The sequence below is a fragment of the Stenella coeruleoalba genome, assembly GCF_951394435.1.
Source record: "Stenella coeruleoalba genome assembly, chromosome: 13".
Taxonomy (NCBI): domain Eukaryota; kingdom Metazoa; phylum Chordata; class Mammalia; order Artiodactyla; family Delphinidae; genus Stenella; species Stenella coeruleoalba.
In genome coordinates, this window is record NC_137159.1 from 73,519,830 (window position 1) to 74,673,262 (window position 1,153,433).

Consider the following 1,153,433-nt stretch of genomic DNA (forward strand, 5'->3'; position numbering starts at 1 on the left):
AGAAAAGAAAAAGTACATTTTTGTTCCCTTGAAATGAATTAAATGTAACTGTAGTTATCAGAATCTGAATATGAAAAAGCTGAAATTAGCCAATACTAGAAACGCACAGTAACGATTTGAATTTATAAGACTTAAAGAGTAAAACATTTTTGTACTTTTAGAATAACATACTAATTTTGCTTTTTCAAATATAGAATGATAGAATGATGTTCATTATATATTTTTAGGGAAAAAGATTATGAAATAGAATATGTTTCTGTTTAAAATACATATATTTATTTATATGTAACATTTAACAATAGAAAAAATCTGAAAGAGCAGCATGAATAATTTTCTTCAGCTTTATTGAAGTAAAATTGGCAAATAAAATTGTAAATATTTAAAGTATACATTGTAATGATTTGATCTATTGCAAGTACATTGTGAAAACAGCACAGATATTTAATAGCAGTTATGTTGGAGTGGTTGGATGATGGGTTTTTGTTTTTCTCACATATTTATCTGTGTGTGTGTGTGTGTGTGTGTGTGTGTGTGTGTGTGTGGACATTTACACTCTTTTAGCAAATTTCAATTATACGATACAGTGTTATCAGCTATAGTCACCGTATTATACAGTAGATCTTCTGACCTTATTCATCATACAACTGAAAGTTTGCACCCTTTTACCAACCTCTCTCTATTTCATCCACCCCCAACCCAATCCCTGGCAACCGCTTTTCTACTCTATGTTTCTATGAGTTCAATTTTTTTTTAAGATTCCACATATAAGTGATACATACAGTATTTGTCTTTCTCCGTTTGATTTCATTTAGCATAACGTCCTCTAGTTTCATTCATGTAGTCACAAATGACAGTGTCCTTTGTCAAGGCTTAATAATACATATATATATATATATATAATATCACATTTTCTTGATCCATTCATTAAAATAATTTTTTAATCTCATATATTTCACCAGCCCAAATAGAAGGCTGCTTTTGCCTGATCATTTTATTTCTGAGGTGATAACGTATGTAGAGCTAGCAATATGATTTTAGGGCTAGAGTCCCAACAACTTCAATGTCATGCAGAATTATACCAGAAGAAAAGCATTTTGCACTTCATTGATCACTGGAAGCCCTTTTCTAGGTATTCTGCTATGCAGAGTTCCTTTTCCTTTGCAACAGATTGCTGAGAACTGATCCTGAAAAACAGAAGTGTCGATGGAACTTAGGAGGGAAAGGAGGAAAAACTTTGGAGCCAGAACTCTGAACACTTCCTCAGATTCAAAACTCAGCCTTCCCATTTTCTAGTTTTGTGACTTCAGGCAAGTATTTCAACACTTCTGTGCTTTAAGGTACAGAATTGTGGTACCTATCTCCTAGGGTTTGGTGAAGAGTCTATGAGATAATGCAGAGTGAGCATAAATAAATGTTCAAGTTCCTTATCAAGCTCAGGTCTGATGACTTGATTGCCAGCCCAAGCCCATGACAGTTCTGAGGAGGACAGAGAAAGACATTGCATTAATAATTAAAAAGATTAACTTAATGACAAGTAAAAGAATAGAAGCATAAACAATGTCAACATTTAATATCTCATTTTTAAGTGGTCTGGGGGTAGCATTTCCAGGGTTGGTTCAGAAGCTCATAAATGACACAAAGGACTCAGGAGCTTCCCACCTTTTTGCTCAGTTATCTACAAATATCATTTCTGTCCCATGAATGATCTATTTTGCAACTCTAAGCTAAAGGCAGATGTGGTAGCAAACTTATTTGTATGGAAAAATTTTCCTAGGAACAGACCCCACCCCTCACCCCAAAGATTTTACTTTATGTCTCATTGCCTAGAAATAGACTATGCAGCCACCCATAACTGTGAGAGAATCCCAAAAGCAAAAAAAAAAAAAAAAAAAAAAAAAAAAAATGGTGAAAAGAAAACTTGAGGGCTTCCCTGGTGGCGCAGTGGTTGAGAGTCTGCCTGCCGATGCAGGAGACACCGGTTCGTGCCCCGGTCCCGGAAGATCCCACACTCCGCGGAGCGGCTGGGCCCGTGAGCCATGGCCGCTGAGCCTGCGCGTCCGGAGCCTGTGCTCCGTAACGGGAGAGGCCACAACAGTGAGAGGCCCGCGTACCGCAAAAAAAAAAAAAAAAGAAAGAAAAGAAAACTTGATTGCATGATTCCTTCTCTGGAGCTGAGTACCTTGTTGTCTGAACAAAGTAAGTGTGTCTTGAGCATGGGCAGAAGAGGATGGGTCTGGAACCTTGGGTATGTAGTATCTGTCGCAGAAAGATTTAATTGAACATGGAATCTCAGCACCACCATGGCTGGTATTTTGGGTACCGTTGACTCTGGGAGCTTTTTATTCAATGGGGGGCATGGCTGGTGAATGTCACATGATTAACACTGCGGCATATTTTGCCCTGTTTTTTTTGGAAAAGATATTGCAAGTGTCACTCTTTACATTATAGCTCAGCTTGTGTAACTGGTCATAAATTCTGGCCAAGATTTACTTCTAAGTGGCATGGAGAAGTCCCTACAGTGAAATAAATGCTGTTAATAATAATGCCACAAATGCAATGATCAGCTCATCTTTGAAGGTTTTATAACGAACTTTTTTATTTGCTTAGTTAGGTTTTACAGTGAAGACTAAACTTTCTTAATTTATTTTATTACTTGTTTCACCAGAATCTCATTTTGCAATGCTTTGCACATTACCACATAGCTTCAGAGCCAGAAATCATCCCTGATTTAGATTTATGGGAAGAGTTTGCATATGTTATAAACATAGATTTTCTTCTAGTTCTAACAAAGTATATTTATTTCATATACAAACAAATTATATATCTATTTTAGAATGCTTTTATTTAAATTCTAATGATTTATGGGCACTGTAATTTGGCTGCCCATGTAGCATTTTATCCGGCCTTCTCTAAAACACTAAATCTTTAATTGAGTAAGGCAGAAGCTTATGGATCAGTACATTTTGTCTTTGGCATTATCTCTGTTGAGAAAAGGGGGGCAGGGTTCTATTTAGGTTTTATTTGCTTTTATTATTTCCTTCAACTCTCTGGCTGGTTATTGCATTCCTGTATCATTTTGAAATTTATAGTCTATTTAATAGCATTTTTATTTTTTATGATTATGTCAGTCTTACCCATAAGAGGGTCTTAGGGAATATGTTTTGAGTTTCTTTCAACAGCAACCACGTCCAGAAACTACCTAACATGAGTCTTTTTACCAGAGGGAGCTATGAAACCGAAATGATTTTAGATGTAGATTATAATAATAATTTGGAGGCATCTTTATGATCTGTGAGTTTCATATCACTCTCATGCCTAGCACTCCCTTTGATTATTACTGTTCTAACAGAGCACTGCAAAACTTCTGTACGTATCCCATAGCAATCTCTACGTCAGGGGAAGGTGCAAGGGGGTGAGGGTATGCTTAATACTGAATTGTTCACCAAAATGTCAAGAACAGTTTGTTCAAATTATCTCAAAGTGTGGCTTAAACTGGTGTTTCTCCCTCAAAGATTTTAGGATTAGCATCCAGCTTAGAGCTTCTCCTCTAATTGTGTGGCTCTCTTCAGTTTGCTGCCCATGTATCTTCTGCTGCCAAACTGTAGCTTCTGTCATAAGTGAGTAAAACTTAAGAACCCACAAATCTCCCTAAATTCTCTGCACAGGAAAGCTAAAGAGGCAATACTGTAATATTTTAACTGGTCTTTGGATTTGCAAAAGAAAGCAGCTTCCATTGGAAAAACTTCCAAGGAGAACCCGACAGTATGGAGAGCTGTTGAGTCATCTCTGGCTTCTTTGACAGCACCATGAAATATAATCAGCAATCAGTCACTTTCCCTGGGTGGAATGTTTATGAAATGTGCCACTCAATGTTCTAAAATCATATTTTATGATCAGCAGAATCTGTGAAGTTTTAAATCTGCATTAATAATAATATAGACCTAATTTCTGTTACTCTTTTCAGGTTTTATAGACTACTTTTATATAACCCTTTCTGTTGGCCCTTGCAAAAATGAATGAAGTATTTGTTACAATCCCTATTTTATAGATGGAAGAATTGGTTTCCAGAAAGATTAATGGCTTCTCACTTCATTTTAAAACCAAGGGCTCTCATGCCTTGTAGCATACGGCTTAGCTGCATCAAGTTTGGAATCAAAAGGACTGGTTTTCATCTGAGTTTGCTAGTTACCTCTTTTATAAATTGCAAATGTGTTTGGCTGCGAGTACCAGAAAGCCAATTTACAGAGATGTAACCGAGTTGGGGGTTATAGATCTCAAACTCACACACACACAGAAAATACAGACTTTGTCAACTGCCTGGATTGGTTTCCCTCTTTGATAATGCATTGATAACCAGTCTGTGATTCCCTTGGCTTTTTCCTGCCCTGGTCACCTCCTCTGGAGCTTCAGGCATGGTGCCTGTGTCTGGGGTACAAATAAGAAAGATGAAAGTTTCAGTCTCTCTGTCTCCTTTCATAGATAAAGCAAAGTCTTTGCTTCCTATAACCATCCATGGACTTTGCTGCTCTGTCACAGTGTGAACTGTTACATGGCTACATGCTGCAAGGGACTATGGGAAAGAGAATATTGAGCCTTGGGCTGGTAATGTTGCTGTCCAAATAAAATTAGATCACTCTTAGTTAAAAAAAAAAGGGGGGTTAGATTTTAGCAAAGCTAGCAAGTGTGTCTATCTCACATAGCTTTTAGGGATATTTTATTCAGGGCAAATTCTGTGTAATAGGTATGTAATAAATTGTATTATGGGTAATATTTTGGTATTAATATTGATAACATGACGATAGTATTGTTTTCCTTTTTCATAGACAAGAAGCACCTTTGAAAAAAATAGTAGTTAGTAATCATTATCAAAGTTAAAAATGCTACCTTATACTTTTTTTTTTAACATCTTTATTGGGGTGTAATTGCTTTACAATGGTGTGTTAGTTTCTGCTTTATAACAAAGTGAATCAGTTATACATATACATATGTTCCCATATCTCTTCCCTCTTGCGTCTCCCTCCCTCCCACCCCTCCAGGCGGTCACAAAGCACCGAACTGATCTCCCTGTGCTATGCAGCTGCTTCCCACTAGCTATCTACCTTACGTTTAGTGGTGTATATATGTCCAAGCCTCTCTCTTGCTTTGTCACAGCTCACCCTTCCCCCTCCCCATATCCTCAAGTCCGTTCTCCATTAGGTCTGTGTCTTTATTCCTGTCTTACCCCTAGGTTCTTCATGACATTTTTTTTTTCTTAAATTCCATATATATGTGTTAGCATATGGTATTTGTCTTTCTCTTTCTGACTTACTTCACTCTGTATGACAGACTCTAGCTCTATCCACCTCATTACAAATAGTTCAATTTCGTTTCTTTTTATGGCTGAGTAATATTCCATTGTATATATGTGCCACATCTTCTTTATCCATTCATCTGATGATGGGCACTTAGGTTGTTTCCATCTTTGGGCTATTGTAAATAGAGCTGCAATGAACATTTTGGTACATGACTCTTTTTGAATTATGGTTTTCTCAGGGTATATGCCCAGTAGTGGGATTGCTGGGTCATATGGTAGTTCTATTTGTAGTTTTTTAAGGAACCTCCATACTGTTCTCCATAGTGGCTGTACCAATTCACATTCCCACCAGCAGTGCAAGAGTGTTCCCTTTTCTCCACACCCTATCCAGCATTTATTGTTTCTAGATTTTTTGATGATGGCCATTCTGACTGGTGTGAGATGATATCTCATTGTAGTTTTGATTTGCATCTCTCTAATGATTAATGATGTTGAGCATTCTTTCATGTGCTTGTTGGCAGTCTGTATATCTTCTTTGGAGAAATGTCTATTTAGGTCTTCTGCCCATTTTTGGATTGGGTTGTTTGTTTTTTTGTTATTGAGCTGCATGAGCTGCTTGTAAATTTTGGAAATTAATCCTTTGTCAGTTGCTTCATTTGCAAATATTTTCTCCCATTCTGGGTGTTGTCTTTTGGTCTTGTTTATGGTTTCCTTTGCTGTGCAAAAGCTTTGAAGTTTCATTAGGTTCCATTTGTTTATTTTTGTTTTTATTTCCATTTCTCTAGGAGGTGGGTCAAAACGGATCTTGCTGTGATTTATGTCATAGAGTGTTCTGCCTATGTTTTCCTCTAAGAGTTTGATAGTTTCTGGCCTTACACTTAGGTCTTTAATCCATTTTGAGCTTATTTTTGTTTATGGTGTTAGGGAGTGATCTAATCTCATACTTTTACATGTACCTGTCCAGTTTTCCCAGCACCACCTATTGAAGTGGCTGTCCTTTCTCCACTGTACATTGCTGCCTCCTTTATCAAAGATAAGGTGACCATATGTGCGTGGGTTTATCTCTGGGCTTTCTATCCTGTTCCATTGATCTTTCTGTTTTTGTGCCAGTACCATACTCTCTTGATTACTGTAGCTTTGTAGTATAGTCTGAAGTCAGGGAGCCTGATTCCTCCAGCTCCGTTTTTCGTTCTCAAGATTGCTTTGGCTATTCAGGGTCTTTTGTGTTTCCATACAAACTGTGAAATTTTTTGTTGTAGTTCTGTGAAAAATGCTAGTGGTAGTTTGATAGGGATTGCATTGAATCTGTAGATTGCTTTGGGTAGTAGAGTCGTTTTCACAATGTTGATTCTTCCAATCCAAGAACATGGTATATCTCTCCATCTATTTGTATCATCTTTAATTTCTTTCATAAGTGTCTTATAATTTTCTGCATACAGGTCTTTTGTCTCCTTAGGTAGGTTTATTCCTAGATATTTTATTCTTTTTGTTGCAATGGTAAATGCGAGTGTTTTCTTGATTTCACTTTCAGATTTTTCATCCTTAGTGTATAGGAATGCAAGAGATTTCTGTGCATTAATTTTTTATCCTGCAACTTTACCAAATTCAGTGACTAGCTCTAGTAGTTTTCTGGTGGCATCTTTAGGATTCTCTATGTATAGTATCATGTCATCTGCAAACAGTGACAGCTTTACTTCTTCTTTTCCGATTTGGATTCCTTTTATTTCCTTTTCTTCTCTGATTGCTGTAGCTAAAACTTCCAAAACTATGTTGAATAAGAGTGGTGAGAGTGGGCAACCTTGCCTTGTTCCTGATCTTAGTGGAAATGCTTTCAGTTTTTCACCATTGAGGACGATGTTGGCTGTGGGTTTGTCATATATGGCCTTTATTATGTTGAGGAAAGTTCCCTCTATGCCTAGTTTCTGCAGGGTTTTTATCATAAATGGGTGTTGAATTTTGTCAAAAGCTTTCTCTGCATCTATTGAGATGATCATATGGTTTTTCCCCCTTCAATTTGTTAATATGGTTTATCACATTGATTGATTTGCGTATATTGAAAAATCCTTGCATTCCTGGGATAAACTCCACTTGATCATGGTGTATGATCCTTTTAATGTGCTGTTGGATTCTGTTTGCTAGTATTTTGTTGAGGATTTTTGCATCTATGTTCATCAGTGATATTGGCCTCTAGTTTTATTTCTTTGTGACATCCTTGTCTGGTTTTGGTATCAAGGATTAGCTGCATCCCATAGGTTTTGGGTAATCATGTCTCCATTGTCATTTGTTTCTAGGTATTTTTTTATTTCCTCTTTGATTTCTTCAGTGATCACTTCGTTATTAAGTAGTGTATTGTTTAGCCTCCATGTGTTTGTATTTTTTACAGATCTTTTCCTGTAATTGATATCTAGTCTCATGGCGTTGTGGTCGGAAAAGATACTTGATACAATTACAATTTTCTTAAATTTACCAAGGCTTGATTTGTGACCCAATATATGATCTATCCTGGAGAATGTTCCATGAGCACTTGAGAAAAATGTGTATTCTGTAGTTTTTGGATGGAGTGTCCTATAAATATCAATTAAGTCCATCTTGTTTAATGTATCATGTAAAGCTTGTGTTTCCTTATTTATTTTCATTTTGGATGATCTGTCCATTGGTGAAAGTGGGGTGTTAAAGTCCCCTATTATGAATGTGTTACTGTCGATTTCCCCTTTTATGGCTGTTAGTATTTGCCTTATGTATTGAGGTGCTCCTATGTTGGGTCCATAAATATTTACAATTGTTATATCTTCTTCTTGGATCGATCCCTTGATTATTATGTAGTGTCCTTCTTTGTCTCTTTTAATAGTCTTTGTTTTAAAGTCTATTTTGTCTGATACGAGAATTGCTACTCCAGCTTTCTTTTGATTTCCATTTGCATGGAATATCTTTTTCCATCCCCTTACTTTCAGTCTGTATGTGTCTCTAGGTCTGAAATGGGTCTCTTGTAGATAGCATATATATGGGTCTTGTTTTTGTATTCATTCAGCCAATCTGTGTCTTTTGGTGGGAGCATTTAGTCCATTTACATGTAAGGTAATTATTGATATGTATGTTTCTATTCCCATTTTCTAAATTGTTTTGGGTTCGTTATTATAGGTCTTTTCCTTCTCTTGTGTTTCTTGCCTAGAGAAGTTCCTTTAGCATTTGTTGTAAAGCTGGTTTGGTGGTGCTGAACTCTCTCAGCTTTTGCTTGTCTGTAAAGGTTTTAATTTCTCCATCAAATCTGAATGAGATCCTTGCTGGGTAGAGTAATCTTGGTTGCAGGTTTTTCTCCTTCATCACTTTCAGTATGTCCTGCCACTCCCTTCTGGCTTGCAGAGTTTCTGCTGAAAGATCAGTTGTTAACCTTATGGGGATTCCCTTGTGTGTTATTTGTGTTTTTCCCTTGCTGCTTTTAATATGCTTTCTTTGTATTTAATTTTTCACAGTTTGATTAATATGTTTCTTGGCATATTTCTCCTTGGATTTATCCTGTATGGGACTCTCTGTGCTTCCTGGACTTGCTTAACTATTTCCTTTCCCATATTAGGGAAGTTTTCAACTATAATATCTTCAAATATTTTCTCAGTCCCTTTCTTTTTCTCTTCTTCTGGAACCCCTATAATTCGAATGTTGGTGCATTTAATGTTGTCCCAGAGGTCTCTGAGACTGTCCTCAGTTCTTTTCATTCTTTTTTCTTTATTCTGCTCTGCAGTAGTTATTTCCACTAGTTTATCTTCCAGGTCACTTATCCGTTCTTCTGCCTCAGTTATTCTGCTATTGATCCCATCTAGAGTATTTTTCATTTCATTTATTGTGTTGTTCATCATTGTTTGTTTCATCTTTAGTTCTTCTAGGTCCTTATTAAATGTTTTTTGCATTTTGTCTATTCTATTTCCAAGATTTTGGATCATCTTTACTATCATTATTCTGAATTCTTTTTCACGTAGACTGCCTATTTCCTCTTCATTTGTTAGGTCTTGTGGGTTTTTATCTTGCTCCTTCATCTGCGGTGTGTTTTTCTGTCTTCTCATTTTGCTTACCTTACTGTGTTTGGGGTCTCCTTTTTGCAGGCTGCAGGTTCGTAGTTCCCATTGTTTTTGGTGTCTGTCCCCAGTGGCTAAGGTTGGTTCAGTGGGTTGTGTAGGCTTCCTGGTGGAGGGGACTAGTGCCTGTGTTCTGGTGGATGAGGCTGGATCTTGTCTTTCTGGTGGGCAGGTCCATGTCTGGTGTTGTGTTTTGGGGTGTCTGTGGACTTATTATGATGTTAGGCAGCCTCTCTGCTAATGGGTGGGGTCGTGTTCCTGTTTTGCTAGTTGTTTGCATAGGTTGTCCAGCACTGTAGCTTGGTGGTCGTTGAGTGAAGCTGGGTGCTGGTGTTGAGATGGAGATCTCTGAGAGATTTTCGCCGTTTGATATTATGTGGAGCTGGGAGGTCTCTTGTGGACCAGTGTCCTGAAGTTGGCTCTCCCACCTCAGAGGCACAGCACTGACTCCTGGCTGCAGCACCAAGAGCCTTTCATCCATACGGCTCAGAATAAAAGGGAGAAAAAGTAGAGAGAAAGAATTAGTAGAAGTAGGAAGAAAGAAAGAAAGAAAGAAAGGAGGGAAGGATGGAAGGAAGAAAGAAAGGAAAGAAAGAAAGGGAGGGAGGGACGGATGGTGGGAGGAAGGAAGGAAGGAAGGAGGGAAGGAAGGAAAAAAGAAAGAAGATAAAGTGAAATAAAGTTATTAAAATTAATTATTAAGAAAAAAAAAAACGGACGGATAGAACCCTAGGACAAATGGTGGAAGCAAAGCTATACAGACAAAATCTCACACAGAAGCATATACATACACACTCACAAAAAGAGGCAAAGGGGAAAAAAATCATAAATCTTGCTGTCAAAGTCCACCTCCTCAATTTGGGGTGATTCGTTGTCTATTCCGGTATTCCACAGGTGCAGGGTATATCAAGTTGATTGTGGAGCTTTAATCCGCTGCTTCTGAGGCTGCTGGGAGAGATTTCCCTTTCTCTTCTTTGTTCTCACGGCTCCCAGGGTCTCAGCTTTGGATTTGGCCCCGCCTCTGCGTGTAAGTCGCTGGAGGGCGTCTGTTCTTTGCTCAAACAGGACGGGGTTAAAGGAGCCGCTGATTCGCGGGCTCTGGCTCACTCAGGCCGGGGTGGGGGTGGGGGAGGGAGGGGCACGGCGTGAGGGGCGGGCCTGCTGCGTCAGAGGCCGGCGTGACGTTACACCAGCCTGAGGAGCGCCGTGCGTTCTCCCGGGGAAGTTGTCCCTGAATCCCGAGAACCTGGCAGTGGCGGGCTGCACAGGCTCCCCAGAAGTGGGGTGCTCGCACACAGGCTTCTTGGTGGTGGCAGCAGCAGCCTTAGTGTCTCATGCCCGTCTCTGGGGTCCGCGCTGTTAGCCGCGGCTCGCGCCCGTTTCTGGAGCTCCTTTGAGCAGCGCTCTTAATCCCGTCTCCTCGCACACCAGGAAACAAAGAGGTAAGAAAAAGTCTCTTGCCTCTTCGGCAGGTCCAGACTTTTCCTCGGACTCCCTCCCGGCCAGCCGTCGCGCACTAACCCCCTGCAGGCTGTGTTCACGCCGCCAACCCCGGGCCTCTCCCTGTGCTCCGACCGAAGCCCGAGCCTCAGCTCCCAGCCCCGCCGGCCGCGGCGGGTGAGCAGACAAGCCTCTCGGGCTGTTGAGTGCCGGTCGGCACCGATCCTCTGTGCGGGAATCTCTCCGCTTTGGCCGCCGCACCCCTGTTGCTGTGCTCTCCTCCGCGGCTGCGAAGCTCCCCCCCTCCACCACCCGCAGTCTCCGCCCGCGAAGGGGCTTCTAGTGTGTAGAAACCTTTCCTCCTTCACAGCTCCTTCCCACTGTTGCAGGTCCCGTCCCTATTCTTTTGTCTGTTTTTTTTTTTTTTTCTTTTTTCTTTTGCCCTACCCAGGTACATGGGGAGTTTCTTGCCTTTTGGGAGGTCTGAGGTCTTCTGCCAGCGTTCAATAGGTGTTCTGTAGGAGCTGTTCCACGTGTAGATGTATTTCTGGTGTATCTGTGGGGAGGAAGGTGATCTCCGCGTCTTCTCTTCCGCCATCTTCCCCTCATCCCCTACCTTATACTTTTATTGTGTTCAATTCTTAATACCTTTTAACTTGTTTTAGACTTACAATATACCTCTAAATAAGTACGGCAAGTATCATTATATTTTACAAACAGGAAAACAGATCTCCATAGAATTGAAGGGAATTACCTAAATTAATGTCAGAGCATGTATTTTTACTTCAAATCTTGCAGTATGATTTGAATATCATGTATTAGTACTCAAAAGCCACTCCTTCCTCCAGAAGGATAGAGGGAGAAGCAAAAATAATAAGCAGTGGTACTATTTGTTGATTACTCATTGGAAAATTAACAATAGATAATATTCTCTTGTAATAGCACCCTTCTCAATTTAAAAATATATTCATATTTGATATTCAAAAAATAGGAAATAGACATGGCAAGTGAGACCTCAATGTAAGTAGGAGGAAACTGAGTCTCTCTTTATATGATTTGCCCAAAGTCACTCAACTTATAAACAAAAGAGCTGGGGCAGAGCACTAGTTTTCCCAATTTTAGCCCAATGATCATTTCACTGACCCTTGTTACCATCTAGAAACAGGTTTTTCATTACCTCTCATGAGAACAGTGTTTTGTAAAATTTAGTAACTTTGAACTCTTTTAAGTCAAAGCTTGCAAAGTTGTAGATCTATAATGTAAAAGTTTTCTTTGACCTCCACACCATAGGCCCATGCAATGTTGAAAAATATAAATAATTGTCAATATTTAAACATCAGATGTTAAATAAAACCCAATATTTCCAGCTTTTCTTGCAAACAAACATAAATAATCTATCCATCTATACTTGGACCGCATTCCTGAATGGAATGAAGGGTCTGTACTAAAGACTAAGCAGGAATTCTTCAGTTTTCCACAATCCTCTGAATTCCCTGCAGGGCCCTTAACAGAGAAGCGAACATTGGCCCCTTTTCGCCTCAGTTGACTTGTGTGCCTTCTCTCTGTAGGCAGGTCAGTTTGTGCCCCCTCCCCGCCATTAACTTATAACAAAGTCATTTCCTGATACTAGACACTGGAGCAGATGCTCTATCACCTTTTTCTTTTCTTTTACTTTCTGCGATTCTTTGAGATCTTTGTACATTCAAAATAGCAAAGGGAAAATCTGTTTGGTTGTTTTCAAGTTAGATGGAAAAAAAATGTTGTTACCTTTAGCCTGCTTGGCAGGGATTGGTGTATGCTAACTACATTCAGTCACTCCTACGTGTAGATGTGATGTTGGCAGGCTAGTCTGGGGAAGAACAATGAAGTGGAAGGAGAGAGCGAAAAATAAGGGGAAGGCTGCAGGTTGTTGTTTGAAACTCAGGCTGATTCGACAGAGGATCATCTGCCACCAGGGCCTAGATTGAGGCCATTTGAGGACCATTGTTTGATGGAGAACTCCATACCCACCCTGTCATTAAGTTAATAGTAAAGTAGGCCTCCTTAGAGGAGTGGACTTATCACTTGTTTTCCCCACACAAATATAATTAAATATGAAAGGTGGTGACGGCAGTTGAACATCTGTCTTTAGCTTTCAGATTTTTCACAGTCTGTTGATTAGGTTATGTTTTATATTATTCCAGTGTCCACAGCTGTCAAGTGAAATGGGAGTGGGCCTGCCCAAGTCTGGGAGCCGAGGTCTGCTTCACGTTGCACGTGGTAATAGCCGGTGACAGCTTCTACTATGAACAAATTATTTTCCGTTGGTTGATGGGTCTCAGCTGTTCTAACTTGGGAAGTGATGAGTTTTGCTTTCATTGGGAAAGTAAGATCTGTTCAAATAGAGTTGCTGGCTTCTTTGGGTGTGAGTGTTTGATTTTTGTGTTTGTTTTTGTAGCTTTGTGTATATGCACATGCAGTGGTATTTGGGTCCTTTTTTGACAGCAGGCTCTAAACTTACTAGAGCATAATATCTGGAGTCTTCCAAGGTCTGTGCTGATATATGGGAGGGAGAGATCAACAGGAGGGCAGAGGAGCATTTCAGACAATCTCACTCATACCAAGCTCTCTGAGATTGATTTCTCATCTTGACTCAAGAGTGTTTGTTCTCAGGCTGATATCTTTTCCTCCTGAGTGAGGTTAGCTCACACCAATATCCTTGGGTAATGCCAAACAGTAGAGTGCTAATTAAATGGTAGGATCTAGAAATACTGAGGGTCTTCTTTCAGAGGTGTCAAATCTATAGACAATTTTATAAGCTACAGGTGTGCACATAGCACAGAAATTGAATATGTTTAAAATGGAAAAGTCCTGAAGATTTTTCCCCAGTGCCTTCATGTTCCCTTCCCCTATTCTCCATATCAAAACGTGGTTGTAGAAAATGTTCTAAGCATACTTTGACTCACAGGTATAAATAATGAATGATTGCTTGGTTACCTGAACTTTAGCAGGAAACAATTAAAGGTATCTGTTTCTGTCCAATACAACTTTCTGTGATGATGCAAATGTTCCAGATGAAATGTGGCTAGTATGATCAAGGAACTTAATTTTTATTTTGATCTCACTTATTTTATTTCATTGTCTTAATTTTAAACAGCCATGTGTGGCTAGTGCCTACCATATTGGAAGTGCAGAAATAGTTAATGATGACCTTTAAAGCTCTCAGGTATTTCAAATGAAGGGCGTATTTTTGAGGAGGACTAAATTATCCTGGCATTACTGAAATGGCACCATTGCCACCTGAAAAAGTAGAACTGACCATTTCTAGTGTCCATTACAGGAGCATTAAATCCTAGGCAATAATAAGACATTTAAAGAATGAATATATGATTGAACGCATAATAATGATAACAAATGATACAGTTAACAGTATCAGCTAACATTTGTTTGAATCAGGCACTGTCAGAATCAGGATGCTTACGTCATCTATGCAACAATTCTGTGAGGCACACACCATTGCCTTCCTTGTTTTGCAGTTAAGGAAACTGAAGTGTAGAAAAGACTGAAAAGTTAGTAAATAATGGGAGTCTTGATTTCAACTCAGTTCTGTCTCTGAAGCCCACTTTCACAATTGCAGATACTATTATGACTATGAGCTTTAAAGCACAGCTTACTTTAGGGGCAATTAATGAAGCCCATATCTGAATGTAGTGCCTTAGATCTCCAGGGTCCCTTTATTTTCCTCACTTGATGATGATACTTAAAATAATGTCTACATGCAACTAGCATAGAGTAAATACTCCATAAAAAGCAGCTGCATCTTTTCACTATTATCGTAATTATATGACATTTCCATAAACTTTCATTGCATATGTGATATCAATCACAAGGGCCACTGAGTCACAGATGAATCTCATAAGTGATTCTGCCCTTAATATCGCCAGTGACAAAAGTATCACAAAATTATAGTTCTGAGGATTTAAGGGGCCCAAAGAGACTAGCTAAAAACATTTTATTCTAGAGACAAGAGCTATTACTGGATGTGATTCTGTTCTCCCCTCAAAATCAGCAATGCTATTATGAATATCACAGAATTTTGGACTTTAAAAAAATCTTGTACCTCATTGTCTAAGTAACTATTGCATGATGAAGTTAGATGGGGAGAGTGTGTCTGTAAATTACATTGAATTATTAACTGAAGAATGGATTGAATCTACTGTCAATCTACCGTTATAACTATACTGAGTATAGTTATAACTTTCTTCCATTCATTCTCCTTGAAATGTATTTCCTGGTGTTCACACGCATGGGACCTGTCAGCCACTGTGCCAGGCATTGTGATTGGTGGAAACTGATCCACTGATTATATTAACAGGGAAAAATAAATCTGCCACAAGGCACTTAGCTGTCTGCCATATGATCCAAAGTAAATTCAGTGAAACGGATTGATTTTAATTCTTCAGTATGTGTAATTGCTTCCAAACTTATTGCCAGTTAGTGTGGTTTTTTTTTTTTTTTTTTTTTTTTTTTTTTTGCAGTACGCGGGCCTCTCACTGTTGTGGCCTCTCCCGTTGCGGAGCACAGGCTCCGGACGCGCAGGCTCAGCGGCCATGGCTCACGGGCCCAGCCGCTCCGCGGCATGTGGGATCTTCCCGGACCGGGGCACGAACCCGTGTCTCCTGCATCCGCAGGCGGACTCTCAACCACTGCGCCACCAGGGAAGCCCACCAGTTAGTATTTATAACATTAAATTCAGGTTAACCATGTGATTACTAGTCTTTGCATTACCCATAGACTCTGCAATTTTGGGACTCCTGAATTTGACTGTGACTTCTAAGTGGCCACATCAACAATTTTTTTCTGTTCCTTTTTGGCACATAGAATGATTAAGATGACACAGATGTCTTCAGTGGGCTTCTAGTTGATTAGCAATGCAACCAAATCTCTGAGAGGCTCAAGGTTGTGATTTCTGCAAAGATGACTTGCAGGTGTGGTCTGCTCTGCACTGAGATAACAATAGGAAGCTACAACTAGAGATCATCAGGTCTGTAAGGCTGGGGAAGCCAGGCTGTTGATTGCAGAATGGTCATCGGGCAGGAGTATTTGTGAACAAAGGACCAGTATTGGAGGCTTAGCCTTGAGAAATGTCAAATATCTGAATGGGGTGAGAAAAACATTCCAAGCCCACATATCTGTTTGGGATGAAAAATAAAGATGAGACAGTGGGAAGGGATATATTTATGTCTTCCTCCGACAGAGCATGGCTTTCTCTCTGTAAACCCAGGCACAGCATCTGAGACTGGTTAAGTAGGACACTGGATACAGTTTATTTAGCACATTTTTTCCCCTTCAGTAAAAATATAAATCTCTATTCACTCATTTCCTTCATTTACATTCACACTGATCTGTTAAGACAAGCAGTTGAAATGGGGATAATTTTCTAGCTGAGCATGTGTCAGCATCATGCTAAAAGATAGAGTTGGTACACTTCACTCACCCCCAAAGATGTTGGGTATATTTCCTTTTGAGTAAACAGAAGCCATAAGAGAGGAGATGCTAATAAGTAATAAGGAAGGAAAGGAAGGAATAATAAACATTTATAAACATTTAAAACAAACTAAAGCACATGCTGAGTCCACAGCATTTCATTGAGCAGGGTAATGGGCCTTCCTCCTTCTCCTGTTACAGGTTATAAGGGAAGGAAAATCACATTGACTTGGTTCTTAAATTCTTTAAAAGGAAACCTGTTCGTCTGAGGCCATACCTTTTTTTTTTTTAACATCTTTATTGGATTATAATTGCTTTACAATGGTGTGTTAGTTTCTGCTTTATAACAGTGAATCAGTTATACATATACATATACATATGTTTCCATATCTCTTCCCTCTTGCATCTCCCTCCCTCCCACCCTCCCTATCCCACCCCTCTAGGTGGTCACAAAGAACCAAGCTGATCTCCCTGTGCTATGCGGCTGCTTCCTACTAGCTAGCTATTTTACGTTTGGTAGTGTATATATGTCCATGCCACTCTCTCACTTTGTCCCAGCTTACCATTCCCCCTCCGCATATCCTCAAGTCCATTCTCTAGTAGGTCTGTGTCTTTTTTCCCGTCTTACCCCTAGGTTCTTCATGACATTTTTTTTTTCTTAGATTCCATATATATGTGTTAGCATACGGTATTTGTCTTTCTCTTTCTGACTTACTTCACTCTGTATGACAGACTCTAGGTCCATCCACCTCACTACTGAGGCCATACCTTTGCCTGTTGTGAGTTTTTACAAACGAATTGCAATCAGAAATTAAATGAGGGCAGATAGGGGATAGTTATTAAATAAATTGCAATCAGAAAATAATGAGTGGAGGCCAGAGGTCAAGTTTTGAATAATGTGACCTTGAGGAGCCTGAAGATGGCAGATATTACAATCACAGTGTATTTCTTTGAAGGGTCAGTGAAGTTGATAGAGAAATCAAGCTGCAAGGGCTGGTGCAGAAAACATTCTGTGATGAACACTCTCTGTTACAGGTCTTCATTGTGTTCAGGAAGCAGAATCTTATGCACGCACTCAGAGAAAGCATAAAAGATTCACACAAAGATCGTAACAGTCACACGAGTACTTTCTTTTATATACAGGTACATTTGTCTAAATGTGTGATTCCCCCCAAATAGTATCTTGCTCCTAGTACTCTTTTGTAGTATGCTTTTCTCATTTACCAGTATACTTTCCATGTAAAGATTGAAATTTAAATTCATATTCATTCCCGTTTAACAAGAAAAATGCTATTTGATTTGTAGATCATTAGTTAATTGCATTGATCTTATGACATCTGATAGATCATCATTGGAACTAAAGATACAGTGACCCAAAATCATGGTTTAACGGGCATCAATATTACAGCTTTTGCTCCATTCTAATCCCAATTCTGCCCATACTCCTTACTGTGACACTCAAAGTCTGTGATGAACAAATACAAACATTAACAATGTAGGTTGGAAGGAAGGGTCCAGGGTTTGTTGGGTCTGGAGCCTGAACTTTTTCTATGTCATTGCCTACTTGCAGGGTCTGTTTCAGATTTATAGGCTTTTATTTGAAATTTTTATTGAGATAATTATAGATTAACATTCAGGTGTAAAAAAAGAATACAGAGAGGGCTTCCCTGGTGGTGCAGTGGTTGAGAGTCCGTCTGCCGATGCAGGGGACATGGGTTTGTGCCCCAGTCCGGGAAGATCCCACATGCCACGGAGCGGCTGGGCCCGTGAGCCATGGCTGCTGAGCCTGCGCGTCCGGAGCCTGTGCTCCGCAACGGGAGAGGCCACAACAGTGAGAGGCCTGCGTACCGAAAAAAAAAAAAAAAAAAAAAGAATACAGAGAGATCCTTTGGACATTTTGCCTAGTTTCCCCCAAAAGTGACATTTTGCAAAACTAGTATATTATTATGACCAGGATATTGACATTAATACAATTCACTGATCTTACTCAGATCTCCTAAGTTTTACTTTTACTGGTGTGTTTTGTAAGTAGGCACAATCATATTTTTCACTAATGAATATTTAGTAAAATATTCTTACTGTTTGAACACATTTTCTAAGTTTCAATATTCAATGCGTTTTATGCTTTTTGGTGTCATATACGGTTTAGGGATTTTATTTAGCTCTTTTCTACGTGTTTAGACTTTTTTTTAAAATGCCCTTTTCCTTGGATTTGAAAGACTTACTTGATCATATACTATGATTTTATAGATAATCTTTCCTCTGAATTTTCCAACATATGGCACTAATGCATCTGCTTTTTCTTGGCCTGATACCACATATTTTAGTTATTACAGCTTTAAAATATATTTTACTCTCCGGTAGAGAAAATCTATTCTCATCACTCTTTACTTAAAATAAAAACTTATTTGCAATTCTTAGACATTTATTATTCTATATAAATCATTCATATAATTTGACTTATGTTTTCATTTCTTAAGGAAATTATGCCAGGATAAGATTGGTTTGCATTAGATCTGCAAATTAATACTTAGAAATCTTTTTACAAATTTTACAATATTAATTCTTGCCATTTAACTTAGGGCTATATCTTTATTTTATTCAAGTCTTTTTCACGGACCTCAGCAAATTTGCTCAGTTTTTCTGTACACATTTCCTGAGAGCCTTGGGGAAGTTACCCTAGATTTTCGTTTGAAATATCAAAAATGGGTCTTCTCCACAGTCTTTAGTATATTCTGCCTCTTGTGACTTCTTAGTGGCAGAGTGGAAACAACTGTTACAATGTTACCAGTGAGTGAAAAGAATGATGAATAGCATGACTGGTTCTCTCTGATGGAAACTAAGGGCCTTCTTTGGACTGAGACGCAAGGGTATTACTCAATGGGAATAGGATCAATTCCTGAGTAGACTAAATGATCTCAGAAAAGATTGCAAGTCCACAGCTTCCAAGATAGGTTATACATCTCCCTAGTTGTGTTCTCTCTGCAATCCCCTTTTCCCCAAATCCATCTGTGCCCTCAGGATACAGAAAAGATAGTAACTATACTATCTCATCCTCAAATGGCAGCCCAGAGAGGTAGGCAAATGACTCTCACATGAGGTGGGAAAGACTCAAAGACAATTCAAGTCATATCAAACCATATCAGTGCAAACAGAGGATTTGGGAAAAGCTTACTTGGAATAAAAATAGCATTTCCCCACTGCCTTTGCTGCTCTGTTGTGATCGTATAACTAAGTTTTGGCCAACAGGATGTAAGCAAGAAAAGTATGTTCGAATTTTAAGAAGTATTATCAAAGGAACACAGTTTGCTCATTTCCCAGCATTTCTCCTTATGGTGCCTGGAATAGTAACACAGTGGCTTCCTCCAGATATCTTGAATCTGAGTGGAGAATAAACTATTATCTTGTTAACTTACTGTTATTTGGGGGTTTGCTGATAATTGCAGCTGAACTTGATTTTAAGAAATACAGCATGTGCCTTTTACAGAAGAATTCATACAGAGCAGCTACCATCACAACATATCCTCATTAAGTTATTGAACTTCATGAATGAATAAAGACATTTTCAGTCATCTAGGCAGAAGAAAACAACTCTTTCAAAATGAAAAAAAAAAATCAGGCTCACTTTCTAATTCTCAACAGCCATAGAGAATTTTTACAAAAGGTCTACAAGTTTCAGGAGAGCCAAGACCAGGGCCAGGGCCAGGGCTCCTACAAATGTTTTCCTTGAGTGAATCAATTCAATTCAGGAATTGAAGAATGAACCTTGAGTCCAAACCATGTCCCCAATGTAATTTTACCAAAATAGCCACAGTATTCTGCTTCATCTGTATTCTTGAATTAAGTTCTCAATGTGGTTCAGAAACAAGAGGCAGCTTCTTATGATTAATCTCTGCTTCCTTAAATCACATCATTATCTGTAGTTTCTGCCTGTGTAGGTGAAGGACATTTTACCAACTCACTATAATTTAAAACGTTGATAGCCTTTCTGAGTGATTTAAGCATGTCTCTTTCTTTTTTAATTTTTTAAATCTTTTAATCTTAATTTTTTAATTTTTTTAATCTTTATTGGAGTATAATTGCTTTACAATGGTGTGTTAGTTTCTGCTTTATAACAAAGTGAATCAATCAGCTATACATATACCTATATCCTCATATCTCCTCCCTCTTGCATCTCCCTCCCACCCTCCCTATCCCACCCCTCTAGGTGGTCACAAAGCACCGAGCTGATCTCCCTGTGCTATGCGGCTGCTTCCCACTAGCTATCTATTTTACGTTTGGTAGTGTATATGTGTCCACGCCACTCTCTCACTTCGTCCCAGCTTACTCTTCCCCTTCTCCGTGTCCTCAAGTCCATTCTCTACGTCTGCATCTTTATTCCTGTCCTGCCCCTAGGTTCTTCAGAACCATTTTTTTTTTTTTTTAGATTCCATATATATGTGTTAGCATATGGTATTTGTTTTTCTCTTTCTGACTTACTTCACTCTGTATGACAGATTCTAGGTCCATCCACCTCACTACAAATAACTCAATTTCATTTCTTTTTATGGCTGAGTAATATTCCAATGTCTCATATAGAGTATATGAGGTTTTGATTTGTGGTCCAGCTGATACTGATTCTTTCAGTTGGTGGTTTTAGCCAATCTACACATGCATGTATATGACAGATAGGTTTGGCTTTAGATTTTTCATGATATTTTTCTGTGCTTTTTAGATCTTTATATGGTGACCTTCCTTGCTATGTTTTACATATGAGTTCTGATAATTTTGAAGGGTTGTGTATTTTCTTCTGGTGGTTTCATAAAGGTAACTTTAACTTTATGTAATTAACCATTAGGTTTTTTGAAAAGTAGTATCTATTTAGCAATGAAAAAATTTGTAATACTTAGTTTTTATGTTTCTTGTTCTCTTAACAACCTATTTTTCATTGACCTTAGGTTACAAGAGATGAAGAAATTATTCTATTTCCCAATATTTGTTTAGTTATAGCATTCCTACTCTCTCAGTATTTATAAATACTCTGTTCTTGAAACATAAGCCCAATATTTGTTCCACCTCAGTTGTTCAATTAAATGACTTCAATGCTAACTATCACTACAATAGCAATCATATTATAATATATAAATGTATCAAATCAACATCTTGCACACATTAAATTTAAACAACATATGTCAAATATAATATATTTGTATTTACATATTTATTTAAATATATATTGTTATATAAATATTATAATGCATAATTCTAATTTTTTTTTCAAGGCACATTTAATTTAATATCAAGAGCGCAATACAAAAGGCCCAAATACAATGAAGGAACACATTCCCCCATTAACACCAACGACAGTGCTCTTTGACCATGTGCCTGTTGAATGGAATAGGGATTTAATAAATTTCACTACTGAAAAAAATAACGCAGTGAGTCTCATCACAGCTAATATCCTTATACAATCTAGTTGTGAAATGAATGTTTATAATGCTTCAAACAGTTTAGACCTGAAGTTTGATACCACACCTTCATTATTTGTACAGTCCTCAATAAGATTATCTACAGTATTAGCAACCATTCAAAGAACAAACCATTGAGTAAATCCACATTGATTTAAGGCTCAATCAAGTAATATGGAGCCCCAAACTAAATGGTTAAATATATGAACTACTTGTACTGACATCTATTATTTGATTCTCTCATGACTATTAAGTTGGTTCTTAGCAAATAAACCCTTTAAAGGCAAAATTCACCTCATTTGAGTTTGACCCAGAAGTTCAACAACAATCACGAAGTCCACAGTCTTATTGGCAAAACTGATATACAGTGTCTCTAAGTCACTATGCTCAAGGTTAAGAGCGATGCATATTCCATCTTTACATTTACTGGAATTTTACATGTTCAGTCCATGATTTTAAATCTCTAGGTTTTCATTCCTCCAAACTGTCTGAAGACACAGTGTGCCACAGACTTAAGACTTCTGTTTCTCCCTCTATTTTCTTCAAACAGAAACACTTCTCAAGTGTCTACATGTCCCAGAAGGGGAATTTTTCGGAGGTGGCCACTTCTTCGGAATAGTCCGACGCCATCAGGCCTCTGAAGCAAGGGGAGGGGGAAGAGAAAAAAGCTGAAACACAAGGTTCATCTGGTAAGTTTTACATTAACCATTACAAGCTGGATAGTATAAGAATGTGGCTTTTTGGCTCAAAAAGTCTGAGTCTTGGTGTGGAAACGAGTACTTGGCTGTCCCACCACAGCTTTCTCGTAGTGGGACTGTCAGGGAAGTCTTGACTGGGGAGTATGATTTGTTTACCTATCAGGCGTAAACTTCCAGGCACTCAGTTCATTTTGGGCTTGTTCCAGTTTGTCTTTAGTCTGTTCCAGTTCACCTTTCATTTTTAGGAAAAACAAGTTGATCGCTGGGTCTACCATTGTTGATCTCAGTTGGGCAACGCTAGGCTGCTGGACTTGCTTGAGGTACTGGATTTGAGTAGTCCACTCCTGCATCTCTTGCTCCTTGGTTGCTAGTCGCATTACAAGAATGTTTTCCCTGCGTGTAGACTCTTGCTGTTGTTGCTTTAGTTTTTCTTCAGATTCCCTTAAGCCAGTTACATCATTAGAGTTAAGATCTGTGTACTTGCCCTCCAAAGCTTGTACATATGCTTCATATTGTTTCCACCTGAGAATTAATTCATCTCGTGCCATCACTTTGAAGTCTGTTTCACTCAGTCGAACCTTTTTAGGAAGAGGTTCCTTGTTGGTCATCTTGAATCCTCCCCTGACGGAGGCCGCGCCGGCGCCGCGCAGTCACATAGGCTGACCCCGCGCTACCCGCTCGCTGCCCAGGCCGCCCGACCCGGCTGCCGCTGGCCCCCGCGCTCCTCCTCCTTAATTTTTTAAAAAGGAGCAGGAAGAATTGTCTTTAAAGTTGTTTTAGGGTACTTGTGCTCAGTTCCCTAACAGGGAAAAGTATTAAAATAGCAATTTTAATAACCACCATAATAGAACTAATATATAATTTTAAAACTTCCCACATTACTGTTGTGTCCAGTTTGTGAATAAGTGAGAATATCAAGGAGGAGAGATGTTCATTACTAACATGCAGAATTCCAATAGAGAAACAACATAAAATGGTAGTTAAATTAATGGGTTTTGAGGTCAGACTGCCTGCTTTGAAGCCTAACTTTAGCACTTACTATGTGAGAAAAGTACTAATATTTCCTATAAAATGGAGATTAAAAATGAGACCACAAGTTAAGTGAGGATTATAAGAAAAAAATAAATAAAGCATATAGAAGAGTGTCATCACACGGTATGTACTCTGTAAAGGCTGCCATAAGGGTATTATCCATCTTCTTAATGTTTGCTAACCTGCTAGATGAAAAATGGTAGCTAGTTGTTTGAATTTGCACCTTCCAGATCAATAATTAAATGCAGATCTTTAAAAAATGTTTATTAGTCATTTTTATGCTTTCTAGGAGTTTCTTGTGATTATTCTTTGCCCATTTTTCTCTTTAGTTATTTGTCTTTTTTGAATGAATTGGCTGAAGGTCTTTTAACATTAGACACAGTAACCTTTTCTGTGTATTATATATATTTTTGTACTCTCAGCCTCACTTACACTTTTAAAATGTTTTTATTAAAGTGATATACATTCAGGAAAAGGTACAGTTTGATACACTTTCATAATCTGAACACATCTGCGTAGCTAGCACTTAAATTGTAAAAAAAAAAAAAAAAAAAGGAGAGAGAGGGAGAGAGAATAATCCAGCAGCACAGAAGCTCTCTTCCTGGTCCATCCTAGTCTCTACCACATCCAATAGTATAACCACTATCCTGATTGCTGACAAAATAAATCAGTGTGTTTTCATGTTTTTGTGCTTCGAGTAATGGAATTGTAGGGAATTGTACTCTTTTGTGTATGGCTTCCGTCATCTGCAATTTAATTTTAAGTATGACACCTTTCATTTTAGAATAGTTTTGTTTTTTGATGTTTTAAATAATTTAATCCCTCAACTCAGCTAAGTGAATAAAGAAACTACTTTTACATGTGGCTGTAGAAAAGGATGGACTGGTAAATATCTTAGCATAATATTAATACTTTTTAGTAATTTCATCTCCTAAACTGTTTTTCATAAAAGAGAATGAAGGCCTTTTAATCATTCAAATTCTAATTGTCTACAATATCTCATCTAATCTCCATCATATAGTTTTAAAAGTTTTCTATAATTTAGTTCATCTGACCTTTGCAACCATATTATGTCTTACTCTCTGAAGCAGTTTCTGAAGGCAGGTCTGTCATTATCTTCCAAACCTAAGTCTCTTTGCATCTTTCCTTCTCTGAGAATTGCCTTCTTGGTGCCCCTTTCCTATTCAAATCTGTATTATCCCTGATACCTAACTCTACAGCCACCATGTCTTCAGGCCCATGTGTATTATTGAGTAACTCCTGTGCTTCACATAATATCTAAGTTCTGAGGGTAAAAAAAAAAACGTTCCGGGAAGTCATTGTTATTAATGTGATCATAACCAAGTAGGAGAAACATTTTTTAAATGCATAATTACAATAAAGTAAGTTTGGAAATATGGTGGACAGGTTATAAAATTTGTATAAAGAAAAGAGTGATTCACTTTGCATATATCAAACTCATTGAAATTATGAAATGAGAGCTTGACAGTCAGAGTGATATATGATGATTGTTGGGAACCATGACTCTGAATCCCCAGGTGGGGGGTGGAGGGGAAGGAATTTAAGAAGAAGGAACAGATTGTGCAAAACCACAGAGAATTGAAATGTTCTAGCAGGTTTGGGTAGAAGTCACAATATTGTAATGTATAAGGCAGAAATCGGTCCCCATTCGAAAAAGAATCCACCAAGCACTGAGACGGATTTGACAAAGAGGCATTAAAGGTGTAAGGCTGAGGAGGCAGGTTGGGGCCATTTCCTGAAGGACACATCACACAGTGTCCATGGAAAATAGATTGGATTTTCTTCTGTTGTTGGCAAGGTGCCTAAAGAATTTGAAAGATGATTCTGCCCTCCAGGTGTGAAGTGACAGTGACCAGGGGACTAGTGGTGCCACCAGCTGACTGAGGTGACGCATCCGAACTCCTCTCTCACTAGAACTGTCAGTTACCTTGCTACCTGCCACCTCTCTAGGTGGACTAGGCCGGGGTGGATGCTGTGATCTCTCCAGTTGCATACCTGGGTGACTGGGGATTTTGAAGAGGACACCATCCTCATGCCTGTGGGTGACACAGTAAAAACATGTCCATCCACTGTTGTAAGAGTCTCAGCATCGCTCAGCAATCATTTGGGGTTTTCTTCCTAGGTAGGATTGCTCTGATTCTTCTCAATTACTATTTTAAAACTTTGATAGTCTCTTAAACCTGTTATCCAAGTACATACTTTTATTTATTTTTATTATTATTTTTTTTTGTGGTGCACGGGCCTCTCACTGTTGTGGCCTCTCCCGTGGCGGAGCACAGGCTCCGGATGCGCCGGCTCAGCGGCCATGGCTCACGGGCCCAGCCGCTCCACGGCATGTGGGATCCTCCCAGACCAGGGCACGAACCCGTGTCCCCTGCATCGGCAGGTGGACTCTCAACCACTGCGCCACCAGGGAAGCCCCCAAGTACATACTTTTATCCTCAGCAGACAAATTTGCCTTTTAGTTCTTGAAGAATATTGGAGAGGCCATGAATAATTTCTCTAAATTCTTCCTCTCTCCCACCAAGATAAAAAGTGTTATTTATTTATAACTGTCTTTACCTCCTGCCCCCAGGGGTCAGAGACAAGATGTCCTGTCTCCTTTAGGAGAAAATCCTATCCACTTTTACCTGTAACCCCAGATCCCCATACTTTCCCCTCACTCACTCATGTTCTCTCAGAATTTCAATTTCTTATCTCCATTTTACTCACTTTAGCTTATATTATTTGAGACCACATTCTAAAATCAAGCCTAGCGGCACCAGGGAGGGTTGCTTTGCTAGATTCACATTTTACCTTATGCAGGGAGGAAGCAGTGAGCTGTTTTCCTCAGTTGAAGAGACTTTTTTCCATTTTTCCTCTGCTCCCAGTACTGTTGGATACCAACGCAGAAAAAAGCATCACTCTTCAATTCACATGGCATGAACGTTAAAAATTCCCTGTGAGTGAGGACCACCACATGCCGCTACATTTATAAGCATCTGATTAATTTCCATAAGTTATCCATTCATTTCGCTGTCACTGCATCACAGCTAGATCTTGACTTCCAACCCTGCCACTTGGAGCCTGCGGGTACAGATGACATAACACTAAGTAACCCTATTCATTTACCTCAGTTGACCCTTTTCTTTCTTTCTTTTTTTTTGGCTGTGCTGCGTGGCTTGTGGGGATCTCAGTTCCCCCACCAGGGATTGAACCCATGCCCTCTCAGCAGTGACAGCACGGAGTCCTAACTGCTGGACCACCAGGCAGTTCCCTTAATTGACCGTTTTCTTTCTCAATCTGAAACCTTGCACTTTGTTTATTCCTGATTTCAAGGGCTAATGAATATTTCTCAGTTTTTGTATGTTTTTGGTGAATTAATCCAAATATGTTTCCCAGAAACCTACCTCATTCTGTGTACTATTCTAGATTCTGAAAATATAAATATGAATAAGAGAGACAGTGTTCCTACACCTGTGGGACTTTCATTTCAGAGAGTGGGGAAGGAGTGAATAGCATGGAAACAGGCAATACACAATTTAAAAAAAATAGTTTTTTTTTAACATCTTTATTGGAGTATAATTGCTTTACAATGGTGTGTTAGTTTCTGCTGTATCACACAGTGAATCAACTATACGTATACATATATCCCCATATCCCCTCCCTCTGGCGTCTCCCTCCCACCCTCCCTATCCCACCCCTCTAGGTGGTCACAAAGCACCGAGCTGATCTCCCTATGCTATGTGGCTGCTTCCCACTAGTTAATACACAGATTTTTTTTTTAAAGGCTCTAGGGCTAGGTAGGGGTAGCTAAAATCATTTTGTCTTCGCTGTTTCATTCTGCCTGAACAGTGTTTTCACACCTCTGTGCTTCCAGTCTTTTCATCTCCGTAGGTATGGTCTGTGGACCTCAGCACAGCTCGTCTGTACAGCCAAGCTTATGTAGAACAATGTGATCATCTTCGACTTTGAGAAACTCTTCCCTAAGATCACCCAGATTGGGTGCTACTTCAAGGGTTGTGTTTTGTTTTCACATCCATGTGTCAATCTAGGTTTCAAAGTATTGACATCCTATTTCATTTCATTAAGCTAAGTTGGGATAAAAGCCCTCTTACGTATGGGTACCTCCCCACCCATTCTTGGCATGAACCTTTGGTTGCCCAGCCATGCCAAGTGTTTGTAGGAGGGCCCATACCTGTGCCGCCCTAGCATCACATCTCAGTGTCAAACGAGGTCTAGTGATAGATGAAGCAAAGGAACATCTTTAAGAAAACACACCTTTTGAGGAGAAAGGACTTCACACTGGAAGAATGTAGTATCTGTATCACTCACAAGGTTAATTTGGCAAATTCAAAAATCAGTTGAATCTACTATGCAGCAAGATGAGGATCAAATCTCTGGCTTGTTCAACCACATTTTGCCTTCCTACCATCTGTGTTTCTGCCTCCTGTGTTTCTGTCAATGGGAAAGATTTGAATGGTTTCAGAAAGCTATTTTTTTCATCTCTTATTTCGCTAATAGTGAATAAAAGCACTTGGCAAAGAAATCGAGATGGTACCAGTATGCTCAGATGTAGATGTACAGCCTTCTTTTATCACCTCTGGCTCCGACATGAGCCAGGTCCACGTAGCGGAAGAAGAAAACCCTTCAGCAGGGTAACATGCGGACCCTGAGAGATGACAACCCCAAACCAGACATTAAAAAGCATTTTCTGGACATTTCTCTCTGGGCTTTAATGAGCCACTGCTGAGACAGGTTTTACATTTCCACCTGAGACTCACAATAGGCCTGTAGTGGTCGGCAAAAGATTAATAAGATACAAAATGAGACTATTGAGTGTTTAGCTAAAGTCCCATAGTCAGGCTTATGTGCAGGAATAGGTGGAAATAAAAAGTGTATTGTTGGCTTGTAGCAGAGACATATTTCACAAACATCAGTTCCTCCCTGGGCTTTTCTCGGAACACATGGTTGACCTAAGGCAAACACCTCTGGAGGTATTGACACAAAGCAGGCACTGAAGGAGTAGAATTTCTTCTCCCCCACTCAGAGTACTTACATCATCCGCTACTGTCTGATGTCCACACCTCTTTATACCTGTGAGAGTTCACTTTTTGTGTCAACCTGACTAGACCATGGGGTGTCCAGACATCTGGTTAAGCGTCGTCCTGGGTACGGCTGTGAGGGGGTTTCTAGATGAGATAAATATGTGAATCTGAAGAGTAGGTAGAGCAGATTGCCCTCTCTAATGTGGGTGGGTCTCATCACGTCAGTTGAAACAAGCCCCGAATAGAACAGAAAAGCTGACCCTCCCACGAGTAAGAGGAAACGCTTCTGACTACTGCCTTGAATGGGACATCAGTTCTTTCCTGCCTTTGGACTCAAACTGAAACATCGGCTCTTCCCAGGTTTCCAGCAAGCTGACTGCAGGTCTTAGAACTTATCAGCCTCCATAATCATGTAAGCCACTTTCTTCTACGAAATATTATCTACCTATCATCTATCTATTTATCCATCTACGTATCTATTAACTATCATCTATCTATCTACCTACCATCCATCTTCTCTCTCTCTCTCCTGTTGGTTCTGTTTCTCAGGAGCCCTGACTAACACAGCACCCAAGAAGCTCTGTCTGAGGACTGGTCTGCGTATTTTGAAGAAGAGGACAGTGGGCATGAGGGGACAGGCACGTTTCTCAGCTTTCAGAAGGCTCTCTCCTTCCTCTGCTTCTTCGTTGGTTCTGCTCTGCCCTGACAAAGGACCTTTGTTCATCTGCATAACGATCTCAGGGATATCTCCGTTAACTCATTATAAAGCTAGAATTTTTTACGTAGACATCAAGACTCTATAACCGGGTTCCTGCTATCTCCCCAAATACCTAACATCACACACAGAATAATGACAAGTGTATCCAGAAATAATCCCATAGCAGATTTCTGTACAGACCCAGAAGCCCTCATTCTTTTCATCCAAGAAGGAGAGTAAAACCCAAACATTTCAACAACCAACAGTAATATGATGTAGTATGACTCAGTAAATATTGGAAAGGGAAGGAAGGAAGGTGGGAAAGCTGGAAGGCAGAAAGGGAGGGAGAGAGGAAGAGTGCCTTGCTTTATACAAGCCAATATTTCAATGAAGTAATGTCACTAAGATAGTAAGAAATAGGACCTTACCTTCGGGAGTTAAGAAGCCAGTGAAGGATGGGAACTTGTAGACAATTAACTCCAGCAGAAAGTAACAGTCTTAAGGAACTCTCACAGCCAATGTGTTTGCCTGTGTATCTAGACCATTCCTAGTTTCCACCAAGTGAAACATTCCAAACTTTTCAGCAAAGTTCTTCCCTAATGCAAGTAGATGTTTGACTCTAACTCAAATTGCTTTTGTGCTGTGTATTGTTTCCGGTGATAAAGCCAACAATTCTGGAAAGCAGCACTGCATTCCAGGTTTGCTAAAAAGACGTGTAGGAAGAAGATAGAATATTAAAGAAACAGTGCTTAGATTGTGCTCCCCTTGGCTCTATATGTTTAGACATGATGATGAAAACCTAACACAAGTACTGGTATCTCAGGAGCTTAGAGAGAATTCAGAGTGTCTCCCAGCATATCCCAGTGAGGACCACCAGAATCCAATATCAATTATTCCCATAAACAAGGATCTATGTCATTAAAATAATTTACATTTTTTAATAAAACTCATTGTGGATAGACATTTTTTCCCAGCAGCGTTCCTCTTTCCTAGTATGTCTGAGTTTAATATCAAATTATAATGTCTCAAGCCCTAGAGTAAGTACTTCACCAATTATTTTTAAATTTTATTTATTTATTTTTGGCTGCATTGGGTCTTCGTTGCTGCGCGCAGGCTTTCTCTAGTTGCAGCAAGCGGGCGCTACTCTTCATTGCGGTGCGCGGGCTTCAGTAGTTGTGGCACGCGGGCTCAGTAGTTGTGGCTCACAGGCTCTAGAGTGCAGCCTTAGTAGCGGTGGTGCACGGGCTTAGTTGTTCTGTGGCATGTGGGATCTCCCCGGACCAGGGCTTGAACCTGTGTCCCCTGCATTGGCAGGCGGATTCTGAACCATTGCACCACCAGGGAAGCCCCACCAATTGTTTTTTATTCAGGTTCCACAATAAAATGGTAAGATGAATAATATCCTGTTTTACAGATGAGAAAAAAATGAGGCTTAGGGTTTTAAAATGAACTACCCAAGGTCACCCAGCTGGCAGTCAGAAGAACTAGAATTTTATGTCAGATCTGCTGGACTCTGGGATATGGTTCTTGATATCACACCATGGATCCTGAAGTCTTACTCATGCAGCAATGGTCATCTAAGGAAAGGGTGAGGTGGTAGACAGATCAAGATGAAATAAAGTTCAGCTCGCTTTTCATTCAATCATTAATTCTTTTATTCATGCATCATGTATATTTAGCTTCACTTTGTAATGAGCAGTTGGTCACAGACACATATATTAATCATAGTTCATGACTTCAAATAACTCAGAAATGCATCCTTTCAATCGCTGGCATTTTACTTTTACAGTTCTCTCTCCTTCCCTTCCTCAATTTCTTTATGGCTATTCCTGTTCTTTGCTCCCTGGACTGGACCACTTGCCTCCCTTCTCCGCTAATGATTAACCTCCAGCTGGAGTTCAAGCCTGATCTCCTCCAGAAACCCTGTGCTGAGCACACCTGTCCTCCTCAGATACTTAACATGTGATGCAGTCCAGTGATTAACTGTTCCCGAAATATTCTGTTTGTTTGATTTTTCCAAATGGTATGGACAACAAGATCTATGGATAAAACATTTTTCTCTGTTATTAAAAACAATACTGGACCCATAATAAGTGCTAAATAAATTCAGAGTAATTTTCAGCTAGATGTATTTCTTGAAATTTAGCAGTACCTTATTGGGGCATCACTTAAATTGACCCCTCACAAGACTAATCCTTTGTTCAAAAAATGGATATAATTGGGCTTCCCTGGTGGCGCAGTGGTTGAGAGTCCGCCTGCCGATGCAGGGGACACGGGTTCATGCCCCGGTCCGGGAAGATCCCACATGCCGCGGAGCGGCTGGGCCCGTGAGCCATGGCCGCTGAGCCTGCGCGTCTGGAGCCTGTGCTCCTCAACGGGAGAGGCCACAACAGTGAGAGGCCCGCGTACCGCAAAAAAAAAAAAAGATATAATTGGCATCCTCCCAGCTATATGGGTCCTCCCTTACCTCCTGGTAAACATCTGGTCTCCAATTTTGTCCAGGACCTCCTAATACCAGGTGGAAGGATTCCATTAATTTGCGATCACATTCATTCCCCATAATAATGAGAATGAACTCTGAAATTCCACTGGAAAACAGGTAGCTAATTGTCTAAATGGTTTTCATTCATGACCACATAATTTTTCACTTGGATTTTTTTAAATTATAAAACATGATACTTGACACACAAAACTGTCAATGTACATTTTTTGTTTGTTTGTTTAATTTTGCCAAATGGACTGGGCTCAGCTTTGGAAGAGAATTCCATTTTTTCCGTCAGCCAAGATGTTTGTTTCATTGCTAACACTCTGGTACCTTGTATCTTGTTGAGACTTGATGGTGACCTCACAGTACCTTATTAATGATAAACCATAAGGGCTCAGCAGAGCTTGGGTTTGGTGTGATAAATCGTACTGTAGGTGAGTGCCATGCTGTAGTTTTGGATTTTAGCGGCGTGTAATAACTGAGATTGAGGGGCTGGCAAGTGGCGAGAGTGACTGGGGGTGGGGACTGACCTTTCATGGGTCTGACGCATGCTTATGGTTATTAATTACTTTTACATTTTACATTGCTAATTGCCGTTATTCTTTCCAGTTACAATGTAATTGAATTTTTAAAAAATGAAGCCTCAAATGTCAGGTCCAGATATTATGCTGTGCCTCTGCCCAAGGAAGTATATACACAGTTTAGGTTGCTTGAAACGATGGATAATAAGGCAAACTTCAAGGTGACTAATGAGCCCCAAGGAAGCAAATATGCAGCATGGGAAATTCAGGAGGGTATAGAAAAGAAATAAGATCATGGAAAGTTAACATGTGGATTTTTGCTCATCAGTTAACCAGCATGAAAATCAGGTCTGTTTATCAGACAACTTCTTTAAGTCACTAAGGAAGATAACTCTAGCATATTTCCAAGTCTGTATGTTTTTAAAACACCATCTATTTTCCTTGCATTTTGTGCCTAGCACCTTGCTAGCAGATGAAGGTGATGGCATGGTTTAACACATTTTTAGTCACATAAACATCACTATCTGGCCCACTTAGCATAGTTCAGTGCTGCCTAATAACTTGGATGCAGACCTCTTGAAAAGTCTAAGGGAAATGTGGAATCCTTTCTCATCATATGCATATAAGCATATGTACCCTAGAACTTGTGAACAAATTGGAGAGGGGATGTAGGGGATCCTTGGGTCTCTGCTCTGATGGATCCTAGAATAGGAATGCCTGGTGCAGGGGCAAGCTGACTAGTGACGCAACTGCATCACCACCCACCACAGTTGTGGATGTTCATAATAATGATCCCTAGTCAGTAAGCAAGATTAAACCATGTCTTTCGTCCTTTCTTAAGACAGCAGGTAGATAGATGGGTGATTCGACGTTTAGTTAATTTTTTCAGCCAAGATAACTGTTCTTAATTAAGCTTTACAGAGCAAGCTTTAATAGTAAAAATGCTTTTTATTATAATGATAGTTCATTCCTTGGTAGTGAGTTGAATAAGGAACTTCTGTAAATGAAAAGACCACCTGCCCAGGGTTCCCTTCTGCACTTGGGAAGCTTAGAGCAGGGAGCTCTTCTGCCACCTCTACCAGCTCCCCTGGTCAAGTTAGTAAGCTCTGCATAGTCAGTGCTTTACGCACGTCTGAGAAAGACCCAATTGCTGCCCTCTACCATTAACACCTTGAAACAACATGCTTTTCTAACACCCACCTCCTTATCACACACACTGCCTGAGACTTCACAATTATCAAAGAGGAATTTAATTGGGAGCCCAACTGTCACCTAATCATACAGTTCTTTTTTTTAAAGTTTAGAAAACAGAGCCCCTGAGAAGTATAAGTATTCTTCCAAGTCTCAAGTCTCGAGTCAGCATTGGAATTGGAAATGAAAACTATTTGAGTGCTCTCAGAATCAGGCTCCGTGCAACCACTGGGAATACAGTTCCTTGGGATTTAGCAAAGCTGTTGTAACTGCTTTCAGGCAGAAAGCAGCCTGAAAACAACATTATTGACCTCTGTTAGAGAGAAGCCTGCTCGTAGTTCTAACAAAAGTTCATGTCTAATTGATGTGTTCTTCAGTGCCTCTCTGTAAGGCAAGATGCCTTTAACAGCGTCTTTGAAATTATACTACTTTGTTCTAGTTTCAAAGTAAATGCTCCGATGGCTGTGTGGGCTCTCTTGGGTTTCCTCTTTCTTTGCTGTGCTGTGAAAACACACGCTGCATATACATAGTTATTATCATTGTTGCTAAGAAGTAAGAGAGCATGAGTTTCTACCCCATCATCTGCACAGAGCAGAGGCAGTGAATCCTGCTGGAGCGTAATAACGATCTATAAGTAAACCAGTCATGGTAAAATCTATCAAAAATGTGGCAATTTAAGAAAACATGTCCCTCAAGCACACCAAAGTTGTCATCAAAGTGAGTTAGCTGCCAATTAACTTCTACATCTTGCACAAAGGGCACAGAATTCTAGTATAAAAATAAAACCAGTTAATGCATAACTACTGTCTATGAACAATAAATCAGAAACAAAAAATGAACACACCACTTGGTGCTTTGCCATGTTTATTACCATCTTATGGGAGGCTGCTATTCAGGCTTCTGATTTAGGAAGATTGCTTTCAAAGGAAACAATAATGAGGATATTTTTGTCTGCAGATCTGAAGTCCACATTTCAGCCAATGAGCATGTATTCTCATTGTATTCAGTGCCTATGTTCTAGGCCCTGAATACAATGAGAATACATGCTAGGCACTGGGTCACAAAAAGCAGGACAATTTGTTAAAAACTGTTAGTACTGCTATACATTCCTGTTACAGATTATAATCAGTGTATTTATACTTTAAATAAATCATTCACTTTTTACATTGAGTACTCAGTTAATTAACTTTAGGCAGACTCCTCTGTACCCTAAACAGAAGTGCATAGAGTATGCTACACGTGCCTCAGAAAGAGAGACAATGAAATGATCAAGAAAGGTGATATTTGTGCTGGCTCTTGAAGGATGCTTAAGTTTTTATCATTTCCAGCCATCCTATTAGTGTGTTTTTGTTCTGCTTCACTTACTTGGCTGAGTTCTCACAGAAACAAAGAAACAAACAAAAATAAAAACAATCGCCTTCGTAACCTGCGTCCCGACCTTGAGCTTACGCACTCTGGTGAATTCCTATAGCACTTGTCTCTGCAAAACAGAAGGGTGCATGTATTTCCAGTCTTCCCACCATCCTGGGATCTTGCAGAGTTTCTTGAAGCTTTATGACTGACGCTAAGACAAGAATTTCATGTCACACTCTAGAGCTGGCGAGAATTTCATGTCACACTCTAGAGCTGCAGTCATTGAGGGTCCAGAGTAACTTTCCTCTGCCCACGCTCATCCACCGAGCTCTCAGCCAACCACTTGCTCACTCACCTTGATGGTGATGCCATGTTTTGGTGGGCACTTTCTGGAAAGCCTTTATGCACACCAGCATGCCTACTGTCCAATTTACCGGCAACCGTACCCTGACCTGCATGCCTTTGAAAGTAGGGCACTCTCCTAACATCTCATCTTTCATCACTTCTACTTCTTATGCTTTGGCCATTTTCTTCACTCATATAACTCAGTAAATATTTATTGAGCCTACTGTATTTTAGGTATTACTGTGGAAGCTTTGAAACAGCACCAAATTCAAAAAACAAATACCTTTGCCTTCTTTAAGTGTACAATGTATTGTGGGGAATGAGACAATAGGGAAGCCTCAGATAGAGTGATATGTACTTTGGAGAAAACTAAATTGTAACAAAGAGAAGGAGGGCTTGAGTACTACGCAATATTAAAGAGGATGTTCAGGGAATGCTTCATGGAGAAGGAAATATTTGAGCAAAAATCTGAAGGAGGTGTAATTAGACAGCATTTATCAAGCAGCTGTTGTGCTACTCCCTGGGATTGTTAAATAAATAATAAACAAATAAATAAATAGAAATAGGTCTCTTTTCTCTTTGTGATTTCCATCCTATGAAATTAGTATTGTTAGATTTTAAACAGCTTAAGAGGGAAACCTACTTATTATTTTTATCTTTAGCACCCAATGCAGAGTCAGGCATATTCTCTTGCTGAGAAGAGAAGGGGAGAAGAGTTGAAGGCATGAGCAAGTGAATGCTCTTCTATATTTTCTACAGTCTCAGCTCCCGCCTAAAATAATGGTACGGAAGAGATCGTGATGTAAGCTGGGTATTTCATGAGTTCCTCCATCATTCTCAGCCCCCTTTACAGTTATCAGGGACAGATGACTAGCTTTATCCAATAAAACATGAGCAGAAGTGACATATATCACTTCCGAGCCAAGGCATTTAAGAGACAATGCGTGACCCTCCAGTGTTATCTTCCCCTACTGTGGCAACCTTGAAGACCACGTGCTGAAATGGAAATGTCAAAAATAGAGTACCCTGAATTGCTGCATGGAGAAGAGTCTCATGAACTAGTAGAAAATTTTATGAGAGAAAAATTAATTTTGTTAAGTTACTAAGATTTTAGAAATTGTTTGTCACCATAACATTGTCTAGTCTATTCTTTTCAAGCGAGAGTGTGAGCCTATAACTGCAGAGAGTGCGTAACCAGTCTTTTTAGGCATCAATTAAAGTGTAGCAGAACTAGGACTGAGTACACTGGGAGGTCTCAGTAATTACAATGAGACTCTGGTTCGTTGAAAAGTCATATCTGTGTCAGGTCAGTTCTGGGAAGTTAAAGGACTTTTCCAAAGATACCCAATGTGACTTCTAGAGACCCTAAGGTAGAGAGCCCCCAACTGAGTTTCTTTGAGATTTTAATGAGAGTTTACGCTCATGATTTTTTTTTTTTTTTTTTTTTTTTTTTTGCGGTACGCGGGCCTCTCACTGTCGTGGCCTCTCCCATTGCGGAGCACAGGCTCCGGACGCGCAGGCTCAGTGGCCATGTCTCACGGGCCCAGCCGCTCCGCGGCATGTAGGATCTTCCTGGACCGGGGCACGAACCTGTGTCCCCTGCATTGGCAGGCGGACTCCCAACCACTGCACCACCAGGGAAGCCCTACACTCATGATATTAAGTAGCCTGCCTCCTGCTCTGTGAACTCCTGGATGATGCGAACTTGAATCTGTTACTCCCCCACGTTCCTCACAGCCCTGAGCAAGAGAAGGAGCAACATGTTATTAAGTACATTTGGTTGATTAATTTATTGGTAAGTTACATAGGCAGTTGAAAAGCAGTGAAATAGACAAAGGAAAACAACCCAGACTGGTAAGAACACAGATTTCCTTTTGAGTTTCTTAGATCTCAGAGTCTGAATCTGGAGTTCTAGAATCCTAAATTAATCACTCCTTTAGCTTTCCCTGATCTACACACTGAAGACCAAACTATCGGTAGGCATATTCATTTGTAAGTGAAATCAACTAATGCTGGGTGATTTACTCAGAAAACACAGGTGAGTTAAGAGCCAGAGTCAGGGTTACAAAACCAAGAACATGTTCAAATCACCTGCAGGACCTGATAGGGTGAGGACACCACCACCAGCAGATACCACCCCTGGGCGCTAAGCACTGCAGTTTACACCACCCACACTGCCAGCCCTGGACACCGGAAGCCACCATCAGGATCTCTGTCACCCCTGCCCAGGAGGCTATTCTCTCTGTAACATTTTTCTCTCAAAGCCTGTTTTAATATCTCTGTGTTTTTTCTATTGCCAATCTTCTAGGAATAGTATATGCCATTTACTGAACTCATTTGTTTACCTCACCTTCACTTTGCCACCCAAAGCAGTTGGGTTCTTCTCTCCTCACTCCACTGATGCTGCCCTTTGGCTACAGTCTCAGTGACTTGCTAATCAGTAAATGCAATGAAGACTTTATCCAACTAAACTCTGATAGATTTAATGCTCTTGATTATTCCCTTTTTCATCGGCATCTATTTTCATGCCCATGCCTTAAATACTAGTATCCCAAGAGTTTAATCTGCAGTCCACAGGCCTATATGCTATACAATCTTCTGACTTTAATATCACCTACATGGTAATGACAGCTATATCAATATTTCTAGCCCTAACTTGTCTTCTGAGCTTCAGACTTTTGTGTAAATTGCTGATAATCATTTCTAATTGGATATATCACAGGAACTTTAAAATGAACATATTTTAAATTCTACTTTCCATGCATCCCCAAATGTGACTTTCTTTTCGTGTTCCTTGATTCAGTGAATAACACCATTATTCATCTGAGCTCCCAAGCAGAAGGCTGGCAGTCATTTTTAAACTTTTATCTTGCTCACACCCAAAACAAAATCAAACAGATCTCATGGATTGCAATTTTGTATGTTTTCTTGAGTTTAGTCAGTGATAACTAATAACCTCGTAGTTTGGGGTTTTATAGTAGTTTTCTATTACTGATGACATAGTCTCTAGTTTAGTAAACAGTCACCTTTGGCTGCATTCCTGAGCATATTTCCTTCCACTTCCCCTTGCTCCAATTTCTGACACATTTTCTTTACATAGTTGCCAAGATGGTATCATTCAAAATGAAATCACACAATGTTTCTTTCTCACGTGTATAACTCTTCAGTGATTCCTACGTCTTCAGGCACATATGTATGCCCCATCTTCTCCCATTGCACTCCAATAATATGGAACCAGTATAGATGCCTGCACACTCCATGTGGTCTCACACTATGGCTATGCTGCTCAGGTGCCTTTAATGTCCTTCCCTTTGCTGTATGCTCTTTCTAACCTAAGGAGCTGCTACTCTACTTTCAAGACATAGCTCAATTAGCACTTCCTCTGAGAAACTTTCCTGGAATTCTCCAGAGTGGATATTTATTTTTCTTTGTTAATTGTAGTATCCTCTGTGTATCTTCTGATTACACTGTATTTACTCACCAGTGGCCACCACCTGACTCTGAACTCACTAAGGACAAAGAAGTTGTCCAAAGATAGTATAACCCCACACCCTAGTTATCTTCTAATTTTTATCTTTTCAGAAAATCTGTTCTGGGCACTTCTTATATACTGTGGCCTATGAACATTGAAGCCAATGGCTAGGAGAAGGTCAAGGAGCCTGTTCCAGGTAGCCCTTGAGTTTTGGCCTGTTTGTATATTTTCCTAAATAGGTAACCTGATACAAATGATAACTGTGAGTTAGAATTCCCACGCCTACCATAAATACACTATAGTAAAAAATCAAACATACAAATTAAATTTGAAAACAGGATACAGGGTTTAGGGGAACCAGGGGCTAGTTAACGTGGGTATCCTAGGATGTTCTATAGTCGTCTTCATTTTCACGTCTACTTACTCTTTTTAGTCACGTCATTCTTTTCTCCTGCCGTCAGCTCTTTTTTCCTGCTTCTTAGTCCACATGAAGGAACTCACTGTCAAAGATCTTATCTTAGTCTATTTGGGCTGATAAACAAAATACCATAGACTGGCTGCCTTATTAACAACAGAAGTGTATTTTTCACAGTTCTTGAGGCTGGAAGGTGCCAGCAGATTCATTGTCTGCTGAGAGCCCACTTCTGGTTCATAGGCGACCATCTTCTCTCTGTGTCTTTAAATGGCAGAAGGGTGAGGAATATCTCTTTTATAAGGACACAAATTCCATTCATGAGGGCATCACCCTCATGACCTAATCAGCTCCCAAAGGCCCATATCCAAATACCATTACATTGGGTGTTACATTTTAAAATATTCATTGGGGTGGTGGGGGGGAGAGGACACAAACATTTAGTCTGTAGCAGATCCCAAATTTAAATAACCTGAGTTTCAGCTGCCAGAACAAAATACACTTCCCTTTAATTTTATTTACAAAATCCTGGGGAAGAATTTTGACTGGTAAGTTATGAGTCAAGTACCTCCCGTAGGCAAAAAAAAAAAAAAAAAAAAAAAAATTCAGGAGGCAGAGTTAAGTTGCACTATCATGGCAAGTCAGAGGTAACATCTGGGCATTGAATGGGGAGATTTATTTACCAGATTAAAGAGGGAGGGAGTGTGCTAGCAGAAGGAGAGTAGCTATCCACTACAATGATAATCCTGCATACATGTGCAGTATACTTCATAGCTTACAAAGCTATTTTTATAAAAGGAATTCACAGCTATTTTCTAATTTATTTCATGCACAATTCTTGTGATTTAAAGGATATTATTCTCATTTTACAGATGAGGAAACCAAGGCTCAGAGAGAATAAGAAACCTAATGTGATTCAAACAGCTAGTAGAGACTAGAGCCAAGGCATGAATAATTCCCTTCATTCTTTAATACAAATGCCTTCAAATGTTGATTAACTTTTTGGATATGTTAACAGTGTTGTGTACATTGATCTGAAAAATCAACGGTGACTCTCAACATGAGGGCTAAGCACTCTGCTAGGTGAGACATATATTGCTGAATATAGTGCCGCTTTCTCTTCTAAAAGTGAAATCTTGTTGAAGGAGGCAGTACTGTTTGCCTCTGTGAAACTGATTTCTCTGTCTGTAACTCGGGTTTAGTCTTGAAGTTAGGCACTCCATGCTTATTAATTTTCATAGAGACAAGTTATACCTCTGGAATCATTTATTTATTTTGTAAGTGTTTTTTGAGCATTCCCAATGGACAAGGCTTTATGCTTGACAGATGGGGAAACCATGAGACAGTCCCTGCCATCAAATTTATTATCCATTAGGCCAGGGATGGTTGCATGTAGCTACTAAAATGTGATAAAGGCCATAAAAGAGGTACAAACAAAACACTATGGGAATACTGAGAAAGAAAATGTTAACCTAAAACAATAAAGCAGCCAGTTACTTTACCAGAAAAATGGGTTTCCTCAACAGTGGCAAAGAATTACAATTTGGGACATGCACCTATGACAAACCACATTCAAGTTCAGTAAAGCTACGGGTAGGAAACTCTTTTATAGAGGAGAAAGGTAAGTTGAGAGGGGCTGATATAAACAAAAAGTCCATTGGAGGAAACTGTGAGTTCCAAGTATAATGGCTTTTCATTGGCTGGGTTGTAACAGTCTCTCATGGGCTGAACTCTCACCGGGCAAGGAGGAAATCTCCTCCTCCTGCTGGAGCTAGTAAAGTGTCACTTCTTGCTGGAGATGCAAGGTTTGTCTCTTCCTGCTGAGACCTGCATTGTACACGTGTGAGAACTCCCCTTTCTGGTCTCCTGACTCAGTTGTAGTGAGGCTTCCATTTATTTTCACTGAAACTCACTACCACTTTAGAATTGAGGGAAGCACTGCTGTAAAAGTGTCACTTTAGTGGCTCCTAGGAAGGTAGTACTGAGTGACTTTGGTGGGAAACAGGCAAGCTTGTATGGAGTGGGCTTAGCAAAGCTTGACTCAAACCTTGGTCCTGATGGGGTCTGTCAGCTTAGGTTCTTACAGTCCATCCCCACCAAAGCTGTGTGTTCACAGTCATGCTGACCGTTCCTCCCCCGCCCTCTGATCCATCTGCCCTCTCAGAAATGCCCACAAGTACTATTTGCTACCTGTACATGTCTATAATCCTATCTCATTCACTAAGAATAATCACACACATACACCAAGATTTGGCATTTGTTATTACAAATACTAGAATATTAGAACTTACTGCTGTCTGCCCCAGTAAACTTGTGTCTTCATAAATAAGGATTTTGTTTTCAGCCCAATAAGATATTATTATGGAGTTGTGTGGAAAAAGTTAAAAAAGAGAGATGCACGCTTTCCTGAAATAGTCTGGTTTTTAACAGTTTCTCCAGCTTCTCTAGGACAAATGTGGTCATGGGTGGAGGATATCTGAGCCTGGTTTTGGCCAGGCTGACGCTGGGATTAAAGTGTGTTGTTGCAGAAGTATCTTGTGAATATATATATAAATCACTAAATATGCAAAATTATTTCATTTAGTCAGTGAAAAATATATTTAGAGCAGCTACTATTTACTGACTTATGTGGATCAGCACAAAACAAACAGAAAAAAAAAGTCCTTGATTGAGCTTGCCTCGTAATTGAGAAACAGGCATTAAATGTACAATATGATTTGATACGATATAATTTCAAATAGTAATATCAGAAAAAAATAATGCAAGAGGAGAGGTTGTTTTTAAATAAAGGAAGTGAGGAAAGACCCAGAGGTAACATTTGAGAGGAGATATGAATAAAGAGAGTGAACGAAAAGAAATCTGAGGGCAAAGAATAGTAGGCAGAAGACCTGTAAAAACACCCTGAAACTGGAATAAGCTTGGTGTTGTTGAGAAACAGCAAGAAGGCCACTGGGATGGAAGCGGAATAAATGAAAAGTAAAGATGAGGTTTTAGAGATAAGAAAAGGCCAGATCACATGAGCCCTTGGAAGCCCAGGATCAGAAGTTTATAATTTATTCTGAGTACAATGAGAAGACAAGAGGATCTTTTGAAAGACAATAGTTACTGCTCTGTGGAGAAGTAACTGCTGGGTGTGGGTGGGAACAAAAGTGGAGCAGGGAGAGAAGCTTGGTGGCATTTGCCATGATCTAATCTTGAACTCAGTAGTTGTATAGGAGGGAAGATGTAGATAAGTTTAGGGTATATTTTGAATGTAGTCTTGCAAATGACATGGAAATGAGGAGTGAGAAAAAGAAAGAATTTAAGGATGACACTGATTTGTGACATGAGCAACTGGAGGAATGATGTTATCACTTACTGAAATGGGGAACAAGAAAGGATGAGCCAGCCAGATGTTGGCGGACCAGGGATGATAGATTAGATTCCTGTCGTGAGTGGGTGACACTTGAGACATCTTCATGGAGATGTCAGATTCACAGCTGGAACTCAGGAAAAGTTCAGGGAAAATTTGAGAGTCATCAGAATATAGATGGTATTTAAAGCCAAGAGATTGGATGACACATGTAGGAAGTGAGCAGAGAAAAAGAGATTTGAGGCTCGAGCTTCTAGACAGTCAATCACAGATGTATTAACATTGATGAAATCATCCCAGTTTAATCAAGCCTTTCAAAGACCTTTGGGGTATGTGTGCATATCAGTTTGCCATACTTCACTCTTTTTTGTCCTTCCCTGAACTCCAAGAGACTAGTGTCTAAGGAATGCTTCAACCAGAACCCCTGCCCTCTTGCTTCAGTTTGGATGGAACCATTAGGTGGAATCAGCAAGAGGTTGGAGAGTAAGAGGAAAGAGGTTGGGGTATTTATTTCCCCTGCTCCCTCAGTGCAGGCTTCTTGGCTGTGATAAATGTCTATTCAGAATTGGAGGTAACTTTATAATTCCCACACATTTGCTATGATATTAGCTAATCCTATTTAGTTCCAAAGTCACATGTGCAAATACTTTCAAAAATCAAAGCATTTGTCCCTGCTTAGAAGATGAAGGGGGAGAAATGACTCAAGGCTACAGTCTTGGCGTGGGTTTCCACCTGCTTTTGGACTCTTCAGTGTCTTAAGGGAAAAGAACACTAGGGTCTATGTTTGTTTTATTTTGAATGTGGTTGTCTAAGAACAAAAGCAATCTAAAATCATGGACTTGGATGTTCTCTGCTGCCTGTTCTGCTCACACAAGCCCCCTGGACCATGTGGGCCATGTTCCTGTGGCAGGTCGGAAGTGCTGGCTGAACTGACAAAACCAGTTAGAGCAAGGAACAGCCAGAGCGAAGAGATGGGCAGTCTCCCTCCTGTCTGGTCTCACGTACCTGCCTGTGACAGGGTGATGCAAACTTGACCATTTGGGAAAGGTTGATAGACATTTCCATGTGTGTTTTACACCAGATCTTGTGCTGACATAGACTTGCAGCTCTCTGATGTCCAGTGATAGTGTTCAAGACCTTCTCTAAAAGTGCTGGAGTGACTAGGGATCAAACCACTCGGCTGTGAGTTTGCCCTAACAGACTCAGGCTGATGGGGCCTGACTTCCAAGTCAGAAGCTCTTCAAAGCAACACTGACTCCATTCCATTTTCTGACAGCTCCAAGGAGTGCCAGCTGTGCCTGTGATTGATTTTACATAACATGTCTCTCCAGCCACATTCATTTCGGCCAGAAGCTGAAGTTCTTGTTCACCGTGGCTGTGTTAAATCCTCAGCACCATAGAAGGTGCTGTCTGAATGCAGAAAATAAGTTGAATTGTTGAATTAAACTTATTTCGCAAAAGGGATGCTTAGGAGGACTATCTCTGAAATCATAAAAACTAAATATCTTGTGAGTGATGAGTTTGCCCCAGGCCGTTTCTCTGAGATGTTACTATCTAGCCAACAAACAAACCAGTCCTGGGTAAATTGAGTGAGGTGGCATTGATCTATGTGTAAAATTTCCTTTTTCCCTCTTATAGAAGCTATGACAGCACCTGCACCAATCTGGCAGACTTTAGTTCATGCATAATATATATATATATCTGTGCTGAATATTCAATTTTGCCAAATAAGAAGTATTATTTATTTATTTTCTTAATGCTAAGCATGTAACAATATTTTTTCAGCTTTATTGAGGCATAATTAACATATAAAATTGTAAGATATTTAAGGTGTACATCGTGATGGCTTGATATACATTGTAAAAAGATTCCTCCCATCTAGTTAATTAACAAGTTTATCACCTTACATATTTACCTTTTTCTTTTTTTGGTGAGAACATTAAAGTTTGACGCTCTTAAAATTTCAATTATTCAATACAGTGTTATCGACTGTAGTCTCCATGTTATATATTATGTCCTCAGACCTTATTCATCTTACAGCTGAAAGTTTGTACCCTTTTACCAGCCTCTCTCAAATTCTCTCCCCTGCAAACCCTGGCAACCACTTTTCTACTGTTTCTATGAGTTTGAATTTTTATTTAAGATTCCAGGCATTATTTGTTTTTCTCTGACTGGCTTATTTTACTTAGCATAATATCCTCAAGGTCCATCCATGCATATTATTACAAATGGTAGGATGTCCTTCTTTCTTCATGGCTGAATTATTTATATATATACACACACACACATATAATGGATTATATACCATACATATATATATACCATGTCTTCTTTATCCATTCATCCATTATTGATGGGCACTTAGGATCTTTGCATATCATGGCTGCTGTGAAAAATGCTGCAGTGAACATCTGAGTGCAGATAGTTCTTTGATATCCTGTTTTAATTTCCTTTGGATATATATCCAGAAGTGAGATTGCTAGACCATATGGTAGTTATGTTTTTAATTTTTTGAGGAACCTCCATACTGTTCTCCATAGTGGCTGCTCCAAGAATATTATTTATTTTTAAGTTTCTATTTGATTATTTGAAGAAATTAATTAAAACACCTGATAGCACATTAAAGAATCAGGATGGAGGGACTGAGAGCTGAGTCTGAGTCCTGCCCCCTCTATTGACTGGCAATGAAAACTGCTTCAAATTATGCCCTGAGGAAACCATAATTCAAAAAGAGTCATGTACGTCAATGTTCATTGCAGCTCTATTTACAATAGCCAGGACATGGAAGCAACCTAAGTGTCCATCAACAGATGAATGTATAAAGAAGATGTGGCACATATATACAATGGAATATTACTCAGCCATAAAAAAACGAAATTGAGTTATTTGTAGTGAGGTGGATGGACCTAGAGTCTGTCATATGCAGTGAAGTAAGTCAGAAAGAGAAAAACAAATACCATATGCTAACACATATATATGGAATCTAAAAAAAACAAAAAAATGGTTCTGAAGAACCTAGGGGCAGGACAGGAGTAAAGACGCAGACGTAGAGAATGGACTTGAGGACACGGGGAGAGGGAAGGGGAAGGGGAAGCTGGGACGAAGTGAGAAAGTGACATGGACATATATACACTACCAAATGTAAAATAGATAACTAGTGGGAAGCAGCCGCACAGCACAGGGAAATCAGCTCGGTTCTTTGTGACCACCTAGAGGGGTGGGATAGGGAGAGTGGGAGGGAGATGCAAGAGGGAGGAGATATGGGAACATATGTATACGTATAGCTGATTCACTTTGTTGTAAAGCACAAACTAACACCATTGTAAAGCAATTATATTCCAATAAAGATGTTAAAAAATTATTCACTGTCTTCATCTATCAAAAGATTATAATAACAAAATGTATTATTTATATTAATTCATCCTGTAGTGTATTTGAAATGAGGTATTCATGGAAAAGCACTTTTAATACTTCTGGCAAATATTAAGCCTTTACTTATACTTAAAAAAAAACTATTATGACAGTAGCATTTTTAGATAAAACGTTAGGCTACAAAATAGCAGCGGGCATCCTTTGTTGAATATTCAGAACAGACTAATGTGTAAACAGAGGCGAGTTGAAGGGATTTACTGTTGACGGACTAGGAAAAATAATCATTTAAGCATTTTTTGGGTGATTGGATAAACGGAATTCAAATTATTCTAAGATTCTAAGGTTCGCTAAGACTTGAGGATGGGGGCGGGACTCTTAGCCCAGCCTCAGCATGTAGATTAAGAGCTTCGAGGTCAGCAAAGAGGGAATTCAAGGTTTCTAAATTTTTTAAGCTTGACTTTTAATCTCTGACGGAAATGTTACAAAACTGACAACTTTTGCATCGCCATTGCATTCCAACTGGATGGCAGTGGTCTTATGGGCAGGGGTCGTTTCATCTCTCCTGAAGCAGATAGAACAGTAGAGGGCACAAGGTAGATGTTTGATAACAGCCTGTTGATTGATTTGTTTGCTTCATTTCAGTTCCATCTCTAAATAGAAGACAAAATGCCATTTGATGCCTGAAATGGCAACATTAAATATTTTTGTGGATGTGGTACCATGCATCTTGTGAAATGAGGGCCAAGTAAATTGCTCTCAGGACACACGCCCACGCAGGGCAGTGGCTCTGACCTGCCTTTGTGTGCTCACATTAGCACAGACCCCATTCTCAGGCACCTACATTTATTATAGATGGAAGAAATAACTCTGAGTGCTTCCACCCAAACCTAAAATTGCTGCTGCACTACACAATAACTGTCTAGCTTTCCTTATCCCTTTTCTTCTATTAATAATACATTAAACCTCAGTTATAAAAAAACTGAGAGAAAAAAGAGAAAGAAAAGATGATAATGATTTCTTGACAGATCTTGAATGAAAGGCTTTAGCACAGCGTTAACTGAGCTTGACACACCATTTTTAATGTGCAAGTCCCTTCTATTTCCCAATCTCTTCAGACTTAATTGAGAAGTCCCACTTAGGGATGAAGCAAAGAGTTTAATGAACAGCCTTCCTAAAATCATTAATTCAAAATATCTGATGTTGATTATGCGTTTTTGGTGATAAGTGCTCTCCCTAGTGATGTCTGCATAGAAATGGGCTGAATAACCATGTTTTATGAATAGAAACCACACTGTTCAAATTGGAATGTTTTATTAATCACAGTTCTTAAAAGATATTGAACATTGGAGGGGGTAGATCAGGAAATAAATAATACATACTCTTGAAATGGCCCTGAGATGAGTAGCTGTTCTCTTTATAAATATTACAAACCTCACGTAATCCCTTAGGTAAAGACACAATATTCAACACACATCATGATGAACAACAACAAAACAGCATTTTAATTTGAACCAGAGTAGCCCTGGTTATGGTTTGCTCATCCTGTTAATACAATATTCCCTTAGGTCTTATAAACTAGGCTTAAATTGGTAGCCCCCAGTAATAGATGATTATACCAAGATGTAACAATCAACCCACATAGTAATACATTTGGTCACTATCAGTGACTAAATGATATGAACTGGAAGAGATAATTCATATTCAGGAAGAGTGAACGAGGGTATCTTTTTAGTATCATGGCTGGTATCACGGCATACAGGTGTTTATAGCTTCTTTAATCATTTACCTACAAAAATAGAACCTGCGTGTTGCTGGAATTTGGAAAATAGCTTCAATTGAATTTATTCTTTAGTAAGAATTATTGTGGCATACATTAGCACTGTAAAACTAATTGCTCTAATTAGCAAATGTTATCAGTGAAAAACTAACACAGAGCATTTTATTTTCCACAACTGTCATTAGTATTTTTTTTTTAACTAAGAAAGAAAAGGAAAAGGAGTTTTCAAATAGCCATGTGTATGTCCCTCAGGTTTTCTTGGACCAAAATGATGCCTCATATTTCTTTTTCCCTAACTTTTGGCTCCAGCTTCTGAGATCAGGGACTGTAACTGGGGTACCTCAAGTCCCCGGAACCCTGTCTTCCCAGCAGCTCTGACATGTCCGGCTGCTATTTTCACACTGATCTCCCACTGTCTTTATAGCTAATTATCTGTTGACATGGTTCAGGCTTGTCTTTTCTAGTGGAATGAGGCAGGACAGGAAACTATGTCTAATTCATCTGTGTATGACCAGTATCTGAGCCTGGGATAGTGTCTTTTTACAATGTCTTTATACAATAATAGGTTCACAAAAAAAGACAAGTTGACTGATTGGTATTTGAATGACAAATCAACTTAAGGACAAGCCAGCAAGTTTTCTTTCTTTGTTTTTTCTTTCTTTCTTTTTTTAGTTTTTCTCTGCAAATATAAAAGCACACCTGCTTACAGTATGTTTAAGTAGAAATGATGTATTATATATTTCCAGTTCCTGATTTTGTGCAGAATACACAGTAATAGCAGATAGCCCTATAAGGCTCTCCTATAGAAAAGCATACTTATGAGAACGATTTTGCTTCATTTTACTAAACATTTATTTTTGAGGACCTACTATGATCAAGTCATTGAGGATGCAAAAATATGTAGAATTAAGCACTGTCCTCAAGGTACATTTTTGGAGAAAACAGATATAGGTTTAAGCTAGAAGGAAAAATAGAAACAAGATAGAATGAAAAGAGTTTTAAATAAACTCACAATAGACTTGTTGTTACCTGAAATTTAGGATTGTTACACACCTTGTTGAATTTGTAAGCTCTTTGACTACAAGATCTACGTTTTTATTTCCTCTTGTGTCTCCATTCCCAGCAAGTCCTACGAAGAAAATCATATTATCAGACATTTATCCAAAAAGGATATTCTCTAGAAATTTCTCTTCTGATTTTCTTTGTTGTAGTTCTGCAAGCTAGTAAGTGCCTCATATAGCCAACCTGTATGGTGGGATCAACAGATTTATATCCATGTTTTTCTTCTCATTGTGTGACTGGTACCTCAGTGGGAGTAACACACAGAGGTCAGGAGGCAGCTGTTCTCTTAGAAATTGTTCAGCTTGTTCAAAAGGAACAAGGTGTTTGGCAAGGGAAGAAGTCAATTCAGCAATTTAATAATACTCTGAATATTTTATATCTTCAAATACTTCATTTTCAAATAAACTGAGAGCTCTACAGAAGTAAAATATAGTCATGTATTGAATGAATGATTGAAAGGATCAACACTCTATGTTATATATTAAAGCCTAGCACAGGGAGATCAGCGCGGTGCTTTATGACCACCTAGAGGGCTGGGATAGGGAGGGTGGGAGGGAGGGAGATGCAAGAGGGAGGAGATATGGGGATATATGTACGTGTATGGCTGATTCACTTTGTTATACAGCAGGAACTAACACACCATTGTAAAGCAATTATACCCCAATGAATATGTTAAAAAAAATAAATGAATAAAAAAATAAAAAGCCAAGAACAGCAATAGGCATGAAATAATTGCAAGAAATGAAGTGGACTTTGTTTACTTTCCTGCTATATTTGCATATCTGTCTTGCTCCTTTATTGGGGTGGGGAAAAGAGGCCCCTATTTTGGAAAGGTGGGGCTGTAAATGCAATTAGAGTAGAATTGCAAACATCACAAATCAAAGTGCTTTTTTTCTGAAACTGGTTTCAGTGTTTAGTAAGGTTTAGTAAGGTAAGGTAAAGTAAAGTAAGGTAAGTCCTGCATTATCATTTCCAAGCACTTCATGTTGAGTTCTTTATGAGTCAACTGAAATCCTTCTTCCATCACATTTGTGTGTATGTATGTGTAAGTGTGAGTGTGAGTATGTGTGACTGAGGGTGAGAAAACCGTTCCCAGGAACTAGGCCAGAAGAAGTGCACAAAGCAGCAGTGGTATCAGGCTTCTGGAAGGTACCGTGTTTTACAGTAAGTTGAAATTCACAGCAGTAACTGACCACCTAGCAAATCCCCCCATGATTTGCTCTTTTATAAAGTGAAGCTCACTGGGAATCAGAAAATGTACCCCCAGAGCTTTTGTTGAACTCTTCCTGGATTGTCCTGAAAGAGCACGATCTGGTGCGTATTCTTGGTTTTTCTTGTCACGGGTATTGTGTTGAGAACATAGGAGATCGGGGCATGGCACTCTCCTCCTGCCTCCTCACAAAACTCTTTCTCATCTCCATGTAAAGTTTTTGGCAGAGCCCACGCAGTGAAGAATTCAAGGAATAGAACCCCGAGTTTGTTTGGATTCATGAATCCAACTGTTCAGAGACCTTAAAATAAAGCATCTCTGCTGACCACGGCAGTGAAGCCAGCACAGTGATCTTGGGCAGTTTACAAAACCTCTCTGCAGCTCAGTTGACTGATCTGTAAAATGGGGCCAATGAGGTAGCAGTCTTAGGGGACTGTTGTGAAGATTAAGTGAGTAAGCATATGCTAAGGTCTTCAAACACTCCCTGACAACTGTGTAGCATCCGACATATCTAAGTCAGGCTGCTGACATTATTCACTGGGTCCCCAATATGGAGTTTGTTGGAGACCTACTGTACCATTAGAAGAATGGAGACAGAGAAACTCCTGAATCCTTGGAGACCAGGAGCTTGACGGTCATTTTCTTAATTCCTCTTCAGTAAGTCTCTTCTCCAGAGCCATTCACTTAATGGGGAACAATGAACCCATCTTCTCCCTGAAACTTTCCTGCCCACTCCAGGCTACACTGATCCCTAATGCAGGTCATCTGCACAGTACAGTTCACCATTTCATTTCTTAGTTGTGCATGTGTTTCTGCCCTGCTGTCCCACTGGCTGTGAGGCTCTACCAGTCCTTGGTGTTCTATATAACTTGAAATTCCTTATTGTCGTGGCTCACGCATGCAGGGTAGATTAAGGCTTGTTAAGGCAGTACCTGGTGGGAAGTATACGTGTGTGAGTGAGGCAGTGCTGCTTTGGGGGTATATTACTTCTCCTTACCAGTCGGGGCACCAGAATTCAACGATAATTGCAGGTTGTATCCTCCTTGCCCTAAAACTTACATTTAGCAATCCCTGAAGTGGTGCTTAGAACTGTATATAAAGGCAATAAAGATTAAGCAACAATGGCTAAACCCCGTTTATAGAAATATCGCTATGTAGTTTTCTAACTTAAGCATAATTATGTATTTAGCAAACTATAAGTTGAAGTTGGAAGTGTGCACAGAGATGTTTCTTCCATTGTTAAGGCACTGCAGAGGCTTTCAAATGACTTTTCTGTTCTGTTTTTAATATATTATTTATTTTTTACCTACGCGCCTCTTTCTTCTGATAAAATCTTATGCTGCGAACCAAGTACATAAACAAAAGTGAGAGAGAGAAAAGAGTGTATGCAGAAGAGGGAGTGATTGGTAGCTGGTCCATGAGGGAGCATTGAGGGAGGTCATAAGGTTAACTCAGTCCTTTCCTATCCACTCCCTTGGGTACTTTCCATGGATATTTAAGGACCAGTGAGACCTACTGACTAGAAGGAGAAGGAGCTCTGGGATGAGGCAGGTTGGAGTTCAAGTCTTAGTTCTGCCACTTACACACAAGAAACTGATGGGCCAATCTTGACATCTGTGAGCCATAAGATAAAGATCATAATAGTTAATATATTACCTTCAAGAGTTGTGAGAAATTAACAAATATGTGGTTTAAGATAGAACATGTCCTCCTACAAGGTAGATACTGTTATTCTTTTCTGTGTTTCAGATCACTGGGGGCCTTGTGCCAACCTGTGTTGAAATAGCTGCTTCCTTGGGTAACATGATAGTCACAGGCTGTAGTGGAGAAAACAGAAATAGACCCATCATCGTTTGTATTTGATACTCACTGTTCCCAGTGCTCTGCCTGCTTTAGTACAGGAAACGCAGAGTTAAGACTCATAAATTCTCCGAAGCGAAGGTGTGACCTCTCCTTGTTATTCATGGCTCTCACTTAAGCCCCCTGTCCTGAGGGTGCCCCCAAGGTAGTGGGGAAGGGCAGTACCTCTGCTCAGTTATCTTTTTATTTTTTTTAGCATTTTTATTGGAGTATAATTGCTTTACAATGGTGTGTTAGTTTCTGCTTTAAAACAAAGTGAATTAGATACACATACATCCCCATATCTCCTCACTCTTGCGTCTCCCTCCCACCCTCCCTATCCCACCCCTCTAGGGGGTCATAAAGCACCGAGCTGATCTCCCTGTGCTATGCAGCTGCTTCCCACGGGCTATTTTACATTTGGTAGTGTATATATATATATATATTTTTCACTCTCACATCTTCCAGAACATACTCCTAAGTTGATGATGAAAACACACTACAAATAGACCTTGATATAAGAGAAACCTTTCACTACCCAGGCAAAAGGAGGCAATGGTTTTCCATTATTACTGGTAGCTGGGGCTCCACAAAAAGAGTTGCCTAAATTGGAAGAATTACAATGGTTATTGACATGGTGCTGACACCTGATGATCCCAGGTAGCCCAGGGACTCCTGGCCATGCTGGGTGACACCCAGGTAGGTCAGAATTTTGCATCCATCATCATCACTGCCTCTAGACATCCACGTGCACTGCTGATTTCAGGAAGTGAGTAGAACAATGTGCCTTGGCTCTGCTCAAATGGGAATCAGAGCAAAGTTTTTTGCACTCCAAAGCACAGATCTTTCAAATCAAAACTACAGTGAGGTACCACCTCACACTGGTCAGAATGGCCATCATCAAAAAGTCCACAAATAATAAATTCTAGAGAGGGTGTGGAGAAAAAGGAACCCTCCTACTCTGCTGGTGAAAATGTAAATTGATTTAGCCACTAGGGAGAACAGTATGGAGGTTCCTTAAAAAGCTAAAAATAGAGATGCCATATGATCCAGTAATCCCACTCCTGGGCATATATCTGGAAAAGACAAAAACTCTAATTAGAGAAGGTACATGCACCCCAATGTTCAAAGCAGCACTGTCTACAATAGCCAAGACTCGGAAGCAACCTAAGTGTCCACTGACAAATGAATGGATAAAGAAGATGTGGTATATATATTGGGTTGGCCAAAAAGTTCATTCTGGCTTTTCCGTAACATCTTACAGAAAAACCAGAACAAACTTTTTGGCCAACCAAAAGTATATATAGATATATCTATATCTATATATCTATATATAGGTATATAGATATAAAATGGAATACTACTCAGCCTTCAAAAAGAATGAACTAATGCCATTAGCAGTAACATGGATGGATTTAGAGATTATCATACTAAGTGAAGTAAGCCAGACAAAGACAAATATCATATGATATCACTTAATGTGGAATCTAAAAAAAAAATGATACAAATGAATGTATTTACAAAACAGATGCAGACTCACAGACATAGAAAACAATCTTATGGTTACCAAAGGGGAAGGTGGGGAGGGATACATTAGGAGTTTGGGATTAATAGATACACACTACTATATATAAAATAGATAAACAAGGTCCGACTGTATAGTAATATCTTGTAATAACCTATAATAGAAAAGAATCTGAAAAAGAATATATACACACATGTATTTATATATATATATATATATATTTGTATAACAAAGTCACTTTGCAGTACACCCGAAACTAACATAACATTGTAAATCAACTATACTTCAAAAAAATATTTTAAAAAAGGACAAAGTTCTTTCAATGACCATACCCAGCTCCCTCCTTCTGCATACCTACAACCAGCTGGAGGAATCTGAATGAGTTCTAGCATGAGGTGATATACTGAAAAAGCAGTCACTGTTATGATATGGACTATGTCATTGTTCAGTAATTTTCATAGATGTGCACATGAGTAGTTTTTATGCTCACTGTTGTAGAGTACATGAGCCCTGAGCAGGGCACACATCAAAACACATTTAGGACTTATTCATGGATGAGCCACTTCATAGATGACCCTCATGTGTGCATTACCTGAAATTAGAAATTCTTCAAGTGAGGTCCCCTTCCCCCTTTCAAAGGTGGACAGCAGGAAAGGAATTTGGGGTGTCCTACAAACTGCACATGCCCTTTCTCCTATTTCCTTTTAAACTCTTAAATGGAAGGTTTCCCCCTTTGGACCTGTTTGCTACCCTGGGGCTCTGCCAGGGTGGAAGGAGAGGGAGATTAGCTCAGGGATGAAAGGATGGACAGAAAGCCATCCTGTGCCCAGTAGTCCACCCTATTTCCATCGGTCTCTTCTATTCTGACTGCAATTTTCACCTCACCCAGGTGTGAAAACCTTTCCTGGGGAGAGGAAGATGCAAGCCTCTCTATCAGCAGCAGGTTGAAGTCACTGTCCTTGTTACCGAGGAAGTGGGTCTGTGGCTTGGCCTCTGATTTTGCTCAGACACTTGAACTATTCATACTCTATTAGACACACATGAAAGAAGGAAATTGGACTTTCTCAGGTTGCAGATGTATCAGCAGGGATGTATGGCTGAAAATTAATTCCCTGACACAGACTGATGAAGCCAGCAGTTTCCTGTGATACTGAGATTTTTAAAAATATTTTTTATAACTCATGATCTCAATGTTACATATTTTCCCTAGCTCAAAATGCTATTGATATTTTAACAGTGTGACCTGGAACCCTCCGTTTTCACAACGTTCTTGTCAATTAGTCAAAATGTCAAGAAATTGGTCAGTGTGTCTAGTAATGAAATACTCTGAAGAAATCTACATATTTTTTAGCGATACAGAATATCATTTAATGGTAAAGTGTTCAATGAATTAACACACTATTAAATCTAGAGTTTATTTAGCACTAAAAAACTAAAGGCCCCTTTTCTTAGTGTTTTTATTTATCTCTGAAGTTCACATCTTTACACATATTCTTTCTTTTCCTTCCCTCCTTATGTAAGTAATAGCTTGGGCATTGCTGATTACTCAAGATTCATTCATGATGCATTGGTGGAGGTCATTCTTAAGCCAACCTTTCTTATTTTAAAATCTGATTTTTTTTTTAACTTTTTTACTTTAATTTACTAAGGTCTCATACAAAACCTCTGCCATTAAAATTTACACGTCACTTATTATCCATGGCTCCTAGAGTAAGTCCCTTTATTTTTCTGATCCCTTGTCCTCTTACTTGAAAGAGGGCAGTAGCTGATTTATCTCACGTGGTGGTTTTGTTGAATACATGGCTGATGGATAGAGAACTTCAAAACCTATGAAATATTACACAGATTTGTAAGACTGTTGCTATTACTGTGTCATTATACTAACCCATATTGTACTTGGGAGCAGAAGCAATAATCTAATCAAGATGATTAAAATCTATAACAAGAATAGCATCCAGAGGGTGCTCAATATATTGACTGAATGATAAGGTGGAAGGATTTAATGAGAGTTGGCAGGACTCTCTTGACTGTGCGTCGAAGCCAAATAATTGGGATCTTTCTAGGCTACAAACACTGACATCATAGAACACTTTTAGAAACAGAGAACCATGCTGAAGAAAAATGGCAGAAACAAAGACTCAACAAGACCCAAGGGTTACAGACTTCCCCAAAATGCATCCCAAACCAGCTTCTCCTCTGCCCCAGCAATGGCTCACGCCTGGGCTAAGTTCTGAGATGAAAAGCAGTAGTCGTTTTTGAATTTTAACATACTGAGTAATATTTGAGAGATGAGTCTTGTGGTCACTTATCAGTCAAATCTCTGCATCTTCCTGGGTTTTAAACAGATCACTTTATAAAGTGAGTCTTGAAAAGGATTTGAGTAGACCAGCCAATCTTACTGCAAGCTCATTGAAGGAGTTCATTGCACCCCAGTGAATGGCCTTTTAGTTTTGAGTTTGTGTGTGTGTGTGTGTGTGTGTGTGTGTGTGTGTGTGTGTGTGTGTGTGTGTGTGTGTGTGTGTGTGTGTGTTTCCTTTTGGAAAACCAGAGACAGTATAACCAGATGCTAGTGTTTCTGAAAGTGGTTCTCTCTGCAGCTCTATTCCATTAGTTTAAGATAAAATCTGGGATAGCAAGAAATTCAACCATCCTGTAGGTTTTGGAAAGATGGCAGGTGATTTACATTGGGCTTATTGATGGATGGGATCAGGAGAGAAAATGTGGGTAAAAGAAGCACCAGTGATAGAGAAGAGAGGACGCAACTGACATCATTCTGGTTGTTTCTGTTATTTCTAGGTTGAAAAAAAACACTGGGAGAACCATAAGGAAAGGGAAGTGAGTGGTTGCAGTGGAATCCTAAGAAAAATGTCATTTTTTTCAGGTAAGAAGGTACTTCTTTTCAGATAATAAGGTACGTACTTATCTGTTAGAATATGGAGACTTGCAGTGCAATGACCGTTAAAGGCTTTCAGAGTCCCTGTGACGCCTTCGAGCTTCAAAACACATTTACCTTGATCTTTGAATGTGCTGGTGGGAGGTGGGAGGGGTTCAATGTTCTTGACTGTTCTACAGGAAGGAGCGATTTGGAAGTTCTCAGAAACGTATAGGCAACTCCTTGATTGTTGTTCTCTTCTCTGTTCAGCTTAATATGAAAATAGATATAATTTATAATAGTTTAACACTATATTTAAACATTAAGCTTTCTTTCTTTTTTTTTTTTTTTTTTTTTTTTGCGGTACGCGGGCCTCTCACTGTTGTGGCCTCTCCCGTTGCGGAGCGCAGCCTCTGGACGCGTAGGCTCAGCGGCCATGGCTCACGGGCCCAGCCGCTCTGCGGCATGTGGGATCTTTCCGGACCGGGGCATGAACCCGTGTCCCCTGCATCAGCAGGTGGACTCTCAACCACTGCGCCACCAGGGAAGCCCCAAACATTAAGCTTTCTTGAATCTATCTCTGCTTTGTGCTAGGCATGTTGCACCATACTTGGAGGTGTATGCTACAATAACAGTATAAGAATAAATCCTGCGTCTCGAGCTTGAGGAATTAATGTTATGCTGAGGTGTACTGTAAAAATAAAAAAGGAAATGCTGCAGTATTTATTACAGATGTAGTGCACTGTAAATTACCTAAAGGTTAGCAGGCCTGATGGTGGAGACTTCAGTTCAGTGAATATTTATCAAAGACCTCTCCTGTCTCTTTCTGAACACTTAGGACACCAAGACAAATCCATCACAGCCCAGTTCTCTGCTTGCTTAAAAAACTTAAAAAAAAAAGATTGGACAAATAGAAAAATGAAAATAAAAGTATAGGTTAGAAGTCGGGCTGTTATTTTTATTATGGGGGAATTGGAAATGAGTTAAAGTTAGCTCTAGTGTGAAAACAGCCCACATGCAACATTTTAAACCTAATACCATTGCTTTCCTAAATGCAAGGTCCAAATTTCCCAGTATTTCTACATGATTCCATATGGAAAATTGGGAAAGAGATGGACTGAGTCAGCTTAATCTGATAAGTGACTTGGTTTTTTCTCCAAGCCTCTCAAGTCATTTTGAAATCTCATTCCTATAGGAAATGTTCCTTTTTCTGTCCTTTATTATTCAAAAGACCTTTTGTTCACGAAGGGTGAGAACTGGAATGAAAGAGTTTGGAAACCTCACTGCTCTACTTGACATGCCAACAAAATACTATTAAGTATTCTTTCTCAGAGAAGTGAGGAATTATGCTTGGTTTGTGTATCAGGAAAGACTTCAGAGAGTAGTTGGAGTTCAAAAAGAAATCTAAATACAGATTAAGAATCTTATGGGGGAGAGAGCTGAGGGAGGAAATTCCACTTGCAGAGACTGAGTGGAGACACGAAAATCAAACAGCATGAGACATGATAGGGACAGTGTGTAGTTACATTTTGTGAGATCTTAGCCTATATTGATGAAAAATTATGAAGTCAATCCTGGAATGTAGGTGTCAACCACATTTTGTAAAGCTTTAAATGCTAAGATGTGTAAAAAATCCAGTAGACAGTGGGAAACTCATAGAGGCTTTGTTGGAGATAGCAATACAGTTGAAGTTTATATTAGCAAAATTAGTATGGCTGTCAAATGTGAATTATCTAGAATAAGGCAAGTCAGTGTTAGAGAAACCAATTAATGAGCCATTAAATGAGTCAGGGCAAAATATAACAAAAGTCTGAATTAATTAGATGGCAATGGGCAGGGAGAAGAGTGGGTAAATGAGATCCATATCGTGAAGGTAGAATCTTGCATGACTTGGCATCCACGATTTAGAATACAGTGAGTGGTTCTGATGAATATAAGGGAAACTGGAAGGGTGAGTGAATGTGACTCTAAGAATATGTGTCTGGTTGATTAGGAACATGAGAGTGCCACACTGGAAACTAGATAATCAGGAGGAGAAGCTGGTTGCTCCAGGTGATGGATGCAGAGCCACTTGGAGGTCTAGATGTTTTAGAAAGAGGAATGTTTTACCTGCAAAGCCATATTTTAGAGTGATGGATTTGGTGGGAGTAAGAGGATGGACTGAAGGGAGTAAGTGCTTTGAATAGCAGTTTGTTGATTGTTATTAGAAGCTTCAAAAGGACCATCACAAAATGGCACGATACATAGTTAGGAACTAGTGGGGCATCACAGTAAACAGTGACAATTTGTGATTGCATAACTAAATGGACTTTGTGTCTAGCAAGTGGTCATGCACATTGATTTTTAAGAAGAGGAATTTTCAGGGGCATAGAGACTACGTAATTTAAATATGGAAGTCAGTTTTCGCCAAAAAGAGCAGTCCTTACTAATCCTTCTGGGAGGCGCACACACATCTACAGGAAAGGAAGGGAGAACTCCACATATTTTCATTGAGGGCCCCCCTTAGTCAAAGGATAAAGACAAGAAAGACACATATTGATAAAGAACTTTTAATAACTGGAAGGAAAGGATAACACTTTTCAGCTTACAGAACTTGAGTACAATTACCTGACATATATTTTTTAAGAAAGAGAAGGAAATTTAATTGAATGCACAGTTAGACATCTATCAAAATGAATTTTCTTTAAAAACCTCATATAACAATATCCCATTTCTTTCTCAGCATAATGATTTCTTACAAACAAAGCCTGTCAGTGTTTCCTAGAAGCAATATTGAAGTGACTTCTTGCTGAAAATTCAGCAAATGAACTTTTTTTGCTCCCAGAATCTGTCTCCTCATTAGGCTAGTTAGAAATTCGCCCGGGGCTCCCAGCCCTTCTTCTCTCTGACGGATGCTAAGTGTAGAGGAGCTAATGGACACTTTAACTGTTAAGGGGTTTTCGATTCTATCCCTTGCAGCCTGGCAGCTCATTCCAAGTCCTTTCAGAAGAGCTGCAATCATATGCACAAATATGATGATTAAATATGGGCTGGAAGGGAAATACGTTTTTTTTTTTTTTTTTTTCTTCATGACTAAAGGAAAATCTTGTTAAAAACAGGAAATAACTCCTGAAGGTTTCCAACAACCTGGTACCCTCACCCCTTTAAGAGGTCCACCCCCAGTGGACTTGTCCCTATAGCAATTTGCTCCTAACAAGGAGAAAGTGGGGAAGGAAGCCTTTTCTCTAGTTCCGGCTCTGCTGATACAGACTCCTACTATGGGCCATAATATCATATTATTTTTTCTTTAAAATACCATCTAATAGCAATTGCTAATAGAATAAAACAGTTTTAAAACAGTTTGGATTTCAAATAAAGAAAAATGTATAAGAACCCTGTGAATGTGAAACACGTTTCCATGTAAATGTGTATTATCCGAGAATAGGTACAATGAGCAGTTTTCCCAATTACTTTAAATTTCTTTGATTCTCCCCTCTCTTCTCTGTGCTTTTCTTGCCCTAATATCAGCACCAATATATTGGTCAGTGATTATTCTCTGATTGTCTGTATCCCCTTTGTTCTTCCATCTAGTTGGAAGGATTTTAAGTGATCATTTCTTTTCTTTCACTTCTCAGTTTTCTCCCAACAAGCCTGGCATTGAGGCTCTGCTTTTATAATTTTTGATTGCATTCTTAATCTATAGGTTAAATTTGGTTTGCGGAATATTGGTTCGATGTTTCAGATGGTTTAGATCCAATAATCCACAAATGTCTAGACATTCAAATGAGGTCAGGAAAAAAATCTATTCTTTGAAATTTATTTAGCAATTCCAGACATCGATTTGGCGAATGTGTCTTCCATAGGCAACGGAAAGAGAAATTTGTTCTGGTTCTAAATATGAATCAAAAAGGCAAGACCCAGACTGTCCTATCTTTCCAAATGTAAGCTTTTTTTGAAATCTGTAAAGATAACTCCTCTGAATTTGTGTGGTGCTGTAGCATTAAGACACAATTTATCCAAAATGACTGCCATTGCTAGGAGTCAAGAGCTGAATGTAAAGGGACACTGCTTTGCTAAGGTACTGGAGCTCAGACCTCAGTACCGATGATGGTGTTTTCTCCAGAATGTTACCTCATGACTTCTTCAAGACAATTGACTGTTTTCTTTTCTTGGAAAAAATATATTCTTCATGGTTGACTATAGGACTTGATGGTATAAAATCCAGCTCATGTACCTCCCAAGACTGTGTAAAAACCAAGGGCTTTTTTGAATCTGTGGGGGTCTATACGCAGCTGCTCTGCAATAGCACGTCTCATTGTTAACTCCTGTGGCATGACCTAACATAATGTGACACGTACTAGAAGAAGGAATGTGACAAAGTGGATTAAGCAGGCAGTGCTGCACTTGAAAAATATGACATCTCATCTGAAACCAATCCTGCTTTCAGCAAAGATACCACCTCAAAGCGCACGTTGCTTTTGTCCACATCCTTCAAACTTCTGGATAATATGAGGGCCATATAAAGGCCACATCTGTAAGCAGTAAGCAGTATCCAGGTAGTGATAAAAGGCAGTCCTGGAGAGCTGATGTGCTCCAGAACTCAGTCAGAGGAGGTGTAGTTAGGCAGTGAGCATGAAGATGAGCTACCTCCGCCACCACTAGGTCTCCAGGACTGGCATCTACAAGAAAGTGGTCAAGTTGTTCCTGAAGCAGATCAGGTTGAGTGGATGCTGTTGAGAAAGCATTAATCTGTACCATTGAGACTCCATTACAGAGAGTTTCACAACTTGGTCCAAGTTCATTTCCTCCTTTAATTAATAGAGTCCATGTATTTATTACATGTATCAGCCTGGAGGCAGTCAGAAATATAGAAACCACTCTAAGAATTTCAAACAGAAGAAAATTTAGTACAGAAACATAGTTTAAAATTGTTGGAAAGGATTACAGGGAACTATAGGGAATGTTGGTACTGCCCAGAGATCAGAAAGTAGAGGAGTCAACTACCCCCCTCCTCCCAGGGCTAGAGAAGGAAAAGTGAGGAAGTGGAATCAATTCCTCACCCCAACCCACAAATACTATTGGAGCCCAGTTCTTTTCATCCTTTATCTGCTATTTCTGTTGCTAGAACCCAAACCCAGGATCCATCAGACAATGAGTCCAACAAATGTAGTTTCCAGTCTTCCAACCCCTGAAATACAGAGCTGAGGACAGGTAAAGGGTATAGGGTGGAATAGGGATGGAGCTTAGTACAAGAAGACAATGTTTAACATATTATGCTTTAGTTATTTTGATGAAAGTGAAACAAAGCAAGTATATTACTTACAAACTGGAGGTAAATCTCGGGTAAAAATGTGTTTATTGTTAGCTACCTTCATCTATTGGAATTGGACAATAATATGTGATATGTATTATTACTAGTGGGATGCAGAGAATGCGACATTATCTAAAGATATGGCCTATTTAGCTACAGGGCATATCATATTATTTAACTTTAATCCTATTTGCCAAAGTTTTTGCAAATAATTTTAGCACTATATTTCTTAAAGTTTGGAACGGGTGTGCAATAGTGGGTTAGAACTGGTGTTTTGCTATTTACTGTCTCCTCAACTTATAAACAATAAATATGTGATATTTAAAGATTGACCCTAATAACCATGGAAGAGAGATACATGTTTAATACATTACTATAAATCTTATAGAACACCACATTTCTCTTTTTAGAGCAGCATAAATAGAAAAAAGACAAATTATGAAAAATAAAAGAATTTACATTTGAGTCTCAAAAAGAATTTTCTAGAGCAAGCTTTTTTTTCACATGGCACAGAACTGCCTTATTATATTGATCATCATTGGCAAAATGAGGTGCTCCATTTAGCTGGTTTTTTTCACATAAGCAGAGGCTGTCTTTTTAATTTATTTTTAATCATTGTAATGTTTTAAGGGTAACATTTATTGTTTTCCTGCATACAAAAAAAATAATATCTTATGGAGGAGTTGGATCACGATTGCAAACTGAAGTCGTTTTTCTACTTCCCTTCCCACTGAAAGTTAACTGAAATGACAGAAATGCTATTAAGAAAGAATAATTTTATATAAACACTAGAAAATAAGAAAGGATTCAAAGCATAAACTTTTAGGAGTTGGGATACATTTTCAGAGAAATCAGAACATAGAAAATTGCCTAATACAAATAATAAGAACTCCCCTTTAATACAAGTTTGAGAAAATCCAAGCTTTATGACCACAAATGCAAAACCAGTAGAGGCCCATAGGATAATAAAACTACTGTATTTGGATTAGCTGAGCAAGCTGGATGCGTCCAGCTCTCCTACTTATTCTGTTTCTTTTTTCCTATATACTGTGTGTATGCATGTTTTAATTTTATTGAGAAACCAACATTGACACTGAGATTTCTTCTGCTTCTTAATGTAAATATTTTTAAGCTGGATTATCCTTTATAATCTGAGTACAATTGTATGTTATCAAATATTTTCTTACATACTTATATTTTAATTTAGTTGTTCAATTGAAAGAGATCAATCTGGGTTAATATTTGGCAGTACATGGTTGAGTAGGGGCATGGATTTGACTGGGTCTTTTTAACTTGTCCGACTTCTAGGATGACTGGCTGGAGGGTGAGCGGATAAGAATAACGTTTACCAAATTTCCAGTGTCCTGTAACCTTGATGGAAACTGTTCTTGCTATATGGTTTTGTTTGTATGCTTCTTTTGGGGTTTTTGCCTGTTTGTTTGTTTTTTAATATACAGAAGGGAACCTAAGGAATGTGTATTTAGTTCCTTGCCAGAATTAACGTGTCTAGATCTAAAACTGCCAAAATGCATCACTCCTACAACTCATTAAAGAGCCACCCCCTTAATTTCAGCCATCAGCCATGATTTTTACTTGGAATTGTCCCAGAATAAATTTATAAGTTGATGTCTAAGTTAGAGGGTGGAAGGGGGGTGGTATTCAGGAGTGAAATGGCCCTGGATACTTCAGAAATTATTTTTCCCATGTAGTAGGGGTGGAAATATGGAGTTTGATTACTAGCCTACTGGCTTGCAAATTTATCAAATCACATTGAACGTGAGTGAAAATATGCAAATGTTTTCTGTCTGGACAAACTCTTCTTTCTCAGGACCACATTCATGCCTTGAATGGTTGAATCTCATCCTGGGTCCTGGAAAATTTTTAACCAATGATCTCCTAAATTTCAGGATGGTTGAAATCCGGCATCCCTTGTACATTTTCATACTTATTTTAATCAAATAATGTTATTTAGCCACATTCTTCATTTCAAAGTCCAAGGGAGGATTATCTGCATTCTGAAGAGACAGAATTTTCCCCCCTTAGAGCAGTGTAGCAATTTTAGGAAATTCGTCGATGATCAAACAGCATGTAAAGTGGTGGATTCAGGATTTAATTCAAGTCTGTATGTTACTGAAGGCCATCCTCTTTATTTCTTCTTTTTAAATTTATTTTCATCATAGAATAAATCAACAAGACAGTTGATTTAAACTGGGGCTTACAAAGTAGAAAGAGTTTTAACACCCAGAATGACAGAATTAGGCATACCAAAGGATGAGAAAAGTTGGAGAACAATTCAGAAGCAAGAAATTACATAACATTCAGGAAGACGTCTACTTTCCCTGGAGTATAGAACATATGTAGAACATTAGTGGCAAATAAGGCAATGATAGTGAAGGTATTGCATCTCAAACTATTATACCCCAAACTGAAGAAATTACACCTGCCTCTGTAAGAGTTCATCATCATTAAAGTTGACTTATTTTTGTAACCTAGCAAAGCATGCTGTATAGCTTGGAGTAGAAGAGGGTGTAAAAGTGATAAAGGCAAGTTCAAGCATTTTGTGATTGGAGGTGATCTGTATGTGGAATAAAATTAAGCTTGATTCAAGGGAATTTTGAAGAATTAGTTAAATACAACCTGGAGATTTATATATGAGTGGCTAAAATAATATTCACATTATTAATATGATCACATTAACCTAAGTAAGAAGTAGGTAGATTCTTATTTTCAGAGTAAAGTGATAAGTTTAATTTTAGATATGCTTAGAATGAGGAGATTATAGATTACCCAGGAGATGGTGTCCAATAGACAATGTAGGTTTAGATCCCTTAGACAGCTGAAGGTTGAATTTTAGAGTATTCTAAATAGAGGTGATAAATTGTATCTAGTACATAGTAATTGTTCAAATTAATTAAACTGAATTAACTTGCACTGAACTGAATTGAATTGAACAGGGTTATCAAGTACAACAGAGAAAAAGAAGTCAAACAATCAGAAGGAAACTAAGGTAGTGAAGCTGTAGTGTTACAGAAGTACAGGAGGAGCAGGAAGGTATCCCATAGGCTAGGCAGGGCAAGGGCTTGAAAGAAGATACTGGAAATGGAAACACAGAGTGGTCAGTATGGTAGCCAGAGTACAAGGAACTCTGGAATATGTGAGCAATTTTGCATTTCAAAAAAGTCATATTTATTGAATGTCTCTTATAGTAAGTACAGCAAATATAATAGTGAGAAGCCATTCCATGGATGTAGGTATTGCAGTTCACAAGGCAGGCAACTCTGCCAGGTGCTAAGGTAGTACTGAAGTGAACCTTAGATACTACCTGTCCTTGAGGGGCTTGCATTTTTCTGAGGGAGATCAAACAAGTGGAAGAGCAGAAGTGTCAAAGAAAACAACAATTTTACCTTTTCTGCAAAGTCATTCACATTTTAGTGACATTTGGTGCTTCCTCATTAATTTCTAAGGAATTAATGAGAGCATAAAATACACCCTTCCTTTGCTAGGCTGTAAGCTCCACAAGGTCAGAGACCATGTTGGCTTTGTTCATGATACTTCCTCAGCACCTAGAACAGAACTTGGCACAAGAGCTCCTCAAGAAAACACTGTTGTTTAATTAATTTATTTTATTATTTATTTTTGGCTGTGTTGGGTCTCATTGCTGCCCATGGGCTTTTCTCTAGTTGTGGTGAGCGAGGGCTACTCTTTGTTGCGGTGCGCAGGCTTCTCATTGCAGTGGCTTCTCTTGTTGTGGAGCACGGGCTCTAGGCGCGCGGGCTTCGGTGGTTGCAGCACGCAGGCTCAGTAGTTGTGGCTCATGGGCTCTAGAACACAGGCTCAGTAGTTGTGGTGCACGGGCTTAGTTGCTCTGCAGCATGTGGGATCTTCCCAGACCAGCGTTTGAAGCCGCATCCCCTGCATCGGCAGGCGGACTCCTAACCACTGCGCCAACAGGGAAGTCCCAAGAAAACATTTTTGAAAAAAAAAAAGAATTAACGGATGGATGGAAGGGTGAGTAGGTGAATGGCTGGATGAATAGATGAGTCATCCCTGACCAATCTTCATATGTAAATATACTGCTTTACGTCGCCACCTTTCTTTTCTCAGTTGTATTTACTCGTTTACGCGTTTTTCTACTATTATTTCAGCCCTTACTTGAACCACAACAAAACAGGTGATGAAGTACTCAGCAGCATTTCTGTTTGAAATCGGCCACATTGTATCTCTCAGCCTTATGTCCTTGATTTGTTCCTTCAACATCATAGCAGCGACGGAGGTGCCTTAAAAATACAATAAAAGATACTGTCAGATATTTTTGAAAGATAGAAAAATGCAATTTTCTTCACTTTCTCAAAATGATATAGCTTTTGAAAATATTAGACTTCTGACCAACTTCCAAATTCAGAACTAAAGAGTTGCCTTTCAAGTACTTCCTACGTGAACATAATGTGATTTGATATTGTCACCTGGTTCGAATAAATGGGAAGTTATTTGCCGTTAGTCTGAGAGGTTCTGAAGGACTCTTTTTGGAGAGTTGATCAGATTTTGCTACACTCTGAAGTCCCTGGAATCCCTGCAACCACCCAAGTACACCAACTTATTTGAGGGAGAGGTGAGAAAACTTGTTCTGATTAAACTGAGACTATTCTTGACTTTCTAAACCTTCAGAGGACTTAGGAACGAATGCACACTGCACACGTTTCTTTCTGAAATGTTCTCCACCTTAGTTTTGACATGAGCGTGAAAGCGCAGTTCTGAAATATATGAAGACATCTGTGGGTTCTGTAGACACAGGAAATGCGTGACATAAATCTCAGGAAGGCATCTTATCTCATAAATTTCCTGGTCAATTCCTGCTATTGTGCGAGGCTGGCCTCTTCATCTCTATTAAAATCAGTCTGGAAGCATTTGGAGATGACTTCATGAGAAACTAATACTCCTGCAGATTGGACCACAGAGGTCAACGGTATTGGTGTGCCTTAAAATTATATTGTAAATTGCATGGCTAGATTTGTATATAGAGTATTTGTTTGGGGCACTGATGGGCTTCAGGAGAGAAAGGACACTGAGCTCACACTTGGGGAGTTTTTAGCGAAGTCTAGGGAAGTATATGTGTTAAGGGCCAGAAAATTTGATATAGGATTGACATGTCAGAATTTTTTTTTCTGATAACTTCCATGGGCTGGAGAGGGGAGAGAAAGATTTATGCAGGATGCTGGTGAAAGGAAGCGAGAAGGCCTGGTATATTTTAGATGAATAGAGGAAGGGCCGTGGTACTCTAGTGGTAGAATACTCTGCATTGGAGCAAAGATCCGAGACGGATGAGAAGGCACTAGAGGAGCCACGTCTAATCTAGCAAGAGCACCCAGGAGAAGTGCCACAAAGGAGGCGGGGCCTCTGGATGTGTCCATACACAGGAATTTTCTGCTTACTTTTTACAATAAGGCAGGTTTTCTGCTAAGTGGAAATGCTTAGACTTGATCTCTACACATTTAAAAGCCATTCTGTGTCCTTGATATGGAAAAGCATTATGATAAAAGTAATGTTTTAAATTGAATCTGCAGTACTTATTGATAACAGCTAGCTTTTTTTTAGCACTTAGTTTATGCTAGGCACTGTTCCTTTATATTTATGAACTAATTTAAACCTCAGAATAATCTGATGAGATTGCTACTATCACCTCTGTTTTTCAGATGCATAAACTGAGAATTAGAAAAGTTAAATAACTTCCCCCAACAACACACACCTAATAGAAGGCAGAGTAGGGAAACCAAATCTGGACATTGGGACTCCAGAGTCTGCTGAATTGCTATGCTATGATTTCTGTTTTCTTAATAGCTTGTTTGTCATATATCTTTAAAATACAGTAAAGTTTTTACAACAAAATAACTTTTAATAGTTTCATATTATTGTTTGGTAGGAATATATCAAAAGACATATACTCAGTTCTCTTTTTGGTAAACAGTTTGTTTTCCATTTTTGAAAAATGCTATGATAAACAAAGCTGTGTGAATTTTTATCTTTGCGGACACACCCCCAGGAAAAATTAGTGCTTAGCAGTGAAATGACTGGATCAAAGGGTATGCATTTTTAAGGATTTTGACATATGCTATTGTAAATCACTCTCCAGAAAGAATTTTCCCAGTTTGCATTGCACCATCAGAGACTGAGACAATCAATATCCCTACACTCTCACCAGAAGTTATTATTATCTTTTCTTTATCTTTGACAGTTTCATAATCTCAATATAACTCAACATGGTTTTAATTTGAATTTTTGATTGCTAATCAAAAAAGTTGACTATTTTCATACATTTAACACTGATTTACATTTCTTTTGTGAATTAAATGATCCCATTGTTGCTTAATTTATATGCAATAATGTTTTGTAGAGTACAATTATCACTCCTTTTATTATATTATTGAAAATATTTTCCCTAGAGATCTAATTTTATACTTTTTAGATGTAAGTGAGCTTTAAAATTTACACAGTCAAATATATCAATAGTTTTTTTTTTTTTTAAATCAGCATTTAGTTTGATCCTTAGAAAAGCTTTCCCTACCTTCAATATTATATAATTTTTCCTCTTATTTTGTATTGGTCTTTATGGCTTTAATTAAAAAAAAAAATTAGCTGTGATTTTTTTCAATGAATGATCTGAAGTAGGTAGATTGTTTTTTGTTTTTCCTCAGATAATTAGCCACTTGTCTTAAGTTTATCAAGTTACTTTCAGCTAGTAGTGTCATTATAATCATAATTTTATTCATACAATTAACATGAATTATACTATTAACATATAATATTAATAGATTGAGTAATGTCATAGAACTTCATTAATTTATGTGCTAATATGAATCAGCTCTTTTCCTTGAGATCTTCATCTTACTTATGCTTTTTTTGTTTTATTAGAAAATAACCTGTTTTTAATTATACAAATGATACAGACTTATTGCAGAAACAAATCAAACACACAGTAGGAAAAAAACAGGTAATAATTGCTATTAGGTGTTTAGGTTAGATCCTTTCATCTGTGTTGGTGGTTGTTTTTGACATGCATTTTTCAAGATATTATACATCTTGATTTGTAATCTATTTTTAAATTCAATAACAGCAGAAAATTTTCTCTATTTAAATATACATCTATAACATCAAGTGTAATGACTACATAGTTTGGCACCAAAAAAAATATTGTGCTGAAGTTTATGCAATGAATCACGGATTGTCTTATATTCAGTTACTTTTCAGTGTTGCTGACAAACAATAATATAACAATCATATATCAAAATCTTTGTGGAAAGATATGTTTGATTGTAAGAAGCTAAAACATAGGTTTTCTGGGGAGTTCTAACATTCTTCCCCTTCATTCTGTATAACATACCGCAACCAAAATCCTCTTTCTGAAGCATTGTTTTAAATTAAGGAATAATTTAATATGCAGTGAGGTGCCTACCCCTTAAGTGTACTGCTTTTGAGATTCTACTTACATACCAACCCATGTAATCACCACACAGGAGGCTCCATCGTGCCTGTGCCACTCAGGCTCTATCTACTCTCAGGTTTGTCTCTCAGCTTCCCTGCCCATGCCCACCCCCCATTTTTCTTAGAGGCCTGGAGTTTGGGGGCTGCACCTGCAGCCCTTCTGCTCCACCCTCAGTCTGGAAACTTAGAAGGTTCATAACAGGCTTCTCTTAGCTGCCCGTCACTCCCATCACTCTAGGGAAGGAGGATCTTTCAGCACCACTCTTCTACCTTTGGCATACTCCTCAATTGCTCCATGAAGGCATGCAGAAATTTGCTGGCAATGTGACAGACACCTGCTCAGTGGTTTGCCTTTTTGGGATTCTACACTGTCAACCCTTGTCAGCTCTGAGATAGTTAGTTCAAAGCCTCATGGATGTTCTTCTGGTTTACCCCTTCTTAGCAGATTCCTCCTCCTTCCGTAATGGCAAGCATGAGAGAAATGGTCTCAACTTGCTTATACGAAGAAATTCACTTTCTGTTGTTTAGTCCATTTCAGTTTCTTTGAGTCCTTAGCCCTTGAGGGTTTTTCAAAAACTATGATATTATAGCTTCTTAAGCTTGTTTTGATGTTTGGAGTGAGCTCTATAGTTTCTTGCAATTTTCTACATTAGAAAGAAGTGCAGGACTCCTAGTGTTTTCAATCTTGGGCTATATGTTTCTGTAGCTAAGGTTATAGCTTCTTTCTCATTTATAGTGCCAGGAACAGTATATTCTCTCTCTCATTTCACGGATGATGCTTGCTAGAATTTGTTCTGTTGTATGGGTGTTTTAAAAATTTTAGTTATTGACTAAATCAATTCTACTATGACTTCTTTTTCTAATTGTATTAATCATGTTTCTATTTTTCTTAAACTCATTTCTTCTAGTGTTATAAGATTTACTGTGTTGCTCTTTTATAACCTTACTTAAGCTTATTTTATAAGCTTTAAAAATAAAAGTATGTAAATCTATAAGATTTCTCCTAGTTACACCTTTGTTTTTATCTCATACGTTTTTGTAGAAGTTTTTCACAGTGCTTATTGATAAACAGACTTTTATCAGGGTTTTTTTTTTTTTTTTTTCTTATGAAACCATTATTTAGCAGAGCTTTTTTTTCCCCCCCCTAGTGATCTGTTACTGGGCTATCTGATAGTAAATAATTACTATTAGTATTTCATTATGTGTAAGGTACTGTTTTAAGTTTATTTAAGTATTCTTTATTGAGTAGAATATGATCAGTGTTATTTATAAATATTTCAAAGGCAATTTTGTTTATAAGACATAGAGTTGAACATTTACCAATTAAATCAAGTCCAGTCATTGGTTCCAATTCTCTATATCTTTATTTTTACTTACCACATTTCTCAACAAAAGAAAATTATTATAAATATTAACCTGTTGACTAGGTGACTTAGAGAACAAAAAAAAATGGAGGAAGAGCTAACATTTAGACCTCTGTCTTAAAATAGGATAGATTAAAGTCCTATATAAGAGTGGTGGCAGTGAAACAGTGACTCAAGCAATCAATAAATCATCGAACTAAAAAGATAAAATATTAATTTTATACTGATATAATGTTTTACCTACCGAAGTTATTTTGTATGCATTTTATCCTGTATTTAGAACAACTAAACTTTTGGGTAATACAGTCCCTAATTCAAAGATGCAGAAGCCTATAGAAACTAAGCAGTTTCCCTAACATCACACAACTTTTAAGTAGCAGAGCTAAAGCTTGAACTACACTGTAATGAATATTATTATTATTATTATTATTATTATTATTATTATTATTATTATTATTTTGCGGTACGCGGGCCTCTCACCGCTGTGGCCTCTCCCATTGCGGAGCACAGGCTCCGGACGCGCAGGCTCAGCGGCCATGGCTCACGGGCCCAGCCACTCCGCGGCATGTGGGATCTTCCCGGACCGGGGCACGAACCCACGTCCCCTGCTTCGGCAGGCGGACTCCCAACCACTGCGCCACCAGGGAAGCCCTGTAATGAATATTAATTGTCTTCCCACAACATTGGAATTGTCTACATAATTAAAAGGTCTTGTTACTAAATTAATAGAAAAAAAAAAGTCAAAATTGTGCAAAAGGCCAGAGGTTTGTTTAATTCAGTAGCTCACTCAGGGCTCAGGTTATTTCCATTTTTCCCCTTCATCATTCTCAGAAAAGGTGACTTTTGTCCTCAGGCTTAACCCCTTATGTTCTCAAGAGAGCTGTCATGGCTATAAGTATCACATTCTCATACAATAATGTCTAAAGAGTCTCCTTCTCCACAAAAAGGAAACAGTTTCCCTTATTTGTGTCACTTTTTAAGAATGAAGAAAACTTTCCTAAGACACTCCTCAGCAAATATCCCCTCAGAGCTCACTTCCAGAATTGTATCACATGCCCAGTCATAACCAATTATAACAAGGAAAATGAAATTACTGAAATTAGTTTATACTTATCAAGATTGAGACCTGAGAAGGTGACCTCTGATGTTGAAAAAGAAAAAAAATCATTTCTATTGTCAAAAATAAGGCAAGGGGGTGGCTTTGGGTAGGTGACAGTGTCTGTGAGACTGATACAGATATTGGAGATAAGAGCGAGAGAGGATGAGTCAAAAACTATTACAAACCATACATTCTGTGAAATGGGGAAAATAGATTATTATTGAGAGAAACAGGAAAAGAACAAAGAGATGTCAGTCTTGATGGAAAGATGATAGCTCTAGTTTGGCTCAAGTTGGTCAAAGAGATGGGATTTTTCAAAAGGAATTTCAGGCACATAGTTACAAAGATTTGAAGCACGAAAGAGCAGCCAGAGTACAGACTGGGTCCTGAAAACTTTTTCATAAATGTGGTATCATTGTCATGCAAGTGAGTACAATGACTGGAAAAGAACAAAGACTGAGCATTAGGAATCATTTCTAATTAGTACAAAGAGATGCATAAATGGAGAAGGTACAAGTGGAAACAAAATAAATATTATTTTTTAAAAAGCCAATGTTACTCCATTGCAAATATAGACTCTTAAACTCCACACTGAATTATTAACATCCTTCATCCTTTTTCTTCTCTTTAAGTAAATAGCATTTAAAAAATTGTAAATGTTCCATCAGGTGGCTGAACCATTATTTACTTAATCATTCCTTTGTGGTAGATATTTACTTACTTACAGTTATTTTTTTTTTTAATCTGCTCCTCTAATCTAGTCTCAGCATTCCACTTCAGAATCTGAGCAAGAGGTATATATACTCCCAGAGCAAGAAAGTAAAGGTATTTTAGCATGATAATTGGCTTGTAAGCAGTGTTTAATGGAGAAGGAAAATGCTTGAAATTCCTTTGGTATGTTGTGAAATAAGCTTGACTTAAGAAATCATATATAACCCCTCACTTAGTTCAAGATGATATATTTACCCTCACCAATGCTTAACCACAAGGATGGATTCAGGAAGGAGAACATGACATAAAGAAAGTAAAAGAGAACCCTATCTGTCTTGTCCTCAATTATTGTGGAACAATAAAAAGGCCACAGAAGAAGTGCCTGATTAGATGGGTGTCCCAATATTTCTTTATCAAACTTAAACCTAAAGGGATCAAAATGTGTCATATTAATTTTTTAAAATGGGGGCTCAGAACACAACTGTTCTACATTTGGTCATGTATAAACATGAAGGGGGGCCTGCATAATTAATGGATGATGTTTTGTGTCCAAAAGTGAGGATTCTAGTTTGTTTTCCTAAGCTTCTCTTAATTCTTAAGTGGCCTGGACACTGTGTGACAGAGTTAAGGTGACCTTACAACATAAGCTGGAAATGAACTACTACGGTAGGTTGCCTGAGGGAGGAAATGACATAGAATCAGAAATAGTCAGAATCTGAATGAGAGCTGTGTGGCCATTGGGTTAGCCAAGAGAGATTCATCAGCCTTTCATTGAAATGAGAGCAATTGATTTGTGTATTATCAGCTAAATGTATCAGTAGAGGCCAGCAGAATGCAGTGGATAATGTGGTAGCTTGTGTTCAAAGTGGCCACAATGTATTCCTTTATCCTGTATGTGCATGACATTCCTCTATCAATAAGTAGGGTCTATGACTCTGCCCTTTGAATCTGAATTTCTTTTGGGACCTCCTTCACCAATAGAATGTGGTAAAAGTAATGTTTGGGATTTCTCAGGCTAAATCATTAAAAGCCTAAAGGCTTCCATGAAGTTCTCTGGGAACACCAGGCATGAGAAGCCCAAGGCACATGGAGAGGTCAAGTGTGGGCTCTCCACCTGATAACATAAAGTGAACTCTCATCCATGGATAGCATCAGCCATCAGCCATCTTGAATATCCAGCCCAGATCAGTCTTTAGATGATTCCAACACTATAGCTGCAACCCTGAGATCTGAAGATAGAACCACCCAGCTGAGCCCAATCCATCCACAGAACTGTGAAAGTTAACTTTCAATGTTTGTTCTAAGTCACTGTGTTTTGGGGTGGTGTGTAATGCAGCAAGCAGTCCAAACACACCCCAATAGATGCCTCTGAAGCCAACCTCACAGTGGATCTGGAAAAGGGCATTTTGGTCTGAGGATTCTTTCACCATGTAGGCAAGAGGCTATGTAAACCATTTTCCTAAATGCATTTTCAAGTAGAGCAGGAGTATGGAATAGGCAAAGAAAGATGAACCTTTTTTATTTTCCTCAAATGCTAAATATTACCTAAAATAATTTTTAAATTACTATATTAGGCTAAATATTAAAACATATTGAATATACTCAGTAGAGGCTTATTAGGGAGACTAGATCATGCACAGGCAAATAAAAAACATGTGTTTTACACAGATTACATTTGTAATTAAATAGAGCCATGAACGGTCCATCACAGGCTGTTTTTTAAAATAAAGTTTTATTGGAACACAGTCATGTGCATATATTTACATAATGTCTGTAACTGTTTTTGAGCTAAAACAGTTGCAGCAAAGACTATATGGCCGGGGGACCTTCAAGATGGCGGAACAGTAAAATGTGGAGATCACCCTCCTCCCCACAAATACATCAAAAATACATCTACATGTGGAACAACTCCTACAGAACACATACTGAACACTGGCAGAAGACCTCAGACTTCCCAAAAGGCAAGAAACTCCCAAGGTACCTGGGTGGGGCAAAAGAAAAAACAGAGACAAAAGAATAGGGACAGGACCTGTACCTCTAGGATGGAGCTGTGAAGGAGGAAAAGTTTCCACACACTAGGAAGCCCCTTCACTGCCGGAGACGGGATGGGTGGAGGGGAAGCTTCGGAGCCACGGAGGAGAAAGCAGCAACAGGGGTGCAGAGGGCAAAGCAGAGAGATTCCCACACAGAGGATTGGTGCCAACTGGCACTCACCAGCATGAGGGGCTTATCTGCTCACCCACCGGGGCAGGTGAGGGCTGGAAGCTGAGGCTCCGGCTTCGCTTCGGAGGTCAGATCCCAGGGAGAGGACTGCGGTTGGCTGCGTGAACACATCCTGAAGGGGGCTAGTGTGCCTCAGGTGGCTGGGAAGGAGTCTGGGAAAAAGTCTGGAACTGCCCAACAGGCAAGAGACCCTTCTTTTGGGGTGCGAGAGGAGAGGGGATTCAGAGCATCACCTAAACAAGCTCCAGAGATGGGCACAAGCTGTGGCTATCAGCGCAGATACGAGAGATGGGAACAAGGCAAAGTTGCCCCACTCTCACCACTATTATTCAACATAGTTTTGGAAATTTTAGCCATAACAATCAGAGAAGAAAAAGAAATAAAAGGAATCCAAATTGAAAAAGAAGAGGTAAAACTGTCACTGTTTGCAGATGACAAGATACTATACATAGAGAATCCTAAAGATGCTACCAGAAAACTATTAGAGCTAATCAATGAATTTGGTAAAGTAGCAGGATACAAAATTAATGCACAGAAATCTCTTGCATTCCTATACACTAATGATGAAAAATCAGAAGGAGGAATTAAGGAAACACTCCCATTTACCATTGCAACAAGAAGAATAAAATACTTAGGAATAAACCTACCTAGAGAGACAAAAGACTGTATGCAGAAAACTGTAAGACACTGATGAAAGAAATTAAAGACGATAGGGCTTCCCTGATGGCGCAGTGCTTAGGAGTCCACCTGCCAGTGCAGGGGACACATGTTTGAGCCCTGATTTGGGAAGATCCCACATGCCACAGAGCAGCTAAGCCCATGCGCCACAACTACTGAGCCTGAGCTCTGGAGCCCGCAAGCCACAACTACTGAGCCCATGTGGCACAACTACTGAAGCCTGTGCACCTAGAGCACATGCTCTGCAATGGGGGGTGGAGGCACGGTGGTGAGGGGCCCACGCACCATGGCGAAGGGTAGGCCCCGCTCGCCACAACTGGAGAGGGCCTGAACACCGCAATGAAGACCCAACACAGCCAAATAAAATAAAAGAAAATAAAAGAAAATAAATAAATAAAAATTAAAAAAATAAAAGAAATAAAGATGATACCAACAGATGGAGAGATGTACCATGTTCTTGGATTGGAAGAATCAACATTGTGAAAATGACTATAATACTCAAAGCAATCTACAGATTCAATGCAATCCCTCTCAAACTGTCAATGGCATTTTTCACAGAACTAGAACAAAAAATTTCACAATTTGTATGGAAGCACAAAAGACCCCGAATAGCCAAAGCAATCATGAGAATGAAAAACAGAGTTGAAAGAATCAGGCTCCCTGACTTTAGACTATACTACAAAGCTACAGTAATCAAGACAGTATGGTACTGGCACAAAAACAGAAATATAGATCAGTGGAACAGGATAGAAAACCCAGAGATAAACCTACATATGGTCTCCTTATCTTTCATAAAGGAGGCAAGAATATACAATGAGAAAAGACAGCCTCTGCAATAAGTGGTGCTGGGAAAACTGGACAGCTACATGTAAAAGCATGAAAGTAGAACACTCCCTAACACCATATATAAAAATAAACCCCAAATGGATAAAAGACCTAAATGTAAGGCCAGACCCTTTAAAACTCTTAGAGGAAAACATAAGAAGAACACTCTTTGACATAAATTACAGCAAGATCCTTTTTGACCCACCTCCTAGAGAAATGGAAGTAAAAACAAAAATAAACAAAAATGGACCTAATGAAACTTAAAATGTTTTGCACAGCAAAAGAAACCATAAACGACGAAAAGACAACCCTCAGAATGGGAGAAAATATTTCCAAATGAAGCAACGGACAAAGGATTAATCTCAAAAATATATAAGCAGCTCATGCAGCTCATTATCAAAAAAACAAAAAAAAACAATCAAAAAATGGGCAGAAGACCTAAATAGACATTTTTCCAAAGAAGATATACAGATAGCCAAGAAACACATGAAAGGATGCTCAACATCACTAATCATTAGAGAAATGCAAATCAAAACTACGATGAGGATTGTAGTCCCCACACTGGTCAGAATGGCCATCATCAAAAAATCTAGAAACAATAAATGCTGGAGAGGGTGTGGAGAAAAGGGAACCCTCTTGCACTGTTGGTGGGAATGTAAATTAATACAGCCACTATGGAGAACAGTATGGAGGTTCCTTAAAAAACTAAAAATAGAACTACCATATGACCCAGCAATCCCACTACTGGGCATATACCCTGAGAAAACCATAATTCAAAAAGAGTCATGTACCACAATGTTCATTACATCTCTATTTACAATAGCCAGGACATGGAAGCCACCTAAGCGTTCATCGACAGATGAATGGATAAAGAAGATGTGGCACATATATACAATGGAATATTACTCAGCCACTAAAAGAAACGAAACTGAGTTATTTGTAGTGAGGTGGATGGACCTAGAATCTGTCGTACTAGTGAAGTAAGTCAGAAAGAGATAAATACTGTATGCTAACACATATATATGGAATTAAAAAAAAATGGTTCTGAAGAATCTAGGGGCAGGACAGGAATAAAGACGCAGACATAGAGAATGGACTTGAGGACATGGGGAGGGGGAAGGGTAAGCTGGGTCGAAGTGAGAGAGTGGCATGGACATATATACACTATCAAACGTAAAATAGATAGCTAGTGGGAAGCAGACACAGCACAGGGAGATCAGCTTGGTGCTTTGTGTCCACCTAGAGGGGTGGGATAGGAAGGGTGGGAGGGAGACAAAGAGGGAGGAGATATGGGAACATATGTATACATATAGCTGATTCACTTTGTTATACAGCAGAAACTAACACACCATCATAAAGCAATTATACTCCAATAAAGATGTTAAAAAAAAAAAAAAGACTGTATGGCCTATAAAGCCTGAGGTCTTTAGTCCCTGGCATTTTAAAACAAAAGTGTACTGACCCCTATATAAAGTTAAAATTGGAATCACAATTCATACTTATTTAAAATAATTTTTTGCTATTATAATTTCGGGGTAAATTCCTAGAAGTGGAATTGCTAAGTCACAGAGTTTGTACAACATTAAAGACTTTCATATATTTTGGCCCCAATTTATTTCCAGAAAAACTGTTGGTTAATATACAATCATCTTAATACAAGATGACTAAATTCCCTATATCCTCACCAATCTCATAAAATTGAAATTTTGAGTCTTTTATTTAGGAAAAAAAATCTTTATACACAATACTTTATCTGTATTTATGATCATTATTTAATATATTTTCCTATGAGCAAAATTATAGGGTCAAAGTGTAGTGTATTAAATCCTTTGCTATATATTGCCAAGTTAATTTCCAGAAAAGTTGTATCAATTTACACTCCTCTTTATATGAAATTAACATGTTTATTTTACTTAACAAATTAATGTCAGATAAATTGACACTTATTTCATTTCATAGTATCAGTTACGTTGTTCACGTGTTGGGCAAAAATTGTATTCCATAATTTTTTTTATTGGAGTATAACTGCTTTACAATGTTGTGTTAGTGTATGCTGTACAATGAAGTGAATCAGCTATATGTATACACCCCACCCGTCTAGGTCATCACAGAGCACCAAGCTGAGCTCCCTGTGTTTAATTCACTCTTTATTCCTCGAGAAATGTAAGCATTTCCTATAAACGTATTAACCATTTTGATAAGCGTAAAAGCCCTCTTAAGATTTTTCCAGCTTTTCTTTGCTCTTCTGATTGTGTTTATATAACATATATTCAGGGATACATTTTTAAAAATATTCATATGAGTCTGTTGCTGGACTTCTTATTCCATTTCTGTGTTGATCTACTTCTATACTAGTACTATTCAAAAATAATTATTATGGATTATGATATGTTTTGGCATCTCGAAAGTCTTAGATATATTTATTGTTCTTCTTTAAGTTTTGATTATTCATATGCATTTTCTCTTTTAGATTATTTTAGAACACACTGTCAAAGCCCATAAAAATCCTTTTGAGATTTCTGTTGAAATTGACATGGTATGTTTGAAATTCTATCCAATTTTCTACTGAGATGTTTGTCACTAAAAATTATTTTGAATTTATAAGTTAAACATTTTTTAGTATTTATGAGAATTACAATTACCTTTTAATTTTTATAATTGTTTTTTGCACAAAGATTATTTTTGATTCTTTAGTTGTACTGATCTTTTAAATTGTTTTTTCTCCCCCTAGTTGACATATTTTAAATGGCATTCTCTATTGTGTACATGGTTAAATTGAAATCTTACCTCAAGAGAAGAAAAACATGATAAACTTTCTGTGTTGTAAATATAAACTATAAGTATAAACTATGATGTAAATATTAACTTAAATGTAAAGTATATTAGAAGCTGTTGAGATTTTAAAATAGGGAGGCTAGCTTGGATATAAATAGAGCCTTTATTATGAGGAATTCAAACAGTGGACATAAATAATTTTGACTGTCAGGATAGAACTGTTTTAGGTTCAGACTTCATGTCACTCAGGCCTCATTGGTAGTTGACCCTGGAGGGGTGAGGTCCATGAGTTCATGGTGTTTCTGACTAATTTACATATCAATCTAGTAGAATCCTTAGAATGGCAGCAGGCGTTCTTTCTTGGTCTTACTATTCCTTAGTCTGATTTTAGACCTATTTCACTTCAGTAGCCAGAAGGAATGGGCTAGGCTGTGGGACTCGCTCATGACTATGAGAGTAGGATGCTGTGAAACTCAGAGTAATAGCCAACCTGAGTACTGCTAGTGGAAAATAATAGCAATAATGGGGTCCTCAGTAGATACTATAGGGATTAAGCCACAAGCAGTGAGTGTTCATCTTAATTCATCTTAAAGTGGGGCAGCCAGTGAAGATGATATCAAGATCCCTAAAAACTTCTGTGAAGACAATCCAGAGTCAAGCACAAGTTAATATTAGCCTCTATACTAAGCAAAGCACAGTGAAACAATTCCCATGCTATACAGCTTGAGATGCAAGGGCTTATGCCCATTGACCCAGGGGTTGCCAATTTTGTTGCTTTTTCATACTGCCATCCCTGCCATGGATGAAAGACAGCCATCTTTGATGACAATCTTGACACTATATTATAGTCCCCAAATATGAAACACAACTTTGCCAGAATCATTCACTCTCTACCGTAACTCTTAGATTCCAATACGCTCAGTCCCAAGCACTGAAAAGGCTTATTGGAGAAAAGTGGAACATCACTACTTTTCCCAATTTTTGGTCTAAATTAGTGTCCTAGCCTGGCTCCAAGCTGGAAGTTTAATGCTCTGTATTTTGGAAATGTCAGAATCTGTTTAAAGAGTGTCCCCACAGGATCCTGACCTACACACAGGCGTTCAAGCTGCCATCTCCTTTGTTCCAAAGTCTCCCATGGTAGCTTTCTTCTCATCTTCTCTAACTTTCTAACTCACTTTTCAGTTTGCCCATGTCCTCATTCTCTTAACTTTCTCTCAGATTCTGATTCCAAGCTATTTTGGCTCTAGTTTTGCTGTCTTCCCAGGCATAACTAACCCACCATGAAGATCATGGTTTTTAACCAGCTCATAAACTCAATAGCGGAAGTGTGGACATGAAACAATCTTACTTTTCTCCAATAGCTGTTCCCAACTATGCTATGAAAATATTGCCTTCCTACTGGCAAATATATATCCTCATAATATTTGGGGCAGATTGCATAACTATCTTGCCACTTAGTTATTAAAAGAGTCAGTCTAATTGAGTTTAAAACTAGAATTTCATATCTGCATCAAAGCTGTCTCTTTTCCATTGCTAGCCACAGCTGTGACTCAGGAGATCTGAAGCAGGAAGAGGTTATGGTCTGACTCTGGTATACATCCATTCAACAATACTTATTGAGTAATTACTCTGTGCAAAGATTAGATCTAAGCAATCAGAATTCCTCAGTCACCCTCCCAGCAGGGTCTGCTATATAACTTGTAGGGCCCAGTGCAAAATGAAAATGCAAGACTCTGGTCAGGTCCTCTTGTCTCATGAACCCACTGTACCAACTCATCACAGACAGGTGGACCAAGGGCTTTAAACCTCTGCTTAGGAATGCACCAGTTCCTGGACTGGAGATGGATGAGAGGGCACTTTGTCTCCCAGTGAATACACCCTGCATCGCCAGCACAAGGCAGAAACCTGGGCTGCTTGAATTACTTTGACTTTGACACTCTGCGGGGTTTGCATCTGGACCCTCCTGGCACCAAGGCGCCCCCATCAGGCAGCAGGGCAATGTCAGAATGCAGGGCTTCTCCTTCATTGGAAAGGCCCCTCCCTCTTTTGGCTTTAAGCATATTTAATTCTTTAAGAGTGTGTGTCGGTGCAAAATAATTTAAAGTTGCATTTTTTCATGCTAGAGATGGAATGCTGCTTTTAAAAGTGCTGGTTACAAATTAATCAGCATTATGTGGGAATAATCTGTGGGAGGTGGTCAAAGTGAAGTAGAAATAATATTTCCTGAATGGATGCCCTTAGTATCATCACAGAAATGACATCTCATATAAGGTTATCACAAGTAGCACATTCACAGAATAAATTATAAATAAGATTAAATGAAATAGGAAACTAGGGAGGATTATGACACCAAGGAAAGAAAAATGTTGGTAGGGAAGTGAAACATTATAAATGGTTGCACATAAAAATTGCAGGTTAAGACAGGGAAACTATTGGAATATAGACAAGAAGATTAGAAGATGGATGGAGAAATAAATCCCAGGCAGGGACAGAGAGAGCTCTGCAATTGAACAGTGTCAGTCTTACTTCCTTCTGGAAGGAGTTGGTCTCCCCAAACCTGACAGGCACACTGCACCAAAGGGGACACAGCCAGAGTTGTGGGACACCTCAGTTTGTCTCCATCCTCCCAGCAGGATCTTCCAAGCTCTGTTAACTGCATGTCTAAAGGAGTATTTTCTCTTGCAACATACAAAGAAGGTTCAAACTCTGTAAGTGTTAACTTAAAAAAAATCTTGTTTGTACTATTTCAGTCTTTAGACTATAATCTAGATTAATTTAATGCCCAGTTACTAGAATATAGATGTGTGATCTGAATGGGGGAAGTATCAGCCTCAGTACCACTGCTTGCTGGATCAACACAGTGAGCTTTGAAAAATAGCTCCTTGACAGCTCCCTGAAAGGCAGAAGAAAGGAAGAAGGCCTTTCTACCTTATATGTGGCAGTCCCTCGCTCTAGCTAACCACAGAGTTTCCAAAAATTGGTGTCATGATCCCCTCCAAAGGAAGGAACAAGATGTTCTCCAAAACCTGAGAATATGTTGTCCGCATATTCCCTTTGTTTCTGAGCCTTGATTACCGGTCAGTCCTTTGTGGAGCTCTAGATACAGAAGAAGAGCATCAATTCCAGGAAATAGATGAAAAGACCTGTTTTGATCCGTGGCTGGAAAATTCTGCCTCTGAGTAGCTCCTTGATTTCACGTTAGCAGAGCATACAATGACCTGTGAACGCAAACAAAGAGTATCTACAAACTCACCGGCGCTCATCGCCTTAGTACGGTTTTCAGCCTTCACTATGCATCAGAATCATCTGCAAGGTTTGTTCAAACACTTTGCTGGATCCCTCCTCCAAAGTACCTTCATCAGTAGGTCTAGGGGGAGCCCTGAAAATGTGTATTTCTAACGAATTCCAGTTTGTTAGCTGCTGATGCTTCTGGTCCAGGACTACCCTTGAGAACAACTGTTCGATATTACACAGTGGTGAGTGGCAGTGCCAGGACTGAAGCTGGGGTATTCTTACAGCCAGCACAGAACTCTCCCCATGGAAATATGCCCCTTCCCCCTCCATGCTCCATGGCCAGCACACTCATCAGTCTATGTATTTACCTGGTCCAGCATTTCCTAGTAGGGATTAATTAAGCTATTATTAAACAAGACAGAGGAGGCTCTATGACGTCTTGCTAATTCTATTTGCCTGGTTTTCAGCATCTCAATCTTCAAATAAACCACATACACACACACTATTTAAACTGGTTAAACTCTGCAAGCAGATCACTCTTAAACTGTCTGACCTTTGGGGTCAGGGAGGTACAAAGATGCCGAGTGGCAAAGTGTAGTTTACCCCTTTGGGTCCTCTTGACCCACACACTGTAACCTGTAGCTAGGAACATACACAGTCATTTCCACAATCCATCCAAGGTGCAGTTCACCCCATCTGCCCTGTTACTCTGTGCCTTCGTATTCTATATTTTAGCTCCCTTTAACCTCGGTGCTTTTGCCCTCATATATGCTGAGTCTTTTTAAACAGGATTTTGGCATATACCTTCTGGAGCCACCCACTGCCATGTGAGTAACAAAACAGCAGGCAGGGTGCTGGCCACCCACCTGTCACACCTGTCTTCCTGAAGATGGATGCAGGTTAGAGAGGAGGATCAGAGAGAAACACGTTGTGCCTAAAAAACAAGACATTGAAACTAAAAGACAAGACTCCCTTGAGAATACAGCTTAAGCCTCATCACATTTACCGCTGTTACCATACTGCTCTGTATCTACCTTTTACAGGAAGCTCTAAGGTGCCGTAGCCCAGAACTCTCTCATCTGAACTAATAAAGATCGGCAGTAGCTGTCGGTGGTTGAGCCCTTGCCAAGCCCTTGGGGAAACACTTTACTTGTAGTATGCCATTTAATACACAGATGTACATTCAATACAAAGATGTTAATTACAACACCTTTAACAGAGGATACTGGTTTTCTACATTTCGCACGTGAGGAAATTAAGATTTAGAGAACATAAGTAACCTGCCCAAAGTTACACTTCTAATCTGGGTCACAACTAGTATTTCAACCCTGTCGGTTGGATGCCAGACGTCACACTTGTGCTGGTGTGATTTCTGCTTTTTTATGGAACAGACAGCCTCAGCCAATCACACAACACTTTCACAGTTTTTGTTTGACAGATTTGAGATGAATATCTTATGGGCAAATGTACCTCAATTCAACACAGACATGGGACACACCATTTGGGCTTCCAGCCAGCTGTGTGCAAGGATCCATCACAATTGGGTAGGCGGTGGGTGGGTAGGGGAAACCATTGAACTTGGTCCCTACCTAGGGAGAACTTCTATATGCAAGTAAGCTGTGGAGAATTGGTCAGGAGAACATATGGCTAAGAGGTCAAATGTGTGAAAAGCAAAGTATAAACTATGTATTTTAGCTAAAACTGAGCATTAAAAGAGGCTAATTAGGCTAAATAGTATAGAGGAATATCTTCCAAAATCAATGACAGCTGCCCTCAGCTCAAATGGTGACAGACCGGCTGCCTAACGTCCTAGGGACTTAGGCATGGATCCGTTGCACTGGGGGTATTTACGATGCCCTCTCATTTTAATATTTATTTAGAAGTTAATTACTGTCAGTGTCAGCTCTTTTATCTCAGCAACATTTCAGAGAAATGTATTCAGGCATTATGTGACTCGTAAGTAAGATTAACAAGAAAGTTCAGAGAAGTGTAATAATCAAGGGATTGGCTGTTAATAAAGAACTTAATGAAAAACAAATGAGTTAACACCACATAGAATTTGAACGTGGCTAAAGCAAATTCTAGAATTGCATACAGTAGACTTTCTTAAGTATTGTTCATCTACAGTCAAAATTAATGATCAATGATCACATTCATGTGCAAGTGAGCAATGAGAATAACCAATTTAGAGGGTTGTTTTAGACTCACAAGCCATGGCTTAGCCCTGTATTATTTAAATCTTTAAAAAAACACAGTGTGCTTTCCGGTGGGCTTCATTGGGTCTATTATCTGCATTATGCCCGAATGCACACAGACATGCATGCAGACATGCACACACATACACGCACACTCACTACTGATGCGTTGCTAGAGTGTATTACTCTTGCTTTACAGATGGCTAAAGGGATTAAGCAAATATCTTTGCTGTAGCATGTGGCTGAGCCTTTGTATTCATTTATAAAGTTAAGGAAGTCACTGAAGAGAAAGAGAAATCATGCAACTGGAATGGAGAAGAAAAGCTCCAATTATAGTCCCAGAATTGGCTGCCACCTTTAGTGTTAACAGAGTGTGTGCATTTCTCAGAAGTGACACCTGCATTGTCTACTGGGAAACATTTAGTTCCTGAAGCTGTATTAAGGAGGCTGGTAGCGTACAAGTGAACAGAAATGATGTCAGTTCCTTCTGTGATAGAAGAAGCCGCACTAATTTAAGTAGGAGCAGATCAGGGGTTCTGTGGACCTCTGCTAATTTGATTCTGGTTGCCATGTACAGTTCTGCCGCTGCTGAATACCTGGAAATTTCAAAAACATATGACGATTTGAATGTAGATATAGTCCTGATGTTCCCACTGTCCTTTGTATGTGCCTCTATCCATGATTTGATTAGCTTGTGTCTCTCCTGCTAAAAGGGAAAGCACTTTGATTTAACATAGTACAGAGAGTGACCAAAGTGTGCTGTATGCAGATGGCTGGATATGGGGATATGTGGGGAATGTTTATGGAATGAATGGCAGTGTATGTACAAAAACACCCTCTTTTCTCAAGGTCACCTAACCAGCAGCCTCATCTATATAGACCACAGCTGAGAGAGAAGAAAAAGTTCTTCTGAAGAGTCAGAGTGGAGGTAGCAATGAGGCCCCAAATTAAACTCTGTGCTTTATCTAAAGGAAATGCTCTTGAGCCTTCACATAACATCTAACTTTCTATCCTTATTTTTGTCCCTAATAATTGTCGTAGTGCTTGGGACGTAGTTGGTGCCCAATATATGAATGTTGTATTAAGAAAGCATTTTGTTCATATTGAGAGATTTTTCATATCTGAAAACGTTGAATGTGCTTAACTTTTGGGCACTGAAAAGCGTGTTCTGATAATCTGAGGGTGCTGCTCATAGTACTAGATGATTTTCTTGTGATTCCAGAAAAATGAAGTGGTTTTGTATTTTCGAGGCTGCATCACTGACTCGTCCAGATCAAGAGAGGATCTGGGTTGCTCAGCCTGCTACTGAGTTGAGTTTGCTATGAGTGTAAAGTCAGGACACATGCAGATGCTAACAGGACACTGACACCTTTTCAGATAACTGGCTTCATCTGTCTGCCTGTGTGTGGAGAGAGCTGATTATCAGCCATGTGCAAGTGCAAGGGGAACCGATCTGATCTCTGTGATGTTTTACACCATAGGCAGAGGCTTCTTGCTAGCCAACATTCACTCAGCGAGGCAGAGAATATAATTAAGCCCTCATGCATATTCCTGTAGCACCCTGAACAGTCATCCAATTATTAAAAGAAGAAAATGAGCTGGTGTCACCACTGCTTGTTTGTTTGAGGACACTACCTAAGAATTTAAGAACTCTGGGAAGCAGGCAAAGGGCTGTAAGCAACGTGAGGCATTGGTTAGATAGGGCGTTTCTTAAGGAAGTCACGGAGGGGCAGAAAGGCGATCGTGAGCAATGATTCTGCAATGCACACAAAGTCTGCAGTGCAGACAAAGTGTATTTAGTCAGATAAACAGAAGCCAGAGAGATTTTAATAGGAAAATTTAACCTCAACATTGAACTGTTTAAAAGAGTGCAAAGTACTTAGCAGTGGTCAGTATTGCCATAGTATGGTAACTGCTGTTTAGGCTCAACCTGGAGGGACAAGGGACTTTACTGAGAAAATCTGAGAGGCTGTGAATACAAAGATACATTGTTGAATTAACAATCATAGACCTGATCTGAATTCCTGTTCTGTTATTTATTGTGTGAATTTAACCAAGGTAAGTATTAGAGCATCAATTTCCTTATCCAACAAATGCATATGCTAATTCCTAATCATAATATTGTTGTGTGGATCAAATGTAGTTAAAGAAACACGTAGGCTGCCTAGACTTCAAAATAAGCTGTTCTTAGTTTTGTCGACACTTTGTAGTTGTTGTTCCCAGAATGGGCTCCATGAAACACTAGTTCTACCAAAGGTAAAACAAAGCAAACAGGGACATAAAGTTAGAAAGTGCTACATACTTGATAGATATAACACACGCTAGAACTGTCAAGGCTCTTAAAAGGCCTGAAGTTAAAACAATAACAACAACAACAAACACCTGTGCGGTTAGTCAGCATTTTATAAATGTTATTTGACAATGGGCCCTGCGTTTCTGATATTCAAGTTTTACCAGTATGTCTAAGTCACTAATTGTGACATATATTACAGATTATATTTTGGGAAGAATCAACTTTGTCCAAATTGTTCAGTTTCCAGGTCTCTACTGCCTCAGAATAAATCTCTACCCTATGTCAGGTTATGGCCCTTATCGTAGGACATTTCTTATCATGTTGCACTGGAATCTGACTCCACACTGCAATCAGCTGGAGTGTTTAAGAAATTACTGATGCTTGGATGCTTGGGTCCCATTCCTAGAGATTCTCAAATAATTGGTACAGGTTGTAGCCTTAAGCACATTGTTTGGAACACCCTAGGTAATTCCAAAATGCAGCCAAGTTTAAGAACTAAATAATCCCAGGGTTATCATTTCTCACACTGTTGACATATTTTTCATTCAGATTTGAGAGTTAACCTGCAATCTTTCTTACAAAGCTCAGGGTATGATAAACACTCCGTGATCATAAGCAGTATCCTTCATTCTTTAATTCATTTATTTAATAATCATATTCTGGTCACAAGGGTGGTATCAGTGTTAAACAGGTTCTGCTCAACATTCACTCCTGACCACTCCAGTTCTCAAAGCTCTTGTTTCTCTAAAGTACAACTCATCTGATGTTTTTTTTTTACCATGCAGAATAGCATATGCATATGCGTTCTGCCCAGGTAATTATCTTTTTGTGTGTCTAGCTCACTCCTTCCTCCACCTAAGCTGAAACCATGAACTCATAAATAACATAGATACCAGCTGTGGAAATGTAAAGGCAGAGACAGCATGGCACGGAAGAGGGAACAAGAGCTTCAGAGTAAGACAGACATGAGTGTAAACACTGATTCTACCTCGGAGCAATGGTGTGGTCTTGGACATTTTCTATTTCTTTTAGCTCAATTTTTATCTGTAACATAGAACTGATTAATACTGACCTAGAAGAGTTGTTATGAAGATCCAATGCGATAAGTTCCACAAAGTTTGTAGACCAAGTCATAGCACAGCAGAGATAATCAAACAAAGGAACCTTTTATTACCATCCATGCTGACCGTCCTGAGATTTGCCTTGACTGCACCCACCTGTGTACCGCGCAGGACCGCTGACTCGAGTGCAGTCTTGCAGAAGTCATATCTCCAGGCCCAGCGAAAAGACTCATAGAATTTTATGTAAAGTGAATTTTCCCTCAATTCATTATTTTTCTGCTATTAAGAAAAAAGATTTGCAGGGGGGAAATAATGTGGTGACGTTAATACATGAAAGGAGAGAGGAAATGTATTACCCTTCTACGTAAGTAATGTCTTTAAATAGAAATAAATCTGAGGACATTTTATTTCAGTTGGACTTGAAGGTATTTCCAGTAAATATCACTAGAGGCCAGAAGAGAGAGAACTGGCAACTTATTTTCCATGCTAATGAAAACTATAAAGAAACTGCCTTTAAAGATACAGGGAGACTCCAGAGCATGTGGGGAACCAAGTGTGGTTGACGTATGACCTCAGAGCTTTAGGGCTCTGGCTGTGCGTATGTGCCAGACCTAAGAATATCATCATTGGCATTCACGCTGCATCAAGCATTAGCTTCTCTTTTATTGGTGGCCCATCAGTATCAGCAAACACACTCCATTTCTGTTTTCTTTGGGCTTTACTGACTCACCGCTGGATTATCTGTATGGCCCTTGCTCCTCAGAATAAAACTGAAGTTGTGTGTAACGTGGTTGCCTTATAGTATTACCTGTCTTAGCTTCCCACACAGAAGAGACCTTTTCTCCTTGTGACCATGCAAAGTTCAGAGCAAAAATTATTAGGGAGAGAAGCAGAATGGGAATGAGAGACAGGCAGTGACTGAATAAACGTCAGGTCACAGCCATGTCCCAGCATCTGTTATTGCCTGATGAGTTAGTCCCTGCTTCTCTGAAGACTCTATCTGGGGGCTCTGGCCCCTTCCTAAAGCCATCCAGCCAGAGCACAAGATCAGAGACTCAGCACCACCAGCAGAGGGGGTTTGGAATCTTGAAAAGGGTATCCCTAGGTCCACAGAGCCCCAAGAGGACTCTCCACTCAGCTTCTGCTATATAACATATGCCCTAGTCTGTTCACCAGGGAATATGTCACATTTGCATTTCAGAAAAAAAAAAGTACAGTGTTAAATGCATGTTTAGCACAGTGCCTGGCAAATATTTAACACTCAATAATACTAGCTGTTATCATGAAACGAGGAGAAAGGTGTAATATCAAGTAATACAAAAAGGTCTAGTAAGACAAAGAAATTTAAAAGGTCATTGGCTTTGGCAATCTGAAGGTCATTGGTACCCAGATAAAAGCACTTCTGGCAAAGTGCACTGAGTTGTGAACGGAAGGTGAAGAAACTGAACAGAGAGTAGAAAACCTTTCAAGAAATTAGCATGGAAAGGGTTGGCAAGGGGCTAGGCTGCAGCTAGAGAGTGAACCCCAGGTCAGTAAAATCATTCTTGTTTCTTCTCACCCAGGATGGGGACACCATGTGGTGATGCCAGAGTCTGTATCCCAGCTCTCCTGAATCTCTCACTTTTGTGGTCTTGCCCCCTTGATGTCCCCTGTGGCATTCATGGCTTTGCTGGTATCTAGGCACCTTCCAAGAGCAAAACCTTCCAGGACTACTGGATATGCTTGTTTAAATTGCTGGTCCACAGGAAGGATGTAAGAAATCAATGGATAATGTTCTCCCCCCATATCCTTTACATACAGCTGTGACCTCAAACTGAAATATTAGCACCTTTTTCTTTCTTAAATTATGACTCATTTAATCATCCTTTCAGAGATCTAGAGGGAGTGGGTAGACTCATTCAGCCGGGGCTTGATGGCCAGAGTCTGAAGAAAGTCCCAGAGCTGCTTAAAGGGCATCTGTTCTAAGGGGTGACCAAACAGAGGGTGACTGACTCCAAGAGGAATCCAGTTCCTTTCCCTGGAAAATGACTCAAATGCAGTCTTCTACTTAGAATTGGCCATTCCACAGGCTACCTTGCCTTTGTGTGAGGTCTTCAATTTTCTTAAAAAAGATTTCCGAGAGCCTTTAAACTCCACTACAAAAGCATTACGTCTTCAAATCATTTCTACTCTGTTTGTGTCATAGCTTTGTTTTTGCCAGTTTTTAAAAGAGTATTACAAATTGACAGTTGGTCAGTAAACATCGGTCTGATCATCTCTTCTCCCTGAAGTCCCTTAAATACATTCATTTTCCAGATTTCCGTAGGGTTTATTTCTTCGTATTCTCTCCCTTATGTGTGTTAGTGATTCTTTTCTTCTTTCATTGGTCATATTTGCAATGTTTTCTTATTGACAAAATAACCATTGAAAGCAACTCAGCAATTGGGCTTATGATCATGTTTGTGAATCCTTGTATTCTATGATTATCCAAAACTGGCTGGTTGGGACACTTTGCAGTGTATCATCTATCTCTGTTTTGAGAAGATGACGTGACCTAGACTTCAGAAACTTCACAAAAGGTGACAAAAGAATAAATTCCATGGAAAGTTGTTTTTGTTGTTGTTTTAAATTAAGATGGTGTGTTTTTTTTTTAACTCTGCTAGCTCTCTATTGCCAGATAGACCCTCTGGCATAGCAAAAAGGTATCTTACAACCAAGTGCTAGCATACTTCCCTAGCATCACGTTTTGCGGTTTTCTAAATCTGTGCTCTAAGCTGTCGTCCTGCATATATTCCATGCATTTGCACATGCTGTCTCCTCTGCTTAGAGGTCCCTATTTCCATACCTACATCGAATTGGAAATCACTCCTGATAATTTTATATCCAATTCAAACATTAACTCTTCTATAAAATTTCTAGCAAATCCCTACATGGAAATCTCATGCATACATTCCTGTACCATGAATTGTATTACATTCATTTTAATTGGCTGGTTTCACTCACTGGGGGCATCCTACGTTAATATCTGATTCTAAATGTCTAGCTCAGTTCCTTGTAAGTAATAATTAATAAACAAATGGAATGTTTACATTGTTTATTGCCTACCTCAAGTAAATTGGTGACATTATTTCCAAATTTCTAAAGCTTGTTTAAAATCTGATAGTCATTAATTAACCCTTGATTAGCTGGTGATGCCCCCACATCCTCCTAAAGGAGCTTCATCTCCTTATTTTAATTCTGATTTATATTAGAGAATCTCCATTGCCTTAAGAGAAATCAGAATGTGAATGGTTAGAGTTCAGTTTCTTAGTAGTATAGATGCTCCCAAATGGAAATTTGGGAGGAAAAAAAATGTAGTGCTTATCTGTTTCATCTTATTTTTGCTAAGTATGGGGAGAATCAAAGAATGGGTAAGTGGCTGGTCCCAAGCCAAGCAGTGATCTGGAATCAAATCCAGGACAAGAATGTAGGTCCCCTGATCCACATTTCTAGAATTACTGAAGATAAAATTAGATTAAGATATCTGAGTCCCATTTTTGGCTTTGCCATCAATAAACTGGGTAATTTAAAGCACGATCCTTATACTCTGAGTTTTGGTTGCTTTATCTGCAAAATGAGTAAAATCATACCTATATTATAAAGGCGTTACGAGGATTAAGTGTGGGAAATGGAGAGGCAAGGAACACTGTGTAAGTCACTTCGCATTATGGTATGTTTATCATAACTTTTACTACAAAATTAATTCTAGTTAATAGTTTTGTGGCAGATGAAGAACGCTGTAGGTCACAGCTCTGGCTGAACTCTCCCTGGCTTTGCCACCTCCATAATGGGAGAACATTCTCATGGAGTGACTACTGGCAGCTTGTCAGGAATATGCCTTCATGTTCTTTGGGTTCTTTGCACCACTCAAAGGAGAGGTGTTTTATGATTGGATTTCAGGCATTTCAAGGGAGAAGAAGGAAAGGTCTTGGACGCAGTGGTGGAGTGTTTCTCAGGAAGCTCATTATTCACAATGGTCTCATTTCATCCCAGCAGGCCGTGTATGTCTAGTCCAGGCTGCACTGCTCGCACTCATCCAAGTCTCCTCTCTAACCGCCTCAATTGTTTAGCCACTCTGTGACTGATAAATACTTGTACAAAGATGTCAGCAAGAATAGGACAGATGCCCTCACAGCTTTCTGTGCTCCGTAATGAGGTTGGTGGGGCGGGATGCTTGGTAGGGGAGGATAAAAATGTGCCCATGCACAAAACCTAGTTTTCAAACCTACCTGTACAAGCCATATGTCTTCTACCTCTTCGTACCTAGAATAGTATAATACCGTATAGATATAGAACAGGTACATATATATGATCAGTATAGAGGTAAGATGGTCTCCTTCATGGGCAGCATTTCATGTGCCTTAGCACACACCAGACAGAGGTGCCAAGCCCTCCATACCCTGTAGACTGTATCATGAATCACTTCTTGTCTAGATTGCTAGTATCACTGAATGTGTATATGCTATGTGTGTGTATATGTATTACGTAAAGCTTCCAAAGTCATTGCCTGATGGAGAGACATTGCTTGGTGGATACCTTGATAACTTCTTATTAATAAGATGCCCAAAGCTCAGATTAACTCCCTCAGACTTTGGAGATTGCCTCAATGGACTCTTCCGAAATTCAGCATTATAACTACTGGTTACCCTTTAGCCACCCATTTTGAAATTTGGATATAAAGGTGATCCCACTTTCTTGCCCTGTTTCATTTCCCCTCGTGGCTCTCTTATCACCAAGGGACACCCAGACTTATCTGCCTTAATAGTGTACTTCATTGTTTTCCGTAGGACTAGATGGATTCATAAAGAAAAATGGAATTGGATTTTTCTCCTTCTTTTGATAACTTAGTAGGAATTCCAAAATTATTACTTGAGAAATTTTCCTCACTGTGACTAGATTATTGTCCATGCTATAATTTAATTTCTCTTGCCTATATCAACATTTATTTTAAAAAAGATACGACCATTTAAGACATACTGTATTCACTCTGGATCCGAAAAAAAAGAGGTGAACGAGCTTCTGTTAACTAAAAGGTGTGCTGGAGGGGGTGAGATACTTGGGGGTCATTCTTTTGCTTGTTAATTTTGTGGTAAGTAAGCTGTGTCTGATTCACTATCACTTCGGACATTTAAATGTTAGTTATCTCAGTTTTTAAAATTATTGTCTGTCACTTTTCCGTGCCCAGTGCCCTAGACATTAAAAGCCATTACTGAGCTTGTGTTCATAAGGATATTACAGCTCCAATTTCTTGCCTGATGGTAGGATGCATACTTCACAAAGAATTGTAAAGAGCTGACTGATAGTGTTTTCCAGTCTGCTGGGTTATTAGGGGAAGAAGCTACAGAACGAAGAGAGGAAGGGACCGGAAACTTATATGTGACAAGGCAGGGAAGTAGGGCCAGAGTGGGGGTGAGAAAGCACTAAAGGAGCCACAGGGAGGTTGGCGTGTTCGATTCTGGCTAAGACAGCTGGGCACATAAGGGCAGGGAACGGCTGGAAGCCTGGATGGCACAGCAAAGCACGTTCCCACAAGATCGCCTTCTTGATAACGAATCTTAACTGACTTCCCCCCACTTTGTGTGTGTGTGTGTGTGTGTGTGTGTGCGCGTGCGCGTGTGCTTCATGACATTAAATAGATTAGCTACATTGATTTTTACTTTGAGATCTCCGGGCAATCACACAATGCTTGAATTTTTCAATCCTATTGCTACATTATATGTTAATAAAAGCCAATAGCAAACATTTAAAAAGTTTTCCTAGATTAGGACCCTTCCAAGAAACAACGATCTCACTGACATGCTTCTAAAAGCCGTCAGTTCTATGAGGACCACTAATGGCTGCAGAAAGCGTGCATGTAAATACCACCAGTCTCTCTAAGTCATCAAGAATTCTTTTTTTTTTTTTTTAAACATCTTTATTGGAGTATAATTGCTTTACAATGGTATGTTAGTTTCAGCTTCACAACAAAATGAATCAGTTATATATACACATATGTTCCCATATCTCTTCCCACTTGCGTCTCCCTCCCTCCCACCCTCCCTATCCCACCCCTCCAGGCGGTCACAAAGCACCGAGCTGATCTCCCTGTGCTATGTGGCTGCTTCCCACTAGCTATCTACCTTACGTTTGGTAGTGTATATATGTCCATGCCTCTTTATCGCTTTGTCACCGTTTACCCTTCCCCCTCCCCATAGCCTCAAGTCCATTCTCTAGTAAGTCTGTGTCTTTATTCCTGTTTCACCCCTAGGTTTTTCATGACATTTTTTTTTTCTTAAATTCCATATATATGTGTTAGCATACGGTATTTGTCTCTCTCTTTCTGACTTACTTCACTCTGTATGACAGACTCTAGGTCTATCCACCTCATTACAAATAGCTCAATTTCATCTCTTTTTATGGCTGAGTAATATTCCATTGTATATATGTGCCACATCTTCTTTATCCATTCATCCGATGATGGACACTTAGGTTGTTTCCATCTCTGGGCTATTGTAAATAGAGCTGCAATGAACATTTTGGTACATGACTCTTTTTGAATTATGGTTTTCTCAGGGTATATGCCCAGTAGTGGGATTGCTGGGTCATATGGTAGTTCTATTTGTAGCTTTTTAAGGAACCTCCATACTGTTCTCCACAGTGGCTGTATCAATTTACATTCCCACCAACAGTGTAAGAGGGTTCCCTTTTCTCCACACCCTCTCCAGCATTTGTTGTTTCTAGATTTTTTGATGATGGCCATTCTGACTGGTGTGAGATGATATCTCATTGTCGTTTTGATTTGCATTTCTCTAATGATTAGTGATGTTGAGCATTCTTTCATGTGTTTGTTGGCACTCTGTATATCTTCTTTGGAGAAATGTCTATTTAGGTCTTCTGCCCATTTTTGGATTGGGTTGTTTGTTTTTTTGTTATTAAGCTGCATGAGCTGCTTGTAAATTTTGGAGATTAATCCTTTGTCAGTTGCTTCATTTGCAAATATTTTCTCCCATTCTGAGGGTTGTCTTTTTGTCTTCTTTATGGTTTCCTTTGCTGTGCAAAAGCTTTTAAGTTTCATTAGGTCCCATTTGTTTACTTTTGTTTTTACTTCCATTTCTCTAGGAGGTGGGTCAAAAAGGACCTTGCTGTGATTTATGTCATAGAGTGTTCTGCCTATGTTTTCCTCTAAGAGTTTGATAGTTTCTGGCCTTACATTTAGGTCTTTAATCCATTTTGAGCTTATTTTTGTGTATGGTGTTAGGGAGTGATCTAATCTCATACTTTTACATGTAGCTGTCCAGTTTTCCCAGCACCACTTATTGAATAGGCTGTCCTTTCTCCACTGTACATTTCTGCCTCCTTTGTCAAAGATAAGGTGACCATATGTGCGTGGGTTTATCTCTGGGCTTTCTATCCTGTTCCATTGATCTATATTTCTGTTTTTGTGCCAGTACCATACTGTCTTGATTACTGTAGCTTTGTAGTATAGTCTGAAGTCAGGAAGCCTGATTCCTCCAGCTCCATTTTTCATTCTCAAGATTGCTTTGGCTATTCGGGGTCTTTTGTGTTTCCATACAAATTGTGAAATTTTTTGTTCTAGTTCTGTGAAAAATGCCAGTGGTAGTTTCATAGGGATTGCATTGAATCTGTAGATTGCTTTGGGTAGTAGAGTCATTTTCACAATGTTGATTCTTCCAATCCAAGAACATGGTATATCTCTCCATCTATTTGTATCATCTTTAATTTCTTTCATCAGTGTCTTATAATTTTCTGCATACAGGTCTTTTGTCTCCTTAGGTAGGTTTATTCCTAGATATTTTATTCTTTTTGTTGCAATAGTAAATGGGAGTGTTTTCTTGATTTCACTTTCAGATTTTTCATCATTAGTATATAGGAATGCCAGAGATTTCTGTGCATTAATTTTGTATCCTGCCACTTTACCAAATTCATTGATTAGCTCTAGTAGTTTTCTGGTAGCATCTTTAGGGTTCTCTATGTATAGGATCATGTCATCTGCAAACAGTGACAGCTTTACTTCTTCTTTTCCGATTTGGATTCCTTTTATTTCCTTTTCTTCTCTGATTGCTGTGGCTAAAACTTCCAAAACTATGTTGAATAAGAGTGGTGAGAGTGGGCAACCTTGTCTTGTTCCTGATCGTAGTGGAAATGCTTTCAGTTTTTCACCATTGAGGATGATGTTTGCTGTGGGCTTGTCATATATGGCCTTTATTATGTTGAGGAAAGTTCCCTCTATGCCTACTTTCTGCAGGGTTTTTATCATAAATGGGTGTTGAATTTTGTCAAAAGCTTTCTCTGCATCTATTGAGATGATCATATGGTTTTTCTCCTTCAATTTGTTAATATGGTGTATCACGTTGATTGATTTGCGTATATTGAAGAATCCTTGCATTCCTGGAATAAACCCCACTTGATCATGGTGTATGATCCGTTTAATGTGCTGTTGGATTCTGTTTGCTAGTATTTTGTTGAGGATCTTTGCATCTATGTTCATCAGTGATATTGGCCTGTAGTTTTCTTTCTTTGTGACATCCTTGTCTGGTTTTGGTATCAGGGTGATGGTGGCCTCGTAGAATGAGTTGGGGAGTGTTCCTCCCTCTGCTATATTTTGGAAGAGTCTGAGAAGGATAGGTGATAGCTCTTCTCTAAATGTTTGATAGAATTCGCCTGTGAAGCCATCTGGTCCTGGGCTTTTGCTTGTTGGAAGATTTTTAATCACAGTTTCAATTTCAGTGCTTGTGATTGGTCTGTTCATATTTTCTATTTCTTCCTGATTCAGTCTTGGCAGGTTGTGCCTTTCTAAGAATTTGTCCATTTCTTCCAGGTTGTCCATTTTATTGGCATAGAGTTGCTTGTAGTAATCTCTCATGATCTTTTGTATTTCTGCAGTGTCAGTTGTTACTTCTCCTTTTTCATTTCTAATTCTATTGATTTGAGTCTTCTCCCTTTTTTTCTTGATGAGTCTAGCTAATGGTTTATCAATTTTGTTTATCCTTTCAAAGAACCAGCTTTTAGTTTTATTGATCTTTGCTATCGTTTCCTTCATTTCTTTTTCATTTATTTCTGATCTGATTTTTATGATTTCTTTCCTCCTGCTAACTTTGGGGTTTTTTTGTTCTTCTTTCTCTAATTGCTTGAGGTGCAAGGTTAGGTTGTTTATTCGAGATGTTTCCTGCTTCTTAAGGTGGGCTTGTATTGCTATAAACTTCCCCCTTAGAACTGCTTTTGCTGCATCCCACAGGTTTTGGGTCGTTGTGTCACCATTGTCATTTGTTTCTAGGTATTTTTTGATTTCCTCTTTGATTTCTTCAGTGATCACTTCATTATTAAGTAGTGTATTGTTTAGCCTCCATGTGTTTGTATTTTTTACAGATCTTTTCCTGTAATTGATATCTAGTCTCATGGCGTTGTGGTCAGAAAAGATACTTGATACAATTTCAATTTTCTTAAATTTACCAAGGCTTGATTTGTGACCTAAGATATGATCTATCCTGGAGAATGTTCCATGGGCACTTGAGAAAAATGTGTATTCTGTTGTTTTTGGATGGAGTGTCCTATAAATATCAATTAAGTCCATCTTGTTTAATGTATCATTTAAAGCTTGTGTTTCCTTATTTATTTTCATTTTGGATGATCTGTCCATGGGTGAAAGTGGGGTGTTTAAGTCCCCTACTATGAATGTGTTACTGTCGATTTCCCCTTTTATGGCTGTTAGTATTTGCCTTATGTATTGAGGTGCTCCTATGTTGGGTGCATAAATATTTACAATTGTTATATCTTCTTCTTGGATCGATCCCTTGATCATTATGTAGTGTCCTTCTTTGTCTCTTTTAATAGTCCTTATTTTAAAGTCTATTTTGTCTGATGAGAATTGCTACTCCAGCTTTCTTTTGGTTTCCATTTGCATGGAATATCTTTTTCCATCCCCTTACTTTCAGTCTGTATGTGTCTCTAGGTCTGAAGTGGGTCTCTTGTAGACAGCATATATAAGGGTCTTGTTTTTGTATCCATTCAGCTAATCTGTGTCTTTTGGTGGGAGCATTTAGTCCATTTACATTTAAGGTAATTATCGATATGTATGTTCCTATTCCCATTTTCTAAATTGTTTTGGGTTCGTTATTATAGGTCTTTTCCTTCTCTTGTGTTTCTTGCCTAGAGAAGATCCTTTAGCATTTGTTGTAAAGCTGGTTTGGTGGTGCTGAACTCTCTCAGCTTTTGCTTGTCTGTAAAGGTTTTAATTTCTCCATCAAATCTGAATGAGATCCTTGCTGGGTAGAGTAGTCTTGGCTGCAGGTTTTTTTCCTTCATCACTTTCAGTATGTCCTGCCACTCCCTTCTGGCTTGTAGGGTTTCTGCTGAGAGATCAGCTGTTAACCTTATGGGGATTCCCTTATGTGTTATTTGTTGTTTTTCCCTTGCTGCTTTTAATATGTTTTCTTTGTATTTAATTTTTGACAGTGTGATTAATATATGTCTTGGCGTATTTCTCCTTGGATTTATCCTGTATGGGACTCTCTGTGCTTCCTGGACTTGATTAACTATTTCCTTTCCCATATTAGGGAAGTTTTCAACTATAATCTCTTCAAATATTTTCTCAGTCCCTTTCTTTTTCTCTTCTTCTTCTGGAACCCCTATAATTCGAATGTTGGTGCGTTTAATGTTGTCCCAGAGGTCTCTGAGACTGTCTTCAGTTCTTTTCATTCTTTTTTCTTTATTCTGCTCTGCATTGGTTATTTCCACTATTTTATCTTCCAGGTCACTTATCCGTTCTTCTGCCTCAGTTATTCTGCTATTGATTCCATCTAGAGTACTTTTAATTTCATTTATTGTGTTGTTCATAATTGCTTGTTTCATCTTTAGTTCTTCTAGGTCCTTGTTAACTGATTCTTGCATTTTGTCCATTCTATTGTCCATTCTATCTCCAAGATTTCGGATCAACCTTACTATCATTATTCTGAATTCTTTTTCAGGTAGACTGCCTATTTCCTCTTCATTTGTTAGGTCTGGTGGGTTTTTACCTTGCTCCTTCATCTGCGGTGTGTTTTTCTGTCTTTTCATTTTGCTTATCTTACTGTGTTTGGGGTCTCCTTTTTTGCAGGCTGAAGGTTCGTAGTTCCTGTTGTTTTTTGTGTCTGTCCCCAGTGGCTAAGGTTGGTTCAGTGGGTTGTGTAGGCTTCCTGGTGGAGGGGACTAGGGCCTGTGTTCTGGTGGATGAGGCTGGATCTTGTCTTTCTGGTGGGCAGGTCCACGTCTGGTGATGTGTTTTGGGGTGTCTGTAGACTTATTATGATTTTGGGCAGCCTCTCTGCTAATGGGTGGGGTTGTGTTCCTGTCTTGCTAGTTGTTTGGCATAGGATGTCCAGCCCTGTGGCTTGCTGGTCGTTGAGTGAAGTTGGGTGCTGGCGTTGAGATGGAGATCTCTCGGAGATTTTTGCTGTTTGATATTATGTGCAGCTGGGAGGCCTCTTGTGGACCAGTGTCCTGACGTTGGTTCTCCCACCTCAGAGGCACAGCACTGACTCCTGGCTGCAGCCCCAAGAGTCTTTCATCCACAGGGCTTCTTAATTTGGGATGATTCGTTGTCTATTCAGGTATTCCACAGATGCAGGGTATATCAAGTTGATTGTGGAGCTTTAATCCGCTGCTCCTGAGGCTGCTGGGAGAGATTTCCCTTTCTCTTCTTTGTTCTCACAGTTCCCAGGGGCTCAGCTTTGGATTTGGCCCCGCCTGTGCGTGTAGGTCGCCGGAGGGCGTCTGTTCTTTGCTCAGACAGGATGGGGTTAAAGGAGCCGCTGATTCGGAGGCTCTGGCTCACTCAGGCCGGGGGGTAGGGAGGGTCACGGAGTGTGGGGCGGGCCTGCGGCGGCAGAGGCCGGCGTGACGTTGCAGCCTGAGGCGCGCCGTGCGTTCTCCCGGGGGAGTTGTCCCTGGATCCCGGGACCCCGGCAGTGGCGGGCTGCACAGGCTCCCCGGAAGGGCGTGTGGCTAGTGATCTGTGTTCGCACACAGGCCTCCTGGTGGCGGCAGCAGTGGCCCTAACGTCTCATGTCTGTCTCTGGGCTCCGCACTTCTAGCCGCGGCTAGCGCCCGTCCCTGGAGCTCTCTCAAGCAGCGTTCTTAATCCCCTCTCCTCGTGCACCAGGAAACAAAGAGGGACGTAAAAGTCTCTTGCCTCTTCAGCAGGTCCAGACTTTTCCCCGGACTCTCTCGCGGTGCACTAATGCCCTGCAGGCTGTGTTCACGCCGCCAACCCCAGTCCTCTCCCGGCGCTCCGACAAAAGCCGGAGCCTCAGCTCCCAGTCCCGCCCGCCCCGGCGGGCGAGCAGACAAGCCTCTCGGCTGGCGAGTTCCTCTGCGCTGGAGTCTGTCCGCTTTGCCCTCCGCACCCCTGCTGCTGTGCTCTCCTCCGCGGCTCCCAAGCTCCCCCACTCCGCCTCCCGAAGTCTCCACCCGCGAAGGGGCTTCCTAGTGTGTGGACACTTTTCCTCCTTCACAGCTCTCTCCCGCTGGTGCAGGACCCGTCCCTATCCTTTTGTCTCTGTTTAGTTTTTTCTTTTGCCCTAACCAGGTACGTGGGGGGTTCCTTGCCTTTTGGGAGGTCTGAGGTCTTCTGCCAGCGTTCAGTAGGTGCTCCGTAGGAGTTGTTCCACGCGTAGATGTATTTCTGGTGTATCTGTGGGGAGGAAGGTGATCTCCGCGTCTTACTCTTCCGCCATCTTCCCGGAAGTCTCCCCATCAAGAATTCTTGATGGCTATTGGAATTATGAAAAACATAACACGTGTCTCACACCTTAAGCATTTGAAAAGGATACATGTCAGGCTAGCTGGCGTCCTGTTGTCCAGGACAAGGCAACTATGGGTTAGGCCTTGTTGATCTGATAACCTATACCTGGAAAATACCTTCTGGGTTCTAAGATAGACAGTCATAAACATTACTCATTTGACAAACAGAACCACCCTGTGAAGTGGAGAGGAAGGTACACTCCTTATGTTGTGAATTCGTGGAGAGAAGGCCAACCTACCTTGGGGAGAGTTGGGAGTAAAACTCTTCTGAGTCCTGTGCTTTCCTCTTGCATGGTGATGGATGTCCACACTACTACAACTGTAAATGCAGTGATTACTTCTTATTTACCAATTCTCATTGAGCTATAGTTAGGGAGTTTCCAGGGAAACCTGAAAACTAGTAAAGGATCCAGATGGGTCAACTACTTAGAGTACCTCACGTACGTTTATATAAACACAAAAGAGTACTCATTGAAAGATAAGAACTATACTTTTTCACGCTCTTCAATTGTCTCAGTGGTTACTGGAGTCTCTCTACTCTCTCAGGTGGGTGGTATTCGGCATTTCTTCCCATACATTCCCATTTTAGAGGGAGATAATGACGAATAGAGCTGAACTTAGATACCGGCTCCTAGTTCTGCCTTTTATAGGAACGAACAATTCTTTTATCCTCTAACATTGTAATATCTTTTCTGTAGCTGATTCTTTGGTTGAATATTTTTTAAATACAAATTTTTATTAAAATAAAAAAATATGTTTACAAATGAAATGAAGGTTTGTCCTCAAAGAAACAGAATTAATAGGAGAAAAGAATGTTCCTGGGAGCTCCTCAATGCAGTAATGAATTCAACATTCTTCAATCAAATTTAAAATTTAATTATAGGTAATCTTTTTTTAATGATGTACTTTTGACATAATGCTCTGTTATTATATAATTAGAAAATTAACTCCATTAATCACTTTCTAACTTACTTTTCTTTATGATTTTTCTTTATGTTTTCTTTAAATATTTATATACTGCACCCATTTTTACAGCCACAAAGCTCACCGTAATCAGGAACGTGCATCAGGGTAGGCTGAGGAAGAGCTTAGTGAAGGATAGCCAATGTTATTTCCCCAAGGGTATGTCTCATGCTCCTTGATTTATCAGAAAATCAAATGTTTGCAAAGTAAACAAACATATTCTTGAACCTATGATAGGCACTCAACACTTAACCTACCATTTGCTGACCACCTAATACGTGCCATTCAAGCACATTGCTGGGCCTGGATTCAAAGGAAAGAGATGGAAAGAGATGACTAAGACATAACTTTTGACCTAGAGGAGCTGACAATTTTCTTATGGAGAATCCGTGAAGGATGCTCATGGCTCCTTCTCTTAAGAAGTTCATGGTGCAAAATAGGAAGTCCAGTACAATACCTGTCACAGATGTGAGAACTAGACTGAGAGCCCCAGTGATGGCAGGAGAGTTTTTCCGGCTGCATCCAGTCTTGTTCTGGTGACCCTGACCTGGTTATGTTTTACATGTTAACTCTACATTACACATGAGTCCTTACAGGCTGTGGTAGACAGTTCACGTCCTAGCTCACATCCTTGCTTCTCAGTAGATATACTAGCATGGAGTGATACTCATTCTCCACATTTGCATATGGCCAAAGAACTATATTTAAACTCCATTTATCTTTCTCAGAGGCAGTTATAAAAACCCAGCTCTGCAGTCTGTATAATCTTGGGCAGATTACTTAACTTTGCTGTGGCTCAGTTTCCTCACTTGTAAAATGGAATATTTATGGAGTAGCAAAAATTTTAGAAGTTAATAAATATAAATCACTCAGAATAGTTCCTAACACACAGTAAAAATGCAAAATGATAGGTATTATTTTTATTCTATTTTTATTTTCCTATTCTCATTAACTAGACATGTAATGAAAATGGACTTTGTCAATGCCTTCTTTCCTGTCTAAAACTCACATCTGAATATCCATGAGTAGTTTTCATGGGAGTGTTTGAAGGCTTGTGCGTTTTATAAACCTCCTTGTTTTTAGGAGAAAAAAAAAATTTAAAAGACGTTTGAATTGACTGTATCTTCTCCATTGTTTTGATGTCCCTAATGGCTGTTTCCTATGGTTATTGCACTAGTGAATATTCTATTGGCTAAAGTAGTGGTCTCACAAAAAAATAATAAATAAAAGAAAAAAAAAAAGAAAATGAAGAGGATGCAAGAAAAACAACCTTCCCTTACTGCTGACTTACTAGAACTTTATTGTTTAACTGCTTCAAATTTACTTATATGTGGTTCTGTACAACTGATTTGTTGTCATTGTGGAGAACCATCCACATTATGGAAATGCATCTAAACCCTAGGAATTGAGAGTCTCCTATAGAGGAACTGTCTACTTTGGGGAGGAAGTTCCTGAAGAAAGCCTTAGGAATGTCAATGTTAGTTGAGAAATTGAATGATTAAATATTGTAGAAACAAATATTTTCTCTTGGAACTGTCCCAGAATCATTTTTTTCTTTTCTATAATTAATAAAAAAGAAAAGAAAACAGCATATGCTAAAATAAACACTATAATGAACACCCAACAGAGTATACTGTGGGTTTCATGCTAGGTGTCCATGATGTGCTGAACTTTCCACAGAAGGGGTGTATGAGTCTGGTCAATGCATGTCTCACTGGGAAAAGTGACATCATCCACCAGTTGGCCCTTTCTTCACAGCAGTGGAAACTACGTTTGCACAAAAAGATACAGCCCATTGGAGATGAGAGGTGGAACTGAATATTTCACTGGGATACTGAGAAATATAGGGCAGAAATTGACCCATAAATTTTAATTTTTCTGTGTTGTTCTTTATCTTGTCACTAAACAAACATACTGAAACTTCTTTAAAGTTGAGGTTCATATATTCTTTTCTATTTTCTCTAAGCCCCTAGCTCACTGATGCTTGGTTCAGCAAAGGAGAATTTGTTTATTGATCGTGGGTGAGAACTAATGTGATAAGTGCTGATACTTAATGAATTATGAGTATGTGCCAAAAGCTTTGGAAGGTTCTATATATACATTATCTTATTTAATTCTCACAGCTATTCTCTAAGGTCAATAGTATCAGTCCCAATTTTCAGATGAGAAAACTGAGGCTCAGATAAGCTGAACAATTTTCCATAATCAAAACCATGTTTCTATCTCAGCTCCCTCTTTGCACATTTCCTGAAAGAAATCAGGTTGATGACACCTTTTGCCCACTTAATACTTCTCTCCCAGTTAACCACTAATATTAGAGACCTACATCTTTTTCATACAATTATTCACTAAGGTAGCAGAATGTTTTGAGGATTTATAAGAAAGGAAGAAGGACTACAATTTGAGGTAAGAGTAAAAAGGCTTAGAAAATACCCAAAGACAAAAAAGCATACAAATAATATTCTGGAAGTATGCTTCCAACAAATTGCTTAACCAAAAATCCTATGCCAAACAACTAGCAAGACAGGAACACAACCCCACCCATTAGCAGAGAGGCTGCCCAAAATCATAATAAGTCTACAGACACCCCAAAACACATCACCAGACGTGGACCTGCCCACCAGAAAGACAAGATCCAGCCTCATCCACCAGAACACAGGCACTAGTACCCTCCACCAGGAAGCCTACACAACCCACTGAGCCAACCTTAGCCACTGGGGACAGACACAAAAAACAACAGGAACTACGAACCTTCAGCCTGCAAAAAAGGAGACCCCAAACACAGTAAGATAAGCAAAATGAAAAGACAGAAAAACACACCGCAGATGAAGGAGCAAGATAAAAACCCACCAGACCTAACAAATGAAGAGGAAATAGGCAGTCTACCTGAAAAAGAATTCAGAATAATGATAGTAAGGTTGATCCGAAATCTTGGAGATAGAATGGACAATAGAATGGACAAATTGCAAGAATCAGTTAACAAGGACCTAGAAGAACTAAAGACGAAACAAGCAACGATGAACAACACAATAAATGAAATTCAAAGTACTCTAGATGGGATCAATAGCAGAATAACTGAGGCAGAAGAACGGATAAGTGACCTGGAAGATAAAATAGTGGAAATAACTACTGCAGAGCAGAATAAAGAAAAAAGAATGAAAAGAACTGAGGACAGTCTCAGAGACCTCTGGGACAACATTAAACGCACCAACATTCGAATTATAGGGGTTCCAGAAGAAGAAGAGAAAAAGAAAGGGACTGAGAAAATATTTGAAGAGATTATAGTTGAAAACTTTCCTAATATGGGAAAGGAAATAGTTAATCAAGTCCAGGAAGCACAGAGAGTCCCATACAGGATAAATCCAAGGAGAAATACGCCAAGACACATATTAATCAAACTGTCAAAAATTAAATACAAAGAAAACATATTAAAAGCAGCAAGGGAAAAACAACAAATAACACACAAAGGAATCCCCATAAGGTTAACAGCTGATCTTTCAGCAGAAACTCTGCAAGCCAGAAGGGAGTGGCAGGACATATTGAAAGTGTTGAAGGAGAAAAACCTGCAACCAAGATTACTCTACCCAGCAAGGATCTCATTCAGATTTGATGAAGAAATTAAAACCTTTACAGACAAGCAAAAACTGAGAGAGTTTAGCACCACCAAACCAGCTTTACAACAACTGCTAAAGGAACTTCTCTAGGCAAGAAACACAAAAGAAGGAAAGGACCTACAATAACGAACCCAAAACAATTAAGAAAATGGGAATAGGTACACACATATCGATAATTTCCTTAAATGTAAATGGACTAAATGCTCCCACCAAAAGACACAGATTGGCTGAATGGATACAAAAACAAGACCCATATATTTGCTGTCTACAAGAGACCCATTTCAGACCTAGAGACACATACAGACTGAAAGTAAGGGGATGGAAAAAGGTATTTCATGCAAATGGAAACCAAAAGAAAGCTGGAGTAGCAATTCTCATATCAGACAAAATAGACTTTAAACCAAAGACTATTAGAAGAGACAAAGAAGGACACTACATAATGATCAAGGGATCGATCCAAGAGGAAGATATAACAATTGTAAATATTTATGCACCCAACATAGGTGCACCTCAATACATAAGGCAAATACTGACAACCATAAAAGGGGAAATCGACAGTAACACATTCATAGTAGGGGACATTAACACCCCACTTTCAACAATGGACAGATCATCCAAAATGAAAATAAATAAGGAAACACAAGCTTTAAATGATACATTAAACGAGATGGAGTTAATTGATATTTATAGGACATTCCATCCAAAAACAACAGAATACACATTTTTCTCAAGTGCTCATGGAACATTCTCCAGGATAGATCATATCTTGGGTCACAAATCAAGCCTTGGTAAATTTAAGAAAATTGAAATTGTATCAAGTATCTTTTCTGACCACAACGCCATGAGACTAGATACCAATTACAGGAAAAGATCTGTAAAAAATACAAACACATGGAGGCTAAACAATACACTACTTAATAATGAAGTGATCACTGAAGAAATCAAAGAGGAAATCAAAAAATACCTAGAAACAAATGACAATGGAGACACAACGACCCAAAACCTGTGGGATGCAGCAAAAGCAGTTCTAAGGGGGAAGTTTATAGCAATACAAGCCCACCTTAAGAAGCAGGAAACATCTCGAATAAACAACCTAACCTTGCACCTCAAGCAATTAGAGAAAGAAGAACAAAAAAACCCCAAAGCTAGCAGAAGGAAAGAAATCATAAAAATCAGATCAGAAATAAATGAAAAAGAAATGAAGGAAACAATAGCAAAGATCAATAAAACTAAAAGCTGGTTCTTTGAGAAGATAAACAAAATAGATAAACCACTAGCCAGACTCATCAAGAAAAAAAGGTAGAAGACTCAAATCAATAGAATTAGAAATGAAAAAGGAGAGGTAACAACTGACACTGCAGAAATAAAAGAGATCATGAGAGATTACTACAAGCAACTCTATGCCAATAAAATGGACAATCTGGAAGAAATGGACAAATTCTTAGAAATGCACAACCTGCCAAGACTGAATCAGGAAGAAATAGAAAATATGAACAGACCAATCACAAGCACTGAAATTGAAACTGTGATTAAAAATCTTCCAACAAAGAAAAGCCCAGGACCAGATGGCTTCACAGGCGAATACTATCAAACATTTAGAGAAGAGCTAACACCTACCCTTCTCAAACTCTTCCAAAATATAGCAGAGGGAGGAACACTCCCAAACTCCTTCTACGAGGCCACCATCACCTTGATACCAAAACCAGACAAGGATGTCACAAAGAAAGAAAACTACAGGCCAATATCACTGATGAACATAGATGCAAAAATCCTCAACAAAATACTAGCAAACAGAATCCAACAGCACATTAAAAGGATCATACACCATGATCAAGTGGGGTTTATTCCAGGAATGCAAGGATTCTTCAATATACGCAAATCTATCAATGTGATAAACCATATTAACAAACTGAAGGAGAAAAACCATATGATCATCTCAATAGATGCAGAGAAAGCTTTTGACAAAATTCAACACCCATTTATGATAAAAACCCTGCAGAAAGTAGGCATAGAGGGAACTTTCCTCAACATAATAAAGGCCATATATGACAAACCCATAGCCAACATCATCCTCAATGGTCAAAGACTGAAAGCATTTCCACTAAGATCAGGAACAAGACAAGGTTGCGCACTCTCACCACTCTTATTCAACATAGTTTTGGAAGTTTTAGCCACAGCAATCAGAGAAGAAAAGGAAATAAAAGGAATCCAAATCGGAAAAGAAGAAGTAAAGCTGTCACTGTTTGCAGATGACATGATCCTATACATAGAGAACCCTAAAGATGCTACCAGAAAACTACTAGAGCTAATCAATGAATTTGGTAAAGTGGCAGGATACAAAATTAATGCACAGAAATCTCTGGCATTCCTATATACTAATGATGAAAAATCTGAAAGTGAAATCAAGAAAACACTCCCATTTACCATTGCAACAAAAAGAATAAAATATCTAGGAATAAACCTACCTAAGGAGACAAAAGATCTGTATGCAGAAAATTATAAGACACTGATGAAAGAAATTAAAGATGATACAAATAGATGGAGAGATATACCATGTTCTTGGATTGGAAGAATCAACATTGTGAAAATGACTCTACTACCCAAAGCAATCTATACATTCAATGCAATCCCTATCAAACTACCACTGGCATTTTTCACAGAACTGGAACAAAAAATTTGCAATTTGTATGGAAACACAAAAGACCCCGAATAGCCAAAGCAATCTTGAGAACGAAAGAAGGAACTGGAGGAATCAGGCTCCCTGACTTCAGACTATACTACAAAGCTACAGTTATCAAGACGGTATGGTACTGGCACAAAAACAGAAATATAGATCAATGGAACAGGATAGAAAGCCCAGAGATAAACCCACGCACATATGGTCACCTTATCTTTGACAAAGGAGGCAGAAATGTACAGTGGAGAAAGGACAGCCTATTCAATAAGTGGTGCTGGGAAAACTGGACAGCTACATGTAAAAGTATGAGATTAGATCACTCCCTAACACCATACACAAAAATAAGCTCAAAATGGATTAAAGACCTAAATGTAAGGCCAGAAACTATCAAACTCTTAGAGGAAAACATAGGCAGAACACTCTATGATATAAATCACAGCAAGGTCCTTTTTGACCCACCTCCTAGAGAAATGGAAATAAAAACAAAAGTAAACAAATGGGACCTAATGAAACTTAAAAGCTTTTGTGCAGCAAAGGAAACCATAAAGAAGACCAAAAGACAACCCTCAGAATGGGAGAAAATATTTGCAAATGAAGCAACTGACAAAGGATTAATCTCCAAAATTTATAAGCAGCTCATGCAGCTTAATAACAGAAAAACAAACAACCCAATCCAAAAATGGGCAGAAGACCTAAATAGACATTTCTCCAAAGAAGATATACAGAGTGCCAACAAACACATGAAAGAATGCTCAACATCACTAATCATTAGAGAAATGCAAATCAAAACTACAATGAGATATCATCTCACACCAGTCAGAATGGCCATCATCAAAAAATCTAGAAACAATAAATGCTGGAGAGGGTGTGGAGAAAAGGGAACCCTCTTACACTGTTGGTGGGAATGTAAATTGATACAGCCACTATGGAGAACAGTATGGAGGTTCCTTAAAAAGCTACAAATAGAACTACCATATGACCCAGCAATCCCACTACTGGGCATATACCCTGAGAAAACCATAATTCAAAAAGAGTCATGTACCAAAATGTTCATTGCAGCTCTATTTACAATAGCCCAGAGATGGAAACAACCTAAGTGTCCATCATCGGATGAATGGATAAAGAAGATGTGGCACATATATACAATGGAATATTACTCAGCCATAAAAAGAGATGAAATTGAGCTATTTGTAATGAGGTGGATAGACCTAGAGTCTGTCATACAGAGTGAAGTAAGTCAGAAAGAGAGAGACAAATACTGTATGCTAACACATATATATGGAATTAAAAAAAAATATATCATGAAAAACCTAGGGGTGTAACAGGAATAAAGACACAGACTTACTAGAGAATGGACTTGAGGCTATGGGGAGGGGGAAGGGTAAACGGTGACAAAGCGATAAAGAGGCATGGACATATATACACTACCAAACGTAAGGTAGATAGCTAGTGGGAAGCAGCCGCATAGCACAGGGAGATCAGCTCGGTGCTTTGTGACCGCCTGGAGGGGTGGGATAGGGAGGGTGGGAGGGAGGGAGACGCAAGTGGGAAGAGATATGGGAATATGTGCATATATATAACTGATTCATTTTGTTGTGAAGCTGAAACTAACATACCATTGTAAAGCAATTATACTCCGATAAAGATGTTAAAAAAAAAAAAAAAAGAAATGATACCACATTTAGCTCCACTGGTACCAACAGATGTCCAAGCTCTTAAGTTTGTTCTTTTAAATTGCATGACCCCAGGGACTTCTTGAAGTATGTGGAAAAATGAAAGTGGGTGTTGATTAAAAGCAATCATGTGTAACTCATCAGGTGACTGGATGCAGAGTTGTTGGGAGAAACTGAGACCACAAAAGATAGACACATTTCACAGTCATTTACAATCTAACCTAAAGTGAGATACCCTAGGGCTCAGAAGCAATACCAATCTCTCTGAACCACAGTTTTATAACCAGTAAAGTTGGAGAGCAAAGGCCTGCCCTCCCTCTTACAAAAGGAGAAAAGGTAGGTGGTAGTCACATGTAGGAACTCAACAGCAGGACACTTCTATGTTGGGCTTCCAACCTCCACTTGTGAAACTTCAGAGCACAGAGTCCTCTTCCTACCCCTCCTGGCCACATCCCTGTACCCTGGCTGAGGTGCTGTTTGAGAAGGTTGCACTGAGGAGCAGTGCATTCCTGCTTTGTTCTCCAAGAAAGAGCAAAACAAGGCTTTCAAATGCACAGCTCCTACCAATTTCGAAAAGCAGCTTTCAAAACTGGACAGAGCTCCCAGCACAGAGCAAGCCCAGTGGGCCAGAGTTGCTCAATAGCATCTCTCGGGGGGCTAGGAACTTGTGATGCTATACCTAGGGTTTGATAAGGAAGTCTAAATACTATCTGCCAGTCCTGTCCTGGCTATGTCAAGTGTACCCCAGACTGCCTCGCAGGGGACCCTCATATGGTACCAGGTAGTTGATGAGTAGGGGTAAGTTAGTGACGGCAAAGGCCATTTTCTCTGCGTGGAATGGATTCAAATGCACTGAAAGTACTGGGTCAAAAGTTCAAAGCGGTGCTTGTTCATTCTTCTAGCAGAAGTAGGATCACAAGGGAGAAGGAGTTACACTTTGCAAGAACTGAAAAGAGTGAAGATTTTGAAGACATATCAACCAGCTCCAGTGAAAGGGCAGCTATACTGCACTAGATTCCTAAGACTACAAAAATTTCAGGCTGACGCTGTAACTTCATTCTGAAGGGAAAAATAAGTGTTTCCTCTAGCTCTGGCAGCCCAGCAAGGAAAAAGAGGTATTAGCAGAAGTCTGAGCCTTCAGGGTTCTGGCCCACATCCCAGCCATATCCTGAGAAAATGGCAGGACTTCCAAAAATTCTTGCGGCTGGGATCTGCATTTCCTGTCCTAAATGGTTAGGCCATCTGGAATGTCTGTTATGGAAGCATTAAACGTATGGAACTGTCCTCACAGGCTCCCGAAAACACTTCAAGTATTCTGCAGAATAAGTGGAATGAAGCAAACCATGCAGATTACCAGCTCTTCCAGAGGGGCAGGCACAAGTGTACTGGAGTGACATGGAAATATCAAAATATAAAAAAACTAAGAATTGTAAAGTACATTTCACTGAGTGATATCAAAGAGTCAATTTAAGATGTAGAACTGAATTTAATGTCAGGCCATTTTGGCCACAATTTTCTCCTGCAGCTCCTACAGCTATTTCCCTTATGTAGACAAATGGTCTCCGTACAGGCAGGACCAAGGAAGACAGGCAGATCCATGCAACAGCCCACACCTCCCAAAAAGCAGCCATAGTGCTTTAATGATGGAGAGACAGGCATATTATATCTATACACAAGACAGCATTACTCTTCTTTAGATAGCACTGTCATTTTAGAATGTTCATGTAAAGGAACTGACAAGTTAAAATGCCTAACAGGAAATCTAGGCATAATGCAAACATGCACACGTAGTGTATTAGTTTTCTGTTACTGCATGACAAATTACCACAAACTCAGTGTCCTTAAACAATACCTACGTATTATCTCCCAATTATGTAGGTCAGAAGTCCGAGCAGGCTTGACTGAGTTCTCCGCTTTGGGTATCAGAAAGCTAACATCAAGGCATCTGCCACGCTGGGCTGTAACCTGGAGGCTCTGGGGAAGAACCCACTTCTAGGCTCATTCTGGCTGTTGGCATAATTCAGCTCTGTGGGCTGTAGGACTAAGGTCCCCGTTTCCTCACTGCCTACCAGCAAGGACCTGTCTCAGCTCCTTAAGGTTGCCTAGATTCCTTCTCATGTGGCCCCCTCTGTCTTCAAACCAGTAAAGCCCATTGACTCCCTCTCACCCTTGGAATCTCTGACTTTCCTTCTGCCTGCAGCTTGAGAAAACTCTGCTTTTCAAGTGCTCATATGAGTAATTTAGGGCCACATGGATAATCTCCCTTTTGATATATAATAAAGAACATAATCACAGGAGTGACCACAGGGGGCAGAGACCCTGAGATCATCTTGAAGTTCTTCCTACCACATATAGTTTGTGATGCCTCCTAAAGACAGAAACAATTGAGCTCCTTCTTAAGAGACAAGGACTTGAGAGGAGGCAGCCTGCATTTTTGTGTGTGAAATGCACAACCATAAAGAGTGGGATATGCGGTGGCAGTTGTGGTTGTCACATCCCACGTGATTGCCGCTTAGCATCCTTTAAAATGACCTCAGGCAAGGGCTTCCCTGGTGGCGCAGTGGTTAAGAATCCGCCTGCCAATGCAGGGGACACGGGTTCGAGCCCTGGTCTGGGAAGATACCACATGCCACAGAGCAGCTGATCCTGTGCACCACAACTACTGAGCTTGCACTCTAGAACCCGCGAGCCACAACTACTGAGCCTGTGAGCCACAACTACTGAAGTCTGCGTGCCTAGAGCCCATGAGCCACAACTACTGAGCCCATGCGCCACAACTACTGAGACTGTGCTCTAGAGCCGGCAAGCCACAACTACTGAGCCCGCGTGCCACAACTACTGAAGCCCGTTCGCCTGGAGCCCGTGCTCCTCAGCAAGAGAAGCCACTGCAGTGAGAAGCCCGCACACCGCAATGAAGAGTAGCCCCTGCTCGCCGCAACTAGAGAGAGCCCGCGCACAGCAACGAAGACCCAATGCAGCCTAAATTAATTAATTAATTATAAATAAATAAATAAATATAATGACCTCAGGCATATACTCTACCTCTGCCCGTACAGTTCTTCCCCCTTTTGACTTCCTGCCTTACCCCTGTACCCCATCATAGAAGTCTCAGCCCTGAGGCCTGAAGAAACCACAGCTTCCTCTGGCCATCCTGCTCTTCTGAATAGTTAGTGCTGTTAATTATGCTCTGTCCACATTGATCTCCCTATATACACCTTCTCTTTTCCAGTTCCCTCTGAGCTCCTCAAGGGCGGCTAGAGTGCCAGAGGGGATTCTACTCACCTGTAAAACCCCTGCTAAACTCTGCATGAAACCTGACCCAGAACAGGCACTTAGTGAATGACTGTAAGACTGAGATAGGTAGTGCCATTACCCTGCACTGTGTTATGTATAGGCAGTAAATTATATGCCCAACAGCTTTGCATGCTGTTATGTTAGCCAAACAGATTAAGGTTTTAAGTCCCACAATAGCCAATCAATATACATTGCAACACAGGATCCATACACTTCTAAATGAGTTTGTACAGTTCAGTTACCTCCTTTCTCCATTCAGGTAATATAATTCTCATATTTAATCTGTCGGCTCATACGTGTGCTCTCAGAAGCCAGGGGATTATCTTCTTTGCTCCTGCAAATGATACTAGAATTAGCTACAGTAAATATGTCAGTGCCACTTCTGCTCCAGGTAACCACATGATTTGGGGAAAAGGCAGCTATGGTCAATGAATTAGCTCTTCTCCACCCAGAGAATTCCAATCCCAGATCATCAACTCATACCAATGTCATTTCAACCCAAGGAACATACGAAGTTCATGCCACTGATCCAGATGTGATGTGGAGGTCTGATAGGTACTGCCAGGTCTATGAGGAAGTTCCAGATATGGAAGGTACCTACAAGAGCCACTGCCAGATAGCACTCAGGAGTGGAGACACTGCCACTCAGAAAACAGCATTTAACCGTTGCCCCTGGAGCATAAGGAGATAACTCTCAGCTATGCAGAGTCAGAGTGGGAAGATGAGTATGCATCACTGGGGCAGCTCTAAGGAAACCCCTGACTGCAGAAATTGAATGCCTCCAGTAACATGAATTTAAATGTTGTCCTGAGGCTAACACAGATCCAGGGACTTTTCCTGAATAAAATGTAATTGGAGAGCAGCCAAATAAAAGAGGAGGTGGGGGAAAAGTGTTGTGACTCTGAATCCTAAATGACATGTTCACAGAGGCAGGCTAGCCAGCCCCTAAAATGACCTGCCTCTTGGCACTTTCAGGAGATTAAACTCTGGACAGGTGTCCCATGGAATCAGGGACAGGGGCCAGATTTGGATACTTAAAAATATTAACTCTGTTCTCAATGGCCTTACTGGTGCCTCAGCAAGGTCACTGAGGGCAGAGTTAGTAATTCAACACTCTATAGGTCCTGTCCACATACTGGTTGAGTCTTAAGAATATGCAAGGCTAAAAAATGTAAAGAAAATAGATGAGCTATGTATAAACTGACTTTATAAGAAAAAAATCAGAAAATGAAGAGTATAAGATGATGTCTTTATTGCTTACCATATATTATAAAGTTACCATATATTCTAACAATAATCTTCTGGCTTTATGCTTAAAAAGTTGTAGAGGAAATAAGGCCTTCTTGGTAATCTAGCATAAGTTCCTTTACATAGGGTTCAAAAACTGTCCAGAATATACTGCAAGTATGTTTTGCAGTGAATAAGTACATAATTGAGGTGGTTCTAAATAGATCAAGCTTTATAATATTTTGATTGAGTTGCTTTTGTTTTTGTTTTTTTTCCAGGGAGCCCTCTTGTGGGTAACAGGCATATTACTGATACAGATTTTCATTGACTTGGTTGGAAATGAGTTGGGGAGAATACTTCATGTTTCATTCATGATAAGCCTGAATATGTATACACTTTTGGCCCCCCATATTGTTTCTTCATTTTTAACTTCCCAAATTCAATTACAGGATCCTAGACTTCTAAGCTTTCAGAGGACATTGAAGGTCATCTGGTCTGGTGTTTCCCAAACTGATTATCATTATTACCCAGAGAGCATTTTAAATGTACATATCCTTGGGTAATACTCCAAGATATCCTGTAAGTCTGGAATGGGGATAGCCATCTTTATTCTTATAACTATCCCCAAGTGACTGTGATTCTGAATCAGACTTAACCCTAAAATTGTCCAACTTCCCTTCTAGTTATATTTGTTGCAACCCAAGGGATATTCATTTTTAAGGTTATTCATTCTCTTTCCAACTCAGCTGTGAACTTGACAGGGACAGGGCCCTGCTTCGACTTCCTGTCCCCCCAGAACCCAGTGTGGTGATGAGAAAGAGTCGGTACCCAATAAATGTTTACTAGATTGAGTTAGGTAATTCCAGTCTACTAATCTGTATTGTCGAGTATGCAAATTACAGTCCAAATGGATTTGCACTTTGGAAAATTTTCAACAAAGAGATTTCAGTATAAAATCTCATAATAATCAATACAATGACCTTAGAGAATCTAAGAGCATCCAAACAAGTATTGTGTGTATTTACAATCCTTATGTTGAATAGTAGGAATAAAGCTGATATTTGTTTTCCCTCACTTGCATTTAAAAAGAATGTCCTGTTATATTTCAGTTAGAGTTAATAAAGTTTTCCAGCCCTTCTCACCATTCAGTGTAGCATACTCATATGAGAGCAGTAATGGAAAAAGACAGTCTGTGAGGAATTGCACAACACGGATAGTCTCATTTATATGCACAATTTTGAATTCCAAGAAAATAAGAAGCAAGTTACTATGCATTTACCTTTACAAATGCTGGGATGAGGCAAGATTGGATATAAGCAATCGGATCTGACGATAATATATTCCATTTGCAATTGTTAGAGATTTATGCAAGATAGCAGGTAACACCTTCCTTTTGAATTTCAAATGCCGAATAACCTTTTGAAGATAACAAGGGATATGCATCTGAAATAGTGGTAAGAAATTTATAACGGAGACCACATAATTAGTTGTTATTTTTTGCAAGTACCATATACTCTGATAGGAACACAGGTAGGAAATAAATCCCTCAGGAAAAAGTCAGCTCCTTTTATTTTTTTCTCTTCTTTTTTACAGTCAAACAGCTTGGCACATTGGGTACCTAATAATTTAGAAGAATATAAATAAAATGTAAGACAGCATCCTGAAATGCTTATGAGCTCTATTGGATTTTCAGGTCTATTTCTAAAGTGTAGCCTTATCAAAATAGCAAATTATGTGGGTCTGGGTTAAATTCTTCAGCATGATAGACATCTTTTAGTCCAGAACCTAGTCATTCAATATAAGAAGAAAGAAGCATGAATTTCATTACCTTAGGGTGATCATTCTTTACACGATGTTTTCCAAAATTCAACACCTCAACTTCAGGTTTACTCAACATCTCAACTTCAGTAGCTGTACGCCAACAAGAGTAACACAACAGGTGTTCCCCTAGAACCATGACCTGACAATTCTTTTCATCTAGGCTAATATTTTAAACTGATATTTCCAGATATGACCATTAACCCCTGTGTGGTTAAAATGGCTCATGTAGAATAAACTATTACAGTCAGCCCTTCCTATCCACAGGTTTTGCATGAGGGATTCAACCAACCACGACTGAAATTTGGTTGAATCCACGGATGCAAAACCCACAGATATGGAGGGCTGAATGTTTTAATTGTACTATACCATTTTATAGAGGGGACTTGAGCATCCACAGATTCTGGTATCTGCTAGGGCTCCTGGAACCAAGCCCCTATGGACACCAAGGGATGACTGTATATTAACTCTTCACAGGTTTATAGAAAGTTCTCCACTTTGCAGCAGCTACTATCAAGTGAGGCACAAGTGAGTGTTGTATTCATTTCTGCCGTTTCAATGCTGGTTAGTTGGGGTAGAAGGACTCTCCTTTTGCGCCCCAGAAGGATCCTTCAATTCCAACTACTGAACCAGTAGTTTTAAAGGCCCATCTTTTGCACCAGATTCTTGATGTGATTTCAGAAGAAAACTCCTTGACTCCTTGGCTATTCCTCTATTACCTTTCTCCCACATTTTTCTAAACATAGCGCCAGTTGAATAGACATTTACTTCTCTTTGTATTCATCCAGTGACTTCTTATCAAGGCCCTGCTTCAGGTAAATATTAAATGAAGGATGTCTTCCCCTTCACCAACACCGCCCCCCCAAAAATCACCCTTTTTCTTTGAGGATACCAAATATATATATATATATAACAGGTTAGTAGTAATATAAGTTCTTGTAAAGTAATAACAACAACAAAAAATATGGTAGACAACAAACTCTATGGGAATTCAGTACATGAAATGGATGCATGTTCCAGAATAACTGAGGAAAGCCTTGTGGAGAAAGTGAGATGCGAGTGGGAACTTGGAGGATAAGTAGATTTTGATAGAAAGAAGGAAGGAAAGATTTGAATATCTTGTGCCTGTGGAAAACACTGTCCGCTCAAACAAGAGGGTGCCCAATCCTGATGCCACTCTAAAGAGGACTGACCCCAGGCCACTCAGTATTTGCATATATACAGTAACTAAAGTTGTTGGTTGGGTATACTTGGTCTTATGCCTCTCCTTAAATTAGAACTTAAATGTCAACATTAAGATGGCAAAGCTTTAGTTGAAAGTGATTGAGCACACACTACTGAAAGTGAATTGTATACTGTTTGCCAAACACATAACTTGGGAATATACAGACACTTTCAAATTACAATCATATCCAGAAATAACTGCATTGTGATTCTTGTATTAACTCTAATACTAATGCTCTGTAATGAAATGGTTTCGAAATGGATTTTGCTCCTGTTTCCTAGTCCTGATTCTGTAATTCTCCAGTTGGAAGACCATTTATTTATGTGAGTCATTGTCTTTCCTCTTCTCCTCCTCTTCCTCCATTTTTTTTTTTTTTTTGTTACAGAGCATTGTATTACAGAACTCAGCATTTAAAGTACAGATACTTTGGTTTCCATACGAGAACTCATTGACACTATTTCTATTGTTCTGATCATTCCTGGTATTATTGAATGCTGTGTAAGATAGAGAACATTCAGTCAGGGCCTAACTCTTCCAGTGCAAACATTCTGCTAATGCTCTCCACAAATTGCTTGTATGTGGGTTTCTACAAAATGCTTTCTGCTGCAATAGCACAAACAATATTGAAAGGCTTCCTGGCTTTAGGTAGAACAAAATAGTATCTTTCTATTGAGTACCCAAGGGAAGATTTGTTTTTCTCTTTGTAATAATTGTACTGTTGAAGCTTGCAAGGGTGAAATACTCCCAAGCTACATAGTTAGGGAGCTCCTGCATGGATACGAAGGATTGGTTCATATCTCCTCCGTGTAGAAGTATAATATTATATCACCTCAGTTTAAAAAAAAACAAACATTTAGAGTACCAACAAAGAAATAGTATAGTGTTGAGTGACTTGTCATGAGTCATCTAACACTCACACCTTCAAAGAGAGAGTATCTTTATGGATCAGGCACTCTCTGATATGGCTCACCCCCTGAGCAGAGTTTTTCACCAGACATTTTTTTTTGCATTAATCCAACAACCTATTATGTACCCAACACTGTTCTAGGCATTAGGGTTCCATTGTTTTTTTGGAACAATACCCTGCCTTCTTTGACCTTACATTGTAGTAGTCTTTCATTTAAGAGAAATTTAGCTTTTAAATTTTTATTTTTTAATTAAAAAAAAATTTTTTTGTAGCTAGTCTAAACACGCTGACCTTGGCTCTGGCAATAATAACCAGAATTGCACAACAAGCTTCACTTGACCCAAGTGGCAGTAGCCACTACAATGTCATACAGACGAGGCCTCCCAGAGATTTTTTTTTTTTTTTTTGCGGTACGCAGGCCTCTCACTGTTGTGGCCTCTCCCGCTGTGGAGCACAGGCTCCAGACGCGGCAGCTCAGCGGCCATGGCTCACGGGCCCAGCCGCTCCGCGGCATGTGGGATCCTCCCGGACCGGGGCACGAACCCGTGTCCCCTGCATCGGCAGGCAGACTCTCAACCACTGCGCCACCAGGGAAGCCCCCAGAGATATTGTTTATTGGAGGGGATTTTAGCTTTATGAGCTACATGAGCATCACTCCAGGGGCCGTTATACTTTGGAAGTCTTTCCTCTGTGGTCTCTCCTGCCCTCAGTCTTAAATGACCCTCTGAGAGAAGTTGAAAGTAAGTCTATCCCTTTTCTGAAAAATAGTTGTGTTGTTTCTTATATGTTTTATTTCTACTTTTGTATTAGTCACAAGTATCAGGCAATCTAAAACTATATATCAGGGATATAAAATAAGCAATGATTTAATAACATAAAGCATAACTAATATGGTTTTACTGAAAAGAAAGAAATTATTCTGACACACAGACATACACTGTAGAAAACAAGCCTATATGCATTTAATTTCACCTTTATAACAGTTCTGTGAGATTGGTCCTGGAGGCATCACTGTTCCCATTTTACAGATGAATAAACAAGGTCACATATTTTTTAAGTGGGAGATAGAATTTAAACGTTACTTGTCTGGCTAGAATCCAGTTCTGTTTCCATGTTACATTCTGCCTCTCCTAAAACTGCTAATTTGATTCAGCAAATATTTATTAAATGCATGATTGAGTTTTATTTCTCCCATGCTTGCTACTTGATTGACTAGTGGTTGGAACTGATTGGTATAAGTGGCAAATTCTACCAGGCAGCTTCACAAAGGAACAAGACATTTTTGTGCATAATTTTAAGTGATGATGTTGAAGCAACAACAGCAAACCCAGAAATAAGTACCCCTATTATAAATTTATTAAAATTTATACCCTGAATTATCTGAAGAAATTATTTGATTGGTATAGATATAATTTCAAAGCACAGAACAATTGTAAGTGGCTTAGATGAAACTACCCAGGAGCCAGGAAATAATACTAGCATAGCATGCATCTGAAATCTCTAACTGCCACCTCCGCCCTTTCCACTAAGATTCCTGAATCTGTCGGTGGCCCCATTTGGCTCACTTAACTTTCTCATCGTCTATATAATATATTATGCGTCACTCATTTTGCCTTTTTATCACATTGCATTTTTCATGATTTTTGAAAGCATGATAGATCTTATGCACAGCATAATTTGGGGTAAAGAGTGTTTTTCTACTTCTTGAGGTACCTCCTTAGTTTTTAGCACAGTGCTGGTGTTCACTACATTTGGAGAATAAAATTAAAACATCACCAAGCAATAGAAATACCCATTATGGAAGTAACATAAAAATGCCAAAATCCTAGTTCTCAATTTACTTTTTTGCCACTGGAGTCTATTAATTTGGCTGATTAGATTCTAAACATGTGCACCCATGTTTCTAAGGAAAAAAAACATGGAAAGAATTTGTAGTCCTTTTAAAGAAAACATCCTACTTATTGATTCGCTAAAATACTCCTTTTCCCAGAACACTTTCCCATGTTTGTTCTAAGGGAGAAACGTGGTACAAAGTCTTCAGGCAGAAATTGAAGAGAGAAATATGCCTCCACTGGGATCCATTGACTATACATTTGAATAATTCTGAAATGGAAAGAGAAGTGTTCATTATTATCCTAATTCTCAAGTGTTATGTTTCTTCCCTTCAGGGTTATGATAGGAGCTGTTTCTTATGGGTCATGAAGCGGTAGCCTACGTCTCAGGAATAAGCTTCCATGGGCTCAGAGCTGAATATCCTTGAGATGGAATTAGACAAATTTTACACATGGCATCAAAAGGGTATCTGGAAGAGCCAGTGGAGATAGATGTTAAATGGGCAATATTTATTGAGCATTTTCTACACGTCGAGCACGGTTGCAATATCTGCATAGCCATTATTTTAAACAACCTAACAAAAAGCCCTTGCAAGTTAGTTATTTTGATCCTATTTTCACAACTGAAGAAAATATGTTTTGATGAGTCCAGTAATTGGGGCATGAATATGGTAGCTCATTATAAGCTGTGCTTCTACAAACTGTCCTAACACAGACTTCCCTGTCGGCCTGATTCAACTAAACAAGGTTTATACATCCCTTAGTTCACTGTCTTATTTGCATTCGGCAGTGCTTTAACTCTTTAGCTTAATTGGAGTTTTTCATGCCTTATTGTGATGGAATCTAGTCAGACACATAACGTGCCTAATTTTGGTCATTTTTAATTGTGATATAATTTCAGTCTTACAGAAAAGTTGCAAGAATAGTATAAGGAACTCATGTATAACCTTTACTCAGATTGCCCAAACATTTATATTCTGACCCATTTATTTTATCATTCTCCCTCTCTCCCATATATTATTTTACATGCATATATGCATGTTATTTTTTCTCATTCATTTAAGAGTAACTTCAAGACATCATGTCCCTTTTCCCCCAAATACTTCAGTGTGTATTTTCTAAGAACAAGTACACACTCAAAAATAATCATAATACTGGCATGAAAATTAAGAATTGAGGTAATACAATTATCGAACTCACAGTCCACATTTAAACAGCATTAATTTGAGATCACAGTGTGGGGTGTACGTAGTGTCTCTGCTCACGGCCTGCCACCATCTTGAGCTGAGTGTCCTGTGAGGAGCTTCAGTGCCTGTCCCGAGCTGAGGTGTCGGCTCAGCCGGTTTACGTGGAAATCTTGTCTGAAGGGCTGGGGGCAAGGCCTCTGCACGGGGCCTGCTATGAGCAAGTGAAACAGACTAAGCACAAAGGGGAAAAGGTGGATGGGCTAGGCCTGAAGTAAGACTGCCAGATTTATGTCCTTTCCAGATGAAATGTGGATCCTCTAGCAACAGGAGGCGTGAAGAGAGAGGACCTTCAAGATGGTGGAGGAGTGAGACGTGGAGACCATCTTCCTCCCCAAAAATACATCAAAAATACATCTACATGTGGAACAACTCCTACGGAACACCTGCTGAATGCTGGCAGAGACCTCAGTCTTCCCAGAAGCCATGTAGCTGACAGGGTCTTGGCACTCTGGCTGGCTGTCAGGCCTGAGCCTCTGAGATAGTAGAGCCAACTTCAGGACATTGGACCACCAGAGACCTCCCGGCCCCACATAATATCAATCAATGAGAGCTCTCCCAGAAATCTCCATCTCAACGCTAAGACCCAGCTCCACTCAATGACCAGCAAGCTCCAGTGCTGGACACCCCATGCCAATAACTACCAAGACAGGAACACAATCTCACCCATTAGCAGAGAGGCTGTCTGTGAAAATCATAAGTTCGCAGACACCCCAAAACACACCACCGGATGAGGTCCGGCCCACCAGAAAGACAAGATCCAGGCTCATCCACCAGAACACAGGCACCAGTCCCCTCCACCAGGAAGCCTACACCACCCACTGAACCAACCTTACCCACTGGGGGCAGACACCAAAAACAATGGGAACTATGAACCTGCAGCCTGCTGAAAGGAGACCCCAAACACCGGAAGTTAAGCAAAATGAGAAGACAGAGAAACACACAGCAGATGAAGGAGCAAGGCAAAAACCCACCAGAACAAACAAATGTAGAGGAAATAGGCAGTTTACCTGAAAAAGAATTCAGAGTAAGATGATCCAAAATCTTGGAAATAGAATGAAGAAAATACAAGAAACGTATAATAAGGACCTAGAAGAACTACAGAGCAAACAAACAATGATGAACAACACAATAAATGAAATTAAAAATTCTCTCGATGGAATCAATAGCAGAATAACTGAGGCAGAAGAATGGATAAGTGACCTAGAAGATAATTTAGTGGAAATAACTACCACAGAGCAGAATAAAGAATGAAAAGAATTGAGGACAGTCTCAGAGACCTCTGGGACAATATTAAATGCACCAACATTCAAATTATAGGGGTCCAGAAGAAGTAGAGAAAAAGAAAGGGACTGAGAAAATATTTGAAGAGATTATAGTTGAAAACTTCCCTAATATGGGAAAGGAAATAGTCAATCAAGTCTAGGAAATGCAGAGAGTCCCATACAGGATAAATCCAAGGAGAACTATGCCAAGACACATATTAATCAAACTATCAAAAATTAAATACAAAGGAAAAATATTAAAAGCAGCAAGGGAAAAGCAACAAATAACATACAAGGGAATCCCCATAAGGTTAACAGCTGATCTTTCAGCAGAAATTCTGCAAGCCAGAAGGGAGTGGCAGGATATATCTAAACTGATGAAAGGGAAAAACCTACAACCAAGATTACTCTACCCAGCAACGATCCCATTCAGATTTGAAGGAGAAATTAAAACCTTTACAGACAAGGAAAAGCTAAGAGAATTCAGCACCACCAAACCAGCTTTACAACAAATGCTAAAAGAACTTCTCTAGGCAGGAAACACAAGAGAAGGAAAAGACCTACAATAACAAACCAGAATGATTAAGAAAATGGTAATAGGAACACACATATCGATAATTACCTTAAATGTAAATGGATTAAATGCTCCAACCAAAAGACATAGACTGGCTGAATGGATACAAAAACAAGACCTGTATATATGCTATCTACAAGAGACCCACTTCAGACCTAGGGACACATAAAGGCTGAAAGTGAGGGGATGGAAAAAGGTATTCCATGCAAATTAAATCAAAAGAAAGCTGGAGTAGAAATTCTCATATCAGACAAAGTAGACTTTAAAATAAAGATGATTAAAAGAGACATAAAGAATGACGCTACATAATGATCAATGGATCAATCCAAAAAGAAGATATAATAATTGTAAATATTTATGTACCCAACATAGGAGCACCTCAATACATAAGGCAAATACTAACAGCCATAAAAGGGGAAATCGACAGTAACACAATAATAGCAGGGGACTTTAACACCTCACTTTCACCAATGGACAGATCAACCAATATGAAAATAAATAAGGAAACACAAGCTTTAAATGACCCATTAAACAAGATGGACTTAATTGATATTTATAGGACATTCCATCCAAAAACAACAGAATACACTTTCTTCTCAAGTGCTCATGGAAACATTCTCCAGGATAGATCATATCTTGGGTCACAAATCAAGCCTTGGTAAATTTAAGAAAATTGAAATCGTATCAAGTATCTTTTCCGACCACAATGCTATGAGACTAGATATCAATTACAGGAAAAAAACTGTAAAAATACAAATACATGGTGGCTAAACAATCCGCTATTAAATAACCAAGAGATCACTGAAGAAATCAAAGAGGAAATCAAAAAATACCTAGAAACAAATGACAAGGAAAACACGACGACCCAAAACCTATGGGATATAGCACAAGCAGTTCTAAGAGGGAAGTTTGTAGCAATACAATCCTACCTCAAGAAACAAGAAAAATCTCAAGTAAACAACGTAACCTAACACCTAAAGCAATTAGAGGAAGAAGAACAAAAACACCCCAAAGTTAGCGGAAGGAGAGAAATCATAAAGAGTCATGTACCACAGTGTTCACTGCAGTTCTATTTACAATAGCCAGGACATGGCAGCAACATAAGTGCCCATCAACTGATGAACGGATAAAGAGATGTGGCACATATGTACAATGGAATATTACGCAGCCATAAAAAGAAACGAAACTGAGTTATTTGTAGTGAGGTGGATGGACCTAGAGACTGTCATACAGAGTGAAGTAAGTCAGAAAGAGAAAAACGAATACTGTATTCTAACACATACATATGGAATCTAAAAACAAACAAAAAAATGGTTCTGAAGAACCTAGGGGCAGGACAGGAATAAAGATACAGACGTAGAGAATGGACTTGAGGACACAGGGAGGGGGAAGGGTAAGTTGGGATGAAGTGAGAGAGAGGCATGGACATATATACACTACCAAATGTAAAATAGATAGCTAGTGGGAAGCAGCCACATAGCACAGGGAGATCAGCTCGGTGCTTTGTGACCACCTAGAGGGGTGGGATAGGGAGGGTGGGTGGGAGATGCAATAGGGAGGGGACATGGGGATGTATGTATACGTATAGCTCCTTCACTTTGTTATACAGCAGACACTAACACAACAAGGTAAAGCAATTATACTCCAATAAAGATGTTAAAAATCATTAATTTTCCCATTAATTTCCTTTTAACTATTTTTTCCCAGTTCAGGGTCTAATTCAGAATCATGGGTAGCTTTTGATTGTCTTGCCTGTTTGTTCTCCTTTAACCTGGAACAGTTAGCCTTTTTATGTTTTGTCTTTCTTGACCTAGGAAATTCTGAAGAGCACATGCTGTTTTTTTTTGTAGCGTTGCCCTTGGTTTTGTCTGTCCAATATTTGATCCTCTTTATATTCAGGTTATACATTTTGGCAGAAGTATTACATATGCAATTTTATGTCTATCACAGTGTGTCATAGCAAAAGGCAGTCATTCATCCCAGTATTGGTATATTGCTGATAGTAGCTTTGAATCACTTGGTTAAATTGCTGTCCTTCACTATAAGATTATTTTCACCTTGTAAATAATGCAATTTATGAAGAGATACTAAGTAATTTGTGGTTGAGACAATATAACGACTCTATCTCTCATCAAACATTCACCTGCTAATTTTAGCATTCATTACTAGTTTTCTAACTCCATCACTTCTCAACTATTAGGTAGCATTCCACTGAAAGGAAGACTTTCCCCTTCTTCATTTATTTATATATTCATTTATTTATTTATATATTCATTTATTTATTTATATTACTCTATGGATTCATGAATTCTTGTTTTATTAATTAGATTGTAAACCACTGCTATCATTACTTATTTTGAGGCCCAAATTGTCCCAGATTTGTTCACTGTAAGTCCCTACAAGCTTGTTCCTCTGTCCTTTGACACACTCCACAATTCCTTGAGCATCCCTCATTCTGGTCCAGGATGTTCATGTGTGCTATCTTTTAAAGGACTGTGTCAGACTTCCTTTAGTTACCCTATGTGTACCTTCTCTTTATTGCTCTCTCGTCTCATCTTGCTACTTATGGACACTTTGGAAACACAGTCCACCCCCTGGAGTGGTCTCTCTCTCAGTGCTTGAGGTTAAGCATATGGAATGACTAGTTCCATAATCATGTGCTTTCTGTTCTGTATGCACCCTAAAAATATGAATGTCAGCATTTAGATAGTTCCTTAAATTTCTAATTTGCCTCCTTGCCTCTATAAACCGCTGGCCCCTGGCCCCCCATGGCAGATATAGTGCTATTTGGCTCAGAAATTAATCCTTACAAGTTAGTTAAAAGGCCTGTGGAGGAGACTGTGTACCTTCACGAGGAATAAACTGAGCAGGGTAAGCTTTAACTAGGGTAAAATCAGAGAGCCAGGAAAAGGGTCCCAAGGGTCCTACCCACCAGTGACTGATTTAATGGAAATGAGAAAAGTATATCCTGATACATAATACCGACCAATAACAGCTATGTGACTTTGGGCAAGTCATTAGCCATATCTGATTTTCAGTTTCTTCATCTGCAAGAAAGTGGAAAATGGGACACTTAATCCATCAAATTTGAAGAGGTTTTTAATACACTGTAACTCTAAAGATAAATAATGTCTCGCCAAAATACATCCTCAATTTACTGAGTGCATTTTGATATTCATTTTGTCAAGTTAAATGTACTACACAAACATTGGATAGGGTTGTCTCAAAAAATGTACAACAAAATGGTAAATCCATCAACTATCTTTATATTGCAAAACCTGCTTAGATTTCTTTATATGACACAGGGGATTGTTGCAATGATACATATCATACTCAATGTAGTGTAGATATTTAGTGTGAAACTATATCAGCAACTCTTCAAGTATTCAGACCTCAGTGCTCTCAAGGCTGAGGCCAGAACGGAAACTCAGTATCACTATTCCCCTGACAATTTTTCTGCTTCCTCTATGTTCATCTAGAAGTAATGTTTCCACCAAGAGAGGAGTTGATTGGAATTGGGTTTTCACAGGACAACCTAAAGGAAACTTATTGAATAGAATTCAATCCCAGATGCCTCAGAGGCTGACACCATCCACCTTGCCTAGAACACAAGTCACCTTTGCAGTACACTTTGGCTAGAATGGAAGGGGTAGTTTTACTGAGTCATTGTGGCAGGTCATGTAACCTAAGGAGAAACAAACGTCTTTGGTTCACTTTCCTCACAGGGAAATGGAGCACAAATGGAGCAATGTGGAGTGTAAAAAAACACTATGGTATTGCTCCATATTGGTTCATAAGCACAGAAAAGTGTTTCCCAGAAGACAAACAGACAGAATCCACTATCCTGCCAAGTTCCTTGGCTCTGGTTTGTGCCTTATTTTAATAATCTCCTCTCTCACAACTCCCTCCTTGAAATTGAAATAATTTTGCTTTTGGATATTGTGCCATCATGTTAATTGATAATGAAATGTTGATAACATAGCAATGGGAGGATCAATAACAAATGAATTGTACCATGCCTGATAAATATTTACTGCTGGTGAAACCAGCTAGTTCAATGTATGCCACATAGCAGATGCTCAAGAGATGCTGGATTCTTTTATCTCCTTGAACACATCTAGTTTTACATATGTGCCTTGCCTAAGATGATGTTTTCCAAATTCTGGAAAAGTCAAATCACAGGATCAATTTTATCATGACGTAGTATGATTAATCATGTTACGTGAGTTAATTCTGAACGTTATTTTCCACAAACTACTTAGTGCAAAGTGCTGTTGACAATCCCATTAAATCATACAAAGGTTCACTAACAGTGCATTCAAGGATTCATGCTATCTGACCTCAATTCTGAAACAGAAATAAAACTCAACTCTAATTTGTTTGCTACATATGCCAAGCTGATAAGAATAATGACCCAAAGAAAGTATCCAAGGCAAGCACTGTGCCGATAGCAAAGTTCCAGGGTAACATGCGTCCTTGTGTCTCGATCAGTATCCAGCCACAAAGAGCCCTGCACTAACTATGCAGGCTAATAAACTATTCACTCTTTACCTCAAATAACATTAATCTCAAACTTTGTATCTACTCCTTCTGAGGATAGCATTGTAAAATAGAGTGCCTTCAATAAGATGTCTCATTTAAGATACCAGAACACATTTTGATAAAACTTCAGTAATTAACTTACTTATACTAATTACAGTATGTGGGTGGTAAGAAGTAATAACATTCACATTTTTGAAAAAAAATTCCCAGAAATAAACCTGCTACTTAAGCACACAGTCCTCAACTTTATGATATTCTCTCACTAGTCAAAATAAATATACATATGAAAGTGCTAAAATCTTCATTTGTAGTGACATACGAGGGAATGTGACATAAAATATAATGAATGATTTGTCAACATTAGACTTAAATCTGTCTACTACCGCTGACGCAAAGAGCTAACTCTTTTTCATAATCTGTAGGTCAAAGCCCATAATAGTTAAAGTCAAAACAATGTATCGAAGTAAAATTAAAAGAATCTAAGTCCAGTCGGGTTTATTACCATTATATTCAAGACTTCATAGTACAAAAAATAACATCTTTGTGAAAGCGAATCAAATTATACTTTTGTTTTATTACCAGCCCTGTTTTAAGGTTTCTCATCTTATAGCTAATTCACTTCAACTGATTTTTATGCAAAAAAGTGTATCTTTAGATTTTCCCATCAAACTGCATTGAGACTTCATACTGGGAAAATGATTATCAAAATATTTTATATATATATATATATAATTTTTTGAAGTATAACCTAAGTTTGCTAATTTTGAAAGTTGTTAACGGTAACTAATGTGTTTCGTCTCTGTTTACCATTCTGCCATTTAAATGAAGAAAGCATATGCTTGCTTTCATTAGGAAAGTTGGCAGGAATATAATTTTTATGGTCTCACCCAAGGTTTATGAGACTGTGTGAGTCTCATAAATCTAGTCACTTAGCAGCGGTCATCCGAGTATCTCCCTAATGAGCAGCAGACTGGGGATGTTTAGGGAAGAGTCTAGATCTGAGAAAAAAGACTAGACAACAGGATTTGGAAACACAGGCTGGGGGTTGGGTAAAGTTTCTATTAAACAAACAAACAATGCAAATCCCAGTAAAGCTATTGAGCAGAGCCACCTAATAGACATTTCACAATGATGTTTCTGTGTTTGTCCTGCCCAAGACAATGGCCACATCCCTGTGGTAATTGACTACTTGAATTGTGGCTAAATTAATTGTAATTTTAATGTAAATAGCCATGTGTAGCTAGTGGCTACCATATTCACCAGGACAGCTCTAGAGACATCAGATCTAGGATTCAATTGGCAGGATGTAGTCTCAGGAAGTAGTGCCAGACCACAGATGAGGTTGGGTTAGTCCATCGCAGGACCACTAGGAGTGTGTTGTAATTTTCAGCAATACATATGTGTTTACTCATAATAGTCTTATTTCATACCTAGATTGTTCTGGAAACTTGGAATGAGCTAAGACTTTAGGGACACCACTGCATGAGTTTTGGGGAGGTCTGGGAAGTAGAGAGAAAGGCAGAATGCTAGCTTCAGTTACACTAGATTGTGAGCTCCCTGAAGTCACAAACTTTGGTTTTGTTGTTTTTCACTTTGTATCACCAGCAACTAGAAAGTAGGCATTTAATGGATATTTGTTTCAATAATGAATGAAAGGGCATGGTGTCTGATATTCCCTGCATCAATGAATCCATAGGATTTGGGGCATCTGTGGGGACTTTGTTGTCCCATAAAAAACTCAGGTGACCAAAGCAGGCATCAGTTTCCCCTTTGGGTAAATTTATTCCTGGTTATTATGGCATTTTACTATTATTATTACTGGAAGAAAGAACAATCACTGCTATTGCCATTTGCAGCGTGGGGGAGATTTGACAATCTTGACAAGATTAGGGAAGGAGGAACTTCAAACAGGGCTTGCTTTTGAAGGAATGATGTGCTCCCTTACCTACTTCACAGAGGTGTTGTGAGAATTTATAAATATTTGGCCATTAAATGCTCATAAAAATGCCCGTTAAATGACCCTAGAATGTGTCCCAGAACCTGCTTCTTTGAATGTTTAGTGGATGAAGTGCTGTCAGCAAAAAAGGAGACACTCACTAAGGAAAGGGCATCTGTACTTTATTTCTAATGCTTGTTTTTCTTTTACTGACTGTGAAAACAGTGGATGCTTACTAAGAATAAAAATATTTAAAAGCGGAAGAGTTTAATGAAGAAAATAACTTTAAATCATTTTATATATATATACATATATATATATATAAAATTATATATAGCTGTCCATAATATATGTTGCCTTATCTCCATGTCTACACATACTCAGGTACACACTCATGTGCACTTTGAATATTTTGAGCTATTTTATACAAGGATTTTTATGAGTGTTTAAATGTGTGTCTATTAAATAAAAGTGATTAACAGTTTTGTGTTCTACTTTTTCACCTATTATGATCATGGGGGATGGTCTTCTACATGATTTTCAATTGGTGCCTATCAGTCCCTCATGCAGATATTCTGCATTTTAAAGTTCTCTATTGTTGAAAACTTGGATTATTTTCATTTTTTTATGCTACGATAAATTTTGATGCAGTAATCATTTTGTATAAACACTTGCCTGCCCCTCTCCCTATCTCTCCCTCTCCCTCCCTCTCCCTCTCTTAAAAAATTGATAGATAACTAAAAGTGATACTGTTGGAGCAAAGGGTAAATTTCCATTAAGGATTTTGGTAAATTAAAAAAAAAAGAATTCATAGTAAGGTTACCCAAATTTACACTCCCATTAGGATTGTATAAAACTGCTCATAAAATTCATTCTCTCTAGTACTGAAATAAATTTTAAAAATCTATTTCAATGTGGTGAGTGAAAAATCAATATTACTTTCATTTGCATCTCTGATTTCTTGCAGAGCTGCTATTTTCAATGCATTTTCTGGCCTTTGTAAATTGTTCATATCGAATGGTCACTTCTATATCGAAGCATTTTAAAAAATGGTTTCTTAATGACATTTTACAAGGTGAAAATACATGCTGTAATAATGTCTCAGTTTGTCATTTGCTTCATAAATTTATTTTTGTTCTGCCTTTTAAATTGTGTACTATGCATACAATACAATTATTTTTGTTTATATGATGTTATCCATGGATTTATTTTAATTTTTATCTTTAAAACTAAATTAATTTTAATTATACAAACAAAAGTGATTTTCCTCATTGTAAGATACTGAAAAACAAAAATAAAGCAGAAACCCACCTCCCACTCTCATCCCCCAAATCTTTTTATCAGCTATCGTGTATCACTGCAGATGTGACCTATATATTAATTATATATGTATATATATAAAAAGGATATTTCCTGATTTTACATGAAAAGAAAACTGGAATCATGTATTTATGTTGCATTTTATGTTTTTACTAAACTACGTGTCTTAGATATCTTTTGGCTAATTTATACTCGGAAAAATCTATCTTCCAAACACATGCACACACAAACATGCACATATGAGTAGGTTTAGTATATTTTTGGAAGAATATCTTTATCTCTACCAGTTCTTTAAACATATTGAATACATACTGATGAACTGTATAAGGAAAAAAAAAAAAAAAACTACTTCATCATTCTCATATATTTATTCTCCCAACACCATATCTTGAATAATTAATTGATTTCCCATTGGTGTATGTTGCTTTCTTTATCATAATTAGATTCTAATAAATTCTGTAGTGTAGTTTAAGGCCAACTAGTCCATTCAATTAACATGTGTTTTGATCCTTACATCAATTCAACTATCTCTTGGTGGTTGTAATTTTATAGTTACATATCCTTTAAAAACTGGATAATTTCTTACCACTCACTGTGACTTTCTGTTTCAACATCATCTGTGCTTTCTTCCAATCAAACCTGCAAATGACCTTTACAAGCCTCCCGTTTCCTTGCCGGAAAGAACAAAGCAATCTAATTTAAATCTTGATTTTGATTATCTTAAAACTATATATTGATTTAGGGAGAGACAACACTATTACAATGTTTGATATTTCCATCTAGAAAAATGATATATATCATCATGCTTTATATGCATAGTAGTTTTGAGTTTTTTGTTTAATTTTTCTAGTTTTTCACATTTCTTATCAAGGTGTTCCATTTGGTCTATTTTGTTGCTATCATAAATGTCTTATTTTCCCATTCCATCTTTCAATTTGTTACTGCCAGTGCTTCGGGAAGGTTTGATTCACTTTATATTATCTTGAATCATATTTCAGTTAATTATCTTATGTTTCCACAGAAGCAACTCATAAATATTGATACTTTGTCCTCATTACCAATAACAGCAGATTTTATTTGTTTCATGTCTCCTTATCTTGGTCAGTGTTTTAAAGCAACGTGAAATAGCAGTAGGGACAGTAGGCAATTTTGTCATAATCTACATTTAATTAAAAATGCTTTTTCCAGTAACCATAACATTAGCTTTAATGACTGAGAATTCACATTATGTTAGTTTAGAAGTCATGTTGAAGAAATACGTTTATCCATGATTATTTTTTAATAAGTAATTTCCTAATATCAATAAGGAAACAAATCCTACTTTCGTAATTCTTCTACTAATATACTATTTTTCATTAATTTATTTAGAATCTTTGCACTGCATTAATAAATTTTATTGGTCTACAATTATGAGTTATACTAATTACGGTTTGCTTCTCAGGGCAATATTTGCACCATAAAATAATTTGATAAACTTTTTTTATTTTTCTAAGTGATGAAATATTTGACATGATATTGAAATTTTAAAATTAATGATCTAAAATAAATCTTTAATAATTCTATCAGACCCTAGTAAGCCTTGATTATTTTTCATTCTTTCCAATAGGTGTTAGACATTTTTTGTTTTCTAAGATTTCTTGAGTCACTTTTCATCAGTTAAAAATAACCTGTGAATATCTTTTTCATTAAGGTTTTCAAATTTGTTGAAATAAATTTTTACATAAAATTTTCTTACACTTTCTAATGACCACTCTGTTGAAATAGCCCTTTCATTCTAATAACATATATTTGTGGTTTTGTCCTTTTCTTTTCTTAATTAAAACAGCAATCTATTTGTCTATTTAATTCATTATGTTCTTAATACTCCACAGAGTAACTTCTTCAATTTATTTTTCAAATGTATCCAATCAACTAATTTTTATATTTTTTATTCTTCTGCTGCTCTTGGGCTTGTTGTGTTATTTTATAGAAGTTGAAAGCTTAGCTTAATATTTGTTAATGAATAATGAGAGCATTTAGGGCTGTACATTTGCCTCTGAGCATAATTTTGTATACATTCTACAAATTTTGATTAAAAGAATTTTATGGTTGCTGCATAAAAACTGAAGGGTTTTCCCCCTCATTTATTTATTTACAAGATTCTGATTTCTTTCCTAATTTGTTTTGTTCAAGAAACATATTTTTACTTTCAAGTAATGTGCTTCAGTGGCTTTGATGTTGGAGCATCTTGTATGTATATTTTCACATATTTGTAATATTTCAATCCTTAATCTGTGGTCCAAGATGTAATTTTTAAAGTAAATATTTCATCAGTTCTTAAAAGTATATACTCTGTGTTTGTAGGGTACATATTTCTGTACAAGTAATTTTAATTGTATATTATTAATGACTATGTTCTGTGTTTAAGGATGCAAAGTTGAAAATATTTTTCTAGTTTTTATAAATATATTTCTTTCAAAACTACTTATCCATGAAAAAGCTGAATGTTTCTATCAGTTTAGCTTTGCATTCATAATAGGTTTTATATATTTAAGAAAAAAATTATTTCATACGTATAGATTTGTCTTCATTATGGGATTATCCAGTGTAATCTGAAGGTTAAAAATACATTCATGAATTTGGTCTTATTTCTGTCATATTGTTTCTGAATTTAAGAAACATTATACTTGTGCTGTGTCCTTATTTCTCTTGCCACATATACTAAATTACTAATTTTAAAAATTTCTAGTGATTATGAAACATTTAAAAATAGAACTATAAAGATAATTTTATTTGTAAGAAGTCATTTCTAATATTAATTTCTAAAATTACAAAGGTCATGAATAGAATATTGCCTTTTGTATTTACCATTTCAGGTAAGTCACCTTAGCTTTTATTATTTCATTTTGAGGTGTTAGATGTAGATTACTGTTCATAAATGATGTGTATACCATTTAACTTTTAAGAATAAGTTTAATATTTGAATTTCACTTTGTTACCAAAATTTAAATAATTATAGTTGTTTTATCTGTTTCTAATACTGAGCCAGGCTTTTGATATCATCGCTATCCTAAGTTATTACTTTTCAATTTTGTTGTTATTGGTTGGGATATTAATATTTTTTAGTTGAAAACATGGAATTCTAGTACCTTTCTTTGCGTATGTAAGATGGCTATTTATTCAGTACACATTTATTTAACTGAAGCCTTTGTCTTTAAATTTCTATGGATATTGCTCCAGGGATTTTTGTTTGTCTGTGGAATGTTGGTTTGTTTGTCTGTTTTAGCATTTTACTTTGGACAGTAGAAATCTGGAGACCAGCTTGGATTTTAGTTAATGAAGCTATCCTTGTTTACACCTACATTTTTATTTAATAGATCTTTATTGGAGTTAAATTGCTTCACAATACTGTCTTAGTTTTTGTTGTACACCAGAGTGAATCAGCCATATGCATACATATGTCCCCATATCCCCTCCCTCTTGAGCCTCCCTCCCACCCTCCCTATCCCACCCCTCTAGGTCATCACAAAGCACCGAGCTGATCTCCCTGTGCTATGCTGCTGCTTCCCACCAGCTAACTATTTTACATTCTACACCTCGATTTTTTTAACAGGTTTTATTACAAATAGGAGGATGTCCTTTTTACCTAGACCAAACTGACCCTTCCATTTAGGTACATTTTAATCTACTGTTCACCTCTATATTTCTGTCTTCATTTTTTTCTCTGTACCTATTTTTCATAGGCTGGGCCTCACCTCTTCTATTCTATATGTAATATATTCTTTTCTAGCCATATTCTATTTTTCTTTTGAATTAGCAAAAAGCCTTTCAATTGCATCTTATGGATAACTCCATTTCCTGTAGGGTCACTTCTCATGATTAATACCCCTGATTTCTACTATCAACCTTCCTTTAGAGCAGAGTTTCTCAATCCCAGCACTATGTGCATTTGAGCCAGATGATTCTTGGTTTGACGGAGTGCCCTGTGTAGTGTATAGCAGCATATATAATATATTGTATAATATTTAGCAGCATCCTAACCTCTGCCCACTAAATGCCAGTAGTATCCCTCAAGTCATGACTATCGGAACTGTCCCCAGACATTGCCAAATATTTCCTAGGGGCTGAAGGGGTGCAAAACCACCCCTTCTAAAGAACTACTTCTTTAGAGTTTAAAGTATTTTTGTATCTTGCCTTCTGTTTGTATCAGTCATCACCTAAATCTTTGCTTTCTCTATTACTCCTCTTTCTTTTGGTTTTATTGATCCAGTAACTCTGTAACTACCTGTTCATGTTTTCTGCATAGCCAGTATTTCTGTGGTGGACTTTTCTTAGGCTCCAGTGTCTGTGTCTTTCCACAGTGTGGCAAGGAGACATGTTCAGTCTTAATTGACATGTTCAAAACTTAATTCTTAAGTTATGTACTATATTCAAGAGAGCAACTGTAGCACCAAGTACTTCAAGATTTTTCCCAGGAACGACTCCTCCTTTGTGCTGTTATTAAGGAGAAACAGGACAATGCATGTCAAGTAGCACATGTTCCACTTTTCAGACCACAGTCCTCCTGCAGTACCCTGTCTACAGCAAATTATATAATCCCTAACCCCTCCCTCTCCCTCTACCCTTCTTCTCTCTTTTCCTCTGTCTCATCTTTCCTCCTCCCTTGTGTGTGTACGTGATGGTGGCAGGAAGCACAACAATAGCTTGATAGATGCTAAGTAAGAACAGCTATTGAGTACTTAATGTATGTGGACTCTTAGGCTAATTGTGCTATGTACACCACCTCGAATAAGCATCACAACTCTTGGAAGTAGGTACTGTTATTATTCCCATTTTACAGATGAGAAAATTAATACTTAGACTTAGTAAAGTGCCTAAACTAGTAAGTCATGGAACTAGGGTTTAACTCAGGTTTTGCTGACCCCAGATACTGGTCACCACTTTATTCTACACAATGATTTCTTAAGGCCCAGGAAATAGTCACCATGATGTGGGGGTGAGGAGTAGCTGCTTAGTTTTCTACTTAAATAGTCTTCTCTGACCTTGAGCAAGGGATAGACAACATAATGAATCAAATGCTTTTCTTACCACTTTCCTGGATGGAAAATGTTTTAGTTCAGGGGGCAGACCATACATAAAACATGACCTGTTTCCCAAGTCAAATATATTAGTTTCATCATTAGTGATTCTTACTGACATGTTCTGGCCTGAGTTCACTTTTGTACTCAAACTTCAGGGGCTTATAAGTTTATCCTAAATTATATAATTTTGTTGATATTTTTATGGGATCTTGGAAGACACTATTAATCATTGATAGCATGCATGTTGAAATTTTTACTAGAAATCTAACATTTAAAAGTTTTTTAAGATTAATCTTTTTGAGCACTAATGGAAATATTAGTGGTCCATGAAATAAATGCATGTATTACATTTATGTATTGAATTGATAAAATTAATTTTTATTGAATTAAACCTGTTATATTTTAATAAATTTTTTTTTTTTTTTAAAGGGCCTAGAATAATGTGAGAATACTTCTCAAAGATCTGGTTGGGAAATTCTGGTTTTTAAGACTTTTACATTGTCATGGGGCAGCCCTTATATCCTACCTTGCCTCAAGAGTTATAAATACACATGGGAAGCTGAATGAAGATTTTCAGCCTCTCATCCTCTGACTGACAGTTTTATTTGAAAATGTCTCTTTTCTTATTTTTAACAAGATACTCAACTTGCAGAAATAATTCTTCAAGTTTGTATCCATGCAATAGACTTACATTCTTTCCAGAGAATAAAATATTTCACAGAACAGTCACAAAGGAAGCTCCTGAGCTGTAGTGGTATGAAGGATCGGTTGAATCTCAATCCTGGGAGGCCAGTTTTACATTCTATGGCACAGGGTTAAAGCCAGGGAATATCTCTGCACCTGAGCTACCTACCGGGATAGATATCACATCAGAAATTCAAATGGGGCCCCAGTCTCCTTATACCCAGAAATTGTGTTCAATTCCATTTAGTCTCCAGGATATCCAATGCCCATGTCCTCTTTTTCATGGTTTATGAAAACTTGATTTTGTTTGGGATAGCAATATGACCAGTCCAGGTTATAAATTAAAATGTCTAAGTTGGTCTTAAATGGACACACAGCACATTTCTGGCCAATGAGACCTCTGGAAAAGTCACTGGGAGTCATTTCTGGTAAAATGCTTCTTTTCTGATCTTGATAGGGAATAGACTCTGAATAAAGTTCTGTGCCCTTATTCCCTCCCCTCTCTTCCCATGAGGTCCAGTGCTTGTGCAGCTACCTTGTGTCTATGAGGCAAAAAATATGAGGACGAGAGCCATCACTGAGGATGATAGAGTGGGAGGATGGTAGCAGCCTTGGTTTCTACCCTGAGCAGCTAAGCAAACACCAGCCATCTCAACCCTCAAATCTGTTATGTGAAAATAACAAACCCCTGTGTTCAAGTCTTGTCACGCAGATTTGTGTTACTTGCAACAAAATAAATTCCTAATTTGTGGAGTTCCAAAGATTTCTTTTCTATCTGACTTTTGAAACTTAGGAGTGACCTCTACATACAAAAGTGGAGTATTAAGAAAGAAGGAAATTTGAAGAGAGTTGTAGTTATTTCACAGGATAAATCATCCATGGAAAGTTTATGAGAAAAGCTTCCCCTTCCTCACCATCACAATCAACAGTCTCTATAATGTACAGTTGGTTCTCATTATTCACAATAGCGATAAAGTTCCCTAGGAAGATGGAATTAGTGAATAGTGAGCTAGTGCCCCTAGAGGAAACAGATAGATAGTGGAGAGAGAGAGGGAGAGAGAGAGAAAGAGAGACATCCCATAGATTATAATCCTGTATCTTAAACTCATTCAAGTAGATTCTCATCTCTTTACTTTACAAAAAAGTAAATCAGGAAATCAGGTTCAGAAGTTTTAACTGACTTGCCTGAAGCTGCTCCAGTAGCAGGTGCCAGAATTGGATTCAAACCCCATACGACTGTCCCCAGAGCTGAAGCTTCTTGCACCACACTGCACTGCCCTGGTCTTCTCCATCGTGGTCATCTCTCTCTGAGAGCTGAAACAAGAAGGCAAAGTGTCCCGTTGGTGGGTCTCAGCTAGGACCATGGGGGAAGGGAGCCAAGCGTCTCAAATTTTTTGCTGTTCTACACATTTCTGAAAATCACTGCAAACCATGAGTATTGATGTTGGGGTCACAAATGAATTTTAGAGGAGCTGCGGACACAGAATGTCCGAATAAGGAGAGTCCACTGTAATTGTAGCTTCGTTCTTTTCTTTAAAAGAAGAAAAGAAAAGAACACTTTACCACTACTTTTTTTTTTTTTAATATATTTATTTATTTATTTAGGGCTGCGTTGGGTCTTAGTTGCTGCACGCGGGCTTTCTCTAGTTGCAGCGAGAGGGGCCTACTCTTCGTTGTGGTGTGCAGGCTCTAGGCGCATGGGCTTCAGTAGTTGTGGCTCGTGGGCTCTAGAGCTCTGGCTCAGTAGTTGCAATGCACAGGCTTAGCTGCTCTGCGGCATGTGGGATCTTCCCGGACCAGGGATCAAACCCGTGTCCCCTGCATTGTCAGGCGGATTCTTAACCACTGTGCCGCCAGGGAAGTCCCAGTTTTGTTCTTTTCTTAGTAAAATGCATCTTATTATACTAAATATCTCTGCTGACAACTTTGCTATCAAAGTGTAAGCTGACTTCCAATCTCTCTCTGCTTCTCTTCAGGAATGATTTCTTGCACTTTCGTTTAGCTTAAGTGCACGGACATAAGACTACAGATGCTCATACATGTACACACATAGAGCCACGTTATACCCATATGATATCGTGTTCTCCAATGAATGTAAGCACCATTCAGTTATTCGTTGGCCCAATACACAAAGCAGCAAGCATGTGGAACAGTCAGTATCTTCTATACTAAAGTGTAGTAAAAATGAAGCATCCTCGTAGTTGTCTAGGACTGAAGTTGGGGGGTAAATAGGGAATAATCGTAAATGGGCATGAGGTTTCTTTTTGGGGTGATGGAAATGTTCTAAAATTAGATTCTAGTGATGGTTGCACCGCTCTGTAAATATATTAAACCTTATTGAATTGTACATTTTCAATGGGAGGATTATATGCTATGTAAATTACACCTCAATAACTCTGCTAATAAAAACAAAGTGATACATCAGCTACACGGGCCTGCAGAACAATGGGGGACATATCGCCTCTGCTCAGGAATTTACACTCGCAGAGGATTTTCTATGTAGAGTTGCCACATTCTTGTGCAGCTTTATTATTCACCTGTCACAAGAAAGCTGCAAAACTCCATGTGCTGGCATGAGTTGGGAATGTCTATTAACCTGTCAGCAAGTGAAAAGGGTGAAGGGTTCTCATCTCTGCAGATGAATTGGAACAGGTGCAGAGTGTCTCCAAGATCGCTAATTAAAACTACTCAGGACTTGTATTTATTTCACATGGAAAAGAGTTTTACACGTGTTTGAAAACTGTACGGAAATATAGCTTTTTAAAAATTTGACTATAGAGTCAAGCTTTACTTCGGCTTTATGTCATTTCATGAATGGAAGCTTTGCTAGGGCATTTCTCACGTTTGGATTAATATACTGGTATGTTTTAGATTCCACATACCCATAGAGCAAATTGATGCTGTATTTATTAGCGAGAGGATTTGAGTTAGTTTGGGCATGAATATATGCTTTCAATTTATAGCAATTGTACTTGACTCCATGGAATGACACTAACATATTTTTATACATAATCTTTGGAGAGTCTGAGGTGTTTGTCCTTCCAAATTCTGCATATTTCTTTGTTTGTGGTTCAAGGAAAGGGAAATAACGTATACAGAGAAAGAAAGGAACAGCTAGATGGGTCTGTATTATACGTTCTTGAAAAAATGTCTGAATCTGAGTATAAGAAAAGCTGTATTTGAAGAACTTATGAAATTTTAAACAAGTCACTAAGCCTATCTGTTCCTTAGATACTTAATCTCTTAAGGCGTAGCTCAAATGTCACTTCTTTCACAAAGCTTGTGGAGATCTCTTTAGCTGGAATCAATATTTCCTTCTTCTACCCTCTCATGGAACTGTGCACCTTGGGCACATTATATAGCATGCAGGAGGGGGTGTGAAGGTTTGGATTCTGAAGTCAGAGTCAGAGTAACTGGGACAAAAGCCCAGTCTTACCACTTACTAGCTGTGTAACCTTGGAGCAGATTCTTTAACTTATTTGTCTACAAAATTAGAGTAATAATGGTACTTAGCTCACCTAGCTTTGTTGTGAGGGTTAAGTGGGAGAAGCCACGTAAAATGTTTGGTTTAGTGTCTGGGAGGAAGTAATAGCTCCATAAACAATGGTGTTGATACTGTTTACCAGGCAGGCAGTGCAAAATAGTAAAAAGAATGTTGAAAAGGAGAAATGGATGGAGTCTTGACTCTCCCAGTTGCTAGCCTTGTGATCTGGGAAAATCAGTTAACTATTTGAGTCTCAATTCCCTCATCTATCAATATCATGTTACACAACTCATATAGGGGTGGTAAGGATCCAGTGCAATGGAGTGTGTGAACATGTTTTACAAGTGATGAGGCACTATGTAGTGCCTTAGACATTATCTGGAGGAAACTGGATATTATAAAAATTGACAGTCAGTTAGACCTGGATTTAAATTCTGGCATCATCATTCACTAACTCTGTGGGTTAGTAAATTACTTGTCTGTGTGCATCGGTCTCCTCATATCAGTGAGGACAGAACTGTTGTGGTAAGCATTAAATTAAACTATTTTAGGTACTGGATCTACCTTCGAGTACATAGCAAAAATCGAACTGCACAGTTTCATTCCTTAACCCATTTGTTCTGTTATTTGTACAAATGTCCACGTGATCTTTTAGACTCAGAAACTACATGGTGCTCTGTTTTGTACATTCCCAAGCCTCTTGAATGAACCCACACAGTATAAGAACCGTTCAGCCAAGTTTCAAGTTGCTGGACAAATACTGTGCTTTGACTCACCTTCCAGGATTTAGACAGAAAAGCGATAGATTCTGGGCTAGGTTTCCCTTGTCAAACTAAAGGTTTTGTATAGGACTGAAGTGAATCAACAAATACAAAAGGACTTTGACAACTTCCAAGTCCTTTAATATAAAGATACTTTATTGTACAAAGGTTGTTACTATGTCAGAATCCTTCACTCCTGCCTGTTATCTGGTTGGCCCTGCACTTTTCTTTAGCCTGGCCAGCAGCTGGACTCATGTGTGGCATCCTGAATGGAATTCCCTGCATTGTGTGAGTGATGGCAAGTATGAGCTGTTAGCCTCCTTTATCTTGAAGAAAGAAGGCCATCTTGAAGAAGAATCCCGTATCCCAGCGGGCTTGCTTCAGCGTAAGCGCCAGCCCGCCAGCTTTTAGGGGATCTTGAGTTTAAGATTATCAGTGTCTCTCCTTTTTGCTCCTCAGCCCTAGTGGTTGAGAAATAATGGTTGAGAAATAATGAAAGGTATAATAGAAGGCTAAGCCCAGACTGAAATAGTTCCTCTCTGGCCAGAAAGACTCTGTCTGGTGCCTATATGCACTTAGCAGTCTTAGGAAACAGTGTGGAATGTAGAAAGGGAGACCAAGAGGCTTGGAACTTGGTTTTGGATAGAGAAATAAGGAAAAAAATGCAAGTCATTTGTCAATCAGAAAAATATATAGTTTTTCAACATAATTTCCACGACACCAGGCAGCAACTGAGAGGTCTTGACTGACGGTGGAATTTTCCTGGGCCCAACACAAAGTAACCACTGGTGGCTCCTATGCGTAGCTCTGTGAAACCGGAGCTCACTTCTGCCCGCCTTTCTGACAGCTGTCCCAGGGTTACTCATCCTTCTAAAGCCTTTATGATGCCAGATCTGCCACTTAGCCACATCCCCAGCCCCCAGCACTCGGCTAAACTTAAAACACAAGACTCACTAAACAGCAGCGGAAACAATTCAGGGACAGTGGCTGTTCGTGCCAATGCCTTGATCCCGGACAGTTTGACCACAGGCTGATGTTCATAGAACTAAACGGTCAAGTAAGGGTCAAAAAGTAAGAAAAGGAAAACAAAAAAGGAAAAGCACAAGAAAAAATGCTATACTTAGTAATACACAAGAGTCATGCAATCAATTCAAGCTCAACTGGTAAATCCACATCTTTCTGGAGGAAGAGTGCTGGACCATTTTCAAAGTTTTGTTTACACATGCCCACAGGAAGCTGTGTTATAAATGTTCCCTGATGTACCTTTTTGAGCAGCTGGTCAGTCCCAGGGAGTTTCAAATGTTAAGCATTAATTTCCCCACCTTCTGGCTCTTTCTACTCTGCGTCCTCTACTCTCACTCTCAAGGCAGAAAGAAACTGGGGTCTGAGTTGCACTATGAAAAGACAAAAGGGTTTCTGCAGCTTGCAGCGTATTCTGTCCAGGAAAGCAGCACAGACTTCAGGTGCTCAGGGAAGCCATCTGTAGTTCTTGAGGCAATGAAACTGGGCTGAGAACGCAGTGCTTTCTGGCCGCTCTGCTTCCAGCTGGAAAGACCATTGAGGAAGCCAATCTCACAGTACTTTCTGCAAAATTGCCTCTATCCATCCCATCTGGTGTTTTCTAGTGATGGAGGGTTGCCTGAAACATCCCTGAAACTGAGGAAAGAGCTGCTAGGCTTCCCCGCAGAGAGGCGTGGGGGACTTGTGTTTTCCAGGTGAATCATGAATGCTTGCCTTGTGCCTGCCCTGAGCAGGCGGGTGACCTGAGCTTGGAGCCGGAGCAGGGGCTCAGGCAACGGTCTGAGCAGCCGGGGTGGGGAGAGGGACAGGAGAAGCTGAAACACAGGGAGCTGCTTTTGAAACATGCAAACCATACACCAAACTCTCCTCCAGGAAACCACAGCAACTTTTAGCTAAAAACTTGGATGTCATTGGACTGAGATGAAATAGAAATCTCCAAAGTGTACAGAAAAGAAAGCCTAATAATGCCGTGGGGAATGTAGAGAAAGAAATGAAGAGGCGCTGAGGATTGAGAAAGGAAAGGCAGCACGGAAGTGAGGGAGAACCTCATCCTGGACGGTGCTGTCTGGGGAAAAGGGCCTTCATCTCCTTGCCGACCACTATTTATCAAGGCACGTGGGAGAGCAGAGCAGAGGCATGATGTGCTCTTTGTGTGTTTTTTCATCATTTTTTTCCAGCATGTTCCCATTGAACCAAAGCCTCCACATGGCACGCTGACAATGTCCTTTACCCTCCTTTTATCCGGCCCGTTCTCCAGACTTGTCATTATTTCTCAGGCCCCACGGGTTGGGTCCCTTTCATCTTTTCTCAGAAATGATTATCTTCAGACCTTTATGTGAAAAGCTATGTGAAAAGTTATGTGAAAAGCTATGACGTAGCGTATAATCCCCAGGTCCTTTCAAATGGACTGCCTTGAAAAATCCTTGTTAACACGAGACAGGGCCCTTCTGGATTAACATTTGTTGTGTATTATTATCACAAGATGAGAAGGAAGGCACCTCCAGGCACACTCACCTGTGAGACCCCGGGGAAAAGAGGAGAGGAGAGATCTTAATGTGAAACTCCCGTACAATCTAGTTTAAGCATTCTTGGAGAATAAATATCCGTTTTTCTTTTTAGTAAATTATTTACATAGAACCAACTTCTAATAAGGACTTGGGATGTCTTACAAAAAAGACCGTGTTTGACATTAGGCATCAGAATAACAAAAATGGGGGAGGACGCAAATTTACCAAAAATCTGAACTATGATAACTCCAAAGCATTGCACGTAGCTTCCTGGTGGCCAAAGCAAAAATATTAGAGGATGCTAGTTATTAATAGGAACAAAAGCATAACAGTTAATTAAGGGGGATGACTATTTTTTCTGGAAGTGAGTTCTAAAATATGTTTCAATATATTTAGATACCGTTGGATAGATAAACATGGGAAGTAAACAAAGTCATGGGAATTATTGTGTTTGTGTGTGTATGGCTTTGAGAACTAACATCACTTCAAACTTATTCCTTATATGTTTGTGCATCTACGTAAAGGCTCTTAAAACACAGCGGTGTCCAGCTGGAGCAAATTATATCTCAGGATTAGTACGAGAGATTTTTAAAAACACGCCTGTTCTTCCCATCTCCCAGAAAATTCTGATTCAGGTGTATAAGGGTAAAGGATCAGTTCTCAGGAATATGACTGAAATAAATCTTCCCCTTCTGTCCCTAGTAGAGGATTCTTTTGAACAGCAGAAAGAGTTGGAGAGATGATGGCAACCAGTGGGGACGGCTTTGCTCTTTCTTAAGCTGGGCAGGTGTGTTCTGTGGGACAGAGCTGATTTTAGCTTTCTTGGGATTCTTCCAAATATAACCTATATCCTGGGTTTGCTTTGCCTCATTAAGGTGTGAAATCTGGTTTGCACCTCACTGCCCTGACTGCTAAAAAATGTTTTGTTTTGTTTCCACTGATCTGTACATTGCTAGTTTGACTCAAAATGTTCATTTTTTAAAGAAAGAATCAAAGAGTAGAAGAGGTTTCTTCTTTCTTTAGAGGGTCCTTTGAGGTAAGTCTTCTTGGCTTAAGTAGGGGATTTGGTGATGCTCCTCCCCATTCCTGCAGGCTTTCAGGAAAGCTCTGCAAACCTAATCCTGGAACACAGAACCCACAAGCAAAGGATGTGGCAAGAGGCATCCAGGCTAAAATCTAACGATGACTGTCATGTTTTGCTGTTTACCGAAGGCCAAGAATACATACTTTCACCAACATACCCTGTGACACCAGTATTATTATCTTCCTTGTTTAACAGATGAGTCAACTAAATTAAGGAGAAGGGAAGTGATGTTCCCATATATCATGCACCAAATAAATAATAAAGTTACACTCTGGACAGAGCCACAGATCACCCCAGCAATGATTAGACTGAACTTGGGCTACCCCATGTACCTTTAAGAATGACGGTCCACTCTGTCCCCTTCAAGATTTCACACCAGATAGAAGCTATTTTGGAAAGCACTTTAAAGCAAGGTCAAGAGCTTTGTCAATTCTGAGCCCACAGTTTAATATCCACACTGGTCATCAAAGAAAGGCAGGGCCCTGTTCATGGATTTCATTTCTCAATTGGAGAGGATCTGTGGTAAAATTATAGGTTTGCTGCTAGAGAAGCACGGACCCCGGAGCCATGCTGTCCATGTTCAAACCCTGCCCTGTCACATATTAGCCGTGTGACTCTGCCCAAGTTATTTAATGATATCTCTATGCCTCGGTTTCCTTTTGGGTTTTATTTTTGTTTATTTATTTATTTTTGGCTGCATCAGGTCTTAGTTGCAGCACGAGGGATCTTTGTTGAGGCATGCAGGATCTTTCGTTGTGGTGCATGGGCTTAGTTGCCCCGAGGCGTGTGGGACCTTAGTTCCCTGACCAGGGATGGAACCTGCATCCCCTGCACTGGAAGGCAGATTCTTTACCACTGGACCACCAGGGAAGTCCCTCAGTTTCCTTTTCTATACAAAGACCCAACTATGGTGCCTACCTTAGAGGTTTCCTGTGGGGATTGAATATGTTCTTACAGGGATAGTGTTTAGAAAGCTCCCAACATAGAGTAAGCCCTCAATAGATTAAAGTTATCCCAATTTTTAGTATTTTTTCCATTGAAATCATCCATTTGTCACCTTTGGCCAACACGAGTCGTGTTCTTTTTCTCAAGAACATGCATTTTAGGGTGAACCAGTGAGTCCAGTGATACTTGAGGCAACATCAAAGAGAGCCTCCCTCTCAGGGGTCACAACATGAAAACCTGTACCAAGCTACAAAGGAAAACTCTATCTTTGTATTTCTCCTCCGAACATTGCTGTGCCTTCTGCCTCATAACTCAGAGCATCTGAATAAAGGACATTTTCTCTCTGGCTCAATCTCTCTCTCTCTCTCTCACTCTCTCAAACAAACACACAGAATTTCTTAAGACATTTTTAAACTTCCTTATCACAGCCTTTTTTATGTTTCCTAATTTTAAATTTAAAAGACTACCTATGCTGGGAATTGTTCTGTGATGTTGATTTATGAGACTAATGCAAAAAAGGACAGTCTTACCAATGCACATATCTATTTGGCAAGGCAGCAGTGATTTATAAAAAGACAGTCTGGTGACATGCATATAAAAGCAGCTTTCATGTGGCAAGTGTAAAGGCGAAAAGAAAACCCCATACCAGTGGAATGACAAACTCTTTTCGCTATTTTAAGAGGAGTGTAAAATGCCACCTTAGCTTCAGCTCAAAGTCCACACGTGGAGAGCATGCCATCTCAGATGGGGCGCCCAGGGTGAGCTTGGATTAATTGTTCTTGATCTCTGAACTCAGTTTCAGGTTAAGTTGGCCAGTTTTTATCTAATCACTGTTTATGGGTCTGTCATCCATAAAATTTTCTCAAATTCATTGAAGCTCTAACACATTTTGCAGATTTTTTTTTCATCTAGATGGTCCACTGGGGAAACAGTATATAATAACAAGCTTCTTTTATTAATCCTAGAAGAATGTACTTCTCGTCTGTAAGGTGTGTTCTATGAAAACTAGACTTGGGAAATTAGGCAATGCTCATTAGATTTTCTGGACTATTTCCCAACGCTCTAGCCTCGGTCATTAATGGTCTGGTTTTACACTGAAGCTCTTAATTCCTTCTCTCAAGTCAGCTATCGGCTCACTGTAGTCTCCTATTCTTGAGACTCATGTAGTCTACCTCAGACAGGAGTCCAGCCATGTCTCCAGGCCTTTCCCTGACAACGCCCAAGCTGTCAGACAGAATGGCTGCAGCAGCGAACTGATCAAATACTGTGATTCACTGTCTGTGGCGAGTTATTAAGCCCTTTCCATGACTTTAGAACATCACACACATCGAGTGGAAGTTCATTGCACAAATGCTTCCACCTGTCACATCAGTGAAAAGTTCATTCTTCCATTCTCCCCGCCAGTAGCTGTCAAGCTAGGCTTGGTGCTATAGAATGAATGTTTGGGTCCCCCAAAATTCATGTGTTGAGACACTTGGTTATAACCACCAACCCAGCAGCTTATGAACAGGTTATTTCTTGCTCAGGCTACATGTTTGCAGTGGGTCAGTTGAAGCTCTGTTTTCTGTTGTCTTTACTCCTAGGACTGTGTTAATAGAATAACCTCCAACTATAATGAAAACTCAAAGAAGCAAGAGTAAGGAGGTCACTGAATCCTCCTAAACCTGGTTTTGAGGGTAAGATGTGTCTGTGTAGTGGGCTGACTGGAAACCTATTGTGCCATGAACATAAACACTGGAAATGCCTAGAAATGTCTAGAAAGAAGGAGGTAAGCTGTAGTACCTCTCTACCACACATCATCATTAGGTCAACAGGTCAAGAATTTTTGCAGAGCAGGAAAGAAATAATGACTGGTTTAAACTGTTAGACCCTCGGAGGATCTTCCCAGAATAGCTTTTGTAGAGGGAAGTAGGCATTAATAAAATCAGAGCCTGTGTGCTGCTTGAAGTCCACTCTTCCCCAGCCTAAGGGTCTGCAAAGTACAGGATAACCTCCCTCTTGAGCAGGAAACCACCCTACATGGTAAGGGAGAGATATGACTGGTTGAAGGGCTGATTAAGGGAAAATGTTTTGCCGTGAAGAGAAGCAGTAGACATTTCCACATAGAATGGAAATGTAATTTCTTTCCTAAAAAAAGGAAAGCAGCAGCTAAGACTGAGGGAATGTGGATTGCAGAGAGAGAAGTGTAGCAAACACTAAGAAATGGCAAAGTAAAGGAAATTGAGAAGTTAAAATCGAGGAAAGAGAAGCGAATATCAGTCAGAGCAGCAGACAGAACAAAGCCTGGAGAAGAACTGGCATATGGTAAGAAACCAAGATGAAGGAGGATCTATTTTTTTACTCACAGAGCTTAGTAGTGCTAAAAGGGGCTTATGAGAAGTAGTAGGGAGATTAGCAGCCTTAATTTTTCAATTCAACAACAACAACACAAAGTTAAATCCTTTATGGCAGGCTCTGTGCCAGAGCCTGAGAATGGAGAGTTGAATAATGCACAGAGCCTGACCCACAGAAGCTCATATTTTAGTAGGGGTGATGGTTAATAAACAGGCAAAGTCAATACAGGTACTGTGTGACTAAGTACAAATAGAATTAAACTCAGGTGCTAACAGAACACAGGACTTTGGCACCAGAGACAAACAGAGGGACAAAAGTGGTGAAGGAAGGTCAAGAAAGAGTTTCTGGGAAGGTAATGCTTGACTTTCATATTGAAGGATAAATAAAACTTAACTATATGAGGGGAAGTTGGAAAAGTTGTACCCGGCAGGGCAATGAACACATGTAAGTGTGTAGTAATGACAAAGCAACAGAATGGAAGGTCACGTTCAGGGAACTCACCACGAGACGTTTCGTGTGGCTGAACCCGATGGGATGAGTGAGGACCACTTGAGCGTGATTCACAGACCAGGGCCTTTTTGTCAGCTCTGCCACCGATGAGGTTAACCCAAGACTTCCCTTCTCTGGGTCTCAGTTCTATTTCTAATGAAAATGATGGTGTTGAAAGAAGTGATGTCTAAGACCCCACTGACACCTGCCATTCTAAAAGGTCAAAAGCAAGAGTTTTCAGTGGAGAGCTAGACAACCAGAAGCACTTTATTAGCTGTTAGAGCAAAGTGAGTAAAGAAGAGGCGACTATATCCTGAAGAAGCAAGAGCCTCAAAGGTTGTCCAAGTCATTGCCCCCCCACCAGCTTCCCACACTCAGCATCCCTTCCAGACCCTTCCTGAAAGCACTGTTCAAGAGCTCACTACTACAGGAGACAGGCTTTTTCAATGACAGGTCACTTTAATGTCTGGAAGTGCTCCCTTCCCCTGTGCTCAAAGATTACAGATGAGGGATGAAAGCCACAGAAGCATCTTCAAGCTGCCCTACAGATGTGTGAGAGATAGGACTGAGTGAGGGACCAACTGCAGAAAACAGGAGCACTGGATATTCCCGCACGGGAAGAAGGAAGATGCAGGAACACCGAGGGAACATGAATTGTAGAGAGAAGAGAGGAGAGAATGTTAGAAAGTGGGAAAAGATAGGAAGTTGAGAATCTAAAGCTGAGGAAAAAAAGGAAGGGACTCCAATCAAGGTAAGCGTAGCAGAAATCATAAAGCCTAGCAAAGAACTGGTGGATGAGAAGGAACCAAGGTGAAGGAGAATGTATTTTTCACCCATAAAGTTCAGTAGTGCTTTTAGAATTGCAAATACGCATTTAAATTTAATAATACAATTATGGTATATTAAATGTCAAATGACTGTTACAGAAAAGCACTTAAAATTAATACATATGCATGAGATAAATCCTGTCTAGTTGTCAAGGTCTGAATTCAAAGTTACATAAGCCAGGATTTTGCACTGAATTTTCTTACGCTTAAGGTGGCAAAGATCTATGAATTTCATTGGTATTTAACAAAGAAGCATGAGCAAAGCTTAGTTAGAACTGAGAGTAAGAGCAGGGTGTCCAGGCAGTGAGCTGCAAAGCCCCAGTGCTATTCAAATCCAAAGTAAAACGAAAGGCAATAGTGGTCATCATCATTCTTGTCATCAACATCAACATCAATATCATCATCATCATCACTACTGACAAGTTGGCTACTGAAGTACCTAAGTGTAGCTCTGTATTATCAAAGAATTTCCCTTTTTTTCTCTACTTCCTTTCTTCTTTTCTTCCTTCTTTTCTTCCTTCCTACATTACTTCTATCTTTTACTGAAAAAAAAAAACCCAACGTTTAATTTATCTGTTTAATTATTTTAATCATATGCATGTAGTTTTAATCATAAATATATGCAATAAATATATATGCAGGAAAGAGTGGAATTTTCCTGTCACCGTCAATATCCCTTCACCAATTCTTCTTTTCAAAAGTACTTTGTGTCCTTCCAGACCCTCTGCTTCAAGAAAATCTTTCCCAACAAATGTGTGGACTACTTCTAGAAGACAAGTCATTTTGTTAAGAAGCAAACAATTGTCAGTGGGCAGACACAACAAACACCCTTAACACATGTGTTCTGTGCAGAATGGAGTTCTGAAGGAGGGCCACCATCTCCCCATGATTGGGGGCAGATCTCCTGAAAGTCTCTTTGCTCTCTAAATGTTGAAGTCAAACATGTGGTGAAACACAGTAGAGTGAACAAATCTACCTTAACTTTGTCCTGAGACGCCAACACAGTAACAGTAAACAGATTTTTTTAAAAGGCATAAACCCACAAAGACAGAGAGTGACAAAACCACAGCAACACAGTTTTAGAAACTGCAGGGCAAATAGACAGGAATAACTGACTAGCAGATGGCAAACACCTCCAACCTAAGCCAGTCAGAGGGAAAACTCAGAGCAGGCTGACTTAAACCAGAGAACCCAGAAAAGCTAAATGTTCAGGTACTAAATAGCTATAAAATTCAGGATGTTTGTGTTTTTAAATAACAGAACTGGTTGAAAGTGTTAGAGGGCTTACTGTTGTAGCAGACTGGACTAAAAAATAATATGAGAATTAGAAGTTCTCCCCAATTTGGCCTGATACCAGGTAGGTCTTGTAGCTCTGGTTTTGTTCCCACCATTTATATTTGGAGTTCACAGCAAATCATCTTGTTACTTAGTTTTCTTGTAAATGCTGTTGATGGGTTTTTGGTTTTACATTCTCAGTTCTTTGTTTTTAGGGGGGGATTTGAAGAGATTCAAAAATTATGCTATGGCCCCTATTTTCCCCAAATCTTCTTTTTGTAGAACTTTTGAATTTTTCAAGATTACACATGTGCAAAATTAGCAGGTTAACATAACACTCATGCATTAGCTCTGAGTTTTGTAAGTCAGAAATCTGACACAGCATGGCTGGGTTCTCTGCTTAGACCATCACAAGCTGAAATCAAGTTATCAGTTAGGCTGTGTTGTCACATGGGCACTCTCAGAGAAAATCCCCTTTTAAACTCATTCTTTTGTCGGCATAACTCAGTTGAGAGACTGTCCCTATTTCCTTGCTGGTTGTGAACCAGGGGTTTCTCTCAACCCCTGGATACCACCTCGATTCCTTGATACAAGGTCCCCTTATCTCCTAATCTAAGGTAAACTGTGCCATGTATACAAGGGGAGTGAGTGGGAAATCCTGGAGGTCATTTTAGAATTCTGCCCACCACAGACCCTCTTTTGCCTTTGAAACCAAGGGGAAAATAAAATATAGGAGATGACTATGAAAATGACAGCCTTATTTCTGATGAAGCTGATGAGAGAATTGGTCTTTGGACCATGATGAAATGGGCTCAGAAATATTCCCTCACCAAATCAGACCACTTTACTTTTCCCATCCCTGAAGCCATGTACAACTTCAGGTCTCCCCTGAAGTGGAAGATCCTGACTTGATAAACCTATCTCATGGCAGGAAAGTAAACCAGAAAGCAGCTTCTTTGGACCCAGGCATATCTGAGAGTTAGAGACCAAAATACAAAAAACCAAGAGCACTGAGGTTGAATTATTCAAACTCACTACTTTTTTTTTTTTTCTTCAAAATTCACTAACTGGAGAACATGCTTCTCCCCGCCCAGAAGGAATGTGTAAGAGGCAAAGAGAGATTATTTACTCCATGAAAAGTAGCCTCAAGTGGAAACAGAAGACTAAGAAAATGTAATCTCCCACCTATCTTCAACCACCCATCATTTTTGTCTAATTGGCACTCCTATAGTCTCAGCTGAAATCGCCTTCTGGGTGATAAATTCCTGAACAATTTAGGTGAATTTGAGGAGTACCACATTCTTTGTATAGTGTATATTCTGATAGATATAGCAGGCTACACGTAGTTAAGCAATGGTTTCTCCCTTAAAAAAGACAGTAACAAAAAAAACTTGATGATCTACTAATGGGAACGGGCAAGCCCATAAATAGCTATAATGAAAAGTAAAACCATATGTATGCGGTACAGAAGGGGCTAATAAAGAGCTACAGATTGAGAGGAGGGAGTGGGCACATTTGATTCAGGACAAGAATAGGGGTGGGAGTGCAAGAAATACGGGAAGTGAGGGTGGGTGGAGATGGGCATGAGAGTCACGAAGAAAGCCATCTATGGAGAAAGATCATAAACCATGCAGCTGGGGAGTAGAACTCCCCCACCTAGTCCTAGACAGCTAGAGGAGAAAGTTGAAACGCAGCCTGATAAGCTTCCTAACACAACATGCCTGTTCTGAACCCCTTCTCTGCTTATCTCCACCCCTCAAAGGGGCCATGAACCATAGCTCGACTCTAGAGTTTAGAATTTCTCTTTCATGCCAATGTATTTTAAAATTTGAGGAGGCTTTTCATATCGAAGTGGAGGAAATATATTACAAGTCATTATGATAATAGTTCTTCTCTTTGGTTTACAAAGAACCACACAGACTTCACAACATGAAGATCACAGAAACTACAGTACATTATTCTGTAGGGATCTCAAGCTCAGCAGGACCCAAATTGAGCTCATTATTCTTACTTTTCCACTCAAACCCACACATCCTCCTGTGTCCCTCTATGTTCATGCTATCAAATGCCACTAGTCCTACAAACTAGAAATCTGAGATCCATACTTCATTCTACGTCGCCAGTGAAGGAATTTACTCAAACCCTAGAAACTTTGTTGTTTCTAATTCCCTATTTTCATTTCCATGCTCTTTTAATTAAGACCCTTAACATATTTAACTGAGATTACTAAAAGTTATTTCCTAAGTAATATTCTTATTCCCAGTCTTGCCAACTTTCTTGTCAAGCCTTCCTTTAAATCTGATAATAGAAGAACGCTTCTGAAACAGATCATATAATATCATGCTTAATATGTTAATTAATTCAGCTTACAAACATTTACTGAAAGTTTTCTATGTGTCAAACATTGCACTATTAGTGTTATAAAAATGAGAGACTCTAATTTCGATAGTTTAGTGGGAAAGTTACATATGTGAAAAGTACTTATAGTATAGGGTCTGAAGGGCTTTAATAAAAGCACAACAAATCATGAGTAAATCTGTCATGCTAAGGTATTCAGGTTGTATTACTTAAGCAATAGTTTCCCAGAAAAGGACATTAGGCAAGGAATGCAATAAATTTGATTTAAATTAATTAGAGCTCTGTGGCAGGGATGGACTAGATGCCCACCAATCTATTTCATTTTTCTAAGCACAGAAGAAAACATTTCCCAGCCTCTCTTGCAGTTAGGTTGAGATGATGTCATTGTGTTCTGGACAATGGGAAATGGGCCAAAGGATTACATGCCAATACTGCTCTAAGTGTGGTCTGTGGAACACTGCCTGTCCATTGTTTCTTACTGGTCCACAATGATATAAACATAGAAATTGAAAGTAGGATTTTAGAAACTTTTATCGCAATTTGACAAAGTAATTTTAAATCTACTGATATGGAAATTTTAAAAATGTAATTATATTACATGTGTCTTTTACTTTCATCTTATTGTTTCTATTAAATCATTAAGAATCATAGGCGTGTGCCTCTTCAACATCTGATCTCTAAAATACTTCCTGTATTCCTCATGTACTCTCTCTCTTACCATAACTGAGCAGAGCCAGAGGGTGGAGTCAGAAGATGGAAAAAGCCTTGACTGCCAAGTGCACCAATTAGAGGAGAACCATCTGACCCACAGTTCCACAGGACCCCACTGGATTTTTCTGAATGAGAATCAAACTTTTATTGCATTAGGTCATTAATATTTGGGGTAGTTTATTATAGTAATTGAGTTCTCCGACAAATGGCCAAAAACATTCTTCTCTCTATAACTTTGTCATACTTTTCCAGTCATACAGACCATGTATTTTCACAGCTCTATTTCTTTACTAATGTTAGCTTAATCATCACTTGAAAAATATTCAGCCAGTGACACCTGGACTATTGCCTTTCCACATTGTCCTTTTTATCTCTTTCTGTATCTATCCGTCTGAATCAAATATAATACCATCCTGGATATTTAAATCTATGGTAATCAAAATACATGAAAAGATCCTAAAAAGCAGACATAAAAAAGAATAGGTATAAATCAAAATTTAGTATATGGTAATAATAAAGGCATTTCATATCAGTGAGTAAAAGTAATACAATTAATACATTATGTTGGGATAACTAGTTAGTCATTGGTGTGCGGAGAGAAATCTGGATCATTATCATAATTATGCCTAAGTATTTAAATATAAGATTTAAACATAAATGTAACAGGAGTAAAGATAGGTGTCTGGCATTTTTAATCTTAGCATATAGAAGACCTTTTAAAGCATAATCCCTACATAGACTGGAAAAATAATAATTCTCAAAGATTTCACATATCTCATGAATCACTAGAAAAGATGAAGAATCTTGTAGCGAAGTAAGCAAGATAGAAGAAGAGTAATTCACATATTAAATTAAAACAGCCAAAAGATATATGAAAATACTTTCTTCATCTCATCAAAACTTAAACCTCATGAAGGTGGAATTCTTTTCAAGTCTGCTCATCAAGATACCCTGCAACTTAGTTCAGTCTCTGGTATATATTCATTTGGTAAGTAGAAGACTGACTGACTGACTGAATTAATTAATTAATTAATTAATCAATCATTAAACAAATATCAGTCTGCTATCTTCTGTTTTTGCTCATTAGGTTAGCTTTACTAAAGATTAGTTCATATACAATGCCAACTTAGTTAATTAAGCTTTCTGTATAAAAATTTCCAGTACTCATTTACATGTGAGTCTTATTTTTTTAGTCAAAATTCCAATTAGAGGAATTAACTTAGAGAATAAATAATCTAACAATGTAAAGATATATATTTGTTTTACAAGCCTAGGTAAATATTAAAAACTATACTTTTAAAGGATCTGTTTATGTTTTATGGAAGCAATAAGAACTAGATGAACTACAATTCTAGAATGAGACTATCTTAAAATAAACTGATAATGATTGCCATTCATTTTATTTCTTGGGGCATTTGTCAGATCTAGACATGTGCTAGGTATTGAGTCGGGGAGAGGGACAACACCAAGGGAAAGAATAACTAGCAAAGCTTTTAGTGGTGACACAAGGATAGGAATCTAGATTGGATATTTAAGAGGATTCAGAGGCATGGCTTGTTTTCTCTACAAAGCATTTTCTGAGTGTTAGGGTTGTATGGAGGGTGGAAGTATAAGGTCAAAAGTTTTAAAGGCAGAATGAAATTATCCACATCTTATTTTACTTAAGAAAAAAAAATCTTCCAAAGGAAGGAGTTTACCTCAAATACTGCTACCCTGCTTCTTCAGACATTACCAAACTTTGAAGCTGTTTTGAGGTGGGAGGCTAAAAAGATAAGACATAAATCCCTGAAGGTGAAGAATAAATCTCTGCAGTTTTCAAGACAAAGGAGACAGATATCCACAAGGCTTTCAATAAAAAATTTAGGATAATAAATCCATAGGGACAGAAGTAAACCAGAACTAGACTGAATCTCTTTAAAACTAAAATCAAACCCAACACAGCTCAAATCTTGACTGAAATGAGGCAATCAGATCCTCTCTGTCTGCATAACAACAAAAAAAGGAAACAATCTCTGACAAAACATAATCATAAAAGGCCTTTGCAACTCCTTTATTCACAATGTCTGGCATATCATCAAAAATTATTAGATATATAACGAGGTAAGATTTTAACTGACCAAGACAAATGTAAGATAACAGAAATGAACCCAAAGATGAAGCAGATCAGAGATTGATAAATTACAGCCCATAGGCCAAATGTTACCAATATCCCTTTTTATAAATAAAGTTTTCTTGAAACACAGCCACATTCATTTATTTATGTATCATCTATGGCTGCCTTTATGTTACAATAGTAGGTTGAGTAATAAAGACAGAGATCATATAGCCAGCAAGCCTGAAGTTTTTACTGTCTGGTCCTTTACAGAACAAGTCTTCCAGTCTCTGAAGTAGATAATAGAGTTGACAAGTGGGGATTGTAAAATTAATGTTAATAATATTTTAAAGATATTAATGGAAACTAAGGACAAAATAGATAAAGAAGGGCTTCCCTGGTGGCGCAGTGGTTGAGAGTCCACCTGCTGGTGCAGGGGACACGGGTTCGTGCCCTGGTCTGGGAAGATCCCACATGCCATGGAGCAGCTGGGCCCGTGAGCCATGGCCACTGGGCCTGTGCATCTGGAGCCTGTGCTCTGCAACGGGAGAGGCCACAACAGTGAGAGGCCCGTGTACCGCAAAAAAAAAAAAAGATAAAGAAAATTTTACCAGAAAATTGAAATTTATTTTAAAGATGGATTAAATGTTTATTTTAGAACTTAGAAATATGATATCTGAAATTAAGGATAGATAAGTTTATGAGCAGATTGGTCACAGAAAAACACAGGATTAGTGAACTTGAAAACAGGTCATAGAAACATATAAATTGAAGTGCAAAAAGAATAAAACATGTAAATATCACAGATAGCACACGAGATGTGTGTCAAAAATATGTGTAATTAAAATTCCATAAGAAGAAGAAAGAGTGATAGGGCAAAAGCAGTATCTAAAGCCATACCATTTGAAAAATTTCCAAAACTACTGAAAGATATCAACCCACAGACTCGATAAGTTCTGAGAAACCTCAGCAGAATAAATGAAAAGAAAACCACATGTTGGCGCATCACAGAAAAGTTTCTGGAATCCAAAGAGAAAATAAGGAAACTTAAAGGCAGTCAGAGAAAAATAGACATTATCTGACAAAAATATCGGGCTTCTCAAAAGAATTAATGGAAGTCAGAAAACAATGAAAAAAACATCTTCAAAGTGATGAAAGAAAACAATTGTCAACTCAATATTGGTTACCTAGCAAAATGTAACCTTCAAAAATGAAGGCAGAGTAAATACAGTTTTCAAACAAACAAAAAAATTTAGTGACTGTCGTCAGAAGAGATGCACTAAAAGGAACATAAAAGGGAATTTTTCAGTAGAAAGAAAATATTCCCAGATGAAAACAGCGAAAATGTGAAAGAGAATGAAGAACACCGAAAAGTATAAAAGTATGACTAAAGATAAATGAATATTGATAGCACAAAACAATAAATGTAATGTTGCATGAAGTGTCTGATATATTTAGAATTAAAATGCACACAGATAATGCTAAACAGAAATAATATTAAAATTGGAAAAGGATAAACAGTGAAAATTTTCTAGGATTTTAGCTGAATCAAGGAGTGATAAAACTAATAATTTTTATTATGTTCTAATAAGTCAGAGATGTATGTTATTACCTCTAAGGTAACAACTAAAATACTTTAAAAATAATCTAAACTATCAAAGTAGTAAACTAAGTCAGTAATTCTATTAAATGCAAATGGTTTAAATACTCTGCCAAAATATGAAAATTGTCAGATTGTATTAAAAATTAAATATCTAACTATAAAGTACTTACGAAATACATCAATCCCACAAAAATACAGCACAGTTCTAAATCTATTTATCTCTAAACTACAGCTTCATTAAAATCAAAGCAAGAATCAACACAACTAAAAGGAGAATTAGACCAATTAGCAGTGTAATAAGAGTTTAACACACCTCTTGCAATAGCTGATAAAAGAAGAGATAGGCATTGGCAAGGATATAGAAAATCTAAACAAAACAGTTAATGAACTGGACCTAATTAACACACATATAACACTGCACCCAAAATTATAATTCTTTTTTTTTTTTGGAGTACATGTAGAACATTTACCAAAATCAACTATATGTTGGACAATAAAGAGCTCTACATTTCAAAATACTGAACTCATTCAGAGTAAATTTTGTGACTATTAATGGGATTAAGCTAGAAAATAATAGCAGATACCAAAAATGTAAACCAAAGCCACAAAGGTATGCCAGCACAATGGGTGGGGGGGGGGGGGGTAGAGAAGAAGAAAATATGAAGATATCGTGAGGATGGAAAGCAACTAGAGATTCTCCCATGAATTGGTGAACCTCTTTAACAGTTTCTACACAGGCTGAATATGCACAGAAGACATGAATTGGCAATCCCACTCGCAGACATATAGCCAATAAAATATATGTCAGCAAGACATGTACCCAAATGTTCAGATCAACATTAACTGAAACAGACAATCGAAAACTAACCAACTGAAGAGTAGAATAGATAAATATATTTTGGTATCTTCACATAATGGAATACTATAGAGCAGTAAGAGTGAACTACATGCGGTAATATTAATACAGCCTACAAACACAATGTTCAACAAAATCGCCAGCCACAAAAATATATGATTTCATTTATTAAAATTATAAAACTGTCAAAACTAATTCTACATGGATTATGGCTATTCTCAGGAACGTAGTGACTGGAAGGGTATCTGGGATGCTGGCAATGTTTGTGGTCTTGTACTGGTCAAACAGTTGTGTGTAACTCAGAAAACTCACCAGACTATACATGTATGGTATGTACACATTCCGTACATATATTATACTTCCATAAGTTGCTTAAAATACAATTGCAATTGTGGGACTTGAAAAAGGACAATTTTGACCATAGGAGTAGATAACTGGATTAGATTAGAGGTGAAGTTCATTGAAGTTGAGAACTTCAAGAATATAAGCAGCCAAAATGCTGGGTCCATTGTTTAAATGCACATTGGGTGTCCTCCACATAAAGGCAGAACTTGTGGAAGACTGAGTCAGCTGCTAAAATGAATAGGAGAGTGGAATATAGAGACTGGAAGATAACACTCCTGAAAAAGTTCACAGGATGTGAGCTTTTAACAGGGCAGTGAAAAAGTAATGATTTGGAATTTAAAATTATGAAAAAAAAAAAAAAAAAGACAGAGCCCATCTCCCCAAAACATGACAAAAGGATGGTGAGGAATTAGAATCCCTCACTTTGGAAGAATGCAAGTCAAACAAAAGACTCAGGATAGAGCTGTATTTTTGTTACTGTAGGGACCAGAGGAGACATTTAGCCATATATTTAGGAATATAAGAAGCGCTTTTTATTATAGAAACAAGGTTCCAGAGAGAATGCTAGAAAGATTTGAGAGGGGGAGGGGTAAAAGGAAGTAGGTTTAGAGGAGAAGGGATAGGATAGAGGAAGAGTGAATAAATAGAGGAGCCAAAATATTAGATGTAACCAAGGGTGACTAGTTTCTGAGGATATCTCAATCCATGTGAGTGGACTTCTAACCTTGGTCATCCAGGTCATGGGATACACCTTCCAGCATAATTGAAAACAGTGACACATGCTGATAGTGGGATGCCTGGGGAAAGAGAGAAATAGGGACAAGCTTGCCCTCCCTTCAAACTATACCCCCCAACCTTACAAGATCTCAGTTACTTTGATCTGGGAGATCACTTACTCCAAGCATGCATACAATGTAAGAACTCTTCTGCAGCATCCTTGAAAAGAAATCTACTCTCTTCTTTAATAACCCAAGACATGGAGAACTGATAGCCTCATGCAATTGCCCTCTTCAATTTTAAACAACTTTAATGATTAGAAAGTTCTTCCTAATCTGGAGTCCACATCTGCCTCCATGTAATTCCCATATATTAGTTCTACTTCTGCCTGCTGAAGCCAAACAGAGCAAGCCTGCTTCCTGTTCCACATGACAGCATATCAAATATTTATTGACAGTTCTCATGTCACCAGTGTTTTCTCCAGGCCAAACTCCCTTAGGTCCTAGCTGTCTCAGAATCATTGGGCTATGGAAACACAGATGATGTATCCTTCATTTCCAAACCACTAACACCTGTTTCAGATACTAAATGGTAGCAAAATAAATAAAACCCTGGTCAGCATTTACACCTGGGCCTCCACTGCCATATAATAAGACAAGTCTGCATGTGGAAAACCAAATGATTCACTTCCAAGGCAATACTATTGTACCGATAAATGCATGCTCTACGTCTACTATTCAAACTGCAAATATACTTTAGACTCCATGTGTATAGTGGTTTTAAAGAATCACACCTACAGTTTCATGGTTGGTAACTACTAGTTATAAAACACCGATTTTATGAGAATTGTAAGTCAAGTGAACTGAACCATGAAATAGCAAATGTGTCTAAAGATCATATTCTGTCACAAAGTCAAGGTATATTTGTACTCCAAAACTCTACCTTGGAAGACCTGGGAATAAAGAATTGCTTTAGGAGACTCAAATAATAACACATTTCTCCAGTTAATGTCTGCTTGTTTCAGAAGTGGCCTCTGGACATACTGGAAGCAGGAAAGGGCCAGGGAAACATATTTTCTCTGTAGTGAGAAGAAATATCTACATGAGTTGAACAGTATGACAGTTATTGACTGTCACTCTTTCTGCCTGCATTTCTAGCATGGTGAGTCACCACAAAATGCAACTCTTGCCCAGCCAGCTGGCAAACTCCAAGCACCTTCTTTGAGTGGAGCTGTGTTAGATGCTAAGGTGAGCTCACTAAGCATGTATGCCATTGCCTCTTCTCTAAAGAACTTCTGATTTGGTTCAGGAGATAAGACTAAAGCTTCAGTGTGATTAACGTAGAGTGACCAACCATAGCAGGTGGGAAGAATGAATATAAACATATACATACATACATACATACATACATACGTATAATAACAGAGTTGCATGTGAGTCCTGGCTTTACCATATATTAGCAGCATGACCCTTGACCAATTGCTAAACCTTTTTGAGCTGATATCAGGGGGACACTAGTGACTTTCGGATTAAATGGCCACTTCTCCAATCTTCTTACTTCAAAGTGGAATTGACTATCACTGATTTCTCCCGCCTCACTGAAATGGGTGCTCTAGGATTCCATAACACCGTACTCTTCTGGTTCTTCTACTCTATTAGCTGCCCTCTCACAGTCTATTTTGTTTTGTTTTCTGTCTCTTCCAGAATTCTCAAAGTTGGACTGCTCCAAGACTCAGTCCTATAACATCTTCCTCTTTCTAGTTATATTTCTTCTGCATGTAATCTTATCTAGTACCAAAGATTTAAATATCATCCGTCAGTGACTCCCAAAACTGAATCTCCAGATCTCATCTTCCCTCTAAGTTCCAAACTATAGATCTAATTACCTTCGTAACACATTTTTTATGAATTCTATGAATATGTCTAATAAGTAGCTCAAGCTAAACATGTCCAACTCTGAAAACGTGACTATCCCCTCTTTAAAATCTGTTCTTCCCTTACTCTTCCATTCTTAATAAATATAATCCTATTTACAAAGGTCCTAAAGCCAAAGATAAGGCATGACCCTTGAATAATGTTTTCCTCCTCTGTAGGAAATCTATCAGAAAGTTCAAACTATCAAAATCATTTTGACTAGACTTCCAAATACATTCCAGGCCAGTTAACTCGCTTCCACTTCTCCTGTTTCTATCCTAGCCCAAGTCCTGGTCCACCTTCTCTCACCTGGACTACGTCTTCTAACTAGTTTCCTTTCTTCCACTCTTGCCTCCTACATACATCAGACTGATTAATCCTTAAAAAATTTTAACTAGGGCCAGGCTAATCACCTGATGGCTTTGCATTTTATGCTAAATAACTCAAATGTTTCATCTGACCTATGAAGCCCTACGTTATCCAGTCTCTGACCGCTTCTCTGACATCACCTCGTACAACTCTCCCCTCCTTGCAGCGCTCCAGCCATACTGGCCTCCTTGAACATGGTGGGGGCTCACTGGGTCTTGGAACCTTTATAGTAGCTATTCCTTCTGCCTCCAGCTGTGCCCCACATCTCTCCATGGCTGGTGCCTTCCCGTCATCCCTGTATGTTCTTCTGAGAAAATTCCTTGAGTATAAAATATACAGAGCAGCCATGAGAATGCTCTTAGATGTCCAACTAACAAGCATGATTGACTCAGCCATTGCACTTTGGTCATCATTGCTGTCTTTGCATCAAAGCCAACCCTCCCCCAGTCAGTGACTGAATTTGACAGAGATACTAAGGCAGACCCGTTCCTAGGAGATGCAGGACTCCCTGCACAGCCATGTTTGTCTTGAAGACTTGTGGATGGCTTTGCCAAAACGTAGACTGCACGGCAATCTACGACACACCCACCCAAACTTCCTCCCTCTCTCTCTTCACTCAGGGTCACACTTGCATCAAGGTATGTCAGTTCTCCTCAGCTCCCTCCCTAACCTCCCTTGCATAGACATTTCCATGAGTAAAATGCTTGCATATTTAAACCCTTCTTTGTGCCTGCTTCTCAGAGGATTCCAATTAAAACTGCATAAATATTTGATCCTGTGACAGTAATGATTTTTAAAATCTGTGCATCATAATTTAAAAATTGTTTATATTGTTACATTATTCATCCCACATACAACATTGTTCCCATTTTACACATTAGGAGCTGAGACTTAGAAAGAACAAATGACTGATGCCAAGGATCATAATAAGCAAATATAAAAGCAGAATTCGCCTTCTACCTCCAAACTCTTGCCACCATAGCTATCAAATACCTTCCTCTACACCAAGGAGGGCTTCAGAGATTCCAAAAAAGGCTGAAAACCCCATCGCATCTGCATCCAAATGATGCTCGGAGAGTTCTGTACTGTGGCTGTGACTTCGCCAGGGTCATGTGTTTAGTTAGGAAGGACAGAATACTTCACGTTTTATTCTACATGACATTCTTCTTGGGCAGTAACACAGACACTCTTTACATTATGCAAATGCATTTTCTTCTGGCCCCTCATTATTTTAGTGAAGCAAGTCTACCAAAGGTCAATGTCTCTGTCAGCAATAGGGTGGATGCTGGCAGTGTGACGTGACAGAAGCTGCAGCCTGTTAGCAGTCACTGTCAGCAGTCGGCTGTGATCCTACCTCTCCTGCCCTAGCAGGGCCATTTCACTCTCCCTTCAGACCAGCCTAGAAGAAACAATTTCCTCTTCTTTTGATGTTTCAAAGCCAGATCCACCCACTTCTCCAAATGCCCAGCAGAATTGCTTCTGGCTGTTTGGAAGGGTCACTTTTTATTGAAAATTTACTGCAAAAATTTTCCACGTCTCCACTCAGCTATCATTCTTGCACCAACAGTACTGTTTCTTGTTTCTTAAGGAGACTTAAACCCCAGACCAGCCAGAGAGTGCAGCCACCAACTTGCAAATCCTGAAATAGTCAAAGTAACAGTTCTCAGTAATATCCCGCACTGTGTATGAGTCCTTCTCCGTTATATTTATCTATTTTTTTAACATCTTTATTGGAGTATAATTGCTTTACAATGGTATGTTAGTTTCTGCTGTATAATAAAGCGGATCGGCCATATGTATACATATATCCCTATATCCCCTCTCTCTTGCATCTCCCTCCCACCCTCCCTATCCCACCCCTCTAGGTGGTCACAAAGCAACGAGTTGGTCTCCCTGTGCTATGTAACTGCTTCCCACTAGCTATCTATTTTACATTTGGTAGTGTATATATGTCCATGCCACTCTCTCACTTCGTCCCAGCTTACCCTTCCCCCTCCCCATGTCCTCAAGTCCATTCTCTACATCTGCATCTTTATTCCTGTCCTGCCCCTAGGTTCTTCAGAACCTTTTTTTTTTTTTTTTTTTTTAGATTCCATACATTTGTGTTAGCATACAGAATTTTCTTCTCCTTCTGACTTACTTCATTCTGTACGACAGACTCTAGGTCCATCCACCTCACTACAAATAACTCAATTTTGTTTCTTTTTCTGGCTGAGTAATATTCCATTGTATATATGTGCCACATCTTCTTTATCCATTCATTTGTCAATGGACACTTAGGTTGCTTCCATGTCCTGGCTACTGTAAATAGTGCTGTAATGAACATTGTGGTACATGACTCTTTTTGAATTATGGTTTTCTCAGTAGTGGGATTGCTACTATATGCCCAGTAGTGGGATTGCTGGGGCATATGGTAGTTCTATTTTTAGTTTTTTAAGGAACCTCCATACTGTTCTCCATAGTGGCTGTACCAATTCACATTCCCACCAGCAGTGCAAGAGGGCTCCCATTTCTCCACACCCTCTCCATGATATTTAGATGGCATGCCATCATTTCCTTTGGAAAAGCCCCGGTCTACCAGCATAACACCCATACAATCTTTGTACCATTTCCTCCAATACAAGTTTTCTTCTAAATTTTATATTTAGGTGTATTTTCATTTGATATGCAGGCATAACAAGAAACTATTTGCTGAAAAAAAATTTAAGTAGAGAAAAAGTTGTCTGCTGTCAAAATAATAAAATAAGTGCCATATTTAAAGGATGAATACATGGTGTGATTCTATAATAAGATTTTCATAATGAGGTGAAATAATGAGATTTTCAAGTGTAGTTTACACATACCTCCTTACCAATCTTTTTTTTAAATTTTCATCAACTAATAGCTTTATTATGTTTATCAAAGTTAAGGACACACTGTGCTTTTTAATCAAAATCTGGCTATCAATATGAAATGCCACTAATCTGAAATTATAAAAAAAGGATTTTTCTAATAGCAACTTTATATGACAGTCAGTTCATTTATATAGCACCCTCTTTTTGCAGAAAAGTAAAACTGAAATGCCCAGAGGAGAATTAAGTTTTCCAAGGTCATACATCTGGTTAGTGCCTAAAAAGGGATTAGAATCCAGATTTGCTAGTACATAATTCATTTCCTGCTCTGTGATCATCTTGCAAATGTTTGAACCCCAAGATACACTCTAACTGGTTCTTAACAATGTAGTCCATATACGATATGCCATGGTAAGATGAGTATATCGTGGAAGTGCTGTGGCTTTATATTCCTAGAGGTGTCCAAAAAGTAGCTGGGGACCACGTGTCAGGAAGTTTAGGAAGATTTCTACACTGGTTTGGAGGAGGTAGGACTTGAATTGAGCTTTGAAGAATGGGTAAGATTCAGGCAATCAAGAGAAGAAAAGCAATCAAATGAATGGTCCCAGAAGAGAAAAGAGTGGGAGCATTTAGAGAGGAGTAAGTATATTACTATGTACAGAAGAGAGGCTGCAACAAAGGCTGGAGAAATCAGGAGAACCAAATGTGGGGCTCTTGGAAGCTTATTGGAGAGGAAACGCTGGTTAAGTGTAATGGACTCAAGAGAGAGCTGGCCTAGACAAACAGCCAAGGCACAAAAATGGTTGAAAATGAAAAAGACCTTGGAATTTTTCAAGAATCTAAATTTCTGTCCAGCCCTATATCTGACACATACTAGTTATCAGGATTTAGTCTCTTGTACTCAGAGGTGGATGCACATTCCCTGCAACTTCTAAACAAAGCTTGAAGGTGGTTATTCTAAGAGCCAGTATGCACTGAGCAGTAACACACAGTGCAGACCCAGGGACCATGGATTTGACCTCACAGGGCTGATCTGGAATATGGTCACGGGTGAAGGTAGAAGTAACGTAACATGAATCAATACAAGGAGACACTGAGGGCCATGAAAACAAGCAGGACAACTCTTAGCAAGGAAACGAAACAGTGATATGTTTATGGAGAGGGAACTTAAGGGATTCAACACCACCAATGAGTACAAAGAGAAGTTAAAAAAAAAAATCATCGCATCTTCCTTCTCCACCTGGCTCTACTTCCCACTTCCATATAAAAAGCATCAGCTAGTGCTCAGATACCATCATTAATTACAAATGTCTTTAAAACAGATGTGGACCCACCTGAACCTTGTGTCTCAGAAGCAAATGCAGCTTCACCAAGGTTCAGGAGCAATCAAATGACACAACAAATGGTCTGTTGCCAGAATAAAGCGTGTGGACAACTATCAAAACTCAGGGAAGAGACCTAAGTCTTCATATCCAGCCAAAAGTAGGCCATTAACTTAGGTATTTAAATTGGTGCATGAACCCCACAGGGCAGAAGGAAATCCAATGCACTCCAGAACCAAATTACAAGGGAGAAAAGTTCAATTCACATAAATACATGGATTAGCTGATCTGAGAATTGGGTTCAATTGTCACCTTTGGGAAAATCAAATCTGTCATATTAATAACAAGAGTATTAAGATGATCCTCCTATTCACATGCTAATCACAATACGGGCTTTTCTACATGTTATCGAGCAAAATAAAACATTTTTCAAATATTAAGATTCTTCAAACTTCATAATACCTCGAGAGCCTTATTAAAAGTGTTCACACATTTAAATAAAATTAAATTACAGCCTAATCACCTCAGGCGGATATTGCTGTACGTGAGGTGGCTTTCCCCCAGAGTCCCATCTGAACAGCCATGCACGGGGAATTTCACAGTCATTTATCTCTCACGGCGTTACAGGTATTGAGTTCAGATTATTCATGTTGCAAAACTAGTGGTTTAATGATCTAGAGGCCATGTCCACACTCCTAGCACCTAATCACTTTGGCAGTGTAACAGCGTTGAAGAGCGTTGATATTAAAGGAAAAACAAAACAAACTTCTTAGAATAAGACTTATTTCTGAACAAGTCTGCCAAGCCTTTTTCCCTAAGCAGAATTGTCAGTTTATGTTCAGAATACTAGAGCCCAGATTCATCAGGTAGTTTGGAAATAAATGACGACCTCATTAGGCAAAGAAGCTTACAGTCCCGCGCCCTCCGCACTCACAGCAACAAAGCCAGAGACTCAGTCCCAGACTCCAAGTCCCTTAAAGATTTTGTTCAACTCTCTAATTTAACGATGAGAATCATGAGGTACTCAGCAAAGTCCTGTGGATTTATTATCATCATTATTTAAAGTGTATTAGTCAGGATAGTAAATACCCAGCTACAGAAACTACCAACTTCTCAACCCCTGCAACGTAACACAACGCAGGCATATTCCCACTCATATCACAGTCCAATGGCTTTTCATCAGTCAGAATTCCAGCTCTTTCCATTTTGTGGCACCACCATATTTGAGGGCCTTTTCTCAGTCCTTCACTGAATTATTTACATCCCAACCAGTACAGAGAGTAAGTATGGACACTATTGTGGAACAAGAGAAAACAGATAAGATGAGTAAGTCTCTGCTACGTAGACTGACTGTGTTTAAGTTAAAAGGGGGGAATTTCATAGGAGAACATAGGAATAATGGTAGAATATGTGAAAAATTCCCAAAGGAAATTACAGTTTCAACAAGGACAATTCTAAAGTTTGTGCTGCCTCCATCCATTCTCCATCACCCACTGACTTACACATTGAACACGTACTCTGTATCACATCCTCAGAGCTGGAGTTGAGCCTCTACACCCTGCCTCCACTGTCCAAGAGCACCTAGGTTACTGGACAGGTGTGTGTGGAAAGAAGAATGCAGTATGGTAGGAACAAGAGCCGAGAAGCATTAAAAAGTGCTACTTCTTCTGGATTCTTCTTCTCTTCTGTTTTAGTCTCAGAATTCTTTGTGACAACAACACATTTGCCTTTGAATTGTCATCTCTTGGTCTCCCACAAAAGATGTGTATGGGATCTGCCCAAGAGCAAATGAAAGAGGAAAAAACGCTTAAAATACGCTGAAGGAAAAATTAAACCTAAGTGCCTAGTCTGTAGCAAAACACATAAAGGTGTTCATTCTCTCTAACCTAATAATTATTTTCACATGAGAATTTATCCTAAAGAAATCATTCAACAGAAGCAGAATGTTATTTAAATCAACGTGCTTATTGCAGAGTCAGCTACAATAGTTTAAAAAAATTAGAAATAGCCAAAATGCCTAATATTTATTAACCTTACATTTACTTGATGGGGTGTGATAGACTCATTAAAACTACACTAAGTTGGAAGATGGAAATATTTATGTCACTATTTTAATACAAGTAGACAATGAGATGTTTCTTTCACATAGACTATATACATAATACACATAACAAATGAAAGTAATTGCTTTATTGGGGTGGTGGAATGACAGGTAATGTTTTAAATTCAAACACTATCTTTAATATTGCTACATCAGCTTCTCAGTAATTAAAACATTTATACCATCTGTATGTGGGAGGTAAAACATACAATTTATTATTCATTCTGAAAAAATTGTCACTTCGCAAACTCACTAGCATTTGCTATCTAGAAAGTTTTATGTTGGTTGCATGCCCCTCCCCTCACAAATGAATTACTTTGCTTTTCACAAGGTCCTCCCCCAAATCCTATCTTTTTCTTGTTCTCTTCCAGCACATTCTCTCCAGAATCATAAGATTCCCTTTGGCTCTCAGAAAGCTGGCTTCCTGCGTTGTGGCAAAAGCCCACAGGCGTGTCCATTCCCAGCAGTCACAATTTGCAAACTCTTCCTTAAAATTCAGAAAATCCCTAAACTCTGGGGCACAAGGAATTATGTCTTGTTCTGAGTCATACTTGAGGCAGGAAGTAATATTTATTGTTGTCTTCAAACCACAAATATCCTCTAGGGCTGAAAATTAAATAAGGTAAAATACGTAAATTCTCAAATTAGGAGTACTAGCTCTGGAGTAACTTGCTTTAGGTCAGATTTTGACTCTGCTTCTTACTGTGACCTTGGACAATTTATTAAATACTTCTGTATAGGCAGTGCTGGAAAATTAATGGGTTGAAGCTGACATGGATTTACCTAAATGATTTTTTATTTATTTTTGATAAAAATGATTTATAAATTACATTGCTGAGGGACATCTCTGTTAAAAAAGAATATTTCTGTGCCTCAGTTATTTCGTCATGTGAAAAAGAAGAGGAGGGGAGGAGCTGCCACCACACAGAAGCAGGATAAGGATTAAATGAGATAATAAATGCACTTGCTTAGGACAGTACTTGGCATACTATGGATACTCAAATGTGTTAGCTATGTTTTCAGTAATGGTTATGAGAATGGAAAGAGACTGTGTTTTCATATAAGTATAGGTGAATTATGTAGAACTGATCACATATAAAATTCAACTTTCCGCCCTCTTTTTTATAAGTGTTAACTGCATCTATGATGACCAAAATCCTTTTTCTTATTCACGCCACCTGTGTTCTTGTCCCCATACTCTTAAACCTTGAAAATTAATCCATAATTTTTCTCTTCTCTTTTCTTTATCTTCAATTAGTCCCATTTTTATTGTCTTTCTACCCAAGCTTATAAATACATTCAAATCCCTAATATTCTTTGGAAAAAAATCTTCCCCAGATCATTTAAAACCTAGTCTTTCTTTCTCCTTCCATTTTCAACTAAATTTCTAGTTGTTGTATCCAACCGCTCTGTTCCACTCAGTTCTCAATCTACCCTAAATAGTTTCTGGCCGTATCATTCCATTGAAACTGCCCTAACTAAAGTCATCAATGAACTTCTTATCTCCAAAGAACTTTTTCATTACTTATTAGATTTCTCTGATAAATCTAATTTTATAATGATTTCTTTCTGTTGCTTATATTTATTTTTTTCGCTTGTTCTTTCTTATTAGCTATTTCTTCTTGAACTCTGTGATTCCGCTCTCATCTTTTTACCTGCATTCACCACCCTCCTACCTTCTCATTTTCAGATTCCTCCTCCATCAACCACTAAAACATCAGTATCCGCAAGATTCGGACATCTAAATGCTGCTCTTCTCTCATCGGTCAACCTCATGAGACACTTGGTTTTACCTATAATGTTTGAATTGATAAATTCCAAATCTGTTAGTATCCTTGACCAGTGCCCTGAGCATCGGACTCAGGATGAATAGCACAGAGTCTGGCACGTATTGACACAATAAATATTTGTGGAAAAATAAATAAATAACACCTGTTAGTTACAGCATTTCAATGTCCCAGACCTGCCTCAAAGGACAAAACTACCCTAAGGAAAAGCTCCAGAGGAGGAGCAAAACCTCTGTATTCCTAGTCTCATTCTGTGAATGGCCACAGCATACAGCCATTTACTCAAAACAGGAATTGGGAGTCATCTAATGCCTTCCCTTTATGCAGTTGCTATATCATTTTCCTTCAAGCTATGAGCAAATATTGTTTATTTTACCTCCTGATATTTCCCAAATCTATCTTCTTTCTTCTATTTTACCTCTGCTGCCCTAGTTTGTTTCATCATTTCCTGTCTGAAATATTGAGGTAAGAAGCTACCTAATTGATCTTGCCTGGGACTTTGTACTGTCTTAATTCCACTCTCCACTCTGTCATCTAGAAAATTTACCTAAAACACACAAAAATGGCTGTACCACTTATGTCTCTCTTTGTAGACCTTCAATGGCTTTATTTATTTACAGGATAATTTGCCAGACTTAACAGCATGTCACGCCCCTTCTTCCATGCTTGCTCTTTGACTCACCTTGCTATAAACTTCACCACTTTTTTTTTTTTTTCTTGCGGTACGCGGGCCTCTCACCGTTGTGGCCTCTCCCATTGCGGAGCACAGGCTCCGGACGCACAGGCTCAGCGGCCATGGCTCACGGGCCCAGCCGCTCCGCGGCATGTGGGATCTTCCCGGACCGGGGCACGAACCCGTGTCCCCTGCATCGGCAGGCGGACTCTCAACCACTGTGCCACCAGGGAAGCCCCTTACCAAATTTTTTTTAAAATATTCATATGTATCTACCCAATATTTAATTTGAAAAGTTAAGAAAAAGAAAGAAATCCACTGCCCACTTTCAGTTTTATTCCTAGTTGCCTAAACATAAGCTTCTGCCTGAAACACCACCCTCTCTTATTTTTGCCTGGCTAACACCTGTACTTATCTCTACTCTCAAAACCTTTTCATCAAACCCTTGGTGGGTCTAAGAACTGACTCTCTCTACTTCTCCCCCAAATACATATATACACACCTTCCTTTGTTCTCTCTGGGTGCAAACTCATCTTTATCATGTTTTCTCTATTATTCTGAAGACACCTTCCTGCCATCTCTCCCAACACACTGTGAGTTCCTATTAAGTGGGTATTTTCTCTTATTTTGTATGCCCAGTGCCTGGCTCATAGTAGATGGTCAATGAAATTTAAATGGACTATCACCTGAAAGTGGAGATATATCCCTCTACTCATCAAAGTGTCTCTGGAGGGGTTGGAAACTGAACAAGGCCTGACCAAGGAGAAAGAAGAGGAGAATGAGGAATTTAAAATCTGAAGTGACTATGAATTTCATCAGGTTTAGAGATGATTCTGGTGCTGCTTCTACAGTTATGGCTAGAAGTCCTGACTGCTCTCTTCATATGCACATGCATCTCTGCTTCCAAGTCTTTGCTTCAATCCTCCTTTCTTCTGGTATGCGGAAGGCCCTACCTTTACTTCTCTCCCTTTCACACCCAACTTATGTATGGAAGCACAACTTTCCTCACGCACTGTCAGTGCTTATGAATCATTTAATTAAATAAATCAATCATTGAATGAGTTCGTGATCAGCCAGTCAGTTTACGTTTTCATTACTTTTGCCACCCTCAGAAAGATAAATAGCCCTCTGAGATATTAGGTAAAACACTTTTTGGGGCCTGACTTAAGTAATTTTTTTCTCAAGGAAAATATCGCATAAAATAAAACAAAGCACATCAAGAATAACTACGGCTATGGATGAGTGATAAATAATGGCCCAAGATTCCTAGAACCTAGTTCTCATGAAAACTAAGATAACGCCCTCGTTTGTACTTCCAGATGAGTCAAAACCATCAATCGACATTTCCATGGGGTATCTTCCCTGAGGGCCAAACAAAGAATTTTTACTTGAGTATTTAACATGCACTCTCCTCTAAGGAACTAAGAATATAGAATCAACATAATGTTTTGTCTTAGGCCCCTACAATGTAAAAATTATTCAGGGAGAAAACACTAAAACATCCACATGGCAGTAAATAAATATAAAAAGATGATTCCTTTCAATTGCAAATATTACTGAAAATCAATGATGTATACAGCATTCTGCTTCGTACCGGACATAATCAAGACTGAATTACGTGGTGAAACCTATTCTTACAGAAAAAAAAAAAAAATTTAACTTTACCAGTCCTTTATTTAATAACAGGTATGTTTCTTTCAACCTGAAAAGTCTACAGTTATTGATATGTACTTATATTAATACATTTTATTTATACATAATTAACCTGGGAAGGTAAATTTTCATTTTGATTTATCAGATCCCCCCCACCTCAAGTTTCATAAACAAAAATGTAGTTTTTCTTAATTAATGAAAATGTGGAGAATGCCAAGTAAACCTGATTATTTTTACCTATTTTTAAAATAAAATTTTGTGGTACCTAGGGGTCTTTCCAGGAAATTCAATGATAGTTTAGTCAGCCAAAGACATCTTAATTGAAAAAATTTCCCAAGTTGGGACATTTGTAAGGACTCATGAGACCCCAGAGAGTCAAGTCAGGTAATGCTTTGATTTAGAGGTGAAGGAGAGAGCACAGCAAGAAGTGCAGGCGAGAATGACAGGTCGGAGAAGTGGCCTCTACCAGGCTCAAGCTTCCCAGGGGACGCGTTCACACACACAGCACGTCCAGTGTCCTGGCTGAACCCACCACGATCTACGAGGGGTATCTTAGCCTCGGCTGGAACTCAAAACCAAAGCTCCCAGCGTGTATGTTTATGACTCTGCCAGCTAACTTAACTGGATGGGCCAGTTGCACATCATCAGTAAAGAAACTGATCTTGGGGGCAGAGCCGATTTCTAATGGGGTTTCATTCTTTAACTCACCATAAAAGTGACCCCTTTTTGGCCAAGAGTCAAAAATGTCATCCAGGAGATCCAGAGATAGAGTTTTTCCATTCCATTTCTTACAGATAATTTGAATAGCTATTGAGGCTTCTCTATTTTCACTGCCTCTCACAGAATCTACAAGGGTGCATTGAACAGGTTCTGTGTTTAATCGAGGTCTGTTTAGAGGGTTATGGCAGCCGTGTATATGTAAGAGAAGTTGGTAAACAGTTTCTGATATTAGAATATCTCTGACATCAGAATGACTTTGGAATTACATAGGGCAAAGACATGGTTTTATGTATATTTTATGCATATTTATTTAGGCAGATTATGACTATTGCCTCTAACATATTCTTGTCAACTATCTACAGAACTCAGACTTCTTCCATTAGCCTGAACTCAAATGTTGCTGGACATGCTATTGGGCTGAGTTAGCATGAAGTAGACTACCAGACAGAATTGCCCTCTGAGGACCACCCACTGCCCGCCACCAACCATGCCCGGATCACTATCTGAAGAATTGCGTTAAGACTGAGGGACCAAATGTGGACAAATAGAAGGGCAGGGAGTAGGACATTTTCCTCTGGCTTCCTCAGAATGCACATGACTTAGAGGACAATGATAATGGAGTCATTCAGCTCTCAAGCATCTTTGCTACAGACAATCCAGGCCCCTGTTTCCCTTCCTTTCCTGAGGTCTTGTGTAGCTTATGCAGCCCCTCACAGTCAGCCATTTAAGTTTCTCCAACGCAGCAGTCAAGTTGCTGTTATAATAACTCTCTTTCCCTTCAATGATTTCATCTCATACTACTCCCATGAGATGAAAGCTGATTTACTACATCTTGAAAGATCTTGCTTCTCAGAGACTCAATATTTTTCATTCAAAGCCTCAGTCTTTCAGCTTCATGCTCTTTTCCATCAGTGATGGAAGAATAAACAAAAGGCCAGGTAGGCATCTTTGGATATCTACCATAAGGGCCAAGCAGGGGCTAGTAGTTTATAGATGTTATCTAGTATAATCCTCACAACACTGAATCAGCTGTTAGTATTCTCCTTAAGTGCAGATAAGGGATCTGAGTTTCAGAGAGATTAAGTTATTGCCCAAGCAATTCTGAATGAAACCAACTTCAAACTTTCAACCAAATTGTATCAAACCCAACCTTGCTTTGTTTACACTAAACCTACCCCAGACCCCTTGTTCCTCTTGGAAAGATAAAACTGCCAATCTTGGGTATGGCAGATTCAACTCTCTTAAAGAAAGCCCATACAATTTTATTATGAGGACTTCGCTAGGGAATCAGTAAATAGTTTATAGGAAAAAAAGGTTTGGGGTGTGCGTGCGTGCGTGCGTGCGTGCGTGTGTGTGTGTGTGTGTGTGTGTACAGGCATGTCCTAAATCTGAGGTCCCTATAAATTATTGTCCCTTTTATATTATAAATAATTTGAAAATATTTGTGTACTTTTTACAGATTTTAAGATTTTTATAGTTCTTATATCCTTAGGAATTAAGAAAAAGAAAATATTCTCTACAGTGTTCACTTCTTTAGTAATCCTCAGAAGAAACATAAAATGTGACCTATACTTCCTTAGCCAAAACTAAATATAAAATCTGCTACCCTGAGCTGGGTAGTCCTTATGCTAACTCTTGGAAAGGAATAGCCCATTTCCTCTCAATTCCATCTGGATCTTTCTATTCAGCTGAGATTAATGGATTCAGATAATGAGTCACCCTGTCAGTGTCTTGTTATTTAGCACTTGAGTTTAAAAAAAAAAAATCCTCCCACCTCTTCTTATAACAATTAAATTCCTTAGCTGGAGAATACATTGAAGAGGAAGATATAAAGTTATGAAAATTTGAAGATTTTTCTCCTCCAGTTTAACAGTAGGGATATTTTATGAGGTGTGATTCCAAAATGGCCACATATGGATGGGCTCAGATACAACAGGGTGTCTATAAATTGGATTTGGTGTTTAGTACAGCAGTTGAATAAGACATTATGACCTTTCCTTTACCTACTCGGCTGTTCAATGCATTACACGTGATTAACGTGTGTGAGTTGTGTACATAGGGATGTGTGTTTGCCAACTCTGCCTATTTCCTTTTTTGGAACACAATGGGTGATGACAGTAAAATGATTACTTAGGACTACAAGAAATTAGAGTCCCTAAAATACAGGAATCCCAAATTTATGCCCTGCTTTTTTTTTTTTTTTTTTTCTCTAATTGACTCTCTGAAGAATTAGACTCAAGATGAAAGAAAAGGAGGACTAGGCCATAGGACTAGGACTGTGATTCACAGGAACAGCTCTTTTATGTTGGCTGTAATAATGTCATTTCAGGTGATGGACCAGAGAGAAAAGAAGAAAAGGCAGGATCAGAAGGGTGACAAACAACATTTCAGGATAAGCATATTGGTGAGTCCAAGTGATGGTCTAGAAATAAGAGTATCTACAAGGAAAGCTCACAACGAAGCACTGAGACTAACTGGAGACAAATCTTCCACAGATAAGAGAAAGTTATATCATTTAAAGTACCAGTTACCCGGAAAAAAATATCCCAGTGTACAACCCACGAGAATGCATGGTATAAAAAGATGGAATGACCAGCAATGTCATTCTGGAGCAATTTCAAGAACATTCAAGGCTAAAAGTCCGAGCAATTTTAATAAATGTTACATGTGTTAGGCTAAGTTTTCAGAGTCAGAGTTTTGAAAGTTGAATGGTTAAAAAATAATAACTTATCTCTGGAGAAAGGAACATAGCAGATGAGCCTGGAGTGCTGACACCAGAAGAATAGTTGAACTCATAAATCTTTGGATGTGACACCGGAAAGACTATTTCCAACGAAAGAGGCATATTCCCTAAGAACTGAATCAGCTCCAAGAAGGCCAGACTGACACTGACATGGAAAGAGAGAGCCCATGACAATTGTTTCCCACAGCCTTGGAAATGAAGAAAAGCCTTGGGTATCTAACACTTCAGGGGTCTTCTCTGGTGGAAGGAAGTGCAGTGGATGACCTAAAAAATGATGTTGTTTATATAAGCCTCATATCAGGGAAAGGGTAATCTTATAGACATGGATTCAGGATAGTAAAAAACAATATGATGGTTGTCTATCCAACCAGAGTTGAATGGTCCAGTTGGTCATTATGTGTTGTTGTTCATTTTATATACTGTTGAACTCAGTATGCTGATATTTTGTTTATAATATCTGCATCTTTGTCATGAAGGATACTGGTCTACAGCTTTATTTTCTTGTAATACCTTTGTCTGGTCTTTTTATCTGGGTAATGCTGGCCTTAAAACATTAGCTGAGAGGTATTCTCTTCTTTTTGGAAGAGTTTTGTAGAATTGGCAGTATTCCTTTCTTAAATGTTAGTAGAATTCACCAGTGAATCCATCTGGGAGTAGAATTTTCTGTGTGGAAAGATTTTTTTTTTTTTTACTAGAAATCACATTACTGTGGTTGATATTAAGCTATTATATTTATTTTTAAATTAGGTTTTCTAGTTTGAGTCATTCAAGGAATGTGTCCATTTATTCTAAGTTGTAGAAATCACTGGTGTGAGGTTGTTCAAAATATTATCTTATTAACATTTTAGTATGTGTAGAATGTGTGCCAATGTCACCTCTCTCAATTTCAATATTGACAATTTTGTATCCTTTCTTTTACTTTTCTGATTAGTCTGGTTAAAGATTTGTCAATTTTAAAAAAACCTTTTCAAAGATCAGAAAAAAAATATTTGGTTTTAATGCCTTTCTCTATTTTTTTCTGTACTCTAGTATACTGATTTCTGCTCCAATACTTATTCAGTCCCCCCCCCTTTTTTTTTTTTTACTTACTCTGCATTTTATTTGCTCTTAATTTCCTAGTTTCTTAAGGTTGAAGCTAAGGTCATTGGCTTTATACATTTCTCTGTTTTTCAACATAGGCATTAATGCTATAAATTTCCCTCTAACTATTGTTTAAACTTTATATATATATAAATACATATATTTATTTATTTATATAAATTTCAATATGTTGTACTTTCATTTACATTCAGTTCAAAATGTTTTCTAATTTCTTTTTTGCTTCTTTTCTGATATGTATTACATAGAAGCATGGTATTCAGTTTCCAAATATTTGGAGTTTTCTAGAGATCTATTTCTGAATTCTGATTTAGTGTCCTTTTGGTCAGAGACCATATTTTGTATGACTTAAATCCTTTTAAATTAATGAGACCTATTTTAAAACCAGAATATGTTTTTTCCTAGTAAATGCCCCATGTGCACCTGAAAAGAAAGTGTATTCTGCTGTTGTTAGGTGGAGTGTTCTATAAAGTTCAGGTTGGTTGATTGTTATGATGGTTACTTTTATGCATCAACTTGACTGGGCTAAGGGATGTCCAGATAACTGGTAAAACATTATGCATTCCTGGGTGTATCTGTGAGGGTATTTTTGGAAAACTTTTACATCAGTAGACTGAGTAAAGAAGATGGCCTTCACCAATGCAAGTGAACACCATCCAATCCACTGAGGGCCTGAATAGAACAAAAACAGTGAAGAAAGGACAAATTCGCTCTTTGCTTGAGCCAGGACATCCACCTTCTAATCTTGAGCATCAGCACTTCTGGTTCTTGGGCCTTTGGACCCCGACTGGGACTTATACCATTAGCTCCCCTGGTTTTCAAGCCTTCAGGTTTGCACTGAAACTACACCACTGGCTTTCCAGCCTCCATAATTGTGTGAGCCAATCACTCACAATAAGTTTCTTTCTATATATCTATACATATCACGTTGGTTCTATTTCTGTGGAGAATCCTGATTAATGCAATTGCGTTATTGAAGTGTTTTATATACTTAAAGATTTTCTTTTTACTTTTTTGTCTACTATTGAAGTAGGAATATTGAAACATTTAAATATAATTATGGCTTGTCTGTTTCTTCTTTTTGTTCTATCAAGTTTGCACATGTATTTTTGAAGCCATATTTTTTGGAACATAAATGTTTGGGATTGTTATGGCCTCTCAATGAATTGATCCCTTTACCATTATGAAGTAACCTTCTTTTTCCCCAATAATGTTTGTTTGCTCTGTGGTCAACTTCGTGTGATATTAATATAGCCACTAGAGCTTTTTTTTGATTAATGTTATCATGCTATACCTTTTTCTATCCTTTTATTTTCAGCTTATTTATGTCATTATATTTAAAGTGCATTTCTTTTGGGTCTTGCTTCTTTATTCAAACTGATAATCTCCACCTTTTAATTGGGATTTTTAAACCATTTACATTCAATATGACTTTGTTATGATTTGGTTTAAGTCTAATGCCTTGAAAAAAATTGTTTCATACACTTTATCTGCCTTTCGAGTATTTGGAGGATAAATTCAGTTTCCTTTTACTCCATCTTGACCAGATGTGGAAGTTGTTTTGCTGGATTTTAATTACATGTTTACGTTTCTATCTCATGCTCAAAGTCATTAACGCATTAAGAGCAGAAAATGCCTTATTCATTTTTCTTGCACTTTTGATATTATTGGTACTCCATAACTAGAATCTAAAAAGTAGCTATAATTATGCAGCAAATAAAGGAATGAATATATTAATTCATTCACTTTTCACCTGGGAGTATCAGTTGCAAATGAATGCTTTATTCAAAGGTTAACTTCTCATTGCAAGACCATAAACATCATCTGGGTTTGAAAGTGTGCTTCTATTCTATGGTCTCAGACTCTATGTTTAACTGTAAGGACACGCTGGGGGTGAGGGGTGAGATGGGTAGGGGGGATACTTGGATTTGATTTGATGTCTTATGCGATGTTATATCGAATGTACCACAGGTATTCCAGTGGGAGTGTTAGTGCATCAAGTGTATATTTCAACAAGATGTAACAGAGAAAACTAGCATCAGTTACTTGTCTGATCACTTCCCTTACAGAATAAGATGCTTACTGCAAGCTGCATAAATGCTATTGATACTGTAGAGGGAAAAAAAAGGAATATCTGACACGCAGAGTTATTGCATTGGATTCTAAAATACTGGTCTTAGCCTTTCCAAATCCCAAAATGTGGCAAAGCCTAGAATCAGATAAGCAGCTTGCCCTGTCTCAATTACTCAGGATTTTTAAAACAGTAACATTAATTTTGAAAGTACCTTCAAAGAATTAAAAAAGCAATTGATTCAAATTAAGTTAAAATTATTATTAATTTCTGAATTCAAGTATTAAAATTAATTGAACTGGATCGATATTAATGCAGTTAACATGCTTTCAATTTTTTTAATTAAATTTTTGTGCTTATTGTAGTATAACAAAATATAAGATACTTGGGTTTATTCATTAAGCCTCAAATCAAACTTTGCTGTAAATTTGGACTGGTACTAACTAGAAATTTTAAGGGAGAGAAAAGCACGCATCTCATATTTTGAAGAAGCTGTGGAAAAGACATCCTTAAAGAATGCTTTTTCTAAAAGAAAAAAATATGATTTTCCCTCCTTAGAAAGTTTGAGAATTTGAGTGAAAGATGAAAAATGATTATTTCTCCATACACTGAAACCACAGGCAAGACAGAATAGTTTAGCCATCTTAGGAGCTGTAGAGTGAAAAAATGAGTTCCTAAAAGTAGATAATTCTATTTTGATTGTTCAAGTTAAAGCAACTTAAGGGAAACATAGATAGATAGATAGATAGACAGGGAGATAGAGATACAGAGACATGCACGCATGTATATACTTGAAGTATTATGAATTAGCTAACATATAGTTAAGCTTTTATAATTCAAAGTATGTGAAAGGCAAAATTATAATTGGACATCTTTTATCGCAAATGACTTAAGAGTAAGATTGAGTTCTGTAGAATATGAATCATATGCACACCTACATATTCTGTTACATCAACTTGGTGAGCTATTGCCACTGCTACTCTAGCATGTAATTTATTAATAGTAATATTAAGCAATATTCCCTTGATTTCCATAATTGTAGTTTCCCAGGACAGTGTGATGCAGTGAATAAGCTAGGGTAATGATAATTGTCATTTGTATTCATCACTTTGGAAGCTGCTCCCAAAATAGAACTACTGGAAATAGTTACCATGTCTGATTTTGTGTTCAGAAAGGTGTTATGATTTTAATAAATTCTTGCTCTCTTATGAACCACAGTCTGTTAGTCTCCTACCAACAACTTTGAAGTTTACCTAAACCAGGTTTTTAAGGGACTCTTCCCAAAGGCTGAAATTACCCAAAGGTACACTTACTAATTTCCCTGGAGTGAAGCTGCCCTGCAAAGCACATTCTCCCAGCCAGCCATACAGACTGGCAGTATAGTTCACACGCACAGGAACTCTCAGTCCCAGAGTTTCCTCCCCTGAGGGATGTGATTCAGGTTTTGCTTTAAGCACATCATACTGCTCCCTCCCATTTAAAGGCCCCAGCCTCCCACCATGGTATAATAGCATGTCACTGAGGAGAGAAGTGACATTCAGAGAGCAGCTCTTGAATGAGGAACACCTGGGGGACTATTCCAGGAAGGGTAGTTTACAAATGTCAAAGATGATTATTCCCCAGGACATAAAATTAAGGTAAATAGAGAGTATAAATCTTGTCTTTCTATGTGGAAGGTTTTATTGTGTTTCCCTCTAGTTATTGCAAATCAAATTTTCATTGGAATCCCATTGGGAGTGTGGCTCACCCTAATTTTTGAGCTTGAGAATTATCAGGGAACAAAGTCATTGTATTGCTTTTGGACTCAGATGCAAATACAGTATGAATATGGAAGAGGTATTTCAGTACAATGAGAAAGTATGCTTCTTTTCAACTTAAAAAACAATTTACAAGAAGACATATTTCTCTCCAAACTTGAAGAAACAACCGAGCTAAGTTGCAAAATACCTTCTCTTCATAGGTTGCCAGAACGTGAAAAATTGCAGAGCTTCCAGGCCCTGAGCCAACCTTTTTCAGGACTCAGGGGAAACAACAACAGCAAAAACAACAAAAACCATTCTGGGTAAATTCTCACTGTAAACTGCTATGGGAGCATGCTACCATGTTTAAGTCTAAAGAGAGGATGCCTCTGAGGGTGCCTCTGTACCTTCATCTCCCCTTACTCTTATTCTACCTTTGGCAAAATGCACCCAAGTTTAAAGTGCCACCTCCAGCCTTCCCTTCATTCAGTTTCCTCGGTTCATCTTTAAAGACTGCATCCACATACTGTGTATACACACATTTCCTAAACACTGTCAAGTGAAGCGGTCAGTTTTATTAAGTAAAAGAAGAAAAAATTAGATATCAGACATATTGTATGATTGAATTGACAAGGTCTGAATCAATAAACAATTTTACAACACTGGCTTTCTACCTGTGTTTTGTCTCAGATGCTTTTCATCGGTCAAAAAGCCAATGTGGTAAAATGAATAAACCAGAGGGCTCTGGCTGAAATGCTCACAGAGATCTTTAAGCCAGACCTCCCGCCACCCAGGTGCTTCCCTTCTGCTCAATATTGCTATGAACTTAAAAATTCTCTAAAAAGGAAAGTCTATTAAAAAATCAAACTGGTCCTGGGCTTCCCTGGTGGCCCAGTGGTTGAGAGTCCGCCTGCCGATGCAGGGGACGCGGGTTCGTGCCCCGGTCTGGGAAGATCCCACATGCCGCGGAGCGGCTGGGCCCCTGAGCCCTGGCTGCTGAGCCTGCGCGTCCGGAACCTGTGCTCCGCAACGGGAGAGGCCACAACAGTGAGAGGCCCGCGTACCGCAAAAAAAAAAAAAAAAAATCAAACTAGTCCTAAAATAACACAAACCTTTGGAATAAAATAAAGAAGAAAATAAATTTTAAAAATAACCATTTCTCTGTGAGGAGTATTCTTATTTTTTCCATTGTTTTAAACTGTGGTAAAATATACATAACAAAATTTACCACCTTAACTATTTTTAAGTGTACAGTTCTACGGCATTAAGTACATTCACACTGTTGTGCAACCATTACCATACCCGTCTCCAGAACTTCTTAATCTTCCCCAAATGAAACTCTGTACCCATTAAACATTAGCGCCCATTCAACCTCCCCCAACCTCTGGCAACCACCCTTCTGCTTTCTGTCTTTATGAATTTGACTACTTTCTAGGTACCTCATGTAAGTAGAATCATATAATATTGTCTTTTTGTGACTGTTTTCTTTTTCACCTAGCATGTTGTCAAGGTTCGTCCATGTTGTAGTATGTCAGAACTTCCTTCCTTTTTTATAAAATGCTGAACGACATTTCATTGTATGCATACACTACATTTGCATTTTGTTTATCCATTCATCCATCAATGAACACTTGAGGTGCTTCATTCTGATTTTTTTAACCATATATAACTTTGAAGTCATATACAATAAAGGTGAAAGAACATTATATCATCAGCATTTCTTTAAAAAAAAAACAGACCACATTCTGAGCCATAAGACACACCTAAATTAAAAGAGAGAGAAAGAGAAAAGAGGTAAAAAGAAAAAAAGAAATGACCGTATTTTGCCAGCATGAAAAGACTTAGCTATTCATTCAAAAATCAAAGTGGAGGAAATACGACTGAAAAATTCTAGGAAGTTATTATGTGACTATTGTAAATTTAATGGAGCTTTATACAATATCTATATTCTAATAATGGATGATATTATGCCCACATTTTTCACCTTTCTCCTCTCTAAATTCTCTTCTTGCTTTTATTTCTGTACCTCACTTTAGGATGCCTGCCTTCTCCCCCATGTATTTTTTAAATATCTCAGATCATATCTCTTGCAAAAAGTCTGGCACAAGTACAATTATCTGCCTACCCTGATCTTGCCTTCTTTATTCTGCAAACATGCGTTGATGACTACAGTTGACAAGCTGTTGTCTAAGTAAACAGGGTTAAGAGGTATGACTTGTTTGACTTTCTTGTGCATGTCACATACATTGAGAAACATGATTTATCATATACATATGTACTAATGGCTTCATGTGTCTTGGTCCCTTTTGGTATCCTCTGCAATGTCTCACATAAAACTGGGGCCCCGAGTTAGTGCTCAATACACACTTTTTAAAAATTAATTTTGTTATTTGAGTACAGTTGATTTACAATGTTGTGCTAGTGTCTGCTATACAGCAAGTGAGTCAGCTACACATATATGTATATCCACCTTTTTTTTTAGATTCTATTCCCATACCGGTCATCACAGAGGGTTTTTTTTTTTTTTTACGTATACATGTATCTATTCTTTTTCAAATTCTTTTACCAGTTAGGTTGTTACATAATATTGAGCAGAGTTCCTTGTGCTATACAAGAGGTCTTTGTTGGTTAACCACTTAAACATAGCAGTATATACATGTCAATCCCAAATTCCCCAACTATCCCTCCCTCCCACCTTTCCCCCCAACAAACACAACTTCATTCTCTAAGTCTGTGAGCCTGTTTCCATCCTGTAAATAAATTCATTTGTATCATTTTGTTTTAGATTCCGCACACAAGCAATATCATACAATATTTCTTTCTCTGTCTGACCCACTTCACGCAGCATGACAATCTCTAGGTCCATCCATGTTGCTGCAAATGGCATTATTCCATTCTTTTTAATGGCTGAGTAATATTCCATTGTATATATGTACCACATCTTCTGGTTAATAGTATGTTTGCTTGGCATATGCTCACATGTCACCTCTCTAATAAACAGACAACACACTCTACTGTCAACTGTGTGTAAAAGTTAGTGGGTTGGGACTTCCCTGGTGGTCCAGTGGTAAAGAATCCTCCTTACAATGAATGGGACATGGGTTCAATCCCTGGTCAGGGAACTAAGATCCCACATGCCAAGGGGCAGCTAAGGCCGTGTGCCACAGCTACTGAGCTCATGCACCTCAACTAGAGAGCCTGCATGCCGCAAACTACCGAGCTCACGTGCTCTGTAACCAGTGTGCCACAACTACAGAGCCCACATGCCCTGGAGCCTGTGCACCACAGCTAGAGAAGAGAAAACCCGCACGCCACAACTAGAGAGAAGCCCACACACCACAACAAAGGGCCCGTGCGCTACAATGGAAGATCCTGCATGCCTCAACAAAGATCCCGCATGCCGCAACTGAGACCCAATGCAGCCAAAAATAAATTAAATAAATAAATAAATAACAAATTTAAAAAAAAAAAAAAACCTGGGGGTTAACAGAATGGTTTAGTTCTGAGGAACCATATTCATTACCTGAATTAAGTATGAATGTAAGCATCCATTTCCCAAAACTCCTCCAAAGTATTAGACAGCACATTGTAAGGGTCACAGCAGGATCTACGTCTTTAGATGCTTTGGTCAGAGCTTGAACTACAGGAAAGGACTCGCAAGCCTGATGCCCTTTGTGATGGCCATCACGATCTTTATTGCCCAGCACCAACCCCAACCAGCTGAGGGCAAGTAACTCATCACAAGGAGTCCTCTTCATAGAAAAGACAGGGTGCACCAGGAACCCAAGCTCCGGGTATGATGGGGTGGGATAAAATCACGAATATCTAAAATGCCACTCACTTTTATTCACACATCTACCTCCTAAAGAAGCCCCAGGTTTCTTTCTATTTCTCTCGGGTCCCTCTGTAGAGACCGGAGCAGGGGGTGTGTGCTACTAGAAGCCACAACAACTGGGCTGACTTCACGTCTGCCACACTCAAGCTGTCGGAATTTAGTTCCTAGTCTCCTCCAGTCTGAGAACTGGTTTCCTCTTGAAATTAGGCTCAGTAAGCCTCTCTCACACTTTTTGAAGTCATGTAAAATGAAATGTGATAATGGATGTAAAACGACTTTAAAACCTGTGAAGGTCTGTATGCCCACAAAAGAAGTCGCTTCACATACTGTCTATGAGGCAAAGACTTGCAGCATGGAAATAATGGGTATAAGATATTACTGATTTTAAATATTGTTTCCATTCCACCAACATTTGATCTCGTATTCTTGTCTAAATAGTCCCTAGTGACCAAAAAATTCCAGGTCGCTAGGATGGTTAGAGGTGTAAATCATGGCAGGAAGCACATAGGAGTCCTAGAGATTTGAAGTGTGGGTGCATCTTGATAGCAATCTGTGCAAGGATTCTAGGGCTCTGTGGATGAGCGTAATAAGCATGCAATAATGGATGGCACTTACTGAACATGTACATGCTGGACACTGTAATGATATTGAGAGCAAATGTTTATTAGGCCCTAGTTTGTATCAGGTACTGTCCTAATCACTTTGTATACATTATTTCATCTAAATATCACAGCAGTTGTAGCAGTCAGTGAATATTAATATCCTATTTTACATACATGGATACTAAAGCCTAGAGATGTTGAGAAACTTATCCAAATTTCCTCAGCTAGAATGTGGCAGAGCCAGAATTCCAAACCAGGCACTTGGGTTTCAGAAATTATGCTAAGCATTTTTCTGTTCCCAAGATAACAACAAGGCAAAGCAGAAGCCTGGCTGGGTGAGGAATGGATAAAACGTCTCTGTAAAACGGCAGTTGTGAGTATTTCCGTCTTCTGCTCTAAACCCTAAGTGTAGACAGTTACAACCAAGAGAAAGAAATTCTTAGAAAAGTCCCAGGATTTTCCTGAAGAGAACAGAAGATTGGTAGTGACACAGCAAATGGGTATGTCAGGCTATCCAACATTAAATTCACCAGGAGGAGCAGAAGCCCTTATCCCCTCGTAAACAAGACTAGCTAAAATAAATGAGCTTAAAGAGAAAACTAAGGAGTCATCTGAGTACAATTTTTCAAATAGAATGGCAACATACAGAACAATGTATATGCTGTGATTGAGAACTGATGGAATACAGAGGTCAACATTTAAAGAATAAGAATAATAAATCTCTTAAAAGAGTGATGGGGCTTCCCTGGTGGCGCAGTGGTTGCAAGTCCGCCTGCCGATGCAGGGGACACGGGTTCGTGCCCCGGTCCGGGAAGATCCCACATGCCGTGGAGTGGCTGGGCCCGTGAGCCATGGCCGCTGAGCCTGTGTGTCCGGAGCCTGTGCTCCACAATGGGAGAGGCCACAACAGTGAGAGGCCCACGTACCGCGAAAAAAAAAAAAAAAAAAAAAAAGATTAAAAGAGTGATGATAGGATATGTTGATGGCATTAGGCAACAATAAGCAGTTATCAAGAAGAAGCAAGTAGATTTACTGGATATAATAATATAAATATATTTTTAAAATCACAAGAGATGGATAATTAACAGAATTAATAGAAACACAAATTAAATTAGTGAACAGAAAGATCAGATCCAGGAACTTATTTAGAAGGCATTAGAAAGTCATTAAATAATGGAAAATATTAAAGAGAATAAACGCAGATGATAAAAACACAGCATCATCAACGATTTATAACAGTACCAGAAAGAAAGAAAACAAATAAATGAAGAAGTGGAAATAGATAAAATAATAATGCACCAGAATTTCTAAGGATTTAAACATATGAACACCTAAGATAAAGGACCTTAGAACATACAAAACAGTATAGATAACGAAAGGCCCACACACGTGCATTATAGGGAAACTTTAAAAAAAAATTCTAAATGCTTTCAGAGAGCGAAGTTATGTTAGAGAAAAAAGTTTCAGATTGTTACCAAATTTTTCAGTATCTACAGAGGGCTAACATTTTCAAAGTGTTCAAAGAACTCCAACTCTATATCTACCAATTAAAAAAAAGTTAGAATGCAGATGATTCCTTCAGTAATAAAATCCTTCTTTGAAAACACCAAGAAATTAATCCTGCACTATGCTATGTGAAATTTGGGAAATAAGTGTAATCAAATATTTTAGTAAAGTTGAATACTGTCTAAAAATGAAGAACATGATGAAAACTTAGAGGAGGTGATGATGAAAACAGATGGGAGTTTACTAATCACGTGGGGACATCTACTCCATCTCTCCATCTTTCTCAAACTTTCCTAGCTAGTGAATAACAATCTAAAGCAATTGCCTCCTAGGGGACTTCCCTGGCAGTCCAGTGGTTAAGACTCTGCGCTTCCACTGCAGGGGGTGTGGGTTCGATCCCTGGTTGGGGAACTAGGATCCCACATGCCACAGGACACAGCCAAAAATAAAAAAAAAAATTAAAAAATCAATTGCCTCTCTCAATGCTTCTTTCCTGTAACCATTTAAAGGCAGAATCTGTCCCAAAGTGTTGCCAGGTGGTATGGGAGCCAAGAGGAGCACACAACAGAGGATGGTGGATACTACTACTTCTACTGCTGTTTAACCAACTGCCAAAAACTTAGAGGCTCAAAACAGCACACATTCATTATCTCCCAGTTTCCATAGGTCAGAAGGGTAGACACAGCTTAACTGGGCCCTCTGCTTTAGATTCTCATCAGGCCGGAATCCAGGGTTAACTGAGGTTGCAGTCTCATCAGAGGCTTCACTAGGGAAAGATATGCTTCCAATCTCCCTCAGGTTGCTGGAAGATCATCTAAAAGCTGTAAGACTGAGGTTCCCATTTTCTTGCTGGCTGTCAGTAAGGGCTGTTTTCCATTCCTAGAGGCTGCCTGTGATTCCTTTTCCAGAGGCAATTCACAACATGTCTGCTTGCTTCTTCAGACCAGCAGGAGAATCTCTCCCTCCAGCCAGCAAAGATGAAGTTGGGACACAGTCCATCACCTTTGCCATGGTCTATTGCTTAGAAGGAAGTCACAGGTTCTACTGGCATGGAAGAGGAGGAAATTATAAAAGAATATGACCTAAGGTGTGTCCATCACAGGCACCTAGGGTTTTTCAACTCCCTCGTTAGACTGCCAAGGTAGGTTCACATTTAAGCCTGTCCATTACCACAAGAGATAACTAACATTCAGGAAAATATGAACTGACATGCACCTACATGGTATAATCATTATACAAGAAAGACTACAAACCAAACAGCATACGCTACATGAAGCAGAATTATTGAAATAGATGATCTACAAATATAAAATAAGCACATAAATATTCTCAAGATAGAAGGGAGTATACTGTTAATATGAAGAAAGAGCAAAAAGTCATAGAAAAGTTAGAAATATTAAGTGTGCAGAATACAGTAGCTAACATTTTTTTAAATGGCTGAAATAGTACAACTGAAGAGTGAGTGAACAAGCTGAAAGATCAGATCAAAGAAATTCTCTCAGAAGACACCAAAAAAAGACATAGAAACAGAAGATGTAAGAGAAAAGATGGGGAATACAGAGGCTAGAAATACAAGAGTCAATATCTGTAATAGTTTCAAAAGAACCAAAGATGACAAACAGGAGAAATGAGATATTTGCAAAAAGAATGGAGACCAATTTCCTAGAGTTATAAATAAGATGAGAGACCTCAGCCTGAAAGGGTCCAAAGAGTGCCAGATAGGAAAGGTAAGAAAACATCTGCACCTAAACCTGTTAGAAACACCCAACAGGCAGTGACATTATCCAGAAAGAATGTAGGCTGCCTATGATGAAATTGACATCAGATCCTAAAATTCTTTGTTCAACAGAATTGCCATTAAAATATGAGGGTGAAAAAAATATCCTCAGGCATGTCAGCCTCAGAAGATTTGCCATACAAACATTCACTTAGAAAACACTTTGAGACAAAACATTCAAACAAGAAGAAACATATATCCAGGGGGCTGCAGCAACCCATGTGAGAAGTAAGGGTGATTACTCTGTTAGCACAGATTAAAGTTACCTCTTGAGACGAGGATAAAAAAGCAAAATAGTACTCTACATTTTGCAATGAACCCAGAACTAAAATTCAGTGAAGATAAAGTGGCAGAAAAGACCAAAACATCCTGAAAATGTTAAAAATTTCCTAATTTGTTAGAGGAAAGACAGAGATAATAATAAATTTAAGAAATCAACATGTATATAAACATGAGAAGGATTCTTTACTTAAAGATTACTAACATAAAAACAAAGGTAGAATGTGTAATTTTGAAACCAAGACAAGAAAACCTAACATGACTAATGTTTATCAAAGTAAACACAAAGGATATTAAAGGAAAAATATTAAATAAGATAACCAAAAAAACTAATATAATTACAATAATATAACTGGATTAAACTCACCAATGAAAGAGAATAACTCACACTGAAAATAAAATACTTCCAACTGTATAACATCTACAATATTTGAAAATAAAATAAGAATTGAGAATAAAGGGTGAAAAAAAGATATGTCATGTAAATATTAACCAAAAGAAATCTGGGAAAGTATTCTTGGTATCTAGAAAAACATAATTTAAGACAAAAAAACCCACAAGAGATAATAGGGGATCATTATATTTGTAAAAAGTACAATTGAACAAGAAAATAAAACCATTATAAACAGCTATCACTACTACAATAAAATCACAAAATATATAAAGTGAAAATGGGAAAGACTAAAGAGAGAAAAAGATAAATTATCGATTGTTGCTGCAGATTTTATCACGGTCCTCCTGGAAATGGACAGAGCCAGAAGACAAAATAGATAGAAATATGGAAAATCTAGTTAATGAAATATATAAATTCAGTTAATCTATGGGATAATTCAGAGTTCTGCATCCAACAAACAACAGGGTACATATTCCTTTGGGGTGTAGATACAACATTTAGAAAATTAACTATGTGTTTAAAAGAGAGAAAACTAGAATAAATTCTTAAAGTAAATAAGTAGATAAAGAAAGGAAAAAATGAAGGGAGGGAAGAATGAAGGAAGGGGAGAACAAAAGAAAAAGAGAAATAAAACAATATCATGCATAGATTTTATACCCACAATTCAAGAAAAAATTAGTAACAAAAATAACTTTAAAAATGCAATGTGTTTGGAAGTAAAATCTCATGCTAGCAGATAACCCTGTACTTATAAAGATATTATAAAAAAATAGAAATGGACAGTGAAAACTAAATGGAGTTTTTGGACCCAACTTAAGTGCCAAATTTAATTACAATGATCAGAAGAGACTTTTTAATTAAAAAAAATTTAATTTAATTTATTTTTTTTTATACAGCAGGTTCTTATTAGTCATCCATTTTATACACATCAGTGTATACATGTCAATCCCAATCTCCCAATTCATCACACCACCACCACCACCCACTGCCGCTTTCTCCCCTTGGTGTCCATACATTTGTTCTCTACATCTATGTCTCAATTTCTGCCCTGCAAACGGGTTCATCTGTACCATTTTTCTAGGTTCCACATATATACGTTAATATACGATATTTGTTTTTCTCTTCCTGACTTATCTCACTCTGTATGACAGTCTCTAGATCCATCCAAGTCTCTAAAAATGACCCAATTTAATTCCTTTTAATGGCTCAGTAATATTCCATTGTATATATGTACCACATCGTCTTTATCCACTCATCTGTCGATGTGCATTTAGGTTGCTTCCATGACCTGGCTATTGTAAATAGTGCTGCAATGAACATTGGAGTGCATCTGTCTTTATGGGATTATGGTTTACTCTGGGTATATGTCCAGTAGTGGGATTGCTGGGTCATATGGTAGTTCTATTTTTAGTTTTTTAAGGAACCTCCATACTGTTCTCCATGGTGGATGTATCAATTTACATTCCCACCAACAGTGCAAGAGGGTTCCCTTTTCTCCACACCCTCTCCAGCATTTGTGGTTTGTAGATTTTCTGATGATGCCCATTCTAACTGGTGTGAGGTGATACCCCATTGTAGTTTGATTTTCATTTCTCTAATAATTAGTGATGTTGAGCAGCTTTTCATGTGCTTCTTGGCCAGCTGTATATCTTCTTTGGAGAAATATCTATTTAGGTCTTCTGCCCATATTTGGATTGGGTAGTTTGTTTTTTTAATGTTGAGCTGCATGAGCTGTTTATAGATTTTGGAGATTAATCCTTTGTCCGTTGATTTGTTTGCAAATATTTTCTCCCATTTTGATGGTTGTCTTATCGTCTTGTTTATAGTTTCCTTGGCTGTGCAAAAGCTTTGAAGTTTCATTAGGTCCCATTTGTTTATTTTTGTTTTTATTTCCATTACTCTAGAACGTGGGTCAAGAAAGATCTTGCTGTGATTTATGTCAAAGAGTGTTTCCTAGGTTCTCCTCTAAGAGTTTTAGAGTGTCTAGTCTTACAGTTAAGGTCTGTAATCCATTTTGAGTTTACTTTTGTGTATCGTGTTAGGGAGTGTTCTAATTTCATTCTTTTACATGTAGCTGTCCAGTTTTCCCAGAACCACTTATTGAAGAGACTGTCTTTTCTCCATTTTATATCTTTGCCTCCTTTGTCATAGATTAGTTGACCATAGGTACGTGGGTTTATCTCTGGGTTTTCCATCTTGTTACATTGATCTATATTTCTGTTTTTGTGTCAGTACCATATTCTCTTGATTACTGTAGCTTTGTAGTATAGTCTGAAGTCAGGGAGTTTGATTCCTCTAGCTCGTTTTTTTTTTCCCTCAAGACTGCTTTGGCTATTCAGGGTCTTTTGTGTCTCCATACAAATTTTAAGATTTTTTGGTCTAGTTCTGTAAAAAATGCCATTGGTAATTTGATAGGGATTGCACTGAATCTGTAGATTGCTTTGGGTAGTATAGTCATTTTCATAATATTGATTCTTCCAATCCAAGAACATGGTATATCTCTCCATCTGTTGGTATCATCTTTAATTTCTTTCATCAGTGTCTTATACTTTACTGCATACAGGTCTTTTGTCTCCCTAGGAAGGTTTATTCCTAGGTATTTTATTCTTTTTGTTGCAATAGTAAATGGGAGTGTTTCCTTAATTTCTCTTTCAGATTTGTCAACATTAGTGTATAGGAATGCAAGAGATTTCTGTGCATTAATTTTGTATCCTGCAACATTACCAAATTCATTGATTAGCTTTAGCAGTTTCCTGGTGGCATCTTTAGGACTCTTTATAAATAGTATCATGTCATCTGCAAACAGTTTTACTTCTTCTTTTCCAATTTGTATTCATTTTATTTCTTTTTCTTCTCTGATTGCCATAGCTATGATTTCCAAAACTATGTTGAATAATAGTGGTGAGAGTGGACAACCTTGTCTTGTTCCTGATCTTAGAGGAAATGGTTTCAGTTTTTCACCATTGAGAATGATGTTGGCTATGGGTCTGTCATATATGGCCTTTATTATGTTGAGGTAGGTTCCCTCTATACCCACTTTCTAGAGAGTTTTTATCATAAATGGGTGTTGAATTTTGTCAAAATCTTTTTCTGCATCTATTGAGATAATCATATGGATTTTATTCTTCAATTTGTTAATAGGGTGTATCACATGGGTTGATTTGCATATACTGAAGAATCCTTGCGTCCCTGGGATAAATCCCACTTGATCATGGTGTATGATCCTTTGCATGTGTTGTTGGATTCTGTTTGCTACTATTTTGTTGAGGATTTTTGCATCTATATTCATCAGTGATATTGGTCTGTAATTTTCTTTTTTTGTAGTATCTTTGTCTGGTTTTGGTATCAGGGTGATGGTGGCCTCACAGAATGAGTTTGGGAGTGTTCCTTCCTCTGCAATTTTTTTGGAAGAGTTTGAGAAGAATGGGTGCTAGCTCTTCTCTAAATGTTTGATAGAATTCACCTGTGAAGCCATCTGGTCCTGGACTTTTGTTGGTTGACTGTTGGAGGATTTTTAATCACAGTTTCAATTTCATTACTTGTGATTGGTCTGTTCAGATTTTCTATTTCTTCCTGGTTCAGTCTTGGGAGGTTATACCTTTCTAAGAATTTATCCATTTCTTCCAGGTTGTCCATTTTATTAACACACAGTTGCCTGTAGTAGTCTCTTAGGATGCTTTGTAGTTCTCCGGTGTCTGTTGTAACTTCTCCTTTTTCATTTCTAGTTTTATTGATTTGAGTCCTCGCCCTCTTTTTCTTGATGGGTCTGGCTAATGGTTTATCAATTTTGTTTATCTTCTCAAAAAACCAGCTTTTAGTTTTATTGATCTTTGCTATTTTTTTTATTTGTTTCTAATTCATTTATTTCTCCTCTGATCTTTATGATTTCTTTCCTTCTGCTAACTTTGTTTGTTCTTCTTTCTCTAGTTTCTTTAGGTGTAAGGTTAGACTGTTTATTTGAGATTTTTCTTGTTTCTTGAGGTAGGCTTGTATAGCTATAAAGTTCCATCTTAGAACTGCTTTTGCTGCATCCCATAGGTTTTGGATTATCGTATTTTCATTGAAATTTGTCTCTAGGTTTTTTTGTTTTATTTCCTCTTTGATGTCTTCAGTGATCTCTTGGTTATTTAGTAACGTATCATTTAGCCTCCACGTGTTTGCTTTTTTTAAGTTTTTTTCCCTGTAATTGATTTCTCATCTCATAGCATTGTGGTCAGAAAAGATGCTTAACATTATTTCAATTTTCTTAAATTTACTGAGGCTTGATTTGTGACCCAACATGTGATCTATCATGGAGAATATTCCATGCACACTTGAGAAGAAAGTGTAATCTGCAGTTTTTGGATGGAATGTCCTATATATATCAATTAAATCTATCTCGTCTATTATGTCATTTAAAGCTTGTGTTTCCTTATTAATTTTCTGTTTGGATGATCTGTCCATTGGTGTAAGTGAGGTGTTAAAGTACCCCACTATTATTGTGTTACTGTTGATTTCCTCTTCTAGAGCTCTTAGCTGCCTTATGTATTGAGGTGCTCCTATGTTGGGTGCATATATATTTATAATTGTTATATCTTCTTCTTGGATTGATCCCTTGATCATTACGTAGTGTCCTTCCTTGTCTCTTGTAACATCCTTTATTTTAAAGTCTATTTTATCTGATATGAGAATTGCTACTCCAGCTTTCTTTTGATTTCCATTTGCATGGAATATGTTTTTCCATCCCCTCACTTTCAGTCTGTATGTGTCCCTAGGTCTGAAGTGGGTCTCTTGTAGACAGCATATAGATGTGTCTTGTTTTTGTATCCATTCAGCAAGCCTGTGTCTTTTGGTTGGAGCATTTAATCCATTCACGTTTAAGCTAATTATTGATAGGTATGTTCCTATGACCATTTTCTTAATTATTTTCGGTTTGTTCTTGTAGGTCCTTTTCTTCTCTTGTGTTTTCCACTTAGAGAAGTTCCTTTAGTATTTGTTGTAGAGCTGGTTTGGTGGTTCTGAATTCTCTTAGCTTTTGCTTGTCTGTAAAGCTTTTGATTTCTCTATCGAATCTGAATAAGATCATTGCTGGGTAGAGTAATCTTGGTTGTAGGTTCTTCTGTTTCATTACTTTAAGTATATTGTGCCACTCCCTTCTGGCTTGTAGAGATTTTGCTGAGAAATCAGCTGTTAACCTTATGGGAGTTCCCTTGTATGTTATTTTTCATTTTTCCCTTGCTGCTTTCAATAACTTTTCTCTGTCTTTAATCTTGGCCAATTTGATTACTATGTGTCTCGGTCTGTTTCTCCTTGTGTTTATCCTGTATGGGACTCTCTGCACTTCCTGGACTTGGGTGGCTATTTCCTTTTCCATGTTAGGGAAGTTTTCGACTATAATCTCTTCAAATATTTTCTTGGGTCCTTTCTCTCTCTCTTCTCCTTCTGGGACCCCTATAATGTGAATGTTGTTGCATTTAATGTTGTCCAGGAGGTCTCTTAGGCTGTCTTCATTCCTTTTCATTCTTTTTTTCTTTATTCTGTTCTGCAGCAGTGAATTCCACCATTCTGTCTTCCAGGTCACTTATCCTTTCTTCTGTCTCTTCTGCTATTGATTCCTTCTAGTGTATTTTTCATTTCAGTTATTTTATTGCTCATCTCTGTTTGTTTGTTCTTTAATTTTTCTAGAGATTTGTTAAGCATTTCTTGCATCTTCTCAATCTTTGCCTCCGTTCTTTTTCCGAGCTCCTGGATCATCTTCACTATCATTATTCTGAATTCTTTTTCTGGAAGGTTGCCTATCTCCACTTCATTTAGTTGTTTTTCTGGGGTTTTATCTTGTTCCTTCATCTGGTACATAGCCCTCTGCCTTTTCATCTTGTCTATATTTCTGTGAATGTGGGTTTTGCTCCACAGGCTGCAGGACTGTAATTCTTCTTGCTTCTGCTATCTGCCCTCTGGTGGATGAGGCTATCTAAGAGGATTGTGCAAGTCTCCTGATGGAAGGGACTGACGGTGGGTAGAGCTGGCTGTTGCTCTGGTGGGCAGAGCTCAGTAAAACTTTAATCTGCTTGTCTGCTGATGGGTGGGGCTGGGTGCCCTCCCTGTTGGTTGTTTGGCCTGAGGCAACCCAACACTGAAGCCTACCTGGGCAATTTGGTGGGGTAATGGCAGACTCTGGGAGGGCTCACACCAAGGATTACTTCCCAGAACTTCTGTTCACAGTGTCCTTGTCCTCACGGTACAGTGAGACACAGCCACCCCCTGCCTCTGCAGGAGACTCTCCAACACTAGCAGGTAGGTCTGGTTCAGTCTCTATGGGGTCACTGCTCCTTCCCCTGGGTCCCGATGCACACACTATTTTTTGTGTGCCCTCCAAGAGTGATGTCTCTGTTTCCCCAGTCCTGTTGAACTCTTGCAATCAAATCCCGCCAGCCTTCAAAGTCTGATTCTCTAGGAGTTCCTCCTCCCATTGCCAGACTCACAGGTTGGGAAGCCTGACATGGGGCTCAGAACCTTCATTCCAGTTGGTGGACTTCTGTGGTATAAGTGTCCTTCAGTTTGTGAGTCACCCACCCAGCAGTTATGGGATTTGATTTTATTGTGATTGCGCCCCTCCTACCATCTCATTGTAGCTTCTCCTTTGTCTTTGGATGTGGGGTAACTTTTTTGGTGAGTTCCAGTGTCTTCCTGTCGATGATTGTTCAGTTAGTTGTAATTCCGGTGTTCTCGCAAGAGGGAGTGAGAGCACATCCTTCTATGCCACCATCTTGAGCCAATCTCTGAGACATGTTTTAAAAATTAGCTAAAATTAAAACTCAAGAGGTTGGAACAAAGACAGATAAAGTCAAATAAATCAGAAGGAGGAAATGTAAGGACAGATTTCAATGAAACAGTGCATTTAGAAACACAGAAAATATTAACTAATATTCCATACTGATTTTTGGAAAACTGATTTTTGTACAACTCTAATATGATAACTCAAGAAAAAAGAGAGAATTTAAATTTAAAAAGTACATATATTGAAAAGAGTAAATCACTAAGGACACAAATAGATAACAATAGATATAAAAACATGACACCAGTCGTTAAAAAATAAACCCTAAATGAAATAAATTCCTTGAATAAAGGTCAGAATTAGGAAAAAATGAAAACCCTCAGCATAACATAAACACTTAAAAAAATGAAATAGTAGTTAAAGACCACCCTCCCTAAAAGTTCCAGTCCAACTACTTTTATAGGTGAATTCTACCAAACCTCTATGAAAATGTTAATTCCTATTTTAAACAAATTGTTCCACAAAACAGAAAATGTCTCCAAAGTAAACTACAAACACAAACGCAATTCTATTAAAATGTTTAGGTAGAACTTTTGAGGGACATGTCACACTTATTTAAAAAAAAATATTATGGAAGAATAAAATCCCATGAATTTCAATTTTATGAAATTAAAAGAAAAAGAGAAAACTAACTCTACCAGATCATAAGAAGACTTACTAAAAAAACAAAATAGTAAAAAAAACTGAGATTGGCCCAGAAAGAAACAAATAGACCAATGGATGAAAACTGGACCCTCAGAAATAGCATCCTTAATTGATAAATAGTAAAACTGAAAACATACTGTTTAGAGAAATGATGTAATGGAAACTCACAATAAGGAAAAACAAAATCTGTACCGTAACTCACATCACATGTAAAGGTAGAGTCAGATAAATTAAAAATCTAAATGTGAGATATTAAAAGTTCACACACAATAGTAATTATATGAGGTGATAGATTGGTTAACTAACCTTCTGTTCTAATCATTTTGCAGTATATACACATATCAAATCATAATATTGTACATCTTAAACTTACACAATGTTTTATGTCAATTATATCTCAAGGCAATTCTCTGGTGGTCCAGTGGTTAGGAGTCCTTGCTTTCACTGCCGAGGGCCCAGGTTCAGTCCCTGGTCAGGGAACTAAGATCCTGCAAGCCACGTGGTGCAGCCAAAAAAAAATATTATATCTCAATAAAAGCTAGAAAAACAAAGCTAATTTAATCTAATTTTAAAAAAAGATCTAAATGCTGAGTGGGTATCTAAGCAGGTGATAGAAAAACTATTGAAAAATAATTGTGATACCTAGGAATGGGGGAAAAAAACACACTTTAAAAGATATCATTAGGGAATTCCATGGCGGTCCAGGGGTTAGGACTCTGCGCTTCCACTGCAGGGAGCATGGGTTCGATCCCTGGTCAGGGAACTAAGATCCTGCATGCCAGGCAGTGCCGCCAAAACAAACAAATAAAGAAATAAATAAAATTTAAAAATGAAAAAAGATATCATTTCTCTAGGAGACAGATCCAAAAACATACTGCTGCAATTTATATCAAAGAGTGTTCTGCCTATGTCTTCCTCTAGGAGTTTTATAGTATCTGGTCTTACATATAGGTCTTTAATCAATTTTGAGTTTATTTTTGTATATAGTGTTAGAGAATGTTCTAATTTCATTCTTTTCCGTGTAGCTGTCCAGTTTTCCCAGCACTGCTTATTGAAGAACTATCTTTTCTCCATTATATCTTCTTGCCTCCTTTGTTGTAGATTGACCATAGGTGCATGGGTTTTTTCTGGGTTTCCTATCCTGTTCCACTGATTTATATGTCCCTTTTTGTGCCAGTACTATACTGTTTTGATTACTGTAGCTTTGTAGAACAACGGAATATCACTCAGCCATAAAAGAGAATGAAATAATGCCCTTTGCATCAATATGGATGGATGGACCTAGAGTTTATCGTACTAAGTGAAGTAAGCCAGACAGGCAAATATAACATTGCTTATATGTGGGATCTTAAAAAAAAAAATACAAATAAACTTATTTACAAAACAGAACTAGACCCATAGATATAGAAAAAAGCTTATGGTTACCAAAGGGGAAAGGCAGGGGAGGGATAAATTAGGAGGTTGGGATTAACATATACACACTACTATATATAAAACAGATAACCAACAGGGACCTACTGTACAGCACAGGGAGCTATACTTAATATTTTGTAATAACCTATAAGGCGAAAGAATCTAAAAAAGAATGTGTGTGTGTGTGTGTGTGTGTGTGTGTGTGTGTGTGTGTGTTTGTGTGTGTAACTGAATCACTGTGCTGTACTCTTGAAACTAATACAACTATACTTCAATTAAAGAAAGATCAGAAGCATACACAGTGTGGAGATATTAATGGATGTGGTTACACAGGAATTAAGAACTTTAGTTCATTGAAGGACACCAATGACAGCAGGGAGAGAATAGGTGTCATGTTTAAAACCTTTAGGACAATGTCTATAAAGTCAGGGAACCCAACAGAAATGCGAGCAAAGATATTAATAGGTAATAGAAGAAGAGGACAAGATGACTAATACGTGTCAGAAGAAGCTGTTAAACTCACTAGCAAGCAGAGAAATGCAAATGAAAATAATGAGATACTATTTTATATCCATAAGAAAGGCCAAAAAAAAAATTTTACTGGCTATAACTCATTAGAAAAGATGTATACACGTTGTACTGCAAGTGGTGAAGCAATGTCCCAAAGAAACCCAGGCTCCCTTGGCACTAGCACCAGTATCTAATGAGGGCACAATCTCAGCCAGGAGATATGCCAGCAGAAGTACAGTAAGTGCAAAGATCTGAAAAGCAGTTTGTCCTAGGCGATCTGGGCTGGCATTCAGACTGTGCTTTACTTCAAATCTAGAAAAAATAGCATGGACAATAAGAGAGGAAAAATACAAGTCCCACCCCCTCCCTCCAGGAGAGAGGTTAGGGCAGGCCTCCCATAGTTCACCTGTCCCAGAGGCTCAGAGTATCTTCAGGATCTCAGACTCTGTCCTCCCGGGAGTCCCCAGTCTCTAACGCTGCTCGGTGATGCCCTAGGGGTGAGTGGCTTGTTCTCCCCATGCTTTATTTCCTGAGAGGAGAGTAAACTCTGAATGTGGTGGGTCCTCTCTTCCTAAGCAGCAAACACCAGGCTCAAGATAACCCACATCCATCATGTAACTGGATATAACAAATCAACAACAGTAATCTCTTATGAGAAATTAACTGCCAATTAAACACAATGTGATAATTAAGATCTGTTAGCAGTTACCTATTTGATTGGCTAAGTGCTAACATATCATAATGATTAGTTAAAACTGATTCTTACATGAACCTCAGCAAGTGCCTCTCCACATGGTGCCTTTTCAACTCAGTCATAATCAGTCCGCGGTTTCCCCACGTACATTAGCCTTGCCTGGTGACCTTCACATAGACACACATCCTTTCTGCCACATATTCATGACACTTTGTGATTAGTGTTGCCAATAAAATACAAAACCTCCAGTTAAATTTGAATATCAGATAAGGAATTTTTTTAGTGTAAGTATGTCCCAAATATGGCATGAGATATATTTATACTAAATCTGGCAATTCTGCTTGTGTTTCTCTCAATACATTGGCCTGGCTTTAAACATCATGGCTGTTGAGATTTAGCATTCTCTTCTTTCTACTCACTTTTGCCTGAACCGACTCTCATGTTTCTGTTAATTATTTCACTGCCAACAGACCCAAATCTGTTGCCAAGACAAAAGAAGGAAACATGCAATTTTTCCTTAATTCCAATAAAATTATGATGTCGGTATTATTACCCCCAATTTACAGAGAAGAAAGACTGAGGTTCACATATGTTCAAAACTGCGCCTGGGATCACACAGCTAGCAAGTGGAATCTAAGAATTCAGGGTAGTCTGAGTCGCAAGTCATTCCCTTTCCACTTCACCATACTGCCCATTAGGAAGAATAAAGGAGAAATTCAAAGACTCGGTAGTACACTGGGATGGGTGAGTGGGGCAATATTTTTCCACCGATTAAGGAGTTTTGACCAAAGTGGGACATGTTCTCAAAGAACTCCAGATAATGATGTTGGGATCCCAGGCTGCCCCAGAGCAATGGTGCCTGTACCACTGTAAGTTGCATAGCTGAGCCCACTGTGCTGCTTCTTATAGGTCATCTCCTGGGATCCCAACACTGAAGACCTACCTTCAACCGGCAAGTGAAGGGAGAAGAAAAACTCAAAGCAGAAACTTGAAACCCCATTTACTTTTCCCTATACCCAGAGGCCCAGAATAAGCCATCCTACATCTTCTTGCATTAGTCACCATGTATAGAACAAAACAAAGCCCAAATTCTAAAGCAAAGGATCCATTTACAAAACCCAGTGCCCTTTCCTCCACCTGCTCTCCTTCACTGAGAAGACTCAAGCTTCCCACCTTTAAGAAAATCACCCAATTTATATGAGCTAGTTATCTGTGTTGTTTTTCTTTTTCTCCCCCTAAATTATGATCACCTTTAAGAGAATCTGATTGCTTTTATTTTTAGCATCTTTATTGGAGTATAATTGCTTTACAATGGTGTGTTAGTTTCTGCTGTATAACAAAGTAAATCAGATATACATATACATATATTCCCCGTATATCCTCCCTGTTGCATCTCCCTCCCACCCTCCATAACCCACCCCTCTGGGTGGTCACAAAGCACCGAGCTGATCTCCCTGTGCTATGCGGCTGCTTCCCGCTAGCTATTTTACATTTGGTAGTGTATATACGTCCTTGCCACTCTCTCACTTCATTCTAGTTTACCCTTCCCCCTCCCTGTGTCCTCAAGTCCATTCTCTACGTCTGCATCTTTATTCTTGTCCTGCCCCTAGGTTCTTTAGAACCTTTTTTTTTTTTTTTAGATTCCATATATATGGGTTAGCATACGGTATTTGTTTTTCTATTTCTGACTTACTTCATTCTGTACGACAGTCTCTACGTCCATCCACCTCACTACAAATAACTGAATTTCGTTTCTTTTTATGGCCGAGTAATATTCCATTGTATGTATGTGCCACATCTTCTTTATCCATTCATCTGTCGATGGACACTTAGGTTGCTTCCATGTCCTGGCTATTGTAAATAGTGCTGCAATGAACATTATGGTACATGACTCTTTTTGAATTATGGTTTTCTCAGGGTATATGCCCAGTAGTGGGATTGCTGGGTCGTATGGTAGTTCTATTTTTAGTTTTTGAAGGAACCTCCATACTGTTCTCCATAGTGGCTGTATCAATTTACATTCCCACCAACAGTGCAAGAGGGTCCCCTTTTCACCACACCCTCTCCAGCATTTATTGTTTCTAGATTTTTTGATGATGGCCATTTTGACCAGTGTGAGGTGATGTCTCATTGTGGTTTTGATTTGTATTTCTCTAATGATTAGTGATGTTGAGCATCCTTTCATGTGTTTGTTGGCAATCTGTATATCTTCTTTGGAGAAATGTCTATTTAGGTCTTCTGCCCATTTTTGGACTGGGTTGTTTGTGTTTTTGATATTGAGCTGCACGAGCTGCTTGTATATTTTGGAAATTAATCCTTTTTCAGTTGCTTTGTTTGCAAATATTTTCTCCCATTCTGAGAGTTGTCTTTTCGTCTTAAACAGAAGATTGAACCACCTATTAAAATGTAAAATAATGTGCTAATTGGAGTGCAAATCAAATAAGAGGACACAGTTCAAGTTTATACTTAAAATGAATTACTCTTACCTTTGCACCCTTAACTCCATGGGCTCCAAACAGCAGAATGACCCAAAGTCACCTTGAATTCATCCACCCTTACAACCTGACAGTGACTGCTTTTTCTGTTTGTTTTTAGTCTCTTTCAACCAGAAGTAACTGCTCTTAACTGTGAGATTATGCAGCTCTGTTTGGAAAGCTTTTGTGAGTCCCTGTAGTATAATGATTTTCCTTTAGAGAGCATGTAATTTTAGGCTCTTGCATAACAGCACACATTTTTATGGTATTACTAAACTTTGTAATTTTATTTCCCTCTGACAATTAAGTGCACATTGATGTTATGGAATTTTTTCTTCCTTCCATCGCAGTTGGATGAAATTGGAAAGGCAGCCTGTGCTGTGTTGGGAGTGCTCATGTCTAGAAGTGTAAACGTTTTGTGATTCCCTTGTTGAAGATCCGTTTCACACATAGGCAAATCCATCACACAGCTACTGTTTGCTTTCAGTTACAAACAAGCTGTAACCCAGAGCACACAATGTACCAACCAAAACCAATCAATGTGCCATTTATGCACTCCCTTTGTTTAGGAAATAGTTTAATAGTCTACAGTACATTAACTCAGATGTTTAAAACTAGCCTTTCTGCATCTTCCAAACCATCTTCCAAATAAATGCATTTTTTCTTTCTCCTAGAATTCATCATTTCTCATCACTAGCCACATCTCTTTCTTATCTATTGCACTCAGAACTGGGCAGTAACTCCAGTCTTCTGTAGAGACCCTCACTGCTTCCCACTGCTGTGTAAATGAGACACATCACTTGTTCTAATCCAGGCAGATGAACGCAGACAAATGTATCGCCTGTGAAGTGGGCAACCCCATTTGGACATATGTGATTCACTCTGTCCCTTGTAGTCAAGGTGAAGGTTCCCCTACCACAAAGACGAGTGTTCAGTACCCATTAGGCATATGACAATCAGCCCTTGAGTCCCTCGGAACTGAATTTTGTAATTTATCCAAGAATCTATAAGAATGATGGTGCTCTCTTTTCATCTTCATCTGTCGGCTTTAATCCATTCCCTGATGATTAGATTTTTCAGACTTGCTAGGACTGAATGGTGTTTCTCCTCGAAAGGTTTACATGATCAATAAGACATGATCCCAAGACAGAGTGGATAGAAACTCTGAAATCCAGCCTGGCGCAGCCTCTTCTCTGTGGCCAGGTGGAGGCACTTTCTACTGGAAATCACTTCCCGTAGTCAGCAGATCTCACGTCCTTATACTACAGCACTCAGATTTGTGAAACGGACACTAGATGAACGTTTATGATCCTCATTCGGTGAAATAACGCTACCTTAAAATCTTCCTGCAGCTCAACACTTGGATATACTCTATCATGAACTGTTTGTGTCCCACAGCCCCAATTCATGTGTTGAAGACGTAACCCAGAGTGTGGCTGTATTTGGAGACGGGATCTCTAAAGAAGTAATTAAGGTCACCATTGTGCGTGTGTGTGTGTGGTAAGAAAACTTGGACTCTACTCCCCTAACAAATTTCCAGTATATAACACAGTATTGTTAATGATAGTTATCATGCTGTACACCAAAATATCATGTTGTACTCCTTTTTTTGTTTTTTTTGGGGTTTTTTTTGTTTATTTTTTTGTACTCCTTAAATGTGGGCAACTGTTATTTAAATTTTTTTATAAAACTCTAAAAATTTTTAATTGAAAAAAAGAAGGTTAAATGGGGCATAAGGGTGGCCTGATCCTATAGGATTAGCATCCTTATAAGAAAATACACCAGAGAATGCTCTCTCCCAGCACACATGAACAGAAGAAAGACCATGTGAGGACACAGTGAGAAGGGGCCCTCTATAAGCCAGGAATAGAGCTCTCATCAGAAGCCGACCATGGTGGCATCCTGATCTCAAACTCTCTGCCTCCAGAACTGTGAGGAAATAAATTTATGTTATTTAAGCCATCCAGTCTGTGATATTTTGTTATGGTAGCCTGAAAAGACTAATGCATACTCATGTATGTCATTTTAAAAACCATCTTAATCAAAACAAACAAAAAACAAAAAAAAATCTTAATCTTAAGGTTCTCACCAAAGAAGCTGTAGATGAATCTGGACTTAGTTCCATACACAAAACACCATCTTCAAAACTACATAATCAAGAAATTAATACATGTAGATATGTAGTCCTAGATTAAGCAGCATCGGGCAAATACTCATGAGTACATTCACTCCAAACTTTGAATATTGCTTCTTTGACTATTCTGAATAAACACAAAATAGCCAAAAGGAAAGAAAAAAATCTTCTCCTAATCAGTGGTCTGTCCACTGTGTCCAGAGGCAATATCAGAGCTCTTAAGATTTTGCCAAGGTAAGGCTATGATGACAATCTGTTAATTCTTGACACCCTCTATATTCACTTTCAAAACTGATCAAACCCACCAATTCCCCATTTTTTGTTTTTTTTTCTAACAAAAGTTCTTCCCAATTCCTGGACCTTGGTTGTTAGGCTGATTAGATTGTAGAGTTTAGTGGCTGTGCTTTCCTAAGAAGAGTGAACGCAAAGAATAGAGCAGAGCCCCAGACACTGCTGGGTGAGGACGACCCTTCTGTGGCCACTCAGTCCACAGTCATTTAAGAAATTCTCCAGCAAAACTGACCCATATTGGCTTAATAAATAATTCCATTCAGTCCAGGAAAATTACTGGGAAATTTTGCCTAACATATTAATATAGATTCAAGATATATAGCTTCATTTTTTTTAGGGGTATGTGTCCGTGATTCTCTCTCTGGGTGTGTTCCATGTGGTCTAGGAGGCTTTTAATGGAATTATCGTTTTTAGGCATGCATGAAACATCCTGTATACTGAAAACTGAGGAGAGTCAAAGACCCAATACAGAGTTAAGAGAGCCTCCCACACTTCAGGAGCTCAATCAGCATTAGATTTCTTCCTTCTCATGGATTTCTTCCAATTGGTCCCCCCTACTCCTCTTTCCTTCCCAAATTCAGTGCTTTCAGTTAAAAATCTAACTCATCTGAACTATGAGTATTTTAATCAAGAATACCTAAGTACAAATAAATGTGGAGGAGGAGGGTGAACCTAGCTTCCTCTTGGCTGAGGCAGTAAGAACTCAGGGATCCCGGTTCTCAGACGAGAGAAGTTTTTCACCGTCTGATTTGCATTTCTTCCACTTAGCGACTACGGATTATGATTTTTTTTTTTTTTTTTTTTTTTTTTTTTTGCGGTACGCGGGCCTCTCACTGTTGTGGCCTCTCCCGTTGCGGAGCACAGGCTCCGGACGCGCAGGCTCAGCGGCCATGGCTCACGGGCCCAGCCGCTCCGCGGCATGTAGGATCTTCCCGGACCGGGGCACGAACCCGTGTCCCCTGCATCGGCAGGCGGACTCTCAACCACTGCGCCACCAGGGAAGCCCCCGGATTATGATTAATGCCTCTCTTCCCACTCATTTTGTCCAAAGCCCCTCTACATCCTCCCCTGGGCTCATGGGGAGACTAGGCATACACTTCTCTTCCCCAAGCTTCATCTTCCATTCCTGGGGTGATTCTGTAGCTTCCAATTGGACGGGGCTGAGAGGGCAGCCTGTGTGTAAGCTGCCCAAATTTAAAGCAGGATTTATGAATCTTGAGCTGGATTTTCATGCTGTCTATACAACCGTGAAATTATCTGCTGATTCCATTTAGTAAACAAGGCAGCAGGTTGAAGCCTGCCATTCCCAAGCCCAGCAGAGACTGTGGCCGCAAATGCTAATGTGCTAATTCGGGGACTAAAAGGACTTCTGTGGGGTTGGTGGGGCTTGTCCACCCCGGAATCACTCTCCTGGTGCCTAAATGGGAGCCAACTGGAGAAAAGCATGTTTGCTCACTGTGCCTCCCCTCATTACTTATGCACAGTATATATTATTCAAAATAAGCAATTATCCCAAAGTAAACAAAACTATTTGCATTTCCCAGGAGAGAATCTGCCCCTTCGTGGAAGCTAGTGTCAGGCAGAGAGCAAGAAACCACTGACTAGAACGGAAATAGTACCACATTCTCTCTGCAGGACAAATTCCAAAAGCTTCTGCCTGGCATGCCCATCCTTCCACATGTGGCCCTGCCCAGTCTGATTTCATTCACTTCACAAATGCCCAAGATGTTCTTTGCCCTTGAACTGGACTTAATTCTTATTCAAAATAGAGACCGATGCTGTAAGCACCAATGTTTAAAAAATTATGGGTGGAAGAGCATTAAAATGAAAAAATGCTGTCATTAATTCCATTAGTTTTTCTGTAAGTTATGAACAACCTCCATTATTTACTTGTTTTAGTGAAATATATATACAGTGAGGCATTATGGTACGGAGATGATTTCTCTGCATAAATTTTTTTCTTAGGCACTCTACACACAATGTTTTTTCCTGAAGTTTTAGAGCAGTTGTTTTCAAATTTTCACAAGTAATCAGAATTCCCTGGAAGTCTTGTAAAAACACAGGTTGCAGGTTCCCACCTCCAAAGTTTCTTATTCAGTGGCCTAGTCTAAGGACCAATAACGAGTATTTATACAATACTCCCAAGTGATTCTGATGCTGCCAGTCCAGGGACCGAGTTTGATAACCATTTGTTCTAAAGTTGTGCTGTTCAATAAAGTAGCCAGTAACCACATGTGGCTACTGAGTACATGAAACGTGGCTAGACTGAATTGAGATGTGCCGTAAGTGTAAAATACACATTGGATTTCTTAAGACTTTGTACAGAAATAAAATGTAAAACACCATACTAATTTGTATAGGATTATATGGTAAAATGATAATATTTTTAGATATTTTAAGTATAGCACATTATTAAAATTAATTTTACTTGCTTTTCATTTTTTTTTATATGGCTACTAGAAAGTTTAAAATTAAGTACATGGCTCACATTCTATTTCTGTCCTACAGTACTGTTCCAGAGGATCATATGCAGGCTAAGGACGGGATACTGCCAATACGAAAATCGAAGGGCAAAGATAGATGCAAAGTGTTAAACCGAACTTGATTACCTGAGTACTGATCGACTATTGCAAGATCTTAGGGAAGCATATATCAGCATATATCAGGTCCTGAACACGGTCTTTTGGTGGGATGACCACCAAGTCGAAGGTAGCTCTTGACCAGTATCTGATAGGCCTGAGCAGCAGTCTGGCCAGGAGAGCGAGCAGACAGAGATGAGGAAGGAGTGGAGGAGAGCGAGGCTGTGTTCAGGGGCCAGGGACCATGCTTCCAGCAGCTCCCTTTTAAATATCTTAAAAGGTGCTTGAAAAGGACTCTAGTAACAGGTATTATTTTTCAGAAAGCCTATACAGTTAGCTTTGGACAAAAAGGATGTGGATCCTTTCATCATAGCTGAGACTAAAGTAATTCTGAAGGCAAATATTTAAAGTAAAAATATGTTGTTTGCCTTAGTTCCAAATCACAAACAACCATCGTTCATTCCTTTAAGTTGATTGGGGATTCTCTTTGACAGCATTTTTACTCTGGCTGGACTTTATCCCCCTAATTCCAGTTTGCCCTATAGTTGATTGAGCAGGACTGAATTACTAATTTATTTTTCCTGAACACTATCTCAGGTTGCATTGCTTGGTTATGAGTAAGCATACCATGCAGCTATACTCCTTAGGGAACGACTATGTAAGTAAAAGGCATTGTTGGAATTTCTTTGTTTTATTATTCTGCATTGTTATTCCCCAAGACTAAACATAGAGTTTTCTCTGCTGATGCGGAACCAGAATGCAGTTCTTACAAAGTCATTTGGCAAAGATATGCTTCAGTGGGAGGGTCAAGAAACTATTCCTACAATATTCTTGTGTTGGAGAATCCAGCTCAAGCTAAATCACTTTTCCTTAATTTCATAAATATTCATTTCATCGGAAGGAATTTATCCAAGTCAAACTATGTTACACTCTTGTAAGTGACACAGGGCAAGGGATAAGCAGGGTTGGCTTCCTCAAATCCCAAGGTTCCTACCCTGTCAAGTGATGGAACGACATGTCACTGATGTAGTTTTTCCTTTCTGCTAGTCTGTATGGTGCGTAGCTAAAAGGAACCGATTCACTTAAATAAAATATTAGCATTCATCAGGACATTTTTTTTTTTACTCTGTGATTAAAGCACCGTGGAAACAAATGTAGTTCCTTAAATGGGGCGTGACTGTGCCAGTCCCAAGAAAAAACCCTAGGCATGGTGGTGAAGGGGGAGGAAAAAGCCAAGTAGACATGGAAAACCTCTCTCATTACTCTACTATAAGAATCTTAATTAGTCCCGAAGGTTTCTCTCACTCATTTTAAAGCAAACTCAGGTAGATCAGACAATGAAATACTTGTCAATCAAGATCTGCTAGAATTGGCCATCCTACTTACACGATTTGACCCTCGATACTCGGAATTGTGAGTTGGCTAGGATTTTGCTCCATTCAAAATAGCAGGTATGTAAGTGGAATTGTGCCAGTAACTGAGCTTTTCTAATTGAGTTCATCCTTGTAAATTAATAAAAATTCCTGCCAATCAAACATGTGCATGTTTGCAGGAATATTACCAGTAGGTAATGGAGATAATTAATACTTCATGACATCAAGGTCTGAAGTTAAAATCAAATCTGAGACTTAACTGCGATTATTAAATCTGAGGAAAATTATCTTTCAGATGACAAGTGTCACAACCTTCAACAGCTGAATTAGTAACAGGGAGCAAGCCTCCAAAAACACAGTGCACTTCTTTTTTCCTATGTTGCAATAATTACCACTTCATGACATCAAGGACCTATATCTGGCTCAAGATAATACTGCAGATCAGTGAAGTATTATTGCAGCAGAAAACACAAATTTCAGGCAACTTATCTAGTAACAAAATATAATTGAAAGAATACAGGACTGGAAGGTGGGAGACACCGAGACTTGAGTTCTAGCCCACAGTCTTACTGATGTTTTTCCCTTTTATTCTAGCTAAGCAACTCATTTTGCCTACCTGGGCCCTAGTTCTTTCATCATGTGAAGCTAATTTCTGCTCTGTTGAAAAGATTCATATGAAGATCACATAGAAAATTTTTAAAATTATTTATTATGTGTTTTCTTTTATTCATTCATTCATGTATGTATTGCATGCCAGCCATGACATGCAGTGTTCGGAAAACCAAGATTAGAAAAGACAGTCTCTGATCTCAAAGGACTTCACAACCTAGCACAGAAGTTGTCTATGTAAAGAGTATGGAGACAGGTTAAAGCTTGGCGTCCATTAAGAGGCATGTCTTGTGTGGCAGAGGTGGAGAGGAGCCCTGGTGGGCTGGCAGGGAAAACTCCTGGGACTGAATCTTGGAAGGCAAACATCTTTTAACAGATAGATGAACGTTCAAGGGAACAAGGTACATAAATTATTTTTTTTCCACCGTAACTAGCTTGGAGGGGTTGATTTCCAGGGAATAATTACTGATGTGTGAGTATCATAGGTACATGCTGAAAACAAAACACTGTTTCCCAAATCACAGCTGCATTCTGGAATTGAAGTGGTATGGTTTATAAAAAGAAGGAAAATAGTAACTTGCCTGAGGATAGCCGGCTAGAAAGGACTGGAGCTAGGATTTCAACCATGTGGCTTAATCAGTATATGTATGACCTCATTTTGTAATTGTTAAGATCTAAGAATTGCTGGGGTGAGGCCAGCAAGGGCCCTTTCTCATAGGGTCAGGACCCCTGTAGAGCGGCTGGATTGAGAACAGATTCCAGACTCAGAAAGAAAACGCAGCAACCTGCAGGGAGTGAAGTCATAAAGACCAGGTTGGTTTGCAGGGGGTGAGAGGAAGGATGGGGCTGACCAGGAGGCCACTGAACCCCACACTGAGGGCTGAAGAATATACTTATTTCATTTATACTTATTTCCTGACACTACTTTAGCATCTCTGAGCTGACTCTGGTCCTGGCTCCCTCCGCTAGGACTGACCTATGGAAGGCTATAACTTCTTGCAATTGAGAAAAGGGAGAGGCGGGTCCTAACAACACCCAGGGGTGACAGAGGTGTGGTGAAGGGTAATGCTGCGTTCATCTGAATCAGCCAAAGCTCTCCCTGCCAAGGGCCAAACAGAAGAGCGCCAGCTGTCCCTGCTGCTCTTTGGAGCCTCACCTTCTCAAATATAGACCCTGAGGCTTCCCTTCTGTACAAGCTGGACTGAAACTCAGGTGGTGTGCACCCACAGTGATGGTTAAAATAGGAGAAATCTTTCTTCCTGGTGTGTAAATAACCACTGTCCAAGCCCCGCCCCCCCCACTCCCCACTCCAGCTCCTCCTCAAGGATCTTACAGACCTCCCCATAGGGGACCTTCAGGGCCTCTTTCCAACACTAAGACCAGTGTCTGTCCTGTGGACTGGCCCTGTGCCATATACACTCTTAAATATTTTGAACATCACCATTAAGTGCAAGAACAGTGGTATCCCCTGTGCCCTAGGGGACAGTTTCCCCTGTCCCTGGTCCCACTTCCCACTTATAAGTGAAATCTCCTCTCAGCTCAGGTATGACTGGAAACTGTTGGGACACTGACTGTACTGCAAAAGGATGGAGACCAACTCTAAAATCTGGGTCTCACAAGAGCCTGCAGAATAGGGAATTTGGAAGGTATTTGTAAAGAGGCAAACATATGCTGCAGTTGAAAGGTAGCTGAATTTCCAGGCCATATCTAGTCTCTGGGGAATTTGGTGTGTATTAGCATAACTAGAGATATCACTTTTTGAGCAACCATCCAATAGGGTTTCAGTGGACTCCTTATTAGCTCAGGGAGCCCTGCTGAGCTGTGTGTCCTCCTTGTGTGCTCCAGAAGGAGGGATCTGGAGACGTCTACCCCACTTCTCTTGGAACAGTGTTTATCCCCTGCCTCATCCTTCAGAGAAGGCATATGTTTCTTGGATTTGTTGTTTGCAGCAAGATGCACCTTAGAGGGGAGTGTGGATGTGCTGGTGTTTGCCATGAAATTAAATAAGAGCAATGATACACAGCCAATGTGCACCCATAAATTTCAAGAAGGAAAATTCCAATGTGGCATGAGGATAGAAGCAGCTGCTATATTAGAAGGGAACGACACTGAATCTTGTGCAAAACGAGAGAAATATAATTTCCCTGCATTATCTTGTCACTTTCTTAATTGCCTACCAGGATGCATTCATCAACTAGCTTCCCTAGGCCTGAGCTTTCGACTCGCATGCATTTTTATATAAAACCAGCTTGTGTTTTAAGTATAAAACACACTGCTTGTGCTATCACACCAGACACGGCAAGTGGATAAAAATCTTCACTTGTCAGTTTCTAGCTATATCGCACTTTGCATTTCAAGATTAGGAAGTCGGCTGCAAACACCAATCGTTGACAATAAATACAGGGGTTAGGAGCATCAGCTGGGCTATATTTACTGCAGAGCAGGCTCACACAACTACACGGGACTTTGTGCAATCTTGGGGTTGATAGGGAGAAAGGATGGCCAGGCGATTCTGATCCCAGTGGCAGGCTCAGTGCCCCCATTCCAGACTTGGAATTAGTTGCTGAGAGGAGAGATACACTCAAGCTCCTTTCAACCCTAAAGGCCTACAAGAAAGGCAAATTTGGAGAATGTGGAAAAACTGGCAAGTCAAGACGTATGGAGGAGAGAACATGAAGATCATACAAAAGGGGCACATATAAAAACCGTAACAGCTCTTCCTGAGAGTAAGGCCCTCTGGTATATGCCCTGAAAATGACAGCATACAGAAGCTGACAGTGATCCCCAAACCAGAGTGCAAATAGGAAAATGCTAATTAACCATAAGCCCAGTGATTCCTGAGGTGGCAGAAGGCACACTTCCATCTGCTCCTGTTTTAAAAGGGCCCTATTCCACCTCCTGCCAGCCTGCCTCACCACATAAATAGGGTGCAATGAGAACTTGGCCCATAAAGCCGGAAACATATGGAAACGAACCGTGTGATTTTGGGCCCATTATATAATCTCCTTTAGCCTCAGTTTCTTAATTTGTAATTTGGGGCTAATAATAATATCAACCTCACAGAGTTATTGTGATTATGGAATTAGATATTTCATGTTAACAGCTGAGCGTAGTGCCTGCTTTATAGTAAGTAACAATAAACCTTAAGTATCATTATCAGCTTTTACTGAAGTTGCACAAAAGCAGTGCATAGGCATAGAATTGCAAGGGACTTTGTTTAACAGTTTCGGTTTTTGAGGTAAAGGAAGAGTCAGTGACTTAACCCAAAGCTACACAACTAGTCAAAACTTATATTCTTTGATTTCTTTCATCATTGTTGTGTGGTTTTCAGCACATAGACCTGGCACATGTTTTGTTAGATTTATTTCATTTATTTTGGTGTTATTGTAAATGGTGTAGTTTTTAAAAATTTTAAGTTCCAATTGCTCATTGTTAGAATATTTAAAAAGTTGATTTTATATGTTATTTGTATGTTGCAACCTTGGAAAACTCATGTATTCATTCTAGAAGGGTCTTTTATAGATTCTTTGAAACTTTCTATGAAGGTTTGTTATGTCTTCTATGAATAGTTTTATTTCTTCTTTTATTATGTGTATGTCTTTTATTTTTCTTTCTTTATTTCACTGGCTAGGTCTTCCAGTACAATGTCGAAAGGATTAGTGAAAAAGGAAATTCTTGCCTTGATCCCAATATTAGGGGAAAAGCATTCACTCTTTCATATTATATATTATGTTAGCTGTAGGTTTTTGGTAGATGCCTTTTTATAAGGTCAAGAAATCCCCCTTCTGGGCTTCCCTGGTGGCGCGGTGGTTGAGAGTCCACCTGCCGATGCAGTGGACACGGGTTCGTGCCCCGGTCCGGGAAGATCCCACATGCCGTGGAGCGGCTGGGCCTGTGAGCCATGGCCGCTGAGCCTGCGCGTCCGGATCCTGTGCTCCACAGCGGGAGAGGCCACAGCAGTGAGAGGACCGTGTACCGCAAAAAAAAAAAAAAAAAAAAAAAGAAATCCCCCTTCTATTTCTGTCATGCTCAAAATTTTTATCATGAATGGGGATGCTGAACTTTTTCAAATGCTTTTTTCTGCATCTATTGAGATTATTTTTCTCCTTTTTTGATAATATAATAATTTTGATAATTATATTCATTTTTTTCAGATTTTTAAAATAAAAATTGGAAGACTCATAATTCTAGTGAAATGATTTTTTTTCCAAGGACAGACATTCTGATTTAGAGAACTTCAGTAGGGAAATAGGAATGGCCATTTACATCAGTGGTAAATTTAATCAATGGATATCTCTTGTAAGTCCAGAAGGTAGGACAACTACTTCTGAGCTCAGAGAGTGCTTGTGGATTTGTCTCGGTGTCCCATGTGAAACTGGTCTATGCCATTACTTTAAAAAATAAACTCATTTTAACATGGAATTCTTTCCCTAAGCTTAAAATTAAGTGCTATATAATTCAGTGGAAACGGTCCATATAGAGACCAGCCAGGTCTGTCATAACTGAAGGAAGCAGCAGAGATGGCTGAGCTAGCATGAGCAGGGCACAAGAACTACCACAGCACCTGTTCTAAGGGTCCCAAGCCAAGCCAGAGAAGATAAAAGGTGGAAGAAATGAGTTAATACCCAGCCACTGCTCCCAGAGTTTTCCAGCCTTCAATGAAAATTTGATGTGTGGGAGCTTGGATGGGTGCATTAGTAAAATACTGATTAATTTGAGTCCTGATTTTTATAAACAAATGTACCTTTTGTCCTTTAAAACAGTCATTGTTACTGTCGAAATGACGACCATCCTAACTTATACTTTGCTTTCATCATTCAAGTTCGATCTGTCTTAGACTTTAATGAATCCTTTTGGTCATATTTTTCTTGGTTCCTTTGCCCACTGTCCTCTTTGTCTCATATTCCTCCAGCAATAACTATACTATGAAATGAGATTCCAAAAATTAAAAAAAAATCACAATACTTAAATCATTTTAACAAATAAAAATAATTGAAACTTCTTTCACTGTTTAATTTCCTCCCTTGTAGTCTGGTGTGGAGAGGAACCCTCACAGCCCAGGTATCTAGCAGATATTCTGGTTCACATGTTCCATATGAAGGAAGCCATGTATTAAATTGGGATGAGCCCTTGCATTTCATCACAGAAAGTGAGTGTTGGCTTGAAATGGAGGATCAGCTCATGTGGGTATGAGATGGTGGCTGGGATCATAAACTGCTGCTCCTGGGCAAAGGACCGAATGATTAAAACTGTTGTTTATAGCCCTTATCATTTACAAACAGGTGAACACAGAAAAAAGACTTTCAATTTCCCTAAATTAATTTTCATTTGAAGGTTTTCTTGTGTTAAAAAGATAAGAAACTTGTATAGAATTACAGTACAGGAAGTTTACAGTTGCCTAAAGGACCTGCAGATCTAAGGTTATCTAGCAAATATGGGTAAAATGACATTTGTCAGGATGACTCTTAATCTTTATGACACATTTGAGAAACTGAAATGGCTTTGAGACAAATAATGTCCTAATTTGTGATCCCATCACCTGCGAACAAGTACCTGGGTAAGTTCAGTAAAGTTGGCTCTGTGATATTAATTGTTGGCAAAAGAGGTAGTCAGGACACTGGGAAGCCTAAGTCTGGTGCTGTTATTGTAGTCTAATATCAAGGAATCCTTCTCCCAAGCCAGTGCTCCGTGCTAAGTGAAGGACTCCTCAGCTTTTCAATATCAAGAGGTATCAGCTCTTTTTTTCTCATCGACCAACTGGTACTACTACCATGATGCACTTAATTAACCCCCATCTACACATACTCATTTCCATAATATTCTGTTTATGTACTTCTCTCTTCAAATTTGTCTATATATTCCCCAACATACACATACTCACAAATCTTTGCAAATGTGTAATAGTAATGATAATTTATAGTAGTAATAACTTATATTTATTTGGTGTTTACAATGTCCAAGCAACTTGCCAAGCATTTCATATACCTTAACTCATATCTACCACACAAAACGCCTACTTGCTATAACTTCAATAACTATGCCCATTCTACTCATGAGAAAGTTGAATCTTTGAGGTTGGGTAAACTGCTCAAGTTCCCATCAGTAGCAGAGAAAAACTTCAAAGTGTAACCTCTCTGATTCCAAAGTCCATGCATTTAACCAGTCGATAGTTCTACCTGATACATTAACTCATTCAACAGCTATTTACTGAGTGTGTCAAGCACTATGCTATATGCCTCTTTAAATATTTGCACTTCCAACCATACACACAGTCCTCTTCCCACTTCAAATTTACTGTCACTCATGTACCCTCAGTAACACTGAAGTATGTTTCTTATAAAAATTCTCCCAGTTCTTGTCTTTTTTAATGTAAGGTAGCATTTATTTGTGTACTCTTCCATCTACTCATCTATTATGCCACGACAAATTACTGAGAAACTCAAATCTCGCTTCATTTTCATGTTTCTTCTCAGCATCTCAACCTACAGAAATCCCTCCCACATTTGAGATTTTGGTATTTCACTTAGCAATTGTCAATTTGAACCCTATGTCTTTTTGTTCATTCTGGGTTTTAATACTGTACAGACTTATTTTAAGGTCCTTCTTGAGCGCAGAACTGGGAGCCCAGTTTAAGCTTGGTGACTCCTGTTGAATAATCAGATGACTGAACAAGTAACCCAAAGATGCATGCTCCGAACAGCAATGACAACAACTACAAATAAAATGCAGTAACAATTTTTAAAAGAAGCTTTGATGCCTTTGGGGAAAATGGTGCCCTATATCGAAGCCAAAGGAATGATTCCTGTAAGAACACAGGGAATCAGAAAGGGTCCAGGGCAGAGTAAAGTCAATGATTCCACTTTTACATTAGGGAAAAAAATCTTCTAACCGGAGGTTGTAGCTTGAGCTGAGAACAAGGCCACTTAGTCCTTTACACAAAGTGAAGTGAAACAGCTATGCTCCATGTCAGCTACCTTCTCTGGGCTCATACAAGTCTACAGTGTGACCTAGAGATCACAATACATTCTTTAATTCTCAAAGACCAGATACCCGACAGCAGTGTGAAGACAGATCTGTCCGGATCAGATGTTCAGGATTCTTTTGAGCAGGACACAGGATTGACATTCATTAAATACTTTCCTTCAACCATTTTACTCTCATTATACACAACAAGGGCTTAGGTGAGCAGGGATTAAAGAAAGAAGTATTCTAAAGCAAGAAGCTTTAGCCTTAAGACATAAAAATAGAGAGAAACTGGCTCAAAGGAAGAAAAAAAAACAACAATGTAGGATTAGATTATGAACGTATTCAGTGAACAGTTACACAGCAATTTGCTAAGGTAATTATTACTGTTAATTTGAGAGCCAATAATTATCATAGCAGTTCTATCATTTCATCTCTCGCTTATTCTGAAACCCTAGAAGCAGGTTTTTTGGGTTTTTTCAGATACCTGGTTTGCTTGGCTGGTCTGGTGGGAATCACAAACTTCTCAGATAGCCTTCTTACGTTAGTGAAACAATGCGCTGAAATCCAAGAGGTAATTCATCTTGGTCACCCTTCCTTCTGCAGAGCACTCCAGCCTGAAGGTTAATAGAAAAGAAGTCAGTGGCTGCCATCTTGGATCTCATTCCATTTCAATTTTCTGGTCACAAACACTATGATTTTTCTAGCCAAGAGGGGTGAACAGGAGCATATAACTCTCCCCTTGATGCCTTTCCCTCAGGTCCTTCAGTCTTTGGAGTGCAGGACTTAGTGCTAGTTTAATTGAACTGCTGTGCTTGGCTTCTCCTCTGAAAGAGAGAGATATATAGTCCCTCTGGTGACTTGTTGCAACAGATTTCAAACTCAGCTGGCTTTAACTCTGGGAATTAAAAATACTGCCTGAGATCAAGAGCCCAGTGAAAAGAGCAACTCCAGACACTGGCATGTAAGCAAGCACTTTACAAAGGGTGTACAAAAGTTCTGGCTTTTCTTCCACTTGGCCACTGCCTTGGATTGCTCAATTCTCTTTTTTAGACCATAATAATTGCTGGTTTAGGGCATGGGTGATCATGTTGTATCTTATTGGAACACCTAATAAATCTGTGCTTGAGCAAATAAAATACCAGTATCTTTGACTTAGAGAAGATATTAGCTTCATAGTCTTGAAAGGAGACAATTATCAGCACTAACACATTTGCTCACATGGGTGAAAATGAGTTCATTTAAACCCAAATAACCTAATTAAGTGCACTGATGGCTTTAGAAGAAGAACTAGAATCAAAGGTTTACAGAATCTGGAACTATATAGTATCGTAAGAATAATCTAATGCAACTACTTGAAAATAAAAAATGAAAAAACTGAGGCCCAGGGAGTTAAATGACTTGTTCAATTGCTCAGCTGGTTGTGGGAAGGATAAAGCCAACATTCAAAAGCCTTTAGGTCTTCCATGTGCAAAGACTTTTCTCTCCTCTGCACGACACTGCCTCAAAGCACTTGGGGAAGCTCTGAAGTCAATTTCCTAATTATACCACATAAGAGAAGGATGAGGTAGATAGAGCTTTGTAAAGCCCCAGTAAGCAGGATGCTTAAGTGAACTAGAAATGACAAAAAGAAGCCAAATAAACACCCACATTTTCCTTTCTATATTTGGTCTCAGAATCCAGCTTTCCCCAGTTACCCTTGGGTTGGGTTAATGATGTTAACAGCTAGATAAGGTTGTGTGTCAGGAACCAAAGTTTCCATGGGGTATGCATGTGGGACTCATGACCAGAGAAAATCTCGCAACAGACAAAGAGGAGGCTATCCAGGAAACAGGGAAATCAAGTGTCAGGAAACAGATACTGATTTGGGTGGGGATTGTTACTAGTTAGGCCTTGATAGGCGGGTTGTGCCTTTAATCCATTATTGCCCCTCCAGACCCGGGACTGAAGGACTAGATTGGAGGATGTTGCAAGGTAGAGCCTTAATCTAATATGATTTTTTTCCTATCTAGTTCAAAGCAATGAAATACAGCCACTTACTAAAGATCTTAATGTCTGCCGTACCCTGTGCTCATGATAGACGTACAGAGATGAATGGGTAACACTCCTTGCCCACAAGAAAGAGACAGACATGTACAGTGAGAACTTCAGAACCATGTGGTGCCATGACAGAAGTAGCATGTGGTCCTGAGGAAGCAGCTGAGAGGGACTCAGTACAGGAGGACAAGACACAGACCTCATTCATGACCGCAATGAACCCTCCCAGTTGAGGGAACAGAGTTATCCCAGAGCTTTTGTGTAAGAAGAACCTCTGTCCAAGGATACGCCAGTACAGCTGAGGAGATGGAAGTGTTATTACAGGGGGTCAAGTGGTCTTTCCTTCAATGACACCAGGACAAGAGGAGGGAGTTCTCCAGCCATGATCACCTCCCAGTATCAGTATAGTTTGGGCTCCAGGAACTAGCTGCAGGGTAACATGGTTCTGCCACCACCCCCAAAAAAAACACCTTTGCTATTGAAAAAGCTGAGATGTGGTGTAGGATACTAAGGTCCTCTTCAACTGGGGAATAAAAACAGGACCCTAGGGTGCTGGGAGCAATACAGCTGTCAGCAACAAGTGGGCATCAAAACAGATTTGCGGCATTGTTTATGTTTTCAGTCCGTGCTTAAAAATAGGTATGATGCCTGCAAAGAAAGACAGCTCAATTTTTCAGACACCTGCTTCTGTTATGAGCTGCTACTCTGCTTTCACCTGGGCCCTCGGCCCGTCACCTCCATAAAGTCCCTCTATGCTCTGTATGGTGAACCACTGGGAGTCAAGACCCTTTAGGGTCAAAGCAGTTGAAAACATAAATGAGCTTGACTCTGATTTTTGAACCTGTGCAAAGACTCTTTCCTTGGGCCTTAGTTCCTACCTGAGATCCCCTAAGGCCATGGCAGATGGAGTAAGATCCCTTCCAAGGAAGCCGTAAAGAAATATTGATTCAAAGATAGCATCCAACTTTACGATTTTACAATGGAGGGAGGCAGCCCAACATCAGTGCCGCAGGGGGGTAGGAGGGAAGAGAAAAGAGGTAGTAAACATACAATGTGTCTTGAAGCTGTTGGATGTCCTCCGCACAGTTGAGCAGAGAAAACAAAGGAGAGGCTGAATGCTTCCTCATGTGCCTTGGGCTCCACAGCAAACAAAAGATCATCATCATTACCCTGCTCTACCTCAGTGAAGATGAGTCCCTGTAGCAGAAGGGATAACGCACGCTAGAAGCACATTCTCTTCCCTGTTCAGGGAGCTCTGGCCTCAGAATGCACCTCACTGAAGAACGTCTGCTGTCTGGAGATTCTGGACCCACACCATTACTGGCCTGGCGTTGCAGCTGGACCGTCTGCCTGGCTAGGTCCAAAATGGCTAAGGGACGCAGATAATTCAGTTATTTTTCTCCAGGGAAATCCCTCTGGCAATATCCACATCCTGAAGTTATAACACTAACACATGCTCAAAGATGCAGATGTGGACCTTGCACCTGAGTGCTGGCACCTCTCTTAGACACAAAATAGACTTAACCTAATGTGGGCCCAGAGATGCTGAATTCACTAACCGCCAAAGGCTGGTGTGGAGACCTTTGGAAAGTGTAATTCCCGGGGCTTCTGCCACGGGTCTCCTTGATGTGCTTCCCAAGAAACGTGATCTGTGACTTTTCCCGTGGTGACATCCATGCACACTCTTAACACTCCGGATGTTGAACACTGACTCGGCACCTTTCTCCTTGACCTTGACGTGCCTCTTCCTGCCATACATGTCACACCCATTTTCCCAACATAGGCCCTTCCCAGTTTCCTTGCGTTATTCGTCTCCGCTCCCTTTCGCCCACCTTCTGTTCCTGCCATTTCTGAAGATTCACCGCCCTCTGCTAGCTACATCATTTTGTTCACCTGCTCCTCTCATGGCTAATGCTTGCCTACTCTTAACCTGCCCAGAAAAACTGTTTCCTTTTTGAAACATTCCCTTTACTGACTTTTACTCTCTTTTATTCTCTCAAACTCTGGAACTCTGGAGCTCGATTAGTGTGCTAGAGATTGTGCATATCTCTTCCCAATTCTATGTTCAGGCAAGTCAAGGTTGGCAGCTCAGAATCAGCCCTGGTGGTGGGAGTACCGTACTTACACCATGGAAATTGGCAAGTGCTACAAATCGGAGCTTCTTGCTGCCCCCAACACCAGCATGTTTATGAAGAGCACGTAGCACAGGAGATGACATACAGGTGGTACTCGATAAATTTTTACTGAATGGATTTTCACAGACTAAAGACATTTCTTTTTTGGTCTCCAGTACAGAAGATATGTTTTTATGTTTGCTTGTTTTTTGAAGAGTAAAATATTTATCCATTGTGAGTAAAAGAACTTGGTAAAATAATAAGGAGCACGATTAGTAAGAATGTTGCTTTGTTCACAAACAGAACACGTGAATTTCAGTAGGACCAAAGCATTAGTGCCCTCTGCAAGGCCAGTGGGCTTCTTGCTCTCCTCCAGCAGATAGGTTCGTTCACCTGAGGATAAAGGTCTCTCCTGCCAACAAGAGGCTTCTAAAATTGTTGGAGCCACAAAATAACTGTGGTTCTTTATCTTCATTTTTTTTTTCCAGAGCAAGAACGGCCTTAAAAGAAGTTTTTCATCTGAGATACCCATTTTCTTGGACCGTAATCTTAACCCACATGCCATCTAGCTATGAACTTCTTTTTGATGAGAAAAGCTGAAAAGGGAGAGAAATGGTCTGGATCCAATCTGGCAGGCAGAGGGTATGTGGTTCAAAAATAGTCACGATTTTTCAGTCTTCAGGGAGTGAAAGAGGCAGCCATGTGACATTAAATTCCAGTTTTAAATACCCCCCAGCCTCTTATTTCTGAAGCCAGCCATATTAAAAAGTACATCCAAGCACACAAACAAAATCTGGCTCATTTATGTAACAAAGGATGTAAAGCAGCTCATAGATTCAACAAAAGTCTGGTGAACCAGACTCAGAAAACAGGCGGGAATCAAGAAAACAAGGTGGCAGGATACACCCTAGGTCATGCCCCTGGCAACTCATGTGTTAGAATCTCTACACGTCTATTACTTGTGAATAATTTCTCAATTGCATCTGGGTGTTTCAGTTTCTTCCTCCAGATCTGAAGTCCTGGGCAGGAGTCTTAGCTTAGCTGAGCCCAGATCACATGTTCCTTTGTTAGCTTCCTGGTTGACCTCTTTAGGCTTCTGTAACGGGAAATAGGCACTGCCTTCCATAAGAATTCCACTCTAGGGGATGACTTCAAATAAAGAGGGTGCCCAGATCCTGTAGAGCTAAAACACTGAATGAGAACTACATATACAAGTACAAAAAGAACGAAGACAGGAAAGAACAAAACAACTCCTGATCTGCTTCTGCATTTGTCTTTCCAGGTAAAAAGAAATCCTGAAAGTAACTCACAGCTTAAATTGCCATTAAGGTATATCTTGAATATATCTAAACAGTGAAATACTACTTAATTTTATAAATAATTTCTTCCATATCACCAATCGATCAGGTAAAGTGTTTGGTCCAGCATTTGTTTATAAAATGGGAAAAAAAAAATTTGGAACAAGAGACGCCTGATTTGCTCCTGAAAAACCTATACCAACCCTTGTTTGGCTTATGCACTAAAAACTATGAATTAACTCCACATCCATTTTCCCACTATATCATCAAAGAATAATGACTCCCATTTTAAAGTTGTAGAAAGTCATTTTGACATTCAGAAAGAATATAGAGGCATTACTAAAGTCATCACTATTGGTTGGTTGACCCATATGTTTGTATAGTTTGGGTTCTAACAGGAAACTCTTGGGACTTCCCTGGAGGTCCAGTGGTTAATACTCTGTACTTGCACTTCCACTGCAGGTGGCACGGGTTTGATCCCTGGTTGGGGAACTAACATCCTGCATGCCATATGGCCGAAAAAAAACCACAGAAAACTCTTTTGCTTCATGTAACCATCTTTATGTCACACAGCATGTGCCTCACGTGCACAACCAGACTGGCCTATACTTATTACTACCGCCCCCCTCCCTCTTGTCACAGATTGGCTTAGAGTGAGCGTATGAACTGACTCTGGTCAATGAGATTTGAAAGAAGGCCTGTGGAGTCCTTCTTGGAAAACATGGAAAGAGACATGTTCACCTCTTCACCTCCTGGATGTTACTAGGACAAAATATGATGCCTAAAATTGCTCTAGTCACCATGCTACCCAAGAATGAGGCTATCACTTGGGAAAATAACCAAGTGAAACAGATATTCAGAGCCAAATTCATGACCTACCTTGCACAGAACCTGCTCTGCCTCTGGACTTCTTATTATTTGAGACCATGGTTTTCCTTGCTGTGAAAGCCAATTTAAGTTGGGATTTCTTGTTATTTGCTACCAAATGAGTCCTGATGTAGCTAGTTAGAAAAATATGTTCTCTCTCTCTCTCTCTCTTTTTTTTTTTTTTTGAGAAATTGAAAGGCTACTCTGCTCACAGCTTCTATTAAGAGGCAAAGCAAAACAGGGGCAGAGAGACAAGTGAATTGTTTTGCTTTGGGGAAAGAGGTAACAGTATATCCTTACAAAGCAATCATCCTAATTCTTTAGAATTAACTCAACCTGAAGAGCCAACCTGCATGTTCTTCCTGCTTTCCCAAAGAAAGGATTCATATTAGAGTCTATTGATAACATACACTTGTAGGGGCAGAAAAATTCTCCCTTCTTCCCTTCTAGGTCCTTTGACTGGTCTAATAATTAAACTGACATAACACAGATTAACAGCAGAAAAACAAATTTAATTTCATATGCATGGGAGCTCCATAAAAATATGAGATGCAAAGACAGTCTGGTAGTTGAAGCTTACATGCCATTCTGAGCTAAGGAATGGGACAGGGGCCTGGAGCTTCAAAGGGGAGGAGGAAAATTCACAGGAAGATAAGAGCAGATGTTTGATAATCATATGTTTTCCCTGTCATGCAGGTAAGTCTTTTGGATTAAAAAAAAAAGTTATCTCTGGTAATAGCTCTCTTTCTGGGCCAGGCCCCCTATCTCAATTCTTTTAGGTAGTTAAGGGAGAAGTAAAAGGTTTGTTATAGTTGTTATTGCTGTTGTTTTCTGAGTGTGCAGGGTCTTGATTGCCTTCAGCTCAAAATAATCCACATGCCAAAGTAGCACATTTTGGGGTGACATATTCTGCTCCCCTCACACTAAATGTGACATTCACAGTAAAGTTGTTTTCCAGTATCATGAAGCTTACTGCATTTGTCATATATGCTGTAATACAAATGTGTACAATCCTAATTTCTTAGTAATGGGAGCTGGGAAAGCCTGTTCTATTAAGGGGGTATGCTTTAGAGAAAGAATAAATGAACTCAATTAGTTGGTTTGATAGGAAGCAGGTCTATTGAGAAAGGGTTAATGCAATGTACTTACCATCCATAGCCTGCTAACTATATGTCTTCTGTGATTCATAATGTATCAGAATCTCGTAATCTTTAAACAACCCCACAATTTAGGTTTTATTAAACTCATTTCTCTAGGAAAGAAACTATGTTTCAAAAAGCTTAAGTAAATTGTCCAAGATCACACACCTAGTAATTAAACGGCATCAGAAGATGAATCCAGCATGCCTGACTTAGGATACTTGTCCTTTTCTATATCTTATTTCCTGAGCTAATAAGCCCAGAGGCTTCTTTTGGTCTTTTCTTTTCTTTTACTTCCTTTTCTTTATTTTTCTTTTCTCCTCTCATTTTTTTTTCTTTCAATATTTCTTCATTCTTTATAACATATTTAGAGCAACTATGAAGGACACAAAGCTGACTGAGAACAGGTCCTACTCTTGCTATCTCCAACAGAAGCTAATCCACACACAGTTACCTAAAACTCAAAGTGGAAATGGATAAACATTGTAGGAGAGATGAATGAAGGACAATGGGAGTTTAGGAAGAAATGACTGATTTCATAACAATGAAAAATGTGTATGAGAGGAATGCAGGAGAGTAGTTCTCTATAAAGACAAGCAACAACATATATTGTACTTAGGCATCAATGAGATCTTGACTTTTAGTGATGACAAAATCTTGGGAAATAACACAAAGAGGTGGAAATGTCTAAGGTTCTGTAAATAGTTTATTGTCCCAATGGATATGAAAGTATCTTAAATGCATCTTTAATCACCCCAAGATGTACCAAGCTGGATTCATGTGGCTTGACTGAATAGAGGAGTGGCCTCTTCCTCCACTACCCTGGGGGTACCTTCTATCATCAAAGACTTATGATCCTCAGTTGAACACTCACACATTTTCCCTAGGCTATCTGTAGGCAGTGACCTGCCACTGAAGAGGCATAGTGTCTTTCAAGATTCCTTCTATCCCCATCCCTATAGGAGATCATATTTCACATGAACTTTCTTCCCCCTTGGTAAGAATATGCAGTGTGTAAGAATGAAATATTTGTTAAGCTCTTAGTGTTTTAGGGAACTAGAAGGAGTGAGTAATATTACTTCCATACTAATAATTCTCTTCATGGCAGGAAGATAATATATTATACTCCACAACTGAGATTGGGAGATAGGGGAAAAAAGACTTGAACACTTCAGTCAAGATAACCTTCCCTTACCCATGAAAGGTAAGTCACCATTTGTCTTCCTTCTACCCAGATAGCTGTGACTAAGTACTATTATGTGAATGAAGAGTGTAGTAGAGTTTAAATAGGAGGGCATAATATTATATTGAACATGGTTACATATCATCTGTGCTTTCATGAAGCTCTTGTAACAACTATTAGTTCATTCAAAATCATGTTTGAAAACACCCTCTTACTGGTTTCACTATTTCTTGTCACATGGCACCAACAGACATGGCTGATTCATGAGCTCTGTACATATAAGCGTTCCCTAAAGTGACCACTTCCATATTTTCCCAGCACTGTCATCAAGTTATAGACATAGACCCATAGGGATAATTTTATAATCTCTACTTAAAGCAGAGGAACAGGTTATAAAAATTATATCTAAAAATCTAATAAACAAATAATATAAGCAACAACAACATTCCAGATTGTCTAACGTGATTCAATTTAAAATACATTTAGCACAACTTAGTAGTAGGCATTCTAGGGAAGCAGAGGCAAAGAGGAATAGAACATAGTTTCTCACGGAAGTTACGGTCTGCTGTGGAGTATAAGGCCATAGCTGAATGACTGACTCCAGGTGGGGTGTGGGTATGACATAGATAAGTGCCATGTGATTGAGAAAAGATGGAGTTCTTATGTGATTGGAGAATCAGAAAAAGCTTCAAAAACAGTTGAAGTTTCAGCTGCTTCCCAGATAAATGGATAGAAAGAACTTCAACACAGGAAGGTGGGGAGAATGCATTTTAGAATGAATAAAAAGAAGGCTGTGGATAGGCTCATTCAGACAATATAGTGGTGAAAAAAGTCAAGAACTGGCATCAGACAAAAATGGATTCACACCCCGGCTCTTCAGCTATCTGGACTAAATAAAGATTACTTAATTTCTTTAGGCCTCATTGTTTTCCTATGTGAAATGAGAATTTTTACATAATAAAACCAACATTAACTGGTTTGTTCTGAATATTAAATGAAGTGATATACGCAAATACTTAGAGTCTGGCCAATGGTAAGTCCTATTATTTCCCCTTCTGCAGTTTCCTCCACTTACCTCTGCTTAACAAACTCCATTCTACCACCTCTAGAAAGACATACGGCCTACATTCATTTATTCATTCTTCAAATATTTATTGAGCACCTTCTGTATCATTCACTTTCTTCTCCTAATAGCTACTGCACTTAAATTTGGTGTAGCGATTACCTTGAGCACAGAGAAGTGTTAATGTTTTCTGTCTACCCTAGTTCTGAGAGTCTGTGCGGTCACGAGTTAGGACTCGTTGGTGACCTACGGAAGAGGCAGATGTGAGTGACAGCCATGTGTAAACAAGAGAATCCAGGCAGGAAGCCTGCTCTGGGAAGAGTGGTTACTCTCTGTCTCTCTTTAGCCCAGAAGGGCTGGAAGAATCCTGACTTAGCCAGCTCTGAGCTGATGCAGACAGCAAACCCTGGCTGTGGGATTTAATTTCCCATTTTTATTTGTCACTTGAAAATCCTGGTATAATCCAGCACTGGTTCCAGGAAGAACACACACTGGCACAGTGTGAGAGTGTCATCAGGTGTTCACAGCCGAGGAAGGCCATTTGGAACAGAAGGAAGATTATAAATAAAAGAAACCAAGCGCATTAGCAACTCATTTTTCTCCATATGTTTACATAATCGCAGCTTCCCTTTTTTCCCACACAGCCTTCAGACGCTCTAAATGCAACATCTCACTGTTGTTGTTTTTTCCCTTCAGTATGTGCTACAAGGAAAGGAGAAAGTAGGGCTATTTTCACTAGACAGAGAGAAGAAAGGAACACAGTGGTAAAGAATCAGTGAAGGTGTCTGACAAACAAAGCCACTGCTGAGGGGTCCCTGGAAGAATCCTTTCCCGTGTGCCAAAAGGGGAAGGTCCTGAGCCCATTTCACTGTGTCAGCTTCCTCGGAACCAAGCCTTGAAAATCATGCATGAAGATCATTATAAATACAGTTTTATTTTTGCCAATTTTTTTGGTTTATTTTTACGTTGTTATCTCTTTCTCCTCCACCCCTCCCCCCAATTCTATATTATACAGTTTCTCTGAGACAGGAAGGAGAAAAACCACCATGAGTCCCCACTTTTACAGAATTAGTGATGAGAAAGTCAATGAGTACCACGGGGCTAGAGCCCACTTCATGGAAAGACCAATAAGGACTTTATCACCTGTTCATTATGTTTGCCCACCAGCCTTTAGAGAGGTCCCACCAAAGCTAAGGAACCCACAGTCTAACACAAATAAACAACTGATAACTATTAAATGGGGATTGATACATCAAGCATCGCTACCTTCTCCCTATTGAGTCTCCCTCCCTACATGACCCCATTGAGTCACTTGGGTGATGTAGTTAAGAAAAAATAATCTCAAACTTATTTGTCTTGCCTTTAATATTTCCCAAATTCAACCACTGCAGATTCATAAGGTATTATAACTTACTTTCTTTAAAAGTCCAGGTATCATTGAAGAAGAAAGAACAGCCAAATGTGAATTTAAATCAGCAGATTGCTTTTCTCCTAACCCTTACAAAACCACCATGCAGACAGAGGTTATAAATGGCTGGAGGAAAGAATATTATGGTGTGGGGGTTATCTTGGAGATTTTTGAACTTAGATATGACACTGGGGTCTAGGACTTTAACCAAGGGAAAAAAAAGGGAGAGAGAAAGAGGGAGAGTTCTGCCTGTGATAACCAAGGGTCAGGCAGTGAAGAGAGAATGTTAAAGGAATGTGGGAAGTACCAAAAGGCAACTTCTTAGATGCTAGGTATTCAGTACAGTAAAAACACTTTCAGAGGGTGGCAACATTCTAATTACTATGTTTCTTTAGAATAATGTTGTTTATTATTAACAAAGGAAGTGTCTGGAAACACCTTCTAGCCAAGTAGATTCTTGGCTAGAATAACCTTCTCCAGGTTTATCACTGGATTGTTGTTGTCGTTCTGTTGCTGTTGTTGTTGCTTTTTAAATCATTATAATGTGCCCAGAAAGCATTTTGATTTTCCCATAGGAGATATATCCAAAGACCTCTGGATTAGATTCTCCCTCAAATTTTTGCTAATCAGCACTGGGCTCTGCTGTAGGAAATGCTGTCATCCACCCAGGAGTGACAGAGCTCTGAACTAGGAGGAGGCATTCTCAGCTTTCAGGTCATAAGGCTCAACTGTACACTTCAAACTCTCTGTCTTATTCCTTTCCTTGCCCTGTATGACTTTCAGTTCATGCCTCTTTTTGTTTCTAGCATGATACTGCTTAACATACCTTCAGTAAATAAATATTTGGCATGTTACAGGCTTTTTTCATGCCGCTACATGCAATGAGAACTTTCCGTTGGTTCTTTTTTCCAGTCAGAATATCTTAAAGACTGCAGGTTAATCCCCCCTTCTTGTTAGATGCTTTATTCAAGAGCATCTTGATTCTGGGAGATTCAGCTTTCATTGGTTATTTTTAGCACTCAATTGATTCAAGCATCTTCCAAATTCTGAGGAAAAAAAAATCACTTCAACGAAGAGATCCTATCAATCACAGCATGGTTTGCATGCTTATTTAGCTGGTTAGTAATTAAAGGCAGCTAAAAATACCAGGCATGCATGAATGGTGTGATTTTTATATCTTAGCTCTTTTCCAGAAAAGATACAAGTTCCATCAATCAAACAGTTGGTAGCTGAAGTCATTATCACTGAAATTAAGGCAATTATATACAAATGAATATTAATGAAGTATCTAGTCAAAATTAGGGTCAGTTCTTAACACTTAAAAAGAAACTGCAGAGAATCTAGGCTCAGTGTTAACCCATGTAAGATAACTTAAGGACACACCTTCCAAACTAAACTGCCACTCCAGTTAAGGAGGTTCCATCACATTTATGGTTCTTCTTGTTTCAGAGACAACTGGTTTTACATCCATCAGTATTTCAAAATTGCCTATAAACCTACACTTAATATAATCATGCAACATCGTAAAAAGAAAGAGGCACACTGATCCCAGACATCATGATTTTATAACTTAAAAAAAATTTACATGACATTCATTGCAATTTACAACACCACCTTTATTTATAAAATAGGGAGACTATACCATATGATCTCCAAGGCTTTTTAATCCTACAACATTCTATTGTTACAAGATTCTAATGTGGTATGAGAATGCATCATTTTAAGAACTTTGGGAAAGCTAATGTTAGTACATAGTTTATAATTTGATCCTTTACATAGCTATGACTAGGAAAGAAATAGTGAGAATGCAAGGGGTCTAAATTTTCTAGCTATGCTTGCAGACAATTAAAGGTCCCCAAGTGTAACATTCTTAATTAAAAGCTGGTAGAAGCCCCCAACAGCCAGATGTATGCTTCCAAGCATGGCAATCACATCCCACAACTCCAGAATACCATTCATATCAGGGTATGAGAATAGACATTTAAATAATTATACTACTGTGTTTTTCCTAGGTTTATGCTATCTATTTAGTATTCAGGAGGAAAGGAGAAAGAAAGAGAGAGACAGGGAGGGAGGGAAGGAGGGAGGTAGGAAGGAAGGAGAAAGAGAAAGGAAGGAAGGAAGGAAAGAAAGAAAAAGAAAGAAAGAAAGAAAGAAAAGAAAGAAAGAAAGAAAGAAAGGAAGGAAGGAAGAAAGAAAGAAAGAAAGAAAGAAAGAAAGAAAGAAAGAAAAGAAAGAAAGAAAGAAAGAAAGAAAGAAAGAAAGAAAGAAAGAAAGAAAGAAAGAAAGAAAGAAAGAAAGAAAGAAAGAAGGAAAGAAAGAAAGAAAGAGAGAAAGAGAGAGAAAAAGAGGGAAGGACAGGGGAAGAAGGAAGGAGAGAGACCCTGTTCCATGCCTGAACATTGAAAGTAGAACAGACTTGGACTCAAAGGGTCTTTGGGTCAGCCATGCTGCAGCCAGAAAAATCACTGGTCTCTAAAAGGAGCCAAAACCCAAGTAGTCACTCCTGTTTCAGAATATGCAGAAATTTGGGAGCTGGCAAAGAGGAATGAGAGTAAGAGGCAGGTAGGCTAACTATGCTAGAAGGATCCTAAAAGGATGGATCTGGAGGACTATAGGGGGAAGTAAAAATGATTATGCAATGCAGAGCAAAGACAGGAACAAAGGGGAGGGCATCTTAGTTCCCCACAGTTGTGTGGAAAGATACAGCTGTTCTGGCTGAATCCCACTGGCTCATTTTTTAGGTTCTTGCATTCTCCAAGAAATCTCAGCTGCATGAGAGAGGAGATCACTGTAGAACTACAAGGCCTAAAATAAAAGCCCTTGGTCTGGGGCATTTGAAAAATTGCCACACTTGGAAGAGGGAATATAGAGTAGATGTTCTCTAATTCCTTAGAACCCTGTGCAGCACTACAGAATGATTCACTGCACAATAAAGGGTAAAACATTATAGTTCAGTTGGTTGAAGTCACATATATAGCTTCCTCACTAAGATCCTTTTCAAAATCGTACTGGAAGTTCTTGCTAAATGCAATAAGGCGATAAGAGGCAATAAAAGGTATACAAGTTGGAAAGGAAGACATAAAGCTGCCTTTGTTTGCAGATGGCATTACTATCTATATAAAAAATCCTAATGAATCTATGAAAAAGCTCCGGGAACTAATAAGTGACTATAGCAAGGTTGCAGTATACAAGATCATTATAAAAGGTCAATTGCTTTCTTTGTTCCAGCAAAGAACAAGTGGAATTTGAAATTAAAAACATAATACCATTTACATTAGAACCTCAAAAATAAAATACTTTGGTATAAATCTAACAAATATGTACAAGATCTATATGAGGAAAACTACAAAACTCTGATTATATAAATCAAAGAAGAATTAAATAAATGGAGAGATTATCTATGTTCATGCGTAGAAAGACTCAATATTGTCAAGATGTCAGTTCTTTGCACTTTGATCTATAGATTCATGCAATCCCAACCAAAAGCTCAGAAAGTTATTTTATGGATATTGACAAATGGATTCTGAAGTTTATGTAGAGGGGCAAAAGACCCAGAATAGCCAACACAATTTTGAAGGAGAAAAACAAAGTTGGAGAATGAAACTACCCAAGTTCAAGGCTTACTTTAAAGCTACAATGATCAAGACAGTGTGGTACTGGCAAAAGCTGAGAAAAAAAAAAAATAGAACAATAGAAGAGAATAGAGAGCCAAGAAATGGACCTACATAAATACAGTCAAAGGAACAAAGACAATATAATGGGGCAAAGACAGTCTTTCCAACAAATGGTGCTGGAATAACTGGATATCTACAAGCAAAAAATTGAATCTATATACAGATCTTACTCCATTCACAAAAGTTAACTTAAGAAGGCTCACAGACCTACACATAAACTGCAAAACTATAAAACTACTAGAAGATAACATAACAGAAAACCTAGATGATCTAGGGTATGGTGATGCCTTTTTAGGATTTACCAAAGACAATCCATAAAAGAAATCATTGATAAGCTGGACTTCATTAAAATTAAAAATTTCTTCTTTGCAAAATATAATATCAAGAGAATTAGAAAACAGAACACAGACTTGGAGAAAATATCTGCAAAAGACATCTGATAAAGGACTGTAATCTAAAACATACAAAGAACTCTTAAAACTCAACAATAAGAAAGCAACCTGATTAAGAAATTGGCCGAAGACCTTGACAGACACATCACCAAAGAAGATATACAGATGGCAAACAAGCATATGAAGAGATGTTCCACATCATATGCTATCAGAGAAATGCAAATTAATGAGATACAACTATACACTTATTAAAATGGCCAAAACCCAGAACACTGATAATACCAAATACCGGTGAGAATGTGGAGCAACAGGAATTCTCATTCATTGATTTTAAGGATGCAAAATGTTACAGACACTTTGGAAGACAGTTTGGTGGTTTCTTATAAAACTAAATGTACTCTTACCATATGATCCAGAACTCACACTCCTTCTTATTTACCCACAAGAGCTGAAAACTTATCTCCACACAAAAACATGCACATGGATATTTGTAGCAACTTTATTCATAACTGCCCAAACTTGGAAGCAACAAAGATGTCCTTCAGTAGGTGAAAGGATATATAAACTGTGATAAATTCAGACAATGGAATATCATTCAGCACTAAAAATAAATAAGCTATCAAGTCATGAAAAGACAAAGAGGAAACTTTAAATGTATATTACTAAGTAAAAGAAACCAACCTGAAAAGGCTACTAACTGTATAATTCCAAGTATATGACATTCTGGAAAAGGCAAAACTATGGAGACCTTAAAAAGATCAGGGATTACAGGGGTAGAAGGGAGGAGGAGGAGAGACAAGCAGAACACAGAGGATTTTTAGGTCAGTGAAAAACTCCACATGATATTATAATGACAGATATATGTCATTATATATTTCTCCCAACCCACAGAATTTATAACACCAAGATTGAACCCTAAGGTAAACTATGGACTTTGAGTGATTATGATGTGTCAATGTAGGTTCATCCTTGATAAGAATATGTACCATTTTGGTGAGTGATACTGATAATGCAGAAGGCTATGCCTGTGTGGAGGCAGGGGCATATATGAGAATCTGTGTACCTTCCTCTCAATTTTGTTTTAAACTTAAAACTACTCTAAAAAAATTGTCTTTAAAAAAATCACATATATTGGTATAGTCAGCATAACTGAAATTAACTTTCAATGTACAGTCTATTTCAATGAAGATGGACAAATCCTGTCAGTTATTACTTATGTACAATTATCACTCATTAATTTTCTCTGTCTTGCCTGAACTTTAGAATACTCTAGGGAGGTGGACAACATATCTACACATATACATATGCTCTTCCCACAAGATTTTCAGTCGGCAGCTAGGATTAAGGATGATTGTGCTAACCTGTAAGTTGCTAGTGAATAAATGTTGGATCTCATATGTCCCTAGCCCACACATGGTGAATTCTAGATAAATGTTTATTTTAAATAAAAAGTTTGTTTAAAAAAACCCAGCGCATTGCACAATCAATGGAAGAATCAGATAAATAAGCCATACTCACAGTATTTGTGTGGTCAGTACTATAATAGAGCTATTTTCAGGGTGCTTTGAAGCTAGTGCTAAGCATTATGGTTGTCCTAACACAGGGACCGTGTACATGTCCTTTCGTTTCATTAAGAACCTGCTCAGGATAGGGAGATGCCAGGATCATTAACAAATATAAGACTGTGGCTATGGGTTTAGCACAAACCTTAGAACTTGCATTCTTCTCACTCCTCTTCCCAATAGACCCCTTAGGAAGAGTGTGGTTAAATCAACACTGCACCTCATCAGAATATCTTAAAATGTACTCTTTGGGAACTAAGCCACACATACATGCATGAGTGATATTAAAAAAGATTCACCCTCAGGTGTCTCTTAAAACCACATGTTAGGACTTCCCTGGTGGCGCAGTGGTTGAGAGTCCGCCTACCAATGCAGGGGACACGGGCTCATGCCCCGGTCCGGGAAGATCCCACATGCCGCGGAGCGCCTGGGCCCGTGAGCCAAGGCTGCTGAGCCTGCGCGGCCGGAGCCTGTGCTCCACAACGGAGAGGCCAAAGCGGTGAGAGGCCCACGTACCGCAAAAAAAACAAAAAACAATAAACCACATGTTAGGAAAGAATGCTGATCGCACTCAGAAAATTCTGTCTCCAAATTCTAAATTCCAGGAGTAATTTGCTGTTTTGCTGGTAGCATCTACAATGAGCTTTCCTAAGTCATTTATATAGAGACAATCCTTAGTACGTAGAATGATATGGCAAAGGAAATATCAATAGACAGTTGTAATTTTAATTATACTATTGTGAAGCAGCGGGCTAAATATATAATTTACATGACTCTGAGGATGCTAATTCCTCTCACTAATCTACCTTTTCATTCACTTACTGTATTCTTTTAATTTAAAATAATGAGTTATTTCATTTGTAGTGAGGTGGATAGACCTAGAGACTGTCATACAGAGTGAAGTAAGTCAGAAAGAGAAAAATAAATACCATATGCTAACACATATATATGGAACCTAAAAAAAAAAAAAAAAAGGTTCTGAAGAACCTAGGGGCAGGACAGGAGTAAAGATGCAGACATAGAGAATGGACTTGAGGACACGGGGAGGGGGAAGGGTAAACTGGGACTAAGTGAGAGAGTGGCATGGACCTATATACACTACCACATGTAAAACAGCTAGTGTAAGCAGCCGCATAGCACAGGGAGATCAGCTCAGTGCTTTGTGACCACCTAGAGGGGTGGGATAGGGAGGGTGAGAGGGAGACGTAAGAGGGAGGAGATATGGGGATATATGTATATGTATAGCTGATTCACTTTGTTATACAGCAGAAACTAACACACCATTGTAAAGCAATTATACTCCAATAAGGATGTTAAAATTCTTTTTAAAAAGGAGAGAAAAAAAATGAGTTATTTCAAGAATATAGAAAATCACAGGAAATTATATCATAGCCATTTGTACATTTAGCACCAAGATGAGAAAGACATTTATATTCTGCTAAGTGGCTTCAGCTCTCCTTTTTGTTTTAAGATAAAGATAACTGTATAAATTCAGCAAAATACCTCCTTCCCTATCTCTCCCCTCCCCTTCCTCCCTCTCTAGAGATACTTGGTCCCCTATGGCTGAGATGTTTGTCATCCATTGTTTTATACTTTTATACCAACATTTATGCCATCCCCAAATTAGGTTTCCAGTGGTTCATACAAATATAGGTCATGCATTTTAATGACAATATACTCTGACATATGAACAAATCAGTTTATTCAGCTATTTTATTGCGGATCAGTTAGGTTTTTCCAATTTTTCTACTCTCACCAACATTTCTACAGTGAATACTATTGCAACATATATTTTGTGGATGTGTGAGAGTTTCTCTAGAGAACACGATTATGGAGTATTTGGGACTGCTGGGTTATCAGGTATGTTTATCTTTACTAGATATTGTCAAATTACTCTCTAATGACTGTGTCTGTTTATTCTCACATTAACTACGCATAAAGCTGCTTATGTCCACATAATTTTCCCAAAATTCAGTTTTGTTAGATTTTTAAATTTCTATAAATTTGATGAATGTAATATTATATCACAGTAATTTTAATTGGCATTTCTTGTTCTTGTTCAAACTACTAGTTTATTGTCTTTACATTTCTACATGTAAAATTTACTTTATATATAAACACAAAAACATAAATACAATATATATATGTGTCTGTTTGTGTATGAAATCTATTCCATCTTATTTTGTGTTATTCATTTACCATGATTTCTCTTTGCTTCAGTTTTGTCTCAATTTTTTATTTCCATTGGATTATATTTTCTTTAGTTGTTTTGTTCCCATTCACTAATTTAAAAGTTCTACATTCTTTATATACATACATACACACACACATATGTGTGTATGTATATATATGAATATATCTATATCTATACACTGTAGCATGCATGCTTATCAAAAGCTAAAGTTAATCACATTATTACCCTCCTCCTGAATGATGCAGAGACCTTGGGATGCTTTAACTCTCATCAATCTCCCAGTTTCCTTGCAATCATTTTTGGATAACATAACTTCAGTTTGTTTTTATATCATAAAATAAGTTAAATATATTCTTGCTTTCAAAAAATTTAATGCATATATATTAATAGAATGCTTACTAATTTACTTGTTCCCATTTTTTTTTGGCATTCTGTTTCATCCATTTAGCTTACAAAGTAATTATTTCATTTTTTTTTTTTTTTTACATCTTTGTTGGAGTATAATTGCTTTACAATGGTGTGTTAGTTTCTGCTTTATAACAAAGTGAATCAGTTATACATATACATATACATATGTTCCCATATCTCTTCCCTCTTGCATCTCCCGCCCTCCCACCCTCCCTATCCCACCCCTCTAGGTGGTCACAAAGCACTGAGCTGATCTCCCTGTGCTATGCGGCTGCTTCCCACTAGCTATCTATTTTACGTTTGGTAGTGTATATATGTCCATGCCACTCTCTCACTTTTTCACAGCTTACCCTTCCCCCTCCCCATATCTTCAAGTCCATTCTCTAGTAGTTCTGTGTCTTTATTCCTGTCTTACCTCTAGGTTCTTCATGACACTTTTTTTTTCTTAGATTCCATATATATGTGTTAGCATACGGTATTTGTCTTTCTCTTTCTGACTTACTTCACTCTGTATGACAGACTCTAGGTCCATCCACCTCCCTACAAATAACTCAATATTCCATTGTATATATGTGACACATCTTCTTTATCCATTCAAAACATAGGCAGAACACTCTATGACATAAATCACAGCAAGATCCTTTTTGACCCACCTCCTAGAGAAATGGAAATAAAAACAAAAATAACCAAATGGGACCTAATGAAACTACAAAGCTTTTGCACAGCAAAGGAAACCATAAACAAGACCAAAAGACAACCCTCAGAATGGGAGAAAATATTTGCAAATGAAGCAACTGACAAAGGATTAATCTCCAAAATTTACAAGCAGCTCATGCAGCTCAATAACAAAAAAACAAACAACCCAATCCAAAAATGGGCAGAAGAACTAAATAGACATTTCTCCAAAGAAGATACACAGAGTGCCAACAAACACATGAAAGGATGCTCAACATCATTAATCATTAGAGAAGTGCAAATCAAAACTACAATGAGATATCACCTCACACCAGTCAGAATGGCCATCATCAAAAAATCTAGAAACAATAAATGCTGGAGAGGGTGTGGAGAAAAGGGAACGCTCTTGATACAGCCACTATGGAGAACAGTATGGAGGTTCCTTAAAGTAATTATTTCTGAAGTGCATCCATTTAGAAATCGTTTCCATAAGAATTTATGAATGGGAAACTCTCTCAGACTTTATTTTTCTGAAAATGTATATCATTCTCCTTCACTTTATCCTAACCTCTTGTTTCTTTTTTTGTTACAATTTACTGTAATTTCCAGGATGCAATATTCTCTCTTATCTCTTTGAAGACATTAATGATAGTTTCTTTTATTTTTCCTTTTTTTTTCCTTCCTCCATAGTCTCTGTTTTCTCCAAGTTGCTTTTTATTCCTTATTTTGGTAACGATGTTCCTTACTGAAGAATCTCTTCAATGTCTGGTGATCATTCATTCTTATAATTAAGAGGAGAAGAGTGAAAAACTACCACGTGGATAGAAGCACTGATGGGGGAGGGCAGGGTGTTGACTCCAGTTTCACGCAGGGTGATCTGGGTGACCGTGCTTGGTGTTGGAAATTGGCCGCTCACCCCACAGTGCCTTCAGGCCTTTCCTCTGGGATTAGCTAAGTGGTCTAGGGAAAAATCTCCCAACCTTCTGCCTGGGTAAGGATATAGCTTCCAGGATTCCAGAAGCCAGGTTGGGAGGGGGCTCTGGACTCAGGTTTGGCATTCATGTACGTGCTCCTTTACATCCCATGATTGTGCCTGGATTCGCCCATTTCAGACACCTTCCATTTTAACAACCCTAGAGAATAAACCTCCTGACTTTCTCTGGAGTGGGGATGAGTTAGTGCCCAGAGTTAAGGGATGTGAAAGGACATTATTACACAGATTTTACCAAATCTTCATTTTCTTAGCCCTTCCTCATTCATTTCCAGTTTCAGAGGTATGTGGTGTGTATTTGTCCCATTCTTGTACAGATTACTGAATTTTTTTTTCTTTTCCACTTTACACAGTGTAAGGCCTGTAAGGGTCACTGGATCTATGAAGGGGTCTCAGTATAAACTCCCTGTTTCTCACAAACCTGGGTCCCTTCAACCTTCCCATTAGAGACTTCAAAAGCCAAAATTGACACCACTTGCTCTCAGCCTCATAGCTGCCTCCTTCCATCCCTCCGCCTGGATGGCCAAAGCGTCAATTCAGATGCTCATCGCTCTTAATTTCAGTTCCCTCATCACTTCTAGATAAAATTCTCAGTCATTTAACTTTTAAGAGTTCATCTCTGTATTTCATATATTTTAACAGTGTTTTTGTTCAATTTTATCTAGCTTTGTAAAATGTTCTAGGTGAATTTCACAGTTAACTTTTAGTCTATCACCTTCCAAGAACCACGCCTCTCCATCCACCTAATACAACAGTGACCATTCATTGAGTACTAGTTGTGGGCCAGCCCCTCATCCTCACACTATTCCTACGAATTGGTAGACCTGGGATTTAAAACCAGGTTTGCCCATCTCCTAAGCCCATTTATGGTAAACCAAACAATCTCCCATGAGAAAGAATAAAGCCTATAGAGACGTGCCGGCTGCCCCCAGGGGAAGGGGATGCAAAGCCATGTGTGTGGGTGTGCACATGTGTGTGAGTATGCACACGTGCGTGCCCACTTATATGTACAGGTAGGGGTGTGGGTAGAGAGTGTCTAAGACATGGTGCTATCCTGATACTTGGTTCAGGCAATGCCACTTGCCAATGATTTGCTTTCTTTCTCTCCGCTCATTCAACAGCGTCTAATAAATACCTTATTTCCCTTCTCACTGACTTTCTATTTATTCCCTACTTTCTGCTGAAAATGCCTATTGTGTTCAGGCAGATGAATGTCACAGCAGGCACACTGCATTGTAACACTAGGGACCGTGAACAAGAATTTTACTTTGAAGTGAAACAGTAGTGGTAACAGGGAAGATAAGGAGGTTATGGAGAGACAACACAGAAAACAAATGTGTGTGAATCTATAATTTTCCAAGAAAAGCTACAATCTGTGTAATACTGTACTTTTGTTGAATAAATTGTTGTTAACAGTAAAGTGCATCTATACATCTTCCAAAGGCAGAAGCATCATCTTAAATATGCTCTTATTTCAAGAGCCTATGAGACTAGGTGCAGAGTAGTCAGCTAACAAACATGTGTTGAGCTGAAAGGGTTACCCATTGGGGAACCATAAATTCATGCTAATATTATATATTTAATCACATTTCCACTAGTAGTGTGGTCTTAGGAAAGCACCTTGTTTTATTCTTTAGCTATAATGAATCATAGATTTTACTTCTCCATAATATCCTGGTTCCCCTTTCCTCCTTGTATGGAATAATCAAGGTCATTTTTTGATATCAGGATCTGCCTTTTACACCGTTAATGCATTTATCAATGTGCCCAGTTCAGTGACTTGTACACAGTAGGTGCACAGTATGTACATCATTAATGATAAGGATTCTTGCCTCTTTGGAAAAAATAGATGCACACTTAGTTACAACCCCTTGGCTGTGAGCATCTGGCCTAGCAGATGGGGCAGCAGACAGAGTGCACAGCCAGGCACCAGGAGGTCCTAGAGGAAGCCGTATTATATGGTCCCTCCCCAGTCTCAGAAGGATGATTAGGAACACCTAAGACTAAGGTTCTTCAAAGACTGCTGATTTTTTTCATGGCTCAGCTAAATGTCACCTCTTTTAGAAGCTAGCCATGGAGACTTTAACTAAGATAGGGGCCCCTTCCTTCTTTCTCCTCCCAGTTACTACTCTCTTCACATCTCCTCAGAACTTATTAGAATTTATACTTATTTTTTTTACTTGTCTTTTTAGTTGTTCTCTGATGGTCTTTCTGTCTAGACTGTAGGCACCCTGAGGTCAAGGATCAGGTCTTCTTCACATATCCCGAACATGAGTAGAGACTCAATGTTTTTTAAATGAATATGTAATCCAGCAAGTCACTTTTCTCCTTCCTCTTCTGTAATCCAGAAATAAGAACTGTCATTAAGAACACCGAGCAGCCGCTGAACTTGACACCATTCATTTCCATGCTTCACACAAGCTTTCCAGGCTGCATATCCCAGGAATAGTGTTTCAGAGAGTTGCGGAGTCTCTCTGCAGTTGAAATGCTCTTTCCATGTAAAATCCTCCTGTGCTCTCTGTACTGCTCAGCAGCAGTTGAGAAGCAAGTCACTAGTGCAAACTCTGAGAGGCTATTGATAAAAGAAAAAGGATGACATTTGCTTCTGGCAGTTTTACTCAAAGGTATGTGCCTGGAAGTCAGAAAAAGATACGAGCCTTGGGAAGTATGAGAGATCTCTGAAGAGAATGTAGGAAAAGGCTATTCATGGGGTAGGAGTACTTTTCCACTATGTTTGGCAAGAAAAGGCAGCTCAAAGGCTGAAAGGAGAGTGAATGGTCAAGGCCAGGAGAGAGACTGCAGCAAAATGACTCTCATCTCTCGTGTGTCATGACCTCGAGCCTTACTGGAGCTTCTGTGTGAGTTACATACAGTCCAGTGGTAAATAGAACTAAGGCCAGGAATCGTTGCAAACACTTGCAATGATGGCTTAATGAAGGAGTCAAACAGGATGTGGATGGATAAATCTGATCAAGCACACATCTAGTTTGACAACAGATACATAAAAACAGAGAAATAAAATCCTTCTAGGAAGGATATTGGTTGGAGGAAAGGAAGAAAATTGCCCTGTATCTTGTGATATTTCAGCTGAGGGTTCACGGAAAATTTCACCCAAGAAATCAGCTGACCCCCAATTATAGCACTTCATGCTGCTTCATCACCCAGGTAATTACGCTTCATCAACCTAAAATTCTCCAGTACTTCCAGTTGGAAAAGCTAGTCTTCATTTCCCCCGTTAGAAGTCAGTTGCCAAATGTTACTGGCCTAGGTCTACTGCCCTCTTCCACTTGAGTGCAGGTGCACGTGTAAGAGTCCTTTACACTATTTACAGTTATTTTCATGAATACTTAAAAGCAGTACTTAGCCATATGGGTGGATAAATGATATAGAGAATAAACGGATGGATAGGAGGATGAATTATAATGGGTAAATAAGTGAATGTGTGTTGTGTAAGAATAACTTCATTTATCACGTTGATTCATTAATTCAACAAACATTGAAAGTAAAATATTGTTATTATTTTTTTAAGCTACAAACGGGCAATTTATGTCAGGGTTTAATTAGAGAACCAAAATCCCTTGCGGGATTATAGAGAGTTGATGATGAGATCGTAGGAGCTGGTTAATTAGTTTATGTATGACTGCTGCTTTTGCACATGGTGCTGGGGCCTAAAGTCCACAGGTCAGGACATCAGGAAGGAAAGATGGAAATGAAGCTCTAGAGAGAAAGGACAAACAGGAGCCGTGAGATGGCCTATAACCCTTGATGATGATGAACTGGACCCTCATCAATTTCTCACTGACTGTAAGTGTTCAGGTTTGATGATGTGGGTTACTTACAAAAGACGGTGCCCTTCTTCATGAATCGAAACACATACTTGACCCAGGAGATGGAGAAGCTGAAGAAGGTTGCTGGAGGCTGCATGCCTGGTGATTAACTCTTACCCACAAGGTGAGCCAGCACACCTATAACAATATGTGCTAATTTCAACAGCACCTGAACCTACACCCACCTTCTGAAATGCCTTTGATGGCTAGTTCCATCCAAGAACCATACACTGAGAATTCTAATAAATGAAAGGATGACACCTAGAGTAAAGCCTGGGTGAGAGAGGAATGGGGAAGGGCTTAAGAAATAACTCCAGTTGAGTGTTGAGTCTCTGACTCTTATTGGTCTGAGACAGGAATGTTCATCTTTCTTATGCTGTGTGAGCCAATAAATCTTTTTGTCTGCTTAAGCCAACTCAACTTGCATTTCTTCTATTTGTACCTCGAAGAGATCTGATCAGTGCACATACTGCGTGATAGGTTGGAGTATGTAGGTGTGGGATGTAACTGGGGGAAGGTAATTCAATTACGAAAATCAGTGTCTAATGTATTTACATGCTCAAAACAATGAATTAATGAGTAAATGAGAGGCTCAAAAATGAAAAACATGGTGTATATGTGTGGAGAGCACAAGATGATAAGTACTGACTTTTTCCCAGAAAATTCCGTTTGCATGAAAAGAACCTCCAAATGAGTTGGGCTTCATTACAGTTCCAAAATAGACTTTAGGGCACAGTTCTCCCATCACTAGTTATCATCACAGTGATTACCGAAATTTCCAACAGTACTAAGACCAAAGCATCTGGTGTCCAGTTTATATACCTGTTCTCCTTTGAATTCTCAGCAAAGTGCCTAGCATTATTGTGGACCAATAATTATGATAAATCAAGTTAAAATTAATCTAATTAAATAATTCAGAACTTAAAGTTGATTCCTCGTGTACTATCAGTTCTGAGATTCCAGGATTCTACAGGGCTAGGGGGTAAAATGAAGTCCCAGTGATTACTGAGTTCTTACATTTATTTATTTTCCTGAATTTCACTTCTCCCTTCTTACATGCTAGTATTTAGTCAGGATTCCTTATGTTCCCTAATGAAATTGTCTGGAGACACACTCTCTAGCAGTCCTGATCATTTGTGTTTCACTCCGGTAATCCACCAGAGAAAAGAAAGATCTCTCAATGTACTCTCCTGAAAGGGAAAAAATTCTCAGCTCCCTGTAGAAGGTGCTACCCACCCCCTGATCCTAGTTTTGCTGGCTAGGGAACACATTTAATTACCTTGCAATCTTGTCTCTAGTAAAGAGAAAGCAAGGGCTTTCTTCACTTATCTCTAGGGAGATAAGTGAAGAGATTTTAATAGAAGGTGCAGACCAACTGCCTGTAGTTGGAAAGACAGGTGTGCAGGAGCCCAAGGCCAACAGGGCTTTTCTCAGAGCTGCATAAAGGATGCCCTGCATGTAAAGGAGCCAGGGAAAAACTTAACCATTTTCAGCTACAGCACATATTTGGCTCTTCACTATGACTTTTCTTGTGTGGCTGTTTAAATTAATTTTCTTAATGTCTCAGTTAGATGCATACACTGATGGTGAATTAAGCAAGTCGAGGCTTATTTCCTTAAACAACAAGAAGTCTGTTTGAAAGCAGTTGTGGGTATTTGTTTAGAAGCACAACATTTTCAGGACTGGCACTCCTGTGATGTTCTTGACATTTTTCTCTCTGTTGGTACATTAAGACTGCAAGGTGCCTGCCGCAACTTCAAAACTCATGTTCATGTCAGAAAGGAAAGGGGATGGGGGAAACCACACCGAATGCATTCATTTACATGGATTATTAAAAGCAAGTATCTTCCCAGAATACCCCACAGATTTAATTATATCTCAGTGGAAAGGTTATGCCACATGGCTACCCATTCTAAACGGGAAGCTTCTTCTTCTGTCTGTAAGGAAGAAGGGGTAAATGGGTACTGGGTGGGCAACCAATGTCTTGGGCTACATTTGCCTAAATGGTTTTGAGTGCTTTGAAAGCAGGAACTAAGTTCTATATCTGGTTCACATTATATTTCTTTTTGTTTTTGAATTTTATTTTATTTTTTTATACAGCAGGTTCTTATTAGTCATCCATTTTATACACATCAGTGTATACATGTCAACCCCAATCACCCAATTCATCCCACCACCACCACCACCATCCCCGCCGCCGCTTTCCCCCCTTGGTGCCCATACGTTTGTTCTCTACATCTGTGTCTTACGTTTCATTTAAAAAAGTTTTTCATACCCTCATTTCCCTTCTCTGACCATAACTGTGAGAAAATTGGCCTGTGACAAATATGACTCATCTAAATTAAAAATGATTCAGCATTAGACATAAAGGCACTTACACATAAGATGACTTAATTTTTTTTTTTTTTTTCCTGCGGTACGCGGGCCTCTCACTGTTGTGGCCTCTCCCATTGCAGAGCACAGGCTCTGGACGCTCAGGCTCAGTGGCCATAGCTCATGGGCCTAGCTGCTCCGTGGCATGTGGGATCTTCCCGGACCAGGGCACGAACCCGTGTCCCCTGCATCGGCAGGCAGACTCTCAACCACTGCGCCACCAGGGAAGCCCTGACTTAATGTTTTAAATTGACAATCAGGTTAATACAGACATTGCCCAGTACAAGATTAGTCAAGTAAGCTGGGAAAAACTGAATGAAACAGACAAAACAGCAACAACAACAGAAGGCCTAGATCTATGCAAAACTAGAGAAAAAATATTTTATCAGCATCCAGGCAGAGAAAACAAATCTTACATTACAAAGGAAAAGAAATCTATTGGTTAAAAATGATTTTAAATACAATGGAAGAATACGAAGAAATTTTTGAGGAAGCAAGAAGACTAGAGTTCTATAGATGCTCTTTTTCTTGACATTGATAAATATAGAAATATAAGCTTAAGTATGTGTGTTTAAAACATAAAAGAGTCTACCACTGGAATTAAAATGTGCTATGCAATTTTCAAGTTAGGAGAAGAAATAAGGAAGAACAAAAATTTAAACAATAGTAAAGATAGTTAACTTCTAAAAAAAAAGCAAAGAAACAGAAAGCATAACATAGGTTGAACTTGGACTTTCAATTCCAGTTAGTTCTTTCTGTCAAGAACAGCTAGTAAACTGGGATAAAACAGGAAAAGAAAAAATCATCATATGCATGAGAGCTGTGAAGCCATCAGCACTTGAGGGTGGAAGAGAAGAGAAAAGTAGAGCACAGGAGGCAACATTCTGTAAACCACTTTCCTTCTTAGGCTCTTTTTTCATTCTTGAGGGCGAATGGATGGCAAATGAGTCACAGGGTCACAGCTAAGTGATTAATATTTACCCATCTTACAGAACAGGAGAGAGAATCATTGGAGGAGTTGGGGCCACAAAAGAAGACAGAATGTGAGAGGCCAAGATTCCGTAGGAAAGGGAAGTGCAGAGAGACTAGCCCAACACTGGTGGTTGTCCTTCGTGAGGCATTTTCTGAATTTCAAGCTGTGCAGGGTAGAAGTTAAGAGACTAAACAGAAAGCCACTGAAATGTAGAGCTGAGTTTTCAGCAGTCTCATTGTACTCAGGAGGCAAAATTAGAGTCTAGGGCCTGCCAAGAATAGAGGCTCTAGTAAACATCCTAATCTGTCAGGCAGAACCCTTGGAGAGCTACATCCTAGGAGCACGGATGAACAGAATGTAGACTGAGACTTACAAACCAGGCACAATCGGTGCCTGGGTAGAATAAGGTTATGTGTTTCCATTTATGCCTGGAGCAGAATACAGTAAACCCACTGTGGACAAATATGCAATGTAAAGAATTTGATAAAAATTTAACAAGAGCACTAAGGAAATATATATATATATATATATATATATATATATGCATATACTGTATATATAACTCTCTCTTTCTCTGACCCATCCATTCCATTTATGTCTTGTACATTGAAAGAGATGTACAATAATGTTTATACAAGTTTTATAATAAGTTTATAACCCAGACTGGAAAAAAAAAAAAAAAAAACTAAAAGGGCTGTAGAATGAATAAATACATTTTGTGATAGAAAATGAAACACTATACAGCAGTGAAATTACAGCCTTGTTTCTTGCAATACCAAGGAGGATTTTCACAAAAAGAATGAATTTAAAAAGCTGATCCAAGGATTCCTTTTATATAAACCTCAAAATCAGGGAACTATTTGCTATAGACAGTAAGGTTGTGCTTCCCTAAAATTCATCTGTTGAAAGCTAAGCCCCAACGTGATGGTATTTGGAAGTGAACCCTTTGGGAGGTGATTAGGACATGAGGGTGGAACCCTCAGAAATGGGGTTGTGCCCTTATAAAAGAGACCCCAGAGAGCTTGCTCAGGTACCCATGTCCACCATGTGAGGACACAGTGAAAAGATGGCTATGAACCTGGAAGCGGATCCTCACTAGACACGGAGTCGGCTGACACCTTGATGCTGGAATTCCCAGCCTTCAGAATTGTGAGAAATAAATTCTTCAGTTCATAGGCCACCCAGTCTATGGTATTCTATTATAGCTCAGACTAATCTGTGGTGATAGTAGTCTCAACGGTGACATTCAGGGAACTAATGACTGGGATGGGGCATGAGAAGGGGTTCTGTTAAGTTCTGTATCTTAACCTGGGTGGTAGTTACATGGGTATATTCACTTTGAAATATGTCATTGAGTTTTTCACTTATGATTTGTAAAATTTTTATAGTTTTTTCCATTAAAATTTATAAAGAGTTTACAAAAAAAACCCACAGCAACATATATAGTATCAAAATAAATGAAACCCCGTTGAATATGTGGAACCTAGAAAAATGGTACAGGTGAACTGGTTTGCAGGGCAGAAATTGAGACACAGATGCAGAGATCAAATGTATGGACACCAAGGGAGGGAAAGTGGCAGGGGGAGGTGGTGGTGGTGGTATGAATTGGGAGATTGGAATTGACATGTGTACACTGATGTGCATAAAATGGATAAATAAATAAATAAATAAGAAAACAGGTTGAATCCTTGTAATGAAGGTCAAAACTGAGATTGGTTTTGGTTTAAAAAAATTCAGTTTACAACTTCTGTAAGAATCAAAACCAAATCAAAATAACAAAGGATACTAATAAAGAGATGGGCAAATAGTGGGTAAACGCTTACGTATAGGCACTTTTTTATATACAACAGAGAAAGTATTCTAAATATTAAAAGTAAAATTATGCAAAAAGCATATATCTGTAAAATGAAATCATTTAATATGAGGGGCAAGTCACAATGAAGATGCAATTGTCATGGATCTGTATTCCAAATTTACGAACCTCAAGGTATATAAGAAAAAACTTTAGAATACAACCAGCAAGATGAAAACAAATATAAGTCAGTCTTGGACTGACATATACTGTCATATTTTTTACAGCACAAATAGGACAAAATAATAGATATAATATTAGAATAATGCAATTAATATATTAAATCAAATAAATGACATCAAAATGTGTCCCTTATATAGAACAAGCATTTTGTAACATTGTTCCAATACATTTACAAACCAAAGATCACAGTTATAATCATAAATTCTATATTCACAATGTAATAAAACCAGAAAGTTATTACAAAATGATAAAGAAACTAATCTAATCATTTGGAAATAAGAACAAAAACCTCTGCTACATAATCTTTGCATCAAAAGCTTAACCAAAGCTCCTATGACAAGTTATTAAAATTAACTACGATAAGATTTTATGTATCATAGTAATCTCATTGTAGCTGTTTAGTCACTTATAGGCGTGGTTGAAACTTTAAAAAGAGGAAAATTAATTTACTTAATTATATTTTTCATTACATAATAATGAAACTAAATGAAATAAATATTCAACTCCAGAAACCAGAAAAGTTGCAGCAAAATAAACCTAATAAATTATAAGGTATTAAATTAGAAAATAAAAAAGTTTTAAATGCATCTGAAAACTTTTAAAATTAAAACCAATAATATGGATGCAAATATATCAAGTCTACTAATGAGAGCCAAGAAAAAGAAAATATAAATATGCAACATGATGAAGATCAAAAGGCATAAAAATCATAGTGACCTAAGAGACTGCCTGATAATGCTGCATTTTCTCACAATGAAGAATTGTGAAGACTCTTAGCTTCCTTCAATCTGCTCAAACTGTGCTACATATAGTGAAATTTTTTCCATTACAAGGAGATCAATCCCTTCTAATTTACAGTGCTGCCATAGGTTTTTCCCTTTTGTTGTTTTAATTTATCAAAGTCAGTTTTTTTGTTTGTTGATATTGTTTTTACCATTGCAAGGCATTTTACCACTTCTCTGTTAGTTTCCAAAGGAAGGTAAAAATGCAAATAGCATGAAGTCAACATGCTACTTTATTATTAGGGTTACTCAATTATTAGTACAATATGTGCCTCATACAACACAGGACTTTCTAAGATGTGTCTGGAGGACTGGCTTGATCTCAAGGCCTGGTCAAATTCTTTGCCCATCTTACTACTGACCATGTCCTGGAAAGCAAGGATCCCAACACCTCATGAGTGAAGAATAATAGAAAACTACCAATGAGCAATTTATCCAAGTTTTGAGCTTTGAGCAAAACCACTTAAAGAGGATGCAGATCCTGTATATACGTATATATCTTCCCCCCCCCCCAGTTTTATTGAGATATAATTGACATACATCACTTACAGTGATCTGACTTACATACATTATGAAATGATTACCACAATAAGTTGAGTGAACATCTATCATCTCATACAGATACAACATTAAAGAAATAGAAAAAAAATGTTTTCCTCGTGATGAGAACTCTTAGGATTTACTCTCTTAACACCTTTCATAGGTAATGTACAGTCGTGTTAATTATCTTTATCATGTTGTACATTACATCCCTAGTATGTATTTATCTTATAACTGGAAGTGAGTACCTTTTGACAACCTCCATCTAATTCCTTCTACACCCACCCTCCACCCCCACCTCTGGTGGCCACAAATCTTATCTCTTTTTTCAATGAGTGAGTTTGTTTTTGAAGTATAATTGACCTGTAAGACTATATAGTGTTATGGTGTGTTCCTGGCACACAGTGTTAACGATTGGATATTTCTATACATCTCAAGATGATCACCATGATAAGTCTAGTTGGCATGTGTTACCATACAAAGATACTAGTTATTGACTATATTCCCCAAATGAATCATAGAGAAAACAAAGAGGTAGCTGCCAGAGGGGAGGAGGGTGGGAGGAGGAGAGAAACAGGTGAGGCAAATTCAGGGGTAGAAACTTTCAGTTACAATATAAATGAGCCACAGGTATATGTATATATCCCTTTAACACATATGGTCCTTACCTATCGGAAATCAGAGCTTTGCTAGCATCCTGGTGTCTGAACAATCTCATAAGCAACACCACTTGGGGAGGTAGGACAGTGAGAGAGGAAGAACACTGCTTCCAGCTACACAGTTGCTTTCCTCTAGATGAATGTGGCCTGAGGCAGAAAGGGATATACTTAGGCTTAGTAATAAATCCAGGTCTTGCCTAAGTGTCAAGAGACTCCAAGAACAAGAATGGAACACTGGTCTCGGCATGGTTAAAGGTGTGGCTGTGGCTTTTCATTTGCTCCTCCTGATAATTTATAGGATATGCATAATCAACTTGATTTGGCTAACATATGTAAATGGTTCCTAATGATGACTCTGCTATGAAACCACCTTATAAAAGCAAATTTCCTCAGAATAGAGTTCCTTGAGAACAATATTTTTCTGAGCCTTGATACAGGGTAGTGAGTTGAGCCCACTGTATTTTTATATAACTCTGGGAAAAACAATTAGTCCTTTTCAGTAAATGAAAAGGCATTTACGCAGGAAATTTTTTAGAAAATAGTTCATCAACCAAAGCCTAAGGGAATTGGAGGGAAAATAACTGTTGTAGAGGATTTAGCAACTTTTTTTTTTTCTGCCTCCAATTAGAAAAACAATATATTTAACCCCTGGTCTTTACCATTGGCTGAGATCACTGGTTTGTTTCTCAATTCTATTCCCCAAAGATTTTCTGGGACACCAAGTGCTGAAATTATGAAGATGAATGAAAACCCTGAAGTTTGTCAGAGACAGATCTATAAGCATGTGTAATTCATCTTGTGGCTTCGTCTACTGAGACTTTATTGCAGGATTTAAAAATATCAGTGAGAATTCAGGCATGTGGAGTCATCAACCAGAAATAACTTTGCATCAAATCCCCAAATGGTCTTTCTGATTGGCAGGCATGCACAGGCTGAGAAGCAGCATTTCCTTTTTCTCAGACTTGTTCTTCCCTTTATATAAAGGAAGCAGAAGTTCTAACTAAAATTCTTCAAAGTAATAGATCTTCATGTGGATTCAGTTCCATATCGGTGGCAGATCCCTGCCACTATAGATGACAGGTAAGTTATAAAGGACTTCCTGGCTGTCTACAGTAGCTAAACTTAAATTACAAAATTTTAGGACTAAATGAAATTTTAAGAACTATTGCATTCATTGCTGATTCTCTCATTTTGGGAAAAAAAAAAAAACATAAAACCTATGACTTGAAAAATTTAGCTGTTTTAACAAAGGCCACAATGCTAAATAAAACCTTTAGAATTCTTGACTCACAAAAGTTATCTGTCTGTTATATTAATATTTTTATCATGCTCAGGATGATTATCTTACTAATAAAAAATCATAATACTTTGATTACTGCTATTTTTTTTTTAACTGACAATCTCTGGAGCATGGGAAATATACCAGAAAACATAAGAAAGATATTGTCTGAATTTTCAGAAATGGGTAGAAGATGTACTGTGGAAATATCTGATGGTCAGTTCTTGCTAATTGCTTTAAAGATAGGAGGAGTAAGATGGCAGTGGCCATTGGTGAAAAATATGGGGAAAAAATATCAGGTCACACTAAATCTGTTTTCTTATTACCCAGATGAAGGCCATTGAAGTAGGTATATCTTGGTGTTATAAAAAATGTTCGTTTGTTTGTTTTCATTACATTTTCTTTGATAGTATTACAAAATGTTAGCCAGAGCACGTATATGTTTAAACAAGAAGCCCAAGGTGTGCTCACTCATTGACAGCTTCTTATCAGCCTGGATAACACTTCCAGTGGTCCCACTTAAGGTTGCTTCCTTGGATCTATATGGTTCAATACTCTCAGACCACCAACAGACAAAAAATTGTAGGATATAGGCTTATCAAATGGAATCCTTGGTAAAGTTTGAAGAAAGCACTTGGTATTGTCAATGGCAAAATTGGAGTTTAAAATTATCTTGAAAATCTGTAATGTTTTCAGCCAATAAAATAAAATCTGACACTTAATAAATGCATAAACATATTTAGGATCAGAAATCCATTTTCATCAGTAGAGAACTGAGAGCGACCATAGATGTCTCAGAGTTTTATTTTTAAAACAGGCTCTACATGAGCCTGTGATCTCACGTAGCAAATATATTCTAACACTGAATTTGCATGAATTCATAGATAAAGTTTACCGAGTCATAGAGAGTCTGAAGGTTAACACTGTATTGGGAGTTTTGCAGTTCAGGTATTATGTTTTTAGAGGACTGTTGGTCAACTAAAAAGCATTGAGCCGAGAGGGCAAGAGGCAGGCAGATATGGGGGACGAAAGATGTCAGAGTCTGGAGACATATGAACAAACTGTAGTTGAAAGAAACCCAGTCATTCACCAAAAACTTCCTTCACACATTAAGTACTGATAACTATATAAGATCATGGAAATATAGAGCCTTACTTCTTCTCTTGAAAAACTCTCAGTTGAATAAGGAAGAAAGAGATAAATATTTCTAATGTTATGCACTGGAATGGAATAGTCTACAGAGCACTGTGGTGGCACAGAGAGAGGAATGATTCCTTATGGGGAGAGCAGCAGACCAGGGTGTTAGGTTGGCTTAAAATTGGGAATACTTAGCTTGAAAGGAAGGCTAAGGAAAAGAAGTATTTGAATTTACCTAATAGTGCTTTAGCCATCCTACAAGTAGGCTACGATCATTTCACTTCTATATCTTGCTCATTCCGTTACCCCTCCTATAATGTCATCTCCCATAAACTCTACCAACCCTGCACGCCTTTGTGGAAACCAATCTCTTCCATCTGGCCAACCCACTGGGCAATGTCTGAGCTGCCACCGAGAGCAGGTATTTCCATCACACACACTCGGTGCATCATTTGTAACATCAGCAAATGCTTCTATCAGAACCGATTCACCTGATCTTGCATTATATGCCCTTTAGGGCAGGAATGAAACATCTTTTTTCAGTCTGTGATCATGCTTTGCACCGAAGCCAAGCACACCTAGACTCAGTAAATGCCTTGCAGAAAGTCAATTAGCCTGCTTTCTTTAGTAAAGAACAATTCTAGGCTGACTTCCCAAGACCCTTCCTTTAAGGCACATCATTTCTCCATCTAAGAAAGCAGAATTCCTCCCTCTGACATGAACTTCCAAGCCTATGGAGGTGGAGTGAGAAGGCATTGCACATCCCTGATGGGTCGGTCCTGGTGAGGCTGTCAGGTTAGACAAAGCTCCCTGTCCCCAAAGGTGGTCCTGGATCTAGAACAACCTCTGTCTGTTGTCCCAGGTGTAGTGATTTAGTCCATAAAATTTTGGGCCACAGGGAAAACTGATATCTTTGTGTCCTGTATCCTGAAACTTGCCAAGGTATCTTGCTTTTATCATTCTGATATATAATTTTTTCATCCTTTACAAAGCCGTTAAAAGCCCCAGGCATGGGCACTGGCTCTTTGGGCTCAGCCGTGCACATCCCAGTGACTTCTTTGCTTCTGAAAACCAATCTATTCTATCGAATATGCCTTCATCTTGTTACAAAATAGGGCTCGTGAATTCGGCCCTGCCCAGGGAACAATCAGCATGCTGGGGATTGCTTTGAAAGCAGTATTATACTAATACGGGATCTCATTAGAACCCCTTTCCTGGGAGCTGGGGGTTTCTTCCCAATCCAAATGGAGATTGTGGTGTTCATTATGTGTTCAGAAGTGCTGCTTCTCTGTACCATCAAATGGCCTGAGGAAAGAAAATCTTTTGACCTTTGTAATTGCTACAATACTACTAGGGTTCTTTCTCCAGTTGAACAGAGCAATAAATATTGCAGAGCTCTACTTTTTTCTTTCTCCTAAAATGCAATTAAAATAGAGGGAAAAAAAATTCTTCTGAGGGCATTTCAGTGATGCCATACCATCCAACCTTTGGGAGGGGCATTCATGGGGGATTATGCAGCAAAACTCCGGGTCCATTTGGGATAATTTCCAGCAACTGGCTCAGGGCCTCGGGTTGCAGAATTAGTTCATCTAGGGCTTCAGCTCCTGGTTTCAGACTCATTAAGACTGTCTTGTTAGTGTAGGTATGTGATCAGTTTTGGGACTGCAAACTAAGCCCAATAAATTGCTGAACTCTGCTTAAAAAGTTAATTACCAAATCTGGTGCATGTGGTGCAGAAAAAAGGACAGAAACTAAAACCTAATGTACAGACAAGCACATTTTTAAAAAATTAACTTCAAAAATATAAATATTCCACTGCTACTACTTGGGCCTGGGCACAGTCTCAATTCACCTCCGAGTTCCTGTTTCTTAACCACCTGCCATCCTGTTTCCTTTTTCTGTTCTCTTACAGGTACACGTGGGGATGCACTCTGACACTTGTCAAGGTATTTTGACAGATCACGCATAACGCACAGGCATGAATGGCTTTTCCAGGCACATTAAAAATGCCCGCATTCAAGGTAAATACGATGTGGGTTTTTAGTAGAAATATTTATATATTGAGTTCCAGTTCACAAGTTTTCCTGAAGGGCCACCATTTTTATGGAGGAAATTCCTTGGTGCATTCACCAAAAAAGATTTTTTCAAACTGGTAATATAAAAATAACTGCTGTAGTGTTCACAGTGGACCCAGCCATGTGTCTCTGCCTGGAACTTTGGAAGCTGTGACAGGAGGCAATGGGGCCATCAGCACAGCTATTCTGCACTGGGGGCAATTTAACAGGGCGGCTCCCTCCCACTCTTCTCTTTCGCCACACCTTGGGCTTGGTGAGTGCAGTGAGTGCAGTGAAGAAGTGGACCTTCATCTTCTTTTTGTTTCCATCCTCTTCATCCTCATGGGTTGAACATAAACATGGTTCCTTTCACCAGATATGCTTGAACAATCCTAGCTTTCCTGTGCCAGATTTAAATATACCTAAGAAAGCAGAGTTAAGCCAAAGGTATTGTCAAGTATAAACTCCGTAAAAGCAGAGACCCATCTTTCCATTCTTGATCCCTATGGTGCCTGGCACAGTGCCTGGCATCAAAACTTAAGACTCGCTCTTAGTCCTTGCTGGAATAAGCAGGAAAAGCAAAGAAGAGGAAATGTAGTCTGTTCATCTACAAGTTCACAATATTTTAAAGAGACGCAATGTTCAAAGACTAGCACGTAAATACGGTAATGCCTTCACAGAAGTACATTCAATGCACTTCAGGATCACTGCGGATGGAGTTCCTGCTGGACATAGCAGTGTTTCAATAAATGTCGAAGAAATCGTCTGAGGGGTTTCACACTCTGGATCTGTTGTCGCACGTAGATAATTTTCCAGAAAGCTCCCCTGTTCCTGATTTCTGCAACCAAAAACATGTCTCATTTCCAGAGTGCTTACTGGGAGGCAGGCCCCACGGCAGGCGCTCCAACTCATTCTGTGTAATCCTTCAAATCATTTCGTCACGTAAATATACTCTATGTAAATATAGTTTGACCAATTTTAAAGATGTTATAATCGAGGGTCAGGAAATGTAGGTCACCTCTCAAATGCACAGGAGTTTTAAGGAACAAATTAAGGCTTCAAATCTAATTATGTCTTAAACACTAAGCCTGTTATCCACACCATCATGATACAGAACTGGAGAACAGGAGAAATGAAATCCTGTCTTCTCTGCTAGGAAGAAAAAGTGTATACATTTAAACTCCTCCCTCCTAATTCTTCAAATGCTATGTTCATTTCTTAGGTGCTTTTCTTAACAATACCTTACAATGATTTTTTTTTTTTTTTTTTTGGCGGTACACGGGCCTCTCACTGCTGTGGCCTCTCCCGTTGTGGAGCACAGGCTCTGGACGCGCAGGCTCAGCGGCCATGGCTCACGGGCCCAGCCGCTCCGCGGCATGTGGGATCCTCCTGGACCGGGGCACGAACCTGCATCCCCTGCATCGGCAGGCGGACTCTCAACCACTGCGCCACCAGGGAAGCCCCTCACAATGATTTTTTTATTAAAAATTAGGGGAAAAAAAGAAAGTGTAGAAAATCCATAGAGCCATCCAACACTACCTCCTCCCAGTCCTCCAATTTATCCTGAAAAATCTTTGCAGTTGGCTAATGGTTACAACATCAACAAAATAGCTTCCTTCTCTTTCCTCATTTAATTAAAGAATAAACAAAATCAACTAATGCACTACATCCTTGTTGACTGGTGGCTCATTACAGAGGCTAATAAGAGAAAATACATTCTCATATACTGATCATTGGAGCTCAGAGAATTTGAAGAGAGCCACCTGCTGAGTAAGGATCCATTTTTGCTTCTGACTTTGTATGTATTCATCTGGTCAGTTTCCCCAAGCTGGCCTGATTAGGAAAGTTTTATTAAAACAAATGGAGGTGAGACTTAAAATTAGTAGAGAAAAGCAGCAGCTCTGTCTGAACCACTCATACAATCTTCATCCTCAGCCAGATGTGCTGACCACTTACGTGGCAGAGGTCTGTGGCAGAGATTGCAGTACATTCACCAAAACCTAAAGGTTTTCCTTCTTGCACACAACTAGCCTCATTTCCTAGCCTCCCCGGCAACCCAGTTGCCATCTTCCATCTTCCATCCAACTGAGGAAAATGAGGCATGCTACATTCAGATCCCAGCAATCAAACACCTTCACATGCACATGCGCAATTCCAGTCTCTCTCTCTGTCTTATCTGCTTCCTAAATTTTTTTGGCTCAGGTGACTTATAAACCACATATAAAATATAATAGACCTTTCTTTAGCCTGGATTCCTGAAGGACTGCATGGATATCGGTTTCACATTGCCAAACAGTCACTAATTGGACTTTAAATGAGCAAGAAGTACGTTTCTATGTATTAAGCGCCTCAAACTTCAAGGACGGACTGTTACTGTATGTTATGAACGAAATGTCTGCTGAAACCCTAACACCCCTTCCCCTGCCCCATATAAAATGTGATGGGATTAGGTGGTGGGGTCTTTGGGAGGTGATTAGATTTAAATGAGCCCTCATGAATGGATTAGCGGCCTTCCAAGAGTCACAAGAGAACAGTTTTCCCCTCTCTGCTGTCTGCCATGTGAAAATACAAGAAGTCCAAAGTCTAAGATCTGGAAAAGTACTCTCACCAGAACTTGACCACATGGCACACTTATCTCAGACTTACAGCCTCCAGAACTATGAGAAATAAAGTTTTGGTTGTTTATAAGCCACCCAGACTATATTTTTGCTACAGTAGCCCAACTAAGACCATAGATAGTGCTAATTTAACTAATTTATATCCCTTAACAGATTTAACTGTTTATGGGATATACAGATTTTTTTTTTATTTTAGAAAAAAAATCATATGTCACATTTTAACATACTTACATTGAAATTCAGAAATACATATATCATTGTATATATTTATTTAACTCTATAGATATAGATGTCAATATAGACATAGAATAGGCATAGGTATAGATATAGATGTAGATATAGATTTAGATATAGATAGCAATATAGATGTGTTCCCTTACAAGGATAAATTGTCATCTATAAACAAGTTTGGCAAAAAGCTCATCACATAATATGTTTTAATGAAGGTTTTGTGAACTTGAAACTTAAGGTAAAAACAACCAAATTGAATACAGTTGCCTGGAAATTTTACTTGCGAATTATTTAATATGACGTCAATGAGAACTTCAAGACAATTTAATTTATAAACAGAGGAACACAAAAAGAGACTAAGATAAACAGGGGAAGAGAAAGAAGGTCACTTTATAGTTATGTTTGTGAAATTCTCCATGAAAGGTTTATCTTGAAGATCTGAGTACAAATCTCTTAGGTTCAAGCAGGATAAATCAAGAAGAAAAATTCAGAATTTGATAAGAAGTATCACTGTAGATTTTAAGTCCCTTCTAGAAAATAAGCCCTTCAAGAACCAGAATATGTTCAATTTAACAAAGCAGTTTGAGGAATGACCATGAATAAGTCATTCTGCAAAATTAAAATATGAGTAACACCTAGAGTGTAACAGGAGAGCTTCCCAATCCAAGAGAAGGACAGGCTTAGGTAAGACAATTTAAACACTGTGTACTAAGTACATTAGAGGCATACATAGGATACAATGGAAATTTGGGGAGATCACAGAAAGATTACTAGGGGAGATGACAACACAGCTGAATCTTAAAAGACAGGAAGGTTTTGGATAAGCATAAGCTGGAAGCAGACAAGCGCAGGAAGACAGCAGACTCGGCATATTTCTCCACAGTCTCATTCTGCTCAAAAAAAAAAAAAAAAAAAAACCCTTACATGTCAGAAAAATTGTATGTACAAACTTTTTTATAATTGTTATTTAGAATAAATCTATTAAAAGGCTGAAAATATGAAGAGTGCCTCAATGAGATCAAGAATGAAGAATTCTTAGAAGATAAAAAAGCAGATAATATAACAACTACAGAGAAACAAAATAGAAAATTACAAAACATGCAGAAAAATAAGAGTTGCTGAAGTAGATGCAGTAAGTGGACTGTGCTTTGAGATACAAATAAGGGAAGAGGAAATTAAGAGCCACATAATCAATTCACCTACAAAATATTCAGGATATGCTCCAATCCAGGTTGGCTCCATGGATCCACTACGGCATCAATGACCCTCAGGCTCTTCTTGTAGTCTTTGTTTGCTAATATTTTCTGTTGTCAAGGTTAGATAAAGTTTTTTGTAACTCCAAACACTATTTCCTGACTTGAAATCTCCCAAGCAGGAAAAAGTAGAGTCAGGGAAGAAAGACTTTCTTCTTGTATATCACTTTCTTTTAAAATGGAAGGAGAAAAATCTTTCCCAGAGACCAGAGCACACATGAGAACCCCTTAGTTCTTGCATCCTTTGCAGCCAGATTTGGGCTACATGTTCTCCTCTTGACTAAGCACAGACGAAGACAACAGAGCCTGCTATGATTAGATAAACTAATGATCATTCAAACTCGGACTGGACACATCGTAGCTAACCCCAAAATGAAGGTCTTGGTAGTAAGAAATAAGGGGTACAATCTGATGGGTGGATAACTAAATGTGCCAGGCATAGGGGACTCAGATTAGGGTCACATGGCATAAGGAGCTGGAAGTAACCTGGCAATAAATGTCAGGACGATTGTTATTAGAACTATATTGAAATAACTAGGTCTGTGTATCCTTTCCATCTTTCCAGCTTATGTTTCACAGTGTTCTTTGCTTGCCTCGCAAGCAGATAAAGCAGTGGAAAGGAGAAACTGGGCTGGTAGGGGGCCCTAGGTGGCTTCCTAATCCAAAAGGGGCAGCGACCCTAAAGCCCAGATTACAAATTATCAGCAAATTCCATACATCAGTACATCCTTCCTCTACTACACATAATGAAAGCAAACTCCTATAGACAGAGCTTCCCTCCAGTAGGAGGCAACCCGAGCCTCTAACAAAATACGGTTAAAAAACCATCAAATCTTCTTTATCCATTCATCTGTTGATGGACACTTAGGTTGCTTCCATGTCCTGGTTATTGTACATAGAGCTGCAATGAACATTTTGGTACATGACTCTTTTTGAATTATGGTTTTCTCGGGGTATATGCCCAGTAGTGGGATTGCTGGGTCATATGGTAGTTCTATTTGTAGTATTTTAAGGAACTTCCATACTGTTCTCCATAGTGGCTGTATCAATTTACATTCCTACCAATAGTGCAAGAGTGTTCCCTTTTCTCCACACCCTCTCCAGCATTTATTGTTTCTAGATTTTTTGATGATGGCCATTCTGACCAGTGTGAGATGACATCTCATCATAGTTTTGATTTGCATTTCTCTAATGATTAATGATGTTGAGCATTCTTTCATGTGTTTGTTGGCAATCTGTGTGTGGCACATATATACAATGGAATATTACTCAGCCATAAAAAGAAACAAAGTTATTTGTAGTGAGGTGGATGGACCTAGAGTCTGTCATACAGAGTGAAGTAAGTCAGAAAGAAAAAAAACAAATACCATATGCTAACACATATATATGGAACCTAAAAAAAAAAAAAAAATGGTCACGAAGTACCTAGGGGTAAGACGGGAATAAAGACACAGACCTACTAGAGCAGGGACTTGAGGCTATGGGGAGGGGGAAGGGTAAGCTGTGACAAAGTGAGAGAGTGGCATGGACATATATACACTACCAAACGTAAAATAGCTAGTGGGAAGCAGCCGCATAGCATAGGGAGATCAGCTAGGTGGTTTGTGACCACCTAGAGGGGTGGGATAGGGAGGGTGGGAGGGAGGGAGACGCAAGAGGGAAGAGATATGGGAACATATGTATATGTATAACTGATTCACTTTGTTATAAAGCAGAAACTAACACACCATTGTAACGCAGTTATACTCCAATAAAGATGTTAAAAAAAAAAAAATAACATGAAAGACAGGCACCAAACTAAACCCAATGAACTGAAAAACAGATTGAAAAGTGTAAGCACAGGATAAGCACAAATTAAGCAAATTTGATATTTCCAGAGAACTTAAAACAATTATCATATTCATAAAATGGGAACAGGCTGCTAAAAAAAAAAAAGAACCAATTAGAGATCTGGAAAAATAAAAGTAAAGTCACAACTGTAAGGGCAAAGACAACTTTAAAATAAGAGGCTAAATTCTCTCTGTTGAAAATAAAGGCATAGACTTCCCTCCTCCCTTTTCTTAGAGCATTTACTTTGGAAAACTTGTAATTACAAGTTCTTTTTCAATCTCTTTGAAATGTATGAAAATCTTTTCAAAAGTTAAATAAGCCTCTTGCCCACTTTACAACCCAGGAATATCTTTATCAAGGACCTGGGAGCCATATCTTTAAAATGTAATTATCCAAAGAGAGAGCACACCCCTATCTCCCATTTCTGTGGGAGGATAGACACCTAACCTAGATTCCCCACCAAGTTGTAAAACTACCTTCTGTCATAAAAATATAAGAAGTTTCTTTTTTCCTTTGGATAAAGCCAATTAGCTAACATAGGTGGTCATCCCAACTACTGAGTGAATTTAGGATGACTTATGTGTGACAAGTGGTGCTGTAAGTCCTCTTACTTGAGGATTAGTTATTGTTTATCTTGAAAACATGTGTGTAATGGGCTGTGTGTGCTAGGCAACATGAAAGAGTGAGACTTCTTTCTGTGTTTGCAAATTCTTAGAAGATTACCTGTGATGCACATCACATTCTGGTTTAATGCGTATTTAAATAAAAAATGTTTTTCTTTCTATTCTACTCTTATGGAGAGGTTTTCTTGGGTGGTAGGAAAGTTTTTTTTTAAATCATATTTTCCTCAACACAAGTAAAGAATAAATTACAGAGTTGGAAGAATGAGCCAAAAAGTCCTTCTGGAGGGCAGTGTATTATAAACCAACTATTGAATATATGACAGAAAGTTAAGTGACATAGAGGATAGGTCCAGGGTTCTATTATATAGTTAATATGATTTCTAGAAAAGAACAAATATAATTGAGGTGATATATAATACAAAAAAAGGAAAATCAACTTTTCTACATTGTAGGGGAGACATCAGCTTTTAAACTGAAAACAAACAAACACAAAAAAATTGAGTTTCAAGGAAGATAAATAGAAAAGAAAAAGATGACACTTCAACATACTAAAGTGAAATTTTAGAACTTCAATAAATGGTAACGCCCAAAATGTGGTCAGAGGGGGAAAAAATGCACATTCAAATTAAAAAGATAAAACAAATCATTATTAGCAATATAGATACTGGAAGATAGTTGAATCATCTCTGTAAAGATGTGACAGAAAATTATCTCAAACCTAAAATTTTGTATCTACCCAAATAGTATCAATACTTGGGAAAGAAGAAAACTCAGAATTTTTAATGTGGGCATGGTCATAAAAAGTTTTAACCTACACACACTCTTGGTTATGTATGCCATCAAATTTTTTTAAATATCCAAGAATTAGAAAATATGGGATGTAAGAATAAAGACACTAGTAACACAGTAACGTTTGGTGATATATAACATAAAGCAATAAACCTTGAAATAAAATACCAAATGATCTCAACATAGGAAGTGAGCAAGGAAGAAAAAGACAAATAAGTATAAGAATTTTAAGCCTCTTCTCTTATCTAGGGGAAGATATAACTAAAAATTAACCTTAGATATTAATAAAAAATATAAGATTGAAAATGTATGTTAAATTTTTTATGATAATCATTAGAGGGATAATGAGCATGTACAACTGTTATGCTGTCAGTGCAAGAAAATTTAAAAAATTAAAACCCTGTTCAACTAAAAAAAAGACAAAAAAGAGGAAAGAAATTAACAACAAATCAAAGTAAACTCAAATAAAAATCAAGATAGTAAAAGTAAACTGCATTCACCATAAATTTATATAGATTAAATCCCCTATTAAACAGAGACCCTCCAATCAACTATCAAAGTAATATATTCTAATGACAACACTGATACCTAAAATGATTTAGCAGTGAGCAGGTGGAACTGAACAAATGGAAAAATATATACATTATATATATATTATATATATATATATATATATATTTATTTATATCAGGAAAAGACTAATAGTAAGAAAAAATGTTGCTATAAAAATTAAAGATATTGCTATAAAATTAGATATTGCTATAAAAATTAAAATTCAACATGAAAAGTAATGAGAAAAACAAAGTATATAAATTCATTCAAGAATGATAAAATTGAATAGACAAATATCTATTTAGAATACTGGAAAGGTGTCAATAATACGTCTCTAAAATGTCACTAAGCATATTTTTACTGCTGTGTTCTACCAAATTTTCAGGAAATAGTTTATTCATATATATTACAACTTTTTCCAGATTCTCATCCCAATCATCCAGTTAATTAATGAGTACTATATTGATGGAAAGCTTCCCAAAATAGTTTAAAAGATTAGCAAAACTATGTTGTAAAAACAAGACAAGGGCAGCACCAAAAGATAAAACTATAAGTTAATATCACTTACAAAGATAGATGAAAAAAATGTTAAATAAAATAGGAGTGAATAGAATTTAGGTGGAAAATAAAAGTATAAAATATAAAAACACAAAGAATAATACATAGAGACCAAGTGGATTCAACCTCGTAGTCTAAGTATTGGTCAATATTAGGATAAAAAACTAGAGCGTGGTTGATCGTCTGGGAAAGTAGTCAGTACAGAGGACAGGATGAAAACCAAGAGAAAGAGAGTAAAGAGAAGGTGCAAGCCTAGGATCATCACAGGAAAAAATGAAATCCAGAGCACACATGGAGATTCACCCTTGAGTAGCTCACCGTCTGAGATTTGCAAGGCAAGTAGTACTGTGGGGAGAGCGTGGGTAAAGTATGAAGCAGAAAAGCTGAAAGTGGAGAGTGATCATGCAAAATCTGCCCATTTCCCTCCAAAACGAAAAAGAAATTTTGTGTTGCAAATTCTGGGATTGTGGTTTGGGTGGGAGGGTCTCAAGTAAAACAATGAATGTTTAAAGTTGTTACACGGAATGGGAAAGAATGCTGACAGATGGGAAGTAAAAGGAAGGTCAGTATCACTGAGGTTACAGTTGAAATTGGATCATTTATTCACATGATTTCTATTATTATTAATCAGAGGCGATGCAAAAGTTGCTGTTTCAAGGCCAGCTGTAGTTCATATGACTGATGTTATCGTGAAGTAGAAGGGAAAGCCAAATTGTTCTTTAGCTTCATGCTCCTTTTGTTTAGGAAGGAGAACGCGCCTTTTGGATATGCAAAGGACTGGCCCTAACACTACCTAAAGCTGAGACAAAGAGGGGGAAAAATGTTCTAAACAATAAACTAGCTTCAAGGTGGGACACGGATTTGGGGGGTAGTCCAGGACAGAGAACCCTGGAATTTTGCAAGAGAGACCAAGAAGGAAGCTGTGATCTGAGGGAGGGCCATATTCAAGAACGTCCTTATTGTCACATGTCATAGAAGTTTCAGTAGAGATCCTGTGGGGGTGGGAGATGATGAAATTTAGGAGCTGTCATACCTAGTATCTATTTTTAAAAATTTCTTTTCTGCCTTCAGATTCATTTTATCTTCACATCTTAGAAATTAAACATACAACCTTTATCAGTGATGTCTTGGAAGTAAATTGTCAGACCTCTCTCCAAGTATTAGGTGACAAAGTGGACGACAGAAAGTTCAGAAACCACCAGAGGTGACAGGAGAGGAGGGGGAGCATAGGGTAGGAGCAAAAAGTGGCAGGAAGCACTCTGGATTTGTTATCGCCTCATCAAGGATGTACAGAAATCCTGAGGGAGGGACATATGATAATTATAATGATAGAATAGTTTTCTGGTCATGCAGAATGGGAAATTCAATATTTAAATAAACATTTAGAGAAAAAGGTGATGCCAGAAAGTTGGAAACTTTGAAGACTTTCAAGTTGTCTTTATTAGGAATGATACCAAAACAAGGCATGATTTCTTGAGTTCAAAGAACATATGTATTCTGTGGTCGAACATCCGTGGGATCATGCAGATGTGATATTAAGGAAAGGGGCAACAGTTAAGAAAGTCTCAACTTAAAGTACGTTTTGGGACACTAAGTTGTGTCACCTCATACCTAAGAGCAGAGAAGGAGGGGCTCCAACACCACCTGCACAAACCCCTCCTGAGATTCACAATGGATTTTGCCTTAACTGAGAAAAGAACAATTTATTTTCTCAAATGATGACTTCCTTGAAAACCATGTCTGTGAACCCAACATATCAATTATAATATGGACACATAGATACTCCTATTCATTTTCCTGAGAATAAGACCCAGATCTCTGGAAAGTCCCAGGGTCGCAATAAAAGAGAGTCAGTTCTCTGATCCACAAAAGCATCTATCTAAAGAGGAGACAGTACCAATGTTTTCTTAGGTCAGTCTCCCAAGGCAATAGAAATAAAAGCAAAAATATGCAAATGGGACCTAATCAAACTTATAAGTTTTTGCACAGCAAAGGAAACCATAAACAAAATGAAAAGACAACCTACCAACTGAGAGAAAATATTTGCAAATGACGGATTTGAAAAATGGGCAGAAGACCTAAATAGACGTTTCTCCAAAGAAGACATACAGATGGCCAATAGGTACATGAAAAGATGCTATCATCATTAATTATTAGAGAAATGCAAAAAACTACAATGAGGTACTACCTCATACCTGTCAGAATGGCCATCATTAAAAAGTCTACAAATAATGAATGCTGGACAGAGTGTGGAGAAAAGGGAACCCTCTTATACTGCTGGTGGGAATGTAAATTGGTGCAGCCACTATAGAAAACAGTATGGAGGTTCCTCAAAAAAATAAAAATAGAGTTACTATATGATCCAGCAATCCCACTCCTGGGCATATACCCAGACAAAACTATAATTCAAAAAGACACATGCACCCCTATGTTCACAGCAGCACTATTTACAATAGCTAACATGGAAACAACCTAGATGTCCATTGACAGATGAATGGATAAAGGAGATGTGAGATATATATAATGGAATATTACTCGACCATTAAAAAGAATGAAACAATACCATTTGTAACAACATGGATGGACGCAGATAATAATCATACTAAGCGAATAAGCGAAGTAAGTCAGGAAAAGACAAATACCATATGATATCACTTATATGTGGAATCTACAATATGACAAAAATCAACATATCTACAAAACTAAAACAGACTCACAGGGCTTCCCTGGTGGTGCAGTAGTTGAGGGTCCGCCTGCCAATGCAGGGGACACGGGTTCGTGCCCCAGTCCAGGAAGATCCCACGTGCCGTGGAGCGGCTGGGCCCGTGAGCCATGGCCGCTGAGCCTGTGCATCCGGAGCCTGTGCTCCTCAACGGGAGAGGCCACAATAGTGAGAGGCCCACACACCGCAAAAAAATAAATAATAAAAAAAAAAACAGACTCACAGAAATAGAGAACAGACTTCTTGTTGCCAAGGGGGAGGGGAGATGGAGGAGGGAAGGATTGGGAGTTTGGGATTAGCAGAGGTAAACTATTATATACAGGATGGATAAACAAGGTTCCCTGTGTATGGCACAGGGAACTATATTCAATATCCTGTGATAAACCATAATGGAAAAGAATATGAACAAGAATATATATATATATATATATATATATATGTATACTGAGTCATTTTGCTGTACAGCAGAAATTAACACAACACTGTAAATCAACTACACTTCAATAAAATTTTTTTAAAAATAAAGATGAAGAAAGAGTCCAGATTATTTTTTTCTAGAGGACCTTCATGCCTGCAGGTCAGCTGGGGTCTACTTAGGTAGACCAGTAGCCAGGCCCTTAGAGCATTATCTTTTCTTTGATCCCAGCAAGACATGCGGATTGATTTTAAGGTATGCCTATTCTTCAGAAGCCTTGATCTCTAGCTTAAGAATGTGAGTTAAGTAGGGATTTTATAGAAATTTTTTTTTGGCTTTAGGAAATAAAACCTAAGAGACCCCCTGCCTCTTACAGTCTTCTGTAAGTCTCCATCTCTAATTGTTTCTCCCCTTCAAAACAAATTCCCATACACTTCATACTGTATTAGTAAAGTATCCAACAGGCATGTATCCAATTACCCTTTACCATCCAGGAGCAGTTCAGAATGAAAAGATTAGCAGTATTTGTTGTCAGGTTGTCTCCGAGAGATGACAATTTATACCAAATCATTATGTGTCAAAAATCTGAGGGTGTGCCAGGGTAGAAATGCAATTCCACAGTTCCCAAAGGTGGATAAAATTCCCTGTTCCACATGTGACTTTAATATGTTTGCTGCTTAGAGAGAGGGATCTGGCCTTTTCAGACAGTCAGATTCTTACACTAGGACCCACCAGCTGATAGAGCAACATTGCATTTGCCCAAAATTATTTGCTCTGATTGTTCAGAGGCTTTTCACTTGTTCCCCACCGGCTCTCTCTCCTATTCAGTCTCTGCCAACTCAGAGCTCCTGGCTCCATTTCTCACTCTTGATACACCCCTAGCCTTCCAAGCTTTCAGCCTACTTAGCATCAGAGGAGCAACTTTCCCTAACAAACTCCAGCTTGAACTTGGCCCAGTCTGTTCCTCCTACCCCACCTTTACTGCTACATTCTCAGAAATCAAACCCTGGCGCCAGCAGTTTGTGTAGGGCCTTGGCCACATCCCCTAGGTCCCCTGTGATGAAATTCAGGATAATTCATAACACATGCAAAAACAAGGCAAGACAAAACAACCTGCCATAATATGAAGTGGGGAGTTATTCTCTTTCTACCGCTCAGTTGCACTTCCAACATATTTGTCAGTACATCACTGTGGCACACTCTCAGGTAACACAGGAGAATTATAGCCACCTCCTCTACTTAGAATGCCATTCTCTGTCGTCTGCTGGGTCAGTGCCGGTCATATAAAAATATAAATCACTCCATCTGACTGAATCTCCCCATCAACTTTGAAATTTTCCGTATCATTTGGTAACCCCTTGATCCTGCTTTTCAATACATACCACCAAAAAAGAAAGGACCATTCATAAAAACAGAATGGTCTACCAAGATAAGATGAAGAGAATGGGGGGGTGGTGGTGGGATGAATTGGGAGATTGGGGTTGACATATATATAGTAATATGTATAAAATAGATAACTAATAAGAACCTGCTGTATAAAAAATAAATTAAATTAAATTAAAAAAAACGATGAAGAGAACAGATGTCCTTTGCCTCTTGAACCATTTTGACCTTTTGGAAAATGGAGGAGGAGATATGAAACACATGATGTCTGCCAGCATTTGCTCCACCAATCTCTTCCTCACTCATTTTCAGAATTCACAAGTGTTCCTGTTTACTCCTAAATATCCTGAAGTTAGTAAATATCCTAAAGATAGTAAATATCTTAAAGATAGTAAATTTCAAGTAAGAAAATCATCACAAATGAGATCTACTGTGACTAAGCAGCTGCCCTCAACCCATCTGAGACAACATAGGGACTTCCAGATTATGTTTTAGAGGGTAACACCAGCAATTAGAATATTAGGTATGCAATATGACCATAGAATCTGTGTTTGAAATTCAGCAAATTGCAGGTGTCTTAGGCTATTTGGGCTTCAATAACAGAGTACCAAAAACTGGGTGGCCAATAAGCAACAGAAATTTATTTCTCACAGTTCTAGAGGCTGGAAGTCCAAGGTCAAGATCAAAGTGCTGGCGGATTGTCCAGTGAGGGATCACTTCCTGGTTCCCAGGAGGCTTTCATTTCCCTCACAAGAAGGAAGGGGCCAGGGAGCTCTCTGGAATCTCTTTTAGAAGGACGCTAATCCTACTCATGAGGGCACACTACCTTCATGACCTAATCACCTCCCAAAGTCCCCGCCTCCAAGCACTATCACAGTGGAGATTAGGTTTCAATATATGAATGTTAGGTGAGGGACACAAACTCATTCTATAGCAGCAGAGGAACTATCCTTGACATCAAAGTTAATTCCTTCTTAATGGAGAGGAGTGCTCCTCTGTTACATAAGTTTTATCCTCCACATCACCCACACCAAGACACACATACTATGGGTGCTTAATGGATACCTAACTGTTCCTTGCAGTGACTGAGCTGCATTTCTTGGCTGGTAATGCTTAGTATATTTATTCATTCTGGATTTTTTTTTCAGCACCTTTTCCTCCTTCTGCCTTACCACTGCACAAGTCAATTTTCCCAACAACCTATCCATGAGTCTCCAGAAAATTATACCATGATCCACCTCTGAAGTTAGCAGTTATGAGTTAACATTCCCTGCTTACCAACCACACCTAACTTCCCAGATAGCTCAACCTGGTTAGCATAGAGAAAGGCCTGAGGCAATGTTAAGGCCTCATCACTCAGGGGTTGTGACATTCCTGACACACGGTATCAGATGAGGACTCTTTCCTTCTGGCCTAAAATGATGGACAATACTGATGTCTAAGAACAAGTTGGCAAAAATATCATAAGGTATATTTTTTCTTCACGCTGCACTTGATTTTTCTAAATGCACTGGGTAGCCTAACTCTGTGGCATGTGTGTGCTCAGCACTCTGAATTCATTGCTGTGGAAAATGGAGCTGAAATAACGTAAGGCAAGACACAGTTTGAAACGTCAAGCTTTTGCCACGTGCCTTTGAGCCACTCTCAGTACCTACTGAACCATTTATAGAACGTCTTATTGTTTGCTTCCTAAATCCAGCCATATAAAAGTAATAGGGTATTGTCTTTTGCCCTTTGTGTTGTGAGGGTATCTAATTTCCATTCCCAGATGCACATCATGCCTGCTCTTTCTCTGTCTTTAAAATAAACCTGTTGCCCAAAGCTAAATATACAGTACTTTGAACATGACAATGAGGCTATTTTTAATTTGTCCTTTCAGTTTAATTAGCGTTGGTATTATTTTGTAGGTACAATTTGCAACATTCTTGCTGCCACCTACAGGCAACCCTGAGCGCCACCTGTGATTTCGGGGGTAGGTGTAGAATCAGCTGTTTATCTTGAATTAGAGATTTGCTGCGTTTCTAGCCCATTATTTATCAGAATGCATATGAATGTATTGAAAAATTTTTTTAAGCCATGCCCACATCTTTATTTCATGAAAATAAAAATATCTGCAAGATCCTCACAAAATCAGTAAATAGGACAATCTCTGCAAACATAAAAAAATCACTTGGGACAATACAGGAGAAATACTACACAAATGTGTTCTTAATCGTTTCTGTAAGTAACAAAATCAGCATGTTTATGAAAAACCTAAATACATAATTGATCAAAGCAATTTTCACTGTTAAAATTTATTAGCTATGGAAATAGCTGATGTGAAAAGGAAGGTTAAGAGAAAAAAAAACTAAGTATTTAAAAAAGTAATTCTAACTCATCTTGACAACTATTACTCACTGCACTGAGCTAACTCTGGGGGAAAAAAGCACTGAAAAGAAAAGCAGAAATGGAGAGGGAGCAGCTCTTACGAGGTCATTTATCACCCCCAAAATGGAGGAAAGAATTAAAAAAATATGGCAAAAGAGTTCTTGAACCCAATGATGAATCTTAGACCTCTCTGAGGCAAGGAGAGCCCAGCACTTGTGGGACCAAAACAATGTTCTCTCTTTGGGAAACTGGCCTCAAATGAGAGATGCGGGTTACTTGTGGAATGTGCCAGTGATCTTTAAAATAACTTCTTATGGATCACCCATTGATTTTCTTAAACCTTCTATTTCTTGTTGCAGTATACATAACTCTTAGAGTAAAAGTCACTATTCATTATGTGATAAGGATCTGTGTGCCACTTTTTCAGTCTTTAAGAATTGTATCCCCTGACCCTAAAACCCCAGAATTTTGAAACTCTTTCACATAGTACATAGCAACATTTGAGAGCAGGAGAACCTGTATATCTATGGCTAATCTAGTTAATCTCCCTGTGTCATTTTTAGTTTATTTATTGTAGACACTCATTAAGTGCCTACTGTGTCCCAGGCTGTGTGTTTTACACTAAGGATTAGTGGTAAATATGATATAGCATCTACTTTGAGGAGGATACTTTCTCAGAAGCAAGGAAGTGCAATACAATGTGACAAGGACTATGTTAGAGGTAGGTACTGGCAGCACAGCAGTGCAAAAGAGGATGGTTATCTCTTTGCTGGGAAAAGCCCTGGAAGGCAAAGTGGTAGGGAAAAAGGATAAATATACCAGGAAGAAGGGAAAACATTGTTTGGGCCATTCCCTTTGGTTCTTCCTGTCCTCTCCTTTTGTTTCTTGCCAAGAACTGAATTTTCAAAATAAAAATAAAAATAAAAATCTTAGCAACATAGTCTTGAAAATATAAACTGGGACCCACGGCTCAGTACTTTAATTGTCACACAGAAGACTGTCATTAATAATTCATTATCAGTGCTCTGTCCAGCCCCATCACTTAAAATGCAAATACACCAGAAATGTACAGCACACCAAACCTTCCCCATCACACTTTCCTGCACGAAAGCAAGACTAAAAGAGACTTGATCAGCACCATAGAACTGTTAAATGAACATTACCTGAATGGACATCACCACTGTGTGACTGCTCCCATTCTTGCCAAAATACTAGATCCAGTTTTTTTTTTTCTCCATTTTGTATTTTTTTCTCAGACTATATATTTTTAAAATTTAATCAATGTTTAAATTAAGTATAAACTACTATTTGTAACATTTCCATTTTGGAAAACTAAATTTCTTTCATATAATAAATAAAATAGAAATAACCAAAAACATTTTACTTCAACAATCATGTTCTCAGAAATTTCTGTATACTTAAAACTATATCAGATACTGTACTAGGTATAATCTTTGGATATATGTCTTTCCATAAGGAGTGTTCAAGTTTATAGAGAGAAAAGGAAAAAAAAATTATAGAATTATACATAAAAGTAGATAGGTTTGATTACGAAATTTTGAAATCGATGAAGCTCATTATTAATATCTTTAAATTTCCTTTTGGTACTATTTCCTAATTTCCTCAAATTATTTTCTCTCTCTTCACTATGCATGATAATCTTCAGACTACCAAATAACAATGCTGGTCAAAACTCTGAGTCTTTCTCATTGTGAGAGAGGAAATGAATTAATACAGTGGAAAGTTTAATATGCTACACTTTATAGCAGTATATATGAGGTTCAACAGAACCAACCAGAGAAAACACTGTTTATACCAACAGAATAATTGCTCCTGGTGGAACTTCACACACCATAGGCAACCACTTGCAAAGAAGGAGACCTTTTGAAATCCTAAAATCACTGGGGCATTGTCTTGCTGGCTACTCCTCGTATGTATGATGCCTGTCTGAAAGCACAGGATAAAATGGTAGAATTTACCATGTAAATTATGAAATAAAGCAGAGCAGGAAACAAACATAATTGTGAATTTTCAAATAGTCTAGAAAATCTTCCTGCAAAAAGAGAGATCTGAATAGGTCTTTAAGAACAGATATGCTTTGAACAATCAAAGAGAAAGAAGGACTTGGGAAGAGAAAGGGCATTCAGGTAGAGGAACAACAAGCACAAAGAATAAGCATGGCATGTATGGGGGACAATTTGCTTTTCAAGAATAATTTAAATTAAAACATATTAAGTTCACCAGTAGCTCTTGTTAGATCCACATGACTTTCAAAATACTCAAAGTAGAATGACTATTTTCTGAGAAAAATGCACAAAAATTTAACCAAATGTTTTCTCATGTTAAAAATCTACCTAATGTACAAAATGGACATAAAACTCTTATGATATTTGATCATTTTCATGATTGTCTACAAATACAGTATATGAAGTACTGTAATAAAGTTTAAGAACTGGACTTGTTTTTGAATTATTAAAGTCTAATCCCAAAGCAGGATTTTAATTAAGAATGAGAATTGGAGAGTGTTTGAAATGAATTCTGGTGAGTTCCTCCACAGACAAGAGAAACAGATATGCAATATTTTGACCTTTCCCTGAAATTCCCTAGGCCCATTGATTTCTGACTTAGATTAGTCTACTCTGGATTCTGAGAATTCCTACCAAGCATATTCCATTAAAAATAATATTTATATTTGCAAGAATATAAATTATTAAATATACAAAAGTTCTGTTCTTTTGCTAACATATCTAGTCAGAAGTTTAGTTTACTTTCATTACTTTTTTATTTGTATAAGTATTCAAGGCTATGAATTTTCCTCTGGGCTCTGATTTAACTCTGTCCCATTGTTTATTATATTGTTTTCTGGAAATTCTGAAGTCTAGGGGTTTTTGTTTTCATCTTTAATCCAAAAGCATTTGAGAAAGATTTTGTTTAACCATATGTATTTTTTATATCTTGTTATCATGTCTAGTTTTATTGCATTAGAATCACAAAGATGTATTATTTTCTACATTATTTCTCATTTTCAGATATATAGACACCATCTTTATAGTCTAGAAAGACAGTTTTAAATGTCACATGGGTATGTGCTGAATTTTTAAAGTAAAGAGTTCCGCATGTATTTTCTTGCTTATGTTGTTAAGGAATACCATAACCTTAAATGTGTTTTTGTCCATTCACCTGAGAGCAGTGAATAGAAGTCTCTGATTATTTTAAAGTGTATTTTGGTATCTCCCATAATTTCTGATCTATGAAAGTTACTGCTATGCTATTTAGTGCATAGGTGTTCATAACTGTTATATCTGTACTCTGAATTATACCATGGAACATTTTAAACTGTTTTCCCTTGGCTCAGATAGTGTGGATTGACCTGAATTCTACCTTAGCTGAAATTAAGATCAAGACTCTTGCTTTCTTTGTGTTTGCATTGATCTGGTATAGCTTTGCCCTACTTATCATTTTTTCCTCTTTTTTTGCTTCTTTTGAGTCACCTTGTTTTAAGTGTGTCTCATATGACTTTAGAGTTTAGTTTAGTTTCCTTTAAATAAGTGAATTAAGCTTATATATAATTATATTTATTAACATGACACAGATGTTTCCTTTTACTTTCATATTAACTTGCTGTTCTCCTATTTATTTGTGAAATGTGTTTTCTTTGTATTTTATATAGCTCTTCTGACATTTACAAGGGTTAGTATTTTAGATTAGAGTGATTACTTACCTTTAGCTTATACCTTTATGTAATACTTTTGCCCTTCTTTTTAGACAGAATCATAAGAGAGACATCATCTCAATTATAATTAAAATATTAAGATATTATATATTAATAAAATTTGACCCTGGGTCAAATTTATTTCTAGTTTTTAAATTTGAAGAAAAGTTTGGTTGCATTTAAATATCTTGGCTGACTTTTTCTGGAATATATTGTAGGTGTCGCTTCTTTGTTTCCTGGTATTGAATGTTACCATTAAGAAATCTGTTGAAAACCTTATTTTATTTCCCTTAAAACAATAGTGACCATTAATTTTTGTCCAAGCCACATTTTGGGAGTGAAAGAGGCCACTATTTACACTGATTGATGTTTATGAAACAATAAGCATAAACTGGAATTATCTGAGGGTAACTGAGCCATATATGGTCTTCCCACCTATACATGGCATGATCTTTTGGTTTAGATCCCTAAAATAGCCTTTTTCTCATCATCTTATCTATAATATTCTTTATCTTACCTACCTTACATTTATCATCCATCTAAATAAAGATATTTTTCTTTCATTCATTTTTCACCTAAATTATGTTTGTGTTGACAATTCCTAATTTTTGGTTAGTAACTTTTCAATATGTAGATTATTTTCTTTATATTTTAGAAAATTTTTCTTGATTTATAATTTAAAAATCTATGATATGTTTTGTTTCTTTTTCTATTCTCCTTTACTTGTATTCTATAGCCATCATTTTCCCCTCTAATTTCTCTTCTTCATTCATGTTCTTTCATTTTTTCATGTCTTTATTGTGCATGTGGTATATTGTTAAATAATGGTTCCCAATTAGTTATGCTTCCTGATACCCACACACTTTTATAGCCCCTTCTACGCCAATTCTTGACTTAGCTATGTGACTTGCTTTGACCAACAGGGCACGAGCAAATGTGACAAATGTCGAGGCTTGATAAATACTTGTACTTAGGAGCTTGCCTTTTTGAAATGCTACCATCACCATGTGAAGAAGCCTAGTTTAAACTTCTTGAGAATGAAAGACCACGTGTAGAGAGAGGCTCAGCCATCTCAGCTTAACATAGCTCCCAGCCAATTCAACAGCTAAATTCAGCCGTGGGAGTGAAACTAGTATAAGTGTGTTATTGGGCACATCCAACTCACAGCATCTTGAGCAACATTAAATCATTGTTTTAAGCCACAAAATTGCAGGGTTTTTGTTAGGCATTATTAGATAACAGATAGAGAAATTGTTGCCTAGAAGTGTGGTGTGGCTATAACAAAACTCAAAACATGTGGCATTGGCTTTGGAACTGGGCAGCAGATGGAGGCTTGAGAAGTGCAAGGAGGCTATTGGCAACGGCTGAAGGAATGGCAAAGAAATTGTTGGCAGAGGCTTGAAATGAGCTGAGGCAATCAATAGTGGCAGGAAAAATGGCAGCCCATATTTTATAATAGCAAAACATTTGGCAAACCTGTCAAGTGCTGGTACACAGAAGAAAGAATTGTACCTGATGAACTAGTGGATCTGGCTAAGGAGGTTTCCTGGCAGGATCTTTAAAGTGCCAACTGGCTTCTTTTAGGTGCATATGGTAAGGCATAAGAAGAGACAGATAAGCTAAGGATAGAACTGTTTAGTTTGCAAGAGGAATTTAGACACGAAGAAGAGGCAGAACTTTTTGGACTGGAAAATAAAACACTTCACATTTCCAGAGTTTCCGGTTGGTAAATATTCTCAGTATAACAAATGGTCTCAGGGTAAAGAAGCGATCAAGAATATTGATGTAAAACCCCTTTTTAGACCTCACAACAATTTAAAGTGATTCTTAGGACACTCTCAGCTAAACAGAAGAGCTTCTAGGACCTTTAAAAACATTATCCCACAGCATCCTGAAACACCCAAATTAGAGTGAGTTCTAACTTAAAAGAGTTATGGTTGTGAGTCTGAGGCATGAAGTGAATCCCAGCCATAGTCACAGGAAATCATTAGAATTTTAAGGTAGTTGTATCAGCTTGGACTAAAAAGAAGAGAGAGAGTTTAAAATGAAAAGAAGTCTCTGGGCATTTACCTTTCTACATACAGAAAACACACGGAGAAACTACTCACGTATTTCTTAGGAAAAAAAAAAAATCTCTAAGAGATCTGAGCCAAGGACAGCACCGGGAACCATGGGAAAACAATGGATTAGAAAACAACTCCAAGGGAGCAGAAGGAGGTCTTAATCAAGGAACATTCCTTGCCGCCAAGTAAGGATTCCTGACAACATATGCTCAGCTGGATTTCAGACCTGTTATAGACTAATGATTGCTGTAAACTTCCAATTATTTTCCTTTTTAAGTGAGAATGTCTATTGTGGTTATACTGTTCCTGGCTCACCATCCCACACTGAGTCTGTGGGGGAAATTAGGTAGATGACTTGCCTTTTCATCTTGAGTCTCTGGGTCAATAGGCGCTACATCCAAGGAGCTACACCTGAGTATTATTTTCTGTATCCAGATCTAATGCACAAAATCATAGCCTTTGAGCCTGAATGGACTTAACATGAATCATCAGGGCCAGATAGCAGATTGTGTTATATTGTTACATCAGTGGACCTCAGTGAATCACACCTCCCTCTATTACTCTGTGTAGGCATCTCTCACCTTTACTCTGAACATGGCCATGTCATTTTTGGTTTCAATTTGTTTTGATTTTCCATTGGGACACCAAAAACTTCGGCATAGGAGGGGGATTAATAAGTACTTGCATATCTGGGCTTTCCCTTTTTTTTTTTTTTTTTCAGTATGCGGGCCTCTCACTGTTGTGGCCTCTCCTGTTGTGGAGCACAGGCTCCGGACGCGCAGGCTCAGCGGCCATGGCGCACGAGCCTAGCTGCTCCGCGGCATGCGGGATCTTTCCAGACCAGGGCACGAACCCGCGTCCCCTGCATCGACAGGCGGACTCTCAACCACTGCACCACCAGGGAAGCCCCGGCTTTCCCTTTTTGAATGTTGTCATTACCATTTCAAGAAGCCTGGTCTAGAGTCACTGAGAGTGAAAAACCACAGAGAGTAGGTTAATTTTACCAGCCATCCTAGTTGTTCCCAGCCCCCAGACAACCCGCCAGCTGAATGCAGCTACATGAGGAGCCCAGGCAAGATCAACAGAAGAACTCTCAGCCAACCCACAAAGTTGCAGTAAAAAAATACACAATCATTATTGTAGATCCCTAAGATCTGAGATGGTTTATCATATAACAGATTACAGAATTCCTTACTGTATTTTGCATCTCCCTTTGGCTCCTTTAAATTTAATCTTCATTTCTTAAACAGTCTGTCTTTTTCTGGGTTTTTTTCCCTATATTCCTCCAATATTAATTTTACCTCCTTCTGTTATTTAGCCTTTATCTCAGGCCTTCCCTTCCCTGAGTTCTTTATTTCTGCTGAGTGACTTCCTTCACAGCAGCAATGGCTTGTTCTTATATTTTAAAATTCTTATTGGAATATCAAATAACAAATTTATTTTTGCTTTCTAGCTACATTTTACTCCTAACTTTTTGTTTTGTTTTTACGGGGAAGCTTCTATTGCTATTTTGCACATTTCTTTCTGTAGCATATTTGTATAGCTGTAAAACTGGTACCTTTAGTTTGAAATACCAACAAGGAGGATTTTCACTGAACCAGCTATTTTTAAGAGGTGAGGGATAATGCAGGGGAGGGAAGATTCACCCGTATTGGCTGCTATAATAACAAACCATTTTTTTTAAAGGTGCCTCTGTATAATTGCTTTCTTCCTTGCAATTTAAAATCTAACTTTCTTAGGATTTCTACCATCAGTCCTATGATTTACTTATTCTTGTTGGTTCTAACGCCAGTTGCAGTCACTAAAGGACACAGCCTCTGAATTTTAAGTGAGCCACTCACTTATAGTACTTATATATCGTTTTATTGGTGTTGCATGAGATACTCCACTTTCTGCAGCACTTAAACCTAGATTGCTTGATCTGCTGGTCCCAGTGCTTCTAAAAGTACTTAAAAATAACTTGGAGTTTACAAGTTTTACAAAAAAAAACTTGTAATTTCACCGAATATAAGAGTTTCATTTTTATTTTCATCTTCTATGCATTTGTAGAATTTTCAAGAGAATTGAGAAATGAAAAACTAAGCTGCCATCGTGCTCTTATTAGAAGCCCTCTGCTCAAGAAGTTGAAGGATCCTCAACTCTCGGGTATCCATAAGCCAGTAAAAAATAATTTTATTTGATTTAGTTCATCTAATTTTGAAATTTTTTATAAGAAAATACTTCTTTCTGCTTAAAATTATGCTATTGGTGAATATTTTACTCTAAACAAATGAAGGCATCTGATTATACTTCCATGGTTAGAGAACATAGAATCGTATCACTGCCTTATTTTGATGCATTGTATATCTTCCCATTTTTAGAAAGTAATGAAGACATACCCTGCTATTAAGACTATGGTCACTATCTTTGTTAACAACAAGCATGCCTTAAGTTAGGAAGATAGTGCATTTCGTATCTTTAGTCAGAATCTCAGTGTTTTGGGACATAAAAATGATGGTATTTTCACAAGGCAAAATTTTAGCAGGGGAAGCTTATGAACCTGAAACCTACTTCACTTTCTTTTATTCAAAAGAGAGAACCAGACAGTTCACAACTTTTCCATGAGCTCAAACCTGGATTTTAAGGGCTAGAGTTTTACTGAAACTCAAATTGGCACAACACAAAAGTTTTGTTTTGCAACATTCTGTAAGGTTTCTTATCACATGGCCAAGCTAAACACATGAATAATGCTGTATATTGAAACCACACGCCTTAGAAATTTGAAAACTGATTTGCACTTTGGTCAGAACGAAGAAAGATGAGTCATTTTTTTCATTACCATTCAGAATCAGGGACATCCCTCTAAGACTGGGTAGCAGGTAATGGAGGATTGACAGCCAAACTGCCTATTATCAATACTCAACTGGACAAAACTATGGATAGCTCCAAAGTTTTCTCTATCAAGACACCATTTTGAAAACTGCATACATAGGCTGTTGAGATGTTTGAATTATGAAAATATTTCTTGCCAATCAAACTTCTACTGGTAGAAACATTGCACTACTTTGGGCACATATGGAACAACTTTAATTAGCAGTGTAGTGCTAATGTGTTGGTGAAGAAAGGAGCTACGTATTCATCTTAGTTCCTTGCTTCAGGATCTGCAAAATCTCTGCCGTAATCCTGCAAGAATTAGGGCCTAAGGTCATGAAGGTTGATTAACTTTATCAGAGCCAGGGTCTTAAATTATTGCCTGTACAAAGGCTTTTGTTAAAAAAGAAAAAAGTCAAAAATCTAATATTAAGTTACTTGCCTACACAAAACTTTACTGGTTTTCTAAAAAAGAAAAGAGAGTACGTCACTGAATTTTAGAATTTTTTTGAGAGTGAAGTGAAAGCCCATTCTCAGAACACTTATAAGGGAAAGATTTATTCATAGAATCCTTGGAAGATATTTTTCACCATATGAATGAAGCAAATCTTCTGAATCAAGGCCTTGGATTAGCTATTTAAAATGGCACTAAAATTCTGTGAGCAATGTTAGATAAACTGCCATTTTAGAAGAGGAGGCTGGATGCAAACAACTTTGCAAACTTTCAAATATTGGAGGAAGAACTTCTGAAGACTGGAGTCTCCAGTAACTGAGGATGCCAACTCTTCTGTAGTCAAAAATCTGCATAAATATTTTGTAATTTTTAATGTCAACTCTGCTCTTTAGAAAGCTTTAAATTCCCCTTTTTATTATCAGGTATTGCAAAGTTTGACAGTGTTAATATTTTCACAATATTTAACTCCTTTGCATTTAACTCTTTAGACTTTTCGGATATTATTTTGTTATATTACATGAGGAGAGAATCTAGTTAATTTTCTTTCACATAGCAAATGTTCTATATTCCATTTGCTGAGTACATTCCTTTCTCTTTGTTTTCAGATGCTTCTTTTAAAAAATCACATGTCAAATTATTATATGGTAAGGGTGTGTTTATTAAATATTTTCATATGAAAGGAAGAAAGGGAAAAAGGAAGATGAACTTTGAGCATTGTGCTAAGTAATTTTACATAAACCATACGTAATTTATTCTTAAACTGACTAAATATCTTATATAGTTTTAGAACACATTTTACAAATTATGAAAATGAAGTTCAGAAAATTAACAGCCAATACTTTAGGCAGAGATATGTAGGGAGACTTGACCAATAAGGATTATGAAAAACTAAGCCAAAATGATGCGAAATTGGGTATAATCTAATTGCATATGTATTTCCTGACTTTTAAAATGCATGTTGAAATTTTATGGGAAACAAAGATTAAATATGAGCTTCTATTAACTCAAGTATGTAACACAGTGGCCAAGTCCATCATTAACATTATATTAAACTATTGCAACTTAGTACTTATTCATCCTGCTAGCAATGTGTTATTGGATTGTATCTCTTACAAAGACATCAGGTCTAGACATACCGGTTGGGAGCTATACTTCATTTACCCGAGATGTGTAACATTCTGGGGATTAGATTGAAGAATTGTCATTTTTTGATGCCATGATATCCCAATCTTTCAAATAAATATAGTCATGCTGATGACACATTTAAAGTAAAACATATAGAAATTGTATAATTTTATTTGAGATAAAGTAAATTTTGTTGTTGAAAAACCCTTTTGAATTAAATCCTTCCTATTTCTCCATTGGGTATTCACTGAATGTCAACTGTAATCTTTCCCCAAACTGCTGCTGTCCTCAAAGACCGATTCAAAGAGGCCTTGTGTGAAGTGTTTCCCAAATCTGTTCAGCAGAGTTTGGCAGTCCTCACAGTCCTGTGTTCATTCCATTATTATTGCACTTAGCACAGTGGAGAGTGCCTATGTATCAGCACATGGGCTTTCATCATTAGACCTTGGGTACCTTGAGCCAGTGGCTAGGGCTTTTATCTCTACACCTCTCAATCTAAGTGCAGTGTCTACTCCACTATAAGAGCTCAGTAAGTGTTCTTATTAGATTTGTTTTTATGATTAAAGTAATGTACATTTATTGGGAAAGAAAAAATAACTTTAGAAAGTAATGATAAACAAAAATAAAAAACATGATAAAAGTAAATATATAACTATTATTAATATATATATATTTTTTTGTGTGTGGTACGCAGGCCTCTCACTGTTGTGGCCTCTCCCGTTGCGGAGCACAGGCTCCAGACGCACAGGCTCAGCAGCCATGGCTCACGGGCCTAGCGGCTCCGCGGCATGTGCGATCCTCCCGGACCGGGGCACGAACCCGTGTCCCCTGCATCGGCAGGTGGACTCTCAACCACTGCGCCACCAGGGAAGCCCTAATATTTTCATGTGCTTTATTCTTCCTTATATATCAAAACTTCAGTTTATACTATATGTTCTGTTTAATACACTTTTTAAACAACAGTATTACTGAAAATGTGAACTGTGAAATTATTTCACTATGAAAATAATTCTGCAAACTGTGAAAATATTTCACCTAAATAATTATTCAACAACAGAATTATTTTTATTTGCACTATGGGCATTTCAAACATATACTGAAAATTGAGACTGTAGTATAATAAATCCCTATGTACCTACCACCTAATTCAATAATTATCAACATTTGGCAAATGTTTTAAGTTTCATTATATCCCCATCCATTTATTCACTCCCCACATTGGGTTATTTTAAAGGAGATTCCAGGCATCATACTGTTTCATTAGTAAATACTTCAGTATGTATGCATTTCTAAAAGATGAACATTTAGAAAAAAGGCCCAATGCCATATCACCCAAAATTATTGTAAATAATTCTTAATACAATCAGTGCAGCAATCTCCCTGATTGTCTCATCAATGGCTGTTTACAGGTACTTTGTTGAATCAGTGTCCAAAGTCTTCATTCTGAATTTGGCTGATTTGTTTCTTACATTTCTTATCTCATCTCGTTTTATTTTTCTCCCTGTCATTATTTTATAGCAGCATTTCAAAGCCTTCATCATATTCCATGCTATGGATAAAACACAATTTATTCAAACAGTTCTCTGTTATTGAGCATTTAGCTTATTCCCAATTTTTCTCCTATTAAACAACGTGCCAATGAATCTGCATACAGACAAATCTTTGAGCACACCTAGAATTATCCTATTAGGATTAATTCTTAGAAGTGGAATGCCTCATGGGTTTTTGGGTTTTTTTTTTTTTTTTAAGCTTTTGATACAGCTTGTCAAATTACTCTTCAAAATGATTGAGCTAATTTACACTCCTACCAGCCATAGGAGCTACCTGTGTCCCCACACCCTCATCAATGCTGCATAATATTTTCATTTTAAATATTTGCCAATTTCGTAGACAAGAAAGATATCTTGCTGTTTTAATTTGCATTTTTTGGATTAATAGTAAGAAAGACTGCCCTAAATCCTTGAATCCTTGTTCAGTGCTTACGGTGGCCACCAAACCACTTTCTGGTAAGTCCACAAAGGAGATGTATGTTTAAACGGCAAGGCCCTTTAAACACAGATTTTTATTACTAGACTTAAGTGGAAATTCTGGCCCTGGTGAGTCTATGACTGCCAGAATTAAGATTTTTTTCTTAGTCTTGAAGTAAGTTTAAGTGCTTTTAAAAAATATAGTATTTCCCTTACTTACTCTGTCTAGAATGGTGAAGCTTCTCAATCAGGATGCAGCCCCAGACTCACTGTACTGCACTCAGCTCCAAAAGTGCATGGTTCCTAAAGATCCTTTAAACTCTTTGTCACACACACAAAATGTAACCCCTTATACCATGGCCACATTGTCACCTTGGCATATTCCTGTGAAGCATCCATACTCCTTCCCTGGAGTAGAATTTCTGGGAAGGTGGGGTGAGGGTGCTGTACATGGGATAGGAAAGAACTGAGTTCCCCTAGAACATTGACGTGCAGCCAAAGTGAAGTTAATTTTTTTTTTTTCTATACTCGTTTTGGCCATTAGAGTATATATCTTTTGTGAATCACCTGTTCATTTTCCTTGCTAATCAATGAATGAGGAACACATGAAAGAATGAATGATCACATTTTGGGTATAACGACTCAACTAGTTACAAGTCAGCCAAATTGCACCGTCTTTTAGTCCATATTTCATTTTCTTGTCAACTTTTATTGGAGGAACTATCCAGTCTGGCAGCCATCTATTTTAAAGCAGGCTTTTATATCTAACTTCTTTCTCAGAATTTGTCAAAGTAACTTAAATGGTCAGGGTCTTATCTCTGTGCAGCCTTTAAATGAGGCCAGTCAAGATCCTACTGGGTCTAAAAAGCAATAGATCAAAGATCACAGAATTACTGATTGTGGGTTTGCTTCCTTCAATGTTGAGCAAGGAAGAGGGTCCCTCCTTTCTGAGAATAATCTAATCATGTGCCCTGCATTTTTATTCAATTCCTTTCTCTCATCCAGGCCCTTCTTCCACCAGTCGTCTCCTCTCTGTTAGGTCATCGATCTCACTCAGAGAACAACTGGTAACAAAACCCTTTATCCCATCTTTTCACAACTGACTTGAATATGAAATCATTTTCTGATCCTTACAGTGCTTAATTTATCCAAGGGAGTAGTGCTCTGTAGAAAATGTAGGCTTGAAAAATTACAATGAGACGGCAGTTAATGTCCTTACAAACTCATATTGAACACTGTCAACTTATTTAGGTGGATAAATAAATAGATTAGGTAGGTGATAGATAGATAGATAGGTACGTAGATAGATAAATAGGATTTTCTATGGTCTACAGAATAGTATTTCCTAACTGGTGCTCCATGGAACGCAGGTGATAGATAGGTAGATAGATAGATAAACAGGATTTTCTATGGTCTATAGAATAGTATTTCCTAACTGGTGCTCCATGGAACCTAGAACTCTTAGATTATTAATAAGTATGCTTAGAATTTTATTTTTTTGCAGTCAAATACATTTGAAAAATACTTCTTGCATTTGTTCCACTTAAGATTCATAATACGTATGAATATTAGCATATTAAACCCTTGGAGAAATTTTGCATTAAGAAACTTTATTTACTGGGACTTCCCTGGTGGTCCAGTGGTTAAGAATCCGTCTTGCAATGCAAGGGACGCCGGTTTGATCCCTGGTCAGGGAACTAAGATCCCACATGCCTCAAGGCAACTAAGCCCGCACGCTGCAACTGTAGAGACCAAGTACTCTGGAGCCCGCATGCCACAACTACAAACCCCACACGCTCTGGAGCCCTTGCAACACAACTAGAGAGCCTACACACTGCAACTAGAAAGAAGCCCAAGCACCGCAACGAAGAGCCACTACACCGCAACAAAAAAGATCCCGCATGCCACAACTAAGACCCGACACAGCCAAAAAAAAGAAACCTTACTCACCTTATTTAACTGAAGGTTATAAAATATATTTGACCACAGAATCAGGGGTTTTTGTTTTGTTTTGTTTTTTAATGGAGTGCCCATTACTATTTCTGCAGAATTATTTGGAAAGCACTGTGATAGAACACAGGTGAAGGCACTTGGAATGGCATTTCAGAAAATGCTCTAGACGCAACATAGGTTTTTGGTCATCTCCCTATTGCTCCCTATTGCTCTTTCCCAATCTCTCCACCTCCATCTCCAATCCAGGTACACTAACTTCATTCATATGAGGTCTTAGGCCTCTTTGAACACAAAGTGCTTTATAATACTCCCAAGTCTTTTCATGGGCTCTTTACTGTCTTTAAAACATTCTTCATCAATGTCACCTGCAAATCTCCACATATTCCTTCACCCACAGCTCATACAATAGCTAGTCAGCAAGACCTGCCAATCTTCCTTTCCTAGAAAGATTCCAAGCTTTCTATTCTTTACATCTTGGTTACCCCAGAATTTTATTTGCTCCTTTATAACATTCTATCTACACTATATTATCTATACATCTGTCTGTTTCCCTCTTTAGACTGTTTTCTCCTAGAGGTCAAGGACCATATCTTATCAATTGTTTTATACCTACCGACCCACACAGTGTCTAGCACATAGAAGGCATTCCATGTCTATTTTATAAGTTAATTCATTTGCTTATCCAAAAAATTACTTTAAGCTGTAAGGAGCGTAAATATCACGCATCCTGTTCTGACTGTGCATCTCCTTGAAATATTTTAAGACTGCATTGTGTTGTCTTAACAGAAAACAAACAAGAATCATTTGATTATTCCCTACAGATATGATAAAAAGTCTGTTTGCCCAAATATCTTGGTCATTCTATTAATTTGGCTGTTGCTCGAGCCATGGAACCATGAACTCTCAGAATTAGATGGGCCATTCAAGTTATCTAGTTTTACCAATTTTGTTTCTTATTTGTTGTGAAGTTTTTTGTGGTTTATTTTTTTGTCTTTTAAAGAAAATATATTAAAATGCAAGTTTTATTGTGCGTTTTTTGCATTTATTGAAGTAAATAAAAACAAACTGACAATGAGCCATAAATTCATGAGCCTCCAAGTCTCCTGAGGATGGTTGGTGCATTGTAAAGATTGTTCTCTACCTTCACGGAAGGCAGAAGTGAGCATCTTCATGGGCAGTAATTACAGGTTTGTGTGGGGGACACTATCAGAAATTGCTCTAGCATCTAGTATAAACAGTAGTTTATACTTCTTCGGTCCTTAAATTTTCTTAAAGTTTCCAGCAGTATCATTCACCTGACATCATGATGACACATAGAAGGCCCAAATGGATATAGCATGCCCATGTATAGGGAAGAAAAATATTCAATGTGCTCTCTTTTAGTCACCCTGTTATTAAGGACTAGTATATCTGACAAGTCACAGCAAATCAGAGGTCTTTGTTAAACCATTTGAAAAATGTACTCCTCAACTATCACTATCAATTCAGATCTCAACTATCATTATCAACTCAGATATTCAGACAGTCCCACCCAGAAGCTTGTTCCTGGGTGCTGTCGAGTGCTGTAGGCACTCTACTTGAGTAGAGTAGGCACTCATCTATTGTGTGAATAATTTGCACTATGTCTGCCTGGAATCTCCAACCAGAAGGGACAAGAATTTCATGAAGTTAGAGCAATTGACACTCTCTCTATAAGGTTATTTGGCATTATGAAAGATATATAATTTCAATTTAAGTGCTTAATTTGGAATAATACTAACAGCCAATCCCCACTGTTGATTTATACTCATTAATTAATTTACCTGTTGCTTCATTTAATCAATTATGTAATAAAATTAGATATTGAATGTTTATTATGGATATGATGATGTATAAGGCACATATTGCTTATCAACATAGTCCTTAACCTTCAGGAGCCTGAGGTCCCACAGAGGTCAAGGGCACACATACCTGCAATTTACTGTAAAGAAAGCAATTGCCTTAACAGACATTTTCAAAGACAGAAAAAACATCCAGCTTAGAGGAACTTAGTGGAATTGCTCTACTGAGTATATATGTAAAATACAAACACTGGGAAATAGTATATATATGCTTTCCAATATGGTAGCCACTAGCCATAGGTAGTTATTAAGCGCTTGAAGTGTGACCACTCTTAATTGACACATGCTGCGCAGGTACAATGTATACCTAAGTTTGAAGATTTAGTATGAAAAAATAACATAAAACATGTCATTTATAAATTTATCTTGATTACTTGTTAAAATATTAACGTTTGGGATATATTGGATGAAATAACACATTACTAAAATTAACCCCCCTTATTTCTCTTTACTATGTTCATGTGGCTATCAGAAAAAATTAAAATTACACATGTATCTTGCGTTTCATTTTTATTGGCCATCAGTGGTAGACGATTTGTGTGCAAACCAGATATTGCAGCTTGGCTCACACAGCATCTATTCCTACTACTTTCCTATATTGCAAAGGGCTAATACTGAAAATTACTTTCCCCCAAATATGGTTTCAGAGATGATTTAGTCTTATTAATTAGATGCATGAGCAGAAGACTTGAATTATGGGCTACGGAGAAATACAGATCATTTCGCTGGTCCAAATCATAAGAGAAGTGGCAGGGTTCTGAAGTAACAGTGGCATCAGTGGATCCCCAATTCAACAGGGAAATTTCCTAATGTGGCAGAATAATCAACTTCCTGGATGGTTCTTTCCTATTGTGTAACTTCAGGAGTCAATCCTAGAATGAATGTCCTTTTAGCTTTGTCAATAATTGTATAAGCCATTTAAGAATCTATAATAACTCTGTTTCCTCTTAAATTTGCTAAAGTTGATTCTGTTTCCCACACTTGAGCACTTCCCAACACAGGGTTTGTGGAATAGGCACTTAAATCCATAATTTAAAGCACACACATACATACTCATCACCTGTTAACATCTGTTTCTCTGTTGTCTCCCACAGGTACAGATGCACAGGAGGAGAGTATTTAATTACTGCCGATTGCATTTATATAAAACAGAGAAATATAATGAAACAAATGACTAGACGTCCCATATATTATAATTTTCAGTATGATCCCTTTATCATCTAACATTTAATTAATGTTATAATAAACTCCAAAGAATTACAAAAACCACACATTTTCTATAGTATATATGTCAGCACTTTTTTCTTAATAAATGGGCCATCAGCTGGGCTTTGAGTGTTATTCCTCATATTACAAATGTGTCCTTTTCTCTCTTTCCATCATAAGGACCGCATACATTCTCTCATATTTTGATATGAGAGAACTAATTCAAACCTTTTAGAAATTGCAGCAGAGTAACAGAGGAGGACATGCCCCTGAACTGTCCACCTAAGGGCTTGGGACCTTGGTTGCCATTAAGTTCATGGCTTAGCATCTTAGCAAGAAAATGAAGAAATCTTCTGTGAACACTCTAAAAAGTTCACAGCAAGGTCAGAGCAAGCTAGGTTTGGTCACGATGAGGCATCCGTAAGGTGGAACAGAGGTCAAATGCATTGAGGACTGAGCTGGCCCTGCTCTCTCCATCAGCCAAAATCCACAGGAGTCACAACTGCCTTGGGACCCCGAGTGATGCAGGTCAGAGAAAGCACCAGACCATGCCATAGAATTCTAAAAAAACAATTAAGGATTTTCCGGTTTAATTTTCCCAGATAATTAGCTCTAGAGGATGCCTTTGAATTTTCTAACCTTTTTCAGTATGCAAATTTTTAGTTTTCTAAATCAGTGGTGATCATACTAATAACCACTTTGTGCAAACAGAAGCGACATACTTCTATAACCATTTGCAGTCTCAGTCTGGCCACTATTTTGCATAACTCTTTTCCATTTTTAGCCATTATTCCAATTTTAGTGTCACTGCCCAACTTTCCATGAGCACACCACCGATTATTATTGAAGCAGAAAGGGTGAGCTGAAGAACTGCAAAAATATCAATGTGTAGATGTTTTTTGTTTGTTTTGTTTCTAAAAAATAAAACCTTATAAAGTGGAAGAGAAACAGAGAGAGTACCTGGAAGACGATACAGTGTTAAATGAGAGACTTTGGAGAAAGTGGGTGTGCACATGCATATTTGTGTTTTAAGATCAGAGATAAAAGAGCTAGTAAGATAGATAAGAATGATGAAAAAAAGAGAATAAAAGAGGCTTTGGGGAATAGCGTTTGACCACGTTGGTTCATATCCTCACCATAGGTAATGCTGTCATAAGACTCTGTTTTAATTCAAAGAAATAGAACTTGATGAAATGGACTTTTTAAAAAGCCATTTCTATCTTCAGATACCTAATTCAGCCCTTAGGCATGATTAATGCTCCAGTGGACCTGACCCAAAGTGAAATCATTACAGCCTATGCAGTTCATGCTTTCAAATGATTCATTCCTACAGGAAAGTGAGGACTAAAGAGAATTGTATAAATACAATGATCAATCCAAAAGAGAAATTGGAAAGTTTAAAACTCATCTTTGGCTCCCAGGTGGAGGCCATCCATAGATCCCAGCACTGAGGTCAATGAATCTAAGTCTTGTTAATGCAGAACGCTTCTCTCTAATCCCACGGATCGAGCCCCTAACTAGATTCAAAGATGCCCTGGGAAAGCACTTTGACATTGGTAACAAACTGCGAAGGCACAACAGCTATGCCAGTAAAATCTTCAAAGACCTCTCACCTTACTGTTGTACATCACTCTGAAGTGCTGGGCAGTGTGGGGCACATGTTTTTTCAGAATAGATTTTGACGACAGAAGATTCCTTTCTTTTTTTCTTGGTCCCTCAAATCATAATTTGTGTCCCTCTTTCATGTACCCTGGAATTGTCTTCTCCAAACTCCAAATAGTCAGTACACTAGGTAAACCTCCAGATCATGTTCAAATGCCTATCCAATTAGCATCATCCCATCCAACCCCTAACAACTGTATACTGTCTTCCTTTATAAACCCAACTCCCTTCATCACTGCAGTGGTTTAAGACTGATGTTGGGAGGAAAGAAATGTTCTGAAATCTCCTTAGAATATGGCTGATTTTTAAGGAAATTGGCTCCATCACTAGAAGTTCTCGGACACTTGAACATTTTTTATTATAAATGCCATAAAAGGGATTTCTACCCTTGTTAAGAGATTGGACTAGACCCCTAAGGCCCTTTCAACCTCTGAAATTGGAAGGTGTGAGTAACCTGTGGACAACCCAACTTTCCAAGTGTAATACGTGTTTTTGAAGAGAAGGTTGAGGTGATGAATACAAAGTTAGATGCCAGGGGCCCATTCCCAGCTCAGAAACTGTTAAAGGCAAGACAGATCATGCTTCTACTGCGATTTCCACACCTGACTTAACACAAGCCCCAGGAAGACAATCATATAGCACCTTTTTTCTCAGTCAGGGTCAGATAAAGTCTACAAAGTTCAACAAAAAGCCAGTGTGATCCTCATTTTTCTCTCCTCAATGTACTGCCCAAGTCTCTGGGATTCTGACTCAATTACAACGTAATTTAGGTCAGGAGAAGAGAACAGGACCGTTGTTGATTCTGAAATTGCAATAGAGTTGTTTTCTGAGACATTAGCAATTGGGGACAGTTAGGTCATTTTGGCCTTAACATCCCTACCTCCCGGCTTTTACTTGCTAGTTGCATTCGCTCTGTTGCGGTAGCAACAGCTGTGGCAGCTGTGAGCGAATTACAGCTGCCAACCATCCAACTGGAGGCATCAGGGACTGAGGCTGGGATAATAAAGTCAGGGCTTAACAGCTGTGGGCACAGCAGATGTTCTTAAGATGGACTAGAAGGAAGAAGGAGAGGTATGATAGAGAAGTTACTAAAAAAGGATTAAGCCTTTACATAATAGAGCTAATAAGATTTCCTCCTTCAGAAAACATGTAATTTGCTCTCCCTTTCCAGCCAAGCTACTTGACATGTCATATCCACTATTATCCAAGGCCGTTGCTTTAACAAATAAGATGGGAAATGACATATCTTACAGTCTGGTTCAAGATCAGTCAACCCAGCATTACAAACAATTTCTTATGTTTTCTGAGCATAATTATTTCCTGTGGAGATACAATAAGGAGCAGCTTTCAAAACAAGCTCGGCCCGAACTCAGGCCTGGAGAGAGTGTGCTCTGGGGTAGGTGTTACTGGTGTTCTCCAATGTGATTTGAAATAAAAATAATCTCACGTGGCCCGGATTTCTATACTTAGCATAAGAATGCACTTTGTTTCACATAGTTTAGAATTTGGAGACTTGGTCAAGGGACTAGAAGACCCAACAGATATCGACCCCCATGTTTTGTCCTTATCAGTAAAATTCTCCATAAAAAGAAACTAGTAAGGATACAGAACATTTAAGGTTGTCTAGGGTGCTCCCAGAAACTGAGCAGGGAAGCCAGAGATGGGGATGTAGTCAGACAATAGATACCACATCAGTAAACTGAATAGACGTGAAAATTTGTAAATTAGGATTTGTCTGAAGAGCACTGGTGGAAACCCGGCTTGAAAAAAGTCAAATGGTGTCAAATGCATGAATAATATCAGTGTTTATAAATATCCTCTATATGATTAGTAGATATTACTCTATTGGGTGAGCTTAGGGGAAACAAAGAAAACCTGTTTCTTTGGTGAATAGATCCCAATTTAAGTGTGCAGTAGGCTAGTGCATCTGGGATGTTGGCTTCTTCTTTGACAGACACCTCTAGGATGGCCTCCTTATGGTCTACATTGCTACCTTATTTCTTCTTTCTCCCATCTCGAATATGATTAGCCTGCTTTACACACATACCCATGTACCAAGGAACAGGGCAAGGGGAAGTGCAGAGGGGACCATCTCTGGAAGGTAGGACTGGCAAGAGACAGTGCACTTGCATATGGACAAAAAACTCAAGTTTTTAATGAAAAAAATATGCATACCTTGTAGAACTATTTCTTCCTAATATGGATTAAGAATCTTACAACATAGGGGAATTTTCGGAATCACAGATAGTAAATTAGGTTGCTTGCATTTTGGCTACGATTCTCAAACAGTATGGATATATTATGGTGGATTCACAGTGCAGTCAAGGGTTTATTTCACTCCTTCCAATGACCCACTAACTCTATACTCTATCCGTGTAGTGTATACCTTCCTAATATCCAAGATGCTGTCTCTAACGGCTTAACAATATCACAGCAAACCTTAGGAGAAAAAGAGATCACTTATTTACTTAAAATCAGATGAAGGATTTTTCTCTGCTGTCATCTTTCCTCCAAAGCAAAAGTTGGCATTAAGCCTTTTTTCTTCTCTTGGATTTAGAGACATTTAGAATTAAACTCAGAATTGCTTTCAGGAAACACAAACTTGAATTCAAAGATATTGCCCTGCCTCTAATTCTATTAAATGCAACCTTGTGAGCATCTGCAAACTTCTGCAAATGACTATACCTAAAATCTCCAAAATCCAGTGTGCTTTTTCAGAGATAAAGGACACTCCACATACTATAATCCTGGCAAAACACTTAAGAGTGAAAGGGCATCGCCCAAAGCTAGTCTGGTCATGGTTGGATTGTCACCCCAAATTAGTATTCATGAGGGTCCCTCTGACAAATGGAGTTGTTATCCACAGATGCTGTAAACATAAATCAGGAGGATATCATCAATAATGTTGTATTCTCTTTGTCCTCATCATGTTTACAGATCTCGCTTTGAAAAGCACATAAATACTTAGAGCATATTGTGGGAAACACGCCACTCATCTTATTAGCTTTCTCTGGCTCCAAGCTCTGACGCTGATCATCCCCTGACAGTGTTTGCCAACAACAAAAGACGGCTATTGATCACAATGCTTCTCCCTTTGGCAGCCTTTCTGCCCACGATTACCTTGCATCATTTGCCTTAAGTCAAATGTCACAGAACAACTTACAAAGGATGTATCTATCTAGTAGAGCAAAATGTATTACTATGAGTTCAATTGGAGGAAAATCCTTTGGTGTTATGAATTGTTTACAATTTAAAATTTTATTTCTTGGCATTAATGAACAGTCAAAATCAGAGCTTACTTTGTAAGCTCCAAATACATAAAATTGTACTCATTTGCAAGTTATTTTCTGAATAGTTTGCAGAGTCGCAAATATCTTGGAAGCTGACCCATCAATCATTCTCAGAGTCACGCTATGTATGAACAGTTTGCTCTGCTGGCATTTCTTTCTGTAACAGAGTATCTCTATTGAAATTTCCTGGTAATTTTTCATCTGTAACGTAGTCTTCATTTGTCTTTTTACCTTGATCCTAGAGAGATGCCAGGAAAGGATACATTCTTTTTTTATTTAAATTGAAAAGAGCACTTCACAGATTGAGAATTTAGGGATACAACTGGAATATACATCCTCCGTGTGAAAAACAGAAAGGTTTTTGTGGGGTTATTTTCCAGGGAGAAAAATAATAGCTGCATCAGGATGCCACAGAGAACAGGTGCTCACATGTAAAGACAGTCATTTCATAACTGGTCTTCTCAACACTTTATAGTCTACACCCTGTTACCTATAATTTGTAAGGTGTATATTAGACCCTCCAGAGGAAACAGCTGTCTAACTCGATCTAATCAGGAGCAATGTTACCTCACTGAAGCATATCCTGTGTTTTGGCTGTTAGTGTACACCTTCAAGACAGTGTCTATTGACATGTCTCATGAAGGATGTGGGTACTCAGCCCTCTTTACCCAATTACCTGATCCTAGTTTCTGCCCTTGGGTAAATATCGAATCATCAACTGCTCTGTCTTTTCTACTTGTGCTGGCTTGGCTCTACTACATAGGTTAATGTTCAGTGCAAGTTTCTACTATTTGAATTCCCTGCCTGACTTTTCTACCTTTCCTTCCAGTCCTTGACCTCTAAGATTCATCACCTCTTCTTCTTTTTAATTTTTTTACTTTTTAAAAATTTACTGAGGTAACATTGCTTTATAACATTATATGTTTCATGTGTACAACATTATATATCAACTTCTTTATACATTACAGTGTGCTCACCACCAAAGTTTAGTTTCCATCCATCACCATACAGTTGACCCTCTTTACCCTTTCACCACTGCCTCCCGACCCCACCCACCACTTCCCCTCTGGTAACCATTATGCTGTTCTCTGTATCTATGTTTGCTTTTGTTGGGTTTGGTTTATGAATTTATTTTGCTTACTGTTTGCTTTTTATAGTCCACGTTTGAATGAAATCATCTCCATGTGATTTATTTCACTTAGCATAATGCCCTCAACGTCCACCCATGTTGCAAATGGCAAAGTTTCATTTCTTATGGCTGAGTAGTATACCTTGTGTGTGCGTGTGTGTGTATGTGTGTGTGTATATATATATATACACACACACACACACACACACACATACATATACATACACACACATCACATCTTCTTTATCCATTCATCCACTATTGTAAATAATGCCATGATGAACATAGGGGGTACATATATCTTTTCAAATTAGTGTTTTCATGTTCTTTGGATAAACACCCAGAAGTGGAATAGCTGGATGGTAGTTCTAGTGTTAATTTTCTGAGGACTCTCCATACTGTTTTTGATAGTGGCTGCACCAATTTACACTCCCAGTGTATGAGGGTTCTCTTCTCTCTTATTCCTTGTCCTTTTGATAATAGCCATTCTAACAGGCATAAGGTGAAAGCTCATTGTGGTTTTGATTTGCATTTCCCTAACAATTAGTGGTTTCATCTCTTTTCATGTGCCTGTTGGCCATCTGTATGCCTTCTTTGGAAAAATGTCTATTCATCTCCTCTGCCCATTTTTTAATCAGGTTGTTTGGTTTTTGTTGTTGTTGAGTTGTATGAGTTATTTATATATTTTGGATATCAACCCCTTATCAGAGGTATGTTTTTCAAATATCTTCTCCCATGTGGTAGCTTGTCTTTTCATTTTGTCGATGGCTTCCTTTGCTGGGCAAGAAGCTTTTTCGTTTGATGTAGTTTTGTTTATTTTTGCTTTTGTTTCTCTTGCCTGAGGAGACAGATCCAGAAAGACATTGCTAAGACTGATGTCAAAGAGTGTACTGCCTATGTTTTCTTCTAGGAGTTTTATGGTTTCAGGTCTTATATTCAAGTCTTTAATTTCTATTGAGTTGATTTTTGTATATAGTATGAGATAGGCTCTAGTTTCATTCTTTTGCATGTGGCTGTCCAGTTTTCCCAACGCAACCTCTTGTTAATCTGATTGGTAGAACCTAGGATACCATATGCTTGGCCAAGTGATGGCATCCAGGGGACAGCTTTGACCCACAGCCACCCCCTCACACCCACGTAATGGTGTCTCTGGGAAAAAAATATGCTTAACAGTATCAAAGCAAGAGACTTTCAAGCATGGGCTTTGATTGAGAACAGGAATTGAAGACTGTATTCCTAGGTATCATGTTTAACTAAAAAGGCCAAGTCACCCCAAATGCACAAATATGACTGAAACGGAAAGCTTATGAAAGAAATTACTGCATAACCTGTTGAGTACAAACTGAAGGAAATACCTCATTAAACAAGGATCTCTTGAACTCTCCTGGAAAGCTACTGAGACTCCACACTTTAACCACAAAATAAGTGCAGTGGTGTCATTCAAGAAAAGACATATTTTCTAAGTCTCTGTACCATTCATTAAGTACCTATTATGTGCTTCACTATTTTCCTTCAACTTCTCATACTCACGGTCCATATATTTTCTTTGTGGCTTTGAACATGTAAAGCAACTTTCCATTAATTTCTCATGGAACTCTCCTCTTTGAAGCTTCTTCTCTTCCAAGAAGTCCTTTCTAAACTACCACAGGTTAGCCAGTTTGAATATCAGTAATTTTTCAACTGACTTAGACCTGACATGTCTGGTCTGGACTCCTGAACCGTCATGCTTATATCAGCTTTACCTGCCAAGGCTTTGGTCTATCTGACTAATTTGATTGAATCATTCATTAATTTATTTATTCATTCAGAAAATAACTGAGAGAGAAGCATGAGTCAGACTATATACCTGGAATCTTTGGATCAGCAACAAAAAATAATCAAGGCTAGCATAATCCCTGGTATTATCATGATTTTTTTTCCTTTGTCTTTTGTAAACAGTAATGAGTTAAGCAACCTTAGACCCTGAGGGTGGAATAGGATCAAGACTCTAGCTCCAACCACGAAAATAATGCATGTGCTACACTGGCCCCCCGCAAAACTCAGCTTCTTCATCTACCTCTTTTCTTTTCCTAAGGATATTTGGTGAATAACTGAAATAATTGCAGAGATACATATTGAAAAGCTCTTTGTAAATCCTGGATATTACTGTCACTATAATTAGGCTGTGCACGATATATGGAAATCTTGATTAGACTACTGCTTTTTCAAAAGGTAATTAGCTTGCACAACAATATGTTTCCTGGATGTGTTTTCAGAGGATTGTTTTATATTTTCTTTTCACTCCTGTCCCCAGAGCTAATGAATTGAAGTGTCCTCAAGAAAAGACTCAGGGCTTCCCTGGTGGCGCAGTGGTTAAGAATCTGCCTGCCAATGCAGGGGACACGGGTTCGAGCCCTGGTCCGGGAAGGTCCCACATGCCGTGGAGTAACTAAGCCCATGCGCCACAACTACTGAGCCTGCGCTCTAGAGCCCGCGAGCCACAACTGCTGAAGCCCTCATGTCACGACTACTGAAGCTCGTGCACCTAGAGCCCGTGCTCCGCAACAAGAGAAGCCACCGCAATGAGAAGCCTGTGCACCGCAACGAAGAGTAGCCCCCGCTCACCACAGCTACAGAGAGCCCGCACACAGCAATGAAGACCCAAAGTAGCCAAAAATAAATAAATAGATAGATAAATAAATAAATAAACAAATAAATTTATATATTAAAAAAAAGACTCAGAACCCTGAAGGGTGAAAGACACTGAGTGAAGACTGATAAGGGGACATTTCCCCTGAGGTGGCCTGGGATAAGTCTATAATCCCTGAGCTGGGGCAAACAGGTGACTGGGCTACAGGGAAGCTGTCAACTCTCCTGTGATTATGTCAGAGGCAGAGAACTGTCAAACCCTATGGTTTCACCTGTAGAGTGACATTGGGAATCTTCCCTGTCCGACAAGCCCTTCTCATTTTGCTCAAATGCTTTGAAGACTTATTGACCTTCTATGGACTCTGTGCCCACCCAGCATTTAGTTGACCTATATCTTTATGATTTGTTTAATATGTCTGTCTCTTCCAGTATACCAGGGTCTCATCTAATCTCTTTGCCTGGTTGAAAGAAAGGAATAGGAAAATATGTCACTTGTTAAGTCAATGGTCCTTAAACTTTCTGGATCTCAGACCCCACGAGTCTATTAACTCCCAAATGAAATGCATATATACATGAATTTTTCATAGAGTTTCAGGAAATTTATGGACTCCTTCTACTACTCAAAACACAAACACTTGCTCCAGAAAAATCCTTGCATCATTTCTGCCCTCTTCCCCCAAATCGTCCTGAGAGTCTGGCATGAGCTGACCAAAGGCAACCATGGTTCTGCATCTGAGTTCTGGTGAGGTACAGCGAAATCTAGTTGTTTTTCAATCCCCTGGGAAAGTGACTGGCACTGTCTTCAGGGTGTAGATATTCACTTCTGAAATTCATAGAAGAACACATGGGCTGCTCCAGCATATAGGGCCACCCTGTGAACCCCACAGAGTTATGCAGAGAAATGCTGGGAGGAAAAAGTCTAGACTCTTGGCCTCAGTTGAAATCATTTCTACAGGAAATTCTCACTGGTGGACTGAATCTGTGTTTTGCTTTTATCACCAGCAATGCACCTGTCATATAATTCTCCACTATACGTGTGGAATGGTTCTCAACTGATATTAAGGGTGGGGGATATATCAAAATTACTCAGGAGGCTCTTATCAAAGGGCACATACTCCATCTCCCTCTCCCATGAGTAGCGCACACGCAAAGAATAGGGGCTGCTGTGTTGAAAGAAGTGAGTTCCTGAGGCTAAGGAATCCTGGGCCACTTCTCCAGATGGATGAGCATTTCTAACTAAAATAATTTCATGAATTTATAAAGAAATTTACTGAGAACTTCATATATGCAGGGCCTGATGCTGAGCTCTTTGTTTGTATTATCATGTTTAATAGTCACAATAATCCTACAACAATAGATATCACTATTTCCATAGTTTGCAAATGAGGAAATGGAAACACAAAGTTCACACAGTAAGTGGCAAACTCAGACCTTCTGACTCCAGAGAGTATGTCTGGAATCCCCTTACTACTTGCTTCCCTGGGTAATTATAACATTTCCATCTCCTTCCTCAGTCAGGTGAAAGCTACTATGATAGGACTCTAGCTGGGAAGGCAGCAAAGCATCCATCCATCCCCAAGAAGCAGCCCTGTCTTCTGAATCCCTCAATTATCTTTCACCCTCCCTACCCGCTCTGCCACTTCTCCTAACTTTGCCCATGATTAGAAAACACACATCCTCATTAAAGTCCAACTCTCCATCCTATTGGCACAAATTAAAACTAGCAGTGGCCCGTGCAGTGAACTCAGTGGGATCCCAGCTAATCATTTTTGTAAATTGAAAAATAGACTTTTTCTCCATAAGAACCATCTGTACCTTCAGGACATTCTTATTAACACCTTCTCTCCTGGACTATGCATTTCCATTGAAAATAAAAAGAAGCAAAGATCTCAGAGTTTCCCATTTATCTGACCTCTGAGATTTTTCTAAAGGGCTTCAGGCAGCCAGCAGCTTCTCTGGCCATTATAGTGAAGTGGTAGAGTCTGTAAGAGACATGCTACTATTTCCATGTGATAGGTGAGTCTATAGAGGCTCAGAAACGTGAAACAGATATGCCCACTCACTGAGCAAAAGTTTTGGGTGCTCACTATGTAAGAGGCATTACTCTAAGTTCTTCGGATATAGTAATGAGCAAAACAGTGAAAACTCCCTGACCACATGGAGAATACATTCTAGTGAAAAATAGGCAAACAGTTATGTCACACAGTATTCGTCAGGCATCGTTCTAAGATTATGCACAATATGTGCCTGCGTGTTTGCTCAACAGCCTTATGAGGCAGTTACTGCCATCATCTCTGTTTGACAGTTGAGGAAACTGAGAAGCAGAAAAGTGAAACACCTTTTCCAGGTCACATGCCTTATAAGAAGCAGAGCTGGCCTTCAAGCCCAACAGCCTGGTGCTGGAGTTTATGCTCTTAACTACCATTTTATTTCAGGCATTGTCATCAGCTGGCTAGTGGAGAGACGTCCAGGACACATCCTGTGGCTTTTGGTCTAGGCTTTCGTCACAGGACTAACTTCCTGGGAGAATAGACATGTATACTTATTAAACTTTATTGACTGTCTCTAAAACAAGGATTTGTTTGTTTTCTATTTTTCCATATGTGTCATGGCCAAGTGTATTGGGCTTCTGCACACATTCACACCTGGCTCAAACTGAGGCTCCCCCATTTGGCAGCTGTATGGCCTGGGCAAGACCAAACCCTCCAAACCAACGCAAACGAAGCATCACCTCATACATTTGTTTTAACAATTATATATATATATATATGTATGTCTATATATGGTACTTACATAGTGTCTAGTACAGAATAAGCACTCAAAATATTAACATTATCGTCTACCACATTACAGTGATGGGTCTGTAGCCTTCTCCAATGTCTTCCTGTCTGCCTCTCCTTCTGTTTGAGAGATGCTGGAACTACAAGGAAACTGAGTCAGTCATAGACCCTTATGGGGATTCAGCCTCTAGACAGTAGGGCAAGGAATTCCAACAGTGGTTCTGAGGGACAAATATCACCTGGAGTTCTGAAATCCCTGCCCAGCACCTTTGCCACTGCTGAGAGTTTCACCTACTCTGTCACCAACTTTTACTATGTTTTCAAACCATGAGCAAAAATTGGTTAGAACTCGAGTAAATTCATTGATTCACCAAACTTTTTTCTGATACATTATGTGAAGGGCATAAATCAGACAAATGATGATAATGATGGTGATGATGATGACGATGACAGCTACGGTTTCTGGAGCATCTTCTGTGTACCAGACACACAACAGGTGCTTCACACTCACCATGTCATTGAATACCCATAATATTCCTGCAATATAATCATCTAAATTTTACAGATGAGGAAGTCCTATGTCCAAGATCATACAGTCAGAGAAGCACAACCTCAAGGCTGTCAGACTACAAGGCCTCTTTGGATTTTTCTGCTCCTTTGGGACGTGGTTCCCGATCCTCAGGAGCTCTTCACAGAGACAGGCACGTGGCTGTTCCCCGCCCCCTCAAGCCAGGGCTGGTGCCACCTGTGCCCAGAGTGCATTCAAAAAGCTGCCCACTCCAGGCACTGAGGGCTCTCTCTGCAGCCAGGATCTTGCAGCCTGGAGTGCTAAAGGATTCTCCTAGCCAGAATCGATGCTCAGTCAATGAAGGACGGGACTCAAAGGATATGCACCTAAGTACCCCTGCTCCTTGGCGAGACAACATCGAACTACATTCTATAGGATTCCTCAGAGGATCCCCTGGGAGACTGAGCCCTCAAGGGTAACCTGGTCATTAACACACTCATTATTGGCATTTCACCCTTCCCTGTGACCTTTGCTCCTTCCTCAGCTATGTTTCCTGAGATCACCTCCTAAGTAAAGTACTTGTGCCCATGTCTTGCTTCAGCATCTGCTTTTGACGGAACACTATCTAAGACAGAGTGGGAGAGATCTCTGGTTAAGGACACTGCCATTTCTTCTGGAAAAATTACTAAAGAAGTCCTTGCAAGTATTACTTTTTTTTTTTTTTTTTTAACTTATGTCCTTATTACATACTGACTCTGGCTGATTAAACAGCCAAATGTCAATCTAGCTGCTGATGGCACTGAGCTTAGTGCTGTCAGTAGGCAATGAAAGAAATGTCAGATCCAGGGCCTGTCCGGGGGAGGTTTAGAGTCTGCAGGGAGAAAAGGGTGACTCTCGTGCTGTAATTAGAGAATAAAATAAGACAGTGCATAATCAGGTGTGAGTTTGAGAGACAGCTGTTCTGCTGGCTTTAAGACTTTAGAGACAGCGGGGAAGGGTAGAGGCACTAAATAATGCAGGTCTCTCCAGATGTGCCACAGGTGAGTTTCCAGTGCTCTGTGGTTTACAGGATGTAAATTGCCTCTGCTCTTTGGTTTCCATCAACCCCGGCCACACCAAGTTAAGCTCAGCATATAGAAGCATGGGATTCCAGGAGAAGATTAATGAAGCACACCAAGGAAGAGTTTCAAATACGCTGGGGCTCAAACCTTCCTTCCGCATGAGGTGGCTGGAGCTCTGGCAGGAAGTATTTCCCTCAAGACAGCCTTAAGGTGCAGGTCACACACCATACACAGGGAACTGTGTGCAGATCTGAATCTAGGCAAATCCTAAACTTTGCTCACTCCAGAGCTCCCAGTCGAGTTACATGGTACGTGAATTTGGTCTTGGATAAATTCCTGCAAGTGGGATTTACATTGAAAGCACAGCAATGAAATAATAGGGAAATTCACATTTGACTTAAGTCACATAGGCCACAAAGTGTGATTCTGGCTCTGTGGGCAAAAGGACTGGGCAGTGCCAGCTGTCTAAGCCTGAGTCTGGTGTGTGAAATTTTTAGGTTAATTTTGATCCAGAGCTCATCAAGTAATCTCTAGTGAGATTCAGGTACAGAGTGAAGTGCTTCACATTATTCCCCTAATCCTGACAACAAACTCATCAAATAACACTGTACCCATTTCTCCAATGAGGAAACTGATGCTCAGAATGGTTACATAGCTTAGAAGAGCTAGTCAAGATTTCAGATAGGTCGGACTCCAGAGCCCTTCGTCCTAACCACATTTCTACTCATATTCAGCAAATATATAACACTGAACACTTTTGAACATATGGGTTTCTGTGGCTGTAGGTAGGTGTGTTTCACGTAAAATGCACGCTATATGTATGCATATTCATGTGTTTATCATAACTAATATATTTGGCTGAAAAAAAGTTAGCTTTCCAACTGGCAAACCAGCACACTAGTGCTTTTCAAATGCCTTGTCCAATGCAAGAGACTGGCCTGCTTCATTTGTGAGAAACGAATGAATGAAAGATTGAGAGTTATGCTAGCCTTTCATTTCCAAAGGCTTCCCATGTTCACTAACCTAAATACAATGCTCTTATTCAAAGCAATATTATGCATGAACAAATCTGTTTGAGCTTCTCCAGTTGCCTTTTTTTATGCAATCTCAACAGTGTAGCTCAGGCAACATTTCCACTTAGCTACTGAATAAGGAAAAGGGGACAAGTTTTCATAAAATTAATGAAGCATTATTTGTGAGTTCACTAAGTTTTCTTTTCTGCTACAGACATCCTTTCTTATAATAATGTTCATGTATTTTGGATTACCTTTTTCAAAGTAATTTCACATAGATTTTTCTATAGCAGTTATGTAAAGTCAGCAGGGCATTATAATGCCCATTTACAGCAGAAAAAAAAACTGAGTCAAAGGAGTCAAAATTCTTCTGAACACTATTCAGCCAATAACAGAGTCAGGACTTCACTCCAAAATGCAGGGGTGTATGTATGTGTTTGTGAGTGTGTGTGTGTTTCAGTGTCAGTCAGACACACATTGACTGAGCACTCACAGCGTACCAGACAATGTGTAGAGGTGCCTGAGTTATGGACTTTACACCCAGATTATGGAGAAAGGCATGTAAAACACAATTTTCCAGAGTCACAGGTATCATAATAGAGATGTAAATAAAATATAAGAACATGGACAAGGGAGACAGTAATTATGTCTAGGGGTGGGAAATCAGATGAATGTTCTCAGGGCTATTTTAGTTAGCCCTGGAGAAGAAGAGGATTTGGACAGGTAGAGAAACTGGGAAGACGGGATTCTATGCAAAGGATACCACACGAGGACAGTGAAGACGTTTGGGAGGCTGTGGGTATCGTATGATGGCTGGCCTCTAGGGTCCAAGAAGGAATGGTGAGGAAGTTAGGTGGAAGTGAAGAGGCAGCAAGGCTACTAGCATCCCTTAAAGGCACACCTGAGGGTGCAGACTTTATTTGACAGGAATTGAAGAGGGATCACAATTTCCAAGTGAAATGGAAATAATACTTTTGTGAGAGGAGTAGGGGAGGAATTGGAACATGTTGGTGGGGATGTCATGGGTGACTGAGAGAGCATCACCTCCTGCTTCATCCTTGACACCACCCTCCCCCAGGTGAGGGTAGTTGCTTTTCCTCTATATCAACAGAACATTCCCATGTGCCCATAACAGCACTTAGTATATTGTGTTTTACTTTGCCTGTATCTGTATCTGTCTCAGTTTGTCTTCTCTCTTTCTCTACCCCACAAAAATCAGTCTGTGAACAACTGGAGACAGTAACTGTCATTTTGATGTACTTAATCTTTATATCCAAGCACTCAGCATATTGATTGGCTCACAGTAAGTGCTCAACTAAAGGTCTATTGGGTTTCACTGAATGGAATCCACAGGAAAGGAGACAAGGACAGATGAAAATATTGATGTCTTTTTCATAGAGTGAAAGTAGTTCAGAAATTTCATGTCTGATGATGATTATTTTCTCAGTGTGATAGGAAAAAAGTCATCTATTGTGAGGGAGAGAAACATAAATTATGTTGATTTCTTAAGGAAATCAGTAAAGGTTTGGGCCTGAAAAATGCAAAAAAAAAAAAAAAAGTTTAAAGTAGAAATGAGGTGGGGTTAGGGAGGCATTTAAAATTCCAGTTCATGTCCAGATGAGAACAGAATGCATTATTGCAAAATGGAGCATTTAGGTTTGGTTATACGGCTCGTTTCCAGAGAAGAAAGATGGTTCAATGACCTCAAGGTGGGAATCTACCACACACTTCGGTTCATGGTCAAAAGAACTAAGGATGCTAGAGAAAGAGTGAAATATCATACAGGGACAGGGCAGAAAGGCAAGAGAATGTGGAGTGAGATACTCCACTGGGAAATTTTAAGGGACTGACTCTAAAAAATGAAGAGGATAAAAAACAAGTTCAGGAGATAAAGGAAAAAGGTAGGCTTTTAAGACCACTGACAAGGGAGATAGATGGGAACCAAACAGACCTCAGTTCTAATCACAGCTTCACTACCATATATTAGTTGTGACCTGACTTGAATTTACTAACTACTCAAAAACTTGATTTTCACACTAGAAAATAAGTATCATCCCATGGTTTGGAAACTGAGATGTTTGCTGTTCTTCCAGCCCACAGCTAAGAAGTATCCCACGGACTAGGTTAAGTGAACCACCGGAAGTTGGGATCAGCCACCTCCAGGCAAGAAGTGCCACTAATAGAACTAAAAGGCGCGAGCAACCCCACCACTCAGTGATGCTAGAAGGAAGGATACCCAAGTATTAGCGAGGTTATCATGACCACCCATAGACATCCTCTGCTTATATATCAGAACCTCTCTCTACCTTTCTCACCCTGTTCTAGACCCTGAAATGGTGGCTCCTGTGAATTCCAACACCAGGGCCCCTTGTCCTCTGGTTGCTAGTTGGTTTCAGCCATCGTGAGACACCAACCAAAACCAAAGGGCAGAGAAGAGAGAGGTCACACTATTTACCCCCTGGCTGGCTTCCTGTCACATCGTGAGTTGCCAGTGACAGTGTTTCTAAGAGCAGAGCTCCTACCGGGCAAAGCTTCTCATAGTTACAACTCTTTATTCACATCCCTACTGAATAAGGAAACTCTAAAAAACAATATTTAATCTTTCTTTTCCGATCAGTTGACTATCTTGCATATTTTTAAAGGCATCATTTTTGAGCATCATTCCTCACTGCTCAAGGCACAAAAAACATAGAACATTTCATAGAAATTTAACTGACATGCTCTATCACTTGTTTCAATATGTGTATGGGGTGTGTGTGTATATGTTGTTGTGTTGTATTGTATTGAACTAAATCATGATTTTTTTTGCTGAGACTTTCTCTTCATCTTAAGAAGAAAAGGTAGCTAAAAACAAAAGTCAAACCACTAAACTGAAACATGGTTCCTTAAATTCTGGTTAATTGAAGTTGACAGAAATACACCTGCTGAGAAAGCAAAATAAAACATTTCCCATGGAAGTTCTGCTTAAAAAAAATTATAGGATTTACAAACAGTGCCTAGAAAAAAAGCAACCTGCAGGACATGCAGAACATGAAGCAGTAAGTTTCCTAAAATGTGTCTCCGGGACACATTTTAGAGAAAAGGAAAAATCACTGTGCCTCTGAGCTACCGTTGATGCAGTTATATGCGCCTCACATAAAATCAGCACAGCAAATGGAGCCAGCTCTGCCCGACGCCGCCTTTGTTCAAAGTGCACCTGGGGAAGTGGGCCCAGGCAGCCCTTTGCAGCTCATCTCACAGTGGTTGTAATTTGTGGTGCTGGGAAGCACACAGAAACCCTAAAAATAAAATCTGTCACCTTCAAGTATTCTTGCCTATTCATATTCACTCAGGTTAGTTTCACACTGCTCTCTACTCACTCAGGATGACAATGCCAGAGCAGTCATTAATTAGTTATTAATAAAAAGCATTTTTAAATCTCATCACAAGTATCAAATACTCATCAGTTCTACACAGAAAGCCAGGTTCCTTCCTGAGAGCAGACAGTGGCTTAGTTAGATTTTGCTCAACTTTTTTTTGAAGAGTATATGTAGCAATTATGATTATTTTTATTATAAACATCTGATAAGGATATTTCTTCTAATTACAAGACATAGTTATGTGGAAGAGACTGGCTAGATGATCTCTGAGCATTTAAGTCTACCTCCACCCAGCCACACACAAATCACATGAAAAAGTGGTAAATGCATTTCTATAGCAAATGACTATACAAGTGCTATTAACAAACCAGAAGGTTTCAGTTCCTGAGATAGAGGTAAAAACCAGAATTGGATCTATGTAAAAGCAACCCTGGAGGAAGCAGATGAAGACTGCTGCAGAGCCAGTGGCAGTGCTGGGGAACTTCAAATGCAGACTTAGTAGAATCAGAAAGGGTGTTTCAGAAGAGCTGAGTCCTTAAACAGGTGATGATTCAGAGAACTCTACAGAACAGCTAAGCCAAGTGGTCATTTCTGTCTTAAGTGCAGAGAGGGGTGCAGAGGTATTTTTGTCTTCACTGAGGCAAGTAGAGAGGTGCTGCAGCAGGGCATTGCCCCTGATAGCTCCTAATCCCCAGGGAGATCCTGGCACACCCAGCAGTGGAGTAATTACTATCCTCTACCTCTGGCAAGTCCCTCCTTCCCATGGAATAACTGAAGGCAAACCAGATTGTACAAAGTCATCACCCACTCAATGGCAAAGTGAGAATCATAAAAGCAAAGGTGAGAAAACAACCAAGATTGCCACACACAGGACAAACAGTATCACGAAAATTCATTAGCAATTATAATGCCCAAAGTCAATACCAGAACAAAGAGAAGATGTATTTCCCACCTTATAAGAGTAATTTATTTTATTAAAAAAAAACTTTCAGGGAATTGTTCTTGTTTCAATTACTGAGCCTCTAAGTTGACATACCTTGATACTAAAAGAGCGTCAAATCCCATTCAAATGAAGATTTGCATCAATAGTTCGTATTAGTCATTGTTATGTAACATAACAATGGATTTTTTTGAACTTTTACTCTATGATGTAGCTGATTAGTTTTCTCCATAAGCTGTTTTGTAGATATTAGAAACTGTACACACAAGCAAAGCATTTGGCCCAAAGATCAGGGAAGTCAACATCTAATTTAAAGGTTGGATCAATTTTAAAAGGACAAAGTCAATCAATGGAAATAATGTAAATGGTATCACTCTTTCAAACAAATATTTTTATTACAATGGTCACTGTTATCACTGCTATAGATTGTGCAACTTTGAATATTTTTAGTCAAGTACATAATGCCACACAAAACAACTGAAAAGCTGGGAACGTTTTGTGGTACACTGCTGCTCATGAAGTGTAAGAAATCCAAATTCAAAGCACTATTCATTGGCTGAGTTTTGAGAATCCCTGACACTCAAATGGGTATATGTTGAGGCATGCCGTACCTCAGCATATACCCATTTGCGATTATGGACTGCCATAATCAGTCACAGCAGTCAGGCTGAGCAGAACATACATAGGTAGAAAGAGAATTCGTTCCTGGGAAGATAGAGCCAAGAAATTCTCCTGGATAAAAGGGAAAAGAGATGGAAAGTCTCACAGTGAAATTAAAAGACAATGGAGAAGAGACCCAGAAATTCCAGCTAGAGACAACAGGGAATAGAATAGGAAAACATCAACAAATAACTGAAAATAAAAATACAAATCTGATTCAAAGGCCAAGCATGATTATTTTTAAAAGGTATGTAGACAATTTGATGTGTGAAAATAATGGTTTAGAGAAAGACATGCCAAGCAAAGGATAAGGGGGAAAAAGATGATACAAGAGAGTCAAAATAAGATTAAATGGGTAAGAAAGGCTATAAACTAGACAAAGTGAAACATACAAATTGATCCACCCAAAAGGCTATACCATTTTAAAATATTTTTCACATGGCTACATCACTTTGAAATATTTCAAACAAATCTCATAAAAAATACAAGAAGAAGTTGAGAAATCCATAACTTGTTGGAGAATGTAATGCCATCTCCCTGTACTGGACAAAACAAATAGATAAATAAAAGTAAATAAGGGTGTCAAGGATTAAATAAAACAGTAGCCTTGCAAATAAAAAGTTCTACCATGCAAAATAAACCACTATACCCTGCAAATAGAAAAAAATAAAATAAATAAACATTCCTTCAAACACACATGAAACATATATCCATACATGATGGCTGTAAAAAAGGGCTCACTAAATTGCAGCCATATTCTCTAACTATAACACAACAAAATACAGAAATTAAACATAAATTAGACTACCTATAGAATCTATTAACTTGCAAAGTTTTACACTGTCTTTTAAACAACTATTGCGTTGAAAAGGCAATCTAAACAATCTGGTTAGAAAGGGAGAGCTTGAAAACTGTATTTACAAAGCACTTCATATAAGAAGTAGAAAAATCTCTTTCCATATTAAAGAAAAACATAAGGAGACACTGGTGGGGTTATGGAAAGTTAAATTCCTTCCCGACCCTACTCTCCCATCACAGCCCCTCCAAAAATGAAAAACTAAACAAAAACAAAAAACATAGTAATAAAGTAAGCTATAGTGACCAGCTTCGGAGAAAGAAACATTCTCATGTACCATTCATGGGACTTCGCATCAATCTTTTAAAAATCTTTTTTAAAGGGCTAAAAATGTTTTTTAAAGGGCTACCCTTTTATGAAGGGTAAATCTTTTTAAAGGGCTGCTTTTCAGCATCTATAATGATTTAAAATGTATATACTTTTTGATCTAACAGTACTACTTCTAGAAAACTAACCTAAAGCAATACTCATACAAGTACAAATACTATACAAAGTTCAGAATAATGAGAAACAACTGTAATTCAATAGGGAAGTAGTTATATAAGTGACTTGCCATCCATTTTATGGGCTATGAGTCAGATAGAGTTCTATTTTGTTTATTTATTTAATAGTGCAGTATAACTACATCTTCCAACATGGAAGTAAATCCAAGACATATTATTAAGTGGAAACATACCAGTTATATAATAATGCATACAATGTGAGCTCATTTACTTTGAAAAGATATGTATTTGTATTTTTAGATATATGTAGAGACAGATAGATAGATAGATAGATATGAAGAAAAACGTCAGATGATGTTATGATAGACACATTTAAAGGCACAGAAAAAACCCAGGACAGTGTATAGTAAAATGGTAAAATCTGTACTTCTTGATACATTTAGGGGAGTCTTGGGGCGGACTTTCATCTCTTGATTCTGAATATTTAAGTAGCACCTGGATCTTAAACAGTGAAAATATATTTACATATGATTTCTGAATACAAATGAAAACAATAATCACACTATTTGAAAATTTAGAAAATAAAAAATAATAAAAAGAAAAACAAAAATCACCCAAAATTCTACAGAATTCACCCACAGAAACCATAGTGTACATTATACAGGTTGTTCTATTTGAAATATCTGAGCTCATTTTTATGGTCTGTTCTTTTTGTGTAGAGTCACCCTCATCTTTCATGCCTTATGTCAGAGCCCTGAATAGTGACAACCGATATTCAGAATAATGGTGACAATAACCCACAGGAGCGTCATGCGTGAAAGAAATACCCAATTTCTTCATCAGACTCCACTTAAAAAAGCACACAAGTGGATTAAGACATTTAAAGTACTTTTTTCTATGAAAGTTGATATGTACAAATTATAATATCATTATCTTCCTACTCTCAAAAAAAAAATCCTCAAAAATATCATTTAATTCTTTCCACTTCTGCATCAAACTTCTTTCCTAACTCTTACACTTAATAAATAGTTAACCAATTAGGTATTGATTCTCTTTCATTCAATAATGAATCCTCTTTCCTTCACATTCCACATTCAATTCCAGTTCCCTGTCTCCCCTTTGAAAATCTGTCTTGAGTTGATCCTTTTCTCACCAGCTCCACCGCACTCCCAGTCCAAGCCATGGTTCTCTCCTTGAAGATGTCAGTCATAACCTCCCTACTCTCACTTTTCCCACCACAGTCTTTTCTTCACAAAGGACCCAGTGTTACTTTTTAAAATACAAAAAAAAATTAAATATAAATTATATAATTTACTTCCTGATCAAAAATACATGTGCTCAGAAAAATAAAAATCCATATGCCTTACCACGAGCTGCATGATTAAGCCCCTGCCTTACTCTCCTTTGCTTACTCAGTTCTGTCCAAACAGGTCATCTTGCCGTTCCTTCCCCCAGCAGGCTTACTCAAGGTCTTGGTTCTTACTGTTCTACCCAGGAAGTGCAGTTTCCTCATCTCAATAGGGCCATTGGGTCATTCTGTTCGAATGCCACTTCCTCAGAGACTTACCCTGACCGCCCCACCTACAGTGGCAGCCACTCTAGTTCCTGCCCTTAGTTTTCCTCTCAGCATATCGCTACCTGACATTAAGTTATATGGCATGTGCTGAATGTCAGTCTCCCTGACTAAAAGGTAAGCTCCATCACATCAGGGATTTTATCTTGATCACTTTTGCATCTCTTGTGTCAAAAAGTGACAGGTATATATTACATTATATGTAATCCTGCAGGGCATGTGAAAAATATGAATACTTGGAAGAGTAAGACATCTAGAGCAGATATGAGGGAATTGCTTATGAAGTTAAAGGGTGATAAACAACAAGGGCCGACTGTATGGCACAGGGAACTATATTTAATATCCTTTGATAAACCATAAATATATATATATATATAACTGAATCACTGTGCTGTACAGCAGAAATTAACACATTGTAGATCAACTACACTTCAATAAAATAAATTTAAAAAAAAAGAAGTTAATGGGTGAACTTGGACTATGGCAATGGTGATGGAGACAGAGAGAAGCAGTCAAACACAAGAGATATTTCGGAGGTAAAATCATCACATCTGGTGACAGACTGGAGAGGGTGTGTGAGGAAAGGCGTCAAGAACTGGTTATAAAAACTGGACAGGTGATTGTGTCATTGACTGAGATAGAGAACATTGCAACGTGCCCAGAATGATGATGTAGGTAGTGTGTGTCTGATAAGGCTGCCAGTAAGTTCAGTTTGGCACATAGTGCTTGGGAGGTGACTTTGGCAACCAATTTCTAGTCCAGAGAGAAGGGTGCACTCAGTTCAGGCTTATTTTTCTGGAATCATCTCATCAAAACATCCTTAGTATTAGAAATTGCATATGGGCCTGTCTTCATTAATCAGCTGTGTAGCTGTCACTTTTCATCTCAAGTTGGACACTTTGGAGTCTTTAACTGGAATAGGATGAAACGTAACTCAGGCACGACCTGGCTGCCACACTATTCAGGAAGTCTTATTTTGTCGACCCAATTTGAGAGCCTTTTTCTTTACTAGCAGTATTTAAAGTTTTATGTTGATTTAAAACTCTGCCTACGTTTATTTCTGTCATCCTGTTTTATGCTTTCCAGGTGGGTATATTCTGTTTTGTTTTTGCTACAATACTTTTCTCTTTCCTCTGCCTTTCACCACATGGGTTATTTTTACTTATTTTTTTTAAAGCTTCTAATGGAATTTGGGATGCCAAATTCTCCTAGTGACTACTAGATCTTAAAAAAACCTAGAAGAACCTATATTTATAGAATTATCAAAATCAAGAATAAAGCAATAACTGTATCTTTTCCTAGGGAGGATTAGGAACTTAGTTCCTGACATGATCCATCCTTATAATCCAATCACTTGAGCCGTAACTACTGACAGCATCATTGTGTCCTCCCTTCCCCTTTCTTCCCCATCAGCACTTTCAATGAAATACCAATTTCTACCTATTTTCCTTCCTACCTATCCCTTGAATCCAACTTGTTTTCTCTGGTAACTACTTCCCTCTCACTGTTCCACATCCTTGTTAGTTTTTGTTTGTTTCAGGTTCATTTTTTCTGGTTTCCTCTCTAGAAAACCCTATCATTTATCTGCTAGCTATCTGCTCTTTGTCTTCAAACATATTTTCTTTGCTCCCTCCATATTCATTCCTATCCTTTTACTTTACATTCTGATTTTTATTACACAACACTGATTTAATTTTGTGCAGTGGAAGTTTTATAATTTATTGTATCTTGTGAGGATTATAATTCTGCTTTTTGTTTTCTAGTGTACGTTAGCTTTTTTTTTCCTTTTAATTGTATTTCCATATAGCACACTGCTTAAGAACACTTGCTCTGGAGATAGTCTAGTTAGTTTGGTGGTAGAGAGATCAGGTGTGTGTAATGTCTTGCAAATAATTTACTCTTTTCTCATCTATAAAATGATAGATATAATAATATCTACCTCATAGTTATTGTGAGTGTTAAATGTAACAAAATATAGAAAGCACTTGGAGTTGGGCACATTATAACGTTTCAGGAAGGAACATGCATTCCCCACTGCTAATATTTCCTTCCAGGTTGAAGAGCATCTAATAGAGGAATGCTTCCATCCCTGTCTTTCCCATCCCTCTTCCTCCCTTAAAGGTACTTAAAGGATTGATATGGGAGAAATTCCCAGCCTCCTTTTCTCTCTTCCTCTTGGGATCTCCTGCCTCCTTGAAGAGAGAAGCATGGGTTCTTAATTGCTACTAGCTAACTTTAAGTTTTTAATAAATGTGTTATTTTAGTTTCCTTATTGTTTTTGTACTTTTTCTTTTAATTAATTGGTTCAAACTCAGGTGGAAAAGAAGAAAGTTATTTACTGGGCCATCTTAAATTCCCAATATCTGGTTCATTAGGCTGGGAATCTTCAGAAAAAAACAAACAAAAAACTTGGAATGAATTATGGGAGATCAAGCTAACACCTGGAGTTCGAAGCTGATGGCACAGCCGAAGGGTGTGGCTGTCAGTCTAGAAGATCCTATACTAGGCAATGGCTACATGGGATTTTTTTCATTTGTTATGATAACTATATATTTACTGCTTCTAAGAGAGAACTCTATGAATGCTTCTAAACTCTACAAGACTTTAATGTTTCTAAGAGTAAAATGAGAGTTCCAAGATTAGAAGAAACTATTTATTGTTTCATGTGAACATAATTCTACTTCCTATTCCATGTTCAAATATTTGTTGTCTTTATTGTGCTGTTGACAGTTCATGCTGACATTTGGATAACAATGACTAAGGATGATATCCCTTATAGCATCCTTTGCTTTCTTTGTTTTTTGGACCCACCTAACTTAGAGAATTTCTCTGAGCTTGAGCTAATCATGGATGCTTTATACCTTGCTAACTTGCTGGGGAATAGCTTAACCCATGAAGAATGCCAGACGTTTGAGGGCAAAGCCTCTGTAAACTTGGTTTTCATGTAGCTCGTCAGTTTAAAAGGTTTTTTAAAACGAGTATGATGTGATTTTAAGCCTTTCTTCTTTCTTTGTTGCAATTCACAACTCTAAAATTTATTTTTTCAAAGTGTATAATTCAATGTCGTTTACTATATTCACAAAGTGGTGCAATCATTACTGCCATCTAATTCCAGAACATCTCCATCACTGCCCAAAATAAACCCCATACCCATTAGCAATCCCCTCTGCCCCTAGCCCTGGCAACCACTAGTCAACTTTCATGTAGTTGCCTCTTCTGGAAATTTAATTTAATTTAATATAAATGGATTCATATAATATGTGGCCTTTTGTGTCTTGCTTCTTTAACTTAGCATAATTTTTTTTTTTTTTTTTTTTGCGGTACGCGGGCCTCTCACTGTTGTGGCCTCTCCCGTTGTGGAGCACAGGCTCCGGACGCGCAGGCTCCGGACACACAGGCTCAGCGGCCATGGCTCACAAGCCCAGCCGCTCCGCAGCATGTGGGATCTTCCGGACCGGGGCACGAACCCGTATCTCCTGCATCAGCAGGTGGACTCTCAACCACTGTGCCCCCAGGGAAGCCCTAGCATAATATTTTTTAAGGTTTATCCATGTTATAGCATAAATCAAGATTTCATTATTCTCTATGGTTGAATAATATTCAAGTGTGTGGCTATACCACACATTGTCCATCCATTCATCAACTAACAGATATTTAGTTTCAATTAAACAAGGGGATTTTAACCTTGTTGGTCTCTGTAGCTTTTTGTCCATAGGCGAATGCTTGTTTCTACAGAACTAGGCCCCAAGCAAGGCAATATTATCCTCAGAAAAACTGAACAGGATGCATAGGCTCAGAAAAGGCACAGGCACCAGGTAGGAAACGAGGGCCAGACAAGTGCTGACCAGGCTGGTGGCCTGTGAGGACACTGGCCGCATAGGCATAGCAATCAAACTTCAGCAGGTACAGGCAGCCTCATGCAGCCTCACACGCCTTGTGAAGCTTGATTTAATTTTAATTTCTTTGGATTTTTGTTCTTAGTATAAAAAGAAAAAAAATTGATTTCCATCTTTAATTCTTTTGAACTGTAAAATACAAGGGGATTTAATATGTGAAATTTAATTTCTTGCTCAGAATTTGATATTGAAAAGAATTATCTTCAAATTTGGAGTATCTCTACATAGGTAGGCATTTAATTTTATTATTTACTTATGAATGCACACTTCTCATGCATTTGAGTGCCTTATGAGGACAAAAGTTTGTATTTGCCACCAGCAAACCCAGGAGAGTACCCAAGAAGCAGTGCGTGATATTGGACGAGTGGTCCTGCAAAGGTATGAATATGACTTTCCCAAGAGCGGACCTCCTTTCACAAGAGAGATGGTTACAGCCTTTGCCTGTGGGTTTCATGGGTGTTAGTGGAGAAAAACACATATTACCAACACAGATTTCCTTCCATGGCTTATTTAGGATGATAGGTTTCCCAACCAATGGTTTCTATTTTCTCTGTCAACCTGGAATGCAGTTTGACTACTGAGATTAAGAAGAGTAACAGAACATGAAGATCAAGGTGGCTAGAGATCTGAAGACGACAGAGTAAGTTTGAAATCGCTGCGTGTGAAATGGAAGAGAGGGCTCAATGGGTGTACACAGCAAGATGGCTCTACAGTGTTAATGCAGGTAACCCTCCATTGCTAGTGACCCCAACTGACCACGGGTGCAATTCTTCAGGCTGTTATCAGCAGTTCAGGTAGAGATATAGAACCACACAGTTCTATAGTTAGTTGGATTCGACCACAACGAGATTTTGTCAGGTGTATGTGATAAAGATAATCACAAGTTCATTGTGCATATTGCCAAGAGAGTGACTAAAGTAAAAGAACAGAGACTCGGGCTTCCCTGGTGGCGCAGTGGTTGAGAGTCCGCCTGCCAATGCAGGGGACATGGGTTCATGCCCCGGTCCAGGAAGATCCCACATGCCGCGGAGCGGCTAGGCTCGTGAGCCATGGCCACTGAGCCTGCGCGTCTGGAGCCTGTGCTCTGCAACGGGAGAGGCCACAACAGTGAGAGGCCCGCGTACTGCAAAAAAAAAAAAAAGAACAGAGACTCTAATCTGGATAGAGTGCAAACTAAGAATATAGGGGAGTGACAGAAAGACAGTAGTAATACAGGAAAGTATAAACTAAAAAATGCTCACAATCCCTCAACCCAACAATAACGAGTATTGACACACTGGTGTATTTCTTCTGAACCCTTAAAAAAAAAAAAATATATATATATATATATATATATATATATAGAGAGAGAGAGAGAGAGAGAGATGTATGTTCATATATATTTATATTTGTATATATACATATACACATATTTACATACACATGCATTCCATACGCGTTCATTTCGTAAGCAAAAATAAAATGGTATTACACTGTGGTTAATGCTTTATGCCTCTTTTATAACTATCTTTCCAAGTCAATAAATACTCATCTCGCATTGATTTAACAGATAATATTCCCTTTTTGAAAAATAATATAATTTAACTTATTCTCTATTATATGACATTAATATTGTTAGCAATTTGTTTGCTATTATAAATACTGTTGTAATTATCAATTTTGAGATTAAGTCTTGATAAATCTCAGTTAATTTCTTAGAATAATTCCCTAGATTTAGACTGTATTAAAGGGTTAGTACTTTTTTTTTTTTTTTTTTTTGTGGTACGCGGGCCTCTCACTGTTGTGGCCTCTCCTGTTGCGGAGCACAGGCTCCGGGCGCGCAAGCTCAGCGGCCATGGCTCACGGGCCCAGCCGCTCCGCGGCATGTGGGATCTTCCCAGACCGGGGCACGAACCCGTGTCCCCTGCATCGGCAGGCGGACTCTCAACCACTGCGCCACCAGGGAAGCCCTGGGTTAGTACATTTTAACTACAGGTGATACTCTAGGAAGTTTTACTAATATATGCTCTCACCCAGTGTATGGTATGAAAAAGTCTATTTCTTTGAACCCATATCTATCTCTGTGTATCTATGTATGTATCTATCTATCTATCTTTACATATCTCTCTGTATTTTTTGTCTATATCTATAAATTTGGTAAATGGTCTTTGAAACTTCTTCTCTAGCACTCTCTAGGAGAGAATGTTTCATAACACCACCAAGTGTAAGAGGTTGAACCCAGAAGTGACTTTTTCTATAATTCTTCACTGACTGTAAGAGGCAGATATCACACGGATACAATGAGCCCTGAACTCACACTAAATTCAGTTCCATACATTTCAGTCTTGTTAAACATCCTGAGACTGAACACAGAAAAGAGCAATCAGCTCAAATTTCCTCTCTTTGTTCAATTCTTTATATCTGAGAATGATATAATATTCTTTCTGCTACCCAAGTCAATCACTTTACAGTTATTCTTCCTCTTGTTTATCAACATCCAGCCAATTTTCCTGAGCACACAAGCTACTCACCTAGTAAAAATCTATTGGGCTGACCATGCAAGTAGCACTTGCAAGGTTTGGGAAATAAAGAGATACTTTAATGTAGAGCGTTCTCTCTCTTCGATATTCCTGTAGCATTTATTATCTGTATACTCTTTGAACCTTAAAACACACAAGCTGTGGTAGGTAGATTAGGTTTCCCAGGAAACAGACTCTGAGACGGAGATTTGTGTGCAGGTGGCTTATCCAGGAGGGCTCTTAGGAACAACGACTGTAACCAAGTGAGGAAAGCAGGACTGGGTACAAGGAAATGCTGAACAGTGATGCATTGCAACACAGGCTATAGCTAGTCCCTTGGGGAGCTCTGCAGCTAGAATGGCCCTCAGTGATGTCTCCAATTTAGACAAGGGGTTGAGCCTTCGCACATCCCCATCTACCAGTCAGTGGATGTGTATTGCCCCTGGAGAAAATGAGTAGCCTTGGGTATGGCAACTACCTAGGGCAGTTCCTGGGGAACACTCATCTGTGAGTAATCGAAGGGCAGTACTCTTGAGGAATGAGTAATTTGGTTGTAAAGAGGCAGAATCTGGGAGGCAGGCTACAACATCCGCTACACAGCCCAAGCTAACTTGCATTATTGAGCTGGGTTCTAGTTTTTGTATTTATATCAACAACTTGCATATATATTAACTAGTATTTATATAATAACTATATATTATATTTCCAAATAGATTTTAAACTTCTGGAGATCAGGGAGGGTGTATGAAACTTCTGTTTACCCACAGATCTAGCATAATACTTTATTAGTATTAAGTGCTCAATAATACCTGCTGTTTAAGTTTACAAAATCCTACCTCTTACTTGTGTAAAACACTGAATATCCCTGTGTTTCCTTTTCACTTATAGCCACCATCTTAGTCTAAGCATTCATAATTTGTTGCCTGGATTGTTCTTTAAATTTTATAAGCAATTCTGACATTTTACCCCTTCAGTAAAATCAGGTTTAGCAGGAAGATGGTGGATGTTGTCCTGATGGTTAATCAGTATGGGTGTTGCACTTTGAACACGATATCTTAAAGTAGGGCCATGTATCTTTCTCTTTTTGCATAAACTGCGTATTTACTGGGCTTGGATTTATGCATCTGGTGACCAGAGCTGTGTCTGCCTAACCATTTTTGCTTAGCACCCAAGTCCAAACATGTGGATGGTAAGATGAATAGTTTATATGATGTTTCACATGAAGTCTCAAGGTAAAAGACATTTGGAGACTGGATGAAGCTATAGCAGCAGGCATTTGAGGCAAGCCATACAAGGATTCTGGTCTAACTCTGATCAAAAGGTATAGCCTTTAGGGACCAGCCCTACTGCTTTTCCTAAAATTTTTTCTCAGTGGAATTCCAGCTCTTTTTCAGCAATGGAATCCCAGATTCTGCTTCTCAGTTCATCTTTTCTCTCCAAAGATCAGAAGATGCAAGGCATCTGCTGATAGGAAAGATAAAACTGAGAAGTCTGGTGTGTGCACTGCTATCCAGGGAGGCACACAAGTCATGGTACATGTGGAATCCAATGATTTGAATTTATTTGTAGAATTCCAAAATTGTGTACATTTCTCCCTGCTCCAAGTACTTATATTTTTGGAGACACAGCATATGAATTTTCCATCCTTTGTTTCACCAAAGAAAATGGTTAAATTCATATTCTTTCTCTGTTTTTGTCTTTCTCTTGTTGGATCTCCCTCCCTTCATTCCCTCCATTCTGAATGGTTAGATATACCCTTTTGTGAGTGCCTGTTACGACCTAGACATCATACCAATTGCTTTGCATTCTGCATCTCAATGCATCTAATCCTCACAACACCTGTCCTTATTCGTCCCTACTGTACAGTAATTGAGACTTAGAGATTTTCCATTTCTTGCCAAAGGTCACATTGCTGGCAAGTAAAAGAACCAACAGTATGGCATAGTCCATACTTTTCCCAATGCTCCATGTTGTCTGTCCACAAACACCTGGAGGGGAAATTTCTTATGACTGGGGTCAAAAATAAATAAATAAAACCTATGCCCCATCTTCTTGGAGTTTTAGAGACCTGCTCTGGATCTACCACTCTAGCATCTGTCTGGTCCTCCAGTACAGAAACTAGTTAGGTTGGCAGGTAGGGAAGAGGAAGCCCAGTCAGGAACAAAGCAATATAATAACAGTGCAAGACTTGAATGACACCATACACACGTTCCATTACAGCTATCAGCCCCAGACAATGCTGACTTCTCCAAAGTATCACAAGTGTGTGGCCACGGGCACACAAAGCTCCATGAAATGGGATGACTAATCAATAAACATAAGCATGAAATGGAATGAAATATATGTTAAGAAATATACACTGTATTAATTTAGCACAGACAGTAACATACTCTGTAGACCTTCCTGCACAATGTAGTGACACCCCACTGAGTTATTAATGCTTTGGAAAAATTTATTTATTCTATGCCATTAGTGTATTTTAACAAACATTGCTTTGGGATAGCATGCCTGCCAATTTATGTTTATGAGACTGTCAACATAATTTACATGCAGACAAAAATATGATACAATATTGCCAATACAGAATTGGCTTGTCAAATGATATTGTCACCAAAAAATGAAACAGTACCCCAGCTGAGGAACTGAGCATATTCATCACTGTTGGCTGCACAGAATTTGAGGTGACACGCTGAAATACATTCAATGCCTTTTTTTCATGCATCAAATGAATAAAAAGTGAATGAATGAGGTACTTGTAACTGCCATATACCATGCAAAAGCAAATAGATTTCTTGTTTCCCAAGGGAAAAAAAAAGAATAAAGACAATCCATGGGTTTTCCAAAATAGTTGAAGAATTATATTTATTATTCATCTGGAAAACTGAGGATGCTACAAAAACCACAAATAGTCCTAAGTGTTCAGCTGCAGTGGTGCAGCAATTTAAAACTGCAGTGGAAGCAGATCATGTCCATTTAAAGCTCCTGATCCACCAGGATAAAAAGCTGGAGTAGCGTGGAACAGGAATTGTGAGAATTAAATGGAAACTGTTAAGCCACTGAACTGCCTGATATTCAGGCATATTTTTCTGTACAAAAAAAATATATCTTATGGTTCACCAACCACAATCCTAGACTTGTAATAAATGCTTATTGGATGCTGAACTAAATATAACACGTTGAAAGTTGAAGAAACTATGCAAAAAAAGGTAAAGTATGACTATTTTTACTACTACTACCGCTGCTATTCTTACTATTATCCTAACCATTATTCTCCATCAATAATATTTGCAGTGTAATCTGTGAAATATGACATTCTAAATATCTCAGTACCAGGTAAAGCATGTGATGAAACACACTATTGTAAGATAGTCTATCTCAAAACGGATTTAAATTTTTGTAGCACATATATAGTACTTTGGCTACTTATCTTTATGCTCCATGAAAACATCAATCCTAACAGAAAAGATTTTACCTGAAATTAACCTCTAACCCAAGACCCTGAAAACTCTTTTTAAGCTAGTGTCTCCCATTAGCATAGAAGTTGCCACTTTCCATTTTATACCCTCATTGGTAGCATTGTCAAAACAGCAGCTGGCTTCTGCAATTCAAACCAGAACATCAGTGAATTCATGGCTGGGCAGAAGAAATAATGACAAGAGGATATGGGTGGCCAACACACCAACAGGGATGAATGGACAAGTGTAGCTTCTGAGAGCTCCCAAGCCTGGCTGCAATGCAATTTGTTAGTAAAAGGGGAGAGGAAAAGGGTAGGAAATGAAGAAGAAAAGTAATGTAAGAAAAAGATACTGAGACAGGAAGTGGATAGAGGAAGGGACAATAACATAACAGAAAAACTGCTGTAGGAAAACAGGAGGAAGCATCATTAAGAACAGCCCACACCTGCTGGGTCTGAGAGAGGTAAAAATGTTTGTATTAGGCACCAATTAGAGTGAATTATAGGACACTTTTTATCTGGACAGAGAAATTTCTTCCTGACCCCAGCTGCTGATTATCAGATGGTACCCTGGACAATGAAAATAAATAGCTCTTGTCATTTCGATATCACATTGGAAATTATCATCGCCATCCTTATGAAAGGGTTAAATTCATTTCAAAGAAATTATAATGAAGAAATATACTTCAATACTAACTTGTAGCCAAATGAGGATGAACTAGTTTGGGGTAAAAAGGCAGAAAATAAAACAAACAAACAAACAAGAATCTCTTCCTTCCAAGTCTCTGCCAGCATGAAAGATTAAAGTATATTTCATCTTTGTTTAATTGCATGGGGTAATATACATATTGGTCAAAGACACTATTGAATTTGACAAACTACTGAATCTGGAATTTTTAGTCGAAAATGCAAGTGGAATCTGACGACGTACTACAAACATATTTGTACCTGAATCAGAATATTTATAGGTTCTGAAAAGACCACTGAAATGCGGAATCAGATATAAGTTCAGTTGGAATAATTTTTGTGTCAGATACTAATCAAAGAGCCAAATAAACTACCTAAAATAATCTGAGCTTTTTAAAGCCAAGCAAGACTTGACAAGACTGAAAATGCCTCTGAGTGGAAGAACTTTTACCCAGCCTTCACTACATCAGTTAGCATGCTCAGATTATGGCTTCCTACACCATCCAGAGATCTGTTCTTTGGCTCCAGGACAGAAGGTAATACCTCAGATGAGCAAACATTTGGTCATCAACCTACCCACCACTCTATTGATGACAGGAATAAACTGTTTCTGCAAGGTGGTATGGTACTATTGGTGAGTGGCTCACATGAGAGTTTTATTTGGTACACAGGCCAATATTGGTTTATCTATATAGATATCTTGTACATCAAATCTGTTCTATAAAATTCTTTTATGATAAATTTATATAAGTAAAAAAGTGAGTTGACAAGGACAAACGTTAAATTTATAACATGTGTGTGAATATGCAAAATGTGTCAGAATTGTGATGCTGGTCCTCAGATGATTAAAGTTTGCAAAACACTAACTTAAATGAAGGTATGGGCGGCTGTTGGCCAAATTTCCAGATGGCGCAAAGTTAAGAGGGATACAGCAATGTCTGTTGAGAGAACCTTGATGGGGGCGGGCAGCGATGCCGAACCGAAACTAAAAAGAACAATAACAGAAACATAAACTTTCATATATTAGGCGTGACACAACATCAGAACAAGCATAGGATATGTGGAACCTCATTTCACTGCAATTTATGTGAAAACAACTTGTTTTATTAATAATATAAAAGTCTTGTGCTTCTGTTTGCCCTCACAGTATACAGTTGGATTCACAAGTCTTTTCCCTTTCAGCTCTTGATGAGCACAGTTAAATGTAAGTCAAGAACTTCCTAAAAGTCTAGTTTAATTTAGGATGTAAATAGAAGAATATAGTGGAAGAGGAGGGCAGTGTTAATCACACTTCAGAAAGGGAGAGAGGAAAAGAAAATCAAATTCTATCATTTTAATCATGTTTTTTGATATTGTAGTTAAGATGAAATGTTTTCAGTTTCCTACCCTTTTACAACATTGAGTTCTGTTCTTTCCTATACTCCTGTTACCCTTTGTCAATTATCTGGGAACTTATAACCACTTTATTCTTAATGTCATTAATTGGACAATATGTTTTTTTTTTAAAATTTACATTCCGTTTTAAAACTAAAGTTATAAAATATTTATTCTTACTTTTTAAGTGGGTGCTCTTCTACCTTTTTATGTCACAGCATCTACATTCCTGACCTTTTGCTTCTTTTTTTCTTCTTCCTTTATCTCCCTATCAGAAAACTATATCTTCAAGAGCCTGTATGTGTGTGTGTATGTTGAGTGTACTTGGCTGGTAGAGAGTCTGAAATATTTTTATAGCTGAATATGTTTTCCTATTGCTTTTCTACATAAAAACGAGAAAAACAAGGAAACTGGGCAAAATATCCTCAAACCGCAAAAACGTTTCTTTAAAATTCTATAGATTTTTCATCTACTATCTTCTGACAGTTGGTGTTACAGAGAAAAAAAAATTGAGGCTACCCTTAAATTGGTTTCTCTTTAAAACTCCATTTCTAGTTTTGCTTTTTTCCTTTTACTGAATGCTTATGAGTCACAGTGTCTCTCTCTATTTATTGCAATGCAAAATTTTGTTATGATATGTCTAGGGATTTTCTTTAACTGATAATGTAATATTGTAAGATAGTTCAGTCTATGTCTTTACTCAGGGGAAAAAAAAAGTATGCGTGATTTTTTTCCTTGCTACATTTTTGGTTATTAATTAGTCTTATCTTGTGTTGTTATTCTCTGTCCACCATATTTATCATGTTTTTATTATTCTTATTTTTATTTATTTTATTATTCTACATTTTCAGAGATCTTCTCAAATATGTTATCTACATCACAGATTAATTATTGCAGCATCGTACCTACTTCTTATGACCTCACCACTCTCTTGCATTCTTAGTCCCCTTCTGATTCTTTCTCATCTCCTCTTTCTTTAGCTTTCCTTGCTTCTTCTCCAATGCATCATTTTACTCTTTCTCTCCTAAAAGCTTTAATAAGGTATAATCCTATTTTATAAAGTATAATCTTCTTTCACTCTAATAAGAATGCCAAACAGTGCCCTGGAACTTTCTCCTGGAATTTAGAGTACATTATTTTCAGAAACCTTCCTCTGGTCTCCCCTTAGTCTGTAGTATTTCTTCACTGGACAGATGAAGCATCTCCCCCACCCTCCACCATTCTTCCCCTTCTCATCCTTGAACCAGGAAAGATTAATTCATAAATTCACAGTCATTATTTGTCAACAGAGGGTGCCGCTTGTCTTCTTTCACTAAAGTTTATCCCTTCTTAGTTTCTATCAAGGAACTACCAACTTTGCAGTTGTAGTTAAAACAAAACAAACAAAAAAGAAGCAAACAAACAAACAAGAAACTTAGGGATCAAGTTTGATACTTCCTTCTCTCAGACTTGCTATATTCTGGTGCATTAGCAAGTCCTATGGGTTTAACGTGATAAATATATCATGAATATCTTTACTTCTCCACTTCTGTGCTGCCGTATTCCTAGCCCAAGTCTCACGATCTCTGGCTTGGACAGTTTAGACAGTCTCCTAACTGGTTTTCCTAAACCTACTTTTCTCCTGCCCAAAGTGACCTTTTCAAATGCAGATAAATTTGGGATTCCCAGATGAAAATTCTTCAATGGCTTCCCACTGCTCGTGCTTAGAATGAACAATCAATTAACTTCAGACTACCTACCAGATTCTGCATCTGCTGGCGCTTGCTCAAGTCACCAGACTCATCTGGCACCCTCTCTAGCTGAGATTTCCCTTAAGGTTCTTAAACAGAGTCTTTTCCCTTCTGTCACAGGATCTTTACATTTACTGTTTCTTCCAGAAAAGCTCCCAACCCCCACCCCATACAAAACATCTGGCTAATACTTACACAAATTTCAGTGTTTCAGCTCAAATTATGTCTTTTGGGGAAAAGTTCCTTGACATTTTAGATAAGAATTAGTGCCCCTGTTACATATTTCAAGATTATACTCTCATTTTCCTCTATAATACACTTCACAATGTATAAACTATATTTCTGCCATTTTTTGAGTACCAATTTTTTCCATCTAATGGTTCCATGATGTAGTAACTTTGTCTGTTTTGATCAACATTTGTTGCATTAATAATTGCATCTCTGTGTCCTCTTCTCAGACCTACAGTTTGAAAGCAGGCTGAAGTGTGTAACTCCTAATTCAATCCATTTCAAGCAGGATTTCAAGCTAATTCTCTCATGCCGTACCAAAGAAGCATCTTGTATATGAGAAAAACTACAGTTCCCAGCATGCATGAGAAATAGAGATTTGGGCCTTGCCCACAATAGCTTTATGTTAAGGACTCCATCTCCTCCAGGAATGCTGGCTCTATCAGTTTACTGCCCCCAGCCCCAGCCCCGCCGCCCAACCAATTTAGGATCCAGTTAGGTTCTGGTTATTTTGGACTTAAAAGTCACCTCCCTGATATCGATAAATTAGCCTCTTCAACTCACTATATCTTATCTCCCTGTTTTATTTTCTTCTTCATAATTAACACAATTTATTGATTCCTTATTATTTGTTTGACTCTCCACAAAGTTCCTGAACAAAGAGACCCCACCTGTCTTGTTTCCACTATATCCAATCACAGAGGACAGTTGGTTAGGATTGGACTAAAATGAGAGGTAAAATATAGAGCCATCTCCTCCTTATCAAGAAAGACGGGCTAGATTCAGAGCTGCTGAGCACCTTTTTGCTCCAGGGGCACTAATATCACCAAAGAGAAGTCCTTTTCCAATATAGTCATACCACCCTCCACAGGTCACAGCCCCAATTTGAACCATGTCCATGAGATTATGTCCTCAGCGTAAGTGAGGTGGCTGGAGGGAGAGCTGTTTTCATCTGTTCACATGTTCTTCCTTGCCAGGTCCCAGAGGAGCAGAAGAGCAGAAGGGGAGGCAACCGTAGGCCAGGGAGAGCCAGGAGGCGTCACGCCCTAGGAAGGACTGGAGGTCTCCAAATCTCTTCCCATAAACATCCTTGGGAAAGAAGTTATGAAGTGAAGGAAAGAAGGTGTTGTAGGTAGGAGTCTCTTTAGGAAAGAAATAGGATGATCCTGTGCTCAGAAACAGCACTTCAGTGGCCATTATCCCTTCTTCCGATGACCAGAACTGCCTCATGCCCTGTTTTGAGCCTTGGAGCCTTGGGTTCATGTCTCATGTGACTAAGGATCAGTGGCACCTGCATAGACACAGGCCCTGCCTTTCAGATTTGAACTGTTCTAGGGCCAGCTGCTTCCACAGAAAGCCTGAGCTGGAAATATAATCTCAAAGCAGGAATGACCTGGCTGAGATGGAACATAAATTCAGGCAGCAGGATGGGGGCCTGGTTAAACTCCCTTCTTCCTCGTGTGAATGAGGAATCTCAGTTATGGACAATGTTTTTCCTGCTTCCTTGATCCCAAGTCATGTGTTTGGTTTCAGAACCTAATCATGAGAAATTCCACACTGAGATCATTGCAGGACAGAGCTTCCCTCCGTTGTCTTCAGACAAAAGCTGGCACTTTTCCTTCTTTCTTCTCTTTTTTTCCCTTCTTACCGCCTATTGCTTTGGGCACTTTTTGGTAGAAAGATTGTTCTGTCCAAAGGCATGTGAAATATTCTAGATGTATTGCACTGAGGGTATGTGTAGCACAAATCAACTTGCCTTGAGCTTCTCTGATATATAGCCAGTATTTTAATGTTCCCATTTATACCAATCTGTAATACATCTTCACAGTGTTGGCTTAATCACAAATGACAAGGGTGGAAAATGTAATAAAGACAGGGGCACATTAATGCACTTTGTATGAAAATGTGGAAAGGTAATCCAATTTTGAACTGCTTGCTCTTAAAGAAATATAAAAGTTTGCAAGATTTCTGCATCTTATTTGGGGAGATGGCAGTCAATCCTGAAGAGCAATATTTCAGGATAATTGAGGCCTCGGTACCTCTAGTGTGTGCATAGCAGTAGTGGGCCCAGGCTGAGAAATGAAGCCAGAGGCTCTGGGAAGCGCATTGCCTGATGATCTACTAGAAGCCTCCTTGTCAGTAGATAAACATGCAGACGGCGTCCAGGCAAGTTCATTCTGTGTGGGCCTCAGAGAGATTCTAGAGCTAGGGATGCTATTGTGCTTCTCCCTGCTCAACCCCTATGCCTAGTTCACATGAAAGATAATTCTGACTCTGCTCCCTAAAGACAAGCCAGAGTTTGTTTTGTTAAAAACCCATGGAAGGGAGGTAGATGGAGCTCGAATGCCTGTTTCTAGCAGGGGAGTTAGGACGAGAGAGAGTGGTCATGGCGATGTCAGGTTTGTCTTAAACCATGCCTGATGTCATTCTGATAATTAGACGTGTCTGCACTTGGGGGATGGTGTTCATGGCAGGCGTGGACAGAGCTGCATATTTACTGCTCACCCCTGACAGAAGCACAGTGCGGGAAACATGAGCTCTGGACTTAAAAAGTATAGAGATTTAATCTCATCTTCAGTTTGCTCTGTGACATTGGGCAAGTGGTTTAACCCCTCTGAAACTCAGTTTCCTTATCAGTAAAACACAGTTTGTACTACTTACACACAGGATTGTTAAAAATACAGAACCCAGCAGTTTCACTTGTATGTATCTATTCAAGAGAAATGAAAACAAAACCTGTACAAAAACCTGTACATTAATATGCATGGAAGCATTATTCATAATAGTCAAAGATGGAAACAACCCAAATATCCATCAGTTGACGGATGGATAAACAAAATGTGGTACATCCATACAATGGAATATTATTGCTCCATAAAAAGGAATAAATCACTGGTAAGTGCTACAACATGCATGGACCTTAAACACACAATGCTAAGTCAAAGAGACTAGTCACAAAAGACAATATATTATAATAATATTATATATTATATATTATATATAATTATATATATTATATATAATAGAAACATATTTATAAATATAATGAATATTTATCATAATAAATATAAATATATTTGTATATAAATATAATAAATATATATATAATATTATATAATATATTATATATAATTCCTTTCATATGAAATGTCCAGAAAAGGGTAATATAAAGAGACAGAAAGTAAATTAATGGTTGCTTAGGGCTGGGGAGGTGGGGAATAGAGAGGTGATAGCTAAAGAGTACAGAACTCCTTTTTGAGGAGATGAAAAATTGAGTCTAAAGTTGACTGTAATAATGGTTGCACATACCTGTTAATATACCTAAAACCATTGAATTATACATGTTAAATAGGTAAAATATATGGTATGTGAATTATATCTCAATAAAGTTATTTTTAAAAAAAATATAGAGATAATGTATGAAAAGGCTCCTATTCTAAAGTAGGCATGTGATAAGAACCAAATAAATAATAACTAGTATTATTTTTTTTTCTTTTCTGTTTTTTTAAATTTTTTGGCTGTGTTGGGTCTTCATTGCTGCATGCGTGCTTTCTCTAGTTGCAGTGAGCAGGGGCTTCTCTTGTTGCAGAGCGTGGACCCTAGGCATGCAGGCTTCAGTAGCTGTGGTATGTGGGCTCAGTAGTTGTGGCTTGCGGGCTCTAGAGCGCAGGCTCAGTAGTTGTGGTGCACAGGCTTAGTTGCTCCGTGGCATGTGGGATCTTCCCGGACCAGGGCTCAAACCCATGTCCCTTGAACTGGCAGGTGGATTCTTAACCACTGTGCTACCAGGGAAGTCCCATAACTAGTATTATTACTCACCATCATCTCTACCCCAATATATATACAACTTACATAGTGGTAAATGCATAGAAAGTCTGGAGTATACTATGCTTAACTTGCATTTCACGTTTGCAGACCTGATCAAAAGGGGCCTATTCTGGAATTAATATAAAATTGGTATTGATTTGCATAGCCTTGAAATCACTAGTCAGCTTAGCCTTCCTTCCATGACCTCACCCTGGGGCAGCACTCCTCCTCCACAGCCCACAGCCCTCTCCTAGGGCAATGGGCTCAAGCGTCTATCCCAGTGCCTTCACCTGGGGTGTCTCAGCCCTCTGTGAAAGGGCCTGATTGACTAAATCAAATCAGCCCTGACCAGGAATCTGGACAGTTGGTAAAGAGCCTTCTTCACAGAAGGTAGCATCTTAGCACCTCTATGAAATCACTACATCTGGGCAGACACATGGCCCAAGAACCATAGCAGTGACTAGAACAGAGGACTTGACCTCAGTTGTCATAGTACACGCACAGCTCCAACTTCTAGTCAGCCTTTAGTGTCCCACTGTACTGGACTGGTATTGTGTCAATGTAGCTAAGTGAAAACTACCCTTCCCTGCAGAGTTCTGGGTTCATGTGGGCCACAAAAGACATTTTTCACAAGATTAAAGGACCAATGTGAAGCAGCAAGTCGTATTCTTTAAAATGATGGTGAGAACTCCCTGAAAGTCCAGTGGTTAGGACTCTGCACTTCCAATGCCAGAAGCCCGGGTTCAATCCCCGGTCAGGGAACTAAGATCCCTCAAGCCGAGTGGCATGGCCAAAAAAAACAAAAAAGAAAAATCAAAGAACACTTTAAAAAAATTAAAAGAAAATAAAATAATGACTTCTCTGAATTGGTTCTGGGTTTCTGGAATTGATCCTCTGACTTGAAGAGAAAGTTAAAAGGTGTTCCTGACCCTATCTACAATGGTAACGGATACTCTATTAGTTCATGCCATGCATTAACACAATTATTTAATCAATCACCTGTATATATCTTTTTTTTAATTTTATTTTTGGCTGCATTGGGTCTTTGTTGCTGTGCATGGCTTTCTCTAGTTGTGGTGAGCAGGGGCTACTCTTTGTTGCGGTGCACGGGCTCTCATTGTGGTGGCTTCTCTTGTTGCAGAACATAGCATCTAAGCGCTTGGGCTTCAGTAGTTGTGGCACATAGGCTCAGTAGTTGTGGTGCACGGGCTTAGTTGCTCCGCAGCATGTGGGATCTTCATGCACCACGGCTCAAACCCATGTCCCATGCATTGGCAGGCGGATTCTTAACCACTGCGCCACCAGGGAAGCCCTGTATACACCTTTAATTAAGGACCCATAGAATGTGATCAAGTATTTGCAGTCACAGAAAATTGTAGGAGAAATAAGTTGTATGATATAGTTGATAGGTTAGGTCTAAGTGCACCAGAGAAACTGGAAAAATAAAATGATGAATTTGGGGCTTTAAATTTCCAGTTCAAGGTCTGCGTGTGATCCCCAGTGAATTGGACCCTTGTATGATCTTCATCCTTTGAGTCCTAGTGGAACCTGTGACTTACTAGAACATGAAAATGTACAGATCCCATCATAATGCAATTACATGACGTTATAGAAAACTCCATCGTAGCAGACTGGAGAGAGATCCTTCTGCTGGCTTTAAAGAAACAAGCCATCATGATTTCTACAGCTGCAAAGAAATGGATTCTGCCAAGAAACATGTGAGTTTGGAGGAGGACCTGCACCTCATCTGAGGTGCCAGTTCCATCAGAAGTCCTGACTGTAGCTTTGTGCAGCCCTAAACCAGGGACTCGGCTAAGCTGTACCTGGAATACTGACACGTGGAATCTGTGAGATAGAATAAAATGCAGGTTGTTTCAAAGTGCTAAGTTTGTGGTAATTTGTTATGCAGCAAGAGAAAACTAATACAGCAAGGGCTTGGAGGTTTCATTGGCTGCCTTAAGGAAACCACTTACATCCTAGAGCTACAGGTTCACGGTTTTTGAAAAACCAAACCCAAAGTTTAATCCTACAGATGGCTGAATTATAATTAAAATTGAATTCTCAATTTTGTAAGCTCTCATATTAAATTTAAGGCATTGAATGGATATAAGAGGGGCTCTGGAAATTGGGATGAGGACATATGAGGTGATTTCAGCAAAGGTGGCGAACATTAATTCCTACAGTTTGTCAAGCAGCCTGAGGGGGTTAATTTTCCCTGCTTAATGCACTTCTAATGGCCTCTCCTGGAACAGAGCTGCCTGCTGATTGTCCTGAGGACATATCCTCACCACCTTTCATTACTTCTTTAGCTGTAACCAGATTCAGGTCCTAGCAGGTGATTCACACATTGTGAGGTACAAACTATGACCAGTGAAGAGGTATTATACACACCCAAATAAGTGCATGATTTTTACAATTTAAATCAACAAACTCGGAGATTGGCTCAAGATGGCAGAGTAGAAGGACGTGCCCTCACTCCCTCTTGCGAGAGCACTGAAATCACAACTAACTGCTGAACAATCATTGAAAGGAAGACACTGGAACTCACCAAAAAAGAGACCCCACATCCAAAGACAAAGGGGAAGCCACAATGATACGGTAGGACGGGCACAATCAAAATAAAATAAAATCCCATAACTGCTGGGTGGGTGATTCACAAACCGGAGAACACGTATACCACAGAAGTCCACCCACTGCAGTGAAGGTTCTGAGCCTCATGTCAGACTTCCCAAACTGGGGGCCTGGCAACAGAAGGAGGAATTCCTAAAGAATCAGACTTTGAAAGCTAGCAGGATTTGATTGCAGGACTTTGACAGGACTAGGGGAAACAGAGACTCCACTCGTGGAGGGCACACACAAAGTAATGTGCGCATCAGGACCCAGGGGAAGGAGCAGTGACCCATAGGAGACTGAAGCAGACCTACCTGCTAATGTTGGAGGGTCTCCTGCAGAGATGGGAGTGGCTGTGTCTCACTGTGAGCACAAGGACATTGGAAGCAGAAGTTCTGGGAAGTACTCCTTGGCATGAGCCCGCCCAGAGTCAGCCATTAGCCCCACCAAAGAACCCGGGTAGGCTCCAGTGTTGAGTCGCCTCAGGCCAAACAATCAACAGGGAGGGAACACAGCCCCACCCATCAGCAGACAAGTGGATTAAAGTTTTACTGAGCTCTGCCCACCAGAGCAACAGCCAGCTCTACCCACCACCAGTTCCTCCCATCAGACTTGCACAAGCCTCTTAGATAGCCTCATCCACCAGAGGGCAGACAGCAGAAGCAAGAAGAATTACAGTCCTGCAGCCTGTGGAGCAAAACCCACATTTACAGAAAGATAGACAAGATGAAAAGGCAGAGGGCTATGTACCAGATGAAGGAACAAGATAAAACCCCAGAAAAACAACTAAATGAAGTGGAGATAGGCAACCTTCCAGAAAAAGAACTCAGAATAATGATAGTGAAGATAATCCAGGACCTCGGAAAAAGAATGGAGGCAAAGAACTAGAAGATGGAAGAAATGTTTAACAAAGAACTAGAAGAATTAAAGAACAAACAAACAGAGATGAACAATACAATAACTGAAATGAAAAATACACTAGAAGGAATCAACAGCAGAATAATTGCGGCAGAAGAAAGGATAAGTGACCTGGAAGACAGAATGGTGGAACTCACTCCTGCAGAACAGAATAAAGAAAAAAGAATGAAAAGAAAGGAAGACAGCCTAAGAGACCACTGAGACAACATTAAACACAACATTCACATCATAGGGGTCCCAGAAGGAGAAGAGAGAGAGAAAGGACCAGAGAAAATATCTGAAGAGATTATAGTCAAAAACTCCCTGAATATGGGAAAGGAAACAGCCACCCAAGTCCAAAAATGCAGAGTCCCATACAGGATAAACCCAAGGAGAAAAACACTGAGACACATAGTATTCAAATTGGCCAAAATTAAAGACAAAGAAAAGTTATTGAAAGCAGCAAGGGAAAAACGACAAATAACATACAAGGGAACTCCCATAAGGTTAACAGCTGATTTCTAGGCAGAAACTCTACAAGCCAGAAGGGAGTGGCATGACATATTTAAAGTGATGAAAGGGAAGAACCTACAACCAAGATTACTCTACCCAGCAAGATCTCATTCAGATTCGATGGAGAAATCAAAAGCTTTACAGACAAGCAAAACCTAAGAGAATTCAGAACCACCAAACCAGCTTGACAACAAATGCTAAAGGAATTTCTATAAGTGGGAAACACAAGAGAAGAAAAGGACCTACAAAAACAAACTCCAAACATTTAAGAAAATGGTAATAGGTAAAGCAATTACACTATAATAAAGATGTTAGAAAAAAACCTGCAATCATACAACATCAAGGAAAAACTTAAAAAAAAAAAAAGGTATAGGAACATACATATTGATCATTACCTTAAACGTGAACGGATTAAATGCTCCAACCAAAAGATACAGGCCAGCTGAATGGATACAAAAACAAGACCCAAATATATGCTCTCTACAATAGAGATGCACTTCAGACCTAGGGACACATACAGACTGAAAGTGAGGGGATGGAAAAAGATATTCCATGCAAATGAAAATCAAAAGAAAGCTGGAGTAGCAATTCTCATATCAGATAAAATAGACATTAGAATGTTACAAGAGACACGGAAGGACACTACATAATGATCAAGGGACCAATCCAAGAAGATGATATAACAATTATAAATATATATGCACCCAACATAGGAGCACCTCAATACATAAGGCAACTGCTAACGGCTATAAAATAGGAAATCGACAGTAACACAATAATAGTGGGGGACTTTAATACCTCACTTACACCAATGGACAGATCATCCAAACAGAAAATTAATAAGGAAACACAAACTTTAAATGACACAATAGACAAGACAAATTTAATTGGTATTTATAGGACATTCTATCCAAAAACAGCAGATTACACTTTCTTCTCAAGTGCGTACGGAACATTCTCCAGGATAGATCATATCTTAGGTCACAAATCAAGCCTCAGTAAATTTAACAAAATTGAAATCATATCAAGCATGTTTTCTGACCACAACGCTATGAGATTAGAAATCAATTACAGGGAAAAAAACTTAAAAAACACAAACACATTGATGCTAAACGATATGTTACAAAATAACCAAGAGATCACTGAAGACATCAAAGAGGAAATCAAAAAATATCTAGAGACAAATGACAATGAAAACACGACAATCCAAAACCTATGGGATGCAGCAAAAGCAGTTCTAAGATGGAAGGTTATAGCAATACAATCCTACCTCAAGAAACAACAAACATCTCAAATAAACAATCTAACCTTACACCTAAAGGAACTACAGAAAGAAGAACAAACAAAACTCAGTGTTAGCAGAAGGAAAGAAATCATAAAGATCAGAGGAGAAATAAATGAAATAGAAACAAAGAAAACAATAGCAAAGTTCAATAAAACTAAAAGCTGGTTCTTTGAGAAGATAAACAAAATTGATAAACCATTAGCCAGACTCATCAAGAAAAAGAGGGAGAGGACTCAAATCAATAAAACTAGAAATGAAAAAGGAGAAGTTAAAACAGACACCGGAGAACTACAAAGCATCCTAAGAGACTACTACAAGCAACTCTGTGCTAATAAAATGGACAACCTGGAAGAAATGGACAAATTCTTAGAAAGGTATAACCTCCCAAGACTGAACCAGGAAGAAATAGAAAATCTGAACAGACCAATCACAAGTAATGAAATTGAAACTGTGATTAAAAATCTTCCAACAGTCAACCAACAAAAGTCCAGGACCAGATGGTTTCACAGGTGAATTCTATCAAACATTTAGAGAAGAGCTAGCACCCATCCTTCTCAAACTCTTCCAAAAAATTGCAGAGGAAGGAACACTCCCAAACTCATTCTGTGAGGCCACCATCACCCTGATACCAAAACCAGACAAAGATACTACAAAAAAAGAAAATTACAGACCAATATCACTGATGAATATAGATGCAAAAATCCTCAACAAAGTACTAGCAAACAGAATCCAACAACACATGCAAAGGATCATACACCATGATCAAGTGGGATTTATCCCAGGGATGCAAAAATTCTTCAGTATATGCAAATCAACCCATGTGATACACCATATTAACAAATTGAAGAATAAGAACCATATGATTATCTCAACAGATGCAGAAAAAGATTTTGACAAAATTCAACACCTATTTATGATAAAAACTCTCCAGAAAGTGGGCATAGAGGGAACCTACCTCAACATAATAAAGGTCATATATGACAAACCCACAGCCAACATCATTCTCAATGGTGAAAAACTGAAACCATTTCCTCTAAGATCAGGAACAAGACAAGGATGTCCACTCTCGGCACTATTATTCAGCATAGTATTGGAAGTCCTAGCCACAGCAATCACAGAAGAAAAAGAAACAAAAGGAATACAAGTTGGAAAAGAAGAAGTAAAACTATCACTGTTTGCAGATGACATGATACTATACATAGAGAATGCTAAAGAAGCCACCAGAAAACTACTAGAGCTAATCAATGAATTTGGTAAAGCTGCAGGATACAAAATTAATGCACAGAAATCTCTTGCATTCCTATACACTAGTGATGAAAAACCTGAAAGAGAAATTAAGGAAACACTCCCATTTACCATTGCAACAAAACAAATAAAATGCCTAGGAATAAACCTACCTAGGGAGACAAAAGACCTGTATGCAAAAAACTATAAGACACTGATGAAAGAAATTAAAGATGATACCAACAGATGGAGAGATACACCATGTTCTTGGATTGGAAGAATCAATATTGGGAAAATGACTATACTACTCAAAGCAATCTACAGATTCAATGCAATACCGATCAAATTACCAATGGCATTTTTTATAGAACTAGAACAAAAAACCTTAAAATGTGTATGGAGAAACAAAAGACCCTGAATAGTCAAAGCAGTCTTGAGGGAAAAAAACAGAGCTAGAGGAATCAGACTCCCTGACTTTGGACTATACTGCAGAGCTACAGTAATCAAGACAATATGGTACTGGCACAAAAACAGAAATATAGATCAATGGAGCAGGATAGAAAGCCCAGAGATAAACCCACACACCTATGGTCAACTAATCTATGATAAACGAGGCAAGGACATAAAATGGAGAAAAGACAGTCTCTTCAATAAGTGGTGCTGGGAAAACTGGACAGCTACATGTAAAAGAATGAAAGTAGAACACTCCCTAACACCAAACACAAAAATAAACTCAAAATGGATTAGAAACCTAAATGTAAGACCAGACAGTATAAAACTCTTAGAGGAAAACATGGGCAGAACACTCTATGACATAAATCACAGCAAGAAATTTTTTGATCCACCTCCTACAGTAATGGAAATAAAAACAAAAAATAAACAAATGGGACTTAATGAAACTTAAAAGCTTTTGCACAGCAAAGGAAACTACAAATAAGATGAAAAGACAACCCTCTGATTGGGAGAAAATATTTGTAATTGAATCAATGGACAAAGGATTAATTTCCGAAATATATAGACAGCTCATGCAGCTCAATATTAAAAACACAAACAACCCAATCCCAAAATGGGCAGAAGACCTAAATAGACATTTCTTCAAAGAAGACATACAGATGGCCAAGAAGCACATGAAAAGCTGCTCAACATCATTAATTATTAGAGAAATGCAAATCAAAACTACAATGAAGTATCACCTCACACCAGTAAGAATGGGCATCATCAGAAAATCTACAAACCACAAATGCTGGAGAGGGTGTGGAGAAAAGGGAACCCTCTTGCACTGTTGGTGGGAATGTAAATTGATACAACCACTATGGAGAACAGTATGCAGGTTCCTTAAAAAACTAAAAATAGAATTACCATATGACCCAGCAATCCCACTACTGGGCATATACCCAGAGAAAACCATAATTCAAAAAGACACATGCACCCCAATGTTCATTGCAGCACTATTTACAATAGCCAGGACATGGAAACAACCTAAACACCCATCGACAGACGAATGGATAAAGAAGATATGGTACTTATATACAATGTAATATTACTTGGCCATAAAAAGGAATGAAATTGGGTCATTTGTGGAGACGTGGATGGATCTAGAGACTGTCATACAGAGTGAAGTAAATCAGAGAGAGAAAAACAAATATAGTACATTAACGCATATATGTAGAACGTAGAAAAATGGTACAGATGAACCAGTGTGCAGGGCAGAAATTGAGACACAGATGTAGAGAACAAACATATGGACACCAAGGGGAAAATGGCAGGGGTGGGGGTGGTGGTGTGATGAAGTGGGAGATTGGGATTGACATATATACACTAATATGTATAAAATGGATAATAATGAGAACCTGCTGTATCAAAAAAAGTAAATAAAAAATAATAAATTAAAAAAATAAATCAACAAAAGCCATGTGTGTGAGAATGGGTCTTAAGACTGCTGGATTAAAAAAAAAAAAAAAAAAGAGACTGTTTGATAAGAACGGAAGGATACTAATATTGGATTGAGCCAAATTTATTGACATAGGTTTATTAAAGAGATTCTGGATTCAGTATGTTAACTCAGGTGTCTTGAGTGATTCTACTAGCCTGCTTGGTTGGTTGACTGAAATTTGAACTCAAAAGTGACCTATATTAAATGAAGTTGAAGCTCCAAAATTCCCTGGCATATTGTAGAGGATATACTCACTTGCTTGGGGAAACTGGAACTTTAGAGTGGCTTTTTCATGTAACACTCTACCCTGTTAATATGTCCCCCAGAGGACACACCCTTTACGAAGGCTATTAGACATATATTGATGAGGAGAGCCTCAGGGTCTTTGAAGAACACTCTGATATTTACTCTCTGTATATCAAGATTGACAGCAGGCACTGCTGCGATTGAACTGGGCTCCCTGAATTCATTGGAAGTAACGGGCTTCGAGAATTGCAAGAGCCAAGTGAGGGCACTTAGTCACTAAAATCAAAGTAGAAGAGGTTAGCATAACAAGGTGCAGAGCCAAAGCAGTGATCAGTTTTTAGTGTTGGTTGGTTGATAATGGTGTCTTCAGAATTGAAACAGATGGGCAGACTTTTAAAGTCTTACTCGATTTGTATTAGCAAGGATCTCTAGGTCTGAGGAACAGAAGTCTGACTTGAATCACCAAAAAAACAGTCATGGCCTGTCAACCAATTCCCAGTCTTGAGCCCATTCACATACACAGAGCCTCTTGACTGAAGGGGAGGCTGAGGCCCCTTGAGAAATAATGCTGCCATATTGCCAACATTCATACTGTAAATCTTCCTCTTGGCCTTTCCCAAAGGAACCTGTGGCTTAGCTATTTACCAGGTGATAATGCAATGGGGAAGAGAAACTAATCACACTTTTCAGGGATTACTGACACTCCTATGAATCGACTTTAATTCACAGAAATCCATAATACGACTTTGGTCTACTAGTGAGAAAAGGGGCTTATGAAGGTGGGATGATTAATGGGACTTTGTTGAGTTCTGACTCAACAGTGGACTCAAAGAGTCACTTTTCACACTCGGTGTTTATTTTCCCTGTTTCAACATACATAATTAACACAGATATGCTCAACTTCTAGTAGAATCTCCACATATAGCCTGACCTGTAGGATGCAGGTTTTTATTATAGGAAGAGTTAAGTGGAAAACTCTCTAACTGCTTCCCTCTATCAAAATAGTAAACCAAAAGCATGGATTGAAAGACAGGAGTTCTTCCATATCCCTACTCGATTTCCCTATGCAAAAGATCAACTGATCTTGGAGGATGACAATGGATTATTAAAAACTTAATCATGTGATGACTTCACCTGCATATATGGATTCACTGTTGCAGAAAATCAACACATGCCTTGGAAACTGGTATGCATCAGCTGATCTGATGAATGTTTTTTTCTCTATACTTGTTAGTAAAGACCATCAGAAAAAGTTGACTTTGAGGCAGCTAGGCCAGCAATATATCTTCACTGTTCCACCCAGGACTAACTTGCCAGACCTATGTCATAATCTAGACCAGAGGGTCCTTAAGAGCCTTTCCTCTCTACAGTACATCATGTGGATTGGAGCAGGTATATGGTGGGAATGAGTGGTGGTTGCTTCTGACCTCAGTCCAGGCAGCTCTTTTAACTTCTGACTTTAGAGTTAAATATGTTTTCACTTTATAAAGAATTAGTAGCTTCAAAACTTTGGGCCAAGTTAAACTTTGAGACATTTCCCTTATGCAGAAAAATGAAGATACTGACAGTCCTTCCCTCAGAGTAGTAGAGAGAATTAAATGAGATAGTGAATATAAATATAGTGTCTAATACACAGTTATCACTAAGTAAATCTTAATCATTGGAAAAGAATGACACAAAAGATGATCATAATACGTTAAATGAAAAACCGTTACAAAATATGACAAATTTACCCATATATATATATACACTTTTCTCTTAGTGATGGGTTTAGTGGTAATTTATGTTATCTTCCTTTTATTTGTCTGTAGCTTCTACCATGAACAAGGTTAATTTTTAAAGTTTTAACTGATGATATGACACTGATTGGACTTGGTGAACTGAAGTAGCAACCTGTGCAGATACTCTGGAAGGCACATATGCACCAGAGGAGAGGAAATAAATCTCACAGAAATTCAAGGGGCTTCCAACTCAATGAAACTTGGGGCCCAATGATCTAGGGTATATGAAGAAGGACAAGTTGCTGCATCTTGCCCCTCTTACCAATAAGAGGCACAATATGTAGCGGGTCTCTTTGGGTTTCAGAGGTAATATATACTTCAGTTAAGCATGCTCCTCTGTTTCATTTGCCAAGTAACCTAGAAAGCTTCCAGAACAAAATCCCGGAGCAAGAAAGGCTCAGCAACAAGCCAAGAGAGCCATGCTAGCTGCTCTGCCATTTAGGGCATGAGACCTCGCAGATCTTCTAGTGCTTGAAGTGTCTGTGGCAGGTAAGATATTGTAAAGGAGCTTTTGTCAGACCTCTACATGAGAATCTTACCACATACTCAGTGAAATCACGTGCTTCACTAGAACTTATACCAGAGATCTGGGTGTTGTCTCTTCCTTCTAAATAAATTTTTGGTAATCTCTTTATTGAAATATAGCCTTCATTTAAAAAAAAAACTATTCAAATCATAAATGTTCAGCTTGGTGAAATTTTAAATCCTGGTTCAAGGAAGAAAACACATCAGCAGGACCTCAAAGATATTACTGGAGCTCCACCTATACCTACTTTACAAGAGTTATCGTCCTTATTTAAATACTATATTCTATATTTTCACAAATAGAACTGTATGTTATGTACTCTTTCGTAGCTGGTTTCTTATGTTCAACATTATTTCTTGAGACTCATCCACATTGTTACATGTAGCAATGGTTCATTCATTCTCATTGCTGTTTATTATTCTATTGCATGAACTCCCTACCAATCCTTAAACCAACCTGCTGTGTTTTACAGATTAGTGCTGGCACAGGTTTAAATGCAAAGACCTCAGACTCTAATGACAGTTTATCTGAGGACATATGAGGAAATGTGGGGAAAGGAGATAATGTTAGAAATCCACTCTGGATCATCCTTGACACAAAACCATAATGATTTTTCACCGACATGGGGGAGGAATCATTACAACAGAGATTCCCACTGCCTAATGAATACAGAACATTTAACACACCAGACTGAAGATTAATTTCAGTACAAATTGGCCAAATTTATAATTACCTGGGAGCTGCTATTGGCCTTGACCAAGCAGCTGAGATACTGAGGTTTACTAGCAGGAACTGAAATGTGGAACCTCTGGATCAATAGAGTGATGGGTAAGAAAAGCTGGGACGAAAGATGTAGTTCCCAACATCTGGAATGGGGAGAGCTAAGAAGCTGTTCGTACAAATGGAGATGTCACTTATTACTTTATGCAATAAATTTCCACAGGTTTCTGTCAGAAACACCTTCCGTCCTCTCATTCTGCCTCCGGTGAGCTTTATGCCTATTATTTTACTTTCCAGTAATGAAGACCATGCAGCTCTCTAAGCTAATTTCCTCCTCTTTAAAATGCAGATAATACCTATGTACCTATGTTGAGGGGATTAAATAAGTCAATGTACACACAATGACTGGTGTCATAAGTCCCATTAAAGAAAAGCCATTTGAATCTTTAGACACCCCTTCCAGCAGTCACTGTCCATTTAATACACAAGTTTTATGTTGACAAGTATCAAGGACAGAATAAGCTGCTGATGTTTTATTTGACGATTAATTTGTGCACAGACTTGAGCACTGATATTCCTGTATCTGACAGAAACTAGGAGAAACACTGAGATGTCATCGCTGCCTCCTCTGTGTCCTGAGGGACCTGCCTGGAGTCCCTCTTATTCTAGGTTATTGAGTATTAGGTCTGGCAGATGCATGGTCCACTGAGCATGCCAAGTGTCACTACAGCCTTGGCTTTTTTATGAAATTTCAAACTCTGAAGACTGTAATGGACCTTACAGGACATGTGACCCAACATCCCCCCTGGGTTAGTGACTATGGCATCCTTGACAGAGGTCTTTTACCTTCTGTTTCAACACCATCAGTGACAGGAAGCACTGTGCCTTACAAGGCAGCCTGCTCTGTTGTTGGGCTGCCCTGATTGTCACCTGTTTCCTTCTTACATTAAATTGAGGGATTCCCTGGTGGCGCAGTGGTTGAGAGTCCTCCTGCCGATGCAGGGGACACGGGTTTGTGCCCCGGTCCGGGAGGATCCCACGTGCCGCGGAGTGGCTGGGCCCGTGAGCCATGGCCGCTGAGCCTGCGCGTCCGGAGCCTATGCTCCACAACGGGAGAGGCCACAACAGTGAGAGGCCCGTGTACCGCAAAAAAAAAAAAAAAAAAAAAAAAAAAAAAAAAATTGAAATAGTGTCTCCATGTAAGTTCCATCCAGTGGTCCTACTTCTGCCTTCTGGAGTCTGTCTGCACCCTCTTCCACACGGTAGCCCTACAGAAAGATGTCCCTTCCCTTTGGAGACACATCACTTACCAAAAAGATTGTTCACAAGTGATCTTCAATCCAGGGGAGTTACACAGTGTCTTCTGAACTTCTAGAGAAAAACCCCGTGTGTGTGTGTGTGTGTGTGTGTGTGTGTGTGTGTGTGTTGAATTTTATCTGTATATGAGGTAGGGTGTTCACCAATAAGGTCCACCAAAAACTTTGATATATATGAATATAGTCTGACAAAGAAATAGTCCAAAATTCAAATTCATCAACATGTTGAATCCATACTTCTAGAAGGTCCGGATTTGGTGATAATTTTGGGGAAAGGGAAGAGTGTTTAAGAATATGAGTCACGGAGTCAGACTGAGAGAAAATTTTGCATTTCACTACTCTGTAATACCTGTGTCACCCTGAGCAAATTTCTTATCTCTCTAAGCTTCAGTTTCTTTATCTATGAATTGTTTTTTGAGAGGATTAAATGAGAAAATTATCATGAAAATTTTAGTTCATAGCAGACAATCATTAAAAATAAATCATATGATAATAGTTACTTTGATTATTGCAATTCTGGAATGCTCATGACCTCATTTTATTTTTTTTTTATATAGGAAAATTATTTTAATTGTTCAGAGAGGTAAATAGGTTTCTCAATACAAAACACAAATTTGCATTTCTATACACCAAAACAAAAAGAGTGAGAAATTTACAATGCATCAAAGAAGTTACTTCTGAATGGGAGGCCTTGGAATTGTTCAGGGAGGGACAAACAGCATGCTTCTGGGGTTAGTAATACTCACAACCTCATTTTAGCACAATCACCTGATCCTTTTTTTCCCCAAAAGGCAGTGACTTATCCAAAGCCACATACATAGCAAGCATCAGGGTAGGAAATCAAGTCTAAAGCACCTGACTTTAACTTTCATGCTTTTGTTACCAGGGCCAAGCTGCCTCCATGTCACAGGACTAATTAAATAAACAAGCAAGGTCTTCAGCAAAAACTGAGACCCAGGGCTTCCCTGGTGGCGCAGTGGTTGAGAGTCTGCCTGCCGATGCAGGGGACACGGGTTCGTGCCCCGATCCGGGAAGATCCCACATGCCGCGGAGCGGCTGGGCCCGTGAGCCATGGCCACTGAGCCTGCGCGTCCGGAGCCTGTGCTCCGCGCGGGAGAGGCCACAACAGTGAGAGGCCCGTGTACCGCAAACAAAACAAAACAAAACAAAAACAACTGAGACCCATTCTTCCAAATAGTCCACACGGGAGATAATGCATATATTCCGAGGATGTTGTCTTTGCTCAGAATATGTCTGGACCCCTCTTTAGAATGGAATTTTTCTTAATTCGCAGTGGCAGCAAATTATGTCTTTCATTGCCAAAAAATAAAATTCACCCTCATTCAGAAGTTACTCAGTCAGCTCTGATGAGTGAGTTGGGTAATGAAGCTGGGAGTTATTTTTTCTGTCACATAGGCTATGTGCTAGTGAAGCTGAGCCCAATTTCCTTGATTTGTAACTGGGCTCTAAAAGCAGTCCCCAAAGAGGAGAGTCCATCAGGTTTGGGATTTTTCTCACTAGATTAAGCTTACACCTCCTAGAAAGTTCTGTCACGAAGAATAATGTTTATTTAAAGACATAAGTTCCCACTTATTTTTTTAAAGTACAAGTCCATCCCCTTAATTCACTTAAATACATTAATTTGGTGCAAGATGTGCTAAAGACATTATGCTAAATCCTAGGGCTACAAAGATAGAGCCATTTCCCACAAGGGATTCAACCTACAGACAGTGAAAGAGAAGGGAGAGCAAAAACGACATCATGGAGATGGGTTTCGGATTGTTTGATGCATAGGGTGTGTTGAAAACAGGACGGATTTTCCTAGTTAGATTCAGAGACAATGTTGGTAGCCTTGTTGGAGATGGTGACAACTTATCGACTTTGGATGGACCTCAAGGAGGTGAGCAGGCAGACAGTGAGGCGAAAGACAGGAATTCTAGACAGGTGGGATAGAATGAACAGAAGTCCAGAGACATGAAACGGAATGGAGCATTCAAGCACCTACAAGATTATAGCTACAGCTAAAGTGGGGAGCATTTATAGGGTTGTGTTGCAAACAGATTTACAGAACCAGGAAGGAACAGTATCACAAAAGCTTGTATTTGAAATATTAAGCATTTTAGCTTTTATACTCATAAAAGCCCAGTTTTAGGTTAAAAAAAAATTACTCTGGTAGTAGCATGGAGGGACTGGATTCAAAACCAGTAAGGCTGTAACAGAAATTCAGTTGAGATACCTGCCCATCTAGATGAAGGTGATGATGATGAAGGGGTATGGATTTTAGGTAGGACTGATGAAGGTATCAATTAACAGGACTTGTTAACCAACGGGAAGTGGCAAGTAAAGGAAAGGAGGGAGACAAAAGGCATTTTTATTATCATTTGGCTCACTTAGGGACCTTCTATTTTTGCAAAGTCTTAACATTATCAGAGAGGATATCTGGGCACCAAAATCTGGAAGAGTTAAACCCGCACACAACTCTGCATAATGAATACATTTCATTATTTTTAGTCAATTGCCAATTGCAGGGCCATCACATAGAACGTAAGTGATGCATGAGGCCAGAAATAATTTTAGACCTCTGTGTTTGGCATTTATTTAAGGTTATTATCAAGAGATAATAGACTATGTGCTCCTTATAATAGAGCTGTATTTTTCTTGAAATTAAAGTAGCAAGTAGTGAAATGCCTCGTGCATGGCAATGATATTTAGCTGCTTCTTTTAGTTTCTTTCTGAGATATGGGGTCCAAGGTGATTTTAAAAAGAGTCCTTGGAGACTGCTGTGAGTTTTCCATTGATTTCATATGCACAGAGCCTTCAGGTGTGCTTTCAGTGGTGCCTATTGTTAACCAGTTTTAAAGGGGAAAGCATTTACTGAAAAAATTTTTTTAAAAAGCCATAGAGATGAATTTCAGGCCAAGAGAAAAACAGAAACCACCAAAAACCTATGCCTTGCCTCTTCTACAACTACCTTTCTTCAGACAGAAGAAGTAGGTAGGTAGACAGAACCCCTGTCTAAAAACATCTCTCCTCTGGAATGCTCAAGCTGGCTCCCTCAAATCTCTTTGGCAAAAAAATAAAAAGGATTATGTCCTTTTCAGGGAGAGATTATTCATAGAGAGAAGAGCCCAAGGAGTACTGGGCAGTGATCTGGGAGCACATCTGGTTAAAGCAGGAGGTAAAGAACACAACGGCACCACCAGGGAGCAGAGAAGGAAGAAGGGACAGACAAGTTGCCTCCCTCCTAAGTTCAAGGTCTGGCCTCGCAGAAGGGCCCTGGGACTAAGAACCCAGAGACAGCACCCAAGCCAAGTAGCTCTCCTCTCGAAACACGTCAAACTGGCAATTGGCTTCAGCCATCCTTGCCCTGAATGAACTCATAATCTGTGGTGAGTCCTGTCCTAACTCTAGCCCCTTACAGTACAAGGTAAACAGGGCTCAGTGTCACAAAATCAGTGCAGGTAACATGCAGAAGGAGCAAGGAAGGGACAATCAGCACAGACTTCCTGGAAGAGACAACATTTGCACAGGACCTTGCAGGACACACGAGTTCCAAAACACAGACAGAGCAGACTGTTCCCCTCAGGTGAACACTGTGCTGAGATAAATGTACACGGGCACAAGCTTCTACCTTCAGTCAAGACACCATTCTCTACCTTCAGTAATCCAGTGGCTTCCCCATGTGCCATAAGTGAGTAGGCGACACCACGACCTGGTGCTTCCTAGTATATCTCTCCATCTGCTAAAACGACATCACTGAATTTAGCCTTAGAGAATTAAAGGGACACTTACGGATTCACACCAGTCTGAGATCAGAGAATGAGATTACCAAAGGGCATGAAAAGGCAGAAGTATTTTAGGAAACGAGAGCACTTATTTAGAGCAAACATGGATTAAGAAGCAAATCTGCCAAGTGACCAGTAGAGGTAATTTACAGCACTCTGGGTTAAATCTCAGTACTTCGTAATCCCTTTTTTAGCCCCTCTGTTTTCTCTTCTCCTCACTTCTTACTGCAACATGAAAGTACCAAGATTTAGTCTAAAACTTCCCCAAGATTTAATCTTCAGTCTCCCCTGAAAATCACAGAAGGGTAAAACTGTACCATAATTTGGAGATAGACTAAATAATGAGGCAAAAGAGCCAGGTTTGATCTTGAGTCAAAGCATTTTTTCTTTATTGTGGACACCCTTGAAATCCTAAAACAAAAACAAAATCCAGGCATGTAGGGTGTAGGGGTTTCATTACAGGAAATCTTTTGAGGGACAGAGATCATCCAAATCTACGTGTTTTAAAGAGCGGAGAAGACAGCCTTCTGTGTCTGTGTCTGTGCGCTGGGATGGCCACACTGAGGCTGCAATAGTGGGGAGTGTGGATCTCTGCTCCTCTGTGACGTGAGACAAGACTCAGATTGTTGGATCTCAGCCTCTGCAAGGAGGACCACACCGTGTTTGCCCTGCTGACCCTCAGCTCTGTTATGTAAGGGTCTGCTGTGTGGCTCCATCCTGATTCTCTGAAACCATAGGATAAATATGGCACAAATTTCTGAAGCATTAATTTAACTTGAATATCAGAAGAAAATAATCTAGATAATCTTTTAAAAATAGTAACTAATATTTATTGAGCCCTTAATAACTGCTTAGCACTGTCTTGAGTGCTTTTATAGATTAACTAATTTACTTGCTTATATCAATGAGATAAAAACAACTGCCATCTTTGTTCTCAAAATGAGAAAACTGATGTATAGAAAGGGTGATGGGCCCAAGGCTGTACAGTATTAAGTGCTGGAGTCAAATTCTGGACTCAGTACCTTGACACAAATAAATTGTGGTTTAGAATGCAAAATTTAAAAAAATGAACATTGCATATGCAAATTCAAGAAAATGACAAACTTTTTAAGCACATGCCTTAGAGTGAAGTCCTTACTCGTCTTTGCTCAAGGATATTTTTGTAGAAAAGTTTAAAATATACTAGTTTGTATATGCCAAGTCATGTGCATATTGATAAGTCTGAGAGAAATGGTAGATATAATCCCTGCCCTCAAAGAGCTTGAGGAAGAACATGCAGATGCAAACGAAACAGCAAATGACACACAGATTTTAAGACACAGCTAGGGCCATGCTTTGTTGACATTCAGGGCAGGATTCCATGAGCATTTAGAGGTAAAGTAGATCCTTGAGGAAATGGAGATTTAGGTGGGGAGGGGAAAAGGCCAAGGCAAGGTCAAGCTTAAAATAGGGATGGGGATTTACACTGGAAACAGTGGGGAGAAAAGTCATGACAGGCAGAGGGGACCCATATTTTTCAGTTAGAAAAAAATGTTAGGCAAAGTGAAAAGCTCTGAGAGAGGTCCTTGAATGTCATTTAGCTGCTCCTTTCGCAAGCATTTACTGAGTGCTTTCTATATCCAGGCACTGACAATTCAGTCTAAATTTGATCCAAAGAGAAGGGAAGAACATATATGTAGCTAGAAGGTATCATGGTGACAGGGGTCTTCAGCAAGGTTGAGTAGAACAGAAAAAAAAACTGGCGGGGGGGGGGGAATGTGAGAGATCAGAACTTGTCAATAGGTTGTTTTGCAATAATCCTATTGACATATAATGAAAGCCTAGATCAGGAAGAAAAAAATGGTGAGAGACAAGGAGGGAACATTTGAGAGACGTCATGAAGAAAAATATCAATGTGCCTTACTAATAGATTGAAGTGAGAGACAAACTGGCAACCTAACTGAACAGTTTGGGGACCTGGAAAATGGTGGTATCCATGGCTATAAAAGGTAGGCCTGAAGAAGCACTGGGCTAGAAGGAATATTTTGATGTTTTCCAGTTGAGTTTTAGCTAAAACGTGACCGAATATCTAGGTTAAGTTCTGCTGTAGGAAATGGACCGCTTAAAAGTAGACCTTGAATGAGCTAGTATATCTAGAAACTCTAATCTTCCTATCAACAACAATAACAAAACAGAGTTAGTTGAACTGTAAAAGTTGATGAAGACTTTCAGTTAAAGATAGAAGGCTGATCACACAAACTGAATTCAGCCATGACCAAGAAGAAATAAAGATAGAAAACCATGGAAAGTGATTGTAAAACAACATAAACATAATGGCAAAAAGAACAGAAGTGGATACAACAGTGACAGTATTTTAAAGCTGTAAAGTAGTCCGTGTTAACTGCCTTAGCTGGCTGGAAAATGCTAAATCCTAATCTGGGGAAAGCTAAGAAATATCCTCATTTACATCACAAAATCCCCAAGGCTCTGGAATCAGAAGAACTAAGTACCCAGGAAACGTGTATTTGTATCGGAGGGTGGGAATATAGGGTTAAAAACAGGATGGTTAATAGAAAATCATTTTATGAAGCAGTTAGACTCCCAGTTCCTCCTCCCATTCCATGCAACTTCTTGCTCACTGCAGAAGCCTAACTGGATTTTCTCCAGAGGGAATAAAACAGAACATCTCTGGACTGAAGGATACTGAACACCAATGAGGACAGAGATAATGAAGGTACTGTGAACAGGGGGATTGATGAAGCTCAAGACTGCCAACTCAATGTTTAGACCAAAATTCTGATGGAAAATAATATCCAATTAAAATTCAAAACCAGTCAAATGCTCAGTTAAATTTGAGAATAGGAAAATAATGCCTGAGTTTACAATATTTTGCCTCCCTTACATCCTTAATCAAGAAGTTCCTGAAGAATATATTCAGCTGAAATGAGGAAAAACAAAAAACAAAAAAACAGGGAGAGAATCCACACAATAAGAAGTGAAAGTAATGTTAAGGATGCAGTTACAGGGAGATTCCCATGATGCAGTTAGGCAGCATGCTCAGAAGTCAACAAATCCAGATTGAACAGGTCAGAAAATTCTGGGAGAGAGTTCTTCAAGGAGATGGAACTGACAGTACCTAATCTGATTAGAAGAACCAGGGCAGGGAGGGAATTTACACAACTGGGAGAGAGTATAGGAGTAACTGAGAGATAAATACAGAGGAAATTTAACAAACAAAAAAGTTTTGCCAGAAAAAAAAAAAGAAGTATAACATAATTCAGCTATGAAGTAGTAATATAAAAACTGTATTTAATTTTATTTTAATTTAACCATATAAGGAAGATGAAGAGACAAGAAACAGACATATTTTATAGGAGGCTGAGTAGAAAAAGTGGCTAAATTCTCATATTCTATAATTGGAAGCCAATACATAATTACAAAAACTGAAAAAATCAAGGGTTTCTATTTAGAGATACTAGGATAATTAACAAATAATGACCTAAAAGAGTTGACTGTGGGTACCTGTGATATAGTAGGCAGAATAATGCCCCTACCCCAAAAGATGTCCAAGCCCTAACTCCTGGAATCTGTGAATGCTACCTTAAATGGCAAAAGTAACTTCAGATATGAGAAAGTTTAAAGACCTTGAAATGGAGATTATTCTAGATTATCAGGGTGGGTGCAATCTGGTCATGAGTCCTTAAAAGTGGACAAGAAAAGCAGGAGATGAGGGAGAGAGAAGGCAGGATGAGAAGCATCCTAAGTCCTGTGGCTTATTCTGAGATGTAGGAGACTGGTGTGAGGACCAGGGTACCAGGCAGCTGTGGTCTTACAGCCAGCAACCATCCTACACCTGCATAGAACTGAATTCTGCCAACACCTGAATGAGCAAGAAACCAGATTCTCCCCTAGAGCCTCCAGAAAGGAATGCAACCCCACTGACATCTTCATCATATCCCAGTGAGAGCTGTGTCAGACTTCTGACTTCTAGAACTGGGAGATAATAAATGTATTGTTTTAAGCCACTAAGTTTGTGGTAACTTGTTATGACAATAGAACACTCATATACATGAGAAGTAGGAAATATTTGCAGAGAAGCAGAGACTGCAGTTTTTCATGTGCAACCTTAATAAAGTTTTTTTAAAGTTACAAAGTAAATATATTAGAAGCTATTAAACTCACCACCAGAAAATTATAACTCAAATTTTAAAAGTTTAGGATAGGTTGAAGAAGGAATGACAGCAAGCATGAAGAGAAAAGGTAGAATTATCTTTATTGGAAATAATTATTAATGGGTAGAAATTGTATTTGGTTATAATTACAGATTTGTGTTACAGTTTTGTTTAATTTGTGATAAATATTTATTTTACATATTATGTTTTAAAAATATGTGTGTTATTTTAGTTTGTGTGTGTTTTGTGTTTTTTTTTTTTTTTTGCAGTACACGGGCCTCTCACTGCTGTGGCCTCTCCGTTGTGAAGCACGGAACACAGGCTCCGGACGCGCAGGCTCAGCGGCCATGGCTCACGGGCCCAGCCGCTCCGCGGCATGTGGGATCTTCCCACACCGGGGCACAAACCCGTGTCCCCTGCATCGGCAGGCGGACTCCCAACCACTGCGCCACCAGGGAAGCCCTGTGTTTTGCTATTTTTAAATAAGCTTTGTGCGAAGCCCTGTTTCTAGGATATCACACTCAAAGAAGATGTACCTATGGGAAATTAAATAAGATCTTGAGTTCTGGCTTTACAAAAGCATCCATTGCTTTTTTACCTTTTGGTGATCTATCTGCTGCCTTGAAATGAACTGGTTCACTTTTCTAAAACAGACAAATAAACAGGATTAAAAGAAAAGAATAAGGAAAAGGAAAGTGATGTGAAAAAGGGGGAAAAACATAAAATGGGATGAGAGAAAGATTTAAGACAAAACCCTGGGAGACCCCCATGGTTTGGAGCCAGAGTATGTAAGAAAGAGCCAGAAAAATTGACAGAGAAGGGACAATTGGAGGCAGGCGTTGGCGTAATGGATTCAACAAGGAGGAAAGTGAGTGTATGAAGATCCATTCACTCAGCAAACCATTACTGACATTGGCAATGGGCTAAGAACTCTGCTAGGCACTGAAGATACAGAGGAAATAAACAGATGTCAAAACAAATGAGAGAAACCAGGAAGAGAGTGAACACTGGAGGACAAAATTTCAATTGTACCACTCACAACCAGTGAAGCACAGCTAATTAATGACATCGGAAAGAACATTAGCATCTGCCTTGGTTTGGTAACTGGGAAGAAAGAGGTTGTCAGGGACACTGAATCCTTCAGTCCAGCTGTTCATCCAACTGTGTGCTCAGCAGGTGTGTCTAGAGATGGGCTCCGTGGACATTTAGTATCAGAAATTGGGAGGGCGGAGCCAGAGAAGGAATGGCTGAAAGCATTCCCTCTGGCCCAGAGGGAAGCTAAGAGTCAACACAGGAGCTCAGTGAAACAGAGGCCATGACCCTTCTGCCTCTGCTGGAGGGTCTGAACATCTACAGAGTTGGTGCCACCACCTACGGAGTGGTCACCCTCAAAAATGAGGGCCCATGGCCTAGAGATCCCACAGGAGCACCGAGGGAAACTTGCTCTGATGAAACATACACGGCTTTGAATAACTTGCTTTGCAATTTGAATAAGTTGCTTTGCAATTTGAATAATTTTCATTTTTTAAAGTATTTTTTGGTAATATTTCATGTAAAGGCGGATTAGTAGTGAAAGGCACATGTTTCTCTTGGTTCTTTTATGTTGTCTTGTAAATGTTGGGTCTTCAGAAGTTGTATTATTTTTGTCTCCGCTTTGGAGGCCTGCTGTTTCCTTAATTGATGTGGTAACATTTGACTGGCTTTATTCCCATCGTCACATAATCATTATTTTCCATATCTCAGTTGTTGCTCCATTTCATTAACTTTTTCAGAAAACTGCTCCCTATTTATCTATTTATAGGTTCTGAATGCATGTAGTCTTTGTCCAAAACCAGTATGATTTCCTTTATCTTCTTGCTTTTGATCTTTAATTTTTCTTTGTTCAGAATCAATCACTTTTCCCCTGGATACTTCCTTTGATATTCCCTTTTTCTAGCTACTGCCACAGTAATTGGAATTTTCTTGAATTTGTACTTTATTTAAAATCTGTTGGTTAGGGCTTCCCTGGTGGCACAGTGGTTGAGAGTCTGTCTGCCGATGCAGGGGACACGGGTTCGTGCCCTGGTCCGGGAGGATCGCACATGCCGCGGAGCAGCTGGGCCCGTGAGCCATGGCTGCTGAGCCTGTGCGTCCGGAGCCTGTGTTCCGCAACGGGAGAGGCCACAACAATAAGAGGGCCGCGTACCGCAAAAAAAAAAAAAAAAAAAAAAAAAAAAAAAAAAAATCTGTTGGTTATAGGTGGTCCATGAGGGGGCCAGCAGTATTTCATAAGTCCAAAGCCCCCCATTGTGTGCCCCAGGCTCTCAGCCCCTCTAGTCTCATTTATATCCCCTTCCTTCACCAAAATCAATTTCCTAAAAGGCTCCCAGATCTCTTTCTTCCTGCCAAGTAGTTTTTCTTCCCTTTTGTTGAGTTTTTCTATTTTTGCTTGCCTATCATTTCCTTTTAACCATAGAATCACCACAATTTATAATCCTGATCCTTTCACTACATGTCAACTTATTCATTTTAAGTCATCTTTCACACTTTTATATTAATTTCTAGTACCATTATTTACTTATGGATCTAAGCTTTTCAGGTTTTCTATTTCTGTACTATCAACTAGTATGGAAAATTGGCCTTTTAGAGCTCTATGTACTCACTGGTTTAATGTAAACGTTATCTTGTAAGATCATTAAATCCATTTTAGCTGATTGATTCTTTTGTCGTCTGTTATCCTCAGACTTAAGCTGAGAGGAAACTGTGTAGTAGAGTTCAATATCTATCTGTGGAATGAATGAATGAATGAATGAATGGAAGCCCGTATGTATCGGCTCACGGGAGTAGCGCTCAGTATCTCAGCATCTCATTCTGTGTTGCTTTCAGTGATGTACATTTAGATCCAGTCAAGCAAGGTAAGGCTGTGAATCTCCGGTTTGTCTGATTTCAAGATTTCACTAACAGTTTATGAAACCTTTTATCTAGTTAACTCAGTTGCTTGCTATTAAGATGTGTTATCTTCTTGGCTCAGAAATAAAAGTCCCAGGGTAAAGAAATAAAGAAGCCTGGTGTTCTCTGTTACTGAAGCCCTGCTTGATTGTTCCTGGCTTAAGCTTCCTGGGGCTAAATTATCTATATCAGATCTTGTTTTCACATTGTGAAATGTAAATTCTGAGGTATCAGGGGGCGCTCGCCTGGGCCGGAGAAGGCTGTGGTTCTGGGGAAGGTAAATGGAAGAAACAGGGGAAGCATTCTCCCATCCTCTTTATCACTGAAGATAATTTCCCCCCCAGGCTCTAAGGGCCCTAATATTCCTTACTAGCATTTCCTGCATACCAGCAGCAGACAGGTCCCTCTAATTTGGAGTCACAGAACGCTGCTGGAGCTACACTGGCCAGTGGCCTACAGTCCTTCCCTATTTGAGGCAATGCAGACCCTCAGCTCTTCCTATTCCCTGTGTCACTGGTACTGTCCTAGACTTGGGTCTTGTCACCACATGCATAACATGTACCCTCTCTCAATTTTCTGTAATTGATATTTCTGGTGTTTTCCCATTAGCTGATGAAAATTATTTTAGCTACCATGATGCTACACCAATCCTTGTAAGTGTCGTCCCTGCCACTCCTCCCAGTCTCTTACGCCAAAACTGCTACAGGATGCCAAGCCCACCGTGCGTTAGTGTCCCTCATTCAGGGACACCACCAATGCTGCCTCCTATCTTCAAGGAGGGCACAACGGTGTCCAGAGCAAGGCCGTTAGTGCCCATCCTTCCCAGAGTCATTGACACACTACTGCTTCCATAGGCATGTGGCACTTCTGCTGCAGCAGGTGCTGGGCACGGCCGCTCTGACTGGAGTGTGCCCACCATGGGTGCCACCACTGCTGTAAGCACTCAAGCTCTCAGTGTGCCCAAACCAGGCTGTGTCTTCTGGAATTCTCACTGCATTCCAGCTCATTCCCTATCCCATGCTGAAGCAGGAAGAGGGTCTCCATTCCCCCTCAGAATTATGCCTTGTTACATGGGAACAGAATAGGGCTTCTTCACCACACACAATCTCACAGCGATTTCAGTGGAATCATTTTTCTTTGTTTTGTTTTTTTATTCCTTGTTTTTGTTATAACAAGGCCCTGCTTTGTTATAACAGGGCCTTGTTCTAACAAAAACAAGCAGGATGGCCCTGCCTGCCGGATTTAAAGGAAGTGTTTCAATTCAGTTCACCAAGCACGGATGCAAGCTGCCTCTTTTTCAGGCCTGGTACTAAGGTGCAGGAGGGATTGCAAAGATGATTACGATCTGGACCTTAATATCAAAGGGTTCACAGTCTGCCAGGGAAAATAAAACGCAGGCACAAGTAACTATGAGACAGGTTGAATGTGATAAGAAGCCGTGGTAATCTACGGGAGTAAGAAATATGAGCAACAAAAGCCTTCTTTAAAATGTAAATAGCGTTCCTTTGCTGAGGAACAGGAACAAGGATCAAATCCAGTTTATAAATCATGTACACAGGAGATGTAAGATGACCCCGAACACCCCGCCCCAGACACGTGGTCTTGTGTTGTCAGGGCAGTTGGTCCTCTCTTTACCATCAGCTTTCAGAAGAGAGTGCATTGTATTGTTCTCAGTCAGGGGCAGAGTTTAAAATCTTTGGTATTGACCGCTGAAAATCACGTCATCCGGCTGCATGGGTGATCTGACTCAGCCCAGTCCCTTCTGTCACACTTGACGTTTTCTAGCTTCATTAAGAGCCTTAAATGTCCACAGGGCAGATTCCCATTTCAACAAGGTACGTACAACCCACTAATGATGATCTCAAATGAGAAAGCCATGTGCATCCATACAAATTGAGACCACACCTCCATCGCTGGAATACAGGCGTGATTACATTAAAGACGCGTTACAAGTCTGTCACCTCCCATTTCATTTATTGTGTGTGTGAGCTGTGTTGGATCACTTTATCTCCTATGAAATTGCTACCATTTCCTCTGGACTCAGATACGTCTTCTCTAGAACAAAACAGCAGCACACCCAACAGTTCCAGTGAGGAAGTGAAAGGGAAAGCCACGTCCACTTAAGCAAATGTGTGTATAAGTGTGCGTCTAATAAGCACAAACATGCCTTCCTCAATTCCAAAATGTGGATTGTGGACATTATGCATAGGACCTGCCTTCAGTTTTCTTTTGCAAAGATTAAAGTTTGCTTGGTTTATACCCACTGCCTCTCACATTTACTTCCCTCTTTCCACTTCACATGCAGAGATATGGCAATGGTGACCAAGCGCACTCAGGGCTTTGGAGGGGAGACCTGGATTGGTGGTCAAACAAAGGCTGCAGGGAGCTACTCTGCATGACCATTTAAGGCTTTTTCTGGGAAAAATAACCCATTATATTTTTATATCTGTCTACTTTAAATATTGAGCATTTTCTTTTTTCGAAATGTTACCCCAGTTTTTCATATATATTTGTCATTATAACTCCTGAGTAGACAAGACTAATCTTATTGCTCTCACTTTACAGGAAAGAAATAAAGAAGCCGGCATGTTTTTAAAAGGAGAGAGGGGCCACGTAACACAGATACTTAGCAGTGAAATTATAGTCCAAGTTGCCACACATGTAGTTCTGTGGTCTCTCCCCTGGTTCTATGAGTCTTGTGGACACTGACACAGGGTGCTTGGTGACGGGGACACCTAGATAGTGAGACACGGGCTCTGCCCTGGAAACCGCAGTTTGTGTATGACATTGCCCTTCATATGGCAGAAAAAGCATCGGCCTGGGAATTGTGAATCCGAGTTCTACTCTGGGCTCTGCCCCTGACAACCATGATCACCTTGAGTAAGTGCTTTAATATCTCTGAGCAATAATAGCGCAGCCTTTGCCCATCCCTTGGTAACTGAGAGATTCAGAGGAAAAATCTTATAGAATGAGCTTGGAAAGCAGAAATCGCTCTAGGAGTGTACATCTGTAGTGGTAGTAGGGATATTTAGAGCTGTTAGAAATACAAATATGGGTGGAACAAAGAACATACAGGCTTAGAAAGGATTCCACTAATATATGCAACTTGAAGAGTGAATGAGTCCATCACAGGTGGAAGTTTCTAAAACCTCTGCATGAGCTGATGCCTGGGACGAGTAGGGGATAAAATATTTCATCATCCAAATGCAGACAGGCATAAACTGGAAAGTCCCAGCTAAACCGGGTATGAACTCATACTATCAATAGGGTTCCAGATTTATCAGATTCAGGCCAGGAAATTTTTTCTCTGTCAAGCTGTCCTGATGGTCAATGTGCTTTTTGCGTAAGGCACCACTTCTGTCACATCTGCTATAGACAACCTCCACCCCTCTCTGATTCCCTCTGTCCTCCCCTCCCTTCCTGCCAAAGTAGTCCACAGAGACTCAGAGCATCCTTAAGGTTTGGGTATTAAGCCCTCTTGTGAAGAGAAGTCATCATGGGGGGTTGATAAATGCTAAATCACTGGGTTACCACCACATCTTCCTTCATGATTGCAGCCAATTCCTATAAAAGAGTCATCTGTTCCATGGTTTAAATTTTAAGTTCTGGATTTCAAAATGCTTTATAAATCGCTAAACTTTTTTTTTTTTTTTTTTAAGTTTCATTCACTGTTGGCAAAGCCATAGATATCCTGTGATTTCTACTTTCTGCACAACCATAACCTGATTTTCTGAGCCGGACTACACCATCAGCAATACCAAATAGAACACTCACCAGTCTGTCTACCACACTGGTCCCAAGCTTGGAGCACCAGGCTGTCAGGTTCACTATAATCTCCTTCATGTCTGCGTGTGAGAGACCCACAAGAAGCCCTAGAGGAATGAAAAATATAAAACATTACATTTCACTCTTCTACTTGGCTCTTAAGAGCGTCATAAATTGCAATTGGTTAGTTACTGGGAAATAGAATCTAAAATATTTAAAGTAATTGATTTTTTCCCTTGTGTAAACAACTTCAGAGATAAGCTAAGGGTTAGCATATTATCTTTGCATTTCCCTTCACACACACTGGGGAGAGAAGGGAGGGATGTTTGGGAAGATGCAGTGATGCTCTTTCCCAGCCGAAATGCCTAATTACACTCAGGTATTGAATCCCTAAGTTAGCATAGTTTGCCTATTCATTGCTCAATAAATATTAACTGGTGGAGATGGGTTATAATTTAGCATGTGTATAATATATAATTTACCTGTAACCTATAATTATCTTAAATGTTCAAATAAGGGAATTGATTGGACTGAAAAGAAAATAACTTATTTAACTTTAAAAATGTTGTTATGATCTAACTCTTCACGAATCACCCACCTCAGACATCATCTCACTTGGTGTGATGGGCTAACTACTACATGCCACGTTCCAGTGCAAGGAAGACAAAATGGCAGCTGAGTCTGAGCTCAGCTCTATGTATGCTCTAAAGTTCTCGGGTGCATTAGAAACGTTCTGTGATACTTGCCTAGCTCAGAATGGCCAATTTCCATGAGAACTGCCACCTCCATACACAGGAACAAGCCCCCAGTAGCCCACATTTGTTTTATTTGACCTTTTCTTCTTGGCCATGCATGATTGGACCAGGGATAGACTGCTTTTTTTTTTTCTATGTAAAAATTGTGTTTGTTATTACTATTTACCAATGGGGAGATGTTCTTTATTTACACCAGCAGCCAGAGGGGTAAGGTGAATACACACATAGTTAGCTCTTGGGGGTGGATTCTTGACTTAAGCCAAATCCATCAGATTATCTCTCCTAGGAATATGGAATCGGAATTGAATTCAACCAGAGCATTCTTCATGTATGGCTGGAGTTGAGAGGATAGAACTGGGAGTTTCTGGGCAGCTTTCTTCTCTATATATATAGAGAGAGAGAGAGAAAGAGAGGAAGCCAGTCTCAGAGAAAGGAAGAAGGAAGAATGAGCAGAGAGGCAGAGACAAAGGACAAAGACGGACTGAGTCCCTACTACAATGGTTCCTTGATGGCTTTCCAATTCCTTCTTCCATGCCCTTGAAGGAACCAGCTTCCCTATGTCCCCAAGGTACACCGGCATCCTGACAACCAACCCACCTTCATCCCACCCACCTCTTTCTTAAATTAGTTCTAACTGGTTTCTGTTGCTTGCAATCAAAAGAATCCCTTCCTAGACCCCTAAGAACACTCATTCAAATAAAGGAATTCCTCTGCCCTTCACCATGTTTTCCCCAAGGAGACTCTGCAGCCTTTACCCACTGTCTACCCTCCAAGCTCAATTTTTCAATGAACAAGCATAAATCATTATATCTAACTATGTTAACTCCTATTGGTAGAGATGAGAATAAAACATGGTCTTCGTTCTCAGACAGCTAAACACTGCTCCAGACAAGAGAGAGTAACTGAGTGACAATTGCCTCAGGACTCATAGCCTTGATTCAGTGCCAGGAGGAGTGTTAAACAGTGCAATCAACAGGAAAGAGCATGTTCCCTCTCTAGCTCACTTGCACACGTATACCTACCCAGACATCTGTGTACACATGAGCGCATATATACACACATGAGCACAATAGAAAAGAGAAAGAAGCTCAGAAGCTGAACCAGTGCCCTCTGTGACATCCTCATCCTCCACATCTCCGGAGCCTTTCAGAAGCCGCAGGAAGCATTCTACCCAACCAGCGCCCCCACAGAGCATGTAATCAGAATTGCCATTCAGATCCATCTTTCAGGGCTCCTTGCTTTGCAGTTCTATTATTGTTTCATGAAACTTTAAAACTTTCCACCCTTCCTTCATTGTAGTCAACTTTAAGTAAATTCAGAGTGTCACTTGTTAAAATAAATGACATTTAAACAACCTCAGCATGGTAACTCATTCCTCATTATCATAGAGAGCTCTTCTGAAAGGTCCGTAGTACATTATCTCTACGAAATAGATTTTACCTTCAATATTAACCTCATTGCTCAGAGAGGACAGGTGCTAAGCACTCTGGTGAAGGGTGGCATAGAAATGCATAGGTAGATTGATAGAACTGAGCAAGTGATGATGAACTAAAACAAAAGCGGGGAAAAGGTTTAGGTTAAATATTAGGTGGCAAAGCCGAGCCGCGAGAGAGCCGTAATGATTGAGAAAGCTGCCATGGAAGACCGAAGAACATTTTTATTATTTCAGCTACTCAAAGCTCACAAGACCTGTGTTTCTGTCAGAAGAGAAGCCACCTGTGGGGTGTGGCTGATAACTACAGCACACCTCAGACAAGCCCTAGGTACTTGGTAGTCTAGTGCCCTCGTTTTATAATTTGAGCAACTGAGGCCCAAAGTAGGTATCTCCCTACTTCAGGGTGCATGGTGAGGAAGTGACATAACTCAGACTAAAGCTGAGGTTAGCGAACTCATTGCCCGAGTCTTCCCTGCGAACCATGCAGTTCTCATAGTTCTTTTGCTTCTTCACTCCCCGACTCCCCAGCCTTTTCTTTCTTCCTCCTTTGGAGTGTGGAGCCAACTGATCCGAATGCCAGTGCCCTGCCTGCCAACGTGTTTTCTGGGTATGCATATTCCCAGCTCTATTCACCTCCAGTAAAAAAGAAGTTTTATTCTTAACAACACAAGGAACCAAAAGGTCCTCTGCTCCCTCGGTGGCATCCAAAGCCATGACCCACGAATGAGGCCATGGCCACTACATAAGGACATTTCTTCCCACCAGAGGCTGCTGATCTTCTCCGAATGGGGAGTCTCACAAGCATGGCTGCCTCTCACCCACCACCTCTCTCTGAATGCAAGAAGTCAGCCCAGAAGAATCTCAGGAGGTGTAGAGTCTCCTGCACTCTGGTCACAGGCTGTGAGCTTGGTAAAGCTAAGCAAATCTTTACAGCACTTGTGCCATGTGCCCAGCCCTGAACATGTGCTGGTTAGGAGAAGACTAAAAGAGAACTTAGCCTTTATTTACAGCCTAGGAATAGATGGGTAAAGAGGCAAGTTTTACACGCATGACGGAAAGTAAGAACATATGACCGTACCCAAGGGCTATTTAATCTACTGCAAAAATGAAATAAAGAAGTCAGTGTGGGCATGGGTCAGAGGGCAGTGCGAAAGAGCACGGATATGAGTAGGTATTACTTCTATAACCTGAAAAACAAGTCTGTATTTTTTAAAGAAAGTAAGAACACAGAAATGAGAGTCCAAGCACGAGAGTTATGATCTTAGCCCATGACTTACCATGTAACCTGGGAGCTCTCCCTCTCTGGATTCCCTCACTTGCATGGTGATGACGCCCAGGTCCCCTTTTGGCTGGGACCCACTGCTATGTCTCTGCAGCCCCTCCCCTGCGGTGTCATGTTGAACAAGAAGTGAATTCCCTAAACATTGCCATCTGCTTCCTCAAAACTTCCCTGGGACCACAGTGACTCATGTGTCATAAATTTTCTCTCAGACTAAAAACGTTTTCATAAGGTCCAAAAACAGTCCAAAATTTATCTTTAGAACTCATACTAGTAAGTGTTTAAAATAACTATTTACTGGCATTAATGAAAATATTTGAGGTGCTCCTACAAAGTTCTAGTTGTGAAATACCAATAAAATAATTGCCTAATTCCAAACAGTGTACTGTTCTAATTAATTCTGCATGAGACATTTTTCCAGCTTCAAAGACTGCTTTACTTGTATTGCATAACAAAATAATGGTATAATTAGGAATAAATTTGTCACTTTTATAAGTAATTCCTTTTTATTATGTGTTTGGAAGCAAAGCGCCAGCATGATTAAAGCCCCCTTTAGAAGGTTTTATTAATTATTATGATTACTATGGATAATAAGCATCCACAAGCTGCAAAGTGTACCCCAGGCAGGACGCACAAAGCCACGAAACATGGCAGGAACAGGGAGGGATGCCGGATTCAAGCTTCTTTATCCTCTGTGGCTCAAGTCTCACTGTCCGTCTTGTCCCGTGCATGAGGCCAGGGAGTCCAGGAGGGAGAAGATTTCACTTTTAGTCTCCCAGCTCTGCTCAGGCGCCCTCCTCACTGAACAATCCAGTAAGCAGACCCCTTTGTCCTCAACACTCTCCTGCCTTTACTTACTTCCCGTCCAACACCCCCAATCTTCCCAAAGCTCAGTAAGTCCTCAAAATTCAGCTCTGAGAGTCTTCTGCCAGGGAGCCTCCTCTGGCTGCCTCTCTGGACTAGGGAACCCTAATGAGTTATGGATCCTGTTCTGTTCATTAGGTATTGAGCAAATTGAGGGTAAGGACAGCTTCTTGTTTTTGCTTTTGTTTTTCTTATGTCCTCAACACAAAGCCAGTTGTAGGAGTCATTCAAAGAACATTTAGATGGGTCAATTAAAAACAGAACAAATGAATAATAAAAGCCCATTAGTATGTATTGCCTGAATTTCCAGGGATTGGACTCTTTTGGTGAACATGTATGCCAAGGGCCTGGTATCCAACCAGCTATCCTGATAAGTAACTAGGGTCGCTACTACCCAGAGCTCTTTCCCTCCATAACATCTAATCTGCCAGCATTTGAGAATCCATACTTTAACCTAAAATATGCCTCACCAGCATTTTCTCATCAACTACTCAATGTGAAGCCACAGATTCACAGATCACTGTAGCCACAAGTGCCCTCAAAGGCCACTTTCTTCAAGTCTCTAATTTTACATATATGACTCAGATAACGGTGGGGCTCACTCAACTGCACACAAGTTAGGTGATAGGGACTCCGGGTTTCTGACTTCGAGACAGGAGCTCTTTACTATGAACTGCCAGCCTACCTCCTTCTTCTGGAGACCAAAGAGGCCGCTGTACCCAGCTCCCGAGGTCTCAGAGAGAGGCAGCAGGGGGATGAGGAAGGAAGCCCACCTCTACCACATGTTGCTTTTCTGGGCTGTTTTTTGTGTTTACAAACATTCACAGGCATTACTGGGGTCAAAAGACTGTCAGGGCGGTTGGTCCACTTCGTTCCCCAAGGTCCCTCCTCTGCATCCTCTTACTCCCAACTCTCGGTCGAACCTCCAGCTAAAAGGAAGCCGTTAGCTACTGAAGATGACATCAATCCACAGATGACAATCCCCATGGAAACCACATAAAAAGGAACATGAAGCAGAAGTCATGTGTCTTATTTTAGGTGTACAGCCTGGTTTTCTAAACTTGCTCTGACTTTCCTTAAGCCAGCCCTCATTTCTACAAGTGCCTGTCCAAGGGCACATCTGGAATACATACAGGCCAGCCCTGAGAAAGAGCTTTTAGGTTGAGCTATGAGAAGAGAAACTTATCTCTTCTGGACAAAAAGCAAGGCTGCATTGGAAAGTTCTTCCCCACAACTCCAAGAGCCGTGTCTAAAAGAAGTGCGGTTGTTCTGGCTGTCAGTCCACGAGCCACCCTCCTGCAGCAAATGGGAGAGTGGTACACAGGCAGAGGAGCAGAAAAGAACTGTCCTCCGCATCCTGCCTGGCCTCGCGAGACATCCTCAGGAGTCATGTGGAGGCCCCCATGAATAATAACAGTCAATAAATGTGCTCTCTTTTAATCAGTTCTTGGCAAGTCCTTCTCAAGTTCCCTTCTCTAAGGATTCCTGCAAATAACTTGCCCAAAGGACCCAGCACATTCTGAAAGAAAGACAATAGGGGTTCTCTCTGGGTAACACTAAGCCTGGATGAGTAATAGGGTTTTAGGTGTGACTCATGTGACCTAGAACTTACCAAGAACTCCCTGGGCCTGGGGAAGCAGAGCTGGGTCTAATCTCTGCATGAGGCAGAACAGAGAAGGGAACAGAGAAGCCTTCTTTGTTGGGCCAGACAGGGCAGGCGAGCTGTAGGATGTCGACCTAGACCTGGGATGGGCAGATGGGACACAGAGATCCTGGCTCTGAGTGGACATTCCAGAGAGGAGGATACCTGGAATGCTAGTTTGAACAGCACCCCACGAGGGAGGAGAATGTAGCTGTGAAGGAAGAAGCTACTGCTGGTCTCCATGAGAATTATGTACCACCTACCACCACCTACCACATTTTATATTTTTTATTCTTCTCTGCTACTACCTTCAAGGTTTCCACACGCATTTGGTTATGTCTTGGGAGGCATACTGAGCTACTCCCCAGCTCAGCGAAGTAGGAAAGGGAAAAGGACAGGAGGCCTGAGGAGGGGCCAGAGCCTGGTCATGTTCTGAGAACATTCACAGGGGCACAGAGGCCTTCCTCGTTTCATTTTGCACATGAGAGAGAGAGCTTTTCCGATTAGAACTCGCGCTTAGCTTCATTCCTTCACCGACCTCCTCTATCTGAAAAACTGTAAACCACTAAAGAGAAAATCACAGACTTTCCATTTCAGCGCCCAAGCCTAATGTGAGGCTCTGCGTTCTGCACACCAGGTAAAACTGAGTGCTCAGGGTGAATGGCTGGGTTGGGAGGGCTGGAGATCCCCATCTTCCCCTTGGAACACAGCATCATCACTCTCAATTTCCAAACACAACACAAGTCCCACCACTCTGAGCTCCTCACCTGGTTTCTCTAAGTCTGTCCTGATCACCCCTCTCGGCACCTATAATACATATGCCATGAACCTAGGTAGTAATTCATTGTCTGCTGTATTTATTCTCTTCTGACCTGCATCTGGACTGTGAGCTCTGCAAGGAGTAGAGGATGAGGCTTCCGTTTTTCTTGAATCCTTCACAGAGCCAAGGAGATGAACCTGTGCATTCTTTCATCGATTCCTTTCTTCCACAAGCATTTACCAAGCACCCACTCTAAGCTAAGACTTATTCTAGGCACTAGACTTACGGAGATGAATAAAATATGGTCCCTGCCCTTGGGAGTTCTCAGTCTAGTGAGAGAATCAGCCATGTGGGCATGGAATGATCATACAGTGCAGCCAATGTGCCAATGTGCTACAAAAGTGCAAGCAGAGTGAGCTCTCGGAGAGCACTGTGGGACTGTGTGCCAAAGCTGCTCAAAAAACATTTGTTGATTAATTAGGGGAGGGGTACACTTCTTTAGGGATTAGAGGGACAAAATGTTATTAGATGATGATGAGAGAAACGTTTTCCTTGCAGTCAGGAAGCTCTTGGGAGTTGGCAAGCAATAATCTGTGTATTAATGATAACAAAAGGAAAAAACACTGGCAGAAGCAGAAAGCTCATAGGCACGTGAAGCATCAGATAAGCCCGTTACATTTCTGGGCCGGCAGCCCCCTTTGCTGCCCACGTGACAATCTCCTGCCTGTCTTTCTCCCCCATCCAGGGAGATGCTCACACTCAGAGAGAACCACATTCTAATAATCCAGACCCAGAAACCTCCATGGGCTCAGATCTGCAGCAGACAGGCTGACAGATGTGCAGGTCTTTCTTCAAGACCCTGGCCTGGCAAGGGGTAGAGCCTCTCTGCATGGCCCGGGCTTTGCCTGCACAGTTTATTTTTTCTGCAGCATATGCCGGCTCAGCACATTAAGGCAGCTCCAACTTTCCGTGTTCAATTTAGTTCTCCCTTAACTCTCATAAGTTGCCTTTTGCAGTGATCTTGCCCTTATGGTTTATAAGGGAAGCAGCTGTGATTGTTCGTCCTTTGAACTCTTGAGCCAAATGGCTTAACGCTACCCCCTAGTTATCCTCTCCCCTAGACCGGATGACTGGCAATGTGGTGGTTAGTAACAAGCTCCTTCTGCAAGGCTGGTAATGTGTTTATTCTTGCACCCCACTCCACGCCATCATGGTGCTTGTATGTCCTTAATCTGTCCATAAATCACTGTCAAGCTGTAAGAAAACACTGACTAGTAAGCAAGTGAAGCTGCTTTGCTCAGGTAGGAGAAGAGATCTAATCACACAGTAATATGAAGAGTACTTGCATCCCCTTTCAGATATTTCCCATCACTTATAATGGGCTTTGGTTCTTGGTCAACTTCACAATTTTTATGACTACCCATGTTTTTCAGGGTTGACAGTTGTAACCCAGGTCTTGCAGCCATCCGTATTAAACAGTAAAAGACAGAAATAGGTCCTGTCAAGCTATCGGTCAGAAGAAAGGACTTACATTTTTAGCTTATTTATGCTAAAACAACAGCAATGGTAAAGGAAAATTTTACATTAAAACTCATGGTATTAAGGCAATTACTTTCTATATGGATCAATGGTCTATCTCTGTCCATGGTAAAAAAATTCTTAAATCATAATTTAAAGCTAAAAATTTAGTCGTATAGTGTCAACGATCCTTCAATCTTTGGGAGTTAAAGGTTCAAAAGCAATATATCCAGTTCTTCAAAGTTTGTACGTGGTTTGAACACTGGAACTCATTGTAATATTTCATTTGTCATTCTAAACTCTGCCCTCTGGAGGTCTAAGTACCACATGAAAATGTGTCTTTTAGGGTTTCAGCTCTTGTCTCAAAAATCCCACCTGGATGGGGAATTCAAAGGACAGGAAATGAATACAAAGAACTTAAAATACCAGGAAATGACAAGGCTGGAGCAGAGTACAGAACTAGCTGCGGAACTATTTATTTTACCTGTAGTCTCTGTTGGGTCTGACATTTAATCTTGAACAGCACGTCTGGTCATTGGCTAAGATGCTGAATTTAAGAAGAAAGCCAAGTAACAGACTGGAATGTTGAAAACATTGGGAAAAACAAACTTTACTGAAGGAGGGAACTAAAAACATGAATTAGAAGAAAAAGAATAATTCACAAAGTATAATCTCAGCCCTAAAAAATGAAGGCTGGTTAGTCTCTCTATTTTTGAGCCTGGTCTTCTAGTTTGGTCTAGACTAATGGGCATCCTGCAAGCTGGATGGCTTGAGACACGGTCACACTTGATCAGAGTCCGTGGAGTTGGCCCTGGCACTCTTGAGGAGAAGCAAATGGAACAACCTCCAAGTGCAACTGGCCAAGAATAACAATTGTAGAAGAGTTTGATATGAAGAGGAGAGGTGCTACAATTTGTGTTTAGTAGATGATTATGATTTTAGAACTTAGTTCTACTTTGCCTTTGGAAAGAGCACTTAGGGGGGCATGTGTATATTGTTAATCTGGGTAATGGAAGCAAGTGCTTCCATTAAGCTTGGTTTCAAATGGCCCCACTAAGTGGTAATCATTAGAATAATGATAAGAACTTTATTTAACCTCCCCCAATACTACCTAAAGCCAACAATGTTTGAAATGTGCTTCTCCTACTCCACACGTGATTGCCTCTGTGCTTAGCTGAGCTCTCCAGAGTCAGGATGGAGCAGAAGGTCACAAGATTCAGAAATGCAGGTCAAAATTGTGACATCACAAAACAGCACAACCCTGCTGCAAACAGGCCTGACCCTGGCAATATGGTCTACTGTTCTGGGAATATAGATAGGGCAATTTTGCTTGCCATTTGCCCAAAGGATGTAATAAACTTTGGGAGGGGGCTAGTTATACTTGGGGAAAAGATTTTCTTCATCTGAGAAGTTATTTAATATGTAACCAGCTTTTCCTTGACTCTGTTAGGCCAATGCATATGACTGCACATGATGAAGCTGCCCACCTCTCAACAGACTAAAGTCAACTAGACTCAGAAATACCAGAACTGAGCCTCACCATTAAAAAGATCAGAAGTTCTGGGCAGCAGGTATAAGGGTGTCTAGGAATTCCTATCTCCCCAGATTGTTATTGTTGTATAGAGTGATAATCTCACCTGAGGTGCTTTGATCACCACCCCCCGCAAGGCATATTTGACAATGTTCAGAGACATTTTGGGTTGTTACAATCGACAGGCTGCTACTTGCATCTACTGGGTAGAGGCCAGGAATGCTGCTAAACATTCTACAGGGCACAAGACAGGCCCCCGCTATCAAGAATTATCCAGCCCCAAATGTCAATAGTGTCAAAGTTGAGAAACCTTACCCTAGAATCAGTAGAGTATTGCATAGCTAAAACGATTTTCTAGCTGTACCTGGGATGCATGACACTCCTCTTAGCATGACCTATCCAAAGTGGCAGTTTTCTATACTCTTCTCAGCCCTCTCCCTCACTCGACACATCACCCTCATGACACTAGTCCTTATTCCATCCTGTAATACGTGCTTGGTCTACATATTCCTTCTATGCATGCTCCACTTCCCATAAAATTTTTGGTGGGGCAGAAGGTCCTGTTGTATGGGGGAACAGAGAACAGGGTTTGCCTTTAAAATAGTTAAGCTGCTGCTTTGAACTTGGCACATAATTCCACATTGGCCCTCCTCTCTGAAGCCTTCAGATAATTTATGCACAGAGTCTTCTGGCAATACCCTCTCTGGCCTCCTTCTGATTAGTCCACATGTCTTATCCTTAGAATTAAATGCGTTTCATCCATGAAACACTTTCTGTCGACTTGACACAAATCATTAGTTCTTTATGTTCTAAAAAGTTCCATATCTACAGCCCACCTTTGTGATATGTTTCATATCCCATCTTTGCAAGGAAGTTTTCCCTACCTGCCCTAGTTCACAGTTCTCTCCTTTTTCTGGGCAACAGAGCACTGAGTGTGGAATGCCTTCACACCCTCACCTTGTGTTAAGTGGTCATTGATAATAAAAATCTTATTTCAGCAATGAACGGTCATTAAGGACACTGGGTATATATATTTATAAAAAAGAGTAAGACATTGTGTATTATTATTATTATCAGTAGTATTATTATTACTAACGCCAGTGCTGATTATGGACCAGGAACTGCGCTAAACATGTTACATGCACCACCTCATCTTTGCAAAGAACATATCATTATTCCCATTTTTCACATGGGTAAACTGAGCTCAGAGAATTTAAATAAATTGCTCAGAATCACCAACTTTATAATTCCAGATGTTCAATCTGAACTTAGATCCATATGAATCTAATAACCTGTGCTCCTAACTAGTCCATTGCACAGCCTCCCTCAAGGTGTTCACAGTCTAATGGACACATAGACTATTCATGTGGAAGAGTAAAGCCTCCACCAACCAGGTCAGGCTAACGAGTTTGTTGGTGGCTAAGCATCACCAGGCTCCAGGCAGGCATCCCACTGATGACTTTAATGCACCTTTTCTGAAACCAGCCTTCAGAACCCTGCAAACACATGGCTCAGGGCTGCACAGTCTTATGAATAATAATGAAATCCAAACAGGAATGGAGGCCTTAGGTTTTAATTGAGCTATCCTTTAAAGGACTGCTTCTCTCCGTGTCAAGGTCATGTTCTCCTAGCTAAAGCAGTTATTTTATGTGTGTAGCAGAGATAATAGGCACTGGAGACACATCGAGGACAAGTGGCATACGGCATGAAAGAAAGGAGGAAATATACGAAAAGCAATCATTGAAGTATACACTATAGACCTTCCCATTGATAATTGGTTTAAATTATTAAAGCACACAAGAGGTTATTAACTAGATAGAGTATAAATTACTTTTTTTTTTTCTGAGCATGACTTTTCAAAGTCTCCTAAACTTCCACTTTAAGAAAAAAAAAAGCTTTAAATGTAAAGTCATTACAAAAAATATCTTTTAAAAATGATTTCCAGAGTGGATGGATGGAGAGAGAGCAGATGCTTCATGAATTTGAGACCATGTTAGCTGCCATGAGGATATCAAATGGGAAATGGTATTTAAATAACGCTAATATTGCTCAGGAGGGCGGCTGGCAATGGCTACATCCAGAGTCACAGCTGCAGGCCCCTGGGACTAGGGGTGGGGACAGCTAGCTGAAAACTTACCCTCAGAACTCCTGGGAGACTCTGGGATGAACAGCTCTCAGAGCACAGCTGCATCAGGATGGACGGCCGCATGCATAGCAGCCACCACGGGGAGGGATCAGAGACCTGATCTTGTCGCCCCCACCAGTGTGTGGGAGCAGTGGAGGGGGGGAGCTGAGCCCAGGAGACTTTAGGACGCGGCCCAGCAAAAGCAAAGTGAGTGACGTGCATCTTCCTCCTCGCACTGGAGATGCTGATTGATATCCTGGTTCTCCAAGCCCTTCCGGACTTTTCTGCAAATAGGTCTGATGAGCTTGCTCTTATCTAAGGCTGCTCCAATCTTCTGGGGCTCTGAATTAGCATTTTTAGGATGTATGGTTCTGGCAAGAGACCCTGTATCTAGTAAGGCCAATTATTTCCTCGGATTCTTAGTTCTATCGTTATTCATTAACTCCCATTTCCTCTCTCAGAAATGAGCTCCCTTGGGCTACTTGCCTTTTCGTTGAATGACTTTTCCTCCTTGTGGCCTAAATCCAGGATCCTTTTGCTTGAACTCCCTCTAGGCCTCCTCCTCTACCCCGTGGCTTCCTCACCTCCACCTTTTGCTTGGCAGTGGTGCCCTAGCTGAAAGAATGAAAATGAGCAATACTGCTCTCTCCTGCCACCCAGTCCTAGGCCGAGCTCTGCTTTGTCTGGGCTGTCAGGATGACAGATATGCTACAACTACAGAGCCATCTCTTTAAAGATGGTCACGACGTACCATTACGTGAGGTAAGAGCCTATGAAACAGACATACACACACACACACACACACACACACACACACACACACACACACACACACACACACACACACACACACACTGGAATGGACACTCCCACCAACTTTCCTAGGTACTTCTTTTCTTTTTGTAACTGTTCCTTCCCCAAGACTAACCTTATTCTTATAGATGCCAATTCCCTTGTTCAGGATCAGACTCCAGCCAATAGGACCAATAAGAACTTTTTCCAGAGTAAGAATTCTTTTCAAACCAGAAACAGGGGAGTCTGTTTCACTCCAGAGTCAGAATTTCCCCCACCTGTAAGAAGCTGTACTGCAGAAAGAGATAACGATCCTAGCAGCCAGAGAGAGGGGTGGTGAGGCAGGGAGATGGAGAACAGAAGTGCTAATGGAGTGTGAGATTTGGGTTCCAATTATTCTCCTGGCCTCTCTAGATTGGAGTATTAGCCTCTCCTTTGACTATGTGACCATACCAGATGTCCTTCCAGTAAACCCACTTCTTATCTAAGTCCAATTTAGCCCACTTACTGTTGCTTGTATCCAAAAGACTCCTGAACAACAAAGAAATATATTCTTGAGTGATATACACCAATGTATTCATAGTACTCATTTCTGGAATTTTTTTCTTTTACTTAATCTGCATTTACTCCTGCTTTATAATGAACCTGAGATAGGTATATAATATTCCGATCATGATGATTTGGTCAGATGATTTATCTGATTAAAAGGGAAATGCGGGCCTTCCCTGGTGGCTCAGTGGTTAAGAGTCCGCCTGCTGATGCAGGGAACACGGGTTCGTGCCCCGGTCCGGAAAGATCCCACATCCCGCGAAGCAGCTAGGCCCGTGAGCCATGGCCGCTGACCCTGTGTGTCCGGAGCCTGTGCTCCGTAACAGGAGAGGCCACAACAGTGAGAGGCCCGCGTACCGCAAAAAAAAAAATAAATAAATACTTGTCAAGAGAATTACAAACGTAATTGTGGAGGAAATCACTAGACAGGAGGTGAGTCCCACAGTGGGATCAGGATCACATGCTTGTACTGCAGACATGCACTCAGTGCCCAGTACTATGAGATGGTGAAGGTACAAGCGTGAGACCATCTGGACACTTCGATTGTGGAGCTTGTGAGCTGGTGAGGAACACAGATAGATCAGGAATTATCCAATCAAGGTAAAACTGCAACTAGGATGAGCACTATGGAGAGAAGCTATTTGGAAATACGGACCAGGTTAGAAAAGTCATGAAAACTTCCTATAGAAAAATGACACAGAAGCTGGGACCCGAAAGATAAGCAGGAATTAATTTAGATAGATGCCATTAGATGCATTATAGACTAGGGGATAAGCAGGAATTAATTTAGAATGAGAGAAGAAGAAAGAATGGGGACTGCATGTCAAAGGCTCCTTGTCAGGAGGGAGTAGGGGCATCTGAGAAAAGGAAGTGCCTGAAGTGGAAGGAACACTTCGTAGGGCAGTGTGTGCAAGAATCACAAGGAACAGTGAAGTACCACGGATCAGGTCATCACCCTTAGGACTGGTGGACTGAGGGGAGGAAACGGCCACTGGAACTCAGAAAGAGAGCGCCATGCAGAGAAAAGTCTCCGATGAGAGCCGAGGCATTACAACAAATGCTGAAGAAAGCCCGTGATGACCGTGAAGGGTGAGGAGGTAACTGGGGAAATGCAAACTCTCACCTCACTCTCCTTTCTTCCCCCAGATCTCTGACCTATGCTTCTCATTGGCTCAACTCAACCAAAGCCAGAAGGAATAAGGGCTCTCTGATGAAGCTCATACACATCAGTCTCCTGGGGCGCAAAGCAGAGAAGGACGGAGCATCTATCTATAGAGGAAAACACAAGAAGCGCCAGCTCGTGGACACTCAAAAATCATAAAACAAATCTAATAGACATTTACTCAACATACACTGTTTATGGACTGGCACCAGGAATCCTAGTGAACACTGAAGGAAGCATCAGCCTGTATTGGAACTACAGGAGCTCAGAATCAAATAGGTGGAAGACTATATGGGCGCTGGAAACATTAAGTAAAAATGTAAGCCACAGGACAAGAGAGCAACATAGGGTGTCACTTGGCAGTACTTGAGCAACGTACTCAAGTACATTGCTTGCATACAGTCAAAATGCACTGCTGGCCATCAGAAGTGAGGGACTCCACAGCCTGAAATGAACACACAAGACTTCCTAAAAGAAGGGCCATGATTTGAGCCTTGCTGGATGAAAAGATTCTGATAGATAAAAAGCAAAGGGACAGGTACAGCATTATAGACTAGGGGATGAGTGACTGCAAAATGGCAGAATAGAAGAAAAGCGTGTTTGAGAAATTTGACTATCTGGTTATTACAAAGACCATATAAACAAGCAGAGAGCAACTGTTCCAGAAATGTTATTTTAGTCACTGATTTTTTTTTTTTTTTTTTTTTTCAAATTGAGCATCTAGTGTGTATGTGGTAGGCACGGGTCTTGACACTGAGCATGCAGCAGGGAACATGATGGACAAGGACCCTGCAAATGCAGAGATTCTATTCTGGTGAGGCAAATGGAATATAAATACACATATCAGGTAGACATCAGATATCCTCAAGCCTTATGGAGAGAATTAGCATCAGCTTATGAACTAGAGAATGACTAAATCGTCACTGTAGGGGATGGTCAAGGAAAACCTCAGTGAGGACTTCTTTGAGCTCAGCTGAGACCTAAATAACTCAAATTATTCTTGCTCTATATCATGATCAAGTAAAAGAGCATTTCAGGCAGAGAGAAAAATGATGTCCAAGGCCTAAAGCACATACTTGAATAATCTATTTGAGGAAACGAAGAGCAGAGTGGCTATGATGTTGTGGTTCTGATGAAGGTTACACCAGGTCTGAGACTGGCATGTATCCGCTAGTGAGAGACAATTGTTACATTTTCAGGAATTTTGTGAGCCAGCTGATATGACTTGGTAGATTGTAATTGGTCACAGTAAGAGTAGTTACACCAGAGAAACTGGCAAACACTATAAATCAAGGGTCCCTCCAGTTCCCAGCCCCCACCCCCATTCAGAGAGCCTGTTCTTAAACATTTGCCAACACACCACAGCATGGATATGCGAGGAAGCTGAAGAAGTAACCAGGGACCTATCACCAAAGGTTTTATGATCCAGGAGTTTCAACTTAATTCTAAGTGTGATGGGAAGCCATTAGAGGGTCTTAAGTAGGACGTGGACATAATCTGATTTGCATTTTTTAAAAGATCGTCTGGCTCTGTTGCAGAAAACTCCAAGTGCATAAAAAAGAGGAAATAGGAAAATCAGTTGGGTGACTACTGCATTAGCCTGGGGGACAAGTGACAACCGTTTTGACTGGGGTGTAGTAGTGAGAATTAAAAAAAAAATTTAAATTTGAGACCTGGTATGGAGGTAGAATACATAGTTTTTAACTCATGGACTTGATCTAGGAATTGAGGAAAAGAGAGGAATCAAAGATAATTTCTGAGTTTTTGCTTAAGAAAATAGGTATATGGTGGTGCCATAAACTGAAAGGCAGAGAAGTTCTGTGACAGGAGCAGTAGGGTGGGAATCAAGACAATTATACTCACCCTGTTAAGTTGGAGATTTCTATATCCTTCATCTGTAAATGTCAAGTAGAGAGTAGGATATTCATACTTGGATTGTTGGGGAGAGATAAGAACTGGAGATATAGTCTGAGAGTCACTGGCATGTAAGAAGTATTTAAAACCAGAGTATGGGTTAGATCATCAAGGGAGGGGATGCAAAGAGAGAGAAAAGCAGGAGGTAAAAACAGGGGTAGAGCAGAACGGGAGAAGCCAGCCCAGAAGACTGAGGAATGCCACACCAGCTTGGAAGAAAACCAGGAGAGTCTGTGCCAGGATCCGAAGAGAAACAAACTCCACGCAATCGGAGCTTATTTTGCTGACTGCTACTGGAGATCAAGTAAGATAAAAAGAGAGATGTCTCTTGGACTGGTGACAAAGGGATCGCTAATGCTTCTTACAGTAGCAGTGTCAGTGAAGTAGGGAGGACTGTATAAAGGTTCCTTGGAATAAATTCATGAAAGGATGTTCAGTGACAAAGCAGAAATGGTTTTAAAGGGGGAGATGACAATAGCTGGAGGAGGATGTGAGGTCAACAGAGATTTTTTCCTCATTTCACTTTTTAGGTAGGAATAATCAGAATATGTTTATATAATAACAGGACTGTTGGTATAGAAAAGGAAATCTCAGTGAATGGGCAGAGGAGAGAAATACAGGAGCCAAGTCCTTGAAACAGCAAGCGAGAATAGGAGCTAGAGCACAAGAGGAGGGGTTTTCAATTCAACAGACATGTATTAACTGCCCTTGACGTTCCACGTTTCATCGTACAGATCTCTGATATCACACCTGGAATATTTTCCAACATTTATTTCCTGTATTAGATTCAAGCTGCTTAAGGACTGAGTCCCTATTTTGTTCTTGTTTCAAGCCCCAGCCCAGTTTCGGGCACCCAGTAAGACTTAATACATGTTTTGTTCAATATGTGTTGAATGACATTAAAAAGGTTTAACCTAGACTATCACCATTAGCAGTCATTTGAATATTTGATTTAATCATAGACAGCACCGAGGCAAAAGCTATAACTAGCAAAAAATAGACAACTTCAATTACAGAGTTTTTTTCTTACTTTAAATTTGACTTGGATTGACAGAGGAAAAGGTTGAGGCCAGATGAATGTGGAAGTTGGGGAAGAGATAGCTTCTTCTATAAGTCACCGAAGAGAAAGCTCTTTCACACAGAATTCAGTTTATTTTAATTCTTGACAAAAACATGTACAGTTGTACATGTAACACCAATGTTCCTACACGTAGTGCAGAGGGTCAGCTTTTCAGTGTATTGTCTTAGTGAATCTTCTCTATAATCTTAATCTCCTGGACCTCCCTGAAAGCATATTCCGACTCTCCTACTGCATGTGCCTCTGAGGCCAGGGAGACCATTGCCAATGGTTTTTCCTAATCCCAGCCCCACCCCATCACCAATATAACATATTCTGTCCTACAGTAATATTTTACTGTCCAAATTCTTCTCATCTTTCAACATTCAATTCAAGTCCCAACAACTCTAAGACTTCTTCTCCAAGGGGAAGACATCTATCTGTTTGCTTGAATTCTGTAGTATTTAGTGAATCAATTGTTTAGCAATTGTTAAATACCTGATTGATTTGATTTTGCATGACCTTGAGTGCCTGTGTGTGTGTGAGAGAGAGATTCCTGTCTGTCAAGGAGAATTGGACCTGTCGGCAGATGACAGGTGTCCATCAGACAAGAACTGGGCTCTAGCATCTCTTCTGCTCCTCTGCCCTCAGCAAGCCAGAGAGCAAGGTCGAGGACTGAGTGTGCTTGGGAAATTCAGCTGTAAGTGTGGACGGGACATTTATAATAGTCCACATCACATAGGTACTACAACAACCACATTCTGCTGGGCGTAGGTTACTGACTCTGTTCATTTTCATTTCAAAATAGTATATAAAAATGTACAAACTTCCAGTTATAAAAGAAATAAGTCAGAAGGACGTACTGTACAGCATGGTGACTACGGCTAATGACACTGTACTGCATATTTGAAAGTTGCCAAGAGAGTAGACCTTAAAAGTTCTCATCACGAAAACAACATATATTATAGCATATTTTCTATTTCTGAAAGCTTTAAAAACTATGTCTTAGAAAAGTTTCAAAGTTATTCAACCAGTGTGATCATGACACCACACCTAGAAAATGAGCCAAGCTCACCTGAAAAGAGGAAGCAGAACAATGGGGTTAAGCTCACAAAACGGCTGCAGAAGACCTGGAACATTCTTAAATCTGCCCATAGCTATGTGACCTTGGGAAAGTCACCTCCTTTCTCCAGGCCCTGAGATTCTAAAATGGAAGGGGTTTTTTTGTTTTGTTTTTTACTGAAAAAACTTTATTATAATACAAATTAAGTGTAACTATTGGAAAGAATAAGAACTATTATTATTATCAATAAAATGGAAGGTTTTGAGTAAATGATCCCTAAGGTTCTTCCAGCTGTGTCAGCCCAGGACTCTAGGCCTGTGAACAAGATCTGAGCTGTATCGCCATCCTTTGATCAGTGTTGCAGACCACACTCTTTCCTGACATGCTGTGCTTCCTGGAACATAATTGAAATAATGTGGGTGTCATATCTGTTTTGATTCCTCAGACATGAAAGCGAGTCATCTACTCTCCTCATTTAAACTTTCAACAAATAGGTCTGTTTGTTTCAGCCGGGGGGCAGTAGGAATAATTACAATAAAATGTCTTAATATTAAAGAGGAACAGATAATATTCAAGTTACTATATTAGAAAATATCCATGTGCCCATATGGCACCCAGAAATCATTCTCCCATTAGCAACTGGCTTTCAGTTAGTAAAAATGGAAATCAATTTAGCAAATGCCACGGCTGTGCTGGAAGCAGAGCTGCCCTAATATCCCCTTCAGTGTTGTCCTCCTTGTGGGGTTCCGTGCAGGCTAGCAGCTAGCGGCACCCCAAATTGCAGCTGAGATGCGCTTTGTTGTTAGCTGAGGCAGATGCCCTCTGGCAATCCTCCCTGGCACCCACCTCGGCATCAGAATTGGCTGCCTCTTCCTATTTGTCTCCATGCGCCTATCGGTGTAATGTGGGTATTTGTTTTACTAAAGGGTTTGCTTCACTCACTTGGTATTAGACTTAGGGATCAGAGGTGAAATAATTATTCAGCCTAGAGCAGCTTTTTTCTGGTGCTGCCATTTCTAAACGAGCAGCCAGTTCCTGCTGGGATCTGTGTTACAGGAGAAAAACCACTCACAGCCTGACTGGTGTTTTGTAGAGATGGAGAGAGACCTACTAAACCCTTTATCTGCTGTTACCTTGAAAATAAAAGGATATTCCAGCTTTTCCCTGAATCGTGGAATCCCCAGAATAAAGCACATGGCTCTGCCACTGGTATCCATGAAACTCAGTTTGCATCTTGCACCTCTATTGGTGGTGACCTGAGAACCCAAAACTCACAGACTCTGTCTTAGTCCTATCTATGTATTAAATAAGTCAGGACCTGCACTTCAGGAAGGCCCAGTCCACTACCTTTGGAAGACTTCAATGTCAGTCTCGGGTGTGCAATTTCAGGCTCCTATTCTCTAATTGCTGCTTCTAAGAATTGATCAGAAGGATGAGAATTCAAAATTCTTCCACACAGAATTAAATTCATTCTGTTTTGTTGTTACTGTTGTTGCTGAGAATGTCACATAGCCTATTTTCTACCTATTTCTGAAAAGTTTCTGTGTGCTTGCCAGTCCCGAGTCTCAGGATTGTACTTTAGTTCATCCAGTCCAAATGACTCATACAGACTATTTAGTATCTGAAGATGCGGATAACCACAGATAAGCACTTTCAATCATTCCTCAAATATTTAATGAGTAATCATGTGCTGAGTTCTGTGGATAAATGGTATTTGCCTTCCCAGATAGAAAGACAAAAAATTGAACTGACACAATTACTATAAAATACACCAGGTATTGCAAAAAGCTTGGTAGAGAGTAAAATAAAATCATATGGCAGGTCTCTCATTCCAACTGAGTTAAGTCATCCCCAGGATGACTTTTTGAGACATATTCCAAGCCATGCCTTATCCTCATGTTGATGTCTTCTTTTTTGGTGTTTCTATTAAGTCAGTATCATTATTGATATCATTGTGTGTGTGTGTGTGTGTGTGTGTGTGTGTGTATACACACACACACGCACACACATATATATATATACACCTACACACACACACACACACACACACAAGATGGTCCCTGTTCAAAGAACTTAACTGGTAAATGAGGCAAAAGACAAAATCTCTACTTCTAAGGAACTTATAATCTATGTATGAAAACATTATACAGAAAACACAAATGTGGTATGAAGTCTAAGTAAACAGAGTCAAAGGAGTAAAATGAATTCTAAAACCTAGCTTACCTAAAACTATACATCACATAAGTCAGGGAAGGCTTCACTGAGAAGGGACATAACCCCAATCAGCCTTCATCATATAAGTATCTCCTGTGCACCTTCCATGCTTCAGGCCTCAAGGATGTAAAGGACAAGACACATGGGACAAAATTAAAGCCCCAAGGAGACACAGAGAGAGGCATAATTGTTTATAGTGCTGCCTCCATAGTCAGACTTTCCAGATTCAAATCTTCGCTTTCCACTTACTAGCAATGTGACTTTGGGCAAGTTTCTCATCTGTAAAATGGAGACAAGTAATAGTATTTACCTCATAGGTTTTTTTTTTCATTTAAATGAGATAATATGATTAAAACTCTTAGTATAGTTATTGACTTACATTGAATGTCAAGAAATGTCACTAATTTTTTATTAAATGATACTATTATTAAATATTACTTTTTATTAAAATGAATCTAATTTAATTTAATAGGACCCCTCTCATCATCTTCTTCCAGGGCAGGATAACTATAGTCACCTGCAAGATGACAGAACCTAGCAGAACGGATAAATACTTCTAGCTGGTGAATATTGCTACTAAGAGATATTGAGCCTTGTAACTGAATCCCTATTATGACCAAGGAAGTAAATGTATCTTAGAAATAGATTTGATTGACTTAAATGCTTAATTTTCTCTCCTATGTCAATGTGCAGCACACAGCTTGGATTAAGACTGTTCTGAGCCTAAAGACAAGGAAATAAGGAAGGTGGGTAGTATGTTTGTGACCTAGCCATTTATCCCAATGCTTTCAGTCATCCTGACTCATTGCCAAGGCTGAGGTCCCTATTCCTTATTCCTACAAATGCATCATTTACTACTGCATTGTTCACACTCGGTAATTAAGGAGTTCTTAAGCTTTTGTCAAATTTCTGCCATAAGGTATATATCCTGTTATATTAAGCGGCAGGTTCAAACAGGGTTACATCAAATATGGAGATGGCAGAATTCACCTTGGCAAGGTTCTTCAACTAAAAGATTCATGTACAGGTAGACTCAATTCAACGCAACTCTATGGAGGTAGAGAAGCTGAAGCAGAGGCCAGATTAAAACTACTGAAGTGGGGAACGTGGTAGCAGCTCCAGAGATTAAAGCAGGAGCTAGAAATTTACTGGGGTCTGCATTTAGTCCAGGCTCCACCAGGTGGGGAGGCGGAGAAAAGTCCTAGGGGAATGTTTCCATGAGGGCACTTCCCTCCTCCCTTTTCCCAAAGGAAACTCCTTGGAAACCAACGGCTGAAAAGTTTACGTTCTATGAGAAGTATAAATCAGAGTCATATTTCTGTTTCCAGCGATAAGTGGAAATGAGATAAACTTGATGGACTCAAACAGGTAAAGTCTGCCCACAAAATGACTCTAGGACTTGTTGGAAAATCAATGCCCACAAGATCTGTTTCATTAGTGGGAAAGTATGGTGGATCACCTTTCCACATCAGCGCCCGGGCCTGACCTGTAGCAGCCGCACTCTCAGTGGATTAGCTGCAGCATCTGAAACAGGACAACTTCAGCAAGGAGGCTGCTGTCCCCAGGGTTGAGCACCATCTGTGTGCATATCAGACAGCCTGTAAACGTCCAATCCAGGAATAAAATCTCTAGTTGTCCAGGCTCATGCCCTGATTGCTTCTGTGTTCTCTGGCAATACAGGCAGTTCACACCACCACTAGCTGCATTTTGACTTTCTAAAGAGAAAAAGAAAATGCTACCGATAATGGGGGCAGAAACAGGCACAGGGACAGTATGGTGTGGTTAAAAGCAAAGAGTCTGGAGGCAGTCTCTGTGGGTTCAAATTCCAGTCTCAGCATTCACTAACTGTGTGACCTCAAGAAGTTATTTAATCTCTCTCAGACTCAGTTTCATCTGCAAAATGGAGGTAATAATAGCAGCAAGTCCACAGGGTTACTGTGGGGAATAAATATTAATATATGAAAAGCACTCAGAATACCATCTGACACTTAACAAAGGTTATCATTATTGCCAAGAATTGCTCATATTTTTCCCCAAGTTGGATCTTGGGAGAATGAGAACTAGGTCTCCTTTCGCAGGTCTTTGGATAATAATGCCCCCAACATGACTTCCTTGTGGAAAGGAAAAATAGCTTTGTAGGAGACAGCTCCTTTCTCAATGTTTGCTTGCTCATTCCAGGGTCCTGAATCCATATCTCATGGATATGAATGGAAATCAAGGAGATAAGCTATGTGTTATCACCTATAAAAACCCCATGTCCTTGGGACACCCCGCTACACACACACACACACACACACACAACTCCCCTGGAGCACTGCTGATGGAAGCTAAAGGAGAGTCAGTTCATTTGCTCATCAGCCATGTAGGAACCATCCTTCAGTCCTCCCATGGCCACAGCAGTACCTGTAGCACTTTTGACAAGTCTGTGCCTAGGACCTGACCCATGCGAAACTTAGCCTGGGTTCTCCCAAGAGGGAAGGATGTATTCCTCCCATCAAAGCCATGAGTTTTCTGATGAAAAATGTCCTATCTATAAAAACAATTGGTAAGCACCCTGAGGTCCTGCTCAGTTGACCCTCTCTCAGGAGTGCATAGAAGCAAGAGCATAGAGTTTCCTGCAAGAGATAAAGATTCCTGCCCCCAGATATGGAGAAAAAATGAGGCCACTGAGACCTCTGGTCTATGATGGGAACCTATGGCTTCCCAGCAAGTACCCAGGAGTCACCAGCACCTTCCCTTACTATTCAGAGACCCATCATTTCCTTCTGCTGCATCTGCTTCCTCTTCCCAAACCTCACTTTTAATAATGGCTCAAATACCTCCAATCCAATTAACTAGGATACCTGAAGGGGACTGTGGCACTGGCTCACCTTAAAAACCAACAGTGTGGGACTTCCCTGGTGGTGCAGTGCTTAAGAATCTGCCTGTCAATGCAGGGGACACAGGTTCGAGTCCTGGTCCGGGAAGGTCTCACATGCCGCGGAGCAATTCAGTCCGTGCGCCACAACTACTGAGCCTGTGCTGTAGAGCCTGCAAGCCACAAATACTGAGGCTGCATGCTGCAACTACTGAAGCCCACACACCTAGAGCCCATTTTCCACAACGAGAGAAGCCACAGCAATGAGAAGCCCATGCACAGCAACAAAGAGTAGCCCCCTCTCGCCACAACTAGAGAAAGTCCACGCGCAACAACGAAGACCCAACGCAGCCAATAAATAAATAAAATTTTTTTTAAAAAAAAACAATGGTGTGATTGTCTGAACATTTTTAATGTATGCCATGCAGTAGAAAATGCACTGGTTTGGAAGTCAGAAGACTGGAGTTAGGCACAGTTGCTTCTACCACTAACTTGCTGTGTGACTTCTGGCACCTTCCTTCAAATCTGGAATAAATGAGTCATCTCTTCAGTGAGATGAAGATAAATAACGCAGCTGCTTCCCGGCACCATGGTTCTCTGATCAAGTGAAGCTGTAATGACCTCCACTAAAGCAGAAAGCAATGAGACATATTAGCAGAGAATCTACAGTTTCCAAAACTGGGTCTAAGGTATTTCACAGTCAGAGTCATTGGTGGACAAGTTAACTCTATGACAAATCTGTGATATTTGACAATTGAAGACAATTACTGGTAAAATAAACTATACAGTTACCAAAAGAAAAGAAAAAGGAGAGCAGCAATATATCCATGTACTTTAAAAGTATTCACTTTTGTTATGAGAAATGTATCAAAATTATTTTTCCATTGGCCTCTGTCATAAGGTAATAACTCAATTATGGAAAAAAGATCTTAAGGAAGTTTTTATGACAAGCTGACCACTGGAAATATGAACTTCTGAAAATTTTAACTTTATGGGCATTTCTGAATTTTTCCTAATAAAAAACTGCTTCCACCTTTCCCTAGAAATTGTCACATATCTTGAGGCTTCTTTCATTGACTAGCACATACTGGTGGATTGTGATGTTATATTTACTAAAATTTTCCATTGGCAGACAAGTGTCAAACTCGAAACAGAATATCAAGCTGGATAAACAAAGGGGTCTCAGCTTTATTAACACAGTACATTTGACTTTGAATTACCAAGTGTCTATAGAAAAGGGAAGCCCACAAGTGAAAACTTCAAGTGCATCCAAGGAGGAATCATATATCACCAGTTCCTTTCTTGAATCATCACTCAATGGATTTTGTACATTACCATCAACTACATACCATGTATTATTTTAAAATAGGTCATTTGAATCTTTACAGTTATGTACCATCAGCATCTAAATTTAGATCTGGGCAATCTAGAGCCACATGACTGTGTGACAATGGGTGATTATGAAACAGATTCATATTTTAAATGTAATTCTTTGTGCTCAACACTTCATTGGGAAGAGGAAATCTTAGTTTTCAAGCAAGGAATATATACTAGCTGAATGATGGATGGAATGCTGCCATCTCTTGGTAATCTAACACAGAGGAAAACAGTTTCCAGAAAAGTGATTTGGCAATTTTATTGGCTAAGGGAATGCATTTAAGAAGCATAATTCTACTCTTCTGGTGTCAGAACAATCTATAATTGCTGTCATTATTTTTAGCATTTAATGTTTATGGTACATATTGAAGCTATTCCCTGACAATAATACCATATTAAAAAGAATTCATCACATGGTTTCACTGGCTCAGCTTTCACGAAGGGAGGTCTAAATTAGGTTGGCCCAGCATCTCCCCTCAAACCTCTACTTTTTTGGATCTGTGCTGTGTAATCCTCGCTCAGTAAAGGTCACAAGCCATGCATGATGCCTGAGTTCTGTCCATCACCTAAACATTCTCTCTTGCAACATATGTATTAGACAGAGCGCCAAGAAAATGGCTGGTCCCTCAGATTGGCTTTTGGTAGAATGAAAAAGCCAGGATTCAGAGAACAGTGGCTCTACCATATACTGGTCCTACAACTTTGGCCAAGCCAGTCACATCCCCTCAGTTTTCTCATCTGCAAAGTGGAGACAGCAATCTCTATTCTACCTACATCATCATGTTACTATAAGGCTCAAAGAATTGCCAGTATGGAAATGTTTTGCAAGGAGAAAAGCATTGTACTTAGGTCAAGGATGATGAGAGAGAAAATGACAATTGTTCTTGCTCTTCAGAGGGTATTTATCAATAAGTCTAAATAACTTGTATTTGGCTTTGTTCATAGTTGGCTACTATTTTTCTCAGAGTCGAGCATCTGATGACACCAATAAAGCAATATAAACAAGCCAGTAGACTTGCTGAGGTGGCATTATCATTCATAAGCTGTCAAGTCAGGCAAAGTTATCAAAGTGTTGTATCAATTCATGGCCCAACAGTATAATTTTAGCCACCCAAAGGCACAGCATATTCAGGGTAGCCTGGAAGGTGGGACAAATCATCCTGCCTTACCATCATTTTATTATATCTATAATATACCTTCCACAGCAGGTGTCATTCTATTAGAAAGTTACTTGTTCACATTTTGTCTTTTCCCAAAGACTGGGATCTTTATTGGTTTGCTAATATGTGCCTCAGGAGCGCTAAATACTGTACCTGGGGCTGTATTTGTTTCATAGATATGTATTTGACTGTTGAGCTGAAGTGAATTAAGTAGTATTAACCATTCACCATATTCTGGGTGCCAAAGAATGAAGAGAAATGAGTTAAAATAAATTCTCAGTGCAGAAAATAATGTACCCATTTTTGGAAGAAGTGTAAGTTTTGAAAAAAACCTAAATTTTAGAATGCCATAAGGCAGTATGCTGTTAATATTTTTCTAAAGTCTAAAACTATTTTTGATGAGAGATAGAAAAATCATGTTTATTAGGGAGCAACAGTTGAGTTGAGGGGACAGAAAAGCTTCTGTGCTTCATATAAGCCAATACAATGAGAAGCTGTTGCTAGAACAGCCCTTGGAGTCTTGGATTGCACCAGTAAAAGTATAATGTTCACAACAACAAGTTTAATAGGTTCACTCTAACCTGTATATGTATACATCTAAGGTAGTATATTAAGTTATGAGCTATTCACTTGGAAGATTATGGCAAAACTTCCAGAGAATGGCAACTAACATAAAGAAGATTCTGGGAAAAAATGACAAGTAAAAACAAAGAAGAAAATGAGTAGGAATACAGGAGAGAACACAGAACTTTCAAGAGATACGTCAACTATATTCAGATATTAGAAAACTTTCTAGTGAAAGATGTTAAGAGTTTATGTGTAAGTCCAGAAAGTAAGAATTAATGTTATTAGAAAGAAATTACAAGGAAGTATCATCTCAATCTAAAACAAAATAAAACAACAGCAACCAGAACTTTCTATTGGGACTCCCAAATGGTACAATGAGCTGTCCAAGATGAGATGAGTTTCTTGGCCCAGACATATTTTAGGACAAGACAGAGGAGGATGGGGGCCACCAGAAGTATTCTGACAGGAGATTCCTTCATGGGGTGAAGGTTCTCCCTAAGCAAAATAATAAATTCTCATCATTTAAAAATAAATATACACGGGCTTCCCTGGTGGCACAGTGGTTGAGAGTCGGCCTGCCGATGCAGGGGACACGGGTTCGTGCCCCGGTCCGGGAAGATCCCACATGCCACGGAGCGGCTGGGCCCGTGACCATGGCCGCTGAGCCTGCGCGTCCAGAGCCTGTGCTCCGCAACGGGAGAGGCCACGACAGTGAGAGGCCCGTGTACCGCAAAAATAAAATAAAAATAAATAAATAAATAAATAAATATACACTATGAATATAACAGTTTTCAATTATATACAATATGTACTTTTTTGAATACCATGTGGAAGATTGGCTATTAAAGACTGTGGCTTGAGAAGGAAATGGAGAAATCAGAATTCTCGGCAGTGAAAGAATAAAGCGAATTTGCAAATTTTGACAGAATCCCTAGATATAAGTCACAGATAACTGCTGCAGGGTCAGCACATGTACTAGCTGTATAGTGTAACATTTACCTAGGTTCCATCTGTAATCTATACGTAGGGAGGTCGCCTTACATATAATCACTAAATGCAGTCCTTCACCAAGGTGAGTTTGTCTTATATTTAGATAAAGTGATTATAAGTGTTTGCTTTTGAGATTGTAACATCCTCTGTACCAGCTCTCCTGCCTAGTACATAATTAACCTGTCAACCCACCCTGCAGTAATAAGTGTGATAGACAGGAAATATATTAGGAAGGAACTTTTGTGTGATGTGCTTTCAAGCCCTCTTTTATCCTTCAACTATTTTTCCTTTTAATTAGCACTTGGGTAACAGCATACCATAATGAATTACCGTATTACTGTTATCAATAAAAATTATTTTGGGTCTAAAGTAGTCATTAAGATGAAATGTGTAAGACCTGTTCTGGATAGTTTGTAGGGAGATAGCAGTTGGATATCAAGTCTCTATTTAGTATGTTAATTTGAAAAGATTCAGAAGATTCTCAGATTTGTAAATACATATTTACTAAACATAAAGACATGAATATATGGGAGATAAAAGAAAGGGAATAAATGTATGCGTCTGGGGAGAACACAGCACTGACATAAAAAGAAGACATTTTTGTTAAAGATGGCATATTGAACAAACACTTTTATCTTTGCCACCTCTCTAAGAACCTAACTAAAACAACAGCAAGAGGATGATTTGCACCCCGAATACAAAAGGAATGGGAGAAAAGATGAAAATTACCAAATGTTGCAGGCCAAAAAGCAGGAGAATGAGTGAATCTAACTTACCAGGTGTGGGCATACTGAACACTCAACTGGTAGCACAGAAAACAGAGGAGTAACCCAATTTACCCTCCGCAAAAAGACTCCTATAAGTTTAATGGCCAATATCCGCAATCTAGAGCGGTGGAGATGAAGGTGGGACAAAGAAGAAAGTGATTAGGTAGAAGATTGTTTAAGAAGCTAGATCAGAGATCCCCATCTCCTCTAGCATCATCTGGGCAACTTTCCCCCCACATCTTGCAGGTAGGTTAGAGGTGGAAGTGTCATCCCTGGAAGGGGAAAAACTAGACACAGTTGAGATCAGAGATGTGATATGATACTCTTCTCCCACAAGGCTCTAAGAATGTCTGTAACCAGAATTATACAGTCCAGGCAGGAAGTCTGTAGTCCAAGAGAAAAAACTTAAAGCTCCCAGTGAAAAGCCTAACCAGTTCCACCTATAATAAAACCCACCAACACACACACCTGATTAGCATGTCATCAGGCTTTCTGTGCTTTAAATGAGTATGTAGTAAAAAGTATCCCAAGAAATTCAAGGAGAATGCCATGCAAAAGTCAAAGAACAAAACAAACAATAAGAATATCTGGAGGAAACAAGGAATCATCTCAGAGAGGAAAACATAAAAAACAAATAAACAAGCAAACATACAAGCAAAAAACCCACACCTCTAATAATACATTTAGTAAAATATTATAAAAGAAAATATTGCATCCCCCAAACAGGAATAGAGTGCTACTATAAAGAAGATAACCAGAGGACAAGGACCCTCTGGAAGTAAACAGAAGGCAAACAGTATTAAAGCTGAATAAATGGATTGAACCATACAGCTGTGCATAGTTGTAATTATCTTCCCAAAAGTAGACGAAAATAAATAAAAGCATTTTGAGACATGTAATGTCTTAGAAGATTTGCCTTCCATGTACCCTTTCTCAAGAAAATGCTAGAAGAGGTATTACCCCAAACTAACGAGTAAACCAGGCAATTAAAAGACATAGGATCTAGGAATCAAGGCAGATAAAGGAAATCCCCAACTTGATAATGGAAGGAGATATTAGAATAAAAGCTGCATAGCAGTCCTAGAGACAAATCAGTTCAGAATGGAGCAGGCCAGAAGGAACAAAAAAAGGGTTCCTTCAAGATAAAAGTAATTGAATGCATGACGTTTTTAACATATGGGGGAGAGATTTATACAAAATAGATAAGAATTTAGGGATGAATTAGTGGTAAGACAATGGAACAGTACCCACACAAAAGGTAAGAACATTCTTAATTCCTGGGAAACTAAGAAGTTTTGCATAAAAGAAAAAGTAGTCATGGTACCGTACATGGCTTAATTGTGAATAACATTGACACAGTCAAAATGATGCAATGTCTTGATTCTGATCTAAAGAAAATTATGTCATAATTATGGTGGTAGAATGGGGGATGAAAAGCGAACATATGGAAAGTGAGCAGCAAAAACCCCAAAAATCTAGCATTTCTTCTTCCATAGTGAGAAGTCAGCAGATAATGTTTTAAATGGAAAAATCAAGAAGTGCCAACGTAAGTATAGTATTAAGAAACATGAAAGTAAGGGAATTCCCTGGTGGTCCAGTGGTTAGGACTCCATGCTTCCACTGCTGGGGGCCCAGGTTCGATCCCTGGCTGGGGAACTAAGATCCTGCAAGCTGCAAGGCAAGGCCCCCCCCCCCAAAAAAAAAAAAGAACCATGAAGGTAGATATTAAAGGAAAGCGAAATATTTGAAAGTTGCCATTTTCTAGAGCATCAGTTGAATGGGGGTGGTAAGACAATCATATTTTTTCATAATTAGTCTTGTAGAATGTGTATCTTTAAACTATGTGCTATGTGGAGGGAATAAAAAGCATTTCATGTCTATAAAGTTCAGACTCATAGTTACACATTCTCTTTTTAGAAGCCTGAAGCTAGCCTCAGGGACAGAAGGACCTTGTTAGAAGACGCCAATGAGGATAACATCTTCTGTTGAGCTATTTTGAGGACACAAAGCCTGTGGGGAAGACCAAAAGTAGTCAGAGGAAGCAGCAGAATTAAGAAGGAATGCTTAAATCCCACTCCTTATTTTTGCACAATGAAAAGTGTTCTCATTTTCTACTCCCCATGAGAGAAAGGCATGGAAACACTTTCTGCTTTCTTCTCTGACCTCTGATAAAATTAGGAAAAGGCATGGAGGACACGAGGCTCAGTTACTTCTGGGGAGGCTTCTTCTTTCTGCATGGATTGCCCTCAGGACCTAGGTGTCCTCTGCTTGTCCAGGGGCATGCATTCCAGGCAGTGTCTGTCCCTGACTCTGCAGAGGGAGGCCAGCAGTTTGGGGGATATGCTCAGTTCCAGAGAGGAGATATATGGAGTAATTACTGAATGATATAAATACATATTCTCCAATTTGCATTTATCAGTAATAAAACTGACATTTTAACTCTATGTCTATCAGTCCTATATCTTATTTCTCAACTGGCTTCAAACTCAGGAGAAAAATAAAGAATGTGCTTTTATTGAATCACTCTCAAAACCCAACAGACACTATTGCCTTCCTGGATATTGAGAGCTCCTTGACAAGTAATAACACTGAGCATGAGGAATTTCGTGGTTGCTGTGAGGTGCTGCCGGGTGCTCCTTTGAGAAATGAAGACTTAGTTCCCAGTTCCTGGGAGTGCTGCTAACAAACAGCCTTCTGCATGAACTGCCTCACTAAAGAGAGTTGCCTTGACCAAAGGCAAAAGCACAATGAGATATCACCTCACACCTGTCAGAATGGCTATTATCAAAAAGACAACAAATAACAAGTGTTAGTGAGGATGTGGAGAAAAGGGAACCCCTGTGGAATGTTGCTGGGAATGTAAATTGGTACAGAAACTATAGAAAACAGTATGGAGGCTCCTAAAAATAGAACTACCATACGATCCAGCAATTCCACTCCTAGGTATTTATCTGAAGAAAACAAAAACATTAATTTGAAAAGATATATGTACCCAATGTTCGTTGTAGCATTATTTACAATACCCAAGATATGGAAGCAACCTAAGTGTCCATCCATAGATGAGAGGACACAGAAGTTCTGATATACCTATACATCTAGATCTAGATGGATGGATGGATAGATAGATAGATAGAAGAGAATGGAATATTAGCCATAAAAGGAATGAAATCTTGCATTTGTGACAACATGGATGGACTTAGAGGGTATTATGCTGAATGAAATAAATCAAACGATAAATACAGTATGGATTCACTTATGAATTTGATAAACAATATAAATGAACAAACATAACAAAACTGAAACAGATTCATAGATACAGAGAACAAACTGGTGGTTGCCATATGGGAGGAGATGGGGAGATGGGTGAAATAAGTGAAGAGGATTAAGAGCTACAAACTTCCAGTTATAAAATAAGTCATGGGAATGTAAGTACAGCATAGAAAATTCAGCCAATAATATTGTAATAACTTGGTATGATGATAGATGGTAACTAGACTTATGGTGATCATTTTGTGATGTATAAAAATATGGAATCACTATGTTGTACACCTGAAACTAGTTATAATATTGTAAGTCAATTATACTTTAAAAAAAAAACTGGATGAGAGATGATGACTTCAGAAAAAGAAAAACAAGAAACTATATCACAACATATCTTATCCCTGTGGCAAATCTTACTTCCTTCTCAATACTGCCTAATTCTGCTTCTTTTGACAAGGGTTGATTCCAACAGCACTCCATAATAAACTTTCTGAAAACTTCTCTCCATTTCAGAATCAGATTCCCAGGAATTTCAACTTTCAAGAGTGAGTAATGTGTTATTACACAGGTAAATCCTCATAGGCCTTTGCAGATTATAACAGTTAACACTGAGTCTTTACTATGTGTCAGTTATTCTGTTCAGCATTTTACATGTATTAACTCTTTTGCGTGTGTGTGTGTGTGTGTGTGTGTGTGTGATAACAACACTATAGGTAAGCATTATTATCATGTCCAGGATGAGGACAATAAATTTCAGAGAGGTTAAGTAAGTCACAAATAGCTGAGCTGACATGTTAATCAAGTTAACCTGTCTGCAACAACTGTCCTCTTAACCTCCCTGCCAGAACTCTCTCTTAAAGAAAATGTCAATTTCTACAGATTGTGAGAAGTTAACCAAAGAGGAGTTCTCTTTAGGTAAAATATTCTCTGTCTTACATATCTTGCATTAGCAAGTAGGACCTTAGAAAGAGAATCCCAAGTTTACCACTGTCTGCTCTTTTTTTTTTTTGCGGTACACAGGGCTCTCACTGCTGTGGCCTCTCCCGTTGCGGAGCACAGGCTCCGGACGTGCAGGCTCAGCGGCCACGGCTCACAGGCCCAGCCGCTCAGCAGCATGTGGGACCTTCCCGAACCGGGGCACGAACCCGTGTCCCCTGCATCGGCAGGCGGACTCTCAACCACTGCGCCACCAGGGAAGCCCCACTGTCTGCTTTATGTGAACTAAGGATAGTTAATATTTTGAGATTTTTAAAAACTTTTTATTTTATATTGGAGTATAGCCAATTAACAATGTTGTGACAGTTTCAGCTGCACAGCAAGGCAACTCAGCCATAGATATACATGTATCCACTCTCCCCCAAACTCCCCTCCCATCCAGGCTGCCACATAACATTGAGCAGAGTTCCCTGTGCTGTACAGTAGGTCCCTGTTGGTTATCCTTTTTAAATATAGCAGTGTGTTGTTTCCTCAACCATTAGCCTGAGATAGCTGAATTGTTCTATGAATAAATTATAGAAGTATGACAGAAATCAGAGATAAATAGGAAAAGGTATTCCATCTCCTCCAAATTCTACAGTCTTGTGTGTGTGTGTGTGTGTGTGTGTGTGTGTGTGTGTCTTGAGCTCTCATTGGTGCTGTTCTTTAAAACTAGCTCTTTTTGAAGCAATCTATGCTTTCCATCCTTTCTCATGTTCCTCATGAGCTCTCCATGGTACTGACTGCAGTTCTGCCCAAAGAAAATCAAGCATAGAATACTGGAACTAAAAACAAATTTAGAGATGATCTGTTCACTGTCTGAAATGATTTTGGCCTTTCAGTGACTCATGAGATACAGAATATCTCAGATGCTTGATACAGAATATCTTTTATAAATCTGTTTAGTGCAGCATAACTTAGGTGTTGGTTGGGGTGGGGGTAGGACATTCTATCTGCATTTATAGATGATATTCAAAATCACTCTCTAATATTTCACGTTAATTTTACCAATGAAAATTTTGAAATATAATACAGCATTTTGACACAGATTCATCATACTCTCTTCCACTTCTTAATCCTCCCTCCCCAACAGACAGCTTGAGTGTACTTGGTCTCTGCTCTTTTATCTTGTTTCCAAAGATATATATATATATATATATATATATATATATATGTGTGTGTGTGTGGGTATATATATATATATACATATATATATACCCACACACACACATATATATATTTATCCATGTGTGTACATATATATGTGTGTGTGTATATATATATATATATATAGTTGTTTATGTGACCCACTATACTATTCCTTTCTCCCTCCTCTTCCTTCTCCCTTCCCAAATTCCAACTTTTTCCTATCTACTATTAATATTCCTTATGTTATAGTTGGGCAAACTGGTTCCTGAAAGGGATGTGACTAGACTCATTAGCTGGCTGGATAAGCATTATCTATTTTTTGAGTCTGTCACTGTGTAGAACAGCAATATCCTATACAAATAAAATGTGAGCCACATTTTTAGACTTTTTATAAGCCACACTAGAATATAAAATAAAACAGGTTGAAATTAACTTTAATAACGTATTTGATACCCCTAGATATCCAAAGTACTGCCATGTTAACATGCAAGCTATTAAGAATAGTAATATGATATTTATGTCTTTTTTATACTAAATCTTTGAAATCTGGCATTTATTTTACACTTTCATATATATACATGTGGACCAGTACATTTTAATTGCTTAGTGGCACATGTGGCTACTGTACTGGAAAGTGCAGGTACAGAGTCTAGACTAAGAACATGACCAAGCATTTTCTTAATAGAGATTTGCCAATTACAACAGGACCACTGACTGTGCTAAACACACCAATAATGCAAAATTTCCGGTAACTACACTAGCCCTGACCTGTCTCACCATCCAAGCTTAAGTTCATCTTTGTCCCAAGCCAACTTTGACTCTTTAACTTTATTATAGCTCTTCATTAACCCAGTCCTGTAGCCTGCAGCCTAAAGTAACCTAACTTCAAGAGACAGGAATTGTACACACTCTCCAAAGAGAAAATAATAAACCAGTCAGCCATACAGAAGACTGAAGCACACAGAACAGGGCTAAATATCCCATTTCAATCTTGGGTTTCGCCTCTTAGAAGTTATCCAACCCTCAGAAGTTGCCTGAATCCTGTTTACTACCTTAGAATAGCAATTTAGGTGGTGCTTCCTTCCCTAGAACCTGCTGTGACTACTTACCCTCCTACGCCACTTCTCAAATAACTGCCAAAATCTAAAAGGAGAACTCAGATGGCCTCCAGGCTTCAGAATTTCAGACAGGGAGAACAGTGAAAGCACCTCCCTTCAATCTTTATTCTGTTTGCTGAAAATAAACAAAACTCCGGAGTAAACAAAGTTTCCAGGCTCCTTCTTTTCACACTTCCTGAATGTTAGCAATTTCATGCGTGTCCATGTGTATTCGAGTATGTTTGTCTAAATATATGTTCGCATGTTATGCTATATTCTTCTCCATGGAGCTCAGAGATAAGCTGAATGTATTCATCTCGTATGCATGTCTTTGGAATTGCAGAAGTAGTATTTTTTTTTCTGCCAGGTTTAACATGAAATATAGAAATGGAGATACATAGACTGATGACTTATTTTTCCAGTGTTATTAGGAAACTATTCATTTCATATAAATGACTTTTCCATATAATTTAAGTGCAGTTTGATTTGTTCTGTTTCATGGCACTATGCCATGTGATGTAAAGACCTTACAGCAGTCCTATAAAGTATCTCCATTTTACAAATTAGGAAATGAAGACCAGCGAGGTGAAGCAAATTCAAACACGGAACTACTACTTGCGCATTGTGTTACCACAGACTTAACCATTATACAGCTCTGTCTATGTGCCAAAACCCTCAATGGTCCACTATTTCTAATGATCTTTCCTAAGAAGCTTAGCTTTACTAGCCGTGTTATCTTCTCTGTTCTGAAGGCAGTATCGTATCTCCCGAAAAGGTAAAAGAGTAGAGAATTTGTGAGAGTTCTTTTGCTTCTTAGAAATGTTTAACTAATTTCAACTGCTTTGTGTGGAGGGGGTGTCTGGAAGCATGACCCAGGACAAGTGAGGCATTTCTTTATGACTTATTCAGAGTAAGAAACAGGGCTAAAGCTCAGAGTGCTAATTCTTAAATCAGAGGTTAATCACCTTTCTTGTGATGTGACTCTACTGAAGGCAAATAAGTAGCTCAGTTCAAACAATTAAGCAAGTATTTCCTGGATTATCATTATTCTCAAGACACTATGTAAATATCTATCTATCATGGTGTATACATACATGAGTGTCTATTCCTTTGAATATGTATATATTCCTTTGAATACAAAGATGACAAGAATTCTCCTGTGGCATTTTGAGTCCTGCCAGAAAATTCCAGGGGCTTTGCTTAGCCAGACATTCATGTTCTTACCACATTCCCCTTATAACCAATAGCATAGCTCTGGGCCAGTGGCGAAGGCTACAGTTAGAGCTCATAATAACTATGGAAAATTAGATGTTGGATCCAAGGAAAACAACCTGAACTCGTATACAAACAAAACTGTGATTTTGATTTTATTCTTACCATGTATTCTATATGTACCTTGAATATATATTGTCATAAATAATCAGAGACATCAGAAAAACTAAAGAAGAAAACTGTTCTTTAGATTTAAAAGGATGCTTATATTTAATCAATCAAATAGTACTGATTAAGCTCTTGCAGTATACAAGGTCTTATACAATGACTGGTATTATGAGGAACTGGGAACATGGTCTTCCTGTATAATAAGGAGTTAAAAATAGAACTAAAGTTAGGGAAGTGAGAGTTGAGATACTTATTTCAAGTTTTCTGCAACACCTGTGCTAGGATCACTATCAATCACCCTCATGGTCAGGATCTCCTTGCCCTTGGTGATAGAAGCATGGCCCAGAGCCCTGGCATGGAAGCAAAGCTGAAGGAGGAGCCACAGCCCTGAAAGCCCCCAACGTGAGCCCAGAGGCATGAGGGACAGGATACTCTGACCTCTGAAAATGGGGCTCACATGACTTTGTATACATGGATCAGTGTCCTCTCACTGTCTTTAAAATTTCTCATGGAATATGTAAGAAGATGACAAAATACCAACAACCAGCCCCCCAAAACCATATATACACACACAGAAGTAAACTCTGGTCAGTGATCTGCTGATAAGACCACTCTTTTCTAAAGTTCATCCCAAGTACATTCATTCCTGCACAGTGTGGATTAAAGATAGTCATAATTTATTTCAGTTTAGTTGATATTTTTTGGTTTTTTTGCCTCAAATCACACACAAAAAAATGTGGCCTATTTTCCTTTGCCTTGAATCTTAGCTGGTCCTGGGATTCCCTTTGACTAATAAGAAGCAGCAGACGTGACACTGTGTAATTTCTGAGGCCAGGCCTTAAAGAGATCTCCAAATTCCACTTTCTCGTAGCTGGAATTCTACTCTTGGATCCCAGCCACCACACTAGGTAGAGCTTAATTCACATAGAGAGGCCAAGAGGAGGAGAACCATGGAGCTCTGGCCCACAGCCCAGCTGAGCTCTACCTGACAGCCAGCACCCACTGCCAGCCATACGATTGAGCCATCTTGGATGTTATAGTCTCATGCTTTCAGAAGACTGTAGTCCCACCCAATACCATACGGAGCAGAACTGCTCAGGTGAAACCAGTCAGACACAGAATCTGAGAGATGAGAAACTGTCATTGCTTTGGGCCATTAAATTTGGGAGTGGTTTGTTATAGTGCAATAACTAACTGAAGAACTCCCCATCTCTATTCAGCTTTCATCCTCCATCAGGAGGACCCTTACTGTTCTCAGTATTTTGGAAATACACTCCTAAGCATCTGGCTCTAAGAAAGGCTCAGTGAATACTAGCTGAGTATGTGTGTGTGTGTGTGTGTGTGTGTGTGTGTGTACACAGTCCACTTCGCTGTACACTCCAGGAAAGGTGCTTTAGAAAAATAACTGGCAACTGTCCAAGTGTCCTTAGTGTTTTTGCATCACTCGGGGGACATCACAATTCTTTCTTGGCCACCACAATACCAGCTTAGAAGAACTGTAAAAGGGCGACACTGCTGAGCACATTTTTATATGCGCCCACTGTTGACGGCTCTCACCGGTTCCCGGCAGCCCTCTCTAGGCCTCACACCAGCGTATGCAGCTGAGTTCCCTGTGCGTTTCCCATTGTCAGGACTAGGAAAGAACATTTACTTTCCTGAAACTAGGCTGTCTCTTTGACCTAAACTCCAGAATTCAAATAGAAAAGACTCTGATAATGAGGCTGCATTGTCAAAAGACTAGAAAACATTTCAAAGGCTCATTCAATGTACAGATCATTCGAACAGTAATCAGAGATTAAGATATTTCATTCATGTGATCTTTTTCTATTCTATTTTTATAGGCCTTAGGTCTTTCCTATACATGTTAAAACTGCAGGCGTCTTCTTTTTGATTTCACCGCCCCCCAAATATTGAAGATCCTAGCTAGGAGGTCTTTTAATGAACTGTTTAAACAATATGTCTCACATTTGGACAGTCCCTTATCATTTTGAAAGTACTTTTAAAATACTGCCTCCTTTGTTTCCATTTCTTTATGAATAAAATTCTTGCTTTGGGTCTTTTAAGGTTTGCCTTCTAAGGAAGGTAATGGTGTAGGGGCTACTGATCTAGCAGATGTGTGCGTGCTCCTCTCAGATGTTTCTCAGTCCATTGCCTTTTTCCCAGGCATTTGTACAGGCAGGAAATATGCAGATGTATTTCATTCCGGGATTTGTAGCAGCTAATCACTTTCCAACAATTATTTTGAAAAAGCAATGGCATCACTGATGCTTTACAATTATATAAACCCACAAGAGGGGAAGTACTGCTTTACTTTCTTCAGCTGCAAAAGCACAAGGAGCTGAGTGTCAAGTAGGTCCAGGTGAGCGGCCTGATTAGACAGTTTAGCAAACTCCACAGGCTCTTGTTTCATTAGAGATACTGGAAGCGAAAACTCCACCTTTGATGCTTCTCCCATGTTTGAGAAATATAGTTGGCCCTCTGTATCTGTGGGTTCCACATCCACAGCGGAGGTGGGACCTGTGAATATGGAGGGTGACTATATAAGAGACTTGACCATCGGCCAACTTCAGTATCTGTGGGGGCTCCTGGAGCCAATCCCCGTGGATACTGAGAGACGACTGTACCGCCATCATTACGGAGTTAAATCACTGGGAACCCAGGTGCCTCAGCTGCCTGTATATGGGATTTTACTCACTCTTCGCCCCCAACATCATTCTCCCATAAGCCCTTCCATGGATAATTTCTGGCCACTCATGTCTTGGTTTTTTGCTTTTTTTGTTTTTTGATGTGGACCATTTTTAAAGTCTTTATTGAATTTGTTACAATATTGCTTCTGTTTCATGTTTTGGTTACTTGGCTGCAAGGCATGTGGGATCTTAGCTCCCCGACCAGGGATCAAACCCGTACCCCCTGCACTGAAAGGCGAAGTCTTAACCACTGGACCACCAGGGAAGTCCCCACATGTCTTTTTTTAACCATAAAAGACCACTTTTCCACCTCCAACCTCAAGAGGATGACTTTGGTGAGTAGAAACAGAGAAAAAAATGAAAGAATAAATCACAGAGCAAAGCTCTGGAGAAAAACTTCATCACATCACAGTGTGTTCTTTCCGAATTAAAGCCCCTGACTTCGTATACCAACTCTGACACTTGGTACACTGGGTAAACCATCTAATCTATCAATTCTGCATTTATAAATTAGAATAGGAATGGTATTTAATGCATAGAGCTGTTTTGACATAACATGTAAAATGTTTTAGCACATCAGTGTTCAACCAATTGTTATTTTCCATCTTACATTCCACAGATACTGCTTAGCAACTGGCATGTGCTGACTCTGTGTCAGGCATTTGGCAACATTAGGACACAGTTTGGCCATGTGGAAAAGCATAACATATATACTGGAAACATGAAGCAGCATGAAAAGTAAACAAGAACACAAGGGAAGTGCACACCGAGTGGGAACATATGTGGTCAGAGAAGACTTCTTAGAGGTGGCAGACTTTGAAGAAAGTGCAGAGTTTTGGTAAGTGTTAGAGGGAAAGGGAAAATAACTTCATGAGCACAGAGTTGGGGGTGATCATGGCTGTAGATGAAAGGTCAGACTTTGAACAAAGATCTGGATGTGTGCAGTGTATTTGAAGGAAACCCTACTGACCAGGCTCCTACATTCTACCCACCTATAAAATAAATCTCTTGTGCTTCAATGGATCATTGTCCTCTCTTGCAACTTCAATACCCAAAGGAGGTATAAGTAAACCCTAGGGGTCAATGATACAAAGAAGCAAGTATTTTACAAGGGGTCAAATGTTACAAAGAAGCAAGTATTTTACAAGTAATGGGACACAAAAGAGCAGACTAGGAGAGCATGCAATGAGACAGTCCCAGTCAAACACAGAGCTACACAACAGAGGAGCCAGTTACCTGAGTGTGGGAGTTTCCATCCTTAGGTGAGGGGTCTTAGACATGAATGAGAAGAATTCTCTTGTAATGTGCAAGACAACTATAAGCATGAGAACTATACATTCTTACACTGGTGTTCAGACCCTATTCTTGTTAATTCCTGTTCCCCTCACTGTCTCTAATATACCTGATGACTGTTTTACATTGAATTCTGGATGGGAGAAATGAGAATGGATTAAATATTAGATAAAATCATAGGTTTCACAAACATGATACTAGAAAAGGTTGTTGTATTAGAAATAAGTTCTCATTGTGTTCAAAGGCCAAGCTAGTCTGGGAACAGAATGAGTGTTATCTGTCCATACCAAGAAGATTCCAATGGCCAACAGCCCTAATAGATGCATAGATGCATGCCAACTTAAACTAAAGCACAGCAAAGATTTAGCAGCCAAAAGCAAGGCAGTCTTAGCCAAAGCATTAAGCACATGATGTAACAATAGAAAATGAAACATTTTAAGGCTAGGGAGTAAAAACTTTTGATCACGGAAGAATCAAATTAAATTTATTTTTAAGTCATTTTGGCTGGATAGTATTTATCAAGAGACTATGGATGAAAGTGGATTGGGTGTCAAGGAAAAGCAAGGGCTCCGTGAAGCCAACAGACTCAAGACACATTTTCCTCAGTACTATTTTGGACTTTATTCCCCCCATAAGCTTTCAAATTTCAATCACTACCCCACTGAGTCTGGGGAGAAATTGATAAAGAAAATAATATAGCAGACAATCACAAGTGAATTGAATTTGAGCACAATTGAGATGAGCTGCAGTGTTTAAAAATAGAATCATTTCAAAAATGGGCTTAAGGGAGAGTGTTTTTCTCTTATGTGTTGCTTAAATGTTTGAGACAAGAAAGCAGGGAAGGAATTAGAAGGGTGGGCAGGTGGGAGGGGGGAAGGTTGTGCCCTGACTTGGCTAAATATTTATCTAATTCCTCTCAGCTTTTTTATTTTTGAACACTTCTTCAATCTACCTGAGCAGCACTGGAAAAGGAAATTGTTAAAATAAAATGATGTTGCCTGTAATCACAAGTGAACTGAATTTTTCCACATGGGCTGTAGTGCGTAAAAGCCTTTTCTTTTTAAGATTTTATATATATACGTAATCACTGAAGTTTTGAAGAGGGAAAAACAGAATCACAAACTCAGACTCTTAGAACTGATAGGAACCTTAGAAATTATCTTACTCAGTTCCCAAATTGGGCTGTACCATCAGGATCCTCAAAAGAACTTAAAAATATTATTTCCTTTTCCTACTCAAGAGCTACTGAATCAGACTCCCTGAGGCCGAAGCTCCAGAATGGGTCATTTAAAAGCTCTCCACAAAAACTTTAAAGAAGCCAGGCTGCTGTCTCCTGATTCAATGCATCTCTCATGATTTACTGTAGAGGAATCCAAATCTCAGAGCAGAAAATTCATACAGATATTAACTGACAAAGCAAAAAACTGAACCTAGCATTTCTGAATCCTGGTGCATTACACTTTCCACTACTCCAAAAAGAGAGGAATGAAGGGCTATAAACATCCCTAGAATAATATGGATGAAAAGAAATCTCTCTAGTAAAGTGTGGATGACCTCAGCTGACATGATGTAGGATTTCCAGATCAGACATCGACAGGGCCAGGTAAGAAGTGCTTGGCCCTTTTCAAGGCTGAAAGCTGAGGAAATCAGCACTGGCTATGGTTTTGTTGTTGTTGTTGTTTTTGGTTATTGTTGTTGTTTGTGTGTTTTGCCACACCACGCGGCATGTGGGATCTTAGTTCCCCAACCAGGGATCAAACCTGTGGTCCCTGCATTGGAAGCGCCGAGTCTTAACCACTGGACCACCAGGAAAGTCCCAGCACTGCTTTAGTGGGAAGCTGTAGTGCTGTGTCTCTGATTTTGGTCTCTTGGAGTGTAGGTTCACTGGGCAATAATCGTTTCTTTAATTAATGGACAATGTAATTAACAAACTATAGTCCTGAAATGAGCTCAAGCCAAATGATATGAAGATACAGGTGCAAGGCCTTACCCAGAAGGCTTACGGTCAGGAAAAACCCAGTTCTGTAAAATATCTACAAACCAAATCAACATTTCCTGTAAGCATCTCTTTCTAATTGAGGAAGCTGTTCATGTCAATAACAGAGTCTCAGAATTTGGAGGCAACCTTAAAATTCATTTAGTACAAACTTTCACCCAGTCAGGAATCTAGTCCACAACACCCATGCCAGCTGGGGGGCTGGACTCTGCTAGGACACATTCAGTGATGTGAAAATCGCTCTTTTTTAAAGGTAACCTATTTTGTTGTCTCATCTATTATTGCTAGAAAAAAGTTTCACCAATTAATAAAAAGTTTTCTTCTCTGCAATTTCCAAACTTTCATACTCCTTCAGGAAGGCTCTTTTTTTTTTTTAACAAATTTGTTTCTTGTACCAATAGCAGCTCCCAAAATATTTGCAGAAAGCTATCAAGTGATCCCCTTCTGTACTTCTCCTTCTGTGCACTTCTGCTGATTTCTACCATGTTCCATAGTGTGTTAGTCTGTCGTTTATATTACTAGTATATAATTCATCATACTACAGATGAGCGTATGGGACCTCTCCCACCCAGTAGACTGTGATCTCCCTCAGGATGGACAACATGATGTATTTATGCGCCCCTATATCTCTATTCTCTAACATAATGTGTGACATAGAACAACAGGTATTTAAACGTTTTTGGTAATTCAATCACACCTCATCCTACTTTCAAGTTACCTCTTCTTTGGGATAAATACCCTAAATTTCTTGAATTTCAAGGCTTCTTGAGATAAGCACTGTTTTGTTCATCATTATACCATAACATCTATCACAGAGCACTCAATTAATACTGTTGAATTAATTTGGCAATGTGTTCCAGGTCCTTCATAAGTCTTATCATTGTCTTCTTCTGGACACAGTGCATTTTAAAGCCTCTTTTAAAAAATTAGTACCAACCCAAACGGGGTCTTGACGCACAGGGGAGTATGGCTTCCCTTGAGCTAGATATTATGTAGCTCAGATTTACATTTGGCTTTTCAAACAGCCTTCTTATGCCTTTGGTTCAGGTTGACCTTAAAGTTATTGAAATCTGAAAGTCGTTTCTCATAAATATTAACAGTGATATTTGCCCAATCTTGAACAACAGTTGCTAATTTTACCTAAAATATAAAGTACAGTTTAAGGTATACAAAAGGTTATACAAGGCTATATTAAAATCTAAACATTTAATACAGCATAGTGGTTAACTACTTGGGTTCAAATTCTGGCTCTGTCACCTACTAGCTTTGTAACCTTGGATAAGTTACATCACTTTTCTGAACATCAGTTTCCTTGTCTATTAACTGGGCGTAATTATAATACCGACTTCATAGCTTTCTTTTTAACGTGCAAAATATGTATTTGACAAGGGCTTTGGAACAGAATATATTTTTTAAAAAATTCTTATAAGACAATAATAAAAGTCAACCCAATAAAATGAGCAAAATATTTTACAGATTCCTGATAGATGGACATAATACACTAGGTCAAAGGAAGTGATACCACAGGCCTTTAGTGCTGTGGTGGTAAAGTGCGGGGGAGGGGAAGCATCCTCCAGTACTGCCCTTAGGTTTACTAAGATGAGTCCTTTAGTGAGCCTATGCCTCTGGACTATGAACTTCACGAATATTTCTCAGTTATTTTTCCTCCCCCCCTTAGGTGGAACAGGATGGCTAGAGTGGGCTGGAGTTTCCCTCGTCCTAGGTCAGGTAGGCTCTGATAAAACTCTTGCTGGTTAGGCCCTGGTAAAATAGTTTTCCCTGAGGGCAGACCTTGCTAAGAACAGTACATTCTGGTGCTTTTCAAAATGGGAGATTTTTCTCTGATACTCACTGTGAGGGCCTGGTAGAGCTTCTGGAGGTAAAACTGACAAAAGTGTGGGAGCCCTGCTAATACTGAACCTCTCTGGGGATTTTTACTCTCAGGTTGTCCACACTGAGCCTCCAACAATTTGTCAATTACAGTTCCGATTTCCCTCTCCCAGCACTGGTTCTCATAGAGGCTTCAGCTCACAGGTTTCTGCTCTGGTAAGCTGTGATTCTTTGGGGTTTTGTTTTTTTGTTTGCTTTGTTTCTATTTATTTATTTATTTTTTAAATGAAGTATAGTTGATTTAAAATGTTTCAGGTATAGAGCAAAGTGATTCAGTTTTATGTATATACACATATATATTTTGTCAGATTCTTATCCATTATAGGTTACTACAGGATACTCAATATAGTTCCCTATGCTATACAGAAGGTCCTTATTGTTTATCTATTTTATATATAGTAGTGTGTATCTATTAATCCCAAATTCCCAACTTATCCCCCTCCCTTCCCCCTTTGGTAGCTATAAGTTTGTTTTCTATGCCTGTGAGTCTATTTCTATTTTGTAAATAACTTCATTTGTATCATTTTTTTTAGATTCCACATATAAGTGATATCATATGATACGTGATTCTTTGTCTTTGCCTGTTGGTCTCTCCAATTTGGGGAACAGTAGTTTGCCCTGTGACCTCACTTCTCTTAGGGCTCTAAGAAGAGCTGTTAAATTTTCAGTTTGTTCTGCTTTTTTTTTACTTGTTGTTAGGATGAAGTGGTGACCTCCAAGCTTCTTACATGCTGGATAGGAAACTGAAAGTTCCTTCATAGCATTTTTTGTGCTTAGTACATAGCACTTTTTGAGATAGCGCATGTACAATGCTTTCTTCTATGTCTAAGCAGATAGTAGATGTTAAATAAATGCTTATGATTTTACATGTTTGGGCCTATTATTCTAGTTTGGCAAGATTATTTGAACCCTGCCTATCAAAATGCTTATTAAATTGACCCTCCTAACTTTGGGGCAAATGAAAATGTAATTAGCCTGCCTCCTGAGTTTTCAGACATGGCATTGATTAAAAAGACATTGAGGGCTTCCTTGGTGGCGCAGTGGTTGAGAGCCCGCCTGCCGATGCAGGAGACACGGGTTCGTGGCCCGGTCCGGGAAGATCCCACATGCCACGGAGCGGCTGGGCCCGTGAGCCATGGCCACTGAGCCTGCGCGTCCGGAGCCTGTGCTCCGCAACGGGAGAGGCCACAACAGTGAGAGGCCTGCGTAACGCAAAAAAAAAAAAAAAAAAAAAAAAAAAGAAAAAAGAAAAAGACATTGAGATAGGAGCTCTGATCCAAGTTATCTTAGCCATACTGATTCACACTTTTTTGGATATATTTATTTAATCACTTGCATACATGAATCTACAGCATAAACCATAAAGCTTCATTGTCTTCTTCCCTACAAATTTAATCTCAGTGTATCAACTAATATGCCAGCGTGACTGACATTGTGAGAGGCACTGTCTTGTTCTACCACCAGACATATGGCCCATGTCTTGTGTTGATGCAGGAAGGCAAAACTAGCTCTCTTGTAATCAGTAGAGGGACCACCTGTAAATTCAGATAAAAAGAGCCATCTGATCACCACTGCTGCTCTGGGCAGGACACTGCAAACCATGGTAAACTCCACGTTGCAGGAATAGGCTTATATGCTAGAAGCAGTGCCACTATTTTTACCCTAATTCCAGAATGTCTTGTGTCAATCTCTATATAATTTGAGCATAAGTCTTGATTCTCTGAATGCTACAAGCAACGTAAGGGCAAGCTCTGTATATCCCATCAACATCACTCTCACTCTGCCCCCTTTAAGGGAAGGAAGCTGGTGATGAGACCATCCACAGGGTCTTTTGAGATCTAAGCAGAAGCTGGCCTTTTGGAGCCCACTGAGGTCTGCAAGCTCTTCTCCCCACATCACTTTTAGATCCATGGACCCAGAATGTGAGTGAGAAAATCCTTACACCAAGTGAAAATATGAGATATTGTTAAGCTTCCTGCCAGATGATACATTACTAAGACCACAATGCAATGAACACACACACACAATCACATGTCATTATTGGTCATTACTGGTATCCACATCTGAAAACAAACAATAGAACTACTCACGGCTTCTAGACCCTAGAATTCTCTTTTCAAAGCCGTCCACGTTCCTATGTCTCCTGCCCACATCTCTCCTGATATACACTCTGCAAAAGCCAGTTAGAAAATATGTACTGAATATTTATGTTGTGCCTACTCATGCATAAAGCTCTTGGCCAGCTTTAGAAAGTTAAAAAAAAAAGATTTTCTGCCTTCAGTGAGCTCACTGTCATCTGGAGGGAAGGGACACTACATGAAAGAGTGGTTCATCATTCTACACTGTATCCAAGAACTGAGGGCCAGACTGCGTATGACAAACCTTAAGTGCCATAGGGCTTCTGAGGAGAAACAGCACAGTGCCCAAGGCATGACTGGGGAAACTGAATGGTAAGGGTGCCTTTGCAATTCATTGCAAAAAGATGAACAGGACTGTGTATAGTTTCCAATTTTTTTCAATCATTTAACTGCACTGCAGCCTACATACATCCTGTTGCTTCCTTTTATTCAGAAAGAAAAATAAATAAATTCAAAGCCAAAAGTTAGTTGCTGACCCCAGGCATATGCCTAAGAGAGCTGCCTCCTCTTTCCCTGGAGTTTCCAGGGTAAGTAGCCTGGTGGAAGTCAGCAGGGAAACAGGGTGAACACCAATTTGTGTGCTGATTTTATAACAAGATTATTTCCTAAATCACAGGCAAGAGTCTACATACCAAGAAAGCATTTTTGGATACACAATTATGTTTTTAATTTATGTTGAAGTTGAATTATGATTTTGAAATCTATTTATACCACACACGCACATGCAAAATAGAATTATTTAAGCGAAGGGAAAAAGTTACTCCTCAGATGATAAAGCCTGAAATCGCTGCCCATAAAAGAAAGGAAGAAAGATTTAGATGTGCTTAGTAGAACTGGTTGATTTTAAACACTTAATGCATTTCCTAAAAATGTGCTCATTTAGAAATGTGTATCTTCTAAATACTTTATAGGATTAAAATGGTCTTAACGCAAAGAATTAACCAAGACTGCATCAGTGGCTATGAGCAGAAAATGGCCAGGAGATAGAAGCTGGGGTCAGAGTATCAGCAATTATTCAGTCAACTAACGTTTGTCAGAAGCTTGCCACACGTCAGGTACTGGGATGAACGTTAAGCTTTCTTAGAGACAAGGTACTGAAGCAAAGCAGAAATTATTAGGAACAAGTTAAGTTTAGATTTTGAGAGCTCTGTGTTCAGGGGTCAGTTCTAAGCAAGCAGAGAAGCTCATGATGAGAGAAGCTGAGTCAGAAACCACAGGAAATATTCACATGGTGAACATTCTTAATGCACCTCAATGACCAAAGCGGGAAGAAAGGAAACGACTGTGACTTCAAACCATTGCTTTACCGGAATTATTTTGATACTTCTAAGTTAGAGCATTTCCAACTACTTCCTATTTTAAGATATGCTACATGGCAGTGATAATTTTTCTCATCCTCTGTGACCCTTCGATGTTTTTTACCAAGAAATAATCAGTTTATTTAACAAAATAAATAGATACATATATACACACACACATACATGTATGTATATTACATATACATGAGTATGTGTGTGTGTATGTATTTGTTTATATATATATGTGTATTATACATTACATAAATGTATATATGTTTGTATACACACACACACACACACACATATATGCTGGGTTAACAAGTAAATATTTTGGTGTGTTTTTAAATGCATTAGTGTGGGTCACAAAACTTACTTAAATAGATGAAAACAAAGCCTAAAATTACTGAAAAATGAAATAAGTTTCATTTCTCTTTTTTCATTTATAATTATCTACAATTACCTAAGTATATAACATTACTTATTATCTGTAAGTATCTATAGCTTAAAAAATAAGGAGATATCTAACCATTTTCCCTTCAGACTGTCACGAACGGTTAAACAATTCCAGCAAAGCCAAGGAAAGCAAAGCAAAGGGGTACCATTCCATGCAGAAACATTGCTTCTGAGACACGGGAGTGTGGAGGGGGAGGGGGAGCTGGGACAGCTGCCGGCAGGTAACAGGCGCTGGACTTAGAATCCAAACAAGAATGTCCGCTTGCTGTGGCTCAGATCCTTCTTCACAGCTGGGTTTGGCCAAGAAGAATTACGACAGGCTGACTGAGCTCATCTCCAAGGAACTGAGCCTAGATGTCGGTTACTCCCCGACACAGGGTCCAGTTTATAGCAGTGCGCAGGCGTTGGTCTGAGGGCTCTCATTCCAGGTGTGGCATCTGGAGCCAACAACTGTGCCAGTGGCACAGTCTTTCTCAGCTGCCTTGAGTTGAGGGCTGTGTCCCCACTGCCTGCCTGGCAGTGGGGCACAGATGGCACTTGCCCGTAAGGCCTGCCTGAGGAGCCGGGAGCAGCTCCTGAGCTCCTGTGTTAGGGAGAGCATAGTGCATATCCTCAGGCTTCCATGCTGTCCAAGAGGAGAGAGGCTCAGGATTGCAATCTCACTAGCCTCCTTCTTCTTTAACATGTGCAAAGAAAGCCAAAAACAATGAAATTAAATTCTGTTGACTTCCCTCAGAATTGCACATGAGTAGCAATTGTTAATGAAAAAGGCAAAGAAATCTCATTCCATTATCTAATTTTCTAGTCGGAGACAATAATTTGCTCTTTTCCTGACATTGTTTGGATAACAAATACTCTAATGTAATATTACTTCCAAACTCCCCAAACAAGTGAACGGTAAAACAAAGAATACAAAATCAAAATGTAAACTGTGGAGAAATTCTGGGATGAAAAAAATTTTGGGGGAAGAAAACATCAGCTAGTATATTCATAATCTCTAATGAGGAGCGAGCATCCCTGATAGGAAGTCCTGGCTTGGTTTTTTTCAGTCCTGGTAATGGTGGTCTCCACACTGTACTGGCCTACAAGATGGACAGCTAGGTTAGGAGCATCTTCTCCCTATTAAAGAGGAGACCACGGATTTTTTGATAGATTCATGAAAATCTTGACTCTCATGAAACCATTCAATGCTACCAAAGTCAAATGTATATTTGGGGAGGTGTGGTATGGCATGATCCTGGTGAATCTTTTATTGGAACATTCCCACATCATCCCCAAATACACATAATTGAAACATGCACTGCTTATAAATATGCATCTTTATACTCCTTGAGCCACCCATTTGCCTTTTATTAATGTGCACAATTATCACTCACATCATTCAAGCAACCTTCAGTATGGACTGAAACCAAGAGGGCCACACAGCTTTCTTTCCAAAATCTGTGTTTTAGCTCTGATCAAAAGTCAGTTGACAGAGAGAAGGTCTTTTTATTGAACTTAACAGTGCAGAAAGGAAAGAACATATAGCAAAAGGCTATAAAGGTAGAAACAAAGCAATTTCAAATTTGCTTCCTTGATAAGTGACAGAGTGGACATCCCTAGACATTTAGACAACTGCACACATCCTCATACCCTGACATCTTACTGCACATCAATGTAATGACATGGCACCCATTGGCAAAATAGTGTCAATAGGATTAATCTGCAAGATTTTTGTTGTATTATATTATTATGACATATCCTTGCTATCTGAATAGGGATGCTGAGACTAATAGAATTTGGACCAAAGCCAAGAAAAATTTCAACAGAAAACCTATAGACCCACGAATTTTTAATTAATTTTTGGCTGGGGCAATGTTGCCATTTATAGGCTTCATCAGGAGATGAAGTCTCCTGTGTAGTCAGGAGAACAGAAAAGACAGTGTGAACTACTGCACCATGCTGAAACAGGATATACGATGTCTTTTCACCTGAAACAGGATGTGAGATGCTTTCTCTTCACCTACCCCAATCAGCTAGTTCTGCAATTGCAAGGTCAAATCCCCAAACACTTCTGCGTGTAGCTCTGAAATCATTCATGGCTTAAATACCAGAATGGGGATTACTTTTTATGAACATGACTGTTTTGTTTTTAAATTAAAAATTAACAATAGTAATGATAATATGGAAATATTAGAAACTTTAAGTACAGTATTGAAAAAAGACGTGACACATACCAGCGGTCTGTCCAAGAATAAAAAGAAGAAAGGTCTGGGAGACCTCAGGAACACTCTCCCTTAGGAAACTCAGATAAGGAGTTGAATTTGTAGAGTTTTTGATTCAACTTGAGTCAACAATGTGATGTGACTGCCAAAGAAACCTCTTTAGATGAATTAACAGAAGTATAATGTCCAGATCCATGAAGGTGCTAGGCCAGCTCTCTTACACACCAGAGTAATCTATCTAATTCTGGAAACTAGGATGGAAAAAAAATAATAACAGTCTGTTTTGAGGTGCTGGATTAAAATAGTTAAGGGTCTAGAATTGTACGATTTCGTGCACAACTAAAAGCAGAGAGGACATTTAGCTGGGGGCAGAAGGTTTGGAGAGTTAATGGAATTCATATTGAAATATGTGAAGGTTATCTGGGAGAGGAGGGGACGGGCATACTGTATGGCTCTAAGAGGCCAAACAAAGTCCAGCTGATAGACATTGTAGTACGTGAGTTCTTTACTCCATAAAAGGGATCACTTTGACTCTTTTGGGGAGGCCATCCATTGCCTCTCACAGCAGTGCTCAGGTAGAGACGAAGCATCCACTTAAGGAGGATACAGCGTCAGACAAAATGAACTTAAAGGTTCCTCCAGTGCAGCAATTACACTCATGCAATTCCCCCAGTTCTCCACTTCTCACTCAAGGTTGTCAAAGAGGGCAGGTCTTCTCATGTAGTTTTCATCCATGGTTCATTTTCTTTTCATTTTCCAAAACTGCTGCTCTCATCACAGGGTGCAATAGCACACCATCTTCTCACGCATTCTTGCTCCCTAAGGAATGTGTTCCAGTTTGGGTAATTACATTCTGCCAGCCTAAATTATCCCTGCAGTTTACACTGAGTAAGGCATTTTTCTTTTAATATCTATCCTAAATTGTTGCATAGTGTTTCTATGTACCAGTAAATATTACATATGTGCCAAGGTAATAGTCAGAACCTTGGAAACAGCTCACCCAATTTAGAGGAGAACAACAAAAGACTAAACCTAATTAAAATTTACTTCGATTAGTCATACTCCTGCATGTTTGGGCCTTTATGCTGGAAGTTAAGGGAAATAGGCTTCCTATAACCTGCACTTATTTTCCTAGGCTTTCTGAATTTTTTCAGCTCCCATTGTTTTCCAATTCCTATTTCACCCAAAGAGCACCCCAAAACAAGTTTGTGAGTGGTTGGAAAGAGTGGTGGGTCAATAGTATAAAGGTGCAGGGAAGAGGCTGAGGTTTGGCCTGGACCCCTTCATCATGGACGTAATTCTTAAATACAGCTCTGCAAAGTCTGTCACAGTCATGGCCGTTCCAGTCAGAGGCTATAATCCTTTTACATTTTTTTCCCCTTTTGCTTGTCTGCCTCCTTATTAAGAGTATTTATTCTAGTTACTTTCATTGCTGACCTTGGGAGTTTATTGCAAATATTATTTCTCTTGTTTGCTTGCTCTCACTCTCACTCTCATACACACACACACTCTCTCTCTCTGGTCTCTGACCTCATTTCTTTAATGGTCTCAGTATCTCTGGATAGCATTTTTTCCATCCACACATCATTTTTCCATCCATGTTTTGCATTAAGGCAAGAGGCACGTCTGGGCACACAGAAGCTTGTTTGGAGGTTGTGAGCATCAGTGAACAGTTGGCACACGCTGGTACTTACTAAGGTATGTGATAGTTAATTGATCATTGGCTCTGAGGTTCTGGAGAGCAGGGGCTGGGTCTGCTTACCCTAACACAAGGTCTAAAATAAATGGATGTCCAGGAAATGCTGTTTGAACTGATATGAACGGAATGGAAGAAGTGAACTGTATGAGTAAGACTCTAAACTTCAATATCCCAAAGCCCTCTTAGGCATCCTGCCCCATGTCTGTGAGCTCTTAATTTCCAAGCTCACCTTTCCTCCTTCAAGACAGACCTGGAGAACCAGGAGATCTCAGTTCTTGCTTAGACCCTGCTACAGACTCAGTGTTAGTCTTAGGAAAGTCCCTTCCTTTCTGGGCCTCAGATTCTCTAAAAGTGAGGAGGGCAGGATGACATCATGCCCACTGTGGTCCTTCAGGCTCTGATATTTCATGTTTCTCCGGGCAGATGCCTTAACTTACAGTGAACAGCAGGCAGGTATGACTGGGCTGCCATTCAGGCCTGAAGTCGCTAATCAGGCAAGGAACACTACATACGTTTTACTTCATCTGAACTTTAGATAACTTTTGCTTTACAGTTTACTCTTTTTTCCACACAATTTCCCTATCTATTCTAAACTGATTCACAAATGGTTGCAAGAATTTGGGGGCTTACGTTAACTGTTCTGCAATTCAGACAAGTGATTAGAATATTCCCAGCACATACACTTAATCAAAACAAGCCCAATTAAGCTCACTACTCCAGATTCCACCTCATTAGCTTTCTGTTCCTAAAATATAACAGATGTCATTGCTGCAGGCCCGGAGGTACAGACACATTTTTCAGCTAAGCACTTACAATGCAACATAAGTTAGAGGAAGATTTAATTATTACTTTCATTGTCGTGGCTTCCTATGGAAGCTCATTTTTCACTTAATAGCAATCTCTTTCTACCTATTTGCCCACTGCCACCAAAATACCCTGTCTTTCTCCTCAAATAGTGAGTTCATAAAAAGTGTTATTCCCCTCCTCTCCTTTTTTGCCTCTTTTGCCTCTCCTTTTTTGGTAAGTTGATTTTGGTTGCTCCTGAATTTATCTGACCCTAAACTTTTATTAAGTGAATGGAAGAGGAAGAAACAGAATGCAATGATTCCCTCTCCTTTCTTCGTAACATTTGGGCTTGTGTATTGGCTACTCTGGCACCCATACTCAAAGAATCGTTCACAGCTTGATTTTTTCCCACTGCTCTTTGCACGATGTTGTATTGTAGCACCTAGTTTGCATTGCAATTCCTTTTATCCATTTGTTTTCTCCTCAAGGCCATCAACTCTTCTAAGCCTGGGCCCTAACCTTTTTGTTTCGTATTCCCAGCTCCAAGCACACACTGGCACACACTGGGTACTTGCTTTGAAGAGTGAAAGGAAAATAAATAAAAGGAACTGAATCAAATTCTGCTCTGAGCAACAAAAGAAACAAAAATGCTTTATGTGACAGGGGGAGTTGATAGCTGATTCTTATAAGTGGAATAATTACTGATTATTTGTCCAACAAGCAGATAGCTGTAAATCTCAAGTCTTATACAGCAGTCACTGATCCAATCAATTTTCTAATCAATGCCATCACTAGGTCACTTGTTAAAAAATTACATATGTTCTTATTTATTGTGGAAATGCCGTATTTTGAGATTCTAACATTCAGAGAAGTAATGAGTGTTCTGGCACGTCCTACATACAAGCAGCCCCCCACTCCCCACTACGCTCACAGCCCACAAGAAGGATGTCACACTGAGCCTCCTTTTCAAGGTAAATTTCGCACTTCACATGTTTCATATTTGGGTTTTATCCACGGATATGTCGCTTTCTCTTCCTCCCCTCATTTTGTATTTTTAGGTAAATACTTGTTCTCTAAAGAGACCCTACATAGTTTTCTTCCTAGAAACAGTAAATAATAAGAAAGACTCTAATACAGCCATACCCTATAGATGTATTGCTCATTTTTCCTTTAGATTTGCAGGTGTCTGTGGGCTTAGAATTTATAACCTAGTTGGGAGTTAAATCAGACACATACCATACAAACACATATGCACATAGTGACAACATAAAAAACATTATTTGTGATTTTAAAAACTGACAAGAACTTGTACATCCAAAAGAGTCTCTTTCTCTTCAGCAGAGTCTTCTTGGTGAGTGGAAAATCATTCCCAAAATGCTGACCTCACTCAGAACTCTTCAAAGCCTCCTTTAGGAAATTTCTGAAAAGTTATGTGTGAGTCAGCTCAGTATACTGTATACTGCCATATACTGCCGTAACAGTATACCACAGACCAGGTGGCTTAAACAATAGAAATTTTTGTCATAGCTCTGGAGGCTGGAAGTCCAAGATCAAGGCACCATCCAATTCAGTTCCTGGTGAGGACCTGCTTCCTGTCACCTTTTCAACGTGCTCTCACGTGGCACCTTTGTGTGTGGGCAGAGAGGGAGCCACTGAGCTCTTGAGTGTCTCTTATTAGAAAGGCACTAATCCCCTTGGACAAGGGCCCCACCCTTGGACTTTATTTAACCCTAATTACCCTCCATGAAGGCCCCATCTCCAAATATAATCACACTGGGGACTAGGGCTTCAAACTAGGAAATTTTGAAAACAAAATCTTTGGTCCGTTACAAGCCAGTTTCAGGAAAATAGTACAAAATTTCAACTGGATTGCCTTGAAATTGGAAACTTTGTGTTTCAAGAGGAGAAGACATTGCTTTTCTCTTTAGTTACCCTTACTCATCTGGCTTATTCACCTGACTTGGCTTCAAATAATCTTTGGCAGTTTCTAATATTGAAGTTCATCAACATGTAAAAAATTATCACTATGGAAGAAACAAAGAATTATTACAGAGTCTGAAGACAATTTTCAAGGAGGAATTCAGTATTTATTTGGGATGATCGTCATATGGTTGGAATTAGTGTATAGAAGTCCGGGTTGACTATTACATTGTAAGGAGAAGCATTTAATCAGATTGAAGATGTGTGGTATGTTTATCAAGGCAACCAATGGCCTGTGTGTATAGTTATACCTTTTAGTCATAATACATCTACAACATACCTGTAATTAAATAGCATCATGTTACATAACAGGCAGCAGAGCACAGTGAAGGTAAATACTAATGATATTATTTTTAAATTCCTTGAAAGTAGGAGAGTATTTGTCTTGTTCATGACTTTATCTCCAGGGCCTAGAATAATGCTGAGCAAAGCACAGGCACTTAATAAATGCTTACTGAATTGAATTGATACATAATTCTCTAAAAGGCCAACTAATTGGGTTCTGTTAAACCTGAAGCCTCTTCAGTACAAAGCAAGGATTGTAAAACTAGATCCCTCAGGGCAAATCTGGCCTGCCACCTGTCTTTGTATGGCTTGTGAGCTAAGAATAATTTTTACATTTTTAAAAGGTTGGGGAAAAATTAGAAGAATAAAATTCTGTACCACTTGAAAATTATGTAAAATTCAAATTTTAGTGTGCTTTATTGGAACACCGTGTCAACATAATGATTTTATTAACAAATCTAGATTTAGTAAGGAGAGATTTTATTCAACAGGATTATTGCCAGGCAGGGGGGTGTGGAGAACGATTACAGTAGGGAAAGGGGGAATTTTGCAATAGAAGGAAGGCTCTGACCATAAATCAGCAAGCATCTTTAGGCAAAAGGGGATTTTCTTTTCTAGAAAGGAATGAACGAGGTTAGAAAGAACTGAGTGTGCGTAAGTGAGGTAAAAGGGTGGTGTAATCTGACTGTAGGTGGAAAGGAAGACTATTTCATGCTGAGACCAACCTGTTTTCTCGGAGCAGTCCTTTAGGAGGGGCTGTATGCTGGCTCAGGTGAGGGCAGGCTAAAGTTCAGAGGCCTAAGCAAAGGTGAGACTCTTAACCGAAGTTTTGTTAAAAAGCATTTTGTTCCCGTTCATCAGTAGGGACAAAACGGTTCAGCTAATTATTTATGAGGCAAAAAAGAGGAATCTGGAGGGTTTGTGCCTGGCTATGTCATAGGTAAACATGGGGGCATCCCTGAGTCTTATCTAAGTCACAGGCGAAGGTGCTTCTTTGCAGTAAGCCATTTCCTAGAAGACAGTAGTGGTGGGGGGGGGGGGTGTCCTTGCCCTTTCTGTTTTCCAGGATCACAGGGCTCAGGTGAAATTCACCATTGTCAGTAGCCATGCTCATCCATTCCTGTATTGCCTGTGGCTGCTTCCACGCTGCCATGCAGAGTGGAGTAGTTGCACAGAGACCTATGGTCCGCAAGGCTAACATATTTACTATTGCTGTGTTACAGAACAAGTTTATCGACTCTCATATAAAGAAATTGTGGGGAGGGGGGAAGGGAGGAGGAATTTTGGTTGAATCAGTAACCATTAGGAATGACATAATATACCAAAATAAATATAGCTTAGCAAACTCTTACTCAACCTCCCAGACTCCAGTGCCCTTCTGACTCCTGCTACAGGAAGGAGCCTCCTTGGTGCCCAGGACACCCTCCCATGCCCTGCTCCTGGCACTCACTGTATTGCAAATGCCCGTCTCCTCTCCAGGTACTTAATTCCTTGAAAGAAGAATAAGACTTCGCCTTCTTTGAATTCTTAACACCTAGAACAGAACCTGGAAATCTGGAGAATGCAGAAAACAACACGGGAACAAACAAACTTTGATATTCAAAGTCATTACTAACAATGTATTGCCAAAAACAAGTCTGGCTCCAGGGAGAAGGTAAGAACAATCTTTAATCACACCGTGCATATGCAAATAGCTACTGTTCCACTGCAGAGAAACACTTTGTTCTCTTTAGTAGGTTAAATACGCCTCTCCACAAATGTGTTAACATCCTTCCTTTGCTTAGCAAATCCTCTTTTCATGATCTCTTCAAAGGTAAACTTTATCCCCAGTTGGATTAGCATAACCTCCATATCTGTGTGCATGTATTAAGCTCATCTCACCCATCTTGAAAAGAAATTACTCTTCAGTGCCCACATTCACCTCAAATATCAACTAATTTTTCACTTTCAAACACCTTTAACAAGTCATTTACATTGTCTCTCTGAAAACTTACTTCTACCTTTCATGACTTTCCTGATACCAAGTCTCCTTTAGGGTCTCTTTCTTTGCTGACTCTTAAATGCTGATGTTTCTCCAAGTTTCCAGGTAGGTTCTCTGCTAATGCTATGAAGTCTTCATGAAAGTGCTCACTTCCATGGCTGAAAGGACTATCTAAAGGCTCATCACAGACAAATCAGCACTTCCAGGACTTAACAGCATCTGTGAGTTCAGGGACTATAATTACACATTGTCTACTAGATAAACACCTCTACTTGAATGGCCCAAAGACAATTAAAACTTAACATCTCTACAACTAAAAAAAGAGCAAAAGCCCTTTTCCCTCCGTCTCAGAGAATACCACCATTATCTACCCAGAATGTTCCTTATAGAATTAGTCACCAAACTTATTGGTTTTACTTCCTAAACAGTTCCCAAATATCTTCACATCTCACAATTCTACCTGCCTCTATAGTGCTTCTCATAACAATACCTTTACCTGGTTTTATCCCTATAACAGCTTCCTAACAGGTTTCCCAGCCCTCAGTATTATCCATTGTAGAACACCTTTCCTTCATTCTAAAGTACGAATGTGATCAAGGCAAACGTCTGCTTAAAAATACTTTAGGGTAAGTCCAAACTCCCTCCTATGATTTAAAAGAACCTTTGTGATCTGGGACCTCCAGACTCATGTCTCACTTTCCTCTCTCTCTGCATCCCTCTCCCTTGCGCCAGGTCACACACACTAGCCTCCAGCCACACAAAAGATTTTTTTTTTTTTTTCTGAATACGCCTTTCTCTAGCCTCCAATCCTTTCCACAGGATGCTTTATCTTTGCACAGTACCCTTTCCCCACCCAGCCTTACCTTTGTTCCCTGCCAATATCTATTCAGCATTCATATCACAGCTTAGACATCCATTTCTCTAAGAAATTTTCTGTATGGCTCCTGCCCTACCACCACTAAGTCTGTTAGGGGGCCTTCCTATCGCTCTCTTAGAACCTGTACTTCTCCTCCCCCAGCACATATCACATTGTACTTTAATTGCCTATATCCTCATCTAGATCACACATAATTGGCACGTTTGGTGAAATCAGAACACATGTTTACAGTGGCTTGTCATGGATCCCCGAAACCTGGTACACTACCTGGCACATGATTGGTATTCAATAAATAAGTATAAAATAAGCGAAAGCATGACGTCTACTTGTCTGCACTTCAAAGGAAATTGGTGAAAGAAATCCCTTCTTTTGTCTCATTCAAAATAATTGGTACCGATTATTAAATAAGTGATTAGTTTACAGGCCCAGATCTATGGAAATAACTTGAAAAAAACTGAAAAGCCAATGAGGCATGAAAGAATTTTCCATCCGGAAAGCCACTGTTGTTTGGTTATTGTCATTGTTTTTGTTGTTATGTAGATTAGTCTTGTTTCTTTGGTTGAATCTGGTAGTTGGGGGTGAGGTCCTGGAATGATAATGTTCATAATGAGATGTTCTTAAATGCTAAGTGAAGTGTACGTGTGCTTCAAAATTGTGGCCTTCTGTGAGTTCTTGTTCCATGCAGACAATTGCTTCCCTTTTCCTGTACGTATGCGCTATGTGTTTTTTGAAGCCCACCTTGAAATGTGTTAACCTTGCCTCTGCTTCACTCCCCTCGGAACCCACATGCATGTCATACGCATTTCATTCCCCCACCCCCAGCAAATCTCCAGAAAATTGGAATGGAACTTTTAAAAAGATACAAATCATTGTAGGTTTGGCGTCACCCACATCATCCATTTCAGTTGATTTGCTATTAGCATCTGTGACGAGGCTTGGAGGTGGCTGCCAAACCTTGAATGTCACTGAGATGAAATTTAGCTGGTGGGGCTGAAGCCAGGCTGATCACTGCTCAGACTGTGAAGCTTCATGATTGTCCTCTCTTGTTAGCATGCCTCTGTTTGAGCACAAAAAGCATAGATTGCTTTGCAAAATCTATCTTAATTAATCATAAATAGTGCCTGATGGGAAGATTGCTGCTTTCATCTTAGTTAAATAAAACACAATCAATAAATCCTTTTCTTGCTCCAGGTTTTCACAGTATTGTACAGGTTGCCTCCTTACATATTTGAGATGCTGGAGGTCTAATCGCATCAGTGTGTTACTGATAGCCTCATTAGGCTGTATCATCAAGAGCTGTTCCCAGACCCTTCTCCACTGGCAGAGCCAAGTCCCTATGAGTTAAATGGGGACATTGGAACAGCAAAACAATTCCACTCCTTCCCAGCAGCTAATTAAGAAGGAGCGTAAAGCATTGTGCTAAAGACTTTGGTGAGTTTGCCTTGTAGCTCTTCAAGGGTGACCTTGCAGCAAATGGTGAAAGTACCGAAGAGAGTCACTGTTGCGTGGTAAATGGTCATCAGGAAAGTTCACATGCTACCAAATGGGTGGCTAAAGGTGCTAGAATGAGCTTGCCTTCTTCTCTGCCCCTTTGAACTCACAAAATTTCCTTTCCGTACAAATATAGAAGGCAAATAATGAAGAACTTAACAATCTACTTAAATGTACAATATACAATCAGCCTCTTGCACCAGTAATATAAATGCTACGTATTGGGGCTTAAATACAGCAGTTTACCATGGAGCACCCATGTCATATAATGGGGCTGTGTATCTGCATAACGAATAGTGTAATTGCCTTTCTTTCTTGCCAGCTTCTATTTACAGAGCTTAAAAAAAAAGAAAAAAGCTAAAATTTCAATTTCCTATCTTCTCTTACGGCTTCAGGTGAGGCCCTCTGATATAGTTCTGATCAATGAAATATAAGGAGAAACCTGCTGATACCACCCCCTCTTCCATCTTCTTCCTGCCTGGTGAATGGGGAAATGAAGCAGTACTTGGAACCAGGAAGACAAAAGCTAGGCGCTGAGGATGGCAAGTTAGGAAGACAGAAGGAGCCTGATTTCTTGATGCATCTGGATTAGCCTTACAAAGCCTAAATTTCCTATGCCCAGACTTCTTAGTGCTTAACATAAACTCCTGTGTGTTTAAGTTACTATTCATCAGGTCATCTGTTTCAGATAGCAGAATCCTATCCTTTCTGATGGAGAACACAAATGACTGGTGATTACTTTCTGCCTTTTTTCTAAAAACTCCATAGCTCGTTTACTCCATGGGTTCAAACTCTGTAGCTGAGCATTGACAGAAGAGTGCCATGTACAAGGAGATCAGACCTAATTCATCTCGTCTTTTGAAAAATGCAATGGGTTCTTAACATACAGGAATTAATGCCCTGAAGACCTTATTCAATTCTCAAATTCACAAATACCACTTGTATTAGTCAGAATCTAGTCAGGAAAACAAAAACTACCCTATGTACTTATCAGAGGGAATTTAACATAGGGGATTTAATATGGGGAAAGAAGGGGCAACACTGAGGTTACCGGGAGATAACAACAGCAGGGAGCAGTTGCTACTCCTGAAGCTGGAGGGGCAAACGAGAGGAGGTAGATGTAAGGAGAACTTAAGAGCCCAGAGGAGGAGCCTCAAAGAGTTGGTGGTCAGATCTTGAAAAGGAGACACTTCCTCGGAAGTGAACACATTTAGGGTCGCAGAGGAGCCTAATGGAGTTCGGGCACAGACCTCTGAGGAGGTGGCATTGCCCGACCGCTCTGGTACGTTTAAGGGGAGGTGATGAGGCTTGTTCCAGGAGTGCTGAAAGACACTGTGCCTCCTGCTGCAGCCAGGGTAACCTGCACAGGCTAAAGAGCTGCTGCTGCTCGGGTGATGCCGACAGGGCCAAGAGCACCCAGGAAGAAGAAAGTGTCTCTCCCCTCCTTCTCCCTTCCACTCTCTTTCTTCTACTTCTTATTGGCCAAACCTAACAGGAAGCAGCTGCAAAGAGTCTGGTAAATGTAGTTCACGATGTTCCAGCCCCAGCATCACATCCCAGAACATGGCGTAATGGCGGTAGATTAGGAACTGTGACAATATACGCATAGAACTAGCGCAACCGAAAATGCAATAAAGAATAACTGAAGCATTAAAGTGATCCCACAGTGGTGGTACTAAAACAGAACAAAGGTTACTTCTGTAATTATCCGGCAATTCTTCCATAAAACCAAAATTCTACTTTTCAGGTTAAAAATGGTCATTAGGGCTTCCCTGGTGGCACAGGGGTTGAGAGTCCGCCTGCCGATGCAGGGGGCACGGGTTCATGCCCCGGTCCGGGAAGATCCCACGTGCCGCGGAGCAGCTGGGCCAGTGAACCGTGGCCGCTGAGCCTGCGGGTCCGGAGCCTATGCTCCGCAACGGGAGAGGCCGCGGCAGAGACAGGCCCGTGTACCGCGAAAAAAAAAGGTCAGTAATTTTAAAAATTACCAATGTTATTTTCCTCATTTTTTTTTCAAAATTAATATATAGTCATTGTAGGAAGATTAGAAATGGTTAAAAAAATTAGAAAATAGAAACTACCTTTAATTTTATCATTTGTATTTCTGATATAAATACTGTCAGAAGTTTCACAACTTTAATAAACATAGATAATATTTATTGCAACCCATTAATCACCCTTTTAAATGCTTTGCATGTAATGTATCTTTTAATCCTCAGAACAACCCTGTGAGTTAGGCCCCTCAGCCATCAGCCAGCAGACACATCACCAAAGAACCAAGACTTGAATTTGTGCTGTGGAACGATAAGAAATGCATATATTGGTCTCTGCCCCTGGTTCCTGACATAGAGTTCCTTTGGGAACTTACAAGGTTTTAACCCTTGCAAATAGTGTTGTTAGGAGAAGCTTTTGTTCTAACATATAATCTTTGACCCCAGTTCCTGACACAGAGTTCCTAAATCCTTGGAATTTCCTGGGTGATAGCAGTGTCTTTTCTTCTAATGAGGTAACTCATTCTGAGCTTCTGGATAAGGGTTGGGTCACCAGAAAGACCAAGCCATAATTAGAAGCTTGGAATTTTCAGGCCCATCTCCCATTCTCCAGAGAGGGGAAAAGGGCTAGAAATGGAGCTAATAATCAACCATGCCTACATGACGAAGCCTCCATAAAAATCCCACTAGTATGGGGTTTGGGGAGTTTCTGGATTGGTGATCACATGTGTGTGCCAGGAGGTTTGCACATCCCAACTCCACAGGGACAGAAGCTCCTGTTCTTGGGACCCTTCCAGACCTGACTCTATGCATCTATTCATCTGGCTATGATTTGTATCCTTTATCATACCCATTATTATATAAGAAACTGGTAAACATAAGTGTTTCCCTGAGTTCTGCAAGCTGTTCTAGCAAATAATTAAATCTAAGGGAGAGGTCATGGGGAGCTCCAATTTGTAGCCAAGTCAATTTGAAGTTGTAGGAACCTAGGGACCTACTACTTGGGATTAGCATCTGAAATGGGAGGCAGTCTTGTGGAACTGAACCCCTTAACCTGTGGGTCTATGTTAACTCTGGTTATTATAAATTAAATTGAATTATAGGACACCCAGCTAGTGTCACAGAGAATCGCTTGACGTGGAAAAAAATGCCACACATCTGATGTCAAAAGTGTTGTGAGTGTGATAGTACAGTGAGAGAGCACTGAAGCTGTGGTGGCTTGAAGTCCACAGAGATAAAGTGCCCTCCTTTAACTAGTCTTACTGCCCAGGTGACAACAAGGCAGGCCAGTGCCCGCACTAGAATGGCTCTCCACCTGAAAGATAAACCTTGAGCTAGCACCAGAATCGATCCCCAGTGTCTCCCCAAGGGCAATGGGAGCACTGAATTCTTTTCCTTTCTCAGTCCTTTCCCATAACCCACCCTCATCTCCTTTCTTGCTTCTCCAGGTTCATGGTTGATAGTAGAGCTCCTTCAGGAGCCTCTGCCATTTTACTTCTCAGGAAGACTTTTCCTTCTCATAAAACAAACTACCAGCTGGCCAGTCTTTCCTCGAACTGACTTTCTCTTCCGTTACACTTCGGAAACTCCTGACTTGCAGATGGCACGCGTTCTGGCCTCTTGGCCTGACGTAACTATTATCCCTTTATTTTAATGTTCTTTTAAAATGTTAGTAGAAATTCAGAAACAATTGTAGTTCAGTGCCTATGAACAAACTGCCACATTTACCAGAACCAAATTATCAGCTTCTATGACCTTATCAATCTCGTTATTCTCTAATTCAGAAGTTCATTTATAATTCCACAAAGAGTCTGAAGTGTTCTTTCAGAGTTAACATTTATATAAGGATTTATATTCCCACATCCTAGCAAAAAGAGTGTGATTCTGAAGCATTACAATATTACAGGTCACATCATTTGCAGATGGAAAAAGTTGTGAAAACTAGATGAACAATGTATTTCTAATCATTTTCTAAATGATGGTGGACCAGGTACCCCCTGTGAATTTAAAAATTTTATCAAAGGAAGTAAATAATTTAATTTTATCAAAGGGAGGAAATATCTATGATTATCTTAGGCTCAGATCGTGGGATAGAGTATCTGTCAATCCAATGCTAAGTGCAGTTTTGCAGGGCCCATAGGGTAGCACTGAGGCAAAGGGAATAAAAATGAAAATGCCGTACGAGGATGAGACTCAGATTAAAAGCAGTGCAATATCTATCAGAGAAACCAAACTTATATGTCAGTAAACAGTAGAGAATACTGTTTTCAAAACACGAGGAAAAGTTTACGTCATCATGGTGTCTTGTAACTGCGAAGTGAAGTCTGTATCTACCTTTCGTGTTCCTGAATATTCTTGCTCAAGGTAACAGACATGTGAAGCAGGTCTCCACTGGTAATTTTCCAAGACAAATTTGCTTGTCTAAACATGGAATTATCCATGTGTCCTAACAATTCCTACTTAGATCCTGTATGTCCTCCCCTTGCCACTAAAGAGTGACTTTATTAGTCATTACTAATAGCTGCAAAAAATCACCATGTGATTATTTAGAAAATATAATAAAACAAATTCCGTTAAATGAAGGTAATGGAAAAAAGAGGAAGGATCTTTGAGGATTTAGGTCAAGGAGTCATCATGATGACACTCTGCAAGTTAAATAAAAGAATTCTTTCTTATCTCACAAGCTAGTCCATCTTCTCAACAAAGAGAATACATATTTGTCACTAGAATTGTAATACAAATTAGATCATAATAATAAGTATAATAACTGCTGGAGAATTTGCTCAAAACTGAAGATGCAAAAGATGGAAGAGGACTGCGATAATGAATAAGAACATAAGGATGAAGGATAAACTTCAGCAAACAAAAAGCTGAAACTGGGAAAGTCACCTCATGCTGTCAATATTAAAAATGGGCCCATCAAGGAATCTGCCAATGTGCAAATACAGCTCTTCATCAACCTGCCAAGTCAAATAAGAGCTAAAATGATGGTCAGATGATGGGTACAAATCCATCCCCATCATCCACCTGGATGTCTATGAAAAATGACTTGAAAGAATGTCTAACTGACATTAAAGATTACTAACTAACTGGGTATAGGCATCAAAAATCAACAGGGCAGATGAAAATTATAATGCATTCTCAACTTGAAGACCAGGCAGGAAGTATTCTTTTTCCTATTCTTCAGTTTGGATCTCAGCACAACTTTTACACTCCCCTGAGGGCAGTGATCCAAGCCACTGCATTACCACTTTTATTAGACATACCCCCCATTCTCTGAATGGATTTGGCTCTGAATATGCCCCAGGTACTTAAAGCTAACACTCTAAGTAGTAGGAGATGAGGAAAGGAGAGACAAAGGGGCAAGGCAAGGTTTTGCTGGATTAATGAGGCTATTTAGGCTCGGAACAAAATCATATAAACTTAGGATGTGAACTCTATCCACCTGTCTTATGTCATTGAAATCCACCCAATATTATGCCATTTGGAAAGCATATCATATATTAAGTTGAATTTAGCATGTGTCGTGGCCTCTCAAATTGGAATCATATGGTCACCTCCTTTGAAAGTAATTAGTTGATTGGCTGGGTTTACACAGAGGAATCCAGGGTATGTAAGTCCACTTAACTTATATTCTAAGTCAAAATGTTGCTTTGGATCTAAATGTGACATTTCAATCAATCAGCAGCAATTATTACCCATTTACCTAAGATCTTGTGTTCAAAGAAATATAAGGAAGATCTTGGGGAGATCACAATCTAATTGATAAAATAAGAAAATAATTATTTTTTAGAAAAACAACCAAAGCAGGCCATTATAATTCAGCCCTTAACTGTTTAGTAGGGACTGCACATTCTTTGAGAGTTTAGGGAAGGTGACTGCAATGTTGAGCTAGAGCAACCAGAGAAACCTGAATTGCAGTGGTAAGATCTGAATGAAGCCTTGATCAATAGGATTTGATTAAGTAGAAAGGGGAGAATATTTTAGGCAAGGGAAACAGCACAAGCAGAGACAAGAAGAGAAGAGGGGGAAGAATTTTTTTCCTTTAACTACAGTGAATAAACACTTCTCTGACTTTTCTTCATTGTTTTAACAACTATCTGTGAACTAGTTAAATGATGAATAGCCCCAGAAAAAAAGGTGAAGCATACAAATGAGTGATAGTAGATATTTTAAAAAAGAGAAAATCATCAGGAGTTGTAACCATAAAAGAAAAATTAAATTGCTGGGACTATATAATGGATTCAAATTTTCAATCACAAACTGATACATGCAAAATTGTAATTTATTTTTCTATAGCCAAATATAATTTCTATCATTAAGCTCCCATTCCTGCTCAGAAGCAGAAAACTGACATCAAGTTGCCTTCAGGTAAATTTCTTCCCATTCAGGCACTTCTCAGTCAATTCAGGTGTATAATGCAGCCGTATTCAGATTTTTAAAACCACTCTCAGATTTTACTCTCTCTCTTCCTTTCCCCATATGGATTCAAATCTCTAGAAAACGTAACTGCGATGACAAAAGCAATAATGGAGAAAAAAGGAGAAGCTCTATTCCATAGTCTGTTTATGGTTACATCATAAGCTGACCTTCTGTGAGATGTGCTCTGTCTTATGTGGTCTTCAGACACATCCCCTTCATACTGATACCCACTGAGGTGAAAAGTCATCTGGTCAAAGATTTGGGTTGATGGTTTCTATTCCTGTTATTTTACAGAGGTGTCCTAAGTCTTGCCTCAGCCTTCGGTTTGTAGATCCAGTATGATTACTTGGGGCTGTAAGTGAAAAAATGTTGCCTGCCGTATCAGTAAACAAAGGATATTGCAGCCATCAAGCCACTACAGCCCCCAGATGGTGAGCCCTGAGGGAACTCAGGATGGAGACAAATGGGCTGCCCACTGCCAAGCCCTCAACCACTACAGTCACCCCAACTGTGTACCCCGAAGGGATTCAGGATAGAGAAAAGCAGGATACTGGCCTCAGATAGCTGAGGTGCTTATCAAAGGAATGATTTCAGTAAGCCCAGACTCTTGCAACTTCCCATACACAGAAAAGCATTAAATTCCTTAACTTGAGATGTTACTGTTTTCTTGAATTAACAGTAATCTTTTGAAGTTCTGACTACCAGCTCTGTGTTGCAAAAACTCCTATCTATCCTGGCTCTTCCTTTACCTCTTCGGAGCAGTCCCTCAGAGCTATCTGAGAGGCTGCATCCCGGGCTTAAGTCCTCAGTTTTCTCTGCCAAATAAAACATAATTCTCAACTTTTAGGTTGTCCATTTTTTTTCAGTTGACAGGGTCTTCCTTGTTCATACCCTAATGCTTTTGATGCTTTCAGTCCTCCTTTAGCCCTTCTACACCTTTCCCATGGCACTGGGAAGGTCAACCTATTCTGCTAGCCCATCCTGAAGCCCTAGAAGGCTTGGAGTTGCCAGCAGACACTCACTTTGCTCCTAACAAACCACTGAGCATCTCTGCTCTACAAATTCTGCTTTATGTCCAAGAGACAGATCACCTATCATTTGCCTATCATCAGAACTCTGGGCTGCACAGGCAAAGCTCTGCTAAACACCGATCCTGCTAATATTTGTCCACTCCATCCTCATGCCCAGTATCCCCAGGGGGGTGGTGCAAACAATATCACAAACCCAATCAATGCACTCTCTTCTTCTCTACCCCTTTCCCTAATTGGAGGATTTATGATTGACTTCATTCTGGAAGCTGGGTAGGAGAAGGAAATTGGACGTACCACACCTATTTTCATTTTTAATTTTTGCTACTTTATAGGAGCACCTTATGAAGTTAAACACAAGGAATATGGCATACCTATTATTCCTCCTCTGGATAGTTCACAGTTGAAAGGGTTATCAGCTACTAAATTAGGAGGGAGAGAAAAAGGATAACATACACCAAAATTATAAGTCACCAATCAGTCTACCATATGTAGGATGTTTAATGTCAAAAAGTAAAATAATAAACTGAAATGTAATGGTAACTTAAGACTCAAGCAAGCTTTGGGTATGATATCTATTACCCTGAGACAGGAATTCTATTCATTCATTCATTCATTTATTCGTTTAATTATATTCACCAAACACCTATAAGTGGCAAGGTGCCTGGATACACCAGGAGGGAAGTTTCCTGCTCTTGTTAAATGAACATTTATACTGGGAAGATATACAATACACAAGTAAACAAATAATTACTAACAGTTGTTAAGTGCCATGAGGAATTAGGATATTGGGAAAAAAACTCTGGAGGTGGGAAATTGGTTCAAGATGGCAGAGTAGAAGGATGTGTGCTCACTCTCTCTTGCGAGAACACCAGAATCACAACTACTTGCTGAACAATCATCAACCGGAAGACACTGGAACTCACCAAAAAACACACCCCACGTCCAAAGACAAAGGAGAAGCTAAAATGAGATGGTAGGAGGGGCACAATCACAATAAAATCAAATCCCACAACCACTGGGTGGGTGACTCACGAACTGGAGAACAATTATACCACAAAACTCCATCCACTGGAGTGAAGGTTCTGAGTCCCATGTCAGGCTTCCCAACCTGGGGGTCTGGCAACGGGAGGAGGAATTCCCAGAGAACCATACTTTGAAAGCTAGTGGGATTTGATTGCAGGACATTGACAGGACTGGGGGAAACAGAGTCTCCACTCTTGGAGGGCACACACAAAGTAGTGTGTACATCAGGACCCAGGGGAAGGAGCAGTGATGCCACAGGGATCATAGGAGACTGAACCAGACCTACCTGCTAGTGTTGGAGGCTCTCCTGCAGAGGCAGGGTGTGGCTGTGGCTCACCGTGGGGACAAGGACACTGGCCGAAGAAGTTTTCAGAAGCAATCCTTGGCATGAGCCCTCCCAGAGTCCACCATTAGCCCAACCAAAGAGCCAGGTAGGCTCCGGTGCTGGCTCGCCTCAGGTCAAACAACCAACAGGGAGGGAATGCAGCCCCACCCATCAGCAGACAAGAGAATTAAAGTTTTACTGAGCCCTGCCCACCATAGCAACAGTCAGCTCTACCCACCACCAGTTCCTCCCATCAGTAAGCTTGCACAAGCCTCTTAGATAGCCTCATCCACCAGAGGGCAGACAGCAGAAGCAAGAAGAACTACAATCCTGCAGCCTGTGGAACAAAAACCACATTCACAGAAAGACAGACAAGACGAAATGGCAGAGGGCTATGTACCAGATGAAGGAACAAGATAAAACCCCAGAAAAACAACTAAATGAAATGGAGATAGGCAATCTTCCAGAAAAAGAATTCAGAATAATGATAGTGAAGATGATCCAGGAGCTAGGAAAGAGAACGGAGGCAAAGATCGAGAAGATGCAAGAAATGCTTAACAAAGATCTAGAAGAATTAAAGAACAAACAAACAGAGATGAACAATAACATAACTGAAATGAAAAATAGATTAGAAGGAATGAGTAGCAGAATAACTTAGGCAGAAGAAAACAGAAGTGACCTGGAAGACAGAATAGTGGAAATAACTGCCGCAGAACAAAATAAAGAAAAAAGACTGAAAAGAAATTAAAACAGCCTAACAGACCTCTGGGACAACATTAAATGCAACAACATTTGCATTATAGGGGTCCCAGAAGGAGAAGAGAGAGAAAAAGGACCTGAGACAATATTTGAAGACATTATAATAGAAAACTTCCCTAACATGGGAAAGGAAATAGCCACCCAAGTCCAGGAAGCACAGACAGTCCCAGGCAGGACAAACCCAAGGAGAAACAAGTCGAGAAACATAGTAATCAAATTCACAAAAATAAAAGACAAAAAAAAATTGAAAAGCAACAAGGGAAAAGCAGGAAATGACATACAAGGGAACTCTCATAAGGTTATCAGTTGATTTCTCAGCAGAAACTCTACAAGCCAGAAGGGAGTGGCATGATATACTTAAAGTGATGAAACGGAAGAACCTACAACCAAGATTACTCTAACTGGCAAGATCTATTCAGATTCAATGGAGAAATCAAAGATTTACAGACAAGCACAAGCTAAGAGAACTCAGCACCAGCAAACCAGCTCTACAACAAATGCTAAAGGAATGTCTCTAAGTAAGAAACACAAGAGAAGCAAAGGACCTACAAAAACAAACCCAAAAGAATTAAGAATATGGTCACAGGAACATACATATCAAGAATTACCTTAAACGTGAATGGATTAAATGCTCCAACCAAAAGACACAGGCTTGCTGAATGGATATAAAAAGAAGACCCATATATATGCTGTCTACAAGAGACCCACTTCAGACCTAGGGACACATTCAGAATGAAAGTGAGGGGATGGAAAAAGATATTCCATACAAATGGAAATCAAAAGAGAGCTGGAGTGGCAATTCTCATATCAGATAAAATATACTTTAAAACAAAGAATGTCACAAGAGACAAGGAAGGACTACATAATGATCAGGGGATCAATCCAAGAAGAAGATATAACAATTATAAATATATATGCTCCCAACATAGGAGCACCTCAATACATATGACAACCGCTAACAGCTATAAAAGAGGAAATCAACAGTAACACAATAATAGTGGGGGACTTTAACACCTCATTTACACCAATGTACAGATCATCCAAAATGAAAATAAATAAGGAAACAGAAGCTCTAAATGACACAATAGACCAGATAGATTTAATTGATATTTATAGGGCATTCCATCCAAAAACAGCAGATTACACTTTCTTCTCAAGTGCACGTGGAAAATTCTCCAGGATAGATCACATCTTGGGTCACAAATCAAACTTCAGTAAATTTAAGAAAATTGAAATCATATCAAGCATCTTTTCTGACCACAACGCAATGAGATTAGAAATCAATTACAGGGAAGAAACCGTAAAAAACACAAACACATGGAGGCTAAACAATACGTTACTAAATAACCAAGAGATCACTGAAGAAATCAAAGAAGAAATCCAAAAATACCTACAGACAATGACAATGAAAACACAATGATCCAAAACCTATGGGATGCAGCAAAAGCAGTTCTAAGAGGGAAGTTTATAGCTCTACAAGCCTACCTCAAGAAACAAGAAAAATCTCAAATAAACAATCTAACCTTACACCTAAAGGAACTACAGAAAGAAGAACAAACAAACTCAGTGTTAGCAGAAGGAAAGAAATCATAAAGATCAGAGGAGAAATAAATGAAATAGAAACAAAGAAAACAATAGCAAAGATCAATAAAACTAAAAGCTGGTTCTTTGAGAACATAAATAAAATTGATAAACCATTAGCCAGACGCATCAAGAAAAAGAGGGAGAGGACTCAAATCAATAAAATTAGAAATGAAAAAGGAGAAGTTACAACAGACACCGCAGAAATACAAAGCATCCTAAGAGACTACTACAAGCAACTCTATGCCAATAAAATGGACAACCTGGAAGAAATGGACAAATTCTGGGAAAAGTATAACCTCCCAAGACTGAACCAGGAAGAAATAGAAAATCTGAACAGACCAATCACAAGTAATGAAATTGAAACTGTGATTAAAAATCTTCCAACAAACAAAAGTCCAGGACCAGATGGCTTCACAGATGAATTCTATCAAATAGTTAGAGAAGAGCTAACATCCATCCTTCTCAAACTCTTCCAAAAAACTGCAGAGGAAGGAACACTCCCAAGCTCATTCTATGAGGCCACCATCACCCTGATACCAAAACCAGACAAAGATACTACAAAAAAAGAAAATTACAGACCAATATCACTGATGAATATAGATGCAAAAATCCTCAACAAAATACTAGCAAACAGAATCCAACAACACATTAAAAAGATCATACACCACGATCAAGTGGGCTTTATCCGAGGGATGCGAGGATTCTTCAATATACAAAAATCAATCAATGTGATACACCATATTGACAAATTGAAGAATAAAAACCATATGATCATCTCAATAGATGCAGAAAAAGCTTTTGACAAAATTCAACACCCATTTATGATAAAAACTCTCCAGAAAGTGGGCACAGAGGGAAACTACCTCAACATAATAAAGGCCATATACAACAAATCCACAACAAACATCATTCTCAATGGTGAAAAACTGAAAGCATTTTCTGTAAGATCAGCGACAAGACAAGGATGTCCATTCTCACCACTATTGTTCAACATAGTTTTGGAAGTCCTAGCCACAGCAATCAGAGAAGAAAAAGAAATAAAAGGAATACAAATTGGAAAACAAGAAGTAAAATTGTCACTGTTTGCAGATGACATGCTACTCTTCATAGAGAATCCTAAAAATGCCACCAGAAAACTACTAGAGCTAATCAATGAATTTGGTAAAGTTGCAGGATACAAAATTAATGCACAGAAATCTCTTGCATTCCTATACACTAATGATGAAAAACCTGAAAGAGAAATTAAGGAAACACTCCCATTTACCATTGCAACAAAACGAATAAAATACCTAGGAATAAACCTACCTAGAGAGACAAAAGACCTGTATGCAGAAAACTATAAGACACTGATGAAAGAAATTAAGGGTGATACCAACAGATGGAGAGATACAACATGTTCTTGGATTGAAGAAACAATATTGTGAAAATGACTATACTACCCAAAGCAATCTACAGATTCAATGCAATCCCGATCAAATTACCAATGGCATTTTTCACAGAACTTAAAAAAATCTTAGAATGTGTATGGAGACACAAAAGACCCCAAATAGCCCAAGCAATCTTGAGGGGAAAAAAAACGTAGCTGGAGGAATCAGACTCCCTGACTTCAGACTATACAACAAAGCTACAGTAATCAAGACCCTATGGTACTGGCACAGAAACAGAAATATACATCAATGGAACAGGATAGAAAGCCCAGTGATAAACCCACACACCTATTGTCAACTAATCTATGACAAAGGAGGCAAGGATATACAGTGGAGAAAAGACAGTCTCTTCAATAAGTGGTGCTGGGAAAACTGGAAAGCTACATGTAAAAGAATGAAATTAGAACACTCCGTCACACCATACACAAAAATAAACTCAAAATGGATTAAAGATGTAAATATGAGACCGGACACTCTAAAACTCTTAGACGAAAACCTAGGAAGAACACTCTTTGACAAAAATCACAGCAAGAACTTCTTTGACCCACCTCCCAGAGAAATGGAAATAAAAACAAAAATAAACAAATGGGACTTAATTCAATTTAAAAGCTTTTGCAGAGCAGAGGAAACTATAAAAAAAGATGAAAAGACAACTCTCAGAATGGGAGAAAATACTTGCAAATGAATAAACGGACAAAAGATTAATCTCCAAAATATATAAACAGCTCATGCAGTTCAATATTAAAAAAAAAAAACACAACCCAATCAAAAAGTAGGCAGAAGACCTAAATAGACATTTCTCCAAAGAAAACCTACAGAAGGCCAAGAGGCACATGAAAAGCTGCTCAACATCACTAATCATTAGAGAAATGAAAATCAAAACTACAATGAGGTATCACCTCACACCGGTTATAATGGGCATCATCCGAAAATCAACAAATGCTGGAGAGGGTGTGGAGAAAAGGGAACCCTCCTGCACTGTTGGTGGGAATGTAAATTGATACAGCCACTGTGGAGAACAGTATGGAAGTTCCTTAAAAAAATAAAAATAGAACTACCATATGACCCAGCAATCCCACTACTGGGCATATACCCAGAGAAAACCATATTTCAAAAAGACACTTGCACCCCAATGTTCATTGCAGCACTATTTACAATAGCCAGGTCACGGAAGAAACCTAAATGCCCATTGACAGACTAATGGATAAAGAACATGTGGCACATATATACAGTGAATATTACTCAGCCATAAAAAGGAACGAAATTGGGTCAGTTGTAGAGATGTGGATGGACCTAGAGACTGTCGTACAGAGTGAAGTACGTCAGAAAGAGAAAAACAAATATTAACGCATCTATGTGGAATCTAGAAAAATGGTACATATGAACTGGTTTGCAAGGCAGAAATAGAGACACAAATGTAGAGAACAAACGTATGGACACCAAGGGGGGAAGGGGTGTGGTGGTGGTAGGATGAATTGGGAGATTGGGACTGACATATATACACTAATGTGTATAAAACAGATAACTAATAAGAACCTGTTGTATAAAAAAATAAAATAAAATAAAATAAAGAGCTCCAGAGGTGGGGGATATTTTAGGCTGGTGGTTAGAATAAGAATTTTTTTTTTTTCTCTTTAGTTTTTAATCCACTCTGGACTATCAAGCCAAACAGCTGATAAGGCTGTCTGCTTATTGCCTTATTGAGCTAGAAATACAACTAATGAGAGTAGGTTCCACAGGCCTTCCTCTTCCCGAAATGGAGCTCTAAAATGCTGGAAAACAAGGAGTACTCCAAACTCCTGTTGTGCTGCTTTTTCGAGAGGTGAATTGCTTTTGAATGCATATGAATGTCAATTCAAACCAGGCTAAATATGTCTTCTTGGAGACAGAGCATTTGGTCTTTCTTTCAACTTCTTTTGTTTGCTTGAATCAGCTTGGTAGTTTAACAGATGTTTTTAGAGGAAATGGAGACATAAGCTTTTATAATGCTGAAAATTAAATGAGAAACAATACTCTTCACTGTCCCTCAAAACATGCAACCCTGCAAAACTGGCAACCCACCTACACTTCACTTTTAGAGGGTTCACCTTACTAAAGTGAAAGATATTTTTTGTGTACCTGGAGTTCATTAAATAGTGTTCATTCTTTCGGGGGATACATAATTGAATGTGCAAATGATTATCCCTTTAGCCTTGGGGAAGGATAGTGTTTCTTAGATTCATAAAACTTTCCCCCTTTAATTAAAAATGAAGTAAAATTACCATAGGAATAGAAATGTCCAGATTTTCTGAGCCAACCCTTCTCCACCAGCCTTCTGCTCTACCACAAAGTCCTCTTTTACCATAAGCAAAGTCCTCCTCCCAACTCAAGGAACCCACACACACACTCTCTCCATGTTTCTGCCTCCTTTTCTTATATGATACTGTTCCCTTTAATTGTGATTCTTTCTCCTTACCCAGATCCAACAATTACAATTACTTGTGTGCTTCTATATTACTTGTGCCCTTGCTTCTACAACATGATTGTAAGGTCCTTATTGGAAAATGATAGAATACAAAAAGCATCAGCTTTGGAATCAAACAAACCTATCCTAATTTTAACTCTATAACTTTCTACATATGTGATCTTGGACCAGTCAGTTAACTTCCCCCAACCTTAGTACTCAATCCTGTAAAATTTCCATCCATCTCTCAGAAAGGCTCTGTCTGTAGGTTTCATTTTCAGAGAGCTCTCTTGTCATTTGTGTGACATTGCTGCAGCAGCCCTAGATTCTATATCTTCACCACCTCAAGTCTATCAGGAAGGGCAGAATGTCTTACCAAACAACAAAGATTCAAGATAACTTATTATGCTTATGTCACATGTCCATAGCTGAAAATATCACATAAGTCAGAGAAACATCATGTGTTGACTGTGTTACTTCACATTCTCCACAATTAGATCTGGGAGTTCTGTGAATTCTACCAGAAGCACATGTATAGGGGAAAGAGTAGGACAATTCTTCAAACAATTGGATAAAACAATGAGTGCATAAAGAAATCACTTTGGTGAGCGGCAACCCAGTATTCTTTTTGTTTTTATTTTTGGTAGCTGGAATAGAAGGGGAGAGTATGGAAGAGAAAAATGTGAAGAGAAGAGAAGAAAAACATCAGAGGATATCACAGGTAATAAAAGTAAATATGACTTTGTAAAACTTTTATTTCAGGCTAAACAGTGTTTACTAGGTTGCAGTGTTAAATACATTCTTATAGTAGGTTATATTCAAAGAATTTGAAAACAAGTGTCCTAGTAGAAAATTCAAATATTATCAAAGGATATACGGATGATAAAGCAAGCAAAAATCTATGGAAATTTTCTACATCAGGAAAGATTATAATAGGGGGTACTCAACTGATATTTATTGAATATTTTTAGGACATATATATGCACAGGCTCCGGACGCGCAGGCCCAGCGGCCATGGCTCACGGGCCCAGCCGCTCTGCGGCATGTGGGATCTTCCCGGACCGGGGCATGAACCCGCGTCCCCTGCATCAGCAGGCGGACTCTCAACCACTGCGCCACCAGGGAAGCCCCCAGGACTTATATTTTGATTGACTGCCTCTTGTCACTGAACAGAGTTTAATCACATAGTTTATTAGTTTATTCCTCCCTGGGTTAGAATTTTTGAAGAAATTGTCAAAATACTTGACTGAAGTTTTAAATGGTTCAGGTTCTTGAGTACCTGGGCTGAGGATGGCATAAGGAGTTATTCCAAAACCAAAACCAGGTGACTCTGGCAAATGTCGAGGCAGGTAGGAATGGGCAGGGGAGCTATTAAATAAGCACTGCTTGTGTTAACACCACGTCTCTCCCCAGCTTACACACTCTCTTTCCTCTAGTAATCCACTGTTCCCACTAACCTGAGCCAGGCACTGCCTTCCACGTTTTACATGCTCCATCTGTTTTCATAATAGATGTCTATAGAATAAAAACTGACTCAAAAGCAGAATTTACTCTGGTGGAAGGGACAAGAAAGATGAGGGAAGAGAGAAAAAAAGGAAGGGAGGGAGAGAGGGAGGAAGGAAGGAAGAAAGAAGGAAAGAATAGAGTACCTTGTAAGTTTTTCTGGATCATACATACCTAGAATAAGAAAATGTCCCTTGGAATAAATTAATTTGACAGCATTAAGGACACAGCTGGAATTGTCACACTACATGAAGACCCACACACACAGCTTAAATGAAAAATCATAAAAGCCAACATTGGCCACAACAGCCTTGTAAAATGTAGTAATAATATAGCCATAGTGAAAAATGACAGCATACATTTTGATTCTGGCGTCATTAGTAAGTATTGGGTATCTTTGAGTGTGTGTGTGCATGCGTGAAGGGTGCCAAAAATAGCCACACAAATCTTGAGTATGTTGTAGAAAATGAACAGCATCATATAACTAGGCAATGAAAGATCACTCCTTGCTCACACCCTCAGCAGAGAATAAAGTGATGTGAATCCTGATGCAGTGAATAACTTTGTGGATAAACTGAAGCAGAATGTCAACCCACCTGCCTTCTTTAGTCATCTTCACCTACATCATAATGCCTTGCATCCATATAGCATTCAGTTAATTTTATTTCATTCAATCATATAAAATCATAGACTGTCAGAGCTGGAAGGCATCCTGGAAAACGTCTTGTCAAGTCCATATATTTTATAAATAAGAAAACTAAGGCCCCGAGCAGTTAAGCAAAATTGGTCAATATGAAAACAATTAATGTTAGAGTCAGAACCAAAATTAAGTGTAATACAATGACTAATGTGTGTCCATTATGCGTTTTCTGTTGAAAAAGGCAGTGCAGGTGGCAATGTTGATGGAGTGATTTGATTTCTTTGAGGGGAGGACACCAAAATATGACTTGAGATTCGTCAAGTGTTCATCTGTGTTCCAGCAGCAGCAGCAGCAGCAATAACCAAAAGGAACAAACAGGCTACAAAGCAATTATCAAGAAGATAATTTTGAACAAGTGTTTTGATCAATGTATTGAATCTCATAACAACTGACCAGGCAATTATGAGTGTAGCTTTCATTAGGAATGAAACGCCTATCAGTGATTCAGGAGTTTGTCCTCCAGTGAGCAAAGAAATGAACCTGGTCACTCACCAGGCACCAAAATGACTTTCTTTATCTCTTAATTGCATTTGAGTTTTGAGGCTCAATAAATAAAATGATAATCCTCAAAAGCATTAAATTTTAACAAAGCCAAGAAAATTGCACACTTCATTCAATTTAGAGAAAATTGCATTCATATAATGTGTTTATCTTTCATCATGAAACACATACAAGAAAGCTACCTTGTCTGATGTATGATTTCAAGATTTATGATCTTAAAATCCTGAGTACCTGGTCTGACATCCTAAATAAGGCACATACAGTAGTCAGTAAAGGTACCAACTTCCAGTTATAAAATAAATAAGTCCTGGGGATACAATGTACAGCATGGTGACTATAGTTAACAATACTGTATTGTATATTTGAAAGTTGCTAAGAGAGTTCTCCTCACAAGAAAAAGGAAATTTGTAACTATGTGTGTTGTTGTATGGTATCTAAACTTATTGCAGTAATAATTTTGCAGTATATACACATATCAAATCATTATGTTATATACCTAAAACTATGTTATATGTCAATTATATTTCAATAAAAACAAAAAGAGGCATAACAGCATAATTGAAACTGGTCTTTGCCCTTCAAGGGATATGAGAGATATTCACAAGGTAGAGATAGAGAGAGAAACAGATATGTACTAACACCAACCATGTACCAAGCAAATTCCAGAAATTTTATAAAAGTGACCCCTCCCACCCATAAAAATGGCAAAGGCTAACCAGAAAGCTTACTATATAACAGCCAGATTAATTTGTTAGGAAACATTCACTGTTCTGCAGAAAAGGAAGCGGGCATCAAAAATTCAAAGAATTGTCACTGAAAGTATTCTTTTTCTTCCAATTTTTTCTTCTTTTCAAGTTGGAAACCCAATAGTATTAAATATTTAGGGATGACATTTCTTCTAGACATACAAAAGGCCACATTTCATGAACACAATGAAAAAGGATAATTCTTAGAAACATAAACAGATGGTCATTTTTGGGGGGGGTCTCTGTTGGTGGTGTTAAAATTATTCAAGACTCAATAACTTTTTGCTGAACATCTCTCTTCATACCTGGGAAGTCTTTCAAACACTAAACATACATCTAAACTCTCTCACAGAGCAGCATGGCAAGTTTCCTCTAAAAAATCCAGTCATCATTACCCCATCTTCTTGCTTCAGCAGAAACCTCAGAGAACTCACAATGAAATGACCCTTTTTCATTCGCTGTTGATGGTTTGAAAACTTTAGGCATAATACAAACCCAGAGAGGTATTTGCTTCTATTTTTGTTTGAGGACAGAGTCAAATATTCCAGTAGCCCCATCAGAAATCATGTGCTTTTTGTCCCCAAGTCTGCACGCTGTTTAAACTAATTTAAACTAAGTGACATGCATGGACTCTCCACAGGTATCCACTCATCCCTGAGAGTTCACCAAGTTTCCACTATGTTGCAGTTCCAGTCTACACATTTTTCAGGCAACATATACAAATAAGGCACAACCTTGACCCTCCTGTTGCTTAGGGTGCAGCTCAAAATGCAAGGTAAGTATACTTTTGATATGAAAGAGCTCATCATTCTAGTATCTACTAGGCACTACAAGTAGGTAATGTTATAAACTTTCAAAATAAGGAGACCCAGATACAAAAAGGAGGTGGTAAGGGCAGGAAGGAGAGGAGATTTAAGTTGTACCATTAAAGTTGGAAGTGCTGTCTCTCCCCTCCAGATTCTTTATGGGGCTTACCAAACTGTAGCCTACAATTGTAGCCTACAATACCTGCTTGTAGCCTACACACCAAGATCTATACCTTCCCTTAACACATATGCATATATACGTATATACACCCAGGCTTATATTAAAGGTTTATATTCAAAATCATATATATATATATATATGTAAATACTAAGTCAAATAAATTATGAAAGTACTAGAGTTCATCTGTATTTCATTGATATTTCAGACTTTATCAACCCCTGCACATCTGGAAAACCCAATTCAGATAGGATTATGTGATTTTCACATACTGTGCTCTGAACAAATATTGTTCACCACAATAAATATTTATTATTGAGCTTCTATATATGTGAGACACAACAATGTACAAAACATTTCCCTCTTCTCAGAGATCTTACTCAAAGAGAAAACAGATAACTTCCCTGTGATGTACTACGGTAGAATATGAAAGCAGTGTTAGGACAGCACAGAGGAGGGGCGCTAAGTCCAGTGCAGTGAGAGGAGTAAAGTTGGATGGATAAGATACCACTATCCTTCCCACAAGGATAGGGACTCTCAGGGGGAAAGAACAGCATTAGCAAAGCCACCATGCTTACTAAATGAATAAGTAAACTAATGAATGCATGATGCATAAATGAATGAACAGAATAGAACTCAGAAGTGGAAGGATAATCCATGAAGGGAACATAATATGCGAACAGGTATTACAGAGACAACTTTAACCAGATTAGAAATCTTAGCTAGAGGAGCTTTGGGAGGAAATGCAGAGAACTGAGGCAAATTGGGTAGAGTTCTGGCTCTCTGATTAGAAGCCTGTTTCTGAAATAGTGCTGATTCTTCCTTCTTAATCTTAACCTACAGAGCCACTATAACTTCAGGGCTGGGAGTCTGGAACTGACCAGGCTTGGCTCTGTCGAGGCCAGGTCCATTAATCTATAGGGTGTTTAGAACTGTGACTAAATAATGAGAAAATGTATAGCAGTCCTTGACCACAGAAATGCCATCAGCATAGGTAGGCACACAAATAAATGCACATACGTGGGTACCCATATTGCCCACATACACATACTCGTTTGTCTTAGGGCAGCTATAGACAAAGGGATTGTACTTCAGAGCAGAGGATACAAATGCTGGAAGTTCTAGAGAATTTGGCCTCTCTCCTAACATTTTATATGAGGCCAAGAGTGTGGAGACTTCAGATCTGTATTGCAGCCATCAGGGACAGCCAAATAGACTCTAAATCCCATCTGGCTAGGAAGTTGTAATGATTACACCTCCAGGGATAATGTGGACAGCAGCTTGTCATGGGAACCACAATACAGTTGATTAATCAGCACAGCATAGTGGCCAGAGCAGAGAATTGGGAGTCTGGCTACCAGGGTTTGGATCCTTAGTCAGCCTCTTATCAGCTATAATCTTGGAGCATGTTGTGTAACCAATCTGACCTATTCTTTACTCATCTGATGAAGGTCACCAAATTGCCTCTTGAATGATAAATTCAAGAGACTCTATAAGCCCTCTCTCACTGTGGTTGTTCTCTAAATACTTCCTTTCTGCCTCTCTGGCTTCTCTTAAGTCACCCTGCCTTGTTGCCCAGTTTTCTCTCAGGCCACTCTTTGTTTCTTTCTCTTGCTCTATTTTCTCTGCCCACTCTTTACGTGTTTGTGTAAAATCTGTGGCTGTGACCTTCTTATCTCTTCAGTCTCCCTGGGGAATTTCATTGTCTTTGATGGCTCTACTACTTACGAGAAAGGGTTTCCTACACCTTCATCGCCAAGCTTAGCCTCCTTTAACTCATATATCTGACTGCCTACAGGACATCACCATAATCATAACTGACATAAAGCATAGTAGAGTTTATACTTAGTCCCACTCTTCTTCCAGGTGTCACTGGAGCAAGTAAGTAAGTAGGAGGAAAAGCTAGCTGAGTGAAGCTGGGTTCACATGTCACATTTGGTAAATATAGTGGATTGAAAGGCAGAAAATGAATCATAAGACTCAAAAAAAAAAAAAAAAGAAATCTGGAAGAGGAGATAAGAAAGTCTGAGCATCAATGAAGATAGTAACAACAATGGAAGGAAGCACTTCACATATGTTTAGATTCATGAGTATCCATCATATTTATTTTTCAAAACTGCCTGGTCATCTTTGAAAGGTGCTCAGGAACCTAATGAAATAAATAAAGGTAAATAAGGGAAAGAATCAGGTATTGCACCTGTTTTTTCCCAAAAGGAATACATCTCAAAGGAAATAAGTTGTTAATGAAGTAAACTTTCTTTCTAGGAAATATTCTAGTTATTGAATAAAGAAAGAATGAAAGAATTAGAATATCACTATATCACATACAGTGTACCACAAATGAAACAATGGACTCAGATGTTGATTATCAATGGCTGGTAATATCACAAAAATAAAGACAAGGAGATACGATGAAACCTCTAATGAAAACAAACAGTTCTGCTTCTGAAGTATTCTTGCTTAAAGATCAAATTTTGAATCTGATCAACTCTCTAAGTCTAACTTCAACTTATGGAAAATGAAAGGAACACAGGAAATACCATAAACAATTTCTGTGGTAAATGTTACAGGAAAATATAATCTGGTTTCTTCAACAAATAAATAGTAAAGAAAGAAAAATAAATGGAAAGGAAACAAAAACAGATCAAAGGGATATAGCAACCAAAATCAATGTATATCCTATATTTGGAATCTGACTGCTTAAACTAAAAGCTATAGAAGACAGATAGATAAATGATGATGAGGAGGAGAAGGGTGGGGTGGTGGTGATGATGATGACAGATCAAGATCTGAGAAAAGCTTAATTTATACTAACTGGAAATTTGCTAATATTAAGAAATTACTGATTATTTTATATGCATGAAAATGGTATTGAGATTTTTAAAAAAGATATATTATCTTTTAGAGAGTCATACTAAAATATTTACAAATGAAATATGTCTGAAATTTATTTCAAAAGAATCAGAGGTGAGGGGAAACGAATGAGGTAGAGATGAATGGTTAACTGTTGAAACTAGCCATGGGTATACAGAGTTTTATTAAACTATTCTCGCCACTTTTATATATGTTTGCAATTTTCCATAATGACAATTTTTTAAAATATCTGGAACTGTTTGATTAAGTAAAGGGTCTGATGCATCTGGAAGCTTGTTATAAAATCACTATTAGGTTAGGAATCAAATGTAGGATGTGAACATTCCTGACATCAAAGATGGCTACAGGTAAGTTGGGAACATAGGTACAGAGTATAATGTGGCTCTCACAGGGCACCATCGGTCATTAGGGAAAAAGAGATATTGCCAAAGAGTAATTGAGAGGTCTTTCAGCCTCTCAAGTCAATCACACTTTATTAAGTCACGTACTGATTAAAAATACAAATTCTAGAATGCAATGAAGAACCAGTGGGGAAGGAGCTGCAAAGTTACAGGTTTAACTAGTGCTCCAAATGTTCATCATCACAATTTAGGAATCAAAGTGGTTAATTTCAAGGTACAATATGATATTCAATTGGTAATGACTTGTAAGTGGCTAGAAGTTGGAGATTGTTGGATTAGAATTCGATGAACAAAGAGTAATACAGGTTTGGGAGTCATTTTTATAGATTTTTCAAAAATAATTCAATAAAGTCATTCACCAAAGGCAGAGGGGGATGCAAAGTGACAGAACCTCCAGTAGTTAAAGGGCACTACTGGCAATTTTGGGTGTCAGTCGCTCACCACCCTTGCCCCTAATGTCCCAACTGATTGAGAACTGCACACACAGACAAGTAAGCCTAAACCATCAATCGTTTTGATGGCAATGAATGAAAGAATGCAATTTGGACCTGATGCCAAAATGGAGGTTCCTACTCTTTTCCTAGTAGGATTAAAGTTAATGCTCTTCAGGTAAAGGATATCTGATAAATGTGCCTGTTCATCTGAGCCTTCAAGAAGTTCCCTGGCCTAATCTTTCTACTGCTAAGGAGGTATGGATTAAGGCACTGGCCCTTCTAATTGATCAAGGAGTTAGGCATCTAGAGAGAGAAGCAGAGAGTGGGTCCTCTTTCTAGTTTATCTGGCATCATGAGTCTACTTGGTGACAGAATGGCCTGATGGATGTCAAGTTCTCCTCTGAGAAAGAGTGATTAAGTTATGGCAAGAGACCAGAAATGTGCCTTCCAATACATCCCTCTACCCATTAGCCATGGTAGGACTTAAAGATTAGCATTATTTGCTATTGGCACTATTTGCATAAGTCTCTCGATCCTTCCTTAATATTTATTCAGTTTCTAGAAAATGATGTAACAAGCTCTTAGCATAATGGAGAACAGAAATGAGTTTTCCAGGTTTATTTTGGTTACTTTCTAAAAGCTAGGAAAACTACATAAAGGTGATAATTTTATTGAAAAATATCATCAATTAAAATTTTTGTTTCAATTTCTTGTTAATTGAGATAATATAAGTTATGTGCTCAAAGATGGCCTGACACATAAATCCCTGATAAATGTCTGTTATTGTTGTTGAATCAAACTTGTTATGGGATATAGCGTTTGTGATTAACTGTTTTAGGGAAATTAGTTTACTTCATTAAACCTAAGAATTATAATATTTATTATAATTTTAAAATGCTAAATCTGCCCTGTAGACTCCTGAAAATATTCAGGCATAGGTATGGGCCCTACATGGTTTTAAACATACTTCGTTTTACTAGCAATCAGTAGTAAGTGTCATGGTTTAGAATTCAATACAGAGTTTAAATTTGAGCTCCCCCATTTACAACCTGTGTTACCTTAAGCTGGTTACTTGACCACTCTGAGATTCATGGTCTTCATCTAATAGGTATAATAGTTTCCTTGGCTATAAAAGAGGGATGATAATATTACATCCTCCAAAGTGTTGTTGGAAGAATAAATGAAGTCACATTAGTAAAGTGTTTCCCTTAAAATACAATGATCATATAGTGTTCTAGCATTTTAAAGTGCTCTTAAATATATTGTCTTTTCATTTTAACTGTTTTTAAATACTATGACTAAGGTAGGACAGACAATTTTATTTACATTTTACAACTATGAAGACCATTATTCAGTGAGTCACTTACTGTATTACTTTTCTATTGCTATATAATGATATTGCCACAAACATAGCAGCTTAAAACAACTCACATTTGTTTCCTGGCAGTTTTTGTGGGTCACGTATCTGAACACAGTTTATCTGTGTCCCCTGCTTGGTGTATCACCTGGCTGCAATAAAGATGTTATCCAAGCTTGCAGCCTCATGTGAGCTTCAACTGGGACAGAACCTACTTTCAAGTTCATTCAAGTGTTGGAGGAATTCAGTTCCTTGTGGTTGTGGGACTGAGGGTTTTAGTTTCTTACTGGTTATTTGTTAGAGGCCTCCCTCAGCTCCTAGAGGCCATTCACAGTCCTTGCCATGTGTAGTTCCCCAATATAGCACTTGCTTCCTCAGAGTCAGCAAGGGAAAGAAACCCTATCAGGATGAGCACTGTAACGTTACATAGTGTAATTCGGTAACCTCTTACATCTCATCACTTTGCTGAACTTTACTGATTAAAAGCAAGTCATGGGCCTGTCTACACCATAGAGAAAGGGATCACACAAGGGTGTGGACATTAGGAGGTAGAGATTATAGGGCCACCTTAAGAGTCTGTCTGTCTCATTTATCCAAAGGCATATTTTTAGGAGAAGAGCCAGAATTATAACCCAGTACTTCCAGTTCATATTTTATGCTCTTTCCATTTATACATTCAGTAAATTTTCAGGAATTGTTTAATGAGTATCTACTATTATCCAAGGCATTATTCCATGTAAATAAGGGCTGCAGTAATGAATATGACATGAAAACTTATCCTCAAAGAACAGGAAATATAGGGTGTGCCAAAATAATTATTCCACAATGATAAGAATGTTGAGAAAATAAAAAATGAGTTATGACTGACATACTTAGGAAGGCAAAAACTAGAAAAGTAGTCACACTGAATGAAGAAAAACATTGGGTTTGTAGAAATGGAGTGGGTGCTGAGAAAAACTATAACTTTCAATAAAAAAGTAAAATTTTCAACTTTATTTTATAAGCAATGCATAATAGATTTTTTTCTTTGCTCTTCAGTATTTGTTTTTGAAGAAAAGTAATATGTTCAATGTGGGGCTTTGGTTATTCTGAAACTAATGCTGCTGAAAATATACTGGAAGCAAGTCACAGTTAACTTGGCCACAATTGTCATTTCCTGTTCAAAGACATTTTCTAAATATGGAAACAGAATTTGGTAAATGTTGGTTGTTTTAGTACTCTGTGATGTGCTCCACAGAAAACTCCGTGATAAACACCGGCAATGATACAACAATGATTTCCCCTTACACATCTAAGAGCAAGAACATCTTAAGCTGTTATAATGTTAAGCCTTATCAGTGGAGGGATAGAACTGAAAGGCTTTAAGCTGGGGAAAGAAAAATGATTTAAGGGTTTGGATGAATTGCACAGGCTTGTAAAATAGTATTAAATCAGTTCTGAAAAGATTTGAAGGGTACACAACACCCTGAAAGTGTGTTACACTTTGGTATCAACCAATAATTGGGTAACAGAGAAGAGGGAAATGTGAGATGAAATATCAGAATCACACAAAACATTTAAAGTCTTAAGAGGCATGTGAACCGTGATAGTTGACAAGTAAGCTATTGTTCCTTATCATACCGATATTGATCACTGTAAGAAAGCTTGCTTTCAAAGCAGAACTCCCAAAGCCAGGGACTTATAGAGGAACTCAGAAACAACATTTTGTTTTTATGTCTTGGATCAACTCAAGAACGCTGTGGACATATATAATTAAGAACACGAGGGAAATCAGATTGGAAGTCTTAGGAAAGCTAGACTATCAGTAAGAGACAAAGCAAGGACAATATTCAACAAAATGAATTAAGCAATTATTATTTTAACCTCTATGTCCAATGCACTCGTGTGGCCTCTTGGTGGCCTAGGGTGCCCATCTATAGGTACTATTGGCATCCACTGTGGTTGCTTTCAACGTTTACATTTTTCAGTCAGGAAACAGAAGAAAACATTTCAGCCAAAGATAATGACTACCTTATTTTAAATTCTTCCTTTCTATACCTGCTAGAGATGACAATGGTGAAAATGGGCACAAAATATAAGGGCGAATTTTTCCTGATGATCTTGTACTCCTGACTGTTCTGTTCTGAATATTTTTCAAGTCCTATTACTCAACCTTACAAAAACCCTGTGAATCCATTTTCAGAGAGGAAACTGAGATCTAGAGAGATTAAAAAACTTCTACAAGCTCACAGAGCAAGTAGGGATGGTCCCAGAATTGAGACCCAGCCACAGGGCCCAAGGACCCACACTCCTCTCCACCACATTCCAAGGACAGCTGCCAGTGATGCCACTAAAAACTCCTTACTTGTTAGCAGCTGGAGAACAATGGGCCACATGCTAAGATCCCTGATAAATAAGAGGCCTGAATTATTTTTGAGTAATTAAATTTCAGCTCCAGAAACTCTAAATTTGACCTATTAAAATATTTGAGCCACCCAGTTCAGAGACTACAGCTGTCTGTGTTACCTCCGAGTACAAGCCTCTGCACTACTATTCTTGGCTGACTCTCAAAGCCAGATGCCTGGGTAACAGTAAGTGCAGAAGATGGGAAAAAAGATGCTATCACTCTTTCCTGATGACACTTGAGGTATTTCAGCTAAGAGCCGTGATATATTCTCATGTAAAAGGGTGGAATTGATATTATTAGTTTTATTTTCACAATGCCATAAGAGGGAAGTAAACCAATACATTAAGTCATGGAGGAGAATTATCAATGCTAATTAGTCCAAAAATGAATAAGAATGGGTGCCTAACATGATAGGCCCTCCCAGGATAACTCCTTATGTCCTGACCTTTTCCCTCTAATAGAGACTTACCTAGTCATCCATTAGTCAAGAGTTCATTTCCCATAGATTCCCATTCAGTACCTGGAGCTAATATGACACTTCAATTAACTACAGAGCACCTAAAATGTTACTCTTTTGAGTGTACATCTACTTTACAAGAGCTCATCCTTGCTTGTGGAACCAGATTCTCAGTCTGGGATGGCTAGATGACATGAAAGCAAGTCAAAGCCAGACTAAGTGTGAGTCAAAGCCGTTATCTGTAAGTCAGCACCGTTGAAGGCAGATAAGGGTGTGGTCAACGTAAGAGAATGCACAGAGACTTACTGAGATGAAGAGGATACTGGTTAGAAGAAACAACAGGTGCTGGGGGCACTCCAGTTCAGGAAAGCAAATCTCAAGCATCATGATGCTGTAGACTCACCCTTCTCAGAATTTAATGTGCATTAGAATCACCTGGAGATTTCGTTAAGATGCAGATTTGGTTCAGTAGGCTTGAATTCTTCATTTCTAATAATTTCCCAGGGACGTGCGTGCTCTTGGTCTGTAGATCATGCTTGAATAACAAAGCTGCAGAACAAACAGAAAGATAGGTCTTTGTAGCACTGGGTAGGAGAAACTGGGAGGCACACCAATTCCCTAGCAGTAATTAAAAGGGCAAATGCTCAGCTAACTTTTGAAGGGAACACACTCATAGGATTTTATCCTCAAAGCCAAAGTATATATTCAGCTGGCTGTAGGTAGTCACCCAATCTTGTGCAGCAGAGCGTAAACCCTCCGCCCTCTATATAGAAGGGATGTTGTGGAGAATAGTAAGAGCACGGGCTCTAGAGTTACATAACATGCATTCAAGTGCAGTTTCTATTCTATCTACTTGCCATTTTGCCTTGGTCAAAGTTTCCTTTCTATGAATCATTCTTTCTTTAGTTGTAAATCTGGGAAAATAATACCTCTTCGGCTATATTAATCAAGGAAGGCTAATCACTTTAAGAAACAACCCCCAAGATTAATGGCTTAACATGATAAAACTTTATTTCTTATTTCCATAACAGTTTGATAATGGTATTTGGTTTTCTGACACTGCAGTTTAGGAGTTCAGGATCCTTCCACCTTGTGGCTCCGTTCGAACTTCTCTATATCTTCAGAGTTCAGCCCAGTGGACAGGGAAAGCATATGGAAAAGCACACAGGAGGATTTTATGAGGCTGGTTGAGAAGTGGCACATGTCAATTCTACACATGCTCTATTGACTAGAACTTAGTCACTTAGTCCCACTTCATTTCTGGGGAGGCTGAAAAACATAGTCTATCTTTGCGGTCAGGACAAAGAGGAGATGAGTTTGGAGAATGTCTATCCTATGCTTTCTCAACCAGAGGATTAATGCCCTATGACACCCATGACACGTAATGAATTAACTTTTCTCCTATGCATGTAGAATGGAGGTTTCTATGTATTCTCCTTGGAAAACTTGAGAAAATCATCACTCAGATGATTTTCTGCAGTGCTTGGTCAATCTTTGCTATACCTGCATACCACTGAAGGTGGCTAGAAGATCAAATGAGAAAATATATGTTTATCTTCTTAAGCTACATGGCACTATATGAATGAAAGCTGCTACAGAAGAGAAAAATACATGGATCAGGCTGGGGTGGGGAGAATTAGAAGTAGCAGTGGTAGGAGAGGTACCAGGTGCTGTGCAAAATGATTTCCTTTTTCTGCATTTCTTTTGTAATATTTTAAACTTCCTGGTCTACCTGATGACCTCTCAATCCTTCTAGAAGTCTCCCCCTAGAATTTCTTTCTCCATAAAGCTTTATTGAACCTTTCCCTCAAGCCCAATATGTTATCAATTCCTCTATAAAACCCAAGCAACATAATGCATTCCTCAACTGGCATATTGCATGTGTGCAGTTATTTATTTATACACTCGCCTCCAACTAGGAACAGAAGTCACTTTATATTCCTCCTTATTTGCTTGGCACATATAGTATTAGGCATTTAATTCACATATTCTGAAAAGCTTTAGATTTTTTGTCAGAGCAGAGAGTGCTGTTTTCTGTTTGGACTAACTGGAGGCTACATAAGCATGCTCAGATCCCCTGAGTTTCCAGGGTAGTGTCTCCCGGAGCTATATCATATTTCTTATCCAGATACAGTTCATTTTTATTGGTGCAATCCTTAAACTAGTCCTTAAACATCCTTAAATTGAACCTGAAGAAAAAGCAATCCATGGAATTTGGGTTCCTGTAATTGTCAAGCATAGTGATGATGATTTCAGAAACTGGGCTAAGCTGGTGCAAATGATCCCTGGGGACTAAGAAAGTTTTCTCAATGCTCCCCAAATCATACTTCATACACATCTACCTACAGCAATAAATATGAGTACATTATGGCTTGGATATGATGGAGAAGAACATTCTTTCATCACTCTTCTTGTCTGAGGAAACAATTTTGTTTCCCAGAATGGTTTGGAACTACAGTTTGTGTCTCTAGAAAAGCTCTGTTGAAAAGATGAAGATAAAGGACTGCTTTCTCTATCGCTCACTGCTGAGCAAAAGAGATGAGAAATCTGTCTTGCAAACCACCTTTCCCAATTTAGTTACCCCAGAGAATCAAATAAATGTGTGTTTTATCTGCTTAATCTCATGAATTCTATGCAAGCCTAGCCCAGTGGCTGACTGTGACAAGCCATCAGAAATCTCTTTTTAATTTTATATTTTCCCATTTCACAATTGCTTGATAAAATGATTATATCTGACAGCGTTTAATCCATGTAAGAGTCATCACTGGCGATGAGGGCTTTGGAAGAATTGTATGTATATTGCCCTTCTCCTTGTGTATCCCTTTACCTGCTTTTTAATCAACAGATATGCCACACACTGACAGAGTCTTTCATTACGTGCTCTATTCAGGGCTTTGGTACTCTTTACGGCTGGTACATGATAAACAGTAAAGATGCGCCCCCTACTACAAAAACAGATTTATTAATAAATAGCTGACATTTTGTACTTCTGCAGAATATCAAAGCAATTAGTGACAATAGTAGAATGATTTTCAATGCCTAGAGAGCACAATATCATATTGATTCAAGCTCAAAGCATTCTCTAAATAACAGCTAAGGAATTGTCTACTGCATTTGATCAATTTTTTAAGTAACAGGTGGTAAAAAAGAAAACACATCAGTAAAACTGCTTTGAATTGTTCAACTAGATATATTAGCCAATTTGCAAATATAGAAAAACTGGTAGACTAATGGCATAAAAAATAATTTTGGTTTCTTTTTTATGTTTGTATATATGTGTATTATATTTATGTTTATACATATGCATTTTTAGTAACATGTTTATATAGGCATATGTATATGTATGTTACTAACATATATATATCATCAATAAAGTTCATCATCTTCGGATTTCATGTAAAATTGAGATATTCATTTGATTTAAAAGCAAAGGGTTTGGGATGACCTTCAAGATGGCGGAGGAGTAAGACGTGGAGATCGCCTTCCTCCCCACAAATACATCAAAAATACATCTATATGTAGAACAACTCCTACAAACACTTACTGAATGCTGGCAGAAGACCTCAGATTTCCCCAAAGGCAAGAAACTCCCCACGTACCTGGGTAGGGCAAAAGAAAATAGAAAAACCAGAGACAAAAGAATAGAGACAGGACCTGCACCTCTGGGAGGGAGCTGTGAAGGAGGAAAAGTCTCCACACACTAGGAAGCCCCTTCACTGGCGGAGATGGGGGGTGGAAGGGGGTAAGCTTCGGAGCCACGGAGAAGAGCACAGCAACAGGGATGCAGAGGGCAAAGCGGAGAGATTCCCGCACAGATGATGGGTGCCGACCAGCACTCACCAGCCCAAGAGGTTTGTCTGCTCACCCGCCGGGGCGGGCGGGGCTGGGAGCTGAGGTTCGAACTTCAGAGGTCAGATCCCAGGGAGAGGACTGGGGTTGGCTGCATGAACACAGCCTGAAGGGGGCTACTGCTCCATAGCTAGCTGGGAGGGAGTCTGGGAAAAAGTCTGGACCTGCCTACGAGGCAAGAGACCATTGTTTTGGGGTGCACGAGGAGAGGGGATTCTTTCCCTGTCTGCCCACAGAGGGCAGAGCACCGCCTAAATGAGCTCAAGTGATGGGCGCGAGCTGTGGCTATCAGCCAGGACCCCAGAGGCGAGCATGAAGCGCTAATGCTGCTGCTGCAGCCACCAAGAATCCTGTGCACAAAAAGAGGTCACTATCCACACGCCCCTGGGAGCCTGTGCAGCCCGCCACTGACAGGGACCCGTGATCCAGGGACAAGTTCCCTGGGAGAACGCACGGTACGTGTCAGGCTGTTGCAACATCACACCAGCCTTTGCTGCCACAGGCTGGCACTGCATTCCAATTATAACTACCATAGCCCTCCCTCCCCTCGCCCTGAATGAGCAAGAGCCCCCTAATCAGCCGCTGCTTTAACCTCATCCTGTCTGGGCAGGAACAGATGCCTGAGGGCAACCTACAGGCAGAGGTGGGGCCAAAACCAAAGCTGAACCCCAGGAGCTGTGCGAACAAAGCAGAGAAAGGGAAATCTCTCCCAGCAGCCTCAGGAGCAGCGGATTAAATCTCTACCATCAACTTGATGCACCCTGCATCTGTGGAATAGCTGAACAGACAACAAATCATCCCAAAATTGAGGTGGTGGACTTTGGGAGCAACTGAAGACTTGGGGTCAGCTGTCTGCGATTTGTTTCTGATATTTATGTTTATCTTAGTTTAGTTTTTAGCACTTGTTATCACTGGTGGATTTGTTTATTGGTTTGGTTGCTCTCTTTTCTTTTTTAAATTATTTTTTATGTTAATAATCTTTTTTCTTTATTATTTTTTAATTTTTATTTATTTTCTTTCTTCTTTTCTCCCTTTACTTCTGAGCCATGTGGCTGACAGGGTCTTGGTGCTCTGGTCTGGTGTCAGGCCTGAGCCTCTGAGGTGGGAGAGCTGAATTCAGGACACTGGACCAACAGAGACCGCCCAGCCCCACATAATATCAGTCGGCAAGAGCTCTCCCAGAGATCTCTGTCTCAACACTAAGACGCAGCTCCACCCAACGGCCAGCAAACTCCAGTGCTGGATTCCCCATGCTAAACAACTAGCAAGACAGGAACACAACACCACCGATTAGCAGAGAGGCTGCCCAAAATCATAATAAGGTCACAGACACCCCAAAACACACCACCAGACGTGACCTTGCCTAAAAAGACAAGATCCAGCCTCATCCACCAGAACACAGGCACCAGTCCCCTCCATCAGGAAGCCTACACAAGCCACTGAACCAACCATACCCACTGCGGGCAGACACCAAAATCATCAGGAACTACGAACCTGCAGCCTGCAAAAAGGAGACCCCAAACACAGTAAGGTAAGTAAAATGAGAAGACAGAGAAACACACAGCAGATGAAGGAGCAAGGCAGAAACCCACCAGACCTAACAAATGAAGAGGAAACAGGTAGTCTACCTGGAAAAGAATTCAGAGTAATGATAGTAAAGATGATCCAGAATCTTGGAAACAGAATGGAGAAAATACAAGAAACGTTTAACAAGGACGTAGAAGAACTAAAGAGCAAGCAAACAATGATGAAAAACATGATAAATGAAATCAAAAATTCTCTAGAAGGGATCAATAGCAGAATAACTGAGGCAGAAGAACGGATAAGTAACCTGGAAGATAAAATAGTTGAAATAACTACTGCAGAGAAGAATAAAGAAAAAAGAATGAAAAGGATTGAGGACAGTCTCAGAGACATCTGGGACAACATTAAATGCATCAACATTCGAATTATAGGGGTCCCAGAAGAAGAAGAGGAAAAAAAAGGGTCTGAGAAAATATTTGAAACAATGCAAAAATAGATGCAAAAATCTTCAACAAAATACTAGCAAACAGAATAAAACAGCACATTAAAAGGGTCATACACCATGATCAAGTGGGGTTTATCCCAGGAATGCAAGGGTTCTTCAATATATGCAAATAAATCAATGTGACAAATCATATTAACAAATTAAAGGATAAAAGCCATGATCAACTCAACAGATGCAGAAAAAGCTTTCAGCAAAACTCAACACCCATTTATGATAAAAACTCTCTGGAAAGTAGGCATAGAGGGAACTTACCTCAACATAATAAAGGCCATGTATGACAAACCCACAGCCAGCATCATTCTCAACGGTGAAAAACTGAAACCACTTCTTCTACAATCAGGAAGAAGACAAGGTTGCCCACTCTCACCACTATTATTCAACGTAGTTTTGGAAATTTTAGCCACAGCAATCAGAAGAAAAAGAAATAAAAGGAATACAAATCAGAAAAGAAGTAAAACTGTCACTGTTTGCAGATGACATGACACTCTACATAGAGAATCCTAAAGATGCTACCAGAAAACTACGAGAGCTAATCAATGAATCTGGTAAAGTAGCAGGATGCAAAATTAATGCACAGAAATCTCTCGCATTCCTATAGAATAACGATGAAAAATCTGAAAGAGAAATGAAGGAAACACTCCCATTTACCACTGCAACAAAAAGAACAAAATACCTAGGAATAAACCTACCTAAGGACACAAAAGACCTGTCTGTATGCACAAAACTATAACACACTGATGAAAGAAATCAAAGATGACAGAAACAGATGGAGAGATATACCATGTTCTTGGATTGGAAGAATCAACATTGTGAAAATGACTCTACTACCCAAAGCAATCTACAGATTCAATGCAATCCCTATGAAACTACCAATGGCATTTTTCACAGAACTAGACCAAAAAATTTCACAATTTGTATGGAAACACAGAAGACCCCGAATAGCCAAAACAATCTTGAGAAAGAAAAATGGAGCTGGAGGATCAGGCTCCCTGAATTCAGACTATACTACAAAGCTACAGTAATCAAGACAGTATGGTACTGGCAAAAAAACAAAAATATAGGTCAACAGAACTGGATAGAAAGCCCAGAGATAAACCCATGCACATATGGTCACCTTATCTTTTTTTTTTTTTTTTTTTAATGCTGTACGCGGGCCTCTCACCGTTGTGGCCTCTCCCGTTGCGGAGCACAGGCTCCGGACGTGCAGGCTCAGCGGCCATGGCTCACGGGCCCAGCCACTCCGCGGCATGTGGGATCTTCCCGGACCGGGGCACAAACCCACGTCCCCTGCATCGGCAGGCGGACTCTCAACCACTGCGCCACCAGGGAAGCCCTGGTCACCTTATCTTTGATAAAGGAGGCAAGAATATACAATGGAGAAAAGACAGCCTCTTCAATAGTGGTGCTGGGAAAACTGTACAGCTACATGTAAAAGAATGAAATTAGAACACTTCCTAACACCATACACAAAAATAAACTCAAAATGGATTAAAGACCTAAATGTAAGGCCAGAAACTATAAAACTCTTAGAGGAAAACATAGGCAGAACACTCTATGACATAAATCATAGCAAGATCCTTTTTGACCCACCTCCTAAAGAAATGGAAATAAAAACATAAACATACAAATAGGACCTAATGCAACTTAAAAGCTTTTGCACAGCAAAGGAAACCATAAACAAGATGAAAAGACGACCCTCAGAATGGGAGAAAATATTTTCAAATGGGGCAACTGACAAAGGATTAATCTCCAAAATATACAAGCAGCTCATGCAGCTCAATATCAAAAAAACAAACATATGAAAGGATGCTCTAACATCACTAATCATTAGAGAAATGCAAATCAAAACTACAATGAGGTATCATCTCACACCAGTCAGAATGGCCATCATCAAAAATCTACAAACAATAAATGCTGGAGTTGGTGTGGAGAAAAGGGAATCCTCTTGCACTGTTGGTGGGAATGTAAATTGATACAGCCACTATGGAGAACAGTATGAAGTTTCCTTAAAAATCTAAAAATAGAATGACCATATGACCCAGCAATCCCACTACTGGGCATATACCCTGAGAAAACCATAATTCAAAAAGAGTCATGTACCACAATATTCATTGCAGCACTATTTACAATAGCCAGGACATGGAAGCAACCTAAGTGTCCATCAACACATGAATGGATAAAGAAGATGCGGCACATATATACAATGGAATATTACTCAGCCATGAAAATAAATGAAATTGAGTTATTTGTAGTAAGGTGGATGGACTTAGAGTCTGTCATACAGAGTGAAGTACGTCAGAAAGAGAAAAACAAATACCATATGCTAACACATATATATGGAATCTAAAAAAAACAAAAAAATTTTTCTGACGAAACTAGGGGCAGGACAGGAATAAAGACGCAGACATAGAGAATGTACTTGAAGACACATGGAGGGGGAAGGGTGAGCTGTGACAAAGCGAGAGAGAGGCATGGACATATATACACTACTAAATGTAAAATAGATAGCTAGTGGGCAGCAGCTGCATAGCACAGGGAGATCAGCTCGGTGCTTTGTGACCACCTAGAGGGGTGGGATAGGGAGGGTGGGAGGGAGATGCAAAAGGGACGGGATATGGGGATATATGTATACATATAGCTGATTCACTTTGTTATACAGCAGAAACTAACACAACATTGTAAAGCAACAATACTCCAATAAAGATGTTAAAAAAACAAAAAACCTAAGGGCAAGAAATATACACAAATGTCAAAAAAAAAAAAAAGAGTAAAGAGATGGCTGTCTGGGACTTGGGGGTGAGGGAAATGTGGAGATATTGGTCAAAGAGTGCGAACTTCCAGTTATAAAGTGTAGAAGTTCTGTGGTTCTAATGTAGAGCATGGGGACTAGAGTTAACCATACTGTATTATATATTTGAAAATAGCTAGGAAACTATATTTTAAATGTTCTTACCACAAAAAGGTAATTATATGAAATGCTGGATATGTTAACTAATCCTAGTGTGGTAATAATTTTATAATATATATCTGTATCAAATCATCATGCTGTGTGCTTTAAAATCACACACTGTTATATGTCAATTATATATCAATAAAGCTGGAAAAAGTTTATTTGAAGTCTCAAAAAAAAAGTAAAGCGTTCGCTGTAGGAGAAAATGGAACATTTAGATCATGAAATCTTAGATTCACAAAGTCATAGGACTATGAACCAGAAGAAATTCAAAGAAATGGACTAGTCTATCGTCTTCCCTGGGGAAATATGATGTTATTCCTACTCCCAACCTGTCCTGACCCAGACAATATTACAGATGACACATTGAAGCCAGTGAAGAGAACCTGATTATCCAGCAAATAAGAATTTGTGATGGATGAAGAATTCTGCCCTCCCCAGTTCTCAGTGCTTTCCCCCAGGAAGTTTGCCTTCATTCATTCAGTGCCTACTAAGTCCTGGGCACTATTCTAAGCACTGGGAGGCAGCAGAGAACAAAGCGAGACAACATTCCTGCCTTCATGGCCCTTTTGTTCTACTCAAAAGAGACAGACCATAAATAAGGAAATGGTATTTTGGGAAATGATAAATGTTATGTAGAAAAGCAGGGCAAGCAGATTAGAGTATACAGAGGGATGGGGAAATGGACCGCTATGCTTTGAATATGATGGTGAAGGAAAACCTCACTGATAAAGTGATGAATGAGTAAGGACATGAAGGAGGGAAAGATGGGAGTCACGGGGTTCTCTGGAGAGTGAGCAGTCTGGACAGTGACCCCAAGGTGGAAGCACACTTACTATGCTCGCATGTGCAAGCTGTACACTTATTTTTCCTCAGATTTATTTTATCACATTCTGTCCCTTTCAACTTCTTCATAGAAACTGTCTTTTCTTGTTTCTGTCGGAGACCAAGATAGAGCCACACATCATCACCTGCTTCCACCATGGCTCCCAAATCTTGGAACTGTGCCATTTTCGAGTCACTGCCTCTACTTCTATTCCAGCCTCTCAGCATAATTTTCAACCTCCCTCTCCCCTACGCCTGGTTCATCCCAGGACACTTCATAGTTCCTTAGCTCAGGGGAGTCAAATATATTCGCTGCTGTCACATTCAACACCTGAGGCTTATTTGACCCAATTTCTTCTCTCAAATTTTAGTTCCACCTTATGCCTAATCATCCTTTAAGAGAACAATGAGGTGAAAGGACCATAGAGATGCAAGTTACAAAGTGGGTCTATACCTTAAATAGAATTGCAAATAAAACAGGCCTCTATATTTGCCAATTACCGGTACCCACTTTGTGCTAGGTTTCATGCTAGATGCTGGGAATCCTGAGATGCCCCTGTCCTCAAAGTGTTGGCAAGAGATTTTTTTTTGCCATAGACACCACGTGTCTAAAGGCAGCACTGCAGGGCTGCCCATCACCCAGCTCCAATCCAGTCCCTCCACATATGAGTGGGGGGTGTATCTTGTGTATGTGTGTGTGTTTTAATGTGGCCAGCACTGTGCTAGGTGCTATACAACACAATAAAAAGTAAAAGGCATGATTTCTCCTAAGGAGTTTGCTGCTTAGTTGGTATGACAAATTATAAATATATACCTGGAAAGTTATTTAGCAATGCACCATGAAAACCATAGTTCAAAATCACACTAAGAGTATTATAAAACAAAAATTACTGATTCTCGTCCTCCAGCCATTTCCTAACATTACACTAATCTACTTTCAGGTAAATCAGTAACATGCAAAAGGATCAGCAACAGTACTGCTCACATGGATTCATATATCCTATCAGTGATTCTTTTGTTGTTAAAAAATAAATGCTATTTTTGGAAATATCCTTCTTTATAAATCTAGACTCTAACTATATGTCCTTAAAGCGTAGGAATCCATTAGCCAATTTTCATTTCTACTAATAATCTTAGCATTTCACCTACATTTGTGTCTTTTCTTTTTTAATCCTACATGCTCACTATTTGGTAAAGGTTGTGGAAAATGTCTGCTGTTGAACTTCCTGCTATTTTTTAAAAAATTCTTCTCAAAATACTTAGCTTCTGACCAGCTTTCCTATCTGAGAATCTTGCTCTGCCTTTTACATTGCTCTTGTATAAGGAACACTGTCACTCTCCATCTTATTTCTGTTTCTTTCCTTCCACTGCTCTGCTCATTCCTGTTAGTATTCCGTACATGCGAACTTCTCCACCAAGCTTCAGTCCTGTTAAGTTTGAGGGAAATATGCAGAATAATAAATTCAGGTATTAGCTTTTCTGGTTGAAAAGCTCTAATGAAAAAGAATACCTGTGCCAAAGCAGGAACATTAAAGTCAGAAATGGAGAAGCAGCTCAGCCTATATGGTGGGCCCAATTTTGCTCAAAAAGATCGGATTCAAATAGGTGCAGTTTCCAAGAGTCATCATTTATTTGCAGGCTAACTAGCAAATGTATTATTTATTTATCCTCATGACAAATTATTCTCTCTGATGTGATTTTGAACATCCTAGGCAATATTAAGTTTGAATTCTTATCTGCTAAAACCCAGGATTCTGTGTGCATAGCCATTATTAGCTTGTCCCCAAAGCAGCAGATATGGTCTAGGATCTTCAGGGGACCAGATCTTTCTAATGCTCATTCCATGCAAATCCCAGTGATTGGCCCTGGATAAGTCAGATCCTGGAGCAGATGATAACAAGTTTCCTTTAGAATGTGGAAAAATCCTGATTCCCCTTGCTCACGATGCTACATGAACAGACACTGCAGCTCACAGGAGGAACAAGTAGGGGTTCTGGACCTCTACTTATGGGTAAAGATAATCCATTTAATGTTTTAGTGCCTAAAAATCACTCAGTGCTTATTAAGTGAGTAGTTTAGCACCCTTTTATTTATACCTTTATGTACCTTAAAAAAAAAAGTCAGCTTTCCCAGATTTTACTTCACTAGATACATTTCAAAGTTTTAGCGAAGTCCAACATAAATTTGGAGTTCATATGCTGGCCCTACGACCTCCGTGTGCCTGCGTTGCCCTAGTGTGGGTATGAGGCCCGTTTACGTGCTATGAAACACGCTATCTCTGTTTCAAGTGTTCCTGTCTACATCACCAAGACTATGTTTTCCTCAGGTCCTAAGAAGCAGAGAAGAACCCCTTGACTTTTGAGAAGTGTAGGACAGCTACCAGTCTTGCAGGTCATGCATTCTGCTGGGGCATTGTCTGTCCTCTCCACTTTCCACAGTTTTCTCTCTCAACACACTTTAATCTTGGGGGTTAAGGAGACCCATGGTTAACCAAATGGTGAATTTTGATGACTCAAAGGAGGAAGTAGAGGTGGAGATATTCTTTGCCTGCCTGTAAATATCTTCTATTAATTAGGTTGACAAATTTTAACTGAGAATGTACTCTTGGCCATGCCCTGTGCTAATAAGCTCCATGGGTATCTTCAAAAAGCTTTCGATCTGTTACAGAAATATGCATGTGAATTTGACAAACAAGCTCATCCACGTCCACTGTTATTCCAGGCGTTTAATCACTTTTCAGCCACTTCATCATAATTACCACTCCTTTTTATATCCTCTTGTATCTCCTAAACTGTGGTGTTTCCAATTTGATGTAGTATGCCTACAGATGGCTGACAAATGTAACTTAAGATCTGTTTGTTTAGATTCTACTATTCATCCAAGAAACATGTATTAAGTACCTAGTAGGTACTAGGCTTTTGCTCCAGGTGTTCATAACTAGTTGTGGGGACAAAAGAGATAAGTATGAAACATGGTGTAGACATGAACACAGTGTAATAATAGAGGTGAGTCTCATCTGAGGCCAGACGAGGTAGAACAGGTATGCGTGTTGCAGAGGCAGAGAAGGCTGCATGGCAGATCTGCAAACTGAAATGTTCCTTGAAGAAATCTGCAGAACAGAAGAGAGGCTGTAAACTTTACTGCCTCAAATAACATTAGGCCCTAGTGTGGTGGTATTTATTGTTGTTGTTTAGTGAGGTATACACTGATGGTATTCTCCTGTGATTTCTCACATCTACCTCAAAATGTGTTATATATAACAAGGTATCAACATTGGGGATATTTAAAATGACAGTTTTATCTTCTAAGTTGTAGCCCTTTCTCTTGGCATTTTTCAAGATATTATAGTTGGGCTAACAGATGAGACCACTAAGCATACTTGATTTGGGAATACTATGTGATCTCTAAGGAAGAAGCCTTCATCAATTTAACAAGTATTAGCTTAAACTCTGAGCTTTATCCAAGGCTGTGGTAGGTGCTGTTAGACATACAAGAGAGGAAGACATAGGCCCGGTGGTATCAGAAGAAACACCAAACTAGGGTCCTTGAGGTTGAGTTCAGCAGTGGGTCTTGCATGACTAGCGTTATCACTTTGTACAGATCATTTCAACCCCCTCAGCCTCAGTCTTTTCATCTATAAATTAGGGACTATTACACTGGCCTACCTTAAAAAACATAAGATCTATCACAGACATTAAAAGTGTTGTAATTACTGAAGTGTTCTCAAAATTTTTTTCTGATTTAAAAACCTACTTCCATGAGACTGGAAAAAACTTCATTATCCTTATGGATGAACTTTTCAGTAGGAATACACACACATATACACATACATATATTGTATATATGTGTATACATATATTTTGTTTTATATGTATTCATATATATTCTCAATTCTCTATAATATACATGCATATATTATATATACATATATATATGTATATATATGAATGAAATGACTGGGAATCAATTCTAGGTTTAAATTTAATTAATATGCCAAAGCAATGACAGATATAAAACAGATATAAAAGTACAAGAATGAAATGTGTGGGGAGAATGATGCCCAGAATCCTTCCTGGCAGAGATACAAATCCATTCAGGCCTCACAGGAAGGGAAAGGAGATGGCTCACCCCACCCAGCTGGGAATACATCCTACTTGAACCTTAGTCACTGGACTATGGTTATGTGTCCCCAAAATAGTGTCTTAATGCCCTTTCATAAGATCTATTTTTCAACCTCCATTTGGATAAAGAAGTCAGCAGCCTTCTAAGAGGCATCTGTTTCATGTGTTCAAGATGGCTATATTCTTAGATAAACAGGGAGGAAAAAGGCTTATGACAGAGTGATTTTATAAGGGCAGAGTCGCCTCAGTTACAGACTTAAGATTTAACTATCTGAAGTGAATTCATTATAACTCTATTCACCTAGAAACAAAATGCCATTTCCCATGACCCAATAAATGAAGTGTAATTACTGAAAGTACATAAATGATAGAACTGAAAATGTCCTCCTCCTGATCATGCTCATGACAAGAAGCAAAAACTGATAACTGGGAGAAACACCCTGAGACAGACCAAACACTATGGATAGAACGTCGACAATAAAGATCATGCTAAATAATCAGTCTTTTGAGAGATATTGGGCTTTTGGACAACTGCTAAAATCCTAATGTGAGTTTCACTGCCCTTAGGAAATATTTAACTCACTTTGAAATTTATTTGCAGAGACAGGAACCTGGGAATATGACTGAAAATGTCTAGGATGGCACCTTGCCTTCTAAGCTGAGCTTTGACCCTTTTAAACTTTACCAGTGGTTCCCTACTGTTCCTTCCTTTCAGGGATTCCAATCCTCTGTGGTGCAAAGATTATAAACAAACAATCCTCTGATTGCTTCTAATGAAAACATTTATAAAATTCTTCATATGATAGTCAAGTGGAGTCAAGTATGCCATTCTGGGGACTTCCCTGGTGGCACAGTGGTTAAGAATCCACCTGCCAATGCAGGGGACACGGGTTCGAGCCCTGGTCCAGGAATATCCCACATGCCGTGGAGCAACTAAGCTCGTGTGCCACAACTACTGAGCCTGCGCTCTAGAGCCACAACTACTGAGCCTGCGAGCCACAACTACTAAAGTCCGTGCGCCTAGAGCCTGTGCTCCACAACAAGAGAAACCACCGCAATGAGAAGACCGCGCACCGCAACGAAGAGCAGCCCCTGCTTGCCGCAACTAGAGAAAGCCCATGTGCAGCAACGAAGACCCAATGCAGCCACAAATTAATTAATTAATTAAAAAAAGAAAAGTATGCCATTCTGTGCTTATCCAGGAACCACCAAATCAGTCCTTTACCTCCTTCAGGTTTGGACTACTGGATGCTCAATTTTTAAGCATTATTAGAAAAAAGATTATTTCTGTGAAGCACTTCTCCCAGAGAAAATCTGCCTAAATGACTTCTAATTCTTAAAATGATGCCAATTCCTTTCCTAAACCTGTGTGCACCACTCAATGATATATAATTAGAAATTATGAGGCCAATTTTCCAAAGGTGTTTCTTCATTTGCATAAGCAAGAAAAAGAGTACTTATAATTGTCCATGCAAATCAAGGACTTTCATATGCAGATGCTTATATGTGAATGTAATTATGCTGCTCCAACATACAGATTAAGGTCTTAATCTATTATACAAGTAAGTGTGTAAATATGCATTTGTATATATTTTTAGTTAGAAAAAAAATAGTGTCCATATGTGTAACTATTGATAGGAACAGAAATGAAAGAGCCAGTAAGAGCAAGAGTCACCTGTTGTATTCCAGGTGACATTATTCTCACCAGCTAACACATTACAAACAGAATTGTTTCTTTCTTCTCACCCTCATGCTCTCCTGCAGAATCTTGATCATTGAGCCAAACTTCATCTTTTATTATGATCAATTCATTCTGTGGAACATATTTACCCTGGCTTTGCATTTTGGCCACCAGTGAGTCTACCCATCCTCCAGCCTTCTAGATGTACCTGAACTCCACTGTTGTTTGAGTTGGATTCCCAGTGGGTGCCTCAACCTCATAAAAATCAAACTATGCAACTGATGCTAGGGAATGGGTGTTACTTGCTCTACTAGCCCAGTTACAATCCAGCTGAAATGCATTATATAAATGTTTACCAAAAGCTGCCTCATCTGCCATATACTTTTGAGAAATTACAGTTACCCCAGGGGGAAGAGATTTTAAAGGGACAATCTTTTTTTCTAGAAATCGAAGCCATGTGGCCAACACAGAACTAAAGACTTGTGTACCACAATAAACTAACAACTCTCACTTTGGGGAACCTTTTTCTCCACACAATGGAGCAGTACAAAGAGACAGACCTATTTACTGGAGAGGACGCCAGTACTGACAAGGTGGCTCATTTCAGTTTGACCCAGACAGGATATTTCACTGGATGGGTAAATTATGCAGGGTTGTCAAACCAGGAACATTTTTCCTACTCCCTATTCTTCCAACAGACAGTGAAAATTAATGAATGGAATAGATTTGCCTCATTTGACTACAGATCATATCCTATTTTATAAAAAATCTGAAAAAGAGAAAGATTTACAAGTAACAACTAGTGATCCTCTTACTGGAAAACATGATGATATAAGCTGTGACAACATTTTCAATCTGAAAGTGTAGCTCATGGTCTGAATAATTATATTTATCTTGCTTTCAGGGGCAAGAAGAAGCTGGGATGATGTGACCTAGATGAAAGATACTAAAATTACTAGAACATTTAAATGGTTTAATGGGGACAGCAAGACAGAATATTGAAATAGCAGACATCATTAGAGCAAGCCATAGCATAAGAGGAGAAAAATGGCTAATTCTTTTGAAGTTGCTAAGAATACTAACTGGTCCATGGGTTACATAAAAGATTCTGGGGTTTCCCAGAAATGTTGGGGGAAAGGGAGAGGAAGGACTGGTGAATGTACAATTGCTTTCGTAAATTTATTGCAGCATTATCCTTACCTGCACACGGGTGTAGCCTGAAGTATGTGAATTACAGTAATAGCAATATTCCCAATTTCTACCCAATCAGTAAAATTAAACCTTTCAAGGCATTTTCACTGGTAAAGCAACATTATTAATTTTGCTGAAATCTGAAAATGGTCATTGGACATTCAGACCTGGTCCTACTTCAATCAAATTTAACCCTGGGCAACAGGACAAAGAGTCGTAATTGGTTGTTGCTGGAAGAGCCACAGGGTTTCACAAAACTCAGTAAATGTAAAGTGCATAAAAAATACTACGGAAAGACAGCAAAAATATCATTTAAAAATGTTACTGAACTCAAAACTTTCACTGTTGCTTCTGATCCCTGAGGCAGCAGCACTAGTCCATTATCTCATAAATCTGGGCTGGAAGCTACAGAGCCCTGTATGGACGGTGAAGAGAGGGTTAGAATAAAATAAAGATCAGATGGTAAAGGAAATGCATGTGTTTGTCCTTTCAGAGGGACATAGTGGATAAATACAAACACAGCGCTGAATCAGATATCATTCTGTGTAGGCATGTGCATTTTTCTTCACAGTGAGGAACATTTGTAATATGGTATCTTGCAGATGATATAAACAAAACAGAAGGAGAATTCTGACTTCCTTATAGTGTGATATGCTTGCTCTCCAAGGAACTAGGGAAAACCATTGGCTCGACTTCACTAATTTAAGATGGGGAAATAATATAATTGCAAAAGTACAGAGCAAAGCCTAATCCCCAGTGTCTGAATCTTCCCCTCTTTTCACGGACAGCTATGGAGATATAATTTATCATCCATTCTTGTCATTTAAGTAGATGCATTCAGATAATTTCCCAAGATTATTCTTAATGGAACTATATGAGTGTCAGTCAAAAATATCACAAAATCTAATGTTAATCCCTTGTCTGATACAAGTTAAAAGAGAGTTTGATCTTGCATGCTGCCAACTAGCCCCCAGCCCTGCATTGTGCTCTCCCCTCCGATTTCCATCATAGACAATTTTATGTCTCAGAAGAGCCTGAAGTATAATCACATTGTAATACAACAGGGGTTGTGTGCACTTGTAAGCAAATACTTCTCCTTGGGAAAAACCTCTCTTGGTCTTATACCCAACTGGGACTGGCAGGCCCACTAGCTCCTGCCACTCAGCACAAATACATCTCAGCATCAAGCAGTCAATAGATACTGACACATGAAGCACTTTGCCTTAATAGATCTGTATTTATATCTAGCTTGTTTCAAGTTCAATTTGCAAGGGAGCCTTATCTTAGTTGCTATCAAATATGCTACTTACCCTGCTGTTTCCACCTGACAGCACCTGATGGTACAGATTTCATTTCAGTGAAATCCACAGCTGCCTTTCCCACTTGCACAAGCCTTCTGGGTTATTATATTAGCATGTCTATACTTACACTGTTTTCTGTTCCCTTCCCCTCATCTCCCTGGCCAAACTTATTTATCTTCAATGCTCAACTCAAAGGTTACCTTCTCTGCCAACCCTTCCTTGACCTCATGACTGATTGTGTAATTGACCACATCCTCTCTTGGAGAACTACCTTGAACACACTTCAAACACAACACCTGTGACACATTTTGCCTTTATTTATTTATGACCTTGTCTCTCTCTAACTAGTATTTAAGATGTTTGAAGACAGGAAGTGGCTGCATCTATGTTTGTACTCCTAGCACAAAGGACTATGCCTGCACATAGTGCTCAATACATGCATTTCCATGGCTTCTTTGCAGAAATAAGTTATATTTTTGCTCTATTAGAATTTAGTTTTAAAAGAAACACCTAGACTAAAATCTGTTCACACTGACAACCATTTTCCTGTACCTTTTCTAGCTGCATTTTTTTTTTTTTTTTTTTTTGCGGTACGCAGGCCTCTCACTGTTGTGGCCTCTCCCACTGCAGAGCACAGGCTCTGGATGCACAGGCTCAACGAGCCTGCTCCGCGGCATGTGGGATCTTCCCGGCCGGGGTACAAACCCGTATCCCCTGCATCGGCAGGCGGACTCTCAACCACTGCGCCACCAGGGAAGCCCTATCTGCATTTTTTGTACTGTCTAAACTTTCATAATATCTGTTCATAAGGTTTTTCAAAATACTTAATTGGTTCCAAATAGCACAGTCAACTTAGCAGGGCAATATGGTAAACTCTGTAATCACAGATTTAGTCCCAATAACAAATACTACAAACCTTGTAGTAAAAGTCACTCATCACTTATCCAAAAAGTACAATTTATCAGTCCTGTCTCTCCACCAAGTGTATCACTGTGAACTGAGTATGAATGAGCACATGATCTCATTTCCCTTCCTCTCCCCTCTGCACATTAAGTCAGCAAACAATTGCGAGCCTACTGCGTTTCATACACAATTAAATTAGAGATCCAAAAACCACAGATTCAAAAACTAACAAAACAGAGTCCCTGTCCTAAAGGAGCTCATTTTTTAAAAAGTGAGTTTTATCACTAAATTATTGATATGTATAGTAAGAGTAGTCCCTATTCTAAAGGAGCTCATTGTCTAGAAAAGGAGTTCATTGACACAAAAACCCATTATGATATCTATGGTGAGAGTTACGATGAAGATAAACACAGAAACCAAAGGGCAAGGAGCAAGGGTACTTCAGGGCTGCCTTGCAATTACAATCCCCTGTAGAGTTCCTAGAATAATATCTGTGTGAACAACAGTAACTATTTTCTTTGGTTCTTAAATCCAATTCACACCAAAAGGTCTCTTATTTTCACTAAAATGCTAGTGGACCTATCCAAATGATAAAATAAACAGGAATTCTCTATTCTGTGGGGTATCAAGGTATTTTCTCCACCTTAATTAAATCTATGAGTTTTCTTAGCCCATGTTATTTTACTTAATCTAAATACTCTTATATTATTTGCATTGGTTGTCACATTGGATTGATAATGAATCCAGATACTCTACTCGATTTAATTTCATTGTCAGATTGGAAGAGTTCAGCTGAATTGTTTGATGATCAGCTACAACACGAATGACTGTTTGTCCAATATTTCTCTTAGGAAGCCTAGCAGTAGGGACACTATCACTATACTAGTGGCATCCAAAGTTATAAAGCTGATTACTGCCTCAGTCTACTCTGGTGCTGAGTCTTGGGCCAGCTCCACCAGTTGGCTACGCAGGTATAAGACTTGCATATGGAGGGATCTTACCCAAGTACACTTATACTCGGGGAAAAACAAATGCAGCAGTCAATGGAAATGTGTATGTGAGCACTTGTAGTGTGTATGGATGTGTGTGTACAGATGGGTTTAAGTACAGAAAGAGATATTTGGAGTCTAACTAACACCAGAGGTTTGAAGATTTTGGAAAGAGAGCAGAACATGCCATATGGTGGTATAAATGAACCACTGACAATGCTTGGATTTTATGTTCTCTCTAAAGCTTGAAATGTGGGAAGGATAACTATGGTTAAATGGCTATGCAGACAATTTTAGTGACAGCTTCTAAAACTGGTAACTCAGCGTCTGTTCCATGCTTTCTTGCAAATCTTAAGCATTTTTATTTCAGAAAAAAAAATCCATAAAACTTCAGCTGTCAGTGTGGGTAAGCTAAACCCAAGTGTAACCATTTTATTTCATGTATTTGACCTTTTATGAGGCCAGTTATTTATTTCAATATTCTTTCTTGTTCAGAGACATAAGCATATTAAACTGGTCTGGCTGTGTTTGAGTTCCTGGTATGAAATAAGAGATTTTGGTATTCAATAAACATTTTGAATTAGTAATCCTTCTTCAACCAACAACTAGTACTGGGAGCAGAAGTCAAAATGGAAACGCTGCCTAAAGCACTAACCACAATTCCCTTACTTTGAACAATAGCTGGAGTCTGTCTTAACGAACATGAGGTCTATAGATGTATCTAAGAACTGTCAGAAACTGGCATGTATATACAACTTGTTGCACTTTATCTCTAGGGACCGTAAGTCTTGTTAGTTAATCATTCTCAGTTGAAGACCAATTATCTCCAGATTACATCTCTTGTACACTATTACAAAAAACACACCAAAGCCATTAACTTATATTTGGGAATCCCTGAGCTGCATGAGGTAACACTCCTTTTCCTATTACCTTAGTTAATTTATTAACTCAATAAAATTTAAGAGTCCACTACAAGCCAGAAATTGTGTTAGGCATGAAGAAAACAAAAATGTATAAAAGTCTAGCATGATGGAGTGAGGAGGTCAACAGGTCTCCTCCCCAGTAAGCAACTCTGAAGGTATACAAAACCGTCAAAAGAACTTTAGCACTCTGGACATTGACCAAAAGCATAGAAAAAACCAGAAATATTTATTTATGAAAACTATCAAACTGCAATTAGGAAAATGAAATCTGTGACATTCTTCCCCAGGATTGATCTTATTCTTGGTTCCCTAGTGTGACAGTTCAACCAGAGAGGAGAAGGCCATGAAAACCAGCAGCATCATGGCCACTGTAAGGGGTGTGGGTGATCGCTTGCTTTGGAGTGCTGTTGCTATGGGCTCACAAACTAGCTGAGGGTGTTAACAGAGGTTTCTACAAGATTAGGTGGTTATGTTAAGCTTGATAATTTCTCCACATATCCTGGAAAGACCCAAGGCTCTGTGCACATGCACTACAGTTTAGAGTGGGTGCAAGCCACTAAAATATCGCTAGCTGATAGAACCTAAATGCATGAACAGAGGAAACATGAGAGAAACTATCATAAAATAAAAGCAGGAGAGAGTTGAAATCAGTCTAAATCTATGAATGTACTCCCCAATCCACACACAGATCCATTAGGGAAAAAAAAAAAAAAAAAAGGAAGACACTGGCTTGAGGTAGTTGAGCATAACCTCTTAAAATCTGTCTCTGAAGACACAGGGCAATGCCTTTCAATCTTAACTTAAAACTACGAAAAGGAAAAAGAAAACTGATCAGAGACATCAATGACTACACATTGCAGGGGAGTGAGATTTCACAGATTTAGTCCAAGCAAGTTATGTTTATTAACATAAAAGTAAACAGAAACAACAATCCTCAAGGAGAAAGATGGATCAGAACCCAGAGTTACTACAATGTAGCATCTAAATGTCTAGTATTAAACAAAATGTTATGATATGTGCAAAGAAAAAGAAAGCATGATCCATGCTTAAGAAATAAAAACAAAACAAAACATTCAATACATAATGTTTCTGAGTGTTCCCAGATGTTGGATGTAGCAAAGGGGGCTGAAGTAACTATGATCAGTTACTTCAAAGAACAACAGGAAATCATGTTTAAAGAATTAAAGAAAAGTATGTCAAAAAATTGACAAATGGAAAATCTCAACAAAAAAATGGAAATTATTTAAAAAATGAAAATTCTGGAATTGAAAAAATCAATAACTGAAATTTAAAATTTACTGAAGTAGCTTAAGAGTATATTTGATATGGCATAAGAAAGAATCACTGAGCCTAAATATAGAGAACTAGAAATTATCCAACCTGAAGAACTGAGTGCAGAAAGATGAAAAATGAATAGAGTTTCAGAGATAAATGGGATAATAGGAAGTAAACCAAGAGATGTATAACGGGAGTCACAGAAGAAGCAGAGAGAGAGAGATGGGGTGAAAAAAAAAGGGACACAATAATAACAAAAATATACTAAATTTGATGAAAACTATTAGTCTACAAATCGGAGAAGCTCAACAAAACTCAAGTAGGATAAATGCAAAAGAGTCATACCTACACATGCTATATTCAAATTATTGAAAGACAAGGACAAAGAGTGACCTTGAAAGCAGAAAGAGAAAAACAACTCATCACATACAGATGCACAATGAAAGGATGAACAGCTGATTTCTCCTCCAAAACTATGGAGTTCAGAAGACATTACAATGACATATTCAAAGTGCTAAAAGAGAAAAAATATAGACATACTTTGGCGATACTTCTGGTTTTGTTTGAGAATAAGACAATAGAGCAAATATCACGGTAAAGCAAGTCATACAGTTTTTTTAGTTTCCTAGTGCACATAAAGGTTATGTTACACTATACTAGTTTATTAAGTGTGCAATAGCATTATGTCAAAAAATGTACATACCATAAATAAAAAACACTTTACTGCTAAAAAAATGTTAACCATCATCTGAGCCTTCAGAGAGTTATCTTTTTTGCTAGGGGAGTGTCTTTCCTCCATATTGATGGCTGCTAACTGGTCAGGGTGGTAGTACCTGAAGGTCGAGATGGCTGTGGTAATTTCTTAAAATAAGACAAAAAATCAATTGACTCTTGCCAACTGATTGACTCTTCCAAATCAATTGACTCTTCCTTTCACAAATAATTTCTCTATAGCATACAATACTGTTTGATAGCATTTTACCCACAGTAGAGCTTCTTTCAAAATTGGATTCAGACATCTCAAACCCTGCCACTGTTTAATAAACTAAGTTTATATAATATTCTAAATCCTTTGTCATCATTTCAACAATTTTCATAGCATCTTCACTGCAATACATTCTTTCTCCAGAATACACTTTCTTGATCAGGAAACTTACACAAGCCTCTTAGATAGCCTCATCCATCAAGGGCATACAGCAAAAGCAAGAAGAATTACAATCCTGCAGCCTGTGGGGAAAAAAAACACATTCACAGAAAGACAGACAAGATGAAAAGGCATAGGGCTATGTACCAGATGAAGGAACAAGATAAAACCCCAGAAAAACAACTAAATGAAGTGGAGATAGGCAACCGTCCAAAAATGAATTCAGAATAATGATAGTGAAGATGATCCAGGACCTCGGGAAAAGAATGGAGGCAAAGATCGAGAAGATGGAAGAAATGTTTAACAAAGACCTAGAAGAATTAAAGAACAAACAAACAGAGATGAACAATACAATAACTGAAATGAAAACTACACTAGAAGGAATCAATAGCAGAATAACTGAGGCAGAAGAACGTATAAGTGACCTGGAAGACAGAATGGTGGAATTCACTGCTGAGGAACGGAATAAAGAAAAAAGGATGAAAAGAAGTGAAGACAGCTTAAGAGACCTCTGGGGAAACATTAAACGCAACAACATTCACATTATAGGGGTCCCAGAAGGAGAAGAGAGAGAGAAAGGACCTGAGAAAATATTTGAAGAGATTATAGTCAAAAACTTCCCTAACATGGGAAAGGAAATAGCCACCCAGGTCCAGGAAGCACAGCGAGTCTCATACAGGATAAACCCAACAGAAACACACCGAGACATATAGTAATCAAATTGGCAAAAATTAAAGACAAAGAACAATTATTGAAAACAGCAAGGGAAAAATGACAAAAAACATACAAGGGAACTCCCATAAGGTTATCAGCTGATTTCTCAGCAGAAACTCTACAAGCCAGAAAGGAGTGGCATGATATACTTAAAGTGATGAAAGGGAAGAACCTACAACCAAGATTACTCTACCCGGCAAGATCTCATTCAGATTCGATGGAGAAATCAAAAGATTTACAGACAAGCACAAGCTAAGAGAATTCAGCACCACCAAAGCAGCTCTACAACAAATGCTAAAGGAACTTCTCTAAGTGGGAAACACAAGAGAAGAAAAGGACCTACAAAAACAAACCCAAAACAATTAAGAAAATGGTCATAGGAACATACATATCGATAATTACCTTAAACGTGAATGGAATAAATCCTCCAACCTAAAGACATAGGCTTGCTGAATGGATACAAAAACAAGACCCATGTATATGCTGTCTACAGGAGACCTAGTTCAGACCTAGGGACACATTCAGACTGAAAGTGAGGGGAGGGAAAAAGATATTCCATACAAATGGAAATCAAAAGAAAGCTGGAGTAGCAATTCTCATATCAGATAAAATAGACTTTAAAATAAAGAATGTTACAAGAGACAAGGAAGGACACTATATAATGATCAAGGGATCAATCCAAGAAGAAGATATAACAATTATAAATATATATGCACCCAGCATAGGAGCACCTCAATACACATGGCAACTGCTAACAGCTATAAAAGAGGAAATCAACAGTAACACAATAATAGTGGGGGACTCAACCACCTCACACCAATGGCAGATCATCCAAAATGAAAATAAATAAGGAGACAGAAGCTCTAAATGACGCAACAGACCAGACAGATTTAATTGATATTTATAGGACATTCCATCCAAAAACAGCAGATTACACTTTCTTCTCAAGTGCGCATGGAAAATTCTCCAGGATAGATCACATCTTGGGTCACAAATTGAGCCTCAGTAAATTTAAGAAAATTGAAATCATATCAAGCTTCTTTTCTGACCACAATGCTATGAGATTAAATGAATTACAGGGAAGAAAACGTAAAAAACACAAACACATGGAGGGTAAACAATACGTTACTAAATAACCAAGAGATCACTGAAGACATCAAAGAGGAAATCAAAAAATACCTAAAGACAAATGACAATGAAAACACGATGATCCAAAACCTATGGGATGCAGCAAAAGCAGTTCAAAGAGGGAAGTTTATAGCTATACAAGCCTACCTCAAAAAACAAGAAAAATCTTAAATAAACAATCTAACCTTACACTTGAAGGAACCAGAGAAAGAAGAACAAACAAAATCCAAAGTTAGTAGAAGGAAAGAAATCATAAAGATCAGAGGAGAAATAAATGAAATAGAAACAAAGAAAACAATAGCAAAGATCAATAAAACTAAAAGCTGGTTCTCTGAGAAGATAAAATTGATAAACCCTTAGCCAGACTCATCAAGAAAAAGAGGGAGAGGATTCAAATCAATAAAATTAGAAGTGAAAAAGAAGTTACAACTGACACCGCAGAACTACAAAGCATCCTAAGAGACTACTACAAGCAACTCTATGCCAATAAATTGGACAACCTGGAAGAAATGGAAAATTCTTAGAAAGGTATAACCTTCCAAGACTGAACCAGGAAGAAATAGAAAATATGAACAGACCAATCACAAATAATGAAATTGAAACTGTGATTAAAAATCTTCCAACAAACAAAAGTCCAGGACCAGATGGCTTCACAGGTGAATTCTATCAAACAGTTAGAGAAGAGCTAGCACCCATCCTTCTCAAACTCTTCCAAAAAACTGCAGAGGAAGGAACACTCCCAAGCTCATTCTATGAGGCCACCATCACCCTGATACCAAAACCAGACAAAGATACTACAAAAAAAGAAAATTACAGACCAATATCACTGATGAATATAGATGCAAAAATCCTCAACAAAATACTAGCAAACAGAATCCAACAACACATTAAAAAGATCATATACCACGATCAAGTGGGCTTTATCCGAGGGATGCGGGCATTCTTCAATATACAAAAATCAATCAATGTGATACACCATATTAACAAATCGAAGAAAAAAACCATATGATCATCTCAATAGATGCAGAAAAAGCTTTTGACAAAATTCAACACCGATTTATGATAAAAACTCTCCAGAAAGTGGGCATAGAGGGAACCCACCGCAACATAATAAAGGCCATATACGACAAACCCACAGCAAACATTATTCTCAATGGTGAAAAACTGAAAGCATTTTCTCTAAGATCAGGAACAAGACAAGGATGTCCACTCTCACCACTATCATTCAACATAGTTTTGGGGGTTTCCCTGGTGGCGTAGTGGTTGAGAGTCCGCCTGCCGATGCAGGGGACACGGGTTCGTGCCCCAGTCCAGGAAGAGCCCACATGCCGCGGAGCGGCTGGGCCCGTGAGCCATGGCTGCTGAGCCTGCCCGTCCGGAGCCTGTGCTCTGCAACGGGAGAGGCCACAACGGTGAGAGGCCCGCATACCGCAAAAAAAAACCAAAAAAAAACCCCATAGTTTTGGAAGTTTTAACCACAGCAATCAGAGAAGAAAAGGAAAGAAAAGGAATACAAATTGGAAAACAAGAAGTAAAAGTGTCTCTGTTTGCACATGACATGATACTATACATAGCGAATCCTGAAAATGCCATCAGAAAACTACTAGAGCTAATCAGTGAATGTGGTAAAATTGCCGGATACAAAATTAATGCACAGAAATCTCTTGCATTCCTATACAGTAACAATGAACAATCAGAAAGAGAAATTAAGGAAACAATCTCATTCACCACTTTAACAAAAAGAATGAAATACTTCGGAATAAACCTACCTAAGGAGGTAAAAGTCCTGTACTCAGAAAGATGACACAAACAGATGGAGAGGGATACCATGTTCTTGGATTGGAAGAATCAATTTTGTGAAAATGACTATACTACCCAAAGCAACCTACAGATTCAATGCAATCCCTATCAAATTACCAATGGCATTTTTTACGGAACTAGAACAAAAATCTTAAAATTTGTATGGAGACAGAAAAGACCCCGAATAGCCAAAGCAGTCTTGAGCGAATAAAACGAAGATGGAGGAATCAGACTCCCTGACTTCAGAATATACTACAAAGCTACAATAATCAAGACAATATAGTACTGGCACAGAAACAGAAACATAGATCAATGGAACAAGATATAAAGGCCAGAGATAAACCCATGCACCTATGGTCAACTAATCTATGACAAAGCAGGCAAGGATATACAATGGAGAAAAGACAGTCTCTTCAATAAGTGATGCCGGGAAAACTGGACAGCTACACGTAAAAGAATGAAATTAGAACACTCCCTCACATCATACACAAAAATAAACTCAAAATGGGTTCGAGACCTAAATGTAAGACTGGACACTATAAAACTCTTAGAGGAAAACAGGAAGAACACTCTTTGACATAAATCACAGCAAGATCTTTTTTGATCCACCTCCTACAGTAATGGAAATAAAAACGAAAATAAACAAATGGGACCTAATGAAACTTCAAAGCTTTTGCACAGCAAAGGAAACCATAAACAAGATGAAAAGACAACCCTCAGAATGGGAGAAAATATTTGCAAATGAATCAACGGACAAAGGATTAATCTCCAAAATATATAGACAGCTCATGCAGCTCAATATTAAAAAAACAACAACAACCCAATCCAAAAATGGGCAGAAGACCTAAATAGTAGACATTCCTCCAAAGAAGACATACAGATGGCCAAGAAGCACATGAAAAGCTGCTCAATATCACTAATTATTAGAGAAATGCAAATCAAAACTACAATGAGGTATCACCTCACACCAGTTAGAATGGGCATTATCAGAAAATCTACAAACAACAAATGCTGGAGGGAACCCTCTTGCACTGTTGGTGGGAATGTAAATTGATACAGCCACTATGGAGAACAGTATGCAGGTTCCTTAAAAATCTAAAAATAGAATGACCATATGACCCAGCAATCCCACTACTGGCCATATACCCAGAGAAAACCATAATTCAAAAAGACACATCCACCCCAATGTTCATTGCAGCACTATTTACAATAGCCAGGTCATAGAAGCAACCTAAATGCCCATCAACAGACGAATGGATAAAGAAGATGTGTTACATATATACAATGGAATATTACTCAGCCATAAAAAGGAACGAAATTGAGTCATTTGTTGAGACGTGGATGGATCTAGAGACTGTTATACAGAGTGAAGTAAGTCAGAAAGAGAAAAACAAATATTGTATATTAACACATGTATATGGAACCTAGAAAAATGGTACAGATGAACCGGTTTACAGGGCAGAAGTTGAGACACAGATGTAGAGAACAAACATATGGACACCAAGGGGGGAAAGCCACGGGGGGGGGGGGGTGTGACGATGGTGGTGTGTTGAATTGGGCGATTGGGATTGACATGTATACACTGATGAGTATAAAATTGATGACTAATAAAAACCTGCTGTATAAAAAAATAAATTAAATTAAATTAAAAAAAAAAAAGGAATGGGGCAAAGCCGTTTCATTCCCCCCCACCTCAACTGCTACCATAAATGAAAGCAATCACCTAATTAGTCCTGAATTACAAACTGGCAGGGTAAAGATCTGCTGGAAATCAAGCTGAAGTGTGGAGTCTGGAGAAAGGGATGTGATTTCTGTGGGAGGAGGGGAGGGGTAGGGTGGGGTGGGAGGGGCGGGGAGGGGAGCTGAAGGCCTGAAGCCCATTATGGGGAAAAAAAGAAAACACTTTCTTTGCTCATCCATAAGAAGCAACTCCTCACCCATTCAAGTTTTATCATGAGATTGCAACAATCCAGTCACATTTTCAGGTTCCACTTTTAATTCTAGTTCTCTTGCTATTTCCACTATTTCTGCAGTTGCTTCCTCCACTGAGTCTTGAACCCCTCAAAGTCATTCATGAGGGTTGGAAACAACTACTTCCAAATTCCTGATAATGTTAACATTTTGACCTCTTCCCTTGAATCACAAATGTTCTTAATGGCATCTAAAGTGGTGAATCCTTTCCAGAAGGTTTTCAATTTACTTTGCCCAGATCCATCAGAGGAACCACACTCTATGGCAGCTATATCTTTATAAAATGTATTTCTTAAATAATAATACCAGAAAGTTGAAATGACTCTTGATCCATGGGCTGCAGAATGGATGTTGTGTTAGCAAGCATGAAAACAGCATGAATCTCTTACATCTCCATCAGAGCTCTTGGGTAACTAGGTGCATTGCCAATGAACAGTAATAGTTCAAAAGGAACCTTCTTTCTCTAAGCAGTAGGTCTCAACAGTGAGCTTAGAATATCAGTAAACCATGCTGTAAACAGGTGTGCTGTCACCTAAGTTTTGTTGTTCTATTTATAGAACACAGGCAGAGGAGAGTTAGCATAATTCTTAAGGGCACTAGTAATTTTAGAATGGTAAATGAGCACTGGCTTCAATTATAGTCACCAGCTGCATTAGCCCCTAACGAGACAGTCAGGGGCTATCCGGAAGCTTTGAAGTCAGGCACTGAATTCTCTCTAGTTATGAAAGTCCTAGATGGTATCCTCTTCCAGTATAAGGTTGTTTCATTTACACTGAACATCTGTTGTTTAGTGGAGCCACCTTCATTCATTACCTAAGCTAGGTCTTCTGGATAACTTGTTGCAGCTTCTACATCAGCACTTGCTGCTTCACCTTACGTTTTATGTTATCAGAACAGCTTCTTTCCTTAAACCTCATGAACTAACCTCTGCTGGCTTCTAAATTCTCTTCTGCAGGTTCCTCACCTCTATCAGCCTTCACAGAATTGCAGACAGTTAGGACCTTGCTCTGGATTAGGCTTTGGCTTAAGGGAATATTGTGGCTCGTTTGATCTTCTATCCAGACCACTAAAACTTTCTCTGTATCAGCAATAAGGTTGTTTCTTATCATTCGTCTGTTCACTGGAGTAGCATGTTTAATTTCCCTTAAGAACTTTTCCTGTGCATTCACAACCTGTCTAACTGTTTGGCACAAGAGGCCTACCTTTTGGCCTATCTCAGCTTTCTACCTTCCTTCCTCAATAAGCTTAATCATTTCTAGCATTTGATTTAAAGTGAGACACATACAACTCCTCCTTTCACTTGAACACTTAGAGGCCATTCACTGTAGGGTTATTAACTGGTCTAATTTCAATAATGTTGGGCCTCAGGTATTAGAGGCCTGAGGAGAGGGAGCAAGATGGGGATACAACTGGTCAGTGGAGCAGGCAGAACACAAACAATATTTACTGACTATGTTTGCCATCTTATGCTGGTATGGTTCATGGCTCCCCAAACAATTATAAAAGTAACATGAAAGATCACTGATCACAGATTACCATAACACATTTAACAATAACGAAAAAGTTTGAAATATTGCAAGAATTACCAAAATGTGACACAGAGACATGAAGTGAACAAATGCTGTTGGAAAAATAGTGCCAACAGACTTGCCCATAACAGGGTTGCCACAAACCTTCAATTTGTAAAAAGCAAAGAAAAAAATGTTATGAAGCAAAAACCAATAAAACGATGTATGCCTGTATATAAAGCAAATATTCTATATGAAGCAAAATTATCATTCAAATATGAAGCTGAAATAAATATATTCAGAGACATACAACATCTCAGAGAAAAATCCATTTCTAGCAGACTTAAATCACCAAAAATACAAAAGGAAATCTTTCAAGCTGAAAGGAAGTGACATCAGAGTGTAGCTCAAATCTGAAAGAAGAAGAGCACTGGAAATGGTAAATGTTTTGCTCTACAAATATATGTTTTAGCATTTTTTCTCTTAAAATTTTAAAAAAGATTGAATAAAAGAAAAAAATATAACAGTGTTTTTTGTGTTTATAATATATGACAACATATATTTTTGTGTGCTATATAACATAACATATATAGAAATATTAGCACAAAAGAGGGATGAAAGGAGATATATTGTAGCAGACATTCTATATTTTACTACAATTAAGTTACTATTATTGGAGAAGGACCTTCAAGATGGCAGAGGAGTAAGACATGAAGATCACCTTCCTCCCCACAAATACATCAAAAATACATCTACACGTGGAACAACCTCCACAGAACACCTACTGAATGCTGGCAGAAGACCTCAGACTTCCCAAAAGGCAAGAAACTCCCCACGTACCTGGGTAGTGAAAAAGGAAAAAAGAAACCACAGAGACAAAAGACTAGGGACGGGACCCGCACCTCTGGGAGGGAGCTGTGAAGGAGGAAAAGTCTCTACACACTAGGAAGCCCCTTCACTGGTGGAGAAGAGTGGGGGCGGGGGGGGAAGCTTTGGAGCCACGGAGGAGAGTGCAGCAACAGTGGAACAGTGGTGCCGAGGGCAAAGCAGAGAGATTCCCACACAGAGGGCCAGTGCTGACCAGCACTCACTAGCCCTAGAGGCTTGTCTGCTCACCCGCTGGGACAGGTGGGGGCTGGGAGCTGAGGCTCAGGCTTTGGAGTTCAGACCCCAGGGAGAAGACTGGGGTTGGCTGCATGAACACAGCCTGAAGGGGCTAGTGCATGACAGCTAGCCGGAGGGAGTCCGGGAAGAAGTCTGGAACTGCCTAAGAGGCAAGAGACCATTGTTTTGGGGTGCGCTAGGAGAGGAGGTTCACAGCACGGCCTAAACAAGCTCCAGAGACCTGAGAGAGCAGCGGCTATCAGTGTGGACACCAGAGATGGGCATGAATTGCTAACACTGCTGCTGCAGCCACCAAGAAGCCTGTGTGTAAGCACAGGTCACTAACCACACCTCCCCTCCCAGGAGCCTGTGAGGCCCGCCACAGCCAGGGTCCCGTGATCCAGGGACAACTTCTCCGGGGGAACGCATAGCATGCCTCAGGCTTTTGCAACATCATGCTGGCCTCTGCCATCGCAGGCTCACCCCGCGCTCCATATCCCTCCCTCCCTCCAGCCTTAGTGAGCCAGAGCACCCCAATCAGCCGCTGCTTTAACCCCCTCTTTCTGGGAAGGGAATAGACACCCTCAGGTGACCTACACACAGAAGCAGGGTCAAAACCAAAGCTGAACTCCAGAAGCTTTGTGAAAAAAGAAGAGAAACGGAAACTTCTCTGTGCAGCCTCAGGAGCAGTAGACTACATCTCCACAATCAACTTGATGTACCCTGCACCTGTGGAATACCTGAATAGACAAGGAATCAACCCAAAATTGAGGCAGTGGATTTTCGGTACAATGCAGATGTGGGGTTTGCTGTATGTGACTGATTAATTTCTGATTTTTAACTTTATCTTAGTTTAATTTTTAGCATTTGCTATCATTGGTGGATTTGTGTATTGGTTTGGTTGCTCCCTTTTTTATTACTTTTTTATCATTTTTATTTTAACAATTTTTTTATTTTAATAACTTTATTTATTTTTCTCCTTTTTTTTTTCTCCCTTTCCTTCTGAGCCATGTGGCTGACAGGGTCTTGGTGCTCCAGCTGGCTGTCAGGCCTGAGTCTCTGAGGTGGGAGAGCAGAGTTCAGGATATTAGACCACCAGATACCTCCCGGCCCCACGTAATATCAATCAGGGAGAGCTGTCTAAGAGATCTCCACTTCAATGCTAAGACCAAGCTCCACTCAATGACCAGCAAGCTCCAGTGCTGGACACCCCAAGCCAAACTACTAGCAAGAGAGGAACACAACCCCACCCGTTAGCAGAGAGGCTGCATAAAATCATAATAAGTTCACAGACACCCCCAAACACACCACCGGACGCAGTCCTGCACACCAGAAGGACAAGATCCAGCCTCATCCACTAGAACACAGGAACCACTGCCCTCCATTAGGAAGCCTACACAAGCCACTGAACCAACCTCACCCACTAGGGGCAGACACCAAAAATAGCAGGAACTATGAACCTTCAGCCTGCAAAAAGGAGATCCCAAACACAGTAAGTTAAACAAAATGAGAAGACAGAGAAATACGCAGCAGATGAAGGAGCAAAGTAAAAACCCACCAGACCAAAAAATAAAGAGGAAATACGCAGTCTACCTGAAAAAGAATTCAGAGTAATGATAATAAAGATGATCCAAAATCTTGGAAATAGAATGGGGAAATACAAGAAATGTTTAACAAGGACCTAGAAGAATTAAAGAGCAAACAAACAGTGAAAAACAACACAATAAATGAAATTAAATATTCTCTAGAAGGAATCAATAGCAGAATAACTGAGGCAGAAAAAAGGATAAGTGACCTGGAAGATAAAATAGTGGAAATAACTACCGCAGAGCAGAATAAAGAAAAAAGAATGAAAAGAATTGAGGACAGTCTCAGAGAGCTCTGGGACAATAATAAATGCACCAACATTCGAATTATAGGGGTCCCAGAAGAAGAAGCGAAAAGGAAACGGGCTGAGAAATCATCTGAAGAGATTATAGTTGAAAACTTCCCTAATATGGGGAAGAAAATAGTCAATCAAGTCCAGGAAGTGCAGAGAGTCCCATACAGGATAAATCCAAGGAGAAACACACCAAAACACATATTAATCAAACTATCAAAAATAAAATTCAAAGAAAAAAATTAAAAGCAGCAAGATTAAAGCAACAAATAACATACAGGAAAATCCCCAAAAGGTTAAGAGCTCAGGTTAACAGCTGATCTTTCAGCAGAAACTCTGCAAGCCAGAAGGGAGTGGCAGGATATATTTACAGTGATGAAAGGGAAAAAACGACAACCAAGATTACTCTACCCAGCAAGGATCTCATTCAGATTTGACAGAGAAACTAAAACTTTACAGACAAGCAAAAGTTAAGAGAATTCTCCACCACCAAACCAGCTTTACAACAAATGCTAAAGGAACTTCTCTAGGCAGGAAACACAAGAGAAGGAAAAGACCTACAAAAGCAAGCCCAAAACCATTAAGAAAATGGTAATAGGAACATACGTATCGATAATTACCTTAAACGTGAATGGATTCAATGCTGCAACCAAAAGACATAGACAGGCTGAATGGATACAAAAACAAGACCATATATATGCTGTCTACAAGAGACCCACTTCAGACATCGGGATACATACAGAATGAAAGTGAGAGGATGGAAAAAGATATTCCATGGAAATGGAAATCAAAAGAAAGCTGGAGTAGCAATTCTCATATCAGACAAAACAGACCTTAAAATAAAGACAATTACAAGAGTCACAGAAGGATACCACATAATGATCAAGGGATTAATCCAACAAGAAGATATAACAATTGTAAATCTTTGTGCACCCAGCATAGGAGGACCTCAATACATAAGGCAAATGCTAACACCCATAATAGGGGAAATAGACAGTAACACAATCCTAGTAGGGGACTTTAACACCCCACTTTCACCAATGGACAGATCATCCAAAATGGAAACAAATAAGGAGGCACAAGTTTTAAGTGACACATTAAACAAGATGGACTTAATTGATATTTATAGGACATTCCATCCAAAAACAACAGAATACCCTTTCTTCTTAAGTGCTCATGGAACATTTTCCAGGATAGATCACACCTTGGGCCACAAATCAAGCCTTGGTAAACTTAAGAAAATTGAATTCATATCAAGTATCTTTTCCAAGCACAACACTATGAGACTAGATATCAATTACAGAAAAAAAAAAAAAAAACTTTAAAAAATACAAACACATGGAGGCTAAACAGTACACTACTAAATAACCAAAATATCACTGAAGAAATCAAAGAGGCAATCAAAAAATACCTAGAAACAAATGACAATGAAAACATGACAACCCAAAACCTATGGGATGCAGCAAAAGCAGTCCAAATAGGGACGTTTATAGCAATACAATCCTACCTCAAGAAACAAGGAAAATCTCAAATAAACAACCTAACTTTACACCTAAAGTAATTAGAGAAAGAAGAACAAAAAATCACCAAAGTTAGCAAAAAGAAAGAAATCATAAAGATCAGATCAGAAATAAATGAAAAATAAATGAAGGAAACGATAGCAAAGATCAATAAAACTAAAAGCTGGTTCTTTGAGAAGATAAACAAAATCGATAAACCATTAGCAAGACTCATCAAGAAAAAAGGGAGAAGACTCAAATCAACAGACTTAGAAATGAAAAAGGGGACGTAACAACTGACAGTGCAGAAATACAAAGGATCATGAGAGATTACTAAAAGCAACTATATGCTAATAAAATGGACAACCTGGAAGAAATGGACAAATTGTTAGAAAAGCACAACCTTCCGAAACTGAACCAGGAGGAAAGAGAAAATATAAACAGACCAATCGCAAGCACTGAAATTGAGACTGTGATTAAAAATCTTCCAACAAACAAAAGCCCAGGACCAGATGGCTTCACAGGTGAATTCTATCAAACATTTAGAGAAGAGCTAACACCTATCATTCTCAAACTCTTCCAAAATATAGCAGAGGGAGGAACACTCCCAAACTCATTCTGTGAGGCCTCCATCATGCTGATACCAAAACCAGACAAAGATGTCACAAAAAAAGAAAACTACACGCCAATACCACTGATGAACATGGATGCAAAAATCCTCAACAAAATACTAGCAAACAGAATCCAACAGCACATTAAAAGGATCATAGACCATGATCAAGTGGGGTTTATCCCAGGAATGCAAGAATTCTTCAGTATATGCAAATACATCCATGTGATACACCATATTAACAAATTGAAGGATAAACACCATATGATCATCTCAACAGACGCAGAGAAAGCTTTTGACAAAATTCAACACCAATTTATAATAAAACTCTCCAGAAAGTAGGCATAGAGGGAACTTACCTCAACATAATAAAGACCATATATGACAAACCCACAGCCGACATCATTCTCAATAGTGAAAAACTGAAACCATTTCCACTCAGATCAGGAACAAGACAAGGCTGCCCACTCTCACCACCATCATTCAGCATAGTTTTCGAAGTTTTAACCACAGCAATCAGAGAAGAAAAAGAAATAAAAGGAATCCAAATCAGAAAAGAAGTAGTAAAACTGTCACTGTTTGCAGATGACATGATACTATGCATAGGGAATCTTAAAGATGCTACCAGAAAACTACTAGAGCTAATCAGGGAATCTGGTAAAGTAGCATGATACAAAATTAATGCACAGAAATCTCTTGCATTCCTATACACTGATGATGAAAAATCTGAAAGAGAAATTAAGGAAACACTCCCATTTACCACTGCAACAAAAAGAATAAAATACCTAGGAATAAACCTACCTAAGGAGACCAAAGACCTGTATGCACAAAAGTATAAGACACTGATGAAAGAAATTAAAGACGACACAAACAGATGGAGAGATATACCATGTTCTTGGATTGGGAGAATCAACATTGTGAAAATGACTGTACTACCCAAAGCAATCTACAGATTCAATTCAATCCCTATCAATCTACCAATGGCATTTTCCACAGAACTAGAACAAAAAGTTTCACAATTTGTATGGAAACACAAAAGATCCCAAATAGCAAAAGCAATCTTGAGAAAGAAAAATGGAGCTGGAGGAATCAGGCTCCCTGAGTTCAGACTATACTACAAATCTACAGTAATCAAGACAGTATAGTACTGGAACAAAAACAGAAATATCGATCAATGGAACAGGATAGAAAGCCCAGAGGTTAACCCATGCACATATGGTCACCTTATCTTTCGTAAAGAAGGCAAGAATATACAATGGAGAAAAGACAACCTCTTCAATAAGTGGTGCTGGAAAAACTGGACAGCTACATATAAAAGAATAAAATTATAACACTCCCTAACACCACACACAAAAATAAACTCAAAATGGATTATAGACCTAAATGTAACGCCAGACACTATAAAACTCTTAGAGGAAAACATAGGCAGAACACTTTATGACATAAATTACAGCAAGATCCTTTTTGATCCACGTCCTAGAGAAATGGAAATAAAAACAAAAATAAACAACTGGGACCTAATGAAACTTAAAAGCTTTTGCACAGCAAAGGAAACCATAAACAAGATGAAAAGACAACCCTCAGAATGGGAGAGAATATTTGCAAACAAAGCAACTGAGTAAGGATTAATCTCTAAAATATACAAGCAGCTTATGCAGCTCAATATAAAAAAAATAGACAACCCAATCTAGAAATGGGCAGAAGACCTAAATAGATATTTCTCCAAAGAAGATATACAGATTGCCAACAAACACATGAAAGGATGCTCTAACATCACTAATCATTAGAGAAATGCAAATCAAAACTACAGTGAGGTATCACCTCACACCAGTCAGAATGGCCATTATCACAATATCTACAAACAATAAATGCTGGAGAGGTGTGGAGAAAAGGGAATCCTCTTGCACTGCTGGTGGGAATGTAAATTGATACAGCCACGATGGAGAACAGTATTCAGGTTCCTTAAAAAACTACAAATAGAATTACCATATGACCCAGCAATCCCACTACTGGGCATATACCCTGAGAAAACAATAATTCAAAAAGAGTCATGTACCAAAATGTTCATTGCAGCTCTATTTACAATAGCCATGACATGGAAGCAACCTAGGTGTCCATCGACAGATGAATGGATAAAGAAGATATGGCATATATATACAATGGAGTATTACTCAAAAAAGAAAAGAAACTGAGTTATTTTTAGTGAGGTGGATGGACCTAGGTCATACAGTGTGAAGTAATTCAGAAAGAGAAAAACAAATATCCTATGCTAACACATACATATGGAATCTAAATAGAAAAAAAATAAAAAAGGTTCTGAAGAACCTAGGGGCAGGATAGGAATAAAGACGCAGATGTAGAGAATGAACTTGAGGACACAGGGAGGGGGAAGGGTAAGCTGGGATGAAGTGACAGAGTGGCATGGACTTATATATACTACCTAAATAGATAGCTAGTGGGAAGCAGCCACATAGCACAGGGAGATCAGCTCAGTGCTTTGTGACCACCTAGAGGGGTGGGATAGGGAGGGAGACACAAGAGGGAGGAGATATGGGGATATATGTGTACATATAGCTGATTCTCTTTGTTATACAGCAGAAACTAACACAAAAGATTGACAAATATACACTAATATGTATAAAATAGATAACTAATAAGCACCTGCTCTATATAAAAAATAAAGTAAAATTCAAAAACTCAAAATAAAGGAAACTAACACAATATTTTAATGCAATTATACTCCAATAAAAATGTTTTTAAAAAGTTAGTATTATTTTGAAGTAGACTGGGATATGTTCAAAATATATATTGTAATTCTGAGAGCAATTACTAACTGAATAATTTAAAATGTATAGTAAAACATCAACATAGGAATTAAAATGACAGTTGTAAAATATTCACTTTAGAAAAAGATAGTAAACAATCCTGAGGGAAAAGAAGAAAGCTGGAGGCATAACCCTCCCAAACTTCAGACAATACTACAAAGCTACAGTAATCAAAACAGCATGGGATTGGCACAAAAATAGACATATGGATCAATGGTACAGAATACAGAGCCCAGAAATAAAGCCACACACCTACTGTCAATTAATCTTTGACAGAGGAGTTAAGAATATACAACAGAGAAAAGGCAGCCTCTTCAGCAAGTGGTGTTGGGAATGCTGGACAGCCCACAAGTAAATCAGTGAAGTCAGAACACTCCCTCACACCATTACAAAAATAAACTCAAAATGGCTTAAGTACTTACATATAAGAAATGACACCATAAAACTCCTAGAAGAGAACATAGGCAAAACATTCTCTGAGATAAACCATACCAATGTTTCTGCAGGTCAGTCTCCAAAGGCAATAGAAATAAAAGCAAAAATAAACAAATGGGACCTAATTAAACTTAAAAGCTTTTGCACAGCAAAAGAAACCATAAACAAAACAAAAAGATAACATATGGACTGGGAGAAAATATTTGCAAACGATGCAACTGACAAGGGTTTAATCTCCAAAATATACAAACAGCTCAGGTAACTCAATATCAAAAATACAAATAACCCAATCAAAAAATCGGGGGAAGATCTAAATAGACATTTCTCCAAAGAAGACATACAGATGGCCAAAAAGTACATGAAAAGATGCTCAGCATCACTAATTATTAGAGAAATGAAAATCAAAACTACAATGAGGTATCATCTCACACTGGTCAGAATGGCCATCATCATAAAATCTACAAAGAATAAATGCTGGAGAGGGTGTGGAGAAAAAGGAACCCTCTTGCACTGTTGGTGGGAATGTAAATTGATACAGCCACTATGGAGAACAGTATGGAGGTTCCTTAGAAAACTAAAAATAAGGTTACCATAGGATCTAGAAATCCCATTCCTAGGCATATAACTGGAGAAAACTCTAATTTGAAAAGATACATGCACCCCAATGTTCATAGCAGTACTATTTATAATAGTCAAGACATGGAAGCAACCTAAATGTCCATCAACAGATGAATGGATAAAGAAGATGTGGTACACACACACACACACACACACACACACACACACACACACACACACACACTGGAGTATTACTCAGCCAACAAAAGAATGAAATAATGCCATTTGCAGCAACGTGGATGGACCTAGAGATTATCATGTTTAGTGAAGTAAGTCAGACAGAGAAAGACAAATATATGATATCACTTATATGTGGAATCTAAAATATGATACAAATAAACTTATTTACAAAACAAAAATAGACTCACAGACTTAGAAAACAAACTCATGGTTACCGCAGGGGAAAGGGGTTGGGGAAGGGATAACTTAGGAGTTTGAGATTTAGCAGACTATTGTACCCTTAGGTAGACTAAGAAGAAAATTAAACAAAAGTAAAGTATCAAAATTAGTAATGAAAAAAGAGCATCATTACCTTCCCTACAGAAATTAAGAGGTTTATAAGGAAATATTAGCTTAATTGAATGCCAACAAATTAGACAAATCAGAAAATAAGGACAAATTTCTTAAAAGATACACATTACCAAAATTCACTCAGAAAAAGAAGAAATAGAATATAAATAGACCTATAAAATGTAAGGAAATTGAAACAGTAATTTAAAATATTCTCAGAGAAAATTTTAGGCATGAGTGGTTTAACTGATGAATTATACCAAATGTTTAAAGAAGAAATAATACCATTCCTTCACAAGTTTTTCCATAAAATATAATGGAAAGTAATACTTCTAAAGTCATTACATAAGACCAGTATTACCATGACAACATAAACTTACAAAGACATCAAGAAAGGAATACTACAGACCAATAGCCATCATGAATAAACATGCATACACATCCTTAACAAAATATTAAACACTGAATTCAGCAGCATTTAGTAAAGATTATACATCATGACCAAGTATAATTTATACCAGGAATGAAAGGTTGGTTAAATATCTGAAACTCAATTACGGTAATATACCACATTAATGAAAGAAAGGACAAAATCCACATGAGAATCCCGTTAGATGCAAAGAGCTTGTGAAAAAATTTCAACACCCTTTCACAGTAATATTTCATTACAAACTAGGAATAGATGGTATCTTTCTTAAAATACAAAAGAAACCCAAAAAAGAACAAAAAAAACTTAACATCTAAAATTATACTTAATGGTGGAAGACTAAATGTTTTCCCCCAGATATGAGGAAAAAGACAAATGTGTTCTGCTCTGTTCTCTTCATCTCTTTTGAACATTGTACTGGTGACTTTAGCTAATACATTAAGGTGAGAAGAAAGAGGAGGGGGAGGGGGAGGGGAAGGGGGAGAGGAAAAGGGGAGAAGGAAATGGGGAGAGGAAAGGAAATCAAATCTGAGGAAATAAAACTATTTGCAGATGATATAATCCATATAGTAAAGGATCCTAAGGAATGCCCTTCCCCACCACACAAAACTTACTAGAATGAATAAATGAGTTTAGCAAGGTCATAAGATACAAGATTAATACCTAAAATTAACTGAATTCTATATACTAGCAATGAGCAATCAAAACATAAAATCAAGAAAACAATTCTACTCAGAATAGCATCAAAAAGAATAATATGCATTGAAAAAAAAATTAACACAAGATGTACAAGATTTTATGTTGAATACCACAAAACATTGCTGGAACAAATTTTAATGAGGACACATACCATGTTCATGGATTGAAATATTTTTCCCCAAATTGATGCAGTTCCCCCACCATTGATCTATAAATTTAACAAAACCTTGTCCAAATCCCTCCAAGATTTTTTATATAAAATATCAAGCTAAATTTAAAATGCAAAGACAGAATAGCCAAAACAATTTTTGAAAAGAACAACAAATTTGAAGGGCATAAACTACTATATTTCAATATTTACTATAAACCAACAGTAAAGCGGACAGTGTAGTTTTGTCATAAGAATAAGCAAATAGATCAATGAAACTGAAATGAGAGCCCAAAAGTAAATCTTTATGTTTATGGTCAATTTTTTTGACAGAGGCAATTCAATTCTCTTTTAAACAAATTATACTAGTATACTTAGTTAGCCACATGCAAAAGGATGAATTTAGATGCTTACCAAAAAGGTACTCAGAATCAGTCAGGGACTTAAATGTAAGTGTTAAAACCATTAAAACTCTTCAAAGAGAACATAAGAGTAAAATTTCAAGATTTTAGGTTAGGCAAAGAGTTATTAGATACAAAACCAAAGGCTAGAGACCTAAATATACATGCATGTAAAGTAAAAATAATTTATAATATATAATATTATATATCCATTATTTTATTATATAACTAATATAATTTATTATTTTATATATCATGTAATTCATTATTTTATTATATAAAATAAATACAATATAATAAATATTATATATAAGTTATAATATATAAATATGTGTAATAAATTATACTTCATTAAAATGAGAAACATTAACATTTCAAAAGACACCATTAAGAAAATGAAATGACAAGGCACAGACTGGGAGAAAATATTTGGGAAATACGTATCTGATAAAGGACTTCAATCCATAATAGGAATCATATAACATAGTGTAAAATACAGAATTTAATAATAGCATAATATTGTATAGCATAATGCTATATGACAACTCAAAAATAAAAAAAAGTTATCTAAAATTGATAAAAACTTGTACTTTATAAACCAGAGAACACATGCAAAAGGCTAATAAGTACATTAAAAGTTGCTACACATTCCTTAGGAACTAAGTTAAACCTACAGTCAAATACCACTACACACCTACAAGAGTGATTATAATCAAAAATGTCTGACCATACTAAGTTTTAAAAAAGTTGTAGAGAAACTTTCTACCTCACACATTGCTGGTAGGAATGTACAATGGCATAGCTAGTTTGGAAATCCGTTTGGCAATTTCTTAAAAAACGAAACACAAACTTACCATATGACCCAGCAATTCCACTCTTAGTAATCTACCATAGAAAAATGAAAACATACCTAAAATGATTTTATACACAAATGTTCATAGAAGTTTTTATAATGGCCCAAAACTGAACAATCCAAGTATCCATCAAATGTTAAATGGATAGTATAATAAAATGTGGTATATATCCATACAATAAATTATTTAGTAAAATAAAGGAATGAAATACTGATATATGTTGTGACATGTATAAACTTTAAAAGCATTACAGTAAGTGAAAGGAGCCAGGCACCAAAGACTACAAATTGTAGGGTTTCATTTACATGAAATGTCTAAAAAAGGTAACTTTACAGAGACAGAAAGCAGATCAATGTTTGCCTCTGACAGGGATACTCTTTGCAGGGGAGAATGACTGCAAATGAGCTCATGGAGAATTTTTAGAGTGATGCAATGTTATATAACTGGATCAAAGTGACAGTTGCACAACTCCATAAATTCAATAAATATCACTGACTTGTATACTTACAAAAAATGAATAAGCAACAGTGGTTTCTGCCCTCAAACCCCACCATTAACCTATTTTGATGAATGCAGAATGAGGTACCCAGATACAATCTTGCACAAAGACAAGGAGCTGTATTTTTTACAGAATACCACTAACACTGGAATTTAAATTCAATATTGAAAATGGCAAATTAGCATGTGCAAATCCAATCAACATTATTTGAAGCCATGCAAATAAGAGTCTTAGAGATGCCCCCAAATATTTAAGTGGCATGCTACTTCTCTCTGAAAGGATATAGTGTAATAGAAGGTAGCTACATTTTGAAGTTAGGTTAGCTCAGTTTAGCATCATTCAGGTTAGCATCATTCATTGAGAACCAAATGAATGACAAGGACTAAGGACATTCTAAGCATTTGAACATGACAAAGTTCAGCCTCCTTTACAAGTCCTGTTCTGCTAAATACTCCTTATGGACCTCGGGCAAAATACTTGACCCCTCTGAGTACCAGTTCCTTTCTCTGTAAAATAGGAATTCAATGAGAAAACATGTGAACTGTATAGTAAGCACTTAGGAAATGTTTCATGCTAACTATGTTTCCAAAGTAAGTGCTAAGTGGAGGACGTATATGCTTGTGATTTTAATAATTGTGGGGTTTTCAGGGAGTTGCAACTAAATGCTGGCTTCATTACAGGAATTTAGAAAAAGTAACAGATGTTCTTTGAACAGAAACCTGCTGAGATAAGCCATCCAAAGTGTCCAACCAGGTAAATGAAATGAATCATGATTGACATTATTTCTTACATATGGAGTTTCACTGGTGTTTTACAAATCTGATGCCTTGTTTCTGAAAAGAAGCACAACAGAATGTCAAGGAGCTAGTTCTCTCAAAGCCACAAAGCTGTCTGGGCTTCCTGGAAATTTCTGAGAGTCAAAGCTCCCAGGTTGGGAATCAGAACACTAAGGAGGAACTTCAGTGACATTAGAAGTGAGAGATCCTAGGAAAGGGAAAGAGACAGATGCCTGGCAATTCAGTCAAGGCACAATGCAAAATCCTGAGGAGACACTAGTGCTCAATTAAACCCAACTGAACAAATATTTCTGAAGCTTAAGTTGCACCTAAAACTGTTCTAGGATCTGAAGCTACAGAGTCAAAAATAAGACCTGGTCCCTCCCTTTACGAAGCTCACAGATATGTAGGAGAGGTAGATGTTAACAAATAATTATGTGTGCTATAAATGCAATAATTGGAATATGTACAAGGAACGAACAATCATTCTGTTTAGGCCACCCACCCAATTTTACAAAGTCCAGCAATCGAAAAGGATTTTTATGCATCAAGAAAAATTCTCAAAACCTTGCAATATGACAAAAACTGAGAGTTGATTTAACAATTCAGTTTCCAGAGAAAATTTCCTTTTTTGCTATTAGTCAGGACTTTGGGCCTGAGTGCTAGAAATACAAATACAAATTAGTTTCAACAAAACAGACAAGCTTTGAGAAAGGTAGGGGGTGTCTCTGGGCCTCAGAGATAAGCAGATGACTGAGTGGTCTCAAATACCACCCAGGATTTCTTTCCATCTCCCCTTCTCTCTGTATGTCAGTTTCTTTCTCTCCTGTGGGCTTCCTCCATGCAACCAAAACCATGCCTACTGATACCTCCAAAATGTATGCTTCAAATTCTCCACGGAGAGAAGGTCTGACACTTGCACTTTCTAAATTGAGTGAAGAATCTGGAGAAACATGATTCCAACGTGAGTGGGGTTACCACCCTTATGGCCCAAAATGTGAGGTCATTAAAAATGTAGTCTTCACACCGGAACTACATGATGGGCCAGGAAGAAGAAAATTTCTTAGAAGGAAGAAGGTACATTTTCCAGAAGAAAGGCCAGCTGTGTACAAGCAGAAAAAGTAACACTTTCCCACTACATTGTTTTGCTTTAAGTTCTGATCCATCCTTTTTTACATTTCTTGAATCTTGCTCTCAGCCCAGGCCCCATTCAATCCTACTGCAAATTTCCTCTCTCCAGCTCCACCCACACAACATGAGTCTGTTTTAAAAGTCAGGTTGTGGAGGGAGATGGCAACATGCCTTCTAGATTCTGTGCACCTTTGGGAGTGTTAATTAAGAAAGAGATCACGGGCTTCTCTGGTGGTGTGGTAGTTAAGAATCTGCCTGCCAATGCAGAGGACACGGGTTCAAGCCCTGGTCAGGGAAGATTCCACATGCCGCAGAGCAACTAAGCCCGCGAGCCACAACTACTGAAACCTGCGTGACTAGAGTCCGTGCTCTGCAACAAGAGAAGCCATCACAATGAGAAGCTGGCGCACTGCAACGAAGAGCAGCCCCCACTCACCACAACTAGAGAAAGCCCACGCACAGCAATGAAGACCCAACACAGCCAATATAAATAAAATAAATTAATTTATTAAAAAAAAAAGAAAGAGATCACAAAGGACTGAATTGCACCAGAGAGGGAGGTTAAGGAGCCAATACTTGAGAAGCTAGTCAAACATGGAGGAAATGGAGTACAAGGACACATCCAGTAATTAAAGAGGCATGTTAAGTGATCTAGAGAACACAAAACCCTCTTGACAGATATTTTGAGTAATCAACTTTCTTTACCAAGTATAACCTCTGAGTGCTTCTGATAAAATACATTACATTTAATCATTTTTCCCTTTCACACATAATGGCACATTAACCACAAATAAAGAATAGTAGTAATTATCTTCCCAATGAAATATGGAGTAAAAACAATTTCTGCAATCCCAATGTCTTGTTTATCTATAATAAGACAAGTGCATGTGGATGCATGTGTGTTGAGGAGGGGCGATAGGCAATGTCAATCAATTGTATTCATAAACACAGCTCAGAGGCAGACCCTGCATAATTTAGACTCTCGCCTGGCTTGCTGCTTCTGCAAGCAGGCATGCTTATGTTGCATTACCATTTTGATTGAATGAACAGGGTCAATAACGTCACTTTTTCTCTTCCAAGGAAAGAAAATTATTCTGAATCCAATCATCAATCAATGGATGTAATCAGTCTGTTTAAAACACCCTGGTTTCTCACACAACTGGCTATTCCTAGGAACACATTGTAAAAGACATAGTTTGGGCTGACTTATTAATACTACTACAGCTGACTAACATGTTAAAAGGCCACCTAGGATTCAACATGTGCTCTGCTATTAACAAGATTATGGCAAGGGATTCATTTGAGAAGTTACAGTCTGCACTCTGAGACCTCTAGTATCTGCATTCATTTGCATATAATTGCTTATCCATTACTTTGCCATACCATACAGCTACACTATTTTTCTATAATTTCTGGAGGTTAATGGCTTTTTTTCCCCCTCTAAATTTAAAGTCAACACAAACTGACACTAAAGTCAAGCAAATGTGCTTTTCAGACTGCTGTAACAACAGCTGGCAGTCTGTACATTGTGAAAAATGTAACTGATCAAGGAACTTTTGCTAGCAGCATGCCAACGGATCCACACTGATTTCCTTGAGAAATAAAGAAATTAATCCTCATCTTCCATTTAGGGATAGAAAACAGACTGAGACATCTCGCACCATACAAATCTCTGACTTAGGCTTCACTCAGTCTTTTGTGCAAGTAAATATAATTACTGAGTAAAAGAGAGGAACAAAAGAGCGGATTTTCAATCTCTCTCTGAAGGGCCAGAATAACCAGCATGCAGCTGGAGATGAGTGGGTGTCAACTGCAGCTGTCATGCTCGTGAATCCTGACTAGGCACAAGGGTTGGGGCATGATTCAATGATGCGGCTAGGCAAACTCACCCAACACTATTTGGATGTCTGCTCCTGGTATAAACAATAGATACTTCCTTCCCTTCCCTTCAACCATTGCTTGTGTGCTTTCTGATTCTTAAATATCTCCAGAGAAAGAGTATTTCTAAATATGTTTCAACTGAGTGCCTCAATATTGGATAAAACAGATATATATATATATACTAAAACTTATTTTTAAAACATACTGAGGCAGAGGTAAAGAGGGCAAAACTCAGAGGCCAGAAATGCTGAAAGCCATTTATGAACTAGCACTGGAGTCAGAGAATGCGCTGAGGACCTCTGCTAACATGTGAGGGCCTAAATTCAGCTTTTAATAAATTATTTAATTAAAAATATGCCATTTTAACCAGTTTTAAGTGTACAATCCAGTGGCATTAATTACATTCACACTGTTGTACAACCATAATCAGTATCTGTTTCCAAATCTTTTCCATCATACCAAACAGAAACTCTTTTAGCCATTAAGCAACCACTCCTCATTACTCCCTTCTCCAGCTCCTGGTAACCTATAATCTACTTCTTGTTTCTATGAATTCACCCATTCTAGATATTTCCTGTACATGGACTCAAACAATGTTTGTCCTTCTGTGACTGACTTACTACACTTAGCACATTGTTTTCAAGGATCATCCATGTTGCAGCATATGTCAGAACCTCATTCCTTTTTAAAGCTAAGTAATATTCCATGTATATGTATGTACCACATTTTGTTTATCCGTGTATGTGCTGATGGATACTTGGGTTGTTTCTATCTTTTAGCTGTTGTGAATAATGCTCCAGTGAATGCTGGTGTACAAATACCTGTTCCAATCTCTGTCTTCAAGTTTTCTGGATCTACTTCTACAATAGATTCAGAATATTAATGAGCCACATCAAATAAGAGAAAGGAGGCATAGCCTGGAGCCCCAGTACCTGGAAAGAGCTTATATTAGGGAGTCCCTAATAAATCTGAGACCACCAAAGGGCAATACCCTCAGTAAGTGAAATGGAAACAAAAAAATTCCTCCTGCAAAAAGCTTGCTTCATAGATCTTGGTTGTGAAAATATGGAACAGAGAGAAAAAGAAAAAGTAATTCAGAGAATTCCTAAACCAGAGACCTGGGTCACATGGGTATGTGGCTGCTATTCACACTCCCCATGTGGCCTGAAAAACCGTAAGGCAAATGATCTGGGGTTTTTTTGCTTTTTTTTTGCAGTACGCGGGCCTCTCACTGTTGCAGCCTCTCCCGTTGCGGAGCACAGGCTCCGGATGCACAGGCTCAGCGGCCATGGCTCACAGGCCCAGCCGCTCCGCGGCATGTGGGATCTTCCCGGACCGGGGCACAAACCCGTGTCTCCTGCATCGGCAGGCAGACTCTCAACCACTGCGCCCCAGGGAAGCCCCAAGCCAAATGATCTTGACTTGGTTGGGCCACTGAGTAACTAGCAAAAACAAACAGATTTTCTTTGTTAACCATAACTTTTCAAGAAATGTGAACTAACAATAAGAAATCATTGGGACTTCCCTGACGGTCCAGTGGTTAAGATTCTGCGCTTCCACTGCAGGGGGCACAGGTTCGATCCCTGGTCAGGGAACTAAGATCTCGCATGCTGTGCAGTACGGCAAAAAAAAAAAAAAAAAAAAAAAGAATCATTAAACAAGTGTACAAAAAATTCACATACAAATAAAGTCAGCAGAAAAACATGAACAAACTATAAAATCAACCCCAAATGGCTGCAGATATTAGAAGTATCACATATTTTCCAGATCACCTAAAAAGTAGAACTGAAAGAATTATCCAAAAACCAAGTTGAGAAAAATGAAGAAAGAAAAAATATAAAATTGAGGTGAAGATATAGAGTAATAAGGCCCAACATATCATATGAGAGAACAAGGAGAGAACACCAAAAAAAAAAAAAAAGTGAGTAGCAATACTTAAAGATATTGTAGTTACGAATTTTCTGGAGTAGACTAAAGACAATAATTCTTAAATTCTAGACAATCAACAAATCCCAAACAGAATAAAGAACAAGAAATCAATATCAAATTAAATCAGGATATATCTTAATGAAGCTGTAGAACCTCAAATAGATAAAGGATAAAAATGAAATATACATAGTTTACTTTTAGAAAAAGGACAATCAGATTGACAGCCAACTTTTAAACAGCAAAAAAATTAAAGCTAGAGTTGCTGTGAGAAAGTAACCTAAATCTAGACTTATGTAACCAGAAATAATGTCTAAAAATATAGAGTGAAGTACATACCTTCAAACAAAAACTGAGAGGTCACTAACAATAAACCTTCATTAACAGAACATGTAAAGGAGAAAACAAAGGGAGGAACAACATGATACCAGAAGAAAGATCTAAGACGCAAGAAGGGATTGTGAAGAATGAATGCCACATATTATAGGCACATCCAAATGATGATTTTCTTTAGAAAACAACAACAATGACTTCTAATTTGGGTGTAGAAAAATCAAGATAGAACTAACGTCTTGAATAATAATTGTATGTAAAGAGGGTATGGATAAAAGTTTACAAATTGTTAAGTACCTTGTCTTATTTGGGAGAAAGAGATTAATATTAAATTTAAGTCAAATATGCATACTGAAATTTCTAAGGTGATGGTGGTAGGCAGAATAATGGCCTTCCAAAGATGTCCATGTTCTAATCCCAGGAACCTGTAAATATGTTACATATGAAAGAGGAATTGATGCAGCAGATGGAATTAAGATTGCTAATCAGCTGAGCTTAATATAGGACATTATCCTGGATTACCCAGGTGGACACAATGTAAACACATGCATCCTCAAAGGTGGAAGAGGTGAATAGAAGAGCTGGTGTTAGAGTGATGTAATGTGGGAAAGACTACCAGCCATGTCTGTCTTTAAAGATGGAAGTGGGCCATAAGTCAAGGAATGCAGGCTATCTCTAGAAGCCAGAAAAGGCAAGGAAGCAGATTTGTCCCTAAAGCATACAAAAGGAAGCTCAGACCTGCTGACATGTTGATTTTAACCCAGTGAGACTCATTTCAGACTTCTGACCTCCAGAACTGTAAAATAATAAATTTATATTGTTTTAAGCCACTGTGTGTGGTAATTTGTTATAGCAGCAGTAGGACACTAATACAGAGACCACTTGAAAAATATAGTGTTTATTAATCTCAAATTTGTAAAATATAGAAAAAATATATGATACAATATATATAATACAAGATATACAGGAAAAAGAATAAAATTCAATGCCCTATGATATATACCATAAAGCATACACAGAAAAAATAATAAAATCAGAAGGAAAATAATTTAATGTAAAAAAAAAAAAAAAAGCCATGAAATAAGAGAGAGAGAGAAGAGAAACAGCAAAAGCAGGACAGAGAGATCCCAAAATAACATGGCAGATATAAATCCACACATATGAAATTAATGCTCAATGTTTATATGTAAGACACAAAATTCATCAAACTGGACTTGAAGAAGTCCCTCCATATGTTGTTTGCAAGAGACACATTTAAAATTAAAGTTCTTTGGATTAAAAAAATTGATAAACCTCTGTCAATACTGATCATAAAACAAAAGGAAAGAAGACCCAAATAACTAATATTAGAATTGAAATTACAGATGCAACAAGAGATTTTAAAAGGTAACAGTCTATTATGAAACCTGTGTGCCAAAGAAATTGAAAATATAGGTTCAGTGAAGTCATTCTAAGGAAAATACAAATTACAAAATCCTACTGAAAAGGAAATTTAAAATACTAAAGGTTCCTTAAACATTAACAAACTTCAATCAAGTAAATAAAAAATTTTCCCACAAAATAAAACCATCAGGCCTCCATGGGTTTAGAGAAAAGTTCTAATAAAATTTCAAAGAACAGATGAGAAAGAAAGATGCCTTTGTGACTCTGCACATTTTTAAAGAACAGAAAAATACTACTACCCAACTTTTTTTTTGAGGGTAGTAGAACCTTGACATCAAAACCAGACAAGGACAATGAAAGAAAGAAAATCTACAAGTTAATCTCATTCACATACCTAGATGCAAGTTTCTAAATATATACCAAATTCAGCAATAGATTAAAAAATATAACACATCATGATCAAATTGGGAGTATCCAGGAATATACTTTTTAAAAAACTATTAATGTAATTACCTCACAATCATATTAAAGGAAAAAAAACCATATATAATCATCTCAGTTGCAGAAAATATATTCAAAAAATTTAATACTCAGACTTCATAGTTAAACATAGTTAGCAAACTATGAATAAAAGAAAACTTCCATATCCTTACTATCTTAAAAACCACTGCATATACATAATTCTTAACAGTGAAATATTAAAGCATTTCTTTTAAAAAGTAGGAGAAAAACAAGAAGAAAATACCCACTACTGTCAACAGACAAGTTTTTTAACTTTGCAGTAAGACATATATAAACTGAAAGTATAAGAATTTGAGAAGGGAAAAAAATTATATTATTATCACAGATCATATGGCTACCTACATAGAAAACCCCAAAGAATCTATAGATAAACCATTAGTGTTAATACGAGAAAACATTAATTACTTATGTTTCTAGATGCACTTTTATAAACCAGCAACAAACAAAAATGTAAATTTTGAAAAGATCCCCTTTTAAAATTGCAACAAAACTATAAGGTACATAAGCATAAATCCAACAAAAGATTATGAATCCTTTATGTCAAAATTTATAAAAATTAATTTAAAAAATTATAAAAGACCTATGTAAGTAAGGAAGAATGACATATTCATGAATAGAAAGACTAAATAGTGCAAAGATTCTGTCCAAATTGATCTATAGCTCCACTGCAATTCTAATCAAATGCTCAGCAGAGACCCAGAAACAAAATAGACACACATATGAAAAGAGGACATATGAAAGAGCTGGCATTGCCCTTCAATAGATTTTTCAAGTAATTTTGTTGGGAAAATTGTATTCCATATTTAAAAAAAGAAAGTGAATCCACACTTTCAGTTGTACCTTGATGAATTAGAAACTTAAATGTAAATGACAAAACTTCAAAATATTTAGCAGAAAATCACTGAAAATGTCTTTGTGACTTTAGAATGTCTCAAACAATACACAGAAAAGCATTAGGCCAAAAGCAAAACATAATTAAAGAAAAAAAAAAAGATTTGGGCTTCCCTGTTGGCGCAGTGGTTGAGAGTCCGCCTGCCGATGCAGGGGACACGGGTTCGTGCCCCGGTCCGGGAAGATCCCACATGCCGCGGAGCGGCTGGGCCCGTGAGCCATGGCCCCCAAGCCTGCGCGTCCGGAGCCTGTGCTCCGCAACAGGAGAGGCCACAACAGTGAGAGGCCCGCGTACCACAGAAAAAAAAAAACAAAACAGATTTGATTACATTAAAATTAGTAACCTGGGGCATGTGAATTAAATCCACACAAGATGTCATTTCACATATTCCTTGGCACCTTCATATTCAACCTAGTCCACTTGCTCCTTCTTCTTGCTTGTTACCACAAGAGACGATTTCCTAGGTCCCAGGATATGCACACACTGGCACCTTCTATCCGTGCCTGGCCTCGAGTTTGGAGAGTATGGCAAGATCCTGACTACTGCTTGGATTTTCTAACTATTAAACAGTGAAAGGTGACTCATCACTAGCAACAGTCCTTAAGAGAAGGGAGTCAATTTTTTTCTTCCATTCTCCCTTTCCCCTACATGTTGTCCTCACACTCCTCTTCATCCCACTCCACCTCTTTTAGGTAACCAGTGCATGGATGTCCTCTTCTCTTGTCTTGAAAAATTTACTATCAGGAAGGAGTATGTTTTCAGACCTCTGTACCACAGGGTAGTTGTGAGCCTGAATGTTGTACTCTCTAGTTGGATGCAGACAGTTAGCTAGGAAGACAATGAACAAGATGTTAGACCTTTTCCAAAGAGCAACTTGCCCACAGCAGAGGGAAAGGTACCCGATTCTCTGCTTGGGGCACAATTTACTATTCTGAATCCAGGTACAAAGAGTGGGAAAGATTGAAGAGGCTTTATATCTACTACTTTAAGCAAAATCAGCATGTAGTTGAATCAGGGTTTCCATCTCACAGTCTGGTTTTACATACCACAGAGTGAAAACCTTCTCCTAGATTCCAACAACAGGTCAACTGTCACTATTTGTTGACTAAGTGTTTCCATGAGTAATTTATCTTTGTTGGTATCTTCCTATGTATTTTACTGTAAAATCAAAAGAGGCAGAGGTAGTGCATCAGAACCTACAGCCATACTCTGCATACTCACTTTTGAAAGTAAACTGTCAACTCACAGAGATGACTCCTGGGCCATACAGATTAATCCTAGTCCTGAAACCGGTCTTGGAGAAGAGCAAAGCCTCAGGGCCACCTGCCAGCCTCCTCCTCTCTCATTACTCTTGCTAACAACATGACATTAGTTACATGGCCTTGTCACCAGGCCACAGATGCCCCTGATTCGTGGTCTTCACACTCTAAAGAACTTTAAATGTTTGGTAGACATTGATAAACAGAGCACCCTGCTCTGTTTTCCTCATCAGATGAATACCAAAACCCTTGTCAAGGTGACAGAGCTATTAAGTGTCTATTCACACAGCAATCAGAAATTGGAGCATCAGTCAGTAATCATAAAGTCAGGGGCATTTTCTGACAAAGTCAGGAATTCAGAGGGCTTTCATAAGCTAATCAGCAGGCATCAAATAGACAATCAATCTAATTAGCTGCTCACATTCGGATGACAATCAAAGCAAGACAGTGTGCTTCATTAGTAATGATACCGAAAATTGTGATCTGTGCCGTATTCAGCTAGGAAATGAATATCCTTTTTTGTAAATAGGTAAGGAGGATATAGCTGTACTGTGTGTACCATGTGCCAATTCAAAGATGCAGGCACCTGAAACTCAACTGATGCCTACTTTTGCTTTTCTGTCGGCCTAAAAGTGAGGGAGGTGGGTAGGGTCATTTATCAATAAGTCTGACAATAGCAAATCAGTAAACTGGGTGACATGACCCACCTTAGAGGAAAAGCGAGGTTGATGGAGGTGATGAGGATGTCAATAAGCATGGAAATGTACTGTTTTTATGAAAATGCCATTGTTTAGCTCTAAGTTCAACCCCTCTTTACTTTCAAAACCTGCAACATTTCTACTCTGTATGCCTTCTTTGGATAAAATGGGCACCAAAGCACTCCATTGTAGGGATCTTGAGAATCATCTTTCTTAAAGTTAAGAGCACTCCTCTCCTTCCACAGTAAGCACCAGCCAAAGAGCTGTTGGCCACACTGCTGGTAAAGGCCTTCTAAGACAGAGGCTGTGTCCTCTTCCTAACCCAGAATGACAGCTATGTATCACATATTTTGCCAGGCATTTTGAAGGTAATTAAAGGGATAGACACGGTCACTGTTCTCCAGGAGCTCTTCTTATCTTTGGGTAACACTAATAAAAACAAACAAACAAACTTTAGAAAACAGTATGTCGTTAACAGCTAACTGCTATGTTACAAATCTGCATATTTTAGAATTTAAGAATTGAACAGAAGGAAGAACACTGATAATATTGAATGTCAGAAGAGCCTTCCGGAAAAAGCTAGAGGCCAGGAGCTGGTTGCTTTCAAACTGGTATATTTCTGGGATTCCCTGGTGGCGCAGTGGTTGAGAGTCTGCCTGCTGATGCAGGGGACACAGGTTCATGCCCCGGTCCGGGAAGATCCCACATGCCGCGGAGCGGCTGCGCCCATGAGCCGTGGCCGCTGGGCCTGTGCGTCCGGAGCCTGTGCTCCGCAACGGGAGAGGCCACAACAGTGAGAGGACTGCGTACCGCAAAAAAAAAAAAAAAAAAAAGGTATATTTCTAAATTGTCAGTGTCTGAAGAGAATTGATAGCCAATTGCAGTGAAGGTTAGAATATGCTTCAGAAAGCTGGTATAACATGGTCACATAATAGAACTTAAAAAAAATAAAAAATAAACCACACATTTTGCTCAGTTTAGCACACTGTCACTCTCAAAGCTCTGGTCAATACATGTTCATGAGTGAGCAATATTAACAATATTCAGACACCATGTCATAGTATGTGCCCAGGTGGGCCCTAAGTAAGTTCCTTAAAAGGAAAATCTCCTGTCCCACATGTCTTGAGGCATCTACATCAGAGTTAGGGGTGGAGGAGGGTCTGCATTTAAACACCCTTGTATTTCAAGTCTCTGCTCCACGGTCGCTTCCTCTAAAACGGCCCCCTGACCCTGTTCCACCTCTCCTGGTGGCTATCTAATACCTCATCCATACTTCCAATTTCTATCTTCTACCTTCTACCTTCTACCCCAGACCTACAATGCTTTCTTACACATATTTATTTACATTTTTGAGCCCCTTTATTAGATTGAAAACCCGTTTAGAGCAAACAATGCTTTTGATTCAACTTTATAACCCCATCCACTAATATGTGTCTGATGAATAAATTTATGATTTTTTTCCAATTAGTTTTGGTTTACGTGAAAACTTGGAAGTTCTATGGAAGGAAAGTCATTACAGGGATATAGCAAGAACACCTAGTGCCCAGAGGCTGTGTGAGATATAAAACCTCACGTCTCTGTCTCTGAGGAGTTTCTGTGCCTATGTACGACAGATCACTCATGGAGTCACACTGCAGGCAGTTTAATATGAGGGTTGGAGAGAACAAACGTTCAAAGGATGAAAAATCTGGTTGATGATCAAGAAAACTCGTAAGGGGTGTTCAAGGGACTTGTTATAAAGAAAGAGAAGTTTAAAAGGCAGGGAAATAAATGAGGACATGGTATCTTCAGGTAGAGAGCAGGAACAGGTCTTTCTTTTTACAAAGGAGAACACCAGAGTCTTAGAAAATGCATAGTAATTCCATTGAAGATATTTAAGCTTCTACATTCCAAGATAAAATTTTTCAGATGAAAAGTGCCATAAACGAACTAGGAAATAAAATCCCTGTGAGTAATCGGTGAGTTTCATTGGGTTTTTTTTTTTCCTTTTTGATGTCTTACTGCACAGAGCACTTGATTATATAAGCCTCTGCTGCACCTGACAGTGGTACTAAGCAGTAGGAATCTGGAGTCCAGAGCCCATGGGCACTGCAGCTGCAAACCCCAGTGGGTACCCCCCACTGGTGGGCACTGAAGGAGGTGCTGCAGGGTCTGCGTCTGGTTTGTGTTTAGATGCTTGTCATTACAATGTGCCCTGAGATGAGTGACACTTCACTGCTGCTCTGCACAGGAAAACCTGGATGCCCTACAGAGGCCTGTTGATTAGTAGTTGCCCTGGCAGATATGGAAGGGCTACGGCAAGAGGCTTTTTGTATGGGGTGCATATTAGTTTGCTAGGGCCGCCATGACCAAGTATCACAGACTGGGCAGCTCAAACAACAGAAGCTTGTTTTCTCACAGTTCCAGAAGCTAGAAATCCAAGATCAAGGTACTGAAAGGTTGGTTTCTTCCAAGGCCTTATCTTGTTGGCTTGCAGATGGCCGAATTCTTTGTCCTCATATGGCCTTTCCTCTGTGCATGCACACTCCTGGTGTCTCTCTGTGTCTGAATCCCATCTTATGAGGACACCAGTCCTATTAGACTAACGACCAACAATTTTAACTTAATTAAAGTTAAAGGTCCTCTTTAAAGGTCCCATCTTCAAATACAGTCACATTCTGAGGTAGTAGAGGTTAAGAATTCGACACTGAGTTTTGAGAGGACACAATTCAGTCTATAACAAGGAGTAGCAGCCACCCCTCAATCGTCACCTGCAAAATTTATTCAGAAAGTACCCTCTCTGTTCTTCTCAGAGATATATTCTTTCGTTGATCCAATACTAACAAAAAAAGTTGCTAATATTTTAAGAGGGTTACTACTGCCAGGAATAATTCTAAGCACTCTATATGGGTTACTTGTTTCATAACTGCAATAATCTTTTGAAAGAGGTATGGTTATTGGTCTCATTTTCCTTGGGGGTTCCAAAGTGGTTTGTTTTTCTTTTTTTAATGTTGCCCACTTTTTAAAAAAGCTTTTTGAGGTATAATTGATGTAAAATAAACTGCCCATAGAGTGTATAATTTGATAAGTTTTGCCATATGTTCACACTTGTGAATTCATCATGCAGTGAAAAGTTTCTTCCTGCCCCTTTGTAATCCTTACCCCCTGTTCCTTTCCACAATCTACCCACCTCATCTCCAGGCAACCATGGTTCACTTTCTATCACTATAGAGTTGCTTGCACTTCACAGCATTTTATATGGATGGAATGGACAGTATGTACTCTTTCCTATCTGCCTTCTTCCCCTCAACATAATTACTTATAGAGTCATCCATATTGTTGGGTGTATCAATAGTTTATTCCTTTTATTGCTGAATCATTACAACCAGTGCCACCATCTTCCTACTATAAGATTGCTGGGCTTCCCTGGTGGCGCAGTGGTTGAGAGTCCGCCAGCCAATGCAGGGGACACGGGTTCGTGCCCCCAGTCCGGGAAGATCCCACATGCTGCAGAGCGGCTGGGCCTGTGAGCCATGGCAGCTGAGCCTGCGTGTCCGGAGCCTGTGCTCCACAACAGGAGAGGCCACAACAGTGAGAGGCCCGTGTACCACAAAAAAAAGAAAAAAAAAAAAAAGGATTGGCAATGCTCTTGTCTTGGTATTAAGAAACGCCCTTTATCTTGTTTGGAATCTGTTCTATGTTATCTTCAAGTTTTATCTCATTGTCCCTTAGAAATTCTAAAGAGTTATTCCTATTCCCAATAATTACACCACAAATCAAAAACTGTTAGATCCACTCCTATTAGTAAACGTAATAAATAGGAGCCAAGAGCACTTACAATATTACTGGGAAAAAGTGTATTTTCAGTTTTCAAATACCATGCATGAGCTACGGAGCTGAAGGACTTGGTGTAGGGTTTTTATATCTGCACATCCTTATTAATGACATAAAATCCTCTTCCTCTTCCCCAACTCTGTTTAAAATCACTGTACTTTTTCTGTCTGCAGTGTAATTTAACCTCCTACTTGAATATAGAACATAATTCAATTGAGAGGTGTGTTTATCACATGAAACACAATAAAGCATGATGAAGTACTTCTTAAATTGCTTGCAAATGAATGGCTGCAATATTCCCACAGTGCTCTTTCCTGCAAACTCAAAGCAACTGTGGCTATTTATTAATATATGGATCCCAAATGCCTTTTTGAGACATTTAAAAGCTGGATGATATGAGAGTGACCTAATGGAAAATTCACAGAGAAAAATATTGAATGGAAGATGTGTCCTGAGACTGGGAGAGAATTTTCTGATGGAGAATAGCAGAGACACAAACTGTTATCTAATGCCATGATACAAACTAGATTAACAGCCAGATAAAGTGAGAAGAAATGACCCAGGAACCTCAGAGAGGGCCAATGCCATGACCAAAGTTAGAGGCAAAATAATACCCAGGTCTCCTAACTCCAAAATCTATGCCGCATGGCGGGTGGGACCAAGAGAGAAAGAGAAATCAACCGAAGCTGTGCATCTGCTCCCTTGGTTCAGCTACAACTAGGAGCCCACCACTCCTTAGTTCTTTGTTATGAGAAACTATTGTTCTGCCACATTAGTTATCTCAGTGCTTCAAGTATTGTATTTTTCCCTCAGTAGCTATTTTTTCTAAATCAAAATACATTATTTAATTTTTCAGTGCAAAGTTACTCATGTTTGTAATAATGGTAAAATACTGTTTCAAGACATCCATGTAAGTAATTCTTTAAAAATCACCTTAAACGCAGCAAAGGCCTGAAAAGATAGTAAGAAACTATTAGGCCAAAGTGTAGGAGAAACAGCAACCCTGAGTGGTAATCAAGAATTGCAACTCTGGCTTCCACCCGTCAACTGCAAAGACACCCCTCCTACATCATTAGCAAAGTAAGGGTAAAGATAATTTTATAACCTCATATGGCACAGGAAGAAGTATTTGACAAAATTCAGCATCCATTATAATAAAAATAAAGACTTTTTAGCAAGCTAGAAAAAGAAGTGAACTTGTAAATCTATTAAAAATAATGTCTGTACACAAAAAACTTGCAGCAAGATGAGAAACAAAACAAGGCTTTACTCTCCCACCTTCTATTCCATATTGTAATAGAGATTCTGACCACGACAAGAAGTTAAGAAACAGAAATGTAAGGCCGAAGGATAAGAAAGGAAGAAACAAATCCTTCCTGATTGGCAGATGATTTAATTTTGTTAAAAGTCCTAAGTGAGTTTAACAGGTTTTCTATATATGAAATCAATATACAAAAATCATTTTTACTTCAATAAATCAACAATTAAAAGGAATCAAAAACATTATATATAGTATTACTAAAAATGTAAAATAGCAAATAGTAATTATATGACCAATGTGCAAGATTTCTACAAATCAAATGATAAAACTTTACCGATACGCATTAATGAGAGTTAAACAGAGAAGATACACGTTGACAGGCAGGGAGATTCCATATCTAAAGCTGTCAGTTCTCAGGAATAAAGATGCAGACATAGAGAATGTACTTGAGGACAGGGGGAGGGGGAAGGGTAAGCTGGGAAGAAGTGAGAGAGTGGCATGGACATATATACACTACCAAATGTAAAATAGATAGCTAGTGGGAAGCAGCCGCATAGCACAGGGAGATCAGCTCAGTGCTTTGTGACCGCCTGGAGGGGTGGGATAGGGAGGGTGGGAGGGAGACTCAAGAGGGAGGAGATATGGGGATGTATGCATATGTATAGCTGATTCACTTTGTTATACAGCAGAAACTAACACACAATTGTAAAGCAATTATACTCCAATAAAGATGTCAAAAAAAAAAACCCAAAAACAAAAAACTGTCTGCTCTTCCCAAATCAGTCTATAGATTCAATGTATTACCAGGAAGTCAGTCCAAGTATGTAACTTGACAAGTTGCTTGTACAACTTCTGCAGAAATGAAAAGAAATAGCCAAGACTCACTTAAAGAAGAACAAAGTGGGAAGATTTGCTTCTCAGGGATCATGCCATATTATAAAGCTCTGATAATGAGAAAAGGCAAATAGACAAATGTCAAAGAGTAGAGAGCCTAGAAGGAGACCCATCTACATGTGAACATTTGATTTATACATGGCGAAATTGCAGAGCTGTAGGGCAGGGACAGATTTTCAATAAATGTTTCTGGGGTAACTGAATAATCTATAAGGAAAATAAAATAAAATTAGAACCTGCTGCATACCATATAGAAGATATTAACTTTAGGTAGATAACGAACCTAAATAAATGTTAAAGGAAAAGCAGTAAAACTTCCTCAAGTCAATAGAGAAGAACATATTTATAAATTTGGATATAAATTGATTTCTTAAATAAAACAAAAATGTAGTAACTATAAATAATGACAAATGCCAATGTATTAACATTAAAACGATCTGTTCCTTAAAATATATTTTAAAAAGAGAGAAAACAAAACAGAGACTAAATTTGTTACACATATAAACAAAGGACTGCTATTCAAAATACATAAAGATTTCCTACAAAGACAAGACAAATAGGCAAGAGTTCTGAAAAGAAACTATTAAAGAGGAAAGCTAAATGGCCAATAAAGATATGAAAGTGTGTTCAACCTTATTAATTATTAAGGAAATAAAAATTAAAACTAAAATGTGGTACCACTTTACATACAGCAGGTCAGCTAAAATGTAAACTGCTGATAATACCAAGTGTTGGTGATGATGGAGAAAATGGAACTCATACACAGCTCGGAATATCGATTATTTTAACCAATTTGGGAAACTGTTTAATGGTATTTTATGGCTAAGCCTGTGCATCCCCTGTGATCTTATAATTCTATTCTTAAGTATATAACCAACAAACTTATGTGTGTGTGTGTGTGTGTGTGTGTGTATATATATATATATATATATATATATATATTCACCAAAAAATAGGTAAAACAATTTTATAACAGCATTATTTGCCACAGTCAAAAACTAGAATACATAGGAACTGTAGTGTCTTCATTAAAAGAACACAAAATAGCAGTGAAAATGAAAGATCCATAGCTACACATAACCAGCATGGATAAATCTCATAAACATAATGTTAAATGAAGGAGTGAAGACAGAAAATAACATGCACAATATAACTGCATTTATATAAAACTCAAAAACAGACTACATTGTTTAGCAATGCAGACTATATTGTTTGGTGATATATGGTAAAGAAAAGGTCATTCTTATTCTAAATGGGGGAGGGGAAGGAATACTGACTGTGAAGGGGCATGAGGGCTTCAGGGGAGCTGACATTGTTATTTCTTGATCCACATAGTGTTTACAAGAGAGTATACTCTATGATGTGTTTGTATAATATTAAACAACATTTTTCAAAAGTTTTAAAAATCCTATTTAATCCCCATCAACAACCACTTTCAACACTTTATATATTGAATTTAACTGCCACACAACTTGTTTTGGTTATCTACTTTGAAAGATCTGGATCATCTGACCTTCTGCATGATGTATCTTCCAACTCATGTTGGCATGATATTTATTTCTATGAGTTCTTGGGTGAAACTGCTAATTAAGCTTCATGTTTCATTCATTCATGTAATTAAATTTCACCCAATGGGATGCAAACTTTTGTTCATATTACACAGAGCCTAGTGACTCTTTTGATCTGCCTTCTCGGGTGGTTTACCTTATTTTATTTTGTAGTTCAGGAAATAATTTCTTTCTCAATCTTTTGATTTGTTCCAAACGTCTTGAGTTCTGTAGAAATAATGATCATGTTAATCGTAGATCCTGGATCACTCCTTTCTCTTCCATCTTCTCTCACAATATTGTCATTTATTCATAAATTTCCATCTACTATAATGGAGTTTCTCAAATGTATGCTCCACATTATTATATGTTTCTACAGTATCAGTTCTTTTCTTTACTGCCTCCGTTGTGAACTTTGTTTCTGCCATTTTCCTTTTAATTTTCTCAAAATCATTCCTTGCTCTCCCACCTTTTAAAACAAATCTCATTTCTTGTCATTTTCTGTCCGTATGTTACCTCTTGGTTGTCTTCAAATACGGGAGCAAGAATGCCAGGTTTTGAGGCATTTGATTTAAACATTTTAAACTATTTTCCTTCTGTTTCTTCTCATAAATGATCTTTATAAGTTAAGTTCTTCTCAATCTTCAGGACGACCTTTCCTTCCTGGGCTATGTAGTACATTGTCATAGACTCCACGTGATATTCTTCTGTGTCCTCATCCTTGGGTGAGGAACTATCTTTCTAGGTTTAACATTCCCTAAAAAATCACGATATGTGAAGTTTCCCTCACTATATTGCTGGATGTCCAGTTGGATGGCAGTTTTATGTAAACATCTCAAGACTTTTCCTAACCCCACTGGTTTGGTATTTGTATATTATGCTATATATTTACTCAGTATAGAGCAAACTGAAATCCCCCAAATGTACTGCTATCAATGTTTTTCTTAATTCAATCCTGTATATACTGCTTTTCTTGAAGGTTCATGACTCTCAAAATTCAGCATGCTTTCCCTTCTCCACATACTTCATGCAGTTGTATTTTGATGATTTCATTTCTTTACTAGGTGCTGAAAGAGAAGCAATACACGTGTGGGTTGGAGATGAAGTTGGGATATGGAGGAAAGTGGGAAGCAAGAGAGAATAGCTTCTTACCTAACAAACACACACACACACGCACACACACACACAAACAAAAAGCTGTCATGCAGTAGAGAAAGAGACTTCCGGTTAGTAGAGAGCTTGTGTTTCTAATCAGGAGTACAGAGAATGTAAGAAGGGGGAGGCACGGATTTTCTAACTACGCTGGAATGGGCAGATTTCTCACGAGTGTAGAAAATGGACCATCAATTACACTTTTCAATCCAGTTCAATCAACCTAATAGTAGAAATTACTTCTAGATTTGGCAATAGACTTACTGTCAGTCTTAATTTATCCTGTTGTGAGTTAATATTAATTCAGATAGAAACTGGAAGTCTCGTGGCTTAAATACTGGTTTTTAATAAAACATTCATTTTTTTTAAATGTCAACTGACTTTATAGGATATGATGTTCCAAGAAGATGGTGGACTCAGCCAATAATGAAAGAGTTCTGCTTACACACAGAGTTTGGTTACATATATTTTATAACGTAACTTATACTTGAGCTCAAAGGAAAGAAAGGGAAATTCCTAAGTATCATAAAAGAGAGGAAACTTAAAGAAAGTATAGTAAATAAGAAATCAAAACTATAGTGGCCCAAGTAATACTGTATGGTACAATGGACTAGTGGATGTAGGAGTTACAGGGCTGGGTCTTAGAACCCACATAAAAAGAGGATAGGTGATATTTCGCACATGTGAAGTAGGATGCTAAAAATAAGAAACCTCAGTGATAGTGAGAACAGAAGGAGAACACCCACTAGCCTAGACACCGAAAAGAGAAAATGCACCTTAGGAACAGTGTGTGAAAATATAAAGGACTGAAAAAAAAAAAAAACATATAAACCAAAAAGTAATTTTACAAGATCTGTAATTAAAAGACTAACTTTTTGTTTGGTAACATAACTTGTGTCACGTCAAGTTGTAAAGCCTAAATTTTTTTCTACCAATATGAAATGAATATCTCCTGAGTAATAAATGAATCAAAAAATTGGTTCTAGACCTATAAAGCCCCTGGATAACCTGGAAGTTAAAACAAAAGAAAATAAACACACTTCATGGCAATATGTCTATAACCAAGGGTTTATGGAACCAGATACCCTGAGAATAAGACAACACATGTAAACATAAGCTTACAGTTTAAAAAAAAAGCACAGGAGGAAGTGATCATAAGGGAAATATTGACAAACAGGCATACTCAATCCCAAAGAACCTGAGAGAGTAGAAAAACTAGACTCCAAAAACAGTATGATCAAAGTGAACACAGAGGCAAAAGAAAAAAGAAGTATAAGGGAAAACTGTTTTACAGGACCTTATGGAAAAGAACTAGCAGCTCTGAAAGTAAAAGTTAAATGTAATGTCTAGGGATTAAACACAGAAACACATACACAGTGTTTGTTAGAGAAATTAAACATTCAGTGGAGAAGCAGAGCTGAAAATTGAATTAGGGAACTAGAAGTTCCCCACACTGATTAAAATATGGAAAATATTAAATAAAGCTTAAGAAATATGGATGATAGGAGACATCCAATTTATACTTAATGAATGCTCTACCGAGGTTAGAGAGAACATTGAAAGTCAGTATTTAATATAATAATGTCCTAGGAGTTTCCAGAATTGGTGAAAGGCGTAAATCTACTGTATCCCAACATAGTCAGCATACTTTTTAAAAATCCATACCTAGACACATTGCTATAAAATTGCAAAACCCCAAAGACAAGAAGAGAATCTTAGGAGCGACCAAAGAAGAAAGGCAGAATATTTACAAAAAATTAACAATAAGACCTTTCATTAGCAAAAACAGAGATCAAAAGAAACTGAATTCATATCATCAAAATACTACAGGAAAATAACTAATTTAGGGTAATTAATCATTCAAGAGAGAACAGTAGAGGCATTTCAGACAAACTTAACAATTCATAGAATCTTACGGAAAGAAACAATAAAGGATGTACTTCAGTAGGAATGAGACTGAATTCAGAAGGAAGAGTTTGATATATATATATATATATTCCTCCATATTTTCTTTCCCATTCACATACTAACATATATACTGGTATCAAGCAATATATGCAGAGTACTTAGGTGCATAATAAGCATTCAATTAATGTGAGTTTTTAGGAGGAATATTTTTAAATTGTGTTTTCTAGTCTTTAATTTTAGGAAGTATAAAAACACAGGGGATTTGCATATTGATCTTGGAGCTGGCCATACTGTTAAACTCTCTTATTATTTCTAGTAATTTACCTGCAGATCCTGATAAACTTTTCTGAGTTATGAATTGATATAACTTGAAAATTAAAGGGATATGGTTACTAAAAGGTAGAGATGTCTAGTATGATTTCAAGATTTCTGAATTGATTCAATAAATAGCAACTATGTCAAAAGTGGAAATAGGGTAATTCTGAAAGGAGCTGACATCACAGGACACTTTCAAAAAATATCTTTATTCTCTGTGCTTTAGTATCCTCTTCTGAAATAGGGATATGATAATTTTATCTACCACATGGATTTGCAATTCTCTCTAGCCCTTTCATTGTCATCAGAGTGCCTAAGATTTAAATGTATTGTGTCACATGGTACCAAGTACAGCACCAGCTCTTTATCAAACAGACCATTTGAGGAGAGCCATTAGAAGGATTCTGTATTTCAAGTGTCAACCACGAGGGCCATGATTTGAGTTCAGATTTAACCAGCTTTCCTTGCAAATAGGTTAAAGCTTTCCTCATTCGTTTACTATGTTCCTTTGTAGGATGTTCCTATGACCACAATTAGCAAGCAACCCTTAGCCCTACATCATAGATAGCAAAGCAAAATGTCTCCAATGTAAGACCATTAGGGTGGATCCTAAGGAGTCAATATTATTTCTACCAGACTAACATTTCACCCCTATACCTGTTTTATTTCAAACATGCAGCCTCTAAATAACAAATGGGCAGAGACAGCTGAATTCAATTATTCACATTCAGCCCATTTCTCTCTTTTTCTTCTAGATCAACTTTCGACTTCATATCCTGTAGGATGGGAGGCTGGGAGCTGGTATAAAGTTCCAAAAGCATCCTAAGTTTCCTTATGAGTTGAGATCTAAAGGCTTGCTAAGGTCAATTAACTGTCCCTCCCCACACCATCCATGGTGGCTCCAGGCCCCACATTTCCTTGGGTAAAATCCTCGGGCCTACACATGGTGATCCCTACCGGCTTCCACTCACACTGCTGGCTGTCTCCATGACAAGACCTTTTCAGAAAACTTAACCCTTAGGCCAGGTCTGAGTGCCATAGTGACTAAATTTTTCCCATCTATTTCCTGCGGGATGAGTGCCCCAGCACAACAGGAGCAGGTCCCTGTGCCATTTCTATTTTGCAGCAGGAAGCTATGGGAGGTCTCTGGCTTTGTGTTTTCCATTTTAATGGTTTTAGCCATGGCATCCGAAAAGAGAAGAGGCTTGAGGAAAGTAGGTGACGTAAGTGAAATTCTTTAATTTTCTATGCTAGAGACTCTTCCAAACTGTCAACTGGGACCCAGTTCCCAGAGGGAGCTGTGGGAGCGGAATCAACCAACTAATCAGTCTCTGTCGCGAAGGTGCTCCCTCCTGGTGCTCCTCCCCAACCCTCTCAGCAGGATTTTCAGACGCTTTTATCACTGTCTTTCATTGTCTGAAAATCCTATAGCCCCTGTAGCCTGGCACCTCACAGTTAACAATTATATTTTCTATAGATATAGGTAATCCTTTCCAGATATGATATCTTGTTCCCTTAATGCTATTCCAGGTAGGGTGTGGTCAGACCAACTCAGCTTCCCTTTCTCTATGTTGCCAAGTTAGTATAATAACAATTCTCATTTATCTAATGATTTGCTTCTCTGGAAATCCCTTTCACCTCTATGTTTTAATTCTCACAACAGGTGTGCAAAACAAGTCACATTCTAATTGTAAAGAAGAGGAAATTGGAACACATAAATTTTGGTGGCCCATCCACAGATCCTCATCAAGTTAAATACTAGGAGCACTAGACCCCAAAACCCCTTTTGTTCATTCAACAGTGTTTTCACTATAACATGCTGCCTCTCTGTCTACTGATTGATTTGGCTGACAAACCCCAGACCCTGGAAGAGTGATAAGGACCAAAAAGCAAATTACTGAGAGTCATGCATCTGGCCCTGACTAAGCCCAGCAGAGCAGATGCTGATTTGCTGGAGACAGAGTGTCATTAAGGAAACAAGATTTCACATCTGGAGCCACCAGAGAATCACATATAACCACAGACAATATAATTATTCATTGTGTGGTACCAGCTATAGGGGCTGTAGGATTTTCAGACAATGAAAGACAGTGGTAAAAGATGTCTAAAAATGTTTCAAATTGATCTTAACAGATGGAAACACACAGAAAGTCTGAGGTGACGTAGGAGGGCAAGGGGATGGCAAAATGCGCAAAGGAGAATCATCTTGTGGCTAGAGATTGGTCCTTCCTGCTACTTCTCCCAGAGTGTTACCCTCAGGGCCTCCTGGGGGCTGAAGGAAAGAGCAGGAGATGCCCATCACCCTCAAGGGATGCTCCCACCAGGCAGTCCACCTGCCATGCACCGTTCTACACTGGGCACTCAGCCAGGTGAAGCAGAGCCCAAGGATGTTGTGAGGAGTCACACCATGAAAACATCTGGCCTCAGGGACTGCTCGCCTGTGTTCTGCCCAGCACACCTAACAGTTTAAAGTGATCGTTATCTCCTTCAAATATGCCACATATATACTTCTACAGAAGTGAGTCTGCAGTGGAAAATCATCTTCTCATCCTGTAGCTTTGCATTAAAATTGTTACTTAGGGACTTTCCTGGTGACGCAGTGGTTAAGGATACACCTGCCAATGCAGGGGACACAGGTTCGATCCCTGATCCGGGAAGATCCCATATGCTGCGGAGCAGCTAAGCCAATGTGCCACAACTACTGAGCCTGCACTCTAGAGCCCGCGAGCCACAACTACTGAGTCCACATGCCACAACTACTGAAGCCCATGTGCCTGGAGCCTGTGCTCCCCAACAAGAGAAGCCACTGGAATGAGAAGCCCGCACACCACAACGGAAGAGTAGCCCCCACTTGCCGCAACTAGAGAAAGCCCGCGTGCAGCAGCAAAAAGACCCAACGCAGCCAAAAAAAAAATTGTTACTTAGAACAACCATGAACTGGGGTCTCAAAATATCAATCTAAGCATCTTTACCTCTCTTCAAGGATGTCTCTACATAGACATTTTGGAGAGGGAATTTATGGAGGCAAAGATACCTCTCACCTGTCGACAGCCTGTTTAAACCGCCCTGCTCTTTGTGCCGAATCGCTCAGAGACGGCTATGGCAGAGAATCAAATCAGAGCAACTGCACAGACTGAAACTGCCCATAGGATCGGCCCTATCTCAGAGGTTTTCTCCATCTCCTTTGAGGGGTTCTCATGCCCATGCTCTTCTCTGCCCTCTAGTGGTCATTCTTCTCTTGCCTGCTCCTCTTGCTCTTTCTCTTCGTTCTTGGATGACCCGAGGTGGGGCACCAGCCGGGATACAGACCCATGTTCTCCTACAGGCCCTACTGCTAAAACTCCTAGAAAGATACAGACTAGCCTCTTTCCAGACCCCAATTTGACACTGCACATTGCTTTGAAATTTCTCACCCTTCTAAATCATCTGTTAAACGGTAGGTTTTATAAGGCACCTTGAACAGTGTTTCATAAGGCACTTTGTAGGCACTGCCTTTAAAGTTAATTGTTTGAATTATCATTAAAAGGGATACCTCTGAAACAAAAGTCATTCTCATCATCTCTTCACTCCAGAGCAGCCTATCATCTACTGGCTTAGCATCTGCTTTAGAGCCAGGGCTCTCACTGTAGCCAACGCCTCCTTCCTGTAGCAAAGTGACTCTGTTTAGCACAGCGTCTGATGTGCATTCTTGGCCCATTGAGATTTTTACATACGTATGCTGTCCCAGATTTATATGAGAAGACTGAAACTAGATTTAGATGGGGACTTTTCTTCTAGACTCTCTTTTCTCTTGTTATTACTGACAGCAAGAGGCACTGTGATTTAGGGGGTTGGATGGCTTCCAAATCTTTTATACCAGCCAATTTCTGGGATTCTTTTGGAAGCCATTGTTTCATTTTGTGTCTCTTAATCACTCTAAGAAGTGAGTCTCTTTCAGAGGGAAGCCCTAGGAATCAGGATGAACTTGAGTTGAAAAGGTACAGGGTACGTTTCTATAGAAGGACGGGGAATGGTGTGACAGAGCAGGCTTAGGCGCTGGGGGGCGGGGGTGGGGGAGGGGATGGAAGGAGAGGAGAGAAGTGGCCAAGGGACACTAAGTGAGGAAGAAAACTTGGGTTAACCAAGACCAAATATTGACCTCAAGACTTTGCACTGGGCCAGTTCTGACTCCTAAGTCTTCGATTAGTAGTGTAAAATTTGTTTTCTTCTAGGCCCACCTTCTCAAAGAGATTCAGTCCCCAGGTTTACCTTTGGCACTCAGAAGTGACGCTGCTTCCAGAACACACATTCTGTTCTGGTTTAATGGCTACGGTGTGTGACCTCAGCCATGTCACTCAACCTTCCCAAATCAGTATTTCATTAAGTGTTGCTGAGAGACTACCTGCATCAGATCTTTGCTAAAATGCAGATTCCTGGACCCTGCCACAGTCAGAATCTTCAAAGGCAGTGCTCAGGGAATCTGCATTTGTTTTAAAACTCCCTAGGTAATTCTCAGAAACAATGAAATTGTCAAACCGCTCACCTAGCTTACAAGAACACTGCCACTTATGGCGTCCAAATGATTTCAAAGCACTGGTTTCAACTGAGACATCAGACAAAGCACCATCTTGCCATTTCACTAGAAGCCCTTCTTCCCAGGTGAACTTTGTCAGAACAACCTTGAAATGCTGACATGAAAAATGAAAATGCCATTAGGCCCCCATTTAGTAACTGTGGAGTTACTGGGTAGTTTTATAGGTTTTTTTCAAGCCATTGGGTACAAATTGTATTTTCTACCATGTCAGCATTTTTCTAATTCAAGTTTCCACTAGTAATCTGTTTTGCTGTGAATACTGGGTAAACTTCATGCCCAGCAGCTAAAATTTTTGGATGCAACAACTCATTTACTGAATTCTTATATACTCATCAAGGAATGAAAGCATGATTTTGTAGAATTGAATTTTAGAGCTCTCATGCAACTGAAAATTATATGGACCAATTTCCTCATTTTAAATTAGAAGCATTAACATCCCTTCCCCATCTCGGTCCCCAAATCATCATAGCTTGCCTTATTCTAAATATCCTTCAGCTCCAATGCCACATTCTTAGCCTTGCCAGTTCTGCTTTTTCTCTCTTCCGTGCTGCCTCAACACTTTGTCTCAATCTCTTTAAAGCATGTACCACATCAGTCTGATATTAGTTTCATTTATATATATATTTTTTATAGTGAATCATTGAAAACAGAAACTGCCTCTTATTCATCCCTATAACTTGAAGGCAGTGCAGGGTCCTCAGTAAGTATTTGATAAATTTTAATTGGAAAAACCTGGCACAGAGCATGCTGGGAGGTAGCAGAATAAATGATATTCCTATTATTACTATTAATTGCAGATATTTATTTAGTTCTTGCCATGCACAGTTCTAAGTGCTTTATGAAGGCATCAACAGACCAAATAACTTGCCCTCAATTATATGACTAGAAAGGGAGTTTGTCTCTGTTCCCATAATCTGCACAGGGAAGTCTGAATCCAGAGACTCTTCTCGTTACCATGCTACACTGACGCTCATACTGGCACATGAGGATTCTCCTTCCACAGCCATCGTTTCACACTACGCACATAATCACAGTCAACGATGGGAAACTTGAGGTCACAAAAGCCCAGTGCCCAAGGAATCGCATTCTGTTACAGATTAGAGTGACTGAATTTCACAACAAGGCCACAGAATCATGCAATGCCAAAAACAGGACATAATGGATGTATTTTTAACATCTTTAGAGATTTCTCATGACATGAGCATATGAAGCTTGAGACAGACAAAATCAGCCCATCAATAACTGTTAAAGGTATACAAAGTACATAAATACTCATTTTGGTATCACTCCAGCAACTAATTTGGAAGGAAAAGGCTATGAGAGAACCATATGGGAATGCCAAAGTCTTTCTGGGGATATGACAAAGCAAATGTGTATGGAGAGGACAGGATACCAATGCATAAGGTAGGTATGTGATCGCCATCTACATAAACCATCATAGTTCCATGATTTAACCCCAAAACTATTAACTACTCTCTAGTAAGGATTTCAGTTGTATTTACTAGGTTTTCAGCTACCAGTGGCCTTTTCTCTACCTCCATCTGAGTTGTTATCCAGTTTTATTGCTTCTTGTCCTGCAATCTATTAAATCCATCTCACCACCAAGTGGGTGGTTGGTAGATTAATCTAACTGATCGTTAAACCTGTTCTCACCTGCTTTCTCTGTGACCCTCTAAGATGCTAAAAAACATTTACATCTACCTGCTTGCTTCTGACATCTCACCCTCACCAGACGGATGCCCACGTTTCAGGTTTCCTGACTCTCTACCTTAGCACAACTCAACCCACCTGGTACAGTAAATGCCACACTGTTCTTGTCCAGTTCTTAGAGCAACATGTACGTCATCCCACAAGCCCTACAGGCATCATTATCTAAACTCTCCCTTTTTCATACTCTTTATTGTAGAACATCACAATATTGGTGATGTTAAAGACAGTATGTAATAACTGTCTGTATGTCTGTCTTTCCCACTACAGTGTGAGCTCCTAGAAATCAGGAGCAATAACTTGTTTTGTAAACTGGTCTTCCCCACAAACTGCCCAACAGTACCTTGCTTATAGAACTTGTTTAATAAACATATTTAATTGAACAGAAAATATAGAATAAAGATCCTTGATGTGAATACTCAGTTTACTTCTTCTAGCACCTGCATGACATCTGGTAGGTTTGCGGATTCAGGGTTTTACTGTAGATTTTTTTAAAAGCCCACTGTCCTTCATTGCTCCTTATGCCATTTGTGATGTATTATAATGTGATGCTGCAGCTCCTTTCATCAAGAAATGGAGTTTATTTCCCCTCCACTTGATTCTGGGCTAGCTTTGTAACTTGCTTTGACAACAGAATTTAGTGGAAATGATGGTGTGCCAGTCCTGAACTAGCCCTCCCAAGGCCTTGCATGCTCTGCTCGCTTTTTTGGAATCCTGGAACCACCATGAGGACAAGCCTGGCTTAGGCTGCTGGAGGACTGGAGACATCTGTCCTAATCATCCTGCTTTGCCAGCCAACAGCCAACCAACCTCAGAAGTATTGCTGCCTGGCTGACCTGCAGTTGACCTGAAGACACTTGAGAGGGCCAAAATGAAACAAAGCTGCCCAGCTGAACCCAGCCTAAGTTATAAATAAATAAATGCTTGCTATTTAAAACTGCTAAATGTGGAGTGATTTGTTACACATTAGTTAGATAACTGATACAAGTTCTAAGTTTTGACACCCAGTAATGTTAATCCCTATTTGCAGTAAACAAGAAAATACAGCTGAGTCCTCAGAGGCCCTAAACTGCAGGCTGGACCCTACCCTGGCTCTTTATCAGCTCTGGTGTTGGGTGTCAGACAGATTACCAATGCTCCTCACTGCTTTGGCTTCTGCTGCTACTCTCCGGGTTTGCTCAAAGTTGAGAGTTTTAATCTCATGTTAATAAATATGTATCTGTTCAGGCAATTTGTTTGGGTGTAATTATGCCAGTCTCCTAGGAAATTACTGCCACCTAGGTTATTACAGATTCACCTTGGAGACGCTGCATCTGGCTGGTTCTTGTTCAGTCAAGTGATCCCTTGCCAGAGACCAACACATAATGCTCTAAAGCTCTCTGTTTAAAATCCTCTGCCTTTTTGGCATGACTCTTGCCAGCAACACCCAGCATAAACACAGCTCTGGAGAATCAAAAGGAGCTGATATGTCCAGAGGCACATTGCAGCAAGAGGCTCACAAACCTAAAAAGACAATACTAGCTTGAACTCCAGTTTTAATTTTTCTTGTCTTCTTACTGTCTTGAGAAAATGAGGCTATTCTTGCTTCCGTGGAATGGCTTGCCTCATAGAAGAATTGACAGAATGTCCAGAAATTAGACATCTTGAATCCCCAGGGACTTTGTGGAAATTCCTTCACTGGAAAGTCTACTTCTATTGGGTCCTTTGAAGAATAGTGATCTGTGGCCATAATAAAGTGGATAACATAAAAAAAAGACCTTTGTGCCTTCAAGCAGTGTGGCATACCAAGGCCAGAGTATTGGTAGATGTCCACCCCAGATGCAAGTAATAAAAGGGAATATTGCTTGTAGAGAATTTTAAAACAATAATAAAATGGCCAAAAAGTCAGTGTGCTTTAGTTATTACTGTGGACCAGCACTTCTAAACAGTGTGAGTGATAAGATACTGTTTTCTGCTGGGAGTCCATCACTCTGACCTTACTGCACCCCATCTCCCAATGTGTGTTCTTCTCTTCAGAGAAGCCCTTAAAGGAGCCTGCAGACTTAACCTAATGATTTTGCAAAATGAAACCATTTCAGTAACCTCCCTACAGGAGCTGCCTTCAGTCATTCTTCTCAATTAACAGTCTCAATAGGAAGAAATATGTATTCTTTGAGGTTGGAAACAGTAACTCAGCATGTAGCCAGCAGGGATTGTGAGGGTTCTTGGCTCTCCCATGAGTGGAGAAGCAAAGATGCGGAACTTAGCCACCCAAAGTTCCATGTTCCAAATCTATAACTGCATACGTAATGATGCGAGGAATCTCAGCAGAGAGACAGAAAATTCAAAAGATAAAAGGAATTAAATAAGTAAACTGGAAATGAAAAGAGATACAATATTAAAAATTAATAATCCATCTGATGATATTTACAGTAAATTGACACAACAGAAAAGAACCAAAGAATATAATATTGGAACATATGAGTAATCCAAACTAAAATACAAAGAATAGTGGAAAAAATTCAACAGAGCCTCAGAGATCTGTAGGACAATATTGAATAGCCTAACATATGTGTAATTCGAGCCCTGGAAAGAGAGTGAACATAGGTCAGCAGAAATATTTGAAGAGCTACTGGCTGAGAATTTTCAAAAATTGTTGAAAAATTTCAAGCCATAGATTAAAGAAGCTCACTGAAACGTAAGCAGGATAAATGAAAAGAAAAACAGAACAATACATACCATAGTCACACTTCTATAAACCAAAGATAAGGAAAAATTATTAAAAGCAGCCAGTGGAAAAAAGATTATAGACAAGGGAAAACTGGTATTAAAACAAACAAATAACTAGCTTGTCACCAAAAACAATGGAGGCCAGAAGTAAAAGAAACAGCATCTGTAAGAGGTTGAAAGAAAAAAATCTCGTCAACCTAGAATTTTATCTTAAAAAAATGAAAGCAACATAATGACATTCTAGACAGAAAAAAAATTGAAATAATTTTTAAATTTTCAAATTGATTTCAAAAGGTCTGAGCTACAAGAACTAGTAGGAGAATTTTTTCAGGCTGAAGGGAAGTGATAATGGATGGAAACACAGATGAGCAAAAGGCATGATAAAACTTGAATAAGAGGGCTTCCCTGGTGGCACAGTGGTTGAAAGTCTGCCTGCCGATGCAGGAGACACGGGTTCGTGCCCCGGTCCAGGAAGATTCCACATGCCACGGAGCGGCTAGACCCGTGAGCCATGGCTGCTGAGCCTGCACGTCCGGAGCCTGTGTTCCGCAACGGGAGAGGCCACAACAGTGAGAGGCCCGCATACCGCAAAAAAAAAAAAAAAAACTTGAATAAGATTTGTATATTATGTATTTTAGACAGCAATATTGTATCAGTGTTTGTTTTTTTCAGTTTCATATTGTACTGTGGTTGTATAAGACTTTAACATTTGGGAAACTGAAGCATATTCTTTGTATTGGTTTTATAATTTTTTTGTAAGTCTGATAAAATTTTAAAGTTAAAAAACAGATTAAAAGAAGGAAAAAAGTTGGCACCTGATTTCAAAACTTACTACAAAAATACTTTCAAAACTTAAAGCTACAGTAATCAGACTCTGGTATCAATGTCTTATAGACAGATCATGTCTATAAATGATACAGATCAACAAAACAAAATAGAGAGTCCAGAAAGAGGCAGCCACATACGTTAGATTAATTTATGTTCAAGGTGTCAAGGTAATTCAACAGTGAAAGGATCATCTTTTCAATAAATGGTATCAGAACAACTGGATATCTGTATGAAAAAGAAATTAGCTAAAACCTTTACCTCACACCATACATAAAAGTCCATTTGAAATGGATCATAAATCTAAATTTAAAAACAAAATCTATGAAACTTCTAGAAGGAAACATAGGAGAATTTTGCAAATTCAGTGAAAGGAAAAATTATTATATAGGATACCAAAAGCATAAATCTTAAAAGAAAACAATTCATAAATTGGATTTTACCAAAATAAAAACTGTGAGGAAATGTAAAAGCAAGCCCCAGACTGACTGAAATATTATATATGAAAATATTAAATTTATCTGGCAAATAATTTACATCCAAAATGTAGAAAACACTGCTACAAATCAGTAATAAAAATAGAAACAATGCAATAAAAATTTGGGCAAAATACTTGAACAGACATTTCATAAATAGAAGATGCACAAATGGCCAATAAACACGTGAAGAGATACTGAACATCATCAGGGAAATGCAAATTTTAAACATTTAAAAAATCATTTCACAGTCAATAGAATGGCTAAAGTTTAAAAAAAAAAAAGACTGAAAATACCAAATATTGGTGAAGATTTGGAGCACCTGGAGTTCTCGCACTAGTGAGAACAGAAAATCATTCAACATTTTTGAAGAACTGTTTGGCAGCGCCTGCAAAAGTTAAACATACACGGACCCTGTGACCCAGTAATTATATCTCCAGGTTTTTTATCCAGGAGAAATGAAAATACATGTCTACAGAAGACCTATAATAGCCTTATTCATAACAGTCAAAAACTACAAACAGGCCAAAGGTTCCTCAACAAGAATATTGATAAATTCTGGTATACTCCTACAATGCAATACTACTCAGCAACAAAAAGGTACAAACCAGTACATCAACATGAATGAATTTCAAAAACATTATGTTAAGAGAGAGAAGTCAATAACAAAAGGTACATGCCATATATGTAGATGAAATCAAAGAATAAGCAACACTAAAATGATGGAAATCAGGACACTGGGAGCACTGGGAGCCTCTGGATTGGAAAGGAGAACAAAAGAGCTTTCCGAGGTGAAGACGATATTGTATATCTTATTTTGGGTACTGGTTACATGGGTATATGTGAATGTCAAAATTATTCAAATTGACCACTTTAGATCAATGCATTTTTTATAAATAATTAATAAATTTATTTATTTTTAACAACTTTATTAGAGTATAATTGCTTTACAATGGTGTGTTAGTTTCTGCTTTATGACAAAGTAAATCAGCTATACATATACATATATCTCCATATCTCCTCCCTCTTGTGTCTCCCTCCCACCCTCCCTATCTCACCCCTCTAGGTGGTCACAGAGCACCGAGCTGATCTCCCTGTGCTATGCGGCTGCTTCCCACTAGCTAGCTATTTTACATTTGGTAGGATATATAAGTTCATGCCACTCTCTCACTTCGTCCCAGTTTACCCTTCCCCCTCCCCGTGTCCTCAAGTCCATTCTCTACAACTGCATCTTTATTCCTGTCCTGCCCCTAGGTTCTTCAGAACCTTTTTTTTTTTTTTTTTAGATTCCATATACATGTGTTAGCACACGGTATGTGTTTTTCTCCTTCTAACTTACTTCACTCTGTATGACAGACTCTAGGTCCATCCACCTCACTACAAATAACTCAATTTCATTTCTTTTTATGGCTGAGTAATATTCCATTGTATATATGTGCCACACATATATACTTTATCCATTCATCTGTGGATGGACACTTAGGTTGCTTCCATGTCCTGGCTACTGTAAATAGAGCTGCAATGAACATTGTGGTACATGACTCTTTGAATTATGGCTTTCTCAGGGTATATGCCCAGTAGTGGGATTGCTGGGTCATACGGTAGTTCTCTTTGTAGTTTTTTAAGGAACCTCCATACTGTTCTCCACAGTGGCTGTATCAATTTACATTCTCACCAACAGTGCAAGAGGGTTACCTCTTCTCCACACCCTCTCCAGCATTTACTGTTTGTAGATTTTTTGATGATGGCCATTCTGACTGGTGTGAGGTGATACCTCACTATAGTTTTTTTTTTTTCTTTGCGGTACGTGGGTCTCTCACTGTTGTGGCCTCTCACATTGCGGAGCACAGGCTCCGGACGCGCAGGCCCAGTGGCCATGGCTCACAGGCCCAGCCGCTCCATGGCATGTGGGATCTTCCCGGACCGGGGCACAAACCCGTGTCACCTGCATCGGCAGGCGGACTGTCAACCACTGCGCCACCAGGGAAGCCCCTCACTATAGTTTTGATTTGCATTTCTCTAATGATTAGTGAGCATTCTTTCATGTGTTTGTTGGCTACCTGTATTAGATCAATGCATTTTATTATATGCAAATCTTATCTCCAAAAATGAAAGCAAGAGGGAGGAGGATGAGGAAGGGAAGAGGGAGAGATGGAAGAAAGGAGGTAGAGCTGGAGGGAGGGAGGAAGAAAGGATGGCAGCACAGTGAACACAGAGCATCTGAACACAAATGTGCCAAATTAATTAAAAACACACTTTTCAAAATTCATGTATTTTGAAAAGTATTGGATTTTTCAAAGAACAAACATTGTTACATATTTTTCAAGTTAACTCACCATTACATCTCCAAGAAAATCAACAATCCAACTTTCAAATGTGTTCTCTGGGGCTTCCTGGGTGGCCAGCGCAGGGGACACGGGTTCAAGTCCTGGTCCGGAAAGATCCCACATGCTGCGGAGCAACTAAGCCAGTGCCACAACTATTAAAGCCCACGTGCCTAGAGCCCATGCTCCACAGCAAGAGAAGCCACTGCAGTGAGAAGCCTGCACACCACAACCGTAGCCCCCATTCACCACAACCAGAGAAAGCCTGCGTGTAGCAATGAAGACCCAACACAGCCAAAAATAAATAAATAAATAAATGTGTTCTCTTCACGTGTGGACAGAGTATCCACATAGAAGCTGATTTTCTTTTTTTAATGTTGAGGTCTTAAAAATCAGATTGCTGGCTGAATTTCATGACAAAATGAGTGATTATTTCAAGGTTTGAGATTGCTCATAGCAGGGCCTCTGCCCTCTCTGTCGGGTACCCAATAGCTAACAAAGCTTCTTTCTAACCCCCAGCAGGATGTAGAAAGTTTCCTCAAGAACATGAATTCAAAAGTCCTATTAAGAAGTTTCTGGAAACATCCTAGTCTAAAAATTAAAATTTCAGCCTCAGCAGGCTCTTCTCTCTCATCCTTTCCCCTCTTAAGAAAAAAATTCAACAGTGAGGACCCTGTGCTCTTAGAGAGGTTCCATTTTTGAAAGTAAATACCAGGTTTAATTACTTGGAGGTCACCTATTTTAGCCTCATCTTTCACCCTTTAGCAGATAATATAGGGAAATTACAAGATTTGCTTGAAAAGAACATGTGTATTAGTAATGTTAAAGTGTTCTTCTTCATTCTAACAGAAGTAGCCACTTATTTCTCTAAGCTGTTTTTTCTTTTAATTTAAGTTTCCCAAAAATGACCATGATCAGTTTCTGATAATTAGATCTGGAGATTCAAGCACTTCTGTTATTTTTCCCTAAATTTGTTTATTCCTCTTTCAATCTCCCAGGAAGAAGGAGCAGGAAACTTTTTTTGGAAATGTTCAATTGAATATGACATTGCATTGATTTATTTATTTTTGGTCTTTTTGGAGAAACAGTGTCAATTGAGTCCTTTCCCTCCTCACTTCTTCCCTGGGGTGACAGCTAAATTCTAGGGGACTTTTTCAGGGCCCAGAAATCATCAGGGAGATGAACTCTCATCTAAGACTATCCCATCAACTTAACTGGTATCCCCTGAGATGCAAATTGTCCCATCGGTCTTTGGCTGTAGACGCATCTTGTTCTCAGGGATTGGCATGCCCTCAAAGACATTTTCTGAGCCAGACGCTTCCGGCCTCTACACTCACTGTCACTGCCAGTCTTTGGCTCCATCCCTCACCCAGCTGCTAAACTCCTAGACCACCAGATCTCTCCCTCAGCTAACTTCTACCCCTGCTCAGGGGTGAACATAACTGGTTTGGCTGCGTTGCTTTTCTTTTTCCTTTTTCTTTGAGGGAGAAGAAGGATCTTCGTAGCTGTGTAAGCCCTGTGCCTTGATAATGGGTAAACTAATGTAATGTAAAAATAGGATAGAGATTTAAAGTCCGGCTCTCAAGAGAAACAGTCATTGTGATTATAGGATTCAGCAAACGAAGGTTATTGACTGAGACCAGAAGTGCCAAATGTGTGACCTTTCAAATATTATTTATTCACGCAACACATTCTAACCGGATGTGTATTATGTGACAGGCACCATTCTAGAAGCTGGGGCCACACAGACCAGTGATAAGACAGACATAATCTTTGCCCTCTTAGAACTCACCAACCAGAAGGGAAGCCAAAGAGTGGACAAGTAATTCCAGGTTTTGCATTGATTCAGGGAAGAGCACATGAAATGGGCTTAATTAACTCTTGGGGGAAAGGGGAACATTCAACAGTGTTCTTTCCTCGCTTTTATTAATTGATTAATCACTAGATAGTTTTACACTCCATATAATGTGTCCAGAATTGCACTAGGCATTGAGAGCCTTAGATTTGAAACTCAGAAGGCCTACCTTAGAAAATAGAAATGGTGATCCTAATTACATTATAAATGTCAATAAGACTTTAATTCATAAATTTGCTAACGGTTATCCCTGCTGCTCAAAAACAAATATAAATGTGATTTTCTCTCTGCTCAATTGCCCTCTGTTCCGCCTTTCCACTGAGACTTCTCGGCAGCATCTACCTGTGACACTCACTCTATAAAGAGTCGACAGCAGTAAGAAGTTGGACTAAACTCCTAATCATTTCGTAGCTAGGCACACTCGCCCTCCTGCTTCAGAGTTAACCAGTGCCCAGACAAGAGTGAGCTGCAGATCAAAATGCAGCAATTCCACAGGTACAGTGACCCCCAGCCCTTTGAGATGGTAGTCTGCTTCCTCAACATAGGGTCAAGATCATTTTCCCATCGTAAGACCAAGGCAACTCCTTTTTGGTGCTCACACTATTCACAGCTGCCGTTGACATCCCGTGGTGCCTGCTCCAGAGGTCTGGCTGCAACTTTCGATTCACACCATTTGATTAAAAAAAATCAGAGATGTGTTGCCCTTGGAAATAGGCTGCAGTGAAAATAGATCAAAATATCCAGTGTCTCCAGGAAAGCTTGGGTTATTGTCTCTTTATCCAATTTCTTTAAATTTGTAAAGGCAGGAAGAGCTCTAGGTCTCTGAAGAAATTGTACAGCTAAGAGTAAATTTAATAATATAAATTTTTCTTCTGCACAAAAATCTGAACTCACTGAACATTTAGGGTTGTGACATCCTGGGGAAAAGCAAGAAGTTGGAACGCATATTTATCTCTCCATAATTAGACTCTGCTCTAGCTGTCACAAGGAACATCGCGGTGCTCTGCGATACCAGCAGCATTCAAATCTGGAGTGATGCTAAAAGTGAAGGCAGATTCCGCTTTCAAGCAAGCTCATCAGTTTGGAGAACTATCCGCAAAGAAGGCATGCCATTCAGAGTGCTCTTTAAACTCAGTGGTTTCTTTGGAGTTACTTCCACCTCTCAGGCAAACCCATCAACTTGAAAGAGACACAGGCTGCACATTAAATATCTCCAAAGACCTTTTTGGAAAGAGAGATTAATGTGAGTGGTCATTAAAAGCTGTGTCAGGGACTCGTAAACACAGGCATCATGCAGAGTTTACAGAGCAATCCATCAATCAGCAACTATCCTTGAGGGCCTGTTCCAAAGGCAGTGGGAGCCATGGAAGGACCTTGACCAGATGACTGGCATATGGAAAAGGCTGTCTGTCTTATGGAGATGATGAGCTGGCAATGAGGGCAGCTGGAGGGGAAAGCCAGTTAGAAGACAGAGTGAAGGGGAGGGGCGGTTTGAAGCTAAACTAGGCAGGTGACAGTGGATGAGGAATGGACGACTATTAGAGTCCTTGGAAACAGAAAGAACAATCCGATTAGTGTTAAGTACAGGGCCCAGAGCAGGTGGAGGTAGGTCTGGAATCCGGACCACCATGTCCAGGAAATGAGGGAGCCGACGCAAGCAGCAGATGTAGAAAAGTTAGGACTTAGAGCAGCCCTGGGGGGGAAGATGGTGCAGAGGTTTAGGTAATTTCAGAGCAATCTGAAAAGTAAGGAGTCTTCAGGAGTCTTGGGGAATGAGTAACAGCTGGGTGGCCCAGAGACCACATTTTGACGGTCCCACCCCACTCCCCCATTCCACACTTCCCACCCTCCCCTGAATTGCTTAGTAACCACAGGTCCCAGAGAAGCTTCTGCGAGCCTTATTCTAATTTTTGCCTGCTCCTGCGTTGAATCTAAGGCAGGGCAGAGGAAGTCGTCTGTGCACAGAGCCATCCCTATCTACGTATCCCAGGCACTCCCAAGGGAGGAAAAGCAAAAAGTGTTTCAGAAATGTAAACATGTTCATGGAACAGTCATCTATCAAGGCCACAAGAAGTACTGCGGATCCATGAAGGCACAATTAGCAGCTGCAGAGATTACTGCACCAGCAGTGTAGCACAAAGACAATTACAAAGACACAGGGACATGGGAAGAAAGTAAATCAGGGAGGCAAAGAGCAAACTTTAACCTTTCATAGTGAAGCTCTTTTCCTACAGAGTTGGGCAGAGCAGATCAAAAAGGTGCTTCAGTTAATTTTGTGTTGCTACTAGGATCCATCTTATCCTCTGCGCTAACACTTATTTTCATTATACTTATTCCGTCTGTGTCAAGTCATTGCTGTTGTTTAATCTAACAAATGTTTATTGAATGCTTTGTGTTACACAGTACGCTGCTAGGTGCTAAGTGGGGCCAGGTAAGGGCTGAGGTAAGGGAAGTTGGAGGACAGTATAAAGGAGGAGGCCTGGTGCTAAGGAGGGAAGCTTGGTTCAAGGTTCCAGGTTGAGTCCTTAATGTCAGGGTTTGAAAGAACTCAATTCTTAAAGTCCATCGCAGCAATCAAATGGATGATAGAGAAACAAGTGATAACTGAAGGTGGGAGAACAAGCTAGATGAAGTCCCACTGGAAAATACTGCAGAATCAAGTGATGGACATGTCCTGAGGATCCTCAGAGATGAGTGAAAGTTCTCAGATCAAGTAATGCAGATCACAGGTAACAAAGCCCTCTCACAGTGGAAAGGGCAATGAACTGGGCCAGACACTAACCCTGGTCCTCGCATCAGCTCATAAAGGACCTTATAGCAAAGCCTCCTGGGCTTTAGTATTCCCAAATGTCCAAGAAGGGAGGTGAGTTGCATATTTCCAGTCACTCCAGACTAGCTCTGCCTTTTATCACTCTGTTTTGCAACAAAACAGGGCTCTGCTCTTCCTGACAACATTCTTAGTGACATTCATTCTCTGCTCCCAAAGGACACTTTCCACTTCATCTTTGCCATAAAGCTTTTTTTTTTTTCTGATAAGTGAAAATAACATATGATTATCCAACTACTCCAAATCCTACCTGATCTCACCCATAAGCAAAATCATAAATTAAATCCACCCTAAAACTTGCCTCCATTGTCCTTCAAAAAGAGAGTCATTGCTAGAGTGAGTCATCTATAGGCATTCATCACTTCACAGTGCAAACTTTCTTGGTGGTCCCTGGGGAAAGAGGAAGCAGAGGAAACAAGGCAAAGGCTGATTCCTTAGGTGAAACCCAGAACATCTTAAATCAGATATGATCTACCTTTGCAATATGTCATTTCCGAATCTGTTTGCACAGATTTTCCTGATGTTATTTCATCATGGGCCTGATCATAGAAACCTTAGAAACAAAACAAATACAGTTCAGTGATTCAAAGGGCTCTCTGACTCTCTAAAGCCCATTTGGTGGGGCTCAATCTTTCTCTAGGCTACCTTAGAGGTACTTCTGATGTTAACCTTATCAGTCAAATGCAGTTACTTCTCTGTGAGACTATTCTAAGGACAGAGACCACATCCAAATTGCCTCTGTATTGCCTGTGCCTAGCACAGTATGTGGCACTGAGTAGGCACCCAATAAAACTTGTGTAGCAAGTGAACAAGCAAATGAGTAAACAAGCAAATGAGTAAACACAGCAAGTGGGTAATGTCCTAGTTTAATAAGTCACCAATGGCTACTTTAGAAATTCAACAACATGTGCTATTGGATTGTTCTCTGCCAAAGAACTCATCTGTGTGCTTCACAATTATTTCTAAATGGTGTATGTATGATAGTAAGAGCCATGATTTGAGCCTCACAGGATGCCAGATTGCAGGCCGTTAGCTCACTTAATTTGCACAACAGCCCTGTAGTCACTATCATTATCTTCATTTTATAGAGGAAGAGGAAGGAATATAACTGGCTGAAGGTTATTTCCTGAGCCTGATTTTGAAAATCCAGAGTCATCAAACTCCAAATCTTGTGCTCTAAACCTCTATGACATATGCCTCTCCAGAGGCAGCTTAACAGAATAGGTCAATGTTCCAGCATGTGTTACCTCACAGAGAATTTTATGTTGATGAATCAGAGTAGCCAGTCAAAAGGTCACCAACCCAGAGTGTTCTCCAAAGTTGCCTAATGACTTTCTAGGTGACCAGGATAAAATGCTTACTTTTTGGATTTCAGGCCCCTTGTTGGCAAATAATGGGTATTAAACTCTGAAATCTCTTCCCAGAATATATTATGACTCTAATAGGCCATGTGTTTTAACACAATTTTTTCCCTCTATCAGCTTTTTCTCACTGGCTGCATTTCCTGTCACCAGTCCTTGCAAATGCAGACATGTTTTTCAGTTTCAAAAAGGAAGACAACAGTAAAAACTTTGGGCTAAGTAGAGTATGAAAATGAACAGGAAACGACTGTTAACTGAGTTTGACGTTGGAGGTGACATTGCTAATTTCTACTGCCTCTTCTGCCTTTATGAAATGCACAGAATGACAGAATATCTGGCAAGGAGTGGCAGAATTCCCTGTCTTATCACAGATCTGTAAAAATTTAAAAGCCATGCAGAAGGTCAGTGAAAAAGAGGAAAAAGGAAGGGTAATGTATGCCAGGTAATAAATAGAGCCAAAGAAGAAGTTTTAGTGAGTTTCTATGACATAAAAGGAAGGAATCAGAAATATGAAATAAATATTCATCTAGAAAACAAAATGCAACCTCACCCTCTGGCTTATAGGAATTTAGAAAATAATAATAAATCAGTGAATAGCACTGGGATTTACTTATGCAATTCAGTTGATACGCTACTACCATCAGTCTTCTCCTTGCAAAATACTGTGCTGGGCTATTCTAGAAAGGATGTAGGGGAACTATCAGTTGCATCCTGTCTTTTGGAAGCTCACAATCTCACAGGTAAAACAGCATTAAGACATGAAATAAACAAAAAAAAATCATAAAGTACACGATGCAGTATTCCTGGACCCAGCACTTGACCTGACAAAAAGTAAATATTCAAACAAGTGTTGAATGAAATTGAATTGAAACGGAAACCAGTGTAGTACCAATCCCAAGTGGTGAAGGTCAGAGTATGACCTTGTCCAGAAGGGTTTCACAGAGAAGATAAAGTCACCCTGGGTTTTCAAGTATGTTTAAGATTACAGATCAGTTGATTTTTAACATAGTTAGACAAATATCTCCTAGGATTTATGGCTTTTTAAAACCATGGTCGATAAAACTTAGACATGTTCATCTCTCACTTGACATCCAAATTGTACCTGACTTGGGACAGTTCAAGTGCAAAATTCTGTGAGCATGATTGGTCTATGAGAGTTGGGTGGCAAGATGCAGAGGCAGATTTCCAAGTCATCTTTTTGTTGGAAAGCTTTTAATACAGATTATTTGTAGATGCTCACTAAATAGTGGCCCCTGAATGAAGGAATGAGTGAATGATTCCATTCAAAATAGTGTACTACAGAGAGACACATAGTAGCTGATAGACACGACGGGAGCTAGTATAGCTCCTTGGGATAACCCATCCCACCTGTGACCTTCCATTGCAGCACAGGTCCAGCCAGAACTACCTGTTCAGCAGTGACTCCCACCCCTTCTAAGTGATGGAGCCCCTTCTATGAAATATACAGATCGACCCTTCAATAGCAAGTCTGATTGCTTGCAGTTTTCAGTGGCAGGAGATCATTAAGCTGCTGATATTAACTGGGAAGTGGGCTCCAAAATATTCCCTTTATTCTATCTGCCTTAGTTACTATATTTGTGAAATGGGAATAACAGAGCTGTTGGAAGAAACAATTATTAAAAGTGATTACGAAGAACTTTGTAATATAAAGTGCTTGTTAAAATTGAGAAGTACTCGATGTACCCTTCATAATTCCCCCCAGACTATGAAAACCCCACTTGTAGAAATATCATAAGCTTGCCTAGACAGCAAGTATTTTGAAGCTTATGCTTCACCATTTAAATCTGTCATCTCGCAAAGCAGCTCATTATTTCAGAAATATGAGCATTTTAAAGATGCTGCTGCAGTTCTCAATCACAAGTTTTCACTGCTTTTATTTAAAATAAGCCACCTTGAAATCTGTCTCCAAATCTACATCGTTGCATATAGGCCTTAAACAGCAGTTACGTGTGTGCATGTGTGTGTATATTTTAAATGCGATGTCTAGGGGATGTCTCCTTTAATTATCCCTGTTACAATAGTTTTTCTCCTTTAGAATTCCCATTCGGTTGAACAATAAGTGGGAGAATTCATTTTCTCTTGTACACTTCATTGAAATGAGCTTTAGTAAGAAGTTAACTTGGCTAATTTGTTTGCTTTGCATAATTATTATAATCACCTACTAAGTACTACCAGTAAGTAAGCACTAATATCCTGCAAGAACATCACAGGCACTTTTTATAAATTCTTCCTTTTAGTCCAAAGAGTGTATTTTTGCTTCCTTCCCTATCACAGGGAAACAAAAGGACTGAGAGAAAGTGAAGTCTGGTTAAAACTCTGAGCATAAATAAACTCAGATTTCCCTGTGAGAGGGTGACAGCGAGCAGAAGGGTTAGAGATAGCAACATAAAGAAAACTATAATTCAAAAAGATACATGCACTGCAATATTCATAGCAGCTCTATTTGGAAGCAACCTAAATGCCCATTGACAGATAAATGGATAAAGAAGATGTGATATATATATATATATACACACACACACACACACACACACACACACACACACACACACACAATGGTATACTACTGAGCCATAAAAAAGAATGAAATAATGTCATTTGCAGCAAAATGAATAGACCTAGAGATTATCATACTAAGTGAAGTAAGCCATACAAAGACAAATATCATATGATATTGCTTATATGTGGAATCTAAAATTAAAAAAAAAAGCTACAAATGAACTTATTCACAAAACAGAAAGAGACTCATAGATGTAGAAAACAGATTTGTGGTTACCACAGGGGAAAGGTGGGGGGATAAATTAGGAGGTTGGGATTAACAGATACACACTACTATACAGAAAATAGATAAGCAACAAGAACCTACTGTATAGCACAGGGAACTATACTCAATATTTTGTAATAACCTATAAGGGAAAAGAATCTGAAAAAGAATGTGTGTGTGTGTGTGTGTGTGTGTGTGTGTGTATGACTTAATCACTGAACCACTGAATCCTGTGTTGCATACCTGAAACTAATGAGATACTGTAAATCAACTATACTTCAATTTAATAAATAAATAAAAAGAAAACAGACTGAATGCGGTAGAGAAGGAAGTGTTTTCTAACAGTTACGCATTAGGCAACCAGGCTCTGGAAGCAGATTGCCTGGATGTGCCACTTGGCTCTAAAACTCATCACGGAAGTTTACGAATGTTACTTAATTTCCCTGGTTCCCAGTTTCCTCATCTGTAATGGAGGACATAATAGTTCATACTTCAAATTTATGCTGTGAGGATCAAATGAGATAATAGGTATGGAGTACTTATAAAAGTTCTTGACATATTAGAAATGCTCACAAATGGTTAGCCAGTATACATGGCACATATTTGGAGGGACTCCTGGAAGCAGGCACGAGGACCCCTTCTCAGGAGGGCACTACCCACCTATGCCAAACTCTCCTCCACCATCCCCGTACCCCCATGGAAGGCAGTGGGGGAAGGCCTGGTAGTCAGAAAACCTAGCTTTAGCTTCCAGCTCTGCTACATGCATTATGTTCTTACTGTAGTCCAGACACCATGCTAGTTGCCTTACACTGAGATTTAATTCCGTCAACATAAAAAAGGGGAAATAGTAACTCTTACCACAGATTTGTTGTAGGAATCAATGGCAAGAAGGCACATGAAAGTCATGAAAGGCCTTGTGTGCCATGACAAAGAGGTTGGCTTTAATTTTCCAGACCAGTGCTCCTCAAATTTGAGTGTTTATTCAGCTCGGTTCACCATAACAAAATGCCACAGAGTGGGTGCTTAAATGACAGAAATTTATTTCTCATGGTTCTAGAGACTGGGGAGTCCAACAATAAGGTGTCAACTGATATGGTTCCCCAGTGAGGGCTCTCTTCCTGGCTTGCAGATGACCATCTTCTCACTGTGTCTTCACATGGTGGAGAGAGACAGCTCCGAGCAACTGTCCTCTTCTTATAAGGACACTAATCCCATTGTGGGGGCCCCATCTTCATGATCTCATCTACATCTAATTGCCTTCCAAAGGCCTTACTTCCAAATACCATCGCATTGGAGATTACCACTTCATTCAACATATGAATTTTGAGGCAACACAAACATTCAGTCTGTAACAAGTACATATACAAATCACCTGGGAATCTTGTTAAAGCACACATTCTGATCCAGTAGGTCTAGGATGAGGCCCAAGATTCTGCATATAAGCTCCTAGGTGATGCCAAAGCTGCCGGTCCAAGGATCATTCTTTGAGTAACTAAGTTCAGAACCACGGCAGGAAGGAGACAGTACAAGCAGATTCAGACCTCCTCTCTTTTTTTTAAACCTTCTCTCAGAAAAAAATTAAAAATACAGAAACTCAGAGAGGATAATATAATTTAAAAGCCCATAATTAAAAATTTTTGTCTTATTTATTTCCTTTGTATTTTTGCTATAATACTTAAATGTAAATTATAGCCATCATGATATTTTAGCATGACACATACTCAGTATGTATCTTCAAAAATAAGAACATTCCCTGTATTACCACAATATCATTGTCACTGCTAACAAAATTAATAATAGTTGCTAAATATCATCAAGTAGCATGGTTGGATTTATTTGTGTTTTAGGAAGGTAATTCTGGTGACTGTGTGAAAAGTGATATTTTCCCCCTATTTTTATGAAAAGGTATATAAGAGTGTAAATATATATGTGTAGGAAAATTTGTGTATATGCACCCATCTATACATACGTTCATGTGTACACAGATGCGTTACCTGTGCTGGTGTGTGTTTGTGTTTGTGCGTGTTTAAGTATACAGAGAAGAACACATAACACCAGCCACTTCCCCATCTCCCTGGCTCTCAGGAGGCAGTTGCTTGCTCCGTGGAGCCGGCTGCTCAGGATGAGCTGGCTGCTGCTTTTCGGCGTGGAGGGGGGCTAGGTCATGTCTGGAACCCCAAGCGGTCCTTTACCAGATGTCACAACTTCTGTGTGTCCAGTGCATTTTAACCTCAGCAGGAAAGGAAATGTGACAAGAGATATAAATGTGCCAAATACATGAGGGTCTGAAAATCAGGGAAACATCTGGAACCCAGCTAGTTCACGCTGAGCAGGCCATTTGCATGAGACTAGATTGTTGCAGGGAGGTTCTGCAGGTGAGTGATGTGGGTGAGACTGGCCTCCAGCTGCCCTCCTGCCTCAGGGTTCTATGAGATGCTCAGGGTCCACAGAGACAAGACCTCTAAGAGAGGGGCTCAACTTGCCTATTATCAAGAGAGACCCCTTGGAGAAGGGACTGGTGTATCTTCCTTCTCCCCATGCCTCCCCCAGGCTGCTTAATAGAGTCACACCTTACTGAAGTCACAGCCACTAGAACTGAGATGTTTGAGGCACTGCAGAGAAGAAATTTACTGGAAATGATGAGCAGTTGAAAGTCAGCTGATCTACCATAGCCAACAAGTATCAACTCGCCCCATGAGTGCCCAGAGAATAACTTCTTGTCTTCTCCAGAAATTGTTAGAAATGGCCACAGTCCCATAGAACCAATCCAGGAATGACTTATTGCTTTAATAATATTAGAATGAGGCTAATTCTGACCAGGTGGAAACTATGTCTAAAAGCCAATCAGCAGCATGTTTCAGGCAGTGTCCCGGCTTGGGGGGCCAGACCTCTCTCTTTCTCTTAACTGCTCACTAGAAGCAAAACCAATTCCACGCAGCACTTCATGTATTCCCACACATACTGACAACGCAGAACATGAAATTAAATACAGGCTTGCAAACCAAACAGATGCACGTTCAAGCCTCAGCTCTGCTGCTTCCAGATGAGGGGCTTCAGCAAACCACTTCACCCCTCCAAACCTCTTTGCCTCTTTGTATAAGTGGAATGTCAGTGTTGACGAGAAAATTAACTGAGTTAGTACTTACTCTTTGGGTTACAATAATTACTATTTCAAACTGAACTAAAATTCATGGAGGACACTGCCTGTAGTTAGTATTTTTCTGTATATCCATAAATCAACTCAATAAGAGTTTAATAAATGCTTGTTGATGTATTGATATGTTTACAAAATTTGCAACAATTTATTAGAAAGTCCATTTATTCATCGAACAAATGATGTTATGTGCTTACCATGTATAAGCACACTGGGGAGGGAACCCAAGGGAAAGCCTGACGGGGAACTCCCAATCTTTGGCTCTTTCAACCAGAGCATTTCTTCCTTTACCTGTCTTATTATATATTAGAGGTAGCGAGTATATTTTGTTTGAAAAATATTGTCCCTAAGACACGAGTTAGGGGATGAGGAGAGACGTGGTATCTGGATTACCTGACTATAGCAACTGCTTTATGTAGTTTTGGATCATCCCACAATCACACAAAGCTTAGGTCTCAGCTGCTGGGCAGGTCAACTAAGGTATCTCAATTTAGCACTATGTTTAATGGGTTGCCGTGAAATCCTGAGCACGTTTTAACCATAATATTCCCCGCCCCCTGACAAGACAGCTGCCCTAGATACACTGAACTGCCACAGGTCCCATACCCCTCCCTTACTTCCTGCTCGTGAGGGCTGTCCCACTGAGCTCTGGGCAGCTAGTGACTACGAGGCAAGGGTGCTAAGTGCCAGCACTCCCACAGGAGGGCCTGTGGATAATGGACCCCGGGAAAAGCAGAAAAGAGACTGGTGGGACCCCTGCACTTAGATATAACCACACAGCTCAGCTCTGTACAATCCAGAAGATGGAGGAGCCGCAAAAGCGCCTAGCTTGATCCTTCTCCATGAAGCACTTCACTGGCTCCTTGTGGTCTGTTTCTCCCCTGAGGGCCATGGTTGTTTTTATAAATCTCTACTCCCTACTCACCTCTCTTCAGTGTCTGCCCCCAGGAGCTGGGAGGAAGGAGATCACTTTAGTATGTCTTTTAGTTTTAATTTATTAATAAGAATCATGCAGGACACACTGGCATAGATGAGATTTTCTCCCAGAGCTACTATTGATCAGCTTATTTGGCACAAAATGTGGACATTATTAAAAGGACTACGCGAGAAATAATTGCATCCGGGGGGATTGCACATACTTTCAATTTAGCCATGACCTAATACAGAAATTGGCCTGTTTTACCATTATAATAGCCAACAGCCTTGGCTCCTTACTGAAACTGGATTTCAAATCTGCACATATGGTTATACCTTTTTTAAAGTTTTACTCTCACAAGTTGAAAAAAATCTCGAGATATTCTAAAAAAAAATGTGTACGTAACCCTTGAAATTATTCATGGGAGCAGCAACCTGCTGGGATGTTGGCAGGGAAGATGAAGCGGCAATGTACAGGGAAGGCTATTCTCTGCAGAAACTCCATGATGGATCCCCTTCCATTATCAGCACAATGCCCAAACGTGGGCCCTAAAATGTTTTAGTTCCCAGTCATGGAATAAAGAGTGCTAAGTTAGCTTTTACTCTTATATATAAAATTGCATTTGCTGCCATGTAACTGCTGAAGTCAGAGCAAGAACATTATGAGAAAGAGAGCAGATGTGACCCAAAGAACGCATGTATAAGCCATTTAGAATTTGGTGAGCATGTCATATTAGAATGGCTATTTTTTGGAAAACCCACTTGCCTCCAGATAAAGAGACTTCAAATTTATTTCCAAACCTCACTTGTAACCTGGGTTAAGACATTAACAGTAGAAATAGATAGACACTTGTTAAGACAGTGAGTATATACCTAAAATTGAAAACTAGAAATATGATTAACAGGAACCCTAAAAACCATCATTAATGTCAGAGACAGTACAAGAATGTCTACTAGTTCCATAATTATCTTTAAGCAGGGACAAGTCAAGGCAATTAGGAAAAAAAAAAAAGGAAGACAGCAATAAAGGTGTAAGATTGAAATCAAGAAATGTTTCCATTATTTTGTGGATGACTGACAGTTGTTACTTTTCAAAACTCAAGACAGTCCAGATAAAACCCATTAAAACCAAAAGGACACGGTCACAAATTTATATAATTAATATTAAGAGAAGTTTTCTTAGGACAGTAGATGGGCAGCATAGTTGCAACAAGATTCAACAGGAGTTAACAATTGCTGCATTATGAGGACATGGGAGTTCATCAGACTCTTCTCTCTTCTTTGGACTGTGCTTTTGAAGTTTTCTGTTATAAAATATTTATAATACAAAACAAACAAGAAAAAAAAGTTTTCTTATATACAAAAAAAAACCATCAGAAGATACAATGAAATAAAGGATACAATTCCTAATGCCACTCCCCAAAATGAAATAGTTTAAAATTAACTTCAGAAATTCATACAATCCATATGAAGCAAAATGTAAAACTACTCAGTAACGTGAAATAAGACTTAACTGCATGCCATGCTCTCACATAAGACTCAGTATTGAAAAAAATATGCAAATTTCCCCCAAACTTATATACAACTTGCACATGGTCCAAATTAAAATACTAATGGGATTTTTTTAGTAACGTGACAAATAACACTAAATAGCACTAATAAATAGCACTAAATAACACTGCGCCACCAGGGAAGCCCTCGAAGAACATTTTAACAACATACATATCAATTTCAGAAGATGTGATATCTTCTTTGTCTCAGAAATCTCACTTTTTGAAATTTACTATAAATATATTTTAAGATAAAAATATCTCTAGCTATCTAAATGCTTGTTAATTATGTACTGGTTAAATTATGTTACATGTATAATAGAAGGATATGCAGTAATAAAGAAGGAAAAATATCCATATAAGCTAAAATGGGAAAAGATCACCAAGATGTATTAAGTGCAAAGAATGAAGTGAAGAGCAGTGATTACATGACTCCTGAGTGTTTGAATTTTGTAGCGAGAGTGGATGTGTGTCTCTGTATGTAAAGATGTATGTGCAAAATTTTGTAAATCTACACAAGAAACTGTTACCCATAACTACCTTTCGGTAAGGGAGCTCAAGCTAGGGAAGGCAGTCGGGCCTTTACTTTTTATTTTTGTACCATTCTATGTCTGCATTGCGTTATTTCCTTTTAAACACAGTAAAGGAGGTGGTCCTAAAATTAGGGATCATTTTATCTTCTCTCCTCTTTTTTATGGAAATAGATTTGTTTTATTCCTTTTCTGAAATTAAAAGGTAATATTCAGGGCTTCCCTGGTGGCGCAGTGGTTGAGAGTCCGCCTGCCGATGCAGGGGACACGGGTTTGCGCCCCGGTCCGAGAAGAGCCCACATGCCGCAGAGCGGCTGGGCCCGTGAGCCATGGCCGCTGAGCCTGCGCATCCGGAGCCTGTGCTTCGCAACGGGAGAGGCCACAACAGTGAGAGGCCCGCGTACCACAAAAAAAATAAAAAGAAAAAAAGAAAAAAAAAGAAAATTAAAAGGTAATATTCAAGTATTTGTCAAAAAAATCATAGAAAAAATTAATATAAAAAAAGGTAGAGGGAATAAAGTTAAAATCCACCTATCATCCTCTCACCACTTAGGGCCCCTCTGCAAAGGTTAGAGCACATCTTTCCTTAATTTGCTAAGTGTACAGAGCTATATTATTTGTCAATGGGATCATATCTAACTTGCTGTTTAGTACAATTTTTATATTTGATTTATCACAAGCCTATATCTATTTCCAATATGGAGTCATTTTATCACTTTCAGTGCCTACACAGGACTACAATGTGATGGCTGTTCCATAATTTATTTAATGTATTTAATTATGGAATCCACTGTATTAGTCAGGGTTCTCCAGAGAAACAGAATCAACAGGTTAGCATACCCCCAAATATACATGATGCTCTGTCTATATATTCTGAAATTGGGAAATTCCATGAGGTTTTAACTATATTTGGTATCCTTTCCATGGTGTTTACTGGAAACACAACATTCTCTCACAGATCTTTTCCATGCCATTGTCTTCAATCATACTTTCCCCTTGTTTCTGTTCTCCCTGTTCACACTCTCTGGGATGAATTCAGTCTGTTTTCATCTCTGTCTTTTTCTCCTGATGTCCTGAATTTCTCACATTCACTCTTCTAATTCACCAGTTTGATCTGATACAGTGTCCAATTTGCTTTTCACCTGTTCCACTGTTACTCTGACTAGTCTGATTCTCATTTCCATACAATCCCCCATGATCCTCATGACTTTTTCCCTCAACATCATTATGCTTGCACCAAACCTTTGATCTTGTGGAGAACACATATTTTCTATTTCCTGCAGTAATATATTTCAGCTGGAGGCTGTTGTTCTTGTTTTCAAGGGTGACCTGTTTTTTGTTTTGTTTCAGTTTTAAACCTATAGTATTTGCTGACAGGCCTCATTTACCCCATTTTCTCTTTTTGAGAAAGAGAGAATCTAGTGTATCCATGACTATTTTTAGCCAAATAGGAAATAGGCTGCCTTCTGTCAGACATTTGTGTCACTGCTCTAGAAAAATTAGACAGGAAAATAATATATAAAATTATAATCTTCCAGTGCAGCTTGGGCAGCCTCTGCAGAGCAGTGGTGACAGAGCTGGGCCTGAAGGAGCTCTGACTCTCTGTGAAGGGCTGCATCTCCATATTGAGGGAGACTGCCCCAGCAAGGCATGGAGCCCAGCATTGCTAGGCCTCTGCGGGCTTTCAACGCTAGAGACAAAACCTGGAGTCATCCCTTTGCCACTGGTGACAAATGGCCTGGAAGTCACAGAAGTGAGAAGTGGTTGTGCAGCCTTGTCTTCCAGCTCTCACCCACGTCTGCAAGGTTGTGCAGCCTTGTCTTCCAGCTCTCACCCACGTCTGCTCCCATCACCGCTACTTTCTCCCATGATATGCTTTTGTTCCCAGAGAGGAGTCACGTGCTCATCCTCTAAACTTCTTTAGTAGGGTGCCATGTTTATTTTCGCTGGCAGAAATTCCTTGAAATCCCTGCTGTGTAGTTGATACCTCTTCTTGTCTCCACAGTCGGTGAAAGATTTTGCACCATTTGTATTTTCTATTGGTTATTTCAAAAGGAGAGGGGGCGATATGCCGTCATGCCTTGAACATGAATGATTCCTCTCCATTAATTCTCAATTTTCTCTTCTCTTTCATTGCCATCAGAAATAGAACAGTTATAATTATCTTCATTCCCTCCCTCTGCCCTTCATTTATTGGCATCACTTGAAAAATCTCTTCTCTCGGTGGAAGAACTGTCATTTTTTACCTTCAATGAAAACACCCTGGGGATTTTCCTCAAATAACTGATTAAACTGTACTTAAAATAAGTTACCATTTGATTTATTTCTCACTGTTTTGATGCACCTAAATTATCTCTTAGTTCAAATTTATCTTTAGTATTTTAGTATCTTTTAGTAATTGCATCTACATTTGATGAAATGTGGAAGAAGCTTATATTTATTAGGCTGTAAATTATTACACAGTGTGCAATTTTGATTAGCAAAGTGCACCATGGTGTTTTTATGGATTAATAAGGGGGAAGATGTGTGGTATTAGCCAAGAGAGATGAGATGAAAATTTTAGTTCACAAAAATAATGGAAACAAATGACCTATCATATATGTTAAACTACAAAAAGAATTATTGCTAACATCTCTACCACCTGGCTCTTGAAACTACTTGAATGATACTTTAGTATTTTTCTCCCAGAATATGCGATTTATAGCTGACTAAACCGCCTGTACCCTTTTTTCCATTAGCTTCATGGAATGCATATTTATTCAAATATATTTTATATATATTTGGCTATGAATACAAATATATACATAAAAGAATATAAAAATAATGTTCCTAAGCATGACTTAGTATGATCTGGGTTTGGTGAGTTGGAAATGGGGTTAGGCATATTGCTATGAGTTCAGCAGGACAGTAACCGAGTTATAAGATAATTATTTCTCTTCAATGGCTCTCACCATGACAACTCAGTTCTGAAATTCAACTATTATTCAGCTCAAATTACTGTCAAAGTTTAAAGCTTGACTTTTATTGACCTCCTTCTGATGCCTATGACATCTATAATCGTCTGGGTATATGAAGTCAGATTGTTAACAACAAGAGTAGCTCAAAAGATTCTTTACTGTACACACCTGGACAGTTCCTTCCTTAAGCTCAAGTGATGATTCAGTATCTCAGCTCTGTTATACATGCATAACTACCTTGGGGCAGAAATTGAACACGGCATTCCCATCTCCCTTACTATTAAGCTGCAAATCTTTCACAGCCCAAACATCCCAGTTTGTTTTATAGTCAAATATAGGTTGTCTTAAATTGCAAACCTCTGGTCAACTCTTAGGAAAGAAAAAAAAAAAAAAGAAGAAAGAAAAGAAAGAAAAATAATAAGAACAAGAAATATACAGAAGGAGTCACTGGATTTTAGTGCCAATGGCTCTGATAAATTCCCCTCTGGCTTAAGACTATGTGGGCAAGTATCCTCCCAGTTTAACCCATTGTCTGATTTTGACCCATCTCTAGAATTAAAAGGAAGAAAAGTATTGTTTTCAAATGCAACTCCAAAAGAAGTATTACTTCTCACCCCCAAATCTGGTCAGTAACAGTTAGTATATTAGTTTTCTAATGCTGTCATAACATTAGAAAACAGTCATAACAGTCATGATAGTATTAGAAATGCTGTCATAACATACCACAAACTGAGTGGCTTCAACAACAGAAATTTGTTTTCTCACAGTTCTGGAGGCTAGAAGTTCAAAATCACGGTGTTGGCAGGTTTGGTTTCTTCTCTCCTTGACTTGCAGAAAATTTCCTTCTTGCTGTGTGCTCACATGGTTGTCCCCTCAGTCTGTGTGTTGTCTCTGTCTTAATCTCTTTTTACAAAGACACCAGTCATACTGGATTAGGGCCCACCCATATGAGCTCATTTTATCTTAATTACCACTTTAAAGGGCTTATCTCCAAATACAGTCATATTCTGAGGTACTGGCATATGAATTTTGGCAGGACACAATCAGTCCATAACACCTAGTAAAGGAACCAGAAATAATTCTAGGCCATTTTTTTGTAACTACCATTACAAGTAAATACTACTGGTCATATAAAAAATACATAGACTGCATCTTCAATAAATTTACAGACTCCTTGGTGACATCAGACCTAAACATGAGAAGGATTAGTAATTAGAGAGTATTTAAATGAGTTATTTAGATTCTCCCAGGGTAAGATAATACCCTCTCTCTGTCCACAGAGAGCTTACTACCTAAAAAGGGGGAACAGATACATAGACAACTAATTATAACTAAGCCTGCCAGTTATTCTCAATGTCTGAGCAAAATGTTGTGGAAACTCAGAGGTGGGAGCTATTTCTTCCAAGTTGTTGAGGGAAGAAGGAAGGGTTAGAAAAGTTTTGCTGAAGAGGTGATGGGGTGAGTGACCATTAGCCAAAAGAAAGTCAAATCAGCTCCCATTTGGGGAGCAGTATGGAGACAATGATTGGGGGCATGTTCAGTGTGTGAGCATGAGTAAAGCTGCTAGTGTTTAGGCTGTTGGGAATGTAGGTCTAGAGATCAGAAGAATGATTCCTGGCATAAAAAAAAAATGTGATCATAGAAACACAGGCATAGAACTGGATATGGGTGCAGTGGAAGCTATGGGCAAGAATGAAGCAAGTGTCAAAAAGTATAGCACTGTTGGGAATTCCCTGGTGGCGCAGTGGTTAAGAATCCGCCTGCCAATGCAGGGGACATGTGTTTAGGCCCTGGTCCGGGAGGATCCCACATGCTGCAAAGCAACTAAGCCCGTGTGCCACAACTACTGAGCCTGTGCTCTAGAGCCCGTGAGCCACAACTACGGAGCCCGTACGCCACAACTACTGAAGCCCACGCACCTAGAGCCCGTGCTCCACAACAAGAGAAGCCACCGCAATAAGAAGTCTGCACACCACAACTTAGAGTAGCCCCGGCTCGACACAACTAGAGAAAGCCCGTGCACAGCAATGAAGACCCAATGCAGCCAAAAATAAAATAAGTAAGTAAATTTATAAAGAAAAAAAAGTATAGCACTGAGAATAGAACTTTGGCGAACATTTGTATTTAGGAGTCAAGCAGAGGAAGAGAAGCCAGTGAAAGGGACTCATCAAAGGGATGGAGCAGAGGCAGGTACACAGAGCAGCGCAGATGTAAGAGGAAGCTAAAAGCAAAGAGATGAATCACATGAGAAACAGGCGGATGGCAGGCTGTGAGCAACTGTGGTTGTTTGCTATTTAGGTGTCCAGTGCTACAGAAAGAGCAAACAGGTTCCAGACCAAGAAGAGACATCAGCTTTGAGAACTCGGAAGTTATAGGTGATCATGCAGGCTGGGTTTCAAGGAATAACTGGGGTGGAAGCCAGACCAGAGAAGGTTAAGGAGCAAGCGGTCCCAGAAGACATGGAGGTAGCGGGGCCAAGTCTTACAAAACAGCAGCACTAAAAGGAAAAGCATGAATGTCCAGCTGGGGCTGGAGGACAGCAAAGCAAGAGGAGAGGGATCGGAGCAGGATTTGGTGATCTCTTAGAGTTGTGTCCTGTGCAAGGGATTTTAAATATGTCACCTCTTTCAGTCTTCTCAGTGGTACCCTGTTTAACCATGAGGAAACCAAAGCTCCGAGTGATGTCCAAGTTTGGATAATTAGTAAATAGACAAACTGAGACTCAATTCTAAGCTGCAGTTGCCAGTGTTTTGTTTCTGTCTCTACTGATGGAATTTCTAGTACTGGGAAGAAATGGACAATTAAAACAATGGGGACCAGAACCTTCTCACCTCACAGAATAGTTATAAAGGGAGCTTAGGAATAGGAAATGCCCCAACATGTGAAAGGAATTACTCTATCAAATTTAGTGTGTGAGTTTGTGAAAGTCCCCAGGAATCTGAGGTTACAACCTCCTAAATGATGTGACAAGCAGTGACCGAGACAGGCCCATCATCAGTGCTAGAGATGGGCCTCTGGGCTCCAGTGGTTGTATTCTGCTGGTCCCAGCCATCTCTTGGTGTTGCACACCCACTCTAGTGGAGAGGACCTTTTCTGGTGACTTCAGATGAAATTGAGCATCAGGAAGCCCTAGAATTCTGGAGAAAAAGGTACCTTAAACCTCACCTTGGCCAACCTTATCATTTTACAGGGAAAGAATATGAAAAATTCAGATGATAGCAGACTTACATTAAGTCACCAAAATTTATTTTGATCTAATTCAAACATAGACATTGGTTTAAACATCATTTTATCACCTGCCCCAGGTTTGGCTTGGCAAGAAAGCATCACTAAGCCTCCCAAAGGGTTGTTCTAATGAACAGTCTTTAGACTCCGGCTCTCGTGCTTTTGGCCTGTGGAGGCAGCAGGGCAGGGACTGACTCTTGACAGCCAAGCCTAATATCTCATTCTGGTCCTCAGGCCATGAATGATTCAGAGTGATGGGCAGCCAGCTCAACAGGAGACCGCAGCTGGGAGCAGAGTAAAGCGAGGGACATGATGTTTGGCTGTAGAATTTAAGCACTGAAGAGCGAGTTCTAACTACATACAAAAAAAAAGAAACAAAAATTGTGGTTCCTAAACTTGATTTTGATTATGGTATTCATTTCAGGGTCAGCTGCTGCATGAGCTATTGGCATGGCTTAGCAATAGGAAATGGTAAGGCAACACACAGTTCTCAGCCTTCTGCCCTGGGAAGGAGCAAGCCTGTCTCTCGTTAGACATCTGACCCATAGAGAAGTGCAAGTTCAGCAGGACTGTAGAGAAGATAAGCAAGCCACTCACAAGAGTGTCTCTCCCAGTCACAGTGATGGGGAAACTGAGGCATACAGAGACCAGCCGTGTCACACCTTTCTTTATGAACCCCCACTGCCTCCTACTGACTGCAGGTTAACGTCAAAACAGACTGCTGGAGCCTTCTCAATTGGTTTTTCAGTTTTCCCTTCCCAAATTTCCTCCGTGTATCTTCCCCTCAGCTATCCTAAATGTATGACCATTCCTGAACCTCAACTCACCAGAACTTTCAACTTCCCTGGGCATTCACCCATGGTGACACACCATCCCAGAATGTCCTCCAAAGACCAGTTCCAAGCACAGGGTAGGTTCCTGATCCACGTTTACTGAACGGATAAAGGAGCAGTGGAAACTGACGTTCATTGACAACTGACTACAGTGACACACTGTGCTAAGTGCTGCGCCCACTTTCCCTCCTTCACCACACAGACACTATATCTGGGTCATTCTGAGTGCACAAGGCAGGCCTGAGCCAGCAAAGCCTCACTGCTTTTCTGTTGCTGCTTTGCCAGGAGCACTCAAGAATGAGGAATATGGTGTAGCATCATTGCCCGATTCTGAGAACTCACAAGATCTCCCTGAGCATCCAAGTGCACGTATTAGATTGCCATGACCTCCTCCAGACCCCTCATTTCCCTGAGGTTTGTCTTTTATCAGTGAAAATGCATCCGTACACCACCGGAGCGAGCTAACTGCAGCTCCTGTCTCTCTCCCCGCCCTCCACAGACGCCCTCGGTTGGTTCTGGCCTGGCGCACACCCCCGGCTGCAGCCTGACCCCTGCCGTTAGCGGCACCTGCATCAGCATTTCACACCCCCGATGGTTCTCCAGGCTTCCCCCATGGTCTTTCACCCCCAGTTGCCTGGTTCTCCCTGCCCTCCTTAAGGCTTGGCATTTGTCTATTTTCAATTTGTCTACTGATCCCCCTACCTACTTAGAAGTCCAAAGTTCATGATTTCATTTATTGGGAGAATAAATAACCCAAACAGAAGCACACTTAAACATTCTAAAATATCCAAATAAGATGCCCAGCTCACATACCACCGGAAAGACATTTCTAGAACATGTTTCCATCTTTCTGAAGGGTGAAGTAAAAGCAAAGCCTAGCCCGCGACTAGAGTGAGGTAGGAAAGTTCTCATCTTACCTTACTCATGACTCCAGGTACCACCTGGCTTACCAGTTACACTGTACTCTTATGCACCTTTGAGAAATTCAAAGAGCCTCAAAATCGCTGCTCTGAAATATCCGTCATCACTTTAAGCAGGAGATTGAGAGATTTCATGTTGCTAAAACACTATAATGGACAGAATCTTGAATGACACTTTTTAAATCAGCAGAAAACTGCCTTGATTTCCATGTCCAACAACCACAGGCTTGGGGAAGCATGCAGAGACAGGCAGCCAAGGTAGAGCTGACTGACACTTGTGGCTGTATCTAAGGACAGCCAGGCGCTGCAGGCAGACACAGGGTGCCCGAGCTCATTGATTTTTGTAACAGGTCACTCCCACCCAAGCTCATTGTTCTTTCTCCTATGAACATATAGGCCCAGGGGCAAAGGGAGGTCTGCATCATGTTTCAGTAAGCACTACCTGAATCCATATAAGCATATGATTCTATCTAAAACTCAATAATTCACTGAACTGGCATCCTTTTAGCATCTCTGCAGTCAATGCCTCTCAGAGAACAGCGCTACAATTGAACTAGAAAATTAGAGCTTTTAGCTGGACTCCCTGGAGGTGCATATGTAAAACAGAATGATAAATGATTGTCATTTCCATTCAGAACATAGAATTAATCAAGGCAAAAGACGGAGTCTGAAGTCCTGTGGGAAGGGCCACCACGGGTCACTGGTCATCATCACTTGCCGGCAAAGAGGTAAGCAACGGAAGAGCCTGTCTCCTTTGTTACCTGGACTGAATGGCGTATCTATGGTTGCAGGTAACCTTTACAGAACCTACCAACAGGAAAATGATTTCCCAGTGCAGTTTTTTTTTTTCCTGCTGAAAAATTCAAAAGCCCAGCCTCAGGCAGTGGAAACACAATCAGGCCACAAACATGATGAACATACTTGTTGCTCCTTCCAGGAAGGGAGGGGGCAAGAAAGGCATCCCAGAGCCCTCAGGGAGGCAAGGCAGAGGCTGTGAGAGCTTCCAGAAGCCTCTCTTTGACCAGATCAATTAGGTCACTGAAAGAGTATCAGTCCTGACTCTTTTAGACAGAGAAACCTAATAGCCAGCAGCAATAGGAATGGTGATGCATTTTGAGAGCTAGTTGGAGTATGTGTCTATGGGCCTGTCAGCTTAGGGGCTGACAGGATCCCACCCTCACTTCCCAGATCCCTCCCCCAGACCCTAGGGCTTCCCCAAGACCCAAGCTCCCACCAGCCCCACCTTCTCTGTCTGCTGATCTACTACCTACCTAGGCTCTGAAGCCTCCTTCATTTCTCAAAGCTTATCACAACCTCCACCTCCTCTCCCAAGGGACAGCACTCCTAAGTCTGGGAAGAGATATGGGGAAGGCCTATTTAAAACAAAAGAACATCTCCCAGAGGCTTCCCAAGTCTCCCCTCCCTCCCCCACCTCACCACCGCCCCCCCACCCCCCCTTAAGCTTGTAAATGCTACCGAAGTTGAATTGAAGGAAAGGCTAGGCATGCAAAGAAGGTGGAGGATCTAGAGCTGGCTCTGCATGCTCAGACCCCACGTGAAGAGGATCCTTGGGAAGAAGAGGGTGGCCCTGCCCAGGGAACAGACTTTCTCTGGGATCCACCCACAAATGGCTTCCAGGCCCTCTTCTTAAATATTTGTATTATTACATTCTCAGGCCTGGCAGGAAGAAGGGCTGTAGGGTTCTCATTATAGACCTGTATATAACCAGATACGTTCCTACTCTTCTAAAACCTTGCTGCTTTTGATAGCATTTGGGGTCAGATATATTGGGGTTTGAGTCCCAGCTTCACCCTCTATGAGTTTTCCGACTTCAAGCAAGTTGCTAAGCCTCACTTTGCCCTTAATTTCTCCTCTGTAAAATGGAGAATAATAACAGTGATCTTATAAGGTTACTTTTTGATGAACAAAATAACAACAGACATTCTCTGGCATATCAGAAAGTCAGTAATATTTTTATTCCATTAATTATATCCAAAGGATAACGTCTCCCAACATATTTCCTGTACACTGGAAGTCATCTGCTAACCTCAAATGGTTTTCAAATAACTAAAGGCTAAAATTTGAACTTGAAAGTTTATTGGTTGAATGGTAGGAATAAAGGCTGACATGACTTCAGACTTTGGAGACAGATTAAGATAATTTTTTACCAATACAAATTTTGATAAAAGTAGAACCGTCAGAAGAATAAACTGGTTGAGGAGGGAGAGGAGAGACAAGTAGAAGCTCTGTGACATTGTGCTTCGTAAAATGCCTCTAGTACAATAAGAACCAAAGGAAATCCAATATTAACATCATGAAATAGCAATAGCATCATTAATCTCCCTCTCTTGGTGTGTATTATCAAAGCTAGGCATCTTGCTTATAGGCAATAATTCATTAGAGCATTTGCTGATTTCAACTCCTTGGTACTAAGTGTAGTTCTTGGGTAATGCAAACATAATTTTTGAAATGCAAACATATGTTCATTTACCAGTAATCCTCAATTCGTTAAAATGGAATCTACCTGCTTTTATCGGCATCTTTGGGAATCAAATCCTACTCTTACCATTTTTAGATAAATCATCTCCCAGCTATAGTACTTAGCCTTCGGTCATGATCAATACATTGGCTAAAATATTTACAAATAAATGTATGTTTTGCTATGAATGACTGAGTCAGATCTAAAAATAAAGCATTATATTTGTGCATTCACAAAATGAATAAAATGTGACAGCTGAAAAGTGTATATAACTCAAAAACAACCCAAGGTTCAAATATCGTTCTTTACTGAGTTCAGTTCAATATCAAGAAATGCCATGCCAAGAGAGTGTAATTTTGGAGTTTTCACCTGAGGGGAAACAGGGTGGGTCTGAAAAGAGCTCAGATGCATTTTCCACTACAGTGTTCACTGTTGCCAACATGACAGCAACATATTAGAATTTAAGAAGAGGAATAACACAGAGAGAGAATATGAGAACAAATGCATCTAAGGGTTTCTTCAAACCAACACTATGTCACCAGCAGCTGTTCTCTCTAGGGACACAAGAGACAGACAGATGTTCTCAACCTGGTTACTTAAAGGAAAGGACTAACAGTGGAGTTTGCTGCCTTAAACTGCTGTGTTCACACCTGCCTATCTCTAGGGGCTGAGTGACTCCTGAGGGAGGGACCCCTTCTCTTGTTAAGAACCCTGTGGTTTATTTATGAAAATCAACATCTTCCAAAGGAGGTCTTATCTATACTGTATGATGCCTAGGGCTGGAATGCTCACTACTGGATGGGAGAAAAGATACTGAAGAGTACCTCTGGGAGATTTCTGGCAACCCATTTAGAATATGCCAACCACACATATTTATTAAACACCTAGTGTCTAAAATGCGGCTCTGAGCTGCGGGGGACAAAGAATCAGAGCACATCCACTGCCCACGAGGAATGTGCCAAGCAGGAGCCGATGGATTCTCTCTAAATTTGTATGATCAGAGAGAATTTCTAAGTATTTCTTCAAGTGGGCTGAGTAACTGTGTCTTTGTCCAAGTGTAATAGAGACCATTCCATTAAGCCACCTCAGCAAGAAAAGTATTGCTAATCGTCACCGTTAATTAAGCCTCTGCCATCTTAGTTCCTGGAAGATAGCGTTATGACATCATGTAAATGTAATTCTGGTACTTCTTCAGAGGTTTGTGGGCGTTTTGGCAGGTGAGGTGTATGCTGGCTGGATTTCGGGCAACATGAATGGGAAAACCTGAAAGAAGCTCTTTATTTCCACCAAGAAGAAGGCAAAAGGTCCAGACTGGCTTCCGCCAGCCCTGAGCAAAGCAGAGACTATGTCACCAAAGGCTCTCCACCAACAAGGTTTGGACACCCACTCTGAGCTCCTTGTCCACTGGCTGATCTGAAGGCTTCTGACCACTTCATCCACCCCACACGATTGTGTTCTAAAATCCATGTGCTGCTGTTGAAACAGGAGGGGCTTCAAAGATTATTCGTGGTCAGCATCCTTCCAGGGGCAGAGGACAGCTACTGATGAAGGCGCCAGTGGCTGCTATGCACAAAAGACTCTTTTCACTCAGAACCCCGCTGCCTCGTCTTCAGTTCTGAGCATGGGCTACCTTGGAGTAATAAGCACTGCTTGTTCTCTATTTGTATTGTCAGCATATGGATCACCTACAGGACACGTGCTCAGCACTGAAAGGAGACTCATTATGCACAGCCAGTTAAATGGAATCTCCTAGAGGCCTGATTGTGCTTCTCCACCTTGGATCCAATGATCCTTTCTTCCAATGCTCTGTCTCAAACTCTCCTAATCTTCCGCTGTGATGCATTTGACTTGAAAGCCTAGGAAATCAAGTTTTGCCTCTGTATTAAACTGCTCTAACAATCTCTGGTAGGATTTAGTAGACATGCAATACATTTAGGATGTCACATTTTATACCACTTGGATGGATTTGCATTTTAAGTTTGAAAGAAACTTTCAAATCAACTAGTGCAACCTCTCATTTTACTTATGGGAAACTGAGACCTAGAAACAGGAAGTGACATGCCATGGTTGTCAGATCACCTGAAACCCGGAATCCTAGTCTAGGGTCCTTTCCACTATCCAGTTACTAAGAAGCCAAATGATCCATAAGGATCTGGCATAAACAATAACATGAGCAGAGTATCATGAGGAAAACAGTACCTAGAAGCCACTCTGTTTCTAATATGAATGCTTTAATTTGGACATTAGAGACTCACAGAGAGACCAACGCAACTGCCCACTACTGTCCCTGTAGAAATTTGGCCTCTCCTTCTCTGCCACCTTCCAAATGTCACGTGAATGTCACTCCTGGGCAGACTCTTCCCCAAAACCCTAGGAGCAAGAGTAGCCTGTGCAGGGTGACTCAGCTTCTTTGGAGGAAGGAAGTGGTGAAATTGTGTTGATAATAGACAACCCAGCATTGATGGATTCATCAGTGTTAAAACTCTGTGACAGGACAGGAAAGCGGTGACTAGATAAGCAAAGGGGATGAGCTATTAACCAATTAACCAGAGAAGTGACTGATTAGAATGAGTCTTTTCTGAATCATTTCTCTCCCTCTCTCTCTCTCCCACTCTCTCTCTTTTCTACAATAGCTGCTTGTACCCAAATTACTTGGAAAATGTTTTCCCACCCAGTACAGACCATGTTCAAGGAAAATAAAAGTATCATTTCAGAAGTTTGAGGCTACAGTGGGTGCTTGTGCTCTGACAGGCACCCTCCTACAGGAAAAGGGCTGGGATATGGGGTGGGAATGATGAGTGGAAGGGAACACACTAGGAGAGCTAGGAGCAAACCAGGAGGAGGGGCCCATAGCTTGGATACAAACTGATCTCAAAGTTACTCAGACTAAATGGCTAACATCTGTGAATCAGTTCAGTGATGCAATATGTTGTGCCTTGTTCCTCATGAAAAACAAAACCAAATCAAAGGACAGATTTTGTTTTTTATCTCACAAATTTGCCAGATGTCAGGTTTTATATGTATCTTGTAATAACTCAGTCAATCTATATTTGTTGAGCACCTACTATATTCTAGGTCCTGCACCACTGAGTAGAAAATTCATTGATAAGTGACACAAAATCTCTGCCTTCAAGAAGCTAGTCTAGCTTGGACACAAACTTAACAGACAAACCAGTGCTATAAAGCACACTAAGTGCTATGACAGAGAAGCAAAGGACAATTGTAAACAGAAAGGAGTAAGTGTCCAACTCCCTGTCAGAGCGACAAGCTTTGCAGAGGACGAAGTGTCTGAACTGAGTCTTGCAAAATGAATAGGCCCTCAACAGGCAGAAGAGTGTGTGCTGTGTGTGAGAGCACGGGGGTTCTAGACAATGGGAAGATATGTGCAAAAGCAGACAGACACCACGTAACATTAAATTATATGAGTCAACTGGGCCAAGCTATGGTACATCACACACTAGTCTAGATGTGGCTGTGAAGGTAGTTTGCAGATGTGTTTAACATAAAAGAGAATACCCTCTATACTGTGGGTGGGCCTCATTCAATCAGCTGAAGGCCTTAAGAGCAAAATCTGCGGTATCTGGAGAAAAAGGAATTCAGCCTCAAGACTGTAACACAGAAATCCCGCCTGAGTCTCCAGCCTGCCTTACAGATCTCAGACTTGCCAGCCCCCTCAATCACATGAGCATATTCCTTAAAATAAATCTATGAACATATATTCCATTAGTCTTATTTCTCTGCAGAATCCTGATGGACATACAGCAGATGCATGATGTTCCCAGGCAAGAAGAGGAAAGTCACCGTGGCAGATGTTCAGACAGGGACGTTGTCACAGTTATGAAGAGCCTTGTACACCAAACTCAGTAATTGCGATTTTTATCCTGAAAGTGAATAGGGGCCATTGAAGGATTTTAGGCAAGGACTGCCAAGCCTATTAGAAAAACTCTCTGGGATCCTCCAAATAGAGGATGGATGGGTTGGGGCAGAACTGGCGGCTGTGGAAGAATGGCCTTGTGGCCACTCTGTCTTTGTCAGTCTGGGCCCTAGGATTTAGCACCCACTATCACTCCTTTGTATCTATTTAACCAGGTCTCTGTAGCTTCTTCACCTTGTTTTTGCAGTGTGTGCCAGGTGAGGTATACGAGCAAGACAGGCTGTGCTAGTCCCCAGAATTTCAGGTCATCCACCCCTATGAAGGGCCTCGGTGAAAGACCCATGAACACAGATACTTTGCCTGTTGCCTACCTCCCCAGATCCATCAGTACTGCAATCGTCATCATCCTGAGTGACACCCTTGGAAATTCATCACCAAGTCACATTTGGCAGCTGAATCAACAGGCACCTTTTATTTATTTATGAGCTGAGCACTGGGGAGCAGTGAAGCTCCATCTCCAGTTCTATAGGGCTGTTGATTTTGAAGGAACAGCATATTTATTCAAAACCATCCTCAGCTGCGTGAGACCTTTACACTTTTGTAAGTAAACAGACTGGGATTATTCATGCTTCCTCTGCAGACCCCCATTCATTGCCTTCCCTAAAGGCTGTGGGCAGCTCCACAAGTGAGAAGCTTCCAGCCAGACAGAAGGGTAGCATTCATCACCAGGTGATTTGTTTACCGCCTTTCCCCTAAAGGACTCCCAGCTGCATTGTAAAAGAATCTAACTGCTAATCTGCCAGAAAAAGGTGGCCACCTTCCTGCTCCTGCTCAGGAGACAACCCCCTAGCAGGTAGCACCAGGGGTTGAGCAGGGAGGGAATTCAATACCTGCCCCTGAAACAGCATCACAAAGGGCCACCCAGGCTCGACTTTACAGTCAACCCAGCTCTCAACCCAGAGAATGCACAAAATCTAAAGTGCTTCCTCTTGATTCCCAAAAGCGTAACAAGCTTCCAGGCTGTCTGTCTTCACTCTGAGGCTCTTAAAAGGGGTGCGGCCAAGCTAATCAGATTTGGGTGCATGAAATACCATGAATGGAGCCTAAAATCAGATTCTGAAGTCTGGGGATATTCAAAGTGCTTTTGGCCTGTGTTTTTCTTCACTTTATCTCTTTAGGGAGGGCTTTACAGTTCTCTTAAGGATTAGGTAATCTAGTTAAAACCTGAACCATTTTTTTCAGACAAATCAAAGCTGTAAGGAATGGCTGAAATGGGTTGTTTAAAAAGTCTCTTGACTGGTAGAGAAGGGGAAAATATGACAGGGTGACAGAGGTGTCCCCCAAAGATTTGGATGCCTTCAGTTTCACCCATAGATGCTTATGGGCCCACCTCCATGAGCTCCTTTAATCACTGGGAAGAGAGGTGGGGGATCTAGAGCACAGGATGGGCTTTAAATCAAACACATTTTTGCAGAGATCTAGTCTGTGGTTAACAACTTGAACCTTTGCTCTTGTCCAGCAAACGGCAAACCATGACTCAGGTCCTTTAATGGAGCACAGGGTGGAGGCCAAGTGCCCAGAACCCTGTGTGACCCTGAGAACACCGTAAAACAGAGTTAGGCCCAATATTTTTCAAAGAGAAGAGATCCGTGGGGCAGCATGAAGATCTGCAAACTCTGCCTCTTGCTCTTCAAAGCCCAAGATTTACAGCCAGTATTTCAGTCTAAGACTTCCTGGTGGGAGAGTTGTTGGCCGTTTGTGGTTGTTTTGTTTTAATGACCTTTTCTATACTGTTTGTTAGTGTGAACTAAAAGCAGCACATGAGTGATGCTGGGTGATGGCTGACAAGCATTATGCTGGCTTTCAGTACTTTGTCTTGGAGACATCATTCTCTCCTCCGCTGCAACCTCCACTGCTCCACTATTGATCTTTTCCCAGACACAGTCTCTGCTTTGACCACGAGCCCAGAGAATACAAAAGCATAATTGATACATACACCAGCTCTGCCTGGGAAGAAGAGGGACCACTTGTCCTTCCTCACCACTCAGCCCGCTACTCAATAAGCTACTTCTATGGCACTGATTTATAAGTGCCAGGGGTCAGAGGCTGTCACATAAATTTAAGTGTACAGACGCCACAATCTGCATATTCACAGAACCATTTTAAGGCCACACACAAATCTGCGAAAGCACAATATATTTTGAAGATGGGTCACCAATAATGCACATGTTAAGGCACTTTTTGGAAGCATAATTAACTCAAGGACCCTCTATAAAGTACATGTGAGACAGACATTTGAGGGTTGTTTTTTTCTTTTCTTTTTCTTTGGTAACAGAAAGAAATGGAAACTAATTATCATGAAGTTTCCACATTTTGACATTCCCAGAGAGCAGTTAATATTACTTAAAGTTGCTTATGACCCCTACCAAAGATAAGGCCAAATGAGTTAATTCAATAAGAAAATAGTGTCAGAAGGAGTAAGTTGCCATTCCATCTTAGAATTGTTACCGTACCTAAAAATAAGTAGGAGATGGTGTGATTTAGAGGACAAAGTACTCTGAGTTGAGGCACTTTCATCCTCACCAAACCCTGGATCCACCTGACCTCAGCCACTGGGCATAGTTTACTCATCTGATGTTGAAGGAGTTGTGCCAGAAGATTCTCTGAAGAGCAGAGCATTAGGAAAAGAAATTTTCAAGAGGGTAAACTTGAAGGAATGGGCAGCAGTGGCTGGAGGAGACACTTGAGTGTGACCCATTTCTTGGCAGTCGTTGCTGAAAACTAGGAGGCTCTGACTTGACTTTAGCTAATAGTACTGGGCATAGGGGGAGCAGTGCCCCAGAGCTTCTAACAAGGGTCAGAAGTCTGAGTATGGCTGGAGATGGCCAAGTCACCGAGAGGCTCTAGCTGGCAATAGCAGTTGGGTCTTGTCACCCGCTTGGTAATCACTGCAACTGCTACAAGTTGCTCCAGGAGGGTGGCTAAAATGTAAGCAAAAGGGAAAATTTAGTGGCTGTTTTATTGAATTTTTGCTAAGCATCTGTGGAATGTTCTACCTAAGGAGGACATTGAGATGAGTAAGTTACCACCCTACCCTTGAGTTGCTCCCAGTCTACAAAGGAAGGCAGACACACGTGAGTAATTACACAGAGACAATGAAGTATGGCAATGTCACCTGGATGGAACTTAGAGAGAGTGGTGGAAGATAAATATGGAAAGAGTTGAAGATAAATGACATTGGTATGTGTTGATGAGTCAGACTTTGATTTTGGGTAAAGCAGGGAAACACTGAATATTTTAAATGTAGAATTAGGGCTCTGCATTTATATACAATTGCTCTGGCAGTGTCTGCAATGGTTTGATACAAGGAATGAGTATTGGACAGAGGCAGGACTGATAAGAGGCTATGGCTAATACAGTAGACCAGGAAAAGGTGGTGAAAAGTGTGGCGAGAGTGAGAAAGGAGAAAAGAGGTAGGCTCCAGAATCTTTAAGAAGAAAGGTACTTCTGCACAAACTTGGTGAGTTCTGTAGGTGACCTTTAAGGAAAACTGCAATAACATTTGTTTCCAGCACATAAAAGTGACTTGGGATACTCAAGAAGAGGTATCCAGCAGGGAACTGGATCAAGGGAATGAAACTCAGGAAGATGGTCTGTTTTGAAGATCAGGATTTTGGAGCCCTCAGCCTACAGGCATTGTTTGAAACTTTGGAAGATCAAACAACACACCGTACACAACTTTGCCCATGGCAAGTCCTAATGGCCAAGGCTGGAATAGCAGCTCTAGGGGCTCAAGTCCCTGCTCTCCCCTTTCCTTGTAATTTAAAAACTAAAAGAATATAGGCCCCCAAGCGTAGGCAGAACCATGTTCCCCTCAAAAGATATCTACATCCTAATCCCCAGAACCTGTTTTAGGTTACATGGCAAAGGGTAACTAAAGTTGCAGGTGGAATTAAGGTTGTTCGAGCTTCTAGAGGCCACTTGCATTTCTTGGCTTCTGGCCCCGTCCTCTGTGTTCAAAGCTGTCGAGTTTGGGCTAAGTCCTTACACTACCTCTCTCTGGTTCTGACCAGATCTGTTTTTCTCTTCCACTTATAAGGATCCCTGGGATTATGTTAGGCTCACCCAAATAATTCAGGATAATCTCTCTATTTTAAGGTCAGCTGACTAGCAACCTTATATAGCCACACCAATGTAGGTTTGTTTGATATCTGATTGGTGCATACAAAAGAGAAGTGGTGGTGCTGGTGAATTTAACCCCAAAACAAGGGGAATGAGAGGGGTTGCAGTACACATATTTCTGGGGTGTGATAAAATTCTCCTGCTTCCAACACCTGGACTCTAGGTAAGCTGCCGCTGCTTCTGCCCTGGGAGAGAAATCTCTACCTGGTTTTGCTGCAGAATGAACACAGCACCGCTGAATGAGCAGCAAACCCTAAAACTCATCCGGCACCAGAAGCAGAGCAGTTAAGACGTAGGACTCCCGAGTTTGCCTTTCTCCACTTCTCAGCCACGGTCCTTCCAGCTAAATTGCCTCTCAATTATATGTGACATAAACTTGCAGGTCCTTGGTTCCCTGTTTAGTAGTCAAACAAATAATGGTCTTCATTGCTCGTAAAGAGCTAGAAGATTTTAAAAAGAAAAGCTAATGAAATAGGAAAAGAGTAAAGCTGCTCTGGCTTGCCCTACCAGCATAAAGAGCTGCACTGGCTTATAGCAGGTGACCCCTGATTTTTCCTTTATTTTTCTTACCTTTTCATTTTGTTGGTTATAGCTGCAGGGGTGCCAGAACAGAGAATACCACTTAGTGAGCTGTTATTGGCCTGAAACTATCTTATTGCTTTGTGGAAAGAAATTGCAGGAAGAATTTTTAGATATTGATATCTGTTTGTCAGAGAAAGTACAGTCATTCATAGAGGGTTTTTTGACAGGCCAATTTTGCAGAGAGATTCAACCACCTGGAATCTGTGTTTTCTTATTTTCAAATGTCTGGCTTCACCCAGATTTATAAGATGGGCCCTGGAATCTCTGACCATCTTCTCCCCCAGACCAGCCCTGCCTCATATTTGGGGAAAATATTTCCATTGGTTTTAGATCTGTGTAATCACTCATTCTCCAATTTATTTCATTTGTAAACGGGAACTTAGCTGATTTCATTATTCTGCATTATTAAACATCATGTTTCCAGATGGTCTGCGGAGCAGGTCTGAGCTGAGAGTGTGTGTCTTTGGGCCTTTGCTAATCTATCACTGGGGGCACATGTTCTGCAGGCATCACTTTCAATAAGTGGTCTGTGTTTTTACAAATGGATTTACATTTTTATGTTCAACTGATGACTTCTCTAGAGACACATACCATGAACGTCTGGCTCACCATTATTACATGTACAAGTCATAAAGCTATGTAATAAGACTCATAAAAACATGCAAATAGTCCTTTTCCAGGGAGTAAAGGAACATGATCAGCCCTAAAATCAGAAGCTTTGCAAAGCTGATTGCTCTGCCGGGAAACGACAGAAAGGAAGATGAAACTTCCTCTGGGATGTCCATTCCTAAACAGTAGATAGATAGACAGATAGATAAATAGGGCCCAGCAGCTCCAGAATTTTGTGTGGCTGGGAAGCCACCTCCAGTGGTCAGGAGAAGAGGGGCCCTGCACTGTCCTGCCCCAGGCTGGGATGTGCCCTTGCTCCACACCATGGAGCCCTACAGGAGCCCCATCGTTCATGCTCTCCACCTCTGTGAACTCAATCTGGAGGCCCCGACTCCATTTAAAATTCTTTCTTTCACTCCTCCAGTCCACAGTGGTCCCCCTCCACTGGAGCTTTCTGACTCATCACACTCGGCTCTTGATTTTATATTCAGCCTGTGCTTTTTCTTCTCTGGGAGGTTCCATGACTATTTCCTCAAAAAGATTTCCAGCTCTTCAAGAATATACACTTCTTGGGACTTCCCTGGTGGTCCAGTGGTAAAGAATCCACCTTACAATGCAGGGGACACGGGTTCGATCCCTGGTCAGGGAACTAAGATCTCACATGCCGTGGGGCAACCAAGCCCGCGCGCCACAATTACTGAGCTCGTGTGCCTCAACTACAGAGCCCGCATGCCCTGGAGCCTACGCACCACAACTAGAGAGAAGCCCGTGTGCCGCAACAAAGAGCCCACGTGCTGCAACTAAGACCCTATGCAGCCAAAAATAAATAATAAAATAAATAAATAAATAATAAATCTTTAAAAAAAAAGAATATACACGTCTTCCTCGTCACCCCCACCCCCCACCACACGCCCTGCATCCTCTAGAGGTAATCCAATAGTTGCTACAATCAGTAGACACTCAATGAGAGCTGCACGGTTTAGGTGTTCAAAGCACGTTCACAATGGATTCTCTGCAGCCCTTCAGGCTACCTTCAATCCATTCTTCATACTGCAGACACAGTGAATTTTTAAATGCAAATCTGATCACACCACCCTCCAGTTTAACAAACCACCTGACAAAGCCCTCCTAAGTCCCGCTGAGCCTAGCTCCCGTTCCTCCCCAGCTCACCTTGTATCTCTCTGTCACAGCTCTTTCTGCTCTAAACACACAGAGCTGTTTCACTTCCCCACAAGCCAGGATTCCTCCTACTTCACACAACTCAGTCAGGCTATTCCTTCTGTCTAAAGGGCTGTTCCCCCTTCCTTGAACAGTTAACATCTACTAAGTGATCTACTCATCATTCAGTTCTCAATTATTAAATATTCCTTCTCTCTGGAGTTGTTCCCTGATCCTCTAAATCACTTTAAACCCTTCTATCCTGCATTCACATAGCACCTGATACTTTTCTCCTCTGTAGTATTTTCCACAGTTACAATTAATCTGTATAATTATTGAACTAATTTCTACTGACCTCTGCAAACTGTCCCATAATGTCAGGGACTTTAGCTTTATTTACCACTGCAGCCTAGAGCTTAGCATAGATTCTGGAATACAATAGGCACTCTATAAACAGAAAGAAAAGAAAGAAAGGAAGGAAGGAAGGGAGGTAGGGAGGGAGGGAGGGAGGGAGGGAGGGAGGGAGGAAGGAAGGAAGGGAGGGAGGGAGGAAGGAAGGAAGGGAGGGAGGGAGGAAGGAAGGGAGGGAGGGAGGGAGGGAGGAAGGAAGGAAGGGAGGGAGGGAGGAAGGAAGGAAGGGAGGAAGGGAGGGAGGGAGGGAGAAAGGAAAAAAGAAACACAGTATGTGATACATTTTAATTTGTCCCTTAATCCCTGGTCTTCTTTTGGCCCAGGCATCTTGAATCTTTGGTAATATGTTGACCATAGCTACTTCAAAACAATGTCACACCTACACCAGCAAGCCCCACCATTGCCCCAGGGAGGTCCAGATCACTCTCAGTACCCCATCCTTATAACCTCCCTCAACCTCATAACTGAGCAACAACAAGGAAGCCAGAAGACCCTAAGAGAGAGCAGCAGTGCATGGGAGGCTCGCGACACCGCTGAGAGATCTGGCCTTCCTGAAATGTCCTCTGCCCTTGGCTGCCCTGCTCCCACACTCCCCTAGACTTCCCCCTCCCCGTCTGACCTCGCCAGCTTCCTTCACAGGCTCACTGACATAGGTCTGTCTTGTGTGTTGTAATGATCTATTCTTGGACCTATTCTTAGAGCTCTCTTCTCACTTTGAGCCTCAGATCTACATGCCCACCTACCTCCTGCACACTGGCTCTCCCACAGACATCTCAGTTCATGTAAAAATAAATGTTTCCTCTTCATTTTCCACTCTCAAACAAAACAAGACAGACCAAAGACACTTCTCCTCCCCCTGGGTTCCCCATCTCTGGGAATGAAACCACTTTGGGCTCTTTGTGATTCAAGCCAGCCAACTCAGAGTCATCCTTGACTACGTCTCAATCCCTGCAACCAATTCATCACCAAGTCCTACTGATATTGCCTCCTAAATATCTCTCAAATCTGCCCCATTTCCTGCCATGCCCACTGCCACTGTTCAGTTCAGCAGCAGCATCTTTCACCTGGACAACTGAAACAGCTTCCTATCTAGCTACCCTGCCACCTTGTAATTGTTTTAAGTACAAACCAATTTCCACATTGCAGCCAGAGTGATATTTCTAAAATAAAAATTGGATCATGCCACTTCCCTGTCCAACCCATCATTGACTCTCCATTGCTCTCCACATTAAATCCAGTAACACAGCATGGCATTCTCCTTCCCCTTCCTCCCATCAGATTCTGTGGCCCAGCCATGCTGAACCACTTGCTTCCTCAGCATGACTTTTGTCCTCTCTTAGTTTTACATACATTCCTCCCTCTACCTGTTCATTCCTATTTGATCTTCAAGTGTGAACATAGATAATTACATTTTCTGTAAAGATTTCCTGATTCTGCCTGGATTAGGGCAGTTATTCCTCCTCTGTGCTCTCACAGCAACCAGCCACCTGGTTACCCCAACTCCCCAGCTCTGGGAGTTCTCACCGTTTTAATTTCTGCTTGTGATCTGCTCTCAAACCCTTCCCTTTTTGCTGATAAATATTGAGTCCATGTTGCTTTGGGCTTACACCAAAGGCAAAAAACCCTTTGCTCACAAATCTACAACCTTAAACCCATCAAGATAAAGAGGTCAAGCGAAACTGATAATAGGTAAAAGGACAAATTAAAATGTCATCTGTGCATTAATGCTTATTTAGATTTAGAACATACGAGTATGGACCTTATTTCACATGGACAAAGGGGCAAATGATAAATCATAGGTAAGACTTTGAAATGGAGACAGATGTTAAACGCAACGCCCAAGGCATGTTATGTGATCCTCGTGCCACTAGGCTGGCCAGAGACTATGTCTGCTTGCTCACCACTGCAACCCAGTGAAATAGTTGTTGAAAGAATGGATTATAATTGTAAAAGCCACGTCTAATTGGCAAAAATCAAACTGCAGAATCCATCAAGTTTGAAATATCTTTCCTCAATACCTCATTGATTATGTATATCTTTCGAAACAAGCAATTTCTGCATGAAGGGTAAACAGACGTAACTAAGGCATCTCTTACGGGTCCACCGTGTGTCTGGGTTGAGCCCCGGCAGAGTTTAGAGATGAATAAGGAACGGCTGCAGCCCAGCAGACGAGCACTAAATTGGTCCTCCCTGTAGGACCTTCACAAGCCTCATTTCCTTTCTGCAACTTGGTTTCCTTTCCTGTAAACCTGGGATAGTCATATGTACCTTGTGAGGTTGACATGAAAATTGAAGGAAAAAACATTTCTGAAATCGCATTTCTCATAACAGATGTTCATAAATATTAGTTTTATTATTTATTTTATAAAATATGACTCCTTTCCTTAGCTAGTTCAGCAGCTGGCAGGCGAGATAAGCACATACCTACATAGGCCAAAACGTAATGTGGGTGGGATCCGAGCCTCCAGGAAACGGAGTAGATGCTTTCACAGAGGGGGCTGTCCTGAGACTAGGAAACCGTGTGCAGCACTGCAGTGGGTGCCAGCCACCTGCCAGGTTCTCCCTTGCTCCTGTCCATCCCAGACTGAGTTGATGAGCTGCTCTCTGCTGGTGTTTCCAATTTGTTAGGCCAGAAGTATAATATATTCCATGTGAAACTAATGGAAGCCTTTCTAATGTCTCCACTTTTATTATATTAGTGAGTCTTCCTTTGAAATATAATATTATCTATAGCAATAAGGCCAAACTAAGATGTGAAATCATAAATAAAATTTGGTTCCCTGACTCTTCAGGCGATTTCTTTTGAAAAGTTTATTTCCTTAGCAATCTATTTTTCCTCCTACACCCTTCCCCGGTGCACTCCCCCGTCAGCTTCCCCTCCCATGCCAGACGCCTGGCCTTTAGAAGAATGCGAAGCACTCCCTTCACTCCGGACAACATGCGCCTCGTCTTCCATGTGAGTAAGGCAGTAGGCGGAAGAAAGAGCTTGTGCAAAGCCGCAGCCCCACTGCAGCAGGACAAGCTGCATGCCCTTGCCTTCTCTGATCCTTTACACTGAAATGTGCTCCCCATATCCACACACCACCTCTTCCCGGCCTCCACCTACCCCAGTCCATACCCTCCCTTTGCCTAAAGGATTTCTATTCAACTTACAAGACAGAATTTGTCACCTATTCTGAGAAACCGTCCCAAATCCCTTCTGAGCCATGTTATTCACTTTGGCCAGTCTTCACCAGCCTGTGGGTACAAACTAGTGCTATTCACAGTAATGGCTAATATTTTGTTTCCTCTTACCACCATCTACGTGATGTAGAAACTTGGCCTCCTGCCAAACACTCCCACCAAGATTTTCTGGGGGTGGGATAGGGAGGGTGGGAGGGAGGGAGACGCAAGAGGGAAGAGATATGGGAACATATGTATAGCTGATTCACTTTGTTATAAAGCAGAAACTAACACACCATTGTAAAGCAATTATACTCCAAAAAAGATGTCAAAAAAAAAGAAAAAGATTTTCTGGATGTTCCCCACGCAGTGTCTCACAGTGCTTCACGTATGCTCTTTTATAAGTCTGCCCCCAATGGGAATTCCATCTCCACCTCTATCGTGGGCAGCATTTCCATCTAGCTCCACTGCTTTTCCCCTGAAAACTATGGTCTCCCCAGGCCATGTCTTGCTCCTGTGGACCCAGGGCCTCCATCCTGCTCTGGGGACACCGCGGTCTCCACCAGGACTTATTCGCTCCTCCCCTCCCCCACATATCACCATTGTTCTATTTGAGCGATGTTTCCAAAGCGTAGTCCCAGGATCAGAGTTCTGCAGAACACCAAATGTACTCTATAGATTTCTTTTTTAACACTCGATTCCATAATTAAATAAACTGAGGGATTCTAAATTGTTGTTTTTCAATGTGTGGTCCTCTTAGACCATCAGTATCAGCATTACTTGACAGCTTCTTAAAAATGCACAAACTCAGCCCCAACCCGGACCCAAATTTTAACAATATCCCAGGTGAATCATACACACATTAAAGTCTGAGAAGCACTGCTCTGAATTAAACAAAATTAAGCATGTTTCCTATGAAAAGTCTCCAGAGCCTTTAATATGTTTGTATGCATTATAAACTAAAATAGGTATATAAAGTATGCACGGGTAGTGTTCTGGAGTACACATTTTGAAAAATCATGTATTGGAACTTCACTAAACCCAAATGTATAATAGTCTGGGACTGCTTGGGAGACAAGATCTTCTCTTTCACCCTGCTGGTTAGGTTCCATTAGTGGTATGTTGGTAAATGTTTAATAAACATCTATCTGGAGACAAAATAGCCCTATTTGCTTGCCAATTTCCATGGTGTACATACTCCCACCATGGCCAATTTCAAGCTACCATTCAGCTTGAGATATGTACAGTCAGCTCTTATGGCCCAGTAAGGGTTGGTTTGAGAACTCTATTGTTTAGGAAAACACTGTAACTGTACTGCTTGCACCCCAGTGATCCATGCATGCTTAAGCTGAGTCCAGTTGTACTTCTGTCCTCCACTCACCCTTCAGTGATAGATACCAGACTATACTCAGAATTATCCTTCCTACCATGACTAAGGTTTTCTTAGTAGGACCAACCTCATCGTGCATTTCCTCATCATCCTTCTCTCAGAATGAGCTCTCCCATGAGGTTCCTTATTCTTCCAACAGACAGATTTCTGTAGTACCAACCTCATCAATTTGACAGATATGGTCTGAAAGTTTGACTCAGGCTGAGAAACACACACAGAGTTGGAGCGCCCCCTGCACTTCCTTGGGCTTCATGACAGCACAACTGTGGTATACAGTGTTACGAGTTCCTTCAGGGCAGAGACTGTATGAACCAGCTTTATATCCTTGGTGCCCAGAAACAGGCACATGGTAGGTGCTTAAGTAGTGCTAGTAAACGCAAGACTGCATGTTCATGCTATAACCTGAACTCTCACCCTCCCTAACTCTAAATCTCACCCTCACATATACAGTATTTCTGCTCTAGGTCACCATGACCCTTTAAAGAAAACAGAGGTGATGCTTCCTCACTCCTGGCTACTTGAAGAGTGACTCAGACTTTTTCCCAGCAGGTTGTGCTGGGATCAAGCACATCCATGGGACAGACATGGTAAAAACAGAAAAGTTTTTTTCCCTTTTCATCACTACCAGTTTGGAAAAGACTTCTGATTCTGGCCTGCTCGATTCTTTTTTTTCTGAAACATTTAGTATCTCCCTCTCTGGGGGCTTTTTAAGTTGCCTTCACTGAAAAGTTTGCAAATAAAGCATTGTTCCTGGACAGAGAACCAAGGAGACAAAGGATAAGTTAAACAGGGAAAAGCTTTGAAGGACTGGGATAGCTTCTGTGAGGCAAATGATCTGTTTCCCAGCAGGGCTTCTTAAACTCAGTAAAGCCAGAGTGTTCCAAGGATCTGAGATCAACCAGAGAGTCTGGGGAGTCCTGGCCTATCTAGGAGGGCCACAGAAAAGCCAGTCTGCTGCAGTGACAGTGTGAGATCTCAGCAGCTGCTTCAACACCAGGACTCCTGATTCGCCTTCTGCATCTCTGAGGGCTCGGGCTTCTAGATGGAGCATTGAGGTAGACATGAGTTTCTCTGCCGAAAATAAGAATCTACGCATAAAGAACTTCCACCAGAGCCAGAAAATGATTAGATGGAGAGGGACAGGGGATCCCTGGCTATAATATTGTGTCACTAAAGATGAAGGGAGATGGTTTACCCTGCGGGCTTTATCTTCCATCCTCTAAGCCACACCCTCTCAACTTTGTGGGCCATAAGGAGTCCACTCTTAACTCCTCTTATAGCTGTCATATTTGCTGAGCCCCTACTACGGGCCAGACCCTCTGAGCTACACTGAGATAAGTAAGAGTCAGTCTCATCTCATAGGGAGCTAGAGTGGGCATGGCCAGATTCACACACTAAGTCACAGGGTGGGTATAAAAATACAGACTTATGGACTCCCAGCCCAGGGTTCTTCCTTCACAAATCGCTCTTGGGAGCTGCCCTTTGTATAAGTGGTAATACTCCTCAGTTCTCTTTGCATGTACATCATTTTGGGTCTTCCATAGCCTCTCTTGTAGTCAAAATAGCTGTGAGTCAACTTACTAAATTTATTTGCTGCTTCCAGACTTTTATGAAACTAAAACTGGAATTATATTACCACCTTCTTTTTCACAAGAAGGGAACTTTCTCATTCATTCATTCAGCATATACATATTAAGTACCTACCATGTGCTCAGTACTATCCTAGGTACTTGGAAACAGTAGTACGAAAGAAAAAGGAATCTCTACCTCTTGATGTTTATACTGTAGCAAGTATAGATAGAAACAGACAATAAACTTAATTTAAAAGTAGGTTGTACATAATGTCAAAAGGGGATAAGCACTATGGTTTTAACTTTTGTCACCTGCCCATCCCATCCAATTATCCAGCAATCTGCTTTCAAAGAACTTTTGTAAAATGCAAATCTCACCATGCTACTCCTCTGATTAAAACCCTTCAATTGTTCCCACCATGCGTAGGATAAAGCCCATGACTCAGGTTCCTGTTTAACCCTCCAGCTGGGTCCTTACCACAGATCCCGTTTCCATTTAGCCTCCAAGTTTGCGATGCCCATAGACACATCATGCTGCTTTCATGTTTCAAAGGGTCTAGATGAAGAATCGGTCACCCATTCCTCTGGGTCTGCATTGTACTCTGTCCCTCATGGATCCTGTAAAGAACTGTAAAGAACTGTACCACCCAGACTCAACTCTCACTTCCCTATTAGCCCCTAAAAGGCATGGATGGTAGTTTATATACCTAGGATCTGTACATATAGCATGTTCAATGCACATTGGTTAATTGGGAGAACTAACAAATGGATAGGGTGCCTAACTGGCTAGTCCATGATTCCAGGCACACTTATGGAAGGTCTTTAATTCCTGGCCAAGGAGGACTAGTAGGCATCTCACTTCATAGGCTCTGGGTATTATTTAGTTCCAAATATGGCCTGTAGGCCAAATCTGACCTAACACCTGTTTTTGTAAATTAAGTTTTATTAGAACACAGATCCTTTTATTCACTCTACAATAGCAGAGTGGTGTAATTACAACAACAGAGGTCATATGGCCTGTGAACCATAAATATTTACTATACGAATCTTTACATACAAAGTTTGCTGACTTCAAATCCAGGCTATGCCAGACAGAGTAGGTTTGATCAAATTTCTAAAATGTACACAATTAGTATAACTTCTCCTCAGGTTAGTCCAGAAACAGGTACAAAGCAGGCCCATAATTACTGGTTGTTGGGCAAACGAATCACAGCACAGGCTGAAGGAGATCCATTAAAAGACCTGGTACTCTGTGCTGCTCTTTTCTAGGGAAGGCACTTTTTTTTCCCTTCTGTCAGGATATATGTGACTCTGTTTAATATCAGAGTTTGACACCTTAAAGAATATTCTTTAAGGGCATTGTAGTAATGGGCATAAAAGACACCCTGAACATTCTTCATTGTATCCAACATGTATTTATTGAGCATCTACTACACAGTAATTATCAGTATAAGATACTATTGCCTATGCCAAGCTCAAAACTTTAAAAAGTACTCTTGCAGGTCAGGTTAGCCGAGAAGCAGACCCTGAGATGGAGGTTAGCATACAGGAAATATACTAGGCAATGCTCTCAGGGCCAATATCTGTGGGGGAAGGAAAGAGAGCAGATTTGGGGAAAGGGAAAAGTTGGGTTGCAGTGCAATCACAACAAAAGCCTCAGCTGGCCCCACAGGGAAATCTGAAGCCTGGAGGTTCTTTCAGAATTGCCCCAGTCAGGATGAGAGGGCTGGCCTTTATGCCTCTGCAAAGACCAGTCCTTGGAGGCACACTGCTTATGGGAAGGGGGATCTCTACAGTAGAGGGAAGTTCCTGGGAAGAGCTGACAGCTGAAGGCTAGAAGCTGTGGGAAATAAATCCTCAGTCCCGAGGGGAGGGTCTGGGCAACGCAATCCTGTGTTTACTACAGATTCCCTTCAAATGAGTTCTGAGATCAGCTCCTCCAGGCTTCTTGGGGGCCTTTATTCCTGGAGTAAACTTATAAAAGTAATGACAGTGGGACAAATTAAAGCCTCTGTTGCTGCAGCTGGTCTCCAGGTGCTACTAATCATCTCCCTCCTTTACTACACATCCTAGATGCCCTTTAGCCTCAGCTAGCACCTCGGCTATCTACCTGGCATGACCCAGACCCCCTCTCTAAGGGGTCTGAGCTTCAGGTCACCATGCCTTTCTTAGAACATGGCTGCTATACAGGATTTGTATACAAACATACATTTACTATTAAAATTAGGCAAAGGGGTACCAAGTAGATCCAAATGCACAACATATTTTCCCTGTCCCTTCTGTGTAGCAGCAGCCCTACCTCCCTCCCCCTGATTCATCAAGTTCAAGTGCCCCTGACATGATGGTAGTTCCTCTCCTTGTCTGCTAATATTCTGGCACAGGGAGCAGAAAATGCCTGGGTAACAGCTGAAGTTCAATGTTCAACGGAACCCTTGTTAGGTCCCCCAGTGCAAGCTCATCTCCTCTGGGAATCAGGACCTCTAAACCTACAGGGCCCAGAGTTGTGAGAACGAGAGGTACTAATTCCCCCGAATAGTTTTCTGGAACTGACAGTGAGATGGGCCTTTCCTTCTCTTCTCTCTTGGTTCCCAGACCCATGTATTTTACCTACTGGAGGCAAAACATTCATTTGCCACTCTGACCTTACCCCATTACCAGAGTTTTACCCATGTCCCCTCTGAATGCTAAGCACCATGACCTGGCCTCTATGATTTGGGGATCTTTTCATCCTATTGCCATTAGTGAACCTAACTCTCTAAATTCTCCAACTGTCAGCCATTGTCTTTAGAGAGAGCTATCACTGAGTTCTGGGAGATGATGGTGCCCTTCTTTCTAGTATATCTCTTATTGCTTTGAGAAATGGAGCATACTCTGGGTCCTCCCACTAAATATAACCAGCTGGTGAGTTTCCTAGCCTTACCTGGTACTCTAGCATGCTCATTTTTCTGAGACTTTTTTTTTTTTTTTTTTTTTTGGTACGCGGGCCTCTCACTGTTGTGGCCTCTCCCGCTGCGGAGCACAGGCTCTGGACACGCAGGCTCAGCGGCCATGGCTCACGGGCCCAGCCGCTCCGTGGCATGTGGGATCTTCCCGGACCGGGGCACGAACCCGTGTCCCCTGCATCGGCAGGCGGACTCTCAACCACTGCGCCACCAGGGAAGCCCTGAGACTTTTGATCTACCATCTGCCAAAGAACTTCTGGCATTCTTACCTTACTTGATTTAAGCCATCATTTTCTCCATGCTTCTAAGAGCCATCCTAAGAGCCAATATGTTAGCACCATCTCTTGGGGGTCCTGCCAGTTTGTTAAATCCTGTATCACAGAAAAGTGCATCTATACCAATAAGTTCTCCCTCACCCAACTTTATGTTCCATCCCCCTTGAGTTAGCACCTTCAGAATCCACTTGCATATGTATGCTACTTTCCGGTTCCTATGGGTGTATATTCATCCTAGATTTGGTTATAATCTCCATAGTCCCTCTGAACTTCCCTGTCCAGTTAATCCAGACTTTGGATGAAAGCATTAGATGAAGTCTGCCTCTATGTGGGGGATTGGCAACCTTGGGAGAGAGGGCTCTTTTCAGCCCAGGGCAATGCTGGAAAGAGCTAACAGCTGGAGACTTTCAAAACAGGACTCCCAACCTTGGGAGGAATAAGTTCTTCTGTAGCAAAGGGGGCTAGTTCTGAGTGGCACAATCCAATATCCACTGCAAGCGCTTTCCCAACACTCTCCTGTATGCCTGGATGAAAGTAAGACCTGTCTCCAGGAGGTTAATTCCTGGCAGCGAAGAGATCTAACAGGTATAAAACTTATAAAACTTCTTTAAGGGGAAATTTTACATCAGACTATTACAAGAGAAAGAGCCTTCAGGCTCCATTCTTACATCATGATGAGGAAGCTAATGCTTGGAGGTCAGCTGACTTGCCCAAAACTCACAGATGGCGTGTGGCTGAGTCTAGACGTTGGACTGATCCTTGATCCTGCTCCAGAGACCTCCTCCCAGCAGTTCTTATCTTCGGTTTGCCCTTCTAGACCCTCCATGCAATTTCAGAGGTGATGTATAAACACTGAGACGAAGACTCCTGGGCTCCCAAATCTCCATCCAGTAAACTACTAATGCCAGGGGTGGGGAGTGATTAAGTCACCCATCAGCATGCTTCTCACCAATGGCAAAAGTACTGCATTCAAGTCTGACAGCTCAACCAGGTGTGTAAACGCTGGTCCCTGTTATGCAAAGTGTTGGCTGATTGTCCTACAGGGAGTAGCTTTCCAGTAAAAGTAGGAAGGAACTTGACCCTATCCAATCTCCTCACTTGACAGGGGCAAAGGACTTATCCTAAATCACACTGAGAGCTGAGGACAAAATCAGAACTGGAAAAGGTAAAGTTTTTTCCTCCTGTAATTAACCATAATAGCTGGAGGGAGCACATCTAACTTCTATCATAGGAGGTAGTAGGAACCAAAGAGTAAAGGTGACACACTAAAGCACAGCTGCAAATAGAACCCAAATGCTGTTTCCTGCCAGCTAAGAGCCCCTCTGCAGGGCAGACTAACAGTTGCTGGTGGTGTCCTACAAGATGGAAGGTGGAAAAGGAGAACAGATTACATTCAGTGCTCCCCACTGACCGTATCACAAGGGGTGTGTGCCTGTGTGTGACCACCAGCCGTCCAGAGCTGCTCTTTTCCCTGGGGCATTAGTCTCATTCTCTTGTATATAAGCCAGCTCCCGCCAGCCATCCACAGCAAAGTCCAGACTTCTTCACTTTATGTTTCCCAAGGATAGAAGCCTCCTTCAGGGTGACCCTGGGTACTTAGGTTTTGATTATTTTATTGGGTTGGCCCAAAAGTTCGTTCGCGTTTTCCAGGTGATGTTACGGTAAAACCCGAACGAACTTTTTGGCCAACTCAATACTTTAGAAACAGAAGTATGGCATGCTTGTAGGAAACCTCAGTACACAAATGGAGCTTACTGAATGGTGGGTCCCCAGAATGGGGGAAGATCTGAAACCAAAATCTTGATGAGAAACTTCGAGAAGGGAAGACCTGGGCCTGACGTGGGTCAAGGGTGCTGGTTTCGATTCTCTGAAGAGTAGTCATGGAGACCTGTCTCCAAAGAGCATGAGCTGGAGTTACAGGGAGGCAGCTCTCAGCTTCCTGATATCTAGAGCTATTTAGCAATGCCGCATGGCATAGTCTGTCCTTGGAAGTAAGTAGTGAGTTTGTCAGCCCTTCAAATGTTCAGCAAACCACATGTCAGTGACACTATCAGTGGGGTTTCTAAATTGTGAGGAAGTCCTCAAGCGGTGGAGAGTAAGGTGCCTGCCAGCGAGAGATTCCTCAATGCCGGCTGGCTTGGTGGAGAAGCAGAGCGCAGATAAGTGGCCCCCATAAATAATACAAGCTTGTCTAGACTCCAGCTATCATTAACAGAATATTCTCCTCAGTCTCTGATCTGTGACTGGCATCCTCCTGGGCAGCAATGAGCTGACAATCATCCGCGCCCCTACTAACACACCCCAGGAATTATGACTCCAACCCCCTTGCAATGTTGTGGCAGTGCCCTCACCGCCATACAACCCAGAAAGTGCCCCCCACACCCTGCCGAGTCACCAACATTTCTCCAATTTTGGATGTGTTTGTCAATTTAACATGAATTTAAATGACCACTGTGTTCTCTGTTCTCTTTCATGATATGCTGTGACTTGAGCAAAATAAAACAGAGAAATCAGAGGTTATATTTTAAGAAAATGGTATGTCCAGGCTTCTGCTGCCAGTGTTCATCTGAGGCGCTAGATGTTTATGAAGAAAAGGGCTGATCACTTGGGGATATTCCAGAGTCTGGCAGTTTTGGGGGAGAGCGGATTCAACCAGGAACCCAAGCCATGCTCACTCCCACTTGTCACTTGCTGGGAAATTACTTCAGGAAAAAGAAAATGTCAGTCACTTCTAACATTAAAGTAATTCAAACAAAAAACTCATTAATTAAAGCACTGGGGAAAGATATGTTGCTGGCAGTTTGAAAACTGGGTTTAGGAAGGAGGGATAAAGAGAGAGAGAGGTGACCTACATCAGAGTTTGGCAGATGACTAAATCCCTGGTGGTTACAGAGGTCTCACTCCCATAGCCAGAGCCTTAGTGTGGAGAGTTGAGCTAAGCTACTCCATGGAACTGCTGCCTCGGCATCCGTTTTGCTTGGCCAAGTGCGCTGCAGGAATCTTAAACTGACACTAGCCCCCTCATGCAAGCACATGCCCTAGATAGCAGCCGCAGGATCACAAACAAATGTTAAGTTCCCAGTAGGACTTCCCCAGCAACCCTTGTGACCTACGGTCCCCCTGCCTCCCAGTGCCTGGCCTTGTCTGCCTTATTGAACCCCCATGGGGCTCACCAAAAGCTCACCCTTTTGGTTTGAATTGACCAATCCAGCCATAGCCCAGAATCCCAAAGCACTCCACCCACAGACCCTAATAAAGGTACGTGGCCCAGGTCCTGCTTCTCTGCCTGTCTGCACTCTGCCTTGACCTCCCCATGTGGCCCCTCGAGGCATACCGGGTACTTCCTCCAGAACCTGTGAGTAATAACCTTCTCTATTTCATTTTCTCTTGTGGTCTGTTGCTGAACTGTGGCTCAGCATCCAGTACCTTGTGCTCTATTTAACGAATGTTAATTTAACAAAGTCATAACCCTTGGGCCAGGAGCTGGAAGTGAATGCTGTTAGGACCCAGAGTCACCTGCAGCTCAGGGTTCCTGGGCCCAGAAGACAAGAAGCATCTGCCACCCAGCCCAGCCCCCAGTCTGGCAGTTTTATAGAAATATGGCTGTTTCTTAGAGTCATAAAATACTATGTGTAGGACCCTAAGAAGCTGAGAGCAATTCCCTCATCTGACAAATAAGGAAACTGCTTGGGGTGGTGTGACATCTTGTCAGGATTCCTAAGGGAGTAATTGGCAGAACACGACTGGATCCCATTCTATCTGACCCGAAGTCCGTGTGTTGAATCCGTCATACCACAGCATCTGTCTAAGTGCCGCTCTGGGTAAAGCTGACAATTTAGACAGCGTTCTAAGGTAAGGCCAGAATTATAGGTATCTGTCACCATCGTGCCTCCCCTTCTGTGACCCTCTCCCACACACAGGACCGGAAGGGCCTGCTCTGCCTCCCGCAGCCTCCTTGCTCCCTGCAGCTCCACCCCGGCCAGCTCTTCCATGAAGGACTGGTCATTATCCCTCTCCAGTTTTCATCCAAGCACATTTCTTAAAGGGAACGAACCTGAGCCAGGTGATTCTAATAGTTCTCACTAAGGTGGGTGCCTTACTGAGCTTAAGCTTCCCCAAAACTTGTTAATGCAAATGCATCTCTGTGGCTAAAACACAGAGCTCCTTTTGAACAAGGGCACTTGCCCTGTGGCCCTTGTCAATTCCCACAATACTCCCAAGTGGCAGCGCTTCAGGGTGTGACCCTTCTAGATGGCCCTTCCACAGTGCAGAGCATCTCTGCCAAGACAAATGCCACCAAAAGGAAATGTGACAAAGAAAGGGGCCCTTGAAAGCCGGCTTCTGCCAACACCAGCACTGCCAGGGTGGAGCCAGGAGCCAATGAGCAGGAGTAATAGACTCTCCCTCCCATGAGGTAACTACACAGCCGTCACATCTAGGAAAAGGAAAATGTCATGACTGCCCTTGGGAGAGTGTAATGACCCAAATCATGGCCTGTCAGATGAGGCAGCACCCGCCCCAGGAGGGCCCCTGCGGCAAGCACGGCTCACAGAGCAGGTGGGAAAGAGAAATGTGCTCGGGGCAGCCTGGGTGAGTGGGGACGTGGGCTTCGGACTTCTGCTTTCACCCTCCGAGGCTGCTCCCCTGGGCCTCCCGCGTTCCCCAGCAGCGGGCATCAGAGCAGCCTGGGCTGGATGGGGGAGGGGCAGAAGCAGGCACATACACAAGGTACCCTTCAAACAAGGCCAGGTATCCAGTAGCCAATCTCTTGACCAGAATCCTTAAAGATTTCTTTTGTTTTGGTTTGGTTTTTTACAGATTTTTAATTTTGCTGATTTTTTATGAAGGGTGAAATCATATACAATCCCTGCTGCCTGAAGTGATGAGGGGTAGACATGGTGAAAATCACACACACACTAAGGTCAAATAGGGCTGAGTCTCAGACCCGATTTTATTACTGGGCCAACACAGGCAGGGCATTTTCCTCTCTGAGCCTCATTTTTCTCTTAATAGGACTTCGTACAATGGCTCTGAGGACTGGACATTCAATCAAATAGTATTTATCGAGCATCCATTCTGTGACGGATATACTCTAATGAGTAAATATTAGTAATGGTTGTAGTAGTAATAGCAGTAGCTGTTACTGCAGTTGTAGAAATTGTAGAAGAGTAGCAGGAGTAAGAATTCATTGAGTGTCAGACACAGTTGCGAGAACTTTACATTATTAACTCATTTCAGACCCCTAACTAGGGGAGGCCTTAATGGTAGACCACTTTTCATAGTTGAATAAATTCACAAGATAAGTAACTTATCCAACAGCCATAACCAATGTCTTCAAATAATTTATATTCTATGGGATTAAGAGATGATAAGCAGATCATTACAAACCTATACCAGATTAAAATTTAGAAAATAGCAGGAAAGAGGCCTATTTAGAGCAAGCGGTCACGAATGACACTGAAGCTAGGCCTGAGAGATGAGAAATCACCAACCATGAGAGAAGCATGGAATAAAGTCAGGAAGCACTTAACACACTGTCTAATGCATAGCAGTTGCTTAATAAATGCTTGTCTCCCCTCCATTATTAATTCCCTGTTAAAGAAACTTGACATGAATATCCACTAAAATGTTTAAAATCATAGTGAAGACAACCATATTCCTAAGATTGAAAAAAGTGACTAAAATCAGAGTAGACTTGACCTCTGAGCCAGGAAGCCTACATGAACATGTAAGACCAAAGGCTACTGCAATCCCAGGAAAACTAAAGAATATCCTGTCCCTCACCCAAAGGGAAGGACCCGCCAAAAAGCCTGATCTGGAACTATGACAGGAAAGCATGTAGAATGTGATGGCATCAACCATCCATGAGACACTTGAGAATTATAAACCAATGAACTTGGCTAATGACACTCCTTTAAGAAACTTAGACAGTTGTTCTACAACCAGTTAGGGCTCTTAACTCTTTATAACAATTTTGATGGATGGATGGATGGATGGGTAGATGCATGGCCTATCTCTATGACATCTCTCAGTGACTTATTCCAATCATCACCTTCCTATTATGGAACAACCAATTCATCCTTACAGTAGCTGGGCTTAGAGTTTAATCAATATATTTCCCAGCACTCAGACAGGGGACCTATTAGGCTTGTAATGGAAGCTGTACTTTCAGACAAGCTATTTGTGGCAAAATGAGTGCTCAATACGTTTTGAAGCTCCTTGATAATCCATCTAGTGCATCTTCTATATTCTGTGGAGGCCCTGGGAAATACTTCAGGAGACAAGGAAAAAGCTAAGATGGTTACAAGTTACATCAAGGGCGGACCCACTTTTATAGATTTTATATGTTGGGGTGCTGCCTAAGAATTTATTTGAACTAAGTTATGTGTTGCTAAATCAGGGATTGAATGTAAGTTAACATGGAGATTCTTCTTCTTAATGTAGACCTGTAGAAAGTGGGTGACAATAAATCTATATTAAGGGAACTCTGAAAAGCTTGGCTGTTTTAAGAATTTCACAATAAATTGATAAGAAATATCATCATAAGCATATGATTCCAGTAAGTAAAGAGTTTTAGAATATCTTAAAAACAAGCCAGTAATTTAAAATATTTCCCCTGCAATCTTGTTTACTCACTGGGGCTAAGTCACTTTGAATTCCATTAGCACTTCTTTTCTCTTTAATAAAATGAAAAGGTTTATGAAGAAAAGACCTAAGAGTTTTAGAGAACAAACAGTTCAATGTGAGCTGTCTGTCTGATGTATGGACTGGAAAATTGGATGGGTCATGGGCTGAATTAGTAGAGGTATATATTTCAAGTTAAAGGAGGTGAGGTCACTATACCAGTAGCTACATTTTAAGAATATTCATAACCTAGAACATTCCTAAAAAAGTAAGCAAAATATTAAAGAATATAAACACTGCAATATATAAGAATACGGTGATGGACCTAGAAATATGGGGACTATAAAGGAGAAGATTTAGAGAGAAATGTGATGATTGTCTTTATATATTAAAATTTGTTCTTTGCTTGAAGTGAGCAGCCCAAGGAATGAGGGGTGAAAATGAGAAGGAATAAAAATTCAGATATAAAATTCCTTTCCACTAAGGGAATCATGTGGCCTTCCTTTCCCAAAAGAGTTTGGGCAAAAGACAGTAAAGAAAATTTTAGGCACGAGGCAGAAAATCATGGCAATGGGTAAAGACTAAACTACCAAGCAGACCTCCAGCATGCCACTGTGAGTTCATTGTTGGGCTTGTTCATAAGAATACTTCAGAGAGCTTGTTTAAAAAACAGGGAACCTAAGTGGGGCAAGTAATGTGGGCCCTCATGCTAAGGCGAGCGTGCATGATCAGACAGGAAACAACTGAGGTTAAGTAGAGAGAAGAGGTATTGGCACAAGGGAGAATGATGAGGATGCAGGTGGAGACAGCCCAGTGTTGGAGTCTAAATGGGGCAAAGAGGATACCTGAGCAGGGGGAAACAGGGGCAGTGGCAGCCCCATGTGGAGTGTCAGGGCCCAAGCAGGGTGAGGAGCTGAGCAAGAGGTAATAATGGCAGTCTGGCCTCTGTTGTTAGAGTCCAAACAGGGGGAGGAAAGCTTCTGCACAGTCTGGCAAGGGGTATGGAAGCCTAGCTGGGTGGAAAAAGTGTTTGTCAAGGGCAGAGGGGCAGTGATGGCAGCTCAGAATGGAATGTAGGAGCACAGTAAGAAGGGTATCAATGCAGGAGAATGGCGACGGTAGCAGCCTGGGTGATGTGTTGAAACCCCAGAGAGGCAGGAGGAGCTTCTGCAGTGGGGGAAAGAATGGGAGGATGGTGCTAGTGACAGGATATTGGTTGCATCCTGGAAGAATTTTTCAAATAAGTAAGTATATGGAGGATCACAGGAAGAGTAAACTTCTCATAGTTGGGGAAAGAAATTACAAATATGGAAAAAAATATATACGTAACCTAGAAGTGTCCAATTTTAATTGTAGTTTGGAGTACGAATTCACGGTTTTCAGTATATAGATATATTGAATCAGATAGATAAATTAGTATACATGTGTATATATACATGCATATATTCCCTAGCTCTGCCCACTGAGAGCTGGCAGCAGCGACACCCAATAACAATGAACACACCTAGCACTGAGATTTTGGTATCTAAACACCATCCTCCACTAAAAGAAACCAGAACTCCTTGGAGAAATAGCTGAATCTAGGGCTGGGGCAGAGGAAGAACAAGATGAGACTGGAGCATCTTTTTGTGCCAGAAAATAATGAGATGCTCAGTGAATAATGGGAACATGTCAAAAGGGCACCAGAGCCAGCTCAAAGGGGCTCCTTCTGCCCAAACCTGAGACAATTTAAGTATCAAAATAAAGAATACCACATTATAACCTAATGAATAAAATAGGAATTCATGAGTCCATCCTGATATAGGTAAACTAATGAAGAGAAATTTTTTTTACAATGGAATGACAACTGATAAACATAGTAAAAATGATGGAATTCAAAACTCACCATATAGCAACCATTATAGCATTAATTAATTCAGCCAAGAAACATCAATGGACACTAAAACTAAAGTGCAAAAGTTTCATGAGGCTTTTGATAGCTTCAAAGTACCTCACCTCAAAATACTTATTGATTATAAAGGGAAGAAAAGTAATTTTCTGGTGGAAAAGCTTGGCAGCCATGACCTTAGTCAAAGGTGACAGTTAATATCACCAGTCGTAGGACAAATTGAAATCATGTGCCGTCTGATAAAATGGAATGAGAAGAACACAGCATCACTTACGTGATATTTCTGGAGGAAAAATTGGCAACCTGAATCTAATCATGGAGAAACTTCAGACAAATCCACACTAAGGGACATTCTACAAAGTAACTGGCCTGTGGTCTACAAAAGTGTCGAGGTCACGAAAATTAAGGAAAGCCTGAAGAGTTGTTCCAGATGGAAGGAGACTAAAAGAGACATGACAAACTAACACAGCATTGTAAATCAACTATACTCCAATGAAAATTTTTAAAAGAGAGAGAGAGACATGACAGCTAAATGCATGCTGTATTGGATGCTTTTCCCATAAAGGATGTTATAGTAAGAATTGGCAAAGCTCAAAAGGTGTCAAACAATTAGATATTAGTAATAAATCAGTGTTAACTTTTTTATTTTGATGGTTGCATTGTTGTTACAGAGAATGTCATCAACTGAAGGAAATATACACTACAGTTTTCTGGGAATGATGGGGCTGTATGTCAGCAATTTATTCTCAAATAATCCAGTGTGTACACCAGGGGAAGGGTGTTTTTTAATATTCTTGAAACTGTTTTGTAACTTTGAAATTATTTCAAAATTAATAAATAGAAATTCCTGGACTAATTATAGACCTACCAAAGAATTTGAATTTACGGAAGTGAGGCACAAGGAAACGTACGTTCAAAGGTATCCATGTCATTTATTGCCAGGTTTGGAAACTCCTGAACTATACCAGTGCTTATCAAACTTTAGTGTCTATACAAATCACCTGGGGACCTTGTAAAATTCAAATTCTAACTCAGTTGTTTTGGACTGGGATCAGAGACTCTGCATTTCTAACAATCTCCCAGGTGGTACTAATGCTGCCGGACCACAGATGAACTTTGAGTGAAGAAGCAGGTGATATTTGAAAGCATATTGCACCTGGAAATCTATGAGAATAGGATTCTTCTTCCAGCCTTCAAACTATTTGTGGCAGTAGAATTCATAAATGTGAATGTACTTTCATGAGCGGCCTGTGAGATAAATTGGCAATGGACTTCATATCTGTAGATGATCTTGCATGATCTAACAAAAGAATAATCTTGCCCCTAGAGAACATTCTGTCAGGCTCTGAACATGTTTCAGAACGTAACAAGAAGAAGCTTTATTTTTTTTTTTGCCAACATGACCAAAATCTAGGCAATGAATTCATCAGAAGTCTAGAGATGCACTGAAGAAATATGAAAAGTTCTTTGGATAATGTCCCACTATCTCTTATATCATCATTTACTTGCAGTTGAAACTGAATTTAAAATTTAAAAATTTTTCTTTTCCTCAGAGCAAAGGGGAAGAAAGGCTTAGGAGTCCATGCCAAAGATGATTGTCTTAGCTACTTGATGGATATTCAGTTCTTCCTTACATCTATATCAAATCCTAATAAACTGATCCCTTTACCATCTTTGTGTGGAATAATAATTATTTTTATTAATTGCCAGTATGTGCCTAGCCACGGACTAGGGCTATTACTTGGGTTTCATTTTTTTATATTTTTTATTAAAAAATAGGTAATTTATGTCATGACCTGCCTGTGTATCATGCCAGGTTCACAATTTTATGCTTTTTCTACATACAGATGTGTCCATAAAATAACATATAGTAGTGTTTAAGTATGTTTTAAAGATGTACTTAAATGCTATCATAGTGTACCTATCCTTTTGCAGCTGTTGTTCTCACTCTAAATTAAGGTTTTGAGCTCTCTAAAGACGGACAGGCAGATAGATAGATGGAGTATTTCATTCTATGAAAACTCTACATTTGATTTACGAACCATTAATTTGCCTTCGGTTTTTCACTACTCAAGCAATGCTGTAATAAGCATCTTTATGTATGCTTCCTACTTCACATGTGCAAGAGCTTCGCTGGGTACGTAACCAGAAGCCAAATTGTGAGTTCATAAGGTATGTGAATTGTCAAATGAACTAGAAAATGTCAACTGTCTCTCCAAAGTGTTTCTACCATTTACACTCCCCCTGGCAGTATAGGGGAGTCCTCATAGCCCTACATACATGCCAACACTTGGAATTCGCACCTTTTAAAAAATTACTGGCTGATCTATTGATTATAAAAAGGTACTCTGTTGTTTTAATTTATATTTATCTGATCTCTAGCACGATTATTTATCTTTCCCTATTTAGGTTTCCTCTTTTATGCACTGGCGGCTTTCATCCTTTGCCCATGTTTATTAGGTTTTTGTCTTTTGCTTAGTTACTTGTAGAATTGCTTTTAGTACATTCTAGACTGTCAGTTACATGTGTGGCATACATCTTCTCCTAACCTGTCATTTCACATTTAGGTTGTTCTTGGCATCTGGTCATGTAGGAGTTATCAATTTTGAGTCAAATATATCAACATTTCCTTGTGTAACTGTGTATGTGGGATTTTGCTTAAGAAATCATTTTCTTCCCCTAAGGTCACCGAGATGTTCATATAAATATCTTCTAAGAATTTTAAAGTCATCTTTTACACAAGTAGCCTTTAATCTACTTGAAATGTATTTTGTTTATGAGATAGAAATGCAATTTATTTTTATTTTCATATGGAAAGCCAATTGTTCCAACCCCAGACCATCCTTCCCCACTGATTTGTAAGGACTCCTGTGTCATCCACCGAACTCTTGTACAAGCTTCAGTCTGTTTCTGGACTCTCCATTCTGTTCCAGTCATCTATTTGCTCTTCCCTCTGCCAGTGCTACTGTTTTAATTATTACAGCTTTACAAAATGTTTAACATTTGGTAGTGTGAGTCCCATCAACAGCTTCTTTTATCAGTCTGCACATGATTTGGGGTTTTTTAAAATTTCTTTTGTTATCTATGCATGGTTAATTTTAATGCATGTTCTGTATATCTTGAAAAGAATGCATATTCTCTAGGTCTGTCTATGGTATCTATGAAATCAAGCTTGACATTCATATTATTTTAATCTTCTAAATCTGTTCTAAATTTTTATTTCCTTTATATGATTGAAAGGTATGTTGATAAGTACCTGTAACTGTCGTCTATTTACTTCTCAGTGATATTCCCTCCTAATAATGAAATGTCCCTCTTTATGACTCTTTATGATTTCTATCTGAAATCCTTTTTTCTCAAAACTAACTTTGTTTTTCTTTACTTTTTAAGTATTTTGTTCTTATTCTATCAAATCAATCAAGTTTTTGTTATCCCACTTTTTAAATCCTACTGACTTGGAAGTTATTTTTTGTACTTCTACTCAAGTTTCTACACTATTTTGAAAACTCATCAAAATATCCACTATCATCACTTTTTCTAGTTAACATGTATGTATTAACTCATCAACATGTACCCAACTGAATGTAAAGGTCTCAGTACCTCTCTCTCTCTCTCCTGCTCACCACCACCTCTCTCTCTACTGCTTTACCACAGAACAGATGCATTCTGTTCTATTTCTGCTCCCAGTTGGAGGTCTGCAGGTTAAGAACCCATGACCACAGGTATCTCACTCTCTTCCCCACTAAAGCAGCTTGACAGATGTGAGGCAGGAAATCCAGATAAAAGCATCTATTTGTTATGTCCAGCCTCTCCATGATGTGGGTAGATGCAAAGTCTAGACTTGGAGGGAAATACTAGAAGGTACAATTAGTAACTGTCTATCTAATCCACATTCTTACATTCTGATTTATGATTAATAAAGTTATCATTTTAATCTCAAGCTCTCTGATTCGTTCATCTATTTTCTTAATTGGTTCTAAACTCAGACAAAGAAAAAAAGTAAAATATTAAGCCTGACCTCTGACCTCTGGCCTGGGCAAAGTAACAAAGACAGCAAAATTCTGTCTGTTCATTGGGATCTCCATAACACAGGACACATTTCCTAACTAGGGCACTGGAACTCCAAGATCCACTTTGGGTGAGAACGAAAGCAAAAAGAGAAGTTAAAGGGAATAGAACAGAGGCAAGGATGACATCAAAAGACAGGTTCATTTTGTCCCTGGCACTGGATTTTTGATGCTGAGAAACTCAGCTCTACAGGAGCCCAAGGTTCTCAGCTAAGTAACTGCTTTATGTTTAGCTCAAATTAAGTTCTTTCTGTTTTGTGGGTGGGGAGGAGAACTGATGATTTCTTCCTGGAGATGTTCCTGACTCACCAGGAGAACACAACTGCAATGGTTCCTGCCCCACTGACTGGAGTGGAAAACACACTTTGGTTCCCACAGCAGGGACACCCCAGGAGCTCTGCTGCACTGTCACTAATACTGTGGTCTTTCCAGCCAAGACAGTGGAAGTAAAAGCAAGATAACCAGCCGTTCTGGAGTCAGGACCATGCCAACCAGCTTCTAGCCTCCAGACGGCTTGACTCTGGCCTCAGCTCTGCAGCAACTCTCCATAATTCCCCGCTCACCACACAGGCACTGAGGCAGGAGGGTACGCAGGCAAGCTTCACAGAAAGCTAACGTTTGAGAAGGGTACAGGGTAGCAAGGAAACTCGTCAGGCACAGGAAGGCAAAAAGGCTCAAAGGACGTTCAGTGACCACTGAAGTAACATCTCTGTCCAGAGTAGACATTTTGAATATGGAAGAATTGCACGATCAGCTTGACCATATATTTAGAAGCCCTCTGCTTCTGTGTGCTCAGAATAGCATACTATTATTTATTACTTCACAAATAGTCAAATTGCATAATCCTCCTAGCTCTCACCAGTCTGTGCTGTTTAAGTTTGAACAAATTGTGTCCACTACAAAAAGTCTTAGGTAAAGAGAAAGTTTGTTTTCGAGGAGTGTATTCAAATATTTTTAAAATGCAGAAAGCACGTGTACAGTTTCCTTCTGTAGCTGTGTGTTCATTCTTAGTATCTGTAAAGAACTTATTCATGATACACCTTCTAGAATTGACAATAGTAATAGAGCAGGTTTGTATTTGATTTCACTTGGTCACTGCAAAGAGTCTTGTATACCATTGTTAATGTGCTATAGCATTTTATGCAAAATAGCGCTGCAGAGAAGGCAGGGAGGGCTTTCTCATGTCCTCCAAGGGGAGCCTCGGCCTAGACCAGAGGAGCTCTAGGCACAGGGGGGAAAACTAAGCAAACGCCCATGTGTGAGATGAGTCGATTTTATGTGAAATGGCTGTGTGGAGAGTCCCATCAGCTCCCTTGCAAATGGACAAGTCATAAATCTGCCTAATGACTTGGAAACTCAAAATTGCCCCTTTCATTTTAAAGAATTTTTAATGCTGTCCTCTCCAGTGGGCACCATTGACAAAGAAACCCTCTAGTCCTCCACATGGTTTCCCTGGTAGGCAAGTGTGTTTTCAGTAAGACCAGAGCGGAAAAGAACTCTCGGTGGGGGAAAGATGTGTATGGAGAGAGGAGCACTTGCTAATTTCTCCAACCCACCCCATCCATTGAGGTGGAGAGATGGCAGGGTGTGCATACCACAGAGAAAGTAGAATTTATCTCAGCTGTGATTGCATCTTCCAACCATTTTAATCTCTCTCTTTTTTTTTTGACACTGTATAACAACACTTTCTTCAAGGAATGTTCTTTAATCTCATATTTTGAAAACAAATTCTATTCCAGCTGTCCTTCTGGTAGGCGACCTTTAATGGTTTTGCTATAGGTAAAACTCTGTCATTATGTTCTTCCTCCCCGCTCAGCTTTCTGGATATCTAATTGCTCAGATGCTGCAGTTTTCACCAGTGATAATATTGCCCTTTCAAAATTTTCCTGCAAGCAGCCTGAAAGGATTCGTTCAGAGCAGTGGTTTCATTAATTTATTTAAATGCATTTCTCAAACAAAGCAGGTTACTTGTTTTGAAATGTCAGGGTCCAGGAGCAGATTTGAAAATATTCTGCAAAATACAATTGTCCAGGCTTTCTGAGAAAAAGAAAGTAGGCACTTGTGAAGGAAGCAAACTGATGAGTGGCTGCGTGCTGTTCCCAAAGAGCCCAGCGGTCCAGCTCATGGAGATCACCAGCATTCATTCCAGCCTCCGTGCTGGGAATCATGCGTACAAAGTGGTTTTTGCCGTGGAAGATAATTAGCACTAATCTCTCAAGTATGAAGGGCCCCTCCCTTAAAAGAACAGTTTGGAGGCAGATTGTTTTAGGTTAGCAAAGTGACTGGGCCCACTGGATGGGCACCAGGATAAAGTGACTCCTATGTGCTCTGCTGGGTGAACCGGGGCCTAGGGAGCATCACGTTGGAGGAAACAGAGGGCTCTGGACCAGGCAGGGGAAAATGAAATAACATGTGTTGAAAACCTGCATGAAATGTTAACAGACGGTTCAAAAGTGTTGGTTGGTATATGTCATTTAAGGAAGAATAAACTATATCTTCTTCAAACATAGCTCTTATCACTGGATTTTAAGTCAGCCAGATGTTTTAGCTTTCTTCACTCCCTGGCTGACAAAGCAATGACTCCCCATTGTCTACTGAGTAATATCTAATCTTCTCAGAATGAAGCTCAAGACCTGCCACAGGCAGGCATCCACTTGTCTTTGTAGTTCTTTACCACCGCCTCCTCCACACCACACGCCCTTCACACACACCAGTGAAACTAGGCACCCTCCATTTCCTAATCATCTCCAGCATTTCACCCACCTTTATCCTTTTATGACAGCTGCAGACCCTCTCGCTTCTCAGGCATCATGTCAACCCCGACTGATTCTTTAAAGCCTGGCACAAATGACTAAAAACTCACCCCATGCTGTGAGGAGGGCCTCTGCCTTCTGGATCTTCACACACTTTGGAAATCTCTAATGCCCCTGCCAACGGACTGCTCTACATACACACTGCACATCTCCTCCCCCTCCCCCAGAGGTTGTCCTCACCCATCGCTCCACTCCAGTGGTCCTCAACCCCGCCTGACACCTCAGTCACCTAGGGAGCTTTGTAGAAGCTCCAGCTCTGGGTTCCTATCCCAGAGGCTCTGGCACAACGCTCTGAATCTGGAGCCTGGGCATGGTATTTTTTTTTTTACCATCTTCTTCAACGTTTTTAAGTGTACAGTTCAGTAGTGTCAAGTATATTTACACTGTGGTACAACCAATCACCAGAACATGTTTACCTTGTAAAATCTGAACTCTTTACCCACTAAATAGCAACTCCCCATTCTCCCCTTCCCCTAGCCCTGACAACCACCACTCTACTTTCTGTCTCTGTAAATATGACTAGTCTAAGAATCTCAAATAAATGGAATCATATATTGTCTTTCTGTGACTGGCTTGTTTCACTTAGCATAATGTCTTCAAAGTTCATCCATGTTGCAGCATGTGACAGGATTGCCTTCATTCTTAGAGCTGAATAATATCCCACTGTATGTATATACCAAATTTTCTTTGTCCATTTATCCACTGATGGACATTCAGTTTGCTTCCACCTCTCGGCTATTGTGCATAATGCTGCTGTGAACATGGGTGTTGAAATATCTCTTCAAGACCTTTTCGATTCTTTTTTTTTTCAGTTATACATATATATATTCTTTTTCATTATGGGTAATTACAAGATATTGAATACAGTTCCCTGTGCTATACAGTAGGACCTTGTTGTTTATCTATTTTATATATAGTAGTTTGTATCTGCGAGACCCTTTCAATTCTTTTATATATACCCAGAAGTGGGTTAGCTAGGTTATATGATAATTCTGTTTAATTGTTTAAGGAACCATCATACTGTTTCCCATAATGGCTTCACCATGTTACATGCTTCAGCAGTACACAGAGTTTCCAATTTCTCCACATCCTCACTAACACTTATTTTCTGTTTTTTTTTTGTTTTCATAGTAACCATCCTAATGGATGTGAGATGATATCTCAGTTTGGTTTTGATTTGCATTTCTCTAGTTAGTGAAGTTAAGCATCTTTTCATATGCTTGTTGTTCATCTGTATATCATCTTTAGAGAAATGTCTATTTAAGTCCTTCATCCATGTTTTTATTTTTAAATTTTTTTTTTTTATTTTTTTTATATAGCAGGTTCTCATTAGTTATCTATTTTATACATATTAGTGTCTACATGTCAATCCCAATCTCCCAATTCATCCCACCACCACCACCCCCTGCCCCCACTTTCCCCCTTTGGTGTCCATACGTTTGTTCTCTACATCTACTTCACCCATATTTTAATCAGGTTATTTGGGTTTTTTGTTGTTGAGTTGCTGGATTTCTTCATACATTCTGGATATTAGCCCCTTATCAGCTATATGATTTGTGAATATTTTCTCTAATTCCAAAGTTTGCCTTTTCACTTTATTGACTGTGTCCTTTGATGCACAGACATTTTTAAGTTTGATGTAACCCCATCGGTCTAAACGTGCTTTTGCTGCCTGTGCTTTTGGCATTATATCCAAGAAATTATTTTGAAACCCAATGTCATAAAGCTTTCCCCCTGTTTCTTCTAGGAGTTTTAAAGTTTTACGTCTTATGTTTAAGTCTTTTATCCATTTTGAGTTAATTTTTGTATATGATGTAAGGTAAGGGTCAAATTTCATTCTTTTGTATATGGATATCCAGTTTTTCCAACACCGTTTGTCGAAGAAGCTGTCCTTTTCCTTTTGATTGGGCTTAGTACCCTTGTTGAAGATTATTTCACCACACATACTAGGGTTTATTTCTGGGCTTTCTATTCCATTAGTTTATATGTCTATCTTTAGGCCAGTACCACACTGTTTTGATTACTATAACTTTATAATATGTTTTAAAATCAGGAACTATAAAACCTCCAATTTTGTTCTTTTTCAAGATTGGTTTGGCTATTCTGGGTCCCTTGAGATTCCATAAGAATTTTAGGGTAGATTTTTCTATTAAAGCAAACATAGGAGTTTTTTGTTTGTTTGTTTGTTTGTTTGCAGTATGCGGGCCTCTCACTGTTGTGGCCTCTCCCGTTGCAGAGCACAGGCTCCGGACGTGCAGGCTCAGCAGCCATGGCTCATGGGCCCAGCCGCTCCACGGCACATGGGATCTTCCCGGACCTGGGCATGAACCCGTGTCCCCTGCATCGGCAGGCGGACTCTCAACCACTGTGCCACCAGGGAAGCCCAAACATAGGAGTTTTGATAAGGATTGCACTGAATCTGTAGATTGCTTTGAGTTCCATGCCCTCTCAAAGCAATCTACAGATTCTATTTTATTATAAGCTCCTCAGGAGTTTCCAATGCATAATCTAGGTTAAAAACTACCACTCCCCCTCTACAGTGGTTAACAAAAGGCCTTGCAAATAGTTGTTAAATGAGAATTTGTTTTAAATTATTAATCAGTTATTTAGCACACATTTGGTAACTATTTTGTTCTCTGGAGCAATGTGACAGTAACTTTGATTTAAAAGAGAGTGAGAAAGAAAAAAAGGGCCAGGAAACGTGGCCATGATCAAAAGCAGCCAAACACTGTAAAACAGTGAACCATCAAAGCAAACCACGTCTGTAACTATGCCGCCTTCCCAGAAGAACATCCTTCACTCAAAGAAGAAAGCATGTGCCTCCAGTGAAATGAGGAAAGGGGAAGTTATAAGCGAGAGATGTGAGGCTAGGCCCCATGTCTAGAGCCACGCCTGCTTATGCTGAAGTCTCCCAGGGATTCTTGTGAACTAGATATCAGTGGAAGTGTCTTGTCCTTAGGAATTCAAATAAAATTGGTTTGGTTTAATACACTTATATATTGCAAAATGATTACCACCATAGTGTTAGCTAATACCTCTATTATGTCACATAATTACCATTTCTTTTTTGTGGTGAGAACATTTAAGATCTACTCTCTTAGCAACTTTCAAGTGTACGGTATAGTATTGTTACCTATAATCACCAGAAATTATTCATGTTATAACTGGAAGTTTGTACCCTTTGACCAATACCTTCCCATTCCCCACTACTACCAGCCCCAGCCCCTGGTAACCACCATTCTACTCTGCGTTTCTATGAGAAACAGAGCTTTTTATATTCCACAAGTGGTATCATACCATATTTGTTTTTCTCTGTCTGACCTATTTCACTTAGCATAATGCCTCAAAATCCATCCACGCTGTCACAAATGACAGGGTTTTCTTCTTTCTCATGGCTGATTAATATTCCTATTCTTTACATCATGGGGGCCCATAATTCTTCCCAATTTCCCCATAGATAGAATTTTACCAAAGACCTCTAGCCTCCTACTCTACCCACCAGAAGGAATATGCAGCTCCACAGTTCCGGTTTAAAAGTAAGTTCTTTCTCTCTCTCCCTTATTGCCCTTTCTCCTGGTTCTCCATGCTTTCCTGCAGCTTGCAGTGATGGGCATACTGGTGCAGGCCTTCTTTCAAGGAAGCCAGCATCGATAAAGCAAAAGGCAGGGAAATGGTTGGGGGAAAGGGTATTGCCTCTAACTTCCCAGAGGAAGAAAAGTGTCTGCAAATATGGTATCTATGAAAAGCACAGAAACCTCTTATCAATTATGAAACATTATTTTATACTTTAAAAATTATACATTTTTCATCAGGATGAAAAAATAAAAATCTAGTACTAATACACTCAAAGCCTTCTGCCTGTGTTATCTGTCGAGTCCTGGAGGCTCTGATGAAGCACACCAGAGTTTACATCCACCTAGGAACACAATTTCCTCTGAGCTACCTTGACTGAAGGGAGCTTACAGTTCACAGCAGTAAATGGATGAGCTCTCCAGGCAGGACCAGAACAATGACACTCAGCAATTTGGTTGTCTTAAAAGAAATCCTCTTGAAAAATGATAGCAGGCTCTCTTCTAGAAGGAATATTCAACCTTGGTTCAGAGATGAGAAAGAGACAAAGAATGTGTCCTTCGTTGGAAGTGCCCCAGTTGGGTCTTCAGCCATAAGTGTTCCTTCTGAAGAGAGTCCTGGCACTGAGGGAATTTCAGGAGCCCAGAGGAGATACTATTCCCTGGATAGGAGGCAATCAGGCACCCCAGCCTCCAGAGTCTCAGCTTTTAACTGTAGAATGATGGCCTTGACAGTCCAGCATGTCCTGGTTGGTGTTGTTCTGGCCCCAATCACCATGACCAGGGAGGAAAGAGGCTGGAGTGTATGCAGGAGAGTGTGGTTATAAAGGCCTAGAGAAGGAGAGTGAAAAGAGGAGGGGAGGGGACAGAGGGAAAGGAGAGTGAAAATGGAAAAGAAGAAGGAAGAAGTAGAGAAGGAGAAAGGGACCCACTACTGGGGGTGGTACTGCCTCTGGCCCTTCAGCCTAATCTTTGCAGGCTTTGGGATTGCTGTAGGGTTGGAGAATCCCACAGTGAGCAGGGCCAGAAAGTGGGAATGTTGACACATATTTCTTCTTTCTTAAGATATTGATAGTTTTCATATATTTCACTCTAGGCTAGATAATCAAAATCAATCAGTTAAATCCTGAAAAACACCTCTGCACTTTCACTCACATGGGTCAATCTGCTCCCCTTACCTATTTACTCATCCTGTCCATCCTTCTGAATGCAACTCACATTAGACCTTCAGGTTACAGCCTTTACTAACCACCCAGTGTTAAGCAGTGATACCATCCCCTTCCTTTTCTGAATTTCTAGAGTAGTTATGAACTGTAAAATTCATCTGGCAATGAGTCATGTACTACACGAGACATCTATGTCATTGTTCTTTCAAAGTGTTATTAAATATAGGACAAACATATGTCCAGGTTTAGCCCAGACAGTACTGGTTTATGCAGGTTTGTTCAGAATAATAATAACACCCCTGTTTACTCTCACAACCAACCCAGGTTGGGAAGATAAATACTACGGTAAGGCCATTTAAATGTTCAATTCTATGTCATTTCAGACCCTGATGAGCCTCTAAAAGCTCCTCAGGGCTCCCTGTCATGCTCCACAGCAGCCTGGCTCCTTACACACAGCGCCCAACGGTATTTTTATTGCGAGCATGCATTGCCCTTTTCATTTTAAAAGATGGAAAATGAACAAGCCCTACAAACTTGTGAACACGTTGAATATAAGGGGAGAGGTTTTAATTTAACTTAGACCCTCACTGTTTTCATTTTGTAAGACCTAAAACCCGTCACATTCCAGAACTGAAGATGAATGTTATTCTCAGATTTGCATCTGATTTTTAAAGATCACGGTGAAGGAAAGTGCCACTTCAAACACAGACATGCTGGTCTTCCCCTCCTGATGCCTGAAGACTGCTCACCCTCTACAGGCTCAGGCTGCCCAAGCCTGCAGGTCACCTTGGCTCACCCTGAAATGTATTTATTCAATTTCATTCTTACAGGAATATAAGTGATACTGTCAAATAAAGTGAGAATTTAAATGACAAACATTCTGAAAACAACAATCCAGAAAATGAAATCTCTTCTTTCTTATTGAAACATTATGTTCTCCAAGTGAAACTGAAAGTCTTCTCTTTTTCCTCCCTCTTCATTTCCCTCTAGTGGGGAGAAGCCAAGAGATGATTATGTTATCCTCCACCTATTCATCTACCCATCAATCAATATTTATGAAGGATGTGTTCTGCACTCAGTGCCGGACATGAATGATGACTGAAATGAACACAGTCCCTGACCTCAAGTAGTTTATAGTCTGACATGCAAAAGAGTCATCAAATGATTATGAGATAATCATATAATTAATATTTGGTGTTAAGTACAAAGGATTATTTCAGCAATCTTGTCAGAAATACTTAACCTACTCTAGACAATCAGAAAGGACCTCCTTAAACAAGAGATACTTAGGCTGAGACCCAAATGATGAATAGGAATTGGGTAAGCAAAGAAAACAGGAAGAATAATGCAGACAGAGATTGCAACTGGCACACAAGCCTAGAGATGGGATTGAATGTCATGACTTTGAGAGGAGAAAAGTGTACCAGCGCTCCTGAGCACGGGGGAGAGGCAGCAGAAAAGGAGAAGGCTCCTCTAGGCTTGGCGCACGTATCCAGGGTTTGGTTTCTTACTGGTCCCTTTGATTAGTCACCCTAAATCAGTTACTAAAGCCAACACCTAACCAGACAGCTGAGTGAACATCAAAGTCACCGCCAGGTCTTAAGGACTTTCAATCTGACTCATATCATAACAAAGGATGAGAATTAGGCTTGGTAGAACTCAGGGCCCACGTCACAGCGTTACTTGAAAAGACAAGTATATATGTCTAACCACCATCACTTCTAAACCACCTGGTCCACTTCTAAGCACTCCTTATTCCTCCCAGTTCTATGTTATGCTTCAGGAATAACCAATCCAGCTGCTATCAATCTTCTTGAATGCCAGCCTGGATGTGGCTGTAGGTTACTCTGTGAATGCTACCAAAATAAAAGGAAAAGACACAGTCTGACCTCATGAAACTTCATATGGGCAAGGGACATACTGAGAGTAGAGATGTGGCATGGTAATATGGACTTTGGAGTCACAGAGGCTTGGGTTAAAATGCTGACTCTATCACTTATGAATTTTGTGACCTTATACAGTTTTATTAACCTCCCTGAGACTCAATATATTAATTTGAAAAATGAAGGTAACATCCACCAACTTCCTAGAATTGCTGGGAAGATTGAATGAGATAGTATTTTCCATTACTCTGTGTGTGTGTGTGTGTGTGTGTGTGTCTGTGAGTGTGTGTGTCTGTGAATGTCTGTGTCTCTGTGTGTGTGTCTGTGAGTGTGTGTGTCTGTGAGTGTGTGTGTGTCTGTGTGTGGGGGTGGGTGGGTGTGAGTGTGTGAAGAGGGTAGGTGGTCTTAGGGAGAAGGGAGGCAGAGCAAAAAGATAAACAGCAATTGTTCATGCTCTTATATTTACAGACTGATAGGCATATAGACATATAAGTGAACACTATAATCACAATATAAAATGAAAATTTACAATCTAGAAAGAGATGATGAGTGTCTGAACTAAAGGAGAGGCAGAGATGATGTGGAGGAAGAGACAGGTTCAAGAGTTATCTCATGTAAATTCAAGTTACATAAATTAGAAAATGTGATATAAAACTATTGATAAAGTTTTGTTTTCTACAGACGATTTGAAATAATGTGAATTCCCTGAATGTAAAATGCACTGACATGTTGTTGTTGTTGTTTTAAAAACTATCAGGCCAAATATATTTAAGTTTTGTTTACACTCTAACCATAAGGCAGTGACACTTTAGCTGGTAAACAGAAATGCCTGCCTTTCTACATTTTTAGTCTTAACTTATGCAAGCCTTCAGCCATGCATGGTCTTAGAAACCAAATCCTTCCCAATATAGTGTAAATTACCTTGCATTTGGGGTGGGGTAGGAGAAATCACTAAGACTTAAATGAATAAAGGGTAAAGAAATGATATAAGGGAGACGAAAAGGTAGACTTTTAGATTCCTAGCTTATGTGACTTGGTACCTGACAAAGTCATTTAATAAGATCACGTTGGCTTGCTTCAGAAAGAAGTGAGCCCCCCATGAGAAGTATGCAAAGATATGTTGAACAATTATATTTCAGAGATAATAATTAGATTCACGTGTCTTGTCGGGTACTGGATGAGAAGAACACTAAGGATCCCTCCAATCAAGGGACTGTAAAATGAGGGTCTTCCCTATCCTTCTGCAGAGTTGCCATAATCCTCAATGTGAGTACCTTCCCTTTGGAACTGACTCTGCTAACTCTTCCCCTGTTTTACTGTTGAGCTTGTAATATGTTCAAGTGTTGCCTCCTGTGTGGACTGTGATCTCCTAGGGTTCATGGGCGTAACAGTTGTAGTAAGTGGCAACAATGGCAATAATGATAATATCCATATGGTGCTTATTACTCTGTGCCAAACACTATTCTAAATGTTTTTCATATATTAACCCATTGAATCCTCGCATAGACCTTTGAGGTAGATGATAGTTTTATCCTCATCTTACAGAAGAAGAAACTGAAGAACACAGAGGATAACTAACTTGCCCAGGGTCACACAACAGAGCCAGGATTCAAACCCAGGCAGCCTGTCTCTAGAATCCATGCTTTTATCCACCATGTTATCCTGGCTCTCCAAGGGATGAAGGTTCAGAGCTTTGTGGCTCTGCAAGTATAGTGATGCTAGGAGTAGGGGTTCTCTGGGGCACAAGACTCTGGTGAGTCTTTTTCCGGCACCCCCTTCCCTGTAATAAGTGGCCCTGGCAGCACTGAAGCACTGTAGTTCCAGCAAAACTTGAAGTGACAAAACCCAACTCTCAATAGCTTAAGTAACTGGAGAGATTAACATAGAGGATATGGCTGGACCTCAGGTATTCTGTCCATTTCTGCAGCCACAACACCATTCCAGCTTCTCTCCTAAGACCATACTGGCTCTGACTACCTCAGGGCTGGGGTACCTACCTTTATTCCTTCATTCCAATGAAACCAATGCAGAGAAAGAACACTAATATACATCTTAAAACTCATGGATACGCTCTCTGCTGTGAGTGTAATGATGATGACCAGAAAGCCCAGGTGGGTGTAATATCTGTAATATCTGCTAGATACATGTGCTGGGCACCCTCCGTGGTATAACATTTATGGAAGAAGGTATTACTTGGAAGTTTTGTGGTTACAAGTAACAAAACCCAACTCTCAATAGCTTAGGTAACAGTAGAGATTAATTATTCAAAAACTGTTGAATTATTTCAAGGAACTCAAGCCTAGCAATATGGCCGGATCTCAGGAATAAATGGAATAAGGCATCACTAAGAATTCCCTCTCCAGCTTATACCCCCAGTCCTCTCTGCACATTTACTACACATTTCTTCTCTTTTTTTTATTTTTTATTTTCTTCCTTTCTTTTTCTTTCCTTATTTTTCTCCAGACCAAATTCTGCTTCCCAGGTCCTCATGGAGAGAGGCATGGCCGCCCATGTCCCTTGAGCTATCAATCTTACTGCTACAGGACAGAGAGAGAACCTGACCCAACACTCCAGGCCCCAAGTCCAAACCCTAGACCACTGTCTAAGGAATAGAATCACCGTACCAGAACAGTGACTCTTACAGACACATTAAGGATGAGCAGGGGCAAAGCAATTTACTAGAAAAGGGGGACTGAAGGGACAGCCCCATGGGTGTCGTCTACAAGTAGCTAGCATGCCAATTAATGTACATGGCAGACACCCTCCACGAGATGAAGTTTGCCGAGGGGCTCTGTCTTAAGTAGCATGGAAGTTGTAGGCACCATGCCTTGGTTAACATGTACACAGCATGTATACAGCTGGTATTCTACAACAATAGTTAATATTTATTACATATTTAATATCTTCCAAGAGAATTTAGTAGCCACAACATCTCTATTAAGATCGTACTGTAATTGTCTCTGTTTTAGAGATGAGAAAATTCAGTTTTGGAGAAAGGAAGCATACCTGCTCAAGTTATACAGCTAGTAAATTTCAGTTTCAGCACTTGAATGTGGCTCTGTCTAAACTTAGACCCAGCACTCTTGCCACTAAGATGTTCTCTCGCTCTCTCTTGTAGAAAAGATGTAGTATGCACTAAGCCAGATGCCAAGTGGGAAAATTCCAAATGCACATTCCAGGTGGTTAAAAGAAAAAATGTAAATAGAACCAACAGCCTTGAAAATGCACTATTTTGACTTTGATGTCCCTCATCCACTAAAAAAGAAGAGCTGGCACTGCTCAACATTTTAACCTCAAATGACTCCACATTCCAGGACAGATGTGTAGCTACTCAGCAGCCTTAAGAAGAATCCAATGCCATGTATCTTTTGTTTTGGTTTGGCTTTCCGGGAAGGTCTTCCAAGTCCCTAAAGATGCAAGAGATAATTCTGTGACATGAACTGTCACAGACAAAGGCCCAATTGCTGCCTAGTCCCTATGTGATGCCACTCGTGGCTCAAGAAGCATGTGCTGGGTTTGGGTTTCTAAGCACGCTGCATGACTGAATTCAGGTTTTGTTGCTACTCTAGTTTACAGGTGAGAAAAATGAACACTGGGATATTTCATTTGGCCTCTCTAAACCCAGAATCACAGACACCTCTCAGCTAAATAACTATATAAGAGATATAAAAAAAAAAAAATCGGTGCTGAAAGATTTCAGAGGAAACACCCATCCCTGCCTGTCTGACTCCTCCTTGCATCACAGGACCCTGTCCTTGCTCCGACAGAGGTAGTCATCAGACTGCCCTAAGTTGCCTGTTTTATGTCTGTCTCTTCCACTAGACCGTCCCCTTCACCACAGTATTTCCAGCATCTAGCATACTGCCAAGCATATATTAACTCAAGAGGTGCTCACCCTGGAAGGGAAGAGGAATATAGAGAAGAGGGCAGGGAAAAAGGAAGGAAAGGAAGGAGGGAGGAAGGAAGGAATAAATGAGGGAAGAAGGAAGAGAGGAAGGGAGGGGAGTCCAGGGGATGGATACAGTTCATCTGTCCTAACAGAAGGCAAGTTTTTGGAGCAAGTCATCTATAAACCTAGATGAAGATCTATTAACACCTGGAGATCACTAGTTCCAACAAGAAGACACCCTGAGTGGTCAGTAGACTCCATCAATCCTCGGGGAGAGAAGAGCAAAGTCCTTCCTAAAGTCTCACGAGGCAGAGTACTGGACCACTTCCTTCTATGAGAGGGGACACCCTCAACCAACACTGTGCAAGCGGAAATGGCTGGCTGAAGAGAATGGCCGTTTATCTCTCATTCTCGGCCCGGCAAGGAGGTCCTCCTAATTATGCCAATTAAATTTCTATTTCTCAATACCTTCAACTACTGTCTTAAGAAAAACCTGAGCCTACAAAGCAGGCACTCCGACCCTCACCAAGGAAATAGTGTTAATTGTATATCTTCGGGCCATGGAGCTTCAGCAGTGTAAATTGGAAAAGTAAACCTAATTTGAGGGATATGTAAATGACAAACTGAAAAAAGAATTAATATTTAGCTTTGTAAAGAACACAGCTCTCCTCCTCATTATGAAGGCTGTTTTTACTGTAACCAGAGGAAAAACGAACTGTTAGAAGCTCCTCAAAATGTGCAGCTGAGAATGCCTTTATATTAATGAGGAAAGTGATGTTGATTAATGCACAGCCCAAAAGCAAGAAAGAAGCTTTCCTCCCTTCTGTCTTCCTGACAGCCAGGGAACAGGTAGCCCACTGAGGTCCCCAGGCACAGCAAGAGCATGGTCCCCTGTGCCTGCTGCTGGCTGGGCACCACATAGGCTGATCACGCTCCTTTCAATTATACTGCCAAACATGTCTAGGCTTGAACAAATTGGCCCCTGTGAATTAGGCTGTTATTATAGAAAGCCACATCTTTCAAGCCTCCCTGACCTTAATTGATCAGGATCCTTCCAGCCTAGTCTGGAAAAAGATTTTCTGAAAGTTTAGCTAAATGACTGTATTGATTTTTACCCTTAATATTTTCCTATATTCATCACATTTCTTACATTTGCTTAGTACCTTACATGTTTCCATGGCTTTATGGCCAGCATTATGTAATAAGTCCTTTAACACAGTCTAGCAAAGGACCACGATCCCTGTTTTACAGAACAGAGTCTGCAGGGATGTGGAAATACCTTAACCAAGGAGTGAGAAGTGAGGTCTTTTGGCTCGTAGATTAGCAGGGCTTCTCCTTAATGCTGGCTTTGAAGACAACATTTATTTGGAGCAAGGGTTTCTGACTTTGCCACCTTCTGGTTCACACAAGCCACAAGCCATCTAGGAGTGAGAAGCCCACCTTCTTTCCTAACAAATCACAAGGAGAACAGCCTCCTCTGGCTGGTATGCACACTGGCCATTCTTTACTCCTCTCTGTACAAAGACAGGGGTTTCTGTGAAGGATCAGAGGTCAGACTCCATATGCCGCCCAGCTAGAGGCATCGCCGCCTGTGCTCAATTTCAGGCAGCCTTTCAGAACTCAGTGTCCTCTGTACCTCCTGAGACATCAGACATCAGGCCACACAATGGAGGAGTGGCCTAAACAAGCAGGCAAGCTTTGGTGGCATGTGGAATCATACTTTTTTTTTTTAAAACTTTTTTTATTGCAGTATAATGGAATCATACCCTTTGGTCAAGAGTCCAACCTTGGGAGGAACAGGTTTAATGAGGTCTGAAGCTTATCCAGTTTTGAGGGTTGGCTTTAGAAAAGAATGTATAGTTACAAAAAAAAAAAATTTATATGAAGGTAAACATTAATTTACAAAGACAAAATATATCACAATATGCACACCATAGAAAACTGATAAGTATCATAAAATCAAGGAATATAACACATTTGCGCTAATTAACTCCTACCATACTTTTTCAGTATGCTTTCCTATATTTTTGGCTGTATATGCCAACAACTTCATAACATCATTTTCAAGGCAGAGAAGAGAATGAAAACTCAGTCTTTTCCTCTACAGGTTTCTCCTCCAATTCCCACTCTAGAGGCGGTGGGCAGTGCTGGGCACCAGAGGGCACATTCACACTGCAGCAGAGCCTCTAGCCTTGCACCCTCTGCCAACACCAGGCAGGTCATCTCAGCAGGTAGTAGGAGAATCCTGGAAGCCATTCCTACAACATGACAGCCAACTACAACTCACTTCTGCAAAGAAGGGACCGTCAACTACAAAACTCCAACTCACCGTAACCTCAAGGCAATTTCCCCGTAGCCGGATCCCAAAACTGTTTGCAGCTTCTCCACCAACAGCACAACAGTAGGACATGTCTGGAGAAGCTGGGGAGAAAGAAAGAGTGGTCTTAACTGATAATGTTTAAAATATCTCAATTTTGCAAATTAAAACAAAAGGACAATTTGAACATATTGCCAAGATCCCTCCCCAGACCTTGAAAGAGACTGTGCAAGAGTGGAACCCTAAGCTGAAGCTTCATTATCTTCACAAAGCCACCTGTGGGCCCATTCTCAGTCTTCCTGGCCAGCTGGAGTGGGGAGGGAGGAGGAACTCTGGAGGAAATCACCATCTCGAACACACCTGGGATTCAGATCACCTAAAGCACCCGGACTCTAATCACAGGAAAAGCTGAAGCTGACTCCAGCACGTCTGGTCTGAACAGACGTTAGTTACATTAGACTGCCATCCTTAACAGCAAAGCTGATGGATGTCCCTCACTTGAATTTCACATCACTTTCCCAGGAGCCAGAAGGCTCGCTCATACCTCTCACAACCACACTTTTTCTTGGAAAGAGGCAATTTGGGAGTGTATGTCCAATATCTAAATGATTTAGCCCCAAACTTGACTCTTTATTTGGTACCTGATGACTGTATGAATAATAGAGTTGCAGTTGCTTATAACAAGACATAACATGTCATTCCCAATATGAACAAATACATGAATGTGTCATAGAACAGCGAGGCATACTATTCAAGTGCAATGAAATCATCCCTTCTGGAAGCAGAAGCATCTCAGGATTCTCAACCTTCCCCACAGTCATCAGTACAAATTTGATAGTTTTGTTAAAGGTAGAGGATTTAAAAAGCTGGACATCTACTGATATGCTTCTCTTTCATTTCTGTCTTTAGTTAACTCAGTGATTTTCACCAGGTACACAAGGAATACCACATAGGATTATACATTTAAAACCTTGTATATTCTAATTGATGGGTAGTATAAAAGATTTTCATGTGTAGTTTTAACTAGCATACATGACTTTCACCTTACTCGTTGATTTTTGAACCTAAACCACATAGATGTGACTTCACAGAATTTTTGTTCATTAAACCAAGAAAGTAAATAATTTTCTTTTTAATGAATAATTGTATGACAGACACTTTTCATTCTATAACCTTGGGGTGAGGGGGAGCAGAGTGAAAACAGTAGTGTGCAGTATCCTGAGAAACGTCCCTAGACACAAAAGGAAATTGCATCTCTAATCTCAAAATCTGATTAAATACGAGAGAGAGAGGGGGTAGGGAGAAAGCTTCACATACTCTTCGGTAACTTTTGAAAGGAGCACTTCTGAGCTCTACATCATAGGACTTTTAATTTGTATTCCACATTTCTCCCACAAATATGAACCTGTACATTACATTTGGTTATAAACATTGAAAAGACTTGAGTTTTTATTTTTCAATATCTGTGTTAATCAGATGGGAATGAAAGTCAGAAATTTCAAGCTGGCAAATAACAGCTAGGAAGGACGAAGTGGAGATCAATGTGTTTACACGGCTGGCTGGTCAAATCTCAATAAGGCAACTCCAAGAGGTCACTCCCTGCCTCCTTTCTCCCTCCTATTCCTAGCAGGCTCTAAGTTCAGGTTTCCTTTCATTTTCATTACGAATTCTTCTTTTACTCATGGGTTGTTCAGATGTGTTTTTTAATTCTCATCTGGAGTTGTTCTACTTATCTTTTAATGATTGGCTTCCAACTTAATTTCCTTCATTCATCCCATCAAAAAAACCTACTATGGACCAGGTATTATTCTACGTATTAGACAGACAGTTGGGGGCAAACATCTCCATGACATCTTATTACCTTGAATCATATGAGACTGATACTTTTATAGGTCAAAAATGGTCATGTATCAACAGTCTCACGTGGTTAAGCCTACACTGGGGAGACAGAAAATAAAGATAACTGGTAAGAACTTTGACAGTACATTAGAACCTGTTCTGAGTTTACAGCCCTCAACAACTGGCCTCTTACTAGATTCCTATCCCAGCCTTGAAAACTGGAGCTCAAGGTCCCCAGGAGTCAGCAAAGGGCCTCAGGGAAAAAAAGCTACATTCAATGATTTCCCCACCCTCTAGCTCCTGCTTTCACTGGGTTTTTGGCCTATGATGAATCCTAACATTCTTACTGGCTCAATGATGGGTTATCATTCTTTATTCAAGAGTGTTAGTTATTTCTAATAACGAAGTTTGACAGAAGGCTGGTTTATTTTATACTATCTGAAATAAAGTTAGGTCACTGGTGAGTACTGTGAGGATTTTCGGTATCCTATTACCCTCAGTATAATCATAGCCCATAAGCTGGAACTTGCTCAGTTCTGATGCTTATGGCTTTAGTCGGGTTTTCCTTCCAACAGGATTGTGAAATAAAGTTCTGACATTTTAGGTGCTTCTACGGCCCACTGATGCGCGAACATCTACGAACCTTCTGAGATTTACCACACCCATATTCTCCCTGAGGGAAACTGTGCCTGGTTCCAAGAGGTCTCCTGAAAAAGGAGGAGAATATGGCTTCACAGAATTGACAGATACTAAGAGCCTCATGCAGGACTGAAACAGCGGGAAAAAGCCCTGAAGCTGGGGAGAAGTGACTCTGCCATTTATTAACTGTATAAGCTTTGATACATTATTATCTACCTAAGCCTCAGTTTCTCACAGATAAAATGAGGCTCTACCCTGCAGACTGTTAAATGAGAGAACATGAAAGTGCAGGTAAACGTGCTTTGTAAACTACAATATACAGAAGGGCAATTTTCAAAATGAGGAAACAAAAATTTTAAAAAGAACACCTGATTCATCCCAGGAATTAAAGGCAGAGTCCCCAGATGACTAGATAGAGAATTTTAGACAGCTGGGGATCAGTATACTTCAGCATGAATTCCTGAAGAACAGCGCAGAACCTATATTTATACACTGTTCGTGTTTTAGGGTTTACAATGCACCGTGGCAAAGTGGGAGCATGCTAAATGGAAAGAGCACTGGTTTGCTAACAAAACATCTGGAGTTCACATCCTGGCTCCACCACCTCCTAACACTGTGAGCCTGGGCAAGTTAAAGGACTTGTCAGAACCTTTGCTCCTCCTGTATTAACAGGTGATAAAAGTGCATGTGGATTAAATACACTCAAATTTATAAAGTGTCTGCAGTAGAGTAGTAAATTCCTTATGCCATTGTATACATCATCAGAGTTAACCCGCATATCAACCTCATGAGTTGTATTTTTGCTGTTTTCATATTAAAAATGAAGAAACTGACCTGTCCAAGAAAAGACATAGACATAAGCAGTAAAACTATGGTTTTCAATACTGACTCAGGCATTTATTTCCACTGCACTACTGTTGCCTCCACTGTAGTAGATAAGGGCTGTATAACCAGTAGGGGTGGGAGGTGGTAATTTTAAATACAGTAAACAGACATCACTCTCCTGGAGCAGCTGGAAACACATAGGTTGCATGGAAGTGCTATCAGGATACTTAGAAGATTGAGCCCCTGGCCACAAAGGTACAGACTAATGACCTGAAGTCATCCTAGAGGTGGGACTTACTTCTTACTCCTGGCACACAAAGTATCTTGGGTTATTGCTATTGATACACTCAACTCACCAGGTTCAAACAGTGTGATAGCAGCAATGTAATAAATCAGCATAATCTGCCTGAAAACTAGATTATGACATATGGCTGGAGAGTTGAGGTAGTACCATGAAGGTATATTGTTGGTCCCACCAGATGCCAAACAACTTCTGACGATCTTTAGTAACAAAAGTATAGAGAAAAGGGCATTTGCCCGATCCAGGTGCCAAGGAATGCATTGATTTGCTCTAGGAATGAAACCACATCTGGAACAGCAGCTGCAGTTGAAGTCACTACCCAATTGAGTTCATGATAATCCACTGTCATTCTCCAAGATCCATCTGTCTTGTGTACAAGCCAAAGAGACAAACTGAATGAAGATTTGGTAGGAACTACAACGCTTACATCTTTCAGGTCTTTAATAATAGCACTAATCTCTGACATCCCTCCAGAAATACATGGTGCTCTTTCTCTCTTAGCCAGAGCTTATACGTCCTGGAATAAAGAGTTTTGAAAACAAGAGCGGCTCCTCTCATTGATTCCCACAGTGATCCACAAGAGAAGGTTTTGCTTTCCTACCACCTTGACCTTTTCTGGTTTACAAGACCTAGTTCCCAAGGAAGCAAGCCTCCGGCTGGGGGCATAACAATGCTATACTGAAACTGGTAGTTGAGACATCCACCAACCACTCTGAGCTCCTTCGGGTGGTAATTCAACAGGTAAAGAAGGCAATTTACTGTCTGGGATACTGATGTTTCAAGAGGATACAGTAGCAATTGCTACTTCATATGGGAGGTAAGGAAGAGTTCATCTGGAATTTATGAGTCCCTGGGGCTTCTCTTAGTACTTCAGGTCTTACAATTAAAGTCAATGGAAATTTTCAACAACCCTATACAGGCAGGAATTTTAATGCCCTAAAACCTTCAGGCATAAAGGTTTGGGTCTCCCTACCTGGCAAGGGACCAACACCAGCAGAGGTATTTTGTAGAGGCAAAGGAAATATGAAATAGAGAACATGTGGTAGAAAGAGGTAGTTAAAAACGCCAGGTATAACCGCATGGCCAATTGCAGAAACAAGAACTATAATAATTTTTAGTACTTCTTCCTTATTTTAATACATGCTTCAGTACATATTAACTATTTTTTTTCTCTTCACGTCTCCCATTCCCCTATTATCTAACAGAAGGTATGGTAATGGTAATTAAGTTTATATCGGTACCTAGCTTACAAGATACCAAAGGAAGAATGTGATTCTGCAAGAAGAGGAATACACATTAGCCAGAGATGAATTAAAAGAATTTGTATCCACTTTTGAAGGAGATCGTGTATTTTCAGTTGTACAAGCAAGGGATTGCTGCATTATGTTAGGCTGCAACATGGTTTTTCAGTTGTATTCACTTGGAAGATGAGTGGAGTTAAAAGATGACTATATGGATAGCACACAGGGTGTGTCAGTTTAGCTAAGCTGAAGCTATGTTTCCCAGAATTCCCTTTCCTGCATAGTTTCAGGTTAGTATAGACTAAAGGAGAAATCTGCACAAGATCTGGAAGGCAGAATGAAGCAGTAGACAGAAGGTCAGTGCTGGGCAGCTGTTGCAGCCTACGTGCATTTTGCTGATCTGCTGGCTCATGAGGCTGGCACAGGGGCAGTGGCCAGGCTCCCAGCAACTCCGGATCCCACTATATCTCCTCCTTTAGTTTCTGACTCTTGGGCCAGGTGTATGCTTATCTCTGTGAAGAAGGAGCCAGCTTCTCCTGTAAGTCACCTGCATCACCAAAGATGAAGTCCTAGAGGTAACGAGGGACTGATGTGTGTTCTAGCCCATCCTGTGGACTCCAGCACACTCCCATGGGTTCTATTTTGTCCTTGCTCTCCTCTATTTCACACCCATCTTTCTTCCCAACTGACTATCCTGCTATTTCAGGCCCAATATACACAGAAGTAATACACACTGTTTAAGCAGCTCCCACAATTGCATAGTTCAAATCTCTACAACGAATCCCTTGTTGTATAATTTTATACTATATAAACCACTCCTAGTGGTTCTGCTTCTCTGATCTACCCTAACTGAAAGGTACAGAGATGGAAGCGGCAGAGCTAGAGCTCATACCTAACTCATTTTAATGCTGAGAGTGCCTTGTACGATATTGCTGCCTCCACTGTAACAACTCAGGACCATATACCTAGAGGGTGTTGGTGGTTTAAAAGGGTGTATTGGCCACTACTGCCCCTCTTGGGGAAATGGAGACATACAGGCTGCTTGAAGAGTTTTAAGATATTAAGATGATTGAATGCCTGGCCCAAAAGGTGCAGATTAATGAACTGACGTCAGCCTGCAGGGAAGGTCTCTGGGAGCAGGTTCCATCCCAGGTGCTTCCTTCAACTTTGGCCCATTCAGCACTTTTAGCTGCAAATTGCATAATAAAGACAGAATGTGTGTTGATCAAATTTTCAGATGACACAAGGCTCGGCCGGCTAGCAAATATGCTGAGTGATAGAATCAAGAATCCAAAAGGTTTGACAGGATGAATAATGAGTCACAGCTAACAAGATGAAATTCAACAGAATGGATATCAAGTTTTACCCTCCACAGCCCTGTCCTGGATAATGGTGGTACTGACACCCTTCCTACACTGGAGACTGGTGCTGGGGTATTGATTGAGCTCAGTGTGGGCAGAAACACATGATATTGATGAGAGGTCAGCTTCAAGGGAATGTCCCTGGGTTCAGAAATCATCTCTGCAAATAGAGACTTAGAGAAACCTGGCTTAATAGCAGCCTTTGTGAAAAAGCCATTGAGCTCACTACCAATCAACACCGTGACTACGTTAAAGAATTCATTAGTACTTGGGCATCATTATTCAAGGTGTGGTGTTCCAGTACAGGTTGAAGGTAACCTTAGAACGTCGCTCTGCTCAAAACCACACAGCTGAGGTTTAGGGTACAACCCTGAAGGCCATACTTTAGTTACAAACTAGCATTTGACTAATGTGGGGAGGATATATAATTAAGTCATATGAAGAACGTATCAAAGAGAGTGATCCTGAGAGTTGGTTCCAAATAAGTTTTCACATAAGCAAAAAATAGAATTTTATTCGTACTTCTAGAAGACAGATGGGCAGAAACTACAGAAAGGAACACTTTGATCACTAAAAAGAATATAGTGGTTAAGTTGGGCTCTGGAGCCAAACTACTTGGGTTAGAGCTCATGATTCACTGTCCAGCCATGTGACTTGAGCAAGTTACTCATTTTCTCTAGCCTCAGCTTTCTCATTTAGAAAATGGGAAATATAAGACCATCCCCCTCATACATGTGTTGTGGAGATTAAGGTGAACAAAAACAAATAGTATCTACCTCACCTGGCTGTTGTGACTCTGAAATGAGGCAACACACACTTGTAAGGCATTTAGAAGAGGTCACGTGGTCAGAGGTTAATAAATATCCCCGAGTCTTTCTATTATAAGGAAGCACATTCTGATGCTTAGCACTACTTCCAAATAGAATACCCTGCAGTAAGAAGCACCTTGTGTCTGAATGTGTTTATGTTGTCTTTTGATCAGGGATCTCTTAGAGTGGTGTTGCTCACACCTCAATGTACATGTGAATCACCTTTGCATCTTATTAAAACGTGTGTTCTAACTCAGCAGGTCTGGCATGGGGCCTGAGAGTCTGCATTTCTAACAAGCTCCCAGATAGTGCTGAGGCTGCTGGTCTAGTTACCACATTCTGAGAAGCAAGATTGGAGAAAAAATCCTCCACCGGGTGAGAAGAAAAGGAATAAGGTCCCTACTAGTCTAAAACATTCATATTTTATAATGTTTTAAATATGAGAATATTAAATATCTTGAAGCCACACTGTAACTGAGTAATCTAGAGCAAGTGACCTAACCTTGTATCTTGCTTTGATTTATTCTGCAAAGCACTTTTAAGAAATGAGTACTTTTTACAGCAAAAGCCGAAGTCCTCAGATGGAAGCTGATCTACTTCTGCAGAGGGTTTCATTTCCTAATTGGCTAAACATCTGTTCCAGTTCTAAGCACAGATTTATCTTTATCAAATACTGATTGGTCTCTGGCTCCTGCCGGCTGCTGTGCCCTGGTGTGATGGAGAACAAAGCAGGGCAGCTGTGGAATGTCAGGAAGCCTCAGGAGGAAGGCAAAGAAGGGCCAGGGAAGCATAAAAGAGAGAGACTCACAAGTTACTGGCAGGAAAAAGCAACAGCAAACTCTGCTGGCTTCAAGGCTGAATGGAACCAGATCTGGTGCTAGGAAGATCCTTAAAGATCATTTGATCCATTCTCTGCAGTTTTCAGATAGTGAAACAAAATTCCTGTGAGAAATTATGACTTTCCAGAAGTAACACATGGATGTAGCTCCAGAACTGGAAACCAGGCCATGCAGCACCTGGTCCAGTGCTCACCCCACTGGCCCATGACTGCCTCCCATCTCCTCCTGAGGACTCTTGCACCAGCAATGCTGCTTTGTCTCCCCATGCTTTCTCTTCATGCTTCAATTGCCCTCCAGGATAAGGAAGGTTGAGGAAGATTCTGGGGAGGCTGTTATAGAGAGCAGAGAACTACTGGTTTATTTAGGTTAATTTCTCAAGATGAAACTGCTCCAAAAGATCTGAAAAGTATTTCCATATCATTCACATTGCTCTCTGTCTCTGTTGTATGAATACATTAGATAGCAAAGAGGCTATGACTTTCAGGAAGTAACACATGCAGGTAGCATCAGAACTGGGAACCAGGCCAACCAGCTTGCCTTGACACTTTTTCAAGAGCCAAGAGGCCAGAGTTCAGCCCTGGTTCTCACTATTTCTCCCCTGTAGGCCCCTGGGTTCAATCCTACCTCCTCTTCCATTCATGAGCTGTCCTCATTGCAATAAAAGTAAAATTTTAAAGGGCACATATACCCACTTTCCTTTTTGTGAAGATCAGGTCAGGAAAGGGGCCATGAATGACTCAGAAGCTCTGGCCGGGGAAGCAGGGAACATGGAAAGCCACAGGGAATTACTTCAGACCTGGAAACCCTCTTTTCTCCCAATCCCATATCTTCATATTGTTGAGAGCTTTAGACATCCTTGGGAGAGGACTAAAAGTCATTAATTCATACTAACATGAACTGACTAGCATCAGGACTTCTCCTGAGAGGCTGGGTTATACAGCAGCTGCTAAGCCACCTCTCCTACATGGGGGAGGGTGTCTGTTTTGGTTTTCTACAATTCCCTGATAACCTAGGAGTATATTTAGTTTCTCCACTTTTTTTTTTAACATCTTTATTGGAGTATAATTGCTTTACAATGGTGTGTTAGTTTCTGCTTTATAACCAAGTGAATCAGCTATACATATAGTTTCTCCACTCTTGACCTACATCCTGCACAGCAGTTTACGAAAGAAGTGTCATCTCCACCCTCTACAATGAGCCTCCATTTCCCTCTTTTATCGATTTGCTGAAATTAAAAGTAACAGAATTGGGAAGTCCCTGGCAGTCCAGTGGTTAGGACTCGGCGCTCTCACTGCTGGGGCCCCAGGTTTGGTCCTTGGTCAGGGAACTAAGATCCCACGTGCCACGTGGTGCAGCCAAAAAGAAAAAAAGAAAAGTAACAGAATTAACCGCCCATCACTTAAACAAGAGAAGATTCATTCTTCTTTACATAAATATATTTGTAGCAACAGAAATATTATACACATTGGTGAAAGGAGGGCCCCAACAAGTGGTGTTCGAGAGAGACCCCCGGGATCGGGCATTTATATTCCAGTGCTACACAGCATTGATGGTCCAGCGTCTAGAGGACAGCCAAAATCAGGAATCCAGAGGCCGCTACTCAATGGTGAGGTGCCATACGGTTCTCTGTATTTACCTATTTGGGTAATTTTTCACTGTTTCTATAGAATTGAAGGGCTGCCACTCATTTATAAATCTACCCAGGTCTGTGATACACGTGGATGGGCAGTGAAGACAGCTATAGGCAGCAGGAACAGTCTGATGAGCATCCAACTGTCCCACTGATTATCACCTAGGAGGCAACTGAAAACCAGAAAGGGTCTAGGGGAACCGCACATTGCTCTTCTCTGCCTCTTGCCAAGATGTCTCTCCAACATTACTTTAGATTGAAAATCATTTCCATGTTTAGACCAATGCAGAGAAGAAGTGATAAGAGTAAACATTTTACCCTACACGTTTTTAATGGCAAATGTGTTAAGCACTGGAAACAGATCGTGTTGACTATACCAACGAAACCTAATAAATTCTGTTGCCAACCTGCAGTTCTGTGTTTGTCAGCCCATCTTTGGCTTCAGTGTTCACAATGGTAGGCAATAAATAACAGGGCCAGTGTCAGAACAAGCTCCTACAGAGAGAGCCACGTATTTTGAGTTTAAAAAGTGCAGGTTTCAAAACTCCAACTGCCCTCAGTATTTAGGATTCCCTTATGGGTATTTTTCATGGAAGCCTTGGTACCTTCCTTCTTTGCTCAGGCTACGCCAAGTCCTAGAGAGTGACAGCAGGAAGGAAGATTGTACAGAATGATCTATGTGAAATGGTCACTATCATTTTGCTGTTAGCTGCTAAGTTAGGACTAAGAGCCCTCTTATCCATATTTGCATGCAATTTTCTGAGTTTGCTTTAATAGATATGACATTTCATTAATTCTGATTCATTGTGTATTCAAGCCAAAACACATGCAGTTTAGTTCCATTTTCTGACAGAAAATAGAAGCTGAAAAATTCCAAGTCAGAGTAATAACTGAAGGTGTGTAATTACTCATTACCCAATCAGCTACCAGGTTCAGGGGGCAAGAATGGTTTGGAGATAAATTGCAACTTTTGTGAGTGAATCTGACAGGCTGGGTTAGTAGGTGTGTTTCTTTTGATTAATGACACAAGGAAGAAAGGTTTAGAAAAGGTGTTTCTACTAATTCTGCTACTTCTAGGCTGACCCTTAAAATGTTTCTACCAGTTACTAAGAAAAACATAAATTATAGTGAGCAAAGTGTGAATTTTGTAAAAACATACAAAAATGTTACATCCATAACTTCTCTGCTCCAATTAAAAAGAAACTCAGGATGATAAGTCCTAGGATATGTCAGAATGGGTCATTAGGCTACAGATCTCAACTTTCTCAGAAAATGTACCTATCAAGATAAAGAAAAAACAAACACAGTTGGAGCTATTCATCATGATCAGTTAACATAAGAGTTTGAACACAGCACAGTCACTACATGGGTTTTGATGTCCTTCAGTATTTTTCCAACAGATAAGATTTCTGGGAGTACAGCAGGCATTTGCCTGGTTACTCATGAAATGGGCCCAAGAGAACACTTTCCAGGTCCTTGCCCTCCAAGAGTTCCCTCCTTAGATGCCATGGTAAGATATAGACACACACACACACACACACACACCAGAAAAACAGCTAAAGAGCAGAATCTGATGGTATCCAGTGAATCGACACAAGGAAGGGCAGATATAGAGAAAAGTCTTCTGATCTTGGGATTGTTTGTTCGGGAAGATTTCCCAAAGAGCATGAGGCTTGCGTGGGGCTTTGTGGATGAGCTGACATGGGTTCCCGAGAGAGAACAGTTTGAGCGGTAGAGTGGCAGAAATTATCTTAATTTGGGGGAGAGGACTTAACAATAGTAAAGTGACAGTAAGGGATTCTTATTCATAAAGATCAGATAGGGTTCCCTTGGGGGTGGAGGGAGGAATGGAAGGAGATTCTGAATGTGAAGACCATTAGTTTGATACAAAGTCACACAAGTGTTGACTCCAGATACTGATGCCCTGCATGACTTCAGAAACACTGGCCCCAAGCACTCTCCATGTAGGATTGGAGTGGAGGGAGAATGTGTTTGTGATAGCTGAGAGATAATGAGAGCCTGAACTAGAGGGGTGGCAAAGGCAAAAGAGAAACGGAAGCAAGGAATGATAAAAAGGAAACTTGTCAGGATTTGAGGACTGGATAGGTATTTGAGGTGAAGAAGGGAGCTGGGACAGACGGCTCCGAGTTTTTCAGTCTCACTGGGAAGTCAGGAAAGAGAACCCGCTTTAAAGTAAGATGATAAATTCTTCACAGACAGATGTGACACAGAGGATGGAAAGTATGTGGCAGATGTGCAAGCAGAAATCTGAAGCAGGAAGCTGTGGATGTGAGACTGAAGCAAGTGAGCATCCAGGTCTAGGTCTGGGGTGTTAACACTGATTAGCTCAGTGAGGTTAAAGTTGAGTCCAGCACTAAGTATACTTCCCCCAATTCTACTACTGAAGTGAATCCTACGTGTATTCTGCATGGGTGGGAGCTCCTTCCCCAACCCTCCCTTACTGTACAATCCTCACCCTGACCAAACACAGGACTGGCAACCAGGAAGAATGTCAGCAGCTGTCCACAGAGGATGAGAAGGAGGGAAAGTGAAGGGAAAGTGTCTCAGTCCATTCATGTTGCTATAACAAAAATACTATAAACTGGGTGCCTTACAAACATTTATTTCTCACACTTCTGGAGGCTGGGAGGACTGAAATCATGGTGCCAGCATTTTCGGTGTCTGATGAGAGCCTGCTTCTTTACTGCTAGCTGTCATCTCACTGTAACCTCACAAGGCAAAAGGCAGAAGGGTCTCTGGGCCTCTCTTATGATGGCACTAATCCCATTCATGAGGGCTCAGATCCTCCAGACTTAATCACCTCCCAAAGGCCCCACCTCCTAACATCATCACCTTGGGGGGATAGGTTTCAACATATAAATTTGGGGGGAATACCAACATCCAGGTTATGGCACAGAAAGTCCTGTTAATATTCTATTGTGAAAGCCCAGCAGATGGCCTGCTAAGGCAGAGCTGGGCTTAGGAGTCACTACAGTTGATTGCGATAAACTTAATCATGGAACTTGAGAGCCAAGGACACTGGAAGAGCATTCAACAGGCGATTTTAAACCTTTTTAGCCATAGAAATCTTTTTAAAAATGAAAACTTATGTGAAAATATAAACAGCTAAGCTGCTCCCGTTGGGGGCCCATTAGACACCTTCAGGAAGTACTGTTTGCTAAGTGGGGACTGTGACATAGGGCTGCAGACTCCCAAACCAGAACTACTAAACTGCTCTAAGGAGAGAAGGAGGGGCCCCCAACCCTACTCTGCATTACATCATCCCAAAAGAATATTGTTGAAAGCCTCCTTAGAAAATCAAATAAAAGCACATTTCAGTATCTTTAATGACACCAACCTCAACAACCACCACCAAAAGAAAGGAAGAAAGGAAGGAAGGAATGGAGGGAGGGAGGGAGGGAGGGAGGAAGGGAGGAAGGAAGGAAGGAAGGAAGAGAGGGAGGGAGGGAGGGAGGGAGGGAGGGAGGGAGGGAGGGGGGAAAAAAAAAGAAAGAAAGAAAAAAAAAAGGCTCATTCTCAGAGATTAAGCAGAGGGTGGGAGGAGGGAAAGCCAGAGAGTGGGTAAGGGCAGGGGCTCTGGAGTTCAAGTCCACCTCCAGTGCCAGATCAGAGGGTGAGGCCAACAACCACAGAATCATCAAGCTGCCCGAGGGCAGGGGCCACGCCTCCTCTTCTTCCCTGAACTCCACCAGGTTGTTCTCCTCAGCATTCTGCCTCCAAGTAGCCTTTGCACATTTAGTAGCAGATCCTTCCCTGCAGAATCCCTGCTCCAAAGTTCATCTCCACAAAGCGTTCTGCAGAGCTAGTGCTCCACAGCTCTAGCTTCACGGAGAGGTTTCCTGGGGCCTTCTCCCACTTTGAGAAGAAAGCAAGAGACTAATTTGCTGTGAACTGTCATGAGCAATAAAATGTTCATTAAGTTTAACTGTCAACACTTTAAGTCCCAATCACAGTAATGAAAGGATAAATTGAAAAATCAAGAGTTAAGTACCCTTTTAAAATTTCATATCTTCTATCTTCACCTGGCCTCTTAAACCAGACAAAATCAGATCAAACACAGGACTGCCTGCCCCCGATTCCATTTGACAAAACCTTTCCTATTTTTCAAGGCTCAGCTCAGAGAGCATCTCTGATCCTGCTCAATTGCAAGGAATCTGCCCACTCATAGTACCGCAAAACACTTCTCTGGTATTACTGAGAATGGCACTTGTTTCTATAATATGCTTTATTTGCCCCAAATAAACTGAGTTACTTGCCAACTGGAATCACATCTTTAGCATCCCTATTATTTCAGCCGCAGAAATAGTGTCTCCTGCCCAGCAAATGCTCCAAAATGATTGTTGATGGATTGAATTAATGGTTTAAATCTTTTTGAAAACCTAATAAAAATTCATTATGAGAGACTCAAAGATGCATTAATTTGTATAGCCTATATCTGCAATTGGATTATATATCATTCTGAAGAATTCTAATAGCACACATACGTCATTTGGCTATGCAATCTCACATCAGACACTGCCCAATTATTTACATATTTCTAGCTGTGATATTTACACACTAAAGTAGAGTACCTGGGTTAAGAGACCCCATTTTAGACTTTAAATTCTTCTTTGTCTCTGCCTAGGATAATACTCTAGTGCTTATATAGTAGGCTCCAGGGAAAATCTGTGTCTTCTGAGGAAAGAAAAGGCTTGAAACAAATGTTTAAAATCTATGTTTCTAACCCAAAAGTATGCACACAATTCATCAGAAAAGAAATTCATTTCAATCATTTTTCTATGGGCGAAGTCAAGTGGGAATGGGCCCAGGAGCTGGGGTCTTAGCGTCTCAGCCAAATCAAATGGCACAAGTTATATTATTCCTGCTTTATTCTTACTGCGGTTAGAACAGTAATTGAAAGCTGTCTCTCCACAGGTTGCAAAGTCTTTATATGTGTAAATGATGGCTCTGGCTTTTTCTGTCCTGAAACTACCAAGATTAATTATCTACAGTGTCTAGACTGAATGATCCTCAACAAACCAGCTTATTTTTGTGCTGGCACATCTAGTTCTATAAAAATAGAGTTGTTGCATGTTATCAGTTATCAGTTCTGCTGCTTAGAAGAAAAGAAGGTGTGATGGTCTTCTGATGTCAACCTGGGTAGGCTAAACTACATTTCCCAGGATCCTTGGGAGATTTTCGAAGGAGGGTACAAGGGAGATAGCAGTCCTTCTGTAGTATACACTCATTGTTACTGATGTGTTGATCCACCTCAGTGATGTGAAGCAGCATCTAGATCAGGTACAGGCACACCTCATTTTATTGTGTTTCGCTTTATTGTGCTTCACAGAGAGTAGTGCGTTTTTTACAGATTGAAGGTTTGTGGCAACCCTGCATCAAGCAAGTATATCAGCACCGATTTTTCCAATAGCATTTGCTCACTTCATGTCTCTGTGTCACATTTTGATAATTTTCACAGTATTTCGAACTTTTTCATCATTTATATCTGTTACGATCTGTGACCAGTGATCTTTGATAGTACTATTGAAAAAAGATGATGACTCACTGAAGTCTCAAATAATGGTTAGTGTTTTTTAGCAATAAAGTATTTTTTCATTAAGGTATGTATATTTCTTTAGATGTAATGCCACTGCACACTTAATAGACTACAGTATAAACATAACTTTCATAATGCAGTAGAAAACCAAAAAATTTGTGTGACTTGCTTATTGTGATATTCACTTTTTTATGGTGGTCTGGAACCAAACTTGAAATATCCCCAAGGTATGCCTGTATGTATGTTTAGGTCCATGAAAAAGGGTTTGAGCTTCTGCAGGATACCCTCATCACAAAAGGCAGAGGCAACAAAAACAGACACAGGTTTCAGGCCATAATAGTGGGGATCTACATAGCTCACGCTTGTAGGATTTAAACTTATGCTTATGGGATTCTAGCCTGCTGGTGATCTTCTTCCCTTCCTGTCTGCCATGTGGACTTCAAAATCCAACATTACATATGGAGACAGCCTTACAGGGACTGGACTGTTTAACCAGTCCCCACAATTGTATAAGCCAATTCCCTGTAAATGAATCCACAGACTGATGATTAGGTAGATGGGTAGGTAGATAGATAGACAGATTTCTTGATGGTTCTACTGGTTTTGCTTCTTCTGTTGAACCTTGGCTGACACATTAGCTCTCTTCAGAATCCCACGCTCATGATGACCCCATGGAGCTATACTGTGTGCATACCTGGTGCATAATATATGGCTCTCCTTTTATATAATGTACAAATGAGACTCTATAATCAGAGAGAGAGAAAAAAAAGTATTTAAATTCTACCTTCTTGGTCGAGATCTAAATTTTACTTTCCTAATGGACTCTTCAGTTTTGGATTTAAGCACTGGTTCTATAATTATTTAAATCTGTGTAACCTTTGAATCCATGCCACTTAATTTCTAATGCTCAGTTTTCTCATCAGTAAAGTAGAAGTAATAATTTCCTGCCTTATAGAGCTAATATGAAGTTTAAGTGCCATACTGTATATAAAGTTCCAAGTGCACTGCCAAGCATAGAAGGAGCCCCCGACCTTCCTTTCCCATCTTTCAAGTCCCATCTTTCAAGTTCCATTTACAGCCTAAAGCCATCCCCAACAAACCCAGCCTCCCATGGCCTCCCTCCTCTTTCCTTCTATTCTACTGCACCACTGATGTTAACACCTTTATTTTATTATTTTTTTTTTAATTTTACTTATTTATTTATTTTTGGCTGTGTTGGGTCTTCACTGCTGCATGCAGGCTTTCTCCAGTTGCTGCGAGCCGGGGCTACTCTTCGTGGTGGTGTGCGGGTTTCTCATTGTGGTGGCTTCTCTTGTTGCGGAGCACAGGCTTCAGTAGTTGTGGCACGCAGGCTCAGTAGTTCTGGCTCGTGGGCTCTAGAGCACAGGCTCAGTAGTGGTGCACGGGCTTAGTTGCTCCGTGGCATGTGGGATCTTCCCGGACCAGGGCTCAAACCCGTGTCCCCTGCATTGGCAGATGGATTCTTAACCACTGCGCCACCACGGAAGTCCCATTAACACCTTTATGTTGTACATTCTATGCACCCTATCAACTAGGTTTTGTTTTCAGATCAAGAATCAAGTGTTAATGTTGCATGTTAATAAAAAAGAATTGCATTTGCTTAGCACTTTAGCTTTCACAATGCACTATGACATACATCCCCTCACTGGATCCCCACAGTGAGCACAGTTAACACCTGTAGATACAACACAATGGCCACAGTATATAACCAAGCTATACTTTCAAAAGTATTCATCTTATTCCATCGCTCATCGTCATGAGTAAGTTGAACAGTCATGAACAAAGTAATGTTACTAACAAACATTACTAACTAAATGGGCTGGTTATTAACTAATAAATGCAGGTGATACAGCCAATATCTAATTTGGCCCATGAAGTTAGCATTCATCCAGATTTTAGAAGGAAACAAACAATAAAAGGGTGTGGTAGAGAACACTTGGTGGAAGGATACTGCTAAATTGCCATGTGACCTGCACTTGTTAGAGGAAAAATTCTGGTGAGCTGCAGAGTGGAGCATTGTCTACTTTCTATGTTATCAAGTCCGCTCATTGACCCAGTATCTGTTACCAACTACTGAAATCAGCATAGACTTTTCAATAAAGGCAATATTGTCATTCCAAAGCAGAGATGCTGACTCTTCTGGGGAATAGGCCCCTTTACGATGTCGAAAATGTTCCTGAATTTTTATATTCGTTGATTTATGCATTCTGTTTTAAAAGATTCTATGAATTGCACAATTCTTTTAAAATAATTTGGATTTTAGTAATCACAAATTTATCAACATTCATTTCAAAAATCATAGTATAGTCGGCTCTCCATATCTGCGGGTTCTGCATCCACAGATTCAACCAACTGTGGATAGGAAGGGCTGACTGTACCATCATGTTTTATATAAGGGACTTGCACATCTGCAGGTTTTGATATCTGTGGGAGTCCTGGAACCAATGTCCTGCAGATACTGAGGGATGACTATATGTGGATATAAAAGAGAATTTTTTCCCATCTATAGAAAATGCCAGAAGGGCATATGGATTTACAGAGTCTTTGCTAAATTTTCCATGTCCTTCTGGGGCCCTCAGAACACTCATTGGAAACCAGTGCTCCAAAGCAAATTACCCTGACCTGAGGTTACTAAAAGGGAATGATTGGAAATACATTTTTAAAGCCACTTAGAAGTGTTTACATCAAAGGCTATTCAAAATGGATTAACCCCGGATTTGAAAGAATTGTTTGTCGGGGATCAAGGACTGGTTTTAAGACTGAAACAGAGTAGGGATAGATGGGCGATTCTCTCTGCAGGTAGGTATAAAGAGTTACATAGCTGAGACATCTGTACTAAGGACAAATCTTATTTAGCGTGTTATGAATGGTAATGAAAAAAGAAATTTAGTGAGACCCTCACAATTTCAATTGACTATAACTTTTTGGTATTAAAGCTAAATTGATAGAAAGTATTTGGAGGTTTCAGGAGTAGACAGTCTGTGGACAGATAAATTCAGTGTGAAAAGTATTATGTAATACAATAGGAGAAATTATCCTAATTTGTCTTAAAGAGTGATGAACTCTGAAACATCAGCTATGTTATGTCTCATAACAAGAACCAGAGAGTTTCCAAAGAGCATTTCCTAAAATCCATTAGCCTACAGACAGCTCTAGGAAAAACAGTTGATTAAATATTGGACATTGTCATAAAAGGGCCTGGATTCAAAACAGAATATAGATACCTACCAAATCTGATATGTCCAAGGCATTCACACCTAGATACTGTTGGGTGTTTGCTGTCACCGCATCCAAAAACTAAAAATTCTAGAACTACAGGTCAGAGAAAGGAGCCTAAAAGTTTCAGTTAGCCAAAAAAAATGGGTATATATGCTAGTCCCTTCCCTCACTGGTATAATATACATTCACATGGTTTCATTATCATATTAATATGTATGAAATAAAGATCCAAACAAGGATGCATTTATCAAATAGTGGCTAGGCTTTGAAGAAATGATTTGCATTCGGGCATTCCTATTTGTCATACAGGATTGATTTTTATCCCCCTGAGAAGACCAGACTTTTCACCAAACCTCAAAGAAGGTAGATCTCAATTCTCTCCCAGAGAAAGATCTGCATTAGGAAGCTTATTTATAATTCCCCTGAGTCTTAACTTTTTCTTTGACAAACACCCTTCATCACAGGCCATTGTTTGCATGGGAAGTACATTGTGTCTCATGGCAGACAGAGAAAAAGGCCTATTCAGATATGGAAAACAATGTGTATTCAAATTCCCACTGAATATAATCAAGAGGACTTGTTTCATATTACAGAGTGATGATTCTGAAACAACTCCAAGATCTCTGGAGCATCTTCCCAGGCCTTCTCAAGACATGTGTGGTCTTTGGAGAGCTCATTAGATTACCCAACTTGTCCTCTCAACTTTCTCAGTGAGTACAAAGTATAACCCAATATCACTTCACTTTAACAGCTGCTGTTCTCTGACTGGCCCAAGATACTCACTGGGACTTTGACATGTGTGCTAGTGACAAGTTTGGCTGTTCAAATCTCACACTGTGGCAAAAAATACATTAACAGACAAAGAGGTTGGGAGCTGACATCACTCAGCCCCAGTCTGTATATTTAGAACTATGTCAGGGATTAGAAAGTTGAGAAAGGAAGCGGGGTGCAAGAAGGTAAACACAAGATAGTAACACATAAACTCCATGTCTCTATGCTTGTGAGCACAAAGGTCCTCTAACTATAATGTCCTCTTCCCAGATTTCTGGAAATCCTGAGCATTATCCAGGACTCTAAAAGTCTTCTTACCTAGTTCTCTAAGCATTTTCATCATCATCAACTGTTAGTCACTTGAATGCAAAGTTCAGGTCCAGAGCCCATCAGTGGAGGGGCATGCCATCTAAGCCTTGCTCAAAGAGGGAGTGACTATAAGGACACCGCCCAGCAGAAGCAGAGCTCAGGGAGGCCTCGTGGTAGAAGTTCAAGAGGGTGGCTGCAACAGTTTGACGGGTCTTGCTGAGACCTGTGTTTTCTTTTGGACAGAAATTCCAAGGAGCAAATAAAAGGGTGGGTAACACATTCAACAAGCACACTTGCCCCATGAAGTGATTTCAGGATAATGAAGTCTTGAAGGGAAAAAGAGGTCAATAAAGCATGGCAAGAAATAGCAAAGGATGGGCAAAGTGTACAGTCTCCCCTGTCTTACATTGGTAGTAGTGAAAAACAGCAGGAATGTGTATTTTTCAGGTTCTCACCCAGCAATAATTGACACTCTCAAATTGAGTAATTAAAGGACAGATTAATAAAGGAACCATTGGGCTTCCCTGGTGGCACAGTGGTTGAGAGTCTGCCTGCCGATGCAGGGGACACGGGTTCATGCCCCGGTCCGGGAAGATCCCACATGCCGCGGAGCGGCTGGGCCCGTGAGCCATGGCCGCTGGGCCTGTGCGTCCGGAGCCTGTGCTCCACAACGGGAGAGACCACAACAGTGAGAGGCCCGCGTACCGCAAAAAAATAAAAAAAATAAAGGAACCATCAACGAGAGTGCAGGCAAGGTGTAGGGAAAACACACAGGATGGTGCAGTATACCAGGGCTAGTGAGAATGAGTCTTCCCAGTCCAGAATCTACAGTCCTAGTCTTAAAGCAGCAAGGGAAAGGAATAGGTTCTGTAACCTGCAGAAAGAGAGGCTATGTGGAAAGAATTGTCAGATACGAGCTGTGACCTTTCCTCCCAAGACCAAGGAATCTAAAATGATGCTACAGGGAAGAAGGGAAATAACACCCACACCACAGACTCTCCTTCCTCAGAAAACTCATTCCAAGCTGCCCACTAGTTGAACACAACCCAAAGCCAGAGAGCATGGGAGTCGGTGGAGGGAATCCATTCAAGCCAGCCTCCAGGAGCACAGAGCAGGAGTGAAGAGAGAATAGAATACACCTCGAGGGTTAAATGTAAGCTATTTGGCCTAGAGATCAGGGAAGGACCATTTGTAAAAATCCTCAGATAATGATAATCATCATATGGTGACGTCATATGGTAATGATAACTTGAGACTTATCCTAAAGTACTGTACATGTATTAGCTCATTGAATCAAAACGTTTTTTTTTGTTAAGCTCAGCTGGCTGAGTTGCCATCTTTTCTCTAGCTGACTGATTCCTTCCCTGAAGTAGCTTAGAGCGCTCAATGCATGGGGACCATGAATTTATCAGAGAGAGGAACTGCAGCTACAAATCAGATGTGAGCATCACACATCCAGGAATGCCTGCAGGAAATCAGTCCACAGCAACTATAGTCCAAAGCATCAGTTCTAATGCAGAGAGACAGCTCTATAAGGGAGCAGCAGTTTAAAACCTCCAAACAGCTGCTGCCGTGGTGAAGAATGTATTTGCTCACTTTGGCATAAGAAAGCTCTTCTAAATTGGTTCTTTGTCACACTCACTACTTTAAACAGTATATTCTGGGCTGCAAAGCCCCAGAGAGCAGTGACAGGTTGGTTGACTATGTTGTGTAGCTTGGGGCCTGTATAGGACACAACAGTAGTTGAGTAGTGTAGTGCACTGCACTGCTGGGAAGTTAATCTCAGGACCAGATTGTAGGTCCCTAGCAATGGAACCCTGACAGTTTATAGTGAGGGCTGGGATGAAGTTCCAGCCTCTTTTCGAATCCTTGCACAGTACCTAGGAAACCTCAAGTAAGGCAAGAATGACTACTTAGACTCACCTCTAGAGCACAATTCGAGACTCTTCTGAGCAAAGCAATAAATTTCACTTTTTATGTAATCTGAAAAGGATGACCTTGTAGTGATTTAAGTGAGATTGTAGAGGAAATCAAAGAAACGGGCCACATGAAATCAAGATGGCCTTTTTATCCCCTTATTTCATGAACACTTTTGGGGCTCCTACAATGGGCCAGGAATGATGCCTGTTTTCATGAACAGAGATACAAAAAATACATCCTATCCGTAGTATAACCTGTGAGATGCAGTTTTCATTTTCCCCAAAAACCCTGGGCCATATTTGCGTTTACGTTCACAATTGTAATGTACTGCATACTTGCTGAACTACAGAATATCATAAATTTCTTTTCAAATGACAAAGATTATAACTGTTCTCAAAAGCAAATATTCAATTCTGAAATTGCACTTGCTTGATAGTTTAGATGGATTTTTTTCATTGCCTTATGCTTTTGGTTTCCATGAAACACTTTCTTACTCAATCTCCAGAGATTCCAAGATTTCACCATATTGTCCCCCAAATTACTAACATTTTAATTTTATTTTAATTAACTCTTAGTCCAATGGGATAAAACTGACAGGATCCGAGTTTGCAAACCAGAAGCTGAAAATCTGGCATACTTGATTAGCAGCTCAAAACAACTGTGGAGACCAAGGTAAATCTCCAAGCAAATGTAACCACAGTGGGAGGAGATGTATAAAAACTGTCAGTTCTCCTCCCATCATCACCCTACAACACCTCCCCAAGCCATGTCCATCACCATTATATATTTGAAGTGAGCCAGGTCCCCAGAATCTGAAATCAAGAGACTTTCACCTGACAGGGAAGGACATTATGATGTCATCTATCATTCAGAAGCTGAAGATGCTAACACTGTTCTTCAAAAAATGTGAAGTATTAAAAGAACTGACCCTCCATCCTCCACCTAGCTTTCAGGACACAACATACTCTCTTTTCTCTTACTTCACTGGTTTATCCCTCTTCATCTCCTTTGCTGATTCCTCCAATTCTACCTGGAGTCTTAATTCTTTTTTTTTTTAATTTTTTTTAATTGAAGTATAGTTGATTCTTCTTAATGCTTGTGTGTCTTAGGGTGAATTCCTTGGTTTTCTCATCTTCTCTCCATATAAGGTAACTCCCTTGGATGACCTCATTAGTCTCGTGGCTTTAAACAGCATCTTTATATCAATGACTCCCAAATTTACATCTTCAGCATAGACATTTCTCCTGAACTTCAGACTCATGTTATCAAACTATCTACTCAATAACTACACTTGAACATCTAATAGACATCTCACATTCCACATGTTGAAAACCAAACTCTTGACCTCCCACCTCTTCCATCATGCTCCACCTATGTCTTTTCAGTTGACTCTTCTGGGTGCTCAGACCTAAGAACTTTGAAGTCATCATCATCATCTCATTTCCTCTCAATGTGAATTGTACATTTAACTTTGGCTGTAAAATATATCCAGAATCTGACTACTTCTTACTAACTTCACCGCTACCAAGTGGCCCAAGCCATTATAATTTTTTGCCTAGATTGAGTCACCTCCTAACTGGTCTCCCTCCTTCCTACCTTGCTCCTCTGCTACCTATTCTTCAACCATCAACCAAAGTGATTCTTTTGAAAAGTAACTTGGATCATGTCTTTCCTCTGCTTAAAATCCCGTCGTGGATCCCCATTTTACTCAGCCAAGGCTCTTACAGTGGCTTCCAATGCCATATTTAATTTGGCCCTTCATTCATCACCTTTCTGACCTCTTTTTCTCTGCTCTGTCACTCACTCCATTCCAGCTACACTCCTGCTTCAGGTTCTTTCCACTGACTGTTTCCTCTACCTGGAACACTTCCCCCACATACAGCTGCCTAGGTGGCTCCTTAATTTCCTTTAATTTTTTTTTTTTTTCAAATGCCACTTCTTTATTGAAACCTACCCTGACAACATAATTTAAAATTGAATTCTCTTGCACTCTCCCAGAGATCAGAAATAAGACAAAGATGTTCAATATCACCATTTCTATTCAAAATTGTCCAGCATATTCTACCAATACGACAAGAAAACAAAATAAAAGGCATCTATATTGGAGAAGAAAAAGCAAAATTATCTCTACTTCCAGTTGACATGATTTTGTATACAGAAAATCCTAAGTAGTTCACCAAACAATAAAAAATATTTTAGAGCTAAAAAAATGAGGTCAATTTTATTTCTATACTAACAATGATGATCCAAAAGTGAAATTAAGAAAATACTTCCAATTATAATAGCATGAGAATAAAATACTTAGCACTAAATTTGAGTTTAAAAGAAATACAAGACTTGTACACTGAAAACCACAAAATGTCATTGTGAAAATAAAGAAGACCGAAATAAATGGTAAAATGTCTCATGTTCCTAGATCGGAAAACTTAATATTGTTAAGGATGGCAATTCTCTCCAAATGAATGCACAGATTGAACTTCATCTCTATCAAAATCCAAGCTGCCTGTTTTGCAGATATTGACAAGCTGATCCTAAAACTCATATGTATATGCAAGGAAACCAGAATAGTCAAAATAATCTAGAAAATAAGAACACTTCCCAATGTCAAAATTTACTGCAAAATTATGTATCAGAACAGTGTAGTATGGTACAAGGACAGACATATAGTTCAATTCAATGGAACTAAAAGTCTAGAAATAAACCCACATACCTAATGCCATCAGATTTTCAACAAGAGTGGCAAGACAACTAAATGCGGAAGTAACAGTCCTTCAACAAGTGGTACTGGGACAACAGGATTCCAAAAGCACAAAAATTTACTCAAAATGAATCAAAGACCTAAATATAAGGACTAAAACTATAAAATGCTTTGAGGAAAACACAGGTGTAAATATTCATGATCTTGGATTAGAGAATGGTTTCCTAGACATGACACCAAACACATAAGCAAAGATTAAAGACTTAAATGTAAGGCCAGACACTATCAAACTCTTAGAGGAAAACGTAGGCAGAACACTCTATGACATAAATCACAGCAAGATCCTTTTTGACTCACCTCCTAGAGAAATGGAAATAAAAACAAAAATAAACAAATGGGACCTAATGAAACTTAAAAGCTTTTGCACAGAAAAGGAAACCATAAACAAGATGAAAAGACAACCCTCAGAATGGGAGAAAATATTTGCAAATCAAGCAACTGACAAAGGATTAATCTCCAAAATATACAAGCAGCTCATGCAGCTCAATATCAGAAAAAACAAACAACCCAATCCAAAAATGGGCAGAAGACCTAAACAGACATTTCTCCAAAGAAGATATATAGACTGCCAGCAAACACATGAAAGGATGCTCAACATCACTAATCATTAGAAAAATGCAAATGAAAACCACAATGAGGTATCACCTGACACTGGTCAGAATGGCCATCATCAAAAAATCTACAAACAATAAATGCTGGAGAGGGTGTGGAGAAAAGGGAACCCTCTTGCACTGTTAGAGGGAATGTAAATTGATACAGCCACTGTGGAGAACAGTATGGAGGTTCCTTAAAAAACTGAAAATAGAACTACCATATGACCCAGCAATCCCACTACTGGGCATATACCCTAAGAAAACCATAATTCAAAAAGAGTCCTGTACCACAATGTTCATTGCAGCACTATTTACAATAGCCAGGACATGGAAGCAACCTAAGTGTCCATCGACAGATGAATGGATAAAGAAGATGTGGCACATATATACAATAGAATATTACTCAGCCATAAGAAGAAACAAAATTGAGTTATTTGTAGTGAGGTGGATGCACCTAGAGTCTGTCATACAGAGTGAAGCAAGTCAGAAAGAACAAAACAAATACTGTATGCTAACAAATATATATGGAATCTAAAAAAAAAAAATGGTTCTAATGAACCTAGGGACAGGACAGGAATAAAGACACAGACATAGAGAATGGACTTGAGGACAGGGGGTGGGGGAAGGGTAAGCTGGGACAAAGTGAGAGTGGCATGGACATATGTACACTACCAAATGTAAAATAGATAGCTAGTGGGAAGCAGCAGCATAGCACAGGGAGATCAGCTCGGTACTTTGTGACCACCTAGAGGGGTGGGATAGGGAGGGTGGGAGGGAGGGACAAGAGGGAGGGGATATGGGGATATATGTATATATATAGCTGATTGACTTTGTTATACAGCAGAAAATAACACAACATTGTAAAGCAATTATATTCCAATAAAGATGTTAATAAAATAAAATAAAATGTAAAACAAAAGAAAAAATAGATAAATTGGACAATAGAATTAGAAAGTCTTGTGTTTCAAAAGACACTACCAAGATGAAAATACAATCCACAGAGTGGGAAAGAATATTTATGAGCTATATTATAATCTGACAAGAATATATATAGAACATATACATATAAAATACATAAAGAACTCCTACAAATCAACAGTAAAAACACAAACAGTAAAAGACAACCATATATTTTAATGGGCAAAGGAGTTGAAAAGACATTTCTCCAAAAAACATATACAAATGGTCAACATGAAAAGATGTTCACCATTATTGGTCCTAAGGGAAACACAAATCACAACCACAATAAGATACCACTAGGATGGCTATAATAAACAAAGATGGACAATAACAAGTGTGGATGAGAATGTGGAGAAACTGAAATACTCATTGCTGCTGGGAATGTAAAATGGTGCAGTCGCTTTGGGAAATAGTTTGAAAGTTCCACAAAAAAGTTAAACATAGAGTTACCATTGCACCCAGCAATTCCACTCTTAGGTACATACCCAAGAAAATTGAAAACATACGGCCGTATAAAAACTTGTACATGAATGTTCATACAGTCTTATCAACAGTGGTCAAAAGGTGAACTTTTGTTCAACTCAATCCATCAGTTGACGAATGGATTAACACACGTGGTACATACGATTGACTATTACACTGCCACAAAAAGCTACAACATGGAGGAACCTTGAAAGCATTATGATAAGTGAAAGAAGCCAGACAAAATTGGCAACATATTTTATGATTCCATTAATATGTAACATCCAGATTTGGCAAATCCATAGAAACACAGAAAATACAGGAGTGGTTTCAAGGAGCTAGAGGAAAGAGGTGGGGGGAGGTAGGTAGTGACCACTTATGGATACAGGTTTTTCTTGGGGAGATGATAAAAATGTTCTGTAATTAGACAGTGAGAATGAATTATACAGTTTAAAAGGGTAAATTTTATGGCAGGTAAATATCTCAATAAAAAATTATATGATAAAAATATAAAATGCATCAGTGAAAAACTTGATTCCCCCACCTTAGTACACCTACCTATTCCCTTAATCTGCTTATGGTTTTTTGGTATCACATCACCTTCTAACATGTTACATAAATTACTTATTAATTATATTAAAATGTAGCTTTCCCCACAGACACTAGAAAATAAACTGTATCAAGACAGAAATTTTTGTCTGTTTCTTTCACTGTTGTATATTCAGGTGCCTAGAACAGTGCCTGGAATATAAGAGAGCTTCAGAAATATTTACTGAATGAGTGAGTCAGTTGAACTTTGTTAAATTCTTAAAAAATATACTTGGGCTCACTCTAAAGAAAACTACAGTGATTATGTCCCTTCATAAAAACAAGTTGTTCTCAGCTACAGAAACATGTTAGTTGGGCTCTTAAAGAGTCATTTATTTGTCTGTGCTTTTTTTTTTTTTTTGGTCCTTGTTTGCTGGGAGTTCTGAGAAATCTAGGACACACTGTCCACTATCCCCTGGCTATGCAAGGCCCAACAAAAAGTTAATCTAATACTTAATCAGCTTTGTGGTCTGCCATATGCTAATTTTTAGGGATGTAGAGATAACTTCCAAACTGGAATTCCAGTGGACATTCCAACTTAAAGCACTAGTCCAAATTGTTTTCTCAGTTTTAAGTTGCTCTCTACTTCCCTCTCTGCCTATCCTATTATTCTATGCCTAGTCCCACTGCTACCTCTTCCAAGAAGCCTTCCCAGCTACTGAAGTCCACACTGATCTATCTCCCTCTTATCTGATGACCAGGTGGTGTTAATGTGACTTACAGTCTCTGACATCAGTATGTGTATTCGTGTGTGTGTGTGTGTGTGTGTGTGTAACACTATGGCTCTCTGTTATTTAAAAACACTCTGTAACCAGCAGTGAGCTGGCATGTAGTAGGTCCCTAAATGAGGTGGATGGGTGAAAAGGAAGTTGAAGATGGTGACTTGTAAATTTTGTGTTCAGATAATGTAGGAAATCAGTCTTTTGACAGCAAAAGAAAAGAAAAGGAAGAACTTCATGGTCTGCATAGAAGTGTGACTGTTACACGTGGCCCAATTCCAAGTTACTTTGTTCCTGACACCAGAGACCTGTTTTTCAATCAAAATTGCAGCAGCTGTGGAGCTGTAAGGCTGGGCTGGCATCTGGGTCAGAGGTTCCCCATTAGTGCTGGCAGATTTTTCATAATCAAGACACTTCTGAAATACTGAACCCTACTCAGTGCCAAAGGTTAACGATTCAGTGTGCAGGGACTGAAGCACAAAGCAGGGCAGCAGACAGCTCAGAGAGAGATGCCACCAGTGGACCCGCTCTGGCTGCTCTCGTTACATCCTTGAATCTATTGGACATTTGCCTTCTTGCCAAGGAGTCATTCAGCAGAGAACATTCATTAAGCAGACTACATTAATCCTGTTTTTCTAACCCTGGTTCATGTTTTTGCATTTGACAGTCAATGTTTTTGAGCAATCCCTCTGTCCACCATTGAGAATGGTTATGCACAAGCAAAGAGAATTGGAGATTGAAGGGGTCACCTGTTGAGTTCAGTGTAGACAGGCAATCTGGATAATTTTGCGTGACAATTACAACTTGCTGTCAGTTGCAAAACACTAGTAATATATGAGAGACTTCTTCATTCCACAGCACTCCCACTAGTGTGGGATGTTTCAGATCGTGAATACTGTGCAAAATAAACTAAAATTAATTTTGATTAAAATTAATTTGCTGACATTCCTAAAGAAAACTGATGATAACCTGTAGTGTCAGAGATGGAGATTATTGTTTTAAACAACCAACTTATTTAGAATTCATTAGACTTTTATATCATACTGATTTTCTTGTTAAAGAAACATTACTGAGGGTCTTTTATAGATCCACTCCCAGCTCCTTTTGGATATCTTGCTGTTGTTCCAACTCAACATACTTCAAAGAGGACTGGCCAATTCCCTCCTTCCTTTGCCCATATCATCCCTGGCCTTCTATATTTTCCCATTTTAATCAATAATTCTTTTAGCTTAAAAACCTCCATTTCCTTCATCCATCATACCAGCTTAGTCTTTTAAGTCTAATCAAAGTCTAGACATTTTTCCTGTTATGTGTATATTAGTCTTGTGTGTATATGCACCCACAGAGAGAGGGAGAATGAAAGAGAGAGAGAGAGAGAGAGAGAGAGAAAGGGAGAGGAAGAAGGGAGGGCCGGGGGTGGGGTGGGGGTGGATGCGGGGAGACTGATTGAAATCGATTGATTTATTATAAAGAATTAGCTCATGCAATTACAGAGGCTAAGTCCAAATATCTGCAGAGGTGACAACCCAGTTTGAGTCTAAAGGCTGGAAGTAGCTCTAGGACCAGGAAAAGCCAATGTTCTAGCTTGAAGTCAGAAGAATTCTCTCTTAGGAAGGGTCAGCCTTTTGTTCCATTCAGGCCTTCAGTGGATTGGATGAGGCCCACCCACACTATGGAGGGCAATCTGTTTTATTCAGTCTACCGATTTAAATGTTAATGTCATCCAAAAACACCATCACAGAGACACTCAGAATAATGTGTGGCCAAATATCTGGGCACCCTGTGGCCCAGTCAAGTTGATATATAAAATTAACCATCACAGCATGTCTCTAAAGACTGATCTTTCCATCTTGTCTTTTTGGCTGCCATCAGAATCTCTCCTACACTATTATAAGAACTCTGGCTACTCTCCCTGCCTCTAGCCTTCTTTCCTCTCTCTACTCCACATAGCACTTCCAGACTACACCCAGTCAATCCATCTAAGGAACCTTTGCAGGATCCCATGGCCCAACAGATATACCACACTGACCTCAGATGTCCTGCCTCCATCTGGCCTCTTTTCCTCAGTGCCCTCCCTGATTCCAGTCTCTCTGTGTTATTCTTCTTCCCTGAAGTTTTATAATTTCTTGGAACTTTGCTGGAAGCAAGGCCTCCCTTAAATTCCAGTATGACCAACCTGTGCTTTTATTTTTCTAAGATAAAAGCAATTTATACTTATTGCAATTACTATATGCATTTCTACAGGTAAATAATAGTTCTCCATTCATTGTATATACTCCTCTGTATACAGTCATACTCATATAGGAAGAGAGAGAGATAAATAGAAAGTATAGAAACAAACAGAGAACACCCAAGTGAAAACAAGCAAAGAGTATTCCAAGCTTGCTACAGCAAGAGAGTCAGCCACTATCACCTGAATTTCACAGAAACTCAAAGGCAGACAGGGGGGTGTAAAAGCTGTATACTGGAATAAAGGGAAGTCTCAGGCATGCTCTTCTTGGAGGTTGTTGGCATCGGGGAAACCAGAGGCAGGATAACCCAAAGCAGAGCATCCTATGTGATTGGTTAGGGGAGCATATTTGGCTCCCTCTGGTTGGTCATAAATTGGAAGCAGAGGCAAAAATTAGGGTAGCTTTCAGTTATTGGTTAAATCCTGACTGCTTTGAGCCAATTACTACAGAGGTTATAGTTTGTCTTCCCAGACTGACTGCTGCTGTGAGTCAGAGTTCTATTTTTTAGATACAATACTGGCAGTTTGTAAAATTAGTTTCTCAAGATAGAGACAGAGACATTCTCATGAGATTAAGATGGTATTAGATCAAGACCTAAAATCACCCAATACTGTACTAGACCAGTTCAATGTGAAAAGTCTCCAAGTGAATAAAACACATCCAGAGGACAAGATGTATGCCAGATAATGTTTTTAGCTGATGTGTGGTCTCAATCCCTAATCTATGACTCTGATAAGCTAGAGGAAGATTGTTTCTTCTTACTACTCTAGGGAGGCCTGAGTCGCAGACCTCTCTTGTTTCCCCTAAACCCAAAGGGGATCTTGCCTCATACCACTATAATACAAGGAGGGGGACCCAATACCCTCCACTCTAGCAGCATCAGAGGAAAGGACTAAGAGAAAAAGATAGTAGGAGAGAATATTTGCCCCAATGACTGTAGTCTCTGCCCCCTCTTCCATGCCCACTTACTCGGCTATCCCCCACCTCTAAGAAGAGACAAAGGAGGTCAGCCAAACATAAAAATTACTATTATAATTCTGGCATGACAAAAGGAAGAGAACAGTCACTCCCATCTGAACATGACCTTATAATTATACAAAGTTATTCTACCTGCTAAAATATTACTCAATAAAATATTCCCAGATTTAACTATTATATTCATCATTCTGCCAGAAGGTGTAGGGTAGATTTAAACTTCCTCCCCAGAAGCCAATATTCAGATTACTTTAGTGGTCTTAACAGCACATACTTTCTCCATCTCATTTTTCTTCAAAAAAGGTGGTTTATTAAGGTTTTACAGAACTACAGTATAGGGCTAAACCAAAATTTATTTTAGCAATCCCTTATTATGGGCATTTATATTGCTTCTAATTTTCACTATAAAAGATAATGCTGTGCTGAGCATCCTTATACAATAATCATTACACACATCTCTGATTATGTCCTAAAGAAAATTTCCTAGAAGTGAAATTACTTATTGAAAGGTTCTGGACATTTTAAAAATACATATCTTTAAGACTGTTAATACGTGTTTCCAAATTGCCCTGCAAAATGATTACATCAGTTGACATCCTCAACAGCAGAGCAGAAGAGAGGTCGATTTACCACGACCTCTCCATAATTTTTATCTTTGCAAAATAAATAAATGAAAAATACATTGTTCTTAATTTTTTGTTTGATATTTGGTAAAGTTGAACATTTTTCACATTCTTACTGTTCATTTACATTTCTTCTTTTACTAATGGTTCATAAATTTTCTACTAAGGTACTCACCTTTTCCTATTGATTTATAAGAGGACATTTAATTTAATTGAAATGGAATTCATTTGTTAAGGTACATGAGGTAAACAATTAACTTTAGTATTTTTCCAAAGTTTAATCAATTGTTCTGATTCTAATTGTTGAATAATTAATTTTCCCCAGGGATCTGAAATACTATCAATATCACACCATTAACTTAAATGTATTCTACGGAGGTTTTACTTTTGTTTTTGTTTTTTTCATTTGTTTTTCTTTTGTCATCCATGTCTCTTTTTCTTCTTGAAAGGTTCTCTCTGCACTTTTTTTTTTTTGGTTTTGTACATTTTCATAAATGGTAAGGCCAAGTCACACATGTCTTTTTTACAATTTTATTAAATAATCTTCCTTACCTGCTCTGCTAGGTAGACTTTAGAATAATCTTATCTATTTTTAAAAAATAAACTTTTGGTAAACTGTATTAGAACTATAAATTAATTTGCAGAAAATTGACATCATTACAGATCAGTCTTTCCTATCTATGAATAAGGCGACTCCATTTATACAAGATACCTTTTATGTTGTTCATTCATGTTTTGTGATTTTTCTTATAGATCTGATTTATTAAGATTTCTTTTAATTGCTAATGTGAACGACATCATCTTTTATTTTCCTAATGTTTGATGTTAAAATATGGGAAAGGTTGTGCTTTTTTGAATTTTTGCTTTATATCTAACCAAGTTGCTAAGCATTCTTATTATGTAGTTATATATTAGGTTCACTAGACAAAGACTGTATCATCAGAACATAACGATAAATTTGCTAGCTGGTTTCACTAGTTCTGCCTCTAATTTTTTGTCTTGCCTTATTTCATTAAAAATTCCAGAACACATTTTAATAATAGTAAACATGCCTGTCATATTCCTGTTGTAAAAGAAATGCATCTAGTGTTTAATCCTCAGGGATGATAGTAAAGATCGGTTTGCCACAGATTTGCAGCACTTCCCACTGTTCCATATTCATCTCGTCTGTTTAATAATCTCAGGATTGGAAATTTGTGTAACCAATAAGCATAGACTGTCCATATAGTTGCTGTAGGAATTTTCCTCTCATATTTTAAGCTTGTTGGTTTATTAACATACATAGCCTCTAGTTCAGTGGTTCTTAATCCTAGCAGTACATTGGATTCACTGGGGAGCTTTTAAACCTGCTGATCCCTGAGGCCTCTGCCTGACCAATTAATAAAAATAAAAATCTCTAGGAGGAGGGGATCCAAATAACCAAGATTTTTTAAAAGCTCTCCAGGTGGGTCTAATATGTAGTCAGCATTGCAATCCCCTGACATTCAATTTCAGACGTAAGTGAGCCTAAGAGGCAGCTGGTTAAAAATGCAGATTCCCAAGACCCAACTCCCACCCCCTTCCCAGAGATCCCGACTTGGTATATGTTGGGTGAGGGTCCATTATCTGTATATTTAACAAGTATTTTAAAAAACACTACTTCCCTGGACTGCAAAATGATTTGATTCTACTTCTAGCCTAAAGGAAAATGTATTCCTAGATAATCTGCAACAGGATTGCAACCCGAGCTCCATACTGTACTCACCTGCAGAGCTTTGAAACCATCCTGCTGCCTGAGCCGAGCCCACCCCCCCCCCCCCCCCGCTTCCAGATATCTGCATGTGCTGGCAGATCAAAAACTCCAGCTCCTGAAGTGCACGCTCTTTACCACAACCCCTTCCTTCAACTTGTACTGGTTACCAAGCTCCTCCCTTGGCCTGCTTCTGTGACTGAACCATATAGTAAAATAGGGATTTATATGGTCTGAGCATATGGAGAAAACGAGATACTATCAGGAGAAATGAACCATTCTTAGTCCTTTACAAGGCAGTTTTTGCTATGGGCTTTCCATTTGGTGCGGTCTTCTTCCTCATCACGTGCTTCTCCCAACCTTTCCTCGGGGCTATAGGTGTCCGGGCTGTCCTTCCAAGGGCAAAGGCATCAGCTCCAGGTGATGATCTGGATGTCCATTCAGATGTATACCTTCTCATAATTAATGCAAATCCATCTTTGATGCCAGCATAGCACTTTCAGGCTATTAGAACTTTTCAATGTTTTTTCTGAATGGACAGATATTTTACTGTGCACCCTGAGGCTGAATCACTGACTTTTGCCCAACACCATCTTAAGGAGAAATCACAATTTATTTCTGTAACCAACATTTATTTAGAGCTACTCTGTGCCAGATACTGTGTTGTTTCATTATAAATGTTATTTCTCACCAAAAAAGTCCTGTATTTTTACGGATGGGTAAATTAGAAACCCAGGACTCCGGCCAAGGTCCTCCTATTTCAGTACAATTGTCACAAGCCTCTGTGACTTAGGGCACGGGGTACAAATGGACCAGGGTCCCTCATCCTGTGGTTCAACTGCACATGTAAAATCTTACCTGCCTGCTGTGCTAAATGGAGCGGAGAGGAAACCTATCTGAGCAATTCAGACAAAGTGGAATTTGTTTTGCTGCAAATGATTCAAATCATTAAATTCAACAAATACCCATTAAGCCTCTATTATGTGTAAGGCTTCACAACCCTTTGCAAGTGCCAACTATAAATTAGATTTGGTTTATGTGAAATCTCCCGTTATTTCTAGGCTGCCGTGCCATATTTTCATGTGTGCTCCACTTATTCAATCTTTTAAAACAGAGATATACATTTCTAACCTGTGTCAAGACTGGACACCCCTGATGAACCAACTGCTACTTCAGGAAGAAAGAATAAGGGCAATGTGCTGGTTTTGTAAAGCAGCCAAAAGCTCCGCAGTGATGATTCTTCAGTGCCTCCCTCATCCTCCTCTAAACTCTCCCAAGCTGGCTGGATCGGGTCCCTCCAGAGCTCTTTGCTATCTGGAAATGCTGATTTCTCATTAGGCCACAGTGGAGTAGCCACAGCCCCATCTGTTCAACCTCAGTGCTCTCCATTCCCAGCTCAATTTAAAGATTTAGAAATTCAGAAAACGGCCTCTCCCACCTGTGAGGCCAGTACAGGACCTCCTGGGTCACTGTGTCCTGCCTACCAGACCAAGCCACATAAGCAGCTCCATGAAAAAGGCCCTACCATTGGTCCTGGTCAGTGCTCTCCTTCCAGTACGGTATAAGGAGATTAGGGTTTAATCAGATCTGATCCAAATTCCTCTCTTGATCTCCCTTTTGAATATGCCCCATTGAGACCTTGGTTTTGCCACTTAATATGCAGAAAGACAGTAAGGAGTTTAAGAGATACATATCTAAGGCCCCTGTGAACTTGAGAAATCAAAATTGCAACATGCCGGGGCTTCCCTGGGGGCACAGCGGTTGGGAGTCCGCCTGCCGATGCAGGGGACACGGGTTCGTGCCCCGGTCCGGGAAGATCCCGCATGCCACGGAGTGGCTGGGCCCGTGAGCCATGGCCGCTGAGCCTGCACGTCCGGAGCCTGTGCTCCGCAACGGGAGAGGCCACAACAGTGAGAGGCCCACGTACCGCAAAAAAAAAAAAAAAAAATTGCAACATGCCTCCCAACTAATCCTCAGGAGCCTGAGGCATGAGCGGAGCCAGACTGGGGAAGATGATTTGTTTCGTGTCCTCTCACACGCCCTGTGGAGGCTATCAATAATGAGAGCCTGCACTTTGGCCCCCTTCCATGTCCCTGAGATCAGGAAGCCAAACCAGAGAAGGTGCCCAGGACAGTAGATTGACACCTTGATCTCAGCTCATTTTATCCAGGCATCAAGAGCCTCATACGTGAAATTTCACTCAGAACAGTCAATTTTCAGGGAAGAAAACAGAAGTCTTTGACTCTGCCCATTTATTTACCTAATAGTTATTTCTTGAATGCCTACCTTCTGCCCCACCCTATGCTAAGTCAGACTGCCTTCCTGAATATAGACAGAAACATCAGGGACCAAATGCGCCCACCCAGCAGTTCCCATCATAGTGAGTGGTAACTGAATACAAGGCTATCTGTGTCAGAAGGCATATGAATAGAATCCCAAAATAGGGCTGAAGGAATGTGAGGTGAAAGAGACCTCAATATGCTGGCAGATCAGAAAACAGCTTGCTAGTAAAGAGGGTATGATCCGGTGGAGAAGGATGGATGGGAGAGCTGAATGCAGAGAAGAGGGCCTCTGGATGGTTAATTTGTCCAGCCATATGGCACCCAGATTGAACTACCTGCTGCAAACATCTAAAAGGTTGACTTTAACTCATTTAACTTCTTGATTAAGCAAGAATAGTCAAAGTAAATAATTCCAAACCAGAGAATAAGTGAATAAGAAACCTTTAGATTTAAAATAATCACTGAAGCCAACTTTAGCTTTAAAAGCATTTACCATACCTGGTAAGCATGAATATCAGGTATATCAATACAATGGAATATTATTTGCCCATAAAAAGAAATAAAGTACTGATATATGCTACGATATTGATGGATCTTGAAAACACTATGATAAATGAAAGAAGCTAGTCACAAAAAACAAAATATTGTATAGTCCATTTATATGAAATGTCCAGAATAGGCAAATCCATACAGACAGAAAATAAATGAGTAGCTGACAGGAGCTGGGGGGTCAGGGGGGGAATTGGGAGTGACTGCTGATGAGTATGGGTCTTTTGTTTAAGAGGGTGAGGGAAATATTCTAAAATTAGATATTGATGACGGTTGCACAACCCTGTGAATACACTAAAAATCACTGAATTGTACACTTTAAATGGGCAAATTGTAGGCTATGCAAATTATATCTCAAACCTGTTAAAAAAAAAAGAAAGTAAAACAGGAGAGGGACATAGGAGTGACTTACGGCATCACTGTTGAGGAAAAAGGTCAAAATATTGATTAACCCTAGACTTCAAGTTACATATGCATATTAAAAACCTCTGGTAATTACTAAAAGAAGAAAAATAGCCTGCATAATTTTTAAAATAAGACAGAAAATGTAACAACAAAATATAAAATCACTCAAATGTAAGGTAAAAAAGGAGAAAAGGAAATAGAAAATAAAATAGAAAAATAAGATGCTATAATTAGAAAACACAAAAGTAACAGATTGTATATATATGAATATATATGAATAAATACAAAGAAATATAGTGTGCATAAATATCAGCAATTATCATAAATATTGATGCATAAACAGTTATAGTTAAAAGATAAATATTGAAGATAAAAATAAATTCAGCTCTATATTGTTTATAAGAGATAAATCTAAGACATAGACCATAAAAAGATTGAAAGTAAAAGAATGAAAAGATATTCTAGGTAAATAGTAAAGAAGGGAAGCTACTATATCAACATCAGATTAAATTGACTTTAAGGAAAAACATAAGTAGTAAATAAAAAAATAACTAGACATGTTAAGCTTTTCCTAGTTATCTTTTATAAAGGGTCACTATATAATTTTAAAGTTTCAACTTATCAAAGTCATAATCATTCATAATATGAATGTATCTAATAACATATTGTGACAATATTTAAAGCAAAAAATTGTTATAACTATGGAGGAAAAGAGACAAACTACTATGTTAATGGAAAAGATTTTAACATAGCTATCTTAGTAACTGTTAGCCCAAGCAGGGGGAAAAAAAATTAAGAATACCTATTGAAATCACACTATTAACTGCATAACCTAATGGGCATTCATAGAACATTCCACTCAACAATAAGAGGCAACAAAATTATTTCAACCAAAATCGACAATATATTGGACCATAAAGAAAGTCTCGAGGGAGGAAGATGCCCAAGAGGGAAGAGATATGGGATCATATGTATGTGTATAACTGATTCACTTTGTTATAAAGCAGAAACTAACACCATTGTAAAGCAATTATACCCCAATAAAGATGCCAAAAAAAAAAAAAAGAAAGTCTCAACAAATTTCAAAGGATCTGGTGTCACGGTAAGTTCACTAAGCATAAAGCAGTTAGTCAAGAAATGGTAGCTAAAAGATAACTAGGAATAGCTTAATGTATTTGGAAATTTAAACATGTTAAGCTTTTCCTAAAGCTTACTCCTAAATAAATCACTCACACACATCAAAGAATACATCATATTATAAATTAGAAAACATCTAGAGTTAAACAATAATGCTACGTGAGAATTCCCTGCATTTTGAAATGCAAGTAACGCAGTACTGATAGTGAAAACTATAACCTCAAATGCTTATGTCTGAAAAAGAAAAAAGGCTGAAAATTATTAAACTAAGCATCTGTCTTAGTTTTAAAAAAAGAGAGAGAGAGAAAGAGAAAACAGCAAATTAAACTCCAAGAAAGTACAAGGGGGAAATAATAAAGATAAGAGAAGTTAATAAAATAGAAAACCAACATACAATAGAGAGGATAAAACAAAAGCCAACAGCTGATTCTTTGCGAAGAGTAATAAAATTAACCTCTAGCAAGGCTGATCAAGATAAAAGGTAGAGAAAATATGAATAAACAAGACTAGGAATGAAAAGGGGGACTTAATTACAGATGCCACAAACAGTAATAAGATGAGATTATGAAGAGTTTCATGCTGATGAATGGGAAATCTTAGATGAAAGTTAAATTTGACTCAACAAAATTAGCTAACATTTTAAAGTGAACAGAAGAGAGTATTCCAAGTAGAGAGCATTATGTGAGAGAAGAGCGAATGGTAGAGATCGCAATGACTCTGGGGGGCACACTCACTGATCTGCTCCACAAACATTTACTGGTAAGGAGTCTGTGTTGCACTCTGGGCTAGCTGCTGTGTAGGAGACCTCATGAATTGGCATGAATAGTACCCCTAAAGAGCTCACAGCATAGTGGGAGGTTTTAGGGATGTACATACATGTGTAATGGAAGGAAATTAAAGTTCTCTGGAGGTTCACTGAGGAAATTAGTGAAGATGGGACCTAGATTTTGTGTTGGACTGCATTAGGAGGAGGATGAAGAACTGGAGGAGGTTGGAAGGAACATGAATGTGAGACTGAGGAATTCAGACTTTATTCTGGACCAATAGAAAACACTAAAGTTCTTGAATAAGGGAAAATTATGAATGGGATTTAAGATTTATGAAGCTAATATAAATACACGTGTATGAAGAATGCGGTTTTGGAATGTTGAAAGATGAAGCATGGCGACAAGTTCAGAAGATATTGCAGTAGACAACATAAGCTGTGATACACTCCTAAATTAGGATGGTGGAGGTAGACACAGAGAGGAAGAACATTATGCAGAAGCACTGATAGGCTTAGTTATTGATTAGATGTTAGGCCTAAGGTAGAGGGGAGCCATGGGCATCCTAAGATGTCCAGCCTGAACATATAAAAATTAAATAAATTAGTGACCATTCAGTCATTTCTTTGTTTCAAAGACATGGTTGGGAATCAAATAAATAAAATCTTTAATGAGTTCTAATTTCTCAATTCAGGTAGTATGTGCCCCATGAGAGAACAGAAAGGCTAGTTCAGATGTGAAGACTTGGCAATAATGTCAACTGGTTCTTGGCTAAGAAATCTTTGAAACTGCAGCCAATCAGCCAACAAGCAGTATGAAGGGTACACTCAAGGTCAAAGGGAAATGACAATGGACATGGCTTCTTAATGCCTCCCTTTGATCTTCACCAAAGTCTACTGCACGAAGTGTGGGAACCACAGAGTCAGAGACACAGAACTCGGGGTCACTGCTTTTCATGCTGTTTTAAGCTGTGGATGTTGGGTACACAGGAGTTTCAGCAAGCAAGGGGTCTACCCTATGACCATATATAAAGCTTTGTGCTGTGTATTTACTGCTTCATTGGGCTTAACACAGATGCCAGTGAAACAGACAGAGCTATGGACTACAATAGCACGGCAAGAGGAAATGGCGAGGAAGAGCCTTGCTTGCAGAAAGTGTGATTTCAGCCTTCCTGTTTTTCAGATGGGGAAACTGAGATCCCAAAAGGGAGTATCTCACCCAAAGCCTGTAGCTTTGGAGGTATGAATGACAGCCAGGCCATCCCCTACCAGTTGAGCTCTCTCCACACCACATGCTGCCTCCCATCTGGTAAAGATTCTCCTTGGAGCATCATGAATTGATGCGGGACCTGGGAGACAATGGTCTTGATGTAACCTTTCTAACTAGGTTGTGGGCGGGGGGGGTGCGGGGTTGATTCTGATACCCCTTCCAATCCCTTCTCTGGGTTCCAGGGTGGACTTCATTTTTTACAGCTCTGAGAATCAGAATCACGGAGATTTGCCTTGTAGAACGGCCCCAGATGGCAGAGCAGTCAATCCTTTGAGTGAAGAACAAGGCAATGGTCACTAAAAGGCCCATGAGGGCTCCTGGAGGAACAATCAATACCCATCGTCTGTGCATGTAATTTTCACTTGCATAATGCACTAAAAACTGCAAGCACCTTGGGAACAGGTACTATGTCTTAATGTCTCTATGGGCCTGACACAGAAAAAGTAAGCAGCAGATGTTCAATTAACTTAATTCTTAATCGATATTCTCTAGGAATGCAGCATTCCACGTAAGTTTACCATCATAAAGTAAAATTGCACCTCCATTTTGTAACTACTTTAAATGGAAAAATTTTCACAACGTGTGACACCCTCACTTCCCTCTTTACTAAAATAATCCAACCTTTCTTTGATGATCTGTAATCACTAAATTGAGTTTGTTTGTTTTTTTGCCATACGCGGGCCTCTCACTGTTGTGGCCTCTCCCGTTGCGGAGCACAGGCTCCGGACGTGCAGGCTCAGCGGCCATGGCTCACGGGCCCAGCTGCTCCACGGCATGTGGGATCTTCCCGGACCGGGGCACAAACCCGTGTCCCCTGCATTTGCAGGCGGACTCTCAACCACTGTGCCACCAGGGAAGCCCTGAATTGAGTATTTTTTTAATGAGCCCCATTATAATGTAGGAGGAAGATTGAAAGGTTTCAGACTGTTTGTTTATGCGATAAATAGCCACAGACTGCTGCTCTTTTTGGGTTCTTTATGCCTTTATGTCTTATGCTCTTTATGTCTACATCTGATGACTCCTGTTTCTCTTTTGCAATGTGGCTTTCAGCTGTCACTTTTTGGTGCTCTCTTCTTCCTTACCCAAGCATCCCAGAGATGCCAACCCCCAGAAACTGGAAGGAACATCTCACCTGCATATTGTGAGAGACAGTGGAATTGTCCAAAAGATAGAATAACTAGGACAATCTGTACGGGTCAGAGTAGGGTTACATCCTATTACAGGTAGTTGTACCTCGGGGCCAGAGTGGCCCAATGCAGCAGGAGGCCAACAGAACACAATGGGGAAGTTGAACTTAGCATAGAGACATTCCCCCTGGAGAACACAGAACCATGGGTTTTTGTTTGGTTTTTGTGGGCTTTTTTGTGGAATTTTTTGTTGCTGTTGTTTCATTTTTTTTCAAGGTATAGAACCGCATTGTTTCCTTACACTTGAGAGACACAGGCCAGACGAGCATTGTTTTCTTCCAGTGAAGCCAGTATTCTGCTTTCATACACTGTCATATTAACCCTGCCATGTTGTAGCTTGATACTATGGCCGTAGATCAACAGTCTGTGTACCTCACTCATCCAGAACACAATTTTTTAAAAAGAAGCAGAAAGCTGTCTGTAGCCCGGATTTGTAAAGACCTAGTATTCGTTTCACTGTTTTCAGCCAGAAAACTATATATAATAAGTGAAGACATCCATTTGCCATAGATATTTATTAAGCTCCTACTATGCATCAGGTGCAGCATTGTGTACAAAGATGCTGCCATCGAAGAGGAACCAAAATCATGCAGAGTTGGCCAGCAAGTGTTGTGCTTCCTGGTGCCATAGGCTGAGGGAATTGGATGTGATTTTTTTTTTTAATCCATTTGGTTTGAATTATGCCAGCTCTTCCTTCTTTCCTATTCCACATTCTAGTGGCACAAAGAAGATGATTCTCCTCCCTGAGGTTAAAAAGAATAACTGAGCAGAGGGCTATAAGGAGACCTCACAGAAGGAAAATTCAGAAGAATAGACAACGGAGTAAGCATTCAGCGAGCGGCACTGGGACCAGGGCAGTAGGAAGATTCTCAGAAAGAGGCAGGCGTTTGAAGATAAGAGAAGCTTGGGCTGAGGAGCTCAGAGACAGGCAGCAAGAAGACAAAGTATACTTCTGGATAGTTTGAATCACTTCTATAGAGAATTAGCTGCCGGGACTTATTTTCAAACTTAATCATGTTCATCTTTGTTGTCTGACTTCACCTGGCATGCAAAAAGCTGGATAAGGAAACTGCACGGCATGCCACCATCACCCTGTAGAAATAATACATTCTCTGCAGGCAGGGACAATGTCATATTTATTTTTACATGCTCTAAACATCTGGCATAGGACCTTCTTTGCACTGAATAGATGCTTACTAGGTGTTTTCTGTTTTATTTTTTCAGTTATATCTATATGCATATAAATATATAAGCAATATTGCAAAATACGTGTAACATTTTACAACATTCAAAGAGCTGTCCCACCCATTAGCTGGTTTGACTCCTGCAACATCACAAGGGTAACTGGCTTTGTGACTTGGCAGCAAGCAAGCCAAAAGTAACTTTATTCTGTCTCAATGCCATACCTTTAAAACTAACACTGTAGAATCAATCTTCTCTGTCACTGGATAAAACCCCAGCGAGTTCCTGTAGCTTTTCCTGCTACTTCAAGATTTTTGAAAGCCCCAGTCCAGTCTAATATTAAAGTTTCAAATCCTCATTCAATGTCAAATTTCTCCCCTCCCCAAGCCTGGGTTTGTGCCAGGCTCAAAAACCTACGTCAGGGAGCTGAAGGCGCACGGACAACTCAGCTCTGCTTTTGCTCTGCCTCCTCCTGCACTGACCATTTCTGGCCACTCCAAAGTCATGTAAAGGGAAGGAAGAAAAGATAAGAAGGGCAAGGAAAGGCCTCTCTTGTTAGGCACAGGTGTAATCTGGTGTTACTGCCTCTCCCTGGGTGTGGCAGCTGTCCAAATGTGGACTTGATTCTTTCTTTCCTGTGACGCTTTTGTGGGCATGTGGAGATTCCCCTCCCTGTCCTCACGCCGTGACTGTGACTGCAGTTCTCTGGTTCCATCCCCAGATAATCCCCACCATGATCCTCCACAGCTTCTACAGCTAATGGTGCACTTTCTGCAGAGCTCATCTCACTCCACAACATGATGCCCTAGTGGCCCTCCCAAAGCTCAGTAGACATACAGCAAGCTTCCTGGATCATTCTCTGAAGCCCCTGCCCACCTGACTTTGAGGAGAGGAGAAGAAGAAATGCATAGCACACTAACAGTCTTTCTCCAAAGAACTCCTCACTTTCCATTCTCTCCTAATTCTTTCATACATATATGCATCTATCTATCTATCTATCTATATATATCACCTTTGAGGAAGTTGATGACCAAGAGTGACCCACTTATCATGGAGTTATTCTTTAGTGTGGTCTCTCTCCTCTCTCTAGGGCAGGGGTCCCCAACACAGTCCACAGCCTGTTAGTAATAGGGCTGCACAGCAGGAGGTGAGCGGCGGGCGAGGGAGCGATGCTTCATCTGCCTCTCCCCATCACTTGCATTACCGCCTGACCCATCCCCATCCCATCCCCCACCCCCACCCCAACCCCGGTCGGTGGAAGAATTTCTTCCACAAAACTGGTCCCTGGTGCCAAAAAGGTTGGGGACTGCTGTTTCAGGGTATGAGGTCCCCAAATGCAGTCAACAGCAAAAGCCCTATTTTAACAGTCTGTTTCAAAAGCTACGCCCAAAAAGGCGAACAGAGTAGATGTTAATTTTCTTACTTCCGTATCACAGGTGAGGGAACTAGGCTCCTGCCTCAGGTCACATGGTCATTCAGAGGCAGTACTGGGACTCAAACTGATGGTGGCCTCAAGCACCACACTCTTTCTACTGCCCTGTGCTCTCTCAGCCCCCAGCCTCACAATGGGGCCCCTGATCATGCTAACTCAGTCAAGCACAAGAGAGGAGAACTTGCCTCGTGATACCCTGCCTAGTCTTCAAACTGGGAATATTGGTTTTCACAGGGAAACTCTTACAAGCTGAATCTCCTGCTACGAGCAATACTACTATTAACAGTGCTAATAATAATAATACAAAACAGCTACATAGCACTTCCTAAGCACTAGTCTAAGCAATTATCATATATTAATTACCTATATTAGTTCATATGATCCCTGCAACTACGCCATGAGGTAGCTACTATATCGTTAGATGACATTTTACAGATGAGGAAATAGAGGTACTGAGAGGTTAGATTGTCCAAGGTCATGCTATTAAGTTAGGGAGGCAGGACTCCAGCCACAATTTCTGATGCAGTAATTCTCACACTTTAGTTTCCATAAGAATCACCTAGGGAACTTGTTAAAACACACATGCCAAGCCGCCTATTTAGATACTGACTGTGTATCTGGCTTGGACCCTGAATCTGCATTTTAGTGCATTCTCAAGTCATTCAGGTGAAAGCCCGTATACACTAGGCCTGGTGTATCATTTACAAAGGGATAAACATAGAACTGTGAGACAGTATGGTAACTCAGCCAAGGATGGACCCTTCTCCAGTTATGTGCCAAAGAGAGTCAGTGTGAAAGGGCAGCTGGAAACGTCCTCAATTTGCTCTCTTCCTCTACATTCATAGTACTGTGTGGTGAATAAGTGTAATGTTTGTTGAATAAATAAACCTGTTCCCAGGATCCTGAAGACTGTGAAAAGAAGTTTACTTTTAATACACTTCAAAAAACACATAATCTAAAAAATAGCTCACACTATTGAACAACTTCAGCAAATCCCCTGCACTACCTGCCAAGGTCATAGTTTCGATCTCACCTTCAATTATTGATAGATAGCCTGATAATTTGAGAAGAGAGAAACAGACTTTTTTCAAGCTTTGGAAAAGGAAAGTCCTTTTAATAAGAGATTCCATCCTGATTACATAGTTCTTATCAGGAAATCCCTTGAAAGCTGAATTCCAGAAGGCAACTATTAAAAATGCCATTGAAAAACTGGAAATCATCTGCTTACACAGCTTAGAACAGACCAGGAGGGATTATATATTTGGTGCAGAACAAGAACTAAAAATCATTCTTGTGGCCAGAATTGGACTGAATTTTTGAACTACCTTTGCCTCCACAAGTAAACCTCCTTTCAAATTTGACTAGAAAATGCTACAGCAAGCAGACAAGAAGGAAGGAACCCAGGCATTTTTGACTAAGGTAGTCAGTGTACCATTAATGACACCACCAGTCAAGATCTCCAATAAGAGTAGATCAAACTGTATTACAAAGGAAAAGGGGGCTCGAGCCCAGGAGCACTTCAATGGGCAGGTCTTGGCCAAAGGACAAGGAAGAGATGTAACAAAGCAGGGGCCCACAGACACTCGACAAGGAGTTAATCCCTTTAATAAAGACTCAGTCATGAAAGTCCCAAGGCTCTAGAAGGACCAAGTCCAGGCTAGTGCTCCAAAGCAGGACTCAAGAGTTTGAGCAGGAGAAGACACATGCTACATGTACAATTACTTATTCATGACATGGGGACCAAAGATACTGGTAGACTTCTGTCAACAAGATTTCAACTGTAGGTCAGCTCTGGACATAATACCCTTGAACATGGCCCAAAATTCACCTGATTTAGGACTAATTATTTTTAAAACTTCTTAAGCTCACTCTGATTTAAAATGTTTTATGGAACTCTTCTAAATGCAAGACCAACCATGGAAAATTAACAGAGATCTGCCTGTGCTCCTCCATCTTCCCACCTTCAGTCATCACTTTACCAAGTGTTGGACTTTACCTCCCTTCATAAGTACTTCTGACTACATGATGGGTGCACACACTTCCAGGTTTTCAAGCTGACCTTGGAGAAGTTACTGTCTCATTGGAGCATACAACAGACACTGATAGAACAAGTGTCCGCGAAGCAGAGAAAGAACCTTGTTACTTTCTCTTATCTACCTGCATTGTCACTCAACCACTGAAACAGGGGAAAGGGGCCCCGGCAGAACCTGTTAGAGATATAGTCATGCTGGTTCTACTCGGTGTTTTGGGATTTTTGGGTGATCGAAAATTGATGAATGATTTGTCTAATATCTTTACCAAGCATTGAGATTAAGCTACAAATCAGGCTTATTATAATCTCTTATTTCTCACTATGAAATACATAAACTTATTATAATATCTTGCTAAGAACCATTTCAGCTAAATATGAATACTGATTTTATCTAGGATTAATAAAGTGAATATTTTAAACTATACTGTCAGGAAAAATTTTGTCTCTGGGGCACTAAAACAAAGCAGTCAGGTTCTGGATCTTTTCCCCTGTTGGATCAACAGCTCAGTGAAAGGAAACTCTATATAAATATATATGCATTAATATTTTCTTTCTACTGAAATATATATTTATCATATATGTATTCATCAGCTTTCATGCATGCTGCCAGACATAGAAAATTATCTTTTTTTGTTTACTAACTCATTCATGGGAAAGAGGTCCCTCATGTGTTAAACAAAAGGGAGCTTTATTATTTATGAGACTGAAAACTAAAGGTTGCCATGGCTTTAAGATCTGGTGACTGGTCATCAGTTTTTATAAATGACCATGAATCACTGTCGTGCTGGCTGGGCTTTGTTTGAAATGTGAGATGGCTGTTCTGCCTTACAAGAATGCAATTATTAATGTACCCTCCTCCCTGGAGGGTTTCAATTTCACCCGTACAAGTAGCTGTATATCTACCAAGTGTATGTTCGGTGTGCCTATCTATGAAATTTAAAATTATATGCTTTGTGTAAAACAGAATATATAATAGACTCTGAAATTGAATAAAACTTATTGCACTCATTTTTTATCCTTTGTGACATTTTTCTAGTAAGAGAGTTCAGACAAAAGCCATTGCCACCAAGGAGCCAGGAATGCAAAGTCTTGTCCAATTTAAATAATCACTCCTTTCTGTCATGTTTTACAAAGAAATGTATTCAAACATGCTCTTTGAGCATTTCTATGTTCTTGTCTTAGCTTTTACAAATATGGGCAGGCAAAGACACCCCACCCCCATTTGTGTGTTTTTGTTACTTGAAAAAAATATATAATCTTGGCAAGTGTCTCATTATAATAATGAGAGGGCTTTCTTCTATGATAAATAGGACAGAGGCCTGGCTCACACTTTTAGTTCAGAACTTCACATTCCTCCTCTTCTCATCAAACAAGGTAAGAAGTAAAGTCCAAGATAATAAGAAGTTCATGGCAAATCTGATGATGTCACTTGCCTTGTTAAAACCCTTTGTTGGTTGCCCATATCCATACGGCCAAAACTTCTTAGTATGGATAACAAAGGCTTTTCATGACTTAACTCCTTGATGACCTCTCCAATTTCATCTCCCAACTCCCTTTTTCCAACTCCTTCTCTGGTTCTCCAGGCATTCATGTGAACTCCCTTCAGTTCTGGGAATGCAGAATTCTCAATATTTCTCTTCCTCTCTCTGCCTCCCCCCTCCTCCCCCTCTTCCCCTCTCCCTCTGTCTCTCTGTCTCTCTGTCTCTGATATAAGATTACATAAACCCATGAGTAGTGGGGCTGGCTGAAGCCCTGCAGGCAGAAAGGATATACCTAAAACAAGTTATATGTGCCTATTCCTGTGAAAGTGAACTAGCCTCTTAGAATGAAAGGGGCGCAATGTTGTCATACTGATCAAATGGCCACTTGATATTTTCAAGGAACAGTGCTCATTTGGATGCTCACTCAGCACTGGTCTCTGTTGCTGGCATGACGGACAGCTGGCAGCAGCAACAGACAGATCAGTCTTGGAAAATCTGAACTCATGCTGTTGAACCCGTGCGTATGCGCCATCACAGTGGCTATTTTGTTCATGTGTCTATCATGCCAATATTCAGGTGGCTGATGACAGAAGCTGGCCTACATCAACTGGATCAGTAATTTTGCCCACTTGGTTGTTTAGTGTCTCTTCTGTGGTGCATGCTCTCTGGTGGGCATTAACGTGCAGTATAAAAATCTCCACACATCATGACAACTCCCATTTGTCTATCTATATGCCATTAACCCAGACTTCTTTGTTCCTAACCTTTCCATCTGTTTCTATTCACCATTGCCCAGTTATAGTTTGTTATAAAATAGTATGAAAATCTAAAAAAACAGATATTTTATAAAAAGTGACAGATCCTCAATTAAACAATTATCATTAGAATAATAAACTTTCCCAACAGTATCAAAAATCAGTTGATTCAAAATTTGTAAAATTCAAGTGCTTTTCATTAGCTTTAGATAGGCCATGCAATATTAAGAGATACCACCCAATCGATACTTTAGTGTATTTTCTCTCAATTCTCCTTCCAAATTTATAAACACATATCAATTTGCAACCTAAAATATCAGACTCATGGCATAGATATCTCTAAATGTTTTACATCTCTCAAAGAATATTTTTATCTAGACATGAAAAATTAGTTTCTAAGACTATGAATGGTGCTCCAACTATGTTAAGTCAAAATTGGATTTACTAGAATTTTGAAACAAGACACTGATATTTCCCTGTAGATTTATCCCACTGTATGACATATATTGGAGATATTTGTGTTTAGTTTTCTGAAACAAACTCTAGGAAAAGTACCACTAACATAGTTGTTAAAAAATATATACAACAATAACTTTAATGATCTTATTCTCATTGGTTAAGTCATGGAAGAATTGTACAAAGATTTCCAGAACTATAACTTCCAATACTAATAAACTATAAACCCCTTGAGACAAAAGGGATGCTTGCCAAATATTCAATAATCAAAGGCAAACGTTAGCAGTGAAATTTACACTTTCTCATTGATACGGTACTGCATATGAATAAACTAACTTTGAAGCTCCGAGAAAAAGAAAAGTTTATTTGTGACCTAGCTGGACTTGCATGCAAATTTATGTTGAAACTGAAAATTTTTGTAATATAAATCAATAAAAATGATTTTACATATTTTTCCAACATTAACCAACATGGAAATTTTAACTGTAATTGACAGTGTATGTAAATTGTTTACAAAACTATAAAAAACTTTGAAGAACACTTTTTGATATTAATAAATGTAGCTGCTTTTCAATTTGTGTACTATACTTTTGAATTAAGTTTTAACAATAATGAGTTGACAAAATAATTTACTTAATTTTAAGAATCGTAGTTTTGAAACATACACATTTGCTTCACAGTCAACTCAATTCTTTAAAAATGATAAACCAGTTCTGTCGATGTGGATCAAGGTATTAAAGGAAAATTACTCTTTTTGATAGTTGATTCAGTTACTGGCCAACTTTTAAGGATGTTTAGAACAACTTATGCATGTGAATCTGCGTTTTCAACTATAAATTTTATGAGATAAGTATATCCCATGAAAATTTAACATCTGAATTGAGATATGCTGTGAGTACAGAACACATCTTACAAATAAATCTCACTAATAATTTTTATACTGATTACATGACGGAATGATAATAATTTGGAAATCTTGGGTTAAATAAAATATATTATTAAAATTAATTCACCTGTTTCCTTTTTTTAAAATTTATTTATTTAATTTATTTATTTTTGGCCGCGCTGGGTCCTCGTTGATGCACGCGGGCTCTCTCTAGTTGCAGCGAGCGGGGGGGCTACTCCCCGTTGTGGTGCGCGGGCCTCTCATTGTGGTGGCCTCTCCCATTGCGGAGCACAGGCTCCAGGCACACAGGCTTCAGTAGTTGTGACTCGCAGGCTCTAGAGCACAGGCTCAGTAGTTGTGGCGCACGGGCTTAGCTGCTCTGCGGCACGTGGTATCTCCCTGGACCAGGGCTCGAACCCATGTCCCCTGCATTGGCAGGCGGATTCTCAACCACTGTGTCACCAGGGAAGCCCCCACCTGTTTCCTTTTTACCTTTTTACTGTGGCTATTAGAAAATTTAAATTATATGTGTGACTCACATTTTATTTATATTGGATAGCACTGGTCTAGAGCTCCTCAGCTTATATTGTGATAAAGAGCAGGAAAAGTTGGCACAGCCCTGGAGCAAAATTATAAATGCATGCAGCTATCCCTTCCCTATCATGCGAATGTGAGCTGTTTCTAAACCTTCCTAGTAATAGTGATAGAAGAGAGCCAGTCACCAAATCAATAGCTGCATACCATAAACCTAAGTCTATACTAATCTGCTCTAGCAAAGATAACACATCTGGAAAGGCAGCTGTGATTGTGGCTACTGCTTTGTTGAGCTTGCAGTAATCCACCATCATTCTCCAAGCTCCATATAGTTTTTGCAGCTAGACTCATGAACTAAATGGAAATACAATGAGGACCACCACCTGCATCCCTTGGATGCTTTAAGTATGACAGTAATCTCAACCATCCCCTCTAGAATGCAATATTGGGTTTAATTCACTATCTTGGCTATAGGGGCACAGAGGGGTGAGGGGTAGGTCAGACGTTTTCTCTATGGTAGCTTTGACCCCACAGACTAATGACTCAACATGCTGGCTACACCAAACTGCCAACTATGTCAAAACAACTGTATATTCGAGGATGGGAAAATGAACATCAGACCTTGTATAGGACCCCACAGGCCCCTCTTCTAACAGGAGGACCATATAATTTGGGTCTCTGGGAATCAATATCAATTCAAATCCTGTGCCCAACAGTCCTTGGAATGTCTTGGTATTCCTCTTTCCCCAGAGCATAGTTACCCATGTAAATGACCTTAGATCTCTTTGGAGAAGGACTGGGGAAACAGTTACTGTATATGTATGCCATGGGGCTACATGGTTCTTCTTCCTAGAGACTTAACCACCTCTTCAGGCAATAATCGTGGTTCTGGGTGGACTTTAACATAACAGACCTGCCATGTTTGGGCATTTAACAGTCCTTGAAGTTCAGCCACTATCACTGTTAAGTCCTAATTCTGTTTCTTGGTTTTGAAAATAAGAGCTTCTTTGTATGCAATCAAAGATGCCCTCTGGCTTTCATACTTGGCTTTATATTGCCTTTACTCACCTTCAGCAGATCATTATCTTTCTGTGAAGCATCAGTGACATTTGACAATAGCCATCTAATCCTATCACCCTAATAGAGACTATTTATACATCTCATACATTGATCTCAAAAGCCTGTTATATCCTGCATGCTAGTACATTCCCTTCCACCAGTTCACCATCTCATTTCACCACTAGTGAAAATTTTAACAAGTGGAGTGATATCTTTGGCCAAGGGCTATCTGTGCACTTGTGACTGGGTCTTTATTGCAGCCTGGTAGCTAGTGATCTAAAACTTCATCTTATCATCTGCTTTCCTGGATCACTCCCAGTACCAACATTCATAGGTTGGATTCTTTGGAGCAGATGCCAAGATGGAGAGATGGGAGTTTTGGGTGGGAATTTTTGCTTCCTACAGGAGGTGGAAATGGAGATGGTCCTTATAATGTAGGACTGAGACAGTAGAGAGAGATACAGAGACTATTCCATGGATTTCTTTTAGTAGAGTAAGGACAAAATCAATGCTTTGAGAAGATTGGCATTTGAGATCAGGATAGATTTGTGGGTGAGGAAAAGGAATTAGGGACTGGTCACATGGCAATGGAATCAAAAGAGAAAGAGTGAAAGGAGCAAAACAACAAAGAAATGCAAAAAAAGAATTGGTGTGACCTAGAAACAGTTTGAATGACATAGAGAAAGATTTGGGACCTGGATGTCCAGGATGATAATAGCACCCCTGAAAGAGAATGAGAATTTGGGAAGACAGATAATGAGTTGAGATTCCAAATGAGTTTGATGAGAAGACAATAACTATACATTCCAGGAAAGGTGTTCTGTAGGTATGCCTCTGGTAGTAAGAGTCTGGATTCTGGGTCAGAGAAAGGAATGGGCTATAGAGGTTTGGAAATAAATAGTGAAAGCATGAAAGACAAACCTTTGAAAGAACTTACAAGCTTGAGAGTTGAGGTTTGGGGAACACTCACTCAGGGACCAGAGGAGGAAAACAGAAGGAGCTACCGAGACAGGGAGAACCTAAGCAGTGCCTGGAGGGTGCCATGTGAGGAGGATTTCATACAGACAGATCATCAGTGAGACAAACCTACTACAACTCCCATGAGCCAATCTGCACAAGTACTACACTGATACTTAATTTTTCCCAATTATTTTTTTTAATGTTTTTTCATTCATTATTTATGATAAATGTTGCCAGATCTTTGATTCTATCTTCCCTCAAGGTTAGAGCTTATTCCTTTAAATACATGAAAAGAGAAAATGTGTCTTTGCTGAGGAAGTCTCTGAAAAAGATCTGGAGATAGAAAGAAATCTTTTCAGGGTGAGTTTTCCTGGTGACTGCAACACCATATCTAGACCTATCATCATTATGCACCAATTAGAGGGGTCAGTAATACAGCCAACAGCTTGTGCCCAGGACACAGATCTCGAGGTGCTCTATGGGTTGCATCCTTGATCTTTGATAAGGCCAGCTGGCAGCACCAAAAAGCCATGGCTCCAGCTCTAAATATACAAAGTCCACTTAGGGAAACTGGTAGCCTCTTATTTTCACATTTAATAAAAGTATGCATAGCTAATCCTCTCCAAAAGTTTGAGCAATCCTCTCCTAGCAGTTTTAGAAACCTTACAGTCATCAAACCCCACATTCCTCATATCCCAGTTAACTTTAGTTACCCAGCCTGCAGCTCCCCCTTTCTTTCCTAAACCTGTGTTCTCCAGAACCCCAATCCAGGTCTTTTCAACAACAGCTCCTTTCACCTTCTGGCCTTATGTAAAATGTGGCTTTCTCCTGAGGAATCACTTCAATTTGAGACAAATCATTCTTGCACATGCTCTGCTAGCTGCTCAATTCTATTTCTGGACCATTTCTCCACTGTTTTCTCACAAAAGCCCTCTGCTCCTTCTAGATTTGTGTCATTCTGTTTACGGACCATTTTCTGCCCCTCATCATCACCTCTCCACTCCCATATCATGTCTTAGTCAACAGAGACTGTAGCAGCTGGCCCTCAAGTTCTCTTCTCTACCTAGAACTCTCCCAGGCCCAGGTGGATGGCCTTCCAACTGTGCACTCACTCAGCGCATGTCTCCTCCACTGGGCTCCTTCTCCTCCATTTCTCTTCCCCACATCATGGACAATTTATTATTGCCAAGAACCACTCCACTTTTAAAATAAAAATTAAATTAGATACGCCTTCTGAGCACCATACTCTTACAGTGATCCCTCCCACACCTCCCACAGCCAATCTTCAATCTTGGGGAGCTTTTCAGTCCTTTCCCACCAGCAAATCTCACTCTCTGTCGTCTCTCTCTCATCCTTTCTTCCTTATAGAATTTAAACTCCACTGGCCTCCTTTAGTTCCTGTCATGACAATGTCCTCAACTCTCTTGCCAATAAATATCATAGTTTGGGCTACCATCACCTCTTTTCTAGACTACTGAAACAGCTAACTAATTGATCCACAGGGTCTCCAATCAACTCTCTAGAGTGATCTTTCTTAATTTTAAGTCTGATCACATCACCTCCCTGCTTTCAATATTTCAGAGGTTCCCCTATCCTGAGATTGCTTACAAGGGCCTGTTTGATGTAGCCATCACTTTCATCTCAAAGGTCCTCTCCTCCAACTCTCCTTAACTAACTTCTGCTCCCATCCTACTGCCATACTCAAGGACTTCCAGCTCTGGGAATATATCTCCTCTCCTCCTGTCCCCCTCAGCCTTCCCATCTTCTCCTCTCCCCTCCCCTCTCCTCTCCTTCCCTCCCTTCCCTTCCCTTCTCTTCTAATTCCTTACTTTCCCTCTCCTCCCTTCCTCTTCCCTCTCTTTTCCCCTCTCTAACTCATCACTTTCTACAAGATGGTCCCTCTTCCTGGAATAGTTGATTTCCTCCTTGCTTCCTCTGACTCTATTTATGCTTCAGGTATAGACCCCTCCAGAAAGCCTTTCCTGGCCCCTAGTTAGGATAACTGGTCCTTGTCTTTCACAACTGCTACTTTATTTAGGTTATAAAAGGTCTTGTTAACTGAATTGGAATTGCAATTCCTTAGCATTGCCATCTCCACATAATGTTCTTTGCTCTTATCATCTGTGCACTTCACTCTTGACCCTGGCACCCAGGCTCCTTCATGGCTCAGGGCAAACCACCTTTCTCACCTCATCCTCTATCCCTCTTGTAACCTGCATTGTTCATATTTTCATGAGGTCATCCCTCCTCTTTAGCCACAACACAATCCTGGACATTCCTCAGTACACCAATCTCTTTGATACCTTCATGTCTACACATTTTTTGCTTTCTGCTTAAAGGCACCCTGTCCACTCCTCTCTACTTGGACACTTCCAACTCAGCTTTGAAGATTTAGCTTGGGTGTCAGCTCTTACATGAGTCTCGTTCTCTCCCCTGTGCTCCCTCAATATTCTGCCTAAAACTCTCTCAGAGCACAGGACACTGTAATTCCAGGTTTATATGTGTGATTCTCACTGAGACAATGGTCTTTAAGGTACGAAACCATCGATTCAGCTTTGCATCCATTTGGCCTTGCGCGTAAAGAAAAAGAGAAAAGGTTTCACTAATCATTACACAAGTGTGGTATGGTTCAAAATTTTTTTCTCAAGTTCCACAATTTTCTTTATTTCCCCAAATTCAGCTGCATTTTCAAGCAATCACAATTGTCAGTGCATCGTACATTAAAATGTATATGCCATATATTTTGCTTCTAACTAGTCAGTATTTATCGACAAAACAGTCTAAACTGAACTGTTTATGTTTTCATGAGGCCACAAGAATTTGCTAAAGGCAAAGTTGGTTGTTTTGACCATACACTTCATATTTCACAGAAGATGATAATACAATATCATTCTGCAATAAACCACAAGCCTAAATAAGAATTTATTAGGATAAAATTGTGGTTCTGTATGTAAATTATTTCTTCTCATCTTACCAAATCACATTTCTAACTTGTATTTGCTTTCTCTCACTGTCATTTGAAGCGAAATTAGTTCCCTGAATCACATATCATTCTGGGTAGTAGCCAAATACACATTCTCAGTGGATCTAATTTGATCCCAGCCCTCTGACTTACCCTGAGTCTAAAATATTGGGGGCATCAAAGAAGATATGAGTATGATTGGAAAATCCTGCTTTACTTTTGCTGGAACTGATCAGAAAGTCAAAGGCAATAAAGCATTTATTTATTTATGTATTTATTTTTATAAATTTATTTATTTTATTTATTTATTATTTTTGGCTGTGTTGGGTCTTTGTTGCTGCACGCGGGCTTTCTCTAGTTGCGGCAAGCAGGGGCTACTCTTCCTTGCGGTGCACGGGCTTCTCATTGTGGTGGCTTCTCTTGTTGTGGAGCACAGGCTCTAGAGTGCAGGCTCAGTAGTTGTGGCGCACGGGCTTAGTTGCTCCGTGGCCTGTGGGATCTTCCCAGACCAGGGCTCGAACCTGTGGCCTCTGCATTGGCAGGCGGATTCCCAAGGAATCCGCCACCAATGCGCCACCAGGGAAGCCCAGCACTTATTTTTTTAATCAGTGAGTATTTGTTGGGTGCTTATTAGGTACATAGAAATGTGTGTAAGCTTTAGGGATACAACAATATAGAAAGGAGACACCATCATTGCCCTCACAGAGCTTCCAATCTAGCAGGGGTGACAGGCAATTAAAGAAGAAGCTACAATGCAGTATGATAAGTGCTACTATAGGGGAACTACTGGGTGTCACAGGGTGACATATAGTAGGGTGTCAGGGAACCAAGTATTTCCTGGTTCTCAAACCACTAGATGTCAGTAGGTATGCTAAATGTACTTTAAGGAGTAAAAGGGAAGAATTAGGTGTTTGAAATCCATGGTATGTGCTCAAAAATATTTATTGAATATACAAGTGAATAAATGCAGAGGCTTTCAGTCAAGGCAAAGGTAGTGTCCTTGGGTCACAATGACAATGCCTGGAGTTGGGACCAGTACTATATAATGGATTGGCCCAGAATACAGCAGCGCAGTGAATGTGGAGCTCTTGGGTAAGGCTGGGACTTCCACTTCACCCCTGTAGGGTAAAAGATCTCACTAGTACAGCTACAAATGGAAAGTCAGTATCCCATATTTATCCTTCCCTAGAAGTGAGAGTCTACAGAGCTGACCCCTCAAGTTCTCCTATAGTTCAACAACTCGGGGAAACTGCCGGCTGCATTCACAATTGGATTACCCCAAACAGCCCAAATGTGTTTTTCCTACATTTTACTGAATTTACACTCACATTTGATTTCCCCAAAACAAAGATGACTTGGAATCCTAAAAAGGATCCATTTTCTGAGTAAATATCTGAAAAACCTGTCAGTAGTATGATACATTTTAGAATCTCCAAAGCAGCTAAGCCCTCAGTGTAACGCTGTTCTATATCAGATTTGTAGTTTCTAGACTTTACTTGGCAAAAGGATCTGTGTCTTTGCCAAATCATTTAGCAAGTGTTCACAGCACTTCAATCTGTCATGGGTTATGTTTAATAAGGCGTGTGCTTCCACAGCTACCCCTCTAGGCTGACTGGAGCTTGTCACCTGCTCGGTGGTTGCCATCACTCTTTTCCAATGAAAGAGAAATGTGTGTATAATGAAGGGGGAGATAGGAAGTGTTCTGCATCAGCAGTGAGCTCCTGCTTCTTTGGGGGGAATTCCAAAGAGGACAATCCAAAAACTTGGTTGAATGGTATAGAAAATGGACCATACCCCCAATGCTCTGAGAGTTCTTCCTTATTTTCAAGCCCAGTGAAAATTAAAGAGCCAAGAGCTCAGAGATGTTCAAGAGATTATTTGGTTCAGCCTGAAGCATCCAGACAAATAAAACTTTATTTCAGCTTTACAGGTGCAGTGCAGGTAAAGAGAGGATAGGTGTATTGCTCAGAGTCAGACAGCAAATCAACAACCAAGCCTAGAAACCAAGCCTCTCACCTGCAAATGGTCTTTGTCAGAGCTCTCAAACTTTTCCAACTAAATCTCTTTAAGTACAGAAGAAGGTATACATGCACCCCAAGGGAAGAGTATATATAACCCATGCAGGTGACTTCAAGCATGGAATTTCCTTGAACTTACATGTAGGAATTTTTTTTTAATTTTTGTGAATTTTGTATTCTGCTCAGTAAAGTAATTGTTTGAATTAATATAAAATCATTTTTGCTTCAAAAAGATGCCATGTTTGTTCTGTATTTTTGCATATCTTCAGGGAAATGGGCACCCAAGTTCAAGAAGCATGCCCTGATTCATGAAAATACAGTTGTTGGTTCTCTGGCTACCTTCACCCCATCCTAGCAGAGTCTTGTTATACAAATGCCATTTTCCCACCCAAGCCATCTAAACCCATCTCCCAAGATGCATTCATGGTGGGACAACAGAAAGAAAAGCCACTCTTTTCACATAGTTCTTGATTTTTAAGCTCAGTCCTCCAATCTGTAAGGTTCTCTAGGTCTAGGCCATGATACCTCTGGCTTGCAGATGAGGATACTGAAAGAGTCACTATTCCTTACAAAATCTATCCAAATAAATTGGCTCTTCACCTTCCAAATTTGTATATACTAAGTACAGTAGCATGGAAGGCTCATGGCAACTCTATGAGTTGTGAGAAACATAGAATCAAGGGGGTTATTAGGGATTCTGGTTCCATTTGCTAACTGAGTCTATTCTGCTGGAAAAAAGCAACATTCTATAGTAGGAATCAAATTCTTTCTTCCAATATCAATTCATCTGTTTTTTAAAATGTATTTTTAATACAAATTATACCCAGACATCTAGAAGAATTACTTAGGTGCAAAATATTGGATAGAAGAAAAATGCATACTGATAAGTTAAGCCATCAGTGCCACGTGCATACCTTATGTTCAGCCCCAAGAATTGTTTTTGAATGTTATGGTATTGTACAGACACCACATACCCACCCCTGTAAAATCAGGAGTTCTTCCTGCCCTGGAGCATTCAAAACCCTGTAAGCATTGAAAACCCTGTAATGGTTAATTTTATGTGTCAACTTGACTGAGTCAGAGAGTGCCCAGATATTTGATTAAACATTATTTCTAGGTGTGTCTATGAGGGTGTTTCTGGGTAAGATTAACATTTGAACCAGTAGACTGAGTAAAGCAGATTGCCCTTCCCAATGTGGTAGACTTCATCTAAACTGCCAAAGGCCTGAATGCAATAAAAAGACGGAGTAAGAAAGAATTCTCTCTCTCTGCTTGATTGTCTTAAAGCTGGGACATAAGTCTCCTCCTGCCTTCAAACGCGGACTCAGACTTGGACTGGAACTTACACCACTGGCTTTCCTAGGTCTCCAACCTGCCAACTGCAGATCTTGGGACTTCTCAGCCTCCATAACCATGTTAGCCAATTCAATATATATACTATATATATATATATATATATTTATTTATTATACATACACCTCTCTATATATTTATATATATACTATATATCCTACATCGTTTCTATGTATATACACACACATATGTATATACATATATACACATCTATGATGAGATATAGATGTAGATACAGATATATAGATATATAGATGTAGACACAGATCATTGGTTCTGTTTCTCTTGAAAACCCTGAGGAACAGAGCTCCCCATTGTTGCCATTAGATCTGGAGCTGCCCAGAAATGACTTGTGGCTACTGATTACATCACTGTCATTTCCCCAGTTGCAATTATATAGTAAATGTCTTTTTTCTCTCATTTTGAAATGTTTCCTTTAAAATGGCAGCATTTTCTTGGTCTGTGTTCTCTCTTAGGACTGTCGAGTAATTGAGTTTTATGGTATGTCTATTACTAATATACTTGGATCCCACAGAGGAATTTATGTGTGTTTCTTTAAGTTTAATATTATACATATGCATTTTTATGTTTTTGGCAAGATTTCCATCACATTGGCTTGGTGCAGTTTATACATTTTTTATTTTCTATTTTAATATATAGGCTTTACTCCTTGGGATTTCTATTAGTAATGCTGGAGGACTTGGAAAAGGCTTTTAGAAGTAAAAGTTGTTATTTAAACCCTTCCACAATGCATAAGTAAATGCACGGCAGTGAAGCATGATACAGTACGTTTAATAGATGAGGCCAATTACTGTGGCAACTTTAAGGAAAAGACCTGGCATTCTAACCCTGGCACTGGGGCCTTAGAAGGTCAGCTAGTTACCCATCATTCTACATTTATAGCAATGCCAAGGAGGCCACATGATCTAATAAAGGAGGCAATGACTACTGGGCTATGTCTCTAAAGGGACCCATTCCAACATTAAGAATAAAAGGATGCCCCCAAATAACTTGGGGAGTCAGCAAAACTCCTGCAGATTACAAAGGGGCCACCAATGTCACCAAGCATAACCTATGAGCAGCAGCTCTTTGATTGCTGAGGAGAGGGTCTTTGTCTAGGATTCCTGACACCAGTCTGCCTTCCCCTTACCCCATCTAGGAGACCTTCCTGCTTCCATAAGCCCAGTGCACACCTCTGCTGGCGCTACAACTGCCCCCCATGCCCCTGCAAAGCTAATGTAGCAGGCTAGGCCCACGTCCCAAAATAGCAGCTCCCTCTTTTTTTGCATTCCTTATCAAAACCCCAGAAGGAAACTATCACTTGAGAAAAATCCTTCACCCTCTGCCCCATGTCGTCTATGACTATGAAAACTTTGCTGTGGTTCTGCTGAGAGGGCTCTCCTGGATACCAAGCCCTAAGCCCACATCAGATTCCATACTTATTAAGTACCTACAGGACCAGGCCCTGTGCCATATGTCAGGGATACACAGGGTAATAAGACAGTCCCTGCCTTGGAAAGAAAATCGGACATAAGCACATCATTTCAATACAATGTCATGGGTGCTAGAAGGCATATGGTGCTGAGGGTCACTAATTCAGCCTAGAATTCAAAAATGACTTTTGGGTCAGCAGAAAACCTGAACTGTGTCTTGAAGGAAGTTGGAAATGTTAAGACAAGTGGGAGGCTTCCTTAACTCTCTCACATAGTACCATCTCCAACTTGTAATTTGCTTTTCCAAAAATAGCCCAATGATGTAAAATCCAGGTCCCAAAGCCACAGGGCACAGCATGCTAGTTCCTGGAATCCTCAGTGGTGACGACCACTCTAGGATACAAGCCATGAAATCACCTGCTTGATGAAGTTTACACCCCCACTGTCCTCCCCTGCTCTCCATCCACGTGTCCCCAAGACTCAGCCTCTGGCATCTCATAAGGGCACTGTGTTCCCTCAACCCCCCAAGTTATAAAACTTAAAAGTGGCTTCTCCTTCTGTGGATGAGGCAGGGATATTGGGCAAACATCTAGTCACCTCAGAGGTATTTCTAGAAAGACAAAATAAATAATGCTCAAGTATCCCGATTGTTAGGGGGTATTTTCCACTCTTTAGGGAATGGTTACAGCATCCAATTTAGATTTTCAATCCCACAGCCTTCCCTGCGTGGGAAGACAGAGAAAGAGCCTCAATTTCCAGGTTTATAAATGTCGAAAATGGGATATTCTCACTAAAATTGTGGTGCACATTTGTGTTCATTAAATGTGATTGCTGCAATAATGATATACACCTAAAACTCCTTTAACCATTTAAGAGAAAACAGGCTCCAAGAAAACCCCACAGCACTGCATTAAGACCCAAGGGTTTTTTCCTCCATTTTCCTTTTTAGCAAACCAATTACAGGGCTGGAGTGGGTGAAACACCCCAAGGAATAGTCTATAAGATCATATAATAATTGGGCCAATTTATAGTGGGTAACTGAGAAATGCTTGAAACTGTCATTTCTCCTGGTTAGGGCTGAATAGGAAAGAATATGATTAATAAATAGCTTAAGCAGCAAAGAGAAGGTCCTTACAATGTATGAATGCTCTGGGGAGATGAGGTATTGAGAAAATCATTACAATCAAGTACAGGCAGGCATTAAGCTTAAAGAGGCTGAAACAACTTTTCAAAACATCACATTAGGGGGATATTTGGGCTGGAATTTCTTATTAAGATTTCCTTTAAGTGGCCATTCAATTATAAGGTCAAACGTTAGGTATGTAAAGGTGAACTGAAATCAAGGAGGATTTTTCAGGGTGGATAAAAATCCAGGGTTCCAGAGCCAGGACCAGATGATAGCCTCTCTTCCCAGCTTCCGTCTAGAAGACAGTGTTGGACATCATCTCAGTAGCCTGTTGACATACTCCCTACTCTGTGGGAAGAATGGGAATCATCTGAGTGATGGTGGACACAGCCAAAATGTCCCATTATCTATCCTGGACAGAACCTCAGACTCCCAGGAGCCTGCTCTTATACAAGCTGTTCCAGGAAACACACCCTAGTGCTGTGTGGGTGCCATTCTTGAAGGAGCAGAGTAAAAGTTTTAAAGGGTCAGACCTCTGGCATTTAAAACTAGGCTCTTCCAATGACTTTGGCTAAATTGTGAAGTTTAAGAATAAGTTTATCTGGCATTCCCTTCAGTCACACTCTCCACCTCTGTTTCTTCCTCAATCTCTGTAGGGAACATCAATCGATTTTAATGACAAGGCATCCTTTCCCCCTTCTCCTGGAAACCGCTCCTCTTACTTTGGAGGACTTGCCTTTCCCCTACTTCAGACCACAGTGTTTCCCCCGCTCCCCACCTACAGGAAAGTCTGACAATACAGGTGTCACCCAATGTGCTACCCCATCCCTCTAGTCGCAATGATAGGCTCAGGGATGATGTCATAACCCAAGTCACATCCATCAAAAGCTTTCTTTCGGGTTTTATATTTGAGTGCCTCTTACCAAATGAGTTATCAATGCAAAGCTGGAATGAGGGCAGCCTGCAGTTGACTACGGTCTTGCTCCCTCCCCACACTGCTACATTGCAGAAGCCTGTCTGCAGTGTAAGAGAGAGACCTGAATGTTAACCCATCCTCCCTGTCTCCTTTTCTTATCCTGTGCTTCTTTCCCTCAGAGCTTTGCCCCTCAGATCACTGGCAGATGATGTCCACCAGGTTTATCGAATTATTTATAAGAATGCTAATTGCCCCATCTAGATGGGCCCACACTAAAAAGAAGTATATCAAAGAAAACTGAAAATAGTAGAGAGATTAGAAACCACATAGTTTGGGAAATAATCCCAGGTATGGAGGATGTCTACCCTCAGGAAGAGAAGACTCTGCAAAACATGAAGGTTGACAATGAATATGCTCAGTTCTGTTGTGTTCTAGTAGGTTCAGAAAATAGAATAAAATTCAATGTATGCAAAGTACAAAGATGTAGATTTTTAACAGTGTAAGTAGAGACAGATTATCCTAATGTAAGAAGTTCTTCCTTTAAATATAGTAAGTTCCCCGTTGATGGACATTTTCAAGCATATGCTGGACATTAGCAAGGATATTCTTGGAGAGATTTTCATATTTAGGTATAAGAAGAAATCACTGGTCACAGATTCTAAAATTTTAGGAAGAATCAAAGTAATAGCTCTAAACATGGGGTTACCTGACAAGCAAATTTTACAAATGTGCCCAACGCTTGCTGGTGGAAGCGGAGAACAACAATGGGCATCCATTTCTCATAAGGAGCATTTTGGACTCGATTCTAGCAGCTCCTTGGAGCCTCTCCATGTGCTGTAAGTGTACCTGGATATGTCAGATATGCTGGGTGAGCAGCTCAGGATGAAGCAGAGAGATACAGAGCACCTACAGATCAGGCCCTGAAAGTCACCCTGGATCAGAGCCATGAAAGGCCTTATGAACAAATAACCAGGACAACCAACAACACAGTATGATGTTAGGGACCCTAAAATGCCTGCATTCTCCTGAAACTACTGCTCCACTCATTACTGATTCGTGACATTTTAATATTGAGGTTGACCTTTTATCACAAAGCTTTGATCACTGCTTGGGTGGGGAGGGAGATAGCCTGCAATGGAATCACAGACACCTCAGCAGAAATGAAGAATTAGAGAGCACAAGAACCGAATGGGAGAATGGGAGTAGCATCTCTTCCTCTCCATCCCATTGCTCTAGCTCAGGCCTCAGTGTCTCTTTTTTTTTACCATAAAATAAGTTTTAATAGCATTCAGAAGGTTGAAATTTTATAGAGTATTTCTCTGATCACAAAGGAATTAAATTAGAAACCAATAAACAGTGAGCTATCTAGGGGAAAAAACAAATAATCAGAAATTAAATAATATACTTTTATATAACCCATGAGTCAAAGAAGAAAATCACAAGAGAAATAAGAAAATATTTTGAACTGACTGCTAATGGAAACACAACATATCAAAATTTGTACTATGCAGATAAAACAGTGTTTAGAGGGAAATGTACCACTTTAAATGCCTATATTATAAAATAATCAGTTATCTAGTTTTCCACATTAAGAAGCTAGAAAAAGTAAATAGAAGAAATTCAACCCTAAATAAACAGAAGATAAAATAATAATTAAGGGCAGAATTCAATGAAACTGAAAGAGATAAAGGAGAAAGTAAAGACAAAAGTCTGTTCTTTGGAAAGATTAATGAAGTTGATAAACCCCTAGCTAGACTTATCAAGAAGAAAGAGAAAGTACAAAATACCAGTATCAGGAATGAAATGGGTGATATCACTACAGATCCTACAGACTTTAAAAGAATAATGAGAAAATATTGTGAACGAATTTTTTAAATGAAATAATATCAATCTTAAACACTCTTTTGGAAAATAGAAGAGAAGGGAGCACTTCTGTATCATTCAGGGTCCAATCAGGAGGCAGAAACTACATGGTGATTCAAATGGTAATTTGAAGTTTAATATAAAGAAGTATTAACATGAGATTGGGGGAAAAAGGGGAAATTGTCTAGTAAGAGTGAAAGAGAACCCTAAAGAATACTGGAATAGCAAACATAATGAGTAGCCACTATTCCTAGGGGCTGAGCTAGGGCAATCATAAATATCCCCCTCCCTGGGCTGAGATCCAGACTTCACTGAAGAGGACATGGCATGGCACGTTGGATGGTGGAGAGGGCTAAGGTGCCTGAGGTACCATGTGACCTGATGGAAACCTGTCCTCTGAGATGCAGAGGGAAGTCATCCACAGGGGGCCTCAGAGTCTCTTAACGACCTTCCTGCATCAGCTTCCTAATTCCTCAGACTCTTGTTTTCAATTCCATCCTCCACATTGCAGCCAGAATGAGTGACCTTTCAAAAATGAAGACCTGACCATATTACACACCACCACTTAAATCCCTCCAACATTTCCTCATTAACTTCAGAGGAAAGTCTATGATCTTTAGCACCACCTAACAGGTCCCCAATAATTCAGTCATAACTCTGTATCCTCAATTCTATCCACTCCTGCCTCCCACTTATTTCAAGGAAATTCTCCATATATTCCTTATTATTTCTCATCTCCTTGCCTTGGGTTAAGTTGTTGCTTCTACCCAAATCATCTTTCTAATCTTATTTGTATAAAGAATTCTTACTGACTCTTCAAGTTCAGCTCAGACATCACATTTTTAGACACTTTTTGGTTCCCTGCTTCCAACCCTCCAACCAAAAGCCAGGTGGCATCACCAAGGGGATAAAAGTGGCATGGATCCAGAAGCAGAGTGGAAGAATGGTAGGAAAGGTATGGGAAATTATTAAGTGTGGTCTCATGCACATGCTTGGGCCTGTTTGTTTAACCCTTTCAGATCACATAGCCACAATCTAAGCCAGTTGCTACCAGGCCCTCTCAGAGCCCATGTCCCAATTTGAGAGCCCTTATAAATGTATTCATTTGGGAGACAGAATCTCATCTGAGATTCTAGAAGCTACCTTATTCTCCAGGGTGCCTAGCTTTTGCAGAAGACTAAGAGCCACCCCAACACAATGACAGAAACTCTGCTACCACAGACTGATGAGCAGCCACTGAGGGAGCTACTGCTCTAAGAATGAAGGCCAGAGCCCACAGAACACACAAGATTTGGCACAGCCCATCCGGCCCTGATGACTCCAGCAAAGTACAGCAATGCCCTGAGCAGGACAGACCCAGTGGAGAAATGCACCATAGGTTGGTCCTTATCTGCATCAGTCTTGAATTGACAGCATAACTAGTGGATTACAGAAGTCAAGAAATCAAAAAATAGAATAAATAAAAGTATTTTTTACTCATGCCATAAGAGTTATTGAGCATTCATTTTGTGTTTAGAGCTGGGGCTAAAGGCTGGGTTAAGGAGCTTACTGCAAGCTTACTGTACCCAACACTGTCCCAGCCCCTTAGGAGCCAACACCAGAAATGAAGGTGATGCTGTATTTGCAGTTTTCACTTGAGTCCACAAGGCCCGGGATCAGTGAGACTCAAAACAGTCATAAGAACAAGCCCATGTCCTTAACCAGGGCTCTTCTTGGGTTTACGGGTGCTGGCTTCACCTGCAAAGCAGAATGACTAAGGAGGGGCCCACTGTTGCCCAGCAACTTCTCCAGAGTTACCAGAATAGAAAAACGAGGCTCTGGCAAGAGATGCTGGGGCCACGGGAGCATAAAACAGAAGACAAAAAAAGCAAAATTACTAAAGTGAAATCTGAAAATTATTTTGTTTTATAGAGAAAAATGCATTGATATCAGATTTTTGAAAACCAGAATCCATTGCATGCCAGCATCAACAGACGCTGATGTTGACCCAGGTATTGAATATGGATTTATTATTGAGGCATTTTTATTATGCTTTAACTGTATATATTTTAGGACAAGTTTTCTTTTAAATTCAATAAATGTAATGCTTAAAAATGAAAGACCTTTCATAAATGAACTCAGGTTCTTAGAGTCATTACAATCACTGTCATAAGGATGAATTAAGAAGGTTGTTCTGGTCTCCAATTTAATAACACTTTGACTGCCTCGTAAATTGTGTGATATATGATCATTTGGCAACCAGTATTTGATTGGCTTTTGCTCCTCCAACCCTTCCTCATAAATTAATGTCATCATGAACACAGACATGTTCTTCCCTACTTTCTCTGGGTCCTTTTTAAATAGCTATTAACCCTTGCTTGCCACCAAGACAGCATTAATTTAACAAAAACCAACCAAAAACTATGGCAATTAAGATTCAAGAATATCTCTAATAATCTGTGTGACTGGTTGCAAGCATTTAAGATTGGAAATACCTGCTTTCTTTTCAAATAAGCAAAAGGACAATTTTTTAGTATGTCTTCCATGCACTGGGCTCCATGGAGGATCATAATAACATAAGGCCCAAACACCATGCAGGAAAGAATTCCATAGACATCTAGGTTTTAATGGATACATTCTAATCAGTACAGTGAGGGAGACAGGCCACTAAAGCAGAAATTCTAACACTTTGCTGTGATGGGGGAGCAGAGAGTGTTAAAGAGGACCTTGAAGAGGACCAAGTCCAGTCTTTGTGAGGTCAGAGAAAGTGTCTCAGAAGTTTTATCTAAACCGAGATACAGCAGAGGAGTGACCAGGCAAAAATGTATGCGCTGGGGAAGGGGCAGAAGCAGTGACCACAATATGTGGGAATGAGCATTGCTTATCTAAATAACTGAATGGGGTTTAGAATAGCCAAAGCATAAAGGGTAAGAGGGAGAAACTGTGAAAGATATGGCTAGAGAGGTATAAAAGACTCACCCAAAGAAAAGGCATGTAAACCACTTGTTTAGATTTTATCCTAAAGGCAATCTCTGAGCTTGAGAGTTTTCTGAGCAGGAGACTGACGTGTCAGATTTGCAATTTTTGCATTGCTCCCTCTGATTCTAGTATTGAGGATCAATTTAGATGAGGCAAACCTGGAAGTCTGGAGGTCAGTTAGAAGGAAGGCTGCCATGGTAATCTGGGTGGCAAATGATGGTCACCTGGACTTGGGACATTACAACAGAAATGGAGGCCAAGTATTAGATTTGAGAAGTATTCAAGCAATAGACACAACAGGATTAAATGAATGGATGTAACAACTGATGGAGCAAAAGGAGTCTGGGATTCCCAGGGGGAGATACTTAGTAGGCAGCAGGATATATGGATCCAAAGCACATGAAGATCTGGGCTTCTGGAACAACCTTCTTTTCAGAAGCACATAGTCTATAATAAGGTAGGTGCACTAAGGCAGTGTGCAATCAGGACCTTAAACATAGAACTGTCATGTCAAAAAAAGAGAAAGTTCACATTCAGTTGTGGGATCAGGAATGGCTTCACAGAGGTAATATTTGATTTGAGATCTTTAAAGGTGGGTGGGATTTTAAGAAAATGTGGACTATTTGAATCTGGGGGCACCTGACTGAAAGCACAGAGTGAGAAAAATTGATAACACTACAGGGAATTATTAATATTTACATTTGGCTAAGGTTTAAGGTCTGTTTGTGGGTAAATAGTAGGTAAGGTAGCTAGAAAGAGGAATTGACTGAAAGACAGGAAGACTATATTCTATAAGTGATATAGATTCTTCAGAGGTGTTTGAAGTACAAAATGACAGTCTTTATGAATTTCACAGACCACATCTCATCTTGCTAAGCCTTTATGAAGAAAGTAGGATTAGAGAGGTACCAGAACAAGAAGGAAAGGTTTTAAACTCAGACAGCTCTGGGTCTGGTACTCAGCTCCTAGCTTGGGTACTCAGAAGTGATGAGTCCTGTTGAGTTCGTTCCTCTCTCCTTGGGTATAGAGTGAGCAGTACGATACCCACTTCTCATGGTTGCTATGAACTTCAAGATCATAGATTTAAGGTACCCAGTACATAGGAGTCAATTACCATATGAAGAACTGCTGTTGGTGATGGTTTAGATAGTTGTAGCTGTGTTTGCAAGGCTGGCCCCTCAGAAGTAGGACATAATAATACCAGCTACCATTTCAGCTGGAGAAGGGGTATTCCCAGCTGGAGAAGACCCATACTCCTTCTCAAAACAAACATGAGTATTTCCTGCTGGAAAATAACTGGAAGGGAGAGAGGCAATTGCTCCTCAGCTCACCCCTGTGTGTGTCCACATGTACCTGTAAAACAACAGCAATGCCTACAAATCAGTGTCTGGTGCCCTGCCATCAAAGTAACTTCCAAAGACACAGCTTCCAGAGTAACCTGAATCTGAATTTGAGGACAGGGCCCAGAAGTACGTACTTAATAATATACCTGAACTTCTCCTCACCAATACATGATTTCAAAAAATTCGACATGTGAGACCCAGGCAGCGAGCATTAGCCACACATCAGATTCTTTCTACCGTGACAACAAGGGGTGAATAAATCAAGACTTATCAAGTATACCCATGACAGAGAAGACCTGGCACAATCAGGATTTATGCATGGCATTTTATTTCTTAGAGGCCAATAACAGACTATGCTTCTTGAGATCTTTAGAAAGAAGGCTTCTACTCAGACTTTGGCCTACACATGAGGATGGTATACAGTAGTAGGATATTCCAGCAAGAAGAACTATATCTTCAGAAGAGACAGGGGAAGGAAAAGGCAACCACAGCATTACACATTAACTGTCAGGGTGTGCAAAGGGTCTGAGATGTTACCCTATCTGCAAGCTAACAATTTAACTTGCCACAATTTCATGAATGCTTTCTTGAGTCAGAGACAAATGACTTTGTTACTCACAACAAAAGCAGTAGCCAGAGGGTTAGCATGGATCACAGAGCCTCAATTCCCTCAGGGGCAGAACAGGTGGACCTAGATGGATGCACAGGAAGTGGGTTGCATTACAAGAGAGGAATACTGAGCCAGAGGAACCCATCTCTTTATAGAAACGTGTAAGAAAACCTGCTCTCTATCTTGGAGGAGACATTACCTCGTCCCTCAAGGTTACATGCTGCGAACAAACCTTGAAAAATGGCCTAGATAAAGAATGTTCAAGGCCTCGCAATCTTGGCACACCCGGCAAGATGTATAGGAGCACAAGAGACCCATAAATGAGTGTCTCCCCACACTAAACCTTATGCCACTGGGGCCGGCCTCTAGCTGTATAACTCAGCATCCCAATGCATTCTCTCTCCTTTGAGACAGGAGTTTTGTTCTAAAGACTAAGTGTGTGTGTTGCGGCGCCGGGGGCGGCGGTGGGGGGGGGGGGGTGGGGGTGGTATAGGCGGTGCTTAAGGCTCCCTAGGACGATGCCCCTGTAAAGGTGGCTTTATTTAATCAGTCTCCTTAATGACTCCTTAGTAACTAGGACATGATAACCAAGGGTCAACACACACACACACACACACACACACACACACACACACACACACACACACACACACACACGGTGTAGGGGAAAGGGGAGAAAAAGAGAGAAAAATGATTTAGCTCCCTTTCAAAACTGTCCCTGGCTCTATAATTCTGAAATCAGAATATTCCAGCCCTGGGGAAGAAACTTCTGTTAATTCTCGAGTTCACAATCTGCCACATCAATCGAAGTAATAGGGTAAGCTGTGATAAGCACAGCAACACACGTGGAGTTCCATTAAGTCTTCTGTTCTCCCTAGGGAAAGGAAGAAAGGCTTCTTTCCATGATACAGCAATATCAAATTATTTTTTTTAATATTGGACATCTTAAAGTCATATCTGGGGTTGTTTTGTGAAAAGTGAACTGATGAATAATTTAGAATGGTATCTTAGCACCTCTCCTTGCATATAAAAAATGTAATCTGACTTAATTGTATGTTGCCATGATAACATTAAGAAAGTCCCCAAGGGGTAACTGGGACATGCCCAGCTTAATGAAAAGTCAAAGGACATTACTTACATTTATATGAACTCTGTTTTCATGCTTGCACTGCATGTTTTTCAGGATGTGGTGCTGGCCTCCTCCTGAGAGCTTGGAGTGCACAGCAGTGTCTGTGATGGCTCGCCTTTCCTTAAAGAGCTAATTAACTGCTTATCATGATTTTCTCATTTGGAAATCAAGAGGCTTATGGAAATCCTTTGGAACCACGAGCTGGAATTCATGCAACTTCATTACTCATTGAAGTTGGAACTCTTGACTGTGACAGTTTTTGTGTTGTGTTTTTTTCCTGGTGCATCCATAACTCTGAAAACCATCCCAGGCATTGAAACTGTGTGCCTGCATAACAACAAAGTAAGTGCCTGGAGAGAAAAACACGCAGTAGAAGCAAGAATTTCCAAGGCAAAATACGTCTCTATTTATATGAAGACACACTCCACTCAGGGCTGGCCACAGCATAGAAGAATCAGGTCACCACTTACATGGCAGAGAACTAGATGCTGTAGAACTAATCAGAGTCAACAACCTAGACAAGAACTGGGGACTAGGAAGGGTCATGATGGTTCACATCATCAGGGTTCAATGAATGAAGAAAAGACAGGGTGAGCATTCAGAATTCCAGGAGAAAGAGAGATGATCAGAAAGAACTCAAACAATAAAAAACCCACAGGCATGGACAGCTCTGGGTCCACTCACAGCTCTGAAAGCAGCCTTTGAATTTGTGTGGCTTCTACTTCCTGGCCACAAAAGGATACCTTCCATATCCCTCCTTCCTTTCTCAAAGGCTAACCCTGTGCTTTGCACAAATGTTGGCATTTATTGAACATTAAACCTGAGGCCTATTCAACCTCCCTTTGATGCTGCACCTCCAGTCTCCCCTCCCACCCCAGACATCTAGACTCCACATTCTTGTTTTGCCCCCGGTCCGACCATAGCCTTTTTCTCACACTGTTCCCTCCCCCTCTAATCCCTCTCCTCATCTCTGCCCATCTAGATATATCTGTTCTTCAAGGCACAGCTCAAATGCCAGTTCCTCTAAGACATTTTCCTCAATCTTTGCCTGCCTATTTCTTCGCCAGAATTCCTTATTCCTTCATCTGTGTTCTCATGGGTTTTGGTTATTATTTGTAGTATAATACTTGTTACACTTTTCACTATTTATGGGCATGTGTACATTACTCTCTAGGTCACTAATTTAAGTTATTTCTTGAGGACAGTATCCATGTCTTTTTTGGTTCTGTATATACGTGCCTAAGCACGGTGCTTTAAATTTAACACATGCTTCATAAATGTGGGCTAAATATTAAGGTGAATTTAAGCGAACACTGACCATCTTAGAATGGCGGGATCATTCTGAATTTCCCAGAAGACTATGGTATGAGAATCCACAAGAAAAGTTGTGCCCTGCAGGCTTGGAGCTCACTGGGGTTCCTGAAAGAGCTGAGGACACCTCCAAAGTAGACCCACTATCCTGTGGGCTACACTGTGAAGACTGTGTTACATGCAAGGCAGGAGGAAGGAATTACATATAACGTATGAGAAACTCAAGTACCAGGCTCCAAAGGCACAGGTCTGCAGACTCAAAGCCAGCTCTGTCACTGGCTGCAGCTCATCACCTGGGACTTCACAGTGGGCACAGAGCAGTCCATTATGGTGATATGCAGTGACAGATCCAACCCAAAGTAATCTTTTTGCTTCTTAAATGTCACAATGTTTATTTCACTTGAGCTGCCTCTTTGTGAGTTGGGGCACTTAAATCTCTCAACCTTTCCAGGTGGCAGTCACAGTAAATCCCTGCTTAGAGTCTCCTCAAGTGACAGAGGTGTCTTGGATTGGATAGATGAAAAGACACAACACTCAGACAGGTGGGATCATGACATCCAATTGCTCAAAAGATCCATAGCTCCCCCAAATCCAGGCTTCCCTTGAGATGCAGGTCTGCTTCGTTCATTGACCTTCTTTAGTCATCCTTATAACGATGGTACTCTTTGAGGAAGGAGATGGCACGGCAGACTCTGAAGAAGATAAGGGCATATGGAGTCTTGTATACTGATTTGAGAATCTTTGACACACAAATGGTGATGAAATTCAGGCAATGAAGATTCAGATAAATTCAAAGTGGATTCAATTCAATTTGAAGAGTAGAAGCTATTGGCGAGTCCAATTAAGACTGAGGGAAGTTCAGTTGGGTAAGGAAGTGGGGAAGAAGGGATGTATGTAGCTTGTGGCTGGAAAATCCTAATTCAGGTTCAAGGTTTTAGGTTTGTCTAGTGATAGTGAAAATTTAGATACTGTGATACCTATGGGTAGATTTTAGGGACTGGAAACAAAAGAAACCATTCTGACACTGGGATACCAAACAGCTGTCGAAACCAAAGAGGAGATAAAGAGCAAGGACAAAAAAACTGATTCAGGAGATGAATTAATAGTTGAAGAAGTGGCAATCAGTTTGGGGGGGGGGGGCAGTAGAGGACAGAGGTGTGGTTGTAGAAATGAAGGGGTAAACAGAAAGCATGAATAAGCAGGTACAGAAAAGAGTAAAGACGCATTGGTCTGTTAGGGACACTGCCACCCTGTTCAATTGCAAATATCCTTGAGAAAGATCATGCTTTTAAATGATGTCAGTCATTTACCTTCACGAGGAAGGCTTTCATATTGACTTTTGACAGCAAGATTGGGTAGAATGTTAATAAACAGGGGCTGGGGGTGGACTCTAAAAATCTGAGGTAAAAACGAGAGCTGGGGTGAGGAGGTAGGCTAGACAGAACCTGAATTCACACCTTTCACCAGGGTATGTAAAGAAGGGAGATGGGACTGAGCAGACAGGATATAGTTGAAGGTCATGACCCAGGATGGAATGAACAGGGAGACAGGTATCTTCCTTGGGTCTCTTTGTATTATGTAACACTTACAGAGGAATGGAGAATTGGTTTCCTGACCTCAGCATGTCACCTAGGAGTCAAGTGGCGCCTACAGATGCCTCATGACAGAGGCAGAGCCTGAAGCAAAAGGCACAGCATAAAATGTTAAGATGACTCACTTTGTTGCTGGAGCTCCACCAGTGTTAGGACATGACCAGAAGCCGGGAACCACTGCTATATCCTGACCAGTGACAGAGTGCTTCTCTATTACTGGGTTAGTCACCTCAAGGAGAGATCCAGAATGGTGGTCCAGCCATTGGGCACCACTGTCCCTCCAATAACACTTGAATCATGACAAACCTTTTGAAAAACCTGTGGGCCCTTTAGGAACAGCCCATCTTCCTCAGACGACTCCAGACAACAGGATGCCTCATAGCCCCCCGTCGGCTGCTGCCCCCCATGCCCAGGCTGTCTGACAGGCTACCCAGACCCAAACAAGGGCAAACCCTAACCTGGAGCCTCATTCTGACTTGCGGTCTACTGTCTCTCTCAGAGTTAACGCAGCTCAGGAATTCCCCACCTTGAACACTGACTTCTGACTTGTTTCCCTCAAATACTAGTACATTTCTTCCCGATGGTGATCCTTTTGCACAAGTGACTGGTCTGAGATGACATAACTCTCCAGCCATCTCCTCTGGTTTCACGTGGAACCAGCAACAGAGAGAACTGAGGCGCGGCGGGACCCTGTGGAAACTCCAAGCTGGGGACCTGGGCTTTTATTGGCTCTCACTGATCAGTTAAAGCCTTTTGTTCTTCTTTCATCCATTTCTATTCACCTCTGGCTCATTTCTCCAGAGGCACGTCTCTGAGGCTTTATAAAGCAGAATGGCTGCTCATGTTGCTTATGTTGCTCTCCTACATGTTGGGAGACATTCTCAGCGGTGCTGTCATCAATTCAAAGGTATTTGGCAGCACGTTTCTGAAAAAGCCATTTGCCTTTTCTCCCATTCTGCCAGAGTTCTCCCTCTGCTTCTGAACTTTCTTTCCTACTAATATGGGTCCTATTATTGAGTCAAAAGCCACAATGTGCCTCTTCTCTTAGATAAGAGGGGCAGAGAGAAGAGTGCAGCAAACTGAAATTGCTAAATGGTTTGAGTTCAGGGCATGACCTAATTTCTCCTTAAGGCCTCACTGTTTTCAAAGTAGACCCCTATTGGGACTTCCCTGGTGGTCCAATGGTTAAGACTTTGCCTTCCAGTGCAGGGGCTGCGGTTTCAATCCCTGGTCGGGGAGCTAAGATCCCACATGCCTTGCAGCCAAAAAAGCAAAACAGAAAACGGAAGCAATATTGTAACAAATTCAATAAAGACTTTAAAAATGGTCCACATCAAAAAAAAAAAAAAAAAACTTAAAAAACAACACAAAAATCAAACAAAGTAGACCCCGATTTAGTAACATAAAACATTGAATAATCAGGTATCTTTGGATAGGCAAATGGGGATCTTGTGGGTTCCTGGCAGTCAATGATGAAAAATAAATAGCCCTCTCTGGTGGGGAGTACAAAAGTTTCATTTCTACCAGCACCAGAAATGGGACATGAATGCAAGTGCTGAGTATTGAAGACAGCAAAGCTGAGTGATTTGGGTGACAAATAATAATGGTGATAAAATCTAATAATATTACTATGTGCTTTACTTATATAATTCCCATACAATAATTCCATAAATAGATACATTAATTTACCAGATGAGGAAACAGGCCCAGGGGATTAAGTATTTTTTGCAAATTTGCACAGCAGCCCAAGAGGCCATTCTATGTTGGAATCCACAGTTCTTGGTGTCCAGAGCCAGGCCCCTCCTCCCACGACACCATCCTGTTTCTTATTTGGTATCCCTTGACCAACAATCAAATCCTCCAGCCAAACAGCCCCCAGCAGTGTCTCTGTCTCTTGGCAGGCCAATGTAGGTTGCTCTTCGGAAGAGCAGAGTATTTTTGAAGCCAAGTGTATATGACCATTCATAGGTTTTTGTGTTTGAAAAATCCTGACAGCATCACTGGTTTGACTACAAATTCAACTTGTGTACTTAGTAAGGGCCAGAAACAGGGTCTTTTGCCCAGGAAATGTTTAACGATGGAGTCAAATCCCTGTTTCAATAACTTTTAGGATATCTCTGAATACAGAAGCAACCAAATGACCTCTTAGAGAAATGTCTGTCGTCAGTGCTTGCCAACCGAATGAAGTTGGAGTTCAGTGGAGGCTTATATGGAATGCAGCAGAGCACAGGTGAAAGAGCACCTGCTTTATGGTGAAGCAGACGCACACATGAATGAATCTTGGCTCCCTCACTGATGAGTTGCATGGAGTTAGTTATGTCACTTATACTCCTCTGCACCTCAGTTTCCTTATCTATAAAATGATGATAATAATACCTTCCTTTCAGGGTGACCCTAAGGATTAAGTAAGTTAACTTGTATAATGTACTGGCACATATAAGCCCTCAATAAATGTTAATACCCTTTACTACTGTCCCCTTTTCAAAATGAATTTAAAGAAAATGATTAGCTTTTTTTTACCACATTAATATAATACTTATAATGTTAAAGTTCACTTCAAATAACTTGTATCTGATTCAATCTAATAGGCTAAAGCAAAATGATGATCCAGCAAATTTTTTAAATGGACTGTGTTTTTACAGTATTTGTCAGATGTCATTCAAATACACAGGAGCTGCCACATGGAGCTGTCCTCTTCCAGGCCTGCAGGTAGAATGACAGCTCAGAGGCCCCAGGAGTCAAACCTTCCTCAATAACTAGAAGGTTAGAGCTTTGAGGATGGTCTGGATAGAGCCTCCAGGCAGCACTTTGTGTAGATTTGTTCCAGGCACAAGAATTGGGTTCAGCGTGTTGCCCATGATGGCATGATGTCATCTTTAACTTTAACCACACAGCTGGCTGACTCAGTGACAAAGATCTATGATTAAAGGATGGATAAATGAAGCTGTCAGAGCATTGATAGTATAACTCTGTTTGCAAACAGCTGAACTGTAGGTTTAGCCTTTGTTACCTTTTCAAGCACTTCTGCTCATTGTATTTTGGAGAACTCTGTCATGAATTCAAACAAATACATCTCTCTCCATGGATTCCCAGACAGAGCTGGGGAAGGGAGAAGATAAGGAGGAGGTTTTATTTTTGGAGTAAACGCTGGTCTTTTGGGATTATCTGTTTCACTTAATCAAATAATGGTCTACTACCTTTCTTTTATTTCCTGTACTTTTCCCATAAAGGAAATAGGTTAAATTGCATTTTACTTTCGGATACTCATCAATAATCACATTTTCTTTTAATAGTTGTTGTTTCTTTTCAGTTCCCGTTTGTTATCTTCTACCACTTCTCGCCTCAAAAATCTAGTGCTGAACCATGATATCTGTGATTTACCTTTAAATTTAGTTCCAGAAGTAATATGTATGCATACATTTTTCCCTAAAGGGTGTATTTATTTCTTGATCTCAATATAATTTGATTGGCTTTGGTTACAGTTGTAAGAAGAACATTTCTAAGAGAGACAATCAGATCAGACAGAGAATGTGTTAATATAATCAGGGCTTCTAAGAAAAAGCAATTTTGACACATTAGAAATTGTATCTTTGTGTGGATACTGCCCAAGTTGTCAAGCCCTCTTCCCATGGTGACAGCAGCTCCCTCAAACTTCTGGGACACCGTCTTCTCATCACATTATGGAAAGCCAGCCTGGAGCTATATTTGGACCTTTCTGTCAAAGACTAAGAAACAAGAAGTAAAGCTCCCTACTTGAAGTTTCCAGTAGCTGTTGCTGATGCCTCTAGATGGTACCACATAAGTTCCATGCGGAAGTTGAGGTATAAAGAGGAAAAGTAACGTAACCTACCCTTCTGAAGGAGGGGTCTCCGTTCTCCTGCATATGAAATCTGGCAATGTTTCCGTGACCAATTTTGTCTCAGCAACAAACAAAATTTTTACATTAGCTTGGAAGTTACCAGTGAGTAAATCTATCAGAGCAGACTGGGAGCCCAGCTCTTGCCTGAGGAAGATGTGGGAAGGCAGATACATTTAGCCTTTACCTCTCTCTCTGCACAGCCATTAGGGACCCTTGTGAGAAACTAGCCACCAGCCCAGGGAGAAAGGGCAGAGCAGTGCTGAGTGAACAAAGCAGATATTTAGTGCTTATTGATAATATCCAACTCTGGCATCTGCGGAGAGCACTGCCGGTGGGGGCATCTCCTAGGAAACCATCAGATAACACTGGAAGAGACAGGTTTTAACATAAAAAGAGCTGCAGGGGAAACAATGCATGTTAGCTAGAAATGAGCCGTATTTCATAATGCCGCAGTCACTTCTTGCACAACAACTAGGCCTGCACTGCTCATGTGGATATATCAAGGTTCAGAGCAAGGAATCCTGTGCTCCAGACTCTCTGGAGGTCAGCATCTCACCTACAAGGTAGGAGAAGCAGAGCTTAACCTGTTAGAGAGCTAACAACCCACCCCCAGGCACTGTGGGGGATCAGCAGTGATCATGTGAACTGCAGAGAAAGCAGGATGCTGGAGTGGAGGATGGCTAGGCTCCTGACCTGCAGAGTGACCTGCATGGAGGCATATGTGGTTGACAGGATGGTGACTGCAAACAGAACCCACAAGCCCTCAAACCTTTCTCTTTCTCCCCTTCCCATGACTTCACCTTTCCCCTCCCTCTCCTCCTTCTCTCTCACACACACACACACACACACACACACACACACACACACACTCCTTTCAAAAGCCTACTCCACTCTTTCCTTTTCAAAAACCACTTCCAAGATTCATTGGGAGGTTAGTTTAAAAAAAGTCAGATGCTTTTAGGACAATCCTTCCTTCACTCATCTGAGTATTTGGTCAGGAAGGCATGTGTGTAAGTGACTACTGTTTGCTAAGCAACTTTCTGGGATGAAGCAGAGGCCAGCTGAGTATCTACTGTCCAGTGCCAAGCCACACACTGATGCCAGTTGAGCCAGACAGAGGACCTGGAAATGTTGGTCCTCGCACTGATGACTGTTCAAACTCTTGGTTGCCAAGCAACAGGTGGTGCTAGAGCAACAATAAACATACTTCATAATAATCTGAATCTTGTCGTTTAGCCATTTAAAAAAATTCTTCCTTGGAGAATTGCAGAATAAAGAGGATGTATATTGTTTCCACACTGCAGTTGTTTCCTGGCTGAACGTGTTGTTCCTGCCTGGTTAGGGACATGTTTCTATCCAAATGCTTCTCTTGCCCAAAAGTTTCCCACTGAGATTCTCAGGATATATACTAAAATTATTTCAGGTAGTATGCACTGGTTACTGAAGACTTAAGCTTTCATAGAAGCAACCAACCCACACAGGTGCTTTGATTCAGAGTCGCAGCTCTGATCTGATGAAGAAATCTTCCTGAAACTTATCTGAACCCCTTTCAAGACAGACATGGTTTGCTAAATTAAGCAATAGTGTAAACAAAATCGCCAAGAATTAAAAGGACAAATCACTGTCATATACATTAAAAAGAAGGTAAAAAATGATACCTTTATGAAGAAAGGGGTTAGCGCCATAGACTAGCATTCTGGTGGGAGGGGTTTCATAGTATTCACATTCATTTATTACAGGAGTGGAAAAAGCATTTTATGATCAGACAAATCTAGCCCAATCCTAGACCAGTCACTTAAAGTCTGCAAGTTGAGCCTCACCTTAATCCATTAATACCCAACTGTTGTAAGACTAAATGAGTTAAGTAATGAATCATGCAAATTCCAGTCCTGGCTCATAATAAGTGCTTAATAAGTACTCCCTCCACTGACTTGCCTTATACTCAACAGAAATGTCATCGGCCCGTTTCAGTTACAGTAGCTCTGACTGCTTAAGCAGCCTGGTGCTGCACTAAAACAGACCTCTAATTCAGCCTCCTCACAAATGCAAACTGACCGCTCCCATTAGCACAGGTTAGTAGAGCTCCTGGTACTAACAGTGAGAGATGCACATACTACATTTTTACAAACTCCTTAAAAGCCTCTCATCTCTCTCAATCTGTACTGGCTACTCTGACTTGAAGGCCCTCCCCTCACTCACTCTTCTCTTTCTCACTGCCCCCTGCTTGTCCACTGTCTCTTTTATTCTGTGTCCACCTTCAGCCCTCACCCTGGACACCCTGACCTCCCCTTCCCCTCCTCCTGCTAAATTTAGAGGCTGAGCTGTCTCCCTGGTGTGAGAGGTTGGAGAGCCATGGCAGCGGGCTAGAGAGCAGGTCTTGAGTTGGCTGTCGGCGGTGAGGGAAGGACAAATGTCAGGGAGACCTACTCCCCGCAGCCCTCCCCCAGTCCCAGCATTCACTCCTCCGCAGCCTCTCTTGACAGGCAGGGTAAAAGGAGAAGGGCACCAAGGGCCTTTGAAGTCTGGCTGCCTGTCACCGGAGCTCAAAGAGACCAAGGGCTTGTCAGAGCACAAGTCACTGGGGCTCTCTCCCTTTCCCAAATTCATTCAGTTGGCTACGGAGGGAAAGGGACCGTGATATGCCCAGAACTGAGTCAAAAGCACAACTTAGTGGTACAGTGCTGCAGCACCTAAAATCTTTTCTGAGCACCTGATCCCAGGCATGGTAGGAGAACTTTGTTCACTCCTCCAAGAGTAGCAGCCCCTAGGCAATGGGTCCAGAGGTGGGAACCCAAAGATTCTTTCCCCCTGACCCTGCCCTTGGCCTCACATGCTGGTCAACGTCAAGAATCCTGTCACCAGAACTTTCTCTCTTTATTTGGGTTTTATTTCTTTCCACCTCCCCCCCCGCAACTCTACCTGAAAACCAGACCCAGTCATTTATAAGAATCGATGAATCTCTGGGTTTTGAGAGTATGTTTGGAAAAGGAAAAGCACAAATCCTCTGAAAGTGGGTGCCAGGAGCATTGGAGATGTAGCCAGGAGAGAGAGACAAGAGACCCCAAAAACAAATGCCTTAGCTCACCATATAGCCCATTGTTCACCTTATAGTGCTGTTTTGATTCTAAAGTTTTAATTGAACTAATGTTTATTTAGTCCCTGCTGTGTGCCCAGCCTTGCAAAGGTGCATTCGCCCATGTTCTGTCTTATAATCCCCTCTCCAAAGAGGAGCCAGACAGGACAACCCACACACTCACTCCCCAGGCCTTGATATGTCCAGGATCCTCTCAAAGGACACATGGAGGAGCAGAGAGCAGAGGAAGGGATCAGGAATAATCTCATTCACAGGGCTGGAATGGCACCCAGAAAGGCTGGAGAGTGTTGAGGGACAAAACTAGCATTTACTTCAGAAGTTTTGAAGATTTTGATTGAAAGGATTTGCTAAGGTCAAGCATCATTAGGGAAAACTTGATGTTCCTTTTCACAAAGATAGTTTTTGGGTTTGGATGGCAGCATGCTGGGCAGTACAGATGACACTGGATTAGAACTCAGAAGTCCAGATTCTGGTGCCAGCCCTGTCTCCAATCAGCTGGGTGATTCTGAATAGGTCACATGACCACTTTGAGCAGTAGTTTCTAGATCTGTATAGACAGAGGAGGATAACGGTCACCTGGTCCCCCTCACAGGTGTGGTGTGAGAAGCAAGGTCACTGTTGGACAGTGAAGTGCTTTGTAACGCAATGTAGGAGTTTTGGTCATGCAGCTGGTATCAACACTGAGAACAGAAGAAAGCACAGAAGATGTGGGAGGACGAGTAATCCCTTAAGTTATATGTTGAGACACAAAGTGAAGTTGAGGTGCTTTGATGGCTATAATACGTCTCTTCACATTTCACAGGAAATGGCTGGATGTGGGGTGACTTGACCACATCCCTGACTACCATTCTATGTCATTTTGTTACAATTAAACCCAGCAGTAGTGCCGGGGTGAGGAGAATTTGTCTGTCCAGTGTCCAGCTCTTATAAAGAAATAGAATATATACAGGAGAGTCCAAATGCGTGTGAAATGCTGGGATGGACAGGTGTTTTATCATCTTGTCTAAGACATTTCAACATCCTATGCCCCCAAATCTGAGCCTCTTTCTCATTCAGTCATTACCTTTACTCATTTGACCTCAGATGACCTGTGCAGGGATGTCACTCTAATAAGATTAAACAAGGAGATATAAAACGGTTGAGTGTTTATGGTGAGATGCTGAGGGTGCTGCCCCAGATCCAGACTCCCTGATCGCTCCAGAACTGACACCCTTCCCAGTAAAGGTGATTGGGTGCATACAGGAAATGATTCGACTTGATCAGCAATTCCATAATGTGTCCAAGTACCAAGAAACTTTAGGATTTGGGGGTACTCCCTAGGGGAAAAAAACCTGCATTCAGCTTATGTCACACTGTTATAAATTACAAGCAGTTTCAGTAGCAAAGCAATTCTCTTCAGACAAGAGTCACTGCCAGCTGAGGACCACATACTGAAGATGGCTTGGCTGGTGCTATGTGGAGACTGGGTGCCATGCCCCCTAATCGCAGCCCTCACCTCCAGCAAGCGAGCCAGGATCTGGACTGCAAGATGGGGAAGACATGAACGAGTAACTCTGTCATTTCACTTGACAGCGTGGCCTCATTACTTGGTCTTTCTGCAGCATATTTTATTTACAGCCCAGTGTTAACTCACTTGTGAAAGCCAGAGCCAGTGAAGAAGCAGCTCTTACATGGGAGAATCCTTCAGTAGTTCAGCGAATGGGTATTGACCACTCGTAAGTTTCAGGAGCTGTGGCAGGCCCTGGGTTAAAGGGAGAGGTGAGTACCACCTGCCCGGTGTGTTACCCACCGACACGTACGTGTAATGCAGTAACCAGGTCTGACACCAGAAAACAAGAGAGGAGAAAAGAGTGCACTGAGGTGACCATGGGCAGTGGACACCAGGAACACTGACTGCAGGCCAGCTCTTTTGGCCTGGCGCTGTCACCCTTGTCGTTCAGTCGGTCACAGGAGGAGGTGACTCTCCTCTCCCAAGGGAGCCGCTGTTAGGACTGCAGGGATCGGCACCCACCAGGACTCGTGGAAACACAATCTGACTTTATGTCCTCATGTAGAGCGATGGAAATGCATATTTAAAGGTATGGGATCATAAAACTGGGGGATATGAGAAAACATCCGCCGTGGAGGCCTGGTGGCAACATACTGCTCCATAACATGTACATGTTTATGGCTCCCCAATTGCTTTTGCCTCATCCACAGAAATGCCACACCTGAAAACTGGCATCGTGCCCTTCACCTTGGGAGTTTCAAAGTCACAGAGAGCAGTTCTTTTGACTGAAGAACCCAGTACAGCAAAGGCACATCTACCACCCACTGGACCCGAGTGAGCCCCAGAGCCAGCCCTGCTCATGCTGCCTGTGTTCGTGGCTCCGTCATATGAATGTCGGTGCCCAGGATGGTGAGACAGGACAGGCAGGAAGCAGACTTTGTGGCAAGTCAAAGTACTGGTCAAAGGGAAACTGATTTGATTTTACGATTTATTGTCCTGTTTAAATGATCTTCTCATTAAGGTTAGTTAAGAAAATATTTTCAACTATAGGTGCACAAGAAGTAGCTCAGTGTTTTCTTCTAGATTTGTATGTAGCTAATCTCCCAGCTACATTGTTTTGTATGTTTTAATACAGATCCATACATGCATGGGTGGGTCTTGTGTGCACAGACACACACATGCACACATACATGCACATTTCTTCCCAAAACACTGGCACATGCCACATTTATTTCCATAGATATGTTAAAATAAAGCTTTAGTTTCATCCTAACTTCTCCCGTGCTGCCTGGATCATTACATCTCTGACATTTCAATATGATAAAACTCTGAGAATAAAAACCCTCAGTCTACTTCAGCATTACCAGGGCTACGGTTTTATCAGGAATATCAGTGATACCCACTGTTCCAGCAGCAGTGGCCGCAGGACTCCCTCAGGGCACAGACCCCATGGAGCTGAGTCAAAAGGACACCAGCAGAGTCTGAATTTAGACAAAGTGACCAAGGTATAAAAATTCCAGAGGTACAGGCTGAAGCTGAGAACTTCATTTCCAGGAAACATCATTTCCTCTCTGGAGCAATCAGGCTGAGAATACTGCTCCTGGAGCAGGAAGACCATTCTCCTAAAGTGCAAAGGACCTATGTTGAAGCCCTTGCAGAACACAGGATTCCCAGAGGGGAAACGTGGGCCCTGTGTGCCTCCAGGTGAGAGAATCAAGGATGCCCAAAGGCACAGATAAGAGGGCACTGAGAGTGTTATGGACTACATGTTTGCGTCCCTCCAAAATCCATATGTTGAAGCCCTAATCTTCAAAGAGATGACAGTCCAAGATGGGGTCTTTGGGAGGTAATTAGGTCATGAGGGTAGAGATCACTCGATGGGATTAGTGTCCTTATAAGATACACAAGAGAGCCTGCTAACTCTCCGTCTTTCCACTACAGGAGGACACAGCAAGAAGACTGCAGTGTGCAAACTACGAAGAGTGCCCTCATCAGGAACTGAAACGGCTGACACCTTGATCTTAGACTTTCAAAACTATGAGAAAATAAACTTCTGTTGTTTAAATATGTATAAAATGGATAACTAATAAGAACCTGCTGTATACAAAAATAAATAAAATAAAATTCAACAAAAAGAATTTCTGTTGTTTAAGCCACCCTGTCATGGTATTTTGTTATGGCAACCAGGGAAGACAAAAAGGGAAGGCCAAAGCTGCCAGCTGTGAACACCAGTGGCTGCTAATTTCAAGCTGCCTGGTGGAGAGAGAGGAAATCCCTCTGAAGTAGGTTCTGTGTCTTTTAATTCAGACAAGGTGGGTTGGGACCTGCTGAGTACTCAGACTCATCCTCCGCTCTCTGAACTCCAGAACCCTGCATTCCAGCAGGCCAGACACCCTGACTACAAGATTAAAGAAGAACATAGAGAGATGTTAAAGTTCTCAAATGCATGGCCTGAGCGGAAAATTGAGACCGTCTTCAAAAATGCCAATTCTAGCCTACATGCACATTGCTCTTAACTCTAGTGATTTCTCAGAATAAAATTATTTCAGCAGAATAAAAGTGAGTGCAATTTCCCCCCACTCTTGAGTTCTCTGTCCTTTCCCATCAGGACGCCACAGCCCACAACTGACTCTGCAGAGAGGATCACAAGACCAGTGTCACCAGCAGCTGTGGCGAGTTCTAGGCAGAGTCAGCCTTCTCCTTAAAGGTTGCAAATTTCCTAAATCATACGAGACTCTGCTCTAATAGTAGTAGTAGTCATAGTAATAATAATAATAACAATAAAAATCATCACTAGCCCTGGCCAGAGAATGATTCTTGAGAACAGACACTGGGTCTTTTTCTTCACTGTATCCTTGACAGAGCCCAAAATACTGTTCAACAAGAATATAAATGCATAAAGTGCTAAATGAAGGAATATATACGTAAATGCAAGAATTCCTAATTTCCCATCTTTCAGGGTCACCAGAAAGACCATATCTCTTAGCTGGTCCCTTCTCTTAGTAGTGCCGTGAAGCCCAGGAAGAACGGGCAGCCGAGGACCCCCGGGGCTGCTCCTCACTGCTCGGTCCACAGATGCTCTGAGCTCCTTCCTGCTGACTTTTATCTTTGGGTCCCCTCCCTGGGCTTCCTGCTTTGCTTCTCCCACATGTGGGCACCCTCTCTCCTGTCACTCCCCATACCAAGGCTGACACTCTGCTCTAGAATTTCAGAACTCAGTGCATTCTGAGGATGTGCCAGTGCCGAAAAGGAAAGTCTCAAAGTTGAATATCAGAACCCACAGCTTCTAGTGCCTGTCAACAATGCAAGTCCGCGGCAGAAGGCAGATTCCTGTTTAGGCAACAAAGACGCTCGCAAACAAGTCACACATACACCCGCACACTCCACTGGATGCTGGGGACACTTCCAGATGGCAGTTCACTGAGGTTCTCTCCTTGCTCTCCAAATCAGGAGTCCCACATCCTGCTTTCCACTCTGCTGGTCCAAACAAGCTAGTTCCCCTGTAGCTCTTGCCCTGACTGCAGCCAGGGTACAGCCCTTACATCATCAAGCAGAGCAGCTATAAGGCCTCCTCTGTCACCCTCTTCCTCCCTGGTCGGGCCCTGGCCTTGCTTTTGCGTCACCAAAGAACTCACTAAAATGTTCCCCAGGCCATAGAACACGGTTCCTTCAAAGACAGATTCTGCAGCCATTCCTAGATTACAGATTAGTTGTGCCTATGTATACTTTTCAGCCACATAATTGTCAGGGATCTGCCCTGTGAGGCCCCGCTGGCCGGGGCCCCCCACTAAGCACTGTCGGGTGTGGCCTGAGTGCTCCTTGCCAGCCACCACCCCTTAGTGTCCCTTGTCCTTTCTCTGCCCTGCTCTGTGGAGAGGCCTGAGGAGGAGGACAGGGCCGGGCAGCAGGAAGGCAGCAGCAAACTCTTTCTACCGCTGACATCTTAATAATCACCAAGTTTTCAAAGAAACTTCCAACCACAGGGAAACTTCCAGACGAAACTGACTTCCAGTGAAATGCATTTACCTCTCAGGTCTTCTCCACATGTACTTTATGACAGCATCACGAGTCTCCTGCTTTGGGTTGAAATCTTGTCAGCTTGTAAGAGCAAAGCAGGATGGAAGTGAGTTAATGTTGAGAAAAAAATGTCAGTCAGACTCCTAATTGCCTCAGAAGCTGCTAAGGAGGTGTAGGGTCCCCAGCCTGCTCCTGTGCTGCCCACGGTGGGCCCACTGACCTCTCAGAATGGCTGAGGCAGTGGCCTCTGTGGCCAGAGGTGACAGGCTGCACAAGGGAAATGAGCAGGTGGATGGCAGCACTGAGCCCCTGCACTAGGCCCACCCCACTCTGCGGCTCGCCCAGGGCCAGACAATTCTCTGTAGGGGAGCCCCATCAGCTCCCTCTTTCAGGGAAAGGTCTGATGTCATTTATACCCTCACATCCTCTCCCCTAGGGGACCTGCTTTCTCAGCCTGAACTCTCACTGGCAGCAGCAAGAAGATGGGAAAGGGATTTAAGAGCGAGAGAGAGACAACTGCTCTTTCCCACCACTGAAACTCTTCTTCACTGCAGCCTCCCTCTCCCCAGTATCCTATCTCTGCCTTCCACACAAAATATTGACTGTTTATCAAAGCTCTTCTCACACTTTTCCTTACCCAGAAAATTATCCTTGATTTTTCCAGCCAACCAAAATTTCTCCCTTCCCTGAACTGAATCCTGTTACTCAGATTCAGCCTCAGATTCTGGGCCTGGGAAGGCCTCTGGCTTCACCTCACAGTGTAACTGAGCACAGGACTAACTGCTCATACACATCAGGCAGGGTGTGTAATCCAGACCCACAAAATACAGAAAGATTTGAAATATCATCCCTTTATCTTAGAAAGACCTCCCCACATGGATAAAGACGTCCTCCGACCAAGGTAAAAACCCAAAGCCTTGCTCCAGCTGCTGATGGAGGCTGGTGGCCTGTCAGCGCTGGTTGTGACAACCCTGCTTCCTGACCTGCTCTTGTTCTTAAAGTTCACAGCTTTTCTGGAAGCCACAGGGGACAGGACCATGGTATTTGTCAAGAAAATCACATCTGGACCAAGGGGCTGAAAGAAGGCTGAGCAAAATGTGCCACCATGCGGTACCAGAGGCTCCAGAATGACAACTCTCAAGGCTTCTCCGCCCATCCCTGAAGTGACCTGAACACTCCTAGGAGGGCCTGGGAGTCACTGTAGGGCCAGAGGTTGGGCTGTGGGTGGAAGAGCTGAGGAGACGGAGATTTTAGTTGAACCTGGGCCTCTAAGAGTAATGGAAAAATGGGGAGCTACACAGGAAAAGGCACTGGTCCTGAGAATCAAGAAACCTGGGTTCTAGTCACAACTTGGATATATACTGTAGGACCTCCAACAAGTCAATGAACATCCCAGAGCCTCTGTTTTCTCAGTTTTATTGTTAAACGAGGTAACAGCTGGACACTCCTGAGCTTTAACATAATGAGAAAAGAGAACACTGTCCAGACTTGGGGTTAGGAGTGGGGGGTGCTATGATGAATCTGAAGGCCACGAGCCAGAGCCAGAAAGCATCACGGAGGAGGAAAGGCCAGGCATGATCTTGCCTTAAGAGGTGAGAAATGAAGGAGGGGATCTGGCAGGACAACTGCAAAGGCAGAAGCAGAGGAAGCTTTCTTCTGGAGCAGCTATGTGGTGCTGGATCTGGGGAGGGACATGCAGGCAGGAATATACATTGGGGTTCTTCACATGAACATGAGAGTTACAGCTGGGAGAAGAGAGCAGTAACTGAGGTGGGGAGTAAGTGTAGAAAAGCAAAGAGGACCCTGAAGATCACCACGAGGTACTGAAGCTGGCTGGAGCAACTGTGTACATCTTCCCAACTCTGCTCAGTGACTTCGTGTTGAAAAGTAGTTTAAAATTGGGGGGCTGGCGGGGTGGGCACAGCATATATACCGCAGAAAAATGCAAACTGACTGGAGCTTGTTTTCCAAGAGCTGGTTGTTAGACATTTACCACTGACCAAAGGCATCTAATTTTAAGGAAGGAGATAAAAGGCCAGTAAAAGCACAAAACAGCTTCAGAGATGTAGGAGCAGAACCAGAAGGGAACAGTGCCCTGAGTCCAAGGCAGGAGAGAGGGCCCAGAGGAAAGGGTCTTCATAGGCATGGGGCCAGTCCAGCTGAGCCACCCACACTCTGGTTAGTGTGCCCTGAGACTTTGGTCACGTGCTGCTGGCCCCATGCTGCAGGGGAGGTGACCCTGGTGTGGGCTTCTGTGCCTGTACCACCTGGTCAGGCATCACCCATGGCCTCATCAGGCTAGTGACAGCTCAGACTTTTTCCTGACATTTCCTCTATACCCTTGGCACTTCAGGGAAATGAAGGCATGATCAGGAAGCTATTTTCACAACATATGAATCCTCCTCTGACAGACAATATTTAGCCAGAAATGGTAGAAAAACTTCATCCTTCCTAGAGCGTAGACATGAGAGCAACATGGAGAATTAACAGCCTCATTTCACAGCCAGATTGCACTCAGACCCCACCCATGCACCCACCACCCCAGACTCATGACTCTCCCAGTTCTGGGAGCTTCTTGACTGTTCCCTGACGGCGGGGCCCATTCTCTCCAGAATGCTGGCAGGCAGCAGTTACCTTATGTATCTGCTCAGTGCTCAGGCAAGAAACCATTATGTTCACGGATCATTATTGACATCCTGACATTTGTCACTTTCTTTCACAGCAGTTAAATCTTGCTTTATCTGTAAATGTCACCATGTCATTTATTCATGAAAAGGGTCACATTCCCGAAATAGCATACTTCAGTTTAAAAGGGGAGCTTGCCTTTCTTCCCAGTAGGTAATCCTCAAACAAACTTTACTGCTGATAAGTGCTTTTTTATTGGAGTTTCTTGGCCTTAAATGACATCCTCAAATGTAGAATGCAGTTCTGTGTTTGTGGAAATAAAATCTGAATGTTGAACAAGAGAGAAGATTGCTGAGATTAGGAAAAAAATGAAGGTTTTCTGTTGCTACCATATGTAGTAAGTTGGATGTAAACAGATTTGAATTTATTGAGAGTAAGCCATGATTTTAATAAGATTGTTATGCTTCTGGAAACACGCCTCTGCCTTTTTGAATCATTTATGCCTCAGATACCTCAATGAGATTAGGGACTTTTTAACCTTCTTAGGGTGATCCCTTAGCTGGGGACACTGGAGGGGAGAGCTCAGCACATGTGATGTGCTCATTCCTCCTGCTCCCAGATTCCAAGGACACTGGCTGGAGAGATGATTAACTCATCTCCAGAACTTATGCTGGCAGGAAGAAATGTCTCTTTCCTTTACAAAGCTTGTTCAAAATTCACTTTAAATTAGGGAAACTATATAATTTATCATCCAAACCCAGACACTTTTCTGAGAGGGAGAAGAGGCACTAAAAATAATTAACAGGTATTAATTGATCTACAACAGCCGTGAAATCAGACAAAACAGGACATATGACCAGCCAAACTTTAAGGCTTTATCAACTGTCTTGTTGACGAGGTTTACATCCACCACCTGCTAATTAACTATTATCCAGGAAAAGCTGTTCTCTCCGTGCATAGGGTCCTGCAGATATCTGCTTCTAACTCATTTTTCTAACCCAGTGGTTCTAAAAGTGTGGTCCACAAATGGAAATGGCCTGAAGTTGTTGTTCAAACTGCGGGTGCCTAGTCTCAACTTCAGAGCTACTAATTCAGAATCTCCGAGGATGCAGATCACACACGTGGATTTTAACACCACCTCTCAGGTACTGGAGGTGTAACACACACTGAACTTGGAGAGCCAACTGCTCTGATCCAAATCTTTTGTTCTCCCTACCTACCTCTGTGTTCTGGTCACACTGTGGTAATAGGAAGTGGGTGGGTAAATTCTGCTTTTTTTGCCTAGAAAAGTAACCTGCAGATGGGGTGGGAGCTGAAAATAGATTCTCCGTTGTGCACAAATACGGAGGCTGTGGCACTTCCCGCAGAATGTCATTAAACATGAATCTACTGTCCCGCGCAGAGTCATGTGTGTGACCATCTCACACCGACTAGGTACAGACAACATGTACAAATACTGTCGCAAAGCAGCTGGAAGATATGAAAGTGGTTAGAGACATCAAGGTCATCAAATAAGGTGATCGAATGTAATTAAGACTGTGCACCGCTAGAAGAGAAAAGGGCCAGGGAGGAAGATTTCCCCAGGCGCTAATGAGATCCTTTTCTAGTGTGATAGAGACTATAGCAACAAGTGTCACAGACCACAGCTGAACATGAGTTTCTGTCTGTAAGCCCAGGCCAGGGTCATGGTCAGATGGCTATCACTGCCTCAGATAACATCCTCATTAGTTCACTACAGTCATTACTGCTGTGGCAATGGTAGGATGCCTTCATCCTGCTGATGGCCCCTGAGAGAGACCAGGTGGGTGGCTGGCAAATCAAAGCAGCAGACAAAGGCAGACAAAGAATTAGAGCACAGACTATTCATGGGTGCTTTCATGTGCATTTTCTCATAGCAGGTGAGTCATCTGTGGGGCTGGGCCTAGAGCCCACATATGACCCACAGCCCCAGGTGCAGCCTCTACCTGTCCTCTCTGCCCCCTGGAGAAGCACCTGGCACTACAGAGAACACGTGTTAGGGCAACATCTTCCACGGTGTCTTGGACTCTCACAAAGCTGAAACCTTCCCACCACAAAGGGGCATGGGGATTAGCCATCCTGCTGGGCTCCAGCCTAGGCTAGCAGCCATCACTGACCAGTGGTGAGAGCCCAAGGAAGAAACTGTCATAGGTCCAGGAGATGTTGACTGAATGCCTACTTTGAGTCCATCTTAAGTTTGGTGAAATCTCAGAACCTTTCCATTTATAATTCTGTACCCCATCAACTGAGGTCCCCTGTCTGACCTTCAAATGTCTCTGTTCTCAATCTCCCATTCTCATTTAACTGCACAAATTCACCCTCAGGTTCTCTCCATCTACCCAGAGACTGGCTTTTCACTGAGTCTTAAGGTAAGGAGAGACAGTTCTAGTTAAAGTTCCAGACCAGTTTCAAAGCATAATAGGCCAGATCTACCCAGCACCCCAGAACTCTCCTTGTGGGTTCCTAGCAACTCACCTACTCTCAGCCACCTCAAGAGCCCTGCCCTGCCCTGGGCACTGAGTGGGAGGGGTGCCAGGACACAGTTCCTAGTCTGGTGGAGGTTCCAGCCTAGCTGAAAAGACAGAAGAGATGCCTGTGGGGTTAAGAAGGGAGCAGACCTACACGTCAGACCATCTGACACCAGCTCTTCTCAGCTCCGGGCCTCATAACCTCTTAAGGACTATGTGGTTTATTTGGAGAAATGCCCTTACCTCCCTGAGCCCTAGTTTTTTGTTTGTTTGTCTTTTTTTCTGCTGCGCTGTGAGGCATGTGGGATCTTATTTCCCTGACCAGGGATCGAACCTGCACCCCCTGCGTTGGAAGCGCGGAGTCGTAACCACTGTACCGCCAGGGAAGTCCCTTAGTTTCCTAATAGATGGAGAGAATTTTGATCCATCAGATTCACTGTAAAATTGAGTGAGAAGATGTATGTCAAGCCCTTCACATAAGGACACCCAGTAGGGATACTTTAATTCCCTTCCTTCTTGAATAAAAGTTAAATGTAAATGTGGTCATCGGCTCCCAACTGGGAGTAGGATTTTACTAACTGCAAACAGGCTCATCCTCTGACTTGTCCAGTGCCCGTGAGAGAGCAGATTAACCTGCAAATGCTTCAGGTTCCTCATCTGTGGACAGTAATTGCTGACCCTCCAGCTACCCAGCTCCAGTTATCATTGAAAGAAATGCACAAGGCATGGTTTAGAATGTCTGGGAGTTGGCTGGGAGACAGCTTTCAGAGAGGTGCAGGGTGGGGTTCTATTATGACCACTGGGATTGAAAAGACAGCTCTATTTTCTATTCTGTCTTTCTGTTAAATTGAACTTCAGCCCTGGAAATTAATATCCCCACTGCATTTTAGTGAGGTGGCTCTATTTTTACACGCGCCGCAGAATCAAGCCCTGATCTGTTATGCTGTGACCTTTTTCTGGGCTCTGCATCAGGGAATCATAATTCAGGGCCAGCCTCGGCTTTGGAAACATCCATAGGCCTTTTATGACCAGAGTGCTATTGAATATTCTATAAAATCTCCTTGGAAAACTGGCCCACATTTCTTTATAATCTCCCCAGACTGTTTCTGAAGTCCCTCTATAGATTTTTTACTCTAAAAATCCATAGTGTTTCTTAATCAGGATCTGGTTCTCTCATAAAGGGTTGTGGAGAGGATAAGGCTGGAATGGGTCCCCAGGGGAGGCCAAGGTGGAGCAACAGAAGCTACTCTGTTACTGTTAAGCCCCTGGATGAGGATTCTGAGCTTAAGAGGCTGTCAGCAGGATACAGCCATTTCCAGTAGATGGAGATGAAGGAAAGAATTGGGAAGTTGAGTCATATCCACCCCCTCACTCCACTGGATTCCATGTTCTCCTAAGCTTAAGGAGGAGAGGTCGTATACAGGGCTCAAAGCCCCTACACCTTCTCAGATACCCTCAACTGTCTCTTTCTTTCTCTTGGTTGAACCCCACCTGGGCCAAGTCGTCCCCTCACTTTCACATCTGTATGAAGTACTGTGTCATGGGGCATGGGATCTGGCTTTCTGAGCATCTTCTAGGGGCTAGATGACACAACCTAAAAGTGCAATTTGGTCAACTCCCTCTGGATGTAACCTTGACCAAAGAGAAATAAAAATGGAAGGAAACTGGGCACATAAATGCCCTCATTTCTCCTCAATGTTAATTGCTTCAAAGTGTGTATTTTTCCCTTGCAAACCTTCTCAAGAAGTCCAGGGTGCCAAGGAAACATACCTGTGAGGACCCAAAGCAGCTCTAACACGCTTATCATAAGCTTCCCGCCAGCACAGTAACACATGACATGGCACTGATTTGCATCTCTCCTTGCCTCACTTCCCCCTTTCTGCCTGCACTCTCATCACCTTCGGCTTGCACCTCCCAAACAAAGTGTTAGTACTTTATTTTTATTTATTTATTTTTGTTTGGTGGGGTTTTTTTAACATCTTTATTGGAGTATAATTACTTTACAATGGTGTGTTAGTTTCTGCTTTATAACAAAGTGAATCAGCTATACATATATCCCCATAACTCCACCTTCTTGCGTCTCTCTCCTACCCTCCCTATGCCACCCCTCTAGGTGGTCAAAAAGCACCGAGCTGATCTCCCTGTGCTATGTAGCTGCTTCCCACTAGCTATCTATTTTCCATTTGGTAGTATATATAAGTCCATGCCAGTCTCTCACAAAGTGTTAGTACTTTAAGTCTTCCACAAGGAGCTGGGCTGAAGTACATGTGGCCTTGCCAAATGTGAAGGTCAAGTAAGTTGTGATAGGCCCCATCAGAGCCAGAATGTAACCGTGGGGGACAGAACTTCTATATGACTTATCTCTGTACCACATTACACTGCCTTTGCTTAGCACAGGATTTGGCACATGGCAGGTATTCCACAAGGAGCTGAAATATATTGCACTGAATTAAGCATATTAGAACCAGAAATAAACCTGAACCCCCTCCCCCCCCAAAAAATGTTTTCTACTTAGAGGAATGAGTTATGAGATTCTAAGCTTCTGCCAGCACTGGCTGTTAGGGTAACTACACTTCTAAGAACCCCTGGAAAGGGTCAAGCATCATATACTCACCTGGATTAGTCAGGGTTTTCAAGAGAAACAGAACCAAGACAAACTCAGAGGGAGAGGGAGAGGGAGCGGGAGAGGGAGCGGGAGCGGGAGCGGGAGCGGGAGCGGGAGCGGGAGCGGGAGCGGGAGAGGGAGCGGGAGAGGGAGCGGGAGAGGGAGCGGGAGAGGGAGCGGGAGAGGGAGCGGGAGAGGGAGCGGGAGAGGGAGAGGGAGAGGGAGAGGGAGAGGGAGAGGGAGAGGGAGAGGGAGAGGGAGAGGGAGAGGGAGAGGGAGAGGGAGAGGGAGAGGGAGAGGGAGAGGGAGAGGGAGAGGGAGAGGGAGAGGGAGAGGGAGAGGGAGAGGGAGAGGGAGAGGGAGAGGGAGAGGGTGCAAGAGAGAAGGAGAGAGAGCAAGAGAGATTGATTTACTCTGAGGAACTGTGTCTCATGATTATGGAGGCTGAGAAGTCCTGCAGTCTGCTGTCTGCAAGCTGGAGACCCAGGAAAACCAGTAGTGTAATTCAGTCTGAGTCTGCATGTCTGAGAACCAGGGGAGCTGATGGCATAAATCCCAGTCTGAGGGTAGGAGAAGACCGATGTCCCGGTTCATGCAGTCAGAGAGGAAGGAGGATGAATCCTTCCATGCTCTACAGTCTTTTCCTGACTCAGTAACATTCTAAAAAATCCACTCCACTTGGAGCACAGATGTAAACCCAGAGACATTAAAAAGGCCTCTGGATCTAAAAACAGCCATCAAAAAGCCTGACTCTAAAGAAGAGGTAGTACCACCTTCACGTAATTCCCTGTGGACTAAAAAGTAGGTTTTAAAATAAAGACGCCTCAGTCAGTTTTCCTGATCCCAGGGTTAAAGAGGGCAGCGACAAGGGGTATCACTAAAAGGAACAGCATTTAGAAATTAGGGGCAACAGGGACAGTTTAGGATAGAAACTGACTGGTACAGCTTCGTACCAGAATGTGTCACAATATTACACCCCTAGTTGATAATTGAGAGATATGGAGGGACCAAGCACTTAACTACTTCATTTTACAGAGAGGAAAACTGAGGCTCAGGGAGGCTGGAAAACTAGGGATAGAGCCAAAGTATTCTCATTCAAAGCCCACCATGCCCACTTCTTCCCCAAGATAAGTCACCCAAGCTGAAATGGTGACTGCTGCCTTAAGGAGGAAGGGCAGGGAGCAATCTATCTCTTCCAAAGAGTTTCAGAAAGCATGTACATCTAACCAAGGAGACTTCTGAGGTCTGGAAAACACTTTTGTAGGGCAGCTCCTTCCCCAAGGACACAAGACAAGCAGGGGTGCTGGTGCCTGTAGGAGAGGGGGCAGAACTCCAGCTGTGCGAAAGGCAGGTAGCCCCCCCCCCCCCCCCCAGCACTGCAAGTCAGCTCAGCCAGAAGCAGCAGATCTGTCTGCCTAGGATCTGGACTCCTTCTCTGCAGACCTAAAGAACTAAAAGTCGCATATGGCCAGAGGCAGGGAAATCACCCAGCAAGCCTTGGGCACGCTACCGGATTTGGGAAGCTTCTCTGCTGAATTTTAATGAAGTAATTAAGAGCTAGATAATAGAGATGGGGCTCTGCAGAGCAACACTCCTGGACCTAACCTCTGTGATGCATTCTTGCATCAGGAAGCAACTCTATCACTAAACAGCTTCATTAATATTCCAGCCAGTTCTCTGGCTCTTAAAGTGATCTATGCCAAAGTTTGTTAGTCTTTTAAATTACCTGATGAAGTCCCTTGATAAAAAAAAAAAAAAAAAAGAATGAATGCATTCTGGGGAAAAAACAACATCACAGGGGGTGCTAGAAGAAGCAGATTCATTGGGCTTGTTCAAATTTCCTTTTCAAAAACTAGTCTGGGTTATAAAGAACAGGACCACTTCATTCAGACTGATGGGGAACATGGACTAGGGCATGGCAGCCAGAAGAGCAAGAAGCCTGTCTTCACCTGGGATGCCTCTTTAAGTGTCGGCTACTTGACACATACCTTGACTACTGGACAACAGAGCTGTTAACTCCTTGACCCAAAACAAAGATAAAGAAGCTGAATGCTTGGTCTCCATGTGGCCCAGAGAGTTCTCTGTCACCCAGGGTGAGGGAACAGAGAAAAGCTGGGTCTACTTTGGCTCGCCTCGTGTGTTCTCCCCTCTCCCCTTTGCCTTCCTGTTCCTCAAGGCCCATCTGAAACCTCACCTCCTCAAGAGTCCCTTGCTGTATAATCCTACAAGCTTAGAGTTGGGACCTCAGAGTTCAATTTACCCCAATCCCTTTCCTGTATAACCACATTAAAGAATCCCTGATAAGGAGGAGCCAGCTTCTATTTGAATGCTTCCAAAGACAAGCTTACTATTCCACAAGTTCAGTGTCAGGCATTTCTTGCTATAAAAAACATACTTCCACTGGGAAGAATTCTGTTTCCTGACTACTTCAATGAATTAGAAATACTTGTCTTGTCTGGCTAAAAGGAGGTAGCAAGAAGGGACTTATGATGACTATACGGTTCTGTATCTTGACTGTGGTGATGGTTACATGAAGCTATGCATGGACCTACACACACACACACACACACACACACACACACACACACACACACACACACACAACAGGTGCACGTAAAACTGGTGAAATCTGAACCAGCTCTTTAGATTGTACCAGTGTCAATTTCCTGATACTGAACCACAGTTATGCAGGATGCCAACTCTTGGGGAGGCTGGGTGAAGAGTACACACAAGACCTCCCTACATATTTCTTTCCAACTTCCGGCAAATCTATGGTTATTTCAAAATAATGAGTTTTTAAAAACTTCTTGAAATATTACTCTCTGCCATGCACTGCTTAAATACTTTTTTGTATTAACACTCAGGTATTTGTTTTAGGTATCAACTCACTTAAATCTGACAACTGCCATGGAGGAAAGGTAGGTGGTGACAGTGGGATTAGAACCCAGGCGGTCAGGTACCAGAGCATTCCTGCTTGATCACTACTTTGCCTCATGATGCTTCATGTGGCAAGGTGAAGTAAACTGCATCGGCCTTAATACACTATATTAATCTCTATAGTCGCTCTATTAACAGCTAACATTTATACAGAATTTTGTCCTTCAGAGGGCTTTCACATGCTATATATCTCATTTGATCTTCCCAGAAACCCTGTGAGACAAGCTATTCTTTCCTAAAATTCCCAGATGAGAACACTGAGCTTCCAGCCTTCAGATCCTGAATCTTAGGCTCCTACCCCCTTATGTTCCCACTCTTCTGCTGTTCTCCTGAACTATCAGAAGGTAACACAGTTGCCTTGAAATGCTAACCCTTCATTAATTCTAGTCAGCCTTTACCTGGAAACAATGACCATAATATCCAATTCCTCCGAGGGGCTGGCCAGAGGAACAGGATAGGGTGATAGCATCTAGGCATCAGGACTGGCTGCTTAACAAAGTAGAAGGATGCAGTCTCCAGGTCTCCCCTCCCGGAGGAGACCCAGGGCATCCTCTTACCTTCCAATAGCAGTGTCAGCACAACCAGACACTCTTAAAAACCTGTAAACCCTGAGATCCCCCTAGTAATTTTAAATAGAACCAGCCTGTGCAAGCCACTGTCTGCCTGTCTCATTCCAAACACAGAAGAAAAGAAACTGAAGTCATAGAAGCAGATGAACAAGTCTCATACTAATACAGGAGGATTTAGAGAATCTATATAGAGGGGCTAGGGTGGAGGGGTAGGGGGAGCACATAGAACTTTCCATCCAGAAAGACTGACAGGGGGACCTTCAAGATGGCAGAGTTGTAAGACATGGAGATCATCTTCCTCCTCACAAATACATCAGAAATACATCTACATGTGGAACAACTCCTACAGAACACCTACTGAACGCTGGCAGAAGAACTCAGACTTCCCAAAAGGCAAGAAACTCCCCACATACCTAGGTAGGGCAAAAGAAAAAAGGAAAAACAGAGACAAAAGGATAGGGAAGGGACCTGCACCAGTGGGAGGGAGCTGTGAAGGAAGAAAGGTTTCCACACACTAAGAAGCCCCTTCACTGTCAGAGATGGGGGATGGGCGGGGGGAAGCTACGGAGTCACAGAGGAGAGCGCAGCAAGAGGGGCGCAGAGGGCAAAGTGGAGAGATCCCCGCACAGAGGATCAGTGCTGACCAGCACTCACCAGCCCAAGAGGCTTGTCTGCTCACCCGCCGGGGCGAGCGGAGGCTGGGAGCTGAGGCTCGGGCTTAGGAGGTCAGACCCCAGGGAGAGGACTGCGGTTGGCTGCGTGAACACAGCCTGAAGGGGGCTACTGCACCACAGCCAGCCGGGAGGGAGTCTGGGAAAATGTCTGGAACTACCTAAGAGGCAACAGATCATTGTTTCGGAGTGCGTGAGGAGTAGGGGTTCAGAGCACTGCCTAAATGAGCTCCAGAGATGGGCACGAGGTGCACTGATAACCAGAGACAGGCATGAAACGCTAAGGCTGCTGCAGCCACCAAGAATCCTGTGTGCAAGCACAGGTCACTCTCCACACCTCCCCTCCCGGGAGCCTGTGCAGCCCGCCACTGCCAGGGACCCACGATCCAGGGACAACTTCCCCAAGAAAACACACGGCGCGCCTCAGGCTGGTGCAATGTCATGTCAGCCTCTGCGGCTGCAGGCTCGCCCCGCATCCATACCCCTCCCTCCCCCAGGCCTGAGTGAGCCAGAGCCCCCAGATCCGCTGCTCCTTTAACCCCTTCCTGTCTGAGTGAAGAACAGACACCCTCAGGAGACCTACAAGCAGAGGTGGGTCCGAATCCAAAGCTGATCCCCAGGAGCTGTGCGAACAAAGAAGAGAAAAGGGAAATCTCTCCCAGCAGCCTCAGGAGCAGCGGATTAAATCTCCACAATCAACATGCTGTACCCTTTATCTGTGGAATACCTGAATAGATAACGAATCATCCCAAATTGAGGAGGTGGACTTTGGGAGCAACTGTAGACTTGGGGTTTGCTTTCTGCATCTAATTTGTTTCTGGTTTTATGTTTATCTTAGTTTAGTATTTAGAGTTTATTACCATTGGTAGATTTGTTTATTGATTTGGTGGCTCTCTTCCTCTTTTTTAAACATATATATATTTTTTCCTTTTTCTCGTTCTGTGACTGGTATGTGTAGGCTTCTTTGTGTGATTCTGTCTGTATGGGTTGGCTTTTACCATTTGTCCTAGGGTTCTGTCTGTCCATTTTTGTTTTTTTTAAGTATAGCTTTTAGACCTTCTTATCATTGGTGGATTTGTTATTGGTTTGGTTGCTCTCCTCTTTATTACTTTTTAATACTTTTTATTTTAATAATGTATTTCTTTATTTTTTAATAACTTTATTTTATTTTTTATTTTTATTTTTAAATTTTTTTCTCCCTTTTCTTCTGAGCCTTGTGGCTGACAAGGTCTTGGTGCTCTGGCCGGGGGTCAGGCCTTAGCCTCTGAGGTGGGAGAGCCAACTTCAGGACACCGGTCTACCTGAACCCTCATGGCCCCACGTAATATCAGTCAGCAAGAGTGCTCCCAGAGATCTTCATCCCAATGTTAAGACCCAGCACCACCCAACGACCAGCAGGCTCCAGTTCTGGACACCCCAAACCAAACTACTAGCAAGAGACGAACACAACCGCACCCGTTAGCAGAGAAGCTGCATAAAATCACAGTAAGTTCACAGGCACCTCCAAGAACCCCACCACAGTGCTGCCCACCTGAAAGACAAGATCCTGTCTCAGCCACCAGAACACAGGCACCAGTTCCCTCTAACAGGAAGCCTGCACATCCCACTGAACCCACCTTACCCACTGGGAGCAGACACCAAAAACAATGGGAACTACGAACCTGAAGCCTGCAAAAAGGAGACACCAAACACAGTAAGTTAAACAAAATGAGAAGACAGAGAAATATGCAGCAGATGAAGAAGCAAGATAAAAACCCACCAGACCAAACAAAGGAAGAGGAAATAGGCAGTCTACCTGAAAAAGAACTCAGTAATGATAGTAAAGATGATCCAAAATCTTGGAAATAGAATGGAGAAAATACAAGAAATGTTTAACAAGGACCTAGAAGAAATACAGAGCAAACAAACAACGATGAACAACACAATAAATGAAATCAAAAATTCTCTAGAAGAAATCAATAGCAGAATAACTAAGGCAGAAGAATGGATAAGTGACCTGGAAGATAAAATAGTGGCAATAACTATCACAGAGCAGAAAAAAGAAAAAATGAAAAGAACTGAGGACCATCTCAGAGACCTCTGGGACAATATTAAATGCACCAACATTCAAATTACAGGGGTCCCAGAAGAAGCAGAGAAAAAGAAAGGGACTGAGAAAATATTTGAAGAGATTACAGTTGAAAACTCCCCTAACATGGGAAAGGAAAGAGTCAATCAAGTCCAAGAAGCACAGAGTCCCATACAAGATAAATCCATGGAGAAACAAGCCAAGACATAATCAAACTATCAAAACTAAATGCAGGGCTTCCCTGGTGGCGCAGTGGTTGAGAGTCCACCTGCTGATGCAGGGGACACGGGTTCGTGCCCTGGGCTGGGAAGATCCCACACGCCGCTGAGCGGCTAGGTCTGTGAGCCATGGCTTCTGAGCCTGCGCGTCCGGAGCCTGTGCTCCACAACTGAGCCTGCGTGTCCGGAGAGGCCACAACAGTGAGAGGCCTGCGTACCGCAAAAAAAAAAAAAAAAAAAAATTAAATGCAAAGAAAAAGTATTAAAAGCAGCAAGGGAAAAGCAACAAATAACATACAAGGGAATCCCCATAAGGTTAACAGCTGATCTTTCAGCAGAAACTCCGCAAGCCATAAGGGTGTGGCAGGACATATTTAAAGTGATGAAAGGGAAAAACCCACAACCAAGATTACTCTGCCCAGCAAGGATCTCATTCAGGTTCGAGGGAGAAATTAAAACCTTTACAGACAAGCAAAGGCTAAGAGAATTCAGCACCACAAAACCAGCTTTACAACAAATGCTAAAGGAACTTCTCTAGGCAGGAAATACAAGAGAAGGAAAAGACCTACAATAACAAACCCAAAACAATTAAGAAACTAGTAATAGAAACAGACATATCGATAATTACCTTAAATATAAATGGATTAAATGCTCCAACCAAAAGACACAGACTGGCAGAATGGATACAAAAACAAGACCCATATATATGCTGCCTGCAAGAGACCCACTTTAGACCTAGGGACACATACAGACTGAAAGTGAGGGAATCGAAAAAGATATTCCATGCAAATGGAAATCAAGAGAAAGCTGGAGTAGGAATTCTCATTTCAGACAAAATAGACTTTAAAACAAAGACTATCACAAGAGACAAAGAGGGACACTACATAATGATCAAGGGATCAATCCAAGAAGAAGATATAACAATTGTAAATATTTATGTACCGAACATAGGAGCACCTCAATACATAAGGCAAATGCTAACAGCCATAAAAGGGGAAATAAACAGCAACACAATAATAGTAGGGGACTTTAACACCCCACATTCACCAATGGAGAGATAATCCCAAATGAAAATAAATAAGGAAACAGAAGCTTTAAATGACCCATTAAACAAGATGGACTTAACTGATATTTATAGGACATTCCATCCAGAAACAACAGAATACACTTTATTCTCAAGTGCTCATGGAACATTCTCCAGGACAGATCATATCTTGCGTCACAAATGAAGGCATGGTAAATTTAAGAAGATTGAAATTGCATCAAGTACCTCTTCCGACCACAATGCTATGAGACTAGATATCAATTACAGGAAAAATCTGTAAAAATTACAAACACATGGAGGCGAAACCAAATGCTGCTAAATAACCAAGAGATCACTGAAGACATCAAAGAGGAAATCAAAAAATACCTAGAAACAAATGAGAATGAAAACACGACAACCCAAACCTATGGGATGCAGCAAAAGCAGTTCTAAGAGGGAAGTTTATAACAATACAATCCTACCTCAAGAAACAAGAAAAATCTCAAATAAACAACCTAACCTTATTCCTAAAGCAATTAAAGAGAGAGAAAAAAAAAAACCCAAAGTTAGCAGAAGAAATCATAAAGATCAGGTAAGAAATAAATTAAAAAGAAATGAAGAAAACAATAAAAAAGATCAATAAAACTAAAAGCTGGTTCCTTGAAAAGATTAACAAAATTGATAAACCATTAGCCAGACTAACGAAGAAAAAAAGGGAGAAGACTCAAATTAATAGAATTAGAAATGAAAAAGAAGTAACAACTGACACTGCAGAAATACACAGAATCACAAGAGATTTCTACAAGCAACTATATGTCAATAAAATGGACAACCTGGAAGAAATGGACAAATTGTTAGAAAAGCACAAACTTCTGAGACTGAACCAGGAGGAAATAGAAAATATAAACAGACCAATAGCAAGCACTGAAATTGAGACTGTGATAAAAAAATTGTCCAATAAACAAAAGCCCAGGATGAGATGGCTTCACAGGAGAATTCTATCAAACATTTAGAAAAGAGTTAACACCTATCCTTCTCAAAATCTTCCAAAATAAAGCAGAGGGAGGAACACTCCCAAACACATTTTACGAGACCACCATCACCCTGATACCAAAACCAGACAAAGATGTCACAGAAAAAGAAAACGACGTGCCAATATCAGTGATGAACATAGACGCAAAAATCCTCAACAAAATATTAGCAAACAGAATTCAACAGCACATTAAAAGGATCACACACCATGATCAAGCAGGGTTTATCCCAGGAATGCAAGCATTCTTCAATATATGCAAATAAATCAATGTGATACACCATATTAATAAATTAAAGGATAAAAACCATAGGATCATCTCAATAGGTGCAGAAAAAGCTTTCGACAAAATTCAACACCCATTTATGATAAAAACTCTCCAGAAAGTAGGCATAGAGGGAACTTACCTCAACATAATAAAGGCCATATATGACAAACCCACAGCCAACATTGTTCTCAATGCTGAAAAAATGGAACCATTTCCACTAAGATCAGGAACAAGACAAGGTTGCCCACTCTCACCACTACTATTCAACATAGTTTTGGAAGTTTTAGCCACAGCAATCAGAGAAGAAGAAGAAATAAAAGGAATCCAAAAAGAAGTAAAACTGTTATGGTGGGCTGCCCTGGTGGCGCAATGGTTGAGAGTCCGCCTGCCGATGCAGGGGACACGGGTTCATGCCCCAGTCCGGGAAGAGCCCACATGCCGCGGAGCGGCTAGGCCCGTGAGCCATGGCCGCGGAGCCTGCGCGTCCGGAGCCTGTGCTACACAACGGGAGAGGCCAGAACAGTGAGAGGCCCGTGTACCACAAAAAAAAAAAGTAAAATAAAATAAACTGTTATGGCTTTCAGATAACATGATACTATACATAGAGAATCCTAAAGATGCTACTAGAAAACTACTAGAGCTAATCAACGAATTTGATAAAGTAGCAGGATACAAAATTAATGCACAGAAATCTCTTACAGGACTTCCCTGGTGGCACAGTGGTTAAGAATCTGTCTGCCAATGCAGGGGACATGGGTTCGAGCCCTGGTTCGGGAAGATCCCATATGCCGTGGAGCAACTAAGCCCGTCTGCCACAACTACAGAGCCTGTGCTCTAGAATCCACGAGCCACAACTACTGAGCCCATGTGCCACAACTACTGAAGTCCGAGCCCCTAGACCCATGCTCCACAACAAGAGAAGCCACTGCAGTGAGAAGCCCGCACACCACAACGAAGAGTAGCCCCCACTCACCACAACTGGAGAAAGCCCACGCGTAGCAAAGAAGACCCAATGCAGAGAAAAATAAATTAATTAATTTTAGAAAAATAATAACTATCTTTAAAAAGAAATCTTTTGCATTCCTATACACTAATGATGAGAAATCTGAAGGAGAAATTAAGGAAACACTCCCATTTTACCCTTGCAATGAAAATAATAAAATACCTAGGAATAAACCTACCTAAGTAGACAAATGACCTGTATGCAGAAAACTATATGACACTGATGAAAAAAATTAAAGACGATACAAACAGATAGAGAGATATACCATGTTCTTGGATTGGAAGAATCAACATTGTGAAAACGACTCTACTACCCAAAGCAGTCTACAGATTCACTGCAATCCCTATCAAACTACCAATGGCATTTTTCACAGAACTAGAAAAAAAATTTCACAATTTGTATGGAAACACAAAAGACCCCGAATAGCCAAAGCAATCTTGAGGAAAAAAGCAGAGCTGGAGGAATCAGGCTCCCTGACTTCAGACTATATTACAAAGCTACAGTAATCAAGACAATATGGTACTGGCACAAAAACAGAAATATGGAACAGGATAGAAGGCCCAGAAATAAACCCACACACATATGGTCACCTTATCTTTGATAAAGGAGGCAAGAATATACAATGAAGAAAAGACAGCCTCTTCAATAAGTGGTGCTGGGAAAACTGGACAGCTACATGTAAAAGAAGGAAATTAGAACACTCCCTAACACTATACACAAAAATAAACTCAAAATGGATTGAAGACCTAAATGTAAGCCCAGACATTATAAAACTCTTAGAGGAAAACATAGGCAGAACACTCTATGACATAAATCACAGCAAGATCCTTTTTGACTCACCTCCTAGAGAAATGGAAATAAAAACAAAAATAAACAAATGGGACCTAATGAAACTTAAAAGCTTTTGCACAGAAAAGGAAACCATAAACAAGATGAAAAGACAACTTTCAGAATGGGAGAAAATATTTGCAAACGAAGCAACTGACAAAGGATTAATCTCCAAAATATACAAGCAGCTCACGCAGCTCAATACCCAAAAAACAAACAAACCAATCCAAAAATGGGCAGAAGACCTAAACAGACATTTCTCCAAAGAAGATATACAGATTGCCAAGAAACACATGAAAGGATGCTTAACATCACTAATCATTAGAGAAATGCAAATCAAAACTACAATGAGGTACCACCTCACACCAGTCAGAATGGCCATCATCAAAAAATCTAGAAACAATAAATGCTGGAGAGGGTGTGGAGAAAAGGGAACCCTCTTGCACTGTTGGTGGGAACGTAAATTGATACAGCTACTATGGAGAACAGTAAGGAACCTCCATTCCTTAAAAAACTAAAAATTGAACTACCATATGACCTAGCAATCCCACTACTGGGCATATACCCTGAGAAAACCATAATTCAAAGAGTCATGTACCACAATGTTCATTGCAGCTCTATTTACAATAGCCAGGACATGGAAGCAACCTAAGTGTCCATCAACAGATGAATGGATAAAGAAGATGTGGCACATATATACAACAGAATATTACTCAGCCATAAAAAGAAACAAAATTGAGTTATTTGTAGTGAGGTGGATGGACCTAGAGTCTGTCATACAGAGTGAAGTAAGTCAGAAAGAGAAAAACAAATATCGTATGCTGACACACATATATGGAATCTAAAAAAAAAAAAAAAAACTGGTTCTGAAGAACCTAGGGGCAGGACAGAAATAAAGAATCAGATTCAGAGAATGGACTTGAGGACACAGGGAGGAGGAAGGGTAAGCTGCGGCAAAGTGAAAGAGTGGCATGGACATATATACACTAACAAATGTAAAATAGATAGCTAGTGGGAAGCAGCCACATAGCACAGGGAGATCAGCTCCGTGCTTTGTTTCCACCTAGAGTGGTAGAAGAGGGAGTGTGGGAGGGAGACGCAAGAGGGAGGGGATATGAGGATATATGTATATGTATAGCTGATTGACTTTGTTATAAAGCAGAAACTAACACAACATTGTAAAGCAATTATACTCTAATAAAGATGTTTAAAAAAAAAAGACTGACAGCTTAATGCAGCTTTTGGTATTTTATCACTGGTGATTCATTTCTTTGCCTAGAGAAGTCATTTGCAACTTCTAGAATTCCCTTTAAAAATACAAATATCTCTGCGAAGGATTATTTCTCATGTCTATATGAGATTTCTCATGTCTATATGAGATTATTTCTCATGTCTATATAACCTCCCCCAGGTTAGTGGGAACCAGCTGACAGCCAGCCTTTGCTGGGACAAAACATCATAGTAGTGCCTGATTGACTGATTCATATGGTGAGGGGAGATAGGGAGACAGCTCAGAAAAAGGAGGGAGCAGGGAATTTAATTACACAGTCAAGAGTTGTTTCTAGAAGGGGAAATATTATAGATTCAATGTTTGTGTCCCCCCAGAATTCAATGTTGAAAAAACCCTCATCTCCAATATTATAGTATCTGCAGGTGGGGTCTTTGGTATGTATGTAATTAGGTCATGAGGATGGAACCCCTGATGGAATTAGTGCCCTTATTAGAAGACACAGGCAAGAGCTCTCTCTCTCCCCCCCCCCCCGCCCTCCCTCTCTCTCTCCCTCTCTCCCTCTGCTCTTAGCCATGTGAGGACATCAAGAAGACATTCATCTGCAAATCTGGAAGAGAGTTATCACCAAAATCTGACCATGTTGGCGCCCTGATCTCAGATTTTCCAGGCTCCAGAACTGTGAGAAAATAATTCCTGTTGTTTAAGCTACCCTATTTATGATATTCTACTATAGCAGTTGGGACTGACTGAGACAGAACACAATGCATTTCTAAGTGTATTCTCTAGCAACCTTCAGAGAACAAAAGTTACCAACATTTTTCAAAGCCTCAGGGCATTTCTAAAATTTCTGTTGGAGTTGGCCTTGCCCTGGATGGCCTAGGTCTGTACTTCTCATGGCCTTTTCTCTGATTTGCATCTTGGATGCTCCTCCAGAAAGCCTTGTTTTCAGAAATAAGCCCTCCTAGCCTAGCCTGGCTATGCTTCAATTAATTCCAATAAGATCTAACATGTATTTATCAACTCTCTACTCTGAAGAGGGCACCAAGTAAAGGATTGGGAGCAGAAAGGGGACAAACCATGCTCAACCTGTGCTCTCTACAGTCTCTCCCAGGAGAAAAGATAATTGAGCATTCTAGTTCAGAAAAGTCTGAGTCTTTCTCCAAGGGACTTAAAACAACCATTCTGTGGCGATCAGATTCTCCTGCTGATCATTTCTTTACTAAAGAATCCATGTGTCAGTGCATTAATCAGCTATTGTTTCAAAACAATGCTGCATGACAATCTTCAAATCTCATTGGCGTATAACAACAAACATTAATTTTTCTCCTTCACTGGTTTGCGGGTAGGGTGGGATTCAACTGATCTCACCTGGGCTCTGCTAGGCTTGGATGTGGACTAAGGATAGAGTTCAGGTATGTTCCATGTAGTTCATCATTCTCTGTGAACCAGAGCTATCCAGAACATGTTATTCCATGGCAGATACCAGAAATACAAGAGGCCAAGCCAAACAACCCAAGCACATCCGTAGCCTCTGCTATATATATCATATATACTAGTTCCACTGATTAAAGCCATGCTTAACGTCAATGGGGCACATATTCCTACTCTAATGGGAGGTACACAGAAGTCATTATAGGGGAGGAGAAAAGAGTTAAGATCAATACTCCATCTGCAAGTCAGTAATAACTAATTTACTGTTTGTGACAACTTCCCGAAACCTCAGACACCCCTGACACAGCAGGGCCTCCAGGGTCCAAGACATGAGACAGAATCAACTGGCCAATCAGTTACACTTCCCTTCCATTGTGGCCTAGCACAACGATTGCCCATTGTAACCAGGAAGCAGCTGCAGACACAAAGGGAAACATCCTTCATTGTGTCTCCCTGACTTTGTTCCAGGTCCCAGTAGAATGCAAACCAGAATCCCAGGCAGCCTTGGCACTGGACAAAGGTGAATCATCTCTGTAGCAAGTCTAGAAACCAGAGAGAACAGAGTAATAGGGTCAAATATCATGGGGCCATACCTCCTTGTCAACCACCATCACTATCCTCAGAGGTTGTGGTGTCCTGGCCCTCAGGAGCAGCTGTGGTCACCCAGTCTTCACGATCAAAGCCTTATATTAATAACTGCCATTTTCGGAGGAGCTTACTACATGCCAGGCACTATGTTTTATTTTGATATACTCTTCTGAAGACCCTGCGGGATGGGTATTAATAACCCCTCTTTACAGATGAGGTTCAAAAACGTAAGACAATTCTCTCAAGGCTACACAACATAAGGCCTGACATGGCAGAAGCATAAAGATAAATGAGACAGAGGCCATGTGGCTGGACCCTAGCTCTTCTGTTAAACAACATCCAAGGGATTATTTCTAATTCTAGGGTCTCAGTTCTACCACTGTAAGTTACCACCATGAAACTGAAAGAGGGCTAACAGTGAATTGGGTAAGAGCTTTGTGCAGAACTCTGTGTCCCTAGGAGAACACACAGGAGTCTTTTCGCCTATGACTTCAAATCCTACCTTATCTCTGATGGTCTATCTTCAGAACAGCATCTCTGAGCTACAGCAAAGCTCAGTGGCAAGAAGTCTAGAGAGGAAAGCCTAGAGCAGAGGGGAGAAATGCTCTCTTGGGTCTGACTCTAAGTTTCCTATCCTTAGTGGCTCAGTGTGGCTTCCCCAGACTCCTTCCCACCAGGCTGTTCTATGGCAGTCTGTTCTAGGAGGAAGAAGACTGCCCACCCTCTGCTGACTGATTTGTAAGAGTGCCTCTGGCCCACGTGAGTAATGCAGCAGGAGTTGCCTCAGTCACACTGCCACTGAGGGAGAAATACACTGCCACTTTTCTCAGTTATACCAGACAGAGCTCCCCAGCCAAGTTGTCCCTGCCCCTCAGAGCTCAGGGAGCCAACTCCTGTAAGAATAGGGGACTTAGAAGAGACAGGGGTTTGAATGGCTAGACCAGATAGAGCCCTGATCCTCTCCAAGGGCCTCCTTTCCAGTCCTGTTGGATTACTCAGAGGGAGGCCCCACATCCATTACATTCGGAATCCCTGTGTTCCTTTGGTAGACAACCTCCAAGGGTACCTGGAGCAATAAAGCTATCATGAAACCACTATCTCTGCCCTCCGATGTTAATCCTGCTGATACCATGTTTTTAGCCAATGCTGGAGAATGGAGCTGGTTGTTGATGAAAGTGAGAGGACAAGTCTTCCTGAGAAGGACCCAGAAGGTCCTCAGTAGACAAGGAGAACAAAAAGGTGAGCCAGATCCCAGGCCAGGTCAGACCTGTATCCAAAGAATGGCTCCCTCCTCTGAGCTCATTCCGTATTCTGTGTACCATGTAGAAGGACCAACACGTGTAAGAGGAAGGAAGGGAGCTATGGGCGCAGCTAGGAGACCTTCTCTTTGGTAAAGGGCTTCAACCACAACTGCCAGCATCCATGTAATTGAAGAAGATATTGGGGGCAGCCTAGGCTCCTGTGCAACTCCTCCTTCAGTGTATTTTCTGTGATAAAATGGGATTTAGGCCAGAGAGAGCCCCAGAAGTTTCCTTCTTCACCAAGTCCTCATAATAGGTTATTTGACTTTGGAAAACAAAATAAAAGAGATGAAAACACTTGACCCAAACTTTCTGGAACAGTGAACAGCTCTTTCTGTCGGCACTCTGGCTGATATTCTTAATAAGTTTGAAAAAAAAGGCATTTTGGCGGTCTTTTTCATGCCTTCTGTTTCTTCAGCTCCAGGAAGCCTCGGCTGGTGAAGTGTCCTGCCTGGGGTGCATGCAGCTCCCACACTCTCCACAGCACAGCTCATGTCACACCATATTGTTACTCCCCCTGGTTTCCTCCCCCTCAAGGAAAGAATGTTTTCAGTTTTGTATATTCTGGCTGATGAGAGTTCACTAGGTTTACTGAATAATAAATACATAAAGTTCCACTTTCTCTGATGCTCCTACATGTCTCCCTACTCTACTAACATGCCTCAGAGATCTCCTCCTCTTCTTTGCATTTTGGGGCTCAGAAGATATGTAGCCTGGCACTGGGCTCAGATTTAGTCCTCCCAGGTGAAGGGTTCAGCAACTCAAAGGCAGGGGCCATATTGGACAAGTCTCTGTACCCCAAACCCCAGCACCTCCAACAAAACAGGACTCAAAGCGTCAGACAGCCTTGCCTCACTGATGTGCAGCTGGTGGTGACATCATGGCTGCATGCACACCAGTTCTCCAGCTCACCTGAGAATACTGAGCACCAAGGTCAGGATCACAAATACTGTCTCCTGCTCTGAATCAAAGCAACACAAGTTCCCTACAAATGCTCTAATCCTATCCTTTCCATCTCTTTGCAGGTGACTCCAGGGGAAGGCCAGAGTGTCCCTCATGCAGGGAGAGCAGGGAGAGCAGGGAGGAGGAATGGTGAGTGTTCGTGGTAGAGTCAATCCCTGCTCTCCAGGGAAGGAAGCTGCAGTGCCTAGGAAACCAGTGAGCTCAGCATGGACCATGAAGCTCAGCATTTGGACTACGAGGCACAGCTGCCCCCACTCTACCTCACCCCCACCTGCCAGATCACGCAGTACCTTGAGCTGCTGGGCTCACTGACATCTCCCCGGAACGCACTAAGGCCCAGAGGGAACTGGAGGGAAAGAGGAGAAAAGAAGTTCCTCATGCTATTATCTAACTAACATTCTAAGGGTCCTCGTGTCAGGAATCCATAAAAGTACCTACCCTTGCACAGACAAGGCTTCCTCTTTATGGAATCAATTCATCAGCAGGCGTTCTCTGTCAACTAAATGAAGCAGATGGAGCCCTCTGAGCCAAAGTCCCAGCCTTCACAAAGTGCCCTATTTGGATGGGGAGGCAAGACTCAGAAGCAGCTGAGGACCATACTGTGGACGAATAGAGCCAAAGTCCCTTTGAGCCAAAGTCCTTTGAGCCAAAGTCCCAGCCTTCACAAAGTGCCCTATTTGGATGGCGAGGCAAGACTCAGAAGCAGCTGAGGACCGTACTGTGGACGAATAGACTGTACACGTAACACAGGCCTTCAGAGCAGCAGGAATTCACATGAAGGAGAGAGTTCACCTGCGACGATAAGTTCCTAAAGGTGACAAAGCCTGAGCTGGCTCCCAAATGAGAGAGACATCAATTTAAGCAGAGAGAAGGCTCAGAGAATTTTAAGTTGAAACACCACATAAGCATGGATTTCATGGTAAGATATGCAAACTGTAAATTTTCAGCAATGGCAGAATGGGCCATTCAATCCCATTGTATAAAATGATGCTGTCTCCTTAGGCTTGATATTAGTTTAAAATAAAATAAAACCATTTCCCGCTTGATTACAGTTAGAATCAGAGAAGGATTTTCGGTCTGACCCTCAGTAGTGTTTAAAATAGTGGAAAAGAGCAGATAAGGCATTGAATAAAATAAATGTTTCCAATCTCAATCCAGTTACTGCTGAATGCAGCAGCGGATTGGAAAGGTAGGTCGCCTCCGGCATTCTCAGCCATAAGAAATGTAACGATGGATGAAAATGGATAAAATCAAGATGCTCTGATAGAATAGGGAGGCTTCAGTATCTCAGAAAATTAGGATCCTTGTAACCAATTTTACAATGGCTGGATTATAGCTAAATAGGATTTTAAGTCTACTGTAAATGAAAGAAAATCTAATTTAACTGGGCCACATCATTTTTACTGAAATGCGATAAATGCTAATTTCCTTGCCGGGCACCAGTGACTTGGTTTGTGATAGCTGTTTGCAAGGTGCTCAAGTCTGACCAATCTCAAATTGGCCTTTTCCAGTCTTAAGGTTGAGCCAGGAATCCACACGTTCAAGATGAGGTGGGCAATTAAGGGAAGCAATCAAAGTTTTACCTACTTTGCTCCAGAGCCTCATCTCTATGTGCCCAAGGTCATCTGGCCACTTTTATGAACCACCTCTCTTTACCAACATTAGCCTGACCAGAGCTGCAAGATAGTATGCCAAACACCTGATTTTAACAATTCCCCCATTTGCTTTTTTAATTATCCCTGTCTATGTTCTAAGCAAAGTAAAAAATATCCCCCAAAATATCCAAAGGCATTGTTTTCATATACACAAGAGACAGAAAAGGACAGGCCAGCACGGCAGACAGTGAGCGTGGCTGGCGCACAAGATACCAGATGAAAAGCAATAGCATGTGTGTATATTACTGAAGCATCCCCAACATTCCAATTCCAGAGTCATTCTTTCCTTTAATATTCAAATAAAATCATTAGAGTCCCTGTTTTGTTTCCCTACCATACAGTTCCCTGGGAACATAAACACATGGTTGCTGCTTGTCCCCAAGGCAACTGCAAACCATGACTGACAATAGATTGTAGTACTTAACGAACTTTCCTGAATGCTTGAAGATGTCACAATAAATTACAACACTGAAAAAGAAAACTTAAAACTTAACTTACTTAAAACTTAAGTACTCCTAAAACCTACTAGCTATAACACATTCCAAACCTTTACTGACTCTTTCCCTCCTTAGCCCTGGCCCTGTTAGTGCGGTCTACCCTTGCTCATAGCAGTTCCTTCCACTGACTTGTCTGTGCCAATTTCCTGGGCCCCCAGTGCCTGTCCCCCAAACCATCTAATAATGATAATCATATTCATAACTATAGCTAATTTTTACTAAGCACTTCCATATGACACTGTTTTAGGCCCTTTATCTGCATTAATTCATTCAATTCTCCTAATAGCCTTATGAGACGGGTTATATTATATACATATTTTATAGCTAAGGAAGATAAAGCACACGTAGATTAATTATCCAAAGTCTAGAGAACTGGTACATGGTGGAGGTTATAATTCCAACCCAGAAGTCTGACTCTAGAGAGAATGATCTGAACTTTCATATACTGCATATCCAAAGAATAACCTCTGTACCCAAGGAAGACCTGGTTCATCTGAATATACAAGGCAGTTCAGTGAGCACCCCGTGATGCTTAGCCTTATGTGTCAACTTAGCTAGGCTATGGTGCCCAGTTGTTTGGGTAAACAGCAGTCTAGATGTCTCTGTAAAGACATTTTTTTAGATATACACTGTAAGAAAATCATTAAATCAATGAATGAGTAAATAATAAGTAAATAACTAAATAACAAGTAAATAATTAAATTGGTAAAATCAATAAATAACTCAGTAGACTTTGAGTAAATGAAGCACCAAACTACCCTTTATAACATGGGGGCTTCATCTAAGCACAGAAGGCCTTAAGAACAAAGTGAGGTTCCCTGAAACAGAAGAAATTCTACCCAAAACTGCAACATAGATTGCATCACATACTTAAAATTTACTGAGAAAGTAGATCCTAAGTATTCTCACCACAGAGAAAGAAAAAAAAAAGGTGTGTCCACTGAGGTGATGGATGTGTTAAGTTGATCGTGATATTTCACAATGTATACATATGTCAAATCATCACACTGTACATTTTAAATGTCACAATTTGTCAATTATACCTCAGTAAAGCTGGAAGAAATTAATATAGGTGTGTGTGTATGTGTGTGTGTGTGTGAGAGAGAGAAAATTTTTTTAAAAAGAGGACTGCAGCATAGAAACCCTGCCTGAGTTTCCAGCCTGCTATCCTGTGGAATTAGGACTCAAGACTTGCAACATCAACTCTTAGCTGAATTTCCAGCCCACCAACCTGCCCCACAAATTTCAGACTTGCCAGCCTCTACAATTGAATGAGTCAATTCCTAGAAGGCTAGGTGTAGATCTACAGCTTCTAATTGGCTTAGGTCTTTCAAGACTAAAATCTTGCTTCTATGGGATGCCAATCCAAGCCCAATTTTCACATTTGATTGTACTGAAAGAAACCCTCCCCAGACAGGATAGAGGCAGGAATAAAAGGGGTGAGGGAGAAATGAAGCCCAACCTTCCATACCCTTCCCCAGTGGAACTTTCACTAAGGGGAAGATGACCCATACTCCTTCCATCCAGAGAGAATCCTGGGCAACACTCTGATTCACAAGTGAGGCAACCTCTGTTACATCCAGAGGGGTTTTCTCAAGGCACATCCAGCTCACATAGTGCCCACTGTGAGGACCTGTCACTTGCTTCTCTATTTTGAACACTGCTATGATCTACCTGAATGTTTGTGTCCCCCCCCAAATTCATGTTGAAACCCTAACCCCCTAAGGTGATGGTAATAGTAGGTGAGACCTTTGGGAGGTGATTAGGTCCTAAGAGTGGAGCCCTTATGAATGAGATTAGCACTCTTATTAGAGATCCCACAGAGCTCCCTAGCCCCTTCCCCCATGTGAGGATATAATGAGAAGCCTGTGACCCCAAAAAAGGCTTTCACAAAACTCTGCTAGCACCCTGTTCTCGGATTTCTACTTCCATAATCGTGAGAGATTTCTGTTGTTTATAAGCCACCCAGTCTGTGGTATTTTGTCATAACGGTCCAAAGACAGTCACCAAGATCTCCTTATGCTTGGTGGCAATCACCACATCCTGCCCAATGCCATTAGCCACATCATTCAGCTTAGAGGCTGAGGCATGGGAACTGACATCTGCTGAGTAGAGTCCAGTGGCCTACCCATAAGGGGTTAAATATGCCACTCACATTTGGGAAAACCTTATGTCTCCACTCCCAGATTTTGTTAGTCCCTCACCTTTTTCCAGCTCACTCTCCAATTCCCACTCTCAGCCATCAAGGACAAAGACATACACCCCTCCCCCACTCTCTGAATACACTCCCACTCACTCATTCCGCTCCAGCCCACTGGCCTTGCTGGTGTTCTTCAAAGAGCCAAGAAAGCTGCTTTCTGCCTGAGGACCTTTGTGGTCACTTGTTTCCTCCACCCAGAATGATTTTCTCAGGGTGTTTCATGCCACACTTCTTCCTTTTGCTAAAACTTCAGCCCAATTGTCACCTTCTCAGATAGGCCTTCCCTATCTAAAAGAACATCTCCCCCTATTCTCTTAGCCTGCTTTTGTTTTCTTTATAGCACTTTGACTAGGGAAAACTGAAATAGAATACGTGTTTGTATATAAATATATATGTATATGTGTATGTTTTATTGTCCACAGAACCCCACTAGGATGAAAGCTTCAGGAGACCAGCAGCTCACTGTCTCTTCTGCTCTCTTTTTCCTCCAAATCTAAAAAAGCGCTTGCCATATAGTAGTATATTCAGTTAAATACCTTAAATGATACATTTTATATGATTCAATTAAAGGGTTCAGCTTTTTTCCCTTCCAAATAAGGGAACCAGTATTCCTATTGTTTGCTACAAAATGAACCATCACTTACCTATTGGTTTTGTACTGCTGACTTTGTCATATGCCAAGTTCCCATATTTAAGGTACTAGATTTTGAAAAGGTAGGTTGAAATTATCATTGGAAATATAAATAATCTGAATAAAAATCTTTAAATCTAGTACCTTAACAATTAAGGTACTTTCTGTGGTGTATTTTTTAAAACTTCCCTATGTGATTCCCATGTGTCCTCTTACCTCTACCCCACATGAAGAACTATTGCTCTAGCTATTTAGCACCTCATGTGGGCTCAGCACTGGAAGATAAAGAAATGGTGTAAGGCATAGATTTTGCCCTTGAATCACTTACTGTCTCAGTGGGGAGACAAAACATGTACTGGAGACCATCAGAATATTAAGTACTAAATTTTCCAGGAAATTATACACATGGAAGAGTATTAAGATAAACGCGGTAGGAGACAATCAGAAACAAAGAACAGCTTGGTCGTGTGTGAAGGATTCATTGTGACTATTAGACCTGATTTTTATAATAGACAATAAATAAATGGAATTCTGCCCTGTCCCTCTGGGAAGAAGGTTTAAACTGGCAGTTTCCTCCACTCACCACACAGTTGTTTTTTTGTTTTGTTTTTTTTCTAGTTAGGTATCTGCAAGTGAAAAATGAACCACATTGATGGGACAAGCAAAAATTATGTAAGAGCTTCTAATTACTCATTTACTTAAAATTAAATGGTTATGACACAACTGCCTGAAGTGAAGCACGTGGTGGATCTGGTACTCAATCCATCCCACGTGTGTGTGCCTATGTGTATGTGCACGAGCCTATATGTGTTTTATCTTCTTAGAATACATTACAATGGAGCACCAGACTCCCCCTCCCCAGGCTGGCCATGGAAACTCTGTCCCAAACATAAACTCTTGAGTAGTGTAGTGGTTCTTTCCCAGGTGCTTTAGGTGATTTCTGTTTTAAAATCATGCAGCATTTCTGGCAGCATAGACTTTAAAAAAACTTAGCACTATATTTGTACCCACCCCCACCCCTCAGCAACTGTATGAGATCCTTGAATTTGCATTTTTGCATTAGACTCATTTCTGGTTCCATGTCTTTCTTATTTTTTTCTCCTTTAAAAATATATTACCGGGCTTCCCTGGCGGCGCAGTGGTTGAGAGTCCGCCTGCCGATGCAGGGGACACGGGTTCGTGCCCCGGCCCGGGAGGATCCCACATGCCACGGAGACGCTGGGCCCGTGAGCCATGGCCGCTGAGCCTGTGCATCTGGAGCCTATGCTCCGCAACGGGAGAGGCCACAACAGTGAGAGGCCCGCGTACCGCAAAAAAAAAAAAAAAAAAAAAAATTTACCTACTTTAAGTCCATACTGCAACAAGGCAGGAGCAAATAAATATATATTAATTTCTAGTATCTCCCAAGTGGTTCTCAGTGTGTGGGCTTGGGAACAGCAGCAGCGGCATCACCTGAGGACTTGTTAAAACTGCAAAAACTCAAGCTCCACCTCAGACATACTGAATTAGCAACTTTGAAAACAGGGTTCAATAATTTATATTATAATTAGGCTTTCCATTGATTCTGATGCAGGCTAAATGTGAGAGCCACTGTCCTAAAAGATGATCAACTTACCAGTGCTGCTGGAGTCATGAGAGAGGATCTGAAAATGAGAGTACCCAGGGCTTAAAGGGTGGGTTGACCTTGGATCAGAAGATTTGGTCATCTGAACACTTCTGAAAATTTCACCCTACCATGTGACTTCCAATGATTATATTGCAAACCATTCCCCAGATATCCCTCAAGCTCTGTTGAAATGTCAGCTTTTAACTGAGGCCATTGGTGTAAGTTATTTTCACTGAGAACTGAGACAACATTTCTAGAACTGCAGCAAAGCGTCCAAGTTTTCCGTGGTTAATAGACAGAAAACCTGACAATTCAGATGAGCAGTTTTCAATCTTATCAGACCTAATGCCCCTTTTACTATCCTGAAATGAAATTCAAAGACAATATACCTTTCCTGTGCACAATTTTAAAATAATAAAGTGTCTTATTGGTAATATAAAAGAGAAATAAAAAGAAAGCAATTTATAATAAAATAACATATATTTTAATAAATGAATGCTTGGGCATGCTTACCGCAAAATGCATAAAACATTCAGATGGTTGCCCCATGAATGAAACCTCTACGAATACAAATCTGTGCAGGAGTACTATACTGGCAATTCAATTATTATAAGCAGCATAGCTGTCAGTGATGGGCTTTTCCAAAATGGTGAACCAACACTCGGTAAAATTCCAAACAAAAAAGAATACAATTTTTTCTCAATTTACACAGTGGTTACATCCCTGGAGAATTCAGTACAGAGAAAAATGGTATAAAAATAAACTTTGTTTTTATACAAAGAGTGGAGTTTGCGTCTAGGCTCAAATGATTATGAACATGTCTTCCATTTACCTGAATATCTGGTGGATCACTCAAAACTCACATGAGACAGAGGATTATTCATTGTGAAGGACTGTACTACATATTGCAGGACATCTAGTATAACTGGTTCATGTCTAGAAAGCGTCAGTGATTCTGCCAGTCATTACGATAACCAAAAGTGACCCCCATAAATTTCCGAAACACCCCTTAGCAGGTAGTAATGCAACCAATGATCTAGACAAAAATCTGTCTGAATATTCATTCACCTATCACTTACTCAACAAATTACATACTTAATGTGTTTCCAGCATGGTGCTTGCTAAGTGATAGGACTACATAGCTTACATTCTATTAGGAGACATGTAGTATATACAATCATCAAGAGACCACAAGGCAGTGCATAATCAATGTTATACTTAAAAGAGGTATAAGAAGCTGCAGGAGCTAATGGAATGAGCACATCACTTCTGTGGGGAATCAAGGAAGACATCACAAAAAAAAATACACTTTGACTGGACATTGAAGAATGAGCAGATATAATAAGCAAATAGAGGCAGTGAAGGGCATTCTAGGAAGAGGTGATGGTTTGAGAAAAAATATTTGAAGCATGTGTGGGAAAGATTCAATCAGAATCTCAGATTTCTCAAGCAAGGACTCTGTTGTTTCTGACTTCCTGTTGAAGGTTCCTTAAAGTCCTATGGCCTTCTCTTTTCTTATTATTGACAAAGAGGCATCATAAACCTACCTATCTTTCAGACCCCAGTAATGTGTATTGCTCGGGTTCCATATACCCCCTTTCTTGTTCGTCTGCCCAAAGAAGGCTTAACAGAACAATCATGTTTTCAGGTACCTTCTAGTGACACATAGATTTCAATTACCCCAAGGATGCAGACTTTGCATCGCAGAGGCCATCTAGCCCCTACAGGAAGGGAACATCTAGGGCATCATTTCTTCACATTTTCCCTATCACTTCAATTTGTTGAAATCTTACATATCCTGTAGGATACCTTTTCCTTTAAGCATCCTATGCCTCTAAGGGAATGTAACTCTCCTTACTCTAATCTTCCAGAGCCCCCTGCTTGCTCTTCACATTCTGTACCACACACTTGGTTATCTGTGTGAATGGCTTACTCCCTACTCTCTCCTTATAGGGAGATCCAAAAGAACAGAGCCCGTGTGTAATCATGTCTAAGTTGACACATTTGTGAGTTTTAACAAGTGGTGTCAGGGCTCTATCCTAGACCACAGCAAACTGGCATGAAAGACTCTACTTCTCACAGGAAGCCAGATGAACTTTACAGTATCCAATAAAGGAAGAAGCCAGGAGAGTTTCTGAACCCAAGGGAATCACAAGTGGGGTTGGTAGCATGGGTTCGAGAACCAGAATTCTGTCAATCTACTCAGGAGCAAAAAGCTAGCCCATCCCTGTAAGAAACTGCTGCTCAGATAAATTTTCCACTTTCCTATGGGCCAAAAGAATAAGTCTGTCACTTTCCAGGGTTTTTAAAGCAAATTTTAATTTTTTTTTAAAGGACAGGGGAGCCAAAAAATGAGGTGATACCAGAAGTGGGAATTTAAGGGCTCATCTGAACATACATACCCAAAAGGGCCACTAGGCAATCAGTGTGTTCAGGGAAATGCCACCTGACTCTGGTCTACTCTGTGAAAGGACGGCATGTGTCTCAACCAGAGTGACCAAAGATAGGCAGTAGGCTGAACTCACGAGCCACTGTTGGGTAAGACATCATGTCCTAGTCATCTTTGTGACTCTCCATATCTGGCCTTAAAGAAATGCTCACCAAAATGATTGCTGAGAACCGACAAAGCAAATTTCTCAATGCAACAACAAGCTGCACTAAGATTCTATAAATCTTCATGGCAAATATATGCAGAAGAGGGATGTGACCTTAAAATAATTTTTATGGATTATTTTTATGGTTTTATGATTTAATTTTTTCAAATGAGAATATACCCCCCTTTTTTTAACTAAAGCAATGGATATTTTTTTATTTTAATAAATCCAAAAGATACTGATACATAGAGAGAAGGAAATACAAATCCCCAGAAATCCCATACCTCAAATATAATGATCATTAACACTTTTATGCTACTTCTATGCATTACTATGTACCTATATATGTTTTAATACCTATACATATATACTTTACAAATGGAGTTATTCTCTACATTTTATAAAACTGACTTTCTTAATATAACAATATATTACAGGCATGTTTCCATGTAGTTACATAAATAATTAACTTATTTTGGGACAGTTTCACAGAATTTCATTGTATGGATATAACACAATTCATTTAACCAATTCCTGTGGATAGATGTTTAGGTAATTTTCACTTTTAGTTAGTATAAGTATTGCTGCAAATGAAATTTTTTGCATAAATCTCTGCACACTTGTGCAGTTATTTCTTTAGGATTCATTTGTAGAAATAGATTGCTGGGTAAAAAGTTATGGACATTTTAAATATTATTGCACAGTGCCAAATTGCCCTCCAAAAACTGTATAATTTATATTTTCACAAGAAAAGCTGAGATGTCTACTTGCTTATAACCTTACCAATAGTGGATATTATCAAGCCTTTAAATCTTTATTAATATGAAAGAAAAAAGCTATATCTCGTTGTTTTAAAGTACATCTTTGATTATGGAGCTTTTTATTTTTTCATTTGTTTATTGGCTTTTTGTACTATAGTAAATTATGTTTACATGTACTTTGCCCATTTTTTCTCAAATTGTTCATCTTCTTTCTATTGATTTGTAAGAATTCTTTACACATTTAAAATACTAACTCATTGCATGCCATATTAACTCTATGGTGTTCCCCCTCGTTCCTTGCATGTAGCAAATATTGGTTGATTGAATGAATGAATGTTACAATGTGTCAGACAGAAAGTCTAAACCTCATGAAGTCAAATTTGTGTTATTTTCCTTTGTAGTTTCTGGCCCTGGCGCCTTTTCCACTGACTAGAAGGAAATTTTCTCTTAATAATATATTATATTAAAAATATATATTTAATCTTTAATTCAGCTGGGCTTTCTTATGTGTAAAATGTAAGATAGAGATCCAACTTAAATTTCTTGCTAATACAGGCCAATTGCTCCAGGATCTTTGACTGAATAATCAAGATTTTCTCCGATTAGAAGTGCTGACTTCATCATACGTAAAATTCTAACATAAACTAGACTCTGCTTATGAATTTTCTCTTCTCTTCCATTTATCTACTTATTTCTTTGCCAGTACCACATTATTCCCATTACATTTACCTCATAGCATCCTTTGATATCTATTAATAGTAGGGCATATCCCCCCAGTCTTTTCCCCCCAATTTCCTGACCATCATTATTTACTTTTTTTCTTCCAGATGAAAGCATGAATCAATTGGTCAATATTTTTAAATTTGTAATTTGGATTGAATCAGCATTAAATTTATGGGCTATTTTGGACAAAACTGACATTTTACAGTAGTCTTCTACTGTAGAGCATACATAAATCAAAAAGCAACTCCCAAAATTACTTTATACAGCTCTGAGTGTATTCTTCATTTTAAAGCTAATTACAATAGAGTCTAATTACTATTATCACTAAATTATTATATTCATTTGATATCAAAGATTGAATATTATAAATAAATTAATTCTGCATTGACATTTGTTTCAAGTTATTGGATGACAGCTTTGCTAAAATATGACATCTAGTTGAAGACAAATCCTCTGATAATTAAAATATTTGTGATCCCCATAGTAGATAGACTTCTTCCCCATCAAAGTGAGGTCATGATGGGATCTACACTTTCAAGTACAGATGATCGTAGTAATGGTGATGATAGTTAATATTATAGAGTTCTTGCAGATTTACAGGAGGCAAAAGTTAGAGTGTGATCTGATTAGCTTGCTCAGTCTTTCTAGAAAAAAATGAGGCTTATAGGAAATGTTGCCAATATCTAGGGGAACAATGTTGGGGTTTTTGGCATTTCTATATGGTCCAAAGTGAGACCCACCCTACAATCCTTTTATTCCTCTCCTGTCTAATAAGCATCCAGATATTGAGAAAAATGAAAGTCTCTAAAATATAAATTGAAACCTACCACATAAAAATCTGTACCCTATTGTAGTTAAAAATCCTACTGGAGAGACAAGTCTTGGGCACTAGAATTGAGAGACTTGTCACATTTCTCACTTTAAGATTCTGCTGAAGTATCCAATAATCTCTCCATTGCCAGTTTTTTATCTGCAACAAACAGGGGAAAAGTGTATGACCAAGTGACAAGTTTTATGGCACAGCCTTCAAGCTCTGCATAGCTCTAGGAAAGGATAAGTAGGGACACAGACATGCAAAGTTCTAGCAGCAAAAATAAATAAGGCAAATATGTGAGAAGTAGCTTCTGGTTGGGGAGTAATAGAAGGTAAAAATTAATATACAGGATGATGTCAGATCATAGATGAAACTGAATCTCAGTCAATAAAATAAGGGAGGAAATAGTCTCTCAAGCAAAGAAATAATAGGACTCCATATAAGAGCTCCCTGACATGAGACAAGAGTCAAATGGAATTAAAGTATAAATGTTGAGAAACACTACTAAATATAGATACAACCATTCATTCATTTACTCAAGAAATAGTTATTGCAAGAGAATTCAGCGATGATCAAACTTGGCACAGAACTTTCATGAGGTAGGAGGAGAGTCAGGGTAATAGGTACTATACAGGCAAATACACAATATAGTATTATATTGTGTTAAGTACTATGAGGAACAAGCAGGATAAAGAGATAGAAAATGGAAAGAAGGTGCTATTTTGGACAAGGTAGTCCTGGATGGGCCCTCAGATAAGATGGCATTTGAACAAATTTAATGAAATGAGAGAGTGAGCCACATGAATATTTGAAGGAAGAACATTCCAGGTAGAGCGAACAGAAAGGACAAAGGCCCCAAGAGAGGAGCATGTACAGCATCTGCTGTGGTTGCTGGCAGTGTAAAGTGAATAGAATGGCAGGAAATGAGGCTAGAGATCTGTTATGGACCAGAGTACATAAGTCTGTGTAAGTCTTGGTAAGGATTTGAAAGTGATGAGAATACCCTGGAGGCTTCTGAGCAACAGAACGACATGATCTGATTATGTTTCTTAAAAAAACTACTCTGGCTGCTGTGTGGAAGGAGGGAAGTAGAGTGGAGAAAGGGAGGCCAGTTAGAAGTCTAGCCAAGGAGAAAAATCAGCTAAGAGTAAGATGGTAGCCATGGAAGTAAGAAGAAGTGAGATTTGGTATCTATGTTAAAGTTACAACCAACAGTATTTGCTGATGATAAGGATGTTTCAAAGGCTTGGCCTGAGCAGCTGAGTAAATGGCCAAAATCTCCATGTCATTCCTTACCGCTCTGTGGCTCTTCAAATCCTCTAATCTGACTGCATTTTCTACTCCTCCTCAACTCCCTTACACCGGGCCCTCTGTAACTCGTGGCCTATCATGAAATTTCTGGTATCTTCAACCCTTTCAGTGAACGTTCCCTATGTCTTCTTTTTTAACTTTTTAAACCACTCTATTGAGGTATGATTATCATGCAAAAAGCTGCATATATTTAATGTATACAACTTGATGAGTCTGGAGATCAGCATAGATTGTACTGATGGTTTCATGGGTGTACATTTATGACCAAACCCTATGCCTCCTTGTTCTGTCTTACCCTAACCCTATGCCTCCTTGTTCTGTCTTACCCTGGAAGGGAACATTGTTCCCCTGCAGCCTGCTTACATGACGATTTACTTTCTCATAACTTTCACACTTCTGACCCTGGAAGTAATAGGTATCCTACATATTCCTCATTGCTATTTCTCACTGATTAAAAATATGAGAAATTCAGTAACAGTGCCGCTAGAGAACCAACAAAAGTCCACTTCTTGCTTGTAAAATTCTTGTTGAGGTTAGGTATCATCTTTACATCAGGATTGACAGGCAAGATTGAAACTGATCCAAGAATTTAGGAACACAACATCTGGTTTGAGTTTTCACTTTCTCTTGTGAAGAAGGTTTCATGCACCAGCACAGATCTCAGAGCACACACTGCATCCCTAAAACGCAGGGATGCAGACTCCAAAGCCTAGGCGTTCACCCGTGGGGAATGGCTGTCAGGGGAAGATACAGATGTTGAGATCCTAATCATGAGATTTTTCTCAGTAGAGTTTCCTCATTGTGGCAGATCATCCCTGCTATGTAAAATATTTGTGTGTATGTAGGCATGTCTTTTTTGCATGTCCACACATAAGCAATGGGTATTTCTCCAAAGGGAATAAATCCCTTGGGACCTTTCACTGTTAGACTCTACACAGTCAAGAAGATTCTGCACTTGAGAAGTGAGGAAGTTGAGGGCTCCCCTGACACATGGCTAATCCTTCAGAAAGCTGTGTGGCATATACAAGGCTGACCCTATGAGGAGTCAGGGGGAAAGCTGAGGCTTCCCACCATCTTCTCAGCTCCTTACTCTCCTGAATATCTCCTACCACTAATAGCACACTTCACGTGGTTATTAAAGGACAACCCATGCCTCTTAAGTATATTCCCACAGTAACCTTTACTTAGCCGTGTCATGGCACTCAATTTCATGCTCCTGTTTTTGTGACTGTCTCACAAACCATGAATTTCAAGCACCAGGGCCTCTCACAGAGGTGGCAAGGATGCATGAAAAGAAAGCATGATTAGTTATATGGAAATACTTAGTAAAACGCAGACTGCCAAGAGGCTGTATTTTCAGTCATTCTAGCCACAGCTTTCTATACTGAAAAACTGTCCTTCCTGGGAAGTTTCCATAACGTTTTCTTACTTTTCTTCTTTATAAAAGCTTAATATTTCTCCTTCTCTCAGATTTATGCCACATTTAACAGTAAGTCAATGGAAAAATTTACTATGAGATGTAAATAACTTGAAAATGAGAATTTTTTTACCCTTTTTTTCAGTTACGGTTCTGAAGTCTGATATCTGTAGGACTGTGAGGGTAGAAATTCAGACAGGATTTCCATGTTACAGTCTTGAGGCAGAATTTCTTCTTTGAGAAATTTTAGTTTTTGCTTTTAAGGACTTCGATTAATTGAATAAGGCTCACCCACATCATTGAGGGCAATCTCGTTTACTTCAAGTCCATTGATTGTAGGTGTTGGCCACATCTACCTAATACCTTCAGAGCAACATCTAAACTTATTAACTGAACAACTGGGCACCACAGCCTATCAAAATTGACACATAAAATTTAACCATCACGCCTTCATTCTGGGAATGGCACAGACCTTTCGCTCTCACCATAATCAAATAGAAAACAAATTATATGAGAAACCTGGTTTCAGATTTTGGGTGGGAACAGAAATTGACAAGCTGATTCTTAAATTTACATCAAAATACAAAGAACATAGAATAACCAGAACAATTTTTCAAAAGAACGAAGTTGGAAGACGACACAACCTTGTATCAAGACATCACAGGGGGCTTCCCTGGTGGCGCAGTGGTTTAGAGTCCGCCTGCCGATGCAGGGGACGCGGGTTCCTGCCCTGGTCCGGGAGGATCCCACGTGCCACGGAGCGGCTGAGCCCGTGAGCCATGGCTGTTGAGCCTGCGCGTCCGGAGCCTGTGCTCCGCAACAGGAGAGGCCACAGCAGTGAGAGGCCCGCGTACCGCAAAAAAAAAAAAAGACATCACAAAATTACAAGAATTGAGATACTGTCATAGTGGCATAAGGATGGACATACAGATCTTAGAATAGAATACAGAGTCCAGACATACAGTCACACATATATGCTCAATTGCTTTTTGCCAAAGGTACCGAGGTAATTCAATCTGAAAGGACAATCATTTCCTCAAATGGTGCTGAAAAAATTGCATATTCATTTGGAACAAATAGGAGCCTTGACTCTTCCCTCACCACATACACAACAAATAACTTGAAATGGAAAACTTACTGAAGAAAATATAGTAAAAATAAAATATTCATAATGCCAGGGTAGGAAACAATTCCTTAGATACAGCGATACTACTCTATATCTAAGAGTAGTAGATACAGAGCATCTACATGTACAATGTAGAATGATGGGGACACGTCATTATACATTTCTCCTAACCCACAGTATGTACAATACCAAGGGTGAACCATAATGTAAACTATGGACTTTGGGTAATTCTGATGTGTCATAGCAGGTCCATCAATTGCAAAAAATGTACCACTCTGGTAGGAGATGTTGATAATGGAGGAATTCATGCATGAGTCGGGGCAAGGGGTATAGGAGAAGTCTCTGTACCTTCCTCTCAATTTCATCGTGAACTTATATCTGCTCTTAAAGAAATAAAGTCTAGGGAACAACTCCTACAGAACACCTACTGAACGCTGGCAGAAGACCTCAGACCTCCCAAAAGGCAAGAAACTCCCCACGTACCTGGGTTGGGCAAAAGAAAAAACAGAGACAAAAGAATAGGGACGGGACCTGCACCAGTTGGAGGGAGCTGTGAAGGAGGAAAGGCTTCCACACACTAGGAAGGCCCTTCTCGGGTGGAGACTGCCGGTGGCGGAGGGGGGAAGCTTCGGAGCCACGGAGGAGAGCACAGCAACAGGGGTGCGGCGGGCAAAGCAGAGAGATTCCCGCACAGAGGATCGGTGCCGACCGGCACTCACCAGCCCGAGAGGCTTGTCTGCTCACCTGCCAGACGGGCAGGGGCTGGGAGCTGAAGCTCGGGCTTCCGTCGGATCGCAAGGAGAGGGCTGGGGTTGGCTGCATGAACACAGCCTGAAGGGACTAGTGCGCCACGGCTAGCCGGGAGGGAGTCCAGGAAAAAGTCTGGATCTGCAGAAGAGGTAAAAGACTTTTTCTTGCCTCTGTTTCCTGGTGCATGAGGCGAGGGGATTAAGGGCGCCACTTAAAGGAGCTTCAGAAACGGCGCAAGCCGCAGCAATCAGCACGGATCCCAGAGATGGGCATTATGGGACTCTAAGGCTGCTGCTGCCGCCACCAAGAAGCCTGCGTGCGAGCACAGGTCACTATCCACGCCTCCCCTCCCGGGAGCCTGTGCAGCCCGCCACTGCCAGGGTCCCGTGATCCAGGGACAACTTCCCCGGGGGGAACGCATAGCGCGCCTCAGGCTGGTGCAATGTCACGCCGGCCTCTGCCGCCGAAGGCTCGCCCCGCATCCGTACCCCTCCTTTCCCCGCATCCGTACCCCTCCTTTCCCCGGCCTGAGTGAGCCAGAGACCCTAGGCCGCTGCTCCTTTAACCCTGTCCTGTCTGAGCGAAGAACAGACGCCCTCCAGCAACCAACATGCAGAGGCGGGTCCAAATCCAAAACTGAACCCCGGGAGCTCCGTGAAAAAAGAAGAGAAAGGGAAATCTCTCCCAGCAGACCCAGGAGCAGTGGATTAAATCTCCACAATCAACTTGTACCCTGCATCTGTGGACTACCTGAAGAGACAACGAATCATCCCAAATTGACGTGGACTTTGGGAACAACGAGATATATATATATATATATATATATTTTTTTTTTCCCTTTTGTCTGTACAGCTTTGCTTTTACCGTTTGTCCTAGGGTTCAGGTTGTCCGGCTTTTTTTTTTTCTTAAATTTTTTTTTTCTTAATAATTATTTTTTATTTTAATAACTTTATTTTATTTTACTTTATTTTATGGTATCTTCTTTCTTTCTTTCTTTCTTTTTCTTCTCCTTTTATTCTGAGCCATGTGGAGGACAGGCTCTTGGTGCTCCAGCCAGGCGTCAGGGCTGTGCCACTGAGGTGGGAGAGCCAAGTTCAGGACACTGGTCCACAAGAGACATCCCAGCTCAACGTAATATCAAATGGCGAAAATCTCCCAGAGATCTCCATCTCAACACCAAAACCCAGCTCCACTCAACGACCAGCAAGCTACAGGGCAGGAAACCCTATGCCAAACAACTAGCAAGACAGGAACACAACCCCACCGATTAGCACAGAGGCTGCCTAAAATCATAAGGCCACAGACACCCCAAAACACACCACCAGACGTAGACCTGCCCACCAGAAAGACAAGCTCCAGCCTCATCCACCAGAACACAGGCACCAGTCCGCTCCACCAGGAAGCGTACACAACCCACTGAACCAACCTTAGCCACTGGGGACAGATACCAAAAACAATGGGAACTACGAACCTGCGGCCTGCAGAAAGGAGACCCCAAACACAGTAAGTTAAGCAAAATGAGAAGACAGAGAAACACACAGCAGATGAAGGAGCAAGATAAAAACCCACCAGACCTAAAAAATGAAGAGGAAATAGGCAGTCTACCTGAAAAAGAATTCAGAATAATGATAGTAAAGATGATCCAAAATCTTGGAAATAGAATGGAGAAAATACAAGAAACGTTTAACAAGGACCTAGAAGAACTAAAGAGCAAACAAACAATTATGAACAACACAATAAATGAAATCAAAAATTCTCTAGAAGGGATCAACAGCAGAATAACTGAGGCAGAAGAACGGATAAGTGAACTGGAAGATAAAATAGTGTAAATAACTACTGCAGAGCAGAAAAAAGAAAAAAGAATGAAAAGAATTGAGGATGGTCTCAGAGACCTCTGGGACAACATTAAACAAACCAACATTTGAATTACAGAGGATGCAGAATGGGATTAGGTTGTGTGCGCAGTAATCTTCAACTTTATGCTAAATGTTTTGTTACTTTAAAATCAAAGGCAAAGATAGCAAATTTTTAATACTGGCCAATGTGTATTTATTGTCCTCAAGCATACAATTTTGTATGCTTGAAATATATCTTAATAAAGTCCCGTGTTCCTGTACCAGGGCTAGACAGAATGAACCTTATAGCTAATTGAATTCAGAAATCATTTTCTACCATGAGCCAAAACTCATTCTGCAGTTGTAGAAACTTGTGTCTAGAAGGAAGACTAGACTTCCTTAAAGCCACACAGTGAGTTATTAATATAAATGGACTAAGGACAGTCTCGTGATAAGCCCTTTTCCTCTACACCTTACTCTTCAGGAAGATTTTAAAGTGTACTCTTGGCTGCATCTGCCTGACCCAGAGAGGAGTGATAGGTGTGACAATTCCTTCCAAGGCAAATCAGACAGATGAGAAAAGGGTAACTAGATGGGCTTTCAGGAGGGTGGATTATAGGCAGGAGGGTGGATTATAAACCCAGGTATAACACTGCCTAAGACCCCACTATTAAAGAATCATTCTTTCAACTTCAGTATTGCCTTCTCCATTGAACTCTGTTAGAAGAGAAAAATACCTACAGGAGATATGAGGCCTTCAATCCTCTGAGTGAGTTTGGATTGGTCCAGAATTGGCAACTTCCAGAGGAAAAGTGTGCGGGATGTGGAACCTCCATAGAGTTATCTGGCATTGTGCTAGAGCCCACTCTTTTTACCTAAGCTCAAACTACCTAGAGACCTCCCTCTAAACCTAGAGAAAATGGTCAACCATCACAGTCCAGGACTTTGATCAGAAAGTAGACAGGAACTAGCTTATATTTCCTCAAAAATATTTAAAATTTTGAAGTCTTGTAAAATAATTTAAGTAGCCTAATACTCATTAACTTTAACGTATTCTCCACAACTGCTTCTACGAAATGTTTCCTTCTAATTTTTTTTTAGCTTAATGAAGCTTTTAGTCTTACCGTGAGCAACAGCATTTATAATGAAAAATGGACTCCTTGGGTAAAACAACAAAATCTTTCTCATAATATTAGAAGAAAGAGGCAAACAAATTGTTTAGATCATCTCCCAGTTTTCTGATCAAAGCTGTCTAAAACCCTGGCTTGGATCCTGGGTGTCTGAAGGACAGTACCATCCCTACAAACATCTATTATATAACGGCCACATATTCTACAAGGATGTTGCTTCACAAAACGGGAAGGTAGGCTGAAATCCCCACTCTGACACAAATCACTAAGTGACCTTTCATAAGTAGGGGTAGCCTCCCTGAGCCCTTCTCTTCATTTGTCAAACTGGCATTATAATACTGACATACACTCCACAAGGCTTTCAAAGTTTACATATGGGAAAGGGTTTTGAAATACAACTGTCTCTGATTGCAAGTGCCTGAGAGATAGCAAGGATTCTACATTAGCGTGGGTATACTCCACATGTAACCGGGTCAGTCAAGAAGGAAAGGGAGGAAGGGAGAGAAAGCAGAACTTGGAGGCTCTTCAGATCTTTCCTCAGTGACCAAGGTACCTTCCTCATACTCCATCTCATTTCCTACTCTATCCTCCATTCATCAGCTTACTCTACCCCATCCTTTATATCTGCATCAAGAGAGGGTACTGGTTACTATACAAGCAAGGGTATCCATTGTCACTGGCCCAATTCCCCCACCCCCTTTATTTATTTCTCATGCTACTTCATTCTTCTAAAAGCTCTAGGATTTAACTGTTGCATCACATAACACCTTTCCCCCTCTTTTTATTCTCAATGTACATCACAGTAACCAAAAGGCAGGTTCTTCATTTTTTGGTGGAAACTGAACTCAGATACATTTATATTTATTATAAAAGCATTATAAGAATGCTTCAACATATCTTACAACTACTTCCCAATCCAGCTATGTTCAAAACTGGATTATATTTTCCTGAGTTTTCTTAATCTGCATTCCAGATTAATTAATATTCTGTGCCTTCGTCCCAACTGTTGTTTCACTGATGCCTGCAATAAACCTTAGATAGACTTTTTTTTAAATGAGGCACCATTCACTTATGAGGTGTTCCCTGGGGACAAAGAACATTATCAACCTTTGCACTACATTCTCCCACTGTCCAGAAAGAGATCCTGACTTTACCTATATGTGGACAGTAGCTTCCATCTCCTACCCCACAACAGTGTGCATTTTTCTATTTAAAAAAGTGATCTGGGGGCTTCCCTGGTGGCCCAATGGTTAAGAATCCGCCTGCCAATGCAGGGGACACAGGTTACAGCCCTGGTCTGGGAAGATCCTACATGCCGCGGAGCAACTAAGCTCATGCACCACAACTTCTGAGCCTGTGCTCTAGAGCCCATGAGCCACAACTACTGAGCCTGTGCACCACAACTACTGAGGCCCATGCACCTAGAGCCCGTGCTCTGCAACAAGAGAAGCCACCGCAATGAGAAGCCCACGCACCGTAACAGAGTAGCCCCCACTCGCTGCTGCTAGAGAAAGCCCACGTGCAGCAACAAAGACCGAATGCAGTCAAAAATAAATTAATCGGGCTTCCCTGGCGGCGCAGTGGTTGAGAGTCCGCCTGCTGATGCAGGAGACACGGGTTCGTGCCCCGGTCCAGGAAGATCCCACATGCCACGGAGCAGCTGCGCCCGTGAGCCATGGCCGCTGGGCCTGTGCGTCCGGAGCCTGTGCTCCACAACGGGAGAGGCCACAGCGGTGAGAGGCCCGCGTACCACAAAAAAAAAAAAGAAAAAAAAAAATTAATAAAATAAAATTTTTAAAAAATTATTTAAAAAAATTTTTTAAGTGATCTGAATTTCTGGTCAGATTCTCATGAACAATCTGCAAACTCTTCCTGTGATATTTGACCATTATATTGGGAAGTCAGGCTCTGGGCATATTTTAATCAGTTAAGGTAAACTGGCAGGTAATCTGATGCTTAACCACTTGTTAAATTTATAACATCGTTTCTTTGAAATCAGTCTTCAGTTTAAATAAGTCACTTGTTCTTGATCTTTTGAATTCTCTTTAATACAAAATTCAGACTGATCTGCAAGAAATCTCAAGACTGAAGTACAGCAACAGTGAGATAGATGTTGCACTTTATGTGATATAATAATTATTTTTATCATACCACCTATATTTCACTAAGGGAATATAAGAAATAGGAGACAATTACTGTTAAGTAGGGAGTTTTTCTTATTTTCTACAAGGCTGAATCGTCTTTCCCTTACAGCTTCCAAATAGAAGCAAATGACCATATGCCTGATTTTACAAGGTGTTGGGCTCAGGGCTACCTGAAAGAGCTTCAGTAAATGTCTGTTGACCACGCACAGTGTGCCAGTCACTGTGCTCAGTGGCACTAAGGTGGGGAAGAAGGTACAGTCTCTGGACTTGAGCATTCTACAGTCTGATGGGGGAATGCAGTCATGTGACCAATTATAATTCTGTGTAGTAAATGCTATTAAAAAGGAAAACAGGACATAGAGAAGGGACCATAACCCATACTGGTCATGAGGTCAGAAAATACTAGTACCTGGTCTGCAGAAAGAGGGAAAAGATAAAGGTAACAGGGTGAGTGAGGAGGCCAGACACTGAGGGCCTTATAGGTTATATTAAGAAGCTGGGCCTTTACCTTGAAAGCAATGTAAAGTTATTACAGAATTTTTAATACACAGGGAGTAGGCATAATCAGATTTTTGAAAGTATGTTCTGTTTTGCAGCATGGAGATGGATTGAAAGAAGAAACAGTTTGGAGACATGAAAAATTAGTCCAAGAGGTTGTAGCAGCCTTACCTGGGGACTGACAGGAGTAAGAGAGAGAGTGTGGGGCGGCGGGGGGGGCTGAATTTGAAAAATATTTGGGAGTAGAATCAACAGGACGTAGTAGTTTACTGCATGTAGGAGGGAGGGAAAAGGAGGATTTAAAAATGATGCAGGCATAGAAGTAGAGAAGGATATGTTTTATTTGAAATGCCTATGGAACATCCCAATGAAGATCCACAATAAGTTGTTAAATATACATAACTGAAGCCATGGAGAGAAACTGGGTCTGGAGGTATAGTTTTGAACACTGTCACTTATAGGTGGTAACTGAAATGAATGAGATTGCCAGTAGATGGTTGGGGGGGGGGGGGATATGTAGAGTGAGAAGATAATAAGGTCCAGACAAAACAATGAGAAGCATCTGTGTTGAAGGCATCCAATGAGGAAAAAATGTTTGCAAATAAACTAAAAGGGACTGGTTAGACAGGAAGAAGGAAAATAGTGAGCTTGGGTCCACTTAGAACCCCTTAACCATGGTAATATAAAACATATTCACAGAGGTAGGAAAACTGTTTAGATATGAATGGACAGCCAGCTAGGTAGCCGGAAAAAAACCTGAGAAGAGTGTCCTCTGCCAATGGTTGTGCATCACAAGTAATCAAGTTTCAGAAAAGCAGAATTCCCAAATATCAAAATTAATGTACCTACAATTAATAAGTATTCCTGCTCACATCTAACAATCCACCCACCAGCTCTGTGAAAGGAGATATACTTGGGACCAGGAAGATCTGAGTTAAAATCCTGTGCCTGTCAGTGACAAGGGATGTAATCTTGGGACACTGAACTGAACTCAGACTTTGCTCATCTGCAAAATAAATATAATACCCTCCACCTCACAGGATTGTTGCAAGGATTACAAATATAAAGAGCTTAGCACTGTGTTTAGTACACAGTAATGCTTATTAGCAAATGCCTATTGAATCCGAATGAATTATTTTACAGGAGCCCCTACCCTCCAGGGACTTACAATTCTTACACAGGGAGAGATCACTAAACTACCTAATGGCAGGCTTGACTTCTCTCCAATTTAACCTCTGATTCCATTCAAAAATGGTCATCAACTATAAAAACAGGAAAAACAGGAGGCTAAGAGTAAGGAAACAAGTCTTTCTAAAATATGTTCCAGCATTAGATCACCTACTGTCCTGGTTCTAAGTATGTAAGCCCAAAGGCAATCCATAGCAATGCTCACTTGTGTGCAGAGCCTACTGCCAGACCTGATAGGGAAGAAAGGCAAAGGAAGAAGAGAAAAACTGACACAGCACTAGTAACTTTGTGTCTGGTTGAAGAAAAAGTGATAACTACCAAGAAAAGTGCCTTCACATCATCACGTATCACATACAAATTACTAAAAATAGAGCAGTTGAGTTTCCTGGAAAGGAAGCAATAAAAGGATGTGTACATTTATCTAATCCTATTTCACTCATTCTCTTCTCCCCAGATTTATTAGAATCAGGTAGCCTAGAGTTCCAATCTAGTTCAGCCACTCTCCAGCCATGATTTTGAGCATATTACTTCATATTTCTAAGGCTGGGTTTCCTCAACTATAAAAAGAAGATAAAAATGAATTATATAGCACACATAAAATAATATACACTAAATACTAAGCACAATACTTGGACATATTTAGCACTAAAATTATTTATTAGTAGTTCATTAACATTGATTATGGCAGCTATATGAGTATAGCAATTTTGCCCCTTTGACCATATTCATCTTCCCCTCTGCACCATCAACAACCATTTCCCCTACATGCTCTACTTCAAATAGTTCTCAGGAAAACTCACACGGCTGCTATGAGCCCAACTGGCTATGTCCTGCACTACAGGCAGAGTCCTTTTCTGCTCAGAGAGAGAGTCACAAAAGACCAAAGGCTACTACGGCTTATTAGAAGCAGCACCAGCCTGTGTGACAGTCCCAATTCTGTCACTTAGGAATTCAGTAACCTCACACAAGTCACTTAACTCCTGTGAGTTTGTTTCCACATGTGTACAGCAGGAACTATACACCTACCTCCACAGGACTGTTAAGAGAATTACATGACAATATTTATGTAAAGGTGCTTTGGAAGCTGTAAAGCCTTCTATGAATGAGGAAATTACTATTAGTATTATCCAGGTACAGAGTGGTTGCTCTTTTTTGTTTTCATCACACTATCTCAGATCACACTATTAGAAAACCCAACAGATCACACTGGCACTTAAAGCATAAAAGTTGTCTTCTTTGAGCACTTAGTATGGATAAGGGTTACCGATTGTTCATACGGAACACTTCTGGATTAGAGTGCTTTTTATCTTTTGCTTTACTTTATTTTTTTATATTGAAATAATTATAGACTCACAAGAAGTTGCAAAATTCATACAGAGAGGAGGTCTCTCTACCCACCATCCCTCTCCCCCTAGTGGTGACACCTTACATAATGATAGTGCATTATCAAAACCAGGAAAATGGAGATTCAAGCTTTAAAAAAAGAAAAAAAAAAAAGCTGATATTGTAAAACAGTAAGAAGAAAACATCTTGGAGTGGATAAAACCAATATCCTAGCAATCATAAACGAAAAAGATCAAAAAATTTAACTACATAGAAATATTTAAAAATTCAACATTTTTTTTTAAGGAACCTCCATACTGTTCTCCATAGTGGCTGTATCAAATTACATTCCCACCAACAGTGCAAGAGGGTTCCCTCTTCTCCACACCCTCTCCAGCATTTATTGTTTGTAGATTTTTTGATGATGGCCATTCTGACTGGTGTGAGGTGATACCTCATTGTAGTTTTCATTTGCATTTCTCTAATGATTAGTGATGTTGAGCATCCTTTCATGTGTTTGTGGGCAATCTGTATATCTTCTTTGGAGAAAGGTCTATTTAGGTCTTCTACCCATTTTTGGATTGGGTTGTTTGTTTTTTTGATATTGAGCTGCATGAGTTGCTTGTAAATTTTGGAGGTTAATCCTCTATCAGTTGCTTCACTTGCAAACATTTTCTCCCATTCTGAGGGTTGTCTTTTTGTCTTGTTTATGGTTTCCTTTGCTGTGCAAACCTTTTAAGTTTCATTAGGTCCAATTTGTTTATTTTTGTTTTTATTTCCATTTCTCTAGGAGGTGGGTCAAAAAGGATCTTGCTGTGATTTACATCATAGACTGTTCTGCCTATGTTTTCCTCTAAGAGTTTTATAGTGTCCAACCTTACATTTAAGTCTTTAATCCATTTTGAGTTTACTTTTGTGTATGGTGTTAGGGAGTGTTCTAATTTCATTCTTTTACATGTAGCTGTCCAGTTTTCCCAGCACTACTTACTGAAGAGACTGTCTTTTCCCCATTGTATTCTCTTGCCTCCTTTGTCATAAATTAGGTGACCACAGGTGCATGTGTTTATCTCTAGACTTTCTATCTTGTTCCACCGATCTATATTTCTGGTTTTGTGCCAGTATCATACTGTTTTGATTACTGTAGCTTTGTAGTATAATCTGAAATCAGGGAGCCTGATTCCTCCAGCTCCGTTTTTCTTTCTCAAGATTGCTTTTGCTATTTGGGGTCTTTTAAAAGAGTGGATATATGTATATGTATAACTGATTCACTTTGCTGTACACCTGAAACTAACACAACATTGTAAATCAACTATACTCCAATAAAAAGTAAAAAAATTTTTCAACATGGAAAAATATAAACAAAATAAGAAAATAGCAAACTGAAAACAAATATTTGCAACATATATAGCAAAATCATAATTTCCATAAAATAGAAAATAAATATTTCCTCCAAAATCTACTTATAAAAAGACCAAATCTTCAATAAAAAATAGGCAAGTCCATAAACAGATTTCATAGAAAAAAATGGATAATGGATGCTTAAGAAGACATTCAACTTCAACTATATTTAAATAAGTGATAGTTAAAATAAGAATTTTTCAATAAATAATTTTCGAAAAGATCAAAAAGCTTTACGGGAAATGAATTTTGCAAGTTTAAGGGAAACATGCTCTCATACACTGCTGGTAGGGGAGAAAATTGGTACAACCTCTTTGGAGGGCAATCTGCACCTGAGTGCAAAGGTTTTCTCTCCATCTATGTGTTCAATACTTCCATAGTTCCCAGAAAAATTCTGACTTGAGATTTAATAAATTTACATTGAGAGATTTAATAAATATACACATACATACATACATGGTAGTTAAGTAGCTGAAACCATCTCCCCATCCACCACCCCAAAATACAGCCAGACAGTGGTAAAATGTTTTCCATTAGTGACAATAATTAACATCTATATAGTAATTTACCATTTATGAAACACTTTCTTATGTTACTTTAACATTAACCCTCACAATATGCTATGAAATTGGTATCTTCATCCCCATTTTCCAGATTGATAAACTAAGATTAAGTAATTTTCTCAGGCTTATGCAGCTAGTAAGTGGTGGACTTGGGCATCAACTAGGTATGTCTTACTTCAAATCCCATGTTCTTTCTTTGACACCTGCATTTGTATATCTCCCCGTTCTGCTTTAACTTTTTACAATATGCATCTATTAATTTTTTAATTTTGAAAAAGAAACTAATAAAACAAAACTGTTTCAAAGAAAACAAGTAGGTAGTAAGAACAAGGAGAAATCATTCAGTCTGGGTATTAGCAAATGCTATGCCTAGAAAAATAATTTCTTCTTAATCAAGAATGAGTGTACAAAACAAAATACAACCACATAATGTATACAAAAAGAAACTGCAAAGTAAAAGAAGAACTCTATATTCAAGAAGAAGAGAAATAGTACAGTTTTAAAAAGTATTACTGGAGGGGAAAAAAGAAAATGAGTAAGTATAAGGAGGCCAAAGACAGAGACCTAAGTGGAGTGGTAGTCCCAGATCAGGCAATCTCCGCAGATGGGCAGCAGCCTGGGCCAAGTGAGAGAAGCTTGGCAGGGCTTAACTACAACATGTACCATGTGAAGTCATGCAGAAAACAGCAATAATGGATTACTGATCACCTTATGACAGCCCTCAGGAACCCTGCCGATACCATGGGGACATGGGACTGAGGTCCAACAGTTCACAGGTAGAACACTGTGAGCCAGGCACTAGACCGGGTAGTGGGAACATCTTCAGAAAGTACCACCCTACACTAACCCTAGGAAGTCAAGAGTGCCTCTGGGTTCTCTGGGTCCTACCAACTTTGTGAGGTTTTGCTAATTCAACAATAACATTTCATAACTAACAAATGAGAACATTTTCCCATGTACTTTCCACTTGGAGTTGTTGAATCATACAGCTGGTGGAGGCAGAGAAATAACTATAAATTGGAAGGAGTTATTTAAATATTTGGGATGTTTAGGGGGTTTCCTGCCAAATTATTATGATAGCAATTTTTTCCAAACCATTGTTTCTTATGTAAACCTATTAGTTTTCACTATAGAGCAATGAAATTTTTTGTTTTATTATTTTAAGTTTGGACAAAATAAACCCAGCACCAGTCTTAGTCCAACTGTGCTGGAGATACTTGAAAAATATATATATATACATACACACACCTGCTCAATTTCACTAACATGTCTTGTTTCATCTAAAGTTACAAAAATGATTACCTTTTATAAGTAGCAACTTCTAATGTGTGTGTAGAAAGAACATTTCCTGCTTTTGGGCAGATTCATTCTAAATTAAGAAGTTTGAAATCATCTTTCTTTTCCTATATACAAATAACAAAAAGAATGTGAAGACTATTAGACATGTTTTAATTTTCTGTTCAAATCACATGTATTGTCTAAGTAATTTAGTCTAATAGTACATGTATCTGTTTTGTTAAGGTAGTTAACACGTTTTGTGTAGAATAAAATGTAATAACCATAGAGTCTTCTTTAGTTAAATATGACAATATAAATATATTTGTTGTCATTATGGCATTCATTATCCTGAACACAGGATAGCAAAAATATTCTTTGGTTAAACCTAAATAATAATGAACTGGAGGTGGCTCATACCCAATAACTTCACAGGTATATGAATTAGACCTTTAATGCATTTATTAAATAAATAAATAGCTATTGAACACCTAAACCTGTAATTTCTTAGAGCAATGTCTCTAAGCTGTTCAGCCTTCTTCTTTAAACCAATACTATACAGCAAACCATGTAAGAAGCAATAGAAAATTAACTTGAGATTATCAGCCTAATGATACAGCCTTCACAGTGTGGAATGCTTTGTGAAAAGAATATCACTGCTGGAGAATAAGATGCTAACACATTTTCTAGGATTTCACCAGGTATCTACATCTGTAGATCTGTATGCATGTGCCAAGTTTTTGTTTGGTGTTTGCCTGAGCTGCTTAAGGCTTCTGTCCAGTGAAGGGACAATCCTGCCTAATTACTATACTCCATTTGTCCTACAGCTAAGAATACATAGTTTCCTTCTTTATTAGCCTCTCCCAGCAAAACAGAACCATGACACAGAATCTGAACTCAACCCAATTAGGAACTTTCAAGTCAGGATAAAAGGCAGAAGCTCCACGCATACAGCATACAACCTGCATTCCAGAAATAGATTTGAAACATCCTGGTGGGGCAGAGCCAGCAAGTTCACTTTCCTGTCACCAAGTCACCACTAATAGGAGAAAGGATGCTTCTGCATCACCTAGGAATATCTCCTATCTGCCAAAAGGAAACTGCATTTCCCTCGAGGAAGCCAACCCTTCCAATCTCAGAGGTTTAACGGGTATTCACTACTAATCTTCTACTGGCACAGCACATATAAGGAAGCAAGTGAGCAACCCACTCAGTTCTACTGAATGGATTATTCGTCTTTGTGTTTCCTTTCTAGTCTCCTTACACTACTCTCAATACGGAAGCCAGAGTAAACCCTTCACAAAATGTCAAATCATATCAGTCCTCTCTCAAAGCCCTGCCTTGGCTTCCCATTCCACTGCAAGCAACAATGGCTTACAAGGCCTTTGTGATCTGGCCCCCCATGATCTCTGACATCTCCTCCTCTCACTTCACTAACTGTTACAAGAGTGCTGGCCTCCTTGCCTTTCTTCAAATAGAAGAGGCCACTCAAAAGCCCATGCAGGGAGACCTTCAAGATGGTGGAGGAAGAAGAAGTAGAGATCACCTCCCTCCCCACAAACACATCAGAAATACATCTACATGTGGAACAGCTCCTACAGAACACCTACTGAATGCTGGCAGAAGAACTGAGACTTCCCAAAAGGCAAGAAACTCCCCACGTACCTGGGTAGGGCAAAAGAAAAAAGAAAAAACACAGAAAAAAGAATAGAGACGGGACCTGCACCTCTGGGAGGGAGCTGTGAAAGAGGAAAAGTTTCCACACACTAGGAAGCCCCTTCACTGCCGGAGACAGAGGGTGGCGGGGGTGGGGGGGAAGACTGGAGCCACGGAGGAGAGCGCAGCAACAGGGGTGCGGAGGGCAAAGTGGAGAGATTGCCGCACAGAGGATCGGTGCCGACCAGCACTCACCAGCCCAAGAGGCTTGTCTGCTCACCCGCTGGGAGGGGCTGGGGCTGGGAGCTGAGGCTCAGGCTTCAGAGGTCAGATCCCAGGGAGAGGACTGGGGTTGGCTGCGAGAACACAGACTGAAGGTGGGCAGTGTGCCACAGCTAGCGGGAAGGAGTCCGGGAAGAAGTCTGGACCTGCCTAAGAGGCAGAGACCATTTTTTCGGGGTAGAGAGGAGAAGGGATTCAGAGCATGGCCTGAAAGAGCTCCAGAGACAGGCACAAGCCACAGCTATCAGCATGGACACCAGAGACGGGCATGAAATGCTAAGGCTGCTGCTGCCGCCACCAAGAAGCCTGTGTGCAAGCACAGGTCACTATCCACACCTCCCCTCCTGGGAGGCTTTGCAGCCCACCACTGCCAGGGTCCCATGATCCAGGGACAACTTCCCAGGGAGAACACACAGCACGCCTCAGGCTAGCCCTGCATTCAGTACCCCTCCCTCCCTCGGCCTGAGTGAGCCAGAGCTCCCTAATCAGCAGCTCGTTCAACCCCATCCAGTCTGGGGAGGGGAAAAGATGCCCTCAGGCGACCTACAGGCAGAGGCGGGTCCAAATCCAAAGCTGAACCCCGGGAGCTGGGGTTCTGAGAGAGAAAAGGGAAATCTCTCCTAGCAGCCTCAGGAGCAGCGGATTAAATCTCCACAATCAACTTGATGTACCCTGCATCTGTGGAACACCTGAACAGACAATGAATCATCCCAAAATTGAGGCGGTGGACTTTGGGAGCAACTGCGGACTTGGGGCTTGCTTTCTGCACCTAATTTGTTTCTGGTTTTATGTTTATCTTAGTTTAGTACTTAGAGCTTATTATCATTGGTAGATTTGTTTATTGATTTGGTTGCTCTCTTCCTTTTATATATATATATATTTATATATATATATATATATGTTTTTGTCCTTTTTCTTTTTTTCTGAGTGTGTATGTGTATGCTTCTATGTGTGGTTTTGTCTATATAGGTTGCTTTTACCATTTGTCCTAGAGTTCTGTTTTTTTTGTTTTTTATTACTTTTTAATTTTTTAAAAAATTTCTTTTATTTTAATTATTTTATTTTTTCTTTCTTTCTTTTTTTCTCCCTTTTCTTCTGAGCCATGTGGCTGACAGGGTCTTGGTGCTCCGGCTGGGTGTCAGGCCTGTGCCTCTGAGGTGGGAGAGCCAAGTTCAGGACATTGGTCCACCAGAGACCTCCTGGCCCCACGTAATATCAAACAGCGAAAGCTCTCCCAGAGATCTCCATCTCAATGCTAAGACACAGCTCCACTCAACAACCAGCAAGCTCCAGTGATGGACACCCTAATCCAAACAACTAGCAAGACAGGAACACACCCCACCCATTAGCAGAGAGGCGGCATAAAATCATAAGTTCACAGACACCCCAAAACACACCTCTGGATGCAGTCCTGCCCACAAGAAAGACAAGATCCAGCCTCATGCACCAGAACACAGGCACCAGTCCCCTCCACCAGGAAGTCTACACAACCCACTGAACCCACCTTAGCCACTGGGGACAGACACCAAAAACAAAAGAAAGTACAAACCTGCAGCCTGCGAAAAGGAGACCCCAAACACAGTAAGTTAAGCAAAATGAGAAGACACAGAAACACAGAGCAGATAAAGGAGCAAGGTAAAAACCTATCAGACCAAACAAATGAATAGGAAATAGGCAGTCTACCTAGGCAGTCTACCTGAAAAAGAATGCAGAATAATGTCAGTAAAGATGATCCAAAACCTTGGAAATAGAACGGAGAAAATACAAGAAACGTTAAACAAGGACCTAGAAGAACTAAAGAGCAAACAAACAATTATGAACAACACAATAAATGAAATTAAATATTCTCTAGAAGGAATCAACAGCAGAATAACTGAGGCGGAAGATCGGATAAGTGATGTGGGAGATAAAATAGTGGAAATAACTACCAGAGCAGAATAAAGAAAAAAGAATGAAAAGAATTGAGGACAGTCTCAGAGACTCCTGGGATAATATTAATCACACCAACATTTGAATGATAGGTGTCCCAGAAGAAAAAGAGAAAAGGAAAGGGACTGAGAAAATATTTGAACAGATTATAGTTGAAAACTTCCCTAATATAGGAAAGGAAAGAGTCAATCAACTCCAGGAAGTGCAGCGAGTCCCATACAGGACAAATCCAAGGAAAAACCCGCCAAGACACATATTAATCAAACTATCAAAAACTAAATACAGGGCTTCCCTGGTGGCGCAGTGGTTGAGAGTCCGCCTGCTGATGCAGGTGACACGGGTTCGTGCCCCGGTCCAGGAAAATCCATGTGCCGTGGAGTGGCTGGGCCCGTAAGCCACGGCCGTTGGGCCTGCACGTCCAGACCCTGTGCTCCGCAACGGGAGACACCACAACAGTGAAAGGCCCGCGTACCGCAAAAAAAAAAAAAAAAAAAACTAAATACAAAGAAAAAATATTAAAAGCAGCAAAGGAAAAACAACAAATAATATATAAGGGAATCCCCATAAGCTTAACAGTTGATCTTTCAGCAGAAACTCTACAAGCCAGAAGGCAGTGGCAGGACATACTTAAAGTAATGAAAGGGAAAAAGCTGCAACCAAGATTACTCCATCCAGTAAGGATCTCATTCAGATTCGACAGAGAAATTAAAACCTTTACAGACAAGCAAAAGCTAAGAGAATTCAGTACCACCAAACTAGCTTTATAACAAATGCTAAAGGAACTTCTCTAGGCAGGAAACACAAGAGAAGGAAAAGACCTACAATAACAAACCCAAAACCATTAAGAAAATGGTAATAGGAACAGACATATCGATAATTACCTTAAATGTAAACGTACTGAATGCTCCAGACAAAAGACACAGACTGTCTGAATGGATACAAAAACAAGACCCGTATATGCTGTCTATAAGAAACCAACTTCAGACCTAGGGACACATACAGACTGAAGTGAGGGCTTGGAAAAAAATATTCCATGAAAATGGAAATCAAAAGAAAACTGGAGTAGCAATTCTCTTATCAGACAAGATAGACTTTAAAGACTATTGCAAGAGACAAAGAAGAACACTACATAATGATCAAGGGATAAATCCAAGAAGAAGATATATCAATTGTAAATATTTATGCACCCAACATAGGAGCACCTCAATACATAAGGCAAAAGCTAACAGCTATAAAAGGGGAAATTGACAGTAACACAATCAGAGTGGGGGACTTTAACAGCCCACTTTGACCACTGGACAGATCATCCAAAATGAAAAAAACTAAGGAAACTCAAGCTTTAAATGATACATTAACCAAGATGGACTTAATTAATATTTATAGGACATTCCAATCAGAAACAACAGAATACACTTTCTTCTCAAGTGCTCATGAAACATTCTCCAGTATAGATCATATCTTGGGTCACAAATCCAGCCTTGGTAAATTTAAGAAATTTCAAATCATATCAAGTATCTTTTCCGACCACAACTCTGTCAGACTAAATATCAATTACACGAAAAAACATCCGTAAAAAATACAAACACATGGAGGCAAAACAATACACTACCTAATAACCAAACAATCACCAAAGAACTCAAAGAGAAAATCAAAAAATACGTAGAAACAAAAGACAATGAAAACACAATGACCCCAAACCTACAGGATGCAACAAAAGCAGTTCTATGAGAGAAGTTTATAGCAATACATCACTATGTCAAGCAACAAGAAACATCTCAAATAAACAACCTACCCTTATACCTAAAGCAATTAGAGAAAGAAGAATGATAAAACCCCAAAGTTAGCAGAAGGAAAGAAATTATAAAGATCAGATCAGAAACAAATGAAAATGAAATGAAGGAAACAATAGCAAAAATCAGTAACACTAAAAGCTGGTTCTTTGAGAAGATAAACAAAACTGATAAACAATTAGGCAGACTCATCAAGAAAAAAAGGGAGAAGACTCAAATCAATAGAATTAGAAATGAAAAAGGAGAGGTAACAACTGACAGGGCAAAAATACAAAGGATCATGACAAATAACTGCAAGCAACTATATGCCAATAAAATGGACAACCTGGAAGAAATGGACACATTCTTAGAAAAGCACAACCTTCCGAGACTGAACCAGGAAGAAACAGAAAATATAAACAGACCAATCATAAGCACTGAAATTGAAACTGTGATTAAAAATCTTCCAACAAATAAGAGCCCAGGACCAGATAGCTTCACAGGTGAATTCTATCAAACATTTAGAGAAGAGCTAACACCTATCCTTCTGAAACTATTCCAAAATATAGCAGAGGGAGGAACACTCCCAAACTCATTGTACGAGGCCACCATCACCTTGATACCAAAACCAGACAAAGATGTCACAAAAAAAGAAAACTACAGGCCAATATCACTGATCAACATAGGTGCAAAAATCCTCAAAAAAATACTAGCAAACAGAATCCAACAGCACATTAAAAAGATCATACACCATGACCAAGTGGGATTTATCCCAGGAATGCAAGTATTCTTCAATGTATGCAAATCAATCAATGTGATAAACCATTTTAACAGATTGAAGGAGAAAAACCATATGATCACCTCAACAGATTCAGAAAAAGCTTTCGACAAAATTCAACACCCATTTATGATAAAAACCCTCCAGAAAGTAGGCATAGAGAGAACTTTCCTCAACATAATAAAGGCCATATATGACAAACCCACAGCCAACATCATTCTCAATGGTGAAAAACTGAAACCATTTCCTCTAAGATCAGGAACAAGTCAAGGTTGTCCACTCTCACCCCTATTATTCAACAGACTTTTGGAAGTTTTAGCACAGTAATCAGAGAAGAAAAAGAAATAAAAGGAATCCAAATCGGAAAAGAAGAAGTAAAGCTGTCACTGTTTGCAGATGACATGATACCACATATAGAGAATCCTAAAGATGCTACCAGAAAACTACTAGAGCTAATCAATGATTTGGTAAAGTATCAGGATGCAAAATTAATGCACAGATATCTCTTGCATTCCTACAAACTAATGATTAAAAATCTGAAACAGAAATTAAGGAAACACTCCCATTTACCACCACAAAGAAAAGAATAAAATACCTAGCAATAAACCTACCTAAGGAGACAAAAGACCTGTATACAGAAAACTATAAAAAAAACTGATGAAATAAATTAAAGATGATACAAACAGATGGAGAGATATACCACGTTCTTGGACTGGAAGAATCGACACTGTGAAAATGACTTTACTACCCAAAGCAATCTATGGATTCAATGCAATCCCTGTCAAGCTTCCAATGGCATTTTTCACAGAAGTAGAACAAAAATTTCACAATTTGTATGGAAACACAAAAGACCCTGAATAGCAAAAGTAATCTTGAGAAAGAAAAACGGAGCTGGAGGAATGAGGCTCTCTGACTTCAGACTATACTACAAAGCTAAAGTAATCAAGACAGTATGGTTCTGGCACAAAAACAGAAACACAGATCAGTGCAACAAGATAGAAAGCCCAGAGATAAACCCAAGCACATATGGTCAACTTATTTTTGATAAAGGAGGCAGGAATATACAATAGAGAAAAGACAGACTCTACAATAAGTGGTGCTGGGAAAACTGGACAGCTACATGTAAAAGAAGGAAATTAGAACACTCCCTAACACCATATACAAAAGGTAACTCAAAATGGAGTAAAGACCTAAATGTAAGGCCAGACATTATAAAACTCTTAGAGGAAAACATAGGCAGAACACTCTATGACATAAATCACAGCAAGATCCTTTTTGACCCACCTCCTAGAGAAATGGAAATAAAAACAAAAATAAACAAATTGGACTTAATGAAACTTAAAAGCTTTTGCACAGAAAAGGAAACCATAAACAAAACGAAAACACAACCCTCAGAATGGGAGAAAATATTTATAAATGAAGCAACTGACAAAGGATTAATCTCCAAAATTTACAAGCAGCTCATGCAGCTCAATACCAAAAAACAAACAACACAATCCAAAAATGGCCAGGAGACCTGAATAGACATTTCTCCTAAGAAGATATACAGATTGCCCACAAACACATGAAAGGATGCTCAACATCACTAATCATTAGAGAAATGCAAATGAAAACTACAATGAGGTATCACCTCACATCAGTTAGAATGGCCATCATCAAAAAATCTACAAAGAATAAACGCTGGAGAGGATGTGGAGAAAAGTGAACCCTCTTGCATTGTTGGTGGGAATATAAGTTGATACAGCTACTATGGAGAACAGTATAGAGGTTCCTTAAAAAACTAAAAATAGAACTACCATACGACCCAGCCCACTACTGGGCATATACCCTGAGAAAACCAGAATTCAAAAAGAGTCATGTACCACAATGTTCATTACAGCTCTATTTACAATAGCCAGGACATGGAAGCAACCTAAGTGTCCATCAACAGATGAATGGATAGAGAAGATGTGGCACATATATACAATGGAATATTACTCAGCCATAAAAAGAAACGAAATTGAGCTATTTGTAGTGAGGTGGATGGACTTAGAGTCTGTCATACAGAGTGAAGTACGTCAGAAAGAAAAACAAATACCATAAGCTAACACATATATATGGAATCTAAAAGAAAAAAACTGGTTATGAAGAACCTAGGGGCAGGACAGGAATAAAGACACAGACATAGAGAATGGACTTGAGGACACGGGGAGGGGGAAAGGTAAGCTGGGGCAAAGTGAGAAAGTGGCATGGACATATATACACTACCAAATGTAAAATAGATAGCTAGTGGGAAGCAGCCGCATAGCACAGGGAGATCAGCTCGGTGCTTTGTGACCACCTAGAGGGGTGGGATAGGGAGGATGGGAGGGAGACGCAAGAGGGAGGAGATATGGGGATATATGTATAGCTGATTGACTTTGTTATAAAGCAGAAACTAACACACCATTGTAAAGCAATTATACTCCAATAAAGCTGTTAAAAAAAAATTTAAAAAGTCCATGCAGGTGTTTATATTTGCTGATCCCTCTATATATACTCCTCTGCTCTAGACACTCACCTTGACTAACCCACAGACCTCTTTCAGGTGTTTGTTCAAATATGACCTTCTCGGGCTTCCCTGGTGGCACAGTGGTTGAGAATCTGCCTGCCAATGCAGGGGACACGGGTTCGAGCTCTGGTCTGGGAAGATCCCACATGCCGTGGAGAACTGGGCCCGTGAGCCACAATTACCGAGCCTGCGCGTCTGCAGCCTGTGCCCCGCAACGAGAGGCCGCGATAGTGCCCGCGCACCGTGATGAAGAGTGGCCCCCGCTTGCCACAACTAGAGAAAGCCCTCACACGGAAACGAAGACCCAACACAGCCATAAATAAATAAATAAAGCAAACTGTCAACAAGTAAAAAATAAATAAACACTATAAAAAAAAATATATGACCTTCTCAATGAGCATGTCCCTCCCAACAAACCAACCCTACCCCTCTTTCCTGCTTTATTTTCCCCCATGTAATTTATTATCTTCCAACACAGCAAATATATTATTCTTAATTTGTTTATTGTCTGTCTTCCATTACTATAAGTTCCAGCAGAGCAGGGATTTTTGTCTGTCTATATACTGTTACATCTTCAGCCCCTAACTTATGCATCAATGAATACTCATTAAAAGTGAAAATTAAATGCCTATTAGGCACAAAAAATTAGTGTGCACAGTAGTGTTACCACTTGTATAGACTATGTGATTTTAGTACTAAAGCAACAATTGACAGTCTCTTGGAGCAACAAAGTACCATAGGATTAGGGGCCTCCTCTGAAAAACAGAGATTCCTCATTTATTACCTTCACAAGAATTAAAACCAATATTCTTTTGATTCATTCTACTTGCACACTCTACTCCAGACTACAGCCACTGTCACCTAGCTTTTGTTGTTGGGTTTTGTTGTTATTTCGTTAAAAAAAAAAAAAAAAAGAATATTTGAAACTGGTTCTCCTATATCTTGATTTCAGATTATCTCCAGCATCCCCCTATTAATTCCTGAACACAAATTACCTAATCTGGGTCCACCGACTTTCCATATGTTAAAGAAAAATGCAGCCATTGGACCCAAAAGGAAAATCAAGCCCATTTCTCATTCTGATACTATGAGAAAACCCCAGTTCCCTAGTCTAAAACAAGTTGTTCTCAGTTTCCATCCTATGTTTTTACAAAGCTATATTAGGAATTTTGTCTCTAGATTTTTCTTAGGATTTCTTTATCACTGAAACGATTAATAGACAATTTAAAAATCAATCATAATATAAGGCTGCCTCGTTTTCCCCTCAAAAATCTTACAACAAAGGCCGTACTAATTTTTTTTCCAGTCCCTACCTACAGAGTATTGTTTTCTTGAGTAAAAATACCATCTTAGACACAAGAGAAAGCATAGCCCAGATACATTCCATTTCAACCCCTAACAATAATATAATCAGGCACTATATACATATATATGTTACTATTTATTATAATAATAATTATTATTGTTATAATCCTACAGTATAAGTTGGAACATTTTACACAAGGAAAGCTGAGCTTTCAGACAGGCACCATTCCTCATGGTTCCTACTAAGATCCAAATCTAGACCTGCAGACATGCCTATGTTCTTCCCATCTTACTGTGCTGCCTCTGCACCAGGGCCGAGTCCAGTCCTGAAAGAACCTTCTTAACTGAAACTTTTGGCCTCATACTCCCTCAGGTTATGAAGGAAGTGAATCATTAGTACTTGGCAACGTTTACCAACTCCTAGTGGACAGATTACATAACACTCTGCATGTAATCACTTACTAAGCAGCTAAATTACTATTTTAATCTAATGTAAAAACAGCTCTGAAGTTGTTAGTGTTAATGAGAAATCGTCATATCCATATTAGTGACTCCCACTTATAAATAATTGATACTCCATTCATCTTGTAGTTCATAGGATAATGTTTACTGGAACTTAGCTTTATTTTATTACATAACTTGGAAGACATAGATACTTAAGGGATTTAAATCATGTATTTAAGTTAGAAAAGAGCAAATCATATTTTATATGTCAGAATCCAATGGATAGCAGATCTACTCCAACTTTCTCTACTCTAGCCTAAGTTTAGCTCCACATGAGATGAGTTATTAAGATTCAAAGTAACAACTGAATAGTTCTAAGTTTAAAAGAAACAACATCAGAGCACAGGAAAAAGTATAAAAATATACTTCTAGATTAAGACCAAAAAGTTAAAACGTAAGTCAGATAGCAGCACTTAATTCATCTACTTTTCATCAACTTACCAAAAGGCACAAGAAATATCAGAATGAGAAAGGAAGTTTCAAAAGCATTGGAAATTGGTAATATTGAGTAAAAAAATTATTTTTTAATTCCAGAAGGTCAGAAATAAAGGATAAGACCAAGTAATGGTAGATTTCCACCCAAGCCATTGCTTACCTCAACCTCAGTGTCAGAGGTGGGAGGGACAGAAAAAAATATATGAAGAAATAGTAGACAGAGACTTCCCAAATAATGAAAACTATTTATTACAAAACTAAGTACTCCAATTAACTCCAAGCACATAAAAAAGAAGAAAACTACACCATTAATACATTATAATCAAATTGCTCTAAATCAATGATAAAGAGTAAATCTTAAATATAGCCAGGAATGTAGGGGAAGATACACTAAGTAGAAACAATTATCATGGTGATGGCAGATTTCTCACTGGAAACACTGCAAATGTGAAACAGTGGAGCAACATGTTTAAGTACTAAAAGAAAGAACAACTGTCAACGTAGAATTCAATATCCAGCAAAAGTATCTTTCAAATACAAAGGTGAAATGAATAATTTTTCAATAATACAAAAGCTGAAAGAATTCATCACCAGCATATTCACACAACAAGAAATGTTAAAGGAAGAAGGCAGAAGAAGAAGGCATTTTTCTCAAGCAGGAGAAAAATGATAATAGACAAAAATATGGATTTACCCTGGAAATGGTAACTACATGAATAAATATATAAGATTTCTCTTGTGATTTGCATCTTCTTAAAATATAATTATTTAAACAAAAATAATAGTGCAAATGTGGTGTTTATAACATATATAAGTAAAATGTTGAAAACAATGTTAAAGAAGTGGAAGTATACAATTGCAAGATTCTTATACCTTATGTGAAGTTACCACATCTCACTTGAAAGTAACCTGGTAAGTTTAAATATATAATTATAGACCTTAAATCACTGAATTAATAAAACTAAGAGTTACACCTAATAAGTCAACAAAGGAAATAAAATGGAATCAATCCTAAAAGAAGGCAGAGAGAAAGAAAAAAGGGAGCAAAGAATAGATGGGATAAATAGAGGACAACTAACTTAAACCTAACCACAACAACCACATAAAATGTAAATGGTCTGATAATCTCAATTAAAAAACAGAAATGGTCAGATTATGTAACAAAGCAACACAACTACATGCTGCCTACAACAATGCATTTTAAACATAAAGACACAAATAAGTTAACATTAAAAGGCTGGAAAAGCATATACCAAGATAACACTAATCAAAAGAAAGAAAAAGTATATTGCAGAGAAAAAAAAACTTTAATTATCCAGTCTTTTTTAGATTCTTTTCCCATATAGGTCATTACAGAGTATTGAGTAGAGTTCCCTGTGCTATATAGTAAGTTCTTATTAGTTATCTATTTTATATATAGTGGTGTGTATATGTCAATCCCAAGAGAAAATATTAACAAGGATAAAAAAATTTCATAATTATAAAGGGGTCAATTAATCAAAAGGACATAACAGTACTACACAGTTCTGTACCTAATACAGAGCTTCAAAATGAATGAAGAAAAAACTGATAGAATTGCAAGGAGAAAAAGACCAATCTACAATTATAACTAGAGATTTTCGTATGTTCTCTCAAAAGCTGAAAGAATAGAAAAACATAAAGGATATAAAAGACTTGAACACCACAACCAACTTGACCTAATTAACATTTTATAGAACATTCCACCCAACATCAGCAGAACACAGTCTTTTCAAGTGCACCCAGAATATTTACCCATATTCTGGGCCACAAATTCAGTCCCAATAACTATAAAACAGTTCAAGTCATAATTACACACTTCCATCAAGGATCTTCAAGGTTTTCTGATTAGTTCATTCTATAATACTGGTGGGGACAATTCATTAAAACGCTACCCACAACAACATACAGATCATACTCATTTTCGTTTCCACAATTATTTTCATACTGAGCATTTCCTTCCCTTACCTCAACACCATCTAAATCTATCCACCCAGCTCAAACCCATGTTCATCCTAAGCTTTTCACTGAGCATCTATTAATTTTAAATTACCCTTATATACAGAATTATACTGTTAACCTTTCAATTTTGATCTGATTCTTCTGTGAGTATCATTCTTTAAGTCATGAAGCGAGATTTTAAGTTCACTGAGAGTAGAGATTATGCTTGATCATTTTACAATGATCTATAAAGTACCTTACATGCAGTGTACATTACCAATCAGAAGGATCTCGTTTTCCCCCTTCAGACCACATAAGGAAAGGAAGCCAAAGTCATAGTAGAAACCTGTCAAAAAAGAATCTAACAAAGGAGATTCTAGCAACAGGATAACTTGCCTTATAAAATGGCATTACAATAAGAAAAAAACTACATGCAAATAAACATTGATGAGTAGCAGGGTTACACTTGGTTTAGTTAACTCCACCTTAGTGGAAAGTTTGGGTATGACTGAAAGTGAAAAAAAAATAAGACCAAAGAGTACAAGGTTTTGAGTTATACATAAAAGGACTGCCTTGGGCTTGAGCACTTGAGAGGATTTCAAGTATTAATGACCTCTTGCTTCTCAAGTCGTCGGGTTAATGAAGGTAAATAAACAATGAAATTTTATATCCCTGTTGTCTCACTTGCTATAAACACGTATATGTCACTGCAGGAAATAAACCCTGAGTTAGGGAAAAGAGAACACTCACTCTGGCGATGCCTGTAGGAGTAGGCCTGCTCTCAAGCTGTTAAGATTGTTTACCCATACAATAACACGTAACAGGTTTGCAGCTTCTTAGAGAGGGAAGTAGAATAGGAAGTCAACACCTGAATTGATTGGGGGCTGACTACACTCTTTGGGTTGAATCACTTATTAATTTCCTGTTAGTCTCAAGTCTCCTCTGTTTACTCATGCTTCCTCATTCTGCCTCTTTCTTCCTCGCTCCCTCCTCTTAAGCCCCTGTCTTTTTGCTCCACTCATCACTGGATTAAAGTACTAGAAGAAACAAAAACACTAGAAAATCTACCAAAAGTACAGATTCTCATAGAGGAAAAAGCGAAAGAAATATCTTCCACATCTTTAGAATGATTCTGGGCCAAAGCTGTTTTTCATAGGTAATTTAACAGGTAGTCACTGTATTTCATGCAGCATTCTAGCATACAGTAAAATGAAGGCTAGTATTGATATCTTCAATGAACATTGACTCTTGTATTCATTTTTTGATGGCTAACAATTCTGTTGGTGCCATTTTCCTTCCAGAAAAGAAAAATAAGGGAAAACAGTATTTCAAGAATAAACGTTTTTATATACACTATCAAATGTAAAATGGATGACTACTGGGAAGCTGCTACATAGCACAGTAGATCAGCTCGATCCTTTGTGATGACCTAGAGGGGTCGTGGGGTAGGGAAGGTGGGAGGGAGGCTCAAGAGGGAGGGGATATGGGGATATATGTATACATATAGCTGATACGCTTTGTTGTACAGCAAAAACTGACACAACATTGTAAAGCAATTATACTCCAATAAAGATATTAAAAAAATAAATGTTTTATGCTTTCCTTCCCAGAAACTGTGACATATAGTATATGCATATCAGAACAACTACATGATCACAGTGGTGTCCACAAAGCATGTACAAGTGGTTCCTGGAGAACCTTTTTTTTTTTTCCCAGCAGTTGAAAAGTATGTCACAAGCAGTATGTAAGTGATTTTCTATTACATTTGAGAAATCTTGAAGATAAAGCTATGTGTTCCATGATTTTTTTGAACACATACTTGTTTTTCATCTACTACATAGAAGAGAATATGCTAATCACTGCAAGGGACAATTTTAAAAAAAACTTAGAATGATACAGGTGATCAACTCCTCCCAATTTAGTTTACCCAAGTCTTTCCCATTTTAGCACTGAAAGTTTCACATATTGGAAATCCCCACAGGCCTGAGAAAACTGGATGGTTAGTCACAGGGGCACTTTATTGGTTGGAGTTGTGACAATGATAATTGTAACTATGGGCCAAACTGAAAACTTACCTTTTAGACTTTAGTGTCAGGTCTACAGTCAGAATACATTTGCATGACCTGGAATAGCACATTAATGTAAACTAAGTGTAGAATCTGACATTGAACTATACCTAAGCCTCAATATAAGGAGTTAACATTCTACATTGTCTCAGACAAATGTCTCAGAATTCCAAATTCTCTACATGCAATGCCAAGGAAGTCTGACTGTTTTTGTTTTAAAGAAAAAGTTGAAGCTTTATTTTTCTTGATACTTAATACTTTAAACCCATTTAAAATATAAAAACTTAAGACTGATGAATTGTTATATTATGACTACAAATAAGTATGTATTGTATTCTTTCCTCAGAGAATCTCTTGGCACTATTTAAAGGAAAGTTATCTACTGCAAAAGGTTAATCAACTCAAACTCAACAAAAGGTCTGACTTTAACTGAAAGTCCAAATGTCAAAATCTGATACAGGCTTTAAACAGAGCAAAACAAATTCAACATGTGTGATGCTACAACATCTCTTGTGTAACTTGGCATCCCTCAAATCCTTACCAGGATGACAGAACATATTTTGGGAGAATGACAGCAGACACTTGCTATAATGACAGTACACATTTTGATGATAATTTCTAACATGTACATGAGGAATACTTGTCTATAGTTTTATTATCTTGTAGTGTCTTTGTCTGGTTTTAACATCAGGGTAATGTTAGCCTCTAAAAACTAAGTCGAGAAACTTTTCTATTTTCTGTGAAGAAATTTAGTAGAATTGGTATGTTTCCGCCTTAAGTGTCAGTAGAATTTACCAGTGAAATTGTCTGTATGTGCAGTTTTCATTATTCAAATGTTTTTAACTATGAATTCACTTTCTTTGATGGATAAACTGCTCAGATTATCTATTTCTTCCTGAGGATATTTCTGTAGTTTGTGTCTTTCAGGGAATTTGTCATTTTTTTCCTAAACTGTTAAATTTATAGGCATAAAGTTGTTCATAATATTCCCTTATTTTCTTTTCAATATTTGAAAGATCTGTACTGGTATTCTTTTAAAATTATGATAGAAGTAAAAGTACCTTCTCTATTTTCTTTTTTAATCACTCTTTTTTACTGATCTTTCCAAAGACAAAGGTTTATTTTTATTGATTTTCTCCATTGTCTTTCTAATTCCAATTTCATTTATTTTTGATCTTATATTATTTTCATACTTCTACTTGCTTTGGGTTGTATCTACTCCTTTTTTTTCTTAAGATATATCTTAAGTCATCAGTTTGAGACCTTTACTCTTTTCTAATATAAATATTTAATGGTATAGACTTTTGTCTAAGAACTGATTTAGTTGTATCCTACAAATATGTGGTACTTTTGTTTTCATTTTAGTGAAAATAATTTTAAATATTCCATGTAATTTCCTTTTTGACCTCTGGATTGCATTGTTTAATTTTGTAAATTTGAGGGATTTTTATAGATGTCTTTCTATTATTAATTTCTAGTTCAATTTCATTGTAGTCAGAGAACAAACTTAGTATGATTTTAATTCTTCTAAATAAGAGGTTTGTTCTATGGCCCAGTATCTAGTCTGTCTTGGTGAATATCTCATGTGCACTCAAGAAGAATATATATTCTGCTGTTGCTGGATGAAGTATTCTGTAAATCTTAACTAGGTCAAGTTGGTTGATTTTATTCTCAAGCCTTCTATAACCTTACTAATATTTAGGGTGCTGAAATACCGTATTATAATTGTGGATTTATTTTCTTTTGTAGTTCTGTGGAATTTTTTTTTTTGCTTAATTTATTATGAAGCTCTTTTATTAAGGACATAAACATTTAGAGATGTAGAGAGAAGATCAGTAGCATTTGGAAGACTTGAACAACAGGGCCAACCAACTTGATCTAGTTGACATTTATAGAATGAAGCCACCCACCATTTACACTTCTAGTCAACAGAGTAATAATAAGTAAAAGCAGACATACAAAAATATTTATTGCAGCACTGATTATTACAGCAAAAATAAGTAAAAGCTGTCTAGAAGTACAGATTCAGATATATACACTTTTACTCATATGATGAATACTATGAAGTAACTGAAATGAATAAATCATATCTTCATGTATCAAGTTGGTTAAATTTCAGAAATAAAATGTTGAACATAAGAAGCAAGTTGTAAAATGATACATACTATGTGACGGAGTTCAGCTTTACAAAATCTATCAAATTAATTTACTTTCTTAACAAAAGGGAAGCACACAATGTAATCATATCAATATATACCAAAAATATATCTGATAAAAACCAAATAGTTCTTCCTAATAAAAATACTGTGTGAAAGAGGACTATGAGGGTTTGCCTGGTGGCGCAGTGGTTAAGAATCTGCCTGCCAATGCAGGGGACACGGGTTCGAGCCCTGGAAGATCCCACATGCCGCAGAGCAACTAAGCCCATGTGCCACAATTACTGAGCCTGTGCTCTAGAGCCTGCAAGCCACAACTACTGAGCCCACGTGCCACAGCTACTGAAGCCCACGTGCCTAGAGCCCATGCTCTGCAACAAGAGAAGCCACGACAATGAGAAGCCCACGCAGCACAACAAAGAGTTGCCCCCGCTCACTGCAACTAGAGAAAGCCCACGCACAACAATGAAGACCCAACACAGCCAAAAATAAAAATAAATAAATTTATTTTTTTAAAAAAGAAATGTCTGGTTAATAAAGCCAGTAGCCTTCACATCTATTACAACTTTTATTTATATATAATTTATGTCAGGGAAACTATTTACAGAGTTTGTGTCCTGTTGTTTCCCTTTACCAGCATCACGATCATTTATGGAGATAAGCTCCAACCTTTATCAGGAGATCCAGGAAATCACTATCAGGTTATGCCTGGAGGGACTGCAAAGATGATCAGCAGGACAGAGTAACTACTAATGTCTCACTCATTGGTCAGGATAACTCTACTGAAAGTCCAGACGGAAAAGCAGCACATGCTGCAGGAATCACCAGTATTGATAAAGTCATGAAGCATTGTTTATAAGAAACAATCTCAAAAATGACTTTACAACTAGTCCCTCAAAGACTACGTAACATCAAAGGCAAGAATGTATAACAGAAACTAAAAAGGGTAAAACTTTTTATGATGCTACTGTAAAACAAATCAAGCATATTCATACTAATTTCAAAAACTATCATTTCTTTCGTGGTGAAAACAAATCCATACAGCACTGTGGGTCTGCTGGACCACCAAAAGGATGACATGAGCGCATGTGTGAATTTATTTAAAGGGTATTTTAGAAGGGGATGTTAGTCAATTTAACCATTTAATTTGCCACTTATCATAACCAGCTGCTGCTTTATTTCATCACCAAGACATTAGGACTTTGACAAACCAGACTTATGTTTTCTAGAGCTCTCATTTATTCACTCCTTGATTTATTTGGTGTAGAGTCATTGTTTTAAAAGAATGTAGGCTGCCTTAAATTAAGCATATTTGAAATAAGATAAACTCATTTATAAACTAGCGAAAGTGCTGTAGCCCAGCACCTGAACATGACTGGGAGCCCCCAGCAACAAGGCAGAACTGCAAATAAAGACGAAGTTACCACAGAATCTTCAGAAAGGTTATGCTTCTCTTTTACTGCATATTAAGTTGACTAGTCAGTTCTGTGCCCCCATATGAAACAAAAGGATTCATAATGGCAATGTTGATAGCATTTTGAAATTTTAAAGGATTATAGGAGCACCTAAATACCAACTCTGGCATACATAACCTAAAATACTCAAGAAAAATCACTATTCAAATTGTGACCCCTGCATAGCTCTGTCTTCCTCAGCAGTGTTCTGCTTGCAGAAATGAAGTTTCCATATCCCCAATCATAAAGACTCCACAGAATATGATTCTCTGGTTAAAGTCTGCATAGTAATCACTGTGAAAGCAGCTAGACCTCTCCCCTTCCCCATGAAAAAGTAAGGCATAGGGAGAACAACTCTTCACATACCTTTGTAACTGCCAAATATTAAGAAATGGATGTGATATTATTTCCAATGTGCTTTGAAAGATCATGTGTATCGTTTCTCATTGTGCATACTCAAACACCACAATGGAAAAAATAAACTAAACTGAATCATGACCATGCCATGAAAAAAAGGAAGTGTGCTCTGCAGACACGTGCACAAATTTCTACAGATTCTAGGCATACATGGCACACAGCTGTTGACTGAATCTGGCCCTTGGGGGGCAGGATAAAAGAAAACACAATTAGAGGTGAAGTAAGCAGGTGTTTTCCTTTGTTTGTTTGCTTTCATTACTTGAGTGGGAAGAGCAAGGTAACTTTCTATATGGTAAAGCACACAGAAATATTTCAAACTCTTCATCTCATTGCTTTGTTTCTTAATGGCAAAGAGACAGTGTTCCCTCTGGAAATGAATTCACCTCCATGCCCATGAAGTATCAGAATGAAAAAAAAAATTTCTTTGTTGGTGTGAGCTACAATTAAAATACATTTATGACACTAAATCCTACTCTGCCCTAACTCCTTAAACATTAAATGGACATTAATGCAGAACTTACTCTAGCTCACCTTTCATTACAGATACTCTAATTTTCTCATCTCCCCTAACAGAAATAAACTTCTTGAGGTCAGCAATGATATTATTCATTTGCGTTCCAAACACAGACCTTGCATAAATATGTATGGGATGGTCTGCATCCGGTAGACACAACAAAATATCTGCAGAATGAATCAATTCTGAGTCCCTGAGGGAAATGCTATGAGAACAGATCTTTTTTGGCATCGTGATATTTGAGACAAGTGTAGTCTATTTATCCAGGTAACAAATTTCACTTGCTGGCAGTAATTTAATGCAAGGAAACAAGGTAGACACTTCAAGTAAAATCCTCATGTTTCCAAAGCAGAGAGGTAACAGAATGAGGATTTTTCTTTTCCTCTCCCTCCAACCCATTCCTATTATATTGCTATTATATCAGTTATATAGGTTTAAAACACTGGAAATCCTTAAAAAATAAACACATAAAATGAAGCTGTACTACTCCATATGTGCATATAGATACACATATATACACATATATACATTTTTTTTGTGTGTGTGTGTGTGTGTGTACTGATTTTGGCTTAAAGAGTATCAGTATGATGTCAGGTATAACGTCTGAGAAATTTTTAGGCAGGAGTTATATGAAAAAAAAATTCTATGCCTGAGTTCTAATGAGGCAGTCAGTATTGGATTAAGTGCATGCAAGGGCATCAAAAATGTTTTTAAACGAATAAACATATGTATTTGTGTGTGAATGGAGCACACTGGAGTAGTCATCATTAGAAGAACAAAAATAATTAGACGCCTTTACTATTCTCACTCTTCAGTATTTTTTAAAACGACATAAAGCCATCCATGTACTACTACCCCTTTTTAGCATTTATGGTCTCTAAAGTCTTAATGTGGCCCTAGGGACAGACCATTTTTAACCAGCATGGTAAAAGTGTCCAAGTGAGAGAATCCCAAGGGAAAAAAATATTTTAGGGACAAAATTAGGGACAATAAATCTAATCCCCACCACACCATACCCAAGATCTTTCAAGTTTTTTGTTTTTAATTCTGAGTCTTGTTTTATTAAGAATGGTGTCCCGACCTTTAAAAACCTTTATTAGGTAAAAATCATGAAAGAACATTTGTGTTTTATATATTTTTAAGAGAAATTTGTAAAAAAAAAAAAAAAAAAAAACACATGAAGTATTTTATAGGACTTTACATATTTACATAGAAAAAAATGATAATTTTATAAGCCATGTTCTAACACAGAATATATTTGTGTTCACAAATTCACAAAAATCTTCAAACCTAAATTAGTTCTTAATATTAAAACTTCATATATTTATATCTTATCCAAAATTTGCTTTAAAAAATCCATTTCTCCCCACATTTCTCAAGTTGACTGCCATTCTACACCTCTGATCCTAAAAATCCTGTCACAATAGTCTTTGAACCACAAAGTTCAAAATCAAAGAACACCTAACATTTGTACTACCAGCACCTTAACTTCAGAGTGTGATTTTCAACAGCCCTGTATTGTCCTTGAGTACAGGGAAATTATTCTTAGTCACTCTGTCTACCAGAGAGTGGATGGAATTCACCTAAGAGCCAACCACGTATATTTAACTAAAGAGCATCTCTCTTCTAACGCATCTTTGAGTAAGAAAAGAGGGGAAAGGACATCTAAATGCTCTTAGATTTGAGTCACAGCCATGATTATACTAGAAAGGGTAATTTATTAATTTTCAAATTAAACGGTAACTGCCATAAAGTTTTGTCTTGGGCAAAGTTCAGAATTATTTTATTAAGGAGCTTCACTAGGTTGGTGGCTTGGATAAATTACAGTGATGAAGATCTCCCTTTTGTTGCACTTAATCTGCGGTATCTTCCCCCATTGGGTAATTGTAGGTTTGCTATTAGAGGTGCAAATCTCTTAATCTTCCTCAGTACGATAACTACAGTCACACTGTCCTAAGGACAACTGTGGAAATACTCAAGGCAAAAAGCAGAAGCACATGATGAATGAACATTGGGTGCTGGTAGCGCTGTGACATGAGGCATTGTTCTGATTTACTTCAGCAAATTTTTAGAGCTTTAAGTGATTTCAACGGAGACTTTAATCTCTTGCTGCAATTAGTGCTCTCCACAGACTTGACATATTATCTAACGATTACATCTCTGGCCTTAACAAATCTCACTGCTCTTTTACTAATTTGATAAAAGGCCTCCTTGTTTCCAGAGTTGGTGATTTCCACCCCCAATATATATTCTGGCAACATTAAAACACATATAAAACGGCCACTTAAAGCTTACAATATGTATGATATAAATCCTTTGTTCTCAGAATTCTTTATACTCAGCAGTTCTTGAATATACTCAATGTTAAGAGAAGTGCACACAAACAAGTAAGGGTAGAAAGTCAAAAAGTGATTTTCTCCTTCATTATGTTCTGGGTTTTACACTAGCTAAGAACACCATAATTATTTCTTGAAAAACTATTCGTTCCTTTCCACACAAGATCTTGCAGACACTTCCAAGTTGGTTCCTACCTTTCTATGGCTGTTGTCTTTTCGCAAAACACTTCCTTAGAAGACTAATGAATTTAAACTCAATAGAAGAAAACAAAAGACATATCAAACCAGCTGCCTGTTTTATTTTTCACAGCTGACATCAGAAAGGAGAGAAGCGAAAATATATAGACATATAAACATATAAACATAACTAGATTTTCTTATCAGCAGCTATAGGGGTCTAAAAAGGGATATGGTTCAAATATTTGCTAGAATACAGTCTAGACTTATCAGTGAATTACTATAAGCACAGATAAACAGGTCAGCATTGAACTCCATTTTTTTTTCTCCTTTATGCCTTTATTTATGCTGTTCTTTCTACTATGAATGCTCATTCTTCCTTACTCTAAAAATTCTCCTAAGCCTTCAAGGTCATTTCAAATGCCACTCATCAGTGAAACTATACCCACAAATACCAAGGCCAAGTAAATTACTCCCTCGTTAGTACTCCAAAAGAACTTTTTATACAGTTCATTATAATTTATCATCCAAACCCTCCACTTACACACCTCCCCATCACCATCACCGGTGTTATAAAACACAGCGTTACATACAGTACATGCACATTTATAGCAAACTAAATTGTCAGTAAGCCTATAAGATCTCTTATACAGAAACAATCAGAAGTCAAATGGTTGAGCAAAACTTATTATATCCTTTTAATGGAGTATTATGCAGCCATTAAAAAACATGTTCACCAAAAGTTGGGGAAATATTCTGATATAATGTCAGGTAAAAAAATAAAGCAGAAAATTGTACAGAATTTTGATTCCAGCTATGTATAAAATATATATTTGGAAACAAATTCTGGAAGGAAATACACTAAAGTATTAACCATAGCCTTCAAAATCACAAAATGATCAAATATATTTAACTTCTCTTTGAAATTGAAATGACTAAACGTAAACAGAGATTCCCCCATTTTAGTCCTGAATGACGGAGGGGAATACATCCACATGTCAGAAATTTCTGTAAAACATACCACAAGAGAGAGCAAATTAAGGAAAAGGCAAATTCTAAATTATTATAAGTAAAGAAAATTCCTAACTTGGAAGTAAGTGGATGGCACTAATATCTCAAGCAAAACCTCCTCTAACAAAACGTGGGGTTCGGCAACCGTAGGTGAGAATGGAATGTGAAGTAACATGTAGGGAGCAAATTCTGCCAGCGGCTCCAAGGATAGGCACCTACAGGGTATTTGCATGCACTTGGAAGTGGCCCTTGATACACCGAGCCTATCCTTATAAGAGCCAAGAGTGAAACAAGAGAAGCTCCAAGGGAACAAAATTTAAAGAGGCACCCATTCTCAGGGTCCTAGAGCCCTGCTAGGCTACGCACTTGCCTCACACCAATCTGCAAGGGTCTACCTAGTTGGGTTGCATAAATAAATAAAATAAAAACAAACACTCTGAAAAGATGCCCATCAACATAATGGGTAAGATTATTGCCAAGAGGCCACACCTCTAATCTAAATAAAATAATAAAATAAAAACAGACCTCTAATCTAAATAAAAATAATATAAATCTAATCTTTTCATTCTCACTTATAAGGAATTATGTGACTTCCAATATTAGAAAAATATATACTTCTCCCACCCCAAGTGCAACAATTAGTAAGAGGATGAAGAAATAGTAATTTTCAAAAAATGGACTCATATGAGATAATTTTGTAGTTTGAAAGAAAATGACCAATTTAAAGGTATTAAAACAAATACAATTTTATCTATCAGATTGACAGCATAAATTAAGACATTAAATCGTAACAGTATTCTCATGCAAGTTTGAAGATATTGCATCTATGAAGAAAATAATAGAGATAGATATTAAAACATACTATAAATTTGCAACAATTAAGAAGTATGATACTGGCACCAAAATAAACAGATAATGGAAATAAACATAATAAAAAATCCTAGAAATAACACCAAATATATTAAGAAATGATTGATTTCACTAAACTGATATTAAGAATTTCTATACAACTTTAAAACTTCACTGTAAACAAAGTTAAAATGCAGTCAAATGTAAACAAAGCTAAATAGCAAGAGAGAAACTAAGAAAACAAATTTTCTACATGAGAAAGTAAATATCCTTACAACATAGAGAGCTCCTAAAAAACAGAAAGCAAGCATTCCAGTAGGAAAAATATGTAACTCAACAAACATATATTGAACACTGTATTAGTTTGCTAGGGGTGCTAACAAGGTAACACAGAGTGGGTGGCTTTAAGAACAGAAATTTATTTTCTCACAATTCTAGAGGTTAAGAAGTCCAAAATCAAGGTTTCAGCAGAGTTGGTTTCTTCTGAGGTCTCCCTCCTTGACTTGTAGATAAATGGCTGTCTTTTCCCTGCATCTTCACACAGACTTCCATCTGTTTATGTCTATGTCCAAATTCCCTCTTCTTATAAGGACACTTGTCATCTTGGATTAGGACCCACCTTAATGACCTCATTACCTCCTTAAAGACCCTCTTTCCAAACACAGTCACATTCTAATGTACTGGGGACTTCAGCATATGACTCAGGGGGGAGGGAGAGGGAGTGGGAGGGAAAGGAGGGAAGTTTGTAACAAGTACAGGTATCCCCCAGCTTTTGAAAGTTTGCTCTATGCCACTTCGCTTTCACAAAAGACCTGCATTAGTACCCGTTTTTGCTAACCAAAAGAAATTCCAAGAGGATTTTCGATTTCATTAAAAAAAGATGAAAAGTGAAAGTAGCCTTCAGCATCCGTTTTGCAAAGAACTTTTATAGAGGCAGTGCACATCTTGAGTAACAAGAGTAGCACCACCAAGCTCCTTCCATGGAAGTATACTCACCATCTCTGCATCAAGCCACCACAGCTTTGAACTGTGTCTGTGAGCATCTGTGCTTTATCTCAATTCATTTTGTGCCTCCATTAGCAAGATATGTCCTAAGGTAACTTCTTCTTCACTTGATACCATTTTGGCTTACAAAATATTTCATAGGAATGCTCTACTCTTGGAGAGCAGGGAACACCTGCATCTACTATTTGCCAGGCATTATTCTAGATACATCAGTGTACAAAACAGACAACTATCCTTGCCTTATAGACTTGACATTCCATAGAGATGTCCATGAGAGGTGGACAGTAAACAGTAAACATGATAAATAAAATTATATCAGAAGGTGATGAGCATTATGGAAAAAACTAAAAACAGTAGTTTAAGGAGAATCAAAAATACATGGTGGGGGGGGGTCTGCAGTTTTAAAATAGGATAGTCAAGGTATGCCTCACTGAGTATATGGCATTTTAACAATAATGGGCAAAAGAAATGAATGGTACATCACACATACTTCAAAGAATTCGAAATGCTCAATAAACAAAGAAAAAATGTTCAACTGCAACAAAGCATCATTTGTCATCTAATGAACTGACAGAAAAAGGTGTTAAAAATACCACCAAATGTTGGCGTGGTGCAGGTAACGTTTAATGGGAGTATAAATTGGCAGAACCACAAAAGAGTAGAGAAATTAAAGGAGAAAACATATAGAGAAAAAGCCCCCTGCATTATATCATAATCAAAGCTGAACTTCAGATGGATCAAAGATCTAAATATGAAGGGCAAAAATAAAAATGTAAAACATAAAAACTATAATAGAAGAAAATGTTAATATCTATGTGAACTAATGATAAAGATTCCTTAAGATTCAAAAAGCACAAATCATACATTTAAGGAAAAAAACTAAAAATAGAACTACCATATGACCTACCAATCCCACTACTGGGCATATACCCTGAGAAAACCATAATTCAAAAAGTCACATGTACCCCAATGTTCATTGCAGCACTATTTACAATAGCCAGGACTTGGAAACAACCTAAATATCCATCAACAGATGAATGGACAAAGAAGATGTGATACATATATATAATGGAATATCACTCAGCCATAAAAAGGAAAGAAATTTGGTCATTTGTAGAGATGTGGATGGACCCAGAGTCTGTCATACAGAGTGGAGTAAATCAGAGAGAGAAAAACAAGTATCATATATTAATGCATATATGTGGAACCTAGAAAAATGGTACAGATGAACCTATTTGCAGGGCAGGAATAGAGGCGCAGACGTAGAGAATGGACATGCAGACACAGGTGGGGCAGGGGAAGGCAGGATGAATTGGGAGATTAGGTTTGACATAAATACACTACCAGGTGTAAAACAGATAGCTAGTGGGAAGGTGCTGTATAGCACAGGGAGCTCAGCTCAGGGCTCTGTGACAACCTAGATGGGGGGGATGGGGATGGGGAGGGAGGTCCAAGAGGGAGGGGATATATGTATACATATAGCTGATTCACTTCATTGTACAGCAGAAACTAACACAAAATTGTAAAGCAATTATACTCCAATAAAAAAAAATCAAAAAAGAAAAATGATGGATTAGACTCTACTCAACAAAGAACATCATGGACAACATTAACTGAGTGGGAGGAAATAACTAACTTCTAAAACCAATAATGAATTAATATCTAGGAATATATATACATCAAGAAGGAAGGAAAAGGAAAACTTAAAGAATTCCCTGAAAACAAAGCCAGAACAGCTAATAAATGAAGAGATACTTAAACTAGTAACCACAGAAGTGCAGATTCCAACAACAAAATACCAATTTATACAATCAGATTTACAAAAATTTCAAAGAAGGCAAATACCAAGTATTGGCAAAGATATTAGACGAAATAGAGGCCTCATGCACCACTGATAGGTGTTACCCAAAAATAGTCTGGCAGTATCTATTTGCCCTATGACCTAACAATTGCATGTCTGACTACATATCACAGATGAATTCTTGCTCACAGAGTTCCATGAAGGGACATATATATACATGATTCTTCACTGCAGTGTACTTCAGAGAGCAGAAAAATGGAGGCTGAGTGTCTACTAGCAGAGAAATGAAGGAGTGAAATGTGGTGATGTATAAAATAAAATACTATCCCGTAGTTAGAATTAGATGTTCTACAAGTAGCTATGCCAAACTAGATGTATATCTAGCAACATGCATCCATCACAAAGGCACTGTCATGAGTAAAAAAAGGTAAGTGTCTAGAGTACACTATTATTTATGTAAATTAAACACACATACACCTATGATGCCACCAGAAATATACAAGGAAATACAGGTATTTGAGGACATATTTCAAATATATAAGGATAGATACCTATCAGGAGAAAGTAACAATAAGGAAAGCAGAAGGAGAAAAAAACAGAAAATCAAACAAGGTAAGACATGGATTGATAATAATATACTATGAACTGAGAAGTAATATAAATTCAATTCTTTCTACCTGATAGCCACAAAAGAGAGGAAAAGTGAAAATTATCCTCATATGAAATTTCTGAAATTAATTTAATCTCAGTAAGAATTCCAATTTTTTGAAGTTGAATCAAATTTTAAATTTAATCTGGAAACAAATAGTACGAATAAGCATTAAAATCTTCCAATAAAAGATAATATTTATACTACCAGTCATTAAAACAAAATAAACAAATCTACACTAATTAACATAAAAGGTAGTATGGGTTGCAAGATAGAAATATAGTCAAGGAAACGAAGTTCAGAAGTGAGCCAAAGATTATATCAGATTTCAAGGTATGTAGGAGTCAGCCATGCTTCTGCCAAAGACCAGGTCCTTTATCTATTCTCTTCCATTTCATCCAATGACTTGGAAAGAAGTCCATGATACAATAAGTAAAAAAAAAAAAAAAAAAAAATTAAGCTGCAGATCAACTGAAATGAATAGTTTGATTTATTTTTATAATAATTTTTAATATTAAAAATAACTTAGGGCTTCCCTGGTGGCACAGTGGTTGAGAGTCCGCCTGCCGATGCAGGGGACACGGGTTCGTGCCCCAGTCCGGGAAGATCCCACATGCTGCGGAGCGGCTGGGCCCGTGGGCCATGGCCACTGGGCCTGCACGTCCGGAGCCTGTGCTCCGCAGCGGGAGAGGCCACAGCAGTGAGAGGCCCGCAGTGAGAGGCCCGCGTACCGCAAAAAAATAAAAATAACTTAAATGAACCTCAGATTTCATCCAATGGCTGTCACTGAAATGGCTGTCATTAAAATCATTCCATGTGGCTTACTTAAATATTTATTCCTTTAAAATTTCACAGTCTAAAGAAAGAGTGACAGCCAGAGGCTGAGACTATCAATTTTAGCTGTTGAATACTTGTCCAGTGTGGAATCCTCCAGACCCTCCCCACCCATTTTCCCAGTACTCTGTGTACCTTCTATTTATATGTGACTTTCATCTAACTGTACTAGCTGAGCCCCTTCTAACCCTCAAAAACCAAAACAAACAAGCAAACAAAACTGTTCACAATGTGACTATCTTAAATGAAGTTGAAATGTCAGAAAATTTTTGGTATAATATAACAAGGAAGGAATCCAAAAACTTGGGGAGACAGGAATACTGTAGTTCATGATAAATGATCTACTCTCCCCCATCCTTCTATGCCCCTCAGAAAACCTACAAGATATTCACTTAATCTAAGAATTTAGAAATATAAATGTTGAGGGGAATGCTAGCATCTCTGAAAAGTGTTATGGTGTCTGTTCTTTGTAGGGCAAAGATACTGGTGATGATGCTCACAAGTGACATAGGTACCATGACTGCTATGGAATGATCAGTTCTCCAGATGGTATAAGCCTAGGAGCCGCACTTAACCACCCCAAAGAAAAGAGAACATAGCTATAGTCAGGATGTTCTGAGTGGTAGTGACCTTTGATACTAGAAAACTGATGAGAGGACTGAGATGAATGGGCACCTTCTAAGACTCAACATGATTTGTATAACTCAAAAACCTCTGAGTCTGGTGAACATACATGACATGAGCCACCAAAACAGAGTAATAGCCCTTCACATAACACTTAATTCTGAGTTAGTTCAGAGACCCTGAGCCCCTTAAGTGAAGGGATGGTTAGCTATCTCAAGTACGTTCCATAAATCCTCCTAATTTCCCCCAAGGGGACGGAATATGAGGCACTGTGGGTATAGAAATACCTAGATCTTTGGAGGATTACTGCACATTAGCTTTGAGTTAATGTTAAACCTTATGAATCTAGAAAGACACTGTTGTCATCTAGTCAAAGACGAATGGAGTTCAGCCTTAAATCAGTCTTTCAGACAGCTCAGTGTGACAATGGACTCATCCTATGGTCGTCTCCCCAGATCCTTAGTATACAGTTGAAACAGATACACTAGAAAATAGAAGAATCCTCACATTAACTCAAGTTTACTTCTTTTATGGTTCGAAGGACCAAGTGGAAGGCTCTGGAGTGCCATCTCTCTACCTAAATAATACATTTATAGGAACACCTGATATCTCTGGACAATCACAGAGATTAGTGCTACCACCAAATTTTTTTAAGCTGCTGAGGTAAGGCTTCCTAACACATCCCTGTTTAACTCCAAGATATGTCTTAAAGAAGGACAGCCTAATCAAGTAATTATGCCAATTGAAGCTGCTAGTCCAGATGTGCCCACTTCACTAAAGTAAATCAATCCAACTCCTAGCACCTGGCATGCAGCCACTGCTGTGGTGAATTCTTTTTCTACCATCCAGTACACAAAGAATACTCAAAGCAGCTTGCTCTCACTTAGCAATGACAGAAGTAACTTTCACTATTTTGCCTCAAAGTAGGCCAACTCTCAGGCTCTATAAAACAAATTGATCTATATAGATTTTGATTGTTTCCCTATTCCACAGAGCATGATGCTGGTGCAGTATACTAAGAGAATCACATTGATGGAATATAGAGAGTAGAAAGCATCAGGTAAACTAGATACCTTGATAAGACACTTGTGTGGCAAGAAACCTGAGATAAATTCCATGAAAATACAGAGACCTGAATCTCACTGAAGATTCTGAACTCCAGTGATCTGAGGCATGTTAGGATATTCCTTCGAAGGGCTAATTTCCATACCTTTTGTCTCCATGCCAAGAAATAAATGTACATTGCTTGGAGGGCTTCCTTGGATTCTGGAGACAACGCACATTGTATGCCATATTGCCACCTCCTTCTCAACCAGCATCTATGGCTTCATGAAGAGTTCCCAGTGACCAGCTGACTGAGGAAGCTCAGAGTGCTGCAGCATTACTACGCAATTCAAAAAGCCTTGCAGAGTACAAGAGGGTTGTAAAATCCCACCAATTGAGAAATTTAAAATGCCCACATCGATGATCAGAATCTTTGAAATAAGATGACTAGAGGATTAGACATCAAGAGTATTGAAAAAAAGGCACACAGACCTCTCAGAATGAGGAAAGAATGTGAAAATATGTGTCCCAAGCGATGATCATCGGGGAGGGGATGGGGGGGGCACCTCTTCATAATAATACAGAAAAGATAAGGCAACCTGTGAATGTAAATTTCCTTTCTCAGACAGTCCAGTGCTTGCTTAATAAACTTATGAACAAAATGGCCACAATGGCAAAAACAGAGATTTGCAATGTTTCAATTTCACCTCACCTAGGATGATCTCACTGCTGAGAAATTTGCAAGCAACAGAAAACTGACACCAAATTTCCAAGAAGGGACCGTATCCCAGGGGACCAATCCGCCACATGGTGGCAAGCTAATTACACTGAAATATCCCATTATGGAAGATCAGTAATTTTTCCTTACCAAAAAAACATGCCCTCTGGATTTGGATTTTCACTGTTTGCCGCTCTTCTGCCATCAACTCTATCATCTGTGAATTTACCAAATATGCCATTTATTGTCGCAATATCCCACACACCTTGTTTCTAACAACTCATTTTAAAAGTGAAAGAAGTAAGAATAGTTGCTGTTGTTCATGGGATTTGTTGGTCTTAAAAGGTACCTCATCACTTAAATGCAACTGCTCATAAAAATAGTAAATTCATTTATTAAAGACCCACTTTTCATTCCAGCCAAAGGCAATACCTTGAGATGCAGTCTGAGTGGATGCAGCATAGGCTCTGGAAGGATTATGATATAATTAGAAGTAGCTGAAAGAGAAGACCATTCAGTTGGAGCTGTGGCCTTTGGTAGAGACACACAGCCAGCTCGTGGCAAGATGGTAGTGAAGGAAGAGGGTCAATAAATATGCCAATCTCACTCTTCTCACCTTTTAATCTCCTACCAATGCAGCCCACTAACCAAACCTAAACAAAAGCCGGAGGGTAAGACAGCCTACTGACACAGTCCATAAAGGTCATCCTCTGGGAAACACAGCAGGTTGAAGAATAGTGGAGAATAAATTTAGAGGGAAAAACAGAAAATATCTACCACACTCTAACAGTGATATCCTCTTTTATTACTCACTCAGTTCATTTCCAGGTTTGAATGGCAACAGTTATTAGGGTTAAGATGTCAAAATTTATAATATTATTTGATAATGCCACAAAGATATACCATTGCCTATGTAAGAGCCACAAAATGGTTTTGAAGAGTGAACAAGAGCATTTAGGGCTGAGGAATACTTTGGATCTTCCACTCCTATTCACTCTATGTCTCTAGGAATGTCCTCCCAGTTAACAACCCCTACATCCTCATAGTTTCGAGCATAAAAATGCAAGAATTTCAAAATCAGATTACTTTTCTAAAGTCTGTAGGCACTCAAGCAGAAGAAAAAACAAACTTTAAATCATCCTTGATTCTTCTTTACCTCTCACATCCAATCCATCATCAAGTCTTGGTGGCTCAACTTCCAAAATACATCCCACATACATATACTTTTTTCTGGTATTCAGCACTACCCTGTAATCTAAGCTATCATCATTGCTCATATAATCTTTTTTTTTTTTTTTTTTTTTTTTTTTTTTTGCGCTGTACTTGGGCCTCTCACTGTTGTGGCCTCTCCCGTTGCGGAGCACAAGCACCGGACGCGCAGGCTCAGCGGCCATGGCTCACGGGTCCAGCCACTCCGCGGCATGTGGGATCTTCCCGGACCGGGGCACGAACCCATGTCCCCTGCATCGGCAGGCGGACTCTCAACCACTGCACCACCAGGGAAGCCCCTATAATCTTTTAAATGAGGGAAAAAAGTAAAAATGTTCTTTGACCTTCTATTTGATAAATTATTGCTCTGATTTTCCTAATAGCAATCACCATTATCCAGAATCATGTTTGCTCTTTCACTGTTTACTTCTTACTGTTTATCTTCCTCATAAGTCAGTAAGTTCCATGAGTGTTAAGAGTTGACCTTTTTACTTATACTTTCCAGGACCCAGGATGGTACCTGACAAAGAGTAGGTGTTAAAAAATTTTTCATTAATGAATAAATGAATTCTAAAGCACTCTTCAATATTAGATTTACTAATAGAGTATCACTATACTTCTGTTACTGTTGTATACATTGTTTTGCATGTGTTTGGTATAGGTATTTTTGACAGGAGGGTGCAAGGAAGAACTAATTCTTCATTTTGGTAAATCCTACAAGGTTATGAATTGACTTTATTGGTATGATTTGCATATAATTTTCAAGAGAAATAAGTTCTATTAAATATTATCCATAATGTAATATAAAGGTGACAAGCTATCTACATTTTAAAAGGTTAAAATGATAATACCGTCTTTGGTTTGTCATTTTGCCCAACAGGCTATTTTGGTTTTGAGCATGAATTTTAAAAATCAAACTAAAGTTAACTAAAATCTTTAGTATGGCATGGCAGGAAATAAATGATTCTACATGTTTCTACAAAAACAAAACTGAAGAGCTGAACAAAAAATTTACTAATTGCTCTTATTTTGGCACTGAAAACCCTAGGAAATAAGAGAGGATTCCAGAACTCAAGGAATTCAAAAATCTATGCAAGGTGAAAAATCAATAAAGTTAAATACAACGTAAGTGATAAGGTATATACTAGTAGTACAAAACAAAAGCATGAACGCAAAGGAGTGGGCTACCTGATTTTTGTTCAGAAAAATTAAGAAAGGCTCCAAAAGTTACACCTGAGCTGAGCCATCAGTCTAAAATACAGGCAGGGGCAAGTAGACCCCATCATGCTAAACAGTTTGGATTTTACCCTGCACTGAATGCAGTCTTTGATAGATATGGGCAGACATGGTCATCTCTGTTTTTGTTTTAGGTACATTAGCCTGGCAGGATTACAGAAGGCCAATGGGACAGAGGGGAGAGCAGAGGCAGAGAGTTCAGTTAAAAGGTGACTGCCATTTGCAGGGAGTAAAAGGAAACTAGAACAAAGTTCACCAACCTCTCCGTGAGGTGACAGTGAAACAAAAAGCAAACTTTTCCTCTAATGTTCAGGTCAAATAGCATACAGGCCATGAAATATTTTTCTTCTCCTAGCATTGTCATAAAAAGACTTTCATAGATGAAACCTAGTGAACAAATATGGAAAAGTTATTTTACATTTCCCTTCTGGGATCTTTTGTCTTTTAGTCATGAGGAAAATCATATTCTCTAAGAAGTTCATGGAAAACATATTTACTGCTTTAGTTATCTCGTATGTGGCACAGGCAGTCTCCAAATTGCATGGCACTATGGAAAGATGATACCAAAAATAAAGGGATAAAGTGATAAAACTAACTTCTAACTAGCTAGCTTCTCCATTCATTTAGGAAAGAACAAGCAGAATCCAATTTGCCTGGCCAGTTAGAAAATTCCTCAGACCATCCTGCTGCTGGCAAATCTCTGGAAGCCTCCTACTTTGTGACCTTCACTGCTGCTCTACCCTGCTGTATCAAGAAAGCACACTTCAGTTACACCTATTTCTATTTTATCATGAATCATTTTCCCTTTTATACTCTTCCCTGACTGCCCTTTTTCCTACTGATACAAATCCCTTCACTTCTAAAATCCAATCAACTCAGCATAACTCACACATTTTAACTGTTTTCAACAGCCGGTGCTCCTCCAACCTTACTTAACAGAATTAACCAAATACCCTGAGCTTTGTTTGGATCTTTAATCTTTGAATGAATCATATTCTAATGCTTCCTGTTTACTACAACTTGCTAACCACACCAAACCATCCTGAATATAGGTAAGACGATATCTAAAGAGTAAAATTTGTTAGAAATATACAAAACAGGAGAGAGAAAGGCATCTTTTATTTTTATGATTACTTCTTGGATAGTCAGCCTATCATAAAAAGTCAGTACTGGGTCTCCATCTGGTGGCCAAAATTTCTACCTGTAAATTGTAAAGGACCTCATTACTTTTTGGTCCATCACCCTGAGAGTGAATCACAGAAGATACAAAACATGATGCATTATCCTAAAAAGAATGCATACTCATTTAATTAACTCAGAAAATGTTAAGTTTGATAATGCATAAAGTCATACTTACAGAAATTCCAATGTTTAGAGCCAAACCTCATGCAAGAAAAACAAAAAAGCAAATATGTTCTGAATTGAGCACAAAGGTAAATTCTGTAACAGTCAGAAATTGAATTTATGTAATCATTATTTAGCAAATATTTATTGAGCACATATTATATGTGAACAAATGCCCTCAGTGCAGGGGCTATAGTGAACAAGATAAGCAAATTTCTTCCCTTCAAAGAGCTTACATTCTAGTGAAGAGAAATAAAAATATATACAAACCATAGTATCAGTTGTAACCAATGTAAGGAAGTAAAATAAAGTAGAATAATAGGATAGGGAGTTATAGAGGTGAAAATATACTTACTTTATGAAGAATGGTCAGGATTGGCCTCTATAATAAGACAATATTTAAATAAGAGACTTGAATAAAGTGAGAAATTTATGCATTCCTAAGGAAAAACATTTTAGGCTAGTACATATAAAGGACCTTTAAACATGTTTAAAGATCAGTAAGTGGAACAATGTGGCTGGAGAATAGTAAGTGACAGAAAAAGTGAAAGATGAGGTAAGAGAGGTAGCAATGGGTCAAATAATGCAGGGCCTTACAGCCACTCAAGGACTTTGAATTTTAATCTAAATGTGGAAGAAAACCACTGGAGGTTTTGTACAGAATCAGATTTGCGTTTTAATAGGCTCACTCAGCTATGTGAAGAACAGACTGGGTATATATTCGTAGGGGCAGCAGGGAGACCACTGAGAAGTCTGCTGCAGGGAAGAAATGGTGGTGGCTTACACCCTGATGATAGCAATGCAAGGGGTAAAAAGTCATAGAGATTATGTTTTAAAGGTGGTGCCAATAGGAATGTTTGTGGGGTATGAGAGAAAAAGAGCAATCGAGGATAACATCGAGGGTTTTGTCATGACAACCAGGTGAAGAGGAAACCAATTCCTAAGATGAAGAATACTGGGGAAAGAGAAAATTTGGGTAGGAAAAATAAGAATTTAATTTTAGACAAGCTAAATCTGAACTGGCTACTATTAGGCATCCAGCTGAAAACTTCAAGGATATACAGGTCTGCAATTCCAGTGAAATGTAAGAAATGAAGATATAAACTCCAAACAAGTGTTTTGTACCTTGTACTGTTGATCAACAAGAAAATGTGGATGGTTCACTCAATACAATCTACCAAAATGAGTTAAACACATGTTAAATTGATGGCAGAATAATTCAGAACCTGAAGGCAAATTTCACAATCTATTAGTTTCAAAGCTCCAAGGTGCTGACCGTAACATCCCAGGCAATACGATGTACAAAGAAAATAAAAATTTGTCACTTCAGAGATGCTTTCACTTCTGGTAGAGTGACAAGACAAAGAATTTAACAAGAAACAAGCAATATGCGAGAATGAACAGGGTAGCAGGGGAAAACCGGAAGAGGGGAAGAGAATCAGTGAAAATAACCAGAAAGTACGTAAAGTGACAAAGGCCAGAAGGACAATGGTGATGACATGACCAGAAAGCTAAAGTATAAAACAAAACTTGCGATTTTCCCCAAAACTATATTTAATAATTTCATTTGTAGGAAAATTATTCCAAATATTATATCATATTAACACATCACTGACTGGAGATGTATTAATACGTCTTTTGTTGCTTGAACGTTACTGACTGGAGACATATCAATACGTTTTTAGAGAGTGATATAATTAACATCACCATCAGAAGTTGTTAGACCTTAAAATTGATCAAGGGTTCATTATACAACTTATGATTGTTGTTATCATTCACATTTTACTCCGTTAGGTTTTTGTTCCAATCTTGTGTATGTTATAAAGGTAAAATTTTCAAAAACGACGCAATGCGAAATGTTGAATGAAGGAGAATTTTTTTGGTGAATTTTATGCAGATACTTTCTCAGATTGTCGGAGCGACATATATACCAATGTCTCAGAAGATGATACTTCTTCATAATATAGTTTTGATTCAGACGATGTGAATACTAGACCAACAAAAAGACAAAAAAACCTGTGATTGATTCTGATATGGAAAGTGAAAATGAAACTCACGGTGCTAGAGAATGCTCCTTCGCTTCTACAGAAGAGTGGACTGAAGACAACATTTCATGAAAATCAGAAGACTTTACAGGTGTGGCATGTATAACTATTAAATGTAATAATCCACAAAATGTTAGTGAAATAACAGAATTAATTTTTGGCCAGCCAAAATAAAATCGCTAGCCACAGGCGTTTGTTTCTGCAAAACTCCCCTGGTCAATGAGTTAATATCTCAATTATGTAAAGTAGTCAAGAAAAACATCTTCCAGGTAAGTGAATTTTTAAATGACTTGAGACTGGTATTTCTGAACTTGGTCACATTTGTTGTCCTAGTTGGCTGCTATCACACCCATGACAAACTTATGGATGGATGATTAAAGCTATACTCTATACTGAAAATTTAAGTACAATGTGTGATGATTTCTTCTTTGGAGTTGAGGTAGGTCTGTTTGCCAACAAAGAAAGATACAGATATTGTGGCTAATTCCTGGTACAGAGTATATGTTTAAGTCAACACATACTGGTTGAATGTTTACTATACACTTAATGCTGTATTAAGTATTAAAAATTCAGGTGACAGTTTTTTTTCTGGGTGCCAGAGCTCTTTATTTTTTTATTGGAGTATAATTGCTTTACAATGTTGTGTTAGTTTCTGCTGTACAACGAAGTGAATCAGCTATATGTATACATATATCCTCTCTTGGACCTCCCTCCCACCACCCCTCATCCCACCCATCTAGGTCATCACAGAGCACCGAGCTGAGCTCCCTGTGCTATACAGCAGGTTCCCACTAGCTATCTATTTTACACATGGTAGTGTATATATGTCAATCCTAATCTCCCAGTGCATCCCACCTTCCTCTTCCACCCCATGCCGTGTCTACCCATCCGTTCTCTACATCTGCATCTCTATTCCTGCCTTGCAAATAGGTTCATCTGTATCATTTTTCTAGCTTCCACAGATATGTGTTAATCAAAACTACAGTGAAGTATCACCACACACCCGTCAGAATGACCATCATCAAAAACTCTACAAACAACAAATGCTGGAGAGGTTGTGGAGAAAAGGGAACCCTCTTGAACTGTTGGTGGGAATGTAAATAGATACAATCACGATGGAGAACAGTATGGAGGTTGCTTAAAAAACTAAAAATAGAACTACTGCATGACCCAGCAATCCCACTACTGGGCATATACCCTGAGAAAACCATAATTCAAAAAGACACATGTACCCCAATGTTCACTGCAGCTCTATTTACAATAGCCAGGACTTGGAAACAACCTAAATGTCCGTCAACAGATGAATGGACAAAGAAGATGTGATACATATATATAATGGACTATCACTAGGCCATAAAAAGGAAAGAAATTTGGTTATTTGTAGAGATGTGGATGGACCTAGAATCTGTCATACAGAGTGAAGTAAGTCAGAAAGAAGTGATAGTTTTTAATTTTTTAATTAATTAATTGATTTTTGGCAGCGTGGTGTCTTCGTTGCTGCACGCAGCCTTCCTCTAGTTGTGTTGAGCAGGGGCTACTCTTCATTGGGGTGGATGGGCTCCTCCTGTTGTGGAGTACAGGCTCTACTTGTGAGGGCTTCAGTAGTTGTACTCGTGGGATCTAGAGCGCAGGCTCAGTAGTTCTGGCACAAGGGCTTAGCTGCTCCACAGCATGTGGGCTCTTCCCAGACCAGGGATCGAACGCATTTCCCCTGCATTGGCAGGCGGATTCTTAACCACTGTGCCACCAGGGAAGCCATGATAGTTTTTAAGTATTAAGGGTTGAGATGATAGTATCTATCCTCAAGAAATAAACACATAATCAGATATATCAACAAATAAACTGCAGTCTAAGATCTGGGGTGGGGTGGATATAGGACTTCAATTAACAAATGTTTTTTGAATAAACAGTTAATTTTTTAAAAGATTATTAGTCCTGGGCTTCCCTGGTGGTGCAGTGGTTGAAAGTCCGCCTGCCGATGCAGGGGATGCGGGTTCATGCCCCGGGTCCAGGAGGATCCCACATGCCGCGGAGCGGCTGGGCCCGTGAGCCATGGCCGCTGAGCCTGCACATCCAGAGCCTGTGCTCCGCAACGGGAGAGGCCACAACAGTAAGAGGCCCGCGTACCACAAGAAAAAAAAAAGATTATTAGTCCTTAATAAGGAATAAAGCCTCTTCCTTCAGTTTACAGTGATATTCACAAGTGTAGAGGAGGAAGGTTTTTAAATAAGTGTGCAGATAATTTCCAGCATGGGATTAAGGAACCTTATCATGATGGGTTTAGTCTTCAGGACAAAGATACAGAAATCAGGCAGTCTGATACTGTTTTTCTTTGCCTTCCTGATTCAAACAGTTCAGAAATATTTGCATGAAGGCTTACTGATCCAAAGTCTCCAAAATAAAACTTTTATTTCTTTTGTGCCTTCCCAAAAGGTACAAGTTACCTCAGTTCCCAACAAAAATCTAAAATGGGATATAAGGAATAAAATGCAAACAAAATGACTTTGAGGTATCCCTGCAAATATCCATCACTATGCTCTCTCTATAAAAAAGTGATGCTTTTTTTTTTAATGTTTAAAAGCAAAAATTAGGAAGTCAAATAATGTCAGGGGCTATCAAGGATATGGAGGAAAGGAAACTTGACAGTATAAACTGGCGCAGCCATCTGGAGAGCAATCTGGCACTGCTTTCTGAAATTAACCATGCCCATACTTCATGATCCTGCAATTCCATTTATGTGTATATCCACTAGACAATCTTAAGTAAAAAAACTAAAGGAGACAGATATGATAAAATTCTTCAGCATAAACCATAAAACAAAATATACTTGTTAAATAAAATTTAATAAATTTTGTACAATGTAGGACACCATCCAAAAAGAAGATATTTGCAAGTGCCCCAAAATGACAAAGAATATCTAGAGCTGTACTACCCAATGCATGAGCCACTATCCACATGTGACTAGTTAATTAATTAAAATTAAAAAGTCAATTCTTCAATCACAGTAGTCAATAGCTGCATGTGACTAGTGGTCCCTGTAGTACTGGACATCACAAAGTAACATTTCCATCATCATAGAAAGTTCTACTGGATATTTCTTATCCAGAATATACAAGGAACTCATGCAAACCAATAAGGGGCAGCAGGAAGCGCAACAGTAAAATAGAACAAGGATATATATAACAAGCATAAAATGTATGCTCAAAAAGTAGTAATAAGAGAAATAAAAGTGAAAACATTACATCACTATTATACCATTAATACTAACCAAATGAAAGTTAGGCAATGTCAAGTACTGGTGGGAATGTTAAGGCACAATAATGATAATTTACTGCTGGTGGGTGTGTGGACTGCTGTAGCCATTCTGGAAAGCAATCTAACACTTCTCGGTGAGATTAAACACAAGTATTCTCTTTTTCAGAAATTTCATTCATTGACATATATTAAAAATTATCACAAAGACAACCCCTGGAACATATAAGAGAACATTCACTGAAGCACTGTGGAAAACAGAGGGGAAAAAAAAGGGGCAGATGAGGAAAAGGAGATGGAGGAATAGAGACAGGAAAAGAGATGAAGACAGGTAAAGAAACGGAAATGGTAAAAGATGAAGACAGGTGTGACAGAGCAAAAGGAATAAACGAGAATATCAAAAATAATAAATAGCAAGCAGGTTTTAAAGAGAAGAGATATAATGGGTAAAAGAAATATTTAAAGATATAGTGACTGGGGCTTCCCTGGTGGCGCAGTGGTTGAGAGTCCGCCTGCCGAAGCAGGGTACACGGATTCGTGTCCCGGTTCGGGATGATCCCACATGCTGTGGAGCGGCTGGGCCCATGAGCCATGGCCACTGAGCCTGCGCGTCCAGAGCCTGTGCTCCACAACGGGAGAGGCCACAACAGTGAGAGGCCCGCGTACCGCAAAAAATAAATAAATAAACAAACAAACAAATAAATAAAGTTGCTGAAAACAGAATTAAAATATATCCATATTTTTAAAAATTATGAGTACATTTTAAAAAATAAAAGTAGTTGGTTACTTATCTTAGATTTCTATGAGAAATGCTAAGTGAGAAAAGCAAAATGCAGAAAATTGTATGATCATTTTTTATAAAACATAACAAAAATGTGTACATTGTATTTATATGCTAACATCATTAAATTCACTCATGCACTGAATTATATGCACATGGAGAAAATTTGGCTGTTATGACCTACCTTAGGGCAGGGATGGAAGAATTATATAAACAGAAATTATATGAATTATTAGAACAGAGAAAAGAGGAAGGGAGGGGAATCCAAGCAAATGAAGGAAAAGAAAAAGTGCAGGAAACAACTATACTTAAAAATGAATGACATGATTATATTTATTCATGTATGTTAAATTATATATAAGGTACATGTATAACATCACACATGCTCAAAAAATCCTACCCTTACTTTAGGCACCTGAAATATCTTTTACCTTAAAAAAGAAAAAAAAGGCTTAAAAATTAAGAGAAGACAATCACGGAAAAATGAATAGAAATAAAGGAAACTAAAAGGAATTTAAACCATATAGGACTGAATGCCACTAGATGTCAGCAAAACGCTCCAAAAAATTATAGAAACATTTTTCTGAACTGCTAAACATTTTTCTTTACCTCAAAAAAAATATTCAAATTAGATGTAGAGATTACAAGGAATGAAGTTCCTTAATAGACTATAACCCATATAATAAATGGGTTGATTGATATATAATTCCCTATTTCCTAAGTCATCTGAAACATTTTCAGTTTTAAAAATTCATGAATTATGCCCTCTGATAAGATGACAAAATTTAATATTTAATCAATATGCATTTATCTCATATCTATTATGTGTAAAATATGGAGGCAAATTGAAAGAATCATATTTATTCAATTTTTAGTCAAGTAGAACTACAAATTAAATAGAATGCTTACAAATAAACCAGTACAGACTAATGTACAATGGCACAAGAGCTATCTAGAATTCAGATATAGTCACGTGACTTATCATCCCAAAACCAAATAAATGAATAAGTAAGCCATTAGGCAGCTAAAATGTGTGTCATAAACATTTTCACTGAAACTCATACTTTATACATTACTGAGCATCTTTACCACATCTACACACACCAAAAAAAGGTCTAATGATTCTTATAATGTGTTTATGTTATCCAGTTGTTCTAGTTACCACCTCAGAGCTTAATGTATAAAACAACTATTTTACCAAGTTCGTGCATCCTGCAGCTTAGAAATTTGGACATGATGGAGTTGGGTTGTCTCTGCACAACGCCCATGGCAAGGACAACTCAAATGGCTGGGTTCTAGAACTGTTGACAGGAATCCTTATACACGGTTTCTCCATGTGGCTTGGGTTTCCTCCCCAGCCTGCATGCTGAAAGTTGGATTTCTTTCATGATAGTCCAGGCAACCACATTCAACTGTTTCAGAAAATAAGGTGAAATCTGCATCACTGTTTATGACCCAGCCTTGCAAGGCCACATTGCATCACTTCTACCCTATGCTTTGATCAAAGCATTCACAAGCCTGTCCAGATCCAAGTGGTGAAGAATGGCAAGGTCACACTGGATAAAAGCATGTGAGATGGGAAATATTACTGTGACAATCTCAGGATAAAACAATGTAACACAGTCTTCACTCTGGCCACAACAATTCACAGCATTCCCATATGCAAAATACACTATGCCCTTCCCTAAGACCTCCAAAATCTCAATCTATTATGGCATCAGGACAGTCTTGAACCTCCAGGTCCAAGGGTAGATTAGGCTGCCAAGAGGAAGTTCCTCAAGTACAGCTCCTTTTGATCTGAAGACCTATGAAACAAAGTGGCCTGTTACCCCACACATACTTAACATACAATTGTGGGACAAGCAACGAATAACTTCTGTAGGCACTCTCATTCAAAAGAAGGAGACCAGCAGGAATTCAGTGATTGCTTGGAAATCTCTTTAGCCTAGCTGGATTCCTCAAGCTCGTTAGGTACACTTTCAGTTTTCCATATGGTGGCAGTAACAATTTTGCTAAATTTTCTTTAACTGACAAATATTTCCAGTCTCCTTTCCTCCAGCTTCCAACATTTTCCTCAACTTCCTCAAAGCCCTCACTTGATAGCGTCCTTGAGGCTTGGTCAGGTTTCCTCTCTTCAAGGCCCTTTGGTTTCTACCCACTGCTCAGTCCAAAAGTTATGGCAGCCTCTCACTTCTGGTACCAAAACCTGTTCCAGTTATTATTTCAACTTACTCCATAGCTTAGTGGTAAAAATAATGGTATGATTATGCTCACAGATTCTGTGAGGCAGAAATTCAGACAGGATAGAGCACTGCTTCACAATGTCTGGGCCTTATATAAAGGTGATATTAAAATGGTCATTAATCTGAAACTACCAAAAAAGTGCCTAAACATTTCTTCTCCATGTGGCTTGGGTTTCCTCACAGCGTGGCAACGTCAGCGTAACTAGCCTTCTTACGTGGCACCTCAGCATTAAGCACAAGTATTCCAGTGCACAAGTTAGAGGCACACAGCCTTCAGGACCAAGCCTCGGAAGTTACACAGCATCACTTCTCTACACTCTATGAAGAGAATAAGGACAGGAGACAGCACTGTGGTCATTTTTGGAAAATAAAATCCTCTAATTTATCAAGAAATAAATAGTGAAGAAGACCAACGTACTATTGTCAACTATGCATAATGATGGAAGAACTAATGGCGGCAACACATATCTTTGCTGCCTCTCAAAACCCTATTAAAATAACAGGGAAAAAATAAAAAGATAAATCCCAAGGGCAGAAAAATATCAGCAATGGAAAAAGAAAACTAGTTGATACCTATTCCAATGGTCTGATCTGGGCAGATTTTGCTAGGAGATGACTATGGAGATAAAGACATACTGTCTCATCCCTAGTTACAGTTTGTCTGCCATCTCCACCCAACTTTCCCTTCCTCTCTTTCCGCTTCTAGGAAGATAATAACTTTAGCCCAACTGCTCTGAAAACAGAATCATGGTAGAGGATGAGAGCCAATCATTTAATATCTGAAATAGCATCTCCAAGTGCATACCTTACAGTGAGGTTTTATTTTTATGAAGGAGGTGAGTGGATAAGTAATAACTAAACAAATACATACATACATACATAAAAAAGAACAGAAAAAGGATTTACTGAGATTCTGTATAGAAGAAATTAGACCAATGACCCCAAGCCCAACCCCAAATGCCTAGGTGATTACCTCTCCACTACTCAACAGAAGGTACGTTTATTCTCTAAAGCAGCAGTTCTCAAACTGTGGTCTGGGTACTACTAATGGGTCCCTGAAACCCTTTCTTACCTTACCAGTCACTAAGGTAAGAACTATTTTCATAATAATACTAAGATGTGATTTGCCTTTTCCATTCTCATTCTCTCATGAGTACAGAATGGAATTTTCCAAGAACTACATAACGTCTGATATAGAAACAGACTGAAAGCAGAAGCAAACAGGGAAACCCAGCTATCCTCCACAAAGGCAGGCATTAAATTTACAAAAATTTAAAACAATGCCAATTCTTCTATTTGGTTTCAGAAGTATTTTCATAGAATTATGTTAGTCTTAAAATTACAATATAAAATTAAAATATAATTAGATTATTTTATAATGAATATTTTAAATCTTCAATTTTTTTTGACACAGTATATTTTGATAGATATAATCCACATAAACAAAAGCTCTTTGGGATCTGCAATAGTTTTTAAGATTATAAAGGGAACTTGAGAACAAAAGTTTCCAATCCACTGCTCTAGAGAAATTATACCAGAAAAAAGAGTCTCCTAATTTGGTAATGCCAAGCGCAACAGAAGGCATGGGTAACATACTGTGCTCAAAATTTGGAGACAAAATGAAATTCTGTACATGGAATCCATCGACCTGTTTCCTAATTTAGCTCCCAGATTGACAGCCTGGCATATATCCACCAAGCATATGAGGATTGTTAGCAGGGAAAACAGACCAAAGAGAAACCAACATAACAGAATGCTTTGCTCCTGTCAGATCATCCCTCAGCCCTTGAATGGAGAAGTTCCACTCTTGTTTTAAGTCCCTTCATTAATCAACATGAGTGGACCAAAAAAAAAAAAAAAAAAAAAGATATTTGCGGAAAATCTCAGAACAAAACCAACAGTGTAAAGGGCAAAATAAAACTTAACATTTTTGCATCACTGAAACAAAACATAGATCTATAAAAAATAACCACAGGGAGATGAAAGATCCTTTCTCAGATGAGTAGGTGGCTCTAAGTCAAAGGGATCTTGTGAACCATCATGTATTCCGATGTATACACAATCTAAGTATGAAGCGCGTCCTGGTTGACAGAGAAAAGAAAAAAGCCTTTCATATGTGTGCCTTTACTTTCTTTTTCCTACCATACTGTATTTTTAACCTTTATTGAAGTATTTTATGAGTATACAAGAGTCTTTTGAACACATTCAATTATCTCAGCCTGCGTAATTGCTGCAATGTATTAGGTCAAGTAGCTGAGAGTGCTTCTAACAGCTTGCTCAATAGGTTGAGTAAAATGTGGACTCAATGGTGTCCTACATTGAAAATGAGACGTCCAAAATTCTGTTTGTATAATATAGAACAATGATTCTCAAATAGTGGCCCCCAGACCAGCAGCAGGAAGATCCAACACAACCTAAAAAATAAAATAAAATAATCTAAGTCTCCATCTCATGAAGCTAGAAAAGCAAATCAAACACAGACTGGACAGCTACATGTAAAAGAAGGAAATTAGAACACTCCCTAACACCATACACAAAAATAAACTCAAAATGGATTAAAGATCTAAATGTAAGGCCAGACACTATCAAACTCTTAGAGGAAACATAGGCAGAACACTCTATGACATAAATCACAGCAAGATCCTTTTTGACCCACCTCCTAGAGAAATGGAAATAAAAACAAAAATAAACAAATGGGACCTAATGAAACTTAAAAGCTTTTGCACAGCAAAGGAAACCATAAACAAGATGAAAAGACAACCCTCAGAATGGGAGAAAATATTTGCAAATGAAGTAACTGACAAAGGATTAATCTCCAAAATTTACAAGCAGCTCATGCAGCTCAATATCCAAAAAACAAACAACCCAATCCAAAAATGGGCAGAAGACCTAAATAGACATTTCTCCAAAGAAGATATACAGATTGCCAACAAACACATGAAAGGATGCTCAACATCATTAATCATTAGAGAAGTGCAAATCAAAACTACAATGAGGTATCACCTCACACCAGTCAGAACGGCCATCATCAAAAAATCTACAAACAATAAATGCTGGAGAGGGTGTGGAGAAAAGGGAACCCTCTTGCACTGTTGGTGGGAATGTAAATTGATACAGCTACTATGAAGAACAGTATGGAGGTTCCTTGAAAAGCTAAAAATAGAACTACCATACGACCCAGCAATCCCACTACTGGGCATATACCCTGGGAAAACCATAATTCAAAAAAAATCATGTACCAAAATGTTCACTGCAGCTCTATTTACAATAGCCAGGACATGGAAGCAACCTAAGTGTCCATCAACAGATGAATGGATAAAGAAGATGTGGCACATATATACAATGGAATATTACTCAGCCATAAAAATAAATGAAATTGAGTTATTTGTAGTGAGGTGGATGGACCTAGAGTCTGTCGTACAGAGTGAAGTCAGAAAGAGAAAAACAAATACCATACGCTAACACATATAAACGGAATCAAAAAAAAAAAAAGGTTCTGGTGAACCTAGGGGCAGGACAGGAATAAAGACGCAGACGTAGAGAATGGACTTGAGGACAGGGGAAGGGGAAGCTGGGACGAAGTGAGAGAGTGGCATGGACATATATACACTATCAAATGTAAAATAGATAGCTAGTGGGAAGCAGCCGCATAGCACAGGGAGATCAGCTCAGTGCTTTGTGACCACCTAGAGGGGTGGGATAGGGAGGATGGGAGGGAGACGCAAGAGGAAGGAGATATGGGGATATATGTATATGTATAGCTGATTCACTTTGGTATAAAGCAGAAACACACCACTGTAAAAGCAATTATACTCCAATAAAGATGTTAAAAAAATTACCTTGAATGTTTAAATACTGATATGTTTGTTACAGTAGGCTGAATCTATGAGAAATTTAAGCCAATTTTCTAAATATAAGAGGCAGCAACTTCTATAACTAAAATAATGCTGCTAGGCCATTTCTAACACAACGTCTTTTACTCTGAATTAAGTTTAGCAGAGGATTACTGTGACTCATTATGTATAGTCTGGATTCCAAATACAGAAGGGGACAGTTTCTAAAAGTTTTCACACATAAAATCCAGAATTACTATTTTCACTCACGAAATAATTCAGGAAGTTATCCATAATACTTTCTAGAATAGTGGTTCTCAACCTTGGCTCTACACTAGAATCACCTGGGGAACTTTAAAATCCTAATGGCAAGGCCATAGCCTGACCAATTAAAACAATCTCTAAAAGTGAGACCCAGGCATCAGAGTTTTAAAAAACATCCTTTCTTAATGCCAATGCAAAGCCTAGGTTGAAAACCACTGCTGTTAGAGCCCCTCTGGTAACATTTTTAATAGGCGAGAGAGTTTCTCAAGCACAATATTTATTGATTATCTTCAAACAAGAACTACTAGAACCATTTTCCTCTAGACTCAGAGAGCCCGCAGGCAATAACAGCAGCAAACAGCAGTGGTTACTACTGCCCTTGGACAAGTAATACAGGTGGAAGGAGCTCGGATGGTACTCAAGAAAAATAAATCAGTGTATGTTGTTTTCTTTTGTTTTGTTTTAAAACTATAATTATAGCAAACTTATCAGTCTATTCTTAGTCCGTAAAACCATATTTCTTTTATTTGTCTCACTGAAGTTATGATTTTTCCTTAAACGGGACCTCAAATTTTTTAAGAAGTATAATTTGTTTGATTCCCTGACTCCTTTTATAACTGCTACTTTCACACTTTAATTCACTTTTTGATTCACCGTGTGCTAAGGAATGCAGGAAGTGAGATAGAAATGGGGACCAAAAGTGGAATCTTAAAGAATCTGATAGGAAAAACAAAGAAGGCAGAAATATACACAGGTAAAGGAACAATAAAAGATATGTAAATGCCAAAATATATGGACTGATCATCAAGAGTTTTATAGAAAAACTCTTCCTCAAATAAACTATTTTTTAAGTATAAATAATGAATAAAAGTAGACTTTGGAATTGGAGAAATCTGAGTTTAAATTTTCAGTTCCTTACTTACCAGCTTTATATGCACGGGAAATTTACTTAATTTCCCTGAGCCTTATCCATAAAATAGTGATAATAACTTTGGGGGAGAGGAGTACTGCTTCCCATTCCCGATCTTCCTTCCATGTCAAAGTATTCATGACTGAGGCACACTCCTAGCATAACAATTCTCTGGTCTCTTTCCTCCCTTATACACAAGGAGTAGAGGCAATCTGACTGGTCCATTTACAATGAGAAAGATCTATGTTGGATTAGCCTCTTCCTCCTCCCTCTCTCCCTTTATAGAGATAACTACCTCAAGCTGTAAGGTTTACATGGGTAAGCCCCCATATGGAGAAACACTCCTCTGTGGCTATGTGGTAAGTCTAGTTTACTGATTCAATATTGGTAAACCCATTTGCCCATGGATATAAGCCACATTCATCATTTTTTTTCTTTAATAAATGTGGTATGTTGCTCATCAATTGTCTTTCTCCTTGTCTCTCTGTAAAGTGGTTTTGAATTCAGGCAAAGAAGCAGGATACTAGTTATTAGAGTCCATTTTAAACCTTAATATCAACCTACTTTATAGAATTGTGGTAAGCTTTAAATGAGCTAATACACATAAATCACCACACAGTACCTGGAACACAGTAAATAAGCACTCTACTATGATAAAAGAGTGATAAAAGAGTGATTCAAAAATAAGAAAAAAGGGCCAATTTTAAGGCATTGATCAATTCACTATAAAACATCTAATATGAATTCAAATGAAATCCTCTTTCTAAAATACATCAACAAAAACAAGACACCTCCATTCATTCACAGAATGTAACCGGCTATGATACTAGTTATAATATGGAATAATATACCAATTTACAGGCAGAACAAACATTCATTAAGCAGAGAACATTCTTTATAGCCTACAAAATCCTCACTAATCCATACAGAAAACGAAATACAATATGCATAAGCCAAATTGACAATACTCTAGCATATAAAAATATTAAAATTTTAACAGTATTTTAGAATCAATTTGATGTCTAAAAATTTTCAGATGAAATGTGCTGGAGTCAGCTTATTCTGTAAGTTCAACTGCATTATCATTATGCTGAGAATCACACTCAAAAAACCTGAAGATATATTTAATCTAATAAGAAACATAATAGAAAACTGATTCTTCAAAATGAGCCCAGGAAGCTCTCTAACAGTAGCAAGATCAACCTGAGATCTATGGACCTTCAGGAGTTTTGTGAAATCCCTGAAATGTGTAAAATGTCATGCATGTCTGCACGCATATGTGGTTCAAACCCTCTACTTTCATTACATTATCAAGGGTCACCATTCAAAAAAGGTAAAAATAGCGAAGCATCATTTTATAATTCAAGTGATCACTTCTAGTTATCCATTTATTCAAATTTTTTAGTAAAATCTTGCAGGATATTTTCAACTTGAATAATTTTAGTAAATAACAAACTTCTAAAGAATCAAAAATCTACAAAAGTTACAGAAAATCTTTTTTTTTAAATGGCTACTTACCTTTCAAATGTTCTGATATATTTTTTTTTATTAACGTGCAATGCTTTTTCTGGTGTTCTCAAGTCCATTGTATTATTTTCCTGTACTCCACTTGGTAGTTTTTCAGAAATGTTTTCAATGCAATTGGTGTTATCATTCAAACCATTAGGTAGTTCCCAAAATGAAGCTGCTGCACATGTATCAAATGCAGTGGTACTTCAGGGATTATGTTTTCCACTACCAACCTTCTTCCTCAGTGTTAAATTTCTAGAATGTAATCTTTTACTAATATGGCTTCTCTTTAAGAGGTTCTTACAGACATCTTTCCTCTTTATAGTTTTCTGCCTTTTCAGCTTTTGCTTCTCAGTGCACATACAATTCATACTTTCTCTTTTGTAATAACTTTGATCTAACAATTGGCAAACAGGCTTACTCTTTGATTTATATTGGATTTTAGTAGATCCAGTAGCAGTAACTGCATTGAGATGATCTGAATCTTTAGAATAAATTGCAAGACCAGAGTCAACTAACATATCTGCCAAAGTATTTTTCTCATGAATGATATCTACCTTCAGTTTTGTTTCAAAACTGTATTCCCTAAACTAAAAAACTAAGCCTGGTTTACTCAGGAAATCTTGAAAAAAACTTTTGGCTTCTTCATTCCAATGCTTCCCTTTAGCAGGTAAGATACCATATAAGATGCAAGGATAACTTAGCCTCAGCAAATTCAGAAGTTCCTCAGGAACAACTTTAAGATTTTTTATATCTGAATAAAGTATGTAAACAGAAAATCCATAGTCAATCAATACAAGAAGACTGATCAGAGACTTAAGAAATTTCTACCCTATTCCACTGATCTTCCAATTCATATTTGAACAAACAACTTAGAACCTGGAATTACGTGCTCTTGAGGCACTGTTTCTAAGTCTTCTGGTAGATCAGAAAGCAACATAAAGAGAGATTTCATTATGTCAAAGAAATCTTCTAACTGAACAAAGAAGTCTGATGGATCAGAAACAGCAGTGGCAATACCAGAATATTGCCCACCATTTTGGAGTTCTGACCAAGTAAATGATCTTATTGTACATGTGATACAGGAGTCTTAGATTCGACGTTGAAAATAACTTCTGAAGATCTAAATTTGTTTTCTTCAACATGAACTGTATTTAAATTTAAATATTCCAAAAGTAACAGGCCATCTATCAAAATTTCTACTTCCCAGGCAGAGTCTAAGTATTTCAGAAAAAGGATGTTTATTTCCAAATGAGCAACTAAGCACACAATGGACTCAAATGGCAATGTTCCTAAAATGTTCAAACCAAATTCATTTACAAGGCACAGCTTGTCTTGGAATATTTCTGCTTTCATTAATAAACACCTTGGTATTACATAAGGGCACTATTTCATACCTACCATGATCTACTAAAAAACAAGCACTTTCTTATCAACACACTTTTTTCCTACTTTTGATTGATATCACTTCAAAGTTTTTTTAGATTTTACCAAGCATTCTAAGCCTTTTTCAATATTTTCCATTGATAAAAAAGAGGGTTTTTTTGCTCCTTTAGTAATTAATACTGTTAAATCTGATAAAATCTTTTTATTTTTAGATAACTTCACATAAAATATCCCACATTTTGCAACATAAAGTATTTCAGCCTTTTCAAGCTGTCCAGGTTTTAACTCTTCAAAAGGAATATTAACCAGTTGTTGGTAGGATGGTTGAAGGATCATAGAACCTTCATACTCATTTGATGGTCCTTCCTTCCTTTCTTTATCAATAGGGCTCACCTTTTGAGAGACAACCTTAGGGATTTGCAATACTGTTTTCTGTAGTTTTGAACATGCTGTCCATTTCAGGAGTTCATTAATGACACATTTTCATCACAAATTATATTTACTTCCCATTTCTGTTCATGCTTTTTCAAAAACTCACAAGAAACTGTTTTATTACTCTTGAATCAAAATAATCCACAGTTTTGCTGTACCATATTTCATCAGGCTCATTCTACTTTACTCCACTAAGGAAAGAATGAACTCCTAGCTGAGGAATAGTTAAGAATTCCTTCTTAATTTCATAAATTTTTGATGTGTTTACTACTCCAATGTTACCATAGTCAATAAATTCCACTTCAAAAGAATTTCCTAGTAAAATTTTCTTAAAATGGCATTGTCACCCGAGTATTCTGCAACTACAAGATCTCCCACCACAGGTTTGACTGATTTTCTCTCTTTCACTGTATTGGCTCTTCTTGCATTTAGAGCATCCGCTAGGCTCATGATTACATTTTCAGTCTTGGCAAGCTGAATATGGAAACTTGCTGGATTACTTATATTAGAAACATATTCTTTAACTTTGGCATTCAAGTAAATTTTGGGTTGAGGAAGGTCTTTAATCTGTGGTCTAGCATGATTGTATGTGTTTTGTGAGGCTGCCTGATTTAATTCTCTGATAAAAGACTGTGATACAACCCTTACTGATTTCTGGTCCACATCACTTTCATCAAGAATATGTGCAGACCCAGGGGCAATTTTTACACCTTTATTTTTAAATCCATCATTCAAAGACTTCTTCACCTTGTTTTTTGACACAAGTTCAACTTTATAACAAACTGATGGTTTCAAACGCCTGCCATATATACTTTTGGGATTCATTAACTGATCTATTTTGCTTTCAGAATATGTTATTAGACTAGTTTTACTTATTGTACTATGGTGATAATTGTTTTCTACTTTGCCTTTCAAGGAAACAGCAAGTTTCTCATTTGTTTTAGGACGCTTTTCCACACATTGTGCTTGGTCACAATGTTTTTCTCCATAAGCATGAATCAACATTTTAATTTTCTGATTTATATGTTGATATCCATCATATAAGTCTACACCAAGCTGGCCATCTGGCTCCTTGGACAATATTATTGCCCTTAATGGTTTTCCCAAAAAATTATCTTCAAACCAGCTATTGATTTCTGCTGGAATATCTACATCTCTAAGATCTGACAAAAAACATTTAATATCTTGCATAGGTGTAAACAGCAACTCTGATAACTCATCTGAAACATCCCTCAACATACTTTCTTCTACTAATTGCTTATTTCCAAAGTCCACAAAATATACCAGGAAGTCAGATAATGAACCTGTCGGCATCGCTAAAGCTCTATAAGGGAGACCATCCTCTACATACTTAGATATACACAATCTCATTTTACTAAAATCAGATTTGTGGCACTGACTGAGGTTACTAATCTCTGTGATTTTTGTTTCTGTCATCTCTAGGTCTTTATTATTTCTACGAAGTTGGCAATAAAACTTTTTGGGACTATATATGTGAGATATATATATTTCTTCCTCACTTCCAATTTTTATATTGAAGGAAGAATAACTGTAAAGACTAACTGAAGATGGAAATGGCTTTGATACTGTACTATACTGTGCAGAGCCATGATTAAGAAATTCTCTTGCACTAGCAAATGGAGATTGTAAATCCACCAAATTACATAAACAGTTTGGATATATAAGAACTAAGGCATAGATGACACAAGTCAATAACCCTCTAAATGAAGAAATAAAATTCCCAAGGTCTCTGCATGCTTCTCTCGTCCAATTGAATACAACTAATGGATTCAACTAAATGGTTAAGACTGCATCTGAAGGCCTGACCTTCTAAAACAAGGAAACATGGTTTAAAAGCAGAAAAATCTTTAATTAAAACTCTTTCCTGGTAACCATAATCAACAAGTACCACATCAAATTCTTTTTTTTTTTTTTTTGCGGTATGCGGGCCTCTCACTGTTGTGGCCTCTCCCGTTGCGGAGCACAGGCTCCGGATGCGCAGGCTCAGCGGCCATGGCTCACGGGCCCAGCAACTCCGCGGCACGTGGGATCTTCCCAGACCGGGGCACGAACCCGTGTCCCCTGCATCGGCAGGCAGACTCCCAACCACTGCGCCACCCGGGAAGCCCCCAACATCAAATTCCTTTCTTGATACTTGAGTCAAAATAGCAGCTCTATACCACTTCCCATCTTTAGAATACTTAGCAACACAAGCAATCTGCCCAATCTGATAAAGATCAGAATGAACACTATAATAATCCTGAAGTTGTTCCAATAATTCAGTAATTTTAAGTCTTCTAACTTATATTGCAGCTGGCATGAGAAGTCACCTGGGCCATAATAGTAAGAACACTTAACTTCAAGGACTGTTCCTGGTTTAAATACATATTCTTTATAAGGCCATGGTGACTCACGTCTCACAGACAAGGTGAAAGGGTTTTTTAAATCTAGGAAGTTAACAGCTGGGGACTTTAACAAAGAAAAGTTACTTCCTTTTATCTTATCTGAACGGTACTTTTCAGGTTTAGGTCCTTCAAGAAGGGCAGATATAACTTTCTTAATATTTACTTTGTTTTTAGATTTTAAATTTAACACTGAATATTCACTTACAGATTTTGTACAACATTCTGGTTCTACTTCCCAATATTCTGCATATCCAGCTTGTAACGTAAGAGAGACAACATCAATATTTTCTGAGGCTTCAATATTCTGAATATTTACAGTATACTTCTTTGAAGCAAAATTGCTTTGTTCAAGACAATTTTTTAAAAATAATCAACTGCTACCTTCATCCATAAATCTTCAACGGGAAATATATATGCAAGTGAACAACACATGGCTAAGGCAGGCAACTCACAAAACTCTGGAAGCAAAATTTTTACATCAAAAAATGGTATGGAATCAGTATTTCCGTAATCCAAGAAATAAACATTAATTTTATAACCATTAATTTCAGTAATGACAGCTCTATAAAAACGTCTGTCCTTGCTGTATCTAGCACAACAAAATAATCCAGGTTCTGGAATTCTTAGAATCAGTTCATCATTTTCACACAAATCATAAAATTTGTTTATATTTTTCATTATATCTTGAAATTCATTTTGATGTTCATTAGTACATATCCAGAAATTTGATGGGTTTAATACATATGCTACAAAAGCTATGTAGATAGCTTCTATCTCCATTTCTACAGTTTTAATAGGAAAATCTACTTTCAAAGTGTCTTTTTTATTTAGAGAATCTATTGATCATTCAGTATTTGCAATAAAACTCTCAACTGCAAAGCCGTTTACATCTGAGGCACTAGTCTCCCTCAACATATTTGAGATTTTTGAATCAGACACTGGACAAAGTACTTGGATGCCTACGGTCTTTAGCAGACACTTAGAAGTAATTGTAGACTCTTGAGTTTGTAATGTTACATAATACAAATGCTCATCCTTACTGAACCAATCAAGGTGTGCATATACTATTTGTCCTAACAAGGCTTGTTTAAATACACTTAGCTGAAATTTTCTTGCATCTCTGGACTGTGTAAATATGTCAGAGAACACGGAAATGAAAATAATGGTACTAAAATAAAATCCTGTTTAAGTTTCTTTACGTGAATTGAGGGTATAGCCTCACTACTGCCATAATCCATAAACCAAATTTTCACTTGATTATTGGGCAAGAAGAATTGCTGAAGAATTCCTCTATGCCACTGTCCATTTCTCCTTTTGGCAACACAAAGTACTCCAAAATTATTACATGTGGGACTACCTTCTTGACTGATAATATCATAATGCAAAGTCAAACACACTGTCAAGTTTTCTAACTCGGGAATCCATTTAATTAGTTGGCAATAAAATTTACTTGGGCTCACGGCAGATGATACTTTTACACTTTCAATGCTGCCTACTGACAAAGATGGTTGCAAATTATCCAGAACACGTTGAATATCAAGTAAATATGAGTATTATTACTTAATGATAATTCAGGTGTTTTATGTTGTAATGAATCTGGCATTTGTTTGGGGAATTCTTTTACCATTTCCACAATAAGACAAAATGAATCTCCATAAGTAAGTCTCCCTAATTGTAATTCAAGAACCTGGGATATAATTTTTGGCACTTCAAGAAGAATCATCTGAAGAGGCAAAATAGCTCTTACACAACCTTTCACTTGTAGTCCTACCAATGACTCGAAGTAATTCAAAGCCTTAGGAGACCATTTTCCCCCAGTTGGTAATATGTTGGCAAAAATGCCAAACATTACCCATGGTGGTAGATCAAATAAGTTGCCACAGGCTGAAGCAACCTGCGTACTGTCAACTCTCAGTTCTTCTCCGGGATCTATGAGGAGCACAGTATACAGATCATTTTTCTTTTCCACAACTCTTCCTCTCTGCCATTCTCCTGATATTCTTTCTTCTAACAAACAAAATTCATCAATGTCCACATTATGTTTTACTTTTGGAATATCCTGTATTTCCCTCTGTAATATGTGGTAGTCAAACTCACATTCACTATTATTTCTGCCTTGAAATTTCACCAGAACGTCCTTGGGAAAACATTCTATATGTGATATTGTCAGATCCACATCTAAAAATGTTGGTAACAGAGATGTAGAATCCATTTTCTAAAAAGTAAATAATAAGTACCTATTAGCTTCTGGACAGACAGCTGTCAAAATTAAATGAAATCAGCCTTATATGTATATAAACACAAATCTTAAAAATAATTCTTTGCCTGCATTTACCAAACTGAACATGTTGGTAAAAGTTATATACACTGGACAAGATGAAGAGAAACAAAATGCATTTAACTGTTCACTGCCTTCCACACTTTCAAAAAATTCCATTGAAACAACCAAAAGAACATAAAAAATAGGGAGAATATATATAATCACTGGAAAACAGAAAAAAGCAATATTTTTCAGAGACTAACAAATTTCTACTAGATAATGGACTGATATGGTATAATAAAAGGAAGCCAAATAAAAACTACTGGAAAAACTCCTCCCCTCCTGTAAGAAAACTACTTTCCCTCATTCAGACCTCTTCCAACAACCCCTAATTCAAGGGGGTAAGTGCTAGAAGCAAGGTTGGATGGTGAACCAACAGGGGACACACTGTTCACACTCCCACTCTGTGTCAATTAGCAATATTTGGGACCCTATCAGCATCATTAGACAACTCCAGGATTCTTCTCTGAGGGCAACTGGCTGAGTCCCCGACACCAGTAAGGAAAGACAGGCATGGAAAGACCCTGAGGCAGGTTAAGTACATCCAGGCCTTGTCACTGACATGGGTACCCACAAAAAGTATGGAGGGAGGGGGAGAGGAAAAGAAATCTTTAGCACAGAGGCAAAGCTCGCTACTATAACTATGGCTCCAGCTAATTTTCTCTAGATTGCTGGGATCCTAAAAACTGTAATGCAAATATTCAAGAAGTATAAAATAGTCCCCAAATTCAGGTAAAAACCAACACAGTCCAACTCCCTCTAGACTCTGAGTTAATAGTTGACAATTTCTTTCTATGAGGATGAGAGAGAGAAAGTACTAGAGCTAAACAAATGAGGGAACCACTTAAAAGAAACCAAGGAAATGCTCCCCTCAGGAATAAATGTATTGAGGGAAACAGCAAAAAAAATTGTTTTTCAAAAGTCTGATTCCTGTTTTTAAAAAGCCCAAAAAAGAATAATGCATTTTTATATGACTAAGTAGTCATTAAGATGCAACAACCGAAATTAGGAAAAACTACACACACGTAAGATTCAAAACTGCAAAGGGGAAAGCCAACACAAAATAAAAATAAATAGACTACAAGAATATTTTGAGAGAATACCCAAAAACTCAGAAGAAAAGGATAAGAAGATGGAAGAGAAGCATGAAGGACAGGAATATAAAACCTTATCAAAGTATAAATGTTGTTATCTCAGAGATAAAATAACAGAAGCCATTTCTAAGACTTAAGACCCAAGTCCACAAAGTGAAACAGGCCACTGGAAAGCTAGAGAAAAAGGTACGACTTAGGGTTTTCTGGGTACTGAGTATCGTTTTTATTTCCTCCTAGATAATTAATTTGGTGTGATAATCAGCATGGTTTGATCTATACGGATTCCAGACAATACTCACTTGACCCTGGAGTCCTTAAGAATAAAAATCAATGAGCGATATACAGTAAAGATTCAGATCAGAATAAGCCGCCATTATTTAAAGTCACAGGTCTCTACTCAATTCCCAGACTTTAGTCAGTTTATAGACCTATAATACCTTACATGAAGGGAAGACCAAGTACTGTTAAGAAAGGATCCTGTGCTTGAATGTACTTGAATATACCAAGAACATTCTTCCTGGCATTTACCCAAAGGGTCTTGTGACTATTCACCTGAGTAAACAGGAAAAGGAAAAAAATACATAAGTCTTTCAGGAACAATACACTCTTTAGGTATAAAAAGCAAATGTTGCCAAAAGGACTCCTTTATTAAATGAATAGGGTATTTACCAAATAAGCCAAAGAAAGCCCAAAGGAATACGCGTGGTCAGGTTACTCAAACTACCAGAAGCCTGCTCCTCCACACTGCTATCCCTCCCTCAAACAATATAAATGGCCTCATGGGGAGTTTCACAGAGGAAGGCGGTAAAAAAAATCTGAGCCTGATTTGCACATGCTCTGGAAATCTGGAAGTTAGTGGCATTAACTTCCAGAAACAGACTGCTGAAGCACTGCATTCCAGGAAATATTCACAGTTGACAGGACTACCAATACATCTATTTTGCCTGAAAAAGAAACTGCTTCAGTTAAGAACTTATGCATATTAGTAGGCAATAATTAATAATTTCTGCAGGATGATTAGTAATTCTGAAGGAGCAAGACTGGAGGATTTGTTAACAAAACAGTCTAAAGAAGAGGCATGTGGATTAGCCTCTCAGAATTGGCACATGAAGAAAATCTGTAGGTCTCATGTGATGCACACCAAAGGGCTCACTATGGAAAAGATTCTTAATCAAGTAGACAGAATAACCTATTCTGTGAATGTCAATCAGCTTTCTTCACCTGCCTCTCCAACGCTTGCTCAATAGAATTATGAAGAAGGTTCCCTGGGTCATGGATAAAGCTCCTCCCCTTGTGTATCTGAAGATCAAACTATAACAACTCAGAGAAAATTAGGGGAAAAAAATAAACAGGAAATTTAAAACCAAACCAATTATTTTATACAAGGGACAATTATTTAAAGATATAACTTAAATAAAGACGTTCTAGAGCCAAACTCTATTCAATATTATACTCCTTAAAATATTAACATATTCACAGAAAGTACTTACTCTGTGTACACAAGAGTAGGACATCAGAAAACTTGAGTTTTACTTAAGACTCAATAGTATGAAATGTGGGGAACTGTTTTTGCTTAGAATCAGATTCTAAATCTGTAAAATGAGAGGGTTGAATTAATTTAGGGTTTTTCTAACCTTTTTATTTTTTTTTGCAATAGGAAAAATCCTTCTTAACCTAACCTAAGGTGCAAAAAGTTAACAGAAAACATAAAACATCTATAAATTAGATTCACAAGTGGTGTTCTAATAATTTCATAAATTTATACAATTTAATTACAAAGCCAGTAAGTAGAATAATGAAACCATTCTGATGAACACAGTCCTATAGCAGCTCCATCATATAATCTCCCTTAATATTGTGTTAGATAACAGTATTGGGGAAAAAATCAGGCTCAGACATATATAATAGTTCTACAATTATACATGATCAGATACAGATAAGTTCAAATATAGTAGAGCCACAACTTAACAAATTAATCTGATGGCACTAACTAGTGCTCATCGCTGCTTTTAAGTTTAGTATATATTTAAATGTTTTATTTCTTCTTAAAAAAGCATACTATTTTTAAAAGTTAAATTCAAAATTCACAAACTCATGAATTAAATTTACGTCAAAAATCCACAGCATCACAGTTCCCCTAAGGTTTGCAAAAATACAATCTATAAACACTATTAAAATTGATATGGAAAGCCCTTCCTATACTAAAATTCCCTGATTCTATAGAATACATATTATAGATGATGTCACTCTTACTGTTTTGGGATTTGTTTTCTATGAATTCACATCTAATAAGTCTAGACCAGTGGGGGGGGGGTGTCCAAGAGAAATATAGTTGAGCCATATAAATAATTTAAAATTTTAAATTTGTAAATTTTCTAAAAGGAATTTGGATATCTTTCCTTATATTAAGAGCTCCTTATAATGCTTTACATTTTTTAAAAAGTTTCCAGTACATTAGTTTAACTGATCTTTTCAATAAGATTTTCATTTTTCAGATCAAAAAAGTGAAGATAAAGGAAATTTAGGAGTCTGAACTTATGTTTTCTGATTCAGTCCAGTTCTCCATGTACATTACTCCCACTGTTTCACACTGCTCTTTCAACTAACCCATGTAACCATGGACAAGAAATAAAAGGTGAAGGATTGAAATCCAAAACCAAAAATACAAACAAAAACAGGTAAAGCACCCTTATGGGAAAGAATGAGCTTATTCTTCCTTTTTCAAAATTTAAGATAATTCTGGTCAAACTCTGACTAGTATTGTGGCAAGGTTACCATGTTCCAAAAGAGTGGCTCAAGTTAAGCATCTGTGCCGTGGTTTTCCTCCTCCTATCTCCTCCATACATTCTAAATGGTTTCTAGATTCAGGTCTTTGATATTCTATCCTGAATATCAATATTCAGGATATTGATGCAGGAGAAATAAAACAGCATAGAGGACTTTTCAAATTATGTATTTCAAAATCAGGGCTTCAATTTTTTTAAAAAAACATTCTTTATTGAAGTAGTTCCTTAACCAGGGACAATATTGTCCCACAGGGAATATTTGACGATGTCTGGAGATATATTCCCTTGTCATAACTGGGCCTGGGTCAGGGCAGGCGTTCCCACAGGCATATAGTAGGTATATGCCAGAGATGTTGCTAAATATCCTACAATGCACAGAAGAACCTCCCACAAAAAAACAATTATCCACACCAAAGTGACAATATTGCAGAGGTTGAGAAAATGTTTAACCAAAAGCAAAAACAAATCCCAAACAGATAAAGAACTAATTTTTTAAAACCATCTAAGAGAATTAGTAGAAAATAATCTAATCTTACATTAAAGCTTTCTTCAAGAGATAAAACCTAGAGGCTACAAAAAAAATTAAAATTTTAGAAAATCACAGACAAAAAAATGAAGGTATAACAAAGTTGACATCAATTAAAAGTCAATATAATCTACCACATAAAAAAGATTTGCTCAGGCCAAATATCTTCAATCACCCTTGACTCCACTTCTTTGCATCCCACACACAATCCATCAGGAAATCCTATTAGGTTCATCTTCACAGCACAGAAAAATTCTGACACTTTCTTCCATCTCTGCTGCTACAACCCTGGCCCAAACTACCTTCCTGTCATCTGTAATACTGCATTCCTAACTTGTCTTCCTGCTTCTATCCTTAACTCTACCCTACCCCCATTCATGACTATTCTCAACATTGTAACCAGAATGATTTTTAAAATATAAGACCACAACATGCACTACTGGGCTCAAGAAATTCGGTAGCTCCTAAAAACTAAAACCATCACAATGGCTTATGAAGTCCTCTCCTTATGAGATCTAACGGCTATCACCACCACCAGGACCTCCCACGTTTTCTCTTACCTTATTGCTATTACACTCATCACACTGCAGCTACAGTATCTTGCCAATCCTTGAACTTCTTGCCTCTGGGTTCTGAGCCTCTTGTTCCCAAAGCACAGCTTGCTCCCTCACCTCCTTCAAGTTTTTGGTCAGAAACGTTTCCTTCCAGGTGAAGCATTCCCTGACCACTATTTAAAACAGCAAGCTTCCTCTAATTTAGTTGTCTCTAGCCACCCCCCAACTCCTCTTTCTCTAGCACCAAAAAAAGTTCCATTAAACCAGTGGTTCTCAAATATTTGGCCTCAGGACCCTTTTATACACCTAAAAGTTAACGAGGACCCTGTTATGGACTGAGGTTGTGTGTCCTCTCTCCCCAAATTCATATGTTGAAACTCTATCTCCCAATGTGAGGGGATAAGATGATGTTATGAGGATTGAGCCTTCCTGAATGTAATCAGTGTCCTTCACTAATTAGTGATTAGTGATAAGAATCACAAGAGCTTGCTTCTCTCTGCTCTCTGCTGTGTGAGCATACAATGAAAACACAGGCATCTATAAACTAGGAAGCAGGCTCTCACCAGACATCAGATCTGCTAGCTCCTTGATGTTGGACTTCCCAGCCTGCAGAACTGTGAGAAATAGGTTTCTCTTGTTCATAGGCCATTCAGTTTAAGGTATTTTGTTACAGCAACCCCAGCTAGGACATAACCCAAAGAGCATTTATCTGGCTTCTGTCAACATTCACCACATTAGAAATAACAGAAAATTTTAAAATATTTAGGAACTTGGGCTTCCCTGGTGGCGCAGTGTTTGAGCATCTGCCTGCTAGTGCAGGGGACACGGGTTTGAGCCCTGGTCTGGGAGGATCCCACCTGCCGCGGAGCAACTGGGCCCGTGAGCCACAACTACTGAGCCTGCGCGTTTGGAGCCTGTGCTCCACAACAAGAGCGGTCACGGCAGTGGGAGGCCCGCGCACCGCGATGAAGAGTGGCCCCCGCTTACCACAACTAGAGAAAGCCCTTGCACAGAAACGAAGATCCAACACAGCCAAAAATAAAAATAAATAAATTAAAAGAAGGCTCAACATTTTAAAAATAAATAAATAAAATATTTAGGAACTCACTTTCAAATAACAATAAACCCATTAAATGTTAATATTTTCATGAAATATTTTTTTCAGAACCAAAAAAATTTAACGAGTAATATGGCTTTACAATTTTTGAAAATCTCAATGTCTGCTTAATAGAAAGTAGCTGTATTCTCACAGCTGCTTCTGCATTCAGTATGTTGCAATAGGTTGCTCTGGGTAAAGTATGTGAATAAAAGCTGGCCACACACAGATAATGTATTGGGTTGGCCAAAAAGTTTGTTCAGGTTTTCATCTTACAGGAAAACCCAAACAAACTTTTTGGCCAACTCAAAGAAGGGAGGAACGCTTTAACAGCTTTTTTATATAACTGAGGATAGTCTTTTTTTGATTTTCACAAAAACTCTATAAGTGGTCATTTCTTAAAAATTATTTACAACATGAAATATTAAACCATATAAATAAACTTTTTGTACTGTTACCTTAAACTCCCTTAGTCTATCATGCATTTTGAATGGAATTTTTAAACATGAATGATTTTAAAAGATATTACATTGATTCATTTGAAAATACTGGTTCAGTTATACAGAACTTCCATATACTGACATAGCACATTACCCAACATCTTAAATTAATATCACCACCAACCTCATTAATAAAACTCAAATACTGGGAAGTCGTCAAAGCTTGCGGTGACAGGCACAAGTTTTCCACCTTTCCAATTCGGGCTTTAAAGCCTGAATTTTATCATTGACAAACACCATCAGCTGTTTCCTTAAAGTGTCAAGCTCACTCTACTCATTTTCAAGAAAATGTCTGCAAAATATCCAAATCTGAATGACCAGTTTGTTCCTGAAGTAAAAATGGAACCATACGACTGTACGCCACACAATGGAAACTAATCAGCAATAAAAAGGAACAAAGTATTGATACACAACACAACACAGATGGATCTCAAAAGTAATTATTCTGAGTGAAAGAAAGCTAAGGGAATATACACTGTATTCCATTTATGTAAAATTTCTAGAAAATGCAAACTAATCTATAGTGAGGGGGGCAGAAGAAACTCTTGGGGGTGATGGATATATCTATTATCTCAATTATAATAGTTTCAGGGGCATATACATTTGTCATATGTCAAATTGTACACTTCACGTGCAGTTTGTTGTACCTCGCTTATACTTCAGTAAAGCTGAACACAACCTAAAGTTTATTAATGATGGAAGAGTAAAATAAATTTTACTCACACACACAACCTAAAGTTTATTAATGGTGGAAGAGTAAAGTAAATTACGGAGCATCTCATTCTTTGGGTTACTACTGAAAAGCGCTAAATTACACCTATTTTTATTGGCTCTGATGAACAGGTCTTAGGAATCCTGTTAAGTTGCGGGGGGTGGGGCCTGAGTAAGGTTCAGAAAATAAAAATTATATCCTACATATGTACAGGAATATGTGTCTCTCTGCAAACAGATGAAGGGATGAAGGATAAATCACGAGTTGGAATTGGCGAAACGGGAGGGGGGGGATGAACTTCACCTTCTGTTTAGCTGCTATACTGCAAAGGGCTGGCACGTTTTTCCCTAAATTCTAAAAGGTAGAAAGTTATTCTTGAATTGTATTAAAGTATTACATCAATCAAGTGACTCAGCAAAACTCAGTTTCTTCTGAAGAGCACCTCCACACTCTGACTTGATGCCTTTTGACCTCCACAGTAAAAGCCCCCGGGGAACACTATCAGCCATCACTGAGCCGACCCTGGGGGATACACCCTCTCTGAAAACGGCATTTTTCATGTCAACGATACCCGGCACCCACAGGGAGCCGACTAACAAACGCCGATATGAGGCAGGGAGGTCGCGGAGCTGACAGGATCCTACAACAGACCGAGGGCTGAGGGCCGGCCCCGCTCCTGAGGCCAAAGCCACGACGGCTCAAGGAACAAAGGGGTAGAGGGGCTGCAGACCGGACACCATCGAAAACAATACTGCCTACAGCAGGCTGACCATTAAAAAGTAAAGCACGGACTTACAGAGAGCGGCCAGCGCAGGTCACGCAGCTCTGTGCGCAGGTCACGCAGTTCTGTCCGCAGCACCCGGGAGACAGCCACAGCCCAAGATGGCGGCACATTTAAAGCGTGTTCTCGGCCCTCGTTCGCCGCGGGGCGCATGCGCAGGGCGTGAAGGCCGCGGGCACAGCGGGAGGCTCGCAGCTGCGCCTAGTTCCTCCAGCCCGAAGACAATAGCTGCCCGGGTCCCGGGCAGGGCGGTTCCCAATCTGAGCTTCTAGCTCCAGGTGAGCATCGTCACAGCCTTGTCTCTCAGGGCCCGGCTAAGTCCTGGGTTAGAGCCTTGTGGAAGGTCTCTGGGCTGGGGGGGTGGGGGTGGGGGGGTGGGGGGGGTGGGGGGGGTGGGTAAAGGGTGTAGATTGTCGCGTGGATGTGGCACGGGGCGGGGCGGTCACCCCACTTCTCTGGTTGTGCGAAGACTGCAGAGCACGCAGATCTCCGCGGTGGCTGCGCAAGAAAGAAGCCCAGGAGCCCCCAGTGAATTTACGGACTGGAGAAAGTAACGGCCATTTATTGAGCACCTGTGAATCAGGTATTTATGTATGTTATTGCGTTTAGTTCTATTTCTCTATTTTGTAGAAACTGGAATTGGATCTATGAAATAGATAGTAGTCATTTATGATGTTAACTTCCTGATCTCAAAGGGTGTTTGGGGATTATGTAAGAAAAAGCCCTTGCTTGTAGAAAATAGATACTGAAGTACTGGGAGTGATTGGGTATGATGTCAGCAGTTTACTTTCAAATTTGGGGGGTTTGCGGGGGAGGGGTATGTTCTTTCTACTCTTGTATCTTTCCTGTATGTTTGAAGTTATTTCAAAAGAAAAAGAAAAATTAATTTAAAAAAATTACACTAACCTAAAAAGAGCTGTGTGCCACTGTCACTGTTTTTCTGTATTAGGTAGAAATTTATATTACAAATTAATTCACAGTTCCTTGAAAAAAAGAACAGCCACGAAGTCATCTAGGTGTGGGTGTTTTGGGGAAGACAGAAATCTGTGACTCCCATATAAATTCTTTCATGCCCACAGGTCTAGTGACGTTTTCTATTCCTCGAATGAATTTTGTCATCTTTTTTTCTCTCTAAGTGTATCCATTTCCCCTAGATTTTCAACTTTATTAATGTATGGTTTTAATAATACAAGCATATTATTTTAAAGTCTGTGCCTGACCATTTCCTCCTTTATTCTGTACTTTGTTCATTTATGTCTTCTCAGTTTTTTCTTGACAAATCTTATTAATTTTTTCGATTGGTTTTTCTTGTTCTAATTGTTGTTCTCTTTTGTATTTCTTTCCTTATTTGTATTCTTTCCTTTTTAAAAACATATTTTAGTTTATCCTACTAATTTTCAACTTCTTCTGTTGAGTGTTGACTGTCTTTATTTTTAACCTCTTCTTTCCTAAAAAGTGCAAGCTATTAATCTTCCTGTACTGCTTTAGATGTATCCTTTAGGTTTTTGTGGCATACTTTCGTTATCATTCAGCTTTAAATTTTTCTAATTCCTATTGAGAGTTCTTTTGTAGTCTATGGGTCAAAGACAATTTTTCTTAATTTCCAGATATGTGGAAGCTTTTTGATATTCATCTATAACTTACTTGCATTAATTAACCACATTATGGTCAGAGAACTTGGTCTGTATAATATCAATCACTTAAAATGTCTTCAGATTTCCTTCATACCCTAGTATCTGATCATGTTGTAAACATTAGATCAAGTAGTTAATTGTGTTCAAGTGTTCTATATCCTTACTGATGTTTTTGTCAGCTGTATCAGGTAAAGAAAGTGATTTCTGTCAGCTTCTGTTAAGGCTGCCAATTTTCCCTTTCTATATTTAGAATCCATGTTTATAAAGCATGTAAAGGTTTAAAATTTCTTCCTGGTGATTTTCTCATTTTAACAATTTGTAATCACCTTTTTCAAGTCCAGAAAATTTTTGTCTTGAAGTCTGTTTTTCCTGATATTGATTTAGCCATGCCAACTTTCATTTAGTTGGTATTTGCCTTGGCTTATCTTTCTCTATGTTTCACCTAGGAACCTCTGTGTCCTTATGTTTTAAGTGTGTTTCTTGTAAACAACTTGTAGCTCAGGGTTTGCTTGCTTGCTTTTTGTGTGTTTATTTGATGTTTATGCAGCATTAGAAGCATTTTTTTTTGGTTCATTGACATTGATTGTGCTTTCTGGTATTCTGTGCTTCATTTCTACTACTTTAAGCTTTTGTTGCGTTTTCTAGGTTTCTCCATTGATGCTTTCTTTGAAGTTGAATTTTTACTGAACGTGTCCTTCCCTGCCTCACCCCCACTCCCACGTGCCATTTTCTTCTCTACTACGTGGGAAGTTACTCACTCTGGTACTATCTTTTGGTGGTCACCCTACAATTTATAACACATTTAATTGAACAAATTCTGAAGTTAATAAATATCTTTACCCTCCTCATGAACAATATAAGGACCTTGGGACATTTTAACTTCAATTATCACCTTACCCTTTCTAACTTATATGATTTTTCCGGAGATCTGCTGGGAGGAGTTTCTGTGAACATCTGATACACCATCTGCTCCCTGTACTTAATTTACTCCTACTCACCCTTCATTTCTCAGCTTAAATGACACCTCCTCTGAGAAGACTTTCCTAGGCTCTGGGTGAGCAGTCATCAAACTGGATTACCATATACTTAGAAATGCCCAAAGATTTCCCAAGGGGGCACAGGCATAATAGCTATAAAGGAGTTAATTTCCAGAGCCTCACCTTTTATGTGCACCCTTTCCTAATATTGAGAACCAAGCCACCCACAAGCCGAAGTAGGTGATTGATTCTCCTTTTCTCCTTCCCTTTCACTATTGCCCTGTTCTCACTTTGTAAAATAAAAGTATGTCTCTAGTACCTGTATTTATTATTATGCTTTCCCCTGGAGTGTAAATTCCTCTCGAAGACCAAACAAATAGGCAGCAGTTCAAAATATTAGTTTAGCATCAGTGAAACTTCCCTGTGTGTCTTTCCCTATATTATTCATATTTCTCTGACAGGCAAAGCATTAAAAATTTTGGTGCATGTTGGTTTGTTAATAGACATAATGTGAGTCAAACCGGTAGGGTTGCCACATTTAGCAAGTAAAAATACAGAAACCCAGTTAAATTTGAATTTCAGATAACAAAAAAATGTTTGAATACAGGATGCCTCAGATATACTAAAACACTGAAAAATTATTAGTTTCTGAAATTCAAATGTAGCTGGGCATTCAGTGTTTTATCTGGCAACCCTAGCAAAGTTAAGAACAGATTTCTTTTTTTTTTCCCCCCATTTTTGACATTTTTAAAAAATACAGTGTTCCGAAGAGAAAGTTCTATTAGATCAAACCCCAAAATGTAGGTGAGGCATTTTAAAGCAGAAGTACTTCATTTCATCCAGGCTACAAACTCACAGCAAGGGTCCTTTCCTTATTTACCAATCTATCTTCGAATTAGAATTCAGAAATAAGATGATCATCATAGAGATGCTTAACTAAAACGTTGATTTGAAATGAAAGTCAGAATTGATCTGAGAGAAAACAAGGTAGATTTGGCTAAATGATTTGAAAATAGAACTCACTTTGGCAATTAGGTTACATGCAGAAACTTTTTAGAAATTGAATTCACCAAATCTTCAACTCCAGGATTTATTGCTACCAGTGTCTTTATGTTAAAAGTTGACTGATCTGTACGCTTAAGACAAGTATACTTTATGTTATACCTCAATGTAAAAAGAGAAAAACAAGCTTTGAAAAAAAATTGTGGAAATTAACTATTTTTTCTGAGTATATCTGCTAAGTCAGTCACATCTAAGTGAAAGAATAACACATGTAATTTGATCATTTTTGATAAGGCCTTTTAATGAAACTTCCCAGAGGCTAAGAAAGATGATTCAAGCCAAGTAGTCTCTAATTTTAGCACTTAAAAAAAAAAAAATGAAGATTGAAGAATCTAGTCAAGTCCTCAATCAATCATTCAGTCATTAGAGACATGGGCGCATTAATGGTATGACAGCAAAAAAGTTGAAGAACCACTGAACTACTAAATTATATTTTCTCACAGCAACCTGGACTTTTTCCCTTACTAACTATAATCTGTAAATACATATTTATTTGTATGACTACTGATGTCTGTTTCTCCTACAACATCAAGTCTCATAGAAATAATACTGAATGTATTGTTTTTCCTCAGTGAATCTTTAAGTGAAAGGTTGAATGAACAAATACATTACTGTGCAGGTGGTATTTGCAGTCCTGGGAGTAGATGAGATTACCTGGAACACGTAAGCAGAGCAGAAAATGGAACTCTAGAAAACAGCAGTGGATTAACAGCTCCTATTAGGGCCACAACTGTGTCATTTGTTGTTGCACCTCTTTCCCTTTTCCTTTCCTCTTTTGTCCTTAATAGGGAGCACAGTGTTTTGGACATAGGAAGCATACAAAAGTAAAAATAACCCAGCTTCACTAAACCAGTCTAAGATCCAGAGTACATAGCTACTATTAAGAGTGTTCTTTTCAGTGAAACAATTACTCTAGAAGACTGTGAACTGGGCAAGTCTCTTAAATTTTTGTGCCTCATTGCCTTCACCATCTTGTAGGAAAAGCAGATATAAAATCTATAAAATATAGTCGTTTCCATCACCCCCTTCATGGAAGCTTCACGTGATCCCTCCTCAGAACACGCCATTTGAACATTAATTTTCTTTTGTTATCATTAAGTTTAGTAAATCATCTCTGAGTATATCATGCATGTCATGCCATGTGCTATACTGTGGGTAAGAATATTTTTCCCATATCCTCCTGTATCCTAAAGTCAGGTCCATTTTTTCTGTGTTTCTGCTACCCACTTTCTAGAACTTCAGCGTTAAATAAATTAACTCTTGACAACTTGTTCAGATAGTCTCCTTTCAGGTTAACTGGGTTTTCTGTCATGCTGGTTTGTTAGGTGCCACCAGGAGGCAGCACAAACTTGTTTGTGATCTCACTCTCGGTGCCGGTACAGCTGCAGTCATTCTGTCGCTTCCTAAGGTAAGATATCTTTTCTACTTAAGATGCAATTAAACCTGACCTCTTTTTTTTTCAAATACACAGTGTTAGTGAGCAGGTACTGTCATATACTTGTGGTAGAAGTGTTAACTGGAGCAATTCAAAAACTACATATCCAAAGCTTTAAAAGTGTTTATATCCTTTGCCCTGGCATTCCCCTTTCCCAGAACCACTCTCCCACCCCTAGTCATGTCTCTTAAAAAAATTATTGTGGCTATGAGCAAAAATCTAGCTGCAGGGACATTCCATACGGCTTTGCTTATAATAATGTGAACTGGAAACAACGTAAAGGTTCAACAATAAGGAATTCAGATCATACAGCTGATTACTTTGTGGCTGTTAAACACGATATTGTTGAAATGTTTTCCCAAAATGGTATATGTATCACAAGCTACGTTACACTAGACAATTTTAAGTACTAAATAGAAGAGCACCATTTGCTCCCATTTCCTTATATCTGCTCTCAGGTCCCAGAAACACGATCCTGGTTCAGCGTGGCATCCTCCTGGGCAACTAGAAGGCTAAGACTTCCCACATAAGCCCACATTCTTCTTCTCCCCAACCTCCTTCGGAGCTCCCTGTCCTGTTCCTTCTCCAAAACCCAGGCTTCATCCTGCCATCACAGCCCTAGCTTCCTTTCCTTTCCACCCGGCCCTTTGCCATTTGCCAGCACAGCTCTCCTTCATTCTGGCATCCAGCTCCATCCTCATAGCCTTCAAGTCCCTTTTCATCATATTTCCTGAAAACTCCAATTCTTTTTCTCCTCCTAAACTCCAGGAGGTGACACTGAATTAAGACTTTAAGGATGAGGAGGAGTTGGCCAGGCGGAGACAGAGGACATGGTGGCATGTCAGGATAATATAGACCAAGGCAAAGAAGAGAAAAATAACATGAAATGCACAGAGAACTCAAATCAGTGATATGTGGTGGTAAATTGAGAAGCGTGTTCAGAGACACAGCCTAAGGGCAGCAGGGACCTGATTACAGAGGACAGAGCATGATGTTTTGTTTGTTTGTTTTAACATCTTTATTGGGGTAAAAAATTGCTTTACAATGGTGTGTTAGTTTCTGCTTTATAACAAAGTGAATCAGTTATACATATACATATGTTCCCATATCTCTTCCCTCTTGCGTCTCCCTCCCTCCCTCCCACCCTCCCTATCCCACCCCTCCAGGCGGTCACAAAGCGCAGAGCTGATCTCCCTGTGCTATGCGGCTGCTTCCCACTAGCTATCTACCTTACGTTTGGTAGTGTATATATGTCCATGCCTCTCTCTCTCTTTGTCACAGCTCACCCTTCCCCCTCCCCATATCCTCAAGTCCGTTCTCTAGTAGGTCTGTGTCTTTATTCCTGTCTTACCCCTACGTTCTTCATGACATTTTTTTTTTCTTAAATTCCATATATATGTGTTAGCATACGGTATTTGTCTTTCTCTTTCTGACTTACTTCACTCTGTAGGACAGACTCTAGGTCTATCCACCTCATTACAAATAGCTCAATTTCGTTTCTTTTTATGGCTGAGTAATAGTCCATTGTATATATGTGCCACATCTTGAGCTAAGATGACATTACTGTATATGTAGCAAACTCACTTCTAAGACACCATCAATTTTAAGACACACTATTGATTTCATTGATTTTCTGAGGGTGGGTAGGTACCAAAAGGGTTAAAATGCAAAACGACTCTGCAGATCTTACAACTGAATGGAGGAGTTTATTTCCCTTCCCTTTAAATTTGGGCTGGCCTTATGGTTTGATTTGCTTTAGCCAACAGAATTTGTGATCAGAAGAATGAGAAGGAAACGAATCTCTTCTAATTAAGCAATTAGCATAAATTTAAATAATTGCTGATGCTATATCTGTGAAGTAATTGAAGATTCCTCAAAATAAAAGTGGAAACTAAACAAATTTAATGATTATGTAGATTAGAACTGTTGGTAGTGTAAACATAAAAGAAGAGGGGCATAGGTAAGAATGAAATTAAAATCTATTAAAAGAATTATCTTTTTTAATTTTAATTTTTTTTACTTTTTTATACATTTTTAAAGATTACTTTCCATTTACAGTTATTACATAATATTGGCTCAGTTCCCCATGTTGTACAGTACGTGGTTGAGCCTGTCTTACACCCAATAGTTAGTACCTCCCACTCTCACCCCTATATTATCCCTCCCCCCACCCCCCCACACAGGTAACCACTAGTTTGTTCTCTATATCTGTGAGTCTACTTCTGTAATATTCACTAGTTTGTTGTATTTTTTTAGAATCCACATGTGGTATCATTCAGTATTTGTCTTTCTCTCTGACTTATTTCGCTTAGCATAATGCCCTCCAAAGTCCATCCATGTGGCTACAAATAGCAAAATTTCATTCTTTTTTATGTCTGAGTAGTATTCCATTATATACATTACATCTTCTTTATCGGTTACTCTGTTGATGGACACTTCAGTTGCTTCCATACCTTGGTAATTGTAAACAGTGCTGCTGTGAACATTGGGGTGCATGTATCTTTTCGAATTACTAGTGTTTTTGTTTTTTTCAGATATACACCTAAGAATGGAATTGCTGGGTCATATGATAGTTCTAATTTTACTTTTTGGAAAAATCTCCCTATTGTTTTTTACAGTGGCTGCACTAATTTACATCCCTACCAATAGTGTAAGAGGGTTTCCTTTCCTCCATTGTCTCACCAACATTTGTTATTGGTGTTCTTTTTGATGATAGCCATTCTGACAGGTCTGAGGAGATAAAGATGCTCAACTAGTGATGCTGAGCATCTTTTCATGTGCTTGTTGGCCATCTCCACTTCCTCTTTGGAAAAATGTCTGTTCAGTTCTTCTACCCATTTTTTGGTTGGGTGGCTTGGTTTGTTTCTTGGTGTTTTTTTTTTTGATTTTGAGTTGTATGAGCTATTTATATATGTTGGATATTAACCCCTTATTAGTCACATCATTTGCAAATATCTTCTCCCATTCAGTAGGTTGTCTTTTTGTTTTGTTGATGGTTTCCTTAGCTGTGCAAAAACTTTTAAGTTTAATTAGGTCCCATTTGTTTATTTTTGCTTTTATTCCTTTGCTTTAGGAGACAGATCCAAAAAAGTATTGCTGTGATTTTTATCAGAGTGTTCTATGTTTCCCTCTGGGAGTTTTATAGTATCCAGTCTTACATTTAGGTCTTTAATCCATTTTGAGTGTATTTTTGTATATGATGTTAGAGAATGTTCTAATTTCACTCTTTTACAAGTAGCTGTCCAGTTTTCGCAGCACCACATATTCAAAAGACCGTCTTTTCTCCATTGTATATTCTTGCCTCCTTTGTTGTAGATTAATTGACCATAAGTGTGTGGGTTTATTTCTGGGATTTCTGTTCTGTTCCATTGACCTATGTTTCTGTGCCAGTACCACACTGTTTTGTAGCTTTGTAGTATTGTCTGAAGTCTGTAGATTACCTGGGGTAGTATGATCATTTTAATAATATTAATTCTTCCAGTCCAAGAGCACAGTGCATCTTTGCATCTGTTTGTGTCATCTTCAGTTTCATCAGTGTCTTACAGTTTTCCAAGTATAGGTCTTTTACCTCCTCAAGTAGGTTTAGTCCTAGGTATTTTATTCTTTTTGATGCGATGGTAAATGGGATTATGTCCTTAATTTCTCATTCATTTTTAGTGTATAGAAATGCAACAGATTTCTGTATATTAATTTTATATCCTGCAACTTCACCAAATTCATTGATAGCTGTAGTAGTTTTCTGGTAGCATCTTTAGGATTTTCTATGTATAGTATCATGTCATCTGCAAATAAAATAAAAGATAAATTCCTGTTTTTGAAAAAATGAATATTATGAGCCAACCTCTTGCAGGACTGATCAAGAAAAAAAAAGGAAAGGCAAATATAAAATATTATGGGGAAAAGAGACCTGAACTACAAATAAGGTTGAATGAATGTACTTCTGTCCAGTAGTGAAAATGAATGAACTGAATCTACATATACCTAAAAATCTTGAAAACATAACTTTGAATTAGAATAAGTTTCAAAAGGATATGTACAAAATTGTACATTTGTGTAAATGTTAAACTATCTGTATTCTTTTTGCATGCATACATAGAAAAGAATCTGTAATTTAAATTTTATTTTTTAATTAAAATTTTTATTTTTAATCCTTATTTAGAATTAGAATTCTCATAAGAATTAGAATGCTAATTTATCAACTTTAAGACACTAGTTTTTCCTGGGAGAAAAGAAGCCTAAAGGAATTGGGTGGGGGGTGGGGGATGGGTGCAAAGGGGATTTTAGCTATATCTTTAGTGTTTTATTTCATTTGTGTCCCAGAGAAAATGACAGAGATGGAACTGAAGGCAAAAAAAGAAAAATATTATTATCTTTTAGGTGTTATGGGGAGTACCTGTAGGTGCCTGTTATATTATTTTCTATACTTTTGATATGTTTGAAATGTTTTATAATTTAAAATTATTTTGAGGTTGGATTAAGTCAGTCATGCTCTAAACATCACCCAACAAAGTGTGCTGTATTGTGATCATATTCCTGAATAATCTCACACATGACCTAGCTACCAGATTTACAGACAACAGTCAATACCTATTAGTTCTATCACACAACTTCCTCAAAGGTATTAGACCGAGGATCATGTCAGTGGTTTCTTAGTTACAGTTGTTAACTGATTCCTTGGAGGATGCCAGAGTTAACACTAGTGATCCACTAGATGATTGCAACGTTTTACTAAATAGCTGCTCCTGAATTCAATGTCATGGTTAAATTATTGCCAAGGGTGAGTGCGTGCCCTATGATACTGGCCTTGCAAATGAAGTCAGAGAAATGTCAGTGCTTAGAAAGGAGGATTCAATGTGATAGGAATCCAGCCAGTAATTAATTACACCATGTCCTTCCCCTATGTTAACACTGATCACTTTGAATCATCATTGCTGGTCTGTATGCTTGGCTGGCCATGGGCACGCAATAAATTGTTGACTGACTGATTAGTCTCCAGGAAATGAAATTCTGTGAATAAAGGGATTGCACCTACTTAGCCCCAGTTCCTAATATGGTGGACCTAGCATGAGGTAGCGCCAGCTAATATTTATTGAATGAGTGAACATGCTGCTACTTCCATGAAAATTTCCCAGATCTCTCAGGATCTCTTCCTCTCAAATTTGTACCCTCTCAAAATAATTTAACATCTTTTTTTTTTTTTTACAGATACTTGTGTTTATGTCGCATTTTCCACTACTACCTTTTACGTTTCTTAAGATCAGGGACTGTTCCCTTTTTGTAATTTATTACAGAGTGATGACAAATGGAGAGGAAAAAAATGCCTTAAAGCTAAAATTAATACATTTTTACACTTTTCTAAGTTCAGAAGAATTATATTGACCTTAAAGTATGCAACTTTAAAGCACTTAAAATGAATTTTACTTCCAGGTATTTAGTTGGTAGCAAAGGAATGGATAATAATATGCTGTGCCTTACTACCTACAGGGCTGGCATGCTTGTTTGCTCAGCTGTTTCTCATCAAACACCAGTGACCATAGAGAGCTGCCAAATATTTTCTAGGTCATTTGTTCTGTTTGTAAATAGAAAGTGTACAGTAATTAACAAGAGGTAATCATTTGCAAACTGGATTTATGCAGAATGAAAGAATTTTTTTTTAAAGAGGAGGGACATTAATGCAGGTCTTGAGTGCTTAATGACCCCATTAATTGAGAAATAGGTAATTGGAGAAATTAAACAGAAGAGGTAACAGCCTTGGAGCCATTACTCTATTCTGGACGTACTGCTAATGTTTACCAGGTGATTTTCCTCTGAATTAAAAGCCCAGAGTCAGTCTGCTTTCACACAATAGTTCTTAATCTTGCCAACCATAAGAATCTCTTCGAAAGCTATTGAACAACGCAGGTTCCTCGATTCTCTTCAGCCTTCCTTAACCAGAATCTTAGGGATGGGACTCAGGCGTAGAATTTTTACAAAGCTGACCAGGTGATTCTTTTGATTTTTTGATAAAAAGCTAGCCAGGTTTGGACATCATTGCTTTAGAACAGGGTTTCTCAACCTTGGAACTTTTGATGTTCTGGGGTAGCTAATCACTGTGGAGACTGCCCTGCACATCACAGAATGTTCAGCAGCATCCCTGCCTCTACCCACTAGATACAGTAGCACCTTCCCTTCCCCAAGTTGAAAAAAACAAAATGTCTCCAGACATTGCCAGATTTCTTGAGGGGAGTGGAGGGAGGCGGCGGGGGCGGGGGGGTTGGGAGGGTGGAGGGTGGTATTAAATCACCACCATTTGAGAACCTGTGCTTTACAGCAATCCTGTTGATAGAACTTTATGCAGTGAGGGAAATGCCCAATACAGTAGCCACGAGTCCCATGCGGCTCTCGAACCCTTGCAGTGTGGCTAGTACAACTGAGGACCTAAATTTTAAATGTTATGTTATTTTAATTAACTTAATTGCAAAATCCAGTTTAACTAATAACATGTAACTAATGGCCATCATACTTGACAGCACAACTTTATAAGATCCAGATCTGACTCTAGACAGTGAAATCTACACAATTCCTCCTGAAGTACTTCTGAGACATGTCATGTGGAAATAATTTACAAGAATAGAAAATCTACCTACCTTCCTGTCTGAATCAGAAAAAATCTTGGGATGGTAGAACTACTGGAAAGTTTACTTGCAGTTTTGCTTTCTGTGTTGCCTAGGAAATATTTTTTGTTACTACCTTTGATACCCAGATTATCAGACTTAGAGCAGTCTGGCTGAAGATAGCCCCTTTCAGTTCCAACCTTGATCTCCTTTTATTGCCAGTCCTTAACATTTTCTTAGGAAAAATTCCCATTTTTGTCTGGTTTTCTCAATTCCTAACAGGTTAAACATAGAGTTACCATATGACCCAGCAATTCTACTCCTAGATATATACCCAAGAGAGGTGAAAACATACGTCCATGCAAACACTTGAACGTGAATGTTCATAGCTGCATTTTTTCCAGTTTTATTGAGATATAATTAACATACTGCATTATATAAGTTTAAGGTACACAGCATAATGGTTTGACTTATATTGTGAAATGATTACCACAATAATTTAGGTAACATCCATCATCTCATATAGATACCAAAAAAAAAAAGATAAAGAGAAAAAAATTTGTTTTCCTTGTGATGAGAACTCTTAGGATTTACTCTCTTAACTTTTATACATACCATGTAGCAGTGTTAACTATAGTCATGTTGTACATTACATCCCTAGTACTTACTTATCTTATAACTGAAAGTTTGTACCTTTTGACTCCCTTTATCCAATCCACACACCCCCCACCTCTGGTAACCACAAATCTGATCTCTTTTTCTATGAGTTTGCTTGTTTGTTTGTTTTAGATTCTACATATAAGTTAGATTGTATGGTATTTGTCTGCCTTATTTCACTTAGCATGATGCCCTCAAGGTCCATCCATGTTGTCACATTGGTAGGATTTCCTCCTTTTTTATGGCTAAATGATATTCCACTGTATGTATAAATGCCACATCTTCTTCATCTAGTCATCTGTTGATAGACACTTAGATTGTTTCCATGTCTTAGCTATTGTAAATAATGAGGCATAATCTCATTATTCATAATAGCCAAAAAGTAGAAATAATCCAAATGTCAACGACTGATGAATCAATAAAACAAAGAGTGGTGTATTCATACGATGGAATATTTTTTGGCAATAACAAACAATGAAGCCCTGTTAGATGCCACAACAGGAGGAACCTTGAAAACATTATGATAAATGAAAGAAGCCAGTCATGAAATACCATATATTATATGATTCTATTTATATGAAATGTCTATAATAGGCAAATCTATAGAGACAGACAGTAGATTAGTGGTTGCTTAGGCCTGGGAGGGAAATGGGGACATTGGATGATGATGGCTAATGGATAACAGGATTTCTTTTTGGTGTGATGAAAATATTCTAAAATTAGATTGTGGTGATGGGTGTACAATTATGTGACTGTTCTAAAAACTGTTGAATTGTATGCTTTAATTGGGTGAATTGTATGGTATGCGAGTTATGTCTCAACAGAGCTGTTAAAAACTCTGTCCATTTAACTACATTAGCAGATCTAATGAGAAAAATCTGCATGTTCTATCAATTGGTGCATATTTATATTAGAACTGGAAGTGGCTTTGGATAACGTTACCGTCTTATTCCAAAATAGTCTCTCCACTGGCTACCACCACTCTCATTTCCAAGGTAATTAACGTGACCCTGCATTGTGTCCAAACTCAGGGTAAAATCCTTAAGTATGGCCCTTACTGAACAACAAGTCATTCCACTCTTAGAGACCCACCATAAGACAGAGAGTGCATCCGGAGGACACCCGTGGTGTAACCCCAGCCTGCAACTGAAAGGGCCCAGCCTTTGTCATTCCTGAGCTGGTTTGGCCTCTCTAGTCCAGAGGAATAATGGACACATGAATATTGCCAGTGAGAAAAGAGAAAAGGATACGAAGTTTCCAATATGCGTCTAATTTTGTCACGATTCAGGCTGGTCAGACCCTGTCCTGGATGTAAAGCCAGGAATGATAAACAGCTTTGTCAGACAGCTAGAAGACAACGTTCACTTTTAGGGCCTTGAGCTCTCCAGGCAGCCCAGATAGAGCCCATTCTCCAATTTTCAGCTCACCTGACTCAGATGACTTTACAGGAAATAGAAACGTTTCTAGGTATTTAGTTATATAGAGAGACCTGATACTGAAAATAACTCCTGGGCTTATGCTGCTTGGGCACGGACTATTCAGGAGACCTCCTGGAAGTATGCAGAAGACGGGGAAGGGAAAATAGCAAATATCAAGTGAGATGAAGTCTTGCATAATGTAAACTAAAAAAAATTTTGTCTAAGGCAATTATGCTTTTATTTTCCAGAATAAATTAGGTCACATGAAGTTAAATAGTTTGTCTAAGTGGTTAGGTAGAGATTTGTTAAAAATCATGTAAAGAGAAATAGGCACTCAGATTGGAAGACATGAAAGAACAGGATTTTTTTTTTTTTTTGGGGGGGGGGTACACGGGCCTCTCACTGCTGTGGCCTCTCCCGTTGCAGAGCACAGGCTCTGGACGTGCAGGCTCAGCGGCCATGGCTCATGGGCCCAGCCGCTCCGCGGCATGTGGGATCCTCCTGGACCGGGGCACGAACCCGTGTCCCCTGCATCGGCAGGCAGACTCTCAACCACTGCGCCACCAGGGAAGCCCCAGAACAAGATTTTTAAAGAAAAGCACGTAGGGAGGAATATTAATTCAGTAACTCAGTTGACAAGGCTGTGGACCATAGGTTAAAAAGCAGTAGCACTGGCCTATGTCTAAACATTGACACATTTCTGACCTTTCTTGCGTTCACCAAGGATGCAGATGAATAAATACATACAGCTTTTATGAGAAGAGCTAAGTCCTCTGGCACGGTTCTGGGGAGAGTCTGATTTACTTGGAGGACAAGTGTCATCTTCAAGACAAGACGTATCAAATGTACTCTGAATTTCTTATAACTAGACAGAGTGACAGCCTTCCCTGGCCCTTACCATCTGTCTGGATGAGGTGTCCTTCTTCTGTGTTCTGACAGCACCCTGGACCTACCCTTACTATTACACTTGAATTATTTTCTAAGCTTTTTATTTTTTTTATCTGCTTTCCCCACTAGCCAAGGAACTTCTCAGAAACTAAAACATTGTTGGCCATTGTGTGGTTTTCAGTTTTCGAGAGCCTCTTATCAGAGTTACTAAGGCAGGCATACTTTCCCATCTCTGGTAGCGTTTCAATTTCAGGAGTTCTGTAAGGCAGCTGGCTCCTTCCCAGATTTGGTGATTCAAAGGTTAACACCATACCAGGACTCTGCCGTAAGACCTTGGGGTAAGTCAGGTTGTTGTACAATACTGAGTTTCACTAATGGCTGGGCTCCGAGATGGATGCCTTTCACAGAATTGCTCACTAGAGTGGGTTTAGTGTCATTGCATTGGCTTCAAGTCACATGTTTTTCAGATGGCATTGTCACATGGCCTTTGGACATTAGAAATGCGCTCCCCCCAGTTGGGCACCCACATGAGCTTTATCTGTTATTTCAGCCATGTTTATATGAGACGCTTAAGAAACAAATTACTCAGTGACAACCATAGGACCTGAAAGAATTCAAGCACCTCCCTATTGCCTCTCTTCATGGGAGGGGTGGGTGGGGGCAGGGTAACATAGCCATTGAAAATTCTGATTTTTCTCCCAGATATGGGATCAGAAATTTTATTTTCTTCCTTGTATGTTTCAGACCATCAAACCTAATCCCAGATCTTGTCTTCTTTTGTTTTTTTGAACTCATTCTCTTTCTCTGAATGGAAATCTCACCAAATCTTTTCATTTACACCACTTAAGTAAAAGTTACAATAGACACAGTTTCTCTTTTCTGGGCTGCCTCTGTCAGTGCAGACACTATGTACGTTTGAATAAAGAACAGTAAATAAAGTCCGTGAGCGCCCCTCAGCAGCATCAGCCTGTGTGAGCCAGTCTTTTATCTCCAGAGTTATAGGAGCTCCTTCTGCCTCTGCTGCTGAGGCTCCTAGGGTAAGAGACCAGCAGACAGACATGCAGCATTCTGTATTTCAGGAAATACACATAGATGGACTTTGGAGTGAAGAAATGGTATTTGTGGAAACCTTTGCCCAGAGTTGTACATCTGTGTGCCACGTGGCAGGGATTTCTCTGACTCTGGAACAGAGAACAAAGAGCATTTTAGTTAGTCACGCTGACGAAAACACCAAAGAAGCAGAACTCACAGGTGTGTGAGTAACAATAATGTACTGCCAGTCCCCACCCCTCCTGCAGGACCACCTGTCGTGTCTTCAGCTCCTCAAGTAGAGATTTCTTGAAGCATTCCAGCTCCAAATCTGTTTTTTTTTTTTTCTTTATATCTATTTTTGGATGAGTTGGGTCTTCGTTGCTGCACCCGGGCTTTCCCTAGTTGCAGCGAGTGGGGGTCTACTCTTCGTTGCGGCGCGCAGGCTTCTCATCGCACTGGCTTCTCTCGTTGCGGAGCACGGGCTCTAGACACGCGGGCTTCAGTAGTTGTGGCACACGGGTTCAGTAGTTGTGGCTCACGGGCTGTAGAGCACAGGCTCAGAAGTTGTGGTGCACTGGCTCAGTTGCTCCGCAGCATGTGGGATCTTCCCGGACCAGGGCTTGAACCCGTGTCCCCTGCATTGGCAGGCGGATTCTTACCCACTGCGCCACCAGGGAAGTCCCAAATCTGGGGTTTTAAAACAGTAAAACTATTATAATATCAAAACCATCACCCAGGCCCTAGTGATCCATTTTTAATGATGACGAGCTTAGCGCTTTCATGGAATCATAAAACCTCAAGGAAGCCAAAAACCTGGAAGTCAGTGTTTCCCACCTCGGTGGGGCTGAGGGGGTGCCTAAGATCCAGTGTCACAAAGCCTCTCGGAGGCCCAACAAGCCCCACGACACCTGGAGGGCGTCTTTAAAACACATGACTTATAAATATAATAAATTTTCTTGGTAGAAAGATTTTAAATTATATAAAATCATTAAGACATTTTCATAATCCCACAACAGCACATTTTGTTCACCCTGCTCTTTTGTGATTAAAGATATAATTGACACGTTAAATCTTACAGAATAAAACAGAGAAATGTGGATTTCTACTTTTGATGTTTAAAGCCTGGATTTTGCCACTTATTTCATAAAACATCAAAGCATGCTTGGACAGGGACCTTCTTCAAGATAGGCCGTATATTACAATAGGCTGTAAAAAATTGCAAAATCAAGCCAGCTCCATGAGAGTGTGCACAGCATGACATTCTCTGAAGATCCTGGCGAGGCCGAGAAAATCCTGCACTCCTAATTGCCTAAATCCTACTTTCGTCACTTGCTGGGCACAGTCCGTAATCAGTGGAAGGATTCTGGAGGTGTGTGATATTACCCCTGAGTTCTTATCACAGACGCTAAAATTCAGACAATTAAATTTGAGAGAAAGCAATCTCGAGGAGTTGAAAACAGAGTGATTGAGGTTTGTGGATTAGTGCTGATCTTGGACTGATTAGAGCTGCCAACAGAAGCCTCCAGCTGCCCTGAAGAGGTAAAGAGGCAGATCTTTGGAGGGCAGTTTCTAATCTTATGTGAAGTGATCTGGGCTTAGAAGGGAGTTCTGCCGAGAATGAGGATCAGCTAAGCGCTAAGCTAAGTTCTCTTGGCCTTAACTCCATGTATTTATTGAGACGCCTGCTTTGGAGGGATCTTTAGTTGTTCTGTAAACTCCGCAGACCCAGTGGACCATCTGAAGGCAGGTCTACTTGCAAATAAGCACCCCCTGGGTATGAGATAAATGGGTATATACCCTTTCCTTTTTTTTACCTTGCTTTTCATTGCAGTCTTCAATTTCCAGCTCTGAAATGTAACAGAGAAAAAAAAAATCAGCACCTGTCCTGGCTTCAGTTTTGTTATCTGAACAATTACAGGGTTGGTTGGATGGGCTCATCACTGAGTACCCTCCCCGGTTCTGCATTCTCTGGTCTGTGGTTCTAAAAACTAAATGTCCTAGGCAGGAGCAGTGTGATCTCTACTCGGGTCAACAGTGCTGGCCTTTTGAAAAAGCTGGGCTGTTTACTAAAGCAGTGCTTCAGTGACTGCCCCTCTAAACCCAGTTCTTCGCTTCTCAAATAAAGTGTAGGAAGTGGGGCTTCCCTGGTGGCACAGTGGTTGAGAATCTGCCTGCCGATGCAGGGGACACGGGTTCGAGCCCTGGTCTGGGAAGATGCCACATGCTGCGGAGCAGCTAGGCCCGTGAGCCACAACTACTGAGCCTGCACGTCTGGAGCCTGTGCTCCACAACAAGGGAGGCCACGATAGTGAGAGGCCCGTGCACCGCGATGAAGAGTGGCCCCCGCTTGCCGCAACTAGAGAAAGCCCTCGCACAGAAACGAAGACCCAACACAGCAAAAATAAATAAATAAATAAATAAAATAAATAAAGTGTAGGAAGTAAGGGCCACCAGCAAGGGGGCTTCAAAGAATAGGAAAGGAAAGAAAGAGGATGTGGGTGAGAGGCAGTACTTTTGCTTTTCAAAAAAATAATAATTTCTTATTTTTATCTTTTTGAGTTTCAAATACACATTACTTATTAACTGATTACCACTTTTGTTTGCATATGGTGCATTACCTTAATTTTTTAGGAAGCATTTTGTTAAATGACTTCTACAATAGTTTTTCCTTAATTTCAACATTCTCCTGAAAGGGTCTTTAAAGTACTTGGAATGCATGCTACCTTTCAGAAAGCTTCATTACTTCGCTCTCTAACAACGGTGAGGTGGGAAGTTTTGATTCTTTCTTTTGAATAAAGAGGAAACTAAAACGCATAGATATTAAGCACATCAGGGAAGCAGAATTAGTCTTGCTTATAGGGTCATTAAAAGGTGTACAATTTACAATTCTGTCGGAGAGGGAAGGGAGTTTCAACCATGAGTACAATCACATGGATGTCTAAATACCCTACAGACTGCTGCTCTAAGGCAGATCGATGACTGCGGCAGCATCTAGACAAATACCCAGATAATTTTATTTTCCCCACTAGGTATCTTTCTTCTAGGCTAACTGTCTTCAGCCAGCTACCTTGTCCCTTCTTTATGCTTCAGCACTGACGACCCATAAAGGTTGAAAATTGAAGCTGTCCCCTTGCATCTCAGGCCAAAATTGCAACTCCTTCAGATCTCCCCGGAGAGAGCAAAGTGAAATCAAATCAACAGTGTTATAGAAAGCTAACTGCCCAGGATGTAGCTCAGGACCCCAGGTGAGTTAGGTCATCTCTGCCCTCTCCCCCGAGGCCTTGGTTAACTCTGAGGGTATGAAATGGAACTGAGTGAGGCCTTCTCCAGAGATCAGAGATGAGGGGGTCAAGAAAAAAAGACCCATTCCCAAAAACCGGAGAACAACTTTCTTGAGTAGTACAAATCCATTCAGTAGAATCTTTGTTAGTAGAATCAGAGAATGGAAGAAACTCTGTGAAGTCATCCAGTTTGTCCCCTGCTTTCAAATAATTAACAAGCATTCATCGAATTACTCCCTGCACCCTCAGGCATCTACCGGGATGGAATCCAACCCATAGCACTTTTCAAGACGGGAATTATCTCAAAGTATCCTTTGGTAATCTTTGCCAATGTCTCACCAGCGTCAGACACCCAGTTAATATCTAACCTAAATCACTCCTGCTACTTATTTAAGCCTTTTTTTTTTTTTTTGGATACCTTAGGAGATGTGAGAAAACAGCAAGTATCCTTTCCTGGAAACTTCTCAATGCTGTGATTCAGAGTGAACAGAGCATGCAAGGGAGAATCTCAAAGAACGTAGACTGTTTAATTTTCCCAATAAGAAAAGAGTCAGGAGTAAAGTTATGTATTTGACTTCCCCATTTATTAGCTCTGTGGTCTTGGACAAGTAATGTAACACCCTTAAGCTTCAATTTCTTCTTTCGTAATAAAAATATAACACTTAAACCGAAGATTATTATAATGGTTTAAAGGAGTAATATACGCAAAAAAAAATTTGTCAACTGTGAAGTGTAATACAGATACAGTAAAATTTTTCATTTGTTATGAGGATTAAGTCAGAAGAATAATGGTAAAATAAGTGTTGGGAGGATGTAGAAAAATTGGAACCCTCGTTCATTGCTCATTGGAATGTAAAACAGTGCAGTACTGTGGAAAGTAGTAGAGTGGTTCCTCAAATCACACACACACACACACACACACACACACACACACACAGAAATACTATATGATCCTACTACTACTACTACTGGGTATATACCCCAAAAATTTGAGAAGGATTCAAACAGATATTTTTGTACAAGCATTCATAGCAGCACTATTCACAATAGCCAAAATGAAGAAACAACCCAAATGTCCATCCATGGATGAATGAAGAGGCAAAATGTAGTATATACATACAATGGAATATCATTCAGTCTAAAAAAGAAATGAAGTTCTGACACACACTACAACATGGAAGAACCTTGACAACGTGATGCTAAGTGAAATAAGCCAGACACAAAAGAACAAAGATTGTATGATCAATTCCAGTTATATAAGGATAGTCAGACTCATAGAAACAGAAAGTCAAATGGTTATTGCCAGGGGTTAGGGAGGAGGGGAGAAGAGGAAGTTATGGTTTAATGGGTACAGAGTTTCAGTTTGGGATGATGAACAATTTCTGGAGATGGATGGTGGTGATAGTTGCACAGTAGTGTGAGTGTGCTTAATGCCACAGAGCTGTACACTTAAAAATGGTTAAAATGGTGAAGTTTATGTCATGTATATTTTATCACAATGTAAAAAAGAAGATAATGGTCACTACATGGTCCCCACTTGGCAAAGGATATGGGGGATATGAATACAAAAGAAAACATATGGAAGTTACCATTTTGTTAGAAAAACTGGACAATACATAAAACAGTCCAGACTAATAGGCACCACTCTGTGATTCGAAGCTTCTCAAGAGGTGCAAGGAGGCAGTAGTGAGCACACTGGATCGGAGTGACTAGAGAAGGCTGGCTCCGTGGATATGTGGACCTCGACTGGACATAGGCCTTTGAATGAGTACAGTCAAAACTTTATTTCCAGGCTTAGGAAGCATCTTCCCAGCAACTAGCCCTCTTGTCTGCACCTCAGGAAGCAGCCATTTTCCTCCCATTCCAATTTGAACGCCAGGAATCCGGTGCAATAACTGATTCGTTGGCATTTTTTTTTTTTTTTTCCGGTACGTGGGCCTCTCACTGTTGTGGCCTCTCCCGTTGCAGAGCACAGGCTCCGGACGCGCAGGCTCAGCGGCCATGGCTCACGGGCCCAGCCGCTCCGCATCATGTGGGATCGTCCCAGACCGGGGCACGAACCCGTGTCACCTGCATCAGCAGGTGGACTCTAAACTACTGCGCCACCAGGGAAGCCCTCGCTGGCATTTTATATTGTGTAGCACCTTCATTCCAAGAGACTGCCCAGAGAACTAGAGACAGGCATTCAGCATTATTTTTTTTAATTGAATGATAGTTGATTTACAATATTGTGTTAGTTTCAGGTGTACAGCAAAGTGATTCAAAGTTATGTTTTTTTTCAGGTTATTTTCCATTATAGGTTATTATAAGATATTGAATATAGTTCCCTGTGCTATATAGCAAATCCTTATTGCTTATCTGTTTTATGTATAGCAGTTTCTATCTGTTAATTCCCTACTCCTAAGTTGTCCATCACTCATCCCTTTCCCCTTTGATAACCATAAGTTTTCTATGTCTGTAAGTCTGTTTATTTTGTATGTAGATTCACTTTTGTATTAATTTTTAGAGTCCACATATAAGCAATATATATGTATATGTCTTTCTGTGACTCACTTATTATGATAATCTCTAAGCCCATCCATGTTGCTGCAAATGGCAATATTTCATTCCTTTTATGGCTGAGTAATATTCCATTGTATATGTATATATCATATCTTCTTAAAACAATCATCTGTTGATGGGCACTTATGTTGTTTCCATGTCTTGGCTATTGTAAATAGTACTGCTATGAACGTTGGGGTACATGTATCTTTTCGAAGTAGAGTTTTCATCTTTTCCAGATATATGCCCAGGAGTGGGATTGCTGGATCACGCGGTAGCTCTATTTTTAGTTTTTTAAGGAAGCTCCATACTGTTCTCCGTAGTAGCTGTACCATCTTATAGTTCCTCCAACAGTGTAGGAGGGTTTCCTTTTCTCCACACCTTCTCCAGAATTTATTATTTGTAGACTTTTTGATGATGGCCGTTCTGACCAGTGTAAGGTGATACCTCATTGTGGTTTTGATTTGCATTTCTCTAATAATTAGTGATGTTGGGCATCTTTTCATGTGGCTGTTGGCCATCTGTATGTCTTCTTTGGAGAAATGTCTATTTAGGACTTATATGCCCACTTTTTGATTGGGTTGTTTGTTTTTTGATATTGAGTTATATGAGCTGTTTGTATGTTTTGTATATTAACCCCTCATTGGTTGCATTGTTTGCAAGCATTTTCTCCCATTCCGTAGAATGTATTTTCATTTTGTCGGTAGTTTCCTTTGCTGTGAGAAAGCTCGTAAGTTTGCTTAGGTCCCACTTGTTTGTTTTTGCTTTTGTTTCTTTTGCCTTGAGAGACTGATCTAAGAAAATATTGGTATGATTTATGTCCGAGAATGTTTTGCCTATATGTTTTCTTCTAGGAGTTTTATGATGTAATGTCTTATATTTAGGTCTTTAAACCAATTTGAGTTTATTTTTGTGTATGGTGTGAGGGAGTGTTCTAATTTCATTGATTTACATGTAGCTTTCCAGCTTTCTCAGCACCACTTGTTGAAGAGACTGTCTTTTCTCTATTGTATATTCTTGCTGCCTTTGTTGAAGATTAACTGACCTTAGGTGTGTGGGTTTATTTCTGGGCTCTCTGTTCTGTTGCATTGATCTATATGTCTGTTTTTGTGCCAGTACCATGCTGTTTTGATTACTATAGCTTTTAGTGTTGTCTGAAGTGCAGATAGGCATTCTTAAATGCCTATTTGAAACTGGAAACTGAGAGGCATGTCATAGAGTAACCAAAAGGCTGAGTATTGATTGATACATTATCTGGGTTAAGCTAAGGGAATCAGGAGTTAATCATTAATGTCATCAGATACCTACAGTTTAATGCCAGTACAGAGGTACTACGTTGTTGCTCTAAGTACAGTCTTTGCAGTCTGCCAGAAAAAAAAATTTTGCTCTGGTTTGGTGATAGCAGAAAGAGGTGATTGTAGTGGATTTTACAGAGAATGGGGGCATCAGGCTGAGTAATGTAATGGAAAGAGCAAGACTTTGGTGTCAGACAGACCTGGATTCAGATCCCAGTTCTGCCACTTAGCACCTTGTGAATTTGAAAAGTTATTTCACTTTTCTTAGTTTCTCATATGGAGCATAATAATACCTACATCACTAGGTTTAAGATAAGATTATGGCAATTTTTATAATGTCCCTTAAACATAAAGGGCACTCTAATAATGAGAAGAAAATCAGAAAAGTTTTCAGTAGAGATACCTGTGATTGCTTCTAGATTATAATAAAAATAGCTAACTTTCACGGTACTAATATTTTCCCCAGGAATATTCTAATAACTTTACATTTTGAACTCTTAACCCTCAGGAAAATCCTATCAGGTAGGTAGCATAGTTATCCTCACTTTACATTTGAGGAAGCTGGAGCACAGAGAGGTTAAGATACTTGCCAAATGTCACAAAGCCAATAAAAGTTGGCACCGAAGTCCATGTTCTGAACTGTGATGATATAGACCAGAGGTGATATTAGATAGCCTCCTAATGAATGAATTCACTGTGCATAAAAATATGTAACTTTGGTTTTAATAATAAGATGATTAGGAAAAAAGAAAATAACATGCATCTTTAAATCTCTGTAGCAAATCATATAATGGTTATTTTATGGTCATATTAAGTTTCTTTTCAGCAGCTAATTCCAAAGATACAGATAATCAAGAAACATAAATCACCATGTCATATTAATAAGATATGTCTTTCTCACATATAGACACTAAAACATTTAAAGACAGAAGTGTGCCAGTTTTTATTGCTTAAGTTCTCATATTTGTGATAATTTTAGAATTCAAAAGTTTTAATATAGATAAGTTCAATGTGTACATTTTTCCAATTAGTATTAAAAAAAAGAAATAGATTATCTCTAAGGATTCAGGTTCCTTTTTATTCACAGTAAGACTAAAATTCTAAAAGATTTACATGGGTAAAATTGTACATCAAGAATACCAAACATATTGTAGAGGAATGTGGGCTTGCCTTGGTTGCTTACTCACTTACTTGATATAAGTTAGAAAAATTATGGCCCAGAAAACTCCAGAAAAATGGAAAGATGTTTCCCAGAAAAATGGAAAGATGTTTCACTTTTAAGTAATTGAGTAGGCCAGTAACCGTAGAGGAAGTTAGAACTATAGTAAAAAACGTATTTCTCAAAAGGACACTAGGCCCCAATGACTCATGATACATAAGTTGTTCAAGACCAAAGAAAAAGCTGAAAAGCTTGTCAATTTGTATCTGGTATAAACTCAGTGCCAAAAGTGGACAAAGATAGGGCTTCCCTGGTTGCGCAGTGGTTGAGAGTCCGCCTGCCAATGCAGGGGACACGGGTTCGTACCCCGGTCCGGGGGGCGGCTAGGCCCATGAGCCATGGCCACTGAGCCTGCACGTCCGGAGCCTGTGCTCCGCAACGGGAGAGGCCACAACAGTGAGAGGACTGCATACCACAAAAAAAAAAAGTGGGAAAAGATAGGAGAAAAAAAGAAAACTATAAGCCAATCAAGAATTTGGAGAGTTTTAATGTATCAATTGTAATTTATTACATTTTAAGATTTAAGGATAAGATTTCTATGATACCCTTGATAGATGTCAAAAATGTTTTAGTAAAATTTAACACCCATTCCTGATTAAAACAAGAAAGTCTCTTGGTAAAATAGGAATGGAAGGAAACTTCCCTAACTGGACACGGCATATCTAGTAGAAACCTAACTCTCCTTAGTTTGGGCAAATACCAAAGAGGCTTATTTCTCACTTATGTAATAGTCCAAGGTGAGTGTTTCTGGTTAGCAAGCCCTACACACAGTCTTTCAGGTACTCAGGATCTTTGCATCTCGTGGCCCCATCTCCTAGAACCTCATCCTCTATATCCAGCCTTGAAAAGGAGGATGGAGGAGTACACGTGTGAGTTTCTCATGGGCCTGGCATATGTACTGTTCACATTACCCTGGGGAGAACTTAGTCCCATGGCTGTACCCAAGTGTGAGGGAGGCAGAGAAATGGATTCTAGCTGTGCGCTCAAAGGGAAAACTAGAGTGTGGTTTCTGTGGACAGTTAGTGCTCTCTGCCCCAGTCAGCTTCTCTGGCTACCTGTATCTACATACCCTTTTTCACACTCATCTCCTCCCCAAGAGAGATGACCCCAAATCTTATGCAGTTACTGCATTCATCTCAAAGTTTAAGAACTCTGACTGCTGCGCAGTCCAGTCCATCAAATACTTCAAATCAATTATGTAGTTCTTTATGGTTTGGTGACCTATGAACTAAAAAATGTTAACTGCTCCTGCACACCCACACACCAGCACAAGTTAGTGGAGCAGAAAAGGACAACAGCAATAAAAAGTTCCACTTGGAAAGGGGAGAAAAGGATACAAACCAAATCTCAGACCAAACACAAAATTAAAATCCTGTTGGATCTGTATCTAAACATGAAATATCTAATCACAAAAGACTGAACTATGAAATATTAAAAGGTGCTGTGTAGTAAAAATAGGTTTTAATTATGGATTAGGAAGACCTCTTGAGCATAACACAACATCCAGAAATCTTAAAGTAAAAAATGGACAGATTTGACCTCATAAAAATGTAAAATTTCTGTATCTCAGAAGGTACCTTAAACAAAATTAAAAGGTTTATGTAACAAATATTTATAACATAGCTAAAAGTTGCTTAATTTCTCTAATAATCAATAAGAAAAAGGCAAACAACCCAAAGTAAAAATGGAGGCTTTTGCCTTCCAGATGGGAAACTAATTGCACACAGCAATGTTCTCTCCTTCCCCAATCCCATCTATCCTTCTACTCTAAGCCTTGGATTTCTTTTTTGAGTATGGGAATATATACCTTGTTCTGTAAATTCAAAGAGAAAATTTTGGCTAATGAAAATTATGAGAAATTCCTGAGAGTAAAAGAACAAAGGATAAGTTTGAAGAGGGTAATCGCAGCCTGGAATTTGTGCTGGATCCCTTTGGAAAGTACTACCACAGAACATGGGAGAATCACCAGGAATTCCTCCTGCCTACAGGTGGAAGAAGCCAGGAGTAGAAAAGAGTGCTTCAATGCAAATGACAGGAAAATGAGTTGGGGTACCCACAGTGTGTCGTGTGCATCCCACCCTCCTCTCCATCCGTTCGGATCTGTCTTTGGACAGGAGCCATGCTGAAGGAGAGGCAGGGCTTGACAATGCCCAGAGATAATGACTGAGCCCAGAATACCAGCCTCTAAGATATTCCATCCAGAATACATCCCACCTTTTCCCCATTCTCACTGAAAACAGTGGGGAGCACAAACCTCAGTAGCTATTTCTCCACCTCCCCCAAGGCTGGCTGAAAGACTACAAGTATAAAGGATCCAGCAGGGGATCCAAACTACAAAGATGAGCCCACAGTCAAAAATCACCAACATCTGGCATGCAGCCGCCGTGAAAAATAGGTAACAACCCAACAGAATTACAACTATGCAAAAGTTAATAGAGCGATAAGAAAAGGACTTTAAAACAAGTGTGATTAGTGTCTTCAGATATAGGATGATGTCGCAATAATGAATCAGGAACTGTCTGTTATAAAACAAACCAAAGACAAACCTTGGAAGTAAAAAATATAATTATTGAAAGTAAAAATGCAGTAGATAGAAGAATAGGCATAGCTAAAAAAGAAATTAGATATCTGGAAGACAGCCTCGGGATGAAGTACAAGGCAAGAAAAAGATAAAAACTTAAGACGTGGAAGAAAGTTCTGCAAGTCGTAGGATCTCCCCAATAGAGAATAATGAGAATAGAAGAGAGGTAAAATCTGAAGAAATAATAGGATGGAATTTCTTACAGTTGAAGAAACGTATAAATCCTCAGATTGCAATGGTCCACCAACTACAGAGTAGGATAAACACACAACAAAAATAAAAGGCAATGTACAAAAGTAATCAAAGTTCAGAACTTTCATTAGTCAATATAGTCAATATGCTAAAAGCTGTAAGGATAAAGACAAACTGCTGCAGCCTCCAGAGAGGTTGAGAAGAAGACGGTTCAAAGTAATTCTAATCAGATTTGGCATTAGATGTGTCATCAACAATATTGGATGAAAAAAGACATTGGATGATATTTTTAGTTTGGTAAAGGAAAAGAAGTTCAAATCTAAATTTCTGTGTTCAGCCATGATATCATTGAACTGTGAGAATGAAATAAGATTCTTTCAAATAGCCAAGAATTCAAATTTTAACAACCCAGCAGATTCTCTCTGAAAGCTGAAAGAACTACTAGAGAATACACCCCCCAAAAGAGTCAATCCGGAACTTAACAATGAACTGCAATAGTTAGCAAAAAAAGTAATAAAGCCATTCTATAGATATGATTATAAAATTATTTTTAAAAAACAATACTGTGCCAAGATTTCAGATTATGTCAACATGGGATGTGGGAATATGGAGGCAAGGGTGCTGATGAAGAATTTAGGAAAATAAAAGCATTCTAAGATTCATCAAAAGGAACCAGTGGGTAGTGACTAACTTCAGACACTATTAGAATAATATAAATCTAACCACTTATGATAAAAGTTTAAGTGTAACTACTAGAAAGATAAAAATAGAATATGTATGATTTTCAAACTAGTAAATGAAAATAGGAACAAAGAAAATTCCACTAATCCATGAAAAGGCTGGGAAGAAGAAACGCAAGCATGAGAAAAAGGATGGTAAATTGAAAACACAAAATAAGGCGGCAGGAATAGGTCTAAGTGTATCAAATGTAACAGTAAATATGAATTGCATATGTTTGTTTCATAAAAGGTAAAATAGTTTGGATTTTTAAGAATCCAGCTATGTGCAGGTTACTAGAGAAAGCCAAAACTGTGATAACTCAAAGTTTGAAAACATATCCCTAGCAAGTACTAACAGAAAGGTGGCAAAGCACCATCAATGCCAGACAAGATAGAATTGAAAGTCAAAAACATTAAAAGTTTCATAAAGGACATTTCACATGGTTAAATAATTCACCAAGAAGCAATAATAATCATAAACTTAAATGCCCCTAACATCATTTAGAAATACAAGAAAAACTGATAAAATCACAGATGGAAATTAGAAAATCCACATCATAGAGGTATGTTAAAGTATCCCACTCTGATGGACTATGAATAAAAATATAGAATATTTAAATAATGTAATTAATAAGTTCATGCTAATATATATGAATAGAATTCACATCCAATAGAGAATATGCAACTTGTTCATTTACTCAGTTAACATTTGCAAAAATTGGTCCTATAGAATGTCACAAAGAAATTACAGTTAGGGGAAAAAATGAAATATAGAGATATATAGACCACTTAACCAACCCCAGTATATTAAAATTTTTTTAATTTTTTAAAAAGTTAATCCAGGCATCTAGATATTTTGTCACTTCTAAATAATTTATTGGTTAAAGAGAATGTCAAAATTGTAGTTTAAAATTATTTATAAATTCATGAAAATGAAAGCACTCCATATCAGAACTTACATGTTTTTTCATGGCTTCAAAAGTATTACACACTAACCTAAGAAGCTAGGAAATAAACAACCCAAACAAGCCCATAGGAAGAAGAAATAAAAATAATTAAAGCAGAAACGGATGAAATAGCAAATAGTTAAGTCCACTTCCTCTTCCTCCTACCTCATTTCTCCTGTCTCCTGTAGCAGAATTCTTCAAAATACTTGCATATTCTCACTGTCTCCAGTCGTTCTCCATTTAAAAAAAAAAAAAAAAAAAGAAGAAAAAAAGAAACCTAATCAGGCTACTATCTTCAGCACTTCACCAAAACATATCTTGTAAAGACCACCATGTGTATATTTCAACTTTAATTTTATTTGAACCATCAGTGGATTGATCATGTAACTTATTTTACAGTCTTGGACACTTAGTAAAAGAGAGTAAGAGAGTGTTGTTAATTATTACAGCTGAAAATAGGCATAAATTGGGTCATGTGGTCACCCCACCAATCAGCAACATTTAGCCATAGATCAGTGCCTGGCATAGAGTGCATAATACATATATATTGAATGGATGGAGTTTATCAGCCCCACAGAATTTCCCAATTTTTTATTTTTGTTGTTAACTGAATAAAATAAAACCTTTGGCAAGATTGACCAAGGAACAAAAAGAGATCACAAAACAACATGAGGAATGAATGAAAGGTCATAGACACAAATATGTGAAAGATAAAAGAAAATTATGAGAATACTATAACAACTTTGTAGTAATCCACCTGAAAACATAGATGAAATGGATACATTTCCTACAATACAAATGATTAAAGTTGACCTAAGATGGAGTAGAAAATCTGAATAAATGAATCAATGTTAAAAAGAAAATTGGGGCTTCCCTGGTTGTGCAGTGGTTAAGAATCTGCCTGCCAATGCAGGGAACACCGGTTCGAGCCCTGGTCCGGGAAGATCCCACATGCTGCAGAGCAACTAAGCCTGTGCGCCACAACTACTGAGCCTGTACTCTAGAGCCCGCAAGCCACAACTACTGAGCCCACATGCCACAGCTACTGAAGCCTGCGTGCCTAGAACCTGTGCTCCACAACAAGAGAAACCACCGCAATGAGAAGCCCGCGCACCGCAGTGAAGAGTAGCCCCTGCTTGCCGCAAATAGAGAAAGCCCACGCGCAGCAACGAAGACCCAATGCAGCCAAAAATATAAATAATTTTTTTTTTTTAAGTTGGAAAAAGCATTTCTCAGCTGTGCTGTGGAGAAATAAGAAAGTAGTCTGGATACCTGCTTGGGCTTTTATAACAGGGCAGGAAGAAACCACTTAGGGGAAAGTGGATTTCAGGGCTGAAAGTCAGAGTTCTGTGCTCCAGCAACCCCATCTGTGTCCAGATGTGCAAACTCATTTTTTGAAGGAAACTGATAGATTTCATTGTAGATGCATTACTTTTCACCATAGTTCCATTCCTACTCAGAACTACTGAGTCTTCTCCTACTTTGTGGGAAGATTGGACAAAATTATGAAAGAAACCAAGGAGTTAAGCTACAAGTTAGAAAAAAATATATCCTCCCTCCAGCTAGCTACATATTGCAGGGTCCAGGCAAGCACGTAGCCTTATGGCCTAGATTTTTTTTTTTGCCCATCATATGAGGATACCATTAGCCCGTTTATCTTGTAGATTTGTTTTTGAGGGTGAAAAGAGAATGAACATCTGGTAATGAATAAAGAGGGACGTAAGTGGGAGATTTAGCATTATTTTGAAGGGTATGTGTGGAACAAAAATGAAAAAACATGAAGACACTTCAGTTATGATGCGTTTACAACACTTTTCCATCTCCAGGCCAGCAACTCACTTGTGTCCCGCCATCCTAAATATGCCCTGAGCATGTCTTCTTGTACTTAGGTCCTACACAGAGTGAGTGTAGTAGCATCTCCAGCAATTTGTTCAACGTATGCTCAATAAAGTATTCTGAAATCAAAGGAAAAGGTTAAGGATAACCTTTAATCATAAAGAAAATACTGAGCTCTGTTCATTATTCTCTGAGGAAGATGTCCTCATTTTAGAAAGATTTTCTTTAAAACGACAAAGTGAATAAAAATGTTGGTGTTGAAAAGAATGACTATAGAGAAAGCAGCTCTCTAGGGTAACACCATTGAGAAGAGTCTAGGAGAGTTTAGAATTTGATATATATTTTCATAAAACTTGGCAATGACTGATTTTATTCCAGTATTTCAAATGGTTTTGGAAAAAGAAATAATAAAGTAATTAAGATTGTAAAAAAGTTAATTTTAGTGATAAATCCCCAACATAAAAGCAATGTGCTGTACAAAAAGTCTTTGAAATAAAAGAAGGTGGAGAGAAGGTAATTCTAATGAAATTTTATCTCTAGGGGCATATATCATCAAACCCCTCCAGCATAAATGCTATTTTATTATATTCTTATGTCTTACTCATTTGTGTGTATTAAGAGTATTTTATTCTAAGATTACATATTTGGCTGAATAAATTTCTTGGTGTCTGTAGATGTTATGTTTTAGTGGAATATTTGTATATAAATGTTTTCAACAAATTACCACATCAGTGACAATTTCTGGAACATGAAGAGCTGAATTAGTAAATTCATTTGAAGAGAAGAAAAATATTTCATTGCTCTTGAGCTCCTAAGTGTTGAATTTTACTTTTTCTGAGGTGATATAAAAATGTATTTCTAATAGTGAAAATATATGAACATATGAAAGAATAAAGACTAGTTTATACTGAGTTAGAGAAGATGAGGCTTGGAAGGTAATTTGAAGCCATATGGTTTAGGGTATTGAAAAGTTTGGCTTGGGTGGGACCTCAGAGATCATCTGGTGTTTAATTAACCTGTTAATCTTATTTTCAGAGAAATTAGGTCCCAAGAATCCCTCCAATTTCTTTTTTTTTTCTTATTTATTTTATTTTTGACTGCGTTGGGCCTTCATTGCTGTGCATGGGCTTTTCTCTAGTTGCGGAGAGCGGGAACTACTCTTCATTGTGTTGCGTGGGCTTCTCGTTACAGTGGCTTCTCTTGTTGCGGAGCACGGGCTCTAGGCGCACAGGCTTCAGTAGTTGTGGCGTGTGGGCTTCAGTAGTTGTGGCATGTGGGTTCAGTAGTTGTGGCTCATGGAATCTAGAGCGCAGGCTCCATAGTTGTGGTACACAGGCTCAGTTGCTTCGCGGCATGTGGGATCTTCCTGGACCAGGGCTCAAACCCGTGTCCCCTGCATTGGCAGGCGGATTCTTAACCACTGCACCACCAGGGAAGCCCTCAAATTTCTTTTTTTAATTAAAGTAATTAATCTTCAATGTTTTTTTAGATTCAGGTATATAGCAAAGTGATTCAGTTGTGTTTGTGTGTATTCTTTTTCAAGTTATTTTCCATTATAGGTTACTATTGATACATGATACTGAATATAGTTCCCTGTTCTATGCAGTAGGTCCTTGTTGTTTATCTATTTTGTATACAGTAGTGTGTATCTGTTAATCCCAAACTCCTAATTTATTCCTCCTCCCCCCTTTCCCCTTTGGTAACCAGGAGTTTGTTTTCTATGTCTGTGAGTCTATTTCTGTTTTATAAATAAGTTCATTTGTATAATTTTTAGATTCCATATAAAAGTGATATCATATGATGTTTATCTTTGTCTGTCTGTCTTATTTCACTTGGTATGATAATCTCTAGGTCCATCCATGTTGTTGCAGATGGCATTATTTCATTCTTTTTATGGTTGAGTAATATTCCATTGTGTGTGTGTGTGTGTGTGTGTGTGTAGCACATCTTTATCCATTCATCTGTTGACGGACATTTAGGTTGTTTCCATGTCTTGGCTATTGTACATAGTGCTGCTATGATGATGGCCATTATGACCAATGTGAGGTGCTACCTCATTGTAGTTTTGATCTGCATTTCTCTGATAATTAGTGGTGTTGAGCATCTTTTCATGTGCCTGTTCGCCATCTGTATGTACTCTTTGGAGACATGTCTATTTAGGGCTTCTGTCCATTTTTTGATTGGGTTGTTTGCTTTTTTTTGATATTGAGTTGTATAAGCTGTTTGTGTATTTTGGAAATTAAGCCCTTGTTGGTGGCATCATTTGCAAATATTTTCTCCCATTCCATAGGTTGTTTTTTCATTTTGTTAATGATTTCCTTTGCTGTGCAAAAAGCTTTAAAGTTTAAATAGGTCCTATTTGTTTATTTTTGCTTTTGTTTCCGTTACTCTAAGAGGCAGATACAAGAAAATATTGCTGCGATTTATGTCAAAGATGTTCTGCGTACATTTTCCTCTAGGAGTTTTATAGTATTCGGTCTTACATTTAGGTATTTAATCCATTTTGAGTTTATTTTTGTACGTGGTATTAGAAATTTTTCTAATTTCTTTCTTTTACAGGTAACTGTCCAGTTTTCCCAGCATCACTTATTGGACAGACTGTCTTTTCTCCATTGTATATTCTAGCCTCCTTTGTCATAAATTAATTGACCATAAGTGTGTGGGTTTATTTCTGGGCTTTCTATCTTTTTTTTTTTTTTTTTTTTTTGCGGTACGCGGGCCTCTCACTGTTGTGGCGTCTCCCGTGGCGGAGCACAGGCTCTGGATGCGCAGGCTCAGCGGCCATGGCTCACGGGCCCAGCCGCTCCGCGGTATGTGGGATCTTCCCGGACTGGGGCATGAACCCGTGTCCCCTGCATCAGCAGGCAGACTCTCAACCACTGTGCCACCAGGGAAGCCCCATGGGCTTTCTATCTTGATCATGGATCTGTGTGAACTGGTTTTGTGCTGGTACCATACTGGTTTGATTACAGTAGCTTTATAGTATAGTCTGAAGCCAGAGGGCATGATTCCTCCAGCTCCATTCTTCTTTCTCAAGATTGTTTTGGTTATTTGAGGTCTTTTGTGTTTCCATACAAATTTTAGAATTTTTTTTCTAGTTCTGTGAGAAATGTCATTGGTAAATTGATAGGGATTGCACTGAATCTGTAGATTGCCTTGGGCCGTATGGGGGTTCTTCAAAAATTAAAAATAGAACTACCATGTGATCCAGCAATCCTACTTCTGGGAATATATCCAAAGAAAATGGAAATAGGATATCAAAGAGATATCTGCACCCCCATGTTCTTTGCAGCATTATTCACAGTAGCAAATATATGGAAACAGCCTAAGTGTTCATCAGCAGATGAATGGATAAAGAAGGTGTGGGATATATATATGAACTGGAATATTATCCCGCCATGAAAAAGGGAAATCCTGCCTTTTGTAGCAACATGAATGGAACTTGAGGGCATAATACTAAGTGAAATAAGTTAGAGAAAGACAAATACTGCATGGCATCACAAATGGAATCTTAAAAAAAACTCAAATTCATAGAAAAAGAAAGTAGAAAAGGGGTTACCAGGGGCTGGGGTTGGGGTGGGGGGATAAGCAGACATTGGTACAAGGGTACAAACTTTCAGCTATAAAATGAATAAGGATCTAATTAATGTACAACATGGTGACTGTAGTTGACAACACTATACTGTATAATTAAAATTTGCCAGGAGAGAATTTAAATGTTCTCACCAGATATAGATAGATAGATAGATAGATAGATAGATAGACAGACAGACATATAGATAGATAGATTTTAACATATAAAAATATGTGAGGTGATGGATGTGTTAATTAACTATGGTGAAATCCTTTTACAATGTATACCTGTATCAAATCATCATGTTGTACACTTTAAATATCTTACAATTTTATTTGTCAGTTATGACTCAAGAAAATTGCGGGAAAAAAAAGAAGACCAGGTTCAGATACTGGCTTGGCCACTTCCCAGTTGTGTAAACTTGATATTTTATCTATCTTAGTGGAAGCTACCCATCCAAGACAGCCTTCAGCATTATGATGATACTCACTGCCTCAGGCTGATACTACTACTTTCCTTACTGGGAAAGCAAGAGGGAAAGGATGATTTGCGGCAGGGGGGTCCTAGCTTCAGCTTTCCTTCAGCTGTATTTTTGTTTTTTGTGTGTGTTTTGAGGCCCCTATTTTGTGGGGCTCTAAGTACGCTAAGTTTCTCACCCAGTATGCAGACTTCAGTCAAAATTTACAGTGTATTAGGGACACATAACTAAATTCCAAAGCAATTTTCAGCTCCCCTGATCTCACCTATGAGCTCAGAACCCCATTAGAATAAGGTAGACAATAAAACAGGGTAAAACTAGAGTCTTCCTCTCTGCAGCTGTCTCCTAAGTGTTGTTTTTCATATCTTTGCTTTCCAAGGCACTGTTACCCGTCTGTACCAGTACCCAGCAACCTTCTGTTTCCCCAAGAATCTTCATGTAGAGTGTATATGTTGATAAGGAAGCATCAAAGCCAATATTTTAGCAGTTTTAGAAGCTATCCCCATTTTCAACCATTAGCTCAAAAAAGGAAGTAATGAGATCAAGACCTAGTAAGACAGAGCTATCAAGGATTTTAAAGGCTTGGTGGTTGTTTATCAAGGTTGGTAGGTATATGGGGATTGTTAATGAGAGAATAAATTGATGCAGCATCCTTGGAGTAGGGGGCAATTTCATAATATCTACCATCACTTAGTAGCTGTGTGATGCTGAGTTTTCTTTTCCTCCCTGGAAAAGTGGAGATACTAATGCATACCTCCTAGTTTTGTTTCAAAGAGTAAATGTGACACAATGCCTAGCATATAGTTAGTACTTAATAAATATTACCTCCTGTTTTAATCATCTTGGGCTGCCATAAAAAAATACCATAGACTGGGTGGTTTAAACAAATTTATTTCTCACAGTTCTGGAGCCTGGAAAGCCCCAGATAAAGGTGCCAGCAAGGTAGCTTCATTATAAAGCCTCTTATCCTGGCTTGTAGGCAGCCAGCATCTCACTGTGTGCTCACATGACCTCTTCTTTGTGTGTCCAGGGGAAGGAGGTGCTCTTTGGTATCTCTTCTTATAAGGTCACTAATCCCATCATGGGGGCCCCACCCTCCTGACCTCATCTAAGGCTAATTACCTTCAAAAAGCCTCACCTCCAAATACCGTTGAATTGGGGTGTTAGGGCTCCAACTTATGAATTTGGAGAGACACAAACATTCAGTCCACAGACCCTCCACATACCTAGGCACAATTTTGAGGAAGGAAAATATACTTAACTCAGACTGTGGTTTCTGTTGAAACAGATATTAAGAAATCTATTCCAGGATTTCATGCTTAAGCTGAAATTTCATATTTAACTTGGAGAACATATTTCAGGGTTTTCTTTTTAAGCCCTGAGGCAGGAGCAGGATCATCCTACCAAGTACAGAGCAGGTTTTCTATCCCTCTTCAAGGTGTGGAAAGGAACCCTTTCCTCACTGATTTATTTCAGAGACAGTAAAGAGTTCAGGAAGGGGAAGGGGTGATGGGGACACAAAGCCAAGTGAGCTTTGGCCACAGAATAGTTCCTGCAGTGCATAACTAAATATGTCTTGGCTTTCTTGGCAAACTATCCAGGAGGTGGAAATACACCACGATTCTTTTACACATCTGCCTTCATTCTGGTCTGAATTCAGTCACCTTTGGTAATCACGAGAATTTTCTATTAGAATGACTTGCTCTAATACCCAAATTCTAACTTTAAACCTTTTTATGATGAGCAAAAGAAGCCAGACACAAAAGAATACCAACTGTGTTTCCATTAAAATGAAGTTCTAAAATAGACAAACTCATCTATGATGATAGAAATCAGCACTGTGTTGCATCAGGTAGGGCAGGAATTGAGTGGGAAGGGTCACCAGGGAACTTTCTAGAGTAATGGAAATATTCTATAGCCTGATAAAGGTGAGGGCTTATGCATTTGTCAAAACTCACCAAACTGTGCATTTAAGGTCTGTTCATTTCACTGTAAATAACACCTGTTATAAAAATGACTGTATGCATTTATACTATTTCATATCAAAAGAAACAAAATTATGAAAAATATGTGTGTTTTTCCTTGGAAAGATCTGTCAGAAATCTAGATTCATGTCTATATATAGTCATAAGTAGCAAGCACAGGAGTATGAATAGGATAGAAGCCATATGCTCCTCAGGAATTCTTCCTAGATTTCTGTAGCCATCCTTAAAGCAGCAGTTCTCACTGGGAAGAGAAGAACAGTGGGAAATAACACCTCCTGATGGTTGTATTGGAACAACCAGGCTGAGTTTTCTAATACAGATATGGGCTGCCTCCCTGCTTCATCCCACATATTCCCTCAGGATGCTTCCCCACCTTAAGAACCATCCCAGAATGAGCCACTATGATTTCGGAGAGCGTTGGAACTCTCGGGTATGTTCAGCGCAAGCTCTTGATTCCCTAAGGTTAGATGGGTTTACCAACCTCTGCCTCACTTTATTACTGTCATCTACCAACTTCCCAGATACTCCCCTTCGTTAACTGGCAAATACAGGACCTGGATCTTTCTTTCTACCCAGTTACTGTCATAATTCTGGGTGACACCAAGGTCATGTAGATGAGCCATCCAGAAATGTACACTCGGACTTGCTTAATTCCAGTGGCTTTCACATCCACTCGACTTTAGCCAAGTCACATCTAGAATCTTATCATCACCTGGAACTGCACCACATCCAAAATTCTGCTCTGCACTATCCCTCTATGAGTCTTAACGTCTTATCCTTTTACTTCTCCTGTGCCTTCACTCCCACTGTACCTACTTTCAACTTCAGAGAGACCTCCAGTTCTTTGACCCCATAATTTTTTCCCAGTCTGTGAGGACTCTCTAAGGCTTCCTTGCCAACGTAAACTGTTATAACATGATTGGTTGTCTTAGTTATTTTTTTTTACCAGTATCTTTGACGTGTTTTTGTTAGCATACCTTCACCACAACAGCACCTGGACAGTAAATCTCCAGCCCAAGATCAGTACAACATTACTGCTTACTATTATCTTTATTCCTGTACACACATGACTAGAGAAATCCTACAAATCAACCTGACAGCCATTTTTGTAATTTAGCCTCAGTTGGTCCCTTAACACCTATTAACTCTTTCATCTGCCCTTGGTCACACTGCTCTCCAAGCTCCTGAACAGTTGTCCCAGACCTTTGCCATTCTCCCTCAGATCATTCCCCCAGGAGATCACCTGAGCACCTATGTCATGGGGAAATTGAAATCATCAAGCACACTCTCTATCAGTGTCTTGCTTTTATTCAGCAGTTTTAATGTAAATTCTAGCCGATATTCTCATTCATATCATAACTCAAAGTCTAAGAAAACAAGGGCAACCTTAAGTCCACCCCCTTCTGACTTCTTTGACACTCTCTGTGTCAGTCATCTCCTTCTTTTTCCAAATAAACTCTTCCCACTTGCTCCTTCTCTTCAGCCTGTAAACATGCTCAATCAGGCCCATAATAAATACAAGCCCTCTGGACTGCATGACTCATTCTAACTACTGTTTATCATCACCATCTTATTAAGAGTGTGCTTTCTTAGTATAACAGTGGTTCTAATTGATAAGTCTTATGGGCATGTTTAATCCCAGTTTCACTGGACTATAGAGAAATTATAATTGATCATCCTAAAAGAAATACTCCAACATCATAAGAACTAATGAACAAGGTCAGCAAGGTTTGCAGGATATGAAGTCAACATGCAAAAGTCAATTATCTTAATACCGTAGCAATGAACAATCCAAAAATGAAACTTAGAAAAAACAATTCCAATTATAATAGCATTAAAAGAATAAAATATTCAGGAATAAATGTAACAAAAGTGTAATATTTGTACACCTAAAATCATTGAGAGAAGGAAGACCTACATAAATGGAAAGACATCCCATATTTAAGAACCAGAAGACAATACTGTTAAGATAGCAAAACTTTCCAAATTGATCTAAAGATTCAGTGCAATTTATTTCAAAATCCCAGGGGGGTTCTTTGCACAAAATGACAAGCTAATTCTAAAATTCATATGGAAATGCAAGAGAGTTGGAATAACCAAAACAATCTTGAAAAAGAATAATGGATTTGGAGGACTCACACGTCCCAATTTGAAAACTTACTACAAAGCTACTGTAATCAAGACAGTGTCATATGGGCATAAAAGTAGACATATGCATCGATTGAAAACAGAATTGAAAGTCCAGAAATAAACTCCCACATTTATGGTCAAAGGATTTGTGACGAGGATGCCAAAAGATTCAATGAGGAAAGAATAGTCTTTTCAACAAATGGTGCTGGTGTAACAGCATATCCAAATGTAAAAAATGAAGTTGGATCTTCAGGTTTCAGCCCTACATGTAAAACACTCACAATCTTACCCAAAAAAAGTGGGGGAAAGAACCCTAACAATCAGTGACTTTTCTTGGACTCATGAAGCTGAGGTAGCAGGGCAAACAACCACCCCAAAATCTGGACAGACAGTAGAGTCAGAGAGTCACTGAGGTCTGCTTATCTGGAGCGGAAATCACTGGAGCCCTACATTGATAGGAACAGTTTTGCGATAATTTTGACAAATTGCTGGAGCTGAGTGTGGACTAGTATGAGAGTGAGAGAGTCCTGGAGTCTGTGACCTTAGGGGTCACTCACGCTTTCATGGGCTTTACCTCCAGGAAACCCACCAGGTCCTCACAGTGAAGAACCAAGAAAGATAACCTCAGGGCTCTGACAGGTGGTGGAGAAGTTTTCTTCTTTTGAAATAAATCTAGAGTGTTTTCCATAACAAAGCCCTACTCTCCAGGGGAAAGATTTTTCCAGAGCCTTATTTAGCTTGGGAGAAGTACACCGCCCTGCCTCCAGCCCCTAACAGGGTGGGGGGTCTATGAAACACTTGTGAAGGTCGCATACCAGGGACCCAAGCACACTAAAACACTGAGATTTAACTATAAAACTATAGAATGCTTTCCGCCCAGACACCTCACCACCACACAAACAGGGCTCTAATATAGCAGTGGATTACAGCTGAAACGGCTGCAAAATACAGACTCTACCTAAGGAGGACTCATTAGGGTATCCCCTGGACAGGAGGGGAGACAGAAACAAAGGCACTAGAGAGATTTGAAGCCTCTGGCACCTACAGCTACAGCAAACATTAAACACAGCCCACCTCATAGTAGGCCTGCTTGGCTTCATTTATTTTAGTCATTCATAAATGTACTAACTTACATAAACTCTTTTACTGGACTTCTGATTGGTTATATAACCAAAAATGACTAACCTCTCTAATACTTTTCATATTATATAAATGTTAGTATTATTGTATCATTTTATTTCTGCCTATTTTATTGCTCCAATTTCAATTGAAGTCTTTTAAGGACAAAGACCGTGTTTTACTTTTCTGTACCTTCCATGAATAGCTTACCTCAGCGATGCGTAAGTGAGTGAGTGAATGAAAGAATGAATGAACCAGCTTAAGACTGTCATTATATTGACAAGGGAGCCCTTGAAGGAGGTACGGCATTTCTGACTGTTATTGTTCTGATAGAACTTTCTTGGTCCTGGACATCCTCCTCCAGAGAAAGAGTGTGTACAGTGGAGAATGGTTTAGAATCAGGAAGTCTGGTTTCTAGTCCTGAATATACCGCTAGGTAGCTGTGTGGCCTTGAAGAGCTCAGTGCTCTGGGCTTTTTACATTTCTGTAAAATAAACATTCCTTTCAGATCTATCATTCCAAGATTCTTAAAACCACTGGCCCTTATTAAAATGAGGAAAAAACCTACCAAAATAAATTGAGAATTTAGCAAATGAATATTTCTTTTTTTATATCCTATTAATACCTAGGACTTAATGAATGCCTGCTATATTCAGGTGCTGTTTTAAGTGCATCACCTGTATTAACTTATTTATTCCTATGAAATAAAACTACTTCACTTCACTTTCACATATGAGGTATAGAAAGGTTGTGTAACTTACATAGCTTGTGGCAGAACCAATTTCAGATCGAAGCAGTCTGGCTCCCATAGCTGTGCTCTTGATCTTAATGTTTCTCCCAGGCACCAGGTTAGTACCAGCCTTCCCTTCTGCCCTCAGAACCACTGGCTTCTTCTGTGGTCATATACTTCATTTGAAAGATTAAACTCTAAACTCAATGCAAAGTGATAATTCAGAAACATGTTGTGAGAGAACAGAATTCCCAGGAGAGCAAAGAGATATTTGCTAATGACTTCATTTGGGACAAGGGATTTTGTTTTATTTGATATTACGGATCCTGTATTGAGAAATCAATGTGTGGATAAGCTTTTGACCTGACTTTTGAACAGAATATCGTTCTTTCCCCCGAACGTTATCAATCATGAGGTTGAAAGGTGAGTCTTGTCATTGCAACATCACCTATTTTTCTCCTACTGAGAGGGTTCCACTTGATTTAATATTAGGAAAGGTTTCTTTCGCATGAACTGGATTTAGGAAGCCACCCTGACGCTGCTTTCTCCCGCTCCTTAGCTCACGAGTATATCAGCTATAAGAAACATATTGAGATGGTTAGACAGCCTTTTAAAGCTGGATCAGGAAGAATAAGTAAACAAGGGAACTTTCCATCATATGAAATGTGTACTTTGAGTCCAACAAAGTATACAGAGTAGCAAGTAAGATAAAGATGATTCTAGAACTAACAAAGATGTGATCAACATTCAGTGCTGCTGGGCCTTCTTCCTGCAATTCCAGCCACGTTTTCCTCACATTCTTTTTTCCCATTCCTACCTTCCCTTTTCTCCTCTCAACTCTTTTCTCCCCCATCCTTTCCTTTCCAGATACCCCCAGGACTGTTATTCTCACATTTCCTGCTCCTGGGACATTGAGGAAGCGAGTTGTATATGACAACATGTAAAACATCCTGAATATCCACCTGTGTATAGCAGATGTTCACACTTTGATTTTTTCATCCATATTCATTCATTCATTCAACAGACGATTATTTAGTGAATGTTCAGTCTTAACAGTTCTTATGCCTCCCCCTACACATATGTATATAACTTAGGACAGATGTTATGTTTGTGTTTCCCTGAGGACATTGGATTTTAGCTGGAAAGCCCCAAAGTAGCAGAAAATTGGGGCATATTCTTGATAGTTTACCATTTATCATGGGTTCGGGGTCTGGTAGAAGCTAGGCCTACAAATTAGAGCCTGAGGAAAACCAGCTGTTTGAGAAAACCAGCAGAAACAAAGACTTTCCTATCTGGTGCTTTTATTGGCCTTTCTGGAATTTTCTCTTTGAACTCTGGGGAAAGCTCAAGCACAGGTAGGAAACAAAGTGTCCCTCTCTCATCCCCTCCTACCTGTTCACTGAGAAAAAGCCCAACAAGCTTGGGAAACTTTTCCGGTGCAACCCATTGGCACATAGAGTATCATAGATATGATACTACCCATGAAGTATAATCATACCTTTTACAAGGTATGATTATAAAGCATTATAAAAGGTTTTGGCACAAAAATGCCCAGAATACAGTGTCAAAACCAGAACATGACTTTTGACCAACCTGTTTACCATTGAGCACCTCTGGGGCAGCCAGCATGGCGTTAGGTACATTCCTGGTCCTTTGGGCACTTCCAAGTTGGGGAGGCTAGACAGGCACAAATCAGATCGTGAATACAGCATGATAAAGCGGAAATAGCCCTCGATTTGGAATCTTAAGACTGGCTGTGGCTCTAAATTCCACCGCTTGTTAGCTGTGAAACACAGTGAAACCAATTTAAGAAATGTTTGTAAATTATGTATGAATAGAAAATATTTTTATGGTTTTTAGTGAAGAGTGCAAAGCAGAACAGGGTTCTTTGTCAGGTTTAATATAATCCCATGAGGTAGCCAGTGGTTTGCAAACAACAAGTTGGCACCCATTGGTGGATCATAAAATCTGTTTAATGGGTGGTGACCAGTTTTCTTCTTTTTTTCTTTTTTTTTTTTAATGAAATAGAACAGAATAGAAAAAATCAGAGTATATCACATGTAGTAAGGGTAAGTTTCAGGTAACTTTTGTCTCATGTGTGTGTGTGCATGTACTGTGTTAGAATGGGAAGGTAATTTCTTACTATAGGTCACTTTCAGAAAGTTTGAAAAATGCTGAGGAGACTGCATGCCCTCTCCACTCGAATGTTTATAAAATTATTTGGACTCAGCCTTGTTTCTTCTTTAATAATTCAATAGTTAGATTCTTAACTCACTCAAGCCAGTATTTCTTTTTTTTTCCCCTAAAGCTTCTCTGTTTTTTATTTTAAATGTTAATATTCCATTGTATTTTATTTTATTTTTTTTAACATCTTTATTGGAGTATAATTATACTCCAATAAAGCCAGTATTTCTTGATTTCTACACCTGCTCAGCCCCATGGGGCAGTGCCTACAGACATCTTACTCTCCAGGACCTAATCAGGAAAGGAGAATGACCAAAAGTAACTAGAGAATATTGAGAATATTCAAATGTCACACCAGGTAATAATTACTCTTCAGTAACGGAATGTCACAGGATGGGGGTGGAACTGAGATTTTCGGTAAGATTTCTGGTAAGTCCACTTAGAGCAAACCCTAGAGACAAGGACTTACAGGGGGGGCACCATGCAAATAGGGTCGACATCTTGTCCAGTCTCCTGTGCCCATGAGCTCCTGCCTGCCTGGCGGACGCCAGGTACCAGCTCTCAACAAGCAAAGCCTGGCTTTCTCTCCCCTTGCATCATCTTCCCTCTGCCCTAACCCTGGCCAGTCACTATGCACAGCAACTATAGGCCAGGAAAGGCAAGAGACAGGCAGCAGAACAACCTGTAATCTGAGACTTGCCACATTTGTATTCTTGAGCTACTGCGCTTGAAGTGAACCTTTGCCACCAGGGCGTTCTCACAGAAACTTGATCTCTGCACTGATGAGCTATCAGTGATACATCCTGCCCTGCACGACTTGGTGTGGTTCCACTATTAAGGCACCGTCAAGGCACAGCAGGCCACTGGGACAATGCCAAAGCCTCAGGATCAGGAGTTAAAGTCATGTCGCAAGTCACATGTACTTTAGGAAGGTTATAGCCTCGAAATACCCCTGGAAGCACAGATTGAGCCCACAGCTTTGGGACTTCCTTCTCTGTCCCCTGTCTGTCTGTCTGTCTGTCTCTCTCTCTCTCTCTGTCTCTGTCTCTTTCTCTCTCTCTCTGTCTCTCTCTCTCTCTCTCACACACACACACACACACACACACACACACACACACACACACACACACACACACACACACACACACACGGCAACACCCTGAGGAAATCCCGATTCTAAGGCTGGAGCATGGACTACATTTGAAGCCATTTGCTGCATTCTTTCCATAGCACACATTTTCCCTGTCAAGACAATTGGTTCTGGACCTGTGACTCAGTGCACTCATTGTGTGGCTCCCTCCAGGATTTCTTGATGACACAGGAGCAGTTAACTGTACTATTTATTGAAGGATAGTGTTATTCTAGCATCTAATATCATGGGCCAAAGAACCAAAAACCCAGGTCATCCTAACAGCAGTGACCACACACTCATGACTTGCCCAGTGTGTTCAGGTTGGGGTTGCTACTGCCGGCATGTGGGTGTCCCCGACACCCAGCACTCACCGTGCTGCCCAGCCTTCTTGAAATCCTCTCTCCTGAACGCCCAGTGGCTGCAGTGGGCCGGGAGTGGGGAGGCAGGGTGGGACTAGACCTCTGGAGATGCTGGCACTAGTGCACTGAGTTTCTCGGAGGTTTCCTACCGGTGCTCTGGAGCTCCCTGGGGCTGAGAACGCCAACTCCAACCCCTGGTAAATTGTTCATTCCCAAAGACTCTGAAATCCTACTCCAGGCTGGTCACTGTGCTGGGAAGTTTAAAGATATAGAGACGGATGAAGTATGAACATGGTTAGTTGTCGCATTAAGCAGCTTAACTAAGGAGTTGTTGGGGGCCATGGATGGATTCCAGGGGCTTCACAATGTCTTGAAGTTCTGTGCAAAACTTGCTGGTCATTTGTAGATATTTATAGGAAGAGGATGCTCGCTCTTGTTAGATCATCAAAGGGCAGGGTTCTGTGGCCCCCAAATTTTTAAGAACGATCAGTTTTCTCAAGGATAATTTTTAGATATTCTTATATTAAGAAGAGTAGTTCCATAACCCTGGATGAAAAGGAGAGAAAAGGCCTTTTGAGTAACAGAAGCTGACTTCTATCTGATTTACTGCCCCAGCATTTACTTAGTAAGTGGTCAGGGTCTTACTGCCTCAGTGGGAATGTGGACCCTTAGAAGATCAGTCAGAAGCGCTTTGACCAAATCTAAAGGCTGACCCTCAACTCCTTAAAATGTAGTGTCGTATGTCACTAATCCCTATACCATTTGTGCAAGCATTTGTTTCTGTCCTACTGTAGCAGCATGTTCAAAAGCAAGTAAATTGAAGAGAGTCGATTTGTTATGCAACACAGCCAATCCCACTGCTTCCGTCATCAGTGTGAAGGGTATAGATTGCCCCATGGTGGATTCTGTCCCTCTGATTGCTGCTGGTGAAAATATGGAGAGAATAGACTGTGTTGACTCTGTTGTATCCAGCTAGGCCATGAAGTTTCTTATTGAGTTGGCTTCTTGCAATTCAGAGTCCCATCTGCTAATTGTTATTGACCACATTGTGTATATACAGTCTAATTTTTAAAATTTTGAATCTAAGCAAATCTAAAATTTATTCTTTGAAATGGGGATTTCTCTTCTCTTCTCTTGTGGGAGAGGCATTCCTGTCTTTATTGCTGAATATCTGAGAAAAAAGTTTACCTGATGTCCTGTAAATGACTAAATAACTTTTACACAATTGTGTAATCTAAATCAAGGTGTTTTTATCAGAAGATTAACTGTGGCCTAATTTCACAGCCTGTAGCTTTCCTGAGTTCAAAGAAGGTTAATCCCATACCTAAACTGGAATTGCTTCTTTCTCTTTGTATGAAGATACCTAATTATTTAAGTATTACATTTCTTACAGATAATTAATATCAGTAAAATTAATTCATTCACTTTTAAAAGCAGTGGTCTGAGAACAAGTGAAAAATTCAGGCTGTAGAATATGTAAGTTATCCTCTATTCATTCTTTAGTCTGTTGATAAATCAATAACTGTTTCTATCATAACTGAGTCATTACTGATGGAATAATGAAAAGTAGGAAAGTTAACAGTTAACTATACCATGTGACTTTAGTTATGTAATGTTGATTTTAGAGAGTTGCATAAAATAAGCTCTAGTTGGCTGCTGAAATAATAGAAAATAATATCAAGCAGCTTTATGACCAGTGGAAATCTAACATGACAATTTTAAAATATCCATTTAGTTTATGATGCTGTATTTCAAATATACATTTAAATGGTAATGGGAAAGATGATTAAAGTTGGCCCAGTGACATTTTTCAGATAGCTGAGAAATGAGAAATATATTCTTCCCTTCACAGCTTTATGTTTCATTGGTATGAATTGATAGGTCCTTTTGCTGAAGAAGTGAGCCAGTGGTCCATGTACCAGAGCATTTATATTTTCAATTCTAAAGCACTTCATTTTTCTAAACCCCAAAGAATTTTACTAGAGTGGAAGTTATATCTCGTTACATACAAATCATACAAAAAGAATTAAAAAGTAGGCTCTGTTCTTTTGCTCAGAGTAGAACAGTGTTTTATAAAGTGTAGAGCTAGAAGGAATTTCACATGACACAAAGGAGGAATATTTTCTCACTCTGACCAGATAGTAGAAATTGCTAAAAACCATCTATTGCACTAAGACAATGTGAGTTGAGTTTTTTTCCTTGTTTATTCACTAAATGTTTTGAGGTTTGTGAACTTTTGCAAATGATTGTGCAATAGAAATTATCTTTCTTAATCTTTTAAAATGCATGCCAGGTAAAAAGGAAACTTCTTGAAATACCAATGTCCTGTTCAAATCCAACTGTGCATCTAGGAAGCATTCCTATTAACAGTGTGCTTTAATTCAAACAATGATCTTTCCATGAACAATGGAAACTTCATTGGAGGTTTAAAAGTCTTATTTGTCACACTGTGTAGGAAACTGAGGCTTGAGAAGGGAACAAGTTGTTCATGATAGATAAGAACTAATAGGTTATGAATCTCCATTAATCAAGACATATGATTAAATATGTGCCACCAAAGGTGATGAAAATGCCCACACTTAAGATACAGAAGGTGAAAAATATGTGTTCAACTAATTCATTCATTCAACAAACATGTCGTGTATGAAAGGTTTGTGGGATATCCAAGTGGAGATGTTTTGACGTGCTGGGCATTGAGATGACAAAAATGAAAACACAGGACCTCTGCCCTTAAAATGCTCAGAGTAATGAAGAGATGGGCGGACAAATGTTCAATTACAGTACAATCAGATATTACTATAATGGGAATATATACAAAGCACACAGATAGCATTAAGAGCAGCAACTAAATTTGTTGGGGACATCAGGGAAGGCTACAGAGAGGACTTTAAGTTTGTTTGTCAAACTAATGGGAGGAGAACATTCCAAGCAGAGAGAATGGCATCTTCAAGGACTCAGAGAAATGAAAGACCATGAAATATTCAGGGAACTACATGTTGAATTGTGTGGCTGTAACTAGGGTGCAAGAAGGCTATTGCAGTAGTACAGGCAAGACATGTCCAGATCAGTGGCAGCAGAGAATGGCAGGAGAAACAAGTGATGGAGGTATTTAGAAAGTAGACTTGACTAGGTTTTGTGAAGAGGGAGGAGGCTCTAATGACTCCTAGGGTTCTGCTTTGCACACACGGAGGACACCGTTTACTAAAATAGGGAATGTACATGGTGAAGAGACTTAGATTCAAGGATGGGTGAGGTAGTGTATTCATTTTTGAATATGTTGTATTTGAGATGCCTGCAGGACATCCAATTGGATGGCAATTGTATATGTAGGTGAGGATCCCAAATAAGAAAACTGCGCTGAAAATACAAATGAGAGGCCATCAGCATATAGATAGAGGTTGAAGCCACAGGATAGGTGAGATAGAGAGTAATAAGAACAGAGCCCGAGAGAAGACAGACACTTAAAGAACAGATAAAGCAATAGTTGGGTAAAGTAGGTTGCAAAGATTATACGCAGGATAGGAGGAGAACTAGCAGATTGTAATGACGTGAAACTCATCAGGAGAGTAGGACTTCAAGAAAGAGGCAACACGTATCGGTATGGAAAGCTGAAGTTAAGTCAAGCAGAATAATGATTGAGATGCTGACACTGGATGTGTTAAATAAGTTTTGGCACCCTTAATAAAGCAGTTTTCATGGGTTTCAGTGGTGGAGAGGGTCTCCACCAGATTGCGTTGAGCTGAGACGTGAATTGGAAGTGAGAAAATGGAGGCAATGTGTATGTGAACTGCATTTTGGAAAAGCTGTGGGAAAATCAAGGAGGAATAGGGGGTGGTAGTTAGTGATTCAGTATCAAAAACATTTTTTAAGATAGTCAGGTGTTGACAAGTTTTATATATGCAAACAACAGAACATGTTTTATATGCAGTTTTAATCATTATAGATATGCATTCTTGGTTAATTCTCAGAATAATTCTGAGATGTTAACAATAATATTTAACATTTATTGAGTGCTTCCTATGTTCCAGTGTAGGATATGGACACTTTACATGTATTACCTCATTTAATCCTCAAAACGACTCTTATGAGGTAACTGGTATTATCACCCCCATTTTGCAGATGAGAAAATTGAAGGACAGAGAAGTAATGTATAGCTCCAGGCATACAGTTACAAAACAGCAAAGTCAAAATTGAACCAAAAGTCTAATCCCAGAGTCTGTGAAGTAATAAGATAGTTCTTATCACCCTTTTAAAGATGAGAATACTGAGTCTAAGAGGTTAAACAGTTTGCCTACTGTTAGGTCAATCGATGAGTTTCAAAGCAGGATGGGCACAGGATGCCTGATTCCAAAGCTGGGAACAACCATGTTGCTGATGGAGCAGAGTCTGGAGATAAGAGAGAGAGGGCACAACACGTGGAATAATTCTGACCCAGCACAGCCAAATAAATATTTAAAAGAAAAAAAAAAGGAAAAAAAGAAAAAAGAACCTCTAAAAGCAGAAGAAGATAACAACACAGGTGAAGCAATTAGTCTGTTACCTGCAACATGTGAACAAATCCAGGAATGTACAAATCACAGGATTGGAAGGAAACTCTTTGAGGCCAACCCTGCTGCTCTCTTAATACACCACAAGCAAAGCCAGACAGGCAAATATATTGCTTGCCCAGGGAAGAAGGTCAAACACTTCTCTGCAGGCTCTCAAGGCACCAGTATAATATTTACTCCAGCATCCTCTTGGACATTTGTCTCAGGGAAATGAAAACTTATGTTCCCGCAAAAACCCATACACAGTACTTACAGCAGTTTTTTTCTTAATAACCCAAAACCTGGAAACAACCCAGATGTCCTGTGAAGGGTGAGTGGTTAAACATACTCTGATAAATCTTCACCATGGAATACTACGCAGCCATAAAAGGGAAAATTATTGATACACACAATTTCTATAGATCTGTAGCTAATTATGAGGGGTGAAAAAAGAAACAATCTCAAAAGTGTGTATACTGTCTAATTCCATTTATATAACATTCTTGAAATGACAAAATTATAGAAATGGAGAACAGATTAGTGGTTGCCAAGGGTTAAGGAGGGGGGGACTGAGCTGGAAGTAGTTGCAGTGATTAAAGGGTGCAAAGGAGTCTGTGAGGGAACAGATTTTTGTCTTGCCTGCGGGGAGCGCTCACACAAATCTACATATGTAATAAAATTGCACAGAACTATCTGCGCACACACCACACACAAATGTGTGCAAAACTGGTGACAGCTGTACATCAGCAGGTTGTACCAGTGTCATTTTCCTGGTTGTGATATTGTGCTGTAGTTTTAAAAAACGTTCCTATTGGGGGAATCCAGGTGAAGGCTATACAAGACCTCTCTGTATTATTTCTTACAACTGCATGTGAATATGCAATTATCTCAAAACTTGTTTAAAGCTACATAAGTAAAAGCCTTAGAGATTGCTACGTAGGCTGTGTCTTTTTTTACTTGGATCACCCCAGAATAGATCCCGGGGAAAAACTGTGTGGTACACTAAAATAGGAATATAAAGTTATTTGGACTTTCTTAAAACTGAGACAAATACATGTTGATCCATGTTTGTTGAATAAATGCAGGATGAATGAATAAAGACAGGACAAGTTTCTTTTTTCATTTCCTGCCAACTTTTTAATAATGTTGATTTCTAAATCAGTGACTCACCCATACTCTAGACTCAAAGTTCTGTAATCGCCTCAGCTCCAGTGACTTTCACCTATATTCCAGCAACCCACATCCATGGTCACACTCCAAACGGTCTCTCCCTCCAGAACCCCAGAATGATTCTCCTTCTGAAATCTTTTTTTTTTTTTTTTTTCCTGTACGCGGGCCTCTCACTGCTGTGGCCTCTCCCGTTGCGGAGCACAGGCTCCGGACGGGCAGGCCCAGTGGCCATGGCTCACGGGCCCAGCCGCTCCGCGGCATGTGGGATCCTCCCGGACCGGGGGACAAACCCGCGTCCCCTGCATCGGCAGGCGGATTCTCAACCACTGCACCACCAGAGAAGCCCCTTCTGAAATCTTAAAACTCAGAAAGCCAACATCTGACCCTAACTTCCAGTAAGCTCTCTTTTTACCCCCATCAAGATCTTCAGTCCCTTCACCCCTTTCTAATCTGTCCGTGCTCCACTATCTTTATGCCCTCTCATCTCTAGATTCCAGCTCACAGTGAATCCCTCCAAAGACTACCCTACCCCCCTTGGTTACCTGATTTTTTTGTTCTTCTTCACATCCCTCAGTCAATCCCAAATCCTGGCTTACTCTGGCTGTCCAGTATCTGTGTTTCAAGGCTGTGTATCTCTGCTGGAGAAAATTCCCACTGAGTTCTCAGGGTCATTTCAAACATTATTTCCAACTTCCATTAGACACGCAACTCTCCTTGAGAGAGAGTTTATCATCCTATTCTCAGTTTCTTTTCCCCACTGAGATACCCATTTTCAACCTTTACCACATCCCCTTCCCCCTCATTTCCCAACTCCTTTGGGAAAATACTCTGCAGTTATTCTTTTTATACCATCGACTTTCTCCTTCGTAACCTCAAAGCATATCTATGTTTCCATCTTGCCAAAATAAATTCTTCTCTGTGCTCTTCTCTTCAGATCACCCTTTTTTCCCTATAACCAAACTTTTCAAAAGAGTCTCCTCCTTTTTCTCTCCCATTTACTTCCCAACTTGCTGTGATCTTCCTTTAGGCCTCACACTTCTTCCAAAAAACAAGATTTCAAATAATTTCCTAATTTCCACAACCAATGGGCATCTTCCATCCTTTGGTCCCATTGGACCTCTCTTTGAAGCCTTGGACCCTTCTTAACATCCTCACTTCTCTTAACTTCTGTGAGGCCACTTGTCATAACATGGAAGATGAGGAGCTTTCTAGGGCCTCAGTCCCGGGATAATGGGGGTTGGGGGGGGCATTGAGGAGCCAGGAGTAGGCAGTGCCGGGACTTGAGGGGCTGACAGGGATCTAGAGCCAGTCTCCAGAAAGGTCAGGATCGTAATTCACAATGTTAAGTGGTGGTTGTCTGACAAACAGATTTTATGCCAAGAATGCTGCTTATTTTAGGTCAAACCACATGAAATTTTCAGTGTTCAGTTATTTGTGACCTACAAAAATGGCGTGTCATACATGGTTCAAGCTAATAGTTAGATGCTAGTGTTTTAATGGGTGCTAGTATTTTATTTCCAGAGAAATTCCATCCTGGTTGAAGCAACAGAGAGGGCAACAGGAGAGGGACTGGCAAGGGCTAGGCAGGACATCCGCTGTGTAGTTTCCAGTAAGTGGAAGTCCAGTGCAAACCGTGGTTCTGGCACACATAACTGTAACAATATATAAAGCTAATATTTGTATCATACTGCTGCCTACTTTTGTCAGATGCTGTTTACCTATATTAATACATTTAATCCTTATAACAACAGCAACCTTATAAGGTAGGGCTGTGGTTATCACCATTTTCATAGTAAGGAAACCAAAGCATAAGAAACTCAAGTGACTTGTTTAAGGTCGTACAACTGATAAAATGCCAGAGTATGGCTCAGACTGGGCAAACTAGCCTTGAATGCCACATGCTTAACCACTGTGCCGCACTGCTGCTCTGACACAGAGGTGTAGCTTAGGGCATGGGCTCCAGGGGCACAGTGGAACCGGGACAGCAAGACCCACTTCTAACTTGATCCACTAGTGGGGATGAGGTGCCTCCTGGGCAGGTCACCTGAGCGCTGGGCCAGATGCAGCAGAGCCTGCACCTGAGCCTGCAGTGCCCACATTTACCTGCGTAGGGTGTGAGCAGGCAGGGGCAGGCACCACTGCTCTCTTCTGTGTCTCTTCTTACTCCCCTGAGCTCTTTTTTCTCTGTTTCTTTTTCCCTGTTCATTCTTTAAATGTTCTTGTTTCTGCTGGATCCATATCTATATGTAAAATCCCTCACTGAATCTTCTCTGTTTTATAGGGAGTCTAGAACCTTTAGCCTATCTTACAAAAGCCTTGGCAGTCAACAAATACATGTCAAAAAGCATATATGTAGGTTGAAATGAGTCCCTGTAATGGACATTTTTAAAATGATGTAGTAGTGTGGGTTTGAAAAGGTAGTGACTTTCAAAAAATAATTAACATAAAATTACAGAGGATGAGAGCAGAGGGAATAAATAACCATAGAATAAGATTATTTAGTTAAACTCCTGTGATTTGGGGATGAGGTAAGAAGAAGATCCTTAGAGACTCAGAGACTTGGGCAAGGTCTGAAAGTCCGTTTCTCTTTTCTTTTTTTCTTCATGGAGGTATCCTGGAGAGTCACAGCCTTAAGCAGCTTGGGAACAACCCATTAGTGGACAGTTAGAGGCATTTTATCCTCTAGTGTTAACCTTTCATGAAACTAAAATTTAGGAGAATATCTCTCTACGTAACAAATCACAAAATTATGAATCCCAATTCTGAATTCTTCAACATAAGAATATCCCTTATCAGACTTCAGTGAGAGGGTTTACTTTCCACCCCTGATTGGAGACCAGAGACCTGGGCAGCCCATCCACTCCCACCCTGTTCAGAAGATTCTAAGGCAACTCAACTTTCAGCCTAACCATGGATATTTTAATTGTGTTACAAACTTTATAATGATACTTACGATGATATTTTTACAAATTGTGTGGGAAAAGAATTACTTGTTTTTCATAAACGTTAAAGCTAGATGAAGGAACTGCCTACCCAACAATAATTTGAGAGTTTCTAGATTTCTGAGAATCTCCACTAAAAGTGTAAAGATACCAAATAAGAAGCTGAAACTCATTTTACAAAATGAGAAGTTAAGTGTTGCTACTTCAAATGCAAAGATAAATCCCACCTAATAAAGAAAATACCATGGACATATTTAGTAAAACATAAATATCACAAAAAAGTCAGTTGGCCATTCAGCTGGCATCCTAAGGAACTTATTGCAAAATTCCTCAAAGGTTTGGATCGTTCATCATAGCACTTTATCTCCCGTAACCATCTCGTGTAACCGCAGCTGCTGCACCTCGTCTAGGACAATAATATTTGGTCTTATAGTCTGGCTGTTCTCGTAGGTCTTACTTCCTCTATAAGAGTGTAAACTAGCAGAAAAACTTTTTATTCATCTTGGGAAAATATCTGAAGTAGACGTTACGTGTGCACATCAGTAGATCACAGACATTTGGGAGAAGAAAGGGAACTGAATGTGAAAGGATATATTGACAGACCGATGACATTAACTGATATTTATGGACTATTTACCATGCACAAGAACTGTGCCCAGTACCTTATCGGTATTAACTCATTTAATAATCGTAAAACCTTATCAGGTAGGAACAGTCTATTATGTATTATGATCCCCTTTTTACAGATAAGGAAACAGAGGCACAAGAGATTAAATAACATGCCCCCAATCACATAACCCATAAGTGACAGAGCTGTAGTGTAAGCCCAGACCTCTGGCTTCAGAATGTGTGCTCTTAACCATTCTGCTAATGCACTTCCTAAAAAGAAGAGATACATGAGCAAAGGAAGCATCGGGTCCCCAGCTCTGAAAAAAATGGTAGGTTTCTGGGTCTGCTGGAATCAGCTTGTTCTACAAGAAGAAGTTGCTCAGTAGATCATCCAGCCTGGAAGCCCAGCTTCCTTGTTGTTGGTTACCTAGAACAGAGTCTGGCTAACAGGATGAATGAATTGAACACATAAAGATCTTTATAAAGGGAAGTTACAAATATTTCAGCATGTCATCATGAGCCCATACAAACTGATTTCATACATGACGTAAATACCCAGTTTTCTTAACTAGATCCATATCTTCTTTCTTTCACCACCCAGTATAGGATTGAGAGTGCTGAAAAATAATCAATAAATGCTCTTTTGCTGATTAGTTGATTTACTGACTGACTGATAGGAGGAAGCCTTATTCTTTTTGTTTTTAGTCCCAGCTTCATTTATAGTCAGGTGCTTCAACACCCCACTCTCAGCAGCTCATAGAACCAATAAACAAAATCAGCAAGAATATAGAAGAACTCATCAACCAACAGGATCTAATTAACATTTATAGAAAACTACAGCCAACCCAGTAGAATACACATTTTTTCAAATGATCATTGAAACATTTACCGATATAGACCATATTCTGGGATATAAACAAGCCTCAACAAATTTAAAATAATTGAAATCATACAGAGTACATTCTCCGACCGTAAGGAAATCAAATTTCCTTTGGGTTCAGTCAAGCTACTCAACTAAATAATATAATGTCATTTTTGCCTTATTTTTGTCATGTTAACCAAATACGCTATTACTGTGCCTTTCTTCACAGGCTGGTTGATGTTAATGGTGTCACTTTAAAAATCTCATAAATATTTCTTCCAGCATTTTTTTTGAGAAGCCTGGTATTTCATGTAAATGAGTCTTCTCTGATTTGTAGATTTTTGCACCTATTTTTTCCTTGCAGGAGAGGCTTTTATTTCTCCGTTCTCCACCCAAAGCATTCACAGTATTAAAGCATTAATCTGCCCTACATAATCAGACCAAGGTCGCTGGCTGCACTGCTCCTGAGCTAAGGGGATTGCTGGCCCACAGGTACAAGGGACTCCATAGTTCTCTGGGAGTCTGTCTTTAATCCCCTAGAGATGAGTTTATTCTGCTAGGAGAAAAATAGCCCCTAAAGAACGGAAGTCAATAAGCTCTGTTACTCTCCTCCTGAGTTATTTTGCTGCTGTTGATAGGCTGTCTATACTTCCCAGACCAATTGCTTTCTGGATTTGTCCTACCCTTGGAATTACCACAGGATTTCCTGGCTGCCCAAAGGTATGTTCTAGAGGCATTGTTATCCAGCGATATCCTTCTACTGCCGTAATCACATGGCCAAAAGCCATCTCAGGACTCTGAGGAAGCCACTAACTCAGTGAGGCAGTTCCAAGACCATGTGGACCATAGTCCCTAGTCGGCTACTCAGCTAACAGGGTCTTCTTGAAGCTTTCCAGAGTCCTTCTCAGGAGTCACAAGGGGAGTCCATATCACTGTCAATTGTAAGGAAATCATGTACTTCTGTTTACAGAACCCATTCAGACTATTATGGACTCAAGTGTATCCCCCCAAAATTCATATGTTGCTATGAACAAAATTGTGTTCACCCCAAATTCGTATGTTGAAGCCTTAATCCCCATTGTGATAGTATTTGGAAATAGGGCTTTTGGAGGTAATTAGGTTTAGACAAGGTCATGAAGGTAGTAGGGCCTTCATGATGGGATTAGTTCCCTTATAAGAAGAGACACCAAAGAGCTACCCCGTTCTCTCTTTTGCTCTCGCTCTCGCTCTCGTTGTTTTTCTCTTTCTGTCTCCCCCACTATCTCCTACTCCCACTTCCCTGCCATGTGAGGACACAGGGAGTAGGTACCCGTCTGCAATCCAGGAAGAAAGCTCTCACCAGAACCTGACTGCGTGGGCACTCTGATCTCAGACTTCCAGCTTCCAGACTGTGAGAAAATTAATTTCTATTGTTTAAGCCCCTCAGTCTATGGTATTTTGCTACAGCAATCTGAGCAGACTAAAGCATACTTTGAAGTCCTAACTTCCAGTATCTCAGAACATGACTGTATTTGGAGATAGGGCTCTTCAAGGGGTTATTAAGTAAAATGAGACCATTAGGGTGAACCCTAATCCACTAGGACTAGTGTCCTTATAAATAAGAAGAGGAAATTAGGACACAGACAGGCACAGAGGGAAAACCATGTGAAGACACGGGGAAGAGGAGGTGGCTGTCCACAAGCCAAGGAGAGAAGCCTCAAAAGAAACCAACCTTGCCAGCACCTTGGTCTTGGACTTCTAGTCTCCAGAGTTGTGAGAAAATTAATTTCTGTTGTTTTAAGTCACCCAGTCTGTGGTACTTTGTTATGGTAGCTCGGGCAAACTAATACACAGGCTATATTGGGAGTCATTACAGCATATTCACTTATATGCCAGCATCTCAGTCCATAAAGTAACTCAAAATATAAATCAATTCAGAGATAATGAGGTACTAAAATGGTGGCAATGATAAAGCACACATGAAAGAGGAGGAAGAATAGGACAGACAACCTTAATAGAGAAAATGGAGATTAGGGCTGAGGTTTGGTGACCAGGGCAGGAGAGAGAGTTCACTGAGGGAGTGAGAGCAGGAGTGAGAAGGAGCAAAGTAAGGGAGAGAGTGGGAGGGGAAGGAGGTCCCGTAAGGCAGTGCTTCCTCTGCCTCCGTGGGAGGATTTTAGGGAGGGGGGTATTAGGGGGTGAAAGCAGGGCAGCTGCTGCTCTGCCCTAAAGGTGGTGGTGTGGTCATCCACGGGATGGCCTTGGAAGCTGCTTGCGTTATCTGACTCTTCCACCCATGTACCTCCCTCCTTTGAGGAAGGTTCTAGCTTCTGTGAGCAGTAAGGGTGCACGTAGCTCCTCTGCCCTCTAGCAAGGAGACACAGTTCTGTTATTAATGAAGTGAGAATGAAGTAATTATCTGGATAATTCAGACATCCATCACCGTATTCAACTAAGAAGTCCAGGTAAAGAAGGTGTAAGAGTCTAGAGGAATATATTGATTTGAATTAATTGCCTCAATTTACCATTTTATATTGGACTTGTCCAAATTAAGTTACATAGATGGCCTTTAGCTTTGCCTGTGGGTCAGCCAGTGTTCTGCCAGGGGCTCCAGTCCCAAGAGCTGGTCCGGAATAAGAAGACAGACATATCATTTCATACTGACTCATTCTCAGAGATATTTTCTGGATGTGATAACAGTGTCTCACATTCCAGATTGTTAATCCATAGGAATAATCGTGCAAGGCCATTATGTGCAAGATAAGTATGGAAAAAGAACTGAGGTGTCTCAGCCAGCTTCTTGTTTACCTACTTAATAAAAATGCATGAAGGCATTTAGAAGGGGAAAATTGCAGTAAACAGTATTTACATTAACACATCCAAGGAGCGGCGACCACAGGTGTTTCACCACATCTTTGCTTCTTCCCTAAGTACATTTCATCAGACATCATGATGTTATCAAAGGCAGCCCCTCGGAAATGCCGCCAAGCCCCATCTCCTTCTCTGGCAGTGGTTTGCTGCGGTATTTCTATGTTGCCTCTCTGAGTATCCTCTCTGGGGGCCAGCTACGGCTCAGAACCCCCATGCCTTATCTCTCTACCAAATTCCATAAAAAGTCCTGGGTTCCCTAATCCTCTCATTAAGATTCAGGATAGTGGAGTATGAACTCCTTGGGATATGAAATCAGAACACCTGATTTTGAGTTCTAGCTCAGCTAGTTACATGCCAGGTGATCTCAGAAAGTCATTTAACTCCAGGGAGCCTCAGGTTCCTCACCTGTGATATCTAATATAAAACAGGGTTATTAGAAAGATGAAAAGAAATAATGGATACCAAAGCCTTTAACAAACCTTAAAGCAACATGCAATTGCAGCTCTTGTTAATAAGACACTAGCTTATTTCCCCAGATAAAGGGCAACTTAAGTATATGTGCCCAGGGTCACTGAGATGAACCTTATGTTGCTCATTTGATCCTCTTATACATTCATAGTTACCTCTTCTAGGGATCACAAGGAAGACATTGCATAACTTATGTAGACTTTAGCCCTTGCTTCCTTATTTGTAGGAACGAGGGTTAAAAATACCTATTTTGCAGGTTTTAGCTTTTGAATATTAAATCAGATAATTTATGAAAGTGAACTGTAACAATGATTAGTACATTTTGAGTTCTTGATAAATGTTAATGTTTTTTAACATTTATAATGAAAGGACTGTTGTTCTGTTACCACTCAGGAGGAGACATGACTATCCCCCCTCCTCAGCATCTGGTACACTGGTACAGGTCTGCAAGGGCCCTCCGTCTCAGTTTGTTGGTTTATTTGTTTATTTTCCATCCTAACTCCCCATCCCCGCCCTCCAACTCCTGATCTTCTCCCCTTCCTCCCCAAAGCAACCATTCCAATGTGTTTGATGTCACTTTATTCTATTTATTTATTTGTTTGTTTGTTTCTAGTTCTGTATATTTCCTTGTACAACATGTGAGCTGTTTTGGGTGCAGAAAAGCCTCATTTCTTTAACCACTGGATACTTTCTGAAGGAAAAAGGAAGCATGGTTATCAGAGGATCATGGACTTGAAAAGGAGCTTGGGATTTTAGCTTCAGAGACCAAAAACATCATTTTTCTTTCTGAGAAAACAAGGGCTCAGGGCCTGTGCCCTCGCTGACTGTGGCTCTCAGTCACTGGTGACTGGTCACTGCCTGGAAAGCACCAGGGAGGAGCAGCACCCAATAAGGGACGGATCAGTTCACTGAGCAAAGGGGACTGACATCATTGTCAGGAACAGGTCACGCCCTATTAGCAGAGAGGTGGGAGAGGTTACTCAGAGTCAGGTACAGGCTCACAGAACCTAGAAATGTCCAAAAGCAAGGCTTAGAAGGTAACTTCTATGTACAAAATTTAACTCTAAATAGATCAGAGACATAAATATAGCACCTAATACTATACACCTCCTTGAAGAAAATATAGAAGTAAATTTTCTTGACCTTGTTTTAGGCAGTGTCTCTTAGATATGACACCAAAAGAACACGTAACAAAAATAAATAAACAAAGCGGACTTTATCAAAGGAGATGTGGGGATATATGTATATGTATAGCTGATTCACTTTTTAATAAAGCAGAAACTAACACACCATTGTAAAGCAATTATACTCCAATAAAGATGTTAAAAAAATAAATAATGAGGAAAAAAATTAAAAATGTACTTCAAAGGACATCATCAAAAAAGTGAAAAGCCAACCCACAGAATGAGAGAAAATATTTGCAAATCCTATATCTAATAAAAGGCTTGTATCTAGAATATGTGAAGAACTCTTACAACTTAATAATAAAAAGTCCAAATAACTCAATTAAAAACCCAAGGATTTGAATAGACATTTCTCCAAAGGAGATATACAAATTTCCAGTAAGAGCACAAAAATATGCTCGATATCCTAGCCGTCATGGAAGTGCGGATCAAAACCACAGTGAGATACTGCTTCACACCCACTAGGATGGCTGTAATCAAAAAAACACACAATAACAAGTGTTGGCCAGGATACAGGGAGAGTGCACTACTGATGGGAACATAAGATGGTGCAGGCACTTTGGAAAAGTCTAGCTGTTCCCCAAATGATTAAACATAGAATTACCATATGACCCAGCAATTTCACTCTGAGGGCATATACTTAGGAGAAATGAAAACATATGTCCTCACAAGAACTTGTACTCAAATGTTCATAGCAGCGTTATGTAGAATAGCCACTAAGTGGAAGCAACACAAATGTCCGTCAGTTGATGAACAGATAAAATAAGCTGGTAAATCCAAACAATGGAATATTATTTGGCAATAAAAAAGAATGAAATGCTACAGCCTGGGTGACCCTTGAAAATGTTATGCTAGGTAAAAAAACCTGTCACAAAAGACCACACATTGTATGATCCCGTTCTATGAAATGTCTAGAACAGGCAATTTGTGGCTGCCTAGGGATGAGGGAATGGGGAATTTAGGGGGTGCTGGCTAATCGGCACAGAATTTCTTTTTGAGGTGTTAAAATTTTTCTAAAAATCAGTTGTGGTAATGGTTGTACAAGTCTCTGAATACACGAAAAAACATTGAATTATATACTTGAAATGGGTGTATTTTATGGTATGAATTTTATCTCAGTAAAGCTGATAAAAAAGAAGTCCTTTTCCAAGGTAGGTCTCAAAACAGCTGAACGTGGCCATTATTTTTTAAAATAACTATTAAAAGCTAAGTGCCACTATTAAAAAGAAGACAGAGATACTAAACAGCACGTTTCTACCCACTTTCTGCTTCGAATACCAAGACACCAAACCAGATTGGGTTCTGGGGATGGCCTGACTCCTCCCCCCATGCTAATAGGAAAGAAAGGATGTACAGATGAAAATAACATCAGCCAATCGGGCAGTTATTTGCTCTTGACTTCAAAATACAGATAAAGACAGAATCAGAAACTTCCGTCCCCAAACTGGCACCTTTCTTAGCTTTCACTGTGATGGATGGTCTGACCTGGACAGAGGACAGAAATAGAATAAACCTGAGATACGACCACAAGGCATTGCTGTCCATACACAGGATCCATCTGGTCCTCTGCAGATAAACAGCCTGGAGGAATGTCCCTTTTAGGGACTTTTAATTGCTGTGCTGACTAGAGCATCATGTAATTTCACAAAATTCCACCATTTAGGCAGTTTGCTAATGGATGCCCAGCTATTCTCAGTCTGATGAGATCCCCGTATTAGGAGATGAGTTGGATGCAGTGACTTTAATGGCCCTTTGAAACCCTGAATCTCTGTGATTCTATGTAATTAGTAACATAACAATGTTTATTCTGAATACAAACCCACAAAAAAATCAATTAAGTTTTTCACTTTTAATGAGCAGTAGATTATAAGGAAATACACTGATATCAAAAATTCATTTTCAGTAAAGCAATCTCCAAGCAATTTTATGTAGTCAACATAGATTTAGTGCAATTGGAGTATAATGAATATTCTAAATTATAAACTAGGGGACCCAAGTTCTTGCCCTGCATTTGCCCTTGTTTGGGAAAAACAACAAGAACAAGAAAGAACCTCAGGCTGTCGAGACCTCAGTTTCTCTGTCTATAAAGTAAGAATATTGTCTAGAGTCTGCCTCTAAGACCTTCAATATGGGACTTCCCTGGTAGCACAGTGGTTGAGAATCCACCTGCCAATGCATGGGATATGGGTTCGATCCCTGGTCCGGGAAGATTCCACATGCCGCGGAACAACTAAGCCCGTGAGCCACAACTACTGAGGCTGCACTCTAGAGCTTGTGCTCTGCAACAAGAAAGGCTACCGAGAAAGCCTGCGCGCAGCAACAAAGACCCAATGCAGCCAATTAATTAATTTGTGTGTGTGTGTGTGTGTGTGTGTGTGTGTGTGGTACACAGGCCTCTCACTGTTGTGGCCTCTCCCGTTGCGGAGCACAGGCTCCGGACGCGCAGGCTCAGCGGCCATGGCTCACGGGCCCAGCCGCTCCGCGGCATGTGGGATCTTCCCAGACCGGGGCACGAACCCGTGTCCCCTGCATTGGCAGGCGGACTCTCAGCCACTGCGCCACCAGGGAAGCCCTAATTAATTATTTTTTAAAAGACCTTCTGTTTGTCTGACACTCTGGGAATCCCTGTTCCTCCATTTCCCTTCACAGCTCTGGACAAGGAGAATCCAGCCCAATAATCGTAGCCTTCTCTACTAGCTAGAGTTTCAGTGCCATATGTTCCATATTTAATGCCAAATGTCTAATGTGCAGTTTACACAGTAGCTCACAGCTAAATCAAAGACTGAATTAACCAGCACGCTCTCTGTCCTGAGCACAGCAAGGTGTGCTCCCTGCCGATCCCCATCCTGCTTTTCCCCAGCCTCTTCCACGGACTCAGCTGGCTGGCTGGGTTACAGACTGTCAGGCGTGTCAGACAGTGTCAGCTCCCTGCCGTTGCCCTTTCAGTGGTGCCACCCAGTCCAGTTACCCAAATCCTGCCCATCACCCACCCAAGATCCACTCAAGTCCCACCTCCTCCAGGACCTCTGAGACCCACATCAGATCACTGAAGTCTGGCTGTGCAGACCCCACTCTGGACGCTTGATCTTTTCATTTTTTTATTAGCTGTGATGTGTATTCAGGCCCTTCTCCTCCCCTGTAAGCTCTCAGGAGACAAAGTGCTCAGAGGCTTCCTAAATACCTGAAGAGAATCAGTAGTCACGTGGGGATGGCGAGGCTCATCTAGCCAGCCAGCCGTCTGTGTATCATCAGCGCCAGTCAGCCCTTCGAGGCTAGCGCATTCTGAGCCTCAGTCCATGAGAAGACAAAGGAAACTTAGAAAAACAAAAATCAGCGAAGAGCAGCCGACCAAAACCAGCAAAAAGTCTTTGAAAGGAAAAGCTAAGGTATACCTAAGGAAGGTAAGGCAAGGATGACGCCTGAAGTTAGACATGAGGAAGAACTTCCCGAGAGTCCCCAGTATCCCCAGGAGGGCATGGCCTCTCTTTATTTGGAAATCTGTTTAAAATGGGTGAAGGGTTATATTCCTTGCACAGTACTATGAGTGCAGGTCTATGAGCTAGGTGGCCTTCTAGAAATCCATCCCGCTCAGTGATTCCAAATCCTTAGCCACAGCTCCTCATCACAGTGAGGTCCCAGCACAGGATAATTTTTTTTTTTAAATTAATTTTATTTATTTATTTTTGCTGTGTTGGGTCTTCGTTTCTGTGCGAGGGCTTTCTCCAGTTGTGGCAAGCGGGGGTCACTCTTCATTGCGGTGCGCGGGCCTCTCACTATCGTGGCCTCTCTTGTTGCGGAGCACAGGCTCCAGATGCGCAGGCTCAGTAGTTGTGGCTCACGGGCCTAGTTGCTCCGCGGCATGTGGGATCCTCCCAGACCAGGGCTCGAACCCATGTCCCCTGCATTAGCAGGCAGATTCTCAACCACTGCGCCACCAGGGAAGCCCAGCACAGGATAATTTATGTACTGTTTTATTTAAGCTCCAAAGTCTTCACAGAATCAAAGTAGTCAGAGCTGCAGTGGGTTTAAAAGGTCACGTAGGGCTTCCCTGGTGGCGCAGTGGTTGGGAGTCCGCCTGCCGATGCAGGGGACACGGGTTCATGCCCCGGTCCGGGAAGATCCCACGTGCCGCGGAGTGGCTGGGCCCGTGAGCCATGGCCGCTGAGCCTGCGCGTCCGGAGCCTGTGCTCCGCAACGGGAGAGGCCACAACAGTGAGAGGCCCGCGTACCGCAAAAAAAAAAAAAAAAGGTCACCTAGTCCTGTCCACTCATCACACAGGTGAGGGACCATACTCAGAGTCTGAGACTGTCCCGTGATCCCGGCTCCGAGATCCTGCCTCTCTCGTGCTGATTCAGATTCACCATGCAGTCTAAATTAAGATATAAGCATACACAGCGGCACCTGAGAGTAAAACTGAGTTGCAGGTATGAAAAACACCTGTCTCACAAGGACCATCTCACATTATAATCACAGCGTTTACTCCTTTGCTACCATCTGCCTTGCCTAGTGCGAGGTGCTGGTGAGGGAGAGGGAAGGCGAATACAAAGGTGAAAACGACGCTCAGTTCTCATCCTCCAAGCTTATCTCTCTGGTTGGCAAGTTAACATGTAAACACATGAAAAGTTAGATAATATCACCCGAGACAAATGTAAGTTCAGGGCAACAGCAGGTCTGTATGAAGGCCCTTCACTTGCCCTGTGAAGAAACTGCCTGATAAGAGACCAGGGTCAGACGCCATGAGGTCTTACTGGACTGGAGCCAGAGGAAGGCTCCTGGAAGGAGGTGGGGCTGGAGCAGGCCCCGGCAGGGTGGAGGGATGAGACCTTCATGGTCAAGGAAGCGATAGCTGCACACACATAGAACCTGACTGCACGCTAGACGGTGCTGACTTCGGACTTTTCTCCCCAGTAAGAACCGCTGCTCAACATTCTGAGCTTATCTCTTGGACAGCAGAATAACAAAGTAAGAAAGTTTCTTTCTGCTTCCTCACCGGAGGTTAATCATCCATCAGTAATGTCTTCATCTGGTCGACACTGGGCCCATCCCACCATCTTTCACTTGTACCACTCACCTCAATGCACTTTTTTTCCCTGATGTTTATCATTTGTGTCTGTGTTTGTATATGTGTGTGTGTGCACTTGTTATTAGCATGCCCAGACCACGCTGGGCATGGCTCCATCTACGATTCTTGAAGTTTACTTTCCAGCTTCTGGGCATCATGTGCAATTATAATGCTGTCAGAGGCAGAAAAGAGATAGGCTAATTAGTCATTGTCAGCACTGGTCCCTATTTGCCAGATGAGTTATTTGAACAGTACAGCTGGGAATAATTTGCATCAGATTGTATCTCCTTGTTTTATGTCACTGTAAAGATTTATTTAGCGTCATGGTCACTGTACATAAATATCCTGGAAGCCGTGGGGTGTAACTGAATGGCGTAGATTCGTTTGTATTCGGCAAATATATACTGAACACCTATTTCAGTATATGAACTACACTAACTCAGGATATTGGGCTGCTGAGGGGCTTTTAATAGTCTCCATAGGTCCCTGAACTTGACCAGGGCCCTTCTGGTCACCTGCACATAAACAATGCGTAGTTTCGCTTCTAGAGGCTGTTAACTGGAATCCTTGGCATTATCTAATTCCTTGAAGTTCCATTAATCAGGTGACTTTCTGATGGGTACGCAGAGCTTTGTGATTACTCAGACTGATGGTTCACTTTATGGGACTTTGCATTCACAGACTGTCAGGTCATAGCCACTAGCTGAGATTAATCTTTGTGATATCAGAACGTGTCTCTGCTAGAGTCACTAGTCTGCTTGCTGTAGGAAGGCCTCCATTCACCCCCAGAAAGGACAGTGATTTCACATCCCCAGAAAAGTTAGGAATCATCAGAGACGAATGGATGTTCTGTCTCCCCTACGCGCAGCCCTCAAGGATGCCCTGTCTTGTTTCTGCTCTCTTTCCCTAATGCGATTTCCTGTTTTTGTTCTGTCAATCTCTGTCTCTATATCCATTGTGGTTAGCTAGCTCAATAGCTACCCTCTAAATATACTTCCACGCCAACACACACACATAATAAATGATAATTTATCATTCATTGTCTTTTTTGCCAGGCATCGTGCTCTCAATGCAATTATTTACATAATTGTTTCACTTAATTCTCACAAAAATTCCTATGAGGAAGGTTGCTATTTTTAATCCGGTTTTAGGGATGGCTAAACAGAGGTTTAGGAAAGTGAAGTCACCCAAGGTTACAAGCCACACAAGAAACCCAGCTAGGACACAATCCCAGGTCTTCTTGAGTCTAACACTCATACTGCTTTCCTTTACATCAGCTGACCTCGCTCGACCTGGGTTTTCTCTGTTCAATGAATACCTTATACTAGTAGATTTCCTGACTCCTGACACCATTTGATGTCTCTGTGAAGACAGGTCACTGTCCTTTGAAACTTTGAATGTGTTTAGTAGAGGGAACTGAGAAATGTTCTTCTTAAAGGCAAAGAGATGAAGGGTGATATCTGTGTTCACAAATAATGCTATATTTTAAAATAGCTTTTGACCAAAGATCTAAGTGGATTTAGTTATGTAAGAATAGTCTACGCACTAATCCTTACAGTATTTCTGTAAGTGTACCCAAGTCAACTCAACGATCCAACACTTCCTCTGTGGTGCTTCTGTACCTGACCTTGTCAGAGGATGAGTGCTGCTGGCTGCTACCCAGCACTAGGGTGACCTTTCAGAGGAAATCAGGGGAAGAAAGAGAAGCTGAGCCCAATGCTTCCACGTCTCCATTTAGAGATGGTGACAGTCACCTCAGGGGCATCTAAGCAACCCACAAGTTTTCCCTGCATCCAAGTTAGCAGATTCATCTTCTGATTCCCAAATCATAAAAATGATGTCCTCTACTTTTTTACATCATCATAATTCAGTATTTGTGTATGTTGTGAAATGATCACAATGCCAACATCTGACACTATACATGCCCCCGCACAATTTTTTCTTTTCTTGTGATAAAGACTTCTACGATCTACTCTCTTAGCAACTTGCAAATACACAAAATAGTGCTATGAACTATGTTCATCATGCTGTACATTACATCCCCAAGTCTTATGTAATGTTCTCTGCTGACAGACTATAGGACAGTGGCTTCATTTGTCATCCAACAGAGAAATCCTGGCCTTGTGCTTATAAATTGAAGTTAACCATCTCATTTCAGTTTCTTTATACCTAAATATTTTTACCCACGTGCATGGGAGCATGACCGTTTCCTGATCTACTAACAGCAGCTCCTCCTGTGGAAAGACAATCCACGGAAAATAGTTCAAATAAAGTGTTCAGAGAAATGGGGTTCGGGGGCAGTTACTTCTTCCAGAACTTTCTGAATTCAGTGGTGTGGGTGTGAGCAGCCTTGGGTTGAAACCTCTGTAATATCCACTTTTAACAATATTAATATACCCTGGATGCAAAGCAGCTCATCACTGAAGGGAGTTTAGCTGCCCACAGGGAGCTCCTGGCTAAGGAAAATACATGAATTGAGGAGAATTGTGGCAACCCAAGTGCCAGTAACAAGACAAACATCCTCCTGCAAGTCTCGGCTAAGGTAATGGGGGGTTTATACACTGTTACTATCTCAGAACTGACCCTTCTGACCATCATGTTTGGCACCAGAAGATTTAAATGACTTCACAGTTAGTTTGTTACATCTGGATACATCTCATAAATAACAAATCGTAACAACAAATACTGACTTCTGCCTCCGGTGCTTCATGTCCCCGTCAGTCCACAGCCCCTCTTCATTGCTCCAGGACCCCCGTCTCCCACGCCTCCCTTTGCTCTCCTCCAGCAGTTATACCCCACACAGTTCAGCATTGCTTTCAGCCTGCCTTCACTGCTCACCAGCAGTTTCCCGTCTACACACTTTGTCTCCCCAACCGGATTGGAGGTGCCTTGTGGACATGGCCAGTCCCAGACATTTGTCCATCCCATCACAGCACCATCCCATCATTCACCCTTTATCATCGCTTCTGGGTCAGTAAGTCAGTGTTGCTGAAATATCTATACTGTGCCTTGGCACAAGTTTCCTGTGGGAAATGGACAGTACCTAGAAAAGGAGGGAAGGATTCATGGAGACGTTTCCGGGATGTTTAGGAGGAACATTATGCATCCACCCGCTACTCTACTTCTCCTCGCTGGCCTCCCCCATCTGTGAGGAAACCCAGAAGCAGTTCATGTAGGGAAAAGCCTCCTCTCCTCAATTTCTGAAGAAGAAATTGGGCTGCTGGGGGGAAGACGGGGGAGGCTGGTCTTTTCCAAAGGCCCCACCTTACTGGGGTTTCTAGAAGATTTAGGCTGCTGGATTTCTGCTTTGACTGAGACGTGGTCCCTCAGGTCGAGTGGGGGTCAGTCCCTCACCAGACCTCCCTCCTTCCCCTTGCTGTTTGCTCCCTCCAGATGGGCTGAATCCAGGGCATGTGACCCAGAGCCACGGGTACTGACCTGGGTTACAGGCCCCCATGCAAACTCAGAGTCCACTAAAGGGGGAGGAAGGGGTAGGAAAATGTCTCCACCAAGACGCTGTGAAGGACTGGCTCCCCAGTGGTTACAAAGCTCAGGGAGCAGGGGCGAGATTGGCTCCTGTGCTTGCATCTCCCGGAGGCACCCCTAGCTCAGGGCAGGCGCTTCGGGTGCTGAGCCCACTGGCCCGGGGCCCTGAGACCCCGGGGACAGGAGAGGCGAGAGGCAAGGCCCCAGTGGCCCTGGCTGAGTCCAGACTGAGCCCCCTCCTCGGGTCTCAGAGCAGGGCCTGGGGCGGAAAAGCAAACAGGCCCGGGACGCTGACCTTTGGACCTTTTGCAATTTGCCCAGCGCTCTTTCAGCTGCAGCCCTGCGCGGGCGGCCTCGTATAAATCGGGCCCGGGCGTCGGCCCCGCATTCCCAAGGCGGGTGCGGGTGCGGAGCTGCTGCCTGTGGGCGCCGGTCCCTAAGGAGCCAGCGAGCAGCGCGGAGGCCAGGCCCAGCCAGCGGACGGGAGGGAGCCGCCGGTCAGGTCGGCCATGGGCCCCCCGAGGCCTGCGCTGCTGCCGCTGCTGCTGCTGCTGCTGCTGCTTGCCGCCAGCGCCCCGGCCCGTGAGTGAGGCCCCCCGGCCGCTGGGGCGCCAGGCCGGGGGTGGGGGGCGGAAGCCAGGGCACGGGCGGGGGCTGGGGCAGCTTGGGCCTGGGTCAGAGGGAGGACGGCCACAGGTCGGGGGGCAGGGGCACAGGACCATCTGGATGGCTCCTCCAGACTCAGGTAATGGGTGGGGCTGGGGACTGGGTTCCTCAAAACCTGCTTCCCTCCAAGACACTGAAAGTCCTCTGCAGTTGTCGTCCCCGTCAGACGCTAGGACCCATCTGGAAGGACGGGAACACCCACAGTTGTCGTTCTCCCTTTCTTACAGGAGACACCGTGCTGGAAAATGTCAGCCCGAGCTGCCCAAGTAAGGCATTTCCCGCAGGGGCAAGGAAGGGCCCCCCCCACCCCTCCCCCACCCATCCCCCTGCACCTCAGGCCACTCAAGTGCTGTGATGCTGTGATTGGCGTACCCTGCTCTGAGCCCAAGAAGCCAGTTCCTTGAGCCTCTGGCCCCCTCCAAGGGGTCTCCGCGCTCTTCTACCCACCCTCCCCATCGGTCCTAAAAGTTCAGCCTGGGAGTAGGGTGGGGAAGGGACCGCCAACTGTTGGTCCATAGACAATTTAAAGAGACATCTGTCCTGTTTGTCAGGGGCTAATCATTAATTTGAAGCGCAGGAAGGTGAGGAAGTGCTGACTTTAACCTTTGTGCAGAAATCCAGATGCCCACCCCTTTGTATTTACCTGACCCCTAGGGGTCAAAGGAGCTGGCCTTGCAGTGGTAACCTGTGTTCTCCCAAGAGCCGGAGGCTGCCCTCTGATGGAGCAGCACTGCCATCTCGTGGACGTCTGGCATCACTGCATCTGGGCTCAGAACCCAAATGTTCTTTTTCTCAAATTGTTCAGAAAATGCCTCTCACGCCCTGTGGAAACCTCCGGAAATTCCTTCTTCGGGGTTTCTTAAATCAGCCGGATACCCTTAACGCTTAGTGAACTTAGCCTCAGATGTTTGGTAGAATCAAAAAAGAGCCACAGAATTACGGTATTTTCAAGCTGAAAAGGCAATGAGAGAGATTTGCTTTTATGCTATCAACTCTTAATTTTCCAGGGAGTCTTTCCTATGGACTTTCTGAGCCTCATTACTTGACACTCCCTGCCTTGTGTCTCAGATTATATATTCAAGGATTACCCGCTAATTTAAATATTAGCCTCAGCAAAATCATAATGCAGAAGCTAAATCTATAAAGGAAAATTAATAAAAAATAATTTGAGTTTAGTTACCATTTTTTATTATCTTTGCCACTATTCCTCTTTGCCCAGGATTGACTGTCCTCGGGCGAGTTATTTCTGCTATGTAGCTGACTGACTTCTCCTCATTGCAGAAGATGCAACGCGATTCAAGCACCTCAGGAAATATGTGTACAACTATGAGGCTGAGAGTTCCAGTGGAGTCCCCGGGACTGCTGATTCAAGGAGTTCCACCAAGATCAACTGCAAGGTATGAGGGGAGATGCAGGGCCACTGGAGGGCCCTGGAGCCCGGGGCTGAGCAAACCAGCTTGTGCCAGGACTGTCGTAATCTCCAAGTGCTGCACTGGCCCTCAGTTTGAAAGTCAGCCACTTTGCTGAGAAGTTGTCTGCCACAGAAAAAATAATTTTACCCACCAGGTTTATTTTCCCATTAGCTTCCAAGATGTAATTAGAATATGTGATCTAGAATATCAGGATTGCAGACCAGAAGATTTAATATGTTGAGAGATGTCCAGCGGGTGAGCCAAGGGAGGTGAGCATCCCAGGAAGGCATTCTGGAGAGCGGTTTTTATCATCTAAATCAAATAGTATCTGCTACTACTTATTGTTGAGAATGACTGTACTCCTATCCATGTTCCTGTGGAACAGATCTAAGGGCCACTATTGGGGTTCGTGTGGGAAAGAGAAGTCAGGCTGGGCCACCCTCTTCTTTCTAGGGTCCCAGCGTCTGTGCTGTTAGATAAGGTAGCCATTAGCCACGTGTGGCTATTTAAATTGAATGAAAGTAAAAATTCAGATTCTTAGTCACACTAGCCACATTTCAAATACCCAATAGGCACCTATACCTAGCAGCCCCCATGTTGGATAGTGAGAATATAGAACATTTCCAGCACTGCAGAAAGTTCTTTAAACAGTGCTGGATAACAACTAGGGATCTGTTTAAACTACAGCTGCATGCAAAGCTCTGAATAGGCCCTGATAGGTACAGTGGTCTTGGATTTTTGGTTTTTCTATTTATGTTAAGGAAACATTTGCTGTTGAAAGCAATGATAGCCCTCCTCCTGCCTCCTGGTTTTCTTCCAAACCCTCACTCCTAGGCTGCCTTTCTTCTAGCCAGTTGTACATCTTTAAAGGGCGTACATTTAGAACCAATAAAAAGATATCATCCTTTGCATGCATAGGGGAAAACTTCAGAAGCATGGTACCCTAGGACATGGAAAAGGCCAGAAAGCCCTGGGCTGAGGGGGGATCTGGTGTTCTTGGTGGAGAGTCTTAATGTGCTATTCCCCTCTGTTGTCAGGTTGAGCTGGAGGTCCCCCAACTCTGCAACTTCATCCTGAAGACGAGCCTCTGCACCCTGAAAGAGGTGTATGGCTTCAACCCTGAGGGCAAGGCCTTGCTGAAGAAGGCCAAGAACTCTGAGGAGTTTACTGCCGCCATGTCCAAGTAAGACGTGGGCCTGTGCATTTATACTTCTGAGCTGAGTGCCGCTGCGCGTGTCGCACATGAGCGTGTGGGTGTGTGTCCACTGAGGCATGAATGTGTGTGCTTATGTTGGGCACGTATGTGAGTGTAAGTATTGGTATTCTCTGTTCACCATGGATCAGGGAATTGCTGAGCTTTCACAACAATTCAAAAGAGGGAAGCAGTATTTACCCTCCCCTACTGAAGTTCCCCTAATTATCATTTAAATGTGGTTCTAAAAGATCTCACGTTTTAAAACTCCTTGAGACAGTAAAGCTGAGATGGTTTGTTTAAACAAGTGAACTCACGGTTAAAGAATGAAACAAGACTACGCCTCGTAGTCTTCAGACAGGGTCCCGGCAGGACTTGCTGTGGCCAAACATGGCAGTGCAGGGCCTGCTCAGCAGAGGACACCAGCTTCAAGGGGTCCAGGGAGAGCTGAGGCCTGAGCTGATCGCCCTCCAGAGCTGGCATTTTGCCAGTGCACACTGAGCAGGCCGTTCCTCTTGTTTATGACTGGCATCACTTCTGACTGATCCGTGTTCACGTTGTACTGGTTGTTAGATTTTTTTTTGTGTGTGTGGTACGCGGGCCTCTCACTGTTGTAGCCTCTCCCGTTGCGGAGCACAGGCTCCAGACGCGCAGGCTCAGCAGCCATGGCTCTCGGGCCCAGCCGCTCCGCGGCATGTGGGATCTTCCCGGACCAGGGCACGAACCCGTGTCCCCTGCATCGGCAGGCGGACTCTCAACCACTGCGCCACCGGGGAAGCCCTGTTAGATTTTTTGATCATCCCTGCCGCATCTCCAGATCACAGTTTGTAGTGTCCTGAGTGTGTGCAAATACAGACAGTCATGGATTTGTTGATTTGGTAACATCGGAAACTCCCCCCCCGCCCCCCCCCCGCGCTCCGTGCCCTTCTTTCAGTTTGTTAAACATCACACTCGGAAGCCAGAGTGGGCCTTGATACTTCTGTCTCTTACCAATACATCTTATTTTATCCAAAACTAAGATGTATCTGAGGGAGTGGGGTGCAGTGACAGAAGGGAGTCACAGTTCCTTTTTGGTCCTTACCCTCCTGCAAAAAAGGACTCCTGCTTTTGGCCACCTCAGGGCTTTCCTGTGAGCCTGCATCAGTGTCTGCAATTTTCTGAGAGGATGGACAGCTGTGGGAAACATGCCTGGTCTTCTTTTCTTTACTCTGACTTAACTAGAGCAGGTGCTGCCAGGCCATGTGAAACCCCCTAAGGAAGTCCCCAAAGAAAGGTCCCTTAGATCAGAGTTGACCCAGGCTTTAGACATAGCCTGAGATCATATAAAAGAGTGAATGAATGTCCAACAAATGTATGGAAAGAAGCTCCAGTTGCCCAGTGGTCGGGAAATGCAATTAATGTAACAATGAGATATTTATCACCTTATACCCATTAAGACTACAGAAATTGAAAACAGCTATAGCACTTGTTGCTAACAAGCCTATGAGGAAAAGTGTACCCTCGTGCACTGATGGTGAGAATGAGTGCCATTAGTCAATATCTACTATAATTAAAAATACTTGTAGCATTTGACACAGCAATTTCAAATGCTGGGACTCTAGCCCATGAAAAGAAAAGTAGTAATGTGTGACAATAGATGCATAAAAATGTTTATTTCAGTGTCGTTCATGTGGGAAAAAACTAAAAAATCTAGGAAGAGAAAGTGAATGCCCTCAAACAGGGGACTGTGAATAAAGTATATATAACCACAGAATGGAATGTTATACAGCTTTTTAAAAAGAATCTGTTAGAGCGCTACCAAATGACTCAGAAGGCTTTTCATGGAGTATAATTAAATGAGAAAAGCAAGATAAAGACAAGCATGCATAATACCATCCCATTTGGATAAAACAAGGAACGACAAACTCTTTCTATGCAGGTGTTTTCACTCCCACGCTTCTATACGGGATTGTCTGAGTGTGGAGATACAAATGGGGGATGCCCAGTAGGTTGTTCTGTGGGGGAGTGTGACCACAGAGACCCGATGTGGGTAGAAAAGAGAGAGAGGATGAGTGAGCCAATCAAAGAAGGAAAAGAAATGAAAGAATACCAAAAGCATACACATATTTGTATGCTCTTGAAAAAAAATATATGTGTTGATATGTATGAAGAAAAAATGTAAAAAGAAAATAAGTAAAAAGGAGGCTACAAAGCCACCCAGCTTATGCCCATCAGGTTCATGATGGAGAAAGGACACTGAGTGACCACACTCTCTCTGGGACAGGTACGATCTCAGGCTGGCTGTTCCTGAAGGGAAGCAAGTTTTACTTTACCCAGAGAAAGAAGAGCCTAAACACATCCTGAACATCAAGAGGGGCATCATCTCTGCCCTCCTGCTTCCCCCGGATACAGAAGAGGCTAAACAAGTGTTGTTTCTGGTGAGAATTTAGAAAGCTGATAACAGTGGTCCTTTGAACGCATCTTCACATATTGGAGCCGGGTCCCGCTTATACATCAGGTGGATCATTGACTCAGCTGCATGGCTAGTTACATGGGAGGCCCGATATTGGTGTGAAGCACAGTGCCCAGGGCTTGCCCCAGCCTCTGGGCTCACTGAGGGCTCAGCCCACGCAGCCTGAGCAGGTTGGGTCTAATTTTATAGCAGTTTCTGGGGAGTCCCAACCACCCTACTCCTTTGTTTGATTTTGTTCTGTTTCCACAAGGTATAGCCTCTGTGTGTTTTAAACACACAGAGAAAATAATTGAATCTACTTGCCAGCCTCTTTTAAGAATTTCATGTTTTGATCGGAGAGAGAATTCAATTTACTTCAGTCCCACTAACACTTTTGAGCCCTTACTATGTTCTGAGTTCCATCCTGTGCTACTCGCAGAGAACTCACTGCTGCATCCTGCAGAGGCCTCTCCTCAGGGAGTTCTCAGGACCTGGGATGAGAACCAAGACACATATAACACAAGGCAGATTGGAATACGAGCCATAAATGAACAGCAGAGAAAATGCTCTGCGAGCACAGAATATAAAACCAGCACTGGCTAGGTCCTAGGAGGGCAGGCAGGTATGCCTCAGAACCAGGATCACCTGTAAGTGGTTTTCTCACTCCAGCTCTGGCCGCCCTTGGAACCAGCAATGCCCACGCTCTGTCAAAGAGGATGAAGCTTTCTCCCAAAGCCACGTTGCATCCGCCTTTTCTCCCTGGCTCCTTTCCCAGCACCACCCCAAGAACCTAAAGATGTTTCCCCGTGTTGAATACACCAATTGTATCTTTTGCTCCCATAGGACACCGTGTATGGAAACTGCTCCAGTGACGTTACTGTTAAAACAAGGAAGGGAAATGTGGCAACAGAAATATCCATTGAAAGGAACCTGGAGAATTGTGATCACTTCCAGCCCATTAGCACGGCAGTTAGCCCCCTTGCTTTGATCAAAGGCTTGGTGAGTTTCACACCAGCATTGCTATTCACACTGGCAGCAGCCTCTTTATTATTAAAGTGATGGAATGTTAGTGCTATAAGGGATCTCAAAGAAAAACTTCTAGGCAAAGAAAACATAAGGAGCAGTAGCAGCTGTGAAGTGTTTGTGTTTGGTGGGATGGACAGGCGTGTGTAGGATACCAGGTCATATGTACTTCGTGCAGGATCATAGGTCCACTGGGGTAGAATAAGAAGAGTCTGTAGCTCGACTCAGCCTTGGATCTGCCAAGTTGTTGCATCCCCTTGTCAAAATGTCAAGTACCAAGCTCTCTTCTCTAACTGAATTTATCTAGTGGTACAGAACCCCCATTCCCCCACTTTCTTCCCTGAAGGTAAATACCTATGGCAGGAGACTCAGGTTCAAGCCCCAGGGACTGATGAAGATGCTTCTCCCCTGATCTCATTCACAGACCCGCCCCTTGTCAACGCTGATTGGCAGCAGCCAGTCCTGCCACTACACCCTGGACCCTAAGAGGAAGCACGTGTCAGAAGCCATCTGCAAGGAGCAACACCTGTTCCTGCCTTTCTCCTATAAGTAGGTCACCCTCTGCAGCCTTGATTCATTACTTACGGAGCCAGTAGGAGCTGAATGCTTCTCAGGTGCCCTCTTGCAAGCTAGGCTGTGCCTGGGAGGGGGTTGTGAAGAGGTACAAAGCAGAGCCCATCCCTGTCCTCCTGTCTCAAGCTAACAGGCAATTTGGTAGGAAAGTCTTAGGCATGCAGAATAATTTGGAACCAACAAAAGATAGCTGAGACCCAGACTTTAAGGGCTATAGGTCAGGAAAAACTGGGGATCATTACAGCCTGCCCTGGTTATAAAGGCTTTGCAGAAGATTTGGTAATTGGCATAGAGACTTGTGTATCCAAATCCATTCTGAAAACTGATCAGTCAACTAATGTATATTGAGTAACTGCTATAGTCTTGGCACTGTGCTGTGGGAGGTGCAAAGGAATTTCAAAGCACAATGTTAGTCCATTCCCTCTGGGCGCTCCAGAATGGTGGAGGGTGTAAGGTACATATGTCCTTCTGGTGGAAGGACAGCCAACATGACCAGAAGGAGGTGGTACTGTTCACCAGGGGGATCAAGGACAGTTGGCTTTTTTTTTTTTAACTGGAGTATAGTTGCTTTACAATGTTGTGTTAGTTTCTGCCGTACAGCAAAGTGAATCAGCTATGCATATACATATATCCCCTCTTTTTTGGATTGCCTTTCCATTTAGGTCACCACAGGGCACTGAGTAGAGTTCCCTGTGCTATACAGTAGGTTCTCATTAGTTATCTATTTTATACATAGTAGTGTATATATGTCAATCCCAATGCCCCAGTTCATCCCACCCCCCCTCCCCCCTTGGTATCTAGCTGTTTGTTCTCTACACCTGTGAAGGACAGTTGGCTATAACTATGGGTTGAAAGGTGAGCAGAATTTGGGTAGAAGCAGAGGTGGGGGAAACATTCAACGTGAAAAGAACAGAATGGTCTGGGGAGCCGGCCATTGACGACATGACGTGCCTCCTTTGTTACCAGGAATAAATATGGGATGACGGCACAGGTTACACAGACTTTGAAGCTTGAAGACACACCTAAGATCAACAGCCGCTTCTTTGATGAAGGTAAGACTTTATGTGCACCTGATTGCCAGGGCTGGGAAATCTGCCCACGATGTACCAGCCATGGCTTAGTTCCTTGCTGGGCCCAATGAAATGTCTGCTGGTGATGAGGTCATGGGCTCCAGTGTTCTGGCTGTGGGCCGTTCTGCTGAGAAAGCATATTCGCCTCAGAATGTCAGGTGGCAATGGGATAAAGGAAAGGGAGTTCCCCAAAGCTACCTGGGTTTTTGTAAGTAGGAAACTGGTTTCCTAAGTCAACCTTTGGTAGATCTGACAACCTCATACACCCCATGATAAGGCCTGGGGCCTGGACAGGGTGGGGCAAGTGAGAGAGACCCTCAGGGTCAGGGATCAGTCTTTAGAGCTGACAGGAACTATAGAGACCTGTAGTCCAACCCCAGCCCTGCATGTCTTGTACGTGAAGCTGTCGTATGTCTTACCTCGTTGTTCTCAGCAACCTGTGATGTCAGGTGGTAGCAACGTGTGCTTTTATACCCATCAGAGGGGAGAGGGACCCAGAGAGAGGCTTAGTGATGTGTTCACAGTCACAGACTATTAGAGGTGGTGAAAAATAGGCCTCCAGGTCTACTCTAACCTAAGTGGACTCCTTCCACTGCACCGTGCTGATTTACCGTGCCTCCCTGGCACAGGTGAGAGCAGGGTGATGGAGGGGACACAAAAGCGTCTTCCCCTCCCCCACAAACTGCCATTAGATCCCCCTGGAAGAAAGGGTGGGCGAGCAGCAGTGAGTCAGCTTCAGCTGTTGCCACATCAGCAGCAGCGCCTCCTCACCAGGTCTTTTAGGCAGAAGGGTTATCCAATACCAGAGTCACAAAAGCCTGGATTCAGTTCCAGCTCTGCCTCTCACACCCAGAAAGGTCTTGGGCAAGGTGAGTGGCTCGCTTCTGGGTCTTAGTTCCCTTATCTTTATTTTTTTTATTTTTTATAAGTTTATTTATTCTATTTATTTATTTTTGGATGCATTGGGTCTTCGTTGCGGTGCACGGGCTTCTCACCGAGGTGGCTGCTTCTCTTGTTGTGGAGCTCGGGCTGTAGGCGCACGGGCTTCAGTGGTTGCAGCACGCAGGCTCAGTAGTTGTGGCTCGCGGGCTCTAGGTGCGCGGGCTTCAGTAGTTGTGGCGCACGGGCTTAGTTGCTCTGCGGCACGTGGGATCTTCCCGGACCAGGGCTCGAACCCCTGCCCCCTGCACTGGCGGGTGGATTCTTAACCACTGCGCCACCAGGGAAGTCCCCCCTTACCTTTAAATTGAGGAATACTAATACCCTCAGGGAGAGTGTGATGAGTCAATGAAAACACTGAAGTCAGACCCCTAGCACAGAGCCAGATAGATACGTAATGGGCATCAAGTACAGTACTGGATAGTTTTCTTTTCTTTTCCCCTCTGCTGACCCCTCCTTGATCTCCAGTTTCCAGTACAAAGATGAGGGTGAGAAGCAGAGGTACGCAAGAATTCCTCTGACACATTCCTCCTTCCAGGTGCCGAGGCGGTGGGTCTTGCCTTTGAGAGCACCAAGTCCACATCACCTCCAAAGCAGGCCGAGGCCATCGTGAAGACCCTCCAGGAGCTGCAGAAACTGGATGTCTCCGAGCAGAACGCCCAGAGAGCTAACCTCTTCCATAAACTGGTGACTGAGCTGCGAGCCCTCAGCAACGAGGCAGTCACATCCCTCTTGCCAAAGCTGATCGAGGTGTCCAGGTATTTCTTGAATGGTCGCAGCTCAATCTTTCATAGATTATACACCTGTGGTAGCTGGCTGAGACCTCGGCCAAACAGAGAATCTCAGGGACCACTGAAATTTCAACCCAGTTAATCAATTAGTCAGTCAGTTAACGTTTACTGGATAGAGAAGTATCGGCTAAGGTGTCTAGAGTTCCATGGGCAAAACACACATACACACATTGCATCCAAGGTAGATACATATTTGTGTATTAAGACAGGAGGAAAATATTTCCCACATTTTGATGTGTATCTTCTAATTCCTAGTTCTATAATGGGTACCCTGGAGTGTTTGAGAGAAAAAGAAGTCTGTGCTCTCTGGAAGCCTATAGGCTAGAGGAGAGGGAACTCAGGCAAACAAAATAATACCGTGCCTTCTCTTTACTCCAATGCACTCACTGTTAGTGCCATGAAGACCAGAGAAGGGACTGAAGGCTGGATGAGTGTTTGCCTGGCATGTTCTGTGTTCTGACCAAAGGATGACAGACCTTTCTGGATGTTGAATCCAGGGGGTCCTTCTTCAGGCTTTGCTCCGTGGTGCTTCTCCGGTGGATAATGCTTATAGGGAAGCCTTTCTGGTTCTAGGGATCTGAGTTAGATTTTGGAAGATGGTTGGATTTGGATTGTGAATAAGGGGAATAAGGGCATTCCTGACAGAGGGAACACCACGGGCCAAGGATATTTTAGCTGCCTAGAAGGTGATGTTTATAACTCTCTCTGCCCTTTTCTTCTCAGCCCCATCACTTTACAAGCCTTGATTCAATGCGGACAGCCCCAGTGTTACACTCACATCCTCCAGTGGCTGAAAAGTGAGAAAGCCAACCCCCTTCTGATAGATGTTGTGACCTACCTGGTGGCCTTGATCCCAAAGCCCTCTGCCGAGAGGCTGCAAACAATCTTTAACATGGCAAAGGAGCAGCAGAGCCGGGCCACATTTTATGCTCTGAGTCACGTGATCAACAAGTGAGTTCTACACTGGTTCTCCTCGTAGGAGCTAAGGAAGACCCTGCTTCTCTGTATTAAGTTTGTACCCTCCCTCCACTTTCAAATTATGCTGCTTACTCTTTTGTTTTTCTACTGCTCATTTTGAGAGTAATGATTTGAAATAAGAAATCAGCAAATATAAGTGTATATTTTAAGATAAATCTGGCTGTGCTCGCTGAATCCTACCTCTTATTCTGTAGCTATCATAAGACAAACCCTACGGGGACACAGGACCTGCTGGAAATTGCTGATTACCTGTCGGAACAGATTCGCAATGACTGCACTGGGAACGAAGATCACATCTACTTGATTCTGAGGGTATTTTCAGTTTTTTGTATGAAATGCAGTTTTCCTGTACACCCCTCACTTCTTCTGTGCCCTGATTCCCTCTTGTTTCTTTTCAATGCAGGTCATTGGAAATATTGGTAGAACCATGGAGCAACTAACCCCAAAACTCCAATCTTCAGTCCTGAAATGCATCAAAAGTAGACAGCCATCACTGCTGATTCAGAAGGCTGCCATCCAGGCCCTGCGGAAAATGGAGCTTAGAGACGAGGTAAAGTCCACAGAAGAGGACTGAAAGTGAAAAGTTTATTCAGACTGACAAGGATTTGGAATGAGATTCTAAATCTCATCATTCTAGTGACTTTATTCTACTGCTTTTTAATTGCAACTTTCAACACACCTGGTGACTGCCTAGCAGTAAGGTGGACGTGAGAGAAATGTTTGAGCTTGTTGCTACTCCAGCAGGCGGAGTGTGAGCTATTCACTATATGCTGTCCTCCCACCAGATTGACCATCGTTCCCATCTTGGGAAAACATGTCTGATTTTTCCCCAGTTTCCCTAGACTAGGATAGTCAAACTGGCCCCAGAAAGTGGCAGTGGCTCCAGAGCTTTGCAGACAACCTGACTGACTTATTAGTACCAAATTCTCACTGTCCCTTCCCGCCTTTATCCTCATATTAATTTATGTTAAAACAACTTTATCTTCAGTTAGTGGCAGATCTCCAACAAGTTGTAACTTGGCCATAACTTGTGTATTTTAATGCCGTTGAATTCAACATGCATCTGATAGGTGTCTTCTGAGAACACTTCCTTCAGCTGGTTGCTCTGGGGGGAACACAGGCAAGAAGGTTCAGTACCAGCGTTTGAAGGATTCTTAGAGAGAAATTCAACTTGCGCATAATAAGACCAGGCACGTCTGCCAGGCATGTTCTGTGTTCTGACAGTGATAACAGTCTCCTCTTTTGGCTACAGGTCCGGGAAGTCCTACTTCAGACTTTCCTCGATGACACCTCTCCGGGGGATAAGCGACTGGCTGCCTATCTCATGCTGATGGGCGGCCCTTCCCAGTCAGATATTAACAAAATCACCCAACTCCTCACACGGGAAAAGAATGAGCAAGTGAAGAACTTTGTGGCTTCCCACATCGCCAACATCTTAAACTCAGAAGAGCTGTATGTCCAGGAGTGAGTGAAGTTGTCCCCATCTGCCACAGGGGCCTGAAGTTCCAAACCTCAATTCTGATTTAGCCGCTGCCCGCCCTTCATACATTGTTCTTTCTTCTGGAACAAACATCTGGGTGAAAGGGTGGCAGATCTGAGCCAAGCTCTTGGGGCAAATGAAACCCAAATAGCTTGGTAGCGATTGGAAATCCATATTTACTTGGGGGTGGAAGAGTAACGTGATGTGTGTCGCCTCACAATATCCTCCTCTTCATCTAGGTTGAAAAAGTTAGTGGAAGAAGCTCTGAAAACATCTCAACTTCCGACTGTCATGGACTTCAAAAAGTTTTCCCGGAACTATCACCTTTCCAAATCGATTTCTCTTCCATCACTTGACCCAGTCTCAGGCAGAATCGAAGGGAATCTTATATTTGATCCAAGTAATTACCTTCCTAAAGAAAGCATGCTGAAAATGACCCTCTCAGTCTTTGGATTTGCTCCAGCTGACCTCTTTGAGGTATGTGTGAGATTGAAGCAGAGTCTTATGTTTTCTAGGCCATTCTGTTCTACATAATAAACATAAAGTCAAATCAAGGGAGCCGTGAGCCAGCTACAGAGGAACAGGAATCATCAGGCAGTGGTACCATCACTTCTTTCCCTCCTCCCTTGCCTTCCTGCCTCCCCACTAGGGGCCATGTGAAGCATGACTCCTTATATGAATGGAAATGCAGATGTCTCAGAGAAGCCCTTAGACCCCAAATCCAAGGAAGTGCATGGGCTGCACAGTCAGACGGCTCTGGTTCAAACCCCAAGTCCACTCCCAACTCTGAATCTTTGGTTTAACTATTTATGCTCTCTGAACCTTAGCTGCCTCTTCCAGAAAACAGGCAAGTGATAAGTTCTGCCTGTCAAGATTCTGCTGAGATTTAAATAAGACAACTCACGTGGAGTGCTAAGCTCAGCTCCTGCCCTGTAGTTGTCACCGAATACTTGTTTAATGAATTGGGCATAAAGAGGGGAATGGAAGGCTGACAGACAACAGAGAAACATGATGGCATTTTCTTGCCTGATTTTCTTTCTCAGATTGGTCTGCAAGGAAAAGGCTTTGAGCCAACACTGGAAGCTCTTTTTGGGAAGCAAGGATTTTTCCCAGACAGTGTCAACAAGGCTTTGTACTGGGTTGATGGTCAAGTTCCTGATCATGTCTCCAAGGTCTTGGTGGATCACTTTGGCTACAACAAAGAGGATAAACGTGAGCAGGTATGTTTCTGTTAAGTATCCTCTCAATGAAAGCTTTGGGTTTCAATGCGAAAACATTCTTGTCTAAGCCTGGAAGTCACCAAGGTACTATCTAACTGAAGTGACAACTATGGCTATTATTAACCAGTCAAGTGAGGATAAGAGCCAGTATCCTCTGTAGGTGTGGCCTCCTGGAGATTCAGTCTACCCACATCCAGACTCATTAGAGGCCTAACATAATTAGAGGCTCTCTAACATTAGAGGCTCTCTAACATAGAGTTCATAATAGTATGAACTCTGGGGCATGGCTTTGAAATCTAACCTCACTCTCTTCAAGCTCTGCATACCTGGACAAGTTGCTTGATGTTATGTCTGTTTCCACATCCCCAGATTGCTAATAATAATCCGTACCCTTCATGAGGATATTTAAAGACTAAATGAACTGAAGTATGTAAAAAGCGAAGCCAAGTGCCTGACTCTTAACTAGGTTACTCAAGAAGCAGACAGTATCATACTCGTTACTTTCATATTTTCATTATTACTAACTACTTTCTTTGGCTCTCACCCACACCAGTGCACTAGCTTATGGGAGCACGATCCTCTTTGAAGGTAGCATGAGCCTCCACTTAAGGAGTAGAAAATAGATTGTATGATCTGGAGCTTCTCATGCTTTAGCTTTTTGCTACCCGAAGTGTGGTCATCCTTGGCATCACATCAGAGCTTGTTAGAAATGCAGGTTCTCAGGCCCTACTGGGCTCTGCTGAATCGGAACCTGCACTCTAACGAGACCCCCAAGGAACTGGTGTGCACATTTCAGTTTGAGAAGCAGGGCCATAAGTTACTCCTCCATGCTCGCAAATGGTCCCACCTCTGTCTTCTAATTTACTTACCTCCGCTTGAGGCTGAGGGTCTTTGATCTGTTTGGAGCCTTTCAGTCAATCACTCTTTTCTTCCTCAATGCCCAAGCATCAGTCTATGGAATCCTTATCTCTAAGAACTTACCTAGATAAGAACTTACCTAGACCAGGTGTTTTTCAAGCTTTTGGCCAATGTATGTAGCAGCTATGCTTTCCCAAGAAACCCCTAGTGTTTTTGCCTCGTCAAAGGAGAGAGGGAGTAAGCAGGGGAGGGGTTGGCAGACAGAGGGCCTTCTAATCTTGGGGAGCCGTTGGGATCCTGGCATCCTGGAAAGCATCCCTTACCATGGCTACATCATTCAAGTTAAGAACAGAGTGGAAGCACCGTTGTCCCTGAGCGTCTTCGTCTCAGTCTGGAGGAGCTAGTATCTACCTTCTGATAAAAGGTGGGAGCCTGATTTCAGTGTCTGCCCTGTGCCCCCGCCTTGAGCATTTGTGTTTAGGCCCATCCCGGCTGCAGCAGGTAGGTCCCACATCTAAATCTACGGGTGTTTGTTTGACAACACTCACACCTCACTAGACGTTTTGTTGTTAAAATCCCAGGACATGGTCAACGGAATTATGCTCAACGCTGAGAAGCTGATCAAAGATTTGAAATCCAAAGACTTCCCAGAAGCCAGAGCCTACCTCCACATCTTGGGCGAAGAGCTTGGCTTTGTCAAGCTCCAGGACCTCCAGCTCCTGGGAAGGCTGCTGCTGAGCGGTGCCCGTACCCTGCAGGGGGTCCCTCAGATGGTAAGTGGGTGATGGGATTAGCCTGGGCTCCTTTTAGGTCTCCCAGGCTCCCTTAAGACCCCAGCCACACAAACCAGAGAAAGTGCTTGTACTTCCTTCAGAGAGGCAGGTTTGTCTTGAATTTCAGTGAAGAAGATTCTTGGATCCTAAGGAATTGATAACATTTAGAAATTAAGCTATTCATCATGTTAGATGTATCTTTCAACAGCGTTCATTTGTTCATCTGGAAAACAATGTTAAGTGTGTCTCCCTCTACCTATGCTACAGGTTCCTTTTAATATTGAAATGATGCAGTGATTATGAAACAACATATGTGGAAAACTGTAATCCACTATCTAAATATGAACTATAGGTTTTTGTTTTTTTTTAAGGTTTTTTTTTTTTTTTGGCTACGTCAGGTCTTAGTTGTGGCACGCGGGCTCTTCGTTGCTGTGCGGGCTTCTCTCTTCATTGTGGCACATGGGCTTCTCTCTAGTTGTGGCGTGTAGGCTCCAGAGCACGTGGGCTCTGTAGTTGTGGCGTGTGGGTCCCAGAGCGCATGGGCTCTGTAGTTTGCGGCACGCAGGCTCTCTAGTTGAGGTGCGTGAGCTCAGTAGTTGTGGTGCGCGAGCTCAGTAGTTGTGGTGCGTGGGTTTAGTTGCCCCGCAGCATATGGGATCTTAGTTCCCTGACCAGGGATTGAACCCACATCCCCTGCATTGTAAGGTAGATTCTCTACCACTGGACCACCAGGGAAGTCCCTATAGTGTTTTATAATTATTAATTTATTAAAAAGGGAGAAAATATCCAAGTATACTCCCTAGGATATAATGAATAATAATGTGGCTTTAATAAAAGAGATCTCAAGTTATTTTGCAGGTGTGTTATAAAGAACAAATAACAATACATACTTATATGTACATCATCTAAATAGCTCATCAGTTTTGTTTTTTTTTATTATTTTTTAAAATATTTATTTATTTATTTGGCTGTGCTGGGTCTTAGTTGCGGCCTGTGGGATCTGCATTGTGGTGTGCAGGATCTTTTAGTTGCAGCATGTGGATCTAGTTCCCTGACCAGGGATCGAACCCAGGCCCCCTGCATTGGGAGCACGGAGTCTTAGCCACTGGACCACCAGGGAAGTCCCAGCTCATCAGTTTTTAAAAATCGGTTTTACCATAATATATTGTGCTGCAAGTTAAACCCTCATTTACATTTAGACTCCAGAAAATCAGAATTAAGCCATGCTATGCAGTGATATTTAAAGTTCATAAATCTCAGAGGCCCAGAAATATTCTGAAATGCCTTCTAAATCACCAGCTGAAAACAACGTGATATTTACACAGGGCAATTTTTTGTATCCCAATTTGTTGAAATCAATCATCATTCATCTTTGCTTATTAAACTATTCAGTTAATTAAAATATGCTGGTCCCTTCCTTTCTGGATAAAGAAGAATAACCATTGTCTAATGGGGGGGGAGGTCGCATTTCACAAAGCCCACTTTGATGAGGCGTACTTTTCGTCTCCCCTGTCGGATCTACAGATTAAAGAGCTCGTAAGGAAAGGCTCAAAGGGTGACTTGTTTCTTCACTACATCTTCATGGACAATGCCTTTGAACTCCCCACTGGACTTGGATTACAACTGCAGGTGTCCTCCTCTGGAGTCATCACTCCTGGGATCAAGGCTGGAGTGAAACTGGAAGTATCCAGTGTAAGACTCTGTCCACTTTTTCCTTCCGTAGGTTGTTCTTTTCCTCCAGGGTGGGTGTCTTGTGCAAGTTAAAAAATGTGTTTCCAGTTCAAGACGAAGTGCGTCACCATTGGAATCACCTCGTTAACTGTTACGACAAACGTCAGGCTTCCACTAGGATGCCCCACCTTGCTAGTCCTGCTGGGGCACGGCAGTAGCATGAGAACTCAGCTGTTTCTGTCGTCCTTGTGTCTTGTTATGCTTCAAGTTAACTTGGGCACTTGCTATTCCTGGGTATCAGTCTGGCCCTGGACGACTGAGAACTTGGCTTTTCCTCCTACAAACGAATCTCAGTAACATTTCCTCTGGTGTGAGCCATCCAGAGATATTTGCCCAGGGGTGGGAAGGATGGTTCATCTGACTGCAGGGGACTGAGGTAATTTAACAAAGCTGAATAGGTTGTTTTGTGACTTACAGATACAGGCAGAACTGGTGACAAAGCCGTCTGTGTCTGTGGAGTTTGTGACAAGTATGGGCATCATCATGCCGGACTTTGCTAGGAGTGGGGTCCAGATGAACACCAACTTCTTCCATGAGACAGGCCTGGAGGCGAGAGTAGCCCTGAAAGCTGGGCAGCTGGAGTTCATCGTTCCTTCTCCTAAGAGGCCAGTCAGGCTGTTCAGTGGCAGGTAATTCTTTCAGTTAGATCTGATGAGCCAGTCTGAAAGAAGGAATTATGACTACAGGGTTTGGCCAGGCTAGACAGCTGATTGAGATAATTCAGGCCCCAGTGGATCTGGGGGCGGTGGTGGCTGGAGAGAGAGAAGGTACTGGATTACCTATTTTTAACCTGGCCTAGACTCAGTATGTAATTACAGTTTCCTCGACTTTTCACATTTTACTAAGATGAGACTTAAGACCTACTGATTAATTAGTTGCTGTTAGGTTGTGTTTTCTTGTTTCTTGTTTTGAGAATGAAGAAGCACTAGCTATAGAGAAGTCATCTTTGGGAAATGGGTATTTTTCCCAGGAAAACCACCAAAGGACATACTGATTTGCAGTGGCTAGTTCAGTGCATAAAGCATGGAAGTCCTACTCTCCTGATTATGGGATGCTGCCTCCTATCGAGAGCTCCATTTTCAATGAAATCTTCAAACATTGATTTACCTTAGTTTCCATATTTTGGACACGTTAATTTGTCCATTCAAATATAGTGAGGCAGCAGTGACTATCAAGTGAGGGCTCGGTTAGAGGAAGCAGGAGAGGACCATGAAATGACATATCACGGAGCCTGTGGCAGTTAGGGAAAACCTTCTGAAGAAAGCCGCACTTGAGCTGATCCCTGGAAGCTGTGTCGGAGTTATGCAGACAGAAGAGAAAGGAATGACTGTTCCCAGGCAAAGAGAAAAGCACATGAAATGGCCTGAAGGAAAAATGATACGGTTTGGGAACTACAAGAAATTCCATGAGGTCACGTACACGGGGAGCATGGTGAGAGAGGAAGTGAGAGGCTGGCAAGGGCCAGCCTGTGAGCCGTCTTAGGGAGATTGGGCTCTTCTGAAGGCAAAAGGGTTTCAAGTGGGAGCATAAGTAAAATAAGGTCGGTGCTTTAGAAAACTCTGACTCCAGAGCGGGAAATGGGTGGAAAGGAGGCGTGACTGGCAACAGGGAGACCAGTCAGGAGCCTGTTCCAATCACATACAGGAGGGAGACGATAGTGGCCACACCCGACAAGGGCCAGGTTGACAGATGAGTGAGCCAACCCCAGAAATCCTTAGGAGGTAGAAACACAAGTACTTGGTGATTGACTGACTGAATATGGGGGCCGTGGGGGGGGCGGAGAAAGAGGCAAGAGGAGTCAGGGGTGCCCTTCTTTGAAATAGGGACTAAAGAGGAAGAGCAGCTGGTGGGGGGGACAATGACGAAGTCTATTTTCAACACGCTGCGCTGGAAGTCCTGTGAGCCAGCCGACGAGAACACCCAGGTGTCAGCGGACCAGTGGGTCTGAGCTCAGTGAAAAGGTCTGAGCTCTGAATACAGATCTGGGCATCACTGGCACATAGCGGCGGTTGAAGTCCAACAGTGATTAGTATAGAGTAAGGCATGAGGGACTAGGGCAGAAACAGGCAGAACAGACACACGAGAAGGGGAGAGGAATAAGCAGCAACGAGTGAGAAGGGGTGACCAAAGCCGTAAAGGGGCCCAGAAGCCCAGGAGTGGCCACGGGGTGGATCACCCCATACACAGGCCAACGCTGGCACGTAGGGTCCCAGCCCACCAGCAAACGTTGGTCTTAGGGCACCCCCTAAGATGAGGAAACAATACTGAGAAAAGAACACGATATATCAAAGATCCTTTCATCCTTGGATGAAATCAGGACATTGTTGAACTTTCTGGCACTTACTAATTTTTTAAATACGTACTTGGGAGGAGGATACTATAATCTTTTCAGGGGGTTCGGACTCAAAAGTCTTAATCTGGCCATAAGTGAGCAACTCTACTGAATGCTTCCAAGAGATCAAGGAAGACAAAGCCTCAAAATGTCCTTTGGAGCTGATTGGAGCTGCTGATGAAAGCAATTCCAGAGGCACCATGGGGGTGAAAGTCAGATCCCTGTTCAGTGAGATGGGTGTTGAAAGAAAGTGGAGACTGCAAAGGCAGACAAATTTCTTGACTGTGAGGGAGACAAGAGGGGGCTAGAAGGCAAGGAAAGGGGTGTGTGTGTGTGTGTACACACACAGTGGGAGAAGAAACTTGAGCATGTTTAATGCTGGTGGAAAGAAGCTAGTAGAGAGAGATTTCAGAGGAAAGAGAAGCAGGACACCTCTTATCCACACTTCAGAGAGGAAGGGGCAGCCCTGAGGTCAGATCCCAGCGATGATTACTGACCCCTCTGAGCCTCTTTCCTCTGTAAAAGGAGACTCTTAATGCCCACTGTTGTGGAAATTACAGATAACAAATGTGATGAACTTAGTGCAATATCTTAGTGCAAGTTGTTTCAGGAAACATAAGAGTCACCGTGATTGTTAGCCTTGTTAATGTTCTTACTTTTCTTTGTTTCTGAGTAAATCAAAGAATCTGAGGTGGGTGTGGACAGAGGGAAGACAGAGGGCAGGATAAGGGGGCGTTTGTGCTGCGAGAATCAGTGATGTTCATTTTGGTCCGTGACTTGAAGATAACTCAGATTTTTTCTTCCTTCACCAGTAACACATTGCATCTGGTGTCTACCACCAAAACGGAAGTGATCCCACCTCTCGTTGAGAACAGGCAGTCCTGGTCAACTTGCAAGCCTTTCTTTATTGGCCTGAACTACTGCACCACGGTTGCTTATTCCAACGCCAGCTCCACAGACTCTTCTTCCTACTACCCGCTGACTGGGGACAGCAGGTCAGAGATGTCTCAGTGTCCCCACCTAGCACATGCTTACCTCCTACCTTATGGCAACCGAGCAGGGCCAAGAAAAAACGCTGTGTGTTGTAGATGTCATGTCACCAGCCTCAGGAATTTGCACCGTCCTTTGATTATTTAGAACAGTTGTCCTTTGCCCAACACACCTGAAGGGTACCTACCTAACCTTTGAGTCTAGGGTGGGCGTCTTCATAGGTGGGTAGGAGTGGAGCGGTGCTGGAAGGTGAGGCGTCATGACCCCTAAGGGAGGTCTTTGCTCAAAAAATAAACAACAAGGGCCTTCCCTGGTGGTCCAGTGGTTAAGACTCCACGCTTCCACTGCAGGGGTCACAGGTTCGATCCCTGTGTTCGATCCCTAAGTTCCTCGACTTAGTTCCTTAGTCGAGGAACTAAGATCCCACATGCAGCACAGTGCAGCCAAAATATAAAATAAAATAAAATAAGAGTTACAGGACAAGTCTTATCCTTGTTCTCAGCTTTGCTGACACAACCAACCAACTCCTGCTTGTCCAAAACCCCAGGCACCCTGGGATCTGCCCTTGCCTTGGGCTTTCAGAGGGACTGAAAGGGATCGTAAAGATCGTCATTAGTTAAGGACAAGAGACAATGTTAAATAAGGACCAGATTTTTGTTGCAGTTGAGGCTGACTTGTTTTGGGGACGTTGTCACCATCATGAAAGCTCTAACATTATGCATCACACGCATTGTAACATCTATAGATTTGAACTGGAACTGAAGCCAACAGGAGAAGTAGAGCAGTATTCTGCCAGGGCGTTCTACGAACTCCAGAGAGACGGTGAAGCTTTGGTGGACATGCTGAAGTTTGTAACTCAGGCAAAAGGCAAGTGCCCAGAAAAGGGTCCCTCTATCTCTCTGCCCTCGGTCTCAGGTCCAGGACTCACAAGCAGAATATATTTAATTTAATGTATTTAACAAATATTTACTGAGTGCCAGATAAGCGTCAGGCCTGTTCTGAGAGCTGAGGCTAGAATAGTAAACAATGGAGATAAAGTCCCCATCCTTGTGGAGTTATAGTAAACAACCAAACAAGTAAATATTTAGAAAGTCAGATTAGTGCTGGGGAGAAGAATAGAGCACAGAGGGGTCTAGGGAATGTCAGGAGTGGCAGCAAGGAGGAAGGATGGGGGAAGCCAGTGCCATTTGGAATGATAAGGGAAACCCTCACTGGTAAAGGGAGCATAAAAAAAAGACGTGAAGGAGGGAAGGGGATAAGCCATGTGGAAAGAGCGTTACAGGCTGAGGGGCGAGCTGGTGCAGAGGCCCTGAGGCAGGTGCATGGCTACTGTGTTTGAGGAAAAGGAAGGAAGCCAGTGTGGCTGAAGCAGGGAGATCAGGGAGGAAAATGGTAGATGAAGTCAGAGAGGTAGGGGGTTGTGAGGGAAGGATAGTCTTCTAGGCTATGTACGGATGTTAGTTTTTACGATGAGTGAAGTAAGAAGCTACTATTTTTTTTTAATTGAAGTATGCTTGATTTAAAATGGTGTGTTACTTTCAGGTGTACAGCAAAGTGATTCAGTTGTACATATATTCTTTTTCAGATTCTTTTCCATTATAGATTATTACAAGATACTGACTATAGTTTCCTGTGCTATACAGTAGATCCTTGTTTATCTCTTTTATATATAGTACTGTGTATCTGTCCATCTCAAACTTCTAGTATACCCATCCACCCCCTTTCCCCTTTAGTAACCATAAGTTTGTTTTCTATGTCTGTGAGTCTGTCTTGTAAATAAGTTCATTTGTATCATTTTTTTTTTAGATTCCACATGTAAGTGATAGCATATGATATTTGTCTTTCTCTGACTTACTTCACTTAGTACAATAATCTCTAGGTCCATCCATGTTGCTACAAATAGCAGTGTTTCATTCTTTTTTTATGGCTGAGTAGTATTTCGTTGTATGTATATACCAGGTCTTCTTTACCCATTCATCTGTTGATGGACACTTAACGTTTCTTCCATGTCTTGACTATTACAGATAGTGTTGCTGTGAACATTAGGGTTCATGTATCTTTTCAAATTAGAGTTTTTGTCTAATTTGGATATGTGCCCAGGAGTGGGATTGCTACATCGTATGGTAATTCTCTTTTTAGTTTTTTAGGAAACCTCCATACTGTTCTCCATAGTGGCTGCACCAATTTACATTCCCACCAACAGTGCAGGAGGGTTCCCTTTTCTCCGCACCCTCTCCAGCATTTGTTACTTTTAGACTTTTTGATCACAGCCATTCTGACTGGTGTGAGGTGACACCTCATTGTAGTTTTGATTCGTGTTTCTCTAATAATTAGCGATGCTGAGCATCTTTTCACGTGCTTGTTTGCCATCTGTATGTCTGTTTAGTTTTTCTGCCCATTTTTTGATTGGGTTGTTTTTTTTGATATTGAGCCGTATAAAGCTGTTTGTATGTTTGGAAATTAATTAAGCCATCGTTGGCCGCATCGTTTGCAAATATTTTCTCCCAGTCTGTAGGTTTTCTTTCCATTTTGTTCATGGTTTCCTTTGCTGTGGTTATAAGTTTGATTATGTCCCATTTGTTTATTTTTGAAGAAGCTACTGTTTGATTTATGTTTATGTTGAAGAAAGACTTGAGGGGGACAAGAGCAGAGAAACTAGTATGTAGGCCGTCAGAGTAATCCAGGCCAGAGACAGTGGTGCTTTGGGTTGGAGTGGTGATGGCAAAGGCGGTTGGACTCGGCCATGTTTTAAAGACGGGGCAGACAACAATCTGCTGATACAGTAGGTGTTCAGGGTGAGAGAAAAAAGGCAATCAGGACGACTCGAAGTTTTTGGCCTGAACAGCTGAAGAACAGGGCTGCCACATCCTGAGATGGGGGCACAGGTTTTAAATGTTCACTTTGGAAGATTTTTTATGTAGGAATAATATGTCACAAAATTCAACAAGGAAAACAAAACCCGCAGGAAAGGGGTGGGGCACACAGGGGGCACGTACTGAAAAAAAGTGTCAAGTAACGATTTTACAAGAGATGTAAAATGGGTATTGACCTGTGAATTCAAGGAAGCCTGGAAATCTTGTGGCAAAGAAAGGAGGAGCCGGGGAGAGGGGAAGGCAGGGCAGGGTGGCAGCGAACCAGGAAGGGTGTCGTAGGCAGACGATCATACAGAGATGTCACGTGTGCCTGACACAGAAGGACCCCGAGCCCTTACTGGTCCCTGAACACGCTGAGTTTTTCTCAAGTCCGAACGTTTGCCTTTCTGATTCCCTCTGCCTGGAAGGCTCTCCCTGCAGAATGCAGCACAGCCCAGCCTCTCTCTTCATTCAGGTCTCTGCCCACATATCCTCTTGTCAGAACTTCTCTGACCACCACACGTGAAATAGCACCTGTTCTATCCCTCTCTCTCCTGTATCACCTTATCCGGTTTTACTTTTCTTCTGAACAAACACGTATTGCCACCTGACATAAATAATGCACTTGCTTATTGTCTGTACCCCTCCCATTAGAATGTCAGTTCCATGAGGGCAGGGGCTTCCAGTGCCAAGAGCAGTGCCTAGCACGTGATAAGCAATCAGTAAATACTTACAGATTGAACAAATGTGCAAGTACCGCTGAGTTAAAAATTTAAGGTAAAATCCTGAACTGTGTCCTCATTTGAGCACATTAAGTACTTGAGGTTTCTCTGCCTTTTTCTCTCTTTCCTTCCTAAACATATCTTCTGAATAGACATCTTGATTCTCTTGTACACTCTTCCAGGTGTGAAGCAGACCGAGGCTACTATGACGTTCACATATAACCGGCAGAGTAAGACTTTGTCCAGTGAAATCCAGATTCCAGATTTTGATGTTGACCTTGGGACAGTCCTCAGAGTTCGTGATGAATCTGCTGAGGAAGAAAAGTCTTACAAGCTCACCCTTGACATTCAGAATAAGAAAATCACTGAGGTCACCCTCACCGGCCATATGAGGTAAGGAAGGCTCCAGGCGGGGTCTGACCTGAGCTGTGGGCCTTCGTGGCTCTTTCCTTTCTTCCTTTTCAGCTTGAAAGCTGACCAAGGGGTCTGAACTTTAAGGGGCAGACAGAGCCCTCAACACTGTGACCCTCTGCACGTGTCCAGTTTGATCTGCCTACCGTTCATTGGGTACTATTCATCAGGCACTATACTGGGTACTTTAAAGAAATTATCTCAGCCCTCATAATAAACTGCAGATAGGTATGAGTTTCCCTGTTTTATAGATAAGGAAATGGTAGCTCGGAGGGGTTAAATAATTCGGCCAAGGCAGTAGAGCTAGTAAATGGTAGAGCAGGATTCAAACAGTTTTCGAAAACCTTCTCTCTCCCATACCTCCCTGGAGTGTCCTGAATTTGTAGTGAGTTAGCTTTAGAAGTTAAGGAGTTCAATCTCTGGTCATTTCTCTGAGCCATTCATGTATCTTGTTTTCATCGCCACAAGTGGAACTTGCATTGAACCCTGCCTATCTCTTTGGAATGAATGGAGTCACTGATGTCAACTTTTTCTTTTTCAATAGTTATGACAGGAAGGAAGAAGGCAAAATCAAAGGTGTTATCTCCATACCCCGTTTGCAAGCAGAAGCCAGAAGTGAGATCCTCACCCAGTGGTCTCCCTCAAAACTGCTCCTGCAGATGGACTCATCTGCTACAGCTTACGGCTCAACAGTTTCCAAGAAGGTGGCATGGCGTTATGGTAAGCACGTCTTCCCCACGTGAGCACTTCCAAGAGCACGGTGTACTCGACGGCAGTGCGTGTTGACAGCCACAGGTGGGAGCTGACCTGGCACTACTGACAACTATTTCACGTGTGTGTTTTCAGATGAAGAGAAGATTGAATTTGAATGGAACACAGGCACCAACGTGGATACCAAAAAAGCAGCTTCCAGTTTCCCTGTGGATCTCTCTGATTATCCTAAAAGTTTGCAAATGTATGCCAGTAGTCTCCTGGATCACAGAGTTCCTCAAACAAACATGACTTTCCGGCACATGGGTTCCAAATTAGCAGTTGTAAGTACACATCAGCCAGTCAATAAATACACGGTTATAAGTGCTAATTACATAGTCAGCTCTGAGTTAGGTGAAAGAGTATCCAGAGATGGATAAGGCATGCTTCCTACCCCCAGGGAATTCCTGGGGAGAAAAAGAAGCACTCACGTATGCATAGTTACCCAGTTACACAAGGCTATGTTTTTAAATACCAGATGAATACTACTAAGCAGAAGAGTTACCTAAGATATCACAGGGAGCTTCAGGACACTGACTAGGGGTTTGACTATGCTACGTATTCCTTTTAAAAATACAGGAAGAGATTAATTACTGACAACCAAAATTCATAATTTTTATGATTTATTTTTTAACTTTGAGTATACCGTCCTGCTTAGTGATCGAGCTGCCAAATACGGATTCTCACCTGATGTTAACTGTGTTTGATGCCCACCCATGCCCATTGCTTTCAAAACTTCTATTATTTTGTAGGCAACAAGTACATGGCTTCAGGAGGCATCGAGGAATCTTCCTTATGCCCAGAATTTACAAGATCATCTCAGTGGCCTACAAGAGTTGTACCTCCAGAAAATGGAATTGCCAGACTTCCACATCCCAGAAAACCTCTTCTTAAAAAGGTAAAAAGAGGAACCAGAAAAATTTCTTGAACCATGAAAAGTAAATGGAAGATTTTACTTAGCATGATCTAGACTTCTTTTAAATTTACATTTTTAAGGGAAACAAGGTAAGCATTTTAAGGAGATTAGTAACTGTCACATAAACATTGTGGCATTTTCGCATTTTTAAATATGAGGTCAGAATGTGAATGCCAACCCAGTCGGAAAAAAAAGAAAAAAAACCTAAGAAAGTAATTAGGAGATGCTGGTACTTCCACCCTAAGATGTTTTATTCACTTAGTTTTAAAACTGAATTTGAAAGCCATTCACTTTTCCTCTACTGTAAGTGAACTCGCCTTATGCTCAGGATCAGGATATACTCATAATCGTGAAGAATTCAGGAGTGGCTGGCAGACTTGTTGGCTACAGGCTTGCTGTTGAGCTCACAGGGTCAGAACAGCCATTGGGCATGGAATGAAGGCACATTCTGAGAGCATATGTCACTTTAGCAAAATAGCATCATCCTTATGGGGAATCAGATTGGAAAATGCTCGGTCCCCTTCTGTACTTACAGAAATACATGTGATGCTTTGATTTCTGTCATGAAAATTTAAAACTCAGAGCATGAGCTGAAAAGACTACAGTCTGTTCTGGATTGGCTGTTCTCTGTGTTATCCTCAGGGTTTAGAAAACAAGTGGCCTGTGTCACATGGGCCTTTCCATAGTCTGTGTCTGGGCAGCAAAGTGTAATAGGCCAGATAAGTGTGTGAAAGGGCTGAAATCCACCAAAACAGTCATATGGACAAAATATGAAGATAAGAGAAAAAAAGTGGCAGCTTCAGAGGACCCGGGAACCTCTTCCTTCACTCCTAGTGTTTCCAACCAACAGTCTTGTCTGTGCTGTGCTGAAAAGGCAGGACCACAGGACCTTAGAAGTGGATGGGGCCTTATCAAGCATGGGATCTCATCATGAATGTTGGGATCTGGATAGGCAGCATCCAGTCCTTGACGGAGTAATGCAATGAATAGTTGTTTGTTTACTACACTTACACTCTGCCATCCTACTTTCCTCTTGTGAGTTGTCAAAATAGTCCATTGTATGTGCATAGTACGGAAAAGATTGGTATTTTAGGTATTTTTTTCTCATTTCATATCCAAGACCAGCTCTGTGAGATCAGCAGAAACGGTACTGTCATCCTCACCACACAGATAACATCACTGAGACTCAGAAAGGCGAATTCACTAGCACAGCTCCCACTGATTGCTGATACTAACGTTATAACTCAAGATTACTGATGCCCATGCCTGTGCTCTTTCCACATGTCAAGATGCCTCAATTCAGTTGAGCAGATACGTATCAAGTATCCCGTGTGCAGTACTAGATTAGACTAGGTGCAGTGAGAAAATAAAAACTGGATAAGGTGTAATCCTTCCCCCCCACAGGAAGACACTGTGTAGACACTGACAACTGAACAAATAAGTGCTAGTTATATAAGCAGATTATGAAAAGATCTTTGAGATAGGTGGAAGCGACCGTGTCACTATAAGAACAAGAGAAATTGACTGTGACTTAGATGGGATGGTAGAAATAAGGACACAGCTCTTGGGAGGGATTTGAACGGATGTGAGTGTTTGTAGGTAGAGGTTAAAGCCAAGGGACGCCAGGCCCGGGGAGCAGCAGGAGGAACAGTGCAGTGCAGGATTGGAAATGAGACACATGCACTATCGCTCAGAAGCTCAGGTGGCAGAGAACTTCGAGGGCTTGCTGTCTTACTGTGGGGACATTGTCTTTGCTCTTCATTTCAGTGACGGTCGGATCAAATACACCCTGAACAAGAACAGTGTGAACATTGAGATCCCTTTGCCTTTTGGTGGCAAATCCTCCAAAGATCTAAAGATGTTAGAGACTATTCGGACACCAGCCCTCAACTTCCAGCCTGTGGGATTCCACCTGCCATCTCAAGAGTTCCAAGTCCCCACTTTTACAATCCCCAAGTTGTATCAACTGCGGGTGCCTCTCTTGGGTGTTCTAGACCTCTCCACAAATACCTACAGTAACTTGTATAACTGGTCCGCCTCCTATACTGGCGGCAACACCAGCACAGACTCCTTGAGCCTCCAGGCTCAGTGCCATGTGAAGGCAGACGCCGTGGTCGACCTGCTCTCCTACCATGTGCAAGGTGAGCCCTGCCCAAGGGGAGGTTCACAGAGCGAATTTGCTGCAGGTTCCAATGGGCTAGCCTCCTCTGGGAAGGGAAAAACTTGGGCTTTCTTGCAGACATTGTTCTTGCTACTTGGAACCCTATTCTTTTTCCTTCCTCCCTTCCTTCCTCCCTCCCTTCCTTCCTTCGGAAATATGTATTAAACACCTATGTATCAAGCATTCTACTAGGCAGTAACAGAGAAAACAGATAAACTGGCAATTAGAATTCAGTGTGAGAGGTGCTGTGATAGGGTATAGTGTGTAAGGTACAGTGGAGGACAAGGGAACCCAGCAAGGTCTGTGGTGGTCAGGGAAGGCCTCCAGGAGGAATGCCTTTTGCTATCAGATTTTGTGCTCATGTTATAAATGGAGGAGACTGTTGCACAACTGACCAAGACCAATGGGACTTCCTTATTGAAAGACTTTCAACATAGAAATTGTTGTGGAAGTGCATGACTTCATTTAACCAATGTGTTTTGATTTTTATGCTAGGATCTGCAAAAACAACGTATGACCACAGGAATACACTCACGTTTTCGGGTGATGGGTCTCTACACCACAAATTCCTGGATTCACACGTCAAATTCAGTCACGTGGAGAAAACTGGAAACAATCCAGCCTCAAAAGGTTTTCTGACATTTGATGCATCGAGTGCCTGGGGACCACAGATATCTGCTTCAGTCCATTTAGACTCAAAAAAGAAACAGCATTTGTATGTCAAAGAGGTCACGATTGATGGGCAGCTCAGAGCCTCTTCGTTCTACGCTAAAGGTGTATATGGCCTGTCTTATCAGAGGGATCCTACCACTGGCCAGCTAAGTGGAGAATCCAACATGAGGTTTAACTCCTCCTACCTCCAGGGCACCAACCAGATAACAGGAAGATATGAAGATGGAACAGTCTCTGTTACCTCCACCTTGGATCTGCAAGGTGGCCTCATGAAAAATACCGCTTCCCTGAAGTACGAGAACTACGAGCTGACTCTGAAATCTGACACCAATGGGAAGTATGAGGACTTTGCCACTTCGAACAAGATGGATCTGACCTTCTCTAAGCAAAGTGCATTGCTACGTTCTGAGTATCAGGCTGATTACAAGTCACTGAAGTTCTTCACCCTGCTTTCCGGATCACTAAACTCCCGTGGTCTTGAGTTAAATGCTGACATCTTGGGCACTGACAGAATTAATAGTGGTGCTCACAAGGCAACACTAAGGATTGCCCAAGATGGAATGTCTACCAGTGCAACGACCAACTTGAAGTATAGTCCCCTAATGCTGGAGAATGAACTCAATGCCGCGCTTGGCCTCTCTGGGGCATCCCTGAAATTAACAACAAATGGCCGCTTCCGGGAACACCATGCAAAATTCAGTCTAGATGGAAGAGCTACCCTCACAGAGGTGTCACTGGGAAGTGCTTATCAGGCCATGATTCTGGGGGTCGACAGCAAAAACATTTTCAACTTCAGAATCAACCAGGAAGGACTCAAGCTTTCAAATGACATGATGGGCTCATACGCTGAAATGAAACTTGACTACACAAACAATCTGAACATTGCAGGGTTATCACTGGACTTCTCTTCCAAACTTGACAACATTTATAGCTCTGACAAGTTTTATAAGCAAAATTTTAATCTACAGTTACAGCCCTATTCCCTGGTAACTACTTTAAACAACGACTTGAAATTCAGTGCTCTGGATATGACCAACAATGGAAAATTACGGCTTGAACCTCTGAAGCTGAATGTGGGTGGGACCATAAAAGGAGCCTACCAAAATAATGAACTAAAACACATCTACACTCTTTCTTATGCTGACTTATCAGCAAGTTATAAAGCAGACACTGTAGCTAAGGTGCAGGGGGCAGAGTTTAGCCATCGGCTCAACACTAACATCGCTGGGCTCGCTTCAACCGTTGACATCAGTACAAACTACAATTCAGACTCCCTGCATTTCAACAATGTTTTCCACTCTGCAGTGGCCCCATTTACAATGACCATCGACACGCATACAAATGGCAATGGGAAACTGGTTCTCTGGGGACAACACACTGGGCAGCTGTATAGCAAATTCCTGTTGAAAGCAGAACCTCTGGCCTTTACTTTTTCTCATGATTACAGAGGATCCACAAGTCACCATCTCGTGTCCAGGAGGAGCATCAGGACTGCTCTTGATCACAAAATCAGTGCCCTGCTCACTCTGGCCGAGCAGACAGGCACCTGGAAACTCAAGACCCAATTGAACCAAAATGAATACAGCCAGGACTTCAGTGCTTACAACACTAAAGAAAAAGTTGGTGTTGAGCTCAGTGGACGAGCCCTGGCTGACCTCACTGTGCTGGACTCCCCTATTACAGTGCCACTTTTACTCAGTGAGCCCATCAGTGTAATTGACGCTTTAGAGCTGAGGGATGCTGTTGACCAGCCCCAAGAATTCACTCTTGTTGCTTCTGTAAAATATGATAAGAACCAAGAGGTTCACACCATCAACCTCCCATTCTTTAAAATCCTGCCAGAATATTTTGAGAAGACTCGAGAGGTAGTTATAGGTGCACTGGAAGCTATACAGAAAGAATTGAAACACATCAATATTGATGAACGCATGAGGAAATACACAGCAGCCTTGGACAAACTCCCACAGCAAGTTAATGATTATCTGAATGCATTCAACTGGGAGAAACAAGTTTTGAGTGCCAAGGAGAAACTAACTGCTTTCACAGAAAATTATAGAATTACAGAAAATGATCTGCAGATCGTATTAGACAATGCCAAAATCAACCTTAATGGAAAACTATCTCAGCTACAAACATATGTGATACAATTTGATCAGTATATTAAAGATAATTATGATTTACATGATTTTAAGGCAGCTATTGCTAAGATTATTGATCGAATCATTGAAAAATTGAAAACTCTTGATGAACGTTATCATATCCGTGTAACTGTACTAAAAGAAATCCGTGATCTGTGTTTTTTGATTGAAAATATTGATTTTAACAAAATTGGAAGTAGTACTGCATCTTGGATTCAAAATATGGATACTAAGTATCAAATCAGAATCCAGATACAAGAAAAATTGCAGCAGCTCCATGCGCAGATTCAGAATGTAGACATCCAGCACCTTGCGGACAAGGTCAGACAACAGGTTGAAGCTGTTGATGTCAGAGTGTTCTTAGATCAGTTGAGAACTACAATCTCATTTCAAAGAATAAAGGAAATTATTGAGCATGTCAAATACTGTGTTACACATCTTTTTGAAGATTTTGAAGTAATTGAGGAAATCAATGCTTTCAGAGTCATGGTCCATGAGTTCATTGAGACATATAAAATAGACCACCACATCCAGGTTTTAATGGATAAGTCAGTGCAGTTGGCCCACCAATACAAGCTGCAGGAGACTGTTCAGAAGCTAAGCAGTGTCCTACAGCAAGTCAAGATGGCAGATCTTGTTGAGGAATTGATTGGGTTTACCGACCATGCTCTCAGGCAGCTTGAAGCATTGTCTTTTAAACAATTCATTGAGGAAATAAACAGATTCCTTGACATGCTGGTAAAGAAGTTAAGGTCATTTGATTACCACCAGTTTGTAGGTGAAACCAATAATAAAATTCGTGAGGTGACTCAGAGAATCAATGGTGAAATTCGGGCTCTGGGACTTCCACAGAAAGCTAAAGCACTACAGCTGTTCACAGAGGACGTCAAGGCCACAGTCTCAGTCCATCTGGAAAACCTAAAGGCCACCAAAGTAACCTGGTTCCTTGATTGGTTACGGGTTTCTGTAGTTCACATGAAAGCCAAATTCCAAGACACCCTAGAAGATATACGAGACCGAGTGTATCAAATGGATATGCAGCAGGAAGTCCAGCGATACCTGTTCCTAGTTGGCCAGGTTTACAGCACACTTGTCACCTACATTTCCGATTGGTGGAATCTTGCTGCTAAGAACCTTACTGACTTTGCAGAACAGTATTCTCTCCAAGACTGGGCCAAAAACCTGAAAACATTAGTAGAACAAGGGTTCACTGTTCCCAAAATCCAGACCACCTTTGGGACCATACCTGCCTTTGAAGTCAGTCTCCGTGCCCTTCAGGAGGCTACATATCAGACTCCTGACTTCATTGTCCCCCTGACAGATCTGAAGATTCCATCCGTTCAGATCAACTTCAAAAAGTTGAAAGATATAAAAATCCCATCCAGGTTTTCCACGCCAGAATTTACTGTCCTCAATACCTTCCACATCCCTTCCTTTACAGTTGACTTGGTAGAAATAAAAACAAAGATCATCAGAACCATTGACCAAATGTTGAACAGTGAGCTGCAGTGGCCAGTCCCAGAAGTGTACCTGAGGGATCTGAGCGGGGTGGACACGGTTCTTGCTAGAATCCCTGTGCCAGACTTCCATTTACCAGAAATCACAATTCCAGAATTTGTCATACCACATCTCAATGTTACAGATTTTCAAGTTTCTGACCTTCACATACCAGAATTCCAGCTTCCCCACATCTCACACACAACTGAAGTACCTACTTTTGGCAAGCTGTATGGCATTTTGAAAATCCAATCTCCCCTTCTCATATTAGATGCAAATGCTGACATTCAGAATGTAACTGCTTCTGCAAACCAGGCAGAGATTGAGGCTTCTGTCACTGCCAAAGGAGAATCCAAATTAGAAGTTCTCAATTTTGATTTTCAAGCAAACGCACAACTCTCAGACCCTAAGATTAATCCACTGGTTCTGAAGGAATCTATGAGGTTCTCCAGCAAGTACCTGAAAATGGAGCATGAGAGTGAAGTGCTATTTGTTGGAAATGCTATTGAGGGAAAATCAAACACAGTGGCAGGTTTACACACAGAAAAAAATACACTGGAGCTTAGCAACGGTGTGCTTGTCAAGATAAATCATCAGCTTACCCTGGACAGCAACACAAAGTACTTCCACAAATTGAACATCCCCAAACTGGACTTCTCCAGCCAGGCTGACCTGCGCAGTGAAATCAAGACCCTGTTGGAAGCTGGACACCTAGCGTGGACTTCTTCTGGAACAGGGTCCTGGAAATTGGCCTGCCACAAATTCTCAGATGAGGGAACACAGGAATCCCAAAGTAACTTTACTGTGGAAGGACCCATCACGTCCTTTGGATTATCTAATAAGATCAATAGCAAACACCTAAGAGTAAACCAAAATATAGTTTATGAATCTCGCTTCCTCAACTTTTCTAAATTTGAAATCCAGTCACAAGCTGAATGCCAGTACTTGGGCCGCAGTGTTCTAACTGCTAAAGGTATGGCGCTGCTTAGAGAAGGGAAGGCAGAGATAACTGGCAACCATCATGCGCATTTAAATGGAAAGGTTATTGGAACTCTGAAAAATTCTTTTTTCTTTTCAGCACAGCCACATGCGCTTACCGCATCCACAAACAATGAAGGGAACTTGAGAGTTAGTTTTCCATTAAAATTGACAGGGAAGATAGACTTTTTGAATAATTATGCACTGTTTCTGAGTCCTGGTGCCCAGCAAGCAAGTTGGCAATCAAGTGCCAGGTTCAATCAGTATAAGTACAATCAGAATTTCTCTGCTGGAAACAATGAGAAAAGCATCGAGGCCCACATAGGGATAAATGGAGAAGCCAACCTGGATTTTTTAAACATTCCTTTAACAATCCCTGAAATGACTCTACCTTATACAAACCTCACAACACCCCAGGTGAAAGATATCTCCTTATGGGAAAAGACAGGCTTGAAGGAATTCTTGAAAACAACAAAGCAATCATTCGATTTAAGTGTAAAGGCTCAGTATAAGAAAAACAAAGACAAGCATTCCATCCCAGTTCCTCTGGCTGGATTTTATGCATTTATCAATCGTAACATCAATTCCTTCAACAGGCATTTCGAGACAGTCAGAAACAAGGCATTAGATTTTTTTATCAAATCCTACAATGAAGCAAAAATTACATTTGATAAGTACAAGGTTGAAAAATCCCTCAACCAGCAACCCAGGTTCTATAAAATTCCTGGATACACTATTCCAGTTACCAACATTGAAGTGTCTCCATTCACAGTGAAGATGTTGACATTCGGGTATGTGATCCCCAAAGAGATCAGTACCCCCAGCATCACCATCCCGGGTTCTGGCGCCTACGTGCCCTCATACACATTAGTCCTGCCATTCCTAGAGCTGCCAACCCTTCATGTCCCTAGGAATCTTCTTGAGCTTTCTCTTCCAGAGTTCAAGGTATTGAGTACCACAAACAAAATTTTAATTCCAGCCATGGGCAATATTACCTATGATTTTTCCTTTAAATCAAGTGTCATCACACTGAATACCAATGTTGGTCTTTATAACCAATCAGATATTGTGGCTCATTTTCTTACTTCCTCTTCTTCTGTCATTGATGCACTGCAGTACAAATTAGAGGGCACCTCAAGTTTGACAAGGAAAAGAGGGTTGAAGCTAGCCACAGCTTTGTCTCTGAGTAACAAACTCGTGGAGGGCAATCATGACAATACTATTAGCTTCACCAAGAAAAACATGGATGCATCCATGACAACAACTGCAAGAGTCCAAATTCCACTTTTGAGAATGAATTTCAAGCAAGAACTTAATGGAAATACCAAGTCAAAACCTACTGTCTCTTCCTCCATTGAATTGAAGTATGATTTCAGTTGGCCCCATGTGTACACTACTGCTACAGGGGCGTTTGACCACAAGCTCAGCTTAGAATGTCTCACCTCTTACTTTTCCATTGAGTCATCTACCAAAGGAGGTGTCAAGGCTTTTATCCTTTCAAGGGAATATTCAGGAACTCTTGCCAGTGAGGCCAGCACTTACTTGAATTCCAAGGGTACTCGATCTTCTGTGAAGCTGCTAGGAGCTTCCAAAGTAGATGGTATCTGGAACCTTGAAGTAAAAGAAAATTTTGCTGGAGAAACCACTCTCCAACGCATATATGCCATCTGGGAACAAAATACGAAAAACCATTTACAGCTAGGGGGCCTCTTTTTAACATCTGGAGAGCATACAAGCAAAGCCACCCTGGAACTTTCCCTGTGGGAAATATCAGCCCTTGTTCAGGTCCGTGCACGTCAGCCCAATTCCCTCCTTAATATCAATTACCTTGGCCAAGAAGTGTCCCTGAATGCTAACACTGAGAACCAGAAAATGAGCTGGAAAAGTCAGGTCCAGGTTCATTCTGGGTCTCTCCAGAACAACATACAGCTTTCCAATGGCCAAGAAGAGGCACGCCTTGACATGGCAGGCTCCTTAGAAGGGTACCTATGGTTCCTCAAAGATGCTGTCTTACCAGTTTATGACAAGAGCATGTGGGACCTCCTAAAGCTGGATGTAACCACCACCAACGATAGGAAACAGTATCTCCGTGCTTCAACTGCCCTTGTATATACCAAAAACCCCAATGGCTATCCTGTTTCTATCCCCGTGCAAGAATTGGCTGATAAATTCATTATTCCTGGACTGAAACTATATAACCTAAATTCCGTTCATGTCACACCTACATTCCACGTCCCCTTTACAGATCTTCAGGTTCCATCCTACATACTTGACTTCAGTGAAATAAAAATCTACAAGAAGCTAAGTACTTTGCCATTTGCCCTCAACATACCAACACTACCCAAAGTGAAATTCCCCAAAGTTGATGTGTTAGCACAATATTCTGAACCAGAAGTCTCCTCAGTTCCCTTTTTTGAGATAACTGTGCCTGCATCCCAGTTGACTGTGTCCCACTTCACCCTTCCAAAAAGTATTTCAGTTGGCAGTGCTGTTTCGGATCTAAATGTGGTGGCCAGCAACACTGCAGACTCCGAGTTGCCAACAGTCACCATGCCTGAGCAGACTATTGAGATTCCTTCCATGAAGTTCTCTGTACCTGCTGGAATTTTCATTCCTTCCTTTGGAACACTGACTGCACGTTTCGAGGTGGCCTCTCCCTTGTATAATGCCACTTGGAGTGCTGGTTTGAAAAATAAAGGGGATCACGTTGAAACATTCCTGGATTCCACATGCAGCTCCACCATTCAGTTCCTGGAATATGACCTAAACGGTAAGGAAATTTCCTGCCTCCCCTACACGCTTTATTTCTTCAGTGCGAGTTGTGAATAAATAATTATGTATTTAGATATGACTCCAAGCAAAATTGCTCTCTATAGCAAAATTGAAAAGAGGCGGGAAGGAGACACATGTATACCCCACATGTGAAAACCATCCTGTTGAAAACCTACTGACACTGCTGAAGGATAGGTTCAGAGAAAATAGATTTTTCTGTAATCATTTTAGGACTAAAAAGGTCTCCTGTTTTTTTAAGTGAGGACCGCATGTTTCAAACATATAAGACAGTTAAGATAGAATTCTCTGCTTTCACAATGAAAATGCTTATATCCTGCAGTTACTAATCTAATGAAATATAAAATCTTTCCCATACAGTCGTGGGAACACACAAAATTGAAGGTGGCATGTTAGTTTGTAAAACTAACGGATCATTTGCACACCGTGACTTCAGTGCAGAGTATGAAGAAGTTGGCAGATATCAAGGACTTGGGTATGGAACTTCTATTTTCATCTCTTTTCCAGTCATTGTGATGTTTGCCATCTCCACATCCCTTTCGTGACAGCCCATGTGCTTTCTTTTGCTTTCAGGTACTGGAATGGAAAGGTCGACCTTAACATCACCAGCCCGACATTAACTGATGTCCGTCTGCGCTACCAGGAAAGCGAGAACCACTCCTTCTCAGTAGCCTCCCCAGCCATAGGCACTGTGGTCATCGACGTGAAGAACAGTAACGATACCTTATTGAGATGGAACCTCTACTACCGCCCTCAGGTGAGTCCCATCTAGTGGGTTACACACCCCAAGAGCAAACAGAGAATATGGGCAGGTAATACAAAGTATTACCTAGGGGCTTTCCCAAAGTAGGTGCAACACAAGCAATGAGCAGGTTGAACGTCTCTTCTGAGCTATTCTCCAGAACGTATTAGGAGTCTTTTATTGATTGTATTACATGCACACGTGACCTCGTATGACCACTATTATTTTATTACATTTGGGCAGTTCTAGAAAGATGAGAGTTTTGCCTCATCACCTAAATCATGGAAAAACCCTGCCATATGCTGAGTACATTTTTCAGACTGGGGCTTCTTGGAGTATTTGAGGCTTCAAAATTCTTCCCCACAGTAGGATTGTTAGATGTGCCAGGTTTCTCTCATGTACTTTACAAGCTCTGCCAGGGCCCAGTCAAAGATGCCATCAGTAGAGGAGAGAAAATAATCGGGTTCTGTCACTAAAGTTTATCACAGGCTTAGAGGATGGATGGCCCCTGATATTGGGCTTCTAGGTCTCTGCTCGGTGGGCCCTGGACTTTTTTCTTTTTTGTTACTTCTCCTTTCTCTGAATTAGTCTCTCCCTGTGTTTTTCTCCCCGTTCTTTTCCTCCTCGTCCTCTTCTGATCTTCAGGCCTAGAAAGGCCTGAATGTTAAATGTTACTGTGTAAATGCCTTACATAATTTTGTCCTTTCTGGGGCATGTGTTAAAGAGGAATTAACAAGAGTGTATTTGTTTAACCGTAAGACAAACACATGAACTGACATATGAAAGATAAATCCCCATCAGAATATGAAAGATCCTCTGATCTTTACTTTTAACTGCTAATGAAGTTTTAGTGTAGTATATTATGTGAAATCAAGATAATTGAAAACATGTTCTTTTCATCCTTTTTTGCTGGTTTTAGTCCTCTCCAGATAAAACACTCAACATAGTCAAAATTGAGATGAGGGCCCCGGAATCGGATGATGAAGTTCAGATTAAAGCTAACTGGGAAGAAGAAGCAGTGTCTGAATTGCTAAGCTCTCTCAAAGACAATATGCCCAAGGCCATGGGGGCCTCTTATGACTATGTCAACAAGTACCACCAGGAGTACACGGGACTCGATCTGAGAGATGCTTCTTTAAAACTGAGAAGAGGTTTGCAGAACAGCGCTGAGCAGGTGTATCAAGGGGCCGTGAGGCAGATTGATGAGGTGGACGTGGGGCTCCGAAGGATAGCCAGAGGCACCACTAATACCTACCAGCAGTGGAAGGACACGGCCAAGAGTCTGTACCAGGAACTGTTGGCTCAGGAGGACCACAGTGGTTTCCAGAGACTCCAGAAGAAGGTGTTTGACAGCTTAATAGGAGTTACTCAGGAATACAATGTGACAGTCAACCGTGTGATTGACTCGTTCATTGATTTCCTAAAGTCCACCAGATTCCAGCTCCCAGGAAGAGCCGGGAACTACACTGAAGACGAACTCTACACTATGGTCCTGAAGAAAGTAGGTAAGCTACTGTCCCAGGTACATTCAAAGATCCATAGTGGGTTAGAAATACTGTTTTCCTATTTCCAAGACCTGATGGAGAAATCTGAATTAATCAAGGACCTAAAGAATAAATTTCCCTTTGATTCAGTGTACTATCAACTAATAGGTATAGGCTCAGAGTATGGAAAACTGTTGAAATCTTTATCACAAGAGATCCAAAAGGCACTTAGTGACCTCCAGTCTGTCAAGACTACAGAGATGCTAAGTAATCTTAAGAGGTTTCTACAAAGCATTTTCCAGGAGATAGAAGAAGACCTTAAACGCTTGAAGGAGAAGAAATTTACTGATCTCATTAATGATGTCCAACACGACATCAGCATAACCTTCGACACATTCATTTCATTTGTTTTTAGACTCCTGAAAGAAAACCTAGGTCCTAAATTTGGTGAGTTTAATGAACTTGTTCAAAACAAACTTCAGGAAGCCTCTCAAGAGTTACAGCAGCTCCATCAGTATGTGCAGGCTCTTCGCAAAGAATATTTTGATCCAAGTATGGTTGGCTGGACAGTGAAATATTATGAACTTGAAGAAAAGTTCATCAACCTGATCAAGAAGCTAGTAGATGTCCTTAAGGACTTCCATTCCAAATACACTGTCAGTGCTGCTGGCTTTGCTTCCCAACTCTCAAGTCAGGTTGAGCAACTGGTGCAGAAAGATTTCCAGGAATATCTGAGCATCCTTGCTGATGCAGATGGAAAAGGGAAAGAGAAGATTGCAGAGCTTTCTACCAGTGCTCAGGAAATAATTAAAAGCTGGGCTGTTGCAGTGAAGGAAATCATCTCTGATTACCGCCAGCAGTTCACATATAAACTACAGGATTTTGCAGACCAACTCTCTGATTACTATGAAAAATTCATTGCTGAGTCCAAAAGATTGATTAACCTGTCCATTCAAAACTACCACATGTTTCTGAGATACATCATGGAGTTACTGAAAGAGCTACAATTGGCCACAGTCAATGGCATGAGCCCCTACATAAAGGTTGCTCCAGGAGAGTTTACTATCACCTTCTAATTTTTTATAGCAATTCTCATTTATTCTTCTGCTCCAATTAAACTTCCACATAGTAGGGAAAAAATTCAAACTGTATGTATTAATATAATCATCCACCAGCCAGCCCTGTAGCAGGGAGCTGACTACAAGCAGAAACACATATGAACTGGACCTGCATCGAAGCTGGCATCAGATCTCTGAGGGTCTCTGAACTCTGGGAAATGACGTTTTTTGCAAGTTAAAGAAAACCACGATCTGAGTTATTTTGCTAAACTTTGGGAGAGCGAGAACAAATAAATAAATTCTTTACTGTGTCTCATACCACTCAATGTGACTCATTCATATTGAAAGATAGAGAAATGAGGTAATTTATTCAAATGTCTGGCATTTCAAAACCTCTAGAACACACACTGTTTTGAGTGATAGGGGAAAAGGAGAATTTAGGGAGGGAAACACTTTGCCACCTTGAAGAAAGTAACTGATCTCAGAGACTGTATTTGCCAAGTGAGAATGAACAACTATTTGCAAAGGCTTTCACATAATTTGACCCACAGGAGCATCTCAGTATGTGCCACACAACCTTCCTCACCAACCAGTCTGCTTTTGCCAGGTAAGGCTCTCTGCTAGGCTCTGAGATGAACCATCAGGCCCTTTATTTGACTCACCTGCCAGCAGTGGACAAGGAGTGGCTAAGAAAGAAGTCCTAACGGCAAGGGCTTCATGGCAGTAGGGATCCCAGAAGGCTCCCTGCGGCTCGGCCAGGATCCATTCGTGGCAGAGGAAGTAAGGGTGGGAGAGGAGACTTGGGACATGGGTTCCTAACATTTCTGGGGCCAAGCATACATTAATGCTCTTGAATTTCTTTATTTCTCCAAGCTTAATATCCAGTAATCCTAAGTGTAATCAAAACCCAAGCGTTTCCCCTACTACATCCACTCACCTCAAACTCTGATTTTAAACACTGGCAACATCCAGTCAGAGCATCCAGGATGAGCTCTGGTGAGGGAAGGCTGCAGAGAAGCCGTGCAGCCCAGCTGTCCCTAATGTCATCGGGAAGGTCAGCGGTAACTTGCATTTCAGCGGCACTGGAGGACAAAGGAAGGGTGTGACCTTTGGGGAATAGGAAATTGGAGACCACCCCAAGTCCTACATGAGACCTGTTTGGAAAAGGCCCTTTTTATCCCCAGATACCTTCAAGCTGCAGTATTCTTTCATAAAGCCTTCAAATTCCCTTGGTAAAGGCCACTCTTACAACGCACAAGCGTTACCTGGAAAAGAAAACACATTAGCCTCTTGGTACCTTAGCAGGATTCTTCTGTCTAGAACCGAGGAGCCAGAAAGAGTCATAGGGAGGTGGGATATGTATGGATCTGGTGCTCAAAGAAAGTCTTTTGGCTAATGAATCAATAGATGGATGGATGGATGGATGAGTGGATGGGTAGATGGATGGACAGATAGTTGAGTGAATGAATGAGAGGGTAGATAAGGGGTCAGTTCCAAGCGCGAGATAAGGGGAGAAATTAGGCCCAGGTCCCACAGCAGCACGTGAGCGGTTCCAGACATAACCCTGAGACTTTCCCTGACGAGCTGTGAGCAGCAAGGATCTACTGAGTGTTCAAACTGAAAGGAGGCCTGGGATTATGGCTTAATTTGGAGGGAAAGGAGGAGTCCAAGCTTTCTGGTGCTCACGTGGCCATATCTGTGTCTGGGGCATGAGAGGAGGAAAAAATAGACACAAATTCAAAATGATCATAGAATCACACAGTGCCACCTGTTCAGTTCCCTGACTGGCATCCCTTATACGAGGTGCCCCTGGCTGGCTTAGAGTATCTTTATCATGCTCAGTAAAGTTGGAAGAAGGGATCTTTGGCAGGGCTTGGACTTTGCTTGTCCTCTACCTTGGTCTTCCACTACATATCAGGATACTTCTCTGGGTTCAGTTAGTGGCTACATTCCTTACTTGTTTGGAGCTTTGAGCATCTTATTTCCCCTCTGTGAGCTTCAGTTTTCTTATCTACAAAATGAGGATAATATCTATCCTACCTGCCTTGAAAGGCTGTCCCATGAAAATCAGTTGAAATAATAATGTGAAAGCGTTTTGTAACCTTTAATGTTGTGTAGAAACGAAGTGTTATTATTATTAGATGATTATTTAAACAAGTTTATGGCAAGGAGAGAGAATGGAGACAAGGAGAACTGGCCAGTTTAGTGAACATTTATTAAATGCTTCTATGTCCTAAGCACAAAAGCTCTACAGAGGAGACAAAAATCAGCAAGACACAGTTCCTGGATGTCTGTCTGTCCATCTGTTTATCAAAGGTGGAATGTGTTGTCGCGTGATGGGTATAAACAAAGTACTATGAAGGCTTTATAACAGGAAAGGATAAGAATCAAGAAGTTTTCATGGAGACCATTGAAATGGATCTTGAAGTTACATAGACTTTAATAAGAGATAAGGGAGAAATGACATTCTAGAAGAAGAAAATAGCAAATAAAGGTAGATGGGTGTGTTTGAAGGTGGCCAAAGCACAGAAAAGTCAAGGGGAGACAGGACTGGAAAGGCAGCAGAGGTCTTGAAAGCTGGAGTGAAAGGTGGTACTCTCTTGGCTGGAGAGGACATCCAATGAAAGTATTTGAACAGGAGGGTGTTATGGGTTGTGACTTAAGAAAACTGATAATGGCAGCTCTTGCAGGATGAATTGTAATGAGATGAATCTGGGTATAAGGCTGTTCCAAGGTCCAAGTAAAAGATGCTGAGCATCTGAGCCAAGTCATAGGTGCTGCAGATGGTGAGGACCGGTTGGATACAAGAAGCATCATGAGGACATAAGACAGAGCCAGGGGGCTGACTGTTTAGGACAGAAGGGATGGGTACAAAAGCTATTAGAACTGAGCTGCCTTGAAAACTCACTGGAACCAAAAATTGGAGGGGTTGCTGGAGTGACCTGAAAACAAGGAAGAACGACTAAAGCAGACTTCAGAGTTACGAAATTTTGAACCTGCGTAACTTGAAGACCTATGGGGCATCACTAGAAATAGGAGAAACGTGTTGAGGGTAGACTATTAATGTAAGGCATGGACTCACAGATGATCAGTGACAGCTGGAAAGGGAGTGTGGGATCGCATGGTGAGTTTCAAGTTGCAGTGGTATGTCCAAGCAGAAGTATCTCCAATATTAAATTGGAAATGGGGGCTAGAGGAACAACATCCAAAGGAATGGGGACTAAGGGGAATTTTAACCAATTGTATTGATTTTATGTCTTTATACGTACCTTTAGAAACATAACAAGAAAACAAAGTTTGTCCTCTTGTACAATTAATTGGCCTATTGACCTGAGAGTGAGCCAACATGTGCGTGTCCTGAGAACATACTGTGAGATGACTCGGAAAGCACTACTATAAACACAGCTATTCCTCCCGTAAAACAAATATCCAAAGTTTAAAACCAAAGGAGAAATAAGATAATGGCGCCCAGCCCAGGTCCCTGGAACTCTGGAAGCGTGATCAAGCTGTGTGCTTTGGTTTGACTCCCAGGTCCTGCCTTCGACAGTGGTGCTGTCCCCAGAAGAAACCTTGTGATCGTTGGGTCCACTGAGAGTGGGCACCACCAGGTGCATTTGGAGCCCCCTCAGTTCTCTTTGCTTTTCACCTGGCGGCTGGTCAGTTGGGGAACCCAATTGCACTTTATTGGTGAGATGAGCAAAACCCCCTCTGACTTCTCATTCTAGGTCCCTCTTCTGGCTCTAATTTATGACTTAGTCCCCATTCAGTCAGAGAAGGGGCCAAGCTGGCCCTCAAATGGGGCCTGTAACATGGGAGCCAGAGTGGACAAACAGATGTTCCCTCTAAAAGTGTCTAATAACCAGAGATAAATGTGCAGAAACAGACCCTACCTCTTAGCTCATCTCCTTGTCTTGCTGTTTCACATTAAGAGGTCAGCTGCACTCCCTTCAAGCACTCCATTTTTTGGTGCGATGGGTGGTCACTAACAAATAACATTCCAGGGCCTCGTAAAAGCTGGTGGAGTAGGAGGTACACACGTTTTAGGAGGAGAGGGCCCTGCCCTTCTCCTGTACAGACTGGCTCACGCCTCCTCCGAGTCTGAGCAGTGCTTTGGGTCAGTGATACCCAGGCACTAGGCACTGAGCTCTGACCTTTGTGTCAACTTTACCCCTCCACTGGCACCACCGAGGCCCAGTTTTAAGTGAGAGACACAACGCAGGCCTTGGAGGTAGCCTGGTCCGTGAGCTGTAGACCTGTGTCCCCACCCTTGCTTCTAAGCTGTGTCTGGGCCATAGCTGTGCAGCATGAGTACCACACAGAGAGCAGAGGCATCCACAGTTCAGACTGTAAGCTACAGAGTAGCCTGAGGAAAGGGCAGTTCAGTCAGCAGCCCAGCTCCCCAGTTCTCCCTGGCCCCTCAGGTGGACTCTCCACTCCTTCTCTTCCCTTCCATCAAGCAGGTCCCACTCAGACCGGCACCTAGGCCCCTATAGAGCAGTGAGGTCCAGGACAGCTCCAGGAGCCTTGTACCTGGGCTGGGCTAGAGGGATCGGAGCTGAGGTCATTAGAACACTCCTGGAATTACATGATGCCTGGGAAGTTCACGGAGAGAACAGTAGAAAGATGGCAGAGTCCTGCCTGTAATTTTGCTGAGCTGGGGCAGCCACTACTTCCCTCTTCTCAAAAGAAGGCTAAGCTCTGGAGCCAAATTCAGGCTTCACCATTCATGAGTTATATAACCTCAGGAAAGTTACTTGATTTTTCTAGTTTCACCTTTCAAATGGGAATAATGAAAGAACAGGTTGAAGCACTCTGAGCAGGAATAGAGGGTGGTTCCCTCTTACATTATAGGCTTGTAATGAAGGTGAAATGAAATAATGTATCTGAAGTACCTGGCACACAGAAAGTGGATTAATTGAATGTATTGTATTGACAGAAGTTAAAGCGAATGAAGTATAATTACAATTACACACAACCATGTAGAGGAATTTTACCAACATAAATGGAGCAAGAAGGTAAGTCCCAGAAGACTAAACACAGCATGATACCCTTTTAATAAAGTTAAAATCAACTAAAACCAAACAATTTATTTTCTGGAATTATAGTTTTAAAGGAAAGGAATGGTAGACTCAAGATTCAAAATAGGTTACATATGGTGGAGAGAGACAGGGGAAAGGATGGGTGTATTAGTCAGACTTCTCCAGAGAAACAGAATTAATTGTGTGTGTGTGTGTGTGTGTATATATACACATATATATGTATATATATATATGTGTGTGTGTGTATACACACACACACACACACACACACACAAACAGATTTAACAGGAAATTTATTATAGGAATTGTCTAGAAAATGGAGGCCAAGAAGTCCCATGATCTACCATCTGCAACCTGGAGAACCAGGCAAGCCAGCAGTGTCTGGGTTTGAAGGCCTGAGAATCTGGGGGCCAATTGTGTGAGCCCTGGTCAGAGTCCAAAGGCCCAAGAACCAGGAGCAGTAATGTCCGAGAGCAGGAGGAGATGGACGTCCCAGCTCAGGAAAGAGCAAATTCACCCTTCCTCTGCCTTTTGTTCTATCCAGGCCTCAACAGATTGGTTGGTGCTCACCAGTATTGTGACTGCTATCTGTTTTACTCAGTCTACCAATTCAAGGGCTAATCTCTTCTGGAAGCGACCTTACAGACACACCCAGAAATAATGTTTACCAGCTACTGGGCATCCCTTGGCTCAGTCAAGGTGACACATAAAATTAACTGTCACAATGGGTGAGGACACAAAGGTAGGTGTGAGTTATGTCATGCTTTCACTCTCATGCTGGATGAGTTTGGGGGCATTTATTATGTTATTAATTAATTTAAATATATTATTATTTTTTACTTTATTCAAAAATGTAAAGAGAGAAAAGAAAACCTGCAAGGGCCTGACAAATATTAAGTACTTAATTTAATTTGTGGTTCCCTTTCTTTATGGCATCAACCTGGGATTTTTGGATGGACAAACTCCTCTTTGAAAAGAAAATTATTTCATATCTTCAGCAGCTGTTCATTAAGCCCCTTCCCTAGGCCAGGCACTGTCCTAAGCATTCAGGACACAGAAATGCACAAGGCTCTGCAGTGGGAGGCTGGGGGAGGCCCAGATGGGAAGGACTCACAGGAACCCTAGGGTCCCAGGGGACAGTGGGGGCAGGGAGGGAGAGAGGGAAACTAGTTGTGGGGTCCTGGGAGAGTCACTCTGCCTCTCAGTCCTCAGTTTCTACATCTGCGAAATGGGAACACAAAAGTCATGCACTCCAGATAAAGTGAATTAGTCTTGGTCCTCTTCACTATCTAAACTTTATTTCTTATCTCCATGACTGATCCTTTTTAATTCTCCCTAGGAAAATCCTTCAAGCCTCAGCAAAAAATGGCTCTTACATAAAGGTGGCCAGTAGGCACATGAAAAGATGCTCAACATCGCTAATTATTAGAGAAAAGCAAAGCAAAACCACAACGAGCTACACCTCGCACCGGTCAGAATGGCCATCATTAAAAAGTCTACAAATAACAAATGCTGGAGAGGGTGTGGAGAAAAGGGAACCCTCCTACACTGTTGGTTTGCCATGTAAATTGGTGCAGCCACTATGGAGAACAGTATGGAGGTTCCTCAAAAAACTAAAAACAGAGTTACCATATGATCCAGCAATCCCACTCCTGGGCATATATCCAGAATATAATTCAAAAAGATACATGCACTTCTGTGTTCACAGCAGCACTATATACAATAGCTAAGACATTGAAACAACTTAAAAGTCCATTGACAGATGAACAGATAAAGAAAATGTGGTATATATATATATATATATATATATATATATATATATATACACACAATGTACAATGTATATATATATTGTATATATACTATATATATATGTATATATATATACAATGGAATATTACTCAGCCATAAAAAGGAATGAAATAATGCCATTTGCAGCAACATGGATGGACCTAGAGATTATCACACTAAGCAAAGTAAGTCAGAGAAAGACAAATACCATATGATATCACCTTTATGTGGAGTCTAAAATATGACACAAATGAACTTGTCCATGAAGCAGAAACAGACTCACAGATGTAAAGAACAGACCTGTGGTTGTCAAGGGGGAAGGGGGACAGGGGAAGGATGGATTAGGAGGTTGGGACTAGCAGATGCAAACTATTATATATAGAATGGATAAACAACAAAGTCCTATTATATAGAACAGGGAACTATATTCCATATCCTGTAATAAACCACAATGGAAAAGAATATGAAAAAGGATATATATGTGTGTGTATGTGTATATATATATATATCTGAATCACTTTGCTGTATACCAGAAACTAATACAACAATACAACATTGTAAATTAACTATACTTGATTTAAAATATATATATATATATATATATATGTGAAAATAATAGGTCTTAGTCCTTGAAACCTCTGGTCACCTATGATGCACACCCAGGCCACATGCTGGCATTGACCCATGTTCTTTGCTGCCCCAGACCAAATTCTGAAATCAACCAGGCTATTGCAATGGGCTTCCACTAAGACTTTGTCAGTTTTCTTCTACGTTCCACCTTGTGGCTGGGTGCTTGAAGGTCCCAGCCTCTTTTGAGGATCCCCTGAGTTTGGTGAAACAACGATTCCCTTCTGTGAACTCCTCTGAGACAACCCACTCAGCCCTGCTGTGGGCTGTTTGTTGACTGCCTGAGTGACCATTGCACTGAAGTCGTACTTGTAGACTTTTTCTCTCACGAAAGGGTTTGAATGGAAGAAGGAGGGGGCTGAAAACCCACAAGGCTGATGTTGGCTCTTTGGGGAGAGACCATCCATGTCTTCCAAGGAGGCTGAGCTGCCAGGGGCTGCTCAGGGTGGTGGGAAGCTGAAGTGTCTCTTCTTTCCTCCACACCCGCCCTGGAACTGCCCCTCCACACACCCACTCCCCCCAGTAAAAACTGGCCTCCTCCTAACTCCAACCCCCTTCCAACCTACCTGCTGCCTTCCCAGCCTCCACACAGCCACCACTGCTTCCTCTGCTCCAAGATGACTGGGTGTGCATTTTAATTAATCAGGCCAGTTCATTTGGTCCATTTTTAGTGGCATTTCCCATTGTACGTCGTTTCTCTGATGTCTTAGATCACTTCGTCTGCCTGCTTTATTACCTTGACCTCTGGTCAGGGCTCTTAATGCCCCGGGTGATGGATAACAGAAGGCCACCTTCACTGACTGCAGCCTGATACTCTGGACTGCCTTCTTCCCTTCCCTCTGGGTGCTTGCTCCCAGGCCAGATTCTGTGTTTTTACCTCAGCTTTATCCTCCCCAGCCCTGGCACCCCACCTCCCCATTCACAGGTCTCCTAGGCCATGCAGGACTGAGTCTTATTCTGTATCAGGTACAGATGCAAACTCTCCTCAGGTCTGTGTATAGGGCAAAGCCATGGGGCTAGGACAGAAGGCACGTAAAGCCTCAACTCCCCAGTGACACCGGAGGCGGGGATAATCCAAACATGGGACACACCAACCCCAACTCCTCACTCCTCCTCTGACGGCCGCTTAGCTTCTCCATGCTCCCCACAGGGCCACCGTGTCCTGGGAAACCCCAGTGGAAATCTGGCCTCCCGGGAGTCCTCCATCTGGCCAGTGGGGCAGTCTCCATCTGCAAGCAGAGCCTCTACTTGGAGGAGTCCCTCCACGGCAGTCAGGAGGCCTGGCTCCATCTCTGCTGCAGACCTGGCTGGCTCTGTGACGCTGCACAGGTCACCCTGCCTCCTATGGTCCTCCCAGGACTGACAGCCTGTGGGTCCAGTATGACCACGGCGTGCCCCACTTTGAGCAAATCCATATACACAGAGCACAAACCTAAAACTCATTATGCAACCAAGTGCTGGCTGCCTGGATGTGCCCACATTATGCAGCCTCCAAGGTCTCCCTCCTCCTTAACATCGGAATCAACCCACTGAGCTCCAGCCCACATACGACCCCTCCCCGAGGTCCCCTAACCCATGGCTGTCCTGTGAGCCAACTGCTCCCATCTCTCTAGGGCTCTCTTCTCCTCCCCCTTCAACTCTCCCCAGGTCCCCAAACCCTGCCTGCCCACCCAACAGAGGAAGACTCCAGTCACTGTGGACGGCAGGAGGATTTGACTCTTCCTGGGGAGGCAGTGGGGCCTCCCGTTTTCCAACAAACGCCCATCGACCTATTTTCCTTTAAGACAAAACAAGCAGCCTTCTTACCAGGAAACATTTTGCCTTCCTCTTAGGCCAACAGGCTCCAACTGCAGCTGGCTTTAAAATACTTTTTTCCTACCTTTCACAAATAAAATGGGGCAGTGATTCATCCTACCATGTTTTTAAAAGAATCTGTTTATCGAAAATTCTTCACGCAGTTTTCCTGGGACAAGGTAGATAGGTAACGAGAGGCCCCCACGTGTTTGTGCCTTCTCCCGAGAGGGTGAGATGAAAACCTTGCACGGGGAAACTTAGTCAAGGCGTTGGTTTTGTTGTGAGGGGTAGGTCCTGTGGATGCAGGTTCCTGATAGAATATTCTCTGCGGGGGCTTCCCAGGTTGTGCAGTGGGTAACAATCCGCCTGCCAATGCAGGGGACACAGGTTCGAGCCCGGGTCCGGGAAGATCCCACATGCCGCGGAGCCGCTAAGCCTGTGCGCCACAACTACTGAGCCTGCACTCTACAGTCCGTGAGCCACAACTACTGAGCCTGCGTGCCACAAATACTGAGCCTGCATGCCGCAACTACTGAAGCCCACGCACCTGGAGCCCGTGCTCCGCAACAAGAGAGGTCACTGCAGTGAGAGGCCCACGCACTGCAATGAAGAGTAGCCCCCACTCACCACAACTAGAGAATGCCCGCGTGCAGAAATGAAGACCCAGCGCAGCCAAAATTAATAAATAAAAAATAAATAATTTTTTAAAAATTCTAAAAAAAAAAAAAAGAATATTCTCTGCATTCCCTTTTGGTGTCTAAGGGAAGGAAACAGGTAGGAGAGAGCGGAGGATAGAATTTGCAGGCGATTTTTCTGCTGCAAAATAGTCACTTACATTGGAAGGTGATTTCTAAGCCAATCACACCCCTGACTCACTTTACACATTTACTAGGTCCAAGAAAATGTGAGCGTTCACTTTGATAAATCAAAGAATCTCTGAGGGACTTCCCTGGCGATCCAGTGGTTAAGACTCTGCATTTCCACTTCAGGAGGCACAGGTTCGATCCCACACGCCGCATGGCGCGGCCACATAAATAAATAAATTAAATAATGAAGGGAAAATAAAGGGAAATAAGTGTCTTTAAAATAACATTTCAGTAGCTGATGTTGCCAAAGAATGTTTGAAATGTACAATATAAGAGAATCTGATGGGAAGATTCTCGTAAAGCAGTTTCCTCTTATCCTATGAAACATTCTCCCTAAAATGAATGTTCTTCGCAGTTTTCAGAGTTTTATGGAGTTTTCTTCAATCAGGGTGGTACCCAGCCACGTCCTACTGAGGCCACTGGAAGGCACTGGAAGACAGTGTGCAGTAAATATACCAGGTTACATCAGGGAGGATTTGTTTCTACTGTTACAGAAATACTTCTATTCTAGGAAAAATCCAATTGAGAAATCAGGCCGGTCACTTGGTTTGTACATGTGGTGCATTTTCCTCACAGAGGTCCCAGTCTGACACGGAGGCAGGAGGTGTTTCCTGCCACGTCATCATCACCGGCACATACATGAGGGCAAGGTTACCCTGGGGAGTCCGTCAACGGATCCAGCCTCCTCTCTCACCTAGAGCGCGGGCTCCGCCGGCCCCCTCTCCTGAGTTCCCTAAGTCTTGACTACCTGTCTGCCCACAATGCAGCCCCACTGTCTCCATCGTACGATGCGTCCTCTGGGCCTGACACAGGCTGGTCTCGCTGTGACACCTCGGCAGTACCGGCCTGGGGCCCTCTTCTCAGAGTACGGACGAGGTTCCCTACTCCCCTCAGCTCAGAGGGCACAGAGCTTGGTTGTACTCCCCCAAGAGAAGGAATGACGACACACCCCAGCCCTGGAAGCGGCCCTGCTTCCGGCCAGCCAGCAATTTCTTTGTGGTGGAAAGGGCAGGTCAGGTGGAAAGCAGACTGGACTTGGGAGTCAAGTGGTCTGGGTTCTGGTCCCAGCTCATCCTCACTCGCACCTCTGACCTAAGTCTGGGAGGTCACGTAACTTCCCTGAGCCTCCATTTCTGCATCTTATAAAAATCCCTCTCACAGGAGCACGGAAACACCGGTGCCCGCTGAAGGCATGGCACACTCAGCCTGCCCACGGCCTGGCACACAAGGAGATGCTGAGTAACGTGTGTTGATGGGGTGAAGGATGGTGCAGGCTCTCCCGGAGGGCTGAGCCCTCCCCTGCCGGCTCTGACCCAGGAACGGGTCTGGCTCACCGGCCCGCCCAGCAAGGCTGCTTCTCTGCACCATCTTGATTCCCGCAGAAACTTTCTCTTGTCGGACAGAACACACGCTTCCCGTCATCTTTTATTTCTGTGAGGGCTTGCTTACGAGCAGGGCATTCTGTTCTTGGAATTTCTTGTTAAAATATTTCATTTAATTAAGTTTTTACAACCAGCTCTGCTTTGTGTCTGTCAGAAGGTAGGGGCCATGGCCGCCCTCTCCCCAGCTCCCTGGGAGGCCAGGTCACAGAGCCTCTGGGGAGGGACAAGCCCAGGCCTAGGGGCTGTGGCCTAGGTCTCCAGGCATGCAGCCATCAAAGCTGAAATTGTCAACAGGTGGACGCCCTCGACGGGCCCCACTGGAGAACTCAGTGCCACCAGAAAGGTTGCCGAGGACTCCACATGGGTATCTCTCTCTGCCCAGGAACTGCCCTGTCTCTGAGCCGGAAACACAGTCCAGGGCAAGCACACCGTAGATGATCACAGCCACCTCTCAGAACCTCCGAAACTCCAACCAAGACCAACACCTTGTGGCCTTCCTTCCCAGGCCCCCACCTCGCCCACTCCTCTGCCTGTACAAGCCTTGCTCAATTCCTTCTCTGCGGGCCCCGTGGTCAGATCTGCCTCCCCACTCCAGCCACATCATGAAATGCAGACCGTACCCACTGCCCGACTGGTTGTTCATCCATCCTCTCCTCCGGACCGACAGACCGTTGCCTCCACCACACCAGGCCACGGCGGGGTCACCACGTCCACGTGGGCCCCAGTTCATGGCCTTGCTAGGGAACCTCAGGAGATGCTGAACTCACCATGCCCTTTCTCCCCCAGGGCCCGGCTGCCACTGGGCAGGAATCTGTGGTCAGAGAGGAGGCAGGAGGTGCTGTGCCCCCCACACTCGGGTTTTGGAAGGATACAGACCAGGGACACCTAACAGGTAGAACATGAGGTCACTTAGATGGGGGCGGGAGACGCAGGTGAGCAGATGGGTTTGTGCAGGGACGTGGCTGCGCCCAGCACCCAGCACGGAGCCTTAGGAAACTCTCTTACACAGCAAACCAACCGGCGCTCCCCTGCTAGTCTCCCGTGGTCCCTGGCAGAGCTCCCCCAGTGCTTCTGGAAAGCAGGACCCAGGGTGAGGGAGCTTAGGAGGGGTCCGTCCTGTGCCCCAGGCTAAGGCCGCACCCTGGTCTGTCTCAGGAGCACTGGAGGCCAAGGTTCCCCCTTCCTTTCTCTGGACCCGGCCTGTACCTGCCCTAAGGGAAGCACCGTGGCCCCTGGATAATTCCAGGCTCCTGGTGGCGTTGCTAAGAGCCCGGCTGCCACCTGTCAGGAATTTGCAGTCAGGGATGTGGCAGAATGCACTGTTTTCCCACACTCATATTTTAAAAGGTTACAGACCATGTGTGCGTAACAGGCAGAACATTAGGTCACTTGTCTCACTTAGAACAATAATCCGTTTTGCTAGGGGTCAGGTTGACACAAAGAATCTGTCCAGACCAGGTCTCTGGATGGGACTTAGCCCTCCCCTCAAACTAATGAAATTTTCAACTCGTGGGTACTTGAGTTAATAAAGTGTGCCACACATCTGCTCGGGCCGCTGGCAGAAGAAAGCCCTGGGGTTCAGTTTTGAGATCACTGACATAATGTTTGAGTGGCCTCCCGCTGCTGCCCGGCGGGACACCAAATTAAGGAAAGCCGCACAATGAATGTGTGAGAAAAAACATTAGTGTCTAAACACAGAGGCCAAGGCTCCCCGAGGAGAGGGTGAGCGAGGGGAGGCCAAGGAATTACAGAGAGAGGGTCAGTGGGTGCTACCGCTGGGATTTCACACCAGTGGCCTACAGGTAATGAATTATTTTAAAGGAAATTGGCACCAACATGATCTTAGGTCAAAAAGATGAAAAAAGTAAAAAGAGCGTATTTTCTGTGGCTGTTGAATTAAGTGCTAAAGTATAATGGGAACAGTTCTGAACGAAACATAAAGCTGGAGGTGAGAATATAAAACGGCCCCGGGAGAGGTTACGTTTCAAGGCCCACCGACCCCTGAGAACCAAGCCACTGCTCCCCATGCCACCAGCCTGGCAGGGGCGGGGTCATTGGGCTTGACTGAGACCTACTCAGGGCGGGGAGGAAGGAGCCTGTCGCCCGTGGGCACACTCTCCACAGGCTTTCCCAGCTGCCCACAGACAGAAAATCAAACTTAAAGGTCTTCAGGGTATGTAATTCCTGATGACCCCTCTGCTAGAGATGTGGAGAGGATGGCAAGAGGCCGGCCCTGAATTTTCCGTGGTGTTCCCTTGGCAATGAGGGAGAAGCCTTCTTACTTCCGTGGCCTGGCTCCCAAGAAACGCCACTGCGTTTGCTTTGAGGTCAGTCTAAACCAAGGTAGGGCCAAGGGTGTTCCCCGCCCCCCAAAACCAATGAGTAAGGGGAACTGATCAGGGCTGAGGCCCCCTGCTGACACTGCCCGGCATCTCCCCCACTCCTGCCTGGTGACAGGGTGTAAGGGGGAAGGGCGCTGACGGCTCCCCAGGGCCCCCGGCCAGGTGCCTGGGCTGAGGGTGGTACCCTGGAGGAGAACGCAGCACCCTCAGGGGCAGCTGCCCCATACACGAATCCTGGGCTCAGGCGGGCCGGAGAGGCACACAGCTAAGGTGAAGGAAGACCATGCTTATGTCCTCCAGGCTTGGCCCGGGCTTCTGCTGCAGGCAGGCTCTGCTGGGGAATCACCCGGTTACTTGTCCTTAGTTCCTTTGTTCCTCTAAGTGCTGCCCATGTGCTCTGGGCCCTGCCCCGTGGGGCGCACAGAGGGGTGAGGCCAGTACACAGGGGTGAATACCGGAGCCTGCATGATGGGGCCCTGTGGCCCAGCACCACGAGGGGTCTCAGCCCTCCTGACCCGGGAGGAAAAGGGCTCAACAAACGTGGCCCCAAGGGCTTTGCCAGCAGCCCCTGTCACTCCCACCCTTTTCCCAGTAGCAGGCCACACCTGTCTGCTCACCCCTTTGCCACAAAGCTCCCAGATTCCCCCTCCTCTGGGAAGCCTTCTCTGACCCAGTGCCCCAACCCTCAGGGCCCCTGGTGCTCCCGTGAGCCTGCCCTCTTGGCTCCTGGCCGTGTGGCCTGTGCGTGCCCTGGGCCAGGCCTGGGTTTCATACATCTCATCCCATCCATAGCCCACGACTGGGCCTCGTGGACCCAAGCCCCTGGCAGGGACACAGAAAAACCTTAAAGATCAACTTTAGGGCAGAGTTGGTTCCAACTACACACCCGTGGGAGGCCAGGAGCCCACCCTTCAAGGGAAGGCCACTCTCCCTTTCTCAGTGAGAATTCGGCAAGTGAGCGAGGAGGGGCAGGGCGGGTGGGGCCAGTCCCCACGAGGGGCCACGCCGTGATTAATGATGCTCCCCAGAGGCTCTCCAGGCAACCGCGCGTGGCCGCCGTGGAATGCAGAGTAAGCCGCTTCTCAAGCCGCCCAGCCCCGCGCGGAGCTCCAGGGCTTCCTGTGCCGAAGAAATGCCCATGCTTTCAGTTTCCCAACATGCGGCCCAGATCTCACTCTGGGGAAGGAAGGGGCCTTGTCCTTCGAGCCGATCCTCCAACAGAGGACGCAGAGCAGACTCCAGGGCCTGGTCACCTGGATCTAATTCCAGTTGCCTCGTGTGCCCGGGCTGTGGGCTTCTGAGATCCCTGGGCTATTCTGTATCTGCGTTTCCTCAAATGTAAAATGGGGATTATAATAGTACCTACCTCAGAGGTTCTTGGGAAAATTATAGGCATTAACACATGTCAGTTGCTTAGAGTGGTGACTGACACAATGTGAAGGCCATAGAAGTACCTGCTATCTTTAGTATCTCATGATCTGACTTCTGAAACCCACTATTCTCTGAGAACCACCTGAACACCTTGTGGGCCATCAGCCTCCACCTCCTTCACCAGCCCCAAAAGGAGCAATAAGTTCCTGTAACCTTGGTACCTGGGGAACTAGGAGGCCTTGTCTTGACTCAGTTTCTGCCTCTAACTTTAAGGCAGCGTCTACACAGACCTCACAACATGGAGAGGATGTTTCTCAGGTGACGGGGCCAGGGCAGCCCTGACCTGGGTAAGCCAGCCAGGCTACTGCTGTGTCCAGCAGAGAAGAGGCTCCACGATGCCCTCCCCGCTCCTCTCCTTGCTCCAAAGTTACTAGGAGCCCAGGTTTCAGGGAGGCTGCTGACAGAACAGACATACGAAGAATGGGAGTTGTCAGCGATGAGCAACAATTGACAAGCTGATCAGAAGTCATGAAAGGCGTGTGTGGCACCAACGTCTTGCAAAGTCCCAAGGTCAGCTGCGGTCACACAGGTCACAAGGTCACTAAGTCCCAGGACTCAGCAAAGTGAAGAAAGCCATCCCAGCTGAAGGCCCATTGGCCTTCTCATGCCTCAGTGGGCCCCTCAGGAGGTCAGTCCCATGTCACATTTCTCCAGACCACAGCAGAACCAGGTAATGTCTAAAGGCCTTCAGGTTCTGATAGACTGTGTCTCTTCTGTTACCATCATCATCATCAGAAATAATATTAATGGACTCATCTATAGATTACTTCCTATGTGTGAGACAGTGTTCACAGTATTACAACAAACCCATTGCAGCACACTGTGGTCTTTATTTTACAGACAGGGAAACTGAGGCTCACAGAGGTTGAGTAGCTTCAATTTTACAACTTATACACAGAAAACTGGCCTTAAAATTCAGATCTGTATGATCTCCAAAACCATACCTGGAAGCACATACTGTGCCATTTGCATAATACAAATGATAACACCAATAATTTTAACAACTTTCCCGCCCATGCACACTGCATGGGTTTATCTCATTTCATCTTTACCTCATCCTTACGTAAAGGTGGGTACGGTCATCCCAGTTTTACAGGAGGATTGACAGAGCGCCCTTTCTAACATGTAAATCCGATCCTATGGGCTCCCTTTGTTGAAAACCTAACAGAGCTGAAATATATTTTCCTAGTTACTCACCCAAGTTTATTTTTTGTGACAGCAGAACTGATGCACTAGGAAGGCCATGCCAGCTATTAAAATACTGAAATATATCTGAACCAGTCAGTACCTCTGCACATGCCTGCCTCCTGCCCCGCCCCCGTCACCCTAGCCCCTCCTACGGGATCCGCTGGGCCACCCTACCCCTACTCCAGCCGCTGCCCTGTTACTGACAGCGTCATTCTGATTGGTCAGTGCCTGTGCTAGTCTGAGTGTGGGCCCTTGGTGACAGTAACCTAAGCACACACACAGGCATGTGAGCACACACGTTACATCGACCAGGGCCGTATGCATTTGTGCACGTGGGACACAGGATCGCAGAAACAGAAATACCTGTTAAAAATTAAACATACTGAGGTGGTTCTAATGCCTCAGCAGCCTATGTAAGCAAACCAAAATGGAAACCTAAGAACCACCAGTCACAAGCAGCCAACTAGGCGCTCCCAAATAAGGCAACCCCTTCAGCTGTAGCCAATCAAATAATAGGCGCTCCCAAATAAAGCAACCCCTTCAGCTGTAGCCAATCAAATAATAGGTGCTCCCAAATAGGCAACCCCTTCAGCTGTAGCCAATCGAGTAATGTCCTCGCTTTGCTTCTGCCCCTTCTCCACAAAAGTCTTGCCCCATCTCCTCTTGCACTGCCCAGTTCAAATCGACTTTGCTCCCATAAACTCTTAAGGTGTTTAGTATGCCTCAATTTATCTTTTAACACCTGTATATAGACACCAGGCACGCACACACGTGGCTACACACATCTGCATGACCGTACACACGTACCCGTACACACGTACCCACGTACCCGTACACACGTACCCATACACACACAAATGAACAGATGCACCCCGCACTTACATACCCCCCAGTGCATCCTCCCTCTTGGTGCCTCCCTGTAGCTGCTAGAGACGTACCATCCCAGGTCCGCTGCCCACCTCTGCTTCTGAAATTCTCCCTTTCCTGTTCCACGGTACGTTCAGCTGCTCCCTTGAAAGCCAGGGTTATGCCATCTGGTACCTGGAAGCAGAGAGGGGCTCCACAGCCATGGTCAGATGGCTGGTCCTTGAGAAAGGGGGCTGAGAGCAAGGTCTCCATCAACCCAGCCTGGCGTCCCCGGCACACACCAGTGCTCTGCTTGTTAGACACCAGCTCAACTAGGAGAGAAACAGCCCAATCACAGGCAGGCAGGTTTGATTGCCTGATTGCCCACAGCCGCCGAGCTCCCGGTAAGTCCACAGCCAGCTCTGGGTGAGCCCCAGCTGGGCACCGGCCACGAGGCAGGGGCAGGAGAGTTCCTCGCTTGGACTGTTACTCCCCATGGGGTACAGCTCCTGGAGCTGTTGTAGAAATCCCCAGAGTACGTCGCAGCACTTTGCTCTCAAATGAGCTCCTGTGCAGGTCAGCCCACACCCCCTGCCTGAGCACAAGTCTGGGACCCCTCACCTCCCTGCCTCCTACTCCAGCCAGCATCGAAGGGTGGGGAGAAGGGCGCAGAAGTGGAGATGGGCTGTGCTCTTTCATTCAACAGTTACTGAGCACCTGCCCTGTGCCTGCCGCTTTCCTAGGAGAGAGCAAACAAACGCAAATCTCTCCACTCTGCCTGGGTAGCTCTGCCTGCAAAGCCGTCCCCTATCCTGCAGTAACATGTCACTTGTTGGCCTCTGACTCTTTCTCTTGGGGCCACAAACTCCCTTTCTGTTCTGAGTTGTTTGGGTCTCAGAACCTCCCAGCTCGGACTTTTATCAGGGTAGCTCCCAGAGACGTCTAATCTCTCATGGCCAGGAGAGCAGCTGAGCTTCCAAGGAAAGGCCTGGAGTGTCTGAGCAGGCAAGCATCTCTGCTGCAGAAAGCGCTCCCTCCCAGCACCGGCCCCAGGCTTGCGTTTCTCCGGGGAGTGTCTCTCATTTGAGTAAGATGTCCCAGAAATAAGCCCCCTCCTGCCTCAAGAACTGCATCCAAGAGCTGCCTGGGGCCCTGACTGCTGCGGAAACGCACTTCCAGCTGCACACGTGCGGTCTCTGTTTCACTCCATGTAGAGGGGCCCCTGGGAATTTCAGAGGTGACACTGATGAATAGAACGCACACAGCCTGACTGCCAAGACCAACAGGACTGTTTGGAGGGACTTTCCGCCAAATTTCTGTGCTTGAGGAGTCGCTCACCAGAGCTGCTGCCACTGGACCAAGCCACTCTCCATTGGGACCACCCCCCAGCCTATAGCCTGGAAGAGCCCTGCACCCCTCCCTGCATGCAAGGAGCACACCCATAGCATCTTTACCACCAGCACAAGACCAGACACAGAGCAGTGACCCCCTAAACACACTGCTTGTGTTTGCCTTCCGCAGAATCAGCTCAACGAAGGCAAGGTCTCTGTTTCAAACCCCTTCCTGGATGCCCATGTGTCCTCCCCCACCACCATCACCTCTTGTGCCATCTGGCTCCAGGTCAACACCAGCTGAAGGGGTCAGGGGAGGGAGCCAGTTTTCTGCACAGCTCCTGCCTCCAAGGAGTTGGCTTGAATCATCCCCACTGCTCGCCTCCATCCTCCCCGTGTACCTGTGCCCCTCCGGACAGAGGAGGTCACATCAGCACACCCAAGGAGACTGATATTTCACACACAGCCTCGAGGTTCAGGGTAAGTCCCACTGTTGGCTCCAAGCCAACTTTCAAAATTAACTTAAAGCTCAAAATGTGCCGTAAATGCTCAGCCCAGGACCGGGATTTACAGAGAGCTGCCCGGGCCGTGGGTGTTAAGCTGACTGTGCATGTTCCTCACTGGATGCAGGACGAGAGTGGACCAGACCTGGAACTACTCTCAGACCCCCCAAATCCTCCCCGAGTGGGGGTCTTCTACCCTGGCCTCGCCACCCAACCTTGCCCGAGAGCGCCTCAGGCACGACCAGCAGGAGGAAGCCTCACTGCAAGCTTCCGGAGCAGAACAAGGATAGAAAAGACAAGAACAAAATGTTGCTTTGACTCACCTTGGTAATAATATTTCCCATTCCCTAGATGACCTTCCAACCCCAGAAAACCCATATAAAAACCTTCAGCCCGCTCAATAACATCAAGAGTTTGCAAAACATGTGCGCCCATTGAAATGACAGCTAGATCGAGGCCTGAACTTCGTACTGTGATCTCAATGCCCAGAACAAGGTGGTCACTGGCTCCTTATTCTCTAATGAGTGACAAGAGCCACGTTGTTACGGTTTGGCTTGGTTTGGTTTTTGTCTGTCTCTTAAGCCTCTCAGCATGTTATGTTCGTGCCACACAAAGAAAGCCTTAGCCATGAAGACAGGCATCATGGGGCCAGTAAGAACGTGGACCCGTAGGAAATCTGCAGGACGAAAGGCAAACCTGGGCTGAGGGCCTCGGGCTCCACAATTTCCTAAGAGCCGTGAGCATCGCTTCCTTTCTCTTCTGAGGCTGTAGGCTCTGGCTCTTTCTGTGGCCTTGGCTGTCTGTATATCAGGTTCTGCCAGCTTCTAGCTTTTTATTCAATTATGCCTTTCAGTGTCTGGGCAATAACTTTTGGGAGGATGAAAAAGTCACGGCACCACCAAATTCATCAGATGTCTGGGGAGCTTAAGAAAAATGCCTGTCTGGCAAATAGAAGGGTATCAGAAAATAATGGAACTGGGAAATGGGCAGGAGTTCTATTTCCAGTCCTATTTCTGCCCCCAACTTCCCATGAAATCTTGGGAAACTCCTTCTAGTCTTCAGTTTCCTTAGTTTCTTCAGAGGGAGGCCAAGAGGCAGAAAATTCCTGAGGGGCCTGGAGAACTGCCTCCCTGGAAGAAGATGCTGAGGCAGCTGGAGCCCAATTAGGGGCTAATTGCCGAGGCTACTGTGCTGGCTGACAGGTGAGGCCAGAACCCTTCTCCTCGGCCCTGGGAACCAAGCAAGCAGTCAGGATCTCAGACTCACACAGAAGATAACAGGGAGATGTGAGGTTGGAGGGTCCCCTCAGGGCCCTCCCTCCCAACTGCGGGGCGCACGGCAGGCTTCCTGAGTCACTGCATGCAGCAGAGTCCCCAGGGCAGCAACCCAAGCTGCACGCGGGCATTGTGCTCCTTAGGAAGGGGCACTGGTTGACGTGGTCCAGCGCACTCAATGCAGGCTTCTACCAGGCAGAGGGCCGGCCAACCAGCCCTGAGGCAGCTCATTCTAATGCGTGAGAGAGTCAAATGGGATTTTAGGCTCAAAAAGACTTTTGACCACCACTGCCTCTTTGAGAGTGAAAATGGATGGTAATCCCCATGTCCCAGAATTCTCATGGTCTGTCTGTGAGATGCCAACACTGTGACAACCCCACACTCTTCCTGGCCTTCCCTCCACCCCGGGATACAAGGCTGGTGATGCAATGGGAACTTGGGCTCCAGAAGGGTGAAGGGCGAGCAGGGCAGCAGGGGAATGCTCACCCACCCTGGACTGGCAAACCAACTAAACCAGCACCTCCCTAACCCTCCCTTTGGTCCCTTTGCCTTGAGTGAAATCCAGGCCATGAGGATTCAAGAATGTGCCTCACAGTGATCCCAGACCCCAGCTCCTTATTAGACGTTTCCATACTCATTTGAGCACAATCAGAATTTTTTAATCATCTTCCTGAACATCCATTTATGGGGACAGATCATTTCCAGATGTGATTCAATATACAAAAAAAAAAAAGCGCATTCATTGATTAACAAATGATTTCTAGATGGAGAAATGCAATTAGCAATTAGCAATCCCCAGCTGAAACTTGCATCAAATTCTGTTTCAGTGATACAGAAGCCAGGTATCCCCTAGTGTGGTCTATCTCTTTTCAGCTGAGGTCTCTTCCCTAGGCTGACTCCAGATGTATCTGTTTCTGACCAGAACAAACAGGAGCTGGAGAGAGTGCTTTGGCCTTGACCAGATTCTCTCTCCCACTTCTGTTGGTGATTTCTCACAGCCCCCAAGCTCTGAGCCACAGGCAAAAGCAAATGGTCCACAGAAGAGTTCAGAGCTGCCCATCAGAAGACAGCTTTCTAGTCCACACTCGACAACGAATTGCCTGGGAGCTTTAGGAAGACACCTGCTCTGTCTGTTCTATTCATTCCTCATTTGGCTACTCGCTGTACCAACATTTCTAAATCACGTACTGGGCACTAGTCCCTGATCAGCCTATGCTGTGTGTGCCCTTGTCCACAGCAGACATTGCTAATCGATGATTGTACACTTTCCCAAGATCCTTCCCTTGGTGCACTAGGCACCCACTAAAAACCTACTCCTGCTGCAGAGATTCAAATCTGGGCATGACTCGGTGTCTTCAGCCTGAGCTGGCAAGTCAGCAGAAGAGGCAGATCCAGACACACTTGCCACAGAAAGCGGCAGGAAAGCAAAGCCACAAGTGAGGGGAAACTGGAGATTCCAGAAAGGGCAGAACCGGGGCTTGATGTTTGGGCTCTGATGTAGGAACTTACCAGTTCAAAGAGAGATGTGCCCATCCTAGAAAGAAAATAAGGATAGTGAGAATTTGGGAGATTGCCCCAGTGCCAGTCAAAACCACTAGACTGGCTTTAGTTCTGCCCAGACTTAGCACCAGCAGCTGACTCCTGTCCACCTGGGGCCTGCTTTGCTGCTTTTCTTCTTTGGCCTTTCAGAGCCCCTGCGGTTCCCCTAGATGCCCCACATTCCATCAGTTAATTGGTTTGTTCCTTCTATTCTGTGCATAGCAGATACCACGTGACATTTGCATTATTCCCAGCCCTCTTTCAAATGATATCAATTCCTCCAATGACCGTAAGTGATTCTCAGTTCCTGAATGTTTCGCGGGGCCTCTGGAAGGGCAGATGCGCCTATCAAAAAGGAAAATGTCTGCATCTTGGGCTGCAACCAAGCCACAACTTAATTTCCTCTTCTGGCTGTACTTCTTGAGAAGTAAATATGAAAAATGGGGCTGGGGTGACTTTGTCTCAGATAAATATGCGACACCCTGTAGCTGGACAAACAAGGTGCTTGGCTGGAAATACGATGTTCTTTGGCTGGCATCTCCAAAACGTGACAGATTCTTCCCAGATGCTACTTAAAGCATGCAGTGAGCTTTTCCTGCCTTGATACACTGCCTACACCAGACTTTAAAACTCAGGCAGAACGCAAACATAGCACCAATAAAGCTGATGCTTTTCAAATAAATACTAGGTCGTAGTCACTAACAGAAGCGTTTTGCCTGTGTTTTCTCCTTTAATCCTCACTGCAACCCTCTGAAGTTGTTTATTACTATTACTATTAATATTTTCCCATTTTACCAATGAGGGAACTGAGGCTCGGTGGGGTTAAACCAATTGCCTGAAGACACACAGCTAGTAAGTGATGCGGCACGGATTTGAACCAAAACCTAACTCCAAAAACTGTCATCTTAATTGCTACCGTGCGCTAGCTTAATTGCTTTAAGTGTCAGCTTAAAGGCTAGAGGCCACGCCTATGGACTCTGTCTACCTCATGCCCACAGGGTCCCAGCTGACGCTTGTCACCATGACAACAAGCATTTATTTGGGCCACAGAGATTCTAAGATCCTCAACAAATCAGAACTCCCTTTTGTTCTCCTTCCAGGAAGTTTGGGGGCCTCATTCTGCCGGTGGGGCCTCTGGCTGGCCCGGAAAGCAGAGGGGCTTGAGCGCTAGGGCTCACCCTCAACAGAATGGTCACAGCTCTGGTCGAGAGACAGGAGCATTTCTGAGGAGCCTGGGGCAGGCGGAGAGAAGGTATGTGCCTGGTTACTGCCTCACAGCAGGGAAGGAAATGCAGTGTGAAGGCCAAAATACAGACAATTGACAATGTGCCACTTTCACAGCCAAAAGCTAGTTTTCCAGGCAAAGCAGAAATTCTATATTGAGCATACCCCTCTGTCACAGCCCAGGACGACGACTTTTAAATACAAATATAAAATAATAACATGCAGAAATTTGTCATGGATCTCGGTTAATGACTCACTTTCACCCTCCAGATATATCCATTACCACCAGCAGGAACTACCAGCCGCCCTTTCTTTACGGCTTCCTCCGCATCGCATCGGCAGGGCCCCGGTGAGCCAGGGAGGGGCTGGGGCTGGGGCTTGCGCAGGCGCTTCTGAGCAGGCCGCCCCCTGTCCCGCCCTCCTCGTTCCTGTCACCTGAATCAGATGGCAAAAAGGTGGGTCAGGCCGCTTCTTCATGTGCCATTGTGGAAGTCTCTGAGGGAGAAAGATGGTCTTTTCTCTTTCAGGCTATCAGTTCAGCCCTGGACATGTTTTCTGAGTTAAACTGGATCCTTTTAGTACAGGACAGAGCTCCTCCTGGACGGTCCCTGCAAGGGTATAGGTTCGATTTTCCCCCTGAGTTACCTTGCCCCTGGGGACTACCCAGGCCTTTGAGCACACTCTTGGTGACCTCTGACCCTGTCTTTCCATCCTGGAAAGTCACTGGGGTTTAAGCCCCTAAGACTCTCTCCCTCCTCTCCTGGGGCCCAGGGGCTCTCACACTCTCCTTTATGGTTCTAGAATTTGCCTTGCTCTTTCCTCCAATATGCTCCTTGGACTTCGTCCTCGTGGTTATTCTCTCACCTCCAAACTGGCCTTGAAACCAGGGCTTTCCCAACTAGTAGCTCAGCTTCCAGCCGAAGTGCAGATGACTTCAGTGAGTGGAGCTCTTGTGGGGGCCCCAAAGCAAACCAACTCTGTTCAAAAGTCTCTCCTCGGAAGGAGCTTGGGACAAGTTTCCTGGGGCAGGATTGGAGAAAACTGTGGGACCTTATTCCCTCCCTCCCCGCAGTGAGTGACCATCGTCTCTGAAGGGTCTTCATCTCTGCAGCCCAGGAGACTGTCCCAGATGTGGGTCCTAGAGAACCCGGCCTTGCATGTCAGCTCCCCCCAGAGAGGAGCGTTGTGTGCATCTTCCGCACCTCCAGAAGCTCGACTGACCTGCCTACGACAAGAGTGTCAAGCTCAGGGGATCTGAACTCAACTTTCCCATCACCCCCCACCACTCAGCACCAAACCTACTTAACGCCCAACTCTCTTCTCTCTTTTTTTTTGGCCACACTGCACAGCCTGTGGGCTATTAGTTTCCCAACCAGGGATTGAACCCGGGCCCTCAGCAGTGAAAGCACAGAGTCTTAAGCGCTGGATGGGTTTGTCACCTCGGAGCCCTTCCCACATGTCACCAGTCAGCCACAACTCCAGAGACTCCCTCTCATTCGTTCCACGTACATTTGTGGCATGCCTTGCGTCTGTCTCTGCTGAAATGTCCCCACTGCACACGCCCCTTTCCTCTGAGTTTTGTTACAGCCCTACTGTGAGCCTAGTGACTGGGGTGGAGGAGAGAGAAGCAGCCAGGCTGAACCTTTCTCTCTCTCCGTTTTCTTTCTCTCTAGAATTTGAACTAAGAGAGACAGAAACTGCAGTAAAAACGTTTGAGGCTCTCAAGGTCATGCATAGTTTGGACCAGAGTAGGTGTCAGGGCAACCCAAAGCCGTGGGCAAGCTGAGATTCTGAAGGAACAGAAATGAAGGGCCTTGTAGAGGAAGCTCCAGGGAAGGAACCTGGAGCCGAAAGAAGCAGAGAGACAATGTCGTCTCAGAGAGCGAGACACAGATAGTCTGACAAGCACCCCCTGGAGACTCTCCAGACTCCGTGAAGCCTGGCAGTGCTCTCAGCCCCTCCCTCTGCTTACTGTTTATCCTCCTGTTTTGCTTAAGCTCATTTGAGTAGTTTTTGTTTTTGTTTCTTATGATCAAATAACCCTCAACTGAGCCGAAAGCTTAGAATGAAGCTTTACTTTTCACATGTTCATGATGAGACTCCTCCCCAAAATGGGCAACCCCCGAAGGCAGGTCCCACACCCTGCGCATCCGAGTCTCTTTGGACAAGGGGCAGACCTGGGCATCCGTGGAGGCACCTGTCAGCAGCATCATAATTCTCCAAGAACACTTTCATTTCTTCAAATCTATTCACTGCCCAATCAGTCATGGAATACTGACCATGGCCCAGCATGGCCCTATGGCCCCCTCCCAGATTCTCCTTTTGTTCTCTTTTCAACCTTTCCTGTCCCCAGAGACATCCCTCAGGGGGCAGATATCAGGGAGAGGGGCCAAACATCATTCACCTTGCAGGCGGCCAACAAATGCCCTGAAAAATTGCTAATTGTTCATCTTTCATTACATATCCACCCACCCATCCATCCATCCATCCATCCATGCAGTCTATATAGAGCACCACTCCGGGACTCACTGGGATTGGAGACACAGAGATAAACAGCATCACGTCTCTGCCCTGAACTCAAGGAGCTCATACTCTTGAGTCCACGTAACATCAGGAACCAGCGTGCTCAATCTCACCCCAAAAGCATAGCCAGAAATAGATGGGGGAGAAGTTACTGCAATCTTGCCCAGAAATCTTCCCGCTAACATCTACTATCCCTAGAATAGGGGAGGAGCTGTCAGGCAGCAGAGGAGGGCAGGACCCTCTGTACCTGCTGACATCACGTGAGAGGTTGACTGTCATCCTTGCCCAGGTATGAGGCCAGCCTAGGAATACTCACTTGCCCTTTGTAATGGCAGAGGAAGAGTTTATGTTAATGCTTCAGTGAGCAGATGTACCCATCATCACCACCACCACCATCGCCATCATCACTACAACCTCCATCACCACCACCAGCATCATCGTAACCATGATCATCGTCACCATCATTACCCCCACAAAACTTACACAGCGATCACTACATGCCAGGCAGAGTTAAATACATATTATCTCATTTAAGCTTGTGGCAACTCTACAGGACAGACATTATCAGTATCCCCATTTCACAGATAAGGATGTGGAGACATGAAAAGATTAACTAGCTCAGGGTCACCAGTTTGTAAGTTGTGAAGCTGGAATTCTACTCTAAGCATCTGGCACTTGTGTCTGTACTCTTCACCCCCCTGTGAAACTGCTTCCGATGAAAAGAGATGGACTTCCTGCCCTGGTGATGAATGGACAGTTGAGACCAGCACATAAAGAACAAGGTGAGAACAAGGCAGCAGGCGCCTGAAGGGGGGCTTTAAGTGAAAGGGGGGTTGCAGAGAGTGAGCACTGCAGTGGGGAGAAAGGTAGCCAACGGCTGGAGAAAGCCTCTCTCTACCTTCCGGTCACAACATGGTAAAGCGTGCTTCCACTGGGCCAGACACTGTGTAGGTCCTGGGGCCATCGCGATTTCTCTTTAAAAGTCGGCCACACCTGCCTTATGCCTTGTTGACCCCGAGCGTGTGGGATTGGGAAGAACTAAATCACGGTCCCAGAGCCACAGAGCAAGCTTGGGCCTTATTAGAGTTCAGTACTGGGGAGGAGTGAGGTGAGTGGGCAGAGGGAAGGGGCTTTGGCTGGCATTCTTGGGACCCCTCATCAGGCTATAGCGGCCCTATGACTGGGAACCCAACCAACCCGTCAACTCCCCATTACAATTGTCACTCCCTTGCTGCCCAAAGATACTTCCGAAGGATCTATCCTTTGTGATACCCAGTTATCACTAAGGTATCCTTCAAGCTGAGCCCCATTTCTCTGGATGTTAAAGTGACCTTCAGAAGTTAGTCTTAGATTCATAAGCAGCTCTGAGCCTGGGGTAGGAGTTGTCAAGGGAAAATCCACAACAGGTAACACAGTGGCAAATGGTCTTAAGGGCTACGTAAAAGAGACTGCGAACTCTTGAGAGTCAAGTTTGTTAGTCTTTGAGAGATAAGACTGTGATTAGCATGTTAATTAGAGCTACATTTTATTTAGTGCTTAATATTTACCAGACTCTGTGCTGAAGACTTACACACAAAAATCACATTTAATCCTCACAACAACAGTGCAAATTGGTTCTAACTTGAACAAAGTCTGGTTTTCTGGTTCTGCTTTTGAAAGAATTGTCTCAGCATGATGCCACACTCAAAGGAAACTCTGTGGAGACATCAAAGGGATAGAAGAACCGACTCAATCAGCACTGTAGTCCCTCAAGGAAAAACCAAAGTGGCATCACCATCCTAACAGAGAGAATCTTCTCAAAGATCATCTTTCCCTAGTTCCTTCTCTTACCACCTGTTTCACATGCTTGACAGATGTCCCCAATCTTCTCTCTTCCCTCATCCCTAATGGGTAAGAAAACGATGGCTCCCAACTAAGCGAGCACAGGCTCCAACTCCTGCCCCACTTCCCCTTTCTGGCTGGGCCCCTGTCCTTCAGCAGCACCCTGCCCTTTGCAGTGGACATCCTATAAGCCCCCATGTCTTCCCCTCACCCACATCCCCCAATCTGGGTAATAAAGACGCCATAACTTTCAGGCAAGAACAGCAGATGTGTTTGTTAGCCAGCAAGGGGAGGGCAGGAGAGAGATGTCTTATTATGGTGGAGACTGAGCTTTGGTACTTTCTGGACCATCATAAATGAATTATCAGCTACAATTTACAGATCAAAAAACTGAGGATCTGAAGCATTAAGTAACTTTTCCAAATCAAACTACTAAATGGATTTGAACCCAGGTCATTTGCAAATAAATGATGAAAAACTGTAAATAGCTGTCATCTAGCCAAATGCTACTAACTCCTGTGGCTAACGCTAGATTAATGACATGAATACACTCTTCCCACTACTCTTCCGTGGGCCGAGACACAAAATATCCTTTCCCATTTTTGATCTTGTGACCTCTGGGATGTCACAAGCACAGATATACACCTGATGCACGCATGCAGATCTGTGCACACGATACGCACTCATGCACAAAAGGCACACTCCCACGACCTCACCTCCTGGGTCTGTTAAATCTCGGCAGCTTCTACACTGGCAAAAGGGAGTCTAGTATTTGAAACGGCTCCTGAGAATCCAGCACTTCTGCATTTTAGCCTCCTCTCCTACTGTGCAAGGGAACGCATTCTCTTCACCAAAGTAGAAATAGCCTTAGGAAATGCTGGGTAAAGCTTTAGGTAAAGCCTTAGGTTTGTGCTGTAGGGAAGGGAGCAACTGAAAGACGTTCAGTTACCAAGACCAGAGCAAAAAGGCAACCAGCTGGGGCCCATCCTGTTACCCACTGGGAGGAAAGAGGGGGATGGGGTTTGCCTCCTAGAAGAAGTGGAGGATTTTTTAATAATAGATTGAACACTTTGTTTATATTTGTAAGAGTAATACTTTTTCTCTTTTGTATTCCCCTGAGCATGACCTAGTCCTTAACCAGCTAAGGTATATATTAGTTGGGTGGAGTGGTATGGGGTGGCTAGTAATGGTATAGCAGGAATGCATAGAAAAAGAGTTAATATTCAGCTCATATTATTGAAATACGATTTCACAGTAAGACAATAGGCCTGAAAGCTAGGCACTGACTAGAGAGAAAAGATGTTCTAAATCTCTTTAGGTTCTATTCAACATACTGACAATCAGTCAGGCATGCAGTCATCAATATCTACTGAGCCCTTCTCTGTCCATTCTAGAAAAATAGCCTCATCCTCAAGAAACTTAGGGGGGACAGACCACAAATAAACTAACGTAATACAATATCAGATATTGATCAATACTAAGAAGATAACATTGGGTAATGTGATGTGTCTGTCTGTTTTGCAGGGGTGGGTAGAGGGCCTGTGGTCCTCAGGGAAGTCAGGAAAGACTGATTGAGGAGGGGACATTTAACCTGAGACCTGAGTGATGACATAGCAACCAAGCAAAATCTAGAGAACACAGAAGTAACAGCAAGTGCAAAGGCCCTGAGACAGGAATGTGTTCAGGAAATTGGAGAGAAAGACGAAGGATCATTGCTGCTGGAGGATTGTAAATGAGCAGAATGGAGAAATAGGAAACAGGGGAGGTCTAAAGAGGGTAGGTCCTATGGGGCCTTCGAAACTAGAATAAATAATTTAAATTTTGTTCTTATTACACTAGCAAGCCACACTGTTTTAAGCACGGGCGTGACACAATTTAATTTATACTTAAGAAAGACCACCCTGACTACTATGTTGGGAGACTGGCAGGGTTTTTCAACCTTGCCACTGTTGAAATATTGGGCCAGGTAATTCTTTTTTTTTTTCCTAATAAATTTGTTTTATTTATTTATTTTTGGCTGTGTTGGGTCTTTGTTGCTGCGTGCGGGCTTTCTCTACTTGCAGCAAGCGGGGGCTACTCTTCATTGCGGTGCACGGGCTCTCACTGCAGTGGTTTCTCTTGTTGCGGAGCATGGATTCTAGGTGTGTGGCTTCAGTAGTTGTGGCTCGCAGGCTCAGTAGTTGTAGCTCGCGGGCTGTAGTGCGCAGGCTCAGTAGTTGTGGCACACAGGCTTAGTTGCGTGGCACATAGGATCTTCCCAGACCAGGGCTCAAACCAGCGTCCCCTGCATTGGCAGGTGGATTCTTAACCACTGTGCCACCAGGGAAGCCTCCAGGTAATTCTTGGTTGTGGGGAGCTGTCCTGTATCTTACAGAACTGCTAGCAGCATCCTGGCTTCTCTCCACTAGATGCCAGTAGCACCCTCCCACCTTCCAGTAGAGACAGCCAAAAGTATTTCTAAACATGGCAAAATGTACCCCCAGGGGGACAAAATCACCCCCAGATAAGAAACTCTGCTCTATGGGGACACAAGTAGAAGAAGGAATCTCAGTTAGGAGACTGTAGCCATGGCCCAAGTGGGAGAAATGGTAGCGTAGATGCTGATGGTAACCATGGAGATGATGAGAAATGTTTTGGGTCCAAGATATATTTTGAAGTTAGAGCCAATGGGATTTTCTGATGGATTAGACGTGGGAATGTGAGAGAAAGAAGAGTCAAAAATGACTCTAAAATTTGTGGTCTGGGCAACTGAGTAGATGGCAGTTCTAGTCACCAAAATGAAAAATGCTTGGAATAGGGGACAGATACGGGGACAGGGCAGCCAAACAGTTACAGTGTTGATTATGCTAAGGTTGAGCTTCTTATTAGATATCCAAGTGTAAAGACTGAGAAAACAATTCAGGCAGACAGACAGATCAATAGATAGAGATTCAGGCAGAAGATAAGTGTAAATTTGAGAGTGACTCACGTAGCAATTGAAGAAATTCAGACTATGGAATTTTTTTCTACAGTGTATACAGGCCATGAGACTTGCTGTCAAATTCAGGAAGAGGATAATATACAGAGGAAGGAAAAGCTAGGAGTTCACCCCTCCCAGTCCTGAGGGATTAGGAGGAGAAGGGGGAACAAGCAGAAGAGACAGGGAGTGAGATAAGAGGCTCCAATATGTTGAATAATCGGAGGGAAAGCCAGAAGCGTCTCCTGTCCTGGTTCCCAGTTGGGACTCTGGGTTAATTTCACTTCTAAGTCTATTCCTGTACCAACATGGCAGCAACCACACCAAAGTAAAGTAAATTGTGAAGCGTACTAGAGCCAAGGGAAGACCAAGCTTGAGTTACCTTTTCTGAGCCATTTTCAGTTTCCTTTTGGCGTGTCTGGGACCCAGACATTCCCACAGGCCCTCCAAGGGGGGTTTGTATGGCCACTGCATTGGGAGCCAGAGTGTCTGCATGGATCGCCATGGCAGGCGGAATAATGACCCACTGCAGAGACCTCTCAGGTCAGAGTCAGACGTAGGATGCAGCAGACCCTGAGTCAGCCAAGCAGGGCAACTGAGGATAGAGAAGTAAAGTCACATGTCTGACCAGCTGCTGACCTCAGCCATCAAAGACAGCAAGGCAAGCAGTGACCAGACCAAAGGACACTGCTTCAGAAATTGGAGGGTCATCAACGCCTGAGGGATCTGAGAACATAGTATTCCCTCTTCCCACACCCAAATGCCATATGGAGTAAGAGAAAGGAGAAGACAAGAGAGCTGGAATCAGTTTGAAATTATTCAATTGGACCAAAATTTAGTTTTATTTCTTCTCTCACCACCCTGTGTGTGGGAGCTCATGTGGAATATCAGATCAGTTTTAGGAAAATAAAGAAAGAACAATTTCTTTCATCAGTGTGGTTAGCATGGATAAACTTATTACTGCAGGACATATTGGTCAAATAGCCAATCCAGGGCTGTTTAGCAAACCATCTTTGAGATCCAGCTGTGCTCTGACTCTTGTACTAGGAACTGAGTATTTGTAGGCTCCCATTCATCGTGCAAGAGCTACATACACCAACGTAGTTCAGAAGCACACAACAGTCTTTGCTAGTGTCAGCAGGACAGTCCCAAGAGGAGTGGCAGGCTGTGAGCATGCCTTTGGCTGAAGGTCCCCATTCCAGGCTCTGTGGGAGCGGTGACACACATGATGAACTTCACACCTCAAAGAGTATGTGGTTCAAGTGGGAAAAACTGTCCACCATTAGCCCGTATCACTGTTTAAATAAGAAAAACATATAAACAAAAATGATAGAGTCACAGATCCAAAGAGTAGTGGAGCTGGAAGAGACTTCAGCACTTGGTGGTCTGATCCCTCATTTAACTGAGAGGACACTGGAGCATGGCCAAGGATCAGACCCCTTCTTGATCACACAGCAGATTCCAGGTGGAGATGGAACCTGTCATATCCTACAGCTCCTCAGTGATAAGAGCCACATAAGTGATTTTAAGGAGTTACTGAAAAACTAAGCCTATAGCTATCAAGGAGATGAACTTTAAAGAGAATCATCTACTTCCTGGGCTAGGGCTAGGTTGGAGACAGATGGTGTCCTAGCTCAGGCTGCTATAACAAAATACCATAAACTGGGTGGCTTAAACAACAGAAATTTATTTCTTACAGTTCTGGACACGGGAAGTCTGAGATCAGGGTGCCAGCCTTGTCAGGTTCTGGTGAAGGTCCTGGTTTGCAAGCAGCTGCTTTCTTCCTATATCCTCATGTGGAGGAGAGAAGGGGTGGCATGGAGGGAGGAGGGAGACAGGCATCGGGTCTCTTCAACTTCTTATAAGGGCACTAATCCCATTGTGGGGGCCCTACTCTCATGACCTCATCTGAACCTAATTACCTCCCAAAGGCCCCACCTCCAAATACTATTACACTGAGGATTCAAAATATGAATTTGGAGGAGACAAAACATTTAATCCATAGCAGATGGTCTAGGAAGATGCCGTTAGAGAGGCTGGGCACCCCAGCACCATCAAGGGTCTTGGTGCCATCCCCATAGGCATGATGCTACCTCATATAACAAGCACCTTCAGTGCCTATGGCGGTTGAGCTGTCACCAAGCCAGCAGGCAGAGCAAGGCCACAGGGAATTGCCCTCCGTGGCTCTTTCTCCAGCAGCACTGACCAGCTGCAGTAGTTGGCTGTGGTGTTGCGGGCGGGTGGGGGGTGGGGTGGATAAACAGAGCTAATACTTTGAGTACTAGCTCTCTGAAGCTGCACCCTACAAAACATGGGCTGCTTAATTTTTTTGATTTATGACAATTGTATTCTCATTTTACTGAGACACATTCTCCATACATAAAATGGAACCAACTTGCCATTCCATGCCTACAATTCAATCTTGCCATGAATCAGAAACCCAAGGACCTAGTTCTTCCCTTGGCTCTGACACTTGCTCTAGAACCTGGGTGGTGTTCTTTCCCTCTCTGGATCTTCCTTTCTGGGCAATGAAGGGATTAAACCTCCTGTCCGTCTTCTAGCTCTGCCAACCTGGGCTTTGAAGAATGAACTTGGTGCAAGAAGAGGTTCCCCACCTGCCCTCCTTAACCGTAGATGGTGGGAGTGACTACACAACCAATCACCCTACTCCTGGTCCTTAACTCTTTGACCTTCAGGAAACCTGGGGTCTCCTTCTGTCCTGGATGGCATTCTTAGCCCGGCAGAGTTGGCCTCAGGGGCCGGGAGTGGTAAGACTTGAGAATATTCCCCCTGGTGGCCAGAAAGCCCATCAGAAAGAAAAGGCCCCGTTTTCTTTCTTGGATTCCCTAGCACTTCCTTGAAGCTGAAGGAATGACATCACAACAAAACAAAGTTGCCAAGACATACTCTAGAAAAATGTCCTCACATGGTTACGTTTTCTGCAAATTACAGCGTTTGGAGTATAAATCAGAGTAATTGTTTAAATCAGAGTGACTGTTGAAACAGATTTCCAGTGATCAAATCAAAAACGCAATCATTCTTGCGGTTCCTCCAGTGCTTAGAGCCCCACACGCTCTGAAACTGTCGGTTGTCAGTTACACGGAGTGTTTACATTAACATGCTGCCCTAACAGAGAAAATATATATTTTAAGAAGAAAATGTGAATCCAGGGTTACAAGAATGTTTCTGAAACAGCTAAGTCATCTTGTTTCAAGTAAAACCAGATGTTTGCATCAAGAGAAAGCCAATCATTTCTTTTAATTATGCTCAATGGTCAGGCCACCAAGAATACCCACATGTGTACACATGAGCCGATGGAAATCAAAGGCTTTGTGACAGAGAAAGCAATCAGCAACTCCCAGACCACCAAATGGCATCCCCAGCACCAGCTCTGGGCACTTTTTGAGTTCCTTCTCTGAGAAAACCAGGGTCCCGAGCAGGGCCAGGCTCAGGAGTGGATTCTCCAGTCACGACTGAGGTTCCACAGAAAAGACGCCTCGACAGTTAAGTTGTCCTCTTAAGCACCCTGCCCAGGACACCCCCCTATCAGCAAAGACTCAGAAAAGTGATTAAAGACAAGAGCCCGTTTCCCTTGTTGTCTTTATCCTGAAGGAGATGCAGTGGACTCACATGCCAGCCTGCATGCCCAGGTGGTGAGTAGAAGGTACACCTGTTAGTTTGGGCTCCACTCTGATGCACTGTGAGGTGTGATAGCCCTGGTGGAAGGTTCTCCAAGGGCCAGGCAATGACATCCCCGGCAGGTGGGCAGACGGGAAGGCTTTTGGAGCTATCAGCTTCCCTCTGAGATCCAGGCTCAGTCTGAGAGAAGGTCTGCTCTCCTGAGCAGACGTCACTGCCTGCTGGGGGTCTTCACTGATGGACTCACAGCGATTCGTTCTAGAAAGATCCTGGAGCCAAGTGTTCCCCACAACCAAAAAGACTGGCTGTGCCCTTAAGGCTTCCTTCCAAGCACATCCACAGTCCCTGAGCCTTCCCCCAAGTCCTGAATATTTGTTCCAAACAAGACTCCAGCATCTGCGTACTGCTTCTAGTAACACTACAAAAATTTAATGCTTGCTTTCAATCTGTTCAGCAAACTTCATTGTTTAGGCACCAGCCTCACAATTTTCACTATTATTAGTTTTCTTTAAATTAACACGCTTTCCTTTCTTTTTTGGTTTTCACTTAAATAGCTTCTTTAGTCTTTTCCTAAAATAGTCAAGAACTCACAGGTGTGCTAGTTATATATCTTTTAAATATGTGTTAAAATAAATATATGCCGGGCTTCCCTGGTGGCGCAGTGGTTGAGAATCTGCCTGCCAATGCAGGGGACACAGGTTCGAGCCCTGGTCTGGGAAGATCCCACATGCCGCGGAGCAACTAGGCCCGTGAGCCACAATTACTGAGCCTGCGCATCTGGAGCTTGTGCTCCACAACAAGAGAGGCCGCGACAGTGAGAGGCACGCGCACCGCGATGAAGAGTGGCCCCTGCTCGCCACAACTAGAGAAAGCCCTCGCACAGAAACGAAGACCCAACCCAGCCATAAATAAATAAATAAATTTTAAAAATAAATAAATGCCATTGAAATGAAAATATTCACCCATATCTGGGCTAAAATATTCTCACATGCTACCATCAGTACTTGTCCACAGCTTTGGACAATTATTCTGTAGAATCCTAGCATTTCTTCCGAACTTTTAATCAGATTCCTTTAAATGACCCGGCAATCAGTGAACGCAAGCCTGTATCCTTTGTGAGCTCTGGAACCACCTTTCAGCACATTGGTGATGGGAGGAGTTCAAGACCTGCTTTGTTCTTCCCATTAGAAATAACCACCATTTCCCACCAAGAGAATTAAGGGAGGGTTATTTTCTCCATGATTCATTATGAGAGGATGTGAACAAGAATGCAAATATGCACTAAATGTTTTCTCCAAGTCTTCACTGTGCCCCCAAAGTTCCATGGACATTGCAGTGTTTTCTTCAAAATAGATCCAGCATGGGGAGTTGTAAAGGAAAGCTAATCCTGTATTATTATTAAACTAAGAACTCTGCTTTGAACTCAGCCCAGAAGTCAGACCACGTCTGGGGAGCAGGCACTCGCTAATCACTTCCTGGCTGCGGCTGACCGGTAATGTCCTCAAAACCAAGCCATCCTGGGCAGGCCCTTCAGACCCCCCATAAGAATAAGACAGTGGTCTAATACTCTAAACGATTGTTTTGAAAAGTGTTTAACTCCATTTTGTCGAATGTTTGCTTGGGTCTTTCAACCTCGTGGATAAAGCACCCTGACTTGGCCCCAGGTCACCGTCCTGTTGTGTAACAGTGGGGTTTGCACTGTGGCTTCAGAGCTCAGAAGCTTCATCTGAAGGGCCATTGCTGCGATTCCACCCATTCTTTCCTCCAACCTTTTCACAGACAAGTATTAGGCACCTGTTGAATGCAATGATCCAAGATATTTGCTTTGGGGGATTTGAAGATGCCTTACTCACGCCAGCAATTGACCTTTTTAAATCCAGAGACAATGCCAGGAACATTCAGTCCTCTTTTAGTTCTCTAGACATAAATCTCAGAACAATGCAGCATGCTGTTTAAGTAAGAAATTTTTTGGAAAATCACTTCTCTTGCAAGAGGTTGGGTCAAAGACTGAAGGGAATTTAATTAGAGCCTTGGAGATGCAAACAGGTGCTGATACCATCAAAAAAAGAAGAGGCTGAAGAAAGTGGCAAGACAAACTCCATGTTGTAAATGTTTGATCCCACTCTCAGCAGCTTCAAAAAATACGATCAGGCCTAGCAGGCGCATCTGGATGCCTGGCATACAGCTAAGCAGAGATCCAAAGAGATCCAAAGCAGGTGGGTCCCTTCACACCTTTGGCTACCTGGTATTTCCCCTGGGAGGACGCCTCGGCTCTTGGCCCTGGAAGTTGACGTTTGGTAAAGATGCCTGCAGGGAAGGAGGCCAGCTGTGGGCAAAGGTCAAGAAGATACATCACCATCTTAGGACTCAGGGTCCTCACGCTGCCACCCCAGAAATGTTGACCTTCAACCCCACAATGAATTCCCACACTGTGAAAAGCCAGCAGCTGACCAGGCTGGTGAAGGCTGCTATCTTAATCTCACGGCCTGAAGTCTCCCATAGCTGAACTTCACACAATTTGGAAGGTTATTCAATATTCATGGACAAATGGATCTTTGAGTGAAAGATCTGTACTGTACACTATCGCATGGGAGTATTTCAACTGGCAGAGTATTTGAGCAGCTGGGGCCTTTGCGGAGAACTCAACACATGTGTGGGGTTCTATACACTCCACCTCGCGGTGAGGCTCACCTAGAATATGAACAGCTCCACGCCAATCAGCAATCTTACAGTTCACCACCAGAGGGCAGCAGTTCACAGACACAATGGAACCTCCCCATTTGAGAGGGGAGAAAACTGAGGTTAGAAGAGGGGTTAGCAACGCACCCATGGCTCACAGGGAGGACTCGACAGATCCAGGTTCAGAACCCCAGCCTCCCTACTCCCAGCCAATGCTCCTCCACTGACCCCACCCCCACCCCACCCAAGGTCTCCGGGAAGGAACATTTTGGATGGTTTATGCATCTTTATTTACAGTTCATGAAGTTGCCTGGTCAGACCTGCAGCTTCTCCCGCCAGGAGTCGCTGGATCCCCCAGCGATTCCTGAGATGCTCTATTTTTACTTGACCCGCATTAAGAAATACATTGCACCTTGCAACCCACATTTAGTATACTATATACCATACACAAAACTGAAACACGTTTTCACAGAGTAATACGGTTATTCCTGAGATACACTAGGATATTTTCAACTGTGCTTGATTCTATGTGGGTTTTTTTCTTAATGCTAGGTGGGTCTCCATCCACTCTGTTGATTTCACCATCCACTAATTGGTTGCCAGGCCTGGTTTGAAGCGTGGCCTGGAGGATGGCCCTCGAAAGAATGCAGGATGAAGTCTAATGCGTTGCCACCCCTGTACGTTCCAGGTCCTGGCAAGAGCTTAGGCGGGGCTAAGGATGCTGAGCTTCTGCCGTCTAGGAGGGAGATGATGGCCCAGGGGAAGTAGCAAGGCAACCTTGATTCTCCATTCAGCCTCCCTTGGTCTGTGTGAGTCCCCCTGAGAGTTCAGCCCTGTCCTTAGCCTGCTCTGCCAGGATTTCTTGCTTCAGACATCCCTGTGATCAGCCTTCCCCTGCAGCCTATGGGTCCTAGAACTGTGTGGGGTCCCCATTCTGAAGCTCTGAGTGAAGAAGAAGAAGGTAAGAATGAAGGAGAACAATCTGAGGCCAGAGGGCAGAAGATGCTCAGAGCCTAGGGGCCTTACCGGGCAGGCACTGCAAGGGGAACTTTTTGACTGGAGACCAGAATCTCCCAGGCGTCCCCCGACTCTGGCAGCAGCCCCTCCCTCTGGGGCACAGCAAACAGATCTGCCCAGAAAGTCCTTCTTGACACTCTGCCAAGTATTTCACTTGCTCAGTTTCATCCCCCTCGCTCCTCGCATGTGACTTTATGAAGAAATTCAAAGGACGAGCCATCCCTCACTGATCAAACCCCGCCCCCCCCCCCCCACCAGTGATCCTAAAGTCCTGCTTGAAACCAAGGGCAGGGTCTCAAATCCGGTTCCCTGATGTCTGGGGAGATCCCTGGTGAGGCCCCACAACTGGATGTGGAGCTTCCAGCTTCAATCACCTCCAATGGGAGGAAAATGTACAATAATGAAGAAAATCCTTCAAACCCTCGGCCAGGGCTCTGCCCCAGGATGCTGGCTCAGTCCCTGATTTCCCGTCACATCACAGCTCCAAAACTGTGGCCCCAAAGAGAAAAATGACTCTGAAAGAGTTGAACCAGTTCACTGCAGGTGGAATTTATTGGGTGTCTACCAGGCACAAAGCAGTGAACCCAGCTTCAAAAGAAGGAAGAGGATGAGTTAGGTTCAGTCCTGCCTTCGAGTTTTTCCACAGCTTAGTAGAGGAGTGAAGCCAAGCGCTGGCTTGGGTACCATCCCCTGGGGAGCCTCCCTGCCTTGCACGCTCCCACCCTGCTCCCTGCCCAACCCACTCCTCACTTACCATATAGGACTGCACTTCTTGGCTTACCCGTCTGCTTCCAATAGGATGTCGCTTCCTTGTGAGCAGGTCAGAGAGAGGCGATGCCGGGGCCATGAGGCTAAGAAGGAGGACTGCCTCTAGAGGGTGGAAAACACAGGGGAATTCATTCACCTCTAGAGCCTCAGGAATGGAACACAGCCCTCCAACTCCTTAATCCTAGCCCAGTGTCCTTCTACAGACCCCGTAAGATAACCAACTCGGGCTGTTTTAAGTCACCACGCTGTGGTGATTTGTTACAGCAGCAAAAGGAAGCTAATACAGAGTTTGGTCATTTCGTTTGGAGCCAATACGCTGTGGACATCTCTCTGTGTTTCAGAGCAAGAGGAGACATGGTCAGGTGAGATAAGCTCACCTCTTGAAAGCCACGTCCACAAGGGCGTTTATGTAGTTTTGTCTTAGTGGGAAAGGGATTGGAAGCTGGGAAGAGGGAAGTGGCCATCTCTAGGGAATTAAATTCTGAGGCTGGAGGATGGAAGGGATCCTGCCTCACTGTACACAGAGCCCAGGAGCAGTGGGACCTGCTGAGGGGCACCCACAGAGACGTAGACAAGGAACACTAGAGCCTGAGCCAACCCTTAAGTTCGCACAGCAGAGCAGGTGCACAGCCAACGGAGGCCACCTTCGAATGAACCGCCTGGCCCTGGACAGGTTGGGCGCTGGATCCCCACTCTCACGGGTTTTCCTTCTAGGAGGGGCCAGACAGCAGACGTATAAACAAAGAAACCAAGACACGTCCATGCTTTGCAGAGAACAGGGCACTCAGTGGACCAGAGCTGGGTGACTGCATTAGACTCGGGGATGGGGTATCAGAGACGGCCCCTCTGACCCTCTGACCTATGACCTGAATGACAAGAAGGAGGCCAGTAGATCAGGGTTCACCTTTGACGTGCCAAGCACTTTCCATGTGCTGTTTTATTTAATTCTCCCAGCCGACCTACAGAATCTACATTATTGTCTTCTCCGTTTTACAGATAAGGAAACTGAGGTTCACAGACATTAAGTTCCTTGTCTAAAATAACACAGCCAACCGCAAAAGAATGAGGACCAGGCAGACGTGCGCTCTGTTGTCTGGCTCTGAAGCCACAATCCTTTCTATTCTGCTCATAGGGGCTCCAGTTGCATCCTTCTTGGAATTGTCCCAAATGTTCCAGACAGAAATTTCTTTCCCGCTAGGTGCTGACATTTTGATCTTTCCTCCTTGGTCCCCTGGCAAGGGCAACGCACGAGGAGGTTTCCACCCTCCCAGCCATCCCTCACGGGAGAGGATGAAGCTGGTCAACCGCTCCCACCCCCTCCACCTTCCTGACCTCGCTCCTGTGCTGTCCTGCCCTCCCTCCTGCCAGTGGTCCCCTGGGGCCCTGGTCCAGAGACCCAGCACCCGCTCTCTGTGCGGCCTTGCCCTGTGGGCCAGTGGGTGGGAGAGAGAGCAAGGCCAGATGGGCCGAGCGGAGCCCGGAGTGACGGGCTGGTGGTATTCGAGCCTATTTTTATTCACAAAAATCTGTTCTGTATTTTATTCAGCTTTGGGGCAAAGAGAGGTCAACTCTCTTCACCTCTGCTGTAAGATGAGAATAGTGCAGGAAATGAAATGACAGGGAAGCCAGCCGGGGAGAGGGAGAAAGGGCAAATTACAGGGAAATTAAAAACCTGTGCTCAGATCAGAGTGGAGGGTGTCAAAGCTCTCCTTCCACAGGGCCTTTCTCCCCAAGACCGCGGGGCCTGGAGATGTGAGCCCTGCTGCCATGCTCGGCAACCCCCGTGTGAGGCCCGGTGACTGGGCATGGTGGTCCGGCACATGTGCTTCCCCAGCCAGGCTTCCTGAGGAAGGGCCTGGCTCTGACTACTGCACCATCTCCTGGGCCTTCCAGGTCCAGTGGGGTCACTGGAAGGAACCTCCCCAGGGAGCAGAGCCCGAGAGCCTGACGTGCTGGCATATGGCCCGTCTTCACCTTCTTCATGGTTACAGAGTCCCTTCTGTGTGCCAGGCACCGGGGTCCTGTGCGTATGAGTCAAAAGGCATGAAATTATTTGGAAACAGATAAAGTAGCATCTGCTCCTTCGCTCCACAGAGGCATGACTTCAGCTCCTACGTGCCCTTCAAGGCCTACCTGCGATGCTGCAGCCTCCCCTCCCTCCCGGGATGGAGCAGAGACTGTGGCTGTGGTCCCAGCATCCAAGAGCAGGAATATGGTAGGCAGACAGCAGGTGCTCACTTTCCTCTTGACCTGGCGGATGCGGAGACATGGTCTCAGTTCCATCCAGAAAATAATCTTGGAACACCTGTTAAGTGCTGGGTATGGGGACAGGGGACAAGTTTCTACTCCCAGAGATCCAACAATAGGGGGGGAGGAATAGACACGCTTGACTCACTTCAGCAGAAAGCGGAGTGAGAGAAAGGCTGAACGGAAGTTTCCACCAGCTCTGGGAGCACAGAAGAGAAGGGCTCATTGCCGTGAATGGGCCAGGGTGAGCTTACTGGGCAGGGAGGCATTTGGGTGAGGCCCTTAAAGACGAGCAGAATTTTATTTTATTTTGGTTTTGTTTGTTTGCTACTAAAAGAAATGCAGTGGCAGAGCCCTGAAAGAGATGGGGGAATGGCATCCAGGAGGAAGAGTGGAGAAGCCAAATGGTGGCTGGGAACACTGACCTATTGTGGTACATTTGGGAAGCAGTGGGGAGCACCGTGAATTAGTCTGCTTGGGGACCCATCACACAAACCCCAGACTGGGGGCTTCCATGACAGAAACTTCTCTCTCACGGCTCTAGAGGCTGGAGGTCTGGGATCAAGGTGTTGGCAGGGTTGGTCTCTTCTGAGGCCTCTCTCCTTGGCTTGTAGACGGCTGCCTCCTTGCTGTGTCCTCCTGTGAGTCATCTCACTGTGTCTGCTGTCTCTCTGTATGTCCTAATCTCCTCTTCCTATAAGGACACCAGTCAGACTGGATTTAGAGCCCACTCAAGCAGCCTCATTTCAATTTAACTACCTCTTTAAAGGTAATTTAAATACTCCAAATACAGTCAGATTCTGAGGTCCTGAGGGTTAGGACTTCAACACATGAATTTTAGGGAGACATAATTCAGCCCATGACAGGCAGCATGCCTGTCTGAAGGGGAGGCATGGGCTGAGGAGAGAGGAGCACCATGGTGGTGAGATGGGGAGAACCTTAGGTCGAGGCCAGATGCCATAATCTTCTGAGTGTAAGCCTAATTCATTTGGCTTTTATGTTATTGGTTAATGTTATCAAAACATGCCCTGTACCCTGCTGTGTGCTAATAGATGGTAAGCAAACAAAAGACAGACCTTGGTGTCCCATGGTTGAGCTTGGGAAACCAATTTCTGCCCCGCAGGTCCTCTCAGGGCCCTTAAGTATGCTAATGTGTGTTGTGAATTCTCAAGAGGGAAGCATGATCACTGAAACCAATTTTTAATAGCTAGGAGACACCACTGAAAATACCGGGGAGCCAGCAAAGATTTTTGAACAGAAAAGCAACATGACCAAATCTTAAGTTTCTCATGCACAGGAGTTGAAAACCTTGAGGTTGATGGGCCATCAGAGATGGTTAAACACCAGCCTCTGGGTGAGGTTATGTACCAGAAGGCCTGGCCTCCATGGGTAGGGTAGCCTGTGTCTGGGCACAGCTCTCTGGAATCCAGGGGCACCCCTCTGCTGCCTCACCATCCCTTCTTCCATTCAACAAGTATAAATTAGGCCCCTACTGTGTACAGGCACTCTGGTCTGCCAGCCTGCTTGTCCCTCAACCTGGAGAGCCCTGCTTATTGTCTGTGTCTCTGGGCAGGTTTTCTGTTCCATGTGGATAAGGGAACTCCAAGGAGTCTGAAAGCACCAGCCATCTGGGGCCTGCTGCCCTGGTCCCCTCTCTCCTCTTCAAGTATACGCCACACCCGATGCAAAGACCTAGGACACATATTAGGGTGACTAGGACACTCCTGGTACCTCAAGGCTGAGCCGAGGCCCTGTTGCTCTAGGCAACAAAGCAATCACAGGAATGCAAGTGCAATCCTTCTGGAACAAAGGCCTCCATTTTCCAGCTCACAGGAGGCCCAGGAGGTGTAGACACATCCCTGGAGGCAGGCATTCTCAAGAATTCACAAGGTTCAGTTAAATGTGCTAAACTGGGGGAAATGGGACCCAAGTCTCAGACTCGGGCAGAGGAGCCGTGGGCCTGACAGCAGCAGGGACGGGCCTGCCCACACCCAGTGGCCTCAGGGACACAGGTGGGCCTGCCTGTTCAAAGGCTTTCTCCTCTCTGCCTGGCCTAAGTCAGGGCTTTGCCTGCATCCCCACTAAGAAGCCAGGGGTAGGATGCAGCCCTGCAGGAGCAGAGCTCTGGGGGAGCGGAGTGCACAGGGTTACAGGGAGGGGCCGGAGGAGGGTGACTGAGAGCTCTGGGGTGCTGGGCACCCAGACTGGTGGTAAAAGGCCAAGTCGGGCTGTCGGGCCGCAGCCTCTCAGCCAGACACCTCCGAGGCTGCTGGGAATTTCGATGCAGCAATCTGTGATTGGCGATTTGGGGATGCGGTCTCCTCCATATAGAAAAATTCTGATTTTTTTTACTTGTGTTTTTGCCAGTAACATACGTGACTAAAACCCCTGTCTATTTCTCAGCCACAAGTTTCATTATCCCTGAGCCTGGATGCAGAGGGACACTTTTACCCACATTACTTAGTAACTACAATAAAAAAGAAAAATGAACAGAAAAAAAACAGAGCATTTCACACTGTATTTTTTTCTGCCACTACAACATGTCCCTGTGTCAAATGACCCATCAGAATGTCAGGTGCCCTCCAGGGCCAAGGGAAGTCCTCTTGCCCTGCACTCCCTTCACCCTCCCAACACCCGTGTGTTCTGATGCTCTCGGGGTGAGTCTGGCCTTGAGGCAGAAGAGAACCCCTTCCCACTTCCCTCACGGGACTTTCTCGGTCATTCCCAAGCATCACGGATCCGAGGAACAGCCTGCCCCCACTCAGTACACTTTCCTGGCCTGGCCAGCCTGTCATTGGCATTTGCTGGTGTTCATCTCCAAGGGCTCAGATGGCATAAATTTATGGAGCCTTTCCTTCCCATTTTCCCTCTGGTTCTTTGGAGGAAAAAAGTTAAGTACCCAGCTTACTACCATGAGCTTTCCCTGCCACGATGGAACCAACGTCTTTGGGTGTCCCAAGTGGCACAGAAATCTAAAAAGACTGCAATCCCTCGGGCTCACGTCACCTCATCCCAGTCTGTGACCAAACGCCTGCAGCATACACATGGAAGTTGACATGACTAAGCCCAGCTATGGCCCCAGGGAATTTCAATGTCCCCACGCTCCTGAGAAGCAGCAAGAGTCCTGGGGACTCCCAATCCTGACCTTGCATCCTGGCTCCAGAAAAACAGCCTCCCACTCTGGACCACAGTCTCTTCTTCTGTAAAATAAACTCTAAGATTCCTTCCAATTCCCCAAGTCTATAATCCCATATGCCTACAGTTGAGTACCTGTAATGTTTATTTTTGGGGAAAGGGGATTTTTTTATTTTAGGACTTGAAAGTTTTAACTTCAGACTGATAGTCATTTTGGATGATTAATTCAAGGTTAAGTGAATAGCTAGACTATTGCTGTAGCCCGTTTTTTATGGGGAAAACAGAATGACTGGGGAAATTTCCTGTCCCCAAAAACATGTGTTTTGAGCAGCCTTTCTTTCTCTGCTTTGCATGTACAATGGGATTTTGCCCGTTTCTTCCACACTAGGGGGACAGGTCAGGGGGCCCCCGCTCCTGGCTCCCTTCAGAATGCAGATGCCTACAATTCTCAGCAACAGGGTGGAAGCAAGCAGGTGGTGAAACAGGAAGTGAGTGGCTCTGCTGACAAAGAGACCTGACTTCATACCAGCACCTGGTGCTCTGCCTGACGCTATGCTTCTGTCTAGGGCAACCTCACCCCGGGGCCGGGGGAGCGTCAGGCCCTGAGGACTCCTGACCTGCAAGCTTCACACAGCTGCTTGGGGCCAAATGGTGACAGCTTGGGGCCAAATGGTCGAGTAACCCTTTGGGCATCACCACACTCCCATTCAGCTTTAAGACCTGCTAGATGCCAGGGGGCGGCCTGAGCCATGGGTGCCAGAACCATCTGGTGGTACAGGAAATGTGAGCTAACCTTCGGTCCTTTTTCGAGAAAACAGTTGCTATGAAATAGAGCCTTGGATTAATGTGGTTTGTAAACGTAATAAGTTGCTACTGAGGACCTCCGATCTCCCCAGATGTGTCAAAGTTCAATGTTGAGAGAAGGCTCTGAGAGAAGAAGGGCCCAGGCACTGGAGTGGACTTCAGGCCCTTGGATAGGGCCGTGACATTGCCCAAGACCTTTGGAGTTTCACACCGAACCCTAATTCCAGGCTGTACGTCAGGTTGGCTGGGACGAGGCAGGGCAGAAAGCACAGGTGTTTCAGAACATCCAAGGAGTGCAACGTTGGCTGCTATGCAGAGCCCCGTCCGTGACTCTTGGAAGCCAATGAGGCCACATTTTCTGATGTGAGGCCAGGAAATCATGTAGGGTCCTCTTTGTTTCTCTCTGCAACTGGCCAACACGTGAAGTCCCGGGAACAAACTTAAACTCAAATTGTGAATTTCTAGGTCACACGAGGACACAGATTAATCAGAATATTTACCAAACGCTGTCAACACAAGCTGGAGGGAGCAGGCCTGTCGATGCCAGTGACATTTTGTGGATTTCTTGTAGCATGTTTTGTCCATCCTTTCCTTATTAAACATTCAAATCCTCTTCATGTTCTCTAAAACTAGATGCTGTCGTCTGCTCACCCGCTGAGCACCAGTAATCCAAGACACATGCCTGGAGCCACACTGGGCTGGAGGTCCCCAGGGCCCAGTTTCACCACATCATACACAACAGACACAGATGCACACACCAGGCATGTATCACGCAGATGCTACAAAGCATGCAAAGCCAGAAACCTCCCGTGAGACCCAGTCCCTTAGCCAAAACCCCGGAAGTTTTAGGCTGTCCTTGCAGAGCTGAACTATCCTGGCCCACAACACAAAACACCTGGTTCTCACAAGCGCCTCCCGACATTAACATGGCAAGCGCCACCCCATGTTTTCTATGGAGAAACTAAGGCCCAGCTGGCCCAGTCACAGAAGTAGTTTAGTAGTCAGGTTTCTTTTTCATTTTTCATGAAGTTTTATTAATATCTCACAGACACATTTTCAGAGATCCTGAGCTACCCTTGGCCATCTCCAGTAGGAAAGAGTAGAAACGAAAAGGCAGAGCCAGTGCAGCACTAGGAGAATCTCCTGACTCCCAAGGTAACCGAGAGAGCCTGCCTCATCGTGACGGCTCCACTCTGCAGATGACAGGGGTCTCGAGCGGTCAGCAGCTGATCTCAAGGCCCTGGAATTTAGTGGCTTGGCCACTGCACTTACGCTGTTTATCATGGCTCCTCAGCACAGGGCCCGACTTCAATCCCAGGCATTCTGGAATCTGTCTTTATGATAGGGAGTCTGATGCCAGGGAAAGCTTTATTCCAGCAGTGAGTGGACTCTACCCCAGTGATCTCATCCCTCCAACTGCCCGCGTCCCATCTGTGTGCCGGGCTCCAGGTGAGCTGACTCCCTCCTCGCCTGCCTGGTCCGCCTCTCATCCTCTGACCCGATTCCACTAGCGGACCAAACTGAACCAGGCTTCCACCTTCTCCAGGCAAGGACCCTGGGTTATTCACGTTATTTGAGTCCACAAGGTAGGACCAGAAAAATTTGTGAATGACAGTGATGCTGGAGATGATCTGTGATATAATTTCCAGCAAATAACCCTCAAGGACCCAGCGGCCATCTTTTTGACTGAGGATACCAACCCATCATATACTTTCATGTGAGATGAAATGAGATAATGTGAGATACTATATGTACAAATGCTTCATAAATTGTAAGACCTCATACAAACAATAATGAATACAGTCTCCCTTGCCCTGATCAGTGATTGGTCCATTTCTAATGACCCTTAGCTTTTGATTGTTATTTCCAATACCTGAGCCAGACCCATCTGCCCTGTCCGTCTTATCAGGAGTTCAAATTTTGATAGCCTATCCACCAGTTCCTCTGTTTTAGATAGCTGCAACTGGTCAGCCTAACGCTTTTCTGATGCCCAGACAACATTTATGTGGCACATTGGAGATGGTTCTTGAAGTAGTGGAGAGCCAGCTTGAACTAGACCTAAGCTTTGGTGTTGGTTCAGTATATGTTGTAGCTCTTCTCCAGGGCTGCCAGCTCTGGGTCCACCACTGGAGAACACGGCTGGTGACCTACAATCACATTTGAGCGGGATGCCACGAGCAGGCTCCCGAGCCCATCAGTAAGGAACTCTGAGTGAGCCACTCGCTGCAGGCGGGGGTTGAAGCCAACTCTTTGGAGCCGTCCTGTGTGGGCCAGGAAGAAGCTGACAGCACCGCTGGTCACCACGCATCTGGGGAAGCCGTCCAGGGGCCGGAGAGATCCTGACCGCCAGTGGAGACAGTCCCCATTCTCACTGTGCTCCACGAACAGCTTAAACTGGAACACGTTTCCAAGCACACTGAACGCCTACCACGTCCAGTTCCGTCTTCTCTAGGACATCCACCAGCACCTCAATCTTGGTCTTGTCGTTGAAGAGAAAGTCATCGTTCACCCAGAGGACGTATTTGGTGATGACCTGAGATATGGCCAGGTTCCTACCGGCAAACCAATCCTTTCCGTAAGGCATGGTGTAATATTCCACGTGGCTGTTATTAATTTTCAAGGGGCTCCTTGCTGTCATCAGCCACGATCACGGCCAAGTCTGGGTAATACTCACGTATGCTCCGGAGCACGGTCATGAGCTTGTGGAGATGGAGGAAAGTTTTGGTGGCAATGCTCACCAGGTCTCTGAGCTTCCTCTCTGGTCCAGGGTCATATAACTTGGGCATAACAGGAAGGCGGATGGTCACTGGAAACTTGGCCACTGAGGACTTGGACTCCAGACTCATCACACCCACCCTGCAGCGCCGGTACTCTGTGCTTGTGTATGTCACATGCTGGAGTATGAAATTCAAAAGCTTCCGGTTACTGGTCGAAGTGGTCAGCTGCTTCTGGCCTCTGCCCTGCAGCACACTGTCTGGGATGTCAGCAAGGGTGTCCAGTGTGCCCAGAGAAGCTGTCGGGGTGACCTCGCAGAAGGGAGCATCTGGTCCTTCAAACTGGAGACCCGCACGAAGTCATCCCGAAAGCCGCCGCCTCACACATTCCAGGCTGGTGGAGCTGGGCAGCCACCCTGCCAACTGTCCAGCCCTTGGCACCCTAGTAGTCACTTTAGTAGTCAGTCAAGGTTTAGGTTAAAAGCAAAGAAAGGTTTCTTCCCCTACCCGTAGAGGAAAGGGGCTCTTCCTGGCCTGAGGGAGTGCCAGCAGCCCAGGCCTTGCCTCTGCTCTCTGTCCCAGTTTGGGGACTGACCACTGCTCACCACTGCCCGTCTTACATACCACCTACTCAGAGTCTGGCAAACCCTAAACTTTGGCCATAAAGGTCACATTCTGATGGCCGTGCTATGCTGAAGCTGGCTCGTCCCGCCCCCTGACAGCCTGTTGTTAAATATTCAGGAACCTTGCTAGTCAGGTGTTTAAAGGTTGGTATTATGAAACTGACCGTGGTGGGAACACTTATACCATGGAAATCAGCAAATGCCAAATGCCACACATCAGGGACTTTTTTTTTTTCCTAGAAAGATAGTTCATCAGCACATCACTGCTCGCCAGAGAGAATCACCCTGACTTCAATAAGACCTCAGCACTGGGACTTTCCTGGTGGCACAGTGGTTAAGAATCTGCCTGCCAATTCAGGGGATACGGGTTCGAGCCCTGGTCCGGGAAGATCCCACATGCCGCAAAGCAACTAAGCCGGTGAGCCACAACTACTGAGCCCACGTGCCACAACTACTGAAGGCCACGCACCTAGAGCCCGTGCTCCACAAGAGAAGCCACCGCAATAAGCCCGCGCACTGCAACAAAGAGTAGACCACACTCACCACAACTAGCGAAAGCCCGCACGCAGCAACAAAGACCCAACGCGGCCAAAAATAATAAATAAATTAATTAATTAATTTATAAAAAAGACCTCAGGACTTCGTGAGCAGAGGGGATTTCTCTCAGGATTCACGGTGCATACAACAGAACCCGACTCTGGTAAGGAGACAGGGGATTTTGGGGATGGATGTCAGAGAGCTTACAGAATCCATAGGATATCTGGAGAATCAGAATCAGGAAAACAGGCTGGAACTGAGCACGGCCAGTCAGGGTGTGCCAGACTGGGCCACCGTGCGGCTGGATGCTCGCGTCGCAGTTCTGCTGCCACAGGGCCCTGAACCTCAACCCCGAGCACCTCCCCCTCAGCCAGAGAGAAGTCTAAGCGCACCTGCTCCTTGACAGCCCTTGCTCTGGCTCTGAATGGGTGCATGTGATTGGCTGACTTTAGGTCGTATCTGCAACTCCCAGAAGTCAGGGTCATGAAGAACAATTCTCAGGCCTTTTCTGCTGCTGTAGCAGGAGGTAGGAAGGTGACAACACGAGCGGATTTGCCAAAGAGAAGAAATACTGAGAATGCCCTCTGCAGAAAGGCTCTCCCGAGCCTGTAGGCTGCTGAGTTGATTGGTCCTAGAGCAACAGAAGGGAGTGAGAGCCTTAAAGTGTCCTACCCTCAAATCTGCTCCCACCCTGACATAAGTTCTTCCCTCCTCTGCCCACCTAGTTGTGATTTTTACAACCAAAATCTTGCTTTTAGTGAATAAGATCCCTTGCTGAAATGAAATAGCCTTCCCAGATACATCCAGGGCTTGGGTGGCATATTAGTCACTCACACCTTAGCGTGGATCAGTTTAATCTGACATTTTCCCCTTATCCTCTTCATTCAGCTCAACTAAAAGAGTGGGAGTAATTCTTGATCACATACATTAGTGGAAGAGTTAAGCATGGATAATCCAGAACAGGTAATCCAAGAAATATTTCCATGTGGCTCTGCGATAGAGCATATGAGTCATTCATTATATAAAGGCATTAGAACTGCCTGTGTAAATTATGAGCACAATGGATGGAGAAAGGGCTGTCATAGTCCATAAGTCCAGTGGTGCCTTTCAGCTTACAGACTGTAAAATCAACGACACCCCTTGGAGTTGTGCAGTGCACAACCTATACAACTGTATATGGTAGCCCTAGTGGAGACTGTTCAGGGTTCTCTGAGCAGGAAGGGAAGAAAGCTAAGAAGAAACAACACCAAAGACCCCATAGAATTGATCTTATCACTGGGAGAAGATATATTACAAGATTTAATACATAAAACGTAAACATACGCACAGCACATGAACACTTATAATAAGGCATCTTCACACTCATCCAGACTCACCCTAATTCATCTAAAAAGAATCCGAGAAGAACCAAAGAACTTCTCAGTGTTTAACTATGCTTATGAAAAACAAAACATTAGAGATCTTTTCATCATTCAAGGATGTGCTGGTGGGAGGAGGGAGGGGCTGCTGGTAGACAGGTGGGATGACACTGAGCTGCTCAGAAGCCTGGTCCTCAGGTTGTCGAGTGACAAGGGGCTGAGAGGAGAGAAGCACACAGCCCACCCTGCTCCCCCGAAGGCATGTTCCTTTATAACATGTGAAAGGAACTTACAGAGTAACAAGTACCCGATGCAGGAAGACTTTGGTCTCTAAGTGATCCCATGTTTGCAGCCTGTTGTTGATTTTACCCAAAGGAAAGGAAACAAATCACCACTTTTCTCTTGGAGGCCATGGTTGCAGCCCTGCCTTGGTTTTCTTGCCATCCCAGCAGACCTGGCGTCCAGAGCAGGAGTCAGAGCTCAGCCAGGTGCAGACCGTACAGCAGACCTCAGGAGACATGTGGGCCCATCAGCCTCGGACCCGGGCACTCTGTCTCGTGAGCTCTCTGGTTCAACTGAAATCAAGCTGGACTTGGGCCGCCAAGTCCAGAAAACAAGGTCTTAGCCTGTAGTTAGGAGGCCTGGGAGCTAATCCTGCTGCCACCCAACTCACGGGGTGAGCTAAGAAAGCCCCTTCCCTTTCTGGGCCCCAGTTGGAGGCTACTGGGGCTCTTGCTCGTTCCCGCCATGGCTGCTGAAGTGCTCAGGCTGCTCTAGAGACCTCTGTCTGATCCATAACTGCACACACCACACAGTGCTGACCTCAAGCACATACATGGAGCTGGATGTTCCCTTGGGCCTCCTCCTCTTGCCACCTCCCAAAGACCCATTCTCTCAGAGTCAGTCCAGGCTCCCAGTAGCCTGCCACCCCAGGAAGGCCCTCACAAGGATTAAACGTGAAAAACAAAAGCAGGTGAAGGAAACTCAGGAAAATATATTTTATAATCCCTCAGGGGAAATGCCTTTTCAGGCATGTCACAAAACCTCGATATCCATAAAATAGGAGATCGACAACTTTGACTAGATTTCCATATTAAGAAGAAGAACACCAAACAGCAAAAGCAAAGATAAATGAAAACCTAGAAGAAAATATTTGGAACTTATATCACAGGTAAAAGATTAATTTCCTTGAGACTTAAAAAGCTCCTTTGGAGTTTGAGAGATCTAATAACTAGTATCCCTTTTCCTACCAAAATTCCAAACTAACCTGTAATAGGCACAGGAATAGGTAAATGAGGACCCCAAAACCAGCTTTATTACTTACAGAGCTTTTGAAGGACATACTTTAGGGATGCAAACAATGGGCCTCCTAATGCCAGACCCTGGGATGAAGCATGTCTGCCCCCAGATCACAGGCAGCTGTGGAAACTTGCACGCCTCACCTGGCAAGGGCAGGGCCTCTGTTGCTAAGTGGACTGCAGAGCCAGGGGCCACCAGGAGCACCTGTGTTCTGCAGGCAGGCAGATCCCAAAGGGCAGGAAGAGGGAGGCAAGGCCTGTCCACTTCCTCCTCCCAAACTTACCAATCAGATAATTTACTTCTCTTCCCCACAGTTGAAGTGAGTGAAGGGGGAGAGGGTCAGAAAGAGAACAAGATTTACATTTACCGATGTCCTTTCACTCGGAAATATAAAGCATGGAGAAGGGAAATCCTCCCCCCGCTTCCAATAAATTCGAATAAGTCAGTAGAAGGAGAGAAATCGTACAATAGAAAAATGGGAGAAGATGTGAACAGACCATGCATGGAAAAGAAATTCAGATACGCGTACAAACATATGTGAACGATGCAAGACCTCACTCACATTATAAAAATCCAAATTACAGCTACCATGAAATATCACTCTGCACTTATCAAACTGGCAAAAGTCAAAACATTTGTCACCACGTTGTGTTGGTGCAAATGTGGGGAATCAACACCCTCAGACATTGCTGGGGAGATGGCATAGCTTTTATGCAGGACAGTTAGGCAATAGGAATCAAAATTCAAAAGGCAATTACCTTTGAGCCAGCAAATGCACTTCTAGTTATTTATCCTACAGATCTGAGATATGTGATATTCATGGCAGTATTGTTTTTGTAAATGCAAAAGATTGAAACCAACCCACATGTACATCAATAGAGGACTAATAAATCAAAGTACATCAATGCAATATAATAATATAGAGCTATAAATATATTTAGGTAGTTCTGTATGTACTAATATGAAATGATCTCCAAGGAAAGTCATATGAAATAAAGATACAAAATATTTTGTACAGAATGGTACCAGGTCCTTAAAGAAAATAATATATGTGCTTAGATATGCATAGACTCCTCCTAGAAGTTCACATAAGGAACTGGTTCCTTTAGACAAACTGGGAGATGGGGGATAAAGTGAGTAGGAGACCCACTTTTCACTGCATCATTGTATGATGACAAGGGCCCATAGGATGAGTAAGGTAGGCTATCTGTCTCTTCCTACTTAATGTGAATTTTCCTTAATAGATGACTTTCACCTAGTGGAGAGCTGCTGTCATGATGTGGTAGGTTTGGAAAGAGGCTGCTTTTGGAGCTGAGGCTCTTGGGGGAGGCAACAGGCCTTGTGGGCCATCAAGATAGTGGGTTTCGAGTAGCCAGAGGCCAAAACAAACACACACAGAAGAGCTAAGTGTAAAAGAGGGATCAGAGATGAGGACACACCTCATGAACTAAAAGGCTGGGTCTGCTAAACTCTTACGGTAGAGGCAGACATGTCTGAGGACAGGAAAATGCATGCCCTGCTGTTCAGAGCACCTGCTTCAGAGCTGCGAATGAAGACAAAGGACCTTTGAGCCACAGCCTCCTGACTCTTTGCTCCCCAGCCACTGTGGCAGCTGTTGAAATAGCCCTTCCATCCCACTAGAATCTGGAGAAAAACATCCTGTGAGGAAACCACAGCAAAGAGAAATTGTTCACTGTGGGCCATTCATCAGTGGGAAGCCTCTGTCACAGAGCTCCACTCCTGGAGCTAAAGACTGCCCCCAAAGGGCAGGCATCACAATGCACGGCCCCCGTCAGGAGCAGGAACATCCAACACTGCCAAGGGATCAGTGCTGCTGCTGAAGAAGCCACACAGCATGCACTGCCCACAAGGCCAGACCGTACAGCTGCAAACCAGGGTGCATCCATGAGGGTATGTGTGACAGTTGACTATGTGTCAACTTGACTGGGCCACAGTGTACCTGATATGTGGCCAGACGTCATTCTGGGTGTCTGTGAGGGTGTCTCTGGATGATATTAACATCTGAGTCAGTAAACTGAGTAAAGCAGACTGCCCTCCCTAACACAGGTGGGCCTCATCCAATCAGTTGAAGGCCTGAATAAAACAGAAAGGCTGACCTTTTCTTAGGGAAGAGGGCACTCCTCCTGCCCCTCTGTTTGAACTGGGACATTGGTCTTTTCCAGCCTTCAGACTAGGACTTGGCGCACACAAGTGTTCTGGGCAGTCACTGCTTCAAAGTCTTCTGGCTTCTGTCATTTCCACCACACGCGTGGGTGCAGCAGCAGGAGAAGAGGGAATGTGGTTGACCGCTACTGTGGTGCACTCCGAAAATGCCTTCACTGACTTCAAACCTCAGCTCCCTTACCAGAGACCCTTACACCCATGAATGCTCTGTCCTAATCTGTCCAATTAACCTCCCTAATAGACCATAGGTTATAAACCCTAGGGTCCACAGGGACCCGGCTGGTAACAAAAATGTCTGAAATGTGAGTGGTGGAGACTGTGACAAGGTGGAGAGCGGGTACCCAATCAAGCACATGCAAATTCAAATTTTTATTAAACAACATGCTGTCAACACAAAACACACCATTGTGTAACCTTGTGGGCTATAAGCTCCCCATGGCTAGTTACAATGAAAATTAAGTTTCAGATCAAAATAATGACAAACAATAGCATTGCAATTAACAACCAGGAACTTCTCTAAGATAGAGTGCGAAATAAAAATCCTTACAACAATCCCATGAGGGAGGCGCTACTATTATTTATTTTACAGGTGAGAAAACTGAGGCACAGAGAGGTTAAGTAGCTTATCTAAGATCACACAGCTCGTAGTATTAGAGTCAGAACTTGAACTTAAGTATTCTGTCTGCAAAGCCATTGAAATTGGGCTTGTTGTGAATTCAAAAGCTACAAGAGAACTGGACTCTGTTACACAGGGGCATGATTATTTACGTCTCTGGCTATATTCCTACAAAGTGCCCTGGAATCCTGAGCGTACATCCAGGGATTTCCAATCCCTATAGAGAACCAATCCCTGTCAAGAAATTCCCTCTTTTATCAATGGGGTTTGCTTGGTGGATTAGCTGGATAATTGACTCTGTTCTCTCCTTTCTTCAGTGTAGATGGACACAGTGACCAGTAAAAGCCAATGTCTTTCCGACTTGAAAGCCAAGGCTTTGCTGTGGTAGGATGCTCACGATGTGGAGGGCTTTCTCCACACAGCTTTGTGACCTTGAGCAAGTCCCCAGGTCATGAGAGCTTTCACCTGTGAGCAGATCAGGCTGGAGGAGATGTTCTCTTAGGTTCACCTGGGCCCATGAGACAAAGTTAAAAGGAGGGTTTTAGGGCTTGGCTTAGTCAGCGCAGGCTGCTATAATAAAATACTATAAACTGGGTGGCTTAAACAACAAACATTTCTCACAGTTCTGGAGGCTGGGAAGTTCAAGATCAAAGTGCCAACAGCTTCAGTGTCTGGGGAGGGCCCTCTTTCTGATTTGCAGACAGCCACCTTCTTGCTGTGTCCTCCCATGGCAGAGAGGGCTCTGGTCTCTTCTTCTTCTTGTAAGGGCACTAATCCATCATGGGGGCTCCACCCACATGACCTCATCTAAACCTAACTATCCCCCAACTACAAATACTATCACATTGGTGATTAGGGCTTCACATCATGAATTTGGAGGGGTGGGGCCACACACATTCAGTCCATAGCAGAGCTGACAGCTGAGTATAGTTGCTGAAAACACACCTTGAAAGAGTGTACCATGCTTATCACACAACTTCATGGCAGCCTTCCCTGGCCTTCCTTTCTGTCTGACCACCTGCTTGCTAGCTAACGGCATGTATTATAATTCTGGGGAACCTCAGTCCTATCGTCCAAGTCTCCATTCCCAGACCACTGCATAATCTGAGTCTTCACACCCAGTGAGGGCTTTGAACACAAGCCAGAGGGTAACTAGAAACCCCTTTACTCTTGTGGTTCCTAGATTTACCCCCTGAGGACCTGCATGTTCGAATTTTGTTGTTGTATTCATTTGCAAAAAGCCAAATAAAGAACTTGCACCTGAAAAATATTGAACCTTATATGGTACTTGGAGTTCCAGGATGTAAAACTAGAGGTTAATCATATACTCCTGCACAGGGGAGAGAGCTGAGGAACTAGAGAAGTAGCTTTCCAAAGCACACAGCTGGCCCTGGATATCTTCCCAGCTCTGCTGGAGAAGGAAGGGTAGGTTGCTCCCCAGGGGCCAGGCAGCCAACGCCTCCCCAGGCAAGGTGGCCAGCCAGAAGAATTCCATAGTCCAAGGTCTCTGGCAATCCTGAGGTCCGGCATGCAGGTTGGGCAGGAGGCTGCTGCTACAGCCTGGAGCCACTGCCCACCACCAGCTGGTGGTGGCACTTGAGGCCTCTCCAAAGGGCATGGCTTGTGGCTCTCATGACCATACAAATAGCCAAAAGAGCTATTTAAGTGATCAGTGATCTAAATATCTATTAATGCTCAACAAGTCACCTCAACCCAATGGCATTAAACAACAATCCCTTATTATTGTTATTTCTCATGGGTCGAGGAATTGAATGGGCTCCGCTAGATGGTTCTCATCCAGGTCCCTCATGCCGTTGTGGGCAGGCAGTGGCTGGCGCAGGAGAAGTCTCTGAGGCTTCCTCCCTTAAGGGAGGAAACTGGGACCTCAGCTGAACACTCCCAGCACGGCCTTTCCATGTGGCCTGGGCTCCCTTACTTTAGTCTTCATTAAGGTTCTGCTCTGCAATGGGAGATACAGGGAACAAGCAGGTTTTAGACCATGGTATCCATCCTCCATAAATTCAGTCTCACTCGGGAGATGGCAACAACAACAACAAAAAAAATCAAGGAAACTAAAGAGCCACAGGAGGTAGCAATGAAGCAGGCAGTGTGGGCAAGGAGGGTGAGATGAGTCGATTCCAGCCTAGAGGAGGAGTGACCCGCCAAGGGAATATGCTGGGAGTGGGTCATAAACTTACACCGTCGGCACTATCTTCGGTGCTGCCATTCTTCCCATTGCTGTTAGCAAGTCTGTTTATTTTGCTTGTGTTTCTTTTGCTCTGTGTTGCTGTCAAACTGGAGTGAGTAGAGCAGGTGATGAAAGTAGTGTTTGGCCCACCATGTAGGAATGGAGGGGAAAGATACAGGATGCACTAACTCCTGCCCAACTTTAGGCATTTATTCTTCTCATGGGGGGTTGAGGTCACCCACCTGAGGGAAGCAGAGCAGTGCAGAACTGGTATGTGGGATGCAGGGATTAGAGCTAACATAGGAGGCCCTGTCTAAGGCAGCTGAAACAGCCCAAGGGGTGTCCGAGTCAAATCCTAGGACAATATGCAGTGTCACCCTTCTTGGTAAACAAAGCTCATATGATGAGCCCAAAGTGTACGGGCTGGCCCGAGAGTGGGAGGCAGCCAAAGGCCAGAGATGGTTGAAACTGTAATCAAACAAGGGCTCCATCACGAGCAAGGGGAGCAGGGTACGGAGTGCCTGGTTTTGCCTTTACTGAACTTAAGCCATGTGGTGTGTGGGTGAGTCAGACTGTGTGCCAAACGACCTAACCTCTGCTTCAACAATAGCAATGACGGTCAGGACTGACTGCCTACCACGTGGCAGGCACTCTGCTAAGCACTTCCTGTGCAAATTTCCTTTAATCCTCTTAACAACCCTGTGAGGGGTTATTATCCCCATTTTACAGATGAGAAAACTGAGGCTCAGAGAGGGGAAAGTATTTGTTCATGATCAACAGTTAACTCTGACCCTTGGCAGTCAGACTCTGCCCCAAAAGGAGCTTTCACTGGGGCCACCACGCAATGCACCTGTGACGGTGGTGGGTTTTTTCCTTTTATTCCCAATGAGAAAAATGGAAAATAAGAGACTTGCCTGAGCTCCAACAAAGCGGGTAAGTGGCAGAATAGGGATCTGAGCCCATTCTAATTCCCCAATCCAAGCTCTTTCCACCACTCCAAAGGCTCTTATTTGTGGGGTGTCCTCTCCTGCAGACTCGAATGGCCTGGTACAAAGTTAAGGAGGAAAAGAATGCAAAACAGAGCTCCTCATAGCCCCAGCCGGGGGAAGAAAGCAGATCGTTAACGGAGGTGAAGGGCAGGGCAGGGAGCAATGCTAACCATATGCCATCTCCCATTTTTCACTTAAAAAAAGAAAATCACCTTGTCATTTTTTAAAATTACCTGTCCTGAAGGGGGAAAGGAGCAGGTACTCCAAAGGGCTAGGCACCTGCTTTCCTCACCGTCTGCTTCCAATCTGTTATCTGGCCTGGTGCATGTCTCCTGTTCCCAGGATGTTTTAAGGGGCCTTCCTAGCTGGGTCCAAAGAAAACATTCATTTTGATTACAGAAAAGAGGCGCATCTGCTAGCCTGGATTTGTGGGAGAGCCCATAATCCCTGCATTTTACCTCCTATTAGCCTTCTTCTCCAGGAAAGAAATGTCCTACTCTTTAAAGTCGAGGCCATAAAATTGTGACAGCTCGCTTGCAAACAGAGCTGATTCTGGAACATGAAACAGCCCTTCAGATAAAATATACAACTCAGGTGTGGGAGTGAGAGGGCTGAGGTTTTAAAACTGAATCAGCTGTTAGTTACATTTTGTTTTATGGCTCTATCTGGGCAGTTCCCTACTGTAGAGCATCACCAGTTCCAACATTTTGGACATATTTCCCATTAGCCCTTTATTTGAAATTTTATGCTTCCCCTCATAAAAACCTTCAGCAGATTAATGTGCTTGGGATGTTTATTTATAAGTACAGCTGGTCTCCCTTCAAGTTGCTTTTATTGTCGAGTTGCCTGAGTGTGCCCTTTGTGTAGCAGCAGAAGGGTGGGACAGCAACCCAGCAAATAGCATTATCGCAGAGATGAGGAGACACATGGCGAGGGTGGGGTCGGGGGTGATGGAGGACACCAGGCAGGCCTTTGAGGTTTGCCATGCAGCGAGGCACTTGGGAGCCTTCTTTGGCCTGGCTGCCATTATATGCATTGGGAACGGGCTATGTGTGGATGGAGGTACAGATGGAAACTGAGACAGCCATCCTCTTCTCCCAGAGGGACCTATCCTGTGGACCCTTCCCTTCAAGACATCAGGAGTGGCTTGACTTTGTTCAAGTAGGAGCTATTCACCCTTGAGCTGAAGAAGAAGATAAAGTACTGACCAAGATTGCCAGTATTACTCTAATCTTGGATGAAGAATCATCACTTCTTTTACAAGATACACGATAATCAAATGTCTCGTAAATTTCTAAATTTGTACCATTCTTTCCTCCTTCCTCCTGCTTCATTATTTTTGCACTAAACGTGAGCAATATCGTTATGTTTTAAAAGGTCAGGTCTTTAATCAGGTTTTTTTGGTGTGTGTGTAATTTTATTAAGGACCACCAGATCGTACGGTCTTTTGCACTTTTGGCTTCTTAGGTCTTACGCATCATAGGAACACTCTTAGCAACATCAGGGATGAGTATTCCTCCAGCTTCTGCTGTCTTTCCCCAGAACTGGAGGCAACGATTAGAAAGTTCTGCCTTCTGTTGGTGTCAGATCTACCTCTCTACACAACTCCCATCTTGCAAGTCCTACGCCTGTCCTCCAGGCCACACAGCCTATTTCCTCTCCTTCTTCCCTTTGAGAGATTTAAGGACCATGCTTAGTCCCCCCAAATCATACTTTTCCCACGCAATATGTCCTGTGCTCTCCCATGCTCTGAGTGAGAATCCAAACGAGGGTTGGCCAAGTTAAGTCTTTTCCATCTTCCTTCGACTAATGGTTTCTTCTGCCAGCAAGACCACTAAGCCCTTGCCACACACGCCAGCCACCATGCGGTCATGTACTCTTGGCAAAGACTGTCTCTGAACTCCTGCTTCTGGGCTACAGAGAGAAATATATATATATATTTTTTGCGGTACACGGGCCTCTCACTGCTGTGGCCTCTCCCGTTGCGGAGCACAGGCCCCGGACACGCAGGCCCAGCAGCCATGGCTCACGGGCCCAGCCTCTCCGTGGCACGAATCCGTGTCCCCTGCATCGGCAGGCGGACTCTCAACCGCTGCGCCACCAGGGAAGCCCAGAGAGAAATATTTTTTGTCAGTCAGATGCCTTTTGATTACCCAGGAATTATAAGAGGCAGCAGGCAAAGAAAAAAGGAAAAAACTTTATACCAAACGGCAAGAGACTGATATTTGTCTTGCCCTCGCTCCCAGAAATGTTTGGTGATGCCCAATAGTGCAAGAAAATGCAGCCCAAGTATCAGATAATAAAAGTCATTCATGTGGTCTTTGGAGAGACAAATGCCCCATCCCCTGCCAAACTCTCTATGAACCCCTCACCTCCTTGCTGTGTAACTGGTTCTCAAAGGCCCTCTGAGTGTCAGGAAACCCTTGCCCGCCCTCCACATCTCAGAGGCCAAAGGAAGCCGGGGTAAAAGCGACTGTGGTCAAGGCCTCAGGTCATTTAAGGGAAAAGATGAACAGCTGTTGGCATAAATAATCTCTTTGAAATACTAATGATTTTAACAAAGATGTAGCCCTGGGACCTAAAACTTTCCATTACATCCATGGCAAGACAGAAGGCCCCGGGACGCTGGGAAGAGCAGACACCCATCCACCAAGCATTTGGGGCCTGGATCACACCATACTTTGGGCACTCGCTGGGAAAAGTCAGTGTGACCCTCCTGATAAGGTGTCCCGATCACACATGACCTCACTTCCATCAACCCCATCTACCTGGTTAAGCTCCTGGGTCTAAGTCCTTTTTTCCCCCAAACTGGCCAAGCTTACAGATGACAGTTCCTTAGGAGAGAGAAGACCTTCTATAGGAAAAGTCTGGAAGCAAAGCTGGGCTATCTCCCATGCTGGCCTTCACCCTGTCAGGCACTCCTGGCAAAGACCAAGGATACTCTGGACTACCGGGGGGTGAGGGCTCTGACTTGGGATGACCAGGGAAGACGCCCTAAAGAAGAGGCCTGGGGAGGGAGGGAGGTGGAAGAGGCAGCGCTTGAGGAATGGGAATGGGGCGGGGGGACCCTACTTGTCAGTCAGCAGTGTACTTGAGCAGGGATAAATGGGCACACTCACTGTACAAAACTGTCTGACTCAGAAAAAGACTTGGTACGTGTGAGCATCTGTGCTTTCCACGGCTGGGCTAATCACAGCGCAGAACTCCAGTGCTTAAGAAACAAGAGGGAAGAGAGATGGGAACATATGTATATGTATAACTGATTCACTTTGTTATAAAGCAGAAACTAACACACCATTGTAAAGCAATTATACTCCAATAAAGATGTTAAAAAAACAAAACAAAACACTTCTGGCCCCTCAGAAGGGCTGGAGTCTGTTTTGATCTCTCCCGCCACACACCAGGGGCTCACCCCTGCCCCCCCAGCACTGCCCAGGACCCTTAGAATGCTGGGCTCTGACTTCAGGGAAGCGAATCCTAGGAGGCGCCTTCTTCCAGCTGAGACAACCCAAGGACTGGGCTCTTTCCTTATGAGAAGCAATGGAGGGAATTCCCTGGCAGTCCAGTGCTTAGGACTCCTTGCGCTTTCCCGAGGGCCTGGGTTCAATCCCTCGTCAGGGAACTAAGATCCCACAAACCGTACAGTGCAGCCGAAGAAGAAGAAGAAGAAGAAGGGGAAAAAGCAGCAGCAACAGAACTACAATCCCGGCTCTTGGACTCCGAAAACTGCAGCTCTGGTGCTCTGCAGCCCTAGGTGGCCTCCACCAAAGTCAAATGATTCAGCCAACTCCCAGGGAGAGGGAGAGGGCGAGGCATACAGGGAAGGACTGCTCAGAGGACTCATCAACCACCGGCCTTGCAAGGACAAAGCTTCCTTCCAGAATTGCTTCCAACCGGAGCTGAGTGTGCATTTCACAGACAACCTGAATGTAAGGGACTTTGGTTGTTCTCTACTGCCGAGCAGGACAGACCTTTACAGGCCATCAGGTTCATCTGCTGCCACTGAATAGGGCGAGAGCCCAGTCAAACCTCCCAAATAAATAAGAGCCTTTCCCAAAGCTGGGACTCATAGAACAAGAGGTGGTTTCCACAAAACGTCCCAGTGTTCCTATGCTCTCCCAGGCCTCAAAGCCTACCTCATTCAGTCAAAATATCTCATACACACACACGCACACACACACGCGCACACACACACGCACACGCACATATGAAAGCGTACCCAGCCCAGTGTGTCTTAAGAGTATAACTACTCCCCAACCTACTTTGCAGGGTTTCATTCACTTGCCAAGTACGGCTACTTGACGCATCCTATTTATGAAGAAACTGTTCATTGAAACACAGCCAGCCGCCCTCCCACAAAAGACTCTGTAGCCAATACAGTGTGAGTAATACCATGAGCATACGTGTAGGCATGTGTGAGCGTGGGTATGGGGGGCACCGGGCAACTTGGCTCCAAACAAATCTTGGGATTGTGTACATCCTGCATGACACACCCAGGCCAAGTTCTAGGGCTCCCACAGCCTCCAAGAGGGTGTGGGCAACAGGCCGGTGGCACAAGGCCAGGAAGCAGGGAAGAGAGGAAAGTGTCTCTCAGGGGTCTGGCAAGAGTGGCTGCAGCCCCTGGAAGTGGCCCCCTCTAATGCTTTGGGGGTTCAGGATCCTGCCCATCTTATTATCTCTCTCCTCCAGGGAGGGGCAACTAGCAGCTCTGGACTCTTGTGTCCCACGCAAGGCAGCCTCCTGTGGCACTGTCATCTACGGCAGTCTCCTTATCCCTGATTCAAGTTCCCCCCACCATGGGCCCCCAGGTCTGTCCTCATGACCTCTCTGTAGCCAGGCCATTCCTGTTCTGATTTTGTGTAGTCAGCTTTTTAAAAATAGGTTGTTTCACAGTTACCAAAGCCAGAGGTGTTTTATTTCCTCTTTTTTATCAAAAAAAGTAAAAAGCACCTATAGTATCATCCCTTCAACTTGTGCAGACCATTGTATTTATCATTCCATCCCATCTGGCTAGATTTTTTTTGAGATTATCTCTAAACTATATATAACAGCTAATGGAATATGGGAGAAAGCGTTAGTCTCATAAAACAGTGGGGAGAAGTAAATGAGATCAGGAATGAGAAGAGCTTTGTAACTGACCTGGTGCAGGGCATGCTGAAATTAACGTGATCATTCCCACCAGGTCCCTGCCATCTGGACCACCAAGGGCACTCTTTCCTACCACGAGGGTCTCCTGCCTGGACTTCAAATGCTGCCTGCTGGAGGTTGACCAGAGAAGATACCCTCGGGTCCTTCGAAGCCTTGGGAAAGTCACTGCACCTCACTGGGGCTGATCAATGGAGGGACTCCAGAGTTGTCAAAAGACAACAACTCTGAGTTCCCATCCAGCCTGATGTCCTACAAATCATTGGTCCAGATTTGCGCATCAATGCCCTGGGAAGGACAAGGGCTCCTGCAGGTTCTCAGGCCCAGCTGATCAGATCTTTCACATGCGTGCGACCAGATGCAGATGGGGCGTATAACATTCACACAAGTGAAAACAGTCACCTTCCTTGCAGGTTCTGGGCTGCAAAAGGTGAAGGGAACTCATGAATTCTCTAGTTCATGTTTCACTTTAGATTAGAAGAAAAACCACAGAAAAATAAACCGTGTCAATCAGCCCCGCTGTGTAAACAAGTGATTGATGATAACTCGTGACACAGTTTGCATTTCTTTATGGAGTGGCCAGCGACAAAGACCCCCAAACAAACCTTCTCTTTTACGGTTATTTGGAAAAGGAGCGAGGGAAGCATTGGTTTTACCTCTGGGAGCTGCTACAACCAGTCCCTCACTCCCCGGACAGCCTCTCTGGCGCATCAAGCCTGTGGCTTTTCTACTGTGTGGTCACCAGCAGCCTGCGTGGGTTGGGGTGAGGCCTTGTGAGCACTGCTCCCCAAGGCCCCCACCCTCAGGGGCAGGGCTGGGCTCTCCTCCTTAGGAGAGAGATCCTAAGGTTCCTGCTCGTTCACAAGGCACCTTTGTGCAAATTAGAAAAAGCCGGCCCCCATCTTCCAGATGCAATTCTGGCTTGGAAGACAGACAGAGCCTTTGCAAATTAGAAAAAGGTGCCCCTACCTCCAGATCAGTGGTCTGCAAACTTTTTCTATCAAGGGCCAGATAGTAAATATTTTAGGCTTTGTGGGCCAGGAGGTCTCCATTGTCACACAAAAGCAGCCATAGACAGCACACTGACAAATGAGCGTAGCTGTGTTCCAAAATGTTTCTTTTTATAAAAACAGGCAGTGGACCTGATTTGACCCACGGGCTATTGTTTCCCAGCCCCTGCTCCAGGCGGATGCAGCCAAGCACCAGCTTGGTAAATGGGACACAGGCTAGAACTTGCCCACTGATCACCCCTTTGACTAGCTGCTCTTGTGCAAAAGCTACACAATCCTATATGGTGGCTCTTCCCTGAATCCCCAGGGTGCTGGGAACCTAAGGGGACACACTTCTTAGACCTGGAATGGACCACCCCAGTGAGTCTTAGCATCCTTAATCCCCAACTCTCTCCTGCTCTTACTGCCTCCAGATCTTCTTGCCAATCAGAATGCCAATTCCCTGCAGACCCAAAGCCTCTTCCTCATTCCACTGAGTAGCCCCAAGCCAGTGACCTGCACTGGGCCTGGATTTTAAAACCACACTTCTATTTACTTGAAGAGATAAAGACAAGGTCTATGAAGACAGGAAATCCAGCAGAGCCAGATCTCAAGGATTCTCACATGGGCAAAGCTGCCTGTCTCCTGAGACCTCTGCTTTGGCAAAACACCAATTAACCAACAAATAATCGGTTGGAGTGGAAGATTAAGACAGTTGGCAGAAACAAGTTATTTCTGAACATTTTCCAGTTATTTTTCCAACCAGTCTTCCAATTATAATTAGAATATAGTTGTGGCTTCATGTAAACACTGGACAGTCCACAACCTTGCAATACAAACAAAGTCTACAGAAAATTCATTTCTTAGAGCACCAAAGGGCAGCCGTGACAGTGGTTCCCAGGAACACTGGTCTGACTTTAAGTGGAATACTCCATTACTCACCCTTCATCTGACCTTCATAAATATCAAAACCTTACCACCCTGCATCCTGACATTTAATTCTTTCCTGTCACCTAATGAGGCCACATTAGGTTAGAAGGTCCCTTGTCATTTACAACGCTGAGAGAGACATATCATTTTAATGAAGCTCCTAATTCAGAGAGCAATGAACCTGTGGACAAGGTTACAACGCGTGCTGGCCGGGAGACAATGGAGGCCTCGGACTTAGCCAGGCCTTTGTGAAATCACACCGAAAGAATGAAAAACAACTGAGGAAGGCTGGCATTCCTGCGTAAGCTGCAGAGTCTGGCTGATGTCACTCTAAATTCAACTATCCAGAAGAAAGTGTGGATTCATGTTAATATATTTTACAAGGTCCTATAATTTATCATCCTTTGTTTTTCTTTATGAATAACAGATTTTCCCTCAGCTAAAAAGCACATTGGGGGTTGGGTGGATGGGAGAGAGACCAAGAGCCACTTGCTTTTTCTTCAGTGGAATGGAAGGTCATACAAATTCTCCCTATGAGAGCTTGGCAAAGTTTCGACGGGGAGAATTGCTAGGAAGTCCATGGCAGAGACCCGGATTGCAGATGCAGCCACACTTCACGCTGGGGAGGGAAATGAGGCACATGGAATGCTCTAGATAGCAATGGCGGTTGACGGTGATGCTGAGCCCTGCCCTGGCCTGCAGAAAATGAGGACATAGCCTTTCTGAGCAGCAAGAGGAACTGTCCAGATACCACCCAGAATTCAGCCCGGAGAGACGAGCCTGCACGCAGGGGTAAGGATGGATGACAAGCATACGGGGCTTTGACCTACTTGGGGAAGGCAAAGCCGTTTCAAATTGCCTATTCCTGACACACCACTGTATTCAGTCATCATCTCAGAACTCGAGTCTCTGGCAGGAATCAATCTTTGCCCAAAGACCACTGACAGCAATGCTTCCTGCCACGCCCCCTCCTCGCCAACACACACCCAGGGGATGAGATTCCACACTGGCTCCTGAGGTTAATATCATCCTCTGGTTTGGCCAGGAAACAGGGCACCACGTCGTAGTTGACGCGAATCTAGTCAAAAGTACCCGCGGAGTTCTTTGGTGTGAGAGCTAGAGGGACTGGCAGCTCTTTTCTCAGATGGAGACGTGAGAACAGAAGAGAGCAAGCTCCAGAGAGGGGAGGGGATTCTCCGACTGGAGCTGATGGAGGCATTCCTGGGAAGGGAAAGGGCTGTTACAGGAAGGGCAAGGGGACATCAGACAGACCAAGTGCTGGCCAGGTGAGCTTTTCCCATGGTGACTGGGACGGACTCTATTTTCCAAAGATGAACGCAACAATTTCTGCCACCCACATGCTTTTCTGCAAGTTGATCTTGGCACTCTCCCACCCCCTTGAACCTAGGAGGGCTCTTGGCGGCTGTGACAAGTCAAATGTGGTGGAGATGGCACCAGGCCAGTTTGGCTTCCTGCCCTTGGCATGCGGGCTCTCGGGATGCTCCCTCTGGGAAATCAGCTTCCCTGCTGTGAGAAGCTCAAGCCATTTGGAGAGGCCAAATGTAGGTGCCCCAGTAGGGTGGACAGCCCCACTGAGCTCCCAGCTGATGGCCAACCACCAGTGCCAGCCACTGAAACAAGCTGTGTTAGATGTGCGGCCCAGATGAGCCTTCAGATAACATCAACTCCAACACCATCTGACCTCAATCACGTGAGAGACTCCAAGCGGGAAACCATGCAGCTGAGCCTGGTTAACCCACAGAACTCTGAGAGATGATAATAAACTGTTCTTTTAAGCCACCAAGTCTCAGAGTGGTTTGTTGCATATCAACAGTTAACTAAAATATAGGTATGGCATGAACCCTGACCGCTCAGAATAGATGCTGAGTGGCAGTAGGGCTGGAGCAGGGTCCTTAGAGACCTCCTGCTGTGCCAGATGTTTACCCTCTAATTCCCAGAATGTGAGGAGGTCCAGTAATGACTGGGGGAGGGGCTAAGGGGGCAGAAGGGCACCCAGGGAGACTGGGACCACAAGCATTTCAGTATCTTAACAGACATGTTCACAAGCATCAGCTGGCATCCCTGGCATCCCTCATCCTGGAATTCATACCTACATCCTTGCTGGGCTGTATCAGATATGGGAAGGCAACCTGTGCCACTCCTGGGATTCAAGAGTCTCCTGAAAACCCAACACTTGCACTTTTCTAGAACCGTTTTCTATCCATGATTGCATTGGATCTTTAAAATTGTCCTGAGAGGCAGATGTTACTGGCCCCCGTTTGACATGTGAGAAAAATCTGCGGTCCAAAGAAATTGAGGAGGGACAGAGACACTCATAGGAAGTATATTGGTCGGGACATTTTATTTCTGGTTCTGACACCGCCTCGGTCTGGGACCTTAAGCCATTGCTGTGACCTCTTAGAGGCTCCCCATCTCTAAAGTGAACAAATGGGAAGATGATTTCTGAGGGTGCATGTGGCATTACCATTTTCTGACTTTGTGACTCGCCTGAGGTCACCAGGAAGGGAACAGCAGAATCAGGACATGGTCTCAAGGGCCATGACTCCTTGTCCAGTGCTCACACGACTGCCTCCACAGCTGCCTTCCTAAGGCATCTTGGTGTCATTACACAACGGGCAGCCCACCTCGATCCCCGGGCCTGGACAGGAGAATGTTTCTCAGTCTATACCCAAAGAAGAGTTTCTCTGCTTGTGCATCAGGACATGGGCCTTTTATTCTGACATCCAAGGACTAAATCTTTGGAGGAAGTATGGGCGTGAGTGGAGACAAGGATGGGGAGAGATATGAGGTGGGCAGTTCGCACTGAATTTCAGCCAGATCTGCCCAGGCTAGCTCTGAGTAAATCCTGCAGCCACCACACAGGAAGCTGCTAAACAGGGCAGACACTGTCTCACTCAGAGATCCAGGGCCCATCTTGACCTAGACCTAAGGCAGCATCAGGAGGTGATGGATCTCTCCTGAGACTGTGTGGTTTCCAGGAAAGCATTCCAGAATCTGAAACCGGCTTCAAAGGAATGCGTATTTGCTCACTCCCACCCTGGCTGGGAACCAGCCCAGGGCACCTTATTCTTATTAGGCTGGAGATGTCTTGGACACTAAGCTTGAAAAATGCACCGAGGATTCTGGCACAGATGGGGAATGGTGTGGCTATGCAGAAAACCCTGTTGTTGGCAGCACTAGACTTTCTCTGAAAGATTTTTGGGGCAAGTAATTTAACTCCTTTCTATCTCACATTTTCCAAATTTGAAATGGAAATGAGAAATTTCTTTGTCTTAAAACCTTCTTATACCTGTGCGGCTAGATGGGACAGAGTGGGAGCTGAAGCTTCCATTACCTGCTAGAAGGCGCAATAGATCAAATACCAGAATCAAATGTGAGGGAGAATCTCCAAGTAGAGAACAAAGAAGAGTGTCCAAAGTGGGACTGACGTGAGAATTAGGGTGGAGAATCGGGAAAGATCAGGTTGGAAGGAGCAAATGTGATTGGATAGAAATGTGGACAAATTCCTGAGAAGGGCACCAACACCCCCGCTCCTCCATACCCTGCGTGTGTGTGTGTGCATGTGTGTGCACGTGCGTGCGCGTGTGTGGGGGCATTGGCCATTAAAGCAATGAGGAAGATACAGGTTATGCTTTATTATTTATTTACTCTCATCTGAACCTGTCTGCAAGGCTGCCAGGGGGTGCCCCACCTCGAGATGATTAATTTTATGTATCAACTTGACCACAGCACCCAGGTGTTTAGTCAGACACTAGTCTAGATATTGCTGTGAAGGTATTTCTTTTAGATGGCATGAACATTTAAATCAGTAGACCTGATCAGCTCAGTGCTTTGTGACCCCCTAGAGGGGTGTGATAGGGAGGGTGGGAGGGAGACGCAAGAGGGAGGAGATATGGGGATATACGTATAGTTGACTCACTTTGTTATAAAGCAGAAACTAACACACCATTGTAAAGCAATTATACTCCAATAAAGACGTTTAAAAAATCAATCAATCAATCAATCGACCTTGCATAAGGCGGATCGCTCTCTCCATAATGTGGGTGGGCCTCGTTCCATCAGTGGAAGGTCTTAAGAGAAAAAAAGATTGACGTCCCGCAAGAAAGGAATTCAGCTTCCAGACTGGCTTCAGGGTCAAAACTGCAACATCTACTCTTCCCTGGGTCTCAAGCCTGTTGGCCAAGCCTGCAGCTTTTGGACTTGCCAACCTCCATAATCACAGGAACTAACTCCTTAAAATAAATCGGTCTAAATCTAAATTTACATTTATATCTATCTACATTTCAGAGGAGAGTGGAGGAGAGGTGGCTGGGCTGATGTCAGACTGGTGGTGAAGGGGTCTGGGAGCAGTTGATGAGAGCCCTGTGGCAGACTCGTTGATCAGCACCTCGGCCTCAGCACACCCAGAAAATGCAGAAACCCCACCAAGATCTATTCTCTGCCTTCCTCTCCCCTCACTCTACACACAGTTTCCCTGGTTGATCTCATCTGCCATCTCCCATCTGTTCAACCATGTCCTCTTCTTCAATGATTCCCAGATCTCGATCACTGGCCCTGACCTCTCTGCTGAGCTCCAAAACTGTGTTCCCAACTCCTGCTGGACAATCCGTCTAAGAGTTCCATTAGTACCTCACACTCAACATTTATAATCCGAACTTATCGTTCCCCACCTCCGAAGAAACCCTGCTGCTCCTCCTGGTGAATGGCACTATCACCTACCCACCTTCCCAAGCAATTAACTTCAGAGTCAAGGATAACTCCTCTCTGTGCCGGCCCCTATCCAATAATCACTAAGGCATGCTGGTGTTGCCATTAGGATTTTCCCAGTGATAAAGTTACTGTCCTAATTCAACACTCATCTCTGGCCTAACTGCTCAAATAGCCCTCTGTTGGTTTCACTGGTCACATCCACAGTCTACCAGGAGGATGCCCCAAGTTGCTCCCTTCATGTTTAGACTCTAAAAAGCAGCATTGCTAAAAAGCAGCATTTTTCTATTTCTTAGAGGTGATGATAACATACCGGTGTGGGGCTTCCCTGGTGGCGCAGTGGTTGAGAGTCCGCCTGCCAATGCAGGGGATGTGGGTTCGTGGCCCGGTCCGGGAAGATCCCACATGCCGCAGAGCGGCTGGGCCCGTGAGCCATGGCCGCTGAGCCTGCGCGTCCGGAGCCTGTGCTCCGCGACGGGAGAGGCCACGACAGTGAGAGGCCCGCGTACCGCAAAAAAAAAAAAAAAGAAAGAAAAATAAAAAAATATACTGGTGTGGACATATCTGACTCAAGGGCGGCTGCTTCCAAGGCATTTTGAGCCAGGCTCCTCCAGGCAACTTGGAGAGGAATCATTCTCATTTACATCCTCAAGTCTTCTTGGAGCCTTTGGTCAGTCTTCCCACCCCAATCTAGACAGCCTAACCAGCAACTTCTTCCACTCAACTCTATCAGAGGGTCCTCCTGGTCACAAGAATGGAGGCAGAGAAAGGTCCCCCAGGTGACCTGGGTGGGCTTCAAAGCACATTTGCAGTGGAATATGCCCTCTGGGGAAGTTGGCCTGGAGCATCAGCACCTTGGAGAGCTCTGACCTCTGTTGGGGAGTTAACTGGACCAGAGTCCTGGATTCTTCTGGGAGTCGGGGCAGGGAAGGAGAGGGTTGATGCTGTCCACCTCATTAACTAGATCCCCGGCCCAGCAATTTCAGGGATCTGAAAAACATGAATGGCCGTGAAGTCAGCCCAGACTTGGGTTTCAGGGCCTCTACCTCTGCTCAGATGGACCACGAGAGGTCGGTGGTTAGGAACCTGAGTCCTGGCCAAGCCAGTCTGACACTGAAGGCAAGTGCTCCCCAAGGTCCGGTGCTCAGACTGCGCGGCATTCAGCAGCTTTCACAATTTCACTTCAGGTTAATTGCCAACGAAAAGACAAGCCACCTTTAGAAGTTACGCATCTTTCTGAACTACTGCCATTTGTGCTTTGTTTACTGGAGTCCACCCCTGCTGTCCTCACTGTGGACTTTGCAGCAACCTCTGCCCCAGCACCATAAGATGAACTGGGCGGCGAGGACTTCAGGGAAATGGAGGCTTCAACTCACCTCTTGCTCAGTGCGGCAGGGCCTTACACATTTGAGGGAGGAGACGTTGCCTCTGGTCACACGCTCAGGAAACTCTGAGATTAATTCACCGAGTCTGTCTCCAGAGCTGCTCTTTGCTCCCATTTGACCAGAGGCCTCTAAGGCTGGACTAGATGGAGGAGTAGAGCTCCACGTGAAGACAGCTATGTCTGGGCAGTCACAGAAACCACCACTGCTCTCCGAAGTTAACTCAACTGCTTCTCCGCTCACTTCTGCTCCCTTGGATCTAGCCCTGCTCTGCCACAGGGCTCTTCGACCTGCCTCTCTGTGTGACAGCCCTCCTGAGCTCCTGCCGCTGAGTTGTCACAGCCTCTGAGTTGCTTTCAAAGTGTTTCCCATTCTCCAGTGTCCCATCCAGTTTTCATAACAGCGCAGAGACACAGGTAGGCTTTTTGGTCATCCCTCCTTACAAACGAGAAAACCACCAACAGCTTAGGTGACTTGTCTAGACACACAGAGCTCCTGACTCCAGTTAGCTGCTCTTTATAATTTCTTAAAAACTGCCGTCGGACCAGGACTCCACCATGGTGCCCAGAAACACCGCAGCATGGGCTTGTAACGCCGCCAGCGAAAAAGCAACAAGAAAGAAAACTACCTTTTGAAGATTATACTCATCGGCCTGAGGTTTGTCCAAGTCCATCTGTTACTCTCTGCCTTCGGAGCACAAGCAAAGTGCAGTTCACTGGAAGCTTGTCAACAGCTTCCTCTGAGGTTCTTGAGATTTCCTGGGGACATTTCCCCCTCCTCACCCACGGAGGTCAACCAAGGCTCCAAGAGAAAAAGCAGTCCTTTCTAACAAAGACTCACTGGCAAACAGTTTGATCCCTGTTTATTTTGTCAAGCTTGCTTTAACACGTCATATACAATGTCATTACAAAGAAGATTCGAATCCAATAAAAAGAGAGACTTTTAGCTTTGCCTTCATCTCCAAATGCCTGAGAGATGCGGCCATAAAGGGAAGACGTTCCTAATTAGCCAAGGAAATTGTGCGAGGCGGGCGGCGGGGGGGGGGGTTCATTTGTCCACAGCTGGGATCAAGCAGCAGCTGTGATGGTGCACGTGCTGGTCTCAAAGGATATCATTTTTTTTTGAGTTTGGTTGCGGTACCTCACTCTGTGTTGTATCTTTAGCCATACTGAACCAGCTAAAGTAAGGCCACATGGGTACCCTATGTTGAAGACCAGTAAGTTCACATTTCTCTCACCCTCTTCCTCCCTGGGTCCCTGTATCTGAGTCAAATGTAACACCATTCAGAATCAGCAAAGATGGTTTATATGCAGTCATGCCTTACTCTCTAACAAGGGGAAAAAAAAAATCTCTTTGTTTTTGTTTAATTACTTTCGAGGTCCAATTAGAATTCTGCTTTGCATAATAGATGTGCTCTTGGAGGTGTGAAGGTATCACTTTCTCTGTATGTGACTCAAAACCTATTTGAAATTCGCTCTTTAAGAAAGCTCAGCTCTGAGCCTTTTTATGAAGAGAGGATCACTGTTGCAAGTTGAAGAATTAACCATCACCTTTATTAGTTAAGGATGGTCAGACCTAGGGCTATCCTTGTCCCAAGGGGCGGAAAACAGCCTCACCTCAAAGTGCCCCACAAGATTGGGCTCTTTCTCCACCTGCTTCTTCCTGGGGCAAAACCGGTCAGGCGGCCTAGACCACCTGAGGATCTCAAACATTCCCCTTTGTTATTTCCTCTCCTCTCTTCTCTGTGATCCTGTCCTAGGATCCCAGCCTCTTGGGGTCCTCATGCTTTCTATCCCTGTAGAAATGTCTGCTCTTGGGGAAGAGGCAACACAGGCCACTCACCCCAACATGACGATTAGATCCTTATCTCCCTCTTCTGCGGTATTAGCATCCCTAACCTCAATTCCAGGGCAGAAGAGGCTCTGTCTCCTGGGAAAGGGCTTCAAGCCTTCTTGGATGGGCAGGCAGAGGAAGAATGTCAGGACAGAGGCATCTGATGGGGACCGTTAGCCTGGTCTCCCTACAGGTAAGAACAACCCCACAAAGGGCTGCCTTAAGATAAGAGGGGTCACCCTTAAAATGCTCCCTGGAATTGGGTGCTGAGCACCTGCCAGACAGAACCTGAGGTCAGGAGTGAGAGGTTGAAGAAGAGACTGTAGCAGCTGTGAGTAAGCATCCAATGCACTCCAGAGCAAGTGTTTTTCTTACCTTCTTGGGCGAAGAGTGGGAAATTTGGGTTCCCTCTGTGACACTCACACCCTTGCTGTGACCCACTGGGGTGGCACCATCTGTGAGCTGGCAATTCATGGCAGAGTCACCCCTGCAGCACGTGGGAGGCGCGATGTGAGATCCGCCCTGCCAGGAAGAGCAGGAGTTGGGAAAGGAAGCTGCACACTCTTGACGCTCAACCCGAACACTTGGAAAATGACCCATCATCTTTGCCTTAAACTTTTCCATACGCTCAACATTATTAGAATTTCTCCTTAACTACACAAATCATCCTCAGGATCCGGGACAGCTGTACGACAAAATGTTTTGTTCCCCACCCTTTCCCTTGAGCTCTTATAATGAAAGCTCTTAGTTAACACAAATTACCAGCTTTGCTCTTTACTCTTCTGACAGATGAACAAACATAGGATCATCATTTCTATATAGGCCGGCTAGCCAAATCCATTTCAATTATCTATCACCGGGGTAGAATTCTCCTGGTGAGACAGGAAGACATGGAGGGAGATTTCCGGGTTGTACTATTAATTCCAGTAAGCAGTTTCATGCTCGTCCCTGGAATATAAGAAGGCCTTGAATATAAACCAAACTATACAGTTGGGGTATCTAACTTATTTAAAAACAAATAACAACACTTTTTTACTAATACAAATTGGGAAAAATAGATAGAGAATATAGTTGAAAAGGCCCAGAGGTGAGATGCAAGAGACCTAAGTTCTCACCACAGCCCAGCACCTATCCTCCATGTGGCCTTGACATGACCTTGTCACATTCCAGGCCTCAGTTTACTCATCTGTGATACAAAGGGGTGGATTCAATCAGCAATTTCCCATCACACGCTCTGGGCCCTAAAGACCCCAGAAGTTACTTTATGTTTTATTTCAAAATTTTATCTTTAAAAATATTTTTAGGCATTGATGAAAGTGTGATTTTAAAACAAGAAGGATAGCCATTTTTAACACTGTGCAAACAGACAATAACTTATGTGACCAGTTTAACTCAGTTTTGTGGCAGCCTCAAAACAGAGCTCCCCTTCCACCACCCGTCCCGTTAACTGAAGGACGTGGAGACTGCAAGACAAACTGCTGCAAAAGAGCAATCGTTTGGATCTACCCATCACTGCCAGTCAGGATTTTCCCCAGACTGTGAAAACAAAATATATGCATGAATTGCATTCTGAAACTAAAACACAGCAAGGATCACCATAACACTTAATTTCTAATTTTTTGCACTGATCAAAACAATCTCATTGTGCTTTTTTATTTGTTATAAGCTTGATATTATACGATAAATACGTTTGCTGGTTTATTTATTGTGATTTAATTAATCATTAATTAATAATAAATATTAATATATTCATAAATAATGCTTTGACTGCTTCAAGTTCCATATAAAATTTCATTTGAAAAAATGGTTCCAGTCCTTTACAAATTTTGAAAACCACTGGACTAATTATCTCTAATTTTCCTTCCAGCAAGAGGATACTTTATTCAAATCCTTCTCTGGGGATAGGGGAATTGTATGACTTCAGGAAGTTTCTGGCTTAATCAGAACCTTCATAAGAAAAACAAACAAACAAACTTGATTCCCAAATCTACAAATCGCCCTGAAGAGCTCGGTTCCTTCTCCACAGGGAAGGAATTCTGCAGAAGCAGATTGCCAGTTACTGTGCAAGATTCGGATTCTATGCCATGGATCTCACGTCCTAGTTGCAGAGGCTTGTGTGTAGATGGCTGACAGTGAGATAGAAGGAAGTCAGGGAGTGGGAAGGAGCCGTGCCCTGTCTGAGCATCTACGCTGTGCCAGGCTCTGTAACTGGCATTACACACGTCATTTGATTTATTCTATTTATTGCTACTCAAAACTCTTTGCAATATTTTCTTCCCTCGTACAGATGAGAAAATCGAGGTGGATACCCAGGCAGTAAGTGGCAGAAGCAGGTCTCAGATCTGCGTCACCCCCCCGCCCCCCAAAACAAGCTCCCAGTGGGTGGCGAACAGCACAGCCCGCTCCCCAGCGTGGGGTTCCAGAGGCAGGGATCATCCCTGCAGGCCACAGCAGTCAGGGAATGCTGCACGGAGGAGGTGGCCTTCGAGCTGGATCTTGAAGGATGAGGAGAAATGCTCCAGGAATCAAAGAGAGGAAAAGTTTCCCAAGAAGAGACAGTGTGAGAAAAGCACAGAGAGAAATGTTTCAGGAGAATGACTGTTCCGGTGGCGGAGAACATCTTGTGTGACACCACCCTGCCCTCCCAGCCGAATCTGCCAGCACCCTGGCACAGGACCCTGGCTGCCAGCAACTCAGACTACCCTCTGTGCCTTCATGTCCCCCCTCCATTTACCTGGCAAGCTTTTCCTAGCCCACTTCTGCCCGGGGAAGTCTTTCCTGGCCTTCCAGAATTCTGCCAAATCCCACCTGCTATGTGCAGCCACTCCTTACACCCTCGACCAGATGCAATCTCTCTTGACTCTGAACACCCAGAGTTCTTTTTATTTATTTAATTAATTAATTTATTTATTTGCGGTATGCGGGCCTCTCACTGCTGTGGCCTCTCCCATTGCGGAGCACAGGCTCTGGACACACAGGCTCAGCGGCCATGGCTCACGGCCTCAGCCGCTCAGCGGCATGTGGGATCTTCCCGGACCGGGGCACGAACCCGTGCTCCCTGAATCGGCAGGCGGACTCTCAACCACTATGCCACCAGGGAAGCCCCAGAGTTCTTTTATTTATTCACTGTAAGGTCTCAATGGCTGAACACGCGAGAAACGTTTTCTGGGAAAGATACTGAAATGGAGGCTGGGGTATCAGCAGCATCTCTATGTCGACTTCACGTGTCAGCAGGGCCATCTTCAACCCCCTGCCCCCGGCCCCTGCCCTTGTAGCTCCAGACACTGGAATTCCTCCCTTCGGAGCTGTGATGCTAGGCACGGCTCTGGGTAGAGCGTGCATCTATAGGACATTTCTTCTCCCTGTGGCCGAGGCCCTAGCACCTAGGAGGTGCTGAGAAGTATTTGTTGAACCCAACTGAACTCTAGTCCCAGATTCTCCCAGTTCTAGCCCATGCCAACGTATTATGCATCTTTTCAAGTAACTCAGGTACTCTGATGATGACCATATTAGTAAGTTGCAGAAAACACCGTCACCTTCAGATTAAACATAAAGTTCATCTTTCTCACATTTCTCCCAGCAAAACAAAACAAAACAAAAGAAAAGATTTTTATTGTTACCACTGTTTCCAGACCATTATCCATAAGCTTCAGTCTGCCTTCAAGGACCAGCTCAGGCCACACAGTAGGGCCACCCAGCAGCCCTGCACACACAGAGCTACCCCTACCTGTGGCCTCTGTGCCTGTGATTCCCTCCATTCCCTCCCCCATACTGCCCAGCCTCTGAGCATCTACCCTCGTGAGAAACCCACAGACTGAAGGGCTGTTCCAGACCTCTTAGCCCAAATAAATTCAGTCGTGCTGGCCAACTGTCTTGCATGAGCTCTGCCCCCAAATGGGGGACTGAGGGCAGAGTGAGTAACTTCTCTCAGATCGCCATGGTCTGGCAGAGAAGTGGGCGCTCAGCAAGTGCTCAAGAGAGATTCATCCTCCAAGCTCTATTTCCTGTGCAGACGTGGGGCTGGGACACAGAACTCTCTTCCACTGGCCCTGAGGGAAGCATTCAGAGCAACCCTCCAAAACAAAGCCTGGCCCTGGTGGCCAGCTCGGCATGCACAGAACATCAAATGGCTGGACATGAAAGGGCTGAGGAGGAAGCTTGCTGGAGAGGCACTTAGCCTGAAAAACCTGAAACCATCCCCTTGACTGAGGGCCGCTAACCACAGCTTCCATGAATGATTAATGATTATGGCCAGAGCTTATTGCAAACAGGCATGTGACAGCAGAGCCACTACCCTCCCACAGGACCTGCCCGCGTGATTGATGAGCCACCGAGGGGTGCAGAGGGGCTGCAGGGGAATGAGCCAGCTCAGGCTGCAGCCACCAGGCAGCACCCAACCTTGGGGAGAGCTGGAGGGATGCCAGTGCCTGTGCTCTGGGTGGCTGGCTTGAAGCCAGCCAGCAGTGAGTAGCTACCTGGGCGATGTGGGGAGGGCTGGGAGGCCTGGACTAAACTCTAATGAGGAGAGAGGTGCTGAAATGCATGAGATGTGGCCCCTGGCCCTGCAGGGGTTCCTCTCCAGTGTGGCGCATCAAGCAGTATCACTGTAGTTCCAGAACGAGCAGGAGTGTGCAGGATGTTTTGAGAGACAGCTAAGTGCTCTGTGTGGACAGAACAGGCTGCAGAAATGAGGTACCTGGCCTCAGACGCCTCCCCTCCGCCTTCTCCACCACCCACCACCACTGCCAGCCAGACACAACTCCCGCCATCCTTGTATCACCAGGATTTGCAACGGGCGAGGAGAGGGCGGCTGACGTGAAGTCTCTGCTCTCATGCTTTCTCTGTCCTTTCCCAGAAAGGTCAATTAGTACTGTGTCCTCACGGTGCCTGCCTCCTCCCAACCTGCACCCTCTAGGATGCTGTGCAACCTCTAGGATGCCGTGCGCCCTCTAGGATGGCTGAACCAGGGTTTCTGACTCTCTGACACATGGATTCGGTACAAACCTACCAGATTCACTGAGCACAGATTGTGCGGGCTGGAGAAGGCACAGCCCTTACCTTCAGGAGTTTAGCGTCAGCCAGACAAGCTTCCCTCATGTGAAACAAGCACAGACGGAAGAAAGCACAGCCCCCAACGTGCTGCCAAGAGAGAGTGAGGAAAGGGAGAGTGACAATGCTGGGGGAGGCCAGGGACGCTGCGAAGGGCCCTCAAGGCTCCCCTGAGCTGAAGCCTCTGCCCCGGGCAGAGCCACTGTCCAGCCCGGGCCACCAAGATTTCCAAGGCCACCACCTTCCACCTGGGTCTCCGGAGGCACCTCTGAGTGGCCCGGAGGCCGTGGCAGCAGCCAGCAAACTCAGCAAACACCTAGGACCTGGCACAGGCCTGGGGCTCTGAGAGGACCCTGGGAGGAGCCGGGTACGACCCTTGAGGGGGTCTGGCCAGTCTGCAGACTCTGGCTCCGTTTCATCTTAATCCACTCCCGCATGTACCTGACATCGGATACTCGTCCTAGAGCATGCAAATCTAATAAATTCTTGGCTCCTGCAAGTTTCTTTAAAAAATATAAAAGAGGATCATATAGAAAGAAGTTGATTAATATACACCCTGCTAAAACAGCCTGGAACATCTGTGTATTAAGTTCATTTATTAAATTACACCAATCTGTATTTTAATGAGTGAAAGATACAGTACTTATTCTGTCATCCATCAAAATAAACTCAGGAAATACTTAACATTATAATCATTTTTCTTGTTTGAACACGAGTTATGAAATATGAATCCTGCACTAAGAATGCTGGACTTGCCATCATGATCAAATATGTTTTCACAGGTGCAGCAAATATTCAGTTTTCATTTCTTTCTCCAACTGTTGAAAATATAAACCATGTTTTCTAGTTCTTTAGCTGGGTAACATTGCCTTCCCTCCACATGGCAGCCATTATTACAGACTTATTACCCACCGTCTTTCTTTCCCCAAACTCACTCCTCCTAAGTTGCTTAGTAATGAAAACACAGGCTTCTGTGAGGCCCCTGCAGCACAAGCTCTGCCCTCACAGGGCTCTCTGGTTCAGACTGGGCCCTGTCCCCTTGTTCTCCTTCCTGGTGGCACCTATATCCTCCAGCTTAGGGCCTGACGTTCCAAAGCCATTTGAGGCAAACAGTGCCTTTGGCAGAAACACAAAAGGCAGCTGGGCCTCAGCTTCACTGTTGAACTTCCCCTGGCCGTGGGGTTTCCACGCCCAATCCCCCCCTCAATCCCCCAGAAACCACTCCACTCAGGTGAGGCGCAACTTTAACACAGTCTGAAGCCTCAGGAGTGAGTCCAGCCTTTACCTGTGTTCAGCTATCCTTGAGCCAGAAGTCCCAGGACCCTTGGAGCGATGCCTTCAGCTCCCAGGAGCTGAGGAGGGCTGGTTCCCCTCGCCAGTGACGAGTGGGAGCTCACTGGGGTGCAGGACGCAGGAGAGAGGCCCCAGCTGGGTAAGCGGCTGAGCAGAGCCACGGGATGGGCTGATGAAACCCAGTCATGAGCTGGCGGGCTTCTGCCTGCTTAACCCCTCAGGAGGCTCCCCCCACCTCTCCCCGCACCGTTGTCGCCAGAGTCCCACTTCGACCAAGTCCACGCCTATCTCTTTGATCTCTTTCCTGGCCACGCTGGTCCCCCAACACATCCACCACAGCCACTCTTCTCTCCAGCCCTCCTGAGCTACCTCCTGCTACTGCACAAATCCTTCACACCCCCTCCCACCCCAGGCTTTTGCCCAGGCAATTGCCTCCACCTGGGATACCCCTCTCTGCTTTCTCTTTACTTCGCCTGGTTAATTACTTAATTTGGATTTCAAGCCCCACCTGTTTGGAAAACCCAGTGGGAGGAGCCACTAGGAATCAGGGAAACCTGACAGAGGGATTGACTCCGAAGGAAAGAATGGGAAGGAATTCAAGGCAAAGGAATCCCCTGGAGCAAATGCATGGGGGTGTGGACGCCCTAGGCTCTTCTGGGAATAGAGGAGAGACAAAGGGTAGATGTGAGGGTTGCGGGGCCTGGGATGAGAGTTTGGGGCCATTTCAGGGAGGGTCTTGTGTGCTGATCAATAAAGGGACTTTATGCTAAAAGGGAATAAGGAGCTGCTTTTTTTTTTTTTTAACCTCTCACTTTTATTCTTGGCAGATTAAAAAAAAAATTCAGGTTCAGCTTGGTGGACATTAAACATGTAAAACAATGAAGGGGGGTGGGGGGTGGGGGTGTGGTGGTGTGATGAAGTGGGAGATTGGGATTGACATGTATACACTGATATGTATAAAATAGATAACTAATAAGAACCTGCTGAATAAAAAATTAAATTAAATTTTAAAAATACCCATGTAAAACAATGTAACCATTTCAGATTAGTATAACCCAAAAACAGTCTTAGTAATATGAAAAGAATTCCTTTTCAAGTTTTTTGAATGTTTACACCTAAAAGCTCACCATTCTAAACAATTAAACTATATACAAACTTCTTTTTTTTTTGGTGAGGAACATTTATATTTTTATCCATCATATAAAACTAAAAGGACCCCCAGCCAATTATCCTCCCTGGATGACCAAAATACTAGTAAAAGTGAGGGGCTTTTGAAGGGTTTTGAAAATTCAAGGGATATGTCTGGATTTGCCTTTAAGAAATAAAGACTACTCGGGATTCAGTGTAAAGAACAGGTGTACGGGAGAACCCAGAGCAGGCAGGGGCTAGCGGGAAGTGGTTAGAGTAGTTAATTGAGGGAGGGGTGTTGAGCTAGAGTGAAGGCGGTGGCAGGGAGCCTCCTCCCCATGCAGCCCGAAAGCACACAGTAGGTATTCAGGAGGACTTCCTGAGAATGTCATTGATGACCCAGGCTCCCAGTAAGTACAGGTTCAGGCCCCTGCTCTTCTGTGTCCAAGGAAGCCCCAATCTCTTCAGCCCTGGAGTACCATCCTCACCAACTACTATTCAGTTTGTTGGTGAGAAAGGGACTCCCCCGACACTGAACAGGTGAGACTGACAGTTTATCAGTCACATAAACTCACAGTCACCACACACCACACAGGGGCCCACGGGGCTGTACTTGGGAGCAGAGAGAACCAGAAAGGACTGTGCAAGGCAGGCTTTCTGGTAACAGGAAGGTGGGCGCTCCCTGTGCCCACAGGAAGGTGTGATTGGCTAGCCTGAATAATTCCACAGCCTGGCAGGGAGGTGAAACCCATTAGGTCGAGGACCGGGTAGGAGGCAGCTGATCCAGCTGACAGGAGAACTAGCAGAGGGGAACATTTCCCTTTGGGTAGGGGCATATCTGGTGAGAGCTGGGAGCTCATAGCGAGGCCTTTGGGGCCCTGTGAGGCTCAGAGGTGCCCAGGAAGCAAATGGCATTTCAGGCCTTACAATACAAGTGGGTTCCAGTGGAGAGAGGATGGGATAGAGATGGTGGGGGGAAAGTAAAACAAAACAAGACAGGCCTTGACGTTCGTGTGACATGAACTGGGGCATACGTATACCTCAATTCTGTACACTTGAGGCCCTTGGGGGGAAAAAATAATATTTTTTAAAAAAACAACAAGGAACAAGAAAGAATGAGGTTCAGATTGGGGGGAAGGGATGGGCTAGGCTCTCAAATATAAACAGGCTGCAGGCCAGGGGTCTGTGTTCTCAGCAGAACAGAAAATGCTATTTGTTACAAAATGTCCTGGGAGCGATTGCCCTTTGAGATAGCAAGAATAGAGGGAAATAAAACTTCAAACAGGGTTTAATGGCTGAGCTAAGGCGATTGTGCGGCGAGGCCGGCTGCTCTGTGTGTGAGCAGAGCGGGCACACAGGCGGTCGGCTGAGGGCCGCAGCATGTCAAAAACTTGTCTCTCTGTCACTCAGACACTTTCCCCAGGAAAAATTTTAAAGTTACCTCCTGGAGTCTACAGGGAGCAATGTGAAGACCTGGACACCTAATAAAATATAATGAGGCAGGCTGTAATCATGAAGCATCTAGATGTCAGGACTGTTGAGAAACCTCTATAGGGCCAGGATGAGATCGGCCACTTGCAGATGCTTCCCAGACCCGTATCGCTGGTGTGTGGAGGGTGATAACCAAAGGAGCTGGAATCTGCCGGGAAGTCCCTGCATGCTCTGAGCCGTCATACCTCGTGTCTGAAATCCAGCAGGAAAACAACTTCAAGCCAGCTGCACCCACAGATCAAAGGTCTCCCAATCAAAGCCTGCTTTTCTATCAAGGGAACCCTCCCAGCCAGAGATAAATAGCCCCTGTTTCCACCCAAGGAGTAGCCTGGGCTGGAAAGCCCTCCAAGTCCCCAGAAGAAGTCTTTCTGTGCAGACATGAAGAGTAACAGTCTCCTCTCTCAATCTCTCTCTCTCTCTCTCTCTCTCTCTCTCTCTCACACACACACACACACACGCACACACGCACACACACACTATAGTGGCCTCAGGATCCCTCAGAGCGTCCACACCTGCCATAGTGGGGAGAGTAGAGAGAGCCCTCAGAGACCTGAAATCTGGAAGAAGTCTAAATTCCAGTCCCCCACACACAGCGGTGGCCTTGGGAAGGTCACTAGGAGACTCCCTACGTGGCCTTGGACAAGGCACACCTCTTCTGGGCCTCTATCTTGTGACAAATGAGAATAAGGTTTGTCTTGCTTATCTCTCCCAACTGAGTGAAAAATCAGATGAGATAACATTGAAAAAAAGAACCTGGAAGCCTGAAGCCCTGGACAAGCGACGCAGAGGCCGTAACCACAACCTCCCCTGTGTTGACTCCTCATGGAGACTGAGGCAAAGACAGGCCTGCTGTTGATTCAGACAGGAGCCGGAGGTCCCCCGCTCCAGCTCTTAGCAGACTGCTGCCACCCTGCCCCATCCACATTTCCCTCAGAGGACACCTTCCACTGACCCACTTGTTATACGCTGATCTCACCTGCACTGGGGCTGACAAACATTTGCCCTGCTCTCAGCTTTGATGTGGAAGCTCTTGCAATGCAAATAACTGCGTCCTGAGCCACTGACCAGCTCTGCGGTGTTTCCCCTCAATGGACGTGTTTTACTCCATAAAACAAAACCGGCTTTGAAATCAACTCTCAAGGCTCTCTCTGGAAGTGACTTCATTAATATTTTTTCTGCAAGGTCATGGACATAATTTAGACTTAGATGTGTCCAAAATGAAGTGATGTGTACATTATTCTTGGAGTATACAGCTCCGGATTGTTTTTCCCACATAGGCAGCAAAATGCCAAAACCAAGGCATCAGAGTCTGAGCCTACTTAATTCTAGCCCAACAATTCCCATAGTGTAGTCCATGGAGCCCTGGAGTTCCCAGGGGCTTTCAAGACAACCTTCATAATGATGCCAAGATAATCTTTGCCTTCTTCTGTGTTGACATTTGTCTTGACAGGGCAATAGCAATGGTGCGTAAAACTGCTGGTACCTTAGCATGAACGCAGGCAGTGGTACTGAAATGCGCTAGCGGTCATTGTATTCTTCACCTACACACACTCACAGGAAAAAAACAACAGCTCTGATTAAGAATGTTCATGAAAGATCTACTTCTGTGTTGTCTAATCCAGTAGACTTAGTGGCTTTCTGCACGTTTGTGTCTAGTCTGAATTGAGAAGAGCTGTGAGTGTAAAATACACACCAGATGTCAAAGACTTGGCCCAAGAAAAGAATGTAAAATTTCTCAGTAATTATTTCATATTGTTTAAATGTTGAAATAATATTGTGGGTATACTGGATTAAATAAAAGATATTAAAACATATTCTTGAATAAGCAGTAAAAATTATTAATTTTATTAAAGCTGATCCTTTCAATCTTCCATGTGATGAAATGGGACGTAGTCACCTAGCACATCTGCTGTGTCCTGAAGTACCATGGTTGGCTCAAGGAAAAACACTTGTACTGTTGTTTGAATTGCAAGCTGAATAAGTCATTTTTTGTTTTTTGTTTTTTTTTCATAGAGCATCAATTTTACTTGACAGAAAAACTGACTCTAGTTACTCAGACTTGGGTACTTGGCAAGATATTTTTTTGAAAATGAATAAAATAAGCCTGTCATTTCAAGTTTTTGTTTTTGTTGCCAATGATAGGATGCAAGCTTTTAAATGAAAATGAGACATTTGGAAAACTGGTGTCTGCCATTAGGAACTTGACGGCTTTCCAATACTTAGACACCTTTCTAGGGAGATGAGTGGTGATATTAATGAATGTGATTTTTGATATTGTGTAATGAAATGCCACAGTCAAACATTTGGAAGATTGGTATAACGCAGTAAACCAATGTTTTCAGAATGACCAATATAGTGTGTTATAAAATTGTGCATGTGTAAAGTTTCTATTTAAAGAGCAAGATAGACCAAGGATATAGTGTAACCGCGTACAAAAATTCGTTAATGTGATTTCAGATTCCATGGGGTAACTAGCACTTAAAAAACCACCACTGGCTGAGTTTTGGTGTAGAATCACTGAAGAAGATCCACAATTATGTGAAAAAGCTATTAAAATACTCCTCCCTTTTCCAGCTATATGTCATGCAAAGTTGAATTTTCTTCATTAATTCAACCAGAACAATATATCTCAACAGTCTGCATGTAGAAACAGATATGAGAGCTGAACAGTCTTCTATAAAGCCATATTTTTCTTAAAGAGTTTTTTGATGTGGACCATTTTTAAAGTCTTTATTGAATTTGTTACAATATTGCTTCTGTTTTATGTTTTGGTTTTTGGACACTGAGGCATGTGGGATCTTAGCTCCCTGACCAAGGATCAAACCCGCACCCCCTGCATCGGAAGGTGAAGTCTTAACCACTTGACTGCTAGGGAAGTCCCTGGTGGGGAGGTGAACTTTTCTTTTTTTTTTTGGCCGCACCTTGCGGCATGAAGAACTTCCCCGACCGGGGATCGAACCCGCTCCCCCTGCAATGAAAGTGCGGCATCTTAACCACTGCACTGCCAGGGAAGCCCTGTACAGCCATATTTTAAAAGCATTTGCAAAAATGTAAAACAATGTCCTGCTTCTCATTTATTGTTTTGGAAAATAGAGTTATTTTTCATTAAAATATGCTATTTTTTAACATGTAATTTGTTTATGATTAGTATTTTTAGTGAATTCATCATTTATAGTTTCTCAGTTTTAATTTCTAATACGGTGAATATTGATAGCGAAAACCCACATAAGTAAAAGTCTTTGGGGGCCACAATAATTTTGAAATGTGTAAAGGGCTCCTGAGACCAAAATGTTTGTGAAGGGCTACCCTAAAGGAATTTTGTCGTGTCATTTACTTATTCTTCAAATCTACTGAGCCTCTATTACATAGCAGATTCTCAGTTGAATGTTGGGAAAAGGGATAAGATACAGACCTCCCCCCAGGAAGCTCACAGTGTGATAAAGAAAATAGCTACTTACGATACAAAAGAATAAATCTAAAATCAAAGCAAGCTCTGGGAAAATTCTGTAACCCAATTTGGATATATGAAAATGAGTTCCCATTGGAAGTGATGAGTGAGGTGGGCCTGGGTCATAAAGGATGAGGTTATGCAGACAGAAAATACAGGCTCCAAGGAGCCAATGGAGGGCAAGGAAAGAGGTGATTTCAGCTAGGTTTCTGTTAGACAGTGGGAAACAAAGGAAAGTTCAAGCAGAAAAGATATGGTCAGATTTGTATTTTTAAAAATAAATTGTTTTCAAACAACCCAATTTTTAAAAGGGCAAAGGACTTGAGTAGACGTTTCGCCAAAGAAGACATATAAGTGGCCAATAAACACATGGAAAAATGCTCACTAATCATTAGGGAGATGCTGATCAAAAACCACAGTGAGATGCCACCTCACACCCATGACTATATTTAAAAAACCCAAAACAAAACAAAAACAAGTGTTGGTGGGGATGTGGAGATATTGGAACCCAAGGTCAACTGCTATATGATTTCATTTATGCGAAGTACCTAGAGTAGATAAATTCATAGAGACAGAAAGTAGAATGGTGGTTGCCAGGGCTGGGAGGAGGGAGGAGTGGGGCGTTACTGATTAATGGTGTTAAAAGATAAACTGAGGCAGATTAAAAAGGTTAAGAGTTTATTTGAGCAGAAAACAATACAAATTAGGCAGTACCAAAACCCTGGTTAAGAGCTAAGGGAAAGATGTGTAAAGAGAAGAGATGGAAGGCAAGGAAATTATTTGATTGGCTATAGCTGAAGTGGCTGCTTTATTTGAGAGAGTCTAGTTGACTGTTTGGATTGGTTGTCCTTAGGTTTTGATTTCCTAACCTTGAGGTAATACAGGCTTAGGTTTGGGTTTGCCAACATAGGCTACTTAAGGCATCAAAGCCGCCTCAGGCTAATGACCTCCTTATTTAATTGATTTATCAATGGGTACAAAGCTCTAGTTTTGCAATATGTAAAGATTTCTGGAGATGGACAGTAGTGATAGTTGCACAACAATGCGAATGTAATTAATGCCCCTGAATGTACACCATCTGGTTGTTCCTGAATTATATCCTTTTATAATAAATCAGTAATCTAGTAAGGAAAATGTTGCTCTGCATTCCATGAGCCACTCTAGTAAATTAATCGAACTGGGGGAGGGGGTCATGGGAACCTCTGATTTATAGCCAGTAGGTCAGAAGCACAGGTGATAAACTGGGTTTGCCACTGGCATCTGATGTGAGAGAGGGAAGGGGTTGGGAAGCAGTCTTGTAGGACTGAGCCGTCAACCTGTGGAATCTGATGCTATCTCTGGGTAGACAGAGTCAGAATAGAGCTGAATTATAGGACACCCAGCTGGTGTCTGGAGAATGATTTGACGCTTTGTGGGAAACTCCCTCACACACGCACATGCACAGAGAAACAGAGCCTCAGAACCATTTTAAGAGGAATTGAGGATGACTTGCCAGTTACTATTTCCAGCGAGAAAGGAATAGGATCTCCATCAACTGATAAAAGAAAGTGATTTTGGGGATCAGATAATGAAGGTTTGCTTATGTTGATACCAAGATGCCCATCTAAGTAGATATGTCCAGTAGGCAATTGAAGTCTAAAGCTCAGAGAAGTATGGGCAGGAGACCAAAAACCCATCAGTGTAGGTGGTAGCCAAAACTATGGGAGTGGACAAGGGTGTCCAGAATGTGTATTTATTGTCAGAAGAGAAGGCAGCCTGAGACAAAACTCTAGGAAACAAAAGAATTGAGGAAGTTGGGCTCATGAGGGAGATTTAAGAAAGGAAAAGCAAAGAGGTCCCAGGACAACCAAGGGAATGAGGTGTCATGAATGAAACAGAGCCTCAAGAATGAAGGTGTGAGGAACGGTGTCAAATGCAGCAAAAAAGTCCAGTAAGATAAGGACTAAAGGTTGTTGGTTGGTTTTGGAAATTAGAATGTTAATTGTGACCTTATGGGTAGAAGTCAGACTGCTATAGATAAAGAAATTCTGTAGCGAAGAAATTCTTTAGTGAAGTGAAGAAATGAAGGGGATTAGTAATCCTTGGAAACATTCGAATGAGAAGCCAGAAAGGAGATGCTAATTAAAGCAGACAGAAGGTAAAAAGAGGGCTTTAGGGTTGTTGTTTATTTTTGTGGAGTTTTGTTTCTTTAAAATAGGAGAAATGGGCATGTGTATAGACTGAGAAAAAAGGACCAACAGAGAGGGAAAGAAAGAAGAATCACAATTGTGCTCGGGAAAGGATGTGATGCAGAGGGCAGGCAGAGGTGATGGCTTCAACCCGTGCAGCCAGTGGGGGTGGGTGCAGAGGTTTTGTAAGAGTCAAGCGCAGGGAGATGGAATAGATCATGACTCACAGCCTCATTTCCCTAAAAAAAGGTCATATACTTAAAGTAATAAAGGAAGGAATCGTTAAGGGTGTCATGAAAACAGTAAGTGTTTGGAATAGTTACCTTGGGTAAAAAGAATCAGCACCAAAGTGCCAAAGCCCCATTAGAATCAGAGGCTCTGAGGTAAATCCGAGAGGAAAACATGGAATCCTTCCACTACAGCCATAGAAAGCACACCTGTCTGCATCTGAAGGGACAGAAGAATGCTCTTGTTTTGGCAAGCCAGGTGTCACTAGGACAGCACAGCCAGTGCTAGCATCTGCTGAAATGCTCATCTATCATCAACCCAGGAATAGAGTTTTTTTCTCACTTACATAGCAGGTAAGCTCCTGAAAAACTAGAATTATTGCAAAACAAATCCAATTTCCTCACAGACTAATGTGTCCATTTGTTGAGCCCAGCCTGTGCTAGTCACCATACTCATTGCTAAACATGCATCATCTCCTTTAATCCTCATCATAAGCCCAGCAGGAAGCTACCCCCTGATGCCCATTTTACAGATGATGAAACAAAGACAGAGAGTTTAAGGAACTTGACCAAAGATACTCGTACACTAGTGTTCATTGCAGCATTTTCACAATAGCCAAAAAGGTGGAAACAACTCAATTATCCACAAACAGACGAATAGATAAACAAAGTGTGGTACATTGAAATATTATTCAGCCATACAAAGGAAAGAGGTTCTGATACATGCTACAATGTGGGTGGACCTTGCAAACATTACACTAAGTTAAACTAGCCAGACACGGAAGGATAAATATTATATGATTCCACTTATGTGAAACATCTAAAATAGGGTCCCCATAAGGGAACCCTAAAAGGCCAGGCATACAAAGGGACAGGATCTCCATTAGGTTTTTAAAAGAGCTAAACTGCTGCCCCGGATCAGGGAAAGGGGGAATATCGGATTGTCAGCTACAGACATTGAAGAGCTGGAAGCACCTTACAGATTATTTTAGACCAATCTCCTCATTTCCCAAGGAGGAAGCAGGGACTCAGAGAAGTCTGGGAAAGTGCTCTGGTCACTCTTCAAGCCACTGCCAGAGCAGGACCAGGATGTCGCGGATGGTGGTCTGCCTCCAGCCCAGAGCTCACTTCTGCACATCCTGTCACACCTTGGACGTACCAGCCCTGCTGGCCAAGAAGCCTGCTGTGTTGTGAGGACCTCACTCAGAAGTCGGAGAGCTGGACCTGGATGCCAGGCAGCAAAGAAGCCTTCTTGTCCAGACTGCAGAGACAGGGCTGGAATCTCCATGGAGGGCTGCCTGAGATAGCAGGGGCCCAGAACGATGTTCAAACACGAGCCCGCATCTCACTCTGGCCGCATGGTGAGGGTGTGGGAGGAGACCTAAGCTCAGCTGACGCACACAGTTGTTTCCTCAAACTCATTTTCCATCCAGTAACAGCTGGGCTCAGCCTTGCAGCCCCTCAAGCGACACCCCACTGCAGCAGCCCCATGGCATTCATTGGTTCCCCTGACGGAATGTGGGTACATGACAGACTCAGTGTAAGGAGGACGGAGAGATGGGGTACTGTGAGGTGGAAGAAAGGCTGGGGAGAGGATCTTATTTATACGGACGCTACAGCAGGTTTGTATCCCTGCTCACTGTTGGGGTGTGCAAGTCACCTGCGTTTCTATAACTTCATGCTTGAGTCCCACTGCGCTGGGGTGGCAGAAGTGTAAACTCAAACACCTCTGCTTTCTCAGGACTGTGTCTATATCGTGGGAAGCTTCCACAGTGCTAAGGGGCCGGGTGGGAGGTCACGTGCCATGCAGGCATTGCTGAGGTGCCCTTCACCCATTTGGTTGTCAGTTTCCAGCCCACACGAGTCTCCAGCAGAACATCCCTCATTCCAGGCATGAGGTGCTTTAGGTCTGACTATTCCCTTAGCTTTCCTGTGCCACCTTTGAGGGCACACGACTCATTTCATGCCATGTTGGGGCAGGAGAATCTTAGGCCACAGAGTGTCTACCCTTCACCCCGGGGGACCCTTTCTAAAGAAAGCAGGAGTGGGGAGCTCAGCACTCATTTGGGATGTCTGTCCCAACTTGTCTGCACACAGAATCCTCACTACTCCCCTAAGAGTATCAGCTTCTAGAAACATATGTCAAGATAACTCTTCATTTTCTCTGCTTCCTATTTTCCCCATCCCTTTCCATAGAACAGCCTGATGTTTAAATTGGCTGAGTGGAGAGGGAAGGCCAAAATATGTAACTATGGGGAGGAAAAAACCCACATAACTTAAGGTCACACAATGTTGTCATACTATATATCACATTCCTATAGGGTGTGGATGTGCAAGACAATCCTGGCTGTGTGCGTATCTGTGGGCAGGGATCGCACTCAAGAAGCTGAAAATGACTAAGGGAGATGAGCGGCTTGTGGAGAACGGCATTAGGGGAGAAATTCCTCCACCCTGGTGTCCTCTACTTGGGTGAGAGTAGAGAACTTGAGAGACATCAGGAGGCCGAGGATGCTGGGAACACCAGGCACAGTGAGGGGCATGGCAGACACACTGTGCAGTGCTTCTGGGTAAAAGAAGCCCAGAGCTAACAAATTCCCAAAAAGATGTCCCATCCTCTGGGCTGACCCAGAGAGCAGGGCCTTGGCAAACAGAAGGAGGGCTGCATTCCAGCCCAACAAGCCCTCAGTCAAGCAGTGTTACGCCTCACACAAACTGCACGACAGGTAGTGGGATCCTGGCTACCTTTCATTGCAAAAGCATGCCGTACTTCAGATAAGATTACAAGGGAACCTGCAGGAGGGCACGGCTCCACACTCAGTAATCCTGGGTAGTTAAGGAACTCCAAACACAGAATGCCAAGGCCATCAGACACTGGCTACCTGAGTACTTGGTTAGCTTTGGTTTGTTGTTTTTGTTGAAGAGATCCCCACCTCTCAGGTAATGAGCCAAAGCTTGAGAATGAAACGTTCAAACAGTTCCATGCTCCAAAGCTTACTTGCTACTCTAAATGGTTTTCACGTGTCTGTATATCTGTGCTCCTCCATGTAAATGCCATGGGACACTCTACAGGGAACACAGAACCTTAGAATTCACCTCCCAAGGTTAAAAAAATGATAAACAAGAGCAGAGAAAAAATAAAGTTGTTAAGCCAGCCCCTGCACATGCCCAATTTTCTGGTAACCCCGATCATATCTGAAGCAAAAGCTGCTTCTAATCAAAGGTGGTTGCATAGCTGTTATAATACTTTCCACATTGGACATTTTAACTTGTGCACAGTGTATCAGGAGGCCTGTGCATAAACAGACTGTCAGGCTGAGGCGGTATGCTCTCTCGAAGAAAAGCCTGCATAAACACACATGGAATGACACACCTCCAAGAAACACCTCCTGCCCCCGCTCACAATGACCCAGTGGGAAATTGCTGTGCAAGCTGCCAAGTTAACCTGATTCTAGGCTGCTGTTGGCACTACGAGAATGAACTGTTCAACCTCAGAAGTGTACTGAAATCATCTGAACCAGAGAACACAAAATACCATCATAGTGACCATTCTGCCTTTCTTCCAGGGATGGTACATAACCAGTACCATTCTAGATGCACACGAGAGAAATTAGTTCATTATACCCCACTGAGGATGCTAGACGCTCAATCAATGAATGAAAAGGCATAGACTGGGACCCACTGTATAGCCTGCAGAGTGTTAGGGAGGATGGATGATACAGAAGTACTGATACCCTAAGTGTTTAAAGTCTGATTGAGAAGGTTCTGGTTTTGCACACATAACTGAGCAAAGAGAACTAACTCTGCCTCCGCAGAAATGGCCCCTGGCTTGTGGGGTTACTCAATGGGCCACCACAGTGGGGCGGGCAGCTTCCATTGTAAGGATGATGATTCTGGAGGTCAGCTCCGCTGTTACCCTGCCTTGAGTGACTCCAGGATGGAGAGAAGAGCAAGGTGAACACTGTGCAAAGTCCTGTAGAAGGCACAGAACAACAATCAAACCCTCTGAAAAGCATGACGAAGAAATTTCGGAAAATGTGAGGGTGGGTTAGATGTCGATGAGTGATTAAGATAATTTTTCACAGAAGACACAGGGCCTGCCGTGCCTTTGAAGGAAAATGTAATCGGTTCCCGGCTATGGATTGTTTCCATGTGTTTATTTGTCAACAGCCTAATGAAATAATGCAAAAGAGGGAGGCTATCCCAGCCCTAGACCTTCCAACCTGGGGTGCTAAGCAGCCCACCAGGCTTTAGGGAGCTGGGCTCTATTTCCTCCCCTGCTCCAGCACAAACCTTCAACTCTCAGAGCCAGCGTGATAGGGTTTCACTTCAGTAGAGACTTTGCATTTTTCTCATTCTGCCCCAACACTCACACAACTTGAATGCCTTCTCCCCTTTGCTGGAGCCTTCTCTTAAACAAAAAAAAACAACAACAAAAAACCCAGCCTGATAAAAATCGAAAGGACTAATGTTTGTTCCATCCATGGGCCAACACTGACCCTTTGGTACAGTGAAGAGGATGTTACATTGGCAATCCTGGGCTCTAGCTCAGACCAGGTAAGGAGCTGACTCAGGATAAGTGAACCAACACCTACCATAGTCATTGACCAGATCTGCAATCATTTTCTACATGTTTTGTATTGAATTCGTTAGGTTATAAGGATACTTTTATCAGAGACACTCTCCTTAAGTCAATCAGTCTTTTGGGGTAGGGTGGAAGTAGTAAAATTATTCAGAACTCCACAGAACAAAACAAGCACAAGTTGGCCTGACCAGCTCAATGCTCCAGTGCATGGGGGCCGTACACTGGAAAGAGGTTGTCATCCAGGGATTACCCAGCATGTCATGTCATCCTGATAACGTGTGCTCCTCTGAGTTCCTGGTTACACATCCCCATGTCCTCTTGGTTGGCATGATTCTGATGTTCCTTAACCATCTTAGGCATCACACACACACAGCCATGTGTGTCCATCATTAAGGAATGATTTCCCAGTCTGGCCCTGAGAACCAGTCACTTCAAATCTTTATTCATTCATTCATCACTATTCATTAATTTCTCCTAATTTTCCTGAGGACTTTCTATATGCCAGGAACAATGGTAGGCATCAGAAATAGATGGACTGCCCTCAGGGACCATGTAGTCCAATGGATGAGGCAGAGGTTAATAGATGATTATGACACACAGAAAGAAATTAAATGGCAGAAAGGCATACAAAAGGAGCACAGAGGAAGGACTGTAAAATTCATTCTGTGTGGGATTGGAAGACCTCATAAAGAGGGGTACACATAAGTTGAGTCTTGAAAGATGAGCAGGAATTCTCCAGAGAATCATCAATCATTTCCGGGGGTTGTGATTTTCCTATTCCCCAAGGGACCAGGTCATACAACAGTTTATAATTGTACCCATACTAAACTTTCAAAAATCCTTTCCTAAGATGCCAGCAGTTACTGCTAGGGCTGATTGCAGCCACGGTGTTCTGGCACTGGGTGGGTGGGTTTTGCTGGTCTGCAATCACCAAGCCCTGAGTCAGCTAGTCTCAGAGAAGGACTCTTCCGGGCCCATCGTATTCTATAAAGAGCTCCAAGCACCCATTGTGTGACTGGGCCTGTGTATTTCTGGTCATTGTATGGCTGTGCTAATGTCAATGTTCAATTTAGAAAAGAAGGATATGGGTCCCTATGGACCTTCCACCAGCCCTCCTCCTGCCCATGCCTGTCCTTAGACCTCTTTTCTCTTCCCTCTGGGGTGTCGAAAGCCCACATTTTCACACTGCGCTTCCCTGAACACAGTGATTCCTTCCTGCTGTTTCTTAAACAGTGGATTATAAGGCTGGCAGCTGGGGAACCGAGGCCCTACTTATAGGAATCAGGAAGAGTTTTGAGGATGGCACAAGGATGCGAGGACAGTATATTTTCCCCCATGTGCGGGCCATCTGTTTAGCCTGTAGTTGGTTGGGGAATTTCTTCTTGGCTTCATAAGAACTTCAAAATCAACTTATCTCCGGCCTGTGTTGTCACTGAGCAAATCTCCCAACTTGCCCCATTCCTCTGCCAACCAGACACACTTCAGTTACCTGCAGCTTTTACATTACGGATACTGGAGAAGCTTCTTTAGGAGGTCGGGGGTGTTGGATGCATACTATTCTCTGGATCCTCTCTCAGCTGCAATAGGCCTTGAGCTTAGGATATTCCGCCTCCATACAGTAGTGTCCAGTGTCTGGCCAAAGCACGAAAGCTAACTGACATGTGGGGTGAAGCACAGAGGGCTGCAGATGGATCCCCAAGAAACCGATATCTGAAGCAGAGGAAGAAGACTGCATTGTGGAGAGTGGGTGTGGCCAGAAAGCTGGAGGGAATGAGAGGCGTGAAAGGCAGCAGCCATTCCAAAAGGAAGCGATGGTACCACCGTCACACACCTGCAAGAGGTCAGTTAGACAACCCTGCTTGCGTATCCCCTGGATTCAGCAGTTAGGAGGCTGTTCATGAGCTCCGCAAGCGCAGTTTTCATGCAGTGGTGTAGGCGGCAGCCGGATTACAGCGACTCAGAGAGAGAATGATGGTGGTGATGGCTGCACAACAATGGGAATTTACTTAATGCTCCTGATTTATATACTCAAAAAGCTTAAAATGGTCAATTTTATGTTATGCATATTTTACCTCAAAAAACCCAGCAAAAAAGAGGGGGTATAAATGGATGATAAGGAAAGGAGAAAGGATGGAGGTGGAAGAGATATGAGGTCATGAATTTCTGTTTTAACACGGGACTGACGAGCATGTTCATAGGCCAAGTGGAAGGAGCTGCTAAAAATACATGACAGGAGACTTGACAGCCCAAAAGATGGACAAGTGGGGAAAACAAAGTCAAGGGCAAATTAGAGTGACTGGCCTTGGAAAGAAGAGGACTCGCCTCGTTCTGTGAAACCAGAGAGCAGGAGGGGAGATGCCGGCTCTGAGGAGAGGAGGGGAGGTAGCCTGGGCTCCTAGGAGGCCACTGTGAGGCCGAGGAGCTCAGGGCTGCCGCTGTGGGGCTGGGGAGGGTGCTCCCTAGAGATACGTGAGTTTATCACGTAACAAGAGGAAACGAGGAAGCGCTCTTTCTGGTGAGTCTTCTGTCCACTCTTGGTCCCTTGCTCTCGGCTGTGAATTGGTTGTCCTGACCCCAACTGCCAGAGTCTCCTCAGGAAGAAACGTTGACAAATGCCCCTCAGCCCTTTAGGCCAGGGCCTCCAAGAACCTCCAGGCCAACCTAGCTGGGGAGAAGGTGACAGAATTACGACTGGACTCCCAGGCTAGGCTTTGGGCGACCAGACGCAGGCCTGAGGATGATGCCAGGTTGGCCACGCCTGCAGCAGAGCCACTGGGACCAGGAGGACCCATAGCCACTGAGCCCCATTACTTGGGCTACATGTTTAATCAAACCAAGACAATGAACACGCACCAGGCAGTGCCAGACAAGTGTCAGGATTCTCCCTTTGGTTCCTGCTTTTATCATCATGTGGTTGTTGTGATGGGTATTATTACTGTTACCATTATCATTATTGTAGTTGAATTCAACCCAATGGGATTTGGAGTCCAACATGGAACACTGATGCAGCACAAAAGCATTTTTTATCTTGCCTGCCTCGTATATTAAGTGTCAGTTTTATAGGATTAAAACCAGCTGAGGTCTGAGGGCCGTCTCAGGCCCACTTGACTACCTTCAGGCGTCCTGCTGTGGTCTGCCACCCACAGTGACGAGGACCCTTCTGGGACACAGACGGCAGGGGCTTGGAGAGAGTGGCAGGCGGGTGGTCTGGAGGAGCCTCTAATTAAAGGTCTTCAGACCTGCAACCGTGGGATCCTAACCTCTGCTTCCAGCAAGTATGAACGTGGCTCAAACCCCAGACCCCCAGCGGGACTCTGAGGGCCAGAAAACCCAAGAAGAAAGAGCAAGAAGCTCAGGGGCTGCAATGAGGGAGGGCATAGGGCCTAGCACTGGGGAGGAGGCCGGCCTCGCTCAAGGTCACCTCTGTTCCTCAGCCTGCGGACATCTGTGCTATAGCCCAAGATAGGAGCAAAGGGGGAGGAAACCCAAGGGAGCAAGAGCCATCGTCATGGTCTGGGTTTTACCTGCAGGAATAAGCCCTTGGGAAAAGGAACATAAATGTCCCATTCCAGGGTTTCTCCTTGTGGAATTAGGGCAGCATTTCTGGGGCTCCCTGGCAGATCCAATGTGCCTTGTGGCTGGAGCCCTGGGGATGAGTAAACGGTCTGGACACTTCTGCCCAATCCCCTATTCTCCCTTGGCTCTCAGAGGCCCCGCAAGGCCCCCTACACTGCAGGTCCCTCTTCATGGAACAATTCCCTGTGAGAAACAGTCATTCATTCAGTGAAAGATATTTACTGAATCCACACAGGCAGCGACTTAAAGCATAAGACCCCGGAAGAGATTTATCTTTGAGCGCTCCTTAGAGATGGTTTTCACACTGGGAATGAGATCGTCTCTGACAGCGAGAGCTAAGGGTGTGGTGGTGGGCAGTGAGCTGGGAGCTGGGAACAGGATACAGCCTTGCCTACAGAGTTCAAAGACTTGCCAGACTTCTCATGGGCAAATTCCTTTGAGCTTATAGCAGACTTCAGAGGACAGTTTGAGACTGCTTTCAACTTCAGCTTTTCAGAAGCTATGATGATTGGCCCTGGAGCTGGGCTTCTAATCCAGGATGCCCTGGTTCCAAAGCATGCGCTCTTTCAGGTTTATTTCACTCTGCAGTCCTCTCTTACATGCTCCTACGGGATGGCTCCTGGGGTAGTCAGCATTCCCTGGTTATCTTAGGAGATGTGTGTTCCTACTGGATGTGCTTAGGAGGTGAGCTGGAATAAGGAAGTCTGCAGAAATGAACAGGGTGGAAGTCAAGCTCCTTTGGTATACAGATAGAGGCTTGTCCTCCAGGCTCAGTTTCCTAAGGTTAGGATCCAGGCAGAAACCAGAGGCCAGAGAACATTATTTTCAAAGAAGCTATTGGCCTCGTGGGTGCACTTGCTGCTGCTATGGGAAGGAGACATGCTTTGGGGGATTGAAAAAAAGACTAGCCCCATCTGGGAGTAGCTGGATGTCGTTGTGACATCTTAATAAGGAATCGAAATTGATCTCTTACAAGAAAAACAGATTCAGGAATGAGACGGAGGGCTCTTATATGGAAGGTGTAGAAGTGTAAGATCAGAAGGAAGAAGTGGCAAACAGAAAAAAATACAAGCTATACATTAAAAATGAAGTGAAATTATATGAAGATGCTAAGAATGAAGAAAAGACTAAGAGCTACGTCTTTGGAAAATATCTAGCCTCTAATTCGGATTTTCTCCAGCTTCTGTGAGATCTGAGCCTGTTAGGCTGATTTAGGAGAGTCATCCAGACTCCTCAAGCATATGCACTTGAAGGAGCCTCCTGATTCTGAGAAGTGGTAAGGAAGGGGGCAAGTCTAAGTGGACTCCATCATATCAGACCAGACCCTTTCACCCATTTGGTTAATAAATATATATATTTCTGCACTTTACAGCCTTTGGACTTTGAGCAAGTTTATTTAAAGTGTTTGGATCTTAATTTCTTCATCAATAAAATGGATCTAATACTTCATATATTCATTGTGGGATCTATATTAAATAAGATAATGTTATAAACATGTAATAATATATCTGGCATATAGTAAACCCTTGATAAATGTGGTCATTCTACTTATCCATCTGGATTTCTTGCATTTAATTATTTTTTCTGGAGCAAAATGTCAGACACACCTTAAAAATTAGAGTGAACTCAAAAAACAGGCAAAGACCAGCTAACATCTATAGGTGTTCAGTCGTGCTTCCTTACAGTGGTTTACCAATCTTAAAATAACTCGAAAATAGATCTCACTGCTCCCCTTTTCCTCACCACCTTTAAATAATGTTTAGGTTATTGTTTTAACACACTATCCCTCTATGTGGGACTCAGAGCTTGTGAAAGGTATGCCTCATCGGAGTATTAATGATTCCTGGGCTCTCAATTGAATTGAACGTGATGAATGATTGAGGCACAGCATATTACCCTTCTTCACCAGCATCACATCCATTTAAACTCCATAGTCAGAACTATCTGTGCCGCACAGTGCTACAACGTGGGTTTTGGTTGAATATGGAAAGAACATGAGATAAGCATCTCTATTCAATAGGCTCACAGTGATGGAGGCAAAGTGTTCCACAATGCAGCCATTAGAACGAGTTCTTTACTATCCTTTGTATTTTCAACTGGGGCAAATGGTTTTCCCAATGGATTACTCCTCTGAAATGGTCACGGAAATTAGATGGGAAAGACACATATTTACTTTGCACTTCAATTTTCCATAACAAATCTAAGTAAAATAAGATCAATATACATGCAATGTGCATGCACTACATATATATAAAATACTATATTATATACATAATATGCTTTATGTATATAAATTATGATATATTAAATTTCTATATAAAATATCATGTGTATATAAAATATTACAAAATCATGTAGTAACTGTGGCAGGGGCAATAATGCTCACCACATGGTCCATTTTCTTTCCTTCTAGCCTAGTACTTCTGGCCAATGGACTCTGGTCAAAAATGATACTTGTGGGCTTCCCTGGTGGCGCAGTGGTTGAGAGTCTGCCTGCCGATGCAGGGGACACGGGTTCGTGCCCCGGTCCGGGAAGATCCCATATGCCGCAGAGCTGCTGGGCCCGTGAGCCATGGCCACTCAGCCTACGCGTCCGGAGCCTGTGCTCCGCAACGGGAGAGGCCACGGCAGTGAGAGGCCCGCGTACCGCAAAAAAAAAAAAAAAAAAAAAAGATACTTGTCACTTCAGACCTAATGATAGAAGAGCAGATGTGATTTCTCTATGCTTCTCTCTTCTTTTGCATTGTTGAATGAGGAATGTTCCAAACGATGTAACTACAAGATGGTGGAGCATCAGCTGGATCCCAGGAGCACAGCCCCCTCTCCCGCCCTTCCTTTTGCTGACTCACGATGGACAGGTAACACGAGGGGTAAATATTTGCTGTGTTCAGCCACTGGGATGTTGCAATTAATTTGTTATCACATTAAAACCTATTGCATCCTGGCTGATAGAGGAACTATTCCTCGGAATTCTCTAAACCAAACCTCAACTAGAGCTTTAAACTCACAGTCAAGAGTAGCAGGCTTTATGCAATGATTGCATTCTATTATCCTTTTCCCAAATTGATGGTAAAAACCAGGTTATAACCCAGTTTTATTAAAAGTATTTACATATTATCCTCTTAAATCTGGACTATTTTGTTTCAAATACAAAACACTTTAATCTGGATGAGGTTTAAATGCATTTAAATCCTCAAGGTTCCTCTTCTATCTAGACTAACTTTCAGGCAAAGGGACTTTCCATAATAACTTATAAGGACATTCCCAAATCTAGTGTTCTTGAATTAGAAGGCAGAGGTCCTGGAGTTGTTTCACTTGTATTATAGAAGGTACTCACCAGATATTTTTGTGACATTAAGATAACTGAGCTAATGTTTATAATGTTAAAAAGAAAGAGAAATAAAAACAGAGCAGCTCTCTGCTAGCTTCACGGTTTATGTGAGACAAAAGGAAATGATGAAGGAAACATTTTTCACAGTTCATCCAACTCAGCTGGAGCCAAGTGATATAGGAGGAAGCAAACACGCTTCAGTGGTTTGAGTTCAAGACTATGAAGTGAGAATAATGTACTGCTAGCTGACTTCACAGGGGTTTTATGAGGATTAAATAGTTAAAACACTTTGAAGATGACAAATGCTTCAGAGCTAAGCATTATTATTATCTGAAACTATTATTACATCAATTCCTTGTGTAATCAAGTATTATTATTGGAAGCTATGCAAGAAAATCTAATCTTTGGAGATTTTCAGCTCTATTTGCAGAACAAAGAGGCGTGGGTATCATTTGTCCTAAGTACTTCAGACACGTGGATCAAGAGTATCTAGACAGTGAGTGAGTATTTCTTGTTTGCCCCTATTTCAACTAATAAGAACTTTGTATTTATTGGCATGACCCAGAAAGCAATATGGTACTTTGGGAAGGAAAAAAACCCCACAAGATTTAGATTCTAGAATAAAGTGAAACTAAAATGGAACCTACCCAGATATTTTCAGCTGAGATTAAACCCCTCCCGGCTATTTGAATAAATTGCTCTTTAAGTAATTAAGACTGTAACCTATGGTCTTCAGTAAATTCTGGGAATTTCTCTGCAGTCAGTTTCAAGCATTTTCTAGCTGGCTTCTTTCCAAAGAGTACACCTGTGTGTTAGTTGAAATATGTCTTTTTACTGAAAGATGAAATTAACTAATTTCGTTTGATTTGGATCTTGGTTAAAATTCTGAAGTGAGATATTTATATGCAGAGCTACGTAAAGAATACTAGCTTAAATTATTCCACCAGGGACTAAAGTAAGATTTCCATTTAGCTAATAGAACCTTAGAATATACTTAGCTAATGAAAACGATTCATCTCTGTTTTTCTATCAAATACAAGAGTTGGAGGAGGGGCAAAGAACTATTATTTTAAGTATAGAACTTCTAAGATACTAACTTTCTTCTCTTCTGTGCTACATCCTCTTCCTAAATTTATTCACTTTTGTTTCTGAACTTTGAAAGGACCTTGATCTATTTTAATTCATGAAAACCCAATAAAACATTGTTTTGACTTTAAATAATGGGTCTTTAATGCCTTTGATCCCCCTTTTCCATGTAAAATAAAAGCCTAATGATTCCTATTAAATGGGGGGAGTAAAGTTTATTTCAATAACTATTTTCATTTTACGAGTGCAATTTAAGTTTTCACTTTTGTCCATTAATTATATGGGATGTCACAAATGTTGTAAGATGGGATTTATGTTTCTGATTTTTATCTCAATTACAGTTTTTGCTTTGTACAGAATTAACACATAACTGAGTAGGGCTACCACCACCCACCTCTACACCACCTTAAGCGTGCAAGTGTGTACAATAAGAATCTGGCGCCGTTCACAACTGCACTGCAGTTTCTGAACAATCATACTTTTCAGTGAGGTTTGGGCCAGAATGGCCTCAAAATGGACTCCAAAGAGCTTCCATCTTGCTGTCAGAAAATGCAAACTCTCCAGGCAGCTCAACATGTGGGCTTTACTGGGCCTTGTTGGGAAAGAATGCTGCTGTTTTCCCCTGCCATATTCTCTGGGGCTCAAAACAAGAGACCTGGTCAAGAATAGGAGAGAAACTTTAGTTCAAGAAAGAAGACTTTTGACCTAATCAAACATATAAGCCTTTGCACAGCAAAGGAAACCATAAACAAAACGAAAAGACAACCTATGGAATGGGAGAAAATATTTGCAAATGACGTGACAGACAAGGGCTTAATTTCCAAAATATACAAACAGCTCATACAGCTAAATATTAAAAAAAAAAAAAAGCCAATCAAAAAATGGGCTGAACACCTAAATAGATACTTCTCCAAAGAAGACATACAAATGGCCAAAAGGCACATGAACAGATGCTCAACATCGCTAATTATTAGAGGAATGCAAATCAAAACTACGATGAGGTATCACCTCACACCAGTCAGAATGGCCATCATCAAAAGGTCTACAAATAATGAATGCTGGAGAGGGTGTGGAGAAAAGGGAACCCTCCTACACTGTTGGAGGGACTATAAAGTGGTGCAGCTACTATGGAGAACAGTATGGATCTTCCTTAAGAGACTAAAAATAGAGCTACCTTATGATCTAGCAATCCCACTCCTGGGCATATATCTGGAAAAGACTAAAACTCTAATTTGAAAAGATACATGAACTCCAATGTTCATAGCAGCACTATTTACAATAGCCAAGACAGAGAAGCAACCTAAGTGTCCAAAAACAGATGAAAGGACAAAGAATATGTGGTATACATATATGTCTAAAATTTTATATATAAAATATATATATATCATATATAATATCATATATATAATGGAATATTAGCCATGAGAAAGAATGAAATAATGCCATTTGCAGCAACATGGATGGACCTGGAGATGACCATACTAAGTGACGCAAGTCAGAAAGAGAAAGATAAATATCATATGATATCACTTATATGTGGAATCTAGAAAAATGATACAAATGAACTTATTTACAAAACAGAAATAGACCCACAGACATAGAAAACAAACTTATGGTTACCAAAGGGGAAAGGGGGGAAAAGAGATAAATTAGGAGGTTGAGATTAACAGATACACATTACTGTATATAAAATAAACACCAAGATCCTACTGTATAGCACAGAGAATTAGGGAATTATATTCAATACATGTAATAATGTATAATGGAAAAGAATCTGAAAGAGAATATATATATCTGAATCACTTTGCTGTATACCAGAAACTAACACAACATCATAAATCAACTATACTTCAAAACAAAAAAAAAGGAAAGAAAGAAGCCTTTTAATTCTACCTAGTGGGCCTCCTACATTGCCTCCCAAATATTTTACAAACTGCCTCGGGGAAAGTAATAAATGTTTGTTATTTTTTAAAAAGACTATTCAGGGCTTCTCTGGTGGCGCAGTGGTTGAGAGTCCACCTGCCGATGAAGGGGACACGGGTTCGTGCCCCGGTCCGGGAAGATCCCACATGCCGCGGAGCGGCTAGGCCCGTGAGCCATGGCCGCTGAGCCTGCGCTCCGCAACGGGAGAGGCCACAACAGTGAGAGGCCCGCGTACAGCAATAAAAATATATATATATACATATATATATGTTTTAGAAGGAAAAATAGAAAGTCTGGCTTTCAGATACTCTCACAGCCACCTTAGAGGGGGAAAAAGGCAGATGGATGCTACACTCTCTGTGACTTGTTGAGGCAGACAACCCAATGCTGACTCTTCTGAGCCGCACACACGTGGTTCCTCAGAGGGTCACATATTTCTCTCTTACCAGGTTCAACCCAAAAATATGCTTCTAGGCATTCCCTGGGATGTCTTACATATGCTCACTTATACACTTAGATTTCATGTGGCTTCTTCTGTTCCAGCCTTTCCTTGGAATGCCAATGTCTCTGCTTCAAGGATTTCACTACTCCAACATTCTGTCACCCTTGTCACACAGATTCAAGAACAATAAAAGGCTACAATTCTCACAAGAGGGAACTCCCTCATGGACCCTACTGAGGAAATTCAGTTGCCCAAGAATCCAAAGGACCTCCTCTGGAAGTGGTCCCATGGCATGACCTGCAGGGAAAGTATGGGGGTTTATGACCCTCCAGCCCTCCCTCATTTCCTTCTTAATTCTTTTTCTACCTTGTCTTCAATTTACAGCCTTCCTGCTCAAAGGGGATCCAGCAGGGTCGCATCACCTGGAAGTTTGTTAGAAATGGAGAACCTTGGTCCCACGTCAGACCAGCTTTACCAGAATCTGTATTTTAACAAGATCTTCAGGTTGTTCTGAAACAGTAAAGATGGAGAACTACTGAATTATAGAAGAGAATTTCTGGAAGCCCAGCTCCAGTTATTCACACCTGCATTCATTCTTAGCTGGGTGGCTCTAGGAAGAAAAGCTCTATTCCTCCTCTTTCCTTCTGCTTCATCACACTCCACCTTGCACAAAGCCGTCCTTGGCAGTGTTTTACTCCTGTGCCCACTCTGTCCCATCCTTGGCAGTGTTTTACTCCTGTGCCCACTCTGTCCCATTATCTGTTACCCTTTCTTGTCACCTTGACCTTCCCTTCCTGTTGATAAATGGCTGGGCAGGCTCCTTGGCTCCATTTACCCTCCCAGAGAGGCTGGAAACACACCCTGAAGATCAGCTATGGCTGGCTTGAAGGGCCCCGCCTTGCATCTTCTCATGCCAGATGTAATCATTCCCAGAGTTCAGAGGTTTATGACTTGTTTCTTGTACTTCCAAATGTGCGGTCAAGATGCCCTAGTGTTGAGTTGGCAGGACTAATGGCTTATTTAAATATTTTCCAAGTCTGCTCTTTCAGACCACTTCTTCCACGTGGATATCACTGTATGAGAATATGAGTGTAGTGAAATCATGAGACTCATGTCAAATTGTCTTCAAACTTTTATACCAGTTGTCATTATACCATCAGTTTCCACAAATTAAATCTACTCTGAAAGAAAGCATATCTGGAATTGGCCCCCAAAATATTTCCATAGGTTCTCGGATGTACTTTGCAAGTGTGTTTTTGCTTCCTAGATGTGGCAAGAAATTATATTTGAAGTTCAGAAAGGGCAAAGATGACTTTCTGTATTTCTGGTGTACTTGGAGAATCCACCTGCCTCCATAGAGTCAAAATGCTTTTATCTGAATGCACACAGATGCACACAACTGCCATCCATTATTGCCCATACTTTTTGTACACTTCAGAAATTGAAAAATAAAAGAAACACGAAGGTTATCTTTCAGAAGGAAAAGCAACCATAAAACTAATGATATTATGTATCTTATAGGCATTAGAATAATGAGGCCAATTCAGTTGAAAAGACATCACTGAAAAACAACAAAAAAGGCTTCACTGGTTATACAATGCAGATGATGTCCTCTTGTTGATACAAGAAAACAGTTTTAATTTAAACTGATAAGGTACTTAGAAGATTAATTTAACTGGTGAAGAGTAAAATAGAAACTAGCCCTTGTTCATTCTCTCTGTGCTTAGGTATCTCTGAGAAGGTAAGAAGTTCAGGATAAGAGGGAATCTCAAAGAGGATTTAAAACAGACTGGAGATAATTTTCCCCCATAATTGGGTCAGCATTCGATAATGAAGGCCAGTTGGGACTCATTGAAAGAATACTGGTCCCAAAGAACATTCCTTGATGAGACAAAGGTGACATCTGCTCTGTGTCAGACTCCTCAGCCATCCAGAGTGAATGTGCTGTGGGTCCATAAATAGCTCCATAAGCAAGTTCTTCTAGTCTAGTCTAGTCATGATCAAAGATCTAAACGTTCAGCAAAACCCACTCTGCTTACCTAACATCAACAAATAGTCATTCTAAAACCAACATTCACAAAGGCAACAAAAGAAAAAAAGGAAACTGAACTTCATTAAAATTAAGAACTTTTGTGCATCAAAGGATACAATCAACAGAATGAAAAGGCAACCGACAGAATGGGAGAAAATGTTTGCAAATCATATATCTGATAAGGGTTTAATATCCAGAATATGTAAATAACTCCTATAACTCAATGACAAAAAGACAAACAACCCAATTTAAAATGGGCATAGGACTTAGATATTTCTCCAAAGAAGATATACGAATGGCCAATGAGCACATGAAAAGATCTTTAACATCACTAGTCATTAAGGAAATGAAAATCAAAATCACAAAGAGACACCACCTCACACCTACTAGGATTGCTATAATTAAAACAAAAAACCAAACAAACAAAAACACATTGGTGAGGGTGTGGAGAAACTGGAACCCTTGTGCATTGCTGGTGGGAATGTAAAATAGTACAGCCACTCTGGAAAACAGTTTGGTGGTTCCTCAAAATAACTAAACGTAGAATTACCATATTGATCCAACAATTCCACTCATAGGTATATACCTAAAATAATTGAAAACAGGGACTCAAACAGATACTTGTACGCCAATGTTCATCATTATTTACAATAGCCAAAATGTGGAAATAACCCATGTTCATCAACAAATGAATGGATAAACAAAATGTGATACATATACAAAAGAATATTGTTCAGCCATGAAAAATGAAGTTCTGATACATGCTAAAATGTGGATGAACCTTGAAAACATTATGCTAAATAAAATTAGTTAGACACACACAAAAAAGTATTGTATGACTACACTTATATGAAATCTCAAGAACAGACAAATTCATAGAGTTGTCTTCCTCCTTGGCCGTGTCTCCTGCATTGGCAGGCGGATTCTTAACCACTGCACCACCAGGGAAGCTCTGGGGCCATGTTTTAAAACCACCACATCTTCAGTAGTGGGTTGCATTGTGTCCCCTACAAAAGATATGTCCAAGTCCTAACCCCTAGTATTATGAATTTGGAAATAGGGTCTTTGCAGATCTAATTAAGTTAAGGCTCTTGACATGATATGAGTCTGAACTAGGGCCCTAAATCCACTAATTGGTGTCCTTACTAAAGAAAGGGGAGGAAAATTTGGAACATACAGACTTGGAGACACAGGGAAGAAAGTCATGTAGAGATGGAGGCAGAGACTAGAATTATGACAAGCCAAGGAATGCCAGGACCACCAGAAGCTGGAAGAGGCAAGGAAGGATTCTCCCCTGGAGACTTCAGAGACGGTGTGGCCCTGACAACACCTGGCTTTGAAACTTCTGGCCTCTAGAATTGTGATAGAGTGAATTTCTGTTGTTTGAAGTCGCCAAGATGGTAGAAATTTGTTATGGCAACGTTAGGAGACTAACACACCTCCAAAGGAATGAAGAGTTGTGGGAGTAGGTTTTTAGCTTCTACTTTTTCCCAGCCAACAGAGGCTTGGGGGTGCTGCTCTCAGTACAGCGGCTCTCTGCTCCTCTCGTCTTACAATATGCCAGGGTCCCAGTGATACAGCTCCGTCATCCCTGACTATCCTTGCTGTCAAAACTCTACTTATGATAGTGCCATTGTTCCAGGTAAGGAATTGTCAATTTTGCCCTTCAGGATGGGCCATCCACTTTGGAGAACTGTGTTCTTCCAGCTTTCTCTGTGATGTCCAAGACACAAGTATAATCTCTTGGTTTCTCCTTTCGCCTGTTTGGTCTCCACTGTATTTCCTCATAGATTGTGATTAAGGTTATAGATGTTTCCCTTTTTGGTAAAGATGGAGTTTACATGTCTGATTTCTGTTCTCTTTGTTGCTTTGAGGATATTTCCAAGACAAGAAGGTACCAGCATCTTAACTTTGCTATTTAAAAACTGGGAGTCCATAGCACACCATGCCATCCAAAATTGTGCTATTCTACAACCAGGGTCAGCAAATTTTTCCTGTCAACAGCTAGACAGTAAATATTTTAGGTTTTGCACTGTAACTACTCAACTCTGCCATTGTAGTACAAAAGCAGCCATAGGCAATATGTAAACAAATGAACATGGCTATGTACCAATAAAACTTTATAGACAGCAAGAGAATACAGCAGAAGAGACACAATGTGTCTTTCAGGGCTAGGCTATGAAAGGCATTCAGCTTCTGCCCTGTTTTCTGGGAAACTGAGCCACCGTGTAAGCATGTGAGCTGCCCAGCTGGAGAGGCTCTGAAATACTTAATGAGATATTACACACAGAGACTCGCAAAGGAATTCCTCCTAACTGCCACCAGCAGCAAATGTTTCTCTAGCACTGTGCTTTCCATTACCATCCTCTACGGAGCTCTTAAAATGTGGCTGGAGCAACTGAGGAACTGAATTTTATTTTATTTTATTTTTAAACATCTCTATTGGAGTATAATTGCTTTACAATGGTGCGTTAGTTTCTGCTTTATAACAAAGTGAATCAGCTATACATATTAAATTTTAGTTTATTTTAATTAATTTAACATAAGAGTTACATAAAACATATCATTACTAGTTTTTATACTGATTGCATGTTGAAATGATAATAGTTTGGATATACTGGGCTAAAGAAAATATACCATTAAAATTAATTTTACCTGTTTTTTTTTCCTTTTTTTAATGTGGCTACAAGAAATTTCTTAATTAACTATGGCTCACATTATATTTCTATTGGAATGTCTAGCATTATCTCTAAAAGGTTCTGGAGCCCAAGGCTGGGGACCTGGGCAGTTGTCTTCTTCCTTGGCCAGGTCAACCAGGTGACCTTCCATGGGCCTCCCAGGGCTCTGTTCTGCACATAAGCATGGAAAAGACCTAAAGTTCACAAGGAATGCTTCTGGAAGTTCAAGGACATTTTAGAACAGAAAGACAGGCCTTCTCTGACGGATGCTATTGCTCCTTTGGGGCACGATGGCATTGTATAAAGATTTTAGTTAAACAACCTTGCTTTAAATACCAGTGAGGCTCATTACCAGCTGTATGATCTTAGGTTCTGAACCTCTCGGAACATCAGATTCTTCATGTTAAAAAAAAAAAAAAGATTTATTGTGAATGTGTTTAATCCATCCTACTAAATCTGTGAGTTTTTTGAAGATGTGATGTGATCCCTGCCTGGCAGAGCTGTTGTGAGGATCAGGGATCAGGGTGTAAGTGGCCCAGGAGCTAATGCCAAGTAAACAAGTAAACAATACTCAGCACCTAAGAGCTCTGAAGGGGAAAGAAGGATAAGCCCTGGAGAAGGCAGTAGTGTCTAAAGAGTTTATATTTGTGTGTGTGTGTGTGTGTGTGTGTGTGTGTGTGTGTGTTGTGTGTGTGTGTGTGTTGCTTGGGAGGAGGGGTGCAGAAGACAATCAAGTAAATAGACAAATAAATACCTAACTCAGGACGGGATGAGCACCTCGAGGAGAAATACAGTAGGGCAAGGGGCAGAGAGGCTGATTGAGAAGGCTTCTCCGCTAAGGGACCTCCACTGAGGGTCACCCTTGGCCGTGTCTCCTCTCTGTCAATGGCTAGGCCTTCAGGGATGTAGCATTTGGGCAGAAATCTGGCTTTTAACACTGCCCCATTTTACTTTTCATGTATCTGCCTAATTTTTTTTTCCTTTTTACTTCAAAAACTGATCATCTAACCCCAGAATCACCAGAGCAGTGCAGTTTTCTAAGAAACCAATTTGACTAAAGCCAATTGTCCTAAAATCAATCCTTCTAAAAGCAATTTGCATATAGTTAACTTGTTCAGGTGTCTACGTACCATATGATACATTCACCTGCTTTTTTTTACGTTGAACATTTAGAGCATTTTCTATGAAGTAAGTCAGTTTTAACCTCTTGTGAAGTTTTGTATTTTTCTAATTGTGTTGTTTCAGTCACTTGCTGAAGGTATTTCTGTCTTATTTTCATGTTTCTAATAAACATGTATGCAGTCATTCACACATGATTTATCACACTGATCCCTTTTGAAATTTCTTGCCTCTGTCTTACATCTTTCTTTGTCTTTTCATACCTACGTGTCTCCCCAGGTTTCCTCACACAAATTAGCCCCACCTGTGTTTAATGCAATTAATGTGGGATTACTACTGAGCCTGAGACAAACTATTCCATAGAAAGCTTCCTAGAGGAAACTTTTTACTGTGTGCTTCTAGCTTCGTAAAGTGGGAAAAGAAAATGCCAATACCTGTGTAGGTGTGCTACACATGTTCACATTACACCCATTTGGATTTAAGGCTTTAGAGGGTCGAGCTGCCACAGCCCACACGTGTGGGCAGAGGCCAGACTGCAGGTTTTCTGACTCCAAACTCAGCGCTTCAATTAAGCACTCTATACTGCTCCTTTTAATAATTTTGCAAATGTGCTAATTAGTTAAATAAGACATGGTTGATCTACCATTTGCTTAAACATTGTCTCATTTGAACTTCCAAAATGTCATTTCTTATTACCATTGCCACTTTACTGAGGAGGCAACTTGGTCGAATAAATGAACAAATTAATTAATTATGTAAAGCAGGATATATAAACTTAGTCCAGTGATGAAAAAAACAAACGTTGGGATCAGGAAATAGTTGAACAAAGTAACAAAGGAACGTCCTTCAGAACATTTAAGCCAGTGGTTCTCAGGGGAGATTTTGTTACCCTCATGGCATTTCTAGACGTGTCCGGAAACATTTTTTTATTGTCACGCTGGGGAAAGGGTGCTACTGGGTAGAAGCCAGGGATGCTGCTAAATAACCTACGATGCATAGGACAGTCCCTCACAAGGAAGGACTCTCTGGCCCCAAATGTCAATAGTTGCTGATACCAAGAAACCCCGTTTGAAGGGTCACTTGTTTAGGGAGGTAAAAATGGGGTGTAGTCTGAAGACTAACATGCATCTTGAAGGGAACAGTCTTCCCTGTACAGTCCATCTCCTTTCACGTGTTTAGCCATATATAGCCAAGCTCCTATTTCAGAAAGAAATCCACGTTCCTGTGCTCATTTTGTCAGCCTGAAGTCTTGGGCGAGGCTCTGTTTTGCTTGTCTGCCTTCTCTGGCACAGTAAATCTCTCCACCAACTCTGAGAGCTTGACTCTTGCTCTCATTGGAAAGATAGGCCATTATTGCCTCAGGTTTTGTCCCTGCTCCCAGCGCATTGCCTGGGCAAGGCTCCCAGGTCAGGCGAGGTCTCTGGCTCAATCTACTCCCTTCCAGGCCAAGGTCAGCCCAGGGACCAACCCAGGCAGGGGAGGGTTTTCAGTTCCTTTCCGTCTCTCTCCAACACCATGCTCCCCAGTGTCTCTTCTGTCTTTCCTCACTCCTCCTGCAGACAACCAGTGGAATCTTTATCCTGGCTGCCTGACAAGCCTGCCCCACCTGGCATCCCTACCACAGGACTCGTGTCTTTCAGTCTTTCCCCTTGAACCCCATTCTCAGATAAGGTCACTCAGGAAAGAGTCAAGAAGTTAATGGCTGATAATTAATGTCTGACTCCTTCCACGCAGAGCTGCCTTTTCACGAAGAGCTTTGCTTTGGCTCATGGGGTGAGGGCTAATAGGGGGTATCAGACATGTTAGTACAAAGTACTTTCTCATCCTTCACCTCATTGGCTCTCAGGTCTCCTCTCTAAAGACTGAGAGAACGAGGGATTTCTAATGCCCAGTAGGAAGATGGGGAAACGTGCTCAGAGCTCCAGGTGACCCAGCTGGCTGCTGGTGGTGCTTGCATGAAACATGGGGCTGCAGACACTAAGCCCGGTCTCTTCTGCAGAGAGATACCTGTGTGGAGGGGTTGGCGAGGGGTGGCGGAGTAGAGCCCTCGCAGTACACCCAGGCTCCTCCCTACAGGCGCAGCCGCTCTTCTGCCGACACCAAAAGGCAGCTAGCCCAGTGACCCAGAAGCGGAATCCTGGACTCCACTTAGGGGAGGGCCCTGCTCCTGTCTCTGGCCCTTGGAGCTGTATGGTTTGATGCAGTTTGGGGTCCTGAACAGCTCTTCCTTGTTAAACCCTGACAGAATTGTGCTGTCAGCATCTTCCTTCCTCAGAACAATCCCCAGCAGATGCTCGCCCCTTCATAAAGGCCCAGTGAGCTTTCATGTGTTTGCTATCCGTATTTCCTTTCACTCCTTCCTGGCCGGGGAGGACTCCAGTTGAAATGGCTCACATTCTTCTTCCGAGTTCTCACTCTGCCCTCCTGCCTCACTAAGTAAGGGTAATTATTTTTTTAATTAATTAATTAATTTGGTTGCACTGGGTCTTAGTTGCGGCAGGCGGGCTCCTCAGTTGTGGTGTGCGAACTCCTAGTTGTGGCATGCGTGTGGGATCTAGTTCCCTGTTCGAACTAGATCTAGTTCCAGGGATCAAACCCAGGCCGCCTGCCTTGGGAGTGCGGAGTCTTATCCACTGCACCACTAGGGAAGTCCCAAAGTAATGGTAATTATAAAAAAGGCAAAACAAAACTTAGAATTTTATTGTCGGGTAAAATACAAAAACATTTAAGAAATTGCCTGAAGATCCCTAAGGAGCCCTCAGTCTAGAGGGGAACCAAAAAAACACAATTAAATAAGGTCTGAAAAATACTGTAATTGATATATGCCCACAAGGTGGTGGGAGGCCAGAGGAGGGAGAGAGCACCTGGGCACGGTGGCAGGGGAGGTAGAGACACCTTCACAGAGCAGGTATCATATGCCATCATAATCAAACAATACAGCATCCTCAGGGGAGAAACGTTTCCTGTTTCAATGGCACCCCTATTTTAGCTGGTATCTTTATTTCCCATTATATAAACTTCAAATGGCAGTATTCTTGGCATGCAGCATTGCTTTACTAGAAAATCAAAGTTTTGAAGTGATTTTCCATGTAATTCAAAAGGTAAAATATAATTGAGAAAAATGTAAAGTTTGTATTGTTGTTGTTTTGGTCCAAATTATGCTTTCTATGCTTTTGCAGCCTGTTGAATTTTACCCTGGATTAACCTTCCTCTGATTTGTGATAAAGATGGCCACAACTGCCTCCATGCCATTGTGTTTCTCCACAGCAATCATGAGCAAGTTACTCTATTTCACACCAGCTGTGGCAAAATAGGATGATTACCTAATGCACCCTGACAAATAATGTGACAATTATTTAGCCACCTGCCTTGATGTTATCACTGCTGTAGTCATCTCATTTTATTACTCTCTCTGGCTAAACTGCCTTAACCTAGTTATATACTCCCTGCCCTTTCTCTTTAAACTCCCACAGTGATCTGACCATACTTAGTCCAAATTTTTTGCTTTGTTTTGTTTTCACAGGACATTTACGTGTTACAAACAACTTTTTCCTTTTTAACTAAATCAAGCAGCAAAGCTCCTGAAGGTGCATTGGTTTGGGATGTTCTCCATCCACAGATTCAGGGCATAATCATCTGAAATCATGGGGTTATGCTCAATGATGTACTGTCCTATTTTAAATTAGAAGAGGAACCAGACAGACTGACTCTAGATAGAGCCTGCCCCCTCTAGCACTTCACACTAAGCTCTCCTGGGGTGGCCGTGACCACCATAATACAAAGCAAGCTCTCTGGAAGTGCAGGAGAGGCAGAGATTACTACAGTCTAAGAAAATACCAGAAAACTGGAAAGATAGGGGGCCTCTAAGCCTGGATAGGATTTCAAAAAGTATAGAATAGGAGAGAGGCCATCCAAGGAAATGGACCCATCTCCAGCAAGACACCATGGTAGAGAAGGACCTATTAAAAAAGGAGTCAATCGGTGTTGCTGGAGAGCAAGACTCTGGGGAAGGGCAGAGAAGGAGGTGAGCTATATAACTGGGTCAGAGCCAGATCATGTAGAACTTTAGATGACAAGCTGGGCATGGACTTTATTCTGGACGGACTCCAATGATAAAAGTAAGAGGTTTTGAAACTTTAATTAGGACCCCCGCTTCAGGGGGGAAAAGAAACTTTGTAGCCATCAAACTGATCAGATTGAAGTCAGGATGGATAAGGTGGAGTAGGGGTAAGAGGCTGGTATGAAGAAGAAGAAAGCCAGAGATTAGACAGTGTACACCAAAATATTCTCCCGGTGCAAGGTTCAAGGAAGGCACCCAACAAATACTCACTGAAGTTGATGATTCCGAGATTTGGAGTATGAGGGGCTGGTGATGACATTCAGTGGGATCATAAAAAAAACTAGGCATTGGGAAGGAGATGATGGGGTAAGCCATGGGCATGTTGCACTCGAGGTGCTTAAGAGACATCCAAGTGGGGATGGCTAATTGGCATTGTATATACAAATCTGGAGCTCAGGAGGGAGATTTGAGATAGGGATGGAATCATCAGTGTTTAGAGCACAGGTGAAACTACCAAAATAAATTATACCTTCCAAGAAGAATGTATAGAAGGGAACAGAGGGCAGGAAGGATCTTTGGAGAACATCAATGTTTGCTGGACAGCATGCTTTTGTGAAGGTATCATTGCACCTACCATTATCCTCATTGTATCTCTAGAGCCTGGCAAAGTCCTGGCAAAAGAGCAGATACTCAATAAACATTTGTTAAGCAATGAAATGACTGAATTTAGGGAGCAGGTAGACTGCACTTCATCAGAGGAATGAACAGAGATGGGACAGAAACGGAACCTTACCTTTGTTGAGCATCAGCTATCTACCGAGATACTGGCTTTACTTGTGGTTTCTCCTTTAAGAGAATGAAATGATGTCATGCAAAACTTTACAAAGCTTCAGAGTCTGGCTTTACAGTGACCTCAGTTTTTGTAGTGTCTGCAACTCCTGTGCCTTCTCGTTGACTTTCCCCTACCCTCAACAGTTTTGTGTTTAATATTTACTTAAGGAGTCAGGGCAAAATGAAACTCTTTTGAACTTGGAACACTTTTTTTTAGGAGTAATTTTTTTTATTGAGGTATAATCAACATAACATTATATTAGTTTCAGGTGTACAACACAATGATCGATATTTGCATGTACTGCAAAATAATCTCCACAGTAAGTCTAGTTAACATCCAAGTGAACTTGGGACACTCTTAACATTCTCGTCTGTAAAGACAACTCTCAGATAACCAGAAACCTGGTGGTTCTTCTGGGACTGTTGCACGTGTTCATTTTATTAATTAATTCATCAGTTTCTAAGAGCTGGCACTGTGCAACATATAGGAAGAAGATATGGCTCAGCCCACTGTATGCTCAGCATTCATACAGTTCAAATGTGTGTGCACTCATGCATATGCATGCATGTGCATGAATATTCAATCATAATATAATCTGTAAGTAAGCACTGAATCTGTATTCTGTGGGCACACACAGAACAGCGAGCCTAACTCTGTCTTAAAAGCAGAGATAAAGGTGAAAGATCATGGAAGTCTTCACAAAAGAAAAGATACAAAAGTAGAGCCATGAAAACTAAATAGGTTTTGGAGGGTTTTGGTTATTGTTTTTTCCAGGCAGAAGGGGCCACATAAGCAAAGATGATGAGACACGAAAGGGCCTGAGTGTGAGCTGCTTGAAACGGTGGGGGATGAAGCTGGTGCAGTTCCCCAGAAGGGATCTAAATGAGTGTGACATGACTGGATTTGTGTTTGGGGAGGACCCTTCCGGCGGCTAGTGTGGACATTGGATTAGAGCCTGGAAAGATGCCTGAACAGACAGCTTTATGCCAAGGTGCCTTCCTTTCTATCCTCTTGTCTGCCACATAAGGGCCTCAGGAGGGCTGGATTTTGAAGACTGACATTTGCATATAGGTTGAACCATTAGAATAGGTTCCAGACCTACCTGTATACATGATTGCTTTTGCAGTCAGCAGAAGGCATGGAGGGTGCAGACTTGTCGTTGGGAGATATAAGAATGAGGCTGCTCAAGAAAGTAGCTCAATGGTTTGATCTAATTTGTACTTAATTTATCATGAATAAGATTTCTTCTAATCATTATTAGGTTTACACTTAACTCCCGAAAGCCCCTTCTGTATTCTAAGAAGCGTTTGCTTTATGTATTAACGCTGGCCTCAGCTCAGCCCCAGCGCGAGCCCCAGCCTCAGCTACAGGGAAATCTCAAAGCTCTCTTAACCTCAATTGGCATAGCTCCTTTCATCAGGATTTACCCTTAGTAATTTACATCTTAACAACTCTGTTAACACAGATAGACCATCATGCTATGAAATTCAAGTGGGATTTGCAAAGAGCTTTTATGGCCTAATACTGGCCCCTTAGATTGTATCTTGGAGTATGGTTTAACCACCTCATCAGAATCAAGAGTTTTAACTATCCAAAACCATTTTTTTAAGTGCCGACTTAATTGCTGTTGTATTTAACTGCCTTTTCACACATGTGTTAGGCATTTTGCACATATGTAACCAAATGAACTAGAGACTGAATTTCTACAGTAATCTTAAGAGCCAAGAAATAAGAATGGAGGACTTTATTCTACAGTTTAAGATGCATATGCCCTAGCATGTCTGGCAACAGACAGAAGCCATGTAAAGGGTTGTCATTTGCAGCCCTGGGAATCTTCTTCTACCTGTTAATTTACTCTCAGAGAATAAAAATGCATTGCTCGATCTGGGCCTTGGAAAGTGACTTCTATGCTACAGCAGATGAAGGTGTTAGGTGAGGTTCTGCATCAGGAAATTTTCAGACAACAATGACAGCCAGGCGTGTGCCTTCTGAATGCCATCTATGCCTTCCTTTACTCTCAGCATCTTCTTTCCCCTGGCCTACAACTAAAGTTCCGACAGGAGGTTTCTGGGATTTCCGGGCAAGCAGATGGCTATCCAGAGCACGGCTATCAATCCACTTGGTGTAGAGTGAGGATGAAAGGTGCCTCCTCTAGAAAAATTCCCACAAAGGCTGAAAGGATGGGCGATTTCACAGCGTATGGGCAGATATGCTAAGGATCTCTAGTAAGAGATAAAAACCAACCACCTAATCTGTAGAGCCAATGTCACCATTTACTCCTCCTAAGAGCTTTATTATTCCAAAAATCTTATTTTCACCTTATATGTGAATTTTTTTTTAATCAAGACATTCTCCCCTGCCTCCCCAGGCCAGGGAGTCCATCCCAATGTTCACTAAATTTATTACATTTACAAATATTTTTATTATAAACCTACTATTTGTAACAACCTATGGAATTGAACTTGTTTGCCTTTTCCTTTCTTCTTCTGCTTTAATTTTTACTTTCTCTTGATGTTATAACAGAAGCAACACAATGAAGAGTCCAGAGGTCTCTATGTTAGCTTGGACCCTGCCAATACTGCCGGAAATCACAGAAGGTCAATTAACCCTTCTAATGTTCAGATTCCTCATCCCTCAAAAGGGTGACAGAAACTTTCTGGATCGCTTGCCCCACAAGACTGTTGTGAGCCTCAGACAAGAACCATGTCTGTGAATGCAGTCTAAAACCCACAACGCGCTGGAGAAAGAAACTCCTTTTCTTTAAAAGGAGTTTCAAATTTTCCATAGATATTTCACATCAAGCATCATGTAGGTTTGATATACTTACTTTCCTTTGATATCATCCATAACTTTGGCTCTCAAATAGTTCACATTTTTAGAATTAATTTAATAATAATTTGCTGCATGTGCTTCCTGTAATATTTATAACCAACCCTGAAGACAATAACTTTCTCATCTGAGAACTAAAGATTTTAATGGTTATGATTCCACATTAAAATCATTTTAGGACTTCCCTGGTGGCACAGTGGTTAAGAATCCATCTGCCAATGCAGGGAACACGGGTTCAACCCCTAGTCCGGGAAGACCCCACATGCCGCGGAGCAACTAAGCCCGTGCGCCACAACTACTGAGCCTGTGCTCTAGAGCTTGTGCTCCACAACAAGAGAAGCCACTGCAATGAGAAGCCCGCATACTGCAACGAAGAGTAGCCCCTGCTCGCTGCAACTAGAGAAAGCCCATGCGCAGCAATGAAGACCCAACACAGCCAAAAATAAATAAATTTAAATAAATAAATAAATAAAATCATTTTAAATTATACAGTATCAGGCCATCATTTAAACCATTTCAGATCTAAGAGATTTGCTGACATGTCTTCATATACTGTCTACTACTGTCGGATTATTCTTTCAGTCCACAAATACTGATTAGGCAAACACTGAAGAGTGCTAGCTGCAGAGACCATGCAGCTGCTGGGAACTAGGAAGTGAGTAAAAGAGGAAATTAAGGAGAAGCATACATTATAGATTGTGAATTTGGGGAAGATTTTATGGGAAATTTTTCCATTTTTTTAAAGAAAGCTTCTTTTCAGATTTCCACACTTCATCATTAAAATTTACAATGATTTTTGGGGGCTTCCCGGGTGGCGCAGTGGTTGAGAATCCACCTGCCAATGCCGGGGACACGGGTTCGAGCCCTGGTCCGGGAAGATCCCACGTGCCGCGGAGCAACTAAGCCCGTGTGCCACAACTACTGAGCCTGCGCTCCAGAGCCCATGCTCCACAAGGGAAGTCACTGCAATGAGAAGCCTGCACACCACAACAAAGAGTAGCCCCCACTCACCGCAACTAGAGAAGCCCACGCACAGCAACGAAGACCCAACACAGCCAAAATAAATAAATAAATAAATAAATAAATAAATAAATAAACTTTAAAATTTACAATGATTTTCAAAATGTGTCTTTGGCAGTGGAGATTATGTTAGGTCTGGTAAAAATCCTAGCAGCTTTCTCTTTTAGCCAACAGCTCATCTGAAACCTTTTACCAAATCAAGAACATAAGAGAACTTACGATGAAGTTTGCAGGGTAGGAGACCCAAAAATCAGCTGATAGAAAATTAAGCTTTTCTTGGATGGAGACTGTGTAAAATATTTTTCACTTACGTATAGAACTGCTCAGAGCAAGGTCTGTGGAGTTGAATTCAAAAGCTCCAAGTGCCAGGAACAACAATTGCACTAGATCAGGTCCAGGTACATGTAATCAGACTAGAAAGAGGGATTTTCCAAAAATCTGAGTTTTCTTTTCATCTATAATATTGCTAGCAAATGGAAATGCTACTAGGTTAAGTCCTAGCACTTTTTTGGCTATAAAAGAGCCACATATACAATAAACATAGGCTATTACGCATTGTCAACTCTAGATTACAGAGAAAACAGTATGGGTGCCTCCTAATGGCTAGTGATCTCCTAATAAAGTGCAATTGTGTATTGATAAGAAGTATTAAACTATTTCTAACTTATTAAGAATATTATTTGAATTTCATTTCTCTGTTAAACAAATATCTCTAATATTAAATAGTATGCTTCTGTTTGGGCTTATATATTGAGGAAAATTTGAATTGTACAAGTATTTGCTGATCATGTATAGAATTCAAGCACCATATTTTCAAATTAAGCTCACTTTTATTTAAGGTTTTTCCTTAAAAAATATATCCAACAAAGTAATCTATATTTTATTGTATTCAAGCAAATACACATAGAAACCTTTAGAAAAAGTTAACATGCACCATTTTCTTTTTCAACAAAAAACACCTTTGGAAGGAAATAGTACGATTAGCCAAAAGCAAATTACCAAAAGGACTGACGTGTTGTAAGACTCTGGGTTTAGGAACTGTGTAGCAAAACCATGTTGTCTTCTTTAAGGGCTGCAGGGCAGAGATTAGCTGACTTCTATGTCTAGCAGCATGGTAGGCACAATCCTCTGAATGACCCTCCTGATAAACACCACTAAAATTTCTGGATAAAATATTTTAAGTACTTCTTTAAAATGAATAACTGACCTGAAAAAAAGGTCAGGAATCTGCAGAAGAAGAAAAAAAATTGGGAATTAAATGAATACCAAAGCCAGCTAAATGAAACCACACAACTACTAGAAGAAATGCGGGTGAGTTCTGCTTTAACTTCAATGTAGTAAAAGACTTTCTAACTGTAATTCAAAATCCAGAGGCAATAAAACTGGAAGAAAATATTTGACAGGTTATCACGGACAGAAGGTTAATATATCTAATTTTAAAGAACTTTCAAAATTTGGGAGAAAAAAGACCAAAAATCCTTAGAAAAATGGGCAAAACACAGACAATTCACAAAAAGAGATCTCAAATGGCCCTAAAGCCTATGGGCCCTAAAGCAATGCAGGGAATCCAATAACAAATGTTTATTCTATTGGGTAAGAGATGGCATTTCTTAGGAAATACACTAAAGTACATAGCAGTAAAAGGGCCATGGTGCATGAAATGTAATGATTCAGGAAAAAACTATTATATAGAGAGAGAGAATGAAAAGAGAGAGAAAGAAGGAGAAGAGGAAAGAGAGTGAGAGTGCAAATGGTAAACCCAATGGGGTGAAACATTAACAACAGGTGTACTGGGTTGGTCGTGTCCCCCAAGAATTCATGTCCTTCCCAGAACCTCAGAACCTTATTTGGAAATAGGGTTCTTACAGATGTAATTGAATTAAGATGAGGTCATACTAGAATAGGGTGAGCTCTTAATCCAATATGGCTAGTGTTCTTAAAAGACAAGAAGGAACACAGAGACAGACATACACAGGGAGAAGGCTACATAATGAAGTAGGAAGAGATTGGAGTGATGCTTCTATAAGCCAAGGAATGCCAGGGATTGCTGGCAACACCAGAAGCTAAGAGAGCATGAAACAGATTCTCCCCTAGAACTTTCAGAAAGACTATGACCCTGTCGGCACCTTGATTTTGGACACTGAGCCTCCAGAACTATAAGAGAATAAATTTCTGTTGTTTTAAGCCACCCAGTTTGTGGTAATTTGTTACGGAAATCGCAGGAAACAAATACAAGCAAATCTGGGTAAAGGATGTACAGAGTATGCCTTGTACTATTTTGTTTTGTTTTTTGTAACTTTTTGTAAGTTTGAAAGTATTTTCAAATAAAAACTTTTTTAAAGGATGTAAAGACAAACAAACAACAGAACGAAAAACAGAACAATAGGCCTTCTAAGAATCTTATGGGTCTTGTCCCGTTGCAGTCTCACAGGGAGATTTGTGAGTGTGACTTTTGTCTAATGGAGAGGATTGTAAGGTGATGCACAAAAAGCTTACAACAGTGTTTTCAAAAGTATTTTATCAACTTAGACTGAAAATAACAGAGATAATGAAAAGAAGTCTTTGTATTCCCAAACTGCTACGGACAGGAAAGAGCCTTAGAGAACTCCTCAGCTTCAACCACACGTCATTTCTTATGGAAAAGGAAAGGGGACTCATGGGGCAGAACCAAGAACCCAGAGAGCAAAGATCCCTGGAGAACGATCCCAGGCATAGGACTGAGCCCTAAGCAAGGAACCTGCAACATCCCCTAGCTGAATTTCAGAATAGCCCCAGACAGGTAAGTGCTGTGTACTCTCCTGTTTCCTGTTTTTGAATGGGAGGGTTTCACTCCTGTATGTTGAATGTGTAAGGAACAGAAAACTTGTCTCTTCTCTTCAGAGTCTTCAGATTAAAAGGAATGAAACTCTGACATGGATGGACCCAGAGATTATCATACTAAGTGAAATAAGTCAGACAGAAAAAGACAAATATCATATATCGCTTATATGTGGAATCTTAAAAAAGGATACAAATGAACTTATTTACAAAACAGAAATAGACTCACAGACATAGAAAACAAACTTATGGTTACCAAAGGGCGAAAGTGGGGAGAGGGATAAATTAGGAGTTTGGGATTAACAGATACACACTACTATACAGAAAATAGATAAACAGCAAGGACCTACTTACAACACAGGGAACTATATTTAATATCTCATAATAACCTCTAATGGAAAAGAATCTGAAAAACATTATATATATATATACATACACACACACAGACACACACATATATATATATCTGAATCACTTTGCAAAAAAAAAAGAAAGAAAGAAAGGAAACGGAAAAAAAAGGGGTGAGATTCAAGGAGTTGTACCTGAGGAATGGTACCCCACCGAGAAGCCTCATCTGCACTTGGACCTGATCAAGATGATAAGATCCTGGGCTTCAGGTTAATTCTTAAATGGATGACACTTGGTGGTCTTGGGGATAAGGAATGAGTTTATTTTGCACATGTGAGGGATGGAAACTGTTGTAGTCATAAGGCAGACTGGGGAAGAGGGTATTTTCCAAATAAGGCACAATAATACTGTCATTCCACATGATCTTTTTACAATGTGACTTTGAGTCTTCTCCCATTAACAGAGGAGGTCAATAACAGGGTTGCCAGATTTAAGAAGGAAAAATACAGGAAGCCCAAATAATTTTTAGTGTGTAACCCAAATATTGCATGTGACATACTTAATACTAAAAAAAAAAAATGTGATTTATCTGAAATTCAAAGTTAACTGAGCATCTCATATTTTATCTGGCAACCCTAGAATTCCTCACCCTTAAATCTGGGTGACTTTATGATTATGGCAGGTATGATGCTATGTGACTTCCAAGGCTAGGTCATAAAATGAGGTACAGATGCCTGGTTTCTCTCTTGGGTCGTTTGCACTTAGAATATTGTCCCATGCTATGAGCAAGCCCAAGCAGCCTGCGGAGGGGCCACATTAAGAGGAACAGGGGCTGCTGGCCAACAGTGCTGGCTAAGCTCCCAGACAACAGCTGGTACCAACTTGCTAGCTGTGTGGTTGTGTGAGAGCTATCTTAAAAGTGGATCTTTATTCCACCCCATAGTTGAGCCATCCCAGTTGTGCCACTAAGTTTCAGGGTTGTTTGTTATGTAACAATAAGATAACTAGAAAACTAGGGGGGGAAAATAGAGAGATAGAGATAGAGAGAGAGAGAGAGAGAGAGAGAGAGAGAGAGAGAGAGAGGGAGAGAGACTGAGATTTTAAGGAACTGGCTCATATGACTTTTGAAGCTTCGCAAGTCCAGAATCTGCAGGGTAGGCCAGCAGGCTGGAGACCCAGAGAAAAGCTGTATTCCGAGTCCAAAGGCAAACTTCTATCAAAATTGCTTCTTGCTTAGGAGAGATCAGTCTTTGTTTTATTAAAGCTTTCAACTAACTGGATGAGGCCCACCTATGTTATGGAACATAATCTGCTTTACTTAAAATCCACCAATTTAAATGTGAATCTCATCCAAAAAACACCTTCACAGAAACATCCACAATATTGTTTCACCAAATACCTGGGCACCATGGTTCAGTCAAATTGACATAAAATTAGCCATCACACACATCAAAGGCTCAGAGCTCAGGATTCCGGCACTTTTCTTCTGGGCCCTGGAGAGGCCTTGACGCTTTATTATGTACAGCTTCACTGGAAATGACAGAAGTACATGCTCTTTGCTGCCAAAATTTACCATTGATTGGCACTGATGCTAAGTACCTAAATTGCAACTCTGGGTGTGTACATTCATTTGATGACAGAACAGATTTGAAAAATCCATTCAATGCCATATAGGAACTAACCCAAGCAGCAGGATTCTTTATCAGAACCTCATGAAGTATGGGAGGAAGACAAGGTATAGTCTTGATAACAGGCACACGTGCTTTAAGGCTTTGACACTAATGACCAGTATCCAGAGATGAAAACAGAGGTGAGGGTTAATCAGTACTTCTACAACCTTCAGTACTTCCACTTATTCCTGACCTATGGAGAATGGGGAGATGAGAACATTCAGTGCTGTTCCAAAACTGTTTCTGGAACATACCCAACAAGGGATGGACATGACAAGAGCTTCTCTTCCCACCTTGCAAAAATCCTATGGTGGATGGAGGAGTGTCTTGCTTCAGGGAGGCCTTTCCACAGCTCTCCCTTATCTCTCCACCTTCAAGTCGTATGCTGACCCCATCCCTCCTCTTGTTTAATCAAATCAATTTCTCCTCCTTGAAGGAAAAGGAGGGGTACTCTTTATGTTATAGACCAGAATATTTCCAGAAATCTGGGTAGAGAGAGATCAATACATGATATCTTGCAATATATCTGTTTTTACTGGGTAAAACTCTACCTCCAATTTGGATTAGCACTAGAGAGTCAAGTTCCAGATACCTGGGCCCTTACTTCCCAACTATTTCACATCCATGATACCCATATCTCACATCTAGAAGAGAATTTGACCATATCTACAAGACCAACCTCTTCTTTCTCTAACTGGACAGTCACCCATTATCCTGAATTCCTATGATGCTTGTACATCATTTTACTCACTTATTTGATCAAAAACACAATCAAAGTTGGGCCACCTCCCTGAAGTTTGAATAAATCATTTAATCCCTTAACATCTCTGAGCTTCAGCTTCTTCTTCTGTAAGAGTAACAGTTGGAACATGGCAATTACTATGCCTGCCTCACAGACTGTTGTGACTATCAGATGAGACAAATCGGGGGAAATGCTTCAAAATTTAAAAAGCAAAGAAAATTACAGAATATAAATTATTATATTGTCAGATCTGCCTTATACTGAAAAAATTCAGAAAACAGAAATTTTGTCTGTCCTCCCTTTCAATGTCATCATTCATTCCAAGTTCAAAATTCTTAAGTCATTTTCAATATCACTCTTTTTCATTCTCTAGTCCAAAGGTCATTAAACCTTTGAAAAAATCCCCTACATTCTTCTTTCACTTTCCATCTAGGATGTTTTCAAGGCTGTCTTTAATTCTCCCCTACCCACCTCAGCCAGCAACCTCCAAATCCAATCCTTGTGACACATGACTGCCGTGTTAGTCTTCTTAAGCCATTTATGTTTAGAATTCCATTCCCCTCCTCAAGAATTACCAGAATCTCCTCACTTTCCTGTAGGATAAATTTCAAAGACCTTCACTTATCTTCTCTTCCACTGCTCGTCTTTATAATCTATCCAATCAGTAAAATCGTTCCTCATGTCTTGGTCATTCCAATGCTCGTAATCTCTAATACTTTGCTTATGAACTATTTTTCTATACTGGATGATCCTTGTTTTATCCCATTCTGATAAGAAGTCTAATGTGGTTTATGGTGCTCATCTCAGCCATGAATCATTAGAAGGAAATGTTGGTTTGTGTCTGCTCTCATAATAACGCTAGTTCCATCAACATCGCTGATGTCCAGCCTCTTTGTACATATGAATCTGGGTAAGATGCTTGATTAGGTTTATAAGTACATCTTGTCCTACAAGACTAAGCCAACAAGGGTAAAGACATTTTATTGAACAAAAAGTGTCCAATGATTAAGAAAAATTAGTACTTGCAGCAATCAACCACATTCCTCTCCGTTTACATCTAAAGTTATGACCACTTAGAGCAATGGAAAAAATTTTGTGTTCTAGAACAGAAAGCAACATTTTAAAAGTATAAAGTAAACAAGGAGCAAAAATGTCAGAAAATCACCTCAAGAAGTCCGCCTCATCTTAAGAAGTTATCCACTTAAAATATAATTTCAAAAAGTTAAAATGACTTTTAACTTGCAAATACAAAATGAACACAAGTCAAAGATTTTATTCGGTATTTTATTTTACTCAGGCTATTAATTAGTAAGAGAAACAGTAAGATATTAAGACTAGCTTAAAGGAGAATTTGAATATATATATGTTCATATATATGTATATATATACATACATATATATTGAATTTATATTTCTGAAATATCTTTGGAATCCTGAAATCGATTACCTAATAGATGTAAAACTGATTAATATTCTTAAGCTCAACAAGATATTAATGTTTAGGCTTCTCTTTTTTTTTTTTTTTTTTGCGGTACGAGCGCCTCTCACTGTTGTGGCCTCTCCCGTTGCGGAGCACAGGCTCCGGACGTGCAGGCTCAGCGGCCATGGCTCACGGGCCCAGCCGCTCCGCGGCACGTGGGATCTTCCCGGACCGGGGCACGAACCTGTGTCTCCTGCATCAGCCGGCGGACTCTCAACCACTGCGCCACCAGGGAAGCCCTAGGCTTCTCTTTTTTACCGAGGGAAATCAATTTTACCTCTACCAGACAAAATTCATTTGCATTACTAAGGACAATAATCATATGTACTACAATCAGTTTTTTATAAATTACCTTCTACCCCTATAGAAGGCCCATAGAAAACCAGTGAAAGAAGCACACCTGTTTTCAATTAGACAACCCCCAAGTGTACACTAGACAATATCCAGCACTACACTGAAAGGACATACATCAATCTCTTTTGCCCATTTCCATGTCTGGGACAATGTTTCCTGATGATCCCCATGTAAGCAACACTCCACAGAGAAGTATAATAGGGAAAAAGAAAGCAGGGGTGGTCTGTAGTTAGATCAGCCAAGGCCACAAAATGGAAGAAGAGGAAGGGCAAATCAAAGCTGATGCCCCAATAAAGCACCGTGGGTGGGCAGAGGTGCCATCTTGACTTTCAATGCGCTGCTTCTAGGACCTTTGTTACTGTCACTAAGACCTTGCAAACAACCCAGACTCCTATTTGCAACTCCCTAAAAACTTCCCAACTCAGCCAGACAACAGAGGAGTGCTATACCACAGGCCAAGATGTGGTGGAGGTCTTGAGCTGATTCTGATCAGTTCAAACTAAACCTAAGTCACAAGTCTTTGGTCTCACTCACCAGGATGCTGCCTTCCTTCAGGAGGATTATGGGTGTCCTAGGACACCAAGTAAGAGGTAGTCCTATACAGAGTGGTTGGGTACATTCCAATCAAAAGCTCTGAAAAGAAGGTCATAACTCCTCCTGCTGAGGGGTCATGAGTGGCAAGTTGACCACTGCTAGGGAGTTTCTTATTAGGCAGCTAAACCCAAGGGCAAGTAGTAAAGCTCCTCAACCCAGGGGATGCTCAAAAGGAGAGACAGCCTGTGGACACTGGTCTAACTCCTTTATGGCTCACGGGTAGTGAATACTTAAGCTGCTTGCTCAAGCGGGACATGGAATGGTCTCCAGATGCCATCTGTCTTCCTTTCCCCATGGTCCATCCCAGTTCCACCAAGCTCTCCCCTAATTGGTTGTATCTTCCCCTTTCTCTCGCAACCCTCCCAGCCTAAAGAATGTCCCCAAGCTTCCTCTTATCAAAAAGTCTTCCAATCTATAGTCCAGTCACTTGAGTTTCTCCCCTTTCACTGAGGCTTAGAGTTTTGAAACACAAAAACAAGGATGGCTTTCTTTCTGTCTTCTGCTGTGTCTTTCCTACCTTGATGCAGGGAATGTGGAGTGCCCATTTGACTGGCTGAGAGAAGGGCCAGAAGGACACAATAGGAACAAAACTGAATCAGGTACTATTTCAACAGCATCATACCACAAACATTGTCTCAAAAGCATGGAGTGGATTTGAGACACCAGTGACCCAGCCAAGATGACTGGCGACATAGCTTACACCATCCAGAGCTGCACTCAGAGTCAATGCTTCTCTTTCACAATGCTGTTTATTCATTCATTCATTCAAAGATGTTAATGTTTTGCAATTATATTTTGTTAACTACTTTGTCCAAGTAAAGGAAGCATGATGTATAAAATATCAAATAAAAATAAAGGAAAAAATTACTTTGGAGGTGAATATAGTATTCAGAGTCAACATAGGTCAGAAAACATACTGGATGAGAGAACTCCTGAGTTCAAATCGTCATTTGAACTGAGAAAACACTTGTGAAGAACAAAGGAAAATGTAACTGACTGAAGTGCCCTGGACCTTGCAATACAATCAATGGTGATAGAAACAAACTTCCATCTCTATGCAGGTAGAATCGGATACAGAAAATCCATATACCTCTGAATTGAGCACCTACTGTAGGAAAGGTATTTTCCTGTTAAAGCCATAAGTAAAAGTAAGGTGAGACATCAAAGGAAGAAGATTTCTGTGAGAATAAAAGCTACTTTTTTCAGGAGAAAATCAGTTGGTAAATGGAGTTGGGGGGGTGGGAGGGACTTAATGTGTTGGAATCTCATTCACAAGAGCTTGGAAAGCCGGTGAAGAAGTTGTGATGAAAACTGTCAACCTGCCGAAACTTATTATTTATGCTATGGCTCATGGATGCTCTGGAAAATTTGATTTAAAAAAAACTGTGAATTTCTTCTCAAAAATGCATAAATACACAACTTTTAAATGTTTTATTTCATTGAAAATTGATTTGTTCGATAACCTGGTATCGATATTGCACAGTGGAAAGAATATTGAATGGGCTCTGCCACTGACATAGGTGAGTTCATGTAACCTCTGTGGGTCATCTGTAAAATGAGAGGGTTGGACTCAATGACCTCTATGTGCCCTTCTAGAACTAACATCATACATGTTTGTAATTGAAGAGAAATTCCATATTCCTTAACGAAGGATCTTGCATTGAAAGTAGGCACCCTTGGGGAAAAGGGTGTCTTCCCCCACTCACTCTTTCCTCCTGAGTTCTCCCTTACTCTTAAAGTCCCTGGTTGACTTTTGTAGTTAACCATCATGCTGACTTCAGAAGGACTCTGCATATCCTCATGCCCAAGATGGACACAGGCCCTTGCCTTGGTCTCCTGAATAATGCTTAGATGCACCTGAAACATTTAAAATGGAAATACACACAGAGAGTAGCACACATCTAGAATAAATTGACTCATAAGCTATGACTTACTCATGCTCACTTTGTGATCTGCTGCAGGGGTCCCACTCAGTCTACATCCTCATGGGCCTCCAGGGATAAAAAGGCAAACTTGAACACTCCTCACCTGAAGGTGTCCTTATAGAAACCTAGACTCCTCATAGTTCAGGCTCAGAGAGGGTGAGAAAGGCTCAGTTATTTCTTTTATCCACTGGGTTCCCCCTTACAGTGGTTCTGGCCTCTCATCTATATGACAGAAACCAAGAATGGTCTTTTGAGACCTGAAACCATAAAACGTCTAGAAGAAAGCATAGGCAGTATACTGTTTGACATCGGTCTTAGCAAAATTTTTTTGGAAACGTCTCCTCAGGCAAGGGAAACAAAAGCAAAAATAAACAAATGGGACTATATCAAACTAAAAGGCTTTTGCACAGTGAAGGAAACTATCAACAAAATGAAAAAGGCTGCCTACTGAATGGAAGAAGATATTCTCAAATGATGTATCTGATAAGGGGTTAATAGCAAAAATATACAAAGAACTCATACACTCAACATTTAAAAAAAAACAACCAACTTGATTTAAAAATGGGCAGAGGACTTGAATAGACATTTTTTCAAAGAAGACATACAGATGGCCAATAGGCACATGAAAAGATGCTCAACGTTACTAATCATCAAGGAAATGCAAATCAAAACCACAACGAGATATCAGTTCACACCTGTCAGAATGGCTATTATCAAAAAGACAACAAATAACAAGTGTTGGTGAGTATGTGGAGAAAAGGGAACCCTCAGGCACTGTTTGTGGGAATGTAAATTGTTCAGCCACTATGGAAAACAGTATGGAGATTCCTCAAAAAGTTAAAAATAGAACTACCATATGGGGACATCCTCGGTGGCACAATGGTTAAGAATCCATCTGCCAATGCAGGGGACATGGGTTCGATCCCTGATCCAGGAAGATCCCACATGCCACGGAGCAACTAAGCCCGTGTGCCACAACTACTGAGCCTGCGCTCTAGAGCTTGTGAGCCAAAACTACTGAGTCTGTGTGCCACAATGACTGTAGCCCATGTGCCTAGCACCTATGGTCTGCAACAAGAGAAGCCACCGCAATGAGAAGCACAGGCAGTATGTAAAGATATAAAATGCCAGTTCCAGTTTTTGCCTTTTGAGAGGATTTCTTAGAAGTCCCAGTCACCATCTACTTGTATTTTATTGGCCAGAGATTGATCACTTGGCCAAAAGGAGTTTAGGAATTGGGCACACTGCCACTCCAAATAAAATCAGGAATCTCTTATGAATGGAAGAGGGGAGAAGGGATATTGGATTGGCTGTAAATTAGCCATCTTTACTTCAGCAGGTGTGTACAAAATACAGTGGGAACTCTGTAGAATGCCTGAGGCAGGGTAGGAAAGGCTTCACTGAAAAGGTTCAGAATTTGAGTTAAAGCAAAAGGAACAAAAGGAATTAATTAGCTTCCCCAGTTGGTGAAGAACATCCCAGGCCACACAAATAGGATGTGCAAAGACAAAGGGATCAGAATATAGCTTGTAGGGAAACTCTAGAAAGTTTAGACTCCTGGAGGGTGGAGATGAGGCCAGAATGGATGATTAGGACCAGATCGTGAAGACCTTATTATGCTCGATAGAGTGTGGGTTTCACCTTTTTTTTTTTTTTAAGTTTTTTTTTTTCTTTTTTAGATGTTGGGGGTAGGAGTTTATTAATTAATTTATTTATTTTTGCTGTGTTGGATCTTCGTTTCTGTGCGAGGGCTTTCTCTAGTTGTGGCAAGCGGGGGCCACTCGTCATCACTGTGCGCGGGCCTCTCACTATCGCGGCCTCTCTTGTTGCGGAGCACAGGCTCCAGACGCGCAGGCTCAGTAGTTGCGGCTCACGGGCCTAGTTGCTCCGTGGCATGTGGGATCCTCCCAGACCAGGAGTCGAACCCGTGTCCCCTGCATTGGCAGGTGAATTCTCAACCACTGCGCCACCAGGGAAGCCCTGGGTTTCAGCTTTTAGGTAAGAGGGAGCCAAGAAGCAATATTAAGCATGGGAGTGACACAGTCTAATGTTCACAACTCAAAGATCATTCAGCACTCACGTTAGGATATATCCATTAATGAGTGGTGCAAGGGGAATTCTGTCACATCCTAAATGGTTCACCCCAATAGAGTCACTAAGAGATGTTAAGAACATCTCTAGTGCTGGAAGAAAAAGGAAGGAGGAGCAAGGCAAACAACTGGGCTAAAAACACTTTCCAAGGGCTTCCCTGGTGGCGCAGTGGTTGAGAGTCTGCCTGCCGATGCAGGGGACACGGGTTCATGCCCCGGTCCGGGAAGATCCCTCATGCCGCGGAGCGGCTAGGCCCGTGAGCCACAGCTGCTGAGCCTGTGCGTCCGGAGACTGTACTCCGCAACGGGAGAGGCCACAACAGTGAGAGGCCCGCGTACCGCAAAAAAAAAAAAAAAAACACAACACTTTCCAAGACTTCCTTCCAAAGACACACACGCAACACACACACACACATGCAACACACACACATGCAACACACACACATGCAACACACACACACACATGCAACACACACACACGCAACACACTACAGACAAACCCAATATAAACACATTCCAAATCTGCAGAAGTTTACAGGGAATCCTGGGGCTCAGATGAACATAAAGGAGGGAAAATATTAAGAGATGGATAAAAAAGTAACACTTAATTCTGATCTATTCTTTTGTTCTGTCTTTTATAGATCAGTCTCCCCCACCACCACTTAAATCCTATCTCACTCTTAACATAATAGAGAGCCAATTTTTTAATCAAAAGCCATTTTTAGGATCAAAGAGAAACATATTTCTAGGCGGATAGTATGTTAGTTATATCTTGTAACATCATATGGTAAGGGGTATTCAACTAAAATTAGAGATGATATTCACTGAAATTCTCAAAAAACTCAAATGCCTCCAAATCCAGGGGGGGAAATTGAATCTTTTTTCTTCCAGGATATTTTTCTCAAGTACCAGCGGAAGTGCTAATGAGAGACAGGCCTCCTTGCCATTCAGTGACAAATGTAATAGGTTACATGAAACCACAGAAAATGAGTCTATTTAAAAATGTCAGATACAACACTAAAGGAAAACTAGGTCTTGTATTTTTTCCTCTTGATCATGGTCTAATAGAGACAATTCAGAAATGATTTCTTCTGAACTTGGTGATATTCATGATTGAAATAGTGCTGCTAATGATAACAATGTGTAGAATTATTACATGGAAAGTACTAATAATGCAAATCATATGGTCTGTAGTTGCAGTTCCCCTGCAGATTATTTTTTCCTAGGCATATTTGATTACTCAGAGATTAGCATACTAAAACTCAGATTTGTACTAACATATAGAGAATTGGGGTTTATAAGAACAAAATTAGACAATTAACCAAATTCTCACTTATGCCAGCTTTGCCATGTAAAATAATGACAATGTAAGGCAGGGGGCACTGAACCAAAAACATTATATTCAAATATTTTTGACATCTTACATTTTTGCTTAGATCTATCAATAAATATTTAATATTCTATAAGACATTACAATATCTGAAAAAATTATATAAGCACTTGCTAAATCAAAGGCACAACTCTTAATTTATTGTGTTAAAAATAAGATGCATATTTTGGAATCTTTAAATATTACCTGACTTCTTAACTATGTTTTCAAGAAAAAAATAGAGTATTTTCTTTTCCCTGTTAAGAATTTTTTAAACTACCTTCATATCCCATACTGTTTATATATCTAATGGTTATAGAAGACTATTTTTTTCCTTCTATAAGAGAGATCATTTATAAAGATATATTATATCACTATGATTACAGGTCATTTCCACTGGTTTTAAGGAGTAATAAAATGAGAATTTAAAAATTGCAAAAAGTACAGGCAGTGTCCTTTTTCATATTAGTGAATTTCTATAACCATGTCCCAAAGCTGATGGGTATAGAGCAATGGGATTTTCTCAAAGAAACAAACCTGTAATGGAGGAACTTTTTTGACCAAAGGCTTGGCATCAAACAAATCATGACTATGACCACAAATGTGTCATAAAAGCAAAGACACAACTATAAATTTTGATAAAATTTAATTAGCAAAAATTACATCTTAAGTTCCATAAAATATATTTCTACATTATTTGTTCAAAAGATGTTACTATGCCATATTTGAGTATGCATGATCTATTATATGTATATATAATATAGTGTATAAAGGTACATATAAAAGAATATATATACGTAAATATATTCAATATATGCTGTGTCAGACACTTTTGCCAGCTGATGATGCAATAACAAAAAAACTCAGAAATCTCAGCAGTTTACAACAACAAAGATTTAGTTCTTTCTCCCATTACACATCCTTCACTGGTTGCTTCCACCTCTATTCCATGTCTTCCTTCCCTGGATAAATGAACAACCCCAATCTGGGACATACTGATCTTGGGGCAGAGAGATAAGAGGAATGACAGAATCCCATAAGGGTAGAAACCCTCAATGGACCATCTGTTAACATTTCATTGTCCAAAACAAGCCACAAGTTTGATACCAATGGGACACAAAATACAATCTCTCAGTGGGAAGGGCAGAAAATTATTGGGAACAACTTTATTGCTTAAGAGACTTCCTGGAAACATGTTTATCCAAACAATGGACTGTTCAGCTCTCTTCTTCACAGGACAGTAGTTCTCTCAACTGGGCAAATCTGCTTGCTTATCAAATGACTTTACCCATCAGTACATCAGAAATACGGCATAGAAGCAAAGCAAAGCTCAGAAGAAAATTCATAGCTGGAAAGTTTATATTTACAAACAAGTCTCAAGGTAGGAAAAAAGGAATGTCAAGGAAAGCAGAAGGGAAGAATCATAAAAAGTATTCAATAATGAATTTGAAAAGAAAAAACATAAAACTATTACATAAATCCAAGAGCTGCTTCTTCCAAAAAAAACCCGTAGAAATATATAAACACAAACCATTAGGTCATCTGATCAAGTGGGAAAATGAGATAGCACAAAAGTACAAAAGTTGAAAATGATGATGGAATAACCACAAACACAGAGAAAACTGGAAGATTCATAAGTGACTACTTTGCTCAACTCTAAGCAAATAAATATGAGAGCCTGAATTAAAAGGGTGATTTTTAGAGAAAATACAAATTATTGATAGTTCCAATACTATTTAAATTGTTCCAGAGCACAGAAAATAAAAAGAATGAAAACTTCTAAATTCTTTTTATAAAACTAGTGTAATACTGGTAACAAAACCCCTAAAAGCCACAAATTAATCCCACTTAAGAATACCAATGGGGCTTCCCTGGTGGCACAGTGGTTGAGAGTCCACCTGCTGATGCAGGGGACATGGATCTGTGCCCCAGTCCGGGAAGATCCCACATGCCGCGGAGCAGCTGGGCCCGTGGGCCATGGCCGCTGAGCCTGCACGTCCGGAGGCTGTGCTCCGCAACGGGAGAGGCCACAACAGTGAGAGGCCCACGTACCGCAAAAAAAAAAAAAAAAAAAAAAAGAATATCAATGTATAATTGTACGTAAAATATTAGACAATAGAATATAGCAGCATATTAACATACCATTTTATTATTATTTATATTTTTGACAAGACCCCCAAAATAGTACCCTTCATCTAGATTCTGAAAAAACTGAGAAATAAGATCCTTGTCTTCTTTATGCTTACAGAACACCTGGAGGCCTAAATATCATCTCGACTTCTGATAAAGGCTGCATTAGGGCCCATAGCTAGCATGCATATCAGAAGGGCTTGCAAAGTGAACCCCAGAATTAAACAGACTTACCCACTCAGTCAGAGGCAATCTTCTACAGGGGTGGAGAGTTGCCTAGGTTATATCATGGAAGAGCAAAGACCTCCTACTCCCTATGGGATGCTAGGGAGAAGAAGAAAGAAAACAGAAATGAGTTAAGCATGAATAGTTTATTCTTCCAAAAGTTACATTATCAGGCAAGTCACTCCACTTTCCCTTGGCAGAGTGCAGAGGGGCTTGAGAGAGGCCAGGACTGTTAAACTAATTGAGGTCCTTCATTTTGAAAAGAAACATTGCGAGTGAAAATTATATTCCAGCTTGTTGGTTTCGTTGGTTTTTTAAAAATTCATTTGGTTTGACCATTAGCCTATGGTCTATATTCATCAAGAGACCCATTAGGAGAGTATTGCTCCCAGCCTCAGGAGGCTATTCTACCAATAACTGCTCTTTGGATGTCCTTCTAGAACCACTGATGGACAAGATAGATTTTGCCTCCAGAAGGCTATCAACTTGCTTAAGAGTACATTACTTAATAAATCCAAGGCCATGCTATGATTCATGCTCAAAGCTAAAACTTTATTTTATCTACATTTCATTTTCCATTTTAAATTTTGTCCTTGCTACACAGTCTAAAATAGACCATCAGAGGCTCTGCAATGAGAGCAAATGACAACATTAATATACTCCAGTGGTAAAATGCAAACACTTACTGTTGTCCTAGAAGCCCCAGATTGGAACCATGAGGACACAGTCAGCTAGATCTATTTTAGAGAAATTGAATATGAGATGGATATTTAAAAACATTAAAGAGCTATTGCTAATTTTGTGCAGTGTAATAGTGGTATTGTTGCTTTTTCTTTGAAACTCCTTATCTGTTAAAGATTCATACTGAAGTATTTAAGGTTAAAATATAGTGTCTGGAATTTGCTTTTAAATGTTCCATCAAAACAAATAAACAACAACAACAAATAGTTGTGTGAACATACTGTAGAGGTAATAAATGTAAGACTACAGATACGTTTAAGGTATCTTGAAAGCCAAGTAGTTTAATTCTGCCTAGGAAAGTAAGGACAGTGATATTTGAGTGTTGAAAGCTCTGTAGGAATTTTCTGGGCTAATGGGGTAGGGTTACTGGGGAAGAGAATAGCATTCCAGGCAGAGGACGTGAGCTATGTAAGCTCATGAAGGTTTGGAAAGTATGTTGAAATGGACATGAAGGAGCACAGGGCAATTCTTCAGTAGAAGTTGTGAACAACCTTAGTGAAAATACCTGAGGTAAAAGCATTATTCGTCTTATTCTCCAGGATAGAGCATATCTTGGGTCACAAATCAAGCCTTGGTAAATTTAAGAAAGTTGAAATCGTATCAAGTATCTTTTCTGACCACAACGCTATGAGACTAGATATCAATTACAGGGAAAAAAACTATAAAAAATACAAACACATGGAGGTTAAACAATACACTACTAAATAACCAAGAGATCACTGAAGAAATCAAAGAGGAAATCAAAAAATGCCTAGAAACAAATGACAATGAAAACATGACAATCCAAACCTATGGGATGCAGCAAAAGCAGTTCTAAGAGGGAAGTTTATAGCAATACAATCCTACCTCAAGAAACAAGAAACATCTCAAATAAACAACCTAACCTCACACCTAAAGCAATTAGAGAAAGAAGATTAAAAAAAACCCAAAGTTAGCAGAAGGAAAGAAATCATAAAGATCAGATGAGAAATAAATGAAAAAGAAATGAAGGAAACAATAACAAAGATCAATAAAACTAAAAGCTGGTTCTTTGAGAAGATAAACAAAATTGATAAACCATTAGCCAGACACATCAAGGAAAAAAGGAAGAGGACTCAAATCAACAGAATTAGAAATGAAAAAGGAGAAGTAACAACTGACACTGCAGAAATACAAAGGATCATGAGCGATTACTACAAGCAACTATATGCCAATAAAATGGACAACCTGGAAGAAATAGACAAATTCTTAGAAAAGCACAACCTTCTGAGACTGAACCAGGAAGAAAGAGAAAATATTAACAGACCAATCACAAGCACTGAAATTGAGACTGTGATTAAAAATCTTCCAACAAACAAAAGCCCAGGACCAGATGGCTTCACAGGCAAATTCTATCAAACATTTAGAGAAGAGCTAACACCTATCCTTCTCAAACTCACTCTACGAGGCCACCATCACCCTGATACCCAAACCAGACAAAGATGTCACAAAGAAAGAAAACTACAGGCCAATATCACTGATGAACATAGATGCAAAAATCCTCAACAAAATACTAGCAAACAGAATCCAACAGCACATTAAAAGGATCATACACCATGATCAAGTGGGGTTTATCCCAGGAATGCAAGGATTCTTCAGTATACGCAAATCAATCAATGTGATAAACCATATTAACAAATTGAAGGAGAAAAACCATATGATCATCTCAATAGATGCATAAAAAGCTTTTGACAAAATTCAACACCCATTTATGATAAAAACCCTCCAGAAAGTAGGCATAGAGGGAACTTACCTTGACATAATAAAGGCCATATATGACAAACCCACAGCCAACATCGTTCTCAATGGTGAAAAACTGGAAACTTTTCCTCTAAGATCAGGAAGAAGACAAGGTTGTCCATGCTCACCACTATTATTCAACATAGTTTTGGAAGCTTTAGCCACAGCAATCAGAGAAGAAAAAGAAATAAAAGGAATCCAAATCAGAAAAGAAGTAAAGCTGTCACTGTTTGTAGATGACATGATACTATACATAGAGAATCCTAAAGATGCTACCAGACAACTACGAGAGCTAATCAATGAATTTGGTAAAGTAGCAGGATACAAAATTAATGCACAGAAATCTCTTGCATTCCTATACACTAAGAACGAAAAATCTGAAAGAGAAATTAAGGAAACACTCCCACTTACCATTACAACAAAAAGAATAAAATACCTAGGAATAAACCTACCTAAGGAGACAAAAGACCTGTATGCAGAAAACTATAAGATGCTGATGAAAGAAATTAAAGATGATACAAACAGATGGAGAGATATACCATGTTCTTGGATTGGAAGAAACAACATTGTGAAAATGACTCTACTACCCAAAGAAATCTACAGATTCAACGCAATCCCTATCAAACTACCAATGGCATTTTTCACAGAACTAGAACTAAAAATTTCACAGTTTGTATGGAAACACAAAAGACCCCAAATAGCCAAAGCAATCTTGAGAAAGAAAAACGGAGCTGGGGGCTTCCCTGGTGGCGCAGTGGTTGAGAGTCCGCATGCCAATGCAGGGGACACGGGTTCGAGCCCTGATCCGGGAAGATCCCACATGCCGCGGGGGAACTAAGCCTGTGCGCCACAACTACTGAGCCTGCGCTCTAGAGCCCGCGAGCCACAACTACTGAAGCCCCTGTGCCTAGAGCCCGTGCTTGGCAACAAGAGAAGCCACCGCAACGAAAAGCCCGCGCACTGCAACGAAGAGTAGCCCCTGCTCACCGCAACTAGACAAACCTCACACACAGCAACGAAGACCCAACACAGTCATAAATAAATAAAATAAATAAATTTAAAAAAAAAAAAGAAAAACGGAGCTGGAGGAATCAGGCTCCCTGACTTCAGACTATACAACAAAGCTACAGTAATCAAGACAGTATGGTACTGGCACAAAAAACAGAAATATATATCAATGGAACAGGATAGAAAGCCCAGAGATAAACCCACACACATATGGTCACCTTATTTTTGATAAAGGAGGCAAGAATACACAATGGAGAAAAGACAGCCTCTTCAATAAGTGGTGCTGGGAAAACTGGACAGGTACATGTAAAAGAATGAAATTAGAACACTCTGTAACACCATACACAAAAATAAACTCAAAATGGATTAAAGACCTAAATGTAAGGCCAGACACTATCAAACTCTTAGAGGAAAACATAGGCAGAACACCCTATGGCATAAATCACAGCAAGATCCTTTTTGAGCCACCTCCTAGAGAAATGGAAACAAAAACAAAAATAAACAAATGGGACCTAATGAAAATTAAAAGTTTTTGCACAGCAAAGGAAAACATAAATAAGACGAAAAGACAACCCTCAGAATGGGAGAAAATATTTGCAAATGAAGCAACTGACAAAGGATTAATCTCCAAATTTACAAGCAGCTCATGCAGCTCAATATCACAAAAACAAACAACCCAATCCAAAAGTGGGAAGAAGACCTAAGTAGACATTTCTCCAAAGAAGATATACAGATAGCCAACAAACACATGAAAGGATGCTCAACATCCCTAATCATTAGAGAAATGTAAATCAAAACTACAATGAGATATCCCGTCACACCGGTCAGAATAGCCATCATCAAAAAATCTACAAACAATAAATGCTGGAGAGGGTGTGGAGAAAAAGGAACCCTCTGGCACTGTTGGTGGGAATGTAAATTGATACAGCCACTATGGAGAACAGTATGGAGGTTCCTTAAAAAACTAAAAATAGAAATACCATATGACCCAGCAATCCCACTACTGGGCATATACCCTGAGAAAACCATAATTCAAAAAGAGTCATGTACCACAATGCTCATTGCAGCTCTATTTACAATAGCCAGGACATGGAAGCAACCTAAGCGTCCATCAACAGATGAATGGATAAAGAAGATGTGGCACATATATATACAATGGAATATTACTCAGCCATAAAAAGAAACAAAACTGAGTTATTTGTAGTGAGGTGGATGGACCTAGAGTCTGTCATACAGAGTGAAGTAAGTCAGAAAGAGAAAAACAAATACCGTAAGCTAACACATATATATGGAATCTAAGAAAAAAAGAAAAAAATGGTTCCGAAGAACCTAGGGGCAGGACAGGAATAAAGATGCAGATGTAGAGAGTGGACTTGAGGTCATAGGGAGGGGGAAGGGTAAGCTGGGACGAAGTGACAGAGTGGCATGGACCTATATACACTACCAAATGTAAAATAGATAGCTAGTGGGAAGCAGCCGCATAGCACAGGGAGATCAGTTCGTTGCTTTGTGACCACCTAGAGGGGTGGGGTAGGGAGGGTGGGAGGGAGATGCAAGAGGGAGGAGATATAGGGATATATGTATACGTATAGCTGATTCACTTTGTTATAAAGCAGAAACTAACACACCATTGTAAAGCAATTATACTCCAATAAAGATGTACAAAAAAGCATTATTAAGTTTGATTGTGCAAAGTTGAGACTAGAGTCAACTTTTCTCCACAGCATCATGCCACTTAGACCATTTAATTTAGACTATTATATTTTGTTAAATCAATCTCCTCATCTAGAATGCCATTTTCTTTCTCCTTTATGCAAATAGTAGCTATCTTTCAAGGCAGGACTCAAGAACTCCTTTCAGTCAAAAGCTCTTCTTACCCATTTGTAGTTCAGTGAATTCCCCCTCTTCTAACTCTTAAAAGCATGCTATTCAATATGGCACTTGATAATGAGCTTGTCTATAATATCAGGACAGTTTTCGGTAGGGTACTCTCATTTCCTCAGCTAGAAGGAGTTACCTTGAACCAAGCCCAGCACAATGCTTAGGATGTTATAAAATTTATCATGTGGAACATTTCCCCAAGCATTGGGAGAAGGCCAGATGTGGGCAGCCAAAAGTTCGGGCGTCCACTCAGTCCCCAGAGATACTCTTTGTGGTCCATATCTCAATTTTACCATCTGGGAAAAAAAGATCCAAAAAAAAGCGAGAGAAAAGGAAAATGAATGTGGTTCTCTGTCCTCTCTGAAATGTTACAAAAATGAATGATGCTTAAACTAAAAGTTAAGATGCTTTAATAATGTCAGAAATTCAACATTAAAAAATTTTTTGTTGTTTAACGCTATCAATTTTAGTAAGGAATTCTAAAGAAGACCATAAATGAAAATGTACTCTGTGCTAATGACATGACTACTTTTTAGTTTTCAGGAACTAGACTATGAAAAGATAGGAAAGCATGAGACTCTTTTAAAAGGATCTAAATCGAAGAGAGCAGAAGTTGAACAGAAAAAACATAATAACAGAACAAGAGAATTGTAGACATTTTAGTTCCTCTGTTGTGTGGTACCCAGCATTGTGGAGAACAATATCTCTATTGGATAATTCACAGAGAGCTAAACCATAGGCCTGGGCCTCATTAAGGTTGCTACTGAGAGTGTGAAACAAATATGTTAGTCTGGTTGGTTTGGACTGAGAATAGAATTCCTTTGCAGTTTTTAAGGACGCAACATAATGAATTTTTAAGCTATAAACTTAAAAACTAATACACATGGCTAAGCCAAAAGAAACCCAAACGTTAGAGGAAAACATATATTAGTCAATTAGCTTTCTCTCTATCAAGATTAAACACTTATCAAAATTCACATGAAACAGGAATACAGTCGTCCCTTGGTACCCACAGGGGATTGGTTCCAGAATTCCGGCACCACCAATTCCAAAATACGCAGATGCTCAAGTCTCTTATATAAAATGATGTAGCACTTATTCAGCAAATAGCAGAACGGAGGAACAATGAAAGAGAAATGGGCTTCCGTCATGTTTGGAAGAAGAGAAGCCTTAGGATTTGGGTAACAGCCTGTACTCTGAAGACTGAATTCTACCTGGCTAATATTATTCACTTGTTTACAAAACAGAAATGTCTAAGCCTTTATTTAGTTGGTATATTAGTTTCCTATTGCTGCTGAAACAAATTACCACAAATTTATTGGCTTAAAATGTATTATATTACAGTTCTGGAGGTAAGAACTTCAAAATCAACTTCACTGGGCTAACATCAAGGTGGTGGCGGGCCTGTGTTCCTTCTGGAAGGCCTAGGGGAGAATCCATTTCCTTGCTTTTTCCAGCTATTGGCTGCCTGCGTTTCTTGGTTTGTGGCCCCTTCCTCCATCTTCAAGCCAGCAGCATAGCATCTTCCGATCTCTCTCTGACTATGACTAGTGCTTTCACCATCACATTTTCTTCTCTCCTTCAGCTTCCAGTGTCACATAGCTTCTGTGACTCTGGTCTTCCTGTTTCCCTTTTACATGAACCCTTGTGATTACATTGGTCCCACCTGGATAATCCAGGCTACTCTCCCCATCTCAAGATCCATAACACATTTTAACCATATCTGCAAAGCACTTTTTGTCGTGTAATGCAGAATACTTACAGATTCCATGGATTAGGACAAGGACATCTTTGGAGGGCCATTACTCAGTCTATGACGGTTGAACACATGGATAATACAGATAGACATTTTGATTTATGAAAAACTCCATACTTATTTTACTGGGGAATATAAAGTCTCCATTAAAAAATCAGAAGGAACGATGTGTAAAAGTTCTGTAGCAGCATAATTAGCCCACAAAAACCTTGTTGAAAAGAGCAATTAGTTCCCGAGGAATCCAATAAAGTGAGAACATACTATCCTCTAAGGGGATATTCATCTGTAGCTAGTCCCAATCTCTACTTTGTTTTTAATTTATAGAGATAGTTGAACTACATTTCCCATATTTTTCTCATCCTTAACGTACCGTGCTCTGCCACTAAAAGCTTCTTTATGGTATGGTTTCATTGAGGGGACTAATTGATCATATCAATGGATAACAGTAAAACATTTGGAGTTGCAGTTATATAACATGTGGTGAATGACCTTGAAAGTCTTAAAATAAAAATATTATTCTAGTCTCTTTCATATATACACATATATATGTATATATATACATATATATGTATTATTTTTGATGGCCTGAACATCTAAATGTTGATGTTTGCCAGATATTTTTTAGTTCATTCTTTTTATTAGCCAAGTGCCTCTACGAAGGCAATGCTGTCAGTGAACAGTCCTATAGTGAGACACTCCAAGTCTCACAGTTCAAGGGTGCTGGCTTTTAGGACCAGCTATCACTTGGTCAGGAGGAACAGTATAACTATAGTATGGGGGTTAAATGTGGTTTTGTCGATTTTTAGCTACTGATTTTAAATTTATGTTTAAGAGAATCATTATGTGGACTTCTTGACCTAAAATGTTTGAAAAAAGACATTTATGTAGATCGCAGGGTACACCAGAGCCATCATAAGGAGGCTGCATGGAGCAATGGCATTTTTACAAGCATTTAGAATTATTTACACTTAAAGATTTACAAATGAGAAAATTCACTATTAGAACCAATTCACTATTACAACCAACAATTCAAAATTCACTGATACTCTCTCTAGAATATATATTGAAGATAAATCTTAGTTGTCTTCTACACTTAGAAATATTTTTTTCTCTTTTTTCCTTGCTCTTCTTTTTCTTTCTCTTGTTCCTTTTTATATAATATTCAATCTACATATCTTAATTCAAAGGGTGTCTAAACTAAGAGTTTCAACTTTCTGTGTAATGAAATAATAAGATGGGAACATACTTTATTAATAAGTACAGGTCCTTCTAACATTCTCATAACATCCACCAGAAATATTCTTTCCTGTTTTTCGAAACAAAACAAAACCACACTCGTAGATACAGAGAACAGATGGGTGGTTGCCAGAGGAGAGGGAGTTTGGGGGTAGGTGAAATGGGTGAAGGGGGTCAAGAGGTAAAAACTTCCAATTATCAAATAAATAAGTTGTGGGGATGTAATGTACAGCATGGTGACTATAGTCGATAATATTGTATTGCATATTTGAAAGTTGTTGAGAATGAATCTTAAAAAGTTCTCATCACACACACACATACACAAAAGAAATATTCTTTCCTATCATAAAGATCTAAGTGTTACCTACCACTCTGTCTCACTCTCATTGCTATTGTGGGCCCTCAATCACTTCTGCAAAGTGTCCCCAACTACTCTCTTACCTCTGCTAAAGTGTCCCCAACAGCTGTGGCAGTTTCTAGGAGCTGTTTTTAAAGATCCCTGCATAGTTGATCTGGGCCATATCAGAAATGCAAACTTTTTATTTTTTTCCTCTTCCTCTTCAATGATGTTGCCCATGAAATGGCAGGAGTCTGAGACACTACCTCCCCAGCAACTTCTTCCCTGTAAGTGCTACATGTGGTTGACAGTCTCCTTAAATCATCCCCTGTCCACGGGACACTGCACAGCTTCCCTGCTCAACAGAAGGCAGGTTTCCTTGGTACTCTGTCACAGTGGTTCCTGAGCTGCATTGCCTTGGGATGCCAAAATCTCTCAGAGATTTTGTGGGAAATTTCTTCTTTCTGCTTCCTGCCATAATCCTTCTCTTGCTAGGACTCAGACATGAATCCATATGGTTTGGGCAAAGAGGGGACCATTTATCTGAGACCATCATTCTGAACTCTGTCCTCAAACTTCTCTTTCCCTTCTAGACCTATGCAAAGCATTCAGCACAAAACTTGGCACAGTAAATGTTCAGGAAATATTAGCCATTACTCTCATTTGACAAAAGTCTCTCCTTCTAGTAATTTACATTCCTTAGAGTTCCATAATTAGAATAATTATTCTACATAAGCCTAAATTTACCTTTTGAAGCTTTCTTTCGGTAAATTATTCCTTGCCATGCAGTCATGAAGTTAAACAGTCAGAAGACCCTGCACTGCATCTCTTTGTGGACACTGCTAGATTAATGAAATGTGGAGTCAGCCCCTGAATGCTTTTATGAGTCCCCAGATGCCCCTGGAGTAGGTCAGCCTCTGGCCAACAGCCAGTGAGGAACAGTGGCTGACTAACAATCACGTGACTGAGCTTAGTGCTGGATTTTCCAGCCTCAGTGGAGCTTCGAGATATCTGCAGCCCTGACCAACCAGCTTGGCTGAAACCTCAAAGACTTTGAGCTCCAGGTAGGCTCTCCGGGATTCCTGACCCTCAGAAACTGTGCGAGATAATAAATGTTTTAAGCTGCTATGTTTTGGGGTAATTTGTTAAGCAGCGGTAGGTAATGAATGCACTCCTCACTCTCTTTTACCCTGCCTTTTAGTTCCTCTTCCACTGTCACTATATATCAATGTATTTAATTTGTTTATTTTGGGTTTTGGTGAGAGCAAGTGTTTTTCTCTCTGGGTTGCCTTTGAGTCCTCTGTGCCTGGAAGAGTGTTTGGAATGTAATAGGTAGTCAATAAACATTGAATGAGTAATGAGAGTCTAAAATTCTTGTAAAAGGTGAAACTGTTTCAATTTCATTTATTGTTTTTAAATCAGTATACAATGGTCTAATTTTATAGCCATGTCTGCTTGTAGTAGACACCTTTGTGGAATGTTTGCCTGCTCACTAAAATACCCTTAACTGTAGCAGAGGGTCCCTGTCTATAAGGTACAGTATGACCCCTAGTGCTTGTTACTGATGATTGGACAACTGCTGACAACCAGACACAAGATGAGGCAATCAGAAAGTCTCCCCTGAGTATTTAGAATTAAAAATCAAGAGCCTGAGAAAAAAGATCCTCTGTGTGTGGCTGTCCCTGTGTATCAATTAGGACAGGCTACATTGTAAGAACACCAAAAGTAACAGCAGAGGTTTCTTTCTTTCTCCAAAGTATTCGTCACAGGATGGTCAATAGGCTTTATGTAGCAGCAGCTACTGAAGGACACAGGCTCTTGGGACAGACATCATTCAAATGTTGCCATCACCTCACCAGGAAAAAGTGAAGTTTTGGAGCATCTCACACAAGAAATCAACTGCTCAGCTGGAAGTTACACAGCATTCTCCTCACAACTCATTGGCCAGAATTACTCACATCCCCTTGGTCCCTCCCTTCCTCCACTCCCCACCCCTGAACTATAAGGGAAATGTGATCCTAATAAGTGCCTAGAAGGTAGAAAGTAGAAACTATATGAACAGCAAATAATATGGAGATAATAATACAGACTGGCCAAAGGTCTGGAAAGATAGATTTAAAAAAAAATGGAACCCCTTTGGTTAACTTTTCTGGCACAGTCTTATTTAATGAAATCAGAGACACAAATCACTTGAGCAATGCACCATAAATGCATATGCAAGAATTGAAAGAACTGCTGCATTTGAACCACACTCATCGGAATTTTGCACACATTGAGCTGTGCATTAGTAACGAGGGACAACACCTTGAACATACCATGTAATGTCACTGCAATGTAATCATTCACTTATTTTGTGCATTTGTCTATGTTTCCAGACTCTCTGGTCACACGTTAATACTGACTTCATTGGGGTTGCTGTGAGGATTAAAAATGAGTTGATTCATGACAAGCTCTTAGCACAGTGAGTGGCATCTTCTAAACTCATTGGGTTAACTATTATGTTTAGGAAGTTAAGTGAAAGCAGGGAAGGTAATAAAGAGGTACCAGTCAACTTCCAACAACTGGTTGGAAGGTGGTGCCTATAAGAGGTACCAGTCAACTTCCAACAACTGGTTGGAAGGTGGTGCCTATCACTGACATGTTGAATGAAAAAGCATCAAGTCTTCTCCTCTATGTGTGGGGGAGATTACTGATTTGCCGGTTTACTAGTCCGCTTCGACCCCTGGCTATAAAACTACTTTGTTTTCTCTATTGCATTTTTGAACAGATATATGCCGCTCACCTATTACGTGCCAGGTGCTGAAGATGCCAACAGTTCGCAAGATGAATATGACCTTTGTCTTCATGGAGTTCGGATGTGGTAAGCTCGAAATACCTCTGGAATCGGCATTTTCAGCATTTTGCTAAAGGGCCGAGTAGCAGAGGCTGGGCATATTAATGCTAATAAACAGGGCAACTGAGAACCAACTTGCCTGTGAATGTGGGGAAAGGAAGGGAAGAGATGCAACCAGTAACGTATGAAGGGAAACATGGGCATGGGGGAGAACTGGAGAAAGGGAAGCTGAAGTGTATCAAGGATGACTAAAATAAAAGGCGGATGAAATTCATATGAAAGGGAAGAGAAAGTTTCAGCGTAGCGACAGCTTCCCAGCGGTCTCGTTGGATCTGGGCCACAGGGCCTAACCCAGGGTGAAGAACCTCCCAAACCCCAACACACCACGTCTGGTAAAGGAACCAGTTCCCGGGAGCGGCGAGCGGCGCGCGGCGCGGCGCGGCGCTGTGACGTCAGAGGGAGGCGGGACTTCCCGTCCCGGTGACGCCTAACCAAGACGGCCACGGTAGAGCCAGCTGCTTTCTAGGCTGACAGGTGAGGACCTGCCTCCCACGCTCGGGGTGACTTTGTAGGAGAAAGGACGGCTGGGCAGGCACGCGGGAGCTGGAACCCTTCATCTCTGTGGCTCCTCGCAGAGCCCGTGCTGTCCTTAGCCTAACGGCTGCGACCGCTCGGGGGTTCGGGGCCACTTTGGCCGGGAGCCCCTTTGGCTGCTTGCCCAGCGGGAACGTACCATTTGTTCTGCTAACTGTAGCCCGCCTGTGGAGAGTCTTATGGCGGCTCCTCTGGGGGGTAAGGTCCAGGACGTTGGGCGACTGGCAGGGCAGAAATGACTAAAAGTGACTAGAGTCTGGGCCGGGGACTCCAAAGGTCTGAGTTCTTGTACCAACCAAGCCTGTAGCCCTGGGCAAGTCACTCTCTTCCCTCCCTGGGTCTGTTTCCAACCTTGTCCATTAACGGGCTCTTTTGATTTGGAATCGAGTTTCTCATCAGGATCAACTTCCTCCCCCACGCCTCTCCCAAATTTGTTACACCAGGTATCCTTGAGAACTGACTCTTGCACCAATTTCTGAACTTTACACTCCCCTAGCCAGTTATTTGAGTTTCACTCTAGCTGCTGTAATATTTCTCCGTGGCGCCAAGGTCAAAACGGCGCTTGCTCCCTTGAATTTGGAGTGCAGCATTTTGGGGAAACAATTGCGGGCCTTGTTGCCTCTACTGAGTGCCATGCATCATGGTATTTTTCAGAAATAGTTTGTCTCATTTTTTCTCATGTATAAAATGGGGTACATTAGTAGCCACTTGATAAGATTATTTTATTAACTGAGATAATTCATACAACACTTGGAACAGTGCTTTATGTGTAATAAGCACTTAGTAAACATCAACTCTTAAAGAATGACCCGTACACTGACTTTCACAGCTCTCTTGAAGTTTTTTGCAGCAGACACCTAGTGCTCATGCTGCTTTTCATCCACACATAGGCCTTACTGTAAACTGTCACCCTTGGTTTTTTTTTATTTTTCTACACGAGACAGGTTGCATAATTCCTTTAAGATGCATCCAAGTTGTTGAGTGTGTCAATAGTTTGTTCCTTTTTATCGCTGAGTAGTATTCTATGGTATGGTTGTACCACAGTTGGTTTTACCATTCGCTTGTTGAAGGACATTTGCGTAGTATCCATTATGGGCTGTTACAAATAGAACTGCTGTGAATCTTTGCTTGAAGGTTTTTCTGTGAATATGTTTTCATTTCTCTAGGAAAAATGCCCAATAGTACAATTATTGTGTCATAGGGTGTGCATTTAGTTAATTCATGTGATCATATGTTTTTTCTTTAGCATCTTGATATGGTGGACTACACTGATTGATTTTTGAATGTTGAGTATACATGGAATAGATCCCACATAATTCTTCTTATACATTGCTAGATTCTATTTGTTAATATTTTGTTAAGGTATAGATATGAGAGGTATTGGTGTGTAGTTGTGTTTTGGGGGTTTATTTGGTTTGTTTCTTTGTTTGTTTTTTGGCCACACCGCATGGCTTGTGAGATCTTAGTTCCCCGACCAGGGATTGAACCAGGCACAGGCAGTGAAAGTGCCAAGTCCTAACCACTGGACTGCCAGGAAATTCCCGTGTAGTTTTCTTTTTTTGTACTGTCTTTGTCCAGTTTTGGTATCAGGGCAATAGTATTCTGTAGGGTCTTTAGTGATAACCCCTGTTTCATTCCCGATGTTAGTGATTTGCATCTTCTCTCTTTTTCAGTGGTGGTTTATTGATTTTATTGATCTTTCTCAAAGAACTAGCACTTTAATTTTTCTGTTTTCAATTTTATTGATTTTTCCTCCATCATTTTCTTCTGCTTGCTTTAGGTTTAATCTGCTATTCTTTTTTCTAGTTTCTTGATTATTAATTTGAGACCTTTTATTGTTTCTAATGCTAGCATATAGTGCTATAAATTTCCCTCTCAGCATTGCTTTTGTTGCATCTCACAAATTTTGGTGTATTGTCTTTTCATTTTCATTGAGTTCTATGTATTCTTAAAATTTCCTTTGCAACTTCCTGTTTGACCCATGGATTATTTAGAAGTGTGCTCTTTGGTTTCCAAGTATTTGGAGAGTTACTTGTTGTCTTTTCTGTTACTGATTTCTAGTTTTATTCCATAATGGTCAGAAACATAAGCTGTATGATTTTAATTCTTTTAAATTTATGTTTGTTTTATGGCTCATGATGAGGTGTATCTTGGTGAATGTTCCATGGGCACTTGAATGTGTATTCTGCTGTTGTTGGATGTCAATTGCATGTCAATTATATCCTGTTGGTTGATGGTATTGTTAGGCTCTTCCATATATTATTGATTGTCTGTCTAGTAGATGTTTCCATTGCTAAAACTTTCCAACTATAATTGTGGAATTTTCTGTTTCTCCATTTAGCTCTATTGGTATTTGATTTTTGTATTTTGAATGTCTGTTGTTCAGTGCATATATATTTAGGATGTCTTCTTGGTGGATTAATCTTATCATTATGAAATGTCCTTGTTCAGTAATTTTCTTTGCTTTAAAGTCTACTTTATCTGATAGTTGCATAGCCATTGTTGCTTTTGTAAAATAATAATATTAGCGTGATATATCTTTTCCCATTCTTTTATTTGCAACCTACCAATGTCATTATGTTTGAAGTGAGTTTCTTTTAGGCAACATATAGTTAGGTCATGTTTCTTTTTAAATCCATTCTACCAGTCTCTGCCTTTTAACCAGTATAATTAGACAATTTGTATTTAAAATAATCATTGATATGTTAAGGCTTAATTCAGGCATTTTATTATTTATTGTTGTTGTTGGTTTCCTCTGTTATCATTTTTCTGTTTCTCTTTTCTTGCCTCCTTGTAGGTTACTTAAATGCTTTTTAGAATTTTATTTGACTTATTTACATTCTTGAGTATAGCTCTTAGTATACTTCTTTTTTTCATGGTTGCCCTAGGTATGACAGTATATATACATAACATCACACAGCCTACTTTTGTATTGACATTTTACTGCCTTAAGTGAAGTGTAGAAAACTCACTTACATTTACATCTTTTTACCCTTTTCATTTTTTAAATATAATTATCAGATTTCCTCTACATACACTGAATACCACATTAAACTTTTGCTTCAACCATGAAATATTATTGAAGAAGCTAATGACGAGAAACATAATCCATTATATTTACCACTGCTTTTACCTAGTCCATTGTTCTTTTTTATCTGAAGTTAAACCTTATTCACTTATTCCTTTCTGTTTGGAGAACTTCCTTTAAGAGATCTTACTTGAGAGGTAGATACGTTAGTGACAAATTCCTTTAGTTTTTCTTCATTTGAGAATATCTTTATTTCTCCTTCATTCTTGATGGACAGTAAGGATAGTTTTTTCTGGTAAGGAATTTGGGGTTGAGAGTTACTTTCCTTCCGCACTTGAAAAACGTTTGCCACTTCTTCCTAGCCTCCTTGGTTTCTGATGAGACATCTGCTGACAGTCAAATTATTGTTTGCCTGTAGGTAATATGTCATTTCTCTCTGGCTGCTTTTTAGATTTTTTTCTTTGTTTTTAGTTTTCTGAAGTTTGACTATGATATGCTTTGTATTGTATTTCTTTGGTTTTATCCTATTTGGGGTTAACTCAGCTTCTTGAATCTGTAGGTTTTATGTGTTTTGCCAAATTAAAGAGGTTTTTTATAACATTTTCAGCCCCATACTCTTTCTTCTATTTCCCTGGGAATCTGGTTATACAAACGTTGGGCCATTTGTTATTTTCCTACCAGTCCCTGAGATCCTGCTCATTTTTTTAAAAGTCTGTTTTTGTCTTGTTTAGATTTAGTAAATTCTATTGATGTGTCTACAAGTTCACTGATCCTGTTCTGTCAATTTAACTCTACTAGTGAACCCATCCACCAAGTTTTTAGAAATGTATTATATTTTTCAATTCTATAATTACATTTGGTTCTTACTTTTATAAAGTATTTTATTGTTTAAGGATAATTACTTTGAATATCCCTGTAATTTCTGAGCAAAATTAATGATAGCTGTGGATTATTTGTGCATATAAACTAATCATCTTACTCAAGATTTTAATCTTCTCAGCAGAATTATTGCTTTAATTAGCAGAAGAAAAGTGAACACATGTAATTTTTCTCTCCTTGTTTCAGTTAATTTCTTATCAGAAACCTAATAAAAGGGAAATGGGGAAGGAAATGAAGAAGGAAATTTAGGCCCTGGTAAATGGCAAATTGTAGTATCCCACTAGCAGGTGGAGTGGGAATTTTGGAATTCTAGAAAAAAGAAACCAAGAAGCAAAAATGAAATGAAAAATTTACATTTGCTTACTAAAACTTTTAAAGGAGTTTTGTGATATAGTTCCAGATTCAGAAAGCTCCCTCCTTTCCCCCTTTTTCCCTTGAATAACACTGACAATTTTAAGTACAACAGGTAACTTTCACTGGCCATACTTGAGATTTAGGTAATGTTGATTCTTGGTTTTATTGGTTCGATTTCTACCCTTACCAAATAATTAAAAATTAATCATGGACCCAATTGCCAGATTCATTGACATTATAGCACTGTGATTAAGAACGTATTTCCCAGTATGAAAATTTAATATATGAAAAGGTGGGGAAAAGATGGTTTTTAAAAATTAAATAGGATTAGCACAAGTAGCTCTCTATTGTAAGAAAAAGAAAATTGAATTCTTACATAGATGGCTTAAAAGTTAAAATGTAAAAACTAGAATAATAAAAATTACAATAAACATCTAGGAAGCTATATGTTAAATATAGGAGTCCAGAAAAGGGTTAGTATCAGCAATATACGAAGTTGTCTCACAAACCAATAAGAAAATGATAACCCACTTGGAAGTCAGGCAAAGGATATGAATAGACAATTCACAGAAAAGGAAGTCCAGAAGGCCAGCAAACATGAAACGATATTCAAGTATACTAGAAGTCAGAGCAATACAAATTAAAGAGTGAGATATTTTATACCCAAAGACTACAAGAATTAAAAGTAATGGTACCGCTTACTGATGATAGGATTGTAGTGTTTCCATTCCCCTCATCTTTAGCATCAGAATCCAAGTCATCTTTGTCACTTTCCCTTCCCTGGATTCCCTTACAGAATTATTACCAAGACTTCAGTCTCTCATTCACTCCTTTCCCACTCTTGCCCTTATTTCTTGCTTAGGTTATTTTGATAGCTTCCAAACTCTAGTGAAATCTTGTGTTTTCTCTGTCTTTCACAATCTTCTTAGTAATATAATTTGAAAGCGTCTGCAGAACTAAAATCTTTGTTTAACCTATTTTGACAGATTGTGTTTTCCAAAGTTGGCCACAACAATAACTCCCATACCACATACTATTCATATGATATGATACTTCCCTTATTTAGAGAGGTCCATTTTGCTCCCCTTGCATATAGGTGAGCTTGTGGCTAACATGCAAGTAATGCTGTGTGATTTCTGAGACTAGGTCTTAAAAGGTGATGCAGTTTCAGTCTGTTCCTCTTGAGACAATTGGTCTTGGAACCCAGTTCTCATGCTCTGAACAAGCCCAAAATAGTCCATGTGGAGAGACCATACAGAGTGGACATGTATAGATATTCCTGGCCAGCAACCTATCTGAAAGCAGCATCAGTCATCAGACTTGTGAATAAAGATACTTCCAGAGGACTCTCACTTCCAGAGGACTCTCACTTCCAGAAGACTCTTGCCCCCAGTGAACATATCACACCCACCAGTGACCACAGGAGAAGCAAATAATAATAAAGATAAATAAAAGAAATAATAAAATTAAAAACCATAGTACAGCCCTCGTTGAGAGCAGTGGGAGAGGAGGGGCTGCCCTGAGTGTGGTCCTTGCCTGGATTTTGACACAGCAACTTTCTGTAGTGAGCACTTTGTATGAATTGTGGACTTCCTTTTCTCAAGTTGTGGGTATTTATTCTGTAATCTGTCTAGAGCACACATTGAAATCCAACTTCTAATAAACATAATGGTGCAATCCCCCCCGCCGCCCACAGTAAAAAGTCTCCTCAACTAAGGCCCCAGATATTACAGATTAGAGATAGGCTATTCTTGCTATGCCCTTTCTTAATTCCTGACCCACAGAATCCATGAGTATAATAAAATGGTTGTTTTAAGCCACCAAGTTTTGGAATAATGCAGCAGGCATAACTAGAACACCCATATAATGTATATAATCTTGGTGTTTGTGACTAATGACAGCTATCTTTCTTCCTATCCAATCTATATATATTTATTTCTCTTCTGTGTCTTATTACATTGGTAGAGACCTCAAGTACACTGTAGAATAGAAGTGTTGACAGCAGACTTCCTTGTCTTGATGTCAAACTCAGAGGTACCTTTAGTATTTCACCCTTAGTAAAATATCTACTGTAGGTTTTGTTGTTGTTGTTTTTGCTGTAGGTTTTTTATAGATTCTTAGATTCTGTAAAAGATAATCCCTCTATTTCTTCTTTTTTAAGAGTTTTTCGTGACTGTATTTTATTTTATCAAGTGTATTTTCTGTTGGTTGAGATGATTATATACCTTTCTCCTTTATTCTACTAATGTGTTACATTGATTACATTTTGAATGTTTAAACAACCTTGCATTTCTGATCTATACACAATTTGGTTGTCGTGTGTACCCTTTATGTATCACTGAATTTGGTCTCCTAATATTTTGAATAGAGTTTTTGCATCTATGTTTCTGAGAGAGGTTGTCCCATATGTTTCCTTTCTTATAATGCCCTTGTCAGGTATTATACCAAGGGTTTACTGGCCTCATAAAATGAGTTGATAAATGGGCACTCTTTTTCTGTTCTCTGGCCAACTCTGTAAGATTGGTATTATTTCTTCCTTAAATGTTGACTCTCATCTGGACTAGGAGTTATGAATTCAATGTCTGCTGGATATAGGACTATAAAGATGTTTCTAGCCTTTTTGTGTTTGTTTCAGAATTTGCCCACATCAAATTTATTGGCATAAAGTTCCTCATAATATTCTTTTATTATCTTTTTAATGTCCATAAAATCTGGAGTGATATCTTCTCTTCACTTCTTATATTGGTTATTTGTGCCCTTTTCCTTGATGTGTCTTCTCAGGGATTTGTTTATTTATTTATAGGTCTTTTCAAAGAGCAAACTTTTGGCTTTGTTAATCTTTTCAAATGTAAACTTTCTTTTCCTATCCCATTAATTTCTATTTTTTGTTATTTTACTTTTTCTATTTTATTTATTTGGATTCATTTAGTTTTTCTAACTCCCTAAGATAGATAGTTAGATCCTTGATTTCCAGCCTTTTTTTCCTACTAGTTTAGAAAATATTTTAGAAAGTATTTTAAGACTTTAAATTTTCTTGCATTCATGCCTTTGTCTGTATCCTATACATTTTGATATATCATATTTCATTATTTGTTTCATTATTCTATTCTAAATTGCATTGTGATTTCTTCTTTCCCTCATCAGTTATTTAGAAGTATATTGCTTAATTTCCAAAAATTGGCAGATTTTCTTATTATTTTTGTTATTTATTTTTGGCTTAATTCCACTGTGGTTAGAGAACATCCTCTATATTATTTCAGTTCTTTGAAATTTGTTGAGTCTTGCTGTATGGCCAAGTATGTGGTCAGTTTTGGTAAATGTTCCATGTACACTTGAAAAGGATATGCATTTTGCACTTATTTGGTGTAGAGTTCTATATATGTCAGTTATGTTGATTATGTTAACATAAATATTAATTATGTCAATCAAAATTTATATATTTTTGTTGATTTTTTTCTGTGCTCATTCTATCATTCTAAGAGGTGTGTTAGAATCTTTCACTATGCTTGTGGATTTGTCTATTTCTCTTTTTACTTATGTCCCCATACAATGTTGTTACAATATTATTGACCATATTTCTTATGCTGCATATTACATCCCTGTGACTTATTTATTATATAACCGGAGGTTTGTACCTCTTAATCCCCTTCACCTATTTCACCCACCTTCCTACCCACTTCAGGATCAAACTTAATTTTAATGTTTTTTTTTTTTTTTTTTTTTTTGCGGTACGCGGTCCTCTCACTGTTGTGGCCTCTCCCGTTGCGGAGCACAGGCTCCGGACGCGCAGGCTCAGTGGCCATGGCTCACGGGCCCAGCCGCTCCGCGGCATGTGGGATCTTCCCAGACCGGGGCACGAACCCGTGTCGCCTGCATTGGCAGGCGGACTCTCAACCACTGCGCCACCAGGGAAGCCCTAATGTACCTTTTAAACTAAAAAAGCCTCTCTAATTTAAAACAACTCCTAGACTCACTTCTATTATATACCAAACATTTAATATACTACAGAGATCACCAGCATGTCAAAGTTTGCTACCAGCCTAATTAAAAAAAAAAAAAACTTGGAATAAAGCTTCCGCTGCCAATTTTGTATGTATTTGTACTTCTTATATTGTGTTTTGATAAAAATTACAAATTTTGTATCTCTTCCCTGGGCCTTTAAAAATTTAATGCTCACTTGTCTAGTCACTAAATACTTTACAAGTAGGTTTAGTACTGTGCCCAGGAATACCACTAATTAATTGCCAGTCAAAGTGCAGTACATGCAGAGTGTACGCTCTGCTTTGTGTAACTGTGGGACAATAACACGGGTCACAATTTATACTTGATAATAATATATATAAAATTTTTGTCATTTGAAGAAGTTTCAGCAGCTTCTTATCTGCCTTATATACATGATAAATAATACAAGTTATTTATAGATTTTGTTTGTGCTTTAACTTTGAAAGAAAAGTATCTTACTATCTCTTTTTCAAATGTAATGTAGTTTCATTGAAGACTACCTGGACATTGCAACGAGTTCTTTAAAAAATTTTTTTATCATGTGCAGTTCTTACATGATGGATAAAGTAGAATTCTGAGTAGCCAAAATAAAATGCAGACATTACTTGGATGCTAAAGCTTTGTGAGGGACTCATTTATAGTGGTCAAATGCTGCTTTTCAGTTTTGTGTATAGGTTTGTATAAGATTTAATTGGAAAAAAATTCTTTTCTAAAAGAAGTTAGAAACCCATTAATATAAGCAGATGAACACCTATGCTTAGCTGAGTAAGGATTGCCTAAGTTGTACAGATTATATCTACACTGTACACATGGTTTTTATCCAGGCTAAGTCTTGCTGCTTATCACAACTGATCATTAAAATTGCTTGTAGGTGGCAGCTAAAGGCGGGGCCATCAGCCTTTAATAATATATATTAGAACACATTGTCCTGTCTTAACCTGCCTACTGTTGGCAGCATTGAATTACCTTGGGTTCTTAGGTAAGGAAGAAAGTAAAGCTTTTCTTTACTTTTTTTATTTGGCTGTGTGAGATTCAGAAACATAAGAGTGAAGTAAAATAGAAAGATGCTTTACAAATACATACATTAACACAGTGTTTCTCAGCTGTATTTTACTTGAAGTGTTTTAGAGTTGTTGCTTTTTTGTTTTCTAATTTTCATAGACTGTTTAAGTTTCATATCTACTTGCATTCTCATTAACTTTGTGGCTAATCAAACTCCTAAGATGTCATTTACTTTGAAGTTAAGTATTTATGAGTTGAATACAGTTAATAACTTCGGATTCTCTTGTGGTGCAGATCTTAAATTTAGCCAGTGTTCTCTCTGTCAGTGCTCTAATTTAATACTGTGTATAACAGTTAAATCTAATATTGTTTCTAACACTTTACAAATGTCATAAGACCTTTATAAATATACTGTATTTTGTGATAGTTTCAAAGATTGGGCTACAGTGACATTTATAAGTGAACTAAAAATCAATCCACAAGAAAAGGTGAGATGATACTTTTATTTATTTAGTCAGTCAGTATATTTTTAATATAATTTTGAAAGGAGTCCCCACTTTTTAAGTGAAAAGTTTTCATTCCAGATATTTTTCCAGCCTTGGCACTGTTGACCTTTTGGGCTAGTGATTCTTTGTTGTGGGCGCTGTCCTGTGCAGTGTAGGATGCTTAGCCGCATCCCTGGCCTCTACTCACTAGATGCTGGTAGTAATACCTCCCCTGATACCAAGTTGTGACATTGAAAACTATTTTTATTTATTGCCATATGTCTTCTGGGAGCAAAATTGTCTCTGGTTTGAAGTCACTGCTCTAGAGAGACCTCACAGCCTGAGCACGGGGGTGAGGGGACAAGTGCTCCAGAAATCTTCTGAGAGGGTACATTGAAACCAGGGGAGAAATCCTTCTTCCTGCAGGGTCTCTCTTTCAGCACACTCTTCAAGGTACACATCATATCAGTTGGCAGAGGAAAAATATTTAAAAGACCCAGATCCATTTTTCCAGAGAAGGCAATGAAGGATGAATTTGGAGGCAATAAATTGATAAGTTGCACAAGGGGGAAAGCATTCCAGAAGCGGTGGCAGAGTAAAACCATTAGCAAAGGTATAGGAGCAGAAAAGCATGAAGACCCTGAGGAAATGCAGGGACAAGATAGACCAGAGGACAAGCTTGGCATAAAGTGGAAAGAGGAGAAAAAGCTTTAGGGGTACTTATAATCTAGACTCTAGAGGGCTCTGAATGAAAGGAAGATAGCTGAAGAGGAGGATAGAAAGAACAGTGAAAGTTTGGGACATGGTCGTATTGATAGACACAGGGAAGGCAGAGGAGGAGGGGTAATATAAATAATTTGGGACTGCATTTTTGCACATATATTGATTATTCAGAAAATTGTTCATGATGTTATCTCATATTCTGTTTTCTTCCACCTATCCATTTCATAATTTAATGGTATAATGCTTTAATAATGTATAAAAATATACTTACAGAATTTGGGATGAGAGGATTAATAGAGGAGAAAACTCAGAGCTCATCAAGGAGTTCACTGTCCCTCTTTACAGTTCTATCTGAGAGAGTACAAGGGCAGCCATAGCCTCTGTATTTTTTCACCAGGTGAAGGTAGGGGGACTTCTCTCACTGGTAGAGCATATAGCTATATAAGAATTCCAGCAGAGGGAAAGTGGAAGTTAGCCATGGATATTGTCAATTTAGACTGGAGAGGAGAGTGGTGGGATTTTTGTTTTGATTCACACTCCTCTATAGTCTTTAATTTCACCAAAGACATGCCCCTCTTTCTCTCTTCTCTTGTGGTTTAATTTTTTTTTCAATCCTGTAATCTAGAATAGCTGAATAGTCATATATCTCTCATATCTCTTTGTGACATTTCCTTCTAGGTATATTGAATTTTGTCTTTTTTATTCTCGAATATTGTCTTTGGCTCAAAGTTTTATATTTTAGTGACTCTTCATATTGTTCTTCTCGCCTTATTTAGAAATGGACTCAGAAATCAAGGAAGAAATTCCTGTGCACGAGGAATTCATTCTATGTTGTGGAATTGAAACCCAGGTTCTAAAGTGTGGGCCCTGGACTGACCTCACTAGCGATCAAATTGCCAACAGGCCTAAGCTGCTTATTTTCATTATTCCTGGTAAGTTTAAAAATCTGGATGAGAAGACTGTACACAGATACTTGTAACTATTTCTGATTTTAAGAGAATTTGATAAATATAAAAATCCTTATAGAAGGAAATACACTCAAACCATTGATAACAACCACCCTTGATACTTTAGTGGCTGGACGTTTTCTTTGTTATCTATGCATTAATAGTATATATATTATATACATTTTTTAAATCACAATGTATACCATAAGTAGTTTTATAATCTGCTTTTTAAAATTTCTTAACAGTATTTAGAATAATTAGAACTTTATCAAATAATATTTTTTGATAGTTTTTAAAATAATTTTTACTGTCTCATTTCAAGATGATTATAAGATTATGGTAGAACATTTATTTATTCTGGGATTTGTCAACTGGGTCATTTGTGATTTATGCTGGATCAGTATCAATAGAATGTTAGGGGAAGATGCTTGATTGTAGGTATTCGAAGCAGTTTTTAAAAATATGAGCTTGAAAAGTATGTGTGTGTGTGTATATATATATATATATATATATATATATATATATATCAGCCTAAAGGTTGAAAATGAAACTGTTAATATGTATCATATTATATCATCTCATGTACACAGCTAGGCCTATGGGGTATTATGGTTTCTTTTCTTGTACATTTTTGTTTGTTTTCCCTGGATTAATGGTTGTCCCTTTTATTTGCTTAGTTTTCTATGTTTCAATTGGTAATTTATCCTAAAATTATTCTCCAGAAGTGAAAAAAACTTCTCATTTTTTGAGTAATAGGGTTTCTGTTTTGTTTTGTTTTGTTTTTGGGGGGCTGTCCCTCCCAGAACTCTGTGTTCTTCGGCTCCAGTCCAGACTGGTTGCTCTCTAGGCTTCTTACACAGGCCATCCTGGGGACTCCTTTCGCTTTTCTCCTGGTTGGATTCCTTGTTTCCTGGATCCCGTATTTTTTTTTTTTCTGGGTTTATTCCCTTGTTTTTGGTGGAGCATACCTTCTAGGATCTTCCTGAGAAGAGGTGCATGGGAAGTGATCTTTCACAGTTCTAGCATGTCAGAAAATGTCTTAGAGTTCTAGGTTGGAGATCGTGGTTTCCTTAGAATTTAGAGGGCATGTTCATTGTTTTCCAGGGTTCAGACCGTTTTTGAGAAGTCTTGATATTATTCTGATTTTTTATCTTTTGTATGTGAAGCTCCCCCCCTCCCCCAGCAAAAAAATATTTTAGATCTTTTCTTTGTTCTAAGATTCTGAAATTTTATAGTCAGGCACCTTGGTATGGCTGTTTTTCATACATTGAATTTTGGTGGACCTTTTTAAGCCAGAAACTTCACTTCAGTTCTCAGAGCTCTGTGTTCTTTCTTTTTTATAGTCTTCTGTTTCGTGTGTTTTGTGGGTGCATTATCTTTTTTTTTGGCTTCCTGCATTGTTAGAGTTTTTGCTGCATTCCTTTTTCTGTTTCTATTAGTGTTTGTTTTTCCTCAAATGTTTGATAATCCTTGACTACCCTTTCATTTTGAAGAGGAAGATGTAAAAAATTTATTGGAAGCTTGTATTCAGGGGTGGGGCTTGTCCACCTATGCTTAGGGTGACCAGCCATCCTAGTCTGAGGGGTGTTCCAGGACACATGACTTTCGGTACTAAAACCATGACAACAGATAGGCAAAACGGAGTGGTTGGTTACCTTAGGTAATCCTCACCTTAAGGTGATTGGGTAGGGACCCAGCATTTCATTGGAGGATTTCCAGCTTTCAGTATCTGTAACTGTTTCTTGGATTGTTCAGTTTTCCAGGAAGGAATCTTCCAAGTATCCTGTTTGAGGAATGGAAGCCTGTCTGCTAATGTTCAGAGCTGAACAAGGGAGAGGAGGTTGGAGTTTCAGTGTTTCTTCTCAGTATAGTGCTTTCTCAGTATAGTGCTTTTGTTCTCAACTGGGCTAAGACTTCTGATCGAGAATCTCTTTGGTTTAACCTGTTCTGAAAATAAACTTCCAGTGTTCTGCCATGATGTAACAGTCTTTTTGGAAAGCAGCCTGTCAGCATCTATTAAAATTAAAAATACAGGGACTTCCCTGGTGGCACAGTGGTTAAGAATCCACCTGCCAGTGCAGGGGACACAGGTTCGATCCTTGGTCCAGGAAGATCCCACATGCCGCAGAGCAACTAAGCCTGTGTGCCACAGCCACTGAGCCCGCATGCCACAACTACTGAAGCCCACGCGCCTAGAGCCTGTGCTCTGCAACAAGAGAAGCCACCACAATGAGAAACCCGTGCACCGCAATGAAGAGTAGCCCCCGCTCACCACAGCTAGAGAAAGCCCATGCGCAGCAACGAAGACCCAATGCAGCCAAAAATAAATAAATAAATTTATTTTTTTAAAGAAAACATATGCTCTGCCAATAGTGAGGGAGAGTTTGAAATTCTAGGCATGATAAGTGCTATTAGATGAAGCTGAGATTTGGAGGCAATGGTAGAGTGTGGGATTGAGAAAATAATTAGAAACATCTTGGACTGGAGAAGGAATATCTTTCTGAGGCTAGAATGGAGGTGACGTTGGTTACTGAAATGGAGAAGTGTGAAGGTGTGTCAGAGGAAATAAAGTAGTTCCTGCCTCCTGACCTCTGTTTTCTCTGTTAGTTAAGAGTTGAGGTGATCTGTGGAGAGTAAGGATGGCAGAGGGTGGATTGGGGCCTTAAGGAAATTGGTCAGCATTGAAAATAGCAGATATGCAGGATGAAAGGAATTATTGACCAAAAACAAGTAGATAGATTTTGAGCAGGGCTGTGATCAAATAGCAGGTATATTGGGAGTGAAGTCTAAAAGGGTCAAAGATTGAGCTGGAGAAGCGCTATCAGAGTTAGGATGCTTTGGATGTAAACCATTTCTGGGTAATGAAAAGACATAGGCCTGTCATTGTTAAAGTTGTTGTCAGGATCAGCAGCATCACCTACGAACTTGTTACAAATGCAAGTTTTGGGACCCTATCCCAGATCTTGTGAACCAGAAACTCTGGGGGTGGGGCATCTGGGTTTTAAGAAGCCCTCTAGTGGATTTTGATATGCACACCACTGATCCAGGCTGTGGCTACTGGAATTCGTTGCTTAAATTGGATATAGGTGAAGTTCTTTGAATTTGATCGAGATAATGAATTATGGGACAAAGGTGTTGGCTCAGTCAGGCCTCCCAGATTTTGAAATCACCTAACTTATGGAATGGCAAGTGAAACTGACATTTAAGGGTCAAGGTTTTCAGGGAATGTGTGAGAATGACTAGAAAGTTGATAGATGGAAGCAGATGGCTTCAATCTTAGAGGAGGAGAGCTTGTTAACAGTAGGATGAACTATAAGTGGAGCAAACAGCCCACTCTATACTTCCCCAGTCAGAGGTGTTTTCACTCACTCATTGGTATTAGGTGCTAGGAGGGGTGTGTTGCAAAGGCCTTTGCTCTCATTGAGGTATATGAAGTGTTAGAGAATAGTGAGGTCTCTTCTGCAGGGCCTTGAAAGGAAGAGAGTCTATCATAGCGGAGAGCCAAGTTTAAGATATGATGAAGAGATAGAAGGAGCATTCATTGAAGACACTGAGGAGAAAGGGAAGTTTAAAACACTTGTTTTTTGGTTTTGTTTTTGTTTTTTTTTGCAGTACGCGGGCCTCTCTCTGTTGTGGCCTCTCCCGTTGTGGAGTAAAGGCTCTGGACGCGCAGGCTCAGCGGCCATGGCTCATGGGCCCAGCCACTCCGTGGCATGTGGGATCTTCCTGGACCGGGGCATGAACCCGCGTCCCCTGCATCGGCAGGCAGACTCTCAACCACTGCGCCACCAGGGAAGCCCCAACACTTGTTTTTTAATAGTGTCATTGTTTTATAGTGGCTTTGACATTTTCAGATCATTTTGTTTCCTGGTGTTCTTTTATGTTTGCCCTTCTATTCTCCTTGCTGCCCTTGGCCCGTTTCTGTGGGCTTTGTGCAAGCTGTAGGCTCTTGCTGCTCTTTAGTTTGTGGAATTCAAAATTGTATTTTATTTGGGGAGCTAGTACTTTTATATTGTGGGGAAAATTAGGATGACAGTATTTCAAAGATTGTTAAACCACTATAGACCTCATGTTTAGTCCATCTCTGATAGACTGACGTAAAATTTTATTTTAAATCACTTTTTCTTTTTAACATCTTTATTGGAGTATAATTACTTTACAATGGTGTGTTAGTTTCTGCTTTATAACAAAGTGAATCAGTTATACATATACATATGTTCCCATATCTCCTCCCTCTTGTGTCTCCCTCCCTCCCACCCTCCCTATCCCACCCCTCTAGGTGGTCACAAAGCACCAAGCTGATCTCCCTATGTTATGCAGCTGCTTCCAACTAGCTATCTGTTTTACATTTGGTAGTATATATAAGTCCATGCCACTCTCTCACTTCGTCCCAGCTTACCCTTCTCCCTCCCCATGTCCTCAAGTCCATTCTCTACATCTGTTTCTTTATTCCTGTCCTGTCCCTAGGTTCTTCATAAACTTTTTTTTTTTTAGATTGCATATATATGTGATAGCATGCAGTATTTTTCTTTTTCTGACTTCACTCTGTATGACAGATTCTAGGTCCATCCACTTCACTACAAATAACTCAATTTTGTTTCTTTTTATGGCTGAGTAATATTCTGTTGTTTATATGTGCCACATTTTCTTTATCCATTCATCTGTTGATGGACACTTAGGTTGCTTCCATGTCCTGGCTATTGTAAATAGAGCTGCAGTGAACATTGTGGTACATGACTCTTTTTGAATTATGGTTTTCTCAGGGTATATGCCCAGTAGTGGGATTGCTGGGTCACATGATAGTTCTATTTTTAGTTTTTTTAAGGAACCTCCATATTGTTCTCCATAGTGGCTGTATCAATTTACGTTCCCACCAACAGTGCAAGAGGGTTCCTTTTTCTCCACACCCTCTCCAGCATTTATTGTTTGTAGATTTTTTTTAACATCTTTATTGGAGTATAATTGCTTTACAATGGTATGTTAGTTTCTGCTTTATAACATAGTGAATCAGCTATACATTTACATATACCCCCATATCTCCTCCCTCTTGCGTCTCCCTCCCACCCTCCCTATCCCACCCCTCTAGGTGGTCACAAAGCACCAATCTGATCTCCCTGTGTTACGCGGCTGCTCCCCACTAGCTATCTATTGTACATTTGGTAGTATATATAAGTCCATGACACCCTCTCACTTCGTCCCGGCTTACTCTTCTCCCTCCCCATGTCCTCAAGTCCATTCTCTACATCTGCGTCTTTATTCCTGTCCTGCCCGTAGGTTCTTCATAACCATTTTTTTTTAAGATTCCATATATATGTTAGCATACGGTATTTGTTTTTCTCTTTCTGACTTACTTCACTCTGTATGACAGACTCTAGGTCCATCCACCTCACTACAAATAACTCAATTTCGTTTCTTTTTATGGCTGAGTAATATTCCATTGTATATATGTGCCACATCTTCTTTCCATTCATCTGTCGATGGATGCTTAGGTTGCTTCCATGTCCTGGCTATTGTAAATAGAGCTGCAATGAGCATTGTGGTACATGACTCTTTGAATTATGGTTTTCTCAGGGTATATGCCCAGTAGTGGGATTGCTGGGTCATATGGTAGTTCTATTTTTAGTTTTCTAAGGAACCTCCATACTGTTCTCCATAGTGGCTGTATCAATTTATATTCCCACCAACAGTGCAGGAGGGTTCCCTTTTCTCCACACCCTCTCCAGCATTTATTGTTTGTAGATTTTTTGATGATGGCCATTCTGACCAGTGTGACGTGATTCCTCACTGTAGTTTTGATTTTTATTTCTCTAATGATTAGTGATGTTGAGCATCCTTTCATGTGTTTGTTGGCTATCTGTGTATCTTCTTTGGAGAAATATCTATTTAGGTCTTCTGCCCATTTTTGGATTGGGTTGTTTGTTTTTTTGATATTGAACTGCATGAGCTGCTTGTAGTATTTTAAATCACTTTGCTTATACACATAGCAAAATTAGTTCATCACTTTTAAGTTAGTAATGATAATGAGGAATTATTTATTGGAAGCCACAGATTGAGGAGGTTTTAATTTAGTTTCATCTTTTCCAGTGAACTTTTGTTGTAGAATTTCTGCTAATAGCATCCTTGGACTTCCTTTAAGTAGTGAAATAAGCAAAGGGAGGCAGTATGAGAACTCACTATAGAACGTATTGAATCATTATAATTCTCAAGTGGTCATATGGGGTTAATGGAATCATGTGGCATGTCTTGTATTGTGAGTACAGTGATTGGAGATGGAGCAGACAAGGCTCCATGGAGAAGCCCAAAGTTCTGTCCACATGACAACCTTCTCTAGATGCCATGCCACATTAACTTGATATATGGAAGTTTTGTCCCATACAAGATTAACTAGAAGGCATAAGTCTACAATTGCAATGTTAAGTAGTTAAGGGTTTATTGGCAGTCAGGGTCTAGAGATGATCACCACAGCCTCTGTTATACATTGCTTAGGCATTTCACTATGTGTATGTTCAACCATGTGTTTATAACACCTTTTGATATCCTTTGATAAAATGTATAACTTGCATTTCTGTATTGGAATGCTTTTGAACATCTTTACACCTGGAGGTAGATATATATATACATACATATATATCTGATTTTAGTTGTATAAACAAGACCCTTTTAATTTTCTCTGTGATCTCCTAACCAGGAAGTTTAGTTCATGGTTCATGTTGGATCTCCATGTTAGTGGCCAATGTGGACTTTCTTCAGGAGCCAAGCCCTTTATTACTTGAGGGCCTTTGCACCTATTCTTCCATCCTAGTATTCTTCTCCCTCAAATCTTTACATGGTGGATTTCTTCTCATCTTTTGAGTTATAGCTAAATGCCACCTCCTCAGACATTTTTCTCAGGCCATCCTAATCTTGTCCCTTCTCTATCATATGATCCTGTTTATCTCCTTCATAGAAATTATCACACTCTTGAACTATCTTATTTACCTACTTAGTTATGTGTATATATTCTCCTACTAGAATATAAATTACAAAAAAATAACTAAAAGAATACAGTAAGTCCCCTACATACGAACGAGTTCTGTTCTGAGAGCACGTTCATTAAGTCCAATTTGTTTTTAAGTCCAACAAAGTTAGCCTAGATACCCAACTAACACAGTTGGCTATATGGTACTAAACTGTAATAGGTTTATAATACTTTTCACACAAATAATACATAAAAAACAAACACACAAAAAAGAAAACAGTTTTAATCTTACAGTACAATACCTTGAAAAATACAGTAATACAGTACAACAGCTGGCATACAGGGACACGTTCGCATCTTTGAAAGTTCGCAACTTGGAGGTTCATGTGTAGGGGACTTACTGTATACAAAAGAAGCTATATTACTGAATGGAATAAATGGACATGGAGTAGTTGGCATTATCATTTACTTCATGGTGATAAAATAGTAAATCAGAAAGTTTAAGGGGATTTGCTTAAGATCTTACAGTCATTAAGGGAAAGAACTCAGACTTAAACCCGGAGATAGAGAGAAAAAGTTGTTTTTTAGCAGTTCCATTATCTAGTACTCATTCATTCTGGTTTTATGTATCCTGTCATTGCAACCATTGTGTCTAAATCATGTAGTTGTTATCTTTGGATTCTCCTTAAAGTTAAACCAGTTTAACACTCTCTACATCCTAAACTTACAGAATGCTACATGTTAAATCTATTCAACTTAAAAAATTAAAAATTAAAAATGTAATAATAATTGTAGTAATAATAGCAATGATAGTAGTAATGATAGTAATAATAATAATGGCTGTCCACTCATTATCCTTGGTGATAATGTCAGCTACTTTATAGCGCTGTTGTAAGATTAACTAAAACAAGGTATGCAGAAGATCCTAGACTAGGTAATTTTATGTTCTTTTTAAAATTCAGTATTATTTACTTTTTATGTTCTTTCAGTCTTCAGATATTTATTGAGCACTTATCATTTGTATGATAACACTGGTAACACCTTTGGCAAGTTATTTAACCTCCCTACCTCAGTTTCCTCACCCATAAAATGGATATAATAATAGTACTACCTCATGTGAGGACTGAATGAGTTAATATATGTAAAACACTTAAATACTGCCTGGCATGTAATAGGTTATAGTACTTAAAAGTGTTATTATTTTCTAGTCCTATGAAGAAAACTTATAAATCTTTACTGAGAGACATAAAATATTTGAGTATGAGACATGACATATTCCTAAAAGGTTATACTCAGTAATGTGGAAAATATCAAATATTTCTAAACTTATGTATAAATGAGATAAAATTTCAATCAGAATTCCAAAGAAATTTTTAAAAATTGAAACTGTTGAAAATAATTCTAAGGGCCTACCAGTTACTGAAACATTAAAAAACAAACAAACAAACAAAAAACCACAATGTAGTAATCAAGACAGTATGATGCTGGCAGAGAAGAAAAGGAAAAAATAAGTGGAATTATTTGGAATCAGAATTAGCAAACAAATGTAAGAATTCAGTATTGGATCAGAGGACATTTCAAATCCATGCAGAAAGAATGGGTAATATAATAGATGCTCTTGGGACACTTGGCTATTCACTTGAAAAGAAGCTGGATTACTGCTTTGTACTTTACACTCAAGAATATTCCAACCATACTGAAGATTTAAATATAAAACATGAAACAGTGTCATCACATCCACCATTGATGTTACAGTAACTCTGTGCTGATACACACCCTGTTTCCCTTCTTTCTCCTCTAGCTGCACAGCAGACACTTAATGAGCTGACCAAAGAACACATTACTGTATTTGAGGAAGTCTTCACCTATTCAACAAAGATGACACTAGCACCATCACAAAAAGGAATTTGGAACTTGAGTCACTAGGTCAGACTGCAACAGAAGCAAAGTAACAATAGGGGTGATAAGGCCTTCATATATTACCATCATGGCTAGACACTGATGACAAGTTTGAAGAGCTAACATTTATACAGCAAGCAGTATATTGAGCAATGTTTAAGTATTTTACATATATTAGTTCACTTAGTTCTCACATGAGGTAGTATGATTATTATCCTCATTTTATGGACAAGGAAACCAAAGCCTGAGAGGTTAAATAACTTGCCAAAGGTCACACAGTTGGTAAGTGGCAAGGTAAGAAAACCATCACAGGCGGTCTGGCTCCAGAGTCTATGCCCTTAACCACTTTGCTACATTGCTTATCTAGGAAACTAAAAGATATAGACAATGAAGAAGAAATCAGTAAAATTTGACAAGGATGGCAGAGGTTACATCAGTACAGCAAAACCCTGTCATGTAATTGCAAAGAGGAGAAAACCTAGCAGCATGAAGAAATAGATAAATTGATTGGAGAAATAGATATTGAATGAAATGGACTAGTATTTATGAAGGTGTTATACAGATGATGATTGTAAGATGAAAACACCATTTCACTCTTTTCCCCCAAAGATGTGTCAGATTGACTATTTTTAAAAAAGATCACTTATTCATTCTGTCTCTTTATAGCAAACCCACCTCAAAAATACCTTCTGTACATACACAAGAAAAATCTACATGTATTAGTTGGTGGTCTTTTCCCCCAAAGATCAAAGTATACACCTCTACAATATAAGTACTTGTGATAAATGACCAGAAAACAGTTAGTAGATTCCGTAAAGTTGTCTTTGTGAACGATTCTGACACTGGTTGTTGTGCAGCTTGGTAACTGATCATAGTCAAATCTTGAAGGGGCTGACAGGCAGTATTAATGATTTTAGACAATGTGAAACGACTGGAAGGTGTTTAAGTAGGGTACTGCTCTGATTCAATTTGAGGTTTGGAGATATCTCTCTGGGTACCCTGAAGAATGGATTCCCAGGGGACAAGAGTAGATAGAAGACCTGTTAGGAGGCTGTTGTAGGAAACCCAGTGGGAAGTGATAACACTAATGGAGAGAATTGGACAAAGTTGAGATGTATTTTGGAAGCAGAGTTGACAGGACTTATTGATGAATTGGATGTGAAGAACAGGAAGGAACCAAGAATGACTCCTGCTGTTAGGACTTGAGTATTTGATTTATGATTGGTGCTTCCACTTATTAAGATGAGGAACATGGAGGAAGAATTTATTTGAAGCAGTTGGAGAACAAAGCAGGAGCAGAAATTTTCTAAATGATAATTCCCAGACTTAAGGTATAAAGCATATTAAAATTGAGTTGTATGGGTAAATGTTACTACGTTTGTATAGTAACATTTAGGGAAGTATAAGGAGAAATAGATCTTTCTTTTTCAGTCAGCACATTGTCTTATGTGAGTTTATTGCTTTGGTTAATCTAAAAGTCTGCTTCTTTTCTTAGGTAACCCAGGTTTTTCTGCCTTTTATGTGCCTTTTGCAAAGGCTTTGTATTCTTCAACAAAAAGACGCTTTCCAGTTTGGGTTATCAGTCATGCTGGGCATGCCTTGGCCCCCAAAGACAAGAAGATTCTTACAACCTCAGATGGTATGTGTTTGTTAACATCTGCTTTCCTTTACAGTGAGTGGGTGTTCATATTTCTAGAAAGCCTGCTAAGGTTAAGAGTTATACCAGTGGAAACCTCCACTTGTGGCATTGGGCCCATGATGCCACATTCTGGTAATTTTAGGATTTGGGGGGTCATTTTAATCATTCTGCAGGTAATTTTCTTTAAAAGTTTGGGCAGATCAAGCAGTTTGTCTAGGACTTGCCATCTGTATTTACCTACTAGTAACCAACTATATGTTTATCGATCATGTACTATAGTTCCAGGGTTGTATTAAGAGGAACAGTGAAGTAGTATAAGACGATGTGCTCCTTAGCCACGGTTCCTACTCTAAAGAAGCTCTCATTCTCATCTTTAGAGAGTGATTAAGTGATAAACTCTGGCCTGCTGATTATGTGGATACTTAAGGAGTAAACAAAAGAGAGAGTAAAAGAGTTTTAACAGCTGAGTAGAATTTGGAATTGAGGGGTGGAGGTGGGTGCCTTCTGTATAATAGGCAGAAGGATTAGCATAGCAGGAAGAGAGATTCAGTAGGTACTTGAGTGCTAGGCAGGGTCAGATTGGGAGGAACCTTGAAAGCTGAAGGGAGAACTAGGACTTTACATGGTAAATTTCTGGAAGCCTTTAAATGGAGGAAGTAGTACCACAGAGTTGCAAATTACCTGCTTCTAATTCATGAGTATTCTAGCATGTTCACTCTTCTAAAAAAAAGTGAGATGAGAGGAAAAAAGAAAAACATAATTTCTGTGTGGGCATTCCCTAAGGGTTCCACTTTGTTAATCTGAGGTGGGAGAGAGGTGGCTATGGCTTCATTGCCTAGTTTGCCCCTGGTTCTGGTATGCCTCTCCTATGGTATGAGCATCTTCTTGTACTTATTGAGCATCTCATGATAGGGAAAACCATGTGTGGGGAGGGAGGGAGAAAGAGGTAGGTGATATGGGAACTTTCTGGACTAATCTGTTCAAATTTTCTGCAACTCTAAAACCATTCTAAAAAATAAAATCTGTTAATAAAAAAATACTGGAGGGCTTCCCTGGTGGCGCAGTGGTTGAGAGTCCGCCTGCCGATGCAGGGGACACGAGTTTGTGCCCCGGTCCGGGAAGATCTCGCATGCCATGGAGCGGCTAGGCCCATGAGCCATGGCTGCTGAGCCTGCGCGTCCAGAGCCTGGTGTCCGCTACGGGAGAGGCCACAACAGTGAGAGGCCCGTGTACCACACACACACAAAAAAATACTGGAGGTTTTTAATAATTTTAATATTTACATTATACTTTTTATCATTGTATTAGTTCAGACTCCCATAATGAAACCCATAAACTAGGTAACTTAAATAGCAGGAATTTATTTTCTCATAGTCTGCAGACTATAAGTCCAAGATTAGAGTTTCATCATAATTGTGCTCTGATGAGAACCCTCTCCCTGGCTTTGAGGTGGCTGCCTTCTCTTTTAGTCCTCACATGACAGAGAGAGAGAGGGAGAGAGAGAGGGAGAGGGAGGGAGCATGACAGAGCGAGAAGGAGTGCAAGCCAGCAAACTCTCTGGTGTCTCTTCTTATAAGGGCACTAATCCCTTCATGAGGGCCCCACCCTCATGACCTCCTCTAACCCTAATTACCTCCCAAAGTCCCCATCTCCAAATAACATCACAGTGGGGGCAGGGGGGTTGTTCAACGTAAGAATTTTAGGGGACACAAATATTCAGTCCATATAATCATGAATGGGAATGTTATGTATTAACATTTTAAATCTGATCACAGGTATAGGTCAGCATATACATATGACATTGTACCTGAGCAATAGTAGAACATACAAATTATCTCTTAAAACATTTTTGCTAAATATTTGTTTAACTTTTGTTAGCTTACCTTTGGTCCATCCTCAGAAGTATTACCTTACAGTTGTTAGAAGCAGGCCCTTTGAAGCCTCGATCCTGTTGAGTAGCAAAGGAAAAGTTTCTGTTCTAAGTGGCAGCTCCTTCCACATTCATGAACATCTGCAGGCAAGCTAAATTGTAATAATTTTTTTATTTGAAGAAATGGGTGACAGTTAAGAGGTGATTCCTATTTTTATCCATGTCCTATTTTTGGCAGTTAACTGATACATATGGTCAGGACACAATGTAGTTATTACAGAATTTAAGAAATGAAATCACCCTGTCCATACAGAGTAGATAGATACTCTTTGGTTCTGTAGTTAGCATGGGATTTGGTTCTCTTTTCTTTTCCCTCCTGAAGCCATAGCTCAAACTATTCATGTGTCATCTCACTGTGAACATCACAACTCCCTGGCTCTTGATCTCTTAATTCTCACATATCGTGGTATATATCAGCTTCCTGAAATGTTAGTTCTGGTTCCAGAATCCTATGTTAATTTTAGATTGACTTTAACATCAGATGCCAACTCTTGAGAATGGAATTTAAGCTTTCTTTTTTCCTAATTCCATTTACTCAATTTAATCTTTTTTGGTGCCTGCTGTGAACCTGCCTCTTTGCTAGCACTTAACGGAAAAATACCTCTGTGCTTAAAGCAAATCTGTTGCACTTACATTGTTTATTATTAGGTTATCTCACCACCCAGACTTCCTGTGTCTTTCTTTTTAAGGCATCACATGTAAGATTACCTTTGTCTTGGCTAATCTCCTCCTCTCTGTTAAAACAGTTTCCACTCTCAGTGATCAGGCCCTTGATAAGCAGGATCATCCAGACTTTGTTTCAGCTCTTTAGTTGCTCAGATTTCTTCTACTACCACTTTCACCTACTTTATCTTTTTTATTTCCCTAATTATCTTCTATTTAGAATTATAAATTTACAGATTAAGTGCAATCCCTATATAAATTCCTACAAAAATTACAGCTGCAATTTTTCACAGAAATAGAAAAAAAGTCCTAAAGTTTGTATGGAGCCACAAAAGATATCAAATAGCCAAAATAATCTTGAGGAAGAAGATTGAAGTTAAGGTTCAAAGGTGAAGTTATCACACTTCCTGATTTCAAACTATATTACAAAGCTAGTAATCAAAACTGTATGGTAGTGGCATAAAAACAGACCAGTGGATCAGAATAGAGAGCCCAGAAATAAACCCACAAATATAGGGTCAGCTAATCTTTGACAAGGGCACCAAGAATACACAATGCAGAAAGGATAGTATCTTCAATAAATGGTATTGGGAAAACTGGATATCCACACACAAAAGAATGAAATTGAACCCTTATCTTACACCATACACAAAAATTAACTCAAAATGGATTAAATACTTAAATTTAAGACCTGAAACCATTAAACTCCTGGAAGAAAACATAGGAGAAAAACTCCTTGACATTGGTCTTGGCAGTGATTTTTTTGGATATGACACCAAAAGCACAAGTAACAAAGGCAAAAATAAACAGTTGGGACTGTATCAAACTAAAAAGCGTCTGTACAGCAAAGGAAACAGGCAACCAAATGAAAAGGCAGCCTATAAAATGGGAGAAAATATTTGCAAACCATATATCTGATAAGGAGAATTTCCAAAATATATAAGGAACTAATACAACTCAATAGCAAAAACACTTAATAGCCTGATTTATAAAATGGGCAGATTTTTCCAGAGAAGACATACAGATAGCCAACTGGTATATGGAAAATGCTCAACGTCATCAGTCATCAAGGAAATGCAAATCAAGACCACGATGATGTTATCACCTCACACCTGTTAGGATGGCTATTCTCAAAAAAGACAGAAGTTAACAAGTCTTGGAGAAAAGGTCACTTGAGCAGTTATTTAGATTACCCAAAGCTTTCTGAAAGGGAAAGCCTTCATGGGTGGGAGTGGCCTAGTTCCTTATCTGGTTGTTTTGCTAGTAGCTGGGTCATTACAGCTGGCAATATGTTTATTCAAAGTGGATGTCTCATCAATCAAAAGCTTAATGTCAGGCACTTAACACTCAGTATGTGAGGTGATGAATGTGTTACTCAGCCTGACTGTGGTAGTCATTTCACAGTGTATATGTATATTAAGTCATCACCTTGTACACCTTTAAAAACAATCGTGTTGTACAACCTAAATATATACAGATTTTCTTTGGAGTCATACTTCAGTAAAGCTGGAAAGAAAAAGGAAAATAATTTTTGAAGCTGGACCATAGGTACATGGGGGTCTGTTATACTATTCTCTGGACTTTTGTGTATGTTTCAAAATTTCCACTATTAAAAAAAGGTTTTAAAGAAAGAAAAAGAATTATAGGATCTTAGAGCTAAAAGTATCTACCATATGATCCAGCAATTACGCACCTGGGTATATAACCAAAGAAAGTGAAAACACTAATTAGAAAAGAGATATGCATCCCAGTGTTCATAGCAGCACTGTTTACAATAGCCAAGGTAATGGAAGCAACCTAAGTGTCCTTCAGCAGGTGAATGGATAAAGAAGATGTGATGTGTGTGTGTATACACACACACACAGTGTTTTACTCGTCCATAAAAAGAATGAAATGTTGCCATTTGCAGCAACATGAATGGACCTGGAGTGTATTATGCTTAGTGAAATAAGTCAGACAGAGAAAGACAGGTACTGTATGTTATCACTTATATGTGGAATCCAGAAAGTAAAATGAATGAATATAACAAAACAGAGAAAGACAAGTACTGTATGTTATCACTTATATGTGGAATCCAGAAAGTAAAATGAATGAATATAACAAAACAGAAACAGACTCATAGATATAGAAAACAAACTAGTGCTTACCAGTGGGAAGTGGAATGGGGGAGGGGCAACACAGAGGCAGAGGATTAAGAGGTACAAACCACTGTATATAAAATAAATAAGATACAGGAATATACTGTACAGCATGAGGAATGTAGCCAATATTTTATAATACTTTTAAATGGAGTATAATCTGTTATATAAATGTTGAATCACTATGTTGTACACCTGAAACTAATATAATTTTGTAAATCAAGTATATTTTAATTTAAAAAATCAACCTAAAAAACAAAAGTATTTACATTAAATTCCATCTTGAACCCTTATTTTTCAAGGAAGGAAAGTAAGGCCCAAAAGGGCTAAATGACCTTGTGCTGGTGAGTGGTAGGACGCGGACAGGAAGCCAGCACTTGTGATCCTGAGGTCAGTGCTCTAGTCCTGTGGTAGGTTATCTCAGGTGGCTGGTGCAAAGTGCTAGTGATTAGCCCTTCCACGGTCACAGATTGTACCTGGTCTGTCACCCTTTTCCTGCTATGACTTGTAAAGGGGACAGGATAAATGGAGTGTAGATGAAACTATGTAACTCATGGCAAAGTCTTGCCTAAATACCTCAAAGTGCCTCTTTTTATAGTGTCTTTTTCTATCTGTTTACGTGTATGTGTGTTCCTCTGTGAATGCAATTTACTTTCGAGCCTTTTACACTTCTCTTAAAGACTAGGGTATGCTTTGAAAGGCAAGCAACTATTGATTACCTAGCAGTGAGAGATTTTGTGAAGTGAAACCGAATATACAGATTTTATTTCCTTGATTAAAAACATCTATTTCAACAGCTGTCACAGAAATGTGGCTGAATGTGAATCGAATGTATAGTATATACTTGCTTTACCTTGAAATAGTTTAAAAGGTACATATTTATTATTTCTTCATATATACCCAAAGAAATTTGGGGGTTTTAATACCACAGTTTTTCCTCTGTCAGGAAATTTGTACGTCTGCTTAGAATGTGCTTTGGCTATCTTATGTGGTATTGGAAAACAGAGGTGTTAAAAGAATTCTTAGAAAACAGGCTTGTTTAACTTGCTAAATCTCGAAAAGCTACCAGTTTTGCTGGCCTGTTGTCTTAACTCTGGCAAGAGAAGAGATAACCAAGGACAGGAGAAGCTAGGAAGTAGTGGAAATACCTCATAGTACTCATGAAGGATAATACCTCTCCTTTCATGGTGTTCAAACTTAGTGATGATTAGCTAAAATGTCTTATTCCTATATTCTTACCTCAGTGAGAAAGGTCATCATAATAGAAGCTATATATTGAATTACCTAATGAAAGCAACATCCAACTCAGTTATCACAGTAAGCCCTTAAGTCGTACTTGAGGACAAAACAAACGTTGAGCAGAACATGAGTAGCAACTTTGAAAGTTGAAAATAGACTCAAAGAGCAACCCTACATCAGGGGTTCTCAAACTTTGGCCGGCATCAGAATCACCTGGAGGATTTATTGAAACACAAATTACTGGATGCTACCTCCTGAGTTGTTGATTCACTACAAGTGGGGTAGGACCTGAGAATTTGCATTTCTAACAAGTTCTTAAGTAATACTGATGCTGCTGGTCCTGGTACCACATTTTCAGAAGCCCTGCCATAGATCTTCGCCAGTAAACACTGGTAGGGAAAACCAGCAGAAATTATCTATTGTGTCTGAATTTCTGAGAAATGTATTTAATTCTTGTTTTAAATTGACATATTATTTATAACTTTATTTTGAGTATGCTTATTGCTTAGGCTGCTTGTGTGCTGTTGAGTTAATGACTTAGTAATTAGAGCCTGGGTCCTTTGCTGCTAATGAGAACAGTGCCATCTAGAGGCATTAGCCCAAAGGGCCACCACAGGGCCATAGGAAGCTGTGGTTTCTAGAGGGGGGTGAAAGGGCAACTCATCCATCATCAAGGATTTATCGACAACCTACTAGATTATTATGTGTGGTGCTACAGAGGTATACAAAGAAATGAAAATGCTGCCTTTTAGTGACTTTGCATCTGTGTTGTGAGTATCCCAAAAGTTCTGTAAAGGGCACATGGGGCTCTGAGCTTCACTGGTCCCCCCGATTGAACCAGAACAGTTCTGCCTTCATCTGTTTTACAAATTGAAGATTATGTTTATAAACGCATGCTACAGTAGACTGAATGGATAGGCAGGACAGATATATTATTCATCATCCAAGATTATTGTTCTAAAGTACAGGTTTTCTGACATGCAAAATATGGTGTGAAAAATACGTAATCATTGAGAGAAAAGACATAAGCTATAACCACACATCAAATGTTGAAAGTACGTTTTGCTTCATATTAGCACATGTTAAAATCATGAACAGTTGGAAATAATATTCTAGTTGCACCACATTATCACAATCATAAATTGGGTATAATTGGGAGAACAGATGTTCACCAGTGTCAGAAGGAGGTGACTCAGGAAAAAAAAAGTGTGAAAAGAAAATTTGAGGAATTAGAAGTATAAACTCTTTCTGGCTTTGATTTACTATGGAGTCAGCTTACTTGATGGCAGATTCATTATCAACTATTTTGTCATTTGTTCCAAACGTGTAACAGAAAAGCTAGAAATCATAGTGGTTTAGTTTCAACTGGTAAAACATTACCTAAAAAAGTTACGTAGTCTTTCAACTAATGATGAATTTGCGTCATGTTTATCCCGAGAATCATTAAACCACTCCCATTCTAGTACCCAAAACTGAAAGAAAGAGAAAAAACAGTAGGGCTTTCTCTTTCCAGGACTCTGGCAGAAGAACATGGAGGCTACAGGGAACGACAAGATTCTCCTGAGGCAGGGACAGTTAGTCAAGTCTCAGGGCTCTCAGTCACTAGAAATAAACAAGTAAGTCTCTCAGTAGGTGAGAAGAAGCAGAAAACCAAAGGGTAGAGCAAGAAGAAGAGTTAAGAATCGAGCAAACTGTTAGATTATCAGGGAAGACAGAAATAAGCAGCAGACCAGAGGAGGGAGAAAAGCATTGTAGCTGATGTCCTATAACACAGACCGGATCGTTGTCCCTCCCTTTGAGATCCTTGGGCATCTTCTCACTGCTCACACAGTGGAGTCCAGATCCCTTAGTGATGTTCAGGGTCCTACTTGATCTAGTCTCAACCTTCCTTTCTAACCTTATTTGTTCCATCTCTCTTATAACCACAAACAGGCACAGTACTCATCGCAGTGTCCAAAATTACACCTCACACTTTTATGCCTTTATGTTCTAGTATCATGAATTTAGAGTAAATTTCATTTCTCTTTTTTAGTTATGTATATGTAATGCTAAACAATACATGATATTGTTTTGTGTGTTTTTCAAAGCTTGACCTAAAGAGTAAACTGTATATTCATCTTGCTCAAAGCATTCTTTAAAATATGAAGTGCTATTTTTAGCCTTTTAATCTCCATGTGTAAGTTGTTTAATTAAAGTTATTATTAAGGTATAGCTTTGGAGTAATGATGGGAGCAGGATGGAAGACTTCACTAGTTGAGAAAATTCTCGTGTAAGATTTAGAGAGTTTCTGTGTGCAGACTCAGTCCTAGCAGAAGGCTCATGTAGCACTAATCTTTGGTCTTGTTAGCTCTGTGGTCGTTGGTGACTTGTAAATATTGTTTGTGTGACACTATATAGTAAAACTTATGCATTTATATTCAGTGTGTATCTAGATAAACATATATGTGGATGTGTTGTTAAAATGTGTTGTTAAATTTAGACCATTGTGATAGTATTCAAATGTGTAGTTAAGGTTACACAGTTATAGTAATGTGCATGTAGTAAATAGTATTTTCCAGGTATCTCTCTTGGTTTATTTGGAGAAAGGCATAGTACTTTTTATGAATTCAAAGGGGCATTACCTTTCTATTTTGACCCAATAAAACCCTCTTATTTTCTCAAGGAGATGCTTGAGCTATACTTACTTCAGTGTTTTATAATAATGTTTTTATCTACTTCTGTTTCCTCTTATTAGACTGTGAGCTCCTTGAAGACAAGGGAGTATATTGTATTTATATCTGAGTTTTCAATATTATCATGGGCCAATTAGTCACTGTTTTCTGTCAGAGTGGTCAATTTACTTCATGAGAAATGGAAGAAAATAATAGTTATCAGATTTACCTGTCTCCTGAAGCTATAAGGGATGCATGATATTTTGATCCAGAATTGACAGAATTTTAATAACTGGATCAATCAGTTTGAACAACTAGATGAAAAGTAAATGCGAAGTACTGATATTACTTAATTCCCCAAAGAACTACTTAGGAACAGATTATACATACCTTTTGAAATAAACTCCAGAATCAGTAAATGATCTATGAAGTGAATTCCATTGAGATGGGTCTAAGAAACAGGCTCGGGTTCTAAAAGGCAATTGTCAGTACTATATTCAGGACCATATATTGGTAAAGAATTGGTGAATTGGATTGCCATCTATCAATTCAGGCAGTTTTCAGTTTAGAAACAGTTTACTTTCCAAATATACTTAGTTGATCGTAACTTGGAGTACATTTTCCCTATAAAAAGAACGGTATAAATCATTTCCATATTATCACTCTGATTTTGATACAATTGAATGTCAATTTTTTACAATATTTTTATGGAGAGTAAATAAATGATTCCTAGAATTTTTTTCAGAGTATATTAAAATCATAATAGGAGAGAAAGTATAGAGTATACAGTCCAGTATATAGATATTCTTTTAGCTTTTAGTTTTTGCTAGTAAAATAATATCCAGAGTGCACATTGAAATTTTCTATCATAGATTATTTATTTATAGAAAGTACTTTCCCCATTAATCTCATTACTTCAGAAAACACTAAGTAGTGTATTTATCTTGGAAATCTACTGAGCAATTCCCAGAGGTAAAGCCAGACTTACTTCTGAAATATTCACTTCGATAATGATTTGAATTATAATGGTCATCAAAGTTCATCTGAAATATGTTTTAGGGCCTTATTTCTAGAATCAATGAAGTTTCTAAATGTTTATTGTATTTAGCTCATTTTCTTTCTCTTTGCTCTAACCATATAAATGTGTATTTGAGGGAGGCCTTAAATGACAGGAATTGAAATGATAGCAGTCATAAGTTTCATTTCTCAAATAGTTTATGCCAGACACTTCCTATGTGCTTTAAAGTGTTACGCAAGCAACATTCCTCGGAGGCTAGAATTACTATCTCTGTTTTATATATGAGGAGACTGAAGCCAGAGGTTAAAGTATTTGCACGGAGTCACATAGTAAGGTGCTTAGCTGGGAGTTAGAACCAGGTTTATCTTGTCTCCAACGCCCTTGATCTTTGTACTATACCATACCGTCCCAATGAAAGGAAGACTTCAGCATTTTAAAAAGCTGTATATTTTGAAAAATAAAGAACTTGGGTTGCAAATATTATAGGTATTTGGGGTATCAGAACAATACGATCACTCCTGGGTAGAGTGATCAGAGAAGATATATGACAGTAGTGGAATATGAACAACTCAAACTTAAATAGAATATTAAATAAATAAAAGCTTGGATTTGGAGCCATCGGAGGCCCTACGAAAATCAAATTTCCAGATTCTGTCTCTTCCCAATTCTGTTTTATGGGGAACTTCCTTGTTAAATAGAGAATGAATTCTAGGCTGACCTGGGAAGAAGGGTTAAAGCAGAACATGTCTCACCTGGGAAATCTCCTGTTTCAGTAGTACCAGTGAAACGGGGAACTAAGCCTCATTAATTCAATAAAAAGCACTTCAATAACTGTATGCCAGGCATTGGAGAAAGAGATAGGCAAGACAGGAAGTACAGAAGTAAATTAGGAGTAGTGTGGTGAGATAAATATGGGATGTGGTGGAAACTGAAAGGAAGGCCACTTTACTCCTCATCTACTGAATCATAAAAAGGCTTCTCAGAGGAGGTAACACTTGTTGAGAGTTTGAAGGATAAAGAGGAGTTAGCCAGATTAACAAGGGGGAGCTGAGCACTGAAGGAAGAAAAACCAGCATGTACAGATAAAACTGAAGAGCAGTTCTTCCTAATGAGTTTTGGGTACCTTTGTTATAGTTTGCGTCAGTACCTTGAAGGCAATTGACTACCTTGTGATATCTTGAAATATTACACCCTGTCATTGGGGTTGTATATATGTTCATAGGGAAAGCCTATTGAAGTTTTCTCTGCTCATAGAATATTGGAGCTGGCAGCATCCTCAGATTGTCTAGTCATTTCATATTTTCATTCAACAATAATATTTACTGGGTGCTAGTCACAGAGGACACAGAAATGAAAGATGGACCTTGCCTTCAAGGAGCTCGCAGTCTCAGGGAGGAAACAGTTATACAAATATGATAAAGTGCTATAATAAGTAGTGAATACTAGTTAAACACAAAGGAAGGCTCATTCATTTTTCTTGAAGATTAGCTAGATAAAGTTTTGAGTAGGTCTTGAAGAATCTTAAAGACGTTCATTTGTGAAAGGAAGAAAGGATATTTCAGGTCAGGACTGTGCTGGTTAAAAGGAACAGTTTAAAGCATTTCTACTTATGCCTTTCAGTCTTGACTTCTTTAAACAAAGATTATCTAAAATAATGAAGCAGTGTCATGGATTTTCTTGGTTATATATTAATCATGTAACCTAGCCTAACCAGTGGTTCTCAATGTGTGGTCCTGGGACCAGCAATATCAGCATCTTCTGGAGGCTTAGAAGTGTAAATTTTCGGGCTCCAGCCCAGACCCACTGGATCAGAGACTCTGATGGTGAGGCCTAGCAATGAGTGTTTCACCAAGCCTTACAGAGAATTCTGATGCATACTCAAGTTTGAGAACCAGTGGCCTAAACTGTAGTAGTTGGTGGAATAGTTGAGAGTTCATGGGCTTTGAGGACAGACACCTGGGTTTGAATCTCACCTGTCGCACTTAACAGGTATGTAACTGCCAATCTATCACCTAACGTCCGTGAGCTTTGGGATTTTCATCTATAAAATGAAGATAGGAATACTTCCTTTCCAGGGTTGTTGTGAAGATATAATTTAAATAAAGTGCCAACACTGTGGCTTGCACATGGTAGGCTTTCAATAAATGATAGCAACTGCTATTATTATTGGTTTGTTTTTTTTTAGATATTTTCCCCAGTGAAGTGATTGCTTTCACTTATTGAATGAAAACATAACTTATATTTTTTATTTTAGATCCAAATGCTCAAGAAATTAAGGACATCTATGGACTCCGTGGTCAAGTAGAACACAAGCTAGCTTTCCTGAGAACTCATGTGCCAAAGGAAATGAAACTTGTGGTCATTGGCCATTCCATAGGCTGCTATTTCTCCCTTCAGGCTCTGAAGCATGCCCCTGAGCTCCCAGTAAGTACGCCTCAGGAGGGGACTGTCGGTGCTCGATTGTGCACTCGCACAAATCCTCTCAGATTTCCTTTGCTTTTTTGTCTCGTATTGAATTGATAAATAAAACACAGAGAGGGATACTTGTTAGCTGCCTTTATCCTTATCTCTATATTACTGTGGGCCTGTGTGAGTGTATGTTCATACATTTCCCATAATGTTTCAAAAAATAACGCTGAAGGAGGTGGGAATTTTCTGAATAAACGCCTCTTCTTTTTAAATTGAAGTATAGTTAATTTACAGTATTTTATTTGAACAAATGCTTTTTAATCTAGGGTTATCTGGAGTTCTTAAATTACATACAACTTGCTGTCTTTGGTAAAGGAATATTTCTTTTTTTATATTTATTTATTTATTTTTTGGCTGTATTGGGTCTTAGTTGCAGCACGCAGGCTCTTCGTTGCGGTGTGCAGGCTTCTCTCTAGTTGTGGCACGTGGGCTTATTTGCTCCGCAGCATGTGGGCTCTTAGCTCCCTGATTAGGGATCAAACCAGTGTCCCCTGCATTGCAAGATAGATTCTCAACCACTGGGCCAGCAGAGAAGTCCCTGTAAAGGAATATTTAAAAGCAGTCACCAACTAGGGCTGAGGCAATAATCTTGTCTAGGGAGAGTATTATGCAAATATTCATGCCTCCTCTCAAAAGGAAGAAAAATTATTGTTATCACCATTGTTGATAGGCAAACAGTTATTCTTAAGGAACATTAAATCTTTATTTAGTCATAAGTCTGAATCCTTATCTGTTCTATAGCTTGGCAGCCTTTTTGAGACACTCATTTATTCATTCATTCATTCATTCACAAATACTTACTGGGTGCCACTATGTGCCAGATATTAAGTGAGACACTGGAGATATAAAGACCTATTTAAGGGGCTTCCCTGGTGGCGCAGTGGTTGAGAGTCCGCCTGCCGATGCAGGAGACACGGGTTCGTGCTCCGGTCCGGGAAGATCCCACATACCACGGAGCGGCTGGGCCCGTGAGCCATGGCCGCTGAGCCTGCGCGTCTGGAGCCTGTGCTCTGCAATGGGAGAGGCCACAGCAGTGAGAGGCCCGCGTACCGCAAAAAAAAAAAAAGACCTATTTAAAGTGCCAGGAAAGCTAGTGAACTATACAACACTTCAAAACAAAGCAAAACCTCATACTTTCACTGACATATACCATTGAAATGACCCATTAAATGAATGTGATTCACAGCATAAATTATTTCTTCATTCAACAAACTTATATTAAGCACTTGCCATGTATCAGGCCTTGTGCTGTGTTTTGAAGACATCCCAGTGAATAAAATAGTCTTTGAGGTAAGAGAGCCTGAAGTCTAAGGGAGGACACAGACTAACCCATAGGTGTGATACCTACTTCTTATGTAAATAGAGGGTGTGTGAGATCATGAAGGAGTGCTATTTAACCTGGTAATCTGAATACAAGATAGGAAGTGATTCCTTCCTGGTATCTCCCTATCCTGGGATATTGACTTTTCTCACTCCATGTGGTAAAATATCTTCAGTGGAGTCTTGGAACTCACAAGGAATTTGCTTCTTTCCCCTCCAGCTTGACACACTTACTTCTTACTTATAATTAATTGCCTTTGGGAAAAGTACAACTATAGCGTCCTTGGGTGTGCTTTTTAATACCAAATGGAGGCTGTTAATTTCTTACATTGGGTATCAGAAAGTATATTTTTCATTTCTAAGTGTGAATTCAATAAATTCTAGATTGCATTCCATTCACTATATTATTGCTTCTTCTCTGGTTTTTTCCCCCTAGATAAGGCATCTTAATAAGAAAACGGGCTTTCCTTTTAGCATTTTTTTTTTTGTTTTTAGCATTTTGCATGGCTTCTAATCTCTGTTGTGCCTCTAAAGCGCCTCTGGTACCACGTTATGAGGTTACTGTTTTCATAGTGTCCAGTCTTAGCCCTTAGCGGTTCTCTTTGCACAGTTGCCACAAGTCCTCACTCTAGAAACAAGACACCTACGTTCAGATACTTGCTGTCATACTTTGTCTTGGTGACCTTGGGCAAGTTATTGAGTCTCTGTACCTTTGTTTCCTCATCTGTAAAAGGGGGATAGTAATATGTTCTTCAGAGGATTTTTGTGAGGAATTATATAAAGAATTAAGAATGGTGCCTAGAACTTAAAAGTTCCATATAAGTATTAGCTATTATTATTATAATGGAAATGACTCAGTAATTAGGTTAACTACTGTGTTAGTAATCTACAGCTGTGTAACAAGTTACCTCAAAACTTAACAGCAGACGCAAGAGGGAAGACATATGGGAACATATGTTTATGTATGACTGATTCACTTTGTTATAAAGCAGAAACTAACACACCATTGTAAAGCAATTATACCCCAATAAAGATGTTAAAAAAATAAAAAAAAAAGAAAAGAAAAAACTTAACAGCATAAAACAATACACATTTATTCTCTCACAGTTTCTGTGGACCTGGGACTGGTCACAACTTAGCTAGGTTCTGTGGTTCAGGGTATCTCACAAGACCGTAATCAAAGTGTCTTTCAGGGCTGTGGTCTCATGTGAAGATCTGAATTGAGGAGGATCTGCCTCAATTCACTCCCTCAAGGGTTGTTGGACGGAGGAGGGCCTTGGTTCATCACTGGCAGTTGGGTGGAGGCCACCCTCAGTTCCTTAGAATGTGGGCCTTTCTAACTCACCCCATGAGAGCAAGTCTGGGAGGAGAGCCAGAGAAAGAGTCTGCTGGCAAGATGGAAGTCACAGACTGTAACCCAATTACAGAAATGATATCTCATTACTTTTACAGTATTCTCTTTGTTAGAAACAAATCACTGGCTCCAGCCCAAACTAAAGGGGAGGGGATTAGACTAGAGCCTGAATATTAGAAGGTGAGGATCACTGAGGGCCATGTCAGAGGCTGCCTACCCCACCACTACTACAGTTAGGACTTCACTTGTGTGATGTACCATCAAGCATGTAGATATATAGGTATATATCAATATATAAGTTAAAATACTGAATTTATTTCCTGGTGTAGGAAGTAACTTGGTCCTGTCAAATAAAATGTTGCAAACTGATATGACATATAATTTTTGGCTATTAGTTGTTCCAGGTGTTTTAAAAAGAGTACTTGCATGTTTGAAATAATAATAACATTATTATTTGTGATGGTTAATTTTACATGTCAAGTTGATTGGGCTAAGGGATACTCAGATAGCTGGTAAAACATTTCTAAGTGTGTCTGTGAGTACTTTTCTGGAGGAAATTAGCGTTTGAATTGGACTGAGTAAAAAAGATCTGCCCTCACCATTGTGGGCGGGCATCATCCAATCTGTTGACGGTCCAAATAGAACAAAAAGTCCCAGGAAGGGCAAATTCTTTCTCTCTTCTTGAGCTGAGTCAGCCATCTTTTCATGCCCTCTGACAGTGGAGTTCCAGGTTCTCAAGCCTTCGGCATCATCTGTTCCCCTGGTTCTCAGGCCTTCGAACTCGGACTGAATTATACAACTGGCTTTCCTGGTTCCCATCTTGCAGATGGCATGTTGTGTGGGACTTCTTGGCCTCTATAATTGTGTGAGCCAATTACTATAGTAAGTGTCCTTTTATCTGTATCCGTATATATAGTCTGTTTCTCTTGAGAACCCTGACAAATACACTACTCTAAACATAGGGAAGAAAGTAACCATTTGAGTCTTTCAGTTTGTTAACTTAATCAGAGATCTTTCCTTTTGGTTTTTGTTTGTTTGCTCCACATCCATTCTGCATGTAGTGTGTAATTTCTCTTATGCATACTTGAAAACAGTTGTTCAACACATGTGTTTTGAACCCATCTCTCTTTTTTGGCTCGCGTTCACAGCGTCTGTTGGGAAAGAAGTACAATGCATCTTAAGGTTAATGTAGCTTCTTATAGCTTCCTCAGCTCTATAACTTTCTAATTAAGGCAGGAATAGTGGTGAAAAGGAAAAAGGCAGATGAAACATGAGCTTAACCTAGTCTAATTGTGAAGACATAAGTCATACTGTGATTATAGAGTTTTCAGAGAGACATGAGAAAGTGTGTTTTCTTAAAAAGGGTGTACTCTAGAAAATAACGCATATAATAAATTGTCCACAAAGGTTACCCGGGGAGGAGGGTGAACATCTGTATGATTTTTTTATTATTCAAAAGCTTTATCTGGTTTCAGTTAACTACATTATTGAAGTCCACGCCGCCCGCCCCCCGCCGCCCGGCTTAAACACCTGGCCCAGTTAATATTGGTGGTGTGACCCCTGCTGAAGTGTTGAAATTTCAGTGTCTCTGGGCTACTCTAAGATGGCACAGTGCCTGCATGCCTGAAGTTAGCATGACATACTCCATTTAAGATGCATTTGACAATCAAATAAGTTTGTATTAGCCAGAGTGTTGCAATCCCTAATCATTTTGCCAAAAATAAGTTAGCTGTTATGTTTTACAACATATGAAGTGTGATAATAAGAAACTTGTGTTTCCATCTCTCTGTTATTTTTACTGGAATATTTGACTCCTATAAGATTTTAAGGACATATGTGTAGTTTAGTAGCTGGTTTATTTGGTTTTATTTTGGTTTAATTCTTTATAATATTTTTGTAACTAATTATAGGAAACTTTGGTCTTAAAATTATTTTAAGAGACTTACTGCGTATTTTAGACATAATGTCTGACCTATTTTTTCATATTCTGAAGAAAATAATTGACTCTTAAAAATCTGGTATTAAAAATTTTGTTTGTTTCTTTAAGCAAATTTGGTATATAGAATTATAGAAAGTCTTCATATATTTTGACAGTAGTGTCCAGAATAAAGAACTTAAAAAAGAAACTTAAGAAAATAGATAATCGGAAGATTGTTAAATAGTACTGTCATGACTTAAAATAATAAACACAATTTCAGATTCATAGGATTTTTAGAGACAGTCTAGTCCCATCTTTAATTTTATAGGTAGAAACTGAGAGAAAAGTGCCTTGCCAGGATCCAGCCAAGGCTCTGTCTTAATCTAGGGGTGGGGTATGGTTATGTTAGCTGTGGATATAAAGACAGTCTACAAAGATATCTGATGGTCTTCTCAACCTTTGGATGATGGCAGAGACTCTAGATAGTATGGCGTGTTCCTGGAGTGTTCACAGCTAGCTCCACATGACTCATTACATTGCAGCTCAGGGAGTAGGAGACTCCATGAATACTGTTCTAGCAGTTGGGAGCAGATGGGGTGACATGGGAATAAAAAAGTAATCATCTTACCCCCACTATCTAGAATCTTCTTTCCTTCAACATCAATCCTCTATATGTTTAAAATGTGCCATCTGATTTTGCCAATAAATTGCATAAAGTTCAAGGTTGGGCGTTGAAACCCTCAATTCTTTTTTTTTTTTTTAAATAAATTTATTTACTTTAGGCTGCATTGGGTCTTCGTTGCTGCGTGCGGGCCGTCTCTAGTTGTGGCGAGTGGGGGCCACTCTTCGTTGTGGTGCACGGGCTTCTCACCACGGTGGCTTCTTCCGTTGCGGAGCACGGGCTTCAGTAGTTGTGAAAGCCCTCAGTTCCTAACTGAGCACTGCACTAAGTCATGAAGTGAAATTCAAGTAACTTAACTATTATTTTCCTCTAAGAATTTATATGGCATTTAATGATAATACTTCCTCCCCTTCCAGGGGTATCAGATCCTTCAAAACTTAATTTTTTATATTATTTGGACTTCCTTCGGGAAGATGCACAATAACATAGACCTTCCTTTGTCTGTCTGGTTGGCAAAAATATCTTCTCCCTAAATGAAATTTCCAGATTACTTAAACTGACTCCTTTAAGCCCCAGACTATTTTATCCAGTTGGGTAAAAATTTGTCTAAAATATATTTTTTACTTATCTGCCTTCTTCGACAATGTAGGTTGATTATGGAAGAATTTTTCCCTAATGATTCAAGGACATCATTTTGATACTGTTACTACACTACGGTAAAATACAATTAAAGGGATTTTGCCTATGTCCTGAAATTTCTTAGGTGATAGTGCTTCGTTAAAAAGAATTCTCATGTCTGTTTATTTTATAGTTTTTCCATCTCCTCTCCTAGTGTTAGGTGACATTTCTCTTCCCTACTTACACCTTGTTGCTACTAATTTGCTGCAGATAGAGAAAACAGATAACCGTGTTAGAATTTTGTCTCAAGTAAGAATGAACACGTCTTAAATGAAGATATGAGAGTAAAATTACAAAATTTAGTAAATGGATTTTGTTATTGTTCAGAGCAATAAAAAAAAAATTTTCTTTTGTTTCTTTTGGGATCCCCAGTGGTGTTGTACATACTCAGAATTTTAGAGACTCAAAACACACCATAAGTACAGCTGAGAAGCTTGAAAAACTTTACCAAAAGAGTCAAAATAGTATGTTAGATCATGTATGTGTTGAGTCAGGAGTACATCTCATCTAAATTAGGAAAAAAATAGATTCAAATATTCTGGAAGTAATGAGATCATTGAGCCTGTGGTGTACTTACACTATTCTGATGAACCTGCGTATCTGCACAGTTAGACATGCTTGTGAGAAACATTTATATGACGTCACTAAGTTGTGTTCAACAATCAAGATAATCTGGAGGTGAGGGAAGAATAGGAGATAATTCATTTGTCAGAGTAACTGTTGTCAGAGTCCTGTCCCTAGATTAATTGATAAGAAGCCAAAGGCAAAATGAGGAAGTACCATGAGGCTCTGAGTGTTTTAAAAAGAGAGATGGCTTCTAACTGGGAAGATCAAAAAAAGCATCATTAAAGAGCTGGTATTTGAACAGAGGAAGGATGAGTCAGTATTTAGAAGTATTTATAAGCAGAATTTGATGGGGTTTTTTTGGGGGGTGGGGGTTGCTATGCCTTCTAAGCAGTAGGAAATGTATGAAGAGAGGAGAAATGGGCTTTACCACTGGGCACATGAAGAGAGCAGTGGGTGGTCGGATTTCAATGCAGCACAGTGTGTGTGAAGGGAGCAGTGGGATAGCAGAACCTAGGCTGATAGAGTGGAAAGGCAAGAGAGTTTGCACTCTGTTTTCTGGACAGCAAGGAGCCACTGAAGGATCTGTGATAATAATAGTCATTCATTGGGTAAATTAATGTCTCATTGAAAAGGAAAATAAGGGCTTCCCTGGCGGCCCAGTGGTTGAGAGTCCGCCTGCCGATGCCGGGGACACGGGTTCGTGCCCCGGTCTGGGAAGATCCCACATGCCACGGAGCAGCTGGGCCCATGAGCCATGGCCGCTGAGCCTGCGCGTCCGGAGCCTGTGCTCCGCAACAGGAGAGGCCACAACAGTGAGAGGCCCGCGTACCGCAAAAAAAAAAAAAGGAAAATAAAATGGAGAGAGAGTATAGAGTAAAACGTGAACAACCAAGTGATAGGCAAGTTTGCTAGTCCAAATGAGAAATAATGAAGACAGTATATGGGATTTGCCCAGGGAAATTGTTAAAAGAGAGAAAAGAAACAGGTCATAGATGTATATTAGGGGAGTGACTTTATTTGGTGGAAAGGAGGATGAAGAGGAGGAAGCAGAGAGAAAGGCAAAAGGTATAATAATTTTCCATGCTGTTGGCTGCACTCTATTGGTGGGTCCTGAATTCACTTCAGTGGGTTGCAACTAGTGGATTAGTCAAGATGCGGTAGACGGTGCCATGGTAACACAGTGTCTGTGGCTTTTAACGACAAAGATTTGTTTATCGCTCATGATATAAGTCCTTTAAGGGTAGGCTGCCCTTGTGTAGTTCTCTCCATGCACTCTTATTCCAGAATCCAGATTGATGGAATAGCTTCTATCTGGAATATTCCAGTCTCGTGGCAGAGAATAAAAAGGAAGTAGTGAACTACATGCAGCATTTTAAAACCTCTGCCTGGAAGAAGTGACATTTGTCACTCCTCATACTGCATTGGACACAGCAAGTCACATAACCAGGTCTGCCAACAGGTATTGGTGATCGGAAGGCCATTAATGGCCTGGAAGAGAACATTTTTAGTGAAATAATGGGAGAAGGAGCTTGCAGGAAGTTAGGTGATCCAGGAATTGGCCAGTGAAGGGGAGAAGACAAGAAGATAACTTAAGGAAGAAGCTGGTCAAGGGAACATCTTTTCCCTGTAAGTGGGAGAGAATTTAGCATACGCTGGGGGGAATAACCCATGCAGAGAGAGAGATGCTGAAAATGAAAAAGAAATAGAAATGTTTATCGGAGCAGATTTCCTTCTCTTTGTCCTTTAAGCCTGCACACTTGAAAACCAGGAAAATTGGATTTTTCTTAATCTTCACATCCTTGCAAAGGTGTTTTGGTGCCTTATACTTGGTTCTTCATTTGAGCCCAGAAACCTGAAACAGTTAAAAATTGAGGTTATTGTCATTACTAACAGTTATACATGCATTTGAAATTTATAAAACATGTTCATATGTAACAAGGTTATTTAACAACCTAATTTTTTCCCACTTTACAGATGAAACCGAAGTTCCAAGGAGTTATGTGTCTTATCCATATGTCAGTTAGCTAAGTAAATGGCAGAACTAGGACTCTCTATTCTGTTCTCTAACTTTTCCATCATCAGCCTTCAGGTGAGTTAGTTACGAAGGTTACGATTATAAATAATTAGAGCAAGTTACTTCGACAAACCATCAAAACCTATTTAACCTAAACTTAAGGTTTCTACTGTTATTTCTTTAAGAACTGAGGTCTTTGGATACACAAGGAGGGTTTTAGCAGTTATGAGTGAATGCTTTCGGGGGAGGTCAGAGAGAATTGGGAGAAACGAGAACATGTCTTGAGTGTCTGGAGCATAGAAGATCAAGGGAGCTGGTAGTGAGGTATGGACCAAGGGCAGAAATTAAACTCCGAAGACAGTGAATCAGAATCCTAGAATTGAGCTTGGGCAGAAGGAAGATTAGAATGTGAAGGGAACTGGAAGATTCTGCAAACACAGTGCACAATAGTCTACAGTTGTGTCTGCATAACCCATTAGTGAACCCCAGTGTGTGAAAACCACAGGGGTCAGGCAGTTGACAACTACTCTGGTTTGTGAAAGACTCTTCATTTCAGAAAACAACAAATCCCCTATTCTGAGGAAAGTTTGTACTGAATATGATGAAATGCTATTTTTCTAATCACTTATGCATTTATTTATATATATGTTATCTGTTTATGTGTACACACAAACACATTATCTTTTCTGAATTACCCACAGACTACCTTATTGAAAACTAGACACATGGAAAGTTTCAACTTTTCAACTTCAGCCATTTTTTAGTTATCTGCATATTAAAGAAAGATCCTGAAATTGCTTTGAAAGTGGAAAAATTGTGTGGGCTTTTTCATTTTTCATAACTCAAAAACTATTTAATATATTTTTCTCAAACTTTGCAAAAAAAAAAAATCACCTTTGGGCTGAAACCAAGCATGGAAAATTTCACCACAAAGGGCTAATTTTTTTGGAAAGCTGCAAGAAAATGAAAACAGTGGTTTATAATAGAACGTTCTTCATGCATGTTAATACTTAGTACTTTATCTAATGCATTTCATCTGAGAATTTCTGAACACTTTTCAGATTTAAATATTGAGCCATTTTAATATATGTGTATCCGTAATAGACTGTTAGATATGGAAAATTCCCCCCATGCTCTCAAAGATTCAGTATATATTGGGAGTTAGTGAGATGTGTTTAAAGGGACAGGTAGGACAAATGATGTGAAGTGGCTACTAGCCAGAGAAAGCCTTACATTAACTGCCTAAACGTATTTTATCACCACCTCTTCCTCGCCCAGGAGTAGTTGTGAGTAGAGTATACTTGATGACATAAGGTATTTGATTCATATATCTGAGCCAGTAGTTCTCAAACCAGTATCAGCATCACCTGGGATCCTGTTAGAAACACAAATTATTGGACCCCACCCAGACTTAAGAATCAAACTCTAGGGCTGAGACTCACCAGTCAGTGTTTTAGCAAGTACTCTAGGTGATTCTGATGCATGCTCTAGTTTGAGAACTAGAACTTTTTCCAAAAGCTTGGAACGTAGAATATTCTGAGATGTTATGGACAATTAAATCTGTCCTCGGTCTTTCCATACATGTCATCTGTGTCTTCTCATATCATTCCTTGGAAGCAGGAGGAATACTTATCAAGTTCTCTAAAAGAAAGATCTCCTTTTCTGTGTTTCATGTATTCTAGCTCTTTGCACCTATGACCTTACCACAAGCACAGTGAGCCCCCTTGAGTAAAGATGTTGATATAGGGAAACAGCACTACCAAGACGTATTTTCTCATTTCCATAATTCAAGCCTGGGATGGGACCATATATTTCATTCTCATTTCTTTGAAGTCTTAAGATCCAAGATTTAAGCAACAAGGTAGCAGAGGTCTGTCAGTGGAAGCTGATTTAAGCCCTGCTCTTTTATGGGCAAGTTCTTAATCTTAAGTTTCGTTAAGGGCCCTCTGCATTCCAGCAAACTCCAGTGTCAGTATTTTTGTGTTTAGGCACTGAAGTAGTTGTGTATGTGGCATTGTAACAAATTTTAAGAATATTCTCCTGATGACAGAAGTGGACTTCTGGCTGATCACTGGTGCCCCAGCTTGTAAGGGTGAAGCTTAGGTATAGCCTGGGAGAGGTGTTTAAGCAGTTTAAGGTTTATGTCTTCAAGTAAATTACAGCCCTCATAATATTTCACCCTTAAAAACTTCATTGTGCATCTTTTAAAAAGGACTTTTTCTTATATATCTACCATGTCATTATCACACCTAGCAAAATTAATGGTAATTCTTTAATATTGTCTAATACAGTTCATATTCAGATTTTCTTAGTCCCCAGAATGTCTTTTTACAATTGGTTTGTGAGATCTTTCTTTAAATTAGAGGCTTTTCTTTCCAATTATAAAAGTTAATATATTTGTAAATTTCAGGAAGGTAGGAAAAGCAGTAAAAAAAAGTAAATGTGCCTTTGAGGATTGCTGTAGTATCCAGAGAGACATAACATACTTACCACGAATTGCTTTTATAAAACAACAAGTAGCCTATTAAAACAGAATGTGAAATTGTTTAAAGAAGTACCAATGGGTCTGAGAATAATTTGTTACAAAGAAATTTGATGTAAGAGTTCATGATTTTAAAAGTAATTAATTTGCTCCTTGAGTTTTCATGCTTAGACCAGAGAGGATAATGCAATACCCCTTTCAATTTTGTTTTTATTTAATAAGAAAAAAAGGAAAATGTGGGATGTTTTTGCACTATTATTTATTAGGGTGTATTTAAGATACTTAATTCCCTTATAGATATTTAGCATAATTAAAGGTTAAATTATTATTAACTATTTTACTATAATTATTATTTATTATATTACTATAATTATAATTTAAGGACCTTATTCTTTCAACAGCTCTTGAAGGGGGTTATTCTTTTCCCATTTTATGCATGAGGAAACTGAGACTTAGAAGGACAGAAGTAACTTGTTCAACTAGACAGCTAATAAGGGGCTGTGCTGGGATTTGAATCCACATTTGTTTGGCTCCAACGTCCATGTTCTTAGCCACTAGGCTAAAAGTTAATTTCTTATTATAAAGAATTTGTGGACATCAGTAAAAAGAACAGCAGCTTCTCAGATAAAGATGCAAAGGACATGAACAGATAATTCACTGAAGAAGAGCTAGATAATAAAGTCTATCAAAAAATGTGTACTTAGCACAATGTATGACACAGTGCTTAATAAACTAGTGTCTGGTAGTAGTTAATAATGTCTGCCTATTAACTGAAAAAGTTCAGTGTTGTATGTGTATACTTCTTTATGCATTTTTAGGAAGTCTGAACAGGTGAATACCAGGTGGCTTACAGTGGTTATCTCTGGGGGTTAGAGGTAAGGGTATATGTAGGAGGTGGAGACTCTACATTGTTTCTACTCTTTTACAATGACCATGTGTTACCAGAAAAAAAAAGTTCCTATAGAAAGTGTTCATAGCCTTTGAACCTACTGATTCTCTTTTTTTTTTTGCGGTACGCGGGCCTCTCACTGTTGTGGCCTCTCCCGTTGCGGAGCACAGGCTCCGGACACTCAGGCCCAGCAGCCATGGCTCATGGGCCCAGCCGCTCCGCGGTGGGATCCTCCCAGACCAGGGCACGAACCCGTGTCCCCTGCATCGGCAGGCGGACTCTCAACCACTGCGCCACCAGGGAAGCCCTGAACCTACTAATTCTTTTCTTTGGAATCTATATTAAGAAACTAATCTCAAAAATAAAGAACACATTTGTGTACAAACATTATTTATTGTATCAAAAAATTGTAAACATCCTAATGTCCCACTCTAAAGGAAAGTTTGAATATGGAATTTGCAACTATTAAAATTATATTTTCAAAAGACATTGTAATACATGAAAGTTAATTGTAGAATATTAAGGATGTTAAAATATAAAGAGAATATGGAGTACAACTATATGTCAAAGAAAACATACATTTAAAAGCTTGAAAATAAAATGACCAAAATGAATACAGTGGTTATGTTTGAGTGGTGAGTTTTGGAGTGATTTTTTTCTATTTATTTTTTGTCCTTAAAATTTCTTTTAATGGCATATATTTTTATAATGATTTAATGGTTATGTATTTTCTTTCCTTTTTTAAAAAGCAGTTTGATTTTATGACTTCATAACAGAAAGTTGGTTCAGGAGAGATAAAGTTTTCAGTAACTTGTTACACAGCAAGAGACAACAATCACAAGGGGAAAGTAAAAGGGTAATGTAATGTCAGCGTCACGGTTTCTCTGCAGGAAAACCCACCCCTGAGACCAGCAGTGGCCCTTGGTCTGTAGCAGCATCTTTGGCAGTAGCAGCCATCCTAGCCTTTTAACTCATCCTTCTCTACTCAATTAGCGAGGCTTTTCCCCTTCCTTGCAATTCTTTATAAACCCTGCCTTCCCCCACTTCACAAAATAATTTGGGTTGTCGTTAGGTATATATTTTGATGGCCTGCCTCAACGATTGTTATTTGAATGTGATAACAAAACCACAGGTTGGGGCTTCCCTGGTGGCGCAGTGGTTGAGAGTCCGCCTGCCGATGCGCGGGACACAGGTTCATGACCCGGTCTGGGAAGATCCCACATGCCGCGGAGCGGCTGGGCCCGTGAGCCATGGCCGCTGAGCCTGCGCGTCCGGAGCCTGTGCTCCGCAACGGGAGAGGCCACAACAGTGAGAGGCCCGCGTACCGCAAAAAAAAAACAACAATAAAACAAACAAAAAAAACCCACAGGTTGGGATTAGCATCATCATTCATCCTACTGCTAGGGTGAAGCAGACCTTATTCAGATCTCATTGGACTACAAGTTTCATAGTGGCTAGGACTTCAAGAGGGTCTGGGGTGTGAGTGAGTGAGTGGCCCATGCTAAGGCAGAGATGTTGTATTTGTGAATACCCTGGCAGTTGGATGGATACAGGTCTGAAAACTATAGCTTGTGCCTTGCTACATTTAGACCTTGTTCAGCCAATGAACTGGATGTTCACAGAAGGGCAGATTCTCAGAGCCTCAGTGGACGGAGCATAGCAGTCAGAAAAGGGATAACATAGAAGAAAGTAGAAACAGATGAGCAGAATTCTGTGAAATTGTTTTTTTGTGGCTATTGTTGATTCCAGCCAGAAGATTCTTTTCAGGCCTATCAGTTTGTGGAGATGAGAACTATGAATATGATCTTTAAGGAAGGAAAAGACTCTCTAACACGGTTACCCTGTGTGCATGAGGCTGTTCTACCCTCCCTTCTTGCTAGTATGGAAAATCTGTGAACAATATGCAATGTAGGCCACAAAAAATTCCCTGAAGTGGAAAAAGCCTAGCAGGCACTAAATGAAAGATGCTTCACAAGAATGAAATGTGGTTGCTTTGAGACCTGACATTCCGAGCCAGTTCAGAGCCATTGTATTTGGTTGGGAAGAAGCCAGATGATCAGGTATCAGGGAGGTATATTGACAAACGGATAAAGACTGAAGCCAGCATCATTTCTGACAACCTGTTCCTAGGAAACCAGACAATAAATCACTTCCCATTATCAGTCATACAGAGACCAGAGGAAACATGCATGAATGAAGTCTGTAGACAGTCCAGAAACTCCGTTTCAACAATTTTATCTCCTCACCAGTATAGTTGTGGGAACTTCTGTATAAGCCAAACTGAGTGTTAGAGATTCAGGCTTTTCCTCTTTCTGAACGTACTACCTTCAGAAAAATGCTGAGGAGTTTCTTGTTCCTATTGCAGAGGAGAAAGGTTCTAGGACTTCAGTAATATTACACAAATGTTGATTGAAAGTGATTCAGAAGTGATTTCATAAAATCTTAGGGACGATTCTGATTATCTGGGTGCCAGGGGAGCTCTCCTCAAGGTCCTCTGAGGGAGATGGCCTCAACTTGTACCCTTCGGTCGTAGTCCCTACACCTGCCCTGTACATACCTAGTACTCCTCCTAAATATTATTATTTCTTGTCGTCCACTTCCTTTCTGTTTTTCCTACCACCACCTAACAGGTGGCGTCTATCCACCTTTTCAAGTCATCTCAGTGCAAACTTCTGTGTGAGCTCTTTCCTGATTCTTCCCAGTTTTTACTGTCCTTCCCTTATAACCCTTTTTCTCAAAATTCTACCTTGTATTACAGGCATTGCATATTTATTTGATTCTCCCTATTAGATCGCTGAGCTTTTTTTTTTTTTTTTTTTTTTTTTGCGGTACGCGGGCCTCTCACTGTTGTGGCCTCTCCCGTTGCGGAGCACAGGCTCTGGACGCGCAGGCTCAGCGGCCATGGCTCACGGGCCCAGCCGCTCCGTGGCATGTGGGGGATCTTCCCGGACCGGGGCACAAACCCGTGTCCCCTGCATCGGCAGGTGGACTCTCAACCACTGCGCCACCAGGGAAGCCCTGAGCTTTTCTTTTTTAAAATTAAGATGTAACTTTCACACAATAACTCTTTTTTCTCTCCCTGCTTCAATCTGGTTATTCTGTCCTATTTTCCAGTTCACTAACCCTCACTTCAGCTATGTATAAACTCCTTTTAAACCCATCTGTTGAATTCTCAATTTCATTCATTCTATTTTTTGCTTATAGAATTTCCATTTTATTATTATTATAGTTAACCATTTCCTAAAATTCTACATCTCATCATTTAATTTCTTTTTTTTAATTAATTTATTTATTTTTGGCTGCGTTGCATCTTCATTGCTGTGCATGGGCTTTCTCTAGTTGCAGTGAGCGGGGGCTACTCTGCTGTGGTGCGTGGGCTTCTCACTGCAGTGGCTTCTCTTGTTGCGGAGCACGGGCTCTAGGCGCACAGGCTTCAGTAGTTCTGGCACGCGGGCTCAGTAGTTCTGGCTTGCGGGCTCTAGAGCTCAGGCTTAGTAGCTGTGGCGCACAGGCTAAGCTGCTCCGCGACATGTGGGATCCTCCTGGAGCAGGGCTCGAACCTGTGTCCTCTGCATTGCAGGCAGACTCTTAACCACTGCACCACCAGGGAAGCCCTTGTCATTTAATTTCTTGATCGTATTAATCACTGTTAGTTTGAAGTTCATGTCTGACTTTATTCTCCTTTGTACTGTCAACAATTTTTTGAAGTATAATTTTACTCTTAAAAAATAAAATTCAGAGGTGACATATTTGAAATAAAAATAAATGAAAATCATAACTGATAATTCTAATGTCTAAGCCTCTTGTAGTTACATTTCTTTTCTGCTTTTTCCTTCTTTGTTTTTTGGTCATGTTGCCTTGTCCCTCAGTATGTTTGTATATTAGTCAGGGTTCTCCAGAGAAACAGAACCAATAGGATGTGTGTATACATAGAAAGTGACTAACTATAAGGAATTGGTAACACAGTTATGGAGGCTGACAAAGGCAAGATCTGTAGTCAGTAAACTGGAGACCCAGGAGAGTCGATGGTGTAAGTTCTAGTCCAAAAGCAGGCCAACTCGAGACCCAGGAAGAGTCAGTATTTCCGTTGGAGTCCAAAGGCAGGGAAAAAAAAACGGTGTTCCAGCTCAAAGGCAGTCAGCAGAAGGAATTCTCTCTTACTCAACCTTTCTGTTTTATTCAGACCTTCAACTGATTGGATGAGGTGCACTAACACTGGGGAGGACAATCTTCTTTACTAGGTCTACTGATTCAATGTTAATCTCATCCAAAACATCCTCTCAGACACACCCAGAATAACTTTTGACCAAATATCTGCTAATCCCATGGCCCAGTCAAGTTGACAATGAAAATAAACCATCACTGCTTGGTAAGGTTCTTTTTAAATTGAATACCTGACATTATATACGAAAAATTATTAAGACAATGTGAGGCTTCTGTCTTCCTCCAGAGAGGGTTTACCTTTGCTTTTGACTAGCAGTTATAGTGAGGATCCATCACTTTAATGTGATAAGGAATTGGACTGAATGAAAACTATCTTTGTGAGGCCTGGTTCATCACTGCTTCTAAGGGGTAACCCTTTAGTAGTTCCCACAGAGAGCCCAGGTGCCTTCTCTTTAATGGGCACCAAACGCCCGAGTTTTGACCCTTGAGCCACAGAAGATTTTGAGAAACTGTTCAGCTTCTTGGCCTTATAGCCATTGCTTGCAAATTGGTAAATAACTGAGAAGAACTGTTTCAGCACACCTCTCAAAGTTTCCTTTTTCTCTAGAATTTTGGCCCTTCAAATCTCCTCTGCCTTTGATGCTTCCAAAGAGACTTTAAAAAAATGCTTTTTCCAGCTTTTCTAATTGTTCTTGGCAGGCAGATGGCTCTGCAGTAGGCTAGCCTGCCACGCCCACTCCCCATGGCCACCGTTACCACTGCTGCCTAGCTTCCAGTTCTTCAGGCTTTGCCCTGAGAAGTATTCCATTTCGCGTTTTTTGTTCTTTATGTGCCCTGTTTTTTCTCTGGACAGTTTTGGAATCTTCACTTTATCTCCATTATATTTTGTGGTGATACTCCTTGGACTGTTTATCCTTTTTAATCTGGAAACTGGCATCCTTACGTACTGAAAACTTTTCTCGTATTTTTTTCTACTTGTTTTCTGATTATTCATGTGTTAAACCTCCAGAAAAGATTCTCTTGATTTATTTCATTTTCCGTTGTTATCTTTCTCTTCTCCTTTAAAGTTCTATACGATGAGAAATGGATATTTTCCCCAGCCTTATCTTGGAATTCATCTAATTAAACTTTTTATTTCAAGCCTTCATACAAACAGTTTCTAAGATAATTTCTTGTTCCTTGTTCCGTTTTTGTACAGTCCTTTTTATTCATGGGTATTTCTCTCTCCCTCTCTGTCTCTGAGGAAAGCAAATTTTGGGCGTTTTGCTGTATTCTTGCGCTGTCTCTATTCATTCTGAATTTTCTTTTTCACGTTTTGCTTATGTTGATCTAGAATAGAAGGTTTCTCAGATGTCTAACATTCCTTTTTATCTATTCACATTTAAGGAATGAAGCATTGGAAATCCTAGGAGGTTTGTGTGGGGGAGTGGGCCTTGTCAGCTAGGCAGCTTCACCGCAGGGTCATGGGACAGGGGTCCTGACTTTCTTTTTTGGTGTTGTTTCCCAGTGTCACTATTAGTATGTTTTTTCTCTAGAGCCATTCAGTTTCTCCCCCTAAAATCTTCAGATCTTCTGCCTGAGAGCAGCATCATCTAAGTGAACCATAAGAGGCTGGTGTTTGCTTGTGAGAGTGTCAGCATTCATGTTGGGCTTTCACTTAATCCTCCTTTCCATTGATGGCCCTTTTCCCCAGCCATTCCCTATGCCTTCAACTTCTGTACACGATAAACCTCCATTCCCGAGGTGCAGCTCCGGAGGAGGAGCTGCTTGGGGGTACTGGATGAGGCAGTCAACATGGAGACCCTGCCCCTTAGCCTGGCTTTCATTTATTCAGTTTGCTGTGTCCTTGCACTGTCACTGAGCACCTGGTATGGACTTGAAGGCACCCATGATCAAAACAGGAAAAAAGCCCTGACCTTTCAGAGGTCATAGTCTGCTAAGGGGAGATGGTAATAAACATAAAAATTAATACGTTCAAAGGTGAGACTGCCTTGATAAAAAGTGGAGCAAGGTGCGGGGATTAGAAGTGCCGTGGCTGGGGGATAGAGGGCAGTGGTGGACTGGACTTTATTTTTTAATACTTTATGTGGAAAGAATTTAAAACTTACAGAAGAGTTGCAAGAATAAGAATAGTACGTAGAACACCATATACACTTGATCCCAATTGACTGTTGTTAATATTTTACCTCATCTTACCTGTTATTTGCTCTCCCTCTTCTGCCCCCTACTGCTCTCTCTGTCTCTCTCATGCATATATATGAGGGGGGTAGGGAGAGTAAGTGTGCGTGTGTGTGTACACATACATATAAATAATATATATATGTGTGTGTGTATATATATGTGTATATATAAATGTATATATATATAATATTTCTTTCTGAACTACTTGAGAGTAAGTTAAATATATCATGGTCCTTTGAGCTGAATGAATGTTTTTAGTTGGTGGCTAAAATTTGAACTGGTGACAGAGTATATGATTCCCATTTTCATCATACAGTATTTTCAGATACCATGGGACATTTTTAGTTGATAAATTAGTGACTGTCATACTTGTCTGTCAAGTGCAGCGTAACACTTGGCAGAGATGTTTAAAGGCTCTCGGGAATGCAGGCCAATCCTGTTAGGGAAGGTAGGGCCTCCCCAGGGGCATTTGGCCACTCTCTGAGCTCTGTAGAAGCCGAGGCCTCAGAATCCCAGCGAGGCAGAGGTAAGACTCAGGAGCGAGTGCGGTGTTCGGCTAAGCCTAGGAGTTATCATAACAGCGCCAGGAGGGTTGCTACCCTCAGGGAGCTGGTGCGTCTGGGTGACAGTGGGAGAGGAAGCACCCCCTTCAGAGACCTGTGAGGGAAAAGATATGTTAAGATATGTACATCTCTGATACATCTTTATTTTTTCCTGAATTGAAAGGACAGATTCTTACCTGTTTCATTATCATAGCTGGTATTAGGGTTTACGGACTTTCTTCAATTATTTGGGCCTAACATTTTGTTGTGAGTTAACTGCTTTTTTCCCCACGTTTTAATCTGTATCTCATGGGTCTTAGCTTCCCTAACTGTTGGATTTGCCTGCTGTCAGATAAAATGGGACATACTTTGCCGTACTTTGTGCCTTGCTTTTGGCTTCTGAGAAGCTAGGAGTGTTTACTGGGACAGCTTGTGGCAGAAATCCCTCGTGTCTGGTGCTTTGGCCTGCACCCAGTGTGTGTCTGCCATGGGCCCTTTCATTGTCTCACTCTCCCTAGTCTGAAGCCCTGTGATGGATAACTTTGCCTGGTCTTCGTACAGGTATGAAAGTGGTATTTTAGTGTGTGGAACTGAAGCATATACATTTCACAGTGTCTTTCAGCAAAGTTAAACAGGGAAGAATCTTTTTTACTGATTTCCCTGGATAACCCTGAGGTCTGTCATCAGCACTTTGCTTATGTAGATATTCAGTGAATGTTTGTCAAACAGTTTCTCTTTCCATGGCCCTTTTCAAAGGTTCCTAGGTGCCAACTTATAAAAATTGCAGAACATGAGAGTTGTGAGTTAAATTTTATTGGGGGCAAAATGAGGACTATAGTCCGGGAAACAGCATCTCAGATAGCTCTGAGAAACTGCTCCAAAGAGGTAGGGGGGAAGGTCGGTATACATGTGATTTTGGTGACGGGGGAGTAAATGCAATCAGACACATATTTTTTGCAGAAGGTTTCTGCTAGTCTCGTGAAGGTTACTGCTAGTCACAAGGAGCAGACGTCACCATGAAGGATTTTAGTGCTTTTCTAGATTTGAGGAGATACAAGAATTGGGCTCATAAAATCAGCTCCTGAAAATACCTAACTGTCTGCAGACCTGTTCTGCCAGTTTTTCCCAGAGCACAGAGTGCCTCATTTCTGCTCTCCACCCTGAACTCCTTTCAGGGGGTGTTGGAAGTCAGCAGCTACGGCAGCACATGATTTAATCCATGTAGAGGTAGATGGCAAGTGCCAATTTGTAGCTGACATACGCCACAATGAATAAGAGGTTTCTCGTGCCCATTTTATATGTTTCTATGGTACTCTTTATTTCCCTTAGCATGGTACCTATCGTGCGTTACTGTAGATACCTCTCCCATTCGACTTTAAGTTCTCTAAAAGCAGAGGCTCTTTCACCATTTCGTCTCCAAGCACTCACCACAGCATCTGGTGTATCGTAGGTGCCAATATATCTTTAATGAATGAACAAATGAACAAACTAACAAACAATCAGTAAACCCAATGAACGACTCTTCCCTCTCAAGTGGCTTAAGCTCTTAAAGACTGGAGTTTCTAACTTAGAAAAGTCCCAACCCCATTGTCAAATAATTCATGTTTCTTGCTTCCTGACTCACACAGAGTATTCCAGCTCCAAGTCTAAGGAATTGCCAGATAACAGTTTTTTGATCAGCAAAGCTATTCTTTCAGATTCTGTGTAGCTTTGCCATTATTAACCAAGAGAAAGCTGATGTTGCCGAAGGCCATAGTAGCTACATGAGAATATCAGCGCTGTAGACGTGAGGATGGGTTTGTTATTGCCACCATTCGCTGAATTCTGAGGCTGCCTGGAAACCACTGTTCGCTGCGGAGTAACAGTTGCTCTGCAGTAGATTGCTGCACTCCAGAGCAGCTGAGCTTCCTTAATTTTCTGTTGGAGTTCTTAGTGATTCTGAATCTGAAAGACTCAAAAGGAAGTAGATTACAAGAGATTTTAAGCTGAGGAGAGCATTTTGCTTTCAAAATAAAATAAATCTGAAGTGTATAAAATGACAGAAGCTTGAGAAGAATGGGTTATAGGAAGATTTTGAAGCTGTGTTTCAAATAGTTAACTGTAATCATATGCAAATATCTCTGCAAATATGCAGTGTTCCTTGTAATTAACAACCCTGACATGTAGATTAAATGCATGAAATGGCTTTTTTTTTTACATTCAGGTAATTAAAGTGTAGAAAAACCTCTGCCCCAGAAGATCTGAGTATAAGTCACATGAATGGGAAATGGTAAAAGTGGTCAGTTTCATGAATGCCATCTATCTTAAGCAAAACATATTGAAGTGGCGTAATTTGTTTTCAGTAACAATTTTGAAGGATCTTCCTTCTTAGGATTTAACGTTATTTCTGAAGCTGAATGATTTGAAACACTTGTAAATATTGAAATATTGGCCTATCTCTAACAATAATGGTAGCAGTTGTTTAAACCACAGGGAATTATGTCACCAAACAATAATCATTACGAAATTCTTTTGTTTGCAAGTATGTCACCAAACAATAATAATTATTAAGAAATTCTTTTGTCTGCAAGTATACAGTGTAATTAATGGTTAATGGCATGGGCTCTGAAGTTACCCTCCTTGGGTCCATACTTTGTCTTTATCACTTAGTAGCTAAACCTCACTTTTCTCATCTATAGAATGAAGACATTTACTTGATGAGGTTGTTATGCATATTAAGTGAGATTATGTATATAAAGTACATCAGCCTAGTTCCTAGAAGATAGTAAGCTATCATTACTACTGTTATTCCAAGCAGTTCCCTACTGTGGGGCATATTCCTGTCTTACTAATGTATGAAATTGTTAAGACAGAATAGAAGATCTCAAAAAGCAAGCTCTTGATCATTAAAATAGAATGGAATTTGCAGTTTATAAACTGAATACATATGATTCAATAAGCTGAATAGTCTCATCCTAAAGAGAGGAAAACATGGCCTTTTGGGGAGAAGAGATAAACTAAACTAGGATTATTCCTAGGTCTGCGTTTTGACTACCAACAGCTTTATCTTTGAAGGCTGCCTGGTTTATATTGCATGTTCTCTGACATGTCTTAACAATGTTGGCAGTCATACGAAAGGAAAAACTATGTGCTGTGTTTTCTTGTTTTCAGCTTGTTATAGTAGGGAAGTATCCTGCCATTACTGCAGCAGGTGGGCTCAGCTGATAAGCAAATAGGGAAAGTAGCAGTGATGCCATTCTTTCAAAGATGTTGAAGTACTGTTTATCATGGCTTCATTTAGTCATAACATATAGGCATAATTGCTGCACCCCAGAAAAGTAGGCTATCTGAACAGTATAAGTGTATTGAAGATATTTTTTAGGTTTTACTCTGTTTAAAAATAAAATGCCTATTTAATGAAACAGGTTGTACAAAAACCACACCTGAACATCATACTCCTTACTTTATGGCTATACTTCAGATTGTTTCCTAACTTCCTTTCTGGAAAATGATTAATAATAATAATAAATTCAGGAAAAATAAACATCAAAATACTGTCTCCAATTCCCCAAACGTACCCTGTATAAAAAGTCCCACTGTGTATATTTGCTTTCCCATACTAGTCAAGAAAACATGGTTGTGCTTCATTATCAAAAGTGACTCAGATTTCAAATGAGAATGTGAAATATATAAAAATGTTTCCTTAGAGTAGAATGAATTGGCCAGCCTAGAAGTTCTTTCTTTAATGAGACAGTAACATAAGAAAACGTTTTGTCATGTACACAGACTTGGAAACTTTTTCTGCACAGCTGTGTTATAAAATTGGGTATACTTCCTTGACCTCAGTGATTTTTTTGCCAGTAGGTGTCTATATGAATAAAAGAAATTTTTATTACTGTTCTTTAACCTATCATATTTGGACTATAAATTTCACTGAAATTATTGTTATGGTATCTAGGAAAAGTATAAGTTTCACCCAACAGGTAATAACTGTTGCTCTCCAAAGGCAAGAGAGGAAAACCAGTTTCATCAACTATTAGTTGTGATAAACAATCTTTGGTTTTCTTATATTATTGAGAGGCAATGATGCCTTCAGAGTACACATTAGAACTTCCTTATTGTTTCAGTACATTCCCATGATTTCAGAGTGCACTTTAATTCTCAATTTATTATTGATATAGATCAACCAAATGTAACCCTGTAGTTCCTCGTGTATTTTTAGAGTTTTTCCTTGCATGCAGTTTTGTTTAACACAGGTCACAGTAATGGATCGTTTATACAAAGTAACGGATTGTTTCCTCTTTCTGCCAACTGATTTGATCAGCCTGAAGTTCCTTAGATACTGTGGGTTACATAACTAGTATGGAATCTGTATGGTACATTTTTTAGTATGACAGTAACTGTATTAACCATTTAATCCTTTAGGACATTTTAATAAACACAAGGAAGCCCGTTATTTTGAAGTGAATAAACTTGAAACTAAAATGAGCAATGAGTTACCATACCGGACTCAATTACCAGACTTCTTGGAAAACAGACTATTTTCATTAGTTGATTGTTCTGGTTAACTGTGGATTGGCCAGGAAAAAAAAAGACAAAAAAACAAAACTTTTTCTTTCGAACTTTCCCCTTTTAAGTGTTTGTAATGTGTTTTAGCATATTCTCCTGCTTTTATAAGCAGAGTACAATAGTACATAATTTAGTTTTACTTTCCTGAAGAATTTGTAACACCTAAGAGTCCTAGTTATGAATATTTTCTCTTATCATCTCTGGTGCCATTATAAATGCAGAAGGTTTGAGAGTTGAATAGTTAAATTCTAGTCAGTGGAGACTGCATTATTCAGTGACATCTAATTTTCCAGGTATCACTTATAGGATATAGTTGAAGAACCTGAAAATAAGCAAAATTACCTTTGCCCTTTCAGAATAAAAAGTTCAGAGAACATATGAGCCCCAAGGCTTAGAATGTCTTCTTTGAAGCTTGCTAATTCCCTTTTATTCATAATTCCAACTATTTGGTTTCCAAGAAGAAACAGAATTTGGACACCCTCATCGTCAGCACATGCGAATCTGCCTACTGTTCATTATAGCGTAGTATTCCATTAACTGGATATATCATAATTTATGTAACCAGTCCTAATTATGGACATTCATCTCCAGTCTTTTGCTCTTCTAAATAATTCTGTTTTCCAGTTTTCCCAACTGCATTTATTGAACAACTCTTTTTTTTTTTTTTCTCCACTGATACCTTTATCATACACTTAATTCCCATATATGTTTAGGTCTGTTTCTAGACTCTTTTTTGTTCTGTTGAGCTGTGTGATCCTTTTCTGATCATACAGTTTTAACTACTGTAGCTTCATAATATGTGTAATGTTTAGTAGAGCTAATCTCCCCTCTTTCTCTTCTTTTTCAGAATTTCTAGGTTTAGTGCCTTTCATTTTCCAGATGAACATTAATATAATTTGTCAAATTTCAAAATAAAGATCATTTTTTAGTATTTTAATTGGTATTGAATGAACTGAATTGATTAACTTTGAGGGAGAATTTATATCTCTTTTGCAATGGAAGGACAAATGTCCCTTTGGATTTTAAAGTTTTCTTTATATAAGTGTAGTACATTTCTTTTTACAGTGGTATTCAGCTATTATTTTTATACATGAGATTTTGTTAATGTTTAAAACATAAGCTGAAAATAATGGTAATTTTACCTTCCCAATATTTCTTACTTTTTTTTAAATCTTGTCAAATTTCATCGATATAGTACTTCTAGGACAGTATTAACAATACAATAACCAGAGTAATCCTATTAAGATGGAAGTCAAATATATCACCCCTGTTTTCAAAACCCTTCAAAGGCTTTTCAGTTACTCAGAGTGAAAACCAGAGGCCTATTGGACAGTCCATTGTCTGCTGCCCCTGTGATCACAGCTGCCGCAGCCTGAGCTGCTGTCCTCTCACATACTCGGCTCCAACTGTACTTCTTGCTTTTTACTCAAACACCAAATTAGGTTCTGTTTTATGGCCTTTGCACTTGCTCCTCCCTCTCCCAGAAAAACTCTTTTCCCAAATATCATCAGCCCACTCCGTAACTGCCTTTGCACAAATGTCACCTTTCACTGAAGCCTTCTGTAAACACCCTATTTAGAGCTACACCACCACTTCCAGCAATTCCTGGTCTTTTTTCATTATCTTATTTCTTTCCTACCCCACCATAGGACTTGAGATTTACTAGTATTATACATCTCTTAATTACTTATTATTATTTTATTTTTATAATTATTCATTCCTTAGATTGTCATATAATTATTTTAAAATTATTAATCATTTATTGTGACTTACTAACATACACATTTTATTCATTGTTATATCATTTACTCAATTCTTTATTTAGTATTTACTGTCACTTATGTTTTTATTACTTATATCTTTCTCATGCAAAACATGGTAAGAAAGAAGAAAAAATGGGGTAAGGAGATACAAAAACTAGAAAGCACAAAGTAAGATTTTAGATTTAACTCCAAAATATTGGTATTTTTTAAGTGAAAATGTAGTAAACGTATTAGTCATGTTAGTTAAAAGACATAGACTGTCAGATTAGATAGAGATAATAATCCAACTATCTTCTAAATATAAGGCTATAGAAAGGTAGACAGTAGAAGGGTGGGAAGGGTATATCTTGCAAATTCTAACCAAAAGAAAGCTGGTATAGCTGTGTTAACATTAAACAAAATAAGCCCTAAGGGAAAAACATTACTAGAGATGAAGAGAGTTCCTTCATAATTATAAAAGGTTTACTCTATCAGGTACTAATAGTCAATAACAGAATAAAAGAGGTAATATCACTACTCGTGGTCCAGAGATTGAAGTATAATAGCACGATATTATAAATAACTTCATATCAATAAATATAGAAGTTTAAATGAAATGGATAAATCCCGAGAAAAAGATAACATCAAAACAGATTCTCAAGGAGAAATAGAAAGCCTGAATGGTCCTAAGCCTTTAAAGAAATTGAATCAATCAATAGTCAAATCTTTCTAAAAATAAAACTCTAGAGATTTCCCTTGGTGGTCCAGTGGTTAGGACTCGGCGCTGTCACTGCCGTGGCCTGGGTTCAATCCCTGGTCAGGGAACTAAGACCCCATAAGCTGTGTGGTGTGGCAAAATCAAAACAAAATAAAACAAACAAACTTTAGGCTTCACTGGTGAGTTCTATCAAATATTCAGAGAATAAATCATTCTGTTATATTACAAAATCCTCTGAATAATGGGAAAGGAAACCATAGTCTCCAACTCTGTTTTCTCAAACTAACAAAACCTTATATGCAAACCTGGAATAAATAATATAAGAAAAGCAAATTATAGGCCAGGCTTACTTATCAACATGCAAAAGTCCTACACAAGGTATTAGGAAACCAAATATAGTAATATAGTAACATGAGAAGGATGTATCATGACCCAGGTGGGTCTATCCCAAAAATAGAAAGTTAGTTTCACATTAGAAAATCAATTGATAGTTTACCACATTAATAAATGAAAGGAGAAAAATCATACGATCATTTCAATAGGGACAGAAAAGGTATTTTATAAAACTCAGTATCCATATATGGGTTTTATCCATTTAAAACTCATATCCGTATCCAATGCAGAGAGCCAAAAATACTCAAGGCATTTTAGAAGAACAAGAAAATGGGGTTTAAGTAACTCTACCAAATACCAAAATATAAAGCTTTAGTAAATAAGATGTGTGCTCGTGGCACAGAGTTAGAAGAGTAGGCCAGTAGGACAGATTATAGAACCCTGGAAAGGACCTGTTCACATATACACAGGATTTACAACAGAAATGTCACTGCAGAAGGGCAGTCTTTGCAGTTAATAGTGCTGGAACAGTTGAGTTTCCATATGGAAAAAAATGAAATTAGACCCATATTTCACACCAGACATAAAAATCAGTTTCAGGTAGATTATGAACCAAAAAGTGAAAGACTAAGCCGTCGAGCTTTTAGAGATATTATTGAAGAACATTGGCTGCCAAGGAGCCTGCAGTGACTGTGAACTGCGGCCAACCTGGCTTTCGTGTTCCTATAGCTCCAGGTGGGAGTGACAAACGAGAGCCCAGCTGAGGCTGGGAACTCAGTTTCTTCATCATTGTCTTTGCTGCCACTGCAGCTGCTAACAAGAAACCTGCTCTTCAGCATCGAGGGAGAACTCTTCCTGTGGGGTGGGGAAGGGAGCTCCTTCTTAGCCCTTCAGCTGGGAGGCCTCAGCAGGGCAGTGAGAAACCCTGCCTCTCTCAATACCAAAGATTGCTTTATACAAATCCACCCCTGTTTGAAATCTCTCAAGACTTAAGTCCAATAGAACATTGGTAGCACTTACAGGAGTTAAAGGACTCATGATATTAGAATTACGTCAAGAGATAGGGGAAGAAATCTGAATTTGAAGGTATAAAAGTCAGTGGTTAATTGTAGTACCACTCCAGTTGCTGAAAGATTTTTTATTGTTTCTACCCTTCAGAGTCTTAAAGCGTGCTGTTTGGTATCCAAGTGAAATGCCAGATCCCTGGATTAAACTGCTAACATTAGATGATAAGATAAAATTTACTTTCTGTGTGAGCTCCAGACACCCACCAAAGGGATCATACTTTCGAAAACAGAAGAAGAAAGGCTAATAATTAATGCCATATTGTTTAAGAGTTCTTGCTGATCCACATCATTAGTACTTGGTATTGTTAGATTTCTTATTTTTTGCCAGTCTGAAGGGTATATTCCATATCTCTAAGAGAGACAGCAGCCCTATTTGACTTTGAGCCATTGGGAGCAGTCCTGAAGAATATCTTTGGACAGAAAAGGCAAAGGTGAAGCAGTAGCATACCCACTGTATATGGAATACGAGAATACAGAGACCTGTTCAAGAACCCTGGAGACATCAGGAAGCGATCAGGTTCTTTACTTATGCTTCCCAAGACTGAAGGTAACTACAGTTAGGATGCTCACGCTACATACTCTGCTTATCCTGTGTCCTCAACACCATAGGCATCACTGATGAATCAGGAATGCTGTGTCCCTGTGTTATGCTAGAAGGGGAAGAAGAAGGTGACCAAGTATCAAATGTCCCAGGATCCCGAAGCTGATTTCATTCCTCCTGTGTTTGTGTTCAAATGCATTGAGTTAGGGACTTCCCTGGTGGTGCAGTGGTTAAGAATCCACCTGCCAATGCAGGGGACGTGGGTTCGATCCCTGGTCCGGGAAGATCCCATGTGCCACGGAGCAACTAAGCCCGTGCATCAAAACCACTGAGCCTGTGCTCTAGAGCCCATGAGCCACAAGTACTGAAGCCTGCGTGCTCTAGGGCCTGCCTGCCACAACTACTGAGCCCCCATGCTGCAACTAGTGAAGCCCACGTGCCTAGAGCCCATGCTTCGCAACAAGAGAAGCCACCGCGATGAGAAGCCCACGCATTACAACAAAGAGTAACCCCCTCTCACTGCAACTAGAGAAAGCCCGTGCTCAGCAACGAAGACCCAACGCAGCCAAAAATAAAATAAAAGTTAAAAAAAAAAACCAAGACAAATGCATTGAGTTAGAGTTCACACTGAAATTGGCATCCAGGGAGAATGATTCCTTTAACTGACTTTTCTTGTCCAGTCAGACTTCCCAGAGATCCTGTAACCTTTGTGTGAATCTTTATATATAACCTTTGTATAAACCCATTGTAATGCAGGCAGCTGGCTCTGACTGGAAGATTCTGGATCATCCCTGACATTCTGGAGCCCACAGATCTGCATCACAAGTGCCCATGAATGCCCCATAAAGGCCCCAAAGGCCTTTATTAAGCACAGTCCATGCAGCATCTCCTCTGCTTTGTGCTTGAGAAGATGCCAAGGTGGCAGAAACTCCCACCTTCTGGGTGAAACTCAGCGTTCACTCAAAAAGCACATTATGAGCACTTTGCCGTGTGTTGTTACTGACCCAGCATTTTAAAATCATCTGAAAAGGCTGTGCCTCCCTGCTCCCAGAGAACACCAAGGCCACGGGGAACAGTACCCTACTTATGTGACAGAGGAGGAGATCTAGTAGAGATCCAATTACTGTGACCAAAAATAAACAACTAAAATATCTCAGATATTGTTGAGAGAAAAGGAAAGGTCTGCAGGAAATGGCTAAGCACTTAGCTGATAGATACGACCAAGGAAGAACAAGAAGATACCATGATTAGAAAGAAGAGTCCTCCACAGTTTTCACCCTCAAATCCCTGTTCTCTATTAGGGAGACAGACATGAAGGCACAATGACAGGTGTTACCTGATCAACTTTAACATTTGGTCAGTGCCATCAAATAGGTTACTATGAAAAAGGACTGTCAACAGTGGAAGGTAAAAAAGAGACTGAGTCCACAAAACCCCACCTTTACTGTCGGGGCCTACCAGGAAAAGTGCATCAAGTTCATCCAGGAGGAAGAATGTAAATACATAAGGGAAGTGGCAAATCACTGGTGCCTGAAATCAAAGGAACAGACTCACAGCTGAAGTTAAACACAGCCCAAGGCTTAAATCCACATTGTAGAACAGATAAGAGGTAGCATGAAAAAATATCTTCTAGAATTTCTTAAACCACAGACAAAGAACAATAACTGTAAGAGAAAAGACTTAAATTCAACTGCATCAAACTTAAGAACTTATCTCCATTAAGAAAAAAAAAAAGAATAAGGGTTGAACAGGCAAGCCAAGAACTGCAACATGACAAAGGACTGGTATCTAAAATAAAAAGCAACTTCTACAAATCAATAAAAAATAAGACAGTCTAATAGAAAAATGTGAGACTTAAATAAGACATTTGCAAAGGATATATAGAAAATGTCCAGAAAGCATATAAAAGCCTTATCAGTCATCAGAGAAACACAAATTAGAGCCACAATGAAATACCTCTAAACACCAGGTCAGTCAATTACAATTATAATTACAAAGTTTGCCAGTACCAAATGTGAGGAAATGTAACAATATGAACCCTCATGTATGTTTTATATGCTTTTCTGTATGTAAATTGGTATAAGTACTTTGAAAAACTATTGGGGAAATTGGGATTGACATATATACACTAATATGTATAAAATGGATAACTAATAAGAACCTGCTGTATAAAATAATAAATAAAATAAAATTTAAAAAAAATTGGAACTACCTATTAAAGCTGCACGTGTGCAACCATATGACCCCATATTTCTACTTCGAGGTGATATAGTCAACAGAAATACATGCACAAGAGATGTGTGTAAAAATATTATAACAGCATATTTGTAATAACAACACAAATATCTGTCAGTAAAATAAATTGTGTTATGTTCTTACAGTGGAAAACTGTATAGCAAAGATAGTGAGCTATTGCTACGTGTATCAGCATGGTTGGATGTTATAAACAATGTTGAGTGAAGCAAGTAAAATACAGAAACATACTGCATGATTACGTTTATATAAAGTTCATTAACAGACAAAAATTAACTATGATATTAAGGGATAGGTATTAGTCTGCTCGAACTGCCATAACAAAATGCCATAGACTGGGTGGCTTAAACAACTGACATGTATTTTCTCATAGTTCTGGAGATTGGAAGTCCAAGATCAGCATGCCAGCATGGTCAGTTTCCAGTGAAACTTCTTCCTAGCTTGTAGATGGCCACCTTCTGTCTGTGTGTTCGCCAGACCTCTTCTCTGTGTGTTCTTGGGATGAGAGTAAGCTCTCAGGTGTCTGTCCTTATAAGGATACTAATCCTATCCATTAGGGCCCCACTCTTATGACCTTATATAACCGGAATTACCTCTCTCTACATGCAGTTACCTTGGGAGTTAGGGCTTCGTCATATCAATTTGGGGGTGACACAGTTCAGTCTATAGCAGCATGATAAGCATCAATATAAAGCAAAATAAGGAAGTGATTATAGTATTAAGGAATGATAATCAATTAAGGAATTGATATAAAGAAAAGTAAGAAAATCAGTATAGAGATTACCTAAGATGTGAGCAGAGGAAGGGGTTGTGATGGGAAGATGCCATGCTGGCAATGTCTTCTTTCTTGACCCACACAGCTGTTCATTTTATAAATTATTTGTTAAATTGAACATTTATGTTTCATATGCTTTTCTGTATGTTATACTTAACAATTTAAAACAATTTAAAAAGTAAAAAAAGTTTTTTAAAGTTTTTTTTAAAGTAAAAAAAAAAGGTTTTTTTTAAAGTCCATTCTCATTTCCTGTTCTACAATCTGTTAACATTGATGAGCTGTTCCATTTATGTTATCCTATTATTAATACGGATTATACTTAACTATTTTGACTTTTCTGATCCCCATATAAATTATTTTTATATATTAATTTTTTAATATTAATATGGTAAATAATGGTAAATTTTAAATGTTTTAGCAATGCTCTTTTCATCTGGTGTATTATTAAAATATATTTCATGATATTCTGATGAATTGAGTTGAAATGATATTTTGTCCTTAAACATTTTCCCACATAGGTAGAAATTCCCAGCTTCCTTTGTCCCTGGCCTACACTTTATTGAGGTTGAATCAGTTGCTAAAAATATATTTGGTCCTATGAAAGATTTTCTTTGGCTGGTAAGATTAAGGAATAGAGGAGCTTTTCAAAAGTGAACTATCTCCAAATATAATCAATAAAAGAAATTCTGACTAGAAATGGAGTCTTTTATGTAGCTTTATTCTCTTTTGACATCATTAGTCAGTCAAGTTGGTATAACTACTGAAATGGTACATTCCTTTCTACTTTCAGCAATCCTTCAAAGGGATTGTGAGTTGCCGTCACAATCAATAACTTATCTAGGAATCTGATTTCCTCCTCACCCTGAAAATTAACCCCAGCAACTTAAGGGACATCCTTATATCCTACCCAGGTTGGTTGAGGGCTGAGAAGGCAGTGGGTGGTACTTCTTCTCAGTCTGAATAGATTGTTAGCCATATTATAAAACCCAGTCCTTTGTAGATACTATATAGAAGAAACAATAAAGCAATGACTTATCCATTAAGAAAACTTCTCATCAAAGTGTGTTTTTTTTTTTTTATTGTAGGTAATTCGCTCTTTTCTACTCTTTCCAACAATTGAGCGAATGTCTGAGTCACCCAGAGGCAAGCTCGCCACTCCACTTTTGTGCTGGTTTCGATATGCTTTCTATGTTCCTGGCTACCTACTACTTAAACCGTGGCCTGAGAAAATCAAATCCTTGGTGATCAGAATGCTCCTTCGAAGGATGAACCTACAGAGCGAATTTTCGTTTCTGAATATGTTGGAACCGTTCTGCCTCAGTAAGCACATTTTAAAATGTATATGTTTATTCTTGTATCAGAAAGTGTTAAGAGAATAATCTCAGACAGTGGATGAGTATCAAGCAAGGAATGATTTATTGTATTTTTCTCCCAAAAGTTTAAAACTAGAAATAAAAAGAAAATAGTGGGGGGTATTCTAAATGACAGAAAAGCCTCATCAAGCTTTAATTTTAAACCTTATCCTTCTGATTCTCCACTCTAGCTACAGGATGATAAGAAAGAATTCTTCTGTATCGAGTATATATGGAGTCCTTACAGGAATCCAGGGTGTGCCCTGTTAAGCTCAGTGTGTGAACTTCGCAAAAATCAGCCCAAGGAAATCAGGCCTAATATTCCCATAGAGTGAACAGGCTATGATTTTACTTTGCTCTTTAAAAGTTTTTGGAGAAGTTTGAGTTATAAAACTAATAATAAATAATAGTCATGGTAGTGTAACACTGGATGCGTTACTGATTATGGTTTCTGAATGTGCCAGGGAATGTTTTTGCTACTTTACTTCTTGGCTTCAAATGCTGTTTTTAAATGTAATTTATCTGTTTAGTTAATACTAATTTATATATTTACAAATGATTTTAATAATAAAATATGCTACTTTCTTAATCCATAAAATGGGATAATAATATCCCATACCTCAAAAGATTATTATAGGATTAAATGTGATAATATATGCAAAGTGTCTATCTAGTATTTTATTTATAATAAGCCTCCAATGAATGATATAACAACAGTTGCAGCAGCAGCAGCTAATAGCTGCTCTTCTAAGCTTTAACCTGTAGTCCTCAGAAGAACTAATAAGGTTTAGGTATTATTATTGTCCCCATTTTACAGATAAAGATACTGAGGTTCAGAGAAGTTACGTGATTTGCCCGAAGTCACACAACTAGTGGGTAGTGTTCAAACTCCAGCAATATGCCACTGTGTTAAACTTCCTTTTACCATAGCTGCTGCTATTATTGTCTCTTTGCTCCTTTCAGTCATAAAAGCAGGACTCCTGAGTAAAGTTTACCATGCTCACCTACGTCGAGTGCCATGAGATCATGTGCACAGTGAATCCAGAAGCAAGTCACAGCCCTGCCTTTAGAATTGTACAGCTACAGATTGTATGGGAGGTGTTTTTCTAAATGTGTAGCAAGCAGCAGTCATCACAAATACAAAGTTCAATATATTTTCTGTATTTGTGGATTTTTATGCTCTCCCCAACTCTCATTCTTTGTTATAGGCTTAGCATAGTAGCAGCAGAAGATGAGATAGGGAGTAGGGAAGCAAGGCTCAGGACAGTCATAAAAATCACGAAACGTTGAAGTTGGAGATGTCCCTTGAAGACCTTCTGGTTCAGCCCCTTATTTTTCCCTCATAGAAGAGAAAGAAATGGCCTAGTAAGTGAAAATGGCACTGACTACAAGTCAGAAACCCTCAACTCTCATTTTGGTTTTGCCTCAGACTCCCTCTGCGGCCTCAATTTAGTCCCTTCCCCTCTCTGGTTCTCAATCATTGATCCAATCAAGAGTTAGACTGGACACATTTGGAAATTGAGATCAAATGGAAATCACTTGAAATTCTGGCAAACATATATAAAACTTCTCCACGTATACTTCAATAAGTCATTACAGTTTACAAGGTTTTTTTTTTCCCCTTCTTTAATCTTTTTCTTTTTACCCTTAGAAAGGATTTTAAAAAAGCATTCTCTAGTTAAGGAATCCATTTTCCTCCAAGGACTTCTGCTTCCAGGAAGATGAAATAGATGTATTCGTCTCCCTGTTTCTCCTACTAAGTGCTAAAAATCCTGCATATTATATGTAAAACAAATATAAGACTCTGAAAGGTGGAGAAGAAAGCAGACTATGTAGGGACTTTGGGACCCACAGAGCAACACAGTGGTAAGTTCCCTGGGTTTTCTTTTTACCACATGTATCCTAGACTTGGAGCCAGTGACCCAGAAATACCAATGGGTGTGGATTTTTAAAAAGCCCTGAAAAAAGCCTGCACTCTGTAGCCAGAGGACCAGGAAAATGACAGCCTTTCTAAAAGAAACTTTTGGATAATGACTGCCCTAATCTAGCCATGCACCATAGTAAAAACCGTGGCCTTATCCCTACCCAAATCAGCAAAGGCCAAGTGGGAGGCCTGGACTTTACCCCACACCCAACAGTAATGAGGCACACCTCTCCTTCCTCACTAGCGTGGTGTCCAGAAGAGGCTGGTTGGAGAAGCAGGACTTTCACCACTGCCCAGCAGTAATGAGGCCACTACCACCACCACTCCTAGGAGATCAGTGGGGATCATATGGGAAAAGCAGTAAGGCAATTCTGCCTCTCCTGGCTGGGATGGTAATAATGGAAGCCTAGTGGGGAGTCAGAATTCCTACCCATGCCCAGCAATAATGAGGAGCCCCTCCACCCCTTGGTTGTCAATAGAAACCAAATGGAGAACCTGGATTTCTGCCTCACCTGGCAGTAGTGAGGTGGCACTTCTCCTTCCCCACTTCCCTTGCTGAAGAAGTGTCAGGGAAAAAAAACCAAAAAAACCCCACCTAAAATAGAAAGTTTAAATAAGATCAGGAGTATCATAATATCCCATTGTCCTTGTTTTAGTTAAAAATCACTTGTCATACCAAAAACCCAGAAAATCTCAATTTGAATGGAAGAAGATAATAAATGCCAATACCAAATGACAGAGATATTAGAATTTTCTGACAAAGATTTTAAAGCAGTCATTATAAAATACTTCAATGAGCAATTAATAAACATGTTGGAAAAAATGAAAAAAAAAAGTCTCAGGAAAGAGAAGATTTAAAGAAAAACTGAATGGAAAATTTAGAACTGAAAAATATAATAGCCAAATTAAAAACTCAGTGTTTGAGCTCAACAATAAAATGGAGCAGACAGAGGAAAGAACCAGGGAACATAAAGATATAACAATAAAAATAGGAACTTCCCAAATTTGGTAAAAGACATAAACCTACAAAATTCAAGAAGCTAGATGAACTCCAAATAAGTAAACCCAAAGAAATCCACACCAAGACACATAAACATTTGAAAACGAAAATAAGGAAAATATCTTGAAAGCAGCCAGAGAGAAATGATACATATTTATAGAGGAAAATCTATTTGAGTGACAACTACTTTCTCTTCAGAATCTATAGAGGCCAAAAGAAATGGCATATATTTCAAGTGTAAATAGAACAGAACCATCAATACAGAATTCTATATCCAGCAAAAATGTGCTTCAGGAAGGAAGAGAAAATTAAGACACTCTCCAATGAAGGGAAACTAAAGGAATTTGTAACTATCAGACCTATCCTAAAAGAATACCTATAGGAAGTTCTCTAAACTGAAAATAAATGATCAAAGAAGGAATCTTGAAACGTTTAGAAAGGAAAGAACAGAAAGAAAAAATGTGGGTAATTACATTTTTCCTTCTCCTCTTGAGATTTCTAAATTATGTTTAACAGTTGAAGCAAAAATTATAACATTGATATGATCTAAGTGTATACAGAAGTATTTAAGGCAATTATATTATAAATAGGGGAGGGTAAAATAACATAAAGGGAAGTAATATACTTCTGTACTTCACTTGAACTGGTAAAATGTCAACACCAGTAAACTGTATTAAGTTACATATCTAATGTAATATCTAGAATGACCACTTTAAAATCTATAAAAATAGACATACTCCAAAACACTATAGGTAAATCAAAATAGAATTCTAAAACATTTATTAAAAAATATAGGAAGGCCAGAGAAAGAACACAGAGAAATAGAAAACAGACAACCATCAGAAAACAGATAATAAAATGGCATACAGGCTCTAACATACCAATAATTACATTAAATGTAAGTGGTCAAAATATACCAATTAAAAGATAAAGATTGACAAAGTGGATTAAAAAACAGAACCTAAGTATATACTGTCTTTAGAAAACTTGGTTAAAATATAATCGTATAGGTAGACTGAAAGTAAAAGAATGGGAAAAGATACATCATGCAAACATTAATCAAAAGGAACTAGTAATGACTATATTAATATCAGATAAAGTGAACTTCATAGCAAAGAAAATTACCAAGAACATAGAGTGACAATACATAATAATAACAATGAAAGGTTCAATTTACCAAGGAGTCATAGCAATTCTAAATGTGTATGCATGAAACAAGTGAGCGGCAAAATATATGAAGCAAAAACTGATAGACCTGAAAGGAGTAATGGACAAATGCACAATTATAGGTGGACACTTAAACACCCCTCTCTCAACAATCAGTCAAATAATAGAACAGAAAAAATTAGCAAGGATATACATAAATTAGCAACAGTATCAACCAACAGGATTTAATAGACATTTATAGAACACTCCACCCAAAACATCTGGGTTTCTGATAGGCATTAGATAGGGAAATATTTTCTAAACCCAAATCAGCACATGGGATATAAGAAAGTTTTATTTGTTTTTCTATATATATTTAGTGACTATGTAACACATCACATATGACATATGACGTGTTTAATGTTTTTTCATTAAAATGGGTACTTATATAAAGATTTTTTTTCAATTTTTCTACAACAGAATTGTAAACACCCTCTTGAAGAAGTAGGCTCCATAGGCTGCACTTGAGAGAAGGGAATCTTCCTTTCAGCTGCAGTGATTGACCTCTTACTGAGTCTTCCTGGAGCTGCAAGTGCAGGCATCAAGGAGCAAGACAGTTTGGGCATAGGACACAGTCCCCTCCCTGACTCAAGGCAACCAGAGCCTTCCAGCTGCATTGTTGCTTGGGGAACCCTGGGATTTCTTTCTCATAGTAGAGTTATACTGTGTGCAAAATAGACTTTTAGACCAGACTAAACACTCAGCCACATTGCTTTATCTCTGTTCCAAACAACCAACTTGCAAACAAACTTTTGGAGCACAGCCCTTATGTTTCTGACATCCTTTCCTTCTCTGATTTTCTCTTCTCTTCCTTCTGGATCTGCCTTTCTGATATCCAAGTAACTAGTACTTCAGTAGTCTCTTTTGTTTCCCCATTACCCACCCTGTCTGTATAACCTTGGGTAAAGAGAAAGGAGGCAAGAATTACCTGTCTTCTTGCTGCTTTGTGTTCTTGGTTTATTCTCTGCATGGGAACTTAGTTCAGTCTCCTAGTAGTGACCATAGGCTAACCCTTAAGCAAGCATTGCAATCATCCTAGCCGGCCTCTTTATACCTCTCCCCTTTGGGTCCCGTGTCGCCCCTGCCTCCTCTTGCAACAGCTACCACAGAACCTGCCTTTACCCAGGCTTGCCCTGGCCATGCCTCTAGTGATTCCTGTTCCCTTGGCTTGTGACAAATGCAAGAAGGCCCCTGCGGAGAGGGACTGATACTCATCAGATAAGACCCTGGCCCTTGCGGATGATTAGTGCGCTCCTCCCGAGCTTATATCCCATGAATGGTGAAGGGTAATTGATACTCAAACCAGTCACTTGAGTTGGTGACATGATTTTCATGTTACACAAAGAGAGGGGTCATTAGGGGAAAGGAATACCAGGTCTGAGATCATTTTCAGTGGTCAAATCTATGCCGTCCGGACCTTCCTCCTCCAGACCTGCTTCTCTGTGGCTTGACTGTCATCCAGACAATGACCTTTAGCGTACCAGTTTGACTTTTAGGAGGACTTGGGGTGTTTTCACATTATGTAATGTCTGTGCTTCAGCAGAAATCTTATGGAAACAAATGGAGGAAGTTTGCCAGTCCAAGTAGTGGATAATAAATCCTGACCTATCTGGATAGAAACTGATTTTCTGTATCCTTTAGTTTATACACATATTTTTTTATCGTAGTAAGGTCTGAAAAATTCAAGAAACCAAATTATTCAAGTATTTCAAATGCTGTTGTCCTTTTGGCAGAAATGGTGCTTCTTATAGGCTGAGATGCTATGTGTTAGCCTTCTTCAGCAGACTGAGTGAAACGTCCTTTCCTATCCAGCATTCAGGACAGAGGAGCCCTAATTCAATTAGGATACTTTATAAACTTTACCACAGTGTTCATTAGATCAATTGATATAACTAGATTGTTTTGAATGTTATTTTTAAAGAAAATATATGGTTTTTTTCTTTAATTTTAAATCTGGAATATTTGCTACTACACATTTTCTTTAGAATAGATGTTCTTCTGTTTCATGAGAAATAAATTTTTGAGGGAGACAGCTGAATTGGATTTTCTGATCAAAGCTAAAAGCAAATATATTTTAGCTTAGCAGTATCACAGGTCAAGATAATTAATGTTAAAAAATATTCTAGGGTCTTTTTGTTAGGCCAAATTGATGTTTTAATTCCTTTCAGTTACCTAACTAGAAAAACATAGTGCAGACAAAGGGCATTCCTGGTAGATTACGTTACTTCTGTTGCATACATTCTTGTAAAAGACACTTTCATAATCTTTCCTTTCCTTAATCAAATATGGAAATAACTTTTAAAAACATATACAGTGATATGAAATGAACAGAACTATTCAATGAACTGACACATAAGCTTCACTAAAAAATCACAAATTTCTTCTCAGCATATTTTTGACTTAATCCCAGAATAATATTTTGAATAAGACAAAACCAGACTGCCATGTTACCTATTCTCTCATTTATGTGTGTAGCTTAGGAAAATCCATTTATAAAAGCCAACTTCAGCTTTAGTTATTCATGGAAGTTTAGCCTAAAATTCAGCAATGAAGGAAAAGATTTTGTGTGTGTGTGGTCAGTATCAGGATTTAGGGCAAAAGGTGATTAGATAACAGTACTAGAATATCATCTCTGGTTTAGAAGTAAATGACTCAGTGAAGGTTTTATTATTTTTTTCTATAGAAATTTATATATATCTTTAAATTATCTGCCACTCTAAAAGTTGTATTATTTTTTAAAAAATCATACACCTTGAGTTGTGTGTTTCACTTTGGTGAACTCAATATCACATAGATAAGACTATCTGTTTGCAGACTAAATCAATGGTTATAATAACGAAGGTCTTGGCTTATGGAGGAACATGTGAATAGTAAACATTACTCCAAATTACGCAGAAATTTTAGAATGGGAGAATTACTTTTTTAGATCTGGTTTTTACATTGTTAAAAGCCACAATTGGCACAAATAGAAACTGTAGAAAACGATCGGGGAAAAAAATAAAGACCTACCAAAGAACTGGCCCTTGTAAGACTTCGTCTGGGTTTCTGAGCATGTGTAATCCTGCTTAACTTCTGACAAACTCTCCTGGTTTATGCTTCTTGATTGCCTAGCCTGAACTTTGCCTGAGCAGCTCTGGACAGAACTCTGCTGGAGCGTGGGATACTCACATCTCCAGGACTATCCAGTTTCACAGTCTGTCCTCGGCCCCAAGAATTTTGCTACCATGCAGCCCTGCTTGGCTCGCACCTAACTCCTCTACATTTGGTAACATCTTGCCAGCCTCAGGACCAGTTAGAAGATGTGCTAGGAGGGGCTATCCTTGGAACGGCTTTTTTGCAGTCAGCTCCTACCTCTTCCCTCCTATAGGGAGGATCTAGTGTATAGATAAAGATTGATGCCACCCTCCTCCCCTACTCAAGTACCAGAATCTGATAGGAAGCTGACAACCACATCAACCCCTGTTAACCAAAAACACCCAGAAAATCGAGAGACCCCATTTTTATTTGCTTTTATTAGCTAAGACTGAATTTGGCTACAGATAACAGAAAACTAAATTACAGTGGCCTAAACAGATAGGGATCTATTGATATTTTTCTCATGCACCAAGAAATATAAAGGGGAGAGTCCAGAGATGAATAGTATCTCAACAGTGCCATCAACGATGTGCGTTCTTTCTGGATTTCCACTCTGTCCTCAGCACATTTATCCTCATGCTCGTCATCTCGTGATCACATGATGACTTCTACTCTAGGCCTCATGCCTGACATTCAGATGGAATTAAGGAAAATGGGGCAAAAGCAGAGGCTTATTCCTGATGAGGCTTTGGCTTATGTAGGAAGAGAGGTCCTCCCCCAGGAACCTTGCCTCTCCATTGCCTCTAGTAGCCAACACTAGGCCATATCCCTAGCTATAAGGGATGTGGAAAAGCCATATGTTTTGACTTTCCCATGTCTCTAGTCAAGGAAATGAGGGGGTTTGTATTGGCTTTTGGGTAGGTACTAGTATTTACTACATCCCTACTTCAAGATGGTCTTGGACCTACCTACCTACCCATCTTCCATGGACCTACCAAACACCTAGCTAGTAACTCCATCCATACTAGTTAACTAGTAACCTAGACAGTTAACTCCATCCTCTTCACCATAACTAAAGTCCACCACATCCATGCCCCCTCCAGAATGTCTTTGGGCTTCTCAAGCCCTGACAAGACCACCTCAGACTGGGGTCCGCCGTTTATTTATGGGAGACCCTCTTGGAAGCACGTCTAGATGCACCTATCCACAGGAGAGCCTGTCTTGGTTCCCGTGATTATTAGTAGTACCCTTATTATTTTAAAGAGAATTTAAATGAAAACTTTTTGCTGTTTACCTCTATTTGTGTGCTTCCTAGTGGCTTCTGTCCTCAGCCACCCTCCCATCATGGAGGTAAATATACCAAACCCTTTTTCTAATCCAGCAAATCTTTTAAGGAGCATTTTTTTAAGAGACTGGTTTTTTTCTTCTAAACCTTATGGCATACTTTGGACATACAGAACCTAACAGCCATTTTAAAGAATATTAAAGTGACTAGAAATAATATCTTGGTCAGAACAGACCAGGAGTAACAATAACATTTTACACTGCAGTGTACACACCCATGTATGGGAGATTTCCTACCTCCACATTTCACCTGCCCTAATTAAACTGTGCCCAGTTCAAGTAATTCCCTTTGCTTCAGCACCATCAATCCTCCCTCCCCAATATAAAGGCAAAACTGAACAAACTGGGGCATTCTACTGTGAAACTGTGCTAATGGCATTGGATCACATGCCACCAAAACAGCAGGGCAACTTGGCTTCCAACCCCCAAGTTCTACTTCAGAAAACTGTTCGTACATCTCCCCCAGACCTCCTATTGTATCATTCATTGTGGTTTTTCTTCCCTCTGCATTTTCCCTCACTGCTATGGCCAGTGCTTTATGTGGCCTAGTCTGGGGCCAGTCTCAACAGAAGCTCTTAGATTGCCACTCTTGCCTGCAATGATTTGTCCCAGTTTTATACGAGTATCTGCCAGCTTGGCTTACCATGGCAGTGTTCTGGCCTCTCTTGTGATGTCAGCTCTTGCACCACTTCAAGGAAGGCAGCAGGTATTTCCTCCTGACCTGTTTCCCTCCTACCCCCGCAAATAAGGAAAACACTGGCCGAGTCCCTTCCCATTTATTTTATTTAACAGCCCTTAACTCACAGCTGCCATGAACCAAGCACTTGCATAATCACTGGAGAGAACAATAAATGAAATATAGCTGCTGCTATATTTATATATATATATATACATATTTATATAGCATGGTAGGGGAGATAAATGTGAAGAATTTTAACATATCACACTTACGACTGTTATAAATACAGATACAGGTCAGGAATGGTACCAAGAAAAGGAGAAATTAGTTCTATCTAGATAAGTAAGGGAGAAGACAAATGAATTTGGACTTGAAGATCAGTTGGGAATTTTCCAGACAGACAAAATGGCATCAAGATAGGTGATTGAGTTAAACAGAAGGCAGCCTTCTATTGTAGATTATGTGTACTTGGAGAATTTAGTGGTACCATTTAGCCTGGGAGATGAATGTCTTATTGGTCTTCCAACTTTAGCCCTCACTCATTTCGTTCCTCAGCCACTCCACTGGGAGTTGATGTCCTGTAGTGATCTTTAAACGCTAAGCAGATTTCAGAAGATGATGGTAGCAAGTAAAATAGAACATTAGACTCAGTGAGGTTTTTATTACACCTGTATTTAGATTTTTAAGGAAATAAAAGTAAATAAGTACCATTCTTCTAAACCATTCTCTTCCCTTCGTGTTTTGTTTCCATTACTCCTGCTACTAGATATTTCCTTCACTGTGGTGCTTGAAACTGAATTCTGCTAGGTTTCCAGGAATGCTGTTGATAGTCATTGCCAGGAGAAATGTGTTTTCCCCTTAGGAAATTACACTTCTATTTAGTATTATTGTTTTTGGCCACTGTGCTGTGTTATGAGCTTTTTTTTTTTTTTTTTTTTTTTTTTGCGGTACGTGGGCCTCTCACTGTTGTGGCCTCTCCCGTTGCGGAGCACAGGCTCCGGACGCACAGGCTCAGCGGCCATGGCTCACGGGCCCAGCCGTTGCGCGGCATGTGGGATCTTCCCGGACCGGGGCACGAACCCGTGTCCCCTGCATCGGCAGGCGGACTCTCAACCACTGTGCCACCAGGGAAGCCCTATGAGCATTTTGGAGGAAAGAAAAAGATAATTGCTTCCTTGGAGCAATTACTAGAAATGAAACTGGTATTCTACTTTCTAAAAACAACAAAAAAGTACACTTACATGGGAAACTACCAGGAAAAACAAGAATAAGAATAAAGGTGAGGTGAGGTACATTCCCTGATGAAAAATTTACTTTTAGAAATGTAAGATTCCTTACAAGTTTTTTGAATGTTTATATTTTTTCCAATTCAAGAATAACACTACAGAAAAGTGCTTAAGATGTAAATGTTTACCTCCATGAATTATCAGAAAGCAGGCTCCCATATAACTCCCTCCCAGCTCAAGGATCACCATTGCCTGGATCTCAGAAGCCTCTTTTATACCCCTGCATATCCCACAATCCACTTCTGAGCTCATTCAGGTTGTTGGCAGAATCCAGTTCATGTGGCTTTTTGACTGCAGTCCCCATTTTCCTGCTGGCTGTCAGCCAGGGGTCCCTCTCAGCTCCTGGAGGTCAGTCACTTTCAGGTCCTTTTCACATGAGCTCCATTTTCAAACCAACAGTGGTGCATTTAATCCTTCTAGTGCCTTGAATCTGTGACTTCTTCTGCCACTAGCCAGAGAGAACTCAAAATTTGAAGGACTCGTGTGATCAGGGAAGGTCCACTGGGATAATCTCCCTTAAAGTCGTCTCAACTTTATAACATAACCTAGTCATGGGAGTAATATGTCATCATACTCACAGGTTTCACCCACACTCAGAAGGGAGGGATTGTAAAGGGCAAGGAGTATTTGTGTCATCTGGGAATTCTGCCTACCACAGACCACCTGTTTTCTGCTGCTCTGAAATGCTACCTTTGTCAAAAATTAAATACCTATATATGTGTAGTCATTTGTGGAAGAATTTATTTAAAATCAATATTATTTCTTCCTTAAATGTTTGGTAGAGTGGACCAATGAATTCATCTTGCCCTCGAGTTTTCTTTGTGCAGAGGCTTTAAATTACAAATTTAATTTCTTTAATAGATATAAGACGATTGAGGTTATCTATTTATTGTTAAGTAAGCTTCAAATTTGTGTCTTTGGGCAGACTGGCTGTTTCATCTAAGTTATTGAATTTCATGACATAAAGTTGTCCACAAAATTACTTGATTATCCTTTTGATGTCTGTATTATATAAAGGGTTGTCATTTCTCTTTCCTGATACTGGTAATGTTTTATGTCTTCTCACATTTTTTTCCTGATCAGTCTGCCTAAAGATTTATCAGTTATTGAACTTAATTTTAGTTCCATTTAGTTTCTCAATTGTTTTTCTGGTCTCTATTTCATTAATTCCTGCTGTGAACTTTATTATTTACTTTATTCTGCCTACTGACTGGAGTCAGACCAAATATCTTTCATATCAATATACGTGAGTATGTTAAGTCCCTTTATTTAAGAGAGAGAGACTTTAAATTTTGTTTTTAAAGAAATTACTTATGATTTCAAGAGACATAACATATGACAAAAGATTAAAAATAAAAGACAAATAGGCAGATGATGCCAAAAAGAAAGCAAAGTAACAATAATAACACCAACCAAAGTAGAATTCAAGGCACAAAGAATCAAATGAAAATTTGTGTAGCAGTACCAGAAAATCACATCAATTCATGTTATCTCTGGCGTTCTTCCTTTTTCTCAGTTATTTGACATCTCGAAAATGAGGGTCACTCTGCTCATTCCACAGTCAGTATAATAGAACTAACCCTCATAAGCAACTCCTAAAGATCACTTAAACCTGTTTTAAAATAAACAGTCTTTTTAGTTGTGTCCTTTTTAAAAAATTATCGAGATGGTTTCATGTTCATAACTATGTGTGGTTTCCCTGGTATACATGATTTATCTGTCAAAATTTGTGATTCTAATCCTTAAATCATAAAAATGCCTTGATCAGGTATGATTACACACATCTGCTGTGGTATCTGACATTAGGCCATCATCCTGCTAACGTTGCTATTGAGAAAGCCAGGTGAGGGTGAGAGAGGTTCTTCCACAGGGCATGCTCTTGTTTCCAGAGACAGTGCATGTTGCTGACTCACATGCCTCTCTTGGCCTCACTAATATCTCACATCACATAGCATTTGGCAAAAGAAAAGAGTAAAACAGGAATATACTACAATTAATTTGACATTTGTGTTTGTTCTATATATTTTATCTGTTTGCCTTTTTTTTTTTTTTAATGTAGTTAACGCTGCCTACCTTGGGAGCCAAGAAATGATGGAGGTGGTGAAGAGAGACAATGAAACCATAAAGGAACATTTATCTAAGGTAATCACTTTAGTGCTACAAGGAGGTAAGTAGATGGGCAGCAATACTTACTGAGGATGAAAGGCTAGAGTTGGTTAGACTCTGTAAGACCTCATGGGTTTGTAAATTTCAGATCAAGTTCTACTTCTAGTTAACATTAAGGCAGTCCTTGAAAGTTGCATAGAAAGTAAGTAAAGCTGACTACATAGTTACTTAAATATGTTTTGCCACCTGTTTTTGTTGGGTTTATTTTTAGGATCGATACTTCTCTCTAGAGCTTTGTACTGAAAAGACTCTCAATAATATTTATGGAAGAAATGAGTTATATTAAAATATAAGTGAAACATTGGAAAAGAACTAACATGCCTATGATCTGATGATCCAGTGAGCCCGTCTCTCTTATTCTCCAATGCATTAGAGTAGGAATGCCCAGCTGACACCAAGGCGAGTTTTCTATACAAGCAGGGGCAGAAAGGCAACAATTGAAATATTTAGCATTTTTGAGTTGCTGCTGTAAGTGCTAGAATCTTAACACAGGCGTATTTGGAAGCACAGTTTCTGAAACTGTGAGGGGCCATGGTTTAGAATATGTCTAAGCACCCTAGAATTAAGGTGGCCCTGGTACTCCCATGGCATCATCTGTCTGTCTGTCCATACAGCTGTCTGTCTGTACAGCTGAATAGGATAGAGCTGTACCATCTAACACGGTAACCACTAGCCACATGTGGTTATTTGTGGCTACTCTGAATTGAGATGTGCCATGAGTGTAAAACACACATTGAATTTCAGAAACTTAGTACCGAATAAATAAGTAAAATAGTTCATTAATATTTTTATATTGATTACCTGTTGAAATGATAATATTTTAGATACGTGGGGGTAAATAACATATATTATTAAAAGAAATTTCATTCGTTCCTTTATACTTTTTAAAATGCAGTTAGTAGAAGTTTTTAAATTACCAGTGTGCCTTTGTATTTCTGTTGGACTGTGCTAATATAGAGCTTTGCAGTCCAGTGCTGAACCGTGACATCTGCTGGATGCAATGAAACGAGCCCCACTGAGTGACCAACTCTTACAGGGCCCAGGAACCTACAATCTGCAAGTAAAATCTTAGATATCCTGCTGGGTTTAGAATCTCTTCATAAACTTTGAGACATTTGACTTAAACTTGCCTATAGTGTTAATTCATATTTCTATAACCTCCCAATACAATTATCTTAAAGCAAGAAATATATATGTTCTTAAAACAATATTTTTAGAATATCGATCTATCGTAGCTTCACCCAGAGAGGACTTTTGAAAGTGCCAGTCTGTGTTTGTCTTACGGCCATAGTGGTCATCATATTTCTAAAATAGCAGTTGGCCAGAGATTGAAATTTTGAAGACAGAGGAAACCCTCATTACCTGAATGGGGGAGGTTGGGGCCTCATAAGGACCCTCTTTCCAGGGCTTTCAACTGTTTCCACTCATTGACGTATGTGAAAATGCAAGAAAAACAGTATTTTATTTTTTAGTTAAATTATAAGTGAATTTGTTTCAAAGCTGTGCTTAAGTTCTCAAGGCTGGAAGTTCATAAAAACAACTCAGTTCCCAGTTAATAATAAGACTGGCAGATGCTCATTTCCAAAATTCACACTTGCTGAATGACTAGACCCGTCATGTGTCAAAGCCTGTCTTACCACCTGTGGAAGCCAGCTGCTGTAAAGTACTCATCATTCCTGGATTCTGTTTGTATGTTGTGCTCAGAAGGAGGTCAAAGGAAGGTGCTAACTTATTCCTGTCCTAAGTTAAATCCATATGCAAGTGTAATCATTCCCAGATAGAGGGCTGCTCATGGTAACTGTGTCAGGACCGTACTTTACTGACACTTTTGTGGGAGAAATATGGGGGTATAATGGTAGATGGCAGGCATTTCAAGGTTAATATTAACACACGGTCACAGGACTAAACTTTTCCAACTACAGGGAATGGTTTTATTTTGTTTTTAAGATAACATGACACGTACTTGTGGAGTTTGGGAAAGCAAGGCATTGTTTAGTTTAATGATGCACAACTACCTGCGATTAATTGAATGTCCTTTCTACCAGCTAAGTTTGAACTCTCCACTAGAATAATACAATTCCAATTCCTAAGTGAAACGAGGTATAGAAAGACAAGAAGTTTATTGCAATTTTTTTGTTTCTGTAATGAAAAAAAATGGAAACATGCTGTAATTTAATATTGGTAAAAGTTGAATCAACATATGTCTCAGTCTGCTTGAGAAAGTAAGGAAACTTAAAAGGGCACATAGTTCTAGCAAAATAGTGGGCATTTTCCCCTGCATTCCAAACAACCCTGATAATTAGTCAGACTTGAAAATCAGTTCCCAAGACTAGACATATCCCTACTTTAAATATTCTAGTCAAGGATACTCTGTCTCATTTCTGCCCAAATACAAGCATTCAGAAACCTTGTGCCTCTCCAGGACTGTCCATTGTAAAGATGTTTTGAGCCACACATTTCGTTGCAAGAATCGTTAAATATATCTATTATTCAACTTTTAAAACAGTTCTGGAAAATGTATCTTTGTGCCATCCAGTCAGGAAGCCACAGGAGATTTAGTCTAAAAACAGTCATTCTACTACCACATGTGCATGGCTTTTGGATTCTTTCTCCTCCTCTAAAAAACTATTATATCATAATCAGCAGACTTTGGTTCTAAATTCAAATTTTTTACCACTGAATTTCCACATGAAGAGAACTTTTTATCTTCTTGAGGGAAATGTGCCTTTTTAACTCGGAAAAATCTCCGGAGCTGATTGTCTCCCTTCCTTCTTTCCAAGGTCTAGAGACTTTACAGTGTCAGACACTGCTGCAGCACTACATAAGGTTATTTCCCTTTCTTGAAGCAAATATGTCAGACTCAGTTGTTTCCAAAAGAATATAGTAGGGCCTGTGGCATCATAGGTTGTGTTCTTTCTTCACCTGACTAAATTCTACCTGTCCTTTAAGACTTGGCTCCATTGTCATCTTTTTTTTTTTCTTGTGCGGTACGCGGGCCTCTCACTGTTGTGGCCTCTCCCATTGCGGAGCACAGTCTCCGGACGCGCAGGCTCAGCGGCCATGGCTCACGGGCCCAGCCGCTCCGCGGCACGTGGGATCCTCCCGGACCGGGGCACGAACTCATGTCCCCTGTACCGGCAGGTGGACTCTCAACCACTGCGCCACCAGGGAAGCCCTCCATTGTCGTCTTTAAGAGGGCTTCCCCAGCCCCTGGTTTTGGTTAGAAGTCCCTCCCCTCGGCTCCCATGGCTCCATATGTAAAGTTATCATATTGCATTTATCACACAGTATTTAAACAGTCGGTTTTCCCCTCTCACCCACCTTGAAGGTTTTTCTCATCTTGGTATCCCTGTGGCATAACACCATGCATGATACCTGGTGAACCATCAATAGATGTGTACTAGATGAACGGACAGGGACGCTGTTACAGATTCTAAGCCTTTTTGTGCCGTGGATCTCTCCAACTGTGTCGTGTGTGGACTCCTTCTCAGAATAAGTTTTTTAAGCGCATGAAATAAATACATGAGATTACCAAAAAAAAATTATATTGAAGTATAGTTATCAAAATATATTAAAAGCAAATTTGTGATATATAATTTGTGCATCTTTAACAAACTAAATAATGAGATATAATAGCAGTCAGAATTACTATTGTAAATATGTAGTGATATGCATAAACTTTTAGTTACTTAAAACAATTTTACTGTAATTTGAAATTTTCAGTAATTTTATAGATGACAAAAGATAGGTATTTCTAATATTCTGTGGTTTGTTGCCTGTGTTCATAATTGAAGGAAATACTAAATTATTGTTAGAGGTTAGCAAAAAAAATGATATATTCTTTTTCCCATCCAAGTTTACATTACTCCGCTCCCCTCAACTGCCACTGCATCTACCCATGAAACTGCGTGGACCTGTAGATCCCAGGTGAAGAAGTTGCTTTGAGGCACTAGAAAAGGTTAGGGAGTATGGTACTGTGGTTTGGTCACTGGCCTGAGAACAAGAAGCCATGATATGCTACACTAAAGAGACTATTTTGAGTTGTTAGGGAACCATTGAAGGATTTAAGGAAGGGGGTAATAATCAGGGTGATACTCAGAATGTTTGACAACCATATGACATAACCACTGACCCATCAGAACATATGCCGTCTGTGAACAGCCAGTTCAGAGGTGCCAGTTCATATCAGTTAGTCCTAGGAATGTGGCTAGATTAACCAATGAGAGGGATTATTTGGGGGGAAATGTGTATCAGAATGTTGGAAAAGAATGAAATTTGAAGTGGGAAAACTGTTTAGAAGACTTTTACAAGAACTAAGGCAGTGGAATTGGGGATAAAGAAGGGGTAGAATTTGGAAAGATTTAGGAAGTAGAATCAAAGACACTTAGTACCCATGGGATATGAGAGAATGGAGATGGAGTCTAAGGTTAGTTCTCTGTATTTGGATTTTGTAACAAGATAGGGAATATGGGAGAAGAAGCGCCAGCACGCTGTGGGAGCTGGTTGAGAAAGCAGTTCATTTTGGTACTTTTGTTTGAGATACCTGTGGGACATCCGGGGTACACGTGTCTGGCAGGTAGCTGGATATATGGGTGTGAAGCCTAGAAGAGGAATCTGGGCTGAATTTTGATTTGGGAATGATGAGGATATATTTGGAGTCATGAGCATGGAAATAGTAACCCAAGGAAGTATGTAGTATGAGGAGAGAATACATCTAAAGGTTGACCCTTGGGGAACACATTTAAAGGTTGGGAGGAAGGAGAGGAACTAATGAATAAGACGGAAATGGAGGGGGGGAGGGACGGGAATGAGAACCAGGATGGAATAAAGCAGAGTAAGAGAATCAACTGTGCATTTTCACCACGCCGGTCCCAGTCCTTCCGGGAGCCGCTGGGGTATGCTGTGTGTTATGAGGCACCTGGTGTGTCTGAGGCAAATAGGAGGTCAGCATTCCCATTCTGTCATTGTTCTCAGCTATAAGGGGATATAGTCTCATTCAAAGAAAAGTGAATTAATGTTTGGTTTAGAAACTTGAAGTTTTCATTTAAAACTCACTTAGGAGGGAAATTCTAAACTGCCGTGACCGTCCTTGGCCTAGGCTTATGGAAACAGCTGCTGTGTGCTACAGCCAGACCAAATCTGAACATCACTATCAGTCAGTAGGGGTCTGAAATGGTTCCCAGCGAGAGCACATGAGACGCTGCTTTCTGATGAAGGTAGGCAGCGGTGGAAGGACTTCCTGCAAAGTGGTGCTGCCCCTGCCCCCAGAGGGCCAGCCTGGGGCCAACAGTGTGGTTGGGAAAGGGTCAGCGTGTCCTCGGGAACAGGGACCCCTCTGCTACGGCTCTCCCCATCCTGCTTAGCCCGCCTGAGCCCAGAGGCGCATGTTGCCTTTGGGAACAAACAAACCTTGCACAGTTGTTTGCAGATCTGGGCATGCAAATCCTTCGGACATGCACACGTCCCGCTTAGTGGAGCATAGGATGTGCTCTCTGGACCAGCTAACCAAGACGGCCTTTCCGCCAACCTCGGTCTGAAACTGATGGTGTTAGTTCTGCCTGTTTAATTTGAAGCCTGTTCAGAATATCATAATCGTCCTGGAAATAGACAGGTTTGTTTGTACCTCAATCATTTTGACCTTGAGAGCTTCATTTTAGGCACTCATTTGTGGCAGCATACCCTTGAGTTTTCTAGTGGAGCGTGATCGGGGAGCAGAATCTTCAGAGGTACAGCATGAGCTTCAAACTCCAGCTCCACCATTTGCTTACTTATGTGACCCTGGTTAATTTACTTGACCTCACTGTGTCTCCTTTCTTCATCAATAAAATGGTTTAATAATACTATCTATTCTCACGCAGTTGTTCCAAAACTATAATGCTATATGCAATTCATATAAAGACCTTGCAAGAGTGTCTGGCCATGTACTAAGCATTCAATAAAAGTTTATTATTACAAAGTTAGTTATATCCTAGATATGCCTCTGAGTACTTTAAAAAGACTTTGGCTATCTTTTCCTCCCCCTGCACACCCCTTCAGATATTTTCATTCTTTAATGAAAGATTTTGGTAATATTAAATATGTAGCCAAGTGACCCTGGAATGCCCCAATCCCATTCTGGCCACTGCTTCCCATAAAATGCCTAAGGGAGATGTTGTATAGGAACAGCAGTGAAGGAAGACACAGTAGTACTTAAACTTTACCAGGACTTGGGCCCAGTACGGAGAATTCAGATGAGCTGGAATTGGCCATTTCTCTAAGTTAGTTAAGCAAGACCCTTCCCAGCACGTCTGCCAGTTTCCTGAGGCATATAACCAGTGAGAAACAGAAGCACAGGAGGATAAATAAAGAAGAGAGCCCCACTTTGCAGGGCTTTTGATGCATGACTATTCCAGTTACTGGAGAGTAGCGCAGTCCCTAACCCGCTTGGACTTCCTACTCCTTTCGCACCCAATTCCCACTGCTCCCCTAGATGCCTTCAGGGGGAGCAGGGCCTGGTGCTTGTGAAGGATTGTGTGTTCACCTCTGTCCTCAGCCACTTTTTTTAATTTTTAGGGATTTTAGTTCCCTTTTTTAAAAAATAAATTTATTTTATTTTTGGCTGCCTTGGGTCTTCGTTGCTGCACGCAGGCTTTCTCTAGTTGCGGTGAGCGGGGACTACTCTTCCTTGCGGTGCACAGGCTTCTCATTGCAGTGGCTTCTCTTTTTGCGGAGCACAGGCTCTAGGTGCGCAGGCTTCATTAGTTGTGGCTCACGGGCTCTGGAGCGCAGGCTCAGTAGTTGTGGCACACAGGCTTAGTTGCTCTGCAGCATGTGGGATCTTCCTGGACCAGGGATCGAACCCGTGTCCCCTGCATTGGCAGGTGGATTCTTAACCACTGCACCACCAGGGAAGCCCTAATTCTCATTTTTTTAAGAATGGAAATTGAGCCAGTTCTAGATAAAAGAAAGAAAGGAAACAAGGTAAATCGGAAAACGAATTTTCTGAACTATCTCCCTTTCTTCAGCAGTTGTTCAAGTTCTTAAAAATGGTTGCTCAGAAAGGCTGCAGTGAACTGTTAAAGCTTTGTGACTGCTACCTCTCTGTTCCTGAGAGGGCTGGGATTTTCAAATAACTGAAAGGAGATGCTTATGTTACAGAATAGGTTTCCTTTAAGGTTGCAGGGTCGAGGCTTAAGTGTCTGACTTCGTGGGGAGGGTAGAAGCAGCAGCCTGTTGCTCCTGTCCAGCAATTCCTATGATGCCTGTAGTCCTAGTCAGCTACTGAATAGAAAGAAGTAGTTCAGATAGAGATTTTTTTTCCAGTTTTATTGAGATAGAATTGACACATAACATTGTATTAGTTTAAAGTGTACAACATAATGATTTAATACATGTATATATTGCCCAGTGATTATCACAAGTTTAATGAACATCTATCACCTCACTTAATTACAGTTTTTTTTCTTGTGATGAGAACTTTTAATGTCTACTCTCTTAACGACTTTCAAATATTACAGTATAGTGTTAACTATAGTCACCATGCTGTATATTACATCCCCAGAACTTACTTATCTTATAACTGGAAGTTTATACCTTTTGACCACCTTCACCCGTTTCCTCCACCCCCTACCCCCTGCCACTAGTAACCACCAGTCTGTTTCTGTGAATTCGGTTTTTTGTTTTAGATTCCACATGTAAGTGAGATCATACAATATTTGTCTTTATTTGTTTGACTTCACTTAGCATAAAATACCTTCAGGGTCCATTCATGTTGTCGCAAATGGCAGGATTTCCTTCTTTTTTTATAGCTGAATAATATTTATTATCACCAGATAGAGACTTCTGTGTATGGCTTTTTTCATGTTTAATATTTTAAGATGTTGTTATATCATTGGAAGTGATTTTTGTTAGTTATTAGCTAAATCAAATATATAAACTTGTACCATAATGTGGTTTCTAATATGTCTTTTGTTCTTAAAATAACTCCTCTATTAGTAATGCATAAAAGCCAGCAACTCAGTGAATACGAAAACAAAGCTTTGTTGCATCAATCAGGGCAGAAGTCAGGTTTTCCTGCTTCTGGCTCCTACAGTACTTTGTTCGTACCTCTCTCTGCCTGTTGTGTTTAAGGGCCAGCTTGTACATGCCTGAGTTCTTCGCTACTCTGGAGCTTCTCCAGGGCAGAGCTGTCTTACTTCTGAATTTCAACCACTTAGCCATTGCCAGATGGGAGATAGGTTTAGAGTCATTTTGGGTGGAAATGCTGGGAATCTGCAGTTTCAGGAGCAAAAAGTTAAAAAAAAAAAAAGCCATTGGAAAAGACAACTGTGGCTGCTCTATGGGGGCAAGCTGCAGCAATTTGCAGGGACATTTTAACAGGGACATGTATCCTTAGGGGCAACTGAAGAGTTAAAGGAAAATATATCTGTGAGCACAGAGACTATCTGTGATAACTATGGTTATCACAGTAACCATAATTCCACCTTACTATAGAAGGTACACAGAGAAAAGCAAAATCCTGGGCAATTAAAACCTAGAATTGAGAAAATTAAATGTTGTGTTTAATAGAGAAACGATTACTTAACATAACAATTTGGAAATAGAATAATTTTCATCTCAATAATGTATACTCTTTATCAACTCTCATGCATATCAAAGCAAGTGCCAAGGAGAAATAAGCTATAGGAAATAATTTATTTTCTTGTAAACATTTGATTTAAACATCCTTCTGATAGCCTGAGATTCTTGGTTAACAATTCCAGTATTTCCATCACCCCTGTGGCATGCAGCACCCCAGAACTGTATACATCAACTTTGTGCGTGTCGGTGATTGTCACATGCAGGTAGTTTTCATAACCAGTTTAAGACCTCTCAGTCTTCAGGTTTGTGTTTTCATACCATGGTTCAGTTTATTCTTAATTGTAAATAGTAGTAAAAGGTACTGATTAGGAATGCCATCTCTGGATTTATAACTTGGTTTTTCACTGGGTTATATTCACTAATTGTTTCAACTTAAGCAAGTTAGTCTCTCTAAGCCTAAGTTTTCTTTTCTGTAAAACAGGAATAAAATACCTTCCTCAGAATATTATTATAAGGACTCAGTGAACACAAAACTTAGCATAGAGCCTGGCAAATCATTCTCAGTTTTCATCAGGTCATCGTTATTTGTTGCGAATCATTTTTACATATCGACATAGTAGTAGTGTACACTCTTCACCACTACGCTTTGGTGTCCGATTATTTCTTTCTTTATACTTCACCTGTCCTTCCCCCTCCCCCACCACTACCACCACACACCCCATACTTTTCCAGTTTCCTGTTTCAGGTTACAGGTGCAGAGTCCTCTGTTCGGATCTATTGCCTGTGACTTATAATCTGTAGGGATCAGGAAGTATCTTGAGCCAGTGTATTATGTAAAGGCAATAGAAATAACCACGTGTTTGACTTGTAAGCCAAGATTTTCTTACAGAGCCCTTCTTCTGAAGAAGAACTTAAATAAACAATACAAAACAAAACAAAAAGACCTTACCCCACTATCACTTAGAAATGTAACCAAATACAGCCCCCTCAAAATGATTACAGTGTGGAGGATTGAGAGGTGAAATCAGATGAACATATGGGAAACCTATGATCCTCACTGTTATGCCGTCTTGAACACTGACATCACTTTGTGTTGAGGTTCCTAGCATATGCCTTGGGCAGCGCATGCCCCATAACTACCTGGACAGGACTTGTCTCTTGATACCTGAAGGTAGGGGTGGGTTCCTGTAATCCATATTTATTACTCCTGCTCAACTGGCTGATACCTTCATGCATGAGGGGAGGAATGGCGCTTCCCCAGTGCTCAGGCTTATCAAGCTGGATTTCTCAGTGGAGATGGTTCCAGTTGTAATCGCCTCACTGAAAAGGAAACGCTCCATAGAAATCGTCTTTGAAGAGTTAGGTGGAAAGTAACAGCAGATGCCACAGTGATGCTTTCCTCCTTGTCAAAGCAACTTCATTGGGGGAGGTCTTTCCTGCCTTGCTTTCCTTCTAGGTGACCCTTTTGTGTTAGGGTTTTTCATAAGACCTCACCACCGTAGCTTGTACTGGTGTGAGGACTCCCACAGTACCCTTCTCAGTGTCCTAGTGTCTTCGGGCAAGGGTGCAGTGGAGCAGAGGAACAGACCTGATGGACACGAGCCCAAGTCTGAATTTCGCATTTCTAGATTTCTCAACACTGTTTCATAGTCTGAGGAAGTGTTGAACAGCTGTGCATAATGACTGTTCCAGATGCTATTTCCTAGATATAATTTAAAGGATTCTTGGTGCTAAGAGTAGGGAGTGGTTTAGAGAGAATCTAAAGTTATTAGCCCTATTGGTAGATCATTAATGCCTGCAGACAGCTTGTACTCCCAGCAGTATTGCAAGGGGAAGCTGGCAGGGTGGTTGCTGAGGAATTCTGAGAAATTTATTTTTTCCACAACTGGCCAGAATAGTCACCCACTGGTTGTGAGGTTGCAGCATTTTAGAGCTACAGAGAGACTGGCACCAGGAAGAAGGAACCAGGCAACTGCCAGGCTCTCCTGTTCTCCAGGAATCAAGAGGAACTTCATACACTGCTGAGAGCCCTAGCAAGATGAAGTGTAGCTTGGGACCTTTGGCATGCCCAGAAATGGTTGTAGTGACAAAAACAGGAGAGTAGGAAGAGGAAATTCAGTGAGAAATCTGTGAGCCACAGATCCTTTGCAGCTTTCAAAACCAAAGCCCAGGTGAAAGCCAGAAAAATCCCTATGAAGTGTTTTGGAATAAGTCTACAACTCAAAGTTTATTTGTCAGTAATTGACTCTCTGGAGTACTACATTAAATATTCTCCTCTTTAAAGTGTTTTTTAATTAACCATCTCTTTAAATGTTGGTTACATCATAACATTACTGTAATAAAAGTTGGTATTTTTATAAGAGTGATCTCACCTGTCCGTATTCAGATAATGGATTTAATGATACAAGTAGAAAATTATCCAGTGGGCAATAACACGTATTTCCCATATCCTCCTCCCGCCTCTGCTTGATCCCCTCCAATCTCTTCGTCACTGCAGCTGGAGTAAGTTTCCTACCATACAGACTTAATCACGTCACTTCATTGTGTGAAGTCTTTTGTTAGCTCCTGTGGACTTCAGAACAAGGTACCACCTCCTTAGTGGGGCACAGAGGCTGTTCATGATTTCATCTCTCTCCACCAGCTCTCCAGACTTATCTCCGATATTCCAGCCTTTTTTTAAAAATTTATTTATTTATTTATTTTTGGCTGTGTTGGGTCTTCGTTGCTGTGCGCAGGCTTTCTCTAGTTGCGGCGGGTGAGGGCTACTCTTGGTTGTGGTGCGTGGGCTTCTCATTGCAGTGGCTTCTCTTGTTGTGGAGCATGGGCTCTAGGCATGCAGGCTTCAGTAGTTACGGCGTGTGGGCTCAGTAGTTGTGGCACACGGGATTAGTTGCTCCACAGCATGTGGGATCTTCCCAGACCAGGGCTCGAACCTGTGTCCCCTGCATTGGCAGGCGGATTCTTAAGCACTGCACCACCAGGGAAGCCCAGCCATTTTAAATTACTTCCAATTCCCAAGCGTGCCATGCTCCTTCATACTTTTTATTTGCTTGGTATACTCCCCACAGTGTGCTCCCCCAACTTGAAAACTCAACTTGGACATCAGTGCTCTAGGGAACCTTTCCTGCCCACTGGTTCCCACCCGATGCCCTTATCTGGGCTAATTATCTTGTGGACGTGGTGCCTCCAGTCCCTCCCTCCCCCAGAGACTGTCTTATTATCTGTTTTCCAGGTTCCTAATACAGAGTAGATGCTCAGTAAGTATTTGCTGAATAGATTAATGATTAAGTGTTTGAATGAGTGAACAAATTTGGTGTGTTATGGAAACTACAAGAGACTGTAACTAGCCACTTACGGCATAACTCTTTGTTTTCAGTGATAACAGATGTCAGAGGGGCCTTAAAATTTAGTTTTGGGGGGTTTTTGGTAGAAATTACCAGTATGTACCCTTCTGAATAGGATTTCACTTTTGTTGTGTTTTTTTTTTTTTGTCAGAAATACAGAAGTAAAACATAGTTTTTCAGTGAAGAACAGCAGCTTAGAGCTAGACGTAGAGATAAAGATGTGTGTGTGTATACGCTTATAAATGTATATGTGTATATACACATAAATACACATACATACACATATATACATATTTATATATACATAGGTGGTGTATATATGCTTATGTGCCCATACATATGTACACATATGTGTGCATATGTACACATTTGTATGTGTATATACATATATGTGTATGCATGAACATGTGTGTGTGTGTGTGTGTATCAGAGATTGGTACAGATCAATAGTCAATAAGCGTCTTAGTGATGCCTCAAAGGAAGATCTGTCTCCATCCAGCCTGCTTGCTTTCACCTGAAGTAGGATTGTAACCCCTTCCCACTGAATCAGCACACTCTCCTACTACCTGGAGCCTATTCCTAGAAATGTCATAGACACTCAGAGTTCTGATAACATTTCATCTGCTACATTAAGAAGCAGAGTCCATCTGATTCATCTTTGCATACATCCAACAAACATGTCCCATATGCCTACATGTGGCTGTATGAAAACTATTAAGTGCATAATGAATGGTTACTAGTTACTCAGTGATTATGTCTCAATAACTCTTCCTTGCCCTCATCGGCCATCTCTCCAGTGTCCATCTCAACCTCAACATACACAACTTTGCTGGCGAGTCCTTTTAGTGGATCATGGGTGATGTATCACACCAGGCTCTCCCTGCATGAGTTCCTTTCCATCAGGTGCCAAGGTTCGCTCCCATAAACCATGAAAGCTCACTGCCTTGAGAGCCACTCTCCGGAGGGAGCCTTGGGACTCGCTTATAGGGCCAGGTGCAGGGGCTGTTTTCAAAGCATTACAGGTTGCTGGTGTCGTATCCGTGTTGGGAGGGGAAGTGTTTTCTAATAAATTTTTTTGTCTTGTCTTCTAGCTTACATTTTACTATGGTACTATAGATGGTTGGTGTCCAAAAGAGTACTATGAAGACATGAAGAAAGATTTTCCAGAAGGAGATATTCGACTCTGTGAGAAAAAAATACCTCATGATTTTATCCTCTATTTTTACCAGGAAATGGCAGATATGGTAGCTGACTGGCTAAAGGATGATCTGTCCAAAATATAAATACTGACACAAGGAGCAAGCACTGACAGCTAGTACATAAAGGCAGTAGGTGTACTTAGTAGTAAGTAGTATACTTAGTAGGTAAATGTTTAATTTGAATGTTGGATATTAGAAGAGAAAAACAGTGAGACCCTCTTGGCTTAAAAACTATCAGCTCCCAGCTCCCCATGCTACAGACTGAAATAAACACAGTTGATCAATATTCCATAGGATTAACAACACATTTTCCAAGACTCAGGGAACACAGTGATCTAAACAAAGTCTCTTATGTTTGCACGAGATGCCCAGTGGCACCATACAGTTTATTTTGGTAGGCAAGATCCTTTCAGACAAAAAGAAATCTAAATTTAGTTGATTTTAATTGAGTTACAATGTAGAATAGGCTCCCCTAGAGAAAATTATGAAAGACCTACTAGAAAATGTAAGAGACCGCTGAATGTTAAGTGTGTAGTCGGATATGTGAAGCATGTGAGATCATGAGAAGGATACACTCAAGTCCCGCTGACTGCAGAGATGGTTGATGATAGATAGAAACATTCCATTTTCTCCTAGAGGAAATCCCTCACGGTGTCCCATTCCTTAAGGACAATGGGATGTTGTCCTTCTCAAACCCTAAAGCCCCCTGATGAAAGATTCACCTCTGATATGTGCCAGCCCAGTGGTGAGCACTGTATGAGTTATGACCCTTTGGCGTGGCTGCCATGTCAGAGCAAATGACTTCTCAGAGGGGAGGAGCCACGCTCCAGGCAAGCAGTGCTCTTGGCCCCGGAAAGGAGCCGGTAGATGCCTAAGCCTCTGGCGCAAGGCTGCATACAGAGTCCTTATTGGCAACTGTGTAGGGAAGCCTTCTAGAAATCTGATGTTAGGAGCTCGGTCTCATGGCTTGAAGTGCCTTGCATACAGGAGATGCTCAGTAGTACTAAGTAAGTACTGGGTACGTCATGCTGCTGGAATGAAGAGTAACACGCCCAGCTTTCCTTTTAGCGTGACCTTACAACATCGCTTCCTATTTCAGGAGTCCACATGTATGAAATTATGTCTGATAAACCAAAGGTTACCAGAGCTTAAAAAATGATAAGAAGTAAAATGATAAAGTAAATTTCCTGTTTATCATCTAAGCACCAAATGAATTTTCAAAATAAGTGTTTTACCCCCACTTTCTGACCTTGCCTGGCCTGATCTCTGTGTGTTGGGGGAGGAGGGGTACAATCCTAGCATCCTCCTGAGTTAGACTCGGGTCAGAGTCTCTCTGTTAAGCTGAAAAGCCACTTTCTCAGTGCTTCTTGTAGAGAAGGAAGAATCAGATTTCAGGAGATTGAAGTTCATTTTATTTCATTAGGAATTAAGCAAAAATGTTTCCGTGCATATGTATTAGGTGATAGGGTATGTGAACTCTGGAGGTCTTACTGTCTGTGTGATTTTAGACAACTTCATCTAATTTCTCCATGCCTCAATGTCCTCATTTATAAGATAGGATTAATAATAATATGTACCTCATATTGTTGAAGAATTCAATGGGATGATTAAATAAAAGCCTTTAGCACAATGCCTGACCAAGAGTATCTTCTCAATAAAGACTGGCTATATTAATAATAATTATTATTAAACATCATCATAATAAAAAATAAAAGACTAAAGTTGGTAAGCAGTGGATGAAATCCATTTTCCAGAAGCATTTCTGCCTGTATATCCCGGTCAGCCACTTGAATGGCCCTTGTCAAAGATTTAATAACTTCATCTGGGGTTATCTAGGGCTGATTGAAAGGCCTAAACTGGAAATCATGACCAGTTGTTCTCAGTCTGCTCTGGACCATGGGGGAGAATCTCCAGAGGCAGCCCCTGTGGCTTTTTGTGGCCAGGTGTCCAAGGCAGCAGCCCTTTCACCATTGGCCTCTCCACTCAACCCTTGGAGAGCCAGTGACCTCCAAAGGCTTGATTTTTCGTTATCCTACATTATATTAAAATTAAATTTAATTCCAGACGTGAGGAGACACAACAACTTAATATAATACCTGATTCTGGATTAGATGTTTTTGTTATTAAAAAAAAGCTGTTGGGACAGTTTGCAAAACTTCATTGAATGGGATCTGAAGATTAGCTGGGAATAAGAGACCAATGTTAATTTTCTGATTTCACTGGTTGTATTGTGGACAAGTAGGAAAATGTCCTTATTTGTACTGAAGACACACAAGTGCCAGGGAACCATGGGGCATTATGTCAATTTACTCTCAAATGGTTCAGAGAAAAAAAAAGTTCTTTGTTCTTGCAACATTTTTGTAAGTTTGAGATGATTTTGAAATATATACGAATAATTATTTTTTAAAAAAATACACTCTCCTTCTGCATCTGTCTCTTATTGCTTCTTTTACAGAAAGTGAATTACTTCTTCTAGGAAGTAAATGAAGACTGGGGTTCAAATCCTGAATCTGTCATTTGTCAGGTTTGTGATGTTCAGAGGCTTAACCTCCCCGAGCCCTCTCCTTCGCTCCCCCACTGGCCCTCATCTACAGAAGTACTTGCGTTAGCTTTTGGACTTCGGAAGGGTTTTTGTTTGTCTTTAATGGGGTCAAACGAGGTCTTGCATATAGTATTTAGCACCCTGCCTGGTAGATGCTCTATTAAATGGTACCTAAAGGAGAAGGATAGCAAACTTGTCTTCTACACTGTCTTCTCTTTGGTGCAATGGAGGACTCCTCGATGTCCCAGCTTCTGCAGTGTTTCACCCAGCCTGAAATTTGATTCTAATCGTCTCAGCGTTTCTGGTTCATATTGGTGAAGGAGGAGGCCACTCGCTCACCCGACACAGCTTTCTGACCCCAGGCCATTGCAGGCCTCCCACACACAGCCCAGGACACCCAAACATCCCCTCGAGGAGCTTACAGTCCTTTGAAAAGATGTAGGAAGCAAAGTGTTTCTTAAATAACACGAGGCATCATCTTTGTTCCTGGCCCCCTCTTGCCAGAGAGAAGAGATGTCCTTGGGCTTCTCCTTTCCTTGCTGGGTGGGGCTTAAGGAGCAGGCAGTGCCTGGGCCTGAGTGTGCTCTGTGAACTAGTAAATCTCTGAGGACTTAAGGCTGAAGCTGTCCTGTAGGAGTGCCGAGGACAGGAAAGATTTCCGTTCCCAAGGGGCTGAGATTCCTGCCTCTGTGCCCTGGAGGTGTAGGTGAGTGATCACAGTGGCCCACGTGGGGAGCCAATGGGGGACATGGGTCTGTCCTCTCCAGCAGGTTGAAGGCATCTCCAGAGCAAAACGGTGAGGGCCGGGGAAGGCTCCGGGTTGCCACAGTTCTGTAAAGAGAAAACTGCTGGAGGGAGGGTGTGGCAGGGCTGCTCCTGGTGCCAGGAGGACAGGTGGAACTTGGGTGGGTTTGGAAGAGAAGAGAACAAGTCCAGAGAAAGAGCGTGCTGCTCACCCTGCACTTTCACAGCGTCTCATTCAGGCCTCACAGTCATGTGTTACCACGAGGGTGCCAAGCAGGTGACGTGCTCAAGACCTCACAGCTACTGAGTGACAGCGGGGCTCTGCCCCAGCGACACGGCTTCACCCCTTCCCACGCACCGTGCTGCCTCCTGAAGGGGACAGCGGGCAGGCGGCCAGAGGAGTGGAGGCTTGGGGAAGGGGTCACGCGAGGGCCGGCGAAGGCCAGGTTGTCAGGGGAAGGGACGAGGAGAGCGTTGGGAACAACTGAGTAGCGTCAGAAGAACAGAGGATACAACAGATGCGGCTTTGGGGTGCGGGGTGCGTATCAGGCAGCGGCCTGTGCGGGTCAGAGCGGGGGCTGAGTCCCGCGTTCAGGTCTAGGCAGCTTTGTTACGGCCACCGGGTGCTCCAGACGCACTTACTTCCCTCTGTTCCTCCAAACTTGTGCTGTGCCCTGAACCTTTGGGATCAACCGCTCCAGCTTTGAGAGTGCCCGTGCCTCGACCCCTCCCCAAAATACAACCGCTTCTGCCCCACAGAGTGGCCTCTCTCTCTCTCTCTCCCCCACTCCTCTCTCTCTGTCTCTCTCTCTGTCTCTGTCTCTCTCTGTCCTCTCTGTCTGTCTCTCTGTCTCTGTCTGTCTCTGTCCTCTCTCTCTTTCTCTCTGTCTCTCTGTCCTCTCTGTCTCTCTGTCCTCTCTCTCTGTGTGTCTCTCTCTCTGTCTCTCTCTGTCCTCCCTCTCTCTGTTTCTGTTTCTCTGTCTCTCTGTCTCTCTCTCTGTCCTCTCTCTCTCTCTCTGTCCTCTCTCTCTGTGTGTGTGTCTCTCTCTGTCTCTCTCTGTTTCTCTGTCTCTCTGTCTCTCTGTCCTCTCTCTCTGTCTCTGTCCTCTCTGTGTCTCTCTCTCTCTGCCTCTCTCTCTGTCTCTCTCTGTTTCTCTGTGTCTCTGTCTCTCTCTGTCTCTCTCTCTCTTTCTCTGTCTCTCTGTCTTCTCTCTCTGTCTCTCTGTCTCTGTCCTTTCTCTCTCTCTGTCTCTGTCTCTGTCCTCTCTCTCTGTGTGTCTCTCTCTCTGTCTCTGTCCTCTCTCTGTTTCTCTGTCTCTCTCTCTGTCTCTCTCTCTCTCTCTGTCCTCTCTCTGTCCTCTCTGTGTGTGTGTGTGTCTCTCTCTCTGTCTCTCTCTGTTTCTCTATCTCTATGTCTCTCTCTCTCTGTTCTCTCTCTCTGTGTGTGTCTCTCTCTGTCTCTCTCTGTTTCTCTGTCTCTCTCTCTCTGTCCCTCTGTCCTCTCTGTCTCTCTTTCTCCTCTCTCTCTGTCTCTCTCTGTCTCTGTCTCTCTCTCTGTCTCTCTGTCTCTGTCCTCTCTCTCTGTCTCTCTCTGTCTCTGTCCTCTCTGTCTCTCTGTCTCTCTGTCCTCTCTGTCTCTGTCCTCTCTGTGTCTCTCTGTGTCTCTCTCTGTCCTCTCTCTGTCTCTCTCTCTGTCCTCTCTGTCTCTCTGTCTCTCTCTGTCCTCTCTCTCTCTGTCTCTGTCTCTCTGTCCTCTGTCTCTCTCTCTCTCTGTCTCTGTCCTCTGTCTCTCTGTTTCTCTGTCTCTGTCTGTCTCTGTCCTCTGTCTCTCTGTCTCTCTGTCTGTCTCTGTCTCTCTCTGTCTCTCTGTTTCTCTGTCTCTTTCTGTCTCTCTGTCTGTCTGTCTCTATCTCTCCCCCTCCCTCCCTCCGTCTGAACCCTCACAGTCCCCTGGTCATGTCTTTATTGAAGTACTTGCCATTATTTCAGGAATTAGATTTTTATCCTCCCTGCCCCACTATCAACACTCCTTCCTGCCCTTAAAAAGAGAGTCCTAGGAGATGGGACTTGTATCTTAGTCACCTCTCTGTTCTCAGGGCTTATAGAATAGGGCTGTCACACAGAATAGTCAACAGATATTGTTTCCTAAATTAATAAAAGTTCCTGCCATAGGCAGCAACATTGCATAGGTTGCCTAATAGGCAACGTCTTCAGAAATGCAGTTCCCTCAGTCAGACCAGCAGCGAATCACGTCGCCGGGACTCCTTGTCCCTCAAAACTGAATATGTAACTGGCTGTATGACATGGACTTGCTATTCTATCCCTTAAGCATTTCCTCAGCCTTGCTCTGCACAGTTGGGTCAGACAGATTCCAGGACAGAGACTGTTCACTATCTGGCACTAGCAAGGCCACGGCACGTCGCGGCCCATTCTTCAGCCCGTCCGGCTGCAACTGTTACTTCCATTCTTCTATGATTGGAAAACCTCTGGAGTTTGGGTATTAGCAACTACCAAGTATGCGGTTATTACTTGTTGAGCCCTAACCCTGTGTAACACCCCAAGTGGGAATTACAGCAACAATACACGAGAGCCCGCTCCGGGACAGCAGAGCGTTTTCATTTTGTATCGCATTCCTCAGACACTCTGGCAGAGGGGCTGTGCTGACCTCCCCACACTGGGACAGACTTCCTTGCTGGGTGAGTCTATGGGAAAATTCCTCTTCCTGGGGATGGGAATGTGACCCTGTGACTGGGCGTCCATGACAGCCAGGAGTGCGGTGCACCTGCAGGGCCTCCCTCCCTCACAGAGGAACCAGGATCCCACCTCTGCAAACCCACTCTCGTCGGGCTTTGCAGAACATCTGGGCTTCCTCCCGCTGGCCGCGGCTGCAGGGCCACGCACCTGCATGCGATTAGGGCTCAGCAGACGCCCCCAGCCTCACGGTCGGTGGCTGCACACTGGTGACACATCACAACGGATGAGTTTCTCCCCAGATCACTGTTCCTTCTGAGCAGAAGAGCTTCCCAGGGATACAGGAGCACAAGGCATCCACAACCAGGTCAGGCAGCTCTGCCCTCAGCAGGGCAGCGGTTGGTGGCATCGTTGCTTTGACCTGCCTTGGAGTGAGCAAAGAGCGGGCATTCCAGGGCACACCAGGGCCGGGGGAGCGGAGAAGTCAATCTTCGCCTCCTTTTAGCATCAGTCTGTGCAGGGCGTATAGACCGTCTCGCATCAGTGTTCGGGAAATAGGATAACATTTTAAGTGCCACCCCTGACTTTCCTTTCTCCTTGTAACTAGCCCTTCTCAACTGAAAGTGTACTCCTCCAACCACAGAATTCCAGGGTAGGTCAAGTGGAGAGTGAAAAATAAGGAAATGAAGAACTGACCAAGGATCGTGAAAGCAAAGCAATGTAAGGCTGTGCGCTTTCCAGTGGCAGAGTCATGAGCTTCTATGTTTACAGCAACCTGCCAAGGGAGTCAGTTACAAGGTGCATTTTTATTCCAAAGAAAGAGACTCCTTTATTTGGTAGTAATGAAAGTAAGAAGCAAAAAGGAGCAGACTTTGATTTACCTTTCACCAGAGCAGGACACATGGCCAAGGGGACAGGCATTAACACCCTGCAGGAGCACTGGATTACAGCGGACGTGTGCCGCCGTCGCTCTGCAGAAAGGTGTGTCACGCTGGCCCGATCCATATCCCAGAGGAGGTGATCCTGGTAACAAGTCATTAGTGAGGGCAAGTCCTTGTCATCGTCCCACAACTGCTGTTCCATCACTTATCCTCTCCCAGAAATACTTGGGAACGGATGAAATAGCTTTCTCCTTCAACCATAGGAAACAGGTGTGAGAGCCAGGGCAGCAGTGCAAGGCCGTGTGGTCGGTCCTCTCTTGCCTGGTCTAGGAGAGATGCTGAAGGAGCCAAGACAGCATCACACAGCACAGATCTTTGTACTTGTCCAGAAGAATACTGAGCAAAGGTATCCTGCCAAATTCGCTGTAGGACTTTGTTGGTTTCCCTAGAATATGTAATTGGCCTCGCCGAGGACGCTGCTGCAGTTGGGCTTCTGCCACTGGAATTCAAAGGCGCAACTGTGCAGCCTCCAGAGTGGGAGTGCCCAGGCTTTCTAGATCCTGCAGCAGCTCGATACGTCTGAAAACAGAAAACCTTTCCACTCACACTGCGCTTGGAATGGCAACGATCACTCATGACAAACGCCGGCGCTCGTTTTCCAAAGAGAAAATGTTTTCCACTGCATTTTGGCCTCTTCTCCCCCGAACCCAAGCTGGATTCTTCTACCTTCCCATGCAGTGTCTTCATACGGTATGGGGCTGCACAGCGTCCTATGCAGTGTCACACCAGTCACAAAGACCCAGGAAGCAGCAGCCCCATGCCTGGGGCCCCCGTCCTCCTGGACTTAGAGCCTGAGGTGTTTCAAGGGGGAGTGGTTACCTTAAAGACTCATGGGCCCGGAACCCCTGTTTCAATGCAGTCACTCCTAATGCCTCAGTGGCTGGCTGGCTGTTCTTAACATGGGAAGGCCGGATCTCAAAAAGTAGTTCTTTAAAGACCAGTCAGGAGCAGTTTTATCAATAAAATATTTAATCAACTTATCTGTACAAAATATTAAAATGGTTAATGAAGAGTACACAAGCATGTTTAACAAATATATATTGCTATATCATTGTCAAGAAAAATAGAGACGGTTGTTTTACAGTTCATTTACATTTCATTATGTACATCTATTTAAATTTGAGAATACATATACACAGTGGATTTGTACCTGCCCTCGAAGAGTTCCCTGCTGGCCGGCCTGGGCACGGGGGCAGCGTTCACGACGTCAGCTTGCACTGCCCAAGTGGCCAAGCAGGGCAGCAGGGAGCTGGCCCGATCTCCAGCCCCCAAGCCTCAGAGTTCTGCCCTGGCCGAACCAGAGCTGGAAAACAGGTGACAAAGGAGATTCCAGCTTGTGTTAAATGAGTTTAAAAACCTCTCCCCCTTTCCCACCTTACTCCCAAGCCAAGCTGAGAAACACTAAGTGTCACTGCAAAATGAAAGGGACTTCTCCCCCCCAATAATTAATTTTGTCTTCAGCTGCTGAGGGAATGGTGTGTCATTGAACTGTGATGGCATCACCGTCACTTCGAGTTTTGCCCATTTCCTTAAAATCACAGTATTGGAGTTTGGAGTGTGTGTGTTTGTCAAGGGGCAGGGTGCCCATCACGTCAGATGCCACTGTCCACCCAGGGCCCGCTTAAACAGCACCGCAGGTAAGCTGGTGCAGGACTTCTGCAGAAGCCTTCATGGTGAGAAGAACTGCTTCTTCATATATTAAAAAAAAAATTCTATCCAAACTTTTCAGAATCCCCTATTGTCATCTGCTAAAGGACAAGTAAAAATCATAAAAAAAAAAAAAAAAAAAAATCCTTGTAAAAAATCATTAACTTTTCATTTGGGGTGAAATATTTGCAGCTAAAAGACCTAAAGTGACTCGATTATGATTCTTTGTCGTAAAGAACATAAAAGCTGTTCGCACTACAGCATAAAGTGAAACACCAAAAACAAAACAATTACTCTAAGGATGCTCGTATTCAATCCATGATTGATCCAGGTGGAGCGTGACCGAGAAGTTCCCCTTTCCAGAGCCTCTGTTCCTGGCTTGGAACTTGAGTACTTCCCAGCCAGAAAACACATTTTATCACGAGCTTGCTTTCTCCCTGAACTGTATCATCACTTTCTAAACAGAATGCTGAATGGCTGACTTTGCTCTGACTCTGAAAGGTCCTGACCCGGAAATATAAGTTGCAAAGAAATAAGCCCGACTCGTGCGTGCACCCCTTCCTCAAGCCAGCCTGCTCACCTCAAGCCAAGCTGCTGTTGCCCTGAGCCACGGGGATACGTGCATCTTTTTCTGCCCTTGGCAGCCTTCAGCCACTCAGAGATAAACGTGCAGACAAGGAAAGGCCTTTGACACACCTTGTCAGTGCTATTCAGACCCACTGACCCCACTGAAAAATCTGGGTGAGGGCCGCTCAGGGGTGAGAGGTCTGAGAGAAAGCAGCCAATCAGAAAGAATGTACAACAGGCACAGGTTGTGTGCAGCTGCACTGAACCACCAGCTAGAGGCTGCCCTTCCGCATCCTGCGGCCCAGGGAACGTGCTCAAGGGAGGTTCAGCCTGGGTGCTCCCGACGGGTTTGTGTTTACCTCTAATTCAGCAGGACTCCTGTGGATAAGCCTGGCAGGGTGGGGTCTGGTCCCGGTCAGCCACGAGCACACCTCAGCCCCAGAAGGCTCAGCTGAGGTTCTAGATTCTGGAAGTGTCTGAGCCAAGTGTCTGAGCAGAGTCCAGGCTGGGAGCAGACACCTCGCCCCGCCTCTAGATGCAATAACCGCTGGTCAGGTGGAACAGCACAGAGACGAAAAGAAGTGGCTGCAAAGGAGACAGCCGCTGGCCCGCCCCCGCCCGGCCAGATCTCCAATCACAGCACCACCACACTCCTGCTTGCCTGCATCTTAAAAGACAGTGAAAAAGAAATGCAAAAGCTACACTGTGCCACCAGGCCTAAAGGTGCCTGGGACTTGACTATCAGAAGCTTCTCCGTGTTTTTTAGACAATTTATTTCACATCTCATTACTGACTTAGAAAGAAGATAAAAATTTCTGCACTGCCCTAAACTAGCAGGAGGAAGTTCATCAGGAAAAAAGAGTGAAAACTGTGTTTCATACACCAGCAGGCTAAGCTGCCCTGCTTACAGACTTACCTGCCTGCTGAAACACCTCTCAGGAAGCGTCTGCGAACACTGCAGCCCTCTTACGTTGGAGGGGGGGTGCGTGTGAGAGAAGCCAGTCCTTTCTTCTGCCAGCACGCACACACAGTATATACTAGAATGTACTAGAAGGGGCCTGCAGGCCCGCTCCCGGAAGGTCTGCACAGGCAAAAAAGCGGACCACCACTCACTGCTTGCGCTGCTCTGGGGATGCATTTGTACTTTTCAACAACTGTAAGCATGACTTGAAATGCAAACTAATTTTTCAACGACCTCACACCCTTCGGTTCCACCCTGGGAGGCCTGGATGGCTCTCCTGTAGCCGCTGCTGCTGCCATGAAGCCCCAACGCGAACACTGCCTATGGCTAAGCCCCAGGCCCGGGGCACCCAGGATGCCGGCAGTTGCGGGGCGGGTGGGAAGAGGCTGAGCTCCGGGTGCACAAACGGCCCGAGCAGACAGCAGCCCTGAATGAGTGACCAGCCCGTGCCGCAAAGGTCAAATCCTCGATCACCCCCGCTGACTGACTAGGCTGACTTCCACCCCTCTCCCTGCAGTTGCGTCCAGGCAGGTGGCTGTCTGCAAGGCTCCGATGGTGGCCCTCCTGGAAAGAACAGGCTTCTCTCGCCTAACGCCTCTTTGCAAGTTAACTGTTCGTGCAGTTTGCAGCTCTGGGCACAGATTAAAGTCCAGCACAACACAAAGGGAGGAAGAAGCCTGCTCCAGTAAAGGCCCGGAAGGCTCCAGGTACCGAAGGCCGAGCTATCTGAAAAATCAGAAGTAACACCTTTTTGCCCCCTCCTTTCTAGTGTTCCTTAGTGTTTAACTCTGCCACCATTTTCCAGGGCCTAGAAAAGAAGAGAAAGAGTAGCTCTCTGGTACCTGGCCCTGGGTCGCAGCCCCGGCAGCTGGGTCAGACACGGGCATGGCAGGGAGGTAGCTGAGGGGCGGGTGGGGGCCTGGCGGAGCAGTTCATCCTCAGACGGGCTGGCTTGCCTCATCCAGGGACTCTGGGACAGTCCGGCTCGCCAACAAGGCACAGCCTCTTCTCTCCTCTGCTCCTACAGAGGCACCAGCAGCGTGGGCGCCTGCCCAAGAGTGCGGCTCTACCCACCCCGTGTGAGTCCAGGCAGAACTCAAGCAGCGCTGGCAGCGCCCCTCAGCTGGGACACACGTGAGAAAGGTCGTGACTTTGGTGAGCTGAGCCCTAACCAACCCGCCCCCCCCAAGATCGTGGCCTCCCCCGCGCCTGCCTTGCCCCAGGGGGAAATCAAAGCACCATCCAGGAAGCACCAGCAAAGGCTAAGAGTGTAATGAACACACACACACACACACACACACACACACACACACACACGCACGCAAAAGCTGCAGCACTTGTGAGAGCGGCTCTGGGACTGGCTCTGAGGGAACCTTCTCCAGAAAGTCACATCTGCTCTGCCTTTGAATGACGTCAGTGGGCTCTGGGGACAAAGGAGAATCCCAGAACCACGGGACCTGAGCGCTCCTCATTTTATAGGAGCAGAAGTTGAAGCTCTGAGCAGGGCGGTGGCTTCTGCAGAGATGCCTTGTGGAGCGGGCTTCCTGCGGTGGCCGTGCCGGGTGGGGCAGTTCAGTCCTGGGCGTGAGGAGGCCATGGTGGGCTCGGCCGCCAGCGCCACCCACAGCCCCTCAGAGGGGTCTAGCTGCCTCCCATTCCCACTGTCCTCTAGCTGTTAGGTTCACTCAGCCGCTGACTCCTCCCTGCCCAGGCCAGGCCCTCTCTGAGAGGACGATGCCGGCCCCTGGCCCCTTCTAACTGCTGCCTTCCAGAGCCTCCCAGCCCACCCGGCATCCCTCAGAGGCCCTCTGGCCCACAGCCCACTGAGCCAGCCCTGCTTTCTGGACCTGCAGGAGGTTCTGTGTCCTGAGAATCGTTTGTGGCCCAGAGATGGCTGCAGTGCTTTCTCTTCCTCTCACTGGATTTTCTGGAGAGCACATTCAAGAGGGGAAGAGTCTGACTCTGTGCACGAGCTGCTCTTGAAAAGCATTCAGTTCCTCTCCCTGCTTTAAGAAGGTCCGTCTACAGTCCAGAGCTATTTTCTGCTTTGAGTTTGAATGAAGTTGAGATCAGGATAAGTGACTTGTAGGGTTTGAATTACACTGGGATCACATCCACAAGGTGCTCGGTACTCCCTTGAGCACTGGTAGAAGCGAGGTTTCTACTCCGGCCGACACCTCCGAGAGCTGTCAAGGGGGAAGTCATCGCACTGGGGTGACTCGCCAATCACACAATCCACTCCTCTTCTCCCTCCCGTGCCATGTTAGCAGTAAAATGCCAGGACAGGAGGGCGAAGGGGAGCGTGTACACGATGAATGGCACAGCTCAAGCCCGCTTCCCCAAGCTAAGCTGACAAAGCCTGCCACCCTCTCCGGAGGACCCAGCCCCCTGACTGGAAAGCCAGAATTCAGCCAGACAAGCATTGCGGCATCGGTGGGCACTGCCACCTGCCAGGGCAAGGGTCGCCCTTGGTGCAGAAGTCTGGCTTCAAGCAGCAGTGACCAGACTGCCTGGGTGTTTGACACACCTGGCACCAACCCCCTGAGGGCCCCAGCTGGCCTGCCCTGTGCTCCCCAGCCAGGGATGCCAACCCTCCCTCTCTAGCAGGAAGAGTAGTTTGAATGATCTCAACTAGCAGTACAAGATTCTCCCCCAGCAAAATGGAAAATGTGATTTACTCTGAGAGGAATACGTTGGTGACCACAGGTGAGATGGGGAGAGCCACCTTCGCTCGCAGTCCTGACACACTCCGTCCCTGATTGTCAACAGCCAGCTCTCTCACCCATGGGGATGGGAGATTCCAGCTGGGTGATTCGGCCCTGCCCCCTGGTGTCTAGAAGACAGACAGACGGTACACGGCACTACCAACTGTGCGGGCGGAACACGCTTCTCCACATCTTGACAAAGCTACTCAAACCACAGCTCTGCAGCAAAAACCTGTCTGCCTCCACACGTGATGGCCCTTTTGCTCTCTTTTTTACAAAGTGCAGCACACCATCCCCTCCATTCACCTGCTTTTAACTCTGAGACGCCAGAAGCCTGAGATGGGCCACAGTGGTCCCTGGTGGTTACATGCAGCTCTGGAGGAGATCTAGGAGGCATTCCTTTTATGTGATAACACACTGAGGGCATAAGGGGCCATCGAAGGAACCGTCACTGACCAAGGACAGTGTTCCCCATCCAGGGGTGCTGCCTGGACTCAAGATGCAGGGAGATGCCCCCTTCCGCCGTCATTTACAACGCCCCTTGGGAGAAGCAAGTCAACAGAGGAAACAGAAAATGAACACTTTTTTCCCGCCATAAAAAGCTCAGGCTAAATCAAGACATTTCTTCCTCCAGATTGTTTTTCCTAGTCACTAAAAAAGCATCAAATGTTTGCTTTTGTCCAAAGATATTATATAGCCTAGAATTTCTCCAAAATAATATTTAGCTATAGCTTTTCAGCTCCCTTTCTAAAACTTCTAATACCACATCTTTTAATACTTTAGTGCCATTTAAATAATTCATTATGACAGGTATCAGAGCAATCACCATGCAATTATTATTGAAATCATAGTTTAGAAAAGGAGAGTGCGGCTTCCCTGGCAAAATTCGTAAATGTTTGCCCAGTCATTGAAATCGGATGGAAGCCACTTTGGGATTGTGTTATTTGTTCGTTTTAACCTGAAGAGACTGTTGCATTTTCAGGTTATGTATAGGTACTCACATAGCCACAGCATATAAATTCACATTATAAGTGTGCTTTCTCCTCCTTTGGGGGAACTTTAAAGGATAAAAAGGACTCAGGTGGGACCTTAAATAAATTAGCTGTATCTAAATCTTTCAACTTTCTCTTTCTCTCTTAAGAGTGTAATCACTGAGAATTAAAATTTGTATAAATTGTCTTGGACCTTAGCATCCAAGACAAGAAGGGCAAGATGAATGCCTCTTGGGGACCCTAAAGGAGAAAGCCCAGCACAGCCATAAACGGGAGGACCCAGGAGGGCTGCAGAGTTTCTCAAGGAAGCCCTCGGAGCCCCAAACAGGTGGAATCCAACTGGTTTCTCTTCCCTCTCCCAACCATTTACACAGGCCACAGAGGACTCCCAGGCAGAAATGAACCAAACAGGACCACAAAGTCTGGCATGTTCGACCTCCCTTTTACATGGACAGACACTCCCACCATCAGCAAGAATCCTGGGAGCAAAATACAGAGACTGGGGGATAGGCTTCCACCTCCGGCCCCCATACCGCCACACTTCTAAAGGGGCCACAGCAGCCGAGCTGCAGATGCCCGTCCACGGAGCAAGTAGGGGAGGGGCCGACCTGCCTCCTGCTCTGAACCACTGGGTTGTGGGGAGTTGAAATCTCACAAAAGCACTTTTGTGTGGCTTCGCTTCCTGTTACTATCGCACTGCCAAAAACCACAGCAACAATACAGTGAAAGCACGTCAAAGCCGACACAGCCTTGATAGCTGAGCACAAGCACGTGTTGGCCACTCGAGGGCACCATTTGGAGGGGGCTGTGCCTACCTGGCAGACAAGCCCCAGTCCTCTGCAGGAGTCCGCCCTAGGACACCTCCGGGCCTCTTTCAAACCCTAGGAGCCTCCTCCCAGCTCCTTAGGAAAACCTCCTGGCAGGTCTCTAGGGAAAGCCATAGCGCCCCCTTTCCCCATCCCCAGACATTGCAGTAGCTTCCTCCTGCGCGCCCCCAAGGCACTGCGGACACCGCGGTCTACCCAGCTTAGGAGCTGCAGAAACTGACAGATGCCGCGCACCCCCGAACCGATGACATGTCAGGTCAGACTGGCGCTTTAAAACCTCTCCCCCATCTCACCTCCCCGCTCCGAAAACTTTCTTTCCACTTTCTAGATCATTCCCAATTGGAATTTGTATTTTTTAAAAAAGGTGGTGCTGACCGTTGCAGAGATCTGGGAAGCTCCACAATGCAGTCTTTCCGACAAATGTTCCTTTTCAAAACTGGGAGAATGTTAGATTTTGAAAGTTCGAGGAAAAAGATAACGCCTTTTGCAGCGGTTCCTCCCCAGAATAAATGGCCCCGATGCAACGCAAGCCTTCGGAAAGCGCATTACAGCACTTCCGTCGGTCTCAGGTGCAACACCGGGAACTCTGCCCCCCAGCGGGCCGTGCCCCACACTCAGCCGGAAACAAAAGGGGTGAAATGAGACTCAAGTATCCCTTTAGCTCCCCTATGCTGAAGCCCCCAATTCCCTAACCCGTTTCTACCCGATTTGGTGCCGGTTACTGTAACAACAATGCAAAGCCATCCTCCCCCCAAAAGGGGGCGGTGGGCGCAATGGTGATCTGTTTGCAAAATACACATGACTGTGACATTCGGTAGCGTCAAGGTCATCTCTTCCCAGGGCTTTCGGATGCTTCCACCGTAAACGTGCGCATGAGGGACGAAGTGTGTGGGTGTGAGTGTTGGTGTGTGAACGTGCGCTCTTCCTCCTCCGTGCGGCCGCCGGGCCAGACTCCGACACGCAGCCACGCTAGGTGACAGGCTCGGCCCGAAGCTGCTCTCAGCGGGGAGTCCTTGGTGGCGCGGCTGCCCCCTCCCTGGCCCGGCCTGGCCCGCATGCTACCTGCAGCCGCACGCCTCCACCACCATGTCCTCGTATTGCTTGTAGACCACGTTGTTGGCGGCGTCGATGTAGAGGATACTGATGGGGCTGAGGCGCGCGGGCACGCAGCAGGAGGCCGGCGCTGCATCCGGCGCCATGGAGTTGAGCAGTGTCTGAATGATGGCGTGGTTGGTGGGCTCAAGGTGCGAGCGCAGCGGGAAGTCGCAAACGCCCTCGCAGTGGTACGCTTCGTAGTCCAGCGGCGCGATGATCCAGTCGTCCCAGCCCAGCTCCTTGAAGTCCACGTGCAGGGGCTTGCGGCTACAGCGGCTCCGGCCCCTGCGCCCGTGGCTCCGGCCCTCGCCCCCGCCGCTGCCCTGCGCTGCCCGAGTCCCGGCTAACGCCGTCCGCCGCCGCCTGCGGCCGCCGATGACCGCCGTCGGCAACCCCATGCCAGGTCCCTGATCCGGCGGCGGCTCCGCTGCCAGTGCGGCCCCGAGCGCGCGGGCCTGGGCGCGGATCTCTCGGAACAGGCTCTCCTTCTTCTGCGTGCGGGAGGAGACGACCAGCAGCGCGCGCTCCTCCGCCGCCGCCGCTCCGCCTCCGCCCCGCGAGTCGAAGCCCAGCAGCCGCAGTGCCAGTGGGACCGGCGCGGGACCCGCCACTCCGCGCAGCAAGAGGCAGAACGCGCGGGTGGCGCGCGGCTCCCGGCGGTGGCGCCGCAAGGCGTCCGCCACGTCGAACACCTCCCAGCGCGCGGTGTCCAGGGGCTCGGCGGCCCGGGAATGCAGCAAGCGAGGCGCGCGCGCGGCGCTGGGGCACGTGGACAGCAGCAGCAACGGGGGAGTCGCGCTGCCGGGGCCCCGCTCCGGAGACTCGCGGCGCAGCACACGCAGCTCCGCGCCCACCACCTCGTCGGCGTCGGGAAGGCTGGACACGTCGAACAGGAAGTTCAGGCCGGTCTCCGCTGCCGATTCGTCTGCCGGGGACGGGCAGAGACAGAGAAAGAGCGGTGTGAGAGCGAAGCCGGCACGCCTGGCCGCGGGGCCTCCTAACTGCAAATAGCAACTACCCTGGACGTGAGAACAAGGCTCGCTGGAGCCGGCGCCTGACCGGGCGTCTCGGCTCCAGCCGGAAAGCCGCCAGCCTGGTCCGGAAGAAAGGGAGCCTTAGGTTCAGATTATCTGGATCTGGGTTTTCGTTCATCGAGCCAAACGATTTCCGACAACCCACGGACATCAACTGAACGCACCCCCTCACCCGAGACCAAGACTTAAGGCCACTACAGTCCACTGCCTGCCCCAGAGCCATGGGTTTTCGAAGACGAGGTCGGAGGCCAGATTTTCAGCCGCTGGCAGAAAGAAGGCCCGGTGGGCGCATCAGAGGTCGTGTGCCTCTTCAAGACCTGGAGGCCAGGCCGGCCGCGGTAAGGGGACTGCTGGTTATGGCCCTGCTTAGCCGCCAAGAGAGCCTCGGAGTCCCGGTTGCGCGAAAACGGAAAATTCTTGTCCCCTGTAAACTGCTTCTGCTACCTCTCTTCCCCAGCCCAGCCTGGACATTCCAGCCGGCCACGATCTCCCATGCAGGCGGGGGCTCGTCTAGAAGGGGAACGCGCCCTCAGGGCTGCAGAAACCCTTTAGTGCCTCCAGCCTCCTCGCTTTGCTGAAGGAGAACTGAGGCCCAGATTAGGGGCCCGGCTCAGCCCCTGGTCGCGATGGGGAACTCCAGGCTCAGCTTCTCCCAGTGTTTCCGCCACCTCCGACGGAGGGGAAAGGCGGCAAAGGAGCGCAAGCAACCTTCTGGGAAGGGTTTGAGGCAGCCGGGACTGCCTTGCTGCAGTGAGGGCAGCGAACCGAGTGAGGTCTCCCCGCCAGTACCCTCTGGTCCCCTCGCAGACTTATTCTTTCCCTCCGTTACGACTCAACTCGGGCTTTGGGATTTTACTTCTGGTTGTGGGCACTTTTTTCTTTTGGGGCTCAGAAAGGAAAAAAGAGTTGAAATTCCACCAAGCAGCAGATAAGGAGCTCCCTTTGAAGAAGGTCATATGGTTTCGTTTTGCCCCAAACGCGAAGAGACTGTGCACACTCCCCCCACTATTGGAAATTTGCTCACCAACCACAGATGCCATGCCATCGACTCCTGGGGTCTGAAGTCTGGGTGCTGCGGTGACCTCAGGCAGCCCTGCTCCAAGCTGAGGCTCAGGGTGGAGAGGGAAGCAGGAGAGGCCCTGGGCAAGTGCTCCCCACCCCTCCCCCGTGCTTTCTCCCAAGGGCTTGCTCGCTGCCACACTTTCTCTGAGCTTCTGCAGCCCCTCTCAGCTTTGAGATGCTGCCCCTGCATCCTCTCCCTCCAGAGAGAGGAAGGAGAGGCGGCCTTACTAGCCTTGCCAACCAAGCAGAGCTCCCCAGGAAAGGATTCAGCTCAGGCTGAGACCACTGAAGGCCTAACTCGACCTAAGAAAGAACATCTGGTGCCTCTACAAGCTTAGGGCCCTGCACATCTCACCTCTCCCACAGCTGGGAGCCCACTCTGCAGAATTAGGACTGGGGCCTTCCCTGGCTCTGTACACCAGGACCTGGGCTCCCTATGACTACCCTAGCATCCCATCCAGGATGCATGCCAGGCCCTCGGAGAATGCTTGAAAGTTCCCACCAGACTATGAGGCCATTTGGGCCCAGGATGCCCCTGTATCCCAGATAAAGCAGTCTGTGTAGACGTTATGTGTATGTTGGAGGGGGCGAGAGATTTGATCTCTGCCCTGCCTCTACCTGCTTTCCCAGCTAGGGTCGGGCGTATACAACCCCCAGTGGCTCCCAGGCAGGACCTGGATTGCAGCAGCACTTAACTTTCCGGCCCTATTTGCCTTTCTTTCCTTTCTGCCTTCCATTCTGGGTCTCTGGCTGGATAGAGTTAAGGCCGAAATTACTTGCATTTCCTCCTGAAATTAGTTAAATTTTCCCTATCTGTCTGTTTTAATGGCTTCAATAGAGATTAATAAAATCCAGATGACACTCACCGACCACCACAGTCTCACCTAAGTCCTACCTTTGGAGGGCTCAGGGTGGAGTAAGGTGGGGTACTTGGTCCCAGAGAAGCCTGCATTCCTGCAGCGTCGCTGGCCCTCCTCTCCTCTCTACACAACCGGAGTCCTTCACCTCTGGCTCCCCCAGGGGCCTAGCACAAGGCAGGCACCCATAGCTACACACCTCTACCCAGACGCAGCCTGCTTAGAAGGGCCCTCCCCATACCTGGTGGTGCCACCAGCCTCTCCAGAACCATTTACTTTAGTCTGATGCCTGCTGTGTCCCGCATTCTCCTCATTTCCCCCAGTTTGTACGGCCCCCCGCAAGACTGGGAACTGCAGAGCAACGAAGCAGCCGCCGCCACCACCACTGCGCAGTCCCTCTGGGCCGGACCCCCTCCTTGCTTCTCCGGATCTCCAAAACAGCCTGCCTCCTCGAGGGGACCCGCCGGCCGGCAGGGCCCGGGCAGCCCGGCAGAGGGACGGGCTCAGCCCTCCGGGGCCGGGCCCCGCAAGCTGCCGCGGCTCTAGCCACAGTCCAGGCGCTGCGGGTTCGGGTGCGTGGGCCTCGGCGAACTTTCTAACACCTGAGGCTGGGATATGCGGGGAGCAAGGCCCCCCGAATGGAATGGTGCCGGGACAAGGCTCCGGCGGTGACCTCAGCCTAGGACCCGACAGGATGGACTAGCGCAGTGGAGGTGTGAGTACCTTGGTTCGCCTGGTCTGCGAAGCCGGTGATTGTGTCCGCGCGGCTGTGGCGGCCAGAACCCGAGGTGGAGGCGGCGACTGCCCCGGCCGGAGCCCTCCCGGCCAGGCTCCGGTAAAGCGACATCATGAATTGGTGCGGCACCACCGAGCCGTTCCTGAAGCCGGAGCCCGCGGCGCGGCGCGCGGCGCGGGGCCCGGGAGCCGCGGCGGCCGGGGCAGCGGAGGCGCCCGCAGTCGCGGCGAGGGTCCTCCCGCCGCCGCCGCCGCCCCCCGGACTCCCGGTCGGCCCTGCCCCCGCCGCTCGCAGCACGGCGGCCGCTTCGAGCCCGTCGCGGGGGCGGCAAGCGCTCAGCAGCCAGAGGCACAGCGCGGCGGCCGCGCTCAGGTCCATGGGCTCCGAGGGCCAGGCGGGCGGGCGGCGCGGGCTCCGTGGCTTCGGGAAGTCCCCCGGCGCCTTTTGAACATAGTGTTTAATAATGGGGGAAGTGTGCGCAGCAAGCTGCGGCCCCCCCTCTCTCCCACCCCACCCCCGCCCAACGCCCGGAGCAGCGCCCCCTGCTGAACACTCGAGCGGCAGCGCCGCGCCCCCTACTCCGGCCTAACGCTGAGCCCAGGGCCGGAGCCTCCTCCCCCAGCCGAAGCGCTTCGCCCCCACTGTCGCTAGGCGAGTGTCACCGGCCGGAGGCTCCCGCGACAAACCGGGGCGCCACCTCGCTCTCCCAGGGCAAAGTGACCCCCTCCGCCCTCGCTGCGCCCGGGCCAAATGCGCCCTCGGGAGTCAGAGGCTCCGAGATATCGCGCGTACCCGCCCAGCGTCTTCCCTACTCCCCTGCGGAGAAGCACCCGCCCCCCGCCCGCTCCTGTACTGCAGGGGCCCGAGACGCCAGAAGTGCGGCCGCGGAGGGGCTCGGCCTCGCCTGTCAGTGCCACGATCCCGTGGCCACCGCGCACAGAAAGGCCACCAGGGCGCGCAGGGTTGACACAAAAGCGCGTTTTTGATCACCGGTTCTGCGGTTCCCCACCCTGGCACAGCTTCCAAAGATCGGAGCGGGAGGCCGGAGCCGGGGAGGAGACCCGTAGGGAAGAGAGGGCTAGCGGCTGGAAGGGCAGGCCGGAAGGACAGCGGGACAAGGACCGACGGTCGAAAATCAAAGGTTTGGGCGCTGAACACGCGCTTAGACGGGAGCCAGGATCTTAAAGGAGCTCAAGAACTACGAAGGCAGCCCCAGGGTGATGAGGGGACTCCCGCGCGGGAGCGGCTTCCCGAGTTCGTCTGTGCATCGAAAGTGAGGACCTTCCGCCCGCCTCCCAGGGGCCCGGCTAACAGAAACGGGCTACCGGGTATGTTGGGGCGCGGGCAGGGCCGGGAGGGCGGGCGGTGAAGAGCCTCGGGGTGGCGCCTCCGTACTTCCTTCCCGGGCCTCGGTTCTCCCGCAGGGCGGGGGGTGGATGGAGGGGTCGCCCGGGACCGCAGTCGCGCGGGCAGCTTGGCACTTGGGTCCGCAGCCCGCAGGGGTAGGTCCCCGGGAGGCCACATCTCAGGGAGACGCGCCAGGGAGGGTGGTCGTCGGCGGGTGTCGGCTTAGCTCCACCAGCAGCCCGGACATCCGTCGAATGCGGGAAAGCCCAGCGGATGGACAATCCGCTGTTGCGCGGATGGCGGGCTGCAGCCGGACGGCTGGAGCCGGACGTATCCCCGTAGCAGGGCAGGCGCGTCCTTTTATTTTAAAATTATGTTTGCTACCGAACTGGAAATCTAGGCGGGGGTAGTGCGTCACAGTTACTTTGAGTGGGCGATCAGCGGCAGCCCGACGCCACCGGACCCAAAGCCGCGTGAGTCCCTCTCTCGCCCGGCTGCCCCGCACTCTGACCCACGGAAGACGCCCGGCCCGGGGAGCTCCTGGGCCGACTGCGGCCCCAGGCTTCTGAGTTCCCCAACACCCGCTGCTTCGTCCCAAGCGAGCTCCTCAGTCGTCGCCCTGCCGACCACCGCGGAGATGCAGCGCCCGCTCAGCTGGGGACTTTGGGCCACACACCTCTCGGGGTCGTATGGGAGCAGGAGAGGCCTGGCAAAAGGTCGTAACTCTCGGACCCCAGGCGGATCAGGGGGGCGGAGGAAAAAGGCCTGAGGTTCGCGTGGGAATGACTGGGCAGGAAGGGTGGTGGGAGGCTGGGATGACCGGGGCTGCATTAACCCACCTTGCCTTTGGGACCGAGGGCAGAGAGCCCCGACAAGGTCGTGGTCACGGGTCTTCCTCTCTGCGTGGTCCCGGTACAGAGCGGCCCTGCACGAACCCACGCAGGCTGTCTGGCAGAGCCGCCCCCTAGAGACACTGGTCAGTCAAAATAGTGGCCGCCCAGCCACCGGTCTCTCCGCTCATGCCGGTGCTGCGTCCCTGCTGTCTTTCTTGGCCTCCTTTCCTCCTTCAGCCACGCAGTCTTCGGAAGTTTTGCACGTCATCTCGTCTGTGATTTGCACAAACACCCTAGGAGCCCTGAGCTGGGGTCAAGTAGCCCTGGTTCTGGTCATGGCTTTGCTCTTAACAACCAGTCCCTTGCATCATCTGGGCTTCGACTTCTCCAGCTGTGTGAGGGAGAGAATGGAAGGGTTCTGGCCCAGGCTTGGTACAGCAGGTGCCAAATAAACATTTGTTAATTACATGATCCCTCCACCTTGAGGTCACCTTGGGACTTAGGAATTAGGGACGGCTTGGGGGCCATGTGCTCTTGCTGTCCCTGTGGGAGCAGGCTATTAAGCTTCTTTGAGACTGAATTTCCTCTTCTATAAAATGGGGAGATTCTCACTTCAGGAAGGTGGTGTGTGTCCAGGATAACAGGCTGGCACAGAGGAGGCTCAGTCGCCCTGCATCTGTTAGTCTGTTCTGGGTCCCCGGGGAGCTGATGGCCAAGCGAGAAGTAGCTTGTAGGCACCGGAAGGCTCTGGAGGAGACTGCTGGGGGGAGGGGTGTGGGGTGCTGCTGCTTGAGCCAACAGGCAGCAGCTGCGTGTGCTTGAGCCAGGCCTTAGCTGCTGTCACCTGTGTTTCTTGGTCTGTAAAATGAGGCAATGATG

The 1,153,433-nt window shown here is 40.7% G+C and overlaps 6 protein-coding genes, 2 long non-coding RNA genes and 1 pseudogene across 13 annotated transcripts; 2 read left to right on the forward strand and 7 right to left on the reverse strand.

Moving 5' to 3' along the window:
• Window positions 1–21,679: 21,679 nt before the first annotated feature.
• Window positions 21,680–23,119, reverse strand: LOC307196011 (pre-mRNA-splicing regulator WTAP-like). The gene is made up of 2 exons (XM_079940740.1): window positions 22,568–23,119; window positions 21,680–22,350 (listed from the first exon to the last, which is right to left on the reverse strand). The coding sequence occupies exons 1-2, from the start codon at window positions 23,017–23,019 to the stop codon at window positions 22,281–22,283; spliced, it is 522 nt and encodes a 173-aa protein (XP_079796866.1). The 5' UTR covers window positions 23,020–23,119; the 3' UTR covers window positions 21,680–22,280.
• A 325,956-nt stretch (window positions 23,120–349,075) lies between these two features.
• Window positions 349,076–787,909, reverse strand: LOC307195904. Its single transcript, XR_013830986.1, has 4 exons — window positions 787,852–787,909; window positions 588,182–588,273; window positions 437,727–437,840; window positions 349,076–350,752 (listed from the first exon to the last, which is right to left on the reverse strand). It is a non-coding gene; the product is annotated as an uncharacterized lncRNA (long non-coding RNA).
• On the reverse strand, window positions 773,927–776,376 carry LOC307196556 (tudor domain-containing protein 15-like; annotated as a pseudogene). Its single transcript has 2 exons — window positions 776,304–776,376; window positions 773,927–774,651 (listed from the first exon to the last, which is right to left on the reverse strand). The product of its transcript is annotated as a tudor domain-containing protein 15-like (transcript).
• LOC307196151 (tudor domain-containing protein 15-like) lies at window positions 778,856–782,406 on the reverse strand. The gene has a single exon (XM_079940899.1). It carries the CDS (start codon window positions 779,677–779,679, stop codon window positions 778,960–778,962), a length of 720 nt encoding a protein of 239 aa, XP_079797025.1. The 5' UTR covers window positions 779,680–782,406; the 3' UTR covers window positions 778,856–778,959.
• A 76-nt stretch (window positions 787,910–787,985) lies between the features above and the next one.
• Window positions 787,986–901,307, forward strand: APOB (apolipoprotein B). 3 transcript variants are annotated; one of them, XM_079941279.1, is made up of 33 exons: window positions 787,986–788,114; window positions 788,306–788,419; window positions 792,835–792,917; window positions 855,316–855,576; window positions 855,888–855,926; window positions 856,942–857,057; window positions 858,110–858,255; window positions 860,528–860,681; window positions 861,539–861,694; window positions 862,143–862,267; window positions 863,258–863,343; window positions 864,839–865,058; window positions 865,815–866,042; window positions 866,264–866,381; window positions 866,473–866,619; window positions 867,322–867,533; window positions 867,789–868,026; window positions 868,593–868,769; window positions 870,209–870,400; window positions 871,925–872,092; window positions 872,549–872,760; window positions 875,276–875,458; window positions 876,199–876,320; window positions 879,210–879,420; window positions 879,983–880,158; window positions 880,285–880,472; window positions 880,941–881,086; window positions 882,872–883,245; window positions 883,761–891,320; window positions 891,701–891,815; window positions 891,914–892,097; window positions 893,002–893,587; window positions 901,003–901,307. In XM_079941279.1, the coding sequence occupies exons 4-33, from the start codon at window positions 855,504–855,506 to the stop codon at window positions 901,041–901,043; spliced, it is 12,693 nt and encodes a 4,230-aa protein (XP_079797405.1). In that variant the 5' UTR covers window positions 787,986–788,114; window positions 788,306–788,419; window positions 792,835–792,917; window positions 855,316–855,503; the 3' UTR covers window positions 901,044–901,307. The 3 variants fall into 3 exon arrangements, with proteins under 3 accessions (XP_079797405.1, XP_079797404.1, XP_079797403.1); XM_079941278.1 differs by lacking the exon at window positions 901,003–901,307 and adding an exon at window positions 900,208–900,825; XM_079941277.1 differs by lacking the exon at window positions 901,003–901,307 and having other exon boundaries at window positions 893,002–897,211.
• A 31,364-nt stretch (window positions 901,308–932,671) lies between these two features.
• LOC307196424 lies at window positions 932,672–973,594 on the reverse strand. The gene is made up of 5 exons (XR_013831131.1): window positions 973,240–973,594; window positions 967,281–967,427; window positions 935,948–936,145; window positions 935,338–935,454; window positions 932,672–933,306 (listed from the first exon to the last, which is right to left on the reverse strand). It is a non-coding gene; the product is annotated as an uncharacterized lncRNA (long non-coding RNA).
• LOC307196557 (beta-1,4 N-acetylgalactosaminyltransferase 2-like) lies at window positions 941,160–942,452 on the reverse strand (the record flags this gene model as incomplete). The annotated part of the gene is given in 5 exon segments (XM_079941599.1): window positions 941,160–941,442; window positions 941,448–941,468; window positions 941,470–941,811; window positions 941,813–942,004; window positions 942,006–942,452. Coding segments are annotated over 5 exon segments (1,053 nt in total), but the record flags the coding sequence as incomplete, so codon positions are not given.
• A 64,926-nt stretch (window positions 973,595–1,038,520) lies between the features above and the next one.
• LDAH (lipid droplet associated hydrolase) lies at window positions 1,038,521–1,133,263 on the forward strand. 3 transcript variants are annotated; one of them, XM_079941668.1, is made up of 7 exons: window positions 1,038,521–1,039,047; window positions 1,050,357–1,050,512; window positions 1,060,880–1,061,023; window positions 1,072,917–1,073,086; window positions 1,104,925–1,105,159; window positions 1,117,765–1,117,847; window positions 1,130,866–1,133,263. In XM_079941668.1, exons 2-7 carry the CDS (start codon window positions 1,050,359–1,050,361, stop codon window positions 1,131,055–1,131,057), a joined length of 978 nt encoding a protein of 325 aa, XP_079797794.1. In that variant the 5' UTR covers window positions 1,038,521–1,039,047; window positions 1,050,357–1,050,358; the 3' UTR covers window positions 1,131,058–1,133,263. The 3 variants fall into 3 exon arrangements, with proteins under 3 accessions (XP_079797794.1, XP_079797795.1, XP_079797796.1); XM_079941669.1 differs by lacking the exon at window positions 1,060,880–1,061,023; XM_079941670.1 differs by lacking the exons at window positions 1,104,925–1,105,159; window positions 1,117,765–1,117,847; window positions 1,130,866–1,133,263 and adding an exon at window positions 1,081,565–1,081,636.
• A 13,010-nt stretch (window positions 1,133,264–1,146,273) lies between these two features.
• Window positions 1,146,274–1,150,818, reverse strand: GDF7 (growth differentiation factor 7). The gene is made up of 2 exons (XM_079941364.1): window positions 1,150,362–1,150,818; window positions 1,146,274–1,147,610 (listed from the first exon to the last, which is right to left on the reverse strand). The coding sequence occupies exons 1-2, from the start codon at window positions 1,150,750–1,150,752 to the stop codon at window positions 1,146,649–1,146,651; spliced, it is 1,353 nt and encodes a 450-aa protein (XP_079797490.1). The 5' UTR covers window positions 1,150,753–1,150,818; the 3' UTR covers window positions 1,146,274–1,146,648.
• Window positions 1,150,819–1,153,433: the final 2,615 nt, after the last annotated feature.

What these genes read in the sequence shown, in the direction of transcription:
- LDAH (XM_079941668.1), top strand. Translation starts at nt 1,050,359, where the DNA reads ATGGACTCAGAAATCAAGGAAGAAATTCCTGTGCACGAGGAATTCATT. An exon ending in AGCATGCCCCTGAGCTCCCA is followed by an intron (nt 1,073,087 to 1,104,924) that starts GTAAGTACGCCT and finishes TTTTTATTGTAG; the next exon opens with GTAATTCGCTCTTTTCTACT. An exon ending in GTTGGAACCGTTCTGCCTCA is followed by an intron (nt 1,105,160 to 1,117,764) that starts GTAAGCACATTT and finishes TTTTTAATGTAG; the next exon opens with TTAACGCTGCCTACCTTGGG.
- APOB (XM_079941277.1), top strand. Translation starts at nt 855,504, where the DNA reads ATGGGCCCCCCGAGGCCTGCGCTGCTGCCGCTGCTGCTGCTGCTGCTG. An exon ending in TGGGTTCCAAATTAGCAGTT is followed by an intron (nt 880,473 to 880,940) that starts GTAAGTACACAT and finishes ATTATTTTGTAG; the next exon opens with GCAACAAGTACATGGCTTCA. An exon ending in ACCTCTACTACCGCCCTCAG is followed by an intron (nt 892,098 to 893,001) that starts GTGAGTCCCATC and finishes TGCTGGTTTTAG; the next exon opens with TCCTCTCCAGATAAAACACT.
- LOC307196011 (XM_079940740.1), bottom strand. Translation starts at nt 23,019, where the DNA reads ATGACCAACAAGGAACCTCTTCCTAAAAAGGTTCGACTGAGTGAAACA. An exon ending in TGGAAGTTTACGCCTGATAG is followed by an intron (nt 22,351 to 22,567) that starts GTAAACAAATCA and finishes CCCTTGCTTCAG; the next exon opens with AGGCCTGATGGCGTCGGACT.
- LOC307196151 (XM_079940899.1), bottom strand. Translation starts at nt 779,679, where the DNA reads ATGGATTCTACATCTCTGTTACCAACATTTTTAGATGTGGATCTGACA.
- GDF7 (XM_079941364.1), bottom strand. Translation starts at nt 1,150,752, where the DNA reads ATGGACCTGAGCGCGGCCGCCGCGCTGTGCCTCTGGCTGCTGAGCGCT. An exon ending in CGCAGACCAGGCGAACCAAG is followed by an intron (nt 1,147,611 to 1,150,361) that starts GTACTCACACCT and finishes CGTCCCCGGCAG; the next exon opens with ACGAATCGGCAGCGGAGACC.